This window comes from Acinonyx jubatus, chromosome F2 (assembly GCF_027475565.1).
Source record: "Acinonyx jubatus isolate Ajub_Pintada_27869175 chromosome F2, VMU_Ajub_asm_v1.0, whole genome shotgun sequence".
Classification (NCBI taxonomy): Eukaryota; Metazoa; Chordata; class Mammalia; order Carnivora; family Felidae; genus Acinonyx; species Acinonyx jubatus.
Window position 1 is genome coordinate 68514631 of NC_069394.1, and position 1076182 is coordinate 69590812.

At 38.9% G+C, this 1076182-nt stretch overlaps 3 protein-coding genes, 4 long non-coding RNA genes and 2 pseudogenes across 9 annotated transcripts; 6 read left to right on the forward strand and 3 right to left on the reverse strand.

Moving 5' to 3' along the window:
• The first annotated feature begins 16108 nt into the window (after positions 1-16108).
• On the forward strand, positions 16109-36173 carry GGH (gamma-glutamyl hydrolase). The gene is made up of 9 exons (XM_027042935.2): positions 16109-16318; positions 19699-19810; positions 24205-24255; positions 25529-25613; positions 28522-28660; positions 30962-31068; positions 31150-31240; positions 33467-33604; positions 35786-36173. The coding sequence occupies exons 1-9, from the start codon at positions 16210-16212 to the stop codon at positions 35908-35910; spliced, it is 957 nt and encodes a 318-aa protein (XP_026898736.1). The 5' UTR covers positions 16109-16209; the 3' UTR covers positions 35911-36173.
• Positions 36174-42056: 5883 nt separating this feature from the next.
• Positions 42057-56197, forward strand: LOC113594758 (uncharacterized). Its single transcript, XR_003415198.2, has 4 exons — positions 42057-43115; positions 51376-51489; positions 54231-54458; positions 54936-56197. It is a non-coding gene; the product is annotated as an uncharacterized LOC113594758 (long non-coding RNA).
• Positions 56198-74439: 18242 nt separating this feature from the next.
• On the forward strand, positions 74440-81410 carry LOC113594757 (uncharacterized). Its single transcript, XR_008292469.1, has 4 exons — positions 74440-74576; positions 75100-75296; positions 80241-80346; positions 81295-81410. It is a non-coding gene; the product is annotated as an uncharacterized LOC113594757 (long non-coding RNA).
• Positions 74756-771170, reverse strand: NKAIN3 (sodium/potassium transporting ATPase interacting 3). Its single transcript, XM_053208019.1, has 7 exons — positions 770464-771170; positions 355941-356078; positions 345355-345435; positions 216973-217170; positions 108450-108510; positions 83130-83199; positions 74756-75027 (listed from the first exon to the last, which is right to left on the reverse strand). The coding sequence occupies exons 1-7, from the start codon at positions 770500-770502 to the stop codon at positions 75018-75020; spliced, it is 597 nt and encodes a 198-aa protein (XP_053063994.1). The 5' UTR covers positions 770503-771170; the 3' UTR covers positions 74756-75017.
• On the forward strand, positions 471025-477650 carry LOC113594691 (charged multivesicular body protein 4b-like; annotated as a pseudogene).
• LOC128312905 (60S acidic ribosomal protein P1-like) lies at positions 628733-637101 on the reverse strand. The gene is made up of 3 exons (XM_053208660.1): positions 636930-637101; positions 631842-631924; positions 628733-630805 (listed from the first exon to the last, which is right to left on the reverse strand). The coding sequence occupies exons 1-3, from the start codon at positions 637099-637101 to the stop codon at positions 630455-630457; spliced, it is 606 nt and encodes a 201-aa protein (XP_053064635.1). The 3' UTR covers positions 628733-630454.
• LOC128312774 (uncharacterized) lies at positions 771060-938961 on the forward strand. The gene is made up of 5 exons (XR_008292468.1): positions 771060-771413; positions 842204-842312; positions 879031-879155; positions 930147-930255; positions 937810-938961. It is a non-coding gene; the product is annotated as an uncharacterized LOC128312774 (long non-coding RNA).
• A 7878-nt stretch (positions 938962-946839) lies between these two features.
• On the forward strand, positions 946840-953958 carry LOC128312817 (glycoprotein-N-acetylgalactosamine 3-beta-galactosyltransferase 1-like; annotated as a pseudogene).
• A 68445-nt stretch (positions 953959-1022403) lies between these two features.
• LOC106973808 (uncharacterized) lies at positions 1022404-1069040 on the reverse strand. Of its 3 annotated transcripts, none has more exons than XR_008292466.1 (6): positions 1066549-1069040; positions 1034382-1034552; positions 1028186-1028309; positions 1025953-1026081; positions 1024088-1025427; positions 1022404-1023644 (listed from the first exon to the last, which is right to left on the reverse strand). It is a non-coding gene; the product is annotated as an uncharacterized LOC106973808 (long non-coding RNA). The 3 variants fall into 3 exon arrangements; XR_008292467.1 differs by lacking the exon at positions 1034382-1034552 and adding an exon at positions 1053181-1053248; XR_001430051.3 differs by lacking the exon at positions 1034382-1034552.
• Positions 1069041-1076182: the final 7142 nt, after the last annotated feature.

Sequence of the window (1076182 nt, forward strand, 5' to 3'; positions counted from 1 at the left end):
ATTTAATTTTGAAACCAAATCTGCTGTTAGCCTGGATCATGACTTTATTTGTCAAACTATATATTTTTCTTACGGAAATAACACTGAAGTCATAGAGCGCATATTCTCTTTGCCACTCACCTGAGTGAAGCCTAGAGCTCACGGAACAGGTCAAACATACAAACCAGCCCAAAACTCAGCACACTAGTAGCATGATGTTGTCTGAAACCCTCCTTACTGGCCTTACACGTTCGTTGAATTTTGCCACTCTCAGAGGCTGTGGAGGAAGGAGGAGTTACAAAGGAAGAACTAGAAATGATGGTAATAAAATTAGGATTGGCAGCCGTACGTCTCCGCTAATTTTCTGGTTAGCAAGCACACACCATCTTCCTCCTGCCCCCACACCCACTATTCACTTGACCACTCCCTTCTCTATCCGAGTTGACCACATTCATCCATTAACTATCTACTTTTGGTAACACTGTACACGGACTTAGTATTATAGTGAACAGAAAACTTAACTAGATGCTACCTAGAAGAGAGAAAATACATCTCCAAAATAGGTGAAGTGCAGTATAGTGTAAGCTTTATTAGAAGGGTTCCAAGAGAATGCTTTGGCAGGAAGGATCATTTCTATGTGGGGTAACTGAGGATGTGTTCTTAGATGAGGTACAATTTGAAGCTTTAAGCATTGACTGCCCTAGAGAACAATGAAAACTGAAGACAGGAAAGATATTCCAAGAAAAGAAATAGCATGAGCAAAGACTTAGAGATGAGAAAGAATAGGCCATGTCTGAGAAACAGTAAATAGTCCTGTTTTGGAGGGAGGGGATGGGAACAGGAGAGTGAGCCTGTCTGGGCTGACAGCTCAGAGCCTGGAGCCTGCTTCCGATTCTGTCTCCGTGTGCCTCCCCCGTTTGTGCTCTGTTTCTCTCTCTCTCTCAAAAATAAATAAGCATTTAAAAAATTATATAAAAAATGAAAGATGCTCGTGACACAAAATATGGGAGGCCTTGAACACCCACTGAAAGGCACTCAAATGTATGGATTACTTACTTTGTGCCAGACAAAACAGGAGATTCAATTCAATCTTTGCTGAAAAAAAAAATGGCCCATTTTTACAGAAGAGAACTGAACTCTAAAAGTGTCTGTCCCTGGCTCAGGATCACAGAGCTAGTAAATGCCAGCATCAGACCGAACCTGGCTGGCCTTGCTGTGAAGTCCACACCCTCCACGACACCACCATGCTCCTCACAGACCCAGTTCCACAGGTCACCAGACTCTACCAATCCTACTTGGAAATGTCTGGCCCTGACCCACTTCTAAGGTTAATCACCTCTCATCAGACCTGCTGTAATAGCCCACATTTGACTACCAGTTTCTCATTATTCCTGACCTGACGTTCCCCTTCCGCTGTTGCCAGAGTTACGTTCTGCAAGATTTTATTACCTGAACTTTGAGACAGCAGCGCTGGGTGTATGGGAAACTGCTAATTGGCACCCGAGGCCTCTTACAACCAGTCCCAACCTGTTCTTCCATTCTCGCTCTGAACCCCACCTATACTGTAGGCACACATCCTTTTCACCACTTTGAAACTCTCACCCTCTCCACACAGGACATCTCAGTATCAATAGCAAGGGAGGTGGGGAGGGAGGGAGGGAGGTAAAATGTGCGTGTTCTGTACTTTGAAGCTTCACTCTTATTGTTTCCTCTGCTCCGTGCTCTTTCCCACTTTCTCTGTGTGCTCAATCTGCAAGGTCCTGCTCACCTGTCATATCTGTGAAACCTCTCACCCTCTCGAGAATTCTTTGTTCCTGCTTGTGGATCCTCTGCGTGGATGTCTAAAACAATCCTTATGACCCTGAATTTATAGCTACCTGCCTGTCTCCCTGCTCGACAGTGCTCTTAAATGTAGTCTTCTTCTTTTTTTTTAAGAATTTTTTTTAATGTTTTATTCATTTTTGAGACAGAGAGAGACAGAGCATGAGCAGGGGAGAGGCAGAGAGAGAGGGAGACACAGAATCTGAAACAGGCTCCAGGCTCTGAGCGGTCAGCATAGAGCCTGACGCGGGGCTCGAACTCACAAACCGTGAGATCATGACCTGAGCCGAAGTTGGACGCTTAACCGACTGAGTCACCCAGGTGCCCCTAAATGCAGTCTTCTTTACCTTTGTCTAATAGTATCTAAGCAGCATCTAGCAGACGGTCAATACTCACAGGATGCAGACCTTACTGAGGGATATTTCTCGGTGCCAGGCTGGGCGACAGCCCTCAGGGGAACAATCACAGGTGGATGAAGGTCTGCCTTGTGCTATATGGGATACCGTTTACTGGGAAGCTGGGCTGTCCATAGGAGCCTCCTTACAGATTTTCAGACTTGACCTCCTCTCTCTACTTTTTATCTCTCTCTCATCCTAAATGTTAGCTGTGTTACAATAAGGTCCTACCCTGTTGACCTTTATTTCTGCCTCAAACTTCAATTCGTTTCTATGTTTTAAGTATCTTAAGTGATTGGCTTTAATTTTTTAGCTGATTTTAAACTTCACTTCCTTTACTTCTACACCCACAGACATACAAACTACAGGCTGGCCCCAGTGCAGTTGTTCCAGAGACTCATTAACCGCGTTGAATAAATAGGCTCCACCCCTGTGGCAGTTTGGCTGTCATTGGGAGCTCCCTCTCCAGTCCAACAGAGCTGTTGTGGCAGGTCATCCACAGCGGAGCTTTGCTGTGCACCACGCCCCTCTTCTCAGAACACCCTGCACTTGGGGTGAGGTGAAGGTCTGGGATGGGGAATGGTCAGGCACAGCCCCACACTCTACTCCGTCTTCCTTCCCTGCTGCTCAGTCTCATCCATCCATGACTCAGGCGAACCTCTTTTGAGGAAGTTCAGTCCCTCCTCTGAGGGCGTCCGAGCCTCATTACCTTCTCTGCTTAATGATGGTTGTCAATGCCCAATATTTACTCCAAGCTCTTGCCCACAAGGGACATAACATCTCTAAACATAAATCAATGAGTGGCTCTCAAGTACTAGCACATGATATCCTCCCTGAAGTAAAGGCTTTATTCCTAAAAAAATCAACATCGTTATCAGTTTCCCTCTCCACAAGACCAAAAGACAACTCTGAGGGTTTCTAAGAATAGTTAGCTGTCACCACAACTGACTCCCTGACTTTTCTGCCGTAGCCTCTTCCTTATACATCATGACTAAAGAGATGTCTCTGACCCCCTTAACTGGGTTCCATGCCTGCATCTCAAAACCTCAAATCCTCTCCATGCTCTTCTCTCACTCTTGGAGTCCCCAATTACTCATACCTCTTCCCTTTTGTATACATGAAAGGGGTAGATACACTTCAGGGGTCCTAAGCCAAAACACACTATCCTCCTCAAAACCACAACTGCTCCAAAATTATAAAGAATACAACCTTGGGTTCACATTTCACAACTAAAAAAAAAAAAAAAAAAAGCTGTACTTCAAACAGAAATCCACCTTAACAGGAAACCTTGAAATGAAGGTCTTTTGAGAGGCCCCAGAAGCAGATGATGATGTGGGTGGCAGAATATGCCACTTTTGCACAAGGATTATTTGGACCTGAAGGCAAGTGAGAAGAAGCAGGTAGAAGAAAAGCTCCCTACCTTTTCCCTATTTACCTAAAAGCAGGACATAAATTTGCAGGAAGGACAAAAGTTAATCATTGGAGACAACTATAGACTCTTATCAGTCCCAAGGAATCTACATAATACATTTTATTAGCCCATATCTTCCACTAATTTTCCATCTATTTCATTTGCCTTCCCACAATTTTCCACCCCTAGAAACTTGAAGTCCTTTTGCTTTGCCTTGTCACTTCTCCAAAAAATTATTGTTCCTTTGCTAAGATGCTATAAAGCCCAAGTTCTAAACAACGCTTTGAGTTACTCTTCACTGAGTTTTCTCCCACACGATGTACACTCCATAAATTGTCTTTCTCTTGTAAATCTATCTTTTGTCAGTCTAATTTTATAAGGCCCCAGTCAGGGAACTAGCAGAAGAGAAGGGAAAAAAAGAAATTTTCCTTCCTTATAATGACATGAAGTAGACTGCTTTCTCAAGAACAATTATATTACACCATAAAGTGGTCAGCTTCCAACCAACATGCCAGAACATCATCTACAGGTGTTATATTCAATCCTCTCCGTATTTCCCCTTTGTATCCCTTCTGTTATCCTCCTCCTATTTTTCTGTTACTCATTACTATCAAAACTTCCTTGAACCATGTCTTTTTCTTTTTTGCCCGTCCTACTATTCCTTCTTCCCTATTCCTTATTTAACTTACATTCAGGATCCCCAAAACCTGGGGATGGTTTTTGCTAAACTGATTACTCAACTTTAACATCTTTCTTAAAATTTTTGCCTTTGTTTACCCTTTCCTTCATTTTTCCTTAAATTCTTCTTCCCACCCTAAAACCACCATCAACAGCTTAGCTGTTGTCCCCACACAATGTGAGGACCTTCTTCCCATGTTTTATATTAGTTAAACAAATAACCAAATCCAATCTGGACTACTTTTAGAAAACTCGTATTTATTTCTCTGACAACTGCACAGACAAGAATTTTCTAGGTTCCAGTTTCTGTCTACACAGTTGACCTTTGAACAACATGGGCCCACTTACATGCAGATTTTTTTACAGTACAGAGCTATAAATGTATTTTCTGTAGCTTGCAATTTTCTTTTTTAAGTATTTGTTTTGAGAGAGAGACATTGCATGCATGAGCAGGGGAGGGGCAGAGAGAGGGGAGAGAGAGAAAATCCCAAGCAGGCTCCACTGTGTCAGCACAAATCCTGACATGTGGCTTGTTCTATGAACGGTGAGATCATGACCTGAGCCAAAATCAAGAATCAGACGCTTAACCCACAGAGCCACCCTGGTGCTCCTCTACCTTACAATTTTCTTAACAACATTTCCTTTTCTCTAGCTTACTTTATTATAAATACACTGTCTATAATACATATAACACACAAAATAAGTATTAGTCAATTGTTTATGTTATTGGTAAGACTTCTGGTCAACAGTAGGCTATCAGTAACTAAGTTTTTGGGAGGGTCAAAATTACATGTGGATTGTCAACTGTGCAGGGGGTTGGCACCCCATTCTCCTGTGTTGTTCAAGAGTCAATTGTACATCTTTTACTCTGCCAACTCTAATGACAGTACTTGTAACTATTCATCGTTTCCCAAAGAAAATGCAACCTAAAATCAAACAACTCCACCATGGGTGCTGCCATCGGCGGGGGAGGGGGGGGGGCAAAAACGTTTTACATATGGAAAAGTCCCAGTCGGGATATGATATTCTCCTCAAAGCTATACGTTTTTCTCAGCTTCTATATGGTAGAAAGGATGACATTATGGCAAAAAAAAAAAAATTGCCCCATTTTCCTTGGTTATTCCAAAAGACACCTTATTTCATTTATGGAAGTAGACCCTAGCATACTGGACAGGCTCATAACCTAGCCAGTCTTGTCAGTTCTTACCGGATATGTAGTCTAACGGCTTTCTTAAAGTATTTAAATTCCTCTTTGTCCTCTTCAATGACTATCATTGATCTTAACAGTCTACCAGTAACTGTGTTTCCTGAAAATGTGAAGGCTGACATCAAAATGTTAATATAGTCTTCCTTTCTCTGCTGGACCTGATGACACCCTTGAAAGGGAAGCTGAGAGCTTGGTAGGAGATCTCAAGGACTTGGCTCTTGCATCTGACCACATTTGAGCCACGTTTTTGCCTAGAGCATCTCCACTATGGGCTACTCAAGAAGGGAGTCAAAACTCTCACATCTTCCATGTCCGACTACAGGAGATAGCCATCACTACAAATAATGTGATAAAGAACATTGAACTTCTTGCCCAAGAATTTCAAAAGACTCAACACACAGTGCTCCACAACTGAGTGGCCCTTGGTCTGATCTTCGCATCCATAGGCGAGACATGTGCTGTTTGAAAGTGACTACTGCATATGTGTTCCCCCAAATTTCTCTGACTTCTACATCATAAATATGGTTCAAGTTGCTAATGAAGAAATGCCCCCCATTGCCACTGCAGTGCTGACCCCATTATCAACGGACTCTACCACACTAATATTCTGGAATCTACTAGACTGATCTCAAGTCTTGGTTTTATTCCTTCATATAATTTCTAATAATATTCTTTCTGCTTATTCCTGTATGTATCCCCTGATTAAATACTTGTCTCTAGAACCCTACTCAGTTCTAAACCACTGTCAGAGCACAACAGATGGTTCAGCACTTTCTCCAAGAACAGTGCCAACAAGAAAGGCTGACTTTGTTGACTATTTCAATGAACTTTCACCAAAATTCCACACAAATTACTCTAATCCTGAATAGTGTTTTCAGACAGACTATGTTTGACAAAGCCAACAAACACAGACCTTTCTCTTTTGCCCAAACCTGCTGACAAGGCCAGACACAGACCCTTCAGTTTCCCACCTTTTGTCTCATTGATTAGCTAAGATTAGAACTCTTTGCCTCCTTGAAACTTACTAACTATAGAGAAAAACATTTCCTATTCAGGTATCTTGAGACTTCTGCTTGCAAAACAACCCCTACTGTAAATCTCCAAAATGCCACATGTTCACCCCTTTCCATGAAAGTCTAAGGCAAAACCAGTATTGAGACACTCTGATATTCAGATCTGGTACTGTTTAAATTATAATAGAATAAAATAAACCTCAGGGTGCTTGCATGGCTCAGTCTGATGAGCATCTGACTCTTAATTTCAGCTGAGGTCATGATCCCAGGGTCATGGGATCAAGCCCTGTCTCAGGCTCTGTGCTGAGCATGGAGTCTGCTTGGGATTCTCTCTGTCTCTGTCTCTCTGTCTCTGTCTCTGTCTCTCTCTCTCATGCCCTCTCTTAAAAAAATAAATAAAAATAAACCACCATGCTTGTCCAGTTTTTGTCTTTGATAGAAGCCACCCAAATATTCTCTGCTGTGTAGAATCATAAGAGGATTTCTGGGGAAGGTTATGAGAAACCATTTTTACTTCAGCTTTACTCAGCCCTTTGCTACATGAATGCTTTATGTAGATACACACATAAACATTCATGTGCTTCCTTCAGCTGACTGTGCCCTCAACCAGTTGCTGTGTTGAGGTAAATTTCCCATCAGGCACAGACACACAATACAGACAATAAAACATTAGTGAATAATGTAGACTTCTAATAAAGCTTCCACCTAGAAATGCAAAAAGGCAAAATTGCAGCTCACCCAGCAAAACCACAACCTACCTTAGAACAACAGTCTTTCACTTTTGTTTGTTGTCCTCTCCCTTCCCTCTCCTCTCTTCCCTTCCCGTCTACTCATCTCCCTTCCCTTACTGTCTTTCTCCCTCTTCCCTCATTATGTCTCATTTCAGGGCTCCTTTGGGGTTTCTCTAAATCCATAATCACCCTTCTCCCTTGGCAAAACAAAAGATCTCTTCCAGAATCCACCTTCTCTATAAAGTATGGAAATAGGGTGGGATTCCTATAAAGTATGGAAATAGTGATAGGTGACAAGTCTTTAACTTATTTTTGAAGTTTTAATTCTAGTCTTATATTTTTTCTTAATTAAGATTTTAAGTATTCTCTACACCCAATGTGGGGTTTGAACTCACAACCCTAAGATCAAGAGTCACATGCTCCACTGATTGAGACAACCAGGGGCCCCTAGTCTTATGCTTTTAAAAAAAATTAGGGGTGGGGGGTATCTCATTTTAAACCTTTTTAAAAATTCTGTATTAAACTTTATGTGTTTAGCCAAGGAAACAATTGGCAAAACTAAAAGGCAACTGATGGAATGAGAGAAGATATTCACAAATGACATATCAGATAAAGGATTAGTAACCAAAGTCTATAAAGAACTTATCAAACTCAACACCCAAAAAAACAAATAATCCAGTGAAGAAATGGACAAAAGACATGGATAGACACTTCTCCAAAGAAGACATCCAGGTGGTTAACAGACACATGAAGAAAATGCTCAACATCACTCATCATCAAAGAAATCAAAACCACAATGAAATACTACCTCACACCTGTCAGAATGGCTAAAATTAACAACTCAGGCAACAACAGATGTTGGTAAAGATGTGGAGAAAGAGAAACCCTTTTGCACTGCTGGTGGGAATACAAACTGGTGCAGCCACTCTGGAGAAGAGTATGGAGGTTTTTCAAAAAATTAGAAATAGAACTGCCCTGGGACTCAGCAATTGCACTATTAGGTGTTCATCCAAAGGATACAGGAGTGCTGATTCAAAGGGGCACATGCACCTCAATTTTTATAGTAGCACTATTGATAATAGCCAAGTATGGAAAGAACCCAAATGTCCATTGACTGATGAGTGGATAAAGAAGATGTGGTATATACACACACACACACACACACACACACACACACACACACACACACACCACGGAATATTACTCAGTGATCAAAAAGAATGAAATCTTGCCATTTGCAACAACATTAATGGAACCAGAGTGTGCTATGCTAAGTGAAATAAATTAGAGAAAGATAAATATCATATGATTTCACTCACAGGTGGAATTTAAGATACAAAACAGATGAACATAAGAGAAGGGAAACAAAATAATATAAAAACAGAGAGGGAGACAAACCATAAGAGACTCTTAAACTAGAACAAACTGAGGGTTGCTCGTAGGGTGTTGGGTTGGGGGGGGTGGGCTAAATGGGCAAGGGGCATTAAGGAGGACACTTGTTGGGATGAGCACTGGGTGTTATATGTCAGTGATGAATCACTAAATTCTATTCCTGAAATCATTATTACACTATATGTTAACTAACTTGGATTTAAATTTAAATAAATAAATAAATAAATAAATAAATAAATAAATAAATAAATAAATTTAATTAAATTTTAAAAACTGGGAGGTTAGCTCATTTTAAACCTTTTTTTTAAATTTTGCATGAAACATTATATGTTTCCAAATTACAATTCAGTTTTCCCTTTTTCAACCACTCTTAAACCTTTTGTTCCCATTGGGTTCTGGGCAAGCTAGATGATGTCATGAGTGAAGAACTTGCAAAGAAATGCCTCTTCTTTAATTTAGCGAAGAAATACTTGGTTTCAAACATTCCAGTACACATTAATAGGAAGAGACAGAGACTCTGTAGCCCAATTCCGGCCACTCTACTGCTCTCATATTCCTAAGCTCTAGGATGGTTTATATCTCCTTCTCAGTAGGGTCATAATAGAAAGCTCAAGGTTTGCTCCTATCAGCTTCCCTTTCACCATAAACCAAGAACAAGCGAGAACTGGGTTTAGCTAAAGAAGGCTACAGTTGTTCCTCTGGTTGGTGGTTCTAAGTCTTTGGGTCCTGTTTTTAGTAAGTAGAGCCCTACCTGGGAAGAGCCCTTTCTTTTGTGATTAATAAGCCATTGCCAGCCCCCAGAGATAGAGGTCCTGTTTTACTGAACTTACTGGTTTCACCAAAATTAAATAGATGCCGAAGGAGTGACTTGATTCAACTTCTGGATGTATGTCACACTGATAATACTGCTAGCTCTATTCAGTTATCCCCTCCTCCACTTTCTCCGCCTCTTCCTCTAGAGGCCTGTTGATTTCTTTAGTGGGGCTTCACTAAGTGGATTGCTCTCCCCTTTGAAGAGATGAGCCATCTGAGATCTCAAACACTCTTTTAGACCAAAAAGGGAGAACAGTAAAGTTGTAATGAGACTGCTTTTTGCCACTTCCCAGTCCTACCCAAGGACTAGTGCTGGAGTATCCCTTTCTATAGCACCACTACTATCCTGGAGGTCAAGGTGGATGAAACAGAGCAGAGAAGGGAAGTAAATGGTAAAACAGGGTAGTTCAGAAGAGGCTCAACAAATTCTGAGGTGCAGCCAGATACCCTTCTGCTGCTAGATAAGTCATGAGTGATCTGCAGGCATTTGATGATTGGAGATCTAGATGTTATAGCATTTAGATGAGCAGCACCCAGGACTCTCTGCTTTGGTGACAGTCAGTGGTACTTCTAACAAGTGGCCCACAAGCACATAGAGTCAAATATTTACACTTAAATAAAGAGTGTAAAATTGGCCAGTGGTGAGAACCTGCCCTGACCCTGAAGTAAAAACTGGCGTGAGAAATTCAGACATGCATTATTTTTGGTAAATAATTGATGTAAAATTAGAATGGAATATCCAGTTACCTAATACATCTATATTTAGAAGGGAACAAAAGGGTTGTCCTTTTGAAGGTGGGGAAAAATGTATTATAGGCCCAGTTAGATGTGATATTATTATTATAAATATTTAAGAAAAACAAGTTATTAATGATAAATTTAATCATTTCAAGTGGTCCTCAAACAGATCTGAGGGAAAAGGTCATTTTGGGAGATTTTACTTATCACATCTAAATACCAATACAGTGGGAAGGACAAGGTATCAGTTTTGTTTATGTTTTGTTTTTGTGTTAGCTCTGGTGGTCTTTGTTTTATCCTCTGACACTCCAGTGGTGAGTTTTGTTTTGCTGTCTTCCTGATTTTGAAGAAAAATTCAGTGTGTGCCCCCTTTTGATTTTTGCTTTGCATTATACTGCACTAAACTTACCGAGGCTTTTGTTTAGCTATTTTTGTTAGATAACTTACAGTGCTTACAGTCTTAGAAACACTCATACTAGTAAAATGGGATCCTCTGATGATGTAATGTCTTCTAGTTAAAAGTGTTATACAAAATGAGGAGACATTATTCTTTAGGCAAAATAGAATTCAAAATTCTTTTTTATAGATTCCAATTCTCTGTTGAAAACTTCTCATCCATTTTGCCCATATTTTTCTCTACTTTATTTAAAACTAACCATATTTTGTTTAAAGTATGTTTAAAGCCTTGTGTTCTAATTGCAGTATCAGGATCATCTATGGGTTCTTGATTTTACTTTTCTTTTTAGATTACTATTATTTATTTCTGCTTCTTCATGTTTTCAGAAATATTTTATTATATGCTAGACACTGTAGAGTCTCCAGATAGTATCTTCCACTAGCAAAGATTCTTCTTTTATCAGATAGAGTGACAATCCAATCAGGTCTTATGCTGGGTTGCAGATTTAGTAAGATTCAGTCCATCTCTGGTTCATTCCCATTCTTTAAAATTGGTCTTCTTCAACTTTCGACTGGTGTCTTGCATATTTTTTTCTCAGACTTTGAAGTTCAGCCTTTGGCAGATTTTAAACTTGGTTCCCATCTTTTGCTAATTAAAAATCTGGCAAATGCCTAGAAGCAGAGATTTATTGTGTGTTTGCTGAAGGCTTCTTCACTCTTTGTTTCCCAAACTCTGCAAGATAAAGGGATGTTTCGCTCTGCCTTTCCGACTCAGCAAGGTACCAGTTTCTCGTACCATCCCAGAACTCAGCACATGTCCCATGGGAAAAATCTAACCATGTGTAGTTTCCAATTTTTTTTTTTTTCCCATCCTATATAACTACAGAAAGCTCCCCTGATTTCTCTTTTCCAGCTAGGATCAATCTGCCTTATATCTATGTATGTAGGTATAGTTATTTATCTTACATCATGCCCTTTATTCCTCTTGTCTTAACGTTTTATATCTGGGTAGTCAGTTTTAAATGACACCCTTGACTCCCACCTATTACCTATCCACAATGATTTTATTTTAGTTTTTCCCTTCTCTCTCCCTTTTCCTCTCACTTTTTAACTTGTGTTCTATTGGGCAGAATATATGTTTATATTTTATTCTTTGAGTCATGTCCCTACCCTTATTTTAGTATTAGTACTACAATTAAATATATTAAACGCTCACCATCAGTTATTCTGATGTATTTCCCCAAGTCATCTTTTGTTTAGATAAAATTCATCTTCTAGATGGTTTTCCAGGAAGGGTGTAGGAGAACAGTTAAAATATGCATTTCTATAACCCTCTGACTTGAAGTACAGCTCAGCTGCATACAGAAATCTAAGAATTTATTTGGATTTTTCTTAAAATGATGCTCCATTATTGCCTTGATTTTTATGTTGCTCTTGAAAAGTGTGAGGTCATACTAATATTCTTACCTGCATAAGTAAACTGATTATTTTGCCTGGCAACTTTCCTTCCTTCTTTTTACTTAATGTCCAATAGTTTTACTAGGATAAGTCTCAGAGTTGTTCATTCCAGGTCAATTTTTACCATTTTCCTCTAACTTACAGAAAGTCTCTTGGATTATAATGATAAATATTGCTTTTAACCGATTGCTTTGTCTTCTTCCTGGACTCCAATAATACATAATTTGAATCTTCTTTGCCTGTCTTCCATTTTAAGCACTTTTTCTCAGACCTGTTTCACTTTTGCCTTTGGTTGTTTCTTCCCTTTCTTCACTGCTTATTAAAATTTCACTTGAATCTTTTCTGCCTTAGACAGACAATGGTAATTCATTCTTCACTCATGAGATGGTTTTGTCTTTACCTTCAACTTTTTCCTGATCACTTTCTGTGCATTTTTGTGACACTTCTTCCTGTTTTTGTTCATTCCTGTTCTTAGGTCGTGAACTAGATTTGATATATATACATATACACATAGCTAATGCTTGTCTGAGAATATTTAATTATAGTTTGGAGCTTGGTCTTACAGTTTTGTTTTGTCTGTTTTGAGGAGTAATTTTCGTTAGGTGAAATGTTACAATTTACCTTTCCTGTTTTCATCTCAGAGTAGTTTTATACTGTGTTGGTCTGATTTTTTTTTTTTTTTTAATAAGTCTTTTGTGGACAACTTCCTAGTTGAAAAGCATTTTATTGAGTCAGTGTAGTGCAACTCCTTTAACACATGATGTTTTTAGTGGTGACAGGTTTATGGATGTAGAGGAGAGGTGGGGTGGTTGGCATGACTTATTTCTCTTTCGTTTCTGTAGAATCCTTAACTTCCCCCCTTCTTCTTTCTTTCTTTTCATTTCCATGTCTTTAAGGGACCCAACCCTCATGTCAATGTAGCTGATTCTTCCTCAGAAGTAATGATAACATGGGGCATTGGATGGCTCAGTCCAACTCTTGATTTTGGCTCAGGTTATGATCTTGGCGTCATGAAACTGGGCCCTGCGTCCGGCTCCATGCTGAGCATGGAGCCTGCCTGAGATTCTCTCTCCCTCTACGGCTCTTGCTCCCTCTCTCAAAACAAACAAACAAACAAACAAAAACAAAAGAGAGAAGTAATACTTACCTGAAGCTGTCACCTCTGGTCTCATTCATTTTCAAGCTCCTATTTGACAGCTAAAGCTATAACTTACCAAGACCCAGGCTGTGGTTAGTATGTTGGCACTTAATGTTTGACATTTTCTTTTGGGGTTTGATTTTGGGGGGAGGGGCAGAGAGAGAGGGAGAGACAGAGAATCTCAAGCAGGCTCTGTGCTGTCAGCATGGAGCCCAGTGAAGGGCTTGATCCCATGAACTGAACCATGAGATCATGACCTGAGCCGAGATGAAGGGTCAGAAGCTTAACTGACAGAGCTGCCCAGGTGCCTCTCATTCTTTGAAGCCCTACCTCTTCCACTCTCAGCATCCAGAGGTCTTGCAGCAGTGGAGGAAGATTTTAAAATCTGGTACAAATCAACTTTCTGAAAATTTGATGTTTGTGGTATCCTTTGTCTTCTAATATTGGTAAAGGCATGGATCACATGTAATTATATTTGCACTGCTTGTACATATGTGTTTTTGAAAATGTGTGGAGATTCTGGTTTAGGTGGTTGACATTATCCTCTAAGCCCAAGCATAATTTATCTGTGTTCTCTCTTATTAATAGAGATTTATCTCTGTTCATAAGCAGCCAAGCAGCTCCAATTCATTGATTTTTCATTCTTCCTAATACTCTATTACTTTTTCAATTTACTATCCATTCTTTTCTAGGTCATTTACATTGCATTCAGTATTTCGATATTACCAAAAAAAAAAAAAAATGCTGCAAAGAACATATTTGTATCTATGTTTTTGTTCACACATGCAAGGAATTTTCTAGGGCGTATACCTGTTTGAAAAGTGCTGGTTTACAGAATATATGCCACTTTACCTTTACCAGATATTGCCTAACTGCTCTCAATAATGGTTGTAATAATACAAGTCTAATAGGAGTATTAAAGAATTCTCATTTTCTACATGCTTTAATTATTATTTCAAAGTTTACATTCTTGCCAATCTGATGGATGTGACATATTATCTTAATTTTTATTTCCCCAATGACTACTGAGGGTTTGGTTTATCTTTTCATAGTCTTTCCCTAATTTTCTTTTGGGATGCTGTCCTTATTGATTTCAGTTCTTTGTATATTCTAGAAACAAACTTTTAAAATTCTATATTTTATAACTATATTCCAAGTTTGTGCCTTATCTTTAACTTTCTTTTTTTTTTTATTTTTTTTTTAACGTTTATTTATTTTTGAGACAGAGAGAGACAGAGCATGAACAGGGGAGAGGGAGAGAGAGGGGGAGACACAGAATCTGAAACAGGCTCCAGGCTCTGAGCGGTCAGCACATAGCCCGACGCAGGGCTCGAACTCACGGACCGTGAGATCATGACCTGAGCCGAAGTCGGACGCTTAACCGACCAAGCCACCCAGGCGCCCCTTTAACTTTCTTAAAGTCACATAAAAGTTTCAAAATTATAGCATTGTCAAATCTATTATTTTGCTCCATTAACATTTGCATTCTTTTATGGTTTATAAAATCCTTCTGACCACCAAAGTCATGAACATATGCTCCTATATTTTCTTATCGAAGTGTATTTTGCTTTTCACATTCACATTCTTATCTATATGGAGTTTATTTTTTGTGTATCATGACAGGTAATAATTTTTCCTCTGCGGATGGTTACCTCTCCCACACCTCAAATTCATATTTCCCAAGGTTCCTCCTCTGTTCAAAAATTATGCTCAAAACTAGCTGAGCACTTAAGGCCTTTCATAATGTCTTTAACCACATCCTTTGGGTTTATCTCTTCACCACACCCTTCTACAGGAGCACTATTTTCTTGTCGAAGCAGATTACTTATTGCATTCACTCTTCTTGAAACACGCCAAAACTATATTCTTGCTCTCTCCACAAGTTGTGTTCTGGTCCTGTCTTTTCTCCTTAAGAAACTGCAAACTTCCTGTAAAAAAAAAAAGTCATTGCCCAATTCACCTTTGCATCCTCAATGTTCAGTACTGATTGCGTAGACTTTCAACACCCAAGAATTTTATTCTAAATTTAATTTGGCCCTTGGAGTTGGGCACTTGCACCCAGTACAAACCATATCTTCGTATTTGGGTGTTCGCACAGAAAGCAAAAGGTTTGTGTCTCTTACCTAGTTTCCCACCCTAGTTGATTCTAAATCTCTTCTGAAATTTTAAACAGACACAAAATACTTTTAATGCCCAGGAGCCAAAGTGATCATTTCTGGCCTTGTGTGTAGGGCCGGCAAGTCTGTGGCTGACGCTAACAGCGAAGGGGACGTGCCCCTTTGCAGGGGATGCCAGGGGGTGGCCCCTCCTTGACCCACTTCGGAGCTGAGGCCACACGCCTGGGAACGTGTTCACATCCATCGTCCTTCCCTCTTCCCTTTGTTTCCTCGGGCTGCCTGGACCCTGAAAACACATAGCAGGATGTGGAAATTACCTCTGAAGTCACAGTCTATCCTTCCATGGAATGCTGGAGTGCCCAACCCAGCTGCCAGCACTCCTAAAGTCAAGGTCTGGCCTTTCAGGCGGCAGCGATGGTTGGCGCAAAGTTCTCAGACGAATTCTCAACCTCTCGCCCGGCCCGCTTCCTGCTTGGTTACAAGACTCGGTCTGGCGGAGAATGGCAGGTTCCCCCTCGAGAGCCTGGGCTCCCTTACCCGGGACTGAAGGTCACATCCATAGAACAGTCGAAAGGAGGATTCCGTCCACCCCGGGCCCGCACAGCAGCTTCCGGTGTCTCCGCACGGGCCGCCGGGCAGAGGCGCCGGCCGCGGGATCGCAGGCGGCGGAGCGAGGGGCGAGTAATGGGACGCGCGCGGCAACTGCGCCCCCGGAACCTTCCGCCCAGGCCCCGCGGACGCCGCGCGCGCCGGAACTGCATTTCCCACAGGCCTCCGCGGCGGAGCCCCGCCCCAGCCCACCGCCCCCGCCCCCGCGCGGTCCAGGGACCGCCCACCCCGCCGCCGTCGCCGTCGCCGCGGCTGCCGCCCCCGGTGCCCTGCCAGCTGTGCTTTTGAAAGGCGGCGGGAGGCGGCGGGCGCGATGGCGAGCCTGGGGCGCCTGCTGTGCGTGCTGAGCCTGCTTCTGTGCTGGGCGGCCAGCCCCGGGCTGTGCGCTCCTCGCGCCTCCACCTCCGAGAAGCCCATCATCGGTAAGAAGGCTGGGCGGGAGCCGCGGGCTGCGGCCGGGTGTCCGTCCTTGGCACTTCCCGCAGCTGGGCTCCAGCTGCTGCGTCCCGGTTTGGAAATACCCGAGTCCAGGGTTACGTTGGGTGGCTTCATTTGTAGCACGAGTAAGAGCCGAGCCAAGACGCCGTTTGGATCGTGCCGAAATACTGCTGCTGCCTGCTGATTCAAACTCGTATGGCTCTTGAAGTTGGAGGGGAGGAGGGTGCGCTGGGAAGAATCCTGCGGATTGTTTTCTTTTTGGTACATAGCTAGGAATTTCTACGAACTCAACAAACTGTATATGCGTTATGTTTATTACAGCTTCACGGAGCGAGGGCGTTGTTTCAAGGTACAATGCATTGTACATACAAAAATCGAATTGACCAGATAATCAAGAAATTATGGTATAGTTTGGATTTTTGTCATTCTTCAGCACCGGAGGGCAGCAGTGGCTAGTAGAACCCTAATGTCAGTTCTACTCTGTGTGAAAGTGAAGCTTGTAATTTTTCATTTTCAACTAATTTATGTTTTAAGAAGAGTAAAATCAGTTTGCCTTGCCCAAACAGACATTCAAGGAGAAAGCTATCCAGGAAACATCAATCAGCCTAGAATTAAAATTTACCAAAAGCAATTTGTGTCAGACAATTAAGATTGACTTTATTTTCGAGGTAGTATTATGCCATTCAAACTCTTTTATCTTCCGGGAAGAGGAACAGCATATTCTGTAACTAAAGAGAAAGTAAATGAGTATTTTTTCATAGATACTAGTAGTGCTCAAATTTTGATGTTTTTATTTTTTTTAATGTTTTTATTTATTTTCGAGACAGAGACAGAGCATGAGCAGGGGAGGGGCAGAGAGAGAGGGAGACACAGAATCAGAAAAGCACGTTCCAGGCTCTGAGCTGTCAGCACAGAGCCCGACGCGGGGCTCGAACTCACAAACCGCAAGATCATGCGCTGAGCCGAAGTCAGTCGCTTAACTGACTGAGCCAACCAGGAGCCCCTCAAATGGGTTTCATATCAATATTTGGAACTTAGAATGCCTTATTTCATAAATTGGGTGGTTTCATAAAATGGTGGCTAGAGTCTCCCAGGAGAATTAACTCAAAATAAAATTCTATGTAGTGTGTTGAGAATTGTGAGTACACAGAGGAGGCAAAAGGGAAAAAGAGGGAGACTCTTTTCCCTCTCCTAGAAACAGTGGTAATTCAGGGTTAAATATAGAAAAAAGGGCGAGTCTGCTTTTGGTCACATGAATTAAGACAAAATAACTGAGCACCTTACTGTGTGCAAGGCATTGAATGCGGAAGTGCAAAGGATTCAAAGACGAGGAAATCACAAACGTTGTGAGATGGTCTTAAAGTATGGGTGGAATTTGGGGGGACTTACATGTTGAGGGACTTACGTACGACCTGAGCTTCCCCCCATAGATGGGAAAAGTGAATATGTGGGTAAAGGGCAGGGCAGGGGAGAAGACGGTGGAACTTACCTGTTCTAATATACATTTCCCCTTCTTGGTACTTGTGTTCACCTGTCCCAGACCCTTTTTTATGGCACCTCACCTTGCCTGCCTTGTACCGTTCTATTCTCCCATTTCCGATGACACCCCCGAATTCTTTCCCTACCACAGTTCATTTTCCTCAGTGGAAATAATCCTGCCTGTCCACAACAAGGAGGACAGTCCTAGCGAACACATTCTGGTATCGGGCACATGTTAACTGAGTGCCTGACAACTTTTTGTGAGAAGCTGGGAATACAGGAGTGATTGATACAGGGAGCCCTTCCAGTCAGGTGGCCCACAGAGACCGTGAAGGTATTCCAGGTGGTGAAGCAGCGAGTGATGCTGTGTTGTCCAAACAGACATGTTTTGCTGTGTACTGGATGCCAGTACCTTTCTGGGGCTGAGGTTTCAGTGATAAGAGGCCGCCTGGGGGGGAGGTGGGGCAGAGCGCACAGGGTCTTATAGAGTGGATGAAAGTTTAGGGACCCAGTGACTTAAACAGGGGGAAACTTAAACAGGGCTCTAATCATACGGACTCCTTGCGATGTGATAGGCGCCCACTGGACTCAGGGCCTTTGCACGTGCTATTCCCACACCCTGGATCCCTTTTCTTCCAGATATTTGCCTATGGTTTTCTCCCTCATCTCTCTGAAGCCGCGGCTCAAATGTCATGTTCTGCCTTCTCAGAAAGGGAGGATCCTCAGGGAGGATTTACCTGGCCATCATATGTAAGAGACCGGCTAGATGGGACCTCTGGATAGATGGGACCAACTCCTCCCCCTCTCCAACACACACCTTCTTTTTTTTTTTTTTTATTTAAAAAAAAATTTTTTTTTCAACATTTATTGATTTTTGCGACAGAGAGAGACAGAGCATGAACGGGGGAGGGGCAGAGAGAGAGGGAGACACAGAACCGGAAACAGGCTCCAGGCTCTGAGCCATCAAGCCCAGAGCCTGACGCGGGGCTCGAACTCCCGGACCGCGAGATCGTGACCTGGCTGAAGTCGGACGCTTAACCGACTGCGCCACCCAGGCGCCCCTCCAACACACACCTTCTTACTCTGCTCTACTTTTTCTCCTTAGCATTTACCACCAGCCATCAGACTTTATATTATAACTTTTTATCTTGTTAGTTATTTGTCTTCTCTTCTCTCCCTCCCGCACACTAGGATTAAAGTCCACAAGGGAGGGATTTGTGTTTTGTTCATTCATGTGTCCCCAGCACCTAGTTCAGTGCCTGGTAAATATTATGACCCAGTAACGTACCGAATGAAGAAATGGATGACTGAATGGTGATACGATCAGATCTCTTTCCACGTGGAGAATAGGTTGGAGTTGTTGCGGGTTGTTTAAGAAGGGATACAGACAGGCTTTTTAAGAAGGTATTATAATCAGCCAAGATGTTGGTTGCTTAGATTACCATAGTGTTGCTGATTCTGGAGCTATGTGGAAAGAAGGTATATTTCCACTGCTTTATTGTCAAGGAAACAATGTGTCTTTGAGTGTGTATGGGAGGGGAGGGGCCTCCTTCTAGATTTAAGGATGTGAGATTGATTCTGGGTTGTGTGAAGGAGGCTGGTGCTATTGTAAACCTGCTTTGGGGCTCCTTTGGTCTCCCTAATTGAGGTGAGAAAGAGGCTGCTACTTGAAACTCCTATCAGCCTCCTCTTGCTCTTTTCTCAAAGTTTATGGATGCACTTATAGAGGAAGCTTGGTGTTTCATTCTGGTAATTAAACAAGTAAGGTAGTGGTGTCTTTACTCTGATGTGCTTCCGTTTCTGAGTAAGAAAAAGAGGAAATTGCTTGAAACTAAAACTGTTTTCTCCCCCACCCTTTCTTTCTCTTTTTCTTTTTGTAATTTAGGGGTATTAATGCAAACGTGCAGTAAGGAAATGAAAAGCCTGGGAAAATACTATATTGCTGCATCCTATGTAAAATATCTGGAGTCTGCAGGTGCAAGAGTAGTACCAATAAGGTATGATCCAATATTTTTACACCATACAAATAAAAACCTCCTGCTTTATTGCGAATTATCGTCTATCTCAAAAATTCATGTTTCCTTTGCTATGATTGCATCATTTAAATGTGGCAACGTTGCACCTGATTTTTGCCACAAATCTAATGCTTAGGGTCTCTCATTAAATTGTTTAAAGTGTGAATAAAGCTGTATTTACCAAGCTATTAGAAGTCTGTCATATGCATTCGGTAAAGAACAAAATGACAGTTTCCTATACTCCGGAAAAGGTGGTATTTGGAAAGTAATGGAGTGAAAGGATCTAAAACTTAACCAGCTTTATTCCATCATATTAAGATATGGGAACACTTGGGGAATAAAAGAGGGTTTTAGAAGATGACTTTTAAAATACCTTCACACTCTGTTTTAAGGTTTGTGAATGACTAATACAGCATAAATTACAATATAAATTACAATTATTCAGTATAAATTACAATTATTACAGTTTTTTTTAATTTTTTTTTTTTAACGTTTACTTATTTTTGAGACAGAGAGATACAGAGCATGAACGGGGGAGGGTCAGAGAGAGAGGGAGACACAGAATCTGAAACAGGCTCCAGGCTCCGAGCCGTCAGCACAGAGCCTGACGCGGGGCTCGAACTCACGGACCGCGAGATCATTTCCTGAGCCGAAGTCGGTCGCTTAACCAACTGAGCCACCCAGGTGCCCCATAATTATTACAGTTCTAAAGGAGCTACGTTACCTTCGGTGATATGATGGCCTAGTAAGACTAAAATGACTTATGTCATATTTTGATTTGGAAAGAACTGAATTTTTTAACAAAGCCTTATAAGTATCTATAATATTTTTTCACCCCAAATTAGTGTATTTTACAATCTTTTGGCACTCTTACCTATCCATCATAAGCGACTTCACGCATAAAACACAGCTGTTTGCTTTGGGCAGCCTGTTTTTGTCATTAATTTTATGTTAAAAAGTTGTAACAAAGAAAGCTACTCTTCAAATAAAACACTAATAATCAAAATGCAAGCATTACAGCTGAGAGAGTTGTACCACAACGTGGCTTTATGTTTAGCTTCATGAGGGTCATCTTCTTGCTTGACCTTTTACATTTAAGTGCCTCTTACCCCTTTCGCTTTTGGTACTTGTCTTTCAGTTTTTATTATTTTTATTTTTATTTTTTTTAATTTTTAATGTTTTTATTTATTTTTGAGACAGAGAGAGACAGAACATGAGCAGGGGAGGGGCAGACACAGAATCCAAAGCAGGTTCCAGGCTCTGAGCTTTCAGCACAGAGCCTGACGTGGGGCTCGAACTCACAGACTGTGAGATCATGACCTGAGCTGAAGTCGGACGCTTCACTGACTGAGCCAGCCAGGCGCCCCTGTCTTTCAGTTTTTAGTAGCAGATCTAATTTTTTCAAGTGAGATCTTATTTGGAACCTAGATAATACCAGAGTTTAAGTTTTTTTTTTTTTTTAACGTTTACTCATTTTTTTGAGAGACAGCGAGCAAGCAGGGGGCAGGGTGTGGCAGAGAGAGAGAGGGAGACACAGAATCCGAAGCAGGCTCCAGGCTCTGAGCTGGCAGCACCGAGCCCGATACGGGGCTCGAACTCACGAACTGCGAGATCCTGACCTGAGATGAAGTCGGCTGCTTAACTGACTGAGCCACCCAGGCGCCCCAACACCAGAGTTTTAGAGCCGAGGAGGCTTTAGAGAGTCTTCAGAACAGAGTTTCAACGTTTTCATCACCGAAGCTTTCTCTGCAAGTGTTTTTTTTTAGGACATTAGTGCTGATCACCTGGATGGGAGGCAGGAGAGACAGGAGGCAGGTAGACAAGTTCAGAGACCGTTGAGGTAGTCTGTGTGTGAAGTGATGCAGGCTTGGCTTAGAGCAGTGCTTGCTGTAGGACTGATGGGTAAACGTTCTCTAAAATTATCAACAAGATTTGATGACTAATAGGATGAAAGGGCACAGGGAGGAATAGTCAAGAATGACCAGTTTTGAAACGGGGCAAGTTTTGAAACTTGGGGAAGTTTTGAAACTGAGGAACTTTTGAAACCTGATGACTGGGAACAGAATACTGGCATTTATGACGGAGTCACTGAAAGTGTAACTGTCAGCACATAGGTTAATTTCCAGGTTGGGTTCCCAAAGTTCATTTTAAGGTGTATCACTCGCAATTAGAATCATGGAGTCCTACGAAAGCAATGTGATTCATGGCAGCTAAATTTCCAGAGTGACCTACAGACGATTGCCTAATGTAGAATGGGACTGAAGTGGCCACACTGATATGGTTGAATTTATTTCCACATTTGGGATGCTGGGGGTCAACTTCCGTGGCTTAGAAGGGATAAGGAGGAGGATGGGAGACCCAAGGAAAATTCCAGAATAGGCAAAGGGGTTTGTCTTTGTTGTCCTTCTGCCTTCTCAGGTGCCTGGTGCCCTGAGGTTATGCTAAATCCCCACTGGTGGAACCCACGATCGGCGTCCTCCTGAAGGGTAGCATTGGCCCCTTTTGATTTAAAAATTTGTTTTGTTCACACAGCGTTTTATAACATTTTTAAACACTTACAAGTCAGAAGCCTTCGTGAAAGTCTGAATTTCTGACCTTCTTCTCTCCCCCCGGCAAGATAATGGTATGGAGCTGACTTCAAATAAAACAACGTTGGCAACAAGGCCTGTCACTCCTCTTTGTGCCACTGAAACTGTGTCATCCACCATCATTTTCAGGCTTAAGCCGTTTTCTTTTAGTTAACGAGAGAGCAAACTAGTTCATATCCTATTGAGAAGGTCTTTCGTTTCTAGAACGTATCACAACATGCAAGCAACATCTATATTCAGAGAATATGACCTGGCCTGTTTTTGCTGTCTGGTCTCTGAGGCACTTGAGTTCATGACACTTCTTCCCCTCCTTCCCCCAACAATTAAGCCCCTTAAAAGCGATTACCTGGGTCCAAAAATTCAGCCATGCACAATATGGGAGCCATTTATTTAGAATTAATGAAATGACTGAAACCAGCATGCATGGCTAGTTGGTAGAAGTCCCTGGAATGTAGCTGAGTGATCTAAATCCATTCCTGTGAGGATTGTCTGTCCTGGTTTCAACATCCACGGGGAAGATTCTGGGTCCTGACTGTTTGCTTCCCTTGTCATTGGCACGGTCTGGGGAGGTTAGACTGGCAGGGTGCTGGGAATGCGGACTCACATTCCATCTCCCTGTCGCTTCCCGAGTCAGGGCCACTTGCCCATGTACCCTTCATCTAAGATAATGTTAGTCACCATTAATATCACCCACCGCTTTGTAGCTCTCTGCTGGGAGGACGATTATTATGAACTTCTAAAGAGACCCGGACTGGCAAGGCTCATTTAGACTTTGAGGAAAACCCAGCACAACAAAGCACAGCCAAGTTCTGGGCATCATAAGTGTGTTTAATAGTGGGAGAGGTGTTCTAACTCTTCCTTAAACTTTCCCTGGGGCAGAAATGGACTGTGGTTGACATTTGATCAGAAACCCACTTTTGTGGCTGACGGAGAGGGCGTTACGTCTTGTTATTCTCTTACAGAACCAGAAGACTGCTTAACGTAGGAAAGCTGTTGCAGGAGTTTCGTAATCACGATGCTCTCTTCTCTTATTCTTGCATTTTGTGAACTTTCGGAAGAGCAAAACCCATTTTACTATGACCTAACTAAATTTTCACAGATTAATCCCATCACTTTTTTCTGGAGAAGGGGGTAAAATCGTCAATAACGTGGTGATGTTAGGAGCCCTTAAGCGGGGTCTGATGAAGGGAGCTTCAGAATAATTACCTGGGCAAATTGCACCGGTCTACAGTGGTGTGCATGTAGTCTGTCCCTAGATCGGAACTCTTCTGACTTTTGAAAACACAGTGGTCTCCAGATCTTTGCAGTTAGTGGTGGGGGTGGGATGAAGAAGGGACTTGACATTTATATGTGTTGTTTTTTATCTGCCCAAACTGCCTGTAGTTAAGGTAGGCATATTCATAAATCTTTTTATTTAGTCTTTATATAAAACTACTGAGTATCCTTACGTGTGTTGATAGTTTCCAGCTAACAGAGAAATTACTGGTGCCCAAATCTCTTGGTCTTTAAAGTTTTACATACTAACACACACTTCACAATATTAAGTTATATTGAGACCACATGGAAACACATTTACTTGTTTGATTAGCAACACAGGATATACTTACAGTATGTGATTTTCATGTAGTTTGAAAAAATATCTCTAGGAAGGGAGAGAGATATTGCCTAGCATTTAAGAATTATTTTTCTTTCTTTTTTTTTTGTTCATTAATGTGGGGGCTTTATTTTCAGTCTTTTTTCTTTAAGTTTTGGAAATGGATGTTTTATGATTGTTTTTGTTGTTTTCAGACCTGATCTTACCAAAGAAGAGTATGAAAGGCTTTTCCGGTCTATTAATGGGTAAGTTGAAGCATTGATTTGATAATAGGGAATGAGGTGGATGTCCTCTACTTTTGCAAAAATACACATAAGTATATATGTTTCAATGTAACTATCTTATAGTGGTGTAATGGTAGTTTTCTGAATTCCGTTTCAGGAATCGTTTTGTTGAGAGTTGAAAAAGTACTGCAGACCGAAAGTGGCCTAAGAAATAAATGCTACATAGTAGATACATTTAGGTCTTTTTTTTTTTTTTAAGTGTCACATAATCTTTGTTCCTTTAATGCTTGTCTTTAATGTTTTGAAGTCACTTTGAATGGCATGGCATACTGCCTGCTCAGGGGATTTAGAAGTTCTAAGTCTGGGGAACGGAATTGGTTATCTTTCAGAAGGTAGTTCGAGGGGCTCCTGAATGGCTCAGTTGTTTGAGCGTCCGACTTCAGCTCGGGACATGATCTCACGGTTCATGAGTTTGAACTCTGCCTCGGGCTCTGTGCTGAGGCATGGAGTCTGCTTGGGACTTTCTCTCTGCCTTTCTCTCTGCTCCTCCCCTGCTTGCTCACTCTCTTTCTCTCCCTCTCAAAATAAATAAACTTAAAAAAAATGAAAAAAAAATTAAATTCTCATGGATATTTGCTTCTAGCCCATGTATATTTTTATGACCAGTTTGTTCTTTAGGATTAAAAGTAATTCTCTATGAGCCAAAACCAATTCACAATCATGGGCCTGCATTTGATTTTGCCATCACTGATCCCCTGAATTTAAACCTAGCTGTGCCTGGAATTTTATCTCGACTTGATTTCTAGTTTTGTATACTTTCCTCCCCTCCCCTGCCTATTTATCCTTAATTTGTCTATACTCTATCTCAAAAGTAAACTTGTTTATTGAAGAAATTGCAGGAGAATATGCACAAAAGTATTAACTATGGCAGTTTGTGAATGTGTGGGAGTGTAAATATTTTATCTTTTTGCTGTAGTTTCTTTCATTAATGATACTGTTACTTATGTGGTAAGGCAAAATTTATTTAAAATTTTTTTTAATGTTTATTTTTGAGAGAGAGAGACAGACAGAGAGACAGAGAGAGTGCGAGCGGGGGAGGGGCAGAGAAAGAGAGAGACACAGAATCCGGAACCGACAAAGGGCCTGAACCACGAGATCATGACCTGAGCCAAAGTTGGACACTTAACCAACTGAACCACCCAGGTGCCCTAAGGCAAAATTTGTTTTAAAGTAAAAAGAGTTTATTTTCAGTGGGGCGTGAGGTTGAAATGCACCCACTTTTATGTCGTTTCAGGATCCTTTTCCCTGGAGGAAGTGCGAATCTCAAGAAGTCAGGTTACGCCCTCGCAGCCAAAAAATTTTACGACTTGGCCATACAGGTAGATATCGTTCATCTTTTATTATACCAGATGGGTTTTTGTAATTTTCCGTGAGGATAATGCTTTTTTAATCTTGTGGTGGTACTTCCTTCACAATTTCCCTGGCTCGTCCCGCTTTACCTTTGGAGCTGCCAGCTCCAAAGTTCGTGGCAGCTGTCACCTGTTTTCTGTGTTCTTCTTTTAGTTCTGGCCGGCCCAGGGAACCAGAGTCTCGCAGACCGGCCCTCTATGTCGGTGCTCATTAATATGATCCAGGTCCTTATGTGGGCTTAGTAAGCTGTTTTGTGTCTTGTGAACCAGGCATTGTTCGTATGTTACTAATTGTCATCTCCTCTTGAAAGCTCCTCTCCGTCCTATTTGACCTTGAGCGGTTACCTTAGACTTCACAGTGTCACCAGGCACCAAAGCCTCTTGATTCCTTTCTGATGTCTCACATTGAGCCCACCTTTGCACCATACTTCAGATCTTTACTGTTTCTCTCCTGAACTATAATCTTGCTGGCCCTGGTATCTCCCCCGGCCCTTAAACATTTCCCTAAAAGAACTGCCTTTAGCATCCGAGATACTTGCTTAAAGACTTTAATGGTTAGGCTAGGTAATCTGTAGCCTATCATAGTCTTTGGGTCAAGACATGTAGTGTGTCCACAGCCCCACTTTTCCAGCTTTTCCTTATGTACATAATTGGAGCCAGGTTGGTATTCCTAGAATATGTTCTGTGTCCTCCTACTTAAAAAAAATTTTTTTTAATGTTTTATTCATTTTTAAGAGAGAGAGAGAGGCAGAGAGGGGGACAGAGATTCTAAGCAGACTCCATGCTGACAGCAGAGAGCCCAATGCGGGGCTCGAACTCAGGAACCTTGAGGTCATGACCTGAGCTGAAGTCAGAAACTTAACTGACTGAGCCACCCAGGCGCCCTGTGTCCTCTTACTTTTAAATTGGTTTAGTCTGTTTCTTTCCATTCTATCCCCAGTGCACAGTTTGGCTGTGTTTCCAGACTAAGGTGCTACTCCCCTTCTGTAGAAGTTGCTTTGCCAACTCCAATTGGAGTGGTGTCCCACTCCCTCTTAACTTTTAGAGAGTTTTGTTGTAGAATAGTTCAAACATTTACTTAGCTCCAACTCTGTAATATGACAGGATCTGTGACCTTCAGGAGCTTATATTTCAGAAGACAGACTATGTTGAGGTTAGCTACTTATGTCTCTTCAGATTTCACAGTTCTAACACCTTTTGAGGCGTTCCTCATTTCATATCACATGCTACCCTGTACTTAGTACATACTCAGTGGATATTTTTTTAAAAAAGTGAACAAAGTGGACATTTTGTAATGTGAGTGATTTAAAATGCATTTGGGAAATACATATGGACATTATAAAGTAGTCATTTTTCCTTTTGCGTACGGGGACTCATGTAACTAGCTTGTTCAATTAAAAAAAAAGGAAACACATAATCCGTACGATCCAAAAGTCTACTTTTTTTGTAAAGTTTACTTTTATTTATTTTGCGAGAAAGATAGAGAGCAAGCAGGGGAGGGGCAGAGATGGAGACACAATCCCAAGCAGGCTTTGCACTGTCAGTGCAGAGCCTGATGTGCAGTTTTGAACTCACGAACCATGAGATCATGACCTAAGCCAAAATCAAGAGTCAGATGCTTAACTGACTGAGCCACCCACGTGCCCCCTGAAAGTCTACTTTTTAAAATGTAATTAGCTACCTGAAGATTTCAAAGCAAAGGAAAATAGCTCAGCCACCTTGAACTGATTTAGCTACAGCTCCTGGGATCCACAAAGCCCTCCCTGAAGAAGCCTTGAGAAGCGAAGTCTGTTAGATCTGTTCACTGCTACTCCGTGTCGTTTGTTCTGCTAGGCTTTGTGGAGGATCCACAAAAAATAAAAGACGTGGTCCCAGCAAGCAAGGACTTAACATTTAGCCGAGAAATTAATTTGGTACTTATGGACACAGAGCAGTTAAACCCTCTTTTGTGTTTACTATAGATGCAGTATGACCCTTCAACTTGATGTATGCAACTCTAACTTCTAAAAATAAAATTTGCCAGACCTGCGTATAAAGTGTTAGAAATCCTACCTTGGGATGGAAAGTATAGGAATTAATGTAAATCTGTATTTTTCTTAGCGAGGAACAGGAAAAAAAAAAAAAAAGGGAAACCTTAACAAATTCCTCACTTAAAATGAGTGACTGTTAGGTTGTATTTTACAATGTATGCAGGAAAATCACTGCTTTTAGAAAAGTTGCAAAACTCATGTTGGTAATATCAGTACATATGGGTTTAATCATTGCTTAGCCAAAAAAAATTGAGTTGCTGGAAGACTTTCTCCCCATCCATGCTAGTTGTTGTGACTCCTTTTGAAGAAGCTCAATACATTTGTACTTCGTTAGTTGACAACTTTCACTTTATGCAAATTTATTTCACTTTTGCTTGGCCTTATTCTTAACTGACCATTCATTCCTTTCCTTCCAGATTGTAGCTTTCCCCTGATTTCAATCTGATTTAAATCATGCAGCTATTACTATAAATGCTTAGATAATGGAGGAAGGACTTCACAGCGTGTTCCAACCAGACGATCATCCAAAGCAACAAGATTTGTAGAAGATGTATAAATGGGCGTTTATCTAGCATTACCTTTGGTGGTTGCAGTCTCTGATTGTTACTTGTGTCGGTTAGTAGCCGCCTGGCAGATGTCAGTCTTTTTCCCAGCGCAGCTGAGGTTAGATAGTTTGACTCAACCTGAATTATTATATAGGAGCTTGGTCTGAGGAAAGATGAAGTGGTAGCCTACTTATGGATCCTGGAAAGCATGCATGACGTGCCTGTCTCATCATGACAAACCAAATGTATAATTTTTGTTTCGAAAAGTTGAATAAGCTTAGTTTTCTCTTCCACTCTGTAAAGAGTTTCGATGATGGAGACTATTTTCCTGTGTGGGGCACATGCCTTGGATTTGAAGAGCTTTCGTATCTGATTAGTGGGGAGTGCTTATTAACGCTCACGAAAACGGAAGGAGTTACGATGCCGCTCAACTTCACCAAAGGTGAGCACTGTCTTTTCCAGCCTTTAAAAGATATATATTACCTGGGCAGGATTCGTAAGTAGCACATATCCACGTCGGAAATGCTCATGATGTTTACTGATTCTTAAATGATTTACACAAGCTGACGATGTGGATGATCGCTTTTGTACTGAGCTGTGAAGATGGCTGGAGGAGCCCTCATTGCCTGTAGTGCTCCTGGGACCGTGTGTGATTAAGACCTCTGAGGTCGGACCTGGGTTTGAGTCCTACTTTGTCGCGTTTGCCTTGAGGCATGGCTTAACCTCTCTCGGCTTTCATTTCCTGATTTTAAGGGTTTTCCTCTTATGGTTGTTTGTGAGGATTGAACAAGACGCTGCTTTCCAGGTACTGTGTGAAACGCTTTCAATACAAGTCTCGTAAATGTTAGCTCTAACTATTACAGTACAGCACTGTTCCCTTGGCCGTGTACTCTGTTTGAATCCCAGCTGTGGTGTACTGCAATTCGATTCTGGTACTGACCACCCGGAGTTAGCTCAGCCTCCAGTTAAAGGTTATCTCCCCAGCTAGACTGCCCTTATTTCAAGATACACCAGCCCTAAGTCACATCCGCAAGGCCACCCACACTACTCGCCAACTGGCCACAATTTTGAGGATTTCCATGACCCTTCCTGAGGTTCAGTAATTCACTAGAATGACTCTCAGAACTCAGGAAGGTGCTGTGTCTGCACTAACTTTTATTATAAAGGATACACACAACGTGACATCTGGGGAGGGAGTGCAGAACCTCTGTGTCCTCTCCCTGTTGAGTCACATCACCCTCCTGGCATGTCAGGAATTTTTTCCTGGGGTTTCATTGCGAAGGCAACATTGATTAAATCGTGGGCTGTGTGACTGTACTCAATCTCCAGTCTCCCTTCCCGTCCCTGGAAGTCAGGCTGGTTCAAAGTCCTAACCTACTCTAGTCATGTGATTGACCTTTCTGATGACCAGCCTCCTCTTGAAGCTGCCTAGGGCCCCACCAGGAGTCACCTCATTAGCATTACGAAGACTCTCCTATTTCTCAGGAAATTCTGAGAGTTTTAGAAGCTGTCAGGAACTCAGGGCACAGAACCAGGCAAATTCTTTGTCATACCACTCTGTGTAACTACATAATGATTCTTGTAGGTTATCTGATCTCTGGAGCCTCAGAGTTGAGTGCCGTCCACTATCTTGTTCTCGTAAGGATTTTGGATGGAAAGCAGTAGTTTTATACATAGAACCCATCGAATATTCTATATTTTTCAAAGTTCTTTCTCACATTATCTCACTTAGTCATCGTAAGAGCTCTGTGGGAAGCACATGTATTAGGTCAATCTATTTTGGATCTGTGTGGTGAGAACCCAGTTTATAAAAAAAATGAAGAGTGCCTTACATGAGTGCATTTTTATTATCTGAGGTGCAGGGATTCTTATGGAAGCCATTAGCATGCTGAGTGAGAGGCTTCATTTAGGGAGAGCTGGCGTCAGGGCCTTGCATATCATCAGAACTTTTTTATCCTTTTGCTGGTGTTTGAGTTTATGCATCAGACTCCAGAGCCTGGTGTGAGGTAAACTGCTCTTTTCTGATCTCTTTACTGAGTAGAGATTCCTTGGCCTGGTCAATGTTCTTTTCTACGTTGTTGGTGTTCTTTTTTTTTTTTTTTTTTTTTTTAGTTTATTTATTTTGAGAGAGAGAGAGCAAATGGTGGAGAGGCAGAGAGAGAGAGAGAGAGAGAGAGAGAGTGTCCCAAGCAGGCTCTGCACTATCAGCGTGGAGCCTGATATGGGACTCGAACCCATGAACCTCGAGATCATGACCTGAGCTGAAATCAAGAGTCAGATGCTTAACCGACTAAGCCACCCAGGCACCCCTACATTGTTGGTATTTTTAAACCTTTTAAAGTCCAGATACCTTTAAAAATATGTTGAAAGTTCTGGATCGTTTCCTGAGAAAACAAAAATATGTTAGTGTGGTAAACTGTACCTGATTTCAAGATAACTCAAGTTAAAATTCTCTGCTTACTCTATGGCCAGCCTGATAATGATAATATTGGAAGGATTTTAGTTATTCATGTTACAATTCTGTAAGAAAAATACTTGATTATAGAACATATTTGAATTTGTGTGTTAAACTCATTTTGTGCTTGTCCAGAAAACATATGTGGAAATGATGTGTTTTGCTTATCAACTAGGCATCTTGATTATGTCTTAATAATGGCCTCTTTTTGGCTGTTAGATCAGTGACTTTGGTGGATTTTATTTTGCCTGTGTTTAAATCATTTCTCTTGTGCTTAAATTATTTCAGGTGCATTCCAGAGCAGAATGTTCCAGAATTTTCCTGCTGACTTGTTGATGTCATTATCACTGGAACCTCTAACTGCAAATTTCCACAAGTGGAGCCTCTCCATGACGGTATCACATTAATTAACAATGAAATTAATGCATTTAGATTAACTACAGAAGTAATTATTTTGTTTTATTTTTATACTCTAGAATTTTACGATGAATGAAAAGTTAAAGAAGTTTTTCAATGTGTTAACTACAAATACAGATGGCAAGACTGAGTTTATTTCAACCATGGAAGGTATATATCATGGCACATACAAACCTTATGTTTCTATATATTAATTTTCATTTTATAGTTCTTTTATGTATTATAAAATCATGTTACTTTGGGGTGTGAAGATAGGAGCTAGGGCATTTTTGGAAACTGACTTTTTCCAAATGAGTTGTGATTTACCTGGGTCCTCTTCGAGAATGGGGTCAGGGAAATGGAAAATAAAGAGTAAGGGGAGGGTAGCTAAAGATAGAAATGGAGAAAATGACTTCTGTTTTTAGCAGTGTTGTAGATTAAGCACCATGATAGATTCTCCCGCAGACAACAACAAAAAATATGATTCACATTCAGAAAAACATCTTCCTAAACACAAGTATACCCCACTATCCCAAAGTAGAACCTTCGTATGAAACTCTTAAACCAAAATGGCACAAAGCAAAGAGTATCCCCCCACATTCCAAAAGTTCGCATTAAAGCCACCTTGGTTTTATGAGGGACTTGCATTAGAACCTATTTCCGCTAAGTGAAAGAAATCCGAGGAGGACTTTTACTTTCATGAAGAAACGCCATTGCTGTACTGACGTAAGTCTCTCATAACCGTGAAGTGGCACACGTGGACTTCTGGCAAGTGGGGGATACCAGTATATTGATGAAGTGACCGTAGGGATACTCACGCCGAAACCCCTGGGAGTTAAATGGAGTACTTTCTTGTTTTCATGTTTAATTTATTTACCTTTGAAGGGGTTGGGGGATCGGGTCAGAGAGAGAGAGGGAGACAGAGAATCCCAAGCAGGATCCGTGCTGTCAATGCAGGGCTTGAACCTATGAACTGTGAATGACCTGAGCCAAAATCAAGAGCTGGAGGCTTAACCAACTGAGCCACCCAGGCGTCTTGGAATACTTTTTTTTTTTTTTTTTAATTTTTTACATTTATTTTTGAGAGACAGAGCACAAGTGGGGGGGGGGGGTGGCGGGCAGAGAGAAGGAGACAGAATCCAAAGCAGACTCCAGGTTCTGAGCTGTCAACACAGAACCTGGCACGGGGCTCGAACCCATGAACTGTGAGATCATGACCTGAGCCAAAGTCGGATGCTTAACCAACTGAGCCACCTAAGCGCCCCTAGAGGAAACTGCATTTATATCAGACTTGAAGGGATTTCCATATGATGAGACTTTAAGGAAAACGAGCAGTCAAAGCCAAAATAATGTGCAAGCAAGGACATGTATGAGAACTTACAGAAACAGTAGGCAGTCTTTGAGTCAGTGAGGCTGTGCCACATGAGAGGCCAGGGTCCTGGAGTGGAATGAACTAAAATAAAGTGGATGTAGTTCTTATTATTCAAAGATTGGCTTGACTCTTTGCTGGCTTGCTCTTGGGGGAGGTCAGAGGTCCAAGGGTTTACAAACAGTATCTGGGGAATTGTGGGCAAGGTTGGTCAGCCTAGTATGAAGTCTGAACCTGTTACCTTCTCCTTAACACTATTTCCGTCCTCTGTTTTTTTGCTTTAATGATAACATTGGCATTTCCCAAACCATCCCAGGTTAGAAACTCGGATGTTGTCCTTGACTTCCTGCCCTCATTCTCCACATCTAAAAAATGTGTGCAACATTCTGTTCCCCAAATGCCTCTTGAAAATGTTACCTCCCCTGCATCCAACTTAGCCCTGGCCGACTTCTGTGTTAACCACGTTCTACCTAGACTCCTTGGTAACCTCCTAACTGTCCACAAAGTCACTTTCCAGGTGGCCTCTGATGATCCCTCTGAAACACCAATTATGAAGTTAGGAACCTTTCCACAGAGACATAGTTTAGGCCGAGACAAACTGGCTTATGTAAAAGGACACCAAAAATGCACAGCATGGTTCATTCTCATATGATTACGTTATGGGAGGAGATGAAAACACAGCATGAGGTAGGGGGAAAACAGGCCCATTGTGGAAGAAACTTGTGTCACTAATCACATGCGGGCACCTGACTGTTTAACTGGGTTATACTCAGAGGCTCAACTATTTCACTCTTCTCTGATTACCTAGCAAATCATGCTACAAATTGTAAAAGGTTGAAAAACCAGTGAAATGTACTGTGAATGTTCACATTCTGAGCTGAAATTCTTTTGTCTCTGAGAGAATGAGCGCAATTTTACCCTGACACTGTGAATTATAAAATAATGTTTTACCTAGGGTGTAAAACATAATTGTAAGTAACATCTTAGAGCATTCTCACCTCACTTTCTTGTTTGTGTTCTTCATGCAGGGTACAGGTACCCAGTATACGGCGTCCAGTGGCATCCGGAGAAAGCACCTTACGAGTGGGGGAAGTTAGAAGGTATTTCTCATGCTCCAAATGCTGTGATGGCGGCGTTTTATTTAGCAGAGTTCTTTGTTGCTGAAGGTAATATGCGGGTATATAACTTTATTAGTCTACTGTAGCTTTGGAGGAAACTGCCCTCATCTGAACTTAGTATACTCTCTTGGCTCTGTAGATGTTCTGTAAGTTGAACTTTAAAAAAGATTAAATCATAGGAAAGCCCTGAAATTGAGATATTAGACATTCAAATAAAATCAGGACAGTTATTTCAGTTAATTATACAATCTAAAGTGCACTTAACTTTTTTTTTTTTAATGTTTATTTTTCTTGGGTGGGGGGGAGGTGCAGAGAGAGAGGGAGACAGGATCCGAAGCGGGCTCTGCACTGAGAGCGGAGAGCCCGATGTGGTGCTCGAACTTACAAACCGCAAGATTATGACCTCAGCTGAAGTCAGATGCTTAAGCGACTGAGCCACTCAGGCGCCCCAAAAATGTGCTGAATTCTTGAACAACAGCATGAAGATTGTTGAGTTCTTTGTTTTTCTTTCTTTCTTGAAGATTTTTTAAAAAAATGTTTTCCCCGTGAGTCGTCATTGTGGGAATAATGCTTTAATTTTAACATTCTCTGAGAATTAGATGTCATTTTTCTAAGAAAATTACATAAATTGAGTATATACTCATCAGTCTGTGATTTTAAGGCTGCCTGTCTGCAGGCATTGGCACATTGGAGAAAGTTCATGGGCTTTTTCATGATGAAAACACAGAGGCATTTTCATGCTGTTATATTTACGGATAAAACTGAGAATTTGGTGGTAGATGCTTAGGTTCCAGTTGAGTGACACAGCTATGGGACAGAGCTACAAACACAACTTGCAAGGGACACGGCATACTCTGGTGAGGTGTGAACTCCAGCCCATTGTGTTTGCACCCTGTCTCCAAGCTGCCCTATGTTTTTATCAGCCCTCCTGCCCACACTCATGAGTAAAGTACTTACCTCCTCAGTTCTCTCCGGTTTAGAATTATGTTCAGTTGAATGGGTAGTTTCATGACAAAAACTCCGAATTTAAAAAAAAAAAAAAAATTGTCTCCTGTGCAGTGCTAATCCCAAGTAACATTTTCCTGTCGCATATTCAGAGAAAATGAGAACGGCGTAGGCGGTTTGTTGCAGCATTATCACGTGGCAAAGCTGTTTATTTTATCTTCATTTCCCAATATCCTTCTTTCTAAAAATGCCACAAGGCCTATATTTATTTTGACTTTAGGAGAAAGTCTGAGCCTTCACTGCTTCTCATTCAGACTTCAGCTCACTTTTCTTTTTTTTTTATTTAAATTTTTTTTGTTAACGTTTATTCATTTCTTTGAGTGGGGGAGGAGCAGCGAGAGAGGAAGACACAGAATCCAAAGCAGGCTCCAGGCTCTGAGCTGTCAGCACAGAGTCCAACGCAGGGCTCGAACCCACGAACCAGGAGATCATGACCTGAGCCGAAGTCGGAAGCTTGACCGACTGAGCCACCCAGGCACCCCCAGACTTCAGCTACCTTCTTTGGTTTTTTTTTTAATTAAAAAAATTTTTTTTAAGTTTATTTATTTTGAGAGAGAGAGAGAGAGAGCCAGGGAGGGGCAGAGAGAGAGGGAGAGAGAGAATCCCAAGCAGGCTCCATGCTTTCTGTGCAGAATCCAGTGTGGGGCTCTAACTCATGAACCGTGAGATCATGGCCTGAGCTGAAACCCAGAGTCCAATGCTTAACTGACTGAGCCACCCAGGCGCCCCAAACTTCAGCCAACTTCTGTGTTCCTCCTTGTTATCCCCATTTCTGCCTTGCCTCTCACTTCTCCATATGCCTCAGCTTTGCCAACATCTCCATTCTCTTCACTCTTGAAGCATCTCAAGAAGATAGACCATGAAAACATCACAGTATACAATTCTGTGTGGTTACTAGACTAGGCTTCTTGCGTGCTAGGACCTTGCCCTGTTTATATTTCTGTCCTCAGACCCTGCAGCAAGTCTTGCACACAGTAGGCCCTTTGTAAGTGTTTGAGTCAGTGGGAGAGTGAGCCCCACACTGGATCTGGTGCAGGGCGAATACAGATGCTCTTTTTTGGTAGGTAGTGAATCAATGCTGTGTTATGTAGGGGAGTTCTTGTAAGATATTTCTCCTTTTTTGGTAGTATTTTCCCACTTAATGTTGATTATAGGAAACCGTGTTATAAAGTAGCCTTTTGAAGATTTTATAATTTTTAAAAATGAACACTCTTTTTCTTGCAGCTCGGAAAAACAGTCATCATTTTGAATCTGACGTGGAAGAGAATAAAGCACTGATTTATCAGTTCCGTCCAGTTTATACTGGAAATATTTCTTCATCATTTCAGCAAAGTTATATATTTGATTGAAAGCCTGCCATGTGTTAACACAGGAATTTGGGATAATTCCACTATTAAACTGTTGCAATAACTTGCTACTCATGGCAATAATGGAAAGCCACAGAGATTCCTTTTCTATAATGTTACTGGTTCTGATTCTTCATTTAGTGTGTTTGAACATTTATATCACATTTGAAAATTAATCAGTGAGACAGATAAAAAAATCACAGTGTATTTCATGGAAAAGATTTTATGTGAAACTTAGAACAAAATAAATGTATTGAAAATCCAAATATTTTATTTTTTTCCTGTTGATTGTAGAGATAAGTACCGCCCCCCCCCACCAACCATCCACCCTATCCTTGTGAAGACCCTTCTTAAATCTTAGCTCTAGTTCACTGGGGGTCATTGTTTGAGTTTCGGAAGTATTAGTGTGTGAGAGAGTGTGTATGTGAGAGGGTGTGGTGTGAGTGTGTGTGTATACATATATTTCGTCTTCTGTCTTTTCAGCTCCACAGTTACACTGCACACCTCCTGAAAGTTGAGCCTGTGTCTTGAACTTTTTCTCTCTCACAGTGTCTAACACAGTACGCCATCAGTAAATACTTATGACTATTGGTGAGTAAACTTTGTTTCCATGGAAAATAATTTGAAAGCTGCCCAACATTTTTTGGGGGTACATTGTAATCTATTTCTCAATCTGTACTTCCCTCTTCCATCCCTCAGTCCTGTACACCCTCGCCAACTCTGAAATTTCGGAATTCCTAGAGGACAACAAAAATAGAAGACAGGACATTCTGAACTGTTTTTGACAGACCGCGTCTATGCCTCTGTTCTCCTTAGTCCTTCCGAGCTGCTGCTGGAGTAGAAACATGGGAAACAGAGTGATTGGGCAAGGTGTTGTAGGAGCTTATGAATGACTTTAGGTTCAGAAAGATAAGGACAATAATCTGAAGATACTGAGGTAAACCGTAAGCTTTGAGCAATACATCCAAACAGAATATAGGGGTTGAGAGGGAATAACACATTTAGTCAGCTCACAGGGTTTTAGGAGAAATGTAGCAGATTTAGTTTCTATCCGTGAGCAAAAAGATTCTGGTAAGTCTTGTCAGATGTGCCATTTCTAGCTAATTCCACGTCTCTCACCACTAGAAAAAGGTGGCGACTGTTCTGCCAGGGTTCTTTCCAGCCCATTTGTATTGAAATAGAAATCTCCTTGTCTCTGAAGTTCCCTAATCACGCTAAATCCTGACCGTGTCATTCCTCATGCTGTATCATCCCTCCTTCCGCTGTGAATGCTACTAATTGCTCCCAAAGGTTCTCACTGTGCTTCATTGATGAAGAGCACACATATAAGAAAATGTAAACCATTATTTTTTTACTTAAATTCAGTTTTCCATTTTTCCATGGTTTTTTTTTTTTTTTTTTTTATGCTAGACTCACTGTATTCCAAGGATGGGATCGCTTTCAGAGTTGACAATATCCCTGCCTTTCACATACTACTGCCTGCCAGAGGCTTGGCAAGAGGCCCGAGGGCAAGTGAGAAGAGCGGTCCCATCCAGGCAAGGAACGTCTGTTTCTTGTCTAGCTTGACGTAAGACTGACCCAGGGCAGCCTGACATTGCTACATCAGTGGAGGCAAGACAGGACGGATTAGAAATGCCTGTTGATGTTAGGAAAGCCCTAGGGGGAGAGAGATAGCTGCCCCAGAGGGCTGCCTGATCCATCATGTGGAGCTCCTGGGAAGAGTGGACTGACCATCTTGGGTTCCAGTGGCCGGAGACATGGAGGCTAAGAGATGGGTGTTGCCACCCAATGCCTTTGCATTCTGTAAACTAGAGGTGACACTGTAGTTGGAAGACGGATGTGTAAGGGCCAATACACAGGCCCAAACAAATGGCTCAAGCCCAAGGATCAGTAGATCTCCGATAACCACACACCTGAACTTGTCCTGTGCCCATTATGAGAGTCACTTAACATGTCAACACCATTCTGGCCATCCAATCTCGTGCAATCCTGTGAAAGGAATATTGTGCTTGCCAGGCGGCCCTCCTGGAACTGAAGTCTGGCCACAGGACCTGGACAATCGCATAGGAATGAATCCGAAAGCTGCTCAGGGCACCTCGTTGCCTTGAATGAGTGGGGTTTCGCTCATTTCCTGAAGGGGAGAACTGGGAGTACAGGCCCAGGCGGGTCTGGCTGGGCTCAAAGTGCCCTAACCGTGTAGCTCTGCTATGGCTGGCTTGTCACCACTGTGGGGCACTTATGAAATGTTGAGGTAGTACTTCCGGTGACCCAGACCCACACATGACCGGGTCCAGGTATGGGGTACCTAGCCCAGAGAGCACTTCACCCTGACCAGTTCCAGGCACTAGAAAGGGGCCTGGACAACTTTGAGGAGGTTGTCCAAAGTGTTGTCCAAAGTGGGGGCCCTTATGGGCAAGGTCTGGAGCAGGGGTTCCACTTGCCTGGGCCCAAAGTTGATGCTGCCTGGCTCAGTAGCGGCTCAGTGACAACAGCTTAAAGAAGTAAACACTAAAGAAGCATTAGCAGGTCAGCGGGCCACACTGAGTGTCAAAACTTCTCTGTTGGGGGAAAGAAACAGAGGCTGAAAGACCAAGTGTGAGTGGGGGAACATGCAGGTTAGAAGAAAAAGGAAGAAAGAACAAAAGGAGGAAGGATCGGGTAAGTGTGGCTTGCTTTCTATGTGTAAGAGACCGCTAAAGTGGACCCTTCTCCAGCCTACAGCCGTCAGCGTCTAAGGGCCTTGGGGGAACAACTGACAGGTCATTACCTCCAGCATTTCCCAACCTCTCACCTACGTGAAACACCCCAGATGGAATGGGAATGTTGGACTCAAAGGAACAGGCCAACACTCATTGCCATTCAGCCAGATGTCTTTGAGTGCCCACAAGTTTATGTGACATGTGGCCTGACACGAGATGTTTTATGAAGGCACGTTGGCTGTTGGCTGTCTCCATTTCCACACCACAGAGTACGAAAATCCTCAGTACCCTGTCAGGCTGAGTTTCTGTGGTTAGGACGGTCCTGTGGCTTCTAAAAGCACAGTGATATGGCGCGCCTGGGTGGCTCAGTCGGTTAAGCATCCGACTTTGGCTCAGGTCATGATCTCGCGGTCTGTGAGTTCGAGCCCCGTGTCGGGCTCTGTGCTGACCGCTCAGAGCCTGGAGCCTGCTTCAGATTCTGTGTCTCCCTCTCTCTCTCTGCCCCTCCCCTGTTCATGCTGTCTCTCCCTGTCTCAAAAATAAATAAACGTCAAAAAAAAAAAATTAAAAAAAAAAACAAACACAGTGATAGCTCACAGTGAAGCGTTCAAGCCCAGCACCCGACATGTGACAGGCCCGCGGTAAGGGCCACCTCTCTCATTCCCCCTGCGTCCTCTTCAGTAAGAGAGCCCACGCACGTGCTGGGTCTTTCTGTCCTACCTGTCAGACTAGCAAGAAAATGCAGCACTTTTCTCTTACGGGAAGAGCTAAGAGAAGAGTCTTTTGCCTCTTAGAAATAAACAGAAGCTTTGTGGGGCACCTGTGGCTCAGTCGGTTAAGCAGCTGACTCTTGAGTTCGGCTCAGGTCATGATCTCACGGTCCTTACGTTCAAGCCCTGTGTCAGTCTCTGTGCTGACAGCACATAGTCTGCTTGAGATTCTCTCTCCCCCTTTTTCTCTTCCCCTTCCCTGCTCACGTTTTCTATCTCTGTCTCTCTCAAAAATAAATACATAAACATTAAAAAAAAAAAAACAAACAGAAGCTGTGTTACTATTTATTTTGTAGTTTTACTCCACTTAACAAATTTCTTTCTAAAATGAATAAAGAGGGAGCACTTGGGTGGCTCAGTTGGTTAAGCGTCTGGCTCTTGATTTCGGTTCAGGTCATGATCTCATGGTTCATCAGTTCGAGCCCCGCATCGAGCTCTGTGCTGACAGTGCAGAGCCTGCTTGGGATTCTCACTCTCCCTCTCAGCCCCACCCCTGCTCACTTGCTCTCTCTCTCACAAAATAAATAAACTTGAAAAAATAAAATGAATAAAGTTTTTATTCTATGTAACATTTTTCTTCCAACAGCAGTTTAAAATGAACTGAGGTATTTTGCAGTAATGAGTCAGAAACACTAGATGTCAGAAGAGAACCAGCTAACCTAAGGTTTAACCAACTGTGTTTACATCCAGCCATTTAGAATAGTAGATTTTAGGAGGCTGCCGGAAACCTAAAGAACATTTAATAACACAGTTATTGTATTTATTTAAATACTAATGGTTTATTGAATCAATATGTTGTGCCCTTGAAACTAATATATGAAACTAATATATCGTATGTCAATTATATCTCATTTAAAAAAAAACCTAATGGCTGTGTAAACATAGATTTATACCTAATACTAGATATTTTCTACTCTGACCTAAGAGAATGCCCTGAAAGACTTGGTAAAAAGAAGGGAAACAAACAATTTTAAGTATCTATTAAGGGTCAGGAAGTTTCATGTACATAAATTTGTGATCTATATACAAAATTCCCAATCCCCATCCCCCTTCTACCTAACTGAGCAACTTTTAGGCTAGCGGGGTTTTTCTCTGGATGGGTAAAGAATCTTTCATATAAAGAAAGATGCTTCTGGGGACACCTGCGAGGAGACACAATATCCATTAAGAAGTATTCCTTGAACATCTACTGTAAGCAATGTACATGCAAGAGAAGCACTTTAAACAAACATTGACATTGGATTTTTTCCCCTATAGATTAAAGTGTCTCAACTAAATGTACTCTAAATCATGTCATTATTTCCCTTTTGGACTTAAGGAAAAGTTCCTAATCACTAGTTTTTCTATTGAAGCTGTTCCTTTTTGCATAAATATAGCATGTTTTTAGTCTTCTAATTCTCTAACACTTAGTATAATTTCTCATAAACCTAATTTAGAGTCATTCTGTTTCATCATATAGATTGTCTTTAGAAACTTACAATACTACTTTAACATCTTTTGCATTCAAGTTAATTCATCCTGGAAATTTTTCGGGGAGAAGCTCAAAAGTTTGAGAGAATCAGAGATTCTCAGAACGGGAGAGTAGATAATCATGGTGGGCAATGGGTAGACTCCATATTTCCATTAATGAAACCCAACCGATATTTATTTTAGGTCACCCACATTATCCCTGGACCACACTGAACTGTTGGCAAATTAAAAATCATAATTTCTGGGGAGACTGGGTGACTCAGTTGGTTAAGTGGCAGACTCTTGATTTCAGCTCAGGTCACGGTCTCATGGTTCATGGGATCGAGCCCTGCATCGGGCTCTGCACTGACAGGCCTGCTTGGGATTATCTCTTTCCCTCTCTCTCTGCCCTCTTATGGTCATGCACTCCCTCCATCTCTCTCTCTCACTCTCTCTCTCTCCCTGTCTCTCAAGTAAACATGAAAAAATATTTTTAAAAAGTAAAAATCAAAATTTCTTCTTCTCTGGCTTATATGTCACATCTTCCATCCAGTTTCCTAGCTGGATGAGAGTAGAAAGTCTACTGGTAGTCAGAGACCAGGGGTCTGGTCCCATCTCTTGTCATTCATGTAATCTTGGGCAAATCATATACTCTCTTAGTCATGAAAATTTCTACCCATACTCTGAGCACTTCATATCCCATGTAATTGTCTTTCAAGATTTTAAACCCACAGTGAATACCTTCTTTTTTCTTTTATATTCTTTGATAGTTAAAAAAATATATTTCATCCACTTTTTATAAAGTTAAATAAGAAAATAAAACTTTTCAATTTGTGCAATCAGAATAGTAACTTTACTTTGCCAATAGTAAACACTGTCCTTTCTCTTTAAATTGTATCAAATAACTTGAAGTGAAGATGAGCATTTACATTTTTTTCTTCTCTAGTCAGAAGGATCTAAATGAGTTCCTCTTTACTAGTCTTGATCCTGAGACCAAGGAGCTAGTAAATAATATAGGCAAATCTTTTGGTGTAATTAACAATAATGGTTGGCTCCATTGTTGAGGGGACAAGGCACATAAAGTTTGAACTAATAATAGAGTTTAGAACAACAATAATAATGTAACCATGATAAGAGAAAAAAATTGAATTAAAAATTCTGTTATTTCCCCTTAGTGCCTTGTCATGTATTTGCAGATATAATTTGTGTCCTGTATTTAGTTAACTGGATCAAAAACATGTTTCTGTGTTGCTACGTATGTGGCCATCCTAGCTGGTTGGGTCCTTGTCCTTTGAGAGGACCGGATGGCCCAGCCAGGACCTAGCCTCGGTGGCGAGGATTGGCCAGTGCGGGAGGTGGGTTGAGGGTTCAGACAGGGCAGGAATCCGATTTAATGTGGTCCAAAGTGGGGGCAGTGAGGTGGATGCAGGCCAAGTATACAGGGGGAATCAGAGAGTGCAAGAGCAAAGAGGACAAGGACAAGAGTGATGGAGTCACTGGAACATGGAACCTGGAGTCAGGGACCGAAGTGAAGAGTGCCTGTGGTGCGAACAGGCCGCTACAGCCAGGAGAGTCCTGGATAAGTGTCCCAACTCCGGGGGGGATTGTCCTTTACAACGTTCTGGTTGGGGCATGCCTTGTCTCCAAGACACGATGTCAAGACTTATTTTACGGACTGTGAGGTATCCCATTGGTAAAAGCTGGCGGTGTTAGCCTACGTGGGGCATGCAGGATGGGGACTTTAAAGCCAGCACAGGCTGATACTTTAACCACTTTTTCCCCCGTTGCCCAGCTTGCAGGCTGCCCTCCAGGCCTCCTGTGTAAGAATTCCTCTGGGTCGTCAGCCACTCTGCCCTTTGTACTTCATCTCTTCTGGCTTCGCTCTGGTCTCTCCCCCAAAGAGGGTTTGATATTCAGGGTGTTTTCCTCTCCTTGCCCAGTCCCCTTGTGTGTGTGTCGTAGGCGTGGTCTGCCTGGCTTTGTGATTCACTGAGTGATGTATAAGCTCAGGCTCCCGCCCAAGCGTTGGCCTGTGTGTGTGTCTACTGCGGGTGATCATTGAACTCGAGCAGAATGTGCCCATGCGCGGTGAAGACTGCCCTGCCCGGTACCCACCGGGTATGTTAAATTCAGGGGGAAGTGGCCTCATTTTGATCTTGTGTATAGGCTGTGATGTCCAATGGACTTAAAATAGCAATACAGTGATGCCTGTCTTTTAGTCCTTCCCTATGTGTCTAGAGAAGGAAGGTTGATGGACTAGGCTTCCTCCGAGTCCCTCGTACCTGTAATGGTGAGTCAAAGATCCTTGCTTCCCTTTTCAATGGGCCAGCACTCATAATCATTCTCAGGATGGGGTGCACTGCAGTGGCCTGATGATGCAGTGGCTTCCTAGGGCTGGACACCACTGCTGCCACATCTGTGGTCGCCATCAGGCTCACCCAGTTCTCTGGTGCAGGAAAGGGGTGCAGGTCTGGGTGGAACTCACCACCTGCAGGTCGAGGGAGTGCTACCTCATGGGCGCCGGGCAGTATTTCCGTTAGCTTTTGCTGTATAATGACTGCCCCCCTCCCCACTTCAGTCGCTTAAAATAACCATTTTAGGTAGCTTCTAATTCCACGTGCGGCTGGCAGTCCTGGGGTCTGTGCAGGGAGTGGATTAATACCCCTGTGCTCTGCCCAAGATACAGATCCTCCCAGAGCAAGCCCACGAGGCACCGGATGCATTGGGAGGGGATCAATTCAATTCTGCATTTGTGAGTTTGTCTATGTCCAAGTGTGGGGCCACTTAGACACTGTGGCCTTTTCAAAACATTGAGATATAGCTATTAAAATTTGTTAGCCCCAAGACTGACAGTCTATCCATCAGCCACTGTTTTAAAATGTAGAGTTTATTTTAAAATGAAAAAATTTTTTAAGTTTATTCGTTTTTTTGAGAGAGAGCGTGAGCAGGGGAGGGGCAGAGAGAGAGGGAGACACAGAATCAAAAGCAGGCTCCAGGCTCTGAGCTGTCAGCACAGGACTGTTGACACAGGACTCGAGCTCACAAACCGCGAGATCACAACCTGAGCCGAAGTCGGACGCTTGACTGACTGAGCCATCCAAGCGCCCCTAGAGTTTATTTTTTATGCAGGGTCGGTGAGGTCGGCAGATCAGAAGACAATTGCCATTGAAAAGATAGTTTCTTACTTGTAGTTTCTAAGAGGAAGGGGGATGTCATGCCATGCAGGGCCACCCAGGGACGCACCGTTATTGGTCACAGGCAGAGAGAGTAAGGGAACTGTGGGCAAGTGGCTTTATTGCAGCTTTTGTTGGTAGGAGTGTGCAAGGCAGGGTAAGAAGGCTAAGCAGGTTTAGCACTGGGCTGGTTCACACAATTTCAGCAGGCTCAGTGGGTAGGGGCTACCTCTGTTATGTAATGGCTGGCCCCGGGGTGATTAGGATGGGGGATATTGTCCCAAAGAGTAAGGCACTACTAAAGCATGTGGGTGGTGAGTAGGGGCTATTGCCTCTAGGAATTAGCTAGTGCTGACAGGGGCGGTCTTTCCCCGGTCAGGAAAGCCCGAATGTCAAGCATCAATTTAGAAGCTAGAAAATGTGGTTATTATACCACCTGTGCCTTCTGTGCCGAGGCCCGGTGACTGTGTGGCTCATCCATCTCTGAATGCCCCTAGGAAGTTCTTACTTAGATTTGCCTTCCTACGTCCCTTCCCTTATGGTTCTGAGACTCAGATGGCATCTTGGCAAAAATCGTAGACGTTATACTCTGGAGCGCATGATCCCCCAATCCCTGTCCCTTTGATGATCAGCGAAAGCTGAAGCATCCATGGACCACAAGTCTCCCGACATCTGATCTCAGCGCTCAGTTCGTGCTTGGATTTTGGAGCCACTGTTTGAGAGTCAGATCTGTCTGTTTACTACTCCTTATTCATAGACCCAAGGCCCAACAGAGTTTATCAGATTGGGACCAACGGCAATCTGCATTCGATCAGGTTGCTATATGACTGGCTTGCCGGCCGCCATCATTGCAAAAGTGGAAGGGCATGCCTCTTTCGCAAGGACTCTGCTTTTTGTGCTGACAATCTCCTCACTTCCTCTGATGAAATAGAAACTCTGGCTGCTGGTTAGTGCCCGAGGCAGCCAAGCAATGGTCACCGAAAGGGCCCCCCCGACACATCAGGCAATGGACATCAGCCCTACTTTTTAAATCCACATCTTCCCAAGGTCCAGTGGCATCCAACACACAGTGTTACCAGGGTTAAGCAACACCTCTCCCTGGCTACTGGGATGGCTTCTGGAAGTCGATCAGCCTGGTCTGAGCTCCCGGTCTACTCTCAAGCCTTTCTCTTAGCGGCTCCCAGAAGGTGAGGGTGTGCCAAGACTGTCCGTGTACCAAAGGGGAGGCCTGTAGTTCCCAAGTAGATGCAGGCTGTTTCGTAACGGACGCTCAGACAGCAGCTGGGAATGTATGTAGTTAAGTCCTTCCCAGGGAGGAACTGGGAGGTGGGCATTTTCCCTTGCTTCCTCTGTGTTAAGCCCAAGCGTAGAGTCATGGGACATGCTCCTACGCCTGTTGAAAAACCGCTTCTTTGTTTGGCTAATATCCCTTTGGGACTAGTGAATGAATGCAAGCCCTGTTGGTTAGGAGAAGTAGGCGATTTAGGGGCCCATCCCTCAGCTGACGGCTGTAAATGTTGAGGCACTAGCTGTGTGGACCAACTCCTTCCTGAGAGATAACTGGCACTTTGGTTTCACTGCTGGAGTGAACCAGAGGGGAAGTGGGGGATGTGCCCACCGGCCGTTTCGGGGTCTGGGACGGATCCGCGTTCGGCACGTAGATGGGTGCTAACTGGAGGCAGGGTCCTCAAGCAGCAGCTTGTAAAGTGTGCAGTCAAATTCCTTCCAGGGAGAGACTGGACGGTTTGCATGTCCGCATGCCCCCTCCACACCGAGCCCTGTGGATCAGCTGAGGTGAGTGCACATCTGACTAGTAACTGCTTCTGTTTGCTGTCATCTTGCAGGACTGTGAGTGCAAGCCCCGCTGGTTTTCAGAGCTAGGCGATCTGGGGGCCCATCCCTGGGAGCCGGCCCTAGGAGCTGGGGCACTGGATGTGCTGTGTAAACCTCTGGGTCCTCAGGGAGAGGCTGGGAGAGGTGTTGTTCCCTCCCAGCGCCATAGTCGTGTGCCAGCGGTAGGGTTTATGGCAGGAGCGGTCTCAGCCTTTCCTACTCACTTTGTTTATATATTTTTAATGTTTATTTATGTATTTATTTTGAGCAAGAAAGAGTGTGAGCGGGGGAGGGGCAGAGAGAGAGGGAGAGAGAGAGAGAGAGAGAGAGAGAGAGAGAGAGAGAGGGAATACAAGGAGGCTCCACGCTGTCAGTGCAGAGGCGGACGCAGAACTCGAACTCACGAGCTGTGAGATCATGATCTGAGCCGAAATCAAGAGTCCAGTGCTCAGCTGACTGAGCCACCCAGGCGCCCCTCCTGGTCGCTTTGATGTGGGTACTTTCGCAGTGTCCCGATGTATAGGAGCCACTCTGCTGGTCTCTGGATTTCTCTGAGGGAACTGTTCTATGTGGAGTTGTTATTCGGTGTCTTCATGGGAGAAGGGAAATTCAGGAGACTCTTATGGTCCAGACCTAGATAGTTTTCTTTAAATGTTTGTTAACCTTTTTCTTCAAGTCTAGAAATCCCACACATGGTTTTTCTAGCATCATTATCAAATAATCATCTCTTTCTCCTTGTTTACAATACTGTCTATAAAACATACTACATTTTGTAAACACTGTGATCTGTTTTGTACTATTTTGTTTCCTTAATTTCTACTTATTCTTATACCAGTACCATTAGTTTAATTATAAGGTCTTTGCAATATATTTCAGTGTAAGGCCAATTCTCTCTTACTGGCCTTCTTATAAGGAATTTGTTTTGATATCATTTTTTCCCCAAGTTTTTATTTAAATTTCAGTTAGTTTAACATACAGTATAATATTGGTTTCAGGTGTACATGGTATCTTTTCCTATTTATATGTTAAGATTAATTAGATTATTTTGTTGAGTCCTCAGAACCCTCCCACACCTCAACATGGGTTTTATAGAGAACACAATAAGCCTACAAATTAATTTGAGAACAGCTGGCATCTTTATGTTTAGCTTTTTCCATACAGCAGCATATAATGTATCTTTAAAAAAAATTTTTTTTAACATTTATTCATTTTTGAGAGTGAGAGGCAGAGCATGAGCGGGGGAGGGGTAGAGAGAGAGGGAGACACAGAATCCGAAGCAGGCTCCGGGCTCTGAGCTGTCAGCACAGAGCCCGATGCAGGGCTCGAAGTCACGGACCGCGAGATCATGACGCAGTCAAGTCGGACGCCCAACCAACTGAGCCACCCAGGCGCCCCTAATGTATCTTTTATATCTCTGAATTCAGTTAAGTAGTTTCATATACATTTCTCATTAGGATTTTTCTTAGTTATTTGTTGTCTATTACTACTTTTCAATGGAATTTATTAGTTTACCTTCTTAAATGGAAAGTTTTAAACATGCATCCCTTGAACTCATCAGAAGAGGATGTCTTTTAAATTTTTTAACAGGTTTTTTTTTTACCGGGGGTGTGTTGGGGAATTGGGAGTACAGGCATTCCACTGGTTTTTGTGTGTGAATCTTGTACCTGTTCGTATTAATTCTGACAACTCTTTAACTGATTCCCAGGGGCTTATCATATTTATTTGTTATATATAATATGTTTATACATAAATATATGTAATTGTATTTTATACATAATGTAATATAATAAATACAGTAGGATTATTAATTCACATTTTCCTTTTGTACATATATATACACTTGCCATATCCTATGTAATGATTCTTTCCCAGAAACAAAGAATTGAGTGTACATGTTAAATTAAGGAGGGCTGAATCATTTAGATTTTGAAAACTTGCAATGAAAATAGCTTGGGTAAGGTTTACAGACTTCTACTTTACATGAATAAAAGCATTCTGAAAAGTGGCAGTGCAACCACAGTAGATAATTTTCTGGAAGGCATTCTCCCAAACCAGCGATTGACAGGTAGAATCAAATGTGTGTGGATTGTTGCTGGTCTGGTACTACAATTAAGCTCTTACCTTTTCTTTGCTCTCATACAGAAAGTTCTGACAAAGGATGTGGTGGCTTCAGGGCCTCTCGGAAACCACACAAGCGGTGCCCTTGCGTTGAACTCTATGTTAAGAAAGGACCGTTGCTGTACTAATGAACCTGTGTTGAGATACTACTAGTTCAGTTCCCGTTACTTCTAATTGGGGCCTCCAGAATTCTCTGAACCTTGCCAGGTCTCTGGCTGGGGCCATGTTAATGTTTCCACTCCAGAGCTTGGCTGCCAATTTTGATTTTTTTTCCTGGGTAGGATTTCCTGAATCGTTATGACATAAAAAGTCATTTGCTTTGCCTTTCATAGTAGAAGCTTTCTTTAAAAAAAAAAAAATATTTTGAAGTGATTTCAGTCTTCCAGGAAAATTGCAATTAGTATACAAAGAATTTCCATATATCCTTCACCGAGATTACCCAACCGTTGACGTTTTACACATTCGCATCATCATTCTCTTTCTCTGCTCTGCATGAGTGTATGTGCATGTATGTATGTGTGCACACACATTCTTTTTTAGAACCACATGAGATTAAATTTGCAGATGTGCCATCTTTTACCCTTAAATTCTTCAATATATATTTCCTAATAACAAGGACATTCTCTTACATAATACTGTATAATTATCAACATCAACACAACTGATGAAAATGTTGCCAATTTTCTTGTTATTGTTGTCTATAGCAAATAAAGAAATGTGGGGGGGGGGCGATCCAGAATCCAATCCAAAATCACACCGGGTATTTATGTCTTCTTAGTGTCCTTGAATCTATTCCTCAGTCTTTGTCTTTCATGACCTTGAATTTGTGAAGACTGTAGGTGAGTTATTTTGTGGACGCTTTCTCCTAATCCTAAATCTTCAACTCATTCCAAAGGTATGACCTTTAACTTGCAATTGAGCTCCTGTTATCTTAATTTTCCTATCCAACCTGAAAACACTCACCTCCTATTTGTGCTTGAAGAGCTCAGATGTACAAGGGCAAAAACGTGGGGAGGGGATTGACATTTGCCGAGCACCTGCATAGTCCCCGTACTGGGCAGTTGATAAACATCCGTTTCATGAGCACATCCAACCTGTAGCACAAATTATGATTATTGCTATTATGCACATTGTGCAAATGAGGAAGCAGATGCTCAGAGATTGTAACCTGCCCAAAGCCACGCAGTTGGACCTAGGATGGTTTAGAGCCCAACTCCTCGATTTTGCCACACACTGTCTGTAAGGGCACTTGATCTACCTTGACCCTTAGCCACACTGGGTTCTATATAGACCTTGACTTCTGCAGGGTTTCTGGCCTTCGGTGGAGGTTATTAATTTATTGCCTTTTTCCTGCACTGAAATGTGAGCCAGCTCCTGAGGAACAGAGACCAGAGTTATTGACTTTGTGGCCCTTTGCCTGACTCAAAGCCTGGACTGTAAACGGTTCTTGAATGAAGACATTGGAGCATGTGAAGTCTAAGAGGAATAAGAAACACATCTTGTGGGCTCAACTTAAGTTTTCCATATTCAGGGATGTGACCAGTGCCTGAGCCCTGGAGCTAGATTGTCCCTCTTTCTTTAGGGAAACACTGGCTTTGCTTGGAACACATGCTCTTCTGATTCCCTTCTGACCTCATTAGCAACTGCTTCTTCATCTGAGTGGATTTATCCTCACCTCTCTGACTCTTACTCATTGGATTGCCCCGAATCCAGTCCTCGGACTTCTTCTCTCCTCTCTCTGCATTGACCTACTTGGTATTCTCTCATCTCATGGCTCCAAACAGAGCATGGCTACTTTAAAATTTATATCCTGGCCTGGATCTTTCCTGAACTCCAGGCTCTGGTCTGCCTGCTTATTTTACATCTGTACTTGGATGCCTCATAAGCGTCCTAAACTTAACACGTAGAACTGAAATCCTGGTTTCCCTTCTACCTCAGTAAACGGAAACTCCATCCTTTGTGTTGCTCAGACTCAACACCGTAGATTCATCCTTGATTTTCTTTTTCTCTTGTATCCCACACACAGCACAGCAGAAAATTCTATCATATTTCAGGGGCTGGGATCATGATACCAGGGTCGTTTTTAAGACACCTTTCTCCCTGAAAATCAAATAGACAGCTAGGACTGAATTGTGGCCACTCAAAATTCATCTGTTGAACCCCTCACCCTCCAATGTAGTGGCATTTGGAAAGGAAGCTTTGGGAAATAATTAGATTTAGATGAGGTCATGAGAGTAGGGCCTTCATGATGGAACTGATACCTTTATGGAAGAGATATCAGAGGGGCACCTGGGTGGTTCAGTCGATTGAGCTTCTGACCTCAGCTCAGGCCATGATCTCGCAGTCCATGAGTTCGAGCCCCACATCGGGCTCTGTGCTGACAGCTCGGAGCCTGGAGCTGCTTTCAGATTCTGTGTCTCCCTCTCTCTCTGCCCCTCCCTGACTCATGCTCTGTCTCTCTCTCTCTCTCTCTGTTAAAAATAAATAAACATTAAATTTTTTTTTTTAAAAAAGAAGAGATATTAGAGAGCTTGCTCTCTTTTTCTCTGCTCTGTGAGCACACAGCAAGAAGCAGTGTCTGCAAGCCAGGAAGAGAGCTCTCACCAGAATCTAAGCTTCCTGACACCCTGATCTCAGATTCTGGACTCCAACGCTGTGAGAAAATAGATTTCTGTTCTGCTGTTTAAACAACCCAGTCTATGGTATTTTGTTATGGCAGATCAGGGTGACTAATCATAGATCAATCAGCATAGTGAATGGAAAAATTACCCATGGAAACCACTTTTGAGAAAACTAGAGGACGGAAAATCCCCACAAATCTCCCCTCAGAGGACAAACACATTCAAATAAAACTTAGACACATTCAGACATATTTAGAATTCAGACCTATTGTCTAAACCCCTACCAGCAGTAGACGGTTGTAGAGCAGGAGTGGTGGAAAATGAGAATTGAGATCCTCAGAAATGTCTAGCGAATAATCTCTTCTATAAATTCACAGCATGACACAGAAGGAAAACAACTAGAAATAGAAAATGCATTGAGCAGAATAGGAATCCGGGGCAAGGAATAAAGAAAGTGTGGGGAGGGGAGGGCAGCTCAGGGGAGGTGGATTCCAGAAGGCGCTGTCAACGCGGAGTGCGAACCAGGGCTGGAGGCAGAAAACCTTCCTGAACCAGTCCCCCATCCTTTGAAAAAATTCCATCACCGTTTTTGGACAACCTGGGTCACCTGTCCCACAGACTGCCCCCTTTCTGATTTTGTCTTTTCACCACCTACATTTCCTGCAAACTAGACATTAGCTCTGAACACTTGATTGGAGGAAAATTCAGTTTTTGGACAGAAATTCTATATTTTAATACTTGATGATTACTGGGTCCTGCATCACTCCAGGAAGGACTTAATGTCTGGTTTTCCCCCTTTGCGCAGTGGAAGATTGGTCCACCGGTGACGACTTGATCCTTCGGCCGTGAAGACGTCTACCAACTAACTCATCTGACTGGTGACCGTGAAGTCCAGCCACCTGTTGCCAACACTGCCATGGTCATGACCACCCCCATCTCTCATCTGGAGTGTTGTAACAGACTCCTCACCTGTGACCTGCTTCTTGCTCCCCAGTGGCCTCTTGCCCATGAAGGAGCTGGAGCGATTTGTTTTTTTTTTTTTTTTTTAATGTTTATTTAGTTTTGAGAGAGAGAAAGCGTGAGCAGGGAGGGGCAGAGAGAGGGGGGGACGGATGATCCAAAGCAGGTTCTGTGCTGGTAGCAGAAAGCCCGATGCGGGAATTGAACTCATGAACCATGATGATCTCGACCAGATATTAAACGATGCAGCCACGTGGGAGTAATTCTTTAGAAACTCGGGTCCTCTTCTATTATTACTCTCTGTTCAGGACTCTCCAGCTTCTTCCTAACTCACTCAGAGTAAGAGCCAATCTTCTGCACTGGCGTCCTGGGTCTCAGGGATCTGGCCCCCACCATTTCCACGGGCCCTGCCCTTCCTCACTCCCTGCCTCCTCCCTGTGTCTCGCATCCACGATGTGCGCGTCCCTGGCCGGCCTTTGCACTTACGGCTGCCTTGTCTGAAATACTCTCCCCGACCCCGGAGAGCTGCCGGCTCCCACCCTTCCTTCTCCCAAATCTTTCCTCAAATGTTCCCCCCCTCAGTGAGGCCTTCCCTGATCGCTCTCCATAAAATTATAACTCTTGCCTTGGTGCCGCCTCTACCTTTTCCCTGCTTTGTCTCCACAGCACATAAAACTCTCTGATGTGATTTTATTTGCCTGCTCATGTATGTATTCTCTGCCTCCTCACTTAATCTGCCTGCAGGTGGGGACTGAACTTGGTCCCACGCTGCTGCCTGGGTGTGGTTGGCACCACTTAAATAACTGATGAAGGGCTGTGCACTCAGGCCTCAGACATCCCTGGCTGAGCTGAACCTGAGTGTACAGCCGAGGAATACTGTACCTGAAGGGTGAATTATAGTATTTTTTTTAATTTTACTTATTTATTTTGAGAGAGAGAGAGAGAGAGTGTGAGCGGGGGAGGGAGAGAGAGAGGGAGAGAGAGAATCCCAAGCAGGCTCCGCCTTGTCAGGGTGGCCAGTGTGGGGCTTGAACCCACGAACCGTGAGATCATGGCCTGAGCCAAAATCAAGAGTCGGTGGCCTAACACCTGAGCCACACAGGGGCCCCACCAGTATTTTTATTTTACAGTATCTTTAATGCAAATTTTGACTATACGTAACTTTTGCTTTCTGCATTCACTTTACAACTTAATCCCCTGAGTAGGATTTTTTTTTTTTATTAAAAAAAAATTTTTTTTCTACTGTTCATTTATTCTTGAGGGAGCGACAGAGCGTGAGGGGGGCGGGGCGGACAGAGAGACGAGGAGACACAGAATCTGAAACAGGTTCCAGGTTCTGTCAGTACAGAGCTCGACGTGCGGCTCGAACTCACTAGCGGTGAAATCATGACCTGAGCTGAAGTCGGACGCCCAGCTGACTGAGCCACGCAGGCACCCCCACCCCCGCACCCAGTGGGATTTGAGTCCACTATAGAAGGTGGTGTCCATGTGGCCTCTTTCATAAAACAAAGACCCAGCAGACCGAAGGTCTTTAAAGCCACTGACCACAATGAGCAAGCAAGTGCTCGTGTCACTAGCTTCAGACATCAGATAAACCAAAAAGATGTGCCAATTTTAAGAATTCAATCCCCCAAATGTGAAGTTTTCTTGCTTCCAACTCAAAAATACTCTCAGCACGGTGCCACTCACAGGCAAAAACCTGTAAATCTGACTCTAAAAAGCACTGCAAAGTAATACAGGTCTTTAGCTGAAGTTTTCCTCTTCCTTTCTCATGGGGCTGTGGAGGAGGGGGCGATTGCCTTGTCACAAGTTCACCAAGATTTCCTACCGCACTCGCGACATCGCCCATTCTGAAAGGAAGGAGTCACCTACCGTCTTGCCTTTCGGCCTCTCCAGGCTCTTCTCCCTCCTTCTCTCTGCCTTGTCCCCAGGCTCCTTTCTTCAACGTGTCCCGTGACATTTCTAAGGTAGATGAGCAGCTTTCCTTGTTTGGTTTTGGTTTTGGTTTAGGTTTTTCCCAGCAAGGACCCCCTTCCCGAGCCAGCACCGCCAAGGGCGGGAGGTACAAATGCGTGTCTTTCCCCCCCCCCCCCCCCAAAGGCGTGGGCTGAGCAGCCTCCTCCGTTCTGGCATTGTCTGCGCCCCTCTGTGGGCTCCCGCTCCTGTGCTATCTTGGCTTCTCAGTTGGGTCTCATCCCCTGACTCCCGTCCCTCAGCCCGCACCACTTGAGTGATCTCTGGAAGAGTGTAGAGGATAGACATCCGAAAAGCCTACTTCTCACGATTAAGCATAAACAGGACACGCCTTTGCCAAGCCCACCTAATTGTGGCTGGTTTGTTTAATATCAAAATGCTCTCAGATCTGCATAAGCCACCTGCTTTTTCCTCCAGATCCGCTGAGCCCTGATGCATGAGGCATCGGTAATGCTGTTTCTCTTTACGTCATTAAGGATGGGGATGTGCTAATGTCCATATCAGTTGGAAAGCTTGAATAATTTTTCAAACTTTTCTATCAGGCCGTTTTCTGTATTATTATTCTGGATTAATCTACTTTCGGTAGAGTTTTTACGGTATCATTAAAGTCCGACTCCAACATTTAGATCCCAAATGATAGCTTTAATGGCCTTTGTTATCACCCCAATGATGTAGGCCTAATTTTATGGTTCACCTGTTTTTGCTGTTTACTTTCTTGAGCTGCAGCCGAGCTGAAGAAACTGTGTGAAAACAGAGTCTGATTGCCCATGAAAGACAACGCCACCTTATTTTGTAAAAAGAAAACCTGGATTCTCCTAAGTCGGCCCCTGAAAGGGACTCTGCCCGTGGGGATGGTGGACACGTAAACCCCGCAGCCCCTCATCTTCTCCCAGGTGATGCCTCAGTCACACTGGCTCCAAGGACATGCTCCTGCCCTTGAGTGCTCTAGGTCAGGTGAGGAGCCCTTGTCTCCACAGATTGTGGCACTGTGGACGTAAGATCGAAACCTTTTGTTTATTTACTTTCAACTTGAATTTTCCTGAACACATGATAAAAGGAAAGTCTAAAACGTCTAAAAAGTGTACCCAGCCCCCCAGCCCTCGTTCCCTGAGATAACTAGGGTAACTGATTCATTTTTTAAAAATTTTTAACATTTAAAAAAAAAAATTTACGTTTGAATGTGAGAGAGTGCAAGTGGGGGAGGGGCAGAGAGAGGGGAACAGAGGATCTGAAGCGGGCTCTGTGCCGACAGCCGTGAGTTCCATGTGGGGCTCGAACTCACAAACCAAGAGGTCATGACCCGAGCCGCAGTCAGACGCTCAACCAACCGAGCCACCCAGCTGCCCCAGGGTAACCGATTTCTTTATAACCGTTCAGAGGCATTCTACACTTAGACAAAGACTGATATGATTCTCTGTTTCCCCTTTTCAGACGTGGTGCCACCCTGCACATACTGGCACAAGCGACCCTCTCCTTTGCTCTGTCTCGGAAAGTCTCCAGTGCGCAAGTCCCCGTTCTTTTCCGTTGGCTCCACGATGACCCGTTGTATGGCTGTCCCATAATGTATTTAGCCTCTCTCCTGCCGATAGGCATTTGGGCCATTTCTTATCTTTTTTTTTTGTTCACTCCCAAAGTGTTTCAGTAAAAACAATGAATAACTTCCTTTGCACGTATGTGAAGTATGTAGGACAACTTTCTAGAAGCTGCTGGGTCAAAGAATAGGTGCACCTCGAGTATAAATACATATTGTCAAATTTACATTAATAGTGTTCCAATTTATACCCCCGCACCCCCCACCCCACACATACACACAAGTAGTGTATGCACTTATCAGAGTTTACAAGAGGCCTAGGTTTAATGTAAGGAAATAAACCTGGTGGCCTGAAGTGGGATAATATGGTTTATGAGACATGGCTTACCAGTCTTTAGTTTGTGATCCAGTAGAGGAATGCTTTGCTTCCTAGCTCTCAACTCGCTTGCACAGAGCAGGAACTCTCGGGGAGGGGGGTAGTTGTTTTCTGCCCCCCGCCCCCACCTGCCTCACATCCTCCCACTTCTCTGAGCCAGAAGGGAACACAGATGCCTTAGGTATTGCAACTCAGGGAATAGGACACATAGTCTTTTTCCGATTTCTACTGAGCAAGGTCGCCAAACAGATGTGACTGCCAGCTGACCCATGAGCCGGTCCCAGGCACTTGGAGGCTCCTCACCCCGTTCCCTGACCTTGGAATGTGGGTTCCCCTTGCCTTTCCCATTCCCACAGGCTGCTCCATCCAAGGAGGTGGCCTTGAGATGGTGATGTGGTTTTGAAAACACCTTCGTGGGACACATGACTGAGTCCAGTTAGAGTCTCTTTACAAACTTAGATTTGGCAGGCAGGTGCAAGGATCCGTTCGTGCTGGTGCTTCAGATAAGCCTCGTATAGAAGTTCCCCTCACTTGTTAAAACTGCTACCTACTGACCTGGAGTGGCCTATCACTTCTTCAGACTCTCCCTGCCCTCTGTGATGGGCACTGGCTTCAAATTTCACCTGGGAAGCTCCTGGAAAGGTTGCAAACAAGCAATGGCCATCCTTCGGATACCAACATCTGGCTCAACTAGAACTAAGCCAGAGACTGAACACGAGGAGACAGCAGGTAGCAGAAAGATTGAGGAGACCAAGGCGTCAAGGAAGGTAGAAAAGGGAGAAGGGATAAGGGCCAGAGATTTCTCTGCTGGCAGGAGAGCGAGGCTCTATGGTGCCCCTAGAGAAGGTTACGGGCGGCATCATTTTCTCTCCTTGTCGACTACATGGTTTTTGTAGGATGTGTGAGAAGAGTCACATCAGGACAGTCAATATTATTCTGTGGGAGCTCAAAGTTCGAGGACAATTTCTTTTGCTCTCAATCTTCTAATTTTCCTAAACATTGCTAAAATTCTGATACAAAGTCCCATTGCAAAGAAAAAAATACTAAACCAAACTATTTGTAATAAAAGATTGCTGTGGCAGAGTCTGCTATACGTTCACCATGGTCTCTTCTTTTTTCTTTCTGGGCCAGAGTCAGATTCTATTTTTCTGCTTTCCTTGTGACTTGGTGGGGTCCTGTGACTATATTCCGGCCCAAGGAATGTGGGCAGAAGTGACGTGCACCATTTCCAGGCCTGGCCCCTCATACCCTTCTCCTCTCCCCCTGTGAAATCACTTTTCTCTTTTCTTCTCCTTTTTGTACAGCTAGAAACAAAAGACGTCAAGGCCTTACGCCACTTCTGGCTTCAGTAAAGCCAGAACACGGGAGGAGCTTGGAGCCCTGAGTTCTGCCTGACGAGAGCAAGTAGGAGAACCTAAGTTTTATGCCCCCATTAAGTAGATGTTAGTCCTCTCCTCGGATTGGTCTCTGCTGGCAGGTTGCTGTTGCATCCAGGTGCGTGAAGGTACTCATATGCGTCTGAGCCAGGAGGCATATGGGAGCGGGGATAGACTTGCACTTCATTACGTAGCTTTTCCCCTATTTCGTTTCATTTTATTTTATTTTAATTATTTTTTTAATGTTTATTTTTGAGAGACAGAGACAGAGACAGAGCACAAGCAGGGGAGGGACAGAGAGGGAGGGAGACACAGAATCCGAAGCAGGCTCCAGGCTCTGAGCTGGCAGCACAGAACCTGACGTGGAGCCCGAACCCACAAACCGTGAAATCCTGACCTGAAGTCGGACACTTAACCGACTGAGCCACTCAGGCGCCCCTAACTTTCCCCAATTTTAAATAAAAATCTCGGGGTACCTGGGTGCTCAGTCAGTTACGCCTCCAACTTGTGGTTTGTGACTTCGAGCCCTGCACCAGGCTCTGTGCTGACAGCATGGAGCCTGCTTGGGATTCTCTCTCTCTCTCATTCTGTCCCTTTCCCACTCATGTTCTCTCTTTCTCTCTCTCTCTCAAAATAAATAAATGAATATTTTAAAAAATAAGTAAGAATCTTGCCCTTAATTAGCGGAGGAGGTCAGATAATTCTTTGTGAAACCTCTTGAAATAAAAATAAAACAAAATAGAAATTTACTCTGCATACTAGAATATACTTCTGGGTGTGTTAAACTCTATGCCCGTTGGTCTCCACCCCTTAGACCCCAGGGAGTAGAGCTGAAGTGAGCCCTGGCTATAAGAAAAACTTGTTGGCCTGTGGCATGGACAGGGGAAGAAGAGACAAGGGAGGGTGGCAAGGGGCAGAACGCATGAGGGAAGACTAGCATTTGTAGGGGACTTACTCATATATCAGGGCCTGTGTTATCTGTGTTGAATGTATTTTCTCACTTAACCAAATGGGACAGGTGTCAGCCTCCTGTTATAGATAAGGAAGCGCAGACTCTGAGAAACGTCACTGACTCAATGATGTGGAATCAATGAGTGATGTAAGTGTAGGCCAAAAGAACATGGTTGTATCAGAATGCAGAGGTATCAGAAATGCAGAAAGATTAGAGGTGGGAGGAAGGAAAGTCAGAGAAGGAAAGAGAGAGGAGGGGACAGAGCACCTCCTCCCCAGTGACTCACCCAGTTTCCTCTGAAGGTGTTTGCTCTGTAACAAAGCCTGCAAGTCACAGAAATTGCTTCAGTCATTTTTATTCTCCAGGACACTTTGTCCCTTAAGGAGTCTGTTCAGTCAAAGAGCTCTCAAAAGACTGCATAAACTGAAGATACCCAGTGCCTTTTATGTCTCGTCACCAAAATGACAAGGACAGAATCAGGCACCATTAGTTCTGATGTTTCCATCCACACAGGTCTTCGTTAGAGCCCTTAAACATAACCATTTAAGAAGGCATCAGCTTTTGGGGAAAATACTTTTTGAAAGCTAACTTAATGAAGTCATTTCTACATAATCTGGAAGCAGAAATGTCTTTAATGATTGAATTTTTATTTTCAACATATTGACTAATGTCGGGATTATTATGTATCACAGTGAGCTGAACAAGCACATACTTTGCTCTGAGTTGACATAGGTGTAGTCTCAAAAGATTAAAATGGCAAAGACAGGGAGGGGTGAAATTAAATTAAGTTTCTGCTTGAGAGGAATGGTACAGTATCCCTAAAATTGCCAACAATTTTAGCTTCCAAAGATGTATGCTGTTCCTAGTATTTGCTGGTATTTGTTCCCCAAAGAGGTGCCATTGGAGATGATTTGATTTACCCATGGTCAGTCAGGGCCTAGGGCCCTCTAGTGGTTTCCTGTTGAATAGAATCTCAACTTTGATAGACTCACAAGGCTTTGAATCTGGCTACTAACTTCTTACCTCCCACTTGCCAACCTTGTCTCATACCTCCCTTCCACACTCATTGTACTCCAACCATGGAGATTCCTTAACTGTGTGCACCTCTTTCCTGTCTCATGATCTTTGCACTTGCACTTAAATCAGAGATGGTGCCTGGTCACTCTGTCAAAGGTAGTGCCTCGTTCCACATCTATTTACTTTCCATCACATCATTCTGTTTATGTTTGCATGGCACCGAAGCACAATCTGGATTTACTTATCTTTATTTTTTTTGAATTTACTTGTTCACTGGTTTGCTGCAAGTTCATGTGTCCTGCGATTATTGGATTTGCCTTTGCTCACCAAGACGTGAGCACCATGGGAGCTGCTAGAAAACATGTTCCTGAGAATGTTCTTCAGTCTTTAGGACATTTTATAACTGCAAACGACTAACGGTTAGCATTTCTTTACCTTCCCTGGTACGAAGTATAACTTACCACGCAAAACACTGGTCATTGTTAGTTTAAGTCCTGTGTAATTGAAGAAAAATTCTGACTGGCTCTCCAAACTATAACATTTAAAGACACAGAGGATCAAAATGGAGGGGAATGCCTCCTTTTGAATGGAGGAAATATATCTGTTTAACTCAAGGTGAACTGGTGGCCAGCACAGTGCCTGGCACATTATAGACATTTAATAACTTCTTGTTGAAACACTGAATAGATAAAGCTGCATTTATTAAAATCATCTAAGATCATTTTTCTTGGCGAACTTGGAGGATCTTAGAGGATGAGAGAAGAGCCAGAACACTGAAAATGGGCAATCATTGTGAGAATTTGCAAAAAGTGGAAGAAGGTAGATTTCAAAAATCGTAAGTGATGAATTTAGTGGAAATCCCAAATAAGACATGACTCGTAATAGCTAACAAAAACTGACTGTGGTCTTGAAGAACTCATTAGCAAAGAACACCTCAGGTTAGACATACTATATCTTTTTCATAGAATTAATATATTAGACTACAGTAGAGACATTAAGAAAATGATGACTCTGGAGTTCAGAACGGTTCTGTATCTAACATAGTGCATCATCCCAGGCCCTAAGGAGGCACTTGAAGCCTGACTGATGAGAATAATGTGATAATTTGGCGATAATCACTTTCTAACTTGTCTTATTCAACAATTTATAGTCTCCAAATAAAAAGATGTTTGAATATATGTAGGTCACATGAATCTGAGAAGAATAACCAATAGTTTGGTTAAGAAAATCAGAATTCAGGGGCACGTCGGTAGCTCAGTCGGCTAAGCATTTGACTTCAGCTCAGGTCATGATCTCATCTGTGGGTTCAAACCCCGTGTTGGGCTCTGTGCAGACAGCTCAGAAGAGCCTAGAGACTCCTTCGGATTCTGTGTCTCCCTCTCTCTCTGCCCTTTCCCGCTTGCACGCTCTCTCTCTCTCTGTCTCGAAAATAAATAAACAAAGCAAAAAAAAAAAAAAAAAAGAAAATAAGAATTCGAAATGGTATCATTATATTGAAATGATTGGCTGAATCTACCAAAATTAAGTTTAGAAGAAGTCACTGTAAGTACCTAAAATTGAGCTTAATAAACCCATTTGCACAGATGCTGGGTGAAGAGTTTTTACTTAACAGTACAAGCATAGTGGGGAAACCCCAACCTTATGGCTCTAGTGATGGAAGAATGAATGGAAACGAACAGGGTAATGTGACTGCCAAAAAAGCTAGTGTGATTAATATTTATAGAGCACTTAGAAAACTCACAATGTAGTAGGTGTAGTTAGGGTTCAACATGTAATTATGGATCAAAGTTCTTAGAGTATAGAGAGACCAACGCTGCTTGATGGATTCAGAATCATCCACCTACTAAGGGTTCCAAAATTATATATTGACTGGGTTTTTATTTATTTATTTTATTATTATTATTTTTTTAATGTTTTTTTATTTTTGAGAGACAGAGAGAGACAGAGTGTGAATGGGGGAGGGGCAGAGAGAGAGAGAAAGACACAGAATCTGAAGAGGCTCCAGGCTCTGAGCTGTCAGCACAGAGCCCGACGCGGGGCTCGAACTCACAAGCCGTGAGATCATGACCTGAGCCAAAGTTGGACGCTTGACTGACTGAGCCACCCAGGCACCCCTTGATTGAGTTTTTAATGGGCTAACATTTGACTTAGGTCTTGAAGATTGAGTAAAATATATTTAGAATTCAAGACAATATCTTGAGTATCTTCTACATGCAGAAAAAGGCTCCTAAGTAATAGAAGCATGAAAAAGCAGGAGGAATGTTTAAACAAAAGCATAAAAGAGATGTACAGGGTGTGAAAAAGAGTAGTAAAAAGGTGAGGCTGAAAATATAGATTGGTCAGATAATGAAAGATCTTATAAACCAAACTAAGGATTTTGGACCTGACTCTTTATCTTATTTCAAGATAAAAAAAAATGTTTATTCATTTTTTGAGAGAGAGTGTGAGCAGGGGAGGGGCAGAGATAGAGGGGGACAGGGGATCCAAAGCAGGCTCTGCACTAACAGCAGAGAGCCTCATGTGGGACTTGAACTGACGAGCTGCGAGATCACGACCTGTCAAAGTCAGACACTTAACTGACTGAGCCACCCAGATGCCCATATCCTATGTTAAGTTTTTAGCAGGGTGATAAAACAAAGCTCAGAGTTGACATTTTAGAAATCTATTGAAAGTGGAGTTTTTAGGAAAAGGTGGAGAGTCTAAGCTCCATTGGGAACCTATTTAATTAAGAAATGATGAGGGCCAGGACTAAGGCAGTGGTAGTGGGATTGGAGAGGAGGGGCTAAGAGATGATATTTAGGTTATTTTGACAGAGGTAAAAAATAAAGGAAAAATAGAATTTGATGTACACTTAGAGTAGGGAAAAAATATGATTATGTTAGTCTGTTTTTTACATTCTCAGTCATGATTAGATTATGGAATCTATTAGGAATATCTAATATAATTCTATTTGCCCAACTAGCTATAGGAATTCAAATGCCCACTTGAAGGGAAAGGCAATAAGATTAGAAATTAACCTTTTTCTTTATTTTGCTTGCAAGTACATGGGAGACTGTATTTTAATCTTTTTGACAAATTTATAATTTTCTATGTTGTTGTGCTTGCATCACTAAGGGTAAAATCTGGACCATACCATTGAAACCAGCATCCCCCACCTCCCCCCCATCACCTTTCTAATAAACTCTGTTTTAGAATTCCAAAAAAAAAATGTTTTTAATTGCAAAGTAGAATTTCCATGGATCCCACCATCCCTCGCCCTCTGTTTTCTGGAAATGAGCCCACTGTGAGGTGCTGGCCACTCGGTTCAAATCAAAGTCTTTCACTCATCTTGGAGAAGCCTCATCTGGGGACAGAGCTCCAGTGAACACGTGTTAGGCCAGATGTCAAGTATTCTGTTAACTAACAGAAATAACAGTATTGTCTTAATCTCTGCAGAGATTACTCTGATGTTAAGGAGATTTTGCTCCCTGGCTGGGGTGCAGTGGAGGGTATTTTTGGCAACCCGACCCAGAAGCAGCGCCGAAATCAACAGCGGGCAGGTCTGCCTGGAAGTGAGGAGATGGAAGGCAGGAGATTAAGACAAGAGGGGTGCACAGAGGCTGTCCTGTGAGGGTGAAGGACTCAAGGCTCACGGGTGTCCAAGATGCACTTTTAAGCTTTTCTTTTCTGGGATAACCCTTTTATTTATCATCAAACCTTAGTAAAATGTATTAGTTGCAAAAGTTTGTTTCAGCTTTCCTCGGGAAATAAAAAGAGAGCCCAAGTGCCTGATTTGGGAAGATGGCGGCCAGGAGTGAGCTGCAGGGATAAGAGGCAGTTATGAGAAAGTTTGAGTCATTGGCAGAGAAACCCAGAGTCTGCAGTGAGCCTACACTGGCAACACCTCAGTGGGCTTGCAGAGCATTTGAACCCTCACAGGAATGCTCAGATATTCCTGGGGTAGGGACTGGGTTTCTTGTGGTCACACAGCCTGTGACTTCACTTTCCCTTGAAATCTGAAGAATGAAGGGACATTCATGATGCGTACCTTTTCCAATTTTACTATAATAAATACTGTAATGGAGAAGAAGTTATTAAAAACAGTAGTCATGGGGTGCCTGGGTGGCTCTGTTGGTTGAGCGTCCGACTTCGTCTCAGGTCGTGATCTCATGGTTTGTGGGTTGGAGCCCTGCTTCGGGCTCTGTGCTGACAGCTCAGAGCCCGGAGTCTGCTTTGGATTCTCTGTCTCCTCTCTCTGCCCCTCCCCGACTTGTGCTCTGTCTCTCTCTGTCTTTCAAAAATAAATAAATGCAAAAAAAAAAAAATTAAAAAAAACCAGTAGTCATCTTTTACTTCAATGTACATTTTTATTCATACTTGAAAAGAATAGTCTATTTTACTGCTAACTTATTGTAAATGTACCCAGAATCAAAGCGTCTATAGAGACATAAAAAATGTATGTAGTTTCTATTAAATAACACTTTCTGGTCACTTTAGAATATGAGTATAATATACAGGTATTATATGCACAAAAATGTAAAAAGGAATTGTGAAAACAAGTCTTGTTACCGGTTTATATAAGAAAAAAGACATTCATTTTTCACAGGCTACCAGCATCATCTAAGGTGGTGCCTAACAGGATTCGACTTTTTCAATTAATTCACCTGGTAGCTCAAAAATCTGTAGAAAAGAAGTTAATATACAGTGAAGTCACTACACAGTGTTAGGGGGCAGTAGAAATTCCTATCGGTACAAAATATCGTTCAAGAGTTTTACATGAACTTGCAGTGTCGAGATGGAGACACATCTAGGTTGGCAAACGATTTAAGAATTGCTCAAGACTGAAACTTTCTTTTTAAATGACTTCTGCTGGTAAAAATGTTAAAAGTTAAAAATAGGTAGAAATAGGAGGTGCAATATCCTTGTCTTCCTGTTTTCTTAACCAGCAGATCCTCGCCTTGGAAATAAAAAGGAAATGCTTTAGGTACTTCCAATATTTTCCACGAGATGGCAGTGTTGCCATTACAAATGTGAGAGCAAACTTTCTTACCAGTGGTCACAGCAACAAAGAAAGTCATTCTCCCCAATTAAATACTGCTATCCTGCCCTCAATAATAATAGCAGTAGCAGTTGTTGCAGGAAAATAATAACAACATCCAGTTTGTTAGAAACAATATTAAGGAATTATGTGTTGCGTAGTCTCCCATATTATGCCATGGTGGCCTGGGGACTGCGTTTAGCATTGCTTTTGCTCTTTTTCGGTGAGTTCCCCGTACCTGTCTGCTCTGGTTTTTATGTAAACACTGACCCATCCAGCAAGGCCCTAGGGCAGCACTCTCAGATCACCATAGATAGAATAAGCAGACGTCTGTTGATATCACTTTAGCAAGCAGTGGCTGTGATTGCTTCTGACTGTTAGAAGCTGTAGACTGGCTATGTTTAATGCAAATTCAGAGGTCCTCCAGATTTGCATTGGTTTGTTTGCAATGAGTGACTGCATTCTGGCGTTTGTTATTCAGCAATACTGGGCTCATTTTGTCAATGCGCTTTTTCATAAAGTCAAACAAAAAAACGTGGCATGTACTATGTCTGCCCAAGTGAATGGGCTGTCTATGGCCTAGTGACTTCAAGATCATGGAGTGCACAGGTGTCGTTTCCAGAACTGAACCCAAGGAAGGCAATTTACAGACCACCTGAAAGCTACTGGGACTGTTTTTGTAAACTCCTCAAGGCAAAGATGTGTATTTGATTTGTTTTGGTCACTCCCCAGCTTTTCGCACCAAGTAGATACTCCCTAAATGTTTGTTGAATCACAGGGAAGGGGGCGGAGGGTTGTGCATGGGCTCTCCTCTCTCTTGAGATTGCTGGGACTCTCGATTCAGAAGAAGGAAAGTCCCAGCATCTCCCATTAGGGCCCGGCTGTGCAGAGTGCTGGCAGACATTAGCGCAGGTTAATACTCCTCTTGACAACTGGATTGTAAGCTCCTTGCAGGAAAACTCTGTTACGATTTTGCTGAATATAGCTAGTGCCTACGTACCTCACACATAGAAGGCGTACAGCAGGGGTGATTTGAAAGAAAGAAGCAACAGTTCTAGGTTGCCATCCTAGATGGCATACTAGTGGGTACTGGTGCATGGTGTGGAGGTCATCTGATCCTGTCTCGGCTATGCAGCTGGTGTAGCAAATGCTACTATGGCCCCCCCGCCTTCAGAGAAACTTTGAGACCGATAGTATCTTCTGGGTACGGTCGGTTTTACACCCCAAAGAGCAAATCAGAATCATCCATGAGTGAAGAAGAAACGATACATCCCAGTTTGATACAAGCTGCCACTATCAACAGAGAAGAGATTTCCTATTATGGAGTACTGAATAGGCACCAGGAAGGAGGTTTTGGTGAATGTGGGCAGGGAACTATTTCCCATGGGGAAAGTGTGCACATTCATGCTGTCTTCAAAGGCTTCCTTTCTCTGCGAAATAGCCTAGGACTTTGAGATCTCTGCAAATGAAAAAAATCAAGGCATTCTACCAGAAGAGATAATTTGGCGACTGGAAGGCAGAAGAAAATTTATCAAAGGGGAAAATTCCAGAGAACGAATACCAAGGCCCACACTCCTGAAAATGTATTCATTTTTTCCAGAGATGTCTTCTCACCAGGGTGTGGCTTCCACTCAGGACATTCAGGGAATGTCTTTGGTGTAAGAGACACTTTAACCTTTTAAATGCCTAAGCATCCACTTGGATACTCGGAGTAACCAGTTGGAGTGTGAGTTTTCCATGGTGAAATTTACATACCTATTTTTCAGAAAAGACTGCATTGACCGTAAGGCCAACATAAAACGTGCAGGTTATGAAGGGCACAGCAATGCCACATTTAAAGGGTTCCCATTCAAATAATAGATATTGAAGATCCATATGATTATCTGAGAAATTTTCCAGATGACAGTAAAATGTCTTACATAAATAAAAATGAATAATATAATTTTAGGATGGATGAAAGGTAAGTACCTTGAGTAAGGGGTTCCCATTCCTAATTCCCAATAAATATTTTTATTGATAATCTGGACTCATTATATGAATAAAATGCCGTTCCCTGAAACAGTGCAATGTTGCCCACAGACTCTGCGAAGTATATTCATTCTCACCTAAGATGTCCCCAGACAACTGTGCTATAGATTTTTATATTAGTGTTCTGTCTCTGTCCCTTTAGAGAATGTTACATTACTATCAGTATTTCTGCTTATTTTATCCATAGCTCCCTTTCTAATTTCCTGCTTGTGATCTGTCATGTGATTGAAAACTAGGCCAGGGAGGTAATTAGAATTGTGTATAAGTTAAGAGTAATTAGGATTTAAATAAAGGGTTGAAGAGGTTTCCTATGGAAAAAAACTCAGGAGTTTCAGAGTGTGGATTTCATGAAATTTCCTGGGATAGTCAGAGACTTTGTCATTTGTCTCTTGGTTCTCTGTTCTGCTGTGGATAGTTGCCAGGTAGCTGAGCTCTTGTCACATAAAGACAGTCTCAGAAAAAAATTGAAAGGTAAGAACAAGTGAGAAGACAGGTTTTTTTTTCTGTCTTTTTAGCTACAATGGCAGAAATTCCTTAGTGTTTTCAGATCGGAAGGTCTCAGTGGGAGTTCTCACCTGTACATTTCTGCCACAGGATAAGAAATAACTTTGTTATTCTGAGGCAGGCATTTTGCTTTAGGAACTGAATCAGAAATTAATACTTTTCACTTTGGATTCTCTCCCTAAGGACTTAAAAGTATTTTGAAGTGTTAGCACCCAAATTCCCTTTGAGTCAGACAGGATGAAATTGATATACCTATGTCTTTAAAAGAAAATGAGACATAGTCTTACTACAGTTACCACTGATGCTAATAATACTCTGTGCTGCTAACATCTATACGTGACATCTTAGATTTGCAGGGAAACTTCAATGAAAACTCTCCATTTTTTTAAGAGGTAGCAATTATCATGCGTCCCCATATTTATAGCTATGGAAATGGGAAGCTCAGGCAAAATAAAATTAGGGAGGGTTGATGGCCGTGGGCCCTGAAACAAATGAGGAAAGAATAAAACAGGATCTGGAGTTGGCCTTCCGACCCTCCCCTCAAACTTCCTTCTTGACAGAGATTAATGGGACCCATGTGATTCAAGCTCAAAGACTTTAGAGCAAAGCTTTGCAGGCCTTGGAGCACAAAAAAACTTCACAAAAGGCCAAGCAATTTAGATTTCTGAGTGAACTTTAGATATTTGAGTTCCATAATCAATAGGCTTCCTCTGTGATCTTAAAAAAAAACAACCCCAAAGATCGATCAATTGATTTTTTAAAAAATCCACCACACTAAACAAGTGGTTTAAAAACAATAAATAGAATGGAATTAATGCGCTTTGCTTGGCCTATAAAAACAAGGTATGCCACATAAATTGTCCCAAATTTCATTCTCTAAAGTTATTGAACTTAGTGCTCTGTACATTATATTTAGCCTAAAAATCTCTTGCACAGGAAACTCTTTTTCTTATTTAGAATGATGGCAAAAGTGAAAAGCCGTAGAAGAACCTAAATACTTGAATAAGTGGGTTAAATGTGACAGGTTATGACAATAAAAACCCTAGAGAGTGCAAAGAGAAGGTTGCACAGCACGAGGTAAGTTCTGATGAAGCAATGGGAAAGCTGATTAACATTCACACTTGCAATGCTCCCTTTGTATTGTCATTATCTGAATGTGACAGGAATAATCACAACAATTAGGCTTTTTGGTTTCACAGGACATAGGCGATCCAAGTAAACTATTTTGTACAACTGCATTCAATGACCGATATTTTAGGTTTCAGATAGATTTAAGAAGCCAGAAGGGGAAGAGAACAATTCCCTTTTAAAAAAGAGGCTTACAAGAAGTGAAACTATGTGAGGCAGTTAAAAAGCGACTTCATGCAATTATTTGCAAAACTGCTTCCTCATGAACTAAAGTCTTTAAAAGACACTGACATCCAGTAGTTCTGCTGGTTGACAAAGAATCATGAGAAGGTTTGATAAGGTCAGAGGGAATCATGTTCAAGCCATAATAAGTAAAGAAAGAAGAAGGCAGGCAGGACTGAGCTGTTATGTCTTCAGGGAAGCAATGAGCAGGGACCTGAGGTCTGGGATTTCTTGTTTGCCCTGAGAAGACAAAATGGCAGGCTGAAAGCCCATTGGAAGGGGACTTTCTGATGCTCAGATCCAAGCACAGGGAAGGGGGAGGGGGAGGAGCCAACAGTAGGCGTCTTCCTCAGCTGTCCTGAGCCTTGAAGACAAGGTGAAAAACCATCAGACTGCAGTCAACAGCCAAAGCCTAGTTAGTCAGGAGTTGTGACAGCTGGTGACCGGCCACCAATGATAGAGGAAAGATGGTAGGCTTAGAGCTTGTATAACAGACCCAATGGGACATGGGAGAAGCCACTGCAGCTACCAGCCTGTCTCCTCGTCTGTAAACTGAAGAATCACTGAGGTGCTTTCAGTTCTACAACTTGATCCTGCACAAGGCATCTTGCTTCTTGCTCTAGGCATCTTATTTTTTTTTCAACTTTTATCTCTTAAAATAATCTTCTGCTCTTTGTTAAGGGACATGGGTCATATGGCACATTTTAGCAACACGATTGTTTAGAAAAGGTAGACTTGAGTGTTGAAGTTTGTGGGTAGAAGTGTGTCTATGACATGAATAAGTCAACCAATCTTATCTCCATCATTAGTGACAGCCGCCATATTTGCAGGCACTGAGTATTAGGAGGATATAACCAACACTTTTCAGGGATTGAAATCGCTTCATAGGACATTGTTTAGTAAGTATATTTGTAAGATTTTCCTGCTTCTGTTTTCTTCGTCTCTGTCTCTCTCCCACCCCCAACCCCAGCCTGGGAAGGATGTATGATAAAATGTAATGACAATATTTTGGTGATTTCCTTCAGCTGTATTTTTTTCTTAGAGAAACAGACTATGAAGGAGTTTAAAACACTCATTCCACTCTGGCCAATATGTTTTTGATAAACAGATGAAGGGAAACACAGGCCAAACTTCTACTGAGAGAAAACAACAAAAAACGAAGGATTGTTTGCTTTTCACTATATATCCCGCCCTGCCTTTTTAAGCATCAATGTCCATACATATTTGTCAAATTGAATAAAAAAGAAAATAAAGACACTACTAATCAATTCAGAAGAAAAGATGCTGCTGAAATAAAATAGTTGAAGATTTACGACCATAGAAGAAAAGACTTATTTTCATAGCACAATGGTGAGGACCAAGCAAAACATTACATTGGCTCCTAAGTGTTAAATTCAGTTTCCAGAAAAGGAAAGCTAAAATATACCCTGCAGAATTATGGAAAACTTAGAAGGATCTTGAGTCCTAGATTTATTTTTTCTTTCTAGAAAGAAAGGCAGACAGATGAGGTAGAAATTCTCATTTCACAGAGCTAGTGATTAATTTCTCACAGTATTCAAGAATGTATGCATTTTTTCAAGTATCTATTATAATTAAAGTAAATGAAAACATTATTCCAAAAAGTTATGAGAACTAGTTTGAACTGTGTGGCAGATTGCTAAGCATTCTTCAGTACACGTTTCCTTTTCTTAATAAGAAAGAAGCCCCTATTTTTTAGGTGGGCACAAGGCTATGAAGAATAAAGATAACAATTCCCAACTTTTCCTTGCAGTTAAATTTAGTCAAAATTTTCCTTGAAGCTAAAATTAGTCCAAACTTGACCAATAGGATGTAAGCAGAAGTCGTATGTGCAACTTCTGAGACAGGTCCTTAAATGAAAGAAGCACCATTCTCTGTTCCTTTTTCCTCAGTTTTGGTTGGAATAAAAAAGCAATGGCTGGACCTTTCACAGCCATCTTGAGTCATGTTATGCCTTGAGAATGGCAGGACACATAATGAAGTCATGAGAATGAACCTAGGTCCTTGTCTCCGGGGAATCCGAGTCCAGCTCTTTGCTGATGATTTCCAGAGTTTTGAAATATAAAGAGGCATAGAGCTCTATCCTGTTGAAGCCATTGTCTTTTTCTTTCTTCTTTCTTTTCTTTCTTTCTTTCTTTCTTTCTTTTTCTTTCTTCCTTTCTCTCTTTCCTTCTTTCTTCTTTCTATCTTTCTTTCTTTCTGTCACTTGTAGGTAAACCTAATCCTAACTAATACAGACTGACAAGGTTGTCTGCCAAAGCTAGTTCTATGAGAATAACTAGATAGATCATTGGTTTCCTCAAAGTGTTTTATAAACAAAACAAAACAAAAGAAAAAACCAAAACAAAACCTAACTGGAGAGGAAAGAAAAAGCATTCCCTAAATGGAAAAGGTTCACTGTTTTTAGTCACTCAAGGAAACAAGTACAACAACTTTGAGTGAAAAGACTGACCTGTCCGAACCCAAATTAAGTAGACTTTCAATTTTGGATCTTCCTTCTTTCCTTTCTATGTCCCTTTCTTTCTCTTCCCCTTTCCTCCATCCCTTTTCTCTTTCCTGCCTTATTTCTTTTCCTTCTTTTTTCTTAATTTAGCTCTCAAGTTTAAACCAGAGCATATTTTGGATTCTTTGAGTATCTTATATATTTTTTAAGGTTTAGCATTTAACATGATTCTTGCCTTTTATATGCTTTCAAGTCCAAGGAAGATGATTCATTTTTCATCTGACCCTAAATTTTTCTAGAAATATTGATTCCTAAGAAAGCTTATCCACCTTCTAGAAATGGCTTTTCTCCTCTTAGCTCTCAAAGATACTACGCTTAAGATTCTTTAGGATGATTAAGAGGGATGCTACCCACAAATTTTGAAATTTTTGAGAATTTTGTTTTCTGGAAAAATTTTTATTAATAGATATATTGTTCTAATAATTAAAATATACCTGTTCTCCTTCTTCATTGCACACTATGCAGTTAGTTATATGAGCAGTGATTTCTTTAGACATAACATCCTTAGGTGGTGGGTCCATTTATCATGAATATTTGAACAGGGTTCATGGACACTTTCACAAACCTATTCAGCAAAGGTTGCAGATGACTCTTAAATGGGAAGGAAACAAGAAAAATGGATGTTCAAGGTTTCTAAGTTTAAAAAGATCAATTATTTGTATTTTTTCCTACTTAATTCAGTTATCCCCTGAAAGGAGCTACTACCTTGAGCTAAAATGTCAAGTTAGAACATTTGAATTCCAATCAACTATAAAAGTTCTCCTAGTTACATACTAAAGTAACTCAGAAATGATAAGCCAGAATATTCACTCCATAGTGAATCCACATTTTGGGAGAGTATACATTTTTACATCAGGTCTGAAATGAAGATCTGTTTATTTTTGGCAAGATTCCCTTCTAATTTGCAAAGATTGAAAAGAGCAATTTTGGTTTTTATTTGCTTCTCATTTTAGCAGAGTCAAGATGGTTTTCCTCAGCTTTGCAACACACATTTGAGCTGGTTCCACTAAACACAAATTCCTCTCAATCATGAGCATCCCATTCATTGAGACAAACGGCAGCCTGGCTATATTTTGTTAGATCCAGCCTCCTGAAGCCGGCTACCTTCCTTATTTAGGTCTATGGGAAATAGCAGGGCTTATTTTTCTGAAGGGAAAAAAAGAAAGAAATCAATATTTTGGTAGGGCAAGATGTCAAGTTATCTTCAAACAAGTAAGTCAAAAGCCTCTCAGTTTTTGAGTGGTATTTGTTTCAGGGACACATACCCTCATGTTATATGGCAGGTGAAAGTCTTAATGTTTATTTTTGAGAAAGAGAGAGAGATACAAAATTCAAGCAGGGGAGGGGCAGAGAGAGAGAGAGGGAGACACAGAATCCAAAGCAGGCTCCCGGCTCCAAGCTGTCAGCACAAAGCCTGATGCAAGGCTCGAACTCATGAACCGTGAGACAATGACCTGAGCCAAAGTCAGACACTTAACTGACTGAGCTGCCCAGGTGCCCCAGGCAGGTGAAAGTCTTAAGATACCTGGGCATGTATTAGCTTCGAGCTTTTCCCAAGAAATGTTTGAGGTTTCCTTGATGGTAGACCATTCCACACCCCAAGATGTAGCCTGTCTCCTGGCAACGCTCCAGCAGCCCATCAACCGGGCTGCATATAGCCCAGTTGAGCAGGGGAGCCATAGCTCCCTGCTCAGCTTTTGCAGGCATGAGCTATGACTGGAAGCTGAAGTTAATATAAGGTAAACTGCAAACTATCCCGGCTGTCTGTGGCTCCACACATTGCTAGCAGAAGATACTTCAGAAAGGATAAGTCATCCACACAGGATAGAAGACACAGCCTGGGGCAGTGCTCCCCAAGATTTTACAGGACACAATACCAAGGTGTACATTGTATCCCCTTGTACATTCCAGTCAGCACTAGGGGCTAACGGGCAGTGGATGTCCCATCTTCACTTTTCCCAGGACCACTTCTGAGGAGGGCACTTGAACCTGGAGCTGCACCATCGTTCAGGATGCTGGGGTTCTGGCAGATGAGGGCAGGCTTGGACACACATTCATTTTCTCTCACTCTGACCAGGCACCCGCTGCACATGGAGAAGCCAAGCTTTGGCAAGCCTGTAGACATCATGAACATGTGTGGGGCTTTCAAGCCCCACTACATAATGCACAGTGCTGGATGGCTTCCCCCAAACAGGAGGCAAGACCTGCAAGAACCCAACGCACTCACTCCTCAGAAGCAGCAGCTGTGACACCGCTGTGTGGAAAGACCAAACAGTCAAGGGTGACTGTTGAGGGTCACCGCAAAGCTCAGCACTTCTTTTCATCCCTTTGTCACGGGAAGCAGAATCTCTAAGTAGTAGCCAGGACAGGAGAAGTAGGGAGAAGAAAAGTGAGAAGGAGAGGAGATCGATCTAACTTGTCTCTGATGAGAGGTCAAGTCTCCGGAACTTTAGAATTATCATTATGGATTGCTGGGATACCATATTAAGTAGTTGCCTATATTGGAAATCCATAGAAAAAATCACTAATGTAAGGATTTCTTCCTCAAATCAGTTAGACAAGATCTAGGACTCTCCCGTGCATCTTACCAGTATGTACACATTTACATGAAGATAGAACACAACAAAAGTTAGTATGGTGCCGTTTTGTGAAATGTTGACTATGTTTTGTTTGTGCACGTGTGAGAGGCTAATGCAATGACTGTTTAAAATACTCACATATTAATTTTATTCTTCTGTCTTACTGACTTTCTACATTTTTGATATTTTATTAGCTTTACCCATAGTAATAATATGTATTAGTCTTGAAATAAACAAAAGTTATTTTTTTAATTAGGAAATGCAACTTTCAGTCTTCACTATTTCTAATTGCTTTAACATGGCAATTTTTTCCAGCTGCTTTTTAGAAAACTTAGAAGAGTTTGATGTTTTCATGGGCTTTTCACCGCACTTGGCTGTATGGCGAGAGCTCCAGACAGGGTCCCACTTGTCCTGACGCTACAATCATAACTGCCTTTTTCAGTTGTGGAGCACTTCACAGTGTCTGGGATATTTTTTATATGTCATCTGATTCTCACCTCTTCATTGGGAGGTAGGATTATAGTCTACCTCCCAGATGAGGAAAGTTCCAGGGCAACGATGTCCAACACTATCCAAGGCCACAGTGCTGGGTCCAAACCCTACCATTTGCCCTCCAAAGGTCCCACCTCCTCCCATGACTCTTGCCCCTCTGTGTACATGCAAGACTCAGGACAAGGCCACCAAATCCCCTATGCTTCGGATCCCTGAACTGTGAAGGGGTGGTTTGGATTTGACCATCTCCTAGGTCCCTGTGAGCTCCTCGTCATTTTGCATTCAGGTTTATTTAGTAGAATGAAAAATGATGGGATTAAATGTGTGTCACCTGACTGATGGAGCACAATCCAAAGGCTAGTGACTAAAATGGGCTTCTGGAATGCCCACAGTGGTTGGCATGAGATGGGAGCAACCAGGGCATTTTGTTGTATTAGTTCTGATTCTTAACAGAGTCTCATAAAAATATACGGACTCCAAACAAACAAAAAAACAAAAACAAAAAAAAAAAAAACAAGAAAAAAGGAACCTCTATACCCACATAAAAATTTGCATACGATTTTAAATAGTTTATAGACTGACTTGTTAGAGATGTATGGGCCAAGTTAACAACTTCCGGATTAAATAGTACACATGTACACAATTTTGTGGCCTATAGGGGGCCTCACCTTGGTTGCTATCCAAAGTGAGCAAAACTTATTTTGATATGGGAAATAGTCATTGAAAGATATGAAAGGAAAAAGCTATGATGTGTTTTCAAAACAGTCCTTCTTTCCCTGGAAAGTGATGTTTCCCATATTACTTTCTTGGTTATTGGGATGGGGTAAGAAAAAGAAAAATTGATGTAGAGCAAATATAAATATGTTTTTTAGGAGCATTTATAGAGGATTCCATACCATTTTAATGCTCCTTTTGAATATCTTAAGAGCAATATTCTTGATGGTTGTGATTTCTGTTCCACAACTCCACAAGCTGTATGTTTAGGTCTGACACCAATGTCAGAACCGGGATAAAGAGCAGAAAATATGAACATCAGAGATACCCATATAACCTCCAAAGGGGAAAGGTATTCTACTAATCATACTCTTCTATACTCCCCATGATATGTTCTTTTCAGAATACAGGAAGAACAAGATAATATGCATGAATCTGAGAATTTAGATTGACGTAATGGTGTTCTGCATTTTGGAAAGTTGAGAACAAAGGAGGACTTCATGTTTTGTCTTATGGTGTTGAAAAAATGACCCATGGTCAGTCTGAAGGCCGATCCACTGTTTGCACCCATTTATCAGCTGTCACAGCATCTAACTTCATATTGAGTAGCCCCCGGTAATGTCTGTTAATGCAAACTCCATCAGGCATAGGATAACTCAGGTCATCAGCAACACCGACTTAACACCTCAATACAAAAACCAGTATTTCTCTTAGAATTGACTGTAGAAGGCTTTCACGAAGTGTTTTTGTTTTGCATGCCTCACAGTAAATATTGTTAAAAAATGAAAGACCAATTTTTAAAATAATTTACAAGTATTCATATAAGAAGAAAATGACTTAGAAAAATACCCACCCAGTCACCTACAACTCATCTAGTGAACAATGCTAATAATACATAGGCTGTGACCCAAGAACTCCGGGATTCGTGGGGAAGTAGGGAGGCGCGGTCCGTCCTCTGGGAGGAAGTGAGACGTGCCAATGCAGAGAGGTGCTCTCAGTGGTGCTTTGCTTCCTAACTCAAGTTCAGCAGCCGTGTTTCAGAGTCAGTGTCATTACTTATTTCGACCTAAAACAGAAAATATGAATTGCTTTAAAGAACTTCACAGTTGAAAACTGAATTTCCTTTCTATTCATCCAGGCTTTTCAAAACGCAAAATAGATTCTGGGCGTGCCTCATGCGGTCCATGTATATGACAGTCGCAATAAGAAAACCAAAAACCCATGGGCTTCCTGCTCTTCAGGTCGGGGTGTGCAATCAGGTATAAAAATCAGAATATAGGACTGATTTCCTGGGAGAGAAGTGCCAACCCATAGTAACTGAGGAATGATGTAAAGGTATGGCCTTCGGTTGTCTTGGGGTAAAGATGAGAGGGTAATATTATGTCTCCAAACTGCTAGAAACGTCCCTAGCCTAATCTTCCTACAGTATTCTGTTGGTTGACTGCTCAAGGATCATCCTCACCTGGCTTTCATACCACTGATCCATGTCCTTACATACATCCCGTCCTGTGATGATTAATTTTATGTGTCAGCTTGGGTGGGCCAAGGTAGCCAGATATTTGGTGTGGCTGTGAAGGTATTTTTCAGATGAGATTTACATTTACATTTCACTCAGATATGTAAGTTTCTTCCAACCAACTAAATTATAAGCATCCTGCCAGTAGAAGCTATGACTTTCTCTATGGCTCAGAACAGACTTTTTTGGTCATAATTTTAAATAACTGGAAAAAAGCTCCAACTTTCCAGCTTTGCTTTTTGGTAGTAACTCTTCTCCAGGGAAGTCCTGTTCCCTCTCACACATCGCAAGAGTTGGAGTCCTTTACTTATCTCCTCGCCTTCCTTTCACATTTTCTCTGCCTATTTCTCTACATTCCGAAAACTATATAGCCCACCTATCTACCCCTTTCACCCCATTGTGATTTAATAGGGATTGGAGCTGAAAGATAAAGGGATAAGATTATGATAGTGGAATTTTAATCATTTTATACTGTATCTTAGTTGGGAAGGGGTTTCAAGGTCCTGAAGTTTATTCATCCATCCAATAGGCAAATTTCTTCTAGAATGAGGTAAGGCAATAGGGGAAGGAATTTTTGTTTGTTGGGGGTAGTACTGATGGGAGTTTGGGGGGAACTTCTGGGTATACCCATCACATTTATCTTTAGTGGTGAGACCGATCTAATTCTGTTATTCTTGAATTTTCTACACTTTCGGTCCAAGATCAAGCTTGACCTTGTGGCAAGATACTTCATACGTGGTACTACGTCTTCTGATTGTGTCATATCTGGAGACACATAATGTCGAGTTGTCACTCTCTTAATGATGCTATGATTGATCAATGAGTTTGAGTAGAACAGTTTGAGTTTTGGGAACCTTAAGATCATATCTTTATTTTTTTCTTCAGATGTTAGTAGTTATCTGAGGGTACCTACCTTCCAGGCAGAATGAAATCAAGTAGCAAGGTAGTGATGTTATTTCAAAGTGTGTCTTCTGAGAGGCCTGTCATTGTATCTTTTTCTATTGGTTTTCTGTCTCTCTGTATCACTTCTGAGATGTGTGTGTGTGTGGGTGTGTGTGCGTGATATGCCTGTGCTCTCATCTGTGTATTCTACTTTCTTTCTTGTATCTTGTTTCTTTCCAGAACTTGTCATTACATGGGATTATAAGTGTTTCTTGATATGAATATAAAGGAAAACAAAGTATGTTTTTAACATGAAATTTGGTGTATGTTCATTGCATTGCATTTAATTTTAAATTTTTAAATGTTTATTTGCTTTTGAAGGAGAGAGAGACAGAGCATGAGCAGGGGAGGGGCAGAGAGAGACAGGGAAGCACAGAATCCGAAGCAGGCTCCAGGCTCTAAGCTGTCAGCACAGAGCCCAACACGGGGCTTGAACTCACAAACTGTGAGATCATGACCTGAGGCGAAGTCAGACGCTTATCCGACTGAGTCACCCAGGCACCCCACGTTGCATTTAATTTTAGTATCAGAGGATATTTTCTTTTGGAAACAAGCAAAATGAAGTTATTTTTACTTATGTTGATTAATTTGGGGGTGTGCTCCATGTCTCCATGGGTAAATCTATTTCCTTGCTGTTAATATCCATGGCAAGTACTGAGAAGATTCCTGAGAGTTCTGGCAAAGACAGGAATTGACAGTTTCCCTGGAGGGTACCATTCCGATGCGAGTTTTTTCATTTTGGAAAAGCCTTCATGTGCTTCACAAGGCAGTGGAGAACCAGGTTCCACAAGGTTCTGGGGACAGTGAGTGAGGTCACAGGTCAAATGAGAAGGTCTTGGCGATCCCTGTGAGACACAGGGGAGATGGCTGACCATCGGTCACGGTCATGGCAGACCGTCTTTTGCGTTGCCTGACTGCACTGTTGGTGGCATCGTTCCTTCCTAGCCAGTTGGTGCATGAACTGACAAGCATAGTGATGAGTCTGAACCCTAGAAGCACAGCCATTTCACTGCTCCATGGTCAAGTGGCTACACATTAGGGTGTGTTCTTACATTGCCCCTAAAAATAGTCGTTTCCTATGATGGATCAAAAAGTTATTAATGCGAGTGACAAAGGAAAGGCACCCCAAGGAGAGAAAAAGCAGCAAGCCCCTAAACACTGCCCCTTGGTGCTAAGTGACGCAGGCATGTGGGGAAGCCCGGCTCTCCTCTCGGACAACTAAGAAGGCGCTGAGTGCCTGACATTTGTTGTGCTCTACGCTCTTGACCCTGCCCTGGACAGTTGATGCCCGTGTAAGTGCCCACCACTTCCAGGGACTGAGGGAAGCCCTCAGGCAACAGGACTTCACAATCAGTCATGGGAAAAGTGAGCAGCCCCCAGTCTGAGCAGATTCCAGACATCTGGTTCTGTATGCCACAGGGGACAGCCAGCATAGAGAGAGAAATATGGACATGTGAGGGCCAGTCAAGGACAAAGAACAATGAGATAAAGACAGAGAGTTACCATTTTATTAGTCTTTAGGTACTTGGCCAAGAAATAGAGGCGTGATGGAGTAAATGCAGGTTGTAGACTCTGGGTTCCTCCAGCTTCAGTTTACTAATACATTGCTGGTGGCTACTGGTTTTTAAACCCAGGTTTGAAAGCAAATCATTCTTACCTCCCTGCCTGCCACACACACACACACGCACACACACACACACACACACAGGTGTTTTGTCTTCTTAGATGGTTCTTAATCTAGGGGTTGCAAATGCAGAATGGTCTGGCTCCAACTTACCGCTTACCGGGATGCTGATAGAAGCAGCTCTTCTTAGGGAAGAGCAGTGGAGGGCCACCCCCATCTGTCCGGCAGCCGGTCATCAGAGGTCGTTTTCCTCTGGGCCTGGGCCATTAGAGGCAGAGACCAGGCAGTGAAGGTACAGGTGGGCGCTGACCGCAGAGCCCGCCTGAAATGGGAATTAGCTCATCTGTCTTCTCATACTGAGTTGCAACAGTCGACACTCGATCAGCAGTGGCCACGTAGCATGTGACATTTTTTGTGAAGAAAAATTAGCCTCCAGCCAAGGCAATCAGGCAAGTCAAGATACCAGAGAAAGTCAAGTTCTCATTTGGAAACCTTAGGGAAAGACTGGCTGAATGCGGGGGAAGAAGCTTTTTCATCAAGTCTTTCTTAATGGCAGTCTCGGGGCATCTTCCTCATGGGAATTTCTAACATCATCAGATCTCTATCTTTGTAGTGGAACTCAGTTCTGAAATTCCACTGCTGTCTTTCTTTGACAAACTGCCTTGGTCTAATTATTTCTATCTGAAGAATAACTGCTACGTAGAACTTAATTTTCCCACTACCCAGTCGCTAACCATTTTGATTTCAACACACTTTAATTTAGTTGCTCACTAGGATGTTCCCTGAAATTCCATATCTCTTTCATAGCTGCATGGGTTTTTGCCAAGCGATTTTTCTTCCTGAGAGGTAAATCTGCTTTTATTAGCCCTCTACCCTTGGCGTTAGCTGCAGCCCCGACGTAAGCCGCTCTGTAGGTGTCCCCTTCAAAGCCACCACTGACCACATGGCTCTCTGCTCCAATGACAAGAGCTTTTTTCTCCTTGTTAAAGGTGGTGGCAGTGATGGAGGAGGTCCTGGCAGAGACCTAGGCTGTACTTAGGTTGAGAGCTATAGCCTCTCACTGATGGCCGTGGCAAGATCATGGACCCCAACACGGGCTACCCCTGACCTGTGTGTCACATATTTCCAAGGCAGATCCAGACAACAACCACTGAAAGCATCTCTATAGCTTTCAAATTTTTAAATATTTGATTTTTTAGTGGTATTTCACTGGCGCAAGTTTCGCAGACCCTGTCCTGCTCCCTGGCGGGGACAGGGGGAAGGGGGGAATATGCCAGGGAGCTCCTACTTATTCTACACATCTTGCCAGACTAGAGGCAAGATCAATAGGGTCTTCCCCACTGATTCATCAAGCTCCTTCCTTGGCTGTGGTTTCACTGGATAGTAGGAACAGACAGTGAGAATTTCATTCATCTACATAGCTTTTAAAAAAAATTCCAGTATAATGAACATACAGTGTTATATTAGCTTCTGGTACACAATGTGGTGATTCAACAATTCCACACATTTCTCAGTGCTCATCATAAGTGTGCTCTTATTCCCCTTCACCTATGTCACCCATCCGTCCACCAACCTCCCCTCTGGTAGCCATCAGTTTGTTCTCTGTATTTGAGCAGGGGTTTTTTTTTTTTTTGTCTTTTTTTCTTTGTTCATTTGTTTCTTAAATTACACATATGAGTGACATCATATGGTTTTTGTCTTTCTTTGTCTGACTTATTTCACTTAGCATTATACCCTCTAGGTCCATCCACATTGTTGCAAATGGCAGGATCTCTTTCTTTTTTATGGCTGGCATCTCTGTAGCTTTAGGAGTAAAGAGTGATACTGTTTAGATGGCGGAGCAGTGGCTGTGGAGGATCTGGGGGCATCCCCACCAGGAGTTATCAAGATTCCTGCTCTACTTAAACATCTGCTACCTCATAGGCTTGCTCAGTTTAGGTGACAACTATGGCAGACAGAAGATTGGGCAGTCTTGAATTTCAGCTTCATCTGCTGTAGAATGGCCAAGCAAATTAGCCTCCATACACGGAACAGTCATTCTCTTCTTCTGCTTTTGATTAACTCCTCATTTTCTTTCCTAAGTCAGCTCGGGTATTATCTCTTGGTTGATCTCCCTGCAAGTGAGAAGTAAGCATTCTTGCTCCTGCAAAAAAATTAATTTGGGGACACTGTTTTGCATCTCCTTATTTCTATGTAGGTCTCCTCTCCTAGATCATTGGCTGCCGGAGGTCAATGCTCAAGTGTTGCTAGTCTTTCCATTTCTGGTGTCTATCACAGGGACTGTGGACACATATTATAAGTAAGTAAATAGTTGTAAATAAAACTAACTTACTTAATCAGGCCCTCTTGATAGCTTGGTATCATTCTTTTGAAAGGAGACAAAGCACGGAAGACTGACTCCATATGTAAAATAACTTCCCCTATCACATTATCCCCAACACACACATTCACACACAATTTGACTGTGGGCACAGGAAAGGTACATTTTATGATGATGAGCAATGACACAATCAAACACGAGAATGAAAGCTTCCTGTACAAACAGACAGTGTTACCTGTGAATGGGCTGTCTGCTTGTAACTACCCTTCTAGAGTTGAAAGCCACCCTTCTACATCCCTGTACCTGTGACTATGCTCAGGAATCTTCTGATTCCCTTAATGAAGTCCCCTAATGAAGTGGCTTCCTCATAACACCTGGCTTAGTACTCCATGGAGACTAAAGAGCCTTAACAAAAGTTAAAAACCAGCATTCTCTCCCCTCTCGGACAACTTAAACAGAAGACTGGCTTTTTCTCCAACCTGTTGCTGGGTGGTGATATGGCATCACCGAGCCGGCCACAACAAAGTCCAACATAATGGCCTTGTTAAAAGAAATCAAGCAGGCGGACTAATGCTAACTGGATAAACTGCAATATTTACATACAGTGGGGAGCACACATACTGACCTCTTAAATTGTTCATGCACAGTGATTTTAATTCAGGTGTAGTTTGATCTTTCAGATTCTTGCTCCCTTCATGGTTGAAAGGCTTTCCATATTCATCTAACAGTAATATGCATAATCTGTCAAAGCAGAAACTTCATTGCTTTCTGTAGCCTGTAGTTTATGCTACATTCAGCTAAAAAGGTGTGAGAGTTCATCAGTGAACAGGGTAGTTGAGAAAACCCTTTGAGGAGGCAGCAGAGTTGATCAAAGCTTTTCAGGTCATCTCACAGGTACATTTTATGTGTTCTTGATTCACAGAAACGGGAGAGACTTCAGGGAGTATAGATGGCAGTCACTTGCCTTTGGGCCAGGCCAGAGAACACTGTGAGGTACATGGATGCCCATGCCATTCAAGAAAGGAGATTCCATTACCAACATCAATCAATTGTAATTGTAATAACCTTCCTTAATAGAAAGATCTTTCTTGCGTCTGACCAACATTTTTCATAGTGCAATTTCTCTGCTGAGTTATTTTTTTCATAGTGGAGATGAAATAAATCATTCATCACCTTCTTTATTACATACCAAATGTATATTACACTCTCCTAGCCCCTGCTAGGCATTGTTTCCATTCTCCTCTCACTTGCAATGCAGTGATCATCTCTATTATTGTCACAATCCCTGCCAAGTCCCCCAGATCTACCAATATCAACTTTTGGAGCACATCATTTACCAGCGTTCAGTAGCATGAGTAATGAGGTGGTGACTGCTTCGTCCCAGAGTGTTATATAGGGTGAATGATTTTCCAAATTGGATTTGCTTTAAGAAACCAACATTTATTTAAACATCCATCATGTGACAAGCACAGTGCTGATTTGTGTGGCTTGTGAGCTATGTTTCCTTTAGATCATTCTGCCAGAATAAAATTAATTCAACCTGGAGAGGTGGAGGGGTCGGTGCAGGCTTCGCAGGGCTGGGGGTGGGGGATTGCAGATATGAAACCACTGTGGCAAAGCAGAGGAAGGCGTTCATGTGTGTTTCTTATCATGTCTTTGGCTTTGGTCTCCAGTGGCTGTTGTACATAATTTCCTTTATCACCATGGAACTGAAGAACATTGGGCTGAAAGAATAGAAGGTCATCTGACCAAGTTCACAATATCAGGCATGGTGATTGCTTATCATTCAGAAATGATCTCAGCTCCACCCCTTACTACTAGTGGGATTTGGGGGAATTTGTCTAACCTCTGTGTACCTCTGTTTCCCTTTTTATGAAGTGGGACTATTCATGAGTACCTTACAGTATTTCCATGAGGATAGAGTGAGACAATGCCAAGTGCTTGGTACATGATAGCTATTATTTTATACAGCTGTCTACTTGCTACTTAGAGTTTTCTAGGAATGGAGTCACTGTATCTATTTTCTTGCTTTCCAGTATTTTTTCAGTCAGGTGACCATGATACCTTCTTTATACTCAACTGAAACCTGTCCCATTTAAGGTGCTTTTTGTTGTACTTGTTGACTTCCTTCCATGTCCTTTAGGAAGAGTTAGTCAAATATTTGAGTACTAGGCACAATCATAGGTAACTTTACATATACTATACATACCTTACCCCATTTTGAGTACTAGGCACATTTGAGTACTAGGCACACTTAAGTACTAGGTACAAGCTATACATATACTATACCTACCTTATCCCATTGAATCCATATTCCCTCCTCTGCCTCTGAAATCATATCACAGGTGGGAGAACCAAGTCTCAGAGGTGTCAAGGAAGGCCCCTGAGAGCACACACACAGAGCCTGGATTCTAACCCAATCTTTCTCCCCTTTTCTCTGTTATGTGGCCCCCAAATACATATCTAGTTTCTCTTCTGTAGACTACATTATCCTTTTTATTTCCAATTTAGCTATCAACCCTCTGATAAGAAAAGCTGAATAAAAATCCCATTTTGGAAACATAAACCACGTTACCTATTTCAAATTCTTTTTGGGATGAATAACAACAATGATGATGTTGGGTTACATGTAAAAGGTGTGTTTTAAATATGAGTGGAAAATTAAACCAATGATTAGTAGTAGCAGGTCCAAATTATTTCAGATTTGGTTAGTTTTGACCAAGTTAGAACGATTAATATTTTCCATCTCATCACACCTTTACTTACAGGTTAACAGGCTTTAACTCAACATGATCCTGGTAGTAGGAGCGTGCATCAAGTCCACCTATGAAATCAACTGCAAATACAACACAGCCCGATGTGAATAAATGTGTAAATGAAAACACACAGAACACTAGGTGTTTAAAGTAGAACACATAAAAATAATATTAACAAAAAAAATCTGTCTACCACAAATGGAAAAATATGTGTTCAATATAAAAGACTGCTAAAAACAAGATCAATGGTCAAAAAATAGGGAAATTTTAAGAAACACATAAAGAGCTTGGGATCGTAAGGACTGGAAAATCAAAGTTGTTATTGACTTTCGTGAAAAATGAAGTAACATTAAATAACATTAGATTTTAAATAATGTGTTTGTCCTTAGGCATACAGATATGCCCTTTCCCCCTATATATCAAAAGATATACCTCTCGTCTTGTTGCCAGAATCCAATTTTTTTCTTAAGAATATTTATCGCATCATTAGAAAGACCTTTGAGAAGTCGCATAATCTATGCCCATGCCTTTTGTCCTCAAGCCATCTTTGACAAATGGACATCTGCTTTTTGCAAAGGTTTCATCTCTTCTGTGGTAGCATGGTGCTTGTCTCACCGTCTGTATAGAATCACTGTTCTTGGTGACATTCGTTCTAATTTCTGTTTTGATGACAGTTTCCGTCTTTCTTTTCTAATCCTAATGTCCATCCTAATCTTCTTCTCCCCCCTTTTTTGGTAGTCTATTAAAAATTTTAATTACTTTACCTCCAGCTTTGGTTATATTATGGCACTATAACATTAACAGGTACACAGTCATATAGGAACTCTGAACTCTCGGCAAATGCATGTGTGTGTAGGTACACAGTATGAAAATATTATATCGTATCTTCAGCTCAAGACAGACATTTCAGTAACCTGTGATTTCAAGATGGATGACTTAGCTTAGAAGTTCTAGTGAAGACTTGACCTACTCTAGCTGTAGTCACTCTTGTCAATTTCTGACTTGCTGTATCCTTTTTCCCCCATTGAAGAAGCTGAGGTAAGTCTGGGTCAATCAAAGCTTCACCAGATCACTGTGTAGACATGAACTTTGGGGTCCTGTGGGGGTACACAACAACCAGGTGGCAAGGGCCATTGTAATCACCATTACTCCAAGATAATCCCCACAGAGACTAGAGGAGCCTGAGGCCCATCCTTTTCCTACCAGGTCATATAGGTTGCCATGTTAGGGAAAGAAACAGTGAAGGAGGAGTCCGTCTGAGACACTGGAAAGATTTTCCCAGAAAGTGTAGGCAGTGACTAGGGACCATTTAAATGGTCAGATTGGACTACGGTTTTATCAAGTTAGATATTTGATCAAACATCCACTCCCTCATCTTGCTGACCAATGGGTGGGAAATTAGAAGGAAAACCACCCTGATTAAAAGTTGAATGAAGATATGATTTATAAGGCACTTTTCAAATTTAAAGAGGGTGTTAAAAATAAAATTACAAATATATACATTTGTGAATAAAATGATTCAATTGAAAAATTATATACAAAATAAACTTTTTTTTATAAAAATAAAGAGCATATATCTGTATACTTTAAAGCAAAATAAAAAGAAAACTTTTTTATATTGATCATTTGAACATTAAAGTGTAATATTCACAGAATCATTATTTTTGGTATAAATTCAGGAACTGCTGTGAATCTGCTCCTTAGTCATCTCTGTCTCCAATAGACCAGATCACCAGAATATACATATAATATATATTTTTTCAATCTGGTTTTATTATTTTTATAAATTTATATACAGTCTTATTCACAATTTTTTTATTGTTAGTAAAGTTGAAATTGTTGATACCTTAATCGATTCTGTAAATCATAGTATTTTTAACTACGGAAATAGTCTCCATATAAGGTGCCGATAATCTCCAAGCAAGTTTGCCAAAGAGTGGATATGTGTAATGTTATTTACAGTACTTTCCCAGGTACTGTTATTTTACCTCCATTTAGTGTATCTTTGCCAAACATCTTATAAGACAATAAAATGTGAATTGTATCTATTTGTGATTTTTTAAAATCACATATAAATGCTGCACAATTTTTAGGCCCTCTCACAAATCAGCTTCTTTTCATTCTGGTGCAGAATATAAATTTCCTCAATTAATTAAATCTTGCATAACATTTGAGCTCTCATTATTTAATTTGCCCAGTTCTCTTCCTTTCGTGAGCATAAATTTCAATGTTCTCCTTTTTATAAGCTCTCAATTACTGCCATTTACTAAAAGCTTCAAAGGATGACTTTTGTGGTGCTTCATTTGTTGAATGATTCAATTTAAAATTTCCGACTGATCTTGAATGAAGTGCAACTAAAATGTAGAAGAGCCATTTATAAAAATGCTCACAACTAATATAGGAAAATTAGATTGATTTACAAAGTACTTCTTTAAAGGATGAAATGTTCCTAACTCTGAAGGATAAAGAGAAGCAAAGGCAGAAAATGTATTCTGTCATTCTGAAGGTTTTTTTGTTTGTTTTCAACATCAACCTCATTAGCAAAATGTTTTCAGGTAAATGCAAATCAAAATCACAAGGAGATACTATGTTATACCCACAAAGATGGCTAGAATAAAAACATCAGATAATAAATGTTGGTGATGGTGTAGAGAAATCTGAACCCTCATACACCACTGGTCAGATGCAAAATGGTGCCGTCACTTTGCAAAATAATCAGTTCCTAAAATGTTTAAGCAGAGTTACCATATGACCCACTAACTCTACTCCTAGGTACATACCCAAGATAAATGAAAATATATGTCCACACAAAAGTGTGTACACAAATATTTATAACAGCATGATTCATAACATCCAAATGGTGAAAAAATATTCTAGCTTATCTACCCTAAGGTGTGTATGTATACAAATATAATATATATCTTATATATTCTACGTACATCTCTGTATACATAGAAAATTTGAAAACTAGAGTTTCTGTTTTCATTGGTATATCACTGTAGCGTCATTGGGAGGCAATTACAAATTACCTGTGAGCCTGAATTCCAAATATGTTTCTGCTTCACAAATTTCTTAATTTAATATGAATACTACGCTTTAAAAAACCCACAATATTGTGCTCCACCATTTGTATGATTATCACAAAACGAATAATTTTATCCTTAATATTTACTTAACTGAATTACCGTACCATTGAAAGCAACACCCTACATGTTAGCTTGGACGGAATGAATATTTAAAAACCTTACTTCAATTCTATGAATTGGATTAAAAAAAATAAAACGCTATTCGAAAGCAAATTAATTGGTTTTCCGCTGACAACATCTGAGGAACTGATAACATGTTGGTATTTTGGCTCCTTGGGAATTGTTTCTTCCACTGCTGGAGACAGCCCATCACCTCAACTTCTGGGTGCCCTGTGCCGACCCTCTGTAGCAGCTATGGGCTGGTGCACTGAGCTGCTGGCAGCCTCCAGTCCTTGCTCACCTCCACCGGCACTGAAAGGAATTAGCCGTATCTGCTACTCCTGCCCAAGCACCTATCTTTTTAATCATTGATGGATCTGCACGCTGTCCTTGGAAGAAAGGTCCTAGGTACACGATATCTGTAAAGATTTGGGGAGAAGACGGGGGCGGTGGTGGTGGTGGTTTTCTTACACACTTAACCATATATTAAAAGAATTCGACTCATTGCTCTTGTATCTCACACATCTTGAGGAGACTTAATGGCAGACGCTTGAGGTGCTATCAGTTCACCCATCCCAGATTATCCTAATACAGTTGCTACTGACAATATTTCACTTGAAAAGCAAAAAAAAATTAAGACAAAGCCTAAGCCAGATAGGATGCCAGGACAACCTATGTAAACAGGGGCTGTTTCAACCAGATCAGGACACATGGTCATCCCAGTGGACCCTTTCTCTGCACATCAGAATTCTAGTGTGAGGTAAAATTTTCAAATCTCTAAATTTAAATATTACATATTGGTAAAATTCAAATTATCAAGCTTCTGAACGAGACAAGAGTACAAGAAAATGTAAGGAACAATCACTGAAAAGTAGGTAGGTAAGAAATTAAAACCATCAAGAATCCTTTATGGATAAAATGCAGCAGTATGGGTTTTGGGCAACAGAAGCCTACAAGTCCATGAGATGATGACGTTCCTATATAAAAAATTAGTTTTTGATGGATATAGCAACACTTGCCATTGGCCAGAGTGGGAAGATAGTTCAAGTGAAGGAGTAAATTGGAGCATAAATTGAAGGTGAGTTTATAGATTCTTTTTTTTTTTTTTAATTTTTTCTTGCTTATTTATTTTGGCGGGGGGGGGGGGGGTGGGTTGCAGAGAGAGGAAGACACATAATCCCAACCAGGCTCCAGGCTCTGAGAGGTCAGCACAGAGCCTGATGCCGGGCTCAAAATCATGGATCTTGAGATCACAACCTGAGCCAAAGTCGGATGCTTAACCAACTGAGCCACTCAAGTGCCCCAAGTTTATAGATTCTTAAAGCTTATTTTTTTCCCCTAATGATGTCAAATGCTTTTTAAAAATGAAGAAAATTTTTTTAAAAGATAACCTAACTGAAGACTTAAAAACAATTCAGTAGGAAAGACCTTGGGCTTTTAAGTTGTCAGTAAGGGAGTCATATTATATGATTAATAAAGTAAAGCAACTATGTATTTTAAAATTCATTCTAAGGAGAGAGATGTGAGAAGATGCTTAATGAAGGAATTTCTCCAGGAGAAATAAGATGAATGTCAACAAAACATGGGAAGGAACAAAAAAGGCATAGACTTTCAGAGGTATGAAGAAAAGAGGATTCGAAAGGAAGCATCCATGAAATCTGGAGTTATTCCAGTGAGAACACCACTTGGGGGTCTTTGGCAGAAGAGTGGCCAGGGAAGAGTTGGGAGAGACAGAAGGAAGCACGGGGAGACAAGGGGTGGGTGTTGGGGGAACCGCTTGCTGGGTGACCTCAAGGACAATTAAGTTGAATTCTCTATACTCGGTATAATTAAAGTCTTGAAGTGTAGAACAAAAAATCAGCACAATTAAGAGTTGGCAGCAGCTGTCCAGAAAAGTCAGCTATGCAGAGCGCTGCTTCCTTCACCCGTTCTGGGAAACCGAGGTGTTACTATAAAAGATCCCACAGGGAGAGCCCGCAGCCAGAAAACCCCATTGTTTGCAGCCCTTTGAAATGTATTTCTTGTGCTAACTTCCATCAGCACAGCCAAGTAACTTCTTGGAAGAAATTATGTTACTTGCAACCTGACTGGGACATTGCAAACCTGATTAAGTTGATACACCTGAAGCAGCACATTTGTATAAATATACACCTCAGGCAACGCCATTTCCAGTGAGAGCTCAGGCTATCATTTAATGTCCCAGGTGTAACTATACGCACCAAGTGGGGCGCCTGGGTGGCTCAGTCGGTTAAGCGTCTGACTTCGGCTCAGGTCATGATCCCACCGTTGGTGGGTTCGAGCCCCGCGTCGGGCTCTGTGCTGACAGCTCAGAGCCTGGAGCCTGAGCCTGGAGCCTGCTTTGCGTTCTGTGTCTCTTTCTCTTCCACTCAAGCTCTCTGTCACTCTCTCAAAATAAATAAATAAACATGGAGAAAATTTAACTATATTCGTCAAGCAATTACTAGAATGTAGGTGTTTTGTTTCTGATCCAGCTAAGCGGCATGCTGCCTTGTCACTGACTCGAGAAACACCGAGCTCCTGCCACAAAGCCCTTAGCTCAGAGAAATGAAAAGACTCCGGAAGATGAGGACCAATTAACACACATTTATTCTGAACTTGCTTCCCGGTCTATCACTGTTTCTTCTACTTAGGTATTGGACTGTTCTTTTTATTATTATTATTATTATTATTTTTTTTTTTTTTTTAACGTTTATTCCTTTTTGAGAGACAGACACAGAGCACTAGCGGGGGAGGGGCACAGAGCTGTCAGCTCAGAGCCGGACGCGGGGCTTGAAATCACCAACCAGGAGAGCATGGCCTGAGTTGAAGTGGGAGGCTAAACCGACTGAGCCCTAGACTCAGTCCCTAGACTGTTCTAATAAGCATTGATTTTACAAGTACGATTTTACAGGTCGTAAGGGAGCATTTAAGGCCTTAAAAAATACAAATATTTGGGACTCTTGAATTGTGGTTTACTTGTTCTGCGATATGAATTCATAAGAGAAAAGCCAGGGTAGAGGCTTGACACCAACTGAGTTCACACAGATAAGATTTTGCGGCACCCCACGGCTAACGAGGGCTTTTAGGAAAGACCAGTTGTTTCGGAGGTAGCTGGCAACGAAACTCTGGGCTCCTAGGGCATGAGCTGCTTTGAAGCATCGCTCATCCGCCGTCCCCTGTCTGAAGACCCCGAGCTTGCAGAGGGCACGTTGCTCTGTGCAGAATCTCAGGCTGCGGCCAGCCTGCTCATGGCACACCAAGCGGCTGCGGGGGTGCCTCGATGGGTGCGCTGTTGATGCCGAGAGGGTGGCTGGGGCTGTGCTGCTCCCTGCCCCAAACAGCTTTATGCACCTTAAGAGCCCTTCGAACAGACGGATGACACCCAAATGCAAGCTTGGTAGCTATTCACTGTTGTTCTCTTCAGGGTGCAAGAAGTTCAGAATTTCTTGAAACTTTTCAGAAAGCACACTTAACTCAAAAAGGGAAGCATACGGGACCCCTGAGATGCTCAAGGATAAGTCGGCCCCCGGCCGGGAAGGCAGAGTCCTCGGTGTTAGAGGTGGTGCTGTCCAGATTAGAGCTTTTCACCATTTTTCCCTCTTCCTGTCTGGAAATAGCCATGTAGAATAATAGACTCTTCTCGCCTGTCTTGTCCCCCTCTGTCTCAGGTACGGGCACGGACAACTGATAGAGCTCATTGTCACTGCTGGCAACTTGGTCTGGAAAACACTGGGAGCGGTCAGGGGGAGATGCTGGAGGGTCTGGAAGCATCCCCAAGTATGTCCAGGACTTCCAGCCTCCTTGTCCTAGGGAGGGGGAGGGAAAGCAATAAGAGACCAGTAGACTTCAGCGTGCCTTGGGCAGATGTAGGGACTCTACAAACGCTCTGTAGTTTCCGGTGGTCATTCCAAGAGCTTTAGTTCCAAAATGTATGTGTCCTGAGAAAGTACCTGCGGTCATTCTGGTTTTCTTGGTTCCCTCATCCTCCTCCATAATTGTCTTCTTTCCACTTTGCTATGAAAGGTATTTATCTCAGCCATCAGGAATCTTATCTTGGTGCACTATCCTGGAGGGTGTCATACACTAGGTCACTAAACAAAATGACAGGTATAATTTCACATGATGATGGAGTAATAGCTACTAATGACAATGGCTCTAAGTTTTTGCTTTCAAACAATCTTGTAATAAATTTTAGTACTTTAACAATAATTTTCGGTACTAGATCACTGGGTACTTTTTAACATATGTCTCAGGCACTTTACCTATAATTTCACTCCTCTCCACCTTCCTTCTTCCCTGCTTTATTTTCTCTGTTGTGCTTATCACTGTTTACCATGCTGTATTATATGTTTCAATTAAAAAAAAATCTTATTTGTTGTCTGACTCCCTCACTACAATTTAAACTTTATGGGATAAGAATTTTTGTCTGATCTTGTCTGATTTTGTTCACTGCTATATCCTCAGTTCCTAAAACAGTGCCTGGTAAAAGGTATGCCTTCAAAAATATTTGGGGAAGAAAGGAATCAAAAGAATTGAGAGACACTGCTGTAATTAAATTCCTTCCATTCTCATATTTTTTTTCCTGTAAACAAGGTTTCTATAATTACAACACTAGCATCAAATATTGAAAGTACCTGAGGTAGCCTATCTCATCCTAGCAGTAACTAATACTCATCCATGAATACACGAACTAATTGAAAAAAAAAAACCAAAACACACCCCATTCGTTTCATTAAGAGGTACTCTTCCATTAAATGTTTCATTTTATGTTTAAGTATTTCTTTGGATAGGGTTATAGTTGCAATTATTGGCTATCAACATTACTGAGCAAATGTAAACATATTGTACATATTGATGAATATATTGATGAATACATTTATGTTTGCTCAGTCATGTTGGTGGCCAATAACTGTAGGCAAAACCTCATCCAAAGACAAACTTTGACACTTAAAATCTGGTCACAGGAAAAAATTAAATTTTTATTTATGGGACTAAATCTAAATCTGCAAGTCCTTTACACTGAGCACAACAAAACATATTGAAAGAAATTAAAGGTGTTTTAAACAAATGGAAGAATAGAAAACATTCATGGATTGTAAAACTCAATGCTATAAAGATATCATTTGATCTGTGGATCAACTAATCTACAGATTCAAAGCAAACTCAATAAAACTTTCAGCAGTTTAATGAAGATGCTGACTCTAAAATGTATATGAAAAGGCAAAGACTCAAGATGAGTTAAGACAATCTTAAAGAAGGACAAACCATCAAATGTCCTAATTTTGGGGTTAAGATTGATAACTGGACTATACAAATTGAGACTTTTATTCCTAAAAAGATAGCATCCATTGAAAATAAAATTGCCAGGTATAGATAAGTATTCATTGTAGAGATATATGATAGAATAAGAAAAAAAATTAAGAATAAACATATTACATTAAGACAGAATTCTATGGGTCAAGTGGAATGGAGGTACAAGTTCCAAAAGAAACTGGCACAACTTAAAATTCCAACTGTTAATTATTTAGGTACTTTTTAAATGGATGATTATGGCATTAAATTGCTATGCCATTTAGATTCCATGGGATACATTCAAAAGAGTAATGCCTCAGTTTTATTACGGTCATGATTTCTAACACGTCAATTTTTCTAAGTTGGAATTTCAGGTCTCCTCTCTCCATGGTTCTGAGGGAGGCTTGGCTACAAGAGACTTTTGTGTGGAAGATACGGCAGACATAAGGGAAGCAGAAGTTACTGTGCTCAGGAAGTTGATCTAGAGTCCCAGGCTCCCCTGTGGCGGACAGCCAAGAGCGAGATCTGGTTGGCACAGTGGGATCAGCAAACAGTTCAGTGGATGCCCAGCCCTGCCCCTCACAGCTGGCAGCACCACATCAACCTTGACCTCAGAATCCCTGCTGGGAGGACAGCCCTCCCTGACCTCCTGTCTGATGTGCCAGAGAAATCACTGAAATGGCTGAGTTTTCTTGGACGTGCCTACCATGAGGAAGAAACGCTAAGTCTGGTTTGGTGACAATAAAGAAAGTCACATTTTTGTCACGTCGTTTTGGGGGTGAGGTAGAGAAGAAGTTTGTTTTCGTAATTTTGTAGTATTTGAATTGGATCTTGAAATTCTGTTATTTTAATGATAAATTTTGCATATTGAGTGTCCTGGGTTAAATAAAAGCAGACAATTGATTTGGAGCAAGATCATTGGGTGTGTTACATTATATATGACTCCCTGTATCCACTTAAATTTTAATAGGTTAGCCCATTATTTTTCTCCACAGTGTGCAAGTAATTTATATTCTCACTCAATATTTAAATATGAATGTTCTGGTTTTAATCTAGTGAGTGAGCAATGTCTCTTTCTTTACCAAATTATGAAGAATTTACTTGTTATCCTTGTTGGAAAGAAAAGCACAATTGCATGTTGGAAAGCACATGGACTTTGGCACTCGAAATATCTAGGTCAAACCTAAGTTCTGCTTCTTACAGATTAGTAGTGAGTTGAGGAAATTCTCAGGGCATCTAGAAAACAATGACCACCTCAGTGTGGTTGCCCGAGATGAGCTAATGGCCTTGGAGGGCTGGCATGGGAAAATCATGCAGCAAACGGTAGGTTGCTATAGATATTATTTGCATATTTATCTTGTTCTCATGATACATTCCCATCAACTATTGATTTCTGAAATTCCAGAAGCTTTGTGTAACTTAAGATAACAATGATTTGTGAGAATTCCTACATTCTCTTTCCCCTATTCTCCATGAGAATATCTGTCTTTGAGGAACTTGCATTGGATTTTGAGTTTAGTTTGATTTTCTCATATTTAGAAAGAGTAGCTACTTTGGAGGAGGGAAAATTGGTTGGTCTGCCACACTTTGAAGCCTGAGATTCCACCTTTTATGAGCATTTTTTAAATTATTCTGGAAAAGTTAAGCTTCCTCACATAAAGACATGGCGCAAGAAAGAAAATAACGCTCAGCAGAAGTAGAACTTGTGGAGTTAACTGCCATGGGAGCGTAGCGCTCCCTCTCTGCAGCACTGGTGATAAGTCGTCCAGGAGTGTAGATCCAGGGCCCAGGACCCACCCAGTACACACGTGACAACCTCCATCACCATTTGTTTGGCTTTTGACTGGCATTGCTTTTATTCTCTCCTCCTTTTTCCCCCACAGTAGCCCAAACCTGGGGGGGGGGAGAGCTCTGTTTTTTTCTTGGCATTTCAAATCATTCCATGGGATTCTTTGTAAATATATCTACAAAATGCAAAACGCACAAAGTGACTTCTTCCTAATGTTTTCGGCATTATTCCTTTAGATGCGTATTCTAGTTGTTCTGCAAGGATCCCAAGGACCGTCTTTAGCATTTTGTCTTTGAATCTTCCACAGGGGAACTTGGTTGCAGTGTCCCTACAGGGTGCTTTGATAGTAATCATCTAGGACTGCAGCTTCTCTCCTCACTCTGAGTTGCAAGAGTTGTATCACCTTTGTAAAGATGCCCGTAACGTACCTGCTTCCACTATCCTACCCCCTCAACACACACACACACACACACACACACGCACTTTTTATAGTTTGTTTTTCTCATATTTTGAAAGAAAGTACATAATTTTTCCCCCCTTTCTTACTTTAGGCTTTAATAGCACATCTTTAATAGCACATTTTTCTCATATTTTGAAAGAAAGTACATAATTTTTTCCCCCTTTCTTACTTTAGGCTTTAATAGCACATCTTTAATAGCACATTTTCTATTCTTTTTAAAGTTACTCAGCTCTTTCAAAGCCACACAGGTTGCGCTCTGTTTTGCCATCACAGGTTACTGTTACCCCTTCGGTTAATCTTCATCAGTAGCTCAGTAATTGGACGCAACGGCTGCTCACTGTTTTCAACCACAGTCTGGCTCTACTGAAGGCCCTTTCAATTTTTGTGGTTTTTCAAATACTATCTGTTCAGAATCACTGGTGGCTGATGGCCGCTATGTCACTATACTGCTGGGCTTGTTCAGAGGAACCTTTTACTCTAGGGAAAACAAGATAAAAAAGAATCCTGAAAACACCATCCTTTTTATTTTTCTTTGGCTGCCTTTCCAGCTTCTGTTGTTTTCCTGGGTCCAGATCTCTAGAATCAGATGTTCCTATAATCAGTGCTGACAGTTGCTTCCCACTTGAAAATTTTCTAGGAGTAGGTAATATTTAATGGAATAATGAATTTCTAAAATCTCTTTGGGGCCAATAAAGCAGAATGGAATGGCCGAAAGGAAAACTAATGCTCAAAAATGTAAGGACTAAAAACAGTTCTAAGAATTTGTCTAAACAGTTATAACTTTTCCCCAGGTAATTAATCTTTTCCTTAGTTATCCAGTTTTTCCCCCAGTCTGTATTTGTCATTCTCATCTAAATCTAGCTAATCAAGGGGTGCCTGGACGGCTCAGTTGGTTAAGCATCCGACTTTGGCCCAGGTCATGATCTCAGGGTTCATGGGTTCAAGCCCCGCATCGGGCTCTGTGCTGACAGCTCAGAGCCTGGAGCCTACTTCAGATTCTGTGTCTCTCTCTCTCTCTGCCCCTCCCCCACTCATGCTCTGTCTCTCAAAAGTAAATAAACGTCAAAAAAAAAAAAAAAACGAATGTAGCCAATCAAGTCACAAATACCTGTTCACTTTAATGTCTGTCTAGAATTCTTTTTTATTGTCTGTGTCTACAATTTTGAATAGTATTATTTTTTTTAATGGCTTCTATTATTACTTTTGGTTCTCCTTGTCCTAAGAGTCTCTATCCAAAAAAATGCCATTTCTCCTGAGATTTCTTTTATAAATCCTTTTCTCTTTCTTTGAATTACTGTTCAAAGAAAATTGAATCTGATCATATTCTTCCCAAGATTAAATCCATTTATTGACCCACATCATCCAGCAGAAAATCCCAACTGGTGTGACCTGAGTAGGTACAGATGTGACAAGATATCAATTCCCTCATTTCCTGGTGCGTGTGTGTGCGTGTGTGCGTGCGTGCACGCACAGCTTGGAGTAGGCAGCCTTATGGGCCAGTCATTTCTTGCTGGGAGAAAAGTAATGTATTTGCCACAGAGTGCCTTATAAATGTTAGTTTTCTTTATGAGTGCCAAAATACATAACACAAAATACAAAATACAAAATAAGACAGAATCCAGGGTCCCTCAAAGCCAACCCCACCATTCACTTGGTGAACTGAACACACCCAATCACTTATCACTTCTGGGGTAATCCAGTCTTTTCCCAGGCCTTCTTGAATATTCCATGGTTGTCCCAAGCTTTTTTTGACATATATTTCCCAGTATTTAAAATGCATTTTCTTTGTGCCCTTCCTGGTGATGTAATACTCTTTGTATAAGACCGTGTTCCCATGCTCTGAGCCATGCTTGGTGCCCTGAGACACAATTAGCCTCTGCTTGTTTTTTTCTGTGCATGTGATTCACTTTATACAGATCGTTATCTGCACTTGACTCTTCTGTAATTATTTACATGTCTGGCTCACTTATTGGAATATAAAACCTCTCAGGAAAGGAACCAAGTCTTATTTATCTATGTATCCTTGTGGCCTAACACACAAGTCTTTCAATAACTGTTTCTTGAATGAATCAATCAATAAAGAATTAGCTATTTAACTTTATTTAAGCTTTAAAATTAAACGATAATATGCTGAGTCTGTACTATAAATACTTTTGGATCTTGACAGGTCAGTGACCTTGGAACAAGAAGAGATATGAGAGAATTGCAGAATCCAATAAAAAATATTTAAATGTCTACAAGGATTGGCAGCCTACCAAGAATATAAAATGAACATGGAATTCTATCATGTTATACGGTTGGAAGAAGTACATGGAATGTCAGTACATGGAGAAGTACATGGAGTGTCTCTCGAGTCATATGGAAAGACATTAAAATGTTTAAAGAATTTGTGAGGAAAAGACTCTTAATAAGAGTAAAGTCTTCTGTCTACTGAAATCTAATGTCATGAGTCCTAGTGTTGTGGGCTGCTAAGTTAATCACATTTAAAGGGTATGGGGATAAGACCTCCTCTTGTTCTACCAACATTAAAAAAAAGCCCAATATATCCATTAGTGGAATTTAGGTCCTGCTTGGCAGCTGACAGTCTCTCAGCATGTAGCAAATGCAAATTGTTTGAGATACTCATTCATTGGAGAAATACATTTCCAATACTAGGAACTGACTACAGAGAGAGGAAAAGAAGCCAACTTCAATGTTTTAAAACCCTTTTATGAAGTATAGATTAGGATATTGTAATCATTGGGATAGTTGGTGTTTATTTGGTATGAAAATCTTTGGTTCTTAACATAATCAGACAGATCATGTTAGGTCTGGCAGATTCCCCCTGTAAAACAAATTCAAGTTTTGAATTGGCTAATTAATTTTACACTTGTGATTTTAGGTTGAAAGACATGGGAAAACTTTATTAAATCTGTGTAATATATGTTTTTTAATATGAAATTTATTGTCAAATTGGTTTCCATACAAAACCCAGTGCTCATCCCAACAGGTACCCTCCTCAATGCCCATCACCCACTTTCCCCTCCTCGCTGTCCCCCACCAACCCTCAGTTTATTCTCAATATTTAAGAGTCTCTTATGGTTTGCCTCCTTCCCTCTCTGTAACTCCCCCCCACCCTTTTCCTCCTCCCTGGTCTTCTGTTGAGTTTCTCAGGATCTACATATGAGTGAAAACATATGGTATCTGTCTTTCTCTGCCTGACTTATTTCACTTAGCATAACACTCTCCAGTTCCATCCACGTTGCTGCAAAAATTTGTGTAATATTTAAGAAAATTTGAGATTCAATATATGCATAAGCTTATTTTATTAGACTTATAGATTTGCTGGAATAGTTTAAAAACTAGTGAGTTTTGTTTATCAGGATGAATATTTGAAGGACTTGCAAAGAATGATAATTACAAAAAAGAATGATAATTACAATGGATTCATGAATGCAGGTTCAATATGTAAAGGGCTTCAGTTCAAATTGTATATGGAACAAATCATTTAAAGGAATTTAGACTACTAAATATAAGTAGATCAAGTAGTAATTGAAGTCCAATGGAATAGTATTTAGCCTTACACAAAAATGAAATTCTGATACAAGTTACAATATGGATAGACCTTGAAAACGTGGCAAATGAAATAAGTCAGACACAAAAGAACAAATACTGTAAGATTCTATGTATATGAGGTACCTAGACTAGGTAAATACAAAGAGACAGAAAGTAAATAGGTAAATACATAGAGCCAGAAGAGAGGTTATCAGAGGCTGGGGGGAAAGGGAGATGAGTTATTATTTATGGGGACACAGCTCCTCTTGATACAATGAAAAAGTTCTGGAAATTGATATAGGTGGTGGTTATACAACATTGTGAATGTATTTTATGCCACTTAATTGTACACTTAAAGATGTTCAAATGGTTAATTTTATATTATGTATTTTACCACTATAAAAATAAAAATAATTTCCCCAAAAGGCATTATGAAAATTCAGTAGGTTTATAAATGGGATAGTGAAAGTTCTATGTAGCCTTTAGAACTTAAGAAAACCCAGGTTTTAAAAACGTTGCCACTCTAATAAATAGCACAGTGATTTTAAACCCTGAATCGATATAAATAGAATTTGCTGAAAATCTTCCCTCATGGACATCAGGAAACGTACAGTGACAAACTACTAAGGAAACTTTGGCTTTCACCTGTTTTCTTGCATCTTTGTTGTCTCAAAAAGAAAACAGTCAATATGACACCTTTGTTTTCCTTAAATAATGAAAAAAAACCCACCCAGATTTAATTTACTTTTCCAAATAAACATGTAGGTGAATAAATAGAAAATGAGGCAAATATAGAATAAAAGAAAAGGAAACAAAACTTAAGTCAAGCTGTGTGTTATTTTTGCTCCCAACATGTAAAAAAAAAAAAAATGGTATGGTTTTCATCATTTCCACATAGCCTTCCCTCTCGATGCAGGGTTTAAAACTAAGTCCCTGATACGATCTGCCTTTTAATTCACTAGTCTTTTGACAGTCAGCAGGCCAGGGAAGTCCTGATTGCCTTTTGACCTTCCAGAGCATCCAATATGAAGCTAGGCCTGAAGTCAAGGCCTTTGTTTCGGTCAGAGGCCTCTTCTAGGAAGTGACTCCCTATGCATTTGTTACTCCACCTGCCAGGAATGTTCTTCTCCTGGCCACTCACCTCACAGGTTCCTTCTTATCCATATCCTTTATCTTATCCTTCTCCTTCAGTGCTGTCTCCTCCAGGAGACCTTCCCAGGCACATAGGAGGCACCGGCACTTTGTAGAATACACAAATTGTTCTACACCCCGTTTGGTGGCAGAATTCCTGCCTGTTTCTACTTCAGGGTCTCCACCTCTGGGAACCCTTTCCTGATCATACCCTCTTGGGTGCTTCTCAGTGCCTCATGCCTCAAAGGCACTTATCACCCTGTCCTCAATCTGCTTGGTCAACTCTCCTCCAAGCAATGACTTGGTGACCCAGGTGCCTTCAACACTGTAGCAGCACCATTTTAAACATGTGGCTTCCAAAGCTTCTGTGCTTCTCTGTAGCTAATAGGTAGAAAGGGGGAGAACATGGAGAACCACATGTAGAAGGTGTTTAGGGGTCAGGCCTAGAAGTGGGCATACCTCTTCTATTCACCTTCCATGATCTAGAATTCAATTTCATGGGACATCTAACTGCAGGAAGGCTGGGAAATGCAGTCCAGCTCTGTTTCAGGAGAAAAACCAACAAATGGGTTTAGTGAGCAGCTGGCCAGTTTCTCACACAAGCTATGACAAAACTTGTGAAGGTGCTATTCAATGAGTAAGGGTTGGGGAATGTTACAAGCTTTGCAGTTGATGGAACTATATATGTGGCAAAGAAAGCTGTTCTCTGGATACACCATTAACTCTAATCTAGACTTTGTGTTCTTGCAATCAAAGAGAGAGAGCAAACGCAAGAGCAAATGAGACAGAGGGAAAGAGTGAGTGAGACAGAGAGAGAGAGGGAGAGAGAGAGATCCCGTTTCCTTCTATGAGAACAAGTGTGGAAAAAGTTAAAAGGCTGGTTAGGTATAATTTAGAATTAATTTACTTTGCACCTCATACAACTCAGGAGGAGAAACAAATTCTTTTAACTTCTCCCCTACTTTATTTTCATGCTGGCATCCAAGTTATATGAATATTCCCAAATACCTCACTTAGATTCCAGTTCCAAATGTTGCTCCCAGAAGGAACAGTAAATTACTTTTTTCCTTAGTCAATAAACTACTTAGTAAAAGCACATGAAGATGAGTGTTCCTTATATACCTTTTATTGTTGGTTACTTGTATGAAATTTCTTTAAAGGAATTATAAAATCAGATTTCCATTAAATATTTGGTCCATGAATATAGCTCTTGAGAATATCACATGCCTTTTGTTATCTAAAAGGGATAAACATCTGTTTTATTGTTTGGTCTTACTTTAAAATGCTTCTGTTTTATTGTCTGATCTTACTTAAAATGCTTCAGTGTTAACAGTGGGCTATTTACTAGGGATGGCAAGTTAACATTTTAAGGATTTAATGAGAAGTCATTACTCCAAAACTAGGCAGGGTTAAGTACTAACTCAAAATTTGTTACCTGTATCTGTGTTGGCAGTGTGCTTAATTTGCGTAACGATATTCAAAATAATTTTTAATTGGTAAAGTAAGTGCTGTTCAAATGATGGGATTGCCTGGCAAAACTCAAGAGACAGGAAAGCTAGAAGAGAAAATTTTCACGGAGGGAGCAGTCAACAGTGACCAAAGCCATTAATTATAATGAAGCGTGATGAGATCTAAGTGAATTTGACAATTAAGAGGTCATTGCTGGCCTCTGAGTGAGCGTTTTCAGTAATAATGGAGGACAGAAGGCCTGACAGCAGCAGTCTGACAGTGAATAGCAGGTGAGAGAGCGAACGATAGAAGTCTGGACTACTTTGTAGAAAAGTCTGAACATGGAGGGAAGAAGCATGAGAGATGGGAAAGCTAGCTGTATATACTGGGTGGGGGTCAGGGTAATTTCTGTTTTGTTTTTTATTTTAATTATGTGACTTTATTCATAAGCTGAGGAACAAGATCCAGTGGGAGGAAGAAACTGGACAGAGAGAAGGGAAGAAAAGAGTTAGATGGGGGTGGGAAGGGAGGGTGAGAAAGAGAGAGAGAAAAAAAATAATTAGTGCGGCAAGGTGCCTGAATACGTGGGAGGGAACGAAGCTCTCTTTTTCTGTTGGGAAGAAGATAATCCTGGGCGAATGTAGACAGTCTGGATGGGAGAAAGACTCCAGGAACTCGTAGGGACCCCTGCCTACTGGCTTTCATTTTCTTTGTAACAGAGTCTTAGTGCCGAAGGTGTGGGGCAGAGGAGTGCAAGGTGCTGGGAATTACATCTCTCTGGGCTTCATTTCCTCATCCCTAGAATGATGGTAGGGAGCTCTAAGACTGCAGTTTCAAGGGAACTGGAGAAGGTGCTGACTCGGAATGAGTGACAGGCCTGCTCACAGGCGTCGACATTGTGAAGTCGCACGAGGGCCAGGGGATGGGGGCGCGTTCTTCTCTGTAACGTCACGGCAGTTTAGGAACAGGTGTAGAGAGAGGAGGGATCAATGTACTCTCACTGAAAGGCACTGGGGCATGGATACTGAATTTAGAATTAGAATGGAGACACAGGGGGCCCTCTGGGTGGCTCAGTCCGTTAAGCATCCGACTTGGGCTCAGGTCATGATCTCTCCGTCAGAGATTGAGCCCTGCGTCTGGCCCTGTGCTGAGCATGGAGCTTGCTTGGAATTCTTTTCTCTCTCCCTCTGTCCCTGTCCCACCAGCACGTGCTCTCTCTCTCTCCCTCTCTCAAAATAAATAAGCATTTAAAAATAAAATAAAATGGAGACACCGGAAGCCCTGTCAGAACGCTGTCAGTTGTTCTTCCCCCTGGGCCCCTAATCTTTCCCACTAAGAATCCAGAATAAAACCATCACACAGGATCCATGTAGAATCCTTACGGCCCATTTTTTTCTCACTGGGCCTTCAGGGTTCCATGAGGGTGTGGATTTTTTTTTTTTTTAATTTCTTACTCTGCTCCCTCATAATCACATCTGGTTCCCAAATCCCTAATCTTCCATTCTGTACCATCTGGATGGCAGATCCTGCATTCTTCCTTCTCAACTTAAGGGCATGCCACGCACAGGAGGCTGCTGGGCAACAGCGAGAACCTGAAGGCTCCGACCTGTCTGAAACAGGCATGTAGGGAGATGTGATTGTGCCTTCCCGAGCGAGACAGGCATTTGTGCAGCGGGCTTGCTTTCAGGGGTGAGGCTGATGCTTCACACTCCATCGACTATTAATCTGAGGCAGAGAGATCAGGATGTTTTGAACAGCTGCTGAAACTTTCCATTTGTAAATGAATGTAAAAAATGGGATGCACCCGATTGCACCTTGAGACAACCCCAGAGCCAGGGACATCTTCCATAGAGCTGTCGTGTCAGACCTCAGAGTGCCTTTGGGATCCCCTAAGAGATGATTTGAGTTGTTGATGTGAACAGAGCTAGATGTTGGCAGGGTTAGGACTGCCTTCATTTAATTTCTAACATCCAGTTTCAAGTGGAAACATGGGACGTTAAAACCCCCTCTGGGGCAGTAGGTGTTCTTTGCTTGCTGCTGTGAACTTTCTGACAAGTAGCCAATGAAAATTTTCAGGGAATATAAGTGCATGAGCCATTTATACCTCATTGTGAATTAATCAAATTTTATTTATTGTGCAGGGAATGGGATATTTAAATTCTCATAAGGTGTGAGGAAAGACATATGAAAGATAATGTAAAGACATGGGGGTTGTGTACAACAAATATACGTTTGACAAACATACACCGGTTTCCTGTGGTGTTCCAGATACTGAACCAGGTCTTGGGATCCTAGGGTAAGTAAGCCATGATCCCCATCTACAAGTGGGGAATGCAGCTAAGTAAAAAATAAGTTGAACACAGATTCAGAGATGTGCTTAGGGTCCACTGAGGCATGGGAAAGCCACTGAGGCTTGGGAAGAATGTTAAAAAAGCATGTGAGGGCTGTTAGTTACTTGAAGGGAGGTGACAATGTCTCATTTGATGACTGATGGCATGTGGGAGGTGAGGAAAGAGTGAAGGAGTATGCCCAAATTTCTAGCTTGTGTGAAGAGTGGTCATTCATACCACTCTGGAGTTAGAGAATAGAGAAGGAAACCCTTTCTCCCCCATCTCTGCCAATGGAAATCCCAACCATCCTCTAAATCCACTTGTTCATACAGTTATTCATTCAACACTCCCTTATTATCTGTTGTTTTAGATTGTCCTTTATGCCAGGAAATGGGCTGCCTCTTGGGGATATCATGACTGAAAAATCCCAGTTATGTTAAATGTTTCCACAGGAGAATTATGCTGTCCAATGCAAGCATCTAACAGTGTACCACAGGTGCCCTCATCTAGCCTGGAGAGAGTGAGAAGGAAATGGCCAAATTTGGGAAGAATAGTTAAGCTGAGATTTGCAGGATTTGTGTAGGTTAGTGTGTCAGCAAAGGGAAGAGGCCTCTCTGAAAGAATCTGCTGGATTTAGGAAAATAGATGTGGCTAGAGATGAGGAGACTAGAAAATAATGGCTGTGGGTAGTCCCAGTTAGGCTGAATTACAAAAGTCCTGGTCAAGTGAAATAGGCAACAGTCTAGGTTCTACTTCATGATGAGTTTAGTACTGACTTGGGAGCTGGTTCTAGTAAAAAGGTTTCTTTATCTTGCCCCTGTGGAGAGTCTCTACTTGATTCACCGGTTTGGGTATTTGGGTGTTTATGATATTCTTCTTGAGAGATACTGTGTTTTTTTCTGACTTCATTGAGGTATAGTTGACTAATAAAATTGTGATATATTTAAATCTTCAACATGGTGACTTGATACATGTATACATTGTGAAAGGATTCTCACCACTGAGTCATTACAGAGAGAGACAGTCTTCATAACCTACCCAAGGACTGGAATTCTGTCTCTGAACCACAGCATTGTAGCTAGGATCTCATTCCATGCCACTTGTCCTTCCCAGGTGTAGTGCTGGCTGAGGTCACCACCCTGCTGGGCCCAACTTTTTGATAGTGAGTCTGTTCCCTGGGCCAGATTTTGTAGTTGAATTCACTCTGTGGGTCCATCTCTACCTTCCAAGTTCCTGTTCCCCCCATGATATCTTGTCCAGGAATTGACGAACCCAAGCTCTTACACTGATGTGGTATAATGGAGGTTTAAACCATCTCCTTGGATCTTGACCTTCAAAATTACTAAAAATCCATCCAATTTTGTTAAAGAGATGCAGGACCATCATTTGCCAAACATAAATATTTGTAAATGCATCAGGCATTCTAAATGTAAGGCAGTATCATTTTATCAAATTTGAGAATCTTGGGTTTTGAAATCCATCTTAAAAAATGAGTTGCTTGGCCAAGAGAATTTACCAATATAAATTCGGCTATTTTTTCATTATCGGATGCTATGTGCAAAACATTTTCTAGGCTTTAGGATTAAATCAAAGAATAAAATAAAAATCCTGACCTCATAGATCGTCTATTCTAGTACGAAGATTAGCCAGTTATTTTGTAGCTATTTAACAAAGTCTTCTCATCAAATTAGGGGAATTACTTCAGACTCAAAATCTAAACTTGTGGTGAGGTTAGTTAGATACAACTCACCCGATAGTTACCAAAAGAAATTTATCCTCTCTGAGCACCAATAGATTCTTGATGGCTTATTGGACAAATGCTCTGACTCCTTTGAAATGCTGGTCATGACTACAGGATCATTCCTGAGTCTCTCTCTTGGACTCACCAAATTCTCCTGCCCCTCCACCTCAAATGTGTATATATTGCAAGGCTCACAAGACAATGGACAGTTTTCTATTCTGAGGATCCTCCCGGCCTCTGCTGCTTTCTCTCCTTCCCGGTGCCTGAACTTTGGGTCACTCTCCTTCTCTAAGGCTTCTGCAAACATTACAAAGCCATGAAGGGACACTGAGAGATTAACATTCAAACTATTCAACTGCCCTCCCATTAGCTTCTTCAGTAATTCTTAGGGGTAGAAAGGGGTTGTGAAAATAAAGGAAACCTCATTTAAAATGGAGCTGGGAAGCCCTGAAGGGGGAGCTCTCATGCACAAACCAGGCTGTCTAACCAGCAGAAAGAAGGAAGATAAGAATTATCTTGATAGGGAGGACATTTTCACATAGGAATTTCATCTTCCACTTTTAAGAAAAAGAAGGAAGATCCTCCCTGCCCCAGCAACAACTCACTAACCACCACTCATAGCCAATGAGAAATGCTCTTTCTTTGTTCTTTTCTGATGAACGCTTGTTTAAAACAATCCTCCCTAATTTCCTCCTATGACCTAATAACGGCCGGCTTTCCCTTTGTCTCTTTGGACTTGTCTGTGGTTCCCCATAGTTTGCTTGTCCCAAATTGCAATTCTTCTGCTATTACCAAAGAAACTAATTTTGCTGATAGTTGACTATTTTGAAGGTAGACAGGGTTATTTATTTCCAATTCACATCATTGCTATGCTAATATCACTATCCTCTGAAAAGGAATTTATGGGCAGACAGGCAAATATATGAACACTAGCCTGTAGGAAGCCTCAAGGGCAGTAGAGATATAGAATGTGTTCCAAGAGTCATGTTTCCTTCCAATGAACAGTTCCCCAAAAGTATACTATCAAGGGTCAAATGGTAGTATAAAGAGTTATTTTGAGCTTTTCAGTGTAAATTATTGAACCTGCATCTGGGGGGATTCATTTCCTTTTCAAAAACTAACTCTTAGGGTTTTCAATATACTTTTCTCCCACTATTCAACTACACAACCCAGACTGGCCTTTGTGAGACCAAACAGATGTCCCAGTTGCAATTTGAAACCTAATATCAGAAGCAGTCATGCTAGCAACAGATCCTCTGAAGAAGTCTGGTAATATTTATACAAGTTAATACTATTTTTCAGCATCTTTTGCCTCGCCTCCACACTTTCCCAAATTAGAAACATTCTTTTTCACAAGTGTGACAAGATAGTAACAAGCCTACAAGTTCATTTTCAGCAGTAGGTGATTCACAAACAAGATGTCGACAGGTTTTTATGATTACAGATTCCAAATATCCTGGTCTCACAAAAGTGTTCATGGAGATTGATAGATATTCCAAAAAAGAAATAAAAATGAGATGAGAGATATAAATGGGCTTTTTCATTGGAATGAATGATGGGAAGTTCTGACCCCATCAAGCAACATTCTTCCTTTTTCAAGCTTTTTATTTCATTGTCTTTGACCTGCAATCAGAGTCCTTATAGGAGATATAGTTAGCAGAAGAGGCCGAGAGGTAACTAAGAAGATGGGTGGCTGGAAATAAATGTTTCCGCAAGCATTTATTACCCTTCAGAAATGTCCATCAGCTGAAATGTTAGTCCCATAGAACCACTTAGGCAGTGCAGGGGAGAGAAGTGGGTAGCTGTTATTAATTTTTAAGGCTGGCTGACAGCTTTCAGTCCAAAAACAAAGATTAACTTTGCATTCTGAATAATGCAGAAATTTTCATTAGTTAGAATAGGAATTGAAATGATAAATGATACATTGTCTGCCAAAATACTGTGACATTACATTATATATTTGCAGTCACCTTTCAGAATAAGCTTTCCAGAAGTATACTTAGACAGATTGGAAAGCTACCAGTATTGGTTTTTTTTTTCACTGTGTGTTTAGATTTTGGAAAAACAAATCAAAAGGCACATCTTTTTGACTGTGGGTTGGTAATGTCATATCCAAAGGGCAGTTCATTACTGCACCTAAAAGCTAAGTGTTGGCACAAATTGTGCTAGTCTATGAGATCATTGCGATTGGTTTCCAGACATTTCTTTTTGTTCACATCTGCCTTGAAGACTCCGGGACAATTTAATTACCACTGCACTTTTGATTTCTACTTCTTTCAATAAAAAATGCAAAATTACACTCACTTGAGAACTATCAGCCTAAAAGGTTTGTGATTGCTTTTCCCTGTCATCTTTCTTCCAGCAGATCATCATGTCAAGTCAGTTTAGGGCATATTCATTTTGTGTTGAGCACCCAAGACTTTTTCTGGCTCTAAATTTTGTTTGAATTGATCGTAACACTAGATACTAGATACAACTACTATATCCCGATGTCTCTTGATAACTTAATGTATGGCCCTCCTAATAAACACTAGAATTAAACCATTAATAGAATAGGCTTCTAGCAGCTGCTCGAATGCCAGTTTGATGGGCATTAAAATAGCTGAATCAGAGATTTCTATAGAGAAACTTACGCTAATGAAAGACACCAAAGTCAATGGAACTACAATATCTGCCAGTAGCGATATCTGCCAGGAGAGTAAATATTGTATTTACTCTACAATATTGTTACTCTAAAAGAGGCTGATAGAAGGTCAAAATCGTTTACCCAATTTAGATGAGCCTTTCCTTTTGCATGTCATTTTGTATTTCCAAGTTTTGCTTAAAATCACACGCCTCAAGGAAAAGTCCTTCATGTACTTATCCTAATAGATAAAAGACTACTGATTAATCTACCTTTTCTCACACAATAAGGTAGACTGGAACATTAGCATCATTCGAGGGCCTCCAAACAGCTCAGCAAGGAGGACAAGAAACAGGGGCTTTTGATATCTACTTAAACATACTTTATAAAGGATTCAGCTGCGATTTATCGGTCAGTGTATCATTTTTTGAAGTTTTTTTTGAAGTATTTATTCTAATAATTTCCTTGAGGTCTCAACTGCCGTTAAAACTGTTCATGCTGGGCCAGTTGTTTTTGGAGGTGAAGCCTGTTTCTTGGAGGTGAAGCTGTGAGTTGGAGGCATGCTGCCGATTTTCTGTGCATTAACTTTGTCAGACTGTGGAGCTACCAATGGAACTCCTGAAAATACACTTTCTGTTAGTTTCCCACTAACCTCATAGTGGGAAGTGTTGTCATTACAACAGCACTTTTGAAATGTCAGAAACTTTCTGGTTTATCTCGTGTTTAGAAAAAAATCTCTAAGCCAGCATAAAAGATATGATGCAGTATGTTCACACATTTTCACTACCTGAGAGTTTAATCTCAGGGTCTAATATTTTTTTCCAGTTGGGTAAATAAATCCTCATTGTCAACTGGATTCCAGTTCGTATACTGCGACCGCATCTATTTGGTGGGAAGCATTCATCAGACCCCTTCGGAGTTGTGTTCTAGAAAGAAGTTATCACGGTGAGCTGGACACTTATCCTCATTTTTTTAAAGGGTCAAGTTTATAACCCAGGGAGTTTAACTATGATGATATAACTGGATCATTGAGATGGGTGGGTGTGATTTGGTTATCTAATAATGATTTATTTTAAAGAATGAACTAAAATTTTCTTTAGTATTGCATGAGATCATAACAGTTCTGCCAAGAATTGCCTTACATTAGCAGGCACTCAATAAAGGCCAGTGTTGGCGTATGTGGCTAAATCTTCACCTACATAACTTCAGGTCATATATGTCTTTTATTTTTTTGGTGGTATTCTGTTGAAACATGACTCCTTAGCATTTTAGCATCCCATTAGTTATTTTTCAGCATTGCTTCTTTAAATTTGGGGTGTTTTTTTCACATCTCACCTTGAAGGTTGTCATTTTTAGTTTTTGTGGAGCACTTTATAAAATTTGTGTTCATATACTTCTTGCTGGAATGTATTGTTTTCATGTTATCGGTATTAGTCAGATTTCAAAATTCTGCAGCTAGCATACTTACAATTGACAATGGATAAAACGATCCCTGGTTTTTTATTCAACATTATCTTTAAATCTCTGAAGAAAACTTGCTAAGACATGATCTGACAGCCATCTGTAGGCTTACAGTCTCTGGGCATCCTCATACACAGCTTGATTTGAGGGTTTCAATACCTATGCCACCTTATTTGTGTGCAGTTCAGTTTGCAAACCCTTGATTATAATTTTACCATTCTGCATTCGGTCACTTTAAATTCCAAATACAAAAGCTTTCATAGCCCTGTAATGATTTGCTTTGGAAGCTATATCTCATCCAAAGTAAACCCAAAGGTAGCTATCATAGTACTTACAGGTGTCCTCTTCTTCCATGAAAATACTGATCACATAACAGGCATACACAAAACCAACCAACTGCAAAAGAGAAGAAAAAGAAAAAACCTTTAAGAATCTATGCTAAATGTCCAGAATTGAAGAGCCTATATAATTCAATAAATAAAGAATGCATAATAAGAATGTCAATGAGTCTGTAATAGGAAGAAATCTTGATTTTAAATAATAGCCGTGTTTTAATTTTTTTAATGTTTATTCATTTTTGAACTAGGGAGAGACAGAATCTGAAGCAGGCTCCAGGCTCCAAGCTGTCAGCACAGAGTCCGACACAGGGCTCGAACCCATGAACTGCGAGATCATGACCTGAGCTGAAGTCAGATGCTTAACTGACTGAGCCACCCAGGCACCCCAATAGCTGTGATTTTTAAAGAGTTTTGCCATTTCTACTCAGTTGCAATGGCTTTTTAAAACAGAACACAAAAATGGGAAAATGTTTTTAGACATTTCACTTGGATTTTGATTTGGGATTTATAGTCCTTATATTTTAAAATCACCACAGATTATTCAGAACATATAGTTTTAAGTTTGACTACTTAAAGGGCAATTTGTAGCAATACTCATTATTACTACAACTATTTTAATATTTAATGCCATAAAAGGAATAAAAATATGCTAATTGTAAATTAAATACCAATCATCTACTTAGTTGTTTGAAATGCTCTGAGAATATAATTCTATTTAAATACTAAATTGTTTTGTTAATTATATCATCAGAAAATGCATGAACTTTTAGTTCATTAATCATATAATGACACCGAAGAGATAGTTTACACTTGGATACTAGTGGTTAAATAAATTCAGGTGCTAGAGCGCAGGCTTTCTAGTTTTTCATATTGTTATCTGTACTTACTATACTGAGAAGGCAATTTTTATTTTATGGAGCCAGAGACACCGCAATTCCTGAAGGACAAAATTGTCAATGCAGCTAGTCTAGTCTAAAATTACTCTAAGTACTTTGCTGAAAAATAGATACCTCAATAGTGGTTATATAGTCTGCCTTCTTACTTTTCTCTCTGTTGTTAAAGTCTGTCCTCTCCTCCCTTTATAAAATAACATTTGGAAAGGATAGTCTCTGATAGTCCCAGTATCAAAGGCTGAAATTCCCAATGCAGAGAACAATCCATCTGATGTTTGTGACTACCCTGTAGATTAGGAACCTGAACTAGGAATTCACCTTCAGACTGGGCAGGATCAGGTTTTAGCTTTTCCTCACTTGCTGAGATGGATTTCCTCTCACTCTTTCAGGAAAATGCAGAGGAAGCGGTGAGGTCAGAAGGCTCGAAACACAGAGGTTCGAACCAAGGGAGAGATGACCAAAGAGCATCTGTTGCCGCTTGATGGTTCTTTCATCAACAAGACTATTGGAACATTGCTTCTCCAGTTTGCTCATCACCTCGTAGAAATTGTGGTTGAGTTTGCTCATCTCCCTGTGGAAGACATGCCTCAACTTGGAAATGTTTTGGAAGATGGTCATTTAACAGCCAGTAAGACTATTGTGGAGAATAGGCAACTCCTTTAGTAATTCCTGGTTCAGATCTTTAGACACAATCTGGCCTTTGATGAACTCTTCCTCAGCCTTGGCCACACTAACCTCATCTGTCTTTTCTGTATTCTGCATGCCTCCAAGTGGCGCTGGGCACTGTCACAGTCCATGAGTTTCCAACCCACTTGGCGATTCTTTCCTTCATCTCACTGAACTGGGCTCCATAATATTCCATAGTCCTCAAAGTCTGTTCAGCTCTTTTCTCTTCATAGTCTTACCTATGAAAGAGATCATCACTTCCTACAATGGTCATTGGTTTCTCATGATTATCCCAGTCACTGTTGTAGACCTTCTGTAGGGTTTCTGACACTCCCTTTGAGTTTTCACACATCACCTTGACAGCACTAAAGGTATTCTTTAGGTCCTTTTATAGCTTGAGGCCATCTGCTAGATTTCTAGTTTATTATAAAAGGATTTAACTCTGGGATAGCCAGATGGAAGAGATGCATGGGGCAAGGTAGGGGGTAAAGTGTAGAGCTTCCCTGTTCCTCAAGTGCACCACTCTCCCCAAATCCCCAAGTGTTCACCAACCTGGAAGGTCCCATAGATGTTCTTTTATTAAGACAAAAGAGAGCAAGCTCATCCGAATAATTTTTTTCCAGAAATACTTTTTTTACAGAAGTTTTATTAGCTTATATTTATTCCCTGTAGTTTTAGGGCTATGGATTATGCTAAAAATATTGGGTTAACTATGTTTTCTAAAAAGATTCATTGTCTGTGTACTGAAGAGAACTGGCCAGTGTATTTATTTCTTTTCCAAATGAGACTTTTGACTGATGGAAAGTAAGATCAGGGTCTTAATTCTAGTTACAGCTCACTATCTTTCCTCATTCGGTGAAGTTTTTGTTACTGATGAAATGGGAGAACACCCAGTTTTAAAAGAAAAGATAAATGTATAGCAACAGAAAATTTGTCAAATTCAATTCTTCACTAATGGGCCTTAAAAATATCTTGATAGATGACAAGAAAGGAATTTGGGCTAGGTAATTGAAATATACAGTACCATTAGCTGGAAACAGTAAGATAAAGACGTGCCATACTAGAATATTAGCTCATTCTCCAGGCCCTCAAGCAGAAATTGCCAGCTTTAATCTCAATATTACAACAAATGAATTAATTAGCATATATCCTTTTACTTTTGCTTTATTGATGGGCACACTAATAAAATATTTATTCCAAAAATTACTTTTGCTATCGTGATTAACCAAACTGCTGCTTAATTAATAATATTATTCTCATGAGAACCTGTCTAGACATCATGTTAATCACCAATTTGTTGATGGCTGAGTGTTGTGTAGTTCTTGGTTTCCCAGAATATGATTTGAAATAGTCCCTGTGGCTTTCTGCTTATCTCCAAGAAATAGAATAACATGCATTCTTGCCAACAGCAAAGATACACAAAGTAAATAACACCAGGATTGTCCCGGTTGTCTGCTTTTAATAAAGTTTTGAAGGACTCAGTCATTTTAAAGACACTTTCTTCTTTTCCATTAAGTTATCCATCTCCAAAGTTATAACATTTAAATGATTTTCTCCAATGTATTGTAAATTCTGACTGCATAAAGTCCATTTTTTTGGTATAGTACATAAATGCAAATGGCGGAAGACTAGATTCCAACACCACTTCTTGTATAAGGGATTGATTAGTTTTTGCAAGTAGAATTTGTATATGCGATTGATTTCTTTTGCCCTGCAGGCCTTGTATAAGGATTGGCAGGATTAGATTTCACATATGTAGAAACTAGGATGACAGCCACTGGCTGTGAGTCCTGCTAGTTGTGAATCTTAGGATAAATCAAAGAAATGAGGCATTTCTAAAAGCATGAGTGTCTTAAGGGATCACTTTTAGGTGCAACAAATGGATGAGAAAAGCTCATCTAAGAAACTCAGAAGAATTTGTACAGGCCCTGCCTCACTTAGGGTGAAAGAATCAGTGGGGTTTGAAGGAAGCCAAAAGGATCCTTAAACAAAAAGAACTCCCCAACGACTTTCCTAGATATCCCAGCATTTACACTAACATTTAAGCATTAATGTTTAAGAGATTCCTTAAGGAATGACAGAAGCGTCTCTATTTAGCACTAGGCTCTAAAATGTTCTTTGTTGGTTGATTTTTTCCCTCAAATCCAAAATGACTCTATAAAGGTCTTGGCCAAAGCCACCTGCAGGAAGCAGGCAGAGGCTGACACACCTCACTCTGTGTAGAGCTTTATCCTTATCAAAGTCATTAAACCGAACATTTTCAAGTTCTATGTGTAACTTGAAACCTTCTATAATTTAATTTTTTATTTGGGTTAAGACGTTAAGTTACATATAAAAGAAAGCATAGATACCTAATGTCAAGAACTGCAGGGTTTGGGATTTTACTCTATAAGCTAACGAGTTAGCCTGTTACTGTTTCATGGATGCTGGGTTAGAGATAAAGGACTTCATTACTCGTAGATCAGCAGCCAGCGTGAGCTTCATATCTCTGCCACATTCTCCTTGGGCCATGACGGACCCCTGCACACACAGTGGGTTGTGTTACAGGAGAGGAACATTGAGCTACTTTTACAGCAGTGGGAAGCAAGCCTACTCTTTGTTGGGGTGTGATGGGGGAGAAGTTACCTCATTCCTTAAGGTTGCTTGCTGAAAACACAATCCTGAGAAGTTGCTTAGGGAAAGACTGATTATAAATTTGGAGGTTATCGGTATATCTATAGACGGTATTTGAAGCTACATGGGGGTGCCTGGTTGGCTCAGTCAGTTAATCCTCCGACTTTGGTTCAGGTCATGATCTCACGGTTCGTAGGTTCAAGTCCCGTGTCAGGCTCTGTGCTGACTGCTGAGAGGCTGCAGCCTACTTTGGATTCTGTGTCTTCCTCTCTCTCTCTGCCCCGCCCTCCTCCCCCTGTCCCGCTCACACTCTGTCTCTCTCTGTCTCTCAAAAACAAATAAAGAAATTAAAGCTATATGATTGGATCAGAATGCTAAGGAAATGAGTGAAGTTAGAGAAGGGTGTCAAAGGATGAAGTTCTGGAACATTATGATGTTTAGGGTTTAGAGAGAAGTCAAGAAACCAGGAAGAGACTGAAAAGGCCTGACTAGAGAGGTACAGCGATATAAGAAAGCAAGGGCAATCAACTGTGTCAAAGGTCTCTGGCAGGTCAAAGACAATGAGTACTGAGCCTTGACGACTGGACTGGGCAGTGTGGAGCACATGGGTGACCTTCATGGAGTTGTTCTGGTAGAGGTTGGGGGCAAAAATGTGACCAGAGTGGGTTCAAGAGAAAATAAGATGTCAACTATTCTTTCAAGGAGTTTTGGAAAAGGAGAGTAGAGACAGGAACAAGATCTGGACAGAGATGTGATGTTAATGAGGTTTTTGTTTGTTTTTGTTTTAGTTTCTTTTTTAAAGGTGGAAATTAATACAGCATATTTGGATTCAATGGGCTTTTCCTTAAACTATGGTCCACAATTTGGGGAAATAAAGAACAAAGAATATTTTCCTGGCCAAGCACACATCACTTTTATCTGCTTCCAAGCCCTCTATAATCCTACCTCAACTTGGCTTTCAAGCCTTATCCCCTACTCTTCTCTGCCACGAACTGTGCTCCAACTCCCTGAGCACACCCCATTCTTCACTGGCCCGTGACCCCCTAACCTGTTCTCACATCTCTGCTTGCACAGACCCTCTCATCCTTTAAGCCCTGTTGTAAATGTCACTTTCTTTGATCCCCCCCAGTGGATACACCTCTAGTCTGAACTGTTTCAGGACTTTGTTCTTATATCTCTAATGGCAGTTCCCAGTATTGCTTTGTGTTAAAGCTTTGTGTTCATTTGTTATCTTCCCAGTGGGTCCTTGAAGGCAGGATCCGTCTGAGACAGCTGCTGCAAAGTCCACGTCCTCAAAGTCCTGCCCTGGTTCCTTTAGGAAGAAGATCTCCTTCCACTACATAGGCACAGCCCCGTGTTCTTTGATTCAGGCATATTTATCTATCTATTTACATGTCTGTCTCCACTGCCAGGCTCTCACAAGGTGAGAACTTTTTCTCAATTTCACTTTGCGTTCCTGAAACTTAGCATTTTTCCTGGTACAAAGAAGGTACTTACTAAATGGTTTTAAGCAAGTAAATGATGAGAAGCACTGTATTTCAAAGCAAAGTGTGGGAGGGAAATGAGTATGGCTGGAACAAAGTAGGTGAATTTTAGAATTCCAGCACATTAGCAACCCTGAAATTCCCACATGGGTCACCCTGTCACTCAGTCAAAGTAAAAGCCAACTCTGCTTGTGTGCATCAGCATCTGTTGTCTTGACTTGATAAGTCCCATAGACTTTTCTGTTTTGCTGTGATGTCTATGTCACACAATAGACACGAGAACAAGATTATACCATCTTAGACAGATGGATGGAAGCTACACATTTAGAAAGAAAAAGGAGATTAGGCTATTTTCACTTATGAATTAACTATTGGTTGGGTTTACATGAAACCAAACAGTTAAAGTATATCGAAAGTAGCTAATGTATTCCTGAATGCACGTTGCTTCCTTCACTGGGAAGAGGAGAAATAAATATGAAGGAGTAAGAATTTCTCAGCCATTTGACTGAAGAGACATAGTGGTTTTCATGAAGTATAGCAATGCTCCAATTCTCACAGCAAGCGGGAATTCAGTATGTCCCGGTGTCATGTCAGAGTGATAAACAACAGAATGTCCAGACACACAGCTTATGGTGGGTTATTAATTTGAGAATCTTCTGACTCTCTCCTAGGAGTGATATTGAACTTTGTACCATGGTTCACCCTCAATTTTGGACTGGACAGTAGGTGTATCCTTCCTTTCTAGGGAGTGATCAAAAAACCTTGAGATTGAAGAACAGGCAGCTGGTGGACAGTCTCATCTCACAGTGCTGTGTGGACACATTTCTTTCTCTATGACTCCCAGGAGGGTCTTTTTGTGCAACTATCACCCACGTCCATCTGTTTTCTCTTGCGTGCCCAATAGAACTGAAGTCTAAGATCTTAGGATCCTCAAGGGAAGAAGTTGTAGGAGGAACTGGCTTTTTATTTATATGGACCACTCTGGGAAGGGTGTGAATCCTAGTGAGTCCTAACCTATTTGTTTTTAATCAAGCTGCTCATACTTTTCCTTCAGGAATCCAGAATTAGAGTTATGTCTGTTTATGGAAGTGTCCTATGCCAAGAGAAGCCTGAAATTATTTGAAGACATTTGGTTCAATCTCCTAAGAGTCCCACTGGCATGCTGGGCTCCAAATGAATCAATGAATATGGAAATAAGTTGTTTTCTCCACGATGACCATAAAAATGCACAACGGCAACAGCATCACATTTATTCGGGCTTTGGGGATTTATTGCCCTTACGTGTATAGGAAGCACTTGTGTAGACAGTCAAAATAGAAAACTAATGGATTGCTGGCTTCTACCAAGGAAGATAAGCCTTTTAATGACATGCTTTTGTGATGCAGACACTCTGCACAAGCCAGCTCAGCAATATCATAGAGGGCACAAATGTTACTCTGATTTGCAAAGAGCACTGTTGTCAGATAGTGCATTTCTGGTGGCAAGTTGTTGGGGAATAAGAGCATTCTTTAAACAAACAAACAAACAAAAACAAACAAACAAATGTACCTATTCAGATAGGTCATTTCATCTAGGACTTTTCTAAGTGTCCAGTTCAGTAATTCTTCAATGGTATCATGTGAATAGTTGGGTAGAGTTACAGTATCTGAGTGTTATGAGGTAATTTGAAGAAAACTTTCTATTAAGGAAAATTTCATGTAGTTTTACCTGTTTCACAATCCTAAATGTAAACTAAAGCAGAATTTTTAAACATGTAAGATTAACATGAATGTAGTGTGGTGATAAAGAGTTGTTTTTGTGATAGTGTCGGAATGTGATGGATGAGGTCTTGGGTGAGCATACATGTCTTCCTCGCTATGTGGACTTATATGTAAGCCAGGGTTCATGGAGCTCTGCCTTCTCGCACTTGTCCTTTTAAATGGAATCAGGGTCAGGAAACTGTAAAAAGCTGGTCTTGGGCAGGAACCCTCCTCTCCACCTTTGTCCACTCAGATGGCCTCAGACTTCTTGTATGACGTTGTATACCCTGTTCCCATCTTGAGCTGCTGACTTCAGCCTCTGGCAACTCAAACCTCTTGTTCTCATGACTCATTCAGAATCTTCTGTCTGTCTTGCTAGAACACAGTCTTTTTGAGCCCCTTTCATGTTGGGTTACCCTCAGGGTCTCGGGAGAGACATCTCTACAAACGCACCCTCAGATCCAGCTTGCCACTGGACCACATAACCCAACAGCAGGATGTTTATCTTCAAATAGACATGTGTTGAGAATTGAGACCCCTAGAGCACCCAGTGGAAGGCGGTGGGTGGCGGAGCAGCTGTGCTCTGAGCCCTCTGCTTAGCCAGGCACTGCCCTATAGGCATACTGGTCCATATGTCTATCCACTGCTCATCTGCTTCTCACTGAGGGGCTGGCTCAGCCACCAATGAAGCTATTTACAAATGGCAAAGTCTGGAGCCCTGTCTTTTATGGACACTGCTCCAGCCAGTAGCAGGTATGTAACCTCAACAGACTGCTTAGCCCACTGTTGTTAATGGAGTTGTGTGTGGGTATACACGGTTTGTAGATCTCAGGACAGGCATTTTTTTCTGCTCATATGTGACTGTGAAATTTGAGGAGAGAAATTTTGCAATATGGAAACCTGCTTCTCTGTAATGAGGTAAGGTTTTCACAGGCTTCTTATTTTGTTTGAGGGACTTAGCTGACAACCCCACCTAGTGAAATGTGAAAGATCCACTTGGCTGAATTAGCTGATGGAGGCAATTCCACCTCCTTGAACAGGAGTCAGAAGGAGACTGATGATGCTGTGGCCTAGATCTGAGACGGCCCCAGGAAATTCTGTGTGAGAAACTGGCCACAGTACCGAGGCATACCAGCTTTTGTAACTAATGGGCATTTGCGTAAGCCAGATGCATAGCCTAGGACCTGCCCATACTTCATCACTGCTGCAGCAGCTCAATGACCCTCCACTCAGGGTCAAAGGTGGAGAGTATCCCATGTCATGGACCCTTGATCTCCGCTGATTGTCCCTGTTAAATGAATGCTGAGTACTGTCACTTTGCCCATGTGGTGTTCCTGCACCCTGTTTGGTTCTGAGCCTCTGTATTTCTTCTCTCCTGACTGCTAGAACAACTTCACCTTGGTCCTGGGGCCAATGATGTTACTTCCAGCAAGGGTTCAAGGGGTTTCATTTAACACTTGGGGAATAAATGAGGTTACTCTTGCTAGTAGTCTTGCTCTGATATATCCAGGTCTTAGGATGGATTTTAGCCTTGTTCCTGAGAGCCAATGCTGACCTTACAGTGGATGGTTATGGTGTCAAGAGTTCAGCTTCTGGTTGGAGAGATCTCAGTTCAAGTTTTGGCTTTGCCACTACTACCTGAGTGACCTTGGGCATGGTATGATGATCATATTACTTAATTGATTACTGTGAGGATTACTAAGATAGTGGATATCCACTGCTTAGTACAGGGCTTAGCTCGACCCCATTCTGGGCATGATATGTTCATTAATTCATCAAGTCCTTACATCTCTAGGAGTTAAGTGCTTTACTAACTCCATTCTGTAAATGAGAAAATCGAGGCATAAAAATTAATGAACTTGTTCCCAACTCACTTAGGTAGGAAGTGACACTCTGGCTGTTTAGCCCATGATGTTAACTCCTCTCCTTATTGCTGCTCTATATGTGGTTCTTCTACAGCTCAAAGCCGCATGTACTTAGCCAAATAGTTACAAACTCTTTTATAGCATTATTCCCAAGAAGGCAGTATTACTTTTCATAGTAGCCCTTACATAGAATTAAGTGCTATCCACCTATCTACTTAACACGCTATTCACCACACACTATGTACTTTTAAAATGATGGTTTCAACCTTTAAAAGCATTTTTAAAAGCATAAGAAGTCAAAAATTTGAGTCAAGAGTATTAAGTAGTTCCAGGATCCTTGTGTCTAATAATCTGGAGTTTTTAGACTTCTCCTTTGTTTTGTTAGGTACTTTCCAATCCACTGGCCAAAACCATTATTGTTTCTTATAACATGTTGAAATCAATAGAAAGGAGGAGTTTTTCACTAATGATGTCCATTTTCTTACTTCCTAAACTAAGAGTTCCTTTTTTAATATACCTTTGGAATGATACCAGAATTATATGGTCGTGATATTTTCTTTCAAATATGAGTGCCTGTATGGGTCCAGGAAAATTCATAATTATTGTGTTTTAGTTGATTACTAAACGCTTTGTTGAAATACATGTGCATCATGCATTTGAATCCAAGCACAGCCTAGAAATCATGACCAAAAAGGAAGCAAGGTTAATTCACTCTGACTTATTCTTAGAAAGTCTATGTTGACCTCCAAGGGTTCTCTCATCTTTTATTATTTACAGTCATTCTGTAATGTTTTTAATAATTTATTCCATTTTGAGGTGGTGCAGGAATGGTGTTATTTTTTCTGCTCTATAATTTGTGGCATTCATATTTTGGAAAAATGGGACAGTTGCCTGGGTCAAAGAAGAAAAACATAACCACCATGGTAAAATCTTGGTTCCCTACCATTGACGAAAACCAGTTGTGTGATTTCTGGAAGACACAGATAGTTCTGGGTTATAGAATCCACACCTAAGGTGTTACAACCTAAATACTTCAAATGGAGCCATGAACTACCAGGGTGGGTCAGTGAGAACTGGTTGTAGGTTCTCACAGGAGCAGCTGCATTTTCATAGTGCCAGAGTCTGCTCCCAGCAAGCTTCATTGTTCCAACTTGGTCCTTTCAAGGTACACATCTTAGGGGTAATTGCCAACCTCCACTGAAGTGAAGAATGTTCACACCTAACCAAATTCCAGAAAGGGGCTGACTCCAGAAAAAATTTGCAGGTTGGAATATTACTCAGAAAAGTTATTTGGGCTGGATAAAGAGGGTCAGACTGAAAGAAAGGAGTTTAAAAACTTTTGTGTGTGTATGTGGAGGGAGAGGGTGGAGGGCCTGGGTGGCTCAGTTGGTTAATTGTCTGACTCTTGACTTCGACCCAGGCCATGATCTCATGGTTTGTGAGACCAAGCCTTGCATTGGGCTCTGTGCTGACAGTCCGGAGTCTTCTTGAGATTCTGTCTCCCTCTCTCCCTGTCCCTCCCCCCTTGCTTTCTATCTCTCTTTCAAAATAAATAAAAATAAACTTTAAAAACCATTTTTCCCAACTAATTTTTTTGATTTAAAATTATTTACTTCAGAAGCCAGTGAAATCTCTAGATGCCTTAAAGATCTAATTTACACTGTAATTAAAAAATCTCTGTGGACCTACTATAGTCACTAAAATCCTACATAAAAAATAAGTTATACTATTTATGTAGTTGTGAGTGAAATTCGTTGGCACTTCTGCTTCTATTTCAGGTGTTTAAGGATGAGAATAGTTGACAATATGCCTGAGTACTGATTTCCTGTTTTAGTTCTGCTTTATCAGTTATCAGACTGCAACTGTTCTGCTGTATGGACAACCTAAGAGGAAGACATTAGGGTTGGTTCAGTGGTAATTAGAACTGGGTCTCCCTAAAAGGTAGAAACTGTGTGGGAAGATGCTCTGGTGCCATGTAAACTCAGTGGGAGAGAATGGTGTTCAATGAGCTTTAAAAATATGGCATCTTAAAATGGCATTTAAGGTCCCCCAAGGCTATTTCCTTCAGAATCATTACAAAAAGTATATGTTCCCTACCAAGTTTGATAGTTTTCTACTTTTCTACATGGTGGGAGGTGAACTGAGAGAATGATCTCATTCATTATTGAGATTCTAGGAAATATCTGGATGGACATATATTATACTGCTATTTTTATGGTAAAAATCTGATACTTCAAGACAGATTATACCTCCTTACATATCATGACATAGTTTACATCCCGTGAGAAGAAGAGACTTATGGAACCATTTGTAGCTACATTTTGAGTATTTACTGGGGGCGTAGGACTTGGTGCTAAGTTCTTGGTAATTTAATTGTCACACCATATTTGTGAGATGAATATTATTATCCCTCTTTTGTGAATGAGGAACCCAAGGATTCAAATAACTTCTTTCAGGTTTCATAGCTAGTTATTAGTAGAATCAGGAATCAACCATAAATCTTTAGTCCACAAACACCTACACTTTTGACACAGTTTAAACTGGGCAAGATCTGGGAAGATGAGGAAGCAGTTTATATCAGAGGTTCCCCACTGACTGAGGCAAGTCACTTCATATTGCCCTCCCTACAGCCCTAGGCCCCCCTCCTTCTTGTTCGTTGACAGATTGCACTAGGCCCCAGCTCAGTATCACTTTTGTTTCTCATTTCTTGCCCCTGTTTTTGGGTCACAAAGCAAAGCGTTCAAAATATAATGCTCAGGTCCCACCAATAAACTACACTTCTTCAGCCTCAACTCGGACTTTCATCTCCATTCTGAAGTTTACCATTGACCTCAGTCTTAGCTTCAGCTTCATTTACTTGACAACTTCTGTCTTCATCTCTAGCTCATGATCTTCAGGGATTGTTCTAGATAGCATAAAATCCTGACAGCCACTAGACTCTTTTAAACCTGTCTTGGCAAATAGGTTTCTCCTTTCATTCATGGTTTCCTATCTCTTCAGAAGAAGAGTGTACAATTAGTAGGTTGTTCCATAAGCTTTTCCTACCATAAAACTCTTTGATTCTATGAGTGTTCCACATGTAACTCAAACATTCCTGGATCTTGCCATTACTTTGTTGAGTGTAAGACTATTAAAGTAGACCAATTAATCTATCCACAGACACAACTTATTGTATTTCCATTCTACATGTTTCCATCATACCTTCCTGATGTGTGTGAGGATAAGAAATCTTTCCTCTTTAAGCCAAGACAACCCCCCTCACTAATGTTTGTTTCTTCTTATCTTGATTTTCAAAGATCTTTCTTCTGCTCTTTTGAATTTGTCTGCAATATCTTCTTTTCACAGGCTTTTTTCCTCGTGCCTTCAGAAATGTTTAGTTCTCCCTTATCTTACAAAAATGTCACTTGATTCTGTTATGTCTTTACAGCTTCTTCCTTTTACCCACAAATTTCTGAAATGAATGTTTTTATCAGCTGCCTCCTTTCCTTTGCTTTTCATTCCTTCCTTAATTCACTGCGGTTTGGCTTCTGGCCCTATTTTTCTGCTGAGATTGCTCCTTTAAAGGTTAACGGCGTACATTTTGTCAAATCTAATGGCCTTTTTATCTATCCAAATTCAAATAGTATTGGTACTACACTCCTACTTGACTGTGAGTGTTTGGTTCTGCCAGGCTTCCACATCTCCTTCCCTGATGGGGCCACTTGCTCTACTGCTGTATTTCAGCCTGGCCACAGCATCTACAAGCAATTCTTGCTGTGGCAATAGTGGACCAAAAGACTCTAGGTCGATGGCGGGACTCAGCAACAAGTCACTTTTTGACATTAGCAGCATGGTCCTTGTTGACATCTCCTTGGGTAAAAGAGAACAAGCAGGGACAATCCGGGCGTGGCACAAATTTAGGGTGAGAAAAATCTGCTTGGGATCTGGGGAGGAAGGACTGCCTCCAAAACAAAGTTCAGGAGAGTACCAAAGTCATCTCTGACCCCGACTATCGTCACTAGCCAAGGTTGTCCTGACCCAAGAAAGCAAAGAAGGCCAGGATCCAGGCTTTGGGGTGATGATACCATTTCAGAGCTCTTGGCTTGAGGGATTAAAATGCAGTGAGGCTCAGTGAAGAAGAGTTAAGGAAACTGGAAGCAAGAACAGCTCCATGAGAAAAGGGGATCTAGAAACTAGGGAGAAAAGTAGATGGAGTTGAAAGCCACCTTCCTTCCAGTTTAGGAGAGAAGGAGTAGGGATTGGAGGAAGGAACCAGCACTGGTGACTGATGGCACAATTAGGAACAGACCACTAATTGTACAGCTGACCCTCTCACTGGCCCTCATTTAAACAGGGTGCTTACAGACTCCATCTTAGGACATGAAATTGCTTCCAGCCCCTAACTGCTAGTTGGGAGAGGGCTCCTAATATACTACCAGTCACTAAAGTGGGACTTTAGTAGGGTTGAAAGTACACACTGCCTCTCAAACTCAAATGCACATATGTCTTTCTGGGATCTTGTTGAACTGTAAATTCTGAATCTAGTAGATTTAAGGTGGAGCCTCAGATTCTGCATTTCCAGCAAGTTCCAGGGATACTACTGTTGCTGGTATGCAGACTGCTCTTTGAACAGCAAGGAGTGAAGGAAGCAACCGTAGTTGTGAGCAGCTGGGGTCGTGCAGAACCTGTCTTTCAGAGGAATTAGCTCCATGTCCTTTGGTCCTACTAAAATCTAATAAACATAGTGGATAAAATCAAAAGTAATGTGGGTATTTATAATATGCCACCATTTGTTTAAAAAACAGGGAGGAGAATACATATGCCTATGGCTTATATGTTGTAGTAGATTACTAGTTGCCTTTTCCCTGTCTATTCTTCCTTTATTCTTTACCAACAGAACCCCAATGTTTGGGAGTGGCAAAGTGCCCAGCTTAAAATCTATCCCCTCAGACAGGGCTAGTCAATTAGATAGTGTGGGACTTTTAAATTTCTTGAAAAGAAGTTGGCTGCTGGGAGGCCAACTCTTTTGTTTTTTTTGTTTTTTGCTTTTTTGTTCTTCCTTCTTGGCTGGAATATTGATGTGATAGATTTCACTCTAGCCACCATATTGTGATCATGAAGTGCTTTTCAGGATGAAAATTGGGTCCCAAGAATAATGAGGAAGGCAGATAAAGATCCTGAGTCTCTGATGATAGTGGAACCACCATCACAGGCCTGCTGTGCCTACGTCCAGATTCCTCTTGGATGACAGAAAAACAAATCTCTACCTTCTAAATAATCATTATTTGGGCTTTCTTTTATAGGTAGCTAAATTCAATTACTAAATGGTACTATATGCACATAGTATTTCTCAGAAGGTCATCTGAGAACTGATATCAGCTGTCGCCTCCTGGGAGGGGAACAGATAATCCCCTGGGTGAGAGGCTGGGGAGGGGGACAGAATTTAAATTTTATGGAGTCCCCTTCTGTCCTTTTTGGAGTTTTCATCCCAACGGTACAGCCATAACAAACATTCACAAATAAAAGCACACAAACAATAAATAACAACAACAAAACACAAACCAAAAAGCACACAAGTGAAACATGAGCAAAATGAGAACCTGAGTTCTCGTGAATGCTCAAGAAAAACATATTTTGAATTTTCAATGCCTGTTTTCACATCCTTTGACTGAAATTTTCTTTTCATTAAAGATGAAAGTGGACCCAGCTGCATTATATGAATTTAATCAGATATTGGTACACGAATGGAAATTACCATGCAGAATTGATATTCAACTGAACTCCGGTTTTCTGTTTTGCTTTCTGCAGAATTTTACATCGGGATCACTATGCAAATAGTTAAAGCTACAGCATTTCCGCCGCTGAATTAGATCTCTGAGATTTTGAATTCATATTTAGGACCAATAACAAGTGAATCAATGGCCGAGGAAGAAATGTGTTTTGGAAGTTTGTGTCTTTGTTATATGTCTTCATATAATTTAGTTAATCTATTTAATGAGGTGTTGGATTTTCATTGGTAGTGTCATTTTATGGCAAATATCACAGGAGACTCAAATCTTGATGTATGATTAGAAAGCATTTAACCAAGATCATTCAAGAAGCTTCTGCTCAAACAACTCCATTTGCTTTTCAAGACTTTGTTTTACTATAAAGTCAATCTTCTTTCTCCCTTAGCTAGGAAAAAATTTTCTTTTCACCCAAACATTTCAAACTTTCTCATCATTCCTACCCTTGGACCATGGATCTTTCCAGTGTCTAGGTGCCCCCCTTCTTTTTTGCCTTTCCTGGTAGCATATATCTTTGTGTGTACACACGCGTGCATACACACACATTCAGGGAGCAATTCAGACTATGCCACTAAACCTCACAGGCGTCTCCAATCCACACCGAATCACTGGAGTAAACATCACAAACTGTTGTCTTTTGTCTACACCTAGCTCACAGAAACGCTCCAATTGGTTCATATATCCTTTCCATGAAATGTTAAGATGGTGGCCCAAAATAAAACATGATTTTGGAAGTTCACATTGGAAGATATCACAAAAGTTTTTAAATATCTGGTTTCCCTTAAAAAACTGGAGGAGACTGGATATGAAGTCCTGCATATCAATAGTTAGCTCAGGCTGGCTGGCTTAGTGGAAGAGTGTGTGACTCTCCATCTCGGGGTCTTGGATTCAAGTCCCACATCGGGTATAGAGATTACCTAAACTAATAAAACCTCAAAAAAAAAAAAAAAAAGCTCAAACTGAATAGCTGCTGCTCATTGACACAGAGAAGTCTCATGTTTCCTGGAGTCCTCACATCCTATTGCCTGACCTGTCTGCTATTTGAGTCTTTTCTCTTATTGTATGGTCACGGGGGATATTTAATGTGGGGCACTGGAAGCATGAGTGGAGAAACGAGGTGAAGAAGTTGACCTGAGCACATAATTCTATGCAAATATTTGTCTGGAGAAAGAGTCCATTGCCCCAAGCATGTTTAGAACTAGGAACTGCTCCTACACAGAGCCCTGCACTGATTGTCTACAGTTGCGTGAAATGATCACACAGTTTATTTTCCTCTTATGAAGCCAACTATTTACGCTCATGTACTCTTGTAAGATGCAATGGAGGCTACTAAGTATTAGGGTTCCCCTCACCTTTATTCTGTAGGTCAGGAAACTGACTCACACCGTGAGTTATCACTGCCTGACAACTCATAACCATTTCTTTACTATTTTATGCCTGTAGGTCTGACCTTTCTAAATTAATGACAGACTCCTGGAGGAAGGAGTATCATCTTGTTTACTTCCAGAAGTAAATAGAAGACTATGTAAATATATTTATTTATAGATATGAATGAACAAATAAGGAAACATGTTACCAAATTAACCCACTGCAGTTTTGACACAAGAGCACCTTTTCTTCTTAATCTTTATATTTGAGATTTTCTTTTCTTTACATTTTGTTTCACTTGAATTAGAGTGGAAAACCTGGATTTGTTTATTTACTTTCTGTGGCAGTATATTTGAATCTATATTTTCAAGTATATGATTTGAGCATTTCACCAGGGGGCTAATAACCACAGCCTGGAAAGTGTAAAGATAAATCTTATTCACACTTCATTAGATCAGGAAACATTTTCTCACATCAGTTAATATGCTGATAGTTTTTAAAACGTCTGCCTTCTTCCCCCACGGCGCTAATGTGAAGTGAAGTCAGTGTAAGACTAGTATGCAAGGAGATTTAGAAGGATTTTGTGGATGTCATATGAAATGTTAACCTTTCCACGTTAGCATGGATGATGAAAGGATATGTCATATCGGCAATGTCCTCCTTACTCTGACTAGGAAGTCATGTTATTTTGGGTACCATGCTGCGTCCTTTCCTTTGTTTTTGTTTTGTTTTTAAGTTCTGAAACGTTTTACCTGACATGATACCTAGAGATGCCTCTGCTCAGAAAAGTAATTAAACAATTGTGCAACGAAGAACTATTAAAACACATTTAATCCCTGCTAAAAAGGACAAAAGCAACACATGGAATCCATTGTAACCTCTACCACACACATATTCCTCAGTCCTACTCTTGTTGTTTTTGCTTTTACTAGCAGTTTTAATCCCGTGAATAGAAGGAATTTAAGCCTTATCCCGCTTACAAAAGGATTGTCAGATAATTTGCAGCAGGGGTTTCCGTGACATCCATTCTCTGCTCATTTCATCCAACTAATAATGTTTATTGTGTGAAGGTGGAAGGGGGAATGGAGAGAGAAGGAAGAGGAAGAAGAAGGGGGGGCGGGACGGGACCGGGAGGAGAAGCGGGATGCAGAGAATGGGAAGGAGAGAGGGAGGAAGTCAAGGTCTTCCTTCTTACAAAGAGAGCTTATCTACATTTTAGAAATAGTGAAGTCTCCAGGTAAATCTCTAAATAAGGAGAGGATTTTGCCTCTGGCCAAAAGGCTACATAGGAATGGTTTTTCAATAGTTAACAGCAAAGTGAAACGGGCTCTGCTTGCCTCCCACCTCCACCCTGTTCTCTGGCTTCTAGAGGGGTCCTGTGTCGCCCCTGTTCTTCCACATTGGTCCCTTGCTGATATTCTCAGCTGCCTCAGCGACACGAACGAGGAGAAGGACAGCCATCTTGCAGTCTTCAAAGGACGAAATGTTAAAGGGACAAAGTCATCTAAGAATCGTGTAGGGATGCGGGTTGTGAAATGGCACATGAACCAGTGGGTGGAGAAGGGCTCTCTCTAGGGATGAGAGGGGGCGTGAGTGGCAGACGTGGCACCCAAAGCAGGCGGCGCCCGCTTGCCCTCTGGGCGGGCAGGCCAGGCCTGCGGGGAGGGGCCCTGAAATCCCCTCTCACTTGTTGCTGCGAGGCCGCAGGCGCGTGTGCAAGTTCGCACACGCTGACGGCACTGACACCCAACGGGTGCTCCTGTTAGAGTAGAAGAAGAAAAACTCAGCTGACGGGTTTGGAACGCTGATTCTTCAGGTTTGAATACACGCTATACACTTGGTTGCTTCTTCCACACGACTGCATAAAGGACACCGGGGAAATTAAACACTTTAATTGTGGGCAGACAAATCACCTTCCCGTAAATCAGAAAACAGCTCGTGGAACATAAATCAGTTAAAAGGAAAAACGGGGCTGCACAGCAAGTTTTTACCTGCATTGTGCATGTAGGAGGTGGGCTTGAACGAGGACATTACCTATATGGCATATCCTTTCATCACTGTTCAAATGATCTAACGAAAGGAGAATTAGAAACAAAGACAGACCTTCTGCGCTCATTTGCCGAAGATCTGTTTGGTGGTCAGTATACTCATTTCCTATCAGAGCACGAAAATGTTTCAATAATCCCCTTTGAAGGGAGGTGTTTTTAAAAGTTTAGTAAGTGTTGGTCTGCTATCGTTTCAAGAAGCCTATTAAAACATTTTAATGCTGCTTCAGATCAACTGATTCAAGAAGTGTACTGTGGATTCCAACAGCCAGAACTGTCAGCTGAGCTAAAGACCTATTCAACTGAAGAGCACGTTTAAAATAAATTACGCTTACAGCCACTGCAACACTCCACACTTTAATGGGGAAGGTTTGATTAATTTGCTAGAGTGGTTCACGGAACTCAGAGACGCATTTTACGTACCAGATACGTGGCGTATTATAAAACGTGTAACTCAGGAACAGCCAGATGGAAGAGATAACACGGGCCAGGTTCGTGGGGAGGAGCTGCGGGGCTTCTGTGCCCTCATGAGTGAGCCCCTCTCCCCAGATCTCCACATGTGCAAAAACCTGGAAGTTTTGTGAACTTTATCCTTTTGGGGTTTCTTGGAGGCTCTATTATGCAGGCGTATTAGACTAAATCATTGATTATTGGCATTGATTCAATTTCCAGACCCTCTGCCCACCTCAGAGGCCAGTGAGATGGGACTGAAATTTCCCACCCTCCCATCACGTGCTTGGTTCTGCTGTCAACCAGCCCCTACCATTAGTGTGGTCCAAAAGTCACCTTATTAATACAGCAAAAGACATGTTTGTTTCCCTTCTTGCCTAGGAAATTCCAAGGGTTTTTAGGAGCTCTGTGCCAGAAACAGGATGAAGACCAAATACACTTAATATATTTTTCTTATTGTAAGTCAATATCACAGTCTCTAAATGACATAGTATCGTCCTTATTTTTCTCGCTTTCCAGAACCAGAACAAATTCCCCTTCTCCTTGGGTATTTTTTAATCATTAAAAAAGATAGTTACACAAAGAACAAATTGGTGGCTGCCAGAGGGGAGGTGGATGGGAAGACAGGCAAAATAGATAAGGGGATTAAGAGGTACCGACTTCCAGTTATAAAATAAATAAGTCATGGAGATGAAAAGTACAGCGTAAGGAATATAGTCAATAATACTGTAATAATCTTGTATGGTGACATGGTGACTATACTTATTGTGGCGAGCACTGAGTAATGTATAGAATTGTTGAATCAATATGCTGTACGTCTGAAACTGACATCACATTATATGTCAGTTTTAGTTTAATAAAAAAGATACTTATAGGGGTGCCTGGGTAGCTCAGTCGGTTAAGCATCCGACTACGGCTCAGGTCACGATCTCACAGTTTATGGGTTTGAGCCCCACGTCGGGATCTGTGCTGACAGCTCGGGGCCTGGAACCTGCTTTGGATTCTGTGTCTCCTTCTCTCTCTTCCCCTCCCCCGCTCACACTCTGTCTCTGTCTCTGTCTCTCTCTCTCTCAAAAATAAATAAACATAAAAAATTTAAAAAAAGGTATTTACATACAAATACATATCAGAACTCAATAGTGGTTAGATTTTATCAATAGGAAATGGTAGAGCCACAGGATTTACAATTTGAGGTCTAGTTGTCACTAGTTGTTATTGGTGGCATTTTGAGGGACCTTTTATGGTATTCAACAGAATTTAAAATTTTTATCATGCCATCACTTTATCCTACTTTTCTTTGTAACTCTGGGCCTAGTCCATTGCTGGCACGCAGCATTTGTCTAATAAACTCATGCTAAAATATTAAATACACTTTTTGGAACCTCTTGAATAAGTGCAACAAAGGTAAAAAGGGCTCATTCAAAACTTGTTGTTGGGGAAAGAATAGACAAATATACCAGTGGAGCAGAATAGAGGACCCAGAAATAGACCCACATAAACATGGTTAACTGACTTAAGGGAATACAGTGGAACAAAGATAATGTTTCCACAAATGGTGCAGGAACAGCTGGACAACCGTGTGCGAAGACACTGGAAAACCCTTCACAAAAATGAACTCAAAATAGGTCATAGACCTGAGTGTCAAACATAAAGCTTTAAAACTCCCAGAAGATAACATAGGGGAAAATCTAGGTGACTTTAGATATGGTGATGTCTTTTTAGATACAATATCAAAGGCACAGTCCATTAGAGAAATAATTGATAAGATGGACATCATTAAAATTTAAAACTTCTGCTCCTGCAAAAAGCACCGTAAAGAGAATGAGTAAACAAGTCACTGACTTGTAAAGACAATATTTCTTCAGATTTCTACAGACTTATAGAGAAACTATTTGCAAAAGTCCGATAAAGGACTGTTATCCTAAGTACACGCACATGCATGCACACACACGCACACACACACACACACAACTCTTCAATTTAAAATTTTAGCAATATGAAAATGAACAACTGGGTTGAGAATGGGCCCAAGACCTGAAGAGACATCTCATAAGAGAAGATAATACGAATTGCAAATAAGCACGTGTGAAGATGGTCCACAGCATATGTCATTCGGGAAGTTCAGGTCAAAGTGACAATGAGATACCACCACCCACCTAGAACGGCCAAAATCCAGAACACTGACAATGCCAAGTGCTGACGAGGGTGTAGAGCAAAAGGAACTCTCATTCAGGGATGGGGAGAATGCAAAATGAAACACCTTGGATGTGTGGCAATTATAAAAAACTAAATATACCCTCACTATTTGATTCGGCAGTCACACTCACTGGTATTTACTCAAAGGACTTGAAAACATATATCCACAGAAAAAACCTGGACATGGATGTTTATAGCAGCCTTCTCAATAATTGCCAACACTTGGGTGTAACCAAGATGACCTTTGGTAGGCGAAGGGATAAATAAACTATGGTCCATCTAGACAATGGAATACTATTATGTGCTAAAAAGAAATGAGTCATAACAGCCATGAAAAGATATGAAGGAATCTTAAATGCATATTATCGAGGGAAAGAAACCAATATGAAAGGCTATCTACCATATAATTTCAACAATATGACATTCTGGAAAATGCAAAACATTTTGAAATGTAAAAGGATCAGTAGTAGTAGGGGGGGGGGCCTGGATGGCTCAGTCGGTGAAGTGTCCGACTTCAACTCAGGTCATGATCTCACACTTCTTCGTGAGTTCAAGCCCCGCATCAGGCTCTGTGCTGACAGCTCAGAGCCTGGAGCCTGCTTCAGATTCTGTGTCTCCCTCTCTCTCTGCCCTTCCCCCACTCATGCTCTGCCTCTCTCTCTCTCTCTCTCTCCCTCTCTCTCTCTCTCTCAATAAATAAACATTAAAAAAATTTTTTTAAAAAGGATCAGTAGTTGCTGGGGATTGGTGGGGAAGAAAGGATGAATGGATAGAATACAGAGGGTTTTTAGGGCAGTGAAACTATTCTGCATGATACTATAATGATGGATACGTGTCACTATACATTTGTTAAAATTCACAGAATGTACAACACCAAGAGTGAACTTTAACGTATGCTATGAACTTTGTATGATCATGATGTGTCAATGTAGGCTCACCGATACAAATGTAACACTTTGATGTGACTTTTCTTTTTTTAATTAATAAGATAATTTTTAGAGCATTTTTAGGTACACAAGAAAGTTCTCATATATTGCCAATGTGGGATTTTGGTAGTCAGGGAGGCTCTGCATATGAGGGTCAGGGAGTATACGGAAACATCTGTACCTTCCATTTAATTTTGCTGTGAACCTAAAAATGCTCTAAAAAAATAAAGGTTATTAAAAAAACACTCATAGAAAAAGAGATCCGATTTGTGGTTACCAGAGGCAATGGGGGGGAGGTGGGGAGTGGGAATGTTGGAGGAAGGTGGTCAAAAGGTACAAACTTTCAGTTACAAGATAAGTAAGTACTGGGGATGTAATGTACAGCGGGGTGACTAGAGTTAACACTGCTATATAATATATTTGCCAGTTGTTAAGAAAGTAGATCCTAAAAGTTCTCATCACAAAGAAAGAAACAATTTTTTGGGAATTTATATGAGATGATGGATGTTAACTCTTATTCATTGTGGCAACCATTTTGCAATGTATACGTAAATCGAGTTATTATGCCATACACGTTAAAATACAGTGCTGTGCATCAATTACATCTCAATAAAATGGAAAGAAAAAAATTGACCTTTAAAAAAGGTCAATATGATACATAAATTAAACATACAGATGAAACCAAATACAGCAATGATTTTTGATGTGAAGCCTCTACTGACTTTGAAATTAACAGTCTAGCCCCAGCACGTGTACCCTTAGCCATGCTCCCTTCTTTCCAGTATTCAGTAGCTTTGGGGCTCTGTCAGATGACAGCTAGGAACAGGGGTCTCCAATATGAAGGCCCTATGGGGAGGACCTACATGAGCTACATCCTGTTTTGTCTTCATCATAAAACGGAGGAAACTGGGGAATGAGGTGTGTGTGCATAAAACCATAAACATATCTTTAAAAATTCCTGATTTGGAGGAAAATATATCAACGTATTTAAATCTCAGTGTGCTTACCAAATGATTCTCTTCATCTCTAGCTGTGTTCCTTTACCTCCTCTCATCCCAAACTCTTAGAAAATAACTAGTCCCTTCACTCCACACTAAATTTTGGCCTCAGAACTGGCAGAAGGATGGGATGCTGGATTTTCAATGAATACTCTTTTGGTTGTGGAGTTGACTGTGAGGCTTTTGGGAAATGATCCCCATCTACCGATGTCTCAGACAGTCTGGTTAGGGGCACTGGAAGATCTCAAGGAACCATGTGAATTCAGTTCCTTTGTTTCACTGAGAGGGGATTAGCAGGACAATAAAACGTCCAGACCACTTGGAGTCCTGACCCAGCTTTGGCACTTATTAGACACTCTGGCAAGTGTCTCCCTCTCTCTGTATTTGGATCCTCCTCTACAAAATGAGAGTAATATCTAGCCCACAAATGGAATTTCTATCTGGATTAAATGAATTTTCCTTAGCAAAGTGTTCAGTTAGCATCTGGCACACGGAAAGCATCGCATCTGTGTGCTAAGGTGGAGACTGAGGGTCCGGGCCTGCGAGAAGTCTCCAGAGTTGAAGGGGCTTTTGTGACTTCTTTTTACAGATGAGATTACAGTTCTCTGGGGGATGGATTTGAGCTGAAACCAAAGTGCACTCCTAGAAAAGGCCGCGGACCTCGCTAGGGAACGGTTCTCTCTCTTAGGTGGGACCATGGCCTACAGAGGCAGAGTGGGGCTGTGCACAGGGGCCTGCCAAGCACTGAACTCCCTCATCTGGGTCCTCTGTAGACCGCTCCTTGCGTTGAGAGCCGCTGTCCAAGGACAACAACCACGGCGAAGGTGAAGCTCTCTTACACACAAGTATGAACTGAAGAGCGTCAGAGCAGCAAAGTTACACACGGAGGTTTTGCTGTTTCTTAGAGGATATAGCAACTGATAAGAAAAGGATTATCTGATTAGTCAAGGAGTTATCTCTGTTGGAATTTTGTAGGATGAATTCTTTCGCCGAAGCATTACAGAATGCTTTTACAAAGCAACGTATTCTTCTCTTCAAAAATCTAATCTGCTTATTGCCTTACTAAAAAGTTCTCCCGACATTCTAAAACATGGGAATAATCAGAAAAAAAAACAAACCAGGCAGGCTGATATAGAGCAAATTATTGCACATATCTGATCCTTGGCTAAAATGCAAAGCCTTCTATTAGGTTTCTTTGTGTCTCTCTGTATGTGGATGCTGTCATTTAACAGAAAAAAAGCAGCTTTCTTCAAATTATTGAGAAAATGAAGGGTATTGTGTTGTGAATATAAACGTATTAGATTTTGGTGGGACTAAATAACATTTTAATATTAGAAATTTTAATTAGACAGTGAGGATTCTGGTTCCAGGTCCAAATCCTACATGTGCTACTTCAGGTCTGACCACAGGCAATTGCCAAATCCGTACTAGGCAGGTCTCAGGGGAAAGTTGCCCCCCCACACTAGACTGTGCGCATAGCCAGTGCATGCCTGTCTCTGATGGGAGTTGCAGTCAAGGACTCAGGCTCGAGATCACACGCATGCACCGCATCCCCCCTCCCCCTCCACACACACACACTCGGGCCATGATCTCTTGCATATCGTCACTCCTCCCTTAGGTGCCCTCCCCTTTGGAGTCCTTATTACTGGTCAGCTGCCAGCAGGGACCTTTCTCGGCTGCTTCTTCGGAGACCATGCTATGGGGGAGTAGGAGCTTGAAGACATTTTTCTCTCCCCTGATTCAATATTCAGTACTTTTTACCCTACTCCCTCCCGCTTCCTCCCCTTGGCCCCCAGGTCTATAAAAATGGCAGAAGTCTTTAATTTGGGGTTCCCTTGGCAGTGGGATGATACCTCCTACCCCATCTATATCAAATACAACTGACCTTCATACTGGTCCAATTCCATGGGGAAAATGGAACACTGGGGGAGCTAGCACCGTCTTTACGATCTCTTGTCTAGTCTATCACGATAAGTGAATGAAAACTTGACTGTTACTTTCTAACTGACCACTTAACTGGGTCTCGGCTTAGCTCAGCTCAGCTCTCTTGACTGGGAGCTCATGGCCTCCTGGTATTCACTCCTTCCCCTCTGAGAAATACACCTTCTGTCCACAATGCCATTTGTCAGGGATATCCCTTTCTTACTCATTCAAAAAAAACAAGGGCACACAATGGTACCATGGTGTCCCAACACAGTGGTCAGATCTGCGCCTTAATGCTCAGGCAGGAAGGGGACCTGAACGTGAGTGTCACCGTGGACATCCCTGTGTTTGCATTTGCATCCGTGCTGCCGTAAGGAGACCCATGTGTCATGCATGAACCTCCTGTACTGTGGACGTCACCAGCGTCTCCCTGCCTCTCACAGGTGGAGGATGTCCAGCTCCAAACTGATGACCTAAGCCCTCCTGTGACCTCAGCAAATGCCTTTCTCTCCATCTCACTGCTGAAGTTCTCTGTTATGTGTTTGCAGGCACAGATTTTGGTCTCCTTCAAGCTTCTAAGTGGATTCTATTTCTATTTTTCTGAAGTTGGATATTATTGAATTCCCTTCTATGTTTATTTGCCTCCTGGATAAAGCACAGCTTAGGTACTGTAGATGAGGTAGAGATCCTTGACTTCTTATAATTTTCCACCAGAAAGCTGATGAAAATGGTAATTTTACTGAGGACCCATCCTGCACCTTCCACCATGTCCAGCTGCTCCCAGGCCCCACCCCCTTCAAAACACCCTGCCCCTGTCCTTCCCAGGGTTTGGCCTTGGAGGGAGAGTCCAGGCCCTGCCTCCAGCTGCTGATTCAGAACAGCAGCCGCCCCAGACCCGGCCTTTCCTTTCAGGTGAAGTCTGGGGAATAATATCTTCTTCGTCTCATTGTGCTCATTTGTTGAGCTCTATCTGGCCACTGCTTCAAAGAAAAAAAAAAAAGGAAATATTAAGCAATTAAGCAATTAAGCCATTAAGGTAAAGGAAGTCTTCTGTTGCCCTTAACATCTAGAATCATGCCAAAGCAGAGCTATACCAGAAAAAAATCCCTCTGAGGAGATATGTTAAAAACAAAAGCCAGTCTTTGATTCCAGTTTTCTCAATATGAATTTTGCTGTGCTAAAGAAGACAGACTGAAAAATAAACCTCTCCCCGCAACCACTTTTCTAAAGCTAACAGGTAATAGTAGATGGCTTTATTTGGTGATTTCCATTCTTCTGAATCTCAAATGAATGTCCATTCCTTTTAAAAATCCTATTTAAATTCTGCATTATCTTTTTTTACCTCATTATCTTAAAATAAGTTTCTATTCTTCCTTTTATTCCTTCTAAACTTGATGAATTCTGCTTGATTTCAGTCTCCTAGACATATTCTACTTAGTGTATTCCTCAGGTTACATATCATCCATCTTTCTTCTAAAGTAATTTGCCCACTGGAAAAACACCACCAAAACGCAGCAATGTTTTTTTCTTTTCTTAAAAAAATATTGTTAAGAAATGTTCAAAAAAATCTCCTCTTGAGAACAGACGTCTCGTTTCCACAACATTCTCAGCCAAGGCCACTTCGGAGGACACGCAGACCGCTTCCCCGGCCTATCACTTCCACGACCAGGTTGATATTTCTTATTTCTTATTTCTCTTGTCCTCTGTCCTCATCAAGAGAGCGTGGGGTCAAAAAGTTGCAGAGGCAAGAAGAAAAGATCGAATCTTTTAGACCTTTCTTCCTTTGGCTTCCATCTTTTTGCTGTTCTTGCCCGCCTGCACTGTGAGCCACGGTGGGAGCAGTGTGAGTACTGATTCAGGGGATGTCTTCGTCCAGCCACAGCTCCAGCCCTTGACGTCTACTGACAGGTTATGGAAATGCTACACATGAGGCCATCGTGAGGCAGGGCCCCTGATGACAGCCCTCCTATTCAACACTCACTCAAGTACTTAGAAGCTGAGCCTGTCGGGGTTTATAAACGTTGGATGCATGCAATTTTCCCTTTCTAAGTTATTCGGAAAGAGGGTTGAGTCAGTGGTGTTCAGATGTAAATCTTCACATAAATGATAACACTGCTACTATCACAAAAGGGTCCCGAAGCTCAGGGAGGATGCAGGGTACTGGGGGGATCAAAGTCCCAGCACCATGGTATCATCAGTACATTATTTTCTGTCTGAAACCCACCTGGGTCTGGGGTTAATCCAAGCAAAATTTCTCTTTTGTCTAAAACATCTTGCTGCCTCAGGTATAAATTGTTTCTGCCTGAATTACTGAGATAAATGTCTCTTTGGTCCATTTCCCTCTGCCAGTATAGTCCTAGCTTGTAATGGAAGCAAGTGCCAGGTCATGAGGAGAAAAAATGAAATGAACCAACAATGTATGAAAAGGAAACATGAAAAGAAAAAAATAAATACTCTAACACTGGTGTGATTAAATGACTCGTGCTTTCATTAAAGTTCTTATGCTGCACTGTTGAGGCTTATTTAAAACTGTTGTAAAGCTCAAGTATTTGTAATTTGGCTTTTTATCCTAGTGAGAGCATCTGTTTCCTCTTCTACCAGCCACACTTCCCTACTTTTCCCTTTAAAGATGTTTTTCAAACTCCATTCACCCTGGTCTCTTAATGCATTCTAGTCAGAGCCAGTAGGTTCTTTTCAGAATGAAAGGAGAATAGTGTACAAGGTTTCCTGCCAGTTTGATGATTCAGTTGCTGATTTGCTGATACGTCTTAGAGCCATTTCCTACTTACACAGCTGGATATGCTACCTTTCTCCGTGCATGTGTTAGTGAATGCATGTACATTTTTTCGGTGTAAATATACCCTTATATATACGACCAGGTGATCTATTTCATTCTGGGAAATGGCTCACAGAAAAGCTTTTTATTCTATGTTGTTAGACTGCTAGTGAGGGATAGTCATTAAAAGTAGGAAATGTGTCACTTTAAATATCTAAATTAAGCAACAGGTTATTGGATTTGTCATCATGAACTAATTTTTCTTACTGCGAGGCAGAGTACTTTAGTATGAAATTTGTTGTAGCAACTCACGACTCCTGGTCTGTGACGGCTTCCTTCCTAAGCTGACTGTGTGGTCGCAGGTTACCCAGAAGTGAGCGGCCAGGGATGTGGGGTCTATATTAGCCGAGACTGCAGGTTCCTGTTGGAGCAGGGCTTTGAGCTAGGACAGACACCAGTGAGTCAGTACTCCCTCTCTCCTAGCTCCTACTTTCTTGCCTGACCTTCTGGTGTGTCTTATTTTGGTTTAGGACTTGGTGTGGTTATCAGTAAATATGATTACGATGACTACCAGGGATTGATCATATGCTTTGTTCAGGGCACTATATCGAGGTCTGTGTACATGAGCTCACTCAATTCTGAAACTAATCTTATGAAGACACTACTTCCATAGTCATTTTGTAAATAAGAAAATGAACCCTGAGGAGGCTTATTAAATTGCCTGATGTGACATGGCGTAGAAGTGGCATCTCAGAATTTGATTCAGTCATATGAATGACTAAAAACCATGGTTTAATAACCATTAGACTCTTCTGCTTCCTTTCCGAATTAAAAAAAAAAAGCCTTGTAATTACTCTTTCTTTGCTTTACACCTTCTTTAATTGCAGACATGTGTGAGAGGAAGGACTGAAGTGTCTAGATTCTCCAGTGTCTTTACACACACGCACACACACACATCTACACAGGCAGATACTTGCATGCACACATGTGGATACACGTAGGTACGTGTGCATACACAAAACACACGCACACACATATACACATACGTATGCACACACATAGACACGTAAACCTAGGACTTACCACAACTGCATTGTAGGGTGAAAAAGTAAACCACTTTTAAGCTCTTGTTTGAAAAGAATATTTCCTGCTGCTGCTCTTCCTGATCTGAGACCCTCAAGCTTCACTTGCATTATCCAACTTCCCTGTGAGATATTCTCATTGTTATTGCTTGTGTCTTTTTCCTTTCCATTTCCTTAAGTCATTGACTTGTATCCTATGTCTCCTGAAAGCTCTATATCACTCAATATTATATTTTCCAATTCCAAAATGATTTTTAACGTTTATTTATTTTTGAGACACAGAGAGACAGAGCATGAACGGGGGAGGGGCAGAGAGAGAGGGAGACACAGAATCGGAAGCAGGCTCCAGGCTCTGAGCCATCAGCCCAGAGCCTGACGCGGGGCTCGGACTCATGGGCTGTGAGATCGTGACCTGAGCCGAAGTCGGATGCTTAGCCAACTGAGCCACCCAGGCGCCCCCAATTCCAAAATGATTTTCAGTGACCTTTAAAAACTGTTGAGTGTATTTTATGTAGAACTAAGAATTTTTCATAATTTTTGGCACGTTTTTGCACGAAGGAAGGGTAACTCAGATATAATAAACGCTAAGTATTTCCTTTCTTGTTTTCTCTGAAAGTGTCTTGAATTATTTTTCAATTGCACCCTGTATTACAGGTTTTAAATATTTGATCATTTTTTCAGTAAGTCAGCTTTCTTTAATCTCTTTAATTTTCAGTTTAAAAGTATTTTGATTTTTATTTGTCTTGACTACAAAGAACTGTGATTTCCAGGACACCTGGGTGGCTTAGTCAGTTAAGTGTCTGACTCTTGGTTTCAGCTCAGGTCATGATCTCACAGTTCGGTTTGTGGGTTCAAGCCCTCTGTTGGGCTCCACCTGACAGAACAGAACATGCTTGGGATTCTCTTTCCTTCTCTTTCTCTGCCTTTCCCCTGCTCACATGTGTGCTCTCTCTTTCAAAATAAAGAAATAAACTTAAAAAAAAAAAAGAATTGTGATTTCCTATGTGACTTTGTTATGTTCTCATTCATTGATTCCATAATATATATAAATATATATTAAACATACATATGTACATATATGATATATTCATTGATTCCATAATATATTAAATATACATACATGCATATACATGTATATATATTATGGAATCAATGAAAATATATTAAGTATACATACATGTATATACATGTATATATATTATGGAATCAATGAATGAGAGCATAACAAAGTATATATATATGTATATATATGTATGTGTATATGTGTATATATACATATATATGAATTATTTACCATCTTTTTATTTTTTTATTTTTGAATGTTTATTCATTTATTTTGAGAAAGAAAGAGAGTGCAAACAGAGGGAGGGGCACAGAGAGAGCAGAGTGAGAATCCCACACAGGCTCCAAGCTGTCAGTGCAGAGCCCGACTTGGGGCTTGACCTTGTGAACTGTGAGATCATGACCTGAGCCAAAATCCAGAGTCTGAGGCTTCACCACCTGAGCTTCCTAGGTGCCCCATCTTCTTTTTAGAGCTGAACTGCTTCACATTCTGCTACTTTCATGAAGTTTTTTCTTCCCTTTGACTATGGTTTACATGACGCATTGGATTTGTCATAGACACGGGAAGCCAAATCATTTTTCTTAATTGCCTTAAAATACAGAGGGGCAGCTGTCTAGTTTTATTAATATTGTTTTTATAATTGGATTCCTGATAGTAAATCCACTTTTTGGCTAACAGCATCAATAACCAAACTGAACTGTGGATCAAACAGATTGTAGGAAATACAACATGGTAGCTGCAGAAATTTAGGGAAGACAGGCACCACAACTTTATAATGCGAGGAGACAACTGGAGCCCTAAGTGCCTCATGTGGGCATCAAGACAGCTATTTGTTTCACATGTGACACCAGAGAATAAATGAAGGAAGCTTCCATGTCAGCGCCTTCGTTCACATTGAGATGAATCTACCTTGTTAATTCTTTCATTCCTTTAAAGTTCTCTTAGAGTATGAAGAATAAGGCTGCTGCTTCAAACCTGTCCATGGCTTAATCCTAAAATTATTCACAATATCAAACATTGATTAAATAACAAACTACTGATCAAAACACAAATAGAGTTTATCAGTAACAAACACGTTAATATCCTAGTATAATCACAAATTTCAAAATAGTATTGTAGTTATACTATTTGCAAAGAATGAAGGTGGTGTTTCTTTTGTAAGGCGGTCCCTAAATTGACTCCCTTAAATAATACGATGAGTTCTCAAAATATTTTGAAAATGATGCAAACTGAAAACATGTATGAGGTTGTTGTTCTCATGCTGGTGTAACGGACACCTATGAAACCCTTGTGGGGTCATCACCCAGGAATACGTCCCTTTCTGCGATCCTACTGTTGCCTCATCTAGGCAGATGCCGTTTGAGACAGAGTTAGAAGGGCAAGGGATTTGAGGTCATACGGAGGCGAGGGGAACTGCAATCCCAGCAGATTAATTGTGAAAATGGAGTTCTGACAGTCAACAGGAAATAGTGGGGAGGGGGGCGGGGTGCACATCATGGTTCCTGGCAACGCAAGGGGGCAAGGAACCATCTACACTCTCGGGGGTCAGGGCAGAGTACAAAGGTCCAGCAAATGCTGGTCCAAGGAAATGGGGGGATCAAGACGCATGAGGGCTGAAGCCCAAGTTAAACACCCCAGGTAGCACTGAGGGAGGGAGAGAGAAGTTCAGAACAAGATCTGAAGCAAGTTTCTTCTCTTTGGAGGTAGCCCAAAGATTGACCCACCCAAACCTGCCCTAGCACCTGTCAAAGCTGCTGTAGCTCCCCAATATCAGGGATATGCTCTCATCCACTCTCAAGACTTCTGCATGGCCAGGTTGTGTCTGAGAAAATTTCACCTCCCACAGTGGGGTGGGGTGTCACGCTGGATAGCATAACAATCTCTGCTGTTCCTCAGGGATCCCAAATAACCTGCTTTCTCTGTGTTGTTTATGTGGATTAAAATACTGGGTGGGAAGCTCTGTATGCAATTTGGTGCCATACAAGAAGAAATGGGAAAACTGAGATGAATCATGTTGTTACCTGGGAGCCGAATTTTGTATTCTTGGGACAATTTTTAGAACACCATTTACGCACCAAAAGTTTGGTGAAGTTGGCTTCCTACCAGCTTTATAAGCTAGGTAGTCCAATGTGGGCATGCAATGGACAGCTGAATCTGGTTTCTTATCTCAAGGACTGTCCTGGGGTTACTGTTAGTCGGATTGCCTCATCCAGACATGTTTGCTCCCTTGCCTTAGAATGGCCTCACGACATAGGGCAGTTGGTACTGAAAAGCAATGAAGATAAAATTGGTGACTTATATGTCAAGGGATATTCTGGGGCAGAAGATGGGTGCATGTGAAGAAGCTGGCCTGATTTTCTCTGATGGATGGTAAAAATTGAAGGCGGTGGCCCAAAGCATAGTCCGTTCTGCTACCTATAATGCTTGCTTTGAAAATACGGATTTGTCCCAACATGATTGATATATTAGGGAAAAATTTGAATATAATGCAGATTTTTCTTTTGTGTGATTTTGTCCATGAGCAATAACAGGTGAATGCAGAAAACTGCACTCAGTGGAACTGAGTTGTGCAGGAATACACAAAATGTAAACATGAGCACACCTCAGAATCTACCAGCTACCTCGGTTTCCTACATGTGTTATAAGCCAGGCTCATCCTCTTATAGAGTTACAATTTTCCACCAAATTTCAGACAAGTTTTCTTCTACCTCTTCATAAGAACTCAGAAGCTGCATCCCTTCTGTCCTCTACCCCAGCAAGTAAAGTGCACATTCTTTTCAAAGTAAAATATCATACTTACCATAGGATTTATGTATTTCTTGACCATTTGATACGTGCAAAACTTTGCTACCACTCTTAATAGCTTCCTATTTTTCATGTCACTGATAAAGTTTTGAATTGTTCCCTGACCCCATTTGCCTTGTGCTTTCTACTGCAGCTATTGTAGATTTTTAAGGGACACATATGTCCATGTAGGGCAGAACTGATGGGACATTTGGTTTGTTCACTATTATGATTGAGATGGATTACGAAGGTTTGGAAAAGATATTTGTGATTGCGTCCTGGGATTCTGGTAGAAGATTCCTCCCAGGCCATCATTCTTCTTGATGGTATAAATATAGATTTCTCAGTCACCACAGAAATGAGGATATTTTCCCAGCGCTATCACAAAGAACTTGCTAGAAACCAATGTGCCTGAAGAGCAATACAGATACAGGATGGAGGTGATGGAGGGTGATGGTTTGAGGTGTGAGGCCCCCATTGATAACGAATGCTTTTCTGGGGTTAGCAGGTCCTCCTATCTGCTTTTTGCTGCTCCAAGGTGAACAAGAGCCCTGGCCAGGGCTGCAAGATGGACAAAATCTGCATGTATGCAGGCAATTGGATAGCTGGGGGCCTTTGGAAATTAAAATGCAGAGGGGTTTAGAATTGGCTCTCTGGCTCTGTGCTTTGGGGAGGTATTGAGTTTGGCAGCAAGAGGAAAGAAAAGGGCCAGTAAATAAATCTGTCCTTGGCTGACTTGTGCATGTCATTGAGTTCTGCTGGTTTGTGCTAATGGCTAATGGGAGGTTTGGCTCCCAGAAGAAAGTGCCACCAGCATTTTGTGAATTGATAGTGAGGGTCTGATGGAAAATAGCTCGTTCTCCAAAGTGATGCAGTGAGACTCTGCAGAAATGATATTCAGACAGAGATAGTTTCATTACAATCTTCCCTATGGGCTTCATAGTCTTGCCATGCTCCCTCCCAGGAGTTACCCTCTAAGGCAAAAACAAGTCACAGGTCTGAGTTGTTTAAGACTCGCTTAACATTAAGTTGGTATATACAAAACTTAATTCTTTTATTATTTATCTTTTGGTTTTTTTTCTGCTTTACTGAGATACAATCAACATATAATATTATGGAAGTTTAAGGTGTACAGTGGGATGATTGCAAAGCTTAAGTCTTGCTAGACCTCTGAAAGCTACTGAAATATCTGATTGTTGCATACCAGTATTTGGAGCAGTGATTTCCAAAGTGTGTTTTGTGCAGATCAGTGTGTTTTGGAGGCATGTCAAGAGAGAAGAGGGAGGAATGCCAGGGAGAGGAAGGTGTTGTGCATAAAGGCCCCCATCCCCCCCCCCCAGCCCTTCAAGGTAAGCAGATTCACCTTTATGTTTTGTAATTGAGATTTGTTATTGGTTGAATCGCGTCTCCCCCACCCCCCACCAAAAAAAAAAAAAGAGATGTGACAGTCCTAACCCTTAGTGCCTGTAAATGGGACCTTATTTGGAAATACAGTCTTTGCAGATGATTAAAGTGAATCCTTGGAATGATCCCTAATGCAGTATGACTGGTGCTTTTATAAAAAGGGGAAATTTGGATGTAGAGACAGATGCATACAGGGAGGATGCTATCTGAAGATAGCAGGTAGAGATAGAAGGTAGAGATGGGGACCTCTATGAGCCAAGGTATGCCAAAGAGAGTCAGCTAACACCAGAAGTCAGGAGAGAGGCATGTAACAAATTCTCCCTCACAGCCCTCAGAAGGAAACAACCCTGACAATATCTTGATTTTGAACTTGTAGCCTCCAGGACCGTGAGACAACACATTTTGGTTGTGTAAGACACCCAGCTTATGGTACTTTGTTACAGCAGCCCTAGGAAACTACAACAGGATTCTTGGTGAAATTTCATTTGGAAAAAGAAAAGCACAGAGAGTTCTCAGGTCAAACTTTTTTGAAAATTATTGAGTTAGACACTTAGTTAGACCCTTGGCAATGGGCCAAGAGGAGAACTGTGGGCACTTCCAACACAGAATTGCACCATCAAAGGACATGAGACCTCTGAGTGCCAAGATTCTACCAAAGCAAAGTCAAATGCGTACCTACTCACATGTGTACCTAACTGGTACCCATGGTAACTTGTATTGTATAGTTTGTAAGAGTTGTGAGAAGAAAAATAAAAATGTTTATCCAACAATCAGATTATGCAATAGTGTGATGTTATCATGGTCAGAAGAGGCTGGATGGCCTTAATGTATATTCACAATGGTCAAAACAAGTTCAAAATAGGGTCTTTTGTCTTTTTTTTCATGACTATGAATAACTAGTTACATGTTCTCGGGAATCCCTGTTTGGAATAAACTGTGGTTCACCTGTGCAAATACAGCCAGCCAGGAGTCTATAGGAAGGTGTTGATTTTGGATTATGATTTTATTTAACACCTGGTACTCATTGCACAGATGTGCATCCTTGTTTCTCTTCTCAACAAGGAGGAGAGGCAGTTGATGGGCAGATGAGGCCCTACTGTAGATTTCTTTCATGGAATTCTCCATAGGATGCCATCTTTGACTGATCACGCATACATACACCTGGCAGAAAATCCCTAGCTCAGGCAGAGGGGTAGAAGGCCGGCGGGGCTTTAGCTTAAAAAGTCTGAATACATTTCAGAGTTGGAGGATTCCTGTGTTAGGAGCGGTGTGTGTTTTGTGCTATTTTGTACTCCTGTAGGTGTGCTTGCTGCTGGAAGTGATAGTGAAAGCACCAGAAGCTAGACTTGGCTTTCAATGGTTTCAAGTGATCGTGGACAAGCCTCTGCATCCCTGGAATTATGAGGTTGTGAGAAACCAGGTAGTGTCCAGAAGTGAATATCTTTGGTGACATTCAAAATTATGAGCGGGCCCAGAACCTCTTGTGGCACTGACCGGAGACTGGGATTGTCTTTGGATGTTGGGTTTGTGTGTTGTGACCCAGCCCAAGGAATTTCTCAATGATTACATAGTGCTCCATGCATGTGAATATGGACATCAGTTGAGTAATGGCTTATATCCATACTGAACTAAAGCAGCACTTTGAGGATCCCTGGGAATTGAGGTTTAAAACTCTGTCATGTGTGCCCCAACAACCCTCTCCAGTACCCACGGCAGACATCATCACGGGCCAGGGCACACGTTTATGCTGAGCCCAGACGAGGTCTTAGAATTCTTCTACACGCATTTGCTAACAATAGATGGGCCGCCACGCAAGATGAAACCTATTGGCCTTGCCTATATTAGGCCTTGAGTAGGCATCTGGCATAATGACTACTGCCTGCCCTAAAATGAAGCCAGACTGTTGGCCCAGTTCTGGGAAAGTTCCAATGTCACCATGCAGGAAAAATCAGCCGGGTGAAAGTACCTCGATTCATGCCTTGAGCGTATGGATTGAGGGCTGTCTACCTGTTGGCCGTGAGCCATATGCAAGAACACAAGTCATCTTGGACAGCCCACTGCTCTTAGTCGCCACCTGCAACTCAGAGTCCAGTATTTGGCCTCAGACCACTCCGCATCAGACAGAGAGATTCATCCGACAGTACTGAGATGTGTACCAGCAGACCCTCAACCTCAATTCTACAGGCAAGGAAATGTAGGCAAGCACCAGTGACTGTTCCCAGGGCTTGCTCAAACATCCCTAGGGTCTGACTAGGAACTTAGTAGGAAGAAGGAGGAGTGAACCCACCACAGTGAATTAGGGACTCCCTCTGCTAGATCTCTTAGCCTTGTGGGGCTGGGCCGTGTTCTCACCAAGGCTGTAGGCCAAGTTGTTGATCACCTGTGAGCATAAATTACCTGCAATGTTAAAGTAGAAACAAGGGAAGAAAGGCAAACTGGCACCTTGTGGATACGATTTTATTAATCTCCCCACCGGCCCGGGAGGTAGGTAATTTTATTTCATTTCACAGATAAGGGAGGTGAAGCTGAGGGGGCCGTGTACCCTCCTGAGGTCACAAACAGGAAGCAGCAGAAGTGAGACCACGTTTAGGTCTGACCAGAGCTCCCCTTCACTCTTTCTGGCACCCGCTTCTGCCACATCTCTGGCCTATGCCAGGAAAGAAGCCATGTCTTTCATATCGCATTATTTTACTTCTTGAAAAATTGAAAAAGCTTATTATGGTTTCAGGTCCCTACTCCACAGCCAGCATTTAAACACTGATTGATGACCCACTATGGTCCACCTATCCAAACTCACAGGCTGCTGTTTGTAATACTCCTGACATTTCTGAGGTCATCTCTCTTTTTCCCCTCAACGTACAGACAAGTCCGATTCTGCGATTCAAAATGAAAAAGCAAAATGGCAACAAATGTCAAGTGTAACAGTGATTCTTTCAGACGAAGCACCAAGAGAGCAAAGCTATTAAAAATTTCATCCTCTTTGCCCTTCCATTTACTGGGCTGCATCCTCTATGCTACTACAGTTACTACCACTGGAGGTAATATCGAGCAACACCAATTGGGACATAGCACTGTTTCTGCAAATGTGAATCTACGTGGAGCAAGACCCACAAATAGCTTGTGTAGTATTGGCAATTGGTAGGAAAGATCTAGTAAGTCCTGCATTATTACTTACAAAGAAAGGGGGCAAAATGGGAAAAAAAGAGCTCATTATCTTTAAAGGAATTTAAACTTACATGTGTACTTACTTGATTTCGGTTAAACATAAACAGACTCTTCTCGTTAAGTATTATTTTACTTAAGGGGAAGGTAGAGAAAAAGTTAACTGAAGTAAGAAAGTCTTGCTATTAAAAAGGAACTAAACTTCCTTTTAACTTGGAAAAAAGGCAGCATGAAAATTGTACTTTCTTTATGTAAATTTCACATATCATTGGCATCAACATTTTGTAAACGATGCATCCTGAAACATCATTAAATCATGTCGATTAATGATTTAATTTATGCTACGAAACATAGCATAAGACTGATACTCTTAAAAATTTTGACTCAAATCAAATTTTGACTCAAAAATATGTAACTCAAATCAACTCTTCATTTTTAAAAGTGGAAAAGCTGAACCACTTGTCACATTTCTTATGCTTTGGATAAATCTTACCCTGGTTGTCTGGTCATTGATTTCTAAGGAAATTCATTTGTCAAAGCTCTTTTAGTTCATGCCTCCCCGTTATACATTCATCATTTACTGCGCTGAAAGCTCACAGGCTTTCTCTCCTGGCCCTTTACGCATTGCTTTAGAGTTTTTGATCTTTCTACTTCTTTGATAGCTGTATGATCATGTATGGATTTTTAAAAACTCAAATACTAAGCGAGATTTTTCTGTCTTCTGGGTTACAATCAGGTCTTGGAAATCCGGCATCCTGAATTCGCTCTGTATCTTCTAAGTGGATTGGAAACCCTAGTTGTGTGTTGATAAGAATACTATTTTAATCAAATAAAGTAACAGAGTACAGAAAACAGGGTGAATATTATAGTTAGAAAATTACATCAAATATGGTAGCATTTTGGGGTGTGTAGTGAACAAAATCTGTCTTTTCCCTGGGTGACTCCTTTTTTTGTCTTTTTGTTTTAAACATGCTGTTCGATCTTTGCTTAAATAATGCCCGTTTCCTTTTCCTCCCAGACCTGTCTGCTAGACTACTGTGCGTGATTAGCACATATGTCTGTAGCCTATTATGTGAGTTTAAAACTTTCTTTTCCCTGATTTTATCTCATGTCTTCTGGGGTAACTGTGATAAGCAAAGGTAATAAATACAAATGTTACATCAGTTACTTAGAAAGTGTTCAATCCTGACCCGATGCTCTTTGATCATTCACTCTGTCCCTGTCCAGTACTTCTCCTGCACAGGACTCAGGCCCTGGGGAATGTTGAGTGCAGTCAGTCCTGAATCTCTTTTGTGGAACATCTTCTCTGGGGAAGGTGTGCTGGGTGCTGGGAGAGGGGGAATCAATACAGAGCAAAAAGTCAGCTCGGTTAGGTATAGGATTGTTTTTATCACCGAAGCCTAAGGTCTAAGCAGATCTGTATTATGAGGAAGATTTATAAAACATGTAACCAGGGTGGTAAAGACAGAATTGAAAATATGGAGTCACTAAAGGCATCCCTAACATTGGACATCTGCCTTTATACTAACTAAAATAAATAAATAAACAAACAAACAAACAACAACAAAACAAACCAAAACCCAAACTAAAACCTAGCACATGACAAAATACTCCTTTTTCAATTTCTAATTGCATCCAAATATGTTCTAGGTCTCTGGGTAGCTATTCCTTATTGATTTATGATTGTGTACAATGTACTTGGTGGGTAAAGCAGGCATCATTTCATCTAAATTTCCTTTCAGATGGTGAACATGAAGGGTAAGTGGCACTGGAAGGCATAGAGCACCATAAGAGTGGTGTGGATAGTGTTTTCTTGCTGGGTAATGATAGTATAATTCATGGACTTTTGGGGCCACTGTGATTCCTCAGTTGCCCAAGCCTATTACATCTGCCCCCTGACAGCCAGGCAGTGATCGATATCTAAGAGAATGCCAAATGGGGATAGTCACCAACAAGAAACATGCTCCTTTTACCAGTAACCCTTGGCCATTTTTGTCTTTTGCCTCAATCTTCCTTTCCCCTGGACTTCAAGAAGATCACATTCAATTCTAATGCCTCAGCTTTTAGTACTGATAAGAGTGATACAGAATAAGAAAACAAAGTGTTCCCATTGAGGCCTGGCTATGAACACCTGATAACACTGAAGTCGGAGGGAAATGGAATAGGATTGAGCAAGGACAATGAAGTGAGGATCTTTTTTATGAAACAAAAATATTCCTTACCCTATTCTTGGATTAAAAATAAACATTTTCCAGGGCACCTGGGTGGCTCGGTCAGTTAAGCGTCTGACTTCAGCTCAGGTCATGATCTCACGGTTTGTGTTCAAGGCCCACATCAGGCTCTGTGCTGACAGCTCAGAGCCTGGAGCCTGCTTTGGATTTTGTCTCCCTCTCTCTCTGCCCCTCCTGCACTCACACTCTGTCTCTCTCACTCTCTCTGAAAAATAAATAAACATTTAAAATTTTTTAAAAAAAAATAAACATTTTCCTTTAGGCTGATACCACGTTTTGTTGTAAGTGCTAACCTAAAGCTTAAATAAGTCTCCCAAAGGTGAGCAGTCAATCTGAAGTTTTCTGAAAGGAATCTGGAATCCCTACTATCCCCAGAAGTAAATCATCGTTCGACATGAGAACAGTTTCTACAGAGTTATTTTATTCTGTGGATGCATTCCCTTTCTATTTAGGTTTACAGTCGATAACCCTGGAGAGCTCTCCCATATGACTTCTATAAATAATGGAACCTTTTCTTTTTAAAAGCTCAAGGCAGAGATGCAAATAAGTTGAGCCGCAAAAAAAATCTTTCAGGTCCAAAATGCCCTGTCATATCAGCCAAGCCAAGGATATGTGTGTTTAGGGCACTTATGATCATATTTCAGATCGTGCCCTGGCAGTTACTGTTACCACACTATGAGCTGGGCATACAAATAGCTTTTTGTTGTGAAGTTGCAAAGTGCCTCAAATCGTTTCTTAGAGGTTTTAGGACTTTGACCATAAAGTTTTGGACTCCTGACGACTAATGAGATCGTGCGGGAGCTTTCTCACTTCTTGAATGGTATTCTGTTGGTGTGGACAGGAGAGGTCATGAATTCATGTAAACAACTGCAGAGGAGAGGCAGGAGGCCACGGGCTGAGCGCCCCTCTTACAGGGAAGCTCCTTCAGAAGGAGACACAGGTCAGAAACAAGTCCTGAAAAAACACCGTATTTGTTTCCTACTGCTGCCGTAGAAAATTATCAGGAATGTAGGCACTTAAAGCAACCAAAATTGATTATCTTACACTTCTGGAAGTCAAAATCCCTGTGTTCCTTTCTGGGGCTCTACAGGAGAATCCCTCTCCTTGCCTTTGCCAGCTTCTAGATGCAGTCTCTGTTCCTTGCCTCAGGCTGCCCCTTCCATCTTCAAGGCCAGCAAGGGCAGGTTGAATTCTCATGTCTCCTGTCGCCAATTTACTTTTCTGCTCCCCTCTTCCATTTTTAAATGCCTTTGTGATTGCATTGGGCTCATTTGCAGAATCTAGGACAATTTCCTCACTCATCTCAAGGTTCTTAATCTTATTCACATCTGCGAAGTCCCTTGTGGCATACAAGGTAACATTTTAACAGGTTCTGTGGATCAAGGCATACATATCTTGGGGGGGTGGGTCATAGGCTCCCTACCACGAATGCCTGGTTGTAGTAGATGTGTGAACTCTCTAGTTGCCTCTTCAGTGTGAAAGTTGCCGGGGGAAATGTGAGACAGTAACACAAGAAAGCATATGCACAGCAGTCCCCGAGGTGCTAAATTGATGAGATGCTATTTATACCTGTTCAGGTGATTGCTTTCACTAAGTCATATATTCACTAGTTGTATTTTTTCTTTTATGTGGGTTGAGTTACCAACTTTTTAACATAGAAACTGGGGACTGAAAAGGTATCTGCTATTATATTAAAATGGTTGCAGAAATCACCCCAGTAGTATTTGCCTTGCTTAGAATTTTAAAATTTATTTGTGGAACTTCTTTCGTCCTGGAAGGTCAATCAGCATCGGGACAGCAAAGCTATCATCAATCTGACTCTCCTAGGCAATCTGGCTCCCTCGAGGTCTCCTCATAGAAATGTTTTTTAACACCAAAAACAATGTAGAAAGTAGGGTAAAAGACAGGAGCCAGAAGAAAGAAAGTCTTACTCTCCCTTTCACTATGTCTTCTGACCGTTCAGATTTAAATAAAGCATACCTGAGAGAAAAGGTAAAAAACATATTTTGCAATGAAAAATTAATTTGTTAGAAATTTCGCCTGGTAGATATGTCTATGGTGGAACTGAACAGATTATGTTAAGCAATGGTATATGCATTATAAACTCTAGGTATGTAACCAGGCCACTAAATAAGTCAACATCCCTTTGAGATCTTTCTTTTCTGTGTGAAATTAGCAATTGAAGGATAATGTGGGTGAGGAAGATGTATGCCAGAAACTCCAACCCCCCCCACCCCCCCCCCCCGCCACCAAGGGGTTAACAGCAAGACTTGCCTTATTATTTACAAAAGCCATTCATTCATTCAGAAATATTTACTGAATGCCTACTAAAAGCAATGCTATGGAGGGAGGGATGTATGTGGATGTAAATATACGAGAATAAAATCCAGCCCTATTTTCCATGTAGTTTATAACCTAAAGAGAAAATGCTGCAACCTGTGTGTGATTCCTGGGTGCAGTGAAGACATTTTATAAATGTCTTCGATTTTCTACAATTTGAAACCCACTTCTGATTTCATTTATCTGACCAAGTCATCCCAAGGAACTCTCTTAAAAAGATTCATTTCCTTTTATTATAATTCTCAAGGCCTAAAACATCACCACTTCAGATCTGAGTATCTTTTGTTTTTTCAAGTGACTTTTCAAAAATGTTTATTTATTTATTTTGAGAGGTGTGGGGAGGGGCAGAGAGACAGGAGAGACAGAATATCCCCCAAAGGCTCCACACTGTCAGTGCAGAGCCATACGACGTGGGGCTCCGTCTTACAAACCGTGAGATCATGACCCGAGCTGAAATCAAAAGTCAGACGCTTAACCGACTGAGCCACCCAGGCGCCCCTGCAAGAGACTTTTTAAGAAACTCAAATCCATTCGATAGAGCCACAGGATCATATACATCGCTCTGTGGTGGTGTCGAAGTCTATTTTGCTAAAATAGGCAAAGAACCCTAAAATGTTCAAATAGGGTAGTCTGTCAGGCTGAGCATATTTTAGGTTGGTTTAAAAGAAAGAAAGTTGAGAGTCTGCAAAACTAACAGAAATAAAGTTAATGATAGACAAATAATTCTTGTTATTAAGCCTTTGGAAGAAGGAAACACGTAGAGACAAAAACACTATGACACATGGACTGCTTCTCTGTGGTATTTCTGCTTCAGAAACAGGGAGACCGGAGCAGATATGTTTTAGAAGAGGGGTGGGATTATGCCAGAAAGATCTATATTTTGTGGTGCTCAGGTGTGGAGCCAAATCCCTACAACCCTGTACTAACGAGCAAGGAGAACCCCCTGATACACACTAAAATGTCTCCCTTAGTTATCCAAAGCTAAGAATGTTAATAAAACGCCACTCATTTCCTTCCCATTAGAAGAGCCCAAGTTATCCCGGCGACCCCAGGGATACAAATATCACTGTCTGGTTCAAGCTGCAAGGATTTCAACACATATTTATAATTCACTGAAATGACTAGAAATTAGTGTTTCAAATGCGAAGGAGTTTATTTCTTTGGATATAATCACTGATTACTTTGTGTCAATTAAAATAAATACGTGATGGTTTTTCTAGCTCTTACACCTAGTAATTGTATCCTATAAATGAAGAACCTTCCATATGTATAATCAGTAGCTCCTCCAACAATCAAATCCCTTTCTGCTAGTTCTAAAGAATGGATTGTCTCTGTTTAAAACTTGTGGAGACCATTCTTGAGAGAGAACAACATTTACATATCTAAGACAACGGCAATGATGCAATAATTTGAATTCCCCTAGCTACGTGATTTTACCTGTTTGCAGCTTCCATTTCTTATTAAGTTTCCTCCAGATCCACAGATCTCTTTCCCAATGTCCCTGTTGTCTCCGCTGGTGTTTCGAGAAGCACTGAGAAGAATGCCTTCCCCACACATTTTCATACCATCACACGCTTCTAAATCCTAGGATTTAACTGCTTCTTCCATCTATGTTCTATATTCCTATCAAGTTTTCGAGAGTCAAGAGGGTTTATCCTTAACTTTCATCACCCTCATTAGCTCTTAGATGTACTCTGCACATTGTAGACATTTAGTAAACACTTACAGACTACACATACAAGGAAAATTTAAAGATTAAGTTCAAAGATTCCCTTTGGAGGGGACATATTGGATCATGTTCAAGGTAAATTGCTTTGGAAATTTCAAATTGTTTTTGGCACAGGAGACAAAGTAAATTAGTTCAGTGTCTTTTGTTTCTCATTACCCCCAAAGCATGTTGAATTTGGAAAAATAATGTCAATATTATTTGATAGTACATCACATTTTGTAAAATATAGCTACTCTGAGAGTTATCCTAAATCAGTAGGCAGATGGAAACACAAAGTTCTGAGCTACAGACTTCAAACAGAAATGCCATTCTCTGGTTGCCAAAAATGCCACTATGTTTGAGTACTATAACACAATGCCATACACATCATCTTCATATTTAGAATAAAAAAAATTTCCCCTGAACAGTGCAAAATCACTTCAAGATAACTCTAAAATCCTACTGATTTAGATTTTCAGACATGGGGAGGGGATTCGTTCAATTGCCTGATACTGATTGTGGGAGTCTTTTCCTCTGTATCTATATTATTAAATACACACACCGTTCAGTTCTGCAGTCATGATCATTATTAAATCATTATCCCCAATTTAAAAATATCATGAAGTAACGTTTTAACCTGAAATGGAGATGGTGTTACCTTCCCTACTTCATGAAGACACACAGAATCAGTCAACTTCACACGTCTTAAGTAAATTGCAAATTTGTGAGGACAAAAAGAAGATAGCATTCATTAAAAATAAATGCCAGTTCATTATACACAATGTCATTTGCAAGGTCCTAACACTGGGGAAGCTGGCTACTCCTTGCTAATGTTTTTTTCAGAAAACAAATAGTGGAGCCTTCAAGGAATGTCAAACAGAGGCAAGACTGTGAGTCTAGTCTTTTCTGTGAGTGAATTTAACAGAAATTGCATTTACTCCCTTTAGTGATAAATGTTCCTATCACACTTCAACTTTCCAGGCGAGTTTGTTTTTTGTTTATTAAAGGTTTAGGTTTAAGTTTCACTCTCCTCTGGACTCTTCAAACAGATATTTGTGTCGTTAGCTCCCTGAATTGACTAAATGCTGCTTAAGTTCCCCGGCTGGCCCCTGAGTCCTGTTTCTTACTTATGTTTCACTGCTTCATGCCAGAGTCTTCTCCCCATGGACCTTATAACAAAGACGTGGAAGCCATTGGAGCCAAAGCATGTGAGGTAGACCCAGAGAAAGACCTCTGTCCAAGCTCCCTTGGTGACCTGAATCTGCACGTTTCTCACCCCGCGAAACATGCTGGTGACTTTGTTTCTTTTCTGATCTCATTGCAGTCAGAAAATTCCTTGCAATTCCAGGTAATTGGCGAGAGCAGCTGTTGCTTTGGCTTCTGGTTTTACCAAAGGGGAATGTTTTTATTTTTTAAGATACTCTTTTCCTAGTTACATTAAGAAATAATTGACACATATCACTATATAAGTTTAAGGCAGACAGCACGCTGGCTTGATTTAAATATATTGTGTAATGCTTACCATAATATGTTTAGTTGGCATCCATCATCTTATAGAGATACAATAAGAAGGAAAAAAAATGTTCTCCTTGTGATAACTCTTAGGATTTACTCTCTCAACAACTTTGGTATATATCGTTCAGCAGCATTAGCTATAGTCCTCATGTTGTACATTACATCCCTAGAGCTTATTTATTTTATCACTGGAATTTTATACCATTTGACTACTTTCCTCCAATTCCTCCTCCCACACCCCCATCTAAAAGGGAATCTTGAAGTTAGTCGGAGAAAGCCAGACTGACTTCATACAATTCAACGTCCTAAAACTTGTGGATAAAGATTAGATTATATTTAATAAATTTGCTGCATTTTCTTATAATTTACCATTATAGGGCATTATGTATTATATTAGAAATCTAAAACAAAAAGGTATTTCATATTAAAAATTTATTCCGGATATGGGGATTGAGTGGGAATTTTATACCTTATTTTCTAGCATGATGTTTTTAGTAATGCAACTTACTTTTATAGTTATATGTATGGCTATTTTTATGGTTGTATGAAGCTATGAAAGTGAGCCTACCTTCAAAAATTCAGGAAAAAAATGGTAACAGAGACTCTAAGTAGTAAAGGAATTAATTTAACTTCAGAAGGATTTAAGGCAAATTACATTAATCAAGGCCTTGTTATGCACAGGGATCTATATGTAGTATGTTCACATTTATTATTTGATTATTTAATCCCTTAGTTAATGCTATTTACTGTTTACATCAACCCTTGAGTTTAATATTAAAACTCAGATTTAATTCTAGTACATTCACTTCACTTTCTCAAATACAGAGGGAATATTTATGGATTTGATTATTTCTGAGAGGGAGAAATCAGTAATAATTAAATATAAATCTTAGACACTACTTGATAAGTAATCACCAGAAGGTCATCCAAAGGACATTTGAATATGTTGTGTTAGATGACTTATAGCCATGGCAAAACAGAAACAAAAACCAGCAGCAAGAAAAATATTGGTTTGTTAAGGTATATCTAGAAATCTTCCATGTTCTGTTGTGAATCTTAGATCTTTTCCATTTCTGTCTTTTGGAGCCTACTTTGAGCACCTTGAAGTTTCAATGTATGTCTATGATAGAATCTTAGCTTCTCTTTCTATAGCCTTTGTTTTTAGTGATTGTAACATGATGATAATTTCTTCAATTTACTCATTTTCCACTTCATTTCAAAGTCAACTTGCAAGAGATGTGGTAACTAAAAAAAAATCTCTCTCTTTTATTTTGTCATGGAAGGCAGGAAGAGATCTCAAGGAGTCTACTTTAGGCACAAATAGTTTTAATGAACAAAAAAATTAGTAGCTAAAAAATTAGGAGGTTATAGTTTCTTAAATGGTTTTTCTGTTAAATATATATATGAAAGCACTATTTTAAGATATAGAAGTAAAGAGCAAAAAAAAAATTAGCTTTGTTACCTTGCCTCCATATTAAGTCATTCTTATTTAATTTGTCAAAATCATAAAAATCACAGGACTTACATGCTCTATTAATATAATGTGGCTTGTCAATAAATGTCAGTGTTTCTACCCATTCTTTGTAATACACCGGCTCTTACTATCTCGTGTTTTTATATTCATGGAGAATCTGTGCTCTGATGAGCTCTATTTTGTCTTGTAGAATAAGCTTACTTCAAGGACCTCTCTACCTGGTTTTCTTGTAGTAAATTTCTTTTCTTCATTGAATGTATCTTTTCTGGTAGTGACACATGACATCACCTCCCTGGTCCAACTATTTTCAGTTCATCTTTTAAGAGTGTCTGAAATGCTAGGGGCCAAACATTAGGGTGCACAAGAATCAAATGGGCAGCTTGTTAAAAATGTGGGTTTTTGAATCCCTACTTCAAGAAATTTTTAGTCAATAGGTTTGGTGAGAAATGGAGGTGGGTGCTTTTTTCACCGAACTTCATACAATTTTGATGCAGGTTGTTGAGACTGACACACTAATACTCGGCAAGAAGGCAACAACTCATGACTCTGAGGACTACTTTTTCTGAAGAAATCTTGCAGTTATCTATTACTATATAACAGACCACCCAACACTTAGTAGCTCAAAACAACCATAGTAATTAATTTTGCTCGTGAATTTGCAAGTTGGGCAGGAATTGGTGGTAATGCCTTAATCTGTCCACATGATGTCAGCTGAGGTGGTTTGCTTGGAGCTGGATATCTATTTCCAACATGGCTCGTTCATATGGTTGGCATGCTTTGGTGGCTGTTGGCTGGGAGGTCAGCCAAAAGGATGTTAGTTAAGAGTTTTGGTTTCTTTCTACATGGGATTGTCCATGGAACTGCTTGGGCTTCCTCACAGCATGGTGACTGAGTTCTAAGAGCGAGTATTTCAAGAGGAAGTGTGTAGGAACTTCTGATCTCTTCAGACCTGGCTCCAGAAACTGACACAGAATCATTTCCTCTGTATTCCATTTGTCAAAGCAATGAGAGAACTCTCTCAGATTCAAGGAGAAGGGACATAGACCCCACCCCTCAGTGAGATAAGTGTCAAAGAATTTTTGACTATTTTTAATCTGTCATGGTAACTTGATAATTACAGACCATGATTACTAAAAGGGAATTTAGAGGCAATTTATTCTACTGACTTCGAAGTTAAAGATGGATGATGAGGCATTGGAGTACAAAGATAAAATATTAGAACTTTATTATATTTTTCTCATTACTTATTTTGGCATTTACCATACAATAAAATGGACTCTTTTGCTTTTGGTGTATAGTTTTATGGATTTTAATACCTGTATAGTTTTGTATAGCCATCACTGTAACCAGGATATAGAGCAGTTTTATCACCTCAAAAAACTGTCTTATGCTATCCCTTTAAAATCACACATTTACCCTGCCTATAACTGCTGGCAAACAGTAATTAATTTTCCATGAAAATAGTTTTGTCCTTCCAAGAATGTCAAATAAATGAAATAATAGAGTACATTACCTTTTGAGACGGGCTTCTCACAGTGTTTTTGAGATTCATTTATGTTGTTGCCTTCATCCTTTTTTTTATTACTGAGTAGCATTGCATTGTATGAATATAGAGGTTGGCTTATCTATTCACTAGTCAACGGACATTTGGATTGGTTCCAGCTTTCAGCTCTCATAAATAAAGCTGCTATGAGCATTCATGAATGAAACTTCATTAGGTTTTAACTCATACTTCAAAAATATATACTTGCAAAGTGTGTTTTAAAATGTCAATAATACAATGATACAGTAATGCATGCTTATAATTTACATATAAGTTGTGTATGAGTTCTCCTAAATTCAGTGGTAAGGGTATGTGATCAGTAAGTTTGGAAACTGTTGGTAGTGATTGAAGTTGCGGGATGAGTACATGGGCTTTATTATACTGTACCTTCTACTTTTATTTGTTTCAAAATTTGCATAATATAACTTTTCAAAAGATTTATAGATCTTCATCTGGCCCATTCCACTAACATGATGGGTATGGAGCTGAGACTTGAGGGTGTGACTGGACATAGGTGCAAATGGCAGAGACACCAGCTCTTCTGCTTCTTCCTGATGTGTCATGAAGCTGATGCAGGTGAAATGACAAATTACATAAAGATCTGAAGTTAACTGTTCATATTCTCACATTCTAGCATTTGGTAACCACATATTTAGAAAGATTGGTGGATACTTAAAACAATCACATCATGGGAACAAATCAAAGCCAGAAACGCTGTTCTTGTTTGATCTTTGTTCTGTTTCGCCCCCGGCACACCAGATGCGTGTGCTGCAGAGAAAACGAATTACTAGGCTTGTGAGAACTGAAAGTCCTCACTCTCTATACCTGGTGTGTAAAGAGATCCTATTTCTTCCTGGCCATTTATTACTAATGTTAGCACCCAAGAGAAAAACAATGCAGAAAAACTTTAACATGGTTACAATTCTGCAACAGTGATGCAAAGAAATTTAATTTGTAAGAAACCAGCATATGCCAAACTGCTACCTCTTAATTGTCATTGACCCCTTGGTTTGGGCTGAGAAATTTTTTTATTTACTATTACTGTTATGTATTTATCTATTATTTTCCTCTCTAAAAAGAAAATTAAGGTTCCCAAACTGCCTTAGCTCAGCTAAAACCTGCCAGATGATAGAGCTCTTTTCCATCCCACACTCTTAGACTTTGATGGTCCATCAGAGATAAAGAGGAAAGACTGACATCATGGATATAAAGTTGTATTCAAACCAGCCATGGAACCCAAATTTGCAAGTGACTACAGTTCATTACAATTCAGCAGGTCTCAGCTATTTACATCCTCACTTCCTCTGTTTTCCCAGCTACAGAATAAGGAGAGCATTGCATTTCCAATAAATAATGTATAGTTAATTAGCATTTCCAAAAGCATAGTACCCTTCACATACAATTGTCTTCCCTCTACCAAAACAGCAGGTACTAATGAGATCAGGTTTTTGTCTTGGAGCAAGGAGTTCCTGTTATTTGGCAATTAGACAGTGCTTAGGGAATGGAACTCAATTTCTCTTGGTTCATCCATTTAAAATCAACCTTGTTACAATGATAGAATTCTTCTAGATGAGAAATATTATTTAACAAAGTTAGAGAAAAAGGATGCTTGCTGTAAGGAAATTTTAATGTGTACCACCTTAGAGAACTTAATAATTCTGAATTAGAGAGGCTATTCAAGATGATGGCATAGGAAGATCCTGAATTCACTTCCTCCCACAACACAAAACCTACAGCTACATATGAAATAATTCCTTTTGCCAAAGACCTGAAAAACTGCTGAGCAGCTCCCCCACAATAAATAAGAAAAGAGCCACACCAAGGGTAGAAGAGGCAGAGACGTGGTAGTGCCACACCTTACACCCCCAGTGCAGTGACATACAATTGGGAAGAATCTCACAAATCCAGACTTTCTCCCTGAGAAGTGAGGGCTTTGTGCCCTACATGAGGCACTTCAACCCTTGAGAACTGAATCAGAGAGAGGAGCTCCCCAAATGCCTGGCTTTGAAAACCAATGGGACTTAGGTCAAGGAAAACCGTGGGGCTATAGGGAATGGAAATTCCGCTCTTAAGGTGCTTCTAGGCAGACTCACTTGCGTGGGCCCCAGCATTAAAGCAGCAATTTGAAAAGTGCCCAGACCATGCAACCATGCATGAAGACTCATTTGCTAATCTTAAAGCATCTGCAAGAGGGCAGAAGCCGATTAGGACTCTCTTCGGGGACACTTGTGGGTGTCATTTTTGCATTTTCTCTCTAACCTACAAGCACTGGTGTGTGTACCCTTCACACCTAGTGCAGGCCCCCAGTTCCACCAGAGCCAAGCAGCTCAACACCTTATCCCTGCAGCCCTGCCAGAGCTGGCAGCCACATGCCCTTCACACAGGAGGTGCCCCTTGACTGTTGGCTCTGGTGGCCTGGAAGGATTGCATTCTCAGGGAATGTAGGCCAGGGGATGCCATCTTTGCACTCTTTCTCTGGTTTCACGAAAGCTCCCTAGTATTTCCCGAAAAGGACCTAATACACTCATTTTGAGCTCTGAGTTTTCCAACTATCACCCAACAGACAACACAGGATTGCCTTGTCAAGCACCCTGACAAAGGTGTCAGGCACCTTCTCAGGACTATATATATTTGCACACATCAAAAGCTGCTGCCTGAGAGGTTAGCTTCCAACGAGACTAAAACTGGGGGCCAGTCCTTTCCTCTGGAGCACTCATGGGACTCGGCACTCCTTCAACAATGAGGACCTATCAAGAATAAATTTTTAAAAATTTATAAACCTCTGTGATTACAGAGGTTTGGGAAAAAGCGATAAGCTAGGGCAGGATCAAGGATAAGGCTTATCTGCTACAAGAAGCCTCTCCTTCAAGACCGGGAGAGATAGCTGTTTCACCTAATACACAGAAACGAACACAGAGAGTCAAGCAAAATGAGGAAAAAAAAAAGGAATATGTTGCAGATGAAAGACAAAATACCAGAACAAAAAACACTTTAATGAAATGGAGACAAGTAATTTACCTGATTACTTATCAGTTCAAAGTCATGAAGATACTCACCAAACTTGGGATAAGGGTGTATGCACACAGTGAGAACTTTGACAAAGAGACAGAAAACATAAGAAAGCACCAAACAGAAGGCACAAGGCTGAAGGATACAATAAGTAAACTGTAAAATACACTAAAGGGATTCAACAGCAGACTAGATGAAGCATTAGAAAGAATACACGGTCTAGAAGACAGGGCAGTGGGACTTACCCAAACGTGGTGGCCAAAAGAAAAAGGAATTCTAAAAAGTGAATATAGCTTACAGGACCTATAGAACAATACCAAGTGGAATGATATTGCATTATAGGGTTGCCAGAAGAAGGAGAGGGAGAAAGGGGCAGAAAGATTATTTGAAGAAATAATGACTAAAAACTCTCTTAACCTAAAGAAGAAAAAGATATTCAGATCCAGGAAGCTCACAAAATTCCAAAAAAGATGAACTTAAAGAGACCCACAATGATCACATCATAATTAAAATGTCCAGAGTTAAAGATAAAGAGAGAATCTTAAAAGCAGCAGGAGAAAACAACTTGTTACATACAAAAGAGCACCCATAATAGTGTCAGCAGATTTGTCAGCAGATACTTTGCAATCCAGAAAGGAGTGGCATGATATTTTCAAAGTGCTGAAGGCAAAAAAACTTCCAACCAAGAATACTCTACCTATCAAGATTATCTTTCAGAATTGAAGGAGAGATAAAGAGCTTCCTAGACAAACATTAGCTAAAGGAGGTCATCACCATTAAACCGGATCTGCAAGAAATGTTAAAGGAACTTCTTAAAGCAAAAAAGAAAGGACACCAATTAGTAAGAAGAAAGCGTGTGAGTAAAAATCTCACTAGCAAACGTAAATATAGTAAAGTTAGTGGCTTAACCACAGATAATACGAAGGTTAAAAGGCAAAAGTAGTAAAAATAGCTATAACTACAATAATTAGTTAAGGGATACATAAAAAAGATGTAAAATATGGCATCAAAAACATAAAATTGTGGAGGGGTAGTACAAAATGTATAGTATTAGAATACATTCCAACTAACTTGCTATCAGCTTAAAATAGACTGTTGTGTATATGTATGCCACATGGTAGCCATAAAGCAAAATCCTATAGTGGATACACAAAAGATTATGAGAAAAGAATTGAAGCCTGTTTTAGAAAGTCATCAAATCACAAAGAGAGCAAGAAAAGAAGAAAGAAACAGAGAGCAACAACAAAGCAGCTAGATTTTAAAGAATTAACAAAATGACAATAAGGACAGCCTACCAATAATTATTTTCAATTTAAATGAGCTAAATTCTCCAATCAAAATAGAGTGACTGATTGGATTAAAAAACCCAAACCCTTCTATAGGCTGCCTATAAGAGACTCACTTCAAATGTAAAGACACAGAGACTGAAAGTGAAAGAATGGAAAAAATAAGTTTCATGAAAATGGAAACTAAAATAAAGCCGGGGTAGCAATACTTGTATCAGACAAAATAGACTTTAAAACAAAGAACATAATAAAAGACAAAGAGGGGCATTACTTAACCATAAAGGGATCAATTCAGTAGAAGATACAATATTTGTAAATATTTATGCACCCAACATAGAGGAACCTAAATACATAAAGCAAGTATTAACAGATATAAAGGGAGACATTGACAGAATACAATAATAGTAGGGGACATTAATAGTCCACTTACCTAAATGGATAGATGAACAATAGAAAATACTATGGAAATATTGGATTTAAAAAACACATTAGACCAGATGGCAATTATATATGTGTGTGTGTGTGTGTGTGTGTGTGTGTGTGTGTGTGTATAATATTCCATCCAAAAGCAAGAGGATATATATTCTTTTCAAGTGCACACAGAGCATTCTCCAGGATAGATCATATGTTAGGCCACAAAACAAGTCTCCATAAACTTAAGAAGAATAAAATCATATCAAGCATCTCTCGTGACCACAATGCTATGAAACTAGAAATCAATTGCAAGAAGAAAATTGGGAGGGGTGTCTGGGAGCCTCAGTCCCTTAGGCATCTGACTTTGGCTCAGGTCATGATCTCATGGTTAGTGTGTTTGAGCCCCGCATCAGTCTCTGTGCTGACAGCTCTGAGCCTGGAGCCTGCTTCAGATTCTGTGTCTCCCTCTCTTTCTGTCTGTCTCTCTCTCTCTCAAAAATAAATAAACATTAAAAAAAAGGAAAATTGGGAAATTCACACATATTTGGAGATTAATCAACATGATACTGAAAAAACAATGGGTCAACAAAGAAATTAAAGAAGAAAGAAAAAAATATCTTGAGTGAAATGAAAATGGAAATATAACACACCAAAATGTATGGGGTACAGCAAAAGCAGTTCAAGGAGGGAAGTTTATAGTGTTATACGCCTACCTCAAGAAACAAAAAAATATCTCAAGTAAACAATCTAACCTATCCTTAAGGAATTAGAAAAAGAAAAACAAATGAAGCCCAAAGTTAGTAGGAGGAAGGAAATAATAAAGATCGGAGCAGAAACAAATGGAAAAGAGACAAAAAAGACAATAGAAAATACCAATAAAACTGAAAGAGACAAAAAAGACAATAGAAAATATCAATAAAACTGAGAGATGGTTTTTTGAAAAGATAAACAAAATTGACGAGCTTTAGCTAGACTTGCTAAGAAGAAAAACGAGAGGACTCAAATCAATAAAATCAGAAATGAAAGAGAAGTTACAATTGATACTAAAGAAACACAAAAGATCATAAAAGACCACTATGACCATTATATGCCACCAAATTTGACAACCTAGAAAAAAATGGATAAATTTCTAGAAACATACAATCTTCCAAGATGGAATCATAAAGAAATATAAAATTTAAAAAGACCAATTGCTAGTAAGGAGATTGAATCAGTCATCAAAAACTCTCAACAAACAAGATGCCTCACTGGAGAATTCTACCAAACATTCAAAGAAGGTTAATATCTATCCTTTTTAAGATCTTCCAAAAATTTGAGAAAGCAAAACTCCCAAACTCATTTTATGGGGTCAGCATTATCCTCATACCAACCCAGACAAGGACACCACACGAACACACACACACACACACACGCACACTACAGACCAACATTTCTGATGAACACAGATCCAAAAACCCTCAGCAAATTTTAGCAAACCAAATTCAACTACATTAAAAGGATCATACAACATGATCAAGATTTATTTATTCCAGGGATGTAAGGATGTTTCAATATCTGCAAATCAAACTAACCACATTAACAAAATGAAGAACAAAAGTTCATATGACCATCTCAATAAATGCACAAAACCATTTGACAAAATTCAACACCCATTAATGATAAAAACTCTTGGGGAGTGGGAGAGAGGGAAAAGTGGGTGATAGGCATTGAGGAAGGCACCTGTTGGGATGAACACTGGGTGTTGTATGAAAACCAATTTTACAATAAATTTCATATAAAAAAAAACCTCTCAACAAAGTGGGTATAGACAGAATACACTGGAATACAATAAAAACCACATATCACAAGCCACACTAACATCATACTCAACATTGAAAAGCTGGAAGCTTTTCCACCAAGATCAGGAACAAGACAAGGATGCTTACTCTCACACTGTTTTTTGACAGAGTATTGGAAATCCTAGCTGGAGCAATTGGGCAGGAAAGAGAAATAAAAGTCATCTAAATTGAAAAGGAAAAAGTAACATTGTCACTATTTGAGGATGACATGATTTTATATACAAAAAATCCTAAAGACATCATCAAAAAACTGTTAGAACCAATAAACAAATTGATTAAAGTTGCAGTGTACAAAATAAATATATAAAATCTGTTGCATTTTTAGAAACTAACAATGAACTATCAGAATGAGAAATTAATTGGGGCACGGTTAAGTGTCTGACTTCAGCTCAGGTCATGATCTCACAGTTAGTGAGTTTGAGCCCCACTTGGGATCCTCTGTCCTCCTCTCTCTCTGCCCCTCCCAAGCTTGTGCTTTCTCTCTCTGTCTCAAAAATAAACATTAAAAAAAAGAAAAATAAATTAAGAAAACAATCCCATTTACAATTGCATTAAAAAGAATAAAATACCTAGGAGAAAATTTAACCAAGGAAGTCAAGCTACATTGAACACTATAACACATTGATAAAAGAAACTGAAGAAGACACAAATAAATGGGAAGAAACCTCATGCTCATGGATTGGAAGAGTTAATACTGTTAAAATGTCTACAGTTTCTAAAGCAATCTACAGATTGAATGCAACCTCTATCAAAATTCTAGTAACAATTTTCACAGAAATAGAACAAACAGTCTTAAAACTTGTGTGTAGCCACAAAAGATCCCAGATAGGTAGAGCTATTTTGAGAATAAAGCAAGAGGCATCATGCTCTTATAATAATAATAATATAATAATCAAAACAGTATGGCATTGGCATAAAAACATATACATGAAGCATTGGAACAGAATAGGGAGTCCAGAAATAAAATAACACACATATGGTACATTAATTTACAACAAAAGATCTAAGATTATACACAGGGGAAAGGATGGTCTCTTCAATAAATGGTGTTGGGAAAACTGGATAATTACATGCAAAAGAATAAAAATGGGCCACTATCTTATACTATACACAAAAATTAACTCAAAATGGATTAAAGACTTGAATGTAAGTACAAAAACCATAAACCTTCTACAAGAAAACACAGGCTTTTTAACATTGGTCTTGGTGGTATTTTTTGGATCTGACTCCAAAGGTAATGCCAACAAAAGCAAAAATAAACAGACGGGACTAAGTCAAATTAGAAAGCTTCTGCATAGTGAAGGGAACCATCATAAAATAAAAAGGCAATTTACCAAATGGGAGAAGTTATTTGCAAATCATATATCTGCTAAGTGGTTAATATCCAAAATATATAAAGAACTCATACAACTCAACAACAACAACAACAACAACAACAACAACAACAAACTCCAAAGCAAGCAATAAGATTTAACGAATGGGCAAGGGATCTAAGTACACATTCTTCCAGAGAAGACATACAAACGGCTAATAGACACAGGAAAAGATGCTCAACATCACTAATCACGAGGGAAATGCAAATCAAAACCACAATGTGATATCGTCTCACACCTGTCAGAATGGTTATTATCAAAAGGATAAGAAATAATAAGCATTGGTAAGGATGTGGAGAAAAGGAAACCCTTGTACACTGTTGGTGGAAATGCGAACTGGTATAGCCACTGTGGAAAACATTACAGAGAGTGCTCAAAAAATGAAAAATACAAGTACCATATGATTTGGCAATTCCAATATCTAGCAGGTATTTATCTGAAGAAAATGAAAACACTAATTCAAAAAGATATATGAACTCTTATGTTCATTGTAGCATTATTTACGATTGCCAAGATATGGAAACAACTATCGATGGATAAATGGATAAAGAAGTTTTGGAAAATATATAAACAATGGAATATTACCCATAAAGAGAATGAAATCTTGCCATGTGTGCATGGATGGGCCTTGAGGGTAAATGAAATAAGTCAGACAGAGAAAGACAAAAACTGTATGATTTCACTTATATGTGAAGTCCCAAACCAAAGCAAACAAACAAAACAAAGCAAAATGAAACTCATAGATACAGAGAAAAGACTGGTGGTTGCTAGAAAGGAGGGGGGTTGGGAGGTAGGCAAAATGGGTGAGGGAGGGTCAAGGGGTACAATCTTTGAGTTATAAAATAAGTCAAGGGGATATAATGCATAGCCTGGTGACTATTGTCAATAATATTCTACTACAAATATGAAAGATGCTGAAAGTATATCTTAAAAGTTCCCATCACAAGAAAGGTTTTTGTAACTCTGTATGTAATGGATCATATCTAGACTTATGGCAGTGCTCATTTTGCAGTGTATACAAATGTTAAATCATGTTGTACACCTGAGACTATTATAATGGTGTATATCAGTTATACTTTAAAAAAAAGAATTCAGTCAAATGAGTGGACTAATGGCCTACAGAACTTAAAAATAATGCTTCCTAATTAAAAAGAATAGAGAAGTGAGTAGAGCAAGCTGATCATATTTTTGAGTGTAGTTTTTTCTGCTATTGTAATGAATATTTAGTGTTACTAAGCAAGTTTAAATGAATAAAAGTCTCTTCCCTTTATTTTTTGGACTACATTTTTAAGTTTACACACATAATATATATACACCCACTTGCTAGAGGTAAATAAACTCTCATTGTAAATATGCCCTTAAGGCCTCAAATAGCTCGCAAGTTCTTTTCAATGATCTATTGTTCTCTAAGTTAGGAAATGAGACTCAGGTTAAACAGAGCCTTGAAGTGCAGAATCTATTTAGGCAATTCCAGCATGAGGATTAGAGATGAACACATGGAGGGGTTAGAATTGATGGCACAGGGATAATTGGGGAGGGAGAGGCCTGAACTAGGAGCATGCATTTTGACATAGAGTGTAACATTTGTTATAAATCACCCTCAAGGATGTCATTGATATGGCATGTAAGGTAAGTATCTTTCATTGTTTTTCAAGGTATGACTGTAGGTGTCCCTATCTCTTCCTCTAGACCTCTTTGTGACTGATGGGACTGCCTGAAACTGACCAGCAGTCAGAGGCCCTAAACTGGTAGTATGGCCATTTCACCCTCTGTAGTAGTACCAAGAAGTGACCGACCTCTGTCACCTCACACTTTATCGCAATATAATTTTCAAATCTGGCTACACAGGAGGATTATCTGGGGAGCCCTTCATATGTAGCTTTTTGGACCTCATTTTATACCCAGTCAATGAAGATCTCCAGAGACTGAGACTCAGGAATATTTTTAAAACACCCCTGGGTAAATTTGATTGTTAGTCTTTGGAGGGACCATGTTTCACTCAGTTTGCTTAACTGTTTCAAATGGAGGTATGGAGGTATGGAAGTATGTACCAAGATAACGCATGCATGCATGGGTGCACACACACACACACATTGTCACAAATAATTACACTACCGGTTCATTTAATCTAGTGGATTTTATCTCATAATAGTACCCTGGGCACTTTTGGAGGCAGACTGTAGATATCATAGAGATAACAGAAATATTCCCAGTTTCTCCATCATAGCTCAATTAGATACACACATTGTATTATGGATTTTCTCCAACCTTCTTGTGAGTCTATAATAAGAGACACCTAGGATCTTTACTTAAACATATATCTAGTAACACTGAACAACGTATGGGAATTATAAGTCTCTGACTTGATAAAGTTTACTTATTATGTTGGAGACAATTCTACCTCCTAATGTGTACTTCAATGTTTCCTTAAATTTGCTAACACTGAGACTCATGAATTGTTCCATTCATTGGAGGAGACAGTGTAAGGCAGGGGATGGTCATCTATGGACTTGGTTCTAAGCTTAACTCTTTGCTTTGCCAGCTGGCAGACCTTTGAAAGTCCTGATCTTCTTTCTTGCTTTTTCCCCCCATTTGGGATCATCTCGAAAGTCTCTTTGAGCTCTGTATTCTGTGGTAATAATCTTTTATTAAGTCATTGCTAGTGTTGTTTTGACCACTGTCCTGCTGGTGTTTGCCTTTTAGGAAGAGTGACATGACACTTCCATGAAATGATGGGTGATGTGCAGCATAAGAAGTATCTAGGATTGTGCAGAGCAGCCTTCTTCAAGACCATAGGGTGGGTTGATGAGGGAAGGCTTGTGATAGGTAATTAGAATTGGGTCAGAGCCATAAAGAAGAGGATTTAAATAGGCAAAAAAGAGTGGAGAGGGCATTCCAGGTCAAATGGGAAGTCTGGAAGTTGGAATATACATGCACTGAGCTCAAGCTTTCTATCCCCCATGAAAGAGACAGACTGAATCTCTCCATGAAGTAAAACTCCCTCTTCTGCATTCCCAAAGCTCATTGCAATGACCTTTATTAAAGTGTTTACAACTATTTTTCCTGTGTTTTTTTTCCCCTTAGACTGCAAGATCATTTTCCACTCACCTTTGTATTGCCAAGACCCAGCCAATAGACCGAGTACTTAATATATATTTGTTACATTAATGGATAAGGGAAGCAATAAGAATACTGGGAGGCAGGATTGGTGTAATGAATGTTGTGGTACATCACTCAGGACCCCATGGGGACCAAGTATTCATCCTCCAGCTGTTGGGAGTGTTCATGGTTGATGGTTGTCTACCCAATCACTTTTGGGAATGGCTCTCAGGTGAAGGTCAGGTCCTAGATCTGTCTCACCCTAGGTCAGGTCCCCTCCCCACACAGGGTCCATATCCAATGGCTGGTCAATGCAGGACCATAAAACCTAAGTCACTTTCTATCAAAGCAAACAATTTTGAAGGGCTGTCGCAGCACAGGAGCTCCCTGTGGGATTGCTTGGTGTCTTTGTTGAGTCTGCACTGCAGCTCAACTCTCCCATCTGTTCAGCCCTGCTTCTTTCACCTCCTCCTGGTGTTCATCCTAAGGGCACACGGCATTGAATTTCTGGTATGCAAATTTCTACCTCAGAGTCTGTTTCTCACAGAATTCAATCTGAGACAGCTGGGTGGGAGTCCAATTTTGGATACTATAGAGGATAAGGTTGGAACAACCCTGCTTGAGCCCGAATGACACCTTTATGAGAATCAAAAGGGGTTGCCCTTGCTCATCTGTCAGAAAATTGTTGACCTAAATATACAAACCCACAGTGATTATGAAGGTGAAAGGCACTCCCATAATTAATCAGTGCTTTACAATTAAGTTACATAATGGAAATTGGCAGTCTTGTAATGGAAAGATAGATTTATGCCAGATTATGAAGGGCTTTACTAATCAATCTGTGGATTTTATCTTGTCAATACTATCCTCATTTTTGCTGACATTCCAGGGCCTTAGTAGTTTTTTTTTTTAAATTTTTTAACATTTTTATTTATTTTTGAGAGATAGAGACAGAGTGCGAGTGGGGTTGGGGCAGAAAAAGAGGGAGACACAGAATCCAGCCTTCAGGCTCTAAGCTGTCCACAAAGGACCCGATGCGAGGCTCGGACCCACCATCCATGAGATCATGACCTGAGCCGAAGTCAGACACTTAACTGACTGAGTCACCTAGGGGCCCCTGGCCTCACTAGCTTTTAAACCAAATTTAAGTAATGATTCTTTTCATAGATGCTATATGTAAATTTGTTATCAGTCCATAAGATCCTTGAAGTATATCCTTAGGAGTTTCTCAGTGTTATGTGCAATTTACCTGTATTTAGCATTAGAGTATCAAGGGGGGGAACAACCTAAGGTTTCTTGTGTATCTGTATATTTTCTCACTGGGAAACATCTTCAACATAAGGGAAAGTCTCCTAAATATGGTCCCTGAGACTTCTCAGGCTAAATATTACACAGTAAGTTGAATACTTGGCCCAAGGATGGCAAGTATAATATAACACCAGCACCCTCGCGTCTGTGCAGTAAATGAAAGCTGAGAACTTTTCCCCAAATTTGGTTCCAATGTAAGTCTTCCTTAAATTCCCCTAGATTAATTAATTTAGGCATACGGGTATTCTACAACACTTTCCTTATAATACTAAATCACACAAAACTAGCATGTATGTTATGGATAAGTCAGATTATTAAGGTCAGATGCTTTAAAGATTGATTAGCATAGAATCGACCTCATATTAATGCTTTCATTGAAACACTCTTGTCATACTAAAAAATCTTTCAACTGCTTTCTGGTTTTTTTAATCTGTTTTTATCAATAGACTTTTCCTTTTGATGCTTTTACTCAGAATCCTTCAAATATTCTGCCCCATTCCAGTGAGAGGAAATAAATTATTCCTCACCATCAAGAAGATAAAATCAGTAATAGAACAACAACTATAGATCAGCTGGTACCTTTTTCTCTTGACAATATGCTTCATTTTGATAACAGAAGGATTTGGCCACCTTGCTCAACCCAATTTAAACTTCACACAGGATCATAACCTAGTAACGAGAAACTGGATTTTCGCAGTTGCATTCTGCAGGGAATTTTTTCCAGCCTTAATCTGTAGCTTTGGTCATCAGCCTCTGTATACTGGCTTTTTGACAGCCAGGCTATACATGCATTGCATCAAAAGGTATAGCTTTGGTGGGTTTCCTTTTCTAATGTGCAGTAAATAGGAAATTTATGATTGTCCTAAGATTCCCTTTTGAATGACATGAACTCAAAGACCTGGAATAGTGGATTACTTAGGAATCTCCCACCCAAGTGTCCCCCAAAATACATGAATATGGAACCTCGAGAAGTATATTTTTAGTAGGTTTATATATTACTTATAATCTCAACTAATATTTAAGTTTATGTGCTGAAGATGTGAATTAGAACATGTAGGTATACGTCCTTTACTTTAATATAGGATTTAGAAATTCATGACCACTTCAAAAATAATGACACATTTCAAAATGTGATAGGAAGCAGTATTATCTCCTCCAATTCTGTTTCTTGCTCAAAAATTGATGATTTTCATCATCCTCCTTATTCTTACATTGATGGAAAACACCAGCCAGTAATCAAATGCTCTTTCTTCTGCTAAGATTATAGTCTCTCTGCACAGAAACTTTACTAAAGCTAAACTTGGGTATGGGACAGGACTTCAGTCTAGTGAAAGAGGAAATTTAGAAAAAAAAAAAAAAGAGAAAATGAAACCCATTACTGCCCTGTCTCTATCATGTGAAGTGTAAAACTCTGCTGCAGATTATCACCTTTTGGCAGTTACATATTTGAGAGTTGACTTTGGAAATAAAAAATAAAAGGAAACATTTACTATCAATAAAGAGGAGAAAGGCATTCTATTAGGCAATAATTGGTATAATTCTTAGCTCAACTGTCACTTTATGGAAACCAAAAGCTCAAAACCTGTAGCTCACTATTACAAAAGATAATTTAGGCTTTGAATTTTGCAGGTGTCTCAGGGTAAAATGCAATCAGCATTAATTAAAATACTCCCGCTTATAATTATGCCTATGATAGGTTCAGGAGAACAAAAACTACCATAAAACAAATGCTGCAAAAATAATTAAACAAAAATAAAGGCTCTGTAGAGTCAGATTGCTTCAAATCATTTACCTAAATATGCACATTCATGTTTATGTTTGTTTGTTTACTCAGTGTTTTTTCTTCATGGATTGTTACAGCTCCCTAATATGGTATTCTTCTACAATCAAGCCTTTCCTCAAATCTCACTGATCCCATGAAGCTTTTCTGAAATTAATAACATTTTCCTACTGTTCTCCTCTTCACCTCTGCCCATTGCTGTTTATTTATTTTTTATTTTTTTAAATTTTATTTTAGAGAGAGAGAGTGTGTGCGAGCAGGGGAAAGGTGCAGAGGAAAAGAGAGTATTAAGCAGGTTCCACGCTCAGTGTGGAGCCTGACGCAGGGCTAAATCCCATGACCCTGGGATCATGACATGAGCCAAAATCAACTGTCGGACACTCAACTGACTAAGCCACCCAGGTGTCCCTGCCTATTGCTTTTTAACCTGCAGCTCCCTCACTCACACATTTTTCTTGTGGGTTCACCATAGTTCTGCCTTTGATCTTGTCTTCTTGTTCTATGTGTTTTTCCTGGGCATACCTTTTATTGGAACAAAGGAGAACTAACCTCTAGTCCTAAATTGTCATCCTCATCTCTGCCTGGATGTCCTATAGACCTTCATGTCTAATACTGTACTCATGTCTTCCCTCCCCAAACCTGCTCTAAGTTCCATATTCCAACTTTGGCTAGTGATATCATTACTGAGTCATTCTTCTTCCTGTCTCCTCTTCCACTGAACTTCCAAATCTTAATTAAATCTGTCTCAGACAAAACTTTTCTTCCATTCCTAATGCCATGGTATAGTTCAGGCGTGCATCATCTTTTGTCTGGACCATTTCAGAAGCTTCCTCTTTTTGATGTTCCTATTGCCAGATCATTCCCCCATTATTGCACATTCCACATTAATATCTGAGATACCTGCAAAACAAATACAACTTTGTTATTCCCCTATTTCCAACCTGCATTAGTTCTCTTTAGCTTATGGGATTAAATACAAGTTTGTAAGTTAGGAAAAATTTGGTAGTTAGCAAATGCCCTTAGCCACCATGGTTACTATCTTTCAGCTTCATACTCCCACCCACCTACGTTGCTTTCCAGCCTACCCTTGGCTCCAGTCCAGCCGATATTTCCCTAACATAAGCTTTTTAAATTTTTCTCCTCAATACTGCTTTTTTTTTTTGCCTGGAATAACTTTCCTTTTCTTCTTTCTCCTACAGGTTTTAAAAATAAAATTTGTTTACTGAGACTATTTGAAGTTTACTTTTAAAATTACTTTTCATTTTGTGCAAACCTTTGAGTAGAAAGTTTTAAAACCCTATCAGCTTATTCTCAGAGTCAAAAGTATGACAATTTCAGGGCTGATAAAAAAAATCATTCATAAGTCCAATAACAATGAAGACAAAGAGATTTTCCCCTAGCATTTTTCTCAGAAAAAATAAGTCATCTTCTTCCAATCCATAGAGGAAACACAAATGGCTACAATAAATTCTTATTCTCCCTGATGCCATGGCTGATACCTATTTGGAATACAGAAGTCTATGACCCAGAAAAAAATGTTACTACAGTGACTGAAAAATTAATCAATGCTGTCTATGATTCAGAATAAATTAAAATGAAGATTAGGTGTTAAATGTTCTGAAGCTGTCATGTAAAATGTTGATGATTAAGGAATATATTTTACTTTTTATTATGGAAATTCCCAAACAGAACTAGCATAAGGAGAACAATATAAATGAATTTCCATTCACCAATCAACCAACTTCAACAGTTGGTAACTTTGTCAATCTGGTGTCATCTATCACCCACAATTTTATTTTCTGGAGTATTTTAAGGTAAATTGCAATCATTAAAACATTTTATTTGTGAATGCTTCAGTTTGTAACTCTGACATAAAGGATTATTATAAACTTAATAACAAATCATTATATTACCTAACAAAATTATCAATAATTCCTTAACTACCATTATTAACACATTACATTTTTATCCATATCAATTTATTATTAAATCATTATTAACAACAAGTCCTTACTAATCCATTGAATCTGTTTTCATATTATTGTCTCACAAATGGCTTTTGACAGCTCTTCAAATGAGTTCTATATATTATATTTGGTTAATATGTTTCTTAAGCATCTTTTAATCTATAGCAATTCACCCAATTCCCTTTCTGTTTATATCATCTATTTGTTGAATTGTTAGACCATTTAACCCAGAGAATTTGTCATATTCTGAAAAATCTCTTCTTATTCTTTAAGACTGAACTCATATGTTCCCTCTTTGATGCGGTCACTGACTCCCAAAGACAGATTTTCCAACCTCTGAGTCCCTCCAGCACTAAGTGTGTGCAATCATCAGGGTTGTACAGGTGTTTACATGTCTTTCTTTTCCAATAGATTAGAAGGCCCTTGAACACAGGGACACTATTTTATTCATCTATGTGTTACCAGGGCTTAAGGTCAAACATGACACATAAATACTGTTTCATAGCTTTTTGCTAAGTGAATGAGGAAATGAACAAGTAAGATAAAAGATCATACCTGAAGAAAGGAGTTAGCATAGAAATATCATTAGAAAAGGAGATAAGGTGAAATTTCGTTAATACTTTGCACACTTTATAAGGTATATCAATTGTTTCTACCCCAAACTGCCTAATTCTTGCATGAAAAATGATTTCTAAAAAATCTACCATTTGTATGATTTTATAATCCTAGGGTTTTTTTTACTTTTTATTTTGAAATAATTATAGTCATATAGGAAAATGCAAAAATAGTACACTGAGTTCCCACCCACTGTAACATCATATGTAACATCATATGTAACATCATATGTAAAATAGGAAATGCTGTTATTTATTATAGATTTTTTTCAGTTTTCTCCAGTTTTTACATGAACTTGTCATGTTTGTATATTTGTGTGTATGTGTATGTGTGTAAAATCTATGTGATATGCTAGAACTCTAGTTTTGATGAAAGATTAACCTCCAAGTTTAAAATTATTTGAATCATAAAGTCACACACAAAAACAGTTCTAGTTCAGATTTTGGTGCATTTGCTGCAGTTCAAATTCTGGTATACCTCCTTTGTTTCAAATATACAATAAAATATAAAAAGAGAGAATTAAAAAAAAGATATTTATGGGTTCCAAAGATGAGTTAAGTATACGCAAACATAGCAATAGGAAAGAAACAACAATGGCAAAAGAAGATGAAATCTCAGGTAGTCTCTGGTGTGGGAGCTGGCAGTGGCTGTGAGGATTTTACTCTCTGGAGATAAATGTGGATGAAGACTTTCCACAAACTGCCAAGGACAAGCTCACTGAAGTTTCTCCCTTTTCCATGTGAAACTGGGGTTATGGATAAAGACTTGCTGTCTGAAGGTGTAGCTTCATAGGAACTCCCAGAGGCTCTGGGGTGGTGAGAGAACAAACACTCATCTTCAAAATAAGAACCAATCAAGCTGCTTGTTGCTCTGTGTCTGGATCTGTGATATCCTCAGCATTAGAGAGGGAGAGTGCTGAAGTTCACTCTACGATCTTGTCTTCAACTGAGAGCCTAGGGTCAGTGATGGGGTAGGGTCAGGAGCAGCTGACCAAAGGCTGGATCTGGAGAGGGTGAATTTAGAAGAAAGAGAGAAAAATAAAAACTTCTCACCCCAAATGAGTTCACCAATGAAAATTCTAGAATATATGGATATCTTCATCTAAGATAGATGGACAACAAAACAGCAATTGGAACATGAATTTATTTTAGATTCTTACAAAAACAATGAGCCTAACAAAATCTTTAAATCATGAATGTTTAAGATACTCAAAAAGGAAATTTTTAAAAATCCACTGAAAAAGAAGAAAAATTCATAAAAAATAATCTTGCAGAGATAAAGGAAGAATAGCTAGGTTAGGAAAAAAACTACTATAGATTTAAAAAAAAAGCCCAGCCATTGACATAACTATCAATAAGTGAGATTGTTTCTACATTGCAAGAAGGGAAAATAGGGAAGGACGGAAAGAGGGAGAAAGAGAGAGAGAAAGAGTGTTAAGACACATATAAGAAAGAATAAAAGCTCCAAAACAATCTGGCCATGGTTCTAGATAAAAAGATTAGAGTGAATAAGAAATAAATAATATTTGAAGAGATAATGGGAATATTTACAAAACTGAAGAAAAATGAATTGTCACATCAAAATTCTACTCTAAGTATTGATCAAAGTAAATAAATATAAATCCAGACCTAGATACACTGAAGATAAAGAATCTTAAAAGCTATCGGAGGAAAAATGAAAAATTCCTACAAAGTAATTAGATTTATAGTAGATTTCTTATTACCAAATATTGATGTAAGTTTTAAGGAAAGGTGATGGACACAAAAACTGATATGTCAATAATTTTAATCAACTATGTAAAAAAAGACCAAATAAAACTTGTATGTATGTTTGAAACAGGTAAAACTAAAACTCTAGGGAAAAACAAAAAGATGGAGGATGTTCAATGCATGGTTAAAGTGTGACACGGTCTTATTATTCAAGGAGGAGAATGGATATATTGAATAAACATAGACTGTGAAAAATACATATTTGATATACCTGTTAAACATAAAGGGCAATAAAACGCATGTGGATTGGAAAGGAAAAAAAATGTTACATAATTGTATATACTCAGAATGAACATGTGGAAAGCAAAATTTGAAAAATAATGCATTTACTTCAAAGAAAATTAAATACTTAAGTATAAACCTAACAAAACATGCACAGGGATCCATATGCTGCAAATTACAAAATGCTGAAGAAGGAAATCAAAGCAGCTCTAAATAAAGGAAGAGACAAACTATGTTCATACAGATAAGCCATTGGAAGTCTCAACAAGAATGACATAATTTCTCCCCAAATTGATCTATAGATTTAATGCTGTTCCTACCAGGATCCTACCAGTGATTCTGCAAACATAGACAAACTTATTCTAAAAATATATAGAAATGCACAGGCCCCAGAATAGGTAACATAATCCTGAAAAAGAATAAGGTAGGAAGAATCACTCTACCCTATATTAACTTCTCCTATATAGCTATAATAATCAGTATGGTACGGATGGAGAGATTGATACATAGGTTAGTGGAACAGGATAGAAAATCCAGAAAAAAGAGTCACACAAATATGTCCCACTGTTTTTTCACCAAGGTGCTGAAGCAGTTCAATAGAGGGAGATAGGCTTTTTACTCATGGTGCTATACAGCTGCTGGACACAGGCAAAAAATGAATCTTGACCTAAATCTCATACCTTATTAAAAAGTTAACTCACCATGAATTATGGGCTCTAATGTAAAATGTAAAACTGTGAAACATTTAGAAAAAAGCACAGGAAAAAGTCTTTGGAGTGTATGGCTAGGCAAAAACTTCTTAGACTTGATACCAAAGGTATGATCCATAAAAGGAAAGATTGATACATTGGATCTCATGAATATTAAAAGCTCTGCTCTGTGAAAGACACTGTTAAGAGGATAAGACCATGTTTTGGATGGGGAGAAAATATTTGCAAGCCAGGTATTCAAAAAAGAAGCAGTACCTAGAATATATAAAGAACTGTCAAAATTCAAGAGTAGAAAAGCAAACAGCCAGTTAAAAAATGGCCAAAAGACATGAACAGACATTACATTGAAGAAAATACATAGATGGCAAATATGCACTTGCAAAATTATCCAGCATCGTTAGTTATTATAAAAGACACGCAAAATAAAATCACAGTGAGATCTCATTCCATAGTCATAAAAATCGCTAAAATTAAAATAGTGACAAGTGTAAATGCTGGTGAGGATACAGAGAAACTAGATCATATATACATTAGTGGGAGTGTACAACTACAGTTTGGTAGTCTCATTTAAAACTACATACGCAAAAGAGGTTAGAGAGAGAGGGAGCCAACACATAAGAGACTCTTAAAAACTGAGAACAAACTGAGGGTTGATGGGGGATGGGAGGGAAGGGAGGGTGGGCGATGGGTATCGAGGAGGGCACCTGTTGGGATGAGCACTGGGTGTTGTATGGAACCCAATTTGACAATAAATTTCATATTAAAAAAATAAAAAAAAATAAAACTACATATGTATCTACTATGCAACCTAGCATTTATACTCTTGAGCATTTATCCCAGAGAAATGAAAACTTTTGTTTATAACAAAAACCTGTACACGTATGTTTGTAACAGCCTCATTTATAATTGCCAGAAACTGCAAACAACTCGGATGTCTTTCCACAGGCAAGTGGTTCAGCAAACTGGTACACCCGTATCAAAGAATACTACCGGTAGAGCAAGAAAGAAGAGTAGCTGTTATATGCAATCACTTGGATGAATCTACAGGGAATGACGCCCTGTGAAAGAGCCAATCCCAAACCTCTACATACTGTATGCGTCCGTTTACATAACGTTTTTGGAATAACAATATAGAAATGGAGAATAGATTAGTGATTTCCAGAGATCAGGGATGACATGGAGGAGATAGGTAGGAGCAGAGGAAAAGGGTGTGGGTTCTAACAGAAAGAATCCGTGTGATGAAATTGTTCGTTATCTTGACTGTAACAACGTCAGTACATCAGTATGCTGGTTTCGATATAGTGTACTATAGTTTTGCAAGATACAACTGCCATTGGGGAGAACCAGGTAAAGGTATGACAGGCTCTCTTTTATGATTTCTTACAACCGTGTGTAAACCTATATTCAAAATAAAACATTTAGGGGTGCCTGGGTGGCTCAATCAGTTAAGCCTCTGACTCTTGATTTCAGCTCAGGTCATGATTGTGAGATTGAGCCCCATGTGTTGCCTCCACTGGGCATGGAGTCTGCTTAAGATTCTTTCTCCGTCTCCCTCTCCCCTTTCTTCATGGGCATGCATGCACACGCACATGGTCTCTGTCTCAAAAAATAAAGTAGATAAAATAAAATAAAATAAAATAAAATAAAATAAAATAAAATAAAACAAAACAAAATAAAATAAAACAAAATAAAACATTCAATTTAAAAAAGAAAGAAAAATAACTAAGGGTAATCTTTAATGGAAGAAAATATTTGTACAGTTTCCAAGTGAGCAGTAAATACATACACTCATACATACATTAATATGTGCAAGATACATAAGACCAGGAATATTTAAGACTATGGATTTAACAGAAGTCAGGAAAGGAGAAAAAAGAAAGCAAAAATAAATATCTACCTACCTTCATACATACATGTATACCATATGCATACACATATACTATGGTGAATAAAAACATAAAACGAAAAGGTTGAAGTTTGTCTAATAAATAAGAATGTATTGAGTTCACATATTAAATGGCAGATTTTTTACATTTTATAAATGAAAAAACTGAAGCCCATGGAGCCTAAATGACATGTGGTGTTCTCAAAGAAAACTGGATACAGAGGCTGGAGTGAAACCCAGTCCCCCTAATTCCCATTCACATGCGATAAATAAAAAAAAAATTTACCCCAGAAATGACCTACTCCACCAAATATATCCCATTAGACTTGCTGGCATGCCTTGCGATATCCTCAAATCATAAAAGAAGTGGAATGTGCCTGAAAACTGAATTACATTTTTCTCCAGAGTGAAGACTCTTCTGTATTTCAAAGGTCATTTATTTTTCAATTTTGCCATTTTTCAATTTCTCAACATGTGGCTCAGGGAACCTACCCTGAATCTAAAACTCATGAGCATGATTACTCAAGCAGCTGAGTTCTACCTTCTAGCTCTCAAAAACAGAGTTGCTTCCCCAGCCCTTAGGGCCAGGTTGGGGGTTTTTGATCCTTGAACTTAGGGGGCTGATCTCTACCTTGGGCCTCATGAGGAAGACAAAATCATAAATTATGTTTATCACTAAATGAGAGTGACCAAGGGCTCTGTATCTTAATTCATAGTATTCTATTTTCTTTCACTGTCATCACAATTAATGAAGGGATACAAAGTAATATTATTAATTCTAGAGGCAACTATATTTGGAATTAGAAGATGTACGTTTGCATTCATTAACACCATTTCTTAGCTGTGTGATCAAGAATAAATTATTTGGCCAAGCAGGCCTTGGTTTCTTCATCTATAAAATGTACAGCTATTAAAATTTCCTGATTATGACCCTCAGTGAAATGGGAAAGCCTCTGGCCTTCAACAAGCATTTAAATTCGAATTAAAAAGAATGTGAATTATTTTGAAAAGACTTAAATGTAGCAGGAGTGGAACTATTTAATTACTCTAAAATGGTTTTCCCATGAAAATTTCAAGCCAAATATTTTCTTCGCACACATATTTCTGGGAATGCTTACTCAGCTAGTGTGGTTAATAGCACCACACAGTTCCAGTGGAGGCCAGAAGATGAAGTGTTTGAGGATAACAGCTGTCGACGTGGAGTAAGTGTCCAGCCAAACCACTCAACAGAATGAAGCTCAGATCAAGACATTCAGACCAACAGAGCCAGAGTTTACTACTCATGACAACCCCAGAACAGAGTGGTTGACACCATCAAAGGGAGTGGTAAGTGAGAGGCAACAGTGACCAAAGAAATGGACAAGTATGTGAAAACACCAAAATATAAGATAATAAGTTGTGGCCATTATAAATAAGATGGACCTAAAATACCAGACCAAATGAGAGAGGGATGATTGGAACTAAAATGTAAAGGATTTCACGTCCTTAGTGTGCTCAAAAAGGAAGAAGAATATATAAGTTGTTTAGACTTTTAAATCAAGTAGGTATATGATAAAACTTTAAGGGTAACCATGGAAAGACCAGAAATATATATTAACTAGCAGGTGAGAAATGAAGAGAATAAAAGAAACTGATGAATCTCACTGAAAGCAGGAAAGGAGAAGATAAGAAGCAAGGTAAAATCGTGGTAAATAGAAGACACAAAACAAGAAATTTAAAAAATCTCTAATCTATGTATTAAGTAATTTCATATCCATTGGTTAGATAAGAACATGAGGGGTAGGATAACTCATCAACTTTAGGGTAGTGGCTACCTCTGAGGAAGGATGGGGAAAGCCGACACAAAGGTGCTATGGTGATATTAGGAAAGTGCTATCTAGATTACTGTGGCGACTGCTTCAAAATGTGTACAAATACTTAATCACTACGCTGTGCACCTGATACCAATATAATATTGTATGTCAGTTATTCTCCAATTAAAAATTGTGTGAAACAAAAATGGCAAAATGTTAATATCTGTTCAATTTGGGTATAAGAGTACCTGTTATCTTACTGTCTATTGATATGAAATAGAGGGCAATAAAAAATCCATAAATCATATATGTCCACGAGGGCATGTGTATACAGGTTAACCAAAAGAAACTCTACCCTTCGTTGTAAAAAAGTTTAAAAAACAAAATACTCATCTATAAAATAGTGAAAGCATAATATGTGATTTGGGGAAAGTTCTAGTGATGGTTTTGGATAAGGTAATCAGTGTGCCGTCTGCCTGTCACCTATCCTCCATTCTGCACCATTCCCTGCATCCTTCAGAGGCTGGGTATTAACTCCACAGTGCAACTTCCGCTTGGTCTAATGTAGGTAACTGGAAATAAGCAAAATATTGGTCTGGTGTTTCTTGCAAGATAGGACAGCTTTCCTGAAATTCTTCATAGTGAATTGATGGTGGAGAAAATCCCTTCAAGGCCTACCATGTCTTCTGACCTACGCCATGACTTTCAAGGCCAGTGTACTGGGTATTCTTTTAGAAACAGACCTGAGATTTTACAATAAAATTGGATACCAAATAGTTAAGTGGTGGAGTTTGGTCTTTGCTGAGCGAAAGTTGGTCTTATTCCATAGTCCTAGAGATTTCAACCATAAACAAAGCTTAGCAGAGGGCCCCACACAAACTCCAGCACATATGCAAATGTGTAATTGTCAAAACCAGTTACTGGCAAATAATAATCTAGTTATGTGTACAGAAAAGTCAACTTAACATTAAATGGGAAGTACGCCTCAGACTGACATTCTTTTGGGCCCACGGTTGCCCAGTTTTTGCATTTTTAACTTACCACATCCTCTCCCCTAGATGCCCACATGCAGTTCTGCTCCATTCCTGGTCCACACATCAATTGAAACTTGAGGAAAGGAACACTTAACCAGCCCTAATTCCAACCATGAAGCAATTCTGCTAACCAAGTGTTTCTGTGCTACTGGTTCTCCAGCCTCCTGTGGCAGCTACCTTGGTCTTCTTCCTCAGACCCCATCTGGTCACTGGCCTCATACCCTAGGTCAGGGGTCCTGTCATCTCTTCCAATGCATTAGAATTCAGTTCTTGCATCCTAGAGTGGTTGGGCCACTCCCTCCGGTAGATACATTTTCTCAATGTCTCCTTTCAACAATTTTGGGACTCTTCCTACTTCTAAATTCCCAATTACCAAGTGCATTAGCTTTCTAGGGATATTAAAACAGAAGACCATACAGAACAGCTTCAACAGCAGAAATTTATTGTCTCATAGTTCCCACAGAGGCTATGAGTTTGGGATCAAGGCACCTGCAGGGTCATACTTCCTCTGGTGCCACTAGGGAAGGTTCTGTTCCAGGCCTTTCTCCTACCTTCCTGTGGTTCCTTGGCTTGAGGCAATTTAACTCTCGTTTTCACGTGATATTCTTGCTGTGTACAGCTCTATTATAAAAAGCTACCCCTTTTTACAATAGCACTAGTGACATAAGATTAGGGGCCCACACCATTCCAGTTTGATCTTATCTCAACTAATTATATCTGCACAACCTTATTTCCAAATAAGGTCATATTCCTAGGTACTGTTGGTTAAGACTTCGATGCATGAAGTTTTGGAGGACACAAGTCAACCCATAACACTATGGTTTCTATAACATATTGAGACACTGTTACTCACTTTTTAATTTTTTCACTCATTCCTTTGTTCACTTATTCATTTAACTAATATTTGTTGAAAGCTCACCATATGTCAGACAGACATTCTGCCAGACATTAGAAGAAACAAGAAATGAGAGCAAAGGAGCTTGCTGGCTGTCAGGAGACACAGGTGTGCAATGGAAAACGATCCTTCATTACAAGTTTAAAAACCATGACCCATTTTTCCCAAGGCTGGTCTTTTTTTTTTTTAAACTGGTCATGATCTGCCAGATTTTGATAGGAACAATTGGTTTAAATAACATGTCTACAAATTTCTTAAAAGTGCCTGTTACTAAATTTATCTATGACCAAGATGTCAATTATATTGATTTTCACCATTCGTTATTTGTAAAATGTACGTTCCTGAACTTTGGGTAGACAAGAGGGCTCATGTATTTAAGTTTCAGGGTCTGGAAAATCCAGTTACGATGCTGTTACTTAGCTCTGAAAATGATTCCTGATAAAGAAAAAAAAGCTGATAAAAAGAGCATTAAACCTTCTCAAGAGGGATCCTTCTTTGAAACAAAAGGTTCTGCCTTTTCCAGAGAATAGATTAAAAAACGAGTCAAATGAAAATATGCAAGAAAAGGGGCCCCTGGGTGGCTCAGTCGGTTGAGCATCCGACTTCGGCTCAGGTCATGATCTCATGGTTCGTGAGTTCAAGCCCCACATTGGGCTCTGTGCTGACAACTCAGAGCCTGGATCCTGCTTCAGATTCTGTGTCTCCCTGTCTTTCTGCCCCTCCCCTGTTCGCGTTCTGTCTCTCTCTCTCTCAAAAATAAATAAACATTTAAAAAATTTAAAAATTATAGAAGAAACAACAGGCAGAACATATTTTCATCCAACTCCTGCTACATCACAGTGGCATTTTCAGTCTCTCAACAATTGCACTGGAGAGCACTCAATGCTCTCCTTAAACAACCCCAAGTGACCTTATAAACTCTCCCTTTGCTGGGAGGACCAGCATATGGGCGGAGTGGGGGGGGTTACACTGAAGTGCTAATGGACTGCTTTTAGAATGAGAGCCTCTCCAGCACAACGCCTTTCAATTCTTGTTAGGTTCAGTGTGTGTGTGTGTGTGTGTGTGTGTGTGTACACGCATGAAATAAAAACCAGTTTTCTCTTGCCATAAAAATTATGTTTCCTTTCTATTAAATTCAATTGCACAGTGCTCAGTAACCTGTATATACTTGTTCCTCTGTACAGTACAAGATCAGCTGGGACTTGGGTCCCTGGCTCAACTGATCCTTTGAGATTTAAGAAGTAAGAGAAAATTCTCTGCAAGTCCACATCTCTGGATATATGTGGGCATCATTGGTCTACGTGTGTGGAATTCAGGCTGGCTGTCTGCACTTAGGTAAGTGCTGAGAGCATCCTATGTGTGTTTGCACAGAGTAATCAGCTAGTCAAACTGAGCAGCTCTGTCCACTTTGCGGAGTCTAAGGGCATTCTCTGCGTCCACCATGAACTTTAAAGTCACCAGTCACATCTAACTTGCTGAGCCGCAAACTAAAGGTGAAGAATTAAAGACAGTCATATTATTGCCCAAACCAATACACTTTTTGAAATGGTCTTTGAAAAAGTCAGAGGCTTAGTTGTGATCTGGGCATTTGGTGGATTTATAAGGAATCACAAGTTTCAGGGTGAGGGTCATTTATACACTGAACATACTTTTTTTTGGAACATTCACAATGTTCCAAGCTACTATCTACATTATCTAATTAAATTTTTGAAAATGAAGCATTAGTGAGTTATTAATTTCCTTTCATTGCATTTTAGGATTGAAAGAGGCTAAGAGAAGTTAAAGAATTTTTAGTTGAAGGTTCTCTAGCTAGTAAATTCTGCCACAGAGATCCACCTAATTCTAAAATGGTTAGGTACATTTTCCACTACATAACACTGCTTTAAAATCTTTGCTCATAGGACTTTTCAACTCGAGGTCCACAGATGCCCAAGAGGTTTGTAGATGGAGTTCAGGGGCCCATGACCCGAATGGGAAAACATTACATCTTGTTTTTCACTAAACTCGAACTGAATTTTAGCATTTGTTTCAATTATAAATGGCGGCAACACACTTTAGAAGTCTCATTTTTGTTTGGTTGTATTCTTATGAGGTAGATAAAGAATAAGAATAAGAACTGAATATTGGATAGGAAACAGCAAGAGGGGCCCTCCTTCGTGATAGGAATCCAGGTATACATATTTGTAGACTTCAAATAAGTGGGGCTCATCCAGGTCTGAGAGTCAGAATTATCTTTAGAGTTTGTTAAATATACAAATTCCTGGGCCTTGCGCTCTAGAAATGTTGAGATAGCTGGTCTTGAGGTATGTTCTGGTCATCTACACCGTGATATATTTACACAGAAGGTACACAATTAGTGCCCTGAAAGGGGTGGATGGATGCATAATTAAATAATGAACAAGAAGGAAAAACAGCGAAAGAAGCAGCAGGACCAAAAGACAGTGAGACTACTGGCCCCAGCTAATTGTCTACGAGGTCACACTGGCTTTCTCCATCTCTCCCCATGCAGTTCCTATGTTGGGGACCTGCTTTTAATGCTGGGAGACAAATTATAGACAGTGTCTTAGAGATGTAGGCAACTATTAGGAAGTCTCCCTATAAAAACATGTAGGACAAGAATAGGAAAGAAACTGAAGCTAACATTCAAAAGACCTCCAGTTCCCTGCTTACCACCTTTCAATTTCCCTTTCCAACTCCTACTTCAACACACACCTTAACAGATGTAAGGACAGTATTTTTAGGTAGATTTGGCAGGGGCGGGGGCCTATGGATTTTCCTAAGAGTAGCTTCAGGGTTGAGGACTGTTTTTTAAGTACTGTTACTGAGTTCCATTTTTGCCTGATGGCATTATATTTATTAGGAGCATTTATTAGTGGCAGGTGAATGGATTTCTCTTGTACTTATATACCACATAGGAAGTGAAAAAGGAATTTTCTACGACATTTGTCTCATGCTCTATTTGATATTTATTGGAGCCAGAGTAGAGTCTACACATGTTAAAAATAATCACCTCATTAGGAGGCCATTTATTGCTAGTCAAGCCACCTTACTTCCTGTAGAGAAGTAACAGGCCACGTGTGTGAAGGCTACTAATGGTGGCCAAAAAAAAAAAAAAAAAAAATGAAGAGATGATGAGAAGGGAGCAAAGTGGTTGCCAGCACTGCAGCCCATTTTTTTTCCTAGTAGCTACTGGTGTTTTCAGAAAGGCTTTTTTATTCTAATAACCAGAAAGCAGATATTCAACTATGTCTAATGTAGGGAGGTATAAAAGTAATGGCTGTCAATGATCGCTTATACACTCAAAAGGATTTACTTAATAAAACAGGACATCACGCTGTTGCTTCTTAACTAGTGATTTTCCCCCTCCCTTGGGCCCAAACTCTAACAATGTCAAGAATGATGAGGATTATGGATATTCTGGGCAATCACATTAAGGATGCATTCTTATATATTCTTGAAACTGAAAGCTAAATATTAGGGAGTAGATCCTCTCAGACCTCAGGAACTGAGTCAGAGGGTCTCACCTTAACCTCACGGGGGGACGCGACCAGTACTGCTCAGGCTCCTTAGGCCTGCCTGCCACATCCTCCTCTGGGGAAGTGTCCCCACCCACATGTCCTTCCACTAAGCAGTCATGCACTTCCTGTGGTCACAGATAATTGACTGGAGGGGGTAGTGGACTCTAAAAGAGACATCTGGCTTATAAACAGGCCCAACAGCAAAAGATGAGCTAGGCCAATGAGATTCATCCTCTCAGAATTTCCAAACATGGGCTCATCATCAGGAAACAGCAGAGGCCAAAGGGTTATGATTTGGAGGAGGGCTGGGGTGCCCTGTCTGTAGTAAGTTAAAGTCATGAAGGAGCAGGGACTGAGGACACCAAGGCAATCAATTGATAGAGAAGGAAAAGAGGAATCGATCAACAAAAAGAGCAGCAATGCCATGGTGGAGGCTAAGTGGGAATTATTTCTGTCTATTTTCCATGATGCTCAGCTGAGTCTAGTTCTTGTTCTTGGACTCCTGGGAGAGCTCTTCTTGTTTCCCCTCAGTAAACCATCCTTTACCTGAGAAATATCCAGTGGGACTCCTTTGCTCACAAGCAAATGTGTTAGGTTAGACAAACTGACTTCAAAATGCCGAGCTCAAGGCTTTACAGATGCATTTGAGAAGTCTGAATCTCCAAATCCCAGTATTTGACATTGTTGATCTATAAAATGTCAGTTTCATTTGGTTCAACCTGACACGGTGTCTTATGCAGACTACCCTTGGCCTGCATAGAGAAGGGGGCTCAGCTTTTTAGTTTTCTCACCTTCCACTCATTTTCCTATTGAATTTTAGGCTTAGCTAAGTCATTACACTTTTCTGAGCCATGCTTTTTATGTCTCCATAAACTCATTTATGCTATTCCCTCTGACTGGAATGCTATTTCCTAGCTTTTCTACCTGTAAATTCTTTTCATCTCTTTTTCTTTTAAATTCAAGCACAATTAACATACAGTGCTGTTTAAGTTTCAGGTGTACAATATAGTGATCCAACAATTCCGTACATCACTCAGTGCTCATCATAAAGTGTACTTTTTTTAAAAAACATTTTTTAAAATGCTTATTTATTTATTTTTGAGAAAGGGAGAGAACTGGGGAGGGGCAGAGAGAGAGGGAGAGAGAGAATCCCAAGCAGGCTCTGCATTGTCAGCACAGCTCAATGCGGGCCTTGATCTCACAAATTGTGAGATCATGACCTGAGTTGAAATCAAGAGTCAGACATTTAACTGATGGAGCCACTAGGTGCCTCCATAAGTGTACTCTCAATCCCTTTCACATATTTCATCATACCCCCACCCACCTCCCTCCTGGTGGCAACCACCCACTCTCTATACTTAAGAGTCTCTTGTTTTGTCTGTCTCTGTTTTTCTTTGTTTTTGTTCCTTAGATTCTAGATATGAATGAAATCATATGATATTTATCTTTCTTTAACTTATTTCACTCAGCGTTATAGCCTCTAGCTCCACCCATGTTGTTGCAAATGGTAAGATTTCATTCTTTTGATGGCTTAGTAATATTCCCTTGTATATACACATCACATCTTCTTTATTCATATATTGATAGACACTTGGGCTGCTTCCTTATCTTAGGTATTGTAAATAATGCTGCAAAAAGCATAGGAGTGTATACATATATTCATCTTTTAAGACACTTCAAATGCTAGCTCATCTTTGAAAATTTCCTGATTTCACCAGATTCAGTGGATCCCTTCCTTGTTCCATTCTTCCTTGATGCCTAGTGCTTTAACTTTACATTAGCAAGTTCCATGCTACACTACTCTTACCTGTTGAAAGTCTGTCTAGAAGGCTACCTCAAAGGCCAGGAGGTCCTTTAGAGCAAGGACCACCTTTTCTTCTTTCCGTCTCTGATACAATCCAATATTAAGTAAATGTGTGAGTTCACTTAACCTAGGATACCTGGAATTTTGGAAGATGATTGCAAACAACTCAAAAATTCAAAAATCAAAAGGCACTCATCATTGGGTAACGTTGCATATATCATACCTTACATGTAGAATGAAATAACCTTGGAAAAAGAACAACTATATTCCAATATTTTAAAATTTTAGGCACTGGATACACTTGCATCCAATATTTCCACTCAAATAATTGTTGAATATACTACTCGAATTATAAGCAAGAAAATAAGTAGTGTGGCTTTTGGAATTAACAGCTCAATTTCCTTGTATGTGTATCCTTCCATTAGGAATTTGAAAATAATTTAAATTAATCTGCTAATTTATTCTGAAATACATTGGAAATACTTGTTTGGAGTGAACTCTGTGGGTAAAGTAGAGACATGAACCTTTTCAAGTAAAGAAATTAATAGTCGGGCTTGCATGTTAGAAACATGTGGAGAATAGCCCTAAAAGGAAGAAACTATATGTAGGAAGACCTGTTAAGGAATCATTCAGAGTCAAAGTTAAGACAGTGGCTGTGGAGATGGAGAAGGAAAAAGAGGGAGAAATATTTAAGAGTATTCACAGTAAAGCCACCAAATTTTCATATACACAGGTCGATGTATACTCAATGATATTTACTTTCAAAGCCTTTTAGTAAGATAATGCTGTCAAGTTTTCTGGAATCTGCTTTATGAATACACACAATGGTTTTTCAAGACTATCATTGTATGAGTTAAAGGTAAAACACCTACATAGAATGAACTAATTCTCACAAAAGAGGAATGGCCATTTACACTGTGGGAAGTACCCCATTAAGGGAAGATGTCACAATTTCTACCGCAATTGCTAGTGAACTGGGGATATATGGAGAGTAGCAAGAATTATTTCTTTGGATATAGCCTTGTTTATCCATTTCCTAGAAAGTCGTTCATTCATGTTTTTCTCATAAACAACAACAGTAACAAATTCACTGGAATAAATCAGGATATATGTGGAGTTCATCCTCATGGACCTAGTCCATGTAATATGTCAGCCCACACACTGAAGAATTTTTTTTCTAGCCCTTGAAGTACAGAGTCAAAGGGAATTCAACAATATTTTAAGTAACATGGAGGATTATGATTCTCAAAACAACCTGAGTTGTTGGTTAGTATGTTTGACAACCCTCCATAATAACACAATTTTAAAGTTTAGTTTAAATTGTGCATTGGTTCTCAAGTCAGTACCAAGCGATTTGCAAAATTATCCACCTCGTTGCTCAGGTCAGAAGATTTGCTGTCATGATCAATTCCCTTCTTTTCTTTTCCTTTCCTACATCCACAAACAGTAAGATTGATTCATCCTATACTCGAAGTGGTCTTTTCATCCCACTGCCATGTGGAAGAGTGTAAAAACAGCCACCATACTTTGCTAGCACCTCTCATCAAGAGGTGGAATTTATTTCTCCATCCTTTGGGTCTACGTGGGTTTGGTGACTCACTTTGACCAATAGAATGCTACCCAGGTGAGGTTTGAGGCATTCTAAAGCTGGGGCTCAAGAGACTTTATAGCTTTCACTAGCATGGTCTTGGAACCATGTGACTCCAGGAAAAGATGTCCCATTTAATCCTCACAATCACATAATTATGTAATTGTAATTAAATAATAGTATAGGGGTGCCTGGGTGGCTCAGTCGATTAAGTGTCCAACTCCGGCTCAGGTCATGATCTCACTGTTTGTGGGTTCAAGCCCCGTGTCGGGCTCTGTGCTGACAGCTCAGATCCTGGAGCCTGCTTCACATCTGAGTCTCCTTCTCTCTCTTCTCTCCCCCACTCATGGTCTGTCTCTCTTTCAAAAACAAATAAACATTAAAAAAATTTAAAAATAGTAGATACTATTATTATCCCCACTGTAAAGATGAGGAACCAGGAGCATACAGAGGCTGAGTAGTTTGGCTGAGATTGTAGGGCTAATCATTGGCAATAAAGCAAATCGTTGTCTGGGTTTTAAATCAAGGCACTCTGACTCTAGAACCTGCACTCTTAACCACCACACACGTAGGCAGAGATAACTGTTCTGATTAAGCAGGGACAGGTAGAATCTCCTTGCTTCTGGGAAAGAGGAGTATGCCCCCATCATTTTTGTAACATTTATCAGACTTGCAATTACTTGTTCCAAAGTATGTCTTTTTTAATAGCTTGTAAGCATAATGAGAATAGGACCATGTCTGTCTTGCTTTCTGCGTATCCCCCAGTGCTTGGAAAGACATCAGACATATAGCAGATGTTTAAGAGGGAAAAATATTATCTTCCTTTTAGAATTCCTGCATTAAAAATTTGAATGTTCAGGTGCCTGGGTGGCTCAGTTGGTTAGTGTCTGACTGTGGCTCAGGTCATGATCTCACAGCTCGTGAGTTCGAGTCCCACGTCGGGCTCTGTTCTGACAGTTCAGAGCCTGGAGCCTGCTTCGGATTTTGTGTCTCCTTTTCTCTCTGCTCCTCCCCCACTTGCACTGTCTCTCTCTCTCTCTCTCAAAAAAACACTAAAAATTTTTTTTAAAAATTGAATCTTCAAATTCATAAGTAGCTTCTGAGCTTGCACTTCAACTGTCAATAGAAACACACACACACACACACACACATCGTACCTAGAAACAATGAACTCACTGCTCAATGCCTACTGGTACTCATTATCATACCAACAGAGTAAGAGAAACAAAGGGTGTATTGATGTGCAGTTTTGAGAAGGTATCATAACTTTTTCAAATAGGAGGATGGTAGTATTTATTCATTGAGGTTTTCTTTTTGTTCTAGTTACAAAGAAAGTTCACAATTAAACATTACATTTAGTTATGGCAGATTTTCTCTGCCAGCAGATTTTGATCTCTTTCTCTACTATCCTCTCGCATTTTTGATTATTTTCTTTGTTATATCAATAGCTGTTTTGGTCTTTTTATTTTGGAGTTTTTATTATTTGCCTCCTAAATCTTTTGGGGAGTAAACAGGATATGAAAAGATCTGCAAAACGATAAGTGATATACTTTTATTTTTGCTTATTTGACGCATGCAGCATACAGAGCTGGAAATGGAATAGGTTTATCACTTAAGTAATGCCATACCTTTTGAAGAAAGAATCAGCTTATTTCTTCCAAGCCACAGTAGAAGAATAACATTATGTAACATAAACAGATACAGAATCATCTCAAGGAAAACATGTTTTTTCCCCCTTGTTCTTTCTCCTTTTGTTCTTGCGTTTAGTCTACTCACAAAGAATTGATCCCTATTCCCAACCATTCAGGGTTAAATCTGCTAATCCGAGAGTTCCATATTGTCCTGCTTCAGGTCAGGCTAGAGAGCAGCTGTGGGTTTGATAGCTCACCCACTGAAGCATATGCTCACAATTGCCCCCCCCAGGAGCTTGCCTCCAACAACTACATTCACAGTGTTCAAATGTGCCAAGCTCCCTCCAGCCTCTAACATATTAAGAAGTAACCAAATCATCAGGGTTTCATACTTCACTGGCACTGTGCAGGTTATAGACCTTTTTCAAAGGGTAAAAGCTTATGCTGCTTTCTTTAGTTCGGCAATAAATATTTATAGGATTACCAGCCCATTGTAAATGGGATAACCAAATGCATTCTAATGCAAAACTGCTGGCTGCTTATCTAGCTGTTAGACAGAATGCAATTACACAACCAATTCTCTTTTTTGTGCCCTTCTGTTACTGCTCCCGGGTCACCAAGGATAGAGCCACTGTAGGTGTTTTTTGCAACTTTTCCAAGCATTCTCTGTTAACAAGGTTAGATACGTCAGCTATCCCAGTAAGTACCGGGATAAACATTATTCTGCTAATGTCCTGATATAAAAATGATTTTTTTTTACTACAACAGAAAATCTCACTTGAAATCATCTACAGCTAATTAATTTGTCTTTGTTTCCAGTATGAGGCAGCGCCTTCAAAGATCTATGTATGATAATATTATGTGCAATGCCTGCCACTTATGTGACACTTTTCTCATAGGAGTTCCATACATCTTGTCAATCTTGAGCTAATTTATTATTAATAGGCATGCTGGTGCTTGTGACATCATTAGCAGCTAAAATTTGTTGAATGCATATTCTGTGCCAATCGCTAGGCTTAGCTCCTTGCATCTATAATCTCCAAGCCTTGCGATAACCCAGTAAAAAAGACACCATTACCATCTTCACAGATGTAGGAATAGAACTTCTATGCTTGCACAGGATATGCTAGAGCTAGAATTTCAACCCCACTAGGTGTCTCTACCACTGATGAAAAACTGATGTGATGAAGATTGAATTCATTCTCATAGGATGCGGAGGCCAAGATTATGTATTTTTATTTTTTTCCAAAAGTCAACTGTAATTTATTTATGTATTTATTCATTCATTGATTCATTGATTCATTCATTCATTCATTCATTCATTCATTCATTCATTCATCCATTCATTTATATCCAAGTTAGTTACCATATAGTGCTATAATGATGTCAGGAGTAGATTCCAGTGATTCATCCCCTATGTATAACACCCAGTGCTCATCCCAACAAGTGTCCTCCCTAATGTCCCTTACCCATTTAGCCCATTCCCCCACTCACAACCCCTCCAGCAACCCTCAGTTTGTTATCTGTGTTTAAGAGTCTCTTATGTTTTGTCCCCCTCCTTGTTTTTATCTTATTTTTGCTTCCCTTCCCTTATGCTCATCTGTTTTGTATCTAAATTCCTCAAACGAATGAAAACATATGATATTTGTCTTTCTCTGACTGGCTAATTTCACTTAGCATAACACCTTCTAGTTCCATCCACGCAGTTGCAAATGGCAAGATTTCATTCTTTTTGATTACTGAGTAATACTCCATTTGTACATATATACCACATCTTCTTTATCCATTCATCTGTTGATGGACATTTGGGCTCTTTCCATACTTTGGCTATTGTCAATAGTGCTACTATAAACATTGGGGTGCATGTGCCGCCTTTGAAACAGCACACCTGTGTCCCTTGGATAAATACCCAAGAGTGCAATTGCTGGGTCTATTTTTAATTTTTTGAGGAACCTCCATACTGTTTTCCAGAGTGGCTGCACCCGTTTACATTCCCACCAGCAGTGCAAAAGAGATCCTCTTTCTATGCATCCTCGCCAACATCTGCTGTTGCCTGAGTTGTTCATTTTAGCCACTTTGGTGTGAGATGGTATCTTGCTGTAGTTTTAATCTGTATTTTCCTGATGATGAGCAATGTTGAGCATTTTTCATGTGTCTGTTATTCATCTGGATGTCTTCTTTGGAAAAGTGTCTATTCATGTCTTTTGCCCATTTCTTCACTGGATTATTTGTTTTTTGGGTGTTGACTTTGACAAGTTCTTTATAGATTTTGAATACTAACCCTTAATCTGACATGTCATTTGCAAATAGATTATGTATCTTTAAATAAGTAATTCAACATACATTCTTCTATACAACTATGTGAGTAGTAAAGCAGGACTCAGCCACTCTCTGTGATTGTATTTGACATCAGCCGCCCTGGGAAGCAGGTAGCAATCTCCCAAGAGTATAGGAATGAGCCAGAGTTTTACTGCAAAATTCTAATCCCATCTCAGCTGCCACTCCCTAATATACAAAAATGGAGGGCGTTTAAAAAAAAGTATTCTGAATGGGATAAAAACTATTCAGTGCTATGCTGTTAAATGAGATTGTTCTTAATCATTTATTGATTCCAAAAACATTTATTTATAACAGGATGTTTTAATTATGATTTTCACGTATAGTGTAAGCAGTTCTGTGAAACGACTTGAATTTTTGGCATCTATATCTATTCCCTATGTTTGCATTTGGAGGGACTAAAGTTTCTCTAGTGATTCAGCCATTTTCTCTTTACTGGGGGCTATTGAGTTAGGAATGAGAGAAACAGCCTGCCTGCAGGAAGAATACATTGTCTACTCTGCCACTTATTTCAGCACTGGCCACTGGTTGTCTAGCTGTGAGGGTGCCTAACTTGGGTAGCAGGCATTAGAAAGCCCATTGGATTGCTTACCTAAACAAGCCATGCTCTTCAATTGGATATACGAGGAATAAAACTCATACTCCGATTTCCATGTCTGTTTCTGAATCCTTTTTCCTGCTTTATTTTGCCTTTTTTTGTTGTTTTTGTTTGTTTGGTTTTTGTTTTTTTTTTTTTTGGTTTTATTTTTTCCTGCTTGATTTCAAATTCAAAAAGAAAGAGTGATATATTGTCTCATAAAAGTTCTCTAAAAGATGATAATATCTCTATTCACTGCACTATTAATTTTAGCAGAAAAAAAAACAAGACGATTTTTGGATGTTAACTAACCTTGCATTTCTGGGATAAATCCCCTTTGGTCATAGCGTATAATACTCTTGTAAAAAGTATTTTGTAAAAAAAAAATGCCTTTATTGAGGTAGAATTCACATAGCATCCAACTCATCCATTTATAAAGTGTATAATTCAGTGAATTTTAGTATATTCTCATTGCTGTACAACTATCACCATGATCTAAATTTAGAACATTCACATCATTTCAAAAAGAAACTCATACCCATGAATCCATTAATAATCACTTCCCAGTCCTCCCCTGCTTTGTGTCCCTTCCCCATCCACAGCCTCAGGTGGCCACTAATCTACTTTATGTCTCTATAAATTTGCCTATTATGGACATTTCTTGTAAATGGAATCATATAATGGTGCGGTCTTTTGTGACGGGCTTCTTTAACTTAGCATAATGTTTTTGAGTTTCATCTATGTTGCAGCATGTATCAATACTTCATTCCTTTACATAAGTATGGAAGCCATCACTTGATGGGTATTATGATTACTTCTGTTTTTTTATTATAAATATAACTGCTGTGAACATTTGTGTACCAGTTTTTATGTGAATATTTCCATTTTCTTTGGATAGGTATATACCCAAAGAAGGAGACTGTTGGTTTATATGGAAACTCTATATTTAATCTTATGAGGGGCTATTAGACTATTTTCCAAAGCAGCTGCATATTTTGCATCTCTACCAGCAGCGTAGGAGGGTTCGAATTTCTCTCATCTTCACCGCTATTTGATATTGCCTATCTTTTTTATTATAACCATATTAGTGGTTGCAAAGGGAATACCTCGTGGTTTTCATTTAAAAATAATACACTTTCTATTTTACTGGATTCAGCATCCCAATCTCTGATGAAGGATTTGTGTGTCTACATTCACAAGAGATACTGGTCTGTAATTTTCTTTGATTTTTTTTTGTGTGGTTTTGGTGTCTTAACAGTAGACTAATAGTTGAGAACAATTCCTTCCTGTTCTATTTTCTGCAAAAGTTTGTGAAGGATTGCTATTATATATTTTTAAGATATTTGATAGAGTTTATCAATGAAGCTATCTGGGTTTAGACCTTTCTTTTTGGGCAATTTTTAAATTTTTTTTAACGTTTATTCATTTTTTGATAGAGAAAGACAGAGCGTGAATGGGGGAGGGGCAGAAAGAGAGGGAGACACAGATCTGAAGCAGGCTCCAGGCTCTGAACTGACAGCACAGAGCCCGACGCGGGGCTTGAACTTATGGACCATGAGATCATGACCTGAGCCGAAGTCAGACGCCCAACCAACTGAGCCACCCAGGTGCCCCTGGGCAATTTTTAATTACTGTTTCATTTTCTTTATTTCCTCATGGTTGGCCTATATAAATCGTATAAGCTCTTCTTGAGTTAGTTTTGGTAATTTGTCCATTTTATGTAAGTTATCTAAATTGTTTCCATGAGTTGTTCGTAGTATTCTCTTACAATCCTTTTAATTTCTGTAAGGTCAATAGGGATGTCCCTTCTTTCATTTCTGATTTTGGTCATTGATACTTTCTTTCATTTTTTTTCCTGATTAATCTAGTCAGAAGTTTATCAGTTTTGTAGATCTTTTGAAAGTGCCAAACTTTGGTTATTTTGATTTGCTCATTATTTTTCTATTTTTATTTTATTATTTATGCTTGACCTTTGTTATTGCCTTATTTTTGTTTGCTTGAGGTAGTTTGCTCTTTGTTTTCTCACCTAAGTTGATCACTAAGATTTTTATTTGAAAATGTTCATCATCTGATGTATTCACTTATAGGTATAATTTTTCCCTCTAATAACTATTGGTTGTGGTCCATAAATTTTATTATAATGCTTTTGTTTCCATTCAGTTCAATTTTCTTATGGTCAGAGAACATACTGTGAATAAATTCAATTCCTTTAAATTTATTGAGACTTGTCTTATGGCCTAGCATATGGTCTATCTTGAAGAATGTTCCATGTGCTCTTGAAAAGAATGTGTAGTCTGAGGTGACTGGGTGGCTGAGTCGGTTAAACATCCAACTCTGGCCCTGGTCATGATCTCATGGTTTTTGGAGTTCGAGCCCCGCGTTCGAGCCCCTGATTCGGATTCTATGTCTCCCTCTCTCTCTGTTTCTCCCCTGCTTGCACTCTCTCTGTCTCTCTCTCAAATATAAATAAAGAATAAAAAAGAAAAATCAAAAAAGAAAAGAATGTGTAGTCTGCTGTTAAGCAGTGTTCTATAAATATCAGGTCAATTTGGTTGCTAGTGTTGTACGGATCTTCCAGATCCTTATTTTTGAGTAGGGTATTGTAATATCCAAGTATAATTTAAAAGTTTCTGGGATGCCTGGGTGGCTCAGTCGGTAAGCGTCCGACTTCAGTTCAGGTCATGGTCTCACCGTTCCTGAGTTCGAGCCCCGCATCGGGCTCTGTGCTGACAGCTCAGAGCCTGGAGCCTGCTTCAGATTCTGTGTCTCCCTCTCTCTCTGCTCCTCCCCCACTCACACTCTCTCTCTCCAAAATAAATAAACATTAAAAAAAATTTAAAAACAAGTTTCTATTTATCCTTTACATACGATTTTTGGGTTCTGTTGTTAGGTGTGTATATATTGTCCTGGTGTATGATCTTTTTTATCCTTATAAATCCCCTCATCTGTAATTACATCTCTTTTCTTAAAGTCTATTTTTTCTTATATTAATTTCAGCTCTATTATTATTACTATTTGGATAGAATATCTTTTTTTACCTTATTACTTTCAAATAATTTGTGTCTTTTAATCTAAAGTGTGTCTTTTGTACACAGCATACAGTTGGATCTTGCTCTTTAAAAAAATTTATTCTGACAACCTCTGCCTTTTCATTAGAGTGTTTGTACATCTATACATTTATTGTAATTTTTTATATGCTTAGAGTTACATCTGTAATTTTTCCATTTCCTTTCCATATGTTTCATGTCTTTTTTGCTTCTTTTTTTCCTTCTCAGGACCTTCTTTAGTATTACATATTTTATTTGTTGATTTTTCTTATTGTATCATGTAAACTTCTTTATTGGCTTTATATTATATTTTAAAAGTAATTTTCTTTGTTATTAAAAAGGACTATAATATGCATCTTTATTTGCCATATCTAATTAATCTTCAGGTTAATATTGGCTTAATTCTGGTAAACTATAGAAACTTTGCTTCAATATTGTCCTATTTCCTTTTCCTGTTTTCTGCTATTGTTATATCTCACACGTATATATATTAGAAATAAAAAATACAGTGTGAATATTGTTTTGTAGAATCTTGTATCTTTTATTTTCATCATTTATTAAAAAATTTTTTTTAAGGTTTATTTATTTTTGAGAGAGAGAGACAGAGTTTGAGGGGGAGGGGCACAGAGAGAGGGAGACACAGAATCTGAAGCAGGCTCCAGGCTCTGAGCCCTCAACACTGAGCCTGGTGCAGGGCTCAAATTCACACAAACCATGAGATCATGACCTGAACTGAAACTAAGAGCTGGGTGCTTGACCGGCTGAGCCACCCAGGTGCTCCCATTCTGGCTGTTTGTTTGTTTTTTTAATGTTTCTTTATTTTTGAGAGAGAGAGACAGAATGTGAATGGGGGAGGGGCAGCGAGAGAGGGAGACAGAATTTGAAGCAGGCACAAGGCCCTGAGTTGTCATCACAGAGCCCGACTCATCGCTCGAACTCACAAACTGTGAGATCATGACCTGAGCCAAAGTCCGACACCTAACCGACTGAGCCACCCAGGCGCCCCCATTCTGGATGTTTTTATACTTATCCACATATTTACCATTTCTGGTGCTTGTCATTACTTCCTTTTAATTCAGTTTACTCTGGGGTTTTTTAGTTTCAGCCTGAAAAATTTTCTTTAGTGTTTCATGTAAAAAGCAAGTCTACTAGCACCAAATTTTGCCAGTCTTTGTCTAGGAATGTCTTTATTTTATGTTCACTTTTCACCCTCATTTTGTTGGAAATAGAATTTCTGGTTGACCTTTTTTTACTTTTAGCACTTTTAAATGCATCATTTCGTTGTCTTCTAGCCTCCATCGCTTCTGATGAGAAGTCAGCTGTTGATTTTTTATTGTGATTTCTTTGTATGTGATGAGTTGCTTTTCTTTTACTGCTTTCCAGACTTTCATTTTCAACAATTTGGCTATGATGCATCTAGGTGTGGATCTCCTTATGTTTATTTTTTCTACTTTGGGATTCATTCAGCTTCTTGGATCCGTAGATTTATTTTTTCATTAAAATTGAAAAGTTGTAGGTTATTATTTCTTCAAAAAAATTTTTTTGCCACTATCTCATCTATCCTTTTAGGATTCCAATTACATTTGTGTTGTTATGTTGTCTCAAGATCTGAGGTATGTCCATTCTTTTCTTCAATTTTTCTCCCTCTGTTCATCAGATTGGATAATTTCTATTTCTTTTTCTTCAAGTTTAATGATTCTTTCTTCTACCATTGCAAATTTGTGATTGAACCCACTTAATGAAATTTTCACTTAAGCTATTGTAACTTTCATTTATTGAATATCCATTTGTTTCTTTTCATAATTTCTATTTCCTTATGAAGACTTCCTATTGTTGATTCATTGTCATATTTTCCTTTAATAATTTAAACACGATTTCCTTTAATTTTGAACATTTTTATAATTAGTGCTTTGAAATATCTATCTGCTAAATATAATGTCTGAGGCCACTCACAGACAATTTCTATTAACTCCTCCCCGCCCCCACCCCAACCTTGCAGTATGAGTCACACTTTCCTGTTTCTTTGCATGTCTTATTTTTTTGTTGTTGTTGAAAACTGGACATTTTAGATAACATATCATAGCAATTCCAGATTCTGCTTTTTATTCCTGATAGGTTGTTAGTTTATTTTGTTTTATTTTAAAATAACTTGTCTGGGTTTAATCCTGTTGGTATGTAGTTTGGTATGTAACTGCTAAGACTTTCTCTGCTTAGTTTAAAAAAAAAAGTCCTATTACATTTTCTTTTATCCTGGGATCCTAAAAGTTGCCATTATGTCTGCTTAGCCTAGTAGTTGATTAAAGATTCGTGAGAGGTTTGCTTAAACATCTAATGCTAGTAAATCTACTCTCTGCTGATGCATCTATGTGTGGGTTACAGAGTTTCACTCAAAATTTAGTTAATTTTCAAATAATCCCTGGCTTTTCCTTATTTCCATGCCCTTCAGGTCTTTCTTTCATATGTGTGCAATCACTCAGGCAGCCAGGGATGTTTGGAGAGCTTTGTGCCTGCTTGATTCTATCCTGCACATGTGGAGCCTCCCAGTTTTATATACAATAAAACAATCAAAGGGGTGATATCTCATCACTTTTGCCATATAATGCAATGTATCAGGGGATGGACATCTCATCATCTCACCATATTCTTTCTGTTGGTTAGAAACAAGTCCCAGGTGCTATACATGCTCCAGGAGAGGCAATTATATAAGAGCATAAATACTAAAAGGGGAAAGTTATTGAGGGTCACCTTAGGATCCATCTATCATATAAAGAAAAATCATTTGGAACCTCAGAGATTACCTATTCTGTGGTGAAAGGCCGGAAAGGTACAAATTAGGAGGATTTTCAGAGGATGACTGAATCTCTAAACTGTTTAAAAGAATCACCTTAAATTTTTCAATACACTAAGCTATTGACAATGAGATTTTAGAAATGTTGGATTTGATGGCATAGAGAAGGCTCACTGCACTGGGGGAAAGAGAAACTATAGAATGTTAAGATTGTTTTGTAAGTGGGAGGAAGCAATGCAATGATTTATTGAAGGAAAAATGAGACAAGATGAGAGTTGTGGCTTTTAGATTATCTCTCTATTTCTTAGGCAGAGACTGTTTTGATCAACTCTTTTAGAAAAATTAGCTTGTCAGTTTGTTGGTGAATATGGTTTTTTTTTCATATTTAATTAACTGGATTGAGTGAATTGAATTAACTGAATGTTTTAGAAATCATGTAGACAGAATTTTAATCTGGATGTTGATATGAACTGAAATAGGACAAATATGGATGTTGAAAGGGCACTGAAATGCTTTAGCACCAAGTGGTATTTTGAATTAGATTCATTACCACACAATTTATTACTTCTTAAGTTACTTATCTTGATAATCAGGGCATATTATTGTGTCTGCAAAACCTGGATGCTTTAATTAGTGCCTGGCATGAACTTGTCCTATTTCAATTCTCCTTTAGGAAATTTATTTGCAATAAAAAGCTTTCCCTAGACAAGAAAAAATTCCATCTGATCACTAGATTAAAATGTGGGTTTTGGGGGTTAGTGATGAAATCTATGCTGAAATAAGATGAAGTGAAAAAAGAGTCAGTTTTGGGCAGACAAATGTGTTTTTGCTTTCAAGAGTATCAATATTCTGAAATATAAGGAGTTCCAGCTAAAAAGTCTTAGTATTTCATGGATGTCCAAAACTTTGCAACGAATATGTTAAAGCCACAGACAATCATAGTGGTTTAAACCATGACTCTATCTTGAAAGATGTAAATTCTATCTGATCATCAAAACAAGCATCAAGAACTTGAAACTTGACATCTTCATGACATACTTAAGTAGCAATCTGCAGCATTCTATTTATTTTATTTTTAAATTTAAAAGGGGCACTAAATTTCTCGGTACTTCATTAAGGATACTAATGACAAAGAAGCTATCTGATCTACTGTTATGACTAGTCTGCCTTCACAAAGCCTCAGTTGGAGCAGGTTATATTGGAACAGACTCTGTTGTTTGCCGAAAATTGACTCAGAATTGCCATTCTCTTTTGACAGCTGTCCTCTTCTCAGCCTGAAGTCTATGTCCATTTCTCAAGATTGAGCCCAGGGCAGAAGCAAACATCCCTGCTGGATGAGCTTAACTTCTCTCCAGGTCATACCTCATGGGGTGTAGAGAGCTTCCTAGGTCCCAAATAGAAGTCTGTATCTTGCCTCTGGCTTCACAAGAAGAACATTGAGCCAGGTTGTGCATTAGCTATAAAGAGATCATCGCTAATACATCTGCAACAGTTCGTAATGCAAATAAAGAATCCTGTCTGTGATGTACTATGAGAGAAGATACATTGGATGGTAATCTTCCAGTAACAAACAGAAGATCTGGGTGTGAATGAAAGGTAGATTCTCTGTGATTCTCAGGAGGCAGAACTAGTGCCAATAGATGGAAATTTCAAGGTGATGGATTTTGGATCTGCAGACAATCATGTTTAACACTTAGAACAGTCCAATAATGGATGTGGCAGCCTTAGGGGGGTAATGAGCTGCACGTTCCTGAAGAGGCTGCATCACCGTTTGTCAGGAAAGCCACAGACCAGCACTGTCCAATGCAAATATAACGTGAGCTGCATATGTGATTTTAAATTGTCTAGTGGCCACATAAAAAAATAAATAAATAAATAAGAAGCAGGTTAAATTAATTTTAATAATATATTCCATTTAACCCAAAAATGCAAAGTATTTTTATTTCAACATATAATCAATATAGAAAAATTATCAATGGGATACTTTACATTTTTTATGCACCAAGTCTTCAAAATCCAGGGTATATATTACACTTACAGCACATCTCCGTTTTGACCTGCCACATTGCATAGCACGGCTATAGGCCTTGAGGAAGACTGGCCTAGATTGCTACAAGGATCCCTTTCAATGAAAAATTCTGAGGATGCCTGGGTGATTCAGTCAGTTGAGGGTCCAGCTCTTGATTTTGGCTTGGGTCATGATCCCAGGGTCGTAGGATCGGGCCCCATGTGAGGCTCTGCACTGAGCATGGAGCTTGCTGGGGATTCTCTCGCTCTCCCTCTGCCCCTCTCCCCTGCTTGCATGCCCTCTCTCTCTCTAAAATAAAAAAAATAAAAAAATAAAAAGTAAAAATTCTCAGGTTTTAAGCCAGTAAACACTCAGAAGTTAAGATACTGTTCAGGCACTAAAAAACACTATGAAAAAGTGTTATAGGTAGGAGAAACTCTTCTGAAAATTACTTAAGCAAAAAAGAGAATGTATTGACTCATGTATTGAAAAGTCCATGAGCAGGGCTGGTTTGGGCATGACTCAATCGAAAACTACTACATCTGTCTGTGTTCCTCGGTGTCCGTATATCTTTCTTTTTTTTACAGCTCTGTTTTTCTCTCAGATAGGCCCTATCCACCCAATGGCTGCCTGCTTCTGCAAACCTAAGCCCTCCTAATTCAGCAGGCTTGGAAGGAAAAATTTATAAAAGTTGAGAATTGTACAGCTAAGTCTTAGGAACAAGCTTACAGAACTATCTGTGAACCAATCACCGGGTCCAGAGGAAGGAATATGCTGTTTGAAAATTTGGGGGACTCATGTTTTTACTCTGGAGCTGGAAGGTAGTGGAGTCAGTCCTGCCCTACCCACCTTCACCATGCAGAGGGAAAGAGTGGATGTGCGGCTATTTAACTACAAGGCAACTGAAGTGTCATTATCAAAAGTTATGGATATGGAAGCTGACAGACAAAGACAATAGATGTCTGCTCTTCCTCACTGTAGTGTGTGTTGTTATCCTCTGCTCCCTACTCCCTGACTACCTGTGAGTTACCCTGAAACATCAATGGGCCATTCTTCTGCACACGGACTTCCATGATTCTTGGCTTGAGAGATTTCTCTGGCCCCAAGCCTGCTCAGACTCTGGGCAGGGCATCCTGGAATGCCAGGGATTTAATATTCCTAGGGAAGCATTCAACTTGAGAGGATGGGGACACACACACACACACACACACACACACACACACACACACACAACTGAGGAGGGGGATACCCAGGACCTTAAGCCCTGAGCTCATAGTAATAACTTGTTCAACAACCCACTCTTTTCTCATTCTTTTCTCACTGTGTTTTCTTGGGACCACTTCCTAAATCAACTATCTGCACTTAAGTCCTTGTTTCAGCATCTGGTTCAAGGAAACTAGAATGCCACTCACCTATGAATTTCAAAGAGGAATTGAAATGTCTGTTATATTTAAATGGAAGCCAACTCTAAAGTCAATCTCTATTAGAAGATCAAACTACAGAGGCTTTTAACCATGGATCTCATGGAGCCAGAGTACCTGGTTTCAAATCTCAGTTTTGTTTTTTTTTTAATATTTATTTATTTTGAGAGAGAGAGACAGACAGACAGTGAGCAGGGGAGGGGCAGAGAGAGAAGGAGACACAGAATCTGAAGCGGGGCTCCAGGCTTCAAGCTGTCAGCACAGAGCCCAATGTAGGGCTTCAACTCACAAACCATGAGATCGTGACCTGAGCCAAAGTCGCATGCTTAACCGATAGAGCCACCCAGGTGGCCCTCAAATCTCAGTTCTACCATATGTTAAAACTGAGTGACCTTGCACAGTGTTAGCATTTTCTTCCTTAATTTTTTTCTTATTTGAAATTTTTCCTTATTTGAAAATATTTATATATTTTATATATATATTATGAAATTATATATATAATATATATTATATATATGAAAAATATATTATATATATTTATATATATTATATAAATTTATATATTTTTCCTTATTTGAAAAAAATGGAGATAATAATGGAATTGCTAAGGTTAAATGACTTAATATTTATAAAATATGTAAAACACAGCCTGCACATAATAGTTATTAGATAATTATTCTTTTCTATTTTCCTCTATATTATTCTAATCACTAACAATCATCAGCGTAAGCCTGTGTCAACATGTCTTGTACCTGTTATAGTGAGATAGAGAATCTATCTAGTGTAGTGCTAGGCCAAAGGTAAATCATCAATTAATATTTGTTGCTGACAATTACTCTGGCAATAAGACAAACCATGAAGATACAAATCAATTGCAAAGTAGTACCGAATAGTTTAGTTTAGAAATAAATATTTTGGTCTGACTTGGTCGTCTTAGTCCATTCAGGTTGCTATAATAAAATACCACAGATGGGATAGCTAATAAACAACAAAAATTTGATTTCTTATAGTTCTGGGGGTTGGAAAGTCCAAGATCAAGGTACCAACATGGCTGGGTGAGGGCCCTCTTCCTGGTTTATTGCGAACACCTATGTCCTCACATGGTGGATGGGGCTAAGACTCTTTCTGAAACCTCTTTTATAACATACTAATCCCATTTATGAGGGCTCCACTCACATGGCTTAAGCACCTCCCAAAGACCCCACCTCCTAATGCCATCATCTTTGTGGGTTAGAATTTCAACATAAAAATTTGGGAAGACACAAACATTCAGACCATAGCATTAGTGAAATTTTAATTGTATTTCCAAGTGTATTCTAAAAAATGGTAAGACATATTATTAGTTGAATGTAAGCCTTAATCTTGTAGAAATAAATCCTGTGCTGAAATGAAATATAAAATACTGACTTTAATATGAGAGATCAAAATATGTCACTTAATGGCAATTAAATATATATAGTTATACACTGACAATTTAATTGACTTTTTGTCATAGGAAAGTTGTTGAATTTTTTTTTATTAACTCCTTTCTTACAGTGTATCTCCTATATAAATATAAACTCTGACTCAGTGGTCAGGAAAGAAAATTGAAACTGAATATAACACATCTACTCCAGGCAAGAAAGAGTCAAATGAGAATACACTTCTGGAGTAGATCAGGTGAATTTTGCTTAAGCAGGGTCTCACCATCAGTTTAAAGGTTATAGAAGTCAAAGGAAGTATTAAGAGGTTGAGAAGGGGTTCTAGGTTAAGGGACTGAACTCTTTTTATAAATTGAATCTTCACTGACCTTCCTCTTTGTTTTTCATGCATTCCCAGAATGCAGCACAGTTTCAATGTTCACATGTAGGCATAAAAGGTCTTCAAAGCCCCACCTTGAAAGAATTACCTAGTAGTTTAAGTTTTGTTCTAATGATTTACTCCATTAACAAGCATAATTGGATAATAATAATGGTTGGAATAGAATTTGTTTCTGCTGTCCAGTACATGAACACAAAAATCTCACAATTTGAACATTTGGATGGACTTACACAAAACTGTGAAATAATGAACAAAATTTTCAGGTTGATACTTTAAAACTCTAATATCTTTCCAAAGCATACACTAAAAGATATATTTAGGTCTATATTGCCTTTGGTTTTATGTATTAATGAAGTATCTTCAATAAGCACAGCAGTTTTGGGATACATAAGAACCAAATTTGGTGCCTCCTCCCCAATCACTGACCACAGGATCTTGGACAAGATATCAATTTCATGTCACGGTTTCTTCATATATAATTAGAAATAATAAAGCCTACCTTTCATTATTTTTGAGAATATTACACAAGATAACACTTCAAAGGAAGATGCCAGGCACATAATATAGACCTAGTAATGATACCTGTGATTCTTTTTCTTATTAACAGTGACTTTAAAATCCTTTATACCCAAGCACTGTAGCACAGTTTTCTATTTGTTTGGATTAGTTTAGCTTATTAATTAAAAGCTGTTATGTATCCTAAAGATTTTAATTGTTCGTGTTTCATTGTCCATAGGACTTCCTGATTATCTTTGCCACTAAGTAATAATTATGCACTGCAAATATTTGCTCGAATTTTATATGAGTCACTTTTAAATGAAAGAGCTATTTACATTGATCCATTTAAATACAGAGCACTATTTCCCCATAGCTTTTTTTGCTATCAATTTTACTTTTAGTAAAGTGTGAATGGCTGATACTGCACTAATTGCTTCAAACCATTATGAAATCACAATTTTGAACCATTAGCACGGCAGGATTTTTCAATCTGAGAAGGCGTACCTGCTACTTCTAGATGATGCTTCTTTTAGGCTGACTGTGTTTGTTTCATGACATATCTGGAAATATTCCTCTAATTATTAAAAAAAATTTTTTTAATGTTTATTTTTTTTGAGAGAAGGAGAAAACAAAACTGAGTGAGGAGGGGCAGAGAGAGAAGGAGACAGAATCCCAGGCAGGATCCAGGCTCTGAGCTGTCAGCACAGAGCTTGATGCAGGGCTTGAACTCACAGGCTGTGAGATCATGACCTGAGTTGAAGCTGGTCACTTAACCCACTCAGCCACCCAGGTGCCCCTATTCTTCTAATTATTAAAACTATTTTAAACAATAATCTGTGTTTGATTGCTATTGTTTTACATGTTGAGAAAAGATAAAAGCTACCATTGGAACAAGACTCCCAGACTCATCTCAATAACTAGCAACATTATCTACATATTATTCAAATCTAAACCCTAAGCTCCACCCTTATTTCTTTCTTTTCTTCACAGGCCACTTGCTCTTGTCCCGTAAGAGCTCCTGCATAGGCATTTCTACTCCCATGGACACTATTCAGGTCCAAGTCACCATCTTCTCTCAGGTGGTCTATTGGAATAGCCAACAAATTGGTTTATTTTCTTCCATTTGTATTCTCCAATCCATTCTCCAAACAGCTCTGGAGTTGCTTTCTTAAATGTAGATCCTGTCACTCTCCTGGTTGAAACACAGTAGTATCTTGCCAGTGTCTTATCATCCAACTAGAATCCTGTACCATGCCTTCTCCAACCCCTGCCTATTTCTCTCATTTCATTTTTCACCACTCGCTCCCTTGCTCTCTAGACTCCGGCCATGTGCATCTTTCTGTTTCTTGTGGAATATTTCTAGCCCTACTCTAATTGAGTTCATTTGTAACTCAGCTCAAATGCCGTTTCCTAAGAGACATCTTCTCTGGCTACTCTGTTAAATATTGACTAAACCAATTTGATCATTTATAATCATTAAGTCCTTTTTGGGTAGATACTCAGAGGAAGTCAAAGCCCAAAGTTTTTCCCTCCTACAACCTTGCTACCAGAAAGCAAGCAAGTTTCAGTATAAACTCTTACACACACACACACACACACACACACACACACACACACGGGCGCGCCACAATATTTATTAGCAAATAACACAAAATCAGTCACAAAACCTGTCCTGCAAGTTCCTTGAAGTCCCAGCTGGCTATCCCTTAGGGCATCTGAAAAGTTGACACTTTGCTTGCCTGCCCAATCTTCCCTGGTAGACTGAATATTACCACAGGGAGGACCATGTCAAATTCCACTTTGGTTTATTTCCAGCCTCTCATCAGCAAAGTTCTTAGCACAGTGCTTTGTATCGAAGCAGGGTTTACTGAGTATGTTTTTCTGAATGAATCATATACTGCTTGTTTTCTCTTAGAAAGAATACAAAAAATGACAAATGATGTTCTTTATGGAACTTGTACAAACTTTGGTCTTCTAAAAGCAGGGTGTGAATGTTTTTGAATTCATTCTCATCATTATGTAAGCTACTTTTTCTTTTACATAATAATTAATCCTACCTGGGGCTAAAGATGAAATGTCTGCCAACATCTGAATGACATTAAATTACCCTAAGTAAAGCATCAATAAAATTAGCTTTCTTGCTTTTAATATCGCCATAAGCCCAAGTCACAATGTTTGTTTCCATTAATTATTAAACATATCTCACATTTTGTATGTAATGGTTTTGGTGCGAGATATGATTTCGAATTAAGCTTTCCATTTCTCTGATGAAATTGTATTTAATATACCAAACGTCATAACTCACTTTTGCATTTAATAATCAATGTTTAACAGATTATTTGAAACCAGCAGGGCAGTAATAATTTATGAAAACGTGCAGACATGTCTGAGATAATCATGAGTATCTGGGCCTTGTGAGACTTGATTCTGTTGTTTGGAAATGGTATGGAATTTGTGGTTTGAGACATAAGTGTATGTGATAACTGGTTAACATACAAAATAAAATCCAGTCATACACATACTATTAAGGAGAATGCTATGGTATAAGAAGAATATGAACTTTAAATGCTTACATATTTTAAGTTGTTAAAACCCACAGATGCTATGTACAAGTGACAGATAATAGTATTACATTTATGTACGACCAAATATCTATACAAACTGAGAACTGCTATCTCTAATCTGGATGTTTCCAAAACATGGATATATATATAGAGACAAAATATATGGAAGGTTGCCTAAATTCCACTTAGAGTTCATCAGTGAGCAGGTGAGGGCTTTATACATTTAAATTGTATTTCTGAAATTTTTGCTAGATGCCATACATGTGTTATAACAGATAAAAGGCTTAAAAGTAAATATATGATAGAACATTATTTAACCGTAAAAAGGAATACAGTTCTGCTACATGCTACATGCTACATGAGCAAATCTAGAAAACATGCTAAGTGAAAGAAGCCAGACACACAAAGAAACACATATATGATTTCATTTATATGGAATGACCATAACAGGCAAATCTATAAAGACAGAAAGTAGATTAGCTATTGCTTAGGTTTGGGGAGAAGGAAAGGATAGGTGGTGGTAGCTAGAGAATCAAGGTTTCTTTCCAAGGTGATGAATATGTTCTGAAATTGACTTTGGTGATGATGGTTGCCATATCTGTGAATATATTGAAAACCACTGAACTGTGTACTTCAAATGGATGGATTGTATGAGATGTGAATTATATTTCAGTAAAGCCTTTAAAAAACGTACGCACATTTCAAAGACAGAGAGTACACTGTGAAGACATGAATAACAAGAAAGACATTACTTAAAATTATAGTTCACCAGACAAGCACTTTCATACCCAAGCAATTTTACTGACCAGGTATACTCTGGTTCCCGAACACAAATGTCTCCGCCAAAAGCTTTTTAGTATTGTTGACATGGTGATTCTTCCCCCACAACCACAAACCCTTCTCAATACTTTGATGGTACAATAAAGGATTCCTTTATGGAACTTTGGATGAACTGTTGATTCAGCTTTTTGAGGATGGAATTAAATCCAGAGACCAAAGGTGGTGTATAGGGAAATACTAATACTTCTAGATAGCACTTAGAGATTGCTCAAATTTTGGCACAGACAGAAACCATCTAATTCATATAAAAGTGGATTCCTGGGAAAGAATGATTCTGGGAAGAATTTAGGGCAGGAGAGATTGACTATGATTCCTTTCCTCTTGCTACTACCTAGAAAGCCCCAGCAAGCAAGCAACCAGAAAAAGGAGTCGGATATACTTAGCACTTTTAAGTGTTGAAATCTTCCATTTTTTTAAACAACAAAAAGATGGTTAAGAGATGTTTTCAAGGGTGAAAGAAACATCTTGAACTATTCATCCTATAATCTTTTAACTATTGAATAATTATTAATTGGTCTCTTTTACTTTCAAATACTGGAACTGTCAGTAAACCCCATCAACACAGAAGGAGATTCACAGGCTTAGAGATCTGAGAGTTTACCACTGACCTTCACCCAAAAAGGGCTGTAAGGAATCAGAGGTGTTCTTTCCAATGTCATAGGAAGTGCAACAAAGTAGTTAAGACCATGAACTCTGGATTCCATCTGCCTGGGTTTTAGGTCAGCTTTGCTCATTTTAAGCCGTGTGACCTTGAGAAAACGACTTAATTTCTCTGTATGTCTCAGTTCTCACCTTTGTAAAATTAATAAAATAATACCTTCTTCTTGGGTCCTTTTAAAGATTAAGTGAGCTCCTATTTGCAAAGCTCTCAGAGGAGCTTGTTAACTAAATGCAAATGTTAACACAGGAATAAAACAACAACAACAAAAAAATCCTCTTTTAACTATATTTACATTTTTGGAAGAATATCATTGATAGCAATTGGAACTTATTTCAAGGTTTACCTTTTGACTTGCATTCTTACACTGTGTGAGCATATGTTACTGAATTAGCAATAGTATTATCTGTTCTTGTCACTGGGCCATTTACTTTAAGTAGATGAAGCAGATAATCTATACAGTCTTTCCAGGATAAAGATTCTACAGGATACCTTGTGGTCTAATGTTACTTTTCACCCTACTGAGTTTTAATTTATCTTTAGGCTGAATGTGTCTGATATGAAGGGCATGAAGCAGTGATGAATGCTGATGTGACTGGATGGATGCAATGAGAACACCATGGGGATGAAGGAAAAGCCATTCTCAGAGTGCTCTGGTCCCCAGCTCCCCCCATGGTGACAGCCTCCAAAGACGTTAAAGAATGAGACTCATCACCTATCAGATATGAAAGAGAATATCTTGACAGCAAGGATTCAAAACAATATGTATGTAAAATTACCACCGAAGAGAGATAGATAAGGCAAGTTTTAAAGATGTCTTCCAGGTTTAGAGATTTAGAATTTGTCTATTAGTTATAAAAATAAGCTCCTTAAAAAAAGTGTGTGTGTGTGTGTGTGTGTATGTTGTTTAATAGTTAACATGAGTCTATGGATCTGTTTACCAACAACTAACTAATGCTTAAAATTGAAAACGAGCCTTAAATTGCATATTCATGATTATTGACCTCAGAACTGAGCAGTCTGCTAAAATGGAATAACATGTAATAACTCTAGATTTAAGAGTGCCTTCAGGCGCACCTGGGTGGCTCAGTTAGTTAAGCATCTTGATTTCAGTTCAGGTCATGATCAGGTTCGTGAGTTCAAGCCCCACATCAGTCTCTGTGCTGACAGCTGGAGCCTGCTTGGGATTCTCTCTCCTTCTCTCTCTGCCCCTCTCCTGTTCTCACTTGCTCTCCTATGTTGTCTCTCTAAATAAACATTTTTAAAAAAGAGTGCCTCCAAATGATCAAGTAAATGTTGTGAGATTTAGGAATATGTAATCATCTAAGAAAACAACCATAACATCTCTTCCGCTGTTCTATACAAATCATGTGATGATTAAACACTATTTTAAAAATACTTACAGTATTTAAAAACATTTTTGGAGAGAACACACATAATTCCACATTTGTTTTTTGCATCTTACTTCTTTTCCTTGACTGCTTATTTAAATCACAAATTCCTTTCCATGTTTTATATACAAAATTTTATACAGAATTATCAGTTATTGCTATCTAAAAATCATGCTGATGTACTGTAAATTGTTATACTGTCTTCAACAAGGTTGTTTAGACATACTCAGCTTTGCTATTATAAATAACAGTGAAAAGAACATCATGCAGGTAGCTGTTTGTCGCTGTTCAATTATCTTAGGAGAAACTCCACCGAGTTGGCTTACCAGGCCAAAAAGTACAGACATTTTAATGAGCATTGCAGGAAAGAATGCCTTTACCAACAAGTAAGTAACACTTTACTTTGATGCTATGTGTTCCCGTTTTTAAAAGTTGTTAAATTAGTGCAAATTCAATTTGCACAGATCAAGTTACTACTGAAACAATCCTATTTTACACCTTTGTTTACAATTATGTGATTATATTTGTTTATATTCTTCATTGATTTAATGATTAAATTTCGTTGTTTTTATTATTCATTTAAATAACTTCATCATGTGTTGTCGATAATGACCCTTTGCCTATCATACAAATGAATTTTAATTACTTGTTTCATTTAGTTTTGTAAGATTTCATGTTCAGAGTTTGGTAATTAAATGAGTAAAACATAACACTGTAGAATGAGATTAAATGGTTATAGAGATTCTTTCAACCAGAAATATTTTATCCACATTCTCTAGTGGAAAAAGAAAATGCTGTATTTGGGATTGTAGTATTTAATTTGATATATATGTTTCTTCTTTAAATCTGTGGTGTTAAATTTCCAGATTGGAAGTCTGTTCTGAAAATACATATAGTACCTAGAATTCAACTGGACATAATTTTACATTTTTGCCAGAAACTATTTTGATGTTCTCTTCAATGGGAGCAAAGCAACTAAACCTGGCTGAACTAGTGAAGTCCCTCTCAAAATGAAGAACACGTGGATGTGGAAGAACAAATTCAAAAGGAGAGTCATGGTCTCGGAGGCAAATGGCTTTCTGGGTACACTCACAAATCCAAACAAATAGCATCCAAATCGGAAAGAATTTGGAAGTGTGTTTCTTCAGATATGTTTTCCTTAGCAAGTGGTATGAAACAACATCAAGGCATAGCGTCATTAAATCACTTCCAGTGTTTAAAAATTATGCCCTTTGTGTTTTGTAAAACTAAAATCCAGAAAATGTAGACAGTTTACTCAACAGCTCTGAATGAGTGGCTGTTCTGAGTCAGGCACAGTCCTAGGCATTAGAGATGTGGGGGTAAATACAGAGTCAAGGTTACAGTAATCTATAACTACAGTATAGCAATTCTAAAATTTTTCATGAAAATATGAAATTTGTTCAGTCATCCAAATGCTCTTGGGAGGCATAGGTAGGCAAGAACTTGAGTGAGCCAGAATGAGGAAAATAAACACATATTAAACATTCAGTCCTCTGCGTAAAAATTTATGATTCAGTGTCCTATGAAGATCACAGAAATGACATTGTTCCTGCAGGGAATGGATGTCAGGTGTGGGATTAAAGAACTGAGAGTTCAACAGTTATAGCACACCAGGGTGGAGCCCATGGTCTTTGAAGAAGGACTGGCCCAGATAGGAGAGGGACAGGCTGAAACAATTACAGTAAAAACATCAGTAACAGCAATACAAAGCTAACATTTACTGGGTGCTTCCGTGTCATGCACTGTGCAGAACATTTTGTGGACAACCCCTCACTTCGCAAATGAAGCTCACTCTGGCTCCTGAATTTTGTTAGTGCATTCATTCATTCCTGCACTTTTTGGTCAGTGGATTCTTCCTTTTGTGTTTACTCACTTCAGGCTTTGGAATCTCCTGTTTGTCGGTCATTTATTCATTCACCAAATATTTATGTGCTATCACTCAGCTATCACTGTGATTGCAGAAATGAACAAGTGAAAAAAAGGGCACAACTCCAGCCTTTACGGGGCTTTCCGTAGATAGACCAGAGACTCAATGATGATAAAACTGTGCTGTCATAGCAAGCCATCTAGTACAGCCCAGGGAGGGTGAGTGAGCAGGGCAGGTCTAGGAAATGTTCTCAGTGACACATGTACACAGTTATATAGTATAACACTGTGCATAACAGTTATATCATATATAATCATGATACAAAATTGCTATACTATGGATTATATATTATGTTAGCTGTATTAGCTCTATATTCTTTTTAAAAAAATTTTTTTTAACGTTTATTTATTTTTGAGACAGAGAGAGACAGAGCATGAACGGGGAAGGGTCAGAGAGAGGGAGACACAGAATCCAAAACAGGCTCCAGGCTCTGAGCTGTCAGCACAGAGCCCGACACGGGGCTCGAACTCACGGACCGTGAGATCATGACCTGAGCCGAAGTTGGCCGCTTAACCGACTGAGCCACCCAGGCGCCCCAATTATTAGCTCTATATTCTATACATCCAACATCATTACATTGGATGAGGTAAATAGTTCAAATGTCCATTAATAGGGAAGCATTAAATAAACAATGAACCACTGATGTGCTGATATGGAAATAGTTCCAAAATATATAAGTTGAAAAAAGGAAGACCTCAGAGGAGTGGATGTCATATGCTGTCTTTTGTGGGGGGGACAAATAAAAATAAAAAGTCACAGTTTCTTGAATTTCATATAGACACTTTGGCATAGCACTAAAAATTATAACAAAACTGGCTGCCTATTGGGGAGCAGAGATGGGGAAACCAGGCAGAGGGTACACAAGGGTGGGAGGGCGTATTGCCACTGTACACATTTTTATGAGTTTGGACTAAGTGAATGTATTATCTATTTAAAAAATTAACATATCCTGAACCTTTGGGGGGGGATGGTATCTACTAGTGGACTGTGGACAGGTGGCTGGAGAGCTGAGAACGGGGTAAGAGGGAGCGGGGTGGGGTGGAGAGCCATTCCAAGCACAGTGTTGCACATGGGAGGCATGCTGTGCTTGCGAACCTGTCATGTTTTGTGAAGATGACAGGTGGGCTCCTCAAGGGGAGTGTTGGGAGATGGGGGTCTTGGGAATCAGACAGAGTGCAGGTCATGAGGTCCTCATGTGACAGGATATGAATTCCGATTTCATCTTGGAGGTGGGAATCTTTGGCTGGTGATCAGAAGGGAAATGAGTGACCAGAACAGCACTTTGTAATCATCTTCCTGGGAGCAAGTACACGTGTGATGGTGGGTGAGGCACAACCGGAGCTGGGAAGACTCTCTGGGAGGCTATTGGCCATCCTTCTGGTAGAAATGATGAGCATATGGGCCAAGGACATGGGCAGTGGTCACAGACAAGGGGGACTAACATCACCCACACCTTGCTCCTGGCTACAGCCCTTGACTTTTCATTTCCTCCATGGATTAGACTTTGCTCCTCTCCTCATACTATTCACAGTCATTCTTTAGATTCCACCCTGAAGTATAACTTGGTGTTGCTGGCCATTTGCAGGACCCCTGCTAAATAGGCTTCAGTGAGATTAGGGTGGCAGGCATCTCTCTCTGCCTTCCATTCTCCCTGTCCCCTTCAACCTGGGTGCCAGTGAGGGACCCCAAGACACATTGTTGCTATGCAGACACAGTGGCACTGGCAAGGCCAGGGACCAGAGCTCCCGTGCTGGGGCCCGTGGAGCTAGACACGTCGTCCCAGAGGGGGTAGCAGGCCACTGCCTTCTTTCTGAATCCTGCTATTTTTTGTGTTTCTGTCAAGCTTGTACATAGCTCCTGCAGATATTTGACTGGCATTTCATTTTTTTCCAGTTCCAACCTCTACTCTTATGTGGGACAACTGTACAGGCAGTGTTCATGAGCAGAGCAGAGTTGTATCCATGAGTAAACCGTTCAAATATTTCCCTCTCACTTGCCAGAGAGCTGCTGCTTTCAAACCCCAACACACCCCCTCCATTATTCTGCCCACCTCTATTGGCCTCTCCCTGCATCCTTCTAGATCCTTCTGTGCCTCTAGCAATTACAGGGGTACCCCCTGGCACAGCAGGGCCTCCAGGACATTGTCCCATCTCAAAGCCCTTTGTCTAACTTGCCAAGTTGTCGCCCATGCAGCACAGGCTGTTAAATATTGTGACCATCATTCCCTTTTTTTCAGGAATAAGGTTGACATCTCAGCACATGCTAGGTGACTACTACAGAAAGTATTCCTATATCATCACATTAAAAAATTGTAATTCTAATAGTTATAAACATATTTATATGAAATACGTGGAAAGTATAAAAAACCCATACAACCACACAATAATACATAATTTGACAGCTGGCAAACAATTTCAGGGTGTATTCCATTTTAATATAAAAAGATACAATACTGGAACTCTTGTCTCATGGGTGTATTACACAAGAAAAGTCAGAGATCAGCAACTAATCCTTTTATTGCTGGAATGCTGAATAGAAGAGTCAGGACTATACATGCGGGTGGACGGCTTTGAATGTTCACTAGACAAATATGTCAAAGAATTAGTTTATAACTGACAAGTCCTTTTAGGTGGCAACATACATTTTGTTGAGTATTTCTCCTTAGTGTATGTTTTTATGTGTCAGTTCAGCCCCTTACCAAATAAATACTTTCACCTTGCTATTCATTTGAATTGGAGTAACCATGGAGAAATGACTTTTTGATTCCACAGTATTATGCTGTATTATAAAAATGTGAACATCATGCTATCATTCCACAAAATGGTTTAGCAATTTACTCTGAATAATTTTTAAAAGGAAGTAGATCTGTCCAGAGATGAAAGATTCTAGAAAAATGTTTCAAAATTAAAAAAAAAAAGAATAAGAACCTTTAGAATCTAGCATATAATAATAGAGTACTCTTTTACCTTAACATACACTGAAAAATTTTAAGAGAAAATGTGCCCTCTATTTTTCTTAAAAAAACAACAACAAAGATTTAAACATATATTTTGGCACAGTTTCATATGTAACTGCTAGGAGATTAAAGAAAGATCAGAAAATAGGAAACAACTGATAAACATCTATTGACAAATGGCAATATCTAGAAACCAAGAAGAATCAGAATCTCTGGTACATCTCTGAGAGAAAATTCCTTAGTGTTGAGCCATAACCTCTTTCTTCTTTTTTTAAATTCAGTGCAGAATTTGCTTTCATTGGACTAGAACACTAAACAATCTGATTTTGTATTCTAACCTTTAGTCTTTCTAGAAAATTATATTTCAAGTGTGCTCTAAAACACTATTTTAAAACTTGACATATGTGGGTTAAAGAACAACAATTCATAGATTATACAAGTGAGGCAAGACCACTATGTTGGTGGTCCCAAATCAGCCATGGCTCCTGGTATGCTCACTTTTTTATAGCTACCCTCCTACATTTGGCTTGGGCTTGGTCATATGACTTGTTGTAGTCAATGGAATAATAGTACAAGTTATTCAGGTAGAGCCTGGAAAAATGATTACATGTTGGGCTTCCCCTGGAACCTAGCTACCTTGCTATAGGAAAACCTGTTAAGTTTCTGCAAAAAGACAAGCCATATGGAGGAGAATGTGGTCCAACAGCAGCACCAGACATGTGAATGAGGTCCTCTTCGGTATTCTAGCCCCAGCAGAGGCCCTTGTTGAAAGGTGCATATGAGTGATCCTGGCCAATACCATGCAGAGCAGAAGAACTACACAGCTGAACTCTGCCCAAATTTCTGACCCACAGAACTCTAAGCAATAAATTTATATTGCTCTAAGTAATTCCATGTTGGAGTGGTTTGTTACATAGCAGTAGATAACAGATATACTAAATGATAACAAGGATTTCTCAACCTGTTTCTAGAAATAATTCCAAGGTACATTCTTCACCGACATACATCTCTTATACTTCTGTTGTCTATTCATTTACTGTTGAGCCTGTATCTTTTGTTCCTATTCTAACTCAACCAGTTGGATGGAAGGATCGAGTTGGATAGTTGGCTTATATGTAAAGTGTAACTTAAATTGACTTTATTGTATGCTGACTCAAACAACATGCCATGTCCTTGTTGGATCTCAGAGGAACAGCATGGTTGATAATACCTTAAGTTACTTCCCCTCTACACTGTAATCAAATTGTGTGTGGGACAATCTGATAGAAAAAAATTAACTTTAAGAGATTCCCAAGACATAAACTTCCTGTGGTCCAATCAAGCCATTTCTTCTCTCTGCTCCTCTATATGGAATTACATCTTGACACCACACTTTAAGCACTAAAATGTGGAAGACTCTTTGCAGGGATTTGTTTTCTTAAGGAATAATAATAATAATAATAATTATTATTTTTAATGTTTATTTTTGAGACACAGCACGAGCAGGCAGGGGATGGGGGAGTGACAGGGAGCGGTAGAGAGAGAGAGAAAGGGAGCAACAGAATCCAAAGCAGTCTCCAGGCTCCGAGCTGTCAGCACAGAGCCCAATGCAGGACTTGAACCCACGGACCACGAGATCATGACCTGAGCTGAAGTCAGAAGCCCAACCGACTGAGCCACCTAGGCGCCCCCAGGAATAATTATTTGAAATATGAAGCTTATTAGATTGATCAAGCCATTGGATGTGTTTGCACCCTCCTTTCTCTGGAACGGATGCGCATTAGTTAAAGAATGCTTTAGAAGTAGAAGCAGTAGCAGACGTGTAAGCAGAAGAACCCAAAGTAGAGAATGGGAAAGGCACTGCTTCTGGGGGACGGTGATGCTATTTCACTGAATGGTGTATATTGTATCTCAAGTTAGAAACTATAGCGAAAACTATTTCTAAAACAAAGTGTCCGGATACCAAGAGGGAAGATGTAGCCTCATTAAGCACAGCTACTGTTAGCACAATTGCTACTATTTCCATTATTTAGAGGATGTTCTCCATGTGCTTATTTAAGGCATTATCTACCAGATGGGTGTGGACAGCAGGTTTAGATACAAAAATGCCAATAAAGGAGAGTCTTGATCAGACAGTGATTCATTGGTGCTACTTACAGAGAGTAGTATCTGGACAGCGCTGTGGATGACCTCTAGGTACTGGAAGTCCACAATGCAGCCTGTGACAGAGACGTACGTGTAATCATCCATCATGCCGTGGGCGGACGGAGGCAGCACTCTTCGGACACAGCCAGGCCCGTGTTCCCGCCACCACGACCGGTGCACAGAAATGTTGAATGTCATCAGATCTGTATCCTAGGTGGGCAGGAGACGAGAGCAAAAGGAGACAGTCCTATCATATCATGTCTCTGATTTGCACTTTAGGAAGAATTCAGGATGGAGAAAATTGTTGAGAGGACTTACATTTCAGGTGCAAAATAACACAAGACAGAACCACAAATGGCTATATACACCATATGCCTAAACGACTGGATTATAATCGTTTAACATAGATACAACCTTTGAAAAATAACATTTTAAGGTTAGCACGCCTCAAAAATTGAGAGGCAAGGTCCTCTACATTTGTTCAAAACAAATTATTTTATTCATTGTGACTTTTTGTCTGCATTTTCTTGTTCATCATCATCGACATCACCTTTATGGGCTAACATGAGTGCTTTTTAGCATTCTAGCCATTGTTCTAAGCACTTTTCATATACTATATCCTTAAGGTCCATATAGATACTAGTAGTAACCCAATTTACAGTAAGCTGAATAGTAGTCCCCTCAAAAGACCTTCATGTGCCTCTCTCTGGTACCTGTGAATTTTACCTTCTTTGGATTATCTGAGTGGGCCCTAAATGCAATCTCATGTATTCTCATGAGGGGGAGGCAGAGGGAGATCAGACACAAGGCAGAAGAGGAGAAGGCAATGTGACCATGGAAAATTGGAGATGGGACTTATGTGGCCACAAGCCCAGGAATGCTGGTAGCCACTAGAAGCTGGAAGAGACAAGGGACTATTGTCTTCAAGAGGTCCAGAGGGAGCATGGCCCCGTCAACACCTTGATTTCAGCCCAAGGAAATTGATTGCAGACTTGTGGCCTCCAGAACTGTGAGATTAAGTTTCTGTTGTTTAAGACATCAGGTTTGTAGTAACTTGTTACATAGCAGCCGTAAGAAACTAACACACGTAAGGAAAGGAAATCACAGAGAGGCAAAATACATTGCCCAATTTAATGAACAAATTACATAAATTGCCTATTTAATGACAGACCCACAACTTGATCCTCTGCAGTCTGTACTTTCAGCTCTGATGTGGTACTACCCCGTTGCCTATGGTGTTCTCCCTCCCAAACCTTTACAATTCCTCATACCCTAAATTCCTCCTCAATTCCGGAAAACACCACTGAGAGCCAGAACAAAAGAACCAAGAAGGCAATCCTTGGCATTTACATATCAAAATAAGCTTTCAGAGCTCTTTAGCAGAGACAACAGCCCAGGTGTTTATCCTCAAAAGATGCCCATTAGTATTTTGGTGGAATGTGAGCCTGGAACAACTGAGATCAGACTGTTTTTGCTGTAACAATGGATTGAAAAGAATAGGTAAGGAGCCAGCATCTTGATTCCCAAAAAACTGACCTCAAGTCCTGGCCTCTCCCATTCTGCCCACTGAATCCTATCTTTCCCCATCATACTGTCTTCCTTTTGCTGGAGTGTAATCCCCAATAAAAGCCTTGCCCAGAAGTCCTGCGTGGCCTCTAGTTAATTCCTATTGCTTGGTGAGCCCAAGGGCCGTGGTTGCTAACAAAACTACTATTATAGGCATGCCTCAGATTATATCACTATTAAAACATTTTATATCTCTTTTTTTCTTTTTTGGGTTGTTGGTTTGTTACACATATCATTCAGTTACCTTCACAGTTACAGCACTTTATTGATAATAAAACATTTTACATCTTTTTTTTTTTTTTTGGTTCTTGGTTTGCTACCTGTATCATTTGCAGTGCCCTCTGAAGGGAGAATATTATAGAAAAATAATTGCTTTAGCTAGTGAATTCAGTTTAATGCAAGGCAATTTACCTGCAGGCAAACAGCACACTGACTGCTCCCTTTCCTGACCATCAGATTTAATCTCTTACAGTTAGTCATGATCACAACCAAAAAACTATTATTTCCCGTTTTAATAGAATTCATTAGGTTCAGGATGAACTGGAGTGATCTCAAAAGTCATAGCAATTTCTGCTTTTTAAGTATTCTTCCCCAGTAGCCTTTTCTATTGCTGGACTCTAAATTCCTTTCGATATGATTTTGACTGAAATTTATATTACACAAATAAAACAAAAGTGAATTTATGAACTCATGGTATGTATTTGCTACACTCATAAAATCCCTCTGTGTAGTTCTCACTTAATTTGCTGGTACTATAAATATTTAAAAACTGTGCTGTTTTTTGCCATGACTACATTAAAATGTGAATGAGAACATCAATAGCATCAAATTATACTTAAAGCTTAAACTTCTAACTTAAATTTGCAAGTGTGTGTCTGATTTCAATCCCCTTCAGTAGCTAGATTTCAAACATTGCAAAAACCCTTAACACATAATAACTCAATTTTGTATATGAAGCACATCAGAAGAAATGCAGAACAAAAAAAACTATAACAAAGTTTTTTATGAAAAAAAAATACAGAAGGTCATTTACTTTGTTTAAGCTGTTCGTTAGCACATCAAAGCCTATAGATTTGAAATACATGGGTTAACGCTAAACCTGGATCACCAAAGTGATCCTTACAAATAATTTCAAGGAGCTCAAAAGTCGTTTCTCTTTCACTTCTTGGAGTTAGAATAGTATAGTGATGATTTAAGCACAACATGCTTAAGAAAACTGGTGACTGACATCCTTGTCATTTTCTTTAGAATTTAAAAGATTTCAACAATGATATTTACATTTATGCAAGCGTGGGTGATTACCAAGGGACAGTTTGGAGGACAAAGAAAGCAAGGAAGGAGAAGAAAAGCATGAAACCCAAGCAGAGGGGCTTGGGATGCAAAGGGCAGCCTGGAGAGAGAGAGAACACATCAAGGCTAACAGAAGAGAGAATTTCAGGGAAGATGGTAATGCCATAGACTCAAAACCTGGTTAAAAAGAACCACTGAATTTGATGACTGGTTTGGCAGGGGGAGGGGGGATGCCTTATGAAATGCAATGCCAGGAGAGCATCGAGAGTAAAAAACTGGATTACAAGGAATAGAGGGGACTGAGAGGAGAGAATTTGGTGTGTTTTTTCATGAAGTTTGGGAGTCAACGTAGTGAGAACACAGGATGGTGGCCTCAAGGGTGGGCAAGGAAAGCAAGAGTCCCTCCAAGGAAACATGTGGAGAACCACATGCCAGCTGCATCTGCTCACATGCACAAAGCTGTGACTTAGAAGAAAATTATTGCAGAATACCTGTCTCCCCCTAATATCTATTTAAGCAAATATTGAATGTTTAAAAGTACTTTCATCTCTCTAGTGTGAATTCCAAACTTGTTCCCATTTCCTTCAAATACTTGAATTAAACAAAAAAGGAATTTCCAGAATTCTTTGAAGTGTTGTTCATCAACCGTGTAGGTGAACATGCCTGCCCACATTCCTTTCACAATAAGTGTAGCCGCAGCACTGGAATCAGCTCATGTCCTAAAAAAGCTCAATATTCACTTCTTTTATGGTGTATCACTATATTATCTCTTATTAATCAAGGAGATAGTCTCTGTCTTATTCTTATTCTATCTGCTTTTTTTGGGCATGTGTCTAATTCAACTAACTCTCTCTACTTCTAGAAATGGATGCTCAACTGCTAATGATATTCTTTTCTTTTTTTCTGTTTCCTTAATTGTGACTCAAAGAATCATTGAATCCACTCTTACATAGTTATCTCCTTTCTTTGTCTTTTTACTCAGTCTTATCATAAGCCAGGACATTTGGAGATGAACGTGTATTTAACAAAATAGATTTTACTCAGTTTTAAAGAGTTAGCATTGGGCTTATATTTAGATAGTAGACTTCATGTTAGTTGAAACTTCTTTTGAGATACTCGTTCATCTCAGAATATGAATTAGACAAGTAAGAACAATTTGCTTACATTTCTAATTATTTTTTTTTTCACCAAAGCACTAAATATTTTAGAGGGTACTATGGATCCATAGAGTAAAGGGCAAACACAGTGCTTGGTAGTGAGGTGTAAGTGTTTAGAGCATGTAATACAAAGACTAGGTACCAGTTCAAATATATTAACAATTACATGTTGTTTTCCTTAAAGATAGGTTTAAAAGATATTCAAGTTTCCATTGGGAAGAAAAAGTCTGTCATTTGCTAAGTCATAATCACTCAGTCTGTGCCATTGGTTCTGAATACAAAGAGCAGTTTGCACCTATAAATACAGAGAACAAAGTGATGGTTACGGTGGGGGGCGGGTGGGGGTTGGGCAAATGGGTAAAGGGGAGTGGTAGGTACTGGCTCCCAGTTTTGAAATGAACAAGTCACAGGAATAAAGGACACAGCATAAGGAATATAGTTGATGATTTTGTGGGTACCTTGGTGGCTCAGATGACTAAGCGTCCAACTCTTGATTTTGGCTCAGGTCATGATCTCATGAGCCCCATGTTGGGCTTGGCATTGACAATACAGAGCCTGCTTGGGATTCTCTCTCCCTCTCTCTCTCCTCCTCCCCAATTGGCACACACATGCTGTCTCTCCCTATCTCTCTCAAAATAATGTTTTAAATAAACATCTAAAAAACCACATTGTAATAGTATTGTATGGTGAGAAGTCGTGGCTACACGTTTGAGCACAGCATAATGTATAAACTTGTTGAATCACTATGTTGTACAACCGAAACTAATGTAACATTGTGTGTCAACTATACTCAAATTAAAAAACTAAGAGAAAAAAAGCAGTGTGCAGAGTAAGTGGCCACTGGTTACTCTGACCTCCTGTTTCCCATCTCTACAACTAGGTATTGCTGGGATTTTTCATTTCTGTACCATTGGTCATAAACCAGAGGCAGAGCTAAAAGTAATGAAGCCTTTTGTCTTCATCCTGGGGCTTAATTCCCTGAATTGAACCACAACAGGAAGGAATGAAGTCTCATCTATCCATCCAATGATATTTATGGAGTTTCTAATGTGAGCTATGTGTTGGGACGTAAGATTGAACATAAGAGATCTTATCCCTGTCCTCATGGAACATATACTCTAGTAGAGAAGATAGGCAATAAAGTAAACAACTAAGTAGGCAGAATAAGTACCCATTGCGAAAACTAATATAAAGGAAATAACGTGCTGGAGAGTGGCTGGGATGTGAAATGGAGTTCCTCCCTAATAGGTCGCCAGAGAAGACTTCTCCAATAGCGGATATTTGGGCTAAGACCTGTTAGATGAGAAGGAACTAGATGTGTGAAGATCTGGGGAACGAGTGTTGCACACTGATGGAACTCCAAGTGCAAAGATCACGTGAGGGCAAAGAGGTGTCAGTATTCCTGGTACCGACTGAAGACTGGTATAGCTGGAGGGAAGCCGAGGTGAGGATAAAAGTGGTGTATGATGAGGCTGAAGACAGGCAATGAGCCACGGCAGAGTCCGGTTGAGAAGTCAAATACCAACATCATCTCCTGTGCATTCTTAAAAAGATAATTCTAAGAACTGTAAAGAGGATGGGTTTGACTGGGCAAAACTCGGAGCCAGGTAGGTGGTTATGATAGCAGGTGAGTGTCTTGGAGAAAGGCGGTAGCAGTAGAGGGAGGCAGAACAGAGAGGTGAGACATATTCTGGAGGCAGAATAGCATGTGGGGCTGAGAGGAAGAGATAAATGGAGGACAACCATCTCTCATCGGGTGGCAGCCGCCTGTCAGCTGATGGCAATGCCCTGAGGAAGGCCACTCCAGCAGCAGCATCATTGCGGGGCTGGAATTGGGCACATCGGCCCCGTAAAGGGGAAGGGACGGGGCCCGAAACAGTATGTCCCAGTGCATCTTTGTCAGCTTGGCATTGTAAAACCATTTTCCTTATGTGTAGGTTAAAAAAAAAGGAGTCGTCATGTTAAATGGTGTTGGAAATACAAATTTTCGGTGTAAGAGAAGAGAGTCACTTATCTCGATGAGCACTGAGTAATGTATCGAATTGTTGAATCACTATGTAGTACACCTGAAACGAATATAACACTGTATGTTAACTATACTGGAATTAAAATTAAAAAGAAAAGAAAAAACAGTTATAAGATCAAAGAAATTAAGTGAAATAGTGTGATTTGGAAAACAAAGACTTGACTGCTCTTCCAGAAATTTCTTCCAGAAATTTAACTAATATATTTTACTATCCACATGCTTTTACTTTCGAAATAAGAACTAAAATATTGCCCATGATCAATTAATCTCAATAATGAGGAAACCAGGGGTGCCTGGGTGGCTCAGTTGGTTAAGTGTCCGACTCTTGATTTCAGCTCAGGTCATGATCTCATGGCTTTATGGGTTCAAGCCCCGCATCAGGCTCTGCGCTGACAGTGTGGAACCTGCTTGGGATTCTCTCTCTCTGCCCCTCCCCCACTTGCACTGTGTCACCAAAACAACTTTTACTATCATGCTCTGAGCTTTGGTTCTAGTCTGTTCAGTCATACAGTTCATTGTATAATTTTCATGGAAATGGCTAATATTTGTGTTCCTTTCTTTTGTTCTCATTTTTTAACTTATTCAACTGAATATCTTAGTCCCATAATAAGTAGCACTTTAAAAAATAATTCTAGGGACGCCTGGGTGGCTCAGTCGGTTAAGCATCCGACTTCGGCTCAGGTCATGATCTCACAGTCCCTGAGTTCGAGCCCCGCGTCGGGCTCTGTGCTGACAGCTCAGAGCCTGGAGCCTGCTTCACATTCTGTGTTTCCCTCTCTCTCTGCCCCTTCCCTGCTCATGCTCTGTCTCTGTCTCAAAAATAAATAAACATTAAAAAAAATTTAAAAAAAATAAAAAATAATTCTATTGCTGAGTCTTTTATTTATATTCATATCTGGATTAGCTGACTTTTAGAATTAGTACAGTTTTAGTCTGTAAGTATATATAAATTCGTTGTTTTGTATAAATGATTAATATAAGCTCAATCCCCTCAGTCTTTGTGGGTTTGGGGCTATGTGCACAGCACCTTATACATGGCAATAAAATTGTATCGCTGCAAAAAACCACTATGATGTTAAGACTGAACTGAAAATTTCAAATTGTGCTCATGATTCGAAATGATTATATAGAATGTGTGTGTGTGTGTGTGTGTGTGTGTGTGTGTGTGTGTGTGAGTGATCTCTGTTCACTGAAATGGCCTAGAAGCAATGTCACTCCGGTAGCAGCAAACATCTCTGGTTCACACTCCCCAGTATAAGAACCAAGGTTTTTCCCTGGAGAAATGCTAAATACAGTGTGGTACAAGGAAGGAACAAAGACAGTGTGAAATATACTTTGTCCTAGAAAGCAAGACAGTTTAAAAAAATTGATGAGTCATGTTGAAAACATGTGGGAACCAGTATGTAGGGTCTGTTATTGGCTGAAGTTATAATAATTGGAACATCAGAAAGAATAATGTTTAAGGCTGACAAAATGCATTGAATCAATGAAAATCTGTGACTCCATAATGATCAAAAAAGAAAGGTAAAAAAACTCATTGTTAATATTTAAAGCAGCTACTTAAATAAGACTTCTGTGCCTTCTGCTCAATTTTGCTATGACTGCTCTCTCTAAAAAGTGTTTCTTAATTATAAAAAATAACTGCACTTGAAAAAAATGACTTAAGAGAAAGAAGTAAGCATTTATTTTGTCTTTTTCCAGCAGAAATTCTAAATCAAGTTAACCAAGCTGGTGAAATAAAATTCTACATTACTGATGAGTGTCAGGCAATAAAGATAGAAGGAATAAAAGAATTTAAAAAACCACATTTTTGCCAATTTTAACAAAATTGTTTGATTCTTGTAAGGATTAGCAATTGGTTATTTAAAAAATTAAGTAAATAATTAATCCACACAGTGCCAAAGTACATAACACAGATTTATTTTTAGTGTCAAACAATACTTCTAGAATAATAGTAACAATAAATATATCACATTGAGGGTAAATGTATAGCATTAAATGTTTTAGTAGGAAAGAAGAAAGGCTAAAAATTAGTGAGCCAAGCATCTAGTTTAAAAGTTTTAAAAGACTAACAAGTTAAACTAAAGATGTTAGATATAGATTTCATTAACAAATATTTGCTATGTGCCTATATTATTCGGGGATCTAGATGAATCCATGAACAAAACAGACTAAAATCCCTGTTCCATTGGAGCTAACATTCTCATATGGGAAGATAGACTATAAACATAACAAAAAAGCACATTTCATGATCGAAGATGAGTGCTATTTAAAAAGAGTAAGGACATCAGAAATATATAATAGCAGAAATTAATTAAAAAATCAAAGATCCAATAGATAGCAAAACAAAGACCAAATTTGTATCTTTAAAAATCTACAATAAACTTAACTACATCCTAGTAAGAATGATCAAGCTCAATATGACTTGCCATTGTTCAGTGTGGTACGGGGGCCAGTCATATGCAGGATAATCACTAGTCTACCAGAGAATAGTGTGGCAACATTGAAAAGTTAAAAATGGGAATGCCTCTTGATTCTGCAATTTTATCCCTCTGCCTTTATCCTAGCTCACATATCCACCTGTATACATATATGAGTCTACTTAGCAATGGTGTTTGCAACAGCAAAAAGTTGAGAACAAGCTAAATGTCTATCAGGCATTAATAAATTGGTATTCATGCAATTGAATGCTATGTGAAGTAGAAATGAATTAAATAAGCTTATGTATATTCAAAAGGATGGATCTCTTGAGCATGATGTTGACAAAAAGAATCCAGTTGTGGACAAAATATTGTATGACTTCAGTTATATAAAGTTTTAAAAGTTGCACAATACTATGCATTTTTTTAGGAATGCATATATATATATACATATATATATGTGTATATATATGTATATATATATATATATATATACACATATGGTAAAACTTTAAATAAATATAAAAACATAACAAATAAATGCAGAATACAGAGTGAAAAAAGGGATCATGGAACAGTAAACAAGAAGGGTTTAATTGTGAGGGAAAAGTTTTATCTTTATTTCATTGGTGATAAAATGAGTATTTGTCGACTACTTCATTATTCTTTATTAAGTATTACATACTGCTTGAAGATAAAATTTTTTTTTAAAATATCCCTCTATTTCTCTCCATTCCAGTTGCCACTATCCTAGACTGGCCACCATGGTTTCTCTCTGGGACAATTGCAGTGACCCCTAAATGTAACTCCTGGCATCTCCTGTCTTCAAATTTATTTTCTTTATTACAGCCAGAATAATATTTTCTAAACCCGAATGTGTTGACATCACTAGTTGTTTAAAAACACTTCAAGGGTTTCCCACTGTCCAAAGATAAAAGGTTATCCTTGGGAAAGCCTGAGGGATCTTTAGTCACTTTTGCAGACTCCTTGTTGTCCTTCTCTTCACAATCTGTGCTCTAGCCATACCAATCCCTTTCCCCAAATGAACTGTTCTGTCTAACTTGTTGGTCTTCACACACCCTGTTCCCTTTTTATAGAATATTGTCTTTCACTCTTACCTTCCATCCGCTTTCCTGCCCCTACAAACAACCCTTCCCCATCCTGGTTACCTGGCCAACTCCAATTTCTTTTTAGGGTTCAGCAGAGATATCACTTTCTTTGGAAAGTCATCCCTGGCCCCTGGAAAGTCTGGGCAATATAACTCTTCTGTGTGCTTCCCAAGTGCCCAATTCTTCCACCTAATTTTATAGCTTTATCTGGGTAGAGATGACACATTCTTTTTTATAATCAGTTTTTTGACTAACCTACAAGATTATAAACCAACTATAATCAGCACTGTTTTCCCATGCCAAGCTCACAAAAATAGCTCAATATATTTTTTTAATCAAAAGAATGAACAAACCTAACTGCTAGTTTTTTGAGGCATGATTTCAGTTGAGAATTGAGAAAAACTTATAAAACAAGAAATCAACTGCACATCCCTCAAAGTGCCTCTTTATGTTGCTAGTGGGAGTGTGAATTTGTGCAGCCACTTTGGAAAGAGTTTTGTATTCCCACTGAAGCTAGATAAGTATATGTCTTAGGACCTAGTGTACCTACTCCTGAGTATGTAGCCAGGAGAAATGAATGCATACATCCACCAAAGACCTGAACAAGAATGTTCTTAGCATCTATTTGTAGCCAATGCCTGAAATGTATACCAACAGAATAGATTGAAAACATGTGGTATGTTGTTAAAATGGAAGCCACACAACAACAAAAGAGAATGAACTGTTGATACCACAAGGACATGGTTGACTCTTATGGACACGATGTTGAGTGAAGGAGGTCAGACTCAATAGAGATATACCATATGATTCCATTTCTATGTCCAAAGAAAGGCAGGACTGGGCTGTGGTGATGAAGGTGGAAAGAGTGAGCATGGGTATCACTGCAGGGATGGAGGTTGTCTCTAAAGCTGGAGATCACATGGTGTTGGTAAACCATATGACTTCTAAAGCTTCACAAACTTTTTTTTACATATGAAAAAAGTTGGAGTTGCAAGGTTTCTCTTTCCTTTTTTAAATTTTTTAATGTTTTTATTTATTTTGAGAGAGAGAAAGAGAATGAGTGGGGGAGGAACAGAGAGAGAGGAAGACACAGAATCCGAAGCAGACTCCAGGCTCTGAGCTGTCAGCACAGAGCCTGATGTGGGGCTCGAATCCACCAACTGTAAGATCATGACCTGAGCAGAAGTGGGATGCTTAACTGACTGAGCCACGCAGGCACCCCATAGGGTTTTTACTTCCCTGTTGCATTCATCTTGGAATTGACATGAGTCTTATCAAATGCATTTCTTAAGAAAGGTAAGTATGCAAAGGATCAGCATCTTTCTCATATGGAATGAAAATAATTGAGGCACTGTGCGTGCATAGGTAGGAGGAAAAGAACCACGGCCAAAGACCTAATTTCCTTCCTTAAGTCCGTTTGCGTCATTTGATACAATTGGAAGCAATCATACAAAAACTTGCGGTTTCCTAATAATGACTGAAGAAATCATTAGTTCCTTTGGAAGAAATGTACTACTCGTGTAGTAAAAATGAAGCCACTTTTACTACAGGGCCATTTGGCCCTGTAGTAAATTTTTACTGTAGTAAATTTCTACTACAGTGAGAAATTAACAAAAATCTGCTATTTGCAAAAGAACTTATATTTTTCTTTTAAATGTCAAGCTCCCAGTCTCTTATTTGTGTTTAATTTTTAGTTGTCCCTTTATTAGCCGTATCTTCCTGTACACTGGTTTGTCTACTTTTGATGTGCCTCAGGTCCGTTGGGCAGAACCAGAGATGTCCTTGTGAAAACAGCCCTCCAAAGACTTCAGAGGACTTAAGCACTGAAAACATTTCACATATTAATTATTTGTGAAGGGATAACGTACATTCACAGATATCAACATTTCTGGTATGTAATTGATGCACCTGATTACATTAAGATTTGCCTACAGATGATTTTTAGAAAATAAGTACACCTATCATTGTAATCTATGAATTTTAAACACCTGTAGTTTACTTACTTAATTACCAAGCTCACTCAACACATCTGGCTTCTCTGTCTTTGTGTTGATCAATAATTATTTGATTACAATGTTATGCCTTTTATGCTAATCAGGATTTTGAGCCCATAAAGTTGTGCTACCTTTGGTATGCATGCTGGCGCTAATGTGTTGTATTTATAGCGTGGTGTATTCATAATTCATACATGCATATGCACGTATGCACACATTTTACTTAATTTGCACAACAGAAAATTTTTTTAATCTTTTTTTTTTTCTTGCTAAGTTTACCACCTGAAAAGAACACCCTTACTTATTTTTCAATTTTGTTAGGAAAAATTCTTCATTTGAGAAAAAAAAAATAGATATTTGTTTTGATGTGATAGAATTCTTTTTAAAAAATAAAAAGAAAAGTCATGTAGTCCTTTTAGTTGTTCCCTTTTTGAAAAGTGTCTGGATAAAAAGAACAATATTGGTGTTTCTGACCTATGAATGTGGCTGCTGGTGTGGTTGAAAACCCTCTACAAAAGAAGACTATTTTGTTAATTGCTTCCTTTGCTGAAATAATTGTGAAGGCTGGAAAGAGGTCTGATTAATTGCAAACTTGGATGTGGTAAAAACCTCTCTGGCAGGTTCTTATCTATCACCATCAATCTCAAGTTGCACAGCAACCTTCTTAGATGGCTTGTAAGAGGCAGCCTCTTGGGATATGGAAGTTTCAGAGACAGTGACTTAAATACAACTCTGGGTGGATATTCACTGTAGCAGAGGGATGTGTGTTAACCCATTCTTATTGCTTGACTCCTCATTAGGGTCTTGAAGGTTCCATACAAATCTTGGTGTGTATATGTGATTGGGGGAGTTATTCACTGTGCTGTGGGGAGGAGCTGAACTGGGAATAAAAGCCCAACTCTGCCCATTTGTAGCTATATTTTCATTTTGAAATATTGTTTCCCTGCATATCTCCCTAGATCCTTTGATATAAATAGGTGTCATCATACCAAGTTTGGAGACCCCTCATGTCAACAACACTTCTATGCACTTCATCCAAATAGGATTAAGTTATCACCAGCCAGATATTCCACAAGTGTATAAAGTGCAGTGGCCACAAAGGAGTCACCTAAATAATGGACTTTGTTTTGTTTTCGGGGCACCTGGGTGGCTCAGTCGGTTAAGCGGCCGACTTTGGCTCAGGTCATGATCTCGCGGTCCGTGAGTTCAAGCCCCACGTCGGGCTCTGTGCTGACGCTCAGAGCCTGGAGCCTGTTTCAGATTCTGTGTCTCCCTCCTCTGACCCTCCCCCGTTCATTCTCTGTCTCTCTCTGTCTCAAAAATAAATAAACATTAAAAAAATTGTTTTGTTTTACTACTGTTTGATTCTTTTGGGAATAATGCTATTTCAGGTCATTTCCCTTTTTTTTTTTTTTTTTTAATACCAGGGCGGAGTCATGGCCGTAGCTGTCTTAGGGTTCTAAGGAGCTCAGGGTGCTTCTCAAACATGAATTAGTTCATATTAGAAAGTGAATTCTTATTAGCAGTGATTAATCTTAATAATTTTAATTTCCCCAAATGAAGTAAAGATCACTTCTAGCTCTCTTTAGTTAGAGTTCAATTGGAAGTTTTCCAAAGAATATTTATTTATTTATTTACTTATTTATTTACATTTTTTAACATTTATTCATTTTTGAGAGACAGAGAGACAGAGCATGGGTGGTGGAGGGGCAGAGAGAGAGGGAGACACGGAATCTGAAGAAGGCTCCAGGCTCTGAGCTCTCAGCACAGAGCCGCATGCAAGGTTCAAACTCATGGACCGCGAGATCAGGACCTGAGCTGAAGTCAGATGCTTAACCGACTGAGCCATCCAGGTGCCCCACTGAAGAATATTTAAAGCCTTTTCAATTTGCTGATCATAAGGAGAAATATAAATTTCTGTTTTTCTTTATAGATAGCAGCTATTCTTAAACCAAAGCATCCAACTTGTCCAAAAGCATACTTAGCTACATTTTTTGTAAGTACTTAAATGAATATACATACTATTATCCAACCTCTTCCCCTTCACAGTTCCACCTGCACCCAACAATCCTCCTCCCATGAACTGGGATTATTTCCAGGGATTCTGGGTAGTTACTGTGGCTACATCTTTTGCAATGACTGAAACAGCAACAGTATGAGGCCATAAGTGTCTGTCTATGCTTGTCCTACTTCCCCTCTGTCTAAACACAAAGAGCTGTCAAATAGTGTAGGTTTCCTCCTACGAATACAGTAATTCCACTATACATATGGGTCATTATAAATTTAAAAATCTTATTAGGTCACAAGATTTTCCCCGAGAACGAATGCATACATTTTTCCTTGCTCAGCTCTGTAACAGAAAGACTGTTTATAATCATCGTTCTCCATCCATTATACAGCAAACAATATCATATTTTCTTAATTAGCACTTTATAATCTAAAAATATCTAGTCTATATTAATTATATTATCTTGCACACCAAAGTTATTTAGAACTATTTCAATTCAGAGCCATTTACGCAGCCATTATGTGACTCACACAGCCTGATGCATTTTCCCTATAAGAACGATGCTTTGAGTATCTTGTCCACCAATCATAAGTCCTGATGGCATCTTATTTGTTATTGGAGGATAAGTATTGTGCATCAGGGGCTCTGTGCACACTGAAAGGCCAAGGTTTGGAGAAGTGGAGGCTGGTTCAATCAGCAATCAGAACATGCCCACACCATCGCTGAGGCGGGAAAAAAACATCATCCACTAAGGGTCCAACTCCTTTTCTCAAAGTCTGGGAATGAGATATATGGTTTTTGAGGAAATCTAGGACTTTAAAAGTTAGTTTTTGGAGACTTTCCAGAAACAGATCAAACAGGAGAAGATTCTTTTTTACTGTCACAGCTGTCATTCTTTTAAAAGTCTGTTTCCTTCGTGAAGGGCACTGTTTCTAAGAGGCACGTTTGGTGGGGGAAGGAGAGCCCGTAGCATTCAAAGGCAGCAGTTGCACCAAGGACCAAGCAAGTGAGGCTGAAAAGGCACAGTTTGCCTGGCATTCTAATCATAGTCTCGCCAGTAAGAAAAAGGAAAAGAAAAATCTCCATATGGGCAACAAGCTATTGACAGACTTCAGTTTTAAACTTTTAACCAGAGGAGAACTGAAATAGAAAGGGCACTTGCATTCCCCCTATATTCTTAACAGGTTTCATTCTCATTTATATGTTTAACATTCTCTAATTTCAGGCCATGTGCCGAGTAGCCTGCAATACTTTAGGCAAGTTACATAAAATTTCGATTTCAACTTAAAAGTCCAAGTAGTTCCCTTATACTTTCTTTCTTTTTTTTTTTTAAGTTTACTTATGTATTTTGAGAGAGAGACAGAAAGAGAGAGAGACAGAGAGACAGAGAGAGAGATAGAGACAGAGAGAGACAGAGAGCATGCATAAGAGGGAGAAGGGCAGAGAGAAGGAGAAACAGAATCCCAAGCAGGCTCTGCACCATCACTGCCAGTGCAGAGCCCGATGTGGGGCTCGAACCCATGAACTATGGGATCATGACCTGAACCCAACTCAAGAATAGAGGCTTAATCAATTGAGCCACCCAGGTGCCCTCCCTTATGTTTTAAAATTGAGGCAATCTTCAGTAGAGAATTATGCTATATGGTACATCAGCCTTTATTTGGGGTATGTTACACATTTACATTTCCAGCTTCTAGATGTGACTCTGATCGAGTATATATTACCCCAGAGCCAACCTGCCCATGAAGAAAGTTCTGAGAGGGAAGGAATCTTCCCAAGTATCTATTCTCCATGATCTCACATTATATGAGAGACCAGTAAGTGCTACTATCTGGTCCTCAGGAAAGATCCACGAAGAAGGGAAGGCCAGATGCATAATACATACCAGATGCATTGTACGGAAGGATGGACCAACATCACATAACTCAGAGGAAGTGAAGTTAAATAAAAGGTTGCTGGAAAGATAGCAGCCCTGCTGGGCATGGTAACATGGGGAACACCCACCTCCCTCCTCTTCTCCACTTTGTCCAGAATTTAAATAGCAGCTTCTCTTTGAATCATTCGACAGATGGGGCTGATTTGCAGTAGGAAGCCCGGTAACTTGATGGCTTGGATCATGTTGCCTTTGGGGAGGAGTGTCTAGAAAGAAGGGCTAGAATGAAAAGGGGAGAGGAAAGAAATGCTGCCATTGTCAGAAAAAGATCAACCTAGGAGAAAAAGGGAATTTTATGGGGACCTTCAGTAGACCGGGAATCAACAGGTCAGAGCCATGCGTTATATAAAATGAACAAAAGACAGAATTTGAATTACAAGATAATAAATAATTCCATCGAGAATTTTTGTAGCTATTTGATGATTCATAGTATTCTTTGATTATTTATTTTACTCATGACCATTAATACTACTCTCAAATTCAGGTAGCTTATATTAGAATCCACTACACAATGCACATTTATTTATGAACATTTAGAAATAAACATGTTCCTATCACTTGATGTGAATGTATAAATGTGTTAGGCCATCAGATCATCATTGTTATTGAAAACATTCTGGACCATTTATATAAAGATTCTCACTATTGAATAAAGAAGGTTCTACTTTGGGGATATATAAATTTCCGCTTCTTAGTTTGATAAATACTTAATTTGGTCATAACTACACATAACACGAGGTTTGGTTTAGTGTTCATGTGTGAATTGTAATAAGTTTTTGCTAGGTCAATTCTTGCATCCCATAAACACATATGCAAGGGATTCAAGAGACTGTCAACAACCACAGCATCAGTGCTGGTGCTGGTCAAAATTTACTTGTCAGGCAAAACATAAGACAAATGGATTATTTGTGAACATTTTGCTAAGATTGAGAACAAAGCCAGATGCCCAGAGTAAATAAACAAACAGACAAACAAGATCTCAGCTGACTGTAGGACAATGATTCATAACACTAGCTCATCCCAGAACTCTTCAAAGCTTCTTGCTGTGGACTAGTCTCAAAGGCTCATTCCCAAGAAAATTTAACCAGGCTCCTAATCAACACAGAGTTGCTTGTGAACAGAATTAGAACACTTTCTTTTAGATTAGTTGCTTCTAATAGTTCCTAGATTTTTAATGGAGTGATGGCATGATGGCAGATTTCCCTGCCTTTCTTTCTCGCCCATACCCCCAGCTCTACATCCTCCCACGCACACCTCTTATCTCACAAGTACGAAAGACAGGGAGGAGACTCCAGGGACCTCAAGTTAGATGGGAAAGAAGAAAGAAAAAGATATTCCAAACAAGCCTCTGTAATCTAAGTTTCCATATCACACACAGGTTAACCATAGCATTGCATCCTATGCCTAACATTTACCTGAAAAGCAATCATAATGTTGTGGTCTTTCTGGACTTCTGAGATGGGAATGGCAGCAACAGTGCCTACCCAATGACATTTGTCTATTGTTTTTGTCCAGCCTTGGACATAGCCAGTCCATAGCCAACACTACACTTACTCTTTTCTGCTAATGTAAGTCTGGCTTTGTAATGACGGTACCCCATGAACTCAGCATTCTAGCTATACCAAGAAGCAGAACCCTGGTCAATGGAAAAACTACCACCATTGTCGCCATCTGCTCTTTGGCCCTTTTCACACTGCAGTATAATTTATCTCTTTAGGATTGTCCTGTCCATTGACTTTATGTTTCTCAAGAGCGAGCATGGATTCATTTTTATATACACAGTATCTAAAACAGAGCTCAACATGTAGTAGATATGTAATAAATATTCATTGATGAATTATTGGTTCTTAAATAAGATAAATAACATGCATCCTTTAGAATCAAAGGGTCAATTTCTTACCTACTAAAGAGTTAACATAAAATATAAACTATAAAAGCCTTAGAGAAAACAAACATAGATATTTATCTTAGGGTGAGGAAGGACAAACAAAACTAGCAAGAAAGAAAATGACGAAGAATAGATATGAAAAATTTGCTTTCAAGGATAGCTAATGAGAAGAATTGACACTGGAATTAAGAGTTGGCGTCTTCCCCCTGTGTTATACTATGCCACTTTGAAAAGTGTTTTTTGCCAAAATTGAGTCTTTTCAACCACATGTTAAAAGGAACAATATTCCTGTAAACAACACTACGTTTACACAGACAAATTGGTTTAATGCATTAAGGAAAAATGCTACACGAATTAAACAAGATGCATTAAAATGTCTTCCAAAAACTTACCAACAAATAATTGGTTTGACTGTATTTTTTCAGAGTTTAGTCAATTAACCTGGTGTCCCTTAGGTGTGATCCTAGGATTAGAGTACTAGGGAATTACTAGTTGTAAAATATGTACAGCTTTACAGCTCCACAAGGATGTAACAAGAAATGATCCTTCTTTTTTTTTTTAAATATAATTTACTGTTAAGTTAGCTAACATACAGTATATATAGTGTACTCTTGGCTTTCATAGTAGATTCCCTTGATTCATCACTTACATACAACACTCAGTGCTCATCTCAACACGTGTCCTCCTTAATGCCCATCATCCGTTTTCTCCCTACCCCATCAACCCTCAGTTTGTTCTCTGTATTCAAGAGTCTCTTATGGGGGCGCCTGGGTGGCTCAGTTGGTTAAGCGTCCGACTTTGACTCAGGTCATCTCATGGTTTATGGGTTTGTGAGTTCGAGCCCCATGTTGGGCTCTGTGCTGACAGCTCAGAGCCTGGAGCCTGCTTTGTATTCTGTGTCTCCTCCTCTCTCTGCTCCTCCCATGCTCATGCTCTGTCTCCTTCTGTCTCTCAATAACAAATAAACGTTAAAAATTTTTTTTTAATAAAATAAAAAAAAGTCTCTTATGGTTTGCCTCCCTCTCTGCTTGTAACTATTTTTTTTCCTTCCTTCTATTTACCACAGCCTTTTTGGCTGAGATTCTTTTACAAGTTGTATGCCATACTAACCAAGAAAATTCACAATTACATGTTTAAGGATCCTAAGTGATAATTGAGAAAAAGTCATGTTCTGGAAAAGTTACAAACTTCAGTGTTATACCTTTAATTTTTGCCAACAGATTCACCATCACAAAGATTTTGGAGGGTAAATTATTGTTTGTCTAGTAAAATTAAAAGGTTTGAAATTCTACTTAAAAAGCCTATTTTCTGTATTCATATAGAAACATATATTTATAAGTAACAAAATTATATACTTAATAAGAATCTTAATCATGTATATAGATACTGGACACTTTAAAAATTAACTTGAATTAACTAAATTAATTAATTTAGAATTCCAAATTAGCACTTGATGGAAATAGCGAGATGATTATCATTATTTGGTATCATAAAGACACAACTTTAATTATAATAAAGCATATACAGTAAAACACACAGCTTTGGTTTTTTTTTTTTAAATCTTATTAGACAATCTTACTAGGCAAATATCACTAATTGAGGAAGCAAAGAGTAAATATAGGCATGTAAAAAAAATCACTTTTCAAATTTGAGAGGTTAATGTGTTATATTGGGAAATTCTTTTTTTAAATGTTTATTTATTTATTTTGAGAGAGAGAGAGATAACACGCAAGCAGGCGTGGGGCCAAGAGAGAGGAAGAGAGAATCCCAAGCAGGTTCCACACTGTCAGTGCAGAGTCTGACATGGGGTTTCAACTCATGACTGTGAGATCATGACCTGGACTGAAATCAGGAGTCGGACACTTAAAAGACTGAGTTACCCAGGCCCCCCTATATAGGGAACATTCTTTTTTTTTTCAGTTGGTTGTCTGCTCTTTATTCTGTTTACATTGTTATGGCATGATGGCATCATAAAATCTTTATGTAGTCAATTCTATTAATTATTTATAATTATATATATAGCTAATTATTTATATAATTATATATATATATATATATATAAAGCTAATTTATATATAAGGTAGAAACTATAAAAGCAATCTCATGTAACAATAATTACTCAAGAAAAGATGTATCAGTAGGGCCACTGCTATATGAACTTCAAACACTTTGGGTCCTGGGCTCTTCTTAATTAATGTAGTGCAACAATTCTGCAAAAACATAGGCAGGCATATATTACAGAACCACGAATAATAAACATGGGTCCAGGAGAAAGGAATGCATACTTCCCATTGAGAGATTTGAAAAACATGCTTTTTAAATGCTCTAAAGGTTCTTCAGAGAAGCTCACAGAATTATATTAACTTACTCATGGTTTCCTTTAAAACAATATTCTAATTCTCATACAATTTTCAGAACATTTGGCCAATATACAGATCAGATAACCAGCTGTGAAAGAGAGAGAGAGAGAGAGAGAACTGAAAAGATGCTGAGTCCCTGTGCCCATCCCCTCCACCCTACTCAGAGTCAATCAAGCCACACTGCCTTCCTGGAGCCTGTCCCAATCCCAGCACTCTACACAGTTACTTGTTTGTTTCTTTTTTTTTCTTTTCATATGAAATTTATTGTCAAGTTGGTTTCCATACAACACCCAGTGCTCATCCCAACAGGTGCCCTCCTCAATACCCATCACCCACCCGCCCCTCCCTCCCACCAATATTCTAATGCTTCTGGGAAAATTAGTCAGTAGAGCATGTTAAAAATGTAATAAAATACAGTACCTAGAAAATGAACATTCTTTCTATAGATAAGTGTGACTATTCGGCAATGGTCACAGGATGACTGATTTGTGGTCTCTTCACATTTCATATTCTGGGTGTGGAGCTATTTTTAGCTGATGTCAAACCTCCATTTGTAGTAAACTTCAGTGCTACCTCCTGATCAAATAAATGTTCCTTTGCTGCAGCAATCATTAAAGTAGAATTGAAGCTACGATAATTTAAATGTGGATATAGCCTCCTGACTAATTTTGGGTATCAGATACAGTTTCAGCAGCACGTTAATTTCTAGGTAAGTTTTGGTCTGACTTCTTAAAAGATGATTACTAATAGCTACTATTCTCTAAGTTTTTTTTTTTCCTCAGACAACTCCGGTTTTCAGGCCAAAGACAAGCAGTTCCCTGTGTGTCCGTTAGTGTTCTGATGCCAGCTCTTTAGGATGATATTAATCTCTATGTCACAGACTCAGGTATTTTTTAATCTGCTTCGAGAACAAAAAGGATATAATGGCCCATTAGGAAACATTAAATCCTGATCATTTTGTTAATGTTCTAGCTAATATGTGTTCTATAAAGTTGCTCACTTTTATAACTAAGATTCTAGTGTCATGGGTTAATGAGCCACATAGCTTCTACTGTTGTACATCAGCCATTAATCCATTATCAGAAAAGGACTAAGCTATCGCCCTAGCAGATGGATCGGAAGTCCTGGAGGGGTAAATTAACCCTCATCCTTTACTGCTGGGTCTTCCAACTTTACAGAGCATTTTCACATCCCATCACATTTGCTTCTTAAAACCATTCTCTGAAGTCAGGAGGGTAGTGTGTTATTATTCTCATTTGTTTGAAGGGCCTGCCAGGGAAGCACAGCCTCTTGTGCATCTCCGACCAAAAAAGGACTGTGGGAAAGGTCTTTCACTGGGAAGGTCATTGGCTGACTACAGCTTCCGGAGGATCGTGGTGAGGGAGGAAGAGGACGGACAAAGTCAGTCAAAACAACCCTCTGTGACTTAGTCTTTGGATTAGGAGTTTGTGCTCCAACCAACCGGCAGTTGCACGACAGAGGAGGGAGGCACGCTTGGGTGACGACGTGGTGCACACCTCTTCCATTGTGCCTTATGTCAAGTTGTCTGGTGGAGCAACACTAACACTCCATATCATATTCATAGGAGATGAGGAAGGTTGCTGAGGTCTGTTCCTTCGTGCCCGCCCTTCCTGGCCCTGTGCCTCAGGGGAGGGCACTCTACCCTCTGCTCTGGGGTGCCCTGGCCGTTGGGCTAAGGGTGAACCTGTTTCCTATCTGGTGACTCTTTCAGGAAAAGGCTTGAAACCCAGCTCCCACTGGCAGAGGTGGGAGGAAATCAGTTACAAGGACTAAAAATTTTTTTCATATCTAAGAGAGTACCATTGTTTTTTTGTCTGTTTGTTTTGTTTTTCTGGACACCGTCCTAGCAGCATAACAAGAAAACAGCAACGCATAACAAGAAAATAGCTGACACATACGGAGCACTTATAATGTACCAGCCACAGATCTTTGCACTTTGTGTATTTTAACTACATTAATCGTTGCAACAGCCTCTGGAGTAGTTGATATCATGCCGCTGCCCTTGCAGACGAGGAAACGGGTGCTGGATTGTGAGGTCTGCCTGGACTGCTTCCAGTCCTCAATCAACGTGGCAACGTTGTCATTTGGTTACATTTGAATATACTTGGGTTTATTTTCAGATCATTTATATAACTTGTTTTAATTGATAGCCTTTAAGGAGCGGACCTGATTTTGGAAGGTGGACTGACGTGGCAAAACAGAGACACGGTAATAACCTGAGTCCTTGACATGACTGAGTCAACTAACCTTACAACCTGCTCTACTTCTGGGCTTTGGCATGCAAGATGCTAAATGCCCTGCACATCTATAGCCCTTGAGTTAGAGTCTGTGTTACTTCCAGCCTAAACTTTCCCGAGGGATCCAAGAGTCATATCGAGCACCAATTATGGATGCGGCTACTTGTGTTTGAGTTTGGGCCTCGCGATTTTGGGTGGGTTTTTGTTGTTTTCCTCTGAGGGAAAGCATCCTTTCCCTTTTTCGTTTGTAAAAAGGGAATGAGAGTGGCACCTACTTCATACGCGTGATGAGGATCAGATGGTATCATATACATATAGCACTTAAAACAGTGCCCCAAATGGAGTTTATATTCACTAATATTTAGTGATTTTAAATATTATTTTATTATTATTACTTTTTTTTCTTATTTTAGAGAAAGAGACCATGAGCTGGGGACAGGGAAGAAGGAGAGGGGGAGAGAGAGAATCTTAAACAGACTCCATGATTAGCATGAAGCCTGACTCAGGACTCGATCCCATGACCCTGGGATCATGACCAGAGCTGAAATCAAGAGTGGGTCACTCAACCAACTAACCAGCGTGCTCAAGCAGGCGCCCTACTCTATTACATTTTATTATTAACCTTTGATGTTTTTCTAATGTGTAAAATGTGAATAACAATAAAGTTATAGGGTTGTTATGAGATACAATGAAGCAACCCACATAAAGTGTTTAGCAGAATATCTGACCTATAGAAAATGCTCAACAGATTTTCAGTATTTTTCTTTCCAATTAATTTTTTATTTTAATCAAAATAGTGTACATGTGATGTAAAAGATAAAACAAATGTTATAAAGTCTTATAATTAAAAAAGTAGTCCTTTCTATTTTATGAGTCAAAGCTATCATAACACTATTTTTCTTAAAAAATTATATACATTAAAAAATAACACTGTCACGTTTTGTGTAAAGATTTACTCCTTCAATAAAACAGTCTGAATATACATACTTCATACTTTTTATTTTATAAATGAAAACCAATTACAGTCTGTGCAAGCTGTTACATAAGAAATGCCATGCTATTGTATAAGCAATTGGTCTCTTTCTAAAATGAAAAATGGAGACATGTCTGGAAAATTATATTGCTTGCTGATCCATAAACTCATATAGATCAAACATCCAAGTACAAAAATTAAATATCTAATACTATACCCCTAAGGAAATATTATACTATCTGGATGAACTGAAACCCTGATCTATCAAAATCTAGTGGTTTAGGTATAATTCTGGTTTCAAGACATATTAGTAATAGCTTCTTGATTCTAAAAAGATTCCAAATACATTACAATTAGCTTTCTAGCCCTCTCAGAAACTGATGAAGCTTTATACAAAGGCAATAAACTAAAACTCCATTTGCATTATTAAATTTAGTAACAGAATGAGGGATTCTATATATCAAAGTCATATTTAGTGACACATATAAATCATAGAACTGTTCACTTCAATCTGTTCTTGATTTGGGAGCTAACAAATCTTAACCTACAAAATTCATTTGCGGGACATTCCTAGTAATTGAGTGATGCCCAATTTATAAGAGACGTTCCGTGTAACAAAATGCAATCATTAATCTCCGTGATTATTAGTGACATTGTGCTTTCTCATAAATATTTGTTGAATAGGTAAGAAGACAAGAGCAGATAAAGTGCCCATTCAAAACGTTGTTAACTTTTTCCAATACAGAATTAAAAAAAAAAAACTTACGAGCTATCTATATGTTACATTATTGTAGGAGAAAAGTGACATTTAGTTTTATTAATTTGTCAAATACATGAATCTCTAGTGAGTGAAAGTGCTGTAGTACTACGTTTTGAATATGTTCCGAGTATCCATTTATTCAAATTTACAAATACCAGTTTAGTGCCTACTATGTGCAAGACATTGGCATATGCTATGAGAGAGTCAAAAATAAACATGATATTATTTTGGTCTCTCTTTAAGATAGGGTACTGAGGGGCACCTGGGTGGCTCTGTTGGTTGAGCATCTGACTTCAGCTCAGGTTATGATCTTGGGGTTTGTGAGTTCAAGCCTCACAACAGGCTCGCTGCTGTCAGTGCAGTCTGCTTTGGATCTTCTGTCGCCCTGTCTCTCTCTGCCCCTCTCCCGCTCATGCCCTCTCTCTCAAAAATATTTATTTGTTTATTTATTTATTAAAAAGAAGATAGGGTACTGAAAACACCCAAAAAACAATAGTAAAGACATATATTTTAAAAACATAATCCACAAGGATGGGGAAAAAGAGGAGGCAAGGGCACACAATTCTGAAAGGTGGAAGCTAATGGAGGAGCCGGAACTGATGGCAGTAAGGAAAGACAGGGACAGACTCAGGTTACACTTGCAGAACCATAAAACACATCAGTTACTTCAGGAAAGGAGGTGAAGAGAGTGTTTCTGAAATCAGGCAGCCTAGGTACAATCTGTTTGAGAACTAGTTAGACCTCTGATGTCTTCTGCTCCTTATTGCTATGTGTCCCTCCTTCCCCCCAAGTCTGGAGATGTACTCGTTAGAGAGAGAACACAGAACATCATGAGCAGGCAAATGCCACACACAGTTGAGGGTGTATGTGCTGATGATGACATGGAAATTAAGGATCAGAGGCATACCAAAGGAATGCAAAGACCCCTGGCCTCCGCCCCTAATTGATTCTCAAGATGCTGGCTCCCAAATCCCTCCCCTCTAGGTACAAATTGTAAGATTCTTCCCTGAAGAGTTTATCTATTCCAAAGCAGAGAAGACAAAGACACTGACACCTGTAATTCCCCAATAAGTGGTCCACACAGGTCAGTTTGCAGTGTGGCTCAGAGTTGAGGAGCCCCACAGCGTGCTCAGCCTGGCCAGTTAGGTTTTAAAGCCCTCGTTCAATCATGCACAGAAAGCCAAGGATGAGAAAAATCTGAGGAAAGGCTTTCAAAGGTAAAGACTCAAACTAACAAATGGGGGCAGGAGGGGGGGAGAAAACTAAAACCCCCCAAATAAAAGCAACTTTGAAGAAATAGATTATGCAGGGAGAAAAAAATACTTAAAAAAAACCTATTAGAAACATGAACAAACCCAAAACAGGATGCTGTTAATGAAGAACGTTCAAATTTTAAAGGAGCATTGGATATCAGAAACATAACAGCACTCAGGAAGATTTAGTGGAAGGACTGGAAGATACAATTTTAAGAACTCTTCCTGGAAAGCAGCGTGATAGGACAAAAGGATGGAAAATAGAGAAAATCAAGAAACTTGGCAAGCTAGTGCAAAATACCCAATGTCTGAGGGTTCCAAACTCCCATGAGAAATTCAGGACACAGACGTGGAGGGGAGAAACTTATCAACAAATGACTTGAGAATATTTCCATAAAATATAGGTCATACATTTCCAGAAAGAGAGAGTCTGCTAAATGTTCAGCATGAGATGCCTTGTTTGTGAAGAGCTTCCTGTTTCCCAGAACTCAACCATTACTAGGTCTGGTGATGCCCTAAAGGGCTTTCACAGTCCCTCAAGCCAGACTATGATTTAACTCTCTCCGTGCTTTGAAATATGAAAGACTAAATTCTGGAACCCTGGGTGATAATTTAATTAAATAATAATAAAGCACTGGAAGAAAATTCCTGGACAGTACTATATGTTTCATAAGCATGTTAACAATAAATGGTGGGAGGGATTTGCCCATCATGTCACATTTACGCAACTGTTTAGAACATTCGTTACCCACGCAAAACTGTGAGGTACCTTCTGGGCTATTAACTTCTATAAAAAAGGTATTTCATGGCTCTGAATTGTGCCAGTTGTTGTCAGTGGAAAATGGATGATTCTTAAAGTCATCTTATTTGACCAAATCATTGCTCTCAGCAGCAAATGAGCCATACGATGTTATTTAGAACTTTCAGACCCTTTAACTTTGAATTCAAAATAAAACTTTTCCTAACTGAAGCATTAAAACAAGAGTAGCAAGGATACTCACTGTTTAACTTCTTAGAATTCTTCCATTCAACATCTATTCACTCAACTACTTAATTCATCCCTACTTGTGCAAGTTATGCTCTAGCTGTTAAAACTATACAGAAATAAACGAGAATTCTTGGTCAAGGTGGTAATTTGAATGAATATATATATACACTTTCCTCTTCAAACCTCATTAAAATATCAGTAAGAGTTTTAAGAAAAGTATATATGTGTACAATGATGAAGCCAGGCTCTAGAAGGTAGGCTACAAGAGTCTCCTCGGGACCAGCTGGAGAGCCAAACTAAATCTATTACCTTAATATGAAATCTATTACTTAATATGAAGGAGACAGCCAAGAAGACTCACGACGTGTGGTTAGAGTTTTTGAGCAATCCTCCCCCCAACTTTCATTTTATTTATTTTATTTTATTTTATTCTGTAAATTTTATTTACTGATTTTTTTTCGAGAGAGATAGAGAACACAAGCAGGGGAGGTGCAGAGAGAGAGAGGGACACAGAGGATCCAAAGCAGGCTTCACACTGAAAGTAGAGAGCCCGATGTGGGAGTTGACACTCACGAACCCAACCTTGAGCCCCAAATCAGATGCTTAGCTGACTCAGCCACTCAGGCGCCCTTCCCCCTACTTTAAAAAATGAGCCTACAATTAAGGATTATTAGACAATTGAATAAAGACCTTAAGATGGGGGACAGAGACTACAGCAAATAGAATGAAACAAATGAAGTCGTTGGAGGAAAGAAACACCCTAAAGGCAAAGGTGGCTCTCTTTCATATCCACAGAAAGGAGAAAGCAAACACTGAAAATACAAAGTAAGATGAAGGTTTTGTAGAAAAGGAAAAATTTATGGGTGAAATATTTTTTGGGGCGGTATGTAAAATACGATGCTGGAAACAGAAATGTTACAAAATAAAATCAAAGACATCCTCCAGAAATTCCAAAGTTTAAAAAGTTCAGGAAAGGGGTGCCTGGGTGGCGCAGTTGGTTAAGCGTCCGACTTCAGCCAGGTCACGATCTCACGGTCCGTGAGTTCGAGCCCCGCGTCAGGCTCTGGGCTGATGGCTCAGAGCCTGGAGCCTGTTTCTGATTCTGTGTCTCCCTCTCTCTCTGCCCCTCCCCCATTCATGCTCTGTCTCTCTCTGTCCCAAAAATAAATAAACGTTGAAAAAAAAAAATTAAAAAAAAAAAGTTCAGGAAATACACAGTATCCGTACTTTCCTACATGTCTCATCTCTGAATATCGTTTTTATAGTCATAATAAAATAAACATTGAATAATAAAAGTAATAAAATAAAACAAAATGTAACAAAATTCACTTGGTTCATTTATAAGAGTAGATGGAAAAGCCTGTATTGAGCGATTATCTTGCTGAAACAGTCTGTTGATCTTAAAAGTCCAAATGAGAGAATGGCATTGTTAAAAGGAAAGTGAGAATTTGCTTCAGAGCACATCCTGTGAACAAGATGACCAAAATAGTGGATATTAGGAGATTAAGCAACTGTATGACTTAGTTGACTGTGGTTTTCAGTCATATATTTTTAATAAATTAAAGTAATGAATGTATGTACTGCTTGCAAGGTAGAAGCAATTAAATTTAGTAGCTCTGTCATGGAACAATACCCCTGTCCCCCAAGCTCCTAAAATAATGAGCTCCTTTGGAATATATTATCCTAATGGTGCTCATTCTCACGATGGTACAGAATGAAAGGATGAGATATTGGTGCAAGTGGAGGCAATCAATGCTGATGATTTGATTCAGTGTAGCATAATTCCCTGTCGTTTTATTCTTAATTCTTCTGTTATTATGTGGCTTCACTGAAGTTTACATTGATATGTTGTGGTGTCTTAACAGTTGTTAAATTTGAGTCAGAAATAAAAAGTGAAGCAACCAGCCAAAATTTATCAGAATAAAATTCTGGACACGAAACTTTAAATATTGTTAAGGGGGTTGGTTCTACCACAACATAACAATTTGCAAAACAAATAGAAAATCAAACCATCTAGAATTTTCAAAGTAGATCTGTGGATAACGATAGAACATGGATGACAACTTACAGGAGCCATTAAAATGAAGTGCTGTTCCCAGACCTCTAAACTGCAAAATGTAAGCCATCTAGAAAACTCCAAAAACCATGTGCGGTTCAGTCATCAGTGTTCAACCTTTGTATTAGAAATAAAGTAATTATTGGGGCACCTGGGTGGTTTAGTCAGTTAAGCATCCAACTTCAGCTCAGGTCATGATCTCATGGTTCGTGAGTTCAAGCCCCACATCGGGCTCTGTGCTGTCAGCATGGAACCTGCTTTGGATCCTCTGTCTCTTTTTCTCTGTGCCCCTATCTCTCTCTCTTTCTCTCTCAAAAATAAACAAACATTTTTTAAAAAAGAAATAAAATAATTATTAGTTTGATCAGGAAATGAATTTTCCACAGGGGTCTTGTCTTCCTATACATACTATCTGTATACAAATCTAACCTTCAAGGTCATAATAACTAGACATTTGCTTCAAAAATGTCCACAATTTCCAATTTAAAATATTTTCCAAATGTATTTGACACCCACCCTTTTTTAAACACTGCAATTGTATGCTCTCCTGTCTTAATATTTCTGAGAATGACGCCAATAATATTCATTTAGAAATTGCCTTTTTACATCAAATATAACACATAGCTGATACACTCAAATTCTAAAATGAGCACACACAACCATGGCAGAACTGAAAATTGCATAGTTTTATCCGATATTCTACACTCACCCAACTTCTAACATTCTTTGGTTACAGGCCTTCAAGTGCAAAGATTTGTGTGGATTATCCAGGGGAGCGAGGTATGGCCCTGACCTAAAGAAGTTTATAATCTAGACATGGAGACAAGCATGTCAAGAACTAGATCATCTTGGTGTGCCTGGGTGGCTCAGTGGGTTAAGCGTCTGACTTCGGCTCAGATCATGATCTCACAGTCCGTGAGTTTGAGCCCCACGTCGGGCTCTGTGCTGACACCTCAGGGCCTGGAGCCTCTTTCAGACTTTGTGTTTCCCCCTCTCTCTCTGCTCCTCCTCCACTCACGCTCTGTCTCTCTCTGTCTCTCAAAACTAAATAAATGTTAAAAAATTTTTTTTAAAAAGAACTAGATCATCAAACAAAGAACAGAGAAAGTGCTGTAAGTCACACAAGCATGCATGGCTGCTGTTAGCCCACTGGGACCACTAGTGGGATTTAAAGAAAAAGATTCACCCGTGGATGGATGCAGCTCTGTGCATCCTGTGCACATGGGGGGAAGGGGAGAGCACGGAATTCAGTTCTGCAAGCTAGTGCTTTGGAACCGCAATGGAAACATCAATTCCAAACAGGCATTGATGGGCTTCCAGGAAGAGGCAGCACTTCGATTTGGAAAGATGTGCAGCATCTCAGTTAGCAGCGGAGAAACCGAGGAAGGACAGTCTGTTTCTCATTCTGGCCCATCTCCAAATGATGGAAACAGGGTACCAGAGACTCATTTTGAAGAAAGCTAATTTGAATAGCTGAGATGATTATACCCGTCATGTGAGTTTGCCACATAGGCCCCTGCTGCAAAATGCCTCTGCAAGTCTAGCATCACTCATTTATTCAATGCTGAAATTAGGATTTGACTTTTATTTCAACATAGACTGAGCATAGGCTTGATGGCAAATCATCCATCTGATCTGGGGGGTGGGGAGGGGAGTCTCACTCAATTCCCATTTAACTGGCCGCCAAATCTTTCAGCTGTCCGTCCATCCGAGGGACCCCCTGTGCTTCCACAACCCATAAAACATGTAATGACTAAATCTGAGATTTTTCTAATTGAGAGTTAGAAAGCATGACTGAAGGATATGTGGCCACAGTAAACTGTTGGATACAGGCTGTGCATTTTTGGCAAAAGGTTAGTTATGTGTAGTAAAGAGGGGAACATCAGACACTGCACCAAACTGAGACGCCATTGGTTTGATGCCATGTTTTGAAATGCCCAGATGGCCAAATCCTAACATCTATTGCATTAGAGCAGGATCATGAATCAAAATGAGAGAAAAAGATTGTGGGGCCAAAAAGTGGTTATAGTACAGTGATAAAAAGCTTACAACCTAAGCAACACACAGGGATTAATAAAAGGTAAATCTGGCTGAATTTAATGCTGACCTTCAACAAAATAATTTACTCTTTAGCAACCACAGATGGGTTTGTAGGAGAAAAGACTAGCTATGTATAATTTTACAGCTAAGATAAAGGATCAAAATGCAAACATAATATCTAGAAATAATTTGTTTCTGGCCAGGAGCACCATGGAGCAGTTAGGGTCCATGAAATAAACAGATGGAAGACAAGTGTATAAAATATAATATTTTTCAGTTTGGAAAATTTGGTCTGATGAGGATTTGTTTGATTTTGCCTGTAACAGAGAAAGTCTAGCATCTTCAAACTATGTCTGTTGAAGACTAATCAACACCACAGAAAACAACAAAACAGTTAATTGATTATTGCTTTAAAATGTGCTAAGATAAATTTCTTAAAAAAAAAAACTGGGTAAACACATCATGCACTTCCGATCATGTTTTGGAGTTTTTTAATACAGACCCTGTTATTTTGCGTCTCCATTTTCTTTGCCAAAGGTGATGATTAATAGTGATTCAAGGTTTAAATAATACTTCAAGGTTTAAATAATACATGTCTACCAAATTGACCATTCTGATTGAATTAGGAGATGAATGGGAAAAGAGTTTTTATTTCTGGGAGTCTGCACAGTATTTTATAGTTCATAAAACACTTCCACATTTGAGTGAAATTATCCTGAGGCAATTCTGGAAAATACTGTTCCTCCATATTTTAGCTAAGGAAACTGCAGAGTCATAACAACCTAGCCCAAAGAACCTGCATTTAAGCTGCAGACCTGGGAGGTCTCCGGGATCCTTGTCTATGCTCTTTCTTTTACTCTGTGCATCATCTCAATTATCTTCTCTGAATTTTCAAGCAAACTCAAACCGAAAAAACCTGCTCCCGAGATTTCGTCTCGGCTTTCCCCATACAAGCACTTCCTCCAGTTGACTGTTTCAGCGTAGCAGAGAAGCTGTCGAACCCACTTAGCATTCTGAGTTTCAAAGTCACCACCAAGCAATTAAATGACTGAGTTAGAAAATATATCGCTCTCCAAGTATCAAGATTCTAAGTCACAATTCAGTCTCCCTGTTTTCCCACTCTGCATAGTGGATAGCTTCGAGTAGCATAAAATACTGTGAATTTACCTTTTCGTGGTATTCTACCACAAAGACCACAGATCCTGACTAAGTAAATCATAATTTCAGGGTTGTTAAGAACAGCCAAACCAATGTAAAAATCTTCTCTTATCACCAAATGACGGGACAGGATGAATAAACCATGGAAGAAGGAGGTCACAGTTTTGAAGATCTTAAGTTCAGCTGAAGAGACCCCTCTTTCTCTCCCCCACCCAACAAAGGTAGGAAAGTAGCTGGAAGAGAAGCCAATATTTACAAGCATTTGATATGCAGGGTTTCCCAATTAGTTACAGCAGCAATCATTTAATCAGAGGTTCTATGCTAGCAAAAGCAGTTTATTTCATTAGCATTAATTCCATTTTGAAGGGCATTGCCAATTAAAGATGTTTTTAATTGATCATCATTCATGGTTTAATATAGATTCTTAATATAATTGATTTGGGATGAAAAGTATAATTATAGAGAAATCTAGAAATGTGCTTTATAATAATGCAGCGAATCATACTAATTTTCTTGAACCTGTCTGACCTTTTTTGAACAGCTTTTGTGGGGCTATATCAAATTAATGTTCTAATTTTCAAGAAGGAGGAAGCAAAATTATGCAAATTATTGATGTGCATCTTGAAAAAGATTTTAGGATAAATTATTAAGAAATGATGTGTATGGGGTGCCTGGGTGGCTCAGTAAGATAAGCATCCGACTTGAGCTCAGGTCGTGATCTCACGGCCCATGAGTTCGAGCCCCGCATCGGGCTCTGTGCTGTCAGTTCAGAGCCTGGAGTTTGCTTCAGATTCTGCATCTCCCTCTCTCTCTGCCCCTCCCCCACTCACGCTCTGTCTCTATGAAAAAATGAATAAACGTTAAAAAAATTAAAAAAAAAAAGAAAAGAAAAGAAACGATGTGTAAATATCCCAAGGAAGACCACAAGGAATCTAGCATGTGTCTAATGACAATAACATATCAGGATTTATTTCTATGATAGGGGTAGTAGGTGCAAATGCAAAGAAGCAGTTGTTTAGGACTTGTTCTTAAGCTGGCAAAATCTTAGGCAATATGCTTACTCTTAAGGGAGAGACAAACTGGAACAACAGATAAGTGGCTTAGAAACTACTTACATCAGAGTACCATAATGATGTTTATTAATACATTGATGTCAATCACAAAGCAGGTTTCCAGGGGAGTGTTGCAGTTTCCACCTCTTCCTCTGTTCTCTTCAGTATTTTTCCAATTAGTGATATTTATTACACACACAAAAAAGAGGGCATACGACCCCCAAGTTGGAGTTGAAGTTAACTTTATGGTCAGTAAATATACTGAGTCAAAAATGTCTTGACATGATATAGCCATAAGCTGAAATCTATCAAATTTCTATTTAATTGGAAAAATATACGGTTTCACACTTGGCTGTACACAGTGGGAAATATGCAGCCTAAGAGTCTTAGGGATTAAATTTAATAGGAACTCCACAGGAGTCATGAACATAGCCTTCCAAAAAGCAAACATGATCTGAGGCTGAATTAATAACAGCAAAACATCTAAGATGGAGAGGATGGTTGTGCTCTCCCTGTGTGTGAGGAGCACCTAATTCTGGGTGTTGCTCTTCAAGGGGAGATGGGAGAAGGGACTCAGATGATGGACAAACTTGAATTTAAGTCAGTTGTGAAACAGTTCAAGAATTACCCTGCTTCAGAATAGACTAAGTACTTGAGTGGAGCATCAAAACTCTCCAAATATTTGAGGATCTGTTATTTAGGAGAAAAGTTTAAGAAAAGTACTTAAACTTCTTTCCTTTAATGGATGTAATCACACTAAAACAATACCTATTCTGTTGACTCCCTCTGAAAAACCTCAGTTTTAATTCGTCCTTTCTATTTTCTTTCCATTTCCCAGTTTATACTGATTTAATGTTTCATATTAGAGCTAACTGATGATTATTTTATTACATTACTTTGGGTGTTTGAGATAAATCAGTGAACAACACAGACAAAGATCCCTGTTCTTAAAAACCATGTATTCCAGCATGGGGGAGGTACTAGAGATTGGGACAAATAACAAAAAATAAAATATGTATGCAAATTACTAAGTATATTAGAAAGCGACAAAAAGACAAAAGATGGAATTCACTGGGAGTGGAGGAAGTTTGTAATTTTAAATAAGGAGTGATGAGGGTAGTCTCATTGAAAAAAGTGACACCTGAGAAAGAATTCAAGAAGGGAGGCAGAGAGTCATGAGAACAGCTCATGAAAGAGAATACCAGGCAGAGGAAACCAGCATAGACAAAGTCTCCGAGGCAGGCATCTTTCCAGCAGGACCACAAGGAGGTGAGTGTGGCTGGAGGGGAGTGGGCAAGAAGTAGGACAGAGGATAGGACAGAGAGCCAATGGGGGGATGTTACTATAGATCATGCAGGACCTTGTAGGCTTCTGTAAGGACTTTCCCTCTTGCTCCATGTGGAATAAGAAGCCATGTGGAGTATTGAGCAATGGGCTACCATGGTCTGACCTATGTTCTAAAAGGATCACTCTGGCTACAGTGTTGAAAATAGACTGTAGAGGGGCCAGCATTTAGACATTCAGGGCAAGTCTCTTTCATTTATTCCCTAGTAGAGTAAAAAAGGAAGCAATTTAGAAATGTCATTTTGCATTTATTATATACTTTTTTTTTAGTTTTACTAGGAAAAATGTAATGGAGCATATCACAGAAAAATCATTGAATTATATGACTGGAAGAAACCTTGAGAAATAATCTATTCCACCTTGCCTCATTCAGATACCATTCTTATAAATGATTTCAGACATATATGAATCTGCTTTATGTTAAAACACTTGTAGTAAAAGAAATTTCACAGCTCCTTGTAATCCACACTCCAAAGCTTCAGAGACATCTCTTTCAAAAATTTCTTCCTTATGTCAAATTAGAATTCTTCATTCTGTAAATCGTAATTTCCCTCCGTTCCCTCCTTCCTTCTTTCCTTCCTTCCTTCCTTCCTTCCTTCCTTCCTTCCTTCCTTCCTTCCTTCCTTCCTTCCTCCTTCCTTCATAAATGGAATTTAAAACAAAGAGTACTAAATGTGAAATCAAAAATCCATATTTCTAGGGCTGCATGGATGGAAGTCAGTTAAACGTCAGGCTCTTTAGTTCGGCTCAGGTAATGATCTCACAGTTCATGAGATCAAGCCCAAGACTCATGAGATTGAGCCCTTAGCCTTGAGTTGGGCTCCATGGTGATAGCACTGTGCTGATAGCTTGGAATTCTCTCTCTCTCTCTCTCTCTCTCTCTCTCTCTCTCTGCCTCTCCCCTGCTCTTGCACGTGCATGTGCTCTCTCTCAAAATAAATAACCCCCTCCCCAAATCCCCCAAATAGATTTCTAGAATAGAAATCCCCCAAATAGATTTCTAATCATATAGGGTTCTAATCACACTGGCATACAGTATAAACTTTGTCAGATCACTTTGTTTATATGTATAAATTAACAGATGTACACCTTCCTTTAGCTCCTAGGAAGAAATGAGCTCTATAAATCCAAGATATAATTAGAATTATTGTTGGTATTATTCTCTTCTCATCAGAAATGGAGAATTAATCCAATCCCTTACTAGGATTTTAACCCAGCAAGATGGTGTATGTTGCCTGTAGATAGGAAATCTTCAGGGAGCATTAAGTCATTAATTCTGAGTTGGGGGAGAAAAAAACACACTGAATTCACCAAAAGCTTTTAATCCAGCTTTAGATCCATTCTTACTCTATTACAATGAGTGACCTTTAAGGAAAAAATTCTGATGGTAATTTAAAAGAAGTTTAACAGAGCAGTTCAAAATAGCTAACATAGATTCCCTTGAAAAATATACTTTAGGTGTTAAATCACAGGATGAAATATTTGGCTCAGTGAAAATTCACTAGAAAACTATTAAAAATTAAAAATCATGTATACTGACATGAATGTAACATTGCATATCGACTATACTCAAATAAAAAAAAATTAAAAACAACAGCGACAAAACAAAAAAGAAATAAAAGTTATAAATCAATAAGTTTTCAATTGAAACCCTTTATTGTGTTTGTGTTTGTGTATATTTGTACACACACACACACACACACACACATGTATACACAAACATATATACCAAAATTTTATATATAAAATATATACACCAAAATTTATATATAAAATATTTACTATTCCCTTCATTTGGAACCATTCTCCTAAGATGCTAGGAAACAAAACACTTGATTTTTAAAAATTCAAGGATCATGTTGTCTCCAATGTCAGACACTGCAGCATGAACCATGACTGTGTTCTTAGACGGCCATGCAGTCAGCAGTTCCTGAGTCCCCATGGTCTCCTGGGATCTACTTTCAAATCTAAGGAGAGAACAAAGAAGCCACATGCCAGCAATAGGCAACACTGTGCACAGCACAGAGTCCATGCTGACCATATTTGACATCGAGTTCTTCAGCTTCCCTCCTGTTTCCCCAAGGGTTGTTATTAAAACCATCCATTCTCAGCTCCAGGCTCCATTTTGGATTTATTGTCAATTATTCTTTCTGCCCTTTCAAGCCTTGCTGAGTACTGTGGATTTTCAGCAATGCCCAATATTCTTCATTGCTCTATGCCCATTGACAATTTCCTGTTGCACCTCATTATTGTTAGCATCACCCTGGATTATCTCAATACCCTCCTAGCTGGTCCCTTCCATATGGCTTCCTCTCTAATTCCTTCTCCACGCTATTCCCGTACTTAGGTTCCTAAAGCTTTGCTCTTATTATTTGTTCATGTATCACTGAACCATTGCCAGGTGCCATTTACTGTATTACATGCTGGTGATGTAAAGGTAAATAAGACTTGGTCCTTTCACTTGTAGCAAACTGCAATTAAGTCTGGCAGAGAGACAGGTAATTAAATAATTTTAATACAGTAGGATTAATGAAACATCATGAGCATATACAAAGTGCTATGGAAATAAGAGGAAGAGATCAAGTCTGCCTAAGGGGGGAGGGATTAGGAAAGTCTTCAGATAGGAGAAGGTGATATGAAATCTATGTATTGAAGGATAGGTGGCCTTTCACCACGCAGACACTAGGGAAAAGCTAATGAGGGGTGGAGAGAACAATATTTGCAGGGATAGGATGGTAAGAAATATAGCAAGTTTGAAAATCTCTAAGTCTTCTGGTCTTGAGAGAACATAGTATATGTGTTAAGAAAGGCAGGATAATTGGCAACAGAGTTTGGACAGAAACTTCTCTGGGGCAGGTTTTATGTAGTAGGTGTGCGATTTAGACTTCCTTTTGTATTTTATAGATAATGGAGGTGAGGAGGTGGTATTTGGTTTTAGGCTCTGGAAAGTGTTCTACTCCTTTACCAGATAGATCAGGAACTGGAAGCAAGGAGACCAGTTAGTTTCTTCTAGGAGTCCAGGGAAAAGCATATTAGGGCAGTTCAGGTCAAGGAAGATATGGCAAGGGGTTGGAAAGAAAAGGCTCCATTCTAAAGTCAGTTATAGGTAGGGGTTTTAACTGGACCCATCTGTCTCTTAGTTTGTCTGGTCAAGATTCTGAATCCAACCTCTTCCAGTTAATGCACCGTTCTTTTTGTTTTCTAGAGTTGGTCAGATACAACCCAGGTCATTGTGTTTTTCTATATAAATGACATTTGCTTTCTTCCTAGAGTGTATTGGTTTCCTGTTTCCCCTAGGCATGTGGTTTTTAAATTGGGCTCTTTGGGGCTTTAGGATGACTTAGACTTGCTCCAGGGGCCTGGCAGGAGGTGCTACGAAGGGACGAAGGGACGGGTGGGAGCCTGAGGGCCACAGTGCTCGAGCCTCTACTCCTCACTCCAACAAAGCCAGCTCTGCTTTTATTTTACGTGAGTTCCCCCAGAAGATTTTGTTTGAAGAAAGCTATTTAAACATGTTTAGCTCAAAGTAGTGGGGGGAGCTTAAGTAATCTTAGGATTCACTTAGTATTGACATTAGACTTGGAGGAATAACCCAATCCATTTTGTGCCAAGATATAGAGAAAGGCTGGCCTGAGCTTTTGCTGAAACTATGGAGAAATGCTATCCACAATATGTCTGTAAGTCACATGAAGATTACATTTCTGAGGCCAGCTGTATATGAAGGTCAAAAGTCACATTGGAAAGCTTGCTCTTTCCGATATTTCCAGATAACACACTTGCCTCTTGTAATTGGGGTGCAAATTCTTAACTATAGGGGGACGATTATGGAATGCTTCAGGGAGATAAGATGTTCAACTTAAATATCAGTTGGTCAAGACACATTACGACATCAATGAAATCATATTCCAAGTAAAATGAGGTGAGCTGAATTATCTATGTCCTTCCTGTATAACTCGGCAAACCCAAGGAATGTTAACTGCCAGGACCTAAGACTAAATATGAGAGGGGAGATGGGGCACCTGGGTGACTCAGTCGGTTAAGCAACTGACTTTGGCTCAGGTCATGATCTCGGTTTGGGATTTCGAGCCAGGCATCAGGCTCCATGCTGACAGGTCAGAGCCTGGAGCCTGCTTCGGATTCTCTGTCTCCCCCTCTCTCTGACCCTCCCATGCTCAGGCTCTGTTTCTGTCTCTCAATAATAAATAAATGTTAAAAAAAATTAAAGCAAATAAATATGAGAGGGGAGAGAGATAGAGAGGGAGAGAGAGAGCATGTTCAGGTCTTTCCCAAGCTGCTGGCTCATGCATTCGAATTGATAACAGTGGTCCTTAAATAAAATAATACACAAGAGAATGAGAAGCATAAAGGGGAAGACAGTAAGATTCACTTTGAAACAAGTTGAGCTCGAAATGCATGAGGAGTATCCAGGATGCAGTTAGATAAATGAGTCGAGAGCTGGGAAGGGAGCTTGAGAGGAGTATAGATCTGTGAATCAGCAATATGGCATTAGTGAAAAACAACAAAGGGATGAATTTGCTGAGGGGCAATTTTTTAAGTTTATCATTTTTTTTTAACTTTTTTAACGTTTATTTATTTTTGAGACAGAGAGAGACAGAGCATGAATGGGGGAGGGTCAGAGACACAGAATCTGAAACAGGCTCCAGGCTCTGAGCTGTCAGCACAGAGCCTTACACGGGGCTCGAACTCACAGACTGCGAGATCATGACCTGAGCCGAAGTTGGCCGCTTAACGTTCCAGGCACCCCTATTTTTTATTTATTTTTAGAGAGAGAGCGCGCATGGGAGAGGAGCAGAGAAAGAGGAAGACAGAATCCCAAGCAGGCTCCTCTCTGCCAGCACAGGGCCCAATGCAGGACTCGAATTCACAAACTTTGAGATTGTGACCTGAACCAAAATCACGAGCTAGACACTTAACCAACTGAGCCACCCAGGTGCCCCACTGAGGGGCAATTTTTGAATGAGAAGAAAAGGGTGGGGATGGAATGTTAGGTGGCCCTAAATTAGGGGATAATGGGGAAAGAGCACTAATAAATAAAATGGAGTCATAAACATTAGATGAATATTAAGAAAACCAGGAAAGAGTAGCTCTCATTAAACTCACAGGAGGAGAGAGTTTTAAGAATAAGGCAATGGCGATCACTGTTAAGCTGCAAACAAGTAATCTTCTTCTGTAATTAATTCTTTGTGCCTTCAACTGCTCATAGAACACAGTTTCTTAGTGTGGAATGGAAATCCCTCCCAAACCTCATTTCTAGTCTTCTTTCCCCCAAAACCCCAGGGCTCTTCTATGCTTGCAAACACGAAATCTTTGTTCTATTAACAATTCTTTTTGCCCTTTATGAAATTGCTTTGTGCATTTTTCCTATTGTTCCTAACTTGGGAGCATTCTTACATGTTACCAGTGCCACTTGGGCTCCTACTTATCCTTAAAGCTTGTGATGGCTTGATTGAAAAAAAATGGCCGCTGTCCCTATACCCCTTGTAATATGGTGTATGACTTTGCAGGCCCTGCTATTAAGAGGTGGAGTTGATTTCTCCAGCTCTTGAATCTGGACTGGCTTCTAGACTTGCTCTGGCCAATAGAATGAGCAATGTAGCTTGCCAGGTCTGAACTTAGGTTTCAAGTGGCCTTGAGAGCTTTCATTCTCTCTCTTGGAGCCCTGTTATGACTTGGGAAGAAGCCCAGGATGGTCTTTAGGACAATGTCAGATCATGTGGACAACAGTCAAGTCCATTACAGGCCTGTCTCCTGCAGTGCAGTCCTGGAACATGAAAGGGTACTCAGCTAGGCTGAGTGGAGCTGCCTGCCTGACTCAGAGCTGAACACAGATGCCTGTGTATTTCTAACTATGCCAGAAGACCTACTAAGCGACCTTAGACTCATGAGCAATAACAAATTTTTGTTCCTTGGGGCCACTGTGTTTTAATATGGCTTGTTATGCAGCAATAGCTAACTGATAAAGTAGTCTAGCTCATATCTCATCAATTCCACAAGCCCAGCCTTGATGAATTTTGCTAGTAAAACAACATAAAAAACAAAAGCAGAGCAGTCTCTTTCCATTCACAGAGGCAAGTGGTCTGAGATGAGGCAACAGAGGAAGATAGAACCCAGAAAAGACAGGGCCAGATGGACTCTATTAAGAATTTTAGAATTGAGCACTTTCAAATACACAAAATGTTTTTTTTCTTTCTCCCTTTGATTAGAAACAAAAAAAAAAATTCACCACCAAAAACAGAATCTTAAAAATTACATTTAAAGTTAAAAATTTGGGGGGTGCCTGGGTGGTTCAGTTGATTAAGCATCCAGCTCTTGATTTCTGCTCAGGTTATGACCTCATGATTTGAAAGATCAAGACCCGCATCAGGCTCTGCTCCTACAGCACGGAGCCTGACTGGGATTCTCTCTCTCCCACTCTCTCTGCCCCTCCCTTACTCGTGCTCATATTCTCTCTCTCTCTCTTTTTCTCTCAAAATAAATAAATAAACATTAAAAAAAGTTTTGAAATCTTGAGACAATTGGAAATCTATGTGAAAACCTGCAAGAGCCCTCTGTTTTCTTTAACTTAGGCCAGCTTGCTGTGAGAGCACCCACCCTTGTGCTGTGCCTCAACTGCCCCCACTCTGCCCCCTAAGTCATACATTTGCAACAGTGCTTAGAGCCAGAGACAATGGAACGAGCACACCTCATTCTCTTTCTCAGGTTATATTCCAGATCGGAGGCACTTAAGATCCTCCAAGGTTCATTTGAGTCAGCCTCTTTACAATAACACCTGCTTCAGTGCTGAAAGCTCTTTCACAGAGGAGGAGATAATGGGTAATGCATGACAAAGAAGCACGGGTTGCTACTTAGCTTCAAGCACTTATAAAAACATTGAACTGCACACTTGAAACTGTGGATCTCTAAGATATGTGAATGTTTTTAAAGGCCTCGGAAAGTTGGACAACTTGATCCTATGTTACAGATGACAAGGATTGTGAGTCTGATACCCTCTTGCATTATAGCATGAGGAACAAATTGTTGTCTTCATAATTCAGTCCATGGCTTCCAGTTATGGTCCCAAGTATCAGGGAACACAATGGAGACCGTGGAAGTGGTTAACAGTGTGACCCTCCACCGGTGCTGAAGCAGTAACAACGGCTGTCGTTCTTGTCTTCCTTCATAGACCCTGTACAGTGAAGCTCGTGACTTTGCACTTGCCCGGAGTGTGGTTTATCCAGACAAACTCAAGCTTCGTCAGTGGAACGTTCTGCTTGTGCGAAATGTGTGCAGCTGTCAGGGAAAACCTTATAGGCTTCTCAGTTTGCAACTGGGAAACTGGCTGGGAGTACCTCTGTCACAATGCTTGGGTTCCTACCTAGCCAGCTTCTGGACAACTGTCTACTTGTTAGTGCTACCAGCCAGGCGGACTGAGACAGAGACGGAAACTTCCACGGAGGCGCTGAAGCTGAATACCTTGTGCTGTTCAGTGACGAATTTGGAAAACTTCCCAGATTGTACATCTGCCTTGGCATAATATCTTGTACTGCAGAGAATGAGGCTTTCAAGGGAGACAGTGAGAACAGCCATATCTGTTCACAGGGGGAGGATGACATTTCTTCCTTCTTTCAGGGACAAGTGCCTGCCTTGTTACGCTCTGCCCCCATTGTCATAGCTGCTGGTGAATGTGTGTAATCAGGAAGTGCCCACTTGGCACACAAGCCTCACTGGGGTAAGCCCTGTGATTGGTGCACAGCCCGACCAGCTTATCCAGAGGAAGCTACTTAGGATGGGCAAGGTGGGCCAAGAGGGAGACCAAAGTATGCGTGCAGCAAGGCCAAAGATCCTTTGGCATTCTTCTCCTTCTCATCAACTTACACTATCCGTTTTTTCTTTTTTGTTTTTCTTTATGTGTTTGTTGTTCACTGTGCTAGCCAGGTAGCCAGATGCCAATGAGCCTCTTTTGCTAACACCTGAGGAAGCTGAGATTCAGTGTTTCATAGTCTTCCTTAGAGAGTGTACAGGCCCAAACCGTCACTTCATAAGTCTCTTTACAGGGATAGTTAACTAAATCTCATAGTTATGTTCAAATTTATATAATTTCTGGGTCAGAGAAACAAAGATATAGCAGAGGAAATTCTGATAGGGCCAGAGGAATTCTGGGTACCTGGGTGGGATTAGTAAGAATATATGAACATTATTTAAAATGTTCATGCCTAATGGCATGCCTGGGTTGGTTGGTTGAGCATCTGACTTCCACTCAGGTCATGATCTCATGGTTCGTGGGTTCAAGCCCCACATCGGGCTCTGTGTTGACTGGGTGGAGCCTGCTTTGGATTCTTTCTCTCCCTCTCTCTCTGCCCCTCCCCTGCTTGCTCTTTCCATCTCTCGTTCTCTCTCAAAAATAAACTTTTAAAAAAACCTAAAAAAAGTAAAATGCGTTCCAATGTAGGGATGCCTGGGAGGCTCAGTTAGGTGTGTAACTCTTGATTTTGGCTCAGGTCATGATCCCTGGCTCATGGGATTGAGCCCTCACTCAGGCTCCGTGCTGAGCATGGAGCCTGTTTAAGATTCTCTTTCTCTCCTTCTGCCCCCTCCTCCACTCAAGCTCTCTCTCTCTCAAATAAATAATAAATAAATAAATAAAAATAAATGTGTTCTAACATAAAAGTGTAGTCAGTTCCAATGATGTCCATTTTATAAAGAAAGAGAAAAACATTTTTTTAAGAATAAGCACATTATCTATTGAGGTTTGAAAACGAGGCTTATCAGGAGGACATTGTGGAATGTACATTAATGGGATAAATAGTCTAAATTAAATGTTTGGGGACTTCTGATGGGATCAAATCCATGCCTGCCTGAAAGGCAAAATGTATAGGCAATGCCCAGTATAAATTCTTAAAAACGGAAGGAAATGAAGTATGTGAGAAATCAAACTGATGACTTAAATACTAGAATGTGCAGGAGAATGGAGGGAAGGGACTTGGTCTATGGGTGCCATGTAATATAAAAGCACATATCCAGGTAGACAGAAGATGCACCAGACTAGATGCATTTGGTCCAGGCGTCTACTTAGAAGGGATAATACGCAAGCACTTTTAGTCACTTCACAACCGCAGTGGGTCTAGTGATGAGGAGAAATTTAGAAACTCTGTCTAGATATCTTATAACTTTAAAATAAGTTCCCCAGAGGAAATAGTTCATAGTTGCTGTTAAAACTTATTTTCCCTCCCAACATTATAAAACAAATATGACAGCAAATGAAAGTTGATATATGGAATATGCAAACTATAAAAGGAATGCAAATGTTCGCCATTGCTATTTTACATGTCGAAGGAGACTTAAAAACTTTATTAGCCTCAAGGTTAATTTAAGAAAGGACCTTTCAGTGTTCTGTATTTTAATAGAAAATTTTAGCCATCCCATAACCATTCTATCTGAAGAATGGATGAAAACACTGAAATGTTTATTCTTGAGATAAAAAGACTTTGTAGAGGGAGACAATACACTATGCTTGTGTATGTGTGTGTGTGTGTGTGTGTGTGCGCGCGCGCGTGCACACGTGCATGAGCGCATAGGTGTTTAACAGAAGGTGAAGTTGTTCTTTATGCTTTCTTTGTATGAGCTCTCTTAGTACCCTGGTGTTTTCTTTCATAGCACTTCTAACATTTGCAATTCAGTGTTTACTTTGGATACACTATATCTCCTTTAGACAAAATATAAGTTTGTTTTATTCTCTGATATGTTATCAGGGTCTATTCCAGGGTTTGCAACAAGAAAATGTTAAACCAATATTTTATGAGTGATTGAATGAATGATTCTGGACCATTACTACACAGAAGTAATATTAAGCAAGCATCTACCATGACAAAACAAACACTGTAACAGGAAATATATGTTTGTATCATTTAACCTTCCCTAGGATTCTGAATGATAGATATTATCAACTTTATTCTGTAGATGAAGAAACCAAAGCTTACAGAGACTATTTGAACCATCTCTGTCTGTTTAGGTCCAAGACCAATGTTTCTTGGACCATGATGGACATCCTCTGCAGCCCCTGATGGAAACAGATGCCAATCCAATATAAGGACGGACTTGCTAAGAAGTCTAACAATTCTGGAATGCACTCTCTTATGAGGAACTGAATTATCTATCTGTGGAATTATGGAGTCTGTTTGACCATCTGTCAGGAACATATAATAGAGAAGATGCAAAAGGAGACAGCATTAGAAAACCCGTAGTGTTCTTCTCAATGCTAAAACTTTAATTTACTGTGCAGCCATATGCTGAAGTGGCAGAATAATATGGTTCTCCCTCTCTTGGTATTTCCCCCTTTCTCTTTCCCTTTCAAAGCAGATGGTTGCTATTGTGCCTGTTGCCCCAGGAGAAGCATATACAGAACAACAGTCAGAAGGTCTGCTATCTTTTGGCTTTTCTGTTACTGAAGCCTATGCCTTCAGGGGAAGCTGGAGGGTCAGGGGCACAGACAAAATTTTTAAGAGGAAGCAGGGCTTCTTCACCAGTTCAAAAAAGCTACTGGATGAACAAAGCATAGAAGAGTTAATGGTAAGCAAGGGCAAGGTCCTTGATGCTGCATAGAGAGAGATGCCCTTTAGCATCCTTCTTGAGTAGAGCCACATGGTTGTAGAACTACCCCAGAAAGGGTTTGAGGGGCCTGAGAACACAAGTAGCCATACCTGTTTTCAGGTGAAGCTCTGTGGACCCAGCAAAATGTTGTCTGGAAGGAGTCTCTGGGCAAACAGAGCCAGAGAGAGTACCAGGTGACCCCAGGATTAAAGGGACTTGTCCTGACCCAGAGCTTGGCCCTCAGGAGCCTCCCCAAGCTCAGACACAAATCCAGAGAAGGGAGGGAGCAAGGGCAGTGGAATAGGGGCTTTGAAGATTTGTTCTGAAGACTAATCAAACTACAGATGGAAGATTTTTTTTTTAATCCTTTACTTGTCACTCCTTTGTTTTTTTGCTTCTTTTATAAGGTTGAAATGACAACACACATACTCCTTCAATGAGAATAGTTTGATGTGTGTATTCTGAAGAATCCAAATGTGATCTGGTGATGAAATTCACATTTTAATGGGTTTGACTTGTTTATTTTGAGAGATTGTCTTTATCCATCTTACATTAATTCTCATCTTAAAAAAGAAAGATAGAAAGAAAAAAAAACTTCCTTAAGCTGAAAGCCTTATATATAACATTACACCCTCTGTTTCCCCCAGAGGAAATGGTTTGGTGAAGTGGGAGAAGTGGTGGATATCATCTTTCTATTCCTTTCCCTAATAACATGATTTTCTGTAGACTGTGCAGAGTTTGTCTCACATCAGCATCCTTTGTGCAACAGACACCGAAAGTTTTAAGAGATTTAATGAGGGGAAATGCCATGAACGATAAGGTGCAGAGAGAGCAGACATCAGCAGGAGAACGTTCAGTCCACAGTGCCAGGCTCACACCTTGGAAGGGAGAGAGGAAAGGAAGGTTGGATGGGAAGGTCTTTGGATTGCAGTGCAGCTCTGACAGAGGCTGGCAGGGAGCACCCCGGTGGAGTGAACTATTGACAAAGAGCAGTTTTATGTTTATACCCCAACATATCATTTCTCAATAATTCACTTAGTCGCAGTTGTTATCTACCTTTTATCTGGTTCATAATACTTATTCTCCTGCTGCGTGAGAATTTGACCTTCGGCAAGTCTCTAGCTCTGTTCTACAGATAACTTGCTCAAGATGGTATGTGCCAACGACATTATGGAGCCATATTTCATATGGTAAAAACTGACCCATGATTGACAAATTACATCTGGACTGGAATTATCTATTATAGATGCTGGTGAAAAGCCATAATTTTTGGCTTCCTTGAGTATGTGCCATATGGCACTTATGTGGCTTATGTGGACTCCTAATCTTCATTTGATTTTTTCCCTCTCCATGTTAACTGCCATTTTTAATAAAAAATTGCTAATGTTTTTTGAGAGCTGACTACATTCCAGATACTTTTAATAAACACTTCATCAATATCATTTCATTTCATTTAATCCTTACAACAAACTGTGAGGTGATTTGATAATCCCAATATAAAGACTAAGATACGTTAAAATAACTTCTCAAGATCATGCAATTATTAAACCATATAGCTTAATTTATAATTCAAACATGCCATCTGGGAGGTGATTTAAAGTTGTATTCCAATGATAAGAATTTTTTAACTTGCCCTTCAGTAGCTTATATGAGTAAACTTATTTATAGAACAAATATGTAAAGATACATGTTCTAATATTATTTTTTTGAAAGTCTATCTTCCCCAACTTCAACTCCCCTTATCACTTCTGGTGGAAAAGGAAAAAAAAATGTCCGTATGATGTGTTCTTCTACTGTATTCCAACATAGTTTTAATGATAAGCTAGTATTGAAAAGATAGGAGAAATAAAAATTGAAAGTCCATGCTTGTGACAATGAAAGATAAATTAATTGAGTATCAACCCTATGCCTAGAATACTCTGGAGGAGACTACAGACATTGAAGGAAGATCAGCTACATGACATTGAAACCTTTTCCTTAGGAGGAGAAGGTGAATTGGAAGTTTTATGTTTCTAGAGTCTCTCATTCAAACAATCTCAGAGTTCTTCTTAAAACAAAGCTGATCCATCTGAGGCATCATTTAGTAATCCTACAATTACATGTGCAATTTTGAAACTAGAAGCATTTTATCACTTTTAAAGTGGGCATTCAGAGCAAGCCTGGCTCATCGGGAAAGGGTCTGCATGGAGCATTGTAAATGGTTGTTCTAGCCAAGTACGATGATTCAGGTATGGGATGCCATGTGTCAAGATCAAGGGGCTAAATAGTCACCAAAAAAGCTTTTCTCCTTTGCTGAAATCATTCTAACTTCATATTTGATAAATTTGTATTCAGTTGCTACTGTTTCAAAGAAGTTTCAGAGATCTCTACAATATATATGATGTTATTCAACTCATTAAAAATATTTACTCATGTTTCTAATTTTCCTTCAATGCCCTAATTACTATAATCTGAAACAAGATTGGTTATAGTTGAATCAAATGTAGCAAGGGAAATTTATACAGTTAAATGGATAATTATTTACCTGAGATAATTTAATATAAATACGTAGTGAGGCATTTTTATAGAGACAGTAAGACGTATAAAAAACTAAAACTCAAAACTTTTAGTTCAAATCACACATTATGTGTTACTTTACTGAATTTCAAGGTTCAAAAAAAAAGGGGCAATATCCAAAATCCTTTCTGAGCCATTCATGCCACTTGACAATTATAGGGTGTCTTTTGATACCTGAATCAGTTTCCTATCCCTGCCATAACAAATGAGCACAATTTGAGTGCCTTAAAACAACACCAATTTATCATCTTACAGTTCTGTAGTCCAGAAGACCAGAGGGCTGAGCTGGGAACTGCTGAGAGACTCACAAGGCTGACATCAAGCTATCAGCAGTGTTGTGCTCCTTACCAGAGGCTCTGAAAAAAAATTCACTTCCAAACTCATTCATGTCAGTGGCAGAATTCAGTTTCATGCAGTTGTAGGACTGAGGTCTAGTTTCCTGTGTTGGATGCTGGCTGGGAGTGGTTCTCAGCTTCTATAAGCTACCACATTTTCCTGGCTTGTGATCTCCTTCATCTTCAAAGTTAGCAATAGTAGGGCAAGTCCCTCTCATGCTTTGAAGTTCTCTGACCTCTCCTTCTGCATCATCTCACTGATCTCTCCTCCCAGCTGAAGACAGTTCCCTGCTTCTAAGGGCTCATGTAATTACCTGGAGCCCACCTAGATAATTGGCCCATTTTAAGGTCCCTAACTTTCATTACAACTGTAAGTCCCTTTTGCCATGTCAGGTAGCATACTCACACAGGCTCCAGGGATTAGGCCATGTCCACCTTTGGGACTATTCTGCTTCTGATGTTGTTAAGAGTTGGTCATATCTCTGTCCTATTAGGTCTCACCCCTACCAGATGCATCCTCTAAACTCCACCTGCAGACTCTGGATGTGTCTTCTAGCCCTTGTTCATTTCTGTATGGGAAGCATACAATGACTTCCCAGAAATGGCCTGTTTCCAAGATCCCCATTCTTAGCGAATTCTCAAATCTACTTTTCTGTCAGCTTTATGTTGCCCCTTCAATTTTGACAGAGGATCTTTTCCCAACCACTTGCCTGGATATTCGAATATTGGACTTTCTCTGTCCTTTGCCCTATCCTGGTTGGTCAGCATGGTTTCTAAACTTGTCAGCCCCAACCAGGGATCTCCATATGTGTTTTTGGAGGGTCTCAAGTCTTTCCATAGTTTCTCTGGTTCTGGCTTGAATTACTCATCCTTCAGGACCACGAGGCATTGTTGTTCTCATTTTTTTGTATTTATTAAAAGCTATCACTAGATCTGGAATGTTACTAAAGTGTCCTTTCTGTGTTCTAGCATTTATTCACTAGAAATATGAAAACTTTATTAGCTATGGCTCAAGCTAGCATATATGTGTTATGTGATAAATCACAACACAAACTCAAAGTTATTTTTCAACAACCTATATGACTAGGTTAATAGGAAAAAAAGTTTATACAGCCTGGATCAACTATTCATTAGACATTTTTGATAAATTATTGAATTAAGATATAATTACACTATTATTGTTAATATGCCTGAAATGAGTGAGCTGTGAAATATTCACCTTGGTAATTTGAGTCATTTTAATAAATGGACTGTATTAATATTGTAGTAAACTAATAAGCTACTTGGTAATTGGTTATTAGGCAACCAGAAGCTAACTGTGGGTATTGAATGGAATTGAGTAGTTACTATCAAAACTCTTACTGGGCTATCTCAAACGTTATGTGACTTCATAAGCTCAAATTACAAATATTTATTTTATGTCTGTTGAGTGCACCACACTGAAATACAAACAAGACAGATATGGATTCTTCCCCCAAGACACTCACAGCCTATTAGAGGAGGTAGGAGGTACCTCAATATCTGGAATTCAAGGTAAAAAGTATTGAATGTCCCGCCAAAGGTACAGATGAGGCCTTACAGAAACTATGAAGAGAGGAAAAAATGACTCTGCTATCAAGAAACATATCTGGTACCTAGTCTAGGATAGACATTTAATAAATAGTGAGTGTATTGAGCCTCTCATTTGACTTGAATCTTGACATATTTAGACTCAGAAAGAGTATGAAACCAGCAGTCTACCAAATGAAGAAATGGAAACCAAAGCACAGAGAGAGTGGAAGTTCTCATGCCTTTGTCGTTTAGATCTCAAGTCAATTAGGTTATTCTCATCCACATTTTTCTCATCCTCGTTTCTATTAATGCAGCTTCATCTGCTTTCTCCTCACCCTCCCTGACCGGCACACATGGACACACAAAATCTTACCTATTCCACAGCAGAAAACAAATTGTTGGCCACTGTCTTCTCTTCATTCCCATTATCACCATCTCAGATAAGCGCCCATCCCTTACACTTGGTCTCTTGTAATAATGTGCCAAGTGGTGTCCTTGTTTTTAGTGTTTTATCACTCCGAAACCCTCACCGTTATTTAAACTCCTCATGGTATAACTCTGAGCGTGTCATTCGCTGCATCAAAACTAGTATTTCCTGAATACAGTCTGGCTGTCAAAGGCTCTGTGATCTGATTAAATCCATGGTCCTCTTGTATTTCACCCTGGCTGTCTACACAATCCCTCTCCTCCAGCCTAGCTAGACTGTTTGCTATTCATTGCTTTCCTGTTCTGCTCACATGCCTCCCTATTTTGAGGATGCCATTTCTCATTCACGTTCCCCATCACTTCCTATATGTTAAACCTCACACACCCTTAAAAATTCACCTTTTCAGCTACTATGAAGCTCCTTACCTTGGTCTCCTATCTGGAAGTGAATTTTGTTCACTTGTTTGAACCCATCCTAACTTCTCACATTTCACACTGTCTCACAGTAGAATTAAAACTGGCTTCAAGCTCCTTTGGAGAAGAATACGTAATTTTTTTTTTCATTTTATATCCTCACAATGGTTACTTAACAAACGATCAGTAATGGTTTAATGAATGGATTGCTGTCACTTAGTCCCTTATTTACTATTGGATATTTTCTACTAGGATGGCTGATTAATTTCCAAACACCAGAGAGTAGGCTTTATTTGAGAGACTTTAAATCTTTTTCATCAGTGAAACCTCTTTGCCTAGGATAATGCCCAGCATGTCTTAGGCACTCACCCAGTAAGTGTTGAATAAATAAATGAATAAATAAAATTAAAAATTTAAGAAATAATGTTGCTGTCTTCATACACAAAACAGCTTTATTTAGTGACTCATAATCACTTTTATTCCCAGAAAGACATTTTCAAAGTATTGGTGGGCTTAGTATTCTTATATTTCCAGGAATCTTGTCGTACTTATCATTGACATGTAGGTAAGTATAGAATTTTTTACAATTATTATGGAACACAGCCATTTTAAAGGTTTCTTAGTGATGCTGATGTTTGGGAGATAGGAGAACTTGGTAATTATCTGCTAATGTTTCTTAGTGCCCAAAAACTTCTAACAGGTTAATTGCTCACAAGCTCCTTTATTCTCAACAATAAGACATTCCTCTATGGTAGAGAGATTACTTAGAGACCTCCTACATGCTAGAAAGTATACTTAGAATACTTACTGAAATGATAAGCTCTAAATGGTAAAAGTTACTTTGCATTGGTAGCTGTAAGTGACGGAGATCTTAGGTTGTCATCTGACAGACTCGGGCATGAATGCTGGCTTAGAAGATACTAGCAGTGTGTACTCGAACGATTTATTCTAACTCTTGTCTATACAATGAGGTAACAATGGTACCAGTTTTAGAGGCCTGTGTGGGGATTAAGTGAGATGTGGCGTAAAGGTACTAATGAAAATGTGTGTTTCTTATGTGCCCTGCAGTGTGCTAAGTGCTCAATGTGAATTGCCCCCACTTAATCCTCACATTAGCCCTTTAAAGCCACTATTACTATTATCCTTATTTTTCGGATTGAAAAACTAAGGCACAAAGAGTTGCCTGACATAGTAAATCCTTAATGAATACGTAGCTAACATGTTTATTTGCATTGATTGATACATACTAGCAGCATAACTTTAATCAAACTATGTTAATTAAGTGGTATCATTTTGGTATCTAGAATTTGATTAAAATATATGTGACTTGTAGTAACTAATGCTTAATGAGCATTACATTGTACCTGATGCTCTGTTAATACTTCATGTGGCCATCTAATATAATCCTCACAGTATGGCTATGTGATGCAATATTCCTCCCCATTTTGCAGGTAAAGAAACTAAGGTTTAAAAAGGTTAAACCATGTGTCTGGGGTCACAAAGCTAGAAATTGGTTGAGTCAATATACAAACCCAGGCTGTCTGATTCCAGAGCTGGTGTGAGAACCCTGCCATTACTACATAAGCTCCAGCCTAGCTCCTCGTGTCTCTAGAAGTTGCATATAAACACACAAAAGGAACGGAGCCAATGGAGAGCAGGGTCTTGGGAGTAGTACAATGGGCACATTAATTTCCTATGGCTGGTGTAGCAAATCACCACGGATTAGGTGGCTTGAAACAATTGGAATTTATTCTTTCACAGTTCCAGAAGCCAGATGCCCAAAATCAAGCTGTTGGCAAGATTGCGCTCACTCCCGAGGCCTGGATGATGATCCCATTCCTTGCCAATGGTAGTTTCTGGTGGCTGCTGACATTCCATGACTTGAAGCTGCTTCACTCTAGTCTTTAGGAACAGTATCTTCACATTTCTTTCTGCTCTGCCATCACATGGCCTTCTCTTCTGTATGCATCTAATCTCCCTCTGCCTGTCTCTTTTACGGACACGTGTCATGGCATTTAGGGCTGGAAAATCCAGGATAATGTCCCATCTCCAGACTTTTAACTTAATCACGTTGGCAAAGACTTTACCATATAAAGTAACATTCAAAACTTCCAGGAATTAGGACCTGGCAACTATGGGGACACCCACTAGCGTGGGGAATATTTACCGAATCCAGGAATCCATTGGTTGTGATATACTATTACTCTATGTACCGGTAATGGGAAAAATACCCAACATGGGCAGTCTACTAGGAGATACTCTAACATAAAATGCAGGCAAGGACTATATGCTTGGTGTAGATATCATCCAGAAAAAAAGTCCACCACACAGAAAGAAAGGAGCATCTTGTCTGCCACAAGCATGGCCACATCTGGGCACTCTAATGGGTAAGCCCTGGAGGAGAAGTGTGAGTAATTTTGAATGAAGAGTAATTAGTATCTCTTGTGGCCTCAAGACCAGCACAGCCATGCGGGCTGACGTTTACATGACTAACCGTTCTTTTATAAATTATCTCAGGAAATGAGACCATCCAGAATCCAGGAGGAGTTGGCCTCATACCAGGCAAGCTTATAAGAATCAATGGGCCCCAAAGACACAGGAGGGGGCTGTAGTGCATGTGGCAGTGTGACTGAGTGCCCCCCCTCCCCTTGCTTTCCCAGGAATCAACTTCTCAGGAAGGAAGCAGCATAGACCAGGGTTGTGCCCCCTCCTCATACCCAATGCTACCTGTGAGGGTACCAGGGCCAAGTCTTCTTGCCTGCATGGACTACTGGGAGGCTTGATTCCAGCTTCAGAGTTCACTCTGGAATGGCACAAGGCCTCTACTGGAAGTATATCCCTTCTCAGAGTCCCTCTGCTAATCCTGCTTCCCTCCCTCGGTTACAGGTCTCAAGAGCAGATAATGTCCATCTCAGGGTCTGTTTCCTGTAGAATTATACTTACTGAACGTTTGAAAAATACAAAAATAAGCCAACCACAAAGCAAAAATACAAAAGTCCCGGGATTTGTCTGGGTGGGCACCTATTTAAAGGTTTTTTTTTTTTTTTTTTTTTGTTTTTACTGTGAACTACTCCAAAATTGGGTTACAGATATATAAACTATGTACAACTCAGCAGTAAAGAGATATTTCTAGTTTTGAAAAATTTTTGGTAATTTACCTGGATCCACAAGAGTGTGTTCTTTTCAGTACCTGTTCTTTTCTAATCTAACAAATTCTTTGGACATATGGGTCTAAATTCCCATCCTTCCATTTATTAACTCTACATCCTTGCACAAATGACTTAGTCTCTCTGAGCTTCTGTAAAGTGGGGATCAATGCTACCTGGCTACTTCAAAAGACTGTTGTGAACATTAAGTTAAATGTTGTCCCTGCACAACCCTAGCATTCTGCCTGGCATGGAAGGGGCAATTTATGAATGTTAGTTCCTCTTCCAGTTCCCATGAGGGTATCTGAAAACCTCTTCTCCTGCTTATAGTCTTCTTGAGAGAATAAATGTGATAGAATATCAGGAAATGTATCCTTTGTGGTGGATACTTTAAATAAATGATGTTAATATACAGAGTGCTAGGAAAAACAATGTCAAATAAATCCTCTCTTTCCTAATTTAAAAACAAAGTCAAAATCACAGAGTCCATACGTTATTACTAGAAGGCATGGTTGGCCTGACTGTGGTCTCTATATGATGCCAGGGGGTTCTGATGAGCCTGAGATGACATGCCTTTCTGCTTCCATAGAAACTTCTTACCTTCCTTCTTGTCTAACATGCCTTTGCCCGGTGGTCCTGAGTTACACTTTGCAGCTTTTGATGAGTGAGTCAGGAGACAACAGTTGATGGCCACAGTTGACTTCCTTTCTAGGTAGGCCATGTTGGAATTTTAGAATCCCTGACCCTCAAAGTCCTCAGAGAACTTCCAGGGGTAACTAGCACACCACTGGTGACGGTGATTTAAACCTGGCTATTCTTCCAGAAAGGAAAGTCTACCCACTCTTGATATTTCCTATTGGCTGCATAAACCAGGCCATGATGAATTTTGGATGGATTTCTCGGGGCTTAGAAGAGAAATGAATATATTCTGAATAGAAAGACTGTAGAAAAATATTAAATTTGATTTGTAAAAACTAATTAAATTATTTTTGTAAATGTCTGTCAGTGAGATTTGGAAATATGGGTATATTGATCATGAAAAAGAGAGCAGGGGTGCCTGGGTGGCTCAGTCCATTGAGCGTCCGATCAGGCCTTCGGCTCAGGTCATGATCTCGCAGTTTGTGAGTTCGAGCCCCGTGTCGGTCTCTGTGCTGTCAGCTCAGAGCCTGGAACCTGCTTCGGATTCTGTGTCTCCCTCTCTGCCCCTCCCCTGCTCATGCTCTGTCTCTCTCTGTCTCAAAAATAAATAAAACACATTAAAAAATTTTTTTAAGAAAAAGAGCAAAATTTAGTGATATTTGGCAGTATACAGGGCATCTGAAAAATTTAATAGAATTGACACAAGAAAAAGATCTTGGTATCAGTAGAAAAAGAATCACTTCTCACTTTTTACAGTGCCACACAGGTTACAGAGGTTTTTTGCATATATTAATATTCATGATAATTCCTTAAAATAGGTAGGCTACATATTCTTTTAATTTTTTTTAATGTTTATTTATTTTTGAGAGAGACAGAGACAGAGAGCCAGCAGGGAAGGGCAGAGAGAGAGAGAGAGAGACGCAGAATCTGAAGCAGGCTCCAGGCTCTGAGCTGTCAGCACATGAACTCAGAACTGTGAGGTCATGACCTGAGCCAAAGTTGGAAGCCCAACCAACTGAGACACCCAGGCACCCCAAGGCTATGTATTTTTCACCTCATTGGGCACATGAACAAATTGAAACTCAGAAACATTAACGTGAAAAAAAAAATTAACTTCCTCACTCCCAGGCAGAAGCTGGGCAAAGACCACACGTCTCCTTCCAGGAGCCTAAATAGAAGCTGTGTGTGGAAGCCTGCATGTTCCATAGTAGGATTTGGGGAGAAGAGTACAGAGCATAGAACTGGATGCCAGATCCCTTTCCCCCACACCTCCATTTTAATTGTCCTTATCTGGAGATTTATAATTGGCCATACTCTCATAAAAGGCACAGCAAGAACCTTTGTTTTACTCTCTGAAGTAACCATGTTAAAGGATGCTAACCATCCCAGTGTCTCTTCCCTTCACATATTCTCTCATTGGGATATCTTTCATGACTGAAGGATATTTACAGCTGCCTGCTGGGCACCTCTACTTGGATATCTGGCTGGTGCTTAAAACTGACCGTGAACGAATGGAATCACCCCCATCAAATTCTACCCTTCTTCATGTTAAGCAAATTAATAGCAAGGTATCAGACTAGTGCAATTGCAATGGTTAACTCTTCGCTTTTTTGTCATCTATTACCTTTAGTGTTTCTGGTGGCAGTGAAATCATTGTGTTTCCCCCCAACAAAAGCACAATACTTGTAAACATTCATATAATGAATATAAATTGGGGCAGTGCTAGGCACAAGGAGTTTCATTAATAGAGGCAGATTGACACATGGACAGAATTAAGAACAAGGTAGATGTCTAAAAAAAAAAAAAAAAAAGCAGTGAAACTATAAAGGAGGTAGCAGCTGGGGAGCCTGAGCAGCTCAGTTGGTTAAGCGTCCGACTTCTGTTCAGGTCATGATCCCATGGCTTGTGAGTTCGAGCCCCGCGTCGGACTCTGTGCTGACAGCTCAGAGCCTGGAGCCTGCTTTGGATTCTGTGTCTCCCTCTCTCTCTGCCCCTCCCTCACTTGCACTCTGTCTCTCTCTACCAAAAACAAATAAACATTAAACCTTTTTTAAAAAAAGGTAAAGGAGGTAGCAGTTATGTCTGCTTCTGATGAAATAAGCAATGGCTTCTCAAAGGAGGGACAAGTCAGCTGGCTCTTGACCGGCAGACAGGCAGGGAGGGGATTCCAGGTGAAGAGACAGCATGAGCCACGGCACAGGCCTGAAAGAGCCTTGCACGTTTAGGGAGTTTTGAGTTCTTCCACAAGCCTGAATGAGGCCAGAGAGACAGGTCAGGGTGTGCGTAGGCTTGCTAAGTAGGATGGATGTGATCCTGTAGACCAGCGATCAGCCTTAGGGCACAACCGCACAACAGAATCACATGGAAGCCCTTTCATAAACAAGCGGCCCCTGCCCGAACCCCTTAATAATCCCCAAATAAGAGACTGATTTAATCCCACCATGGAAGGCTTGGAATTAATTATTTCTTATAGTGCCAGAGGTGACTCACAGGTGATTTCTAGGTTTCAAGCAAGAGGATATGACACACTCAGATAACAGGCTCCCTTGTTGCTATGGAGGTTATTTGAGGAGGGCAAGGCCTTAGGTAAACATTCGGAGTAGATTTACTTTGGCTCTTCCAATTTCAAGGTGCCTCCTTTTTTATACTCGGCAAGTCATTAAGATTGGGCCTCTAGGTCTCTTGAACAAATTCTCTATTTATTTTCTGTTTTCATTATTGTGCCCTAGATCGGCACTTCATTATTTTTTACTTGATATATTTCAGTATACTTAGCAGGTGAGTCCCCATGCTTTCTCTTTACTCAAGTTGCATCCATTCTAGACATCCTCATTAATCTTCTCAAACTTGTAAATTTGAACATATCATTTCTCTGCTCAGAAACCTTCAATGGATCCCTATTGCTTATTGAATTTTGTAAACTTCTCAGTGTGACAGTGGAAATCTTCACCTTGGTTCAACGGTACTGTTTTGTATTCCTTAAATATACTCTTTACTCTTTTGCTTTGTTCATATTGGTTTTTTTTTTCCTGTAGTAGAAGATACTTCCTTAATCTCCGTTTACAAAATTTCTCCCATTTTTCTTGGCTCATAGGATACCTCTTCATTGAAGCCTCCCTTGATTGCCTAACCTCCTTGTAGATTTCATAGTATTCTTTCAACAAACATATATAACTTTCTATTTTTTAGAACATATATAACTTTCTAACATCTTCTCTATAACTATCATCTAACATCTAACATGCTCTCAGATCAAACAGTTATTAATGCTGGTGCATAATTTGCTTCATTGCAAATAAAGATGGGTCCTCATCATCATTATATACCACTATATATTCTTCTCTATAGGGATTTGCCCATGTCAGGCATAGAATAAATAAAATAAATTAATAACTTATAAATAATTTATAAATTAATAATTTATAATAGAATTTGAAATAATAAATTAAGAATGTTCATTGTTTCTAGGTATGAAGAATTTTGCTTTTTTAACAGTTCTAATAATAAAGTTAAAAATGAACAGGGGAAGGGTGCCTGGGTGGCTCAGTTGGTTAGGTGACCGACTTCAGCTCAGGTCATGATCTCACGGTCTGAGTTCAAACCTCCCATCAGGCTCTGGGTTGACAGTTCAGAGCCTGTTTCAGATTCTCTCCCCCTCTCTCTCTCCCTTCTCTCTCTCTCTCTCTCTCTCTCTCTCTCTCTCTCATGTAAATAAACATTAAAAAAATGAACTGGGGAAAATACAAGACCCATCTTAATATTCTCCCAGAGCAGTTATATGTGGAAAGTTATATATCTCAGACATTGGAATCAGGTAAATAATGGAGTTGAATTCACTTTATTATTTACTAGTTGTTTGACCTCAGGAACGTTGCTAGACCTCTTTGAAATTTAGTGTCTTTTTCTGTAAAATTAGACTTGTGGCACCTGGATCACATGGGTGTACAATATATAAATAATATAACATGGGCATGTGTGATAGCCAATGTGTAATAGATAGCCAAGCATTCCCTGCATCTATGTCTATTAAATTAATAAATTCTATAAAACACTAGTAAAGAGGTATTTACTTGGTATATAGGAACAAAAATCATATTTTTACTAATAAGATTAGCCTTATACAATTAAACTTTAAAACTGACACATAATTATCCAAGACACATAAATATATTTTAAAGAAACAGAGTGGTTCCTGGATTGAAAAGAGTTAATTGAAGGTACATGTTTATCTGAAGAAATAATGAGTCATTCAGAAAAGCTACTGGTAGCCATTTTGGCATAGAGAAAGGGAAGAGCATGAGGCAAATCTGGTTAGTGTCTGTCTAAGCCCTAGTGCATGGTCAAGGATGCACCTACTCCTACCTGGTCCAGGAGATGTGGGCATCCCAACAGGAGGTGCAGGCATGGCTAGATGCCACTAAATACCTGAATTACAAAACTAACCAGGCCTTTTCTTGTTTGATTTATCCTACACATCCTCCTGATAATAATTTAGATTTTCCTGTGGTTTGCTTTAGACAAGTATCTGGTCATTTTGAAAAAAATGTTTTGTTTTGTTTTCATCTTATTGGATAAACTGGTTCTTTGAGTTTGGAGTATTATGAATTCTATCGCTGTGGATCACTGTTTCTTAGTCCAATATTTCTGAGACACTCACAAGGTCAACATCCTATGCCACTTTGAGGAGTCCACCCCATTATGAAGCTCCTTTGCATTGTTTCACACCTCAGAGCCTTGGGACACAGTGATAAATGGTGTGGATGAGCCTTGTACCACACGTACACGTAGTTCTGGTTTCTAATTTACATTGGCCATGTAAGGGAGGAGGACTGGACACTTGTGGATTCCCTCTACCGTGTCTTTTTCCTCCCTTTCCCCCTTTCCAATAGCTTATTCATGTGGTTTTGGAGAAGCTGAGCCCACCATTGCTCTTGGATGGAATGTATGACCAAACAGGGAAATCGGAACATTTCATGACTCTAGCTATAGTGATTGGTTTGTGGTGGGCATGTGACATAATCTGGTTGAGTCAGACTGAATCTCAGGTCTTCTTGGAATTCTGAGACAAAAGTATGGGACCTTCCTGTCATCTAGAGGGTATGTGGGATATAGCTGTTAGGCCGGGGACTGCGACTGTCATTCTTTTGCTATAAGGATGGAAGCTGTCCTGATGAAAACACCATAGGAGGAGGGAAAAAGTAAGAAAAATTTAAAGAAGCAGAGTCAGAACTTCAGCAATATCACAATCCCAAGAATCAAACTGTGCCTAAAGCCTGACCCATGTGTGACATCTCAGTTACATAAGCCAATGAATTCTTTCTTCTTATTTAGGTCAGCTGAGTTGAGTTTTATGTTACTTGCAAAACAAAGGGCCCTAACCTAGAAAAGTACACTAGTGTATCATTATAAATAATTTTTATTTTCTCGATTTTTAAATTAATAACCCTGAAAATAATACCTAAAACTACAAAGCAAATAGCTTTTTGGTATTGATATTTTACAGAACAATTCATACTTTCATTCCTTCAAAATGATTTTACCACACTTAACCAACTTTCTGATGTCACTAAGAAAAGATGTTTATGGTGCTTACTCATGTCTATTCTCAAGTCAATAAAATCTTGGCACTAAACTTTCAGTTTTAAGCAGCTAAATCTTAAACTGTTGTCAAGAGCACCTGAAGGATACAACGGAGTGTTCTTGGGCATGAATAGATTTTTTTAAAGTATTTTTTGTCAGGCAGACTCTCAAAAAGCTCAGCTCATCAAGAGATGTAGGATGTGTTCACATCTGTTCTCATCCTGGGTGACCCTTCTCCCACATAAACTTAAAAGTTTCAAGCGTATGAGAATGGAGGCAGCATACTAAAACATTCTAAAAGAGATGAGGATATAGAAGAAAACAACAGGAATTTATCGAAAGTCACTAGATATGGCTTCCATTTCATATGGCAACACCTGTCACCCCACTCTTTCTTCACACAAGTAATTGTAAATGCTCAGCGTTTGAGGATTGGGACAAATACATACCCCACTAGGGCTTTGCTTATCTCCTTTTAAAAAATGTAATATTCAGAATCATGGCATCAGTGTAATTAAGATTCTTCGTTATAAGCAAGAGAAAGCAATTCTAGCTTCTTGAGTAAAATAGATTTATTTGGAAGAATATTAGTATGCGTGCATGAGCAGATGTGGGGCTTCACAGAAATGATGGGAGAATAGTGACTAGTCTAGAAACAGGTAGATTTCAGGGCACCTCAGTGGCTCAGTCGGTTAAGCATCCGACTTCGGCTCAGGTCATAATCTTGTAGTTGGCGGGTTCAGGCCCTGAGTCGGGCTCTGTGCTGACAGTGCAGGGCCTGGAGCCTGCTTCAGAATCTGTGTCTCCCTTTCTCTCTGCCCTTCCCCCATTCTCTCTCTCTCCCTCTCTCTGAAAAATAAATAAGCATTTGAAAAAGAAAAAAAGAAACAGGTGGAAATCAAAGAAGCTACAGAGGGACAAAACCCAGGGAACAAGAATCATAGTCCCTCTATTTTAACCCGTCCAAGCCCCCACCACTGGGATTAAAAAATCTGTAATCATTCCCTCTGTCAAGGTTTCACCTGTTTGTTTTAAAGTTTCAGAAGAGAATTCCTTTGGCCACATGCTTGCTCAGGAAAGGGAGCATCTAGCCTCTTTAGTTTGTCTAGTGGGTAGTTAATTGCCTTCCCAACAGGACCATATATAATGGCAGAAGGTCCATTCCCCAAAAAAACAAAAAAAAATTGATGACTAACTTATGGCCAACCAAAGCAGCACACATTCTCATTATAGCATCCACAGATCCAGAGATCCTGAGGCAAATTCCTGCCTCCTCAAGTAGACATAGAATGCCAAAGGAGTTAACAGCATGGTAACTGTTTTGTGCTTTGTGTCAGAAGTCTAAAGCATTAGGTCTAGTAATATATATCGTGAGGATAAAATGCCAACACTCTTTAAGACACAAAAATTGAATAGAAGCAATTCCTTAGAGGAAATGTCTATTGGTTAGATGTTCTTTCTATTGCAGATAGAGGAAAATGCCTGTTGTCCTGCCATTTGAAGAGATTGAGCCCTTAAAATCACCTACACAAAACACAAAATGGCTCCCCTAAAAGGAAAGGGCTGACTTCTTTAATCCTTGAGCAAGAAATGGGGTGGAGTCTTTTGCAAGTCTTCACTCTCTACGTCTCTCCTCAACAAAGTTGGTTTATTTTTTTTAGTTTACAGTGCAGAACTGATCTTAATTGTGTTACTTTTGCTGGTTTGAATTATTTAAGTCTAGTTGAAAAGAGATTTCATTCATAGACTAACTTTTGTGGACCAAAAGCATTGGGAGTTTGCTTCCATTATAGTTGAACAGCACAAAGCCAGTGGTAAGAAGAGGAGAGGAAAATATGTCATTGTTTTTTATCAAGTGACTCTCCAGTAGCTGATTTCCTTAACACGCAGGAGAACATAACAGAAGGAGAGGCAATCACACTTTCCTTGACTGCAGCTATTTGTAAATGTAATGCACTAATGCAATATCTAAATACTCAAGTGAGTTTCTGACAGTCCTATCCATCACAATACAACTCTCACCATGTCACCTAAGTGCAGCCATTCTAATGAGCCAGAGGGAAAGAAAGGTGAATAGATTGTTAAGCCACTTATGTCACTGGTCTATAACTTTGCAATGTATGCCTTTTGCTCTCCTTTTTCTTTTGTTGTATAGTCATGATTGTACACGCCAGCATGATTATACACTATGTGCAACCTCATCTGATGAAAATAGAAGAAAAAGGGAATTTAGAAAATGTATCATTTTGGTCCTCTTGGAAGCAGATTCTGAGATGTAGCTAAGAGTGGAAGAGGTTTGTTAAACGTTGATGTCTGAATATAAAAGAGGGAGGAGGAAGCAGAACTGAGCAAGGAAAGCCTAAGCCTTCAGACTGAAATGCAGATCTCAAAAAATTTGAGCCAATTGAACAAGGGAAATCTAAAGCAAGAATTGCCCACTGGAGTTCTGCATTGGGCAGAAATGAACAAAGCTAGTATCCCAATCATGCTCAGTCATTACAGGGGGCTGTCTGGGTGAATGAGACCTTCACTCTCCAGGATGAAGCAAACCTTGCAGAATACTGTGAACTCATAGTACTCATTGCAGAGAAAGAGCAAGTGCTTTCTTGAAGGGAATTTGGAATGGTAGGCTTTCGTGATTGTCACAGAACAGGAAATAGTTTGTCTAGAATGAGATATTGGTTTAGTCCCAGAGTAAGTGTCACGTACTGACTTTGTCATCATTTTTTAAAATGTTTATTCATTTTTGTGAGGGAGGGGGAGAGAGAGAGAGAGAAAGAGAGAGAGAGAGAGAGAGAGAGAGAGGCTGAATGTGAGCAGGGGAGGGGCAGAAAGAGAGGGAGACACAGAATTTGAAGCAGGCTCCAGGCCCTGCACTGTCAGCACAGAGTCTGACGTGGGGCTTGAACTCATGAACTGTGAGATCATGACCCGAGGCAAAGTCAGACTCCTCACCGACCGAGCCACCCAGGAGCCCCTTGACTTTGTCATTTTTATGACTGCTACCAAGGAGCACAATTCTACATTTGTAGGCAGAGAGAGTGAAAATGTAACAGTTAATTATAACAACTGTTCTATTAAAGGGAAGCATTTATGATGATTTATTGTAAACCAACTAAAAATTACAAAAACATAGCCTTAGTTTGGGCGGCGATAATAGAATATTATAGACTGGGGGCCTCAAACAACAAACATTCATTTCTCAGGATTCTAGAGGCTGGGGAAATACAAGATCAAGATGCCAGGAGGTCCTGTGTCTGGTGGGGACACTCTTCCTGGTTTGTAGTTGGCCATTTTCTTGTTATTTCATCCCATGGGCAAGGGCAGATGGAGATCATGTGTCTCCAGTCTCTTCTTATAAGGGTACTACTCCCATCACAAAGGCTCTACTCATCACAACCTACTCACCTTCCAAATCCCCATCTTAAAATACCATCATCCTGGGGATTTAGGCTTCAACATATGAATTGTGGGGACAACACATTAAGCCCACAGCAAAAATATTTTGAAAATAAAGAAATTATGGATAAATAAAAAGTTTAAATATTTAAATTGGCGATCTCCCTTTCCTTACCCTTCCTTTCACTGGTCTACTTTCTTTTTTTTTTTTTTTTTTAAGCAGGCTTCACATCCGGCACATAGCCCAACATGGGGTTTGAACTTACAACCCTGAGATCAAGACCTGGACTGAAATCAAGAGTTGGATACTCACCCAAATGAGCCACCCAGCCACCCCTCACTGGTCAAATTTTAAGTAAACTGTTTACGTATATCAATAGCACTGTCTAGTATGGACTTAGTAGTTCCAGGTATATTATTAAAAGTTATTAGACTAATGTGTGAAATCTTGGATAAACATATTGTTACCTAACACATCATCTAGAAAGACAGTATAGATAGTGCAATGGAAATAGCCCTGGCAGGAAGTGAGAAGACTTGGTCTTGAATTCTCCTTTGACAGTAAATATCTATGTTCTAAGTTTCAAAAAATAATTTACTTCCTATTGATAATTGCATTGTGGATTTTATCTTGTCTGTATTATAGTAGACAATACCAAAAGTCTCAAACGTCTTTAGAGATATCCTTCCATTCATTCAAAAAGTATTTACTGAGTGCAGAACCCAGACTCGGCATGGTCCCAGGCATTTGAGATACAAAGCAAAGCCCATATTCTCTTTGAGTTTGTGCTCTAGTGGGAGCAACAAACACTGAGAAAAAACAAGTACAATTTGTGATAGATGTAAGTGCTGTGAAGAAAGATGAAGCACTCTAATAGAAAGAAAATACCTGTATGATTGTGTATGAGGGTGGAGGCTTGGATTTTAGGTAGAGTGGTCCAGCTTATCTTCTAACAGAGAAGATATTAGGAGCAAATCTAGTACATGCAACGGAAAGCCAGAAGGAACAGCAAGGGCAAAATTCCAGGGCAGGAACAAGCTGAGCTTCTGGGAGGAATACCGTAAAGGTAAGTGTGGATGGATTATTGTGAAAGAGGCTGGTTGCAGAAGTGAGGTGAGTAAGGAAGGGCAGATCTTGCCAGAAATAAAATTCATGCAAAGAGTTTGAGTTTCTTCTAAGCCTGAAGGAAAGTCCTGGATGTTTTTAGGCAGGATGATCTGATAAATGAGGTATGTTTTAGAAAGATGACTCTAGCTGCTGTGGGAGAAAACACCTGTAGGGTGGCAAGAAAGGAAGCCAAAAGCTAAGGCACTAATTAGCCTGGGTGAAACATGAAGGTAATTTAGACAGTCAAGGTGGTAATTGGACTGCTTCACAATACATTTTGAAGGCAGAATTGTCTGGAATTGCTGATAGATTGGATGCAGGGTGTGAGGGTAAGAGAGGGATCAAGAATAACTTCTAATCTGAGCTACAGCTTAAATGTGGAGCTCAAATGTGTTAGCAGGTATTTGGCAGAAATTGGGGGTGATTGCCATCTGTGAGCTAATCCTAATTTTCTGTTTCATTAATATAAGCAGTGAGTGGGAGTTTCAGGTCACATAAAAGGGCACGCAGCTCTCTATTTTTCGCTTGCTACCTTATTTGCTACTCACTATCAACATAGCAATTGACTCATATAAATAGAATTTTGTATACATCTTGACTGGTCCTTTTTTGGGGAGGTGGAAGGGGGGAATTCAGACCATAATTGGGCATCTGTATCAGAGTCCCCACTTAAGATAGAAATGGTTGGTCGTGATGATGCCAATCAAATTCAATACCCCACTGTGTGGGTTTAATGAGTAAGTCCACTTATGCTTTTTGGTATAATAAGAAAGCAAAAGCTGGCACAATTTTTAGAGAAAGGTTTTCTCGTAGGAATTTGGCAGCATTATAAACTCTGTTTGACATAATGTAAAGGCAGACAGAAGTAGTAGGAAGACATCCTTTAGAACCACAACCTAGACAAGGAGACAATCAGTTTTTTTGTGGCCTGAAGCTTAAAGAACTTAGAAGATCTTCTTCAAGGTAAGAAACAAATAATTACAGATATGAAAATCAGAATGAGAAATTATTCATATGAGGAAAAGTTGCAAAAGATACTATTTAAGGCTGATAAAATCACAGAAATCACAGAATACACACAAATAATATAATCTTTTTATAAATTATTATCTGTAATAATTTTCCCTACTTTTGGTTGCATATACTTCGATCACATTAACACAAAACAAAAATTACATTATTTTTTTAAAAAGAGTAAGATAATTGTTTCATTCTAGCATGGTTAATGCAACTTTAAAAACATTTTATAGTTGGGATGCCATAAAAATATGTCTTCTCACATGGATGTATTCACTAATTGGCTAATTATGCCCTATAAACACAGAATTCTGATTAATCCTGTTTTGTATCATTTTTATTAAAAAAAACTATGTTTTAATGATTGAAATGATTTTTGAAAGACCAGCTTTGGACTCTGTATACTTCAAACATTATTCTTCCTCTTCTATGCATGGAAATTTGGTGTTAGGCACAGACACCTTTGCATCGTGACCTAGCCGTGGTCCTGGCCCTGACCCTTTGTGTTAGGGAGAAGGTACAGTAGGCCATCTGAGTATATTCTTGGAAGTCATTCCCACACTGGGAAGTCTACACTGAGAATCATCTATGAAACTCATAAATATACTCCATTAAGCTACTTTCTCTTTAGCCAAATGACTAAAATGCCTGTGCCCACTGCAATGCCATCCTGTCACCAGGAATGTGACAAAATTGGAAAAAAGACAATTGTCTCAAACAATGTTAATAAATTACTTTGGCAAATGTTGCTAAAACATTGTGTGAACGCAATGCCAGGACCCCTTTCAGCACCTTGGAAAGGGCTCTGCCATGAGGGGCCCTGGAACTTGAGCTTCATTTTGTCTGTGGCAAATCCTCTTTTCCTCAAGAGTCACAATTTGGGGTGTACTTTGTTGTAATTTGATGAGAGAGAAAATAATAACTACATAAGTGGTAACCTTAAAAGGAGTTTCAATTTCAAAGAAGGGAAATTTGTTCAAGACTCTCTTGAGCACACTGAAGAGGAGAAAGGGGAAAATAAATTATCTGGTTTTCTGGCATGTTTGGCTTGAATGTTTTACTCCAGTGCCTCTCAAACTTACATGTGCATGTGAATCTTGAGGATCTTGTTAGAATGCAGACTTTGAACGCACAGTTCTGGGTCAGCAGACTCTGAGATTCTGCATCTCTAACAAGTTCCTTGGTTTCCTAGTGCCAGTCTTAGGATCACATTTGAGTCACAAGATGTTAGCAATAGTTCAAATGGTGATTCCAAGTCTGCAAAATTAAAAAAAAAAGAGTTGGGGTTTAGAAGGAGATTAGCATGAGATCATCTAAGTAAGAAAGGTAGTCAATGACAAGAAAAAAGCCTGGCACTGAACTTTAGGGCACAGTGACATTTAGGGCAGCCTTTCTGAACTGGTGTTCCTCCTCCCTTCAACCACAGAACACAGAAAATGATTTCAGTGGCTGTTTTCTCCATCGGAGGATGGCACCTAAGGAACCCATTCTAGATGTACAAGGGAGTGGTAAGTTCAGTGGATGCCTTTGGCCATCAGGGCTTTATCTCCGGGAACTCTGGCTGAGAAAGGCTGAATTAAAGGAAAAGAAGACATGGTTCATCACAGTGGACTGAGATTGAAGTTTGAGTAATATCAGAAGCGTAGGGCTTCATCAAATTCAGTAAGATGAGGGAGTGATTAAATATATGAAGAGCAATTAAGAGGTCAAATAAAATGAGGATTATTGATTATTATCTTCTCCTTCCACGAGACAGGTTGTGTTGACTTTGGCAAGAACAGTTTCAAAGAGAGAGAGTTTGATCTGAGTGGGTTCAGGAGAGAACAGAATGGAAGGAAGGTTGAATGGTGAATATAAGCATTGTTTAGAGAGTGCAGAAATTGGCTGTAGCTGGACTTCAAACAGGAAGGGATTGGGAAGACTTTTTTTTTTTTTTATTAAGGGATGGGAGCTATGCTAATCAAAATCTTCTAGTAGAGAGGAAAATATGAGGATTCTGAAGTGAGAAGTGACAATCTTAAGAGGTTTTACTAGGATAAGGTGATAGGATCTACTAGGAGGAGGAGGAGGAATTGGCCTCACAGAAGAGCCTGGAACATGTAACAGGAGGGGAGGCAGACTATATGGGCTCAAGGTTAGCGCCCCGATATATGAAGAGAAATAGTGAAAAGGTCAGCAGAGGACAGATATCTTCACCAAGACCTAAATTTTCCACTCTTCAATACTCTTTAGGGCCATATATGCAGCTCCATACAAAGATTGTATTGTTTCAATTCATTCATTCAGCAAATACTCATGGAGGACTGACTATCTGGGTGTCAAATACTGTTGTCTTCTGTGGTTGGCTGGAGTTTTCTACAGAGCTTTTTTTCCTTTTTTTCCCCTCTCCTCTATTAATATCTCACCACACTCAATGAGTCTATTTTGTGAGCTAATCAGAAAAGAGTAGGGGGCACCTGAGTGGCTCAGTCGGTTGGGTGTCTGGCTTTGGCTTGGGTCATTATTTCACAGTTCGTGAGTTTGAGCCTCGGGTTGGGCTCTGTGCTGAGAGCTCAGAGCCTGGAGCCTACTTCAGATTCTGTGTCTCCCTCTCTTTCTGCCCCTCACCCACTTGGGCTCTGTCTCTCTCTCTCCCCAAAATAAATAAACATGAAAAAAAATTAGAGAAAACAATGTTTTAAAAAAGAGTCGGTAGATAATATTATGTGGAAAGCTTAAGATACTTAAGATTAAGATGCAGGAACCCAAGTTCTGGTATCATTGTAGTAAAAGCTTTACCCTGTGTGGGTGTATAACCCTAGAATGGTCAGGAGCATATGACACAATAGAAGCGGGATATTTGGAGGTAGTTGTATATGTCATAATCTCCTCTTGTCCCAGCATCTTCTAACTCCCAGACTCTCTGGTTAGGAAAATGTTGGGCACCCTTGACTCCTTCAGCCGCTTACTAAATTATCCTCATCCCATCCCATACTGTCAACTGAAGTTTACTAATGTCCCTTGTACCTGACCCTTTGTTTTCATTTCTACACTGACCTCTGCATCCAACCCCCACAGAATTTACTGCCCAATCTCTGCTGCTTCAAACAACTTCTTACTCTGTCTCCTAAATTCCAGGCCAGACCCACCATTCCCCTTCTCAGAAACTGCCATTTGAAGAAAGCCTGAATAGGGGCGCCTGGGTGGCTCAGTTGTTGGTTGGTTAAGCGTCCAACTTTGGCTCGGGTCATGATCTTGCAGTCTGTGGGTTCAAGACTCGTAGGGCTCTGTGTATATAGCAGTGTATATAGCAGGCCCATCTGATGGTTAAGGGTAAAGTATGACCCCAGTGAGAAAAGTAATAAAACAATAATAATTTCCAAACAAAATGGGAGAAAAATAGAACTGTGGAGTCAGTCACAGCTGGATTAACAATGACTGGGATGTTCAAGAGAAATACACTTTCAAAAAAAAAAAAAAGCTGAGAAAGATGTTATGGACACCATTCCTGGCCAGGAGGGGGTTACAGGCATGATGAGAATGTTGTTAGCAAGTCTGAGTTGAGATGCTTTTGTTCATAGTTTTGGACTGCCTGGAGAGACTGAGGGCAAGGCTATGATTTTGAGTAACCACAAGAAGCAAATATAGTAGCTCAGGGCACCTGGGCAGGAAGGGGGCTGGGTCAGTGCTCCTCAGCCAGCCTGGGCCCTTGTGTAGAACAGAACAGACCAGAGATTACTGTTTCCTATGGAGTAAGGAATGGCCATGAGAGCTGGCCATCCTCAGAGGGGTTCATTTTGGCATGGGCTAAGTGATGCTGAATGCAAGTATTGATGGATGGGCCTCTCAGGATGTACAAATGACCTGGCTAGAGATAGGCTCGTTCAGCCGCAGGGTGCTGGGCTCCCCAGGAGCATGGCCTGACTGAGAGAACACACTGGGAGATACACCAGCCAAGGCCCGAGCAGAAACACAGGCCGACTCTACAGTTAAGAATGCATCCACCTCATCTCAGCAGAGATCAGCCAGAGGATAGCCAGGACCAGCCGGTGCAGGGGGACCAGGCCTCTCTGGTGAGGCCTCCTGTGAGGCCAAGATCCCTTTCCGCATCCTGACAACAGGGGGATGGGAAGCTCCCACTCCTGGGAAGCCAGCCACCATGTGGGGGAGGTGCAGGGGAGAGTGGGGAGGAGCAGGTCTGTTAGGAGTGAATCACTTTGATGGATTGTTTCCCCAACAGACATGATCTAGACTAAAACTAACTGGGGACTGCTATGTAGACATCTCCCCCACCTTCTTGGCCCAGCCCCAGGAAGTAGAGGCTGGTAAGCAGGAGCAGTCAGCCAGAGAAAATTAAAATAAGTTCTATTTTATTGGTTTTTATGAATCCAGTGTGTTAAATTGTGACCTATCAACTTGGAAGTCCAGGGGCTGTGAAAAGAGCAGCTTCAGACAGAAACCAAGTGGTGGCCTGATGCTCAAACAGTAAAGGGCATCACAGTCCCAGCATTCGTGATGGCCCAAGGACAGTCACGCCTGACTGGGAAGGGGTGGAGAGACAGAAAACAGCCAAAGGTCCAGACCGCAGCATGAGCTTACTGACCATGGGACTACAGCTAATGGGCCTGAAACAGGGTATCTGTGCTCTGAATGTGCTTTCAACTAACTGAATAATGTAAGTGTGTTTATGTCAGGATCCTGAATTTTGGAGTGCCAGCTTTCTTAAATTGCCTGTGCTGAGTATCTGGAGATGTACTCGGAGGGTGCTGGAAATACTTAATGCCCATCAACCCATGCTATTCTGAAGTGTTGAGTGAGGATGTTCCCTTGGTAGAAGGGGGTGGGGAGAGGTTGCATAACCAGGGAGAGGATAGTGTCCTGATGCCCAGAGGGTCCAGTGGACAGCTCCCCACCCAGGCTGACGGGCCAGGCATGTCTCTCACTCTGTACGTCATCCTTCTTCATCCTTTGGCTGAGTGGCATGGACATGGAGGATGTGGAGGAGAACTTCAAGAGATGTTCTGCACAGCTGTGTTTAAATGATTCTTGACTACTGTCCATTGCATGCCCATATCCAAAATGGGCTCAAGACCCTGAACCTTCAATCTCTAAGTATCTGTGATAGATTCCTTTTCTTTGTAAATCAACAACAACTGATCACATCTTGCCTTTTCTCCTGGGCTATATGATCTACCATTAATCATTTCACTAGCAGCTTTGGTATTATATCTGCCTGATGCATTGAAACCTCCATAATATCATTCAGTGGGGTCTTCCAGGCCATCATCTCTACTAATGTCAGATCAAGCATATAGGGTCTTCAGTTTTCTTAGAAAGGAATAAACAAAAAAGCAAGGTCTACTTTTAAATGTATAATTCACATGTGGCTATTTCCTTACTCTCCGTATACTTAATTATAGATTATAAAACTAATTGTGTGTTCTGTGGTGTTTCCTTCCTAATCTGATCCCGATATCCTACATTAGTCTTCACTATATCTTTGTGAGGTATGGCCATAAGATCAATTATCTTCCTTTAATAGAAAGAAGAGAAGGAAAGTGGTTTGCCCAACATCAGTTGCCAAATTAGTGCTGGGACCTGGCAGAAAGCCCAGGTCCCATGAATCCTGTTCCTGTGCCCCATCCAGGAAACCATGTTGCCCCTAAACCATGACACCACGTCAGGACTGGCTCCAGTTCAGCTAAGCAGGCAGACGTCCCCTGAGGCGTCTGGCCAGCCATAGAGGGTGCAGCCCTCCGGGTGGCCAAATCTATTCTGACCTTTACATCAGAAATCAGCACGGACTCAATAGATTACAGAATGACAATGAAGCGGTCTGCTGTCTCCATCCAGCATGACAAACCATGTTGAAGCACCTTAGTCTCATAATTCTTTGTTGTCACAGTGCCAGCAAAAGCAGAGGTGCAATGTACCTGACAGTCACATTTATCTATTAAAAACTTGAGAGTCTAATACATGCAGGGCCCTACGGTATTTCTCATGTCTCATCTATTTAATCCTTCCAAAGCATCACAAGTTACCTATAATTATCCTGATGCACGGCTGGTAAGTGCTGGAGCCAGGATCTGAAGTCTCACGGTGGCCTCTACTGTTACAGAAAATGCAGCATGAAGATGGGTCCTTATGGAGCTGGTCAGTGCTGCTCATGAGGATGGGAGAGACAAACCCAAGTAAGTCTCTCAGAAGCTGGCTCAGTAGCTACCAGGGGATGGAGTGGAATGTGTATCCCTTGTGTTACCTCTTGGCTGTGGTACCAGTTTAACTTTGTGACCTTGGCATAGTCAAGCCCAGTGTGAAAGGGATTCCATGGAGATATGAATGACTTCTAATTGGATGGCCACTTGGAGGGTCGAAAATGAAGAATTCCATGTTGAGGAGGGGCTACAAGGATATGCCTTCCAAGTGGGTTGAGCCCCTCACTTTTTAGTCACTTTTTTCTTCTCATCGCTGCTCCATTTCAAGAGCCTTGAATAACCCCTGCATCCCACATATACACTCCAGTGTAAATATGCAGACCATTCTGACACTTAAAAATATGTCCATAGCAAAGTAGGACAGGTTAGAATTACAGTGTAGCTTGTAGGCATAAGGGAGAGAAATGAGTAGGTAATACTTCACTTCCTGAAGTTGCAAGGAATAGTTTACCAACCAATTGCTGCAGAGGGAGGATAAAATTACTATCCAGATCAACAAATGCATAGACTAGAAAACAAATAAATTATTTCAACACTATTTCAGAAACTCATGTTTTATCGATGATAAATCACTGAGTGGAAGGGAAGTTATGAATACAGTACTTATTTTAAAGACTCAATATCTTCATGGTGTGATATATTCATTTATTCAAGAGTGCACCATCAAATTATCTGAATGGGTAAGGTTCATTTACATATAATATGCCAAGCGGTGATAAATTAGAACTTTGAACATCCATTGCCTCAGTTCCCCAATGATAAACCCAACTAATTTCTTCACACGTAAAGCAAACAAATACACAAAATGACTGTTTCCAAAGTTTACTCAAGAAGCTTGTACGACATTCTCACTACCAAATTCAATTTTCCCACAGGACAATACGTTATGTTTATGACATTCACCTCACAACTGTTACTGGGGATCTGATAAGCATCTGTTAATGCACAGGAGATAGACTGTCACAAGTTGACCCCCAAGCCAATGCCATGGAACAGGATCTTCACAGCGTGATTTCATGATTTTGTCAGAAGACACTTTCGAAATGTACACAGAACACATTCAAATTTAATTCCAAAGGCAAACAGAAGTGCTAGGGATTATTCATGCCTTGGCTGCCCTTCATTAATGCAAATAATTAAAAGAGGACTGTAAACAAAGAGGCACATGGACTGCTAAGATAAAGCAAGAGATCTGCATTGGCTTCTGTCATCCTGATTTCTTTTGTTCTTTTGGTTATTTGGATGTTTACAGAGTTTTCTCCATTTGTTCCACTGAATGCTGAAGGACAGGGTAGGATTGCTTTATCCCCATTTCTCAAAGGAGGAACCTCAAACTCTGAGATACAGACTTGGCCAAGGTCACCCTAGAAGGGGCAGGATATGGAACCGATTTCAGTGCTCCTGCTTCCACTTGCAGGACTCTTCCCTCTGTACCATAGCCACTGAATATTGTATAGAATGCACACACAGTTGGCACCATTCATTCAGTCAGCAAGTACATACTGAGAGCTCATTGTGTGGGGGGACTATTTTAGGCACTGCAGATAGAATGATGAGCCACATAAAGCTCCTGCAACATGGAAACCACGACGGTGTACTTTTTCTTCTTTCAGCTTTCTAAAAGGAGAAATGAACAATGAGGGGATAGACTTTCAACACAAAAGATGAGAGAGGATTACTTGCTTATGTGTGGGAGTCCTGGTTTCCTGTTCTGACAATTGGCCGTGGGCACAGAGCGGGGCATGCTTTGCTTCTTATATAATGCATATGTAAAATGGACCCAAATGAATATAATTAAATGCAGATATTGACCAACTAGTCTGTTAAAGTGAATATAATTCAATACACTTAATACTGTATTATTTCAGTTTCTAAAATGGATTCTGACATCTTAAAAGGTTTCATTATATACCTATGAAATATTTACACAACTGTTCTGATCGGCTGATATATACCAGCAACTTCAGACATGCTTAGGTAGCTATTTCAAAAGACAGCCTTCCATATGTAAGCAGCCCTTTAAAACAGTATGAAAGTTGAGATGTTTTAGATACTGTTTCTAGCCAGAACAAAATAGCCAAAACAAGGAAAGCAAGAACTTCATCTACTGCATATTGACTTTCCTAATGCTTGAGATTAGAAAACACAAAGAATACCCTTGTATTAAAAAAAATTCACTTACACAAATGGATTTTTAACAAAATTTTCAGTTATTTTGGTAACATGTTAATTTACTAGTGACTTCCCTGATCTTTCCTTACTTATAGGTTTCTTTATCTGCCCTGAAGAGTCTTAGCTGGAAGCAACCTCAGAAATACAGAACACTGTTAAGGCTTCCCTTTAAAATAAGAGAAAAATTGGTAGGGGCCGTGGTTACAAAAGAGCTGATAGGAATAATGAATGAGAACTATATTTAGTTTGGGGAGTAGGGAGGCGGTTAGAATTAGACATTTTAGAAAAAACGTCTAATGAAAAATCAAAAACAGTTATTCCAATTCGCAAATTCAAAGCCTAAAATAACTTATGCTTTGGGGAAGTACAATTTTTAAATACAAATGCAAATTACAAAGTGTTTTGTAATCTAATTTATGAGGCTCATTGCCCTAAGCCACAAATAACCCCCAACATAGGATTCTATAATTCTATCCACCTCACTTTTTTTGTTTCTTTAGTTTGCTAAATGTTTCCTGGTGTATAAAATAATAGCTGCTGAAAATCTGTAAGCCACAAAAATATTCTCATGCTTAAAAATCTATGCCAATTCTCAAGGCTGAGATCTAAACAAGTTCCTGAATCAGATTTTCCAAATTGAAAAATAGGGGGTGTAATGGGGAATCAATGGTAGATGTGGCTCAGAATGGTAGCAAAATCAGCCCCAGACAGGTTTCTCCTGACAGCAAGCCTACTGCTCAGGGAACGCAGTTTCGGTCACCTCTTCTCTCAGCTGCCTTGTGCTCTCTGAGGTCCATCTCCTTGGAGCTGTCCCTCTGGTCTCTCTGGTAGATAGGGCCCATGAGAGTTGGCCAGAACAGATGAGTTTTGTTTAATTTTATTTGCAGATTCAAAGTAAGTGGGGCTTGCTTTATTTCCAACACAATTTTTCCAACTTGGCAATTATTTCAGTGTTCCTGACTTCCCATGAGCCATATCTGCTCATGATCCACCACAAGTTTACATCTCTCCGTTCTCACTTTATACATTCTTCACGGGGCTGGGGTGATCTCTTTCATACCCATGTTTACAAACCCCTATTGTTCAGGATGCCAAAATATGCATGCCTATTTCCGTCCTAAACCCATACATATATCCTGCTACCTACTAGACATCTCTGTTCAGATGCTTCACATCCAAAATGGACATCTTCATCTTTCTCTCTGAGCTCTTTCTCCTGTATTTTCTTTGTATTCTGGAAGACAGATCACCATCGACACAATAGTCTAAGCTAGAAATCTGAGTGCCATTGTCATTCTCTCATACCCAGTCTCACCAAGTTCTATCTTGATTCTGCCTACTTTTTAAAAATAAAGATACATTCTGTCATTTCTTCCTTGTCTATCCTTATTGTAACTCTTTAACCACTTTGCTTGTTCCACTGCAACCTCTAAATGGTCTCTTTTGTGTTTCTTCCCTCTCATCTATTCTGTACACTGAAGCCAAAGCTATATTTCTAAAATTCAAATCTGATTATATCACCCACCCGCCTAAAATACTTCAAGGACCACTTATGATTTAGAGTAGTGATTGTCAATATTTTTTGCCAGGAAATGTTCCTTCATCTATATTTAAATATGTCCAAGAGATGGAAGTGGACTTGTTCTGGTTGAAGCAGAGGAGGCAAATCCCTGAATCCTTTATGGCTCAGACTCACCCCATCCCCTCCCTGACCGATGCTGACTTGTCATCATAGCCTTACGTCCATCTGTTTACCTCCTCATACTGATTCTTACCACCCCTCCCTACCACCAGCACCTGCCTCTCCAAGTTTATTTATGCCATAGCTGAACCTTGCAGAAAAGAGTGACTGTGGACATAGTATAGAATTTTAGCTGCCGGTAGCTGTGTGCTTTCATCCCTGTGTCCACCTGCACTAAGCCCGAGAGCACCAATCACCCTGGGATCTTTCTTCATAACTCAGGGAGTTCTCATTACTGCTCTTCAGTTTGAAAGATCCTATTTCTGATTTCTTATGAGTTCCTCCTTTTCATTTTCGTTTTTGTGTGTTGTCTTGTTGGGTGGAACAAATCATCTGGTATTTTACGAGGAAAAGTGAGTGTGTGTATGTGGGGTGTGTGTGTGTGTGTGTGTGTGTGTGTGTGTGTGTGATTAATGTTTGCGGATACTGCTTGTCCAAAAATGTCTTTATTATATACTCTTTCTTGATTGGTAGTTTGGCTTGGTCTATATTTTTTAGATCTTTTTTTAAAGTTTTTACTTATTTTGAGAGAGAGAGAACAAACATGAACTGGGGAGGGGCAGAGAGAGAGAGAGAGAAGAAGAGAGAGAATCCCAAGAAGGCACCGTGCTGTCAGCACAGAGCTTGATGTGGGGCTCAAACTCACAAACTGTGAGCTCAGGACCCAAGCCAAAATCGAGAGTCAGATGCTTAACCAAACTAAGCCACACAGGTGCCCCTGGCTTGGTCTGTATTTTAAGTAGGAAAGAATTTTCCCTCTAATTTTCCATTTCGGAGCTTTTTTCTCCATTGTCCTCCAGCCTTCACTGAGCTGCAAAAATATAAACCGTCCTAATTTTTGATCTTTTGTATTTGGCACATGCTTTTTTTTTTTTTCTGTAGAAGCTTATGGCATCTTCTCATTGTACCCAACTGCTCTGAAATTTCAGAGATGGGCCTTATTGTGGATACATTTTAGGCACTGCTGATGTTCAGGCTGACTCAGGTGCTACTGCCCTAGGATTTATTCTTGAATTGTTTCATTGATTTCTCCCTCCTCTCTTCTCAAACCCCTATTATTTTAATGTTGGGAGTGGATTTAAACTATTCTTCTAACTGTATCTTTTCTTTCCCTTCTGTTCTTCTTTACAGAGAAGAAATTTATACATTGTTATTGGCTTCTTTATTTATGCTATAAAGATTTTAATTTCCAAGAATGTAGTTTTGTTTTCTGCAATATTTTAAGCATTCTGGTCCTATTTTGGTGTGGCAAAATCTTTTTTTTATTTCTCTTAGAATATTAATAATAGGGTTTTTCTCCCTTTTGTTTACTTGTTTTTTTTTGGTGGGGGGCACAGTCTATGTTCTTTATTTTTGTTTTGTTTTGGTCACTCTCCTTCATTTAAAGACTTTCTGGAGTGCCTGGGTGGCTCATTTGGTTATGCGTCTGACTTCCGCTCAGGTCATAATCTTGCGGTCCGTGAGTTTGAGCCCTGCACTGGGCTCTGCGCTGACAGCTCAGATCCTGGAACCTGTTCAGATTCTGTGTCTCCCTCTCTGTTCCTCCCCCACTCATGTTCTTTCTCTCTGTCTCTCAAAAAGTAAATAAACATTAAAAAAAATTAAGTATATGATATCCCTTTAAGTATATGATATCCCTTTGATGTTTGATCATGATTAGAGGGAGAGATCAGAACAATGATATGAACACTCAGGCCATAGTGAGGGCTTGTCAATTTGGAACTTGTAGGAAGAGTGATTTGGTTTGTATGTGTTCTCAACCTGGGACATAATAATTCTCATAAAAGAACACTGAACTGTATACCTTGATCATAGAGGTAACAGATCAAACTCCAGCCTACCTGAGTGGAATAGTAGGGCTGATGGACCCCTCTGTAACATTCACCAACCACACACACTTCCAGATTCAGTTCGATCTCTTCTTTTGTAAAAGTTGCTTTGAAGCCATCCTTCCCCTGAGTCCCAGACAAAATTAATTGCATTTTCCTTGGTGTTTGCAGGATACCTTGCATATTTCTTTATTTTACAATCTATAAGGTTGTCATAACTTGCTTATGTATCCCCTTACATTTTTATTTCCTTGAAGTAAATATCTAGGGTTTTTCCCATTTTTAACCCCCAAACCTGGATTAGTGATAGTATTTTGAGGTGGGGCCTTTGGGGGACTATTATATTTAGATGAGGTCATGAGATGGAGGTCTTATGATGAGATTAGTATTCATATAAGAATAGACACCACAGAGCTTGCTGTCTATCTGTCATGTGAGGACACAGCATGAAAGCTCTCATCAGAACCCAACAATGCTGACACCTTGACCTTAGACTTCCAGCCTCCAGAACTGGGAGAAAATAAATTTCTGTTGTTTACTATACCTAGTATATGGTATTTTGTTATGGCAGCCTGAGCTAACTAATACAGACCCTAACACATAAAATAATCCCATAACAATAGTCCCAAATGGGACTATTACCCTAGATACAAATTCATAATGGCAAGAGGGAACGTGGTTTAATGTGATAAAAAGAATATCACATTCCGGTCTTCCTGGGCTCTGTTTCTTTGCATCTCTTTATAGATGAACATACTTTGAGTATCAGAGCCAAGGTTTGACCTGACTCTGACACTTCCTAGTGGAAGACCACAAGCAACTTCTTTAAGTTATCTATAGTTGTTTCTTTCTTGGTAAAAGAGAACAAAAATAAGTTTGTTTACCTAAAAGAGTTGTTTAGGTAATTAAACATACAGTGCTTAGAAGAGCTCTGGCAGAAATTACTTTAAAAAATGGTAGTTGTAATACTCAACCACCCACACCATTATGCTACAGGGATTCTAACCAACATTAAGTGGATTGGCATATCTCAGATTTACTCCAATGAATCTGCATCTTTAAAACCTCCTCAGAAACAGTTTTTGCTAAGTGTCTCAGTGAAGAGAAGAGTAGATATTTTTCATGCTTTGTCTTTGTTCTAAGGTTTTGAGAATAAGAGGCTTTTCTTCTTCTTCTAAAAAATGGTAGGTTTCTTCTGCAAACAAATGATTGGTCCCACCTGTCTGGCAGTGCTTTGGCTAAGCTGCAGTATGGCTAGTTAATATGAAGAGATCCTTTGTGTACTAAATTGACTGGTCTAAATTCTAACTTCTCTTAAAAGATAGTTGGGATGATTTCTTAAATATTGAAGGCCAAAAGTTCTAGATGGAAATAATTCCATATAAAGTATTGAATGACATTATTGAGCTTCCATAAAAATTTCCAAGTAAGATTTCTCCCACACCTTCCACAAGGGAGAAGTCATTTGCTAATGAGACTTAATGAGGTGAATATTAGAGAGTTATGCAAATCATTCCAATATGAGACTTGAAAATTGTTATTCTTCTTTGATTCCTTGGGTGTCTCTCTTTAGCAATTCAACCATAAAGAGGCACTTTAAAAAAAGATGTGATACCTTTTTTATCATGCAAATATGAATACAAAATGTGCAAAAATTAAATTATAGGTTGAATACAAAAAGATGTATCAGTGTTATTCTTTAAAAAATCCACTTTTCCCAGTAGGGAATAATCTTGCAACGCATTCTCTTTCCCTTTCAAAACAGATGTTTTGGTTTTTGCAGGTACTGTGAGAACCCAGGATTATATTCAAAAGAAGGTTTATTTAAAAATACACAGCTTTTAGGCATTCTTTGAATCTTTAAAACAGTTTGAAAGGTTTAATTAAGAGCCTGTGAAAGATTAAAACAAAGCATTCCTGTTAGGACCAGATGGCTTCCCTAGTAAATTCTAAAATCATTAAAAAAAGAATTAATACCAATCCTTTGGAAACTCCTCCAAAAATTGAAGAGGGGAAATGCTTCCAAACTTATTTTACAAGGCCAGCATTACCCTGGTACCAAAACCAGACAAAGACACCACAAGAAAAGAAAATTACTGGCCAATATCCCTGACGAACATGGATGCAAAAATCCTTTAAAAAATCTTAGTAAACCAGACTCAACAACACATTAAAAGGATCATACACTTTGATCAAGTGGGATTTAGTCCAGGGATGCAAGGATGGTTCAACGTCTGCAAGTCAATCAATGTGATACATCACATTAGCAAAATGAAGGGTCGAAATCATACGGCCATTTCAATAGAGGCAGAAAGCATTTGATAAAATTTAGCATCCGTTTATAATAAAAGCTCTTAATAAAGTAGGCATAGAGGGAATGTAACTCAAAATAATAAAGGCCATATAAGACAAGCTCACAGCTAACATCATACTCAACAGTGAAAAGCTGGAAGCTTTTCCTTAAAAGTTAAGAACAAGACAAGGGCGTCTACTGTCACCACTTTTATTCAACATAGTATTGGAAGGCCTAACCAGAGTATTAAGGCAAGAAAAAGAAATAGAAGTCATCTAAACTGAAAAGGAAGAAATGAAACTGTCACTATTTTGCAGGCAACATGATATGTAGAAAACCCTAATGACTTCACAAAAAACTGTTAGAAATAATAACTGAATTCAGTAAAAACCACAGGATACAAAATCAACACAAAAACCTATTCTACACCCAACAAGCTGTCAGAAAAAGAAATGAAGAAAAAAACCTCATTTACAATTGCATCAAAAATTATAAAATACTAGGAATAAATTTAACCAAGGAGGTGAAAGACCTATAAAACTATCAGACATTGATAATAGAAAATTCAAGATGACAGAAGTAAATGAAGATAGCTCATGAATTGAAATAATTAATATTGTTTAAATGTGTATACCACTCAAAGTAACCTACAGATTCAATGCAATCTCTATCAAAATTCCAATGGCATTTGGGGTGCCTGGGTGTTCCAGCCAGTTAAGCGTTCAACTCTGAATTTCAGATCAGGTCATCTCACTGTTTGTGAGTTCGAGTCCTGCGCTGGGCTTTGTGCTGGCAGTACAAAGACTGCTTGGAATTCTCTCTCTGCATCCCCCTCCAGAATAAATAAACAAACTAAAAAAAAATCCAAGTGGCATTTTTCACAAAAATAGAATAAATAATCCCAGAACTTGTGTGGAATCACAAATGACCCCAAATAGCCAAAGCAATCTTGAGAATGAAGAACAAAGTTGGAAGCATCATGCTCCCTGATTTCAAATTATGACAGAAAGCTATAGTAATCAAAGCAATATGGCATTGGCATAAAAACAGACCGACAGATCAACGGAACAGAACAGAGTGCCCATAAATAAATCCATGCACATATGGGCAATTCATCTATGACAAAAGAGGAAAGCACATAATACAAAGGGGAAAAAACTCTCTTTAAAAAATGGTGTTGGTAAACCTGGACAGCCATATGCAAAAGAATGAATCTAGATTACTATTTTATACCATACACAAAAATTAACTCAAAATGGACTAAAGCTTTGAATATAAGATATGAAACCACAAAATTCCTAGAAACAAACATAGGTTGTCAGCTCCTTGACATCATCAACCATTTTTTTTTGGATCTGACTCCAAAGCAAAGGCAAGAAGAGCGAAAATAAACAAGTGGAATTACATCAAACACATAGCAAAAGAAATCATCAATAAAAATAAAAAGGCAACCTACTCAATAGGAGAAAATATTTGTAAATCATATATCCAATAAGGGTTTACTATCCAAAATATATAAAGAACTCATACAACTCAACAGCGAAACAAAAACAAACAAAAACAAAACAAAGCAAACACACAATAAACATTCTAATTAAAGAATGAGCACAGGATCTGAATAGATATTTTTCCAAAAGAGTCATAGAAATGGCCAACAGACACATGAGAAAATGCTCACCATCCCTAATGGTTATCAAGAAAATGCAAATCAAAACCCTAGTGAGATAGCACCTCACACCTGTTGGAATGGGTATCATCCAAATGACAAGTGTTGGTGAAAATGTGGGGAAAAAAGGAACTTTTGTGTACTGTTGGTGGGAACATGAATTGGTGCAGTCACCATGGGAAGAGTGTGGAGGTCCTCAAAAAATTAAAAACAGAACAACAATATATGATCCAGCAATTCCACTTTAGGGTATTTATCTGAAAAAATTGAAAACACTAATTCAAATGGATATATGAACCCCCATGTTCACTGCAGCATTATTTACAATAGCCAAGATATGGAAACAACTGAAGTGTCCATAGATGCATGAATGGATAAAGCAGATGTAAAATGGAATAATTACCCAGCCATTAAAAAAGATTGGCATCTTGCCATTTGTGACAACATGGATGGATCTTGAGAGCATTATGTGAGGTGAAATAATTTTGAGAGAAAGATAAATACTGTATGATTTCACTTGTATGGGGAATCTAAAAACAAAAACAAAAACAAAAACCCACATACAAAACTGAAATCAAATAAAAACAAAACAAACCAAAAAAATGCTAAGCTCATAGTTCTAGACAATAGATAAGTGGTTGCCAGAGGAAGGTGGTAATGAGGTGGGTGAAACGGATGAAGGGGAACAAAAGGTACAAACTTTCAGTTATAAAATAAGTAAGTCACAGGGATGTAATGTACGGCATGGTGACCATAGTTATATGTCTGTAGTTATATATTGTATACAGTTATATACTGTATTGCATATTTGAAAATTGCTAAGAGAGTAAATCTTAAAAGTTCTATAACAAAAATTATAGAATACCTGAAATTAATAGAATGTTATATGGCAATTAAACCCCAACTAAAATAAAGAGAACCTATATTAAAGATGTTAAAAAGAAATAAAAGCATTTTTGTTAGAAAATCTTGTTGCAATTGGAAGACAATGACGATTTTTCATATAAAGAAAATATTGCTTCAGCCAGTATAAAATCACAAAGTATCATTTTTCCATAACATCCTCAGTGTGCTCATACCAACCTTATATTTTCTATATGTCTAGAAATATGTTAAAAACACATTGCATCGGAACTGACACTGACTTCCATGAAATAATGAGAAGAATAAGTACAGGGATGGCAGACATTTGAACATAGCTTGTGGTCAATGCCCACACACCATACTTTGGTCCTTAATTTGTGATAATTGGAAGCACAGAACTCAATACCAACATGCTGTATGTTGGTGTGAAATCAGTCACGGAAAATATCCCTTCCTTTAATTCATCTCACCCATGAAGTGAGACCGACTGAAACACATCCTAACCTCAAAGAATTCATAATCAAGTCATGAAGAAGAAGAGATAAAAAGACAGAAACACACTCAATGAATAGTAATAAATAAAGGCAGACTATGTGCTCTGAAAAAAAAAAAATAAAAAAGCAAACAAATACATAAGTGAAATTCCCTGATAGATATTTAGGAATGTGGTCTTTCACTGCATGATTTAACTGGTGCCGGGATATTCAATTAACTTTGGGATTATTCACCTGGTAGTAGAATATACGGTGACAGATGGAGCAAACCATGGCTAGAGGCCCAAAGAGCAATTGGGGGGGGGGTGTTATTCTATTCTAAGCCAGAGGTAGTGTGCATCTAAATTTTGTAATATATTTTGAATAGGAAAAAAAGAGTGGATGTGAGAAGCTCTGTGAAGGAAAATTGAGGCTGTGGTGACAGATTGCTAGGAGTCTGTGGAAATACGCGAGCGGTGGTGAGGCGAAGAACTACACAGAACTGGTGCAAATATTTCTACTTCCATAGTCACTAGGATGACCAGATGTCGGAATCAAATGGTAATTTTCCGGGGCCATCAGAAGGACAGAAGGACACTGTTTGTTTGCTTGTTTATTTATTTAGAGACTGCAAGCAAGGGAAGGGCAAAGGGAGAGGGAGGGAGAGAGAGAGAGAAGGAGAGACAGAGAGAGAGAGAGAGAGAGAGAGAGAGAGAGAATCCCAAGCAGTCTCCATGCTCAGCACAGAGCCTGACACAGGGCTCAATCCCACGACCCTGGGCTCATAACCTGAACTGAAATCAAGACTCAGACGTTCAAGCAACTGAGCCACCAGGCACCCCAGGACACTGTTTCTGTCAAACCGCAGATCGAGTGACTCCTGTGAACTTCCCCTTGTTCTGGTATATTGAGTACCTTTAATGGACCTATATTTAATAAAAACCCACTACGTACCTGGGAACAGTGTTAAGTACTTGAGGAAAAGAGAAAATTAAGATCAGATCTATGTGTTGTCATGCTGACTTTACAATTGTTTAAAATGAATGGGGCTCTGTCTGGGCTCTGGCAACACTGAAAAGCCCCCACCCCTACCCTGGGTGATGTAGCATACCTCTTTCTTAGATGGAGTCCAGAACAACATGCTGCCACGATGCCAAGATTGCTTGCAGATGCCCCTTCTGCTTTCTGACATGGGTTCTCTAAACGTTTAGTTTGACTTCCTCCATCCTTTCACAAGTAGGTGAAACTGTGTTTTAAGCATAAAGAAGGTGAATTCTTCACCTGGAGTAAGAATGTCCCTGAATTCTACAAGGGCTGCCATACTGAAACCATACTCTCTGAAGTTATCAATAACTTTTTTCATTACAGCAACGTGCAGAAGATGAAACTAGACCACTTTCTTACAGCATACACAAAAGTAAACTCAAAATGGATTAAAGACCTAAATGTGAGACAGGAAGCCATCAAAACCCAAGAGGCGAAACAGGCAACAACTTCTTTGACCTCAGCCACAGCAATTTCTTGCTCAACACATCTCTGAAGGCAAGGGAAATCAAACTGAACTATTGGGACCTCATCAAGATAAAAAGCTTCTGCACTGCAAAGGAAACAATCACCAAAACTAAAAGGCAACCGACGGAATGGGAAAAGATATTTGCAAATGACATATCGGATAAAGGGTTAGTATCCAAAATCTATAAAGAACTTACCAAACTCAACACCTGAAAAACAAATAATCCAGTGAGGAAATGAATAGACATGAAGAAGACATGAATAGACACTTTTCCAAAGAAGACATCCAGATGACCAACAGACACATGAAAAGATGCTCAACATCACTCATCATCAGGGAAATACAAATCAAAATCACACTGAGACACCACCTCACACCGGTCAGAGTGGCTACAATTAATAACTCAGGAAACAGCAGATGCTCGCGAGGATGTGGGCAAATGAGAACTCTCTTGCACTGTTGGTGGGAATGCAAACTGGTGCAGCTGCTCTGGAAAACAGTGTGGAGGTTCCTCACAAATTAAAAATAGAACTACCCTACAACCCAGCAATAGCACTAGCTATTTATCCAAAGGATATAGGAGTGCTGATTCATAGGGGCACATGTACCCCAATGTTTATAGCAACACTTTCAACAATAGCCAAAGTATGGAATGAGCCTAAATGTCCGCCAACTGATGAATGGATAAAGAAGAGGTGGTTTATATATACAATGGAATACTACTTGGCAATGAGAAAGAATGAGATTATGCCATTTGCAGCAACATGGATGGCACTGGAAGGTATTATGCTGAGTGAAATAAGTCGGTCAGAGAAAGACAGATACCATATGTTTTCACTCATTTGTGGAACGTGAGAAACTTAACAGAAGACCACGGGGGAAGGGAAGGGGAAAAATAGTTTCAGACAGAGTGAGAGGCAAACAATAAAAGACTCTTAAGTACAGAGAACAAACTGAGGGCTGATGGGGGAGGGGTGGGGAGAGGCACTTGTTGGGATGAGCACTGGGTATTGGATGTTAAGTGATGAATCACAGGAATCTACCCTCAAAACCAAGCACTGTATACACTGTATGTCAGTCAACTTGACAATAAATTAGATTAAAAAATAACTTTTGTCATTAAACCTAATAGTTGCTTTTCTGTTTAAAAATTAAAAAAGTAATCAGGTGTCTTTTGTTTACAAATGACAGAAAAGCAACTCCAACGGACTTAAGAAAAAAAAGAGGCTTTTATTCTCATAGCATTTAAAAGTCCAGGCTTCCAGCTCTTTACCAGTAATTGCAGTGAAATTCCTGACATGGACTCTCATTGGCCTGTTTTCCTCACAGGCCATCCCTGGGCTCAGGGAGGTCACACACTCACTGTTTAAACTGGGAACAGTTGAGTGAGGTCTACTCAACCCACACCAAGTAAATCAGGAGTAGAGAAGGCATGGTTCCTACGGGAAAACTGAACTATCAGAAGCACAGGGGATCCATCCATTTACGCTTCAGCATTTATTTTATTTGACTTGACAGAAACTTTTGACACCGATGACTCATTCTTGAAATACGGCATTTTCTTGCTATTTTTGGCATTATTTGTTTTCTCTCACTTCTCCTGTTACTCCTTCTCAGGTTTCTCCACGGGATATACCTGACCCAGTTTGGGTACTACCCCAAATTGTTTCAGGCCATTGGTTGCTTGCTCTGATTCGTAGCTGAAGAAAATCCGTTGAGGCTCACATCATTCTATCATTTAAAACATTCCAGCTACTAATGACATCGTTTCATCTCTTAGCAGGACTTCCTGTCTCAGTGTTTCCCAAAGGTACTGATGGATTCAGCTGTGACCAAACCCACATCACATCCATTACTAAGGGCACTACAAGCTCTAGCACTGAGGCTTGACCGGACTGAACCCATGGAGACTCTAATTTCCCCAGGTGCTGCCTGGAAGGGCTGAGGGAGTTAGCACCCTAAAAGGCACATTTTGATCAGTGAGAAGCAAGAGCTGGAAGGACCCGGAAGGTAAATTGCATACTCTTTCCCAGCCTTACAGACTTGTAGTTCCACAGGGTCTCTCTGGGGATGTCCCCCAAGACTACACATTAGGCTGTTCCATGTGGGTAACGTACCACCAGGGGTTTGCTTTCCTGACATTTCTTCCTCACTACTATTTTTCTTTTATTCTTACTGCCCTGCTATCACACCCTCTCCCCCAATAAAGGGTAGCATGTAGCTTTACTTTCAGCTTTGCTTCTTAGGAAATAAAACCTGGGCTGAGACACTGATCTTCTCTGATCAGTGCACATTTATGGTTTCTGAGGTTCCTTCCTACATCATTTCTTTTCTCATAGCACACATTTTTCTGGGGAGACATCACCCACTCCCATGTTTTCAGTCGCCAACTACAATCTGATAACTCTCAGACCTCTATCCTGGCTCCTCTTCTGAGCTCCAGTTCCACAGACACAGCTCTTTCTGGACATCTCTCCTTGGGAGGCTCTCAGGAATCTCCGTCTCAACATGCCCAAAACTCATCTGTGTGCCGAACTCAAATTGCTCTTCCCTTGACATTTCCTCTCTTGCATGAATGGTACCACCTCTCTTGGGTGAATGGTACCACCATGCACCCAGTTGTCTAAATCAGACACCTAGCAGCCTTGATCCCTCACTCTCCTTTATGCCTCACTGTTCACACCCCGTTGCTCATCAGGCTTTGACAATTCTGTTTTTTAAATATCCTTAGCAACATCTACCTTTTTCCATCTTCCCTCCATGACCTCTCCAAGTCATTTTCCTACTTGGCTGCATTCCTCCAGTCCACTCTCTATAAAGAAGTCCCTTTATTTGTTTTTATTTTTTCCAGCTTTATGGAGATATAATTGGCATGTAACCCTGTGTGAGTTTAATGTGTATGATGTGTTGATTTGATATACGTACGTATTGCAAAGTAGTTACTATGGGCTGGGGGGTGGAGAGGGAGAAGTGGGGAGATGTTGTCAGAGAGCAGAAACTTCCATTTATAAGATGAATAGGATCAGTCTTTGAGATCCTTTCAAACACTGATCTCAAAAAAGGCTTTCTGTTATCTCAGGTAAAACTTCCTTAATGAGGCTTACTCTGACTTTTATGTCCTATGCCCTGCCTTTTCCTCCCGGTCCATTTCTTCCCTCTCAGCAATCTAGGAGACTTAGGCTTTAGCTCTATTGGGTTTTTGTTTTCTCGCAGCTCTGTGTTCTATCTCACCTCGGCGTCTTCACTTAAAGACTGGTTAAAACTGTTGCCCCTCTCGTCTTCATCCAGCTAACCTCTACCCATCCTTCGGATCTCAGCCTCGATAGCAGTTCTTCTAGGAAGCCCTTCTGTATCTTCACCCTCTTCCCCAGTCCAGGTCAGAGCCTGCTGCCAAAGCTCTCATTGAACCTGCCTGTTTGTTCTGCCAGCACTTCAGTGCTGAATCAGACATACCGTTTAATTCTGCTTTCCAGATACGGTCAGGTCCCCTGTCTAGTTTCCTCATAATTGCTTTCCTTAGAACCTGGCACAGTGACTGGTTTAAAAGTACTCCTAATGTATAAACACACTGACAAGTAGTTTTGCCACGTAGCTTTTTGTTTCGTGTCAAGTCCCAGAACATCCAGAGTTTTCTCCCCAGAGTTTTCAACCACTGTTGTGTTCAGTCTTGCCTTTGGAGGCCCTTGGAACAGCTTTCCTTGTAGAATCACGAGTAGGTAGTATTAGAATGACTTTTAACACATACACTCCAAGGTAGAATTTATCACTGACTAGTTCTAAGAAATAACACCACATTGGTGTGAATGCAATTGTTAATTATGTATTTCAAAGTTTGTCTTCTTTCTAGCTTATAGTGTTAAAAAACCCAGTCTTTAAGAACTGATTTCATGGCAAGTGAGTAAATTAAGCACTCATTGGCATTGCTTTCCAGGGACCATGTGCAGGGAGCTGGGGCTACAATAAAAAGTCACCTTTTTATTCATTTATGCCTCTTTGAGTTGAGCCACTTTTGTATTCATTTATGCCTCTTCTTTGCCATTTTTCCCCAATGGCTCTCTACCTGAGAATTTTTCTTTTGTGATTGGCCTAGCGCATTGTATCCTTAAAGTATTTCATGATTATCATAATTTTTGCTTGTGTGTATTTTTATTTCATTCTCTGCAACTTTAGGTGATCATGTGTGCCATTTCCATTATATATATATATATTTTTTTTTGCTCTGTTTACAGTTTATTATCTGTTGAATAGAAGTTGCTGATGGCAATTTTTAGAGTTATAAAATGTAATATTGGCTCATCGCATAAATGGGACTTTTAAAATGGAATAATTTCCAAAGAAATCAACTTTATGGAAAAGCTAAGCTTGTTCAAAATGGATAAATACAATGGCTTATTATAAACATTAGGAACATATAAATTAATACCCACATTTGAGCTTTATGTTCAGAACAAGCTATTATGGGCTCAATAAGGACATTTTATATCTAAGCATACTATCTTTTGCACTAGGTTTTTTTGTTTTTGGTTTTGGTTTTTTTTAGTATCTTAAGTGTCTTGTTTTGAGTTGGGTGAATGAATCACAAGGCTCCACAAACACAGATTCAAAAGCTAACCCTGAGCACTCTTTTGTAGTATTGTATATAAAAGCGTATGGAATAATGTACTTCGTACATTACACTAGGAGTGTATTAGTTTTCTAAAAGATCACCTTCTAGGCCTCATTTTATTTAAACCATGAATTAAGTTCAGCATAGGAGTTGTAAGGATAAAGCTGTCTAGTAGACTCGTGGCTAATAAGGTGTAGTCGGTCAACATATCTGCATTCCCTTTTTTAACAGGTTGAGAAAAATACCCTTCGATTTTTAAGCTATTGTAAGTGATGTATCTCATCTCAGAGGCTTCATCCCAGATAGATTTTGGTATGCATTTCAAAGTAATGTTTCAAGATTTAATTGTGAGACAGAAAACAGCTATTAAGAACACTACTATTTTTGGAAAGTAGAGTATTAATTTCATGTAAATCGTTCCTCAGATTAACTAGGAAATAGTTCTGAAAATTGTGTTGGGGGTTAAACAATTGAGAACTTGAGCCTCAGGTGATTTGCATCACAAAACTTCACTAATGACCACAGCAGTTCTTGAGAATGGAAACCCCAGAATATCATTAATTGTCTAAAGCAAAGCTAGTGCTCAGCAGTAATGATGTCCTTTGCATATAATATCCCAGGAAAATTCTACTTTGGAAATGCTAGCCAGTGAGCTGTCAGAAATCCAACCTTTCATATAAATTTGGTAAATTCTTTTATCTTCGATCCAGTGTAATCTTTCATTTAAAAGGGGGGATGGATTTTGGGGTGCCTGGGTAGCTCAGTCAGTTAAGCATCCAACGTGTGGTTTTCGGGGGTTGGAGCCCAGCATCGGGCTCCGTGCTGACAGTGCGGAGCCTGCTTGGGATTCTTTCTCTCTTCCTCTCTCGCACTGTCCCCGTCTGTCTCAAAATAAATTAAACTTTTAAAAACAAAGTGGGGGTGGATTGTAAAAGTTACCCGTGTCTGTGGCTGTGCAGACAATCCCTTTACTTTTCGATTATTTGAAGGATATTTATCCTTATTCACATTTAAATTAAATCTCGGAAAAACCAAGTATCTCCCTACCGTTACCCCTTTTCCCAAAGCAGCATGACTTCATCACATTTATCACAAGAGGATGAATAAACGCTGTCATTCATATATTGGCTGGTAGGACTTTCCTTAAAAATTAAAAAGATATAGAGCAAAAACTTGAGGTAAGTAGAAAGTTATGGGTTAAATTTGTCAAAAGTAAGAACACGCAATATCTTCAAAAAATCACAGATTCAGCTTCACCCCAGAATTGTCCCTATTTTTGTGCTCTGAACAAACTCTGTGACCTGAAACCACGAGGAGTGGCTCACTGTTAAATAGTCACCCAATCTCTATTCTATACCCCTTGGCTTCTCCTGCCCACCACTCCTAATTAGTAATAAAGTCAGCCATCAAGACACTGCTCTAATTTGGCTTAAAGGGACAATAACCTAATCAACCATAGTTAAGGACCTTTCCTACAAGTTATATTTGTTATAATTCCCTTCTGAGTGTTCCTTTAACCTACCTAAGGAGAAAATTCGACAAAATTCTCATTTTTAAATAAATAATATAGCCATGATGGTCTGCCTACATACGTAACTATTGGGCTGAATGTAGATAACTGCATGGACAATTAGTTATGCAAACACATTAATCAGCAATCAGTTATTACTCGTCTGTTTTGTGCTTGGTGCTGTGGACAATAAAACATGAACACCTTCCAAATGCATATTAATTGATGAGGGAGCATTAGGCAAGCTGACAGGCCACAACCTCCCTCCCCACCACCCTGAGGTGGGATATGTGTGATATTCCTCCAGCACTCTTGGCTGCCCAAGAACAAAGAAAAGGGGACAAGCAAATGGTTAACTGATGGAGATCATAGTCCTGCAGGACCTAAGTCTCCATCACCCCTCCATAGTGATGTGGGAAACAAAGGCAGAAGGAAATGGCAGACAGAACTAAATTTCCTTATACCCTGCAGCCCATTGACAAATACTTGAGGGTGGCAGAGTAAAACATTTCTCCAGGAACTCCCTGCTATCTTAATGCTAATGCTTTGCTAGAGGGAAAAACCACCTTAGCTTGACAATAGCTAGGCTTCCACTATCCTGGGAGTCTTCTTTAGCTTATGAAAACCTCACTGGAAACTTCCCCTGGACTTTACCTCCCCTAACCCCATAGTATTTAACCAGTCTCTCCACAAGGTCCGGGGCAGCTCTTCCTGCCCACAGGCCCCGTCCCCCGTGCTTTAATAAAACCACCTTTTTGCACCAAAGATGTCTTCAAGAATTCTTTTTTGGTCATCAGCTCTGGACCCCACAAACCCCACTAACACCCTCAAAAAACCCTCATCATTAATTGCTGAACAACCATTTAAAAAGCCAAAAATATTCAGAAAAAAAGCCAAAATCAATACTTATAATCGATATACAGCCATTACTTAGCTTTCAGTCATAACCAAAAATAACTGATGTATAGTTGTCCTTTCTGCAGACTTCATTATATGAACATCTGATTCACTTAATTTTAACAAGTTACTTAAAAGTCATAATTCTGAATTTTTAGGAAATTTGGGATAGGTATATAAAGATATAAGAATAAACAGACATATTAAGTAGGAATTTATTCTTCTGGTCTTCTAAAAATGTCATTTTGAAGGATTTTTCTGTTTCCTAGTAAAGGAAAAATGTAATGTAGCTATACTTAAAAAAATGTAGCTATACCCCTGAAGAAGAATATTGTGCCTGATATGCATTAAAATCCCTTATCAGAGTTAAGGATATAAAAGTTTGACATTTGTATCATTGTGGGTCCCAAAAGGAAAAAGGTTGCACACTTACATCAGGATATCTCGAGGTCTCTGTATGCAAAGGGAATAATTGCGAAGACAGTGACAAGGTCTAGGAGAACTACGAAAAGCATTCAGGGACCTGGAACCAGCAGGGCCCCTGGAGGTGTTGCCCCTGAGCCCAGGAGAGACTCGGGGAGTGAGAAGCCAGGCAGAAGGAAAGAGCCATGTGGAGTACCTTCGTGAAGGAAGGGGCAGCCCTAGCCTGAGATGGCCTCACAGGGAGGAGCCCAGGAGATGAAAACCCCTGACTTCACTCTCCTCCTTTCCGTTGCCTGAAGGACCTCTGCTTCTGACAAAACCAGTTGGAACCCAGACAGAGTCCATACAAATGGAGTCCTGGCATTTACAAGAAGGAGGAGAGTAAAAGGTGGAACCAGAGGGGCACCTGAGCGGCTCAGTTGGTTAAGATCCAGACTCTTGGTTTCGGCTCAGGTCACGATCTCATAGTTCACGAGACAGAGCCCCATGTCGGGCTCTGTGCTGACAGTGCAGAGCCTGTTTGGGATTCTCTCTCTCCCTCTCTCTCTGCCCCTCCCCTTCTGGTGCACACTCTCCCTCTCAAAATAAATAAAAAAGAAAAGAAAAAATGGAACTGGAAAGTCAAATGGAAAATATGTGGCATTACATTGGAAGAGAATTTGTATCTCCATATGACTCATCCATTAAAGCAATAAGAGATCTAACAATCTATGTATAAAGACGGGAACAGTTCTTTCCCAACAGGCTGATGGGTATGCTTAGCAATATTTGGAAAGCTGATGAAAAAATCCCAGAGGTGGATATTGAGCAACAAAGGCAAATAACCAATAGCACACACAACGAATGGGCTTTATGTGTGAAGCGGGTTTATTTGTGGAGCAGTTGGGCAGATCCTCCCTTTTGTCCACTGCATACAGAGATGCACAGTGCCATCAGATTTGGGGAGGAGACCCTAGCCTTGGGTTTGGGGGTGGTTATTAAGAGGCGTGATTGGGAACTGTCTTGTGCTGATCTCAGCCTATCCTTCCCCATGTTGTTAGCTAGAAATGCCTGGGGGCACTCACCTGTGCCCCATGACCTTCCCGCAAACCTCTCCCCTTTCCAAACCAGGGTTATGAGTGGGCAGACCCTGTGGTTCTCATTGTGATTGCAAGACGTCCTTCAGCAGCAACCATCGGGACACTTCAAAACACTAAAGGTTTATTACTTACAAGACCTGGAAACTACACAGCATGTCTGCCTGGGGTCTCTGGTAGAAAACAAGCACGGATGCCTGGGTTGGGGGGTTCTGCTTTTATTGGGGCCAAGGGTGGGGGCCTAGGGTTTCACAGGCCACTCTTTATTTGTGAATTTAAAACACAGGAGCAAGAATTTTAAGTGCAGGTGGAGAAAAGACACATTTCCCAAAAGATCTGGAAATCACTGAGATTTCTAAAACAAAGGAACCTCAGTGAGGGAGGTGACCTGGCTCTTTATCTAGTTTGTGGCTGACTTTGAAGCAGGTGTCTCTTTGGAATGGATGCCTCAGCAATCAAAGCTTAAGTCAGGCATTTGCATTCAAAAATAAAAAGAAAACCCAGCTCTAGGGGTTTTACACTAAAGAAGCCAATGTTGCTTTCCTTGCACAGCCAGGCTGGACTCTTGCAGCTCATGTGATATGGGGTTCCTTTGCCCAAATCCCCACGCCACCATCCCACCAGGATTGACTGCCGTGGATATTCTAGCCAGTCTTCTGAGCGCCTTGCAGGATACAACTCCTCTGGGAGTCCAGCCTGCGGGGAACCAGTCTTGGACAAGTTAACACTTAACCTCTGTAGGTAGTGTTTTTGTGTGTTAACTTCCTAGCTGACCATATGTTATTTCTATTCCTACCATATCAGAGTTTCAAAGTGGTACTTTAGCTTTGTAGACTCTTATTGGATACATTAGGATTTTAAAATCTTAATGTGCGTTTAAATAACAGTATTGACTTCAACTGAATGCCTTTTGTTATTTCATTTTTCTGGTGTTTTTACCTTAAACAAAGATGAGGGGCTGAATAAGAAGATCTCAAAGAATTCTTTTAGCACTAACATTCTTTGGTCATTTCCATTTATTTCTGGAACACAGAAGAATACTCTTAAAACTTCTGAAAGTGAGGGGCACCTGGGTGGCTCAGTAGGTTAAGCGTTTGACTCTTGACTTCGGCTCAGGTTATGTTCTCCTGATTCGTGAGTTAGAGCCTGGCATGGTACTCAGCACTGACAGTGTGGAGCCTGCTTGGGATTCTCTCTCTCCCTCTTTCTCTGCCCTTCCCCCACCCTTCTCTCTCTCTCCCTCTCTCTCTCTCTCTCTCTCTCAAAATAAATACATAAATAAACTTAAAACACACACACAAAACTTCTGAAGGTGACCATTCGCTTACTAATGTATACATTTCAGATACTCTCAGTAAACTTTTTATTTTATTCTATCTTGTTATTATAGACCATCAGCCTCTTTTTGTATTCACCAGCATATCTTTGTGTTTATCGTATGTTAGCCTATGAATTAATTGAAGAAAAGGGGTGACGGAGAGCTTCTAAGTCAGCTTCACATAGAGATAGCATAAAAAAGGTGCGAGGGATGTGCTTACAGGAAGCTCATCACTATTTGATTTATGTTAACATGACTTTTGATAAAGTAAACTGCCTACTTTCTCTGCAGGAATGAGGACTAAGGGGAAAGCCACTAAAGAAAAGAGATCAACAAATTCTTTAGATAATTTTTAGGTGTGAATTTAGCAGGATATATTTGCTTCACCAGAAGAAAAAGCAAAGGGGTGTAAATTCACCATTTACTTTGCTTACATGGTGTATGATGTTGTTTAGCATTGTAACAACAGACCAAGAAAGAGGAAATCAAATCATGAAGATGAGACTCTCCTTTGAGAACTTGGAAGTCTGAGTTCAGCACCAACATTTATCGAACTTGAAATAAAATTGGAAGGCTTTCGGATAACACTAACGCGGTTTTCCTGAAAGCCAGTGGTCGTCTACACCACTTTTCAAAAACCTACAAAGAGCAAATGTGCTACAAAACATTAATGTATTACTGAGAGCATCTGTATTATTGTGAGTACGGATTTTGTGTCTAATTTCTTAAGTGCAATTTACATGGAAGAGTCAGCCTGTATTAAGCAGCGTTCAGCTTTGCTGCTGACAGTGATCACAAAACCTTTCCGTTCCCTAGGTCTGTATTTACCCACCCGAAATATTGTAGTGAAGCGTGCTTTTATTTATGGGCAAAACTCAAAGCAGTTATTCAAGTTTTTAGTTTTTGCAAAGATTTTCATCAGCACAACTACATAACCCCATTTGGGAGTGTCTCATATCATGGAGAAGAGTGCGTGGCAAACTTTGGTGGCTTAGGAATCACCTGAGCCCCTTGTTAAAGTGCACTCTGTTTCGGTGGGTCTTCAGTAGGTGGGCCCAAGATCTGCATTTCTAATAGGCTCTCCAGTAATGCTGACTCTGCTGGCACCAGGACCACACGTTGAAAAGCAAAGATCTTTAAAAAAAAAATGAATGAGGTATTTCTTTTTTATTTCTAGGGCACAGTCTGTGACTTGTGCTACCATAATGCTGAGCATCAGAAATTACTGAGATTAAAGAATTTGAGCACCAAAATGTGATTGAAAGGAACTGGCCCTGGTTTCCAGCTGCAAAGAAAGAAACGATAAACACATCTCACACTGGTGCTTGCTCTGGCTCCAGACCAGACTGTGAAGGGTCGCCTGGGTGGCTCAGTCCTTTAAGCCTCAGACTCTTGATTTCAGCTCAGGTCACAATCTCGGCTCAGGTCATGATTTCATGGTTTGTGGGACTGAGCTTGGCCTCTGGCTCTGCGTTATCAGCTTGGGATCTCTCTCTCCCTCTCCCTCTCCTCCCCCACTTGTACACTTTCCCGCTCTCTCGCTCTCTCTCTGTCTCAAAAATAAATAAATACACATTAAAAAAATTGCTGTGAAACTTGGACTCACTCTGGGGTGTGCACAGGAGTGCCATTGGATCCATTTAGTGATAGGTGGGCTAAGCCAGACCCTGGGTTTGCCAGGATGAGTGTATGCAATTATCTAAACAGCTACGTTAATTAGGTACAGAGCAAAGGAAGAAATGTACTAGAAATATTAACTGAAGTGTTTCATTCAAGATTATTCAATCTTAAATTCCACAAATATTTATGAGGTACTTACTTGCTAGGACTCTAAAGTGTACCCTGGAGAAGGTATCAGGTAATACAACTTTGGGATTCTACTTCTGAAAAACTGGCAAACGAGTTGGGAAAATATGACATTCACATACAAAATGGCTTCCTGGTTACTAATAACACGATTTTGTAAACCCTAAATGCCAAATTAGAGATAGGGGCTAATGTTATAACTGCAAATTTCAAATGAATACTAGGTAAAGCCTAGCAATCCTACCAAAGTTCTCTAGTGTATTTGTGTTCCCATTTTCCAAGATGATTATTGACTTAGTTTTCTCTCCATGTCCAAAGCCCCCTTTCTCATTCTCATTTATGACCTCCCTCATTCTTTACTGACAAAAAAAAAAGAAAGCACCAGAAAGAAACCAATTTACTTTCCCATCACCTGATCAGATAAAACTTACTCTCTCTGTACCCATATTCTCCTTTCCTCCTCTTTTTGTATGTTCCTGCTTCTGTGTATGCCCAGCCTCTTTGTTTTTATCACCTTCTAGTCGACTCAAGGATCTTGCTTTTGCAATTTCCCTCCTCTTTCTTTTGCAAGGTCAATGTCTTCCTCTCAGAACCGTTACTATTGACTTGCAAATATGCCTTAATATTCCTAGACTTAAGGAAAAAAAGAAGGTCCATTAATACTATATCTTCTTCCAGTCACTGCCTTATTTTTCAGCTCACTTTCAGTAAAAATTTTCAAAGAGAGTCATTCCTTTTTCACTTCCTCCTCATGTATACCCTGTGAGTGAGATTCTTTCTTTCAAACCCTGTGAATGAGCTTTGTTTCTTCTCTGCTCAACAACATGGGTTTTATTTTGCCAAATCTGGTAGCCTGTTTTCTGTTTTTATCTCATTGGAACTCCTGGTGGCCTCTGGCATGGCCGATCACCTCTCTTCTTCCAGAAGCACCTTCTTGTCTTGGCCTCCATATCAACATTCTCTTGATTTCCTTTGTCTCACTGGAAGTGTCTTCCTGAGGCAACCACCAGATTTTGGAGTTCTCAGGGTTCAAACGTTGGTCCTTTTCTCCTTACCTGCACTCAGTCTACAAGGATGTCACTCAGTTCTATGCCAACAGGTTAATTTAAAGGGCATGGTGTCAGGATTTGAGATGTTTTCTGTAATACTGAGATTGAGGAGAGAGCTGAAATAGTACAGCGTAGAGAACAAAGTTATATACTTCTCCAGGGCCGTCTCCCGGGGAAGCCTAGGGCAAGGCACTCTCAGCTGGTTTAGTAGGCTTTAGCACTAAAAGCTAACTGGTAAGAGCAAAGGATGAGGCAGAAGGACCCAAAGTTTGTGGAACACCCAATCTCCTTCATGCACTTTTTGAACTACATGAACTATCCATCCCTGCACTTACAGAATGCTGGTAGTTGTAGAGGGAAGCTGTATCAAGGTTCAGCGAAGGAAAATATGGTATATGGTTGTGAGATCAGGGTTGAATCAGTAACATTAGGCATGGACGGGCTTTTGGTCTGAGCACTAAATTAGGGCAAGATTATCAAATTAAGTCTTGAGAAAAAGAAACGTGATCAGCAATATTAATAAGTTGTTGCCATTTTTAGCATTTGGGTGTATTTGGGTGGGGAAAACCCAACTATTCTGCTCATTAAAACTAGTTCAACGGCACATAGACTTTCAGATGATAAGGCCATCTTGGCAACTTAGAGGATGGGAACTATGGCCACAGAAGATTTTGAAAAGTGCATAGAAGTTGACGACATATATCCTATTTTATCTTTAGCTTTGTTTAACTCTCTGTGTCTTTCTTTTCCCATTACTGCTTCCTACCACCAAGCCCTGATTTGGATTTAACCTTCATATTTGGAAAATCTGGTCTGCGGCCAAGAATTAGTAGGAAGAATGGAGAAAAGTAGGTTTTGTTTTATTTTATTATTTTTTTAAATGATAATGGTGAGAAAAATCCTGGAGATGGGTTTTTATTCAAAATCAATCTTCCTTCAACCATCACAGTTCTATAAAAATTTTACTAGGAGATTGCAGACCTCATTAGGATAGGTCAATCATTCATGTTTTTGTTTGTTTTTTGGTAAGGTCTTTGACTAGCAGTCAAACACTCTAGGAAACACTCATAGTTTGAGAAAGTCCTATTTCCAACATCTTAACGTATTTCCATAAAGTAGAACATGTTATTAGCATATTGTGAGCTGTCTGAGCTTGAGGATACTAATTGAAGTCCCCCAAATTAGTCAATCTACTTGCTATTCCTTTTGGACTGAATAAAGAACTACCATCATTATATTTCTATGCCTTTCCAGGATGGTGTTTATAACGTGCCATAGACAGAGGGAATCAACATACAATGGATGCATATTTCATGGAAACCTGACTCTTGTATTTTCCTGTGTGTTCTTGATCTTCATTTTCCCTATTGGCCTGCACTCTCTTATGCAACACAGAGGGACACTGCTCCCAGATCGCTGACACTGGAGGTGTCCAGCAAAGAGCTGGGAGGCCTCTTTCTGCGGTGCTATTTGCACCATGATCATGCATCTTGATTCTCTCGAGCGAATTAACGATAAATGCTCAGAATTACAGTACTCCCCCCTTATAGGACAAAGCTGGCTTAGAAGTCTATTTAGGGCCTGCTAAGATTGGCTCCAAAAGACTGAGAATTCCTTGCGATGAAACACCAAATGCAGATAAGAACATTCCCCCAAGAAGCCCGCTAATTGCTCGGTTTCATTATTTTATGTCTGCACAGGAAACTCCAAGCTGAGAGAGCTTCTCATTTCTCAGCAGTAATGTTGATTAGTGTCTTCCTCCTGAAGTTTTCCTGTGGGGCAGGAAAAGAGCAGAAATCACCTGGTCCAGCAGGATTTGCCAAGATGGGAAGCGCATTTGCATGCACACAGGTGTTATGTTTCTTCCACAGATTGCTTGGTCCATATAACAAAGGAATATTGCTGTGAATTTTGAGCAGCCTCAGGGGTGCTCTTCTAAGACTCCAGGCAATGAAAAGGAAGAAAAGGTCTTTTGGTTAAATACTGAACTTCATTAATTAGAGGAAAACATTTGTTTCATGCCTGGTTATGTCTGGTATTAACTTGTGTCATTTAAAACAATTTTTTATACTGCAATCATAGACTTGAAATCATACTTTCCCCAAACATACCAAATTCACATTTTTTAGAGAAAACTGATAGCTGTTGATATGCATACAGAATTTAAAAATCTATATTTTTATGTAAGGTGAGGAACTTTAAAAAGCAAAAATTCAATTTTTAAACAATTGTAAGTAGGGGAGCATAGAGTTCATCATGATGAAATGAGAATTGCGAACTATTGTGTATTTTCAACTATCAATTTATCATCACTAATTACTATCATTACAGAGTATGAACATAAGATTAATGGGGATTTCTGAGTTCTCTAATGAGGTCCTTGTAGCAAAATTTATACCAGTGACATGATTTTCTTTTGTTTAGGATATGAGTATAATTAATTCAGGTCTCTAATTATGAGGAAAGTCCTAAATAGAGATAAAAGTTTCATGAATGAAAGCATGCCCACTGCATTTCACGAACTAATGATTAGTCTCAAAGTAGAGAACTTCAAGTGCAGATTGAGACTTTGTTATTATTGTTGGGACTGCCATGGACATGCATTTTCAAGTTCAACATTATTTGGAGATGGGTGTTTTATTTTTATTTTTTAAACATTTATTTATTTTTGAGAGAGAGAGCGCACACGTGAGCAAGCAGGGGAGGGGCAGAGAGAGAGGGAGATGGAGATCTGAAGTGGGCCCTGTGCTGACAGCAGAGAGTTCAACGTGGGGCTCGAACTCAAGAACCACGAGACCATGACCTGAGCTGAAGTTGGATGCTTAACCGACTGAGCCACCCAGGTGCCCCCAAGGAGATGTGTCTCTTAAAATGTGCTATTTACTATGGTAAATTTCACTTTTTTAGGGTACAAAGAGAGATTTGGTTTAGTGTCCATGGCAAATAATTGCAAATATAGTGTCCTAGGAAAATTCTTACAGGAGCTATTGCTATATATGACATGTAGGTGCGTGGGCATGTGTGTGCATGTGTATGTGTGTCTGTGTGTGTTTTCAAAGGCTAAGCCATCTCTACAATTTTTGGAAGCTCTTTCTTTAAAGGCACTTGTACAGACTTTTTACCACAAGTCTATGCTGACACATCCTTGCTCCCTCACAGCTCTGCCCCTTCCCTCCCAACTGTCACTGCTGTATTCTCAGCAGGGACCACTCCTTCCCATCTCTCCGTCTCTGAGAGGTACAACCACTACTCTCTTTGGACGTTATTTGTAGAGAAGAGAAGTACTTCTCTATGTAGTTACACTTCTAATTCCTTGGTTTCAGTTAGGTTGAGCACAGATTTGTAAATCCACCCTCCTCTTCATTTTTAAAAATGTTTCTTTGTAGAGAGGAGGGAGAGTCCCATCTCTATGAGTAAATACTCAGTACTCCTGACCTTACTGCCTGCATTAGTTGCACTCTTGAAGAAGTGGAAGGGTAACCATGAATGACAGGTGCCCTCTGTAAGGAGACTCACACCCTCTCTGTATCCTCTCACATTCTGACTAGCTAAGCACAGGCCTGTTTTGGTTTCTACCAGGTGGGATTCCTGCCAGTGTCCCTGGTTCCTGCCATTCTGGGTCAGACACATCTGACTTCAGTCACGTGGGGGAAATTGGAGGGTCACGTGGCAAGGAGCCTGGCTGCTGTACTCAAAGACAAGCTGTGCTTTGGGCATTTGTGCTTATAAGGGGCTGTGGCCTGATCACATCAGGTATTTTCTAGACTTCCCTCCAGCACACATCCCTCTTTGTTATCAGCAGCGCCTCTGTCTACTGTGGGCCATTGATACCTTTCCTTGTGGCTATTGTACAGATTAGAAAAAAAAAATACATGCAAAGACTTGACATTCAGTTAGTGACCACTGTTATTCTTGTCTTATTGCCCAGTGGGTCTTTCCCATTGCAAGAAACATGGGATGTCAGACACAAGTCAGGCTGCAGATGTAGACATGAAACCCTCACCCACGATCACAGGACTACGGAGACAGAGTCTGGGAAGTTTGGGCCCCCGCCGAGGTGGGAGATGGGGTAATCAACAGGGAAATAGATGAAACAGTCATGTGGAAAAATCAGGAGAAGAGAAATACTTTAATTTTCACACTTTCAAAATATTCTGAAATTATAATGCCCTTAAGAGCCTGTGAGGTTTGAAGTACGTGTTTCCATTTTATGAGGGCAGAAACTGGGGCTCAGCGAGGTTAGGGAACTCACTCAGCCATGCAGTGAGTCCTTCTAGAAATTGGGCTGTCAAAAGAGAGATACAGAGTGGGATGTAGAGGCAAGTTGCCTTTCTCTTAACATTGGGGAGGTGGTTTGAAGCTTGTTATATGCTAAAAAGAAACACCCAGCAGTGTGTGAGTGGGGAGAATAAAAACACAGGAAGGAAAGAGGCAATCTCTAGAAACAGAAGGCGTTAGGGAGCAGTGCCTCTCTTTCTCCGAATTAGAGAGAAGGCAAGATGAGTCACAATGACTTGCTCCTATTTCCACTCTCAAGTAACACGCGGCGTCATGTGTAGAGGAGGGGCAAGGAGGGTCAGGTCAGGCACTGGGACCGAATAAGGGAGGTGGAGCACTGGCTGGGAGCACACGCAGTGCTCTGGATACACCTCGTCACGGTTTTGGTGACTTGCTAAATATACTTGGAAAATCCAGAAATCTTTCTGTTTTTATTTTGCTTCATTTTTTTCAGGGTCAACACTTCCATCAGGCTTTCAGAACCAAAGCTTCGTTATTACATGATTATGAAGTGCTACTTTTAATGAAGAGTTTCAGCTCTCCCACACTAATTGGGGTAAATCCCATTATAACTGTCTGCTGTATGGTTTACAACTCATTTCACTGCAGAACATCATTTATATGCAATTGGAAGAAAGGCTCCATCCTATAGTATGTTTTTATAGTCAGACGCTACCTCTTGCTTAAACAATTATCTAATGTAATTACATTAGAATTATTAGAATGTACCTTTTAAAAGCTCCAAAATGAATCAAACCCTTGGATACAGATCCCTACATAAATTTCATAAACTCAAACTCATATGTCTAATGAACAGGAGTGAATTTGAAATACTTTGATTTGATTTTTCCAGTCCAAAGGAGCATATGTTGTTCCCAAATTTCTGGATCCATCACAGTCCAACACTTAGAATTTTTTTTGCTGAGTGATGATGAATTTATATTGAACTATTTGTTCTCCTTCAATTCCCTCTTAATCGATGGGAAACATCTATTAATCTACTAAGTCTAAGTATGTTGTTGCATAATAATAATGTCTAACATTTATTGAGTACTGACTATATGCCCAGCATTGTTTTAGGTGACTTTGCTAGTATTATCTCATTTAATACTCCTGGCACTGTTATGAAGTAGGTATTATTATCAATGTAAGATCATCAGGACAAGGGTATTTTACCATTGTGTTTGCCGCCTGCAACAGCATCTGGTAAAGAGTAGGCGTGTAAAACATATTTCTCAATAGGTAAAACTTCATTTGGCAAATGAGGAAACCGAGCAACAGAGATACTAAATAATTGGCCTTACTCCCTAAGGTTTCGTAGTGTAAATTAAATGAGCCACCATAAGAAAGGTACTTAAAATAGGGTAGTGGTGAGGATGAAATACATTCATATTTGTGAGTTGATAGAATAGGGCTTGGGGAGCCTGGGTGGTTCAGTCGGTTAAGCGTTCGACTTTGGCTCAGGTCATGATCTCGCAGTCCTTGAGTTCGAGCCCCGCATTGGGCTCTGTGATGACAGCTCAGAGCCTGGAGCTGCTTCGGATTCTGGGTCTCCTTCTCTCTCTGCCCCTCCCCTGCTCGCACTCTGTCTCTCTCTCTCTCTCTCTCTCTCTCTCAAAAATAAATAAACATTAAAAAAAGAAGAATAGGGCCTGGAACATAGTAAACACTGCCTGCAGATTTTGTCAGCACTACTAGAATTATCTATATACTTTTGTGTCTTTCTCCCCTGATCAGGCAAGGCCTTATTTCTTTCTCTACCCCTGGGCCAGTGTGTTACATACGTTAGGTAGTCCGCAGATAGGTTTGAGGGAGAAGATGTTTTCAAACAGATATTTCTGAGAGCTTAATGAATTATTTGTCTTAATAAAATTAGAATGGATTTAGGTCATTTATTCAATATTCATTCAGCAATATGAATCAGGGGCTACTATATCCCATGTGCTCTGCTGGAATAAAATGAATAAAATGAAATGGGATAACATTTTGGAATAAAATGTTGAGGAAAAACGGAAGAGACAGTCCCTGCCCTCATGGAATTTGCAATCTGGGGTGGGGGGTGGGGATGGAGAGGAAGGCCAATATGTTTTCTTTTTTTTTAATAATCTTGAATAAGAAGTTATCCAAACCATGACTTATGCATATGAAATCTATAAAATCTTCTTGATAAACTGGACCACAAACTAAGCTGGTCACCGTGATCCAAAGCGTGACCCATGCAAAAACATTAAGAACATAGCATATGTATAGACCGGAGATAAATAATACTAAGAGGAAAGGGTAACTCTTTAGAAATGTTTGGAATAGGATTACAGAACTAGCTAGAAGAATTACTTAAAGTGATTGAGCGTTGCATAATAAGAAGCAACATTATACAATCTAAAAAGGAAACATTTAGATTGGAAACGAAAAAAAAAACTGGTAATGATAAAATTGGTTAGATAATGGGATAATTTGTCAAGAAACATCCCATTTTCAAATACAGGTGATGACAAAATGTAAAATTTGCTATGCAAACCAAGTATAAACCCAGCGGGGAAAACATTAGCACATCAATAATGTATTTTGTTGTGCAGCAACATATACAAGCACTTAATTCTGTATTGAGATAATGACACTTTAGCATCTCACTGACATAAGCTTGGATAGAGGCCCAGTCTTCTCTTCAGGCTCCATGACTTGTGAGATGTTTCCCAAAGCTGATGTGCAAGATAGCTTTATAGTCTTGATCATGCCCCTTGACCTTTATGGGTTTCAGCATCCCCATCTGTGAAGCAGGGTAATGATTTAACTCACAATGAAGAAAACTGTAACTAGCATTTATAGAGACCTCACAACGGTTCCAAGTGCAAAGTGCTTTTACAGATGCGTGCGCCATGACAATAACGGACCCCACCTTTGTGGGATTCAGAAGCTCGTCTCTGTGTGCATCATAAGTGAGGGGCAGAGCCAGGAATGACCTTTCTGACTCCGGCAACCACTTTCTGTCCTGTGGGCCCTGTTATTGCCTACAAGATGGGTCTTTCCTTCAAATCTCCATGAAACCAGCAACCTAAAGACAACAAAAGACGCACTCTTTCCAGGGCTCTCTTTTACCTCAGAGCTGTGCCTTTTTCAGGGGATAAGGGTTTTTTTTAAACTTGAAGAGGGTTGTGTAAAGGCAAGTTTCTGGAATTACTGCAATCACCACCATGTCACCCTCTTGATGAACAGTCACATCAAGCCTGGCATCAGAGCATAGGACATGAGCGGATCCGACCATCGTTCTCTCTGGATCCCTTCCCACCTTAGCCCCTGAGTACTCTGTTCCAAGAAATACTTCTTTCCCATCACCCTTTCCACAGCACAGGGCCCACTGCCACCACCCAGCCTCCCCGGTCCCAGCCATTTCTGAGAGGAAAGCAGCCTCATTGCCTCTTGAAGCAATTCACAATAGCCGACAAGCGACGGCTAGACCCACCCTGCCCTCCTAGGACCTACACGGTGCACTAGCATTGGGTAGAGCGCTATGGCTTACAAAGATTTGCAAAGCATATTCAATTCTCTGAGGTGCTCTTAGCCGAAGTCTTCAAATAGGGAAACTAAGCTGGAGAGAGAGTAATTAGCACAGAGTCATTCTGCTACTAAGTGGCAGAGCCGGGGTTTACACGCAGAATTTCTCGCTCATGGTTGCATATTCCGTCCGTCCGTTATCTCTCCCAGCTGTTCAGGAAGCCAACCTTCTTCCTTGCCTGTTTCCTATTTCCGGCCACTAGCATATCCTTCCTTTGAGCCACGGCATGTAAAACTCATGCAGTTAGTGATTTGGCAAACTCATTCAAAAACTTGCTCAGTGTTCTCTTGTATTTCACTGACCTGTTGAACAGAGTTAACTGTTCAATTTGGAGGTACAGAGGCAAGAGTGGATGAGTCACTGTTTGACACGAGTATGTAAGCCCTGTAGAAAGAGGTGTTCAACAAAAGTGCATTACTTTTTCGTTGTTTCAGTTAATGTCTGGTGGGTACTACTTTTGGCATTCTGCATACATTGTCTCATTGAATATGTAGGCCACACTAAGACGAACAGTTCTATCACTATGTGCATTTCACAGATGGGAAGACAGGCACGCACACCCAGGTAACCGACCCGAGAGCTAGCAGATGGAGCTGGGATGCAAACTCGAAGAGTGTTGTCCCCGGAGCCCCTGCCTTTAGACCCAATGCCCCACTGCCTCCCATGGATCTACCTCCCTCACCCTGCAGAATGCCACAGAGGCTGGTGTTGAATGAGAATACTGGCAGCTACGTCCAGAGAGCCTGAAGACAGCCGTGACCTCCTGTTTCTGATAATTCGCCAGCATCGGCGCCCTCCAGGCCACTGATGTGTTTGCTCAGGAAGAACAATCTCTGGAATCTCCATTGATCTGAATTCAACCTCCTTACTCTTGGGAATTATTGAACCCAGCATGAAACACAAGTCTATGTCAGGAACAAATAAATCCATCTCCACATCCCTACCCGAATGGGGCTTTCGTCCATGGAAATCAATGGAAGTTGAGTGGCTCTGAAGAGCCTGCCTGAGATGTGCTAACAGCAGAACACTGTGTGCCCCTCCTACTTACTGTGGAAGGGAAGAGGCTTCGGGTGGTGCCTACATTCCAGCGGGGGGGGGGGGGGGGGGCTTGGGAGCTAATAAACACAGAAATAGCATAAGGGTTTAGTGAGCTGGAAAGAGCCTTTCCCCAAATCAAGCGGCACACAAGGGCTCATGGGCTGTGGTCCTTCTGTACATTTTTTTACTTTCCCAGTTCCTCTGTTTCCTTATCAGGGGGTTGCTGTTTGGGTGTTGTGTTTTAACTCATGTGAAATGTTTGTAATGGTCGTGGACAGTTGTGTGTGAGCGTTCAGTAACCGTAACTGTGATTTCTCTTTGCTGCTGACTCCCCTGATTGGATAATAGGAAGCGTGAGAAAACAGTGATTACGGCTCAAAAGAGAATGAGGGAGGATACGGCAACTTCCAGTTCCTTGTCATTCTTCAGCTCCTTTGTCCCATGCTACCTCTCCTTCAGAGCCCTTCTCAATCCCTCAGGCAAGCTGCTCTTCCTCCTGTAGGTAACATGCTTTATTTATTTCTCGGTCAGAGTAATCTCACCTTTATCATAATCTGATGAGGCGGGAACCACTATTGTCCCATTTTCACATGAGGAAACTGAGGTTCGATGTTAAGCAATCTGCTTCTGTCACACAGATGCTAAGCAGTGGAGATGAGACTCAAGTGGAGCCAGAATATAATCATTGGGTTTACATAACTCAGGGTGGCCCAGTGCTTGCTTGGCTTTTGAGTCAGAAAAATCTGAGTGGGAGCCCAGGTTTCAGCATGTATTAGCTGTACGACTTTGGGCAGACTCTAGTTTCTTGACCTGTTAAATGCAAATAATGTATTTGCCTCTTGGGACAAGTGGGGATTAAGTGAGATGGTGCTTATGGAGAACCAGAAGGGACTTAATTAGCTGAAGCTTTTACTAGAATTATCTACCCTTACCAGACCTCGATCCCAGATTTATATCCCCAGCACAGTGTCCAGCAGGTGATAGGTAAGGATGGATGGATGGATGGACAGACGGATGGATGGGACATGAACAATTAAGTTGGACTGAGAAAATTATGCTGTGAAATGTCACATCAAAGCAATGTTATATATCAGTTATTTTAATACAAATGATGTTATTTTAATGCAAATATATTCCTTACTGGACATTTTGTGCATCAAGTAATGAAGGTAGGAGAAATCATACAAATATCAAAGTTAGACATAGTCATAATCTTTATAAATGACTATATTGATTAATATTTCTAGATACTTAGGGGCGCCTGGGTGGCTCAGTCAGTTAAGCGTCTGACTTCAGCTCAGGTCATGACCTCACACTCTGTGAATTCGAGCCCTGCGTCGGGCTCTGTGCTGACAGCTCAGAGCCTGGAGCCTGCTTTGGATTCTGTGTCTCCCCCTCTCTCTGCTCCTCCCCTGCTCATGCTCTGTCTCCCTCTGTCTCAAAAATAAATAAAAACATTAAAAAAAAGATTATTTCTAGATACTTAAACAATGTACATACAAATGCATGAATTTTTTTCTAATCATAACATCCCATTTGCACTCATATTACATTGCCTAGAAACCTATTCATTATATTACTGAAAAATCTCACCATCAACCATTCCTACTCCATTACATTTTTATTGTGACTATTGTTCCTCAAATAAGTACCCTGTCACTTGGCATTTGCTGATCATTCATATAAATTTAAAGTGGCAAGAAATTTTTTTCTGGCCTCACTGATCTCATAGGAGAACAAGAACATCTGAAATCACCTGCCAGGCCTATGATAAAAGGGGCACTTTATGGCCTGGCTTCTGTCCAGAAGTTTCCCTCATTGCTGGTAGTTTTGAGAAATATTCCATTGCTATTACCCAAACAGAAATATGGGGATTTTCTTTTCCCTAAAGCTAACGGCCTTGGGTAACAGACTTTCTCCATTTTCTATCTCTGTGTCTCCAGAGATATATATATATATATATATTTTTTTTTTTGGTTTTTCCCCCCCTCTCCTCTGGAGCCTTCAGGCTCCTTGAAGAGATTGTAGCCAATGACATGTTTCCTCTAGTTCATCATTCTGTTGTAATATGTTCATTTAAAAAGAGAAATAGTGACTCTGAGACATTTCCATTGGCCCCAAAATGATCATTACAATTATGAGGTCAATAAGGGGAGACAGGGAAAAAAGTGTTTTCATAAATTCCATGAACCCAGATCCTTGATTTTTCCCCATTTCTCTTCTCCAGGATGTTCTCTGTCTGACATCTTTCTGCCCTCTCTTGAGCCTTTTGATTCTGTCTTAAAGCTTGCTCATCTACATGGCATTTTTAGAGATTATTATCTGCCTTCTAATCTAGACATCTACATTAGCTCTACATGGATTATAAATGAATACATGTATAGTGTTTTATTCAAGGCCATTATATATTTAATTAAGAAGGAAAATGCCACAGTGGTTATATACACACATTTCATTTCTAGGGAAGAGTTTACTGATTTTAGGTTGTTTGATAACAGTTGAATGTGCTTGCTGATATCAGACTAGGTTGATACTCTATAACCAGAAAGAGAATAACAAGTGTAAATGAAAAAGAGGATGAGGGTTTAGTAGATCAAAGACCTCAAAGCAGTAGAAATGAGGGGTGAGGAGTGAAGGGATGAATGTTATTCTGGATAAGACCTTTGGAGAATTGGAAATAGCAGACTGTCAGGAGGGGAAGTCAGTTTGAGATCCCTCATCTCAGGCTGGTTCCAATGGACTACAGTTTATCCTCAGTTAATATCTAATTATGTCTCTTTTCTCCTAGCCTCACTTCATCCACGAATTTCTTGGTTTAACAATTAAACAAACAAACAAAAAAGTTCTCCCACTGTGAACATATTAATTCAATCCTTTTATAAGGAATAAAATTACAGCTAAATAATCAACTCAAAATGGACTGCAGACTTAAATACAGAACTTAAAACTGATGAAAAAATAAGAAAAATTTCAGGATCTAGGGGTAGGCAGAGTTCTTAGACTTGACACCAAAAATATTACTTATAAAAAGAAAAGTTGATAAATTGACTCTCATCAAAATTAAAAATGTTTGCTCTGCTACAGAGTCTGCTAATGGGAAGGGAAGACAAGCTACGGACAGGGAGAAAATGTCTGCAAACCACACATCTGACAAAGGACTCATATCTAGAATACATAAAGCAGTATTAAACAGTAAAAAAAACCCATAAATCCAATTAGAAAATGGGCAAAAGTCACGAAGAGATATTTCAGCAATGGCAAATACTCACATGAAAAGATATCCAACATCATTAGCCGTTAAAGAAATACAAATTAAAACCACAATGAGATATCACTATGCATCTATCAGAATGCTTAAAATAAGTAACGGTGACACCCAATGCTGGCGAGGATGCAGAGAAACTAGAGTGTTCGCACATCGGGAGCACTGTAGTCTCTTCTCGGTTTGACAGTTTTCCATGAAACTGAGCACGCAGGGACCAATGACCCAGCAATTACATACTTGGGCATTTACCTCAGAGAAATGAAAACTTGTATTCACATGCAATCTGTATACAAATGTTCATTCATAATAGCCAAGAGTTGGAAAAAACCCCAGGTGTTCTTCAATGGGTGGCTGGTTAAACAAACTCTGGTATATCCATATCATGGAATAAATACTCAGCAATGAAAAAGAACGAACTATTGACACATGTAATAACTCTGATGAATATCTAGAGAACTAGGGATTCCTAAAGGGTGCATACCATATTTATATAACATTCTTGAAATGATAAAACTAGAGAAATAGAAAACAGATTAGTGGTTTCCAGAGGTTAAGGACTGGAGGCAAGTACCTGTCTATAGAAAGGTAACACAAGGGATCCTGTGGGGATGGAAATATTTTATATCTTGAGTATATCAGTGTGAATATTCTGGTTGTGATATAGTTGTGTGTGAGGCTCCACTGTGGCAATTGGGCAAAGGGTATACTGACTCTCTTGGCATTATTTCTTACAACCACATGTGAATCTACAATCATCTCAAAATAAAAAGTTTAATTAAAACATGGTTTTCAAAGGACATTTATTACCTAGGGAAATGGCTCATATAGCAGGTGAAAAAGCAAAATATGAAACAATATAGTTAAGTAATGACAAATTTAGGGAGTGTATGTATCTATCTACATGCTGAGCCACATATATACTATATATATGCATGCATATATATGCATATACATATATATGCATGCATGTATATATATATGTATGCATATACATGCACTATATTTATACATACATACATATATATGTGTGTGTGTGTGTGCACGCGTGTTGAGCTCAACAAATGAGAACACTAAAATACTACGAGTGATGGGGAAAGAAGATAGTTTTTCTGTTTTTCTTCAACATATTTTTCAGATTTTAAAAAATGTTTATATATTACGTTTATAACTGGCAACAACAAAACAAACCAGCTTAGACCATGACCACCCAGCCAACTCCTACTTCAACACTTCAGACCTTTTCTAATAGGGCGTCAGAAGAAATGGTACATTATTGAAAACCTAGATCTGATATTAAATAAATTATCCTTTCCTACTCTCCAAACTGATGACTTTTATAATTAATGGGCTAATTTAACTGCAAATCTTCAAGTCAGTAATATTAATTAAAAAGAAGACATGTAAATGACCTTCTGAAAAGGACTTATCTCTTAATTTGCCCACAAACGAGCACTTGCCATTACTTCTTAATCAATACCAGGAAGCTAGCTGGAATTAATGCGTGGCTTCTTAGTTTCAGCCACTTTTAAGAGCACTCAGGATCACCACATACAGACTGTTCAAGGCCAACCCTATATTTCCCTTTAATTTACCTGACCTTTCAGGCAGTGAGTGAATTTAAGGCCTTTATAGGCTTGGCCTGAATAACTGGCAACTTTCATTACTTTAATCATTGACCAACAGCTTTGGGAAATGTCAGCCTTTCCTATGCCATTGTTTAATATGTTAATAAGATCATTAACATCTTCTTTGCTGAGAAATGGACCTGATACATAAAGAAAATGGTAGAAGGTTGGAGGGAGAGGGAAAGGAATAAAACTTCATCTTTATTTCTAGGAGAAAATTGGGGTTCTTTCCTCGCTATCTTTTTTTCTCGCATTATATGTAGCAAAAATGGTGGCTAGCAGGTTCTAAAACTGATACTTATAACCAAATGCAGTTGCCTTTTTTGGGGAGATCTGGGTCTCTAGTCAGCACATAAGGTGCGAATCAAGTATAATGTATTGCAAATCATTCCTGGCATCTCTTAAATTGTCCAGAAAAGACCTTGCTAATACACGTTTGTGTGTAACACATCCCTGGAACTCTTCTTTTTAAGACCTAACCTTCAATTAATTCACTTTCTTTTTTTCTCAAGAATGTTGTTGATCATATTCTTTTGTACATCTTTTTTTTTTTTTAATTTTTATTTATTTTTGAGAGACAGAGTGAGACAAAGTGAGACTGGGGGAGGGGCAGAGAGAGAAGGAGACACAGGATTGGAAACAGGCTCCAGGCTCTGAGCTGTCAGCACAGAGCCTGACGCGGGGCTCGAACCCACGGACTGTGAGATCATGACCTGAGCCGAAGTCGGACGCTCAACCGACTGAGCCACCCAGACACCCCTTTTGTACATCTTAATAAGCATTTTACTAGCTTGCCAGTAGTACGGAAGACCCTTAAAACCACTGCCATGTTCTTTCAGTAAGTCTTTCTGACAGTCATCGGCTGTTTCAGGCTTGAATGCTTCCATTCCCTTGATAATGTAAGTGACCCAGTATGGGAATTGCCAAGTTGAATTCAGCCAAGGTAAGTAAATACTTGCATCAAAGGACTGCACTGTAACGAAGAGGTAAGAGTGAGATAACTCTCCACCACAGCATCATCTTCACATGAAATCACTGGTTGTGTACATTATTTTTAAGACATTTATTTATTTTTGAGAGAGAGTGCGAGTGAGGGAGGGGCAGAGACAGAAGGAAGGAGGACCCAAAGCGGGCTCTGTACTAACAGCAACGAGCCCGATGCGCCCGATGCGGAGCTGCAACTCTGGAGCCATGAGATTGTGACCGGAGCTGAAGTCAGACGTTCAACTGACTGATCCACTCAAATGCCCCAGAAATCACTGGTTACATTTTACTGCTTACATTAGTAGAGGGTTTCTCCAAGTTGGAACTAATCGTCTAATGAATAACATTAGCACCATATCAGGATTTTTTTTTTTTAATATTTACTTATTTTGAAAGAGAGAGAGAGAGACAGCAGAGAGAGAGAGAGAGAGAGAGAGAGAGAGAGAGAGAGAGAGACCAGGGAAGGGGAAGAGAGAGAGGGAGAGAGAGAGACTCCCAAGCAGGTTCTGTGCTGCCAGCCAAAACCCAACATGGGGCTCCATCCCATGAACCGTGAGATCATGACCTGAGCCAAAATCAAGCATGGGATACTTAACCAACTGTACCCAGATGCACTCATATCAGAATGCTTATTGACTCAAAAGAAACACTGTAGAAAAAGGTGTAAGGATATCTATTTTATTTCTTAGCCATTTTTTAGGAAGGGAAAAACAATGCAAATTAAGTAAATAAGTGGAAGAAAAAAAAAGAAAAGCTACCACAATAAAATTGTCCTTTGCAAGGGAGGTAATAAGAAGATTACACCTGCTTTCAGACACACCTAGCTGGATGGGACAGTAGTTTCGAACTGGCTCAGCAATATATACCTCTCCTTTCCTTGCTTATGGCTGGGCTGGCTGCCAAGGCAGCTCCTGGATCCTGATAAGTCAATTAGATGGCTCCAACCCCAAACCTGAATCACATCCCTGAAAACATCCATGAACTGGTGTCAGATATTCTAAGTTGGACTCTCCCTCTAGCCCTCATTTTGTGTGTGTTCACTAGAGGTTTTAACTTGTCAGAGATAGGATTTCCTCACCTGCCTGGTGGGACAGGGATCACAGCACAGGACTGATGGTGCCACATGGGTTGAGATGCTGTAAATTGCAAAGTTCCGTGTAGATATTACAAGGAGGATAACCAATGAAGACAGCAAGAGGGGCAGCTGATGTTTCAGATCCTAATTACAGGACTCTGAAAATATAATTTCTCAGATAATTCAGAGCCAAAGCCTTTCTGAAATCTGAAAACACTAATGTTGACTTACAGTCTTTGATGACTGAATTCACAAGATTACTAAGCTAAGTCTTCTTATCATTTTATGTTAGGTGGCCCCGGTATCAGCTATTGGAGCAGCATTTTGTTTATTCATATATCTCCCTGGTCTCTGGCTTTCAGGGTGCTGAGAGAAGATAAAACACTCTTTAGTGGTGGGGGAGGAAAAGAATGTATGAGTCCAGCAATAAAAAATCTTTGCTCTTTTTTTTTCTTTCCATGTCGTGTTTCTCTTACATAACGGTGGCAACTGTCAATAATGGATATGATCTTGGTCTCAGAGACAGCAGCAACCAGAATTAAAAAGTACATTTTCCAGCTATCAGTTGTCTGACCAGGAGTAAATTATTTACTGCCTACAATCCTTCCATTTTCTTATCTATGTCAGGGAAGAGGCCACTTTCTTTGAGAGACGGATGTCAGGGTGAAAAGAGCCACCTCTATGAACTTGCTGGGTACGCAGCGGACATCTAACCCTGGCCTTTGTTTCTTCTTGCTTCAAGTCCTTTGCACTCAAAGATGGTGTCTTCCTCACTCTAGTTGAAAGTCAGCACCTAGACTCAGTGTCCTTCCAAAAATTCTTTTCTCAATGGGATAGTAATGAAAAACACCATGATTAATGTGGTCTAAAAAAAGTATATACTTGATGTTTGTCCATTCCTCACACAGAGCTTCTAAAACCCCTGGGATTTCCTGAGTGATAGGAGTGTCTTTTTTATGAGACTTTTTTGACCCCATCTGAGTTTACGTTACTGAGGTGCCTGTTAGAGGGTGGGGGCTCTAGATGGCTTTAGGACGGGAGCTGATCGTCAGAGGAACCAACCGTATGGTTAGAGGTTTGGAACTCTCAGCCCCACTCCCTCTGAAAATTGAGTTCAATCACCACTGGCCAATAATTTAATCAATCGCAGCTACATAATGAAGCTTCCTTAAAAGCTCTTGAACAATCTGGCTCAGGGAGCGTCTGGGTTAGTGAGCACCTCCACACATCTAGGTCAGTAGTGTGGCACACCTGGAATGGGTATGGAAGCCCCGCAGCCCCCTCCTCACTCCTATACCTTACCCTATTCCTCTCTTCCATGGGGCTGTTCCTGAGCTCTATCCCTTATAATGAACCAAAAATTGTAAGTAAAGTGCTTTCCCGAATTCTAGGAGGGACTATGGGAACCTGTAAGTTTGTTGCTGTGTCTGGGGAAGTGTGAATAGCCTGGGGATCCCATTTGTAGCCGGCCTGTGAAGTGAGACAATCTTGGGGCTGAGCCCCAAACTGTGGAGTCTGTGCTAACTATGGGTAGTGCTACAACTGAACTGAATGGTTGGACATCCCGTTGGTGTTGGAGAATGAGAGATTTGACTGGTGTCAGGAAAAAAAATGATACAATTAGAAGTTACTGAAGGACCAAAATATAAATGTGGATTTAAGTATAACTGATTCTTACTGAAAGTAGAATTTCATGGTAAGCATATACAACTTGGTAGAAAAAAATATTTTCTAATTGATTCTCAACTTCAAAAGTCTTTCCTTTTTTTTTTGTTCTTAATGCTAGAGCCTGTCTTTGACAGAGAAAGCAAATACTCCACATCTTGTTTTCGCTGAAGCTTCAGACATGTGCATTAGAAGAATATTTACTATTAAGCCAAAGATTTTGATTAGAGTCTAAAAACATAGAGAGCTAGGTTGAAGACTCCTCATTTGAATGTTCAAAGATAGACCAGATGGCAAAATACCAGCATCATTAAATGACACATTTTGGGGGCAAGCACAATGCAACAAAGAAGGAGCAGGAAACAAAAGGGGAAGAAAAATAAGGAGTGTGAAGTTGAAGAGAAAGGAAAGTAAGAAAGAAAAGGGCTAGCTGAGCATGGGGAGGGAGCAGACATTTTTAAGGCATGGAAAGTGAGCTCTGTATGACAGGAGTCCCCAGCTACATTCTGATTTACTCACTGTTGCTATCTTACCAGTGAGAAAACTATGGCTTCCAGACATCACATGTAGCAGAGACAGAATTTAAAGGTCTCTCATACACCATCTCTGATCCATTAGCAAATTCTGTGAGTTGTGCTTTACAGATGCTTTTCAAACCTGATTACTCTCCCCTTGACCACTGTTATCACCCTAGCCCAGCCCACCTTTATTTCTGACCTGGACCACCACAATCATCTCTCTGTTGGTCTTGCTTCCACTCTTGTGTCCTGCACAGCAGTTGCACTGATTTTTGACTCCACGGTTCTACTATGCTCATCCTTCTGTTCGGCTCCCATTACATTTAGACCAAATCCTTATCATGGCGGACGAGATTCCCACAGGATCTTGCCACTGCCCAGCTCTCCAGACACATGGCTTGACCTCCTCAATGGCATGCTGATGACACAACACAGCATCCTGCTATTTCTTGTGCATGCTGAGCACACTTCCATCGTAGGGACCTGGCATTCCCCCATATGTTTATATGGCTTCTCCCACCACTTGGATCTTTGAACACCATCCATTCCCATTAAGTACTCTCTATCCTCTTATCCTACCCCCGCTTTTTTTCCTTGATAGCACTTAGTACAACATGATATTATATCATGTATTTGTTTGATTCTATATTACATATAAACTATGTGAGAGCAAGTTCCTTTCATCTTCCAGATAAGTTCTCAGCAACTACAATAATATCTGGCACAGAGCACATGTTCAATGAATTTGTTGAACAAAAGCGTCAGATTCTAAAGCCGAGAAAAGAAAATGTTTAAGACAGTTGGACTTTTATTTTAAAGGAAATCTCTGAAAGATTATCTCTATGTAGAAAATGAAAAGTTTCCAGTGAGCACTATGCCTTTGGCACATTTATACCAGCATTATTTCTTGCCTTACATACCTGACAAAGTGTTTTGATGACTGTTGTCATGTTTTGTAAAGCCCCTAGAGCTACTTGAAGGAAAATACAATATAAATGCAAACTAATACTAAATCACCTCTCTGACTCATAATAAAGTACACGAAGCTTTCGTTGATTTAGTGAAAAATAAAGTGGAGAGTTTCTAAAGGTAAAGAAATAGGTCAAGTCAAGATCATTATAGTCTGATCCAAGCAGCAAGGGGTCTTGGCATGTAAACTTACCACAATTTAGACCTCAGAAATTCACTTCTTGATGGTTTGAACAAAGGTGAAAGCCTTCTGCCTTCATGGCATTCTGTTAGGCTACCACCGTTATTATACTCTAACCTCATCTTTTAGTCAAACAGATAAAATTCTGATTTTGTTGTCTACAATACAGCTACCTCTAAATAAGCCAACATTTCCCCCTTTCTGGAGCATATCCTTTTTACTCCATTGAAAACACTACAGACAAAGAACGGACAATAAAACTATAAGATTTAATTGGTTGGACCAATCCAAAGCTAAGATTAAAAGTCACTGGAAACTTTCTGTAATATTTATGAATACATTTTTTACTTTTATGATAAGTTTAAGGAGATTAGATTCCAAGTTTACATGACTTAATTATAGATGCTCGTATTACATAAAGAATATTTTGGAAAAGTTGAATGTGACTGTCTGTTATTGTTCTAAATCTATGCTTCTAAAACTATCAGGAAAAGGAACACCCACCTGCCTAAAGTGCTGTTCTACTGCCTTAGATAGCAAGACAATAAATTTGCTGAGCCACTTTAGAGCTGTCCGTCTTCAATGTAATGTTTTAAATGTAATCCACTCATATGGACTTTCATTTTATTGATTTTTTAATATTAAAAACAAAACCTCTGGGTAAAGCCAGAGTTGTAGTCTAATATGAATCTCTGCCAATTAAACAGTTCAATTTTTTGGCTTTTATGGTAACTTTCTGGTATTTTGTCTTTACTACGTGACAAAGAAAAGAAAAATTAGTTTATCACAAGGACATCTTTTTTACTCTTTTTAGGAAAAAGATAATGTGGGAAAAAATTTATTAAGGCAAAACACAAGAGCTGTCATCAGTTTGTAAAGGAGCCAGATGGGCAGACAGAGAAAGTAGAAAGAAGAAAAAGGTATTTGTCTTAGTTTTCAGATTGACTTTATTGCTAACAACGACACACATAGGAAGTTTTGACTTGTCTCTCATATGGGAAGCTAAACTGTTAAAAAAAAAGTTACTATTAACATACGTGATTCCAGATTAGGAATTCCAATTACAACTCTGACTTGTAAGGTTTGAGCTTGCTAGGAAACCTGGGAGAATTTGATAAGTTAACGTAAACACTGAGAATAAATTTCAAAATATATCAGAAGTCCATTTTTTGGTTTAGCTCCAAAAATGACCAATCATAGGTTATGCTTTCTCATGTTTAAACTATGAGACACTATTTCATGAATATTCTTCCTACAGAAGTCATCCTTCAGAATGCTTTAGAGTTTCAAATTCCTCTGGAAGCTAAGCCTACCTTCATTCCACTTTTTTATAAATTCAAATATGAAGAAATTATTGTTACTGACTTAATCCTCAAAAGAAAAAGAGGGGGAAAGAAATTACACTAATAAAAAGGAGATTTTTCTTTAATCAGCTTCTTATGAAGAACTGTAAGGCAGACTCCTGGTACAGTATGAAAGTGATTATACCTCCCGGATGGCACAAGACTAAGGAAATATATGGACAATGATTTCTCCTCCAAGAAATAAAAGCCCATCACCATGCTTTGTCCTGGAATAGTTAGTGCATTAGAGCACTGAGTCATGCAAAGGTGCTTAATGGTTCCCAGAGAAGGTGCATCACCCTCTCTGACAACGCTCATTTGCATACACCTGGTTAATCCCGGCAGGAGGTGTGCATTCAGAGGTCTCCCAGAGCAGAAATGTAGAGATTCTTGGATAAAGGCAGTTCTTTACTAAACTTTATAACCTCATTCCAAACTCCAGTTGTCAGTTAACAGCTTTCAGGATGACATCTTAAATCAAGAAAATGTCACACGTGTACAGTAACTGGCCTAATCTTTTCTGTAAATTGCTGCCTGTGGTTTTCAAAAACATAGTAAATTGCTGGCAATTGACAATGTGTCTCCCTGCATGGCTAACTTCACTTCTGCACGGTTAACAAATCAGTCTTAAATTATTCATCAGATCACCCAATGTCTAGGCTCTTCTGTCATTGATTAGGGACCAGTAGCCTGCCTGCCTTTCATACAGAAGAGAAATTCCTACTCCTGGCACATAAGATTAATTTCAAAGAGGAAATAATAATACTTTGTCTCAGCATCTCAGTTAATGGTGAGCACAACTCACTACACACAATCAGCATTTCTGCTTCCTATGCCGTCCTGAGGCAGGACAGAGTATTTTCTCAAACTAACACTTAAAATAGCCTCAATGCCCCCCTTATACTTCCAATATACTGAGGAAGTGTTTTCTCTACTAATTCTATTACAAGGAAGGAATAACATGATGAGATATATGTACAACCTAAAACATCAAATGGACCATGTAGGAATGATGCCGTTGTTTATTGCTCTGCAAATGGTGAAATCAACTCTCGAGACAGCTTAACTGAATTGAGTTTTTGTTGCTAAAGTAACAGTAGGGATAGAGTGCTTGTTTGGAAAGGACGTCTTAACACCATGTTTTCTTTCAGCAGCATACATGGGATATTTATCGTTCCTTGAAATACTTTTTGAATCGGTACTGGCTCTAAGCTAAATAGTGCAGTTGTGCTGTGCAACAGTCTTATATTAGAGGATCACGTTTGTCTATTTATGCTCAGGGAAATTAACTCCAGATCATCTCAAAAGGATCCCCAACATGCTGGCTTTTTCTCCTAGCTGTGTCTGCCTGGACAGATATTTCCAGGACACTGGTAGTCATGGTCTGTAACTTGATAGCTCACTTGTTTAGAGCATGTCCCTATAAGATCACTTCCCAAAGGTAGTGACCTTGGCTCTGATACATGTAAATCCATGGAGTTGTCTCGCCAATGTCTGCTGGCCAGAAGAGAGGCTGGGAAAAGAGTGTGGGCTGGAGGTGGGCAGGTCAACGCAAATTCATTTTAGGAGATTTTTTAAAAGGTGGCAACTCAAAGCATGTATCTCACTTATGGTAGGTCAATAACAGCATCTGTGTTTGTGAAGGTCAGCGAGGTACTTGTAATGCTGTCCTTCACTAAATGTGTACAATCTTCATCCCACCTTCCTTAGGAAACCTCCCCTGATCACGGTGAAGGCTATGTTCCCTGCTCTGTGTTTCCTTGTTCTTTTTCCTTCGTTAACATAACACTGATTACATTTTCTTATTATTACTCATTTAATGTCTGTCTTACCTCTGATACAGAACATTTCATGAGGGCAAGAACTGAAAATAGCCCTAGTGCCTGGCACAGTACTTTGACCTAAGTGAATACTAAGTAAAATTGGCTATAGAATTCTATGTGATTAGTTAGACATTATTTTCAGCTGTATATATCAAGCCCTAAAACACATTTTCTAATATAAAAGAATTCTGGTCAGAGGCATCTCAGGGCTAGTATGAAAACTCCACAGAGTTATTAGGTTCCCAAGGCTCCTTTTTTTCTTTTTATTCTATTTTTCTCCTTCTTGGTTAACATCCGCAGGGTGACCTCATGCTCCAAGATGGCTACCATCACTGTAGTAGCAGAATAATGGCCCTCAAAGATGGCCATGTCCTTATGCTCAGAACCTATGAATATGGTACTTTTCCATGGCCAAAAGGCTTTGCAGATGTGATTGATGTGAAGGACCCTGATATGCTGAGATTAGCCTGTATGATTCAGGTGGGCCCCATCGAATCACATGAGTCCTTAAAAGAGGGGAATTGTTCCTGGCAGCCGAAAATCAGAGAGATGCCACAGTAAGGATTTGGGCTGTCATTGCTGGCTTTGAAGATGGAAGATGGGATGTGGGCAGCCTCTAGATGCGGGAAAAGAGATGGAAAAGATTTTCCCTTAGATCTTCTAGAAAGGAACATAGCCCTGCTGACGTCTTGACTGTATTTTATTTTTTCCTAATTTTAGTGAGGTATAATTGACATATAACACTATATACATTTAAAGTGCACAACATGATGACTTGATAGGTGTATACATTGCAAAATGATTGCAATGATAAATTTAATTAGCATCCATCACCTCACATAATTATAACATTTTTTTGAGGTGAGAATGTTTAAGATCTATTCTCTCAGCAACTTCAACTGTGCAATATACTACTGTCCATCATATTGTATATAACATACCAAGAACCTATTTATTTTATAACTGGAAGTTTGTAACTGTTGACCACCTTCACCCATCCCCCCACACACACCCACCCCGGACCTCTGGCAACCACCAATCTGATCTCTGTATCTATGAGTTTGGTCTTCTTAGACCCCACATGTAAGTGAGATCATATAGTATTTGTCTTTCTTTGTCTGACTTATTTCACTTAGCACCATGCCCTCAAGGTCCATCCATGTTGTCACAAATGGCAAGACTTCCTCCTTTTTTTCATGGCTGAATGATATTCCAGTGTGTGTATATGTGTGTGTACACACATCAAATACATACATACATATATCACATTCTCTTTAGCCATTCATCTGTTAGTGGACACATAGGCTGTTTTCATGTCTTGACATGAGATATAATATTTATACTACTTATTTATATACTGCAATGAACATGGGGATGCAGATATGTCTGACATAGTGATTTCATTTCATTCAGATATATTCCAAAATGTGGAATTGCTGGACCACATAGTTCTATTTTTAGTTTTTTGAGGAACCTCATGTTGTTTTGTACAGTAGACATCTGACATCTTGATTTTAGCCCAGTGGGACTCATGTAGGATTTCTGACCTACAGAGGAAGTGTAAGATTTGTATTAAGTGTAAGATTTGTACTCTTTCAAAAAAATTTTTTTTAATGTTTTTATTTATTTTTGAGAGAGAGAGAGAGCACGAGCAGGGGAGGGGCAGAGAGAGAGGGAGACACAGAATCTGAAGCAGGCTCCTGGCTCTGAGCTGTCAGCACAGATCCCCACACGGGGCTGGAACTCACAGACCGCGCGATCATGACCTGAGCCGAAGTTGGATGCCTAACCAACTGAGCCACCCAGGCGCCCCAGGATTTGTATTCTTTAAATCACTAAGTTTGGGTCTGCTTCTAAACTGAATTAGTTTCTTAGCAGCTTTCCCAGAAGTCCTGATAATTCTTCCACTTATATCTCAGTGGCCAGAACTTACAGGACCACACCTACTCTTACAGACACAAAGAAATGCACTTCTGTCTGAAATGAAAGCAAGGTTTTCCCTGGCTCTTCATCAGAAGAGGAGAGAATAGATAATGGAAGGTAACCAGAAACTTTAGCCACCATTTGTTTAACAAGAGCATAATTATATGAACACAGTTGAACAACTAGAAAATTAGAAAAATGAAATGATTTTCATAGAAGTTGATTTCCCATTTGTCAATTAATTTAACAAATGGATATCCTTCATCTTTTCAGTTATCTACATTTCCTTCAATTTTTGTCCATCTAATTTTCATCTTAGAAATGGATGCTTTTAAAGTTTCTATACTTTGAGGAAATTAAGAGCTACTGATATTCAGATTCCATAAATAAGAAAGCTTGAGTCAAACCAGCTTCTACAAGAATAAAGTAGAATTAGTTCTTTAATGTCTTTTCTTTAGCTTTGTTATTTATTTGAATATGAAATATTCTCTCTGGTTCTTGTAGTAAACTGAAAGTCCCCCAAAGAGCCAACTTTTCAGGTTGTCCAGAGTGCTAGATGCTTCCATGCGCCTATTTTAGCACACAAGAGCACTAAGGATTCCTATCAACACAACTGGATATTGTATTTCACTGTACTTGTTCTTCTTTCTTTTTTAAAAAATTTTAAAAAGTTTTTACCTATTCACTTTGAGAGAGAGAGAGAGAGAAAGAGCAAGCTGGGGAGGGGCAGAAAGAGAGGGATAGAAAGAGAATCCCAAGCAGGCTCCGCACTGTCAGCACATAGCCTGATGTGGGGGGTGAACTCATGAACCATGAGATCATGAACTGAGCCGAAATCCAGAGTCGGACGCTTAACTGACTGAGCCACCCAGGCACCCCACTTCTGTTATTTTGAAGTCAGGAAACAGGCAAAGGGTGATTAATGCTGAGAACTTCCAAAGGGTGTAAGAGATACAGCCTCATCCGTGATTACCAGACACTCGGATGCTTGTTTCTCATGCCCTTGTCATTCTGTCTTCCTGTGCCTCTGTTCTGCAATCTGTGCAGACAGCCAGTTCTGCCTCATCTTCTGGGCAGTCTTTGCTCCGGGCACTTTTTCTCTGTTCTCCTCTCTGTCAGTCCCCAGAGAGGACAAGGAGGGCTGAAATCGCTCATGCCTCCTGACTCTTTTCCCTGGGCAGGTGCATGCTGCAGCCAACATCCCAGTCAGCCCTGCTGGTGGGCAGACATGACTTGTAAGGACTTTCACACCAAAGGGCATGCCATTACAAGGATTTCTGAATTGTCATTCTGTTAGCACAACCTGGGTCAAGAGAAAGCAAAACATACCTCCCTCCCTACTTCTCATCTTTGACACTAATCTCTTGGCCAATCATTTTTCACATCTTCCATACATCTGGCTTGATTCCCTTATCATTCTGTTCATCTTGCATTCTCAAGCTTATCCTTTCTGAGCCAGGGATCCAGAACTCTTGTGCTATGGCAGCTGGTGGGACAACATTGGGCTTCCAGTGGCTGCCATGACAAATTAATGAACAGATACTTTTAGGGCCATCTGCGTTCAAGACCCGATCAGTCTGAGGCTGCAGACCCATAATTCCTCATACCATCAAAGCACAAGAGAAACTTTCTCTGTGCAAAGAGAACTTTTTAGATATTATCACTGTTATCTGTGATTCCCTCCTCTCACCCCCCACAGGCTACATAGGAAACCTTGATACAAAGCATGTAAATGACTTGTCATTGCCTTCATCTGAGAGTGGTGTTGAGCAATTGTTATCATAGGCTCTTCTGTGTGTATGGGGCCCTTCAGCTTAATGTTCATTGGTTATAATTGGGCTGTGTGGTGCTATTTTATTTTATAAAACTACACCATGGTATATGCTGCTATTCTGGTTTTAAATAGTAAACAAATGCAACTAATCAGGCTCTCTTTTTAATCTTGTGAACACTGCAAATGTCACCTGAAATTCTTCATCACCAAGACTGTATTCTTAATTGACATTTCCTAACAAAGAGATCGTGTCTTCAAAACAAACTAATTAACATCACAGCAAGAAAATCCAAAATCTTAATGGCATTCACTCATGTTCTATTCATTCTATACGTTGTTCTAAAATGGTCTTATGTTCAACTGACTGCATCAAAAATTCTGCAGCAGCTACTTTAAACAGTTGTTAAAAACCTGGCAAAGCATTTGAGTATAAGCTGTAAAAGTGTGGTTTCTTTGCAGCACCAAAATTTTCTTGAAAATAATGGCTACATGGAAATTCAGCAGGCATGGTCAACTCAGAATGGCTTATGTAAGCATTGGCTTAACAAATTACATCTATTGGAATAATTATAGATTTATTAAAAATAAATATCATTTAATCGAATTTCAGAAGAATTAGGCATATTTGAAGATTGTCACATCAGCAGAGGCCGGTAGTAAAATCTGGAAACATGAAGGTCAGCATGAGGTCAGCAATCTTTGCAACCTCCACCATCAGCTATAGGTTGGCTATACAAGAAGTTGACTACTTCCTGTCTCCTCTCCCAGAGGGGCAGAGTCACAAGAAGGGAGGAGTGGGGGAGGAGGGGCGCGGTATGTGAAGGCCTTAAGCATGGCCAGTTCCGGTGAGGGGAGAACAGATTTGAATCAGACATGAGACTAATTTTTAACAACCGAATCTGCTACAGAATCTGTACAGAATATAATAAGGACTGGAAATAGGGTTTGAGACAAAATAGTTGAGAGGGCATTTATTCTAAAGAAATACAACTATTTCCTAATAAAAATCCAATGAGTTGAGACAATAAACTAGATCTATAGGTACCATGTTTACCCTTCTTCAAAAATTGATCTCAGGCATATTTCCCTATAAGAAGAATAAATTATAAAACATAAACAATAGAGATGGCAAATTTCTGTGTAGTTTTTCAGTTATATTTGCATGGGCCTTGTTCCACACAGCTACTCTAATCATACTGCAATAAACAGAGCTACTGTTGATATAATTATATATTCATCTCCTTTTTAGGAAAAAAAACCTATTTGAACCCTTACGGAAGGGCATGGGATTATCTCATAAATTTCTGATTACAAACTCCTAACACCACCGACCCTGCAACATTTATTTAGTAGTTTGTTATGGTTTGTATGTGTCATTGGACTCTAACAGAGTGGCAAATTATGAATTTAGAGCAACTGTTTTCAAAATATTCGCATTTGATACAATTTGTGAAAAACGGAATACTAAGTTTAAACGTGGTTATCGTTTTCTTTATGTGGAAATGGAGCCAGAGAGGAAAACAATGATCCTCCCATACAAGGAAGGACACTGAAGATGCTGTTTTAAGAAGTTGTGTTCACTCAGATCAACATCAAAGAAAAAAGTGTAGTTTAAGTCTTTTGGAATAAGAAATGCATGCCTATACTTATGCTGCTTTGCTATTTTTTTTAAAGGACAGAATTGTATTATTTTGGAAAAAAAGAGTTTAGACATAAAAGATGAACCAGACATAAGGAACCGACCATGAAAATAAACATCTGCAAGTCTTTGAGTCTTTTATCAATTTAATGCCTGGAAGTAGACTGTGATGATTCTTCCTTTATTAATCCTTAATAGCAGGACAGATATCCCCCACCGCCTCCACATCCCCCTGGCCGATATTACAGACAAAAACATTCTTTCGGGATAGCAGGGTAAGTATGTAACAATATATTAATTCAGATCCTGAAATATTTTGTTATTCTAGCGAGCTGAGAGAGTTTATGCATTTTCCCAAAGTGTTTCATTGATATAGATATGACATTTACTTCCTGATATACCAAACAGGATATACCATTCTGGCAGTTCCAAATGTAGACACAATTTTGCTGGGTTTCTAGGATTCTATTGTATCATTTGCTGCCACATTATTCTCAAATAAAGATATTTCGTGCCCTAGCTTCACCCCTCTGTAAACATCGTATTTCAAGATTCGTTTTGCAAAATGTCCAGGTAGGAAGAGATCATGAAAAGGAAAAGATAAATGTAAGTTTAATATTCATGGCTAGATTCAGTATGTTGTATTTGCTTAAGTACAAAAGAAATGTACTGTACATCACTGATTTAGTTTGAAAACTGTCATCAGTTAGTTTGAAACTGCCAGAAGAAAAAGAATTCTTTGAGACAACAATATTTTGGCTGTTTATAAAAAATAATGGATAGAATGTAAGCAGGCACAGGAAAGTGAAGTTCTGTTTCCTAAGCAATTGCTCCTGTACATAACTCTGAATTGACGCTAAAAGTTTTCTGCTTGAAAGTGCCTGTCCAAAGCCAAAGTGAGTGGAAGAATTCAACCTTGAAGGAAAATGAATCTTGGGCAAGAAAGAGAATTTTTCCAGTAAGCACAGAAGAACAATTCAGGCTAGGTAATAAGAGTGAGCCTTGAAAAGAAGAATTATCTCATTGATCTTGCCTGGCTGCTCAGGTGAAATATTCAGTGGAAGAATCTCACAGAAGAAGAGGACCCTTATGAGCGAATGGTGACAATTTAAGTAAAAAAAAAATAATACAAAGTGTGCTGTTACTGCCATTTGGGGAAATGGTTTAAATTTCCTTAAGAATCAAAACACCTACACATCAGGTCATGATGGAAAACGTGCAGCCATTAGAACGCGATATAGAGAAACAAATGAAGGTAGGTTTTCCTTGTATGTGAAGGCAAAATAAAGCATCTACACAGAGTAAAAATCAGTAAGGTTTAGGCTCTCTCTCTCTTCCATGCCCTGTTTATAAGTTTTTGAAAGGCCCTTGATCAAAGCACATGATTAATAAGATAAATCTTCATATAATTTGTTTATATTCATTTTATGTCTAAATTATGCCAATTATACACATTCTGAATTTTATGAGAATGGGACCCACTCAAAATTCGCTAGGACCACTTACACATTCGAGAAGAGTTGAATAAAAGAAATATTAGCTGAAAGTTTGTACAATTTAGAGTAATCCAAAATCTGGCATAAGACATTAGCGTAAACTCCTTTGGAATTACAAAGAAAGTACAACCTGAGTTCTCAACATAACTTATTTTTTAGTCTCTTTAAATGTAGCAAATGAGTTGGGTTTTAATGTTTATATTCTGAATGTATTCCTAGGGTGGAAAAAATGATTTCAAATCTTGCAACTTCCAAAGAAGCAGCAATAACTTATTAATTGTGCCCTGGGTGATCTTAAAGTATGGCAGAAAAACAGCCGTGGAGACTTCCAAAGATGCATAAAGTTCTCCTAGGGGGAACAGTAGGGACACAGGGAGAATCTAGCTGCAGAAGTATTTCAAAAAAGCCATTTACGTGTTGAAGGAAAGGATTTAATCAATAGTGTTACAGCTGTGAAGCTAATACGCAGGTCAGAAGTCCCACCACAAGGGACTGGTACATATTTTGTAAACAAGTCATTCAGTCCTACATTTTCTCCCCTTCACAGCTCCTCACATAGTAATAATATGTCCCTAAGGTTTCAGGATGAGAATCATGATGTCTGCTAATTTCTTCAATAATCATAAACATGATGTTGATGGCAATTATGAGAACGACTATTTACAGAAACCTCATTCTAGGCCAAGATCCTAAGTCCTTTATATGTATTATCTTATTTAAAGTAAAAACAGTGCTGTGGTTTTCCTCAAAAGGAAACCGAAGCTCCAGGAGATTATGTAAACGCAGACCCACAATCATCCCTGACCTCACCATACATGTATGCGTTCCCTGTAAACAATACATCCATTTCCTTCAAGTTCTGGAAGATCTGAGGAGAATCAGGACCCTCAAGACCAGTGACAAACACATGATCCAGAGCTGGTTGGCAGATGGAGTGAAAAGGTAAAGGAATGTCTGGATGCTGGAATCAAGAATCATAACAGGCCAGATGGATGATGGTTCATGCGCACAATAACGTGCACTAGTAGTTAATGAGAATGGCTAGGTGGTTCCTGTCACTGGAATAACACCGGGTAGAGATATTGTGGAAATTCATCTGAATCCAGTTTTGGGGAAAAGATTCCTTATTTTAGAGTGGATATTTTTGGGGAAAAATCAAGGTGAAAGAAGACTTCTATTTAATCTATCCCAGTGAGTAATGCCATGAAACGCCTTCATGAACTAGCAAGAAATGGAGAGCTCTAGAAAGTATATACCAGCACACAGGGACAAGAAATTTCTTATAAAAACTGGAGTCCAATCTGGAAGGGTAGCAGTGGTGCTTGCGTTTCTCAAGGGTCCTTAACTCGTCTCTATTTTTCAGGATAGATGTCCTACAGATTGCAACAGAGGCTAAACTGTGGCTAACTAGGGAAATATTACCAGCCTTTGAGGCAGTTAATAGGAGGAGAACAACAGAAAATCTTTAGGATGTTCATTTTGGAGTCATCTATCCTTCTAACTACCTAGGATACTTGGTTGACTGCCTAACGCCATTTGAATGGGTAATAAAATGAGTGACCGGGACTAGTACATACATCGCTTTTAACCGTGCACCTGAAGAAATGAGAAAGAAAAAAAACCCTGACAGGCATACTGATATTAGAAACGCAGTCACAAAAAGCAGTTCACAAAAGTAACCTTGAACAGAGGAGCGAAAACACACTTATATGGAACCAACAGGTGCTAATATTATCTTTTTATCAATTCATAGCGTTGTTTTGAAGCTTACCTGAGTTACCATAAATGATGAGCTTAAAACAATGCTCAATTGGCAGAGCTGGTCCTATTTTTATGTGTGACAGAGATTTAGCATGGTTAAATGATTTGCCTAAGGGCCCATAGTTAATAATTGTTAAAGACAAGAGTTGAATAAAAGACTTAGGATTTAAAATTCAGTTTTCTTTTAGCACATCATGATGCCAATTCCATAAGACACATTTCTTCTGGTCTATTTTTTCCCCTCAAAAATCAGTTTATATGGAAGCAAATAGAAGAGAATTACTACCCGCTAATGATTTAAATAGACCAAATTATAAGATACAAAATGCCATGGTTGGAAAAATGCTCTGCTTACCTTATTATTCACAATTATTATATTCATAAAATTTGCATTTTAAAATTACTTTATAATCTGCATGCTATAGAAGATAACTGGGCACTGATTTAAATACTTTTTTCTGTCTTAAAAATTAGAGGTAAAATGTGATTAATGGCACAAATATTAAAGGTAGATGCTTGTGCATTTGTATAAAAGTCAGTATTAGAAATGTCACTTCTGGCTCCCGAATACATTTGCCAATGTGAGAAAATGATGACAAGTTCTAATTATAAGGTTATCACAGTGTATGTAGAATAAAGACTAACCACTTGTGGAGGTTCCGGGGGGAAAACCCTTCAGGGTAACAAAATTCTTTGTTACCATATGGATCTTCAGTGGAGCCTGACAACTTTAAGAGTCTGCTGGTCAGTGCAAATTTTCTAAGATCTAAAACCACAAATGCTGGCAGAAGACCATTATGTTATTCATTAGATTTCAAACTATGATATAATAGAACAAGTTAATAGAGTTGATAATGAGAAATTGAAAAAAAATACAGCTTTCTCATTCTTTTTGTAATTATACGGTTACCTTTCCTCTCTATGATTTCTACAAGTAAAGATTGTTCTGGTTTATGAAACACATGTTTGAGAAACACAGCTAGAAGCTTCACCCAAGATGCTCTTCCATTTGGATGGGAATCAAAAGATGTTTCTGTAGGAGTCATAGTGAAAAATGTGTTCTCGATTGACACTAGTTTTATACAGAAATAACGTTGGTATCATGTTGCATGGAGACAGCTCTCTTCTACTTAACCAGAATTTCAAGACGTGTTTAGTAGTTAGGAAATGTATCCTCCACTTGACATGTAAGGATTTTAGCCTTTGTCAAAGTTTTTTTTCCCCCACAATCAATATTCAAGCAAAGATAGCAGATTGCTATTCATATCTGTTACGTCAACATTTTCATCAATCCCCCCTTTCCACTTTAAATACAAGAATGTTCAAAAACATTGTTCAATTAACATTTGGGGCTTTTGTCACCATGACATTAGGCCTTTTTCAACAGGACATGAGGATACACTAGAAGCTGGGTTCTACCACAGCTTAACAGACCAAACCAGAAAGCTACAGTTGTGGAGTTTCATTAAATTAACGCGCTTCTAAGATCACTCTTTCCTGATCAGTATCCAAACTGATTTTTGATTAGTATTCCATTTGTAATGTTACTTAGATTTCTCTCTCTGTCTTGATATATAGATATACATATACATATGTATGGTCATAATAATTATTTATTAGTGTTCTCTTTTTAAAGCGTACTTTAAAAGCATGATAAACTTACCTTAGAGAGCCCACCTACTTCCAAATAAAAGCAGATAATGAACACATTCCAGGTGACCCAGAGGGCAGTCCATACTGTGTACTAGAGAGAAGGGGGGAAGGGGGAGAAAGAGAAAAAAAATGTAGAGATGAAAGGCATGTATACTAAATAAATCAATAATAAAAATGTCAATAAGTCTAAGTCTTCTGGGAAGAAGCAGGGCATGCTCAGAAAAGAGTACTCCTTATGAGGTCCCCCAAGATCTAGAAATTAAAAATCCAATAGTTTCTACGGCTTTCAGTAGATGCCAATAAGGCTAGATTTATTTTTAAAGTGCTCTGCTGGCCTGCAGATAAAGTTAAATCCAAGAGCTGACTTGATTTCTGTTTTCTGAGTATTAGCTTTTCCAGGGAATACAATTATGCAAATTTTCTGTGGGTTATCTATCTATCTTTTAGTTATAATATTAACCTGTCAAATTTTTAGGAATGTTAGTCAAAACTCAGCACTTACATACCCCTGAATGAAGAGCATGTTTGAAAATGGATGTAGGGAGTAAAATGAACACACTTTCCTGTTGAACTATTTTAGTATGAGTAGTGCGTCTGTGCCTCCAACACAATTATGTTAAATATGACCGTTAAAATATTTTTAAAAAACCCCCAAATTAATAAATATGGTTAAGAATGAGCAAATAAAGAACAGATTTCCATAATAGGAAAATACCTTCCAATCACATCCAACAAACTCTAAACATGCTTGCCTTACTGACTAATTGGTTTTATCAATGTATTATGTATTAAGAAATGCCTTCCCTGAGAGTACTGGTGAGTCTGAATTAAGGTAGCCTCAGATCAAGACTCATCAGTGCAGAGGGTCTTAGGGTACAAACCACCTGGTTCCTGATGAAGAAACTGAAATCTAGAATTGACATAGAATTAGCTTGGATGACTGAGGATGGAATTTACTGTGGGAACACAACACAATGCTTTTCTCGTTCATTTTACTTTACCACAAAAGCCTATACATTGTTAATTCCTTCAGTCGACATACTGATTAAATTATTGCTTTCTACAGTGATTTTAATCATCCCATGCTATTGTCAAATGAAAATAAATATTGAAACCACCTAAGTAACTTATTCTATGCTGTGTCAAGTAACACAATTATGAAGATTAAACACTGTGTAAAATAGCCACGCTCCTATTAGAAACCTTATCAGAAGCCTGTCACTACTTGCAAAATTTATATTTTGTGTCTGTCATTTATGATTTTTAAAAGGCTTTCAAAATAATCTCACGTAGTTGTGTAGCTTTCTAATTGGATACATTTGATGTCACATCCCATACATCTTTTTTTCTTTCTGGAGAGGAGGTTTTTTTTGTTGTTGTTTGTTTGTTTTAAGAATAATACAATTATAATTATGAGTTAAGGGGGTCCAAAATCACTGAAAATTTAGACGAGGTGGCAAATATGTTCAAATATTAACACAAATTAAAATATATAGTGAGGCTTTTAGCATTTGTAGATATTGTTGATGCTGACAATATCTTCTGTTAATAAAGTCTTCCAGTATGAATGACTTTAGGCAGTTTTAAAAATGTGCCAAGTACATTGAAATACAGTTTTAAAAACCGCAAAAATAGTTCCATGACTATTGAAAATAGCTAAACTTCATCCTCAATGTATATTTTTTGCAAACTGATCAAGTCACAATAACCATAACAAATTTCAAAGCTGTTGCTAATTTAAGATGGTCACTGGTATCTACGTTTTTCATTCTAAATTAATCTAATTATGAGTCAATTAGAATGAGAGAGCAGTGCAAACCACTAAGTCATGAGAAAAAAGCCAATGATACAAAGGTTAAGGAAAGGGCATAAAAGAAAGTAAGGCTAACATAAGGAAATAAACAAAATTAACTGCAAAACCATATGATTCTTAATTATTAGGAAGGCAAACTTAAGCCCATAAGTATTCTTTTAGAAAAGACAATCCACCCATAGTTATAACGAATGCATAATAAAACCAATCTACTTTAACATCACGGCACAAACTCAGTGACAGAAGTGTATTCAGGACCTCTCACAAGTTGTACCACTGATGTCATTTGTGAACTCTCAAAGATAAAATTACCAGGCTGAGTAGGCTCCAAGTGTCTGCTGCTAAATTCCCTAACAATAACATGAGTTATTATTCTGCTGCTTTCTATGTTCCTGGTACTGTGTTAAGCACTTTCTATGTTCCTGGTACTACGCTAAGCACTTGATACAGATCACGTTATTCAGTCATCACACTAAACCCAGGAAGAGAGTAATCTTTTGATCACCTACTTAGTGTCATAATTGGGAGAGGAACTCTCACAGTCTGACTCCAGAGCTGAGCTAAGTATTACATGATAGGCTTCATTTCAAAAGGGTTTTAGGAAAAGGACTACGGAATAATTTGCAAGTTAACACTTCACCAAATTTTGCAACTTATAAAATGACCAGTTCACCAAATTATCAGTTTTCTAAAAATTTATGGCATTTATATAATGAGGCCACTGGCAATGTTTTTGAATAACAATTTCTTTTGTATTTTGCAACTGATGTGTTACATGTGATACGAAGTTCATGGTTTTTAAAAACAATATTGTAAGCGTCTTTCTTCTAATATATTGGTTTGTTGACAACAAAGATTGTTTGTATGACTGAACATTGGACTGTTATGAGATGAAAACTACATATCTCAAGTCCAAGATGCAAGTCCGTACATAGAGATAAAGAGAAAGAAGTTTCTAGCAATACAAACATATCCATAGGCATTTACCTAGGCAGGAAGTATTAGGACAACATATGTATTCTTTTTGACATAGGTTATTTTATTTACAATCAATGCAAACAGGAATAAAAAAAAGATAAGACTCCATTTTTAAGAAATACCTTTTGGTTATCATGAAGTATGCCCATCTTCTCACATCCAGACACATATACTTGCAGTATAGAAAACCACTTCCCAATATATAAAAAATTACTCTGTATAATTATCTACCTATTTATTTGTTATATTTTGCTTATGTTCGCTGCATATATTAAAAAAATTTTTTTAACGTTTGGTTTATTTTTGAGAGAGACAGAGTACAAGTAGGGATGGGCAGAGAGAGAGGGAGACACAGAATCTGAAGCAGGATCCAGGCTCTGAGCTGTTAAAACAGAGCCCAATGTGAGGCTTGAACTCGTGAACCACGAGATCATGACCTGAGTCGAAGTCAGATGTTTAACCCACTGAGCCACCCAGGCGCCCCAGGGTACGTATATTTTAAATCCTAATTTACATATTCAAAGACTGTAAGATGAAAAAAATGTCCATCTATTCTAAGTAGTAGCCTGGATATTTCAAGGTTTTACAAAGATATTTCAGTGTTTTTTGCTTGAAATGAATTTTGGAAGTCTTGCAGCCTATTTCTTCCTCATTGAGGAATTAGTTTATGACATAAGTTATTTTTACTTCCTGAGCTTGTTTTCCAAATGACAGAAAGGTCATTTATTCATTCATTCACATGTGTATCTGTGTATAATACTGTATCAGATACAGTATTATGTACAATATGTTAGACTAATAATTAAAAAAAAAAGGTTTCTTGTGAACTCATTGCTCTAACACTTTCTAGAGTTTAGTATTCATCTCCAGAAGAACTTTAAGAGAGTTAAGTGCTATCTCTTCATTTTAATGGCTAAAAAAGCAGAGTGAAAGCCAAAAAAAAAAAATAGAAAGAAAAAAAAGATATATTAACAGCTCAATCACTTACTAAGCACTTACTCTGTTAGGTTATGTTAAGCAAGTCACATACATTACATAATGTAATTCTTAAAGACAACCTGAGTCAGACTTTTACATATGAAGTTAACTATGGTACAAATAATGGAAATAAATGTCCCAAGGCTTCACAGTGGAGGAGATTGGTGGAGGAGATTTAATATAGGACCAACTAAAAGGAAAATTGACACTCTTTTTTTTTTAATATTTATTTAGTTATTTACTTTGAGAGATAGAGAGAGTGCGCACAGGGGAAGTGCAGAGAGAGAGAATTCCAAGCAGGCTCCGCACTGGGAGCGCAGAGCCCGATACAGGGCTTGAACTCATGAACTCTTGAGGTCATGACCTGAGCTGAAATCAAGATGCTTAGGTGACTGAGTCACCCAGGCGCCCCAGAAAATTAACACTCTCAACTGTCATGCTGAGTAGTAGCTCAGGAAGGAGGTTTATGATGACATAGCAGGAAAATTTTAATATAACAATTCAAATTACACAAGTTTCTATTGCACAAAAGTCCCATAACTAAACTGTGGATTTAGCAAATTAACTTGGCTTCCTTTCTAATTTTTAAAAGCAGTTTTGAGTTAATTTCCAAAGTTAGTATTTATTCAAAAACTTAAGTTAACTAATGCTTTTGTACTTCAATTAATTTAGAACTGCTTGATTAAATTACTGCCCATGAAATAATAAAGGTTTAAACAATTGTAGGGAAGATTCTCATTTTGGAATTTCTATGTAAGGTTTTAAAATATTTCATATAGGAGTAAACAGGAGGAAACAGCTGATTCCAGAACAATATGCTTTCTGCTTCATTGTCTAGGGTCAAAGAAACACAAAAGGTACATTGAAACCCTAGAACTGACCTTGGTATCCACTAATTATATATAGATACATAGATATAGATATAGATATATAGAGATAGATGATAGATAGATAGATAGATAGATACCACACCTTGCTGTGGAGCTTCCTCAGATACAGTGGCAGGAGTCCATAACATTATATTTCTTAGAGAAAAATAAGATGAGGAGTAAGTCAGCTAATGGTAGGTGCAGGCAGAGCAGCATATATCATTTTATCATGTAAATCCTCAGCTAAGCTCAGATTGAGATCAACAAGGCAGGAAAGGCCAGTTTCTCTTATTGAACTATTGTTGGTGTGTTCTGAGATAAGAAATCACGTCAAGTCCATCCTATGAAATAATTTCATGTAATAACTTTTGATTCATTTATCAATTGTTCATTACAGTATTAAACATATTTAAAAAAATATTTAGAAAGAGAGAGAGTGAGAGCAGGGAAGGGCAGAGGGAGAAAGAAAGAGAACTTCTGTTTTTGATGTTTATTTTTGAGAGAGAGCATGAGCCCTGGAGGGGCAGACAGAGAGAGACACACAGAATCTGAAGCAGGCTCCAGGCTCCATGCTGTCAGCACAAAGCCTGATGTGGGGCTTGAACTCACGAGCTTTGAGATCATGATCTGAGCTGATATCAAATTCTCAATCGACTGACCCACCCAGGTACCCCATAGAGAGAGAGGAGCCTGACACAGGGCTAGATCCCAGGCCATGGCATCATGACCAGAGCAGAAATCGAGAGTTGGATGCTTAACCAACTGAGCTACTGAGGTGCCCCAACTATTAAGCATCTTTAAAGCCTCATGTATACCAGGATAGACCTAGAGCACAGCAATGGATAGGAACAATGGGCATGCCAGGAGAACACAGTTGAATGGAATAAGATGGGCCTGGAAGCAAGGGTTGTAGCTGTGCAGTGTACAAGGGTGGAAGGTGTCACCAGGATCCATGAGAGCACAGGAGGAGGCATTTATCCTGGAGTGGGATGCTCAGGCAAGGCTCCTAAGAGGTGACCATTCGGTGGAAGCACTATTTAGAGTTTTCCAAGAGGGTAAGGGGACTAGGGCATTCCAGGTAGAAATTACAGAGTGTGCAAACAGAGGAGGCAAGAAACAGCATGTGGTCTTTGGAAAACACAATCATTAAGCATGGCTGGCGCGAGGTGGGGGAGTGGGGCATAAGCAAAGGAGCAGTTTTAATGAGTTTTGAGTTCCATTCGCGGAAGTTAGAAGTTTGCCTATAGACATTGGAGAGTTTGTTTTGTATGGTCCTTGACCATAACCATTTTCATAAGCATGATTAATTCTTTCAATTCTTTAAATTCTTTGATTCTTTGATGTCAGAAATGGTAGTAACTTACCATCTGTGTTTCAGTGTTCCAAAAATTTTAGTTTGAAATGGATTAAACTTAGTTGGCATTACTGGTGTTTGTTTTGGCCAATAAAGGGGGCTAATACTAAGAATACTGCAGGTGAGTTTGAGAGAAAATCTCCCACAATCAAAAACTCTTTCCCTGCTGAGTGAAAAATGTGTGTGAATTTCTGATCCAGGATTCCTCTCACTGCCGCTGAAAAGTTGGGGCCTCTCGAGACACACCTGTGTACCTCTGTGACATATGCCAGATTTATTTTCTGGCTTTTTCAGAATTAATCCCAGACCACCGGTGGTAGATTCGAATCAAAGCATTCATGGGAACAACTTGGGGACGAATCGCCTGTGGCGTAATGAAGATAACATGGCGTAGCCACCCTCCCAGTAACAATATGATCTTCCCATTGAAGGCACTTTTTTTTGAACAGAGTTTCTATGTTTGTGGATTAATGATTCCTTTTTAAAAATTGTTTATATATTTATTTTGAGAGACAGAGAGAGAGCACAAGCAAGGGAGGGGCAAAGGGAGAGAGAGAATCACAAGCAGGCTCCACACTGCCTGTGCAGAGCCCAATGTGGGACATGATCTCACACACTGTGAGATCGTGACCAGAGCCACAACCAAGAGTCAGAACCACCCAGTCACCCTGGATTGACAATTCTTCAGGCACTTCTTCCAAATGGATGATTTATACCCATGTTAGAACAAGAGGTAATCTGGAATCCCACACAGGTAACAATATTCTGCGATCAGCTGCGGTGGTAGGGCAGGATCAGTTTCAATGTTAAAATTTATACTGACAATGGCACCATATCGTCTGGAATATGGTGGTGAAGCAAAGCAAAGCATCATGATGATCATGATAAAGCAACTTCACAAACCTAACTATAACAGAGGTGAGGCAGATACACATTCACTTCTGCCACTTACTATGTGGGTTCCTGGGGTAGGTCACTTAACCTTCCTTAACTCTTTTCTTGTCTGTAAAATTAGGGATGCTAATAAATGCCCATAGGATATGTGTGAAAGTTAAATCCAATGATATCTTTGGCACAGAAGGCTTTCCCACCAATTCATTACTTTCTTTCTCTCCTAAGACGACAACAACAACAACAACAACAACATCAACAACAACAAAAATCATAGAAATTTGATTGGCATATGCATTAAAAGAGAAAATCAACACAAGCAAAAACATGCATTGTTTTTCTTGGAAGATTCTTTTTTTACTTTTTTATATTTTAATTTAATTTTTTATTTTTTAAATTTACATCCAAATTAGTTAGCATATAGTGCAACAATGATTTTAGGAGTAGATTCCTTAGTGCCCCTTACCCATTTAGCCCATCCCCCCTCCCTCAACCCCTCCAGCAACCCTCAGTTTGTTCTCCATACTTATGAGTCTCTTCTGTTTTGTCCTCCTCCCTGTTTTTATATTATTTTTGTTTCCCTTCCCTTATGTTCATCGGTTTTGTCTCTTAAAGTCCTCATATGAGTGAAGTCATATTATATTTGTCTTTCTTTGACTAATTTCACTTAGCATAATACCCTCCAGTTCCATCCACGTAGTTGCAAATGGCAGCATTTCATTTGACTGCCAAGTAATACTCCATTGTATATATATACCACATCTTCTTTATCCATTCATCCACCGATGGACATTTGGGCTCTTTCCATCCTTTGGCTATTGTTGATAGTGCTGCTATAAACATTGGGGTGCACGTGTCCCTTCGAATCCACGTGTCCCGTGGATAAATGCCTAGTAGTGCAATTGCTGGGTCGTAGGGTAGTTCTATTTTTAGTTTTTTGAGGAACCTCCATACTGTTTTACAGAGTGGCTGCACCAGCTTGCATTCCCATCTTGAAGATTCTTAAAGATCTAAATCTGTCTCCTTCTATGCACAAGAGGGAGTTGGGAGAGAGGGAAGCAAAGAAAAGATACCAGAGAAAGAAGTGATGCCAGTTCTAACATGAATGGACTCTGAATGCGTAAGGAACTACATGGGAAAAACAATTAATAAGTATTTATTGAGCATCTATTACATTCCATATTCTCAAAGAACGCTGCCTATTAGAAGACATAAATGTGAACGAATTGTAAACTATGTTCAACGCACACAACAGTAGTGATTAACTATTAAAGTGCCTGGAAGGAGGGAAGTGTGCTCCAGAGACAGAAAACGTTGCTGTAGCTGTAGCTCAAAAACGAGCAGGGCTACCTGGGTGAGAGGCTGGAGAAGCAGGTAGGAGCAGGGTGCATGGTGCTGAAATGCACAAACTCTCTGCTCTTTCACCTGTGATAGGGCTAGTGCTCAGCCCCATCATCCTTCTCATGACTCATTCAAAGACCTTTCATCACCTCCAGAGACCCCTGGACCCGGTGCCTCCCCATTCTTTGCATAACGAGTTCCTGGAGAGCAGGGATGCTGTAGTTTACTTTCTTCTCTATGTATCCAGCCCTAGCAAAGTCTAGTAGGGCCGCAATTAATGTTTAATGAGTGAATGGGAACTATTGCTATTGACATCCTACTACGTGACCTGCAGTGCCTTCTGCCCACAACACTTTGGTCTTCCTCTTCCCTGGTGAATTCACACATTGCAGATCTCAGCTCCCCAGTGACTTCTGCAGAGCCCATTTCCCCATTATACATCTCATGGCACAGTGTGCTCCTTTGTAACACTGGTCAAAGTTGCAATTTACCATTTACCTGGATGATTATTTGATAATATGTAAGGTAAGTACCCAAGATGGCAGAGAATACATGTGTCCGTATTTGATCACCAACGTAGCCCATACTTAATACAATGCCAAACGCATGGCAGAGACCCAATAAATAGAGTTTGAATAAATAAGTTAATTAAATAAAGGAGAAAGGAAGTTAAGAAAGAAGGGAAGTGGGGTACCTCGCTGGCTCAGTCAGAAGAGCAAGTGACTCTTGATCTTGGGGTTGTGAGTTTGAGCCCTCCTGTGGGGTGTGGAGATGACTTAAATAAATAAAACTTAAAAGAAAAAAAAAAGAAGGTAGGGAAGAAGGGAGCAGGAAAGGAGAGGAGAGAGGACACATTGATTGTGGGATCAGTGCTTGGTCATGTGGTCAGCCAAGGATATTCTTAGATTTTATCCTGCTAAGAGTTATCAAAGAGTTTTAAGCCAGTGATTTAGGAAAAGTGCAAAGGACACATTGGAAGGTAGGAAGGCTGAAAGCAAGCAGGAAGTCCCTATTCCAGAAAGAGAAAGCAGAGGCCTCATCCAAGGCAGTAGCTGTGTGACGAATGTGTAGAGCTAGTATTTAGAGGGTACAATCAATAGGACTAGATAATGCCATTAATGTGTACCAACAGCTTCATTCCAGAGAGGACACTGGTTTCACAGCCATTGAGGATTGTGAGCTTCACTATTATCATAAATAAAATATCATAAAATAAAAAGTGTGTATTGAGTACAAGTGCTGTGTTTGTGGCAACAAACTGGAAGATAGAATCCAATATAATAGTTTGATATTATGCACACTGAAGTGTTTTATACTACAAGTCCAACTTTATGAGATACCCTTCTAGCAGATTATACAGAAAGAAAAGTAAAGCAGACATTGTTTGGTCCCTGCAGCTGGTTTAGTGATATCAAATGCTCCTAATGTCCCCAGGGCAGCCATGTTGAGTGCAGAGTGTCGGCTGTGGGCCAGCTACATTCACCTTGATATGGTGAAAGGTGCAAAAAAGCCAAGTTTGAGATTAAAAATAGAGAATTAATGCACTCACAGAAAAATGTGTAGCTTTATTTTTTCCATAGATTAAATAAATATTGAAAGATGGCATATGTTTAAGTCTATGGTTTTCTTCTAGTAAGGCAATGTCACTGCATTGCAAGAAAATACTCACTAGTCCTACTGAACACTGTGTTATTTATTCAGGTTCAACGAGCATTTTAGATACGTTATTCCTAGTTACAATCACTTATATATGCTTATTATTGCTCACAACCTTATACATGTAGCCTAAAATACTGCCTTCTTTTCATACAAAACTAATTACTGTGAATAATTTCCATCCCATTGTGGTACAAAGCATACACTTCCTTAAACTGTCCTACAAAGGAGGGTGTGCTGACCGTATTTGGTATAGTAGGGAGTATGGAATTAACATTTCAAATTTATCATAACAAAATGGAGAAATGTTCAGCGATATAAAGTATTAAATACATCAGGGATGAGTATTGAATACTGAATAACATTTACAATGTCCTAAATCCTAAATCAACTAAAATTAAATGATATTATTGTTATCAGATGGTAAACAGTTATGGCTAGGTAAGTCTGCTTTTTCGGGTTAGTGACATATGTCCCAGAAATGACAGTTAATGCACATTTATATCTCATCATGCCATCCGGATCACAGACAGACCTCCTACTCTATCCAAACCCTGTTTTAAAATATCTTTTTATTTTTAATGTTTATTCATTTTTGATGAATCTAATCTAATCTAATCTAATCTTCTGTTAGTAATTTTGTAGCATTTATTACAAGCATTTATAAATGTGTAGCATTTACTACAAGCATTTATTATGATAAAAAGACGACTTACCACCACGATATATCGAGGTCTGTACTGAATGGTTCCAAACAAACCCAATATGACGACTATTATATGTAGAAAATTTCCAAGAATTGGTGCCCACTGGAAGCCAAGGAAGTCAAAGATTTGCCTCTCTAACGCTGAGAGCTAAAATAAAGCAAAGAGAATCCATTAGCTTCTAACCCAAGCAGAATCACACCATTTTAATATGTATCACACAGCTAGAAAAGTCTGCATATTTGGTTTCAATCACACATACGGACGTCATCATCACTACCGTTGTGACACCCATTTCATGTCCTATTTTATGCAACTTCTCTCAGAAAATGTACTAAGATAACTAAGAGGATTATGACTTCAAGTAAAAATAAACTTTAAACCTATCTGGAGAGCTCAACATATATTCCTTAAATCATTTTCTGTAGTAGAAGATCCAGGCAGATATTTTAGAATATCATATTCTATGATATCAGTTCTTGATTTTTTTAAGTAAAATGATTGGCTTAGTATAACACACTTGGAAAAATAGCTACAAGCCTGAGTGCTAGAACTGGTATGATTTGGGGGAAAAATACAAAACCCAAAGTCTCCTACTCACCCCTGGCTTCCTTTAAGAAACACAAATTACCAAATCTGTTTGGTTTCTTTGCTTTCATTAGTCTGTCATTGATGATAATGACTAACCACTTTTTCAAAATGAAGCTTTCTCATTTATTTAGCTCTGGGCTCAAGGCTCCCATGTAAAACTAAGTTAAATCGTTCCTTTGAATCATATTTATTACCATCATATACCTACATGGAAATTCATCTTAGATTAGGTAAAACCCTTTTTGAATATGGAAATAAAAATTACAGGACCATTACAATCATAGACATGCTACGGTTTATTACATCTGCATTATACACAATTACATTTTAAACAATTACACAATGTAATAAAATATACACTTAAATAATCTGTTTATGATTTATGAAACAGATGAATTTCATATAGTCTAGTGAATGCCAAAAATGTCATTATCATATAAAAATGATATTTATTGTATTTTATATCTAAAACTTTTATAGTTCCACCTGCTGCATTTGGACACTAATTTTATACATTTCAGACATTTTTCTAGATTTACTTTGATAAAGTAGTAATTTTAATAAAATGATCCAACAATTGGTTATGTTGATGGACCTAGAAACCGCAGATTTGAAATCAAAATGGTACCCTAGGTATTTTTCTAGTTATGTGGCAGGTGTATGCCTGAATAGCTTTAATTTCCTTGGACATAAAGAAATGTCCTCCATCCAGTAAGCTGAATTTACCTTGGTTAAAATTCACCTTCAAAAGCTGTGGAGGAGAAGAGAAATGAGCAAATGCCTAAAGACAACCACACCAGAACCACATTCATTTCATGGGTATTTCCTGATCATCAAGTGATCTGTCACTATCCCCTGCTCTCATGAATGGGAAGACGCACAGAAATGGCTAAAACACAAAATAATCACAGCAAGGTAAGAAGTAGAACCGTGTTTTTAATACCCTGTTTGTCTGCTTGTGACTCTAATTAGTTCCCTGGAACCTTCCCCTAAAAATGCAGCATTTTATTTATTGGCCCATCAGTGATGTAAATATGCAGTTTTTTTATGTCCAAAAGGGATGGATGTGCTCAGATAAAAAAGAAACCCTGAAGAGCAGCTGCAGGCAATTTATTCTGAAAAGCAACCCTATTTTAAAGCTGTCGCGCATCACAAAAACCTTTAAAGTGAACTTTTCAAACAGAGAAAAATCCATTTTCTTGTCTGTCAGAAGCTGCATGGATAGCATTCTCTTTTATGATATTAAAGAAAACACATATAATGAAGGAGAAGCTGCATTAACACCACTTATTAGGAAATCTGCGCTTAAATATTAGAAAATCTGCATTCTTTAGTGGAGACACTATATCTATTAATATTTATTTTTGGATAACTTACTTAGAAATGGATTCATGGTGGCTTGAAATAGGAACACAAAAGTTCAGCAAAAAAAAAAAAAAAGAAAAGAAAAACTAAACAAGGAGGGGATCACACCAAGGATTAAAAGAGAGGCAGCTATAACAGCTATACAAACCATGAAACCTAGGTTTCAGTAACTGACTGTTAATGAACAGGGTTTGAAATGCACGGGTTCTTACGTGAGGATTCTTTTTGATAAGTACAGTATGGTACTGTAAATGCATTTTCTTTTATGATTTTCTTAAAAACATTTTTTCTCTAGAATGCATAAAACATACCAAATACGTGCTGATTGATAGTTTATGTTATTGTAAGGCTTTCAGTCAACAGTAGGCTATTGGTAGTTAAATTCAGGTGAGTCGAAAGTTGTATTTGGATATTTTCAACTGTGTAGGGGGTTGGTGTTCCTGACCCCTGTGTTGTTCAAGGGCCAACTGTGTTGTATTTTAAAAAGTCAACCAACAGGGTGCCTGGGCGATGCATTCAGTTAAGTGTCTGACGTCAGCTCAGGTCATGATCTCATGACTCATGGGTTCAAGCCCCGTGTCGGGCTCTGTGCTGACAGCTCAGAGCCAGGAGTGTGCTTCAGATTCTGTGTCTCCCTCTCTCTCTGCCCCTCCCCTGCTTGTGCTCTGTCTCTCACAAATAAATGTTAAAAAAATAATAATAAAAAAATTAAAAAGTCAACTAACAACAAAAAGCCCTTCAAAAATAAACAAAACACCACTGCATTTTTTTACTTAATTATTTTATCTAATTTCCATGTTAAGCCATTTTGTCATTTAGTTTATAGGCAACTATCTTCTCTCTAAATGTCATAATCTCTAGAGACACCTCTTGCTGCCTTAGAGCTTGACATTAATAATAATGACCCAGGGCCACTAAGTGAAATTAAATGAGATCCAGGTTGCTTTGTTAGCTCAGAGAGAATGAGTTTATTTTAGAAATATCTCTGTCAAAATAGTTCTCATCAATGGAGCAGGCCTGGGAGTGCAGATCGGGTGAATCTCTTCCCAAATGCATGGTCAGTGACCTCAAGCTGGGAACCCGACATCAACCATTATGGCAATATATACAACATGGACATTGGGAAATGCTAAAAATCAAGAGTTTTGTTTGTTAGGAGAATCTACTGTTAAATATTACCTACACACCACTGCATATGACACCTAGAAAACAGTGGTTCTGATTCAGAAAGACACTGAAAGGAAGTGATCAAATGTTTCAGTGCAACACGAAAGGAAAGTGCCCAGCCCTGATGAGTGCTGAAGAATGGAAGGCTCAAAGAGGGTATCTGCAGAGACGCCATAGCAAAGAAAGGAATGACTGAGACATCTGAAGAATTTGAGGTTTAAATACATGTATAGAATTCAAGAAGATACAAGAGCAATAAGACACTCCAGAGAAAGCAAAAACCAAACAGTCATCAGTTTAAAACAACTGTGGGGGGGCACCTGGGTGGCTCAGTTGGTTAAGCACCCAACGTCAGCACAGGTCATGATTTCATGGTTCGTGAGTCTGATTCCTGCATCAGATTCCGTGTTGACAGCTCAGAGCCTGGAGCCTGCTTCAGATTCTGTCTCTCTCTCTCTCTCTCTCTCTCTCTCTCTCTCTCTGCCCCTCCCCTGCTCAAACTCTGTCTGTCTCTCTCTCAAAAATAAGTAAATGTTAAAAAAAATTTAAAACAACTGGAAGCAGGAGGAGGGGTCAAGTGGTGGAATGGAATGGAAGTTTTTTTGTGTGTCTTGCATCCATGAAATACAGCCAGATCAACATTAACCATCCTGCACACCGAGAAAACTGATCTGAGGATGAACACAACAATCTGCACAACCTGAACTATAGGACTCGGCAGGTACATGGTGCAGAGGGGTGAACTGGGGGAGAGAGAAGCTGCAGAGGGCAGGAAGCTGTTTTTGCTTGTGGAGAGAGGATGGAGAAGGGGGTGGGGGGTGGGGGAGAGTACAGGAAAGCATCCCCCCACTGCCTGAAAACAGCTGGAGAGAAAAGAAAGTGTATGCAAGGGACTGAACAAAAAAAGGGAAAAAGGAGAAAGGAGAGGGTTTAAATTCCATCAAGACTCTATAAGCAGGGCATTTTCAGAGTCTGAAACTCTGCAGCTCGATACCTGGCGGTGCTCTGATAGGAAGGGCAAATCTCCAGGAGCAGAAAGCAAGGTCTGAGGGATCCAAGGGCCACAGGGGGAGAGGCAGTTCCCCTGCTGGGAGAACATTTGGTAGGGGTTGTGCAGCCACCCCACAGGCAAAGGTCCCAGCGGACCCTGGAGAACAACCACATTCACTGGTGCTGGAATAAGGATGTTAAGTGGGAAGCCTGGTGCCAGATGTGTGTTGTGATTTCTCATAATCCCTGAAACGCTGCTGCTACACAATTGCATGAACTTTTTCTGGGGTGGGCTGATACCCAACCACAGTCTCTGGGCATCAGCAGCAGCACAGTCCTGTGAACATTCCTGAGGGTTGGGAGCAGCACCTGGCCATTGCTCGATGAGACCCTCCCCCAGAAGGTCTGAAGGTGTCAAAGCTGCAGTCCCTCAGAAATGAGGGATGGGAAGCACAGCCCCATCTGAGATAAAACTCAGGAAGGAGGTGCCGCCTGGCAACCTGATGGCTTGGTTGCGGACAATGTAAAAGTGGGGAGTGGATGGAAGCCAGAGACAAAGGAAGGGTGCATGATTGCTGGTAGGGGAGAGCACAGAATTCTGATACTAGAGACTGGGTAGCTGGGTGATGCCATTTTGACCCCTCCCACACATAAACATACACATCTACATGTGCCACAACAATCCACCTCTGTAAGCTAAGCAGTGCCATCTAGTGGAGAACGGAGCTGCTACACTAAGCCCCACCCAACTGGGCCAAACTCGCTCTTCAGGAACACCACAAGTCTCTCCACCTGCTTAGTTTACAGATGACAAAGTGCTTCATAGTTTGACTTCTAGGGAAACTGACGGAATTTCGATCATAGTTCAGTCTGTTCACTGGTCCATCTATTCAACTTTTTTTCTTTTCCTTTTCTTTTCTTATTCTTGAATACCTAAAGAGATAAAATTTATTTTTATTTTCCATTTTTACTAAAAATATTTTTCTTTATTTTTTTCTACTATATTTTATACTTTTGTGTAAATTTTTTCAAATTCTATTTTACTTCCATCATTTCATTGTATTCTATTTCATTGTATTCATATTTTCCTTTTTTTTCTTTTTTTATCTTTCCCTTTTTTCTCTAATCTATCAAGCTTCTTTCAACAACTGGACCAAAACACACCTAGGATCTAGCATCTTTATTTGATTTTGTGTGTGTTGTTTTTAATTTTTTACTTTCAATTTTTCTACCTTAATAATTCCTTTTCTTCCTTCAAAATGATGAAATGAAGGAATTCACCCCAAAAGAAAGAACAGGAAGAAATGACAGCCAGGGACTTAATCAACGCACACACAAGCAAGATATTTGAACCAGAAAATAGAATCACAATAACAAGAATACTAGCTGGGGTTGAAAATAGATTAGAATCCCTTTCTGCAGAGATAAAGAAGGTAAAAGCTAGTCAGGATGAAATAAAAAATGCTATAACTGAGTTGCAATCTCAAATGGCTGCCATGGCAGCAAGAATGGATGAAACAAAGCAGGAAATCAGCGATATAGAGGACAAACTTATGGAGAACAATGAAGCAGAAAAAAAGAGGGAGACTAAGGCAAAAGAGAATGATTTAAGAATTAGAGAAATCAGTGACTCATTAAAAAGGAACAATATAAGAATCATAGGGGTCCCAGAAGATGAAGAGAGAAAAAAAAGGGGTAGAACGGTTACATGAGCAAATTATAGTGGAAAAATTTCCTAACCTGGGGAAAGACATAGACATCAATATCCAGGAATCACAGAGGACTCCTAGTAGATTCAATAAAACCGATCATCAACAAGGCATATCGTAGTCAAATTCACAAAACACTCAGGCAAGGAGAGAATCATGAAAGCAGCAAGGGAAAAAAAGTCCTTAACCTACAAGGGAAGACAGATCAGGTTTGCAACAGACTTATCCACAGAAACTTGGCAGGCCAGGAAGGAGTGGCAGGATATATTCAATGTGCTGAATTGGAAAAATATGCAGCCAAGAGTTCTTTATCCAGCAAGTATGTCATTCAAAATAGAAGGAGAGATAAAAAGTTTTCCAAACAAAAATAAAAGAAGTTTGTGGCCAGCCCTGCAAGAAATTTTAAGGGGGACTCTCTGAGGGGAGAAAAGACAAGGGGAAAAAAAAGACCAAAAGCAACAAAGACTAGAAAGGACCAGAGAATACCACCAGAAACTCCAACTCTACAGGCAACTTAATGACAATAAATTCATATCTTTCAGTACTCACTCTAAATGTCAGTGGACTAAAGGCTCCAATCAAAAGATTGGGTAAGAAAACAAAATCCATCTATATTCTGTTTCCAAGAGACCCACTTTATACCTAAAGACACCTTCAGATTGAAAGTAAGGGGATGGAGAACCATCTATCATGTTAATGGTCACCAAAAGAAAGCTAGAGTAGCCATTCTTATATCAGACAATCTAAACTTTCAAATAAACTGCAACAAGACATGAAGAAGGGCATTATATCATAATTAAGGGGTCTATCCACCAAGAAGATCTAACAATTGTAAACATTTATGCTCCAAATGTGAAGTACTGAAATATATAAATCAATTAATCACAAACACAAACTCATTGATAATAATACCATAATAGTAGGGGGCTTCAACACCCTACTCACAGCAATGGACAGATCATATAAACAGAAAATCAACAAGGAAACAATGGCTTTGAATGACACACTGGACCAGATGGACTTAACAGATATATTCAGATCATTTCATCCTAAAGCAGCAGAATATACATTCTTCTCCAGTGCCTTACTTGGTATCTTACTTGGATGTAAATTAAAAAATAAATAAATTATTAATAAAATGTAAAAAAAACAACAACTGGAAGCAGGGATATAAATAACAATGGCATCATTTCTAAGTGAAAGGTAAAGTAGGTAAGACTCTGGAAGCTATAAGAATATGATGAAGAAGGATATGTTTCTTTTCCTAATGAGATAAACAAAATAAATGAAATTAGAATCTTAAAATGGAAGGAAAGAAGGGAGGGATGGAAAGAAGAAAGGAAGGAAGGGAATAAAGGAAGGAAGGAAGGAAGGAAGGGAATAAAGGAAGGAAGGAAGGAAGGAAAAAAGGAAGGAAGGAAAAACAGGGAGGAAAAGAGGGAGAGAGGATAGAAGACCAAATCAGTGATGCAAAGAACCAATGAAATTAGAATGGGGAGTTATTTTGAATGTAAATATGAAGAAGCCATTGAAACATTCTCCTTGAGTGGCAGAAGGATGGGAACATTGGAACTATAGGAAAGAAATGTAACCCTAGATCGTACTTGGGCCTGCATGAAAAATATTCCATATTCACTATAATGTAAATGTTGCTTACTGGATTGTAACTTTCAGAATCAAATTGTAGAAAGTCTGAAAGTCTTCATTATGGTTATGGAACAAAACGTATGTGGGATTCGACCATATAAAGCATATTTAGGGGTGCCTGGGTGGCTCAGTCAGTTAAGCGTCTGACTTCGGCTCAGGTCATGATCTCGTGGTTTGTGAGTTCAAGCCCTGCGTTGGGCTCTGTGCTGATAGCTCAGAGCCTGGAGCCTGTTTCAGATTCTGTGTCTTCCTCTCTCTCTGATCCTTCCCCATTCATGCTCTGTCTCTCTCTGTCTCAAAAATAAATAAACGTTAAAAAAAACTCATTTGATAAGAAAATGAATATTTAAAAAAAATAAAGCATATTTAACAAAAGTTAGGAAAGGCTGAATGTTCTGTGTGTATGGCAAAGGGAATAGAGTGTGCTTTAAAATTCTTTATGCAGGGTCAGGCATTTCCTTTTACCAGGCTCCAAGGTGGGAATATTCCCTATAAATCTATGAATCATTAACTGCAACCCACATTAACCACACACACCAACAGCTCAAGAAGTATTTCTACTCCCTTATTTTATGTCCACACAATGAAGACAGAGACAAATAGGAGCACTTTTAAAATACAGTAACTTTCTTATTGATCCATATATCATGTTTAATGATACACATGGTATTTGGCTTAATTGTTCATAATTATTACTAATTATAAAAATTAATTTATACTTAATTAAAGAGCTATAAAAACGCCAGGTGACCAAACATTTCCCTGGGCATTTCCCTAGTCTGGGTCTACACAATAAGCCTCTGCCCAAACAAAAGCTGGGTAAGAATGTTCATTCTTGGGGTGCCTGCATGGCTCAGTTGGTTAAGCATCTGTCTTCACCTCAGGTCATGATCTCACAGTTCATGAGTTCGAGCCCTGCATCAGGCTCTGTGCTGACAGCTCAGAGCCTGGAGCCTGCTTCAGATTCTGTGTCTCTTTCTCTCTCTCTGCCCTTCCCCTGTTTGTTCTCTGTCTCTCTCTCAAAAATAAATAAACATTAAAAAAATTTTAAAAAGAATGTTCATTCCTAAGGAGTGAATAACCTTGGAGAGTCAACTTCCCAGTAAGAAAAGTGAGCTGGCTTTTCACTCATTCCCCCTTGGACTTTTCGCCTGCTCACTGGAGTCAGACATGATAAAAAAGATCAAAACAGGGTTTTTCATGTTGGCAGAATCATAAGAAAGCATTTGATCAAATCATAGTTTCACAAAAGACTGTGAAATTAAAGCATATTGTACGACTGATATTCTCTTCTGTATAACTTCTAGCTTAGAGATTCATGCAGTCAGTATTTTATAACCATGAAGGATCAAATATTTCCTTAAAGTGGGAATTTAAAAGCTCCAATTAGCATTCCCATTAGCTAAATTGATATATCTCAGGCCATTTCAAGTAAGTCTTGAGCTATTACAGTTTTTCTTTATGTCTGGGGAGTCGAGGTAGCTCTCCATGCTACCACCATCATCCTTGGTTCCTTTGCTCTGAAATCTCACAGTTACTCAAGTCCCAGAGGACTTTTCATGCTTGGAGGTGATAATGTCCAAGTTGTATGCCCACAGACCTGGCCTAGGCCAAATTATGACCTTTCAAGCTATATATTTCAAGCTATAATTTGTGAATGTTCTTTCATGGCTCTAAAAAATGATCAGTAGCATTTATATCATGATTCTATTTCATAGAGTCAGGTCACAGAGTTCTTGGAGATTTACCACTATGCTAAAGCAGGTGCTATTCCAGAGAAGTTTCTATGTGTCTGTAGACAGGTAACTAAGCCTTAGGATGTACACAAACTTCAGTGGAGTCAAGAATTCTAGAAATGGCCTGCTTATGATTTGGTTCATCCAATAAAGACAGTAATAATGTTAAGGGCTTCATAATTTCTGCATAGTTTTGTATTATCTTTGGTAGGGGTAGATGGCAAGGTTATTCCAGTGAATGCAGAAACCAATCATTTAGTGAAATGAATAACGTCAAATCAAGTTTAATATATCACATCCTTTTTCTGTTACTTGACTTTTAGTATCTTCTCCAGTGGCTCATTGACCGTTAGTATTTATGTAGCTAGATGTGGGTGGAACTGTGGATGCTAGCAGGAGGAAGAGTATTTTCCTTAATGCCAAGTGTGATTGTTTAAGTTGTTCCTTGAACTAGCTTTATTGGGACTTCTCACAAACCTTCTTGCACAAACCTTTCCAGAAAAACTCTTTGAAATAGTATTAAAAATTAAAATTTGTGATGTAGGTCTTAGGATTCTGATGTAAACAGAGTTTTTAAATTACAGAAGTATCTATCAACAAGGCATAATGGAAAAGAAAGGATAAATATATCCAGTATATATACTAGGATATATATCATATATCCCAGTAATACCCTATTTGAAATGAAAATAGGAATAGGTCTTTATTTTTTGTCTAGATAAAATGACTTTCATGTCAATAATGAGGAAAATTACTTGGGCTGTGTGATATTTAATGATCAATAGCAATACTGAGCACTTATGTAGCTGTTTTTATTTTCAAGTCACCCCTTTAACCGAATTCAAAATACTCTGACTTTTTCAAGAAGAATTAATTGAAAAATAATTTGTAGTAGTTGGTCTTTCTAGAGTGCAGAGATGCTTCGAATGGCAGGCATTTCAGAAATCATATGATACCAGATGATATATGAAATGATTAATGAATGCAATGCGGAAAGATTAGAGAGGAAAGCATAAAATAGTTTCAAAAATACAGTTAATCCAATAATTAGAATGTCATCAGTGATTTCTTTTAGATTCAGTTTTTTGAACCGAAAACCAATTATTTTTTCTTTTGTGTTAATTCACTCATTTGTTCAATATGTACCACTTAACAAGTGCGACGAGGTAGGTTCTGGGGGTACAAAGGTGAATGGCAGAATTCTTAGACTGGAGAAACTAGTGCATACTCTAGTAGGGGAAGAAAGACATAGATCAAAAAATTATGATGAAATAAATACACTACGGTATAGCAGTGTTCAAACAGCTATAGGAACACAGAGAAAAATGTTTTCACCTCTGCCTGGCATCACCAGCATGTTTCAGATATCTTTACAAAAGAGGTGGCTATTGAACATGGTTCCCAAAGAATGGTCAAATTTTTTTCATTCAAAGAAGAGCGCAATTAAATTAACAATGAAATTACAATGAAATACAATGAAAGCATAATTAAAGAGCAATTAATTAAATAATTAATTTGTTACATTAATTAAAGAACAATTAAAGCAAAAGGCATGGCATAACACTTCAAAGTGCCATAAAATGTCAATTTTAGTTCCACTAAATTTAAGTGCACTTTCAGAAATGTATCTTAATTGGATAAGTTGAGGCACCATTGCATAGTGTTAGGTATACAGACTCTTGAAACAGACTGGCTGGTTTCAAATCCTGGCTCTGTCACTTATTAACATGGGATCCTGAGCAATATCCTTAAATTCTCTGTGTCATGACTCCTCATCTGTAAAACGATAGAATCTATTTTACCATGTCGTTTTGTAGACTAAATGAGTTAATTATATAAGACACTTAAATCTGTGCCTGGTGTGAGTGCACACACACACACACGTATACACACACTTCACATATGTGCATACATGTTTGCTCATATAAAGATGTTCATGAAAATGGAGCTCATAATTAAGACATAATATTAAGTCTAATATTATGAGACATTAAAAGTATATGTTGATATATTTATAAAATGAAATACTACATATCCATATAAAATAATGTAGATCAATAGGTACTGATAAAGACACTGATCATAATATGTTGGACAAAATCATGTGTACATATAATAAGCTTCTACTTGATAACAAGAAGCTAATTTCTAGTCATTCAATCAACGTAAGTATTTTGAGACCCTACTAAATGTATGAAATGCTTCTGTGGCTATGCATGTAAATGTGTGTGTAGAAACATACAACATTAAGCCCATCTGTCTAAATTATGACTGAATAGTAGAATTTTGGTTGTTTAAACACTATTGCTATTCTAGTTTTTCTAAAAATTTTACTCAACAAACATGGATTATTTAAGAAAAAGATTTGCGCTTTCTCCCTCTGTCTCTCTCTCTCCCTCTCATTCCCTGTGTGTGTGTGTGTGTGTGTGTGTGTGTGTGTGTGCCTTTTACTTTAATCCATGCAATGAAATACACATCACATCCTCTACAGCATACATACTGAAACAAAAGATCAAGAAGCAATGTTTAATCTTATGTGTGCCATCGTCTGGTCTATTCTATTGTATTTCATCGGCAGTGCTAGTCTAGACCAACTAAATTGATTTCCAACCTACCAGTTGGTCAAGAATTGTATGCTAATCTCTGGTATTCCACACATGCTGTGGAAGGGGCTTCATCAGGAGAAGCTGAAGAGCAAAAAGTGCCTGGCTAAAGAGTTTGTGACTTACCCTGTAAGTGTTAGGAAGCCATTAAGGGTTTTATCTCATGTGTAAGTTTCATAAACAGTATTATGCTTTAGAAAACCCCTCTGTCAGAGGTTTGGAAGTGTTTTTATCTTGTTTTGCAATGGGACTAGGGAGGTAATGGGGGTAAGGATAAGACTTGGACTGAAGGTAGGGCACGTGGTGGAATGCAATTTTCACATGAGAGAGGATGGAAACCTGAACTAAGAAGTAAGACCAGGGAAATCAGAACAGAGACAGTGTGGAAATATTCAAGAACCAGAATCTAATGGCCACTTCTATCTGAAAGGTGAAGGATAACCCAGGTCAGTTTGGCTTACATCTTTGCTCTGACCAAAGAAAATTGACTCAGTGTATGCTGTTACAATCACTGAAAGTGAGGAGGAAAATTACAATTTTGAAGCTAAGGTATTTGATTTCCTTACAGATCTTACACAGCATGAGATTACATATTCCAATGTAGGCGTTCCCTATCCTTTTTATCATTTTTTAAAGACTAATTACAACCTACTGTGCATGGTCCACCTGTAGACTGTGCACCTTGATAATGCCTCAAATCAAGGAACTGTGAACTTTGCCACTGAACTCAATATAAGTATGGAGACACCTTCCTCTCTGTCTGTCAAGACGTGAGTAAAAAGTTAGGTTAAGCCGAATATCATCTGAATAATTGAAATAATAGTAAGAACTGGATAAAAAACATCCTGTAAGGAAACTTAAGCCTACTAAAAATAACTTCTGGGTTACTTACTGTTTGAGATTATCTTAATCGCCACTCTTCTTATATCCACCCAGTTAGTTTAACTAAATATACGAAATTTCAAGCTCTGGGGTTTAATGATAAGAAATGAGTTTCTGAGAATTAAGTAAACTTGTAAAATCCTTTTGGCAGCAAACATTTTTCAGAAGATTCTTACATTTACCAATAGGTTCTTATCCAGAAAGGGGTTTTCTTACTTGTTTTCTAGGGCTGCAGACACTGATACCGATGTAAGACAAACTCATGCCATAAAGAATCTAGGGGGAGGATACTCTCATTCCTTCTTTCACTCTAAGCCAGTAACACTCTGGGTAAGAATTCCACAAAGATTAGGCAGAAGCGAATAATCTTTTAGTGTTTGGTCCAGGATGTCCCTTGATCTCTAAACAGTGTGATCTCATCATTTGATTCAGGCTGTTAGTATCTTTTTCCTGCCAGAAATTATCCCAAAGCCCAACTTGCCCAACTTTGCTAAGCAGAAGCTGACCTTAAAAATGCAATTCCAGTCCATGAATAGCTCAAGCCAGGAGTAAGGCAACTATTTTATCAAAAGCCCAAAGTGCCAATTTGTTACAGAACAGTGATTGAAGATTGAATTTCAATCCCCCAGTGGAGCCATAATGGATCCAAGAACACGAAAGTTGAACCCCTAGGCTGGGCGACCTATACAATCCCACAAACAGCTGGCGGGAACATGCCTGCCGTGGCATTTAAGACTCCCATGGAGGTTTCACTTAAATGGCAACCCAGCATGAGAAGACGGAAGAGAGGGTTATGGGCCAAAAGTTTCTTTAAGGGCCTTTTCACATTTTTATTTGTAGTAGAGACCACCTGCAAGAAGGCCTTCTTTAAAGAATTCCTTTAAAGCATACATTTTTTTTCAGCGCGAAGTACATTTTTCATTTGGGAATGAAATGTGTATTGTACACTCTAATTTTCAAATGAGAACAGCTTCTCTACAGCATAAACGCTTTGACATGTTCAGGATTTTTTTTTTCTCTACTATTTTCTAAACTTGAACATGTCAAAGCGTTTATGCTGTAGAGAAGCTGTTCTCATTTGAAAATTAGAGTGTACGATACACATTTAAGTAATAAACAGTTGATGGTGTTAACCTACTTTAATGTTTATTTTTCCTTTTGTGGTTATCTTTGCCTACCTCTTGCTCTCCTAAATGCACTGTGTAGTAGCTGCTTGAGTATCTTGCTGCCGTCCATATTCTGGGACGGGTGTGGGTAACACTGACAATGGAGTATATCCTTGATTGTAGAACGAGTGAAAACCTCAGACAATGTTTGAGGTGTTTCTGGTGTGGCTTGCATTTTACTTTCTTCTTCACAGTTATCACTGACCAATAACTATGACCCAATTTGGTGAAATGGTCTTCATTAACTTGATTACTGGTGTCTTACACCTTCAGAGTTTCATGGACAAACTGATTTAACCACTTTTGAATCATCCTCAGACTTTTTGGACAAATGTTTCTCAAAGGACCAGAGAAACTTGATAAGCCTCTTAGCTTCCAGTGTTTTAAATCGTTAAGTGTACAAACAGACTCAAGAAAACAGAGTCTATCCTATAATCTGTCTTCTGGGCCTTCCGTTAGTGACCAGGGTTGAGTAAGTGTTCATTTTCTGCGCTCCGATGCAGCTATGCGGATCATACGGAGATACACTTTCAACATCTTGAGTTTTTATCTCAGCCACACTCATTCCCTTGCTTCTACTGAGGATCTGTATTTAAAAAGTTCTTTGTAGGGATCATGCTTTACTGCCCAATTTTATGTACAATTAATATAATTACTGTTCTATACTGTGGCTTAACATGATATTAGTATTACAGAACGTATTTGTGATGCTTTGACCTATGTTTCAAAGAGCTTTATATTTTAAAGGAAAAGAAGGACTGTTGTTTTACAAATCTATTCCATTTCTGATAAAGTTAGGGGAAGTGAGCGAGCTAATATTTGCCTATCGCCTACTGTGTGGTAGGTATTACATATACTATCTCATTATAACCTAATAAAAAAACCCTATGAAGAGGGTATTCTCGCTTTCATTTTACATAGATTTAAAGGGTACCTAACACACTCAAGAAATACGGTAGTGGTACGAGAATCAGCATGAGAACCTGGCTCAGTCAGGCTGCAGAGTCTGGACTTTTTACACATAGTATGGCCTTGTGCTAAACGTTTACATTAATCCCTACGTGGCTTGAATATTTTACTAAAAATATATATGTACAGTTTATAAAGTTTACAGACATCTCATTTGTGCCTCCTTCATGAATTTACTTTCTGATCCATGGTAGCACGGTTAAAAGAAAGAATTCAATAATTTATAGAAAGAAATTCAAAAAGACAGATAAGATTTTCTCCTGCAGGAAGATGAAACAGGCGTGCTTTTCTGTATTATTTCTGCTAAGTACATCTACACGTCTCAGACATCACATTTTAAACAAGCATAAGTCTCCGAAAAGTGGAGAGAAGAAGGTAGAGCAGTTAGCAACCTCAGGAATGATGAGACAGATGGTGATTTCTACCCCCTGCGTTTTCCTTTTGCTGCCTATACTCCCAGCCTTGGAACTATAAGGCTGGCAACTCAGAAATGCCAGTGGGTGCAGACAAAAAAGTTCCTCAAAACTTGTTTTCTCTACCCCAACGACCAGGAAGAGGGCAATGGTAGCTTAGTAAGTTAGAAAACTTTTAGGCAATAACTGCTACTCCGGTCAAACACCACAAAACAGAACAAAACAAACAAAACAAAACAAAACAAAACAAAAAACAAAACAGCAGCTATCCATTGAGTGATGCCAAGTAGGCTGAGCGAGGAGCCTAGAATTCTGCCCTGGTGAAAATGTAACAAGGCAAGGGTGGTGTCAGGGAAGTTCAAATAGTGAGCTGAGACTTTCATCCTTCCAGCCGATAGTGAGTCCCTTCCACCTTGGGGTGACAGTGGAGACCACTTGGGGAATTGGAACCTCCACTCTGACCTGACAGTAATGAGGCATCTCTCCTTTTCACCCTTGGGTTAGTGTGAGATGAAAACTAGTGGAGATGAGGGCTTTCACCAATGCCCAGAGGTAATGAAGCTACTCCCACCACAGTGCCAGTGGAGATAAAACTCCCACTGACACCCAGCAGTAAAGAGTTATCAGTGCAATTTGAAAGGGAAGCATGCGTTTCCACCTGTCTTGCTGGAGAAGTGTCACCAAAAAGACAGTTAAAACAGAAGGTTTAAATAAGACACAGAGTCTCATAACATAATACAAAGTTGTCCAGGTTTTAAAGACGCTTGTCATACCAAAACCCAGGAAGATCTCAACCTGGATGAAAACAGATAAGAAATAGATGGTAAAACCAAGAACAGAAATATGTTAAAATTATCTGACAAAGATTTTAAAGCAGTCATGATAAAAATGATTCAACAAACAATTATAACCATACTTGAAACAAATGAAAAATAAGAAAGCCTTAGCAAAAAATAGAAATTCTCAGCAAAGAAATAGGAGATATAAAGAACCAAATGGAAATTTCAGAACTCAAAATACACTAACTACAACAAAAACCTCCGTGTATGGGCTCAACAACAGAAAGGAGGGGAGAGAGGAAAGACTCAATGGAGTGGAAGCTAGAACAATAAAAATTATGCAATTTGAAAAACATAGAGAAAATAGATTAAAAAAAATGAACAGAGACTCAAGGGCCTGTGAAACTATAACAAAATATTTAACTTTTCTGTCATTGGACTACCAGATGGAGAGGAGACAGAGGGTGAAACTGAAAAAAAAAAACACTTGATGAAGTAATGGCTGAAAACTTCCCAAATCTGGCAACAGAAATAAATCTAGAGATTAAACAGGTTGACTGAGCCTCAACCAGAATAAATACAAAGAAATACAAAGAAATCAATTATGCATCATAATTAAATTTCTGAAAACTAAAGACAAGTAAATTATCCTGAAAGCAGCCAGAGAAAAACAACACTTTAATTATAGGGGAAGGGGCCCCGGGTGGCTCCGTCCGTTAGGCATCTGACTTCAGTTCAGGTCATGATCTCACAGTTCGTGAATTTGAGCCCCACGTTGGGCCCTGTGCTGACAGCTCAGAGCCTGGATCCTGCTTCAGATTCTGTGTCTCCCTCTCTCTCTCCCCGACTCACACTCTGTCTCCGTCTCTCTTTCTTTCAAAAATAAACATAAACAATTTTTTAATTATAGGGGAAAATAATTTTAACAACTTATTTATCACCAGAAACTATGGGAACCTGAACAAATTAGCACAATACTTTTCAAATACTGAAAGAAAAAGAACTGTCAATGGAGAAACTCATACCCAGGAATAATATCCTTCAGGAATTTGTGGAAATCAAGACCTCCTCAGATAAGGAATAATTGAGAAAATTTGTCATCAGCAGACAAAAATTCATCCCCTCAAAACATGGCTAAAAAAAGTTCTCTAAACAGAATGGAAATAATCAAAGAAGGAATGTTGAAACACCAGGGGAGAAGAACACAATAAGAAAAAATACCGGTAAATACATAGACTTTCCTTCTCCTCTTGAACTTTCTAACGTATATTTGATGATTGAATCAAAATTTGTAACACTGTTGCGGTTCCAAATATATGTGGAAGAAATATTTAAGATAATTATATTATTAAAGGGGTAGAGTAAAGGGAGAAATGAGGTCAGGTTTCTGTACTTCACCTGAACTGGTAAAATGATGACACCAATAGCCTGTGGTAAATTATGTCACCATAAGAGAATCCACTAAAAAAGCTCTACATAGAGATATACTAAATGACACTATATATAAATCAAAATTGAATTCTTAAAAATTGTCCAAGTAACCCACAGAAAGGCAGCAAAAGAAAAAAGAGAAATGAAAAAAGTGAGAACAAAATTAAAAAAGAGTTAGAATTTCAATCCTTAGTATATCAAGAATCACATTAAATGTTAAATGGTCTGAATATGTCAATTAAAAGATAGAAATTGGCAAAGTGGATTAAAAAATCATGACCCATCTGTATGTTATCTATTAAAAAAAACTCACCTCAAATTAATGACATAAGCATATTACTGGACTAATTTTTCAACTCAACCCGGGAATCTTTGTCCTTAAATCAAGCATCTTGTCCAATTATATTTTTTGTGATTAATGATATGTTGTTGTTTTTACTATTCTAGTTTTTTATTTATTTTTCTTGCCATTTCCAGGCTTCATCTTTCTACTTTATTTTCTTCTTTTGAAATTATCATTTTTTCCATTTTCTATTTTCTTCCCTTTTTAGTTTCAAGTGCATGGACTTTACTTCTTTTTTTAATGTTTACGTATTTATTTTGAGAGACAGTGCAAGCAGGGGAGGGGAAGAGAGAGACATCCCAAGAGAATCTGTGCTGACCGTGCAGAGCCCATCCTGGGACTCAGTCTCATGAGATGTGAGATCATGACCTGAGCCAAAATCAAGAGCCAGCTGCTTAGCCAACTGAGCCATGCTGGCACCACCCCCCACCCCCGCAACACTTTTTTAAATGTATAGTTTTCTACTTTGACATTATTATTGTTTGTTTTATTCAGTCAATGTATATGATTTTCCCACTTATATTCCGCCACCTGCATATCACTTATTTTTGTCTTTAAGACCTTCTCTTGGGCAAAACTTTTTTTCCTGAAAAATACATTTTCAAATTTGTTAAATGAGGGCATCTTGGGGGCAAACTCTTTCCATTCTTCTTCACTTGAAAGTATCTTTATTTCATTCATATACTTCAAAACATTTCCAATTAAGTATATTTCTCTCTCTGCACATTAAAGAATGTGCTGTATTACAGTGGTGCTAGTAAGAAGGGAGCTATTGTTTAATTATTTTTTCTCTGAACACAATGTCTCCTTCCTGCCCCACCAATAGATATCAAAATCTATGTTCTTGAAATTTGGAGATTAATTATAATGTATCTTCATTTGGATGTCTTTTAATTTATCTTTCTTGGTAATTCTTGGTGTTCCGGCATCTGATGAGTGGTGTTCTTCATCAGTTCCAAAAACTTCTCAGCTAAAATTCTTTTCAAACACTTACAGCTGTCCTATTCTGTTTCTCTTTCTTTCCTACCAGAAATCTATATAGGCACATAGAACTCCTCATTATATCTTCCTCTCACTTCATCTTCTACATTTCCTAACTCTTGTTTTTCTCTCCTGCATTCTGTATAATATCCTCAAAAATACTTTCCCATTCATCATTTTCCTCCATTCTTTAGAATTTTCTGAACTCGTCCTTTGGGTTTTTAAAATTAATATTATGTATTTTCTGTTAATTATATACGGTTCTTTTCTCAAGTATGCTCAGTCATTTTGCTCTTTCTGTATCTCAAACCTCTTTTACTTCTTTGAGTATACTAATTTCTATTTACCTCATATTCTATCTCTGATATCTTTGTGGATTTAATTCAGCTTGTTTAATTCACTTTGTTTTTTTCTATGGCTTTACAGGTATGGTATCTTGGTTCTCTGTATATTCTGAATTGTTGATTTTTGTCTTGTTCCTTGGAACATTACCTTTGGGAAATTTTGTGATTTGTTTTGAAGGTAGATAACCTCCAAAAGGATTTTTATTTGCTTTTATGTTTTTGTTTGTATTTCCTAGGTTCTTTGAGACACACATAGGCTACTACCACTTACAATTCAATTCTCTGCTTATAGATTTTTTGGATCACCCAAGAGGTGTGAACTTAGTTTATAAATATAATTTTATGAACATTCAGAAGAAATTCCATCTAGTTACCGGGGTCGGAGGCAGACAATTTTACTCGTCTTTGGTTGTTCTCACCTTGACTTTCCAGCTATAGCCCTTTTTGGGTTCCAGCTCTAGGAAAACATTCTTCTATGAAGAAGACTCATGGAAGTCTTGGGCACCGAAGCTCAGGTTTAGAAAAACTTAGTTTCTTGTTAGCCCATTGATGCAATTAAAACATTTTTAAATCTGACATTGGCAGTTGTTTTTAACAGCAGTGATGTTCTGGAGAACTTTTGTACTGTACTGCCAGAAATATGTCTTCCAAAGGTGTTTCTGATCTCAAGTATTATATTGCCTCATTACATCTTCCTCTCACGGAATTACAAAGAAAAATGTCTTATTTCAAGGAAACAAAATTCCACTGATATGCTCTATTAGGACATTACTGACATAGGTCATCTTTATGCTTTGAGACAAAGTCGAAAACTGCACTCATCTCCAGCAAGTGATGTTATTTTTTAATACCAAACATTGGAACAAATAAAAGTATAACTCTTCTTTTATAATAGTGACTAAAATCTGGGGCGCCTGGGTGGCTCCGTCGGTTGAGCGTCCGACTTCGGCTCAGGTCATGGTCTTGCAGTTCGTGAGTTTGAGACCTGCATCCAGCTCAGAGCCTGGAGCCTGCTTCAGATTCTGTGTGTGTGTGTGTGTCTCTCTCCCCCTCCCCTGCTTATGCTCTGCCTCTCTCTGTCTCTCAAAAATAAAAATAAATGTTAAAAAAATAGTGACTAAAATCTGATTTTTCGTTATAAAGCTATGGGTTTTTAGAAACTCATGGATGAGATTGCGTTAAGTAGAAAAATACTGCATGTTCATTCTCATTACATAAACATTAGAGGGCAAAACTGTAGCATCAGATATAAGGTTTTAGTAATCCATGGACTGGATCGGCTTATGTTTTTATCAGGTAGCAAACACACGGAATATAACAGGGTTTTGCATGTAGTGGTTGTATGATAAATATTTGTCTTATTTGACAAATGCTATTTTATTATTTTATTTATTAATATTTATAAATATTGTTATCTTCTTTTTAGAGAAAGAGAGGGTAGTTTTTTTTTTTTCTTTGAGAGAATTTGCAGTGAAAATATTTGGTGGTAGGCAACCTTGCTTTAAATCATGATAGATTTAGTAAATAAAATGGGTATTTAAATAAGTTGAATGAAATAAGGGGAATGGTTTGACAGGTGAAGGAAAGGAGTTTGTTTTCTGACCTGGGACATAAGGGAAATAAAAAGACAAATAATGCAATGATTTTAGTGGTATATTTTTGTATTAATATGATACAAATGGTAATGTAAGTCTTCTAAATATACACATGACACTCTTCCCTGAATTGTCAAATTCTACATAACTTTTACATGGAAGGGGATTTGGGGCTCTTATTTCTTTGTCTCCACCACAACTGCCACCATCTGCTTTTCCTCTTATAGTCATCTCTCCATGGCAACACATATTGATTTACCAGCATGATTGCAATTGTATGGCCAACTTTATGTAACCCTGTACTGGCAATCATGAATCCCGCAATCTTCTCTTTCTACCTTTGCATTCCAAGTCACCTTCCAGTGGCTGTGTTGCTGCATTTTAGGGCACACATAGAGGGGAGAGGTGGTGTTTTTTAGTGAAAGGTGCCTTTTATCCCAGCAGCTGTCTCTGGGCCAGAACTTCTCCAGCACTGGCAACTACAAGTTTACATACTTGTCAACAGCATTAACTGAGATTTTAACGTATCAAACCAGACAAAAGAGAAAAGCAGCCTGGCTGGCATCAGGTTCAGAAATAGCACGTTTCTTTTTCTTTTGTTCCACCTAGTGCCAGTCAGGATACAGTTTAACGAAAACTGGATGCTTCTTTAGTCACTAAATATTGACATCTGTAATAGCATAAAATGTGAATGAACTGCTTATCTAAACTGGACTCACTCATCTTTATGGTTCAACTAAGAAGAGCATGCAGAAGTGCCTGGGTGGCTCAGTCAGGTGAGCATCCAACTTTGACTCAGGTCATGATCTCCAGGGTCCTGAGTTCGAGACCCGCACGGGCTCGCTGCTGTCATGGCCAAAGCTGTCAGCACTGAAGCTGCCAACGCAGAACATGCTTCAGATCTCTATCCCCCACTCTCTCTCTGCCCCCCCCCACCCGTGCTCTCTCAAAAATGAATAAACATTTTAAAAAAAAGAAGAAGAGCATGCAGGCGTTGCATTACAACAGATTGCCGTGCAAAGAAATCATTAAACTCTCTGGATCCAGCATACTATATTTATTCTAATAGCTACTAAAGTAGTCAAAATAAATCTTTAAATAAATGAGAAAAGAGAGCCATACTTAGAAAGCAAAACAGGACATAGAGCTGAGTATGATACGTGAATGTAGCTCAAACAATGACAAGGTCCTTGCTCTATATTTCCTCAATGATTGTGTACCTGTTGCACTCCAATATTTAGAACAGGTCAAATTCAATAGTTGCAGGTTGAGCAAATGAATTATGTCCTGGCTCAAGGCATACGAAACTCAATGGACAGACCCATATCCTCAACCACTTTGGTATTTTGCACGTGGTAAGACTTGATTAAAAACGTGCAAAGAATTGTGATCAAAAATTAGTTCTTCCACCCAAATAAAGTAGAGGTACATCAAATATTTCCAAGTGAGAGGGTACTCCAGCCAACAATGCAAGATCAAATAAAATGTACATGGCCAGCACTATCTCTGATATAAGGCTTATCTACTATTATTTCAAGAGTAAGCATGTTTTACACATTTCCCATCTGACTTCTGCATACAAAAGTCTTCTTCCTGAAACTACTGGCAGCGTGACTGGTTGGTTTTTACAGTGATATACCCCTGTTGTCTCTGAATGCAACTCAAATTACAAATTCATTTCCAAAGGTCTCAAAACACCTGTTCACACATAATAGCTTTTTGTCCTCGCTGACCTTTGCAGGCTGAGTTAAAAGTCTGTAAGTCAGGAGAAAGCCCTATTCCAGCACCATACACTCAAACAACACGATACTAATTTCTCTTTGTTTTAAAGCATCTTCCTTATTTTTCTCCTTTATAATAATTGCTAAGGCACAAATAAGCATTATTCCCATCACTCTTTTGTTTTCCCTCTTCATCATGATTGAATTGCATTGATATTTCAAACTAAGCTAGTTTGTGGTTAAGCAATAACAACAAATACCAAAAAAAAAAACCCACAAAAACAAAAACTATGATCATAAAACCTTCTGTTCAAATTACAGAAGTCCTAACAAAAAAAGATACTGAACTAAAGTGAAGTTGAGGAGCCTAGAGACTCAACTTTTGCTCTTTCCTTCAATCAATCCATTCCATTACCCTCTATCCACTAGGGAGGAACATCATTTGAAAAATACTAAAGTAGATGATGAAATTTTATTCACACATTACAGAGTAGCCACTGATGAAAGTTTTCTTCAAATCATTATTCACCATGGAACTGTGCATAAATAATTCAATATAAAAATGTTTTGCTCTCTAAGCATGGGGCCATAGTCCATCCAAAGCTCACAGTTAAGTTGAGGAAATGGGCAAATAAGTCAGCCATACAAATACTGTGGAACAGTGGAGGGGAGCAGCAAGATGACATCAGGACTCCAGCAGATAATCAGTAACTCCAAAGTCTGGGACTCCAAAGTCAGGACTTAGAAACAAAATAAGGAATTTACCTTGTTCACCAGGCAAAGGCATATTTGATCTGTTCTTGTATATTTTCTCCCCTTCCCACTTCCTATACTGAGGCAATCCCGATCTAAAAATCTGTAAAATCGTTTAGAATGTATAGCACATCTGATTTTCTAGGAACGCATTAAATGCACCAAAATCTTTTTCTTTGTGTAAAATGCAATGCTCATCTTGCCTCAGGGAAATTGAATAAATATGACTTTTCTTTGAGCACCTTACTCTTTTAAAATCATTTCCACTGTCCATCTCTGGATAAACATTGTTTGAGCATTTTTAACTGTGTCTCATTGCAGAGAACGTTTCAAAGTCTAACTCCAATTCAGTCATTGCCAATGATGTTCTAGGAACCGATCTAGGCAATACCAGAGATTTAAAACAAATAGAGAAATCATTATTTTCCTAAGAAGGGTTTAAAACTTAGTAGGGATGAAAAGTCAAGTTCCCAAATGACAAAGCAGGATGAGATGAATGAGGTGTAAACCAAATGCTGTCCTAGTTCAAAGGAGAAGATGGAATTATAGATTCTTGAGCGTTGTCCATATTTTTCAAAAGGGAAAGGGGAGATGGTGTGAAAATAAAAAGGTGGAAAAGATTTAAAAAAATGTTTTACTTATTTATTTTGAGAGAGAGAGCAAGTGAGCAGGGGAGGGGCAGAGAGAGAGAGAGGGAGAGAAAGAGAGAAAGAGAGAGAGAGAGAATTCCAGGCAGGCTCCCCACTGAGAGCACAGAGCCCGACATGGGACTCAAAGTCATGAACTATGGCATCATGATCTGAGCCAAACTCAAGAGTCAGATGCTTTACCAACTGAGCCACCCAGGCACCCCAAAAGGCGAACAAGTTTTAAGGGCCATGGTTTGGCAGCAAATAGTGAAGCAAAGGAGAAAGAAAGATTTACCAACAAAAGTGTCATGATTGAAGATTCTAGAGAAAGGGCAGTCAACGTTGACATGCAAACTATAAGAGTTTCTAATAATTTGTTGGTTTTCAACACTATTTCTTATCTCACCAGTTTCTTATCTCATTTGTTCACTCTTTAATTCACATATTCATTCTTCAGTGAACATATATGGAGGGATCTGCTAGGCTCTAGAGGTACAAAAGTGAGCAAAAGGAGAGTTGTCATATTATTTTCTCATGAATTTTGCACCTCTAGAAACAAGAGGATGCCAAAATATATGTGTACAGGCATGAGCGCACATATGCATTTGTATGCGTAAACATAAACTCAAATAACTGAAGAAAAGGTAATTTGAATACAACTTATCTAGAAGTGCAGATCATTTAAGGGAAGAAAAAGAGGGACGAAGAAAGAGAAATGGGTCGGGGGAGAAGACTTGGGAGAGAGACAAGGAATGTGTCCATCTGCAGAAGAGAAAGGAATCCATAAGTTAGTCTAAGAAAAAGAATTTGTCTTCTGCTTAACCGAACTATTTCACTAAGGGCTGATGTTGTCAATTTCTAAGCAGAATTTTTACTTCTCAGTGAAAATGCAAAAAGTTAACATGACCTTATCAGCTGCTAGTTGGTTTTACCTGATAACATCACTTTCAAATTTAACAGTTGTAGGCAGAAAGATGACGAACATACCTGTTACTGAGGCTAGATTTTACACAAGATGAAAACAAAGACAGGAATTTAAATTAGAAAAAAAGTAACTTATGTAGTACAGAGGGTAAAGGAAGTGAAATGGGGAAAACGCTATCCAATCGATTTAAGCATGTGAAAGTGTGGCTACACTCCACTTGATAAGGTGAGTTCCTAACAGCCTTTCATTCATTTTGCTGAGTGTCTTGATGAGGGAAGAATAAAATGAATATGGCAAGAGCTCTTCCTTAAAGGCCATGTGAGTTTCATCAAATTTTAGGGACTACTCAGAGTTTACAAGTACAATGAAAGCATTAACATAATCTATAAAAATTTATTCACTCTTACAGTTAAATGTTTTCAAAATCTCTCTAATTCTTCTAAAGGGAGTCTTAGGTAGAGTGGGATTTTACAATTAAGTACATGGAGGGAAGCAAGAATGATATCTAATGGTAGTAAAATATGACTCAACGTGGTTTCTTATTGTATATAATTTTTTGAAAACTGTAATATAAAAAAAGGAATACTTTTAAGAGGAAATTAACTCATTCATAATTAGCCTGCTTCCATTTTCCCATGTTCTTTTTTGTTCATTATTTATATGGAATAAAAAATGGAAACACAAAAAAATGCATGGTTGCATCCAGTTTTTTTTTCACTTAACATAATGTTATAAAAATTTCATGTCGTTAGAGTTGCTGCAATAATTAATTCCTGAGGTACGTTTTATTCTACTGGATTGATACACCATAATTTACTTCTTATTCCAAGAAGGATTTTTTTCACTAGCTTTCACTGAACACTTGCAGGTGCCTGGTCCTGCGTATGGCGGGTGGACACCGGAACGGATGGGTGGAGAGCTGGTCCTTGGAACAATGTGACAACCCCACACAGAGTGGGAGCCCTAGTGCTATGAGGGCAGTAACCCCAGGCCTCCCTGAGTCCGGACAGGGAAATAAAACGGCTTTGAAGCTGTAAAACGCTGTTTCTTCAACATTGCCATTCTTACCAACCATTCCCAACTGCTATCAGCAAATTGTGAAATATGTTTCAAGGAGTAAAATACTGAATATATTCAGTTCATTTAGTAAATCTCAGTGCTAACTCTAGCTAGTTTACTTTGTGACATCATAAGGAATGAAGGGATTATCAGAAAAAAATACATTAATCACCTTTTCGTCATTGTTAAGGTTGAACTTCTGTTCACTTATGTCCAGGTGAGGGCATGGAAGTGAATGTTCCCTCAAGATGAACAACCCAAGGAATCACAAACTGATAGAGTTTGTGTTTGTATCTTTAGTTATAGTTAAAAGATTTAGAACATAAGACTTCACATACTCAAAGTATAGGCTGGAGTATACTATAGCTGTGGACCAGCAGCTGTGATTACTGCAGACTCCTGGGTCTCATCAACCACGGCACAATCTGAACCCTGAACCCCCATTTTTATATGATCCCCAGGGAACTTGCGTGCACATTCAAATTTGAGAAGCAGTGCCTTAGAGGACAACTTTATCTCAACTGTATGCCATGGTGTTTGCCAATCCATGTGACAATGGAAAGAGTCCAACCAGGATTCTCCTTGAAGCCTGAAGCTCTGTAATATCTATTTTTCACACTGTATTTGCTTGCTTATCATTGGAGGAACAATTTTATCATATGTGGACCATAACTGAGCTGGTGGCCAGGGGCTATTTTAAGTAATGGCCCTGAGATTCTACCAGCATTTTAAAGCAGACAAGCAATGGAAATGTAATCACTAACGTCACGGAATATAGATTTCTACTGCTCCTCACCCTCAGTCTCCTGGCCTCTGAGTTTTCCCTTTTGATTGGAAATGAACAAGTAGGGGAAAGTCCCTGACAATCAACTGAAGCTGCCATTAGCCAGGACCTTATTGTCACTAATTATTAGTGATATTCCTCCTTCTTACCCTATGTACTTTTCGACAAACCTGTATAGGTGAAAACTGAATCTGGCAGGTAGGAGAGAAAGAGATACGGTACTGTGGTAACCGGTCAGGAGCTGCAAGAGGGAGATGCACCAATGGAGATCTCTCTCTAGGGACAGGGATGAAATCACCATGTTTCTAATGTAAGGAAATCTAGGCAGCTGGGATCAAGCACAGATCACTAGGGACACTATCAAGTCATTCAAAATTTATGTGGTCGTAGCAGTTGCTGGTGTCTTTTTTGGGGCACAGTTGTAACTCATTAAAGGACTCATCCTTGTCTGATTTCTTCAAGTGAGTTCTTCAATCCATCTTTTAGACCTTAGTCATGAAACGGGTTGTCTCTGATATAGGCTCAGCTGCACCAGACCCTCAAAAACCCACTTCTTCCCTGGCATCACACATCATAGAATAGAATATTCATTGTTCACACAAAACCATATGCCACATTATCACAAATACTATCGTTCAATATTTAAAGCTGCAGTGGGTCCCCTGACACCCTCTCTCAGAATCCTGGGGATGGCATGCTAAGCGTAATGGCAAGACTTAAACATCTACTACTGCATTTTCTTTTACTGCTCTTTGCGATATTTTTAAAGCTTATGTTTAAGCAGAGGTGAAATTGTAGGAAATATTTCACCCGGAGCCAATCCGGAGACTTCTGGTATAAAACAGTGTCTGGTTCATCCTTATGGCATGACCTTTCCAAATTCACACGATGATAAGGATGAAGACACTAAAACAGTGAAAATTCAGAGAAGCACAACACAAGCCAAGGGCTAATTGCAGGATCTGGAAGACATGATCACTGATACAACAAAAGGTACACTAAGTACCCACTTGTGCTTTGCCATTTGGAAACCAAGCAAAGCTGCAATTATCTATATAGGTACCTAGATGCCACCTCTCCCCATCATTTCAGTATCTCATTATGTGCTGCTAAGACCAGGAATGCAAGATTTATAGCAACTCTGAAACTAGCTGCTGCTCTTGTAGGCAGCCAAGGTACCACATCAGCTTTGCTCCCAAAAGTACATTTTCCTACATCCATTCCAATTGTAATGCCCAGAAATTGACCGGAACTGTAGTATGAGTGGTCTGATGCAGGTCTCTTGAATCTTTTCCTCAGGTTCAGAGATGGATATGGGCACATAAGGAATGTCTTAAACTACTATAGATAGATGGACACTGTAGACAGAAGGACAAGCCCTGGAAGCAGTGCATGCTGGAGAATGCAGCTTTTATACATTGCCAGAGAACCAACAGCAAACAGCCTGTCTGCATGCAAAAAATCCAGTCTGCATGAGTACCTAAATTCTAAGAAATAGGGATTTCAAATAAATTCAAATAATTTCAAATAAATTTCAAATAATTTCAAATAAATTCAAATAATTTCAAATAATTTCAAATAAAAATTAGTGTTTTGTACTGCTCAAATTATCAAAACATTTAAAGATTGACAATATTCAGTATTGGTTATGGTGTGAATAACTAGGCATACTTATATATTTTTGGAATAACTTGTATTGCCTTTTTGGAAAGCAATTGGACCTTACATTATCACTAAATATTTATATGCCCTTTGATAGAATAATTCTACTTTTAGGACTCTATCTGACTAAAAAGATTATTTTGTACACATTTGAAAAGTGGTTTGTGTGCAAAGGTACATACAACAGTGTTGTATATAATAGTAAGAAACTATGAACAACTTTAAGTATTTTTCAATGGGGGAAATTTTACATAAATTATTATATATCAAGCCCATGAGGTCATTAAAAAGAATGAGATAAATTTATATTCACTGAGATAGAGATGTGCTTGTTGTAAATGACCAATTTAAAAAGTAAGTTGTGGAACAGTATGTGTGCTATAATTTTAAGTAAGAAATATTAAAGGTTGGTATATATACTTATCTATGTTAGTTACTTTGGATTTTAGGAAATGTGCTTTTTATCAATGTTGTAAATAGCGTAATGCAGGGGTGCATAGGTGGCTCAGTTGGTTAAGTGTCTGACTCTTGATTTCGGCTAAGGTTATGATCTCATGGTCATGAGATCGAGCCCCATGTTGGGCTTCATGCTGGGCGTGAAGCCTGCTGAAGATTCTCCCCAACTCATGCTATCTCTCTCTCTCTCTAAAAAAAATGGTATAATGCATAGAAAGATCTAGGAAAATATATGGCAAACTTTAAAGAAGCTAAATCTTGAAGAATTTTAGGAGAAAATAGTACTCAAAAGGGAATTTTATTTGTTTCATAATTCTGTGTTATCTATATTTTTAATTAAGCATTTATTACTTTTGTGATTACATTTATTTTTTAAATGAGGTCTTGAAGAAATATGTAAGTATAAAGTTTTAATGTGGTTCATCTGAATAGTCATATACTGGATTTAAATTTCTATGCATTTCTGTATTTTCTAAATATTTTGTAGTGAACACAAACTATTGCTGTAATCACAAAAAATATTATCTTTTAAATGTAGTATGTCAATGTTGTTTCTAACATCACAGTAAGGAAGAAAAATGACTTGAAAAGAACAAACAGATATTAACAGTAATTTCCTTTGGTTAATGACACTTCAGATAATTTTTAAAATTTCACTGCACCTTAAAAACTGTCTATATGTAGGGGCACCCGGGTGGCTCAGTCAGTTAAATGTCTCACTCTTGATCTCAGCTCAGGTCTTGATCCCAGGGTCATGATTTCAAGCCCCATGCTGGATTCTGTGCTGGGTGTGAAACCTACTTAAAACAAAAAATGTCCATATATAATACTTCTGTGCTGATAAAACAAAAACAAAAACAAAAACAAAAACAAAAACAAAAACAAAAACAAAGCAAAATGAATGAGAACCTTCTAAATCTTGGGAAATGCAGGCCAAAACAGTTACATATTGCCAAACACCTTAAATACAAGGTATGTTAAAACAGGAAAGGAATTAAATTCAGGAAACCAATTTGAGGTTTCCAGTTTCCTATTTACCAAAGATGTTACAGTTTACCCAAACTATCCAATTTGATTTTGTAAAAGTATCCAATTAATAAGCTTAAATAAAGCAGATAAAGATTAGCATCTTCTCTGGGTGCTAAAAAGTATGATGTCCGGGAACGATCACATTCTAGATCAATGCAATAGACAATTTGGGGCATTTGTGGCCATCCATGCTCAAATCCCTTCTCAAATCCACTAATTCCAATGGGATTCTATAATGTGATTGACAGTGTCTCCTATGAGGTCCTCTCAGGGCTTACTTCGAAGCTACTGAGTCAGTGCCATCACTGAACCACTATTTATATAGAAACTGAAGGCCTGATCCAGTAGAGTGAAGTTTTTATGAACGTGTTTACATGTGCCTTCTGGACTGGGCATAGAAGGAAAATGAATGATCTCTAAATTCTTTACAGACAGAGCTGGATGGCCCAAAGGAAGGCTAATAGCCTGGAGTGCTAGGAAAATCCACCAGGTGACAAACTGGTCCAGAAAAATGAGATGTGTGGAGCTGGCAGGGTCACCAGCAGTCTCAATCAACAGGGCGGTTTGCCTGCAGAAGGAAGGAGGTCGACAGCCACACACAAAAAGCTTGTTCTCTAATGTGTGTCTTTGTTGAAAAGATCACCGCTTCAAGTATGAGTCAACTCCCAGACAGATTATAAAAAAACCAAAAACGTGCATGTTTAACAATATGCAAAACATAAAATGCTTAGGTGTATACCTGTAGTGAAAGTAAACAAAAAAGCCAAAGAGAGAGAGAGAAAAAGTGATCATGGTAAGACACATAAGGAACATTTAACTGTGCATTGAAGGTTTGAAGGTTTTTTCTAAAGTTTGGTAGTGAGTGTATGGGTATACACAACATAACATATAATACACAACATAACACATCTTTAACACAAAAGACATGAAAAATTTTACTTTGTAAAGAAATTTTTTAATGTTTATTTATTTTTGAGAAAGAGAGAGAGAGAGAGAGAGAGAGAGCAAGCCAGGGGGGGCAGAGAGAGAGGGAGACACAGAATCAGAAGTAGGTTCCAGGCTCTAAACTGTTAGCACAGAGCCTGACTCAGGGCTCGAACTCACGAACCGTGAGATCATGACCTGAGCCAAAGTCGGATGCTTAACTGAGCGACCCGCGCACCCCAGATACCAAAAAATTTTAAAAAGCAACCGAGAAGAGACTATGCAGAGAGAAGAAATTTCCACAACAATATGAAATAACCCCAAACCTATCATTTACATTCTTAGAGATATAGACCATCACATATATAAAGCAAGAATAAGATGTTATAAGAAATAAACACTGTTAACACAAAAAAGAACTTTTGGAAATTTAAAAATATAGTACTAATAAAAAAATATATAGTACTAATAGAAAACTCCTTAAGGAAGACAAATTTGAAAACTACCTGAGAAAATAGAATTCAACACAGGAAAATAGAAGAAAAAGAATGAGAGATACAATATCTAAATAATAAGAGTTCCCAAAGAAACAACAGAGAAAACAGAGTAATTTAATAAAATTTCTTAGAGCACGAAAACAACAATTTCCAGATAAAAGATCCTCTTCCTCAGCCAAGCACCCAGCAGAATAGATGGAAATTACCCTAACAAGCTACATCATCATGGTATTTCAGAACCTTGGCTACAAAAAAAAAATATGTTTTACTCTTCATTTTCTTTTCTTTTACTTCTTTTTTTTGAGGGGAGGGCAGATTATAAGCACGTACAAAGATTTAGAATCACAGTGGTGTTGGACTCTAGCTTCATTCGTGTTGTTGCAGATGACAAGAATTTATTCTTGTTAAAGGCTGGATAGTACTACATTATACATATATCACCTTATCTTTACCCGTTCATCCACTGACAGACATTTAAGCAGTTTCCATTACCTTGGATATTGTGAACGATGCTGTTATGTACATGGGTGTGTGGTACCGGCCTTCAGATCCTGATTTTCAGTTTCTTTGGATATTTACACAGAAGTGGGATTGCTGGATTGTAAGGCAGTTCCGTATTTATTTTTATTCTTTTGAAGAAACTCTATACTGTTTTCCTTAATGTACTGTGCACTTGAAATTTGCTACGAGGGCAGATCTTGAGTGTTCTCACTACACACACACACACACACACACACACACACACGCAAGGTAACTATGTGAGGTTATGGATGTGTTAATTAGCTTAATTGTTATTATTTCACAATATATACATATATCAAAACATCAAGTTGCATGCCTTAAATATATACAATTTTATGTCAATTATACTTTAACAAAGATAAAGAAACAAAAGAACAGCATTGGACTTCTTGATTCAACACAAGAAGCTAGAGAACAATGGACTAATGCCTTCATAATTTTGAGGGAAAACAATTTGAACCCAGAATTCTACACCTGTTCTTCCTCAGGCAGGACTTTTTTGGCTTTTTTTTTAAGTAGGCTCCAAGCCCAACATGGGGCTTGAACTTATGACCCAGAGATCGAGTCGTATGCTCTACTGACTGAGTCAGCCAGGTGCCCCCTATTCAAACTCTTAATTGAATGTTAGCATGGGATAAAGTATCTTTATAAAATCTTTAAAAAATTACTTCTTTTACTCTGTTTCTCAGGAGCATACTTGAAAGTACTCTCCCTTAATAAAAAGTAAACAAAAAATAAAACACACATTTAGATGAGAGGAGAGTCTACACAGAAGACAAAACAATCCCAAACACCCAAAATGATGGTTGAGGGGGCTCTTCAGATGACGGCTGAAGAGCAGGCCCAGAGAATACTCAAGCTGGAAAGTTGTGAGGGAGATACCTCCCAGAAGGTACAATTGATAGAATAACCGATGTGTTTGAACATACTGACAGATGTACACTATGGATGAGAGCTGGGGAGTTAATCAGAGACAAACACACAGAAAATCAGTAACCAAAAAGATAAGATTATGAGAATGGAAACCTAACTGTAGTATACTACATGGCTCAGTTATGAATGGTGCTTCTATTCATATTAACACTGAATATGGATCTATCTGAAAATTATGATTTATTAATACTGGCTAAGTGATGGGAGGTAATTATGGGGCTGGGAAGTGGTTGAGAGTGGTGGGGAATAATGAAAAACACTAAATCCCCTTCTTTCAACACAGACATCTAGTCACTAACTGCATAAAGCTAAAAAGTCAGGAAGAGCAGCGTAAGCATGTTGTTGAGTGATTTGGGGGTAAATACCAAAGAAATAGCTGGAAGGGTTTCAAACTGTTTTTCCTTTAGAGAGCAGGAATTGGGAAGGGGCGCAGGTAAGAGACAGATACTTTTCATTATCGTTGAAGTAATTGATTGTTAAATTATAGAAATACAAATTTGATACAAATTTAAAATAATAAAATACCATAATATTCATCAAGGATGTTATTGTTCTTTTTTAATATGTTTTTATTTATTTTTGAGAGAGAAAGAGAGGCAGAGCAAGAGCAGGAGAGGGACAGAGAGAGAAGGAGAACAGAATCTGAAGCAGGCTCTAGGCTCTGAGCTGTCAGCACAGAGCCCGACACAGGGCTGGCACCTACAAACCCTGAGATCATGACCTGAGCTGAAGTCGGACGCTTAACCAACTGAGCCACCCAGGCACCCTAAGAATGTTATTGTTCTTCTTGACTGAAAGCTGACACATTTACCAACACAAAATGAAGCAATGCATAGACCATTTGTTGTGTTTTGTGAATATGATTGGCTGAAATATGTAACATATATTAGAATGTTTGAATGGTTACTTTAGAAAGAAGGGGGAAAAATGCATCCCAGTTGTTTGATATCTTTGTGCAATTGATCGAAAGAAACCGTTTGAATCTTTTTAAGATCTACACACAGTACACTTCCAATTTTGATTTGTGGGAAGAGTCTATGGCAATTGACCAATTTCATATTGCAGTAAAGCTGAAATTAAGTTCCTACGTTTCTGCCAGTTTTATAACTGATTTTTCAGCTGTTCCAGGCAAAGCCTTTCACTTCCCTTCATTGTTTTGGAACTCTATTATTCTGTTGAGTTATCATTTCAGAAATTAATTCTTCATGGTGTCACATTTATAGAGTGATATTGCTTGTGTTGTGTTCAAGTTCAAAAGGAATTGATGATTGATTCGAATAGTTCCAGGGGCAATGTAAAAATGCCCCTGGAACACACACATTTCAGGGCATAGACACAGGAATCAGGGGTAGAGAGGGTCAAGCTTGAAACTAGGAGAAGTCGGGGCCCTACTAATCTCATTTATTCATTTGCCAAACACTCACGGAAAGCCTCTCATGAGCCCTGCACTGTCCTAGGTGCTTAGAGGATAGAGAAGAGTGCGAGTAGGTAAACAAACAAACAAAAAACCCAAACATTTAGTATGTACAACAGTGTAAAAGAAAATCAAAGAGGGTAAGGGGATGAAGAGCTAAGGGAGAGGGTAGCATACATTTCATCACCTGCTTACATGAACTTGCATCCATTTAATTTCCCAAAATTAGTATAAATAGAGAGATCCACTAGGATTCAAGGCAATAGGAAAAACTAGAAAAAGTATTATGTAATGTAGAGGAACATATTGATGGCATAAGAATACAGCAATCAACAGTAAATGCAACTTAGACAAACCACTATGACTGAAATGAGATTTAGTGCTAGAGGATATCTGAAATATGTCACTACTGGAAAAATCCTCTTTATAATTCCAACAACAATTAGTTTTGTGGCTGAAATGAACTATTATGAATTTTATTATGGTAGATACTATGGAACTATTTTCTTTTGGAACTGTGTTTAAGATGTATTTTGTGATGGAAAAAAAAACCCAGAAAAACAGGACAACTGTAAGGCTACTTCATAATAAGAACTATGTTTCCAAATGACATGTTTAGAGAATAAGCCAGACTGAAGATTTTCCACAGCTCCTCAAGGCCCTGTTTTCTTTCCCTTTCTCCCTGTGCTCGGACTGCTTTCTGTCAGGGGAAGCGGCTCCTGGCAGAGACACAGGACTTGGGGAGACTAGGCTGTAATCACAGTAGCCATCAGGATGAGGAACAGCACAAAGATGACACAGCTCTGTCCCTGAACTTGGCTTGTCTGAGGCTGTGTCAAAAAGTGAAAATTATCCTGCACAAGTTTCTGCAAATGCAGTATTGAGCAGGAGTACCTTTCAAAAGTGACCTGATCAAAGTGGCCCAGAAAACAGAAATCAACTTTTAAAGTCACCAGCTCTACTTTAGACATGTATGTTTTCAAACAAGGTTTGTTTTCTGAGATTCCTAAGAAAGTCACAAGTCTCTGTAAGACTACATGTTAATGGTGAATGGAATTACTGATCGAGAGCTGATGGATGAAAACCAGGAGGCCATAAGAGGGAAATCAATGAGGACATTGCTAGATATAACAAGATACATTCAGGGCAAGTGGCCAGGAGTAGTGAAGTCAAACTAAGAAAAGGAGAACCTTCCTGGGAAGTGAGACTAGAGAATTCATTTCTAGTTGAAGCCATTTTATCACTTGCGGCACCTAAAATGATGCTGAGTAACTTATAACAGTGGCAGACCAAGGCTGATACGGTTTAGGATCCCTAGAAACGACTGGATTCCTCTTCCAGCCACCATAAACAGAGAACTACTAAAGTAGAAGAATATATATATATAATAAAATTAAAGGCACCTTCTTAAAAACTTCCCAGTAAACCCTGGGTAAAATTGGTGTATTTACTTGACAGACACAGTTTCCAACAAATTCCTTATCTCTTCCTTCCAACTCGCTCATTACCCCAGGACTCCATCTATGAAGAGTTTCTGGAGAAGCCCCTGCTTGGTGAAATGACAAATTACATAATGAGTTCTTTCCAAGTCTGATTGCCAGGACATGTTGACATCCTGTCCTCATTTGGGATGCGCTCTAACCAGAATTTATTCCAAAGGAAAGGCACGAGGTGACTATTCGTCTTTTCCTTCTCTTTCCTGAAATGTGGCAGTGCTGATTGCAGAAAGCAACATTTGACTGTGTGTTGCCATGTGTGCACGTCTTTGCTCCCTAACGAGATGGGCCTCAGTTCTGATGATTGCTGCTGTCTTCAGACTCTTCCCTCTCTTGACAGCAGGCAGGCAGAGCTCAGCAATACTGAGCTGAGTCAACAAATCACAATTCTCCTTCCCTGGGTGTCAGGAATATTGCTGGAATGTAGGCTGAGGATGGTGTGTGTGCTGTATATAAAACGTATTTAAATTGGGGGAACATGAACTGGGGAAAATGCTGGTGTTCCAATTTAATTGAAGAGAATCTAAGCAAGCAACCTCTCTAAATGCGGCTTCATTTGTTGCGAGAATCTAATTCAGGAGACTAGAAGGAAATAGCAACTGTTTTGAGAGGGTTCTGCGGGTTCTTCTAGAGACAGTTTTATGGCCACAGAAACTGTTCCTGTCATGTATCTTCAGGCCTTCTTAAATGTGTCCATGGATCCACCACTTGGAACACCCAGGAAAGATTCACTGCTGTGTTACTGGTCCCCTCATCTAATTTCTACAGAGAATATACTCAAAGCAAATGCAATTCAGCAAATCCAATCGATTAAGTTCTATCTCCCGTGGAGAGAAAGGACATATATAAATATTATTGTTAAATTAATCCCTGACATGTACATAATAGGTGTTTAATAACTGTTCTATATGCTCATGCCTTAAAAATACTGTTTTTCAGATCTAACAGAGAAAGCAACTGGGTCATGCCACCCTTCTCTTGTTCAGGTAGAGGCCTGGCATCATGGGAGTTTGCAGCCTTGCTTTCTGAAGGCATTGGAATGATAAATTTATTTTTAAATGAATTGTACTCTTAAAAATGGCATAAGCATTCTTTATCCCTGTCCCAAATGGCTCCACTTATAATAATGTTCAAATGTTCAAAAATACTTAGGGTCATTTCCTTGAAATTAAAAAAAAAAAAAAACGCATATCCCAAGGGAACTCAAAGATTTTTTTATATATATGTTACATATATATGTGTGTCTATTTGTATATGTATGCACATATTATATGATATAGATCAGATGACATGTATATGTATACGAGTCTGAGACAGGACATGTGCTGTGGCATATGCTGCTAGTAAGATGAACAGTATACGATGAGCAATATATGACTTTGACTCAGTGCTCATCTGTTAACTCTATCAATTTTGGATGCAAAAAGGAATCACTTAGTGTTGAACCGAATGGTGGTAATGACTCCGTAAAGACAGTCCTATTCCAAGTTTTATAAATAATGCTACTCATAAACAAAGCATGCACACAAATCAGTTTGAATTCCAATATGCATCTGCAGTAGATAGAGTGCTATTTATCTAGCTCTGTTTCACAAGAAGCTGCTTATAAACATTTCCTTTGGGACCATTCTGTGGTGCTTTCAGAAAATCAGAAAACACACCAAGAAAAAAAGAATAAATGGAATGTTATCACATTTTTGCCATGAAGAAAGAGGCTCTTTCTCTGACAGGAAATGGCAGCCAGGTGGAAAGGAAGAGGCATCTGTTAGACTGGTGGTTCTCAAAGTGTAGTTCAGAAGTGGCTGCATCAACAAATAGAGAATCTTCTCAATTGTTAGAAATAGAAATGTCTGGGCCCAGCCCCAGATTTACAGAAGAGAATCCTGGGGTGTGGCCCAGCACTCTGTTTGTGCAGGCCCTCCAGGTAATTCTGACACCTGCTACAGTATGAAAACCACTGAGTTCAGTTATCAACGATAAGAAACAGCCAATGATATTTAAAGTTCACAGATGAGACCTAACCTATGTTGTTTTTTGGGAGTGGAAGCTACATATAATTATGACCAAAGTTACATAATTTCCAACTACTATGAAGTGCGTGTGGGTGTGATTTCATAATTCTGCCATATCCTCACCGCAAAAAGAGACATTACACTACAGAGTCAGCCCAGAGGGGGAGCTGTTCTATTTATTAGCATCCCTGTTGGCTAGTATGTGTTTCCTTCAGACAGGTCTAGATGTTCTATGCCACCTCACCTGGTTCTCATGAACCTTCAAAGGAAGCAACTCAACTCTTCTCACACGTGGCTGCCGTCTAGCTCAGGGCCAGCCTTCCTGTGCACTGATTGGGACACATGTATTGGCACCAGTTTACTCAGGGGAAGAGCTTCATTTCATGACCACAGTGCTTAATAAAGAATGGCAGACCTAAGGCAAGAAAATCATCAGGGAGTACGCAGAGCCTCAGAAAACTCAGTAGCTGGGCAAAGCTCAGCTCACCCTTCCCATTTTCATGAAGTTGCCGTGGTGATGATGATGCACCAGAAGTCTGGGGCAATCACTACCTGGGACCCCCAGGGCCTCTGTGGAACCCACATCCTCCAGTGTGCTCCAGTTCTCAGTATCTTTCTTTCTTTCTTTCTTTCACAATCTTTCCAGTTCTTTCTTTTGTGTCTGACAGTTTCCAAGTTTGGATGATACTGCAGAATAACGATTATCACAATTTCATTTTCCATAAATCTGTGGTGGAGGACTTCTATTTACTCAGAGTCTGAAGAGAAAAGGTTTTTAAGAATCCAGGCATAATTATCACTCCTGTGCATATAATATGAACTACCAATTTATACATATTGACTTTTCCTCTCTATATAACTAATGATCGAGCTCTCAAAAATCAAGAGATTTTTGCTTAGCCAACTGTGTATCCACAGTTCCTAGAGAAGTGAGTGACACAGGTAGACACTGAAAGAGCTATTGAATGAATGAATACATGAATGTTCTAGGAGATAATATCTTCTAGATCCAAAATGTTGATTCACCAGTGCTAGAATGTAAAGCATCAAACCCAACAATAATACAGGATGGGAGTAGAATTTTTCACGTATACCCTAGAATCTCATACCTCAGTCAATTTGTAAACTCTTCATAGAATGAAAAGGAGCCTCCAGAAGTTCTGAGAAGAGCTATCACTAATGTAGTCTCACACCACATTAATAAACTTTCTCACTGAGTGGAATTGAAAGGCAGAGACAAATCACAAAGCGACTGAAATCATACTGACTTCTAATCAGACTTACCTACAAAAATATTTCTAATATGATGGTCTTCCAGATATTGTTGAAATGCTGACACAAACAAACATAGTACAAAGCCATGTATCATCACAAAACAAATGCAAAATGCTGAACCTGTCTTCCAGGGACACTAATTCTTAAAGAGATTAGCTTCCCAGCTCTATGAATATGTGGATAATTATAGCATCATGTTTATTATGCTGTTGCTAGCAATGCACACATTCATTATAATGCAGTTTTCCTCTCCCTGTTGGGGCTGCAGAACAAATATAGATGTTACATTTTGGACTGGATCATGAAGGCACGAAGCCCCAGAATGGGGGATTGAGTAGGGTATACTTGGTGGAATCAGACCACAGTCTTGGCATGGGTAAGTCTTTGTCTCTCTGCCAGGCCTTGATGGCGTCTCCTGGTACCATGAGGCTGCCTTTACTTTCAGTTAACAGCCACAATCGATGTGGTGACATGGCACATGTCAGATAATCATCTTATTTCTCATGGATGTCACTGACAAACAGTATTTTAATAGAGCCCCTGGCCAAACTGGGCTGTGTTCAAGGAAGAAAGCATCAGACTGGGAGCTTTAACCCAAGAACAGATGCCAAAGTTAGTCAAAAGAACGTATCCATTGGGGCTCACAAGGAGATTCTAAATACCAACATGTTTTTCCAGACACATTGAGGTGAGGTGGATTGAGACCCTACTTCATTACTGTCATCAGAGGGATCTGGGCATTCATAATAACACTTGGCAAAGCAGTTGGACACATGGGGATGATTCAGACTTCCTCCTCCCCAGGAGGGAGCGTGCTTTTGTACAGCTGAGAGCTACATTCACACCAGGAAGGCAGGCAGTAGTGCTGCTGCTCTGTGGTACAGAGTCTGGTTATTTCCCTTCAATCTGTCTGCTCATCTCCAATCAAAACAGACACCATCTAAACAAGGGGTTGGGAGAAAAAACCCACCAGCTGGTTTTTTACTTCAGATCATCTCTATGTCAGTGCATCTTAAACTATTTTGTGGGTTGACTTTATTCCTTCATTCGTTTACTCAGAAAAAAAAAAACGTATAAGCCACCTACTCTGCACCAGAAAGTGGGCTGGGGATACAAAAGAAAAGAGATCATGATCCCTGCTCTTCCCAGTCTTGGGAAAACGTATACAGTGAGCATAGTGCCATTGTGATAAAAAAGAAAAAAAAAGCTACTAAGTCAACTAAGTGTAGAAAGAGATAACTTAGGAAACAAAGGCAGAATTCTTATGATGCTTTAAAGATATCAGTACATTAGCAACAACCCCCGAGACACGTTAGGTATAGAAAGGTGGAGCTCCTGGGTCTTTACCTCTTGCCGTGCCCGGGCTGTGTTTGCTGAACACAATAGAAGGAAACAGAAAAGAGGCACCCAATATTCATGATCATTTTATCTTTATGACATACTAAAAAGATGTAAGGTACCCTCTCAGGACTCTGGTCAGCTGCAGACGTGGCCAGGGATTTTGCTGCTGTGACCCAGAGACAGACACACGTAGATAGGCTCTAAAATTTTGGTCTCTGACCCCCTGACTCTGACCTCACAACGACATCATCAGTGAAGAAGGCTGACGTGGCAGAGAGACAGAACTTAGGAACAGGTCACAAACCAGGATTGCCAAAGTGCAGCATCTAATTTAACACGTACATCTGGGAGCCTGCTAGAACATTCTCCAGGGATGAAAAGTGGTGGGTGTCATCTTTGCGCTCTCCCTTTGTTACAGACCACAGCACCAGTATCTCCCAGAAGGAAGCTTTTACACTTCTGGTGCCCTGATTTGGGGTCTGTCCCCCAGGGGATGCCTCTTGACTGTCTGACTCTGGAGGCCAGGAAAGCTTGTATGCAGCAGGTGTGCACTCAGGTAAAGACCCAGGAGTTCCATCTTCCCATGAAGGAAGTTTCTTAGGTAAGTATCATGGCTGCGGCCTGAGGCACAGGCCTCTAATTAAATACATATCCAGGAGCTGGGTATAGTCCTTTCTAGAGAGATTGGAGGGTATGCACTGCCTTCACACTCTTTCTCTGCCACACTCCAGAGCACCAGTGTCTCATGGAGTAGAGTTTTATACACATGGCTGGTGCCTTTGGTTTTATGCCTGACACCCTGGTTTTTGCAGCTCCACCAAGGACACCCCTTGATCACCTAGCTCTGGTGTCAGGTTAACTTGCATTCCCGGGTCCCACAGGACTGTGGCAATTGGAGAGAAGGCCCTTGGAGGACTGCCAACCGGAAGGGCACTATGCAGACAGCAGACTGAGGCACACCCCTCAATCTTTCTGTGAAGGAGGCCTCTTTGCCTATTCCGGAGCTTCAGGTTTGGGTATGAATGTACTAAACTATGAAAGGGCTCTCAAGGAATGCAGACCATGAACACCAACTTGGTGCTCTTCTTCTACCTGCTCTAGCTCACCAGAAAAGAGCTTATACACCGTCTGGAGACCCAGTTTTTTGTGACTGTTACCCAGAGAACACCATCAGATGACCTGGCCAGCAGGACTTATACTTGTGATCTCACAGAACTATATGCACTTGTACACATTTAAAATCTGTTGCCTGAGGGTCTGGCTGCCAAAGAGCCTGAATCTAGGTGCTGACTGAGATCCTTCCTTTAGGGACTTTGCCAGGTCTTGGCACATTCTCAACTACTGGGAGCGATTAAAATACAACAGACTGTGTGGGTAAGCATAAAAGTTTGAGACCCAAGAGAGTGTTGGGGCAGGGTTGAATGACAAGGTTCATCGCCTATGCAAGGTCACTCCTACAAGACTGGGAGAGTTGGCTGTTTCATCTACTGTACAGAACCAGCACAGAGGAAACAGGAGTATGAGCACAATTAGGAAATGGATGAGTATGTTCAAATGAAAGAACAAGATAAAACCTCAGAAGAAAAACTTAATGTCATGGAGATAAGTATTTTACCTGATAAGGATTCAAAGAAATGGTTAAAAGGATGCTTATCAAACTGGAGAAAAGAATAGGCGAACACGGTTAAAACTTCAATAAAGGGATAGAAAATACAGAGAAGTACCAAACAGAAGTCACGGAGCTGACCTACAATAACTAAACTACAAGATTCACGAGTAGCATTCAACAGCAGACTGGATGAAACAGAAGAAAAGATCAAAGACAAAGCAGCGGGACTGATGCAATCAGAGCAGCAAACACAAAAAAACAGAAGAAAAAAAACAGACAGAAAAGAATGAAAAAAACGTGAAGATAACTTAAGGGATTTATTGGACAACACCAAGCAGACTAACGTTCACGTTGTAGGAGTCCCAAAAAGATAAGAAGAAAAGGGTAAAGATCTTGTTTGAGAAATAATGAATGAAAACTTCCCTAACCTGGGGAAAGAGACAAGACATACAGATCCAGGAAGCTGAGAGAATTCCAAAGAAGATGAATCCAAAGAAACCCACAGCAAGACAAACTGTAATGAAAATGTTAAAAATTAAAGGCAGGAGAATATTAAAAGCAGCAAGAGAAAAAAAACAACAACAACTTGTTACATACAAGGGAACCCCATATCATCATCAGCGGATTTTTCAGCAAAACTTTTGCCAAAAGTGCATATCACGACATATTCAAAGTGCTTAAAGACAAAATTTCCAACCCCAAATACTCTACTCAGCAAAGTTATCATTCGGAATTAAAGGAGAGATAAAGAATATTCTGAACATGTAAAAGCAAAAGGAGTTCATCACCACCAAATTGACTATACAAGAAATGTCACAGGGACTTTTTTAAGCTGAAAAAAAAGGTGATTGGTAATAAGAAAACATATGAAAAAGTAAATCTTACTGGGAAGGTAAATACATAGTAAAGACAGTATATTAGTCACTTATAAAGCTAGTTTGAAAATTAAAAAAACAAGTGTAGTGAATATAAATATGGTTATAATAATTAAAAGATACAGAAGTAAAATGAGATTCAAAAAATTTTGACAAAATTCAACATCCATTTATGATAAAAAACCCTCAACAAAGTGAGCCTAGAAGGAATGTACCTCAACATAAAAAAAGCCACATAAGACAAGCCCAGAGCTAACATTACACCCAATGTGAAAAGCTGAAAGGCTTTCCTCTCAGATCAGGAACAAGGCAAGGATGATTCTCTTGCCACTTCTATTCAACATAGTATTGGAAGTCTTGGCCAGACTAATCAGGCGAGAGAAAGAAATAAAAGGCATTCAAACTGGGAAAGAAAAATAAAGCTGTCACTATCAATATTTGCAGATGACATGACATTATAAACAGAAAACTCTGAAGACTCCATCAAAAATCCGTTAGAGCTAATAAATTCAGTATAGTTGCAGGGTACATATCAATACACAAAAATCTGCTGTATTTCTATACACAAATAACAAACTATCAGGAAAAGGGGAAACAATCACATTTATAATTATATCAAAAATAAAATACCTAGGGGCACCTGGGTGGCTCAGTCAGTTAAGCGTCGAACTTTGGCTCAGGTCATGATCTCACCAGTCATGGTGAGATCTCACCGGTCTCACAGGTCATGAACTCACTCAGTTTGTGAGTTCAAGTCCTACATCAGGCTCTGTGCTGGCAGCTCAGAGCCTGGAGCTTGCTTCAGATTCTGTGTCTCCTTCTGTCTCTGCCTCTCCCCCACTCACACTCTGCCCCTCTCTCTCAAAAACAAATAAAAAAACATAAATAAATAAATAAATAAATAAATAAATAAATAAATAAATAACCTAGAAATAAATTTAATCAAGGAGATGAAAGAACTCTATATTGAAAACTACAATTAATGAAAGAAATTGAAGAAGACACAAATAAATGGGAAGACACTCCTTGTTCATGGGTTGGAAGAATTAATAGTTAAAATGTCCATACTTCCCAAAGCAATCTATAGATTCACAGTTCCTATCAAAATTCCAAAGGCATATTTTTCAAAGAAATAGAACAAATAATTCTAAAATTTGTATGGAATGGCAACAGAACACAACAAAATAAAACAATCCTAAATAGCCAAAGCAACCTTGAGAAAAAAAGAAAAAAAGCTTAGTATGTTGAAATCACTCTCTCTAACTTCAAACTATATTACAAAGCTATAGTATCAAACCAGTATGGTAGTGGCATAAAAACAGACACATGGATCGGGGGAACAGAATAGAGAGCCTAAAAATCAATCCATACATATTTTATCAATTAATTACAACACAGGAGCCAAGAATATACACTGGGTAAAGGACAATCTCTTCAATAAATGGTGTTGGGAAAACTGGACAGCTACATGAAAAAGGATGAAACTTGACCACTATCTTACATCATACACAAAAATAAACTCAAAATGGATTAAAAATTTGAAGTGACAGCTGAAACCCTAAAACTCCTAGAAGAAAATCATAAGCAGTAGCTCCTTGAAAATGGGTATTGGTGATGAAGTTTTAAACAGCTGACACTAGAAGCAAAAGGAATAAAAGGAAAAATAAATAAATGGGACTACATCATACTAAAAAGCTCTATACAGGGGGGGGGGTGGGAGGAAGGGGAAAGTGGGTGATGGGCATTCAGGAGGGCACCTGTTGGGATGAGCACTGGGTGTTATATGGAAACCAATTTGACAATAAATTTCATATTAAAAAAAAAAAGCTCTACACAGTGAAGAAAATCATCAAAAAAATGAAAAGACAAGCTAATAAATAGGAGAAAATATTTACAAATCATAAGTCTGATAAAGGCTATATAAAGAACTCAAACAACTTAATAGCAAAAAAAATCTAATTAAAAAATGGGCAGAATCTCTGAATAGACATTTTTCCAAAGAAAGCATACACATGGCAAACAATTCATGGAAAGATGTTCAACATCATTAATCATCAGAAAAATACAAATCAAAATCACAATCAGATATCATCTCACACTTGTTAGAGTAGCTATTATCAAAAAGATTAAAAATAACAAATGTTGGCAAGGATGCTGAGAAAAGAGGACGCTTATGCACTGTTGGTGGGAATGTAAATTGGTGCAGCCACTATGGAAAACAGTATGGAGTTTTCTCAAAAAATTATAAATAGAACTACCATATGATCCAACAATTTCACTTTTGGGTATTTATCCAAATCACTGTCCCAAAGAGATAGCTGTACCCCCATGTTCATTGTGACACTATTTGCAAAAGCCAAGATATTGGAAACAACCTAAGTGTCTATCAATAGGGGAATGGATAAATAAATCACACATATGATGGAATAATATTGAGCCATAGAAAAATAATGAGATCTTGCTATTTGCAATAACATGGATACATCTCAAGGGCATTTTGCTAAGTGAAATAAGTCAGAAAAAGAAAGTCATATGCCATATCATCTCTCTTATTATGTGGAAACCCTCCCCCTAAAATCTCATAAATAAGAACAGATTGCTGGCTTTCAAAAGTGGGGAGTGAGGGAATGGGAGAAATGGGTGAGAAGAGTACAAATTTCTTTAAAAATTAAAAAAAGAAGAATAAAATACAGACTAGTTCAATTCTGTTGAGAATTCAAATAGCAGTGTAAATATACCATTTACAGTCATCCAGTACATTTTTAAAAAATTAGCTAAAAATGTTGGAAGCGGCTGCTTTGTAGAGCAGAGAGGGGTTATATTATTTACTAATGATTTTGGGTTATGTCTTTTTCATATCCTAGGCCTTGTGGAAGATATTACACAGCCAGTTCCTATCTTCAAGGTGACTAGATTTTATGAGTGCTTCACTGTGATAGAAAAATAAAAATTCAGGGGCGCCTGGGTGGCTCAGTCGGTTAAGCAACCGACTTTGGCTCAGGTCATGATCTCGTGGTCCGTGAGTTCGAGCCCCGCGTCGGGCTCTGTGCTGACAGCTGGGAGCCTGGAGCCTGTTTCAGATTCTGTGTCTCCCTCTCTCTCTGCCCTTCCCCTGCTCATGCTCTGTCTCTCTCTCTCAAAAATAAACATTAAAAAAGTAAATAACTAAATAAACAAACATTAAAAACAACATAAAACTAGGTTCATCTAGAAAGGTTCACTGAGGTGGAGATATACCAAACAAAATAAAATAAGATAACTTTCCTTTACCCTTTGTTTTCATTCTTCTTTGGAGTATGTTGTGTCTGATTTTGCAAGGCATTTGAAATTCTAACAATACTCACAAAAGAAGCAGCATCTCTGGGGTCTAGCATTCTGAAGAATATGCTTATCAAGATGTGGCAGATATATTTCCCAAATTAAGAAAAAAGTTATCCAATTATAAAATGACTTAAATTGAATAGAAAATCCTCAATATTTAAGGGATGCGAATATACAGTTCTAATCTCTCAATACATATTTTCTGTTTATATGACATAAGACTTATTCATTTAAAAAAATTTTTTTAATGTTTACTTATTTTTGAGAGAGAGACAGAGAGAGAGAGAGAGACAGAGCATGAGCAGGGGAGGGGCAGAGAGAGAGGGAAACACAGAATCTGAAACAGGCTCCAGGCTCTGAGCTGTCAGCATACAGCCCGACTATGGGCTCGAACCCATGAACTGTGAGATCACGACCTGAGCAGAAGTCGGACGCTTAACCGACTGAGCCATCCAGGGGCCCCAAGACTTATTCATTTTTATTTCTGTGCATCTTGACTTTTTTCAATTTTATTTTTAAAGGTTTTAAGTTCCAATCTTCAGGGATGGAAGATAGACTTGAAATATGAGGTATAACCTATCTGTAGAAACAGGATATGTGATATGGAGATTTTCTCTTTTTATATCATTCTCAATAGCAGTTATCACCCTAACAAAATGTGCTAACTAAAGTTGTAAAAGTTACTTTTTTTAAAATTCTCCAATTGCTATGTAAATATGTTCAAGTTTTATGTTAATCAAGAATGTCTACCATTGTTTCTTACTTTTAAAAATATTAAAAGCTGCTGTGTGTTGATCTCAACTCCAACATCTTATGAAAAACCTCAAGGATCTCAATGCAAGAGCAGAAATATCAACGTTAGAACATAAGATTACTTGTTATATCTGATAAACTTTCAAAACACATCCTACTCTATTCCTACTGGGTAGGTTTGCCATTTGACAAAGTGCAATATTCAAAGCAGAGCACTTTAAATACTTGAAGCATTTTTCTATTTGATACTCTAATAAGCTTTTTCCTGCCCCAGTTTCCTTGGTATCGGTGGCGGCGAAGGAGTTGAAAAGATGAATGCATTTCTTCTGATGATTCAACACATGCAGCCTTGCAGACCAAGATGCACTGCATTTTACATGAAATTTTGTGTTTGCCCTCACAATAATTGAAATGGGAGTGCTATAGATTTATGCAAATAGGCAAACGTCGTATGTTGAAGAGATCATAAGGAGAGAGAAAGACACAGTCACATGTATTACCATGCTGTGTTGCATTTTGTTTTTTCAAGTAAGATAAGACAAAAATGCAAAAACAGAAAACAAATGCGACAGAATTAAACCAAAACTCAAAAACAAAAAAATGAAGAAAGAGTAAACCTCATGGTGATGCTCAGTGAAGTGGATCTCACTGCTCCATTTGCTTAGCTTTAACCAAAGGTCCAGTTGTTTGATGGCTGGGTCATTTGGCTGAAGTGGAGATGGGAGACTCTGGTGTTTACCTCAGCACAGGAGAGTGGGGGCGGGTGTGGGGGGAGGCTTGTCGGATGGGACTGTCATGTATCCAGTCACGGGCCCTGCTATCTCTGATTTGGGGATTCCAGTCTGGGGACCAGAAAGACTGAAGCTTACCTCTTAGAGACACTGGTGGGAGCATACATGAAAATGCCAGAAGCTGCAGTGTGGGTGGAGGAATAAGATTAAGAATTGATACAGAGGCGAGATCCCCAACATTGGTTCATCTGGGGGAGTACATGTCCAGGAGCAGGTGGTGGCGTGGATGTAGGAAGGTGGCTTCAGGGACTTTAATTGCTATTTTTGTTGAACCACAGATTACAATGGGCCAAGCCTTGACCAAGTGGGTGGAAAGAACTGAGGAGCTGTTACCAAGGGACCGTGCTCTGTCCATTACTAATCATAAAGCCTTGGAAAGGGCTGAAGACTCTGGGCTTTTACTTCTCACTTCTAACATGAAGTCCATTTTAGATGTGCTGTTCCATGGTTTTATATTTACACAGGATCATGGCTTTTTGTTTTCCTCATCAAGCAAAGTTTGGAGATTATCATGCTAAATAACGCTAAATACTCCTTTGTGAATATCTTAGAAACTTAACTGGTTTCTGGGAAGCTTGTGTCAAGTATAACAAAGAAATCAAATAATCCATTACTTATATGGTTGCCCTGTATGTAAATAGATAGATGACAATCAAATAATCTATGCCAAGACAGAATTCTACTCTAACATGCTCCTGATTAAGGAATAGCCAGCTTTTTGTTATAACGGAAAATTTGCGGTAGGGGCCCATTTCTCTTCTGGAGCACTCTAAGTTAGAAGGTACTTATGTATTTGAGCCGAACTCTGGTTCTCTGTAGATTTTTTCCCTTCATTCTGTCCTCTGTAGTAATCCTTCTTATATTTGTATTTGTATTCCACATTGGATTGTGCTGTTATTGTTGTTTATGCCCCTCCTCACCCTTCCTGTGCTCATTCACTCAAATTTTCATTCTTTCAGCCCTTCTCTCATTCTATAGGGTCCCAGGGCTTTCTTCCTACAGGTTGCTCCCTCTGATTCACTCTGAAGGATCAATGTCTCTCATAAAATGTAGCAGACACATTCTTCAGATAGAGTATGGCCCATAAACCTGGATATGACCTACGAACTAAGCACGGAAGTGGGGTATGTTTTAAAAGCCACACTGTAACTTGTGCCTGTTAAAATTGTCAGTTATTTAATGTGAATTCCTGTTTCCTTCCCAATCAGAAGCTTAATATGAGACACATACGTATCACTAATTACATATGACTGTCATGCTTTCTGCTTGTCTCAGAGCAGTTACATTCCTTGCATATCTCCGAATTCATAGCTAAGAAAATATAATTGTGGTTTTATCAATAATTAACTCAGATTTTTGAAATTTAGATAAGAAGACCAATAGCAACAATCTTATAAACGTCTAAAAAAGCTTTAACATAGAATTTAATTGCTTTAGAAGCTGTATATAGTTGATTTGACCTTCACGAGAGCAACTGATAAAATTTAAATATGAATATTTGGAGACAGTTACTAAAAACAACATGATCTCATCTCATTCCCTCTATTTTTATTTTCACTATGAATTATTTCAATTATATACAATGTACTCATCATTATATTTGTACCAGAATTCCTTTTTTTTGAGGTATATAGCTTTGCAGCTAATGTCCCATTCACAACTCTTTCTCTGTCCTTTCTAGAAGTAAACACCACATGAAGTTGGTGTCCATCATTCCTATGCATATTTTTATACTTCCACTATATATTCACGTATGTTTTGTTTTAAACACTTATGAGCGGTATGATACTTTATGCACCTTTTTGCAATTTTCCTTTTTTCAGTATTATGTTTCCAGTTTTAGTCATGTTGATATATGTATATCATAGTAAATCTATGACATATGACATATATATGACATATCTATAGTAAATCTCTAAATAGTTAGCCACTTTAATTAGCAAACCTCTTATGGAAAGGTCAGTTGATTGCATAAAATTTCTCTCTATTACAGCCAATATACTCATTGGTATATGTTTGAGAATTTTCATAGGGTCTATCCTTCTAAGTGGAATTGTGAAGTCAGACCATATTCAACTCTCTACGTATTTCCAAATTGCTCTTCAAATGGTTATATTCATGTACAAAAAGACAATGTATTATTCTATATGAATATAAGACAAAAATTTATTATTGTTGGACAGAAAGTAAAATGTCTGTGAAGGGGTTCAGGACAAGTCTCCTGGAAATACGCTACTTTGGCATAAGGATTGTTTTGAGTTAAAAGCAACCAACACCCACCAGATTCAGGACAAGTTCTATACCTCTCCCCTCAATTGCCTAAATCTATATTGGAAAGGGGGTCTTGTACTTGGAAGGGAGCTATTAACAAAGATTCCTTCTTATCATCTAAGAAACTTACCTACATAATAGTGCAGCCTTTGTTTTCCAAACATTTCCTCTCACCTTCCAGCTAAAGGTCTTCCTCCCATTTGTGCCCCCAGACTCTTACCCCTCCCCTTAGCTCAGGATGTCATTAAGCCTCATTTTGCCTGACTGTATTTGGAATCTCTCATGTTTATGTGGATTAACTTTGACTTTCTTCTGTTAATTTGTCTCATGTCAAATTAATTCTTTTTAAATTTGTTTATGTTTATTTTTGACAGAGAGAGAGAGAGACAGAACACTAGCGGGGGGAGGGGCAGAGAGAGAGGGAGACACAGAATCCGAAACAGGCTCCAGGCTCTGAGCTGTCAGCACAGAGCCCGACGCAGGGCTCGAACTCACCGACCGCGAGATCATGACTTGAGCCGAAGTCGGATGCTCAACCGACTGAGCCACCCAGGTGCCCCTCATGTCAAATCAATTCTTAAACAGTCAGAAGAATCTTGAAGAGTAAGAGGAAAATTTTTCCTCCTCAACTTCTGGCATGTCCAATAAACAAACTATGGGCTAGTTTAAGGAGACAACAATAAAAAATCATTTTAAAAGTTAAGTTCAACCCTATGGCATTATTTGGTCAAATGTATGCACTGAGGAACATTATAAGAAAAGGTTTTATGAAATTCTCCGCTACAGTTAGTACAGGTGGAAATGCTCTTCTAACCACTGTCCATTGTATTATATAATGGCTCCTTTGTAGATGCAATGGGAAAGATGCTTTTGTGGGAATCGTAGGAAAGCTGTACTTCTTGACATCTGGTTTTATTTTATCCTCCATACCCTGTAAATTTTATAAGTGTTGATATGATACTTTTCTTTTTGCTTTGACCAGTGAAAGCTTTGCACAACCAAGTTGTGACTGCAATCAGCAAGAGTGCAAAACAGAGAAACAATACACTTGTGTTTGGCACAGTTTTCTTTTTCTCCTCATACCCACACACCAACCAAATTTTCCAATGAATTTATTTCATGTAGGAATAATATTAGTGTTTTTATAAGCTTTCAAAATGAATTCCTTTCAAAATGAAGTGAGGTATATAAGAATAAATGAGTAAACAAAACAATGAAAGAGTGAGTGAGAAAAATAAATCTCTATCATCAGTTTTGACTACAATCTCAATCTGAAGCTCTGGTCTTGCTTTTTTAAACTACCTTCTGGACACTTCCAGTTAAATGACTTACAACTGACTTGAATTCTATAATAAATCCCATCAACTTCCTCACAAATAGCTTCCTCTTTCTGATATCCCATCAAAAATGTTTCACTGATTTTTTTGCATGGCCAAAGTAATTATGCATATTATTATTAATGGTAGAATAGTGGAAAAGGGAGATTCCACCTCCATAATTTGTTAGTTCCTCCACAATCTCACCTATAAAATATTATTACTAAAAGAGAAATTTGGAGTTTTCTTGGTTTCATTTCAAATCTGAATAACAGATTGTTTATCATGCATTCTAAGTGTTAGGTGTCGTGTGTACCCTATGCTCCATGCCAGGAAAGAAAGTGAGGTGGACACTGTCCCTGCCCTCTCAGAAGACAATCTCAGCATCATCTCTGACTCTTCTGCCTCTTCACCTGGCATAGTTAGTCACCAAATGTAACTGATTCTTTTTCACATTATTTTGCGGGATCCCTCTTCTGTTCCTGTACAACCTCTATCACTTACAGTTCTTACATCTCATTCTTAGACCACTGCGTCCTCTTCCTCATTAGTTTCTCCGATCCTAGGCCGACAATCCTGCCATCGTTCTTGCTGCCCACTGCTATCAGATTAGTATGTTCCACAATCTTTCCTGCTTCTGACAGCTCTACTTCCCCATCTTATCCTTAGGCATGTCCGGCAGCCTTCCACAAGCACCAGTTCAGCTTCTACCTCTCCTGCTCCCACAGTAGCTCTCCCCTGCCCCATTGCTCCCATTGCAAGGCAGGACCACCTCTCCTGTTCCAGGGAGAATGGAAAAGTCATGGGTTCCTGTTATCCGTCCACACACTCCACCACGTGCAACATGTCCACTTCTTTCATTTCCCCTTCATGCCTTCCTCTCAACTCAAGAAATTGTGAATTGTGCTCATTTTTGTTGATTCCCAAGTCAGTGTAGATAATATGTGCTTTGGCACAGAAGTCTTATGTTTGTAGTCCTGATAAGTAGAAGAAACGATAGTGCTAGATTCCTATTTGAGAAAGAAATAGAGAAGACTGGTAATCACGGTGTGATTACACCCGTAGCAGGAGCATGTTTGCCAAGGAAAACCATCTTCCATGTGTCATTTATGGAGAAAACATTAAGAACTGACCTAATTTAAATAGAGGGATTTGCTTAATAAGTCTTAAGACCATTCCCTTGGGTCACGTTTAATGGTAAAATAATGTAATTAAATTTTTAATGGAGAAAAAATATGGGCTGGAAAAATAAGTAAAATTAAATATAATGTTCAATTACTTATATGGTGAAAGGCAGGAGGAACTTTTCCAATGAAAGTTTTGATAGAAAGCTCTCTAGTCAGCATCTAATCCCATTCCATTCCTAAGAAGAAGCCGGTACCAAAAAAAAAGAAGAAAAACAGATCAGTTACTCCATGGAATGCTCTGGCAAGTTTACTAGGAACAAGGGGTCCTTCTGCTGTGATCCTTTCCTCTACTAATGCAATTGCTTCCTCTTCCTCCCACTGCTCAGTCTGTGGTTTTTTTCTTTTGAAATGCTAATTTTGTAAAGGTTACAATTGACTCTTAAGTATGCATCTCTTAGCATTTGAAAAAAATGTAATCAGCTCTCCTTAGGGGGTTCTGTGGCAGAATTCTTGGTACATAGCTCCCCATTAAAGTTAATCTGTGTGTAGTTGATGACTCACAACAGGAATTATAAAGCTGTTGGTAAATGAAGAAATTTATATGGAATCATTTACCCTTAGAGGGTCTCTCCACACCTCTCCCCGCCACAGTAGCCTTGTAAAAGATGAGGTGACAGAGCAATAGATCGTTCTATGTGGGCTCCTTCCTATGGACTCTTCAGTAAAATCAATCCTTAAGTGCAATTAATACATATTTAATATACCCACATACATCACCACACTAATGCAGCTATTAAACCAGAGTATCTCAAGAATTCTTTGAGGGCCTGCACTCATTTCATAAAATCTCAAGATATGCTCAATAGTAACAGCAAACAAGTCACCAACATGGGATGGACAGATTGGTCTTAAGAATAAAGAATGAAAATAGTATAACCATTCAGTTTAAAACCTTTGGAAAGAAAGCACAACAAATTTGAAAATTCTGGATAGCTACCTTACAAGGATGGGATGTGCCTGGAGATTTCAAATAATTGAAGAATGCCATGAGGGTTAATTGATGTCAGTAGTGCAAGGCTGAAGAAACCACTCACTGTGGATTGAAGGTGAATAATTTGTTCCATCCAGGGCTATTTTCTGAATGACCTATGCTGATTCCCATCAGCAGACAGAATTAGTTATCACTGCCAATGTGTCCCTTCAGGGCCCTGCTCATTTTTCAATTCACCGCCATTTGGTTGAGTTATTCCCTAGATGAATCAATCACTAATTCATAATTAGATCTAATGACAGCATAAATCTCTGTAGTGGAAAACTTTGGAGATGACAACATGAATCTTTAGACAAATCAGAGATACAACGTGTTTGTTATTCTTAAAACCAATTAAGTCTTAGCCTAAAATCTTAGTCAAGATATATTAGCTAACTTTTTGTTGTTGTTGGGTGTAGTGTGATGAACTTAATACTTCTTTTGTTCATCTTGCCTTGTTTTATATATATATATATATATATATATATATATATATATATATGTATGTATATATAGCCACTGTTGGAGAGTATCAGATTTATCAATGTCACTGACATAAAAGGTCTTGTTGTCAGCTCAGTGTTATAGGGAACATTATATAAAAGCAACTATTGCTAATTTAAGGCCGGATCATCATCCCTGAGGACCAAAAAAGACCCACAGGAGAAATCCCTTGTGGCTACACTACACCTAAATAAAACAGTGGATAAGCCAGATGGATTTCTAACTCATCCTTCTCTCTGTGAGGCTTGGGCAAGTTCTGGCTCTGGTGTAGAGCTGTTGGTATCACAGCCAGAACTCATCTTTTTTCATATCCTTGCTCTAGAACATCCTCCTAAGTACAGCTGGATGTACATTTAAGTGTGAAACATACTTGCTATTGATGTATTATATCCTTACCTTCTTCCAATATTCAGAGCCCTGGTATCCTTGTGGTCATGATGAAACCCATGGGAATTCTGTGCATGCCCACAGTGTGCCCCATTCACTTTTCCTTTCCCTACACGAGGGAAATATTTCCTAGTCCTAAACATTTTCATTTCCGGTATGCAGCAGTGAATGCCAGTGGGCTATTTAATTACTCCCTCTCACAAGTTTGCTTAGCTGGTCTCTTCGTCCTAAATTGCCTCAGCATTTTACATCTGTTTAGGTAAGTCAACTATTGAGGAATGTGATCAATACTGGACAACTTGGCCACTGTGTTGTGGTCCAAGGGCCAGCATTCCCCGGCCCTCTGTCACCAAATGGAGTATTTAAATGAGTACATGTTTCATGTATGAATGTGATGAGATCTAACCACATAGCAAACCCTAGACTGCTGCCTGTTTAGGCTGTTTGCTTTTTATTTACTCTCACCTCCAGTAGAGGACTAGAGTTGCCATGCAACTTGAATGTCATTGCCACTATTGCTATTTTAATAACTGTCTCATCCAGAGAACCCATGTTTAATCTCAGCCAAAACATTGAGAACTTTCAGTCTCATATTCCAAATGTTTTAAAAGCAATCATAACATTTAGGAATTCAGACTTCCCTGGACCAAGAGGTAAAACAATTTAGGGAAAACCTTAGGTAAATTTTATCTTGGAATAAGGATTCTGATGACATCAGCCAGAGAGGTTTTCTAATTTCTAGAATCATTCTTTTGTGAACCGTCAAGCTTTGAGTACTCTGGATTAATGAATCTTCTGAAATGAACTAGAACTTACGTTGTGGAGAAACGGATGCCTCAATGTAGGTCCAGATCCAAGATGCTCTTTTTTTTGTCCATGATTCAGCTACACTGCTGACAATTTCCAAGTGGGGTCAATGGGCTGACTCTGCATTTGATTCAACATGGATGTGTCCTCGGCCTCAGCAGTCTTCTGCAGACCATTTAAATGGGATGTGTGTGTTTGCCCCTCAGAGACGCACATGAGATTTACTGCCATTTGACCATGACCAGAATTTTGGCCACGGCAAGAACTCCTGCACCACTTCAGAACTTTCCTGCTTTCATAGCTAAGCACTTGCTCAATCATTAACATATTCCCAGGCAAGAAAAAAAAGTTAGAAAACTCTATTGAGCCAGTCACACAATCACACAGATTAATTGTTCTCCCAATAGCAACATTTAAAAACAGATGGCATGTGGCCTCTCTATCCACGGGTTATCCCAGAATCAGAGAATCAGAGCAGGAAGAGACCTTGAGAGAACATTGATGCAATCCCTTGGTCCTTCTAGAAGCCTGCAACTAAATCATCCCAGACAGAGGTACATTTGCCCGAATTTTAATGAGCTCTGGGACAGTGCTCTCATGACTTCCTATTCAGAGTAGAATAAAACCTTTTCTCACAGCTCAACAATCTCTCCCTTAGAGCTGAAGTCTATTCATTATGTCTGGCTGTTGTCTGAGATGGAGAAGGGCCTCTCTAACAATCCCTATATCACACACTCTCTACGGGAAAGGCAGCTGGTTCCCACCTTGTGGAACATATTCTCACGAAACTTTTAAAATATTAATTTTTGTGACATTCACTTGTTTCTTGAAGTTATCTCTAGTTCTCCTTAGCTCTTAACCCTAGACTTAAATGTTATTTTTCAGTAAAGTCTAATTAGAGATCAATAATCTGAGTAAAATAAAAGGTCTCTATGCTGTCTACTATGGTAGCCACCAGTCATGTCTGCTTTGAAATATGGCTAGTGTGACTGAGATACTGAATTTAAATTCTTTTAATGTTTTATTTATTTTTGAGAGACAGAGAGACAGAGCGTGAGTAAGGGAGGGGCAGAGAAAGAGGGAGACACAGAATCCGAAGCAGGCTCCAAGCTCTGAGGTGCCAGCACAGAGCCTGACATGGGGCTCGAACTCATGAACCTTGAGATCATTACCTGAGCCAAAGTCAGATGCTTAACCGACTAAGCCACCCAGGCACCCCTAAATTGTATTTAGTTGTACTAAATTTAGTTTAGATCTAAATACTGGTATTTGCTACAGTGTTTAGAGAATTTTAAGTATGTTTGGAACATCTTGGGTTTGTGCATTTCCTTTTTCAAATGTAAATTTCAAATGTAAATATAAATAATGTTCAAATATTGATGATGAAAATTTAGCACCCACTTTGAGTTTCCCTTTAGTGCATAATACACAGAGGGTTTTGAAGACTTAATCGGAAAAGAAAAATTTAAGTATCCCATTAATATTTTCACATTGATTACCTGTGGAAACTTTAATATTTTGGATATACTGGATGTTATAGGCTGAGTGTTTCTGTTGCCTCCCCAGAAAAATTCATATGTTGAAACTGTAATCCCCAATGTGATGGTATTTGGAGGTAGGGCTGGAACCCTCACCAGCACCCAACCATGGCGGCGCCCTGACCTCAGCCTTCTCGGCCTCTAGAAATGTGAGAAATAAACGCCCATTGTTTAAGCCACCCAGTCTATGGTATTTTGTCATGGCAGCATGAGCTAAGACACGGGGTAAGATAACATCCAATATCAAAATTAATTTTAGCTTTTTAAAACAAATCATAAGCTTGAAAAGAATCATTTAATGGGAATTCTATCCCTTATTATATCTCTCCTCATAAGCATCATAAATCTGACACAGGGCTAAAAGGTAAGGAAGTAAGTTGGAACAGCAGGATTTTAAATGTTGTACCACAAGGTCATGATTAGAAGTAGCCCAGGGAAAAAGATTTAACATCTTCTACATGGTCTTTGCACTCCAACTAAATGGCTAATGTATACAAGCATGCCTACTTTAAGGATTTTGTTTTGTCTTGTTTTGTTTTGTTTTTTTTTGTTTAATTTTTGTTTCAGACTTTGCAAGTGATTATGTGATAGATGTTAAATAGGAGGCTGCTAAAAGGGGAAAATGCTGCAGAAGGAATTTTACACATCCTCAGCATATCTGGCTGGTGTGGGAAGGCCTCGGGCCCATCTGCACATGGTTATGCTGGGCTGCATATGATGTGATGTGTGTGCGCAAGTTTGTGGCTTGAGACTTGTATTCCAAGTCCACATTCAAAGAGATAAGAGGTCTTGGCAATTTGAAAATTTAGGAAGCTGTTTTGAATGCAACTGGGTATGGAAAGATTAGCATTATAACTTGGAAATGATTTTTTTAAATGCTATCTCATAGATTAGAGCTGGCCCATTGCCAGACCCAACTCTACCCAGGAGGAGAGATGATCATGCAGAAATGCTCACAGAAAGTTGATTTTAGGGGGTTGGTGTTCACTTCTATCACCTTAAGTTAAAAGCTGGTTTTTATTTCCCCTGGGACCCCCTTCAGGTGTCTTTTAATCATACTAAAAGAATACTCTATAGGTGTGTACCCTCTGCGATTATAAGCATTAATATTTTATACATTCTCATGGATTCTGATTTTCTAAGAAAGTAACATGTAATAAATGACCAGCAGATTTTTTTTGATGTAAGGTATATTCAGGACAGCACTGTTTTAAGGGTCAAGAAAGTGAATCTGGTCTGTTCTGACAGAGGAACACCGAGGAGGATGAACACAGAAGACATGAGATGCCTGCTTCCAGATCTTTTAATGAATCACCACGAGAATTTTAGCAAGTTAACTTTCCCTTCCAACTTTTCCTCGACATTTTGAAATACTAACCTCTTGTTATTTCATTGCTTTATTTTATTTTATTTTATTTTATTTTATTTTATTTTATTTTATTTTATTTCTGTAGACTCCATTCCCAGAACAGAGCCCAATATGGGGCTTAAACTCACAACCCTGAGATCAAGACCTGAGCTGAGATAGAGTTGGAACTTCAATGAGCCACCCAGGTGCCCCTTTCATTTCTTTTTGATATGCAAACACTGACATGCATGTAACCACACTGATATCATAAGCTCCCTGAGTGCATGAACTGTGTCTCCAACTTCTGTTGAGTGTCCTAAGTCCTGCTGTGTATGTGGCCTGGTGCAAAAGTCTACTGAGATATTGTGCAATGTTTTTTTAACCCTTATGAAAAGTAAGTCCACCTCACACATTGTTAAAGCTATTAATATTAGAATTTCAATGCTAAAATGACTGAGAGATTGCCTAGTAAATCCTTTCATGGTAGACTCACAAAGCTGGGACCCAGGTATTAATGTCACTTCTAAATCCTGTAGCTAGTTGGAGGAAAAATGCAGCTAGAATCCAGGTCATGGAAAGATTTGCTTCTTTATGCTGTCTTAGCAATAGCTGAGATTATTCAGGTGGACTTTTATGAGCAACTCAAATTCACAGACAAAATGTTTCAGAGTCCCCTTTCTGGTCTCTCCTTCTAACTTTAAAGAGTCATGGCATAAAAAAGTAATTTTACTGTGTTTTTAGAAAAAAAATTTTTTAATCTTTTGATGCCTAATGTTCTTGATGTCAAAAATTAAAGCCAAATTGTTTATAACATGATGAAATCATACATCCTTAATACCCAGCATCACTTAGAGAGCATCTACTTTATGCCAGGAACTGTGCCATACTCCTCACTGCATTATCTCATTTAATCTTCCAACATCCCAAGGAGGTAGGCACTAGTACTATTAGTAATTTCCAATGAGGGAACTGATACAAAGAGTAGGTACTTAACAGCAAAGTCAAACATTAATCTATTTCAATGATGGAATCATTTGGGCATCTGTAGGTGCTGAATTACACTTGACCTTTCAGTATCTGCTCTCACAATTAATTCATTTGGCTGAAAAGGACCCCAGTCAGGTGAGCTCATGCTACAATTCCCATGCCATGTGAAGTGGGAGATATAGACATAGATGGATATGAATATAGATATTGATATAGGTGATATAGATATACACATATAGATACAGACATAGATATAGACACATAGATATAACTATATTCTTTTGGGTAGTATTCCTTTCTAATGAAATTATGAAAAACAAACATTAAAAATAGACCCACTATTTTAATGTATTGTTGGATTTGGTTTGCTAATATTTTATTAAGGTTTTTGCATCTATATTTATCAGAGATATTAGTCTGGAGTTTTTTTGTAGTGTCTTTGTTGAGTTTTGTTTTCAGGGTAATTCTGGCCTTGTAGAATGAATTTGGGAGCTTTCCTTCATCTTCATTCACCATGATCAAGTGGGATTTATACCAGGGATGCAAGGGTGGTTCAATATTCACAAATCAATCAACATGAGACATCACATTAATAAGAGAAAGGATAAAAACCATGTGATAATCTCAATAGATGCAGGGAAAACATTTGACAAAGTACAACACTAGTTCATGATAAAGACCCTCAACAAAGTGGGCTTAAAGGGGGCATACCACAACATAATAGGACCCATATATGAAAAGCTCACAACCAACATCATACTTAAGGTGAAAAACTGAGAGCTATTCTTCAAAGATCAGGAACAAGAGAAGGATGTCCACTCTGACCAATTTTATTCAATATAGTACCAGAAGTCCTAGCCATAGCAGACAAGAAAAAGAAATAAAACACATCCAAATTGTTAAGGAAAAAGTAAAACTTTTACTACTTGCTGATGACTACTTGCTAAAGACTCTACCAAAAACCTACTAGAAATTCAGTAAAGTCACAGGATACAAAATTAATATACAGAAATATTTCTGTACACAAATAATGAAGTAGCATAAAGAGAAATTGAGAAAACAATCCCACTTCCAATTGTATCAAAAAGAATAAAATACTGAGGAACAAACTTAACCAAAAAGGTGAAAGGCCTATACTCTGAAAACTATAAAACATTGATGAAAGAAATGGAAAACACAAACAAATGGAAAGATATTTCATGTTCATGGATCGGAAGAACCAATGTTGTTAAAAGGTTCATACTACCCAAAGCAATCTACAGATTTAATTCAATCCTTATCAAAATACCAGTAGCATTTTTTTACAGAACTAGAGCAAGTAATTCTAAAACTTGTATATAATCACAAAAGATTCCAAATAGCCAAAGAAATCTTGAAAAAGAAGAAAAAAGCTGGATGTATCACAATTCCAGATTTTAAGAGATATTACAAAGCTATAGTTATCAAAACAGTATAATACTGGCACAAAAATAGACATATAGATCAATGGAACAGAATAGGGAGCCCAGAAATAAACCCACATCTGTATGATCAACTATTCTATGACAAAGGAGGAAAGACTGTACAATGGAGAAAAGATAGTCTCTTCAACAAATGGTGCTGGGAAAACTGGACAGCTACATGCAAAAGAATGAAACTGGACTACTTTCTTATACCATACACAAAAATAAACTCAGAGTGGATTAAAAACTTAAATTTGAGACCTGAAACCATAAAACTCCTAGAAGAAAACATAAGCAGCAATTTGTCTGGCATGACCTATAGAAACATTTTTCTAGATCTGTCTCCTCAGACAAGGAAAACAAAAGCAAAATTAATTATTGCGACTACACCAAAATAAACACCTTTGCGTAGCAAAGGAAACCATCAACAAAATGGCAAGCAAGCTACTAATGAGAGAAGATATTTGCCAATGATTTATCTGATGAGAGGTTAATATCTAAAATATATAAAGAACTTTGACAGCTCACATCAAAACAAACAAACAAACAAACAATCTGATCAAAAATGGGCAGAGAACCTGAATAGATGTTTTTCCAAAGAAGACATACAAATGACCAAAGCATTTGGCCATACAAAAAAAAGATGCTCAATGCTGCTCATCATCAGGGAAATGCAAATCAAAACAAAAATGAGATATCCCCTTGCAGGTGTCAGAATGGCTAGAAAAAAAAAAAAGGATAAGAAATAACAAGTGTAAGGATGTGGAGAAAAAGGAACCCTCATGGACCATTTATGGGAATGTAAACTGGTGCTGCCATTGTGGGAAACAGTACAGAGGTGTCTCAAAAAAAAAATTAAAAATAGAATTACCATATGATTCAGCAATTCTACTGCTGGGTATCTACCCAAAGAAAATGAAAACACTAATTTGAAAAGATATATGCACCCCTATGTTTACTGCAGCATTGTTTACAATAGCCAAGGTATGGAAGCAACCAAAGTGTCTGTCCATAGATGAATGGATAAAGAAGATGTCATATGGATATACAATGGAATATTACTCAGCCATAAAAAGAATGAAAGCTTGCCATTTGCAATAACATGAGTGTATCTACAGAGTATAATGCTAAATGAAATTAGTCAGACACAGAAAGACAAATACCATACGATTTTACTCATATGCTGAAGTTAAGAAGCAAAAACGAATACACAGAGAAAACAATGAAAAGAAAAACACATTTTTAAATACAAAGAAAAAGCTGGTGGTTGCCAAAGAAGTAGGTGGGGGGGGCGTGAAACAGATAAAGGGATTAAGATCACTTAATTGTGTTGAGCACTGAGAAATGTGTAGACTTGTTGAAACTTTGTGTTGTATACCTGAAAGTAATATAGCATTGTACTGTAATTATACTTCAAAAAACAATAGGCCCATTGTAAACAAACTATTGACCACAGTATCTAAGGAGAATTTAAGATTAAGGAGAACTTAAAGTCTTAAAGATAACAAAGTATATGCATCACAAGATGCTAGTGCTGGAAGGAAACATGAAGAACATCTGGTTATGTATGAAATGCTGTGAGTTCCAGATTATATGGCTACAGGATGGTAAAGACTCCATTTGCCTGTATCACTATAAAACTGCATGGAGGGCAAGTGTCTTGGAAAACTGCCTAAACTTGTAGCAGACTTCACTTAATAAGAAATCAGTCTTCAGAATTTAGGGCTATTTATTCCGATTTATTACAAGTTATAAATTACCAATTTATTATAAATTACAAATTTAGACTATTTTTAGTTAATGCCTACTACACTTTTGAGGGTAAGCTTAGTAAGGAAAAACACTGTCCTTGTGATAAAGCATCACTTTATTTTATGCTTAAGCAAGAAAAGTATTACTACCACAATCTAAAAGTCATAATCAACCTGTGTAATCACAGGAAAGAAATGACTACAGGAAATCACTCATCTGTTCAATCAATATTTATGCACCAGTTTTGTTTAAAAAACACTCCTATACAAGTAATTTTGGCATTAAAATAGAACTTAATGATGGATTAACTGGGATGGTTAAAAAGAGGATAGAGCAGGTTGAAAGTCGGAACAGGATTTATGGCTAGAGGTCTGGAAGGAGCTGCAAGTGGTACCAGCTACCAAAATGTAGAAGACTAGAGGGGGAGGCATTTTGAGTGTGAGGTAAAGATTAAATTCTCCATTGGGTACACAAGAAATTTAAAAATAAGTTTCCAAAATGGAAGTGTCAAAGTGGCAGTTGGGTACATATACAGTGTTGATTCTCAAAAGAAAGATTTGGACTACCGATTCAGATTTATAATAAGAATAAAATTACTAAGTATCTAGGAATGAACTGAATCAAAAACTCATAAGATTTGTATACAGTATATTTTTAAAACTCTGTTAGAGGATGTCGATCATATATAAATCACAGGAGAAATATACTTTGTTAATGGATGGATGGTTTTACATTTTAAAGATCTTTATTTTTCTCAAGTTTATCTGTAAATTTGAGCATTGCTAAATTAACTGTACAAAGAAGGCTTTTTGAAGTTACTTGGAAAATTAGCTTCAAAGTAATGTGAATCCTAGGCTACTTTGCCAAAGAAGAGCAAAAACTAGGATCTTCCTTTATCATATATCAAGACACATTTCAAAGTCCTAGTAATACACAGAAGGGGCTGGTAGAAGATAACTCTACCTGCATATATGCAAAAATATTGCACAACAGTGTTAACTTGATATACAGTCATGCTGGCACCATTAATCAGTGAGGAAATGGTAGACTGTTTAGTACAAGGTATTGGGAGATAACTTGCTTACCAAATAAAGAAAAAACCCTCTGAATCCTAATGTTATACCACACGGGTGTGGGGGACAGGTCAAGATGGATAAGAAAGTTAATTATGATTAGCAATGGATTGGGAGAGGTGGGACTCTAAGGTTAATACAAGAATAAATAAAACATTTTGAGACTCCCAAATATACAAACTAAATAGCCCAGAAAATTTGAAGGACCCAAGTACATCTAAATTTTGACTTTTTGTTCAGTAGAAGGTCCCTTAGGCAAAGTTGACAGATCATAGACTGAGAAAAAATTACAATGTCTAAAATAAACAAGGGGTGACATTTTCAAAATGTAAGAAAACCCCTACAAATCAAGAAAATAGGAAGGCCAACAGAAAAGTGAGGAAAGAATACAAATGGACAATTCATAGTGAAATCCAAAATAGCTAACACATGTATAAAGAACTGTTCAGGGGTACTTGGGTGGTTCAGTTGGTTAAGCCTTTAGGTCTTGACTTCAGCTCAGGTTATGATCTTGTGGTTTGTGGGCTTGAGCCCCGCCCTGGGCTCTGCACTGACAGTGAGAAGCCTGCCTGGGATTCTCTTTCTCTCTCTCTCTCTGCCCCTCCCCTGCTTGGGCTCTCTCTCTCTTTCTTGCCCTCTCTCTCTCTCTGTCTCTCACAAAACAAGTAATAAACACATAAACTTTAAAAAAAGTTAATATATATATATATATATATATATATATATATATATATATAAAAATATATATATGTTCAGCCTCACTAGCATTTAATAAATACAAATATTAAATTAAAAATTAAAAAAGTAGGGGCGCCTGGGTGGCTCAGTCAGTTAGGCGGCCGACTTCGGCTCAGGTCATGATCTTGTGGTCCATGAGTTCGAGCCCCGCGTCGGGCTCTGTGCTGACAGCTCAGAGCCTGGAGCCTGTTTCGGATTCTGTGTCTCCCTCCCTCTGACCCTACCCCCATTCACGCTCTGTCTCTCTCTGTCTCAAAAATAAATAAACGTAAAAAAAAATTAAAAAAAAATTAAAAAAGTAAAGACATGCCTTTACTTGCATCAGACTGACAAAAATTAGAAAACCCCAAGTAATATCAAGTGTTGGTGAAGATGTGTGGAAACAAAAACCCATGCAGAGTTACAATGAAACTATAAATTATTTAAAACCTTTCTGGAAAACAATCTGGCAGGACTTGGTGAAATTGATTTTTGTGTAACCTATAACAGAACCACCCCAGATGGATATGAATACACAAACACACACACACACACACACACACCCCTCATGATAAAAGAGAATATGCATAGAAATACTAAAGTGTTGTTTATGACATGGAAGAGATAATAGAGGCAGTTTAAGAGGGGGGAAGTAAAATGTGGAAGGTTCATGCCATGGAACTTAGAAATATATTAGAGGTATATATAACAACATAAATAGATTTTTAAAATAGTGATGAATATAAAACAGATGTTAAAATCAGAATGACTCTTTGGCACAATTTTGTTTTCTTCAAAGTTAGCATAATTTTGTTTTATTAAAAGTAGGCACAACAAAAACAATACTGCAATGATATATCCCTATTTGAGGATACTACTCAAGGATATAGTCTATAAAAAGAAACTGAGGTGTTATTAGTAAATCTATAAACTGGCATATAATTTAAGTTGCATTTAATCCAACAGAGAAGATCTGGCTTTATATTAATTATCTTCACTGCACAAATAAGATTTCTGATGAAATGTAGAGGAACGTATGGGTAGTGTTGACTATATTCCAATAGGGAAGCTTGGTTTAGAAAAGGAATAAATACTTAAAAGTTTAGAATACAGAAATGTGAATAGATACATACTGTTGTATCTTGGCCAGGACTATTCTCATGCCTTACCTCTAGAAAATCTGAGTAGAGTCTGTGGCTAAGTTGAAGCGACAGAATCTGAGGAAAGAGTCTGTGGCTAAGTTGAAGTGACAGAGTGCAGTTTTGGAGATGTATTGCCTGAATCCTGCACTACAGGATTTCATGGCAGTAATGGCCTTAGTAGATTTTTTTCCTAGCAAGGTATGAGACATCTGTTTATTATAATGCATTACCACTATTTACATACATGAGGCTAAACAGGACTTCTGTCTTCTAGGAATGCAAATGCTTTCACAAGAGATTTATTTTTCCCCAATAATTGTGTTACAAAGGAAACGTACATGATGCTAAGCTGTCCAATTCAGTTTCTTTTGACTATATATATATATATATATATATATATATATATATATATAATTGTTTTCCCAGAAATGGATCTTATGATGCCAGTAGGAAAGCAAACAGTGGGATAAACTCATTTACTTACTGAATTTCCCATACACCCCGCTGCCATATTTTTTGTGATTACTTTTATTTGTTTCTAAAGACTTCTTAGGAAGACAGCCATTTGTCACTTGCTGGTAATGCACTATTTGTTCAGGGGATGTGAAAACATGATACATAAAAGTTTTCCTGATCAGAAAGGAAAGACAAGATCAGGCTGAAATTTGAGGATTTCCCTGAGCTTACACATGTGGTTACATACAGAGACTCTCCATGTGACAGGCATGGTTTTATTCGTAGCAGCAGTTCATATGCAAACAGTCCAACGTGAAAGGGTGAGCAAGTATAAAAGTAGAATCTGAGATCAAGGGAAGTGGTTCAGAGGACAAAAAACCAAAATAAGTATCAACCTCAAATGGTACTGACTACGAGGCTGAAGAAGAAGTCAGAGGGACCTAAAACACCAAATCCTTTAAAACCAGGGAAATCGTGGTACATATTGAAGGAGACCTATTTCTTTGGCCTCATCACAGGAGGCAGGAATGAGAATATGTTTCCAGGCCTTCAATAAGTATTGAAAAGAGAAGATTGGGGTAAAAGAAATGGGTTAGGAGGATGAAAGAAGTGCTGGTTGAGAGTATCAGGGATTAGCTGTCTACAGCAATAAACTCCTTATAAATCCACAGTCTCCACTGATAGCCATAAATTCATTAGCTTGATATTTATAATCACTCATTTATTCTTTTTTTTTTCAATTTTTTTTAACATTTATTTATTTTTGAGACAGAGAGAGACAGAGCATGAACAGGGGAGGGGCAGAGAGAGAGGGAGACACAGAATCCGAAACAGGCTCCAGGCTCTGAGCTGTCAGCACAGAGCCCGACGCGGGGCTCGAACTCACGGACCGTGAGATCATGACCTGAGCCGAAGTCGGATGCTCAACCAACCAAGCCACCCAGGCGCCCCAATCACTCATTTATTAAATCAATCATGCATTGATAATTTTAGGAACGTTCATGGAAAATAACTCTCCATGGTCCTGGGAATGTCATGTTAAATAAGGATTATCTCAGTTCTCTAGAATTTCATAGTATAAAATAGAAAGTCAATTCACTTTTCATTTTTTCTAAGTAAAACTATATTTATTAAGGACCTACCACATGCCAGGTACCATGCAAGACAGTGGGACATGAGTAAAATAGACCCAACTGATACTTTCACAGAGATAAGTATTTAGAGCAGAAAGAGATATTATTTAAATATCATAAAATGATTCCATGGTCATGAATAAAGATAAACATAGTGAATGTGTGAGACACGGCTCACTGACGACATGGACCAGGATGCTAAGAAAGGTTTCCTGAGGGGAAATAGCTCTTGAGCTGCAATCAGACAGAAGAGTAGAAGTTAGTTTGGTCAAAGTGGAGAAGATGACATTCCAAGCTAAGGAAAGAAAATTTGTAAAGATTCTTGAAGGAAGGAGATGCCATGACATTTTTGAGTAAATGACAGAAGACCAGTAAGACTTTGGTAGAGAGAGCAAGAGGGAGACAAATTTATGTATTTGTTTGTTTGTTTATTTATTGATTGATTTATTTATTAACGTTTGTTTATTTATTTTTGAGAGATCCAGAGACAGAGTGTGAGCAGGAGAAGGGCAGAGAGAGAGGGAGACACAGAATCCGAAGCAGGCTCCAGGCTCCAAACTGTCAGCACAGAGCCTGACGTGGGGCTCGAACTCATGGACTGCGAGATCATGACCTGAGCCAAGTCGGATGCTCAACAGACTGAGAGACACAGGCGCCCCCTGGGAGACAAATGTATTTAAAGTGGAAGAGAGAGAACCCTTGTAAGATTTTGTGTGAGGTGTAAGGACCTTTGTCTCCTGAAAATAACAAGAAATTTTTGAAAGGTTTTAAGCAGAGAACAGTCATCATGCTATTTTTGTTTGGAAAAGATCTTTTGCTGCAGCCTAAAGCACAGTTTGGAGAACAGCCAGAGGGATGCAATGAGATTAGTAAGATCTCTCCAGTGATGTGGATGGGAGTTGATAGTAGCTTGGAGAGGGCAGGTTACAATGGCCTTGGAGAGACTCAGAGAGTCATTGGTCACTGAGTCAATGACTCAATATAGTGAGATAAACACCTCAAAAAGTGGGTTGAAGGAACAGGGACCCTGAGGGGTATCATAGAAATCAAACTGCGGGAAAGCATTTGCAAATAAGTGCCTCTTAATTGAAGTCTTGAATAAGGAATTATTTGTTGAATGAAACCAAGGAGAGGATGTGGTATTCTACCACCTGTGGAAAGCGAGTGGGGAGATAGAGCCAGACCAGAGCAGAAAGCACAGTCAAGAGTTTGTGCTGGAGGCTTACAGGTGTAAGTATAGACCTGATGAGTGGATGTGGGTTCCTTTAGGAGGGGTGAGACAAGGATAGAAACTGGCCAGAAACCTTGAGGCACTGCAGTTTACGTGGGAAACAGAGAGTGGGAACCAGGAAACTGCACTGAGAAGGAGCAGCCTATTTCGTAGAACACAAAAGAAAGGCTGAAACAGACAAGGGAGGTGCATCAAGAGTCAAAAGCCAAGAAGAAGTCAAGTAAGAAGACAAAAAATGGATTTTTAGCAACATGGGGTTCATCCATAATATGGCCCCTAAATATACCCAAACCAATTACTTACTATGCTACTAAAACTCAACTTTTAAGTCATTTTCTTCTTTCCTCCTCTTGCTCGTTCATCTTTCACTTTTTCTTCTTATTCTCCTCCATGTCTTCCTCCCCCTTTCTTCGTCTTCCTCCTTCTTCTTGCTATCCTTGTTTTTTTGTAAGGGACTCCAACACAGTTGGTCTAAGATAATCATAGCGAATTCACGGCCTTCTCCGTGATTAGCCTGGAGATGGACTTGAGACTCAGTTCTGACATGAGTTGCCAGGGCCAAGTGGCAAAGAGTCAACATGCTCAGGATGATGGGGTGGGGGGTCCCTGATGACACAGGATCCCTCATGACACAACAGATCCCAGGACTGACTAACTGCAGGCTTCTTGTAGAATGAGCCCTGAATGTCCTTTCAGTTAAAGCTAGTTTAGCCCTGTTTGTTGCTGTTCCATCTGAAAACATTTCTAACAGATATCATACTTAACCGTTCACTCTCCCCTATACAGACTCTCTTGTGTGTTCACTTTTCCTTTTATTTATTCTGATTCCTCTGCCAGGAGTATCTTCACCAAATCTTTGTATATCCCAAATCAATTTCGGTATTTCAACTGATACTGAATTTTCAATATCGATTTCAGGTATCAATTTCATTATGTGCTTTTCTCTCTTCTTCCCAGTCCTAGAGAATTATTCCCACTTCTCACCCCTAACCATCTATTTCCATTACTCTAAATCTCTTTGACTATTTAAAGTATATGTATTTATGCACATGTCCTATATTCCTTGCTGGATCTTAATTTGCTCAAGGACAAGACCCATGTCCAAACTATTTTAGTTTCCCAGTGTTTAACACAATGTTTTGTCCATAGCAGGCCCTTAATAAATTGAGCTACTTAATAAAATGTCTAAAAATGTTGATATACATGAAGCTAGTAATCAAGATCTATGGAAAATGTGATATTTAAGAGAGTTATGGTAAGAAAAAAAGCTCCTAGTAGAATAATCAAAGTCAAAGGAAAGAATTAATAGCAATTTCAAACACAATTTCATGGCAAATGGCATATTACTGGAATTGTGGCCCCGTATTTCAGGGCAATTTAGTGATCATAGTATACTTCTGGCACTTGGAAGCTTATGGTGCTTAGAGATAAGAATGCAGCTACTGCTGCATTTCATTAATAGCCCATAGATCAGGTATCCCAAACCCAAGGCTCTTTTTGTTAAGCCAGGGCCATGCAATGTTGGCAATAAAGGACGGGAGCCCGGGGAGCACAGACATAAGTAAGAGTGACAGATAAAGGATGTGAAGAACAAGAGCCACAAATCTCACTGGGTGGGACCCTTCACCTGGACAGATGGCACAGTGTGTGGTCAACATGATTCTGAGACAATAAAGCAGGGTCTGAAGCGCAAAGATGAAGTCAGGTGGGGGAAACAAAGAAACCTGTCTATAAATGCCGCTCTCAGCCCTTGACAAAGCTTTCCTTAACAAAAACCCACTGCACTCCCTTCTTCTGCTTCCTTTGATCAGTTTCTTAGCATCACAGATACAGTTCATGCCGATCTTGCCCACGTTTCCTCTTAGTCCTTTTGTTGTCCTTCCCTCGTTCTAGGGGTTTTGCTCTCTTAACAAGGCTACACCTCCATAGAGAAAGTCACCTCCTCACTAAAGATAGTACCTAACTGTGCATCCAGGAGTGTGGAGAGAAAAAGTTAATGAATTCCAAAAAGATCCTTCCTTAAAAGCCTATTGAATTGTGAAGGGGCAAGAGGGGGCATTAGGGTACTGATAAATGGCAATCTTTTCTTTCTTTTTCTAGGTGTTTTTTATATCAGTGTGTTACTTTGTGGAAATTCTATTCTACACTTACAATTGGTGTATATTTCTGTATGCATGTTACACTTCAACAAAATTTCAACTTAAAAAAAAAAAAACCTCATTAGAAAAGCCATGCTGAGAAGTCTCTATTCAGAAAGAAAACCCATACGAAAACCAACAAGATCACAAGGGTCTGGCTGAGAGGTGAGGACAGTGAGGGACTGAGTCAAAACCATTGTAGAATATTACCTATGTCATCTTGGAAGAGTGCTTTGGAGATGGCCGACCACTTAGAATCACATTATTTTGGGGGGTCCTCCCAACAAACCCATGAAATAGGCACGTCTAACTGGTCCCCACTACACGAGGGGCTTGGCATGGCTCCAAATGTGGTGGTAAGAATCACAGGCTAAAGTGACAGAGGACAGGACATTTGTGAAGTGCAGCAAAGGGAAATTGGTGGTTGTGACTTCAACTGAGTAAGCTAGAAAGTAAAAGAGGATCCAAAAAGTACTGCCTAAAGTGGAGGGAGGAGGGGCAAAAATGGCCTCAAGCAAAGTGTTGGAAACAAGGAATGCCCTACAACTCAGCAAAACCCCTTCTTCAGTTGTGAAGGCTTGATCCAGAACAATTCAGGTTTACTAAGGACTGAAAGGACTGCCTTCCTCTTCCTTGTGCTTCCTCTGCATTTGTGGGGAGATCTCACTGCCCTCTCCAAAATCTCCAGGTTTTCACAGACATGCTTCCTTCCCAGCCCAGCACACAGCTTTCAATGACCATCTAGGGGAGGAGGCATAAAAGGAATTATTTCCCAGAAATAATAATGTATCACCTTCCCTATGGAAGCACAGTCACTAACTAAGTTATGACAGATGTCTGTTTCAGCTGAGCCTGAGAAACAGCACACCAAGATGTTGTTCATCACTTTTTATGCTGTGGAACTACAACACAGCACCATCAGGCACCAATGCATGAGCTCACAGAATCTCCAAAGGTCACCTGATGCCACCTCAGCCCCACCTCTTTATATGTCCTTTCTGCAAGCCTTTATCCTATCATTGACCATTGCAGTGGGCAGCCTGTTACAGGCTTGGTAAAGGTTCCACAGATCTCCCATGGAACAGCTTTTAATCTGCTGAATAATTTGTTCCAATTGTGGGATATATAGAAGCAGTTTTATAACAGAAAGGAAGAGAGGGTCATATTAATGATGTCTCCTTTATCCATCCTGGGACACTACTTTAAAAAAAAGAGACAGATGATAGTTTTGTGGCCTCAACTGGTGGTGCATAATTTTAAAATGTGGGGGAAGGTGATACTTTCAGTAGAAAGCTTTGTAAGGTACTGGGAGTGGGCATCAACCTGAGATATAGCGTGGACAACTGTAGTATGAGACACTAATCTGACAGGTATGTCAATCATTTCTACCTATTTCAAATTAGGTTGACTGGGAAGAAAACCATCAGATAAGCTTTGACTCGAGAGAAAAACTGAAGCATTATTCTCTTATTCAAATAATAAGTATGTATTGAATCTTTACTGTGTGCAGAGATATATGGTTGCTGAGGTACTGATTATACTGGTTTTAGATAAACCCCAGTGAGTAACTCATAATGCACAAGGAGCGTTTTATGCTTTGTTCACATTCCAGACTCAAATCAGAAATCTTCATCCATCTGGTTGTATCTACAATATCCAAGCTGGTTTCAATTTTGTAAAGTGAAACTGACAAACACATAATAGAAATATGTTTTTCTAACCACTCATACACTTTGGAAAACAATGGGAAATTATTCACACAGTGCAAAATTATCTTTATTCAGAAGATCATGTAAGCATCATGTTCACAATCAAAAACATTTTACATTAGCAATAAACACCAGTCATTTATGCAAGAGCTTCCCAGCGTTGGTAGATATTTTTATTGCTTCATTTTACTTCTATCAAAGAAATGGAGTAGATGCTTTTAACCCATTATCCATTCTACATCAGGTGTAGAGCAGGGAAGTGCAAAGCTTTAGAAGGAGATTGGGGAGGAGGGGAAGGATGTCCAATCTTCCCTGTAAGGAAACCGACTCAGACATGGTCACCCCAGACATTCTCTTCTGATTTCTAACCTTGCAAAGCAGAAGAAAATGTATATGACCTCATCACACATGCACACATATCCCTACATAACTAGTGATGGATTCTAAGGAAATGTAACTTTCAGTGTTGTTTTAGGGAAAGGGTCCAGAATTACAACATGCAGTTTGTTCCCTTGAACAAGTAGTTGGGAGGCCACAATCTCCACTGTAAATGAGAACATGCCAGTAAAATGGTATGGCCCCAAGAATAATGGTTTCCAAAATGTCCTCACACGAATCCTCAAATTATTGGCTACATTATCTTGCATGAGAGAAGAGACTTTGCAGATGTGATTGAATTAATGATGTTACCATGAGAAGATTATCCTGGATTACTTAGGTGTGCCCAATCTAGTCACATGGATCCTTAAAAGCAGAGGAACTTTTCTGGCCCAGTCACAGGGGATGTGACTTTGCAGTAATGACCAGAGAGCTACAATGTCACTGACTTGAAAGATGGGAAGCACAAGCCAAGGAACATGGATGGCCTCTTAAGTTGGAAAGGGCAATGGAACAGATTCTGCTCAAGAGTTTCCATAAAGGAACCCAGTCTTGCCAGCAGCTTGATTGTCAGCCCAGTGAGAACTCTATGGGACTTCTAACCTATAGAACTATAAGAAAATCAATGTGATTGTTTTAAACCACTATTTTGTGCTAATTTGTTATAGTAACAATAGGAAACTGATACATGGACTGGCAGATACAGGTTTCTTAGTGCCAATATCTCAAACAAATGCACAAAACAACTGTGACTGTGATGTCAGTGACACTACTGGATATTGGTCTGGCTATATTTGGTAAAAGGACTGACAAAATCGGAAAACAGTGTTTGATTTCAACAACCATTTGTAACAGGTCCCTAGGATACAGTAGGGGATATTAACTGCTTTTCAATAGTTTGCCTTCATTAACAGTCATATAAAGCTAGGCTCCTATTTTTGTGATGAAAGCATTGCTGAGGCCCTTATCCTTTATCTCAACTGATAAGCCCTATGTAATGTCCCAAGTGGGAAATTTCCCTCAAAGTTTAGAACCAGGAGAAATTTTGCTCTTCACGATGAACTGTTGTTTATACTCCTCTAAGATGATTCCTCTAAGATGACTTATTCTTATAAATTCTTTGTGAGTAGGAGCCAGATCTGTCTTGCTCTTCATTGCCCTCCAATACCTACACACAAGTGATTTGTGCTATGCAAAGTAATTCACCCAAAATTATTTGTGAAGTGAATCTTGGCTGATAAGTGGATCAGAGGTAGGGTTTGTGCATTGCCATAGTGATTGCCTTTTTTTTTTTCTGTATTGACTTTATTATTGGCAGAATTGCTTTCCTTGGTTCTTCTTTTTACCATTTTTATTTCTTTATTTCTGGCTTTCTTACATTTGTCTCGTTTGCTCTAAAAGGACTTAGCTTGTGGAGAAAAGAACACTTGCATACTAATTATAATAGAATGAAAAAGCACTAAATAGATATTCAAGTATTACAGGAACCTAAAGGAAGAAGTGGCTAAAAGTAACTGGCATTTTGTTTGAGGAAGAAGAGCATTCCAAAGTGAAGGAATGCCATTAGTCTAGATAACTGTTTGGGAGATACTGAATAATCTACTATTACTAGAGCATAAACTAGTGGGAGAAGAATCTGGAAAAGACAATAGGAATAACACTGTAAAGGACAATGGCAGCTAAGCTAAGGAATGATGGCATATACTATAGGCAACAGGGGCTACTGAAGAATTTTGAGAGGACTAACCTGTTTAATTCTGTGCCTCATGAAAACAGAACAAAACAAAACTCTGATGGCAATATGATGGATGGTTTGGAGAAATGAGAAAGCCAAAGCAGAGAAATCAACTTGAATGCTATTGTAATAATCCAGGTAACAAATAATAAGGACCAAGACACAGGTTGCTAAGGATAGATTCAAGGGAATCTAAAGAAGTGGAAACAACATGACATAACCAGTGATTGAATGTGAGCACTGGGATAGAGGGGAGGAGAAAATGGCCATAAGCTTAGCATAAAGGTCATGTTCTCTATGCTGTTCTGCACAGACCAATTTCGTAATCTGGATATGTTGACTTTGGAAAGCCAGAAGAACATCCATGCCCAGCAAGCTGATGCAAATGTGCGCGTGGTGGCTCGGAGAATGATTGAGGTACACAGATTTCAAATCATCTAAGGGTAGATGATGGCTAGGAAGTTTCTGAGGTAATTTGGGGAGGGTAAGGGGTACAAAGAAGACCAAGAATTTTACACTTAAAGGTAGGTAGAGAAAGAGAAGTTAGAAGGAGAAACTGACAAGAAGTAGAATGAAAAGGGAGAAATGAGAGAGAAGAGTATAGTGTTCTGTTCTTTAAGAGGGGCTGTGTCAGCTGGAATAAACTACAAAAATTACAGGAGGGTGAGAAATGGGAAGTGGCCACTGAATTTTGCAAAAAGAAATTCATTAGAGACTCTGAAAGGGCAGCATGATGTTAATCATTAGGTATTGATAGAGTCCAGAAGCAAGACTGCATGTAGGGCTGGGTGGAAAGGAGTAGTGAAGAAATGGAGCCTGTTCTTTATGACACTTGGCAATGACAGGAAGACTAGATATGGGACAGAGACTGGAGGGACAAGAAGAAAAAAAGATAAGGTATTTTCTTTACACAGATTTAAGTGTCTATAGGAAGGCTTATTGGGTAGAACGATGCAGTGGACAGGGAAGAATATAAATATGTGAGCAAGCGAGATTCTCCTCACTGTCTTGGTAGCTCATCTGGAGGCAGCATGAGTGGTGCATTAGTGCTGGGCCACCCTTTTGATGGCCATCTGCTGTGACCACGTGGGCTGCTACAGGATGGACTGCCGACAGAGCTCTGGGCAGGCCCGGGGCACATCTAGAAAACTGGGACCACTTTAAACCCTCTTTATCTTGAACATAATATCCAACTAGTTTATACTGGTATTTAAAACGCATCCACTGAGGAAGAATGCTGTATTCCAGACATGACTCATCACTTAGCATAGTTATATTGTTAGTAAATACCAAGGGTAGTCATTCAAGTCTATGATTTTTTTTTTTTGCATACATACAGTGGCAGTGATTTGAATACTTACACACAGTAAATGTAAGTCCAGTGTCTTATGTTTGCTACAGAAATCGAGTTCAGCTTTTAAGTGGGCGCCCACAAAACAAGTATTCAAAACATCTGTGAAGGTCTAAGCCCACGCTGTGCAGAGTATACAAGAGCAGTAATGCACATTTTGCATAATGGCTAGACATAAAGTGTGGAGAAAGCAGAATGGAGCTTGACTCCAGACGGGTAGCTGCAAGAACAACAAAAGCTTTGGAACCAACAACAAACATGAGAAATGAAGAGACCCGAAAGGACATGAGCAAATAGAAAGCTTTGTACATTTGAGAATTGAGAAAGCACATGAAAGATAGCAAAAGATGTGAGTCAGCCCTGAGGAGAAAGCCCAAAAGGAACAGAATGGATGTGGCATCCTAGGTTACTCTGGCCCTAGAAGAGCGGTTTTAAAAAGGGAAAGAAGAGACAGATTTAGGAGGATTTGGTAGGTCTATGGGTGCAGGACGCCCAAAGCCACGGAGGGGGTCAGGGTATGATTTCTTCCTCCGCACCCTCTTCTTTCATATAGCCAATATGTTTTCATACTGTATTCATAAAACTACAGCAGGGGATTTAGAGATAATGCAGTTGTTATAAATGATCTTTGCCTTCCCCAAATTCTCAGCTCAACCTCATTGGAAAAAAGTAAAGAAATAACATAAATTGAATAACTAGAAAAAATGGAATGTGTAACAATACGTGCATGTGCCTATATTAGCACAACAAAAGAATAATCAATATTTTCTGAATCAATCAAATTTTCTGAAACACTGAAATGTTTTGCTTTTCTGTAGCAATCGTGTTTGGCATAGGAACCCCCAGTTCCTCCCTCATGACAGCCTGTGAGCCATTCCTCACAGCTCCCAGGATGAACACTGATCTGACCACATCCCCTTCCTGGTGATTTCCAGTCTCCAGTTCTCTCTGATGACCTCCATCTCCCTCCCAGGATTATCCTACTCCCTCCCTGTCAAAACCCATCTCTTTCCACACGGACATTAAATGCAGCCTATTCTTCAGGGTCCAACTACTGTGTCATTTCCTTGATCAAATCCTCCTCAATTCCTGCTCCCCTCTGTTGAGACCTTTATACTGGCATGTGATGTCACAGAGGGAACATCCAACTGCTTTCTGATTGTTTCTTATTTTTTAGAATAAAATCTGACATTTTTCTCCTGGGATTTAAACCCCTGTAGCATCTGTCCCTGGTTGAGAAAGACAGGATAAATGTCATTATCCACAGCTTTCAACTCCTGACGTAAATCTCTAAGGGAGCTGACAAGATTCAAAGAGCAGAGGATCAGAGATAGAATTTTTGGGTTCAAATCCAGATTCTGACACCAACTCGCTGTCTCCTCTAAAACAGGACATTAATTTCACTGGGCCTCAGATTGCTCATATGCAAAATACCAGGGTTGAGGATTATAGAGTTCTCTGTCACTGTGCGATCCCCAGGCCCTGCGACCTTGCTCAGCGACAGGCAGTCCACACACTCAGACCTATCCAAACACACTTACATCAAGTGTTCACCGAAGTCGGTGTCAACTCGGAAATGTTAGGTCTGATCTACCTCTTGAAATAAATCATCAATTCTTCCCTCCTGTTATCGGTCCTTAGAAGATGCTTCAACCATGACAAGACATAATAAAAGGGAAGATTAATTGGTGAACTGAAAAATCCTTGCAGTGACAAGGACACAAAAAGAAAAAAAGAGAGGAAAAAAAACTAGCTGCGGCATTTTCTTTTTTTTGCAATCCTTGTTTATTTTAGGTGTCAAGGTTTTATTTGTAGGATGACCAGCTTATATTCTAAAAGTATATTGCCTAAATTATTACTGCAGGGAAATTGTCCTAATCTTGTTATTAACTAATCTTGATTAAAGTACCTATTTATAGTGACCTTAAACCCCTTGGGAGATATGATGCTGTGTCCTTTGCTGCTTTCCCCTCCACAGTGGTACACGAAACATCTTTTTTGTTTGTTTGTTTTCTAAATGACCATAAACAAATGTATTTTTTTCTGGACACTTTAATTTGATGAAACATCTCTTGAATAAATGGTGTTGCAAGGTTGGAGTTGGGAATCATTCGCTGGCATTCTGTCTTAGACTAGCAGCAAAGAGATCAGAAAATAGTTTCTATCTTCAAAAGGGCAATAGTTGATATCCTTTACCGAGGTCTTGCCAGGGGACACAGAAGATCTTTCATACTTACACTAGTCCTCCGGGCAGGTGCCGTTGTTACCTGCACCACAGGTACGTTTAGGACAATCACGTATACAATCTGACAACTACCGCAGAACTATGTATCAAAAAAAGAATCCTTTTGTGGCTCTAGAGAATCTGAATTGATAAAAGTGGGAGAACAGAGAATAAAAAGGATTATTACAGTTGGAAATCAACTTCCTCCAGAAGGTGACATTTGAGTCAGTCTCGAAACTGTTATTAGACCTAAATAAATGGTATTAAGGGGAAAGAGAACTGCAGAAATAAATAGTGCATGGCAAGGGGAGTCTTATCATAATAATTACCACACCTGCCCTTTGTTCCATGTCAGTCATCGCCACCGCATTGTAAGACCCACCAAGCCTGAGACTGCCTTATGTACAGCAATAATCCCAAGTCCTAGCATATGGCAATAGGAGTTGAACGAAGGAAAACACATGTAGCACTCAGTAGATTTAATTATTGGTCCAATTCTTCGTTCATCATGTATCTAGGTGTGTGTGTGTGTGTGTGTGTGTGTGTGTGTGTGTGTGTGTGTAACTTTACAGTTCCTCCGTAAAACGGTACAGTGAACTTCACCACTCTCTTATGGACTGAATGTTTGTGCCCCACCCCAAACTCATATATTAACATCCTAACCCCCAATGTGATGATATATGAAGGTGGGATACTTGGGAGATAAGTTGATTTAGATTAGGTAATGAGGGTGGGAACCTCATGAGTGAGATTAGTAACCTTAGAAGAAGTGAGATATCTCCCTCTCTCCAGGCACAGGCATAGAGGAAAGGCCATGTGAGCACACAGTAAGAAGAAGGTAGCTACCTAGAAGTCAGAAAGAGGGCTCTGGCCAGGAGCTGAATCTGCTTATTATGTCTTGATCTCATACTTCCCAGCCTCCAGACCTAAGAAGTAAATATCTGTTGTTGAAGCCACCCAGTCTTTGGTATTTTGTTATGGCAGCTCGAGCTGACTATGACATACTCATTGACTTTGGACTTGGCCACGTGATTTGCTTTGGCCAACAAGATTATATGCTGTGCTCCAAGCAGAGACTTGAAAAGCACTTGTCTTGTCCCTTGTGTTTCTGCCAAAACCACAAGGAACATGCAGCAGAGAGTATGAGCGTGAAGGTAGACTGTGAGTGCTGAGGAGGCGGTTGGACTGACTAATATAACAAAGTTCAAGCAGTATGACACTCCATGTGTTAGAGTGGAGTTGTAGGTAGGAATAAGGTGAGGGAAAAGCAGTTGAGGGATAGTCTTCCTAATACAATTTAAAAATTTACATTTCAAGAGGGAATCTGAAGAGAAAAGCAATTCCATCATAGAGTCTTTACAATGGAGTTGGGTAAAATAAAGCAGACACCAGAGACTACAAAATAAAGCATTCTTTAGAGGAATTCTGCCCTGCTCAATGACAGAGGTTCTAATCTCTTATCTTTATGTCACCTTTTCTGACAAAGCAACCATAGATCTTATTTTACAATGTGTTATGTAACAACCTTGGCTAAATATTATCTTCAATCCAACCCAAAGGCTTGATGATTACCAACAGTCCTTACTTGTGACTACACTCATAATCCATGTACACCTGTTAAACACACACAGATACTGGCAATGTTCTAAAAGCCCAATAATAATAATAATAATAATAATAAATAATAATAATAAACAAGCAATAAAAGAGGATTTGAATTCATGAATGCCAAGTCAAGTAATGTAGTCACTTTCTCCTTAAGCGCTCAGCCACTTCAATGGTAGGTGCCAACAGGTTTACTGATGTTAATCCTAAGATTTTTGTATTTTGTAGCTAATATTCCCAAGCTGACAATGCCAGAAACTCAGCCTGCAGAAATTAATAAACTAAATTCCCGAAGACTGGGAACCCACCAAGTCATAAATGCCCAAGGGCATCAGAATCAAAGCCTTAATGGCTCTGCACAGGACTCCTGGATTTCAAGATCAAGTTCAAATTTGACTGTCAGTGTATGTTATGAGGATGTTTTTGGCCTCTCCTAGATACTTTGAATTGGCCTCATGATACTCCTAATTGGAACTGGCATTTTTAAAACAGAATGAAAGTCTTTGGTATGTCTCCATGGGAAAATAAGTCTGGATCCAAGCAGAGACTTGTAGGTAGGAAATGAATTGTAGGATTAGTGGATGATTTTCTAGTCCCGTAGCAAGAGTTTATCCTAAATTAAACTGCCTGCAAGGCAGAAGACACCTTTACAACTACAGCCAGGAGCTTGATAAGAAAATTCACAGCGTATCTAGAAGTCACTGCCCACATAATCTTGCGTTCCAGAGAACATTGCTGCAATTATTGTCATTTGTTTTTATTGCTGAAGCAGAATATATATCCTATCTTCCACTATTAGTTACTTTTTAAGTCAACAACGGAGACAGATATTCTGTTTAGTAGTTCATTTTTTTCCTATAATTTGTCATTCTCTTTCCCTCAAATTCTATGTTTTTATGACTAAAAACTACTGAATTATGTATTTTGGTAGTTTTATTCTTTTTGAAATAGCAGCCAGAAAGCATTTCAAACACTTTGAATTTTGTCAAGGTAAGAAAGAAAGAATTTATTTTAGCCTTAAAGCAGAAGAAACAACTTCTTTTCCAGATTATCAACTCTTTAGTTGGCAGCTGTATCATTAGGGAAATGTCTTTTTTTTTTTTTTTAAGACCTTGAACTCCAATGCCTTCTTAATTGTGAAACTCATTAAATGTTCAGAAACGGCATTATTCTCTAAAGCTCATACCCATTAAGCACAGCACACCCATTGTAGTTATTAAGATACTAGGGAACCACACCGCATTGATGAGGAGGTAGGAAACTAGGAGGCCACAGACCATAATTAAAACATTCCCACTAAGAAAATAATTGCATAGGCAATACAGAGCAAATGAAACTTCTGCTCCCAAAAAGAGGAGCTAAAGTCAGTCCAATCTACTCTGATCACATTACGCAACCCATTTTAGCTCTGCTTCGTTGAAAGAGGGTCTCTAATAGCCTTTCGGAACTCTTCCCATAGTCCCCAATAACCACTGAAACCTCCCTTCATAGTACCTCTATAGTGAGGTCTGTTGAATAAATACAAATGTGAATAAATGAATGGATGAGTATAAACCTTGAATAAGCAATACTAGTGTGACTTCCCACTGAACTTATTTCAGCACTTTTATGAGTCAAGCAGCATCAGTGGGCAAGATGGCGGTATGTGGAATTCTGTTCTCTATAGTGCTGCTCCTTTTACAGGAGTTCTGTCCATCCCTGATGGCCTAGCAAGGACCCCCTGCACAAGTCTTGATACCCAGTGTTTTCAACATCATTCAGATAGGACTGAGGTAAAGAGCAGAAACCCATTCGAGTTAGTGAAACATGTGACTCTTCCTCGTAAGGTAAAGCTCTGGTGAGCATACTGGGTCTATCAGCTGTTTATGCCTAGTGGAAGGCAATATAAGGAGACATCATTAGTAGTCTAGTTTAAAATAGCTTATTTCTTCTTGTGAGTATTTATAGTTTTTTGGCCTTTCCTTTAGTGTTCACACATTATAAGCAGTAAGCACATCATTAAAAGCTATTAAATTAATAAGGCATGGTGGTTTTAATAACAGCATATAGCCACAGATAATACTTACATACAAAAGGTATCCACAAACTCAGTGTCCAGTTACTACACTCAAAACTCCTTGCTTAGACCAATTTAATGGAACAAACTTTGACTCCATCGGGCTGTGGAGTGAATATAGCTGGGGCTCCTTGCCAAAGAGCTTTCTAGTGGGAAGCAGCAGGCTTGGAAGTCAGCCCTTGGATTAAGTTATTAGCTGTGTGACCTTGGGCAAGTTACCTAGCCCTTATGAAAGTTACATAAGCTACACTTCTTAGCTCATTGAACTATTGAGATATTAAATTACGTAATGTGGATAAATGGCTTAGCACTGTTTTAGTCAATAAAGATATCTATATCTTGGGTGCTTCAGTTAACTCTCTGTAGTCAGTTTTCTTTCTGTTTTTTTTTTTTCACTTATTAAAAAATATATAAGATCCTCTTTGTCCCATAAAATATACTTTAATCTATTTTTACATATTCTTTGCTTAATCATTCCCCAAGAACAGTTCTTTTGCACCATTGATCAAAAGAATATATTCACATTTATTTATTTATAGTTCTCAGCTACATTTTGCTTTCCTTTGGCTGGGGTTGTGATTCTTTTTGACTATATAATCATGCTCTTATACCATTCACTTGAATTTCTCATTTAAATCTAGTCTTACTCTTTGATTCAAAAATATTTAATGAGAATTTACATAACCTAACATAATTGGGCATGAAACAGTTACAGCAAAACTGCAGTGCAGCAAGCAAACAGCTTTTACTGCAGCTGCTGTAGCAAATATGATAATGGATATTGAGAGATAAGAGGTAACCATAAAATAAAGTTTCTGATAATGGAGGGACAGATTTCCAAGGAGCCCTTAGACCAGACATTGCTGTTGTCCTCCATGATTGCCAATAATTAAATTACAGATAGCATTTTCTGTTATTCACATGCAGTTGCAAAAAGCATAATTGCAAAATTGGTAGAAATTTGTACTTCAAACATTTTCACAAACTTGTGAGGTAACAAGTCAGAACACTTGACCTAGCTACTACATACAATAGAACAATAGCTAGAAGCTATGTACTCAGACTAAAATTTGAGTAATTGCAAACAGAGTAGGGTAACATCTTGATATTAGTATGTTAGCACAGATACAAAGAAGAAAACAATCCAATATGGTAGATCGGTCATCGGTCATTGGGAATATATGATAAGAAAAACAGGATGAAAGAAGATTCTCTCCATTCCTGAGATACTGGTTCCTAGATTTGAGATGGGGCTTAGGCATCTATAGTTACAAAGTTTCACAAGTAATCCAGATACAACATTAAGACCAAATGGTATCAAATCCCATCATTTTTAGAAAAAAAAATTTTTTAATGTTTACTTATTTTTGAGAGAGAGAGAGAGAGCGTGCCCGTGCCCGCGCGCCCGCACATGAGTGGGGGAGGGGCAGAGAGAAAGGAAGACATGGAATCTGAAGCAAGATCCAGGCTCTAAGCTGCTAGCACAGAGTCCAACGCGGGGCTCGAACCCACGAGCTGTGTGAGATCATGACCTGAGCCAAAGTCAGACGCTTAACCAACTGAGCCACCCAGGCGCCCTTCAAATCCCATCATCATACTCAATGGACAAATACTACACTCTTCGCTTCTGGAGAGAAGCTACTGCATCACATCTTTTGCTGAACATCGTCATGGACCCCTAAGATCTACTAAGATCTACTAAATACTTGGCATGACCCTCTCTTCACTCTTTCCTTCTTAGCTGAACTTCTTGGGAAAGCTTTCTACAATTTTCTACATCTCTCTTCATTTACCCTTCTTGATTCAAATTAATGCAACCCATTGTCTATATTCACAGCTCCAATTAAACTGTTCTTATTAGGGTCATTTGTGACTTCCTTAATGAAAAAATCTAATAAGAGTGCTTTTAGTCCCAATTTTCTTGACTTCTCCCCTCAGAAGTAACTGACATTACTGACTACACCTTTTTTTTTTTTTTTTTACTTTTTAAAAAACTTTATTTATTGAGAGAGAGAGAGAGAATGAGCTGGGGAGGGGCAGAGAGAGAAGGAGAAAGAGGATCTGAAGTGGGCTCTGTGCTGACAGCAGAGAGCCTAATGCAGGGCTAGAACTCACAAACCATGAGAGGAGATCATGACCTGAGCCAAAGTCAGATGCTTCACCCACTGAGACACCCAGGTGCCCACAAAACTTGACTACACCTTTTTTTATGAGTTGCATTCTTTTATCTCTTCTTCTGGCCTCCTTTATGGGCTTCTCCTTCTCTTCCTGCTGCTTAACATTTGGTATTCTCCAGGGTTCTAATCTCATTCCCTCTCTCTTCCCACTGTAGATGCGTTTCCTAACTAATCAAGAATAAGGTAATAATGCTCAGATAATTCTCATTAACCTAATTACTTCCTACAGTCACTCAAATAGGACTAAATGTCCAAGATGGAATTATCTCCACTATCTTTGCCCTCCCATGCATGACATCTGCTCTTTCTCCTCTGCATAATTTTCAATGCTTTTAAAATTTTATAGAGATTGCAGTAAACTGCTAGTATCTGTCTATGTCATTAAATCCCTAGAGGCCATAATTTCATTTGCCTCTATCAAGAAAAAAAAGGAGAAAAGTCTAGAGTTAGTCTTTCAGAAGATAATTCAGATGGAATAGTTTGAGAGAGCAAAGGAAGCACCTGTACTCAGTTACTTCTACAATATTTAATGTATTAATATAATACGTAGGATACAAAAGTGATCTAGGTATAATTACAAAGGAGACCATACAGACAAAGCCTAGGACAACAGGTGACCATTGGCCTGTTGGATCTATCTGTGGTGTGCCTGCAATTTCAATAGTTAGGTATGATGCAGAGCAAATGATACATTGTCAATGGACATGGTAAAGAGTCCATCTCTTAGGAAAAAGTATGGTGAGATTACTAATAAATCTTTGTACACAATTTGAGAATGATGATCTGAAGACTTTTCCTTGGACACTTATTATTTCTTCTTCCTTGTGGCACAACACGTAGGGGATATGTAAGTGCTCCTAAATGGTAAACAATTATCCACTAAAGATGCTTGTTGGTTTACAGTAAGAAGTTCAGAGAGTGAAAAAGAGTATAGTATGTTGAGAGTCCACAGTTTCAAGGGAATACTATTAGCTACTATTTATTGTTTATTTTATGCTGTCCCTACACATGTATTATCTCTTGATTCTTATAACATACCTTGAGAGAAAGGTATTAATATTATTCTACATTTACACTAGAAAATAATATAAGGGACTTTCAGAGAGGTTAAAGATAACTTGTCTGGGGTCAGGCAAATAGATATGATTCACCAAGACATGACTTTAATGCAGGTCTGTTTGACTCCAAAGCCCCTGTTCTTTCCACTATGACTTGATAAGCTGCCTCTCTCATGATAGCAGTGTTATAATTTGATTGATAGGCTGGATCTTCCTTTTGCACCCAGGGATAAACTTTACACTTTACGAAGCACATGTAAACATTCATGGATTTCTGGTTTTTTTTTTTAATTTTTTTTTAACGTTTATTTATTTTTGAGACAGAGAGAGACAGAGCATGAACGGGGGAGGGGCAGAGAGAGAGGGAGACACAGAATCGGAAGCAGGCTCCAGGCTCCAAGCCATCAGCCCAGAGCCCAACGCGGGGCTCGAACTCACAGACTGTGAGATCATGACCGGAGCCGAAGTCGGACGCTTAACCGACTGAGCCACCCAGGCGCCCCTGGATTTCTGTTTTTAAGTGAATTAATACATTCCCACATTCCTACACTTGGCTTATAAAGTCGTGAGGCCCAGTTAAACAAATCTGAAATCCATAACAGGCCATCATGGAGGGCAGGTTAGAACCCACAGGCAAGGACACAACTGGAATTTCTTCTCTCTGGGAAGCCTCGTTCTGCTTTTAAGGCCTTTCAACTGATTGCGTCAGGTCACCCAGATTATCTAGAACCATCTCTCTTACTTAAAGTCAACTGATTATGGACTTTAAACACATCTATAAAACACCATTCATACTAACACCAAGATTAGCATTAGAGTAACTAGGGACTGTACTTAGCCAAACTGACACATCACAAGAACTACCACAGCTATGATCACTACTCTCATCACACAAATTCACATGTTTCCAAATTATTTAACGTCTGATTCTCAAAACAACTCTGAGAAAATGGATTAGGGCTTATGGTGCCCAATTTACAAAACAGAAAACCGAGACTCAGATAACAAATTTATCTAGGATCACACATCAGAAAACAACGGAGTTGGACCTGAAGCCAGACCGTTGGTGCCATGGGCCACTCTTAGCAGCACACCCTGATGTACCTCATGCTGTAACCATTCATGTAAGACACCAGGCACTATTAAGGAAGACATGATGAATTTCACTTTGCAAGGCAGGAAAGAAATTCTGTCTCAGATAACACTTAGAAGTTATTTTAAATTAGTGTGTCTAGTAGTTGGTTTATTGAATATCATTGATATTTGTTATGAGCAAAGAACATAATTAAAATAAAATGCAAACTCACAGCTCTTCTGAATATGCTAAATGTTTTGTCTTCATTTTTCAAACTTGTTCTTTCTTAGAACAAGTAGAGTTTAGTTTGTAAAAATTCTCCATTATTCAGATATTAAAAGCAAGGTATGGGGGAGTCCAAAAGCCCTTCAGAAACCTTCAAGTTTCTGAACAACCTAATCTCAGACACATTCTTATAAAACCTGTTACAGATGATAAGGTTAATATGTTTCTATAATTTAAAGGTTTACATAATTTCAAATATCTAGCATATAGTTTTTAATTTAATGCTATGAATGCATAATTCAATTTAAGATCTAGACAAATGTACATTTACCTTTTAAAATTTCAAATAAATAAATTGGTGATTAAACCATATATTTAATAATAACAATAAAAACTAGCATTTATTGAATTTTTAGTATGTATGCCATTTTGCTAGAATAGTTCAATATGAAACATCATTTAATCTACCCAGCAAACTGAGGTGGCAGATTCAGTTACGGGGGATGTTAAGGATACACAGCTGCTAAGTGGCTCAGCCACAGTACGAATCAAGGTGTAACTAACTCCGGGCGCTCCTTCTTAGCCCCACCAGCTAACTACCTCTCAGATTAGTGCAGCCCTACACACAGATACTCCTCAAAAATCTCCAGTTTTACAAAGATTTTATATTGCTCATAGTAGTTGATTATTCTTTTCCTTCTATGAGCAGCAGCCCCTTCAGGTATTCTTAGCTCTATTGATCCCATTATTCCAGGATACTGATCCCATCTACCTCTACTGATCCCACTGTTCCAGGATAACAGGAAGCCTACATCCTCCTCTTTACCACAAACCTTTCATGAAATAAAAGGAGAACAGGATTCCTAGTAAATAACATATTAGTCACTATATCACTTATTCATTCATGCACAATAAGTATTTACTGAGATGACATGCGACCCATTCAGTAGGCAATAGTACAGATGAAAAAGAGAGACTTCCTGCTCTCAAAGAACTTGTGGTCTATTGGGGTGGGGCAATGGGACAATGACATAAATGATAAGTGTTATGATAAAGAGGCATATGGGAGCTATGGAATCACAGGGAAGTTGACACCTACCTCCTCCATGAAGGATAGGTCAGAATTAGGAAGAGGAAAGAAGGAAAGCCTTTAAAGCACATAGAACCGTATCCATAGAGGCAGCACCAAGATAAAGTAGAGCCCGAAACATTTCCAGAACACTGAGATATTCTCTGTGGATGAACAAATGAAAGCAGGTAAGGAGGTAGTGTCTTTGGGATATGAGGAGGTCGGGCTGAAACTTGGTTGGGTTATTGCTAAATTTATTGCAGCACCAGATTCCATTCAGCCAAAGTGATCTAACTTTATAAATTTCAGTTTAAAGATGCAAAGCTTAGGCCTATAAAAATAAAAATTAGATTTTAAAATAAAACACTGCCAACAATGAAATGGGCCAATAAATCTCCCCAGTGGTCCAGTTGCCTTCTTAGAATTCTAATAAGTTACAAAAGCAAAGTTCTCACATTTGTTGATCACATCAAGACACCTTGAAGATGGACAGATATTTGTCATTTTACTGGTATGTTCCCCCAAACTCGATACTCACATGTAATTTGTAGCAGGCAATGGAACTGGCCTAAATACAGCTATTATAAACAATGACAATAAGCACATTTCAGGAGAATGTGATAGCTTTACAGGATATGTGGTCATAATGGAACTGAATGACACTACTATTAATAGCTTAAGAATAATCCCCTTCTACTGAGTCATTATTTGTTGAATTGTCTCATGTATTTTGTGATCATATATGACAATGCGGGTATTTAAAACTCTTGACAAAAACAGAATTTCAAATGAGAGTATCACTGAAACATTAAGATGGTAAAGTCACCATTCAGCCAACATGAATATCTAATTGTGCCTCCCCTGGATAACATCATGATATGTGTCTTCACCTCTAAAATTATACCATTTCCTTGAGATTCCTATTTGAAAAAAAGAGGAGCGAATTTTCATTTTAGAAAGCAGGCCCCTCAACTTGTCCCTGTCCAAATCCCCTGATCTCTTTGCCCCTCTGTGTGTAGTATTTCCTCAAGGCTTTTCCAAACTCTGTCATCCATGAGCAATGCATTGCTGTCCTTTTCTCACTGAGCAAACCCTATATAATTCTAATTTTTTAATGATTAGAAAGGAGGCAAAGATTCCTGCAGTCCCTTAGTACTACCTGTGTCATTTTGGAAGCCAAACCAGAATACCTGCTCTGCCTTCACAAGCTCACCAATGCACCGTGGCCAATGACTACCTGAGCTGTGTGGCAAGTGTAGGGAGGGCTAATTAATCTCTTTTATGATCTTTTCAATGTTTATGCCTTCATTTTGAATATGTGAACTCTCTGATCTGGCATGGTCTGGGACTTGGGAGTTCTGGTTAACAGTCTAATTGAAAGAAAGAGATGGTAAGAGTGTGAAGGGTGTTAGTGCTTGTGGATTCAGGCTGGGTCTGTGTGAGATGCCTGACTTCATTAGCCTGCTCGCCTCTATTCCGTAGCACCATCAGAGATGCAAATAGTAGCAAAGGAATGCCCCAAACTGTCACCTCCTCCCCATTCCTTTCATTTTTCTCCTATGCAGCCCTTCCTCAGAAAAAGGATGTGGAATGAAGCTGTTGCCAGTCACCATTTACGGAGCCTTAAGAAAATCACAAGCAGTAATACAGGTAACAGGAGAACTGCCCTGGGAAGATTGATAATGTCTTTCTCACTTTTCCACCTCATGGTGTGTGTCAGAACTTTTCTCTATGTGTGTTTGTGAAACTGTAATAAAGGATATTACTTTTTCACATCGCCTTGGGTCAAAGATAGCATGTCAAAAATCAAATGCAAGTGAGCAAGGCATCCTACTCAGCTTGTGGTTAGCTTACCAGAGATGAAATTTGCTTTCAAGCTTAATTTCAGCAATATTTCAAATTACCATGAGGAGGTGTTCCAAATACCTAATAAGTTAGCTACTGCAGCACTAAATATTCAGATGAAAGAATTTACACAAAGAAAAACTGAAGAGAAGAATAAGGACGAGAAAGAGGAAGAGGAGGAGGAGGAGGAGAAGAAAAAGAAAAAAACCTTATGACCCTGAGTGAAGCATGCAGTGAACTCTTTATATGACTTTCCATCTTTGAGATAAATGAATACCAACTTATTGAGACCCCTCTTTCTCTTGACTTCAATGTCTACCTCTCCCTCTTTAAACTCCCTTATCTCACATCATCATTCCATCGATTTCATCCGATTCTCCACTTATCTTACTTTCTCAGTCTCCTTCTTGGCTCATTTAATTTGCCCCTTAACTGTTAGTGCTCCCACCTCCCCACCCCCAGACTCTGTACTCAGGAGTTTCTCTTCCTACTTTGCTTGTCTTATGTGATTTCATCCTCTCTCATCACTTTATTTCCCAATTTTTTTTTTCATCTCCAGGACTGATCTTACTCCTAAGTTGACACTCTCATTTACAACTACTTTGTAATTAACATCATTGTCATCACTCACCCCTGCCCCGTACCCATAGTTCATAAATCAGTTAATGCATTATCAATTGCCTGCTCACTCAGGCTAAAGCACTTCCCTCAGGCTCCCTATCTGATCTGTCATTAAGTCTCACAAGTCAACCTGCAGAATCATTCTCAAACCCACTTTCTCTTGTCTTCTACCAAGGTCATTGCCCTATGTAGATTTTCTTCTCTTCTCCCTGAATGAGTGCTACTCCCTCTTAACATATCTCCTCAGCTCCCCATTCTCATCACTTCACCCTATTCTCAATACTACCACTCTGCAAGACACAGGCCACTGTCCTCTTGGCTCTATCCACTTATAGAATAAAGCCCAGACTTCTTAGGCATAGAATAAAAATATCCTCAAAAACCTGACCCAATACATATACCTTAATATCTCTATTAAACCTTCTAGTTTAGCAGACAATGTAACACAGCACACAATGGACAGCTACTGAATGAATGAATGAATGAATGAATGAATGAATGATTTTTTAAACAGGATTTAGCATATTTGTGCTTTAAAAATGTTATTTTCCTCTCAATGTAGTGGAAACAAATAAAACTCATCTAACACATCTGACTTGAAATCATACATACAGGCTCCAGGTAGCTTTCCAAAGCTTAGGAATGGATTTTAAGAAAATACACCTGAGTTGACTCACAGATTCTCACCTCCACCATTACCAATGCCCTCTCTAGGATTTTTGTCCCCAGTCTTATGTGTCAGGACAGCACAAACAAGTATGAGTTGTCCCAGCTGTGCATGGGAAACGGACACAGCTATGAAAAAGGACATGGCCCTGGGACAATTGTGGTCATATCTCCTTCTGGCTCAGAGGCTCTGCCTGGCCAGGGCTATTCAGTTCCTGTTGGGTCAACAAAAATACATAGATAGTTAATATACAATATTGTAAGTTCAACGATAGTGTTATGCACAGGATTTGTTTGTCCTGGCTGGATGGGGGACTGCTGTCACTACGTCCACAGCCCAGTGACTACTCTACACCTGAATGGAGTCCCTGCCAGCATCATTGCTGATGCTGCCCAAACAAAAGCTGTGCCTGGCTGGCTATGACTATGTGTCACAGTGTGGGCCCTTCGGCACTGTAGCTTGAGTAAGTGAGGGCTGGACACCAAGGTTTCCCCACTCTAGATCTCTTGTCTATATCTGACAGGAGAGAAAATACCTTACAAAGTGAGAAGGAAGGAAATGTACACACACACACACACACACACACACACACACATATTTATATAAACATACTTAGGATATCTATCTGTCTATGTATCTATCTACACACACACACACACACACACACACACACACACACATTTAGGAAATACATATATTAAAAAAAAGCACTTAGCTTTCATTAAGCAAATCATCCTGCATTGCAAAGCCTATGAGTAGAAATTTGAGATTTGAAATCAGATCCAGCTCAGAGTTAATGCTATGCTGCCTCTCCTTTAAAAATCATAACAAAGAGATGATAGAAATGTGCAGAGGGCAAAGACCTCACACAGCAGAACACAAGAACAGTTCAACTAGTGGGGAATGATGAAAGGATCTGGAAATCTTTCATGGAGAAGACCTTCAAGCTGAATGATCATGAAAAATGAGCAGACGTTCTCTAAGTGAACAAGTCGGGGTGGAGCTATAGCAGGAAGAAGGCTGGGTGCGAGGTATCCGGGGAACAGAGAGACTCATGGAGACATGGAAAGCCGCAAGTCTGACAAAAGCATGTTGTAGGAGATGAGGTGTGACAAGAGATCCATCCAGGGAGGAAGACAGGAGTCCATCAGAGAGTGCCATGAAGAAAGCGAGACTTTACCCCAAGTGCATGGGAAGCCAGCAAAGGGCCTTACGTAAGAGGGCAGGACTCACAGATCTGCTGGAGACATGTCAATATGTTTCTGCATCATCCTTTCACTTCTTGTATTAACAGGTTTGCTAGTAACTGTGTCTGCAAAGTGAAGGATAGATTTGGTGGGGATTTAGGGGGGGGATTGAATTGAGACAGAGACCAATTAGTAGAATACCACACGAATGCATGCTCCTGATTCAGGTAGGAGGTATAGGGATGGAGAAGAGGGGACAACTGTAAGTGTTGGGAAGTCAGAATCTGGGTGCTATGGACTGAATTTTTGTGTCCCCTAAAATTCATATGTTGAAGCCCTAAATCCCCAGTGTGATGGTGCGTGCAGGTGGGGCCTTTGGAAGGTAAGGTTAGATTCAATCATGAGAATAGTGTCCTCATGATGGTACCAATACCTTAGAAAATTGATCTCTCTCTCTCTCTCTCTCTCTCTCTCTCTCTCTCTCTCTCTCCAACTCTCCACATTCACATTCCAAGGAAAAACCATAATGAGAAGAAAGCAGTCTTCAAATCAGGAAGAGGGCCCTCATCAGACCCAGAACTTGCCAGCACCCTGATCTTGGACTTCCCAGCCTCTAGAACTGTGAGAAATAAATGCCTGTTGTTTAAGCCACTTGGTCTATGATATTTTTTATAGCAGTCTGGGCTGTTTAAGACACTAAGAAATGTGTGAGAGGGAGTACAAGAGAAAAGGATAGAAAACTATAAGGGAGGAAGAAGAGTTTTGTGTAGGAATGGAGACTATCATTCTGAAAGTGACAATGGGGCGGTAGGAGAACCTTGAATGCCTCCGGGGTCCGTAACACCTTTGAGTGAAGAGAAACAACACAAGAATTCTCAGCTACACTGTAGGTAACCTAGGATTTAATGGGCTAGTGGGCTGGTGTGGGCACCTGACCACCATTCACAGCACGGATCCATTCAGTAATAATTCTGAGGTTGGAATAAATGAGATGTCCAACTGAGTGGAATCTAACCTATCCTCAAGTGAGGAATTCTCTGCTTAATATAGGATTTTGTCACATTCAGTATTTAATTGCGTCTCAAAGCACAGGGTGATTTCTTTGGTTAGAGGATCTATTGTCTTGTATTCTGACAAATCATAAGGAAATAATACAGTAGGTTTTCAGTTTTGGTTACTTCTGTAGATTTCTAGATGACCTTTACTAAAGCTATCCTATAAATTTTCATTTGTTTTTCTTCCATCAGTTATTAAATCAACTGACATTTACCAAATGCTACCAAGGAACTGCTGTGGGCTAGTTGATGGGGGATTTAGAGATGAACAGGACCTCGTCATGGCTTTCAAGCAGCTCACAATTCTGGTTGAGGTGAAAGAAATAAATAGATAGTTAACATATAATGGATTAAGTCCAATGACAGAGTCATGCCTAGGAATTATGTCTGTATGGGTTGGATACATCACCCAACCTAGAGCCTTCTTACAGAAAGTGTCACCTGAGAGGTATCTTAATGGATGAGTAAGAGTTGGCTAGACAGCAGGAGGGAAAAAAGGGGGAGGGCATGAATGTCAGAAGTAGTGTGGTATATGCAAGGGATTACAGGCAATTAAGTGCTGCTGGAGCATCAAGTATGGGAGGAAGAATGGCAGTAAAGGATAATTTGAGCAATTATTAATATCATTGTGAATATCTAAATCAAGGGACAATTTAGCATTACCTGTCAGAAAATCAATCCAAAATATGAAATGACAATGATATCATGATTATAAATATGAAGACATGAAAGATACTGGGTTTTTAAATGTCTCCACCCAGCCATTCAGATTTTACAGTCACTGTCAGTCCAGAAAGGTGGGGCTGTTCAAGTTCTCTTGAGATTAGTGACTTCTCTGTCAGTGTCCTTTCTCCTGCCTCTTTTGAAGATCCCTGGGGAATGATTCTATTCTGATCACTTATCAATTTTGTCTCCATACCTTCTGCAGTTTATAAACACTGAGGAAAAAAAACCAAACAACTCTGCTCTGATTTCTACCCCCCACCTCCTCAGAGCCTACTGCTCACTACTCTTCAGTGGTCTCCATATGTTCATGACTTTGGGGTCTAGCTTCGAACAAAGTTTCTTGAACAGTTATTCAAGAATTTTTTTTTCCCCTAGGTAAAGTTCAGACCTTTAAATAGAAACCCAGGGCTTTTCTCAACAAGTCCTGAGGCATTCCTCCTCTAGAAACAATTTGAAAGCATCTTGAGCTGACTTTTTCTCTCTTTGGGGACTTTGGGAAATCCCAACTCTCTGTCCTCTATTGTTTATGTCTAAACAGGAATGATAACTTAATTATTTCTTCCTTAAATTTATCCTCAAGACACTGTAACATGGCAAACTATGAGTGGTTTTATTCCCATTTAAGTTCCTGTGAAGAGACATGTTATTTAAAAACAAAATGTTGCCTTAAAAACAAAATATTTGATTCAAAATAAAATAAAATAAAATTCTAAAATATTCTGGGAAGCGGCCAGGTTCATTCTCATTGTCCTTCTTCATTCCCACTCCTTTACCTTGCTTCCTTGTTTCCTTTTTATTTAGAAATCCACTGTGGGTAAGGGAGACAAAAATATGCTGACCAAATTTGCACAGAATGAAGTTTGTTAAGCAACATTTCTAAGGTTCATTTATTTCTGGAAGTTAAATCTGGGCCATTGAGATTATCTCTTATTTTATCTCTTCTAAGAGCAATAACCATCAGGATCGGAGAGACAATACACATATCCTGTCTCTTTCCTCACCTTTGAATAAGATTCTTGTTGAGTGTATCCAGCATTTCCTGAACCATCTTAGTCCCTATGGGCACATCCTTCCACTCAAGAATCAATCTCGATTTATTTTTTTCAAGATTAAGGACAATTTGGAGTGAGTCCAGACCTGACAGGATGCTGCTGGCAGTTCTAATGGCGAATCAGGCAGTCTTAGCCAAGATAATACGAACATTGTGGAGATAGTGGGGGCGTTGAAGCTAGGATGTGAGTTCAAATACAACCTCACTACTTAGAAGCTATAGGAGTCTGGGCAACTTGATTTCTGTCTGCATCACTTTCTTCAGCTAACAATAGCACCTATATCACAAGTTTGTTCTGAAGATTATATAAGACAATATATGTAAAACCTGGGATGGAACGGATGCTTAATAAATTATAGTTCTAATAATAGTGATAATCAATAACAGAACTAATCCATAAAGATTTAACTCACTTCCAAGGATTATTAGACTCCTCATATTCAGTGAACAATCAGCTTAAGTAACACACCAAGTCCAATGCTACAACTTATGGTCTTGTGTGACCCCAAAGGCTAGCCCCTGCTGAATGCCCTGGAGGCACAGTAAGGAAACAGACCCAGCAAATTAGAAGCTGAACTGGGGGAGGCCTTGTCTGAGGCCAGATTTGCCTGATCCTGGAGTCTGTGTAGCAAATCTCCACACTGTGTGCTCTACATGGCAGGGTGCTCAGTTCTGTGAGAACCTCCTCAGTGCCTAGCATGGTGCCCAGAATGCCGCTACATCCAACATGCTGCCTTGCAGGCCATATGAATATTAGTTGACCAATGTTATTCTTAATCCTGGCTACACTTTAGAATTATTTGGGGAGCTTTACAAAAATACTAATCAGCAGGCCCCATCCTCATTCTTCCACCCCTAACATTGTGGCTTATTTGGTATGGGATGTGGCTCAGGAAATAAGTATTTTTTTAAAAACTTTCCAGTAGATTTTAAAGAACTGCCAGGTTGAAAAGCACTGTGGAAAAGTGTTACTTCTTATATTCGTAAGAAAGATGATGATGATAACACTAATACTGATATGGATTCAATGTTTACTTCGTGACACTTACTATGCTAATACATGGTTATACAACATGGTGGTAGATTTACGATAGGAAGCTGGGTCTAAACGACTTCAATACTTGTATTTTTAACTGGGACCATACATGAGATTTGTATTAATCTTATATTTTATAGAACATCTATATAGCATGGCTGAATATTAGTATACAGCACAACTTCACTTTCTTCTAAGGCAATGTACAGCATGTATTAGCAATGGCCACTGGAGCCTGTGACCTTGGCTTTATATAAAGGCATCCAAAGATGGTAATTAAAAATATGCATAGACTCTGGACATGCATAGCCTTGGTTCAACTACTGGACCTATCACTAGTCAGCTGAATACCAAGCTCTACTAGTTACCATTGACTTAACCTGTTTCTCAGTTATCTCATCAGTAAAATGGGAATAATAATAACAATAATGATAATGATGATGATGATTAATAATAATAATAATAATAATAATAATGGGACCTTACAGAGTTCATTGTAGAGGATTAAATTATTATACATGTATACTGCATATAATACTGGCATACAGTAAAAGCTATATAAGGTTTTGTTTTTGTTTTTATCATTATATACCTAACTGAGGCAATGACCAATGGTGAGAATTTCAGGAATTTCAGAAAGCCTGTCAGAGGAGACACTTTGGAATGTTTAATTCTTTGCCATATTTCTAGGATCATGCTACATTTGTGGCAATAAAGCTCTGAATCTTCTGCACGCACAGTGAATTACAGGTGTTAGTGATTCTCAGTGGGGTGGTACTACCTTCTAAAGAGGATTTTGGAATATGTGGGAGCATTTTTATTTGTCACAAGGAAAGGTGAAGCCCTATTCATATGTGGTGGGTGAAAACCAAGGTTGTTTCATGTTCCCCTCAAGGGAGAACTTCTCCACCCCAAATGGCAGTAGATCCCTTTGATGAAATTTAGGAGGTAGTATGTAGTCCAGAATGATGTCCATATGAAAGACTTTAATCATAAAGTCAGAGAGACAAGGACAATTGTAAGATTCCTTGAACTGTGAAAAGGAAATGAGACTAGAATATTTGGAGAATGAAAGTGGCAGCCAATGGAAATCCAGCTTTGCTAGGCAGGAAAGGGGTGCTTTAGGGCACGAGTATAAAGACCACAACTCAACAACAGTTAGACTGGAAATTCAGGACCCCCGGCCATAGGTATGACACATTCTTTAAAAACCTATGTCATAATTATTTTGTCAGAATATGTAAGCTTATGAACAAAGAACAGACAGGAAAAAAGTAAAAACACACACAGACACACACAGACACACACAACTGTTAGAGTAATAGGACTATGTATGATTTTTCTTTCTTTTAAGAGTAAAGACATCATGAAAAATCCATAAAATGAAAAAGTATGACAAGCATATAATGAACCTTCTAATAGTACTGTTGAGGAAAAAGCTAGTGTTAAATATAGACACTCTTAGGCGAGTAACTCAAGAATAAAGATAATGACATCCTCCTTTTTTAAAAGAAAATTGTTTTTTGAAGTTTCAGTACAAATTTTCCATTTTTTACTTGTCCTTTTAATTAACCAAATGCACTTTTCCTTTATCTTTGCATATATGGGAAGATTTAGAGATTGTGATTCTCTGGAAATTAGGTGATCCCTCTTGATTTCATAGTTTTCATAGTATTGACGGTTAATTTAGGATCAGTGAATACATCTGTGAGTACTTTACTTTTCAATTTTGAATTCAACTTTTCTTTAGTGAAGACATTATTCAGTTAAGGGAAGGTCTATCCTGAGAATCCTGTGCAATTTAAACATTTTTCAGGTTATATCCTGCTTTCATTTCTAAATTATTATTTATAGGCTATTAGCTGGCTGTTTATCATGAGAAAACAATACTCTCACTCAAGGCCAATATAAAACACTGAGTAGATTTTCTCCTACTCAATTTGGAGTTATACAGTGCTAAAGAAAATACAAAAGTTGGGGTGCCTGGGTGGCTCAGTTGGTTAAGTGTCTGACTTTGGCTCAGGTCATGATCTTACAGTTTGTGAGTTCAAGCCCCAAATCAGGCTCTGTGCTGACAGCTCAGAGCCTGGAGCCTGCTTTGGATTCTGTGTCTCCCTGTCTCTCTGCCTGTCCCCTGCTCATGCTCTGTCTCTCAAAAATAAGCAAATGTTAAAAAAAAGTTTAAGAAAATACAAAAGTACACATAAAACCCCCACATTTCTATAATCTTGATGCCTTTGATTTGCATTGTTTTTCTTTAGTGGTTATATTTCTAGTGTGTGATACTCTATAAATGTTATCAGGTTTTGACATGTTTGTACGTTTAATTGAATTACTTTTGGAATGAAACTTAGAACTCTCTCTTTATCTATTTTTGAGAGAGAGACAGTGTGTGAGCAGGGAAGGAGCAGAGAGAGAGAGAGAGAGAGACAGAAGGCGAAGCAGGCTCCAGGCTCTGGGCTGGCAGCACAGAGCCTGACGCGGAGCTCGAACTCACGAACTGTGAGATCATGACCTGAGCCCAAGTCGGACACTCAATCGACTGAGCCACCCAGGCCCCCCTGGATTGTTCTATCTTTTATTTGAAGTGGCATTCTCTTCCTCTGGAAGTAACTTATTATTTTAATGTTTATTTTCACCCCTGTCCCTCTTGTGCTTGACTTTAAAAAAAAATTTTTTTTAATGTTTGTTTTTGAGAGAGAGAAGGAGAGAGAGAGAGAGAGAGGGAATGCATGAGGGACAGAGAGAGAGGGAGACACAGAATCCAAAGCAGGCTCAGGGCTCTGAGCCATTAGCACAGAGTCTGATGCAGGGCTTGAACCCACAAACTGTGAGATCATGACCTGAGCTAAAGTAGGACACTTAACTTGCTGAGTCACCCAGGCACCCCTTTTGTGCTTGACTTTATGTAGGCTTTTTTTTTTTTTGCTTTCCCCAAAGCACACAGTATATGGATTCATTCTATAAGTGGTTTTTTTTTTTTTTCATTTTTTTGGCCAATCTTTTTCCTATGGAACAATTTTTGTTTCAGGTCTCAGAAACAAAACATGTTTTGTACAACATAGAATGATCACAGAAACCTGGTTATTTCCCATCCTTGTCCTTATTTTATTACCCACAAAGTACACTAAAACATAAAACATTCCTCCATTTACGTCTTCTGCTTATCAATTTTCAGGCTTTGTCAGTCCAATAAAAAGTATGATGTTGAGGAGTTTCTTAGAGCTTTCCATTTTAGATGCCTTTATTATAACAATAATCTTATTTATGTATTTTCATTTGAGCTTATAGAAGTTAGTTTGTTTCCTAGGTACAAAGCACGTTCTGAAAACTAACTATTGTTTCTAATCTTTCCTTAATCTCCTGTATTTTATAAGTGGGCCTGTTTCTCTGCTCAGAATGTCATTCTGATGTTTTTCTACACTTCTGGCCTGCACCCACATGAGTTCTTGCCTTATTGGTTATACTTCAGTGGCAGTCACACTATTGTTTTTGTTTCACTGCTGAATCCCTCTTTTCCATTTTCTTTCTCTGTGGGACTTTCTAGGTCTCAGGACATATATCTCCTTAGAAGCCCCCTTCACACAATAAAGCAAGCACCCTTGTCTCCTAGGACTATTTCTCTCATGCAAGGAAGCTCGATATATGCAAGTATAAAAGAGAAAGCCGTAAGGAACCATCCTGTTGGGGGAATTATTTCCTGGGCTCCGTGGCCAGGATGAGAGAGCAGCGGTCCCCTTTGAGAGTCATGAAATCAATGAAAATCACAGCCTGTGCAGCTCTTTCCCCCAGGAGACTTTGCAGTGGCCGGCACAGAGATAGTCCATGGCTCTCCATTCGTCCCAGCACCAGAGAAACATTTCTCACTGCCCCTGGAAAAAAGAATGCTCTGTTGTCGCTGTCCTTGGCAAAGGACTCCAAAAGATGCCTCCTTGTGTGTGTGTGTGTGTGTGTGTGTGTGTGTGTGTGTGTGTGTGAGAATGAGTATGTAAATCTAAGCCCGTCCTCGTTCTCATTCCAGTCCTGGCGAGGAGCCTGTACTCTCACGCTGCTCAGCTCCATGTAGATTTCGTCACGATTGATACTCCGAACAGTTGTAACCAGCTGTTTGCTCCCCACACGAACATTTCCTGCGCTGACTTTTCCCTCTGCCTGGGAGATCTTGAGTTTCCTCTCATTGCTCTTGTACCTTTCCTGTGTTTGCCCCAATCAAAGCTGCCTCTAGTTTTGCAGTCAAACCACAGTTCTTTCCATCCTAAAGTCACAGCATACTCCTTCTCCTCCTGCTTTGTCTTGTCTTGATGTAGCAATTCATTTTGAAAATTCCTGTGACCACTTTAGAGTGTCAGAGAAAAGCAGGATATTACTTACGAAACAAGACAAACAGGGACAAACAGATAGAAGTAAATAAATAAATAAATAAATAACCCCCAAAAGGTGTATGTGGAGGACAGCGCAAAGGCTTTTTGAATTACTATTGAAACAGATACTAACCGTACAACATGCACAGGCTTCTAACAGTGCTTCAACAGCAAACAAAACATGGTTGCATGCTATGCTTCCAAATAATAGTGTCAAAAATGTGTACATCCCACTTTTCTAAATTCCATCTGAATAAGACGAACAAATTACTACCCTGCCACTTGGCTCTCTGTTTCATATATTTATTTCTCAGTGACAACAATCCTATCAAATAAGTGCCACGGTTATGAAAGTCTAGGCCTCTTACTTGATCAAAGAATAGGGAAGTGAGATGCTTCAAATTGGTCCTAGTATAATTCTAAAGCGAATTATCAGCTATAAACTGTAATGATGATCATAACTAACATCTAGTGACTATCTATCATGTGCCAGGTACTTTTCCAAATAATCAATTTCTTTTGTTTCATTTCATTTTCATCACAACCTCATGAAGAATGTGCTGTTTTGGAGAGGGGACTTGAGGCTCATAACTTTGAGAAACTAGCTCGAGTTCCCAAAGATAGTAAGCCATGTTTGACCTTGTCGCACTTTGCTACTCTTGTTGTTAACCACAACTCTCTACTATGCTTTATGTTAATAAGAGAAGGGGCACCTGCATGGCTCGGTCGTTAAGCATCCGACTTTGGCTCAGGTCATTATCTCACAATTCGTGGGTTCAAGCCCCATGCCGGGCTCACTGCTGTCAGAGAAGAGCCTTCTTTAGATCCTCTGTCCCCTTCTCTCTCCACCCCTCCCATGCTCTCTCTCTCTCTCTCTCTCACAATATAAACATCTTTTAAGCACTATTTAGGGGCACTTGGGTGTCTCAGTCGGTTAAGCCTCTGACTTGGGCTCAGGTCTTGATCTCACAGTTCGTGGGTTTGAGCCCCATGTCGGGCTTTGTGCTGACAGCTCAGAGCCTGGAGCAGACTTAGGGTTCTGTGTCTCCCTCTCTCTCTGCCCATCCCCAACCCATGCGTGTGTGCCCGTGAGCGCTCTCTCTCAAAAATAAACATAAAAAAAAATTTTAAACACTATATTAGTTACAATGTTTGCTCATATCCTTTAGTGAAAATTTAAAAATTTAAATCAATGTGGGTTTTCATGGGTCCTTAGACCTCACCACCCCATGGAGCTCCTCACTAACAATGCAACGTGAGGTGTGCCTCTGGAACTGGCCCACGCCAGAACGCTGGAGGTACCATTTACTTCAATGAGACTATTCTTTGAAGAACCAGATCTTTGTGGACTTCCAAGATTTCGCAAAGAGGCAAAATGAAATGGATTTGGTGAGAAAAGAGCAGCATTACTGAGGTGGTTGTCAAAAATCACCTGTGGGAGTTATGAGACACATAGACATGCAAGGTTTACCAGCAGGCATGGTTTCAGCGAACTCAGAGTGGATCCCAGGATTCCTAATTTAACAAACGGACCAGATAGAAGAAAAGGGCTGATGGGGACAAGGTTTCTCTGGGCATGATGAAATATTTTAAAGTTAGGTTATGGTAATGGTGGCAAAACTGTAAATATTCTAAAAAATGTTGAATTGTATTCTTTAAACGGGTGAACTAAAGGGCATGTAATTGGATCTCAATAAAGCAGTTAAAAAAAAGGTCACGAGCAAAAATGATCACAGGGCTCACAAAGAACAGAGTTGGAATAGACCCTTCCTCTGAGCTGGACGTGTCATGTTTTTTTCACTTACTTTGAATAATTAAAGTACTTTATGACAAAGAGATTTCCAGAGGGACACATGGTCTCTGTTCTCTTTTTGGTCCTTTCTATCCTTTGTTCCTTCTTTCCATTTTGTATCTTTTTTTCCTGGAGAGGAGTGATATAGATGAGTATGTTTTACTATCTTCTCTAATGGCTTTTTACCTATGCCTTTTTTAAAAATTATTTTTATAATTGTTGCCCTAGGAATTTTAATATGCATTCTTAATTCAGCATGATCAACCGTGAATTAATATTATATGCTTTCACATATAATGTAAGACATTTTAATTGACTCTTAAAAAACATAAGAGAGAAAATAATCTTTTACATGTATCCCTTTAAAACAATCCTTATGATGGTTCTTTATTCCTTGCTGTAGATCTGAATTTCCATCTGGCACCATCTCCCTTCAGACTGAAAAACTCTCTTTAGCATTTTTGATAGTGTGAATCTGTCAGCAGCCATTTCTCTCATCTTTTGTTTATCTGACAATATTTTTTTAGCCATAATTTTTCAAATATATTTTTACTGTATGCAGACTTCGAGGTTGACAGTATTTAGTTTTGCATTTCAGCACGTCAAAGGTTTGGTTCTATTTTCTTTTTGTCTTCCTTTTTTTATATATTGTCATATTTACTATTATTCCTCTGTAGGTATTGGTCTTTTTTCTGGCTGTAAGATCATGAGGTCTTTTTCCATTTTCCATCCCAGCTCCCAGCTTCTGCTTACTTAGTAAAATTCCCAAAGAGGGAATTACTAGACAAAGAGGATTACTTTTGTGTTTGGGGTGGCAGGAGATTCAAACACAGATTTGCCCAGCATGTGCTGGTTTGCACAAGTCAGAGCAAAGACTGTCCTTCTCTAGCTGGTGATCTCCTCCAACCTCTAGGAACACAGCCTAGAATCTGGCCTCACCTCCAACTGCTTGTCCCTCGAGGGCTTTCTTTAAAATGTATTTGTACCCACAATTCTTCAAGATATTTAAGAAAAACTATGGTTGCTTTTGTTTGTATGTTGCCTGGTCATTTCTGATTTTTATCACATGAATGGACATCTTGCACATCCTTCTTCCAGTTTGGATACTGGAACTCCTTTCTGTTTCTAAGGGGCTTAAGACCTGACTGAAGATATACAACAGAACTAGGCTGGAGATGTCAGTGATAAGTGAATGATTAAGACAATTAATTTCCTAAGAGTTCAGAGTAGGAACTAGGGTTGCCAGATATAATACAGGACATCCAGTTAGACCTGAATTTCAGATATGCAAGGAATAAATTTTTAGTAAAAGTATACTCCAAATATTGCATAGGATACAGTTGTTTTGGAAAATATCCCTTGTTTACCTGAAACTCAAATTTAACTGGACACCCTATATTTTTCCAAAATTTGTCCCTAGGAGGCAAGGGGCCATTAGTAGGGAAAGAAGACTCTAGAAGCAAGTAAAAATTAAGTCAGGTTCTTAAGGCAGGACTGAGAGGTTCAAAAATTACCACAGAATGTGTATGCAGATAAGTCGTGGGAGAAATGATCAGAGAAATATGTCAAGTTCAAAACCCTGGAGGATTCTGAATGCCAATCAGAAAAGAAGAATGGACTCTATTTTGCTGCCAAAGATGAATAAGAAAGACTCTCAGTAAGTCTCTCATTTTTGACCTCTTTAAAGGTAACGGTGGCAATAAGAATCAATTTTATGGTATAGGTCTTCCATAGCAAAGCCCTTTTCAGATTTTATAGGGCTTTTTGCTTCAATAAGATCCCATTTTCCTTTTTATGTTTTTCCTTAGGTTTTACAGTCTTCCTTTGTTCAGGTATAAGAAATGATGATGGCTGTACCTCCAGGAATGTGAAACAAATAAGACTTTCTATTTCTGCCAAATAAATGAAAATCCAGATTGTGCAGAAATTGACAAATGCCAAACAATAGACTTTTAGCTATGTTTACTTGAAGCAACTTGCTGTACTTCAGTGCACAATTACAAATCATCTTTCGAGCTCTTCAGAATCTCAGACCTGCCAAGAGCTAATTAACTGCTCTGACAGTGGGAAGATGTGGCAACATAAGGAACAGTTTCTGAATGACTGTAAGGTATTTAATTTGAATAAAAGAAGAATTAAAAAGCAGCAGTGAGCAGACAGAGGAGTGGTAGCAGACAGAGAATGCTTGTGTTAAAGATTCTTATTTGATTTCAAAATCATCCACTGGAAATGTATACTGGGATGCACGTTTTAAAGTGTCAGACTGCCTTACAGAGCAGAGAGCAGTGACAGAAGCAGTGATTGGGAGTCTGTGTTGGTGCCACTCTCCCAGCAGAGACGGGCATGCCCTCCTGCACCCCTGACCAGCAGTGGTCAGAAAATGAAGGAGGGTGCAGGGCACCTGGGTGGCTCAGTCGACTGAGTGTCCGACTTCAGCTCAGGTCATGATCTTGTGGTTTGTGAGTTCGAGCCCCACATCAGGCTCGCTGCTGTCAGCCTGTGAGCACAGAGCCCGCTTCAGATCCTCTGTCCCCCTCTGTCTGCCAATCCCCCACCTGCCCTCTCCCAAAAATAAATAAGTATTAAAAAAGAAGAAGAAGAAGAAGAAGAAGAAGAAGAAGAAGAAGAAGACGACGACCATGAATGAGGTTGCTCAGTGCTTAGCATCATGGTCAGACCAGCCAAGCCGCCTCTAACATTTAACTGAATCAAGGGACTGCTGTGTCCTGGTTTGAGGAATACACACATAATCTAATTAATACCCTCATCGCTAATTTGCAGCTATTTTCAGTTCACTGTAACAATCTAACACTTCACCCCAACCCTACTCCCTGGTCTGAGAAAGGGGCAGCAAAGATGGGATTTTTTTTCTTCGATCCCTCTGCAAGGGCCCTTCAGACAGGGCCAGCCTATTGGAAGTCTTCTGGTTGCTTCTCTTTGTCTCCTCCCTATTTACCCCCAGTTAACACTCACCTTATTGGTGGAGAGAAAAATAGCTTTTTAGGAGGTGCCAAGGACTTTCCTGCATTACTTCATTCGACTCTGATAAGAATATCATCCCGGGTAGGGTTAACTCCTATTTTTGAGATAAAGAAACTGGGTCTCAGAAAGCTTTCATATCTCGCCCATCATTCAAATTGAGGTGGGCTGACCCAACTGCATTGCTTCCCACCTTACCGCACAGTCTCACCATATAGACTTGCCTGCCAGGTACATTCTTCAGCTCCAGTTTTCTTTGTAACCAATGCCTGACCCGGTTCTGATTTCATGTGGAATTAAAGACCCCTGTAATTTCCTTCCCACTCAGAGGTTGTAACTGAGTCCACTGAGTCATTCCAGGAAGGAGGCTGAATCCTCCTTATCAGGTCCCGTATGAGTTAGCTCCCTGGACATCCAAGATTTCTAGGTGCTTCCCCTGATTCCAGCCCTCATCCTGAGTAAGTGAAAGTAGAAAGTGCCACAGTCATGTGAATCTTCCGCTATGCGGGGATTTGATCATCTTTCACAGCTAGTTCCCCAACTCATATGTGCCTCCTCTCAGAGGAGGTAGATGAGCGTATGCATAAAAGATTTTTTACCAATAACTCTAATGGTTTTGTGGTACGCACACAATTTTCCCCTTCTAAATAGTAGCCTGCAATGTTTCAAAGAACTTAATTTTAACAGAACTTGTGAAAGATGGCAAGCATATTTAAAAGTATAAGAAAAATACAATATCTGCATAATTATCACCAAGATTGAACAGATGTTAACATATTGCAATTTGTTCCAGATCATTTTTTAAAGAAATATGATGTTATAGATATTGCTAACATGTTATTTCTATCCCTATCCCTTCCCCCCAGAAGCTTCCTCTCCTGAAGTCGGTGTGGGTCATTTCCATGCAGGTTTTTGAACTTCTATAATATGAATAAATTCACCTGTAAGCAATACGCTTGTGAGTTTTAAAGATTTATATAATTGGAATCCAGCTGCACATATCTTTTTACAACTTGTTTTTTCTCCTCCTTTTTATGGGTGTCTACCCTAGAGAAGCTAGATGAGCTGGTTCAAGGAGCTAACTCTAAGAATTTTCACTGAATCATTGTATGCTAGTGAAACAAAAAATGAAGACAACCTAATTGTTCCTCTCTTGTGCCATGTGTACATAAATGTGATTTATGTAATGGAACGCTGAAAATGCTATCCAGCAGTTAAAATGGATCAACAAGATCTACACATATTTACAGAACTTAAGTTCCCTTTTTAAAAAATGCAGTTAGCTAAGGAAAGCAATGAATATCAAGTGAGTTCTTACAATAGTAGGTTTCTGTTTACTTCTTTTTAAGATGGATCCCTTGATAATATAAAACATTGAATGACTGAGTACATAAAGGTTCTTAGTGTTATCACTGGTGCGAATAAACAACAAGTGTTTCAGTATTTTCTTCATCTAAATCTCTGGCCTATCTTCGGCTCGTGTGCTGAATCCTGCAAGGCAGGTAGCAGAAAGATGCAGAATTTTTGACACTAAATTAAGTCATCATGTTTGCAGACTCTCATTTGGTCCCTGCCATTGACTCTACCGGAAGCTCAGGATAAAGGAAGATATGTCTATCTTTCATTCTTAAAAAATTATTCCCATCTGCTATACTTGTGTGTGGCAATCAGACCAGTGATGCTTTTCAGAGACTGGGTCTTTCTTGTTTCTGATTTTATCACATTAGTTCTCGAAGAGATTTTGGATACCACATTTGTATGCAGGCCAGAATCTCCAAATCGGCAGCTCTAACTACCACGGCGTTCGAACCGCCATATATAGATGGCAGTAAATTACTTTCAGTATTACCTCCAGCCTATTAAAGCTACAGTGGTATGAGAATAATGCATGTGTGCATATTGCTACCGTCAGTAGGTACCCAATCAATAAGACAATATTGCTCAGTATTTCAGCAGAGCAGAGGTCTGATAAGGTAATGGTAGCTTGGAATATGATAATACATTTAGTAAAACCTCTATTAGTGGAGAAGAGGCTGCTGTGAACGGGGAGAGCTGCAAAGCATGCTGGGGCAGGCACAGCCCAGAACTGGAATTCTGCTAGAGAAACTCTGTCATGGTTGAACCTGGAAGGGAAGTGATGCGTGGGCCAGACAGTGAGTACTAAGCCAACCAGCTGAGTTGGTGAGGCCAAGCAGCAATTCTCTGACCTGCCGGAACAGGCCAGGTAATCCTGTGGTAGGCTTTTATTGTGCCCTGCCATCTTCTTTCGTGAGTTTACCACAACACTAAAGTATGCAATTCTTTGCAAAATTATGCGATTAAGGGTTCTTTCCTCTGCCAGATGCTTAGCTGAATGCAAGGGACTGTGCCTGATGTGTCTGTTACATATCTACAATACCAAGCACAACTCCATGAAGACACTTATTCAGTAAGAGAGTCGTAAAAATAGTTAAAGGGATACAAGGGGAAGCGTCTCAGTGTAGAGGTCCTATTGGGCACCAGTCCTGCCTGATAAGGCGGGTCTTCTCTGTGTCCCCACCCTACCTGTGACCAACCCTGCAGCAGCCATATGTCAGTAATTCCAGAGCAAAAAACAGGAGCTCAGAGCACAGGCCTGGATTCAGGTCATTTGGTTCATATTCAACTCTATTATTCACCTGCCATGTGACTTTAAGCAAGTTACTTAACTTCCCCAAGCCTCCGCTTTCCCATTTGTAAAATAAATAACGGTTTCATGCATTGTTTTCAAGGATGACATAATTCAGGCATGGCTTAGCATACAGTACTTGCTCAAAACATGATTTCTATTATGACCATTATTAGTCAAGATCAGAATCTATTAAGCAGAACTCAGGACTTTTAAGGACATAAGAAAAGGAGAGTAGTAGCCATATATTTACTATAAATTTACTGAGACTGAATCACAACAAAAGAGAAATCAGTGTGGGTAAATAGTGGATTTAGCTTATTTTTCACTTTTAGCAAACGGTTTTCACCCCATAGAGAGAAACTGTGCAAACCCAGTGACCTTAAAAAGAATCACTGAAAACTGGATCCTGTCCTGGAATTGCCAATATATGGCACGGTTGTATCATTTCTGAACCTTGTCCCTGGCCAACCTCAAGGAGTAATCTGTGTTCTTCCCAGGGAGCCCATATATGGCCTCAAGACACGTCTTAATTTAGTGCAGCAGCCTTTTCTAACCAATGTCTTTCGGCACAAAGAGAGGACCAATTTGCCCTCCAGATCTAGATTAATCCCTTAGTATTTAAATGAGAAAACTGAGGCCTAATGAGGCCAAACCACCTTCCTCTTAAAATCTCAGAGCCAGCTCTCGTACCTCTCCCGGTGAATTATTCCCCTACTCAGGGCATGATCCTCATTTCTATTCAGTTAACATTGCTACACAAAATACATTTAGATAAAATATCCAATACTAAATAATTTTTCAAATTATCTTTCTTGAAGTCACGCTACTAGCTGTCCATAGACGTAAGACTCTGGGCAAAGAATAAGTACTTGTGGCAAACCCACTGGGCATGGCAACAAAGAAAAAAATGGGGAAAATGTAGAGTAAGCTCAAAAATAAAAACTTTTTCAATGGAGGAGACCTAATATTTGAACATCACAGTGACTCTCCTTGATGTAAAGAAAGTCACAGAGAGGTAAGACATAAACACAACCTACTTTAGCAGCTTTTAAGAGAGATCTGGACCATAAAAATCATCTTCCCTCAGCCTTGTAAATTCTCAAAAGTAAAAATGATAGTTAATGAAACGGCTAATGCTTTATTGCTTTATATGTTCCCATATTGATGGCATTTGACTTTTGTGTCAAATACAAGTGTACTTACATACACTGATCAAAAAGAAGCACTAATTGGGGCGCTTGGGTGGCTCAGTCAATTGAGCATCTGACTTTGGCTCAGGTCATGATCTCTCAGTTTGTGAGTTCGAGCCCCTTGTCAGGTACTATGCTAATAGCTCAGAGCCTGGAAACTGCTTCAGATTCTGTGTCTCCCATTTTCTCTCTGCCCCTCCCCCCCCAAATAAATAAACATTAAAAAAATTAAAAAATAGAAGCACTGTTTTTCAAGGTGTTTCAAGATTATTAAAGTAGTTACAGGGTTTAGTATGTGTGTATCTTTGTTCTCATAAGGTTGCTGATCATGGCTGTTATTTCTTTGCTACAAAATCCTTGTTAGGAATCCTCCAATGTTTTCTTTTCTAGGGACATACATGATCTATTTGTTTGGTACCCTTTTTAAGAAATACATGAAGGTAATATGACTAAAGCTTTGACTAAACTTCTGTCTTATGGGGGTAGGAGGTGAGGGAGCAAGAACCAGCTTTCCAGACAGAAGCAACAAGAACAAGTGCCAAGGCCCTGGGGCAGGAATGTGTTAGGCACCTCTGAGGAATGAAAATGCATCTCCTGTAACTGCTGCACAGTAGAGCTGGAGAGCAAGGAAATAACGGAAGGTAGAGGTCAGAGCTAGGTCAAATAGGGTTTTAAAGGCTTTGACTAAAAGTTGGATTTGAATTTAAGCCCCATGGGGAATCACTGAGGGAGCAAAGCAGACAAATACGTACTTTCATTAACCTTTTTAAATGATGATATCATCTTCCTTTGAGTTAGTGTTACTTAAGCAAGTAACTTAAATAGATTCAGGACAGGGACTGTTTCTGTTTCTCTGACACCTCCACACTGTCCAGTTCGTAACAAGCTGAGAATAAACGTTTACTAAATAAATAAGATCAAATGGCTTATTGTATGAAGACATGAATACAGCAAAAACTGTCAATGTGGAGAGAATTCAAAACACATACTGAAACAATTCTGGCCACATCTAAGTCTGAGTGAACAGGAAAAAGACTTTAAAATACTATGCGTTGATGATTTATTTTTGTAGATATAATTAGTTCCTGGAATTTTTTTCCTTCTTCAAAAGTTTGTTTATTCTGTAGTTGTTGTGTTAATATTCTTGTTTTATTTAAGTATTTTCTTGCTAATTAGCATGCATTTATGTAGCCAGGATAATTAGGTTGAATTACATCAATTTGGAGAGGTTAAATTCTAGTAATTATACATTTGCAATTTACAATTAGAGTATAAATCTGATGATAGTACACTACTTTCAATGTGTATGAGAATGGCAATTTAAGAAAGATGTTGTAAGCTTAGAATTCTGGATACCACTCACATAAGCAATCCATTTAGTTTATAAAAATGTTTGAGTTGAATATTCTAAAAAAGGAAAGCTGTGACTTGATACTTTCCCATTTTATAGTCGAAAACACTATATTGTATCAGTCTTCAAAATGTTTTCCAAATAGGCAGAAAGCCATTTCGGAAACTGCATTAGAAAACAGAAATTCCTTCTACACACTAAAGCCAGGATGTTGAAATATCCATTCCGTCTTCACATATGAATTACCATGCCAGGTGTTCTCGCAAACAAATTGTACTCTGCACTATTAAATAGCTTTGTGATAGATAATTCACAGGTATATTTCTGTTTCAGGGTGTAAATAACTAAATTATATACTTGGGCATGTGAAATATCACTGATGCCAAGATTCTACTCTGACACTTTTCAGAGTCAGCAATACATAACTGGAAAGTTTCATTGGTAATAAACAACAAGTTTGCTTTCCAAAAATAGTTATACCTGAAGATTCTCCTGACTCATCATGGGGGACTTTTCTCATATTAGAAGATTTAGCATATCATTAGGACATATCTGTGAACATTTTCAAACAGAATATTCTTTTGTTCTGTTAGCACACAGCCTGAAGCGGGCTCGAACCCATGAACCGTAAAATCGTCATGTGAGCTGAAGTTGGACACTCAACCAAATGAGCCACCCAGGTGCCCCTTCAAACAGAATATTCTAACGAGCATTTAAGATATGATATACTCTTGGGGCGTCTGGGTGGCTCAGTCAGTTAATTGACTGCAGCTCAGGTCACGATCTCATGGTTCATGAGTTTGAGCCCCGTGATGGGCTCTGTGCTGACAGTTCAGAGCCTGGAGCCTGCTTCACATTCTGTGCCTCCCTCTCTCTCTGCCCCCCCCTGCTCAAGCTCAGCCTCTCTCTCTCTCTCTCTCAAAAATGAATAAACATCAAAAAGAAAAAGATATACTCTTTAGCATTACACTTCTAACAAGCATTAAAATGGTGCTGGACCAAAAAAAAAAAAAAAAAAAAGAAAAAAAGAAAAAAAAACAAGAAAAAATGAAGGCCCACATATTGATTGATTTTTTTAAAAAGGTTATTTTATGAATTACATAATAACTACTCTCTTTTTGACTTGCTTCTGTGTGAATCCAAATACACACCTACATTTATATTTACGCCTAGAGAGATTATAAATCAATAATTATTCAGTAAAATATGCTATTATCAAGAGTAATCTACTGACTCCATGACCTAAGAGAAATTGAGGGATACACCAGCTTTCTGAGTTTTAATATGAGAAAACTTTCTAAACTCTGTACCTTTAATTTACTTATTTTTGAATAAACTTAATTTTGGAATAACTGAAGATTTACAGGAAGGTTGCAAAGATACTATAGAGAGTTCCCATATATCCCTCACTCAGTTTTCCCCATTGTTAATATCTTACTTGTCCTGGAATCTGGAGATGTATATCTACAAATACACACATGGCTCAGGAAAGAGTGTATATAAAATGAAAGCACTCAGGGACAAAGATTCAGCTTTAAGGGTAAGGAAAATGAGCAAATTTCCAAGTGTTAATATAGGTTTCCATTTAGATATCACAAAATTCAATCTAAGGGCTCAAGTTTCAATAACAAATCTGCATTCAACAGATCCTTTGTGCATTTTAGGCTATCTCTACTAACTTCTATAACAGAACTTACAAAGCACTGAGTTACAATATTATCACATAGAACATAACAGGGGTTTTGTATTTTTGCTAGGTAGCTATGTGTTGCAAGATGAATTACATTGATTTTCAACATTTTCCAAGGGAGCATCAACACTAATTGCTAATAAGCCTTATACTGTGCCTAAAATAGATTCAAAATTTGCTGGATTCTATTAAACTAAGTTTTAATGCACCAAACTTACTTTCATCGCACATTTTGTTTTTCCTACCTATACAGGAACATTTATTACCTTTGAGTAGAATCACAAAAATGAATAGAAATGTCAGTCCTCCCTTTAAGGAGCTCAAAATGTAAAAGACACAGAAAGGAAGAGCAAACAAGATTTCCTAAAAGACCAAATATGAGCAATGCTGTACGAGCTGAGCCTACAGAATGCAGTGGGAACTTCGAGAACACATGTGGCTTGAGGAAGCAGCCTTTAGACTATAGGGATGACTAGAATGTTTTGAGTACTCAGTAATTTGAGAAAAGGTCATCCTATGAAAAAGAAAATGTTATGAACCAAGGTTTGCAAAGCTGACATATGGAGTACATATGCTCTGGGAAGAAGCTAGTTGTCAAATGGATGGACAATGTTTTAGAAGTATCAGAAAGACCTTCCATCTGACAACTGCATACTGTTCTACAAAGGCAAAGGCTTGGAAAACCGTCTGTCTCAGCTGCTTTTTCAAATCAAGATGACCAGTAGGACATGCTTTCTGCCTGTCCTTCATAGTGACAGCTGATTCAGGATCTGGAGCTAAATTGTCAACAGCCATTATTCACATCTTCAAAGGGTTGGGTCGATAACCTGCAAACCCAACCAACCACACGTCATTCTCCAGCTCCAGTCTCCTTTCCACGGGCAGATATGTTTTGACATGTTTGTATTTTTTAAATGCCTCATTTCTTTTGTATAAACATTACTCCATTTAATGTGTTCATCTACACACCCACCTTTCTCTATGATTTTTCATAGTCTTTAGGTTTGGCAGGTAAGTTTTTGTAGAGATAGCATAGGAATAAACAATCCAGCCAAATGGCTGACTTTGAGACGCTGGCTCTCTCAGAGGCAGCAGCCTCGGCTAAGCAGCTGAATAACATGGAGAGATTAATCTTGACAGAGTCAGACTTGCAGATACTCAGACGGGAAGATGATGATACACTTTGAGTTGTCTGTTGGAGTGCTGTTATTTTTGTGTCATGTAAAACTAGAGCATTTGAAGACCAGATAAAACCAGACTAATACACCAACCATTCCCCTCTGGGACCTACCTGTAGACACAATCCAAACAAAAGAGACAGAAAATCTGTAGGTGATCAATAGTGAGCCTATTACAGTGTAGTGGCTTAGGTAATTTGGCTACACGCCTATTTTAGCCACTTGAAGGAGACTTGAATAAATCCTCCCTGAAAAAAAATTAATTGAGTACAAGCAGGTGCTAATGGCCATGGTAAGAAAAAATAATTTATGATATATGACAGACTCAAATTGTTTCTGATTATATCTACACATGGCTAATTTAATACAGTAAGAGCTATTGGTATAAATTTGAATCAATGGTAAACTTTGCTTAAATCATGACTTACTCAATATTGTTTATCAATCATTATCAACCTAGACAAAAGAACTCACGGCTAGAAAAATGGGAAAATAGATTTCCAAATGAAATTAGGAAGTGTGTTGAAAAGAAGAAAAAGAAGAGTTACAAATCACAAGTGGAAATCATTGTGTTCTCAGTCACAACAATGTCACAATCATACGTCTCAATAAAGCTGAAATTAAACAAAAAAAGAATCACATAAACCACCCCACCCCTGAAAGTCCGCATAATCTTTGTTGGAAAGCCAGAAAGTCCGCATAATCATTGTTGCAAAGCATTTAAAAGTCAGCATGCCCACCCCCCAAAAGATTGATAAGCATCAGCTCTATCACCCATCACTGCAAGTGGATTATCTCATCTCTGAACAATACTAGTCGCAGAACTTGATACTTTGCAAGGTAGCTCTCTCTGCTCATGTGTGAACATTCTACTTTAAGTCCTCCTGAAGCAAAACATTTATCAGTCGCTTGAACTTTGCACCAGACCTCCATGTTGTTCCCCGAGTAACAGAAAATAAAAAATATGTTATGTTTAAGGACCTTCCAACTATTTGAAGATGACTTTCTCATCTCTCTCTAATGTAGCCCAGTCTCCATAAGCAGTCCCAATCCAAACATTCCCATGTGCATGGTTTCCGTTGTCAACTTTCATGATTTTAGTTGCCATCTTTATTCATTTAACATGTATTAACCAAACACCCACTATATGTCAGGTATTGAGGACACGCTGATGGATAGAATAACATAGTACTTGCACTCATGGAGCTTAAAGTCTACTAAGAAAGGCAAATGCTTCAAGCCAGATTATTAAAACTGTGATGTATGCTACAGAGCAGAAGATCATGGATACTATTCAATTCTTCAAAAAGAGTGCCTTGATCTGTATGTAAAACCCCAAGAATTATTTAATGAAGGCAAGGTTCATTAGGATGATTTATCACCTTGATCCAATTTATGATTCTTTGAATTTGGCCAAGATTGAAATAACTCAGAAACCACTTGGCAGAGTGTAAAGGAGTCATACTAAGGCTGAGGTAAATCAAAATTCTGGTAAACAGTTCACAGCAACTGATACCTCCCGTAATTATACCATGCTCCTCCAAGAGAAAATATAAACTACCCTGAGGAAAATTTACAAAGGAAGCCTCCTGGTTCAGTTAGTTAGTGCCCTGTACAGATGACCAATGTGCATATCAGGAACAGGGTCTTCACATAGGTAGAAAGGGGTTTGATCCACTTCTGTTTCCCAAGATTCTCTGTATGTTAAAAACAATGAAAAACAGCAAAAAGGAAATCCCCCAATTAAACTATTTCTGCTAACAAGCTAGCAATTTTAAATCAATATAAAGATTATTGAGTGTGTAATTATATTCCCGATGGACATCCCCCAGCATTTCCTCCAACTTCATCCTGCCCAGACAGAGATCTCCTTTGTTGTGTGTTTTTGCTGTATTTTCCCGAGTATGGTGAATGAATTGCATTATCATAATGAGTGGATCATACTGTGGTCTTCAGACGTTGTTAATTGCTAATCAAGTATCCTAGAAAATAAATAAGTAAGCAAAAAGTAGTTGACTTAACAGGTAGGGTTCTACTAAGCAACTATGTACTCTTCATACCTTTTTAGCTTTTCTGATCTCGGACATTTTGCCTAGCAAATGAGATGTCAATTCTGAAGCTTTGTAGGTGGCTTCTAGCTTTAATGTCCTATGAATCTGAATGCTGTTTAGTTAAGCCTAGGTTAATTTCCTATCACCATCTCTATGATGTATGGAAAAGAAACACTTTGGTAATGAGGAGACTAACCAAAATATAAAAAATAACAAATTTTTAAAAGTCTCAAGAATTCTTGACTATAAATGAAAATAACCTATATCCACTACCTGAAACATTTAGTTCTTGCTATTCCATAAAATGTTTTAATGGAAGATTTTAACACAGATCTTCCAGTCAAACATCTATCAAGTAGCATGGGTCTATGAACAGATCACCCCTATGATGCTTATTACCACTTTACATGTTCTGGATGAGTTGTCCAGCTAGCTAAGTTAACTGTGGCTTGGAGTGTTCTGAGATTAATAATCAATGCAGAAAAATGGCAGATGACATGGATGTTGGGATTGAACCCAATTTTTGTTTTGCAAACTCAATAACTTCTACCTAACTTCTTGCCTATCCTTATGTGTTTTTATCTTTTTTTTTTTTTTTTTGGTAAATTATCAAATATAAGTAGTGATGCAGCTAGCCAAAGGTCAGTTGAAATATCTAATATCTACCACTTTGGAGAAAAAGGGAATTACTAAAGTTATTCTGGGTCTTGAAATGTATCTGAGAGTATGAGTGTGTTGTATGTGTGTGTGCATGTGTGTATATGTGTATGTATAAATAACATGCTCAGGATGAGATTGGTGAGGAAAATGCACAGAACTCAAGGTGTTTTTCAAATGCTGTTTAGAAATATTTACTTCCCTCAGATAGTCACAATGTACATGTTATATAAAAAATGTATTGCAAATTTTGGGTTGCTTGTCTTCTAAAAAATTTCATAAGAAAACATGTACTTCTGAGAATTGCAGACTAATTTCGACATGAATTGTCTATGTAAACTATAAGTCTATAATCATATATTATGCATGATTTGGATAACCATCTAAATAGTTACAGATTGATTTGAGGAATCCTCTGAGGCTCATCACATTGCTCTCTTTGGTATCCATGTTGGAATGGCCATTGGATTTTTTAAGCCAAACACACTTTTCAGCAGCAGGGACTGTTTTCAAGAGAAAAGTGAGGGTGAACATATCCAACGGTGAGCTCTTGATTTTCAGCTAATTGTATTTTATGATAGGAATATGTTGCTTTAAAATGACCATCACCAGGGTCATGGATGACAGCTTCCTCTTCTCCAAAACAAGTTAATTTAAATAAACTTATTAATTAAAGTAATTATTTAAATTAATAAAACTAATTAAATTAATACACTAATTTAAATAAATTAAATTAATATATTAATTAATTGTCTCTGCCTTACTCTTTTTAAAAAAAAATAATTTATTGTCAACTTGGTTTCCATACAATACCCAGTGCTCATCCCAACAGGTGCCGTCCTCAATGCCCATCACCCACTTTTCCTTCTCCCCCACCCCCCCATCAATCCTCAGTTTGTTCTCAGTTTTTAAGAGTCTCTTATGGTTTGCCTCGTTCCCTCTCTGTAACTTTTTTCCCCCTCCCCCTCGCCCCTGGTCTTCTGTTGAGTTTCTCAGGATCCACATATGAGTGAAAACATATGGTATCTATCTTTCTCTTCCTGACTTACTTCACTTAGCATAATACTCTCCAGTTCCAACCATGTTGCTACAAATGGTCAGATTTCATTTTTCTCATTGCCACGTAGTATTCCATTGTGTATATAAACCACAATTTCTTTATCCATTCGTCAGTTGATGGACATTTAGGCTCTTTCCATAATTTGGCTATTGTTGAAAGTGCTGCTATAAACATTGGGGTACAAGTGCCCCTATGCATCAGCACTACTGGATCCCTTGGGTACATTCCTAGCAGTGCTATTGCTGGATCATAGGGTAGATCTATTTTTAATTTTTTGAGGAACCTCCACACTGTTTTCCAGAGCAGCTGCACCAGTTTGCATTCCCACCAATAGTGGAAGAGTGTTCCCGTTTCTCCACATCCTCGCCAGCATCTACAGTCTCCTGATTTGTTCATTTTAGCCATTCCGACTGGCGTGAGGTGGTATCCCAGTGTGGTTTCGATTTGTATTTCCCTGATGAGGAGTGACCTTATACAAGGTTGTTAGTGACATGTTTTCCAAGCATATCACACCGAAACAATGTGACATTCATTCTTCCAAATAGCTTAAATTATTTAAGAATTGGATCAAAATTCCTTCTGCAGGGATTCTAGATCCTAGTTTCTGTTCTTGACCTATGTTGTAGATAAGTGAGAAGAGAACATGGCAGTGGTTAGCAGCCAAGACTCTGGAGCCGCACTGCCTAGGTTCCATCTCCTGGCTCTGCAGTTAACTTGCTATGTGACGTGGACAGGCTAACTCAACTTTTCTGAGTTGAGTTGATAATAACAGCATCCCCTTGTTGGGTTGTTTTAAAAGTGAAATGAGTCATTATTTAAAATGCCTAATGCAATTTTATATATATATACATATATATACACACACACATAATATATATGTATATAATATATATACAAAAATATATACTATATACAATAATACATATATTTGTAAAATATATACAAATAATACAATAATAATATACATGCAATATATAACATATATATTGTATTGATTAAGAAGCATTTGCTTTGAGGAGGCAGACCTAAGGCAACTATCAGTTCTGTTGCAGAATATTTAAAATGTTTGAGATGTCACTGGGGAAGGCTCCCAGCACTTGTGACTGTAATTCCTCTGGGTCTGGAAAAGCCATACTTTTTGTCCTTCTACTTTCCTACTTTACTTGTGCTCTGACATCATGTATCATCCTTGATTCACATTAATGAGCATTTCTAAAACAATGTCGATGTTCACACCATATTAAAAATAAGTAGTCATTTATTTGCTTTGAATGTTGGAGATTAGGATTCAGGTTAATTCAAACATCATTCCCTTCAAACACCATTCATATGATTTTAACATATCTAGATGATTTTCTTTTTTCTTGTGTTCTTACCAGTCCTTTAATAAGGTTCTAGCAAATAGGGAAGGCAAGCTAGAACTTTCCTTAGCTCACTCAACCATGACAGCAGCAATAAGATATTCGTTCAAACTAAAGATTGCAATGTTATTAATAATAACAATATAACTTAGTTCTCTGATTTATGAAGATGGTGACTTTGCAGATTTAGTGGAGTTTTTAAAGTACAAATTAATGCATTAGAGTAAGCTTTTAGCCTCAGTTTTTTATTTGTAAGGTCACAACATTCTGCATGAAGTAACAACGGATGGCAAGGTGGAGAGCAAGAAATGACTAAAAAAAAAAGACTGAGAACAGCAAATCAGTCACCAAAAACACTATATAATTACCACCTCCCTCCAAGGTATAGGGAACAATAAACAGGCATTAAAACTCACTAGTAATCTCAATGTAAAGAATATTGAAATTAAAAATACATTATTTTGCTTTTCCCTGGGGTTCTGGTTTGTGATGATCTTGTCACTAATACTCACTTCAGTCAAAGCCATTTATATCCACTACTGACAGATCACAAACCCAGTAAGGAAGGACCACATGTGGTGGCTTTCCTCGTGGTCTATGTCATGCAATGTTTTAATATGGTTTATTAAATTTCAATAGAGACAAGTTTTTCTGACAATTCAATAAGGCATAAACTCACCAAAAAGTAAAGGGAGCAGGTGGGGGACACTTGGGGATTGTTCTCTTTCTAAACTATAAACATACCTCTCAGTATTTAAAAAAAAATTTTAACGTTTTATTTATTTTTGAGACAGAGAGAGAGCATGAACGGGGGAGGGGCATAGAGAGAGGGAGACACAGAATCGGAAGCAGGCTCCAGGCTCTGAGCCATCAGCCCAGAGCCCGACGCGGGGCTCAAACTCACGGACCGCGAGATCGTGACCTGAGCTGAAGTCGGACGCTTAATCGACTGAGCCACCCAGGCGCCCCCTCTCAGTATTTTAATACTTAAAACTCCCTCACTCTGAGGACATAATTCTACCTCTCTCAATCATGTACGCATGACCCAAAGGCGAGAAAAGAAATAAATAAATAAAAAAAAAAGAACTTAAGTGCATTTCAAAGTTTATTGTTAGCTTTATGATAGAACTCAATGAAATCGAAGAAAATAGGAACTGTAGCTATATCTTACATAAATGGACAAATCTTACCTAAAAGCCCCAGCATACGGCCATGTATGTGAAATAGATCATTTTGACAGTCCTGAGTGCTTCATGGGCTCTAAATATTTTATGCCTTCCCCATTTGTTAATGCTTCCAGTCAAATACAGATATGAAGCGAAATATAGCAGGTTGACATTCTGGAAGTCAGACGCAGACGCATTTAATAGACTATAGATAGAGTAAGCCTGGCTTCTAAACTTAGGTTTGTTTCATTCACTTAGAATCTCAAAAAGCACTTGTAAACACAGCACTGTGCAATCTTGGAAAAGCATGCAGAATAGTGGATCCTGTAATTTTTGAAGCATACCTTCTAAAGGGCAGTTGTTTTTCACTTAAATGAAGCTGTCTAACCCCAGATAAGAAAAGCATTCGAGATTTCTAGTGTGCTTTAAATATTCAGAGTTCCTTCCAAAGATCACAGTATAGACATTTTCTCATGGCAAACATTAAAATTAGCAAATATAAATTCTACAAAAGAAAAAAGACTACATTGTTTGAAAATCCTAAGATAACATTTGCTTTTTCAACAGGCATTGATAAGACAATGTATGCTCAAATGAGGAACTGAGTTCTCCTTGGCAAGAGAACCAAAGAGAGCAAGCAGACAGGAAAGATGCATTAAATGGAGCTTGAGGATTTTCTATGCATTTTAAAAATCCATATCGTATCGTATCCTTTATAACATTAAAAATTGATCTAGACTCTAGTTCAGGAGCGCTTCTTTACAAAAACTCTGAGATTCTTTTAACAATAGCCTTCTACATCTTCTGTCATTGATTTGCAGAGTTCCCTCTTCTAGCTCTGCTGTCCTTTCCCTTCGTTTTTTTCTGTCTGTTTTAAGAAGACCCTTAGGAATATCCATACTATTAAAAGAACTGAGTGAACTATAAGATGATATGTATTGTACAGTCTAAGTTGTATAAAAGGGATAGACACTGGCAGCTAGAAGACATTCTCTCAATTGTGAGTGGCTTTTTCTTTTCTTTATTTTTTCTGCATTTTCCTTTTCTTAAAATTTTTAAATTTATTTTTTATGTAATCTGTACACCCAGGGTGGGGCTTGAAGTCACAGTTCTGAGATCAAGAGCTTCATGCTCTACCGAGCTCCTCTGCCATTTTCTAAAACTTCTAAAATGTGTTGGCATTGTTTTTATAATTCTAAAAGTAAACATCATTATAATCTTTTCACCCATTATCCACATATCTGAAATCTAAAGACGAAATTTTTTGTAATTTCAGCACTTCATCATTTGGCAACATAACCTGACTTAACCTGGCAAGAAACTATATAGCTTTCATCCATCTTTTGAGAATTCTGATCTATTACTCTGCACAAATACTAATGTGTTGGATTATGGAGTTCTGTCTCAGACTCCACTGGATTTTTATGAAATTTATAGTTGACGTATCATATTACATTTCTAAAACCTGAAGAGTTCTGAAAGACATCCTGCCCTGAGCATTTTAGATGAAGAATTGTGGACCTTTAATAAAGTAAAAAAAAAAATTCAACAAGATCTTTCATGAAGCCTAAATACTATATATGAGATGATCATGACCCAACGCCATTAAAAGCTCAGATATGGCCTACTAGATATTTTGTTCCATGATCAAACAGGTCATACCAAAGGAGATACCAACCACCATTCATTTGTAGTGTGTTGCAGTAAGTTTTATTTGCAATACGAACTCCTAGCTCCTTACCTTTGAAAGTCCTCAAGATTTTGAAAATGCTACAATTGGACATTATCTTATCTGACTATTACATACATGAGAATAACTTAGGAAGGCCGGACAAGCACTACTAGATCCTAAGTGCTGACGTTCAGAGAGGTAAATCATCTATCCTGCTAATAATCAGCAAAACTCAAACTGGCCAAGCTCTTCTGATTCCCGTGATAATGTGTTTTGTTTTTTTCCAGTCTACCATGCTGCCTCAAAACTTTGGACAAAGAAGTTTTTTTTTAAGTTTCAGTTTTAAAAAAGAAATTTTCCTATCCTTTTAAGTAGATAATATGAGGTAGAGCAAACACTGAGTTCTAAAGTCAAACCAACAACAGTGGAGTTCTGCCTCCCCCACTTAGGAGATCCTGACCTTGAATAAGTTACTGAACTTCTCGTCTCCAAAATGGAAATTATTACAGGAAACTTCACAAAATTTTAGTACATAGGCCGTTGGTGAATATATGGTTCGCATTAGCTTTGATTTTCCAAAATAATAACTCAGACAAAGCAAGTCTAATAAAATTTTATTTTAGATGACAATTTGGTTTTGTTTGTTGTTTTTAGGCATCAAGTTTTTAGGGCTGGTTAGTCTTTGATAATTTTATATTTATTAAATTGAACTTCAAAGAATATCAGCAGTTTTGAGAAAAATAATCTTATTTTAAATATATGCCTGCATGGCTGGATCACTACACAACTCAGTCATTTAGTTACTAGTTGAGTTTTAAAAACTGCTTATTTTCCTCAACTGTCTTTCTCAGTAGACAAATTGCCATCCTCTCTGTGTTACACAAAATTTTTTTAGCATTAAGTATGATTTAAAAGTTGAGAAACTTTTATATATGTACATATTCCATTATATAAACACATCCTATATATGAGACAAAGAGACAGAGGATGAGAGACAGGGAGACACAGACTGAGTTCACTGCATAATTTCCTAAAATGCTTTGGGTGTATTAACAAGTGAGGAAAGCATTTCACATATGCATTTTTTCCTTTATCAAATAAAGCCTCATGAATACATTGGACAACTTATTTAAAAGGGATAATTCGGGCTAAGTAAGAAGCAGTAATTCCTGGAGACAAAGACTGAGCAGGAGCTGACTGCCACCAAGAAGCATGGCACCAAAACAAGCATGTGGCCTGTTGGGTGCTGAAGCACAAGAAGAGGCATGATCAAGAGCACATCATCAACCACTGAGTTTCAGCGAGAGGCCCTAGAGAATGCCAATACCAATATCGAAGTGCTCAAGAACATGGGCTATGTCACCAAGGTCATGAGGTCTGCCCATGACAACACGGACATTGATAAAATTGAAGAGTTAATGCAGGACATCTGTGACCAGCAAGAACTTGCAAATACAGCTATTTAAAAACCTGTAGGTTTTGGAGAAGAATTTGGTAAGGATGAGCTCATGGTGGAATTAGAAGAACTAGAACAGGAGGAACTAGACAAGAATTTGCTGGACGTCGGTGGACCTTAAATGGTCCCTCTGCCAAATGTTCCCTCTTTAACCTTACCATCAAAACCCACCAGAATAAAGGAAGAGGAAGAGGATGACACGAAGGAATTAAAGAACTGGGGTGGATTCGTTGCACTGGTCCACTGTGGGCTGGGCCCAGCCAGACTCTGGTGGCCTGTGCAGCGGGCGGGCGTGTGCATGTGCAGGGCAGGCAGGACATGGTGCAGACAGGTTCCATCACTTTTCAGTCTCCCTGCAAAGCAGTAGGGCTGCATCGCTGTTCACTCTCTGCTTAGTGTGGTCTGCACCCAGCTGGACTGGATGGGGAGTGAGGAGGAGGGAGTGAGGGGACGGGGTGGGTGGGAGGTGCCTGCTGTTTATAATGTTGAATTTCTGTGAAGTAAACTGTATTTGCAAATCCAACATGGAGCTTCTGGCTTTGCCAACTTCGCTGCTGAGTCTCAATGTAAAAGGTCAACTGTTTGCAGTTGAAATGATCTGAAATGTAGCCTCCATCCTTTTAAATCAGTCGATTTGTCACACATCTCTCTGTGAGACTTGCATGGTGCTGGCAGAAAAGTCATTTTTTAAAATCCGTAGGTTTTGGGGTGCCTGGGTGCTCAGTTGGTAAAGCGTCCGACTCGGTTTCAGTTCAGGTCATGATCTCTCAGTTTCATGGGTTTGAGCCCCACATTGAGCTCTGCACTGCCAGTGTGGAGCTAGGTTTGGGATTCTCTCTCTCTCTCTCTGCCCCTCCACAACTCGTGCTGTCACTGTCTCTCTCAAAATAAATAAATAAACTTTAAAAAAATATTCTAAAATCCATAAGCTTTTCCTTGTCCTTATCTGTAATAATGCATCTGATTTGAGTTTCCTTGAAAGCTGCATTTCTGTCCATCACCTGTGTTTACCACTCTGCCCACCCCTCACTCCCACTCCCCCAGTCTCTTGGAGTTTGTGACATAGATTTGAAATGGATGGTGTTCTCTTGAGAGCAAGTGAGATTGCAGAGTTAAATTCCAGGTATACGTTTTTCTAATATAGCTCTAAGGTCTTCATTGCTATTTGTGATAACTCATAGATAACTCATTGGAAACATATACATACGTTTATATTCAGATTAAATTATGGTTAGCACTGTGTATCTCAATTAATTTTCATAAAAAGGGATAATTTGGAGATGAGGTCAAACAATAATTTAAAATACTCAGAAGATAAAAATTTCTAAGAAACTTAATAATACTGTGTATACCCCAATATAAAATGGCCATGATACACAGTATTTACTTGACTAATACTTGGAAAGTTGCTTAAACTAGTTTGTTAAAAATAATGTTATTTAGAGATCATCTTGTAATATGAGAGACTTAGCAAGACTTAATTATAGGGTGTCCCTTGTCTTTGTGAAAAAGTTTTATTAAAAAAAACTCACCTTAGGTGTAAATGTGGCATATCACAGAACAAAGATAGTTATATGATCTTATATATAATAATTATTATATACAATAAACAATGTATTGATTATAAATTTATCCACTTATTAATACATTCAAAATGACAATTCACAATTTTCTCCTGTCTTAATCCAATAGTGGTTCTTATATGAAGTAAAATTTATAAAACTTCATATCTTAATTAGATTCTGAAATTCAGAATTTTTAGAAATCTGGGTTGGCTCTTCCACTTACTTTAACTTATCAAGATTATTTCCTTTCATTAGGGATAATAACACTTAATACTTTCCATTTCCCCCAACAAACAGTCTTAACCTTAACTTTATTCAGATAAAGACTTTATACTTTAAACAATAGTCCACCTATGTTAAAAAAAAAGTTTCGCATTTATTTACATCATTTATCAAAAAATGTAATTAAAGATGGCTGGATTTGATTATCCTATTTCCATTTGACTTGGAAGACTCATCATACAGATATCATCAGGACACCCTCCCTATACTTTCAACATTTAAAGGGGTGGGAGTGGGGGAACCAAAATGGCTACCAGGATCAATGGATCACGCACTGTCTGAATTTCTGCTTCTGATAAATGGAAGAATCACGAGAGCCTGACAGTATTCATTACTTCTAGAAACAATTATTAGACCATTACCATGTGGTTAGCTGTACTCATGTGAGAGAATGAGAAGAACCTAAAGCACAAATTATTTTTTATTGTGTTCAGTTATTTTTTTCCCCCATGGAGTATTTGGGTTGACTGTTGACAAAAGTGTTAGCAATGGAAAACAAGAGACACCTGAACATATCTGCTTGATGTCAACTCTGTTAATACTCACCACTTCCTCAAATAACAAACATTTATAAGTGGTTAAATCAAAGAAAATACATGAATTTGACTATATTTCACTAAACAGAATCCTAATGTTTTAAGATTACCAACATACTTCCTAATAGACTTCACTTTCTAATGAGATTCAGTTAAATAATTCCACTTCACATTTACCAATCACTATAAACTAAAAATTCTATTTATTCAACTACCTTTCAAAACATGAGAGGACCATATGGCCTGGTTTGCTTGAGACACTTCTGATTTATGCCTATTTTCTCTGGGTAAATATTAATCAGACTATTTTCTATTGCCATCCTGGTTTGAATGGTAAATTATATAGTCTTCTTAAGTATAATTGATACTCAAAAAAATACTTTAAAAATGTCACCAGGAATAGCATCATAGTAACATGAAGCATTAGATTTCTCCTGTCTTGTTAATCTGCATAAATGCCAAAAGATATATATGTTTTAGATACCCAAATCAATGCATAAAAGGAGAACCTTTTACACTAATGTTTATGGTACCATTATTAACAATAGCCAAAATACGGAAACAACCCAAATGTTTATCAACAAGTGAATGATACGCAAAATGCAGCATAAACATACAGTAGAGTATTATTCAGCCTTAAAAAGGAAGAAAATTCTGTAGACATATGCTACAAACGTGATGGACCTTAAAGACTTTAGGCTAAGCAAATAGAATACACCAGACACAAAAGGAAGCATCGTGTGATTCTACTTATACGAGGTACCTAGAGTAGTCAAATTCATAAATATACAAAGTAGAGTAGAGGTTACCAGGGGCTGGAGAGAGAGGGGAAATTGGAAGTTAAAGGGCACAGAGTTTCAATTTGGGATGATAAAAAATTCCAGATTTTGATAGTGGTTGAACAATAATGGGAATGAATTCAATGCTACTGAAGTATACATTTAAAAATGTTTAAAATGGTAAATTTTATGTTAGGTATGTTTTACCACAATGAAAAAGAAGCATTATTAAAAGTAGATGAAGAGGATTAAAATGTGCAAACTTCCAGTTATAAAATAAATAAGTCATGGGGACCTAATGTACAGCATGGGGAATACATTCAGTAGGATTGTAATAACCTTGTATGGTGACCAGATGGTAAATAAATCTATCATAGGGATCATTCTGTAATGTATAAAAATATTGAATCACTATGATATACATCTGAAACCAATAGAGTATTGTGTGTCAATTATACTCCATTTAAGAAAATGAAACAGCACAAAAGCCTTATTACTTAATTTTGTGATATGTTTTAATTAATGTATTATAGCTGTTTGTATTGAAAACCAGTAAAAGCCAACCAGGTGTAAAGATCTTGATGCCACATAAGGGATTCTGACAATACTAGCTCTGTCTCTGGTGCAATAACCATATGCCTAAGGTCTCTTCTTTATGCTATTATTAAGAATCTACAACCAGTTGACATAAACTTTTGTCAGCTGACTCAGCAACTATCAGAAGCATTTTGTTAGTTTCACTTAAACTTCTTTGACCGAACGTTGAATCTTCAAACGAACAATCATAATGAATACACATGAACATTTTAACTTGTTTGTAATCTATGGTTTTTTAGTTTCTTGCTTATTAAGCACAATGATCTACATGCCTAAAATACTCTGGAATCTATAATTTGCTTCTTCTGTAGTCTCTTACCATTAGACTCAGAACTAACTAACTCACCAGATCCCACACTTCAGTATGAATGGTTGTTTCAGCTCTCATCTTGAGGGGAGATTTTGAGTGGGATAAGGAGAAACCATATGGAAAATCAGAAAAAGTATTGCAGATGCCAAAGATTGGGAGTGCCTGTGTAAAATGGGACTACCACTATCCCTAGCCTCTATTCCTATCCTGTCTCCTCTGTTTCATTCCTTAATTTCATTTCATGCATACCTCCCCAACTTGTATTTCATCTTCTCAGCTCTGTATAACTGTATAGTACAAGAAGTAAAGCAAAAACAGGATAACGCACTCAGGAACCAGACTCTCCAGATTCAGATCTCAGCCCTAGCACTTACTATGTAGCTTTGGACAATTTCCTTAACCTCTCTGGGGCTCAATTTTTTTTTTAATATAAAAAAGATGAATATAATAACAGCATCTACTTCCAAGAGTATATGTAAAGTGCTTAAAGTAATGCTTGGCATATTGCTAGAAATCAAATATTATTAACTACATAGAGGAAGCTGATTCCTGTATCATTTGGTAATCCAATACCCAGTCTTCATGAAAAATAACAACTCAAGCTCCAAATATTCCACAAAACTCAACCATTTGGTATAAGCCTTGATTAACCACTCTTTCTTATTCCCTTTATTATATTTATATGGTCATTGAGAGGAATACATCTATTTTATTCTTCTAAATATATTACAGTGGTTGTACTATTGTACAGTATAAAGGTGTTAGTAGAGTCAGAATGCTTACTTCCTTAAATTTTTTTTTTTGATGTTTATTTATTTTTGAGAAATTGTGAACGAGAAAAGAGCAGAGAGAGAGGGAGACACAGAATCGGAAGCAGGCTCTAGGCTCTGAGCTGTCGGCATAGAGCCCTATGCAGGGCTCGAACTCATTAGCTATGAGATCACGACCTGAAGTCGGACGCTTAACCTAACTGACTGAGCCACCCAGGTGCCCCAAGATGCTTGGTTCTAATCCTAGTTCGATTACTCATTTAGTTGCATGAACGTGAACAAGCTACTTAATCTTTTGATGCAGAATTTCCTACTGGGTAGAATAGGAATATTTTTAATATTTATCTTGGAGGCTAATTGTGTGTATTAAAGCAATTATCCCAATGCCTATTAAATAGTGCCTGATCAAAAAAAAAATCTGAATAAGAAAGAAAACTTTCATAGGAGTAAGCAGAAATAATAAAGGAGAGACAAAATAATTTTTAATAAGCCTAAGAAATATCTTCAAAGATATAAGGGAGGGTAATGAAAACATGAGGTAAGAATGAACAACTTAAAGGAAGAACTAAATGGAGATACCAAGTGTAAAAATGTAATAGTCAAAATAAAAGACCTAATTTGATAAGATGGATGGCAAAACACAGGTGAAAATGGTTGGGTGATGGAATTACAAACAAAGCATCAGGAGGTTAAAGAGATGGAAAGAAAAGAAGGACTTTGGAGGAGGAAATACCTATGTCTACACTATAAAAAAATAGCCTGAAAATAAGAAAAAATTAATGGAGAGAAGACAATATATTTAAAAAACATATTACTCAATAATCAGCAATTATCCAGAATTAAAGAAAGATATAAAACATTCTTAAAATGGCTCATAGAATGACAGATTATATGAGAAAATAATCCAAACAAGTCATATTATAATAAATTTAGATAACACTACAGACAAAATTCTAAAAGTTTCCAGGAAGAACATCATCTATAAAAGAAAAAAAATAATTCAAATTGATATTGTACTACAAAATAGCAATAAGAGATGTTAGAAAAATACAAATTATATTTCAAGGCATTGAAGTAAAAAAAAGTTTAAGCCTAAAATTTAAGTGTTAACATTAGTCATTCTCAAGTATACCATATTTGAGAATTTCTTCCACAGCAAAATACTCTTTAAAGCATTCTTGAAGAAGGTAAACCAACAAGAAGAAAAATAAATTCAAAAACGTACTAAAAAATGTGGAAAATAAGGATGAATGTGTAAAGTTTATTGTTGTGGTCTAAATAAAAAGTTGCTCCATTTACCAAGGAAGAGAATCATATCCATAAATATCCAAAAATAACTTATTTTATTTATATTATCCAATATGGTAGCCACTGGCCACATTTGGATATTTAAATTCAAAAATTAAATTAAATTAAATTAAATTAATTAAATTAAGTTAAAAATTCAGTTCCTCATTCAGTCATAGTAGCCATATTTTGAGTGCTCAATAGGTATGTGGCTAGTGGCTCCTGTATCAGGTAGCACAGTTAAAAATGTTCCCACCATCACAGAAAGTTCTGTTCTACAGTGCTATTGTAGATGATATGTAACTTACTGACAAAAGGTGACAGCTGGGAAAAGCATGAATAGAGGAAAGAGAGTGTCTCAGGGTATATATCTTATCCAAGGAGAAGATGCATATATTGATATATGCAAGATACTGATATGGTAAAAGAACTATAAATACATTATATTAGGGCTAATTAATAGAAAGGTAAAAACCAAATATATAATTTCTACTATTACAAAATTCTATTTCAAAGTTAAGAAAAATAATTTTGTATGTAACAGTAAGATAATATAAATAAAATATAATGTAACTAAAAATTACAATAAATATAAATGGATAAAACTTTTTAATAGTCAGTGACTCTGATAAGATTCTTAAAAAATTGATTTTACAATATTATATTACCTATCTGAGACATCAGTGACAAAAGGACACAGAAATAATTAAAAATAAAGTGAGGAGAGAAGAAAATAATATGAGCTAATTGTCAATAGCGGTAATAAAAGTAACTGACAAAATGGAATTTAACACAAAAAGCAAATCAAAAGCAACAATGAAGGACAGTACATACTGCCAGAAAAAAGCACAGGTGAAAAAGTCCTATTGTCTATATTGACATTAAAACTGCGTCAATGATCACATCACAGGCATAACAGATTAATGAACAACTGTGATTGAAATTTTAAGACAACTCTTTCAGAAACTCATAGGTAAAGATATAAATGTTTAAGTATACATGCAACACAGACAAAAGTCCATGGTGAAATAACTCTCAAAGGAAACCTCAGTAAACTTCAACAAACTGATATCATAAATATTATATTCACTGATCATATGAATTAGAAATGAATGAAAATAACTAAATATTATGTATCAGTAAACTAAAAGACTTATGACTAAATAAACGAGCTAAAATGGTAATAGTATGAGTAAATAGAAACAGTTTAAAGCTAAATGACAAAAAAATTATGCACTGACAAATGTGGGACACAGCTTAACAAGAGACACAGCAAAATTGCAGCTTTAAATGGATTTATCAGAAAACAAAAGGAAAACATATTTGATAAGAAACAAGCAGAGGAAAAGACAATAAAGCCAAATAAATAAGAAATAAAATAAAAATAAAAGCACAAGTCACTGACATAAACAAGAAACACTAACAATTCAAAGAAATAAACAAACCAAAACTATTTGAAAACACTAAAGGTTAGACAAACTTCTGTTAATATTTCTTTTTAAATGTAGATATGACATGATGGGGTGCCTGGGTGGCCCAGTTGGTTAAGTATCTGACACTTAATTTCAGCTGAGGTCATTATCTCATGGTTCCTGAGACTGAGCCCAGCATCAGGCTCTGCACTGACAGTGTGGAGCTTGGGATTCTCTCTCTCCCTCTCTCTCTGCCCCTTCCCTGCTCATGCATAGTTTTTCTCTCTCTCTCAAAATAAACACTAAAAAAAAAGAAAAAAATAAATACACATAGGAGGTGAAAAGATCTAAGTAAACAAATTGAGAAAAGAAATACCTCCAGATATTAGTTTAAAATATTATCTTCATCCAAATATCAATAAATATAGGAATATTTTTTAAAAGATACATTTCTAGGAAAATACAAAATGCCAAAACTGGTAACATTGGTCTAATGAATATGACAATGACTACTAAAAAATTAAAATATGAATTACTCATTTTCCTTTCCAACAAAAAAGATCCAAGGCTCAGAGAGTTTTACAAAGAATTCTACCAAACTTTTAAGGGACAAATAATACAAACTGCATAATGAAAACAAAAAGAAATTTGTATGGACATTTCTCAAGTGTGAAAGAAAATCCAAATTAAGTAAATTAGTTCCTCTAAATCAACTAATTAACAAAAATAATACATTATGTTCAAGTAGGATTTAATTTAGAGATACAAGTATGTTTTAATATCAGAACATCTCACTTCAGTTCATCAAATTAATTAATTAATTAATGGAGAAAAATATAGGATTTTCTCAGACAGAAAAAAAGGTGTTTGATAAAATTCAATACCAAAATAAAAATTCTGAGAAGTGTAAAATTAAAGTGAAATTCCTTAATTTGATAAAGGCAGTGTACCCCCAATACAAACATAATGGAATAACTTTGGTACATGTTTATTTCAGTTTTATTGACATACAATTAATACACAAAACTATATAAGTTTAGGGGGTACAGCATAATGACTTGACTTACATATATTTTGAAATAATTACCACAAGTTTAGTTAACATCCATCATCTCATATAGATACAAGAAAAGAAAACAGAGAAAGAAAAAAACTGTTTTCTTATGATGGAAACTCTTAAGATTTACTCTTAAGGGTGTGATTCCTACCACACCCACTGGAAAATGCTGCCTTGCCGGCTGCAAATTTTCTCTGTATCTTCACCACCTTTTCATCCCCAGTGAAGGTTGAACAAGGATCCTTTGAAGGACATTAATTTCTGAACAAGACCAAAGAAGTCACAAAATTCGCACACAAAGGGCACCTTTAGTTTGGGTTGGATTCCGTTCTGGTATTTATTTTCTGGGTCCTTTCAGTGTTCAGTATGGAAGGTAACTCAGAAGACTGACAAATCAATATTCGAGATAATGATGTTTTCCTAATTCAAGAACTGCCCTGACCTTGGAATTGCATAATGGAGTAAATAAAATGCAGGTTTTTAGGAAAGGCAGAGCATCCAATCCTGGTTACAAAGAGGAAGACGGAATTCAGTGAAAAAGTGGGTCCCGAGTGTCTTTCCATTAAAATCAGCATCCAAATGTAAGCAAAAACAGCTTCCGTGCCCCACCCCCATATTAATACTTGCTTCAGAGTAAGCAAAACAACAAACACAACAATAAACCAGTATCGGAACAATAGTTAATTCAAAGCAGTAAAGTAAAATGCTTCCCCAATACAAGCACATACATGCTCATAGTTTAGCAGCAAACAAACAAAAATGCTTCTCTCTTGACTGCACCTCATGTCTGGTGGCAATGCTTGCTCTGTGCAAATGAACAGAGGAAACTGTGAAAGGAGAACATCTTTGATAACATCTGCCTGCAAATGTTCAGAAACACTCAGCATTTGAATCCATGTGGCTAAGTACAAATGTTAATGAGTCTGCATTAGATTGGATGGAGTATGAAGACTGCCAAGTCTGACACCCAGAGTAACTCGAGGGGGGACAATCTGTGTGCTGGATACATTTTTTTCTAACTCAGGATGAACGCTGAAGTGCAGAGACACATGAAGGAAATCTATTCTATTCGGTAGCCAAAATGATGCTGGTGTTTTTAATTTGCTTTCTTGCTTCCAGGCTCAAATGCCGGCTAAGTTTGTTTTTTGTTTTTTTCCTTGGGATTTTTTTCTTTTTTTTGATATTTATTCACCTTTGAGAGACAGAAAGAGACAGAACACAAGTGGGGGAGGGGCAGAGAGAGAAGGAGACACAGAATCTGAAGCAGGCTCCAGGCTCTGAGCTATTAGCACAGAGCTCCATGCGGGGCTCAAACCCACGGACAGCAAGATCATGACCTGAGCTGAAGTCAGAAGCTTAACCGACTCAGCCACCCAGGTGCCCCAAGTTTGATGTTTTTAAGAAGTGAAAGCATGGGCTAGCTGGGATCCAAATTATACGAACAGAGAAGCTGAACCTGCATGGTAATTGTCCTAACAGTTTCCTAAAATGTGACACTTCCTTTTCAATTTGTGAACTGCAAGCTGTACTTAACAGATCCTTCTTTCCAGTTGTGGGGAGGGTGTACATTTCATAACCCAGAGCCATCTGGGCACTCTGGTGTATCGCCCCCCAGCTACGCAAATGTGGACCACAGCCAGAATCATCATTTACGTTTCACATCAGACACATGCTTAAAATCTTTAAGAGCCACCTAGTGACCCTTGAATAAAGCCTAACATCCTTAATCAACTTGGCCTGGAAAGTCCTGCATGACTGGCCTGCCTACCTCTTCACCCTAAACTTGTGCAACACCTCTGATTGCTATCCATGCTTCAGCCACACTGGCCTTTTTCACTCCCCAACACCAGCTCTGCTCTGACATCCAAGGATCAGCAACTTTGGGGATATCAGCTCTGCTAGCGCAGATACTGGCATTTTCATCCAGGCCGCTCCTGACACTGGCCTCAAGGGCACTGTTGAGAAGTGGGAGTTGAGGACAGAGATAATATGGTAGGGTGACCCAAGGGGATTCTGGGTGACGGACTGATCTGTGAGCTAAGAGACCCACTGGTGCACCCAGAAGCTACAGAAATGGAAATATGGGGGGGGCGGCTCACAGCAATTGTAATACGGTGTTAAATGTACTGTCACTCCACAGCTGGCATATGATTTTAGCACACCGATTCTCCACACAAAGTACAGTACAACTAAAGCAGGAAAGAATTTCTTTCCCTCGGATGAGGATGGGACCATGACCTGTGGAAAGGCATACAAGAAAAATGTGAAACTTGCTAAAGGAAGCACAGAAAAGGGGGCTGGAAGGAAGGGCGGGGGAGAGCAAGCAGTGATGCCTGTATTCTCTCTATCATGCCCCTGCTCATGGGATCTGCAGGATATCTTCAAATAGTTCCCCCTTAGATATTAAAGACCTTTCCAGTTTTGCACATTTATAAATATTCACTGTGGCAATTACTTTTGCCATCATAGGTTTCTAAGGTCACAGTTTCTAAGAATTAACTGAGGACTTCCAGGATATTGTCTTCACACGCTCAGTGGCCTCCATAACGGAAGAGTTTTACAGATTCTTCCTTGCACAGGAAGACAGGACGACTTACCTTGCAGCATCTATAAGTCATTTTAAGTCATTGCTAGAACTGACAGAAAAGCACTGCCCAGTCATCAATCAACACTTCAGGATGCCTACATTCACCGGTAAATGGAGACGGGGTATAAATAAAACATCTCAATATTCTGCTGTCTGTGTGTATCTTTCCACAGGGAGAGTTTATTTTGCAAAAGCGCATTTATTTTGCAAAGCACATTTAATTTTTTCTTTCTTTAACTGAGAGTGTTAAAGCTTCGTTTCTACTCTGGAGAAATTTTTTGGTGATTCTTTACAGAAAATTCAGATTAATGAGTCATACTTATTTGGTTTCAGTGGTTATTCTGTGTGACATTATAGGTCATTAATGGTCTCACGGTTTTTCATATGCTTTTAGCCCCTCTTTGCCAAAAGAAAGCTATTCTACTTCTGCCCATACTGATAGTCTTACAAGTTTTACACCCCATAAAAGCAATTTGTAATCACACATCTCTCCTTTGTAACTCATTTACCTCTACTTTAACCTCATAAAATGAAAATTAAAATGACTAGGAGAATAATATATCGAAGAATCTAAAATAATCTTTCATTCACTTTGGCACATTTTATTTAGATTAAAATGTAATTATGAATTCATTTTAATATGCAGCCCCCTTTTATTTCACACATCAAAATTACTTTTTTTTTCTCACTTTGGATCATGATTCCTTAATTCTATTTGTGCAAAGTCTGTTACATTGGAGAAACATGAAAAATTCGGACTGCCAGGTCAAATGGTATCTGTTCCATAGCCTCTGCCATCACCATTCACTCTACAACAAGGTAGATTTCTGATTCTATACTATTTGCATGAAAAGCTATTTGACATTTACATCATGGTTATTTTAGGAAACTGATCAACATGTGATAACTTCTAATTAAGTGAACAAAATTAAGATATCTGAGACAGGAAAGTGCTTCCAATTTCTATATGTTAATACAATTACTTAATGGTGTATTTAACAACTGATAACAAAAAAGATGAGGGCTGGAATCTATCAATAGTTAAGTAGAATTTCTACACTCATTAAGCTGGTGTTCACAGCTGTTTTATAACCACTTAATCTGACAAGAAAGAATGTGATGGCTTTATTCTGCCGCGTTCAAAATATCCATATTAAATACTATTTAAATAAATAAAACATGTCTGCCCAGGGTAGACCCTTCTCAGAAAATACCTTTAATGTACAATTCTTAGCTCTGTATTCAACTCCACTCAGGAGCAAGAAAAACTTCACCGGTTTGCCTTAATGAGAATACACTTAGTAAGATTTGGCGTAAAAGATGAGTGAAAGGAGACTTTAAAAGAACTCTTTTTGATACTTTATAATCTTCATTTATTAGTGAAGATGGAGGTGGGTGGGGGATACTGACTGTTCCACATACCCTCTAGTGGACTGTGAAATACATAATATCTGAAGGGCAATTTGACAATCTGTTACATTATAGTTTTTAAATGTTCATATACACTGACCCAACAATTTGTTTTTGGCAATTTACCTTGAAGGAAAAAAAAATCAAAGGCATGGGAAGAGATTTACATCTAAGAATATTTATTTCAGCGTATCTTTATGAGATTAAAATATTGGGAATAAAATAGAAGATTATTATATATTGTAAAGAATTACCGTGCTCATATAAAGGCACACTGTGTAGAATACTTAATGACTAGGGAAAGGACTGTCAGTACAATTTCAATGAAAAAAAGACTACAAAACAGTTTTTGTAGTATGATATGAAGTTATGAAAACTTACACTTGCTTAGATGTATATCTTAGGAAAAATTCCTAGAAAGTTGAATATAAAAAATCATTATTTATCACCACAGAGGGGATTTTTATATTTGAAATATTTTAAAAATATTTTCTACATTTCTAATGAAGATATATTATTTTGTAGTCTTTGATAACAACCCATATTAATGTCTAATCAGTTTAAGGGGTGAAAAGAGGTGAACTTTATCTTTGGGCCACTTATATATACACTTATATATGTGGACACAACTAATTAAAAATTAGCATAGTTATTGGTAGCAACAACTCCTTTTCAATGCAGTTTGTAAGAAATTAAAATTATTCCTTTTTGCTTTACACACCTACTTAAGTTGGCTATTTTTATTTTATTTTATATACGATCCACTTGCCCAGCAATCCAATCCCCATGCCCCTCACATTGTAACTCTGTCAGCATGTGGATTTGGTAAGTAAGGGTACACATAAAAGAAGCTGTGTCGGGAGAGATTTTATGGTGTCTACAACCTTTAGTTGTCAGAATCTGCTGTTGCTGTGAATCACCAACTGGTTATTAGGCCCCCAGGAGGAATTGCCTTTAACCATCAAAAAAGCCTAGCCGCGAGATCCAATAAAGTCTTCACATTTCCAGTAACCAAAGGCAGGACACAAAAAAAACCCCAGCAAACCCTAGGGTAGAATTTCAGAGCCTGACTTGTCATACCTCAGCAGCTAGAGGTATTAGCTATGCCTGGAAATCCATCAATTTATCAGAAATCCCCACTTTGTTTTCATCCTCTCTTCCTCTCCTCCCCTCTTTCCTCCCTGTCCTCATCCTCCATCCTTCCATCCATTGTTCAGGGTTCAGTGTCTTCAAGCCCTCTCCTGGCTAACATCCGCTATTGGGAAGGGGAGCATATCTTGATGTGAAAGAATGATTGATGTATCACAAAGCTCCGTCAGTGTTAACAGACGTTCCGTGAAAAATTGGGGAAGAGAGAGGTGTTCAGGTCAGCTGGCTTATTTTTTAACCACAGAATTTCTAGGCTCCTTAATGCACATGGGTATAGTTGATTTTCAAGAGAGGCCTACAGATTGAATGCTTTCCAAGTTTAATCATCATGAAACCCTTTTAATCACAAAACATCCAGGACTCATGCTTTTCAAAAGACCTCTTTTTAAAATCTTTGCCTAAATCCAGTGGTATTTCCCTTTAGGTAGAGCTTTGAAGCCTTTGTAGAAAAAAATGACTTGATTATGATGTAATTTTTTTTATTACCTAGATCAGGTGTAGGAACAGAGAGCTGGGGAAAAGAAGTGGCCCTTCCTTAAAATTACACATCACTGGGTCTTTCCAACCTGAGTTAATGAACTGAATATTTAGAAGAAATGGATGCTTTCAATCAGAGATGGCGCACAATCTTGTGATTTGAAATTTAGCAGGAAATGCCCTTTTATTTTTAGTGTATCATTAAATATTATTTGAATAAAGAAATGCCAGAGGTGTCTGGCTGGCTCAGTTGGTTGAGCATGAAACTCTTGATCTCATGGTTGTGAGTTCAAGCCTCATATTGGGTCTACAACTTATTTAAAAAGGAAGGAAGGAAGGAAGGAAGAAGGAAGGAAGGAAGGAAGGAAGGAAGGAAGGAAGGAAGGAAGGAAGGAAAGAAGGAAGGAAAGAAAGGTGGGAAGGAGGGAAGGAAGAAGGAAGGAAGGGAGGAAAAATAAAAGACGTGTTGAAAATAAAAAATAGTTAAATTACTTCGAAAGGGCCACAAAATGTATTAAACATTCACAAATGTAAAATGCTTTGTCAAAGTAATTAACTAAGGACGATTCCATTTGGGACTGAGAGGACAAAAAACTACTCTGCATGGTTAGTAGGCTGTCACATGCTCCGAATAAGACAGATTCATTTCCCTGGTCCAGAATGGACCAAGTTGCTGGACGAGACACCAGACCTCAGATGTAATGGACAGTTCTGAGGGCTGATCAGATATTAAGAACTGCTTTGGGATCAATAGGACTGAGGTAGTGCAAAATTAATGGCCATCTTCTAAACGACAAGTCAGATTCCAAGGGACGAAACAACCTCTAGTTCTTAGACTCATTACTGCATGCTCAGGTTGAGAGATAAGCACATGTTTGGAGCAAATATTAAATCTATATTCAAAATTCAATTCACATGGTACAGGCTAATGGGTTTAAACCGGGATGCGTTCTCCGTTAGATAATGAATTATACTTCAGATAGGCTCTTTCCCCTGACAGGGCCCTCAAGAAAAATCAGAGACAGCACGGAAGAAGATAATGTGCAATATTATGACAGACATCAAATATCATGCTAATTCTGTCACAGATTAATTTGATGCATAAGTGCTTAGGTCACATCAATATCATAGAAAGTTTTTCTGGGTCACAATCTAGACCATTCTACAGTCCTCTCTTCTAACGTACAAGTAATTCATTAAAATGATTGTGTATGGAAATAATTTCCTTATCTCTGAAGTTTCTCCAAGTGATAAAAGAGCTCTTAGGCTAAGTTTTCCTTGACTAGAAAGGCAGCACTCAGCTGGGAAATTAAATAAAACCACTTTTGCAAGGATTTCTCATCTCTGGTGATTTCAGATTTGTGAAGAAATATCATAACCATCCCATTTTCGCTTAGTATTTCTACAACATCAGAAACCTTCTTTGTGCCTTTCTATGGGTTATTTTGAGTGTTTTGGTTATCTTTTAGGGACAAGCAAATTGAGAAGACTATAAAAGTGAAATGATCAAATTAGAAGCTTTTTGAGGTTAAACCCATGTGGCCAACTGTTTGGTTCTCAATTCCTATTAGTTATTTTATTTCTCTTGCTAAAAATGATTTTTTTCATATACTTAAATATCAAAAAGGTTATGGAATGGGATAACTGTATGCCAGTTACAGTTTAATTGGGTGGATATAGTTCTTAGAGCAAGTTAATTAACTTTTTATATGCCTTTCTTTCGGTTGTTCTTAGAGCATCTCAAGCAGATAATTAAGCATTCTCTAAGGCACTTTTATAGTCCTTGTTACCATCGATTGCTAACAAGACTTAGCAGAAAATAAATCACCTTTTTTAAGGTTACCTGAAAACATTAAAAAAATCCTTTGTTATTTTGGAATACAAGAAAATCAATTACTGCAGCAATAACGCTTTTCAGATACAAGACTTGGGTAAGAACGAACACAAAGATGTTATTTGTTTCATTTTGTCATAGTTTAATTTAGTTGTTAAAAGATTCCTGAAATTATTATTGTTTCCCACCATTCACCTCTTTGAATGCACAATTACAAATACAATATTGGTTTATTGTGAGTCATCTATCTTAGTCAATTTAACATAAATCAGCTCAGCCAGACCTATGGGCAAATGAAAGAGCAAGGTTGACAAATAAACTGCTATTAATATGTGTATTTTGAATGTGAGCTATAGTTCACTTAAAAAGTGGACATACAAGTGAAAAACCCATCAGGTGCATCTTAGTTCTTTATGTTCTTCATTAAACACATTTAGAGAATGAGTTTTCACATTTTCAGAACACCCACTTTCAAAGAACATGGCCTGATTAATGGTTAGAATTAAGTAACCCAACCAGGAATCACTCTTTGATTCAGACTGTCTTTGGATGTGACATAAGAAAACTCACCTAGTGAAAGGAAGTATGGTTTCCAAGTAACATTAATAGAAAATACAAGGTCATAAACATATTTGTAAAATGTTAAGATTGCATTATCTCCCTATCTTTCTGATACAAATGTTATCCTAAATCCTATTTCTATGCCATTTCTCAGGAAGCCAGATTCATCCCACCGGTACTTGCTTTGTGCCCTATGCTTGTGGTGCTTGCCTACTTCTTCAGGGTCTAAAACCCTACCAATTACGCAGGAGCCACACGGACTTCCATCCCTCCTGCGATTCTTCTCTGGCTGCCCCATTCCAAATAGAAGCCCCCACCTCCCACCCCACTATTCAGAAGCCTCCATCAACTCATAACTCTATTGTATGTGCTTTCACTATTAGGGATTGTTTTCATAATAATTCATTTATAGCCCTAGTATCTCACTACTAACATTTTTTAGCAGGGAGGGGCGAAGGGAGAGGGAGAGAGAGCATCACAAGGAGAAGTTTCTATTTTGGCTTCTTTTAAGGACATGTTAAGACAGATGTAGTTACCAGTGCAGCTGTAGCATACAGACTAGAGAGTACTGGATGTGATGGCCATGCTCACATGGAACATCAATGTCTTAAGTTCCACAGTGTATTAGTAGACAAAGATGACAGAAGGTACATTTTTTTAAAATTTTTTTTAACATTTATTTATTTTTGAGACAGAGAGAGACAGAGCATGAACGGGGGAGGGTCAGAGAGAGGGAGACACAGAATCTGAAACAGGCTCCAGGCTCTGAGCTGTCAGCACAGAGCCCGACGCGGGGCTCGAACTCACGGACCACGAGATCGTGACCTGAGCCGAAGTCGGCCACTCAACCGACTGAGCCACCCAGGCGCCCCAAGGTACATTTTCAATGTACCTATGAATGGGTCCAATGTTAGCAATAAATGGGTTCTTCTGAGTAGACATGGAAAATATGACTTTAGGAGTCAGAACCAAAGGCAGCAAGCTCTACATACTGAGACATTCTCTGTGCGTAGAAAAAAAATATTGATAAGTCATCTCTGTTACTAATGACATTATTAGCTAATTTTGTACCTGGTAATTACCAGTTTCATGATACACATTACCTCAACTGTTCTTCAAAAAAATTCTTGAAAGTATTATTATCTATACCTCAGATGAGGAAACCGAAGCTGACAGGTGACAAAGGACTTGTCCAGCAAGCAAGAACTGAAGCAAGGATCTGAGACCACACTATCCCTCAGAGGCTTTTTCCCATTAGCTGTGGTGTCTTTCAGCTACTCTTCTTCTTGATGAGAGAAGAAATCTGGAGAGACCTAGGATATTTCCAGTTTTGTGAGAATCTTGGAATATTTTGCTTCAGTGCCCAAACCCCACAAACCCCACTAGACTTCCAAAAATTGTAATATATTTGAACTTGTATTATGTTAATAATTTTGACATAAAATAACCTCATTTGCAGATAGTATCAAAAGCCTATATTTACAACCTCCCTGGATTAATAAATAACTGTACTAAATGGCCATATTGACCTCCCTTTGTTGATTGATGGCAACACTTATCACCTCTACACATATGACTTTATACAAAGGTCTCAAGCTCAGGAGCATCTTTATCATCTCCACGTGCTTTCTGAGGTTCCTGTATGATTTTTATTACCCATGCTTCCACCTTACCTATGTGGTGGTCAAGCTAACTGACATGAGCATAATATAATTTTTTCTTACCAAGGTCACCAGCTTCTGAAATGGCATCTTCACATGGATACATTCAATAAAGAAAAGAGAAAAACAACAAAAACAAACTGGAAAGCAAACCATGGAAAACTAAAGTCAGAAACTTCTTCACATTTCTTCTATGGAATGTCTCCATGATATATCCACTTGAGGCTGTTTTACTAAAGCTCTTAATTAACCAACCATAAACAAAGAATGAAGGAAAAGATAGAGCAAGTTTGGGAAAGTACTACAGTACCCAAACTCTCTTAAGAGCAAACAGCCAATCAGAAGTGCGCAAGTATTGCAAAGGAAATGTGGTTTTTAATGCTTTTATTTTGAGAGAGAGAGAGAGAGAGAGAGAGAGAGAGAGAGAGAGTGAGTGTGTGAGCAGGGGAGGGGCAAGGAGGCGGGGGGGGGGAAGGGGGGAGAGAGAGAATCCCAAGCAAGCTCCCTGCTGTCAGTGCAGAGCCCAATATGGAGCCCAACCCACGAACCATGAGATCATGACCTGAGCCAAAATCAAGAGCTGGGTGTTTAACCAACTGAGACACCCAAGCGTCCCAGGAAATATGTTTTTAAAAGGTAATATTTCCATATGCAAATGGCCACCTTATAGTTAAAGGTGTCTGTTACCATGGCAATGGCAACTAGCCGCTACTGATTTTCCATACAAATCCCTTCAGTTTAAGATTACATTGTCTAATCATCAAAGTGAATTCTCACTCTAAATTCATATTCTGAAATAATCAGCTTTTAAAAAAATTACACCTCAGGAGAGCCTGGGTGGCTTAATCGGTTGAGCCTTGGATTCTTGATTTTGGCTCAGGTCATGATCTTGTGGTTTGTGAGATCGAGTCCCCATGGCAGGCTCTGCACTGATGGTGTGAAACCTACTTGGGATTCTCTCTCTCTCTCTCTCTCTCTCTCTCTCTCTGATCCTACTCAGCTCATGTGCCCTCTCTCTCAAAATAAATAAAAGTTAAAAAAATAAATAAAAATTGTACCTCAGCTCCCTGATTAGTAGAGTTCTTCTTTAGGAAGTTTCACTTCAAGGAGTTAACAAGGACTTCTTAACAAATATACATGATCAAATTTTCCATAAATACCTTTTATCGTCATGAAATTAGAAACTGGAGTAATTAAGTCACTGTGTGTCACCAATGATGGATTCATTGTTCTCATCATTATTCTTTCAAAACGGACAAGACTTTCATTTTAGACCTCAAAGACTTGAACAGACTTTGATCTGACACTCCCAACCTGATTAAATGGTCTTGATGATTTCTCATAAAAATGTAAGTAAATTTGGAGAGAATGTGAAAGACTTTTGATGGTTAAAATCGATCAATTAATCAATTAAAGCAGATGAGATGTTAAATGCTATTTTCTATTCCTAACTTTTCATAAAATTAAGACATCTGAATACCTAAAGTCTATGTAACTGAACAGTATAACAGCAGATTTTCAAATAATATTGTGTAGGTAAAACAGACATGTATTGTTGAGGCTGTGGATACCAGAGCAAACGAGCTACTCAAGGAAGCATGTATTTGACACTAACGGTCACACTGAATGTCTAGACTTGTAGTTTGAAGAAAGCCAGCATACTTTCTAAGGCAACGAGTGCATTAATTCATCATTCTTTTTCAAATGACTTTCCAAGCCAAATTACACTCTCAGAATATTTAAAGTTTTGTTGTCATTATTAAGCTTATCAGGAAAAACAATAAGAAAATAGAAAAAAAATAGAATGTATCTTATCCATTGACTCCAAGCCAAATCAACAGCAGATGTATAGCATAAGTCTTTTCAAACTGCATGTAGCATGACCATTATTTAACCACAAAGTCCATATAATCAAATTCATTCACTTATATTTTCAAAAGAGCCTGTCTAGAGCAGTGTTGTCCAACAGGCATATTGTGTGAGATACATGTGAAATTAAAATTTTTCTATTAGACACACTAAAAACTAAAAAAAAAAATAGATGAAATTAATTTAACCATGTATTTTATTTACTCCAATATATGCAAAATTTTATTTCAACACTAAAAATAAGCAAAAATTTTAAAGGAGATATTTTATATTATTTTTGCACTAAGTCTTTGAAATCTCATCTGAATTTGATACTTAGAGCTTATCTTAATTGAGACCAGCATATTTAAAGTGTTCAATAGCCACATGCGACTCATACTTATCATATTAAACAGGACAGTCTAGAGTAATCCTTCCCTTCGTGGGAGAACAAGTAAAAGAATATGTAGGAAACCTTCTGTCCTAGCCCTCAAAATTCACATGGAGGGAGCAGAGGGTGTGGTTTCTACTCAAAAGAAAAGAAGACAAGAAACAACAGCTAGAGAACCCCCACAAAGCCAGTTTTCACACAGACACAATGATATGGAATGCATCGCGCCATTGCGTGTCCTGACAAGATGAGAAGGTGTCAGTATTTACTGAAAAAGGAAATTTTAGTATAAAAATGGAAATTTCAGTTTAAAAATCATATGTTAGAAAAAGTCATGGGGAGCTAAATTTGCCAGCTGTGATAAGTATGTGATTTGGATGAAAATCGGAATACCTCTTGAGAAAGGCAATACTAATTTCAAGTTGATAGAGAACTAGGGGAATCAAGAGAAAGTATGAAAAAAATCACTGCCAAAAAATAATCTCAACATTATTTCTAAATTGGATAGGCCTGGTTAAATAAGGGAGAGTATAAAATGCTGAAGACAGCTCTGTGATGGTAAAGCTATGAAGAATAAGAATAGCAGTAGTAGAGAGGCATACAAGTTCATGTTAATTTGAGAAAGATGGATAGCTTTAAATTTAGACACTATTATAGAAAAGTGCATGTATGTGAATGTGCATCAACATACACATACATGCATTGTACCTACATATATATAATATGAATATTATGGTATATAAATATATAAATGATCTCAGGTTTTTAAAAGGACAGCTCCCCAAGGAGCCACCCAATCAGTAATACCTGCGACAGGGCTTTGCACAAGTGACAAATTTTTGTTTGATGAAGTCATTGAGATTTAGTGATTGTTTCTTATGACAAGTTTGCCTACTCTAAATAAGAAATGATCTTAATTTTTTAACTGTTCTATTTCCATTGTCCAGCACAATATATAAAACACACAGCAAGTAAGAAATCAATATTTCCTTTTTAGCTTTATACATAGCTGTGGTAGACATGTTATTGTCTATGTCAGAGATGGAAAATAAATTTGACACCTGTACTGACTCCAGTCAGCTGTTAAGAGCTGCCTCAAGCCCTGTGTTGAAAAATGTCTGAGATAACATTCAGTTTCAATGAGGAGTATGTGATTGATTAGTTATGTCTTACTTACATGATCGCAGGATGGGAGTGATGAGGCGAGGGCCACATGGTTGTCATTTGTGATGTTCTTAAAACCAAGTTAAAAGGTAAGCCCTCACCAAAGTGTCAAGCAAACCTGATCAGCTGAAATTTTGTTCTTAAATTCTTGCAGTTACTAGGGACTTCATGTGCTTGACCTTGAGTTCTGAATACTTTTCACATTCCAATTTGGCAACAGTAATCTTAAGGGAATGACTCATAATCTTAGGGAAAGACTCATAATCTTAAAAATCAATATATTGCCTACTAAAACCACTTCACTTTGCTAGGAATGGCAGCACAAACTTGAGAAAGAATTCTTATCATAGCAGATCATTAAAAAAAATCTTGTTTCTTTAGATATTTAATGATATATTTCAGTCAATGATCAAAGTAAAGAAAATAGGTGACTTTACTGTGTGACATTTAATCCCAGAGTAACTCAATATATCTTAGTTTTCTTTAGTTCTTTGTTATCTTTGTTATCTGAGTGTTATCTGTAAGACTGGGATAAAGAACTCCTCATACTCGTGGACTAGCCAAATGGCAATACAGTAAAACCTTGGTTTGCGAGCATAATTACTTCTGGAAACACACTTGTAATCCAAAGCACTTGTATATCAAAACAATTTCCTGATAAAAAATAATGGAAACTCAGATGATTCATTCCAAAACCCAAAAAATATTCATGAGAAAATGATTACAATACTGAAATATAATACAAAATAATAAAGAAAATACAAAATATAAAGAAAAATAAACAAATTAACCTGCATTTACCTTTGAAAACCTTCGTGGCTGGTGTGAGGGACATAAGAGAGAGGAGGGTTATTGTGTGGGACAACTTGCACTATCACTAACCGAATCACTGCTATCTATTGCCCCAATGGAATCTTTTTCCTTTCATACAGTATTAGTAAGGAACCTACTCAGTGAAACTTGCTTTTGCCTCCTTTTGAGGATTTTGTGGAAATGTGACATTGCATTGTCATTAAACAGATTCATTGCTCGCACTGCTTCAGCCTTATTTGGGTGGTGTTTTTCTACAAAATTTGGACTGTTCCCCACATTTTACACATCTCCTTAATGTCATCTGAAGTGAGAGATTCCTCCACCGTTTCCTTCTCCTCCTCTGCAGACAAGATGCAGACGTAGACTTCTTATAAAATCTTGCAATTTCAACCACTTGCATACCTAGTTCTTACTTCCCCCGTGATTTCCTTCTTAACCCACTGTAATCATCTCCTTCTTCTTACCGCCTTTCTTTTCAACCTTTTTCTGCATGGGGCCATTGTATGCTTGCATGGATGTTGACTATAGTACAGCATTAATAAACTCTTGTCATCTGTATTTAATGTAACTGGCAATAAGGCAGCAGAGGAAAGAATCTGTATCTGCAGGCAGCCTGACCTAGAATGAAGCATAGCATTCTTAAGCTTGCTCTTATATGGAAAAGCAAAGGACTGTCCGTAGGTGCTATGAAGTGACAAAAATACACTAGTGCCAGTTATAGGCACCCTCCAATGTTCTGAAAAATTATTGATTTCTGCCAAACACTGCAGCCTGAGACCAAGCATCCAAGCATGGGAGATGATCACCCACAATCCCTCAGCAAGAAAGAGAAGGAGAGAGAGAGAGAGAACCATTGGCTCAGTTGTGATCATGTGATGTTCGGTGTCACTTACTATGTGTATTGCAAGACATTGCTCACTTGTCAAGTTAAAATGTATTAGAAATGTTTGCTCATCTTGCAGAACACTCGCGGAACAAGTTACTTGCAATCCAAGGTCTTACTGTACCTCTAAATCCTTGGCTATAACAACAGACCCAACTGCCGGCCCTCTTCAGCACCACTCTGCGTAGTAGTGAAGAGTTAAGAGTTCTATAGGTTTCAGTTGGTCTCCCAGCTTCCCCACATCCTAACTGTAAGACTTCATAGATACACTTTATCTATCTATAAATAGATACACTAATCTATTTGATTAATCTGTATCTCAGTTTTCCCCATATATAAAAATGAGGGGCGCCTGGGTGGCTCAGTCGGTTGAGCGTCCGACTTCAGCTCAGGTCGCGATCTCGCGGTTCGTGGGTTCGAGCCCCGCGTCAGGCTCTGGGGCTGATGGCTCAGAGCCTGGAGCCTGCTTCCGATTCTGTGTCTCCCTCTCTCTCTGCCCCTCCCCCATTCATGCTCTGTCTCTCTCTGTCTCAAAAATAAATAAACATTAAAAAAAAATTTAAAAAAAAAATGGGACACTAGTACCTATGTCCTGGGGTTTTTATAAGGATTACATTATATAAATATAAGGCATACTATAAGCATTCGACACATGTTTGCTCCTAAATCGTGAGGAACTACAGCCTGATTTGCTGTGGAGAGCAGATTCACATTCCCAGGCAGGTGCAGAGAGAGAGAGAGAGAGACTCCCACTGAGAGCCAAATTCTCCTGCTGCCCTTTCAGCTGCTATAGAAAAATAAACTCCACCCCAAGCAGATGATGTGTGGTGTCTCCAAATAGGTTACTTTCCCAAAGAGCAAACCTAGGGGCATTAGAGCCTCCCCCAGCACCACGCAGGACATGGACAGCTAGACTTAAATTAAGGAATGCTATCGTCGCTGAGGTGATGGGGAAACAGGTGCTCTTGGGAACTGTCAAGTGGAGTAAAACTTGGTACAAACACTCTAAAAGACATTTTGCTCACTAACTACCCCACTGAAGTGGAGATAAGGATCCTGGAGGAGTTGATCTCACGGCCATGTTGCAACACCTGCCTGGTTGGGAAGCCAGAGTTTAGTACCAAAGGGCACAAGAAAATTGACATTCCCTGCTTAGGACCAGGTGGCTGAGGACTGGAGCTGAGGACAGAAGAAAAATCCATCTCCTGGTAGGGACTGTCCCTCTGGGCACCTGGCTGCTCTGGTTTACAATCCCCAATCTTGTGTGGTGTTGCCTGGATGTGTTAAAAGTATCCTTGGCCACATTTAAGACCCACCATAGTCATTTGAGGAAGTGACAGAGTCTGCCTGTGAATGTTTATGTTATTTCTAAGTAGCATAGCAATTAAATCTCTGAACTCGGTTAAACAAAAAGTGGACATTACACAAAATCATACCTTAGTAAAATTTTAAGGATCTCATGTAATAAAATCCACTGAAATATTTTTAAAAACAAATTTATGGTTATATATGTAAAGAGATCTCAAAGATGACTTAATTTTTATAAGTCATTTTAGCCTATTTTTATAAAGTGTACAGATAATATTTTTCTTCTTAATATTTGGTTTATTGTTAATGTAAACATCAGGGTAATCTTCATTAATGTAAATCTTCAAACTTACTAATCCAAAAGATCCAACTGATTGGTGATTTGGGTAGTTTCTGACAATTTTATGAAGCCTAAACTTGTAAAACTCTACACACTTATTTTTTAAAGACTAAATAAACTCCAAAGTTTATACCACTTCAGTCTCTGCTTTATTATTGATATGCTTATGGCCAATAATTTTAAAAGGAAATAAGAAATTGTCACAAATAATTATTTTACAAAGCTAGACTTTATTACCCTAACACTTAAACATTAAAATGTATACGATGGAAACCCCAATTACATTTTTTTAAGTTTAATTTATTTTGAGAGAGACAGAGTCAGAGGGGGAGGGGCAGAGAAAGAGGGGGAGACAGAGAATCACAAGCAGGCTCTGCACTGTCAGCACAGAGCCCTATGTGGGGCTCGAACTCACAAAACTGAGATCATGACTTGAGTAGAAATCAAGTTGGATGCTTAACTGATTGAGCCACCCAGGCGCCCCACCAATTACATTTTTTAAATGAATGTCTGGCTTTGGAATAGAAATCACTTATGCAATTGGAACTACCCTGTCAAGTTGGGTATAATCACATCTGCTGAGGCATGAGTTTAGGTGGGCATAGCCCATCACTTGATGGAAGGCATATATCTGGGACTGGGCCTCAACGGGTCCAAAAAGCATGAGTAAACACAAATAAGGTAACCTAAACATCATGTTTCCTATTTGACCTACCAAGATCTCTCCCTTTACTCACACTTCTGGCCTCATGTGAGATTCTCTACCACCAAATGATGGAGGAGGAAAGAACTTATATTTGATATGCTGATGTTAGCTAAAAGCTGACTGTTGATACATTGTAGCTCCGCTCAAGTTTTGCCCTAAAAATGTAGTAAGGAAGGAAAATGCTTTCAGGTGACATGTTTGTGGGTTACAGAACTAGCCACCTACTTTATATGTAACTAGAAGTGTCTTTAATTATAGATATTCATGTACTCCTTGTAAGGTAGCAAATGTCCTAGCTAGTTGGTCATGAGACTCAAAGGAGCAAGACTAGAAAACAAGGGATGGACATCTGAGAAGGTACTCTGTAGTTGGATCCATGGGAATGGTACAACTCACTTCCAACTTTGCATCACATATTAATGCCCTTTGGAAAGTGTCTACAAATGTGGAAGCTCTAAACAACCGGGACAATTCATCCTATAAATGCCAGCCAGAAATTCTTCTTGCTTGTCTCAGGGTTATACCAGGTATAATGGTAACATGAGCAGAATGGCACTAAAGACAGAGATAAAGGGCATGAATAAACGTAATAGCACAGATAACTACAAGACCGATCTAGACTATCACTGCTGAATGCCCAACCCTAGTATCAGCAAAGACTTAAACTGAGCCCTCTCTATGAAACCATTACTTGGGAATACCATCTGGACAGTTGATAGCTGTCTAGGACAGTTCAGCAGGACAGTTCCATTGGACCTCTTCCACCCTGGAGGAACAACTCTTCCCCAAAATAACAACTCTTCCATATTTCTTCCCTGGCTGTAAAGCCTTTGAAAGAATGACTTTCCAAAGACATACCTGAACTGTCAATGTGGTATTGCACATAGGATTGCCTCACTTAATGGAACCTATTGTTAGAAAACAGTAGTGTACCGATCATGACACATACATTGGATTCATGTACACAGTCGCCCAGAAGCAGTTAGCTTAAGACACTGGAGACGTGGGCTGATAAAGTCTCAAGGTAAAAACTTAAAACCAATACCTTGTGGGGTTGAAGTGCGGACCTCTAGGACACAGGACATTCACTAAATCAAATGTCAATATATGCTCCTGTGTCTCCATGAGCTAGACTACTTGAGTCCTGGAGCCCTTGGATAGAGTAGTATTGCCCCCCTCCTTTTTTTTTAAAATTTTTTAACATGTATTTATTTTTTAAAGAGAGAGAGAGGGAGAGGGAGAAAGAGTGTGAGCAGGGTAGGGACAGAAAGAGGGAGACAGAGGATCCAAAGCAGGCTCCACGCTCTGAGCACAAAGCCTGATGCGGGGCTTGAACTCATGACCCCTGACCTGAGCCAAAATCAAGAGTTGGCCGCTTAACCAACGGAGCCACCCAGGTGCCCCTAGTATTGGCCCTTTATTACTATCACTCCCAGTGATCCATGTGTAGAGTACAGGCTTCTCATTCCTGCAGCAGTAGGCTCTGCAGGGTTAGACATCCTAAATCCCAGTTGGGAAATGCTTCTGCTAAGGAACATATTAAGGTACCACTGAACTTGGAGCTGCAACCTCCCTGATTCACACTGTGCTTCTCATGTTAGTGGATCCACAAACAAATGAAAGAGTTGCTATACGGGTGGAAGTAGAGACACATGATTACATGAAGAGTCAGGGTTTTGGCTACACGTGGGGCCAGAGAGGAGTAAGTCTCATGCACAAGCGATTCCATAGGATGTCTCTTGGTACTTCCACGACTAGTTTTGAGAGTAAATTAGAAAACGTGCTGACCATGACCCCCAAATACCAAAGGAAAAGCAGTAGCAAAACAAAGAAGGGCGATTTAGATATATCTGAAATGAAGAGTTATGTCACCCCACCGGGCAAGTCACCTTGCCAGCCTCCAGAGTGAGGGAAGTCTAGAATGGATGGTGGAAGAAAGGAGACAATAAATACCAATTATGGCTTCAAGACCAGTTACAGAAATAGAGACTCTAGTCGATCTCACTAGGCTACTTGCATTAAGTTTTTCAAAGAGTGCAGCTGGAAATCCTCTGACCTGACTGAACTTACTCTTTTCTCTCTGGGAAGAAGTGAGGGCCATTTACTTTTTCTCATTTTATTATGGGAGCCACATGTAATGGAGGGCACTGAAGTAGCTATATAGTGTGAGGGGAGATTAGATGGACCACTCTTAGTCCCCTTCTCACATCTTCTCTACCTCATCTGCCTCTTGTTTCAACTTGTGTGACCTTTGACCATCTTCATGCAGACATAGCCAGATAGTGTCTATCTTCTGCCCACATCTGCACCTCTCAACTCCTATGCTCACACAAGCATACCCTTGAAGTACAGAGGAGATAATAACCCATGGAACAAACTCTAAGCCAACAGAAATGGAAGATGATTCATACATTCTTCCCACTTACTCCCCACTGTGGGATGGTCCCCAAATTCCATCAGTACATCTTGAGAAACAAAGTTCCTGAATTGGTCAGTTTCACTTGCTGGCAGCTAGACTGCTAACACGTCTCATAAACAGCACTGAATGGGTCAAGGCGGGTGAGGCACTTGCTTTGGATGAAAAATTTAAGAGGACATCAAAATCTCAGTACCGAACATAGAGAATATTTTAAAGTATTAAAAAAACCGTCAAAATTAATTTAAAAAAATCAATAATGAACAAAATATAAGAATTTTCAATAAAGAGGATCAGACCGCCTCCTACTCTCCCTCATTCCCTCCTTCCATCTCCCTCTTCTTCACTCATTCTTTCTGGATCCCTAAAAAAATACCAGCCATCAGCCCTCTTTGTCAAGCATTGCTTTCTGGAAAGAAAAGGCTGACAATTCTTATAAAAGGAATACGTCCAAAGGGAGGGCATTCTGGAGGACCATGTGGGGAAAAATGAGAAAAAAAATACCCTTTGAGGAGAAAAGAACGGGAAAGACAAGGCAATGGAAGTAGATGGTGATACATGAGAAAGCGCTGAAGGATCCCTCACACTCATAAAACTCAAGAGGAGATCCTGTTTTTGGAGAAGAAAGGACACAATAAGCTCAATATTACTAGTGCATCTTTGGTGGGCATGAACTGCAGTTTTCTGAAGTGTGAGGAGCAAGCAGGAGGCCTATGGGCCCCAGAACACTCCTAGAAAAGCTAACACCCCATCCCAAGGTCAAGTCCTGAGATGTGGCGGCAATGGGATGGAGGAGAGGAATCTTGCCTCCTCTTGGCTATGAATTCTTAATGACATCATTGTACTGAGCCCTTTGTAACAGCAAAAGCAAGAAGGGAGTTTCCATCATTTATAGACCTTAATCAAAATGTCCTTGAGGAATATACATAAACACCAACAAATGCCTCACTGCAAAACTGAGGCTTGAAGTCATATGTGATACAGCCTACAATAAAAATTTAAAGGGTTTGGAAGAGTAGACTCTAGATATAGTTAATATTAGAATATTGTATTAGCTTTTTATGTATCATTAATCACTACTTTATGAAATAAGAGCATGTCTGACCAAGGTGTTCAGCAACTTTTTGACTCTGTATAAAGTTGATCATGACAATGTTGATGATGATGATGAAGAAACATCACTTCTTTAGTTATTATGATCCAGACTTTTTAGATAGCTCGCTCTCTCTCTCTGTCTCTCTGTCTCTCTGTCTCTCTGTCTCTCTCTCTCACACACACACATGTGCACGCGCGCGCACACACACACACACACACACACCATCATCCCAAGATTCACAAGCCTAAGAGGCAGAAATAGATAATATTTTGAAATAATTCACACATGAGTAAACTGGGACATAGAGAGGTTAGATATTTGCCTAAGGTTCAAACCCAAATCTATGAGATCCCACACACTTGACCCTAACTACACTACATATAACACTACACACCACATCATTCTGGGTAAACACCCTTCTCAGTTCAAGTTCCCACTCTGACAGTGTTTACAAGTTACCGGTGCTAAAATACTACCTGTATATAAATTGTTTCCTAATGTTCCCTGATATTTCATGTTATCTTTCACGGAAAGCAGGTAACCTTTCATACGGCATAACTAAATATTGACTGCTGGCTAAGGTCCTCAGCCAAAGGGAGCAGTCAGCGATTTCATGAAATACAGTTCTTTTTAGGCATGTTCACATCCTCGGAAGGCTCTGTAAGACCAGTTGAAGAAGCATTTATCGTGCTTAATTGAATCCAGTTTGCTGAAAATAACTAGAAGAGTCGAACCATTGTTCATGTTTCCTTGACCGCTCTTATCAAATCGTCAGCGTTCCTGCCTTGAGCAGTGGAAAGGGTGCTAACAGCCATACCACACATTTTGTGAAGAAGTGATTCTACCCTGCAATAACGCGCCGTAAGAACAGTATCACTGAATAATTTTTGTCCCCATTTCCTCCCACCCTCCCCTTTCCTCAGTTTAAGTGGCAAATGATGGCAATATTTTGGAGCTTATTGAACTCTCAGTATAACCAGGAAAGATGTCATAGGCATTTTAATTTTTTTTATATGAAATCTTTGGATAGTTTTTAAAAGACTAATAAAATGATCATTCAAATCAACTTTATAATAACTTAAATTAACTTAAACACAAAAAACGTTTTTCCATGCCATTTTTCCTAGTTTTAAAGGATGTGTATATATATATGTATTTATATATATACACATCTATACGTGTACACGCTTATATATATGTATATATATAAAAGTAAAACTATATATATATACACACACACACACAAATAAAAGTTCTTTTTTTAACAGTAACAAAGGCACCTAGTAAACTCTAATCCCAAATGTTTAATACATCATTAACCTATAATGCAGCTTATCAAAACTTCTCATGTTTCTTGCCTTTGTATTGTCAAAATGCAATTCTCTTGAACACTTTCAAGGTGTATTAATTTTGTTTGTGATCAATCCAATGCATTTTTTTCATGGCAACGTAATCTAGTTCCTTTTCACTACCTTTGTATATATACCAGATGTATCGAATCAGAGCTTTGAGGATATAGTCCCCTGCATACCCAGAAATCTGTGAAATATTAGAGAGATTCCCATTAAATTAGGAACAAGATTTGGAAGATAGATATTCCCATAATTATCCATCACTTTTTTGGAAGTTCTGCCCAATATTTGAAGGCATGTAACAGAAATAACGGATCAAGTTTCTTTAAAGGAAATGATAGAATGTGTAATCGAGACAATTGATGAATGAGTTATTTCAATTAATATGATGATTCAGTGAAGTGTCATGTAAAAGATGGATGCATAATAGCCGCTAGAGTTTCCTGCTAGAGGTACATCAGAAAAATACTTGATTCCCTATAGTAATAAAAATACAACATATTAAAAATTACTGTAAAAGAAATCTGCTTGATTTACACTTAAAAAACTATGACTTAACAAGACACTAAAGAATATTTGAATAGAATATAGACCCGTGCTTGTAAATAAGAAACGTGGAATATTGCAAATTCAAACAATTTTAATTTAATTCCAACCAAAAGTAATTTAGCTGTTTAAAAATTTGACCAAACAAATCTAAGAGAACAAATAAGAAAAGCCAAGAAAATGTCAATTACCAAATAAATATTTACTATTCCATTAAGGCAGAAAAACTAGAGTATGAGACTCAACCAAAAACTAAAGAACTGACCTAAGAGTGATAGGCAAAATATTTGACAGTGGTCTGTCAAACATTCTAAATGGATATGGCTATAACACTCCATACTCATTTAAACTGGCTGAACATCAGTCTGGGAGAAGGCAACAAAATAGAATTGATAATCCTTAAAGAGATGCTAGACTGCATAAGAACATAACACAACATTTTATAACATTTTCATTATAATGTCAGATAAATTATTTTTTAAATTAGTAAAGAAAAACAACTAATTCATAAAAAAGTAAGCCTCAAGTTGGATATTTCTCTTCTTAGCGTTTTCAAAAAAACAAAACCAAAGACAACCAAAAACTTCTGCAGATAAAAATAGATTTACAAGGGAAAGTTATTTTTTTTAATTCTAGAATAAAATATTGATGAATATAACTCATCCTAGGGAATGGGAAACTTCCTAAGTATCAGAACAATAAAAATGGCATTGTGGGTTTTGACCACACAACCTGTAAGGCTCCAATAAATCAAAGCATTATAAAAAATATTTAAAATGAATGTGATAATAATAAATTAACAAAAATCTTACAAAAAAACTAATCCAATGGAAAAATTAGCAGAGGACACTAATGTGTAATTCACAGAAGAAACTATATAAATCTATGAAAAAATGTTAACCTCCAGAGTAACCAAACACATTGTAACTTTAAGATTCTTTGTTGGCACAATAAGACATCCTTCAGAACTGTTCTCTTTTCGCTCAATTAATCCTTATTTCTAGCTGGTTCTAGAATAGGCCAAAATAAACACTATATTTTCCAATTTCTCAAACAGTTAGATTTGGCCAGGTGACTTAGTTCTGATTAATGGGATCCACATTCAGAAGTTTTATAAGGAAACTGCATTGTATCCTCGAAGGGAAGGAAAGTTTTGGCTCCCCCTTCTTCTTGTCACTTTCCTCCATGGTGCCTTTTGGAACATGGTGGTAATGGTGATGTACTATCTTAGACCAAGTGGATGGGAGCAGAATGCATGGAGAAACAATTACAACAGCAAGAGTCTTTGGAAAACACTGTGTTGAAGAACACCACCAGCAGATATGAACCTCTTTTGCTTACCTCTAGAACTCTGAGTAAGAGTAAAAACCAACTTCTATCTTCCTTACACCACAATTGTTTTTGAAGTCTCTGCTAAATGCAATTGAATCCTAACTAATGCTCAATGAAAAACATGTGTTTTTTCATCTTTTGTAGTGTCAGTGATTCTAAAAGCGATTGTATTTAATATTAGTGACAGTAAGTGACATGTGTATACTCCAACGTTGCAGGTAGGAGTAGTCAAAGTTTAATTGTGTGAGTTGTGCACTGAACAACTTCAGAAGTTGCTATTAACATGTGTGCACAAATATACTTATTGGCCCCAGACAAATGTATACACTTACTTGTACAGTCTTTAAAAATATTTTTCAAAAGTGTTTATCAAGAGTCTTAAGAGACTATGGGGTGCCTGGGTGGCTCAGTCGGTTAAGCATCCGACTTCAACTCAGGTCATGATCTCACACTTCTTCATGGGTTCAAGACCCACGTCGGGCTCTGTGCTGACAGCTCCCAGCCTGGAGCCTGCTTTGGATTCTATGTCTCCCTCTCTCTCTGCCCCTCCCCTGCTTACACTGTCTCTGTCTCTCTCTCAAAAATAAATAAACATTTAAAAAAAAATTAAAAAAAAAAGAGTCTTAAGAGACCATGATACCACTGGGGTATCTATTGTGATGAATAATGTAATGCATATCTAGAGCTATGTTCAAAGTTTCATTATATTAAAAAAATGGGAGACAATCAAGATATCTAAAAAAGATGATAAACTATGACACATATGATACATATAGGCATCATAAACAGTATGATAAATATGGTATGTACATTATGTATCATAAAACATGGTACATAAAATATGATACATAAAAATTTATGGTACATAAATATATGATAGACTATACTATAGCTACTACACATTATATTTTAAAAAAATATCTGTTGTCAGATAACAAATTCTGTTAAGTTTAAAGAAACTATCTCTTTGATCCCATGTTTTTTGAAAGTAAGAAAAAGACACACACACACACATACACACACACACACACACACACACACAAAGAAAAAGGGAATATATAAAAATATCAATTATCTCTAAGTGTTGATATTATCTGTGCTTTTTATTTCTTCTCTATCAATACCTCCTATCATTTCCTTTTTTCCATAATAACCAGGTACTATTTTGAAAATCGGTAAAAAGAAATATTTAAAAACCTTCTTTCCAATTGAATCTGATATAGAAAAACGATTATAAATTTGTCATCTGCCTGCATCCTGTTTATTACAAACATTCTAACTTAGCCAATGGTATGGTCTAAATATTTATGTCTCCCCAAATTCATGTTGAAATCCCAACCTCCCAAGTGATGGTGTTAGGAGGTGGGGCCTATGGGAGGCGCTTACATAGTGAGGGTGGAGTCCTCCTGAATGGGATTAGTGCTCCTATAAAAGAAACCCCACAGAGCTCCCTAACCCTCTCCAGCATCTGAATACACAGAGAAAAGGTGCGGTCTATGAAACAGGAAATGGGCTTTCACCAGACACCAAATCTACCAGCACCTCGAACTTGGACTCCCAGTGTCCAGAACTGTGAGGAATCCATTTATTTTTTTCATAAGCTACCTAGTTTGTGATATTTTTGCTATCACAGCCTGCATGTAATAAGACAGTGATTACAGCCTCAGCAATGTGGTTAACTAAATTACAATGAAGAAAACTGTATCTTATTCACAGCTAAAAATAATTGGCACACCACTTAAAATTTATTCTAATGAATATTTTTCATTGATGTTTTCCCAGAAAAATACACAAGGAATAATAAAGTGGTCTATTTTATTTGCATGATCACATACAAATGTAGGAAAGATACAGTTTCCCCTTTCAGATGTAGAGTTAGAGACAAGGATACATAGTAGGAAGAAGAAAAGTCTTAAATACTTACTGTGCCTAGATACCTTTGCCTAATTCAGTGGGAGTTCATAAAAAAATGTTCTCAAATCTAAATAAAATTGTATAAGTGATATCTTACTGTGTACAAAGATGATATTTTTAAATATAATACTGTAACATTATATTTACAAGTTCTATCACAGGGCCAGTGTTTGAACAAAGTTTAGAGCCCAGAAACTAGGGAAAAACAGCCTCAGGATACAAATTATTTTAAAGTGAGAGTGACTAAAGCATCCTACTTTTCCTTTTGTTGTAAAGGAATCTGTAGCTTTATACCTTATATCATGAACAACTTACAATTTTATTTTCTGGTGTTTGGAAAACAAATCTTAAGCATCATCTAAATTTTATGTATTTCTTAAATTTATGCAGGGTCCCTCTTAAGGGTTCATACACGTGGTTTATACATTACAGCAGACACTAATTCTAGTAAGTACAGCCTTCTACATTTTAAGATGTTGAAATATATTCAATAAAATAATTTACATGCTTTAAATATTTAATAGTTGCACATATTAGGTGAATAAGCTTTTACTGAGTAACCTGTATGTATTCAGCCAACTGTTAGGCATCGAGGATAGAGACTGAGTATATGGCAGGACTTCCCTAAGAAAGACTTTGGAACAATATTTCATTAAACATTTGTGGTGACTAATATAAATCATCCTTGGTTATACTGCAGTGAGCAATATTGATCAAAGAGCTTATTAGAGAAAGGAGACTCATAAATTTCAAACAATTGGATACTGGGTCAAAATAATTTACAGCCAAGTGATAACTTGATATGGTATAAATTATGAATACTTTGTTAGTTAAGAGAAGGGAGAAATTAGCAAGCTTATAAAGAGAGAAAGACTCATCTAGAACACGTGAACTTAGACTTGCAACATGAGCAAGGTTAAGATAGGGAGAAAAGGGAGGAGGTTATAGCTGGGAAGAACACAAGAGAAATGGCATAGAGACAGGTGGCCACGATACATGGAAGGTAAAGTTGGGTGCTTCATAATTTAGAAGAAGAGATGAGAGAGTTGTAATAAGAGTGGAATATACTATTTTGTTGGCATGTCATATATATATATATATATATATATATATATATATATATATATATAGTGTGTGTGTGTGTGTGTGTGTATAAATATCTGATCATATAGCTTCTGTCTTCCCAAAGGCATATATATGGAGCTACTCTGAAGCTGCTTTTTCAACCCACTCCATTCAAGGGCTGTCTCCATGTTGAAGGGGGAAGGGAATGAAGCTATGCAGGGAAGTCCCCAGTGAAGCAGAAGACAGGACCTGATGTAAAAGAGTGGTAATGCAACCAGCTCTTACAGTACCAATATTTTATAAGAAGTACAGATACTAATCTTTAGGTGTAAAAAAAACCCTATTTTTATCACTACAGGCCACCAGAGTTCTGCCCACGGTAGATAATAATAAAATGACACACACTTTTGAGTATTAATTATATGCCAGGTTTCTAAGTGATTTACATATATGATTACATGTGATTCCCAAATTAATGTAGGAAAAAAGTTTCTGCTATCATCTCCATTTTATAGATCAGAAAAGAGGCAAAGAGATGCTATATAATTAGCCGAAGCTTACAAAACTACTAACAGGCAGGTTAAAGGGCAGTTTAATTTCAGAGTCTTTGTCCTTAAACACTTAACTAAATACTGATTGACCAATGCTAATTCTGGAGAGATTCCCACAGGCAGAGCCTTACATTGATAAGTTTTAGGAGAAACATACTGTGCATTTGGAATTTTTAGATATTAACATTTCCCTTATAATTACTACTAACATAATTATTACAAGTGAAACATCTTTGAAGCCTTCTAAAACCAAAGCTTTCCTTTTAGCATGATTCTTCAAATTAAACAAAATTCAGTCAGTGTGTTTGTAAAGTCCCCTCTTCTATCTCCTTTCGTCTTCAATCTGTTAGACAGTCTTACCGACTCTAACTCCCCAGAGTTCCTGAATCCAATTGTTTCTCATTGCTAATCCTGGTCAAAGCCCCACCATCTCTTGCGCGGACTGCTGTAACAGCCTCCTTCCCCACTTCTCTGCTTCCACTTCCACTTCGATCTCTCTATTTTTCATTCTCTAAGTAATAACAAAAGTGATTTTATTAAAGCATAAATCAGATCATGCTCAAAATTCTCCAAGGGTTTCCGAAAGCAATTCACAGGAAATCAAAACACTGTACCATGATCTACAACATTCCACTTGAACTATCTCCTGCCCACTCTCTGCTCTCATGACCTATCATTCCACACATTTGTCACTATGCTCCAGGGACACTGGCTTGCTTTTGTCCTTTGATTATCCTTAGGTCATCTATCTCAGGGCCTTTGCATATGCTATTACCACTTGCTACAATGCTCTATCTTCAGAGCATTTCATGGCTATCTCCTCACATTATTTAAGTATCGGTTCAAATGAAAGCTGGTGAGCATCCGACCCTCATTTCGATTTATTTCTTGACAGCATTTACCACTCCCTTATTTTTCTGGACTATTCCTTACTACCTCCATGAGGAAGAGACATTAATTTACTATTGTACTTCCCATGCCCGCAACAACGAGTAGCTGTTAGGAGACAATATATAATTGTTGAATGGGTAAGCAATGAATAACTAATGAATAAATGAATGACTAATACAGTCCAGTAATAGTATTAGCAGTTGGGGATTCAGAGGTAAATAAAAAGACCCAATATCTGGCCTCGAATCTCAAGATCTACTTATTTTCTAAGAAAGTACAGTGTAAACTAAACCGTGAGGAACAGGGAGGAGTCAGCCAGGTGGAGAGTGTGGGAACAAGTTTTCCAGGAACATGGACTAAGAAACACCAAGGCCCAGAGTTTAGAGGGAGCTGAGCCTGTTGGAGCACTGTGGGAAGAGCAGCAACATGGCCGTTTTGGGGACAGAGAATCCAGATTTGAGGCTAAAGGGTAGATCAGCCAGGGCTACATAAGTCATGCTAAGAGTGTGGCATTTATCATGAGGAAATGTAGAGCTCTAGACAGGTTTTAAATCGGGAACTGATATCATATTAGGGACAAAAGCTTGGAACCTGAATTCAGCCAGTTGCACCTAAACTAATTTTAATAAAACTAAAACATGTAAACTCACAGAATGATGCCATGGGTTCAGGGTAGGGAGGCGTAGTGCTGCATGGGAGTTCCTAGGAACGTGCAGAATTGTATGGTCAAACTCACAGTAAGTCTCTCCTATGAATGGGTGATAATAATGACTCAGCGCTAGTCAGAGAGTTAAGTACAGTCAAATATAAATCTTTCTTCGCATATTTCTTTTCTTTAACTTCTTTTCACAAAGCTCAGAAACACTGTCTTTTCTTTTTTTTTTTTTTTGCTGGTAGGACAATTTCAGTTACAAATTAGTCCCAATTTTCATATTTTGCTTCTATAGAATGAGTTCAATATTATTTTTCCTCTTGTGTTAGGAGGCAAGGTAATTTAGACATGCTAAGCCATACTTCAGAAAAGAACATTGGCATGATTCTACCTGACCATTCACTCCATCAGTTTTCAGGAGTTACGTTTTATTCTTGGGTATTTTTACTTTTAGGCATGTTTTTACTTTGTCTTCTCATGGCATAAAACACATATTTCTCTGAGATGAATATTTTTAGGATATAAATATATAATGTTTGCCCATTTTTCATGTTTTTCCTGATTCTCCTAAAAATGACAGGCACCTGGAAGGCTCAGTCAGTTGGGTGTCCAACTCTTGATTTTGGCTCAGGTCATGATCTCCTGGTTCGTGGGGTCGAGCTCCATGTCGGGTTCTGAGCTGACAGCATGGAGCCTGCTTGGGACCTTTCTCTCCCTCTCTCTTTGCCCCTTCCCTGCTCAATCTCTCTCTCTCAAAATAATTAAATAAATAAACTTAAAATAAAAAAAATACTAATGGAACTCCTACTATGTACAAGGTGCTGTGGGCATAGGCATATCCAGTATACAGATCATGACTATTTCAAAATAAAATCAAAACTAAGATTTGAGAATATGTAAAATTGATCCAGATAACTACCATGTTTTGGAAAGTGCTCATAACCATTTTCCCCATTGTTACAAGTATACAGATTAAATAATTTGCTTCTTTTTTTCACAGTTTTGTAAGCCCAATTTACTGAACGATAATATGAACACATGTTAGGGAGTAGAAGCCACCTGTAAGCTCTGCCGTTTGTAGCTTGCAGCTGGGGTTGGCACTTGTTTGTGCCATCAGCACTTTGCACGGTGCCTGGCACATAGCCGTGCTGAATAGTTACTGAATAGAATAGAGTGGGATAAAATTGATAGTCGGCCATTAGACTTTACTATTTATAATTGATTTATTTAAATGCCTGTGAGATTTACCATTGAAACTGATTCCATGTTAATGATGCCCACATACAAGTTAGCAAGGTACAATACTTGCAGAATGAACCTGTGTGCCCTTTTCGTTTGGCAGCTGCATTCTACTCAGTTTGTTTTCGTTTCACCTATACTGTGATTCACCAATGACCAGCTTTTGAGAAACAAGAATGTTCTTGTTTGTATGTGAATAATTTATTCACATTTTGTTCCACCCACCAATTTTTACTGACATTGAAATGTGGCATAATCTCAGGCATATTGTTATTAATATTAAAGCCATGTAAAACTAGGGCAGAAGTCTGTTTTGCATTAATAAAAGTCCTTATCAATGCAAAATATTTTCACATTATCCAAATTAGCAATGCAAAAATGCAAATGTGTTTCTCCAAGGATTTGAGAATTTGAGTTCACTTGGAATGCAGGTATTTCTAGTATTTGTTGAATATACTAACGTGGCAAATTTGTAAACTTTGAAGTGATCATTCTATTTCTGGTTTAGCAACTGTGAAAATTAATTAAATCATACTTGAAAATATAGAAAATATCTACATTTTTTCTTCATTTACCTCCCTAAATAATTGAAAAATAGAATGTCAACTTAAAGGTATATTTATAAAGATAATATCAGGGTTATTAAAGAGACAGAAACCAAAATAACCTTCACTATTAATATTTGCAATTGCATTTCACAAAAGGCTTTAGATAAATAATGAAATGTGGATTCTGGTACAACATTCAGATTCAGAGTGCATGTGTAAAATAATTTATTTTACTATAAATGGCACATAAACGGGAATGCAGTTGGTGCTTACATTAATCAATCTACAATTCTGAAAATCTTTACTTTAGATTTGTGCAAAAACCTACAGCTTAGATTCCTTTTCTACTCTGAGAGTGAACTACTGCACAATTAGAAATATTCCTGTGGCAATTTTTTCTCACACACTTGCCCCTATACAAAGAGAAATTGGCTAAAAGGATACTTATTTATTTATTTACTTATTTACTTACTTAGAGTGCTGAAGGGCAAAGAGAGAAGGAAGCAGAGAGAATCCGAAGCCAGCTCCGCACCATCAGGATGGAGCCCAATGTGGGGCTCCAACTTACAAACTCTGAGATTATGACCTGGGCCGAAATCAAGACTCGGATGCTTTAACCCATTGAGCCAGAATCATCGAGCTACCCAGGCACCCCAAAAGATAAGTATTTACAATCAAGAAAATATAAAGCCAGGTTTATCACAGTTGTTAACGTTTTTGTAGGCTCATGATCTGATCTTGTCTGAATGTTTAACTTGTCTGAGTCTGCATTCAGTTTAGGCCACATGGCTACGCCACTCTCCTTGTGTTGGTTGTGTGCTTCTCTGTCACTTCCCTCGTTTTCTGAAGACTCTACTACTGGGCCTTAAACTTTGTCTCCACCCATGTCCTGCCACCATCTAGGTGATTTCAGGGACTGTGGAACCACTTGACAAGGTGGTTCCATGAACCACGATTTCCTTTTCCTCAATCTCCTTTTCCACCCCTGGGCCCTCCTGCTGCAATGGCCGCCAAAGCACCCACAGCTTGGTGTCTGTGCCACCAGGAGTGCATGTTCTTCTTACCCGGGCTTCTCTACTTCTCTACAGTTAACACTCCCAGCCATTCTCCACAGAAGAGCTAATTTGTGGAAAAGATAGCATCTACCATAGAGGAACTCTCTCAGCTGCCCAGCCTTAATTATGAGCTCACCTCCCCCCTCACTTCTGAATGAACAGAAGGAATCTCACTCCTGTCATCTGAGACGAACATGCTACTTCTGCTTGGGGTCCCATCCCTTCCTGTGTTCAGGAATCATATCCAATGTGTTATCCGTCTCTCTCCTGTGTGACCAGCCACTGGATCTGCTATATTAGAACCTTTTTGTCACCTTCTGACACTGCTAAAAAAAAGCCCTTCTATCTATGAAACAGCTCTTATTTCCTCTGTACTTGAAGCACCATAAATGAAGCACTCACATCCTGCGAGTCATTGAAATCTGGATTTCCTGTCATTCATTCACACCATGAATAGATATTGACTGACAGCTGTCTATGGACAAAGCACTGTTCTAGGTGCTGGAATACAGCAGTTCATGAGATGCACACCCTCCCAGTCAAACAGAATCTTATAAGAAGCTCCTTTCAGAGATCGAATATGTCATTACTTTTGTCTTACTATACTTTCCATTCCCCCTTTTAATACAATTATCACTTGTCTAAACACATTTCAAAAATGAATATATATTTTATAAGTTCATCTTCTGAAAAGAATAATTTAACTATCTCCAGGCAGTAGGAACAAAAAAATAAAGTTGAGTAGCTTTATCCCATATAAACTATGGCCATAATTTCTAATATTAAACCGCACAACCAACTCTGATCTTCAAGAAGATACATTGGAAATCACTGGGGAATCAAAATAAACATAATAGTAAATAGAAACAACGTGGTACTAGTTCATTCTGCTGATTGTGACCATGCTTCAGTTTATTTCTCAAGTATTTGGTCTTCCATGACCAAATTACTACTTCTGTGAAATTTGAGAATTTGAAATAATCTCCCTTTTGAATTTTGTAACATCTTTGGTTTTTTTTTTTTAATTTTTAACGTTTTATTTATTTTTGAGACAGAGAGAGACAGAGCATGAACAGGGGAGGGGCAGAGAGAGAGGGAGACACAGAATCGGAAGCAGGCTCCAGGCTCTGAGCCATCAGCCCAGAGCCCGACGCGGGGCTCGAACTCACGGACTGCGATATCGTGACCTGAGCTGAAGTCGGACGCTCAACCGACTGAGCCACCCAGGCGCCCGTGTAACATCTTTGTTTTAATGGTCACCATTACTGTCTGGAAATCTTTATATTATTATCATATACCTACAAGTCTGTCATCCCCTTGATATCACAGATTCAACAGCTCACATGAAATCTGCTTGTGCATTGGAAGGGCAGTAACCTTGAGGATACCTGAAAGTTCTGGCCTCAAATTCTCCTTGCTTACTGTGGTTTAGATTTGCCCTTATGTTTACTTAATTTCTACGGATATGCGGGAAATGATATATAAGGATGGAATATCATTTCAATTTGCATCCATCTGCACAGATGGAGGGCGGTTTAATCCTCCCCATCCAACTCTGCAACATTATCCCATTTCCCCAAATTTTTAGGTTATACGTTTCCCTTTTGCTTCCATCACTGTTTTCCTATTTACCTTTCTTCCTGCCTCTGCACTGTAGCAACAAGATAGCAGACCTGAAGGATGCCGGCAGACACCCCATAACCAGCTAGAGATCAATGATACGACTGTAAACCAGGATCTGTAGATAACTGTAGGTAACTGAGAGTGAGCTTTATATAAAATTTATCATCTATTTGCCAAGGACCGAGGGGGCAGGTAGTGTGATCTAGTGTATAGAGAACTAATTGGGAGTCAAGAGACCCCGAGTCCATTCTGAGCTCCATTATAGCTGTGCTCGGTGACTCAGAGCAATTTTCCACATCACTCTATTTCAATTGTCCTCCCTGTAAATTGGATATACTACTTATCACCTACAACCCTCCACAGACTTTGAAGATCTAAATGAGTTATTGCCCGTAGAGTAGTTTGTGCTCCCCAGAAAAAAGGACTACATACTTCATGATAGAAATGCTTTAATTTACACAAAATAACTCGGATACTATCATATCCTCACTCTGCAAAACAACAAAATGTGAATTTTAGAAGCTTTGTTTTTTTTTAAGGCAATAGGTAATTATAGGCACAGATGGGATGATAAAATTTATTCTCTGTTCTAATTACATGTCAAGATGGTAGTAAGGATCAGTATCTTCAGAACAACAAGGCCAACGGCATCCCTGTGAAGTTCTAAAACCTTGAAGACGGTAAAGGATGCCACTCATAGCAGAAATGCCATTCATGAGCTGGGGTTTTAAGATGATTCCTCTAGAACGCTCCAAGAATATCTCAAATAGCTTCAAACAAGAAACAATCCAAATGTCCATCAAGTGGTGAGCAGAGAAACAAAATGGTACATCACACAGAGGAATACCACTCATCAATAAAAGGTATTAATTCATTTATTGACTGAGTACATGAAAGAATTCACTGGGTGAACTGGTAATGTTACACTGGCCCAGAATCATTTTCATTGTTCGCAGCAAGCAGAGGACTAAGTGAAGAACTCTTAAACTAGGGGCGCCTGGGTGGCTCAGTCAGTTAAGTGTCCGACTCTTGATTTTGGCTCAGGTCATGATCTCATGGTTGTGAGGTTGAGCCCCGAGTTGGGCTCTGCGTTGGGTGTGGAGCCTGCTTAAGATTATCTGTCTCTGGGATGCCTGGGTGGCTCAATTGATTAAGCTTCTGAATCTTGATTTCAGCTCAGGTCATGTGCTCATGGTTCCTGAGACCCAGCCCTGCATCGGGCTCTGTGCTGACAGCATGGAGCCGGCTTGGGATTTTCATTCTCTCTCTCTCTCTCTCTCTCTCTCTCTCTCTCTCTCTCTGCCCCTCCCCTGATTGCTCTCTCTGTTTCTCAAAATAAATAAATAAACTTAAAAAAATTTTTTTTGAAAATAGTCTCTCCCTCTCTCTCTGTCCCTCCTCTGCTTATGTGCTAGTGTTCATGTGCATGCACACTCTCTCTTAAACCAGAAAAGAATACTGGCCTGCATTATGACACTAGATGATTCCTACACACCACCACCCACTGCCTCATCTCAACAAGTAGATAAGAAAATACAAAATCCAAAGAGCCTCATCTCACAACCTTATGTGCACCGGATACAGAATTCACTAAAGTAAGTCCAAAATGCATACTACATGTGCCACAAGAGTAAGGAACTCTCTCCATTTTCTTATTCACTGCATTTCTACTCTTAGCACAGTGCTAAACAACAACAACAATAACAACAAAAACAACAACAACAACAATAGGTGAATAACTGATGGTACATCTTTGGTCTCCATGTCTTTAACCCAGATCCAGCCCAGATTCCCATTAGTTTTTTTCATTTTGTTGAGATTTCTTGCCATAGCACCTGACACATTCCTGTATTACTTGTGTGACCTTAATTCTATGTATATATACCATTTAGCCTTTAAAAATACATGTTAAATGCTCAATCCATAAATCCAGGAGTTAAGTTTTTAGAAAGATACCTAGGAAAAAAACAACATAAATTTGTTTATTGATGCTCATTAGCAGATTCTATTCATTTTACTTCCAGAACATATTCCTGAACTGTTCTGTAGTAGTCCTGGAGTCTTCATTTCACTCATGACAATGGCAAAAACACCTCCAAAATGGCCTGATTCCCCAAAGATCCTTTCCATGGATTCTTTAGAAACAAGCCAGAGAAGCCATTTAATATAAGTATCATATTATGTCACTCATCTGGTCAATGACTCTCAAGGATTTGTGTCATTTAGAATTGAACACAACCTTGACCTTATGTAATGGAGTCCCTACCAACCTCATTTCTCTTTGCTCAAAACTCTCCAGCTACTGACATCCTTTCTCTTCCAACTCAATACACTCATCATAGCCTTAGCCCCTTTGCATGACCTGTTCACTCTGAAGTATCTAGTGAATACTACATTAAATGCACAAACTATGGGTTAACAGAAGAACTTTAATGAAGAAAAGCAAATCTGGCAAATTCTGGAGCCAGACAGACCTGAGTTTGAATCTATAGTCTACCTCTGATTGCAATAAAATCTTTCTTGATATCTGTGACCTTCAGTTTCCTCATATGCAAAATTGGAATCAAAATCTACCTTACAGGAACAGCACATTCCAGACACTTCATGAAGGATTTAATATAAAGTAGGTTCTCAATAAATTGTTGTTAACACCATAAATCAAAATATAATTTATACCCTTAAGAGAATAAAGCAGGTGCGCCTGGGTGGCTCAGTCTGGTAAGCGTTGAGCCTGCCTAGGATTCTGTGCCTCCTTCTCTCTCTTGCCCCTCCCTCACTCACACTTTTTCTCTCTCTGTCTCTCAAAAATAAATAAATGTAAAAAAAAAAAAAAATTAAAGGGGCACCTGGGTGACTCAGTTGGTTAAGTGGCCGACTTCAGCTCAGGTCATGATCTCACGGTTTGTGGGTTCAAGTCCCGCATCAGGCTCTGTGCTGACACCTCAGAGCCTGGAGCCTGCTCCGGATTCTGTCTCCCTCTCTCTCTCTGTTCCTCCCTCACTCATGCTCTGTCTCTCTCTGTCTCTCAAAAATAAAATAAAACATTAATTTTTTTTTAATTTTAAAAAAAGAAGCAAAAAAGTGAAATTTCTAAATTTTTTAAATAATTTATTATTTTTTATTAATTTTAAATAATAGTTTTTACATAATAGTTTATATCCAGGACACGTAAATGATATAGAAGTTCTAACTTTAAAAGTCTGCTCCAATGCAATTTAACAGACATATAATATGAGTCACATATGTAATTTTAAATATCCTTGCAGGACATTAAAGAAAGTAAAAAGAAATAGGTAAAATTATTTAGTAATATATTTTATTTAACTCAGTATATTATCATGTCAACACCTAATTGATATAAAAATTGTTGAGATCGTTTCCATTCTTTTTTTATACTAAGCCTTTGAAATCTGATATGTGTTTTATTTCAATTTAGTTAGTAAATTTTCACTGAGAGTGAAATACAGCCTTATCAAACCCCTACCAAAAGTAACATTGTGGTTAATGGAAAAATATCTTCTCTGATTGTTTTTAAATTGAAATTTAAGATGATTAATGTCAAGTAAAATTAAAAATTCAGTCCCTCAGTCTCACTAGTCAAATTTCAAGTATTCAATAGCCACATGAGGCTAGTGGCTACTATTGTGGGCAGTATCGACTCACTCCATAGTCTTACCTTTTTATTGATTTTTTTAATGTTTATTTGTTTGAGAGAGAGAGAGAGAGAGAGAAAGCACAAGCAGGAGAGGGGCAGAGAGAGAGGGAGACACAGAATCCGAAGCAGGCTCCAGGCTCTGAGCTGTCAGCACAGAGCCTGACGCGGGGCTCGAACTCACGAACCAGGAAATCATGACCTGAGCCAAAGTTGGACACTTAACCAAATGAGCCACCCAGGCACCCCAATAATACATCTTTTTAAAAAGTAAGCATTTTACTAAGAACAGAAGGATGAAAGACGTGCCACATCATAAAGAAATTAACCAAAAACATGTATATGGAGGAGTATGTAAAATATCAAGTGATCAGTTATTTAAATTTGTTTATAAAAATTGCATCAAACAGACTTTCCTTTCCGAGAAGATGTGTCTGATTGGTTTCTGTTTGCTTTCTCGGTGAAGACTAAAACAGTAAGCATCCTAGGAAAGACTCCAGAAACAGAGTAGTGAAGCATCTATTCTAATAGAAACAATGTGAGCTGTCTCCAGCAGTGGATGCAATAAAGATAGGGCAGGTTAGCAAAGATTTGCAGCTCCAAGATACCGTTCTGGATGTCAAAAGAGGACAGTGGATGAACACAGACCAGATGTCTTTCTCTCCAAAGGCCATGAGCCACAGTTCCCAAGCCTCCTGACTCCACACTGGAATTTAGATGCCATCAGAGGGAGGAGTTGGGGTGGCCTGAGAACTCAGAATTGGTGGAGTTTAAACTTTGAATTAATCAAGGATCTTTTCATCCATAGTAAACAAGGAATAAACTTTGGCAACTTTAGTAGAATATTACCAATATATTTTATTGGTAATTTTCCAGTCCTCTAGAGTAATATTCCTTAAACTCTTTATACTTTAATGGTTTTACATTATATTATAAAAATATAAGAAATTAAAGATTATTGTGGTCCATTCTGTTGTTACGATGTGTGAGTGAGTGAGTGAGTGTGTGTGTGTGTGTGTGTGTGTGTGTGTGTGTATGTTTGCATGTTTGTGCTTTCTTGGTTCAGTGTTGCCTGTCTAGTTGTGACTGTGGCATATATGCATAATTTAGATAAGTGTTAATGTTTTTATGATCTTCTGTAATTAGTAAGTTTTATAACATCTTTTTTTCTAAGCCTCTATGATACTAGTAAAGTTTGAATCTGTGAATTCCTTATCATTATTAAAAAAAATGGAAAGACAATTACCAAAGTCGTAACATCTAATTTACAAAGATGATTTTCTTATCCAAAAACTATTTATAAGACCAAATGATGCCACAGAGAAAGAATTTCCAACAAAGCAAAGAGTTTCTTCAAATACCAATGATAGCAAGTGATATTACAAATAAAAACACTTTGGTTCCTTCAAGAAAATAGTGAGTATGTATTACCCTGGTGTCACTTCCCAGCTATTAATGCTTAATTTACATTTTTTGTGAACTATGAGCACAGATTCTCCCGAAACAGAGTATAGGTCCTGCACTGTAATTACCTTTCTTAACCTTTTACTTAACCTTTTATGCCAATAAACCAACACTTCCGCACGTTGTCAACATGAAGAATTGTGCTGCTGTTTAGTTCAGGAGACGGACTGACAGTATAGAATATGAAATCAAGTTTTCTTATCTTCAAGTCATACACTTTATTTCTAGTATTTTTGAAGAGAGTATTTAGAATATTTTTATTTAAATCTAATCTGTAGCTGTTAAAGATGACAACACATACAAAATATGATGGCAAAAATGGAAAGACAATTACCAAAAAATAGTTGCTTCTCTGTTCATCATACCAAATAGATGTAATACTTTGACAGCTAATCAACATGTTTTTTTTTCCTGGCTGCTCTATCTGTCCTGTTCCTCGATGACCTAGTAATTTTAATGGCTTGCTGGACCCCCATTTAACGGTTCAATGAATATAATACATCTGTGCTTTTCTTTGCATAATAAAGTGGCCAAGAAAGCAAGATAACTTTTGAAGTTTACGTAGCTAGGGGTTCCCAAAACAATTCAAATGTTTCAACTTCCCATTGCAATTAATAATAAAACTTATCTAAATTCTATTGTTAAACTTGCGAACCAGCCCTAAAAGTGAGGTTCACTCCACTACAAAAATGCCCGTTAAACCACACACATTTTTAAAAAATTATACTTAGCAAAATGCTCTTTAAATTCGCAATTCTAAACTTCTTTCTCTGCATTACTTGTTTATTTAGTTTTGGATCGCTCTGGAGTCATGTTATTGCCAATAAATTTATCTACCGTGTACAGTGAAAATATTCAGTAATAACAATTTTCAAAAGTATGGACCTGTCCTACACATTTTCTCATAGACTTATTTTATTAGAATATTGAAATATTTGGCAGCTCTGATATTTTATAAATCTTAATTTTTTTCTACTAAATACACTTGTAGGGCTTTAAGTAGAACTTTATTAAGTTGCCTAGTGGAGTTTTTGTTGTGGTTGTTGTTACTGAGAAAGGGTCTGAGACTAACGAAAAAGGAAATAATCTCAATTGGGACAGAAAGAGCATTATAACAATTTCACTCTATAAAACACGAGGACACATTTGTGATGTTTTTGATTCTATATATTTTCCCCAAATGAATCTAATATTTTTCACACACACATACACAAACTCATCTTCATCTTGCGTCAAACAATGTGAAGTTTTAAAAACCCAACCTACTATTTCATATTTCCAATTGTAATCTGCAAAGTGTATCCCAAATATTGGCACTAGTTCTAATTTTTACTGTTGCTTTATTTTCACAAAAATCTATTTTGAAGTCCTATTTATGTGCATTTCACTTTCTGTCCACAGGATTCCCCTAACTTTCTTGTTTTATTCCATTTCAAGGTATCTTGTCTCTTCTTCCTTCATTGTGTCCAAATTACTTTTGTGCATATTAAAGTTTGCTTGCCTTTTTCTTCATTCTCCCATGTTTTATTTAGCACCAGGTACAATCTTAACACCTACTCTTTTTATTTAATGTTATCCCATGGCTTTGGCCATGTTTTTGCACCCTGAATTCGATCTTTATTTCCATCAACCAAATTAGTGCCATTTTATCTAAGACCCTTCTAAAAGGCTGGGTTGTTTGTTTGTTTGTTTTTAAAGTTTATTTATTTATTTTGAGAGAGACAGAGAGAGCACGAGCAGGGGAGGGGCAAGGAGAGAGGAGAGCACATTCCAAGGAGGTTCCTCAGGGTCAGAGCAGAGCCCTAAGCAGGGCTCAGACTGACAAAACTGTGAGATCACGACCTGAGCCGAAATCAAGAATTGGACACTTAACCAACTGAGCCCCCCTAGCACCTCTAAAAGACTGTTTGAAATAAAGTCAACCCTTTGACCAGTAAGGCTGTGACCAAGACGTGGACTCCCCAGACAAGCCCAGGAAAGCTCTCAAGGTTCCAGGAGAAAAAGGTACAGGCATCTGCACAGGAGACTGTGGCTTCCAGCCCTGACTATCCTCTCAGGGGCAATCAAGGCAATTCAGGCTCTCTTTAGGCTGAATTGAATTCCATAATTCTCAAACAAGCAAACAACGAGAACAACAACAACAACAGAAAACTAGTCAAAACAACATTATCTAAGACAAATTATTACCATTACTGCACAATAAACGATACTAAAATGGCCCAGAAGCTTAACTGCATTACCCTCAACTCCTAAACTGTATCAGGGGAAGCTACATAATAAAAAGTTACTCTGCTTTGCATCAGCTCTCCTTGCTACCCACCTGTACCTATTTCTACATCCAGATATGCTACACAGAGACACTGTTTCCCTTTCTGCAAATGTTTAATATAACATATTGGGAAGAGGAATGAGATCATTATTCAGTGACATCAAACCTCTTCTGTACCCTAGAAAGAGGGCAGCCCAGAGAATCCCCAACCATGGCATGCCTGAGGTTGACCTGGAATGCCTGGGGAGGGACACAGTTGCAAGGCCTTCTCTTTTCCACCTTGCCCTCAATATAGAAGCGGAGGCCATTTCCACTCCCTGTTTCTCTTCTCCACAGGAAAAGGAATCAGTGTGGGTTGAGAGCCTGGATTCCTTGGGCCATGTTTCTCTATCAGGTGGAATTAAGGTGTCAGAGTGCAGGATATTTTGGATCTCATGCTTCTGTGGATGAAACTGTGTTCCGGTGGGGGGAGGAGGGTGTTTCCAGTCTCCATGTGGCAATGTTCCCTGTCACCTGCCATCCCACTTTCAGGCAAGGTGTCTTCTGTCCTTCTCAGTTCCTCTACCTGCGGCTAAGCAGGTGAGGCCAATATGAGCTGGCACCTGGAGTCCCAGCTCTATTTTCTGTCCAGGCACCAGAGAAGTCTGTATTTGAGGGGTATGAGTCTGGCCCACTAAGAAAGCTGATGACCGTGTTTCTTGCTTGGTCACAGTTTTTGGTCACCTAGAGATTTTTATACAACTGGAAGAACTGCCTTCTGGGAAGGGATGGCATACCTTATGCCCAACAGCACGAAGCAGCTGCCTCTGACAGCCCAGAGACCTAACAGCAGTCAGATCTGGCTTAAATCCCAATCGGGAGACAAGGTAATTGGGAAAGTTGTACAATGTCACTAAGCTCTGATCGCTTTATTTTAAAATTAAGACAATGCGACCTTGATGGTTGTTTTAAAAATCAATTTAGACAATGATTGTAAAGCGCCTAAAGTAGTACTTGGTGTGCAATCTAGTGGCCAAGCTTTGACAAAAGTGACTAATTAGATGTGAACTGCATTCAGTCCACTTACACATGAAAATTTTCCCCAACTACTTGAGTGTGTTTGCAACCACATATTACTTTTGGGGGGCCTGAATAAGCAATGACCAATTATTACAAACACAGTTTTTCTTAGATCTTTTCCCAAAGTTATGAAATATATTCATGCTCCACATATAATGTTCAACTACTAAAGTGAAAGTGACTATATTTATAAATGAACAAAGACAAGGCAATCTAACAGGCTTTATGTGTTAGGGATAATCAATATAAATTATTAATCTAAAAAAGAAAACGCTTTTTGGGTCCTAAAATACATTTATAAAAACCAAGGCGTTTCATTTAGCATATAATATCTTCACAATGTTTTTAATATGAATGTTGACTCACTTATCATATCATCATCTCATATCATAATATCATATATTGTTATAATGACAAATTAGTAAATTAAAGTCTATTAACTAGTGACAAACAAACATTTGGAGAAAGTAGTAAATATTTTTTATTTTTTTGAATATTTATTTATTTTGAGAGAGAGAGAGCATGTGTGAGCAGGAGCAGGGGGAGGGGCACAGAGAGAAGGAGAGAGAGAATCCCAAGCAAGCTCCATGCTGAGCCCCAATGTGGGGCTCGACTTCATGACCGTGGGATCATGACCTAAGATGAAATCAAGAGACGGACACTTAACTGACTGAGCCACTCAGGCGACTAAGAAAGTATGTATTCTGTGATAATACGTAATAATTTACTCTGATATCCTATAATACCATTGAGTTGCGAGGCATATGAGTTAAATTTACCTAAGCTAAAAACACTGTGGCCTAAGGGAGGACTTTTGAAAAATAATTGTTTTATTCATGTAAAAAAGAAATCTTTTTGTAGGCAACAAGATGCCATTAGCAGAGTTACTAGTTCTCCCTTCTCAAGATAAGATAGAAAAGCACATTGAACAGTATGCCTAAAATTATAATCACTACCAATTTCACTATGGACAGAATACTAGAGGTGAGAATTACTGAAGATTTAATCTAGTTCAATAACTTCATTATACAAATAAAGATGGTGATTAAATGACTTGCCTAAAGTGCCATAGCAGCACCAATGCATGTGCCAAACTGGGAGAGTATTATCACGCAGACAGGTTTTTGCATTTTTCTCCTCCTAACTGGAATAACATCATCCTTAAGAGGAACAAAGGTGATGATGAGCAAATGTGATCGACTTACTCATATGTGTCCTCTATAAAATAAAGAGTCTTTTCTGAACTGTTTAACATGGTAGGTTTAATAAAGACTACAGAACATGGGGTGCCTGGGTGGTTCAGTCGGATGAGAGTCCGACTTTGGTTCAGGTCACGATCTCATGTTTGGTGAGTTTGAGTCCCACATCGGGCTCACTGCTGTCAGTGCAGAACCCACTTTGGATCCTCTGCCCACCCCACCCCCCCTCTTTGCCTTCCCACCATTCATCCCCCCTGCCTCTCAAAAATAAATAGAACATTAAAAAAAAAAGACCGCAGAACTAAACTGATAGTGACTACTCAATCAGAGGTCAAAAATGGCAGCCTGCATGGTGAGTCCACCAAAAGCATATTTTTATTTGATCAGTTCCATGTTTGGGACATAAACCTCAGCAAAAAATTAAATAATTCTAGTATACCAGCTTTATTGAAAAATCACATGGACCCTTATCCCATGTGGCCCAGGGTCTCATGTGGCAATATTCATCTAGCAATAAACAGGGGTTGGTGACTGCCTGTTTGATGGGACAAGAACTCCTCCATTTATTATAGAAGCTACCATGTCTGTTGTTTCACATTCAGTTCAATTATACTATCCGCTTGGCCTGGCTTGGGTACTTGGGTACTTGTGACCACCTGTAGAGATGATCATATCAATTAATAGAATACTTTACTATAACCAGTATGACCTTTCAGGTACATCCCAAATCTTAAGAAGTACAATCTGTTATCATGTACATGGGATGCATGGTTAATTGCTTCTGTTCCTCTCTCTCATGTGTTGATTTGGAGTTTCCAAGTGCACTATTTCACCTGACCCCCAACAATAACATGTAAGGTAAATGACCTGGGTTTTAAAAGTCATATATTACAGATGAAGGAACTGAGACTCAGCAAGTTTAAGAAACTTGCTTGAGACAACTCAGTAAACGGCAGACTGCTATTCAAACTGATCTTCTAAGACCAACAGGCTTTCAACTATATCATGTTGCCTTACCATATCAGTCACTGGGATTGTATTGTATATCTTAATGTACAAAATAAGCTTTGTTTTTAACTTGTTGCCCAATAACCACATTAAGTCAGAAAGCAAGTTATCACATTATAAATTCATTCATTTACTATTTTTATTATTCATATTTACCACTTACTTTAAAAATTAGACCTAACTCAAATAACTACCATAGAATAACACACTGAGGTGGAGGAACCATCGGAAACTAGCATTCCTTGTTCGGAGAGATCATGTCCTTTATATCCTCATGTTTTTTGCCTAACAATAACTTTGCCAGATAACCCAGGGATAATCACACCTACTGTTTACCAGTGATGGGGCTTTATTAGGAATTTTCCATTAAAAAAATTAATTTTGGAATAATCCCATGAGGTGGATGTTATAATGATAATTACTTTAAAGATGGATAAACCGAAATTTAAAGTGAGTAATAAGCAAGTTACCTGATTTTATGCAACTTGAAATGTGACATATCCTTTCACAAAGTGGAGTCTTTTTCTCCACAACATAACCCTAGGGCTTGGCTAAGAGACTTTGTTTGGTCCACAGAACAGTAGCAAATTAGATGTCAGCACAGGATGCAAAAGGACGGGCCAGTGCACAGGGCACTATTCTATCCACCTCATTTGCAACGTGGAGGCCTCTATGTGAATGAACCCAAGCTAATATAGGAGAGATCATGTTGATGAGAATCCAGGTTCATTGGCCAATGGCCTGGTGACCACTAGTCTTAGGGTGAGGCCATCCTTAACTGTCGAATGGATAAATAAACTATGGTAGATGTACAAATCCACCATACAGCAAACTGTATGATCTCAAATGGATTATACTAAGTAAAAGAAGCCAGACCAAAAAAGGCTGCATATTGGAGATTCCATTTATGCCATTCTGGAAAAGACAAAGGTATACAGCAAGGTAGTTCCCAGAGGTTAGGGTTAGGAGAGGGACTGACTACAAAGGAATACCACAGGGAACCTGGAGGGATAATGGAACTATTCTGTATGTTGATTGTGGTTGTAGCTTTATGAAACTATGCATTTGTCAAAATTCATAAAACTATAACAAAAACAAGTGAGTTTGAGGCATGAAAAGTAAAACAAAATTTTAAAAATTCTCTTTCTCCATGTTAACTTTGAAGCCATGCAGAATTAATGGTGTTGAATTTACGAAGGACCTGGGGTATCTCGATTCTGGATCTGTTCTTTACCAACTGGGTGATTTAAGTAAATGCCATAATGTCTCTCAGCCTCAGTTTACAAAATGAAAAGTGGAAATGATAATACCCGCTTTACACTTCCATGTCTTCATCTGTGAAATGAGGCAAGTAATACTCTCCAGAGTTATGGTTGAGATTTAAATGAAATAATGTCTGTAGAAGGCTTGGTACAAACTGCTCAATAAAAACTAACGATGGTGGTGTAGATGCGCATCGTGATGAAGAGGAAGAAGGAGAAGGAGAAGACAAAAAAAGAAGAAGGAGTAGAAGCAGAAAAGAATGATAATCTACATTGGGCAGCACTATATAGGGAGAATTTATGTCTCTAGGAAACAGATAACATTCTCAGAGTTCTGATTTTAAATTTATGTTGTGTCGTATGCACCTCCTAAAAGACCCTTGCATCCCATAGGTAATGAGACTTTGAACAAATGGAGGCTTTCAAGATGAACGAATTCAGCAGATATATATTAGGTACCTCTTACACACAAAATACCATCAAACAAGTGTTCTATGTAGTAATTGCATTTATAATATCTAAAAGATGTCTTACAAGAAACTACAATGATATGTTATAGATCTTCGACTTAATCCTCGATTGAGGAGGCTCCACTGTAACCTTATTTGTTACCTCTGATGCAAGTTATCCTTTGGACTCTCCAGGCTCTGCGTCCCGAAGCCTTGTGGTATTCTGGAAACTCTGCATGTATGATTATGACTTTTCAGTGAAAGCTATTTATATTATTTTGGTGTCCTTGTCTATATCAAACCCTTAGAGTCAAGAAAATCATCTAAAGCCACTGAATCTTTGGATGATTAATGCTCAAAATATTAAACAAGGTGCTAGTGCACATCTGAGTGCAGTGAAGTCCTAAGAGATAGATGGCGATCCATCACTGGTGAGGGTAAGGAGGGATCTCGGGCTCCCTCGTCCTAAGAAACAACTCAGGTTAGGATTGCTGGAGTTTAACTATAAAGGAGAAGAGCAAAAAGTCAACCTGTGCATGCAGATGGATAAAAATTTTATGTTCATGTCTAAGAGGGTACTCATGAATATGTATATATTGATATTAATATTAAGCCAGCTGTCATATACTGGAAAGAGCACCAAGCTAGGAGTCAGAAGAACTGGGCTCCAGTTCTGGCTGCAGACCAAAGTCTCCCCCATCCCATCTGTCAGAGTCCTGGACTCGAGTAAAATCACTTAATCCAACTATTTATATAACTGGCCATTTTACCTACTTCGGGGCCAGCACGGGGAAATGATTTACCTTTATATGGCTAAACAAAACCTCATTTCCTTGTTTTATTTAATTTATAAAGTTTTCCCTTAATTTACAGAAAGCACCAACCTAATGAAATAGCACTTTTTAACCTAAAGGATTAGATATTTCACCCCCAGGGGTAGTGAAGGAAACGATAAAAGGGCATCCTTGTACAAAGTGGTTGCATGCATGCTAGATGCTTTAGGCAAAGAGTGAAATTTTAGCTTGAGTTTGATTGGCAATGTAGAAATGTCTTGGTGATAGGCAAGAAAGCTGATTCTCAGTCTTCATATGAAGAAAGAAGTAGGTAAAAATTTTGACTACGGGAAAAATTATCAATGTCAAGGGGAAGAAAAGCAAACTAATTAAAGTTCCAAACATTCAGAAGTAATAAAGGGTCTTGGACAAGTATGGAAATAGTACTTTGTTCACTTTTATGATTCTAGAAAATATAATATGGAATAAAGCACAGTTAATTTATGTTTTTAATTGCAAAACCAAGTAATTGATATTTTTAAAAATAGGGAGACTTGAAAGTGGATCACAACGGGATGTTTTCAATAGGCCCCATAAGAAGTAAATTATAAAGTCCCCATCTGTGCCTCACAGGAAAAAAAAAATCCATTACCATTCGCTCTTTATTGGCATTATAGTTCTTCAAAATGGCTTACAACCGAGCTTATATTTCACACATGAGCGTTTGATTGAGCTCACCTATTGGGATCTGCTCTAAGTGCCCACATTTTTAGTAGCAGCTGTAGATTGCAAAAACCTCACCTTTTACAATGTTTTTACAATAATTGAGGGAGCTTTCCCTTTGTTTTGCTCTCACTTTATCTCACTTGAATGTTAAACAGAAATTACTCAAGTTTGGAAACTTAAGGGTTGAAAATGGAAGCTTGTTTATCTCACAGGTTTTAGACTGCCTTTCTTACCTGTTTCTTGTGACAAGGCTTTCCCGAGACCAGCACAGAGGTCACTCAGCCCCGCGCACTGTCCCCTCTGTCGGAATCCTAACAGAGGCACATATTCAGCAATGGGGGTATTAGGGCCTTGGGTACTGATGACCAGTGCCGGCAACTGGGGCATCCACCCGCGAGATTGTCTGGTAAGCCAGAAGATGTAGATATCCCTGGGATGCTCTAGCCCATACTGCCATTATCATCTCATAGGAGAAAAAGATGGAAAGCTCATTACATGAAAGTGGTAACCAGGAGGAATAGAAACAGCTAGACTTATGGCAAAAGAGAATGTCTACAGGCAGGTGGCGTTCTTGATTATCCTACTGAGGCTTAAGAGTGAGTGCATTTACCTTTTGAAAGTGCAAAGTATGTATTGATTTAAAAACCTTCTCATGACATCCTGGCTCATATTAAAGGCTGTGTTGTCTATTTCTCATTCTTCAGGCAGAAGCCTCCCTAAGCCTTTTCAAACAAAAACATTTTATCACGTTTTTAAATCATGTTAACATACTAGTTTCCAGACTCCTTTACCAATCCATTTTATTACTTAACAGCCTTAGCTGCCAAGAAAATCTTTCCTAAATAGAGTTAACTGCCTCAGACAGTGAAACAGGATGGCAGGGAGATCTATGCAGATTCAAGTCCCAGCTCTACACTGATGAGCCCTCCCTGACTCTCATTATCCTCGTCTATAAAATGAAAACATCAGCTTGAGCAGATAACCAATGGAAAGCTTCCTAGTACACAATCTGTCCAAAGGAAAGACAGGTCATATCTACCCATGTTACAGAGTAACTTTATATTTTCTAGTCTATAAAGGCAGTAATACAGAAGAGCACACGGACACCCTTCACGGACTTCAAAATAACTACCATTGTCAACCTTCTCTTTTGCGATCCCTTAAATTGCATATGTGCATACAGAGGCCATTAAGAATTAAAACTACAGGGGTGTCTGGGTGGCTCAGAAGGTTAAGTATCTGACTCTTGATTTCCACTCAGGTCAAGATCTCACAGTTTTGTGGGTTCAAGCCCCAAGTCAGGCTCTGTGCTGGCAGTGCAGAGCCTACTTGGGATACTCTCTCCCTCTCTGTCTCTGCCACTCTCCCACTCACACTGTCTCTGTCTCTCTCAAAAGAAATAAATAAACCTTAAAAAATTAAGACTACAACGTGCTTAATAATCAAAAAATTTAAAAGAAATTATTGAAAATGGTTGAGAAATGAAGCATTTAAAGGAAAAATAAGTCTACAAATAATTTTTAAATGCCTAAATAAGGGAATCTGAGAGTTTTACTTTGAAGGAAGAATAAAGAGAAAAAAGTTGTGTTTATATGTATGAAATTATGCATTTGTATCTGCGGGGGGCGGGGGTATGAGAGACCAAGAGACAGAAGGGTTTTTTAAAAGGAAGAGTGTATGTGTTCTCAGCAATCAACATCTTTTTAATAGTAGAAATGAAAATTCAGTCCTAATTAAATGCTAATTGGGTAGTAAAATGCGTTTTTATTCTATTGTTAATTTTCCATTACATTAACCTCCTCATCAAAACTTATGCTTATATACTAAAGTTTTCTAATGATAGAACTTCATGAAAAAAGTTTAGAATGCTTTATCTGCAGAAAACGTAGGTCTTTCTACTGGGTCACTTCATGCTCTATAGAGAAAAAATATATATACATAAAAGCAATTAAGCATAAAAGTAGCTATTGTGACTTAAGTGAGTATCTTCCATAGATACCATTCTAGATAAAAGAGTAAGATTAGATATAAATTCATCAACATCTAGAGAAAAAATGTTTTATATGTTTTATTTAAATTATCCCAGAACCGCATCAAACATGTGCTTTTACAGAAAGAATGAAGTCTGAACATATGGGCATTTGAAAGGCCCATAATATGATTCCCCTTCTCCTTTCAGATACAACTCCCAACTTCCCTGTCAGCTTCTGAAGGACAGAGAATCTTGGTCACCTTCCATTCCCAACATTTTGTGAGAGCTTAGCTTGTGGCTGGCACTCAGGAAATATGTCGAAAACTAAACAGGTCACACAAGTTTATTGACTATTTTCCAGTACAATTTGTGCATTTTCCCCTTGACATTTATGCTCCCAAGATTTTTTCAAACAGAAAAGGCCTTTATTCTTTTTCCTTTTTCTCTGCCTATTTCAATTCAATCTGTTTTTAAGGATGAACTCAAGTATCACCTCCCTCATAAAGGTAAACCTCCGAACCTCTTCTGACTATCCACTGGTTGCACTCACTCTTCATTCAGGAAGCAACTGTCACAACCGGGTCTGGATTCGTAGCACCACATGACAGTACAGGGATCAGGAGCCTTCTAGTGAGTCCGCAGGTTGGATATTGGAGTATAGGAGCAAGATGCAGAGGCAGTTACCACAGCTTTACACATGAAAACACGAGTCTGCATCGAGATCCATCCACAGGGAAAATGTCATGGGAGCATAACAGATGGGCCGAGATGCAGGATGTCTCAGACAACGGCAGGCCCCTGCAGAGAGGAAGGTATCACGTGGGAGTCTCTGTTGAGAAAAACTGGTGTTCAAGAAAAGGAGTTGCAGTACTCGGGGACACTAGTGGACTGGAGATGGCATCAAGCTGTGACAAGCCAGGAAGAGAACAGAGGTGCAACTTGGGCCTGGACCCTTTGGGACTCACCAGGTAGAGGATACATTAAGGCAAAAGTAAGAAAAGAGGCTAGAGAGTCTAGAACATCAGGGAAGGCCTTCCTGCAGAGATGAACATTTTCTAAATTTCCTGTTAGAGGTTAGTTGTTAAAATCCCATTGCGTAGTATGTAACGTCTTGCATGTCCATGAACATAGAACACTTAGATCCCAGAGTAAAGTCAGATAGGTTTGGGGCTCCTGGGATGCCTTTCTCTTTCCTGTAGAGAAGTCCTTATGGCCCGCCACGGTGTTCTTCACAGCTTTTAACAGTGCCACTTCTACATTTTGCATTTTATCTGAGTGGTGTTCATTAGTGGGTGAATCTAAGCACCTTCTGGGCAGGGATCACATCGGCTCTCTCCTTTGCTGCATCCACAGCTTCTAACACAGTGCCCAACACCAAGTAAGAACTTTGGGCATGGCCTTACAAACACCATGGCAGGGAAACAATCGGTCAAAGCTGCTACCAGACAAAAATGACACACAACTGCAGCAATCAGATAAGGGGACTGAAGTTTTGTCAAAAACAAATCCTGAGAAATTGTTGTCGTTAAATATCATTTGTTTTTCCAATTAGAGTTTTAGAAGGGCCCATGAGTTATTTTAACATGGTCATTTAGCATTTTAACATGGTCAAAGACTCTTTCTGGAGCTGGTTGGCCTTTACCCCGAATAGTCTCTCCAGGTAGTAGGATATGTTCTGAATATACTTTGCTTATGAAATTCCAGTCTCTAAATCAGGTAGGTAAGATTGACACTTGACAGTCCTAAATATGGCACTATTGTCTACTCTTATGACTCAAAAACCAACTGAAGCTGGATGCCTGAATAAAAGACTCGTGGGCTCATGGCTACTAAGCAGCCTGGGCAACATCTGCATCAGTTCTGACTCCCCGGTCTGAGCTCTCTCCATGGCATGCCACTGGGGATCACATTGTTACGGCATGTGGTTCACACTCGCTCATTTCCAGGGCCTGCCAGCTATGGGTTTCAAATGTGTTTTCAAAGGAAAAACCTGCAGTGCTTATCGATGTTGACCTACAGCCTTTGTGCTGGACGTCACAGTGTTCACAGACCTGACTTAACTGATCTATGGAAGTTACTATGGAAGGAACAAAGGCCTGATCGCACTGCTCCCATTTTACAGGTGACAGAATCAAATCTCTGAGTTGAAATGACTGGCTTACGATCAAGCAGCCGGCGGGTGAAAAAGCCTGTCTGGTTAATTCAAAATGTACCAGATTGACCTTGATTTCAACACTGAGAATTTGTTTCAAATTTGTTTCAAATAATGCATCTCGATGAAAAGAGCATGGCTGATTTAATTTGGGGCGGAGGGAACAGAGCATCTACATGTAAGAAATAGTGAAAATAGAATACTCAAAGGATTAACAAACCCACAAATAAAGGAAGCAAACACTGTGTAAACACCGTGGCAAGATTAGACAGCTCTCTTTCTGGGCACCCAGGTTTTAGTTGTGATTACTTTTCCTGAAGTTTAATGTTTAAATGGTCCGCTTTATCCAAACAAATGGAATAGGCACACGCTGTGGCATTGCTGTACATGTTGTTACACATTGTCTATCACATGGAATGTGCCTTTCATTTTAACACACATTTGCTCGAGGTTCAACTGACTGGGGCTTGGCCAGATGCTCCAATCTGCTCCCCACTCCCACCTCTAGGATTGCTTTGTTTGCTAGGACTTCCTTTGCTAGCGGAACCTGTGAAGCTATAAAGTAAAACCATTGCATCGATGTGCAATTTGCCACTAAGAATCCCTCATTTCATGGTTCAAACTCATAGTTGAAAACTAGCAGCAACCTGCCTGGGGGAAAACACTCATTTTGCTAAAGCCGCGAAACGATCCTTCTTGGCTTGGAGTCCTGAATTCTCAGGCATCCGAGAGATTGCATCACTCCTGGGGAAACCAAGGCATAATTTTAACTTCAAGTGCCAATTTAGGTTTAACAGAGTTAGACTGCAATTGTCGATACTAATGAATTAGACTCAGATTCTGCAGACGGTCTGTGGTCTAGTAATGAGTATTTTCTTTGGGATTTTTAGTGAATAGCACTAGCCAAAAGTGATCTTATTCCAAAGATGGCCACTGATACCATTCTCATTTTGAGGACTGTATTGTAAGCAGGGTGGCTTTCTGAGGTCAAGAAGTATAATTGCTACAGAGGGCACTGGGAGGCAAGTCTACAACTTACTGTAGTGACAATGAACACCTTTGTGATAAGGAAATGCCTTTGTCGACCGACTGCTGCAACTGATGACAACCCCTTTCCTCGGTGCAATAAAAGGTAACTTAAATCTTCATTTAAGTAAGTTTTTGACTTGATTTGCTTGCCTTGCAACTTTACACCAAATGATCCATTATTTCCACCATAAAGGTTCTTCCCAGGAACTAAACTGTGTGTCTGAAATGACTTATCCAAAGCCTTGGTTTAGAAGCGTTCTAAATTTCCAAACTGGCAGAATGCAGTAAGACATGGGAGCAAAAGAGATTAGTATCATCTCCCCTCTCCTAATGAGAATAAAGGGTCCAAAAAATATTGGTAAGTAGGTGAGATTTCTGAGTTATTCTAACAAGTCTAGTAACTCTTATGAAATCATGTTCATTTTAAAAATAAAGACAGGAGAATTTCAATATAAAAATCTTAAAAGTAAATCTAGCCAGAAAAAATTTCCAATCCATTTTTATCGACTTAATGATAGAACATTCAACATAAAACACTTTAATTTTTCAGAATTCATCTAAAATTTGACAGCCTTTTAGAATAACCTCAATCTGGACCTAAAAAGGATAATATTTGACATGAAACACAGCACCTCACAGGATCCTGGCATTTAATTATCATAAATAGCTCCATACCGACTTTCTTTCTAGTGATATTTTAGAAAACCCAATGTTATTTTCTTAAGCTAATTTTCCAGAAGCAGAATTTCGGAGTCAAAGGAAATGTATGAAATCTACAATTTTTATTTTTTATTTAAAAAGTAATTAATGTTTATTATTTTTGAGAGAGAAAGAGAGACAGAGCACAAGTGGGAAAGGACAGAGAGAGAGGGAGACACAGAATCTGAAGCAGGTTCCAGGCTCTGAGCTGTCAGCACAGAGCCCGACTCAGGGCTTGAACTCATGAGCCGTGAGATCATGACCTGAGCCAGAGTTGGACACTTAACTGATTGAGCCACCCAGGAGCCCCGAAAATCTACAGTTTTTAAAGAAATGTTTTACTAAATTGTTCTCCAGAATTTGCTTGTCCTAACAGCAGGTATAAGAGTGTTTATTTTCCAGGGCATTTGGTTGGCTCAGTTGGTTGAGTCTCCAACTCTTGATTTTGGCTCAGGTCATAATCTCAGATCCAACTCCATGTCAGCTCTGTCCTTAGTGTGGAGCCTGCTTAAGATTTTCTCTCTCCCTTCCTCTGTCCCTCTCCCCAACTCACATGTGTGCTCTCTCGCTCTCTCTCTCTCTCTCTGTCTCAAAAAAAAAAAAAGAATGTTTATTTTTCTAAATAAAATCAATAATAGACTATAATTTTTAAAAATCCCTTCAAAAAGTGGGAAAGGGAATTGCTTAAAGGTGCACTTTAGGATCAAAAGGTGAAGGACAATAAAAGGCAGAGAAAAAACACGGTCATAGTTATCATTTTATCCTTCTGCATCAAAATTTTTGCTATTCTGACTTCCTTTTAATTGTGAAGAAAGTGGAGGGAAGTCATCTAAGTAAAGAGAAAATGCAATGAAATGCTCTACACCATTTTAGCTACTCTTCAGAATTACTCAATGGTCTCCTAGCCAACAGGACTTTCAGGTCACTAACAAAAATATTTAAATACCGACTCAGAAACCCAAGTCTGTTGAAATTTACATGAAAGACTTTTTGAGCAATAGATGAATTATGCCTGCTTATTGAAAGATTTGTGAGAAAAAAATATTATATGCACAAATACGGAGGGGAAGGAGAGAATATAACACATATTGCTAAATTCTCCCTTTCCTTATTTTTAGCATGTTTAGAAGTAGCACTTTCAGGTGCTTAGGATTGTAGCAGTTATTTCTTAGGTCGAATACATACCAACAGTCTAGTAGGAGTCAATAAACAGTAACATCATAAGTATAGGACCATGAGTTTTCTATATTTTAACCACATTAGTAAAAATTGATTTGATCATCCAAAAAGCCTTATTTGTACTCAAATCAAACTACAACCAAACCACCATGGAAAGAAAGGCAAGAGGCTTTGGAGACATGTATCACGGGCAACAAAGCACAGCTGGGAATGCAGCATTAACACTTTCTGAGATTTAGAGCGTTTATGTGCATTTATTCCAACTCCCACCAGAATTTCCCAACTGGGTCATGTCAAAACTAAGTCTCTTCAATGTCCAGTCAATTGTCCTTCTCAGAAGCCTCATGCCAGTAAAATCTACTTTAGTTTCTAATACTAGGTCATCTCTTTCTTAAAATCACCAATTACATTCTGTAGGTCTGTCCTTCCAGGGTTTAGATAGGCTAAACGTAAAAGGAAATTTAAGTCTTAGAATATACTCAATGTTGGGGCACCTGGGTGGTTCAGTTGGTTAAGCATCTGACTCTTGGTTATGGCTCAGGTCGTGATCTCACTGTTTCTGAGATTGGACCCTACACTGGGCTCTGTGTGGACAGTGCGGAACCTGCTTGGGATTGTCTCCCTCTCTCTCTGCCCCTCCCTTGCTTTCACATGCTCTCTCTCTCTCTCAAATAAATAAATAAACTAAAGGAAAAAAAGAACATACTCAATGTTATTAGGAATAACTTTTGAAATGATTACGTATACATGCAAACATATGTTCTTAACTCAATATTTATTTTTATACCCGGACTACAAATACAAATTGATAAACTGTTTCTTATTGGCCTTTTTGTTAATTTGAATATTCTTTGAAGCCACATATTTTCCACTTTTACATTTAAGGCATAATTACCGTAATAGTAAAATTCAACCATTTTAGTGGACGGTTCTACAAATACTGTTAAATGCCTAGAATGAAATCACTTCTGCTACCATCCAGATATAGAACATTTCCATTACCCCACAAAATTCCCTTTGGCTTCTTCGTAATAAAATGTCCCTGGCCCCTGGCAATCACTTCTCCTATTGCTTTGCTTTTTCCAGAATATTTTATAAATAGAATGATATAGTATGTAGCCTTTTGAGTTCAGTTTCTTTTACTTAGCATAATGTATTTGAGATTGACCTCTTTGGTGCTTATCAGTAGTTCATTTCTTTATACTGCTGAACAGTATTTCATTTTGTGGACAGACCACCATTTCTTTACCCATTCCAAAATTGAAGGGTACTTTTTAATTTTATAGATCTCATTTTTTTTATTAAGAAAATTAAAGTTACATGGTCAAGTTCTCTATTTTTAGATCTTGGAGTCCCTCTTAAATTACATTCCCTTTTAGAACCTCTGGCCTTGAGATTACACTTATCTCTGAATTTTTTTTAATCGTCTGATATAGCTCAGATTTCATTCTCTTACTATGAACCTCACTTCCACATTGAAAGTCTATTTTTCTTCAAAATAAACTCACACTCCTAACAGACTATGTTTGAATTCCCAATAAGAGCCTTTTGAACCTATTACTACAAAATCAGGCATCCTATCCTTACAAAATCAGGCATTGTTATATGGAAAGATGTTTTGATGTTACCTTTACACGGTAGGCAAACACCTGCGAGTTATTTCTTGCAGAGAGGAGATGGCACGAGAATTCCTTTCAGTCTTCCCTTTCTTTCTATTGAGAATTTTGTCATTGTACCATAATGAAAGTAATGCTAGCTATTGTTTTAAAAATAAATGTCTTCAAACAAATTGGGCTTAATAAAATACTAACTATAGCTCCTACTTGACAGAGTGTTAACCCAAAGTGATCTAGCTCTGTCTTTATGTGTGTTCTGCTCTTTTGTAAATACTTCATACAGTTGTGACTTTATTAGATTGTAATTGGTTGCCATCTTTGTAAAACAACCTGGAAACATTAAAAAAAAAAAAAAAAGAAGTGAAAACAATACTGTTTCAGGATGAAGCCAGCCATATAAACAAGCACATACAACTCAAATTATATCTATCAAAACTATAAGAAAGTATACCCCTAGTAAAAGAACATTTTTTGCTCCAGCTACTTAATTTTCACACAAAACATGTGATGTGAATATCCGCAACCACAAAAAAATGGCTAAAGCTACTCATTCAGCTGACGGCTTTCTCCTTCTAGCAGAAAATCATGTATTTGTTAGAAACATACATGGGAAATATATCAGTACAAAGTTCAGAGAAAATCATGAACCAATCCTCTTCAAAAAGAAAAAAAACACATCACTAAGAGAATCAAGATGCATCTATTTATGGCATTTTGTGTCTTTTTAGAGAACAGATAGTAAAAATTAATATCTTCTGTATATGCAAATACTGTTTAAAGTATATATCTGTGTGTAACCTAAAATACACTTTTTTTTTCCTTTTTTTAAACCAACATTCATGCAGGCAAAAGACCATACATGCAGGCAAAAGACTCACATGTATATCTACAGTATTCACAAATTCCTTGTTGTAATCTCTAGCTAATCAACATTGCTTTTTTCAATCCCAGAAAATCCAATCGGTGAAAGATATTTTATGTTGATTGATTAAACCAGGACTAAGTTATATTCTGACACGTTGCTAACATCAAATATTAGAAAATAGGAAAAAAAAAACAGAAAAGCAATGACATTTTGGTAAGCCTGTGTCAAAGAAGGGAAGGCTAGCCGAGTCTACAAGAAAAGAAAGTGAGGTAAATCACTGAAAACAATTTACCATAATTATCAGGAGTAAATGTTAGAAATGGTTTACATTCTCATAGTACACAGAAAGCAGAATAGGCTGAAATTAAAAACAATAGCACGCAATAAAATATAGGTGAAATAAGGAAAGAATTCAAGTGCATTAAAATAACCACAAAATGCAAAACCAGAATTAAAATCCACATTGGAGAGCAGAAATTTACACCTCAGAAAATACAATAAAAAACTGGAGCATCTGGAAAGTTCTTCCAGAATTCAGAAGAAACGCTAAAGGTGTTAAAACAAGAAAACCATGGTAAGTATGGAGATTAGAAAATAGTTCTCTAACCCATGGACTGGAATGGTCCCTGAGGAAGAAGCCATAATAAAAAAAATGGAACTGAGTTTTTGATTTAAGAAATTTCTTTAAAGTTCCTACTATGCATATAATCATAAATCTCATTCCAGCCAAAAAACCAGAAAGTGATATATACTAGTGACATATATGTGTTTTAAAAGGATAAAGGAATAAGAATAAGAATAAGAATAAGAATAAGAATAAGAATAAGAAAGACAGAGGGAAGTGGAGGCATGGGAGAGAGGGAGAGAGGCAGACAAAGAAAGAGAGATAACTAAGAAAACAGGCTACTCTCAAAATAACAACAACAACAAACTATGTTGCCTGGATTTGGCTTTCCTGGGGCATTAAATTCAAAAGGACAGAAGCATAATGTTGACAGAACATTGTGAATAAGATGGCTTGGTGAGATGTCAACCTCATTGTTATTGGTGTATTAAGGCAGCTAAGGCTCAGGACATGTCACATTTATGTACTCATGTTTATAAATGTTCCTTAAGATTTACTACAGTCAGTCTTCAACAGAAACACAGTATAACTCAGAGCTCAGATAAGACTAGATTGGGGAATCTACCTTTCCCAAGTATAAATCTCACAGGAAAAAATTCCACGGTGTTTTGTTCAGGGGGACTTCGCAAAATTCTCGCAGCTTTTCTTCTGGATCTGCTCCACTCCCAGTCACAGGAAATGAGTTTCTTAAACTGCGTTCATGTCCACAGTTCAAACAGAATCTTTTGCAATTCTATTTATTATTTCCTATAATAGATTATGTTTGTTATTCCATTCTTGGTAGTATGCCTTAACTAACAATTCTGAATATGGTGCTGAATTACTAATCAAAACGTTCGTTTTTCCTTTCATAAAAACCAAGTTGTTACAGTAATCAATACTGTCACAGTACTTAAGGAACAGGTTTTTTTTTTTGTATATCTGAAGCCTATTGAATGGCATATGTCATTTTTTCTTTTAAAATACTTTTTTTAGGGGCGCCTGGGTGGCTCAGTCGGTTAAGTGGCCGACTTCGGCTCAGGTCATGATCTCACAGTCCGTGAGTTCAAGCCCCGCGTCAGGCTCTGTGCTGACGGCTCAGAGCCTGGAGCCTGTTTCGGATTCTGTGTCTCCCTCTCTCTGACCCTCCTCTGTTCCTGCTCTGTCTCTCCCTGTCTCAAAAATAAATAAAAAAAAAATGTTAAAAAAAATTTAAAATACTTTTTTAAAATATAATTCTTTCTCTTTTTTAGGGGCTCCTGGGTGGCACAGTTGGTGAAGCATCTGACTCTTGATATCGGCTCAGGTCCTGATCTTTCAGTAGTGAGATCAAGCCCCATGTAGGGCTCTGCGCTGACAGCATGGAAACTGCTTGGGATTTTCTCTCTCTGTCTCCCTCTCTCTGTCTCTGTCTCTCTCAAAACTAAATAAATAAACATTAAAAGAATCTTTCTCTTTTTTTAAAGTTTATTTCATTTTGAGAGAGTGCGCATATGCAGGGGAGGGGCAGAGAGAGAGAGACAGAGAGAGAGAGAGAGAGAGAGAGAGAGACAGAGACAGAGAGAGAATCACAAGTAGGCTCCATGCTGTCAGTATAGAGCCCAGTGCAGGGCTGTATCTCATGAATCCATGAGATCATGACCTGAGCCAAAACCAAGAGTCGGACACTTAACCAAGCCTCTCAAGCACCAATTTTTTTCTTTTGCAGTGCCCTAATAATTCATCCAGAAACAAATATTTTCTATCTTCCATCTAGAATGTGGATTAATTCAAAATCAATATATGATGTTTCTTCCCTCTTAGGAAGGCTTGGATTACTATATAGTTCCCTCTTATGCAGCTTTTGCTGTATTCCAAAAGTTTTGGATGGTTTCATTTTCATTTTCATTCACTTCCAGGTACTTTTTAATTTCCTCATTAATTTCTTGGTTGACCCATTCATTCTTTAGTAGGATGTTTTTCAACCTCCAACTATTTGTGGTCTTTACAAATCTTTTCTTGTGGTTAATTTGGAGTTTCAAAGCATTGTGGTCTGAAAATATGCATGGTATGATCTTGATCTTTTTGTACTTGGAGAAAGAGGACAATTTCACACTGTTGGGGGGCAGAAATCAAACTGGTGCAGCCACTCTTGAAAATAGTATGGAGGTTCCTCAAAAAATTAAAAATAGAATTACCCTACAACCCAGCAATTGCACTACTAGGTATTTATCCAAAGGATGCAAAAATGTTGATTCGAAGGAGCACAGGTACCACAATGTTTATAGCAGTGCTATCAATAATAGCCATATTTGGAAAGAGCCCAAAGGTCCACTGAAGGATGAATGGACAAAGAAGATGTGGTACACACACACACGCACACACACACACACACACACAATTGAATATTACTTGGCAATAAAAAAAGAATGAAATATTGCCATTTGCAACAATGTGGATGGAACTAGAGTGTATTATGCTAAGCAAAATAAGTCAGTCAGAGCAAGACATATATCATATGATTTCACTCATACATGGAATTTAAGAAACAAAGCAGATGAATATAAAGGTAGGGAAGGGAAAATAAAATAAGGTAAAAACAGAGAAGGAGGCAAACCAAAAGAGATGGTTAAATGCAGAGAACAGACTGAAGGTCACTGGAGGGGAGGTGGGCAGGGAGATGGGTTAAATGGGTGATGGGCATTAACGAGGGCACTTGTTGGGATGAGCATGGGGGGTTATATGTAAGTAATGAATCACTACATTCTACTCCTGAAACCGATACCACACTAAATGTCAACTAATTTGAATTTAAATTTTAAAGAAGTAAAATAAAATAAAATAAATATCTGATGTATGGTCACAACCATGAATAACAGTATTCAAAAAGAAATGAGATAGTGTGGAAACTTATTAAAATAGAAAATGCTAATAGTAATTATCCATAAATAATGAAGCTATAGGCAATCTTTTTCTTCCTGAATTTTCTTTTTCCAATTTTTAAAATGAGTACACTTTCACTGAATATTTTTGAAGAACACATAAAGCAAATTTGCAGATGCTTGAGCTCACACTGCTGAGATAAATGCAAATCAAATCAACGAGATAGCACTTCTTCCTCAAAAGATAAGCAAAAACGTATGGTCAGAAATCACTAAGAGATAGTGGGGCAACATGCTCTCTGGTATCCTGCAGGGAGGAATGCAAATTGCAACGTTAGGTCTTGGTAAAGTTGAAGATTTGTGCTTAGGCTGTGCTTTATCCATTTCACTCCTATAAGCTTTGAGAAACTATACAGGATGTACACACACACACACACACACACACACACACACACACACACACTCACTGTGTTAGAGTTTGTAAGAACAAAAATTGGAAACAACATAAATGCCCATTCTTTATAAAACATACTGTATAGAAATTAAAATAAGTGAACTAGAGCTGCATGTGTCAATAAGGATAAATATCAAAAACGTTACATTCAGCAGAAAAAGCAGTAAGAGTGTGATACGGCACATATTTAAATTTTATGTACTAATATTTAAATAAAGCGTAAATATGCAAAACGATACCATATTGTTTATGGGTCCATACATATATAGCATAAAAAGATTATTGGGGAAAATAAACACCAAATGCTGCAATGTGGAGGATGGGACAGAAGGGGACTGGAAGAGATACTTAGGTTGTTTGGGGTTTTTTTTCCTCCATATTTTTCTGCATGCTTGAAATATATCAAAGTAATAATAATGCACGGAAAAAGATCAAATACTTTTAATTTAAACAACCCTCTCAGTTATAAAAAGCAGCAAAGTGGTTTGAAAAACAAGGTATCTAGATTCTGATGTTTAGACTCCGTCTCTTTTGATTCCTAATCCTATGATATCTTTAGAGAGTTACAAATCAGTCCTTGTTGGAGCTGATCTTTTAACAAATCACCTTTAAGCTCTCCTGATTCATCCTGAAGGGCAGCTTGGACAATGTCTCTGCAAATAACCATGTTCAACACCTGTATATTTTAATTGATTGAAGCAGAAAAGCTTAAGTGATCTATGGAATTGAAATATCCCATAGGTGATAAAATCGATTAGAATGGGAAGAATAAAAGAACCAAATTACCTGTAATGATTTTGAAATTCCATGGAGGAGAGAAACCACTGTATGAAAATGTTGAGGTCTATCATGTAAGCTGCTACCCTTAAAAAATAAATAAAATGTAAATTCTGGATTCCATTCAATGTCTAAAATTACAAGAGGCTACATGTAAGCCAACAATTTTAGTAAAAAAGAGCACTAGCTTTGCTAAATTCTTTGTGATCATATTCCATAATTTTATGAACTTTCCAAGTTAGAGAAGTTGAATGATTTGGGGGGGGAACTTTTACAGAAGTTTCACAATTACCTTTAAGGCATTGCTGCAAGTCTCAATTTGCTAATTGACTTTTTGTATGCTAATAGTCTTGAATCTATTAATATACACGTTAAGTAACGCCCTAATTGGTTTTAGTGCTTTCATTTAATGGAACTACAACAGCGCTAGTATAGAAAACTATTCATTCACTCATTAACGTGCCTAATAAACATTCACTTTTCCTTATACTCCAATGGGTTTTAAAGAAAGGGATACTTGAAAAATTTTAAACTCACATAAACCTCTAGACAGAGGAGGAAAATCAAATGAGAAATAACCTCTGGGTAACCATTTCCCATTATTACGTTACACTGCATCATTCTACATAGGTTTTTTCACTATTTCTAATCTGTATTGAAAAATAGGAAGACATTAAGAACTGATTAAACACCTTTCTCATTTCACTCTAACAATTCATTTCTTCTGCTGGAAAAAGAAACTATCACTTTCAAACAGAACTAGTTATCGAGATAGTAGATTCACCAATAGAATTTATGATAAATGTTGGCTTGCTCAGGGGTTAGCTTGTGGGACAGACACAAAACCATTTTTCTCTAATCCCTGGCATTTATGTTTGATCATTCCAGGTAGAAATGATACCTCCTTCCTCAGACAATTTAAGATACTTGAAACATACAATTTTGTACTGTAATTTTTTCAATAATTTATTTTATCTAGCCCAATAATAATCATTACAATTTAAGTAGAATTTTAGAATATACAGTCACATGGCTGATGACATGTTCATTGAATAGGGGCAGTACTGCGGCTTGCCCCAACTATTCAAGGAGAACAGCTACATGGCCAACATCAAGGTCTAGCACGTTAAGGAGAAAGACTGAATGTGCACGGCTCCAGATGGTTAGGTAGCCACCCACTGTTCCCGGTATCAGGCAAGATGAAATCTGAACTGTGGATGACAAAGCTAGAAGATATTCCAGAAAAGGATCTCCAGTGATAAGACCCCAGCCATCTTCATACTGACTCATTGCCAAGAGAATCAAAAGTCCTGGAAGATGCCCTAAACATGCACAGAGGGAGTCACAAGAGGAGAATGGGAACAGTATCACTAAGCATGAGCTACAGGGCACTGCTGTCTGCAGAACAGAGCTCCGTTCTTACTGTTTCTTTCAGAAATTGACTGCCCTCTCTACATATTTTTACTCCTACTCTTACTTTCCTGTCCTTCGGCACTATTCCTTCATCTCACTCTACTTATGACGTCCTCCACATTTTGTTTTGTACTGTACAAGTTCTGTTCTGCAGTTTCTCCCGAGCACTATCCATGCAGTTTCCAATGTCTCATGAGTTGCTGTACCCAACTCGGAAACTGTCCCTGCATGTGACACACAGGGACAGCAGTTGCTGTTTCCTCACCAAGTGTTGCCTGTGTTCATTTTTCCTGGTGCTATGTTCCATTCTCCTTGCTTCTGGAATTGACACAGAAGACGGGGGATTACCTGGCATGAGGTGACAGATGCATCCCTGGCTCTTTAAAAGCCAGAAACCATTGCGATCATTTGAGTTATGTGGAACAGTCTGAGTCTATCCCTCTGATTCCTGCCTCCTGCATCTATACGGTTTTCCAAATTCATGTCCTATTACTTGCAAGTAAATCTTATAGCATGCCTACTTGCTTAGATGTTGGTGCCATTCACTCATTCACTCATTCAATGTTTCTTGAAATTCTTTGCTGTATCACACGCTGCTCTAGGTGCTACAGAGACTCTCAGCCATCAAGAACTATAGTTGACCCTTAAACAACACAGGTTTGAGCCACATGGGCCTACTTACATGTGGGTTCTTTACAGTACAATACTGTAAATGTATTTCTCTTCCTTATGATTTTCTTAATAACATTTTCTTTTCGCTAGCTTACTTTATTGTAAGAATACAGTGTATAATACATATAACACAAACTATGTGTTAATTGACTGTTATCGGTAAACCTTCTGGTAAACAGTAGTCTATTAGTAGCTAAGTTTTGGAGGAGTCAAAAGTTATATGAGGATTTTAGACTGTGCAGGGGGTCAGTGTCCCTAACCCTTGTGCTGTTCAAGGGTCAACTGTATACAGTCTAGTTGGCAGAAACACACCAAAAGAATAAGTTACAGTACAAGGCGGTGAGAGCAGATAGTACAGAATGTGTATTCAGCCCATCTTGGAGGCCTAGGGATGCCTCTTAGAGGAAGAGACTTGGAAGCTAAGACCTAAAGAAAGAATGGGAGTTAACAAGGTGAAAGGTGTACCCAACTGGGAAACTGTCTGAAACTGGTGAAAGGAGTGAGCCCTATGGGAAGAGGAAATGTCATGTACAAATTCTAGAGGCAGAAACATGCTAAAGATCGCTCATTACTGCAGCTTCTGTGAATGGCAGAGGAAATTTTATTTTTAAACACTTAACTTCGCTGTTCACTTTACATCAATTAAAAATAAATAAGTACATACTTATGTTAAGACTATGAATCATTAAGCACATACTTGTATTAAGCATATGAGTCATTAAGTACAGCATTTAACAAAATCATGGACCTGCAAGGATTTAATAATTCACTTGTCTCAGCTCCCTAAATATTTTGAGTTAGTAACAAAGTTATTCTCTGTTTAAAGCTAGAGTGAGACAGACAATGGGCCACTGTAGGCTACATAAATAACTTTTTAAGTTTATTCATTCATTTAATCATTACACAAATATTTAAGGAATTCCTACTATTGCCAAGCACTTTTCACAATGCTTACGATGCTAGTGGAGGGAAGGAAACAGCAATACTGAAAAAGTAAACAACCAAATCAATCATGTAATACTTCAAATATAAACAGTGAAGGTAAAGAAAAGCAAATGATCCACAAACTTAGGATCAAGTCACAGAAACAAGTTCATTTATTGAAAATCCCACTGAAATCAAATACACCAAAAACCTTTTCTAATAAATGCTATTAGTTATATTTCCTTTACAACTTACTAAATAACTACAGTCACAGATTTCACTTTCTAGAACGGCATTCAGTGTATTAGGGATAACAATTACATTACGCTGCTGAGAAGCGACTTCTTGTAAGAGTTACGTGCTCTGGCTGCAAAGACCAGCTCTAGTCTTTGTTCTGCAGCTTTCTAACGGGATGAATTTCAGCAGGTTATCCAACCTTATAAGAACCTTATTCTTCTTTATGATATGAAAACATAAATTATGCTAAAGTTAGTACAAACTTGTTAGGTTGTTTTAAGGCTTAATCTGAGTTCATTCACATTAAATGTGTTCATTACTGTTAAGCTCTTAGAACAGTGCCTGCCTCATCCTAAACATGTTGGCTAACCACCGCGAGGTTTATGGACTATGTATTTCTGCCTTCCTAGGCCCCCAATAGCTATCATGAAAGAGGCATTCATTGTTCCAAACGATAAAAAGCTGGTTTTCTTTCAGGCAACCCCACCTGATTATATCCTGATCAAAATGTTCTTTGATACTAAGTAATTGGGTGGTTTAAGCACAAGCTGCTTGGGAACCTCCATCAGTAAGCGGTCCATCCACGTGGCGGTCCCACATGCAGACACGCAGATGCTCCCACAGTGAACCGCAGCTACTCAATGTGACAGTTACATATGGCTCCTTTGCCATTTATGTTGCGATAGCTCCGGACACGAGCTCTGTCCTCTCAAGCAGGAATGTTATCAACAAGTTCCATTTACCTTTTACACAGGGAGACAGAACGAAGGCAAACTTGGGTTTCCCATTTCTTCCCTTAAGACAATAGGACAGCGGCATCTTTAGAGAAAAGAGTGAAGGGTGGGTGCTCCCACCATAAATCACATGTGTCGCCCACTCCAGGAGTGTTAGTGAGAGTTCATCTGTGGGAGACATGCTGCCTGCCACCCTTCTGGTTTCTGAGAGAAGCCTTGCTCTGGCTCTTGCCTCATCTTTATTACTCCGCTCAGGGCTGGAGTCGTGGAGCTGCTATTTGGTGGCCGACGGCCAATGGTCCGCTCGGCTGGGTGGAGCGTGCTGGGGTCTCTGTCCTCCTCCCTCGGACCGAAGAGAGGCAGCAATCCTGGGTAACTGTCTCTGCTCTGCAGACTCAAATCTGCCCTCTGATGCAGTGGCCCACGGTCTAGCCTGGACATCAGGAACTGTTAGTATGCCCACTTAGCATGCCAGCAGATGGAAGCTCCAAGCTCCAATAGCTCTTTATCAGTTACAAAGCAAAAAGAAGGGGCGCCTGGGTGGCTCAGTGCATTAAGCGTCCGACTTCGGCTCAGGTCATGATCTCAGGTTCGTGGGTTTGACCCCACGTTGGACTCTGTGCTGACAGCTCCGAGCCTGGAGCCTGCTTCGGATTCTGTGTCTCCCCCTCTCTCTGCCCTTCCCCCACTCACACTCTGTCTCTCTCTCTCATAAATAAATCAACATTACATTTTTTTAATGTAAGAATATTACCTAAAATACATAGAATTAGTGAAAAGACTTAAAAGCATGGCTAAGGAAGTGGAATCTCTCTTTAGTGTAAGATATATTTGCTATTGTTTTGCTTGTCTTCTTATCTATATAGATCAGGGAAATCTGTGAGTTTCTGATTTAAAGAAATGTAAATAAGACAGGAATATATGTTACTGTGTAATATTTATTCATGACGAGAATATAAATGGAATTAACTATTTACTCAAACAATTGACCTTATAACTTAAAGCATGACTCTTCACCAACACAAAAGCTGAAGACATCTTTTCCTTAATTCTGCGTTGAGGACAATTTATATGTGCGGATCCTGAGGTGCACTTGTGTGCAGACGTGCTGTCTTCAGCAGTGCTCACGTCTCACAAATTACATATTCCACTACCCAGATCCAAGGGAAAATGTTTAATTTTTTGAACTAATGCATAAAAAATGCAAATGTGAGCTCATTTATATCTACACTTAACACAGAATGGAATAAAACTTCTTCTTTTGGCTTACGTAGCATTTTGTACCTTATCAACTACCATTAAAATGCATTAAATGGCTCTAATGATGATGTGCAATTGACCTGCCCAGTACTTCAGCATTCCTAATCATGTCTAATTTCTGTCTGAAAATGAAGAACAGCCTAATTATCAAACTACTAACTTCAGGTCTTTTGAGTATTAAAAAAAAAAGTCAAAGAACATTAATTAGGTTCAACTCTCAATCTTATACACTTATGTACATCTTGGTGAAACTATCAAGTTACATAATCCCAGGTTCTCCTCCATATGTGTGCGTGAGATATTAACAACACCTAGGCTTGACAAGTTAGACATACTGTATGCTCATTTTCCATCCATCGTTTCCTAGGTGTGAATCAGTAATGTATTCCACTATGTTTACTCTTAAAATATCAGCCAAAACAAGAAACCTAGTGTTCAATTAGTCCTTTGAAATATATGTGCTAGCTACAAAGAACAAATAGTCTGTTTGTCTCAAAGAAAAAGACTAAGTGATATATGACCATCTAAAAACAACTGAAAATATACTGTAGAACTAACAAATAATACAACCTATTTACATTTTAAGAAAATAGACTGTACTTCAATTTCTGAGGAAATCAAACCCCTCTTTCTCTTGTAAATTCTGCTGACAGTGACTAGAGTTTGGATGTCCAGGGAAACAGGACAGGTGAGTTGAGAAGGGAGAATGGAGAGAGCAGGGCAGGCCCTGGATCATGTGTAGGAGTTCAGGCGTTACTTATAGGCTTGCATTATCCATGCCTTTTTTAGAGCAATAACAGATGTCTTTGCCAAAGGAAAGAATTTGATTATCAAATAATTTGGGAATATAACATTATTTGGGAAAAGAAAGAAATATCTTTATTCCTGGACTTTGAAGAGCTTTTTTTTTAATTACTTTATTTTTCAATTTAAATCCTAGTTAACATATAGTGTGATAATGATTTCAGGAACAGAATTTAGTCATTTACCACTTACATATAACCACCAGTGCTCATCCCAATAAGTGCTCTCCTTATTGTCCATTACCCATTTAGCCCATGCCCCACTCAACAACCCCACCAGCAACCCTCCGTTTGTTCTCTGCATTTAAGAGTTTCTTAATGGTTTTTCTCCTTCTGTTTTTATCTTATTTTTGCTCTGAAGAGCCTTTAATACGTAAATGAGCATTTGTCAACAGGTAGTTTTGTATACTCTGCAGAATTTCTAATTTTCTTTTTACTATCAATTTACTTTTTACTATCCATTTTTTTAATTGATAGTAAATTTATTTTTGAGAGAGAGAGAGAGCACACGTGAGCAGGAGAGGGATAGAAAGAGAGGGAGACAGAAGATCATAAGCTGGCTCTGCTCTGACAGCAGTGAGACTGATGTGGGTCTTGAACTCACAAACTTGAGATCATGACCTCAGTGGAAGCTGGACACCCACTGAGCCACCCAGGTGCCCCTTATCAAATGTTTTTTTATGAAAACTTTTCTTTATAGAGCTCGGGATCAAAAAATGCACTTTGGTGTGTTTAGGCAAATGAGAGACATTTAGAGATTTTAATCTTAGGACTGACACAGTCTGATCTGCATTTAAGACAGGTGACTCTGATGGTTGGAAGAAAGACACTGCAAGGTGATCATGGAGCCTATCAAGACAAAATGAGCAAGGTGAGAATGAAACCAGTAGTATTTACGAATAGAGAATGATAAAGACTAGCGTATATCCAAGAGAAAAATTTCAGCAGGGGTTGGCAATTAGTTTGATAAGGGAATTGGTCAAAGGTGACTCCTAAATTTGAAGTTGAGTGATTGGGTGATCATGGAAATCAACAATCAAGACAGAGAATAACAGAGAAGTGACATCTTAAGCCAATACACAAATACATGCAAAAAATGGTTTGTAAAGTTCTTTCACACTCATTATTTTATCCAACACTCATAACGATGCTAAGACATAGCAGTATATATAGTTTTTCTTATTTTAATGATAAGAAAAATAGGATCAGAATTGTAAATTACTCAACTAAGCTAATAAGGTAAGGATTCCCCTTCATCCCTCCAATCAGGTCTTAGTAAATTGGAATTTTTTCAAGTTCTTAGAAAATCTCTCATGGTTCATGGCTCTTCAAAATGAACTGTCTTTCGCAGGAAACAGCATTAGCCTGAAATGTTCTCAGCCAATTCTATTTGAGATATTTCTGGAGCTCAGCTACATGAATTGATAGAAGGGGGGGGCAAGAAATAAAACCTGGATTTAGGATTCATTCTCAAGGTTATGTCCTCATACCTGCCAATGTTGGAAGATACTACCCTCAAAAGTTTTAAAATATTGCTTTGAAAAAACACAGATTGCTTTCTTACATTTTAGAGATCATGACATATCTCCAAAATAGATGGAAACAAACTTACTTAATATATTTATAGCTTAAGATAAATGTCATAGTGACGTCATAAAAGAAACAAAAAACTGTTGAATTTTAAAGGACTTCTATGAATGCAGAAATGATAGTCCTAAAAAACTATAATAGGTAATCCCAAAGTGGCTCTAAGTGTTGAAGATGCATGCAAAGAATCTGAATGACATTGTTTCAGGAAATGTGAAAAAAGCATTTGACTAATACCCCATATAACTGCATATGTGATTTGAAGTATGTACAAATAATTACAATTTGAATTTAGGAATCATCTATAAGCTGTAGGCTTTTACCTACATCTCTAAGAGTTATACATTTAGACTGGTTGAACATGTTAGTTCTTCTTACTCAGAAAGTGGGAGGATCATCTTCTATGATGAGTTACCTTCTATTCGGCTTATTTGACATTGGGTGCTGTCCCATTCTTTACTACCACCACTGTTTCCATTGACTCAAGAGACACCTGATCAAATCCTATCAAAGCTGAAATTGGGAAGCCAATATTGACCTTAGAAGCACAGGAGGCAGTAAAGCATTGTGAAATCAGGAATGACAGATCCAGTACTGACTCTCTAAATCTTGCCATGAAGATTTCAGTTTGCTTCTGAAATTGGGAAGAACAAGGCTTCCAGAAAATGAAAGCTGTATGTCCTAAAAATGCGGTTGTGACTTGGGTATTTATGGGAAAACAGTACGATGGTGTGAAAAGAGCCCTAGGCTTGAAGACAGCTGTACGGTCTTCCATAAGTGACTCATCTCTGTTGGGAGACGATTCTTCATGGATCTCTCAAATTTGTGTACATCTTGGCAGTGAGATTTTGACTGTCCTTTATTCTGGACTAAGTTTTCAAAGATGTTTGGATAGCAAATAGCCTTGCAAGATAAAGACAGTGACTCCTTCCAGAAAAAAGGGCAGGCATATTTACTTCCCTGTGTAATAAAGATAAATCTCCTAGCTTTCTGCCTCCTTGAAGAGATTCAGAGCCCTTAAGATCAGGGCTCTTCTGTAATGCAACCCACACACGTGCATGGGTCAGATGGCCTTCTCTATGTTCGCCGCTGGTACTGGGGCTGAGGGATTGGGTGCACAGATAATGACAGATTGCCTGCTGTCATTAACTGTCTTTCACCTCTGACCCGGGAGTCTTGGGTCTTCTACCAACATCTATGAATCTGTGACAAGCTAATTTGCTATTTTGCAAGTACTCTGAAATCTTAGATCCTTCAGAGAATTTCATGAAATTCTCTGCTTTTAAAAAACCTCCTTTCCTTGTCTTAAAAAACTCTCAGCCTAAGCTAGACGATTCTTAGTTCTCTTTCCAGCTCAATGAGTACATATAATTTATATTAGGAATATAAATGTCCTTGGCAAAAATGGTTCTTATGTTTTATGTTTTTATTGTTTAGTAATTTTTAAAACTGTTTTTCCAAAAGAATTCCATGTATCTAATGCTTTGAGTTATATGTTTCCTCTTTCCTAAATAAACAAATAAATAAATAACCCCAAACAATGACCTGAATGCCTTCCACTTACTTTTCAAAACAAAATCTGCTCTATTCAGTTAAAACCAAAGCTCTTAAACATCTCTGACTGAGCTGTAATCAATCTCCTCTCAAATCCCTCATGCACACTTACTTCCTTAAGAATCCATTCAATTATGTTTTAGTTTTGAAGTTTCTCCCTGAAATGTCTATCAACATCATACCTTTGAAATCTTAAATCAGTTGGTCTATTTTATATCAAAATTTTGTCTTTGTGGCTGTTTCAATTCTAGTGGTATTAGGCATGAGAAACTGTCACTCTCCACATTTGGTAAGAAAAAGTATTCACTCATGTTTGACAGACTTTCTCTATAATAGGAGGAAATTTATTCAGTCATTAAGAGTTATTTATTGAGTTCCTACTATGTGCCAGGAACTATAAAAGATATTATGATATAAAAATTAATAAAACATAATTACTGTCTTCATAAAGTGTCCAATAAAAGAGGAGTCTGTTATCTAGTGATATATCTTATAGGCTTAACTTCCTTAGAAAACAGACAATATACCATTCATACTTTAAAAATTTTTTTGAGTAATCACTGAATGAATGACTACATGAATATTGAATGAGTAAATACAAGAATGCTAACTGAGGGGAATCAAGACTATGCATCAAATACATATTTTGGCAGCCAGGGGATTTCTGAAACCATTTCAGATCACAGTACTAATGAAAACTCATTTCTCTGCAGAAACTAGAATTTAAATTCTAATTGCATTAAAATCCCTGGGCTAATACTTCTTACTAAGAATGCACAGAGCAACTATTAAACTACACTTAAACTAACCCTGTCTCAGGGTTGACTATTGTTTTTTCCCTTGTGTAAAGCAGACAAAGGTTCATCTAAGGGTCTATACCAAGGCACAACTAACACTTGTCTCAGATCTTCCATACTGATGCCACAGGCCTCCCAGCACTGGGCTATACCAGAGGCTTTTGTAAATTTTGATCTTAAGGTCACAGACTACACTACACTCAAGGATTGGGTTGTTGATCTGATTTAATTGCTGATCGAGTAAGAAGAAAGTAGATGGACTCTTGTTCTTCCCACTGGTAGACTCCTAAGTCATCAGTCTACCTGCCTGGACTGAGAATGGGAAATCTGGGTCCCTGAAGCTAGAATAATTATGATGCAGTAGGTATCTGTAAGGGGTTAAATCCTTGAGGTTCATTCATTCCACAATCATCAATGTGGTGCCTGTACTATGGGAGCCACTGGCTAGAAGAGAAGCAGTGGCAGTGCAGCAAACATGAGTGATGTCTTGGCAGTCCCGAGAAATCTACGGGGCAGGAGGGAGGATGTGTGCTCACCAGCAACAGGAACGAGATATGCCATGTCCTCGTGGTGGCTGGGAGTTCAGATAATGTTCAGACCACGGGAGATAAAGTTATGTCAAGTGAGAAAAGCAACTGCTTTCTATCTGATTCTTCAAGATCTCAATCAAATGTCAGTTCTCTTTAATGCTGGGAGGGGTAAGGCCATTTAAGAAGATGATGTTCAGCTTAATTCTTTTTCCCTCCAAGAATCCTCCAGAGTGTCTGACTGGCCCATCCATTTTTCAGCCTCCTTGTCTGCACATCTTTGCTATTTAATTCATTTATTCTATAACTTCTGGGGAGGCAGAGAAGACATTGTCTCTCCCTGCAGAGCACTTAAAGTTTAATAAATAGGTTGGAATCAGCATCAGTGAATACAATGATATATGTGTTTGAGTGAAATGTGTGTAGGATGCAGAAGGGAACGGCCATTTCTATCAGGGGGTGTTGGAAAGGCCATAGGGTTTGTCATCAGAGCACGGAGAGGAGTGGGTGCTCACTGCATAGGCAAGGAGAAGAGAAACACAGGTCGAAGCTCAGCACCAGGGAGGCTCACAACAGAAGGGTCTTGGCATCCAGCCCCACCCTTCCCGGACTTCTCCAAATATGCCCGCTCTAATAAGATGTCTGACATATTCCACTAGTATAATTTTCTCTTCTAATCTGTCCTCTCTCCGATTATTAGCTGACTCTCCGGTTTCAATCCATCTCCCTGGTCTTTGAGCAACCCACCAGCTTCATCCCTATTTTTCATCCGTAACTTTTATTGACCCAGCCTGGGAGGGACATCTCTACCTCCAGCTTGGAACATGACTCTGACACCCTGTTTCTTCCATGGTTGTCCAGGATACCTACGTAGTATCTCAAAATAAAAATTTCATCACTTTTTGTTAATGCTACCTCCTCTTAGAATCATAAATTCTGAAGAGTTGTAGGGCACTTTTTTCAGTACATTAGTCCAACAGAAATTAACATTTAATGGGCATTTGGTAAACCACAAAAATTGTTCTGGGCAATTTCATATTCATCACATTACTTGGTTGACCTAACATCTCTTCAATTTAGGAACTATATATTTCATAAATCAGATACCTGAGGAGGGAGAAATTGTTACTTGTCTAAGGTCACATAGCTAGCTAATAAGTGACTGAGCCAGGATTGTACCTCCCATCTCTGTAGCTGTAAGACACTACTCCAAAAAAACAAAACAAAGCAAAGCAAAATAAAACAAAACTCTTTATCTCTGTATCTAAATCTGTCTCTGTCTCTATATATCCTGCCTCTGCTTGATCATTGTCAGTGATGAAAAGCTCATTATTCTCTAAGGCAACATATTTTGATATTTTTATGATGATTAAAATACACATGACATATTCCATGTTCATTGCTAAAAAGCAGTGGGCTATCAAGCCATGAAAAGACATGAAGGAATCTTAAGTGCATGTTACTAAGTGAAAGAATGCGATCTGAAAAGGCCACATACTGTATGGTTCCAACTATATCACTGTCTGGAAAAGGCAAAAACTGTGGAGACAAGAAGATCAACGGCTGCTGTGGTAGAGAGGAAGATATGAATAGGCAGAGCACAGAGATTCTTAGGGTATAAATACTCCGTGTGATATTATAGTAATGGATGTATATCCTTATACATTTGTCCAAACCCACAGAATGTACTACAGCAAGAATGAACCCGAAGGTACACTATAGACCTTGGGTGTTTATGAGGCATCAATGTAGATTTATCCTTAGTAAAAAAAAAAATGTACCCCTAAAGATAACATGATAATGTGATAATTTTGTTGTAGATCTAAAACTGCTCCAAACACTAAAAAAGTAAATGAAATATTAAAAAAATAAAATACATAAAATTCACTACTTGAACCATTGTTAAGTATACAGATCAATGGCATTCAGTATTTCACGTTGCTGTGCAAGTACCATCACCATCCATCTCCAGAACTTCTTCATCTTCCCAAACTGGCACTCTGTATCTATTAAATAAAAACTTCACATTCTCTTCTCTCCTCCCAGCCTCTGGTTACCCCCATTCTACTTTTGTCTCTATGAATTTGACCACTGTAGGTACCTCATATAAGTCAAGTCATATGGTATTTATCCTTCTGTGTCTGGCTTATTTCATTCAACATAATGGTTTCAAATTCATCCTTGCGGTAGCATGTGTCAGGACTTCGTTTTTGAAAGGAATATTTCACAGTATTCTATTGTACGTGTATGTCACATTTTGTTCATCCATTCATCTGTTGGTGGGCATTTGGGTTGTTCCCACCTTTTAGTCATTGTGAGTAATGCTGCTGTGAACATATGAACCTCAAGATCTCATTTTTGATTCTTGGTATAGTCCCAGAAGTGGAATCGCTATATGCTAATTCTAAGTTTATGTTTTCTTGAGGAATAGTCATATCGTTTTCCAGAGAAGCTGTGCCATTTTGCATCCCCACAAGACTTCTGAAATCCAAAAAGAGCTCCAACATATTTTGGACCACACTAAATTAAATGTGTATATTACTTTGTCAAGAAAGGTGGAGCCCTTGTCAGAACATAACTTCAAATCTCAAAGGAGTAAGAAGGTTGAGAGTAAGTATGTGTTCAGGTCCTGGGAGAAAGGGGAGGTACACACGGAACAGGGATTCCCCTGGAGACGGTCCTGATATATCTAGGCTCACTCTGATACTGGCACAGGGTGAACACTTAGTTATCTTCCGGATGGAAATGGCCTGAGAGACCACATTCTTTTCAGGCTCAAGTGAATTGCAGGGACTTCAATAGCCTGATAACTAAGCCTGACCTGCTTCCTCTTCCAGATAGACCCTAACTAGTTTTCTCGTGTGTTTGATCCTGGTGGGATCCAGGGTTATGCCAATCACATATTCAGCTTTAGCGTTTGTGCAGACATCAAGTTTTAACCTCTGTTTCTCCAGTCACACCTTTCCTGAAGTATTCTCTTCCTCAAATAAATTTTGTGTTTAGAGCCACCTTTATCCACTAGATTTATCCAGATGTTTACAACTAAACAAACTGCAGTCTGTCTTCTCTAACACCCACATGCAGTTCTTTTTTTTTTTTTTTTTTTTCAGAGAGAGAGAGAGAGAGAGAATGTGTGCACATGCACACAAGCAGGGACGGACAGAGAGAGAGAGAGACAGACAGACAGACAGAGAATCCCAAGTAGGCTCCACACTGACAGCGCGGGGCTTAAACCCACAAACCTTGAGATCATGACCTGAGCTGAAACCCAGAGTCAGATGCTTAACTGAGCCACCCGGGTGCCCCTCCCTTGTGCAGCTCTAATCTTTACATGTCTGGTTAGGTTTCTGGCCAAATGTAGGCGTTACCTTTCCCGAAGCCACTCCCTCCTCCAATTTCAGCTTCCTCATCTCCCTGCCTCTCTAAAGCAGAGAAGTTTGCTGCAACACTGCCTACTGAGATAAAGTACTTTTAAAAATCCCCTTGCTGCACTTCATATGAAGACACATGGCCCTCCAGGTATCTGGGGAGACCACCACCTTGTGCACACAGCTTCAGCTGCACAATTAAGTATGACAGAAGAAATGCAATGATGTCTTTTGAGAAGTAAAAACGAGATATACTGAGGAACAGTTTAAGGCTCAGGGAATACTCAGACCCACTCTTTGCCCATATGGAGTTATTTATCAAAGGATGACCTACTAGAATTAGATACTCTAGGTCAGGTGTGTTTGAATAATAACCCATTCAAGTTCAAGGATTATGTAGACAATTAAGTAGAAGAACACATCATTTCTGCTAAACTAAAACTGAAAATCTGAAAATAGAGGGGACTTATCTGAAACCAGTTATAACAGGGACACTTCTTGTCCCTGTTGAATGGGACATAGGCTTAGGCTCATATGTCTTAGAATGGGTGAGCAATGGATAGATCAAATTATTTTTCTTGTACTGGAATACAGTCATCATGCTTAATCATTTCCAGACAAATATCCTCCAACTGTATCAACAGTTTCTCATATGGCATGGCTTTTAGTCTCCTCAGGTGAGGAAATTTCAATTTATTCGGGTCCATCTTAAAACTTACAGCTAGAAAGCAAGCTGAGTGCTCTAGACAAGGACTGCTTCATGACGAGTTCTTTTAATCTCAGCACTGCCTGCCCATAGAGGAAGCTAAGATTGTGTTGGCTATTTTTTGAAGCCAGAGACACAAGTGGCTCCCACTAAAACTGTGAGCAACCATGAGAAACTGAAGCCACTGGCTATAAGTACATTAGTGTCGTTAATATACATATTACGATGTTAATGTCATATAAATTGCCCCCTCCTATGCCAGGGCCAGAGAGATAGATAGATGATATAAATCATCTGGTCTGTTTCTTTCTATCATGCAAGCCAACAGAACCATTTTCAATTTTGGTAATGTCACTAAATTTATCTACGATGCCTAAAAGACTGTTATCTACAAACCTAATAAGTATGCTTTCTGGGACTGGTAACCCTACACTAGAGAGAACATCATTTAAGTTGGATGACATGTTTTTAGCGAAACCATGAGGTGCCCAGTGATTACTACGTTCTTTTCAATTTATTCTTATGCTCCCTGTTTATAAGCCCTGGCTGGAGATTAATAGTATAATAATCTATAGTTGCTTTAGTTTATCTTCTCCTCAATTTTAGAAGGATCAAGATTTCTTATCTCTGACAGCCTAGTATGTTCATAGACCAAGTGATTTCAGATATACTGACAGTGAATCTAAGATCATATCTTCAAACTCTTTTTTAAGACCTAACAATTCTTCTATTTGACACTTGACTTATTTAAACAACCAAGTACGTTCTCACTGTCTAATCTCCTATGTGAATGATGAGTCTCTTCCTTCTGATTTAAAGTTCATTCTCTTGGGGCGCCTGGGTGGCTGGGTCAGTTAAACATCTGACTCTTGATTTCGGCTCAGATCATGATCTCGTGGTTTGTGAGATCGAGCCCTGTGTCGGGCTTTGCAGTGACAGCTCAGAAGCTACTTGGGAGTCTCCCTCCCTCTCTCTCTATGCCCCTCCTCAGCTCTCGCCCCCACCCCCCCACCCGCCTCTCAAAATAAATAAATAAACATTAAAAATTTTTTTTAAATAAAGTTCATTCTCTCACTTAGACAAAATGGAAGCAATGAAGAATAGGTAATCCTTGCTTTCTCATTGTCATTTTGTAACATATGCTTATCTATTCCAGAAATTAGCCTATCACATTTTATGGAAATGTTAAATTTGTACCATAATGGGAAACATAATCCCATTCTAGGCATTAGACTGTCTGCCATTATTTTTAATGTTTCTTCTCTTTTTCAGAATCATTAGTTATGCAACTTCCTTTGCTCTTTTTATGTGCACCTCCTTTCAAAAGGCTGATTTATTATGTATCTATCTACTTATACTCCCACAGAAATTTTTACCTTTTCACCTGCATTAGGATCATTTGTGATTTATCGTCTGGATTTGCCTTTTGAAAGTGTCTTATCCATTCTTAGATAATCTCTCTTTTCAGAATCTTTGAACATGGAAATGAACCTTTTTTCTAAACTTTTCTAATATCTTCTTTGGAAAAGGCAGGATTCCTATCTGGAGATGCCCAACATTTCCTTTTCTCTCCACTGTGACTTTTAAGTTAATAGCATCATGGGCTCCTGAGGTTCCCACAGATCTCTAGCACCAATATATTTTCCTCTTTGGATAAAATTAATTCAACAAAAGATCCTATTTTCCTTGACAGAAATGTAATTTTAAGCTATATAGGACATAGACAATCCAAGCACTCTGCTTTTAGTGAACTAAACTTAGAGAAGACGTCTTCACATTAAAACCTTCAATTACTACTCTACCCTACAGAACCAACGTGCAGGTTTTAATGGAAAGCATCACTTGTAACTATATCTGTACACAGGGGAGGTTTGCCCTGGCTCTGAGTGACGAGTTCTTTTAATCTCAGCACTGCATGCCCATAGAGGAAGCTAAGGTTGTGTTGGCTATTCTTTGGAGCCAGAGACACAAGTGGCTCCCATAAAAACTGTGGGCAATCATGAGAAACTGCGCCATTGTACTTCTCCAAAAGTCCCCAGTGCCCTAATCATTCATGACTAGAATTTTCAGTCTGATCATAACAAATGACAGACACACTGGGATCTTTAGGCATTCATTTGCTCCAAGAACAAAGCGGCTGAGCAGGTACGGTGCCCATTTCAAATCATGATTTGAACCATTGTGTGATAGTCATGGAACTATTGTACCCTGTGGTTTCTCTGAATCGTGGAGAGCTCGGGCTAAGTCTTGTGGTCCATAGTGGCCTTGGTGACTCCCGAGTGGATGGCTAATGTAGCAGAACATGACTCAGATCCACCTTTCTGGCTGCATGTGGAGCCCAGCTCCCATGTCATTGAAGAAGAGACCTCTGGCAGATCGAGCAAATAGCCAAGTCTTAGCATTCCTTTACCTTCTAAAGCAAAATTGGAGGACTAACCGTCCCCTTCACACAAGATTCACTCACTTATTCTGTATGTAGATAATTTTAAAGCCTTTGAAATGTACACGTATTTATTTCAAATATCATTTTAATGCAAAAAAATCTCACTAATTTAATAAGGTTCACTAAGTTAAATAAGGTTTAGAAATAGTTGAAATTCCATATTTTATTACCTCATATTGTACACCACACAACTCCAAAGTTCTTAGTTCTAATAGCTGCTTACTGCCTATTTAGCATGCTGGAAAACAGACTTCAGTCAACACACATAGGCAACTGAGTTGCAGAATGAAAAATACAGCAATTAAAAACTATAAAGTACCTATTAGATCATGCAGTTCCCTCCTTCCCACTGCCAACTCATAAAGAAAAGCAAAATATAGAGTAGAGAAAACATAATGTACCCATCTCTACTAAAAGCCTATGTATAAATATTAAACTTCTATCTGAAAAAAATTCAAAGCAGAGGGCAATCTAATGTTCTCATTTTACAATGCCTTTTGATGGTCCTTCCTCCTAGTGTATAGAACTTTGAAATACCACAAACCTGAATACTGTTGTGATGGCAGTAATTCATAATACAGATAAGCTAGCAACATAGTGCACACTTATGCATTTATGTATAATACATGTATGTGAACATAAGTACATAATGTGCTTATGTACAATATATTTGCCATTTACATCAATTCTTCTAAACGGGGGTCACAAAGATTGGAATACTTGATATTTACTGTTCCTATAAACTCACCTTCAAAAAGTGATTTATTTGGTTTTCACAGAAGTTCATCAAGATCCAGCTCAAGGACTATGATGCCCCAGAAGCTATTACAACACTCTCTACCCACCAGCCTGGTTGTCAAATGTATTTCTGAATCTCAATAATCTATCCATATTTTCATGTCAAAATGAAAGGACTTTTTAAGTTTTTTTTTTCTTATCTTAAATTTGTTGATAGAATTCCCTAATGTTAGTAGCATTAACTTCAAAATAATAAGCAACTCTTGGGTACTAATTATACATTGACCATAATGACTCACATTTCATCTATGAAAAATCAACACTGTGGTCTCTATACCACAGCAATTTTGCATTAATAAAAAGCACACTAAGTATAGATTTTTAAACTTATGCTAAACCGGGGAATGTTCAATTGGACAACAGAATAGTAATAGAAGTTTTGTGAAAAGATTAAAATAAGAGGAACCCACGGGGTGCCTGGGTGGCCCAGTCAGTTAAGCATTGAATTTCAACTCAGGTCATGATCTCACAGTTTGTGGGTTCAAGCCCCACGCTGGGCTCTGTGCTGACAGCTGAGAGCCTGGAGCCTGCTGCAGATTCTGTGTCTCCCTCTCCCTCAAAATATATAAACATTGAAAAAAGTTTTTAAAAATGAAATGCATGGAAAATCATCAATTCACATAGGTATACAGTAAGAGAGGGAAAAAGTAACAATAAAACTATGCAACAACCAGAAAGCAATTAAGAAAATGGCATTAGTATGTCCTTACATATCAAGAATTACTCTAAATGTAAATGGAATGAATTACCCAATCAAAAGTCACAAAGTGGCTGGAAGGATTTAAAAAGAAGCAAACAACAAAAACAAAAACAAGACACAACTATAAGTTGCCTAAAAGAGACTAACGTCAGCTTTGGGAAACATCTAGGCTCAAAGTGATGGGATGAAAAAAAGATATGCCATGCAACTGGAAACCAAAAGAAAGAAGGGGTAGCTATTCCCATATCAGACAAAATAAACTTTAAGCCAAAATTTGTAACACAAAAAAGAAGGTCATTATATAATGATAAAGGAGTCATCGAGAAGATATGTTGATGACAACAGATGAATAAATTAAGAAGACGTCACACACACACACACACACACACACACACACACACACACACAACACACATAGGAGTATTATTCAACCATGAGAAAAAAGAAAATACCATCATTTGCAACAACACTGATGGACTTTGAGGGCATTATGCTAAGTCAGATAAGTCAGACAAAGAAAGAGAAACACTATATGATATCATTTATATGTGGAAGTAAAAAAAAAAAAACCTGAAATCTCAAAAACAGAGAGTAGAATAGTGGTTACCATGAGCCTGGTGGCAGGGGTGGGGGGACTGAGGAGAAATTGGTCAAAGGGCACAAACTTGCAGGAAGATAAATAATTTCTGGGGATCTAATGCACAGCAGTATGATCACAGTTCACTAGACTGTATTATAGGACTGAAAGTTCCTAAGAGACTAGATCTTAAATGTTATCCCCACAAAAAAGAAATGGAAATTATTTGGTCTGATGGATATGTTAGGTAATGCTATATGGTGGTAATGATACTGCAATATATAAGTATCAAATCAACACATTGTATACCTTAAACTTACACAAAGTTATATGTCAATTATATCATAAGAAAGAAAGAAACTAATAACTAAGTAACTAACCAATGGCAGGTAGGAAGCCAAGGGTATAGCCTAGGGTAGATAAGTGGGGGTAGGTTACCGCCATGATTAGGCTCAAGGACCCTGTGTTGATATAGGTATAGAGCAGTTTGGGTCAAGGATACTGACTTAGAATGCTCTGCTTTCCTTCTGTCTCCAAGACCAGAAGGGAATGAGTATTGGTTCAATCCGGGATTAGAACAGGGATCCTTAACTTGGTGTCCACTAAAGCATGTTGGATCAAATTCTGGGAGTCTGTCAACTTAGATGGGAAAATAATATATTTTTATTTTTACTAATATCTAACTGAGACTTATCATTATCTCCAATTACTAAATGTAGGCAACAAACTATAGTAGTATTAACAATACCTGTGACTTTGTTACCAATAAAAATGACAATATTTTAATTTTATTTCACATTGGACTTATTGCAGATATTTCAAACATTGTTCATGCTCCTCGCCACTTTGGAATTATGGAAGTTGTTAGGCTCTCTGATAAAGCTTGATGTCTAATGTTCAATGTTTAATAAAGAAGCACATATATTCCTGCCACATTTTGAAAACACTTTGATCATTGTATTTCAGTCTCTTTGACTTCCTTTGTCATCCATTGTGTTTTATTTTATACTTTTAAAAATAGTATTCTGAGAAGCAATTCACTGGCTTCAAAAGATTGCCAAAGTAGTCCTTGGACAAATAAGGTAAGAAACTCCGGGTTACATGGTATGGAAGGGAAAAGAGAGACTCTCGCCCTCTGAGCCTCGGGGAAGAGGTTTGGGTCAAGGAGAAAAGCGAAAGCTGCTCTTGGAGGTGCTGGGACCCAAGTGTTGGACTTAAGACCACCCATCACTGTTATTGTCTATTCCTGGGTGGTCCTCAGGCCTGCCTTAGCCGCCAAGGCAGAAAATGGAACTGGAAGGACTTGAGCCCCAGGACAAAAAGTAAAGAGGTCTTATATATATAAGTGAGAGAATCATGTTCTATCAGGAAACTAATTTTTCATCTGAGTAAATCAGATAATTTATATGAAAATAATAACTATTCAAATAATGCTGGCTTTATGTCAGGCAGTGTTTGAGGCAACTTACAAATATTAGTTCCATTAATCCTGACGACAACCCTATACAGTAGGCACTATTATTATCCCCATTTTGCAAATGAAGAGGGGAGGCAAAGTGAAGTGTTGCCCAGGGAGGTCCAGGTGTTAGGTCACAAAACCAGGATTTGAATGCAATGCATTCAAGGTGGACTATGGACTCTCTACCCTTCTGCAGGCTGCAAAGTGACTTTTCTAAAGGATTAATAATAACAACGAAAGTTATTTGTACACTGCAATAATGATAATAAAGGCAGTATGATATATCCTAGCTAGAAATAGCATCCTATGCTCCTATTTTCCACTCTCAGTTCTTCTTATCAGATGTGCTTCCTATAATAATATTCTCAGTTTCTCCTCCAAACAGCTATTATTGGAATATTGGCGGTTATATTAAAGCATGCCTTGCTCCATTTTTCTAACATATACCATGACTCCCATTGGAATTTAAGAAAGCAAATCTTAACCTCTTAAGGGCCGCTCTTTCTGTGACTGATGGCTTAACCCAACTTCTGACATTATTAATATATTCTTTTCAGAGAACATTACAAAGAGCGCAGGCAGCTGGGCCATACTGGCCGTGGCTGTCGTTGCAGTGATAACCCTTCTTCATTCAGCACACCAGTGAAAGAGCAGCCTTGTAATTTGGCATCACCAGATGAGAGACATCAAGAGCTCTGAGTGTGCCTTTGTGCACAAGTCTCAGGCGTCTGCCTGGTGCCCAGCTGTTTGGGGCTGGGTGATATTCAAATGCATTAATGGATTCAGAGAGCAAGAACCCGGACACTTTTGTTACAGAGGAAAAACTTGATTTAAAAGGTTTCTACTGCATTGGTCTTTGTGGATATAGGCTGGATGCAAAAGAAAACACAAATCTGTCCCAAATTTGATTGCAGATATCCAGGCATTTACATAAAACTCAACAGTCTGAGTGCCGACACAGTACTTCCAAATTTCTAAACAAATAAAATAACACAGTTTTTATTTTTGCTTGAGAGTTAAGAGGTGTGATTATTAAGTTTTGAAATTTGGGCCAAAGCTATAGAAGGAGGTAGACAGACATCTCTTTTGCTTCATACTCTCCTTTTACACAAATACTGAAAGTAGCTATTTTTCTCTACTGGGAAAAAATAGAGATATGAATGTTTCCCAATAATGATATAATGGATTAAAATTTGGATTCAGAGTTGTAAGACCTGAACTGTAGTCTTGACTTTGTCCTTAAGCATTTTTATCTGAATAATTTATTGCTCAATAGTTTTCAAAAGGCATTTGTGGAGTGACTTGGAATAGAAACTTGCATACAAAAGAACATAAGAGAGTTGAACAGGAAATCAGAAACAATAGAGTAAAAGGGGAGAAAATTTCCATAACCTGGTTCATCTAACTCTGAGGATCCTGGACACAAAGTGAAAAAGGGAAACACGATGAACTTCAAAAGTCTCATTATAGACAAAAAAAAAAAAAAAAAAAAAGTAATTTCTGCTTTTTGCTTGGTTTCCTGGCTCTACCTACATTTTAGAAAGAATTTTTTCTTTTGGATCATTATATAAAACAGTAACAAGTTAGACTCTTCTTTTGAAAATGTAAAAACTCTGGAGAAAGGTTAAAGGTATTTTATTGAATTATACTTGAGTGAAGGTAATTTCTTCGGAGAGTTAATCCAAGTACTTTAAGTCAATTGCTTTTGAAACTCTACCTTGATTGAAGGAGTCACCAAGTAGCTTTGTGACCTCTCCCCACCTCTTAGTAAAATAGGGATTTTGATTAGATGAACTCTAACCTTCCTTCTAACTTACAAGTTTGGTAATTTCTAGAATTAATTTCACTTAGACTTTCTATTGTTGTTATCATGCCATTCTAGCCCAGATACCTGAAACGTAAGGATTCCCATTCTCTTCTTTTTGTCATAAAAGTAACATTATAAATATACCTGGAACAAAATTATGTGCTTTAAAGTCAAAAACAGGGTATACTATACTGAAAAACGATGCTTGTTGAATTTATAAGTGAATACAAATATTTTGAAGTTCCCATTCTCACTTTTTTTTTACCTTGTCTTTAAAGATCTCAGATTGATTAATGGCTAACAAGTGAGCTGTCTTTATGTCCTGTGAATTCTAAAATGAGCAACACAGAAATCTTGCTGTAGACAACAGAAGTTCACAAAGAGTAATCTAATAGCACCAAAGTACATGTGGCAATTTCTAGATAAATAAAAATGTCACTACTTTAATGGCTAGTGAAAGGGAGCAGAATATGCCACCCCAAAAATATGCCTCTTTGACACATTGATTCTTTTGAGCTGTTTTTTTTTTAAACAGACACTTCAGGAAAAACACTGAAAATGGAGCTCAAGTTATCCTTTCGCAAGGGACATTTATATTTACAAGGGAAATCTCCATTTGTAATGGTGTCTCCTTTTCTACACGAGGAAGAGAAGAATGATTCTAAATTTCTATACACTTTTATCAATGGAGAAGGCAAGGACTTAAATCTGTATAATAACCTTATCCTTGTTCACAGTGCTTTTTCTGGTAACCTCCCATAACTGACTTCCTACCCTTAATGTCTTGTTTTGTCTTTAGCTGGAGAAGTTATTTAAACTGGTGGTTTGGGCCATTTTGAAGAGTTACTCAGTTTTCATAGGTTTGTCCCCAGTACACAGGCTAGTATACTGGTTTTAAGCTTTTGTTTGCTTTTCTCCTGTTAATCCATCTTTTACTACAGAGATGTTTCAGCCAAGAACCAAGAAGGATAGAGGAAAAATTATTTCCGCCCCCCCCTACAGTTCAAGAGGAATAAGGTTAGTGTTCTCACTTCCAATTTTGCTCTTCTCTGGTTTAATCTCCACACAGCTATCAAACTGAGTTTCTTAAAACATAAATTGGAACTTGCCTTGTCCTGCAGAAACTCTCCTGAATAGCTTCCTCTTGGGCTAAAGGAAAAAAAAATATCCATAGTCCTAACTGTGGCCTGTGAGGTCCTGCTTGATGGGTTCCTGGCCACTCGCTTCTCACTCTCGTCTCCTTCAACTGACTAGCCTGACTCACTAGGCTTCACTCACTTGGAGTTTCAGTTTCCATGCACAGCAACCACATCCTGACCCTGGAACCTCTACCTACTCTCTGGAATGCTCTTTCCAGAGGTCGAATCACAGAGAGCTCCTTCTTATGCTTGGGTCCCTTCTTAATTGTCACCTGCTCAGAGCAGCCCTCCCTGACCACTCTTTATCAAGAGCTGATCCCAACCTTTTCAATTTCTGCTCATGTTTGTTCCTTTCATCTAATTCATCCCAAATCACAATTGTTTTGTCTGTTGACTTGTTTCCTTCTCTCTGTCCTGTAGAATGGAAGTTCCATGATGGCAGAGTGGTGAGGTCCTGTTTACTGTTGCATTTCAAGCACTAAGTAAACTCTTATTTAGTGCATAACTAAAGAATGGTTACATTGTATAACTGTCATATTAATACTATAATCAAATTCAATTCATCATTTTTTCCCTGTTTTCCTATTTCAAATCCTCAGCATGAATATATAGTTTCTACACAAACTACAAAATTCCAAACTTTTCTCATCATAAAATGTGATGACTTCTACAAGGACATAATGCTATTTTCACAAACTGCCAAAGTTAACAAGGTTTTATGGCTGCTTCAAACTAATGTCTTATCAGAGAAGCTCAGAATTAGCAAACACATCACTGGCAGAGAATCAAATAACATATATCAAAACATACTGAGCATATGCTTTGTCAGAGAAGCCACTGGGCAAAGAATTGGTGTGAAAAGTTCTTTCATATTGCCCTATTAAATCAATTCCCAGATCTTCCTGTAAAGAATAAATTTTAACAATAAATTCTTGGGCAACTGTGACCCATAAGACTCTTTGTCCACTGCCTCTTCTAGACAGTTGTTTTTCAAACTACAGATTATGATATCAGGTTGCAGTTGTGAGATCAATTCAGGGGACAATGTCCAGAATTTCTAAATGTTAAATAATACAACAGAAAAAAAACAGAAAAGAATGGAAAATATCAAAGTACACTGCACAGAAGTAGTATAACTGTTATTTGAAGAAACTTGTTTTGGGTTTGAGTGTGTATGTGTGTGTGTGTGTGTGTGTGTGTGTGTGTGTGTGTGTGTATGTGTGTGTTATGCAAGTTTTTATTCTAGGTCACAATGTAAATCATAGGTTCTAGTTAAAAACAAGTTGAAAACCACTGTACTAGAAAGTAAGAGAGATCAAATAAGGGCTAGTAACTACTTGTAAAACACATGCATATATCCATATTTATTATATTCCTCTAAGGGTACTAATGGGGTTTGGGGCACTCTACCCCAAAATATGGCATCTTAGCATATTAAGCTAAAGGAGTTTTCAAAACCAGCGGAAGCAGAAGCTCATTGTGACCTTCTTCCCTGAATCAGGTCCTAAAACTCTTATATCAGAGGTGTCCTTCTCTATTTCAGAAAAAAATATAAGTCCTTATGCTAACAAAGAAGCCTTGCTGAATTTCCCCCCGTTTACTACACTAACCTCATTTCTACATGACTGTCCACTCTTCATTAAATATAGACTAAAAACACTCAGGTCTGTTTCTTTAGGTCTTCATTCCTTATGAAGGCTCCTGTGTGTGTCATGAAAACTTACATTAAATAAATCTGTATGCATTTCTCTCGTTACCTTCCTTTGGCAGTTTAATTTTCAGACCCAGCCAGGGACTCTGAGAGTCCCAAGGAAAACGTTTTCCTCTTCACAGTATTCACAGACTTTGGTCCGGTCCTTAATACATTTCATTCTCCCTTGTGTTTTAGATAAAGGTTTTCATATCTGTGTCCAACTATAATGTAAACTTTTTGAGGTAAGAAGATGTCACCTATCAGTGAATTGAATTAAGGCCAGTGAATTGAATTATGTTGGATTAAATATGGCCACAAGTTATCTGACACTCTTTCCATTAAGAGTGTCCATTAAGAGTCCTGTCTTTTCCTTTTCCATCTAGGAGGGGTAGTCTATGATTGCACTGACCAACAAAAATGGCAGAAACGATGATGTGGTACACATTTCTGGGCTTAAACTTTACAAGGCTGGCAGTTTCCTCTCTCTTGGAGTGCTCACTTTTGGAGCCTGAGCTTCCATGAGAGAATTTGGACTGCCATCCTAGAAAAACCATGAGAGAGGTCCTGTGTCTACCTAGAGAGGGAAGGAAGGCCTACTGAGCCCATCCTTCTGTCTTCATGAAGTAAAAGGTACACGTGTGGAGTCTTCTTGGGTCTTATAAATTAAGCACTGGCAAGCTGTCGCCCAGAGGGAAGCCACTTAAATTTGCAAATAAAACTTTATTAGAACCACAGTTATTGACTTACAGATTGGCTGTAGCTACTTGCACATTACAACCTTAGGGCTGACTAGCTGTCATAGACAGTATGCCCCACAAAGCCTGAACTGTTTACTATCTGGCCCTTCACAAAGAGTTCGATGACCTCAGTTCTAGCCCCCTCCAAATGACTGCAAATGATGCCAGCTAGAGCAGAATAATCTCTTAGCCAAGCTCTGCTCATACTTCTAATCTACAAAAATCATAAAGTCTAATAAAACGGTTATTATCTTAAGCTGCTTGTTTTAAGGGAGATTTTTTATGTAACAGTAGAAAACTGGAACATAATTCGTTACCTGGAAGTGTGGTGTTACATTAACCTTGTGGTATGTGTCAATGGCTTTGGAATCAGGCAGTGAACAGAAGCTGAAAGGGCCTTGCAGAGCCTGTTAATGGAAAGAAGAACTTTCAAGAAACCGTTAGTAAAAGCTGCAAGAGCCTTGAAAATTCTATTGTTGAGGCCTTGAGGGATACTGAAAATACGCCGCTGGAAGCAGTAGAATATGGGATACTTTTGCTGTATTGGCCGAAAATTTGGCATGAGTGTTGCATGTGATAATGGGGAAAATGGAAAAGGAACCTAATGAATTTGTGGACTTGGCAGACAAGATTAACAGGCAGAACGGAGGACGTGCCAACTGGCTTCTAACTGCCAAAGGTGAAATACGAGAAGAGAGATGAACTAAAGGAGGGACAATGGAGTTTGTGAGCAGATTTAGAGGAAATATAAAAGAGCCCGGGCAGGCTGGGTGTGCAAAAGGAAACTGTTTCTCATCCCAGTCTACCCCAGCAATAGACTTGCAAAGTCTGAAAGGGCCGCAAGATAAAGGCTAAATCCAGGCTACTACCTAAAAAACTGGCTACAGGGTAAATAATCTCAAGGGCTTCGGAGAATTTTAAGGGTTGTACATCTTAGACCCTCTCTGCCAGAGAGAGGGCCACTGGGAATCTTAAGATATGCTTGTAAACCCTTTCAACTAGACAAAACAGCTTCTTTGTATAATTTTCCCAGAATACCCTACATTTCAAGGATTACATTAGAAACAATGCATGTGTAGTTTTTGTTTGGTGAACCAGATTATCTGATAGACAGAAGCTCCATAAATTTTTTATGGAAAAAAGAGCGTTGACTCAAAGACGGAAACAAGAGCCACTGCAATCACTTCTAGGGAACACTAGACCCTAATCAAGGAACCAGTGACCTTGACCTGGTTGGATTTCCAAACTAGTGTAGAACAGTATCTGCTATGTGCCTCCCATTTTCTCTGTTTTGAACAGGAGAACGCAGGGTTATCCTATCCCTACCTGGCCATTATATATTGGAAGGAAGACAGATAAATTCTCCCAATAGTTCACATGTCTTCAGAGGAACCATACTCAAAGAGCTCTGTCCACACATGGCTTTGATTTAATCATCAGCTTTTTAAATTCAAGGCAATGTTGAAATGAGCTGGATTTTTTTTTAATGTGGGAGGCATATAAGTAATCTGTGGCCAGAAGGTAGACAACAGTCCTTCTGTAGAGGGTCATCCCTCTCCCCCTTAAACTTGGGGGTGCTCTGAGATTATACTGACCAAAAGAATATGGCAGAAGCTTTTCTGACCCAAGTTTTGGACCTGGTCCTTAAAAGACCAAAAGGTTGTAGTTCCTGTCTCTTGGGTTATTTACTCTTGGAGCCTTGAACTGCCATATAAACCTTTTCAGAGAACATGTGGAAAGGTCCCGACAGCCTCCTTGCTGCGAATAAAAGCCTTTGACCCTCTGTCAGAGTCACTAGCTGGATATCAATACTGATGTCACATGGAGAAGAATTGCCCAGCCTAATCTTGTCCAAGTTTTGACCCACAAAATCTTGAGATATAATAAAATGGTTGTAGTTTTAAGGTTTTGGGGTAATTTGTTATACAGCAATAGATAATAAACACACATTTCGTGCTGGTACTAAAAAAAAAACCACACATTTTCAATATATCTAATCTCCTAAATCATTGAGTTGGGAAAACTATGGTCTCTGTTATGGGCTGAATTAAGTCTCCCAGAATGATATGTAGAAGTCCAAACTCCCAGAACTTGTGAATCTGACCTTATCTGGAAACAAAGTCTTTGCAGATGCAATCCAATTCTGGATAAACCACACTAGATTAGGGTGTGCCCCCTTTAAGAAGAAGACAGAAATTGGGAGCCAAAGATATAGGGGAGAAGGCCACATTAAGCTGGCGGCAGAAATTGGAATGATGGATCTATAAGTCAAGGAGCACGAAGGGGCTGCTGGGAGCCACCGGAAGCAAAGAACGAATCCTCCCCTAGAGCCTTCAGAGTGAGTAAGCCCCGCCCACATCTTGATTTGGGACGTCTAGCTTCCAGAACTATGAGAGAATACATTTCTGTTATTTTAAGACAACTGGTTTGTGATACTTTGCTACTGCATTGCAGGGTGGCCAACACCAGCTCCTACAGGGGGTGGCACAGAGTAGAACTTATATGTCTATTGCAAACACTACACAACACATCTTCTGGGAGATTACCGATACTGGCTAATAAACTTCACAGGTCCCTGCACTTATAAACTCCAAATATTTAGGATGGTTCTCCATATTGTACGCCGGTGTTCTTTTTTGATGCTGATTCTTGGAGTCACAAGACTGGAGTATTCCAGGTCTCTAGTTCTCCTGGCCCCTGAAATCCACTTAATGGCTTATAGACTTTACTCCTGAAGAAAGGCCAGAGCCATAAAAAAGGATTAAAAAAATCCAATGAGGCAACGCCATTACTTGCCAGCAGTTTGGAGATGGATAACCGTAATTATTCTCTAAAATGGGATTTAGAAGTTTTCTATGGCTTTTAGTTACTCTTTCATAATACTTTCAGATAATGATACTTCGGCCCAAAGCCATAGGTAAAGCACTTAATGGTATACGTTTGTGTCTCTATCAATATTTCAGAGTACCTATGTGAATAGAGTACCTAACTGATAGAGTACCTATCACTCTAAAAACAGGAGGTAAGTTTCACTGCTTATTTTTACTGTATGATAACATGTACACATGTTAAGAAAAATGATACATCAAGTTGATGCTCAGTAAATCCTCCTCCAAAGTGGTTGTTTACATCTGACTTCAGGAAAAGACCAGATAAATGTGACTGTCACAAGATTTCAGTAAGGGCATCGCAGTATTTCTTATTTGACATTAAACCTTACTTAAGTAGCTCCTGGTACACCTCTGCAGAATGCAGAATTATTGCCTTTTTATTATTAAAAATGCATGTCATATTTCCAGATTGCATTCATTTGGCCAATGGGACATGCACTATAATAAGCTAGTATCAGATTCACCTGAGCTATAAAAATAAATAATAACTACATGATAATCTTTTGATGTACGGCCAAGAATCATTTAATTTCTGGAGTCATAAAAAGGTGAAATGAACCACAAGTTCAAAAATGCCAATGAGTACTTGAAGGAAATATCCTTTGGAGACAAGTAACTCTAGCTTTTCTATGCAATAAAAAAAAATTATTTCTTACGGGAAAGGTTGATGGTAAAATGATGTATTTCTAGGCCAGTGTAATGGGAAACCTGAAAATATTTTTCAGTATTAGTTTAACGTATTTTGAAAAGCCATCCTGTAAACTGTGCAAGGAAAAACCTGTATAAAGATACTAATAAGCAAAACCAAACACAGAACCACGATGCCATCCCAAGTACAAGGAATAACAGTGGACTTAGTTAGACATGGCAGTCCATTCATAGGTTAGCAGGATCGCTTGCCAAGTAACCTTCTCAGGCTTCAGGCTCCTTATATGCAGAATGAAATGATATTATTACCTAGATCACTGAGTCATTATGATGAAAAATTTTTAAAGGGCATGGAAATTTTCCTTGAAACTTCAAAGCATTATGCAGATGTTCCGTTATTCATTAGTCTAATTGGGAAAGTGACTCCAAATTACATATGTTCATGTACATTCTCTCTAGCTTGAAGCTATAGAATGGAGGGTTCAGTCTGGTTTATGCTTAATTCCTTGTGATGCTGAGTTTTTGTTTGTACTCACAATATAAACTCCGAATGCACCAAACTGGTTACTTATTGACAATGGATATTTAGAATAAGAACACTATGCCTTCCTGGAAGTCTAAAGCATAAGCTGTTAAAAAACATTCTTATTGACCTTTAACAAAGCCTGTTAAGCAGAAACAAGGGGTTAAGAATGTAATGGACCAAAAAACATTTTCTTATTTCTGAAGCATTTATGATTTCACATGTTCCTTTTTCAAAGTCTTTTTAACAGCCCTAACAGAAGGCTCCATTGAAGTTTCAGCTAGGATGCAGACAGGTTGAAGGGCATACAAGTAAAAAGGTTTGCTATTAGAACCAGCATGGAAATAACTCTTTAATTGTTCCCTTCAAATGCATATCATGATCAGTTAGAGTCCGGGTCATCCAGCTGGGGAGTTCCCCCTGACTTCAAAGAATGCTCAGGAAAGACAATGGTTAGTCATACCTGAAATAGAGTTACACATGAAAAAAAAAAAGGATTTTTTATTTTATTATTATTATTATTTTTTGGTCATTCTAGAAGTACTTGCATAAAGCACTGCTTACTTGGTCTTTCACAAAGACAAAGATACACAATAACCTATCAGCGCTGGAACTATAAATTAGTTGTTGAAAGTTGAGTTGGGAGATATTTGTCCCTAAGGTTCATGAATTCACTTTCCAGTTCATTCAGGATAAAAATCAAACTCGTTCCTACAGCTGCCAAGAAAGAATTAGTCAAGCTTTCCCAACTCTTAAAGAAGAACAGAGACTTCAATTTTTTTAACGTTTATTTATTTTTGAGAGACAGAGACAGAGCATTAGCAGGGGAGAGGCACAGAAAGAGGGAGACACAGAATCTGAAGCAGGCTTCAGGCTCTGAGCTGATAGCACAGAGCCTGATGGGGGGGGCCCAAGCCCACGAACTGTGAGATCATGACCGGAGCCGAAGTTGGATGCCCAAACAACTGAGCCACTCAGGAGCCCCAAGACTTCATTCACATGCTTAGTACTTTCTTCTTTGGATTGTATCCTTCAGTAAAAGAAAGTGGAATGTTTGAATGTGATGTTCCTTCTAGCCACTCAGCCATTTCATAGACACCTACTGTCTGTTGTATGCCAGATGCTGTGCTGATGGTAGCTGGCACATGAGGGGTGGTTCCTACCTTTAAGGAGTTCCACCAACCAATAGGGGACACTGCCACGTGAACCACAAGTTATTATATAGTGGGATGAGAGCCAGCCTAGATGGGAATCAGAGATGCCAGCTTAGGAATCCAAGAAGAGGTGACACATAAGTTGAGTCTTCATAGACATGTAGGAGTTAGTTGGGGAAGGGAGACAGGGGGATCCAGTTGGAGGTGAGAGCAGGTTGGAAGGGGCGTACAGGACCCCAGGATCCCTGTAGTTTACAGGGCTGGGCACAGGGCTTTGGAAGGAGGAGAAAGAGTGGAATAAGAGGAGGCTAGAGGAGTGAACAAGGGGATTTGTGTCCAACCAGAGTCTGGACTGTGACCTCGGTGATATAGGGAACCAGTGAAACACGTCTGAGCAACTAGGAGAGTGCTCACATTGGCAGGTACCCATGCATGTGTACACACGCATGTGTGTGTGTGATTGTGCACGCAGGCACGTGTGTGTTTTAATGGTTTTAGCAAGAGCACAGAGAATGAAACAAGGTATAGCTGGGGGCAGAACTGTTAGGAAGTCATCATAATAACTGAGGGAGGGGTATTAGGGTTTATTTAACACTACTTAGTGGGGAAGAAGGGAAGGGACAAAGTAAAAAGGAATATTTCAGGCATTAGAAACAAATAAGATCTGGTTAATAAGTGGATACAGTTGCAAGGAAAAGGAAGCTGTTTCCAGTGATTTCCAGGTTCCATCGTGGGCAACTGGGTGTCTATCACTGACACAGCTGTTCTAGAGAAGGAGCCCGTACAGGTCAGGTTTCCTGGGCTCTCAGTACGGAAAGTGAAAGACAAATATGCCCAGTTGTATATGTTTGTTTCAAATTCTGCCAATTGTAACCTCTTGACAGGCCTCGCATCCAACCTTCTTTGTCCCTCTGCACTACCCTCCTTTAAGCTCCCGCCATGGTTTCCTGTTGCCGTGCCAGTACCTCTGGGCCTCTGGACTTACTCTGCCTAGTACTCTCAGCCGTAGCCAAGTTCCTGCCTAAAAATCTTCAGAGGCTATTCTAGAACTTTGGGACACAAATCAAACTCCCTCCTGAGGCTTCCACACTCGCCCTCAACAGTTACCTCCTCACCTCTCCATCCTCATTTGTCGTCACTCCCCATTGCCCAAGCGAACCCTTTCCCCGGGAACTACTATACTTACTTCTCTCTGCTGGCCCTTCCCTCATCCTGTTCCTTCTGTGTGGAACACTGTGCCTCTCCTTCCCTCTGGCTTCCTCGTCATCCTCATCCTTACAGCCTCAGATTAGGCATTAGCTCTTCAGCTCCTGGCCTCCAAGACCACGAGGTGCTGCTTCTATGTGCTGTCGCTGCACCTACCTTTAATTTGTCAGTAAATCAGCACATCACTAGTTTTGCTGAAGTAGAAGCTTCTTGAAGGCAGAGATGGTATCTTGCTCATCTTTGTGCCTCTGTGTTGCTTTATTTATTGCTGTGTGAAACACTATCCCACATGTAACAAGGTAAAAGAACAAACATTTATTTACCTCACAGTTTGTACAAGTCACAGTTTGTACAAGTCACGCATTCTAGATAGAGCAGCTTTACTACGTGCTTCTGGTATATGGCCCCTCATGAGGCTATGACCCAGGTGTCGGTGGGGGCTGCAGTCCTTTGCAACTTGACTGCGTTTGAGGAGCCACTTGGCAGGTCACTCCCAGGACCGTTGGTGGACACTAAGGTCTCTCACCACATGGGCCACTCCACAGAGCTGCGAACGACATGCTTTCCCAGACAGGGCGATCCAAGAGATTATAAAGCCCAAGACAGAAGCTAGAGTTTTTACTATCTAATCTCAGAAGTGACATGCCACGATTTCTGTGGTGTTCTGTTAGTCACACAGGGCAATTTGGTGCAATGTGGGAAGGGATTACACCAGGGCATGAGCAACAGGAGGCAGGCATCACTGGGGAGCTCACAGTCTCCAGTGCACAGCAGTGCAATTAGCCCGAGAAATCCTAATGGATATGTGAGAATTAATTAATAAATCCATGAATAATAAAAGGTAAACATGTTTATGCAAAGTTTAGGGTTAATTTCTCTGGAGAATCTAAAGAAGTAAAAGATGGATTCATTATCTTTTAGATACATTATTTTCTGCTAAAATAAAGTGCACCATAATCTCTGGATGGTTAAGGTCTTCTTTTGCAAAAGATCTCTGGAGCAATGAAGGCTGGTTTAACAGCATATAGAGATTTATTCCCCGAAGGCGGAACAGACAGGAAAGAAAACTCTGAGATAATATCTACAACACCTCTTTACATCTTGAAAAGAAAATAATATATACTGCTACCCATAGATCCTCATGCTTTACTTGTATCAAGACTTGTCTCATTATGGGTTTTTTGATACATTTAAACTGATTTAAAAGCAAAGGAAAACAATGTCTGAAATAGCAGGTCCATTAAGCAAGGAAATGAGAACCATAAACAACGTAAAGTTTTTTACTTTTTGTTGGACTTGTGAATTCTGTAGAAGGTAATGCTGAGTTTAGCGAGATGTAATTCAAAAGCTGAATTATAATAATAGGTTTGTCTACTGACACTATTTTCTAGCTATTCTGCATTATTAAATGACATTTAACTGTTCTAATAAGCTTTTGGTCCAGAGGACCAATTGATGAGCATTTCTCTATCTGCTTATAAATAAAATAAGCGTATGGATAATAATAGATGGGTCGATATACAAAGCCAACAGTGTAATATGATGGCAATGCACTAAGAACTGAGTCAATAAGAAAAAAATCATTATTAAGGTAATTGCTTTAAAATAACAAGCATTCAAAAAAGAAAGTTATCCAAGAGAAACCATTGCTGAAAGAAATGAGGCAAGACATAAATAAATGCAAAGATGTCCCATGTCCATGAACTGGAAGACTTAATGTTATTAAACTGTCAATATTACCCAAAGTGACCTACAGATTCAATGTAATCTTTATCAAAATCTCAATGACTTTTTTTTTTTTGCAGAAATAGAAAAATCCATACCAAAATTCATTTGGAATCTGAAAAGACCTTGAATAGCCAAAACAATCTTAAAAAAGAACAAAGTTGGCCCCTAGATGGCTCAGCCAGTTGAGTGTTGGATTCTTGATTTCAGCTCAGGTCTTGATCTCACAGTTGTGAGATCGAGCCTTACATGCCTTGCATAAGGCTTCAAGCTGGCCGTGGAGCCTGCTTAAGATTCTCTCCCTCCCTCTCCCTCTGCTTCTCCACTGCTTGCTCTTTCTCTCTCTCTCCTTTCAAAATTAAAAAAAAAAAAAGAACAAAGTTGAAGTACTCATGCTTCCTGATTTCAAACTTACTTCAAACCTACAGTAATCAAAATAGTGTGATAATAGCATAAAAAGACAGATATATAGACGAACAGAATAAAATAGAGTCCAAAAACAAACCTTCACATATATGGTCAAATAATTTTTAATAAAGGTGCCAAGCCCATATAAAAAGACAGTTTTTTCAACAATGGTGCTGGGTAAACTATATATCCATATACAAAAGAATGAAGTTGAACCCTCACATAACACCATATAAAAAAAATTAACTCAAATAGATCAAAGACATGGGTGCCTGGCTGGCTCAGTCAGTACAGCATGAGACTCCTGATTTGGGGTTGTAAGTTTGATCCCCACATCGAATATACAGATTACTTAAAAAAAATAAGATGTTGGGGCGCCTGGGTGGCTCAGTTGGTTAAGCGTCTGACTTCAGCTCAGGTCATGATCTCACGGTCTGTGAGTTCGAGCCCCGCATCGGGCTCTGTGCTGACAGCTCAGAGCCTGGAGCCTGCTTCAGATTCTGTGTCTCCCTCTCTCTCTGACCCTCCCACATTCATGCTCTGTCTCTCTCTGTCTCAAAAATAAATAAACATTAAAAAATATTTTTTTAATAAAAAAATAAGATGTTAAAAAAATTGACTGAAGACCTAAATTTAAGAGCCAAAAATACAAAATCTTAGAAGAAAACATGGGACAAAGGCTTTGTGAATTTGGATTTAGCAATGATTTCTTAGCTATAATACCAAAGACACAGGCAACTGAAAAAAAATTGATAAATTTGGTCTCGTGAAAATTCAAAACTTTTGTGCATCAAAGGACATGATCAACAGAGTGAAACAGAAACCCAGAGAATGGGAGATAATATTTGCAAACCAAATATCTGATAAGGGGTTGATATCCAGAATATATAGAGAACTCCTAAAGCTCAACAACAAAAAAGGAAACAACCCAATACAAAAATGAGCAAAGAATTTAAATAGACATTTCTCCAAAAAAGGTATACAAAGGCCACTGAGCACATGGAAAGATGCTCCACATTACTCATCATCAAGGAAATGCAAATCAAACCCACAATAAGATCTCACTTCACATTTATTAGGATGGCTGCTATAGGAAGGAAGGAAGGAAGGAAGGAAGGAAGGAAGGAAGGAAGGGAGGAAGGGAGGACAGAAGGAAAGAAGGGAGGGAGGGAAGGAAGGAAGGAAGGAAAGAAGGGAGGGAGGGAGGGAGGGGGGAGAAAAGAAAGAAAACAAAACAGAAAACAAGTGTTGGTCAAAATGTGGAGAAACTGGAACACTTGTGGACTGTTGGTAGGAAAATAAAATGGCATATCTACTTGAAAAACAAGCTGACAGTTCCTCAAAATATTAAAAATAGATCTACCATATGACCCAGCAATTCCACTTTTAGTTAAATACCCAAAACAACTGAAAACCAGGTCTCAGAGAGTTATTTGTATACCTGTTCATTGCAGCCTTATGCACCATAGCTTAAACATAGACGCAACCCAAGTGTCAAATGACAGATGAATGTTATATAAACAGAATGTTGTATATACATATAATGGAATATCATTCAGCCTTAAAAAGGAAGAAAGTCATAACATATGCTTCTACATGGATAAAATTTGAGGACATTATTCTAAATGAAATAAGCCTGTCACAAAAAGACAGATACTGGATTGTTCCACTGATAAGAGATACCTAGAGTAGTCAAAATCATAGAGACAAAATGGTGGTTGCCAAGGTAATGGGGGGGGGGGCGTAGAGAATTATTGCTTCAAAGATAGAAAGAGTTCTGGAGGTACACAGTTACACAAAAATATAAATGTACTTAATACCACACAACTACACACTGAAAAATGATTAAGATAGTAAATTTCATGTTATGTGTATTAGCCACATTTTAAAAAATTGAAAAAAATACCTAGAAAGAATGAAAAAAAGGCAACAGGTGGGAATCTGCATAGTGATGGAAATGTCTGTATCTTGACTTTAATAATGTCAACAACCTGATTGTGATACTGCACTATACTATACTATACTATACTATATAGTTTTGTAGGATGTTACCACTGGAGTAAACTGGGTAAACTCTATGTGTTATTTCTTACAATTGCACGTGCATCTACAGTGATCTCAAAATAAAAATTTTAGTTAACACACACAAAAGAATCCTTAAAGTTAGTAGTTGTTATTGGTTGTTAATATACACAAATCTGATCTAGTTTTCACTCATACATTCTACAAGTATTTATTCAGCACCTACAATGTGCTGGTTCTTATGGATCTTACATTATTATCTCAACAAATTATAGTTATCATAAGGTGGAGACTAAAATTCCCACAACTGCCCTACAAGGTAAGGGCACAGATAATACAGTGATGTTATATTTAATAAACTATATTTTGTGCTCAGGAAATAAAATGTGTAATAGAGGATAAATTATTAGGAGGCTACAATATATAGAATGAGTGATGCATCAGCAATCTTTTCCAAGATATTAAAAGTACATACACATTGATGGTTATTTTGAACCAATCCCTTCTGAATTCATTTTCATAGGAAAGTTAAAATACTCATTATATTCTCTATACTTTAATAACTAGGGGGTTAGGGAAGGGAGAAACAGTGTAAGATGATATTTCATTTTATATTGTATCTCTTTTTCTAGACCAGCAAAGGATATAAAGGTCCAAAACACCCAAGCTTGCAGCCAAGAGAGAGAATAACCAATCTGCTACTTTAGACTATCAGCAAAATGGAAAGCTACATTTCATTTTCACGGGTGGGATGCTGTGACTTATCAAACTGTTAATCTTCAGAGATCCCATTCTTTTACTAGGGAGCAATCAAAATGGTTTAAATGTGCCTTGTTGTTCTGTTGACTGGTTGGAAATTTAGTGCTTTCTTTCCGCCTTTCCTGGCATTTTTTTTTCTTTTTTGGCTTCACATAAGGCCCTTTAAAGGAGACTGGCACTTAAAGTTTTTAGTTCTCTTGTTTAATGAATGTTTCCTGAAAAAAACTGCATCATAATGCAACATTGTGTATCACTCATATTCAAATTAAAAAAAATTAATGCATTATATAACAGTTGATAAAATAGCCCCATCTCCAATATACATGTTATTAATTCAACACATTGTTTGTTATCAAATCAATCTCAGTTTTTAATTACTTGGAATTTGTAAGAGGAGAGAATGTAATTAGATTTTTAATGTAATTTTCTTATTCACAAGTATATTTTTTAGGTTATAAAAGTTTAGAATCTGAAGGTTTCCATTTAGGGACCCAGCTGAACCTGTTTAATAAAGGTTTATAGCCTCTATTTTTGGAGCAATTTCAGGTTTATAGAAAAATGGGCAGAAATTAGAGTTCTCACATATACGTTCACTTCCCCCCACTCAGTTTTCCCTACTACTAAAACCTTTCATTAGTGTGCTGTGCTTGTCACAATGGATGAATACGTATTGACGCTTTATTGTTAACTAAAGTCTGTGGTTTATATTAGGGATCATCCTGATGTACAATCTATGAGTTTTGACACATGTATGATGACATTATAATATTACATAGACTAGTTTCATTGCCCTAAAAGTCCCGTGCTCCAACTGTCCTTCCCTTTCTCCCAACCCCCAAACTCTCGCAACCACTAATGTTTTTTTCCTATGTCCATAGTTCTGCCTTACCCAAAATGTCACATAGTTGGAATCACATAGTTTTAGCCTTTACAGATTGGCTTCTTTCCCTCAGCAATATGTATTTAAGATTCCTCCGTGTCTTTAGTGCTTTAATAGCTCATTTTCTTTATTGCTAAATAATACTCCATTGTACAGATGAGACATGGTTTGTTCACGAGTTTGCCTACAGAAGAATACCTTGGTTACTTCCAAGTTTTGGAAATTAAGAATAAGCATTAAGAATAATGCTATAAGCATTTGTGTGTAGGTTTTGTGTACACGAACGTTTTTAACTCATTTTGCTAAGTACCAAGGACCATAATTGCTGAGTCTTATGATAAGAATATGTTCAGTTTTGTAAGACACCACCAAACTGTCTTCCAAAGAGACTGTACCATTTTGCATTCCCACGAAAGTTCATGTTCCACATCCTCCTCAGCATTTCATGTTGTCACTGCTTTAGATTCAGCCATTCTAATAGACATGTAGTGTTCCTTTAGGTTTTTTTAACTGAAGTATAATTGACATACAATGTTTTATTAGTGTGACGCATACACCATATTGATTCGACACCTTTATACATCACTCAATGATCATCATCATAAGTACAGTCACCACATGTTACCATACAGTATTAGTATATTATTGACTATATTCTCTATGCTGTACTTTTTGTCCCTGTGACTTACTCATTTTAAAATTGGAAGTCTGTGGGGCGCCTGCATGGCTCAGTCAGTTAAGTGTCCAACTTCACCTCAGGTCATGGTCTCACTTTGTGAGTTCGAGCCCCGTGTCGGACTCTGTGCTGACAGCTTAGAGCCTGGAGCCTGCTTCAAATTCTGTGTCTCCCTCTCTCTCTGCTCCTCCCCCCTCATGCTCTGTCTCTCTCTATCCTTCAAAAATAAATGAAAACGTTTAAAAACATTAAAAAAATAAATAAAATTGGAAGTTTGTACCTCTTAATCCCCTTTATCTGTTTTGCCCATCCCTTCATCCTTCTCCTCCTCTCCAACAACCACCAGTTTGTTCTCTGTATTCAGGAGTCTGTTTGTTCATTTTGTTTTTTAGATTCCATATGTAAGTGAAGTCATATGGTATTTACCTTTCTCTGTCTAACTTATTTAACCTAGTAGAAGACCCTCTCAGTCCATATATATTGTCACAAATGGCAAGATCTCATTTGTTTTTATGGCTAATATTCCATTATAGGCATATACAACTTTCCCTCTTTTTTTGAGAGAGAAAGAGAGAGACAGTGCAATATAAGCAGGGGAGGGGCAGAGGGAGAGGGAGAGAGAGAATCCCAAGCAGGCTGCATGCCCAGTGAGGAGCCCAAGGCAGGCTCAATCCCACAACCATGAAACAAGGACCTGAGCCAAAATCAAGAGTCAGACGCTCAACCAAATGAGCCAGCCAGGCACTCCTATATATACAACCTTCCCTTTATCCATGCATCTATTGATGGACATGTGGGTTGCTTCCATATCTTGGCTTTTAAAAATAATGCCGCAGTAAACATAGGGGTGCATATACCTTTTTGAATTAGTGTTTTCATTTTCTTTCAGTAAGTACCTAGTCGTGGAATTATGAAACATAAGGTATTTATTTCTGTTTTTATTTTTTGAGGAACCTCCATACTGTTTTCCCTCCAGTGGCCACACCAATTACATTCTCACCAATGTGGGCAGGGTTCCCTTTTCTCCACATTCCTGCCAACATTTGGAATTTCTTGTCTTTTTTGTACTAGGTATTCTGCCTGGTGTGAGGTGAGATCTCACTGTGGTTTTGATTTGCATTTCCCTCATGATTAGTGATGTTGAGCATCTTTTCATGTGTCTGTTGGCCACTTATATGTCTTCTTTGGAAAAATGTCTTCCCAAGTCCTTTTCCCATTTTTCATCGGATTGTTGTTGTTGTTGTTTTTGGTGTTGCGTTGTATAAGTTCTTTATATTTTTTTTGGATATTAACCAGTTATCAAATTCATCATTTGCCAATATTTTCTCCCATTCACTGGGTTGCTTTTTTGTTTTGTTGGTGGTTTCCTTTTCTGTGTGAAAGATTTTTATTTTGATATAGTCCCAATAGTTTAACTTTTCTTTTATTTTCCTTGCCTGAGGAGACATATCCATAAATATGTTGCTAAGAGCAATGCCCAAGAGATTATTCCCTATGTTTTCTTTTGAGTTTTATGGTTTTTAAGGTTTCAGGGCTTATATTTAGGTCTTTAATCCATTTTGAGTTTATTTTTGTGTATAGTGTAAGAAAGTGGCCCAGTTTCTTTTTTTTTTTGCATGTAGCTGTCCAGTTTTCCCAGCACCATTTATTAAAGAGACTGTCTTTTCTCCATTGTCTATTCTTGCCTCTTTTGTCATAGATTAATTGACCACAGAGTTATGGGTTTATTTCTGGGCTCTCTATCCTATTCCATTGATTTATGCATTTATTTTGTGCCAGTGTCTTAATGTTTTGATTACTATAGCTTTGTAGTATCTCTTGAAATCTGGGATTGTGATATCTCCAGCTTTGTTCTTCTTTCTAAAGATTGCTTTGCCTATTCAGAGTGTTTTGTGGTTGCATACAAATTTTAGGATTATTTATTCAAATTATGTGAAAAATACTATTGGTATTTTGATGTTGCATTAAATATCTGACATTGCATTAAATCTACAATAGGTATATATGGGTAGCATGTACATTTTAAAAATATTAATTCTTCCAATCCATGAGCATAGAAGATCTTCCCATTTGTTTGTCTCATCTTCAATTTCCTCCATCAATGTCTTGTAGTTTCTAGAGTATAGGTCTTTCACCTCTTTGGCTAAATTTATATAGGCATGTGGTTTTAATGTGAAATTTCTTGATGACTTATGACACTGAGCATCTTTTTATATACTTATGGCTATCTTTATAACATCTTTGGTGAGGTGTCTATTCAGATTTTTTTCCCTTTCTGAAATTAGATGATTTGCTTTCTTATTGTTGAGTTTTAAGAGTTCTTTATATATTTTAGACAACAATCTTTTATTATATACATATTTTGTGAATATTTTCTCCCTATCTGTGACATGATCCATTTTTAAATAGCTTACCTAATTTTCTCATTTACCTTTAGATGGCCTTCAAAACTTGTAACAGGTCCATCATATAGAATTTATTCAGCAAGTATTTGCAGATGCCCATTTAGAGTGCTTTCTCCCTATAATATGGGTTTGCAGAGAAAAAACGGTTTTGAAATATTTGTATATTCCACAGTAATCACTGAGAATAAACACTAATATATTTCCATCCACCCTCCAAACAAATTTGAATTTGCTTGTAACAGAAGGAAGCTTGATGAAAATACATCAATCTGCTTTTAAGGTTAGCCACTTATTTCACAGAGTAACTTGCATTTCAGTTAAGCAAACTCATCATTTTCTAACTGGTTACCACCTGCCAGTGCAAAAAGATTTACACTGTTGCTGTACTAGACCAAGATGGCCACATCTTTGACCTTTGCCCTTCCTCAAGTTAATATGCTTGCTTCTTTCAGATATATTTACATTTTACTTTCAGATACATTTCACATTTTAGACATTGGAAGCAGGGTTAGCCTGTCATTATAATTTCCCAGGATAAAAAACCTTTAAACAATAGTTCCCTTGCTAAATCAACCCCAATGAAGTATTAGGGACAATTGGGTGATTTCCACAGTATTGAAGATCATCCATCCTCAGCATTTGCAACAAATCCTAAAGGATCTCTTAAGGCTATCCTAGAAATTGAGGTCACAACATTTAATAGATGGGTCTGGGCTATAAGTGCTCTGAACATGTATAATAGAAATTTATAAAATAATAATATGCATGACATTATGTTCACATTACAATTTGTATTTGTAGCAGAACTCTGGAAATGGCCTATGCAAGAGCTTTCTATGAATTTCATTTTCAACAATATTTTCCTTCCTAGTTTCTTTTTTAAACAAGTATAATATGCACTTAAGCAGTGGTTGTTTAACCACATGTCCCAAATTAGATTTGCTATCCTTGTCAGAAAAAGGAAATGTGTCCTTATATGATGACCGTGTCTTAAAAAATCTATTACGTCTTGTTTTGTGATCTATTTACCCCAAACACCAAGCCGTTCTATCCCCAGAAAATCCTCCAAGTTCAGCACAGCTAGTGAAGACAAGCAAGTTGGGGAAATCATCTCACCTGCAAATTTCATGAGTTAGGGCTCTCAAGATTTAATCTCCTGTAACAAAGAATTTTTCTTCACAAGAGAGTTTTGGGGTTCGTGTTCACGATTATAGACCCTTGTCACATAAGCATTCACTAGCATGAAATACAGTGTAAATTTCATGTTAAAAACATCCACTGCAAAGGATGCACTGTTTTGATTATTGCCAAATGTATTACTTGGCAAGACACTGTCATTATAGGACTACCTCAAATGGACAGGAGTCTCTTCAACTAAAGACTGTCTATCAAAGAAAGTTCCAAATTCTAATGTAACACAAATGGGGAGTGGGGGCTAATCAGCAGATTCTATTTCTGCTGAAGAGGAAGAAGTATGTCATACAGGCTAGCCTTTCAATTGAAGCTAGATAATGATTACAGAAAGGAGAATCCCTTTCACAAGGAAAGATCGGCTTCCTATCAATAGAGCTAATGCTACCTAACAGTGATCTCAAGTCAAGGGCAGGAGTCTGGTTTCTTCACATATCTTGGAGGCTGTCATTATAGCAAGAACGAGGCCTTTTCACTTACTGTGATGTAAGACCCTATTGAAGGCTTGGATAATGGCACACCCAAGTTATACTGACCGGCCACTACAGCCAGATTGTGACTCTAGAACATGTCAGCAGAATGACAGTTTAATACAGCAGGAGAATTTTCTGGAGTGCTATTAAATATTGAAAGAGCTAAAATGTGCCTAGTAATTCAGGAAATTTAAATTTTTCATGCAGTTATGCTTTCTACACTTAATTCAATATTATATTAAATGCAGAATAGTTTAAACATTCCCTTAATTTATTAACTTATTCTGAGTGCCTACATAGGAACTTGAGAGAGATCATTTCTCAGATGGATTCACCCACTAAAGGATGCTTATACTCAGTCTAACATAAAGAGACAAGTAACATAAGCAATTCGGATAACAACATAGGCACACATTTTATTGCCGTTCTCTTTAACTTAAAACATGGTTGTGTCCTTCCCCTGTGCCACAGATACGGTTTATCTTACTGACAGCAATATCTCCAGTGCTTTATAAACAGTACCCCCAATAAGTATTTTGTGAAGGAATAAATAAATAAATAAATGACAGCACAGAAATTCAGAACCACAAACAGCTTGATATTTGGTCTGAATGTGGGCTTTGGTGCCCTGTGGACACTTGTGCTAATGTCTATATCCTTTTACAAAAGGTTCTGGAATTCTTTAACAACACAGTATCTGAAAGGACAGACTTTTATGCTTTTCGGAACCTGTGAGTGAAATATACATAAATTCCCCAAAATAGAAAAACCTTTTTATGCATTCAGCCCTTCGTGTCTATTATTCCCATCAGTAATATCTACTATTTCCCCTTGAGCTCCTTATAATTAATACTAGCTTTTTAAAAACTGCTGACATTTATGCCTTTGAGTGCTTGCTCTTCCAAAGAAATATTCTGACTTACATCACAGGGAAGTTTATATGCTAGTTGTGTATCAATATCTGTACTATCATTTTTCCAGCTTTCAGAATAAAGGGAAGGAAAACCGAAACGCTAAATAAAATTCTGCAAAAAAAAATTTTTTTTTCAAAGTTAAAACTTTCATTGTGTAACTAACTTACAGCAATGAGTTCACTTCATTCAATCTGCAGAACTGGTTTCCTGAAGGAAAATTCTCAATTATCTATTTACGCGATAATACAGAAGACTTGAGAGAGTTTACATAAGTTAGTGTTTTGCAACAATTTCATGGATTAAAGCCACATATCCATAATTAGCTAGTAATAGATAATTTAGAAAAAGTGTTTTGTATTTCTTTGCTGGAAATAGTTCCTAACAGGATGGGGGGTGTGGTAGTAGCTAATTTAAACTTAGTAAGTTCCCATGTCAGGGTTGCCCGGGTGACTCAGTTGGTTAACAATCCTACTTCGGCTAAGGTCATGATCTCGTGGTTCATGAGTTTGAGCCCTGTGTCGGGCTCTGTGTTGACAGCTCGGAGCCTGGAGCCTGCTTCAGATTCTGTGTCTCCCTCTCTCTCTGCCCTTCCCCTGCTCGCACTCTGTCTCTGTATCTCTCAAAAATAAATAAACGTTAAAAAAATTAAAAATAGGGGCGCCTGGGTGGCTCAGTCGGTTGAGCGTCCAACTTCAGCTCAGGTCACGATCTCACGGTTTGTGGGTTCGAGCCCCGCGTCGGGCTCTGGACTGATGGCTCAGAGCCTGGAGCCTGCTTCCGATTCTGTGTCTCCCTCTCTCTCTGCCTCTCCCCCATTCATGCTCTGTCTCTCTCTGTCTCAAAAATAAACATTAAAAAAAAATTAAAAATAAAAAAAATATGTTCCCATGTCAGCTCATTGCTCACCTGACATTTATTTTCATATGTTCCTCCCTACTCTATCAACTCAATCAATTTTCTCCTGAAAATTAGAGAAACACATATGACAATTCATTAGGAAGGAGATTTGAATATTCATCTTCAGATCTTCAGATTTCTGCTAGTAGTTTCTTAGGGATCACAGTCTTTGTGGTTTAAATCCAGAACATCACCCACGTCCCAGCAGGCCTTTTGAAGTGCTCATGCGAAGGTAATGTTGGGGAAGTGGGTGAGGACGGTGGGGTCCTCATATATTTACCTCCTCTTTCTTTCCCAGAGCTGATCCTATCTAGGTTGGTGAAAAAGAACATTTCAATGGAGAGAGGTCATTCAATCCATGGACACTCAGAATCTGTAGCAATCATCAACATTTTTTTGTTTATAAAACCCCAGTGTTTTTTCCTCTAAACTCTCACCTATTTCCATGTATCTGACATCTAAAAAGATTAAGAAATTGCAAAAGATATAATTGTTATTGCACTATAATTAATTACACTTTAAAATAAAACTGCTACATTGCTCTGCTAAATATATTCATTATATTTAAACATTATAATGAGCCCAACATCATCTACTTCAAAAGACATGAATAATCTTAACTTTAAGGATTAGAAATTTTACATAGCTTCTTTCTCTACTTGAACTCATGGTGACACTTCACATACCCCTAAAATTTTCATTCTCATGTATACTTTTTTAAACAAAAAGGTTTGTTCAATCTATGCCACTTCTTTGCAAAGATCTATCTATAATTTAAGATTTTCATTTTCTGTCACTATATATCCTCTTTTGTCTCAATACTAACATCACTATTTTGAATGCTCCTTTCTTTGGTCCTCCAGTGGTTTTTAGCCCTTGGAACCACAAATTTCAGTAAAATAAAGTCAAGGCTTTATTTTGTAGAATGGGAGAACGAAATTTGAGGATGAGAATGTGGGCAAGGGAACCCATTTCAGCCCTAGGCATGTTTCAGGTAGAACAGCTTTATGGAAGACTGTATGAAAGGTGAGAGTCTGGAAACTGGTCCTCCTAAAAGTCTTCATGCACAAGTACACCTCGAGCAGTCTTCATGTGCCCTGGGTGGCACACACATCCCTACCTGAAAACCACTAGGCTAAATGCTCATTGGCACCCAGGATCTCACATGACTTGAGCCAGTCTGGAAAAAGCCTTCAATAAAGGGTGACCCAGACAAGTATAACTTCTTAGGCTCAGCTTCCACATTTATGCCTCCTTGCCCCATCAGCTTGTAAGGCATCAAGATCGCCTCACAGAGTTGTGGGCTCCACTCCTACTTCGTGGTTTCCCACGTGAACGCAATCTCAGGCACTGAAATGATCGGGAGTTGGGAGTCCAACAGACATGAGTTGGAAACATAGATCTGAAACTTATTGTCAGAATGAACTTCAGTCAAACTACTCAGATCTCCGGGCTCCAATTTCCTCACCCCCCCAAAAAACCAAAAACAAACAAACAAACAAAAACTAATAATACTGACTTCCCTGAGGATTAAACGAGGTAATACATTTTTGAAGGACCTGGCAGAGAACACACAGCCCATGTGTTCCCCTTTCTACCTTCCTCCATGGATTATCCAGCATCCCTCTCTGCTAACCTTCTCACCAAAACATACAGATTTTAGTCAGTTCTGCTGTAAAGTTAAGACATAAAATGGCAGGAAACAACTTAAACGTTGCATTTTCCACATGTTTACATTTTCTGTTTGGTTGGTTTTTTCTGTTGGTTGGTTGGTTGGTTTGGTGAAGTTTCGAAGATCAGTTATCAAAGCCTGTATCTAAGCAATGATTCTTCAGGGGCTGAGGTTTCAGGTATGACTCAGTTGTGAGATGAATCTGAGAGACAAAGGAACCTTCCTTTGGCTCGGAAATTGTGCTGCTTTCCTTTTTTCGGACTGTGGGTATCAGGTGGGTTTGATTATGACTCTAGATTGGCTGCTGACATCCTCTGGACCTGTGCAGAAACAGCCCCAACTTCAGAGTGATCCTGGGGTCGCCACCATTGCCCCACCCATTCCCAGTATCATGGCGAGCTCAGGAGCAGGGGTCATTCCCTGGTTGATGCTGGGTCTCATGCATACAGCGGAGTTCCATTTCAGACAAGAGCGGACTCTGAATCTGTGTAGATCTGATTACATAACCCATAAGGATGGACAAAGAGAACCACTTCCTCTGCTTATTCAGTGCTTCAGGTAAAGGCAATACCCATTTTACTTTATTTGACCCTGACAATCTTATAGACTACTCAGATTACAAGTCAATAAATATTTTTTAATCTTTTTTAAAGGAAGTCCCATGTACTCAAGCACCTACCATAGTGTAATAATATTTATGTAATGGGAATATTTTCTAAATGCTTTCTTTGGTGGGGGGGATCTTTTCAAAATACTTTCTTTGGTTTTTCTAGACATGTTAAACCTCATATAAAATTGTTCTCTTCCACAATTTTGGAACTCATATCTACAATTTGCTTTGTAATGCTTTAAACATAGGGGTCTTCCCTGCCCTTTAGCTCTTTTCCTGATCAAATGATTTGGAAAGATCATGCCAAGTTTCAGTTTGCTTTCATACTTATATGGTAATGAATCCTATCCCATCTACTCTTCTTTAAGCACATTTTTTGTTTGTTTGTTTAATTCTCACTTAAGTTTCCCTTCCCTTTTAGCCTATATTTATCTCTCACACTAAGGATATTTTATAAGACTTGGGATAAGGAAGGCAATCTGGAAAAAAGTATGGCCTGTTTTATTTTATGAACACAACAAACAAGTTATACTACTAGGTCACCAGCCTAACCTTGTACCAATAACAATTTTCTGTTTCATAAAAACTACCTTTAGAATTTTTTCTTCATGCAGCAGGGTTTATGAAATTAATTTATAATTGGGGTATACTTCAAGGCATATAGTTCCAAGCAGAATTGTTAGCAACAGGAAAATTTCAGGGATATCCCATTCTGTCTACTTTAAGGTTACATAGCTTAAGCTTTGCTTGGTATTTTTGGAGATCTACTGATATATCAAAAGTTCCATTACAAACAACCAAGGCGGCTTCAAAAAACTAACAGTCCTTTTTGCTTTCCTGCTAAATTATGAAACAGAATATATTTCTACTTCCAACAATACAAAAAATCTAAATGATCAATACTTATCTACATTCAACCAAAAATCACACAAATACACAACTAGAAAGGTCTCAAGTCCCATGGTTAGTTCTCTGAAGCTAACAGATTAAACGATGAGGGAGGTTACAGATCCAGGATTAGTATTCATATTGCTAACAAGCCTAGTATTTTTCTTATGAAATATAACTTAGAACCTGTTAACTACCAACTTCATAAAGCATGACCTGTCCAAGGTGAGTGATGGCTTTATCTTCTACCGTGGATTAGAATTTAGTAGATGTGCACATCATTGCTTTTCAAATCCTCCTAAATGTGACTTGTGTGCACATTTTCAAAATAGGACATACTCAGATAGTGCAGCCCTCTATCACAATAAACATAAGATGCTTCCTACAGGCATATATGATTTAGCAATTTACGTCTTCTTGAACCACGATTAAACACATTTGTTTCAATTTGGATGTACAACGTATGTGCAAATACTATTTTTTTAAATTTGAAATACAAAGTAAAATAAGCACCATTTCTATAAAACAAAGCAATTTTTGGTATCCAGCTTGAGCACAGCTTTATAATGGATGGATATTTTGAGTTATAAAATTATGCAATTTTTTTCTTTGGATGAAACAGGATGTTTTCTATCCAGTCTGAATCTCACTAATTTTCAAGATAACTAGAGGCTAATTACAATGCCCTTTCAAATTTCAATATATGCTTGCATAGATGCTTCATTTTTCCAAGATTGAGGCAAAAAAACATACACATTTTATTATGACAGTAAACAAAGTACCTCCTCCCATTTGTCAATGGACTATACAGGTAGATTTTCAGCTGTGAAATCCAAGATTTCTCAGCAAATCTGAAAGTTCTGTCTCCAAATCTCTCTTGCTTATTCCCCTACTCGTAGTAATGGTACCTTCCTTTTTACAAAAGTTGGTTTATCACCCGGACTCAAGTTCTTTGAATTACATGACTCTTGCTTCTCATTTGTTTCCCATAGTCAATTGATTGCCAAGTTCTATTGATTTCATTTCCACCACGTCCCATGAGGATAACCTTTCATATAGAGTATAATTATTCTAGTTGACCATTCCCATACCTCTTCCAAAGATGTGGCAATGCATCCATAAATGTCCACCTATATCCAGACTTGCTTTTGGCAGAATAATCTTCCTAAAGTACAGCTCTTCATCAACGTCTTCCCCTAACAAACCTTCAAACTCTTCACATCACCATACAAATTGACTTTTAATTCCTTACCTTGAATTAAGGCTCTCACGAGTCCCTGACTCAGCTGGTTCAACATTTACACTTGCACTAGCTTGAATGAAGTACATATCTTTCTCCACAAACACCAAGTCCTCAAGTTACCATATCACCCTCAGACGTGAAGAATGAGGAAAGCTGGCTGCCTGAGGACTTGGTCAGGTAAACAAGCCTTTGAGGTATAGCTGACTAGACCACTCCAGGCTATACCCAGAAAAAAAAATTAAAAATTAAAAAATGTATAATTTTCTTTAAATTATTCTGAGAATAACTGTCTTCTCCCACAGCTATGTGAGGAAACTGTTTTTGGCTCTGGCTTCAAAGTAGCTATCGGGCCAAGCCTGCCCTATCTGTTCATCCTAGACCGCAGCCCCTAATTCAGTGCTATGCGCCCCTGACCCGCTACATGCCTACCGTCCTATGCCTGAGGGAATGTCATCGCTAAGCCTTAGCATCTCAGCCAGTTCTCGCCAGCTCTATCTGCCTTACCCTGTCTCGCCCACACCCCTACCTTTACCACAGTCCCCCGATTTAACTCTCCATTCCATTCAAATCCAGTTAATAGAGTCCTGCTACACAACCTAACACCGCTCGCCTTATCCCAGAACTCCTCAGCTAGAAATGCTGTCTCTTCTCGCCCACAAAACATTCTGTACAATTCACATAAGATTTCTCACATTCTGCCTCGAGTTGTTTTTTCTTATATTTCCTAGATGTTTAATATCACCACAACCTAAAGCCAAGCCTTCTGCTTTTTGCATCTTCCACAAACCCAAAATAGTGCTTGAACACAAGAGAAGCGTAATCCATACTTGTGGAATTAAATTGAATTTATGCCACAGATGAAAAATACGTTTAACCTCTTATTGTATATTTGATTATGTGTCTCTCTCTTCCTACAAGATTATATGTTTTTTGTATTCCTAGAATGTAAAACGTCGTGTTAGGCACATATTGGTGCTCAAAACATGCACAAGAAAGGAAGTAAAGAAGACAAATAAATAAGAAAGGAAAGAAAAAGAGAGAGAAAGAAAAAAGAAAGGGAAGAGAGAGAGAGAGGAAAAACAGGGAGGAAGGAAGAAGAAAGAAAAAAGTGGCAAGAGGAGAGAGAGAACATATTCATACAGAAATGTTTGACTTGTTAGTCTCCACCGACTTCATAATAATAAAGATATTTGTGAAGCATTTTTAATAGAAAAAAGGGAATTAAACAATAAGGAAAAAAGAGCCGCTTGTTTCTTTTGAAACAATTAGGGAAGATAGCATTTAAAATGGAATCACCTGTGGGGTGGTCAGCATGTCACCAGGAGAAGCCAGCTGCTTAGCTACCCCAGGTCTCTGGAGTGGCAGCAATTTGACAAGGACAGGCCCCTCAGCCCCACAGGCTCAGAAATGTGAGCAGGCCACAGCAGTGAATCCTCTCTCAGGAGAGCATTCAAATCACCAAGCTCGCCAAAACCAAAGTGGTAGAATAAGAATGCAACTTGACCCTTCTAACGTACTGGAGCAGAACTAATGAGGTCACGACCCGCATATGTTCTCCCTGCTCCTATTTCTTGGTGAATACTGGCATCAGAACAGGCGCATTCTATGATTCGAAAGAATAAGAATAGCATTAGGGCAAGGGCAGTTCGAGGTGTCTATCTGCTCAGTGATCGGTCATTCATCCTGAACATGGCGTTCTATTAGCTGGCTCTTTGGCCAAAGCTATCATTTCATTAAACTATCAGTTATTGAATGATCGGTGTCAAAATCTGACACTCTGACTCTTCCTTTTCCATATTCTGTTGTCAATCCGTACGTGCCTCTGCCCCTCCCCCCAGTCCGCACTGCCTTCTGATGATTGACACATCCTTTTTTAGCTAATGAATATATTCAGTCAGATGTTTGTCTGGCTGGGAAAAACCATCTCATTAAGGTCTTCATAGCTCAGCTCTTACTTCTTGTATTCTGCTTTAACAGTTTAACTTTCCGAGATGTTTTATCATTCTTAATTCTAAGTTCATGGGAGTTACCTAATTATTACCCACCTGCCATGTATGGTAAAAGGCAAACTCTCCTTTCAAGTACTCCTCCAAGAATTTTCAAGGTAGTCAAAAAGTACGAACTTTCAGTTATGACATAAATAAGGCTGGGGGATGTAACTTACAGCATGGTGACTATGGCTAATATTACTGTGTTGTATATTTGAAAGTCGCTAAGAGAGTGGATCTTACAAGTTCTCATCACAAGGGAAAAATGTATAACTGTGTGGCAATGGATGGTAACCGGACTTACTGTGGTGATCATTTCATGGTACTGTACTACAAATACCAAATCACTATGTCGGACACCTGAAAATAACGTCATATGTCACTTATATCTCAATTTAAAAAAATTCTTGGCAAACGATTATAAAATTTAGTTCTCTCCCCAAATACTAATATTCAATATCTTACTAATAGTAAAAAAAGTTATCAAGCACTTAAAATAGTAAGAAATATAACAAATACAAGAAGTACAAGCAGAACAAAATTAAGGGTAGGTATACACTAAATCTTTCAACACTGAAATAGTTTACAAGTTATAAATGGAAAGGAAGCTTAATCATGTTTGACTATAGATCAAAACTCCAAGAGTGATGTGAATAGTTCAAGAAAGCTGAACATGGGGAACCTGGGTGGCTCAGTCGGTTAAGCATCCAACTCTTGGTTTCGGCTCGTCACCATCTTACCGATTTGTGAGATAAGGCCCCACGTCAGACTCTGTGCTGACTGCATGAAGCCTGGTTAGGATTCTCTCTCTCTCCCCCTCTCTCTCTGACCCTCCCCTGCTTACACATGTGTGCACATTATCCCTCTTTCTCTGTCTCTGAAAATAAATAAATAAACTAAAAAAAAGCTAAATAGATTGAAGTGTTAGGTTAGGAAGAGTTATTGTCCTCTAGTTCTTACGATATTCTCAGTTGTGTCCACACTGATTCACCAGAACTCAGGGCAATGTCTGGGCCATTAGACAGAAGTACAGAAGCCTCAGAGTTCAGAGGCCAAACTCCCCATTTGTCAACGTGACACAGGACAATGAATCAAGGTCCTAAACCTAATAATATATCCAAGGACCACAAATTCTTAGAATCCAGAAGGAGAAGGCAAGTAGAGATCAACCTTTCATTCTTTTTCATCCATTACTACATGTTAGTGCCCAAGGACCGAGAAGGAGGGCCTGGCAGCATCATCCTACTCAGACCTTGGGGAAATTTACAGGACACTGGACAGACATCTCAAAGGAACATGCAAAGAGGAACAGTTTCCATTTTGTCTAGAAAGGAAATTAAAAGTTAGTTGCCTTTTAAAAATTAGTGGCTTCTAGGAGCGCATTTGTCAATGAGAAACAACAAAGTCAGTGGGCACTTTGTGAACTTTACTGGTACGTGTCTATCCGAATTAATAACCATACTCCCCATTAAGATCAGCTTTTAAGGTTGTTGAAGTTTTTGCAATATCCTCTTGTTAACATTACCATCTGCACGCATTATGTAATTCCCTAACTCAACTTCTATTTTCTCCTAAAATCCAATTCCTGCTGAATGATCTATAACCATTAAAGCTCTAAAGTCAATTATTTAATAGAAATATCTGTTCTCAGGGCACCTGAGTTATTTAAGCATCCGACTTTGGCTCCGGTCATGATCTCATGGTTTGTGGGTTCGAGCCCCATGTCAGGCTCTGTGCTGATACCTCCAGAGCCTGGAACCTGCTTCTGATTCTCTGTCTCCCTCTCTGCCCCTTCCCACTTGTGCTCTGTCTCTTTGTCTCTTAGAAATGAATAAACATTAAAAAGTTTTTTAAAAACCTCATGCACTGTTAGAGTAAATTAAATGTGTACTTTAAAAAAAGAAATATCTGTTCTCAAAACAGTTATCAACAATTAAAACAACAGTAAAATGAATGTGCAGCTCTGGAGGTTGAAATATAAGCAAGTACTTCTTTAAGTTTTGTATAATCAAGAGTAAGACATGTTACAGTAAATTTAACACTATGAACAGTCACTGTTCATGGAGAAGCTACTTGGTGCCAGGCAATGTGTTATTTCCCTACCTTTTGCACTTTCCAAAGTAAGGTTTGGTCCACCCAAAAATCAATTTTCTCTTGACTTTGGAGTGGCTTCTACTGACCTATGAACTTTACCCTGAACATCCATATGTCAAGGGCACAATGCAGAAGGATGCTGTCACTCTAGTTAGGTTGAACAGAAGCAGATACTTTTCTATGACATCCAACGGTGTTTAAACTCCTGATATGTGAAATAATTAAATCCTAGAATATCAGTCCTTAAGTATTAATCAACCCAGGTCACAGGCTGGCTAGTGACAGAGTGAGACTAGTCTTTTATACCTGCTGGCTCTCAATTCTTTGTTCTTTCTTCATTCTATTTGCATCCTTACATTTCATTAAATATGTGTTAAGTGTCTACAGGTGCTAGGTAAATCAGCATTGAACACTCAATTATTTCTCAATAATTATTAATTATTCAATTATTCATCAGAAAGCAGCTTCTTAGGCATGGTATTAGAACAGAGGAACAGGACCTCCATCAACCTATTCTATCTTCCTCTATCCCCAGATTGGGAATGGCAGGGCACTAATAACTTCTTGCATGGGTTTCCTTCCTGCTGGACAACACCCTTAAGCAGATGGATTTGAACAGATACACATCTCCTCAGTAACGCATTTTCACACCATCTCAACAGTGACTTGCTCAGGCTCCCATGGTTGGTCAGGGATGAGTCTGTTGCATTTTCTACTTCTCTGGGCTCCCGGAAATTTCTTAACAAGATAGCTCTAATCACATTTTAAATGAAATTAGAAACAGAAGGTTATTAAATACTCCTTTGGAAATTAAACCTATGTAATTGTAACAATTTTTGCAATCTACACTGGGTATTTTTATTCTATGCATCTCTAATCCTATAACAATAAAATTAAAACATTAGCTTTTGAGTTTTAGGTGCTGTATTTCTTTTATCAATCACACAATATTTGCAATATGGATTTTGAAAGATTCTGCAATCCTAGCAACTCAGAATTTGAAGCTATCTTATTTTTCACATTGAAATTTTGAAAAATAAGTTGATTCCTACCTAAAATGTATTATATCTAATTTGAGAAAAAGCAACAGAGTGCCTGTCAATGCTATTCTTTGGTAAATCAACTACATCTTTCCATAGCTTCCAAATTATGTATGCAAATCCCTTCACCACATTAAGGTACAATTTCCAAAAGGGTCCTCATTTTAAGGCAATCTATTCTGCAAAATTAGCATTATCTGGTCTGGATAAAAGTTCACTTGGGCACCTTGAAGAAGAGTTAGCTGTTAGGAAACACCTTTTGGGGGGAAATTTAATTTAAAAAATGCATAAGGTAGGAAATGAGTGGGTCCTCAGTCATTGGTTGAATTTCAAGAGTCCTGTGATGACTTCAGCGAATTAGAACAAGGAGCTTAGCTCACACACTGGAACACTCCCAGAATTATCAGACTCATCCAGGGATCATTCAACAGTTTGTTTCATACAATTCATTTTCATTGTTATAGAATTAGTGACCAAAGAGCACAGCTCTTTCCAAAAGAAACAGTAAATCAAACACTGAAGAACACATTTTCCCAATTGTCCCTTTTCTAGTTGAGTTCTATGCCTTGTTTTTCAAAGTCTCAAGGAGGGGCGCCTGGGTAGCTCAGTCGGTTGAGTGCAGACTTCAGCTCTGGTCATGATCTCTCAGTCTGTGAGTTCGAGCCCTGCATCAGGCTCTGTGCTGACAGCTCAGAGCCTGGAACCTGCTTCGGATTCTGTGTCTCCCTCTCTCTCTGCCCCTCTCCCGCTCATGCTCTGTCTCTCTCTCTGTCAAAAATAAATAAACATTAAAAAATTTTAATAAAAAAAATAAATAAAAGTCTCAAGGAGCCCAGGGGCACGTGGGTGGCTCAGTTGGTTAAGCATCCAACTCTTGGTTTCAGCTCAGGACATGATCTCATGGTTTTGTGGGTTCGAGCCCCACTTCAGGCTCTGTGCTGGCAGCATCAATCCTGCTTAGGATTCTCTCTCTCTCTCTCTCTCTCTCTCTGCCCCTCCCCCACTCATGCTATTTCTGTTTCCCTCATAAATAAATAAACTTAACAAAAAAGGTCTCAAGGAGTCCAGCATCATGACCTGGGAACAAAACTTTTCATTGTACACTCACTCCACCCGTTAGAGTTCAGGTATGCAGCTCAAGTGATATGCTACCTGAGCTTGTCAAGATGTCACTGTGTTCTTAAAAGGTACAAGTGGGAGGAATTAACAGCCCAAACTTTTATATAACATCACTATTGTAAGAGAAACCCCACGGATGATGAGCAACACAAAACACGAATCTTTTGACAAAGATGCCCTAAAATGATAATTTATTATTATCAAGTTAAACCCTGCCATCATTGTTTTTCCTTTATGCTTTTATTTACTAAGAAGAATATGCTGTTATTCACTCAGAAGGAAATAAACTCTGCAACATGTTCTTTGGTGATCTACTGTTGCGTTTTCTCACCTTGGAAATAATGTAGAGGATAAGAACTACATCATTATGCAGCGAATAGTCAAGGAGTACCTCCTATGTGCCTGGCAAAAACACAGACAAAAGCCAGAAATCACAACCAACCCTCCAAAGGAAATAGTTACATGCCTTATGGTCACTAACCTGGGCTAGTCTATAACTATAACAAAGCATAACGTTAATTAAAATGATATTTTCAAATCAATGTTTACACTTTCCTTGTTATTGACACAACTTCTAAAAAAAAAAGCTAAAGAGAAACAGCTTTTGTGTAATACACTTTAATGATTTTTCTGTATAGCACCAAGAAATAATGCCTCCTCTTTGAAATACTGACCTGTAAATTTCCCTTTGATAAAAAGGACTGCAAAAGAAGTTGGGAACCCAGCTGAGGTAAGAAGAAAGGGTGCCTTTTATTCATGTGGTTTAGGGAAGTAGGAGAGTCTAATGAGCAAGAATAGAGAAGTGCTTTCTTCCTAATGAATAGGTAACCCACATGAATGCCCTTGGTTTACCCATTTGGCGAAACCTGAAATAGAAAACACTGCCAAGTCATGCCTCAATGAATAGCTTCGTTTGAGAATTCTGAACATGTCAAGGGGGCAGTGCTAAATGAACATGTTTTTATTCATCTTGGAAGCCTTGTAGGGTAATTAGGGAAGTGGGGACACTCAGATTGAGTAAGGAGTGGCATTCAGGCTATTTTAGGGACAGCCTGTGGTGGCAGCTGCTGAAAACCAAGAATTTTCCAAAGGTTACAGGGGATAGGATAACATTCAGTAGGGCTTTTGAAGATGAAATCCACAGTTTAAGGCCCTCCTGACATCCCTGGTTTGATTTCAACTTCGATTATGCATGAGGTAACACTCATATTTATTTCCATTGTTCTTTAATATGCTGTTGTCCTTTTAAAAGACTGACCCAAATGGAGGGACTGATTTTGGAGTTTTGCAAATAGCAACCACAGTGTGTGTGTGTGTGTGTGTGTGTGTGTGTGTGTGTGTACTGATGAGACAGAGAGAAAGAGGGAGATGGATAGACAGAAAGGCAGAGTCATCTGAAACAGAAAAATTTGACTGTGTTTCCATTTCCCTCCCCAAGTTGAATAGCTTTAGTTCATCTCACATGTAGCTTGAGTCCAATAAAGTGACTAAATCCTGATTCTGCTCTTTCCTCAGAACTTACTGAGAGATTGTAAGTTGCAAGAAGCCCTTGATCTCCTGGGGAAGGTAATCACACAGCTGTCAGGTGCTGGGGGGGGTGGGGGGTGTACTCTTCATGAAGGCAGCATCCATGTCACCCACAGCTTGGCTCTGATGGGTGGGAGGTGCATAAACCAAGGAACAGAACAGTGACGGAGAGGACCTGTGACAACGTGCACTTCACAACATGCCAGAAGAGTCCTTTTTAGCCAAAGGTTGGCCTCTCTGCTGATCCCACCGGTGTGGGGACCTGGAATTGTAGACCTGTACAGAGAAGCTCTAAGAGTTACAACCCCTGCAGGCCAAGCTATGTCACCTTGGCACTTAAGCCAGTTGTCTTTTTGTATGACGAGTCTAGCTCTATACTTCAGCCTGTTGGGCCATAATTAGAGGTCCCTGGACCAGTGAGAGTAACTATAAGGAACCTACCAAAGTCAACCATCCCAAGAAAAATTTCTGCTCACTGCTTGTGCTATACTCCACACCCTGTATGTTTCCATGGTAGTCTTTATCTTCTTGAATGCAACAGCTTGTTTATTGGCTTTCCTTCCCTGTAAGCTGTGAGCTCGTTGAAGACAGGGACTGTGCAATATTCCTCTTTGTATAACCTCAACATATGGCATGACATGTAACACACACAGCCAGGCATGATGCACAAAACATTTTGTGGGATGAATGAATGAATGAAGATTAAATCAGATTTACTTCCTCTTGAACACTTCAGTCTCCAAAGAGCAAATGAAACCTTAGAGAACCAGGTTGAACTCACTGCAGAGAAAATATCAGTGCAGAGTCTGAAAAGAGATGTGTAGTGATGAGGCTGTGCAAAGACACATCAGCTCAAATTTCCCACCACTACTAGCGATGTGATCTGGTACTATTTACATAACTTCTCTGTGTCTCATTTTACTGATCTATAAAAATACCTATCTTACAGAATTACTTGAGGTCCTAGATAATATTAACAAACCACCTTGTACAGTATCTGGCACAGAGAAGGCATATAATGTGTAAAGGCTATTATTTACAAGATACTTGAGGACAGTGGAGGAGAAATATATCAGAGGAAACATGTTTTGTGTCTGAGTCTTCATGGTCCAGTGGCACAACGTTATTCCCTTGGGACCATTACTGACCTAGACCAAATGGCCAGGCTCTAGAGCCAAGGGATAGGAACCCACTAAATCACTTTTTTATGGGGAAGATTAAAGCCAAGTGCTGTGTAGAAAAAACAGCAATGGGCCTCACTACAAGAATAGACAAGTGCAGCGTCTATGAATATTTGCAGCCTTCTCAGCCTGTGCTCCTTCAAATGTATTTTGCAAATACTAAGGTCACCCCAAATTTCATATGACTCAGGATTAAAGAGGCAAGAATTATATATATCTGGTATGACTCCAAATCAGCATCACATATGCATTAATTTGGTTACTCATTGAGTCATTGCCCCTACACTATTGATGAGCCTTAGCATCAGGTATTAGCAATGCAAGAAAAAGTAAGCCATACCTGTCTTCAATGAGCCCCCAATACTGGAAAAAAACAGATTTACAATTTATAACTCTTCAGTCTTACAAAGTGCTGTGGGTTGATACAGGCCACACTGTTTTTTCCTTCAGGTCTTGGCAGAAACATCACTTCCTCGGGGAAGCCTTACAACCTGCTAAACCAGTCTGGGACCTTCTTATTCCCACAAAGCCTAGATATTTTCTCCTTTGCATCCTGAACCACATCCTGCTTTTCCAGGGTCAGTTTTTGCCACTTGACTGAAGAGTACATGAGGTTAAGTTCCATGAGCCTGGAACACAACAGGTGTTCAATCAGTGTTGAAGAAGTATGAGATGACAGTCAGGACAGGCGACAGGCGAAGTCAGTGGATGCAGAGGACTGTCAAGCAGGACTGAGACGTCAGCATTGTAAAATGCTCCTGGGAGGTGAAATCAGACCAGCAGGAAAAAGAAAACTAAAATTATCTACGGGCTTTGTTGGTAAGGAAGCATTTGTTATGCCCAGCTTTAGAAGAATAGCAAGTAAAAGAAGACTGCATTCATCTGAGAAATCAAAGTGGAGGAACTCAAGAAGGCAACTGGACACAGATTTTTAAGAATACACAGATTAACAGCTAGAAAGAATCAGGTGAAGGAGGCAGCAGAAAAAGGAAGAGGTTGAAATATACAAGAGAGAAACCATTAAGAAGTAAAAATGCAAGCCACATATGGGAAAAAAAATATTTGTAGCCTATATAAATACTAATAGATTTATATCCAGAATCCACAAAAAAACCCTAATATCAATTAATTTAAAAAATCAAATTGAAAAATTGGTAAAGGACTTGAACAAGCATCATACAAGGAGGAATTCAAATGGCCAACAGGTATGAGAAAGGTGCTTAATCATGCTGACATTAGGGAAAGACTTCAAAACAACAAGGCACCACTGCCATCCTACTGAAAAGGAGGGGAGAAGGACTATGAATGTAGATGTATCTGGAGGTCTGAGAGTGAGCAGTTAAGGTAGCTCAGGCTTGTCTTTTTTTCAGCATGAGAGAAGCTGTCAGTGACATACGTACTTAAGGTGATCCATTAAGATTTGGAATAATCATTCTGAGGAATGTGAGTGCATGATCTTTGGAACAAGAATATAATCCCTGTAAAAGTTTTATGTGTCTAGTTAAATTGTAGACTCTAAATGTGTATCAGCAACAATCAATAACAGTGTTTTTTTCTGCGGCACCTGGATGGCTCAGTCAGTTAAGCATCTGACTTTTGATTTCGGCTCAGGTCAAGATCTTGCAGTTCATGGGATCAAGCCCTGCACAGGACTCCACACTGACAGTGCAGAGCCTGCTTGGGGTCCTTTCTCTCCCTCTCTCTCTCTGCCCCTGCCCTTCTCAAGCTCACTCGCGCTCTCTCTCAGAAATAAATAAATAAACTTAAAAAAGACAGTGTTATATTCCTCACATTGTCCAAACCCTGAGTGCACGTGGACAGCTGGACTGATACAGGATTAATAATCTGCAGGGTAGCTGTAGCAGACTGATAAAGGGCATTGAAATGGCAGATGAATGAACAGCTGAACTGGGGAACCACAGTGAAGGCAGAAGGGGAAAACATCCCAAGATGAGTAAGGAAATTGGAAGGGAATAACTGAGAAGGGATTTGACATGGATATCTCAGCGAGGTTGAGAAGCAGGGGTGGTGGGAGTTGGGGCTGAGAGAATAGAGTATAAGACTGTAGAGGCCGGGCAGCTCCCCACAATTGCGAGTGCCAGGATGAACAAAGGGAGCGGGGTTACTCCCTGGAGAAGGGTATCTTTGACTTACTTTGTAAAATAAGACCTCGAACCTCCCAGAGATTCCAAGGAGAAGTGTGGTGAGGACTGGGGCAGCCAGCCCTGATGGACCCGACACTTGCTCCCCTGTAGAGATCTCTCAGTGAGTCCTGCTACCACAAGCCTTGACCTCTTCTCCCCTTCATAACTCTGGGCCAAGTGAGGGTGCTTAATTTAATTATATCTTAATTTAAATATATCTTAATTTAATTATATGTCAGTTCTGAAATATTAAGACTTTATTAAAGACTCAGTGAGACAAAGAGCAATTGATAGAGTCACATGAAAACCAGATACTCGTTTTTTTTAATGTTTATTTATTTTTGAGAGAGAGAGAGTAAATGGGGAGGGACAGAGAGAAAGGAAGGCAGAGAATCCCAAGCAAGCTCCATGCTGTCAGTGCAGAGCCTGATGTGGGGCTCAAACTCCCAAACTGTGAGATCATGTCCTGAATCAAAATCAAGAGTGGGGCGCTTAACCAAATGAGCCACCCAGGCACCAATGTTTTTGTTTTTAAATACAATTTATGCATGCAGCTCGGGGTCCCCTACATGAAGATCTTCCTGCAGGAAGATCCAAGTAGGTCAGTTAGGCTCCTCCAAGTTAGCTGACCTGCTCCAAGTAGGTCAGTTAAGCTCTCTATACCTTGGTTCCCTCACCTTAAAACATGATGATTGAATTGAGCATTTCATATCTACTTCACAGGACTTGCAAGAATCAACTTCATGAGTTCACAAGCATAGAAGCTTTTATTGATGTATAGGTGCTATGTTACTACTCATTTATATGACATATCATTAAAATATCTCCATAAAGTATAATCTTTACTTGAAATTGGGATCTTGACTTTTACTTCCTGGAAGACATGGTAGGTAAGCTCTAATTTTACCAAACATATATCAAGTGATAAAAACTCATTTTTCCCACAATTTATACAGTGTGCCCAAACTGCAAGCCTCTGCCCATCCATCCTCCCCAACTCCCAGTGGGGAAGTGACAAGGAGGCTCAAGCTGAAATGCTCCTACTGGAGAAATAAGTCCTCCAGAAATGTGGCAGTAACTATGGTCACCATCATCATTGTCATCATTGTTAGTCAGAGCCTAGAGTTATAGCTAATGCATTTAAAAGACAAACCATAAATCTTGACCGTAGTCAGATAGAGCAAGTGCTCAGCCTAACTCACTCGGACCCGCAGCGGGACAAGGGGAGCAGGACCGCAGTGGACAGCACTTTAAGAAGCTGTAATTCTTAATGATTCCCCAAGTGCGCCAATGAGTATTTTAAATGGCTGAGTTAACAAAAATGAAGAGTAGTAGCCTAATTTCACATTCCTTAGGACTCAAAAGCCTAACTAATATGGAACATCAAAGCTTTTTGATTGACATATTTCATTGCAAAATATGCTAAAGGAGTGTACTTTTGACATATACCACTTCGTTGCTAAGAAATGTCTATTAAAAAAGAAGGAAATACAAATTCCTTGAAACTTAGCAACTGAAAAGGTCTATTTGCAGTAAAACACACACACTCACACACACACACACACACACACACACACACACACACACACTCCAGTACATTGCACATTATCAGAAAATAACGGTAACAATATCATTAACATATATAGATTCCCAACATGTATCACTTGAAGCATTACAAGATCCAGATAACTATTTATGTAAAGAAAATTCCCCTCATTCCTGAACCCATGATATGTATTTTTAGTGCTGTCTTAACTTTCCTTGAAAGAAAAGGCCAATCACTGCATGTAAGACCATTTCAGGCCGACCCAACACATGTACATGTCATATCTAAAATAAATAATTTCACTATTTGTCCATTCTCTACATAAACCCTTTTCAGGCTCTCACACTCCATCACTCTACATCACCACAATGTCACAGTCCTGTCCAGGGTGTGCCCAGAGCAGGCAATCAGTAAATACTTGGGGCACGAATAAAAACATGAGGAAAGTTTCTTCATTCTTTATTTTGCTTCTGGAGCCTTCTAACCCTGTCCTCTTCCCATTTAATTAGAACCTGTGTTTGTATAATCTAATCTCCTGGCTCCCTATTCTGAATTCAGTCTTCTTCTCTACCTCCCAAACCCCCTCCTGGATTTAGCCTCTTCCTGACTCACCACTCTGGAATTCAGACCTAGGCTCCCTTACTTAGTTCCCAGATTAACGTGTATTCCAAAACAGTTCAACCCAAGTCCTTCACCCTGCAGACACTGCCTAGCACCTACCACCCAGCACCTAGGAGGATCCCATAACATGAAGGAGAGACATGGAGAAGAAAGAGGTACAGAATAGGTGAAGCCAGATTTCATTTCTATAATTTTATTCTGTTCAAATGAACCAAATGATACTGAGAAAAAAGGACAGTGGATAAGAAAGCAAAAAGCAGGTTGTGGGGTTGGTTCTCACACAGGAGACTAAATGGGTCTACACTGGAAGCTGGCTCTGAGACAAGCAAGATGTGTAAAAAAGGACAAATAAGGACACCCAGAGTTACCAGAGTTTTCACCAATGGCTCTCTACAAGAAAATCCTAAATAAAATAATCCATTCATATAATACTATAGGATATCCATTGAAATGAAAAACAAAATAATTATTCTCTTAGTGCTAAAAATATATTTAACAACTTATATCATCCACTCCTAAAGATACCGCTTGTGTTTTCTTGTGTAGTAAAAATATCTATTTCAAATTGATATTTAGCATGGTATTCAAATGGGATATATTATATTTATGTGTGCAGTAAAACCTTTGAAAATAAAAATGATTATAAAAAATTTATGGGGTGCCTGGGTGGCTCAGTCAGTTAAGCGTCTGATTCTGGACTTCAGCTTAGGTCATGATTTCACAGTTCATGAGTTTGAGCCCCGCATCAGGTTCTGCGCTGACACTCAGGAGCCTGCTTGGGATTCTCTCTCTCTGTGTCTCTGCCCCTCCCCCATCTCAAAATAAATAACAAAAAATTTATGATTTTTTTCTTTGCTTATTACTACTATTCAAGTACATGAACTTGTTCAAATTCCTACTTGTAAACTTTCTAAGTTTTAAAAAGTTATTTCTAAATTAGTCCTAATTTGGAAACTATAAAATGGTGACAAATAAATCTTTTCTAAAAGAATAAAAGCAAAATATCCTACAGTCTTTATGCAACTTTCCTAACGTGTGTATATTCCCTTCTTGTGTTTTTGGACATTATTTTACATCACAGTAATAAGACTGCACCCAGTTGGTGTTCCCCATTCTCATTTACTGCCGTGCATCAAGCACTTTTCTTTGTGGCTACCTGATTGTTTTCAACCATTATTTAAAAATCCTGCCTATTCTTCTATGAAGAATGTATTCCATAACTTATTTGAGTATCCCCTTTATTGTTGGATAGTTGTCTTATTTTCATTTGTTAAGAAATGTCAAAGTGAACTACTTTTGGTATTCATTTAGTGAATTTTCACAATTCTCTTTATTTTTTGAACTCATTATAAAAATATCTTCATTATACTGTTGCAAATATGAATCTTCTTGACTTTTTCATTTTCACCACACAGTTTTTACTCTTCATCTAATCACAGATGCTTTCTTTTATAATTTACCAGTCTTAAAAAAAAATAGAGGATGGTCTTCCTGCAGAAACTGACAACTTCAGGTAAGGTTTTATGTGCATTGTCCCCAAAATTTCCAATCAGTGCTGCATACCACTTATTAAGTAATCCTCCTTCATTTTCATCTTTTTAATGCTTCTTCCAGCACTTACAAAATTCCAAAATGTGAAGAAATACTTCTAGGAAAACTGTCCTGTTTTAGAGCCCTGTATTTATGCCCAAATCAGAAAAGTCTGTGTTTAAATGAATTTTTTTAATATGTCTATACTAGCTTAAACAGTGTTTGGTATTTTTTAAGTTTTCATTTCAATACTGTTCACTTCGAGTGAACTTACAAATAATTTCTTTGAATTTCTTTGAATTTACAGAATGTCCTCTTTAAGATTGTGATTTAAGTTCATTAAACATATGAATTAGAGTGCAGAGAATTCATATTTTTATATATTTAATATTTGCAAAATAGAGTAATGACAAGCTTCTCTGTGCGTTAAAATCTTTATTCTTTGTAAGGTTTGGTAGGCTTCTGTTTGTAGACCTTCACCATTTCTGTGAAGTTTACTATGATTATACACTTTATTTTTTTTTCTTTTTTTTTTCAACGTTTTTATTTATTTTTGGGACAGAGAGAGACAGAGCATGAACGGGGGAGGGGCAGAGAGAGAGGGAGACACAGAATCGGAAACAGGCTCCAGGCTCCGAGCCATCAGCCCAGAGCCCGACGCGGGGCTCGAACTCACGGACCGCGAGATCGTGACCTGGCTGAAGTCGGACGCTTAACCGACTGCGCCACCCAGGCGCCCCTACACTTTATTTTCTTATGGTACACTCTTTTCCATTATAATTTATATTTCATAATGGCTCCTATATTAAAGGAACTTCAAAATCTGCCTAAGGAGAAAAGAAAGTACACATTTAAGGATCATACAAATGATTCAAAGGACCAAAAGTTCTCAGAGCACTCTCTGACCCCATCGCACTGTCCACCCCGCCAGAAATGTTCCTTGCTAGCTGACTGTGACTCCTCTAAGTCTTTTAAGCTACTTATGTGAAAAGGTATTTTGTCATTTTCCCCATTGGACATCAAGTACTAAAAGGAGGATAGATCCTAAAAATTATAATAGAGAGACTTATTTTACTAAATAGGATAATCTTTTAAACTTTTATTTATCCCAACTATAATAGTTTTATTTCATGACTTATTTTTAATTGTAGAATTATATATTTTGAAGCTTAGAAGGTTCAAATTGACCATGATTTTTATTTTGTGTAATTATACATTAAACTTTTTGCTGAAGTCTGTCTTTGCTTTTCCATTTGAGTGGATAATCTTATTACAATCCATACCTAACTTTATTTAATTATGTTCCCCAGATAGAGATAAGTGATATGTCAGTAAGATTATAATTTCATTTGTTGCTTCTCCTTTAATTTAATTTTGTTTATACATCTGTTCCAAAAGGGTTCTTCTTGTCTATTTTGAATTAAAATAATATAATTATGTTTCACGTTATTATAACTGTTTTTTTTTCATTTTTATTGCATAGCCACTTCTTTTTAAAAATATTTTTTAATGTCTATTTTTGAGAGAGAGAGAGACAGAGTGTGAGCAGGGGAGGGGCAGAGAGAGAGGGAGACACAGAATCCGAAGCAGGCTCCAGGCTCCGAGCTGTCAGCACAGAGCCCGATAGGGGCTCGAACTCATGAACCGCAATATCATAACCTGACCTGAAGTCGGACCCTTAACCGACCAAGCCACCTGGGTGCCCCTGCATAGCCACTTCTCAGGAGGGCTTCCCCCAATCCCTGCCAATTCACATACACAGGGATAATACAGCCACCACTACCCATACAAACTAGGGTCCAAATGGATGATATAAATGTTGCTTCCCGTCAATAGCATCAAGCTGTTACAGCTACGACAGAATGTGAACATCACTTAGCCAATGACATCCTACCAACAAAAGGGAAGTGATTCTTCTGATTACGGTTTTAAACCCAGATAGCACCATCATTCCTCAAAACTCTAATTTACAATTTCCTGATCAACATTCATGTTCAGAGTAGCTCATTTTTTAGCTAAAAATATACCCCCAAGTTGATAACAAAGTACAGTGTTTCTTTTTAAATGAAGAGAAATGTGGCAAAAAGAATAAAACAGAGCCTTTCTGTATCCACGTATTGTTCAATTAGTGTCACGTTTTTGAATGTAACTTAAAAAAAAACCCTTTTGTGATATGCCATATATGAACATTTTCATAAAAGTCTGTTACATAAAGGATGCAACAAGACTCAGACTATTTCATAGAACGGAAGTACTACGGGGGAGAAGGAGGTTCTTTCCTCTGCAGGGTGTTCAGCACTAATTTCATAAGCCAAGCCAAGCCAAAACACTAATGCATAAAGCTGAAAAATGACAGAACCACATACTTTTCACAAACTCAAAACCACTTTATTCACAAATGAGAAATGACCAAACTGAACAAATGCCTACCCGGCTTTGTTAGCAACTTAATGTTAGTACACAAACACTGATTGCTTCGCTGTAAGAGACAAGCATGGGTTCCTCAAGTCAGAGAAGCAAGGTCTTAGAAACACAGGGAAAACATTCTCTCTTCATCCCCAAACTTCTCCTCATGAGTAAACTTCGTTCACTCATCCATTCGACAAGTATGTACTGACCGAGACCTACTCTATCGCAAGGACTCTGTGAGTGGTAGCGATATAGCAGTGAGAAAACAGATGGTCCCCTGGGCACGTGGGTTTCTCGTGGTCTTGGAGGTACATGCAACACACTAAATAAATACGTAGCTCAAGTTATGAAAATGCCATGAAGGACAAAAATAAGGGTTGTAACTGTTGGAGGAGATTTAAGTTAGGAAATGAGAGGCTTTGCTAGAAAAAGTGACATGACACCGACTCCTAAAAACAAAGAGTAGGGGAACCTACCCAGTTTGCTAGGAGGAGTAGCAGGTGGGAAGGCTCTGGGTAGAAAGAGCATGGGAAGTGTCAGGACAGCAAAAAGGCCAGTGTGGCTGCAGCAAAGCAGGCAGAGGGAGGTCAGGACAGTAGGGCATCAGGCTAGAGGGGAAGGCAGGGGTCAGACAGTCTCAGCTATAGACTGGGCTTCTCATCTTAATTGGAGTAGGAAGGTGTTGGCAGAATTAATACCAGGGCCTGTCAGAATCCGGTCTGAGCCATCCTTTGAAAGAACACCATAGCTGCCAAATGGAGAATAAGAGGCCTTGGAGCAGTCTATTTAGCAGATGACAGCAGTGGCCTAGCAAGGGGTGGTGGCTCATCACAGGCTAGTGGTCATGGCAACAGAGAAAAGCAAATACATTCAAGAGCTGTCTGGAAATAGAACCTATAAGGTTTGATGATGGAGCAGGTATGAGAGATGAGGGAGAGCGTGAGGTGCTCGGGTTTCTGTCCCAAGCAACTGGATGGGAACAGGTGCCAGAGATGGAAAAATGGCCAAAGACACTGACATGGGAGGCAAGGTGGGGGAGGGAGGGCTCAAGGGCTACACTTCGGAGTTCTTACATTAGGGAGGCCAGTGAGGAAGTGGGCAAGTGGCAGCAAGGATCAAGAGCACTGAAGAAAGACTGGCCCAGGGAAATGAACTTAGGTTGTAGAGGGCATGGTAAGAGAGGGTAGCAGGTGACAAGAGACAGAGTAAGAGAGAAGGCTGCCACTGGGACTCATCCTTGCCATGTGATAATGCACAGACATTGCATGTAGACATGGTGTAAGGAGAGAAAATGAAAAAGAGGAGTATGGAAGTTAATAAAATGAGGGGTTCAAGGAAAATGGTTGAGTGCAGCAAATGAAGAATGAAAGGTGAATGTTAGACTTAGCAATAAGAAAGCCATATGCAAGAGCCATTTCAATGGAATTCCAGGTGTGGAAACCATACCATGTGGGTTGAACAGTAAACTGGAAGAAAGTGAAGATAAGTGTCAAAATACATAGAGAAAGGTTTTTATAAGAATATCTTAAACATATTCTTATAAGGTAGAACACAGGATATTGTGTTTTTTAAATGGCAGATAAAAAAAAGCATATTTATCATTAAGAGGAATGATACAATAGAAAGGGAGAGAATTTGAGAGGAACAAAAATCCCATCTAAGAAACCAGAAGCTATGGGATCAAGAGTAGACAAGCTGCCCTTGAAAAGGTGGGCTCAGAGTAGAAAGGGGAAAATACAGTGATAGATGGTGGGGATGTGGGGGATTTGGTGGCTTCTGTTTTCTCACTTGGTAAAAGTATGCAGTGTGTGAGAGTGGAGGGTAGAGGGTGGAAGGATGAGACAGAAAAGCCTAGAAGGTTTGAAGAAGGTAGACAATGTGTGGAAGTCACTGCAGTTTGGGAATTCACAGAAACATTGAACACTGTGGTGAAGCAGGTGATAGTAAATTTATACAAGCACGAATATATTCAATTTCCTGCAACCCCCTCTCTTCCTCTCTAGGTTAACAGCATTTATACCTACCCTGCCAGTAGGACAGGAATGCTTGGGGTCATCCTGACCCTCCCTTCTGCACATTCTTCCAACTTCTCATCAACCCTACACATTCAAACTCCAAACTTCCCAGCCCCATGGCTGTTGAACTTGCTCACCCCTCACTGTTGCCAGATAGACACAACTGTAGTAACTTTCAGCTTTCTGTCCTCCAGGCTCTCTTCTCTCTTGACACATTTTCCCAACTCCACTACTTTACCTACCGCACTCACTACAACTGGTCACTGCAACACTGGCTTATTTCTATAGCCCTTTGTCTCCTTTGATTTCTCCTGGAATTCCCTTTCTCCTTCTGGGCAAAGTTAATTTACTCCCTCATCTCCAGTCCTAGTGCTTCTATGTGTCCAGCTCCTCATTAGACCGTGAGCTCCTCTAAATAAATAAATAAATAAATATATGAATATAAATAAATAAATAAATAAATAAACAAATAAATAAACTGAATGTTTATTTCTGTGTCACCAATGTCTAGCAGGCAGGACCAGCTACAAAATTTGCCACAACCAGTGCAAAATGAAAATGCAGGCCCCTTGTTAAAAGATTATTAAGAGGGGCGTCTGGGTGGCTCAGTTGGTCCAGCTTCCGACTTCAGCTCAGGTCATGATCTTGTGGTTCGTGATTTCCAGCCCCACATTGGGCTTACTGTTGTCAGCCTGTCAGCACTGAGTCTGCTCCAGATCCTCTGTCCTCCTCTCTCTGCCCCTCCCCACCTTGCACTCTTCCCCCTCCCCCCCAAAAATTATTAAGAATCTCAAAATGGCAACTGCAGAGCATTAAGTAAGTGCAGGGCCCTGGGCAGCCACACAAGTCACACAGCCATGAAGCCAGCCCTGCAAGCAAAGTACCTGAAACGTATCATGTTCAAGGAATCACTGATGCATAAATGCAGAATTTAATGAGAGCTTAATGCATTTAGATATAATCCCTCATCAAGTAAGGTTGTATTAAGATAAATAGAGCCCTAGATTTGATCTGTGATACAAACTGGCTGTCTGATCTTGGATAATTCTTTTGATCTTTACTTTCTTAACCTCTAAAATGAGAAGATTGCATTAGACAGATTCTCACCCGTACTTTTAAAATTCTAGAATCCGTAAATGTGCTCAGACCTCACCTCATTTGACAGGCTCTCTTCCTAGCAAAGAAAAAGAATAAAGAAGTGGAGGAGGAAGAGGAAGAGGAGGAGAAGACAAGAAGAAGAGGAAGAAGATACTAACAAATTTCAGAACACACAGATGATCCTCTTTATTTATAAACTCAGTAACTATTAGGAAATTTAAGGGTCCCATTTGAACAACATGAGAATTTTCAATGAATATTATAGAAAATTAGTAAAATTACGAACTAGTAACTAAATAAGAAGGTTCAAAAAATGAAGCTCAACCAGAAGTAAACTCACTCTTCTATGGTCAATTAATGTATGACAAGGGAGGCAAGCTTATACAATGGGGAAAAGACAGTCTCCTGGACAGCTACATGTAAAAGAATGAAACTGAGCCACTTTCTTATACCCTACACAAAGTCAAAACAGATTAGACTTACATGAGAGACCTGAAACCATAAAACTCTTATAAGAAAATCTACACAGTAATCTCTTTGGCATCAGCCTTTTCTAGATATGTCTCTTCAGGCAGAGGAAACAAAAGCAAAAATAAACTATTGGGATTACATCAAAATAAGAAACTTTTGCATAGTGAAAGAAACCATCAAGAAAACAAGAAAGCAACCCTTCTCAATGGGAGAAGGGTTTTTTTTTAATGTTTTTATTTATTTTTGAGATAGAGAAAGCAGGAGCTGGGGAGGGGCACAGAGAAAGGGAGACAGGAACCAAAGGGGGTTCTGTGCTGACAGCAGAGAGCTCAATGCAGGGCTCAAATTCAGGACTTGTGAGATCATGACCTGAGCTGAAGTCAGATGCTCAGCCAACTGAGCCACCTAGGTGTCCCAGGAGAAGATACTTTAAATGATACATCCAATAAGGAGTTAATTCCAAAATATATAAAGAACTTTTACAACTCACTCAACACCTAAAAGACAAATAATCTGATTAAAAAATGGGCAGAGGACCTGAACACACATACACACACACACACACACACACACACACACACACACACACACATATAAAATTTATTGTCAAATTGGTTTCCATACAACACCCAGTGCTCATCCCAACAGGTGCCCCCTCAATGCCCATCACCCACTTTCCCCTCTCCCCCCACCTCCATCAACCCTCAGTTTGTTCTCAGTAATTAAGAGTCTCTTATGGTTTGTCTCCTTTCCTCTCTGTAACTTTTTCCCCCCTCCCCCTCCCCCATGGTCTTCTGTTAAGTTTCTCAGGATCCACATATGAGTGAAAACATTTGGTATCTAGAAGACATAGAGATGGCCAACAGACATAAAAAGATGCCCAACACTGATAATCATCAAGGAAATGCAAATCCAAACAGCAAGGACATATCACGTTACACCTGTCAGAATAGCTAGAATCAAAGACGAGAAATAACAAGTGTTGGTGAGAATGTGGAGTAAAAGGAACCCTCACACACTGTTGGTGGGAATGCAAATCGGTGCGGCCACTGTGGAAAACACTATGAAGGTTTCTCAAAATATTAAAAATAGAAGGATATGATCCAGTAATTCCACGGGATTTATAATACTGAGCGTTTACTCAAAGAAAACAAAAACACTAATTCTTAAAGACATATGCACCCCTTTGCTTACTGCAGCGTTACTTATAATAGCCAAGCTACGGAAGCAACCTAAGTATCCACTGATAGGTGAATGGATAAAGAAGATACGCTATATATATATACAAAGGAATATTACCCGCCATAAAAAAGAATGAGGTCTTGCCATTTGCAACAACATGGGTGGACCTAGAGGGTATTATGCTAGGGGGAAAAAGTCAGACAGAGAAAGACAAATACCATATGATTTCACTTGTATGTGTAATATAAAAAATAAAATAAAATAAACAAAAGGCAGAAACAAACCCATAAATACTGACAGTTGCCAGAGGGGAAGGGCGTGAGGGGATGGGCAAAATGCATGAAGGGGAGACAGGGATACAGGCTTCTGGTTATGGAATGAGTAAATCGTGAGGATGAAACACATAGCACAGGGAATACAGTCAATGGTATCATAATGGCATTGTATGGTGACAGATTCTGGCCACACTTGAGGTGAGCACAGCATAACACATAGAGTTGTCAAATCAGCATGTTACACACCAGAAACAATGTAACGTAATGTGGCAACTATACTTCAATTAAAAACAAACAAAAAGGAAGCTCAGGTAGAGAAAAGAGAAGGTAGAGACATGATTTAATTTGGACAATATTCCAGTGTTCTGAGCACATGTGATGAGCTTCACAGGGTGCCAGGCCTTGCCAACTCAATGACAATTCCATCATGAACTCAAGAACTCTCTAATCTGTATTTCTGCACATCTGAACAGACATGATTTCCCTTCCCAGGCCCTGTATTGGCAGGGGTGAAAATGAGTGTTATGTGTATATTGACAGAACACTAAGAGAAAGGGCAGTGCAAATCTGGGGTTGAAAGCGTGGGAGGCAGTATAAGCGCTTGGGTTAAGGAATGAGACTCTGGAAATCAAATGGCCACTCCTTGTCTTGGACAATCTGCATATCAACCAGAAGCCTCAATTGTTGAGGTGGTAAACGTCTGTACCTTCCTCTTAGAACTGGTTCAAAAACTGAGAAAAAAGACTACAAATGTACATTGCACCAAACAGGGTCAATTGATGTTTTTCCTGTATCCACTAGGCACAGGTAAATTAATAACCATAGAGAAATTATTTGAAAAATTCACTCAACATACTCCTGAGATCTACTTTGTACATGATGTATGGTCTAGGTTGGCCAGCTAGATTAGCCTGTGCTCAATAATTAAACCAATTTCTGTCTTCTTGGCCTAAACATACTAGCTCTCTGGGTTAATTTCATAATGTTCTATTCTATTTTACATAGAGCTAGATGTAATTTTTAAAAATTAGGAAAAAAGTTTTCTTGAACTATTCTCAATATATTCTGAGGACAATATGACCCTTAAAAGAATCTTCAATTTTCCTAATAAATCTTTCTCAATAATATCAGTTTATTCTCACATAAAATCAAAAGTAGCCATTCATGAAACTTTGACTAAAGTGGTAATAACAATATAAACAAATCTTAAAAACTTAAAACTACTTCTTATCTTCCAATTTTGGTTTACTCCCACCCCCCTCAAAAAACAAAAACAAAAAACACTTTTATACGCAAAAAGAAAAAAACTCACTGGCTCTAATAAAATAATACCCCCTTCCTCCTCAGTATTTGATTCAGGAAAAAATGTATCTGTAATTGTACTGAGGTTGACAGCCAACATTAGACATCTTGTAGCAGAAAGTTCTCTTAGGACATATATGGTTTTAGAAATACTGAAGAAAATCCATAGAGATTAATATTTCTAAATATTTAGGGAACCAAAAAATGAAAAAATCATTAGCCATGTTAATATTCTAAACAGTTTCAAATTGTCAATAAAAGAGGTAAGAAATTAAACATTTTTCACCCTCTGTAAGTGACATTCATACTGCTGAAAAATATATTTTTTCCTAACATTCATATTTAAACTCATAATACACTCTGGCTGGGGTTATTCTCATGAAAGCAAGAGATGGACAGGTTGAAAATGTGAGTTGATGATTATTAGCTTTTTAAATTCAAAAATATCTTTACAAAGCTATTTTAATAAACTCCAAAGGATTTAGTAATGATTTTGTTCCACTATTTTACACTGATAAATAGTATTTAATTTTCTTACATCAAATTACAAACAGTAATTTTCTTACTGTTTGAGGTAAGAAACAGATTAGTGGGTGGGGAGATTAACCATTTTATTGTAATGTAACCTGGCGGGGAGAAGTCTTGTGACTGAATGGGAGAAAATCCATTATAGTTACTTGACTTGTCAAAAAGGAATCTTGATGTGATTGAAGTACAAATTCAATTTGTAGCTTTATTTATTTTTTTTTCAACGTTTATTTATTTTTGGGACAGAGAGAGACAGAGCATGAACGGGGGAGGGGCAGAGAGAGAGGGAGACACAGAATTGGAAACAGGCTCCAGGCTCTGAGCCATCAGCCCAGCGCCCTACGCGATGCGGGGCTCGCACTCACGGACCGCGAGATCGTGACCTGGCTGAAGTCGGACGCTTAACCGACTGAGCCACCCAGGCGCCCCTCAATTTGTAGCTTTAAAAAGGTAGAGGAAAGGCATTTTATTCTTAAATATATGATGCTATTGTGGCAACTTACAAATACTTAGATACATTCTAGTTCCCCCACCTGATGAACATCTGTGGGCAGATGGCCTTTCTATAGCAACTGGACACCAAAGGAACGTGTTTATTTTCTCTCCTCTGGATGCAGATTTGCAAATTTACAAGTCTAACTTTCTCTAACACTGTGAAAATCCAAGTTTTCAATCACTTGAAAAAATTCTTATCCTTTCTTGATTTTTTGAAGATATTAATTGCAATAATTGTAGAATATCTCTGATTTCTTACTCCAGTAAATATGCTACAGCCCACCCTGAATATGAGATAATGAACTCCAAGATTTCTGAATACAGCCACATGGAATTTCCTTTAAATGCTTATCCGGGATAGCACTTTCAAAGTTCCCATCATATTCAATTCCCTTATAAATTAGTGATGGTTCATGATGAAACAGGCTGTAGATAGTTCCCACTGATACATTTAATTTAGTTAAATGCTTTTCCGGCAGTTGTGTTCACACGACTGCCTCTTACAAGTTATTCAGACTCTTCCTATTTCTCATTTTTTCCACCTTTAATCGTATCCCAGCAGGAAATAACAGCAAGTTTCGCAGCATCCATTTCTTCAATTTCTCCATTAAGGAGTCCTCCTATATCTTTGTATTTTCATAAATAGTGTTCTTTTCTCCACACGTAGAAATATTTTTAACCCAAATGGAACTTTGAAAATCACAGCAAACATTAAGACAAGGCAATTTTGCTCTAGACAAAACTGGGGTGCTTTCTAAAATGATCTGATGTAGTCTCACAGATCAACCAAAAAATGTACTAGTCCCCTAATGTGCAAGTTGGCCTTGGCTAAAGCAGAACATTTGCACTGGGTGTGAAGTTACTAGGAGTATAACTCCATGGGAGCACAGATTTGCCTGTCTTGTTCACTGCTGTAGCCTCAATACACAGAGGTCTGGTGGCCAAAGTATTCAATAAACATTGTTGAATACATAAGTAAATAAATAAAATTAATTGAAAAAAATCTTAACAAAAAGCATAAAAAAACTGTGAGAAGTTTTACTTTATGTCTTGTAGACTTGACAACCAAATAGAGTAGCTAGAAAGATAGGATTGTGCTCTGAAGGATATTACAGAGAGAATTATGGGAACATGGAAATTAAAGTGCAGCTCCCTTACCCTCTACTCCAATATGGCAGCTTCTCCAGAGCCTATAGTTTCTGGGTCTGTAGGCAGTGAGGAAGGCCTTGGGCTGTTCTAAGGTCTATGGACATGGCTGGTACAGTACCACATCCCCACTCTCAAGCAGGGACCAACAGTAAGAAGCATAAATGTGGCCCACAGAGACCTGTAGAGCTCTAGGGGAAGAGTGAAATCAGCTCCCCACATGAGGGTCACATCACCCTGGCCTTCCTAAAAGTAAGAAGTAGCTGAACCAGTGAGCTGAGTGCCCCCAACCGCTGAAGCAGTGAGATTTCAAGGAGACTGAGGATGTGGGGAACAAGAAAGTTCCTTCTAGGAAGGAGGAATGGCCAACCTGCTTCAACATTTTCCTTTTCTTTATTTATGTAAAACCAGTACTTGGGATATCTGGACAATGAGCAGGCAAAAAAGAGCACAACCACACACACACACACACACACACACACACACACACACTCACACACACACATTTAAGGGAGTTCAGTGGCCAAAACAGGAATAGATACCCAGTGAAACAGAGTTCCTAGAAAAGACAGAAAACTTTAATAAAAAAAATACAAAACGCACTAAAAGGATTCAACAACACCACAAAGATGTTCTGCAGCTAATAAAGATGATTTTCTAATTAGACATCTAGTACATGAATGTAAGGAGAATATGGTTGTTTGAGACCCATATTAGGACCCAAAGATCAACTGAAAACAATCACAAAGGTTTAAAAAATTACTAATACACACACACACACACACACACTATTTATATACATACACATATATCACACACACATGCACAAAAAGATAAGAGACTTAGAGAACAGATACAGAAGATTTAACATAAAAAAATAAGAGTTCTGGAAGGAGAAAAAGAAACAGTTGTAAGAATCACAGTAATTAAACAAATAATGGAATACAATTTTTTAGTTTAAGTATGAAAAGAAAACAAGAGAAAAAAGATCAGACAAATTCTGGTGAAAATTTCTTAAACTTCAAAAATACGGTATATCTTACAATGTTCCAAGCAGAAAGAATAAACTGTCTACAAAGGAGATAATATAAAAGTGTCATGTGACTATTTTCAACTATAGACCCTAGAAGTCAGTGGGATACTATTTACTATCTACTAAAAGGAAAGAATGAAATTCAAAATCTTATACCATTTATTTGTCAAAGTAAAAGGAAGACAATTGGAGAACAGCAAAATTCAGGTACTACACCATCTATGTTCTTTACAGGAGAAAAATACTTAAATCAATTTAAGTGAATAACAAATGAAAGAGTACAGAGATATAAAGATGCGGTAACAGAAAGAGGAAAGCAGCCCCTGGTATCTGGTAGCTCAGAGCCACATCTTGGCATTCTCCATTTGAACATCAACAATCTCACACCACCTGAGCATCAGACAAGGCCCCTCTTCCTGAAGGTCATGTCAAAAACAAGGCCACTTTGTAATCATATACGAACTCAGAACAAAATATGAGCACTGTCCAAACCAGAAATTAGCAGACATATTCCTTTCCTAGCTAATACCAATGATGGGGGCTACTTTACCAATTACAGCTACAGTCTCACTCACATCCACCCTCCTTGAGGATAAGTTATTAAGATGCCCAATCATAGAACTATACCTGCTCCTTGCAGTATCCAATCTACTTCCTTAAACCATCCTCCAAATCCCTAAACCTAAACGCAAATTCTGTAGATTCTTTCTAACATCCTCTAAAGCTCCCCATGGTTTCTAACGGTATTAGCTGTCTCATCATCACAAATAAATTCAACTTGCTCAGCTACAGGTGTATTCCTTGTGGTCTTGAGCTGAAGGACATTGATATTGAGTATAAACAGAAGAGGAAACAGTGGTGAGCAATGGACTTTGCCCTTTACAAAAAAAAAGGGTAAAGATAAGCTGGCTGAGAATTTGTTTAAAAAAAAAGAAAAGAAAGGAAAGGAAAAAAAAGCTTAATAAAGAACCTTGAAATTGAAAAGATGAAGAGATACACTGCAAGAGAAAGTCTAATATAGGGTACAATGAAGATTACCAAACTAGCTCAGTAAACCCTAGAACTGTTAAGGGGAGGAACACTGGTGTACCTTGAGATAGAGAAAACTAGAAAAGTAAAAGCAATTCAAGTGATCTCACGAAGAGGGCAGGTAGAGGAAAAGGATAACTTCATAATAAACATATTTTCATTTATTCAACAACTATGTATTGATTGCCTTACTGTATACAAGTTATTTTTCCAAGTACTTCAGATACAACAATAAATCAAGCCATACAGTGTTTGCCTTCATGAAACTTTGATTATATCGGGGAAAGACAGTAAATAAAATACATACATAATGTGTTTTTATATGGAAAAGATTCCTGAAGAAAAATAAAACTGGCTAAGGAACCAGAACATGATGGGAAACGTCTTGTAAATACTCTGTTGAAGCAACAAGCAAGCAGAGACCTGAATAGAGTCAGGGAGCACCACAAATACCTTGGGCAGCTTAGCAAGGCAGAAGGAAAAGTGAGAGCAAATGTTCTGAATTGAAATGTTATAAAACACAGCAAGATTTGCTGTGTTTTATAACAGCAAGAAGCGCAGTGAGGCTGGAGCACAATGTGACAAGGAAAAGCTGTAGGACGAGAGGAAGCCAGGGACCAGGTCATACAGGATTTGGGATTTTGAACAAATAGAGCATTTTCATACAGAACAAGAAGTCACACAATCAGCAGCTACATTGGTTCAGTTGCCCAGAATCTCTGCCAAGCTGTTTTCTAACCTTCTCTTCTGCCATCCTTAGAACACGGACTCTTCATTGTCTTTATTCTCCACTTCCTCACAGTGGTAATAGGGCTGCTGCAGCTCCCAGAATCCTCTCTTCACACAACAGGCCAAGCAGGAATGAAGGCAGGAGTATAAAAGCTTTTACTCCAGAAGATCTGTTTTTCGTTTTTTTTTTTTTTAATCATAAAAGGATTCTTCTTCAGTCTCATTGATTAGACTATGCCATTGGCCTGGATTTAGAGTAAGCTCTGGCAAAAGGAAATGGTATGTCAATTATGCCAATTACCTCAGGGGTAACACTAACCATCTCTAGGAATGGGAGAGGCCACCCTTTTCCTCAAGGTATAAGTTAAGGTATAGTTTAGGTTAAGGTATAAGTCGGAGTTCTATTAACAAGATAAAAAGGGAGAAGGAGGAATGGCTCTTGAGTAAGCAACCAAAAGTCTGCCACCAAAATCCACAATATCTACAAATTCAAGGAAGGAAATTCATGGGTCACATCTTTCAAATGTTAAGGATGCATTTGAAAAAAAAAATTAGCATTTAATCCTAATGAAACTACTGTGTAAAATAGGAAGAGAAGAAAATTAGCAAAAACAAGAGAATATATTATCCTCAATTTTAACTCAATATTATCTTTATCTCATTTGAAATCAGAGATCTGAAAGCAATGGCCACTATTCCCTTTTTATTTCACATTGTCTTAGAGGTTCTAGTAGTGAATGTAATAAATCATGAAAATTAAATAATCTATACAAATGTTTAGAAAAAAAGAAAATATAAAATTGCTACTTTTCCTGATAGGATCAGAAAATATAAGATATTCCAGTATAAAGTAACTGGTAGAATTAATATGAAATGTTGGTAAGATGCTGGGATACAAGATAAATGTACCCAAATCAATAGCTTTTCTCTAATCAGAATATGCACTTGAAAATATAAATCAGAATATATTTTATTGTCAACTGGAAAAAAATGGAAAAACACAAGAAAATGTTAAGGAACACATTTAGCAAGAAAGACAGGAGTTCTATTAAAAAAATGAAAATCTTCTTGATGGGAACCAATGGAAAGATATCATTTTTTTCTTGGATGGACAGATTTAATATCATGTACACACACACACACACACACACACACACACACACACACACACCGAGTTTTCTTATACATAAATTGAATCCAGTTTTTATTAGAAACCAGCAGGTAGGATTTTTTTTAGTGGATAAAGTGATTTTAAATTTTATATGAAAGCATTTAAGAATGTCTTTCTAAAAGCTGTGAAATAGAAGCATATGAATAATCTCCAAAGATATGTGTCAATATTCTTATTTTATAGATCAGAATACTGAAGCTCAGAAGCTGTTATGTTGCCCAAGGTCACATGGCTAGTCAGTGAACCAGGACTCAGAGTCAAGTCAGCCTATGTCCAAAACACATATTACTGTTTTGGAGTCAGAGTGAATTTACAGTTATTAGGAAGACTGCCTAACCCACCTATCAGCTTCACTAATGCATTTTTGTTGGGTATTAAACCTTATAAAAATAAGAGTCAGTGTTACTTTTTTTAATTTACTCATTCAATTTACTAATTATTTACTACCAAATCAATTTTATTATTTGTTACGTAAAATAAATTATAATAAATACAATCATTTAGTTATTAAAATTATTAACTGATTGTTATTAATTATTTTAATTATTTAATTTACTTATATGAGCCAAGAATCAACTATACTCCCCATGTCTTAGACAAGAATATATTCCTCTATACACATGTCCTGATTTGGTGTGTAAGGCCTACCAGTGTGATATTGAGTTGAAACATACAAAAAACATATTCAAAGAATGAAATCATTCTATTGAAGCCTTTGCATCCTTTTCCTTCAAACCAACCCTGGTCCTGCTAGACCTCCTGAAGTCTGAGGAGGAAGAGAGGCCACGTGGATTTCCAGGAAAGAAAAGTAATCCAAGGATCCATGTAAAAGTTCACTCACAACAAGCTGATACAAATACTAGAATATGACCCAAAAGGGAAAAAGGTATGTGTTTGTGTATTTTGGGAAGGGTAAAATCTTTAAGTCCTCTCAAGAATCCTAACTACGCAATTCATAGATTTCTTTGACTCAATTTCTACAGGAAAATTTCAGAATAGAAAGACATATCTGTTAATGAACTCCTGAGCGGGGTGCTTAGTGTTCATAATTTTTCATTATGATATATTTGGTGCAATTCAAAATTAGAAATGCTGAATGAGGAAAGATAGTTTTTGTCAAAGCTCTTCAAATAAACTCACCTCAATAAATATTTTCAGAGAATCTACTATGAGCAAGGAATTGGACTATGTAGAATAAAAGCTGATTAAAATACTGTGTTCTCTGGGAATTTACAATCTTGTGTGTAGAACAGGAATATACACCTCAAGAAATAATGTGGTGGTAAAGACACTATAGAAGGATAAATCAAATGCAAAGATTTACTCTACTAAGAGGATTCAAGGAGGAACTATATAAATTATGACTGGAAGTCTTTTTTTAAGTATCTTTTTTAAAATTTTATTTTAATTCCAGTATATTTAACATACAGGGTTGTATTAGTTTCAGGTGCACAGTATACTGATTCAACAATTCCATACATCACCCAGTGCTCATCATGACAAGTGCACTCCTTAATCCCCATCAACTATTTCATCCATCCCCTACCTACCTACCTCCCCTCTGGTAACCATCAGTTTGTTCTCTATAGTTAAGAGCCTGTTTCTGGCTTGTCTGTCTGTCTCTCTCTCTCTCTCTCTCTGCCTCTCACTTTCTCTCTCTCTTTTTTTGCCTTTGTTCACTTGTTTCTTAAATTCCACATAAGAGAGAAATCATATGGTGTTTTTCTCTAGTTCTCTCCATGTCATTGTAAATGGCAAGACTGCACAATTTTTTATGGCTGAATAACATTCCTATACACACACACACACACACACACACACACACACACACACATTTATATATATATCACATCTTCTTTATCCATTCCTCTATCGATGAACACTTGGGCTACTTCCGTAATTTGGCTACTGTAAATAATGCTACTATAAACATAGGGGTGTTGAACTGGAAGTCTTTGGCAGGCCATTGACAGGTGAGAATGGGAAGGAGAGAAAGAAGTCATTAGGTGAGAAAACACGTGGAGACTAGAAAGCACAGGTATGCCAAAGGCTGAGCAGGCCACCATGGAGCACAGACTGCTGGGATGAGATGTGTGTGCTTCACAGGGAATGTGAGCAGCTAGATAGAATGGGGAGGATGGGTAAAGGGAGACAGAGACAGCAAGAATAGAATTGGAGTGAAAGGAGCATACAAAGAATTTGTACTTCCTCTTTACGCTATGGAGATCCACCAACAAAATTTTAGTAGGTCGTGAAGGAATAATCCAGGAATGTTTTTGTCTGACTTGAAATACAATGAAACTTCCCTTTCATTCTTTCCTATTTGATGTTTTCTGAAAAGAAATCTGTAAGGAATTTAGAAATACTCCATAATAAATTTTCTAAAAAACAAACAGTAGAAAACATATGTCCAAGTATTTACATTCTAATTTATATTCTAAGTGCAGAGAAGGGCCACTGACTTGTTTTCCATTAGCTTCCCCATGAAAGCTCCCTTGTGTCTCCATCTTTTTTTTTAGAGAGAGAGAGAGAAAGAGTGTGCATACACAAGCAGGCGAGAGGGGCGCAGGGAGAGAGAGAGAGAGAGAGAGAGAGAGAGAGAATCTTAAGGATGTTCATGCTCAGCCTGACACAGGGCTTGATCCCACAACGACCCTGGGATCATAACCTGAGTCAAAATGTAGAGTGGCTTCTTCAACAGACTGAGCCACCCAGGCACCCACCTTGGGTCTCAATCTTGTGCTGAAATGAACTGGCTTCTCTCCAAGTAAGGACACAAGTCAGGCTCCTAATCCACCCATCACTGATTGTCAGTGGTGCCTCCTCATGTTGAGATTGTTTCTGTCAATCAGAAACCAAGACTAGCTGAGCTACAGGTACTTGCTGGAGAATTGCGAACTGACTGGCACTGGGAACTTGCCAGGAATACTAATATTTGAAAGTGATAGTTTAATAGGAAACCATTCATTTAAATTATACAAGTCCTATTATATTAAATTGGAATACAAATAGAGGATTCCTAGACAGCATTATCTCCGGTCTACAGAGAATTCCATCATTGAAATGAGGTGTAGTATTGTGCCTTCTACCATTGAGAGTGTGGAAATAAGAATTATTCACTTTAAAAATATTTCTGCATCTTCTTTTATGTAAGTAGAAAAGAAAAACACAGTCAAAGATACTGGACACTATGTTTTACCACTTCTTTATATTTGGCCTGCTAAGATAAATTTTATATTCTTTTACTTTCAAAGTAAGGTTTATATGCTCTTCTGTCAGAAACTAAATCCTGGACCATTTATTACAAAGGGAATACTGTGCTGAATTTAGGAAGCTCAGAGTCAAATTAATGGCCCAATGATAAGATTCTATTGCATTCAGACATCTGGTATGATCACTTCCTTCCTATAAACCATCTCTGCACTATTTTAAAATTCAATTTGATTTAACAAACATTTACTGAGTATCTACCATATACCAAGCACTAGGCTAGACATTTGGGATGCAGATATAAATATCTTATCTGGCACTTTAAAAAGATATGAAAGCTACCACAAGTCCAGTAAATGGAAGAACGTACATCATAAATAAATATGTCCACATGCATAATACACATTCAATTTTCTAGGAGAAAAGTATCTAATTTGGCCTTTCTTTTTCTTTTTTTCCCCTCAATATACAAGTATAGAAAATTGAGTTGATAAATCATGTAAAGCTCTATATAAAGAAAAACTGTGATTGCTTTCAGCCTTCCTGGTCCAGATATTTCTGCAGGGATGTGTGTTAGCTTGGTCTATTGACTCCAGAGAAGGGACTGGACAGGGATGGAATCTAAAGGTCCTTGGGTGTCAAGGTTCATCCAAAATTCAGGAAATGACATCAAGAATGGGCAGTGGGATTAATAACAGTTGCGCTGGTACTGAGAGCTCTGAGACACGCACGGAGGGCAATTCATCCTAAGGCAGAGCCTAGCCGGGGACAGGAGAGGACAGACTGGAGCACAGGACAGAGCCCAGGACAGGGCTTGGGTAACCTCTGAAGACTGGGCTCCACATAATTAGCTCCAGTCTCGACTGGTTTTAGGTTCAGCCCCTTGAACTGTAATTCTTATTCCAGGAATACCTTAAAAGAAATCAGAGCTCCTAATAATGACATATACAAAAGCCATAATTTCCAAAAAGAAGCTAATAGTATCTTTATTTATTTGTTTGTTTAGATTTCAGGTTTTCAATGTTTATTTATTTATTTATTTAATTTATTTTTAAGAGTCCAGCTTTTTATTGAACAGGTTACGGAAGAGGTTTAGTCAAAAAGCCCAAAGCCCATGTCATCATCAGACTGCTCAGATTCCTCTTTCTTTGCCTGCACTTTCTTCTCAGCGGGGACAGCAGTGGTGAAGGAGGCAGGACCACTCCCTGGTGCAGCACAGGCTGCCACCCGGGCGGGTCCACCAGCCCCTACATTGCAGGCGAGGCTCCCGATGTGGATGTGGACGTTGGCCAGGGCCTTCGCAAACAAACCCGGCCAGAAATGTCGAACATTTACACCAGCTGCTTTAATGAAGGCGTTGATCTTATCCTCTGGGACCTCAGGGTAGTGCAGGATGAGGGCCAAGTAGATGCAGGTAAGCTCCGAGAAGAGACGGAGGCCATGGTGTGGTCAAGTGCGGAGCTGGCGCTGCAGGGTGCGGGAGCCGTGCTAGTGATCGGATGAAGTGAGGGCCTCACCCCAAGGCAGCCTTAGCTTCCTCGGAAGGACCAGCACCTTAGCGGCAGCTGAGGAAAGCCACGGTGTCTTTTTAGGTGAGCCGAATAGACATTTGTGTATTCTCTTGATTTTTCTCCATTATAAAATATACAACTTAGCAGAAGCAATATTTTGCCAAGATTTTATAGCTGGCAACTTCAGATCAATGGCTTAGAAAGCATACATTCTCAATTTTACAGTGCCTTTTTCTTCTCCAGCAATTACCTGTATTTTGGGGACTTTCACATTGGTGAAGCCTGGGACATATCAGGGAAAAGATAAAAGGAGAGGTTTTATAATGAGTATTGAAGGGTCCTAGAAGAGCGCTTTTGTTCTTCTTCCAGAAATAGTCATATACTTGAAATTATAGAGTCATTCTAGTGCATTCGTGGACCAATGCTGTAAAATACTGCTTTGCCAGTTTTCACTACACAGAATCTGGAAACTAAAGGTCAGTTTTCCCCACCAGCTTGCTCACAGATGTATGTCTATACCACCAAACTGGGATGTCACTGAGGCCATCAATACCCTACCTATCTAGGGATTCTGATTGGCTTACATGTAGGTAACTACATGTGAGATTTTCCAGTTTCAGAGTTTACTTTTGCATCTCATTCATGCCGTGTTTTACCCCTTCTTCCTACTGAAATTCTATCCACTGTGCTTCATTACGACTGGATCATGAACAAGCCATGCTCTCTGAAACTAAGTTCCACAGGGTCTACCATGTCAAGCTGAACAGCAAGGACAGCAAGCACTACAGGAAGCAGAAGAGGAGAAATGGCCACCACCGTCACCACTGTGTTCCCCTAAGTCCTAGTCACAGGGGTTACAATGACCAAAAAATAGCATCCCGGAGTTCCACATTTCTCTGAGCCAGCCAGTACCATTGCCACATGGGCCCACCTGCCCCCCAGCAGAGAGACCCCCCCCCTTCCCATACCCTTTCAGGGCTGCCTTTCTGATGAGGAGCACATTCAGACGTACAAGAGGCAGGTGGGGTTCTGGGCTGTGTGGTCTCAAGGTCTGAGAAAGGAGAAGTTGAAGGAGTTCATAGTTCATTGAAGGGCAGGCAGGGAGGCCTTTCACCTTTTAATTTTAACACACCACTGTCAAAATCACTGCCACTAGGGTGCTGCCTATTGTGTGATTTCCCTTTAAATCAATCCGTTATGAAAAATACGGAAATGTATCCCTAAAGGAGTCAAAGAGCTTCATGGGGCTGTTATATTTATTTTTAAAGTATGCCAAATACAAAACGTTTAAAATAACGTGTTCGTGCATGGATCACCAAGAATGTAAACTATTATAAGTCATGGCTTGAAATTAAGTACTTTCCAATTTATAACCACACTTGCAGGTTTTAAGCATAAATATTGCCAGTTGATTTGGAAACTCAGTAAAGAAGAGCATTCCAGATGATTGCTTTTAGGAAGGTGTAGAATGAGTGCAGCTTCTGTCTGGTGTAGTTTCCACAGCTCTGCTTTGTCTCCATCATGGGCCCTCCTCCCATTCTTGCAACCTGCAGAGCCACGAAGGCAGCCCAAGCATCTTCCACTCACAGGTCTGTGCCCCGTGACTATTCTGTCAAATTATCTGCCTGGTAAACAAAGTATTTGAACCTCTAGCAGGGGATTACGTGTGTGTGTGTTCCCCATAGCCAGAAATCCTCAGAACAGGATGCTCAGATCAAAAGATAAGGGAAGTCAGACCTTGAAAGGAAAATAGTCTAATTACCTGTTTTTCAGGAGTCCATGAGAAATTTATTAACAATCAATTGGCCATTACAGAGAATGGACATAATGGTTAACAAGATGGAAGAAATGGTCTCTGCACTAACACAGCTTTTAATGAAAGGACAAAATGCAGAGCTGACTTAAGACTTCTGACAGTATAATATAATGTTGGTAGCCATCAAAATGCACTAGGAAAGCTAATTAGCAGGTAACTCTGCAACCATAAAAACATTCTTTTCTTAAATGGGAAACACCAGAACCATTCAGACCTTTAGTGTATTGAAAAGGAATCTACAACTGAATACCTAAACATCTTTTTAATTAAAGAAACATTTACACACAGTGAAATGCAAAGATCTTACGTATACAATTCAATGACTTTTAATAAATGTATACACTGCATTAGCCAACAACCCAGGGGAGATCCAGAAACTTCCACCATTCCAGAAAGTTCTCACTTGCCACATTCTACTCAACTTCGTTTCCACCTCCCCTAGCCATAAGGAACTGCCATTTTGATTTCTATCACAATAAGAGTCCTTGAACTTCAAATAAACATATTATAAAATTAAGAACTTCCATGTTTCCTTCTAGAAGTTTACATCTGGCTTCTTTCCCTCCATATAATATTTCTGAAGTTCACTCACATTATTCAATGTATCCATAGTTTATGCTCTCTCTATTCTTCTCTCCTTCTTCCCTCGAAGGACATTTGGGTTGTGTCCAGTTTGGGAATATTATGAAAAAAGTCACTAGAAAAACTGTGAGTAAGTTTTTGTTTGACATATATTTTCATTTTTATTGTGTAAATACCAAGAAGTGGAATTCTGGAGCGGAGTACATATATGTTTACATTTCCTAGAAACTGACAGTTTTTTCTAAGCGTTTGTACTGTCTTACATTCTGCCAACAACGTGTGAGTGCACCAGCTGCTCCACATCTCACCACCATTTGCGATGTCTGTCTTCTAGCATTAGCTATTCTGAAGAGCAGAAAATAGGATTTCATTGTGATCTTAGCTTCCATTTTCCTGATGAACAATAACTGAGAATATTTTTCATATGTTTACTGTTACTTGCATATGTTCTTGTGTGAGTATCTCTTCAAGTCCTTTGCCCATTTTATTTTTATCTTTTAGAGAGAAACAAAGCACAGAAGGGGGGTGAGAGGGGCAGAGAGAGAAAGAGAGAGAGAGGGTGAGAGGGGCAGAGAGAGAGAGAGAGAGAGAGAGAGAGAGAGAGAGAGAATCTTAAGTAGGCTCCACACTCAGTGCAGAGACTGTCATGGGGCTCGATCCCACAATCCTAGGATCATGACCCAATCTGAAATCAAGTCAGACACTCAACCAACTAAGCCAACCAGGTACCACTTTTAAATTGCACTATTTGTCTTTCAATTATCGGCTTATATTAGTTCTTAAAATATTCTAAGTACAAGTCCCTTGTCAGGAAGATATAAGGGAAGTATTTTCTGCAGTGTGTGTCTTGCCTTTTCAGTTGCAAAATTTGTCTTTTGATAAACAGAATTTTTTTCATATGATGAACTACCATTTATCAGTTTTTTTCTTTCAGGTTAATGCCTCTGTATATTGTCTTTACTTCTTTCAAGGTCACAATGCTATTCTCCCATGTTTTCTTCTAGAAAGCTACAAGTTCAGCTTTTATGTTTATGTCTATGATCAACTTCAAATTAATTTTTGTGAATGGAGTGAAATAGGGGTCAAAAGTCTTATTTTCCCCTATGTCGATCCAGTGTTCCAATACCATCTGTGGAAAAGATTTTCTTTAGTCCTCATGCCTTGGTCAAAAATTAATGGACCAGCAACATGTGAATCTATCATGTACTTTTTATTCCTTTAATCTGTGTGTCTATTTTTATGCCAAGCCACACTGCCCTGATTACTATAGGTTTATAGCAAATTTTAAAGTCAGGTAGGTTGAGTCTTCCAACTTTGTTCTTCTTGACCATCACTGCTTTCTATATATGGGTCCTTTACATTCTATTTACATTTTGGCTTATCAATTTGTTTTTAAAAAATTAAGATTTTTTTAATCGAGATTGTGTTGAATCTGTATTTTTCAGGTTTTTAGTATATTGTTTTATAAGTAACAGTCATGTTGATTTGGCTTAAAGTGTTAACTATTTTACACCCTTACTAATCATCTTTTTGTCTGATTTTCCTACTGATTACGAAGAGTTGTTAAAATTGCTGATTGTGAGGGATGCCTGGATGGCTTAGTTGGTTATGTGTCCGACTTCAGCTCAGGTCACGTCAGCTGTGCTGACAGCTTAGAGCCTGGAGCTTGCTTTGGATTCTGTGTCTCCCTCTCTCTCTACCCACCCCCCACTCATGCTCTGTCTCTTTCTTCCAAAAATAAATAAACATTAAATTTTTTTTTTAATTGCTGATTGTGAATTTACCCATTTTTCCCTCTAGGGCTATTGGTTTGCTTCATATATTTTCAAACTGTTAATAACGGAATGCACATTCAGATTTTTTTGAATGGACTCTTTTATCATTTTAAAAACATTTCCCTTTGTAAATGGCGATACTCTTTCTCTGATTTCTATTTTGTCTAATATTCATAGCATGTTTGATGTTTGTTGTTGGCCCAGTACATGTCTCTATCTTTGATATTTTTAAAATTGTTTTCACTGTATTGCAATATAATTGGTATACAGCATTGTATAGGTTTAAGGTGCAAAGCATAATACCTTGACCTGATATGTTGTAAAATGATTATCACAATAAGTTTAGTTAACATCCATCATCTCATATAGATGCCCACACATACACGATGTTTCTTTTTCTTATGATGAGAACTTTTAGGATTTACTCTCTTAGTAGCTTTTAAATACACCATAGAGCAGTATGGTGAATTTATACATACATTTAAATTTTTTTTCTTTGAGTGTGGTTGGCACACAGCGTTACATTAGTTTCAGGTGTCCAACATAATGATTCAACATCTCTACATGTTATGCTGTTATGCCAGGCTCACCACAAATGTAGCTACCATCTGTCACCGTAGAACACTATTACACTATCACTGACTGTATTCCTTAGGCTGTGCTTTTTATTCCTATGAGTTATTAATTCCGTAACTGGACACTTGTACCTCTCATTCCCCTTCACCCATTTTGCCCAACCCCCTCCCCCAACCCTCTGGCAACCACCAGTTTGTTCTCTGTTCCTTTGGCATTTCTTGTAGTGCAGTTCTGCTGGCAACAGATGCTTTAGATCTGGTTTATCTGAAAATTGTCTTTATGTTATCATGACTTTTGAAGGACATTTTTAACTTAGTGCAGCATACTAACTTACCACATGACTTTTTTCTCTTCCAAAAATTTAAAGATGACATCCATTGTCTTTCTGGCCTCCGCTGTTACTGATGAAATATTAGCCATAATTCATATAGTATACATATATTCCCTATATGTAACGTATCTTTTTGTTTTTTCTGACAACTTTGAAAACTTTATCTAAGGTAATCAATAGTTTATAACATGTGGCTCTCTTTATATTTGTTTTTCTTGGGGTTTACAGATTTCTTGAATCTGTTAAGTTGACTTTTCTTCATGACATTGGGAAATCTTCTATCATTACTTCTTCAAATACTCCTTTTTCCATTCTCTTCTCTTCTATCAATTTTATATTGCTCCACATGTCACAAAGGTTCTGTTCATTTTCTTATAACACTTTATCCCTTTCCTTAAGGTTTTACGGTTTTTATTGGCTTCTCTTTAAGTTCACTGGTTCTTTTCTATAATGAGCAATCTGCTGGTAAACCCATTACAGGAATTTTTCATTTCCAATATATTACTTTTAAGTTTCAACATTTCTGTTTGGTTCTTCTTTCACTTTCAGTGTCTCTGCTGAGTCCCCCTCTCTATTCAAGCATCATTTATATGGTTTCCTTTAAATTCCTGAACATATTTATAATAGAGTTCTTAAGTCCTTGTCTGTTCATTCCAACACCTTGATCAGCCAGAAGTGTGTTTCTGTTGTCTACATTTCCTCTAAACTCTGCATCACTTTTTTACTTATTGCACTGGTTCTTTGAATATCAAATATATTTATTTATTTTTTTATTCTGGGCATCATGGAATCAAGTCATGGGGAATCTGAATTGCACTTTCCTCCTTTAAAGAGCATTGGTATTTGTTACACTAATGGCAGAATCTCTGTCGTGCATGGTTTTATGCTGTATATAGTAGATCTGCTTTGTTTCATTCTCCAGCTCTAGCACGTGACCCTTAATTTAGAGTGTAATGACTCTTCCTCCATGGCTTACACCACGGCTTTTGGTGTAGCAACTGCCTGAAGGGTGGTTGGGGAGGCTTCTTTACTCTGTTCCGCCGGAAATCCCATGCCGCCCAGGACTGCAGAACTTCACCTCTATGTTCATCTGTTGGTCCTGCAACAGACTTTCTGAGGTGGGCTTCACAGAGCCTGCCTCTGAGCATGCGTGGCCCAGCCCACAGCCAGTGTCTTGAGACATAACCACACCAACTCCTTGGTCTCTCTGTCTCTCCCTCTATTCTACTCCACAAATTTGTCCTGACCCCCATTACCTGCCTCCTCATATCAGCAAGACCACTGCCATCTGGGTAGGCTTCAAACCCTGTTTCACCTTCAGAAAGTACTCTACAGTGTCTCTCTTCTCTCGAGGTCACAGTCCTGCACTGAGTGGTTAGACACCATCTGAAAGCATTGCCTCATCTGTTTTGTCCAGAGTTCTGTTGTTTATGTCAAAAAAGTAATTCAATACCAGTCATTTCATCTGCCAGAAGCAGAAGTCTACAAGTAATTAAAGCAGGATTTTAAAAATAATAAAGTGAACTTTATTCAAGGACATATCCTAAGCCCATGTTAACTTACCTTAATCCTTTCCATAAAACAAACAAAAAAAAAAAGATTTAAATTCCCTTGTTTTGGATTTCTAAATGGGAAAATAGCTTTATATAAATACATTTCACCTCAACGTTAAAGATGACCATATGTTATATGATTTCAGAAAAGATGATGAATGTTAATACCACACAAGCTATGTCACATAAAGGATATAATGACTCATCTTCCTTTCTAGGGAGAGAGGCCAGTCATCACCCACAAGCCACAGCCCACAGAGGGAGAGCTGGCAACACTCGACTGCCCAGAGGGTCAGCACGGTGAGTGACTGACGTGGTCACCATCAATAATACTCGTCCACTTACACTTCTATGCATCGCCACAAACCTGCCCCGGGCTAAAATTAATTTTGTAGAAAACCAGATGCTCAAAACTACAAACCTCTTTCTGTTCAATTACAAACTAGTAATTACATATATTCAGAAAATACACTAAAAATATGTCTTCGGTATATAATTCTCTATCCAATACTGTTCTGACAGGTTCATCAGCTGAAATACACTTATTCTTTAATAACAAACTTCTATTCAATAGTCTTTATCCTTGATTTTCAAAAGTAGTTAGTTTGGGGGCAGTTTCTGAAAAGGGCATCCTATACATCATTATTAAAATTGAAACTCAGTGATCAATAAAATTTAACTACTACTAACAATTAAATTATACAAATCAAAAGAAAAAATATACAAGTCAAAGATCAAAGGAATACAATCTTATGTGGTAAAAGGATGGAGTACTAGGAAGAATAAAATTCAGAAAAACAGTGAGAAAATATGCATTTATTTACCACTGAAAATAAAGCATAGAAATATTAGTTGAATTCTAAAAAGAGTGAAAATAATTGTTTTACTGTGATGTTTGACCTAAATCAAAACTGAAGAAAGCATTGAAAATTGCCATTCTCATTAATTTAAGCATGACTGCTTAGAATTAGAAATTCCTAGCCTTTTAATTTTACCTTTCCTTAGCACTCTGCCTGAAATAAATAGATGAACTAATAAATTGGGAAATATGCCAACCTAATACACACAGCAAAAAAGCATGATTTTAATAGACAAAACTGAATATGTAGGTATGCAAAATTAATATGAAGCATATGCATACTTCATAGTACATCATCTCTCACTTTTATAAATGGTCATTAGGACAGAGCTTGAGGTCATCAGAAGTACAACTACTGCTTTATTTCCAGTTTTCTCTTGGTAAGTCTAGTGATGTTGCCTAGCAATGTAGAGCTTTGTTACCACTCTAAAATACTTCTCAATTACTATCTTAAAAAATAAAAATCACAACTGACATAATAGACCTATACCAGTAACCTTCCATGCTCTTCAATCTGAATTTTTTTTCCTACATTTCCAACCTATCGGGTCCTATTTAAACCCAGGAAAAAGATACCCTGAGTTTCTACACCACTAAGTTATAGCCTTGAAGAGTTTTTTTTTTTTTTTTCAAATGGGATGCAATTTGGTCTCGGAGTAACAGATGAGTGCTCACTGGGTGTACGTGTACAAGTTGTCTCGGGAAAAACAGTTTAGGGCTTCTTAGTTTTGCTTTGTTTTGTTTTGTTTTTCATTCCTCACACAGATAAAGAGGTCATGTGACTACCATTCTCCAGCCACCTGTATCACATAAATCCCAGGTTTATTTATAATAGGTAGTCAAGATATACAAAGAATACCCTGTTAAAAAAATTCTTAGATATGAACTTCTTAGATAATCTGTTACTAAATCTACTTGAAATATTTACAGGATGTCTAGTGGAGGTCAGTACTTGGCCCTGCTGTCCTTGAGAAGGGCAGGAGAAAGCTAGGACCACTGTTAACTCCTTCCTTCCCAACTAGGGCACTACTGGACCCCTAACCATGAACTCAGGACCATAGTCAGACATTTGTAGTCATGCTACAATGTATGGAAACCCCAGTGGGGCAAGTATCTTAAAAGGGGCAGGTGCAGGGGCCAGACTGATAAGATTCACATCTCTTCTTGGCAAATTGCAAGAATATATGAGTAAACAGGATGATTTACTAAAAGTCGGTTTTACATGGCCAATATTAATTTAGTTGGCATTAACAGAGTGGTATGCATGAGCTTGTCCTAGGCATAATATCTTGATTTCAGGGAGAAAATACAGTACAATGCCCTTATGATTCTTGTAAAGAAAAGCACCAAGTGTAGTGCATAATGTAACTTTGGTGCAGTTTCATGAATTAATTGATGGTTAAACCATGGTAATCAAACATATTTGTTACTGAGACCATTCACCATCTTAAACTAAAAAATGAGTTATGTGGTACAGAGCCATTTTTAGGCTTTAGTCTGTTTAAGGTGCCTTTGCTTTGGTTTGAAGAATAAATAGCTAAAAGTATAGAAGGATGTATTAGGTGACACAAAGTGAAAAGGAATTTAATTTTTTAATTGGATAACCAGAACTGGAATAACTAAAATTTAAGAGGTTCTCAGCTGGTTGGAATGAATGGCTGAAACCAATACAATTATATGAAGAGACATAATAAGAAAGTACTACGTTGGGATTTTCATCAAATTATTCTTTAAGTACAGAACAGGGGTTGACAAACTGTGGCCCGTGAGCCAAATCTAACCCCCTCCTGTTTTTGTAAATAAAGTGTAACTGAAACAAAACCACACCTGGTGAGTTACATATCATCTCTCTGGCTGCTTTCTTGCTACAATGGCTAGTTGAGTGGTTGCAACACACACCGAAAGGCCTGCCCGAACCAAAGTATTTTTTCTGAATGTTATCTGTCCAACAGGTATTTGGATACTTATAAGGTGGTGGCTGTCATGTCTCTAACCTTCCTACCCAAGAACTCTGATGGAGACTCCGTGTTCCTCACTGGGATGCTTTTTACTCATTTGGGCAAGAATTCCTCATTGTGCAGGACTCCCTGTCCATTGAAAGGCATTCACATCTCTGCCCTTTGATAAGCTGTAAGTGCCAGTAGCACCTCACACACGTCACCACCCCCAACGCTGTGACAGCCAATATGTCCTCACACAACTCCAAATGCCCTACGTAAGCGGAAGGGGGCCACAGTACCCTGGGTTAAGAACCAAGCTGAGATGATATGTTGTTGAAATCCCAATGGAAAATTATTGAGGGGTCTCCTTCCACCCCACAAGACTCTCCATTTGCTGCCCCCTTCATTCATTTGTGCAACAAATATTTACGGAGCACCTCTTACAGGGAAGACGCTATGATCCCACTACTTCATCTGAGGCTGGCTGGAGGGCAGACTTTTTCCCATAGCTTAACCAACAGTTCCTGCCTCTATCATTAGTCACATCTTTTTATGAATTGCTCAGCTGAACTACGCAAGCAGAGCAACACTTACACCCAGCAATCCTGCCTCGAACCACAGCGGAGAGGCAAATTGCCTCTGGCTCACCACAGATCCTTGCGGACTTTCACTAAGTGTTGTGGAGAATAAAGCTGAAGAACCACAGGATCTCAGCACCCTAGCAGGTCTGCTGAGGAAACATGACAGCTGAAATCAGTTCTGAATCTCAGAAGAAAGGGATTATGGTAGATGACCTCTAAAGCATAATTAAAGAAACAAAAAGGAAAAAGATTCTAAGTCCTTTCCAGGGCTAGCATACCAAATGGAACCCTTAGTATCTTAGAAGAATTAAAATATAACTCTAGATAGTCTTTACTACGTGGAAAATATAGCATTAAGAAAGCATTATGTTAGTGGCTTGAGAAAGTATAATTGAAATTCTTAGCTCACATTACCCTGCAAACCTCCTAATACTACCAGTCCAGACTTGAGGTTAATTTATTATATTTCAGCTCTTAGGCACACCGTGATATCTCATCACAGACAACAGAACCAAGCTATTCTCAATTCTCTCCCTGAGTCAGTCCCATGTAGAGCTTTCTTTCTAAAATTCCCAATTTCGGGGCCTGCCACAAATCTCAGGCATAAAGAAAATAGTAAGAACAGACAAGCCATAGAGTTTATTGCAATAAAAAAAAATCTCATTCGTGGTCCTATCTTGTTGTCATGAACTATTCCGTTGAAAGTTCAGGTCACAGTAAATCTTACTGATGCTGCATTCCAATCCAGGTAGAAAGGGATCCACTTTGATTTATAATTTCAATCTTTGACTTTCTGTATGGTTTTTAGGTAAAATTAATGCAGCCTCATAAGTACTTTGAAATTTTGTTTCTAGAGAGAGAATACTCTAAATGTGTTTCATGTGCAACACTCACTAGGAAACTATGAGGAATATCTATTTTCTTATGACATCTAAAAATATTATGTTTTTAATATTAATTTTTCATTATTTCACAAGACACCCTAAATTTCAACATAACCACCCTTCACTATTGCAATACCAACATTGTAACATGTTTTCAAAGTAAACATTTAATATTTGAGTTATCAAACAATGGAAAAAACATGTAGACATCCAGAGCTAAAATAAAATGAATTCATTAACATTTTTTTCATTATTTGTACTTCAACATAAATTATTAACTTTATTTTACTTAACCTAAACTACATGGAAATTTTTAGAAGATAGGTGGACTTATTTTACCCCAAGTGCTGTTTTTATAACTTCCCACGAAATGGTGAATCTGATAAGAATATTTAATTACGCATTATGTACATGCTGGAGTTTTCCATCCAAAGGCAATATCAACAACACTAATGAGCATCATCAGATGCCACGCATGTCAAAGTTGTTGGCCTGAAGTAACTTACAATTGAGTATAATTGACAATATATGGCCGTGATAGGAAGACAGACCTCAAGGTGGACACACATAGCTTGATAAATGCTAAAATGTTCACTGATAATAAAATCCACATATTGGGGCAGTAAACTTGAATGTTCCAAAGCTTATTTTCACAGCCCTATAAGCTTTGCTATGCTGCATGTATTAACTAGAACAGAGTATCACCTGAAGAAAGGAACATGGTCGAAGATAATTAGTATTGTATGCCCAGATCAGCAGTAGAATGAAAAAAAAAAATGGACTGCTCCAGAGATATATCACCTAACTTACCTCGGAAGCAATTTTCTAGGGAATTGGAATATGAGAAACTATAGGATTGAGAGAAAACTCCACAAACTGAGCAATTTTCAGCTTACCAAAGAGCTCTGTTGTAAAGAAGTGTTGAAAGTTGGTTGTTTGGCACACTGTAGGGTTCAAAATGGTTTTTGAAAGCCCATGAAAGCCTAGGTAAGCCAGAGTGCTGCTGAGATATTAGCAAATACTGACATATTAGTAAAGTTTCAAGCTATTCTCATCCACCACGCACAAGGGTTTTATTGGGCAACAGTCTTCTAGATTTCAGAATTACAGAGAATACATCTATCTACAAATTAGGTCCAACCCTGTGACAAGAGAGGGGGCCTTTTACACTGGTGGCAGCAAATGACAGTGACAGATGTAGTTATAGGGGGTGCTTTTCAGATAGCAGCAGAGCGGGTTCACATTTTAGTGACCAGAGAAGAAAAAAGTATAGACCCGTGTGCCAGAAAGCCAATAATTGTACTTGGAAACGTTAAGATGGTTCACATTACCTATTTAAAAGAGGACATGGCTCAAGTCAGAGTCTCCTGGGTCAGACCTCCCTAGGTTTCTGATATCATGTACACTGTCTGCTCACCCTATGGCACCAAATACTTAATCAAATACGGCAAAGATACTTTACCTTTCTCTATTTCATTTCCCCCAGTGTAACACTGGCTATGTGTAGGGTAGTTGTACAAAATATGAAGAATAACATAAAATAGCTAGCATAATAGGCAGTCTATAAACTTGAGCCATATTATATGTTCCGACTTACTGAAATATTCTCAGTGGCTATGTCAATTTCTGATAATGTTAGATCTTTAAAAAAATTTGTTTTCAACGTTTATTTATTTTTGGGGGGACAGAGAGAGACAGAGCATGAACGGGGGAGGGGCAGAGAGAGAGGGAGGCACAGAATCGGAAACAGGCTCCAGGCTCTGAGCCATCAGCCCAGAGTCTGACGCGGGGCTCGAACTCACGGACCGCGAGATCGTGACCTGGCTGAAGTCAGACGCTTAACCGACTGCGCCACCCAGGCGCCCCTGATAATGTTAGATCTTTAGAGAAATATGCAGGACAGCCATTCTCCGGTCCTTCTTGCTGAGAGAACCCTAGCTCCATTCATGCAGCGAGGTGTCCTGCCTAGAGGTTGGGTCATGCTGGACTTGACCTTGAGAGTTCTGCAGGGATTGACTGAAGGAGGGCAAATGACTCAATTCTCATCAAGTAAATATGGGGAGAAATCTGGAAAAGATTCTCTATTTTTTTTTTTTTTTTTTTTTTAGTATTCTTTAAGTTTATTTTGAGAGGGAGAGAGAAAGGGAGAGTGTGAGCAGGGGGGTGGCAGAAAGGGAGAGAGAGAATCCCAAGTAGGTTCCATGCACAGCACGGAGCCTGAGGCAGGGCTCAATGTCACAATCATGAGATCATGACCTGAGCTGAAATTAAGAGTCAGACACTTAACCGACTGAGCCACCCAGGCACCCAAAGATTCTCCTTCTAAATGCAAAGAAAGGTACAAGAGAGAAAGGCTTTTTTCCATCTACCCCTTTCTCGTCTGAGAGGAGTATTTTCATGGGAAAACAGAAGACTTGGAACCCCTGATGGCATATTGTAACCAGGGTAGAAGAAAGGGAATTCAAGGAACCCCAACATAGAGCCCCAACACTACTGAACTGGTAATCCAACCCCGGCAACTATTTCCCTCTTGATTTCTTGTTATGTGAGATTCACTAATATACACACTCAGGGTCTAAATTTGTGCTTTCTCAAACACTCTGTAATAAAGAAACTTTTTTTTTCCAATTTTCAATCAGTTGAAGACAAAAACTGTTGTAAAATAAAATAAAAGTAAGTTCTTAGGATAATAGTCAGACACTTGAATGTCATGAAAAATTCAAATTGCTATAAATGTTTCTAAATGCTTAGTTAAGGGGTGCCCAGGTGGCTCAGTTGGTTAAGCGTCCGACTTCGGCCCAGGTCATGATCTCACAGTTCGTGGGTTCGAGCCCCACATCTGGCTCTGTGCAGACACGCTCGGTGTCTGGAGCCTGCTTCTGATTCTGTGTCTTTCTCTCTCTCTGCCCTCCCCTGCTCATGCTCTGTCTCAAAAATAAAATAAAATAAAATAAAATAAAATAAAATAAAATATTAAAAAATATGTTAAAAAAAAAATGCTTAGTTAAGTACTTAGCTCCTTACAGATCAGAAATGAAGTCTGTGTGCTGATACCAATCTAGGGATCACACTTTGAGGAGCACTAACCGAAGCAACTTTTTACCCACGTGTTTTATTTTATGGAACCAAAAGCATCCTGATGTTATAGGAAAAAATAACTCACTTATTCCGAATTCAACAGGTATCTATTGAGGAGCTCCTATGTGTAAATCAGGGTGCAGGCACTGTGGGGAATATAAAAACAAGTAGAACAGGAACCTTCCATCCTTACGACAGGAGAGAAATATATACAAATAATAGAAAATAAAAAAGTGATAATCTGGAACACTGGCACAGAGTCATAATTCAGAGAAGATAACCATTCATGTTAATGTAGCATATTATCTGCCAATAGAGGTGTGGCAAATAATTAGGGGGAAATACAAAAAACTGCCAATACTTGACCTAAAAACACTGAAATCCCATTGAAATTTCACCAGGGTTCACTGAATTAGTAATCTATTAAAAATTAAACAAATGGGTTCCATGTAAGGAGAAATGCTGTGCAAGAAAATTGAGTCATTTGCTGTATTGCTACGATTTTGAATAATCTACACAAGCCAAAATTTCAATGGTGGAACACAAACAGAGAGTTCTATTTATTATTTGTTCTAACTCAGAAAATAGTGTTATATACTTTTGGAAAAAAACCACAACATAGTAAAAATGTTTGCTGTAAATACAATTATTATACAATGGGCAGTGATGGCTACTTCATCTCTTCAATGGAATATTTATACAATTCTCAAGAGTCCCCTTAGAAAATCACACTATGAGATTAGCTCTTTCATGCAATGTTCCCCTTTGAACATGTCTGAAGTTTTGATAGTATGTATTTGAAATAACACATTTTATTTCATATGTGTGTATATTTCTAAATGAATTTGTCATCATTTAGTGTGAAGGTATGCACGTGAAGAGAAAAATCTTAATTTTTTAAATCTGGAAACTTCCTAGCAAGAATTTTAATAAGGAGCTTTTAAAATTTTAATAAATAAAAATAAATAATCTACATCTTAATAAATCAACCACTTATACTTTCTAAACTAGTGGCTTTAAGATTCTTTTCAGTGGTAAAACCACTTTCCCAAATAAAGTCTTAGTTAGACTTTAGTGTTTTCTAAAACATAGAGTCTTAACTGCTCTGCTGAAAGTGTTCTTAGCCTTTATGTTCTACAGAAAGAGATCAGGAGTAGAGTCCGGGCCTGTTGACTGGGATCCCCTTATTCCTCCCCTCTGAGGAGCCAAGAGGCACTTTCTGGGACTCTAGGACTCCTTAAGACATTTTAGCATATGTGTGAAAGAACACATCGGTGCACTAGCATTTTTTTTAATCTTCACACCTGTTATTCTCTCTATTGGAGAAGGTATGGTAGATTGTTTTTGTATCAAAAAACTACATTTCTTATTGACATTTCGCATTCTTTTAGATATTACCCCTGTCCCATATGGTTTGACCTTCTGCTTTGTTCACAATAATACTGTGCATAAATTATTTACTCATGACCGTATCTATCAGTTAATCTTATCCAAATTGGTTGCCACTGAGCCACCGGCCTGCACACTTTGTTCCAGCATAATTTCCTCTTGGAAGCCTCCCTTGAGTGCCGTGTTCTTAGCCTGGGTTAGATGCCTACTCAGAACGCCAAGCTTAGTTCTGTGTCCTAGCACATTACATTGACATTATCTATTTACTTAACTGTCTCCAGTCACAAGACTATAAACTCCTCAGGACAAGGATGATTTTTTTTGTGAAGTTTTATTTAGTTAAGTAGTCTCTATACCCAACATGGGACTCGAACTCATGACCCCAAGATCATGGTCTTCCAACTGAACCAGGAGGCACCCCTAAGTCCTCTCACAGACAGTCATGTAGCAGTAGTAATAGTGAAGTAGTAAATAAAAATGATTAAGTAGTAAATAAAAAGTATTTCAAACACTTTGTTAGGTAATGTTAATATTGACCACAATCTTACTATAAACATTAGCCAAAAACACTCAGACATACAGCAATTACTCAAGTTATAATCCTCTGTGCTTCAGACATGTACTGTAACTAAACTCTGTTTATCATTAAACACCACACTCCATGAGGGGAAAGCTATGTGTGCCCTATTCAGCCATTGTCTGACACTGTGCAGAGCACATGGGTAGCCCTCGGTAATTATACCTGAATAAACTCATGAATAAATCCATAGATGCTTGGAAGAATGAATGAATGTAATGGCGTCTGAGATTCAGTTCATATCTACCTAATCATATTTGCTGTTGTGATCCCATACATGAGGCTCTAAAAACTCTCAGAAATAATCTTGTTGGTAGAAATGAGTTAATTTTAAGTACCACAAGTATATCGAATGGGAATAATAGTGTTCAAAAGTAAACTGGCACTCAGGAAAAATATGCACCATTATAAAATATATTATCAGCCTTTCAAACTCCTTGTCTTCTACATAAAGTTAACAGAAGGTAGAAAAGAAATACAGGATAGGAAAGGCAGAAGGAAGGCCAAAGAGAAAAAAGAATAGAAGAAGAAAGAAGGAGGAGGGGGTAAAGAAAGAATAAGCTCCTGTTGAAGTAAAGAACTCAATTTAAATCAGTTTTGTGGGACTGATTTATCCTGAGAAATATGTCCCCAGGGTGCTGTTAATTTTCACCACCGTCATACATGATAATGCAGGAATTACCCTGCGTATTTGAATCCACCGACTTTCAGATACTTAAAATCTCACACCAAACTGATTGGGAAAGAAGTATGCAATATTAAAAGCTTGGAATTGTTTCGAATTTCCTTGTGCCTCCGAATCTGAAACCACCTAATTACAGTTTTGATGCCACATACTGAAAATGTAAACTGAAAAAATGCAACCAAAGAAGTTTCACCAATGTAGAGCTTCTCAGAAACTCTAATTTAGAGTGCAAAATTTAAGCGTTAATGAAAAAAGAGGGGAACTGATTCAATGACATCATTAAGATATAAAACATGCTTTATTTCATATTTAAGTGAAGTCACATAATTAAAATTCATAATTTAAAAAATAAAATGTCAAATGTTTGCTTTGCAGGTGGAATGTACCAATTGTATGTCTATAAACATTTACTGAAAACTTCTTATTTTATTTTTCTGCCTCAGTAATGGCTGTATGATGATAATTTTTATGTGTCAACTTGACTAGGCTAAGGGATGCCCAAAGTGTTGATAAAACATGATTTCTACTACAGGCTAATATCCCTGATGACTACAGATGCAAAATACTAGCAAACCAATTCAGCAGCACATTAAAAGGATTATTCACCATGATCAAATAGGATTTATCCCTGAGATGCAAGGATATTTCAAAACATGTAAATTAATCAGTATGATAAACCACAGTAATGTAATGAAGGAAAAGAATCCAATGATCATTTCAATAAATGCAGAAAGAGCATTTGACAAAATTCAACATTCATTTATGTTAAAAAACTCTTAACAAATTAGTCAAAGAAGTAATATATCTTAACATAATAAAGCCCATATATGACAAGTCCACTACTAACATACTCAACTGTAAAAAACCAAAAGTCTTCCTCTCAAATCAGGAACAAAAAAGGCTGCCCATTCTCACCACTCCTATTCAACACAGTACTGGAAGCCCTAGCTAGAGCAATCAGGCAAGAAAAAGAAATGAAAGGTATCCAAATTCAAATGGGAGTAGTAAAATGATCTCTATTTGCAGTTGATATGATGTTGTATATAGAAAATCATAAAGGTCCAACCAAAAAACTGTTGGATCTAATCAATGAATCCAGTAAAGTTGCAGGATACAAAATTAACATAAAAATCAGTAACATTTTAATATACTAACAATAAATTGAAAAAGAAACAAATCAATCCCATTTACAATAGCACCAAAAACAATAAAATAATAAAATACTTAAGAATAAATTCAGTGAAGGAGGTAAAATATCTGTATTCAGAAAGAAAACAACAACCATTGATGAAAGACACAATTAAATGGAAAGGTATCTAGTGTTCACAGATTGGAAGAATAGATATCGTTACAATGTTAATATTGCCAAAAGTCGTCTATAGTTTCAATGCAATCCTTAGTAAAATTCCAACAGTATTTTTTACAGAAGCAGGAAAAAACACTCCTAAAATTTTCATGGAACCACAGAAGACCCTAAGTACCCAAAGAAATTCTAAAAGAAAAAACAAGGAGGCATCACACTTCCTGATTTCATGCTATACTATAAAGCTATAGTCATCAAAATAGTATGGTACTGGCATGAAAGCAATCAGATAAATGGAGCAGAATCAAGGGCACAGAAATAAACCCAAGCACATATGGTCAACTAAATTTGACAAGGAAGCCAAGAATTGTCAATGGAGAAAAGAGAGTCTCTTCAATAATTGGATATTCACATGTAAAACATGAAACTAGACCCTATCTTATACCACTCACAAAAATTAACTGGAAATAGATTAAAGACCTACATGTAAGACCTGAAGCCATGTAAATCCTAGAAGAAAGCATAGATATAAAGTTCTTTGATATGAGTCTTGGTAATGATTTTGGGGATATGACACCTAAAGCACACGCAACAAAAGAAAAACTAAACAAATGGGACTCATCAAACTAAAAAGCTTCTATACATCAAAAAAAAAAAAAGAAAAAGAAAAAGAAAAAATCATTAGCAAAGTGAAAAGACAACCAATAGAATGTGAAAAAATAGATTTGCAAACCATGTATCTGATAAGGGATTAATATCCAAAATATATAAAGAACTCAAACAACTCAATAGCAAACACACACACACACACACACACACACACACACACACACACACACACACAAAAACTAATAATCAAATTAGAAACGGACAAAGGAATTGAATACACATTTCTCCAAAGAAGATATAGGAAAGGCTAACAGTACACGAAAAGATGCTCAACATGACTGGTCATTAGGATAGTACAAGTTAAAATCACAATGAGATATCATCTCATGCCTGTTAGAATAGTCATCATCAAAAATAAAAGAGATAACTGGGGCGCCTGGGTGGCTCAATCAGTTAAGCAACCCACTTCAGCTCAGGTCATGATCTCGCAGTTCATGAGTTCCAGCCCTACGTTGGGCTCTGTGCTGACAGCTCAGAACCTACAGACTGCTTTGGATTCTGTGTCTCCTCTCTCTTTGTCCCTCCCCCACTCACACTCTGTGTGTGTGTGTGTGTGTGTGTGTGTGTGTGTGTGTGTGTGTGTGTGTGTCTCTCTGTGTCAAGAATAAATAAACATTAAAAAATTGATAAATAAATAAATAAATAAATAAAGTGATAACAAATGCTGGCAAGATGTGGAGAAAAGGGAACCCTTGTGCACTGTTGGAGGATTGTAAGTTGGTACAGCCACTATAGAAAACAGCATGGAAGATCCTTAAAAAGTTAATAATAAAACTATCATGTGATCCAGCTATTCCGTTTTAGGGAATATATGCAAAGGAAATGAACAATAAAATCCCTAAATGGGAAAGATACCTGTACCCCCATGTTCACGGAAGCATGTACACAATAACCAAGACATGGAAACAACCTGAATGTTCATTGATGGATGAACGGATAACGAAGTTGTGAGATATATATATATGCTATAGTATATACTGTATTATAGTATATACAGTATCATATATATAGTATTATATATAATAATATGGAATGTTATTTCATAAAAAATGAGGAAATTCTACCATTTGCAATAATATGGATGGACCTTGAAGGCATTAGGCTAAGTAAGAAAAGTCAGACATATAACACTGTATGATCTCACGTACATGTGGAACCCGTGAAAAAGAAAGAAGTCACAGAAAAAGAAATCAGACATGTGGTTACTGGAGGTGGGGGGTGGCAGGAGGGGGGATTGGAGGAAGTGGGCCAAAAGGCACACATTTCCAGTTATAAGTACGAGAGATGCAAGTTACAACATGATGACTTCAGCTTAACCCTGTTATGTGACATAGAAAAAGTTAAGAGAGTAGATCATACATATATATTTTAATTTTATTTAAATCCAAGTTAATTAACATATAGCATCATAATGCTTTCAGGAGTAGAATTTAGTGGTTCATCACTTATATACCACACCCAGTGCTCATCCCAACAAGCGTTCTCCTTAATGCCCTTCACCCATTTAGCCCATCCCCCACACAACACCCAACCAACAACCCTCAGTTGGTTCTCTGTATTTAAGAGTCTCTTATGGTTTGCCCCCTCTCTGTTTTTATCTTATTTTTCCTCCCCTTCCCCTATGTTCATCAGTTTTGTTTCTTAAAATCCACATATGAGTGAAATCATATGATATTTGTCTTTCTCCAACTGACTTATTTCACTTAGCATAATACATTCAAGTTCCATCCATGTTGTTGCAAGAGTATATCCTAAGAGTTCTAATCATAAGGAGAATTTTTTTCTTCTGTTTTTTTTCTTTTTATTGTATCTATATGATAAGATGGATGTTAGCTGAACCTATAGTGATAATCATTTCATAATACATGTAAATCAAACCATCATGGTGTATACCTTAAATTTATATAATGATGTATATCAATTATTTCTCAACAAAACTGGGGGGAAAACCCACATTATTTCTAAATGTGCCTGTGAGGATAGTCTTTTTGGGAAAAGATTAGCATTTCAATCAGTAAGCATTTCAGTCAATAAAGTAAATCACCTCCCAAATGCCTATGGGCATTATCAACTCTACTGAGGGCCAAATAAAACAAATGGGCGGAAGAGAGAATGTGGTCTCTTTGCATTTGATATCCATCTTCTCCTGCCTTTGGACACAGATGTAGATTGAGATAGATAGATAGATAGATAGATAGATAGATAGATAGATAGATAGATATGGAAAAGCAAATGGAGTAGTAGAAAGAAACATGCATCTACTCTCAAAGTCCCGATTGTAATTTTAAACAATGATTCAAGAAGTAGACAGTTAAGAATTGATTACATACCTAAATTAACATCAAACTCATTTTCTGTAATAGTACCTTTTATGCACCTGTTTTATCCACCATGTGCTGCCATAATGTACAAGTTTCTAATAACACTTTTTCTCTTTTGTCACGGAAGTGGCCATGTTGGAAAATGTCACATGGTTCCTTTCTCAGCCATATGGGTGGAAAAGCCTGATCATAAAACACTGTTCCAGGTGGCCTCTGAGTGTCTCCATAAGAGTGTCACATTTACAAAAATACAACTGAGGAGAGAACTCATGGTGTGACACAAGCAGACGGTGGTCAGGGAAGCAGTGGCACAGGCGCAGTTACATTGTAATTTTATCATCACAATGGACAGCTGAACAGATCAAGCTGCAGCTGGGATTTGCAGAGCGAGGGTGGTTTGTAATGACAATTGGTATATAAACCTCAGAGTCTGCATCTTTCACAGTGGTAAGAGACTGATGCAGGAAGCACAAGAAAAAGATGTAACTAAATATGGTGCTAAGTTAACATCGATTGCATCTTATTACATAGACAGGCCCAAGCCAACAATACAGGGTAGAATCGGTTGCCAGACTTAGGAACCACCAAGAAAGCTGAGGAACCAAGTGGGTAAGGAGCAAAGTGGGACACCTTGGGAAAGGTTTGACTGATAAATCATCTCGCTATAGTGTTGTCTTATTCTTTCTGCTTCTAAGAAAAAAAGATGTTCAGGTATATGATTTAAAGTCTTATTGGCAACAAACTGAACAGCTAAAGATGACATAATGTACTATTCTAACGCTGTCAACATTGGCTCAGTAACTAGGATGGGTCAGAATACACACAGTGGGACAATGATTCCAGGGATGAAGAAAACGGGGGGCTGGGGGTTCATATTTTCCTTTCAAAGTTCCGTGACAGCTCCCTGTTATACTAATAATCCACCGTCAGGCTAAATAATCGGAATCCCTTCATTTTTCCTCCTGAACTGTTTCCAAATTAGCATTCCCTTTACATTTGACTACACATTTCTCAAAGTACTTCACTATGAGGAACATAAAACTATCACATTATTTTGTTTAAATATGTCTGATAAATGCCAACAAGAGTGGATTGCTACATATCATGTTTATATTTGTGCATTCCAACATGCGATGCTCACTCATCTTTTGCCTGTGCTTTATTACTGTTAAGATCTTTGTCTTCAGAACTTTCTTGCACATTGTTATCATTGCATATAATGGAGTTTATATACCAATATGTTCCTTAATCCCACCAAAAGCACCATTTCCCCTATACATGAACGTAATAGAAGTCTGATGATCAGAAACTCCCAGAAATGTGCAATGATTTTATTCCTTACACTTACATAGATAAAGTTTATAAAATTTGCCATGATTTCCTGCACTACCTTTTTTACTCGCATTTAGTTCAATCTGAACAACCTATTTCTAGTGGCATCTGACTCTGCTGCTATCTTGGGTTAAGTTATAGCGCATTAAATGGTGCTCTTCCAGCGCTAATCCTGCGACCTAGTTGTGATCCGCCTCCTAGGAGGTCAACCTCCAGTGTCTCAGAGCACCCTGGAGAGAGTCCTAGCTACAGAGCAGCTAACCATCCATTACACAATTCTGATGCCTGTGGGATAAGGGTTCTCCGCTGCTTTTCCTTTTGCTTTGAGTCATGGAAAGCATATAGGCACTGCAGTTGTTGCTTGACCCAAATCTAAATTCAGATTACCTCTTAGTTACATATAATGCACAATACATGTTGACCAAAGAAGCGTATTTCTTTTTATAAAAAGGGCTTTAACTACCATTCTGCTAAGGGCATTTTAAACCTTTCCTTAAGGAGTAGGATGGCAATCAATCAACACTTCAAAATCAAATCAAATTTTATAATGAGCAAAATTATAAGACATATAAAGTTCAAATGTCTGAAAATATGTTCACAATTCTCTCTTCGGTTTGGGTATGAAATAATATTATTTCTTCGATATCATAAGACAAAAATATGATCTTGAATTAGACTCCATGCATGTTTTTTCAACTACCAAACAGGTTTGTCATCAATAAGGAAAAATATGTATGAAGAAAATTAGTATCCTGCATTTCAAGTTATCTTAAAAGAAAATCAAGCCACTACTTACATCTTAAATCAAACTCCCCCAAACCTCTGCCCTCTAACAAAAAATATAATCAGTGGTGAAGAAGTTAAAAAGTATGTGTAAAGACACTTCAGGACTGGTCAAACAAACATATTAATAATAGATGACCAATGCTCCTCTGCATGATGCAGTCTGTGAAATGTTACAGAATGTTAAGTCTCCTACTTGTGAAACGCTTCAACAGAACCATGTGTGTGGAGGACAGATCCCTGAGGACGACTCCATCTGTATTACCAACCACAGCTCTCTGTTCAGATGAAAAGGCTGTTAGGGGATCTTTGCAGGCTTCCTAATTGTTCAGTGGCTTCATCTAATGATTCCTCTAATTGGCCCTGCATTTAAGATGCTCAGTCAATGAATGGTGTGGCTGTAACGTTCAGATCTTTAGCAGTCATACACTCCAAGGCCAAAAAAAGATTTCCCATCAGAGAAAGAAAAAAAATGCCTTAAAGTCTCACGGAGAGAAAGGATATTTGTGAGTAGATGTCACGATGGTATTAGTAAGTTACAACTGAACAGTAAAAGCATCTTGGAAGTGGTTTATCTGTTGAAGAAAATAGAGCACGCAAAAATTGCAGACTATCTGGTCTGCAGAACACTTGCATTTTATTCTCTTGTTTTAGGATAAATCGGAGTGTCTCCTGAGGGACTCCAAATATAGGTATCAGTCTTGAGGAAGCTGCCTTGTATTAACAGAAGCAGAAGAGAAATAAAAGCTATTTCAAATAGTTACGGTGTCTCTACTTATTACTTAAGTCACCTGGGTAACGTTTGAAAAACGACATTGTATAGAAAGAAAATACTTGCTTAAATAAATACTCTTTCCAACAGGTTTTAGCCTGAGCCCAGAGAAACCACTCTTTTAATCCAGTCATAAGGTAGTACACAACATTTTGTTATCCATGTTTCTGCATTTCTCATGGTTTAAGCCATATCGTACCGTACCGCTTCATATACTCCTTCATTTCTCCATGTTTCGGTTTTCTCATCTGGAAATGGGAATATATTAACTAGCTGCCTTATGGAGATGTTATAAGAATGAAACAAGGAAACTGAGGCACAAAAGGACTTTGTTCCATATTGTAACAATGATTTCTTTTTAAAAAATAACATTTAGTAAGAAAAATAACAAAAATTTAAAAATACATGTTTTTAGTATGTGCTCAAATAAATCACCTTCCAACAGCCTCCTTCAAGTATGACTACTTAGGATTTCAATGTGCGGAAAACAGAAAACTGAAGCCCATCCCAAGCCTGGAAGAACCTGGTGTGGTTCAAGAAGATATTTTGAACTTTTTGCCATTGATTAGTTGACATCCCTGTGGATAGAGCAAATTAGAACCGATAACATGGCCAGATGGCCAGGCTGGGGCATTGGAGTGCCATCACTCAGGGGAATCAATTCACGCACATTAGGCAGAAATGACTTTCCCTCATAGTGAAAGATCCTAGAGTACAGTCGGTTACCTGAAATGAAATTTAGGAACCATTACCAATTTTGGATCATTTAGTTACAAATCAGTTATCAACTATAGTGCTTAGGGAGATCTGAAAGCTGTTATATAAAAGGAGTTAATATTGTAACTTTTGAAAATAAAAATTCCATCACGTGTAAACAATCTTACAGATGCACTCAAAGCAATAAATAAAACATTTAGGTTAGGAAACATACTTTCTATTCATGCATTAATTAGTTACATCAAGGGCTTATAAGTCAGTCCCTCCTTGTACAAGAAAACTGGCTTTCTTCTGAGGAAAGCCCCTGCCCAGTTGCATGCTGGTAAATGTTTAATAACTGGCTCTGAGGGGTGGCAGGAGGGCCTGATTTGTGGGTCTTGTGTATCTTCATGATGTAAATACTTCCACCATGATAGATTTTTAGCTACCAGTATGATCTCACTGGATGCAGAGCTTGAAAGAGATGCTCAATAGCATCCTGTTATATGGAATCTCTACCTTACAGTAACAATGGACAGCACAGCTTAACAGTACAATGCAGAATCAGAAAGCGTTGCATTTTTAATTTAATTTAAAGTTTATGCAATTAATTTTTAATAAAGGCTGGGTTTAACAACCGGCTTGCAGAATTTCTAGAAACATACCAGTGAACTCTCCCCAGCTAGAACAAGCCAGCTCCAGAATGTCACTGCCTGTATCTGCTATTCCTCATCCAGATAAAGCAATGTGTAGAGAAGCTAGAATGAAGCAAGATAAAAGGCAAATGTGTAGAAGAGAAGCTAGAAATTGAAGCAAGAGAAATTCTATCTATTTTGGGGGGCGCGGGGGTGCACATGTGCACACACGGTGGAGGGGCAGAGGCGGAGAGAGAATCTTAAGCAGCCTCCACATCCAGCCTGGAGCCTGACTTGGGGCTCAATCTCAGGACCATGAGATCATGACAGTCTAGAGGTCACATGACCTGAGCAAAATCAAGAGCCAGACACTTAACCAACTGACCCACCCAGGTGCCCCAAGAAATTCAATTTAAACATAAGGATGACTTTGCTAACAGTAAAAGTTTCCATTCTCAGAGATATTTGAGAATCACCAGGACAGTCGTCAGTATTGAAGAGTCATGCATAGTCCTGCCATGGTGCTAAAGACAGTTCTAGATAATTTCTTGAGGACCCCTCAACTCTAAGATAGGTTACCTTTTATAAACTGTCATTTGAAAGACCTCCCTCATCGAGAATTTATATTTGAAATACAAATTGATAAAGAACTGCCATTAACGAGAATTTTAGGTTTCCCATTTTCTTAATTATGATCAGTTACAGCTAGTTATCAGTACAGGAAACATAACCCGCGTATAGAACATTCTTCTTTGTACCAATTTAATTAACCAATTTAACCAATCAACCTCTATCGCCTGGGGCTTGCCACATGCAAGCACTTATTATACTACATATTAATCAATAGCAAAGTACAGCCACGTCTCTAATTACTGGAATAGAGAGAAACCGTCAGAAATATATTTACGACTTATCATCACATCCATTGAGCTCATATCTCTTACGAGAATCTGATAGCTAAAATCCTATGCAATACTTCTTGTTAATAAAGGAACTGGGTGTCTGTAGGAAAGCAATCATAATGCAAGTATCCGTGAAGGGAGTGGAGAGAAGAAACTGAAACGTTTAATTCTACTTTTAATTCGGGAGTACAATTAATCAGGAAAACTATTCTAAAGAGCGGCCCTCTATGCAGAAAAGAAAAAAAAGACTGGAAAAAAAAGAACAAAATCATTAATACTGCCATGATCTTGCCCTGCTTCCCTTAACAACAGGGCATCTACTTCTGATCCTGAGAACCTCTGTCAGTACCCCCTGGTGCCACTGGCCTTCCCCCTTATCTCCTGTTCCCAATAGACAAGATGCTCTTCCTCCAAATCAAGGAACTGGGGATTCTCTAACCAGCACCAAACACAACAGCAATGCAGCAGTTCAAAGGCTTCACCTTTCTCACCTTATGGCATCGAGTAAGATGGAATGCTTTCACAAGAACTGTTTATGCCCATCTTAAACTATCTGTTCTCCTATTCTCTACCAACACCAGAAGATCAAAAAGTTCGATTAAAGGGATTTAGGGCCTGTGTCCCATTTTATGTTGGTATCTTTGCAAAATGTACCAAATTAAAAATGTAAATTAGTTTGTGCCATGTGGCATTTGCTTGTACTACCATTTAACCGGTGTTTTGAATACTAATCATCGATAAAGTGCTATCTTTTAGTCTAACGTTATACTCTGTGGTAAATGCATGAAGATTCACACACATTAATACCAATTAGTGTTAATGGGGATTAAAAGCATGAATATTTGAGTACCTATGAAAGAAGGTCCACTCACCTTATCAAGTATTTGCCACACAGTTTCCCTAAAATTGACATAGAGAACACCTTCAAAATTAGGTTTGAAAATCTCACCTTATAGTGTCAAAATTACTTTCGAGTGTAACATAAAAAGTATTACAAGAAAATCAAAATAAGCAATTAAAAATAGTCATTTGGGGGGCACCTGGTTGGCTCAGTCGGTTTAGCATCCAACTCTTGGTTTCAGCTCAGGTCATGATCTCATGGTTTGTGAGTTTGAGCCCCACACTGGGCTCTGCTCTGACAGCATGGAGCCTGCTTGGGATTCTCTTTCTGTCCCTCCCTCTCTGCCCCTCCCGTGTGTGCGCTCGCTCTCTCTCTCTCTCTCTCTCAAAATAAATAAACTTTAAAAACATAATCATTTGCGGTTTTCTTTTTAATCTCCTCATTGTTGTCTAAACTACTATAAATCCTAACTTACACATCGGTCAACTTTCCTTTCAAAACAATTAGTGTATTTATTCTCCTATTCCATATCTTCTCCACAATGGCATGAGGCAGCTAACTCTGAAGACGCAAACCTCAAAGGTGCCCAATGCTCCAGCCCCACTCCAGGGTGCCCCTTGTGATAAGCAGAATAATGTCACATTTCAGCTCTTACAAGAACACCTCTATGCAGTGCACAAAACACACGGCCTTAGATTAAGGCTCTGTTCTCTCAAATACACTCTGCTTCATATCTTACTGGACTCTGCAATTTTGCTGGTCATCTGTTTGCCCCATTTTTTTCTTCCTAGCACAATTATCATTTCATTTGAACACTGGGGCCTTGGGAGAAAGGGGAGATACACTCGTCTACTGTTTGTCATCTTATTTTAAAAGCCCTCAGATTTTGTGTTTTCTGTTCTGATTTTTGCTTTTATCTTTAATAAGTAATTGCTATTAAGTACTTGAAATCCTGCTCTTTTAAGCAAGATATACCTCCCCTGAAAAAAAAATGCTTAAGGAAAACAGTCAAAATACACATATATAGATCTATTGCTTCTTCTGCCCACTCATGCAAACTCTTGCAAGGAAACCATGCAAAGTTTATATTGATGTGCACTTTTGTCTCTAATACCAAAATCTTAAGCAATATGAAGTCAAAATTTCTTATGAACAAGAGCCAAATTATGGAAAGAGCCTGTATGTCCATCAACTGATAAATGGATAAAGATGTGGTGTGTGTGTGTGTGTGTGTACACAGAAAGAGTGAAATCTTGCCATTTGCAACAGCATGGATGCAGCTAGAGTGCATTATGTTAAGCGAAGTAAGTCAGTCAGAGAAAGACAGATACCGTATGATTTCACTCATATGTGGAATTTAACAAACCAAAGAGATGAACATAGGGAAGGGGAAAAAAAGAAGGGAGGCAAACCATAAGAGACTCTTAACTATAGAAAAAAAACCTGAGGGTTGCTAGAGGAGAGGAGAGGTGGGCAGAGAGTGAGCTAAATGGGTGATGGGCATTAAGGAGGGTACTTGTGATGAGCACTGGGTGTTGTATATAAGTGATGAATCACCAGATTCCACTCCTGAAACCAATATTACGCTATACGTTAACTAAGTAGAGTTTGAATAAAAACTTGAAAAATATTTCTTATGTTGAAAGTATTTGAGGGTGCCTTGGTGGCTCAGTTGGTTCAGCGTCTGACTCTTGATTTCAGCTCAGGTCATGATCTCATGGGTTTGTGAGTTTGAGCCCTGCATCAGGCTCTGTGTTGGCAGCACGGAGCCTGCCTGGGATTCTCTCTCTGCCTCTCTCTCTCTCTGCTGCTTCCCTACTCGCATTCTCACTCTCTCTCTCTCAAAATAAATAAACTTAAAGAAAAGAAAGTATTTGAAATTCTTCCTTATATACACATATATATGTATATAGATAGATATATAATTATTCAAATCTTTCCTAGACGCCCAAAATGTACATTGTAAAATTCGTGACAGGATGGTGAAAAATATGAACAAAGCAGTTCATTTTTTTTAAATAGAAAGCACTAATGAAGTTCTAGGGATAGAAAGCAATTTATTTCTCAAAATATTATGATAAGGACTATTCTCTTAGGGGAAAACAAAACAGAACAAACAAAACAAAATACTAGCCAAAACAAAAATCCACACGAAAGTGACCAGAATTAAAGTGATTTGATCATAACTGGAGAAAATGTCTAAAAAAATCAAGAGCACTTCACATTTTATGAAGAATAAAATAACAGGTTTATACAAATATTTCCATTTTGGCACACTTGGCTCATTTCCATTTTCTCAGTTTTACAACGTTGAGTCCTGTTTCTGATACTACCCCCATCTATCCTTACACTCTCTCCTCCAGGGTTTTAAATACCAATCTTGCTTGCGAGTCTCAAATCTGAGTATTCAGTCTAGTCTTACCGTCTGAGTTCCAGGCTCATAGACCTGACGGTTACTTGGCCTTAGGTATCAGAATCTCCAAGTGTCCAACCCAGAACCCTTATGTCCCCAGACAAACACGCCTCCTCCACCTCCATCCCCCACAACACCCAGTTCTCACATTTTTGGTAAAATATATTCTGTTATATTGTTGCGCAAGATGGGGAGGTAATCCCCACAGCGAGTCCTAGGCTTTCTACCTCCTCCATCGTGTCTCAAGTCCATACTCTCCCCCATCTGTTCTCATCTGACACGTGTCTGACTTGCATTATCTCTTGCTCAGAATAACAGAAGAGCATCCCGCCTCCCATTTCTTCTCGTTTCCCTCTGATCTGTTCTTCACTCAGCGGTGAGGGTATTTCCAAACATAACTCACAAGATAGCCTGGCTCAGTGGATCCACATTGCTCCCTAAAGGAAACCAGGTGTCACGGCGTGTGTCCAATGTCATCTCGCTGCATGCACGCTCTCATACCGCACCCTAGCCACACCAGACACCTGTCACAACTGGGGACATACCCTGCTCTTCTCAAACTAGACACTATGCTCATTTAGTTTCCTCCGCTGAGAATGGTTCCCTTGTCTTTGCATGACTAACTCCTGGTCATTCTTTCAGACTCCACTTCCAAATTCTGGGAAGCCATCCAGACCACCCCATCTACAAAGGACATTGTTCATCTTAATGACACTTGACAACATTTGTGATTAGATAATCTTTGTTTACATATTTGTTGACAGCCCTTCAGCCCTTGGACATAATTCACACTGGTACACTCAGTGCTTAGGGACTCTGAACATTGGTTGAATTTTGTTGACCATTTCAAGTGCAAGAAGCACTAAAGAGAGTGCAGACTCCAAATCTGAATCCTGGTTCCATCATTTACCAGCTATATGGTTCTGGGCATGTTACTCAAACTCTTTTTGCCTTAATTTCTGTGAAATTAAGATTTCTGTGAAATCTATATGATTTCATAGACATAGGTAGAGTACCTAGAACAATGTCTGGCACATTAAAAAATTCAATGAAGTTTAGCTATCCATTTATGTATCATTTTATTCTCCAAATATTTACTGAGTGTTTACCCTTCGTAGGGCATAGTGGAAGATTCTGTGAGTAGATCAAAGTCTTTGCCCTTTGTGGACTTCAAATCCAGTAAAAGAATTAGCACATACACAAAGAGATAAACTCAAAGAAACATGTGATTCATGTCCTAAGAAAATAAAAAATAAACACTAGTGTTCATTTGTGAGGGCTGCCATGACACAATACCACAGAACTTATACGGTGTCATGGTTCCGGAGGCCAGATGTCTAGTGGTTAGACTAATACCAAGGTTTTGGCAGACTTCTCTCCTTCTGAGGCCTATAAGAGAGAATCTGTTCCATGCCTCTGTCCGAGCTTCTGGTGGTTCACTGGCAAACTTTGGCTTGTAGAACCATCACCCTGATCTCTACCTTCTTCGTCATATGGCACGCTTCCTGTGTGCATACCTGTCTCCAAGTATCCCCTTTATATAAGGATACCCATCATATGGATTAGGGGTCCACCCTATACTAATATGGCCTCGCGTAACTAAGTACATCTGCAATGACCCTGTTTCCAAATAAGACCAGATTCTAAATTACCAGAGATGAAGACGTCAACATAAGAATTTGGGGGGTGGGGGGCACAATTCGACCTGTGACAAAACCATAAGAATACAATATTTCCCCAGCAAATTCAATACTCTGAATGTATACTTAAATAACAAGAAAGCTATAAATGGATCTGGATGTGTTTTAAAAAAATCACTAATGCAGAATGTTGTAAGGATTTCAACAATCATGTTATAACTAAAGTCTCATTATTAGCCATAATTTTAATTTCCCTAAATTTTCCTAGGTTTCGCAAGATAAACCAGTGTTTGTCAATATAGAAAAAGAATGGAAACTGAATGATTAACAATGATACTTCACAGGAGAAAAGGGCTATTAAAACGAAAAACATGTTAAAGCAAAAGTGTCATTGTATCTACACAGTAAAATAAATGTATCTCTGTATCCACTGCCAAATATGTTAGACCAGCTGAGCGCTACGGTTCATAAAACTTAGTTTAGAACATGTTACCACAACCACACCATCATCATTCAGACACCTCTCAACACATTTTAGTTCAGCCTTACAGAGTCACCGGTGGTGACAAGATAGTTTGAATGTGGGATGGAGAGAAAGTTAACATGTTTTTTTCTGTGAGAAATTAAAAAAAACAAAAACAAAAACAAACCCCAAAATGAGTTTTCTTTAACTTGAGAGGATGTCCTCTAAAATGAAAACATACAGACTATCTGTGTGTTGAAAGCTGTGTGGTTTCTATAACTCTTCTAAAGATTTCTGTTACTACAGATATGTAAAGGGAAAGTTGAATTTTGTTCCACTGATTATTAGGCCTAATAGGCATTATGGCTGTCACCTTTCCATAAAGTGATGCAAGTAGCAATAAATCTCTGGTAATCCAACAACCAGGGACAGAAATCCTGTTGAATGTGTCTTTGAGTCACCTCTTTGAGATATATATAAAAAAAAAAGTCTAAAGCTCCCTGCCAACCACGAAGTTCAACACTTCACTGGGGCCACTATAAGAAGATGGCTCTGCAGTGATATATGGAGCCAATTTTTGGCTTTCAAAAATGCAATTAAGACTTCTTTAAATGTAGCAACTGTAAGTAATTTACTAAAAGCATATAATTAAGTGTTTCTTTTTTATTTCTAGATTACACATACGTGATAATAGAATACACATTATTCTAAGCCAAGCAAAATGAAAAGTATTCTTAACAACAACAACAACAACAACAACAACAACAAAATGAATTTAAATGTTCTTGGGTGACTCGATGAATCTGTTACACAGTGGTGAACTGCTTTTTCAGAAAAGATTTACTTTGCATAGTTTTCTATGGACATGCATTCATGCTTCTCAATTTCCCTTTAAATTCGTTCAGCAGAATTTAGAACATGAATGTAAAATCTGGGGCATAGTGCACAAATTTGCTTAGGGGTAGAACTGTGGAGACAAAGTAATGACGGGAGATGGGCAGAGCAGCAGAATGAAGAAAGCAGAAAGAAGGACTGAGATTTTGCAAACCAAAGCTCACCCAAATACACTAGCCTGCAAGTGAGTTCTCTCCAATTCTTCTTATTCCCAGTCTGATGTTTCACTCTGGAGCTGGGCTTGGAGGAAATGTGAGTGAGATAATAAAAACCTTCCCTTGTTTCTTTAACTTTTAGAAAGAGCTAATGGGCCATCTTTTAATGACCTGCACAGTTACTCCTAGTCATTAGCATGTAGATTCTTTTCAGCAAATGTGTTCTACAAATGCCATTCCCCTCTCAACACCCACTCTTATTTACTGCTTCATAACCTCCAACTTCCAACAGTTGGTGGGAGCAGGAAAAAAAAAAACATGAAAGAGAAAAAATGACAGCTGGTTTCAGTGGAAAGAACACTAGATCTTTTTCCCTGGTTTTTGCCGGTTCTACCCGCTGGTATGCTGGACAAGGCTTACAATGGCTCAGAGTCAGTTATATTTTTAGGATTTTGTGACCCTGTTGTTAAATGGAGCCATTATTAACAATTAAATAATATAAACTTAATTTTAAATAAATAATATTAAAATAGAGGTAATAAATATTAAAAACACATCCTTTCTTATTTTACTGTATTTTACTTTCACCTGCTTTTGAGGTTATTTATGCCTATTCTAGCTGTATGCTAGCAATACTATGTAATGGCATTTCAAACTGGCCAAGGTGGGAATATTTACACCAAAGAAATTGGCAAATGCTAAACAAATCAGGGTGTAACTCTGTTCTGTTGATTGTCTATGTTTAGGAAAGCCATGGAGCAGGTTTTCTAATAATACATATTAAACCTAAAATGTGCTATGCCATTATCCTGTCAATAGCACACACAAAAAAAAACTGAAGTTTCCCAGCATGTGAAAATGATTAACCCAATTCAGCAAAGCATCTGCTGAAGGAGGAGGTCACTGAGAGGACATGATTGCCAGCTGCCCCTTACGCTGGGCCAGGGCTATCCAAGGCTCCTTACTTCTCCTGTCCTTGGAATATACATCTTGCCCACGGTGGGAGTCACTTCAAGGACACAATCTTGAGAAAGTAATGTGTTGTTGAGACCTTCGCGATGGTACACATGGATGAACCCAGTTAAGGCCCCATTTAAACTTTTAAGATTCTGGTAGGCAGGGGTGGAGATCTACTCATCTTGTAGCCACTTTGTACATAAGTCGCCTTGCTTAGGAATCTGCCACCTACCAATCCGGAGTGGCCTGCCTCTTTCTTTGGTCTCTCCTTGCCTCCCCTGTATGAGAGCCATTTTGTTTGTTTGTTGTTGGTTTTTTAATTAATTTTAGTGTTATGTTTGAATTATTTTCTCTATATAGATTGTGTATCTAATCTAGGTTTTTGGTTGCCGTGAGGTTCATATATAACAACCTGTGTATATAAAAGTCTATTTAAATTTTTTGTAAATATATGAAATTTATTGTCAAATTGGTTTCCATACAACACCCAGTGCTCATCCCAACAGGTGTCCTCCTCAGTACCCACCACCCACCCTCCCCTCCCTCCCACCCCCCATCAGCCCTCAGTTTGCTATGAGAGCCATTTTGAATTTCACCCAGGGAGGTTCCCTGAGGCTGTGAACCAACATCAGGTCCCAGAAGGAGTAAAATTCCAATACTGGCTCCTTGTGTCACTTTCCTATTACTCCTCAAAGTAAATAAAAACATTAACCAGCATTCATATCAGATCTACATAACCAAGAGTATACCAAATTCAACAAAAAGATTCTGCCAGAATTAATGGGCTATATAAATTTTACAATACAGAACATTACATCATCATCATTATTTGTCCAGCGAGCACTACACATCCTTTAAATATATATAATGTATTATACACAATATCATGATGTAATAATACATGTAATATAATACATACATGCTTTGTTTTGTCTGAGATCCAATTATTAAAAGTTTACTCTCCCCGTCTCTACCATGTAGAAACTATTGATTTGGAAAAGTTGTTTAACTCTGTGAGTATCACCTTCCTTATCTGCAAACTAGTGAAATGGGTGCCTTTCTCAAAAGATAATTTTAAGAGTCAAACATTCAGCAAATAACTTTTCAGCTCCTGATATGAGCTCTCTTAAGCACTTGCAAGGTTTGCAAAGATGAATAATGTTTCATCTTTATCTTCAGGTAGCTTACAGTCTAGAGATGAGAGATATATGTAAATAAAATAATTTAAGACGATGAAATGTGATCCAACAGAGGAAAAGGCAAAGTGCTATGCAATTCAAACAAAAGAAGTGATTGATTTTACCTGGAGCACCAGGAAAGCCTCCACAGAGAAGACAGAATTTTGAGATAAGTTTGAAGAGTACGTTGCATTTTGTATCAATTGAGGAGGTATATGTGGAAAGTGGAGGCATTCCAGGCTGATAGATGAAACACCAAACATATTTTCATCACAAATACTATAATATCAACTAAGGAAATCACAATTGTATTGATAAATCCACTGCATCAAAAACTCCTACACGTAATTTCCATGTACAACAGAAAGAATTATGCCATTATACGATCCAGAGTGCCTGACTACAATCTTGCATATTCAAGAGTTGACTAAATAGTTATTCGGTTTTTCCTATTTATAAGCCATGTTCATTTCTAATAACCAAACTGTAAATTATCCTACGACGTTTCTTTAGTGAAAGGAAACATTCATGTCCAAATGAATTTTAAAATTATTTTTTCAAGAAACTATGTACTATGTCCTGTGCTACGTAACAGGACAGAAGGGACTATCCCATGGACTTAAAGAAAAGTCGTCACTGACCGCAACTCTATAAATACATAAACTATGCATGTATTATGTAAACAAGGAAGAGCACATCTAGAGGGAGGTTTTAATGGGAGAGTGGAACACTGAGGCAAGAGTGAGACCTTTCAATACATTTACAGGAACAAGGACTATTAAAGAAAGAGCATTATTTCATCTCTCAGTTAATGAGTCTTGGAAGGGCTGACATTGGTCAGTAAAGTTCACTGGAAGGCTTTTCCCCTTGCTAGGAAAAACATGCTAGTTAATGTATGTAACTTTCAAAAACAAACACTTTGAAGAAGGCTTGGCAGAGCATCTACAGAATTTAAGTGTAAGAGAAGATGTCTATTAATCTCTCACATACAAAAGTCTGACACAATGGGTCTGTAGCCTTGACCTCAAGTGACTGTGGAAGAGAGACCGCAGGGCCCGTCTGTGTCCCTAATAGACATATGTTAAGAAAAGCAGCCTCCCAACACACACACACACACACACACACACGCTGAAATGAAAGCCTTTTTCCTCTTCACTCTGGATCTCTCACCCCCCCAGTACATGCACTCCCCTGGCAAGCCACTGTGCCAAAGGAGCCTTTTACTCCTTCTCTCCCTGATGATAACTGTCAGTCTGTCGCTGTCTGAACGTGCAACACTTCAACAAAATCTAAAGGGAAATTGGAAGCGCGGGGGCTGGAATACTCTGTTTAAAACCACACAGCCAGACCTCCTTCCTGGAGATCCGAGACTCCTCGACCACCACCTTTCAAACTGCGGAAGGTAAGAATCACCCCAGTCTGAGCTAGGAGTTCAGGCCGTTTCTGTGTCCTCAGAACCTGAGCACTCTTACGCGCCTTCTAATTAAACAATGTGAACAAAAATCATCCCGATAAGAAAGAGCCCACAAGCCCCGGGGAAACTTCAGCAGGAAAGCAGACTGTGCTGAAGCCAGTGGTCCGACAGAGGGGCTGGGAAATCGTTCGCTCTCCAGCGCCCCGGCAGCGGCCCCGGGACCTCGGCGCGACGTCCGCTGGGTGCGCGGTGACCCTGAGAGCTCGGGGCCCAGAGGGAGACCGCGCCCTCCCGCTGAGCGCCCGGGGCCGGAGGGCAGTGCGGGTCGGGGCTGCGGGGAGGCGGGGGCCGGCGGAAGCCCCCGGCTGGCACTCACGCGCCGCGCCGGGAGGTGCAGGTCCGCGGCGGGGGCCGTGGAGGCCAGTCCCAGGACAGGCGCGGATCCCGGGACTGGGGCGCGCGGGGCACTCACCAGCTGCAGCGCGCAGAGGCAGATGAGCGAGCAGCGCCCGGTGCAGCAGCCCATGGTGCCGGCGGCGTCCGAGCGGCGCGCGCGGGGAGCGATCCGCGTCCTCCGGCGCCGCTGCTCCCCGCTCCGGAGCGGCCCCCGCCCGGCTCTCGCACGGCCCGGCCCAGGCTCGCCCCGCCGCGCGGCCGCCGCTCGCGGCTCTCGGGGTCCGGGCGAGCGCACCGCCTTTGTTAGTTTCCCGGGCGGGCAGGGGTCAGTCCGGCGCGCTCGACCCGAGCGTCTGGCGGGGTCCCTGCCTCCCACTGTGCAGGTCTGCTTCTTGGGGAGGGGGAGCCGGGCGGGCGGGGCGGGGGGCGGAAGGGAGGCTACAGATGGTGAGTGGGTGGAAGTCTGTTTAGGGGAGGGGAGTATGGAGGAGGTGGGCGTCTGAAAAGTGGAGTGGGCTGTCTGGGTAGGGGCGTGTGTGTGTGTGTGTGTGTGTGTGTGTGTGTGTGTGTGCGCGCCTGTGTGTGCGTGTGCGTGTGGTGGGAGGCGATGAATGAAAGGGAGTGCCACCGAGGAGGCCCGGCCTGTCTTGTTAGGAGTCTTTGGAGAGAGAGGCTGAGGAAGAGAGAGAATGAGAACGAGGATGAATATGAATGAGCGTGAATTAGGGCGGCTGGGGGTGGTGGAGACCCTCGGCGGCCGGTGTAATGGGGAGACCCGGGCAGCGCTTTCTCTCCGGGGCTCGTGCTAGGGGGTGGGAGGGCGGTCGGAGGCGTGCGCAAAGGAGGGGACTGGGTTTTACTGAGCTGCCCCAGGGGTGGAGAGGGTGGGAGTTGAGAGGGCTTGGTGTCCGGAGACGCGGGTCCCAGAGGCTAGCAGCCAAGGGCGGGCGCGGCGCAGCGCCGGGCGGAGCTTGGAGACCGCGGTGCTGCGAGCTCGGGAGGCCGGGGATAGCTGGCGCGTCTGCTCGGCCCGAAGCTGGGCGCGCAGCTCTGGGGTCCCGGGGCCAGGGTCGCTCCTGCTCGCCGCAGTCGGTGGCCCAGAGGGCGCCCCTGCTGGAGCCCGGGAGCGGAAAGTTGGAGCGAGTTGGTTTGGTTAGAGGCGAAGCGGCGGCGGAGGGCAGCGCGGGCTCGGAGCGCCGGGGTGAACCCGGACTCCGCGAGGAGACGCGGCGTAGCTTTTCCCACTAAAGGCTCTTTGCAATTGTCGCCAGGGAGGAGAGAGGACCAGGAGAGAAAGAAGACAATGAGTGGTTTTTTCTAGAAATGGAGACTATTTCCGGGATGAGGAGACGATTTCTTTCCAGAGAAAATTAAATTGTTTGAGAAGGACTTGGGAAGAAGACCTCGTCCCGGAGAGTTAAAATCCCGGACTAACTCTTCACGAATCCCAAGGAGCACCGCTCGCTCTGGCTCACCTAATAGACTAGCGCGGAGGAGGTCTGCGAGGACCAGGTTTCATCGGGGCCCAATGTCAAATTTCACGGGCACATTAGTTGTACCTGGTGTTACTACGCAAGTAGCTGGAGCACGCTGGAGAAGCAGACAGCAAGCCTCGGGGCCATTTGTCACAGAAGAGGCTCTCTTCAGAACTTGGCACAGAAACCCCGTTTCTAACCTACCGCTGCCCTCCTGGGCCCTCGGTGGTAGGTTAGCAGGAAAGGGAGAGCTCTTTGCATTTTTAAAACATTCCCCCCTACACGTGGAAACTGTGCGCAGGTCATTCTTTCAGGCATTAAAGGGAGTTGTGGGGTTTGGTTTGTTTGCTTGTTGGGCGGGGGGGGGGTGGGGGGGGGTGGGTTGTTTTCTTTTGCAATTAACTGCCTTTTTTCTGAACCGTTCCTCCAGAACCTATGTTTTTAACTGAGTACAGTTACAGCTCCCAGGAAAAATCCTTGCGTGGTAACTTTGAAATTCTAGTAGGGACACGCGAATAACCTCGGGATCTGGGTTAATTAAATGGTCAAAAACATTCATTGTTTAGGTTCCACCTCTGTCCGTTATTTTGGAAAAGGGAAAAATGGGAGTCAGAAGCCTTTGCTGTTGTTGTTGACCCAGTGTTTAAGACATCAAGCGATACGGGATTATGAGGGCACACTTCTATGCACAATAAACATAACCATCATGATTTATGATGAATGAAAATAGGGGAAAAATGGAGCCTGACAAATTAATAATTTAGCATATAGTAGAGGACAATGCAAAAAGTTTCAGGCATCAATGTGTCTGAAATCTGTAGGAAGCAAATGAAGGGGGAGGGGACATGAACAAGTCTACCTACAACTTCCAGAAATAATCATAGCCTCTTCACTACCAGTGACTGTGATGGATGATGATAATAAACATAATGACGCTCCTCCTCTCCACATTACCTGTGTTTGCCCCAATATACATTTTCTCACCATCATTTTTTATTTACTAATTTAGGAAGTATGAAATTTGCAGCTAACATGCATTGTGTCCTTGTTAGGCACCGGTCTCAGTGTTTTGTGTATATTCACTTATTTACTCCTCACAATGGCCTAAGAGATCGGTGCACCACCTTGAACCTCCCCAGTCAAAAGAGGTGGAGATGGGAACAGGGAATCTCATCTCTCAACCGATGAAGAGAAATGCAAAGCCAGGTAATTAGACACAAGATCTCCTTGATTTACACATTCACTGCTGCCTTTGAAACTTAGGACCCAAGTAACACCTGCTCTGGGGCCAACTGCTCTCTGGGAAGTACGTATAGTAATTTGCATTAATCCTACCTCCATAGTCAGTGCCACCCTTGTGGTGTCATTTCAGGGGACCAGGACAGTCTTCCTGTACGTTTCCCTTTCCCACTGCCCCCTCTACTGATGGACTTAGATTGGAGTTTCTTCCTTGAATCACTTAAGATGTTGAAAATGCATTTGGCTTTCAAAGAGAGAAAGAGGAAAGAAGCAAAGATAAGACAATGCTAGTAACAAGTCTAGAAATTGTGTGAAGCCACCTTTATGTTTCTGCAGTCTCTTATCCTCATTGTCTAAGCTGAACTGCATCATGAACTAAAAATCTTTCTCCTTACCTTCCTGGGTTTCCTTCTTTCCTCAATCCCACCCTCAAATATGTCTTACTTGCTTCATTTCTACATTGCTTTTTATGCCAAGGTCCATACTAGTTGTCAGGTTTGCAAAGGTAAATGCTATACTCCCTCCCCTTAAGGGCTCAGTAGGGGGAGGGAGAGCAGCTGAGTCAATGAAGTAGCAGCCCACTCTGAGAAAGGTCAGCACTGAGTGCTTTCACTGAGTTTTCTTTCTGCCTGGTGAGGGAGGTTTAAAAGAATTCCCTGTAGGGATGCCTGGGTGGCTCAGTCGGCCGAGTGTCCGACTTCCGCTCAGGTCATGATCTCACAGTTCATGGGTTCGAGCCCCACACCAGGCTCTGTGCTGACCTCTTGCTCAGAGCCTGGAGCCTGCTTCAGATTCTGTGTCTCCTTCTCTCTCTGCCCCTCCCCTGCTCACGCTTTGTCTCACTCTGTTTCTCAAAAATAAATAAATGTAAAAAAATTTTTTTAAATAAAAAAAAAAGAAAAATTTAAAAGAATCACCTGTCTCTTGGGGGGGGAGGGGAGAAGAGAGTAGAAAATAACAACAATGCAAACGGTGGGGCTTAGAGAGGATTTTGGATTTTTCCAAAATCAGCTGACGAGGAAATAATCTAAGTAGAGCATCGGATGCAACGTGCGGTTGGTTATGCCACTTCCTGGCTGCAGAATCTCAGGGAAGTCACTTTGCTCCCCTCTGTCTAGCTCGCCTATGTAATGTGGGTATGATGGTATGACTTGCCCCACAGGACTAAGCCTTAGGTTGTTCTTTATCTTCTATCCACCTGTGTTTTGCACCCTGGCCTCACGCAGGTCTCAGCGTCGTGTCCGGTCCCAGAGAGGCCTCACTGACTACACTGTCTGAAATAACACTCCTGTCACTCCTTCACTGTCTTTTCATTCAAAACAGCGACTCGGGGGTGCTTGAGGGGCTCTGTCAGCTGAGCCACCTACACTTGATTAGGACTCAGGCCCTGAGAACAAGCCCTGTGTTGGTCTCACACTAGGCATGGAGCATGCTCAGGATTCTCTCCCTCTCCCTCTCCCCTTCTCCCACGCACACTAGCTCTCTCTCTCTCTCTCTCTCTCTCTCTCTGAAACAAAACCAACAAACAAAACCCCAGTGATTGGTTTACTTTATAATTTCCTGTCTCCTCCAGCCAAAAATAATGTTAACTTTTAATAATCACATTTTTAGCATCCTACTTCCCACATAGTGTATACACACACACACACACACACACACACACACACATATATACATATATATATATATATATATATATATATATATATACATATATATATATATATACACACAAATGTGGTATATAGTAAGTACTAAACATATGTGTATATACATGCATACAGGACATTCTAGTCTATGTTTTTTCTTCCTTTTTTTATTTCTCAGTTTCTTAGTAAAATTCCTTTTTTTAATTTTTTTTTATTTATTTAAGTAATCTCTACACCCAATGTGGGGCTCAAACAGATGACCCCCAGATCAAGAGTTGCATGCTCTTCTGACTGAGCCAGCCAGGTGCCCCTAGTAAAATTTCTTTTGAAAGACTCTAGTCCCATCTCCCTTAAAGTCCAGAGAAAATCAAACTGTCTATACCAAGAGTAAGAGGACTGGGTGGGAGAGAGCACATCTAGAGACCAGACCCAGAAATGCAGATTTGTAGATTTCACAGGACTGTCAAATACAATGGACCCTCAAACAACACGAGGGTTGGGGCCCTGACCCCTCATGCAGTCAAAAATCCAAGTATAACTTTTTTTAAGCTTATTTATTCATATTTGAGGGAGACAGAGAGAGAGCATGAATGGGACAGAAGCAGAGAGAGAGGGTAAGAGAATCTCAAGCAGGACTCATGCTGTCAGCACAGAGCCCAATGCAGGGCTCAATCTCATGGAACCATGAGACCATGAACTGAGCTGAAATCAAGAGTCAGATGCTTAACCGACTGAGCCACCCAGGTGCCCCAAGTATAACTTTTGACTCTTAATAGCCCACTGTTCATCAGAAGCCTTAATGATAACAGAAACAGTCGGTAAACACATATTTTGCATGTTATATGTATTTTATACTATATTCTTATAATAAAGTAATCTACAGAAAAGAAAATGTCATTAAGGAAATCATAAGGAGGAGAAAATACATTGACAGTACTGTACTATAAAGAATCCACATACAAGTGGATCTGCACAGTTGAAACCCATGTTGAGAGTCAACTGTACTAGGAATGGAGACAAGAGCTTGAAGGAATTAAAGTTCCTCCTTAACTACTGCACTTTGTTTTTTGAAGGCTTCTAATTTGGCATCTTTGTTTGAGCGAAATAAAGTACAGTATGTTCAAGCATTTCTCTATATTCACTGAGAAAAGTTCCTAAATGTGCCCCTAGATGTGTGCTTTTCCTCTAGCACCTGCTTGATGCTGGGCCCCTCCTTTGGCACCTTCTTGGAGCGAGCAAATTACAATCTTCTATACCCCCTCCTACAACTGGCTGACCTTCATGGTTACCTGATAGACACTGTACTAACAGTATGGCTGCTCAGTTAGAGCAAAGATCAGGTTTACACTGGAGCAAAAGTGGGAAACACACATGTGGAGGGTTTGAAGCATGGCTTGGAGCCTTCAGTACACCTGTGTGCTGCCTGATGCCTGTTGTGTTAGAAGTGGTGATTCCTGTTGTGCATAGCAATGAATACCCCAGAGTGTTGGGGGCAAGGGGAGAGGCGGCAGTCATAATTTCACTATTCCTTTTCTCCCTAAGGAGACAGACACTTCTTGCTATTGTGAGCACTTTACATCATAGCATTTAAAAGTGATCCCCCAAGGGAGGTGAGGTGAGAAAAAAGTGGGAGATGGTTATGTGGTGTGGGAGTTTTAAAGGACACGGGAGAGCCTGGAGGATGCCAGAATTACAAAAGAGAAAGAGTAAGGAAATTCCTTGGTATATTTTGCCTCAAGAAATGTTGGTAGTAACTAGTTTTATAGCCAAGCGCCATCTTTTTTATTTCTGTTTGGGTTAAAAATAAGCCTCAATTAATATTTATCTATCGTACTCCTCAGTGTCTAACAACACTGATCCTGTTGTTGCTATTATCATAATTAGTATTGCAGCGATATGCATTTAGAGTTTTTCTAATGTCAAGCACTGAGCAGCCCCGGCTGACACCGACAAGTTCAAGATTTTTGACCACTTAATTTACTGCCGAGCGTTGGCAACTATTGTTGATTTCTATGCAACAGACATTACTGCACGCCTAATATGTCAGAGTCCTCATATTGGAGACACAAACACTTTCTTACTACCATTAACATTTGCTCCCCTGCCCTCTGTTTTCCTCAGGGTTCCAGAAGATCAGATCAGATTTCTCTGCATAATGGCCTAGCTAGACCCCTAACAATTGGCAGTAACAGAGGAAGAGAAAAGGTAGCATGACTCAAAGTAAAAAGAAAACATTAATCCAAAGTCCTGGTGAATCCTAATGCCACCAACATATTTTTGTATGGATGGATACAAACATCTATCTATCTACCTATCTGTCTATTGGATTGCATTAAGTGTTCCAACGTAAAGACTTGTTTCTTTTTTTTCCTCCATTTTTAAACCAAGGACGTTAACAATAACCACAACACAAACACGTTTTTATCCACTGCAGTACCATATATGGAGAGAATATCTCTATGAGATAATGAATCCTTACAGCTTCCTCACATGTATCTGTTTTAAGGATCAGTCCTGTATTATTGTATAATGCTTGTGTAAGACGATAACATTAAGGAAAACATCTGAGATCTCTCTGATTTTTTGACACCTTTTTTGTAAGTCTAAGATTATTTAGTTAAATAGTTAAAAATAAGAAACCATCACATAAAATGTGTTAGACATGTGGAGCAGGCACGTGCAGTGCTGAACAGGTCGTCCATCAGAAACGTAAATCCTAATATAAAGTACATTAGCTCATGCTAATGTGGAACAAATTCTTTTTTAGTAATGTGTGAGCGATGTATTTTTTATTTGTCCATGATAATATGCATATAAAATCCCTCAAAGTAACACCAGTGCACATAAATACACATTTGTATTATTTTAAAAATCAGTGAAACAAACTTACAATTCACACTGAACAAGCTTTTGCTTTTTTTCCAGGCGTTTTTATTTATGAAATCTAGAAAATTTTAAACAATCAATCATTAAAGATAGTACAATCATATAGTTTCACTTTATATTTTTGAATGGCAAAATAAGAAAATGTATTTGTTAGTGAGTGAAAATGAGTAGTCATTTGTAAGACCACTGTCACATTCTGAAGGAGTCTTGAATAAAGGGTGGCAAAGCCAGTTAGCATAGATTCCCTTTGCATTCACTAGATCCCAAATCTGCCTTCGGGAAGGCCATGGTCTCACCTGAAAGAGATGCAAATCACCACAGGACAGCACATTTTATTATACGTTTTGCTGTTATTTCTCTTAGGTTTGCCTAGTATGTTCTCCAGTGTGTATATACTGAGCAGTGATAAGGAACCGACAGATTTTGAGTACAGTTGTAAATATAGTATAGTTCAGATTTTAATATAAGTCACATATAAAAATAAATTGATTAAAATAAAAAGTAAAGGACACCGGAGTCCAATTTGTGGTTATAAACAATCCTGAGTACCTGCAAACAGGTCCTTTTGGGGTGTAACCATATCACTGGTGCTGGGATAGAGTGGGAAATGCCCCAAAGTAATTTTTCCAAGCAGTACATATACAGTCTAGAGAAAGTTTTGTTAAGATGGCACCCAACGGCGTTTGTAATAGATGCTCTGGCTGTCTCACTCACATCCCCTTGCCCTCACCATTTCAGGGCACATGGCTCCAACTTCCTCCTGACAGCACCAAGATTTCACATACAAGGTAAGCTGCAATTCTGGAGAGACACCACCTCCCAGGAAGAACTCTGGGACTCCAACTGATAGGAGTTGGTATATAAAAACCTTATTACCTTCCTAGACCATTGGAGAAGAATCAGAGGTGCATATATTCTGTACCATTTCCAGAGTTCCTCAGCTTCAGTGGCCCATGGGAATAATTTGTTTCATAGTCCACCTTTTATTGGCCCTTCCCCTTGGTTTCACTTCCACTTGCTCTACTGTGGTTTCCAGGAATTATCTCCCAAACAACCTGCATGCACTTGCATCTGAATTCTGGTCAAAGGGTCTGCTTCCATAAAAGCCCAAACTAAGACCGTGAACTCTGCTAGTCTTCCATTCTTGGCACCAGCATCTGGAGCAAATAATCAGCAGGATTCAATCTCATTTTTTATACATGAGAACAACTTGAGGGATTCTTCAGATTTGATAAAGATAAAAGATTGGCAGATAATGACTTCACCCACAACATAGGATCAGAGGTGCATATAATTCATGATCATTAAACCAAGCATGACAATAAATTACATATAGAGATTTTACACAGTGGGAGTGCTGTCATGAATTTCTTATTTCTTCTTAAGGATTAGGAACACTCTTAGCAAAAGGTGGCTATAAAAATTTCTCTGTTTTGGTTGCATCTGTTTTTCTCTTCCAGCATTGATGGGTCATGCCAAGGCTACTTCTAGATATTCTGTATCATGATGATCTCCAATGAGTAATCTTGCCCTTGTGCCAAACATTCTCAGTCTCTGCTTTATGTGTAGTTCAAATTCCATTTTCAGTACAAAGTTATTACTGCTTGTATTCAGAAAAAGTGACTTCTGAGAAGAGTTTTCTCATACTCGCCTCTCATCAGTCCCTCGTATCTCCAGTGAGGGCTTCCTTTCTCTCGTTGGCACAGCTCAGTTGTCTGTCTATGAGTTCTAATTTGGAAAAGGATGGGGAGCCTTTATGTCTCTACCCATTTTGGCAGGAAGGATAACTTCCAGATGGTGTCTTACTTTGAAATGCAAGCAGAAACACACACCTGTGATACGTGTTATCATAACAGCTCAGAAGTTTTACTACTTTACTATTTAATTCAGTCATGTGATGACATACTGATTAATGAGCTGGGTTTTCTTCCTTAAGTCCCATGGATAACAGACACTTCCAAGGTTGAAAGATGGAAAGAGGCCCATCTCAGCTGCAGTTAAACTTGAACCTCTGGGGACACACGTCAATGCACGTTAGAAATAAAAAATGCTGCCAGAAGAAGAATGTTGCCATGGTTCTTCTGCCATAAATACATACTATAAATGATTGTGCTTGGCTGACCGTCTCTGCAGTATAAACTTCCCCTTAAACGGGGCAGGATCACATGTTAACATCAATGTTTGGCCCAGATTGATAGTTCTAAGGTGTTATTGTATCTTTTAAATCACTTGGTTCTCAAAATAACCAGAGGTACCTAGACTAAGTGACAAACACAGCTAGCTAGTGGTGGCCTCCTCTTTTACTGCCATTGCCTGCCATCAGCAAAGCACATGTAAACTCTACGAGGTAAGGCAAGGCGTACTAGCTGCTACAATAAACAAAGCCTAAATCTTAGTAGCTTTACACAATGCAACTTTCTCTCTCCCTCACACAAATGTTCCTCGTTGATGGGGAAGGCTGTCCACGTGTCATCCAGTGACTCAGGTCCTTCCACCTTGGGGCACCACCCTCCTCCCATTCAGCTGACTGAGGGCGAAAAGCTGAGCAGATGGGGATTTGTATGGGGAAGTTTGTAAGGGCCAGACCTGAAAAGGAATACGGGGCTCATTGCTGAGCTCATCCTTTGGTTAATACTCAGCCACAGCCAGGTGCAAGGGAGAACTGGAAAGGTAATCTAACTCTGGGACCAAGAGGAAAAGAAGCAGGATTTGGAGAACACATAGTATTCTTTGTGAAATGTAATATGCTGCTTCTAAACTCCCCATTGTGTCCTGTAATCTCCCCTACCTAGAATATTCCCTTCCCTTCTTGCACTCTCCTTCTCTAGACAGCATTCACCCATCATGATAGCTGAGCTCAGATGTTGCCTCCTCTAAGAAGGCTTCCCTGATGCACTCATTCCCATCCTCAGTGTATATAAGGTGCCTATTTTTTTGTTCCCTTTCTACTCCTAATTATCCTCTATTATTGACTTATATCAGCTCTATTAACATTTTCTACTTTTGAATAGTGCATGTTAGTGATGAGACATATTTGCTGAGCTACTGAAGAAATGAAGCCCATCATTCCTCTTACTATGACATATTCTCTGGTGGCACCAAATGGCAATCCTCTTATAGTAGGGCTGACTTCTTGAGAGTCACCTGTAGAGTTGTTACACCCAGTCCCTCAGTCCTAACCCCCACAGGTGATCATTCCTCCTCTCTTTCCCCTTGAGGAGAGTATATTTTCCAACCTCACTGCCTTGGGCTTGGTCACATGGAACGTGGGCAGCAGTGCGGATGGGTTGGTTCATAATTGAGCTTTAAGGACCATCACATGTTTTTATTCACCTTGCTTCTGACTTCTGCCATGAAAACAGCAGCCCCAGATGGCTGCTGTTCCTTTAGCCTGTGTTCTAGAATGAGAGACATGTGGCGCAGAGCTGAACCGAAGTTCAGCCCAGCCCAGCTGAGCCACAACTAACTTGCACACTGTAACGAAAGATAACTAATAAAGTCTCCCAACTGAATTCTTTTATAATGAGTCAAGCTGGAGCCTAGAATATGCATTTTTAAAATGCCTCCAAGGTTATTTGGATGCTCAGTCAGCCACATGTGGAAAGCGTTGCACACACTAGTCTCCCACTCAATAGGAGAAAAAAACAATATTTAAACCCATGGGATAGGGCATCCATAAAGACTTCACTGCCAGCCATCTTCCCAATCCCATACCAGGAAACATAACTTCACATAGAATCCCAGAAGTTCTCAAGTGGCAGCTGAACATGAACCCTGCTGCAGTGGAGGACTTGGGAGGCAGAAGGATCCAGGAGTGTGTGCAGCTGTACCCTTCCAACCCTGGTGTGGGCAACAGTGCTATATAAGCCTGTATAGGATGTAGGTTAGTGGGGGTTTTGCTTCAACCTGAATTCACTGCTCCATCACAGTATTTAAATGGGCCAGATTACTAAATCTTATACGATCCCTTTATTCTTTGTAGTCATTAGGTAATATAATTTAAAGGTAAAATAATTATACTCTGCATATAGTCTAGCAATAAGAGATATGGCTTACTGTGACTAACATAATTCCTATTTCATGTCTACAAGGTTTTTTTTTCCCCATCAGTCTGGCATGTGGGGTGCTATTATTGGCAATTTTTTAAAAGATGTGTAAATGATTTTTTATGCCTCTTTTCTGGCTTATAAATTCACCATGTTCTATTTATCCAGTTATATGTTCTCTGTCCACGAATCGAGGATTTGCATTGGGCACAAAAGAACCCGATTCCACGATAGCAGTTCTTATGTGCTGTGATCTAATAAGCAGTAGGCATTTGACTTCTGCTATTCCTTGGCAGAGTAGGGAAGGTGTAGGGAGAAGAAACACATTGAATTCTGTAAATACTAGGTCTTATTTCCTTTATCATGGTAGAAAAGGAAGAGGATGGCAGTCATAAGAACACTGGGAAATTTGTCACATCCATGAATCACATTAGGTAGGGAGATTAAAATACTTTTTAAAGATAGTCGACAGTAACTATCATGTCAAATACAGAGCTACAATCCCAAAGGACAGGCCTATTAGGCCAGGACTCCTTTGGAGTGTCACAGGGAGCAATCCTGGCTCATTCTTTGTGTTTCTAATTTCATAAATGTTTGCTGAATGAGTGGGTGGGCAAGGGGATGGGAGGTTTCTGCTGAGCAAAAATGGGAATCATTGAGGATGCTAATCCAAAAAGCTTATGTGTACGGTTAAACAAACCTTTGCTGCCAGGAACTTTGTGCAAGTGGAAGGTATCGGGCTCACACCCATTGCCTACCTGAACTGCCCAAGCAGGTGAGTCTTCCCGACAGGCCTGTCACTTCCTCAAACAGTGGCTCACCTTATTCCTGACACAAGTGCTTTAGAATATTTTTGTCTGCTGTTATCTTTCGCATGGACAGCGCTGAATGTTTTATAGCATCACTGGTGTTTTTAGCAAATCCTATCTTCAATATATCCTCTAAAAGACAGACATAAAGATGATCTAATTTTATTTATTTTATTTATTAATATTATTTTTTAAATCTTTATGTATTTTTGAGAGAGAAGGAGAGAAAGAGAGAGAGAGTGCGAGCAGGGGAGGAACACAGAGAGAGGCAGACACAGAATCCGAAGCAGGCTCTAGGCTCTGAGCTGTCAGCACACAGCCGACGCAGGGCTCGAACTCACAAACCGTGAGATCATGACCTCAGCCGAAGTCGGATGCTTAACCGACTGAGCCACCCAGGTGCCCCTAATTTTAAATTCATGCTTATATCTCATGTTGGGAAATAACATTCTTCATTGAAATTAAAGCAGTTTATATAAAATGATGAAGTTACTAAGTATTTGTAAGCAAACTGAGAGGAAGAGTTATCAAAATGCTGTGCAAAGAGATAGTGAAGAAAAAAAGCACAGTCTTCTTATTATAACCAACATAGGATCCTGCTATGAGTCTATGTAGATTTAACATATTCTGCACAAGACAGGAGTGAATCCTCTGAACTTAACCTAAAGAAGACAGGCAGGTTTTTTCTCACATTGTTACTTGTTCAGAGGCATAGGAATTCAGGCAAAATTTCCTCTCATCACCCCTGAGTCTAAGTCATAGGATGAGGGGAAAGGTAAATGCAACAAATATTCTAGAGTGCATCACGATCATTTTAAGCATAGGCATCATTAGACAACCGGGGGGGAAAAAAAAAGGAATGGTAGAGGGTAGATGGCTTAGTCCTCATATTAAAATTCACATGACAATACAAATTTTGATATTGAATAAGAAAGGAAAACTCTGGGGACTCCCAGCCAGGTTCTAACTACAAGTTTGGCCTCAATCTCATTCCTTATCTTTTAATGCCTGGAGCAAAAGTCTAGCTAAGGATGCTTAGCAATTCTGCCCACAACACAGTCTATTTCTAAGACATTTGGCTAAAGAGGGTCTGGATTTTTCTCCCTAGTAGAAAGTTGTCACCAAGTTTGCAGCTCAGCAATGCAAGTTTCACCAAGACAGACCATGCTGAATTTTGCTTTCCCAATAGGAAATTAGAAACTACATTGCCTTGGGGCGCCTGGGTGGCTCAATCAGTTGAGCTTCCAACTTTGCCTCAGGTCATGATCTCACAGCTCGTGAGTCTGAGCTCCACATCGGCCTCTGTGCTGACAGCTCAGAGCTTGGAGTCCACTTCAGAATCTGTGTCTCCCTCTTCTCTCTACCCCTCCATCGCTCACGATCTGTGTCTCTCTCTCTCCCTCTCTCTCTCAAAAATAAATAAATATTTTTAAAAAATAAAAAAAGAAACCACATTGTCTTTGGGACTTCCTTTTGGATCCAAGGACTTTTATAGGCTGAATCTGGGCCACTTATCCAAACATAACTACCACTCCTTCCTAATATAAGACACCAAAAGCTACTGCAAATTGCAAATCTGGTTTCCTGTCCTTTCAGGCTTCTGAGATGGAAACAATATAACCTGAGGGAAGGAACATGAGCTTTGCAAACAGACATGTCTGAGTTCACCTCCTTTCTTCTACTGCCTGGCTGTGAGGGGGCCCCTTGAATGATAGCTATGATCGTCTCCAAATCCTATTACTTGTCCTTAGTCTGTGTTTCTTCAGAATCTCTCTGTGCCATTGACACTTCTAACCATGCCCTCCTTCACTGGTTTCTTCCACATGTGAGAGCATTCTTTTCTAGAATGATCCAATGCAGTGTTCCTAAAAATAATGTCATGACAACAGTGCTGGGTCAGATAGTTATTGAGACTGTGCAATGAACCATGCGTGGTAGAAAGTGTTGAGGAATAAAAACTTGCCCCTGCCCTTAAAGAATTTACTGTCTGGAAGGAGAAATCAAATTACAAGGAAATGACTGCAAACCTCATAACTTGTAAGTGGTGGTGGTAAAAGACTAGTAGTAAGAGACAAGTAGTGCCTAGATTATTAAAGTTCTGGAATGCATGAATGAGTAGCTTAAGCTTTATTCTACAGGTCCGTTCTTTTTAAAGTTATTTATCTATTTATTTTGAGAGAGAGAGAGAGAGAGAGAATGAGAACGAGCAGGGAACAAACAGGGGGAGTGGAGAGGGGTTACCCAAGCCAGCTCTGCATCATCAGCACGGAGCCTGACACAGGGCTCGAAATCACTAACCCTGAGATCATGACCTGAGCTGAAACCACGAGTCAGATGCTTAACCAACTGAGCCACCCCGGGGGCCCCTACAGGTCAGTTCTTCTTAGACATGCTTTATTATGTACAGTTATCAGTAAAAAGAAACTGAGGATACACTAATGAACACGCACACACACACGCACCACACTATAGAAACTTCATTATTCACACAACTTATATTTGCAAATTCACCTGCTAGCTAAAATTTAATTGTAGCCCCCAAGTCAACACTCAGCACTCGTGTAGTCATTTGTGGACACGGGGAGAGCAGAGGAAAAATCTGAATGCCTGAAGGGCAGGTTTCCAGCTGAAAGCAAGTAACATGATGCTTTGCCTTATTTCATTTCTCCTACTGTAAACAACTGTCCTTTTCATAATCTGTTTAGTGCCCGAGTTTTTGTTCTTCTCTGCTTCTGCTGGGGCTTTTGCTGTTTTAAATGGCCCCCAAACACAGTGCTGAAGTGCTGTCTCGTATTCCTAAGCACAAGAGGGCTGTGTTAGACCTTATGGAGAAAATGCAGGTGCTAGATAAGCTTTGTTCAGGTGGCAGTTACAGCACGGTTGACTTGAATTGAAGTCAAGTTTCAACTGGTTGAACTGAAGGTTAACGATTCAACAATTTATATTATGTCAAGTGTCTTTTTTTTTTAATTTTTTTTTCAACGTTTATTTATTTTTGAGACAGAGAGAGACAGAGCATGAACGGGGGAGGGGCAGAGAGATAGGGAGACACAGAATCGGAAACAGGCTCCAGGCTCTGAGCCATCAGCCCAGAGCCTGATGCGGGGCTCGAACTCACGGACCGCGAGATCGTGACCTGGCTGAAGTCTGAAGTCGGACGCTTATCCGACTGCGCCACCCAGGCGCCCCTATGTCAAGTGTCTTTAAAGAGAAACACACATAAAAACTTGTTTTATCAGTGAAATTGTTTTCAGCTGGGCACATAAGGACAGATTATAATGACTTGATGTAGATAATTCAAGTATTTTTTTTTCATGTTCAGTTCACTACTAAGCCAAAATAAACATATCTTTGAATAAAAATTTTTGGTGGAGTCTAACCACAGCGGAAGCCTGGAATTTCACCGGTTGTCACTTTCGAAACACATGCTTTACAAAGTCACCATCTTAAGCCAGTTTCCTATTGGCAATTTTATTACGTGTTTATCCTCTGTTGTGCAATTTCTATTAGTAATTGTATTATGAAACCCCACGACTGTCTGCTGGAGTTTATATAGGAAATAAGACTCTACTATCTTCAGCAAATGGAAGTCAGAGAGACCAAGGAGGAGACTTTCAGAACGGAGGGATGTGGTGGCAGCATGAAGTGAAACAGAAAGGCCAATATTTCAGTGTGAAGAAGACTAGATAGAGAGCATCCTTAACAAGATCAATTTTTACTGAGTGCTAGAAACAGAAGGTGGTTTAGGCCATTGCAAAGATGAGGGAACGCTGGCTGATATAAAGGTCCAGATCACAATCATGGGAGGGAGGGAGAAAAACTTTGATTGGAATTGGGAACAGTTAGACATCAAGTGGTCAAAGAATTCTGCCTCCCTGAAAATGACAGGAATTGGGATAAACAAACAAACAAACAAACAAACAAAACAAAACAATGAACCAAGCACTAAATTTCATCCTTTATGTAAGAGAATAACCCAGAGACTGAAGATCATACAGAAGTGGACAGAAAGGTGGTACGAAAGCCTGGTGCCATGGACTTCAGTATGATTTTTATTTAAGAATGGAACAAGGGTGGGGCGCCTGGGTGGCTCAGTCGCCCTGAGCGACTGAGCATCCAACTTCAGCTCAGGTCATGATCTCACGGCTCGTGGGTGCAAGTCCCACCTCGGGCTCTGTGCTGACAGCTCAGAGCCGAGAGCCTGCTTCGGATTCTGTGTCTCCCTCTTTCTCTGTCCCTCTCCTGCTCTTGCTCTGTCTCTCTCTTTCTCAAAAATAAATAAATAAATGGGACACCTGGGTGGCTCAGTCGGTTAAGTGTCTGACTTTGGCTCAGGTCATGATCTTGCAGTTCGTGAGTTTGAGCCCTGCTTCGGGCTCTGTGCTGACAGCTCAGAGCCTGGAACCTGCTTTGGATTCTGTGTCTCCTCTCTCTCTGCCCCTCCTGTGCTCGAGGTCTATCTCTCTCTCTCTCAAAAATGAATAAACATTTAAACAAACAAACAAACTTTAAAAAAAAAAAAAGAATGGAACAATGGTGCCTGAATGGCTCACTCCGCCAAGGTCCTACTCTTGATTTCAGCTCAGGTCATTATCTTGCAGCCGTGGGATCGAGCCCTCCACATCAGGCTCTGCGCTGAGCATAGAACCTGCTTGGTCTTTCTCCCTCTTTCTCTGTCCCTTCTCCTCTCATATCCTCTCTCTCTAAATAAAAATAAATAAACATCATCATCATCATCATCATCATCATCATCATAATAATAAAATAGAACAGTAATTGTTTGAAAAAACTGGGTAGATTGCTCTAGGTTGAGAAATTAGCAGTAATACAAGGGGAGGAAGCAGCTCCCACCTTCCAGGAAATCTTTTTTTTTCCCCAACCTACTGATTTCTTTTATTGAGTTTTTAATTTGGGGGTGCCTGGGTGGCTCAGTCAGTTAAGCGTCTGACTTCAGCTCAGGTCACGATCTTGCGGTCCGTGAGTTCAAGCCCCGCGTTGGGCTCTGGGCTGATGGCTCAGAGCCTGGAGCCTGCTTCCAATTCTGTGTCTCCCTCTCTATCTGCCCCTCCCCCGTTCATGCTCTGTCTCTGTCTCAAAAATAAATAAACATTAAAAAAAATTTAAAAAAGTTTTTAATTTGAATTTCAATATAGTTAACATACAGTGAGTGTTCTATTAGTTTCAGGTGTATAATATAGTTATTTAACAATTCCATACATCACCCAGTGCTCATCATGACAGGTGCACTCCTTAATCCCCATCCCCCTACCCACCTCCCCTCTGGTAACCAACAGTTTGTTCTCAATAGTTAACAGTCTGTTTCTTGGTTTGTCTCTCTCTTTTCTTTGTCCGTTTATTTTGTTTCTTAAATTCCACATATAAGTGAAACCATATGGTATTTGTCTTTCTCTGACTTATTTCAGTTAGCATTATACTATCTAGATTCACCCATGTTGTTGCAAATAGCAAGATTTCATTCCTTTTTATGGCTGAATAATATCCCATTGTATATACATACCACATCTTCTTTATCCATTCATCTTTCAGTGGACACTTGGGCTGCTGTCATAATTTGGTTATTGCAAATAATGCTGCAACAGATATCAAGGTGCATGTATCCATTTGAATTAATGTTTTTGTATTTCTTGGGTAAAATACCCAGTAGCGTGATTCCTGGATCCTAGGGTATTTCTTTTCTGAACTTTTTGAGGAAACTCCATACTGTTTTCTACAGTGACTGTACCAGTCTGCATTCCCACCAAGAGTGCAAAAAGGTTCCTTTTTCTCCACCTCCTTGCCAACACTTGTTGTTTCTTGTGTTTTTTATTTTAGCCATTCTGATAGGTGTGAAGTAATATCTCATTGTAGTTTTCATTTGTATTTCCCTGATGATGAGTGATGTTGAGCATCTTTTCATGTGTCTATTGGCCATCTGGATGTCTTCTGTAGAAAAATGTCTGTTCATGTCTTCTGCCCATTTTTAACTGGACTATTTGTTTTTGGGGTGTTGAGTTATATCAGTTTTTTTAAATATATTTTGGATACTAACCCTTTATTGGATATGTCATTTCAAAACATTTTCTCCCATTCAGTAGGTTGCCTTTTAAACTAGTTGGTTGTTTTCTTCTCTGTGCAAAAGCTTTTTATTTTGATGTAGTCCCAAAGGTTTATTTTTGCTTTTATTCCCTTTGCTGGGAGAGACATATCTAGAAAAGTGTTGCTATGGCCAATGTCAGAGACATTACTCCCTGTGCTCTCTTCTAGGTGTTTTATGGTTTCAGGTCTCACATTTAGGTCTTTAGTTCATTGTGTGTTTATTTTGTATGTATGGTATAAGAAAGTGGTCCAGTTTCATTTTTTTTGCACATAGCTGACCAGTTTTCCCAACACCATTTGTTAAAGGGACTGACTTTTTCCCACTGTAAATCCTTTCCTCTTTTGGTGGAAGTCAATTGACCACATAATTGTGGGTTTATTTCTGAGTTTTCTATTCTGTTCCAGGGATGTATGTGTCTATTTTTGTGCCAGGTCCATACTGTTTTGATTATTACAGCTTTGTAATATAACTTGAAGTCTGAATTGTGATACCCCCAGTTTTTTCTTTTTCAAGATTGCTTTGGCTATTTGGGATATTTTGTGGTCCATACAAATTTTAGGATTATGTGTTCTAGTTCTGTGAAAAATGCTGTTGGCATTTTGACGGGGATTGAATTAAATCTATTGATTGCTTTGGGTAATACAGACATTTTAACAATATTTGTTCTTCGAACCCATAAGCATGGATGTCTTTCCATTTCTTTGTGTTGCCTTCAATTTCTTTCATCAAAGTTTTATACTTTTCAGAGTACTGGTTTTTCACCTCTTTGGTTATTATTTTTGGTGCAATTGTAAATGGGATTGTGCTCTTAATTTCTCTTTGTGCTGTGTCACTATTAATGTATAGCAATGCAGCAAATTTCTGTACATTGATTATATGTCCTGCAACTCTCCTACGTGTCCACTGCAGTGCTCTGTGAGGTCTTATCTAACTCCTCTTCACCTCCTCATGGGTCACCAAACCCTCCTCTGGCCTCAAATTTCCCAGAGTACTTCAGGCAACCTGAAGGTAACCTGAGGACGAGGGCACAGAATTGGACAGAACTAGACAGAATAATGTGCCCTGAGACTCCTAAAGATGTGTTTAATATCCATATCTAATGGAGAAAGCATTAGCAAAGTCTGTAAATAAACATGTAAACATATAAATCTGGCAAATGAAAGCCAGCACTGTGTTGTGGTAAAACCTCCAGACTCTGACTTACTGGGCTAAAATCCTGCTCTACCAGCAACTAACTCCAAGGACTTGAAAAACAAAGATTACTTCCATTTCCTTTTCTGTAAAGTGAGAATCATAATAAAGGTATTTAACACAGAAGTGTTATGAGGATTAAATGAGTAAATTAACATAAAGACATTAGAACTGCCCATGGTGAATGTGCAGTAAAAGGTAGGTATTATTTTGATTAGCACAGTTTTTTTTTTAAATTCTCTTGATTTTAAATGAAAATTGATGTTGACTTTAGTTACATACTTGGTTTTCCTTCTTTTGGTGTACATTGTTTTATACTTATGGTTTTCTTCTTTGGGCAGAATTTAAGCAATGAAAAGTAAATTAAAGAAAATTGTTAGGAAACACTTTAATTATTCCCTAAGTCTAATACAGCTTATGCTTTCATATTTTTACACTTAACAACGCACAAATACACACATGATAATAACTGAAATATAATTTCAATACGTCATCTAAGGACTTCTCTCATTGAATTCTACCAATAATCCTTGAAAAAGAGATTCTATGAAGTATTCTTAAATAGGTAAGGGAAAATAGGAAAATGTTTAGACGGTATATTTAAATTAACATGAAACTCTCCTTCTCTCTCTTTCCAGTTCTTGCTCTTACTAACCTGTAAGTTATTTTAGGCAGGGATTCCTTACTTTCCCTTCTTATTACAATCATGTGGGAATGTAAATACTGGTAGCTTTTCAGATGAAACTGCAGAGTGAAATGTATTCTGCACTTTAGTGGGCCTTTACTCCGCTCCTAAAATGAAATAGCAAGTGGAAGATTTTAAGACTTGAGGTCTATTTATTAACAGACCTTAGGATAGCATTTGTACTGTCCTTTCCTGGAAATCTTCCGAACTCAACACTAGCCAATCTATCATAGCTACACAAAGGAGACGATGAAAAACATGCCTGTCTCCTGCACTTAAAATTGAAATTAGCCTGATTGGATTGCACAAAGAGTCCTCTTGCAGTCAGCCCTGGTTGACTTCAAAGGATTCACATACATGGAAGAAACAAAACAAAACAAAACAAAGCTGCAAAGAGTCGAGAATCTGGCACAAATAGTGTCATTTTTTCACTCAAAGCTTAAAACAAAGAGCAAGCAAAACAAAACAAAAAACACCAACAACTACAGCAAAAAAATCTGCTCTTACCAAACAATTTTAAAACTATGTTGATGTGATTAGTCTAATTACTTGTCATTTAATAGCTACATGTGGCTCTTTACAACTCAAGTTTAAGTCAATTATCTTTATGTAACTTATAAAAGACATCTTGCTTTGTAAGTGAAGAAAATAAAGAATATTCCTGAAATTCGGCTATGCTTGTTGACCATTTACAATGGTGTGGCCAACATAAATGCGCGCAGGGCCAGTGAGAGGTGTGATAAAGGAAGCAATCCGCATGGGGAACTCGGTGAACGGGGAGGGACAGTCTTGTTTAAAGGACAGCCATTCCTCAGCATCATCCCGTTGGTGCCTGGCAGGGAGCCGGATCAGCACTGCCAGCTCTGAAAGACTGTCAAGGGAAGGCTGAAAACTGGAGTTTTGTATGATCTCTCCCAGTTTACCCACAATTGCAATTAATTAAAAATGTAAACACTGTGCAGGGTAACCCAGGAGTCATATCTATCATATTTTGTAGAAAAATCAAGACACAGAGGTGTTTGCAGCAGACGATGAAAAGGTTGGGTTGTTCAAAAATTAATAACTACACGAAATCTCTGCTTCTTCTAAGTTGGAAGAGTGAAAATGTCATCCAGAGGTCAGTGGCAGGTGCCTCAAGGCTTCAGATGTCCAGGTCCAGCTCCTTAAGCTGAAGCCCAGGAAAGCCGCTCTTCCGGGGCTGGGCCATTACTGCTGTCCCTGAAGCTGCAACCGCGAGGACTCACACATCAGCTGCTACACCTGCAGCTAATATTGTTATTGCTTCCTGAATTATTCCCATTGCTGCCCCCATAGCCTCCTTCATGGAGGGTCCCTCAGTGCTGCTGCTGCTGCTGAGCGCAATGTTGTTAGTGCTTCCAGAATGGTTGCCACTGCAGCATTATTATGCCTGCAGCTACCACTGGGGATCGCTTCAGACACTGGGAACAGAAAGAGAGTCGCTTCTCCCCTCCAGCTGTATGGTGTTCAGTTGGTTCCCCCATAGACAGATGACATAAAAATGCTATGCCAACTTCCTTAAGAGTACAGATGCCAAATTGTCCTGCAAATGTTAGAAAACTAAGTTGACCAGTGTGTATGCATGTACATATATACATCAGTCATACAGAGTAATGGCACTGGTTTCATCCAGTAATGCAGGAATGCTCTACCAATAGAAATCCTTTCAATGTCATTTACCGCATTAACAGACTGAAGAAGGGAAACCATAGCATCATCACAGAAGACGCAAGAAAAAAATATATGAGAATCCAATATCTACGCATATTAAAAGCTTTATAACCAAAGTGGGAATAGAAGACAACTTTTTAAACCTGATATGTTTATCTATAACAAAACCGTCAATGCCAACATGTTTAATATTGAAATATAATATTTTCTATAAAAGCGAGGAAAAGGAAAGAGCTGTCTGATGACACTGCCTCTATTTACCACTGTCCTGGAGATCCTGGCCAGTGCAGTAAGACAGAACAAAGAAATGTTATAAAAGTAAAAACAAACAAACAAACAAAAAGACACAAATTATTGTTTGGAAATGTTAAAATTACTCTTAAGAAATCTGAGAACATCTGCAGTTAATACTATGTAAATCAATAAAGCTTTTATATATAAAGTCAAAGCAAAAAAACCCAATAAAATTGTCATAAAACAGTGGGAACCAATTAGAAAAAAAAACTATTTTAAAAATATAACATTTACAATCATTTCTGCTATGACTCTGCACTGTGTAACATACTTGAGTCCTGACCCAAACTCACAGTGCGGCTCCTTATCACAGGACCTTTTTTTTTTAAACCAAAGTGGTTAAGTAGATGGTTGGAAAACCACAGTCGTGTGGATTCTGGGAAATGCTGTTGCATCAGTACATAACTACCTGCCATGGATGACCATAGTCCACCATAGAGACGCTACAAACTCTGAAGCTGAGTGCTCCCTTCCCTCAAATTGATCACCATAAATGCTTGTTAATTAAGTAAATGAATACTGTTTCAGTTATCAAGTCACATACTTTAAAAGGGGGGAGAGAAGACCATTCTTAAAAACAATCTCAAATTTTCCTCCAGATTCATCTTGCATTTTGTGAGTTCAACCACTGGATAACACCAGCTCATTTTAGTCCCTGCCGGTAACATAACCCATTTAGAAATACTGAATGTCTTTATGAGCACATGAGTAATTAACCAAATAATGGGCAATACATCAGCCAATTATTCCAGAGCATAAGCTGATCCTTGGAAGGAAATCTGATCATTAGAGGGCTTTGGATCACTCCCCCCACCCCGCCCCGTTATTTTAGGAGTATCAAACTAATTCCCCAATGAAATCTAATGCACTGAGATAATCTGATTCAATAAAAGGAATAGCACCCCTATGCCATTTCTAATGAAGAAAATTAATTTCCTGGTATACTTGAAATGTCAGAATTCATACCCACAACCTCTATGAACTAAAATAAATCAACTAATAACAAATATTAAGGGAGAAAACTGAAATACTAGTGTTATCAAAGGGGTTATATGATAATGATTTCCATTGAATATATAAAAATTTCTGTATGTTTTCCTAAGAAAAAATGCTTTAAGGAAAATAGAATGTATTAACACAGGAGAAACACTCAAAGGGAATACATGAATTTCTTTTCCTCTTTTGAATAAATGTCAGCTATTGGCCCATAATACACTCGGTTAGATACACAGAAAAAAAAGAATGTGATTAAATAGCTTCTCATTTGGGTGCACTGTTTATGTATTCAGTCTTGATGATAATGCACTCAAACACAATCGATCACTGATTTTAATTTCCTTTATTGTGTTACAGACAGATGAAAAGGAAAGAATTAAATGAAGGAGTTGTTTAGCCAGGCTGTCCACCATTTCCCTGTCCAGACGGCACCACACGTCCTGTGTTCTTTGCAGCATGAGTTTGGCAGCAATGCACACCCCACCCCAGTGCATGCGGTTCACACGGTACTTTCCTGGGTGATGCTGTGCGAACAGACTCACTTCCTCACTCTGTGTACGCGAGGGGACCACGAAGCAATGAGCGACACTTTCATGAATCATAAAATAATAATAAAAAAAACAGTCTCATATTCTGTATGTGTTACATGTTCTAGAAATTACAAGATCAATAATAGATGCCTTTGACACTACTAGGGATTCCATGATCAAGGCTGTCTTTGCTAATACTTTTCACTACAGTAGGGTTGGAAATTCCTGTTGTTTTCTCCCTCTCTCTCTCTAACTATACAAACATTAACCAGAATTTATAATATAAAGTAAAAAACAATATTGTGTAGACATGAGAATAACAATTGTTTCTTTATTGAGTATTTTCTACAGGAGTAAAGTAAAACCTAAAGAAAGGATCTGTAATTAAAAACCTGAAATTTCTTAAGCTTTATGACCAGTGAGAATATAGCATTTTTTAAGCCTTTTATTCAGCACTCAGGCTTACTACCCAGCACCATCGGTTCTGAAACCTGTATCTTGAGAAATCGTTTCTTCAAGGAACTTCCTCAAAATGCCTCCCTTTTCCTGGAAATTCATACATACAGTCTCTTAACTTGGACATCTGTCAATACAACTGGTTAAAAAAGTAAAACATATGGTGACTAAAACAAGAGTCTAAACAAGGACCCCCATTCCCAGACGACATTATCTGACGCTCAAAGGGAGCCCTCGCTGCCAGGGCCCCCCACGCTCTCTACCTCTAATATCCAAATATCCAAATAATCATTCCTATGTATCTTTCCCAGCTAACTGTGCCCTCTTTGAGGGACAGAGTCGTGCCCTCTCCATCCCTGTATTCCCCAGGGCCAGGGCCAAGGACTGGGCTCGTTTTCTGAGTTCAGTAATGCGAAAAGGATAGTTGAGGAATCCTTATATGAAAATAAAAGCTACTTTTGTATTCCTTGCCATAGAATCCATTGTGGACATTTTTCGATAGTTCAGAATACACTTGAAACATTTCATCCTGTGTTCTTTTATGCGCTGGTCAGTCGAGTGTGGCCCAACACAGGAGGCACAGGAGAAATCTGGGAGAACTAAGTATTTTAGACTCACAGGTATGGGCAAAACATACAGAAGCACATGGGGAAGACTCGGGGTGGTGAGGAGGTAGAAAGCAAGAGCAGGGGAAGCTAGGGTTAGGCCCTTTCTTGGGAGTTCCGGGGGGAAAGGCAAGGCAGAGCAACGGAAACAGTTCAGGACTGACTATCTGAATGGTTTTGGTAGGGTCCTAGCTTTAGGGGTGGTCCCCAATTGCTTAGGACCTGGCCCTGATATGACCAAGACAGAGCCTATTACCTCCTGGGTACGCTGACCAGGGAGAGGAGGTGGGGCTCTGGACTGGGGAGTCTGCATATTAAAGGCATGCTTTGGCCTGACCCTTTCACTCCCTTTCCCCAGCCAGAAAGGTTTTTAAGATACCAGAACATCAATAATATACAGAGATACAAAGGAGATCTATCCAGAAGCACCTAAAAATATGAACAACACACGCATGCTCACGGAAAGGCTCATGCAAGTCTGCAAGCAGGAAAAAGGCGTGGTCCCAGCCACTTAGAGAAATGGGCAGTACTGCCCACCTCTCCTTTCCTTTCCCAGTACAAGACCTCCTGGTGTCCTCTCACCTATTCTGTCTCCATTTAAGGCGGCGTGTAGATGACTGAGAACAGCGGGGGCACAGTGGCGCACATCTGTGCAAGTGGAAGAAGGTGATTTATCAGCGGTGCTGAGATTCAGCACCGGTGCATTCCGTGGAGAGACGGGGCACTGGAGGGGGAAGACTCTCTCTTCCTCTTGTTGAATTCAGAGCTCCTCTTTCCCAGGACCAGCGGCAAAAGTGTCAACATATGGAGCCCTGTGAACTGGGCTGACGTCATCCTGAAATCACGGTGGGGTCTCGGGTCCCAAACTGCCGTCAGCAAAGACAATGGAGCTAGTAGACGTGCCTTCTCTATCCTGGCTTCTTTGTAAGCCTCGTCAGTCCAGCCATGATGCGCTGTTCCACCTGCTAGGACTCTCCCCTCTAACACAGGCCACCCAGTGCAGGAACCTACTCCTCCACACATCTAACAGCTTTGTCAACTGCCTCTGAAGCAGTCACAGACCTGTGACTGTTCCACGGGCAGGCACTTCCAGCCCACCCCATGCTCGTTTTCTGTGGTGCTGCTGTTATCGGTGTTCTACCTTGCACTCCCTGAAACCCCTGTTCTCAGACCACACGGGCCTCTGGTGCACAGATACTCTCTTTATGTGATGTGTCAGGTAGGAGAAACCAGTCACGCTGATTTTCCTCTTTTGGGATATTGTGGGACATCAGTTATTATTTCTGGATTGTTACAATTCAGTGTGTTAGTCTACTGTAAAGGATTACATCATAGAATGATTGTTTCTCCAAAAGTATTACTATCTTTGTTTTGGACCTGAAAAAGTTACTCTATATCAAACTGAAAGGGAGAGTAAAAAATAAGGACCCATAAATAAATGCTGATTATTTCCTCTTTTCTTCTGGAATGTTTGTATAAAAGCCTCCAGCCTGAAAATGCTTTCCCTGGAGCTCTTTGTCTGAGCCGGTACCGATGATGTCAGAATATGGTATATGCCACTCAAATTTGTTTCCAATTTAAATTCTAGGGCACTGAGAATATAATCTAAAGAAAATTAATCCGAAAAATTATAACTTTTAGGAAGTAAATCCACCATGAAAAATTAAAATCCACTTCAGTGTTTATAAAAGAGGTAGAACAGACTACCCACCACTTATACTTCAAGGACAAATGGTAGGAAAACAAACAGCCACATCCAAGGTCACAGGTACCTTCTCCATCTTCACCATGGACCCTAGATACCAGGTTTAGAATGGGACTGAAACCTATTCAATCAATATTAATAAGCATAAAAAGTGTGTCCCTATAACTCCATGGAACTACTTTCCATAAATTTTCACTTAATGGAATTGAACTGCAAGTGGTTCCAAGGCATTCATAGTGTTCTCATTGTCATGTGGGGACACAGCACAAGAAGCCCCCTTAAATATCAGACCTCAAGGTCAAGGAGAAAAGAAACACTGCCTTTGTGTTTCCTCCCATCCTGAAACAGTGTGCTAAGGGGTCGCATTGATGGAAGGCAAGAAACAAAGATATAAAATGGCAGGCATTGTCCCAGGAAGAACAAGGCAGAACATGCAATACAACACATATAAAATGTGTCCAAAGGAAAAAGACAAAAAAGCTCTTTTCTCTTGCCATAAATAAATAGAATAAAAAAGCCAGCAGAAGAAGAGTGGACACACAGTGGAAGACAGTCTATAATGTGTGACTTATTAGCCCTGTGTTTTTGCCGATGGTACGCTACTCTTTGATTCCATATGCCAGACAGTTGGAACATAATTAAAAATAAGGCAGTGTATAAAAAGAAAGGTGACAACAAACACTAAGTAGGATGATCAAACTACTTTCATGGAAATAGAAGGGCATCGGTGATTGCTTTAAATCACCATCTCAGACCTGATAAAGATTACGCCTTTAAGCTTCCATTTCCTTTTCGACCTCACAAATTGATTTGAAAAATAATGAACTGCTGTTTGTGGAGCACTTATTCCTTAAATAATGATTGTAGTAAGAAGGAAGATGATGGTCAAAGGAGGAAGTATTCTTTTCAGAGCTGAACAGGTTTTCACCAGTGACATCATCTCTGAGACTCTGACTGGCTAGGTCCGGATGATATTCTAGTACCTGGACCTCATCTCTCGGGAAGCAGCAAAGAGTTACCTGCAGCGATTCTCAGACCCTGAGTGCTTGATCCTCACATCAGATCAAAGTTGCCGCCCTCAGCTCTATTTCGGGAGATAAAATCAAGAGTGATTTGTGCATCCTCACACCCAAAATGGAAAATTAGTTAACTGTGTCACTCCACCTGGAAGAAGAAAATACATGGCATTCAATTTGCCATGGCACAGAATGTTGAAAAGATAAAACCTGTCTGGGCCAAAAAGAAAAAAAAAAAAAAACAACCAGATAAATTGCAACCAATACTGGAGTGTCAGAAGTCTCAAAAGTGCCAGGTTGTTTATATCTTCTGCAATGCTCTTAACACTAAATTAGGAAAGATACTAAATAGCATTGGAACTGACAGACTGTAGAAAGTGATATCAACAAAACTGCTCAGAGATAGAAGGAAGTCTTAGCTTTAAACGTCAAGTCCAAATTGATCTGTAGATAGAGAAAGATTCCCTCCTGGAAAAAAAAAAAATTGCAGCCAAATGCTCATCAATAGAGACAAAGATGAGCTCGGCAAACTCATTATAGTGCCAGTGAAGCTGTTTGATAAACCACAGGACAGAGACAAAGCTCTCTGTTAAAGGAGCAGTCTGAGGCTCTCCACTCAACCTGCCAACTGCAGCTAACATGAACATCTCTTAACAAGAAATGTGCAGGGGGTGGAAAAATGAAGGAGCGATTCACTGAATGAGACAGAAAGCTCCAGATCAGTCAAAGGCAGTGCCTGAAATGCCCGGACTTGGTTAGATGCCAAAGCCCAATGATGCAGCGAAAACATCTGCAATCAACTGCTCAGAGGAGATCAACATTCAGCACACCCCAAACTTAGCTAACTATTCATTTACAATTCTACACATCTGGGGCAGGGCAAAACTGAACAACGGGCTGGGCCAAATGTCATCCATGGGAGAAATAATGAGGGCTAAATATCAGAACAGCCATCTCTTCCTGCCTGACGCAAAATGTCCTTGCAGATCAAGCTTTGTTCAGATCATCTGTGACTTTGTATGGGGTCTAGATGTGTAGGCTTACACACGTAGCCCGGAATGAGTCCCGGTCTGCTGGTCTCGACAAATGTTACTCTAAGCTAGTGAGAGAATCTGAGCCAGAAATAATATATGCTCAAAGATTCAAAATGGGATAGTGCTGCTTTGAAAAGAGATAGGGTTGTGACAACCGTGGAGATGCTCAGGCAGTACCTCCCTGGTAGAGAACCTCCCAAGAACCTCCTACGGATGACTGACAGCATCCAGCTGCCGTACTTCTAAGTGCACGGTACATAAGCTGGGGTCCCGCTTCCCCCTGCTGCTCCCGTCAGTGGCTGAGCAGGGCAGGGCCACTAGACCAGGCCACCTCTGCCTGATGTGGGAGTCCTCTGACAGGCGGTCTTTGCTTGGGGACCTCCTGTCAGCATGGGGAGAGATCTCAGAACCGCACAGTGGTCCGAGACCTGTCCCACCCAGCCCTTCCATGCTCTTCTCTTTTCACAGGTGCCACCCCTAAAGGCTCTTTTCTCCTGCCCCCCCCTTCTCCTTCCTGCCATCTCCTCAGTAAATCACCTGTGTGTCTAAGCCTGCCTGGGCGACTGCTTTTTTTGAGGACCTGAGCTAGCACAAGTTTGCATCTACAAACCATAGGTGGCCATCAGTCTTTGATTCCACAAGCTACAGATTCTACCTATGGAAGAGTCCAGATTGACCTATCAGAATGCTTGTTTAGAGTTAGACAAGTATGGCATGGGTCTTCTAACTAAGGCATGTAACATGCCTTACAAGATTTAAATGGTTTTCTTTTTACAGTAGGGTTACTAGCATGATACATGGTGGGGGTGGGGGAGCAGAAGACATGTGTATTTCACAAGGCATCTGGCAATGTCCCATGTATGACACCTAGTCCATGAATGTTGTAAGGGCTGTGGGGTGACTAACCCTGACTAAGCCCATCAAAGGACACTTCGGGGGGAAGGCTGTGCAGGATGCGTGGGAGAGGTGCACGCAGGGAAGATGGAGAAGACTGGGCAGAGACCCAGCAGGCAAAAGCTGCCATCCACGGGGATGCTTCCAGGCCATTTACTACACACCAGGCAGTGTGTGAGACACATTGCATACTTTATGTACATAAACACATAAAACCAAAACGAAATCCTTCAGATAAGCCTCTGAAAGAGAGAATTTCCTCTGGGTAGGGCTGAGGAAGCCAAAGCATGGGCAATTTGTTCAACCTGACAAAGAATGTACTGGTGGTTAAGGACCAGGATCTGAAACCAGGTCTGTCAAGCCCTGTGCTAACCACACCCCCCCTGCCTCCTGTCTTTGGGGGAAGGATTTCAAGTTCAGTGTGGCCAGACTTTGACATGCAGTGTGAGGAGTGGGGGCAGATGGGGGTCTCCTCCGTAGGACGCTTCTTGCACAATTTGAAAGCAGACCTGCAAGCCCTTTTTACAAGCAGCCAGTGTCCTCTGCAGGGCGGCACATGGGGGTGCGGGAGAGTATGCGGTGAGCCTTGGGCCGCTCTGCAGACACTAACAGCACGGCCACCCCACCGACGGGGTGGCCTCTGGGCAAAACGCCAGCAGGATGAGGTTCAACCTGGGGAGGGTGCGAGCTCGGTCAGGTGACGAGATCGCCCCTCCCTGTAATGCCACAGGTAGCGGATGTGACCCATGCTCCCTTCGCAACGGCTTATTTCAGTTTTAACTGTGGCGGGCGGGTCCAGTCGAGCTCAGCCGGCTTTCGTGCCGCCAGCTCAGCAAATCGAGAACCTTGCATCTTCTGCACTTCTCTCGTAAGACCTTACACAACTCAGTGGGATCTCGCTTCGTACCATGCTCATATGCAGCCTAGAAGTACAGAAAGCTTAGCAGCTCCTTCAGGGGAAGGGAGTCACGGGGTAATGCTGGGGGCAGTCTCTCTGCTTCCTAAAGGTCATGGAAAAAAATTGAGCTACTGTTTTTACAGTTGCATTCTAGATAATGTGCCCTTATATTGGCTTTTCATTTTTTTTTGTCTCAGTTTCCCTGCTTCCTCATTCCCCTGTGATCACCTCTGAAAAGAAAAAAAAAAAAATATATATATATATATATACGTATGTATACGTATATATACGTATATATATATATACATACATACATATATATATGTATGTATATATATATATATATATACATACATACACACACACACACACACACACACACACATACAGAGAGAGAGAGAGAGAGAGAAAGGGGGGACAGGGGGCTGGGCTGTAGTCCTTGTGATAGGCTCTCCTATCCGGGTAACTTAAACTAAACCAGGTATAGGAAATGATTCTAGAACATACTCAGGATGGGATCTGGTACTAAGTCAATCACAGATCATTGCCCCATTTGTGATTAGATGGGGGCAGTCAGTAGTCCCTGGAGCGCCTGAATTACAATGACTCAGTCACACGTGAGGTGACTGGGCTGAGGGACAGGGTTGTGCAGTAGCTCTAGCACCCGAGCAGCATGAGGCCACGGTAAATAGGAAGGCGATGGCTGGCAAAAGGCTGACTTTTGCTTAACTGCCTTGGAAGGCTTGAACAGAAGAGACGATGTAGGTTCAGGTTAGTCAACTATCAACCCGGGGCATGCCGTGCCGGCCAGGACCCGTGCCAACTAACACTGAAATACCTCCTGCAGCCATAGGACAAAAAGTGCCAAAAACACATCCCAGAATTCATTGTTAAGGCTGAGAGCTCAGTGAAGACTGAACGTCTCAGCTCAAGAGGTAGCCTCTGCTGACATCAGGGCCCCTCAGAGGAACAGAGGCGACATGCCACAAGAACGTGTTTCTCATCGGAACATGCCAACGGAACCAATGGCACCTTGAAGCCTCGGATGAGGACTCTCGGACGTCTGCATCGAACAAAGGTACAGGCAGAACAGCCCCACTTCCCATAGCGGCCAGCAACACACCTGCAGGACGCGGGCTCTATGAATCTCGGGCCCCACCGGAGCAGAGGTCCAGGGGGAGAAACCAATGGCAAACATTCCACTGAGGGACAGAAAGGGCAGTTTCCCCTGAAACTGGAGCTCCAATTGGTAGTTTTAGACTCCTTAGTTCAGCGTAAAAGAGGAATTGTGTTCTTTTAGTGTCACTGATTCTGGTTACTTTCGGGAGCTAAACGGGGAGGGGGCATGGCGGCAACTTGGGGATTCCCTGGGGTCCTCTAGTCCTTCCACACCTGGTGATCACTGAACAGACCATTGTAACAACCACTGCCTACAAAAAGGGCAAAGCAATCAAGAATGCAGATCCCACTGGGCTGAAGGTCTCTGTCTCTCTACAGGGTGAGCAACGTAGATCTGCAGCAGTGTTGGATGAGGGTGAGGGAGATCGAGAAGGCGTGGCTGCAGAGAGAGCTGATAAATGCCCACCGTAGACTTGATGCCAGCTGCAGCAGGGAGTTTGTCCTCCCAAACCTGCCTGCATGAAGCTCGCTGCTAGAAACTGTAGCCAGTCTCCACCTTGAAAACACAGTGGCAGAGCAGACCCAGTGAGGGACGTGCCCCGCTCTGAACAGTGCCACAGGCCGGAATGTGGCAGATACCACTGGCTCCTTGCATTCTGAGCCTCACCTGCAGTGACACCCGCATGTGAGCTCAGACGCACCTTGTTGTACTTCAAAGGAGCATGGCCTGAGTCGATGCTCCAGGGCTTTCTGAGATGCCAATAGAACTCACTTGCTCTCCTTGTAGGCCCAGCCTGAAGGTAATACCCTTGGGAGTGACCTTCAGCCAATGGGAGATCAGTGTCAGTGAATAACGGCTTCAGTCTCCCGACTTTCATGAGGACGTTTCTGAAAAGTATTCTGTTCATTTCACAGAGACTCTGAACGAATTGCCCAGTTGCCTTTGGCAGTGGAAGCAATAATGCACGCTTACATCCTTTTCCTCCTCCTGTGTCTGCCTCCTTCACTTGTGCTTCCTGAGATCATCTCTCAGACAAACTACCTGCCCTGAAACCCCTTTTCAAGCTCTACTTTCAGAGGAAACCAGACCAAAACACACAAAATGTCTTGAAAATCTTCATATTTTCTACTGATAACAAATGTGCTCACGCCTGCTAGAACGGTAGCTGGATTGAATATTGGATAAGGGGTATTTATTATTTAGAGCCAAGAACAGTATGAGTCTGGGGTATGTGCCAGATTTCAGATTTCTACTGCTCTGCAGAATCTTCACCATAAAATGTGGTGGAGATGCTGAAAACCCACAGTCACAGCCAGATGAGTTATTGCAACTGGAATTTTTAAGTCACTCACATAACATATTTTTGGAAAAAGTCTACCCCAGAGCAAAATTGGAAGCACTGGAAGGAAATATACCTTATGGGCCTATAATTTTTTAGCTTTCAGATTCCCTTACATATCCAGTTCAAGCCATCATTAGTATTGCTTTGGGGCACTCCAAGTTGTCCCCAGTGAGCAGTCTGCTACTGGCTCTAACCACTTTCTAAGAAACATGAAGTTCAAGCAGCGTCTAAAATCTTAGATCAATGAGTCATGAAGAAGCTAAATGAGATGACTAGCCTTCACAGAGCTCCCAGCCCCAAGTGCAACATGGAGGAGTGCTGACTGATGCTCTCTCGGGCACGGCGGTTAAGACAACACTTAGCACTTTGCAGCTTCCAGGCCCAAATTTACTGAAATCCTGTATACTCCATAGCCATGCCTTTGAAACATGTCATATGACTTTCGTTTTTCTAAACAGAGGAGAAGAGATTACAAGTGACTTATTTAATATTAGAGTGGTCAAAACTTTAAAAATTGGAATTTAGTGGGCCCTGAGTTCAGGAACATTCCTCCTGTGGCTGTTTAGAATTTAAATCGGACTGACGTATCATCCCAGAAGTTTTGTTTTGTTTTGTTTTGTTTTTTTCCTGTATGCGATTTCCTGCAGTGTCCTAGATCCAAGTGCCATCAAGGAGCTCTTTGAAGAGAAGGCACTGGCTTCAAGCTTTTGAGAGTGAGGAATGTTTTTGTTGCACTCAACAGGCCACAGAGGTCTTGGAGACTCAAAAATCATTGTTGAAGACAGTAAAAGAGTATTTCCTCTTCCTCACTTATTGTGAATACACAAAACAGGAGGTGCAAACTATAAGGAATGGACTGACAGGTGTAGGGTAGAATGGACATCTTATTGTGTGACCACAAGTAGTCCAAAATTAAGGCACCGTTCCTTTCTTATGCTACCTGAGTTGAATAACTTTTCATTTAGAGTGCTTCTTGCAGAAAGTGTGTACATGGACTTCATTTTTTATATTTTAAAATTTCCTTTTAAATGTGGCTAACATGACTCCATTAATTAAATGATTTTACATGACCTTTTCACATAGATATAATTTCTGAAGTTCTGGTCATAGTTATACCCCAAAAGCCTAACAATCTTCTCAACATATATAAATCTAATGAAAACTAAAAAGTATAGAAGAGAATTAAACTAATCCAAATTACACTGATATAAAGTAAATATACAGTAGAAGCCTGATACCTAAGTGCCATCTTCTTAAAAGCCTCTGGGATGCTTACTCAAAATACAGGTTTCTTGGCCTCACCGAGGACCACTGGATCAGAATGTCCTAGGGTAAATTCCCATTTCTCTTAAGCACACTCCACTCCTACCCCTCCCCCTACCAGCACGGGACTGAACAACTGAATCCTGGGAGGTGTGGACAACCAAAACCCTGAACATTGTATCCTTACTCCCCATGTGTGGACAGCAAGTTGCATAAGAGTTCTGGTTTATAAAAGCGTGTAAGTTGGGATTTATTTTTCTCACACACACTAAGTCGGCCTGTGAGTGTCTATTAGCTTTGCTCCACCAGTGCTGTGGTGCCAGGGGCAATGTCCATAGGTCCCCTGCATCTCGTTCTCAGGACTCTCACCTTCCACTAGGAAACACTACTCAGCTCACATTCAAAACACCTGCTGTCACCCTCAGAGGGTGCAGCCTAAGGACATGCACAGTCATCAAGAGATGCCAGGTGTATTAGCAGGGTTCTGTTGGCTTCTTTCTGATGTCTCTGTTAAGCTGTCCCCCTCTGACTGTATCACCTGTAGCTGTTAGGCTACACTAATAGCTGATTAATTGCTCTATTCTTTTCTTTAAAAATTTTTTTAACATTTGTTTTTGAGAGAGAGAGAGGAAGATAGAGCACAAGCGGGGAAGGAGCAGAGAGAGAGAGAGAGAGAGAGGGAGAGAGAGGGAGAGACAGCATCTGAAGCAGGCTATAGGCTCCAAGCTGTCAGTACAGAACCCAACATGGGGTTCGAACCCACAACCCGTGAAATCATGACCCGAGCTAAAGTCAGACACATTATGAACAGAGCCACCCGGGCACCCCAAATTGCTCTATTCTTTTCAATGATGCCGTGGGCATAAATTTCTTTAAGGTCTGTGATCCTCTGCAGGGATATTTTTTGAGGCTAGTATTTGAATTTTTCTTATTTTATTGGGGGGGGGTGGGTAGAAGAGGAGAGAGAGAATCCCAAGCAGGCTCCACGCTCAGCACAGAGCCCAATGTGGTGCTGGATCCCACGACTGTGAGATGATGACCTGAGCTGCTATCAAGAGGCTGATGCTTAACCGAATGAGCCACCAGGCATTCAGAGGCCAATATTTGAATTTTGTTCTCGCTCTGGGAGAACATTCTTTTTCCTCTTTTTCTTTTGGTTATCTCTGATAAAGTAGATGGCCTTCAATTTAGCTTGTTGTTCTAGTGCAACTACCAGTGTCCTCTTAATAACTTTCCATAAAAATCTCCATTGTTTTAGAAGTGCCCTGGTGGCTCAGTGGGGTAAGTGTCAGACTCTTGGTTTAGGCTCAGGTCGTGGTTTGTGAGTTTGAGGTGATTCAGGCCTCATGGTTTGTGAGTTTGAGGTGACTCAGGTCTCATGGTTCATGAATTTGAGCCCTACATCGGGCTCTTAACTGTCAGCACGGAGCCTGCTTAGGATTCTCTCTCTCCCTCTCTCTCTGCCCCTCCCCAGCTTGTGCATGCTCTCTATCTCTCTGAAAATAAACTTAAAAAATATATCTCCATTGTTTTTTAAAGCAACTTTAGGTTTGAATACCACTCGCTCAACTCCAAACAACGTCTGTTTCTTTGGGTAAAGCTTCAGAGCTCTGACCTGCCTCTCTCTCTTAGCAAAATCTCTGAGCCACTGCTCTTGAGATGGGACACTCCTGATTTATGAGCAGGATGCTGGGTGGAGGCAGTAAACTTAGGTTACCTTAGCTTGCCTCTCTCAGCTTTGAACCTCCCGGTATGAATGATCTAGGGGAAACGTGATTAGGACCTGCCAGGCCTAGAGCAGAAACTTTGCCCTATAAGTGGGGCACAGGTCAAAGAAAGCCCCAACCTCCTAGGCTTGCTTGGAATTTAGTCTCTGAAACATGGATCTGGGAATACAATATGAAATCCTGGCATCCTGTTCCTCCCAAAAGATGTCATCGCCCTTGACTAGGAACTGTGAGGAGTTGTTAACTACATTCTTAACCACATTCACCTGAGGAGTGGAATGTCCCTCTTGCAGAGCTGGATGGGGAGGAAAGAGGCAGGTCAGGTCAAGTGACACAGACTCTGTTCTAACCAAGATTTAGTAGATTTTTGTTTTAAAAAGATGTTTCTTCGTTTTCTATAAAGCCTTAACACAATTTCCAGAGACTGTGTGTGTGTGTGTGTGTGTGTGTGTGTGTGTGTGTGTGTGTGTGTGTAACTAATATTCATGAGTTACGGTTGTATTGCTGGGGACACGTCTGTGTAGCTACTCACACTGCCATTTTGGAAGTCATCTCTTTTCTTGATTCTTTAGACCTGTTAATGCATTACAGAATTTGCATCTCCATCTGTGGTTATTAGTTGCCAGTTTTTCTCATTTGTCCTCTTATAACAGTTGCAGTGTGTTATTGTGGCATGAAGGTTTAAAATGAAATTGTTCAATTATTTCCTCTTTATTAGATTTTGAATCTTAGTTGGAAAGATAGTCTCCACTCCCATGTTATAAAATAATTCACTCATTTTCCCCTAGTACTTGTATGATTTAATTTGTACATTTAGATTTCCAAACATTTTTAGTTTCTTGAAGTGGGTCGTGTGAGGTATAATTTCTAAATTACCTTGTTCTAAGTGGCCACTTAGGTGTTCCGAACTAATGACTAAAAATTCCATCTTCTTCTCAGTACTTGAGATTGCACATGTTCCACATAGATTTTAGTTGGTTTTAGATTCCATTTTGTTTTCTTGGTGTATCAGTCTATTTATGAGCTATACTCTTTTTCTTTTTCTTAAATATTTGTTTCTGAGAGAGAGAGAAAAAAAAATGAGTGGGGGAGGGGCAGAGAGTGGGGGACAGAGCATCTAAAGTGGGCTCTGGGCTGAGAGCAGATGCTGGGCTCGAACTTATATAAACCATAAGATCAGGACTTGAGCCAAAGTCCAGTGCTCAACTGACTGAGCCACCCAGGCACCCCTATGAGCTATACTCTTAACTCTAAAGGTTTTATGTTTTTAAATGGTTAGCCCTTTCAACTCAATTATTCTAACTTTCCAGGGTTTTCTGGAAGGCTCTTATTTATTTATTTTAAAATTTTATTAATTCTAGAATTAGCTTATATAGCTCCGGGCCAAGAAAATAAAGTTAAACTGTTTGGAATGTGTGACCACATTTACACATTAACTTTAGAACTACATCTTTTGATTGAGTTATTACAGAAACAGCAGCACTAAATATCCAAAAATATTTTAACAATACACATGAAAAGTCTAAATGAGGAAAAATCTAAGATACCACTGAAAAGCAGGAAAAAATGAGTTCAATCAAATGGGCAGACCTTCTATAATTTTGAATACAGTAAGTGGCGATTTTCTCTTCTAACATACTTTATGCATTGTTGTTTTTGGTCTATAAAAGGGCAATTGACTTTTGTGTTTTAACTTCATAACCTGCTAAATGACTGATTCTTTTGCTGTTTGTATTCATTTTTTCACTGTGTGTCTTTGGTTTTCAAGGTATACTATTATAAAATCTTTAGATGAAAATATTTTTTTCCTTTCTTGTAACTGTTATGCCTCAAATTATTGATCTTGTCTGAAGGACTGGCTAATTCTCCCCAAATAATAATTAGTAGTAATGGATAGTTCAGTGTCTCTTGCCTTATTCATGATGTTAGTGAGAATGTGAATGATGTTTCCATCTTAATTAAGACGCTGGTGCTGATTTGTCTTCATTTTCCTGGAATAAGTCCCACTTAGCCATGATGCATCTTTTTTATGGTACTGTTGGATTCTACTCACTAATGATTTTTTAGAACCTTCATCAGTATCTGTGTGATTAATCGGTGATTTGGTCGTGCAACTGTTGTTGCAACCATCGTCAGATTCGGGGACCCCCTTCATAAAATTAATTTGAACGCTTTCCTTATTTCATAAACCCTGGAACAGTGTAAGCAGCAATAGCAGTATTTGTTCTTTGAAGGTTTGATGGAAGTCTCTGTGACAGCATGGGTGAGGTCCTTTCTGGGGTATGACACTTGGATATAGTTCTCTACTTCTTCTAAGGACACTGAAATTCAAACTTTCCCGTCTTCCTGGGGTTGGTTTTGGCAATTTGGCAATTTTGTTTTCCCAGAAATTCAGCTTTGTTCATCTAAGTTTTCAAACTGATTTACAAAGAATTGTGTAAAGTCTTCTCTTACGAATTTATTATATTTTCCTGGCCATTTTTTATTTTGTGTATTTATGTTTCTTTCCTTTCTTGATTGTGTTAGATACTTATTTGTCTTTTAGGTTGCCTATTAGTTCAAGACACCAGCTTGTGTACTTACGTATGTTACATTTTTCTTGTTTTCTGATTTGTTAATTTCTGCTTGTCTCCTTCTTACTTTATTCTTTCTTTGTATTTATTTTGTTCTTTTTCTTCTCTATGAAGTGGATCTCTCCACTTATATTTGTATTAAAAGCCATGAATTTGTCTTTAAACATTGTTTTAATTGATTCTACAAACTCTCTTTTGTATCGTTTTAATAATTTCTAAAAGAAACCCTTCAATTTTAATTTGTATTTCCCTTTGATTCAAGAGATGTTTATAAGGAAGTTTGAAAATTATGCATCTAGGGGCGCCTGGATGGCTCAGTCTGTTAAACATCTGACTTCGGCTCAGGTCATGATCTGATGGTTGGTGAGTTCCAGCCCTGAATTGGGCTCTCTGCTGTCAGCACGGAGCCTGCTTCAGATCCTCCGCCTCCCCTCTCTCTGCACCTAGCCCACTCTCTTTCTCTCTCAAAAATAAATAAACATTAAAAAAATAATAAAATAAAACTCTGGTTATAAAGACTTTCTACCCTCTTTAAAAATTAATTTCTAGTTTCATGTATCATGATCAGTGAATATTGCTTGCATTGTTTTTAATGAAACATATTCAGATTTGGTTTATTATTTTTTTTAAGTTTACTTGTTTTTGAGAGAGAATGTACATGCATGTGTGTGCAGCAGGGAAGGGGAGAGAGAGAGGGCGAGAGAGAATCTCAAGCAGTCTCTGCACCGTCAGCACAGAGCATGATGCGGGGCTCAATCCCATGAACCGTGAGACCATGACCTGAGCTGAAGTCAAGAGCCAGACACTCAACCAACTGACCCACCCAGGCACCTCTTGCCTATTTTTATATGTTAAAATTTGCATATCCTTCTTTATTAAGTTTTGTTCCAATTACTTACTTGTCTTAGCTTGCCAATATTTTGCTCAAGTCTCTTCTTATTGGTGGGATTCTGATTTTTTGCTATGTCATTTGTTACTAGTATCTATTGCTGTTATTTTTTTTATTAACATTCAGAAATGTTTCATATATTCATTGCAAAATTATGAATTTACTAAACACCATAATTCTGCAACATGCCAGACAATTCAAATCTACAGAGAGGAGCACCATTGCCCCTCATGTACCCATCACCTTAGCTTTAATAGTTCTTCACTCAAGGTAAGTACCGTTCCATTTATACACTTCTACCAGCCCTCCACCTGCTTTCCCTGCATTATTTTGAAGGAAATAATAAAATAAAATTGCCAAATTTTCTTCTTTTTCCATGCTTTCAAACAGGTTAACACTAAGATTATCTAATCTTTAAAAGTTTGTCAGAATTCCCCTCAAAACCATCTGGGTCTAGTGCTTTTTGGTTGTTGTTGTTAGCCATGTCTCCTATTTCTTCTTTGGTAATTGTTCTGAGGTCAAATTTGGTGGGCTGCACTTTTTCTAAAAGACCATGTGTTTCATCTAGTTTTTCAAACATATACAAACAGTATTATAAAGCATGTTTCTTTTGATTTTAAAAAGTCCTCTATTTTATGGTTAATTCCCTTTATATATTTTAATATTATAAACTTGTTCTTCTGCTTCTTAAAAGCCATTATTGTGAATGAAAAGATAATAAGCTTTAGACCAGGAGAAACATTTGTAAGCAATATATACGATGCATTCAAATATGCACATAACTATGAAAATAATAATAAAACAAGCAGTCTAGTAAGAAAAAATGAACAAAAATTTTGGACAGGTCCACAAAAAATATATGTGAATATCAAATAAGCACACTAAAAGAGTCTCCATATCATTAGTCATCAAGAATCAGAGTGGTGCATGGATGGCTGGGTCAGTTGAGTGTCCGACTCTTGATTTTGGCTTAGGTCATGGTGCCATGACCCTCACACTCATGTCCTTCAGTTGGTGGATGGATTTTTTTTTTAAATGCGGCAAATATAATGAAATAATATAATGAAATTAATGAAATACTTCTTAGGGATTCAAAACAAATGAACAATTGATACATACCAGAAGGATGAATCTCAGATATGCTTTGATAGGTAAAAGAAGCCAGACTTAAAAAGCTATGTGCTGATAATTCTGTTTGTATGATGATCTGGAATAGATACACTTACAAGGAAGGAGACGACGTCATTGGTCACCAGGTTAGGGGACTGGAAGAAGAGGTGACTATGTGAGGAGCTCAAGGGGGGGATGATGGAATGTTCTGTATCCTGATTGTCATAGTACTTGCACAACTCGATGCACTTGTCAAGAGTCATAAAACCATGCATCAGTAAGAGATTATATTCACTGTATGCAAATATAAAAATAAAAATAAAGTGGATAGGTATCAGGATGGTATAAAGGTAAAAACAAATTCAAGGAAAACAAAATAAATACATCAGATATCCAGTTTTTTGCTATGAAATTGTTCTTACTCCTTCACACCCCTCTGTGTGCCAGCAGGCTGACCTTTTTAGGCAACATCAACATACTCCCTTTCCAACAGTCTTTTGGTGGGCACAGCCAGATGGGACCCCCCATCATGAGAACAGAGGAGGGAGGAAGGCAATGTTAGGGTATTGATTCTCTTGGCTCCTTCCCTGTGGGACTGCCTCGGGCTGGCTGTGATCTTCCACAAATCACAAAAATTCTTCTGGTCATCCTAGCAACATGAATCTCCCCTTTCACTTTCCGGCATTCACTTCTTCCTCTGATCCTTTTTGATCTAGCCAAGGTAACAATTCCCACTGATACTAGCCCTAGGGGATTACCTCACAGAGGTAAGAGGTTTCCTTACCTCTGTCCATACTTCTGTAAACATTCTTCTATTAAAACCTTTCAAATCATCCAATTTAAATTTGCCATCCGTTCCATGCACAGATCCTAACTAATAATATAGTGAATGAAGACTCACGAGAATAAATGTTCTGGGGACAGCAAGGAGGCCAGCTTCACTGGATTAAGAAGCTAAAATTTGAATAACTGAGAAATAAGGTAAAATGCACAGAGTGAGGCCATAATCAGCAAGGTCACAAGATCTAAAACTAGGTTACTCTTAATTATGTGGGGAAAAATGAAACCATTGGAAACTTCTGAACAGCAAATTCATATTATGAAAGTAATACTTAATAAAGATCACCTGTATGCAAGATGGATTGGAGTGGAAAACATGGAGTTTGGACGAACAATTAAAAGAATGATGTATGACACGTAAGTCGAAGGAAGCTACACAATCATTACGCAGTGGAAATGACAAGCATAGAAAATTAGACCTTGGAAAGTAAGTGGGTACAGGACAAGAAAGAATAAGAGGAGCCAAAGATGACTTTGCAGTCCAAGTCTGGGTGACTGGAAGAATAATGATGTTATTAAAGGGTGACATTTGTTGGGAGTACAGACTGATTTGCAAAGGAAGATGATGCTTTAGAGGTAAGGAACTCACCCCCTCATACCACCATTTCAGGAATTTGCTCTGGGTGGTGGATTTGATTTCAGCTTTGAATTTTTTTTTTCTCCCTACAGTAAAGGAAAATCTCAAGTTGTTAATCCCCATTGAGAACCAGCAAATGGCTCAATGTGAAGAATTTATGGCGTCTGATTCCACAGACCACTGGGAAGAGAGGCTCCAATCCCAGGAACAAGGTAACATACTAATTTCTGTGACTCAACTCAACAGGTCAGACAGATTGATGGTTGGACTCAGGCAAAAGTTACTTTGAGTTGAATTGGGAAAATGGAAAAACTGTCCAAACCGAAGAAAACACTGAGAATGGAGCTTATCTAGGAGAAGCTGTACCACACACAGGGGTAAAGGTGAGGGGAATCATTATGCCAGACAATTTACTTACTTAGCAGTTTACCAGGCTAAGGCTAATCACCGCAGTGAAATTACTTAGCCTGGGAGGGGGTGGTATTTGGATTCGAAGGCCACAGACGTGCATGGTGTCATTCCTGTTCCAGTTCTTGCTCTGGCTGGTAGTGAGCTATGTGTGGTGCAGTGTGGGGGAACCCAGCCATGCTGACCACACTACCGAATGTGACACCTGAGGAACACAGTTTAATAGTAAGCTTAGGTTCCTTGTGTAGTTACTGATACTCTTGCTGCAGACGTGAAGTCTGGCTTGAGAACTGGGGCCCGGGAGGAGATGCAGACAGAACTCAAGTAAGAGAAAGGAAGCTGCAGACAGAATACACCCCAGACGCAGAGTTGTGCAGAGGTCAGCGCTTTTTCTTCTCTTCGGTCTCATACAGAATCTAACGCAATATTGGATTCACAGAAGATGCTCATTAAATAAATGTTGAATAGGAGTGGTACGAACCCAGACTAAAGGCAGTCTCGCTTTTGGCTTGAAAAAGGCCAAAAACTTGTAAGACCCAACAAAGATACTTAGGTTTTGAAAAATCTGATTTGCTTCCAGAATCATGAAGTGGAATTCTCAAATACATAAGGGTAAATAAATGTCTTCTAGATAAGGGGTAAGAGCTGATATGACAAGACAGTATGTATACAGCTCAACAAAAACTGAAGGAATAAGGAGGGATAGGCAGACTGAAGTTACTACTCTCTATTTTTCAAAGAAATCCCTGTGGGGATGAAGCTTTGAGTTAAGAGGGCATATCAGAGACGTTTCAGCAAATCAGTGGTTTCTCTAACGTGAAATTGAAACAAGTATAATGCAGATCTGTTCACACATACCTAACTGATAAATTTCTTTCATCTCAAGAGATTAAGAATAGATATTAAAGAGGCATTTCAATAACTGATTTAAATTCCATCACTTCCAAATGAGTAAGGGCACTGTAACAAAAGTACATGTAAAGATCATCTTACAAAGTACGTTGCAGAATCATCTCCTCCTTGGATACGCTTCTCCAACGGTGTTTGCCAGTGGCCAGAACTTCATGATTCAATGTTGACAGTAAAATCTTGAGTTTACATTTTTATCATTGAATCAGAAGGCTCAGAAGAATCACTAATAGACGCTGTAAAAGAAACCTATCCAAAAACCCTACCTGCATTTCCAGAATCCCTTGGTAGTTTATTAGGAAGCATCCGTATCTGTGATGCTGGATTTTTCAACTGTAAAAGAGATCTTTGTCTTTAGGTTTTTTTCATTGTCTCTGTCTAGGAGGATTGAAGTAATAGTACTTAGTCAGTTTACTGGGGCTAAGCCCCAGAAAAATTAATGAAAGAATACTCATTAAAACATATTTATTATCTCTAATATGCCATAAATGGATTTACAAGTATTCCTCACAATAGGTGCTATTCCTGCCATTTCAGTTATGATGGAAAACATTAATGTGCCTAGAATATACACTGCTTACCCTAAGAGCAAAATCACTCTCACTCGTTCTTAATTTTACTGATACAAACACTGAGGCCTGGCTGTGAAGTGCTCAAAGTCACAGAACAACACTACTGCAAACAATAAACTCACACAAAACTCAAATGTGCAACCTCATTTTCATGAAATATACATCAAGAAATCATTTTTATTTTCACATCACCAATGATAGCAAACAACGTAGCTACATTAAGGTATTTATAAGAATCACTATAAAATGCAATGGAGTAACCCCTCCCAATATCAATATGTTTTAGCAAATGGTGAGGGACATTTTAAGTGACGGGTAGACAGGTATTTATTAAGTTCTTGATATTTTATTAAATTATTAAAATCACAAAAGCTCTAACAAGTGCTTCCCAGCAGAGAAGGAATACATAAAGAAACCTAACTGAAGGGGCATTTCATTTAAAAAACAATATGCATTCTCTTATTTAAAAGTTTATTAATTAAAATCTGAATGGGTTCTTTTCTTCAGGCTTAGAGAAGAGTAGAAGTTCCCTTGGGAAATTTTCTCAGCTTTCCTCAAGGCTAAAGAACTTGGTTTTATATAGATTAATAACCTTAGAATTTTATCCTCAAAGAAATGTTTAATAGCCTGATGGATTATGGTATAGTGCAGGTGATTTCTATGAAATGTTATCTTTTACTTGTTTTCAGCACAGCAAAAAGGGACCTCATAAAATCGTAGTCTCCCTTCTTCAATGTAGTTTCCATTACTCTCTGAGTTTATCAAGAAGAGTAATGATGCTCTGATTAAAAAAGGAACACCAGTGCTGCTGGAGTCGGGCCTCACCAAGGGCAGGCCTGCACATCATTCTTTTGCTCGTTTTCCCAGCAACTGTGACGGAGAACAATGGTGAGACACCTCAGGTTATGACAACTGTGTAAGGGCGGCTGTGTGTCTTCAGTTCCTCAGGAAACATTCACAAAATGTTTCTAACCGCTGCCTTGCATATACTTACCAGTCTTCTGTTTTTCCTCTCTATAAATATGTAGAAATATGCTAAAAGAGGCAAAGTCTATCAGCCTCCAGCCCATCAGCCCAGAGTCACTATCCCATTAGTGTGATTCTAAGATCTAAACAGAAAGGGCAGCACCAGAAATGTGATATATTCTGTATTTCTTCAACTTCCCCATCCTCACTATCACTCCTCTGGTTCAGTTTCTTACCACAGCTAAGCTGCTTTCTTGCAAAGGTCTTCCAGGCGATTTGCTTGCTTCCTAATTCATTCTTCACTTCAGGTCAGCACTCTACTCTCTCACTGCCAGAATTTCTAAACCTTTTAGGTTGTTGACCCTCTCAACCTCATTCCCATACATCCCTCCCAACCGTGGAGAATATCCTCAGCCCCCTTTCAAATCTCTTTAGACTTTATTTTCCCCGTCATCCTATTTTTCTGAACTTTGTGTTATTTCCTGGCCAAGTTATGTGAGGTGATTTGATGAGAGTGCTTCATTGATAAAACCTGGTAAGTTTCCAGTGGGTTCAAGATAATTCATCCTGCAGAAATATTCATGTGAATCAGTTTTAAAACACTGGAATTTCTTATCTGTCTCTTTTTAATCTTTAATGATATTTCTTTCACATTATTCCAATGAGACAATTTCTGGTAGTTTTAAAGGCTAACATCTTATATATTTTTAATCACTTTAAGCATATAAAAGGCAATTTGACTATTCACAATGTATTGTCAGAGTATTTTTGGACACTGGAAACATTTCTTGACAAAGGGAGTGCACTGTTTCCTGAATTGACATTGATCTTCCTTTTAACACACCATGACTAATGTAAAAGTTTGTGAATATTTTCTACATGTTGGTTCTACATATGACCACAAGAAATTATATAAGTGCAGAATTAGTCACATGGTTCTGTTGTTCAGGATCTACATGTGGAAATGGTCCATATGTGAATGATTGGTCCTGAATGATTTATGGAGAATACGAGGTGATATAAATCCTATTGATATTATTGGTTCTGACTTAAGACACACAAGGTGTACAAAACTGAACCTGAGCAGAAACTGGTTTTTCTACTCTCTTTACCATTTTTTTTTCTCACCAAAGCAAAACTTGGAAAGCCATACATATTCAACAATATACAATTTGGTGTTCAAAGCCACTTTGTCCCAGAGCATGTACTATGCTAAATGGTATCTGTATATAGTCCTTTATTCAAACTCTTAGGACCAGGTGTGCTTCTGAATGCAGAACTATGCATATTTTAGGAAAGCAAAACAGTGCATGCATCTTCCATTAAAAAAGACTCCCAGAGGAACCCTGAGCAATATCCTATAATCAAACGCATTAGTGTGTCAGCAGTGAAAATCATGACTATTCACTTAGGAATAATGAACTTTATAAATGGCCTCTTCTCAAGATAGACAAGGTTTTGCAGCCAAATGAGTAATAAAGACAATTTTAATTTTTTCAGCTTTTGTGGATTTCAGAATTGTAGATCGAGGCTTTTGGACCTGTGATGTTTAATGAAAAGTAGAACATAGATTCTGCTCTCAAGGAACCCAACAAGTGTTAATATTTAGCTAGTTCACACTGGTAGACCCATACTGGTGGTAAAATATTAAAATACTTTTTTTCCATTGATTAAGTGGCCATTGTCCCAAGCCACTCAAGGACTCTCCCTTCCAACCCATGCATCTCCTGAATGCCTAGTGCTTCTCCTGCACCTACCATGACCCAACTATGGAAAGAATAACTTTGGCTGCATGGCCAACCTCTGTGTGGCTAGTGGATGTCTGAACCATACCAACTGTTCAAAATTTTGAATATCACTCCTGAAATCACAGGATATTACTGAATTTTGACAGAGCCAGAGAATTCTGACAGAATGTGAAGAGGTTGAGAGTCCTACTTCCTTTTACTTTTAACTTTAATAGATCAGAGGTTTGGGTAACCAAAAAGCCAGTGAAATCATCCGCAATCCTGTTTCTACTGTCCAACAAGGACAGCCAGTCCCCAAGAGAGCAAGCAGGGAAGGGGTGACCCCGGGAAAAGATTGTCTTCCATGATCTCTCATCAGTGGCTTTCATAATTATATTCATTATATTTACCTCGGATGTTAGGAAATTCCATATATGCTCATTGATATTTTTTTTCAACAGATGTGAATTTTCAGCATGGCACCATTGAAAGAAAACACGATTTGACGAAAGACCTATTGTTAAGAACCTCTCCTTTACTTTTTAGAAATAATATCCCTGAGCAAATTCCAACCTCGCTGAGCGTTATTTGTATTTTTCATCTATAAAATGAGTATAATAGTTCCTTTCTGATGCCAGGATGTTTGTAAATATTTATGAGATGGTATATATTGCTACACTAATACAAGACATTACCATTTGTTTCTTTATCAGATTGAAAGTGACTCTTTTAGATTCCTGTTGGTTTTTTTCACTGAATTTGATCAGCCCTGATGGTCATGCTTCAAAATGAGATGTATTGATCTGTCCCTACCCTGCCCAATTGGCCAGAGGTCACAGTGTTGAGTGGATACTAATTAAGACTTTCATTAAAAAATGCTGCCACCTCTGATTTAGTGTGACAGGCAGTACAACAGAGTTGCTAAGAGCATGGGAATATGATTGCCTCGGTTTAAATCCCAGCACTGGCACTTACTAGCTTAAGCAAGTTACTTAATCTCTTTGTTCTTCAATTTCCTCATTGCTTAAATGAGGATAATAATTGTTTCTATCTCATAATCTTGATATAACACTGAAGTGATTTAGTGAATGCAAACCACCTACTACTGTGCCGAGCAGAGAGAAAGCTTTAAGTGCTGACCATGGCTGGAAGGACACCTGACTCCAGGAGGAGCCCTTGCCACAGTTACTGCAGACTTGTTAACTGCAGGCCAGCCTGTAGAGGCTGCTCTCGACTCAGTTTCTCCGGAGCCATGCAATCAAAGCAACTCAACTCCTTATCAGACCTTTCTCATTGTCACTGCCATTGCTGCTGCCATCCTTCTCCTTCCTTTTCTCCTCCTCCGCATCGTCCTACCCCCCTTCTCCTCCTCTTCCTTTTCCTAAAATTCACCTGTAATGCATATCTCTTAGTACTGTAAAAGCCAAGGGCAGGCAGCCCCACGATGGGCCACTCTGACATGAAGATTATTCTGAGCTGAAGGCAATCGAGACCCTACCTATTCAAGAGAAACTCTTGCCACTCCCTTAACTACACAGAAGGATGCAAATTGAGGACTTTCCCAGAATAATTAGCAGAGAGACATTTTGTCTGAGTGACCTATCTACATGGCAGGGCAAACATCTAATTACCAAACATCTTCTCTTTTTCCTATTGCTCTGTGAAGTACATTCCTTTCCCCTGAAGTCCCTTTTCCTGATTTCAGGATGACGTATAGACCTCATTTTGCCTGTCTTGGCAATTTCCATGTCTGCTTGGATTCCCCATACACACTCTATTAAATTTGATTTCCTCCTGTTAATCTAATGTCAATTTGACTCTTAGTCCAGCTAAAAGGATCGTTAGAGGGGACAGGAAGTCTTCCTCCCTGACAGTACAAAAACATGTTATTAGTTTTTGCTCTTCCACCGCTAAACTTCCCATGCCTAAATTATTCTACTGCATCTTGATAATACTGAAATAGTTCATCACACACACACACACACACACACACACACACACACACACACGGTCTCCATTTTGTTATCATTATGTCACATTGTGGCTTATCCTCATTGGGCATTTCTGTTCTTATTCCTTTACACATCCAACACTCTATTTTTTTTTTATTTTTTTTAATGTTTATTTTTGAGAGAGAGAGAGAGAGAGTGAGAGTGGGGGGGAGGGTTCAGAGAGAGAAGGAGGCACAGAATCCAAAGCAGGCTCCAGGCTCTGAGCTGTCAGCACAGAGCCCAACATGGGGCTTGAACCCACAAACCGTGAGATCATGACCTGAGCCAAAGTCGGACACTTAACCGATTGAGCTACCCAGGTGTCCCTAACACTGTGACCCATTTTAATCCTTATCAGAACTCTGAAGTACACTCCACCAAATCAATGTGTCATCCTTTCCACTGGTTTCTCCACCAGCCAGAAGTTTAGCTATGTTTATTAGCCTGTGTCACAGCTTGCTGACAGTCTTTAATTTTCTATCCTATTTTCTAATGCTTATTCCTAAGTATGCCACTTCAAATAAATATTGTTCAGGTCACAGTATTTAAATGGCAAGCAAGAACCATCTAAGTTCACGGAGTAAAGATTCTTTATATTAAAAATTATATTTTTATGTTAAAAAAGATTAAGTTTGCAGAACATCCCCTACAGAGGTTTTTCCCATATCTACAATTTAAGCCAAAACCTTAGATAACTAACTGCATTTTAGGATAATATACAAACTCAGTAGTAAAATTTATTACGCTTGCTAACTTGACCTTGTATTAGGAACTTGTTTAACTATCTGAACTTTGAGAAAAGAATAACCATGAGGCATGCAGGAAAGAGTAATTCAATTCTTGTTTCTTCTTTTTTTGATTTCTCCAGTAGCATCTTAAGTAACAATGGTTCCTTTTGATCAGGTTCCCTAGCAAAGAGAGATTAAAATAAAAGTATATGTGCTAACATTTGGCTGATTTAGCAATCATAAGGCAATGTGATGATGGAAGCAGAAAGTAGAGTAAGTCAGCTGAGAGCCAAGGAATGCCATAGCCTCTAGAAACTGGAAGAAGAAGCCAGGAACTGATTCTCCCCTAAAGCCTCCAGGGGAACTAGATCTGAGGAGTCCTTGCTTTTAGCCCAGTAAACCTAAGGTTATTCCTCTGACCTCCACAAACATAAGAGGATAAATAGGTGTTGTTTTAAGCCATTAAGTGTGTAGTAATTCGTTACAGCAGCAATAAGAAACTGATATATATTTTGGTACCAGAAGTGGGATGCTGCCATAACAAATACCTAAACCATCATAAAACAGAATTTTGGTAGGAATGTGAAAATTAAAGGTGCTGCTGGTGAGAATTCAGAGGACATGAGGAGCATGTTACTGGCAACTGGAGGAAAGGAGATCCTTGCTACATAGCAGCAGGAATCTTAGCTGAATTGTGTCACGTAGTTATGCACAAAACAGAACATGATGGATATTATCTGAGCAAAGTTTTGAAGATATGGCCTGATTTCTTCATGTGGACTATAGTTCAAATTTGGGAGAAAGAGGTAATTGAGGGTAGAACTAACAAGCAAAAAAGAATCTGGATTTGATAATTTGCAAAATTCTCAGCCTAACTGGATTGCAAATGATGCTAAAATTAGGAGACTCACTGTCAGAAAAGAATGGTCTGGGGGCACCTGGGTGGCTCAGTCGGTTAAGCGTCTAACTCTTGGTTCGATTCGGGTCATGATCTCATGTTAGTGAGTTCCAGCCCCACATCGGGCTCTGCACTGATGGTGTGGAGCCTGCCTGGGATTCTCTCTCTCTCCCTCTCTCTGCCCCTCCCATACTCTTTCTTTCACAATAAATAAATTAACTTTAAAAAATTACAAAAGAAAAGAATGCTCTGGAGAGAAAGTCGGGGATGTGCCTAGACTACCTTTTGCCAGTTCCTGGGAAGAATCAAAAGGTCAAAGTATTCAGTCACACAAAAAATTATTTTAAAAGATAAGGCATATGAATCATGGATCCTCTCAGCCATATCAGCAGAAGCCAGGAATAGACATGAAATTATCCGGTAAAGACCTTTGAATGAACTTTTGTCTAGTGGAGTGAATACCTGTGATATATGTCGGAAATCCACAAGGTTTTTGCAAATGTTGTATCAGCAGAAACATCTCCAGCTTGGATTGACAGGGAAGAGAGGGTGAAATCAAAGAAAGCTGTTGGATTCTATAGATAGGAGCCAGGCTGGTATAACTACTCAGCTACAAATATGCTCCTCTTCATTAAAAAGGAAGAAGGACTCAGAGGGTTCCTGTGGAGGCCCAGAGGACAGAACCTCAGTCCTAGAGGGTGGAGCCAGGGGCCAAGTGGACAGAGCCAGGAGCCACAGAGGATTATTCTCAGACCTGTAAACTGATGGAGGTTTTCATCTCCCAGCTGGATCCCAAAACTGCTTGAGAATAGTGACTTCTTTATTCCTTCCATTTTCTCCCTTTTGGGGAAAGGAACTGGATAATTTTTTCTTAAATGTTTGGTATAATTCATCAGTGAATCCATCTGGACCTGGCGCTTTCTGTTTTGCAAGGTTACTAATTACGGATTTAATTTCTCTACTGGATATAGGCCTTTCAGACTGTTCCTTCTTGTGTGAGTTTTGGCAGACTGCGCCTTTCAAAAAACTGGTCCATTTCACCTAGTACTTGCCCTGTGACTTCATTTCTCTTCTGGGTCCATGAAGGTCTAAGAAGGATCTTCACCTTTTCCTTGTTTTTAGAATGGAGCAGTAACTTCTGCACTCCATGCACACTGGGCTGGAAACAGAAATCTCACAGGCTACTTTTTTAAGCAGCATGGTTGAGGTGTGAAAGAATGTAATGAAGATCAAAAATTAAAGAATTTTATTCAGGCAGTTCTGGAGATCTGAGCCACACAAAATAAGCCAACAGAGGGAAGAGGCTGCAAACAGAAGAGGGGGAGCCACGGGGAGAACCAGACAGGAGGGAACACAGTCCTGAGCATGGATGAAGTAGCATTCTTGAACTGAGGGGTGGAACAGTCCTCCCTGGAGATCGAGGGTCTGCTACTCATCTGGAGAGGAGTTTAAACATAGAAAAGCTTGGTGTCCATCTCCTCTTAGGTGGACAGCTAAAGCAGCAAAATAAGATACGGAAAAGTGCCAATAATATGTGACGGTCAGTAGACAAATGGGACGAATGACACCTGTTAGTCCAAAAACCACATACATTTTCAATATTCCTCGTCATCATACTTTTTCTGATCTACATATCTGCAAATTTTCTACTCTTCTCTTCCCCCCTCCAAACTACATGACGTTTCATCTCTACTTTTCTCAGTACCAGTCTCCCTCTATATTGCATTATGAGACTTTTCAAAAAAAATTTTAAGATAAGTATTAATTGACAGATATGCATTGAGTGTCTACATTGTGCTAGGTAGGCCTCACATCTCTTCTTAAAATGATTGAGATTGGGAACTTCCTCTAATTCATTCTTAATTCCACCAAAAGGTCTGAACCAGGGTTTTATACTTACATAGATAATAGGCAAATATTTAACTTTTAATGGATTAAAAATAAATGAAATTACGTTAGTGTTGACATGTTCATTGTTCCATGCATTAAATGGCAGGGATAACAGCTAAAAGGACTCAGCTTTTCTCATGAATCATGTTGTTTAATCCTCATGCAAACTTGTGATGTATATATGGTTATCTCTATTTTACTGTTGAAGAAACGTAACTTTCAAAAAGTTAAACAATTTACTCAAAGCTACATAACTAATAAGGACTCTGCTCCTTGAATAGCCAACTCCAATAGCTTATTTTTTAACCAGCATCTTCTTCAGTCCACAGAGTATACTGCCTGTTCACATAAAACCTTCACTTTTCACCATCAGAACTTGTCAAAAATGCCAAGATCAAGCATTAAGAAAAAAAGAACTTAGAGGATAAACAAAAAGGAAGACCTTCACCTGAGAATACTTAAGTTGTATAATCGCAATAATGCAGTATTATGAGAAAATAAAAATCCTGAAAAGAGAGTCTTGGTTGGTGAAGTCCCCTTTTGCTCACAAGATACCAACAGACACAGAACCTTGGCTCAGCCTGTCCTTGTCTGCTCAGACATAGTGTGTTTGCTGAGATCAGCATGGAATGCCTGCCTGTGTGCGTAACTCATCGCCCATATAGCTTTACCACAATTTGTCATGGCTTATATTTTGCTTTCAGTTTTGGCCCTGGTGCTTAGGCTTCTCACTGGTGCCCTGAAGGGCTTTTCCAGGACCATCTGACAACAATCACCTAGGTTGCTGCGGCACAAGCACTTTGTGGAGTTGGAGGCACTTGATTGAAAATCACTTACTCCATCCCTGAGAAGTAATATTTTCAGTTTATTTCACACAGACAATACTTTCTCAAATTCAGAGTGGTTGTCTGTTTCCATAGCACAGGTAATTCATTCCAGTTACTTAAGACTGAACTCTAAATCCATGTGCCGTTGGTAATTTAGGATGGATATAAGGAGGAATTTCCTGAGAGCCTTATGGGTTATTAAACACTAAAATGTGCTACAGAAGAAAATTGAAGGACCCTCTTCCTACAAAGGTGTTTAAAAATGGAATCAATGAACATTATCCAGAGTGGGCTAGGGTGAACCCATATGAAGGCAAGGATGTGGGCTAGATGACTTCTCAAGGTCCTTTAACAGGGCTGGCATTCTATGATTCATTTCCTTTAAAATCAATGATCTGTGTTGAGAAAAATTATATCTTATCAGTATGTGAAGAAATCAAACATAAAATATTCTAGAGGCGAGGATAAGCATTTATGGTGTACTAAACCAATCCTGCTGCCTTAGAAGATACTTACCAAGTTTCACTGATTGCAAATGTGGCAGAGATACTATAATCTTAGGGGGGAAAGCTACCAGTTTTTAATGTAGCATTTAAAATTCATGCAGTGACTTATGAAGGTAATTGAAGAAGATTTAAAGAAATGGAAAGACATTCCCTGCTCATGGATTGGAAAAATAAATATTGTCAAAATGTCAATACTACCCAAAGCTATCTACACATTCAATGCAATCCCAATCAAAATTGCACCAGCATTCTTCTCGAAACTAGAACAAGCAATCCTAAAATTCATATGGAACCACAAAAGGCCCCGAATAGCCAAAGTAATTTTGAAGAAGAAGACCAAAGCAGGAGGCATCACAATCCCAGACTTTAGCCTCTACTACAAAGCTGTCATCATCAAGACAGCATGGTATTGGCACAAAAACAGACACATAGACCAATGGAATAGAATAGAAACCCCAGAACTAGACCCACAAACGTATGGCCAACTCATCTTTGACAAAGCAGGAAAGAACATCCAATGGAAAAAAGACAGTCTCTTTAACAAATGGTGCTGGGAGAACTGGACAGCAACATGAAGAAGAACGAAACTAGACCACTTTCTGACACCATTCACAAAAATAAACTCAAAATGGATAAAGGACCTGAATGTGAGACAGGAAACCATCAAAACCTTAGAGGAGAAAGCAGGAAAAGACCTCTCTGACCTCAGCCGTAGCAATCTCTTACTCGACACATCCCCAAAGGCAAGGGAATTAAAAGCAAAAGTGAATTACTGGGACCTTATGAAGATAAAAAGCTTCTGCACAGCAAAGGAAACAACCAACAAAACTAAAAGGCAACCAACAGAATGGGAAAAGATATTTGCAAATGACATATCGGACAAAGGGCTAGTATCCAAAATCTATAAAGAGCTCACCAAACTCCACACCCGAAAAACAAATAACCCAGTGAAGAAATGGGCAGAAAACATGAATAGACACTTCTCTAAAGAAGACATCCGGATGGCCAACAGGCACGTGAAAAGATGTGCAGCGTCGCTCCTTATCAGGGAAATACAAATCAAAACCACACTCAGGTATCACCTCACGCCAGTCAGTGGCCAAAATGAACAAATCAGGAGACTATAGATGCTGGAGAGGATGTGGAGAAACGGGAACCCTCTTGCACTGTTGGTGGGAATGCAAATTGGTGCAGCCGCTCTGGAAAGCAGTGTGGAGGTTCCTCAGAAAATTAAAAATAGACCTACCCTATGACCCAGCAATAGCACTGCTAGGAATTTATCCAAGGGATACAGGAGTACTGATGCATAGGGGCACTTGTACCCCACTGTTCATAGCAGCACTCTCAACAATAGCCAAATTATGGACAGAGCCTAAATGTCCATCAACTGATGAATGGATAAAGAAATTGTGGTTTATATACACAATGGAATACTACGTGGCAATGAGAAAAAATGAAATATGGCCTTTTGTAGCAACGTGGATGGAACTGGAGAGTGTGATGCTAAGTGAAATAAGCCATACAGAGAAAGACAGATACCATATGGTTTCACTCTTATGTGGATCCTGAGAAACTTAACAGGAACCCATGGGGGAGGGGAAGGAAAAAAAAGAAAAAAAGAGTTTAGAGTGGGAGAGAGCCAAAGCATAAGAGACTGTTAAAAACTGAGAACAAACTGAGGGTTGATGGGGGGGTGGGAGGGAGGAGAGGGTAGGTGATGGGTATTGAGGAGGGCACCTTTTGGGATGAGCACTGGGTGTTGTATGGAAACCAACTTGACAATAAATTTCATATATTAAAAAAATAAAATAAAATAAAATAAAATAAAATAAAATAAAATTCATGCAGTGAGAATAGAGAAAGTTTTCCAAAATGCTCACCTTCATTTACTGTCTATAGTCAGTAAACAAGAGAGGAGTTAGGAACCTTCTAAAATGTCCCTGCATTCACATTATACATGAACCTGACGATGTAAATGAGGTTTACCATGCTATTTTTAAATGGCATATAACCTCTTTATTCTTCCATTCTCATAGACTGTTCAGGCAGTTTTCCATTTAGCATGGCTGTCCTCCAAAATCTGGGGCTCGGGGAAATGAGAATGCATTTTTGTTGTTGAACAATGTTGATTTACTTACTTGCTGAGCCTCCAAACAAGTCATTTAGCCTAAAGAATAAACATAATGCTGCTTTAACCTTAACCATAAACAAATGAATGAACTGGCAGTAGGTTTTTTGTATTGCACTTCTTCATCTTAAATACTGGAATTGGAAGAGGTGGAAGGACATTTAGGTAGAAACAGTGCAAACAATGTATGTGCATTTACATAGGCTTTGGTACTTGGTGTGACAGAGTACCTTTGTAATTTCATTTCAACTCTTTTTACTTTTGATCATGTGGATGGGTTTAACATTACTGATAATTTCACTGAACTTTGACAGTATTCGTATTTCCATTTATTTATTAAACAAGTAATTTTTGAGCACTAAATGTGTTCCAGGCACTGTTCTAGCTGCTGACTTTAGTAGTGATGAAAAAGATGAGGCCCTTGTCTTTGTAGATCTTACAATGCACTAGAAGTTACATACGGACAAGATAATCACAACAAAAAAACGTTTCAAATGTGCATATGTGTTTAAACAGGAAAGGCCTGCAGAGTGAAAATTCAGAGGGAATTTAAGGGAGCAAAGGGAAGGGTGCATGGGATGGGATGGGGCTGGAGTTCAGGCACTGAAAGCAATGAGGACACACTGAAGAGAATTTCTGTTCAGGAGACATAACTGAAGGCTATGTATGAGACTGATGATGGAGGACGACAGAGGAGCATGAGACAGTACGAAACTGTTACTATATATAAAAATGCTTGTATACCGGATGTGCTCAACTCAAGTTGAGAATGCCCGGACCTTGGGGTATAAGCCTTTTGGAAATTCATGTCTGACTCATAGTGTGACTTTAGATTATTCAAATAAACATCAAGAGGAGAATAAGATCGAGGCTTTAAATCCCTTAATACTCCTTCTATCAAGGGGTGGGCTCTGTTTCCTGTTTTTTTGTTTTTTTGTTTTTATTCTGGGCTGATCTGTGACTGACCAATAGAGTGCAGTGGGAACAATGCGATGCCAGTTTGGGGTCAGTCCTTTAAGAAAACTGGCCATTTAGGCCTTTTACCTTACATTCCTTAAGCCACCATAGTAAGGAAACTCACAACAAAACAAAACACGTGGAGAGGCTTTGAGGCTACATGAAGAGGAAGAGGGGTTCAAGTGAGCTCAATGTTCCCAACATCCCCACTGAGGTGCCAGTGCATGTGAGTAAGGATGACGTGGACCCTTCAGATAAGCACCCCCACCAGCTAAAAATAATACTGATTGATGGCAACTGATGGCCCATAGAGCAAAAGAATCACATAGCTGAACCTTGTCCAAATCAATGACTCAGAATATTGGGGTATCAGTAAATGGTTGTGGTTTCAGGCCACTAAGTTTTTAGGGTACTTTGGTCCAGAGAAATAGGTAATTGGGATAATTTTTGTTTCCCAGGAGTGAGGTGCTGCCATACTGATATCTAAAACCAGTGGCTTTGGGACCCAACAGAAAGAAGCTAGAATGCCCTCAAGGAGACTGGCAGTGAAAGCTGGAAGAGCTTTGGGGAGGTTGTTCATGAATACTTGAAAGACAATGAGGAGAACATACTGGAACTGAAGAAAAGGGAACTCTAGTTATGTAGTACCAGAAAGTTCGGCAACACCTATGGCCTGCAGAAATACAGAAGATAAGAAATGTTATCTGTAGAACTCATTGATTTAGCTAAGTGGATTTTCAGACAGAATGCTCAAAGGTTGATGATTCTTGCTATGATAAAATAGTCTATTATAAAACATAAAAAAAGAAGTGGCCATTATTTGCTTTTTGAGAATAATTTAGAGAAGATATAGAGTTCCCAGGAAAGTTTTTTCTAGCCAGCGGAAGATTCTCAAAGTAGGAAATGATCCTCAGGCAAAATTCAAATCCAAGTCAGTAAAACTGGGTCTCTGGGAAAGGCTGAGGTCAGGATGAGGCTCAGACCCCTTGTTTCATGCTTTGCAAAGATATAAAGGCATGCCTCACAGATTCTTTCTGTTGCACAATAGCATTTTTAAGAATTTTAAATGCTGTCATTTTTTCCAAGACCCTCACCAGTTGCCCAAGATAGGCCAGTTGCTATCTTGGGAAGTCATGTAAGTATCGCTTTTGTCTAATAAAGTGAAATACAATCTGACATATTAGACGCCTACAGAATGTTAAGAGATTTGTACTAAATTAAAACAGACATAGAAAGTACAAAATCAAAGAAAGAAATGATATCTGTTCTCTTAGCTGTCTATGGAAAGAAAGCAGCCTGAGAAGACTACACAGCTGTGCACCCGGTGCATTTCTTATGGGAAAGGAAGCATGACTCACATTCCTGAAGGGTGGATCCAAACAACACTGAGAATATTTCCCAGGGGTCAGAGACTGATGACATGTACCTGGTCAGATTCAGAGTCACTATGAATCAGTTACGTGTCTCTTATTTTCCCCCATTTTGAAGGCGAGTGTCTGTGGTGGTTGCCCTAATGGTCTCATATTGTATACTGAGCAGATGGAGGGCAGATTACTTATCTCTTTAGTTCACAGGTCTTCAGAGCAAGAGGAACCATACTCAAGGAGCTGTTCTTGAGGAACTTCATCTAAACCTGGTCCTAATCGTAGATAACCAAATTGTGGACTTTGAGATGATGCCATAATGGGATGAAACTGTGGGCATCTAGCAAGAGGTAAATGAATTCTGCTTGCAGAAGAAATGTAAAGAATTTGTGGCTATAGGAAAGATGGTAGCAGGGGAACCATGCCTTGAATTATTTGAAATTTCCCTTTGGAGAGGTTTGATTCATCTCCCTTCGCACTGAATCTACACTGAACTAGATTCCTTGGAGCATTATGGCATGATGGGATGGAATGATAGTATGCTAACTGCAGGCCTAAACTGTAAAGGGACTATAAGTTTCTGTCTTCATAGCTTAAATCTCTGAGCCGTCTTTATAAATCTGATTTCCCAGTTGAAGACACCACATGGAGAAGATCTAAGACTACATGGAGAAGACGAAGAGCCCCGCTGAAGTCAGCTTTCCAGACATCCCCCTCCAATTCGCAGGCATGTGAGTAAAGTCAGTGGCCTTTCTAGAACAGTCCAGCTGAATTCCACTGAGAGATGACAAAGTTATACAGGGAAGAACCACCCAGTTAAGCATGCCCAAATTCTAATCTATAAAGCCACAAGATATAATGGAATGCTTTTTGTTTCAAGCTACTATATTCTGAGGTAATTCTGAGGTAATAGCTGGTGCAGCCCCTTAAGGAACTGACTTGGGAGGAACTGAGGATTATGAATGGAATGTGTGTATTTATATCAGTAGAAGCAGTAACTGAAATAAAGACAGAAGCTTTGATGACTGAAAATAAGGATAAAGGGGTGCCTGGGTGGCTCAGGTCATGATCTCGCAGTTTGTGAGTTCAAGCTCCGCGTTGGGCTCTCTGCTGTCATCATAGAGCACACTTCGGATCCTCTGTCTCCCTCTCTCTCGGCACCTCCGTCGCTCGTGCTCTCTCTTCCTCTCTCTCTCAAAAATAAATAAATATTTAAACATAAAATAAAATTAAGTACTTGAAAACATAACATTAAAAAAGAAAAGAAAAGATGGGTAGACGTTTAGTGATAGGGCACAATGACCTCAAGGCAACGGAATATTGGCTTACAATCCACATAAGCTAATAGCTGATTACTGATAGATCTCTGGCACGCCATATGAGTAATAAATATTGGTTCATATAATGTATGATTGTGTCCATCATTGTAAGAACTTGGAAGTGGCTATGGTCCCAGATGAATCTGAGGAATGAATTAGGTGGCTCTTTGAGTGTTCAGATCCTAAAGACTCACTGCCCTTTTTCCTCAGATTTAGACTTCTCTCAGAGGTTTTCTGACAGATGAAAGTTCTTACTCAATTCAATATATCCATTCATTCAGCAGTATTTATTGTATCATCTGTATATGTACACTCAGTGCGAGGTTCGGTTAGGGATGCGAAGGAAGAGATGTTGTCCCTACACTTTGAAGGGACTTACTGCAGAGTGAAACGGATCAGACAAGGAACTCAAGGAACTCTAATGCAGGAAAAAAAAATACTGATTTCTAGCTTTTGGAGAGGGTTGACTGACAATAGGATTTTGGAGTCCAGTCAAGGAGCTTCCTAAGTTTAAGAGGTAAACAATCCACCCCTGAATAGACTAGGGTACCAGACAGGGACAAAACAAAGCAAGAAGCCAGTTACTGGAAAAGGTTTTACCGAGGTCTCCGTACAATTTGAAGAAAGACTGTATGCTGAACCCCAGCTTCTTCATTGAGCTTTTAGAACTAGGAACATATTAGAGTCTACATCTCAGAAGAATTGCAAGTAAGTGCCAAATCACTCCAACTAAGAAAATTAGAGGTCTACCTGAGATTAGAACCAGTAATAGTAGATGAGATATCAGTAATTCCATGAAAATGTTGCTGCCTGAAATTCCAATATAATTCCTGTTGGAAGAGTGGGATAGTGGCTGAGTTGGACGTAATTTGTCCATGACTTTATAATGGATGCTGCTATTTAAATCCCAGAGCCACTGCTTTCCTTATTTTCACTCCTGCTCTCTTGTTTTCACTAAATCCTCCTCTTCCCGCAAATTGTGTCCTATATCACTCAATCCAAAGGACTCATCCCCTGTCTTCCCACCTTCCCCAGCTCCTATGGTTTTTTGGGTTGTTCAGTAATATACACACTTTTTTTTTAAGTTTTACTTTTTTTAAATGACAGCCCCTCCTCTGTACTCACGTTCCTAGATTCTCTTACAGCTGTGGTTGATTAGATAAACTGGTTTATCAGTTTTCTCCAAGGAGACATAAGAAAATCTCCACTAGTTAATTAGGATAATCTGTTTCCTTCAAAAAGACATTTCTTAAGCTGCTTCTTCCCTTCTTTCTACCATGAAAATAGATGTGATGCTTGTAGATGCAGCAGACATCTTGCAACAATGAAGCAACCAGCATGAAAATAAGAAGCCAACACACCAAGGATGACAAAAAAAAAAAAAAAAAAAAAAAGGAAAGAAAGATCTGGGTCATTGGGTCATTGATGACGTTGTTGAGCTTTCAAATTGGCTGTCAGACCTCTTGTCAAGGACATAATAAACATTCTTACTTAAGCCGCTGTTGGACAGGCTTTCGGATACTTACAGAGGAATGAAATGCTAACTGATGTAGTTATTTTTCATTTCATTAAATACATAATGTAATTGATTATAAGTTATATCATTATTTAATTATATCATTATTTAATATACTGCTGAGCAAGAAAATAAGCAGCAAGTTGCACAAAATGAAATGCCTCCTATCACTTATCATTTTTATTTTATACTTCTGGAAAAAACTCTTTTCTATTTAAAAAGACATGGATTTTTATCATTTATTCCATTTGTGAATACATTAAAGAAAATAAGTGGAGTAAATTTCTTAAAGCATGCTAAAACTTCCTCACATTCAACATAAAACTCTACTGAATAATTTTGTTACTCATAGGCTTCTATTTCCATGGTTCTTTTTCTACATAATATCATTTTTTGTCATCAAGAGTGTGGATGATGCAGTATTTTTTAAGCGAATTCATAAAACAATGAATTCCAATATTTGGGCTCTTGAGCCTGCTTTGCATGTGTCTAGAGCAAATCAATTTTCGGATTTCCACTTCAAGAATATGCCTAAACACTTAAAATTAACAATTTCCAACACCCTCTCCCCATGTTATTGAATTCCTAGGAGATGAGTGTATGGAGTCAAAGAGGAAAGATGAAAGATCTGAATTATTATTATAATTGTAATGTTAGCCACTGGGGAGTATAGTCTGGGAGTTTTTCTAGTATAAAAATAGGCTTTCACTTGCTTTATAGAAATTCAGGAAGTAGAGGTATGCAACTATGGGTTGGTTGATAGACGTATTTGCTCACTGAATATGGCAGGCCTAACAGTGGTTAACACAGCTCATGCTTCACCAATTCTATCTGGTGGAAAAGTCCTCCAGCGTCTAGACTAGGTTTTATGTGGAGGTCATGACAAACCGAGAAGGCAGCTGAGGAGAATTACCATATGCAGTTTTCACATTTGGGTAAATGATAATGAACAATGAAGATAACTGAGGATCTATAATCCTGCAGGACAGAAGAGATTTGGAGGGTCAAATATATTGTGAGGCAGATGGAAAATATCCTGGAGTGAGGAAGGAAGCTGGGCAGAACAGACTGAGGGAAAGCTATTTCCCTTAGAGTAGGATTCGGAATGAGATGATAATGTGTTCTGTTATCAGTGAGATAGGTCACTAAGACCTATTTCCCTCATGCTTTCCAGCTAACTGTTCAAAGGCAGATGTCTTGTTAAAAATTTATTCTTTCTAATATTTTTAAAGTTTTATTTATTTATTTATTTAGACAGAGGGACAGCGTGAGTGGGGGAGGGGTAGAGAGAGAGGGAGAGAGAGAGAATCCCAAGCAGGCTCTGTGCTGTCAGCGCAGGGCCCGAGACAGGACTCAAACTCACAAAACAATGAGATCATGACCTGGGCCGAAACTGGGAGTTGGATGCCTAACCAACTGAGCCACCCAGGCGCGCCCCCCCCCCCCCAAATTATTCTTTCTAAAACCATAAGCAGAACTATTAGAGTAGTCTACCCTCCTTTTAGGACAGCTAAGAGCTAAAGTAAAAGATGAGCCAGGATTGATTTTGCTCTGAAATATTAGACAAGGTCATGCTGCTTTTTTTGGAGATTGTGTTTTGTTTGCTAGGTGATCACACAAAAAAGAAACTGTCTTTATTTCAAAATTACATAAGAACCTTGGCCCTAGCCAATTTCTGCTTAGCATACAGAAGTATAGAAGAAATTCCCCAAATCTCATGAATGCTTATTATTTGAGTAAACTAATCTAGGAGGGAGGTGCCTTCCCTGAATAGAATTGTCAGCCAAGGTCTTTCTTCTGTTCAATGGCCACCTAGTATATGATTTGTCTTATAACTCGCGATTACACAAGTAAAGACTATGGATTTTAGATTACACATTTTGCTACCAAAAAGATTGGAAAGGGCTAAACACCCATTGAAAACCAAATGAAGGAACCACAACGTTCAACCTAGGGCATGAATTTTTAAATACCTGCTCCCAGTTCGTTTCTATATATAGAAATTCTATACATAGTTACATTTTAAAACTTAGCATAAATAATATGAAGAAATTAAAGAGAATAATGAAAATAAATGAGGCAAAAGACAAACTTGCTAAGATAAACACAAAAAATAGAATGTATAAAGAAACAAGAAAATTTCACGTAACTGAAAATACACTTTAGAACATTCAATAAAAGCGCTAAAATTTTAAAAGGGACAACAACGTAGTCAGATACAAATAATGTAAATGAATATTATTTGAAAGACTAAAGAACAGCAAATAGACCAAAAAGAAAAAGTTAAATGATTCAACGATAATGGTCTAAGATTTAAATCCATGCATGGAACAGTGGCATGTGTTCTCATAAGAGAAAGCCAGCGAGCACCTCATAAAATGACCCTTTATATATATGCAAAAAGCTTTTATTTTCGTATTTTTTAAATGAAGATTCTCCTTATTCAGAAAGTAAGAGTAATCTAACATATGGGTAATTTTTTTTAAAATTTTGTTTATCATTTATTCAATTTTTGAGAGACAGAGCATGAGCAAGGGTGGGGCAGAGAAAGAGAGGGAGACACAGAAGCCAAAGCAGGCTCCAAGCTCCGAACTTTCAGTACAGAGCCAGATGCGGGGCTCCAACTCATGAACTGTGAGATCATGACCTGAGCTGAAGTCGGACGCTTAACCGGCTGAGCCACCCAGATGTGCCAGTATATGGATAAAATTTTAATGAATTAAAACATTGATCACATTTACAATAGTAAATTATCAGAAACATTTGACTCTAAACAAAGTATTTAAAAAAAATTTTTTTTTAGAGACAGACAGAATGTGAGTGGGGGAGGGGCAGAGAGCGAGGGAGACACAGAATCCGAAGCAGGTTCCAGGCTCTGACTCAAACCCATGAACCATGAGATCATGACCTGAGCTAAAGTCCGGCACTTAACCTACTAAACCACCCAGGCGTCCCATCAAAGGGACGCCTTTGATTTTTGGTTTTTTGGTTTAAAAAAATTTTTTTAATGTTTATTTATTTTTGAGAGAGAGACACAGAGTGCAAGCAAGAGAAGGACAGAGAGAGAGGGAGACAAAATCTAAAGCTGGCTCCGAGGGGTGCCTGGGTGGCTCAGTCGGTTGAGCGTCCAACTTCAGCTCAGGTCATGATCTCACAACTTGTGGGTTTGAGCCCCGCATAGGGCTCTGTGCTGACAGCTTGGAGCCTGAAGCCTGCTTGGGATTCCGTGTCTCCATCTCTCTCTGCCCCTAACTCACTCACATTCTGCCTCTGTCTTTCTCAAAAATAAATAAACATTAAAAAATGTTTTTTTAATGAAATAAAATAAAGCAGGCTCCAGGCCCTGAGCTGTCAGCACAGAGCCCTATGTGGGGTTTAAACTCAAGAGCTCTGAGAGAGATCATGGCCTGAGCTGAAGTCCAGCGGTTAAATGACTGAGCAACCCAGGTGCCCCTCAGGTGCCCCTCAAAGTGGTAAGTTAAATACAATATAGGCACAATAGCCAGCTCCTGCTGCGAGCTGGGTTCTATCCCCTACGGCTTACTCAAGGTTTTCTCTACTGCAATTTTACTTGAGTATTTTGAGTCACTAAATTATTCTTGTCAATATACAAATATACTTTAATATTTCCCTTATCTTAAAATAGATATGTATTTATTGGTAAATCATTAGTACCCAGAATATAAAAACTGTATTTATAAATCAATGAGGAAAAGAGAGCTAACCAAAGAGAAAAATGGACAAAAGCCTTGAAATGACACTTGAAGGCAATGTGCAATGGGCCAATAAACATTTGACTTCACTGGTGTTCAGTGAAATGCATATTAAAATCACATCATAATTGATAAAATGAAAAGTTAAAAAGGCAACTACGTCTTGGCAAAATTATTCAACAACTGGAACTTTACAGTGCTTTAAGAAAAAACAATTTGTAGAATTGTTTGGCTTTAATGATATGTATGTTTTGTGTGACTCAGCAATTCCATTTCTAGATCAATCCATCATGTGTTCACTGAAGGTCATGTACTGGAAAATACATGAGCGTAATCTAGGAGATTATGACTAATGGCAGCATTATTCATAATAGTCCAAAACGTGTAAATAGCAGATTCCCTTCAACATCTTAATAAATGAATAAACTGCGGTGCATTCAAATAAAAGAAAATTAAACAGCAATGAATGAGAATGAAAAAATGAGTCATTCTCACAAATATAGTTCCCAGGAAAGAAAGTCAGACACAAAAGAATTGCCAACACTAGTGTGAGACATTAGAAGAGATCGATCTTTTGAGGGTAATTAAGGATTACATGGAACACCTTCTAGGAAGGTGGTAACATTCCGTTCTTTGATCTAAAGGCTGCTGAGTTTCTGAAAATTCATCAAGTATATTTAAGATATATGTAGTTTTTTTCTAAGTATATGCTTAAATTAAAAGTAGAAACAAAAAAAAAACCCCAAAAAACCTTGATCTCAGTGCCCTCAATTACTACACATTACATGACCTATTATAATTCATCTTCTCAACTAAGTGTTCTGAACTTGCTGCATTTAGGGTATCCACTTTCTCATGCTGCTCTGTCTTTTATACCCACTGCTCAACAGTAAGACACTTTTTAAGGTCACTGATGACCCTAAACCAATGGCTAGTTTTTAGTTTTTATCTTAACCTCCCAGGAGCACTTACTTGACACATTGATTACTCCATTGTTCTTGAGAAATGTGTGTCCCTTAGCTTTGTGACACTACATTCTCTCCACTGGCTACTCCTTTGTAGTATCTCTTGCTCAATAGTATGAATAAAACCAGAAAAATGGCATAGATAGAATTCAGAGAACACCACAAACTTCAAATTACCTGTAAGTACGAAAGTACGTGCTGATTTTCAGCAGAGCCATCTCTCAAGCTTTGCAGACAGCTAGGGAAAGGGAACTGGGAAGAAGGCTTGGAAAAACTGCTGAGGAAGAGAAAATTGGACAAGAAAGGTCCATGATTGATCTAAGATCCCCTTAGAAAGAGAAAGTCCACTGTAAGTGTGAAATAACTGAAAAATATTTCTGATAAATCAGAGCACAGACAGAAAAGAACAGGCATAATAGCGTGTGGGGCTCAAAGTGACAAGATTGAGAAGCACAGTTTCTGAAGGATGAGGGTAACAAGAAAAGGAGTGTCCTCCTTTGTGGACTGAAAGGCAAAAAGACACAAAAAAGGAGCAAAGGGGGAATATTGGGATCCTGCTAGAGAAAAGAGAATAAAAAACAAAATCAAGGGCATTCAAGCTCTTCTCCCATTGACTGACTGACTAACTAACTAACTAACTAACTAAACAAACGAGAATTTCCTATTCTTGAAACAGAAAACTTGTAACCCATTCCCCCGGCATCTTGTCTGCAAAGTGTGTAGATGTAAGCTGTGATGTCTACACATTGGCTGCTGCAGGAGGAAAACAGAAGGAATCAAACGCTTCATCCAATGAAAATTCTCTCTCGGGAAACCAACCACAAAGCAGAAGAAAGCTGCAGCACAATATCCCAAACTGAATTAATCCTCAGGTAAGCTTTTGTGGGCCTATAGCCAGAATAAGAAGTGTACATATTAGGGAAGAAATAAAAGCTGACTGAACTCAGAAAAGAAGAGGAAGAGGAGGAAGAGGAGGGAGGAGTAAAAGGAAGAAGGGAGGAGGGGGAGAAGGAGGAAAAGAAAATATAATAGCGCTAACTACTGAATTATATGAGGTACCCAGGGAGAATAGACTTAAACAAATACTTAATAAGGGACTTTGGAGAAAAGTAGGAAAATAATCAAAGGAATGACAATGAGTTAAAATAAGAAGTGGAAAGAGTGAGAAGGAAAGTGGTGAAAATGCAAAACAAGCAAATATTTAAAAAATCATAAAATATGGAGTCTCTGACAATGAAAAACAAAATAACAAAACAGCTTATATTTAATTGTTTAATATAAAAATTCCTGGAAATAAAATAACTCTTTTTTTAATATGGAAAACACCCAGTAGGCGCCTGAAAGCCTTTCTTTCTTTCTCTTTCTTTCCTTCCTTCCTTCCTTCCTTCCTAATATAATTTATTGTCAAGTTGGCTAACATACAGGGTACACAGTATGCTCTTGGTTTCGGGGTAAATTCCTGTGATTCATTGCTTACATACAACACCCAGTGCTCATCCCAACAGGTGCCCTCCTCAATGCCCATCACCCACTTTCCCCTCTACCCCCCAACCCCCCTCCTCCCATCAACCCTCAGTTTGTTCTCTGTATTTAAGAGCCTCTTATGGCTTGCCTCCCTCCCTCTCTGTTTGTAACTATTTTCCCCCTCCCTGCCCCACGGTCTTTGAAACCCTTTCTTGAACTGACTATGGAGAAATAAAGTTGGAAGCAGTAAGTCACTCCTGGTAAAGTGACACATAGTTGAACTGTTAACACTTACTGGGATGGCTGCTGTCTGACACCTCAACCCGAATCACAACAGCTCTGTCCTCCTCATCCATCTTCTCCTACACTAGGACTACTGCTAAAAGTCAGTCCACCCTTGGCATTATTCAAATTCCCTGGTCGGTTCCAGTCATATCTCTCTCTCTCTCTCCCTCTCTCTCTCTCTCTCTCTCTCTCTCTCTCTCTCTCTATATATATATATATATATATATGTATATATGTATATATGTATATATGTATATATATATATATATATATATATATATATATATATATATATATATTGAGCCGAGACCTCTTGTCTCTCTCTAGGCCTAGATATCAAAGGGTCCTAGCCCAGGGACTCCCCTCACTTTGCATTTGCCTGAGTAATCAGCCTTTGAATTATCTGCACTCACTGGCTGTGGTAAGGTATGTTTTGACATACGATACTTTTAAAGGTGAGAGAGCTGGCCAGATTGGGCCTTAACAAGGGTCAACTCCAAGAGCTATGTTAATAAATCCATAAGACTTTAATGATTCAAAAAAAATCTTTAGGACTTACAGGCAAATCCTTTTGACTTACAGGCAAACTGATCAATAATTTAAAAGGACAAGAGAATTAGACTGACATCAGATTTCTTAAAAGCAACATAAAAAGCAAATTAAAACTAAAACAATAGAGCAGCATTTTTTAATGAAAAGAAAGTGAACCAAAGATACTCAAAAACACTGTCGTTTTTTGAGTGCCAGAAAAATGGCTTTAAATGTACAAGAACACAGGTTATACTGTACTCTCAAGCTCTCCTTGAAGAACCTTCTTGAGAAGAAGCCAAAAAAGAGGTAATGCAGAATCTTCAGCAACAGTTACTGTGATAAGCATTTACTACTGAAGTGCAGAACTAAAACTGAGGGTAAGGTATGGAAGAAGGTGAAAGAATGGCAAGTAAGCGGTATGTGTTCTCACAAAATAAAAATAATGCAACTAAAATAATGGAAGAAAGGGGCACCTGGGAGGCTAGTTGGTTAAGTGTCTGATGACTCTTGGTTCTGGCTCAGGTCATGGTCTCACAGTTTGTGAGATCGAGCTCTACTGTGGGCTCTGTGCCATCTGTGCAGAGCCTGCTTGGGCTTCTTTCTCTCCCCTTACTCTCTCTGCCCCTACCCCAATAGCACTCTCTCTCTCTCTCTCTCTCTCTCTCAAAATAAACTTTAAAAGAAAAATAAAATAATGGAAGAAAGAAAAACAAGAGGAACATGGACTAAGTTCATTGATTGGCATAGGCAAGAGGCAAAGTCAAAAGATAATACTGAAATTCAACAAACCAACTAATAAATGCTTGTATAAGAAATAAGGGTACTAAGAGCACTAAAAAGGTACAAGATAATTACCAGAAAAAATATCAACTAAGTAGCAAATGAAACATAAAAATGAAAAGAGCAAAGTAAACACAACAAATGCAGAAAGAAATACAACATGATACACAGAACAATTATATAATTATATATGTAATTGTGTAAATGCATGAAAATTATTAAAAATGAGTTATATCACTCATATCAGTAAATACAGGTGGACTTAAATATTAAAAGAAAACTTTTAACTTTACTAACAAAGAAATGCCAAGCTATACAATTCTGTACATAAGTGATATACCTAAAATAAAAGGATTCAAAAGGTTAACATAAAGATCAAGGACACAATGGTCAAGTGTCCAATGATAAGAAAGTAGATTTATGATCTTAATAGACAAAGTAAAGTCAAGCCAAAGTTAAAAAAAAAATTAAGTGTGACAGAGGAAGACACTTTCAATATGAAAGCCACAATTCCCAATAAACATGTAAAAGTTATGAATGTGAATGACCAAATAAATAATACACCACTGTCTTAAAGAACAGAAACTATAGAAAACAAAATGAGATGAAAAGAGGTTTTAAGGAAGAAATAGAAACTCACTACTAAGAGAAGATTTGAATATCTTTTGGAGTATAAGGTAGATCAAGTGATTAAATAAGTAGGGCCCCTGGGTAGTTCAGTTGGTTAAGCGTCCAACTTTGGCTCAAGTCATGATCTCGCAGTTTCTGGGTTCAAGCCCTGTGTCAGGCTCAGTGCTAATAGCTCAGAGCCTGGAGCCTGCTTCAGATTCTGTGTCTTCATCTCTCTCTCCCCCTCCCCTGCTTGTGTGCTCTCTCTCTCTCTCTCTCCCAAAAATAAATAAACATTAAAAATATTTTTTAATATTTAATAAGGAGATAGAAGACCTAAGTAGTATAATCAATAGGATACAGTACACTGCATGAATATAAAACAAACTTTATACCTACTTAACAGAAAATACACCTTCTTATTAAGTGCATATGGATCATTTACAAAAATTGATCACAAAATCCATTAATAATTTATTGATCCTTAAGAAAGGATCTACACTACTATAATGTAGAAATGCTGTAATACTCTCTTATTGCAGTGCAATAAAGATAGAAAATACTGACACCCCTCATAAGCAACTTTCACTTAAAAATTTTACTTACAAAAGAAATTTTTCTATTGAAAAACTCTTGAAATACTCTTGAATAATACTACAAACTAAAAATATAAAATATATAAAATAATGATGATAAACTATATTATATATATGTGTATATATATATGTATATATACACACACACACACACACACACACACACACATTCAAAGTAGTGATCAGAAGAAAACTAACAGCTTAAACCATTATAGCAATAAAAAGCAAAGAATTAAAACAAATAACTTTTTCCAGTTCCTCTTCCTTTTCTTCTTCCTCTTCCTCCTTATCTCCTTCTTCTTTCCTTCTAAATTAATGCATCAAAAGCTCTTTGGTGGGGCAGAACAAGGAGGGTAATGGCTCCAGAAGGGGTAGGCAGCTATGGCAGAGTTGATCAAAATGATGAGAACATCCATAGCCTCCCCCATTACCAACATCCCCCACCAGAGTGGTACATGTTTTACAACTGATGAACCTACATTGATACATGATAATCACATGAAGTCCACAGTTTACATTACAGTCAACTCTTGCTATTGTACATTCTATATGTTTATAAAGATACGTATAATGACACACAATACATCCATGGCATCATAAAGAGTATGTTTACTGCCATAAGATTCTTCTGGGCTCTTACTATTTATCCCTCTCCTCAAACTCTTGAAAAATCACTGATTTTTTTTACTGTCTCCATAGGTTTGCCTCTTATAGAATATCATATAATTAGAATCATACAGCATACAGCCTTTTCAGATTGGCTTCTTTCACTTAGTAATAGACATTTAAGATTCCCCTATGTCTTTTCATGGCTTGATAGCTTATTTCTCTTTAGCACTGAATATATTCCATTGTCTTGATGTACCACAGTTTTATTCATTCACCTACTGAAGGACATTTTGGTGTCTCCAAGTTTTGGCAATTATGAATAATGGTGTTATAAACATCTGTGTACAGGTTTTTGTGTAAACATGAATTTTCAATTCATCTGAGTAAACACCAAGCAGACCAAATGCTGGATCATATAGTAAGAGCATGCTTAGTTTTGTAAGAAGCAACCAAACTGTCTTCCAAAGTGGCTGTACCATTTTGCATTCCTACCAGAAATGAATGAGAGTTCCTGTTGCTCTATATCCTTGTAAACATTTGGTGGTGTCAGTGTTCCAAATTTTGGACATTCTAGTAGAGGTGTAGTAGTATTATCGCTGTTTGAATTTTAATTTCCCTGATAACACATCATGTTTACTATACCTTTTCATATGCTAATTGCCATCCATATTTTCTTTGATGAAACAGCCATTAAGGTCTTCGATCTATTTTTAAGTTAGGTTTTTTGTTTTCTCATTATTGAGTTTTAAGTGTTTGTATATCTTAGGTAGCAGTTTTTTATCTATGATTTGCAAATATTTTCCCAGTCTGTGGCTTGTCTTCCTATTCTCTTGACATTGGCTTTTGCAAGGCAGAAGTTTTTAATTTTAAAGAAATTCAGCTTATCAACACTTTCTATCACGGATCATGCCTTTGGTGCATCCAAAAAGTTATTGCTATGTTCAAGGTTATTGACGTTTTCTCCTCTGCCTATCTTTTAGAATTTTATACTTCTGCATTTTATCATTAGGTCTGTGATCCATTTTGAGTTAATTTCTTTTTTCTTTCTTTTGTTTTTTTTTTAGTTAATTTCTGTGAAGGATGTAAGGTCTGTGTCTAGAATCTTTTTCTTTTCTTTTTTTTTTTTCTTTTTTGCACGTGGGTGTCCAGTTGTACCAGTATCATTTGTTGAAAAGACTACACTCCATTGTACTGCCTTTACTCTTTTGTCAAAAAACAGTTGACTATATTTATGTGAGTCTATTTCTGGGCTCTCTGTTCTGTTTCCTTGATGCACTTGTCCACCCCTTCACCAACATTACTTTGTCTTGATTCCTGTATCTGTACAGTAAGTCTTAAAGTTGATCAATGTCAGTCCTCCAACTTCATTCTTCTCCCTAAATATTGAAGTGGCTATTCCTGGTCTTGTGCTTTTACATATAAACTTTAGAATCAGTTTGTTGACATCTACAAAATAATTCGCTGAGATTTCTAGTGGAATTGTATTGAATCTATAGATTAATTTGGGAAGAACTAACATCTTGACAACATTGAGTCTTCTTACCCGTGAACACGGAAAAATGCAATTTTAAAAACTGTGGTTAGGGTCACCTAGGTGGCTCAGTTGGTTAAGTATCTGACTCCTGACTTCAGCTCAGGTCAAGATCCCAGGATCATGGGATCAAGCCCTGCCTTTGGCTCTGCGCTGAGCATTGAGCCTGCTTGGGATCCTTTCTCTCTCCCTCTGCCCCTCTCCCTGTATGCTCTCTCTCTCTCTAAAACAATAAAAGTAAAATAAATTAAATAATCCTAAAAACCTTTTTTAATTAAAAAAATAAAAGCCTGTGGTTATACCTATATTGGAAAGAAGTTAACTTTTAAATAAAGACTGAAAAATAAAGCCTGAAAATACTTTTGATGAATTTTTACCTTCTTCACTAAAATTATTGTAAATGAGTATGTTCTACCTTTCCAATGGGAAAAAAAATTTCAAAAATAACCTTGGTGTCCTTTATGTTGCCCATAGTTAGTGTACCACACCGTCCCCTCCTTTTTAAATCATCTTTGGCTTAAACATGTGTACCTAGGACGTAAGAAGGGTGAGAGGCTGAGAGTTCTTTTTCTATATGGCAAGAACTGCCATCAGCATTTTGAAAAGGTCTCTCTTCAAACAAGAGAGGAACAGTCACTTCAAGCATGGACTTGTGGGTTCAGATGGAAGCAGTTTCCATGTCCCAGCTCTGCCTAGTGCTCATATGTCACTGTGAGTGACTTAACTTCTCCAAGCTTCAGTTCCACTGCTTAAGAAGTGAGAAGCATACAAGAACCTTCTTTTTCTTTGTTGTGAAAAGCTAGTGAGATGATATGCTTTGCACGGTGCCTGGTATGTGACAGCAATCAATAAATTGTGTGCCTTTAGTTTTTTACACATCTCTTATGAGCAAAAAGTACTCCATGTATTTAAGTAACTCATGTCATATAAGAATATCAAACCCCAAATACTGAAACAAATACATGGGATAAATAATGAGTAAAGACTATTTACTTCACCAAACAGATCCATGCAAGATCTTCTTAAATTCTGTCACTATAGTCCATTTACTTTTTATAAATAATTTCTAAGAGACATTTAATGAACATATAAACATATATAAAAAGAAACACAAGGAATTAAGATATACATAAAGAATATGCACATCACATTTATATAATGCCAGGCATCCTTAGTCATGCTAAAGCACTTGAACATTTTCTTATCTGTACCAGCTATTCTAGATCATAATCAGCTACAGGCAGGCCAAGGTGGTATTTAACCTTCTTTGCCTTGTACTCGTATAAACTAAAAAATATTAATGTCAACAAGCTGACTTGATAGAAAGTTTCACAAATCTAATGCTAGTATTCAAGTGTGAAATGCAGAAAAAAATATACATTGTTTTGTCTGGTATCTGCTTTTCCTCTGGATGACTGTGTCGGGGAGCAATGAAGTTCTCCATCCTAAGGGCTCAATGGCCCGGGCTGCTCAGATTTAGAAAGAGCACGAACATCCCGGGTATAGAAAGCCAAGTTGGAGGAGCGTCTCAAGGTCAGGGGGACCAGAACAACAGAAAAGTGCATCACCCGGCTACTGTGTGGTCGGTGAATTTAGGTGAAAGTAGTTCTAAGAAATGCACTCTCAACTTTGTAAGAGATTCCTGTCATATTCTAACCTCACCACGGGGAGAGAAGGTAGAGGGCTTCTACCAAACGCTTGAGGTGAATACAGAGGTGCTGTTCCACCGGCAGCATGAGGAAGAGGGAGAGGATGTCTGCTCTGTTCTTAGCCCTTCACCTGCAAGGTCCATCTGGGAGGACCCATCATCTTCTGCCCACAAAGAGATAGTCTATCTCTCTGAAAAGATGCTCTGGAGGAAACAGAACACTGAAGGGGAATTTAAAGGGCAGCGGAAACAATAAAAGACATAAAAGGTCAATTGATCCAAACACTCTGGCAGCCAGAGCTCTCCGACCCCTCAGCATTTGGAGAGCAGGAAGGCAGTTACAAAGCGCGCTGGGTCAGGGCATGCATGAAGTGACTGACAGGGAAACTGGTTCTTCCTTGAGCTCAGTGTATTTGCCTCAACCACAAGAACACTTAGGAAAAGCTTGCCTGTCCTCTGCACAGTGTCTTCACTTTTAGATCAAATCGTTCTTCAGGTAAAAACTGTCACATGGAGATGGTCGATTACATTGGCTCTTTGAAAGAAGAATAATTTCTTGGAAAGCCTCCTCTTTCAGGGGGTATAAATGTCTTAAATATCCATGGGCATGATCTTATACTGGCTAAAATAGACAGTTGCTACTATCTAGGCATATGTTAGTTAAATGAATGCCACACACACACACACACACACACACACACACACACGCAGAAGATGTTTGTTTTTCCTGGAGGTTCTATTCATGGATTGTACTTTATGTTTTCTTAGAGAACAGTTCTGCTTTTGTAGACCATGAAGCCGTCATGTATAACTTTCTGACCTGCTCTTTTGAGCTTTAACCACACCTTCATACTTTTCCCTGCTCTACTCTGGTTACTGATGGAAGGTAAAATAACTTACTAATTCTATGCCAAATCATATTGTGCCTATTTCTCTGTGCCTCTGTGTGTGAGGCTGCTTGTATACGCAGTGCTGCTATGCTCTAAGTCAACACGCATAAATACCTACAGCCTTAATGATGGTAAAATGCTGGTAAAATTCATTGGAAAATAACTTTAAAGTGGATGCGATTCATTCCACATCGTTTTAAAAATTTTTTTAACATTTATTTATTTTTGAGAGACAGAGACAGAGGACGAGTGGGGGGAGGGAAAGAGAGGGGGGTACACAGAATCCAAAGCAGCCTCCAGGCTCTGAGCTGTCAGCACAGAGCCCAATGCGGGGCTCGAACTCACAGACAGCAAGATCATGACCTGAACCGAAGTCAGATGCTTAACCGACTGAGCCACCCAGGTGCCCCCATTCCGCATCTTTATGGTTGCACTTATTTGATTTTCAAGATTATTTTGAGTGTGTGGCAAACTGTTGCTCTCGTCATAGTATGTGTAATTCCACAGGGGAGAGAAAAGAAGAAATAGGGAAGGTTAGGAAAATGTACACAACAATGATGCATTTAGGTAGAGACAATAGAAATTGCTAACCAGCATGCATTTGGTTGTAAGATTTACTTTCACAACATCTGCTAGACTTTCATTTGTAATATTGGCGTTAGAAACTCTAGCAGTGTATTTTTACATTTTTTTTTTAGTTTTTAGGGGAAGTCTTTTATTATCCTTATTGTTGAAAACATATGGATGAGTAATCTAGCAATATATATTAGAAATGTGGAAGTCATAACTAAAAATATCTAAATATCCAAGATACCTATAATGTCTGACCTAGATCAGAACAGCATAAAAAACAACTATTCTTAGCCTGACCCCTAGTGTTAACAGCAAATAAGCATGGAATCTGACAGTGTTAGACCAAGACAAAATTATTTAAAAAGAAATACATAATAATTTTTTTCATTATAAAATAATTCATCCTTAGTATGTAAATACTGAGCACAGGAACATCAATCCAGAAGGAGCTGAGAGATAAACACCTTCATTTGATAGAAGGGAACATCCAGATCATTTGATAGAAGGGAAACCTTCCTTTGGTAGTCTGACTGGTTCTGGGATGACAGAATTAGTCTGAATTAGTTTACAGAGCCTCGTTTCAGGCTTTGCACCCCCTCCACTGGCCATAAATCTATTTTACAACTGCAGGAAGACAATATTCTGACTTTTGATCCCTGTCCTCACCACTTCCTGAGCACTGCTATGGCTAAGACATGGGTACACTCAGCACCTGCTCGGAGCTGGCAATTAAGTTCAAGTTACTCAGAAGGCACAGTAGAAAGGGCCAGAGAAAGAATTTATTCTTTATTAATCAAGTCAGAGTTTAGAATTGTCTGACTTTTCTCCAATCAACCGAGGCAATCTTAGTAATTATCCACCCATTTACAAGACATTTCCAAATATAGCTCTAAATTCAACCAACTCAAATGTTTCCCTCTGTTCTCTGGAAGGAAGAAATCTCTTCTTGTGGAGGAAGCCCTCTGAAGCTTTGAACAGGATGTCCCCGAAAATGAAATTATCATCCAGGGACTGACTTTTATTCATGACTTCAGGTGATATTCTTGGAAGATAAAGAAAAGGAGAATTGTGAACTGCTTGCTTATTTTTCTGAAGATCTGGAACATCCAGATCTTCTGATCTCCTTTGCTCTCATATGCTATACTTGTTTTAATACCCCCACATCTTTATTACTTTTTCTTATTTATGAATTTTTCTACTTTTTTGATCCTAAATTCAGTTCATAAAAGCTTTCCCTATGGAAATTCTTTAGTTTTAGATCTTAGATAATTTCAACTTTGCCTCTTATTACCAAACTAATACGCACATTTACTTCATAAGCCTGGAAATTGTCCCCAACATGTTCTAAGATACTTCTGATAAAACTAACCAAGTTGATTTTTCACCAGAAATCTGAATAACTGATGTCCCAATTACCACTCAATTTCTTACCTTGGGAATATGTGAGGGGGTATATTTATAAGCTGATTAAAGAAGGTCATGCTTACAGGTAGCCTAATTGTTACTGGTTTTAAAATGATACAATTCTCGGGGCACGTAGGTGGCCCAGTCAATTAAGAGTCCGACTTTCAGCTCAGGTCATGATCTCACGGTCTGTGAGTTCAAACCCTAGGTCGGGCTCTGTGCTGATAGCTCAGAGCCTGGAGCCTGCTTCAGATTCTGTGTCTCCCTCTCTCTCTCTGCCCCTCCTCCGCTCATGCCTCTGTCTCTCTCAAAAGTAAATAAACATTAAAAAGAATTAAAAACAAAATAAAATGACACAATTCTCATTGTCTTCCCTGTTTGTTCTCTTGTCTTTTAGTGTTTTGATGGAAACCTCTGAACAAAAACATGATTTCAGAGATGTTGTCAAAATAAACTTGCAATAACACTTTGCAAAACTTTTGATAAAGCAATTGCAACGATGCAGTTATATATACATTTGAATTTTTGCTGTGTTTAGAAGTTTGCCCATATTAAAGAAACAACAAACACGATAAAGATAATAATTTGGGGGGGCATACTAATTCTTAGATCATGAATTATGGTGACTCAGCCATCCTTGAATCAGCTTCACTGCTATCCCTTTTACCCACCCCTTCAGAGATCCTTGATTCCCGTCTGTTTTCCAAACATGGAGCCCAGTAACCTAACCTTTCCGTGAGCTTCTCCAATAGTATTCTGATCAATTTCCTTCATTTTATAATGTTGGTTTCTGTTGCTTGCATCCAAAAACCCTAATTAACCCAGGGTAGCAACATTACGAGTAACAAGCAAAAGCTGGAATTGGTTCCAGGCAAAATAAGGCAGGTGGCAGTGACAATTCCTAGCCATAAACCCAGAGAGAAACGTAACACTCCATGGAATGAAATGGCTGGATTAGTTAATTAAATCACCACCTGTGCTTATCCAAAATCAAATTCCTACTTATGGCAAGACGTTGCACTGCTCTGCTATGGAGAGTAAGAGACGTTCCAGACCCCAGGGTGACAAAATGCCAAGCCGCAGCCCTGTATGAGGCAAGTACAGTTATAAGAAGCAGTAGGGCAGACGCAGTGAACACATTTTGATTCACAATAACGCCATGGTCAATCGAACGTAGTTTTCTGGGAGAAAATAAAAAATAAAAATTCAGGCCTGGGGAACAAAAGTCCGTCGTGAGCCATCATAATAAATGGGTTCAATCGTCCCTCATTTCCCAGTCCTGAAATAGTTCACAGACAAGAGCTTCTTGAATAAAGGAAGGCAAGGTGGACTTCAAAATAAACCCTGAAATATATCCACTATGTATGGCCTATGAGATTTTTTCCCACCATAACCAAAGGGTCCTAAAGCTACTTACCAGGGTAATTCTTTTTTCCGAAAATTTTTTTAATGTTTATTTATTTTCGAGACAGAGAGAGAGACAGAGTGCAAGTGGAGGAGGGGCAGAGAGAGAGGGAGACACAGAATCTGAAACAGGCTCCGGGCTCCGAGCTGTCAGCACAGAGCCCAACGCAGGGCTCGAACCCACGGACCGCGAGATCATGTCCTGAGCCGAAGTTGGACGCCCAACCGACTGAGCCACCCAGGCGCCCCATACCAGGGTAATTCTTTAGTGGAATGAACACACCAAATATTTCAAAGACTATCAGGCACTGTCTCTGAGCTAATTGTTGGAACCCCAAAACATTGCTTCATACCCCTAGTCTTATTCGAGGCTTATGAGCCACAGGAGAACAGTGAAGTTTTCACATTAGCTTCCTGGAAAAACTAAAAAACTTCAAACTCATTTCATGGTTATGTTTAACGTTCCTGAGTGTGTAGTTTGAATAGACATCTTTAGAAGCAGGCATCATCCCTACATTGGTGCCACTGACTAAAACCAATGATTATATAGGGTCAAGGGTAAGTCCCTGGAGTCCCCTCTTCCTACCAAGCAGCACACCATAAATCTCAGCACTCCCCCTTGGTAGGGAAAATAGCAGGGACTAGGAGAACCATCAAAAACTTTAAAAAAACTAGGTAATTTCACATCCTCATTTAGTTATACAGTTTGATGCAAAAATGAACGGGCTTAAAATAGCAAGCGTTTGGGGGGGTTGTTGATCTGAAAAAAAGTGTTCATTTTGACTTGGTTATAGAAAGATAATATTTCTGGACATTGATTCAAGGTCACTAGTCATTTTCTTTTAGGACACCGGAGACATTCTTCTAGGTCTTTATTTTTGCTTTAGAGAAGTCACTTCTCTGCTTCTGTGATTTTTTTTCTTTGATTTTCTATAGTTTCACTATAATTCACTATGTGTTTCTTTTTATTTAATCTGTTTGGGTTCATTGGGATTCTGAATGGGAATACTGAGATCTTTCATCAGTCCTGGAACACTGTAAGCTATCATCTTGTGAAGCATTGCTTCTGTACCATCCGTTCTTTTCTCTCTTTCAGGAACTCATGTGTAGACCTTGCTCTCTTCTGTTAGCTTCTTAAACTCTTCTCTATTTTATATCTTTTTGTCTCCGTATCCTCTGTTCTAGATGATATCTTCTGATCTCTCCTGATTTTCTCTTCAGTTATATCTAATTCATTATTAACATGTTCATTGCATTTTTAATTTAAATTTAGTTAATTCATTAATACAATTTGTTTTCACAAGTTTTTAGATTTATAGAAAAATTGAGAAGCTAGAACAGTTTCCATATACTCGACACTCCGTTTCTGCTATTATTAACATTTTACATTATTATGATACATGTATTACAATCAATGAAGCAATGTTGATACATTATTATTAACTAAAGACCATAGTGTATTTAGATTTCCTTATTATTTCCCTAATGTCCTTTTTCTGTTCCAGGACTCCATCCAGGATACCACATTAAATTTAGTTGTCCTCTCTCTCTCCAGGTTCCTGTTGGCTGTGACTTTCCATGTCTTGACTTTCCATTTCTTGACTTTCCATGTCTTCAATGACCTTGGCATTAAATGAGTACTGGCCAGGTGTTTTTTAGAATGCCCTTCTGTTGGAATTTGTCTGATGTTTTTCTCATGATTAAGCTGGGATTGTAGGTATTGGGAGGGAGATCACAGAAGAGCTATTATCATCACATCATAATAAGCATACATACTATCAATATGACTTATGAGTTGTTGACACTGGCTTTAATCACCTGGCTCATGTAGTGTTTGCCAGGTTTTTCCACTGTAAAGTTGTAACCCCATTACTGTACATTTTGGGAGAAAGTCACTACGTGCAACACACGCCTACAGAGTGAGAGTTATGCTCCCCCTCCTTGAGTATGGAGCATTTATTAAAATTATTTGGAATTCTTCTCCATGACAAATTTATCTCCTCAGCATTTATTAGTTTATTCAATCTTTTATTTATATATGTATAAACATGTGATATGTATTTTATTCTACTTTGAACAATAATCCAAGAATATTCATTTTGTTGCTCAAACTATGCCAATCATAGTTATTTCAATGTAAATAGAAATAATACTTACTTTAGTAACTATTATCTGAATCTCTTGATGATTAGTTTGATTTTTTATTTTTCTTAGTTTTTGATCATGTTTTCCAATATACCATGCCATTTATATTTTTATTTATTTTTACTTAACTGCTAGATATTGAACATGAAGAATTGGAAAGATCACAGGAACCTGTAATGGCACTATCCTTCTCCAGAGAAAATTTGCAGGGACTTCTGACAGGAGCCTAAAGACAAAATAAATCTCATATAATCTCAATCCAATCAGGAAGGGAGAAGATATGTACCTCGTGTAAATCCTTAAGGAGGTTGATCTGTTTTCAGTTTAGCTTTTAGAGTGGAGACTTTGAGAGCCCTGGGCACTTACCAGGGACCTTTACAGCCCTTGAACTCCAGTTTTTGCCCCACAAGCCTGTGAAATGAGTGAAGATTTCTTAGACTTTCAGTATCTAGGAGAAAGTTGGTCCCTCCTAATAGCTAGAATCACCTCTTAGGTACTTTTGTTTTCCTAGATATTTGTCCCTTAATTTTCCATAGGGACAGGTCTTTGATATCATCCAAAAGATTAAAAAAATATCTTGCACATCTTCTCTATTTCTTCTTATGTGCACTGCTGTCTGAATGTCTGATGCATTCTGCCTTAACTTATAACAAAACTTCTGTGTTGAGAGTGAAAAATATAAAGGGTTTTGAGAAAGGAGAGACATGGGTGGCTTATTTTTCTCAATTTTGTTTATAAAATATGACAGATATGAGACAATGAAAATATAAAGAGAAATATTCATGGAAATTAGAGTCATATGGAGAGTCCTTTCTTAACTTCAATTTAACATTTCTCATCCTTCATTTCCTGTGACATCTTTAAGCAAATATATTAAGTTTAAGCTTTCACTTAAAATTCTGTTTTTGTCCCAATGCTATGATGATTTCTATTTCTACACACAAACTGGCCGCAAATCAGAAAGAATACACAGCCTATGGTATAATTAAATAATCTTTATGCAGGTCATGTGAAGACAACCCCACATAAGCTGACTGCCCAATCTCTTGGAGAGACCTATCCAATTCATCTGCAGTAGAATGAAATAGCAAATATTGCTGTAAGGAATATGTAAGGAAAATTTAAATAGTGACACTGAAATCTCATTTCCCCGAAATTTGAAATGGTTTAGGTACTAATATTTTTCCCTCATCTAGGATTGATCTGATGCCTCCAGGAAGTTCTGAGTCAGTTATGTAGTTTCAATTTTCAGTGTGATGACCCTGTGTTACTTGTGTCTTTTAAGCATAGATTAGGAGTCAGAACCTTTCTGCTGCCTTATTTTCTTTAATTACTGTGATACCGCTGAAAATATATTTAGCTCTTGGGCCAAGAAACTCAGTATGTAAGTGACAGTGATTTCTACGGGGCAAGCAGTGCTTTTCTGAGCTGTCAGATAAACAGTGTTTGATATGTCACATTACACCTTCTTTTGAAACAAGGGTAAAATAATTTGGATGGCTATTGTTCCATTAATTTCACCAGTATTTGAAATACTAACAAGGGTATCTCTATAGGTTAAAAAACTGCTGTGGCAGAATGCAAATACTGGCAGTTGATACATAAGTTGTCTATATTTAATTTTCCTTTTTACCCCATTCAATTTATAGAGAATATGAAGTATAAAGGCAGAAGAGGCAGAACACAGAAAGGAGATATTCTGTCATTCCGCACTGATCAGCCATTTATTAAAATGAAGTTATCAAGCAACTTATTTAGAATAGCAAAACAGTTTCTGAAAGCTGCTTCTCTAGATACTGAAATATTTTACAGAAAATTAACAATACAGAAAAATTATATTTTAATGCTGAAGGTTTACAGTATAATAACTTGGTGAATCAGGTATCTTTTATTTTTGTATTGATATCTTGGCTTTTAACTGCTTAAAATCACATAGGAAGTCCAGGGGATGTGGTAATGTGGAAACTGGTATATCCAGGCTTTTAATAATCTAAAACGTTAAGTGGGATTGAATTTGTATACTACTCTATCTTGAAAGTTGTGTATGTCAGGATAAAATTCAACTTAAATAGTCTCTTTTGTCTTTCATTATAGAAAAACCAAAAACCACAGATCAATACATGTTACTCCACCTAATTCTTCATGTTTCTTTTATTCTTTTCCAAATTATACTCAGTTTGCCCTCTATGTTTGAATGCTGCCAGCTAAAAAAAAAATCCAGAAAGACCAGTATAAAATAATATTTTAAGCAGTATAGCCTATCAAAAAAAAAAAAAAAAGAATTTCTGCAACAAGGAAACCACAACAAATGGTGAACTTTAACAACGCAATGACCTTGATGTCTCAGGTGCGTAATAACATACCAGTCAAGGGGTTTATGTGTGTCATTTAAAAAGTATATAGTAGTGTCCAATGTCACCCTGAGAAAAATGCTTCATAAAGGAAGTTCAAAACCTACTGACTAAAAAGGTGTAGACTCCAATGCAGGGGTGCTGAGGCTCTCATTGTTCCTTACTGTCAGGGAGATTGAAGGAGAGAGTACAGAAGACTATTTCCATACACAGTTCCTATGGTGACCCTGATCTGACACTCCATATGTTAGGTCCCCCAAAACATCACCTGGACCACATGTTACTATCATTCACGTGACAGTATCAAATATTTTGGGGGAAATGCTTGAAATAGGGATAAATTCTATGTTCTTATTATCAAAACACCACCACATTAAAAGTTATAGTTCATGAATTAAATAATCTGTGTATTTTCTGACTTAAAACTGTTTTTTTAACAGTGATTAAAGCCATTATAACTTAAGAAGCCAACAGAGGGCACTTCAAAACTAAAAGTGAAAGTTTAGGAATTAAGATATCAGAGTTATAATTCTGACTTGTCCATTGACTTTCAGTAAGATTACTTATCCAAGGTACTTTATCCTTTTCAGTCTCAATTTTCTCGTTTGCAAAATGAAGAAAATTGAACATGAATATTTCTTAGGCTTCTTATACTCCCAATAATGTATCTGAGATGGAGACCACAGCAGAATTTGAGGAAGTCCCATATGCTGGAGAACGAAGGCAGCAGCTGCATAGCGTCAGGATATCTGGAATAGACCAGGGCAGTGGAACTAAGGTCACATCTAGTTATGCCTTCATCAGAAGGAAAAATTGGGCCTACTCATTTGGTATAACATCAGTCCTCTCCAAAATCTGTTTCATCACTGAGCGTGTGACCAAAAACATGTGTGCTCCAAGAGCATTTCCTTGTCCCCCAGCAGGCATCAGCAGCATGCTAGGTCTAAACAATGTGGTGCCTCTAAAGCTTCTACACCCTTATCAAAGGTGAGACAGAGCCCCAGGAGGCCACACTTTCACTTCTCCCTCACTCTCGGCCTTTCCACCACTGCTGCGTTGAATTGACAAGAACTAACTTTGTTCAGCCTGATTCTCCTTATCTCCAGTCACTAAAGGAAGCCACAGACCATCAGTCAACTTCCAGTATCTTAACTGTCAAAGGCTCTGCCCGTCCCTTTTACTGAACCTTTTTCCACCTCTAGCTTCTGAGTCCTTTCCACCATGCCCTCTAGACCTCACCTTCCATCATCAGCAAATCTCCCTGCATGCTTAGCATCTTCTCTAAACATTCCTTGCCTGTTCTTGATGTTGTAAAACCTGGCTCTCCCCCAAGGACCTTACTTCCTCTTACCCTCTCTTACCTTGTAGGGTGTGCTGGAAGGTGGGGCAGGTGATTGACTTGCTCTTGATTGCTATTCTCAAACTACTTTCCCTTCCTCCTAAAGACCCCTCAAACTTTCACTCTCCTATGTCAGATAATTCTCTTTATAACTTTTTAAAAATTTCCATTCATTTCTATTGATTTTAGTTCCTAGCTCCTTTTATGAGAGAGACTCTCTACTGCTTTAATTCTTGGCCATTTCAGTATGCATGTAGCTATTTTTCTCCATACTCTACCCTCTTAGTCACTGGATCACCTCTCCACAATGGTCTCATTGACCCACTTTCCTCACTCACTCCCATCGCCATACCTAAGATCTTGTCATTACCAATAACTGTAGAACAAAATGACATCCTCTCTTCACATCCAAATCGGCACCACTAAGTATAAAGGGCAATCCGCTGCCCTGGTCCTAAACAGACACTTGTTCAACAACAGCCAGGGACAAGTGCTCTGAGACACTGAGAATTCAGACTGGCCCAAACTACTCCACTTTTGGAACATAAAAAATGGGGCCACTGGGCATATTTTTCTCTTGATAGAACCAAAGATGTGTATTAAGACTATTTGTACCATTTATATCTGTGCTATTTTAATGTAAAGTATAAAATCCATAAGCTTTCCTTTTTTTTAAGTTTATTTCTTTATTTTGGGGAGGGGGGGCGGAGAGAGAGAGGGAGAGAGAATCCCAAGCAGGCTCTATGCTGTCAGTGCAAGGAGCCCGATGTGGGGCTCGGACTCATTAACCATGAGATCATGACCTGAGCTGAATTCAAGAGTCAGATACTTAACCGACTGAGCCACCCAGGCACCTGCATAAGCTTTCTAATACACAGATATGTACCCTGCAGCACTGAAAACAAAAACCAGAAAAATAAGAGTTATGGAAGGATTAGGAGATTTTTATGGAACTAAAATGTTTTCAAAGCAAACAAAATAATAGGTCCTAGTAAAATCCACTCAAGAAAATAGGGATTTGGATTTACTTTTTAAAAGCAAATAAAATGAGATTGACCAGGTTAGTTTGTTCATATTAGGGCTATGATCATCTAGGTTATTTAAATTTAAATTTTGAAAGCAAGTTATTGTAAAATTCAAAGGATGTAGTTTACCCTAGCAAAAGAGCTCTATTTGCTAATTACAGGCTTAATGTTAAATTAGGTCCTTTTTCTCTGCAGCAGCAAAGTAATCAAATAAGAATTCCATGCCTCTATTAAACATTTACTTTAGAACCCACTAATTATACCAGATTTGTTTGGGTAGCACTGGCAGATGTCCTGAAAGGCGATGGAAAATGCAGTTACTGTTTCATAGACAGGCACCCCGTAAGACAATCCTGGTGTCAGAGCAAGGTGTGTGAGTGCATGTGTAGATCAAAAACTGTACTGGGTGAACGACCTGCCAATATAAAATGATAATTATATAATTTATTACAATGGATTGTCTAAACACCTGTGATGAAGCTATTTGTTCTCCATGTGCCTCAGGAAAATACTGCAAGGATTCACAAAAGAAGCCCAAACATCTTTAAGCTTTTCAAAATTCAGTACTGTGGAAACAATAGCTATTGTAAACAGAATCCTAATGTTGAAAAAAAAATCCACATAGGTTTCTTTTCTGGATGACCACACATTTTCTACAGCTGTTTTTATCTCTACAAAGACACAAGATGTATAATGCTATGACATTCTACTGTTAAAAGCTCTCGTGGTTCATAGCTGAGTGGATGATACCTGGTCAATCACTGCCACTCGAAAATGAGTGCAGCTGGCCCTGTTTCCTCTACTTCATTTTATGAAGCCATGCTTAAAGGGCTAATTGTGGGTCAGACAGCCCAAAGAAGGGAGAATTGGGACCATCTAGGTAACACAGCAAATGACAAAGAAATAAGCTCCTTGTCCAGATTTACTCTTCTCCTGCTCCTCTGCCTGAGGCCCAAGATTCTTCTATAAAAGCTCCTTTCTCTGGTTTGGGACGTTCCCCTGGTTTGGGACACTCCCCGGCTCTCTGAATGTCCTGTGCCCAGAATATAGTTGCTCTCACCCATTTTCCTGATGCTGCACCTTTGGCCTCTTTCCTGGATCCTCCCTCTCTACCTAGCTGCCTCTGATAAATAAATTGGTTGGGTGGTCTGCCTGATTTTCATGTGAAATTCTTCCCCATGAATCTACTGGTTGGGTGGCACCGGTTGGAGGGTGTCATCAAAAAAATGTGACTACCAATTGACTCGTGTGGTTCTGCTTGTCTTTCCCGCTCCCAGGGGTGCTTCAAAGACATGGCCTTGAGAAGGTGATGTGTCGTGTTGGAAACACCTACATGACGTAAGTAACTGAGCTCAGTTACAGCCTCTTTATAAACTTTTAAGATTCGGATGGTGGGTGTGGGGATCCTTTTGTCTGGCTGCCACCCAAGGCGAGCCTCATATGTAAGTTCCCTCTGCTTTTTAGCACTGCCACCTACTAAGCTGGAGTGGCCTGCCTCTTTCCTCAGTCTCTCCCTGCCCTCTGAGCACAGGGGCCAATTTCAGATTACACCACGGAGAGTCTCAAGAGGGTTGTGAACCAACAACACCCTGGGTTTTACATCGTGTGGCCCATGCAAGATCGACCCCCTTCACATGTGCCCACTTCTCATTGAACCTGACTAAATTCCTGTAATACACAGTGCCCAGGACCCCCCACATTTTTAGGAAGGGGGTTCAGATAATACCTATATGTAGAAATGTTTTAATGTGGGATTTTGGAGACAATAAGTTAGTTGTTGATAGTAATTGGACTAACATTGTGCAGTATTACTTTGAACATCAAGTCCATCCTCTCATCCCCATTAGCGCTTTCCCTAAAATGTGCACAATTTATCCTTGGCCTTTCCATCTGCAAGTACTCAGAAATGGCATCAAGGGAAATCCTGACCACTGATTTCCGTTATCTTAATTCATCATCCTACGAATGACCTCCTCTGTTGGCTTGATTCTGTTCGCCATCTTTACAATCAGAGCTCTTTGACCATTAAAAAAAAAAATTCCAGATAGTGTCCTTCTGCTCCTATTAATTTTCAAGATGGTGTGGAATTAACAATCATTTCAAGCTCTTTTTAGCGGGAGTGACTGTTTTCTGTTCGGAGTCCAAGTCCCAGAGTCATCCCAGTCAACTGCTCTCAAGGCAGCTGTGGTCCAGGTAAATTCCTGCTCGATGCATTTCATGACTGCGGTGTCTATGGCTGCATACTGAGCTGCTCTGTCTGTGGCAGCACGGCTTTGCGGGTGGCCACTGTGGCCACTTGTTCATTCCATCTGCTCTTCTCTGCTCATCTGCATTCCCTCTAGGCTATGGGCTCTCTCCTCAACGTTTGATCATGAAGTGAGATTTTGAGGCAGGTTCTAACCCAACCCCTAACAGGTTCATGCAGTGTCAAAGACTGGCTCTACTGAAGAATCACAAAGGCTGAGAACTTTCCCAGAAAAAATGAATAGTTAGCAGTGATCTACCTATAAGAAACCACACCTTCATGCCAATGACAAGGGAAAGAAACAGAAGGGGTGTGGCTTAATTTCCACTATACCTAAGTATATCAAGCACACTTAATTTTTATCTATTTCCCATTTTATTACTAATATATGCAATGATTCTTAGAAAGAAGCCAACAGGGATATACCCTAAGAATGGCTTAATATAATATCAACAGCATATTTTCCTGACTCTTGGAATTCTATTTTTAAACTTTTTTTTGATGTTTATTTATTTTTGAGAGAGAGTGTGTGTGTGAGTGGAGGAGGGGAAGAGAGAGGGAGACAGAGAATCTGAAGCAGGCTCCAGGCTCTGAGCTGTCAGCACACAGCCCAACATGGGGCTTGAACCCATGAACCGTGAGATCATGACCTGAGCCAAAGTTGGACACTTAACCAACTGAGCCACCCAGGCGCCCCCTGACTCCTGGAATTCTATTTTATTCTATCATGACAGGATTTTTGATCAAGTTCTAAACTTGGTCATGACTTCAGATTAAACCATGTTTTAGGAAGTATGGAAAAGAAAAATGAAAGATGCAAGTCTCTCTCTGTTGTGAGTTGAATTGTGCCCCCTAAAAAAAGAATGCTGATATCCCTAACCCACTGTACTGACTCCAGAATGTACTGACTTATTTAGACATGGGATCATTGCAGATATAATTAGGTAAGCTAACATGAGATCATACTGGAACAGGATATGACAGATGCTCTTATCAAAAGATGGCCATGTGAAGACAGACACACAGGGAGAACACTTGGTGACAATGAAGGCAGGGACTGGAGAGCTATAGCTGCAAGCCAAGGAAAGCCAAAGTTGCCAACAAACCACTAGGAGCTAGAAGAGGAAGGAAGAGTTGCCCCACAGGTTTCAGAGGGAGTACAGTCCCACTGACAAATGATGTCAGCCTTCTAGCCTCCAGAACCGTGAGACAAATTGCTGTTGTTTTAAACCAAGAGGTTTGGGGTGCTTGTCCTTTCACCCCACTCCCACAGCCACGCCGCAGCAAGTCCTGTTGCAATCTGTGGTCAGTGTTGCCACCCTCAGGAACTGATCTCAGTTAAGCAGCAATGAACAGCAGTACACTCCCCAAAATGCAGTAAATAGCCACGAGAGTGCCTGCCAAACACTGAGGCTGCCTCCCACCCAAGGATTTGCTAGGAATCCAAGGCCAGGGGAGAACAAAACCAGCAGCATGATGGAGTTAGATCTGGGCTCTGCTGATCTGGCTTCTGACCTTCAGTATGTTCCCTAATCATTTTAGTCTTCTGTGTCTTAATGTTTGAAATATGGTCAATAATATATGCCTTACAATATTGTTATAGAATTCGGGGGGAAAAGTGTATACTCAATAATTATTATCACAGTAACCATCAGGAGTTCAAAGTGTTTATAATCCACAATACCAAATGCATCAGTTAACATCGATCGATAGCTTTGCTGAAATTTATTTTCTCAGCCTGCGTGGAACTTTTTCTAAAATATCTCCCAGCCCCCGTAATTACCGATAATTCATTTTACAACAATATCTACATGTTGCCTAGGCCTCTACAGGTGGGATCTGGTTTTGTGGCCAGGAATCTATCCCAGATTAGACTCTGCTCTGAGCTAACACTACATACAAGGGTCACGATTAACCCAGGGACACTGAGAGCCATCCCAGCCTTATTCTACAAAGGAACAATGCCAGTAGCAACTGCCATTGGGTGCAGACTGCGGGTCAGGCATTACGGTGAGTTTTAAATCTATCATTCTATTCTGTTCTCACAACAATCCTGTGGAATAGCACTGTCCTTATTTTGGGATGACTAACTAGAAGCCTAACAGATTGCTCAAGTAACCTCCCATAGCAAGAGGTAGAGCCAGGATCCTAATCCAGTTCACTCTAATGCCAAGTCAGGCTTTTAACCACCATATTAGTCTTTCTAAGATGTCTTTTAGCTAGCATATCCCTTTTCATCAAAGTTATCATCTAGGCTTTTTTTTTCTTTTTTTTTTTTTTTTATCAAAACGATTCACAATCCCATCTTTCATCATATTATCCAGATCCCTAACAAATATAACAAAGAAATCCAGCTGGTGCAGAGTAAGCTGAGAACTCCAGGGCCTGCAGGACAAAGTGAAAAGCCTTTACTTCAGTGGAAGCTGCTTCCCAGAACCCACTTGAGAAGTATCAACAGTCTCCACACCGTCGTGTGATATTTAACGTTAATGGAAACAGCAGCGCTGTCCTGTCAGGCTGCGCGGTCACTCAGGGGCTTTTGCCACCCCTGTGTTTAGTCAGCGGACACAGCTCATGGTGCCATTCTAGTGGCAGCAGAAGCCCTGGCCACATCCGGCTTCCACAGAGAAAGTGAATGTGGACCACTTGTTCTCCAAATGGGTGAGCCTACAGCAAAGAGATTGCAAAAATATTGCAAAAAGCAGAATGCAGAGAGAGTTTTCAAAGCAAAAAAAAAAAAAAAAAAAAAGAAATGATGGGCACCCAGGTGGCTCAGTTCTTGATTTCAGTTCAGGTTGTGACCTCACGGTTCCTGAGTTTGAGCCCCACATTGGGCTCTGCACTGACAGCACGGAGCCTGCTTGGGATTCCCTCTCTCTCCTTCTCTTTGCCCTTCCCCTACTCATGCCCTTGCTCTCTCTCAAAAATAAACTTAAAGTTAAAAAAAAAAAAAAAGACTGTTCTCTCAATCATATCACTACACATACAGGTACTGAGAATTCAAATAATTCGGGTAATATTGCCACTGCCCGGAGGGAGTTCCCCGTCCAGGGTCCCAACTCAACACATGCATTCTTGCAGATTGCCAGTTGTCTGTGCTAATGTATGCAGTGTAGCAAAGACCACAGTTCAATGCTACTCAGAATGACCAGTTTGGACATTTCCAACGTTTTCTACAGTTTTTCCTCACTGTATTGTTTCTAAGGCATCTACTTCAGCCTTTGTTTTCATTCTCACTGCTTTTATTCAACTGCAGCATTGCCAACATTTGCTGATGAAGTGACCTTTTTTTTTTTTCTTTTTTTGAACCTGGAATTTACTGAATATCCTTCGAGAACCAGTAGTTTACAGACAGCAGCTACACCCAGTGCACTCAGTCCTCTGATTCTCCAAGAGGCCCAAGAGGACGGAGCATGAAGGGGTCCTTTTCACTACCTGATGGTTACAGCTGTTTTGGTGATTACTTCCAGAGCTGTCTCGGCACTCGTAGTCCTTAGCTTAGCAAAACCGCTGAAACTCCTCTATCCTGAACATCGGTATTTGGCAAAGAGCAGGTCAAATGAGCAAATTCACTTTGTCTTTTACTCTGTAATTTGTTTAACTTAAAGTGGTGTAATTTTTTTAAAGTGATGTAAATAGACCAGAGTTTAAAAGAAAACAACTGTGCAAACCTGACTCAGAAAGTAACTAAGAAGTCAGTTAAAATTATAATCCAAAGGAGACACAGTTTGGAACTTCCTGCCTGAGATCCAACTGCACAAACATTGTTGATGCTGTCAACAGTCAAATGAAGCCTGGATAAGATGTAGTAAAGCTGGAAGAAGCAGAGGGAAACGTCTGTGCACAACATTTGCAAAGTAAAAACCTCCATGTGGGAGGGAGGGGAGGGTGGGTGATGGGTATTGAGGAGGGCACCTTTTGGGATGAGCACTGGGTGTTGTTTGGAAACCAACTTGACAATAAACTTCATATATGGAAAAAATAAAAAAATAAAATAAAATAAAATAAATCAGGAAAATAAATAAATAAATAAATAAGCATTAAAAAAACCCCAAGAAACAAAAAACAAAAAACCTCTATGTTTTCAACAGCTTTAGAGCTGCATTTAATTATTTTTACACTTTTAAGCAAAATCTCCTGAGAAATATCGGGAGTTGCCTTAATATCATTCTCATGTACCCTGAGTGGGAATCACTCCAAAATATTTTGCTCTACTTACCTATAATCCATATCTGCTCTGTAAACAATCACAGTTGCTTACTTGAAAAATACGCACCAACTTGATATCTAAAGTAACTAAGTGATTTTCTATGAGAAAACGTTATAACATGAAGGGCCAACCTGGTTAAAGTGATCTAAGGCCTTTCTAAATATTCTTTTACTCATAGGGAAGAAAAATATTTTTGCCTCTAGAAGATTGATTTTAATGGAAATTAAACATACTTGCTTTTTCTGAAAAAAAATTACTAAACTCAAATTCCCAAAGATTAATTCAGAAGGAATTATTAACACCAGAAAAATATAATGGATTTACTTGAGGTTTATGGTATATTTTTTACACAACCTTTTGTGATAGATAAAACATTTTTAGTTTATAAAAATGAAAGAGACACTTTTGAGGACTATACTTACTTTTTAGGCCAACAACATTCAATGTAAAATATGATATATGGCACTTATCACATTCCATTTATATTTATTAATATATTTGTGTTACTGGATATCAGCATTCTCATATGATCCACCCTCTTGGAACAGTTGTCAGAGTGACAAGAAGGATCAGGAAAATTGCAGCATGAGGATGACCAAGCTCCTCAGGATGGAGGTCTTCTGTGGTGCATACCAGCGGCCATTTTTCATTAACATATGTGGAAAACAATCTACTTACTTTGGTAGATGGCCCACTGACATCATTCTCCACTGCCTTAACAGCCGGAACTTTTAATTTAACTTAAAAAAATACATATCTTTTACTGTCAAAAACAACTTTGGTTCTAAAACAATTGCCAATTAAGGTGCTGCTTTTTAATAACCTCAAGTGTTTGATACCTGGTGACTTAAAAATTGCCACTTGAAAACATTTATGCATGCTTATGTTCTCTGATTGTTAGGAACCTGAAATTACTTAGACCCTTTATCAATCTTTTCTCCGCAAATAGGCAAAGTCCACAGAACAAAGTATAAGGGGGATATTCAATTGTAAGTGGGTGATCTCCTGCTTTAGGATCTTGACATATACGTGACTTCAAAATTTGATTCCTATATCTCATATTATATGCTTGGGTATGCCATTAAGTGTTTCAATAGCTTTCTGAGTAGGTTTCTCTAATTACTAGGAATATAAAAATCCGTAAGATTACTTTACAAAGATTTCCAAAGACTAGGTATTTTGAGTGCATTTTTATGTATTCTTCCTTTTTATTGGATACACATAATTATTCTCACTGGCCTTCACAGAAATCTACGGTTATGATCATGATTTTTTTAAATACACAAATGAAAAGCAGAACTTTGAAAATCTGGTCTTTTATTTGAATATTTTTAATTTTATATAATTTTGAAGAGTAGCAAATAATTGGTAACATGTAAGATATTCAGGAGACAATATATTTTTATTTTGTATATAATATTCCTATGTGCTATGTAAACCTGATTGGCTCAACAGGCCTCCAGACAAGCCAATAGATGGCGGGGATGACTTTCATTTTTCCCTTCCTGGGAAGCAGGGCCCAGAAAATATACTGAGCTAGGAAAGGTGCAACCCCTCAATCCAAACCCCAGTGCTCTGCCTTCTTAAATCAGGCACTGCTTCTCCAATTCTGTTCTATGAATGGTACCTTGGTCAGTTCTGGGGAGAGAACATTCTATAATCAAATATGTTTTGCTAACAATGAATACTCTAGTCCCCCTTTGAAGTTTCACAAGGCCCATTAGTTTAGTATAAGAACTGAAAAGTTCTGCGTAAAGAAACCTGTGACACCTTGTTTACCTCAGCCTTTCTATTATCACAGAATTGTTTTCAGAATGAATTCCTGTTAATATTCCATGTAAATTTCTTCAAAAATTGTTCTTCTAGAGAAACTAGGCTTATGTACAAGGTTATGCTCACATTAGTATGTATTTTCTTTCCTTCTCCTTCTTCTTCTGGTATATCATATCCCAAGAACTTATTCATCTTATAAATAGAAGTTTGTACCCTTTGACCAACTTTTCCTCATTCCCCCACCCTCTGAGTCCAGCTCTTCTAGATTCCATATATAAATGTATAACCATATATAGTGTTTTATATGTATTCCACACATAAATACAACATTTGTCTTTCTCTGTCTGAATTATTTCACCAAGCATTATGTATATCTATGTCTACATCTGTCTCTACATCTACACCCATATATATATCTATATATATATCTATATATATATCTATATCTGTACCTCTCACATCTCCCTTTTCCACTCATCCATAAACAGGCATTTAGCTTGTTTCCAAGTCTTGGCTACTATAAATAATGCTGCAATGAACATGAAGACGTGGGTATCTTCTGGAGATAGTGTTTTCATTTTCCTTGGATCCATACCCAGCAGTGGAATTGCTGGATAATATTCTAGTCCTATCTTTAATTTTTTGAGGAGCCTCTATCCTGTTTTCCATAGTGACTGCACCAGTTTACAATCCCACCAACCGTGCACAAGGGTTTACTTTTCTCCACACCCATGTCAATACTTGTAATCTGTCTTTCGGCTGGCAGCCATTCTAAAAGGTTGATGTATTCTTGTGGTTTCGATATGCATTTTCCTGATTATTAGTGATGTTGAACATATTTTCATGTACTTACTGGCCATTTGTATGTCTTCTTTAGAAAAATGTCTACTAAGTCCTCTGCCCAGTTTTTAATCAGATTCTTTGCTTTATAAAGCTTTTGAGTTGTACAAGTTCCTTACATATTTTGGATATTGACCTCTTATCAGATAGAAGGTTTGTAAATATTTTCTTCCATTCCACATATTGCCTTTCCAGTTTGTAATTGCAGATCTTTATGTGTTTGGATTCAGTTACTGGTAAATTATTGAATTCCTTTAGACGGTTCATGTTTCTTTGATTTTGTGTGTTCCTTATGATATTATGTTGTTATTTTTACATTTGAAGTAGCAGTTGCCTCTCTAGTCTTTGCTGTCTAACTTCTGGAAAGAAATATCTTCCACCAGCCCTGCTAGAGGTCCTGAGGCTTTCTCAGATCTTCTGTAGATATGTTTGCTCCATACTTCTCACTTTCTCTAGTGGCAGAATTCTTAAGCAAGTATGCATTTTCTCTATGCTGCAAAGCCAGGCCACGTGTTGACAGTCTCCTTTTTGCTTTCTGTAGGATAGTGTTGTGTGCTCAAGTTCCATTCTGTTTTGTTTTGTTTCCCTAGACTTGCAGATTTAGGCCAGCTTTTTGCACACATTCACTAACCATCTCCATAAGTTCACTCTTGCTGTCATTGGGAGCATGCGCAGGGAGTCTGTCACATGGTAGGAGTTTGTGTGGATGTGGTACACAGAGGGCTGGGGGGTATCCAGGGGCCAGCTGTGAGAATTCACAGGTGAAGTATCCTCAGAAATTCATGGGCGGGCCTCCCAGTGGAGGCCAGTGATGTAATTAGTGGCAAACAAGTCCCTTTGATACATACCATTCTGTGCCCTGATAAGAATGGGCCTGTTCAGCAGCATCTTGAATAGCCAGGGAAAGTGGGCACTCACTCACATGCTCTCACTTTCCCTTGCAAAATAAATGATGAACCAAGAAGGGCCCTCTTTGTACTGAGCTTTGCTGCCTTTCTGAGACCGGTAATGCACATAGTCAAACTGTTCCTTTTATCCTCTTTGAAATAGCCAATCTCAGATATTTTTCCTCCAATGGTGTGCTGGAACTTCTCTGCCACTCTCCTGGACTTCTACAAAGTCTCCCTGTCTTTGGGTGACTGTCTAAATCTGTGTTCTTCAGGGGCTCCTGAACCATAGCTGAGAGGGGTTGGAGCTGTCCATGAGCCAATCAGGGTCCACAGCTGGAATAAGGTCTTTATGCCTATTACCCCATACACAGATGGGTGAGACTCTTCTGGAGTCCCATGGCTATGGTTTTGATGATAGAACTAAAGCCAAATGGGTCTGTGGCCAAGTCCTCAAGGGTACAGTGCTGTTTATAGGTCAATAGCTGGGACACAGTTAGGTATTAGCTACCTGGGTGTGGCCTGCCTTCTCCAAATGGCTCTCCTCAATCTTAGACTACACCAAGGTTTCATAATCACCTACTTGGATCCCAAAGCTCTTACAAAGCATTTTTGTCCATGGATGGATACAAAATTATTGCTGCTGACGGGGAAATATGAGTGATGCACATCTTATTTGGCCATCTTGCTGACATCACACTCGCTTAATATGTGCTGAACATTTTCTCTAATGCTGAACGCCAAGACATATGTGTGTGTTTTATTTTTACTCTTGATAACTAAGTAGAAAGTATTACAGAATGGAGGTGTCTAGGACCCAGAAATTTATTTTAGGTCATCTTCCAAATGATGAGCTAACAAGTATGATTTGCAACCAGGAAGTACATAAACATTGATTCTAAGAATTTTAGTACCCTCATTAAATTTTAGTCCTAATTATATTCCTACTAAAAAGAGCAAAAGAAGGAGAAAATGCTCTTTCCTATAGGATCTTCCTGATCAATACAATAGGAGTAATAAAGAGCCACTGCCTGACAGCACATGTAGTCATACTGATGGACTGACACAGCTGTTAGAGCAGGTGGCTGAGGGGAACTCCTATTCAGAGTTGCCTTAGATGGCCTAAAAGCCACCGAATGACCCAGGGCAGCAAGGGACAGAGGCAGCATCCTTTCCATTAAATATGCAACTAAAGTTCAAGTTTTCCCATTTCAGCATGACCATCAACTCTGACAGAAGCTGGAAATGAGAAGAGGATCGTGAGGACTACGTGTATGTGTGAGACACTAAATCCAACAATAATACTAGTTGACTTTGACTCTTTATTCCTTTGACCTCCACTTAACACCTCCCTTGTAAAACTGACCTCAGTGAAATATGAATAAAAGGATGATCAGAGCTTTAAAAAAAGAACATTTACTCATGAACAATTAGTTGAATAAAGTATCCAACATGTCAATGTGCCCTTGAAGCGAGCATCCTTCATGGAATTGATATGGTTTGCAAACTGAATTATCTGTTCTTCTCCAAACGGATCCTAAGTTTTCCAAAATCTCTGCACTGACTCATGCTACTTCTGCCACAGCTGAAATTCATTCCTTCACTGAGTGTAACCAAAGCTTTCCTAAAGTTAAGACTTCAGATGAACTGTCATTCTTTTCTCTGATGCCTTCCTTACTTTCCTTGTCCAGAAGGAATTTTGTCATCCTTTGCATTATGATAATATTTTTACTGTATTTTGTTCATGGCATTTGATACTTTCTACCATGAATTGTATTTACTCGTCTACATGGCTTACTTCGTTTATAAGCAGTAAATTTGGATCACCTTTGTTGTTTGCCCTTGAAACCAGCCCTTGAATTTTCTAAGTATATATGCTCAATCAATATATGATGACTTATGAAATAACATCTTTAAACTGGGCGCTCTATTTATCTTCTCTTTGCATTCTCTTTCACCTGAATAAGGCCCAGCTTTCCCCACAGTTGCATAACTCACTAGTAAGATGGCTATATCCTGCATTTACATTCACTCCTTCAGATTCCCCAATCCTCTTTTGATTTTTAACCTTACTTAGTCACCTTTTTCTTCACAAATATCCTTTAGATGCAAATTATATAAATAAGTCTTAGTATGGAATCAAAGAGTGTCTGTAAAATATCTTTGGTCTAATGATTTATCTTCAATAGCCGGAGCCTGCACCTTCTGCTATAAATACAAGGACTCCTTAACACCCCTCTTGAGGACCTTAACCTTCACTACCTCTTGCATTTTCTCCCACCTTTGTCTGTCAGTCATCTCAACCCCTATTTTTCTGAGGAACTCTTTCTGGCTGCTTCAAACATGATGGAGCTTTTTTACCTTGAGTTCTGACAGCATTTTATACTGTTTTTCACCCCTGAAATAGTTGAATAATGCAAAAGAATAAAGACTACAATTCAACGTTTAATAGAATAAAATGTTGGCATTATTTATACAAAACTGTTCAACTTATGCAAAGCAGGACCTATCGAAAGAGTAGGTGAGAAAATAAGATTTTTCTAGACATTGTGAAGCACTAATTGCCACCTGGTCTTTTCTAAACAATCTCAACTTTTATACAGGCAGCAGGGTTTCTCAGCATGGTGGTTAATATGTGAAAAAAGTTTAGTAAATGAAGAGAAAAGGGCATCACCAAATTAACTACTAAAAGGTTAGAGTAAGTAAAGGAGGCACTGTGTTTCCAAATGTCAGAGAAGTGTCTGTCTTAGAAAAAAAAGTCAAATGATGGCAGTTTCATGCAAAAGAAATAAGGATCAGAGACGCCATTCTAGAAGGGAGAGAGAAGAAGGGAAGTGGCTTTTTTTTAAGGTTTGAAAAATAAATAAATAAAATACTATGTGTGTGACTTCAGGAGCAATTTTAATGAATGGTGGGTAAGGTATGTAGGCAGGTGCACCTATAGTTGTAAAGCTAAGGAAGGGACTGGGTGCAAAAGGCCAGTTCCATTCAGGATGTGGTCTGGTCAGGACCTGGGAGGGCAGGGAGGGGCTAGCCATGTTGTCACTGTGGTCAGTGTTTCTTCAAATGTGGTGAATAGACCACTGTGTGCGTGTGTATGTGTGTGTGTGGGGGGGGAGGGATCAGCTAATTTTAAATCATATCAGAGACTTTTAAAAGTTATCTATTTCATGTTTCATATATGATAACTAGTATCTAATACCCTATTTCATTGATACTATTGCTTAGAAGGTGGCTAAAGGGAGCTGTACTATGTTTACCTATCTAACAGAGACAGCATAAATCACAAATGTACCCCTGGTGTGGCTGGGCCTATGGATAAAATCAGGAAGAGAGCATGTGAAGGAATGAAATTTGGGAAACAATATCTCAAACTGACAATTCCCCAAAGAAGTACTCTAGGTTTGCTAAAACTAAACATTTGTTTTTTTGTTTTTTTGTTTTTTTTTTTTTTTACTATTTTCTGGTCAAATGATGCTTAATATTTGAGGGAAAGGTACATATCTTGGTGTATACCAGATTGCACTGGAAAAGTGTGAGTTGAAATAGTCATCTACTCAGGCAAATATGGAGCCAATTTCCCTGCCCATATATGAAAGGAAAAAACATTCTAAATTATATAGATATTTTAAATATATTTTGTGGCACTAACTTGGAACCAAAAGAATTTCCTTAATAAAAAATACTGTATAATTTTATATTTCTTTTCCCTTTACTATACAAAAGAGAGTTGTTTGCATTTATTAGTACATTTTTACTGTTCCATAGGAACAGTGTGATGGAACATTATTAAAAATTCAATTTGGGAGACTTTTAGTATTCATTTTAGCATCTAAGCAATGTCTTCAGAACAAACATAAAAATAGTATTATTTTGTAATATTTATAATTTTCTCCTAGTGATTTTCAGCAATTTACTACATCTTTCCTCTTTCTGCCTCTATAATTTACTTATTACTTTCTTAGAAATAAAATTTAAAAAGGATCAAGGGATATTTCCTGGTAAATGATTTGTAATTATTTCAGGGTTTTGGCAGGGGGGGCAATAGAGGAAAGGGGTAATAGAAAACATCCCTGACATCATAATTGGTTATAATGAAAATGCAATAGTAGGATCAAAAGGGATGGCACTTATTATATACGGAATTCACTGAAATGCTTTACTGAAGCAAAGAATCAAAATGGAACTGAGTCTTATGAAATATGGAACATTAAAAACAAGCCTGTATTTGTGTGCGCATGCATATGTGTGTGTATAAAAAGAGACAAGGAAAGAGATATAACTAGTGAATATAAGAAATGTGAATTGTCTTTTATAAGTACAAAGCATTATAATTTCAAATATTGTATTTTGCCAATAAGTCATTGTCCTCATGTAGGATGATGAAATACTACAACATTTGTTTGTATAATGAATTATTGAATTAATAAACAACAAAGGAACCCAGGCCTCTAAAAATGCAAGTATGATGAAGTAAACACAAACAACCATCAAAATATCCCAATCCCAAATCCAAATGTGCCTGAAAGTAAAAGTAGTCATTTCTTTCAACTCTTACACACTAACTTCAGAATTTGCTCAACAAGTGGGCTGGAATATAGATGAAAGTGAACAGGATACCAAAGTTCAGGTCACCAAATCTCATCTGTGTGGAGGGACGAGGGCTCCTCCCACACCACCAAGAGATGCTCTGGACATCAGCTAGGTGTCCTATAATTCAACTCAGTCCTGACACAATCCACCTGCAGAGTATCAGACCCCACAGACTGAGGGCTCTGTCCCAAACAGCGCCCCCCTTATACAGCCTCTCTTTGGACACCAGTCACAAGCCCGGGTTGTCATCTGTCTTCCTGACCAACGAGCTCTAGATACTGGAGGTTTCAACAACCACCTCCTTGGATTTGAATAATTTGCTAAAGGGGCTTACAGAACTCAGAGAAACATTTTACTTGCTAGATTATCAGTTTATTATAAAAGGACGCACAGGGCAGGAAGGTATGGAGGAAGCATACAGAGCTTCTGTGCCCTAAGCACCCCACTCTCCCCAAATTCCAATGAGTTTATCAACGTGGAAAATCTCTGGACCTTCTCTTTTTGGATTTTTGTGTAGGCTTCATTAATAGGCATGAGTAATGAAATCACTGGCCACTGGTGACTGAACTCAATCTGCAGACTATCTCCCTACCCCGGAGGTATGGGATGGGACTGAAAGTTCCAACCCTTTATTTATTTATTTTTTAATGTTTTATTTATTTTCGAGAGAGAGAAAGTACACCATGCATGCACATATACGAGTAGGAGAAGGCCAGAGAGGGAGACCGAGGATCTGAAGTGGGTTCCACACTGATAGCAGAGAGCTTGATGTGTGGCTCAAACTCACAAACTGTAAGATCATGACTTGAGCCAAAGTTGGATGCTCAACCAACTGTGCCACCCAGACGCCCTAGTACCAACCATTTAATTCAGAATTGGCTCCATGGGCAATCAGCCTTCCTTAGGTTCCCCAAGGCTTTCCAAAAGTACACCTCACAAATATAACAAAAGACATAGGGGCACCTGGGTGGTTCAGTCAGTTGAGCATCTGACTCTTGATTTCTGCTCAGGTCATGATCTCCCAGTTGGGAAGAGTGAGCCCCTCAGGATTCTCTCTCTCCTCGTCTCTCTGCTCCTCTCCAAATCGTGCTTTCTCTTTTGAAACAAACTCTAAAATACACACCAAAAGACATATCACTTAGACTCTCTCATCACTTAGGGTATCCCAAGGTGATAGTTATAGTTTATAACATATATTGTATTATTATAACATTATATTTATTAATTATAGCATTATATAACATATTTGTTATAACATTATAACATTATTGTGACATTTATAGCATTTCTGTGCCAGAAATGTGGGTAAAGACCAAATACGTATTTCTTATTATAAGTCACAACATCACAGATACTAACCTTTCTAGTGTGGGTAACTGAGGCATATACGGGTATAATTCAAATACAAGGTTGAAAGTGATTTGGCCACAGTGTAGGTAATAGATAAGTCTACAGAGGTTGAGAAGTGAGAAATTGGTGTGACTGAAGGCTATCAGAGAAGTCTGCATGGAGAAAGTGTCTTTGATTAGGACCTACCTCTAATAAGCAGGATTCACACATGTAGAAAAAGATGAAAATGGGGACATGAAATTAGACATTAAGCACAAATGCAAGCAAATCAACAAAGACAGGAAACGTGGGGTGAATGCTCTGTAGATAATAATAAAACAGGTTTGTGAAGGAAAAGCAAATGTTTATAAAGGGAAGCAATATATGGGGTGCCTGGGAGGTTCAGTTGATTGAGCGTCTGACTTCGGCTCAGGTCATGATCTCACTGCTGGTGAGTTCAAGCCCCGCATCAGGTTCTGTGCTGACAGTTCACAGCTCAGAGCCTGGAGCCTGCTTCGGATTCTGTCTCTCTCTGCCCTTCTCTCTCATGCTCTGTCTCTGTCTCTCTCTCTCTCTGTCTCTCTCAAATATAAATAAACATTAAACAAATTTTTAAATAATAAAATAAAGGGGAACAATATAGCTAAAATTAAGCATTTACCGTATGAACATGTTTTTGTCATTTAAAAATGAGAAAGCAATAGAATTTTGAAAATAGCTATATTTGCAATACATAATAGGATATTTAAACTTTTGTATAACTAATTATGAGAGGAAAAAAACATTATGTGTCAATCTGTATTTCACCAAATAAGTAGTCATTAAAGGATTTAGAATTCTAAAGAGAGTGAATACAGTGTTACCTTCTCAGTAAATCAAAAAAGATATCTTTTTAGTATTCTTGACAGTTATTATTGACATTTTTAATTCTTTAAAATGTAGGAATGTAGGGACTTACATATGATTGCTACAATCAAATCAAATCAATAATGGCTTCCAGCATTCTCATGAATATAAACTGAAATCATGATCAAACCATATTCACAAAGAAAACCCCAGACTCAGAGGCTATTGCCAATGATTTCTATCAAATATTTTAAAAAGAAATGACAAACCGTAGACAAACTCCTTCAGAATTAGAAAAAGAGTGAACCCTTGTCTAATCATTTTATGAAGTTAGCTTATCCCTAATAACCAAACTTGAGAAAAAAAATTCAAAGTAAGAAAATTACAGACAAATATCCCTCATGAACATGGGCACATATACCTTTAACAGAATATTAGAAATAAGTTATGTATATAAGTACATACACACATATATGAAGGATAATGCCACAAAATCAAATATGATTATGCCAAGGATGAAGACTGGTTTAACAGATAAACAATATAAACCCTACTAACAAAGTGAAAGGGAAGAAATCTTACCATTTTTTCTTACTTTAGGGTTTATCATTTCAATAGATTCAGCAAAATCATTTATCAAACTTCAACACCCATTCATGATAAGATATCTCAGAAGACTAGGAATAAATAGTTTTAAAATCTGATAAAGGACATCCAAGAAAAACTATAGCTCACATCATCTTTTTTGTTGAAATACTAAACTTTTTCCTCCTAAATTTAGTACAGGGAAAGGATGTCCAGTGTCATTTCTATTTTCGGCAAAAGAGCCTAGTCAGTGAAATAAGGAGAGAAAAATAAATTAAATACATAAAGATAAGAAATGAAAAATAAAATTCCATCTATTTGCAAAATTCAGATTCTTTTAAATATTGAAAGCCTTCAGGAATGTATAGTACAATGATGAGAACTAATAAGTGAGTATAGCAAGGTCCCAGATTATTAGGAAAATATAAATCAATTACATTTTCTATATACCAGCAGTATTAAGGAAAAAATACTCATTCTAACTGGTAAAGAAGAAGCTATCCAGTGACACTTGTTAAAGCACTGTAAGAAAGACTTTATTCAAGGGACGCCCTGCTACAGGTACAGGGACCATTGCAATAGGGCCCTGCAGGGGGACAGAATGGACTCAACTCTGTATACAGCACAGGCAAATGGGAATTTATAGCCAAGGAGAGGGGTGGGGGTCAGTGGATGGGAAATTACTAAGAGGAACATCAGAGGTAAGGGGGGGTGGGGAGGTGGGTGAAACTGACCTCACAGGATGCTTGCAGGAGGCAAGCCAGGAGATCAGACATCACCCGGGGGATGGTGGAGGATGAGGAACTTGAGCAGATACCAAGGGAGACCAGAAAGGAAGGGTGGGGGATTGGAGCTGAACTAACTTAGGATTCCTGCTAAATTTGGGCAATGCAGACAAGAACACAGAAGTCTAAAAGTGAAGGCCTACTTGAAAAGTTCAGGGGAGGCTGAATAGCGTTTGGTCAAGGACAGAATCTTTGTCAGTAGCCAAGTTTTAGAAAATGAAGTTTAAGAACAATGACTCACAACCACATCAGCGGCGTAAAAACACTTACTTAAAAAATTAACACAAATCATATAAGCCTATATATAGAAAAGTACCAAATATTGCTGTAAGAAATTAAGGAAGACCTAAATACAGAGAAAGAAACATATATGTGGATTAAAAGGCTCAGCATTACTGTTTTCTTCAAACGGCTTTGTAAATTCAATAAAATCCCAGGGAATTTTTGCTTCTTTACTTTCCCCTCATCCTCTTCCTCCTTCTGCTAAGAATCGATAAACTGCATTTAAAATTTATAAGGAAATGCAAACAACCTAGAATATTCCAAATAATTTTTACTTTAGAAACAAAAATGGTTGAGGGCTACAGTATCAGATTTCAAGCCTACTATAAATATAAACAAGAATATTTGGTACCAGCATAAAGATAAAGCATGGATCAATAACACCCAACAGAGTTTCCAGAAATAGAGCCACACATATACAGCTCCCCCATTTTCTACAAGATAATCTAATGAAGGAAAGGACTTTCAAAACAGACTTTTTGAGCAATTGGATGTGCATTCAGAACATTATTAAATATTTTAAATTGGAAATGAAAATACACTTCAGAATTTGTGGGATGGAATAAGCACTTACAGGGGAAAATATCACAGTAAAAGTTAATATTAGAAAAAATAAACTTACCAGATCAGTGATCCAAACTTCCACTCTAAATATGGTCATACAAACTGCTGTTCAACCTCTTGTCAAGAAGTTGAGGGCAGTCATTCTGTTAGAGCAGAAGGCAGTGTTCAAGTGACCCAAGGTTCTCAGTGATGGAGACAGCACGTGTCCAGGTGGCCAAGACTGCGTGGATGCTCAGGGGACAGATGATCTGCATCTGTATCCCAGCCCTGTTAGATCAATCCCTCACCTTGGGCAGGTGAGTTAACCTCTTTAAGCTCCAAGCCTCTCAGTTTGGAATGGGACAACAATGTAACAAATATCCAAATGTGTATATGATATCAAATACCATAAAATGTGTTGATCTGCGACCTTGGGAGCTTCCCTAGGTGATACTCAAAACCAGCACACGGAGGGCAAGGAGAGCCAGAAGAAAGAGGCAGGCCAAATTGGTGGGCGGCAGGCTTCACAAGCAAAGGCACTTACAAGGCTTGTCTTGCACGAGTCCAGTGATCTCCATCTAGAGATCTCCATCCCTTTCCACCTGAATCTGAAGTTTATACACAGGCTGCAGGCTGTCACGGGCTTAACATGGAAGAAGCGCATAAAGTTCAGATGGCCTCAACAACACTTTCCTCTCTCAAGGCTGCCTCCCTGAGCGGATCCTGGCGAGAAGACTTTCCAAGGCCAGGGAAGAGTGGGAGGAGCCTGTGACCGCCTGGGTCAGTGGCGCTCCCGGCTGCAGGAGGTCACGTGGCAGTTACGCGCGCTGGACGACCTCCTCCAACCTCGCGAGAAGAGCTTAGCCGCTTAGCCGAGGCCCTTAACCCAGCTGGAGAGCTCACGTGGGCACGTGTTGGATGCTGTCATCATTCTCGAAGGACCGGAAGAGGCTGGCTGGTTCTCCCGAGGTCCGGGGTGTTCAGGAAATGCCCATGCTGGCGGCATCCCGAAGTCGCCTGGAATTCCAGGTGAGCCTGAGCCCGTTGGGGACGCTTTCTGAACCCGCCTGAAAGTATTTTGCTTGAGGAAAAAGTAAATCACTCCACTTAAGCTTTCTGTTGTCTAGAGAAATCGCTGGTGAAAATTATGCTTTCCTTTTTTTATAGAAACGAAAATCACTTTTCAAAAACCCTTTCAAAGGTCATACTGTTCATCGGTATATTTAACGCATGTACCCTATTATTAATGGAAGAAATTATAACCTGTTAAAGCAGAATGTGAAAACTAATTTTTCGTGCACGGTTTGTACTAGCTATATAGACATTTTGTACTGGTTTGGTACAGGAAAAAAATGTAATGCCTGTTTGCTGGAATATTTTTTACGAACGGAATGCTGGTGTTTTGCCTGTGAGTTAGTTTGGAACATTGCAAGTACCTTTTCACAGTAATAATTTTATCTTTTTATCTTTGATGTGTAAAATGTGTAATTTTGATTTTTAGAGGTAGACTATTCCCATCTTTAATAGTCGGAGATTTCACTTGGAACCAGGATTTATTTCATGGTTTGGAAATTTTATTTTCTTTTTCCAAGTAAATTTTTGTTTGTAACTCCTCTTCCCTGACTATTCAGGCCCTAATGAATATGGTAAATTCATTTGATGAACGTCGTAAATTAGCACAAGCCAACAAGAAGACTAATTTTTATTCACACCTAATCAGCTCTCTTACCAAATTATCAATCTATATATTTTTATAAGTTGTTACGCTGGTCACTTTACACTTATTGTCTGTAATTTTCAAATACTTGTTACAGTTCAGTTATCGTAACTTAAAATTAAGAAACCAGGGGTCAGTGAACTTAAATAAACAACCCAGTTTTTCACAGTTAAGTAGTCTCTGATTGGGATTCAACCCAGTTCTGTCTGTACCTAAAGTACATGTAAGGAATGCTCTCTGATAAAGCCAGGAAAAAGCTAAAAAGCTATAGTAGGCCTCCCAAGACAAGCCTGAATTGAATTTGCCCACTTGAGTGTAGGTGGAGAAGCTGCAGGAATAGTTGACCTGTTCTGAGAGGGTCCCAGCGAGGGAAAGAGACGTTTCTCTGGAAAAGTTATGAAAGTTTCCTCTATCTGGAACCAACTTTGTGAACTTAAGTAGAATATGAGAAAAGCATGGCCATGGTTTCCCATAACCTTTCCAAGGTACTCTAAAAAACATCTTATTTTGGACAGTCTCTGTCAAACAAAATGGAGAAATCATGCTTTAAGGCATTATTCATTTTAGGATTCAGGAAGGGCTCAGTATTCCTGAATAGTCAACCCCTTTCTTTGCTTAAAATTTCTTGAGTAGACAGTTTCATAAACAGGGCAATTACAAGTCCTGTTCTATGTTGGCATTCCTTAAATGGATGCATGGATGCATGTGAGTAACAAAGGAAAATTATTCAATGTCTTTGCTCTTCCAAAGAGCAAAATATCTTGTTTATTAAGTTGCTTCCTGACATAATTTCATAACTGCAGGGAATCCAGTTAAATTTTCAGACCCCTTGGGGATCGTTTAAAGCAATGTCATAATGCACTATCTTAGAGAATATATATATTTTACGTATAGTTTTCAAATTTTTTTTTCTATAAGTAAAATGTATATTCAGTTTAATCTAAGAAGACTATTTTCTTTTTTAGCTCCTGTAAGGGTAAACAATGTGGGAGCAAGAGTTATCTTCCTGGTTCCATAACTTTTTCACTTTTGGGGGTAGACAAGGATAATAGTTGCTGCCTGTAGGAATGCCACGGAGAATCCTGGCGTCTTGATTACTTTCCTGGGGTATTGGGGGAGGCCGGTCAGATGTTCTGTACATTGAGTGTTGAGAGTATTAGTAGACAAAGGGATGGTTCATTTACATATCCTTCAAAAAAGGAGTTAAATGAGATCACTAACTTGGTAATGGAAATAAGGATATAATCCAGACTGAAATAAGGTGGAAGTCCCAGAAACAAGGTAAAATTAATTCCAATTCCAATTCCATTGGAAATAGGTGAAAATGAGAACAAAGAAATAGGCACAGAAAGAAGGAATTGAAATGTGAAAAAAAATGTTATTCTACTATCATGAAGAAAAGATTGAGCATGGAATAAAAGGAAAAGTTATAAAATCCTATGGATGAGAAAGAAAAATACATGTGAAAACAGTATTTCTCAATAGACATGGAAAAATAATGTCTTAGAAATGCCAACTTTGAGATACAGTTCCCTGCTTTAGAGGGTATAAAATATGACATAGTCTCTAATTCCAGAGTTAAGTGCCACAACAAATATGAGCCTGTGTGTCATTAGGATATGTGTGTGCTACTCAAGCTGGTTTTCTTCCATTTCTCTATTTTCCACTCCACTGCTATTTTCTTTTCCCCCCAAACAGACCACACACATACACACACATTCACACACAAACTGACTAGCATTTACTATGATTCTTAAAGGTAAACCACTTCTTGGAGTTTCTTCATTATTGAGAATGATCAGTATTTGAGAAAGACAGGAAAGCATTTTCCTAATTTGGGGGGTGGAAATAGGAAAAGCCAAAACAGAGTGGATAAGTTGGCTATCTGCACAAATAATTTAAAAGCTTCACCTTGACAACACAAGCCATTGTGAGGTCTTCCAATATATGTTCATGTTTCAGATTCTTTACTGTGTTTTGCTACACTTGGGTATCAAGAAGATAGAAATGCTGGGAATCCTTTGTTCTTTTTAATTCTAATTATAAATGTAAGTAATTAGGCATCCTGATTCTGACGTCAGCATCTTATTCTTTACTGTGAGTTCTCCTACTGCCTTGGAAATCTTAGGAGTGCCAAGAAGATCCAGTTTCTGAACCAAAAGCTACAAACTTCTGCAGCCTTGCTTTGCTTGTGCTGCCAGCTGGTCCCGCGGATGTCTTCTTTGGCTTGTCACTCTGGTGGGAACAACAATCTCTCTACTCATGTCTTTAAGGCATCTATGCCAGTGTGGCTACACAAACCTTGTAGTTTCAAACACTTTCACTTCCATTGTCATTACCTTTGACCTTCACATCATTCTTAGGATGGAGGCACAGTAGTACCAGTCCTTAATTTGATCGTTCTCCTCTTTGGAAATGAATGTAAAAAGAAAGTGCATGGGGAAAACAATTGGGTACTAAAATAAAGGCGGCAGATGTTTATTGAACACTCTGGAACACATATTTCATGTAGTGTTTCTAATTAACATAATAGCCTTGCAAAGTGATTGTTCTCTCTACTTAAAAACTTGCAACTAGAATGAAAGAAAATGTTAGATTCAATTGGGAAATGTGTCTAGTGATAAAAAGATTTCTTTCAAATATGTTTTCAATAAATTTTCTATTATGGTATCATTGTACCTGGCTTATTCTGGCCAACTTCTGTATCTCCAGATCATGAATTTATGACCTTTTCTTTGTATTTAAAGAAAGCAATTACTAGCCATTTCAAGAAAGTCTTAATAACTGAAAATCTACAAAATTATTTTGAAGAAACAAAATATATTAACTTTGATAATCATGACCTGACCTATTTCAAGTTTTTACATAAGGCTTTGAGAAGCTCTGTGGAACACCAATAATTTTAATAATTATTTTTTGCTGAATATTTCAAATCTGAGTTGAATTTTTGCCAGCTATATAATCTTTTAAAAACTTTTTAAGCAGTTTTATTGAGATATAATTGGCAAATAAAATTGTAAGATATTCAGTGTGATGATTTGTTATATGGATACATCACGAAAGGATTCCCCTGTGAGTTAATTAACACATTCATCACTTTTCATAGTTACTTTTCTTGTGTGAGAACATTTAAGTTCTACTCTCTTAGCAATCAGTTATATGATATATTGTTATTCATTATAATCACCATGTTATACTTTCAATCCTCAGACCTTATTCATATTATATCTGAAAGTTTGTACTCTTTTAAAAAGTTCATGTGTTACCAGGAGATTCATTCAGTTGGTTAAAGTTCATTTGAGGACTAGACTACAAGTTTACAGGGAGAGTTTACAGTGTAATTTTTTATTAAGAGTATTAGTGGAAATATGAGATATTTGAGTTGTTTTGGGAGCCCGTGAGTATATTAACTTCAAAAAAGTTATTTTACTTACTGGATCACTTCATTATGCAACAAAAACACAAGTGTATTATATTTATTGAACCATTAAATAGGAGTCCAGTATGCTATAAAAATTAATGGGTCAACGAGGAACAGGGTAGATAAAGGAGTGGGAAACAAACAAACAAAAAACCCTAATGAGATTACCCATCAACTGCTACATGTTTGTCAAAGTGAGTGGAGATGCAGTATTTTTTTTCCACAATTGCCTTTCCTTTTTCATCCATTATAATTTATGTGTGGTTGTATTCTTTAAAGGATGCTGATTAGAATTAAATGAAAATTTCATAACCACCTTCTTCAACAATACCGCTAATAAATTCTAGGACTTGAAGTATGAAAATTGATTTCCTATTCAGCACCATGGTCTCCTGAACTACAACACCAGAGGATACAATGAGTTACGAATATCTTCACCCTGACAGCGAGTGCACAGGCCCTGGTGTACCAGCATGACAGGCTAAGTGAGCAGACAGGATGGAAACAGACCTCTTAAGTAGAGAATCATATATGCGGCTTCATAGAGGTTGTGCTTACGGACAATGTAGGGTAAAGAGTATTAGCAAATAAGGGACATCTCAGTAATGCACACTCTGTTTTTTGAGGGACCAAAGTGTCTGAAATACAATTCAGTTCCACAGATAGAATATAAAGAAAATTGTTTGCTTCACTGTGAGCTATTTGAATTTGAGATCCCTTTCCTTCCTTCCTTCTTTCCTCCCTCCCTCCCTCCCTTCTCAGTGCCTCTCCCTCCCTCCCTTCTCATTGCCTGTCTCCCTCTCCCCTCCCTCTTCCCTCCCAATCCTTCCCTCCCTCCCTCTCCTTCTCTCCTCCCTCTCCCTCCCCTCTCCCCTCCTCCCTCTCCCTCCCCTCTCCCCTTCTCCCTCTCCCTCCCCTCTCCCCTTCTCCCTCTCCCCTCCCTCTCCCCTCCCAGTCCCCTCCTTCCCTCCCTTCCCTAGGGGGTGTGTGTGTGTGTGTGTGTGTGTGTGTTTTATTTTTGGCTAGGAAAAAATTTCCTTCCTAATGACATTTTATTATTTAAATAATAGTTATAGAATAATAGTTAAATAATAGTTATATAATTCTCATATGCATCATGGAAGTTTGTAAAGAAAGTGTTGGGGAGAAAAAACTAACTTTCACTCTATTCTTTTAGGTTCTTGGCTAAGACACGCCCCCCCCCCCCCATCTGTAATCCCAGAGAAATTAGCAGGAGGCAAAAAACAACTTTAATTATGCATGTTTGTTTATACAGGAGCCCCACAAAGATATGATATTCAAAAGGTATCTAGAGAATTGAGACTGCTGAGGATATATACCATCCTGAGCTAAGAAAAGGGATGGGGGTTTGGGGTTTCTGAGGTCAGTGTGGGGGCTTGCTCTGTTATGCAGATAACTTCCTTAGGTAAAAAGTTTTCTCTGGTAGTCACTCTCTTTCTGGTTCGGCCCACTTTGTTATGTCACAAAAGAGCTTTTCCTGTGTTTGAACTCTCTCAAAATAAACAGCTTGAAATACTTCTCATGCCCAAAAGGCATATTTTGGGATGACATACTCTGCTACTCTTCTACGCCTCAAAAGTATGTACAAAAATTAATGATTACAGAAGGTTATAAATGACCAGTGGCTGTGCTCTCCCTAACTAAAGTATGCCACAGTAATTAGACAAAGTGCTAAATAGAAAAGTCTTTGTGTATCCAAGAAAGCACACACATGAACATATTCACGTACCCACAGACAGAACTGGACATACACACACACATGAATTGGTAATTATTATTTACACAACAGGCTTATATAACTTTTAAAAGTGTTTAGAGACTTGGGCAAGGAAAGGAAGAAATAAAGGGAGGGAAAGAGGGAGAGATTGAAAGAAGGGAGGAAGGAAATGTAAATAGACATTACCTAGATAGATATTACATATATATAACCGAGAGAGAGAGAGAGAGAGAGAGAGAGAGAGAGAGAGAGAGAGATTACCTATACCTATATATAGGTGTTACATAGACAGCGGTATAAAGTTCAAATGCATGTGTGTGTGTAGAACCCTATATATCAAGTATATATTGTAGTTTTTATTACATGATATCTATGTATTACATATATACATTTTGTATAGACAGTAAAAAAGAATTCAAAATCTTGAGATAAACATAGGGATTTCCAGTGTTACTCATAAGGTATACAAGAAATACAGAATTTTAAATCTTTTTATTTAGAGATCTAAGTCCCTGTTTTTCTTTTTTCTTTGTGTTTTTAAATTTAGTTATTTTGAGGGAGAGAATGAGAGAGAACAAGTAGGGGAAGGACAGAGGGAGAGAGAGAATCCCAAGCAGGCCCAGCACTGCCAGCACAGAGCCCAATACGGGGCTCAAACTCAGGAGCCATGAGATCATGACCTGAGCCGAAATCAAGAGTTGGACGCTAAACCGACTGAGCCACCCAAGTGCCCCTAAGTCTCTGTTTTTCTGATGCAGAAAAAAATCAATCAACCACAGATTGATTTTTCTCAAATTCAGTAATTCCACAGATAATTCAGTTTTAAACTCAACCAAGTTAAAATTCTGCCAACCCATCCTGCCTCAGTTCCAATTGCACCGCTCCTGGAAATCCTCTGTTGTCTGCAGGCATCCGTTAGCAGTGGTCCTCAAACTTGTACCCAAATCTGGAGGGCTTGTTAGAATACAGACTTCCACTCTTGCTCCCAGAGTTCCTGATTCTAAGTAGGTCTGGAGTGGTACCAGCCTGTGATGATTCTGCTGCTCTAGGGACCACACTTTGAGAACTACTGCACTAAGACGTCCTTTCCATGTGCTGATCTTTTCTCTGTCTAATTTGTTTCTGAAAACAGTTCCCTAGGTCAGTGCCGTACCTAAATCCCTGCACAGTCATGGGAGATACTCGTAGGCTCTTTCTTGATGTCCCGTGGACCCACTGGATTGAGGACACTGGCATCTGCTCTTTCTGGCTGGCCATGTCTGGCTGCCATTGCTGTTTGTCTGCTACTCTGCCGTTCCACTGAGACTTCAGACTTCTATCATTAGACAGCCCTCTACCTCGAAAATATATCAAAGGACTCTTTTTTCTCACATCCACCCATCAGGGCTTTGCCCAGAGAAGGGGAAAGAAGCACTAAGTCTTGCTCTATCCTTCACTGAAGCTTCATCTTCTCCGTGAAAACATTCATTCTTGTATCACTATGCGGTCTTCTCAAATGTGTGTTCTCATTCCTTCATGCCCTTACCATTTTGGGGTTTCAGAAATGTTTCTCCCAATAAAAGCCTGATTTTAAGCTATTCAAGTGCATGTTTTAAATATGAGCTAATAACGGTTTTTAAGTCCTATTTTTTAGGTTGAAAACCAAATCTTTGTGTTTTATACTTTCAGCTCCTCTTTGATAATGAGGCTCAATTTAAGATTTAATTTTGATTATGTTAAGTCCATAAGAGGAGAGGAACCACTAAAAACAATAGTAAAAAAAAATCGGTTAAATTTCAAAATGTTACCCAGCTTAAATATATTTGGTTCGTTTTCTTGAATAATGGCATACTTGCTGTCTTTGTGCTTTTGGTGAAAATGTTACTTTTGGTGAAACTGGTGTTTCTTATTATTTTAAGGAAAAAAATACCTCCGTGGGCCATTGTTAGAATTTACTTTATCATTTTAAGGGTAATACTCAGATTTGATCACAGGAATATCGAAGGTGTAATGATCAGTGATCTGGGTGAGATCATTGAAATGCTCATGCCTGTCCTACCTGAACAAAAGGCTCATGTGCAGATTCTCTGAGTTTTGCCTCCAGAAACCTCTCTCTGTGGACCCTAAATGAAGAGCCTGAGGAAGCCAGATGCTGTAGAGAGTTGTGTCTGAATGAAATTACCCTGAATCTAATTTGGCTTCACTCTGTGTGTTTAGAGTAGAAGCATTGCTAGTTGAACATGGAATGTCATGTTAATTAGCATACATGCATAAATAATGTGCAGTAAACAGGCTCACAGACTGATTACAAATGACAAGTACAGACAGTAGAAATATAAGCTAAACTTTCTGTGGCCTACAATTTGCCTAGTATAGAAAGATGGCAGACTGAAATTGTAAGTGGGCAGAGAATTAAGTGAATAGGGAGCTAAGGAGTGCTCATATCGAAAGAGAGCCCCATAACTTACATTTTAGTTATAGACTCCTAGTTTAAAACCTTTTAGGGGAGTAATCTCCCCTAGTTAGTAACTAAAACTCAAATGGCATAGGGGCACCTGGGTGGCTCTGTCAGTTAAGTGTCCAACTCTGACTTCAGCTCAGGTCATGATCTCATGCTTTGTGAGTTTAAGCTCTGCTTCAGGCTCTGCAATGGCAGTACGGAGCCTGCTTGGGATTCTCTCTCCCCTTGTCTCTCTGCCCCTTCCCCTCTCATGATATCTATCCCTCTCTCAAAATAACTAAATAAACTTCAAAACAAAACAAAAAATTCAAATGGCATATATTTGAATGAAAATAATCATTTCATATATGTGTGTGTATTTGTATGTGTGTGTATATGTATATATAATCACACTTGTTCTTTTGTTCCTCTTTATTACATTACTAGCTACCACTAATTAAGTGCCTACTATGTGTTAAAACTTCAATAATGTGTCTTTAAGATAATATGCCTGTGAAGCCAAGATTATCATCCAGATTTTACAATGAGGAAGCTGAAACTAAGAAGGTTTAAGGACAGACAGTTTTAGTCCAAAAACTGCCTGCATGGACTTAAACCTAGATTTAAGTCCAGATATTCTATACTTTTTTCTTAATTCAGATTATTTGATTGTTTTTGGTTTTTAAATTAAAATATAGTATTTATTCAACTGTTCTGATTGTTGGGGTGATTAGTGGGATACCATGGGCTGATCTGAAAGAGTTACTTACTCACCAAACAAGAGAAGCCTATGGTTAAATGAGCCTCATGTGTTAGAAGAACAGAAAGAGGTAAGTATTCTCACCAAAAAAAACCAAAGAAAATAAGAAAGAAAGAAAATGGTAGCCGTATGGTGATGTATATGTTCATTCCTTTGATTATGGTGATCATTTAACAGTGTATACGTATACCAAAATATCAAGTTGTATGTCTTAAGTAGATACACTTAATCATGAGATGTATGTCTACATTATGTCTTTTTATATAATTGAATCATGTTGCCCATATTCTTTGGTTGCTGAGAAAAATCAGACTTGACAATTCATTATTTTTGTAAATCTCTTTATGAAATGCAACATTAGTTCTAAATAGTAATATACTGCATTATATAATTTTATCTTCTACATATTATAATAAATCAATCTTAAGTAGGTATCATGGCCGTTATCTTGTTAAAATCCCCATGATGTTATTCTTTAAATACAGTTCCAAATAAGTAATTTCTTATTCATTTATTTGGAGAGGTAAATGAAAAAAATACATACACATTTTGCTGAGTTTGAAATTTTGGAAGTTTTCATTTTATTTTGTTCTCTTTCAGTTTATTTCTTACATCTGCTTAATTTAAAATCTAAACTTTTTTCAGGGTTTAAAACTTTGTTAAATATATAGTTTTAGCAGAAGTTTTTTTTTTAATCATCTGTTAAAATCCTAATGTCACCATGTATTCAAGTTTGTGAATTTTTGGAGAAGGATATTTACATTTCCACATTACCAATTTGACAGTGGAAAAATAGTTTTTATAAGGGCTTCATTAATATAAAACAAACTCCTATCTTAGTTTCACATTATTTTAATATTAATAATGATATACCTTAAATTGTTCATAATCCAATGACAGTAAAATTGATAGGTGGAACAATATGTGAATATAAATTATTTATGTACAAAGCACTCATGTTTTTACAAAAGCTAATCATTGGGGAATCACAAGTGTCCATGTAATAAAAACGACTGAATAGCATACATATGAAAGGGGGAAAATGACAGTAAGCTTGATTCTGTAAGTACGAAATGTTGCTAACTAGAGTGAGAACGTAATCAAAGTGGAGTCAATTTTCAATATGAAATTTCATAGACATTTAAATAAATTGCCCAATGGTCAAATTTAACAACCAAATTATTTGTGGTGGGTTATAGTTATTTGTAACTGTTAGCTTATAGCTGAACTGTTACAGCTACAGGAACTCCTGGATTCAGTATAAGCCATTTTTTTAAAATGTATTCACACATAAATAATTTTTCACTAATTTTGGTTTATAAAATACAAATTGAAAATAAAATTATTTATTAATATTTGTGTGAGGGTGGTTCAGTCTGATTATACATTCCCCCCTCCGCAAAATCACACTGGGTCCTGAATTATCTGGATTATTTTTTTCATAGACCTCCAAATTACTGTTTAGATTTGTGCTTTGCAAACAATAATGATCTTTCTGTTTAATGTGACTATAGCAAGATCACCCTGCCCATAGTAAAATATATATAAATATTGTTAAATGAAACAAACACAATATTGATATTTTAAAATATTCCTCCTGAACTCTTGGTAGAGTGATACAAAATGATTTCATTATGTAAATGGAAGGCAAATTAAAATTATCTCAGATAAATGTAATTACTGAGAGCCCTGGCTGGTATGAATGAATGGTCTGATTGAATCTGACCACTTTACTTTTTTGTAAACCATAATTTAGCAGATCTGCACATGAATAGAACAGAAAAATTAAATCAATTTATTAAAAATGGAAAATTCTGAAAGGGTTCACAACTGAAGTGATTTCACTAGTCAAAAAGCATGTCTTCTGCCATTTGTGAAATGTTTAATATGTTGCAGAAGAGTGTCATTTGATTCAGGGTTTGACTGGCACTGAGATGTTGGATTGACAGTCCTGAATGTTGGATTATAAACATTAGCAGGAACCCTCCGTTCATCACCCACTCTCTATTTACCCAAATTATGATCTCACTGCTTATGCAAATGTGGTTTAGCTGCAGCCTTGATTAATTCAGGTTGCATGCTTTGATCACTGTGTAATATGATAGCATTACCTACTGATGTAAAGAAAGCCTTTCTGCAGCCCTCCATTCACGCCTGATAAAGTCCACATTCTTAATATCTATAAGGTCTTTGTGATGTGCCTTTCTACCCTCCAGCCTCAAGCCTCATTCTTCTGTGCCTGTTTCCAGAACAGCCATGCTATTCCTACAACAGGCTTAGCTCCCTCTTAACCCTGAGCCTCAGTGTTTCATAGTTTATTTACCCTGGAAGCTCTTTTCCTCACTCTCCACCTAGATAGCTCATTCCTGTTCTTTGAGTTTCATTTTATCCTTTACTTCCTTGAAGAGAAAGTGACTATACTCTAAGACTGGAGGATAGATACAGTGTTTACCTTGTTGAATCCATAGCATTAAGCAAATCCCTAGCCTTTAGATTTTATTTCTTCTTTCAATAATTCACTCGTTATTCAATAAATATTTATTAATCATCTATTACATGTCAGGCATTGTTCTAGGCATGAGGAATGCAAGAGACTTTGTAGGACAGAGCCCCTTCTTCATGAGGCTTATACTTTTGTAACTAATATAGAACACTGAGACATAAAGACAGAAGATCATTTCAGAAAATGATAAATACTAATAGGAAAATCAGTCATGGGTCAGGGATAAGGCCTCTTAGAGAAACTTTCATTTGAGCTGGATCCTAAAAAACAAGAAAAATTATGTCAAACTCAAGAGAAAGAACATTCTAGTCAGAGGAAATGCAAGTACAGAGCTATGAGACGGGGGTGAGCTTGGCATATGGAAAGCCAAGTGCCTGGAAAAAAGTGAAAAATAAAGCACTTTGGGTAATAAGAACTGAGCTTAGGCAGCAGCCGAATCCTGTGGCATATTGCAGGTCTTAGTTTGCAGTTTAGGTCTGATTTTATATCATAAGGGAAACCACTGGAGGATGCATACCAGAGGGTCATGGTTTTCTATAGGCTTTAGAGAAGTTATACTGTACTAAAGAAATGTAGGAGGAACAAGAATGGAGGCAGAAATGATGGCTTGACCTAAAGTTTAGTGATAAATGTCAGGATTCAGGATATAATTTGATAAATGGAGTCCTGAAGGCATGTGATAATCTAAATGTAGAAGGTGAAAGACATCAGTAAGTACTTACTGAAATTAATTCTCTTATTTTAACAGTAATGTAAAGAGAACAGTTATAGATTACATCATGAATTCTCAACCTCAGCACTATTGACATTTCAATCGGGATAATTCTTTTTTGAGGGGATTGTCCGGTCCTTTGTAGAATGGTTAGTAGCATCCTTGGCCTTAACTCATTACATGCTAGCAGCAACCCTTGATTTTGACAACCAACAATGTCTCCACATGTCGCTAAATGTCCCCAGGGGATAAAATCTTTCCTGGTGGAGGGCCACTGGATTTGATATATGAGACTTCATTTGTAACAGTGTTGCAAATATTAGGGTGCACTTATAAAGGGAAGTAAAAATATTTTCTATTCTTAAAACTTTTGGGCGCCTGGGTGGTTAAGCATCCAACTTCAGCTTGAATCATGATCTCGTGGTTCATGGGTTCAAGCCCTGCTTCGGGCTCTGTGCTGATGGCTCAGAGCCTGGAGTCTGCTTCAAATTCTGTGTCTCCCTCTCTGCCCATCCCACACTCACAGTTTGTATCTCTCCCTCAAATAAGTAAGTAAGTAAGTAAATAAGTGCTTTTGAGTAGAAAACAATGACCATCTCTTCTGGATGACTTATTTGCAGTTATTTTGTGAGGAATCTTTTCAGATATATCATTCATCAATTAAAATTTATTTTAATATTTAGAACAAGGAATCTGCAGTAGATGACCTGATGGTCAATCTGCGTATACCATTCACTAGCTGGAATTAGTGATGATAATATTAGAACCCTTCCCCTGAGGATCATTTTACATGTAAAACGTGCAAAGCACTTAGAATAGCTCCTGGCACGTAGTATAAGCATTAGTTCTTGTTGTTATTATTATAGTTATTTACTCGGAAAACTACTGGTGACTTGTGGATGATTCCATAAAGAAAATTATTTTTCTCCTCTCGAAGAACCACAAATGTACTTTCTACAAAAATAATAGTAATGTCAGTGGTGATTAAAGTTACTGTGATTTATTTCAGGGTCCCTGTCTGGATGACATGACTCATTATAGCGGGCTTATCTGGAGGCTGTTCTAGATTTGTCTCAAATGGATCAGGGACACTTATGCCCATCATCATTCCCTCTCCCTTCTCAGTATAGAGACAGTTCTAGGGCAGAGCGGTTGGGAAAGCAGTGGGTGGCTCTTTGGAAGTCATGGAGACTGTGGTCCTCTTCAGACATTAGAGGTATGAACAAGCTGAAGAGCAACGTTGCTTAGTGTTTTAACTCATGATGTACTTTTTTTTAAAGTTTATTCATTTTGAGAGAGGATGCACACATGCATGAATGCAGGGGGCAGAGAGAGAGAGAGAGAGAGAGAGAGAGAGAGAATAAGAATCCAAAGAGCAGGTTTGGCATTGCCAGCATGAAGTCTGACATGGGGCTCCAACTCACAGACTGCGAGATCATGACCTGAGCCTAAACCAACAGTCATATTTTCAACTGACTGAGCCACCCAGGCGCCCCTAACTCATGATGTACTTACGAGATGCATTTCTTTTGTAGCAAATACTATAGTGTAAGCTTGATGCTCACTGTAACTAAGTTGATATCATGGGTCATATGGTCCAATCTCAGAGCAAAGAATACCCAAGCCAGTAAGTGTAAGCAGCTATGAAATAACTCAACTATTCTTTATAGTTTTCCCATACAGTGAGTGGTATACATAGGCCATGGCAATACTTAGCTTTCTCTTTTCTTTTTCATTTAAATCCCTTATACCTCATGGCTTATATCCACCATTCCTGAAATTTCTTCCCCAGTGCAATTCTTCCCATGTCTTGTCTTTTATAACCCCCTTCTCCTTTCAGTCTGCAACATGAAATTCAAAAGGACCAATATGGTAGGTAAGGGGAGCCCACTCTTTGATGGACAAATGACAAAGGGTATGGGATGATAATGCATTGATTGATTTTGTCTGGTCCCAGCAGTATATGATTTTGCCACACTGTTTTCTTCTCTCCTAAAGCTATTCTCATGTTTTAGATATACCTCTTGTTGGTCAAATCCAGAATCAAATGGTATGTTTCTTCACTATGCCCCCCATACTTTCTCTTCTTGTTCCACTTTCCTGACTAGACTTAACTGCCCTTCACTAGCCTCAGGTAAAATAGCATATGTCCATTCATTTCAGGTCACATTTTCAAATCTTCTAGAGGTATGGGCTATACAGTGTTAAAAGAGGTTAAATTGCTAATATAAATATGCCTCAATTATATTAATATTTAATATAAAAACACGTGTAATTAAACTATTTCTTCAACTACTCTAGATACCTATCTTGTTGCCTTGCCCATATGCTCATTTCCACCTTTTTGCCATTATACTTATATGCTCTTCCATAACTAAACCCTCAAGACTATCCTTTCTAACAAAATTTTGCTCATGGGTGAGCCTCATTTCACATGTTTCCAATGAAGGCTTCCTATTCTTTTAACTCACAATAATTCCTCTATTCTAACAAATGAAGCATTCATGATTTATACTATACAAGATGTCACTTGACTAGAAATTATTTTGTACTAATTACTAATTGTTTCTACTTTATAAGCCTCATTTCCTTAATAAGATTGTGAGATCTTTAATCAATGGAGCTTGCTAGAGTAAAACTAAAGAAGATTTATCTTAATCACCACAAATGATAAATGGAATGTCATTTTGATGTCTTTCTCAGGGAAGATACATTCTTATTCTGTCCCATAGTGCCTAGGACTTGAGTGAGTACATACAATATATCTCATAAATACTTACTCCCTTGATATGGCAAATATATAAATATATAAATTCTATTACATATATATTTTTTAATGTTTTTAACGTTTATTTATTTTTGAGACAGAGACAGAGCATGAACAGGGGGAGGGCCAGAGAGAGAGGGAGACACAGAATCTGAAATAGACTCCAGGCTCTGAGCTGTCAGCACAGAGCCCGATGCGGGCTCGAACTCACGGACCGCGAGATCATGACCTCAGCTGGTCAGATGCTTAACCGACTGAGCCACCCAGGCGCCCTCATTACATGTATTTTTATAAAATAAAAGGGAGAATGATACCCCTCACTAAATATTGCATTTGCCTATAGTATATGAAATGTATATGTGAGGTTTTAGAAGAACAAAACATAAGTTTTTTAAAACACAATTTTACCGATGCTTAAGTTTCCCCCCTAACCTAGGAAATAAAGTTGTGAGCTGCTCCGTGTAGAATTTAAGCAGTGGTTTTGAAACTTGAGCATGAATCAAAATTTCCTGGGTGGCTTTTTAAACAAACTGCTGAGCCTGTCCCCAGAGTTTCTGATTCAATAGGCCTAGAGTAGGACCCAATAATTTGCATTTCTAACAAGTTTTCTGGTGATACAGATGCAACTGTTCCTAGAAACATGCTTTAAGAACCAGTATGTAAAAGTGTTCTTTCTCCTAAGGAAAAAAAATCAGCTATTGGAGTCACAGCACCACCATGTTCCAAGAAGCATGATGGAGGAAGGCAAAAGGTCCAAGGTGATAATATTCATGACTATTTTATTTAAGATAAGATATTCAAACAAGAGGGGACTAATTTTCTCAGAAACAGGAGGACAGGTTGTTCTCACTTGCAAGGGAGTATTAGTGTGACCTAATTTCTACCAGTCTACACAGATATTCCTGTTCCAAGCCTCAGGGTCCCACATTTTCCCAATGATAATCCTCATTTTCATATTAAAAACAAATTTGACACAACTGTGCAGAACTGTACCTTCATGACTAAAGTCTATGTTAGTTTTTCAGAAGAATTTTCCCTGTAGCTTCATAAACAAGAGATTCTTAAAAGTCTGCTATAGAATTCTGATCATAACTTGGCCTAAGAGTTTACAAACTTGAGTTTACAAACAATTGATTGTTTTTTGTAAGAATTCCAGTGCAGTGAGAAAAATCCACACCATGGATACCAGCTAGCAGAAGATGATGTGTGCATCTCTTCCCAACTTCGTCTTCAGTGACACCACATTCATAGCTTGATATTGACCATGGTGGGAATATTTTCACCAAGGAAATTGGCCATGACTACAGACAAGATTTTTTGGGGGAATCAGTTGTTAAACATTTACCAGCCCGACATTAATCCCATGTCACCTTTTTTTTAGTCAACATTATTGAGAAGCTTCAGTGCAGAAACCTCATGGTCCCCAAGATACTTGCCTGAGAAGGCACTTCATTAAAATTAGCCACAAACAATTATTCCTGTTTCTGAGGCATCCTATAACTAAGTAGAATCCCATTTCCCATTAGCAAGCAACATAGGATGTGTTCAAGCTTCCAGGCATGAGCAGGCCAATTCTCAAATCCCATTGTTGAGGGACCGTTTCCTGGGGCTACTCCTAATAAAAATTTCTGTATCAGCCAGTGTCTACTCAGAAAACAGGACTTGCAGCAGTTATTTTAACAGAGAATTTAACATAAAGAATTGCTGGCTTGGTATACAGAAGCATAGACCAGATAACAATATTTAAAAAAATAATTAAGATATGGCAACATTAACAGAGAATTTAACGTAAAGAATTGTAAGCTCGGTATACAGAACTGTAAACTAGATAATATGAAAAAAATAAGATATGACAATACATCTATTAGATGGAAGTATGTATTATCACAGGGAAAGGGAAACCAAACTGAAACTCAGACCTCAGAGAAGGGAGTTAATTCTGTTTGGCTAGCTCTAGCTCCTGAGAAAGGGACCTATATCCTGGACCTAACGACTAAGGGGAGGGTCTTACTGGACTGGCACTGATGTCTATTTCAGCATGCCTAGGAGAATAGGAAGTCAGGAAAAAACAGATAGCACAACGAAAGCATTGCAAAGACATAGAGAAATATGCCTGGGGCTTGATTCCAGGGTATTAGACAAAAGAGAATACAATTTAATAGTGAGTCAGACCAAAATGATTGACGTTGAGTGTACTTACTAGGAATTAGTAAGTTAGTGAGTATTAGTTAATGCATTTCAAAGTTTACATGATTATGTGACTTAAAACTGGGACTCAGACGTGGTCTACCTTTAAAAATGTTGAGATGCAAAAACTTTGCTAGTACAATGCAGAGGAAGGAATGCAAAGGAATAGGCAATAGCAATATTAGAAACAATAATGCTGTTCCTCCACGTGCTTGAAAAACTGAACACTGTAATCAAAGAACAGGCTTTGTATCTGAGTAGAATTTAATCTTTTTCTTTGCAGATCCAGTTCTCAGGGAATGATTCTAAAAGCATCAGTAACTCCCAGTGTGGATATCAATGCAGAATTGGGCCCAAAGTTAGGATTTCTGTTACCTAAATGAGTATCTTTCTGTAAAAGTATAATGTTAGCAGCCAAGTTCCAGGACTTTATTTTTGTCAGAATTTTTATTTTCTAGTATTAGACTCTACCAACAGAAAGCAGCCAGAAGTATAGGGTGACACCCTGGGAATGTAATACTGTACTAACAGAAGAGTCACGTACCAGGGGGTGCAGATGAACTCTCATGAAAATTTCACACATTCTCTGCTAATTTTCCAAAAAGTACATCTGCCTCTTTTGTATTCTGGAGAAATTTTTGGATGATGACTGAGAATGCCGTTTTATTGGTATTAGCTAGTTTTAGTAATACTGACGAAGATGACATTACCACAGTGAAAGTATGACCAGAAACATAACCTGATCCTACACTTATTGACAAGCATTGGTTATGTTTTTTGGAGTCTTTCTTTGATGCAAAATATATTGAAATGAATTTTTTAGTCACATTTTAATGTTTTGTCAGTAACCAGTATGATGAAACTTTGGACTGGGGCGCCTGGGTGGCTCACTCGGTTAAGTGTCCGACTTTGGCTCAGGTCATGATCTCACAGTTTGTGAGTTCGAGCCCCGTGTCAAGCTCTGCTGACAGCTCAGAGCCTGGAGCCTACTTCAGATGCTGTATCTCTCTCTCTCTCTCTCTGCCTCTCCCCCACTTGTGCTCTGTCTCTCTCTCTCTCTCTCTCTCAAAAATAAATAAAATGTAAAAAAAAATGATATCTGAATAAAACTTTTGTATTTTCCACTTAAGACTATTTGCCTTACATATCTCAATAAAATAGGAGATATATCTGCCTGGTTATTGAAAATGGGCTATAGAATTTAGGGCCTGTTTAAATCTTTTGAAATACTTCTTGTTTCTGATGATGTAATTACCCTAAACTGACATCCAAAGATGTATCTTTTGGATTAATTAATTTAAATGTTAGTAAAGCATTAGAATTATCCTGATTTTCACATAAGAAGTAAATCAGAAGTCAATAAAAGCAAACCCTCATACGTTAAAAAAAAAACAGTACTGGAGCAGCAACTGAGTGAACAAACAAAATAAGATCAAATCAACCAGTTATAAAATAATTTCAAAAGGTGGATTCTGATGCCAGGTAGATCTAGCTCCAAATTTGGGCTCTTACATTTGCCCATTATGGGACCTAGACATTCACTTAAATCTCCAAGTTTCCAGGTATCTGTTTTGCTCTGTAAAATGGAAATAATACCTGACTTTCAGGGTACCACATGCCATACTCTTTACGTGGAATGTCTCTCTGTCCCTCATCACCACTTCACCTGGCATCCTGTAGCTCACAGTTTTAATATCACTTCTTCAGCAAAGTATTCCCTTATCATCTGATTTATCCTTTATGGTTTTGACCACAATGGAAATTGATTAATGGTGATTATTGTTTAATGCCTCTCCCCTTCATTAGTCTGCTTATGAGAGCAGAAGTCATTTCTATGTTGTTAATGGCATCTCCTCAGTAGATATTCAATATACACTGTAGGATGGATGAATGGATATCATATAAAGCATCTGACACAAGTAGATAAGCAATAAATGATAGTTAATATATATTCATCATTTATATTTTATATAATTGCTATAATTTACTGTGTAGTCTTTAATAAAAATCTGCCATGGCATTCTTTTGTGCAGTGACCTTTTTTTGTCCTATAGAGATTAGACACCATAGCATAAAAATCAAAGGGCAAATTTTATCACTTCATCAGATGACTATGTTGGCTCTTATTTACCTGCAGCGTTTTATAGATGTAAGACTTTTTAGAGTAGAAAGTTATCTTTTTGTTCCTACTAGAAAAAATGCTGATACTCTCTTTAATTTTTACTCAGAGGTAAATACTTTTTTAAATGATTCACTTTTGATTATAGGTACAAGCATTGAAATAAGCTAAAACATTTATTTATAGGCTACATTATTTATAGGCCATCAAATTTACCACAGAGTTAGAGGGCACAACCCAAAGGAGCCATTGGCCAACATTATCTTTCTTCCAAACTGGACCTTTTCTCCCAGATCCCTGGTCCCAGGCAGGCCATTTTTAATTTATTTGTGCCTATGGAAAGTCACCTGGCATCCACCTAGCCAGATTAATATTTGCAAAAGGAGACAGAACTATTCTTAAAAGATTCACTTCCTCATGATCCTTTACTCCTGTTCCACAAAGGACTCCTACAAAGAAAGTTCCACTGAAAGATTCACACCCCTAATAAGGACTGAGGAATAAATTATGTGAGCCTTTTAAGAAGTTTTAGGATCCTGACTTAAGCAGCATTACCAAAGAGAAAGGAAGCACAGGTCAAATTCCAGATGTTAATTGTTTTCTTCACAAAGGTCATAGAAATTGTACAAAACTTAGAAAATAGAGATAAGCATGACACTCCCTACTGATAATCATTGTCAGTAGTGGTTTTGGCACAGATCTGTCCAGACCCCTTTGAGATAGGTGTGTGTGTGTGTGTGTGTGTGTGTGTGTGTGTGTGTATTTAATTTATGAACTAGACATATAGATAAATCTTTAATTCTTTTCTACTTCGTATGTATACAATACATGACTGTAGCATAATACTTTATGAACATCCTTTATGTTATATATTATTCTACAGTGTAATTTTATTGATTATGTAATATGGAAACAAAGTAACCCTATTGTTGGAAAATTTTAATATTAACCTTATTTGACATTGTATACTTTTATTTCTTTATACATATGAAACTCTAGTATTATTTCATATGTATTTGCATATATGACTGATGATTTTATCAGGATATATTTCTAAAAGTGCAACTTCTTGGTAACGCGTATGCAAATCTTCAAGGATGTTGACAAACCATCATCCAGAATTTTGTACCAATTTAAACTCATGTATCTGTGTGTCTATGAAGGGATCTGATTCCTGGTGTCCTCCCAAATACCAATTACTTAATTAAACATAAATGTGTGGTGCTGCATTGCTGCCAGAAAATAATCTGATGCCTCATGGCTTTGTTCTTTCGAAAAGTAGCCTATTTAGGTAACATTGCCCCAACTGCTCTTAGGATGAGTTAATTTTCTGGAGCAACCAGAAGAGTTCTCAAAGGACTCTCCATGAGTCTCTTTTCCTCTCTCTGAATTTGCCTGTGGATGTGGATATGCAGACTTTCTTTACTCGATAGCTGATGCATATTGAATGCTTACAATGTGCTTTATACATATTTAATTTAATGTTTCAGTTACCTCATAGCATAGCTACTGTTATCCCCAATCTCTAAATGGGAAAACAGAGGCACAGTCAAGTTAAATAAATTATAAGTTGTGTGTTCTACAACAGTAAATGATTAAGCTGAAATTTGAACAAAATTGGTCCAACTCAGAACATCTACTCTTCAGCACTACATAACATGACTACAGAAAAGAGTGCTGATGAGTGGAAGTTTACATTTCTGATGTGTGTATTTGTGTAAATAAAAAATACATGAATTTATTTGACAAGGCAAAGACATATGCCATGCCCTTACTGTGCAGACAAAGAAAAAAAGAACAACAACAAACAATAGAATTGCCAATTGGACTGAGATTAGGAAATGTTCAGCGAGGACTTAATAAATGAGGTGAGCTTGGACTCAATGGTAAACAATGACTGTGCTTACCAGGCAGATGTGATGTGATGCAGATTGACAAAGGCCTGCCAAGTGAAGGGAGCAGTTGGGCAAAAGCACCAAGGTGTGAAGCCGCGTGATGTATCCACCATAACAGCATGTGCTGGGACATTGACTTTGTGAGGAGTGGTTCTCAAGCTGTTCACATCACCTTTCTTCAGGTTGGAAAACATACCTTCTGCTTCCTATGTCTAGATTTTAAAGTGTGGGGCAGGGGCACCTGGGTGGCTCAGTCGGTTAAGCGGCCAACTTCGGCTCAAGTCATGATCTCGCGGTCGGTGAGTTCAAGCCCCACGTCGGGCTCTGGGCTGACGGCTCGGAGCCTGGAGCCTGTTTCGGATTCTGTGTCTCCCTCTCTCTGACCCTCCCCCGTTCATGCTCTGTCTCTCTCTGTCTCAAAAATAAATAAACGTTAAAGCGTGGGGCAGATGTTTCCTCAAACATGTGTTACTTTCTGTATCAAAATTTCCCAGGGAGAGGCAGACTACTCTAGTGTCTGTTAAATGAATGAATGAAAGAATCTTTGCATTCAAAGAGAGGGACTGCCAGATTAAATAAGAAAAAAAAAATGGGGAATTAAGAAGTCTGTTCTTGATTTGGCTTGGAAATAGCTAAAGGGGCACTTCGACTTTCTTTAAATGTTCTTGTGGTTCCTAATTACAAAAATTTCTTCTAAGTGAGCTGACATTTTTATTCAGTCATTTAGAATGTTCATTAGAGACAGGATCATGAATAATATAAATGTATTACAAATTCCACTCCACAGTTAAATGCTGCCTGTATGTAATTCAAAATAAAAATATTAACACTTTTTTTTTTCCTGTGGCCACTATTTTCTCTCCTATGCCTGGAGCTCAAGCTGAACCGACTTGTGTTGAAAATTTATAGTAACCAGTATTGAATTTGAAGTTCTGAATTCTGAAATGTGAATGGTAGGGAAACACTCTGAATTTCATGTATTTAAGCCTATTGATAGATAGACCAAATATAACAAAGTGAAACAAATGACGTCCTGTGTTTGCTGTAACTCCAGCTTGTGTCTAAAAAGCATGGTTGCTATAGTAATTGATTTTATCATACTCAAAACTAACAAAGACTTTTTAAAAATATTCTAATTACCTGGGGGAGCCTGGGTGGCTCAGTCAGTTAAGCATCTGTCTCTTGATTTCGGCTGAGGTCATGATCTCACAGTTGGTGGGTTCAAGCCCATGTCAGGCTCTGTGCTCACAGCTCAGAGCCTGGAGCCTGCTTTGGATTCTGTGTCTCCCTCTCTCTCTGTCCCTCCCCTGCTCATGCTCTGTCTCTCTCTGTCTCAAAAATAAATAAACATTCAAAAAAAATTTTTTTAATTCTAATTACTTGGAAAAAATGAATTTCTGCTAAGTAGCAATCAGTGGTAATAAAGACTGTGAAAGTGCCTTAGAGAATGCTTAATTATCTTTTTGACATCCTCTGAGAACAATTGACAGAGGTTTATAAAAAAAAGGAAAGTTAATTAACTTGCACTAAAGACTACACCCATATAATGAAATACAAATAAAATGTTGTTAACATAGGTTGTTTGATATATGATAGGTAATTTATGCTAAATGAAATAAGCAATAGAAACATTTTTTTTATTCTTTATAAATTTTAATTCCAGTATACTTAACATACAGTGTTATATTAGTTTCAGGTATATAATATATTGATTCAACAATCCCATACATCACCCAGTGCTCCTCAGGACAAGCATACTCCTTAATCCCCATCACCTATTTCACCTATCCCTCCACCTGCCTCCCTTCTGGTAACCACCAGCTTGTTCTCCATAGTTAAGAGTCTGTTTCTTGGTTTCTCTCTTTTTTTTCCTATACTCTTTTGTTTTATTTCTTGAATTCCATTTATGAATGGAATCATGTTATCTGTCTTTCTGACTGACTTATTTTGCTTAGCATTATACTCTCTAGCTCCATCCATGTTGTTACAAATGGCAAGATTTGATTTTTTATGACTGAGTAATATTCCATTTGTGTGTGTGTGTGTGTGTGTGTGTGTGTGTGTGTGTGTGTATGTATTCCACATCTTTATCCATTCATCTATCAGTGGACCCTTGGATTGCTTCCATAGTTTGGCTATTGTAAATAATGATGCTGTAAACATAGAGGTGCATATATCCCTCTGAATTAGTGTTTTGGTATTTTTTTTAGTGTTTGGTAATTTTTAGGTTAATACCCAGTTATGTGACTCCTGAATTATAGGGTAATTCTATTTTTAATTTTTAAAGAAACCTCCATACTCTTTTCCAGAGTGGCTGTACCAGTTTGCATTCCCACCAACAGTGCAGGAGGGTTCCTTTTTCTCCATATCCTCACCAACACTTGTTATTCTTATGATTTTGATTTCAGCCTGTCTGACAGGTGTGAGGTGGTATTTCATTGTAGTTTTGATTTGCATTTCACTCATGATGAGTGATGTTGATCATCTTTTTATCAGTCTGTTGGCTATCTGGATGTCTTCTTTAGAGAAATGTGTGTTCATGTCTTCTGCCCATTTTTAATTGGATTAGTTTTGGGGAGTTGAATTGTATAAGTTCTTCATATATTTTGAATACCAACACTTTATTGGATATGTCATTTTAAAAAATTTTTTAGTGTTTATTTTTGAGAGAGAGAGACAGAGTGTGAGCAGGAGAGGGACAGAGAGTGAGGGAGACACAGAATCTGAAGCAGGCTCCAGACTTTTAGCTGTCAGCACAGAGTCCAATGCAGGGCTCGAACCCACAAACCATGAGATCATGACCTGAGCCAAAGTCAGACACTTAACCAACTAAGCCACCCAGGCACCCCTTGGATATGTCGTTTAATGTTTATGTATTCATTTTTGAGAAAGAGAGAGAGGGAGAGAGAATGGGGAAGGAGTAGAGAGAGAGGGAGAGAGAGAGAATCTCAAGAAGCTTCCTCACTGTCAGTGCAGACCCTGACAGGGAGCTCAAACTCACAAACCATGACATCATGACCTTAGCTGAAATCAAGAGTTGGACGCCTAACCACCTTAGCCTCCCAGGTGCCCCATTTGGATGTGTCATTTGCAAATATCTTCTCCCATTCAGTAGATTGCCTTTTAGTTTTGTTGATTGTTTCCTTCTCTGTACAGAAGCTTTTTATTTTAATGTAGTCTCAATAGTTTATTTTTACTTTTATTCCCTTGTCTCAGAAGACCTATCTAGAAAAATGTTGCTATGGCTGATATAGGAAACATTACTGCCTATTCTCTCTTCTAGGATTTTTATGGTTTCAGGTCTCACATTTAAGTCTTTAATCCATTTTGAATTTATTTTTGTGTGAAATAAGAAAGTGGTCCAGTTTCATTCTTTTGCATGTAGCCAACTAAGTTTTCCGAACACCATTTGTTGAAGGGATTATCTTTTTCCCATTGGATATTCTTTCCTGCTTTGTCAAAGATTAATTAACCATATAATTATGAGTTTATTTCTGGGTTTTCTATTTTGTTCCATTGATCTATATGCCTGTTTTTATGCCAGTATCGTACTGTTTTTATTACCACAGCTTTGTAATATAACTTGAAGTTGGGAGTTGTGATACCTCCACTTGGCTTTGCTTTTCCAAAATTGCTTTGCTATTTGAGGTCTTCTGTGGTTCTGTGTAAGTTTTAGGATTGGTCTAGTTCTGTGAAAAATGCTGTTGGCATTTTGATAGGGATTGCATTAAATCTGTAGATTGCTTTGGGTAGTATGGCCATTTTAGCAGTGTTTGTTTTTCTAATCCATGAGCATAGAATGTCTTTCTATTCTTTGTGTCATCTTAAATTTCTTTCATCAGTGTTTTGTAGTTTTCAGAGTACATGTCTTTCACCTGTTTAGTTAGTTTTATTCCTAGATATATTATTATTTTTGGTGCAAGTATAATTTCTCTTTCTGCTGCTTTATTATTAATGTATAGAAACACAACAGTTTTCTGCATATTGATTTTTGTATCCTGCACCTTTACTGAATTCATTTATCAGTTCTGATAGTTTTTTGGTGGAGTCTTTTGGGTTTTCTCTATAAGTATGTCATCCACAAATAGTGAAAGAATTTTACTTCTTCCTTATTTATTTCTTTTTGTTGTCTTATTGCTGAAGCTAGGACCTCCAGTACTATGTTGAATAAAAGTTGTGAGAGTGGATGTCCCTGTCTTGTTCCTGACCTTAGAGGTAAAGCTCTCAGTTTTTCTCCATTGAGGATGATATTAGCTGTGGGTCTTTCATATATGGCCTGTATTATGTTGAGGGATGTTCCCTCTAAACCTACTTTGTTGAGGGCTTTTTTAATGAATGGTTGCTGTATTTTGTCAAATGCTTTTTCTGTGTCAGTTGAGAGGATCATTTAGTTCTTATCCTTTCTTTTATTAATGGGTTATATCATGTTGATTGATTTGCAAATATTGAACCACCCTTGCATCCCAGGAATAAATCCCACTTGATCATGGTGAATGATTTTTTTTAATGTCTTATTGGATTCGGTTAGCTAGTATTTTGTTGTAGATTTTTACATCTATATTCATCAGAGATACTGGCCTGTAGTTCTCTTTTTTTGTGGTGTGTTTATCTGGTTTGGGTACCAGGGTGATACTGGCCTTATACAATGAATTTGGAAATTTTCTTTCTTCTATTTTTTGGAATAGTTTGAGGAGAATAGGTGTTAACTTATCTTTAAATGTTTGGTAGAATTCACCTGTGAAGCTTTCTGGTCCTGGACTTCTGTTTGTTTGGAGTTTTGTGATTACTGATTCAATCTCCTTGCTGGTTATTGTCCTGTTCAAACTTTGTGTTTCTTTTGGTTCAGTTTTGGTATGTTATATGTTTCTAGGAATTTATCCATTTGTCCTAGGTTGTCCAATTTGTTGGTGTATAGTTTTTCATAATATTCTTTTATAATTGTTTGTATTTCTGTGGTGTTTGTTATTTCTCTTCTTTCATGTGTGATTTTGTTTGATTTCTTCCTTCCTTCTTTCCTTCCTTTCCTTCCTTTCTCCCTTCCTCCCTCCCTTCCTCCCTCCCTTCCTTCCTTCCTTCCTTCCTTCCTTCCTTCCTTCCTTCCTTCCTTCCGTCTTGAGTCTGGCTAGAGGTTTATCAATTTTGTTGATCTTTTGAAATAACCAGCTCCTGGTTTCATTAACCTGTTCTATTGTTTTTTTAGTTTTTATATCATTTATTTCTGCTCTAATCTTCATTATTTCCTTCTTTCTGCTGGTTTTGGGGTTTTGTTTGTTGTTCTTTTTCCAGCTCCTTTAGGTGTAAGATTAGGTTGTTTATTTGTGATTTTTCTTACTTCTTGAGTTAGGCCTATATTGCTATTAACTTCCCTTTTAACACCACTTTTACTGTGTCCCAAAGGTTTTGGAACATTGTGTTTTCATTTTTGTTTGTTTCCATGCACCAAAACATTTTATAACCAGAGTCTTACTTTACCTAACATGGTTCCCTTAAAAAGTATGTCCCTAGTTTTATCATTTCTCTTTATTTTCCCCTTAAATTATTTCTTCTTAGAAGTTGGCCAGACCTGCAGAGTAATCCATTGGAATGCACACCATAGGTCTCTGACCTTTCAGACATGCTCAGGGAAAACAGAATAATTATGAATGGTATTTGCAAGTCTGAAATCACCACAGGCTACTGTAGAACTGTGCCTGTAGACATTGTATTGAATTTCCCAACTCAATCTTCCCTTCCTTAGTAGAGGAAAAACTCATCCTACTCTTCTTTAATCATTTTGAGGTCCTTAAACAAGAAATATTGGAGTATTTTTTAAATTACCCATTGTTACAGAATTACTTAATGAACTACTATGTAAGAAGAAAAGGTCTCTGTGATACTAATGTGAATCAAGGACATATGTTTCAATTACCTGAGAAAGACATGGTATATTAGCATGCTTTTCTATGCCTTATAATATTATACATTATATTTTGTCATGTTATCTCTGATTTTTTCATGGGGAATAACCTAAGTGAAGGGTATTGCACCTTAAAAATTACCACTTATTCTAGACCATGCGATTTGAATATGGATTTTATGCCACCAAAGAGTAGATTATGTCTCAACATGAGCATGCAGCAGTGAATCCAAAAATTAATGAGTATCCATGCCCCTTAATATTACTATGTAGAATACTACAATGCATTTTAGACTTACTCAGCACTGGTCTTCAGAGTGTTTTTGTGCTTGATCAAGGGTCAGTACTAACCACTACTCTATGCCCTAAGTCTCATCTGATGACTTGGTACACATTGAACTTAGGAATTAAACCTCCCTCACTCAGAGACATGCAAGAAACCACCCACAGCTCTTATAGAAGAATGGTACAACTACCAGTGGAATAATACTTACAATTTCATGGAACCTTTTATATTTGCAAGGGTTTAACATCTAGCTAGAAGGCAAAAAGACTCTAGAGACAGCTCTTCTGATTATAATGAGGAGAATGAGCCAGAAAAGCTGCAATATCACAAGTATTCATGTTGGAGTAGCCAGTATCAGATTTTGCCTCCTGGCATAAACAACTAAACAATAATTGGACAGGTGATTTTATACATTGAACAACAGCTACTGCAGGATTGTGATCCCTGAGAAAATTAAAATAAACCAAGAAGCTTATAAGTCATCCTGAGATTTTTCATGGAGGCACCTTCAGAATCAGAGTATAAGAGCAAATCATGTAGATTTTGCTGAATTGGAGGGATAGAAGTTGCATTTTGATGAGGCCTTAGTAGCTGAAATTTTAAAGACATAGTGTTGAAGAGAAGAGAGGTATGCAGAAGAGCGCCAGAAATCTTCAGAGAGTGCCCACTTGAGTTTGTTGCTGAACATTAATTTGTTCATGTATAGGATGAATACCTTGAAGCCAGGCCAAGGTATATTGTGAGTTATAAGATAAGCAATTCCCAGATATCACCCAGCCTTGTAAGATGTTTGAGTTACAACCTGCCATAATGGAGGTGCCTCACTGAACAATCAAGGTATTCAGTAGAGAAATCTGGAGAATCACGTCTCAGCAATAAGGCCGATTTATGCGTATAGTAAATCTAGTGTGGACTCACCTTAAACAGCTTTAAAAATAAGCCTTAAAATGACCGAGCTGTTCAATAAATAATTTAACTGTGAAGATAATTTTTTTAAAGGAAGACAAAACACTCCAGACAAAAATGCAACAAACAAAATGAACAGCACTCAATTAAAATTTACTAGACTATGAAAAACAAGAAAAATCTTAGCCACAACCAGAAGAAAAATTAGACTATTGAAAGAACCAAATTTGACAGACATGATGGAGTCGGTAGAGAAGGACTCTAAAGCAGCAATTACAAACATAATTAAGGTTTTAAAGGAAATGTAAACCTGAAGTCAAAAGAGAGAATTCATAAAAATGAACCAAAGATCATATCTGGACAAGAAAAATACAATATGGGAGTTGAAAAGTCCTTTATAAGTATAACATGTTATAAGATACTTATAAAAATGCTCAATAAACTTGAAGACATAGTGAAAATTAGATGACAGGTTAGCACAGAGAGAAAAAAATTAAAACTTTAAAAATTAAATAATGCCTCAACAACATATAGGAAAATATAAAGTAGTTTAACATATTTTTTTAAGTTTATTTATTTTGAGAGAGAGAAAGAGAGAGAGAGAGCGAGCAGGGGAAGGGCAGAGAGAAAGGGAGAGAGAATCCCAAGCAGGCCAACATGGAGCTCAATCTTATGACCACAAGATCATGACCTGAGCCGACATTAGGAGTTGGTTGCTTAACTGACTGAGCCACCCAAGTGTCCCTAACATATGTTTGAGTTCCCAAAACGGAGAAAAGCCACAAAACATTTGAAGAAATAATATTGCTATATGTGCTATTAGAGCTAGGAATTTTATTTTGTTGATTCTTTGGGTTTTATACATAAAGAATCATGTCATCAGTGGGCAAAGATAGTTTTATTCCTTCTGTCCCAATCTGAATTCTTTTCCTGTCTCATCTTATTATAGTTATTTGGAATTCTAGTAAAATGTTAAATAGAAGTGGTGAGAGAGAACATCCTTATTTTGTCTATGAGCACAAGGGGGAAATGTTCAATTCCTCATCATTAAGTGTGATGTTAGCTATAGCTTTTTGAGATACCGCTCATCAAACTGAAGGAGTTCCCCTGAAATACTAGGTTTCTGAGACCTTTTATCGTGAAAGCGTGTTCAACTTTGTCATATCTTTTTTTCTGTATCGAATAATGCAGTCATATGATTGTCTTCAGCCTGTTGATAGGGAGATTCCATTTATTAATTTTCAAATGTCGAATCAATCTCATAACTGTAATAAATCCCAACTGGTTATAATATGTAGTTCTTTTCATATATTGGTGGATACAGTTTGCTAATATTTTGTTGAAGATTTTTGCATCTGTATTCATGACAGATACTGGTTTGCAGTTTTTCTTTCTTTTAGTGTCACTATTAACATTAGAATATTAGTATGTGTTTACTTTGCTTCTGTTTTCTGGTTGAGATTGTGGAGAATTGGTATCAGTTCTTTCTTAAATATTTGGTAGAATTTACTACTAAAACCATCTGGGTTTAGTGCTTTTTTGCTTTTTGAAGATTTTAAATTAATTCTTTGATTTCTTTACCAGATATAAATCTTTTCAGATGATCCATTTCTCCTTGTGTGAGCTTTGGTAGTTTGTGTTTTCCAAGCAATTGGCAATTGCAATTCCAAGCGATTCATCTGAGTTATCAAATTTGTGGACATAAATTTCTTTACACTAGATCTTTATTATTCTTCTAATGTCCATGGGATTCATAGTGATAAACTCTTTTATATTTTTGTTTTGGTTATTTGTATGTTCTTTTTTATTTTTCTTGGCAATCTAGATAGAGACTTAATAATTGTGTGTGTGTGTTTTCAAAGAGCCAGCTTTGAGGTTCAATGATATATCTCTGTTGTTTTCCTATTTTCATTTTCATTGATTTCTGCTCTGATTTTTAACATGTCTTTTCTTCTGCTTGCTTTAGGCATAAATTAATCTTCCTTCTCCAGTTTCCTAAGGCACAAATATAAATTATTGATTTTAGCACTTTCTTACTAATAAATTCATTCAGTACTATAAATTTCCCTGAAAGCACTGCTTTCAGTGCATCACACAAATTTTGACAAGTTGTATTCTCATTTAGTTCAAAATATTTTTAAATTTCTCTTGAGAATTCTTTGACTCTTGTCTTAAGTATGTTGCTTAATTTCTAAATAATTGGGGCTATTCTAGCTATCTTTCAGTTATTGATTTTTGGTTTAATTCTATTGTGGTCTGAAGCACATTTTGTATGACTTCTGTTTTTTAATATGTGTAAGGTGGTTTTTATGGCCTAGAATGAAGTCTGTCTTGATAAATGTTCCATGCAAGCTTGAGAAAAATGTTTATTCTGCTGTTGTTCCAGGTAGTAGTGTATAAATGTCAGATACAGTTGATTGATAGTATTGTTCAAGTCAATTATATCCTTAAGTATTTCCTGTCTGTCTTATCTATCAGTACTGAAAATGTGGCACTGATATCTGCAGCTGGAATGGTGGAATTGTCTATCCACCTGCAGTCCTTTTAATTTTCAATTCATGTATTTTAACAATCTGATGTTGGGTACATATACATTTAAGATTATTGCCTTCCTGGAGAATTGACATCTTAACACTATATAATACTCTTTATTTATGAAAATCATTTTATTTTTGAAATAAAATTGTCTGAAATTAACTACTCACTCTTTCTTTATATTCGTGTTATCCCACTATACTTTTTTCCATCCCTTTGCTTTGAAACTAATTGAGTATTTATATTTAGTAAGGTCCTTGTAGTCAACATATAGTTAGGTCTTATTTTTTATTATCCACCTTGAAAATCTATCTTTTAGTTGGTATCGTGGAGTATTCACATTTAAAGGATTTCTTATGGGGAGCCTGGGTGGCTCAGTCAGTAGAGTGATTGAGCGTCTGATTTTGGCTCAGGTCATGATCTCATGGTTTGTGAGTTCAAGCCCCACATCGGGTTCTGTGCTGACAGCTCGAAGCTTGGGGCCTGCCTCTGATTCTGTGTCTCCCTGTCTCTCTCTCTGCCCCTCCCCTGCTCATACTCTGTCTCTCTCTCTCAAAGATAAATAATGAACATTAAAAAATAAATCAATTAACTTAAATAAACAAAGGGTTTTTTTAAGTAATTTAATACTTATGTTTGTAACCTTCTGTTTAGTGTGTATGTCCTTTGCTTCCCCTATGTTCTTTTTTACCTTCTCTGACTTTAACTGAGCATTTTACATGATTGATTTTATCTCTTCTCTTAGCAGCTCAGTTTTATTTCTGTTAAAATTTTTAGTAGTTTCCCTAGAATTTGCAGTCTATATTTATGCTAATCTTAATGCACCACAAACAATACGAGGCCACTTTACATCTAGTTCAGGTAATTTATGACAGTGTACCCTATTCCTTCATCCTGCATCCTGTCCTTTATTACAGAGCTGTCTTTTGTGTCATTTAGCTAGTTGCGATAATCAGCCAATATCTGTTGCTGGTATCACTCTAAACAAACATCTTTTAGATGAGTCGAGGATTGGAAAAATAAAAGATGTTATTTTGCCTCATTTATTCCTTCTCCAATGCTCTTCCTTTGTTATAAAATTGAGTTTCTAACCTACATCATTTTTCTTCTTGGATGCCGCCTTTTATTCACTTCTTTCAAAACAGGTCTATTGGTAATAAATATCCTCGGTTTTTGTCTGAGAAGGTCTTTCTCTCTCCTTCAGTGTTAAAGGACAATTTCATTGAATGTAGAATTCTAGACGGTAGGTTGTTTCTCTTTTTACACTTTAAATATTTCTGAAATATTCATTACTTGTCTTGCGTGAATTCTGATGAGAAATCTGTATTTCTTATTTATTTACTGAGATAAATAGGCCTTCAGCATGATGTTTTATGTAAATCTGACTAGGAGCCAGGCTGTGTTTAATGTTTACCTTGCTCTGTGGTGCTAGAGCCTTCATTTCCTCTGGTTTTTGTCTTTCTTGTTGACTTTGGGCCTTGCTATGAACTCCTTTTAGGTAGAATTTGTATTTTGCAGCTCTTTCAGGTGTAATCCCCGGTTAATGTACTGAAGCCCTGTTGGTGTGGTGGTAAACTAGGGGAAGGGAGGCATTCTGTAATCTTAAGATTAAAGGTCAGTCTTTTAGTTGGATGGTGTTTCCGTGATGTGACCTTCACAAATGTTTCTTAGATTTTTCTCCCCTTGTAGGTGAGCCTGGAGAGCTAGAGGGAACTGGAGTCAGAGAAATGCCTTTCTCTCGGGTAAGGTAATGATGTGGTAAGGGCTTCCCCTGGAGAGTTGGTGTTAGTTTTTGAGAATGTTCTGATCATGTTTTGTAATGGTTACTCTTCTCTCACCACCGCCAGGGCCAGGAGGAAATCTGCCTTGGCAGTTCACCTTGAAAACTTGGGTTTCCTGAAACTAAAATCCACGAAAATACCGGGATGCCCCTCAGAATAGGGGTACCAGAACTTTCTCACTTAAGCTATTCTCATTGAGCTGCCATCAATTCACCAAAGTTACCATTTAATTGCACCTACCAGTTTATGGCTCCAGCAGTGTCTACTGCATGTGGGCACATGTTGGTTGTGACTGTGTAGTCACCTTTCTTTCTTCGATTTGGGGGTGCTGAATTGCCCAGCAACCTAAGTCTTTCAGTGGCTCCCACTAGAGTCATTGACTTTCAGTTCTGTGTTTTCTTGTGTAAAGACGGGAGTGATGACATCCAAGATCTTGACACATAAGAGCAGAAACCAATGGTCTGTTTCACCTTAACTTTTAATAATCCTTTCATACTTGGAACCTAAGTGTTCATTAACTCTTTCCTGTGATCTCAAACAAGGTAACGTTAATATTTATCTCAAATGACAATTCTGTGAGCTTATCCTTCCATCCCTTCCATGTGCATAAGCACTTAAGTGATTTGAAATTCTCGGAGCTCTTAGATGGCTGTGTCAGAACCACCTGAAGACATCTATTATATTCTCCCTCTCCTCCATGTCTCAAACTAATTAAGTTTACTATAAAGCCAGTGTCAGGAATCTCCCTTCTGCCAAAGGTGACTGTAGCCATCGGAGGCCAGTGTTTGTGCAACAACGAGTGTTTGTTCTCCACATGTTGCTGCCTGACATTTCCACGGTATCCTATCCTCAGAATGCTAGGGGAGTGCTGAGGTTCGGAGAACTGAAATAAGACTAGTATGGCGTGGCTATAAGAGTTAAACTTCTAGTGTAGTGTGTAGTCCAAGCCAGCAAGCTAGACTGGAGAGGTTGGTGCGGTCTGGTAGAACATGTTATCTCATCAGGAAGCTTCAGAAAGGTTTTGAGTTTAAAAAGGGTGATAATCTTTCAATGTGCATCTGGTCAGAAGTCACCCAGCTGGCAATGAATATACTTGGATATATCCAGGTCCCACTGTTTTCCAAAATGTATTCTCTTTCCATGAGGAAGGCTTATTTATGTGCACTATACTATTTATAAACCTAGTAATAACAGAGATGGTACATTTTGGAAGGACAGTTACCATGAGGCTCCAACTTCTCTGTTCATATTATTTTGACTGCATTCAGCCCTCTTCTTCAATTCAGAGAAAGAGCAAACTTTGCAGGGTTTGAGCATAAAATAAAAAGTCTAAATTAAAGCACTAACACCGGTGCATGGCTAACACATTTCCCTCAAAGGTCTTTTTATGCAGCATTCATCCTTAGGGAAAGAATATTCCAGAGTGTATCTCCCTCACATTCTGCCTGCCATGTCAGACTTGGCAGTCTCCATACGCTTTCAGTATAATTCAGAAACATTTACACTTTCTCTGTTCCACATAGATTCAAGTGTTGAATGCTCTGAACGTTTTCAGACAGATGTTATCAGACATTTTCTTGACACAGTTTCCTTAGTATATTTGCATAGAACAACCATTGCCGCTGAAAATGAGGTGCAATCAACAAAAAAAGAATTTGTGTTTGTTGTTGAGATCTGGCAATATACCTGTATTGAAGAAGGGTTTTTCCTTTACTATACTGAAAATACTTCTGTCCCAGCCACATTACTGCATTTAATCTGGTGTGTGTGTGTGTGCATGCCTACAGTTGCACATGTACAGTTGACACTTGAGCAACATGGGTTTGAGCTGTGCAGGCCCACTTACAAGTGGATTTTTTCAATAAATACTATATAGTACTATAAATGTATTGTATTTTTCTTATTTTCTTAAGAACACTTTCTTTTCTCTAGCTTATTTTCTTGTAAGAATACAGTATGTAATACATATAACACACAAAATGCGTCAACCATTTATGTTATTGGTATGGCTTCCTATCAACAGCAGGCTATTAGTAGTTAAGTTTAGGCCAATCAAAAGTTATACATGGATTTTTGAGTGCATTGTTTAAGGGTCAGTATATATGTATTTCATGTTATGAGATTAAATATATATATACACATACGTTTCCCCCTCTGTTGCCATCCCCAATTTTTCTCTAAATGGCATATTAACTCTTTCTTTATTCCTAACAAGGGAACTGGGGTTAAACTTCTACTTTTGTTTAGTATTTAACGAGTCACAAGAGGCTATAACTCTCACTGTAACAATAAAAAAAATTTAGATGAGTTTTAAAAAGTTGTTTTTTAAAGTCATTAAAATCTGAAGATGCAAAGAATTTTAAAAGAACTAAACTTGAAAAAAATGAATACTTCTTGTAAAAAGAGAAACTACTGGTCACTTTTATGCCTGGGTAGAGTGGACAGAGAATAAAACATTCTACAGACAAGGGACAATCCATACGTAAGAAGAAACCACCCAAATATCCAAGGAAGCACGCAGGATGGCAAGATGGATTTGATTTCAAAAATCCCCAGAAGGGATAATCCATAGGTCAGAAGAAACCACCCGGATTTGTAAAGGAGCATGTGGTATGGCAAGATAGATTCTATTTCAGAAATCCCCAGAAGCAAAACGCATCTTCAGCTATCAACCATTCTCTCCCATAATGGCTCCAAATATATGGAAACATACTCGATGCTGAGGCCAAAACAAGAAGTCAGGTAAAAGTTTCCTCAAGTGCCTAATGCTAGACAGGGTATATAGTTGGGGAACTTACCAGCAGCCCAAAGAGCTGCCTGTAAAGCATAAAAAGCATAAAAAGGAGTTCACAATCCTTAGACCACAAGTCCTTCTGAAAAGTAGAGTTTTGATCTTACCCTCAAAACATTTGAAGCCAGGAGTGGATTAAATGAACAAAAGCCCCAACCTTTATCAGATCCAGGTCAACATGAACTTAGATCAGGTCTTGCAGAGGAAGAGGTATTCTCTGTTCTGAAATTAAATATCATTGGTTTCTTGCCTGCTATATTTTTTTAATGCAGAATATTCAACATGCAATAAGACATTATATGACATGCAAAACAAAATAAAACACAAATTCAGAAAACTATGACAAAAAATGAAAGAAAAATTTGTTACAAAGAATAGAACCACAGCAGAACTGAGGATTTGTCTTAACAGAAAAGGACACTAAAATGACTAAAGTATGTTAAAGAACTTAAGAAAAATATTGTGCTAACAGTATAAAATTAATGGGATTTTCAGCAGAGAACTTACAGAATAGAAAAAGACAGTATTTGAAATAGAAAGTTTATTCAGTGGCTTAACAGAATGAACACACACACACACACACACACACACACACACACAATCAGTAAACTTGAAGACAAATTATCCAAACAAGTTATAAAAACAAAAGCAAAAAAAAAAAACACACACAAAAAAGGAAAATGTAATGACTGCAAAAAATACAAAAAAATATAGCGGAACAATAGAGATTTGTGATACTATATAATATGATCTATCACACTTGAAATTTAAGTCCCAAAGGAAGGGAATTTAGAAAAGAGGGCAGAAGAATTATCCAAAAATATAGTGGCCAAGAATTTTACAAAGTTGATGAAAGATGTTAACATGCATATCAAAAAGCTCAGCAAAACCTAAGCAAAATGAATGAAAATTGTGCCTTAGCACACTAGAGTCAAACTGTTGAAAGCCAAGGCTAATGGGAAGCTTTTAAAGAACTCACAGAAGCAGGGTTTCTGGAATATCAGAATGAGGATCTTGAAAATTCTGTCCCCACAATGCAATAATTAAATTGAGAAATAATTAAAACAAAAAGTACAGTAAAGTAGCTCAACAGCAGATATGAACCAGCAAAAGGAAAAATAAACACTAAACTTGAAGACAGATGAATAGACTATCCACTCTGAAGAACAGAAAGGGGAAAAAAATCACAAAAATAAAGAGAGCTGTGGAGACCAGTTGGAAACCATTGAGCATGTCAGTGGGATACAATGTGTGTCTCAGTAAGAGAAGAGAGAGAAATGGGCAGAAAAACTGTCTAAGGAAATAATAGCTGAAAAGTTCCTCAATTTGAAGAAAAAACAAGAAGTACACAGTATGTTACACCATACTCAGAAATTAACTCAAAATGGATTAAAAACTTGAACATAAGTCCTTTAACCATAAAACTCCTAGAAGAAAACCTAAGTGGTAAGTTCCTTGACATAAGTCTTGGTGATGATTTTTTGAATCAGATATCAAAAGTGAGGGCAGCAAAAGCAAACATAAACAACTGGGACTACATCAAACTAAACAGCTTCTTTACAGAAAAGGAAACCATCAGCAAAATGAAATGCCAACCTACTGAATGAGAGAATATTTTTACAAATCATATATCAGATAAGGGGCTCAAATCCAAAATAAAGAACTCCTACAACTTAATAGCATAAAAACTTCAAACACTTTGACTAAAAAATGGCCAGAATATGTGAACAGACACTTTTCTAAGATGTATAGGTGCCAACAGATACATGAAAATATGCTCAACAGTATTAGTCATCAGGGAAATGCAAATCAAAACCATAATGAGGTATCACGTCACATCTGTTAGAATGACCATCATCAAAAAGACTAGAAATAACAAGTGTTGGTGGAGATGTGGAGAAAAGGGAACCCTTGTGTGCTGTTGGTAGGAATGTAAATTGGTACAACCACTATGCAAAGTAGTATAGAGGTTTCTCAAAAAACTGAAAGTAGAAATACCATATGATCCAGCAGTTCTTCTTCTGGATACAACTTCTGGGTATTTATCAGACAAAAACAAAAACACTAATTTGAAAAGCTCTATTCACCCCCTGTCTTCTATGTGGAGTAAAAAAAAAATGTATACAAATATAAATATATAAATGTAAATGTATATAGAGATTGGTGGTTGCCAGAGTGAAGGAATGGGGGTGGGAGAAATGGGTGAACTGTTTTTTGTTTTGTTTAAATAAATTGAACTAAAATAAATCCATAAAGGGGAGCAGAAGGAAACTTGGAATTGATAAGTGAGCTTATGATTTTGATTATGATAGTATAATGGGTGTATACTTATCTCCAGATGTATCAAGTTGCATGCAGTAAATATGTTCAGTGTTTTGTGTGTCAAGAAAACAAATGAACAAACAGAAGTCAATTTTATTCCTACACACCAACTTAAAAAAATGGAATTTTACTTAAAATTTTGTACTTAAAAATAAATCTTACTTAAAAATGAAATTTACTTAAAAATACTTTTTAAACTAGTACCAAAATATAACAAAGTACTTATTTATGTATGACAAAATATATGCAGGATCTCTACACTCAAAACTGTGAAATATTGATGAAAACATGTAAAAATCTAAACAAATGGAAAGACAGTCCATGTTCATGGACTGGAAGACTCAATAGTGTTAAGATGTCAGATTATTCACTCATTGCTGGTGGGAATATAAAATAGTACAGCCACTTTGAAAGATGCTTTAGTGATTTTTGAAAAACTTCAACATATAACTTACCATATAATCCAGCAAACCTACTTCTAGTTATTTACCCAAATGAATTGAAAATTTCAGTTCACACAAAAGCCTGTACCCCAATATTCATATAGCACCTTTATTTGTAGTCAGTAAAAACTGGAAAAAACCCAGTGTCTTTCAACAGATGAATGGATAAATAAAATGTAGTATACTTACTCAGTGGAACACTTCAGCAATAAAAAAAAGGTAAACTGTTGATTTATGTAACAATATTGATTAATCTCACATGCCTTTTGTTTAGTGAAAGAAGTCAGATCCAAAAAGCTACATGTTATATGATTCCATTTATATGACACTCTGGAAAAGATAGACTATGGGTATAGAAAACAAGGTTGTGGAGAGGAAGTAGTTGACTAAAAGAAGCTTTGTTACCCTTCATGTAAGAGAAAGGGATATATAAGAAAATATTCATCTATCTGTTCATCTGTCCAAGGAAATACTGGAGTATAAAGCAGAAACTAAGGAGAAATTGGTTACCTAAGGGGTTGGGTAGGAAAGAGAGGAGAATGAAAATTGATTAGTAGAAATGAAAAGGGAGAAACGCTTCTCAGAACTCACTTTTTTTGTAGTTTTACCATTAGAAACATAATAATGTTTCACATACCTCCAAACATAGGTACGTTCATAAATAACTGGATTAACTGATTAAATCAAATAGTATATGAAGGAATCCAAAATGAAGTACAAAGAGTAATAATTTAATTCACATGCATTACAAACAAATATCATAATCACATTGAAGAGCACAGGAAAGAAAATAACCTACTTAACTTTGGAAAACAGTATTTTGACGGGGTTCTGTGAGACTAAAGTCAAAAAGAAAACTTGTACAGAAATACTGTATTTTAGTCAGTATATCTGTTTCTTGCAAGGATATGTTCTATAAGCTTTATGTGTTTACCAGCAAGAAATAAATAAGTGAATATATATAGCAGATAATAAAAGCCAGATTTCCTACTAACAAATTAGTCAGAAATAAGGAAAAGAAAAGAATCTAGAAGGTTTAGATTTAAAAAGATTTAAATCACAGGTATCAATATTAACTCATGGCTATACACACACATAGAGTCATGACTTAATATTGATACCTCTGATTCAAATACATACACACACATGCACATATATATGTATGCATATGTGTATAAGTGTCTGTATATGTACATATACGTATATATGTATATGCACATGAAAATGCATATTCCTTTGTTCCTTGGGAGGATCTATGAGCAATCCCTTTTGAATGAGTATATTATTGTCTACATCTTGGTTTCTAAATGCAATTTTCCATTAAAAGGAACCTGGACTCCTTGGAGATCTGTTTGATTCCAGGACTGGGGCAAGGAAAATACAAGATAGGCCTGGAACATCTTATGATGCCAAAAAATAATTACTTGAAGCCCAGGAACAGGTCAAAAGTACATAGAAGCCAACTAGAAGGGCCCAGCATTGGCCAAAGCTGGAGCAACTGATCAGCAAAATAAGTAATGACAGTCATGGGTTATAACCCATAGAATCAAATAAATACCCATGAGTCCATAGATGTACATAGATGCATGGATGGATGGATGGATGGATGGATGGATGGATGGATGGATGGAAGGAAGAATAAGTTGCAGAGAAGGGATAAGTTGCAAAGTTCTTCTTTACTAAAGAATTCCAGTGTGTCAGTGTAGGTTCATTAGTTGCAACAAGTATTATCACTCTGGTGGGTGATACTGATAATGGGAGAGGCATAAATGTGAAGTCTCTACTTTCTGCTCAGTTTTGTGAACTAAGACTTCCCTAAAAAAATAATGTCTGTTATTTGAAAAAATATCAGTATGCATTTCTTTACATAGTATACATATATATTTCTGTTTATATTTATATTAGTATATGCATCTAAAAACAAATTAACAGTTTTTCTGGTTGAGAGAAAGGGGTAAAGGGATTGTACACTTTCTACTTTATGTATTTCCTATTTTTCTGTCATGTTTCAATTTCCATAATGAGGATATATTCCTTTTGAACAAAACAATAAAAGCATTCAAATTTTTTAAGAAAGATTATCTGAAAAATAGGCACATGAAAACCAAGTTTAGAAATTAAATTTATTTTATCCATCATCCATTAAATACATACCTGATTTCCTGAACCAGTGCCCCAGTCAACTTGCTGTATTCCAATTTATAACTGTGTTTGACTGGAAACATTAACAAATAAGGAAGGTATAAAATATTTAAAGCCCATGGAGCACTTAAGACCATCAAAATGATCTATTTTGCACATACAGCCTTATGCTATGGCTTTTAGGTCAGAATGGCCCATTTATGTTAGCTGTAGCTTACAGTGCTGCTTTCTTATATACATGTAGTTATATCGTAAGAGTAACAATAAACTTTGATATGTATTAAAGTTCCTTTTATTTTCCATCCTTCAGGTCATGTGCAAATGATTTGCAGTAGCAGATTATGTTCTCTGCAGGAGTAATTTTTAAGTATTAAGCACACCTAGAAAATACATTTATAGTTTAAGAGAAAAAATTACTTCACATTACCCCCCACATCTAAGCCCATTTAATTCTTGCTGATGTTGTGTCTTGCTGTGTTGTCAGAATAAACTAAACTTGTGTTTATCCAAATGTCTAATGAGCCGTATTAAAATTATTCGTTTTCTGCATGGACCAGGGGTAAAGTTGTCATCATTGACAATGCAGTCCTTCCATGCTGGGACTGCCACATGTCAGTAATGCATTCACATGACTTTGAATGAGTACATCTGAAAAAGGAAATTAATGGGTACCAGAGTCGCTTAAAACAGGACCTCTAGGGTATAAAAATAACACAATTTTAATTTCAGTGTTTATTGCATTTGTATTTCTGATGCTGTTATTTGGCTATGTGTTATTTGCATATATAGTAATTATAATCTGCTTTGGGTATCTATATTTTTCAGGCCTTTACTTAAAGTTATCTTTCACCCTTCTTCCCCCTCCAGTACAATTTGGTAGCTCTTAAAGAACATCATGATCTTTCAAATAAAAAACTAAAGCTTTGAAATATTAGGATAACATAGTAATGTGTACTCTAAGTATAGCCACTTTCTCAGTGAATCAGATTAATCCAAGTAAAATATAATATCAAGGTTCTCAATTTGAACAAAGTTCTTTTGTTTGTTTTTGTTTTTGTTTTTGTTTTTGTTACTGTTATTGGTGGTCATTGGAAGCCCTAGATCATTTTCACTACTTATGAAAAAGTAATATATGGATTAGCAGGGGCATAAAGAAAATGATGTGATAAAGATAAGTTGCCTGGGTAATGTCATTAAGTCACCAGTAAGTGTGATTGTAGTTAGGGACAAACTTAATCTGTATCCCATGACACCATACTCCTTCCCATTACTATGACATACTTTACAAATATCTACTGACTTAAATTTAAAGTGCTTTTTATTTTGGGAACTGCTTAAGGCTTTGGGTATCCTCTTGTAGTACCTACATTCCAAACCAGAGGTATTTCAAATTAAGGATGAGAATTTATGCGTATTTTTACTTTCATTTTTGGGTTTCACTTCCTTTGTCCTAAAGACTAGCAAATGGTTTTGGAAAAGGGCCACAAAGAGTAAATAGTTTAGGTTTTGTAGTGCTATAGTTTTTGTTTCCACCACTCATCTCTGCCATTTGTTGCACAGTAACAGCCCTGGACAATACATAAACAAATGGTGGTAGTTGCATTCCAATAAAGCTTTATTGACAAAAACAGGAAGTGGGCTGGATTTAGCCCATAGATCACCAGTTTGTATATTAATACATTCCTGATAAAGTACAGCTAAATCAAAATTTGTGTCAATCAGAGCAAAAGTTATATTTTTATGGACACTCATGGAAAAAAGTGAAAACTGAAGTCTATTTGCAAACTACACACACACACACACACACACACACACATGTTTTGAAGTCTTTGAAGTCACATAAAATTCAAACTGACTGATGATATTACTAAAACAATTAAGGTATTCGGAAGTTTGACATTAGGAATGCACACATTAGAAATGATCTGGTCTGACATATGTATATTGCATGTAAGTAATTAGGGGCTCAGAGAGATGGTGTGACCTGCCCAGAGCTACTAGGTGCCAAGCTAAAATACAAGAATTCTGTCCTCTGCTCTTGTTCTCTTTATATATCATCATATTACCATTTAAATATTAAACTAATAGCTTCAGCATCTCACAGGATCTATACTTTCTGGCCTATATCTAGGAAAATGTAAATTGTATTGGGAAGTGCACACGAATTAACAAAGCCCCTTTGTAACTTAAGTAATTCTGGCACTTTCCCTTTCACATGTCTTTTCTCCAAGGACATGAGAAATACAGCTCTTTGAACATCAAATATAATTATTAAAGGGAACTGTCATTGAAGGTTAAGTATAATGATTAAAGAGAACAAATGCCAATCCCAGTGCAAGCAAGGAATCTTGCCTTTTAGATAGTGATTGTGTCCAAAGGCAAAGATATACAGAAGAAAATTTAATCCTATTGAATAAAGTAAAGCCAACTTCATGACAAAAAATAATATGTGTGTGTGTGTGTGTGTGTGTATCTCATAATTATGACTGATTATAAAATAAGGAAAGGCCTACTAAGGTGGTACAGAAGTAAGCAACAACATTGGCTACATTCAGTTTCATCTTGAAACATAGGAGTCTAAGCAGCTGCTGGAATGTGAGGAGAGCAAAGGCTACACTTGGGAATTTGGATGAAAACCCATAGCCTCTCCAACGTGTGGAGTGTGCACCGTTGGACCTACTCATATAGGGCACCCTGGACTGGAGAAGAGAAGTTTTGTTCTTTCTCTTATTTTCTTCCTGTGTCCACAAACTCCATGAATTCTAAAGGGGAAATCGGTGTTCCAAATATAGCAAATGCTTACTAAGTGTTCCTTGACTTTTATATAAAAGTTCCTGGGGAACTAGACCTAAGACAAAATGCTTAGTCCATTTCTATGTAATTACTAATATCATGGCCACAACAAACTTCCGCATCTTCAAGTCCTTCCTACGATGCATCATTAACATTTCTCCCACTAAGAGAGGGGTCCTAGGTTCCCTTCCCTAGGATATGAGTGGGCCTCTGACTATGGCAGAAATGACACCAGTGACTCCTGGGCTAGGTCATTAAAAAAATACAACTCCTTCCTCCTCCTACCCAATATCTATATTATAAAACTCGAATCTCTGTCCCACCAGGTTGGTGGGACCATTTTTCTCCGTTTTCTGTCTTCCTATACTGGGATCTGCATAAGCACTCCCAGGCGGAGAGTCAATGCAGTGCTTACCTCCTGTTTCTTTCTTCACAAATCATAGTCCTGTGCTGCCTGCTGTCTAATGCTGAAAATAGTTGCTTCATATATTAAGCAGAGTTTGATAGTTGTTTAGGGTAGGAAGGTAGGTCTGATCCCATCTACTCTGTCATCCAAAACAGAAGCTTGCTTTTCTAGTGTATATATACAAATACTTTTATGTTGATTCTTATTAAAAAGTAGAACTCGTTATATTGTTGGTGGACTTATTACTAAGTTAGTGTACTTCAGTTTGCATTTTTGTAGAAACTGACCAATTTCTTCCTCTAATTAATATACCATTGCTTATCTCTGCCTGGATTTCATGCATATCAGGCTGAACTGAAAAAACAACAACAACAACAAAAAAACCACCTCTCCTTCTGGGGCTCACCTCCTTCTCACTATCGAATGTAAAAGAGAAGAAAATTGGGTTCTAACTGACTCCCATTCTTGGAAAGATGGTCTTTTTGAGTCTTAATCTCCTCTGTCATCATTGGTCTCTACTGTGGGAAACCAGGGGTTCAGTATGGGCCTGAAGGTTGCACTGATTCTGATCCTTGAGACTAGGCATGATTTCAAGCCAGGTTGGTTTTTCCCTTCCAGGCATTATGTCATTGGTTCAATAAATATTTATTACTTGCCATGCACCAGGGATTTGGCAGTGAAAATCAGCTTACATTCTTTTGGAGGCCCCCAAACATTAAATAAATATATATTTGATTAAGTATGTAAGCTGTAAGGCAACCATAAGTACTATGGAGGAAATAACTCTAACAGAATAGATTCTAAGGTTGAGCATTCCAAAAACCAGGAAGCAGAAGTTGCCCAGTAAGGAAAGGTCAGTACTCTTTCTTTGATGCACAGCATGACTTACTCCATTTTCTTTTGGTCCAAGCAGTCACAGGCCTGGCCAGATTCAAGAGGAAAGAGGAATAGATTCTACCTCTTGATAGGGAGGTAGACAGGCCACAGACAGAAGAGCACATGGCATGAAGCCACGATTGGAAAATGCATTTGACTACAGTTTACATGCCTAAATATACAAATTAATTCTTGCCACAAGGTAACAGATAGATTTGTGAATTATCTATCATAAGACTTTCGAACAGTGAAAACAAAATTTGAAAAAATATCTGAGGCTGTCATTCACATTTGGAATGCACGAGAATATTTTAACACTGATTTCATCATTTAAAGAGTTTTTGGCTTTTAAAGCATCTCTTAAATTATGTTGTACCAATTTGGAAAACATTTAAGCAGATAAAATACAGTAGATTCAGAGTTAAATGAGAAGTTATTACTCTGAAGCTTTTATTTATTTTTTTAAATAAGTTTCTATTTATTTATTTATTTTGAGACAGAGACAGCACAGGTGGGGAGGGGCAGAGAGAGGGAGAGACAATCCCAAGCAGGCCCCACACTGTCAGCACAGATTCCAGTGTGGGGCTTGAACTCACAAACGATGAGATTGTGACCTAAGCCAAAGTCAAGAGTCAGATGCTTAGCTGACTGAGCCACCCAGGCACCCCCCCCTTTTATATTTGATCATATTTGAGTTCACGTCAATAGCATCAATATTTCAAGTTTATAATATTTTACTAAATTGCCACTATCCTTTTGTTGAATGATTATATTTATTTCATAATTCTCTGTCACAATATATAATTACAATAATTTAAACTCTCTATATGTAATTTAACAAATTATCCTGGATATTTAAATGCATGCTAATCAGCAAGCAATTAGTTAAGTAAAACAAGAAAATTAAACCAGGGATTAGAAAATAAACTTCTGGAAAAAGATAATTTCAGGGACTAATTACGTCTCCAACAATAAATCTTAAGTGCATACTAGTGTAAAGACCTATTCATTTGCATTCAGATTTTACAGGTGGCCAGAATTGGTCCAATATGCATTTTAATCCTATTCGTATTAATATTTGTTTTTATGTTCAATTGTTTATTCAGTAATCCATTCATTTTTTCATACATTCAATAATTTTTTATGCTCGGTCATAATCCTGTTATGAGTAGTGTATTAGGATTCTCCAGAGAAACGGAACAAATAGATTTATAGTATATATTATATATATTATTATATAATATATTTTATATATTATAATATTTAGTTGTATAATATATAATGTATAATTCCATATATTATTATATAATTATGTTATTAATGTGATGTGTAGTATATTTTATAATATATAACATTATAACTTAATGCATAAATATAAATATAAATTAATATATATTTAATAATATACAACATATGTTTTATGTGATATATGTATGTGATATATAATATATGTAATTATGTGGTACATAATTATATATTATGTATAAAATGTATAAATTAATTATAATGAATTGGCTCATGCAGTTATGGAAAATAAGAAATCCATACTCAGGAGATCCAATGGTGAGTGCTCCAGTCCTAGTTCAAGTCCAAAGGCAAGAGCAAATCAATGTCCCAGCTCAAAGAGAGAAAGAAATCTTCCTTACTCATTCTTTTAGCCTATCCAGGTCACCTATGGATTGGATGAGGTCCACCCACAGGGAGCAATCCATTTTACTCAGTCCACAGAATCAAATGTTAATCTCAACCAGAAACACCCTCACAGGCACACCCAGAAATACTGTTCAGCCAAATTTCGGTCTCCCTGTGGCCCAGTCAAACTGACACCTAAAATTGACCACTACAAGAAGTTATGAGTAGAGTCAGAGATTCGCTGAAACTCTTTTCTGACCTTGAGATGCTTATTAGCTAGTTTCCAAAGAAGTTATTTACCAAAATAACAATGATTCAGAGTTAAAGGGAATATGATCATTTTTAAAAGATAAGTCGGGGCACCTGGGTGGCTCAGTTGGTTAAGCATCAGAATTTTGGTTTCAGCTCAGGACACGATCTCATGGTTTCATGAGTTTGAGCCCTGCATTGGGCTCTGTGCTTACAGTGTGGAGCCTGCTTGGGATTCTCTGTCTCCCTCTCTCTCTCTCTCTCTCTCTGCCCCTCTCCTGCTCACGCTATCTTTGTCCTTCTCAAAAATAAATAAATAAAAACTTAAAAAAAAAAAAAAGATAAGTCAGTTCATGTCACTTCACTACTTAAAACTTACCTGTGGCTTTCCAATAGATTTACATTAAAATCTAAATTCCTAACCTCAGTCTAGACAACCTTCCACAGCTTTCTGACTGTACCACCTTTCTTGTATCCACTATAGCCAAGGAAAAATTATTTATTCCCAAAGATACTAGACTCCTCCTTCTTGGGACCTTTGTGCTTTCTTCCCTCTGCCTGGAGGGCTTGTTCTTGCTTCCCTATCCCCAAACCCCACATGGGTCAGAGATTGAGGCAGTATACACACACACACACACACACACACACACACACACACACACCTGAATATCACAAGTATACATCAAAAATCATATTTTTTCATAGTATAATTGAGGCAGTTATGGCCAAGAATTTCACAACAAATAAATCATTGTCATGACAAAAAAATGTTATGAAAACGAGGATCTATCCACTATAAATGCCTATAAACATTTTAATATATGCTGAAATACTACAAAGTTGCCAACTCCTTGTTGTAACAATGTATAAATTAAGTACATCATGTAAAAATACAATTTTTTCTGTAATAAATTTGATCCAGATTCAAATAGGAAGCTAAAATCAGCCTTTAGACATTAATAACCTGTTTTCATTGCTTTGTAAGAGTTTGGAAAAAATGATTTGGGATGTCCAGATCTCTGTAAAAAGCTGCTGATGGTGGCTTATACTTAGGTGTTCATTTTCAGTATCTTTCTTGGCATCAATAAAAGACAGTGAAGATTTTCAAATGTTGTGTTTGTCCCATTGAAATGTGGTTTTAAGAACAGAACTAATCCTACATTTTCCTTTTCATACTGTTTACATAATCAGTTTATTCAGAATCACAAGTACAACTACTTAGTATTTGACTAGAGTATTTATTTACTAACACTAGTTATGTGACTTCAGAAAAATTCTTATATTTGTACATTATTATACACTGACATTTTTCTTACCATTTGAGATAGCTTTTAACAATGAAACTAATTGAATAAACAGAGTAGAAATGAAGATCATTTTAAAAAAGGTCATATCCTAACTGAAGAGGTGAGGGAGCTGGCTCAGATTTAGGAAGAAAGGGGTTTTGCTTAAGGCCTTGCTTTTCTTGTTTAAATAGAGTGGTTGATTTAGATGGCAAGTAGGTCCTCCCTCATGTGCCAAACCTCACTGGGTGAAGAGGTCACTGCACTGGGATGAGATGTTCTTGAGGCCATCTGTGGGCTCACCCAGGCAGAATGCCCAGATCCCTGGGTGAGGTCTGCCAAAGTTGAGGTACCAGGAAGTCACAGGAGGCATGCCATGCATGGGCCATTTCTGGAAAAGATTATGGTTGTCAGTAACTCTTTTAAGTGTCCTCACTGTTTTTGCATAATTTCTCACTGTGCAGCAACAAACTCTTTGCAAATAATGAAAAATGATCTGTTATGCCTATTCATTGCCATCATTGCTTTGAATTTGTTTGGTAAATGGATTCACCTCAATTCCTTTTTATGACATCTTGGGAATTCCGAGCATGGTTCCTGACCTCTTTAAGCTGAGTGTCTGGTAGGCGAGAAGAGCCTTAATCATGTCATTATACAAATAACCTTGTAATTGCTATTGTGAGGAGTTCTACCAAGGAAAAGCATTGTGCTCAGCGAGGCATACCTGGACTGTGCTGGCAAGTCTGTGAATGGCTGCTGAGCAGCATCCCCCGAATTGGAGGGCACATGACTTGCTTTCTTATGTGTGTTTTTACAGAATATTTATTCATTAACAGATTAAACACCCCCCCCATTATCTTACCAGACCTCTACTATACTGAAATACTGTGTAATAATCCTGTTTTATTGATTGCATACCTACCGGCAGAAGCAATGTGCACACATGCATTATTCTCATAACACTACAGCTTTAATACTCTGAAGCTAGTAGTGAAAATAATGTACTGTTGCCTACCTCTGGCAGTTTAGACCTTTAACAGTTGGAGCCGCCAATTTGGAAATGTACCCTGAGTTACATAACACTTGAGAACTAAGTTGATAGATCAGTCAAGGTGCTGAGAGAGACTAAGTTTCCAAAAAACATCACTGATCTTCCTATTGTTCACAAGGATAGCATATGGGAACGGTTCTTAGAAATTGAAAAGTTCTTCTGTCTTTGCTGGATGAGGTTTTGCTAACAGGCTGCTTTATCACAGTATCGAAATCCTGCATCCTTCAGCTGACTTAAATACAGGATTCCACACATGAACTGAAAGATTTGTGTATATAGAGAAGTATTGTGTGATAGAGAAAATAGTGATAGCTCCAATGTTTTTTTAATGAAGTTATTCAGTATTTTATATTATCAAGGAAGTAATCTTTTTACAAATAGAAATTCTTTTTTAAGTTCATTTATTTATTTTGAGAAAGAGAGAGAAAGCACGAGCAGGGGAGGGGTAGAGAGAGGGAAAGAGAGAGAATCCCAAGCAGGCTCTGCACCGTGAACACAGAGCCTGATGTAGGGCTTGATCTCACAAACCATGAGATCATGACCTGAGCCGAAATTAAGAGTTGTGCTGAGCCACCCAGGTGCCCCTACAAAATAGAGACTTTTAAGAAATCATTTTACATACCTTGTTCTGTTGTGTTAAATTTTTCTTAAAAAAAAAACAAACTTTAAATTCTGTACATCTTATACAATTACTTTAGCTGCCAGATAGTATTCCATTTAATTGTTAAAACATTTTTTGTTTATATTAACCTTACTGTGTGATGATTAGCTTGTTTACAAGTTATCTACTCTTACATACAATGCTGTGGTAAAAATTCTTATGCAGATACTGTATACAACTAGTTTCTCTAAGCAGACACCAAGAAAGAACCAGAAAAAAAAAGTTGCAAAAGAATGGGCCTGATAGGATAAAATTGGCATAAATTTTTGTAACACAAAACTTTTATGGATACAATTTTCATTGAAGAGAGGCTTAAAAACTGCAAACAAATTATTCTAGCTTCAGGATGGTAGTCACCTTTGGGTGACTTTTGGAGGGACAGAGGTAAGGCCTAACAGTATCTTTACCATTTCTTCTTTAAAAATAATCAAAAACAAAAAAAAATTATAACACCTAGTGAGTATATAGGTGTCTTTTTTATTGTTTCCCATCCTTTTCTTGAAATGTTTCATAATTTAGAAAATAATCTTAAATTCTATGAACAGTTTTAGGATACTGTTTAAACCAGAAAGTCCAAATGTATTCAAAATGCATTAGAATCACAGATGAAAGGATGTATTACATGCACATATCTAATTGCCTCACTTGAAAGAAGCTAGCTATAAATAATTTTTTAAAAATAGCCATGAAAAAAATGACTTATAACATTAGGGTTCACATGATTAAGAAACTAAACAGTGTTGTGTTTAAGAGTGTCCCTCCCCCCCCAAATTTTTTTTTGCCCATCTAGAACCTCAGAATATGACCTCATTTGGAAATAGGATCTCTGCAGATGTAAATGGGTTAAAATGTGGTCGTACTGGATTAAGATCCTAAATCAATTACCAGTGTCCCTATAAGAGGAGAGGACATGAATACACACACACACACACACACACACACACACACACACACACACAGAGGAAAAATGACCATGAGAAGATAGAGGCAGAAACTAGAGGAAGTCAAAGAATGTCAGAGGTTGCTAGGAACCAACAGAAAGTAAGAAGAGGGAAAGAAGGATTCTTCTAGTGCCTCTGGAGGGATTATGGCCTTGCCTCCACCTTTATTTTGGATTGTTAGCCTCCAGAACTGTGGAGAGCAAGTTTTCCTTGTTTGGAGCCACCTGTTTTGTGGTACTCTGTTACAGCAGACACAGGCAACCAATGAAAATACTTTTTATTTCAATTCTCTGGTGGTTGGAGCTAGGACTGGAGCAGCACACAGGAATCCCCATGATCAAGAAACAGCCCCACAGGTCATGTCAATGATAATCTATGTCATTTCCAGGACTAGCCGGACTCAACTCAGCTGAGGAGGAAGCTGTAGGTGTCTTTAATGCCATAGAAAATCCGAAATGAGCCAGAGATAAGATACAAAGAAAATCAGAGCAGATCTGGCAAGAAACATGTGGCCATTCTAGAAGATGTGTCATTGAGTGGAACACTGATGCAGTTAGGTTGGAGTTGGCTGACATGGGTTTGAAATTTCGGGGGCTCAGTTTCTTCACCTAGAATATATCCTCATGAACATTAAATGAAATAACAAAGATTTAAAGATCTTGGCACCATTGCAAAAGTTAGATTCCTCCTCAACTGTAGGGTGAATAAAATTGGAGAGGAGATGGACCAATACAGAGACCATTTGAATCTCTGTCTCAGAAGGTAGGATGGCTAATTTAGCCAAGTGTCAACTTGGTTAGGCCACAATATCCAGGTCAAACGTTAATGGAGATGTTTCTGTAAAGGTATTTTTTTAGATGAGCTTAGCATTTAGATTAGTAGACTTTGAGTATAGCAAATTACTCTTCATACTGTGGTGGGCCTCATCCAATCAGTTCACTGATTGAATGACTCTTCCAGAAGAGAGAATTCTACCTCCAGATGTCCTTCAGATTCAAGCCACATCAGCTCTTGCCTGGGTCTCCACCCTGCTGGTCTACACTGCAGATTTTAGACTTGCTAGGCATTACAATTGCATGATCCAATTCCTTAAAAATAAATCTCTCGTCTCCGTCTCTGTGTTTCTGTGTCCTGTTTCTGTTCTGTGTGTGTCTGTGTCTATGGATATGGATGTAGACATAAATCTCGTTGTTGGTTTTGTTTCTCTGGAGTACTCTGACTAATACAGAAGGGATTCAAGAAAAACTTAAAGTGAAATGCTTCTTCTAAGACCAGGGTGGTGTGCAAAACCACTAAGTGGTATGAGTACCTGATAGATAATGGATCGGGAAGGTAGCCCTCGTGTATTCGAAGTTAATTGTTTGCAGGTGTGCTGGTATCATTTGCTTCGGTTGTACAGGTTTAGTGAATAGCCCCTGATGTCCTAACTATTAATCTTCATCCACATGTTGCTGCTGACTAGAAACACTACGTTAGTTTTTCCAGTGCATCACTAGCGAGTGATGGCTTCCCTTGTTGGCATTTACAATGTAAGTCTCTCTTAAGGTTAAAAAAAAAATAATCCCAGAATAAGTCTTCAGGCAATTCATTTTTGAAATTGAATAAGAGCCATTTGGGCAACACACTCCATCTGGTGATACACTTGCTAACTGCTGCCCTCTAATTCTTCTGTTGTTCATATTAAGTACCTTGCAGCCATTCAGAAAAATAGAATTGTATTGCCACATCTTCCTGTGGCCACAGCAACTAATTAGTTCCTGGAAGGTCTGAGTATCTGAGGAGATTACAGGGAGGACCTCTAATTACATACTCAAGCACAGCAAGTTGCTTTGGTGTTTTTTGCTCAGCATTTACAATTTCTACGCCATTTAGATTCGGAGTTTATTGACAGAAAATGGAAAACTTTTATGTTCCACATTCCTGATGGTGGCATCATCATCATTCTTTCAGCTGAATAAAAGGGAAACAAAACTTGGATTTTACTGAAGCAAACAGCTTTACAAAATCTGAAAAGGACCTTCTTTAAGGAAGGTCTGTAGCACAAAATGTATTTGTATTGTTGCTGATATCTTCAAAAGGGTCAAATCTGAAGAATTTACTGAAAAAGCTTTTTATTGCCCTTTGACAGTAAAAGAAAGTTTATTATTTTTATACTTATACTGGAATTCAAGAATCCAATACTGTTTGAACTTCGCAGGTAGATTTCTTGGATCATTTCCCCCTCCCCATCCAGCTTTCCTATATATACATTAGAAGACATTTAAATAGGACATTTGGGATTTTTTTTCCAAATTATTTTCATCCTTTACAGCTGGACTCCATTCTTCTTCCTTTTCTGAACCCTTTCTGGACTTGCCACTATTTTTGTTTTCCCAGCTTTTTTGAAACCCTGTGATATATAGCGTCTGTACTAATCACTTGTCACCTCTTATTTTCAAACAAGTTTAGTGTTATATCCTCAGTCAGCCTTATCAGCTTACTAAGAATAGAAATCATGTCTTCTTGTCTTCTCTTTGGAATATGCTGTTTAATTTTTCATAGATAAGTAAAACAATCCTATTGTTCTAAAATCCATCTTTCTCCCTGGCGTCAGAAAACCTTTTCTAGAAGGCAGTGTCTTTAAAACCTGTTTTCCCCCCAAGTCCTTTAATAATATTTCCCTGGATTCTACATCTACTCATAGATAGTTCAACTCCGTTGTCCCTAGAAAAACAGATGACCAATGAGGGTTTAGATAAAATCCTATTTCATGTCTCTGTGTTACTTAAATCTTTTCTAGGCTCATTGGATGCTTGAGATACTAGCTCCAGGGGACAGCCACTTTCTAGAGAAATGAGATCAGGACATAGTGACCAGAGGGAGAGTTCGTGTCCAGAAGGGATGGTGAGCCTGCTATAGTGGGCAAAGCATAAAAGCCAGAGAATCAATAGGAACCATCTTGGTCGAGGAGGGTCTCCTACAATAGGCAGGAAGGAGGGTAACAGGGAACGAGAGCCTCGGCCATGTAAGCCACTAGTCAGGGTACCACACACACTGGAATTCAAGTCATGTCCCCAAAGTAGTAGTTAGTGAACAGTCTAAAAGAATGCTGCCTCTTACGAGGGGACTAACACCATGACCCAGTTTTGTGATGTGGACCAACCCAAAAGCATCAAGGCAACAGTAAACCATGGAGCCCACGCAAGCACACGAATAGGAAGGCTGGTTGACAGCCAGGCAGATAGGGATAAGTGAATATGGGAGAGCAAGGTTGGAAATGGAGCACATCCTTAAGCTTCGTAATGCTGGAGTAGACAAAGATGGAGGAAGTCGTGCCGGAGGTGACAATGCAGCTGCTGCTCACTGCCCCCCGCCACTGCCCCCTCCCTGGCAAACCCCAGCATTCCCTGTACCTTCAGGGCACTGCGTGTCAGTACTGCTGTAAATCCTCATTAGCCTTCCTCCGGACACTGGACGCTGGAGGGTGGGCCCAAATATCTGCACGTCTGACTGGAGTTGGAGAAGCATGACACCAATACTTCTGATCATTTTTCTTTCTTTTTACCTGTTTACTAGACTTTAGAAGTTCAGAAGTATTATGAGGATGAGAACATCCCACGAAATTTCATGGTGCTGAAGGCCCTATTGTCACCCTTCTCTCCAAGGCACACAATTCACTTTGTACTTATGTGTGTGATGCCCCCTGGAGTTCTATGTGTTTGCCTGGGTGAACTCAGGTTGATTTAAATAGAAAATGTCATGCTAGCAACCTGGGTGGCTCAGTCGGTTGAGTGTCAGACTTCAGCTCAGGTCATGATCTCACAGTTGGTGAGTTTGAGCCCCACGTTGGGCTCACTGCTATCAGTGTGGAATCTTCTTTGGATCCTCGGTCCCCCACATCTCTCTCTGCACCTCCCCTGCTCATGCTGTCTCTCTCAAAAATAAATAAATAATACGTTAACAAAGAAAGAAAGAAAAAATGTCATGCTACAGAGCAGTGTATCCTATTACAGAGTTGCATAGAGGTGTGGTGGAGACCAATAGCTTTATGGTTTGACTGCAGTCAAATCATGGTTCTGCCTTGTGTCTTACTGCAGAGCTTGGGCAAATTACTGTGCCCTAATTTACTGAACTCTGACAACACGTACTCACGAGGCTTAAAGGAGATTTAAGTAAAACAAAATAAGTAAAGTGCTCAGAAGTGTTCCTGGCAGGTGATCAGCACTCCATAAACATTTGTTACCATCAACAGTGTGGTTTATAGTTATAACGTTGCCAATTAGACTTGTGCTAGCACCAACCTAAACCATTTTGCTGCTCTGTTCCAGGATCAAATGAAAAGGCCTAAATTTTTAGAACCAGTACAATGATACTTATTTCATGTGACTCTTGGGCCACTGAGAAATAGATTTATGAAAATATAGGCAAGTATCAAGAGAGTAACTTCTTCTTTCAGGTGGGTTTTAAAACAGAGCAGTCGGCACATTTGAAGACTTATGCGGTAGAGGAAGTGAATGACTCCTGTGTTTTCATTGTTTAGACATTGTTATAAGCAGCACACATTTGTGTAGTAGGTGTGTGTGTCTCTAGTAGCTCTAAAAAATACATGAAATGGATCCTTCACCTGTCTTTTTTTTTTCTTTTTGGTAATTTATATCTTATTTTCCTCTCTTTGTCCCTGTCTCCTTTCACCTCTTTCATAAATAATATATAGCTTTTCTCTGCCATTCTAAAGGGGTCATGGGGACTTTAAACTAAATTGATACAGCTATAAAGGAGGAAAGGAGAGACAAGGGAATACAATGTAACTTTAGGATGGAAAGCTATGTGGTCTGACTGCAAATGTAGAAGCGGCTTTGATTGGGGGTAACACAGTAAAGATCCAAGAACAATCAGAGCCAACTATTACAGATCTCCTGGGCAAAGGGAAAGCTCGGTGGGAGAAATTTTCCTGCATAAGGGTGGGGTAGGGAAATAGCTAGTTAAAATGTTAACAGTATCGGTCATGTGGGGACATGCACAGAGGCTGAGGCAGGTAAGAGCACAGACTCCTTGCCAGGGCTGGAATGAGGACAAGAGTGGGTGGAGAGCTTTGTGCTCACCCACACCTATGCACACGTGTGTTCACACATGGGCACAAGCACACGTATCTTTCAAAAAAATTTTTAAATGTTTGTTTATTTTTAAGAAAGAGAGAGGAGAGACAGAGCATGAGGGAGGAGCAGAGAGAGAGGGAGACACAGAATCCGAAGCAGGCTCCAGGCTCCAAGCTGTCAGCACAGAGCCCGACGTGGGGCTCAAACTCATGAACCGTGAGATCATGACCTAAGCTGAAATCAGATGCTCAACCAACTGAGCCACCCAGGCACACCAAGCACACACATATCTTAAGGGTCCTCTGGAGAGGTGTGGGCTTTCTTTTTGCGGGCCACCACAGAGGCAACACAGCACGTGCAGCACAGACCGATTTTCACAGTTCCCGTAAATTAGGCCTATAAGCAAATCCAAAAAATTAGGATTTGCTCTGAGCTCTCCATTTTGCCCCACCCCCTCATGTACTGCTTTCCTGTTCATGGCTTCTGAAGGTGACGAACTGTAAGCCAGCTCCTCCCATCAGTACTTGAACTGATTTCTTTGCCCTGCAAGGCCCTGTCGCTCATGTACTGGCCATGAGCCAAGGAAACAATTCCATGTGGATGGTGGATGGTATTGTTGAACAATGAAAGGCAAAACTGCAAGCTGCAAGACCAAATGTGTGTGTTTACTTGGGATCTTTGGGATTGCAATCTGGGGGACCCAGACTTGACCAAAATAAAAAATGGGCTCTGGAGAGACAAAAGAAGTCAGGGTTCTTAAAGAGGAAAGAAGGTATTTACAGAAGTTGTTTTGAAGAACAGGTGACTGGTGTGGTTTATCCACATTTACGTTAATCTATGTGTGATTGGTTGCTAGGGCTAGTGTTAGGCAGAAAGTTCATCTCTGTCCGTTATAACATAAGTAAATGTCTTGGATTTTAGCTGAGCTCAGCAGAAATCTCTGAGAATTTGAGACAGACGTGCACAAGCTCTACCTCAGCGTCCTCTTAGTTCCATGTTAAATTATCTCTTAGCAGTGGTTATTCCATTTTACTCTCTCCCTTGTCAGTATTTTAAGCCTATCATTTTTATATCAACACTCTAGTATTTTGGGTTTTAGAAGCAGCATAATGTGTAGATAAGGATTTAGGCTTCATATGCAACCCTGCAGAAGGGCATCTTGAGGGTTTTTTTTTTTTTTGAAGGTTCCAGGAATCACTACAGAGAAGCAGAAGAGAATAGGGGAATTAAAGATGAATGAATGGAATGCAGAAACTTGGTGGAGAAACATGGAGAACAGTTGTGACACCTGATACAAACTATATAGAGGAGGGAAATTATAAAACAAATTGAAGGTAGTCCAAATATTGGGGAATACGAGACATGGCACATGAGAATAAGGGAAGGAGGATATCTTTCTAGTAAATCAGAAATACAGCAACTACCAAAGAAAAGTCGTTAGCTTTGTTTGCCTAACATGAATCCAATCTGGGGGAATGAACTAGCATTCATGAGCAAAAAGAAAAACATGATTTTTTAAAAATTTTAATTGAAAGGTCTAAGGAGGAAAACTATAAAATATACCAGCACTACACCACACTGAAGGAATATGAACACTGACAGGAAGAAATGATAAAAAGAGAGAGTCTATGTTTCATTCTAGTTTATTTGTAATGCAGTAGGACAAAAGATGGAAAATAATCTGGATTTTGTGGACATTAGACACTATTTTATCTGAGATTTTCCTCTGACCTGCAAGAGACATTGCCACACAGGCAACAAGATTGGGGAAGGAATATCTCACAAAATATGTGTACATTCTGTGGGCCTTTTGGGGGGAGAAAACTATGCAAAAACGAAATTATATTAGAGGTAGTAAGTGAAAAGTAGTTTAAGACCAGGGTAATGACACTAATGGGAAAAAAAGACCACAGAATAGACTATTATCCAAGGAAGACATAAAAATGGCCAATAAGCATATGAAAAGAGTGTCAACATCATGAGTTTTTGGGAACTTTAAATAAAAGCCACAATGAGACACTGCTTCATACCCTCCTGAATAGCAGAATCAAATATTCACATAATAACAAGTGCTGGCAAGACTGTGGAGAAATTTGAACCCTGGTCCATTGCTGATGGAAAAAGAAAGTGGTGCAGCCATTTAAGAAAACAGTTTGGCCTTTTCTCAAAAGACTAAACACACAGTTACAATTTAATCAAACAGTCCTACTAAGTCTATATACCCGAGAGCAATTTAAACATGCTCACACAAGACCTTGTATAGAACTATTTCCAGCAGCATTACTTGTTTGCATCAAAATATGGAAACAACCCAAATGTCCATCAACAGACACTAGATAAAAAAATTGTGGTATATCCATACAATGGAATCCTATTTGGCCATAAAAAAGCATGAAGAACCAATACACACTCCACTACAGATGAACCTTGAAAACATGATAAGTGAAAAAAGCCAATTACAAAAGCCACATACTGTATGTTTCCATGCAAATCAAAGTCCAGAATAGGAAAATGTATAGAGATGAAAAGCAGATGATGGGTGGTTAAAGCTGAAAGAGGAAGTGGGGAGCTAGGAGGGTGATAGCTAGAGAGTATGGGGCTGTTTTTGAGGAGATGCAAATGTTCTAAAATTGACTGTCATAATCTGAATATACTAAAAACCATTGATTTGAACACTTTAAATGCGTAAGTTGTATGATATATGAATAATACCTCAATCAAACTGTAAATAGAGAAGTAAGTAAGTAAACTAATGAATACAAAAATTAGAGAAGAGATTAAGATGCTTGTAAAAATAAGCTAATCAAATTGTCACATTTCTTTTCAACAGATAATACAATTAAAGGTGTAGATATCTCAGTGACAGTATTTATTTATAAATTATCAGAATAGATGCGCTGAAAGGAAAGCATAACACCTAAAAATCTCCAGGCCAGGATGGTTGCCCTGGATCATTTTTCCAAACATTTAAAAAAGAATTAACACCAATTTTTCACAATCTTAATTTTTTTTTAAAAAAGGGAAAGAACATTTTACAGTTTGTTTATAAGGCCAGGATTAACCTGATCTCAAACAAGACAAAGATATTAAATAAATAAATAAATAAATAAATAAATGGACACCAATATCTTTTATTTAAAAAATTTGTTTTTACATTTATTTTTGAGAAACAGAGTGAGACAAAGCGTGAACGGGGGAGGGGCAGAGAGAGTAGGAGACACAGAATCTGAAGCAGGCTCCAGGCTCTGAGCAAGCGGTCAGCACAGAGCCTGATGCGGGGCTTGAACCCACGGACCATGAGATCATGACCTGAGCCGAAGTCGGACGCTCAACCGACTGAGCCACCCAGGCGCCCCAACACCAGTATCTTCACAAGACACAGAAATTGTCACCAAAATATCAGTAAGCTGAATCCAACAATATATACAAAGAACTGTACACCATGACCAAGTGGGACTTATTCCAGGTCTGCCAGGCTAGTCCAACACTTGAGGATCAATCATATGAAAAGGACAAAGAAAAAAAAAAAACATTCAATGATATCACTTGTTACAGAAGAAGCATTTCACAAAATCTAATCCATTCATGATAAAAAACAAACCTCTCAGCAAACTAGAAATAGATAGGAATTTCCCTATTTTGATAAAGCACATTTACCAAAAATCTACAGCTAAATTCATATGAATATTTCCTCCTGAGATAGAGAACATGTCCCAGTCAGCTCATGTTGCCATGACAAAATACCATAGACTGGGTGGCTCAAACAACAGAAATTTGTTTTCTCATGGTTCTGGAGACTGGAAGTCTGAGGTCAGAATCCCAGCATAATTGGATTCTAGTGAGAGCTTCCTTCATGATTTGCAGATGGCCACCTTCTCATGTGTTCTTACAAGTTCTTATTTTAGTGCAATGGCTTGAACTTCCAGTACTATATGGGGTAAGAATGGTGAGAATGGGGATCCTTGCCTTGTTCCACTATGGACTGAATTGTGTACTTTCCCCAGTTCATATGTTGAAAACCCTACCCTCAATGGGATTGTATCTGGAGATGGGGTCTTTAGGAGGAATTAAGGTTAAAGGCCACAGTCCTGTCAGATCGGGTCCCCTTACTTCTATACTCTTTAGCCTTAATTCTTCCCAAAGACCCCATCTCCAGATACAATCCCATTGATGGATAAGTATTTGAAAGCCACAGGTATCCAGAATACATAAGAACCTTCCAAACTTGACAGCAGAAAATCTCATGCAATCCAGTTTTGAAATAGGCAAATGACGTGAATAGATATTTCGCTGAAGAAGACATACACCTGTATTGAGACTAAGCACATGAAAAGTTGCTCAACATAATTAGCCATCAGGAAAAAGCAAACTGAAACCACAATGAAGTAGCTGTGTACATCTGTCTAAATGGCTAAAATAAAAAGTAATGGCAACACCAAATGCTTACAAGGATGCAGATAAACTGGATCAGTTACACCTTGCTGGTAGGAATGTAAAAACTGTAGAGCCACCTTCAAAAATGCTTGGCCCTTTCTTATGAAATTAATATGGAATTGCCATACGACCTAGAATATGCAATCTTGGGCATTTGTTTCACAGGAATGAAGCATAGAAATGTCCACACAAAAACCTCTACCCCAATGTTCACAGCAGCTTACTGTTAATAGAATGAAACAGGAAAAAGCCCTGATGTCCTTCAAAGGGTGAATAGTTAAACAATAGTTAATACATTGAAACCAAGGAATTTTACCCTGCAATAAAAAAGCAGCTGTCCTCACTGTACGTAAGACATGGGAGAATTCTCTGGCTAGGAGGGCCTCTTTCTCTTGCACTGTGCTGAGCGTTCACCCTTGAAAAGGAGTTGAAACTCCTCTCTTCCCCTTTCTGTGTTCCACCAGGGTGATGTAATCTCTCACCTGGATTCCAGAGCTCTGATAAAGCTGTTTTCACCCATGAAGGACTTGTTAAATTGGCAGTGCTGTGGTGGTGGTGGTGGGAAGGGTGGTGAAGGATGCTCGGGACCTCCTGTTCTGCCATCTTGCTGATATTATTTCCCAGTAATGTTTTAAATAAATTATACAAAACAGGAAAACTAGGACATTAAAAACAGACCTTTTACACTTAGCAAACTATTTTCCCCCTTCGCTGTACCTCATTCCTTCCTTTAGATATGGGGTTCCATATAACATCATTTCTCTTCAGCCTACAGATGCCCTTTAAGCATCCCTTACATGGCAGATCTATGGGCTGTCACTTATCTCAGCTTTTGCCCATCCGAAAGTGTCTTTACTTCACCAGCATCTCTGAAGGATACTTTCATTGGATATAAAATTCCAGGAGGAGGTGAGTAAAGTCATGACTAGTTGTGGACTGGATCCTTTGTCGGTGGGGTGTGTGCAGCCTAGGTACCTCCTCATTGCTCTTTTGTCATCACAAAGTTTGGTGACAAAGACCCCAAAGAGAGGTCTTGGCAATGGTGGTAGTGAGAACTCAAGAATTCACTCCATGGGTTACGTTCTTGTAGTGTGTTTTTACTGTGGGAGAAAGAAAGATTAGGTGTGTAGAGAAGACTCAAATTTTTGGACTTTTCATATTGGTCATTATTCGGTGAAAGTGGGGAAGCAGTATCTCTGAGGACAGGCAAAATAATACTTTATATCATAAAAGTTATCCTGCGTGGATTATTAGGATGGATAGGAAAGAGAACAGATAGGAGCCTGGGAGATTAGTTTGCACTTTAGCTTTTAGCTTTTAGCTTTTAGCATAAACTCAGGGTGCAGAAACCAAAACATGAGCTAGTGCAATAATGTTCATTGGAAAGCAAGAGAGGAAAGGGGTTCAAAATCATTTTGGAGGATGTTCTGACAAGACACAAGTAACAAATCAGTTTTGAAGTACATGGGGATGTTTCTAAGTTAAACAACCAGGTACTTGGCAATGTATTAATTGATTTATTACATATTAAGTGGAGGGGCAGGGTTGAGGGGTGGCATTAACTCCATGTTCTAGGCTATTTAGCGAAAGCATGTGACTGCATTTGGGACACTTGCTGAGAAGAGATTTCAGAAATGGAGATCAGATTAGATAAAAGGAAATTTTTGGTGTATATTGAAGGAGCATGTCACGTAAGTAGAGAACAGAATAGAAACTAGAAACAAGAAAGAGCTGAGGACCAAGTCCTAGGGACAACAATATTTAAAAGTCAAGGTGAAGAAAATGAGGGGGCAAGGGAGGTCGCAAACGCTAGGCAGGTGGACAGTAGGTGAGGGTGAAGGGTACAGTGGAGATTATGGGAGAAGTCTCAGGAAATGGAGATAGTCAACAGGTTCCAGAGGAAAGCAGGCTCCTCTCAGTTGGCACTGTGCTCAGTGAGGTAGTAACGTAAGGATGGCAACTCATTGTACTCTTGTCTCAGGGTGGCAGTATTTCTTCAACTACATTTAAAAGAAACTTTTGTAGATACTTCAAAAACAGTGGCGCTCAAACAGTACATATTTGGAACAGGATAGAGAGGGAAGTTGAAATGTTGTTTACCTCTTGCATTATTAACCAGAATGTGGCATTCTGATCAGTTCCATTTGATTTTTGTCGTGGAATCCTTGACCTGGACCAATGAGAAAAAGCAACATCCTTTAGTATCGCTTGACAGATACACATACAGAAACCTTCCTATGCCACGTGAATGGAAAAGTGAGGAGGACATTGTTACTCTCCCCATGGTGGTTCTGCTGCTGTTCCTATCACTGCTTCCCATTGTCCTAAGCCTCAGCGAATGGTGACTGTCAACGAGTTCATTCCCACATCCTTTGTCTGAGAAAAGCGTATACACTGGAAGAGGGAAAGATCGAGGGAGATCATTTAAACCAGTTTTAGAATAACAATTCTAAAACTTGCTGCCATTTAGATATCTGATGGTGAAATGTCACGGTCTTCTAGATGAGGCAAAATCCAATCATCTCACACAGGCCCAGACTGATTCTCTGGAACACTAAGATCTTTTGTTTTCTCTTTTCTTTCAGTTGAACCAAAACCAGGATACCCCCGTTCCCTAGCCCTGCCAGATAGGAAAATTCTACGTAATTAATTATAATAAGAGCTTAACCATTTAAAATATCTTAAAAGGTAATAATTATCTTCATAACGCTGAGGAGTCATCTACACTGCAGACAAGCACTTGGCAGTGGGTGCTGTAATTAGGGCAGGGGCTGTAGCATTTGATGAGCTTGAGCTTGGAGAGTGGGACTTCTGATACACACATTTAGTTTCCAAGATGACACAGAATGTGCTAAGGAATTGAAAGAGCCTGTTCTTTTTTTTTTTTTTTAAACAAATTCAGAACTGGGTATGGGGAGTGGTCAGTCCAGGGAGTGAAGGACAGCAGTGGGTCATTTAGGGAAGGCAAGGTAGGAAAATGCTTCCTAAAGTGTCCCACACCAAGGCACCATATCTGATGTCCAGTGGTTCTCTTAATTTCTTTAAGAAACATTATCATAAGGTAAATTCGTCTTTTAAAAAAAAAGATGATATGTACTTATAGATGCTACAACAACATTTTTTGTTGTAATTAAAAATAATGTTGCAAATATGAAGAATCATAGTAAAATTTCCACGTGGCTTTACATCATTACTTTAATGTTTTGCTGCTGGTGTCATTGAAGTTGACTTTTTCCCAAGAAGATGGAATATCTGCATTTTCAAATGTGACGACAAACAGATACATATATAACCCACTAATTTACAGCAAGCTAGGGAGGTATGGCATATTCTAAAGCTATTAATGTGTTGTCATTCTCAAACTTACTATTACCATATGTCTCATAAGCCAATCACATTCTCTTGATAAAAGTTGCACTTAATGCATGTATAGCTCACTTACTGAATACATAGTTCTTTGTCACCTAGTTCACTTAATGCATACACAGTTCTTCATCATTAGCTACAGACTATCCCTGGGAATAGAGGTGGGGAGTAAACCTGGAAAATGACAGTAAAAAAAAAACAAAAACAAAAACAGAATAGCACCAGTAACAGTAAATCTCTTGAGGAGGGCTTAGTAATATTAATAAATGTGAGAATTTTACTTTTGTAACTTATAAGATTTCTAGGAAGACAGCTGGATCACCGCGAGATTTATTGGTCCATTTCATTGTATGCAATGTTTTTTATTATTTTTATGACTAAGCATTGCATCTTTAAATTGGAACTTCATAAAATGTGAAGCATTTTACCTGGAAGTGATACAGTGATGTCATTAATTGGCGATAACCTATCCATGTGTAAGTCTAACCTCTCCAGAGTCCAAAGACATCATCTCTAAGTAATCCAAGACCTCATCATGTACTGTTCCCTTCCTTGTATTAAAACACAGAGAGCATCTATGGTTCAGAACACACACTTTTTAAGATGCTGTAACAAAATACCGTACAATGAATGGCTTCTATACAACAGACATTAATTTCTCATGGTTCCGGAGGCTGGAAGTCTGCCATCAGGGTGCCAGCATTGTCGGGTGAGGGCCATCTTCCAAACGCAGACTTCTCATTCTGTCCTCCTGTGTCAGAAAGGGTTATTAGGGAGCTCCATGGAATCTCTTTTATAAGAGCATTTACCCCATACATGAGGACTCCACCCTCCGACCAATCACTTCCCAAAGGCCCCACCTTCCAACACCATCACATGGGGTGTTGCAATTCCAACACAATTTGGGGAGTGGGAGACACAAACATACGGACCATAGCAGGGGATGATTAACAAGATTAATATCCTATAAAGTGCCTGGCACATGCTAAGTGCTAGATTGTAGCTATTATACGGATCCCTTTTATGTATGATTTTACCTTTATCCCTCTTTTGGGTTTTCAAACGTGCATATCTGAGGCTAAAATTAATATGGCTATCTATGTGTAGAGATTTATTTAAAAATATGTTCTAAAATATTTTGAGTATTGAAAGCCTTCAGATTCTAGCGATATGTCAACACCATCTCTTCTCTGTGACATTGGGCTCTCCCAGTGTCCTCCCTATGAGCAGGAGAGGTGAGCGACACCAAAACTCTCATGGTCTGTCATGGTTTTGTAACTGTAGGCACACTTTACCTTGTTTTCGTTGTCTGAAAAATAGAGACAAAAAAATTGAAACCTGACTGCAGATGGATTGTAAGGAATAGCAAGTAGGAAAAATAATAATGAAGCAGTTAGCTTTCTTTAAAGTGTTGCAAGGTGGTATCATATTTTAATTATGTTCTCTTCACAAAACAAATAGCAAAAAGCAATCAATCAACTTAAGGGCATAATTCACCTAGTTTAAAATTGGCCCAAAAGTATGGTCTGAGACAAATTGCAAATTGTAGCTTTAGCTTCAATGCCCCTTTGTGAATATTGCCCAGTGCCTTTGTGGTAGAGTCCCCACCCTAAGAAATGTGGTAAGGGGCGCGGGGTGGGAAACAACAAGAAAAGGGAAGGCATCCTGGCTATGTGCACTCATGTGACATTCCTCATGACCCTGTAACGTGAGACCACCCAATCAGACCATACATATGTCTGTGTATTACCATGTAAGGGAGACAAAGAAGTAAAAAATTTATAAAAGGCTACACCTCACTGTGCTGGGGGCTCAGTTTTTCCAGTCCCAACCTACTGAGCCTGTGCCTGCATAAATAAAGCTGCTTCCTGGTTAGAAAGGCCTCAGTGTATCCTCCCTCTATTTGAGAATCGTGCTGCACCTTGAGTGAATAATTGGTAGAGTTATTACTGAGGATGACGAGATTATACCCAACGCTTGGCTAGCCAAAATGTAACACAGAGATTTCTGCTGGGTTGCAGTTAAGCTTGGAAGGGGCATGGGTCTCTTGGAATGCAGGAGGCCTGCAGCCTGCAGAGCCGCCCTGACTGCTGAATGCCCCGGGGGCTTGCCCTCCTGGTTGTTTCTGCAGTTCTTGGGGGAACTCCTACTATACGTTGTTTAGCAGAACGTTTCGCAGAACGAGAGGACACATAGACCCTTGCTGCAAATCTCTGATTTGATTGGGCTCTTGTGATTGTTCCCCCTTAAGTCCTGCGCTCCTTGTTTCTGCATGCCTGGAATGTTGTACGCCCTCTGCACACAGCAAGCCAACTGAGATTTGTGATTGGCCTGACACTGCAATAGATGAGAGTAAGTAAGAGTGAGGCGAATCCAGTCTTCGTCTGCAAATGCTGACCACCCCCTGCTGTCTCCTGTCTTTCTTAGCAAAGTGTGGAGTGATCTTTGACCCCTTGGCACAGGGTTTGCCGGCCATGCCCTGCAAATAATTAGTGCAGTGACCTCCATCAGGAGGTGGCGGCAAAAGCAGGTACGGGGTCAAGTAGGAACTGCATTGTTTTCTAACTCAGCGGTGCTGGATCTCTACACCGTCATTGTCATGTCTTCAGTATATTGGGGATAATCAACCTTCCAGTCACCTCAGAATTATTTTAAAGATTAATAATAAAAATAATTGTTCACTTCTTTTTCTTCTTTGAACGGAAAGCAGTGATGGAAGCAGAGTAAGAAAAAAGGTTAGGATTAGCCAAGAGAAACCTGCCTGAGAAGCTGCAGTGAGAGGGACCGTGATGGACGATGATACAAACAACCAGTTTAGTTACAGGACGCGGGGATCCATCACTAGGAAGCAGACATTCCTAAGTGTTTATGAGGGAGTCCTAGAAACCCAAGAAAGGATCAATCTTCCCCTCAAGCCACAGTGCTAGTGTCATGGTAGGGGTGGCATGTTGTTGGGGAAAGAAGAAGGGCTTGAAGGCAAGTGGGCCTGGGTAGGAATCCTCATCTGGTGAATTACTGGGAGCGGTTCCTTGCTGAGTCTCAACATCTTTCTAAGTAAACTGGGGATAATAATATTTATCTTCAGGGAGGCTGTGAGAATCAAAAGCGTTAATGCATATATATAACCTACAGTAAGCATTTAACCTACAGTAAGCAAGCTGTAAATACAGAGTGTTGTTAATCCCCTGGGACTCAGTGTTCTCCCTGCACTGCCCTTCTCTTCATTGACTGTACTTCTTACTAGGAAACCACAGATCACCAAGTTTCTAGCGGAGCTTATGGTTTCCCGTTATCAGTCACATGCTCCTGAGCAAAGGAGATATGTTAAATGTCCAAGGAATATTATTTCAGATTAAATTCTTCAAGTTGGTAGAAAAACTAATTATAAATCTATTGACCTAATCCCTGACCATGTTGACTTCATCATTATTTATTGCTTGTATCTTCCGTTACTTTCCAGTTACTGTCTCCTATTAGTGAAGTATATTGTAAATAATGGAAGGAAGAGGACCTCACCTCCCCATTTCTCTCAAACAAGCCACTTTAAATCAGAAAGCTTTGCTGTTGTGTTTTTAGCAGGGTACCTTGTGGGCTTACTTTAATTGGAGTGTATTTATGATAGTATTACCAGTGCCACTCAGGAACACGTGCTAGGGGCACTGGGTGGCTCAGTCAGTTAAGCGCCCATCTCTTGGTTTGGGCTCAGGTTGTTACTTCAGAGTCCCGAGATCGAGCCCCATGTGGGGCTTCACTCTAAGCATGGAGCCTTCTTAAGAAAGATGCTCTCTTGGGGCGCCTGACTGGTTCAGTTCGTGAAGTGTCTGACTTCAGCTCAGGTCGTGATCTCACGGTTTGTGGGTTTGAGCCCCGTGTCAGGCTCTGTGCTGACAGCTCAGAGCCTGGAGCCTGCCGCAGATTCTGTGTCTCCCTCTCTCTCTGCCCCTTCCCCACTAGCACTGTGTCTCTCTCAAAAATGAATGAACATTAAAAAATTTTTTTAATTAAAAAAAAAAGATTCTCTGTCCCTCCCCTGCTCATGTGCACGTGTGCACATGTTCTCTCTCTCTCTCTCTCTCTCTCACTCACTCGCTCGCTCAAAACAAACAAAAATATACCCTCTAACTTGGATGGTAGAATTTTTTTCAGTTCTTATAACTTGTGAAAAATGCACTCATTTTCAAATTGCGATGTGTATGAAGATAATCATGTATGTTAAATCTATGTAGAACCTAAGTAATTTTCAGGGCATACTATTTTCCATACCTAAAATCCTTCATAAAAATGTAATTTTGATTTAATTAAAATGCAGTTTGTAAAGACATGCATATGCTTGGGGGGATAAACAAACCTTTCTCTTCACATAGTAAACACTGGGTTTTGTGACTCTTAAGCATCTATACTCCTGTCTTGTGGTAATGCATCCCCGTTGCCATATTCTTTTTGAGAAATTGCTTTTTGTAAAGACAGAAAGAAAACAATGTGATGTGGTGGTAACATCAATCGAAATGGCCTGACTTCCCTGAGCCAAGGCGGGAACATGTGGCCCAAGGCAAACCAATTGGATTCAGTCTCCTGTGATTTTGAAACATGAATAAAATAATGCCAATGTGGGGGGAAAAACAATTGGAGCCAGTTTATCTAGCTGTCAGTACGCTGGTTAGGTAATTCCACTGACTCCATCATGTTGCTAAGGACCAGAATCTCTCTCCTTGATTTCCACATTCACAAGGTATAGACTCATCTTGTTCAGCCAGCCGCCTCCTGTGTGGTCTCAAGATGGCTGCTCATGTCCCAGTTTCACAAGGCAAGATGATTCTGTGGACTGGCGGTCTGATCAGGGCTCAGCGGGACAGCTAAGCTCGGTAATGTGGCTAAACAAATAAATACACACCAACTGTAATTATATGGCTCTAGAGTTGCAAATATTTTGATTTATTATTTCATAAATCTGTGAAAATATCCTGAGTATAATAGTCTACGAATGTTGAAGTTGTACTTTAGTACCAGAGCCTACTTTCAGTGACTTTTTCGGTAGTAATTTTGGAGGGAAGAGAAAAACATCTTATTTCTGTTACTCAGGAATCCCTTACTGTTTCTTATTTTACATTTCTCTCTGTACAGAATCCCCTCCAGCCATAACAGCTAGAGCTAAAATTGTTCGTTTGATGATGCACTGGGATTTTGCTTTTTCACTCTCCTGTGCCCACTTACGTCTATGATCAGGGAGTCTTCATTAAATGTTTGTTGAATTCATAATTAAAAATAGATTAAGTGAGGAAAGGCAATTGCTATGATACAAGCACTAGAAAATGGTTATTAGAAACAACAACAATGACATAGACATGATTCTTGCAAAAGAAAAGGAAATGTATAGTTGAGGTTTAGAAAAATGAGAGCAGAATATGAGCTGCACGTTAAAAGCCCACCGTCTTGGAAAAAAAATACCACTGTCTTGAGATTCATAAGACTTGGCTCTGAGAGTTATGTGGATCACTCAGGCACATAATGTTGACAGTGAACAATCAACCTTTTTTTGTTGTATTTTTTTATATGTTATAAAATTCATTCAGGTAACACTATCCTTGGTAACACAAAAGTAGAAACTGTTCTTTAGATTTATAAACCTGTAGCATTAGAAGGACCTAAACTTTATCTTTCCATCTAACTTGTTCATTTTAAATGAAAAGATTAAAGTGTGGACAGGTTCAAGTAACCCATACCATTTTAATAGCATCTACTAATCACTTATTCTGTGTTGTCTTAAATCATTTACTTACACATGTTCTCTCATTTAATGCTCTCAGCAATTCAACGAAAGAAATCCTAACTTATGTATCAGCTAACTAAAATTCAGCAAGGTTAAGTAACTGGTCCAAGGTCACACTGCTGTGCTGCTCATCAGCAACAGGCCCAGCTCTGTTGACTCCCAGCCTAGCATTCACCAGTAGTCAGACCTCTGAAACAGCCTACATGGGAATCTGGATCCCAGGAATTGGGCAGAAAGGTTTAGGTGGTCTCTCTGTGCAGTTATAACATATGAGCATATGCTTTTATGAAGATTATCTTGAGGCGCCTGGGTGGCTCAGTCGGTTAAGCGTCTGACTTCAGCTCGGGTCATGATCTCACAGTTCATGGGTTCGAGCCCCACATTGGGCTCTGTGCTGACCGCTCAGAGCCTGGAGCCTGTTTCAGATTCTCTGCCCCTCCCTGCTCGTGCTCTCCCTCTATCTCAAAATAAATAAACATTAAAAAAATAATAATAATAAAGATTGTCTTGTCCTAGGGGGTGCCTGGGTGGCTCAGTCGGTTAAGCATCTGACTTTAGCTCAGGTCATGATTTTGTGGTTCATCAGTTTGAGCCTGATGTCGGGCTGTGCTGACAGCTAAAGCCTGGAGCCTGCTTCACATTCTGTGTGTGTGTCTCTCTCTGTGCCCCTACCCCCTCACACTCTGTCTCTCTCAAACATAAATAAACATTAACAAAATTAAAAAAAAAAAGGAGTGGGGGGCACCTGGGTGGCTCAGTCAGTTGAGCATGCGACTTTGGCTCAGGTCATGATCTCGCAGTTCGTGAGCTCGAACCCCGCTTCGGGCTCTGTGCTGACAGCTCAGAGCCTGGAGCCTGCTTTGGATTCTGTGTCTCCCTCTCTCTCTGCCCCTTCCCCACTCATGTTCTGTCTCTCTCCGTCTCTCAAAAATAAATAAATGTTAAAAAAAGGTTTTAAAAAAAGATTATCATGCCCTATTAACAGCTTTTAATAATATGCTTAATGTTTACAAATGTCAAAATAAATGGAAAGAGAGAATATCATGAAACTGTACCTGCTGAAATAGCTATTTAAGCTAGATCACTGATTGCATTCTAATCAGGATGAAAAAATAGCTGACATTCCTAATGTAGAATAACCAGGTTGGTGGGGTGCAGGGAATATCAGGATTAAATACTCCAATGATACCCTTTTCTGTTTCTATTTAAATAATATTGAGAGCACAGGGTATGAAAGTATGGGCAGGGTGTCCCTATGAGGTGATAAGAGACTGGCAAGGTTCCTACAAGAAGAGCCAGAAACGCATGGCGAAGAGTGCCACTCATTGTCATCTTACCCGCTGATTCTGGTTAATACATAATGTCTGCAATGAGTTCAGCAGGAAGCCTCTCTGTAGTTCTGTGTTCAAAGCTAGGGTTATTCATTAATTCATTTGTGCAGGCATTCATTCAATTTGTTATCCTCATTGAGCTCATGTGATTGGTAAGTTGCAGTTATGGGAAAGAAGTATGGGAAATGTTCTGAAAGACTATCAGAGATGTGCTTTCAAAGAACAGAGTTGATATATGTTGGGTAATATAATTAGAGTAGATTAGTCTAACTTTAGTGCCTCCTCTTTATAGAGATAGAAGCTTCCCTTCTCTACATTGTTTTATGTAATTAGTTTCCTAGCCAGAAATGTTTTATTTTTGTTCAGTGGTCCCTAATTTACCAGCCTCTTTTCCAGGACAGCATTTCCTACTACCCTAATAACGACAGTGGAATGGCTATGCTCTGCTTAATGGGCATGAGTTTTAAACAATAATGTCATTTCTGAACACTTAACGAGATTCACAATTAAGAAGGCATTGAAGTTCAAGGTCTTATGAAAAAAAAGACAGTTTTGTAATCATAATGTAGCCATCTAAGTTAGTAACCCAAGTAGTCTTTTTCTTCTAATTTAAGGCTTGAAGACATGAATGTATTCCTGTTTATTACTGACCTTGAAATAATCCCAAATGTGAAAAGCTGTTTGACTCCCATCACAGAACTACATATGTGTGTGTATTCATAGGTATGTAGATATCCATGTAAAATACTGTAGTATAACAAGCACGATACAGATGAAGTATATCTGTGTGTAGGTACAGTAAACTATAATCTGTATCTAGACTAAACTGTGTCTGTATCTATAGTGTATCAAACCAGTATATATATTATATATACCATATACTAATAAATATTTATATATACTATATATTGTTATATATATTAAATATGTGCCATATAATGATAAATGTATTAATAATTATATAATAAATATACTATATATATTTATATATAGCAGTTTGTGTGATAGTTGTCTTAACAGCCATTTCACATATTGAATTATATATAGTATTTATATCTATATCCATTATGATATATAGTAGATACATATTAATGTGTATAATTACTTTTGATTCTTAAGATACAATTTGAGAAGAAAAAGTCACAATTTTTAAGGAATGAACCAACACACATAGGACTTCTGTTTTCAGTGTAGACTAGATTAGTAACAGTGAAAGGCATATTATATTTATTTTCTGTTTGGGAAATAAAACTTAAACAATCCTTTCATAATTATGCTCAGTGGAATGTGTGGTACTTGGGCAGTTACCATAAACATACTGTGAATTTTCTTCTCAAGCAGCTCACAGAGGGTCTCCTGTCCTTCAAGAAGCCTGATTAGAATAGACTCTCGTTGTGGGGAAAAGATCCTTTTTACTCATCCTAAAATTAGTTCCTACCTCCAACACCCTGTAAAAATCCCAACTTATTTTCAGTGGAGAGCCAGGCCAAGTACCATTCCTATCAAAATATCTAAGAGATAAATTTGAATTTGAGCTAAAGTCTAGCTTTCTTCAACAGTGGACTCAGGACTTTACTCTCGTGTTTTGGGGCTTCTGTTTTCTTTGGGTTCTCATCCAGCTTGGGCTTATTATCTATGAAAGACTTAGTATTAACCCTGGTAGCACTTTTGGCATGGACTGCTTAGAGCATTTGATTGTATGATTAACATTATAAATAGTTAATACCTTTTACTTGGTACAGTCAATTCAAATTCTGCATTGTTGCTTGGTTACTTTTATTTGGGTTTCAGAATCATGCCAGAAACTTACTGTGCTATTAACAAATATGTATTAATGATTATTGTAACTACCATCCCTATAAAGGAATAGGCAGCCATTAGGCTTTAGGATTCAATTGAATGAGAGTAACATTTAGACAGGGTCATTTCTAGACTAATACATGAAATACATGCCATAACGTAGGATCTCTGGGTTTTGTCAAAGAAATATAGTGAGTATAATCCTTTTTCCTGAATATTGTAATGTTCCTTAAAAAAATATTTCTGCATCCTGAGTTTCTGCCCTCATCTAATTCAACTTCATTTTAAACCCAATGTTTCTATTATTTCATTCTTTTCCCCCACAGATTCCTCCAATGAAATATAAACATTTCCGATTATCCCCAATAGCTTTACCCTTGCTCCCCATTCCAAGCTTGCTCTCTCTCTCTCTCTCTCTCTCTCTCTCTCTCTCTCTCTCACACACACACACACACACACACACACACACACGTCACCAGAACTCTTTTACTTCTCTATATTCCTTCTCCTAAACCTCTTATTTAGTTTTCATAATCAATCTGTTCTTCATTAATCATGTTCAGTTCCTTCTGCATAAATAATAATCTCAAAACTTCGGTGGCTTACAACAATCAGCATTGGTTTTCTCTCCTAAGGTAGTGGGTTAGCAGGAACTTCAGGCTGCAGTCACTGAAGTAGATCATTCCCACATATCTGTCCCCACGGTCCTGAGATTATCAGGCTAGCTAGCATCTTTTTCTCATAAAATGACAAAAGTACAAGAAAAACCAAGCCCCACTGTGTAAGGTCATTTCAAGCCTCTGTTTGTGTCACAACTGCAATCAACACATTGCCTGGTTAGGTTCCCTTGTCAAAGTTTAGTGATACCAAAACACATCAAAACAAACAAAAAGAGCAACAGGATAAGAAACAAGGAACAATAGATTACAAAACAACCAGAAAACAGTTAACAAAATGACAATGGTAAGTCCTACCTACCAATAAGTATTTTAATGTAAACAGATTAAATTCCCCAAATAAGAGACATTAGAATGGCTGAATGGATTTACAAAACAAAACAAAAAATAAGTTCCAACAATATGCTGCCTATAAGAGACTCACTTTAGCCTTAGGGACACATGTAGACTGAGAGGGAAGGGATGGAAAAATAGACATTTCAAGCAAATGGTAATTGATAACAAAAAAAAAAAAGGCAAGGAATGCTATACTTATATGAGAAAAAATAGTCTTTAAACTAAAAATGGTAAAAATAGACAAAGAAGTTCTTTATACACTGGTAAAGGAGTTAATACTCAAGAAGATATAACAATTACAAATACACTCAACATTAGAGCACCTAAATGAATAAACAAAAACTAATACAGCTAAAAAGAGAAATAAACTATATAATACAATAATAGCTGGGGACTTTAATACCACAACTTCCAGCAATAAATAGATCATCCAGACAGAGAATCAATAAAGAAACAGTGGATTTGAACAATACTGAGACAAAATGGACCTAACAGGCATATACAGAACGTTTTACCCATCAACAGCAGAATGCACATTCTTCTCAAGCACACTTCTAACATTTTATAGATTAGAGCAAATGTTAGCCTCTGAAACAAGTCTTAGCAAATTGAAGAAGGTTGAAATCATACCAAGAATCTTCTCTGACCACAGTGGCAAGAAACTAGAAATCGATAATGTGAGGAAAAATGGAAAATTCACAAACACCTAAAAATTAAACAACACTCTTCCAAATAACCAATGGATCAAAGAAGAAATTAAAGGAGAAAGAAGAACAGTTCCTTGAGACAAAGGAAAATGAAAATACAACTTTCCAGAACTAATGCAGTGCAGCAAAAGCAGTTCCTAAGAGGGAGGTCCATAACAATAAACACCTATGTTAAGAATCAAGAAAGACCCCGAATAAACAACCTAACACTACACGTTTAGGAACTAGAAAAAAAGATCAAACTAAGCCTAAAGTTAACAGAAGAAAGGAAATAATAAAGATTAGAGCAGAAATAATGACATAGAGACCAGGAAAATAATAGAAAAGATTAGCCAAACCAAGACTTTTCTTTGAAAAGACAAAATTGACAAACTCTTAGCTAGACTAACCAAAGGGAAGAGAGAAAGGACCATATCAACAAATTATAAATGTAAAAAGAGACATTACAAATAACATAGAAATTCAAAGGATCATAAGAGGCTACTATAAATATCTGTATTATTTAACCTAGAAAAGTGGGATAATTCTTAGAAATATACAGTGTACCAAGACTCATCAAGAAGCAATAGGAAATCTTGGGACACCAGGATGGCTCAGTTGGTTAAGTGTCCAACTTCAGCTCAGGTCATGATCCCACAGTTCATGGTTTCAAGCACCACTCCGGGCTCTGTGCTGACAGCTGAGAGCCTGAAACCTGCTTCAGATTCTTTGTCTCCTTCCTCTCTCTGCCCCTCCCCCACTCATTCCCTCTCTTTCTCTCTCTCAAAAATAAATAAATACTTAATTTTTTTTAAAGAAGATAGGAAATATGGACAGACCAATTATTAGTAAGGAGGTTGAATCAGTATCAAAAATCCTCCAGTGAAGAAAAAGCCCAGGATCAGATGACTTCACTGGTGAGTTTTAACAAAACATTAAAGAATTAACACCAATCATTTGCAAACACTTCCAAAAAATCAAAGAGGAGGGCACTTATTTTATGACACCAGCCTTATCTTGATACCAAAATCAGAAAAGAAAACTACAGGCCAATATCCCTGATGAATCTAGATGCAAAAGTTCAGTGAAATACTAGCAAACCAAATTCAGCAATGCATTTAAAGTATCCTTCACCACGATCCCACCAAGTGGGATTTATACTTGGGATACAAGGATGGTTCAACATATGCAAATCAATCAATGTGATTTACATTAAGAGAATGAAAGCAAGAATCATATGATCATCTCAATAGATGCAGAAAGAGCACTTGACAAAATTTAACATACATTCATAATAAAAACTCTTAACAAATTAGACAAAGAAGGAACATATCCCAACATAATAAAGACCATATAAAACAAGCCCGCAGCTAGCATCATACTCCATGGTGAAAGGTTGGAAGCTTTTGCTCTCAGATGAGGAACAAGAAGAGGCTTCCACTGTTACCACTCCTATTCAACATGGTACTGAAAGTCCTAGCTAGTGAAATCAGGCAAGAAAAAGAAATAAAAGGTATCAAAGTTAGAAAGCAAGAAGTAAAATTAGCTCTATTTGCAGACATGATTGTATATATAGAAAATCCTAAAGACTCAACCAGAAAACTGTTACATCTTGTCAATGGATTCAGTAAAGCTTAGGCTACAAAATTAGCATTCAAAAGTTAGTAGCATTTCTATGCACTGATGGCAAAATTGTGAAAAAAAAAAGAAAGAAAAAGATCCCATTTAGAATAGTATCAAAACAATAAAATACTTAGTAATACATTTAAGGAATTAAAGATCTCTGTGCTGAAAACTGGAAAACCCTGATTAAAGAAATCATAGAAGATACAAATAAATGGGAATGTATTCTGTATTCTTGGATTAGAATAATGACTATTGTTAATATGTCAGTACTACCAAAGGCTATCTATAGATTTAATGCAATCTCTATCAAAATTCCAATGGAAGTTTTTACAGAAGTTAAAAAAACAAACAAAAAAACTCCTAATATTTATATGAAACTATGAAAGACCATGAATACCCAAAGAAATCCTGAGAAATCAGGACAGAAAGGACAGGAAAGAAGAACAAAGCAGAAGGCACCCCCTACTTTCTGATTTCAAGCTATACCATAAAGCTATAATCCTCAAAATAGTATGGTACTGGAATAAAAACAGAACAATGGAACAGAATCAAGAGCCCCCCCAAAAAAACAAAAAAAACCCAAGTATTTACAGTCAAATAAATTTGACAGGGGAGCCAAGAATACCCAGCAGAGAAAAGACAATCTCTTCAATAAATGGTGCTGAGATAATCGGATATTCACATGTAAAAGAATGAAGGTGGACCCATATCTTATACCACTCACACAAACTCAGAATGGATTAAAGACTTAAATGTAAGATCTGAAACCATTAAACTCCCAGAAGAAAACAGAGGAACAAATCTCCTTGACATGGGTCTTGATAATGATTTTTTGGATATCACAAATAAAGTATAAGCAACAAAATAAAAATAAACAAGTGGGACTACATCAAACTAAAGATCTGCTAAACAGCAAAAGAGACCACAAACAAAGTGAAAAGACAACCTACAGAATGGGTATTTGCAAACTATGTATCTGATATCTAAGACATTGCAACTCTGTCTTTTTACTGTAGAACACCAAATAACCCAGCTAAAAAATGGTCAAAGGACACAACTAGACATTTCCCCAAAGAAGATATTAAAAATGCCAACAGACCAAATGAAAGGGGCTGAATTTCATATTAGGGAAATGCAATTGAAACTACAATGAGATATCACCTCATGCCTCTTGTATGTCCATCATCAAAAAGACAAGAGATAACAAGGATGTTATCCTCTATAGGATATCCTCTATAGGACATCCTCTATCCTCTATGGCGAGGATGTGGAGAAAAGGGAATCCTTTTGCACTTTTGGTGGCATGTAAATTGGCACAGCCATTATGAAAAACAGGAGGATTCTCAAAAGATTAAAACTCGAACTACCAAATGATCCATCAATTCCACTTCTGGAAATATATCCAAAGGTAACAAAAACATCAAATGGAAGATACATCTGCACCCCCATGTTCATAGCAGCATTATTTACAAGTCAGGACATGGAAACAACCTAAGTGTCCATTGATGGCTGAATGGATAAAGCAGTTGTGAGGTAGGTATATATACGTGTAGTGCACACACGTGCATACAGATGCATACGTATATGTGTATATCCATATAATGAAATACCATTCAGCCATAAAATAAACAAGGAAATCCTACTATTTGTGACAACATGGATGGGACTTGAAGGCATTATGCTAAGTGAAATAAGTCAGACGGAAAGACAAATACCAAATACTACATGATCTCATTTTGATGTAGAATCTAGAAGCAACAACTCATAGAAAAAGATATTAGCCATGTGGTTGCCAGAGGTGGAGGGTGGGGACAGGGGAAACTGGAGAAAGGCCATAAGTACTAGAGATGTAATGTACAACATGATGAATATAGCCAACAGTGCCGTTTGATATATAGGAAGTTTGTTATGAGAGTAAATCCTAAGAGTTCTCATCACAAGGGGAATTTTTTTCCTTCTTTTTTTTTATTGTATCTATCTGAGAAATGGATGTTAACTGAATATTTTATGTTAATAAATTCACAATATATGTAAATCAAACCATAATACTATATGCCTAGAACTTATACAGTGTGTATGTCAATTCTCAAACTGGAAAAAAATGTTGAATACACTTAATACGTCCTAGAATGGCTAAAAAATCCTAAATATACCAAGTCTGGTGAGGGTTCAGAGTGAATGGAGCTCTTTTATATTGCTGGTGGGATCACACAGTTCAGTCACTTTGGGGAACAGTTTGCATTTTCTTGTGAAGTGAAATACATACCATAAGAAATAGCATTCCCGTTCCTAAGAATCCTTTGCTTTTATCTAGGATGCAAAAGCAGTTTTTTTCCTTTGGGGCTTCTCTTTGGGGTGGACGTGTTTGTTTTGCTATCTTTTATTTGTTTTTCAATCCCTCCCCCTATTCCTAACTTTCTGTTCACTCATGTCTTTTTCTGTTCTCATTTCTCATGATTTCAAAGCTGCTTTTTGCAAAGCTTTACATTGGAGCTCTCTTTCAGAGTCAAACTATATTCTGCTCTCTCTGTTATGTCTGCTCATTATGCCGACACGCATGTTAATGCTACGGTGTGCACTGTTTGCCATCAACTAGACCAAAAGCCTGTGATCCTACGGATAGTCTTCTTATGTCATAGTCCTTAATTCTTTTTGACCACTAGAGATGTATTTTATGATTGCTTATTTGAAAGATGAAATGTCAAGATTTCTCTGGCAGATATAATCTGCTGGTTTCCACCTTTGGATGTCTAAATAAGCTCTGCTAAATATGTGCGTAGAATAGTCATCTGTTTGAGGAAACATCTTTAATATTTTCTCATGGTATAGATATGCTAAATGGTGAGCCATGTCTGAGATACATCACTTTTCACAGAAGATGCATTTTATATGCTAGAAAAACTTAATTAGATATGACATTTAAGTTAAAGGGGGTTAATGTCGTTTCAGTTTGTGGAATTCATTGTTTAGTTGCCACATAGCTCAGCCTGCAGCCTGCCACGTAAGGGGTTATGTAGTTAGCGCATAGGGTAATGTATCCTCCCTCACTTCCTCTTTCTTTCTCTCTTTTTATTTTATATCTTTTTCACCACTGCCTTCTTACACTTCAGTAAGTCTTCATCATAGTGACTAAAAAAGGAAAACAAGGGCACCTGGGTGGCTCGGTCGGTTAAGCGTCTGACTTCAGCTCAGGTCATGATGTCACGGTTTGTGGGTTCAAGCCCCACGTCAGGCTCTATGCTGACAGCTTAGAGCCTGGAGCCTGCTTGGGATTCTGTGTCTCCCTCTCTCTCTCTGCCCCTCCCCTGCTCATGCTCTGTCTCTCTCTCAAAAATAAATAAACATCAAAAAAATTAAAAAATAATAAAATTAAATTAAAAAGGAAAACAAAAACCAAAACAATCCACAATGAAAAAGTCCATGATGCACTTCTTTTCCATCTCTGTTCTTTGCTCCTTTACGGAAATCACAAATGAAAAGTCTTCAGTTCTTTACTACATCTTCATCACCCAACACTCTGAAGAGCTATTATGGGCTTTAACAATCTCTGATACCTGAATAATGCTGTTCTTTTGGAGTCTCCAATAAATTCCAACTTGCAGAATCCAAGTGCCTCTTCCCAGATCTCATGCTCAAGTAACTTTCTGTAGTACTTGGCATTGGTGACCACTCCTTTCTTCTTCACATGCTACTTCTTGGCCTCTGTTTAAATCTCCTCCCTCTTGTTCTACTAGTTATCAGCTTCTCCATCACATCTCTTTCTTCACGTACCCTTTAGGTGTAATTTTCTCAAAGTTACATCCTGGTCTTCTCTCACATGCTCTCCCTAGTGAAACACTGGCTACCACTGTTTCAACATTCACTTCCCTTCAGATAACTCCACTTCCATATTTCTGGCCTGCCTCTTGTCTTAGACAACACACCTACATTTGGAACCCCTTGTCGTACAGGGATATTGCAATTATCCCTAAATTCAACGTGTTCAGAATGAAAGTGGGCAATGAGTAAGAGTGTACGGAACACAACCTTCTTACTCAGACAAATCTGGTTTAAAGTTTTGCCTTGACCACTTATCCTCTTGTGTGCCTATGGAGAAGACACTTAAATGGTAAATACAGCTGTAATTTGGGGAAAGCACATTACAGAGTTACTATGAGAATTAAAGATTTAATTCACTGCCTGAGATATGGTGGCACTCAATATCTCAGAGATATTCTGTGTTATTATCCTCTCTTTAGTGTCTCTTTGTCTTACTGAAACTCTATATCCATTAGTAACATTATTACAACCCTATAGCAATTTCTTCTGGTTCTATCTTCACATCCCATCAGTGGTCAAGTCATGTTAACTGTATTTTTTTTCTTTTTCTTTTTTACATCTGTCCTTGTCTTTCCCTGCATTGGTTCTTATTATCCACAACTCACATTATTGCAAATTTTTCCAGTGGTTTCTTCTTTCAGTCTTTTATTGCTCCAAATCATCCTTTATACTGTCATTTACATTATTTTCCTAAGAAACAGCAATAATGCCTTTACATTTCCCTCAGATTGCTTCAGTGGATCCCAATTGCCTGAAGTATAATGACCAAATATCTTAAATTAGCATTCACAGTCCTTCTCAGTCTGATTTTTAGTTATCTTTTTTGTTTCATTTCCCACTACTACTCTTTATAAACTCTCTGCTCTAGCCAGATTGGATAAGTAACTGACCTCCAAAAAAAAAAAAAAAAAAAAAAACTCAATAAAGCATGCTCAATGCATTTCCTCCCCTTGCAAGGTCTCTCTTCCCTTAATAAATTCCAGTTAGATGCAACTGCTTCTTCCTCAGGGTTCATGTAACGTGTTGTTTGTATCTCTGTTAAGTGTTTTATTTTTACCTTTCTCTCTTATATTGTTGTTACGCATATGAGTATCTTTTTTCAGTATAAGCTGAGTCCATTGGAAGCCAGAATGACAATACACTAAAGCGAGTAAAATAGAAATGGATGTAGAAAATCATGACTGAGAAAAAGAACTACATGAACATTATGGCCCAATATGATAGCTGTGATTATTGCCAAGCATTTCTCTGAACTACCTTTTTTTTAATTGAAGTAATTTTTTTAATAAACATACAATATTATATTAATTTCAGGTATACAACATATCAATTCAGCAATTCTGTTACCCTGTGCTCACCACAATAAGCATGATCACCATATATTATTATAGTACCATTGACAATATTCCCTATGCTGTACTTTTCATTTCTGTGACTTATTTATTTTACAACTAGAATTTTGTACCTCTAATCCCGTCTATCTGTTTCACCCATCCCCCCACCATTCCCCTTTTAGAAATTGCCAGTGTGTTTTCTGTTCTTTTGTTTTTGTCTTCATTTTATTTATTTTAGAGAGAGAGAAAGTGTGCACAGGAGGTGGAGAGGGGCAGAGAGGAAAAGAGAGAGAGAATCTTAAGCAGGCTCCACACCCAGCATGAGCCTGAAGTGGAGCTCAATCCCACGATCCTGGGATCACAACCTGAGCTGGAATCAAGAGTCTGACATTCAACAGACTGAGCCACCCAGGCGCCCCTGTGTTCTCTGTTTTTAAGAATCTATTTGTTTTATTTTGTAGATTCTTCATGTAAGTGAAATTATATGTCTTCTGCCTTTCTCTGTCTGCAGCAAAAGCAGTTCTAAGAGGGAAGTTTATAGCAATACAGGACTACATCAAGAAATAAGAATTCTAAAATTAATATGGAATCACAAAACATTCCAAAGTGCCAAAGCAATCTCGAGAAAGAAGAACAAAGCTGGAGGTATCACAATTCTAGATTTCAAGATCTACTACAAAGCTGTAGTAATCAAAACAGTATGGTACTGGCACAAAAATAGAGATATAGATCAATGGAAAATAATAGCCCAGAACTAAATGCACATTTATATGGTCAATTTATCTATGACAAAGGACTCAAGAAAATACAATGGGGAAAAGACAGTCTCTTCAAGAAATGGTGCTGGGAAAACTGGACAGCTATATGCAAATGAATGAAATTGGACCACTTTCTTACACCATACACAAAAATAAACTCAAAATTGATTAAAGACCTAAATGGGAGACATGAAACCATAAAAATCCTAGAAGAAAACATAGGCAGTAATCTCTTTGACATGGGTCTTAGTAACATTTTTCTAGATGTCTTCTCAAGCAAAGGAAACAAAATTTTTAAAAAAATAAATTTTTGGGACTACACCCAAATAAAAAGCTCTGAACTTCTAGCTGAACAAAATCCAATCATTCATTTCACAAATGTATTTTGAATGTCTTCCCTAAGTTTTGCATTGTGCTAGATCCTTGGGATACAAATGCACGCAGTTCATAGGAAATTTAAAATGGCAAGTTATATACCTCAAATTTTCTAAGAGAAAGAAACACCATTCTTCATAAGAAGCAAAATGTCTCATAGTACTAATATTTGAGAGAGACTTCTTATTTGGGACCTTATGAAGGGTTCATGGGAAAAAAATGAACAGGAGCCTCAACGATTCTCTTTACAAAAATATGGAAGAAATAACCCATATAAAAAAGCAATTTGTAATCACCGTATTATATGTAATATTCAGAAGTATTAGTGTCTTAGTTCCTCACTATTTTTATTAAATGTGGCCAAACCGTTGGCAACAGCAGCCTTGACACATTAGTCACATTGGTTCTATGAATTAGTTTACATTTAGTACTAAGTAATCCTTCACTGAGAACCCTATTAAAAGGCATTTCCCAGTATTGTGTGGATTAGTGACTATAACTACTAACTAGCTGTTCAAACACCCAAACTCTATGAAAAGTCTGCACCCACACCTCTTGAAACAAATATGTCTTACTTTTCCTTAATCCATAGTAATTGTTTGTCTATCTTTAATTTAGAACATGTGCATTTTTCTCTGACTTTCATTGTTGGTCTTTGGGAACAGAGTAAGCTGGTATTTTCTGACATGTTTCTCCCCTGAATGTCTGCCAAGATTCTATTTCCTTCTCAGGGATTATCTTCATTACCTTGTCCCCTTTCGCTTCCTAGTTTTCTGCATTTCCTCACCTAATGTATAATAGATAATGGTTGAAACAATATATTCTATTTCTACTACTAACAATGGTTAGCTCTTAACTGATTTTCATTCTTATGCTAAGATGTGTTTAGTTTTGAATAAGCTGCTTATGTGATCTGCCAATAATTTTGCACTATGTGAATGATTTTCCATTGTTTGCCAAAGCATATGAGTGATTAGGAGACATACTGCTATAGAGTCTATCGGCTTCATTTGACAAAATTTGAACAATCTTGGATACTGTAGATAAAAATCCAGATGCATGAAGATTTTTGATTGGAGTCTTGAATGTGAACAAAGCGTAATTTGCTTCTTCTAGACTATGAGTTACTCACTGGGACTTATTTAAAATCCACACAAGCACTGCCTCAGCAACTGTTTAGTTCTGTGCACACAGCAAGAATTCAATAAATGCTGAATACGTAAATAATAGGAGTATTTTCCACTCTTCCCTAGTCACCTTTATATTCTTACCAAGTAACATGGAATCTGAAATCAGGTAGAAATAATTGACACTGATGATTAGATAACACTTATCACTGTAGTCATACATGCCATCTTTGGAGCTAATGCACATACTAAGGTATTCATTATTGTTCTAAAGAATACAACAAGCTAGATCTTTTTCTGAATGCCATATCAGGGTTAGCACCCTTTTTGGTAATACTAAAATTATACTCCACCAGGTGAGAACAATAAGCCTAACGATGGATTTCTTTTTTGTTTGCTTTTTGATAGAAGAGGGATTGCCCACTAATTAGATGAAGGACACAATATTAATGAAATTTTTCTTCCTTTAACTACCTCTTGTTTACAGTTATATCTACAGTTTTAAAACAGTCTGCAGATTAAAAGCCTGATGGAATTTTCAAAAGTCGTGATGCCTATATTAGGCTGCCTGTTGCAAGTGTCAGAAAGGGTGTAACTTGCAAGAAGACCCATGAAAGAGAAGGGAGGTGGGGTGGTGGTAAGAGTAAAGAGATTCTTCTGTCTCATGTATTGTTGCCAGAAAATGCCAAGGTCCAGTTCCCTGGCACAAAAAGTACTAAAAAGACATCTTGACATATACAAGGCCTGCTAAGTTGAGAAAAAATAGCTCAGTTACTGTTTTGTTAATCAGGCTTACTAAAGGAAACTGGTAAGTCATTACTTCCAGGGAATAATTCCTCAAATGCCCTATTCCCTAAGAAGCTTCTCTTCAAAGAAGTCATATGATATTAAAGAACACACTTGAGTCAGGAGCCATAAATTCCAATTCTGACTCTACCAGTTATGGTGTGATTTTAGGCAAGTCACTTTATTTCATTTTTTGACAAAATGGGAATCCTCTCAGCCCTTCCAACTGAACTCTGTTTTTGTTCTTTTTGTTGTTTTTGTTGTTTTATTTTTTTATCTTCTCTTTTAGAGAGTAAGAGAGCAAGCTGGGGAGAAGGGCAGAGGGAGAGAGGGAGAGGGAGAGGGAGGGGGAGAGAGAGAGAGAGAGGGAGGGAGAGAGAATGAATCCCAAGTGGGCTCCACGCTGGTCTTGGAGCCCAACTTGGGGACAGAAAAACAAGACCCATCCATATCTTGCTACAGGAGACTCATTTCAGACCTGCAGTTTGAAAGTGAGGAAAAGGAGAAATATTTATCATTCAAATTAATGTAAAAGGAAACCTTGGAGTAGTACCACTTATATTGGAACAAATAGACGTTAAAACAGAGATTGTAGAAAGAGACAAAGTCACTATATAACAGTAATAAAGGGGAAAATCCAACAACAAGATCAAACATTTGTAAATATTTATGGACCCAACATGAAACACCCAAATACACAAAACAGTTAATAACAAACATGAACCAATTGATAATAATACAATAATAGTAGAAGACTTTAACACCTCACTTACATCAGTGGACAGATCATCCAAAGAGAAAATCAACAAAGAAAGAGTGACTTAAATGACACAGTGGACCAAATGGACTTAACAGTTATGTTCAGAACATTGCATCCTAAAGCAGTAGAATACACCTTCTTTTCAAGTGCACATGGAACATTCTGCAGAATAAATCACATATTGGCCCACAAAGCAAGCCTCGATAAATTCAAGATCAAAGTCATACCATGCATACTTCCTGACCACAGTGCTTTGGAACTAGAAATCAATCACAAGAAAAAATCTGAAAACACCACAAATACAAGGAGGTTAAATAACATGCTACTATACAATGAATGAGTCAACCAAGAAATCACAGAAGCAATCAAAAAGTACATGGAAACAAACAAAAATGTAAACACAATGGTCCAAAACTTTTGAGATGCAGCAAAAGCTGGTCTAGAGGGAAACTTTGTAGCAATATGAGCCTACCTTAAGAAGCAAGAAAAATCTCAACCTAACCTTACACCTAAAAGAGCTAAGAAAAGAACAACAAACAAAACCTAAAACCAGCAGAAAGAAAGAAATAATAAATATTAGAGCCGAAATAATATAGAAACTACAAGAAACAATAGAACAGATCAATGAAACCGGGAGCTGGTTCTTTCAAAAGATCAACAAAATTGATATACGACTCAAAAAAAGAGGAAAGACTCAAATAAAATCACAATTGAGAGAGGGAAAATAACAACCAATACCACAGAAATACAAACAATTGTAAGAGAATATTATGAAAATCTATGTCAGCAGATTAGACAACCTAGAATAAATGGATAAATTCCCAGAAACATACAGCATACCAGAACCGACGGAAGAATAGAAAGTTGGAATAGATGGATTACCAGCAAGGAGATTGAATCAGTAATCGAAAAGCTCCAAACAAACAAAAGTCCAGGACCAGATGACTCCATAGGTGAATTCTACCAAACCCATAAAGAAGACTTAACACCCATTCTTCTCAAACTACTCTAAAAAATAGCAGAAAACTTCCAAATTCGCTGTATGAGATTAGTATCATCCTGATACCAAAACCAGATATAAAGACACTAGAGAGAGAGAGAGAGAGAGAGAACTACAGACCAATATCTCTGATAAACATAGATGCAAAAATCCTCAACAGAATACTAGCAAATAAAATCTAACAATACATTACAAAATCATTCACCACAGCCAAGTGGGATTTAGTTCCAAGATGCAAGGGTGGTTTAGTATTCACAAATCAATCATTGTGATATATCACATCAATAAAAGAAAGGATAAAAACCATATGATCATTTCAGTAGATACAGGAAAAGCATTTGACAAAGTACAACATCCATTCATGAAAAAAGCCCTCAGAAGAATAGGTTTAGAGGGAACATACCTCAACATAATAAAAGCCATATATGAAAAAACCACAGTGAACATCATTCTCAATGAGGAAAAACTGAGAGCTTTCCCCGCTAAGGTCAGGAATAAGACAAAGATGTCCACTGTTACCGCTTAAATTCAACATAGTTCTGGAAGTCCTAGGCACAGCAAGCAGACAACAAAAAGAAATAAAAGTCATCCAAATTGGTAAGGAAGAAGTAAAACCTTCACCATTTGAAGACGATATTATACTATATAGAGAAACCAAACCAAAACAAAACAAAAACAAACAAACAAAAAAACAACCCACCAAAAAACTGGTAGAACTGATAAATAAATTCAGTAAAGTTGTAGGATACAAAGTCAATGTGCAGAAATCTGTCGTGTTTCTATACACTAATAATGAAGCAGGAGAAATGGAAATTAAGAAAATAATCCCATTTGCAGTTGCACCAAAAATGATAAGATACCAAGGAATAAACCCAACAAAAAGGTGAAAGACCAGTACACTGAAAACCATAAAACATTAATAAAAGAAATTGAAGATGACACAAAGAAAGACCTTCCAAGCTCATGGATTGGAAGAACAAATACTGTTAAAATGGCCACACTACCCAAAGCAATCTAAAGATTTAGTGCAATACCTATCAAAATACCAACAGCATTTTTCACAGAACTAGAGCAAACAATCCTAAAATGTATATGGAACCACAAAAGATGTTGGATAGCCAAAGCAGTTTTGAAAAAGAAAAGCAAAACTGGAGGTATCACAATTCCAGATTTCAAGTTACCTTACAAAGCTATAGTAATTCAAAACAGTATGATAATGGCACAAAAATAGACACATAGATCAGTGGAAGAGAACAGAAAACCCAGAAATAAACCCACAAGTGTATGATCATTTTAATGTTCGACAAAGCAGGAGAGAAGTCTAATAGGAAGAAGACAGTCTCTTCAGTAAATGGTATTAGGAAAACTACGAGACCATTTTTTTACACCATACACAAAAAGAAAGTCAAAATGGATTAAACACCTAAATGTGAGACCTGAAACCATAAAAATCCTAAAAGAGAACACAGGTAATGTTTTTGACATCAGCCATAGCAAAATTTTTCTAGATATGTCTCCTGAGGCAAGGGAAATAAAAGCAAAAAATAAACTATATAATTATACAATTCAAACCCCACCAAAATAAATAGTCCAATTAAAAATGGGCAAAATACATGAACAGACATTGTCCAAAGAAGATATCCAGATGTGCAGAAGACATTTAACATCACTCATCATCAGGCAAATGCAAATCAAACTACAATGAGATACCACCTCACACCTGTCAGAATGGCTAAAATTAAAAACACAAGAAACTACAAGTGTTAGTGAGGATGTGGAAAAAAAGGAACCCTCTTGCACTGTAGGTGGGAATGCAAACTGGTGCAGCCAGTCTGGGAAACAGTATGGAGTTTCCTCAAAAAGTTAAAAATAGAACAACCTTACAATCAAGTGATCTCACCAGTGGGTATTTATCCAAAAAACACAAAAACACGAAGTCAGAAGGATACATGCACCACGATGTTTATAGCGACATCATTTACAATAGCCAAACTATTGAAGCAGCCCAAGTTTCCATTGATAGATGAATGGATAAAGATGTGGTGGTATACACACACACACACACGTATACGAATATCATTCAGCCATAAAGAAGAATAGAATCTTGCCATTTGCAACAATGTGGATAGAGTTATACAGTATAATGCTAAGTGAAATAAGTCAGAGAAAGACAAATACCATATGATTTCACCCGTAGAACTTAACAAACAAATGAGCAAAGGAAATAGAGAGGGACAAACCAAGATTTAGACTCTTAACTATAGAGAACAAGCTGGTGGTTATCCGGAGGCAGGTGGGTGGAGGGATGGGTGAAATAGGTGATGGGGATTAAGGAGTACTCTTGTCCTGAGGAGCACTGGGTGATGTATGGGATTGTTGAATCAATATATTATACACCTGGAACTAATAGAACTCTGTATGTTAACTATACTGGAATCAAAATTTTAAGGAAAAGAATGTAAAAAATAGATAGTTGAAAGAGGTTATTTATTGTTTAATTGTACCTTTTAGTCATCTCAGCATCATCCATTATTCTGAATTTCCACTATTACACATGGTAAGATGTCTGAAAACCACAGGAAAAAAGGCACTTTTTAGTAATACCATGGACTTAGATACTAAATTGCAAGAGTATGCCAGAGTTGTTTCCATTGGAAAATCTGCTTTACTTTGCAGTGAACACCCAGTCTTACTTATTGTTACAATTATATTATTGTATTAGTTGAGTCACAATTTTTATATTTGAGCTGCTGCTGCAATTTTAAATGTGGCTCTCACCTGTGGAGTCTATTTGTGTAACGACATGTTGAAGTTTAGGTGAATTGTTGGTTGTATACTTATCCTAACTTTATTTTTCTCATCAGAAAAACTTTTATCTACCATCATTTTCATTTTCACTTTCTCTGAACACAGAGTACATTACCAACAATTTTTCAGACATAAGTAAATGTTTAAAAAGTTGTGGCAGCAAGGTATCTAAAACATCATTATGAAAAGACTATCACAGCATTGGTTCCAATTGACATCATGAAAGCCATTATGGAAAAATAGAAAATGTTAAATGAAACTGATTTGGATAGCATATCTTCCTTCCAAGGCAATTAATGGGAGAAATAACTTTTCTTGTCAAAGCATCAGTGCCCATGGACAAAAGCACTGCTGTTTATAATGCATTATGATAAATAGATGCATAATACCTCCCTAAAAGAAAAAAGTCTAATTTATTGCAACCAATTGTAATGCAGAATCCTTTAACACTTATGCAAAATTACATTCTGTCGCATCAGCTAACAGCATCAAACCCACCAGAGGGAGGAAACAAGAATATTTACATGTAAAGTGAATGATCTTTAGTGCACTTGTGGCTAGGAGACATGGTATACTTTCATTTGAATTTCTCTATTTTGTGTTTTAAGACACTGTCTTTTCTCTATTAAAATGTAGTGTAGCTATGGGCACCTGTGTGGCTCAGCAGGTTAAGTCTTGGAATTCAGCTCAGGTCATGATCCCGCAATTTGTGAGTTTGAGCCCCACATCCAGCTCTGTGCTAACAGCTCAGAGCCTGTAGCCTGCTTCGGACTCTGTTTCCCCCACTCTCTCTGCCCCTCCCCTGGCACGCTCTCTCTCTCTCTCTCTCAAAAATAAACATTTAAATAAATAAACAAACAAACAAACCATCAAAACCCTAGAGGAGAAAACAGGCAACAACCTGTTTCACCTCAGCTGCAGCAATTTCTTGCTAGACATGTCTCCAAAGGCAAGAGAAATAAAAGCAAAAATGAACTATCGAGACCTCATCAAGGTAAAAAGGCTTCTGCACTGCAAAGGAAACAATCAACAAAACTAAAAGGCAATCTATGGAATGGGAGAAGATATTTGCCAATGACATACTGGATAAAGGATTAGTATCCAAAATCTATAAAGAACTCACCAAACTCAACACTCAAAAAACAAATAATCCATCAAAGAAATGGGCAGAAGACATGAATAGACCCTTTTCCAAAGAAGACATTCAGATGGCCAACAGACACATGAAAAGATGTTCAAAGTCACTCATCATCAGGGAAATACACATCAAAACCACACTGAGATACCACCTCACACCTATCAGAGTGGCTAAAATTAACAACTCAGGAAACAACAGATGTTGGTGAGGATGTGGAGAAACGGGAACCCTCTTGCACTGTTGGGGGGAATGCAAACTGATGCAGCCACTCTGGAAAACAGTGTGGAGGTTCCTCAAAAAATTAAAAATAGAACTACCCTACGACCCAGCAATAACACTACTAGAAATTTATCTAAAGGATACAGGAGTGCTGTTTCATAGGGGCACATGTACCCCAATGTTTATAGCAGCACTTTCAACAATAGCCAAATTATGGAAACAGCCTAAATGCCCATCAACTGATGAATAGACAAAGAAAATGTGGTTTATATATCGAATGGAATACTACTTGGCAATGAGAAAGAATGAAATCCTGCCATTTGCAACAACGTGAATGGAACTGGAGGGTATTATGCTAAGTGAAATTAGAGAAAGACAAATACCATGTTTTCACTCATATGTGGAATTTCAGAAACTTAAGAGAAGACCATGGGGGATGGGAAGGGGAAAAATAAATTCAAGCAGAGAAGGAGGCAAACCATAGGAGACTTCTTAAATACAGAGAACAAACTGAGGATTGATGGGGGGATGGGGGAGAGGGGAAAATGGGTGATGGACATTGAGGAGGGCACCTTTGGGATGAGCACTGGGTGTTGTATGGAAACCAATTTGACAAATTATATTTAAAAAAAGAATTGATATTATATTTTAAAAGGTGTTATATTAAGGATATATTTGTTTAAAAAAGACAAACATGGTATTTTCTTGATTTATAAATATCCTCCACTGACATCTCCAAGGTTTTTCATTATGATTTATGCTGCCACTTGGTCTAATTATGAATTAATGATTAGATTCATTTAAAGATGAATTTGACAAAGTGAATATTCATTCGTGAAGAGAAATTGTCAGTGATAACTGTACTGATGATCAGAATACAGGAATGTAAGAAAAAATATTGCTTGCCTTCAGTTGACCATTAACTTTATCCCACTGATATTAACAACTTTTAATGGCATTCTTTAATTAATCATGGTCCCACACTTACATAGTTATCCAGAACTTTTCTTTCAAGTTTGTTTTCTTTGCAAAGGTTTTAATCAGAACTGTGATATTTAAACCCCTTTACATTCAAACGCTTTATTTTTAAGAGCACTCTGTCCAATTCATTTGAAGTGTAGTTACTCTTCTCACAATTGAGTGCATCTTGACATTTGAGAATTAATATAGGCCTCAAGAGAAAGTGCAATTTACTCAGGTTTCATAGCTGTTCTGATGTATATGGTCATATTAAAGATGTATTAATTACACTTCAAGATTAATTCCAACTGAAGGGTCAGTGAAAAAGAGCCCACACACAATTATGTATTTCTCTGTCTCCTTATCCTTTGTAAATGCTCCTCTTGGAAGGTTGGAAGGGAAATCAGCCAATAAAAGGTAAATAAACCCAAATGCATTTTTTAAGTATGTATGTATATATGTTTGTTTGTTTGTTTATTATGAGAGAGAGAATGCACACATGCACCAGCAGGGGGAGGGCAGAGAGAGAGAGGGAGAGAGAGAATCCCAAGCAGCCTCCGTGCTGTGAGCTCAGAGCCCAACCCAGGGCTCCACCTCACAAACCATGAGATCATGACCTGAGCGGAAATCAAGAGTGGACGCTTAACCAACTGAGACACCTTGGCGCCCCCAAATGCATTTTTTAAAGTTACCAACATTGGGCTCCTGGGTGGCTCAGTCGGTTAAACGTTCAGTTTTGACTCATGATCTCACAGTTCGTGGGTTCGAGCCCCACGTGTTGGGCTCTGTACTGACAGCTCAGAGCCTGGAGCCTGCTTCCGTGTTTCTCTCTCTCTCTGCCCCTACCTAGCTCGCACCCTGCCCCTCTCTCTCTCTCTCTCTCTCTCTCTCTCTCTCTCTTTCAAAACTAAATAAACATTAAAAAAAATAAATAAAGTCACCAGCTACTTTATCATTCCTGCCAGGAGCCATCAGCTGTACTCAGATTAGCTTTAATGGCGAGTTGTGTACTAAGAATCTTGCAACAGAACTTCCTAACTAGAGCATATTCCTTTTTTTTTCAAATGCTTACTCAGAGAATTAATAGTGAATTGTAACCTTTCAAAAATTGAAATTACAAAGCAACTGAATAGGAGGAGGTAGAAAAAGATGCAGAGTAGAGGCAGTTTCCTAACTAGAGGAAAGGGTACCATCAGAAGGAGCCCCTGTTTCTGGTAATCCTGTGAAGGCATTCCGCGGGCGAACATCTCTCTCTCATGTTTTGTACCCCATTTTCTTGGTCTACTTGTGAGTGCAAAAGGCTCTGGAATTAGTCTGAGTTATTTACATCAGAAGTTTTTAAGAGTTCTCCCATAGCTATTTGGCTTATAAATCATTGCAAAAGTGTATTGTCTCATTTATTTGCTCAGCCCATATCTTCTCTATTAATAATTTAGCCTTGTTTATCATTCAGCTTAACCTGAATGAATAGCCAGGTTCAAAATCCTTCAGGTAAATTTATCTTCTGTAAGGTCAGTTCCCTATATTATCTCTATAGCAATACACATGGAAGATGACTTTTATATGCAGTACAGTTCTAGTACCAGATATACACAGAGCAGTTAACCCCTAGCATGTCAACTGTGATTCCGCCCATTTCCTTTGCAACTTGAAAGAACAGTACGTAGAAACACAAGTGATAATGATGTTATCATAGATACAGTCTTGAATTTGGTCTGTTAGAGTTTCCAGCTTTCACAATTACAGCTTTAATAATAGAAGTAAAATACGTCTTAGAACTGATGAGTATGTCACAATTAATAGAATAGGATATGAGATTAAAAATTATAGAGCCATCAGGAGCGCCTGAGTGGCTCAGTCACTTGGGTGTCCGACTTCAGCTCAGGCCATGATCTCACAGCTCATGGGTTCGAGCACCGTGTCGGGCTCTAAGCTGCAGCCCAGAGCCTGAAACCTGCTTTGGATTCTGTGTCTCCCTCTCTCTCTGCCCCTCCCTCACTTATGCACTTTCTCTCTCTCTCTCTCTCTCTCTCTCTCAAAAATGAATAAAAGTTTAAAAAACACTTTAAAAAAATAAATAATAAAAATCACAGAACCATCAAATGAGTAGCATTTGTATTACATGGGAATGGAAAACCTTAACTTCAAAGGGCATTGTTGACAACCCAGAGAAGTTGCTACATAATGACTTCTGATTGAAGGAGTTCTCTACCTTTGTGAGAGTCAAATGATAACTACCAATCATCTGCGTCTCCTTTCTACATGGAAATCTGGACTGTTGTCCTGAAAGAATGTGATTCTTTACAATCTGCTTACCTGATTGCAGTGTTTCTTACATTTGTCAGGACTGCAGACACAGACTTGCCAAGTCACACTGGGGACTCCGACAGACGTTCCTTAACTTTCATGACATTGACACTTAAAAAGATAAAGGGTATTTATTTTGTAGACTCTCCCTCAGTTGGAGTTTTGCTGATTCATTTTTGCTGGTTACTTACTTTTAGTTTATTCTTTTAACAGGAATATCCCAAAATGCTATGAAGTATTTTGTATTCTATCAGGTGTCACACATTTTCTATGTGCACCATTGCTGGTGATGTTCACCTTGATTACTTTGTTGCGGTGCTGTCTGCTAAACTTACCGTAAAGTTACTCCCTTTATTTGTATTTAGTAAGCCTTTTGTAGTGAGAGAGTTTTATGTGTCAGTTTGGCTAGGCTATAATACCCAGGTATTTAATCAAATGCTAATCTGGTTATTGCTGTGAAGGTATTTTGTAGATGTATATATATGATATATATGATCTATATCTAATCCTTTTGGTTCTGTTTCTCTGAAAAATCCTGACTGATCTGACTGATAGGGATTTGGGGACTGGAAATGGTTTAGGAGGAACAGGATCTTAAGGATGAGATTTCTGAATTGATTCTGCAGAGGTGCTTTGAGATTATGAAATGTCCTATTCCTTATCAAAATGTCCATTTATCCATTTCTTTAGTATGGACTCTTGATTTCCTAATTTATTCAGTGGTTTGAAGTCTACGCTTTCTAGTAATTTTATTGAAACTTAATTCACAGAGTATACAATCTAGGCATTTAAAGTATGGAATTCAGTGATCTTTAGTATATTCAGAATATTGAGAAATCATCACCACAATTAATTTTTTAATACTTCCCCACCTAAAAATGAAGACTTACACATTTCAGCTTTTATCCCCCAAACCTCTCTTCTCATCCAGGCTTGGCAACCATTGATCTACCTTCTATCTCTATAGGCTGTTCTAGACATTTCATATAAATGCAAAACTGTAACATGTACTCTTGTGACTGGCTTATTTCACTTAGCATAATATTTTCAAGATTCCTCATGTTGTAGTATGTGTCAGTACATCATTCCTCTTTATGGTCAAATGATATTGCATTGTGTAGAACACCGCATTTTGCTTATCCATTCATCATTGATGGAAATTTAGATTGTTTTCATCTTTTGGCTGCTACCGTTTAAGTCCACTAAAATCATCTGTGTACAAGTTTCTTCATGGATATTCTTTTGATTCTCTTGGGTATATACCTATGAGTAGAATTGGTAGGTGAAATAGTAAATGTATGTTTAGCTTTTTAAGGAACTTCCAGACTGTTTTCCAAAGTGGCTCTGTCATTTTACATTCCACCAGCAATGTTTGGGGGTTTCAGTTTCTCCACATGCCTGCCAACATTTGCTATTTTGTGTTTGATTATAGTCATTTTAGGGGGTGTGACATGGTGTCTCATTGGGGTTCTGATTTGCATTCCCCTAATGACTAATAATTTGCGCATCTTTTATGTGCTTGTTGGTCACTTATGTATTTTCTTTGGAGAACTATATTCAGATTCTTGTTTCTTTTTTGTGTTATTTGTTTTTTATGACTGAGGTGTAAGAGTTCTTTGTGAATTTTACATACAAATCCCTCATCAGACTTATGACTTGCAAATAACTTCTCCTGTTATGTGGGTTGTCTTTCCCTTGTGTAATAGTATCTGTATAAACACAAATGTGTCATTTTATGAAGCCACATTTATCTACTTTTTCTTTTGTCGCTTGTACTTTTCATATCATATCTAAGAATCCATTGCCTAATCCAAGGTCACAAAGATTTACTCCTGTTTCTCTTCTTCTAAGATTTTACTGTTTCTAGCTATTATATTAGGTCTTTGTTTAATTTTTAGCTATACGTGGTATGAGATAAGGATCCAACTTCATGCTTTTTCATATAGACAACCAGTTTCACAACACCATTTATTGGAAAGTCTATTCTCCGTCCATTGAATTGAACTGTGATGTCATGGAAAAATGAAAAAGTTGGAAGCTACAATAATCAGTACCTCAAATAAACCAATCATTGAGCTAGCAAAACAGATATTATCAACTTTTTTGGAATCCTGCAACCTAAACAAAAGCTCACAGCAATGAAGCAGGTGCTGAATGAAGGAAAAAAATACTGTAAATTTCATTATGAAAGCATTATAGTTATTTTGCTTGCCTTCCTGCCATCCTTCATTCTCCAGCTCAGGAGTGGCTGTCTGGACAGTGGCCCGCGTAACTGGGAAGACGTGCTGGTCCAAAGGGACAATATAAACCTTGTTCTCAAAAAACTGGTTGTGAGTTTTGGCATGTCTGATAGTTCCCTGACGGACTGGCACAGGGGCTCCCCTTTCTTTTGACCCCTCTGGGGTGGGAGCAGCTCTCTGGCAGTGATAACTTCTGTCAAAAACATGTGAAGACGTGTGCTATCGGCATCTAGCTGGAGCAAGCAATGGTAAATAGAGGCCAGTAGCAGATAGATTCAAAAGCCTGAGAAGGAGGCGTAGGAGGAAAATTCTTGGGGGAATAAGGGCTATGAAGAGTTACTAGATATACCAATGAAGCCAGAGCGCAGTTCTCGGGGCCAGAGGCGTGCTTAGGACATGCCCGAGAGGTTGATGGGCGTGCACCTCTACCAATCTGTGGGCTCTGTGGTTGGCGGTCTGCATTAGTCTGAAAGGGAGTGCCACCTATTCTCTGACTGGATCGTTGAAGGTGTGGCTCTGTGGAGAAACATGAGAATGCCACCAGGCCAGCGTGCCTGGACGTGCTGGCCTCTGGCCTGTGTGTGGGCTGGTCCACCATGAGGTGAGGAAATGGAGAGTGACTATTTAGAAACTCTCCCAGCAATTTCAAAGAGTGATTCTATGTCTGTGGAATGTAATAAAATGTTAGGTAGTATTTCAAATGTTGTTCGTTTCATTTTTCTGGCAAATATTTTTGATTGTATTTTACAGAAACACTGATCCACAACAAATTGGAGACAAATTTTTAAAAACTACAGATGGTTTGAGATCATTGTTCCAGGCAACTTCATCACTTCTCCTAGGTCAGGTTTATTTATTTGGGAGTATGATGATTTGCTAAAATACCAAAGACCTCTATATTTTCAATGTGAAAGTAAAATTGACAAACCATTAGCAAAGCTGGCAAATAAAAAAGAGAGAATACCCGAATTTTAAAGTCAGGAATAAGAAAGGGAAATCCCTAGCATTCTGGCGGCCCCTTATTTTTCAAAGAACACTTTTGGTTTTGTTCCACTTTCTATTCCTATTAGGTTTATTTATGCTCGAATCTTTTTTATTTCCTTCAATCTGCGTCTTTTGGGTTTAGTATGCTCTTTTTCTAGTTTCTTAAGGTGGAAGGTTATTATTTGAAATCTTTGTTCTAATATAGGCTTTAATAGCTATTAATTTTTAATAACATCCCAATTGTTTCTCTGTCGTCATGCATTATCTAATTGTCTAAAAGTGACATGGACAGTTCCAAAGGAAGTGTTTGTAAACAGTTCCTTGTGAAGTAGAAGTAGGTGGAACAGGCTGTATACCTACTGCATGCTCATTGGATTTAAATTTCTTTATTTTGCACACTTTGCTTGTAAGTAGCATATGCATAAAATAGTGGAGGTGACGCCCTTCATGAAGTCATTCTTGATGCTCAGATAATCACTCAGTAATTTGTCTGTTGCGTCAAGAATTGATAAAATGGACAGGCAAGCACTGGGGGAAATCCGCAAAAACTTTTAACTACATGTGGTGTCTCCACCTTTTGTTTTTCTTAACATTTAAGTTTTCTAGTGTAAAGATTAAAGTGGATGGGGACTATGTTTTTGATAATAAAAAAAGAAACTGGGCACCTAGGTGGCTCAGTCGGTTAAACGTCCAACTCTTGGTTTCAGCTCAAGTCATGATCTCATGTTCATGGGGTCGAGTTCCCATACCATACTATGTGCTGACGGCATGGAGCCTACTTGGGATTCTCTCTGTGCCCTTCCCCCTGCTTGCATACTCTCTCTCTCTCAAAAAATAAATACACTTTAAAAAATGATCTAAATGAAAACGTTAATTTGAAAAGATATATGTACCCCTATGATCATTGCAGTAGTATTTGTAATAGCCAAGATACAGAAGCAACCTAAGTGTCCATGGATGGATGAATGGATAAAGATGTGGTTTATACATACAATAGAGTAGTATTCAGCCATAAAAAAGAATGAAATCTGGCCACTTGTGACCACATGGATGGACCTGAGGGTATTATGCTAAGTGAAATAAGTTTGATTGAGAAACAAAAATACCATATGGTTTTACTTCTATGTGGAATCTAAAAAACAAAACAAAACAGATATAGATACAAAGAACAACCTGGTGTTTGCCCATGAATGAGAGGTAGAAGTAGAGGTGTAACAGGGGAAGAGATTTAAAAGGTACAGACTTTCAGGTATAAAATAAATAAGACACAGAGATGCAATGTACAGCATAGGGAATACAGTTAATAATATGTAACAACTGTATATGGTGACAGATGGTAGCTAGATTTATCGTGGTAATCACTTCATGATGTATATAAATGTTGAACCACTATGTTGTATACCTAATATAATACTAATATAATATTGTTCTGTCAACTACACTTCAATATAAAAAGAAAAAACACTGATCTTAAGTAAATCTGCAGTAATTTCTGAAGGTAAGACTCATTTAAATTAAAATTTGGTTTTGTTACCTTCGACTATCAGGCCTGGCAAGCTCTTACAATGGTAGACCGTTAGCCCAAGTAGAGAAGTAAAAAACCCTCACTGCTTTCTCTGTTGGTTTGGGAAAAATGTATCACTGGTATGACATCCAGTAACATTTATTAAATACTGTGTGCAAGGTACCTGGTAGGCACTGACTTAAAATTGATGGTTATATATAATCCCTTCTCTCATACAGCTATCTCCATATTGCAGGTGATCTAGACCTAGTAAAAGAACACTTATAATATTCACTTTGGCTGTGTTTTTTGGATATAGGAATAGTAAAATAGTAAGAGACATTTCCCTGGATTTTTTCCCTAGTGTTCTGGCTTCTAAGGAGCTCTAGACCCAGTCCCAAGAAAGACTGGAAAAACCTGTATCCAGGAAAGGCTTTTGTAGCTCTAAAGATCTCTCCAGAGATCAATCTCTCTTGATGCATTTCTCACTTCTTTTTGTCACCTGAATTGTATTCACTTGGCAAAGTAGATGGTTAAATTTCAGCTGGGCCATCTTGCTCAGCTTCTCTTTATTTTTTGAAGATTTTTTAAAAACATTTATCTATTTTTGAGAGACAGAGAGAGACAGAGTATGAGCAGGGAGGGGGCAGAGAGGGAGGCACAGAATCCGAAGCAGGCTCCAGACTGTCAGCACAGAGCCCAACGCGGGGCTCAAACTCACAAACTGTGAGATCGTGACCTGAGCCGAAGTTGGACACTCAACTAACTGAGCCACCCAGGTGCCCCCTACTCAGCTTCTCTTTAAATTGATGTTAGGCACAGTGGCACTAGACTTCAATTCAGTAGTCTTTATTACCTAAAGTGAAACCCGAAATCCCCTCAGCCTAACTTCTAATACCTCCCATGCTGTCATCCCAAAATGAATGTGATCCCTTCATTCGACGGGGCATCACCAAGAACCTGTTTTCCTTCTGGTACATTCAGAAGGAAAGAACCAAAAGACAGGCATATAATTACTGACAGATGTGGCACTGTTATTTAGTGTTGGGTTTTTATGGTAAGTACAACGGTAATTCAGAAGGGAGAAAGGCTTCTACCCTTCACTTTTCTTTAGAATGAATTCTGGGTCAGTGCACATTTCCAATGATGTAAAAATACTAGTACATCCTAGTAGTCAGGAAGAAGTACCTTTGTAATTTAGCTGTCATTTAAGCAGGGACCCCTTTAGAATTTCTATATGGGTGAGGCTTGGAAAGAAGAACATGTTTGGAAGGAGGTGCTGCGTGACTTCTTAAATAAATGTACTGTTTTTACTTAGGGTATATTAGCAAAGTTTCTAAAGATAATTTACTTATACCTTATATAATTTTATTTGTATTTAAATATGGATATTTATATGCAATATAGATATCTAGGTATATGAAATAGTATAAATATATATAATATAAATAATATAAAATATGAATATATTTTTTTACATATCTACATATCTATCATATCTTTTCTCTATGTGAGGCAGCTGGGATTATTGATGGAGAGTACTGGGCATACAAAGGATTCCTCCAAGCCACTCTTCATTATCACTGTTATGAATAAGAGGATACAAATTGAGCCTGACGATTTTGTCCAGAACTGTGACATGCCACAAATGAAAGAGTGAATCCAATCAGAAACAAATTCTTCTTCAGTCTTCTCAGAAAGATTCCTAGTTTAACTTCTTTATTCTCCACAACTTCTACCTTAATTGAATCTCATTATGTTTAGTAATGCCCTAATTGCTTTGTACCTTTTTATATTTATATCTTTGCTTTAACAGCCCTCAGTTAGGAATTCCTTTGAACTTTATGTGCAGTTCCACAGAGGCTGTTATGAATTCTTCAGGAACCTCAGAAAATAAGTTCTAATGGAAAAGATGTAAGAGCTTCCTCAAGTACAAATGGAGCAAGTGACTTTTAAAATTGACTTACATTTTCTGAGCCACTTTGATCAGATTGCTTTATTAAAAATGCTCTCCTCAACAATGGACTTTTCAGAACCTTAGGCAGGATAGTGTTATGTTCTTCCCTTCTTGACACAACCTCAGAGAGGGTGAGTTCAAGGGCAGATCTGTGCCATCTCTGTGCCGCACCTCATACTGATGGCAGCTGTGATTACAGCCTAGCCTCCCCCGAGCTGCCAGGAGCTGCTTCTCCTGACACAAAGCAGGTGTCTGAGCACTGGGGAGAAGGGAATGAAATCGGCCTCAAGGAGCTTCACAATACAATAGTTCTAACTGACCTGTAAACACATACTTTGCAATAATTGTCCTTGTTATGGGATAGGTTGTATATTTTTCTCTTTCCCTTATTCTTTTCTGCAAAACGGTCTGAGAATAGATGTTCAACAAAGAAGCAGTTTCAGAATGAACGTTATTACCATAAAATTCACATTAATTTCAGCTATAGAAGTGATTCTTGTTGATTTCTGCCTTATGGTGTGATAAGTAGGTTTCTCTACTACAAATTAGTTTCAAATACTTCATAGCACTGAATGCGATGTCAACACTGGGCATTCATTTAAAGTTAGTGATGATTTCTCTATCCTGTGTCATTAATATTCTGCTGTACAAACTCTGTTATCTAGTGAAATTCTAAGTTTTCCATTTTTTAGAATTTATTCCAAAAATAAAAAGGGAAAGAAGCAGCAGGAGAGGAAGAAGGGGAAGAAAAAGAACTTATTCAAATGCATTTAAGGGGTCAGTGAAATATAAGATAGAATCCCTTCCTGCAGTATTACACTTTTTTCCATCTGAAATATTACACACTCACTATAGCCTCCATTAAAATGGGGATTTTTATCCCCCTTCCCTAGCATCTAGAGCAGTGCCCAGGATGGAGGAGGCATTTAATAGGTGTTCTAGTTCTCCTGGTTTTAAAATTGGAAATACTCTACACACTAATTCCATGGTCTTTGACATTGACTCTGTGTATCCTTCTCACAGTGGTTTTGAGCTATCCTCATTTTGAACTCATTGTTGATTCCTTTTACGTAGAAAGGAAAATTAGCAATACCACACAGCAAAGTGACATTATGGGGATTAATTACTTACTGGAATAATTGAACCATCATGGAGATTTACAGGAACTATAAAATATGTTATATATATTATATATATATTATGTTGTTATATATATATATATATATATATTACATTCTTTGAGTCAAAGAATGGAAGTTAAAATTTCACTACACACTGGCAGAAACAAAGGTAGTAATCACTACCTTTCAGGTCCTCTGCAATATGAATTTGGTCATCTGTCCTAGACTTTTGCTAAAAATCACCAAGATCTGAAATGTATGCTGCATAGAGGAAGAACACCTGGAAGAGTGACTTATGGCTGAATCACGTGAAGGTGTCTGGTCAAACCGTCTCACTTCCCATTTCTCTAGAGGATACATTCCAGTCTGCGCTGTTTAGTTAGGCAACCACGTGCAAAATGAAAACAATCAAAGATCTATGAGCTGCTTTGTTTCTCTTATGAATATGAAAGGAACAAGAGTATTGCTCCTTGTGAGAAGCAATAATATACTCCAGGAGTTTGTTGTATTTATTGATTCCTAAAAATTTTATCCAAAAAGTACGTTTAGGTGTTTTAGAAATTAACCACTTTAACAATGTAAATAACAAATCGCAGTTCCTTGCTCACATCTACTTCTAGCTCTTACTCTCCAGAAGAAGCAATTATGAAATTCCTGATAATTATCTGTTTTTACCTACAAATTGGCAACTTCATGTTTCCACATCATACTTTTACTGTGTGTGTAGGCCCAAGCCACACAAAATATCTGTTTGTTGTTTAAACATGGAACTCTTTAATCAACATTATTTTCATAATAATCTGTATAATTCTAATTCATATTATTCTTCTGAATAATGCCCCATGTATTAATCCATTTTACTCTTGATAGGCATTCCATTTGCATTCATTTTTCTCTATACAAATAACATCTATTCATGTCTTTAGGTGTGTCTATTTTACAATTCTTCGGGGTTATACTCTTAGGAATGGAATTTCTGGATCATAAAGTATATGCATCTTCACCTTACTAGGTGTTGACTAATTATTTTGCAAAGTATTGATGTACCCTCCCATCAGCAATGTACAAATGTTCCTTTGCCTGTTTGTTTCAAATCCTTTGACAATTCTTGGTATTGTCAGAAGTTTTCCAATATTCTTTACATCCATCCTGGTGCTCCACCAGACCCCATGTCCCTGCAAAGATTCCTGAGAGCACCACCTCCTGCAATGCAAATTAGGTTACATGTGTTTCCACACTCACCGCTTTGATCAGTTTTCTTAGGTATGTGGTGTAAGTTTCTGCTTCTCCTTCAGCTTTCCAGCTTACAGAATTTGGTGGCTATCATCTTCATTTATATTCTGTTTTGGTAGCTTTATGCCTTTATTAATCCCCAAATATTTTTATTTTAATGAGGTTGCAAGCAGGAATTCAGATTCATCAGTGTGTTCAGTCACTGCCTTTAACGTTGAAAACTTTCATGGAGTTTTACTTGCAAATACATCAATATGTTGCAAGCACTCAACTCTGCATTGCAGCTCAGAGCAGCTGTAATGCCATATAAATGAATGGGTGTGGCTGTGCTCAAAGAAAACGATATTTGTAAAAATAGCCAGTGAATTGGATTTGTCCCAGGAGCCATATTTTATTGATCTCCTAATATAAACCCACTGCCTAGTTGTCCAACATTGTGAACAGCATGTGAAAGAATACATTCCCCCATAAGCATTGCTTGCCTCCAGGACATGTCTTGACCAATCCCCTGTCATTAATATATTCATTTGTGAGACTTGATAACTCAGAAATAAAAATTCAAGAGTGTTTGTTTGTTTGTTTGTTTGTTTTGTTTTTCAGTCTACTCCAATCCCAGGTTCTTTTTGGCCATCACTATCTGAACAGGTGTGCTGGACAAAGCTGACACAGAACACTGGCTGCCTCCAAAAACCAAAGTCAGTTTTACAGTCGAACTCAGTCTGAACTAGGGAGCAGCAACCAAAGTGTGGTTGGGCTGGGCTCTCTATCAATTACTTTTGTGGTTGATTTGTTTCTGAGCAGCAAGCCCATGTGGCCATCAATTGTGTTTTTCATCTGCTTACATTATTCCCAGTCAGTCACCACTGAAGACCAGAATTCACAACCAGAGTTGTGTGGTTCATCTGCTTACATTATTCCCAGTCAGTCACCACTGAAGACCAGTATTCACAACCAGAGTTGTGAGTTGAAGTATTTGTCATTTTTCTTTCATTTAAGTGTAAATTGTAAGCATGTTGGGAAGGAGTAAGACGAAAATACCATTTCGGATGTTTAGAGTTGGCTGTATGCTTGCATTCTGTTCCTAGGTTTCCCACAAAGGAGAATCACAGGGGCTGGCACAGGTGTAAATATTGAATGATGGGATTCATGCCAGCGCAGCATATGGTTTTATGTGAACAATGAATATTGCATTATCTGGTGTGTGATGCCAGGGAGAAAGTGCGTTTGTAGAGGCCTGGGGCAGCTGAGCCTATGTCAATAGGCTACCCTTTTGTCATCCCTGGTATATGAAGTCTAATGATGGATGGAAGGACTCCCTGGAGGAAGGCAGACAAGGGGGAGGTTGTTTGTGAGTTACAGCTGTGCCCAAAATGGCACTGGCAGTTGCTACAAGCAAATACATTTTGAATGACTTTAGTGTCCCTTGTGATCTGTGCTTTATCTGAGCCGCCTGGATGCCTGGATTTTCAGACATTAGTAGCATGGTATTTTTATTCCTGTCCCTAGAGAGGTCTCTGTTTTAAGAGCTTCATTTCTACCTTCTGATTAGTTATGAGAGGATTAAGCTATCCCCATATTTCTAGCATATAATGTATGTTAAATGTATGTGTTTTATATGTGTATATATGTATTTACACACACACGTTTCTTCTCCATGAGTTTCCTAAAAGCAAATTCCAACTAAATTAAAAGATTATTTGTTCAAATAAGAATATCATTCACATTTAGTAAAAATGAAGTAGTTTCTTTTTTGTGATGGCTTCAGTGCTCTGTTAGGCCCTTCTTGCCTGTTTCCTTATTCCTGGTCAAGCATGTAGATTCTGTGTGGTCAAAAGAACTCTGAGGCTGGTGTCTGATCATAAGAAAGAATACAAATCTATATTCCTGGACCTTACTGACTAGAAGTGTTCTAATGTTTGATTTTGTTTTAAAACATTTGAAGAATTCCCATGAGTGATATTTAAAATGGTCCCTGAGCACGAGCTCCATGATGATTTAAAATGGAATAAAATTGCCACTCCAATTCCCGGATGACAAAATTCTGATGTGGCCTCAGCTCTACTGGGCCTCAGGCTGCAGAGTAAGTCATGAGTCTCTTCATTAATTGGCATGCAGTGTGTCATGAAATGGAAATGAAGGGGTGCTCTGCAAATTTTAATATCCATACACATATCACCTGGCATGCTGTTAAAGTGCAGATTCTCATTCAGGAGGTCTGAGGTAGAGTCCAAACTTGTGCAATTCTAACAAGCTCCCAAGTGGCGCTTATGTTGCCGGGCTACAGCCCACAATTAGAGGAGCAAAGTTATTTGGAACCAGTGGGTCAGAGGAATAATGCTGTCCCCTTCCACGTCAATTACTGAGATCTCCCCTGGATTCTGTTAAGCTGAGAATCACTTCTGGGTTTTGAAGATAAACCTTTTAGCAGAAAAGCAGGATAGATTAGTCAACCTCGCATCTGGTGTGGCTGCCATCTAGCTTTTGTGTATATATATATATCTGTGTGTTTGGTATGTGTGTCTTTCTGAAGCAGGTCTCACAGACATCCAGGTAATTGCACCACTGTCCCAGGAACATCATTATAGTTTGTAGATGCTGTGGAGCCTGGATTGAGGGTGGGAGTGGCAGGCATGGAAATGTGATAGTCTCGGTTAAACTGTCTTAGGTCTTAGGTATTCTGTAACTTTGCGTTTCAATCTCATAATTTTGTAATGCATCTTTTCTGTTTTTCTTTATTTACACCTCATATAATTTAAGTTTGTTTATTTACTTATTTTGAGGGAAGGGGGAGGCAGAGAGAGAGGGAGAGAGGGAGAGAGAGAGAATCCCAAGCAGGCTCCACACTGTCAGTGCACAGCCTGACCTGGAACTCGATCCCACGGACTGTGAGATCATGACCTGATCCAAAACCAAGAGTCAGACGCTTAACCGACTGAGCCACCCAGGCACCCCAACGCCCCATATCATTCTTTAAAAATGTTGAAACAATTATCTTTTGCCTTCACGTATATTTTTTGAAGTTAAATTTATTATAACTGTAAGCCAACCTTTCTGGAATATATATTTGAATCTGTACTAAATTAACAAAATACAATGTGAAAGATGTATTATGTTTATCACTTTCGTAATCAATCATTTGTTCTCACAAATATTTATAAATCACTTACTGTATGGGCCAAGCTCCAAAGTAGGAACTATAAGGATGTAAGTGGGAATACAAGGATTAATAAAATCACCAGCCATAGACAGACAATTTAACCATTTAGTAAAAGTAGCACATTATAAGAAGTATCATGTCAGGGAAGTACAGAGCTATGGCAACACATAATTGAGGAATTGACATAGCTGTTTCTAGTATTAACATCTCTGTAAAATTCCTAATCTGCTCATAAACTAGGTCTGCTGGATCTTTCAACATATAACTATATTTATTCTAACATCCCTGCCGGATAATTACAACATCTCGTGTATTTCTGAGTCTCATTCTTTTAATTTCTCTACCTCCTAGAAACAGATTATTTGCTTTTTTATGTTTTGTAATTTGTATTGAAATAGGCATTATGAATTTAAAAAAAAAACAGAATTAGGTAAATAATGCTTACACCTGAAACTGGGCATTCCTCTTCTATGCCATTAGTGTGAGGAGTTGAGTCCACCTAGTCAGAAGTTGACCGTGTTTCAGTTCTGTTGATGCTGTTGTTATTTTCAGTATACCACAAGCTTTAAGTTCTTCCAGCGATGGATGATTATCATCTCAGGCTTAGTGGAGGGCCTGGAGTGCTTGAAGATATTTCTTACTGTTCATACTCTTACATCAGTTTTCAGGAGTCCTTGAGTGACTATGCTACATTGGGGGCTCCCCCGTGCTCTTTGTCCTTCTCTGGAAGCACTCTCCTGCTGCTCATTATTTGGTGTTAAGATCATAGTAGGGGTAAGGTGGGCATGTCTTTGGTCTTGTGGCTCAGTCTCAGACTCAGGCAGGCCCTGTGAACATGGGTTTTGGGGTGTGGCTTTCTAAGCATCCCTGTACTTCCTTCACCAAAGTAGCTGAGTTTATGATGGACCTTAAGCATTTCCTGCCCCTCTTTCAGCAGCATCAGACCTCTGCTTTGCAGCTGTGCAGGAATCTGGATACAAGAAAATTCCTTGCCTGTCTCCCCAGAGAGGAAAACTTTTGCTTCTATTCCTCTCAGCCTGGTCCTTAGTTCTCTCCTTGCCTGTGGAAGACTTGCCTTAAGGCAAGTCTTTTGCTTATTAGGCAAGTGTACAGGAAGTAGGTAATTCCAGAGCTAAACAATCACAGCTTGCATGCCTTACCATCTGCCAGCCCTCAATATTTCCCATGAGCACTCAATGGAGACCTATGGAAAAGAGATTTTAAGTCAATACAAATTTTTCTTGTGTCTCTAACTTCAGTTATTAAAAGTTGTTATGCTACGCCATTCTTGGTCTTTAAGAATTCATTAAAATTTTCATACAGAGAAAGACAGATACCATATGTTTTCACTCTTATGTGGATCCTGAGAAACTTAACAAAAGACCATGGGGGAGGGTAAGGGGGAAAAAAAGTTAGAGACAGGAGGCAAACCATAAGACTCTTAAAAACTGAGAATAAACTGAGGATTGATGGGGGTAGGAGGGAGGGGAAAGGGGTTGATGGACATTGAGAAGGGCACCTGTTGGGATGAGCACTGGGTGTTGTATGGAAACCAATTTGACAATAGATTTCACATTTAAAAAAAATTAAATGAAATTAAAAATAAATAAATAAATACCAGACTTTAAGTTCTTGTAAAAAAATAAAATAAATAAAATAAAATTTTACCTGATCTCTTACTATTCTTTTTTTTTTTTTTTTTTTTTTTGGAGCTATGTCCTTTTCCTGTGCTCAGCCAAAGGTGAAACAGTTTGTTTTCTGTCTCTTTTTGGATTGATTGTCTCTCTTTGGAATTTGTTTCACTTGACAACATTGCTACCTCAGCTCTCTGATGGACTCAAGAAAATTTACGATTTTGTAAATTACAGTTTTTTCCTAGTTATTAGAGCAGAAGTGATATACTATTGTGGCTTTGCACACATTAAGCAGAAGATGCAAAAAATAATTTAGTTTTAAAGAAAGAATTAGTAAGGTTTGCCATAAATGTTATATTTTATTTGAGACCAGGGAATAATGTAACAATGGGACAGAAGAAAGAAAAGCATTCAAAGAGGAGGGACAGTATGTGTGAACACCCAGGAATAAGGGAGATAGTACTAGAGAGTTCAGTGTGGTCTGGAAGTCTTATTAAAGATTTTAAACTTTACGCTAAAACAAGTAAGTGGTCATTAAAGAATCTTAAGTAGAGAAGTGATGTAGTGAGATAATATATTACAGATATTTCTTATCTTCCTTTGTGGAGAATGTAAGCAAAGGGGGGGGGGTGCTGTCAGGAAACCAGTTTGAAGGTTTTTCAGCATTCCAGATATGAAATGTTAATGATTCTTTAAAGATGGTAGCTGTAGAGTGAAAAGAAGTGGGTGGATTCAAGAGAAACTTGGGGGATAGAATCAATAGGACTTGGTGAATAATCTAGAACATACTTTAAACATGAAGAAGCCCAATAAATAGGAATTTATATAGAATTTTTGGTAGGAATTGAGTAATTCATCATTCAGTAAGAAGAATTGGTGACTAGAAAATAAGAATGAAAAATTAAATGTGGGATTATTTCTTATAAATTCACATTTTTTCTTATAAAGAAAGTAAATTCATTAGACATTCATTTTTACAGAATTGCTATTACTATATAGAAAATATTGGCAGAACTCAACATAAGTAGTATATTTGAAATGTATTTTCAAAGACTTGTTTAAATATGTAAGAAAAACCTATTTTTTTTGGTCAAGACTTGCAGTGTTCACTAGAGGAGAAATAGTCCACGTCCTACAAACTCCTGGCTTCCTACTGGAGAAGTAAGATTCTAGAATCTGGATCAAGTGGAATGAAATTCAGTTTCTACACAAACCAAAAGGTAAATAACGTGTTTTCATGACTTATCATTTTACTGCTCAAGATTTCACAGAGAAAGCAGGTAGTTTAAATTGAGCTTTCATGTGCAATCCGGAAGTTATACTCAGTATTTTAATATTTATACGATATTTATATTTTTCTGGGATTTACGTTATTATAATATTTATGTTTTGCTGGGATTTAAATATTTGGTAACAATTATTAAGAACAATATTGTTTTAAGACATTAGCAATGATTTATGTTTTATAATTTCATTAAGCAAGTTCTGCCTGGGTACTTGGCATAATGGATATTTACTGAAACAGTTTGACTATAAGCACTTCACTGGCAGAGGATCAACTCTCCCTTAGACTTTAGATTCCATTCTTAGATTCTAGAAACTTTATCTCCTAATGTCTGTCTGTCTGTCTGTCTCTCTGTCACCTATCTTGTATAGTCTGTACTTATAAGCAAATATGCTAGAATTTATTTTTATTCAAGTATTTGAGAAATTATACATAGAAAATGCATATATTTGCACATCTGTGTTGCACATCTTTCTGTTAATTTTAGAGATGCGTAATTTCTGAGAACAAAGGGCAAGTCTCTTTTGCTCATCTCTGTACCTTTAATACATTCAATAACAATGGACACTAACAGGTACTCAGAAATATTTACCGAATAAATAAGTGAAACAGTAAATGAATGCAGTAAATATTTTAAAATGTTACAGTAATATGTGATGTCCTTGTTTATTGCCCCTTGGCTAATGTCTTCATCCTCTAGTTCTTTGCTGGTACATATTTCTCTTTCTCCTTTGTTTCACTGTTTCTTATCAGAACTTGGTCTTTTAAAGGCGATCTTTTATTTTCCTCTCAGCTTCCCTCTTTTCATTTGAAAAATGTAGACAAAAATGAATAAATTTGAATTTCAACTTCTTTGGTCCATGAAAACACTTGATTTACAGTATTCTAATGTCTTTTGTCTCTTTAATTTGTATTAATTATTGAAAGACTTAACTCTTCACCACTAGGAGATTTCTAAGCCCCATTAGGACAATAATGATGTTTCTCCATTTTTACATCTCTGTCAGTGACGAGATTAGTCCCTAGAACATTATTGAAAATGGAGTTTTCTCTAGTTACAGTGAGATAATGAGTCTCTAAAATATTTAAATTGACTTTAAGATATTGCAACACACAGGAAGTAAAAATTATTTTCATTACATTAAATCTCTCAGGGAAAGGATCATGTTTATCAAAACTTTGGAGACAATAAAAGAATATTGTATATTTATACAGATAAAAAGACATGGTGTATTGGATCAACTTTTATACATTTAGATGTGTATACACTCTAAGATATTTTAGAAAATCTTAGAGCAAGATCTGCTTTGTGGAGAAGCTAAAGAAAAGAGAAAATATGCATGAAAAACAGGTTAAAAATTTTTCAATAGACACAAAGAAAATAATGTACATTTCTTTTATATTGGGAAATCTAGTCAATAGAACTGTATTTCAGGACCATTTTAAACAGAAAAATCACCCACAAAAATGTGAAAAGTGTCTCATTAAATAGCCTGCTAAAAGGACACTTGTTTACTCTATGTGCATGCTGGATAACACATTATTCGCCATTCTGCACATGTCCATATATGACTACAAAATCACCATATTTTGGAATTGTAAATAAAAGTTAGCAAGTAGACAAAGTCACAGATACAGAATCTTAAAATAATGAAGATCAACTACACTGTCTCTGTTGATCCAGATCTTTAGAGCTATTATTACCCACCTCCCACGGTGGTCCTGAGGTCCTACCTGTCACCCTCCCTCCTTCTCTGCAGCACAGAGTTGTTAAGTGTGAGTGATTTGCCTGTATCCTTACCTCTACTGTGAATTTTAGATGAACTCTGGCCCCAGTAGGTAGAGGTAATGAGTAATGAATTGTTAGTATATAAGTGAACAAAGTTATGAAAACAGGTATATTTAATCTACCTCAACTGTTACTAACTGGTGTTCTTCACAGCTCTCCAGGAAACATGAGTGCAAGGGGTTGGGGTGAGGAAGGAACAACAAATTGGAAGACTCCAGGCTTGCTTTCTAACCTTACTTTAGTTTAGTTCATACGTGTTTAACTTACACCACATCTCCATAAGGTTTATTTGGTACCAAAGTTTTACAGTTGCAGTTTTTAAGCTACTAACTGTACTGAATCTAAGATACATTTCAGTTAGTAGGTCATAAGGAGTATATTTATATATAACTCACATGTCTGAGGATGCTAAGCAACAGGGGACTAAGAAACTGAATTTGATCTCTGGCAATATATTTGAAGTAAGGTAAGAGGGTTTATGAAAAGGTAAAATGATAGGTAACAGCCCTGCGGGTTTGAAAATGTTTAGTTTGAAGTAACCAATGCAATTGAATTGTACATCTAATGATCTATGCCTTAGTAATTATTACCAAAAAAAAAAAAAAGGATGTCTTAAACATTTTTGAAAATCAATAAAAGAATTTGATTGACAATTAGTTACTGGAATATGGTAGACTGTTACTTACAAAATTTTGATCCAGTCCATATATTTCAGATAGGACTAAAAGAGTTGCTTTGAAAGAGTTGTTTTTAACCTTTGTGAAATGTGTTTATAACATGATTCACAAGAAACAGGCTTATATCATCACACACACACAAAAAAAACAATGAACACAACCAGCCATTACTTTGCTAGTAGTTTTAGGAAAATATTTTAGGTTCTAAGGTCAGACAGAAAAAAAGATTGTCTCCTAAAGTTTGGCAAATTTTCTTGCTAACAGATATAGATCTCAGCAAACGCATTTTTATTATTTTGCTTATTGAGTTTGATGAAACTCTCCCTGGAAATACTTAATTATCACCTTGATTTAATTAGGTAGAAAAAATAATTTTTAGGTCAAATTTCCCTAGAGCTGCATATTCTGAAAATGCTTAATATATGCCAATAAGTAATGTTGGTAATAATATAACCATTGTTGAGGACTTTTTCTTTCTTTACACTGTATTTGTTATGCTTTGGTTAGAATACAATATATTTATTTAATATGCAATTTTAGCATATACACATTATAAATATCATACTGTGATATACATATAGTTATTTGGGAAACACAGAGCAAGAGCCTGGTTAGTGTAAGATGATATTAACTTGGGCAACATTTACAAATCAAACTCAGTTGTGATGCTTCATGTTTTCTTCTTCCTATTTCTAATTTATTTACATGAATGTTTATTTTAATTATCTTAGTCACAGTTAAAAATAATAACACAAGAATGCATCAGCAAAAATGGCTGAGTAAGGAACTCCTAAACCCTTCCCTTGACAAAAACCACGAAAAAGGGTGCCTGGGTGGCTCAGTTGGCTAAGCATCTGACTCTTGTTTTCAGCTCAGGTCGTGATTTCACAGTTTGTGAGTTTGAGCCCCACCTCGGGCTCTGCGCTAACAGCATGGAGCCTGCTTGGGATTTCTCTCTTCCTCTCTCTCTGCCCCTCCCCAATTTTCACTTTCTCTCTCAAAAAATAAAATAAAGTAAAATAAAATAAAATAAATAAAATAAAATAAACATAAAAAAAATTTTTTTTTCAAAATACCATGTAAAGGGGCACTTGGGTGGTTCAAACAGTTAAGTGCCCAGCTCTTATTTCAGCTCAGGTCATAATTTCACAGTCATGAGATTCAGCCCCATGTTGGGCTTGGTGCTTACCATTGAGCCTCTTAAGATTCTCTCTCCTTCTCCCTCTGCTCCTTCCATAGTTATGGGCATGCACGTGCACACTCTCTCTCTGACTCTAAAAAATAAATAAATCAAATTTTTAAAAATGAAAAAACTGTAAAGAACTACCAGAATCAACTTATTCAGAATACTGAAGAATAATGACAAGTTGACAGCCACCCAGTTAAGCACTGAGCAAAGCCTGGTAGGAATAGTGAGTGCTTTAAGATACTGTAAACTCCTCTCCCACTCCCCAGCTCAACTGAAGCCTTGAAATTAATAACCTGAACTCATTGTACTAGTACCATAAGAAACAGAACAAATCTGACTTGCAAATTATTGTTATTTCATCTGTCTAGTGGCTCCCTGTAAGACCCAGTAAAAAGGCTTGTCTTTATCTCACCCAACTGGAACTGTCCTTGACTATGCTGCCACCCAGGGGCATTTCTTGAAAACATGTACAGGAAAGTGATTTGTTGCTGCTGTCTGAGGCAATGGGTAACTGTTGGGCAAATAATAGACCAACCAAAATCCTGAGTGGGAAAGCTAAGAAATGACATACTGTGGGAATAAGTGCTTTGAACAGCCCTGATCTAATTCTGGGGACCTAAAATCCATGTATTTTTTATTTCCTCTGATTTTGGGGGGGTAACTCATTCATTTTTCAGTAGTGTGTTATTTAGCCTCCATATATTTGTGTTCTTTGAGATTTTTTTTCCTTTTGAATGATTTCTAGTGTCATACTATTGTGGTTGGAAAACATGTGTGATACAATTTCAGTGTTTTTGAATTTGTTGAGGCTTGTTTTGTAGCCTAGCATGTAAGCTATACTAGAGAATGTTCCATGTACACTAGAGAATAATGTGTATTCCACTGTTTGGGGATGGAGTGTTCTCACTATAGGTTGATTTCTTCCAATGTTTCAAAGCCACTGTTTTCTTGTTGATTTTGTCTGGATGTTATATTCATTGATGTAAGCAAGGTGTTAAATTCCCCTACTGTTATGTAATACCATCATTTTCCTCCTGTTAATACTTGCTTTATGTATTTGGGCATTCCCCTTATTGAATGCATAAATATTTACAATTGCTATATTTTACTGTTGGATTGTCCCTTTTATCATTATGAGTGTCCTTCTTTTTTTTCTTGTTACAAGACGTCTTTGTTTTCAAGTCTACTTTGTCCAATGTAAGTATGGCTACCCTAGCCTCTTTTTGCTTCCATTTTTTATATGGTAAATGTCTTTTTCCATCCTTTAGCTTTCAGTCTGCGTGTGTCTTTAGGTCTGAAGTGAGTTTTTTGTAGGAAGCATATAGTGGGTCTTGCTTTCTATGCATTCAGTCACCCTGGGTCCCTTGATTGGAGCATCTAGTCCATTTACTTTCAAAGTAATTATTGATAGGTATGTACTTATTGCCATTTTGTTAATTGTTTTACAGTTGTTTTTGTGGTTCTTCTCTGGTTTTGTTTTCTTTCTCTTTCCTCATGGTTCCATGACTTCTTTAGTGATAGACTTGGATTCCTTTCTCTTTATTTTTTGTATATCTATTACAGGTGTTTGATTTATGGTTACCATTAGGTTCATATATAACATATGTGTATAGCGGTCTGTATTAAGTTGATGGTCTCAAGTTTGAACCCATTCTAAAAGTACTAAATTTTTACTCCTCCCATTCATGTTTTATATGTATGATGTCATACTTTATATCTTTTTATTTTGTGAATCCCTTGATAAGTATAGATATAATTGACTTTACTGCTTTTGGGCTTTAACCTCCATACTCATTTTATAAGTGATTAATCTACTCCTTTTATTATGTTTATATTTACGTGTGAAATTTTTCCTTTCACAACTTTCGTAGCCTTTATTGTGGCCTTTCTTTTTCCACTCAAAGAATCGCCTTTAACATTTCTTGTAAGGTTGGTTTAGTGGTGATAAATTCCTTTAACTTTTGTTTGTCTGGGAAACTCTATCTCTCCTTGTATTCTGGGTGATGATAGCCTTGCTAGATAGAGTGTTTCTGATGGCAGATTTTTTTTTCCTTTCAGCACTCTGAAGTTATATCCCATTCGTTTTCAAAGCTACATGTTATAGGGACTCATCTTCCTAATGTAGGTCCCCTATGTCTGGTGTGTCTGGTGTGGGGTCTGCTCCTTTCCTTTCTCCATGTTTATGTTATCTTTTCCATTTATTGTTAGTCTCAGTGAGAATCTGCTTCCTGATCCACATTTCTAACCTTCCTATCCTTTTCAATGTGGCCTCCTCTTTAGAATTAACTGCGGAAAGTCTGTTTTTCTAGGCTTCTGGTTGTTTTCTGGGTGAACTGCATCGATGTGACTGTTATCTAGCTGTGTCCATGGGATTAGGTGAGCTTAGGATCCTCCTACTCTGCCATCATTCCAGAGTCTCTTACCAAACATGAATTAACATTAAGCTTTTTCAAACATTTCCAAAAAAATAGAAAAGAACACTTTTTAATTCTACGAGGCCAGCTTTACCCTGATTGCAAATCAAATCCAATAAAAGGAAATTATGCAAGTATCCCTTATAAACATGGATGTAAAATTCCTCAATATATACTTACAAACTGAGTCTATCAGTATATTGAAAAATTTTTACACAATTATCAAGAGAAATGATTCCAGGAATACAAAGTTTTTCCAACATCAATCAATGTGAATAGAATAAGGAGAAGAAAACCTTGATTGTCTCAACATGTGCAGAGAAAACATTTGACAAAATTCAACATCCTTTTATGATTAAAAGTAAACAAGTCAGGAATAGAAGGGAACTTATTCAACACAATAAATGACATCTATGGAAAACCAATAATGAAAGGCTGAAAGCTTTCCCCCTAAAGTCAGGAATAAACCAAGAATGTCAGCCTTCACCATATCTATCCAACACTGAACTAGAAACTCTAACCAAGATAATTAGATAAGAAAAATAATTAAAAGGCATCCAAATTAGGAAGGAATAAGTAAAATTATTTATTGATGGCTTTATTTTATATACAGAAACACTAAAGTACTCAGAAAAACACTATTAAAGCTAATGAGCATGTTCAGCAAAATTGCAGGATATAAATTAACATATGAAAATTAGTTCCATTGTTATATGCTAGCAACAGACAATCTGGAAAAAAATGAAGAAACTAATTCCATCTACAATAGCATCCGAAAGAAGAAAATACTTAGGAATAAATTTAACTAAGGAAGAGTAAGATTTGTACCCTGAAAACTATACATTATTGAGAGACATTTAAAAAGTCAAAATAGGGGCGCCTGGGTGGCGCAGTCGGTTAAGCGTCCGACTTCAGCCAGGACACGATCTCGCGGTCCGTGAGTTCGAGCCCCGCGTCAGGCTCTGGGCTGATGGCTCAGAGCCTGGAGCCTGTTTCCGATTCTGTGTCTCCCTCTCTCTCTGCCCCTCCCCTGTTCATGCTCTGTCTCTCTCTGTCCCAAAAATAAAAAAATAAAAAAATAAATTTAAAAAAAAAGTTGAAAAAAAAAGTCAAAATAAATAGATATCATATTCATGAATCAGAAGATTTAATGTTGTTAAATGGCAGTACTCCTCAAATTAATCTACAATTGAATGCAATCCCTATAAAAATCCAACAGCCGGGGCGCCTGGGTGGCTCAGTCGGTTAGGCGTCCGACTTTGGCTCAGGTCATGATCTCGCAGTTTGTGAGTTCAAGCGCCGCATCGGGCTTTGTGCTGTCAGCTCAGAGCCTGGAGACTTCTTCAGATTCTGTGTCTCCCTCTCTTTCTGCCCCTCCCCTGCTCATGCTCTGTCTCTCTCTGCCTCAAAAGTAGATAAAAACATTGAAAAAATTAAAAAAAAAAAAATCCAACAGCCATGAGGCGCTTGGGTGGCTTAGTTGGTTAGGCATCTGACTCTTGATTTCAGCTCAGGTCATGGTCTCAGGGTCATGGGATTGAGCCCCACACCCAGGCTCCCCTCCCAACCCTCTCCCTCTTTCCCTGCCTCACTCATGCTTTTCTCTCTCTCTCAAAAAAAAAAAAAAAATCCAACGGCCACTGTTCTGGAAGAAATTGAAAAGCCAATGCTCAAATTCATATGGAATTGCATGGGAACCCAGATAGCCAAAACGATCTTTGGAAAGAACAAAGTTTTAGGACTTGTACTTTCTTGAAAAACACCACAGTGATCAAACAGCATGGTACTGGCATAAGAATACACAAATAAATTAATCGATAGAATAGAATTGATAATAGAGAAATAAGCAAATACATCTATAGCCAATTGATTTTTGACAAGGGTGCCAAGATCATTAATGTAGAAAGTATAGTCCTTTCAACAAATGATACCCATTAATGAATAGACACATGCAAAATAAATAAATAATAAATTTTGACCCCCTACCTCACACTATACAGAAAAGTTAATGCAAAGTTGATCAGTGACCAATTGTAAGTACTAAAAATGTAAATTTCTTACAAGGAAATATAAGTATAAATCTTCATAATCTTAGACAAAGAAATGGGTTTGTATATATGTTACCAAAAGCACAAGCAACTGCAGCATCAACCACCACCACATCAACAAAATAGATGCATTAGCCCTCATGAAAATTGAAATATTTTGCACATCACAGCACACTATCAAGGAAGTGAAGATACAACCCACAGAATTGTAGAAAATATATGAAAATAATATGTTTAACAAGATTCTAGTATTCAGAATACATAAATAACTCTTAAAACTTAACAAAAAGATGCAGTCACTGTGGAAAATAGTTTCTCATCAATTTAAAGATATGATTACCATATGACTTACCAACTCCACTTCTAAGTGTATACCTAAAAGAATTGAAACCAGGTATTCTAACAAATAATTGTACGCAATTGCTCATGGTAGCACTGTTCACAACAGCCAAAGGTGGAAATAACCAAAATGTCTATCAAGGGATGAATGGATAACCAAACATGGTATATCCATAAATGAAGTATTATACAGCCATAATAAAGAAAGAAGTAGTGATACATGCTATGACATGGGTGAACCTTGAAAACATTATGCTAAGTAAAAGAAGCCAGACCTTAAACACCACATATTTTATGATTCCATTTATATGCTAATGTCCAAAATAGGCAAATCCATAAATACAGGAAGCAGATTTGTGATTTCAGAGGTAAGGTAAGGGGAATGAGGAGTAACTACTCAGTGGATATGGATTTCAGTTTGGGATGATAAAATACGTTCTAGAACTAGATGGTGATGATGGCGCAACATTCTGAATGTACCTCATGCCATTGAATTGAAGTTTAACCCTGTAAAATGGTTTCAAAGGTAAATTATATGTTTTATCTATTTTATCACAATTTTAAAAAAAATCTCAAGAAGAAACAAACAACCCCATTAAAAATGGGCAAAGGATTTGAATACACATTTCTCCAAAGAAGATACACAAATGGCTGAAAAACACATGAATGATGCCCAACATCATTAGTGATTACAGAACTGCAGATCAAAGCCACAATGAGTAACCACTTTATATCCACTAGAATGGCTCCAATAAAAATGGGGGAAAAGATAAATAACAAATGTTGGCAACGATTGGGCAAATTAGACCCTTGTGTGGTGCTAATCGGCTTGCAAAATAGTAGTGGTCTCTGAAAAAACATTTGGCTGTTCCTCAAGCAGTTTGAATTAGCACATGGCCCAGGAATTCTACCACTATATATGTAACCAAGAGAAGTGATGTCATATATCCACACAAAAACTTATACAAGAATGTTCCTAGCAGTATTATTTGTAATAGCCAAAAAGTGGAAACAAACCAAACTGTTCATCAACTGATTAATGAGAAAATAAAATATGGTGTATCCACACAATGGAATATCATTTGGCTCTAAAAAGAAATGAAGTACTGGGGCACCTGCATGGCTCAGTCGGTTAAGCATCTAACCTTTGGCTTCAGCTCAGGTCATGATCTCACAGTTTCTTGAGTTTGAGCCCCACGTTGGGCTCTGCACTGACAGCACAGATCCTGCTTGAAATTCTCTCTCTCTCTCTCTCTCTCTCTCTCTCTCTCTCTCTCTCTCTCTTTCTCTCTTTCTCTCCTTCTGCCCCTCTCCAACTCACACTCTGTCTCTCTCTCTCGAAAAAAAAAAAAAAAAAGTACTGTTACTTGCTATATAACATGGATGAACCTGGAAAACATGCTAAGTGAAAGAAGCCAAAAGCAAGAGGCTGCATATTCTGTCATTTTGTTTATATGAATTATCCAGAAGAGTCAAACCATAGAGACAGACAGCAAACTGATGGTTGCCAGGGTCTGGGGGTTGCCAGTAATGGATGTGAGGTGTCCTTTTGAGGTGATGAAAAAGTTTCAGAACTAGATGGTGATGACAGTTGCATGACAATGAGAATATACTAAAAACCACTGAATTGTGCACCTTAAAAAGGTTAAAATGATGAGTTTTTATGTTACGTGAAGTTTATCTAAATTTAAAATTATTATTATTATTATAATGCTCAACATCACTCATCATCAGGGAAATACAAATCAAAACCACAATGAGATATCACTTCACACCTGTCAGAATGGCTAAAATTAACAACTCAGGCAACAACAGATGTTGGTGAGGATGTGGAGAAAGAGGTTCTCTTTTGCATTGTTGGTAGGAATGCAAGCTGGTGCAGCCCCTCTGGAAAACAGTATGGAGATTCCTCAAAAAATTAAAAACAGAACTACCCTACAACCCAGCAATTGCACTAGTAGGTATTTATCCAAGGAATATAGGTATGTTGTTTCAAAGAGACACATACAGCCCAATGTTTATAGCAGCACTATCAACAATAGCCAAAGGATGGAAAGAGCCCAAATGTCCATCGATGGATGAATGGATAAAGAAGATATGGTATATATATACAATGGAGTATTACTCGGAAATCAAAAAGAATGAAATCTTGCCATTTGCAACTACGTGGATGGAACTGGAGGGTATTACGCTAAGTGAAATTAGTCAGAGAAATACAAAAATCATATGACTTCACTCATATGAGGACTTTAAGAGACAAAACAGATGAACATAAGGGAAGGGAAACAAAAATAATATAAAAACAGGGAGGGGGACAAAACAGAAGAGACTCATAAATATGGAGAACAAACTGAGGGTTACTGGAGGGGTTGTGGGAGGGGGGATGGGCTAAATGGGTAAGGGGCACTAAGGAATCTACTCCTGAAATCATTGTTGCACTATATGCTAACTAATTTGGATATAAATTTAAAAAAAAATAAAAACAAGTTAATAAGTAAGAAATAAAAACTATTATTATAGTACATGTGTATCTAGATCATCATTGTAAAAGAATTAGTCATAATCTTTTTAGCCGCTGACAATACAGATATATCTTTCTGAACAGCTTAAAACTTTCTGTTTCCTGGATATCTGCCATAATGTGAATCTTCTAAGTTCATCTTACTTTTTGGAATTGCTCTTATCTGAGCTCTACAGTCGAAAGTAAGTCTAGGTTCAATATGAAATCCATATTCATTGTTGCTGTGGTGGTTACCATTCCATGACTAAATGGTGAATCCATTCTCATTACATTATACCCATGCCAACCCTCATGCCAGCTCCCCATCTTCTCTTAAATATTGCTACTATGTTGGATCTCAGTTATTTGCTGTTTACACTATGTGCACTTTTAGTTGCTAGCTGGCTCTTGACTCTTAACCAAAACAACAACAAAACAGCAAAACTGATGCAATAGTTCTGGCCCTGAGATTGCTTTCAGGATGATGGTATTTGCCCCTTACAATCCCACCTCTGCCCTCTGTGTGGTGTGCTGGAAAGTGCAGCAACAAGACTGCTGAAAGGTGACTCTGAAAGCAGAGAAAGAAAAATGCATTCCTGGCTAACAGATGTAGGTTAGATAAAATTTGACCCACAATTGCAAGTGTGCTTCTAAGTCAATGAGCATCACTATGGAAAGGTATCTTGTAAGTAAAATACCAATGGTGGTATGAAGGAGTAAAGATGAAGGATGAATGGTGTCTTTCAGTGTAAATGTTGTACAGAATTCAAGAATATATGGAAAAGAAGCATGCATACTTATGAAGCTTAGATTATTAATCATATAACTGCAGAAACAAACTAAAAGAAGTGTCTTATCATTGTGTTGAAGGACATCTTCAAGCAAGTAACAAATTTTCCTTTGGAACATTTCTTGTGAGATTCTTGCCTGGCATATAGGTATGTTGGAAGAAATGCCAATATTCATCCCTTAGTCAAATATGTTTCATATGTGTATTAATAATTTTAATTCTATAAATTCTTTAGAAAACTAACTTTAAAACTTTCCTTTTACAAAGTAGCTATTAGTGAAATGCATTACTTTTTTAAATGTGACTTAAAGAGTAGTGCTCAAATGAATGATTGTAAGAGTTTACTTACTTAGGAAAACTGATTTCCTAACTTAAATCACTAGAGTTTAAACCTCTGTGTATTGAGTTCAGGGAGCTATAACATTAGAGGAGAACTGGTTAAAAAATCTTGAACTATGAATAATCCAAAATCCTAAATCCTAACTCTGCTTAAATTTCCTGATATGATATTTCATGTACATTTGTGAATATTTAAATCTTTATATTTGACTTAGTAAAAGACCGAAATGCATTTAACTCCTCAATGTGCGTATTGAAAGCAGGAGGGGAGCAGGACTAGTACTGAGCAGGATAAAGAAGCTCAAAACTACTAGCTTGGAGGCCTTATCGAAGTCGATGATTCACGTGTGGACCATCTACACGAGGCCTCAAGTGTCCTTTAAAAAAGGATGGAGAATGTCCTTCAGTGGCTTCTGTAGTCGATACCATGTACAGCTAGCTATTCTCTCCTCTTCTCTCATGGATGATTACACTATTGCCACCATCTTCCTATTTCCAGGGCAAAACCGCTTCCATCAAAACAAAACAAAACAAAACTCTTCAGAACTGCTGTTAGAGTGATTTTTTTTTCCTAAAGCACAGTTCTGATCATGACACTGCCTTATTTAAAGGCCTTTCTTCCCTGTATCTTGAACTTCTACACTTTCTACTTAGTCCACAGCACTCGTGAATGTTGGCCACCAAACCACTTTTTTAGAATCATGTGGCAGTAACAATTGTTTTTCAGACTGCAAGTCATGATCCAGCAGTTCCTAAAACTTAACCTAAATACGGGCGTGGAGGGCTGTGAGGGGAGCAGGAGAGATGACATCTTAAAGTTATATTTATATTCCTACTCATCAGTAAGTAAGGCAGAAAAATGTGTGCAAAGGTATAAATTACCATTATGCATAGTGGCAGAAAAGAAAGGAAAACTACTTAGATATCTAAGAGAAGATGGCAAAGTAAATTTCGGTGCATTCATACAACCTTAATGTGTATGAGAATGAAAAATCATTTTTGAATTTTTAAAAAAATATTCATGCCTGTTAGTGAAAAACGAGGGCAACCAACTAGGTATTCATTCTGATCTCATTTACAAAGACTATGCACATGATGAAAATAAATCTACGTGCCATAAACCAGTGATACATAGACATTTAGAAATGTGAAGAAACTATTAACATTAATGTCTATTCATGTATAATGATATTGGGAGTCATTTATGCAGTTTGATTTTCTTCTTGACACGTCTTTGTATTCTCACACATTTGGCAGTAAAAAATCATCTGTTAACTTTACAAATAGTAAAGTTTACAACTGATATAATTTTAACTAACTTCCAAAAATGATCCGCCGTTATGCGATTTGTGTGAAGTCCATGCCTCTACCATTCGTATTCTGTAACCTGGAATGACAACATTCATTCCATGGATTTTCTTGTGAGTAAAATGACAGCCTCTTGAATTTGTTTAATGCCAGTAAAGTGGTTTGAAGATGAAAACCGCTACATAAGTGCTAAGTATTGTTATTGATCATTAAAAATCACTCGACATAACACAAGTGATTCTCTTCATAACTGGCATGAAAGCAATTTTTTCTAGGCAAAGGGTAAGGACTTACGATACTGACATTTTAAAAAGTGTAATACTAGGAAACATGACATGCTGGAAACACAACTTTCCCTTTCATTTAAGTCCAGTTGTTAGCATTTTATTTTTTTGTGGAGTCATTCATTTATATATGTCACTTGCTAACATTAATGCACTATAAATTTTGCAGAAAAGTGCTGAATCAATGACATTTTCAGGAAATAATGTTTCCTATTAGTAAGAATGACTTAGGTGCAGATAGGTTTGCTGAAGAGGTATTGGCCTGCTCAGTACTGGATTGATGGCAGTTGCAGCTAGAAAAGATAATGATGTTATTTCAGACATAGATTTTTGGGGTTGAGAGAGGAATGAGGACGTACACATTTTGCAAGGGCTGGTGTGGGCCTACTGAGGGAAAGACGTTTTCTGAGTTTTGCCCTCCAGATTATGGTCATATGACGATTGTGATCATAGGATGGTTCAGCAATACCATCCAAGAGGAATCTCTAGATTGAGCAGGCAGCAAATAACATCTTCCTTTTTCTTTTTCTTTTTTTAAAAATAGCATCTTTCATTTATTGACTAGCATCTAAGTGTCTAAGTGTTTTACAGGCATTCATGTGCTGATAACTACCCACAAAGCAAGGATTGAGGTTACAAATACTTGACAAAGAAACTGACACTCAAAAGTTGTTACTTGGCAACGTTTACGCAGATAATAAGTATTTTTAAGTGCCATATTACTCTTCTGAAGGATAGAAAGATTTGCATTGCCTCAACTAGACACTGAAGGGCTATAGGTTAAGACTGGGAAGAGGAGACAATAGAATGAATAAAGCTCCATCTTGCACGCTATGCTTTTTCCCCCTTTTGGTGATAAAGCTTATCTTGGAATTCACTCTAATTAAGCAAAGAGCTTTTTGCTGCCTGATTTCAACACGGTATGATAGAAATGAAATAGGATTAGAAAATGAAATTTATATTCTTAGCTCTGTTGCTAATTGGCTGATAGATTTTGTTCTCATATACCCAGTAGAAATAACCGTACTTTTATTAGCATCATTTGAGATTAACAGATGTGGAAATATTCACGTTACATGATTTCTTACCCACAGTATTGCTATTATTTCAGGCATTAGAGCATTTGTTGAATACTTTAGCTTACTCTGTGACACATTGAGAGGTTGGTGAGGTAGCTGTTACCCGTTTCCTATGGTTTCATTGTCACTCTGCCAGCTGAATGCTGAGTCAGTGCATAGCATACTGTGATGAACTTTTCTGAGGGTGTTTGTAGTACACAGATGCCATTCAAAGGCTCTCTTTCAGCTCTTCAGCCTCCGTAAATTTGTCCATTCACAATGAAGCTTGTAATATCATGGGAAAACTACTTTAATATATTATTCCTAATCCCTATTTCCACAGAGAGAAAATTCACAACACTTTATGTAACTTTTCTCCAGGTTCCAAAATTGTTGCCATTATCATGTAATTCAAACATCTGCTATGAGTCATTAAATTTCCAAGAACAGGTTATGCTCATTAAACTCCCTTAATGTATATGGATTTAAATTGTAGAAAGAATTTACAGGAACCTCTCTCAAATATTCTAAGATAATTACCCAGTAATGCCGTTTTAAAGAAAAATTTGTACAATTCTTTTTGGTGTTTAAAAAAATTACCTTATCCATATATTCATAGTCCTTCCTCAGTCCCAAGCACTACATAGGTACTAATTGAAGGTCATTTAGGCCACTGGAGCTGTCCTGAAAGAATAGGAAAACTCCATAATGTTTTAAATTATTTTGCCCTTTATCTATTTATTTGGCTTCACCAAATATTGGTCCCATTTCAGTGACCTGACTTTTTGCAATTAAAGCAAAGCATAAAATCATAGAAATGTGAAAAACGTAATACTATCACTACCTTTATCGTATGAAAAAAAAGTCTAAACATCCCAGAATATCTCTATACCTAAAGAAATCTATGTAGATATAGAAGGTTCTCCAGAGCTGGACCCATTTCAGCATCTCCCAAGTAAATAATCTCCAAGTCACTAGTACCATTAGTAGCAAATCTTTATGAAGTACGTCTGTGATATGAAAGCCATTGTATCTATTAATTCTCAGGCCACAATCAATATTCAGAGAGGCATAACTTGAAATACAAGATCATAAGCTTTTTCAGACCATAACTATGCGTAGAAGTTAGAAATCATCAACTCCAAACATGGAAAATCTTTGGGGGAAAAGTTGGGCATTAGGAAATTTTAGAGCACAAAAGGAAAGAATGAGCAGTGGTCGTGGTAGTAGGAGTGGATCTGTGGGCTACAAAGACTTACCAGGTCTATAGATGTGCTGTATTAATAACCCAGATGTGCTCTGTTTGAAATGCTCTGGAAAATTATCAGTTTAATTAATGTGAATTTCAATTAGAGCTTTTAAACTCCATTTTAAAGAAAGGATATATGCTTCATACTATAGTGATTATAAAATAATTTTGTCCATAATTTCCTACACTATTTGAGTACAAATGATTCAGCTCAGAGCCTGGAGCCTGCTGCAGATTCTGTGTCTCCCTCTTTCTTTGTTCGTCCCCCACTCAGGCTCTGTCTGTCTCTCAAAAATAAATTAACAGTAAAACAAAATTTTTTTTAATTAGAAAAAAAAAAGAGCACAGCAAACAGCCCCACTGACATACAATACAGAAGCAGCAGTTTTAAAAAATGCCTGGGTAAACAGGAGGGAGATTTGTTTACTAATCTCAGAGTTTATGGTGGAGAGCCAGGTATCTTTGGGAGACTTTTTCAAGAATTAAAAAGCTGGTGGTGGCATTTCTTTCCTACCCCCCAGCCTAGATACATGGATACCTGTGAGAACCAGTAGAGCGCAAACACTCCCCACCTAGCTTACTAATAGTGCACTCTGCCACCACACTCTTCTGTGGACACATTCCCTGTATCCCAGCCTTGGCAGGAGTCCATCCAGAGTGGCACCACAAGCATGGCAGTGTGAAAGCAGCCACAAAAAGGGTCAGTACCACTTTAAAGTGACTCCCGCCCCAGGGAGAGTGGAAGAAAACCACTGTTCAACTGCAGCCCCAGCAGTGGGGGTAGATATCTGATTTGACTGCAAACCCAGCCCTCCAACAAAAGCTTCTCAAGGGACAATACAGGGAGAGTGCCCTCCAGTTCAGTGATACCACAGCTCTGGCAAACATCTAATCTGACCCAACTCAAGACCAAGGCAGGGCTAGAATGAGCCACTAACTCAGGGGCCGAACTCTGCCCACAACAGGCAAAGAGAGTCATTGCGGATGACTGGACTGACGGCAAACACAGTTCAGCCACAATAGTAGGGCACATGCAACACATAGGAGACACTGCTAAGCACCAGGATCTAGTGAATAAGAGACATTGTACTGCAGGGCACTACACGATCTTTTCCTCATAAGGCCACTACTTTCAAGAGCAGGAGACATAGCTCTTGACACATAGAATCAGACAGAGAGTTAGAAAATGATCAGACAGAGGAATATGTCCAATGAAAAAACAGGACAAAATCACAGCAAGAAAGCTAAACAAAACAGATAGAAGTAATATGCCCCATAGAGAATTTAAAGTAATGGTCATAAAAATATTCACAGGAGTTGAGAAAAGAGTGGAGGACCTCAGTGAGACCCTCCACAATGAAATAGAAAAGATAAAAAAGAACCAATCAGAGGTGAAGAAGTCAGTAACTGCAACTAAAAATACACTAGAGGAAATAAATAGTAGACTACAGGAAGTAGAAGAATGGAACAGTGGCCTGGAAGGCAGTAATGGAAAGTAACCAAGCTGAACAGCAAAAACGAAAAAGAATAAAAAAAAAAAAAAAAGAAGAAGAATAGATTAAGGAATTTAGTGATACCAACAAGTGTAATATCATTTGCATTAGAGGGATCCCAGAAGAAGAAGAGAGAAATGGGGCAGAATATATATTTTAAAAAATAGTAGCTAAAAAATTCCTGAATCTGGGAAAGGAAACAGATCTCCAGATCCAGGGGACACAAAGAGCACCCAACAAAATCAACCCAAGGAGGCCCACAGCAAGATACACTGTACTTAAAATGGCAAAATGTAGTGATAAAGAAGGATTTTTAAAGCAGCAAGAGAAAGCAGTCCCATAAAGGGGAAACCTCATAAGGCTATCAGCTGATTTTTCAGGAAAAACTTTGCAGACCGGAAGGGAGAGAAGAGAAGAAGAAATAAAGAGTTTCCCAGACCAAAAAGAAAAAAAAAAAGTTAAAGGAATTCATCACCACTCAAACTTTCTGACAAAAAAGATGTTAAAGGGGACTTTTTGAGTGGAAAAGAAAGACCATAGCAAGGGCAGGAAAAGTAGGAAGCACAGAAGAATAAAATGAAGTGTTATAAAAAATCAGTCAAAAGATTCACAAAAGAAAAGGCTGGGAAGTATGACACCATCTACCTAAAACGGGATGAGAGGAGTAAAAATTTAGTTCTTTGAGGGTTCATTCAAACTTAAATGACCGTCAAGTTAATATATACTGCTATATACACAAGATGTTATATATAAACTTAACAGTAGCCACAAATCAAAAACTGATAATATATATGCAAAAAAATAAAAATAAAGGAATCCAAGTATGTCATTATGAAGACCAGAAAACCATGAGGGAAGAGAGTAAGAAAAGAAAGGAACTACACACACAACTATAAAACAGATAATAAAATGGCAATAACTACATCCTTATCAATAATTACTTTGCATGTAAATGGACTAAATATTCCAATCAAAGGATATAGAGTGATGGAATGGATTTTAAAAAGCTAGATCTATCTATACCCTGCCTACAAGAGACTCATTTCATATGACATATGCAGATTGAAAGTGAAGAAATAGAAAAACATTTATTAGGGAAATGTAAATGAAAAGAAAGCCAGGATAGCAATACTTATATCGGACAAAATAGACTTTAAAACCAAGACTAAAACAAAGAACGACACTGCATACTTGTAAAGGTAACAATCCAACAAGAAGATAAAGCAATTGTAAATATTTATGCACCCAACCTGGAAATACCCAAATACATGAAGCACCAAAATAATTGAAGAAAGTAATTATAGGGGATACAATAATAATTGGGGATTTTAACACCCCACTTACATCAATGGATATAGATCATTAAACAGAAAATCAACAGAAGTGGCTTTTAAAGACACATTGGACTAAATGGATATAACAGATATATTCAGAACATTCCATCCTAAAGCAACAGAATACATTTTCTTTTCAAGTGAACATGGATATTCTCAAGAACAGATCACATGTTAGGCCACAAAACAAATCTTAACAAATGCAAAAAGATTGAAGTCATACCATGCATCTTTTCCAGTCACAACACTATGAAACTAGAAATCAAAAAAAAAAAAGTGTGGAAAGAACACAAATACCTAGAAGTTAAATAACATGCTACTAAACAATGAATGGGTCAACCAAAAAATCAAAGAGGAAATTTTTAAAAATATATGGAAACAAAGGAAAATGAAAGCAGTCCAAAATATTTGGGATATAGCAAAAGCTGTTCTAAGAGGGAAGACAGTAACACAGTTCTACCTCAAGAAGAAAGAAAAATCTCAAACAACCTAAATATACATTTAAAGGACCTGGGAACAGAAGAACAAACAAAACCCAAAACCAGTAGAAGGAAGGAAATAATGAAGATTAGTACAGAAATAAGCAAGATCAAAACAATAGAAAAGATCAATGAAACCAGGAGCTATTTCTTTGAAAAGGTCAACAAAATTGATAATCCTGTAGCCAAGGCTCATCAAAAAAAAAAAAAAAAAAAAAAAGAAAGAGAGAGAACTCAAATTATTAAAATCAGAAATAGAAGTAGCAACTGACACCACAGAAATACAAAGGAATATAAGAGAATAATATGAAAAATTATGCAAACAACTAGACAACCTAGAAGTAATAGTTAAATTCATAGAAACCTGTAGCTTCCCAAAAATGAATCAGGAAGAAATAGAAAATTTGAACAGACCAATTACCAGTATAAAACTGAATAAAAAAAAAACCCCAAAACTATCAACAAACAAAAGTCCAGGACCAGATAGCTTCACAGGTGAATCCTACCAAATATTTTTAAAAGTGTTGATACCTATTCTTCTCAAGCAATTCCAAAAAATAGAAGAGGACAGAAAGCTTCCAAATTCATTCTTTTAGACCAGCATTACCCTGATACCAAAACCGAATAAACACACTACAAAGATAGAGAACTATAGGCCAGGGTGAAACAAAAAACCTTTTGTACAGTGTCTGAAACATAATAAGTTCTTAGTAAATTAAATCTCTTGTTATTAAAAACAAAAAGAAAAAATAGAAAATGGATAGAGATCAATTTCAATGACTGATGTGATGGCAAATATATTGGTGTCCAATTAGGGTAGAGATTTTCACTTTCATGCCAAGTGGGAAAAAAGAATGCCTGCCATTGTCAAAAGAGATTTAAAAAACACTTTTCTTTTGCTATAATATTCATGATACATGACAAAACCTCCAGCACTTCATGTCTTTTGGTAATATGCTTAGTAATATACTTAGATCTTACTGAATATGCTTACACTTACATTCTAATCCACAACTCTAATGAAGTTTTTGATGCTTTTTCTATAGCTTGACTGTAAATGTTATGAACCAATAAATGACATTTATTTCATAATGACATGTAAATGTACTTAATGTGAAAGGTAGTAATAAGCCAAGATCACATCCCTTCTGTACAGTCTTAACATTACAACCCATGTGTTCATGTACTTCATACTCTTACACTCAAAGTTATGATAATTTTAGTATTCTTTTCATATGAACCATGTCTTTCAAGTTAACAATTGGCTTGTTTTCCTTTATTCTTTCCTTCCTTTTTTTAAATATTTATTTATTTTTGAGAGAGAGAGAATGAGAGAATATGAGTGGAGGAGGGGCAGAGAGAGAGGGGAACAGAGATCCAAAGTGGCTCTGTGCTGTTAGCACAGACGTGGGGCTCAAACTCACAAACTGTGACATCACGACCTGAGCCAAAGTCAGACATTTAACCGACTGAGCCACTGAAGTGCCCCAAGACATAGGTCTTCTTTATCATATTCCTAATAACTTCTGGTTATAATACATTTTCTCTGTTACACAGAAATTATTCTACTGTTCTTCAAGGTCCTGCTTTCTTTCAGACTGGTTGACTTGTTGCTTCATATTTAGCTTTTTGATTTCCTGGAGTGTCTAACTGATGTTTTTGGGTGTTTTTGTTTTTTATTGAACTCTGTAACTTCATTGTATCCTCACATTATGCAATTGTATACATCAGATGATAGTAAACATTTTCTGTTAAAGAGGGCAGATAGTAAATAAATAGTTTTAGTCTTTGCAAACCATTTAGTCCCTGTTGCAGCTACTCACCTCTGCCACTGTAGCATAAAAGCAGCCATAGACAATATATAAATAAATGGATGTGACTGTGTTTCAATAAAACTTTATTTACAAAAACGGATGATGGATCAGGTATGGCCAATGGACATCACTCTCTTATTTGTTTTAGCTAGTGACTGACTTTTACCGCTTTCCTGGGTCATAGCCATTATTTTTAGAGTTCATATCTTCATCTTTCTTGATTTACTCCATTTTGCTCTATCATCAGGTAATTAACCAACAAAAGGATATTCGTGATTTTTCTGATTCCTTACTTGTCTAAAATATCTGTAGTCTGTGCTTATCATTTGATTAGTAATTTAGCTAAGTATCAAATTCTTGATTCAAGACAATTTTTCCTCAGAACATTGGCAACATTGCTCCATTTTATTCTGACATTCATGTTGCTGAAGAGACATCTAATGTTGGTCTAAATTCAGGTCTTTGTGAGTAATCTCTTTTTCCTCTCCAAAAATTTTATGATACTTTTACTGAACAAGTTTCAGAATAACACAATGATGTGGCCACATATGGGCCACATTTTTATTCAGATTATTTTCCGCTCAATAAGACATTTAAATTCAAAGACTAGTGTCCCTTTGTTTTCTAGAAAATCTCTTGTTTTAATAGTTTGATAATTTGCTATTTTTCTCTTTCATCTTTTTTGGAAATTATTAGCAGAAAACAGAATTCTTTGTTATATGGTTTTTATCATTTCTCTTAAAATTTTAATTCTTGTCCATTTGTTTGTGTTCAGGAACATTCCCACAGTATTAACTCTCAAATATTTTAATTGTTTACTTAATTATATTTCTAGTGCCCAAGAATCCTTTATATTCTCCCATTCTCCATTTTTCTCACCACTGTATGATTCTTATGAGCCTCAGATAGCTTTCTAGCAGTCTCTGAAGATAGACCCCCTGTAAAAAGTGACTTTCTATGACTTCTCTGCTTTCTCCAGATCTATTTTTCTCTCTGTATACTTGATCTTACTCCAGGCTTTTCTCTGTTGACAAGTGAACCTTGATTATTTGCTCGTCACTACATAATGTGGCAGCTAAGAAACAGACTGGGAACTCAATTCACGTGGGCAGACTGTGTCACTTGGCACACTTAGCTTGGAGCTGAGTGTGCAAGAATCTGGTCACTAGTGTGAGTGGACTCAAATATTTGAACATGGAGAGTTTTCTGGGATGGCATCAGTCACACTATTTCTCATGCAGTTCATTCAGTTTCTTCAGAGAACAGTGCACATGTATGCACACATGTGTTAGTGTGTGTGTTTGAAAGAGGCAGAGACAGAGAGATCAACAGCGAAAGTAAGTAAAGGTGGTCTGGCTGCTGGATTCTGCATGCAGGGAGAGGTGTGGGGAGATGTTTGTTTGTTTGTAATAAATAGTTTTATTTGCACTGTGGCCCATTTTCAAATAAAATCTTACATGAAACTCATAAGACCAATAAATATTCCTGATATCCAGGAAAAGAAATACAAACAGGAAGCAGGAAGAAGCTGCTTCTTTGTCAGCAGCGCCTACAGCACTGTATGGCTGGTGGTCTGCCATGGGCATCTTGGAGGTGGGCACACTTATAACATTCAAAATATGATCAAAGATGGTAGAGACATGGCAAAGTTAGCCATATTTAAAACAAAATCCTTTTCTCTTCAGAGTGGTTCTCAATCCTGAATGTACATCACCATAGACTGTAGAAAGCTTTTGTTTTTGTTTATTTAAATTAGATGATAGGACTCTTGTTTTTGGAAGTGAGTAAACATTGTTAAAATGTTGTAAACATGCAACACTTTACCCGGGGAGAAAATGTACACATGTTTCTAAGCACAATAGTTTGCATATCTTTAAGGTGTATCTTTTAGTCCCCCAGGTATACCATTAGAATATCCATGGACTTCACCTTAAATTCTCATAATCTGGAGTAGAAGAAAGCATTTTTCAATATAGTTTTCTATTTTATTTTATTTTATTTTATTTATTATTTATTTTTTTTATTTATTTATTTTTTATTTACAGACTTATAATTTCTCTTGTTGTCATCCAGCCACACTTTTCACTACCAGCCTCTTATAGTGTTTATGTTTTGAGTCTGGGACTCTTCAGGGTTCCTCTGATCAGTTGCCATCTGTTAGCCCAGTTCTCTGTTTTCCAGTTATGTGGTGAAATTTCTCATCTGCAAATGAACACCCATCATTCTTTTCACTGCTATCAAGTATATCTTCTCAATTCCTTCACTAAGTTTTAGAAAGTGCCATGGAAGGGTAGGGTACAAATACTCTCAATTTGACCTGGAAACCCTGATTAGCATTTTCAAGATTGAGGAAGTTCTTCACAGTTCATTCTCTTATAATCAGCATAGAAATGTATAAATGCCTGTTTCCCACATCTTCTAATTTGTGAGACATCTTTGGAGTCACCAGCCAATAAAATCGTTCAAATAATGGTATCCTATTAACCTATAAATCATGAAATCTGTTTTGTCCTTCAAATGTATCCAGATGTTTTTAAGATCACTTCAAAAGTATCAAGCTCTGTCAAACTTATTCTGAACTGGTTCTGTAATCTAATCAATCATGAATATACTGCAGAGATCAAGATACAGAATCAGCATGTTTTAAACACTAAACTCTAATTTTTACTTCTCTCCTGTGGATCCAAATAGAATTACATGTCAAGGATTCAAGAGATGAAACACCTAGTTACTAATTAGTAGTCTTTACGCAGTATAATCTGGGTATTATTTTTTTCTTAAGCAAGTGGCAATACATTTATAATGGCCCTGGTGTTTCCATGTCAGCTTCCAAGTTGCACTAAGTTGGATTTCAGGAAAAGTAATTTTTCTGTCTACACATGATATAAATATACTCATGATTCTGAGAAGTTGGTTTATCTGTAAATAGCATAAATGTTTTATTTTTCTTCTAGCATTTATTAGCACAAAATTTATATATAAGCTTCAACTTTTTTTGAAAACTTTGTTTTTTTCTGAGTTTCAACTATATTCCTTAGTTTCTAGCTCAAAATAATTCAAGACCCAGGAAGTATGTCTATTTCAAGGTTAGAAGAGCATTTGTATCTCAGACCCTTTTATTTGAGGCTTTAGAAATTCTTTTTCTTTTCAGTGGTGATTGTAAGATTTACACATACTGTATATAGGTGGATATAGATATATATCCATATCCATACATATATACATATGTAATATATACATATATCCATATGCATGCATATATACGTATATGCATATATACATGTGCATATAATACATGCATGAATATGTGCATATATGTATGCATATAATGTTTGCATACATATATATATGTATATATGCTTACCTAGTTATGATGTGGGCTTAAATTGTTTTAAATTTTCAAAATTTTGTTTAAATCTATGATCTTATTATATCCTGTGTTTTTCTGGTGATACTATGTCAGAGTTTGAAAATCTATGTTTATTGAAAATATTTATTGGGGTGCCTGGGTGGTTCAGTTGATTAAGCGTCCAACTTCAGCTCAGGTCATAATCTCACAGTTCATGAATTCAAACCCTGTGTTGGACTCTATGCTGACAGCCCAGAGTCTGGAGCCTGCTTTTGGATTCTGTGTCTCCCTCTCTCTCTGCCCTTCCCCTGCTCATGCATGCATGCACTGCCTATCTCTCTCTCTCTCAAAAATAAATAAACATTTTAAAAACTTAAAAATATATATTTATTTGTTGCTATGAAATTTATAGAATGGGAAATCCATATTTATTTGTTAATACTGTGTAATTGATACACTTTTGAGTTTTAACAGTAAGTTAAGCTTACTCATTAGCCCCACTTTTTATTATAACCAGTTGACAAAAATATTTCATATAATTCAAGCTTTTTGTGAGCTAACAGATCAATAGATATATATGTATATATGTATATATATAATGTAATGTATGTAATGCATTGATATATGTAATAAAATGATGTCTTTAGACAAGTTTTGAAATGTAGACATACCTTTGCTGGAAAATTACTTGAGTAAATGGCCCAAAGGATTTAAAAAGTTGTTTGCTTACTTGCTTTTTGTTAGTGATAGTTTACTTCTTAAGGTATGGTACCCAAATCTACTTTTAATAAGTTCAATAGCGTGTATTATTATAGGTTTTCTTTCTTTCTTCAGCAAGGCTGCTTCTTGTTATGATTTGCTTCTTTCATTTCCTATTGTTTTAGCTCTTATTTTGCATAACTTATTTTAGGTGATCTTTTATTTGTGTCTTTATTTCAAGCCACCTCAAATGTATTTTTGAGATATTCATGGAATAGATTGATAGATGATAGAATGATAGAAAGATAGATGATAGATAATACTCTCCTTCAGTAAAGAATACAGGTCCCCAAATAGGTGTCATTATTTAGTCTTTTTCATTATGTACTTTTTGTCTAATATCATAAAATGGAATGTTACCCATGCATTTTCTGACGGAATAGGAAATTGTGTTTTTATCCATTTGAAAATTTTACCTTGAACGTTTTGTCCTACATCACAGCTTTAAAATAATGCTGCTTTTCAGACTGTATTGCCTGCAGCTGCTCTCCGGGGATCTTTTTTTTTTTTTTTTTTCCTCTGAGCACAGCGCTCATTTTTGTACCTTCATTGCACATGTGGATCAAGAAACAACTGGCTGCTTTTTCAGTACACTGTTCTTGGGAACTACTTTTAGAGTCACAATCAGAGACAAACAGAAAATCAAAAGGCGGCCCTTTTATTTACATTCCTCTGATCATCTGCTCTTTGGTCATTTTATACATCTTTCGATGTGTGGATACCAGAGACGGTGACAAGTCACTTAATAATTAGGAGGTACCCGTAAAATGAATGTGGTTCTGGTGTGGTTGTCTTCAGGCATTTGCTCTTTTCTCTTCTCGTCCACAACTTGCTGAAGGTGAATCTTAAGCAAGATAAATTCAGCTTACTGGATGAAGGACATTTCTTTTTGTCGAAGGAGATTAAAGCCGTTCAGTCCAAACACCTGTCATGCATACCTAGCAATATACTCCAAGTGCCATTTTCACTCCCGTTGCTTCTAGTGCTATCAGCATAGCTAATCACGGGTTCATTTTTTTGTGTTATTATTATATTATCAGTGTAAATCTAGGAGGGAAATGCCTGAAATATGTCAGATAGTATCCTAATATAGCAGGTGGAATTGTAAAAATTACAGATCTAGAATGTAAAATTCATTCATACAGAATTACGGTCTTGTTGATAGTTATTGAACTTGAAGTTCAGTCATATCATCATAAGTTATATGAATGCATATTTTAGTATATTTCATAATTGCTTAACAACATTACAGAAATAATGAAAATGGACTAATACTGACGTAACTGAAAACTCTCATGGTTCTATAATTTTAATTTGATAATTCCCGAAGAGTTTTATTTGAGAGGAATTTTCATATAAGTTCTCAACAAAAAGTGCTTCAAAGGGATTGCTTTCTTCTGATTTGCTCTAGGACTTGAGGACATAGTAAGTAATAAGCAAGCTTTGTTTTTAGTAAGTAGTTAGTTCTCATCAAAATTGCCATTCTTTAGAGAAAAAAAGAAAAAGAAAGTATGTATTTGCACACAGGGAAACAGTAATGTAAAATAATTTCCTCCACATAGCATTATCTCTGTTATTGTAAGCCTGAAGTTATTCAGATATAAGCCAATTGTTTTATCAAGCATAATAGTAAATTTAAGTGATAAGTCTTTCCAGATTTTGCTAATATGGACGATAACTTAAGCATATATTTCTTTATATAGCTTCAACATCTATTTTATACTTAAAATCATAATTTTCACGAGATCGTTGGCAAATTCTGAGAAAAGTTGCATAAAATATTATATGATATTCATCTATTATTATGTTGCCATACCATGAAACTTAACATGCAGATCTCACTAGCTTTTCCATTTGCTATGATTGTGGAATTTCGTCTCTTAAGCAACCATTTATTACGCTCACAGGTTTGGTTGTCAGACATTCAGTCGGGGCCGTGGGGATGGCTTGCCTCTGCTCCATGAAGTCTGAAGTCCCAGATCGAAGTCTTAAAGGCTGGAAAACAGGGCAGCTATTGGCTGTCGCACACACATCTGGCAGGTAGTACAGGCTGCTGGCTGAGACCTTAGCTGATGCTGTCAATTAGAATTCCTGTAAGAAGCCTCACTGAGTGGCCCAGACTTGTTCACGGCACGTGGGTTGGCCCAACGGAGCACATCTAAAGACTGGGGGAGCCAGGTGAAGGTCATGAAACTTACTATGACCTCGCCTCGGAGTTTCCAATTCTGTCCCATTCTCCTTATCAAGGCAACCATAGCCTGCCTGATTTCAAAGGTGGGGGCTGCAGAGGGAGATTGACTGATAGGTAAGAACTTAGGGGATAGCTTCGATTTCCCTGGTTGGTTTTGTTTTGTTTTGTTTTGTTTTGTTTGTTTGTTTGTTTTGCCACTGGGTTTCCATTACTGGCAACTTTCTACATATAGTAGTTGCTAGATGGATTTGTTTAGAACCTGTCAGTATAGTTCTTAACACATAGTGGTTGGAAGTGTCTTATTTTTATCATGTCTTTTTATTGAATGCTACCAAACTGTTACAAGAGGGTGAGTGAAATAATTCATCATTTGCTTTAACGGGTTACTGTAGAATTATTACTCTAGAATTCAAATATTAAATTATGTTAAGAAAGGATTGTCTGCAAGGAGGATAGCAAGGGCTTTCCCATACTGAGTATTGTGCAGTGAGAACAAAACAATAGGACACTAAGCATAAATTGGCACATTTTGTCTTGCAACACATCTGAAGTCAAAGTTTGCCCAGGGAATTTAAAATGGAGTCTGACCAGAACCGGAGGATGGATTTTGGTCTTGCAGCAAGGAAATGAACACAGTGTTGATCAGAATGTAAATAATAAATGCAAAAACCCATTTAAAATCAATCCTATTTGAAGGTAGAAAACAACAATGTAATTCAAATTATAATTGATTTAGTAAATTGTAAATACATATACTGAATTTATTTCTTACACATCCATAATAAATGTCATCCTACATAGTATAGAACATTTCTCCAAATCATTAAGTTAATTTGGGGGGATAAAAAACACAAAAACTCCATATTCTTTCAAACATGAAGATACATACTCTACTCTAGGCCAATATAAAGAGTATATACTATGAACCACAATCTAATCAAGTATTCATTATACTTAATGTCATTTCTCTAAAGACTATATTTAATATTACTTGCACAAGAAAAAAATATTGTGCAAAATAGCAAGTGCTATAGGTAAATATGAATGAAATTCTCAATGTAACTTTTTAAAGCTAGAATATTCAGAATTACTGCATGTTCTACTCTGCAGGTCATGATTTTATAAAATATTTTTTCTTCCCCAAACATGCCAGTGTTCAATCCTGATTTAAATTTATCCTTATCTTTCTAAAGAAGTAAAGCTATAAGCAATTCTCCAAAAGCAACAATTTTCATCTTTAAAATTAGATTCCATCAGATCACATCAGTGAAGATAACTAAGACCACGGAATCGTCTCTGTACATAAAATGCCTGCCATGGGACACACTGGGGACCTTGATATCAGCTGGGTTTTTTTCCTGTGTTGAGCAAGTTCTGCATTATTTTTAATGCTGCAAAAGCTCTCCTCTGCAGTCTTCTGCACAATCTCTTGAGAACGTGTGCCTTGGTGTTGGGGTTGCCTGCATGATGATGCCTTTCAGAATATCAAACTGTTACTGAATTCTGACTCGTAGTGTTACTAGGAACAGAGAGTACTTCACTTATCAGTGACTTTTTATTTTGTGATGCTGCTGTTCTGCTCAGTCTGTAAACGTCAGATGGCCAATTGATTCTACTAGATACAGAATGCACATGATAGTATTGTTTTCAAGTCCTGTTGCTTTTACCCTCTAAACACCAGCTCTTCACAGCTTTTATACAACTACTGCTTTGATTTTTGCTTCTATCATTTCTTTCATTGGCTGTTATTTGCTGTTTATCCTCAGCTCTTACCTCACCTCCCCCACAATCATCCTTTGTATTATTTCCTAAATTATATTGCTTCTTACCTAAAATTTCTTATTGGCTCCATATAGTGGTCACAGAAGATAGTTGGTATGATTTTTCAGCAGGATGAAGTAAAAAAAGAAAGCCCACAGTCTTTTTTCCTGGCCCACCTACATGACCAAACTCTTCTTACACTGTCCTCCATTCTTCCCCCTCTCCTTCCACCTCCTTACCCCCCTCCCTTTTTCCCTACCTCTATCTCTTCCTTTCTTCTTTTATTTACTCATTGCAAAAATATGTGTTGAGATCTCACTATGTGCTAGGCACTGTCCTAGGCTCTGGAATACACTCATGAGTAAAAAAGACCAGTCTTCTCTTAGGCATATAGAATACTGAGGGGAGATACCCTTCCACCAGATCACAATTCCCATGTGTGTTAAGTTGCGGCCATGACAGGTACTACAAAGGAGCACAGTGTGAAAAAAGGATACACAGTGGGAGAACTTTACCTCGGCAAAAGGGATCTACGCAGGAAGATTCTACAGGCTGTATTTATTTACACGTGGCATGAAGTAAGAAATCTGTAACTGGTGGTTTTCATTTATTCAATTAGGGACCTACCATACTATGCTAGTGCTGGGGAAATAAAAAAAGAATACAAAATATAGAGACTCTACTCTCTCTACGGTAGTTAATTATCCAAGTTAGGGAGGCAGGAGCTAGGTCGAGGGCTCTCTTGGAGGAGGTAGTAATGACAGATGAGATGGAGTTTGAAAGCCTAACAAGGATGACAAGATAACAGCAGATAATTTGTGTCCTCTCTCTTTTTTCTTTTTAAACCTGACAAGAGATCGATCAATTGTATAGATCTTTCCAAAGCACCAGCTTTGGGTTTCATTGATTTTTCTGTATTGTTTCCTTGTTTTCAATTTCATTGATTCATGCTGCACTTTTAAAATTCTTATTTCCTTTCTTCTGCTTTCTTGCTTGAACTTTTGTTTGCTGTTCTTTCTCTAGCCTCCTAAGGTAGAGAAGATTAGATTAATGTTTTTAGATCTTTCCTCTTCTCATACATACATTCAGTGCTATAAATTTCCTTCAAATCACTACTGCCTTTATTGTATCCCACAAATTTCTATGTTTTATTTTTAATCTGTTCAAAATATCTTTTAATTTTTCTTGAGACTTCTTGACTTGTGTGTTGCTTATGTTGCTTAGAAGTGTGTTGGGTTAAAATAATGCAACACAGAGGCCAATAGACTGAGGTAGCTCTAATGCCTTGGTAACCTACCCGAGGACACTGAAACCTAAGCCAGACTCAGTGCACTGGTATCTGAGAAAATGAAACTTAAGAACAACCAATCACATACAGCCAACTGGGCTTTCCCAAGTAAGGCAGCTTCTTGAGCTATAGCCAATGAAATAACTTCTTTGCTCTGCTCCCTTGTCTTCTCTACAAAAATCTCTTCCCTAGTTCCTGTCCGTGAATCACTCCCAACCACTTGCATTGTCACTGCCTGATTTGCATCAATGAATGCTCAACTAAACTGTTGAAAGTTTTAATGTGCCTCAGTTCAGCTTTTAACAGTTCTGGATAAAATGCTTTCCCAGCCATGTTGAGAGGAACCATGTAAATTATGTGATAGGAATGACTTAAAAAGGAAGAATTCTATCATTGACCTTGACAGGATTTATAGGCAAAATATACTGGTGAAGCATTTCACAGTAAAGAAAGCTGTCATGAGTAATGTTGTCAGGTCAAAAAGGAAGTTAAGTTTCTATTATTACAACTTTGAAACACTAAGTTTCTTAAAGAATCAAAATATTAACAAATCAGGCCACTATATAAAAAGAACTTAAACATTTTACATAACAAGAAGAAAACAAGTACCCAATCGGAAACCTCTATTTGCTAAAACATACCATTTTTGGACTAAATCTGTGTGGATGGCCCTCTAGTATATAAGGTACAAATCTGATTGTCGAGATCTGCAGATAAAACCCATCTTCCCCGTTTATTCTTTGTGTCTTCTTGCCATCTTACTTAGATTCCTTGAGTTGAAGTTCCTCATACAATAAAGAATACAATGTTTACCTCAAAGTTGCTGTAGGAATAAAATTAAAAACATGAATGTAAAATAATGTGTACAGAGTAGGTGATCAGTAAACATGAGCTATTTCTCCTATTGTTGCTTTTAGAAGGCTTCTGATTCAAGTTCATGATTACTATAAGATAAATCTATAGAATTTCTTCACACTCATCCATTTCTGTGTATAACTTTTTAATTTATAATTGTACACCTTAAGAATGCTTTAAGAATCTGACACATTGAAAACTCTCTAGAATCACTAAAGTTCCACAGCTCTGAAGGAAAACAAATGATAGGAAAATTAGCCTATAATTTTAGTAATTGTCAAGGTGGCACTACCATGTCAGACTAATTCCTTTGGAAAATCTAAATTTTCAGTATATTTCTTTGTATTTTAAATGTGCCAGATGACATGTGATTGTATATTTACATGTTATAGCTATTACTTAGAAGGAAAATGATCTATGTCATGTAATTTCCAAGGAAGCAACAATAACTTAATTGTGCTCTTGTTGATTTTAAAGTGTAGCATGAAAAACATCCTTGGAGACTTCCAAAGATACACAAAGTACTCCTAAAGAGAGCAATAGAGACACCAGGAGAATCTAGCTGTGAATGTATTCCAAAAAAGCTGTTTATGTGTTAAGGGACCCAGTTTAATTCATAGTGTTACAGCTGTGAAGTTAATGTACAGATCTGAGATTCTATCACAAAGGACCATTATATGTACTTAACATGCCACTTAGTCCTATAATTTCCCCTTTTATAGTAATGCATAGTAATGCACATACATCTTAAAGTACTAGATGAGTGTTGTGATGATTGTTAATAATAACAGTAATGATGAACATGCCAATAACCACTATTTATTAACCACTATTTATTAAATGATCAAAATATGCTGGGTCCTTTCTTTAGTGAGCACTTTGTACACATCATCTCCTTGATTCTCTCAACAACCCAATTAAATCGATGCTATTATTATCTCTATCTTGAAGAAAAGGAACCTAAGGCTTTAGTAGATAATTTGCTGGGGAGGGTGTTTTTGGTTAAATACCCAGTCATCACTCCTCGTGTCCATGAACTTATTCCTTGCCAAAGAACATCAGGTTTTTTTCCAAGCATGAAAACACCTGGAGATGTTGGGTCCTTCTCCAGCTCCAGGACTAAAAACTGAGTGGTCTCATTCCAGCATATTCCTTCCATCTCCCTTGGGATTGACTGAGAAATGAACTTGAACACATATCTCCAAAAGAACTATAAGGTCTACTTTTGCTGCATGACTGGTAGGAAGAGTTTCTCACTTTTTAAAAAAAGCAAACAAACAAAAGCCAATGTTCTATCTTCTGGGCTTTGAGTGTTGTGAGGATGTAAGACCTAGATCTGCTATCAGCATCTTGATACTACAAGATGAATGAATGTGAAGACAAAGCCCTCAAGCCATCTCCCATCCAACACCCCAATACCAATTCCTCTTACCCTGCTCTATTTTTCCCATAGAATGCATCATTTTTAGCATACTATATAATTCCCTGTTATTATATTCAAGGTTTATATGCGTTATGCATTATTATATTCCTTGTTAATATATGTTATCATATATCACTATTGTGTTCATTCTTATATTATAGCTTCACTCCCTGGCAACAGTGTAAGTTCCACAAGAGCAGAGGTTTTATGTCTATTTCACTAATATGAACAGTGCCTGCCACAGGGAAGGCTCTGCTGAAGACAGGAGAGTGGAAACAATAGAGAAAAACCTGGATCACTGAGGTACAGAGCTAGCCATTCATCTTACTGCTACACTTCCTGTTTTGTGAATAATATGTTCCCTTGAAATCAGAATTATAGGCTTTATTCAGAGTCAAATATATCAAGAAGTAATACACCTACCAAGTTTTTCTGCTAGGAAAGATCATATATGAGATTCAAATGTATAGACATACACTTGTATGAATTTTGATCTGGACACTCAAAACCATATTTTTTTTTCACCAGCATGCTATACTGCACCATGGACATATTAATGAGAGATGCTGTGAGATCACCTTGAAGTGGGAGAAGGAGGTAGAGTGAAGTAATCATTCCATAAACCATAGACCTCCTGTGCATTAGGCATTGGAATGGACACTAGGAATGCAAGGGTTCACTGAACTTGCTCTTCATCCTAAGACTATACAGGGGGGTATACAGTGGACTTGGGGGAAGCATGAAGAAGTAACCTACCTCTCTCAATTAGGATGCTTTTAATAGTGAACAACAGAAAATCCCAATTGAATTCATCTACTCAAACATATGTGGGATTTATCATTTCATATAATAAGGAATCTGGAAGTTGGTGGTTTCAGGGTTGTTCAATTCAGAGGTATAATAAATGCTATTAAGGACACAGATTCTTTTTGTCTTCCTGCTCTGTCACCCTTAACTGGCTGTTCTCCTCATTATCTCAAAGTGGCTCAGTAATTCCAGCCATCACAACCTCCCCCACATCAATGTCAAGTAGCAGGAAAAAATAATTAACTTTCCTTTCTATTTTGCCAGCTTTATTGAAGTAGTATTGACAAATAAAACTGTAAGACATTTAAACAGACAACATGATGATTTGATGGAAGTGTACATATACATCGTGAAAGGATTCCATCACCTCACGTGTTTGCTTTTTTGGGGGGTGGTAACAACATTTATCTTAGAAAATTTCAGTTATACAGTATGTATTATCAACTATAGTCACCATGCTATACATATGATCCTCAGACCTTATTCATCTTATAACTGAAAGTTTGCTCTTTTTTAGACTGATCTCTCCCTACTTCCCCCACTCCTAGCCACTAGCAACTACTCTTCCACTGTTTTCTATGACTTCAACTTTTTTCTTCCTCCCTCCCTTCCTTCCTTCCTTTCTCCTTCCCTTCCTCCTTCTCTTTTTTCTCTTCCTCCTTTTCTTTCTTTCTTTCTTTCTTTCTTTCTTTCTTTCTTTCTCTCTTTTTTCCCTGCCCCCCCTTTTTTTAAGATTCCACATATAAGTGATACCCTGCACTATTTGTCTTTGTCTGGTTTATTTCACTTAGAACAATGGTTTCCAGTTTCATCTGTGTTGTCAGAAATGACAGAATTTCTTATTTTTTAAGGATGAATAATATTCCATAGTGCATATATACGCTACATTTTATTTATCCGTTTATCTATCAACTGACAGGTTGCTTCCAAGGGAACTGTTCCACGGGTAGCTGTACAGTGTCTCTGAGAAGAGGGAGCTGAGGCATTTCCTATGTTGCCATTTTGGTCAATTGCCCTTCACTCTTTAAGCGCTAAGGCAACTTCCCTAAAATATTCTCTAGGCAAATGTATTGTGTGTCATTGGATAGATTTGAATCATATGCACATTCCCAAGCCAGGCAAGGGAAATAAATGTAATAACCATGATTAATTTGGGAAAAGACAGACTTGTGCCCTGAATCTGCAAAGGTTTACTGGAAGTAGGCATTTTATTTAGCACAAGGTCACAGCACAGGGCTGATATCTGAAAAAGTAAGAGTATTCTTCATAAGAAGGGTAAGGGGGGATGGCTGTTGAGTGGACCTCAAGTGTTTGTGACTTTGGTTTAGTTCTCGTGTTACATGATCCTTCATAGGCATTTGGCAGAGTCACTCAAATCCTTTTCTGGATTTCTATGAAACAACTTTCTGTCAGCCATTTCCTAATTATTGTAAAAGTTAAATATAATGAATATAAAACAAAATATGCATATATGGTTTTGGGTATTGTGGCTACATTAAAAAAAAACCCAAAGCTTAGTTTAGTTGCTTAAAATAATAATCCTTATTTCCCATTCTTTTTTTTTTAAGTTTATTTATTTTGAGAGACAGAGAGAATGTGTGTGTGTACGTGCATGTAGGCAGAGGAAGGGCAGAGGCAGAGAAAGAATCCCAAGCAGGCTTTGCACTGTCAGCGTAGAGCCCAATGTGGGGCTCAATCTCACGAGTTGTGAGATCATGACCTGAGCTAATATCAAGAGTCAGATGCCGATCTGACTGAGCCACCCAGGTGCCTCCTCATTTCCCTTTCAATCTGCATCCTAGGCAAGGCTCAATAGGAATACTTTGTGTTAGTTCCACTGGGTGCCAGGGTGGCTGGAACGGTGGGGCTACGATCACTTGTGACTCATGCATGTGACACGTGAGCTAAGAAGCAGCAGCTGGGGCTCCTTGGCCATCTTTCCCATTCTCTGTATCGTCTCTCCATGTGATCTTTCAAACTGTGCCCTCAGGGATTCCAAGGTGTGTCAGCTGAGAGAGAGAAAAAGGGAACCAGGAAGAAGATTTATGTGGCCTCAGGTGTTATATAGTGTCGCTTTCACCATAGTCCTAGCATTCACACACGGGAGGAGGGAACAGGGAATTCGGCTTTTGTGAGGAGTGTCAACATCACATCCGAAAAAGAACATGTGGAATGAGACGTATTAGAGCACAGATATTAATATGTATTTTTAGAATATCATTAGTGATACTGTAAAGATTATTTGGGTGGGAAAATAGAAAACTTTATGGAAAGTTTAGCAAAAGAGACACATAGATAAAACCTATGATATATTAAAGTACTTCCAAAACTAAATTAAAACAGTACTGATGGCATATACAAAAATCAATGAAACCAAATAGACATCTTTAGAGAAAGGCCCTAAAAAACGTACTATATTATGTTAAAAGTATGACAAATCAAGGGGAAGACTTCTAAGTAAATATTGTCCATACAATTGTTTGCAAAATTAAACTCCAGAGGAGTTAAGTACAACCAAACAAAACGTTCTATTACCTAAAGGTAAAAATGTTAAAAATGCACAATTATCAGATATTTAAAAATGAGCTGCTTATTTAGTGTATAAGAAGATATTCAACAATATACGTAATCAAGGAAACCCCTAGCTCCACATGCAAACAGTATGCATTAGAAAGAAAATCAATTATGTCGGTATCAGTTATGTCAAAATCAGGTAAAATAGACTGAGGGCAAAAGAAGCATCAGATATAACATGGACATTGAGTACTGATAGAAGAATCAGAAACACGAAACAGTGAGGAATCTATATTCACTTGAGAGCAGAGCTTTAAAATCATGCAACAAAGATTGACAGAAGAGACAACTCCACAAACACTGTTAAAGATTTTAGCACGTCTCTTTCAGCGATTGATAGAATTGTGGCTACAAACAAACAAACACCTAAAGCTTGGTTGCTTAGATTAACAATACTTATTTCCCTTTCTTTCTTTTTTTTCTTTATTTTAAGAGAGAGAGTGCACATGTGCATGCGGGCAGAGCTGGGGCCTTGCCCCTCACAAATCACACACGCACAAATCAATGAAGCAACGATGATCTGAGCAATATTATCCCACTACCATGACCCAATTGATATTTATAGAACAATACATGCAACAATTGAAGATTACCTATTTTTGCAAGTGTGCATAGCACATTTGCCAAGGTAAACTGTATGCTGGCCTGTAAAAACATTTTCTTTTTTTAAAAATTTCACTATAATTCTATTAGTTCCAGACATGCAGTGATTCATATAGTGGTTCAGTAATTCTATTTCAAGATAAGAGTGCTAAAAATATTTTCAATACATTTCAAAGAATTGAAATTTTTAGAAAAGACTTTTTTTTACTACCAAAGTAGCAAAGGTAAGAAATCATTATGATAATAAATTTAGAAGCAACACAATTGGTGGAAAATAGGAAAACAGTTAAGAAAATTATCTACTTGATTTATGAAATGATTAAAAACAATTGAGTTTTAAAAAAACATTTTGAGTTTATAATAATATGAGAGATTTTTATATTATGTAAAACAAAAACAAAGTCAGTGTGTAAGTTCTACCTACCACATGATCACCATAATTGAAAACCTTAAGAGTATAGACGCACACTTCTGGCTACGACATGTTAACTGATACTGGAATTGTCCTTGTGGTGAAGATAACAGCAAAACTGAAAAAACATATATAAAGTAACTGTTTTCAGGTATTGAACATCAGGCAGCTGAGGAATGTGATTCTTGAAAGAAGAAAAATACCTAATGTGATATCCAAGATAGGTCACCCTGACTTTATGACTGGAGACACTTTCCCATTGTGGACCAGTGTTCCTACTGAATGGAGGAAGACTGGATATTTGGGGTTTTGAAATGTTGGAAATTTATGTGGCGGAACCTGAGCAAAGGGAGGGGAGGTGTAGGCTGGCAGGAAGGGTACAACCACATGGTAGGGGGCAGTTAAAATGGCGACGCGTGGGATCTTTTGAGGAAAAAATGACCCGTGATAAATTTCCTGTAAAGAAGGTGGTCACGGCTCTCTGAATCTAATGCTCGAGTTAAGTTCTTACTCATAAAGTGCTCTTCTGCCATTTCTCTTGTATTACAAGTCTTCAATAATTGTCGCCTAGGCACAGCAGTCCTGTGTTTGTGGTGTTTGACAGAACAGAAGTGGGTGGAAGAGGGAGAGCGTCTCAGGAAACTGGAAGTTATACTGAAGAATTTAGTCACAGAAGAGAAAGGTCCTATGTCACCAGGTCCACAGGACATACCTTTTCTAGTGTAATTTGAAGTCTATCTCAAATCATGTTTCATAGAGGTAAATAAATTCAAATGACGAGATGCAAAATGTGCTGAAATAACACAAAAATTAATGGATGTAATCATTTTATTCATAAAATCTGAAATTCCTTCCTAATCTGCATGTGATGGAAGACAGTTGGGCAATTATTAAATAACAACACATTATTAAAGGGAAATACTAGCTTACAGATATTAAACTTAGGGTGTGGGGTTCACTAACACATTCCCTGACATGAGAAATGCTGACAGGTTGTAACTGCACGGTACTTATAATAGAACTAACAGAAACCACCTCTGGGAGAGGGGGGTTGTTCTAGAGGAAATCCTCTGGGGATTTCTTGCTGATTCACCAAATCAAATGCCCCTTACTACAAAAAGGCCTCACTGGAGTCTTTGTTAGATTCTATAAGAATCTGTACTGACGGGTTCGGGATACCTGGGTGGCTCAGTTAGTGAAACATCCAACTCTTGGTCATGGTCTCATGTCGTGGTCATGGGTCAGGTCATGATCTCACAGTTAGTGAGTTCGAGCCCTGTGTGGGGCATCTGTGTTGACAGCGTGGAGCTTGCTTGGGATTCTCTGTCTCCCTCTCTCTGCACCTCCCCTACATACTCTCTTTCTCAAAAATAAATAAACATTAAAAAAAAAAAAGAATCAGGGCTGGTCAAGGCAGATTTGCTAAGATGTAAACCATAAGGGCAAAGAGAGGCACTTCATGGTACTTAGAAAGCTTCAAGAGTGACTTAGAACAACAGCATACGTCTGACTACTATAGTTGGAAATGAGAAGCTTAAAAATAGATATGGCTTTTTATTTAATTATACCATTTAGGCTCTTCTTTACAATGACAAATTGTGCTGTATACAGGAAAATATTTAAATCGCTTAAATAAAAATTCAGCACAAGCTGCTCTTGTATTTGCATGGCAATCATTTACTGCTTCTGTAGAAAGCATGAAAATCCTCTATGCTCTACTGACATTATGCTAGATAGACTGACATGTAAGGGTGCATCTGGGCTACTCTCTACTATCTGATCAAGAATTAGAGATATGAGGGGCGCCTGTGTGGCTCAGTCGGTTAGCGTCTGACCTCAACTCAGGCCGTGATCTTATGGTTCATGAGTTCGAGCCCTGCATCGCGCTCTGTGCTGACAGCTCAGAACCTGGAGCCTGCTTCAGATTCTGTGTCTCCCTTTGTCTGCCACTCCTTTGCTCATGCTCTCTAAATAAATAAATAAACAAACAAACATTAAGAAAATTTAAAAAAATAGGAATCACCACCATAAAATATTCGGTTATTGGTAGGTAAATATTCCACTTAAAAACATGCAAAGACGCCATCCTATGTAATACATGTATTTTGCACAATTTATTCAAACTGAGACACCAATTTGATATGCATATTGTGCTAACATTCTTACTCAATTCCTTTTCCTGCTTTAATAACAAGAATGTTTAAAACAATGTATCACTTACCCATTTGGAGACATAGTCATACTGATAGGAATTCACTTAAAAGTGTACATGAAGATACCTTGGAAGGCAAGTCCCACTTCAGCATGAAAAACTAAACATGGGGCTACTGTTTTGAGGTTTTATTATATTTACATATTTCCAAAGTCATTATTTGTTCATCAAATCAGCGTTTTGTTTATATTATCTTCAATTACTACATTAACAATAACATGTGTTATAATAACTTGTTGTAAGTGTGCTTTTTCCACATGAATAGATGATAAACTGTGATAAACAGGATGATAAACTTAATTTTAGAGAGACTACCTACTTCCAGAGCAAAATAGGTTAATTAAAACATTCCAGGTGCCTCAAAGGGAAATTCACATGGTACATAAGACAAAAAGAAAAAAAAAAGAGAAAGAAGAAAAATGTGGGGATGAAAGGCATATATACAAAACAGGTCACTAATCAAAAGGTCAATTAAGTTTGAATCTTCTAAGAAGAAAGAGACAGGGTGCACTCAGAAAAGTGTTCTCTTTATAAGGTCCACTAAGATCTTTCAATTTCCAAGTTCAATAGTTTCTACTTTCAGTACTTGCCAGTAAAATTACATTAATTTTTAAAGCGCTTTGCTGGCCTGAAAATATTACTTTGTCCTGAATGCTCACTTGATTACTGTTTTCTGAGGATTCTCCTGTTATAACAGATAACATTATGCAAATTTTTATAAGGCCACCCATGATACCAAAATACATTATACTAATAAACTGTCAGGGCTGGAGATAGTGAATGACGGCACTTCCATAGTCCAGATAGAAAGCCAGTTCTAAAAACAGATGTTTGGACTTAAGTTAGTAAAGTTTGTTTTTTGTTTTGGGGTGTTTTTTTTTTTTGGTCCATTTTACAGAAGTGGAAAACGTGTTGTCTGTGGATCATGTGGTGAAAAATATTAACTAACACAGGCCATGGAATCTTAATGAATAAGTTTAGGATGAATAAATTAATACAAATTTCCATGATGAAGGAAAGGCTTCCAATCAAATGCAGCAACCTGTAAATCTGTTGACATCACAGGTGATTTTTTATTAATGACTCTTCTTACGGTAGAAAATACCTCATATACTAGAGAGCATTGGTATCCTTCACTCAAGTTAGCCTTAGGTAGAAATCTTAGAGCTCACCAAGATAAAGGAACTGTGCTCCAGAGAACTTAATTATAGCTCGGATGACTGAGAATGATAATTTCCTTGGAAAAAAGTCACCATATTAGATACAAGTTCTTTCATTTATTTGACTTACCCAGAAAAGTCCATAAATTCTTGCTTTCCTTAATTTTCACTATATAGACACATGGATTATATTATTGTTTCCTAACCGTTATGATAATAAATGACTTTTAACTGATAATAAAATTATAAAGAATATTGTATTTGTTTTATTGCATTTATTTTTTTATTTTATGCTCTACCCATTATTAGAACTGTGTGTTGTGGGCCGTACCTATTCATAATTATAGCCATTATTCTCAGAGGCTCATCATAGTCAGAAAATTTATATTCCCTGTGCTTTTTGTCACTTATGTTTTTTTTTTAAATGTGTAGTTCACAATTTGGTTGAGTGAGGTGTCACATCTCTCGTGTTGCCTTCAAAATGGAGGTTTTCCTGCTACAACTTACTTTTAGAAGAGTATAAACTGTAGAAATGACCCAGGCTCCTGACTCTGGAGGTTTGAAAAAATTGGATAATGTAAATAGAAAGTTAATAGATTGAGAAGATTTTGAAGTTCACTTCCAAATGTACAGCAAGAAAAGCTGGACAAACCGTAAATTAAGATTTTTATTGGACCCATCAGAAAACTGAGGTTTCAGGCACATTTGGAGAGACAGGCACATCCAGAGACAGAACAGAGATCTACCTACCTGGAGCAGAAGCTATTAGGAACACTTAAATGATAGAGCACAGTTTTAGGGGGCTCCCACCCTTCCATGGACTTTTCCTCCAGGAAACCCACCAGGTTCTCACGTGACGACCTGAGAATGACCCCTTTAAGGGCTTCCTCCAGAAGGTGGGGAGTGGGGGAGAGTCACCACTGTAAAATATGCCCAGATTGTGACAGAGGATTCCTCCCCACTCTATGCCCCTCCAGACTTCCAATCTCAGCAAAGAAGGAAAGAAACTTAGCAGAGGCCAGGACTTTGAGGAAATAGATTGGGAACCAGGGAGGGGAGGAGGCAATGGAAGAAGTGGGGGGTGGGAGCTACAAAGCAGCAGAAATACTGTGAGGTCACAGTCCTGAGACAGTCTTCACCCAAAGACTTAGGTTTAATTAGAATGTTACAAACACTTCCGCTCCCCAACACCTTACCACCATACCAGTAGCTTTCTAGTACAATAACACTGGATTGCAGCTAAATGAACTGCCAAGATACAGACTCTCAGAAGTGGATTACGGGGGGGGGGCAAGTCAAGAGAGGAGACGAAGACACCAAAGGAATTCAAAGCCTTGGTGACTATAACTACAGCAGATGTTAAACACAGCTTAATCCTAGCCACATTGATACAAATTCTCCAGTGAAAGATCTACTTACCTCAGTTCCTATTATCTGATAACAATGTGTCTAGTTTTAAAAAAAATCACAAGGCATGCAACAAACAAAAAACTACTCTCTGAAAAGACACAGCAGTCATCAGAAGCAGACTCAGATATAACAGATGTGGGAATGATCAGAGAATTGAAAATAACCATGGTTAATAATTTAGGACTGTAAGAATAAAAGTAGCATACAAAAGTAGATGAGTAAAGTATGGGGCACCTGGGTGGCTCAGTCACTTGAGTGTCTGACTCTGAATTTCGGCTCAGGTCATTATCCCAGGGATGTGGGAGTGAGCTCCGCATGGAGCTTACTTAAGATTCTCTCTCCCTGTACCCCTCTCCCACCCCACCCCACTCTGTCTCTCAAATAAAAAAAAAAAAATAGATGGGCAAAGTAGACAGAAAGATGGAAACTCCAAGAGTGAAAAGTGAATGCTAGAGAAAGAAATTCGGTAACAGAAATGAAGAATGCTCCTCAGGAAACTTTAAGTAGCTGGGAAAAGAATCAAGAGGTGTGAAGATAGGTCAATAGAGACTTCCTACACTGAAATGCAAAGAGAAAAGGAAACATTAAAAAAAAATAGAACATCCAAGAACTGTGAGACACTATCCCAAAGTATACATACGTATTCATAATTGAGAAATCAGAAGTGGAAGAGGAAAGGGAGCAGAAGAAAAATTTAAAGTAGTAATGGCCAAGAACTTTCCAAAATTAAAGACAGACACCAAACCACAGACCCATGAAACTCAGATGATACCAACAGAATAAATTTTAAAAGCAAAAACAAAAAGCCACACAAATATTTAGTCATATTACCATTCAAACTGCAAAAAGTTGAAGATGAAATCTTGAAAGAAGATGGGGAAATGAAAAAATATGTGTAGTGTTACCTCCAGAAAACAAAGACTTGTCATCAGAACACATGTAAGCAAAAGAGTGGAGTGAACTATTTAGAAGGAGAAAGCGTCAACCTTGAATTCTTTTTTTTTTTTTTTCTTTCCTCTTTTTCAACCTTGAATTCAATATGCAGCAAAATTACTTTGGAGAAAAAGAGACAAATTTTTTCTCAGATAAACAAATACTGAGGGAAATCATTGATAACAGACTCACCCTTCTTCAAGAAATGTTAAGAATTCTTGGGGCACCTGGGTGCACTTGGTTGAGTGTCTGACTTTGGCTCAGGTCATGATCTCCGGTTCGGTTCATGAGTTCAAGCCCCGCATCCGGCTCTGTGCTGACAGCTTGGAGCCTGGAGCCTGCTTCGGATTCTGTGTCTCCCTCCTTCTCTGCCCGCTCTCACTCTCTCTCTCTCTCTCTCTCTCTCTCTCTCTCTCTCTCTCTCTCTCAAGAATAAGTATTTAAAAAGAAGAAGTAGAAGAAAAGAAATATTAAGAGTTCTTTAGGCAAGAGGAAAATGATATGGATCAGAAACTTGGATTTATATAAAGAAAGTATCACATAAAGAGAAAGAACAAATGTTTTAAAAATCCTTATTTTTCTTATTCTTCGTTGATCTATAAGACAACCGTTTAAAGCAGTAATCGTAACAATGTCATTGGTATATGGAGAAATATGAATATCAGCAATTTCACAAGGGATAGGAGGGAGAAATTGGGAATATTCTGTTACAAACTGACTATACTGCATGCTAAGTTATAGTGGTATTTGAAGGTGGACTTTGATTAAAAATGTGTATTTTACAGTAGGGAAACCAATAACATCTTTAAAATAAGTGTAATTGATATGCTTAGGAAAGATAAAAATGGAATCATAAAAAATGCTCACTTAAAACCAGGAAAGGCAGAAATGAGAAAAAAGAAAAATCAAATGCAATGAATAAAAAGCAGTTACAAACAAGAGAGCATTAGTCCATCTGTATCAATAATTACTTTAAATGCGACTGGTTTAGATATACCAATTTAAGATTCAATTTCTAAATTTCAGAGTTTGGTTCTTTTTTCTGCTGCACGTGGTATTTTGAATTGGAAATACTTTAGAGAGCCAAGTAAGAGTTCTAAAGCTAGGAAACCCAAATCCCAGTTTCCTCCCAACTGGCTACAATCTAGCCATTATACTTAATAAACTTTCTAAACATTTTTATGCATCATCAGTTCCTTTTTATTTTCAGTAGACTGAACTTTGGCAGCTGTGCTTTGTATATTTTGTTTGTATTCAAATAGATGCAGTTTATTTAATACATTTATTACTTACAATTAATTTAATTTTAAATTAATGAAATAGATATAATTTCTTTAATTTATTACTAGTTACTACTTACGTTTAGCTTTTCCTAGGAGTGACTTATTTCTACCTGGGCAACTCTCAAAAGAAATCTTGAAATAAGACACTAGTCGAAGTCTAGAAACTGGTAACACCTGTATTTAAGAATAATTACTCTAGGAAATGATCCAGAAGCATTTATAGAAACAGTTTTAGAAATTGAGCAAAGTCTGTGCCTTCCTTTGAACTATAAAAATCGTGTCTTTAATATTCTAATGTTGGTGTCAAGTAGGCATTTTTTTTTTATACATAGACACTTTTGGTCACCAGAATTTTTTTTTTATGTAGGTCTGATATTTACTATCATATATATCCTGTTCTTTATTTTGATTCTCAGACATAGATGGGAGAGGGAAGTGACAGAAGGGAGGTGATGGGGGTAGATGTCTCTAGGCTTTGAGGATCTTTATAGTTAAACCTGCCTTTGATTTAATTCTAAAGAAATTCATACGCCTGTGGATCTTGATTTTTATTTTTACTGCTAAATGGTACTTTTTCAAGGGATGCCATTAAAGTAAAGAAAATAGGAGAAGTCAGCTTAAAATAGTTATGTTTCTTATTCCAGAGACCTTAGAGTTGTAAGTGAACATAATTTCTAAAAAATAAAGTTCTAATATTTCCTCACTGAAATGGTGACCTAATTTTTTTCCTCTGGAGCTTATAGAGAAGAGCCGTATGCAAGCTGAAATCTGTATTGTGTCTTATCATGATGTTTAATGCAAATACAAAGATTTGGGGGAATGTTTTCTCCAGAGACAACCAGGAAATTTAATTTAATTTACTGCTAGGTAACCCAGTCTAATGATAAACACAATCAGTCTAAACTTTCAAGTAATCACTGTAGCCTCGGTTGCATGAATTGCTGTTAATGAGTGGTATGTCTGTCTTTAGTGGTTGCCAGTGGGTTTTGTTTATTTTTTTAAGCAGATGGGTTAACTTTTTTATACATAGTAGCAGCATTTATTACTCTGTGTTAGAGTCACTGTATTGACCAGGTCTGTGCACATATAATTGAATAACTACACCAAAATATATTGTCTCTGCCATTTTTATTTTATACTACAGTCTCCCTCCAATTAACATATGAAAAGGAACAGTATTTTAAATAAAAGTAAGTGTTTCATCTGTGTAATTATGTTATAGTGTCAGTTCCAGAGTATAAGCATGAAATGATTCCATTTTCTCCAGTAACTCCCTCTCTGATGCTTCTGTGCCAAATCCCCCTTTCTGGTTCCTTAATGCACCAGGCAGAGATTCTGCACCAACTTTAGCTGTTAAAATTTGGTTGCTAATACATGCTCTCACGTCTCCTCCGCTGGCCAAGCAAACCACACGTGTGGCTTTGGCTCCAGGTTTCCTCCCCTCCCCGCACTTCCTCTCCCAGACTCTGCCCCCCACCCCTCCCAGGGCAGGGGACAGAATAGAGCAGTGGTTCTCATCTTCCTCAGCCAGACTAAAGCAGGAGAGAGGTTGGGAAGGGATCGCTGTCACCCAGCTTCCCTGGTGTTCCTGGGGTTCTGCTCATGTGACAGTCTCCAAATGTATCCACTTCACTCATGAGTAAAAGCAACATTTTTGTCTTAATCAATCTTTAATTGTCTCAACATATGAGAGTTAGGCTACACTGTGCCAAAAATACGCCATTGAGCCGTAGACTGAGGCAGCTCTAACAGCATCTAGTACAATGTGTGTCTCCACCTTTTTAATAAAGGAAATTCAAGCAGTATGGGTGGAATTCTTGATGGAACAAATTGAACGTAAGGTCGTTCTACAATAACAATGTGTAAAACAAATAGAACACCAGTAAATGCTGTTAAGATTGTGGATTCTGCTACTGTGATGTTAATTCATGTATTTAATGGATACCATCTCATGGTTGAGAAACTTCAATTAAGAGGAAAATCCAAATGAATTTTACGTGACATTCGCCAATGCTCCTAAGAGTATAGAAGAAAGCCTGATAAGCATGCTTATTTGCATGTCTCTTACTGTTTTCCAACTTATGCCTTCCAGTAGTTTTGTACAATGACAAAGAACACTACCCCACAGTTAAATAAATGATGAACATTTAGCTGGAGAGCCTTGCAGGAACAGAGCTTATGACATGAACATGGAACACTACCTTCTGGGATATTATAAAGGAAAAAAAAAAAAGTCATTGAATTAGCTATACAAATTTGCCTCTGTATCTCACTTGACAAAAATCACATTTATCTAAAAATTTTCTCTTTACACAGAGAAAGTTTCTTATTGATGCATGAGAAATTATGAGTTAAGGCTTTGGAGTGGCCTTGAACATGAGAAGCACTGGAGTAGCTGTGCATTTGATGTGTGATTTACTGGGGTGACTGTCACAGGATGCCCACAAGAGTTCTAGATCCTTCACTCTAAAAAAGCAAGGCTGAGAATGCTGGTTAGGCAGAATGATGAGGCAATAAAACCAATCATATAGGGAAAGATGGGGAAACAGATTGGCTGGAGCCTGAGCAGCTTGGACCATAAGATAACCTTGAGGAGACAAGTTATCGACTGAGACAATAGAATGGAAAGACAGAACGACATCTTGGGACCTTGTGTCTTTGTGAAGCTGTTATATCATCTCTAGACTGTGTAATATTAGATTTCTTTTCTATGCGGAAATATCTCTTAAGCCATTGTTTTTGGAGCTTTTCTGTAGTATACAACCCAATCTATACATGCAAATTTTAATTTAGAGCTGACAAGCATGGCAATAGGAACATAAAAATATACCAGAAGGTCAGCTTCTATTCCCATGAAATTTTCTATATAATGAGAAACAATCTACGTTTCTCTAAATTTATCTAATTTATCTAAAATTAATCACAATAGTAATAGTAGTAATAATAATGAAATGTGAAAGTGTTAGTTTGTGCTTGTCTGGGAAGCTCTTTATCTTCTTCATTTCTGAATGATAATCTTACTGGGAAGAGTATTCGTAAGTAGATTTTTTTCCTTTCGGCTCTTTGAATATGCCCTGCTGCTCCCATCTGGCTTGCAAAGTTTCTGCTGACAAATCTGCTCGTGGACTTATGTGGTTTCCTTATATGTAACTACTTGCTTTTCTGTTGCTGCTTTTAAGATTCTCTCTTTATCTTTGACTTGACATTTTACGTGTCTTGGTGTGGTTCTCTTTGGGTACATCTTATTTGAAACACCCTGGGCCTCTTGGACCTGGGTGTCTGTTTCCTTAACTAAATTAGGGAAGTTTTCTGCCATTATGTCTCCAAATAATTGTTCTGCCCCTTTTTCCTTCTCTTCTCCTTCTGGGACCCCTATAATGCCATGCGGTTATGCTTGATGTTGTTCTAGATGTCCCTTAAGTTATCTACATCTTTTTTTAATTCTCTCTTTTCAGTACTCTGTCTGGATGAGTCCCAATGCCCTCTCTTCCAGATGGCTGATCCATTCTGCTGCTTCATTTCGTCTTTTGTTGAACCCTCTGGTGTATTTTTTCAGGTCAGTTATTATATTCTTCAGCTCTGTGGCTTCTGTTTGGTACCGACTTATGTTTTCTGTCTCTTTGTTGAGGAATATCACTGTGTTCATCCATTCTTGTACCACATTTGGTGAGCATCTTTATGACCATTACTTCTTTCTCATGTAGGTTATTTTTCTTCATATCATTAAGGTATTTTTCTGAGGTCTTGTCTTGTTCTTGCTTTTCAAACATATTGTTCTCTTTCTTCATTTTGCTTGACTCCGTGTTGTTTCCATATACGAGGCAAAACAGCTACCTCTCTCAGTCTTGAAGGGGTGGCCTCGTGTAGGTGATTCATTCAACCTTGCCCTGGCTCTTGGTTGCCTCATGGACCTTGATGACTGTCTAAGCTACCTGACTTATTTTTTGTATGTCCAGTTGTTTTGTTGAGGGTGTGCCAAGACCTGTCAGTGATCAAAGGGGAGGAATCTCATTTAGCACCTAATTTCAGGCTGATTGGAAGCCAGACCCTCAAGCAGCAGCATTTAAAGTGCAAATATATGGGACATCTGGGTGGCTCAGTCGATTAAGCATCCAACTTCAGCTCAGGTCATGATCTCACAGTTCATGGGTTTGAGCTCCACGTCAGGCTCTGTGCTAACCGCATGGAGCCTGGAGCCCGCTTCGGATTCTGTGTCTCCCTCTCTCTCTGCCCCTCCCCCACTCACGCTCTGTCTCTCTCTCAAAAGTAAATAAATATTAAAAATAAAATTTAAAAAATAAAGTATGTAAATATATACAGTGTCATGGGCCCCCAATTGTAAACCCTGCTGACCTCCAGACCAGGAGATCTGGAGGTGTCCCCTAGGTGACACTTGGCAAAAATCAGGCTCCAGACAAGTGCATAAGGCCCTTTATGGGAAGTCTCACTGAGCTATAGTGAGCCATGGATAGTGTCTCCCTGCTTATGTTTCCTGGGAGTGCCTCTTTAGCCTCTACATGTGTGGGAAACCTGAAGTGCGTCCCTGAGGCTGAAGCTCCAGGCTGAGTAAATTTCTGTCTGTGCAGTGTCCTGCTGGTGCTGGCCTACCAAGTACTGTCTTTCCAGCTTTGAAGGCCCCATGCAGAGACACCAGTCTCTTGTCCACCAGGGTCAGGCGATCAAGGGGTGCCCCTTGTGTATACTTCTTTTACCTGCTGGCTTTAGCAAGGCTGCTGGAGGGTGTAGTGGGTGGGCCACTCACTGGCTTCAGAAAGGCAGTAGGAAAATGTCTTGACTACAAGTGCCTGTGGCTTCAACAATGCAGTAAGCGAGTACCTTGTCTGTTCACATGCACTGGCTTCAGGCTGGGAGTGGAAGAATGCCACAGCTATTTGGCTCACCAGCCCCAGCCAAGGAGCACAGGAGCGCCACAACCACCCACATTCTCCTGCCTTAGACAGTGCCCCAACCGCTTTCCCTACCCATCCCAGCAAGAGGGTGGAAGCGTGCCATGCCCAAGCTCACCCCCCTGTGCTAGCAGACTACATGGAGTGTGCAACAATGGCATCTGCCAGAACCTCTGCCTCCGGGGATCATTTTTTTTTTAAATGTTTATTATTTACTTTTTGAGAGAGAGAGAGAGAGAGAGAAAACCAGCATGGGCAGGGGAGGGGCAGAGAGAGAGGGAGACGCAGAATCAGAAGCAGGCTCCAGGCTCTGAGCTGTCAGCACAGAGCCCGACACGGGGTTTGAACTCACGAACTGTGAGATCATGACCTGAGCTGAAGTCGGACACTTAACCAACTGAGCTGTCCAGATGCTCCAAGGGGGAGCATCTTAATTGTCCCCTGTACCTCCAGCTGAAACCTCCAGATCAGCAGCTGACTCACCCTCACGTATAATCTAGACATTTTTCAAACGCTGATGATGTTTTTCCACTGGGTCTAGGGGTGAGTGTGAGGGTACATGAGCCCTCCAAAAGGGGACTTTCGGTTTCCGATAGCACTTTGGGACCCCTTGTGTCAGCCCCACTGATTTTCCAAGCCAGGTGTCCCGAGGGCTCACCTCTCCAGTGCAGATTCCAGGAGCCAGGGCGCCCAGTGTGGGTCACCGTTTCTTCACTCTTCCGGCGAAAACACCTGTCTGGTGAGATTGCACCCTATTGTGTGTTGCTACACCAGACTGTGTCTCTGCCTCTCACCCAATTTGATGTGGCACTTTTATTCTTTGTTGTTGAGAGCAGCCATTGGAGCATTCAGATCCTTTTCAGAAAGAAATAACCCATATGTAGGTGTAGATTTGGTGTGTCCCTGGGAGAAGGTGAGTTCAGGATCTTCCTACACTGCCATCTTTCTGCTTACGGTTTTAATTTTACATTGGAAGAGAATGGAAACAATCAGCTGGCAAATTTCGCCTCAGTATAAAAGTTAGAATTACAGGTCCCCAAAATCAATGGTTGTCAATCAAAGCCTAGACACCGGGTGATCTGATGAATAATTTAAAACTGATTTATTAACTGTGCAGAAGTGAAGTTAATCGCGCAGGGAGACACAATGTCAGTTGCCAGCAATTTACTATGTTTTTGAAAATCATAGGCAGCAATTTACCAAAAAGATTAGGCCAGTTACTGTACACGTGTGGCATTTTCCTGATTTAAGATGTCACCCTGAAAGCTGTAAACTGACAACTGGAGTTTGGAATGAGGTTATAAAGTTTATGAAGAACTGCTTTTACCTGAGAATGCCTGTATTTCTGCTCTGGTGATACCTGCATTCACACCTCCTGCTGGGATTAAACATGTGTATGCAAATGAGCACTGTCAGAGAGGGCAGTGCACCTTCTCTCGGAATCATTAAAAGCACCTTGCATGACTCAGTGCTCTAATGCACTAACTGGTCTGTGGTGATGGGCTTTTATTTCTTGGAGCTCACGTTAGTTCAGAGAAAACACTATGAATACATTTTATTGATTCCTCAACCATCCCAACAGATATAATTAATATAATTACTTTAATGCTGTGCCAGAATTATTATTTTTTAGTTGCTTTTCAAAAGGATATGGTAGGACCAAAGTAGAAAATTATCTTTGGATAGCACAGCAATAATTGTTATGGGCGAGATTCACAGAGGGCAGATAAAATTAGTGGACAGAACGTTAAGGAGAGGTAAGTTATCTGCATAGATTCAGAGTATCTACCCCGAAACATTCACTGATGACTGTGTTGGTTTGGGCCTGTGTCTAAAAATTCTTTGATATTCTCCTTCCCTTCAAGAGGTAAAACTTCATTTTTCCTTCCTTTCAGTGTGGACTGGATTTAGGATTTGCTCCCAAACAATAAGAGCACAGAACGGGGAAAATGGCAACTTTACAGGAAGAAATCTGTCAGACCGCACCTTACCCAAGTCACGCAGGTTAGTATCACTAAGAGGAAGCCATGTTGGTGTCATGTACCCCATGATGGGATGTGATGAGCAGGGTACTTCGCCAGTGTGATATCCTTCCTCCAAATTCATAATCCTAATGAAGTTATGAGGAAACATCAGAAAAATCCAGATGAATTCTACAAAACACCCAGTATTCTTCAGAAGTCTCTATGCCAAGTTCATAAAAATCAAGTAAAGACTTAGAACACAGTCACAGATTGGTGCCGCAACTCAATGTAATAAATGAAATTTGATTTCGTAGATTGGATCCTAGAACAACAAAAAATTTTTAAAGCAGGTATCAGTGGAAAAATTAATGAAATACAAATAAAGGTCCATAGCTTAGTTAATAGAATTTTCCCAATGTTATTTTTTTAGTTTTGAAAACTGTATCATGATTACGAATGTTATTTACATCAGTAGAAACTAGGTGAGGGTATGTGAGAACCCTCTGTACTATCATTGAAAGTTTGTGTACATCTAAACTGTTTCAACGCAAAAATTTTAGAAAAAAATTTAAAGAAGAAAATTTAAAGAAGAAAATGGTGGTCAGTGGGTATTATGGGTTGCATTATGTTCCTCAAAAGAGATATTGAAAGTTACATCTCAGAATGTGACTTTATATGGAAATAGGATCCTTAGAGATGTAATTACTTAAGACGAAGTTATACGGAAGTAGGGTGGGCCCTTCATCCAATGTGACTGGCGTCGTTCTGATGAGACACGCACAGCCGGTGAGGACAGAGGGACAGACTGGGTGTGCTGCAGGTGCAGGCCGAGGGTCACCACGGATTGCTGGCCTCCACCGGAAACCAGGAAGCAATGAAGGTTTCAAGGGAGCATAATCCTACAGACGCCTTGTGTGTAGACTTTCTAGCCTCCAGAATTATGAGACTGTTCTAAGCCACCCAGTTTGTGTTGCTTGGTTACATTGGGAAACTAATGCAATTGAGAAATCAAGTAAACTTCTCTCCATGTTTTTTAGTAGTATGAGCTTTTTCTTAAACATTTTTTGACATTTATTTATTTTTGCGAGAGAGAGAGAGAGAGAGAGAGAGAGAATCCAAAGCAGGCTCTAGGCTCTGAGCTGTCAGCACAGAGCCTGATGCGGGGCTCAAACTCACGAACCGCGAGATCGTGACCTGAGCCGAAGTCATATGCTTAACTGATTGAGTCACCCAGGCGCCCCAGTATGAGCTCTTTCAATCTCTTTTTTATTGGTGTTAGAGCTAGAAGTAAAAATTCTTTTTTCTCGAATTTTAAAAAAGTTACCTAAAGCTACATTTCCAGTAAAAATTGCAAACCCCAGATGTCCTGAAGGATGGTGGTTACTCTGAGAGCATTTATGGGACAGAGATACCATAATTCAAATGCAATGGGGTACAAGTCTGTGTTTGATCATTTCTCTGTGCTTTAGAAGAAAGTAATCTTGCTGTATATTTAGATTTTTTTTTAGAGTTTACCTTAATTTATTAAATTTTTCAATATTTTGCAGGCAGTTTAAACCTTGTAAGCCAAGGTTCTTCTTGTAATTCCCACATTGAAATTGCATATGCCAGTAGATAATCATTTGAAATAAAAGTTAAAGTTTTGTTTTCCATATGAAAATAAGGCAACATAACCTTTTTATTTGGCAATAAAATTTACCTGAAGAGTGATACTTACAGCTTCTTCTGTCTTATACAGTGTAATATCAACGCTGACGATTTGTTTCAATAATTCTTTTCCTCTGTTTTCTTCGAAAAGGAAAAGAATGAGGACTGTTTAATACATTTTTTTTTATCTTTGATCTCAGTTTTCAAGGGTAAAATGTAACACGGTAGATTTGATGATAGAAGTCGAACATTGAAGTGCTTTGTGAATAAAAATTGACATTAGACCATTATCCTGATTCTAGTCAGGATTTTTTTTTGCTATTGCAAAAAGACACAACTATTTCTTTAAAACAAATCATCAGAATTGACATTTCACTATACAAGATGGATTATACCCGCAGATAAGTGGACAGATGAAACAAAAGTACAACATGAAAGTGAATGGGCTGGGGGCTTTTGGTCTACTTTTAAAACACTGTTTTGAAGACTGACAAATTCAGCTGTAAAATGTCTCAGCTGTCACTTTAATTTTGCCATGTAGGGCTCTTTAAGGCAGATTTCAGGTTGCACATTACTGGCATACCCTGTTACATAAAAGCCCAGCATGGTTTTGGAATGGCAACTGGTTTTTTCAATTTTTTCAAATAAATTTAATAATATACTACCAAGCCTCTATAATCATAGTTAATAAGTTTTTTTTAATGTTTGTTTATTTTTAAGAGAGAGAGAGAGAGAGAGGCTGCCTATATTTCATGCCCAGGAAACTGAGTCTTCTTTATCAGAACATCTTTCAGGTGGTGCTCCTTTCACAAACACAATACCTTTTTCTTCTAAACAAACCAGCGTATTAATTTTTAAAAATATAAATTTTTAGGGGCATCTAGGTGGCTCGAGTGGTTAAGCGTCTGACTTCAGCTCAGATCATGATCTCATGGTCTGTGGGTTCAAGCCCCGTGTAGGGCTCCGTACTGACAGCTCAGAGCCTGGAGCCTGCTTCGGATTCTGTGTCTCCCTTTCTGTCTCTGTCCTTCCCCCGCTCATGCTTTCTCTCTCTCTCTCTCTCTCTCTCTCAAAAATAAATAAACATTAAAAATTTTTTCTTAAATATATAAATTTTTGTACATGTGTTTGTACACATGTATGTGTGTATAGTATATTGTTACCATATTTTTTATCCTAATTAGAAATTTCAATTAGGAATCAACTCTTAGTTCTGATGAGACACGCACAGCCGGTGAGGACAGAGGGACAGACTGGGTGTGCTGCAGGTGTTTCTTAGGAAACACTAGTGTTCCCACCAAAATTCATTGTGAAATGCTGAGCCAAGATTTTTGTTGTTTGTTTGTTTTAATATTTATTTATTTTTGAAGTAGAGAGAGAGTGTGAGCGGGGGAGGAGCAGAGAGGGAGACACAGAATCCGAGGCAGGCTCCATGCTCTGAGCTGTCAGCATGGAGCCCGATGCGGCGCTCGAACCCACAAACCATGAGATCATGACCAACTGAGCCACACGGGCGCTCTGCTGAGCCAAGGTTTTAAGTGAAAATACCGAGCTTCCTTTTGAGTACATCAACACAATTTTTAAAGTGCCTTATTCTTTTCAGTTCTGTAGGTTTGAAAATATACTGTTAGATGGAAATGGAGTTTGAAAAACAGAGTATCCACTAATACAATTTTGGTACAAAATCTTTAATTAGAAGGTAGGATTTAAATGGCCCTGAAGGATTATGAAATCGAGAACAAATTCACACCCTTGTTGGAATGGAAATTTTACTCAAATTGAATTAAAACACATCCCTATTGGTTTTCTCGACCTGAGGGGAGGTGTTCCATCTCTAGCTCATTCTGCAGGAGGAGGCCAAGGACCTGAGGCAGAATGGCTGTCAGCTACAGGAACAGAGCAGGGCAGGCCCTGAAGGATTCTTCAGTGTGGGGTAGGGCCTGCCACTCGTGACTGCAGACCCTCACTCCATGGCCCAACATGGCTGACTGAGCAAGCCATCCAACCTCACTGAGCTTCAGTCTCTGCTTCTGTACAAATTGGTTTAAACTTCACAGTGTTGCTGCGGGCATTACTTGAAGGGTGAGATTTAGTCAATCTTTATTATTCTTATTGTATAATATTTTAGAAATTAAAAATGAAATTATCTCAAAGATATGCATTCCTACTCTTCTGATTCTCTATGTAATTACTCCTTAGTTTTTTTTTGTTGTTGTTCTGTGTTTCTCTTACCAATTCCAGATTCAAATAATTTGTCATCTTTAGCAACACAGGAATTCGTATGCACATGCACTGACACACACAAACACACATGTGCAACCACATCCTCATCCTGTGATTCTCTCCTTCCCTGCCAAGTAGTACTCGAGTAAATATCTTTCTGCCCTCAAAAGATGAAATATGCAGTGGTAAGCACCAACTTTTAAAGTATAAATCTTTCAGAAATTTTGAAAAGTCATGTCTTTAGCAGTTCAAAGAAAAATTCTCTTCCTGGATATAAAATCCTCTCTGTAAGACTAAATTTAAGTATATATAAATTGAATATATGTAAATACTCACTATAAATTGAGCATATGTGAATATTTAAGACTAATTTGAGTATATGTAAATTACAGCTACCCATGTGATACCATTTTGATCGGTATCCTTCAGCAACTTCATTGACACTTGACTGAATGCTTTATCTCCCCCAGGACCTTTCCCATACACTAGATTGCACTTATAAAACTATGGCTGACAAGAGCTAGAGAAATAAATTATTCGTACATCTTTCAGTGCATTGGTTTTCTAAATAAGAGGAAACTATGCCATGGCATAAATTCTTCTACAAAGGACTGCAAGAGAGAACTAAGTATGTAAGTCGTAAATGCATAGAGTATGTTGATGATAGCTCTTGCTGGTGAATTGCACAACTGTTAGCAAATCTCATTGCTGCATTAGAGTAATTGAAACATAAAACTATACTCTCGCTTCTTTTAAGAAAATTTGATTTTTTGTAAGGAAGTGTATTCTTCATGTTTTATTCAAAAGTGCAGAATTTTCTATTTCATGCTCACACTGACAGAAATCAAGTTTTTTTAACAAAATATATTTCAGTACTTTATTGGGAAAGTATTATTTAAGGTTTCTTATTCTAGGGGTTTTTGTATGGCTCAGTCTAAGCGTCTGACTTCAGCTCGGCTCATGATCTCTCGGTTTGTGGGTTCAAGCTCTGCGTCAGGCTCTGTGATGATAGCTCAGAGCTTAGAGCCTCTTCAGATTCTGTATCTCCCTCTCTCTGTGTTCCTCTGCCTCTTGCACTCTGTCTCTCTCTCTCTCAAAAATAAAGATTAAAAAAAATTTTTTTAATTTCTTATTCTACTGACGAATCTTTTAATGACAAAAATTAATAGCAGATAAAACCAGACATAAAACAAGTATATTTCCTCTTTCATGAGCAAGAGGTTTTGAAGAGCACCTCTGGGACTGCTCAAAGTTTCCCAGTAATTGTCACCTTTTTGCTACATGTGACAAGCAAGCTGGAGAGATGCCTGGCATTTCCTGCAATAGTATATGCATACAAATGAGCTTCGTATCTCAGCCAACCGTGCTGGGCCAGGTGGTTTCCACCCATATCCCACTCCACAGGAAAGCTGAAGTAGGAAGACACGTGTTAAGATCACAATGGAACGAACAATGGACTATGTGGGACCGGAGCTTCCCACATAGATGGGAAATAAAGACATCAACAAGCAGCAGGCCTCACAGGAAGTGTCCTGCATAACTGCATTTAGCGTAATTCCACTCTTCTTGTTCTTTGGATTCTTGTTATCTGAGTGCAGGTGGACTTCTAGGTCTTTCTGTTCCTACAAAGGGTGGGAATCCTATAATTCCTGAGAGTCCATGGTGAATGCATTCTAGAGAATCAAGATGCATGACAGTGCAGATAGAGCGGCAGAAACAGACCTTCCAAAGGTTGAGACTCAAGGGTTGGAGGAATCGCTCTGGGGCCAGGGATCAAGGTCTTAATGTGTCAAACATGATGGTTAAGAAACAAAAAAAGGAGGTGAGGAACAAGAATGCATAGTGAAAGGGTCAGGTTTCCACAAGGTGAACTATGCCAACCATATTATGTAGAATCCTTAGCCTTTCTTGCATTATAAATGCCATCCTGGAACAGCACAGAAAGGTACTTAGTGGTAGGTTTTATTCAGACTACAGGGAATTGCCAAATACATTTCACTAACTACTGATGATGCCATAATGTTTTTAAGTGGTAAGACACCACATAGAATAGTAATAATAAATTCTGTGTTTCAAAATTATGTAAAATCTCAGAAACATGTTTTTCTCCAGATAAGTGCACCATTATAGTGCTTAGCTACAATGTTTTTCTTTAAAACACTTTTTTAATGTTCATTTGTTTTTTGAGACAGATCATTAGTGGGGGAAGGGCAGAGAGAGAGGAGACACAGAATCCAAAGCAGGTTTCAGGCTCTGAGCTGTCAGCAAGGACTATGAAATGACCTGAGCCGAAGTTGGACGCTCAACCGACTGAGCCATCCAGGCGCCCCACTGACTGAGCCATCCAGGCGCCCCAATGCTTTTCGAGAAGCCTAGAAAATTTTTGAATCATTGTCCCATCCTAAAAGGAGCTAAAACCTTAGAAAAAGGTCACCTTGTTTCACAAAGTAATGATGGATGAGAAAGGATATTGGCTTAAAAAAAAACAAAACAAAACAAATGACAGCAACAACAAAAACAAAATCTCATCTGAAATATTTTCTCACAATTATAATTTTAAAAAGAGCTTTTGTCCTCCATTCTACCTGTGGATCCATATTATATATTTAGGTCTTCCACACCTGAGTTACAGGGGCCAGAGTTAAGGGGAGACTAACTGGAAAGGAGAGACACAGAGTCAGACAGAGGTGAGATAGGCTATGAAATGTATTATTCATGTGTCAATTATATCCTCAGTGCAAAAGGGTTATCCTCTAAGTTGCCTGAAAGGATCTTCTGATCTTCAGGTAAGTGCATCTGGCTAATCCCCACTGTCACAGATTTATTAGATAGAGCAGAGCTAGAAAGTAGTGTAGCGCCAAGCTCTGATTGCCAAAAATAACAATGCTTATTAATATTTCTAATATTGTTTTTTTTTTCTCAAGCCAGGACCCAAGTAGATACTTATTATGAAAGGTGGCCCAATTCTGATTTTTCCACAGCAGGCTGCTTGTCAAATGCTGCTGATTCTGCCCTCACTCCACAATCAAATGCTATCTGGCCAGTTTACCTAAACTAAAACCACTTTTCTGACAGAGACAATCACTGATGATTCAGATTCCCATAAATTTATATGAAGGATCGTGGGTGTCCCATTATCCCCACATTCCGCTCAAAGACAGCATCTTTCTTCTTCATTCTTCCTTCTCCTTGGAAATCTCTTGACACTTCAGCGGTTCCAACACTCTTGCCCCTATAGCATGGAACAGTCTTATACTACCACTCGACTTGCTTAGAACTTGCCCTGGAGACATCAGCTACTTTGTTTGCATCAGTATGCTGTCCCCTGAAATCTCTGCCCTGCTATGTCACCTCCAGAGGCAAGAAAAACTTGCAGTCAGACTTCCACATTTCCTATTTAAGATGGCGCTTAAAGCCAAGGGATTTGATGAGATCACCTGTGACCTGAGGCTAGAGAGAAGAGAAAGAGACCGTGGCTGGCCCTGGGAATTCTAGCACGCACAGGCTGGTTAGAGAGAGGGAAGCCACCGAAGGATGTGAAAAAGAGTTTGAGACAATGAAGCATGAGAAAAGCCAGGTGAGTGAGGTTATGGAAGAGGAAGAATGTTTAAAGAATGAGAGGTGTGGTGAACCAGGCCAAATTCTACTGGAGATTCTAATTAGGTAAGGAGGGAGAATTGCCCATTGGTTTTGACAGGACACAAAAGTCTGCTGTCTTCAACAGGAGCCCTGTCACAGTCCATGAGGAGTGGCACTCCCTAGCACTGAATGGAAGGAGGAACGGAAGAGGATTTGGAGACCGTGTTGCCAGTTCTGTTACCAAGGTAAATGGAAAAACGAAGCAGTACCTGAGGAGATAATAACCACTCAAGGGAGTGTTGGATCTTTGTTTTCTTTATTGAAATACAGGAAGTTGTCAATGGGAATGCTCCAATTGGGAGGAAAAAAATAGGTTTTTGCAAGAGAGAGGGGATAATTGCAGAGATGGTCTTGAATGAATTGGAGGTGATGACGTCCAAAGAACAAGTTGAAGGATTTGACTCAGGCACAGGGATGTTCAAAAAGAGAGAAGGAACTATGGATGCAGAGGTAGTAATGAATTCGATTTGGTTATGGCAAGATGCTATGATTTTCTTCTGGTTGCTTTTATCTTTTTTGTATGCTGACTTGTGTCAACAAAGGAATCCGGTGGGTCCTTTCTGAAGATCCCTGAGGCAAGTCCAAGTTAGATATGTTTCTGTCCATCAAACTTGGTCTAGAGCATACAGAAGCATCCCTGTGACTGCTTCTAGTTTACTTCCTATGAATGTTATATCACAGTCTCTCAAATTTTTCTAACCCCCAACAACATGGTAGAAAAAGCCATAGACTTTGCCATAGGAATTGAAGAGAACATCTTTATTTTCTAGATGAAAGAAAACTCTAAATTAGATTATGGAATTATGCTAATGATTTTAGAGAATACTTGAAATACTTAATGAATTTGTTTGACTAATGTTCATAAAGACACGCGGTACTGCTGCATTTCTTTCTTCCTTTTTTTTTTTTTTTTTAATTTCAGGAATAGAATTTAGTGATTGATCACTTACATATAACACCCAGTGCTCATCCCAACAAGTGCCCTCCTAATGCTCATTGCCCATTTAGCCCATCCCCACCCACCTCCTCTCTAGCAACCCTCAGTTTGTTCTCTGTATTTAAGAGTCTCTTATGGGGGCACCTGGAGGTTCAGTCGGTTAAGTGTCCAACTTCAGCTCAGGTCATGATCTTACGGCTTGTGAGTTCAAGTCCCACGTTGGGCTCTATGCTGGCAGCTCAGAGCCTGGAGCCTGCTTCAGATTCTGTGTCTCTTTCTCTCTCTGCCTCTCTCTCTCTCTCTCAAAAATAAATAAACAAAAACAAGTCTCTTATGGTTTGTCGCCCTCTTGGTTTTTATACTATTTTTGCTTCCCTTCCCCTATGTTCATCCATTTTGTTTCTTAAATTCCACATATGAGTGAAATAGTATATTTGTCTTTCTCTGAGTGACTCATTTCATTTAGCATAATGCACTCTATTTCTATCCATGTTGTTGCAAATGGCAAGATTTCATTCTTTTTGATCACCAGGTAATATTCATTATATCTATATATATATAGATATACACATATACATATATGTGTATACACGTATATACGTATAGATATAGGTATAGATACACATAATGAATAGATATAGATATATATATTATCCACTCATTAGTCAATGGACATTTGGGCTCTTCCATACTTTGGCTATTGTCGGTAGCACTGCCATAAACATTGGGGTACATGTGCTTCTTTGAAACAGGACTCCTATATCCTTTGGATAAATACCTATTAGTGCAATTGCTGGGTCATAGGGTAGTTCTATCTTTAATTTTTTGAGGAACCTCCATACTGTTTTCCAGAGTGGCTGCACCAGTTTGCATTCCCACCAGCAGAGCAGAAGGATTCCTCTTTCTCCGCATCCTTGCCAATATCTGCTGTTGCCTGAGTTTTTTTTATTTTAGCCATTCTGACAGGTGTGAGGTGGTATCTCATTGTGGTTTTGATTTGTATTTCCCTGATGATGAGTGATGTTGAGCATTTTTTCATGTGTCTGTTACATCAGGATGTCTTCTTTAGAAAAGTGTCAATTCATGTCTCCTGCCCATTTCTTCACTGGATTATTTGTTTTTTGGGTGTTGAGTTTGATAAGTTCCTTATACATTTTGGATACTAACCCTTTATGTGATATGTCATTTGGAAATATCTTCTCCCATTCTGTCAGTTGCCTTTTAGTTTTGCTGATTGTTTCCTTCCCTGTGCAGGAGCTTTTTATCTTGATGAGGTCCCAATAGTTCATTTGTACTTTTGTTCCCTTGTCTCTGGAGATGTGTCAAGTAAGAAGTTGCTGCAGCTGAGGTCAAAGAGATTATTGCCTGTTTTCTCCTCGAAGATTTTGATGGCTTCCTGTCTTACATTTAGGTCTTTTATCCATTTTGAGTTTATTTTTGTGTATGGTGTATGTAAGAAAGTGGTCCAGGTTAATTCTTCTGCATGTCGCTGTCCAGTTTTCCCAGCACCACTTGCTGAAGAGACTGTCTTTATTCCATTGGAGATTCTTTCCTGCTTTGTCAAAGATTAGTTGGCCATGCATTTGTGGGTTCATTTCTGGGTTCTCTATTCTATCCATTGATCTGAGTGTCTGTTTTTGTGCCAAGTACTGCTGTGTTTCTGCTGGGTAAACACTGACCTGTGACACAGGAAGATTATTAAAGTAATTGTTGGGCCAGCAGAAGTATGCTTAAAAGACGCTGCCTTAACCATGTGGATGGAACTTTGTAGCTAAGAGATTAGCCACAAAATGCCTTGTCGCTCTCAGAAGCCTGTGAATACTTTGTACCACATTTGCTCTTTGCAGGCTTGCCATAGCTAAGCCAGTCCGAAGACAACTAGCATTCAGGAAGACTACAGCAGTGTCAGTTGAAGGCTCATCTTGGCACTAAGTTCCCAAGCACAGGAAATGGTTCTAGGGGAGAATATGGTGCAAATCCGAGGCGAGATCACTTCTAAATGTGAAGAGCACAGAATTATCTTTGTGAATGTACATAGGAGGACTAATAATTAGGAAACCCTTAGGTATAACATTCCCCTATGTCACAGATCTCACAAATTTTTTCAGAGCCTTCTTTTTTTTTAATGTTTATTTTTGAGAGAGAGAGAGGCGGGGGGGAAGGGCAGAGAGAGAAGAAGACAGAATCTTAAGCAGGCTCCAGGCTCTGAGCTGTCGGTACAGAGCCCTACACGGGGCTCAAACCCAGGAACCGTGAGGTCAAGACCTGAGCTGAAGTCAGACGCTTAACCGACTGAGCCACCCAGGTGCCCCTGGAGCCCTCTTTTTTTTTTTTAAAGAACTATTTTCCACTTAATTTTTTTGACACATTATTCTAAGTTTGATGTAGAAGTGATCCCCTCTATGCTTGTAAACCCATATGTGGAAATGGCTGGCAGCCACAGAGCAAGTCCCTAAGGTTAGTGGCCAGAAGAGGTCCAGTGTTCAGTGTGGTGTGTAAAGAGCACTCAGCCAAAATAAGCATGCAACCATACTCCACTGTGAGGAAATGAGGACTGTTAAAAACAGAAATAGTTCAAGCTCACTATTAATTAACATCTCATAAATTCAGAAAATTATAAAGAGCGATCATGCAAAATATCCCTCAGAGACAAGGATATTTAATCTATTGATATGGAAACTGGTTATTATTATTTAGATGAATCAAAATATAGTCACTATATGATTTATAAGTTTAAGAATATCTAAAAGAATTTTGTAATTCCATTTTGTCTTGTAGTTTCTTTCTGTCTTATTCTCTTTAAACACAGAGGTAGTAGGCAAATTATTTCATCAAATGTTAAGTTCTGATCAACTAGAATTGGTCCTTTTCTAAACCCATAGATCCCTCCTACGTACGCTATTTGCTATTTGGTGCTGATTTACAAAATCCTGTTGTTTTTATCATGGCTCATAGGGAAACCAGTTCTAAACACAAATCTTTGTTAATAAACACAAAAGGAAGCATAAATTCCCTATAAATTTATATAATGCATTCAGGATTCTCCCATACTCACTATCTAGCATTTACAAAGTATTAAGCACAGGCAAATCATCTTCAAAAGTTTTTTTTCAAATCCTAATTTTAAGAACATTCTTCTGTGTTCTAGAGATGAGGAGTAGACACTGATGACAATTACAGAGAGTACAATCACAGGATATTAGATTGGAAAGAATCACTCTAGATAACCTGATCCAGCATCCACCTGATCATCCCCCAGCTTCCAAATCTGAGAAAAGTTAAAGCCAGGAAGAGGAAAGAACTTGACCAAGCTCATCTCATTAGGGTCAGTCCTGAGCTCAGAGCCTGTGACTCAGCCTGTCTGAGCCCTAGTACTTACAACCTCCACAGAGCTCCAATGCTGCTCAAAACATTCTTGACCTGGTAGAAATAGAAGAACGTACTGATGAGCTGGGAAGTTGCCACACAAAACCTTACCCACAGAGGTAAGGCCAGTTCTCTGTGGCTGGACTCCCAGGAAGCTGTGTCATATCCAGACCCTCACTGCAATTAAGCCTCGTGGAAAATACTGAGGTGGCATGTGACACCACAGGACCACGTCATATTCACCGCAGCAGCAAGGCTTCAACCCAGCTCCCAGTTGTGCCAGGGACAGGTTGGTGCTTCTCCAGTCATAGAGCTTAAGAGGCCCATTGCTCAAGGGCTGAGCAATGTCAGGCCTTGTTAGCTTCCCGTGGGCTGTCCAGGTAACATGGACGAAAGGGGCCCCGTAAACCTGCCCCAGCGGTAAGGCCGAGTGTCTGCCATGTTAGGTCACTTGTCTTTGTGGTTTAACAGCCACCTATGGGAATTTTCCCATTCAGTGCTTCAAACATTCATAAGATAGCCTCCCGTCTATTAAGAGAGAACTATTCCTGCCATAAAAGCCGTATGGTCACTAGATTGCTTTTTGTTATAATGGAATAATCACAATGGCATGGAAGAGCAATTTGTTTTGTCATTGTGCTGAATATCCTCCATTTGCCCTTCCAGGCTCCTTATCTGTGCTTATCCACCCGTTCATGTCCGCCCCAAATTTCAAGGACTCAAAAGCACTCAGTTGTTCTCAGGCTTCAAGTTAGAAGCTTCTCAGGCTTCAAGTTGGCCAGTGGGGAGCCAGCAGTTAATAGAGAGTAGAAAGAGTAAGAACAAAGAGTGAGCTCCTGTGAGCTCATGTCAGGCTAGCCACGTGTTCCCCAAAGGTCACTCCAGCTCTCAGTCTGACCTTTATGAAAGGACGCTCTCCTTCCACATGTCAGTAATCTCTCTCTCTCTCAAACATAGCAAAGGCAACATTTCACCACAGTTCTGTGTTCTGCATTCACCTATGTGGTTCTTGACCCTCTTCCCCATCTTGTAATTATTTCCTTTGTCGGTGAAACTTTTTCAACATACCCTGATTTCCATGTGCCATCCATGTCCTCTTGTGACCTTGACTGATACAAATGTCAAAGTTTTACACCACTACCTTTCTTAGGGAATACTGGTAAGTATCAGTCTTCTGGTAGGACTTAGAAATGATTGGTGTTTCTTTGGAAAATGGTCCGTTCAGCAGCTAAATCCTTGTAAATGACAGTCCCAGACAGGCATCTGTCTATCTCTCTGACACTATCCCAGTTACTAGACATTCAGGTTTATGGCTCTTAGAGCCTTTGAAAGATTAAGTGAATCAGACATTCATCTAATTGTCAGGGCATTGGAAAGAACTACTATGAAGTAGCCATGTCAGTCATTACTAAAAGCAAAATAATGGCTATGTATCGATTTTAAATATTGATCCTGCTTTTTTTCTGAATGATCTTATAACATTTATTTAAAATAGTTTCTTGGAAATCAATACAAATTTTAAAGGTCTTTGTTCTGCACTGTCTAGAATACCTGGCACAGTGTTAGACAGCAGGCAGGTAACTTGTTTCCATAATTACACACGAAGTTGTCTGCAAGCAGCTGTGTAATTATACATGCAGCCTGCCATTCATAGCTGTACTGTCTTTCAGAATCTGATTTTTAAAGAATCTCTCACTAAAGAGATTAAAATAACATCCAGGTAGAAGTTGCATGGCAACTACTACTCATACAAAGGATCCACGTTTTTGTTTGATAATGATGTGCCCTCCGAAGTCAAATCATAGCAGAACGTTGATGGTTCTCAATGCTGATTGGACAAGGGAAGCTTATCAGTATAACAATAGAGTTTGGGTAACTATTAAAAATATTGTCTCACCACCCAATCCTCTTCATCACAGAGTTAGGGATCACAAGATCAAGGATAACTCGGGAGTAAAGCAGCAGTTTTTTGAGGATGTTTTTTTGCTTCATCCTTAGCAAGAACTTGACCTGAATTCCTGCAATACTCAGAATTATTACTTTATTTCTTGCACATGTTTAGGGAGAGGGGAAACTGAACTAGATTTAGTTATACATTAAATAATATATTATACATTAAATATTATACATTAAATAATATGTAAATGATGCTGTTTATTCACCTATGTTTAATAAATATAATGAAGTCATGCTAATTTTTGAGTAGAATATGGTAGTAGTAAAATTAAAACTTGTTTTTCTGGAATGGGATCTCATTTACATATGAAAGAGCATGGTTGTTCTTTTTTAAAAAATTTTTTTAACGTTTTATTTATTTTTGAGAGAGACAGAGTGTGAGTGGGGGAGGGGCAGAGAGAGAGGGAGACACAGAATCTGAAGCAGGCTCCAGGCTCTGAGCTGTCAGCACAGAGCCAGACGTAGGGCTCAAACCCACGAACCATGAGATCATGACCTAAGCCGAAGTCGGGCACTTAACCGATGGAGCCACCCAGGAGCCCCAGAGCATGGCTATTCTTAAAGTAATGAAGAGATGATAGTATTGTCTACACACATACATGAATGCACACACATGTGCACACACACAGATACTTTTAGATCCCAGTTTTTCAAATACCTTCCCAAGATATTGAAGATATCTTGAAGATAAGAGAATTGAAGATAAAAGAATATACTGATTCTGAGTATTTACTAAATATAGAAGTTATATTAAGAACTTGAATCTCTGTAAACTCAAAGATCTCCTGTGCAGATCTATTCTGGGGCTTAATGTGAAACACATTACTGCTGTTACATCTGCTTTAGTTTGGACAACTAGAGATCTGCTGGGATGTCCTCTCTATACTTCCATTTTGGAGCCTTTAGACTAATTTTGTGAAGCAAATCATATTTAACTAATATTTCACATGTGAAGGTTTTGAACCAAAACATTTCAAAAATCCCATTTCCCTTATAATCCAAAATCCATTTATATATACACAAAAAAATAACATTATTTCCCCAAGAATATAGTTTCCCAAGATGTTATTTTTCTCTAAAGTTCTTCCTTGTTTTATGATTAACTCTTGCAAATTATTACTTTGAAATGAATTGCAAGATCTTTTGGGGTTTATCATCTTATCTGGTCGACATATTTCAAATAACCAAAACTACCCACAATATAAATAAAATAATGGAGCCATGGCTGAATGGTAGGTTATATTTTAAAATATATGCTACTATAACATCCTAACAATTGCAGGCTCTGGTCTCCTAGTAAGTAGTCTCTAGGAGAGCCCTTTTTAGTTGCCATCTACCACTCAGCATATATTTATTGATTATCTATAAAGTGACTGGCACTATCCTTGACCCAGGACTACAAAGAGAAAAAAAACATATCATTCTCTTCACTTGAAGTACTCCAAGTCCAAATTGGAGAGAGGGCTGTCCCAGGCATTTCCAAGAGCCATAGGAACAGCTCTGTGGAGCTTGACTTGCCTGGGGAGATGAGCTGGAACAGGTTCATGGAAGGTAAAGCAATTGAGTAGTCCTAGAAGACAGAGTTAATCTTGACATTGAAGAACATACCAATTTGAATGATTCTTCGTAGAGAGCTCCATCAGCAGAGCTGTTTATAGATACAATGGCCTAAAACTCAAAAAGTTATTTTCTCATCCTGTAGGGAAAGTAAATGTAGAAATTGTTGGCTGACAGGACTTTTTTGATCATATGTCTCCTAGACAGTTTAATTTCTGCAGCCCGGCTTAATTTAGGGGTACAAATAAAATAGAGCTTAGAAAATGATTTTCAGAGGCCTGAACCAATTCTCTTTATAATATATGACACACCCGTTTACATTTAAAACTGCAGAACAGTGCACAGGACAAGGTGTTGCATCTGTCTTATGGTGCTTTGGCCTCTGTTTTTCCCATTTGCTTCCAAAATTGCCAACTGAGGCATTTAAATACTAAAGAGAAAGCAATTCTAGAGGATAATATGCTTAGATATTAAGAAGTACTTGCTGAGTATATAAAACTTGCCTAGACCTAGAATTGAAAAGTGGAAGTCCCTGAAGTCCCTGTCTGTGTAGACCACTCCCTCTGCCATCCCCAGCTGCCCATCATACACCATGCTGAAGGTGAATGTATATACTTCTAATGTTTATAGTTTACATGTATAGTATAATGTGTATACAGCATTGTATCATTTACAACATATGCATATTCTGCTAATTTTGATATCTTTGGAAACATCACATTTTGTAAATTCTCAACTTTTATGAACCTACAGTTCATTTAATTACCCTACAAATCACAATCATTAATTTCTATTCAAGGGATGGTAAACTATAAACACAGCAACATACAAAATGGAAACAATGCCTGTGCCCACATAAAGTAGCAAAGAAGCACAAAAACAAGATCAACAAAAATATTGACACTCAAAAACTTAAAAAAAAAATTTTTTTTAATATTTTATTCAGTTTCTGAGAGAGAGAGGGGGAGAGAGAGAGAGAAAGAGAGAGGGAGAGAGAGAGAGAGGACACGAGCAGGAGAGGGGCAGAGAGGGAGACACAGAATCCGAAGCAGGATCCAGGATCCAAGCTGTCAGCACAGAGCCCAATGTGGGCTCGAACTCATGAACCATGAGATCGTGACCTGAGCTGAAGTTGGACACTCAACCGACTGAACCACCTAGATGCCCCAAAAACTTTTTTAAAAGGACAATAACGGATAAAGCCTACTCAATTTCAATCATGACATTAAAACCCAAAGGACGACCATGATCAAACAAGGGCAATGAGTATTAACACTAAGAGACATAAGTGTGTTAAGAATGCAGTGTGTTTCCTGCCGACATCTGCGTGACCGACAGTCCATGTCCTGGCAGGCAATTCCACCACAGGTGCTTCATCACTCGCTTGCTGTGAAACACATTCTTAAAAACTTTTTTATTTTCTTAAGGTGGTGAGCATTAAACTCTGCATTTTGTCAAATCCAGCATTCAAAACAGAAACCTGAGGGGCGACTGGGTGGCTCAGCTGGTCAAGCGTCCAACCTCAGCTCTGGTCATGATCTTGCGGCTTATGGGTTTGAGCCCCTGTTGGGCTGTGTGCTGTGAGCACAGAGCCTGCTTTGGGTCCTCTGTCGTCTTCTCTTCTGCCCCTCCCCAACTAGTGCACGCTTGCGCTCTCTCTTTCTGTCTCTCTCAAAAATAAACAAACATGCAAAAAAGCAGAAACCAGAGAAACTTTGAAATATGTAATAGGAATTGCATCCACCTCTCAGTGACGTTATTTCTTAGACTAGGTGATAACGCATTCTACCTTAGAGCTCAGTTTCTTCAAAATCATTAAGATGAAATCTCCTATAATTCTATAAGGAGAGCTTCTAAAATGATCTAAAAGGACAAGACTATCCACATTAGTTTTCTGAAATTCTAGGAACCTGCTCTCAGAAAAATGACTTTAAATGAAGTTTTTGTGTTGGCCTTTTTTTTTGTTTTTTCAGTGTATATTTAAGCAATTACTGGGTCAGTCACCATGCCAGGTTTGGGGGGAAACTGTTATGGACAAGGGAGTCTGCATCCCTAGACACAGAGGAGAAGGAAAGTTGATCCCTCAGATTAAATTCAACATACAGGGGACCATGGGGACTATAGAAAGAACCATTCTCATGAACTGAGGGAAAGGGAGAGCCCGGAGGGCTTCCTGAAGGAAGTGGTATGTCAGCTGAGACCTGAAGGATGAGGAAAAGTTAACAAAGTGAAGAGGAGAAGGAAGACCATTTTAAGCACAGGAAATAGCTTATGTGGGGACGCCTGGGTGGCTCAGTCGTTAAAGCATCCAACTCATGATTTCAGCTCAGGTCATGGTCTCCGGAGATTGAGCCCCATGTCAGACTCCATGCTGAGCATGGAGCCTGCTTTAGATTCTCTCTCTCCCCACCCGCGTCCCTCTCCCCTATCGTGCACGCTCTTGAAAGAGAGAGAGAGAGAAAGAAGAAAGGAAAAGAAAAAGAAAATAGCTTATGTGAAGACTTATAAGTGAGAAGATCATGGGGCTATGAGGGAAAAAAAAAGATCAATAGAGCTGGAGCCTAGATTTCATAAAGACAGTTGATATAGCTGGGAAGGCAGGCAGGAGTAAAACAATAGATCCAGACTACACAGCATCAAGGAAAATTTAAGAACAAAAGAAAGCCTTTGAGATGTGTGTTTTACAAGGGCCACTCTCTAAAGAATGGGCTGCAGAACTGCAGGAGAAATGGGGGAATGGCTTGGAGACACTGACAGTGGAGATGAAATGAAGTTGGATGAGACCAGGGTGCCCTGAGGAGATGGCAAGGCCTGGGGATATACAGAACGGGCAGCAAGGGAGTAAGGAGGCAGGAATGATTCTGATTTCTAACTTAGGCAACTGACTGCATGATGATGTCATTCACAAGACATGAAATGTCAAAGCATGAGCAATTTGGAGTGGCAACTGTGAGATTCGGTTACTTAAGTTTTGGACACGTTGCGTTTGGTTACCTGCGCAGCAAGTAGTGACGTCTCAGATCTGGTTCTGGAACTCAGGAGAGGAACCTAGGATGGAGACCTTGGAGTCTCCAGTGGTTCCAATCATGAGAGTGGAAGAGGCCCTCCAGGCAGAATGTGGGTTGTGAGAAATAAAAAGGACCTGAGAAATACCCCAACGAATACCAAATTTGGTGAGAGGCAAAGAAAGGCAGTCTTGTATCTTATGCCAAGTTCCCTAAGAAGTAAATCTTGAGACAAAGGTGTGTGCTCAGACTTTCTTTGGGGTGCCGTGCCTGGACAAGTTCAAGAAGGATAAAAACACAGGTGAGGCCAGGAAAGAGGGAAAGCACATAGAAGGTGATACATTGCCAAACTAGCCACAGCCTCACAGGATAACATTAGCCACATGTTTATTCATGCAGGATATCTCCAGAAAGGTCGTATGAAACCCACGAAGGAGGTTTTGTTTCAGGGTAAGAAAGGGCAAACAATTTATCTGCCAGGTTTTTCCCATTTCCCGTGTCTTATTGATCAACTGCTTCCACATTTCCAGGTCTCATTACTTCCTACTCGTAAGCAGCTGCTGGGAAAGCCTGAGCCCTCGGGGGTTCTACCAGGTTGAACTTGGGTGCTGGAGCTGCTGCAGCGCCCCTGTGGTAGGCACTGTCCAGGCTCTGCAGAAGTCAGGCCCTTGTGCCCGCTGGAGGCAGAGACCAGACAGTGGTAGAGGTGACAAAGCACTGGCAGTGGAAGCCAGGACTTTATAAATGCTTGAATAATGCAAGCCACCGTTGGGCTTATCTAGCCTGAGATCAGAGTAAGCTGCATGACTAAGGAGGGAGGTGCGTCTGAACAAATATGGACACTAGTGTATGAACTATGAAGAGCACATCCTGTAGGAAGCCTGATAGAAATGGCCCTAGGCGGCCGAAAAGTTAAATAATGTCAAAGAAGGCAAGGAAAAACTATTCCATAAAGGGACCCATCTATATGCCAAGTATTTCAGACAAACAGGACAAACAGGCTAACAACTGTAGTGGATTTTAATGGATTGTCCCTTCTTCCGACAAAGACACTTTAGCTTTCCTGTCGGGAGCCATGCTTCCTCTACTTTTGGCTCGAGTGCCCTGGTTGGAGTAAATCCCCCCAGGAGCCCCACAGTTAGAACATGACCCAGACACACACCGTCAGATATTCATCTCTGTGCTCACAGGGATGGCGTGCCAACCAGCCAGGTCATTTTACAACTTTTGCAGGAACACTTGGGAAAAAGCTATAAACTCTGACTTTTCAATCATATGATCCAAAGTATCCTTTTTCCTAAGCCAACTTTAGCTGCATTTTTATCACTTATAACCGAGAGGTAACTTACAACTACGAGGGCAGAAAAGTGTCTGTTGGACTTAGTGTCAGATCAGTAGGGGCCTTGGAAAGAACAGTGGCAGTAGTGAAATTCTGGAAGAAGTGATTGTCCCTTTATCCTCTTTTCAACTCCTCAAATGCTAGTTTATCTACTGGGAAGGAACGAGGAAGAGAACTTTAAAATGTTTAAAGTACCTGCAGGAGGAAGGAGAAATGACAGCCACAGATGCATTCTGCTTGGCATCTTGGCTCACGTAGCTTCCTTTCTGTCAGCATCTGCAATTCCACCTTCAGGACCGGGACTGGTAATACTTCAGCTGCTGCTGGGTCCCTGCTCTGTCCCCTGTAGTTACATACACCCTGGTCCTGCCCTGATAATTATCTTCTTTGTAAATAAAAGCCTCCTCGAAATATCCTGATTTGAGCATGCCATCTCTTTCCTCTTGGAATCCTGAAACTGATCCAAATGTCAAACTAATGTCATCCTAATGTTTAAAAAAGAACCTAACATACAACATTCTCATTAAGAAGTATAGCTAGTTTATTTTGAGCATTACTGTATTGTTTGTTTTGTTTTTAAGGAAGCATTTGAGACAGCCAAATCCTTCAAAATGGTATTCTTGGACACCCAGAAGAACATACTTCTATTTGTCTGTCTTTCTATCTGAATATCAGCCACCCATCCCAAAGTCACTAGACAGTCATGCTTATTATTTTTAGGGTGAGTCACCTCCTCAAGTGAGTGGAAAGAACAACCACAGAGCAGTGATTTTTGGTGATGGCTGAAAACCAAATAATGACTGCACATTGGTTTTAAATATCAGTTGCCTTTAACCTGAATGGCTTTTGTCATTAAATTTCCCAGAATAGCTTCTGAGACATTAATATGTATCTAGAAGGCCAATATCTGCACCATGTACCATCTAGCACACTGCTAGGTGCAGAACAGGTGATTAATCACTGTGGGCAGATTGGTTTGTTTGCATAATTAATTGTTTATACAGTTGTCTGCAGTGAGTTCTGTGGTTGTATATGCAGGCAGACCATGCTTAGTTTTATTACCTCTGCAAAATGTGACCTTTTTTGCATTGTCTCATTAGATGGATTAAAATAACATCCATAGAGGGACTCTATGTTTAATACTCCTTACAGGAAAGGTCTTTAAATTTATCACCCCTCTCCCACCCCCATTATCAGTTCAACTCACACATTTAAATAACTGAAGGTCTAGAAATGATTTTCAGAGACATAATCCAAAACAAATCAATTTAGAAGATAAAATGCTTTGAAATAAAATGTCCTTAATAAACCTATAACAGCTTTTTCTGAACATAAAACTAAAAAAAAAAATTTAATTTGCATAGTTCTAATGTGTATTAAAAGTCATTGTAATGTCCATTCTTAACAGACTTATCTTTGTTTTCAAGTTGATTGTTTTGGATATCTTTTCCATTTTTTTAATTCTCATTTATGGTCTGAGCCCATATTATATTTAATAACCCTAAAAATTGCCATCAGCAACTTTGATTCAACATGATAAACTTGACAGTTTTCACAGTTGTTAGCAATAAATGTAATGGAAATGATGTATATGCTCACATGAAGTAACACAGAATTCCACATACATGTGCACATACAAACAGATCGTTAAAAATAATGCTGGAGGGGCTCCTGGGTGACTCAGTAGGTTAGTCTTCCAACCCTTGATTTCGGCTCAGGTCATGATCTGGTCATGAGATCAAGCCCCACTTGGGGCTCTGCGTTGGACATAGAGCCTGCGTAAGATTCTCTCTCTCCCTCCTCCTCTGCCCCTCCCCCCACTCACATATGCATGCTCTCTTTCTGTCTCTCAAAAGAAAAATAATAATAGGAGAATAGACCACACGGCTGGGAACATACTGGGCTGTCTTTGCCATTGCTGCTGGGCTCCTTCCCCTGTCAAGTCAGATATATGCTTATGGAAGTAGCCTCAAATTCTTGGCTGCATTGTTAAACCTTGATTATTGTCCGGATCAGCAATCATATTTTTCTTATGTTCTCAGCTATTTAGTGTTTTTTTTGGAAGAACAGGGTGACATCAGCCTAACATTCTGAATAATTACCCTGATGCAAGACATTTAGATGCTACTTGACAGAAGCATCTAGAAGGGCTGATGCTTGACAGAAGCATCTGATGAAATTGAATGAAGATGCTAATTATCAAAAATATGGAAACACAGGTGTCGCTGGATCCTTCTATCGGGTGAAAATTCTTTTTTTATGTATTTTTTAAGTTTACTTATTTTTGAGAGAGAGAGAACAAATGAGGGAGGGGCAGAGAGGGAGAGAGAGAATCTGAAGCAGACCCCCTGCTCAGTACATAGCCTGATGCAGGGCAGTATCTCACAACCATGATATCATGACCTGAGCCGAAATCAAGAGTCAGATGCCTAACTGACTGAGCCACTCAGGTGTCCCTATCAGGTGAAAATTCTTTGCTGAGTTATAACAGGACCTCAAAATCTACAAAAAATGACCAAATATGTCAGAGCTACAAGGACCCATCATTGTAATAAAGCATAGTTTATGACCTCAGAGGAAAATAAAGACTTCTCTACTGTGGGATTAAACTCCAAAGTAGGCAGAGACCAGTTGTCCCTTAATAGAAACAGTTAAAGCCTTTAAGTATGTTCATGACCATTGTCTGGAATATTCTGATTAGTTTATCAAAGCATATGATGATATACATGCCATATTAGAGGTCTTGAGATGGCTGCTTATAACCTATGATCATTAAGAACCATTTACATGGGAGAAAATTTAAGCATTGTGTGAAGCAGGGTTACTATGAATGGAGGTAGGGTGTGCACTGAGCAAAGAAGCCTTGAGACTTGTCCGTGTGGTTAAAATGAACCTCTGTACACCTGTGTACACCTCTGAAGTCTTAGCGCTGGGAAGATGCATGGAAATCCTAACCAGAGAAAAGGGAATTCCAGAAATTCCACTGGAAAAGAAGCTTTCTATCCCTTTTTGCCAAAAAAACAAAAACAAAAACAAAAAACCCACTAGTTAATCTAAGGTTCTCCCCCTTTGATACTGGAAATGTAACTACTACCCTCCTGCAGAGGGTTCTAGTCACTGTTCTGATTTTACAGTTCCTTCTCACTGTATTAAAGTACAGCTATGTATGTGTTAAATAACTTATCATTTTCATCCATATGGTTATTTATGCAACTATCAACCTGCCTTAGCTGAGAATCTATTGAAGGAAATATGCAAAACAAACAAAAACAAAGGTGCAGAAGCAAACTTAGGAAACCCCGGAAGGAAACCCATGAAAGAACAAAGGTATAGTGTCTAACATTGTACTGAAAACAGATCTTTACATCTTATACAGCTAGCATGGGGCCCAGGAGTATGTGTGCTTGCCTTATACACTGGGTCCGTGGTTCTCAAAGTGTGGTTCCAACCAGCAGCAGTACCTGGGAACTTGTAAATGCAAATCTTTGGGATCCCTGCTGGACCTACCAGATGGAAACCATAAGGAAGGGTTCAGCAACCAGGATTTTAGCAATCCGTTCAGGTGGGGTTTCTTCACGTTAACCTGAGAACCACTGTTCTAGGCAATTCTGGTACCAGTGGTCCTTAGACCACACTGAGGATTACTGACCGATAAATCAGATATTTTTCATAGATTCAGGTAAGTCATGTTTTAAATCAGTATAGTCCAAGATAACACTACAATGAACCTAAACAACTTTTTTTTAATGTTTATTCATTTTTGAGAGAGAGTGAATGGGGGAGGGGCAGAGAGATAGGGAGACAGAGAATCCCAAGCAAGCTCCGCACTGTCAGCACAGAGCCCGATGTGGGCCTCAAACTCACGAACAGTGAGATCATGATCTGAGCCGAAATCAAGAGTCAGATGCTTAACCAACTGAGCCACCCAAGCACTGCTGAATGTAACCAACTTTAAAGATAATTTCACTTAAAGTGTCAAGAGAACATTCATTTTTGAAAAATTCTTTAGCTTCTCAATTTTTCCTCAAACTGTCAGTCAGTATGCTGATAGTAACAGCAGAGTGACTTATAACACTAGATCCGTCAGCAAATCTCATATTTAGCAATTCCATATTTGGGGCAAGAAGGGCTTTTTTTAAGTACTAAGTACATATTAATTCATTCAAAATATATTAATGAGTTTCATCTAAAAATGTCCACAATTATTAGTAAAAAAAAATAAATTGCGGCAGCTATAAAGACAAATAAAAATTGGAAAGCTTAGTTCTCCCTGTTGAAAATAAAGGAAGAAATTTCTCCCCCCTCCCTCTTATTGTAGCATTTCTTAGAAATCTTTTAATTAAAATTTGATTCTCTGTGTTTTTGAAATGTGTATAAATCTTTTTAGAAGCTAAATAAGCCTCTTGCCAGCACTGTGACCCAAGAGTGTCTTTCTCAAGGACCTGAGAGCCATCTCTTTCAAATGTAATCATCAAGAGAGATTGTACCCTGTCTCCCAATTTCGTGAGACAATAGGGTGACAGGCTCCTGGCTCCCAGTTGCAAAACCACTTCCTATAGTAAAGATAGTAGAAGTGTATTTTCTTTTGTCCGAAACCAATCAGCAGACACATACGATCGCTGGAATTATCGGGTGAATTTAGGATGAGCTATATCTAACAAATGGTGCTGTCAGCTCCTCTAACTTGAGGACTAATTATGGTTTATCTTGAGAACATGTATGCTGTGGATTGTATCTGCTTGACTTTACAAAAGGGTGAGATTTCTTTCTTTGTAGTCCCTTAGTAGATTGCCTTGGATCATCACATTCTGGTTTGATGTTTATTCAATAACTGTTTTCTGTGTCTACTACTTTTATGGAGAGCCTTTTTTTTTTTTTTTGATTGGGAGAATATTTTGCTCTTAATTATATTTCCCTAAGATATCAAAATCCTGTTTTAGGATGTGTAGAATTTTTTTCTGCTAATTTATATTACCAATTAAAACTTTCATCACTTTCCAGAATCAGTTAAGTATCATATATGACCTGATTAAAGCAAACACATATCTGAGGCCAATGGAGCATATAAAACCAGATTTCCTGGTGACGATGTCTTATTCATCATCTTTTAGAAACAGAAAATCTTTCTCATTAGGATAAACTATTTTAGTGTGGTCTCAAGACAAAAAAGGCTTTTGCTGTTTTATGTCCTTAATAATAATAGACTTGTATATTCTACTGGGAAGTACCTAGATTAAAAAGTAAGTTTTCATCGGAAAGTTTGATTATTTACTATCAAAACCCTAAATTCCAGAGAAGGCTTTATAGCTGTAATAATATTAAAAAAATAAGTGACCAATATTTAATATTTTTAAATATGCTAATTAGGTCAGCATTAACTTTCCTAAGTGGTTATTTCATAATCGTTTGAGTATTGTTCTTTCGTTTCCTTGAGCCTACCAAGCTTTATTTACACCAAATGTGGGCACTATTATAAATGGAAGAATCCCTAACTTGATTTACTAGGTTTCTTTGTGGCTAGCTTCACTTCATTTAAGTTTATTGTTCATTAGATTATTTCTTTCTTTGACAATTTAAATGTCTTTGTTCACAGACCTGTATTTCCTTCATAATTAACTTCCATTTTCTAGCTTTTCTTAATGCTGCTGTGATACGCAAGGTTCATCTGGGTCCTGTTGTTAATGAGATTAGAATTTGTATCACCTCTGGACAACTTTTTAAGGTCGAACTTCAGGTTTCCCTATTGAGTTAGAAAGTAGTGAAGGGAGATGTCTTAAGAGTAATGCCTGTTACCCCCTAGGTTTCCAGCCCTACTTTGAAAATTAACATTTTAAACTAATTTGGTATATACAATCATTAAAAAATAAAGTTAAAAATTAAAGTTATAGGTTCTTTCTTCCTGCCTCATTTCTGTACCTGTTTAGGCCTTTAAGAAATTGACTTAAGGAATCCTGGGGCAAGCTACAATTTAGTTTTTGCCTAATGTAGCCTCGACTGACTTAAAAAATTGAGTTATGTTTACATATCAAAATTGAAATAGAAATTTCAGCACAGATTTGTAAAAGAGCTTTTACTTCTCTTTAGGGAATACCAGCCTAAAACCAGTTTTAGAGTTGAATTACACTCACTCTATTTCGATTCCCTTACCTCTACCTCTACTTCAGTTTATATTAGTTAAGTTTCAATAACATTTTAGGACCCTGAAAACTAATAATTCATATTAACTGAATATATTATTAGAGAGAAATTAATCTTAGTGCTAAGCAGTGTGCTATGTGGCTCAGAGAATATGTATGTGTTGGCATTTAAAAAAATATGTATGTTAATAGTGTCATAAATATTTTCTAAAAGAGGCTGGTGATGTGCTTATTTTAAGTGAAAAAATATGTTTTGGAAATGTTTTTAAATGCCTTTTGGCCACTTTTAAACATTATGGTAAAATAAATAATAAGTAAGTATCATGTAAAATAAATATCATGGTAATTATCATGGTAAAGTAAACAAACACCACAAGAAAAAAACTTTCAAAGGCATATTGGGTTAGGCCAATGGCAAAAAGTCCGAGAAAAACATGAGTAAAATGTCTGCACTAAAAAATAAGTGTATAAAAATGTGACTTGTGTCCCGGGCTCTCTGGGCACAAGTGACAACCTCTGGTAGAGAGTAAAGGCATGTGTTCCATTTACTCACCTGCAGTGAAATCAATGTTTAAAGACTACAGATTTTAAGTTCTATCTTTCAACAAAACCAGAATGTAAAACAGAAAGCAAAGAAAGTTTGAAACATGTAATAATGCTTTCTTTCACATCTGTGGTAATATTTCTTAATAACTGATGCTACAATCTAGCTGAAAGCTTAGTGTCTTAAGTCACAATTCTACCTCATATAATTCTGTAATGAAAGCTCTTCAAAGAACTGCAAAGGCAAGATAGTACATACTTGTTTTCTGAATTTCTTGGGAAAGGAAACTGGGTGTTCTAGACTTGACAGGATGAGAAGACAAAAATTTTTACAAATGTGTTTATATGTTAGACATAGTTTGAAGCCTATCCCCATGCCTGGTTTGGAGGAAAGCAGTTATGAGCAAGGTAGACAGAGGCCCCACCCCTATACAGAAAGGAGGACAACTAAACCTCTCTGATGAGGGCAGTGAGAGCAGATGTCCAAGTGCAATGGCAGCCACAGCAGGAACCCCTAACCTGAACTGGGGGAAGGAGTGAATATCCAGGAGGACTTCCTGGGGGAAGTGATAGCTAGGCTGGAACCTAAAGTATGAGCACAAGTGAGCAAGATGAAGACAGATGAGACTGTTTCAAGCAGAGGAAATAGCTTATGTGAAGGCTCAGAGGTGAAAAACCTCATGAGCCCCCAAGGAAATAAAAGTTCAGTAGGGTTGGAACTTAGGTCACCTAGACTGTTGAGAGGCAAGAAATAAACCCGAAAATATGGACAGAATGTGGGGCGTAAAATGCAAACTTCATAACATCCAAAAACATTTACAAAAGGACACAAAGAGCTTTTGAGATTTGTGTTTTACAGGGGTCGTGCTCTAGAGAATGGGCTGGGAAACTGCAGGAGAGGGGGACAATGGCTTGCAGGAGAGGGAGGTTACAGCAGTAGAAGAGGAATAATACTGATGAGAAGATAGAACGGTCAAGGCCTGATGAGAGATGATGTGACCACTAAGCAGTAAGAGACAGTGAGAGGTCAAGGTGGTTTCAGGCGTCTGATTTAGGAAAACATGATGGTGCCATTGACTAAGAAAGGAAATTCCCAACCCCCTCCCTGACCCCCAAAAAAGAGGAAATGTCTAGGAAAGAGCAGTTTGGGTTTGGCCCATAGCTAAGTTTGTTAGTTGGAGATTCCTGTGAGCCTTCCTGGGAAGGACCTCCAGTGAGAGCTGGGTCCATGGAGCTGGGAGCTCAGGAGAGAAGCCCGGGATAGAGATGGAGGTCTGGGAGTGATCAGATTACAGATTATATATATATATTATATATAAGACAAACTTTATTATTATAAAACTAATTATGTATATAATTATATATATAATATAATATAATTAGTTGTAGATAGATAGAGATATAGATATAGATATTGCAGAAACCATGGGAGTGGGTGGTGTCTCCCCAGAAGAATGTGTGTTGTGTTGTGAGATGACAAGTGTCTAGGAGGAAACCTAAGTAGAAAGTCCTGTGTCTTAGCTCAGGTTCCCTAAGAAGCAAAGCCAAAGCAAGTGATGTGCTAACCCTTTACTGGAGGGGTGTGGGGGCACTATGACGGGACAGTAAGAATAAGACAAAAATAGGAATGGGGTAGGAAAGGCCAGAAAGCAATCACACGGGGGTGCATTATGTAGGTGGTCACAGCCTCAGGAGAAAACACAGCCTGGTGGTCGGTCATGCAATCTTAAGAGAGAAACCCTGTGTAAATGTTGCCTAGTCTGTCAGGCAGACTTCTAGCTCCTCATTTTCTGCCTCTCATGAATCACTCACCCTGTGTGTGCATTAACTTCCCGGCCTCTCTTAGTTGTACTAACCAACCCTTCTGGGCAGCCATCGAGGAAGCAAGAGCCTTTGTGGGTCTGTTTTTCTCAAGTCTCAGTACTGGGACTTCTAGTACTTCCCCCAAAAGGGCAGAGTGGGGCTTTGCCAAAGCCCAGCTCTCAGGGGATCTAAGATAGATGGCAGTCAGGAATTGTGGCCCAGTTGGCAGGAGCTGGAGTTTTGCAAATAATGAAATGATGTGAGTATCATGGGGCCTCTGTAGCTAGGAATCCAGGCAAGCCACTGAAAGCCTGAAAAACTTTCCAAAGTACAGAATGAAGTTTTAAAAGGTTAAAGTGAAAGTCGGTCTGGTACATCTTGTGAGGAAGACTGAGAAGTTGGAATGGAAAAAAGAATATCGGAGGGCAAGGGAAGAGTGTGTCTAATGTTTCAGTCTAATCATACACAATAAACACTACTGTGGATATGCATTTATTGCTTCTGGTAATGTGCGTCAGTTTTCTTGTGGAACCATGCCTAACCTACTCTTGGTTCATTTGGTGCCCGGATGCAAACAATCAATGTGTGACCTCCCTGAGCACAGGGATGGCCTGTGAGCCCAAGGCCAATGGGACTCCATGCCAGGAATTTCACTGGAAAAATAGGTAAAGAGCTGGGAGCCTTTATAAGTTTTATAAACCCATGAATTCCCTTTGTTTGCTTAGGTCAGTTGGAATTGTCTTTCTGTCATTCCACCGTATCTGTCCTTCCTGACTGCTGCAGAGACAGAGAAGTGTCATTGGATTTAATTATAGAAACCATTGGTCTTGGTGAGGATGATTTCAGTGGGGCAGCACTGGAGAAGTCGGGATGATTCTCACCGCTTCTCCATCCTCTTTCCTCGAGCCTTCAAATGCTGCTTCACTTCTTGCAAGAGGACTGAGAAGGACAATGCTTAGAGCATCTGTAGGAGGAAGCGAAACTGACAAATGCAGCCCGTTTGGCATCTGTGCTCCGATTTCTCTGGACCTCCCCTGGGGGTGGGGTGCTGCCTCTCACGGGGCTCCAAAGTGCTGCCAGAACATAGCAGACCCATCAGTTTTAAAAGATTGCAGGCTGTCCATGATATGAATAGGCCTGATCTTAGTTTGTATTTAATCCCATGCCAGATACATAGTGGACTTCTATTATTTATGGGTTCCTTTGAGATGCCTGCCCTACAAGGAGCCAGGAGCAGCCTACAGGATCGCTCCATCTGGAGTTTTCACAGAAGATGATGTCCTTCTTAGGGCTGAAAAGGTTATATTTTGGCCACATCTCCAAAGTCTGATCACTCCAAAGACCAGATGTAGAAATTTTCAGATCCATTTTACAGTTCTTTCCTTCATCTCCATTGTTTTTCTTAGAATGATAACAAATCAGTTACTCAAACCTCAGTTTTCTCTCATAACAACTCTCATATCCACTCCTTTCTTATTTAGGTTGTATTCCCAGATTCAGGTGCTCATTACCTCTGGCCTAGAATGGAGGATGGCATCCTAATTGGTCTTTGTGCCTCCAGGCACCGTCTGCTCCTCTGCATCATTATTCAGCTTATTACCAGGCTAACAATGTCATAATTGCATCAAATGTCTGAGCCTTAGTTAAAGCAGAGGCACTGAATGGCCCTATACCTGCAGTGTATCTATACTTCAGATATAGCACTTGTAGTAGCCAACCTTTTATTAAAATTAGTTGCAGACATTTTGTGTCTTTCTATTTATCTATCAGTCTTCCATAAAGCAGAGTAAATTTTTTGAAGTTGGAGAATGATTCAGTGGGCTTCAATTCAGTAGAAAGGCCACAAGGCAATTAAATGGAAAGAAATTTCCTTAAATACTGGCATGTGGCAGGTAGATCTTGAGTTTCAATTTAGTTATTAGAAGTGTGGGGTGCCTGGGTGGCTCAGTCGGTTGAGCCTCCGACTTCAGCTCAGGTCATGACCTCACAGTTCATGAGTTTGAGCCGCGTCAGGCTCTGTGCTGACAGCTCAGAGCCTGGAGCCTGCTTCAAGTTTTGCTTCTCCCTCTGTCTCTGCCTCTCCCCTGCTCACACTCTGTTTTTCTCTGTCTCTCAAAAATAAATAAACCTTTAGAAGTGTAGTCTGAGACCTCATAGTGCTCTGCTTGTCATTTTATGACATGTACCTGGTCACCGGGGAACCCAGTGTCAGTCCTGATCCTATATTTTTAATAAATCAAATAACTATGTGTTTAGATCATAAAAATTGGTGTGAACACAAGTAACGATGATCATTGGCTAAAACTTTAAATGAAAAATTATTGGCGACGTCTCCTTCATGCCTTGTATTTTTGCAGGATCTTAACTGAGAGTTTAGATTCTTCTTCAAACTCACAGAATACCTCTGGTAAACGATAAGATGTATATGCTTAAAATATATTTTCTGGTTTCCCATCTGCATGTGCCAAAAATAAATGCTTTTCTTAAAAGAAAAAGGAACACATTTGCAAGGTTAATTTCCTCAGGGAAAAGTGGAGTTTTCAGAACAATTTTAAGGTTTTTTTATTTTTCTTTAATTTATAACTCACGGCTTAATTTTTATTCACATTTGATACTCATATTTGCATGATAAAGAGATGCTATGTCATTTTTAAACACCTCTTGATCATCTGAGTAGCTGTGGGAAGAGAAGTAAGGTATGAAAAAGAATAAGGATTTTCAAATCCCATATTGGATCAACTTCCCTAATCCTACAAACTTCAGCGCTAATTAGCAATGGCAGACCACCTTCTTCCTTGTGGAAGGCTTGGAATGATTAATTCATCACCATTTTCAGATTTTCGTGGCGGCTCAGTAATGTCACCTCATCCGCTCCCCACTCCCTTTACTGGGATCACCTCTGTAATGGACGTTTGGGCCTGCAATGATGACAGTAACCACCTCGGTTTTCTCTTCACAGAAATCAGCACCAGTTAGTTGGCAGATGATCCAAAACATCTCCTCTCACTTTTGACCCAGTAGCTTTATTCTGAGGCATTGCCAGACAGATGCCAAACCCATGCTATGGCTTACGAATGGTAAAGCCTTCTTAGATGGGTAAGGAAAATGCCCCTTCCAAAGATGATAGACCAAGTATAAAGCTCCAAAACCGTATTTCTTCCTTCTCAGTCAGTTGATTTGCAAAATATTTCTTTTTTTTTTTTTTAATTTTTCTTCAGTGTTTATTTTTGAGAGACAGAGTGAGAGCAGGGCAGGGGCAGAGAGAGAGGGAGACACAGAATCTGAAGCAGGCTCCAGGCTCTGAGCTGTCAGCACAGAACCCAACATGAGGCTCGAATCCACGAACCACGAGATCATGACCTGAGCTGAAGTCGGATGCTTAACTGACGGAGTCACCCAGGCGCCCCAGCAAAATATTCCTGAGGATGTTTTGAGGAGGTTGGTTATTTGGGATAATGAGAAGTGGCCTGGGACATTTCCTCATTTTTAATTATGCTGGTGGAAGAGGGAGAATGTAGAGTATTTCCCTGCCATTCTGGGGCCATTTTTATATACCCGACCTCTGCCAACCTCTTTATGTACAATACATTTTTATGTGTTTCCACGTAGCACATTGAGAAAGGTTAGATCATTGTACCTTTTTTTTTTTTTTTTAATAGAAGGAAACCTAGGCCTACTTTCACAACTTAAGAGAGTCAGGTCAAGTGCAAAGGATCTTTAGAGTGTCATCAGGTATCTCAACAGTCATAGTGAAAGAGGACAGTGGAGGGACACCTTCAAACTTCGGCAGGAAAAATAGTTCTTATTTAGATTATACACCAAGCCAAACTATGAATCAAGCCAGAGAAAAATAAGGACATATTCAAACAAGAAAGCTTTCACACAAAACAAAACAAACATTTACAAGACTGTGGCAAAAGAATAAAGTAGAAAGAAAGAAGAAAAAGAGCAACTCATGGGTGACAGGAAACATGTAAATGATCGAGAAGAGGTTTCTCCATGCCCCTTAAATCTCGACTGGCCTGTGACTTTCTTAGGACAATGGAACAATACGAAAAGTGACACAAGAAGAAGCTTAATAGTGGTTTTGTATTAGAGCTTCCTCAGTGTTGGGGACCTTTACCGTTTCCACTCTGTGGGCTTGCCCGCCAGGTGATGAAAACCACATGGCCCCATTGTGCCCCCAGTTCACATGCCCGGCCAGTTACCATTGAGGTCCTTGGCTGAATTTCATTCACACTCAGCAGTGAATGCAGCAGAGATGAGAAAAAAAAAAAAATCTCTTGGCTGTGTCCCATCCACAATGCTGATCCATAAAACTCTAAGTCGCATAAATGGTGATTATGTTAAGCAACTGAGTTTGCGGGCAGTTTTCACACTGCACAAAATAACCAATGGTGAGATTGGAAGCTAGATGTGGGGTGCTGACAAAAGAAAAAGAAGATGCAGCACTGGCTTTGGGATGAGGCCGCAGGCAGAAACTGTTTGCAAGTCTGGAAAGACGGCGACCTGCGTTATATACAGGAGGACAACAGTTGCAAAACTAACACCTGTCACAACTTGGGAAGGAGGAAGCACCTAGTGATCTTTAGATTGGCTAAGGTGGTCACCAGACAGAGTCTTAAAAGTGTCATTTCTTTTGTGATAAAGTGTGGGAACAGGGAGATGAGTTAAAGAAAGAATTATTGGGGTGCCTGGGTGGCTCAGTCGGTTGGGCATCCGACTTCGGCTCAGGTCATGATCTCGCGGCTTGTGGGTTCGAGCCCCATGTTGGGCTCCGTGCTGACAGCTCGGAGCCTGAAGCCTGCTTCGGATTCTGTGTCTCCCTCTCTCTCTGCCCCTCCCCCACTTGTGCTCTGTCTCTCTCTGTCTCTCAAAAATGAATGAATGTAAAAAAAAAAAATTTGTTTTAAAGAAAGATTTATTTAGTTTTAAAGCAGAATGTAGAGGGAACTTACAAGGCTTAGGACCTATTGAGTTAGAAAAGGACTCACATTCTGCCTCACCATACAGTAAAAAAGTCTTAAATGGTAAAGATTAAATCAAGAGTGTGGCTATAAGAAAAAATTGTTAAGGTCTATCAAAGATTTAGGGTAGTGCCTAGAAACACCTTTCAACTGGATAAAAAAGCTTCTGAGAAAACTTAAAGATATGTTTTAAGGGTTTTATTCAAGTGGAAGGGCACTAGCTTTAACTTACAGGGACTGAGATTGTTCAAATTGCAGAAATGCCTCCACCAGTAGAAAGCAGGTTGAAATAGCTGCTCATCTACAAAATGGACTACTTTTTTCATGAAAAGAAAAAGTCATTTCAGAGCAGGAACCAAAAGCCCAAAAGAAGAGCCATGGATCAGGAAGCCCATTCCTAGGTTACAATCAAGGAAATGCCCTGGGAAACACTCCCAGGGAGCACCCCAAGCTCCAGTCAAGGAGCATCTTCTGCTCTGGCACGTTTGTCCTATGACATTTAAAAATCCTTATGAACCAGTGACTGGTTTTATTGGGAGTGCCTATCATGGTATTTGTATTTATTTGGCACGACATGGCATGACATGGTGTGGTCTCTGTATACGACATGGATGTAGGGAGTGTGTGTGATGGGGGCATATACTTGTCTTTGGTCTCTGGCTATATAGAGGACTCATACTGGAGGAGATTCTGAGTCCCTGGACATCAAATCTGATGCCCTAATCATGTAAGACTTTTAAGAGATCTGAGATGAAGAAAGTATGTTGCATGTGAGAACAATGTAAGTTACTCCAGCCAGAAGGCACAGATAAATTGCAGAAATACCCGTGATGCCTTGTAGCTCCTCCCACCAAAGGTAAAATCCACCTTCACCTCCATGAGTCTAGACTGGCCTTGTATCTTGCTTTGACTAATTAATTAGAATATGATACAAACAGAGAATTGAAAAGTGCAAGGGCATTAGGAATTCCTTTCTTGCTGCTTTTGGGACTGAGTGAAGAAGTCTGAGCTGGCTGGCTGGAGAATCAGAAATAAGGCGGTCCAGTTACCACTTTTGCCCCAGCTAAACAGTCCCATAAACACCTAGAATCGGACAGACAGCTACTGAAAAGGCATATCTGAGAGAGCCCAGATAAGACCCACAGAAGAACTACTCAGCTGATTCCAGACCAATGTGCTGCCTCACAGACTATAAGCTAAATAAATAGTTGTTGGAGGTAGCTTGTAGCACAGAAATGGCTCATACGCTCACTATGCAGCAATTGGCAGGTGAACCATTCCTTCTAGACTTCAGAAAGTGACATATTACCAACTCATTTCTCTTCCTTATCCCTACTGGCCACACTTTAATTCCAACGAGTCCCAGTTTGGATGGGCATATTTTTAAATGTGAGAATATACTGCATCTTTGTGCTGCAACATGTCTGCAAAGCAGATTGTTTAATTTCTTGAAAAAAGGGCAGTGATGCCCTGAAAGATAAGAGATAACCCATTGTAGAGACATTTGTCCACCTGTCCCACCCCTATAAGGATATTTATCATTATTCCATTCCTCCAGCATCTGTTTTGTTTAAATGTCACTTATATCTCTGTGCAATTGCTTTGACACTGATGCCAAAGTATTCTAGGGTCACAAAATTGAATTAGCACCACAGCCAAGAGGTAAAATGAGGGACATATGTTCCACTCCATCTCCTGGTCCCTACTGAGCCGGCTTCTGAGAAACCGTCTCTGGTTTGTCTCTCCCATCCCCATAAGCAGCACTAAGAACCCATAAGGACCCACCTTCATGCCGCATTTGCTCTAACACCATGAGACTTAAGTTCAGACGTGAGTCAGATCCTAACTCCAGCACTTACCAGTCATGCATCAGGATAATGATATGTACCTCACAAAGCTTTGTAAGGATTAAACGGGAGGAGACATGAGAAATACCTTAGGGCCCCACATGTATTAAAATCTTGATTTTTTTTTTGAGAGAGAGAGAGAGAAAGAGCCCACGGGTGTGCACACACACGAGGGAGGCGGGGGGCAAAGGGAGAGAGAGAAAGAGAAAATCCCAAGCAGAGAATTCAGACTGACAGTGGAGTCTGACGCAAGGCTTGATCCCACAATCCTGGGATCATGACCCGAGCTGAAGTCAGGAATTGGATGCTCAAAGGACTGAGCCACCCAGGGGCCCCTAAACTCCCTGAGTTTTTAATAGATTCATGTGACTGTCAGGTACGCTGCACCTCTGCTTTCGCTGTCGCTGTGACGACAACAAGTTTATGGGACTGAGGTGCTGCGGCATGGTTTGTCACGCTGGATGGAGACAGCCAACTGCTTCTTTGTCATTCTGTAATCTGTTTGGTCTGTGCTGCTTTCTGGTCTAAGGGTCAGAATAGATTGGGCCACGAGGTGGGCTGCACCCTCTCTGGCTGGCCAGACGCCTCGGGGGACGTCTGCCTGCTTAGCTGAACTGGGGCCAGTCCTGACATGGTGTCATGGTTTAGGGGCAACATGGTTTCCTGGATGGGGCACAGGAGCAGGATTCATGGGACCTGGGCTTTCTGCCAGGTCCCAGCACTAATTTGGCAAAGTGACCTTGGGCAAACCACTTTCCTTCTCTTCTTTCTATTAAAGGAATTTTAATAGATTTTATGACCACACCTCATAAAGATACAGTGAAGATTAATGTAGGATATCTGAAGCAATTTCAGAGGGAAACACCACAGAGATTATAATTAGTTTTACAATCCATAATTAAGTCTATAAATAGGAGGTATACACATCTGAATTATACATTTAAAAATAAGAGTTTCCATTTAGAAAAAAAATCTTTCTAAAGAAAATGAAGACCAATGACTTGGTCATATTCAGAGAGATGAGGAACTGGAAAAATACAAAGATTGTGGCCTTAATGGCACCTTCAATTTGGACCCTCCAGTGGGATAACAAAGCTGATCATAGAGGATAACATCTCTATCAGATCTCCTGGACTAAAGGTTTAACTCATTAACTCACAAAGGAGAAGTATCCAGGGCATTTACAGATAAAAGGGTTGTGATCTTAACCCAATTCTGGATATGGGGATTTTATGAGGGAATAATTAATTGTAGAGCCTTTGAAAAGCACTGGAGAACCCCTTTCCTTAAATATCTCTCACATCCTTCAGGTCCACGTTCCTCAATCCAGGCAAGAATGGGATGCTACAGGACCAAGGAGGGCTTGCCAACAGCAGCCAGGAGCCCATTCAGTCATTGCCATCTTGGGAAACGTTTATGTTGTAACCCTCTGGGCATCAAGAGATTTTCCTTTTGTTGCCCCTCCCCCATTCCATTCCACCAACTGAATAGCCCCTGCGAACAGTACAGTAGAGCATGGGGTCAAATACACAGTTGAATCTCACCACCTTTTAGGGATTTCAAAATACTCCAAATTCAGGATCCTGACACAAAGACACTTACATTATTCAGTTAGTTGAAAGTACATGCAGAGCACAGATACCCTGTTTCAGGCCCATTAGCTGTAGTCCCAGGGTCAGCAAGCTCATGCTGTGGTCTGGACCTTTGGCTGTTTTCTGTCTCTCCACCCCTTCCCAGTCAGGCGTGACTGTCCTTGGGCCATCACGAATGCTGGGGACTGTGATGCCCTTTTCTGTTTGAGCATCAGGCCACCACTTCGTTTCTGGCTGAAGCTGCTCTTTTCACAGCCCCCGGACTTCCAAGTTGGCAGGTCACAATTTAACACACTGGATTCATAAAAACCAATAAAATAGAACTTTTTTTAATTTTCTCTGGCTGACCTACTCCTGCTCACCAGCCTCTACTTCCTGGGGCTGGGCCAAGAAGGTGGGGGAGATGTCTACATAGCAGTCCCCAGTTAGTTTTAGTCTAGATCATGTCTGTTGGGGAAACAATCCATCAAAGTGATTCACTCCTAATAGACCTGCTCCTCCCCACTCTCCCCTGCACCTCCCCCACATGGTGGCTGGCTTCCCAGGAGTGGGAGCTTCCCATCCCCCTGTTGTCTGGATGGGGGAAGGGATCTTGGCCTCACGGGAGGCCTCACCAGGGAGGGCTGGTCCCCCTGCACCGGCTGGTCCTGGCTATCCTCTGGCTGATCTCTGCTGAGATGAGGTGGATGCATTCTTAACTGTAGAGTCAGCCTGTGTTTCTGCTCAGGCCTTGGCTGGCGTCTCTCCCAGTGTGTTCGCTCAGTCAAGCCATGCTCCAGCGGAGCCCAGCACCCCGCAGTTGAGCAGTCCTCTCTCCAGCTCTGATGAGTACAATTCACCCGCCAAGGTCATTGGTGAATCCTGAGGGGCCCTGAATCCATCCACCTTGGATTCAGGGTCACTTAGCTCATGCCAAAATGAGACCCACTGAGGCTCCCCAGTTCTGTCTCTCTGCCTTCATACTTCCCTTCTGTCACATTTTTCTTGTGTCAGTTAACATAAGAGAATATGCTAGTCTACGAGGAAGTTGAATTAGGGATGCACGTAGTTTGAATTCAATGGCGTTTGTTTATGTAGTTCACAGACACACCTGAGTCCTATTAAATTATTGTGTTGATCCAGGATAGAAATGACTTCTAGTATTGCCCTGCTTGTGCTTGAAATGTTCTTTCCCCATGTCTTATGGCTTTCTCCTTCAAACTCTTTCTTCTCTGAGAGCCGCCCCTGACCACAGGCCCATAATGGTATTCTCTGTCCCCTTACCTTGCTTTCCTTTTCTTTTTTCCTAAAGTTTATTTATTTATTTTGAGAGAGACAGCCAGAGAGAGGAGAGAGAGAGAGAATCCCAAGCAGGCTCCACACTGTCAGCACAGAGTCTGATGTGGAGCTCGAACCCATAATCCATGAGATCATGACCTGATCTGAAACCAAGAGTCAGACGTTTAACCAACTGAGCCACGCAGGTGCCCTGCTTTATTTTTCCTTATTACACTTATCCATCACAAATAATACTCGTTTTTTTCTTGTTGACTTTCATCTTCCCCATTAGAACTTAAGCTCCAGAGGGCATGGTCTTTGTCTTGTTCACTGGAATATTCCCAGTGTGTAAGATGAAATAATATCCTTAATAATTTTTGATATTATTAAAATAAAAATCCATATTGAAGTGTGCAACAGAATAAAGTAATTTAGAGGGGAACCTGGGTGGCTCAGTCAGTTAAGCATCCGACTTTGGCTCAGGTCATGATCTCATGGTTGTGAATTCGAGCCCCGCATCTGGCTTTATGCTGACAGCTCAGAGCCTGGAGCCTGCTTGGGATTCTGTGTCTCCCTCTCTCTCTGCCCCTTCCCTGCTCATGCTCTGTCTCTTTCTCTCTCAAAAATAAATGAACATTAAAAAGATTTTTTTTAAGAATAAAGAAACTTAGATATTAACTAGTTTCATTAGCTGTAAGAGAAGAATTTGAGACCAGATCTGTCTTCCTACTTTATGCCTGGTATGATGTCTATTGTATCGCTCAAGCTATCTTCCTCAAAGGTATGTTAAGTAAAAATGTACTTGTTTGAGATTCCATGTATTTGTGTAATAATCTGCAATAAGATATCTGGATCAAAAATTAGCTTTATTACTAAGTCAACACCTGATCATCTTAAATATTGATATACGTAGTGCAATTTATTTTTAAAAGTCACAGGAAAAGAAAAGGAGACAAAGCAGACTTTCAGTGTCTTTATTTTATTTTTTAATTATAGACATATAGTTCTATATATCCATATTATTTATGCCTATTTTGAAATGAATCCATAAACACTTTTTTTAAGTTTATTTATTTTGAGAGAGACAGAGACAATGTGAGCAAGAGAGGGGAAGAGAGAGAGAGGGAGAGAGAGAATCCCAAGCAGACTCCACACTGCCAACACAGAGCCTGACGTGGGGCTCAAACTCACAAAACCATTAAGATCATGACCTTAGCCAAAACCAATAGTTGGACCCTTAACCAGCTGAGCCACCCAGGCACCCCTATAAACACTTTTCTTTAATGCACATATAAATGGAGTCAATATTTTTGTGGTATTATTGCATAAAAGAAAGAAATTAGAGTAAATGCTACAATTTTTACTTTTATACTCATTTGAGGAAATGAGTTTTGTTTATAAATTTGTGCACAGTGTATAGTCATGCTGGCTTTTACACACAGACAACAAAGGAATAGGGGAAAAGACACATATTGCAAAGCTATATCAAAGGGCCCTAAGTGACTTCACATTATAGTTTTTCTCTGGCGCGTTCTATTTGGCTGGTTGAATGACTGTCATTTTGCATCCATTCCTCTGAGACAATGACATGGTGAGGACGGTATTTTGATGGATGGAACTGTCAGAACCTGCTGAGTATTTAGATATTGCACTGGTGTATTACATTTACAAAGGACTGCATTATAGGAAAGTGTGATTGCTCTTCTCTGACTATTCTTCTGAGCGTTAAGGACATGGGCTGGTAGTTAAAGAACAATGATGCATTTTCCTTTTCCTCATCCTACCACCTCTGTTGTGTTGCTTAGCTGCAGTTGAAACAAACCCCAAGGCTTTTGTTCACAGCCTTTAGTCTAAGGATGAACTCTCCTTCAGCTAGCTTCATGTAATGCAATATGGCAAAGGCAAGGCATTTGAAAATCAGGTTCATCATGGCAGATTCTACAGACGAGAACAATAAACCACATTACTTACTAGAAACTTAGAAGACAAAGACTTGAACTAAATACGCTACCTTATTTTCTTACTCAGTGTGTTATTTCCAAAACAGCCCCCCTTTTCCACCACCCCCCCAACACCAGCCATCCGAAAGTAGGACATTCCTATGAAAACTTGCATAAACCAAAATGGCATAAGGCAACCAGTATCCCCCACTCTCTGAAAGTTTGGAAGTTCATGTTAGGTCTCTTTGCTTTTATGAAAGTCCTTCATTAGTACCTGTTTTCTCTGAGTGAAAGAAATAAGAGGATTTCTGCTTTTACAAACAGTAATTACCACCCTAATGCAGGTGTTTCAAAAGAGAGGGATACCTGTAAAGACATTTTCATAGATTAACGGACTTCATCTGCTATTCTCTCCTCAAAGGAGAATTTGAGAAACCAACCCTTTCTCTTAGGAAGGCTGCTTTTTATTATTTGCATGGGACTTAAGGGGTCAATCTCCTTAAGTGACACAACATAGCGTATAGGCTACAATCTCCAGCTCTTCCTCCTACTACATTTCAGAGCCACACAGCATGATCACAGATATTATCTCTACCTAATTCCTTCCTCAAAATTGTCCTACCAGAGTAGTGGCATTTTACCTTTGAGACTTGTATTTCTAGAAACATTTAATTTTCTTTTTTTAATTTTTTTTAAATGTTTATTATTTTTGAGAGACAGAGAGAGAGAACCTGAGCAGAGGCGGGGCAGAGAGAGAGAGGGAGACACAGAATCCGAAGCCGGCTCCAGGCTCTGAGCTGTCAGCACAGAGCCCAACGTGGGGCTGGAACTCATGAACCATGAAGACGTGACCTGAGCTGAAGTCAGGTGGTTAAATGACTGAGTCACCCAGGCGCCCCTAGAAACATTTAATGTTCTGACCAAGTTAAAATGACAAAGCAAAATGACAGTAACCACGCTGTTTCCACTCCAGTATCCTGGTGTCTGAGAGGCTAAGAATCACTTTGGATCCCCATTCTAGAGATACCGCTGTCGCCAATTGTGCCATTTTGTCTGGATGGAGTCTAGGTCTCTTCCTAATAGAACCCTAATTTGGGGAGGGGGTGAGTAACTCCAGGATTTTACTTCTCATTACAAAAGCACAAGCCAAAGAGACCTGGGCCTCTCTTTCCTTTCGTGTTGCCTCCATTTGACCACAGGGTCCATATCTCCTAGGAAGCTGCATCTTGACCAACTGAGGTGGTGAGAAGGAATATTGGAGGTCATCTCATCCCTCTTTTAGGAGGTAGGGATTCCTGCCCAGGCTGTGCGTGTGCAGATACTATTACTGTGCTTCCTCTTTCCTGTCGTATGCATGCGTGTGTTCCTTTGTTTCTCTCTTTGTGGCTTCCTGCTTCCAAGCCTGCTACGTTAGCCTTGTATCAATTCTGTGAGATTTTGCATTTGGAATTACACACACACACACGCCATTATATCCTGTCTCACAAATAAATACCTTTTGCTCAGGTTAGAACAAATTTCTGTTGTTTGTGACAAAGAACCCTACCTGATACGGACGCCATGGTTCTAAATCTTATAGGAAAGGAAAGAACCAAAACCCTAGGGTTGTGTATTTGACCCAGTCCTCAAAAGCTAACCATTCACAATTAAGTTAGTGAATAGTGGAAGCATGGTATGACCTGTGTTATAGAGTAAGAAAGTTCATGTAGCACCTTAGGGTACAATCATGTTTTCGTTAACACTTTCATCTTTATATGAAATGTTTTAGTGTGCTGCCTTTTTTCCTGATGGTTTGAAATGTTATATCTATTTGGGAAATGTAGAGAGGGCACTAGCAAAGCTTCATAAGAGCACATGCAGTTAGGCTTTCTCTCATCCTAGTTTCCCTGTTGAGTTGAGTTTTTGAGTTTTGGGTTTGGGGTTCTGGGCTTTGGGTTTTCTTTTCTTTTCTTTTCTTTTCTTTTCTTTTCTCGTCTCTTCTCTTCTCTTCTCTTCTCTTCTCTTCTTTCCTTTTCTTTTCTCTTCTCTTCTCTCCTCTTTTCTCTTCTCTTTCCTTTCCTTTCTTTTCTTTTCTTTTCTTTTCTTTTCTTTTCTTTTCTTTCTTTCTTTTTTTTAGAGAGCTTATCTCTCAACTTTGTACATTTAAGAAGAGTCTATTTATGCCCAAGAACATTCTGTTGTTTCCTTCAGGTGTTCTTCACAGTGGTTTAACTGTAAAACTGAAATTTTAGTGCCAAGATTATATTGATTTGATGGTACAGATAAGTAAGCACTTGCGATATTATAAGATTGTTCACACTGTGTTAGAGTCTTTTCTAAAAACATTATAACACTAAAAACTGATATGTACTTGGAAACTTACAGAAACTTATTTAGAAACTTATATAGAAACCTCTGAGAGGTTTTTGTTAAAAACTTTGAGAAAATAAATGTCTATTCGTACTAAAGTACTATTAAGCACAGCATACAGTATGTCTCTGTATTTGCATGGGTACTTTATGTTGCAAGCAAGCAAACAAAAAATCAATTCATCTGACCTAAACAACAAATAAGAATGTATTGGTGTATATAACTGAGATGTATAGATAAAAATCCATCATTAGATACAGATTGAGTTCTAGGACTATGATGGCATAGGGGCTTTGTCACTGTGTCTTTCTAATTCCCTTGGTTCTTCCTTTCTCTTTGTTGGTTTGTTAAAATTGGCTGCTCTAGGGACACCTGGGTGGCTCAGTTGGTTAAGCATCTGACTTCGGCTCAGGTCATGATCTCATAGTTCGTGGGTTCGAGCCCCACGTCAGGCTCTGTGCTGACAGCTCAGAGCCTGGAGCCTGCTTGGGATTCTGTGGCTCCCTCTCTCTCTGCACCTCCCCTGCTCATGCTCTGTCTCTAAAAAATAAATAAAACGTTAAAAAAAATTTTTAATTGGCTGTTCTAGTCCTAGGCCTCCTATGTTTATCCAACATCATTTGGATGGCAATGATGTGCCCATGTCCCACAGCTCTAAGCAGAAGTTTGGATATTCACTCCAATTTAATTGCATTACATCCTATATCCACTCCTGAATCAGTCACTGAAGGCAGAGTAAGGAGATAAATGTACTGCTTGGCTAATTCTACATCATTAGCTAGTTCCACCTCTGTAGCAATGGTGGGCAGACACAGCTTCTCCAGAGCACAAGAATCCCCCAAAAGAAAATTGGGAGCTGTCAGAAAGGGTGAAGAAGAAAAGGAGACTTCACAGGTAACCAAGAGGTGTCCAGTCATCCTCCATCATGTTGTTATTGTAAGGGAATATGAGTGTTATCTAGATGTTCCTGTAGAGTGTGTCTTCACCATTTTGCACCAGGGCTTGTAATGTGAACCCATAAAAGTGTGCTTTATATGGAACGGATTGGCAGAGGTTAAGTGTGACAATTACCTAACTGTTTTTAATATAGCCAAGCCATTATAGTAAATTGTAGTCAGTATCAAGACCAACAGATTCAGAGCCATGAATCACTCAGCTGAAACCTTTCTCTTATCCTTTGGCATCCCTGCTAAGCAACTTTTTAGGTGCCTCTTTCATGGAATGTGACTGTTCTACTTTGCATAGTGCAAAATGCAAAACAAATGGACGTAGTGTTTTATCAGCGGATAAAGGTAGCTGACTGATGAAGTTACCTCAGGGAAGGGATTGAATTTTAGTATCTGTTGTCTCAAATTCTCTCCTCTCTCTGCTTCTCACTTCCTCTCAGGAGTGTTATAACACTTGCAAACTATCTTCTGAACTCTATTGCACTTTATAGAACTTGATGTGTAAGTAAATACCTATTTCTCTATTCATAGACATAAAATATTAAGTAGAATAAGTTATATTCTTAAAATTGGGTACCATCTGGAGATTGAATTCACAGGCTCGGAATTTTGCCCTTGTGTGTGCCACAGAGCAATTGAGACAACAGGTGCTAATCCACTGATCCATGCTGACTGAGCTCATACAATATGGACGTATTCCTGAGAAACACGATTTATTTAAGCAAATAATAGAAAGACGATTGACCACAGGGCCAAACACTTGCATTCTCTGACAATACGCTCTCCCCCTATAAGTAGACTACACGGGAGAGCCAAATTATTATTTGAACATTGCCTCATATGCATGGAAGTAGAACAAGGCGATTGGTTTTATACTTTTTTTTTTCAACGTTTATTTATTTTTGGGACAGAGAGAGACAGAGCATGAACGGGGGAGGGGCAGAGAGAGAGGGAGACACAGAATCAGAAACAGGCTCCAGGATCTGAGCCATCAGCCCAGAGCCTGACGTGGGGCTCGAACTCACGGACCGCGAGATCGTGACCTGGCTGAAGTCGGACGCTTAACTGACTGCGCCACCCAGGCGCCCCTATACTTTAGATATTTAGTAGCATCAGATTGTAGTCAGATGCCTGCATCTCCTCAATATGGACTTGGGGCCCTGCCACCCTCATTCTAGAACAAGGCTCTGGTGAGCACTGCACACATGTGCCAGTGCATGACTCTTTTAGCTCTGTTTTGTAGCTGATAAATATCTTTTTTCTGAATGCCTCATTCTTTCTTTACACAACTATCTTCAATTAAACCTTTCTACCGAGGAAACTTCTCTATATGAAATAAATCTATACATCTTGGCCTTTCACATATCTAAGCCAATCAAACTAGGCAGGATCTTATTTTTTCTTTTACGTACCATGTACACAGGCTTTACTAAATTTTCTTTTTAATTCATTAAAGGAGCTGTAACTATTGAGTGCCCACGGCTAGCTCAGTGCTAGGTATTTGACCTATATGATCATATTTAAACATAAATGAAGCAAATAGCATGATTCTCGTTTTAGAGCAAGGGACACTTAAGCTCAAAGAAGTCAGTGCAACTTGCTCAAAGTCAAACATTGAATCAGTTGATAGAGATAGAATTCAACCAGCCTATTGTGACTATGTGTTATGATTCTAACATCAATGCCCTTTCAACATGTATTAGCCAGGAGGACATATTAAGATGGGCTTTTATTCTCCCATCATTTCTAAAACTATTAATGTGTCAAAGTCTTGCAAGCTGGAGAAAATTAAAATTCTTGGTTTCTTGTATCATTTTTATGGAAAAGTGTTAATTAATTTATTATAGTATGTATTTCTTTTCTGCCTATAGTTGGCAAGTTTCTGTGTTTCATGGTTTAGAACAAAAAAAAATACACGTTAGGATCTTAAAATAGGACAATGAAAAAAGGGTTCAAATAGCATGAGGCTTGACTGCATATTCAATAATGGTTATGGTGTAACAGTGCAGGACTGTGATCCTTGAGATAAGTGAAAAAAAATGAGGTAAGCACTAAATATTTCCCCAAAACTTATTTCCTAGAGGCAGTTCCCAGGCTACAGAGCAGAGCAGTAGAACCAGGCAGGGGCCAGCATTCTCAGTGAATTAAGAGACAGAGATTACAAATCAGAAAGCCCAAGGCAAATAGAACTTTCAGGGCTTAATATGAGAAAGGAGGGGGTAACAGAGAGAAAGAGAGACAGATAGAGACAGAGAGAAAGAAAGAGATCCAGAGGTCTGTGGAGAGAGGTCCTATAAAGGTTTTGGTTCATCTATGAGCCTCAGCAAAGAACCAACACAAAGCAACAGTGTTACAAGCAATAGTATTACAAGGCTGGTAATAGTTATTTTCCTATCAGCTAGAATGCAAAGATTTTAAAGTACTGAGGTATTTGTAAGTGTCCTCAGAAGAGAATTACATTAACAATGGGGCCAAATTAGCCCTAGACTGAAGACAACTCTGGATCTGCCTCAACAAAGCCTAAAAGCATGCCTTCAAAGGACTGGGCCAATCACAAATAACTACCTGCAAGAGTAAAGCCCAACACTCTTTAAGGGAACACAGCAAAATCTAGCATGCAACAATGGCAAGTTCACAATTTACAGAATTCAATTAAAAATTTCCTGACACGGGTGCCTGGATGGCTCAGTTGGCTAAGCATCTGACTCTTTATTTTGGCTCGAGTCATGATCTCATGATTTGTAAGTTCTAACCCCTCATCAGGCTCCCCTCTGACAATGCAGAGCCTGCTGGGGATTCTCTCTCTCCCTCTCTCTCTCTGCCCCTCCCCCCTCAAAATAAATAAATAAGCTTTAAAAAAAATTCCTGAAATACAAAGAAGTAGAGAAACATGATCCATAAGAGGTAAAGCAATCAATACAAATAGACCCAGAAGTGACCAAGGTGATGGAATTAACAAACAAGGTCATTAAAATAGCTATTAAAAATATGCTGCACGTGCTTTAGAAAACAGGGAAACATGAACAATATGAGAAAATAAATTTTTTAAAAACTTTTATGAAACGACCAAAACTGACCCTCTACAGATGAAAAATATAATATTTGAAATGTGGAGTGTAGCAGCATATTAGACACAGCTGAAGAAATGGTCAATGAACATAAAAATTTAGTAGTCAAAAACTATCCACAGTGAAGCAAATAGAGAAAAAGATGCTGAAAACCAAATGGCCTATGGTACAATATCAAATAATCTAATACATGTTTAATTGGGCTGTCCAATAAAGAGAGAAGAAAGTTGAGGATAGGGATGTGTTCAGAAAGACATTTGAATTAATAATAGATGAAAATTTAACAACTTGATGAAGACTATAAACCTACTGACGCAAGAAATGCAAATAACTAAAACAAAACAAACAAGTAGAATAAAAATGAAGAAAACCAAACCAACTCATATTATAATCAAATTGCTGAAAATCAGTGATAAAGAGAAAACAATTTTAGACCAACCATAGGTAAAACATGATATGTATGAAGACACCTAAAGTTGACTACAGGTTTCTTGTCAGAAACTATGCAAGCCAGAAGATCACATAGCACATCTTTATAAAATAGTAAATTATATACATACATATATATACATATGTACATATATATACATACATATGTATGTATATATATGTATATAACCTACAAAGACACAAAGTATAAAAACATCTTTCAAAATAATGAAAGTAAGACTTTTAAGATATACAGAAGCTTAGAAAATTTGTCACATTGAACTTTTACCACCAGCAACGTTAAGGAATGTGTGGCAGAAAGAAGGAAAATAACACTATGGGTCTATAGAAAGTCATGAGACAGATCAGAAATATTAATAATTAATAATCATTTAATGACAATAATAACTGGTAATTATAAAAATTATTTGGATAAATATGAAAGACATTTTATCTTTCTTCCTTTTAGAATTTCTTTATAAGATAAATAACTGTTTAAATCAAAAATAATAACCATGTTTTGTAGGATCTGTGAGTGAAATGAAGAAGTAATTGACCATAGCAGTACAAAGGTTGAGAAGAGCAAACGGAGGTAGACTGTGAAGTAATATAATCAAGCAGTACAATATTGTTTCAAGGTAGACTGTGATGATTAAAAATGTATTTCTTAAATCTTAGAAAAATCACTAAAAACAAAACAAAGAGGCATTGCTAATAGACCAACTATGGTTAAAAAAGACCATAAAAATATTCAAATAAATCATAAGACAGCAGGAACAGAAGAAAAAAAACAATAAAAAAAGAAAAAGAAAAAAATAGCAAGGTGGTAAATTTAAAACCAACCAGATCATTAATTACACTAACAGAAATGGTTTAATAGCTGGAGCGTCATTAATGAATATAACACAAAGCTGATTTCAGAACAAGGAATATTATTAGGTAAAAAAAAAATCATGTATTTACTAATAACAAAGATATAAATTCATCAAGAGCACATAACAATCCTAAATATGTATGACACCAATAATAGTGCTTCAAAATACATGAAATAAAAACTCAGAAATTTAGAAAGTAGACGAATCCTTTGTTATACTTGGAAGTTTCAATACCACTCTCTCTGTAATTAATAGAGCAAGTCAAAAGGAAATCGGTAAGGATAAAAAAAAAAAAGACCTGAACAATATGATCAACAAACTCAACACAGGCTAATTGACATTATAGAACACTCCATCCACAGACGTTCTCTTCAAGTTCATATGGAATATTCACTCAGAGACTCTGTTCTGGACACTCAAAATGGTCTCTATAAGTTTCAGATGATAGAAATCATACAAACTAGGTTTTCTGAACAAAACAAATATACTAGGAATTAGTAAGAGAAGGATATCAGAAAAATCCCAAGTATTTGAAAATTTAAACAATGTCCTTTTACATTTGTCCCACTTACAGGGTCAAAGAAGAAATCAGAAGGCAAATTAGGAAACATTTTTAAATGAATGAAAATGAAAACACAGCATATCAACATTTGTGAAAAGTGGTTAAGGCAGTGCTTAAAGGAAATTGGCAGCGTTAAAGAAAGAAATGAGGAAATCTCTTTCTCTGGATCTCTTTGAGCAAATATCACAGCCACTGGCCCTCTCTCGGGGGCTGGGATAATTCCAGCCTTGAGATGAATTTACAACACGGATGAAGTTACTTGGGTTTTCATCATAGTCCATTTCGTGTCTGGTGATTCTGTTCATAATACGTCAGAAGGCTGTAAGCCTCAAGTGCGGACTAATGTGAAAAGGCCTCATGACATCTTAAGAAAAGTGCTCAAATGGGAACATTATGTGCCTAATGCATTTCCTATGTCTCACAGGTCCCCAGTGCAGACTCAGTGACACTAATGGTAGCTTTTATCCCATCTCTCTTCCACGGTTCGCCATACGTTGCCTTGACAGGTGGTAACGCCGAGCACACTTTGTTTTCCCTTTAGGGCCTTGTTATTTTCGTTTTGTTTTTAAATTAGAAAGGAGACAATTTGACATTTTTTCCTTTTGCCTTCTATAATGGCTTTATTTGCTTTAAAGTACCCACAAACAAAAAATACTTTTTCCTGTTGCTCTGTGGAAAATATACTCCAAAGAAGATTCCCAAGCAATAGAGGAATTTCTCAGAAATCCACATGGGGACCTAGGAAGCTAACATTTATTAATTGCCTGTGTTCCAGCTTCAGTAGGAAATTTACTGACCAGGCCCTGTGGCTCTTAATCTTCTGTTTACCAGTCTTCTGGACTGGGTTCTTAAAATCTGCTCTAGAGATTTTCCCACCTGTGACCCTAAGCCTATGCAGCTTGCCTGACATCACTGAACAAGGTTTTTGATTCACCAGACTCACAGAATTTGTCAGTTTTCTCCTGTCCAGTCACCTTCTTGACCATGGTTTCTCCTAGGCTAACCTAGTCTATCCAAACTGCAAATTTGAAAAATAAAATAGCCCTAATTTTGTGCTTTTGAGTTGAGATAATAGTCTTAGCAACACCAACAGTGATTAGGTGAATATAAATCTATACTTCAGTTAGAAAAAGTAGGAAAGAGAGGCACATGGGTGGCTCAGTCAATTAAGTGTCCAACTCTTGATTTCGGCTCAGGTCATGATCTCAGAGTTCATGAGATCAAGCCCCACATCGGGCTGTGCATCAACAGCACAAAGCCCGCTTGGGATTCTCTCTCTCCTCTCTCTCTGCCCCTCTTCCACTCACACATGTGCAATATGCACATGCTCTCTCTCTCTCTCTCTCTAAAAAAAATATAAACTTTAAAAAAAAAAAAGAAAAAAATAGGAAAGAACTATATTTCTTAGTATCATAGGTCCCATAGGAGCAAGACTTGGAGAAAGGATTTGCTACAAGAAGTTGATTGGAAAATGCTTTCAACCAACACCCCTGAGAGGGAAGGGAGCAAAATTGATCACTGGGAAAATACATTAGTTTTTTATCACTGCCATAACAAATTACCACAAACTTTGTGGCTTCACACAACACAAATTTATTATCTTACAGTTCCACAAAAGTCTGACATGTGTCTCGTTGGGCTAAAATAAAAATGTCTTCCAGGATGAGTTCTCTGGAACCTCTAGAGGAGAATCCATTTTCTTGCCTTTTCTAACATCTAGACACCACCCTCATTCCTCGTTTCCTGTCTCCTTCCTCCATCTTCAAATCCAGCAATAACAGGTAGACTCTTTCTCACATTGCGTCACTCTGGTCTCCTCTCCTGTTTCCTTCTGCCGCTTCTAAGGACCTCGTGATTACTTTAGTTTCGCTCAAATAATTCAAGATAATCTCCTTATCTTGAAGTCAGTTGATTAGCAACCTCAGTTGCGCGTGCAACCTTAATTCCTTTTTTCTATTGAACCTAACATATTCACAGGTTCAGGGAATTAGGATGTGGATATCTTTGGGGAAGGAGAGGAAGCATTATTCAGCCTACCATGGAGAAGTTGAAGTAAATTCAGTTATCCTACAAAGAAGATGACCCTTCAGAGTCGTGTGGAACTGGAACAATGGTGATAGATCTCCTGGGAAGGGGGCATGATCTTGGGTGAGGCAGCTCTTTTTGTAGGACAACCCTGGGGGGAGTTAAGAGCAGCTGAGAGTTGTCAGTTCCTGTGCCACTGGCAGCAGGGAAGGGAGTATTCCTGACCCGAATGTGTCAGCCTGAAAATAAAGAGCCACAGTGAGAGGCAAATGAACATTTATTTGAGATTAAAGAATTGCAAGTTGGGGGCTCCTGGGTGGATCCGTTGGTTGATTTCAGCTCAGGTCATGATTCCAGGGTCGTGGGATCAAGCCCCACATTAAGCTCTGTGCTGAGAGGGGAGCCTGCTTAGGACTCTGTCTCTCTCTCTGCCCCTCTCCCCCACTCATTCGCTCTCTCTCTCTCTCTCTCTCTCTCTCTCTCTCTCAAATGAATGTTAAAAAAGAAGAATTGCAAGTTGGAGAGCACAGATTCAGATAGATACCCAAATGGTGTTCCCACTTACAGGGTGCAAGCAAAGAGTTTTTATGAGGAAGAGGTAGGGGCAATTGCATGAGTTAAAGAAAAAAAAAAAAGGTTTTCTGTGAATGCTAACAAGTTTTCTATGGGTGTCAACAAGTTATGCTCCTCTGGGTTATACATTAATAACTGCTGATTTTAACTTCAGAAACTCCATAACTATCATCTTGTGATCAGAGTGTCTGTTCTGCTGACTTCTCAAACAATTGCTTAAACTAATTGCATTTGGCCCAGTTCAAGCAAAGGTGAGTAAGGCAGTTTCTATACAATGGCCGCTCCAACTCCCTTTTAAAACAGCTCAAGTCATGTCAATCTTGCACACAGGGTAGAAGGAAGGATTTGGGATCCATACAGCAGCTTCCATGAAACGAGTTAAACATGTTTTTCCATCTATCATTGTGTGGCTGTAATTTAATAAAACTTATGAGACATGTTAATGATTTACTAGAGAGACTAGGTTAAGTCCTTGGTTTGCCACACCCTAGCTAAATTTCCAAAACAACTTTGGCCAGCTTCCCTCCAGACTTTATGTACAGTTGAGGTATATTAGTGAACTTAGAATATCATCACTCAGTGAATTTTCTTAATACCAAGATATACATTATTTGATTATTTTAAAGAAATTGCAAAATTGTTCTTCATTATTTTATGATTATTATTCATTATTTTATGAGTTTTCATTATTTTATGATTGTAGCTATATATAATTTGTGAAATTGAGAGTATGTCATAAGTAATAGAATCCATTTTTAATTAGGTGTGAAGAAGAGGTATAAAGAAATCTCCATCTCTCTGAGCCTCTAAAATAAGTATATTTTTGCTTTTATTTTTTTATTAAAAAATTTTTTTAATCTTTATTTTTGAGAGACAGAGCGCAAGCAGGGGAGGAGCAGAGACAGAGAGGGAGACACAGAATCTGAAGCAGGCTCCAGGCTCTGAGCTGTCAGCACAGAGTCTGACACTGGGCTCGAACCCACGAACTGTGAAATCATGACCTGAGCCAAAGTCAGACGCTCAACTGACTGAGCCACCCAGGCGCCCCTATTTTTTTCTTTTAATATAGAATATATAACATATACATTACCTATCTAGTACTTGGGGAAATAATAGCTGCTCAATAAATTGCAGCTAGTATGATAGGACATACTGTGGTATAATCGCAGTTGTTTACTTGGCTGTTCTACTAAACAGTCGTAACTTACAAGATGAGATCTTGTATCACTTATCATTTTATACTTAGTCCCCAGCACAGTCCCTGGCATGTAGCAGCCGCTTAACACTTGTTGGTTGGTTGGGCAACTGATTAAGATTGGGTGGCTAACTGAATAAGTGAATTGTCATTTCCATTCCTAATTCCTTACCTTGCCCTTCTCTTAGAAGTCTTCTGAAACATCTTCTATAATATCTTTCTAAACTTACCTGCCCAATACGGGCTCTGCATTCCACCTGGACTCCACTCCTACAATCTAAAAATAGTCTAATCTAACTCCACACCCGTTTCCTATGTCCTCCCTCCTTCCATTCCCAATTAAACCTAACCCAGGTATTAAGGTCCAGATGGAGTCCCACCTTCCCCCGAAGACTTCGCACTTCACTGTTCTTCCCGGAACTTTGTCAAGTTTGAATTTCCCTACACATCTGCAACACTCATTTTGCACTTTCATACAATAACTTGTGTTGTTGTTTGTGTTTTATCTCAATCGTAATGAGATCAGATGTCTCTAAGCGCTTTTAAAGGAGGAAGTGCCGTTCACATCCTCTTTCATCTGTTCTAAGATGCATTTTTGCACATGTTAACATCTCTGAAATCAGAATGCATTTTACAATCAATGGCAATTTCGAATCATCGTAGGTTTGAATTGCACTGTGTTCTTGTAGAGAGTATTTGAATTTGCTTCTGTCAGAAACCACCTATCCAAAACCACTTTAGATTAAATTTGTGTTGCATATTTAGACCACAAAGATGAGTGAGTACTGCCTTTGCATCTTTCAGGTGAGATTTTTTTCCCTCCGTCACACAATGGCGAGATTGAAACATGCAACTTCCCTTGTGCCTTTCTGCTTGTCAGGTTTCTTTCTGGTTTACTCTTATACCAAGTGTATGGCCCTTGTCCCAACCTCATGTAGGTCTGCTATTACTTGACCCTCACCCTGGCACTCCTTCCATAATGGAAAATAAAGTTATGATTCTTATTACAAACTGTGGCATCTTAGAGTGAGTTAAATATCATAACACCTTGTATTCCAAGTACACTGCGTAGTATAATTAGATTAATATGTACATGCTGAATTGAATTAAAGTCACTCTGAATGTTCTCTTCCTTCTTATTCCACAGCCTACCTCTTTGTCAAAGCCATTTTCTTTTACTTATTTAATGACCCAGATACTAGGTAAAGGGCTGGAGCTAGTGGAGAGTAACACAGATGACTTTTGCAGGCTTTGAAATCAGTATCTGGGTTTGTATCTTGGCCTTTATTGCCTTGTGGCTCTAGTACCTTGGACACAGAACTTACCCTCTTTTAAATTTTTTTTTAATGTTTATTTATTTTTGAGACAGAGAGAGACAGAGCATGAACGAGGGAGGGTCAGAGAGAGAGGGAGACACAGAATCTGAAGCAGGCTCCAGGCTCTGAGCTGTCAGCACAGAACCCGACGCAGGGCTTGAACTCACGGACTGTGAGATCATGACCTGAGCCGAAGTCGGCCGCTTAACCGACTGAGCCACCCAGGTGCCCCAGAACTTACCCTCTTTAAACCTTAATGTGTTCATTTGTAGAATGTGAGGAACAGTAGAGCTGCAGAGATGATGTGAGGATTAATTTAGAAAATCGTGTAAATTGTTCAGCCTAGCTCCACAGTTAATGCAATTTTGGTTGACTCAGTGTTGGTATGTTTTCAGCCAACTAATACATAAAAGTCCTTCATATATACCAAGGAAAATAATAATATTTCTTGAGATCTTACTGTGTCTCAGTCGATCTTCTGTGCCTCTGTTTCCTCATCTGAGAGTGGGGAGAGTAGTAATATTGACCATCTAAGGCTGTTGTGAGAATTGAGACAGCACATTGAAAAATGCTTATTAGCGCACTGCAAGGTGCATGGTTTGTTGTTGGCTCCCCGATGCGTCATCTTATTCCATCCCCCACGGCCCTTTAAAATTGGTGACGAACATTGGGATAAATTGTTCAAGCAACAACGGTTGTTGTTGTGTGAGCCAGGACTCAAGCCCAGGTCTGTCTGAGATTAGACTCTGAGAACTCGCATCGTTCCACTTGCCAGTGGGAGGTATGAAACGTGTCTTGCCATTTTAAGCGTTTTCTGCCTCACACACATTCTAAGTGTGTGTACTCTCTACCAAACACGAACATAAAAGGAGGCACTGAAAGTGATGTGGAGTCATTTTCCGAGCTGGGAAATGGGTGAGATTAGAAATATGGTTGTAGTTTAAGAGGAGAACATATGGATATGATTTCAATGTGAATTTAGCAAGTCAAAGAAAATGAGCAAGCAATAAAGAGAAAATTTTAAGTAGAAACTTCTGTTTTTCCTGAGCTTTTATAACTAACAACTTACAAGAAATCTCCTCACTTTGTCACCTCCACAGCCATATCAATAGTGTGCAATAGTTGCATTTCTCCACTTAAAGTGCCTTTTTGTATTTTCAGGGTCATGATAAAAGCTATCAGAGTTTTTCAGTAAATGGGTGATTTTCTTACATCATTAAATGGTCCCTTTATCTGCCTTCTAACAAGACCAGAGAAGAATAATTGCCTAGAAATTTCTTGTCCATCATGCATCCTTAAGAATAATAATGGGACATATTAGTAATTACCCTGTTAGAATTTATAAGACAGTAGGAAGCATTACTAGGTAATTATCGAGTTTTCCAATCTCCTGAACTTCAGCATCAGTACAAAACCTTTAAAAATGCCCATATTTTATAATAATTAATCTTGAACAATGCTATACCTTTCTACAGATAAGTTGACATTCTTATTTGAAGAAGTAATGGCTTTAAATTGGCATATTATTATATTTCCCATATAATTATTTAAGAACCGATAAATATAAGAATGTTAGCACAGATAATTCGGGACTCTTATTTATTAAAATTATCATTAAACATCAAACAAAGTTATTGCAGTGTATGAAGGCACTACCAGCACTTTCTGAAACGGCAGGTTTAGGATTTAATTCACTCACTCAGCCACTAATTCACTTAACACATTTTAATTGAGCAGGTAGGATGCACTAGGCAGTGGGACATGGCAATGAAAAAGACAGACTAGGTCCATACTCAAATCATGTCCATATTCTGATGATGGGACACAGCCCTTAAGCAAAACAATCAATAAGAGGGGGGCTAGTGGCTAAGTCGGTTAAGCATCCAACTCTTGATCTCAGCTCAGGTGTTGATCTCAGAGTTATGAGTTTAAGCCCCACATTGGGCTCTGCACTGGACATGAAACCTACGAAAGAAGGAAGGAAAGGAAGGAAGGAAGGAAGGGAAGGGAAGGGAAGGGAAAGGAAGGGAAGGGAAGGGAGGGGAGGGGAGGGGAGGGAGGGAGGGAGGAAGGAAGGAAGGAAGGAAGGAAGGAAGGGAGGGAGGGAGGGAGGGAGGGAGGGAGGGAGGGAGGGAGGGAAAGAAAGACCAGATAACAATAAATGTTCTGAAGAGGTTAAAAAAAAAGAGGGGGCTAGGTAGCAGTTATCATTCATTACATTCTCACTGATCAGTTGTTACTATCGAGAGGAACTAAAATAAGTAAACCATAAATTTTGCCCCCTAGAAACTTACAGTCAAGCAGTCTACTGTACATACAAGACTAATGTATGGGGGTGGATGTCACAAGAAGTGTGGATAAAGTTTAGAGAAGAAAAGTGTCAGAGAAAGTGCTTCCAAAAGTGAGGACAAGGAGAGAAGGCTTTATTGGAATAGAAGAATATTTTATGTGAATTTTGAAGAAGTGGTAGGATTCCATAGGTAGACGACGATAAGAGAATGAGAAGATACATTCGTTAAAATCAACGTGTGTGAGCCAGGCAACAGAGTAGGACCATTGAGGAGAAGGGCAAGAAGTCTTGTTGGATGGAATATAGGGAGTGACTGCAGGCAAGTAGGAAGTAGAGGGACACAGAAGAAGACATTCTGAAATTTCGTTCGCATGTTCCACTTGGCTGGGTTGCCAGTATAAACCCATCTCACAAATTCAAGTATTTCAAGGTTCAAATCAAATGACAACTTCAGTATATTCAACAACATTTGTTAAGTGTCTAATTTGAATAGGCCTCTTTCTTAATGCTCGAATGCCTCTTATTTTCTTCTCAATTCCTCTAATGACATACCTGTGAAATTGCTATTATACCTGTGACCTTATAGTAAACCAGAAGTCAGAAAACTTTTTCTAAAGATGAGATATCTCTGTAAATATTTTAGACTTTGCAGGTCATGTAGTTTGTGTCACAACTGTTCAACTCTGTCATCCTAGCATAAAAGCAGCCAAAAACAATATGTAAATCAATAGGTGTAGTTGTGTTCCAATACAACTTTATTCATAAAAACTGGCCTGTCAGTTGGCCTGTCAACCTCTAAATGGACTGTAAACCAGTGAAGGTAGAATTCATGTCTGCTCACTTATGGTGCAGTGGATTTTATACAATGGGTACATGATGAATATTTGTAAACTGATTAAGTCACATAATATTTTGACATCATCTTTTAAGAAGTTTTTAGCAGTATCTTCTGAACTCTAACCACTGACCCTTAATAACCAACCACCAAATCCATGGTTAGATTAGTATGCTGTTGAACCAGTCTGTTTATTAAAATCACCTACATAACTAGACTAAATATTTTACAGCCCAGTCATGTCTGACATGTTAACAAGAATTATTAGTGTAACTGCAAAGCAAATCAACTGTTCATTCAAAAAGTATCTTATAATTAGTTGACCCAAATGTTACCTGCTTTGGTTTGTTGTTTTGGTTCATTCAGACATGAGAAATTTAGAAAGTAATTTAGGAATTTAGAAAGTAAATTTAGAAAGTAATATCATCACAATTTATGAATACTTGCTTAAACTATACTTAATAAAGGTGTCAAAATTTTGACTGATAATACTGGCAAGGGGTGGTATACTGGGGCTAGAACCAGAGAAACAAAAGTGTGGCTTGAGGAAGTAGGGAGAAAAAGACCTGTTGGGAGGTCCCAACATGGGGACCGTAGGTTCAGAAGCTACACTGACCACTCAGGACTGGGTAAGGACAAATATCCTTCTCCAGTGTCCAGCCAGTCAGTTGAAAATAGATTATCTACCAGGGCTGGAGGGACCTTTTGAAACAGCCAGAAGAGTGGACCTGAGGGGCCAGAATGAAGGGATCTTGGATATGAGGCCATTTCTGACAAGCATTTTTCAGTCGGCAGTGAATATGAGAGAGTGAATTTGGCAGTGACAAAGGATTAGAGGATAGAGAGAGAGATCAACTCCTCGTAGGAAATCCTTGCCACAAACAGAAACTGATTATAGAGTTGACAAGAGGTCTAGGTAGCTGTTGAGGGAGTTGGCTGTTGCCCATTTTTTCTTTCCTCTTTTTAGGGGAAAAAAAAAAAGGAATCTTTTAAGATCCTAAAAAATTTCTCCTACCCAAAACCAGCAGAGGGGTAAAAGTGACTTTCCATTGTGAAGACATTCTCATAGCGTAAACTGTTATGGTAGGAGTTTTCATTTCCTCAATATTGAAAATCAGTGAGGTTAAACATAATGATGGTTTGGAATAAAATATAATGATTTTTTTGAGTTCTTATTTAAATTCCAACCAGTTAACATACAGTGTAACATTAGTTTCAAGTGCACAATGTAGTGATTCAACACTTCCACACCATATATATACAATGATTACATTACACATGTCTTAATGCTTCTCTGCCTAAAACTTAATAATATTTTCATATTATAAGCTTACAGGAAAGTAATTATCAGTTTGATGAAATAACCTTTAGTAAGAAAAAATGCTTATTAATTCTAAATAACTTTTCTTTGTTTAAACTATGTTTTTTAAGTACATAAAATATGATAGTAACTATACTTATCAAAATTTGAGGTCCAGTAAAACAACTAGAAATGACTGTCTCAAACAAACTGTGAAGGCTTGGAAAAGTTAGAGAAGTTTTATAACTTCTTAGTGTTTTCATTATAATCATGCAGATGTGTCTAGAGGAGTTAAAAAAAAATAGGATGCCTGTAAGAAGACTCAGGGTACATTAGATTTATACAATACATTTTCAGGTATTCTGTTGAAAGTTCTTTGAATTAAAAGAAGAAATATGTGCTCTTAAATTGTAATTCTGATGGTTACTGTTAAGTTAAAAACTTAATGCAGGTAAAAGTCTCAGTCTACAAACTCATGTATTCTACAAAAGCATTTTTTTCTGACGTCTCTCCGGCAACATAATTTGCATTTTAGAGAACTCGTTCTGTTGGGTGATTGAAACTTAATCTTAACTTAAGGTCCTGCCCCACCAATTTCGCCAGAATGGTGACTATGTTACGTGGATTTCTGTGATGCCAAGACCGCAGTTTGGAAGTGGAAGTCATAGGATGGGATTTGTTGGTGTCATTTGTCATCCATGGACTGGCAGCCACCAACACACCCTTCTCCCTTCTGGACATTGGCTACTTCCTCATGCTGAGACTTTAAGATCCTGATGATAACTCTTTCCCATCATTGGCTCACTATGCTAAGTTTGTGTCATTCTAGGGCAAATTAGATATCCCCTGCTCCCATATGGATTCCAGGCCAATCTCTCTAAACATTTCATGCAGCTTTTTTTCTCTTCTTACAACTTCTTGACCATTTTATCTTTAGGAAGCCCGTTGTAATTATTGGATGCAGAATACTTCAGGTTATAATTTTCCCTCTGTCCTCTTTCTAACTTAGAGGAAAAAAATAGGCTTAACTTCAGCATATTCTTCCTTATTATTTTTATCTTTTTTGGCCTGTGTCCTACATTAAAGTTCATATTCAGCTATGTGTCTTATAATCTTATAAAAATATCTCAAACTTCCCTCCTGTCTCCACCATCTCCTAAACCCCTAGCAACCACTAATCTCTTCTCCATCTCAATAATTCTGTCATTTCACAAATGATATATCATTTTTGACAAGCGTGCCAAGATAATTAACGAAGAATAGCCTTTTCAACAAAAGAGGCTGGAAAACTAGATATCTGCATAAGTAAATGATAAAGTTGGACCCTTTTCTTGCACCAAGCTCACCTTGATTGGTTAACTATGAGATCAAAAGCACAATAAACAAAGGGAAAAATAGATAAGTCGGATTTCATCAAAATGAAAAAACTTTGTGCTCCAAATCATACCATAAAGTGAAAATACAATGCACAAAATAGGAAAAATACATTTGCAGATCATGTATCTGGTATGAGTCTAGTATCCATAATATATAAACTCAATAACAAAAAGACAACCCAATTAAAATGGCAAAGATTATGATGGATATTTCTCCCAGTAAGATTTACAAATGGCCAGCAAGTACATGAAACAGTGCCATTCATTAAATCCATATTAAAGTTACAGTGAGATGCCATTTCACATCCACAATGGTGGCTATAATGAAAAGATAACAGTTATTAGTGAGGGTATAAAGAAATTGGAACCCTAACATTTTGTTGGGGGTATTACAAAACAGTGCAGCCACTTTGGAAAACAGTTTGGCGGTCCCTCGAAAAGTGAAATGTATAGTCACCATATGAACAAGAAATTTCAGTCTTTGTCTATGCCCAAGGAAAATAAAAGCATGCATCCACACAAAAATTGGCATGCAGACATTCATGGCACTTATTCATAGTAGCCAAAAAGTGGAAACAACCCAAATGTCCATCAACTGATGCATGGATAAAACAAAATGGAGTATATTCATATGACGTAGTATTATTTGACAGTAAAAACAGATGAAGTGTTGATGCATGTTACAATATGGATGAACCCTTGAAAGCATTATGATAGGTGAAAAAAAACATTCACAAAAGACCACCTATTATATGATTCAGTTTATATGACATGTCCAGGATCGGCAAATCCATGAAGATAGAAAGCAAATTCATTCAGGACCTTGGAGGAGAGAATAAGCGTGACTGCCAATGGGTGTGGGGTTTCTTTTTGGAGTGATAAAAATATTATGAACTCAGATTTGGGTGATATTTGCACAACTCTGCAAATATCCTATAACCGTTGAATAGCACACTTTAAATAGGTAAATTTTATGGTTATTAATAAAAATATTAATAAAAGGAATGTTATATAAATGGAATCTACATTATACAACCATTCAGGTTATATGACTTTGTCATACATATGGCCTTGTCACTTGTCACTTGGTCATTTGAATGATTCTGATAGGTGCATAGCGATATCTCCTTATGGTTTTAATTTACATTTCCTGAATTATTAATAACATTGGACATCTTTTCATGCCCATCTGCCATTTTTATATCCTGTTTTGGGAAACATATCTTGAGTTGTTCTGCTCCTTTTATAATTGGATTGTTGGTTTTGTTTTTACTTTCAAATTTTTAGAGTTCTGTATATATGCTAGATATTCATCCTTTGTGAGATGTGCGGTTTGCAAATGTTTTCACCCCGCATGTAGCCTGTCTTTTCACCTTCTTCAAAGCTTTTTTCCTTTTAATGAATTCCACCTTACCAATTTTTTTATTTTACGGGTGATGTTTCTCGTGTCAAGCCTAAGAACTCTTTACCTAGCCTTAGCTCCTAAAAATTTTTCTCTTAAGCTTTTGTCTAAAAGTTTCATAGCTTTAAACAATGTATTTATATATCAATATCCATGATTTATATTAAGTTAATCTTCCCGTCGATCTGAAATATAATTTGAAGTTTATTGTTTTTGTCCGGGGTTTTGGGCTGTTTTTGTTTTTGTTTTTGTTTTGCCTATGGATATCCAGTTGCTCCAGAACAGTTTGTTGAAAGATTGCCCTGCCTCCACGTAATTGCTTTTGCACCTTAGTCAAAAATCATCTGTATGTGTCTACTTCTGGATTCTTTGCTTTGTTCTGTTGATCTGTGTGCCTGTGTCATCTACTGGTTCTACTGATCGATGGGTCTGTCCCTCTGCCAACATCACACTTATGGTTATTGTAGCTATGTAACTGATGAAATTGGATGATTCCTCCTACCATATTCTTTCTCAGATTGTTTTAGTTGTTTTAGGACCCATATGTTTCCATATACATTTTAGAATAATTTTGTCTATATCTAAAAAAGAATTCCTGCTCAGATTTGGTAGGCATTGCAATGCATATCTATGTCAATGTGAGGAGAATTGACATCTTTACCACGCTGAGTCTTTCAACGCATGAACACACGCGTCCTGTACAGGAGTTGTTAGATTTAACCTGAGTCTTTTGTTTTGGGGAGCTGTTATAAATGAAATCTGTATTAAATTTCATTATCTATGTGTTCATCGCCAGCATATAGAAATACAATTGATCTTTGTATGTTTATTTTGTATCCTTGATCTTACTAAAGTTGCCTATAATTTCTAGGAGTTTTTATGTAGAGGTCTTGAGAGTTTTTTTACATAGACTTTCAAATGATCTGCAAATATGGGCAGTTTTATGTCTTCATGTCTAATCTTTCCCTCTCTTGTGCTGGCTGGATCTTCCAAGACCGTGTTACATAAGAGTGGTTAAGAGTAGCCATCATGTGTTAATCCTCGATCTTACTCTCTGTCATTTGACAAAACATTAGTCTGTCATATATGACAAAACTACCTTTAATGTTCAGTTGTCATACTGAACGTTCTCCCATCCAACCAGTATTTAAGATCCTGTTTTTGAGGAAGCGGCATTTTGAGAATTAATGAATGAGTCCAGAAACCACTCCCTCAGTTCTGTAGAAATGAATGTCAATATAGCCAAAGTATAGTTAGGAGCAATTGATGCTTCAGTTTTAATTTGATGAGATTAATACTAAGAAATCATTTTGTCACATAGAATATAAGTGAGAACTAGGAAGGGTGCTTCATCTTGACATAGAGTTTGCTTTGGACTCTTGAGAGGCAGATTCTGGGGGTGCCGGGTGGCTCAGTCAGTTAAGTGACATCTCAGGTCATGATCTCATGGTCATGGGGTCCATGCAAAGCATGGAGCCAGCTTGGGATTCTCTCTCCTATCTCTCTCTGCCCTCCCCTCACCCACTCTCACTCTCTTTCAAAATAAATAAATAATCTTAAAAAAAAAAAAAGAGGTAGATTATGCAGAATGTACTTACACCTGCATTCAGCAGAGAGCCTGTGGGGGAAGCCATATAGTGGCTTCTGGGGCAACGCAGTGCTTGAACTGAGTCTTGACCGGCTCATCTGAACACCAGATAAATAAAACATGTGAGTTGAAAGGAATAGTAAATGCTAAGTATTCCAATCTCCATAGCTGATATTTAGAACAGTTGATGTAAGAGTGCCTGAGTGGCTCAGTCGGTTAAGCATCAGACTTCTGCTCAGGTCATAATTGCATGGCTTGTGAGTGAGTTCATGATCTCACAGTCTGTGAGTTCGAGCCCCACTTCAGGCTCTGAGCTGACAGCTCAGAGCCTGGAGCCTGCTTCGGATTCTGTCTCCATCTCTGTGCCCCTCCCCTGCTCATGCTCGCTCTCTCTCTCTCTCTCTCTCTCTCTCTCCAATATAAATAAGCATTAAAAAGAATTAGAAAAAAGAATAGTTGATACAAAAGGCAAATAATCAGTACAATATATTATGCACTGCATTTCTAGCTGTCCCAATTTGATATTATTATCACAGCAGTGCTCAAGTTTTATAGCATTTCAAAGTTCTGTGTATATATAAGTGAGAAGAACCATGAAAAGACATTTTAAAATTAGAACTTTAAAAATTAGAACTTTACCTAGCTACATTTTATTTTTTTAATTTTTATTTATTTTTGAGAGAGAGGGGGAGAGGGAGAGAGACAGAATGTGAGTGGGGAAGGGCAGAGAGAGGGGGAGACAGAATCTGAAGTAGGCTTCAGGCTCTGAGCTGTCAGCTCAGAGCCCGATGCGGGGCTCGAACTCACAGACTGTGAGATCATGACTTAAGCCGAAGTCGGACGCTTAACCAACTGAGCCACCCAGGTGCCCCTTACCTAGTTACATTTTAAAATAGAATTTTAACGTTTTTACCTAGGATTTGTGCATAATACTGGTACTTTTTTGAACTACTGCTTTTCTTTATGAGTTGGCAAGAGGAAGGAGTGAACTGTATGATGTCATCAGTGCTTTACAAGTATAACTGCTATAGTTTTCATCCTGCAACCCCAGGTGTACCTGTTGTAGTGTTTTTGATGTGCCAGATAGGTGGTTAGCCTCTGTTAAAAGCAAGAATATTAGCCATAAACCTACGAGATTTCCAAACTATTTAATTCTTACTTGAACTATTTAAGCACCAAGTCATATTATTTTTCATTAAAGTGATCTTAAAAATAACAAAGTGCATATATACTCTATGGACTTTAAAATTATGTATGAAAAAATAAAATAATAAAACAAAACAAAATAAAATAAAATAAAATAAAATAAATTAAAATGTATGAGCAGAAGAGATTAGTGAGTCATGTGTGAAGGAGGTAGATAACGTCCCTACTTTTGAATGTCTAAAATCAACCTCTGTAGCTTTAAGAACAAGGAGAATGGCAGTTTGGTCACAGGTCAGGCTGCCAAAACATTCTACTTTCAGATTCCATAGTAGCTGCATTCCCCCCAGCCCTGGAGAGGTCTATATAAAGCCAACTATAAACATTAGTGATGCACCTGAGAGCCATCAGGGCCAAGGCAATCAGTAAGACTGGGGCTGTGTTCTCTGTTCCAAGAGCAAATAAATGACCCAGCAGCTTCTGCCTTCCCTTCCCTTCATTGTGTTCAGCCTGAAACTCTTAAGGACAAAAGATAATTTACAGTAGCAAGACTGAGGGCCTTTAGGAAATGAAGCAGAAGGAGGCTGATACTGGGATCCATTCCCAAGGAACCAGAGCAAATATCTATCTGCAGACAGATAAGAAACAGGATCATGAGAATTCCTCACATACCTTATTAAATTCAGCTCTCTGAGCCCTCTTGCCCAGATATTCTGCTTTTAGCTGGTTTGAGATGGAGCTCAGGAATGCGTATGCCCGAAGAGCACCCCAGGGGATGCTGGTGCAAGTTTGGAAGCCATGTAGTTGAATGGGTAGTAGATGATCTCTGTAAGTAAGATAACAGAAAAAGCAATGTCTCAGGGTGTAGGGGTGGCTCAGTCAGTTGAGTGTCCAACTTTGGCTCAGGTCATGATCTTGTAGTTTGCAAGTTTGAGCCCCGCATCGTGCTCTCTGCTGTCAGCACCAAGCCCACTTTGGATTCTGTCCCCCTCTCTTTCCGCCTCTCCCCACTTGTGCACACTCTCTCACAAAAATAAATAAACATTAAAAAAAAAAAACAGAAAAAGCACATAGGGGATGAATCACTGGAATCTACTGCTGAAATCATTATTGCACTATATGCTAACTAACTTGAATGTAAATTTAAAAATTAATTAAATTAAAAATAAACAAAAACAAAAACCGAAAAGCAATGCCTTCTACTACCCATTATACTGCCATCTGTGAAGACTTACCAACTTTGCAAAATAAATGGGAAAGTGAGAGAGAGAACAAAAATCCCAGACCAGTGGTGATACTCCGATGGAACTATGGAACAACAAAAGTATTAAAGAATAAACCATAGAAAAGGAGGCTCTCTGTTAGTCTCAGCGGGGAAGATGTCCACAGTAATAACTAAAAACTTACTCTGACCGAAGTGCTCCTCTTAGCACTCCACTTGTATTAGCATATCTAATCCTCATAATCCTGGAAGTTAGGTACTGCTGATATCTGTAGTTACAGCTAAGGAAATGACAGAAAACATGGTTACTTGAATCTCCTAAGGTTGTACAGCTGGCAAATGATGGAGCCAGGATTTTGACCACCTAGGAAGTCTGGCTTCATAGTTCGAACTCTCAACCCAAACACATTCTCCCTTTAATTTATTGTCATAGGTATCTTCATATATACACGTATATGTACACACATATATACACATATATGCATACATGTCTATACATATCTATACATACATATGTATACATATCTGTGTGTGTATATATATGTATATATGTGTGTATATATATATGCACACACACACACACACACCTAATGTGTTCCTGGCACTGTGCATGAAATGTTATCACAGAGAAGTAAATATTACCTTACAAATGACCCAGACACTTTGTGGAACCCAGCGGTGGATGCCTCTAATTCCCTTGAAAGGTATAGTTGAAAGCTGGGTTTGAGCTAGCAATTTCTGTTACCAGGCTTCATTCTGAGGACATTCATGAACCTGAGGAGAGAGGCACAGTGGAAAGCAAATAGTGAAGTTGGAGGACAGAAGATAGTGCTATGAACTGAACGTTTGTGTCCCTCCAAATTCCGTATGTTGGAGACCTAACCCTGAGTGTGATGGCTTTAGGAGGCAGAGCCTTTGGGAGGTAACTAGGCCATGAGGGTGGAGCCCTCAGGGTGGGATTAGTGCTCTTATAAGAAGAGACACCAGAGCCCTTTCTCTCTGGTGCATGAGCACGCAGTGGGAAAACAGTCATCTGCAGGCCAGGAAGAGAGTCCTCCCTATGAATAGAACCTGCTGGCCCCTTGACCTTGGACTTCCCAGCTTCCAGACCTATGAGATCTAAATGCTTATTTTTGAAACCACCCAGTCTATGGTGATTCGTTATAGCAGCCTGAGCAGATAATACAGATAGAGAACGGAAATGACACCTACTGGGTGTGCATTATGTGTCATCTAGCCAAATGGAGTGATGCTTTCCAAAGCAGACTGTACAGTTGCTGCACCAGACAACAGAGCATATTTTGAGTAGCGTCTCAGGATTTTAGAATTATTTTACCAAAGAAGAGATGGAGCAGCTCCCAAGAGTTACCGGCTACAGAGACAGAACAGGGATTTGATTCCCTGATACTTCCAGGCTGCTGTGTAAATTCAGGCAGCCCAGCCCTCAGGGGCTCCTGAAAAAGTTCTCAGAAAGAGCACAGCCAAATGACAGGATAATAGGCTTTAAGGAATGTGGGCATCTGTTACACAGCTTGCTGCTGGGTGTGGGAGCTCTGTGTGCCCACGTGCAAGATAAGAGAGTTAATGACTCCGGAAGCAGATCCAGTCAATGACAGATGGACAGTTGGGGGATAAATACTCAGCTCCTCAAAGCATCAATATGAGGCATGTTCTACACCGCCTCCCTTGGGTAGGTGTGTTGCACATCCCCCTCCTAAAATGTCATGACAAGGACTGGGTTAAAGCCACGTGGTTTCATTGGTTGGTGAGCAAGAACAATCCAAGGGCATGACGTAAACTTTCTGCTTGCCGCTTTAATTGTCCACATGACTTTAAAGGCATAAGTTTGCTGGACAAGCACTATGAAGATTTTTCTTTCCTACAGTTTTACATCTCAACCGTAAACCCTAGCTATACTACCTGTTCAGAAAACAAAAAAGCCGTTAGCAAAATGTATTAAATTTGTGCTTTTTATGTTTACCGTATTTTCTCTAATAGTTAAACATAAATATACTAATATACTACTTCCATTTTCTATTTATAATTATATATCTTGTTAGATCCAGAGTTAAAAGAAAGAAAACAAGTTCTTGATATAGAGTAGTTAATTTAGCACTTAGACATTATCTGACATATTTGTTTCCCTTCCTTCCTTTCTCTCTCTTGCTCTTCCTTTCCCTTCCTTTCATTTTCCCTTCCCTTTCTATCTCCTTCCTTCCTTCCTTCCTTCCTTCCTTTTTTCTTTCTTTCCCTTCCTTCCTTCCTTTTTTCTTTCTTTCCTTTCCCTTCCTTCCTTCCCTTTTTCTTTCTTTCCTTTTACTTCCTTCCTTCCTTCCATCTCCCAGAAGATTATCTTCCTCTCCTTGTTGTTTCTGCTCAAAGTATCCTGCTTATATGCACAAAGTATATCCCTAGTGTTTATGGAATGTTAAAAAGCCCCCATTAGCCTAGCTATACAAACCCCAAAGCTTTTTGGTGATATGCATAGGTTAACACGAATTTGAACTAGGAATTTTGGTCTCCTTTGCAACGTGTTTAGCCATGTTAACATAGCGAGAATAGTATCAAAGTGCTAACACAAAGAGTAATTTTTCCTCTCATTTTCCTGGTGTTTTCTCAAGTAATGGCAATCTTCATGGCCTAGGTTCCCTAGAAAACAAAATTGGAGACAAAACTTCACGTCTGAACGTGTTTTGAGTGTCGCTCAGCCAGGGAAGCAAGAATGAAGGGAAAATGCAGGAAGGCCAGAGGAGGGAAGGGCAAACAAGAGGGTGCATTACTGGACAACGTGGCCTGGCAACAGGTTGAGTTTATTCCTGCCCAGCATCCTCAGAGAGGCAAGACAGGAAGCTACTGTGTTTCAGACTCTATCTGAGATGAAGACAGTAGAGGAATGTGTCCACGCTTCCACCTCTCATTGGCTGCACTGTCCTCGGTGGTAGCCTCTCTCACCACCTGCCCAATCAGATCCTTCAGGGTCTCCAGCCTCCGCAGCCTCCGGGACACTTCTGCTGGAGACGGGAGCCCTGCTGAGTGCTCTGTCCCGGCACTTGAGAGCTTGAGTACCAGCGGGGTTACGAGCCACCAGCCATGGAACTTGCCTGGTTCTCCAGCTGGTGAGGACTGCTGCGGTGACAGCGAGGCCATACCCTAGACAGCAGCACTAGCTAGGGCCTCTCTGGCCAGAAAGCAAGGCTAGTGACTTAGTCCGAGGTAGACTGGAGCACAGTGCTGTGTAGACCTATCTCTTCTGTTATCTTCAACGATACACTTACAACCACTGTCAAGATTATCTGTTATGCAGTGTATTGGCCTCAGCGTGGTCCGTTATAAAATGCTCAAACCTTTTGCATGGTTTGAGACTAAGAAGATGTACGTACATTAATTTATAATTTGATAAAGAAATCAGTAGCTGACTCTTGGAAAATAATCTGAAGAAATTCTATTAATCCATCTTCAACATTGTTTATATTAAAAGGGGGGGTTTCTAAATAATTGATCATAAAGGATTAGTTAAGTAAATGAAGATACATCTCCTTGGGGGCTTTTTTCCCCCAATTTTTTAAATGTTTATTTATTTTTGAGAGACACAAAGAGAGCATGAGCGGGCGGGGGCAGAGAGAGAGGGAAACACGGAATCGAAGCAGGTTCCAGACTCCGAGCTGTCAGCACAGAGCCCCACAGGGGGCTCAAACTCACAAACCGAGAGATCATGACCTGAGCCAAAGTAGGACGCTCAACCAGCTGAGCCACCCAGGCACCCTTCCTTAAGGGCTTGTTACCCCAGTTTTGAATGGGTAATTATTTTAAAATCTTGCACAATGTGGGAAATGCTAGTGTTAAATTAGAAAAGCAGAATGCAACACTTTCAAATTGTGATTCAAAATTGTGTTGGCCAGGAAAGGCTAGGTATACAGTGGTTTAAAAAAAAAACTTAAAAATCTTAGTGGTTTGGGGTGCCTGGGTGGCTCAGTCGGTTAAGCGTCCGACTTCGGGTCAGGTCATGATCTCATGGTCCGTGAGTTCAAGCCCCGCGTCGGACTCTGTGCTGACAGCTCAGAGCCTGGAGCCTGTTTCAGATTCTGTGTCTCCCTCTCTCTCTGCCCCTCCCCTGTTCATGCTCTCTCTCTGTCTCAAAAATAAGTAAACGTTAAAAAAAATTTTTTTTTAAATCTTAGTGGTTTAAGACAATAAAATTTGTTTACTGCTCACAAGTAGTCTGCCACATGCTCAGGAGGACCTCCCGGCAGCTGTCCCATGTGTTGTCTGTCATTCCTGCCTCTTCGTCAGAGCGGATGAATGGCATTCGTCCCTGAACCATCATGCTATCCAGTCGCGAGAGTTTCTGCCCGTTCCTGTAAACATGAGACTATCCACAATCAGAAATCCTCAAACGTGTCAAAGTCAAACACCAGGCAAACCAGAAAAAGCAAAAAAACAGCCAAAAAGAAAAGGAGGTCTTGCCCCGGAAATGACCCCCAGTAGTGCTGGGGGAAGCACCACACCTGGTAGGGGAGTCTCGGCTCAGGTGGCACAGACACTAACCGGGAGCTTGGCTCAGCCCGTCCTCATCTGCTCGGACACGGTGTGTCTGCTGAGATGGGCTGGAGTGCGTCTGTGTGCGTAACCCACCAGCTGCCAGCGCGGCTGCAACCTGTCTGACTCCGCATCGTAGTTCATTTTGTGCGGCCAGTTTCCGTCCTGGGGTGAGTGTTACTCATGAGAGTCCAAGAGGGTTATGTCTAAGACCATCTGATGACAATTGTCCAGCTTACTGCAGCGCAAACACTTTGGGGAGCCGGGCGGTTGATTGAACATCTCTTGCTCCAGGCCAAAAGGGTAATATTTTCAGTTTATTTCACACAGACAGCACTTCTTCAAGATCCTATGTGGATGTCTGTTTCCCTAGGAAAGGGAATTCATTCCAGTGATTTAGGATTGAAACTCAAACCCTCTTCACCACTGGTAATTTAATAGGGATATAAGAAAAAATTTCTGAGAACCTTATGGGCTATTAAACACTAAAATGTGCTTCTGAAGAAAATTGCAGGGTATCTTCGTGTGAAGTTTGTTGGTTCTCTGTGGAGCCAGGGGTACTGAATAGTCGCTTCCCAGGCTTGGGACTTTTATGATAGGGTCCATAAAATCAATACGCTGAGTTGAGGAAAATTACATCTTACCAGTCTGTGAAGAAAATAAATCTAAAAACTTCTAGATTACCATTTATTGTGCACTAAACAAGTGTTGCTGCCTTAGCAAAGTGATTTACCCAGTTTCTTTGATTGCAAAAATTAAAGAGACACCAACAGACTCAGAAAAAAGTTTAAGTGCACAGAGCATTCAGTGTATCATTGGAAACGGCAAAGATGGAGAAAGTCATTCCTTAAAGGAAAATGTATCAAACTCCAAGTGTAATTCTGATCATGTACTTGTTTAATAGCAAAACTATAGTTAAAAATCATTCAAAGGGATAGCGCTAAATTCATACTATAAAAGAATATGAATACATAAATGAACTGGGAAATATGCCATATATTTTAAATTTTTTTCCAACGTTTTTATTTATTTTTGGGACAGAGAGAGACAGAGCATGAACGGGGTAAGGGCAGAGAGAGAGGGAGACACAGAATCGGAAACAGGCTCCAGGCTCCGAGCCATCAGCCCGGAGCCTGACGCGGGGCTCAAACTCACGGACCGCGAGATCGTGACCTGGCTGAAGTCGGACGCTTAACCAACTGTGCCACCCAGGCGCCCCATCCATATATTTTAAATGACAAAAAAATGTTCTGAGTTTTTGTATTCACAGCTAAACTACTCCTGCAGTTGTTCATCTATATGGTAGTGTTCTAAAAGTTTCTTTGGAACTTGGCTGTTGGGAAAATGCATTTTTCCTAAAGCGCAATTGTGTTTTTGCCATGAGACTATCCTCCAAAAGCTTATTTAACTCATAATATTATATAACTATAGTAACTTGCAATGAAAGAAATTCTTTGGCCTTATTTTAAAAATAAAATTCATATAGACTCAGTAAAGTAATTCAGTGGTAAAGCAGAATGGGAAATTAACATAGAGGAATCAGTAGCCTTCAATGCACCAACAAAAACCAGTTAGGAGATAGAACATTGGAGGGAGCCCTATTTCCAAAGCAAAATAGACTATAAAATCCTTCAGAAAAAACTGAACAAGAAATTTGTAAAACTTATGTAAGGAAAACTTCGAAACATTTCCAAAGAAGACAAAAGAAGGCTTGAACAAGGAGAAAGATATCCTTTGCTCTTGAGAGAGAACAACTGAATACATCATTAAGATGTCATTTCTCGGGGTGCCCGGGTGACTCAGTTGGTTAAGCGTCCGACTCTTGATTTCAGCTCAGGTCATGATCCCAGGGTCATGGGATCAGGCCCTGCATCGGGCTCTAGGCTCAGCATACAGCCTGCTTAAGATTCAGATTCTCTCTCTCTCTCCTTCTGCCCCTTTCCCCTGCTCTCATGCTCTCTCCCTCTAAAATAAAAATAAAAAATATTAATGTCTTTTTTCCCTCAGTTGAATTATAAATTTAAGTTGATCAAGAAAAAAAAAAAGAGAGAGATGGGGCACCTGGGTGGCTCAGTCGGTTGGGCGGCCGACTTCGGCTCAGGTCATGATCTCACGGTCCGTGAGTTCGAGCCCTGCATCGGGCTCTGTGCTGACAGCTCGGAGCCTGGAGCCTGTTTCAGATTCTGTGTCTCCCTCTCTCTGACCCTCCCCCATTCATGCTCTGTCTCTCTCTGTCTCAAAAATAAATAAACGTTAAAAAAAAAATTTAAAAAAAAAAGAAAAAAAGAGAGACATTTTTCTAGAGCTATGCAAGTAAATACCAAAGTTCATAATGAAAAATAAAAGGCAAGAGTAGCAATTATATAAACTTAGGAAAAAATCTTTTTACTAAAAGATGAGAAGTCCTGTGAGACACTTCCGCAGGCTCTTCTACAACTGTGATTGGGCATATCAAACGCTTTTCTCCGAAGAGATATAAGCAAATCTGAACCTTAGTTAGGAATATAGTTATGATGCCTGAAACTACAGCAGCCATCTTGCAAGCGTGAAAATAAAAAGCAACACACCAGGGATGACAGAGAAAAGGCAAAAAGAGCTGGGTCATTGATGGAATGTTCGAGCTTCCAAACCAGCCATACAATCCTTCTACTGCTGGACTTCTTATTAAAAACATGATAAATACTCTGATTGCTTAAGCCACCGTGAGACACATGTTCTGTTACTTAGGGAGAAATCCTAAATGATGGAGTTATTATTTACTTCAGAACAAATCTAAGGTGTTATCAATTTAAAAAGTAACATAGCTTTCTGTACCACTTACAAGGAAAAAAAGCTGTGAACTAAACTATAACACTACATTTCCTTTTTATTTTTGAGTTTTTAATTATATTTATTGAAATACACCTTTTAGATTTAGTTAGACGTAAATTTTTTTATCATATAGTACTTCTATGCATACATTAAAAGAAAAACCGTAAGTGAAATAAGTTCGTTAAAGCATTTTGAAGACTTTTTCATATTTCCTAAACAACTATTCTGAATCACATTTCAACACAGAGTTACCAATGTCTGTGTTTTTCTACATACTGTGGCATCAGTGATGGAGCACTTAAAACAGTTTGTACAAATAGACTAATAACTGTTGATTACTAAAGGCTAATGATTGTTTCAATATTATTTATGGGGTTTTCTTCCATTCTGCCAATTTTGGTTGATGTGTGCAAAGACAATGACAACTCCGTAGAGTTACCACCTGTCAAACAGTGACTTCAGGACTCCCTTTCAGAGATGTTAAGTGCCTTAGAGGGATGATTGGGTGGCTCAGTCGACTGAGCATCCGACTTCAGCTCAGGTCATGATCTCACAGTTCACGGGTTCAGGCCCCGCGCCGGGCTCTGTGCTGACAGCTCGGAGCCTGGAGCCTGCTTTGGATTCTGTGTCCCCCTCTCTCTACTCCTCCCTACTCACACTCTGTCTCTCTCTCAAAAATAAATAAAGATTAAAAAAATCTTTAAAAAGATATGCCTTAGAGTCCATGGACTCTGTTACGTAGCTGGCATCCAAAGACAACTTGCAAAGCAACCTGTATTATCTGAGTCAACCCAAATACGAATCCTAAAATAGATGTTGTTATCCCCATTTTATAGATAAGCAAACTACAACTCAGCAAAGTTTAGGGACCTCTCTAATGTTGCACAGATGAAACATGGCAAAACTGATATCTGAGTCTCAGATTGTTGGACTCCCGAGGCTGTGCTCTTAACAATGAGCTCTGTAGGCTGCCCACAGGTGTTTAGGGTCTACTTGGTGATATGATTTGATGATAACATTCAGGAAAAACTAGAGGTATCTGGAGTGATTCCAAGTGCTGATCTGAGGCCTATTGGAGGAAGAGAGATTTCCTAGGGGAAGAACCAAATGTGGGGCTTCCTGGTAGAGGGAACAGAGAATACAAAGGAATGGAGACATGAAGCCACATGACTGTATGAATTATTATCAAGTCCACAAACAACAGCAAGTAACCAGAGATCTAGAAAAATTGAGGCAACTGAACTAATTCTGTGTTCCTCTAGCAATCTCAGGTCTCTTGCTCACCATTCGCATTTTTCTTAATCCAGAGGTTTGCTTGGGTATTTATGGACTAGTGAGCTAGAAAGAGTATCTAGGGGGGCAACTGGATGGCTCAGTCAGTTAAGCATCCGACTTCGGCTCAGATCATGATGTCACAGTTCATGAGTTTGAGCCCCACATGGGGCTGTCTGCTCTCAGTGCACAGCCTGCTTCTGACCCTCTGTCCCTCTTTTTGCCCCTCTCTGCTTATTCTGTGTGTGTGTGTGTGTGTGTGTGTGTGTGTGTGTGTGTGTGTGTGAAAAAAGAAAGAATGAGAGAGAACTTAGGAATGTGGCAAGTGTAGAGAAAAGAGATGTATTCTTCATTAGCACAAAAATATTCTAATTTTGGATAGATAATTAGATAGATAGATAGATAGATAGATAGATAGATAGATAATGGATAAATATAGAAACATGTGCACACACAGAGACACTCACAATCAACCACAAATATCCTTGCAGTATCCTCCAATCTTTTTTTTAGGGTTTCTGGCTTTTCACTTTTAGACTTTCCTCGAAATACATCTAATACAATTTCACTTGTGTAAAACTTTACAGAATGGGAGGGTTATACCATGCAATATGACCCAAGCCCTGCATTTTTTGAACTCTTGGCTCACCTTCACATTTCAGTGACTTTAGTGGTCCCTTTGAGAGACTTAAAATACAGATACCAATTTTTGAAAGCATGTTTCACATTCATCAATGGAATGATATGTCTGGGAATTATTTCAAAATAATCCAGAGGGCGAGGAAAGTAGGTGGTGTTATAAATGAAACAAGGTTGGCCATGAATTTATAATTGTTGGAGTGCCATGCATATGGGGCTTCGTTTGACTATTCTCTCTGCTTTTGTGTTTGTTTGATGTTTTTAGCAGTAAAAAAAAAACAAAAACAAAAACAAAAACAAAAAAAACCTTTTCAATAAGAAGCATGCTTCGTAAAATTGAAAAAAAAAAGTGGTTGTCACCTTTTCCACTTAGAGATTTTCAAGGGCTTTGTTTTGTTCATGGCTTTATGTAGTTCTAGGACATAATCAAGGGGTAAAGTTCTCTCTTATTACAGAAAAGACTCAGTTTTCCTTTGATGACAGTGCGGCCTTAAGTTACCCACTTGGACCTCTGAATTGTAAGAAGGAGCACCCTGATCCACAGAGTTTTGTCTGACCCCCACACCTCAGTGTTTTATATAAAAAATGACAATAACAGATTATGTCCTCTATGGAAACAAAGTGAATTTTACACATCGCTTGCGATACGGAAGCATACCTGTGAAGTGCTAAAGGTATACCCGTGGGATGCTCACTGGAACAGCCTTTCCCGTGCCAAACCTCCTGACATGTTCAGAGTCTCTGCAGAGACTTCTTAGAAAGTGCTCTCACTGTTCTCATCCTCTGGCCCCCAGATGATCCCCTGTTTGGCATTTAGGATCAAGCTGATGGATTCTGACATATTTGAGCTCGCCGAGTTTTTTGGTGCGGTCCACTCTCTATAAACACGATGATAAATTCCTCCTGAATTTATAGGTACATTTACAGTTTACCTTCCTTTCCTATTCGTGTCCATATTGGCAGGAGAAAAGGACTTTTCCTTATATTTACCCATTTTCTTTTAAATCTTTTAGAGAATTTCTGTTGATGATGTGACTCGGCCCACTGTGAAAACATTATGATGAAGCAGCATCCTGTTTTAATAAAATGTTCACTGAGTTTTATCCCTCGTCAAGAAGAATATGGAATTTGCCTGTTAGGAGAGTTTAACGTTGCTTTGCCACTGGCATCAAGGTCATTTTTTTTTTTTAATTCTCACAGTCTGAGTTTGTGTCCGTGGCCTACGTGGAGGCTCACATAGGTTTTCCCGGCCTCCGAGTGTGGCAGTCTACATGCCCTGCTCCCAGGAGGCTGTGTGTTAGAACACGTTTTACACCACTGCTGAAACCACCATAGTGTGTGTGTGCGAGAAGGCCAAAAAAAAAAAAAAAAAAAGGACCCTGCAGGACCTCGTATCCACCTGTCCGGGGTTCACGGCTGCGCAATCCAGTATGCCTGTCATTGCATTCCCCATCTAATGCCAGCGATTTACAAGTCGGCAAGAATAACTTTTGCTCTGGTCTTCTTGAGATTTCTTATAATGAACAGATCACTTTCTTTTTCAAAGTTGTGTAATACTCTCTGTGATTTAAGTTCAATGAAAAGAATTCCTGTGCTCATGATGCCCATTGCAGTCTCTAAGATGTTTCTCACAAAAAGGCAAGATTTACAATTAAAAGCCACATGAAGTACCCTCTGTCATCTCCCTGAAAGCTTTGAATATCTGCATTTTTTTATTGATCAACATTAAAGTGAACACCTCATCATTCTCTCCCTGATTAGCTCTAACTTAGCTCCCTCTGGTCCATAGACACTATCCTCTTCTAATTTTCCAAAGGTCTCTATGCTGTGAAGGCAAGATCATTTATCTTGATCTTTCTCTGCCTTCTCTGCTTTCCAGGCATCCTTAACATGGTTAACACCAGTGGCTTCTGCAGAACTACTACTTAAACTAGCCTTTGGGTTCTCTACAAACCCCTCAGGTGGTTTAATCAAATTTTCAATGGAGGGATGTTTGCAATCCAGCCCTGTTACAAGCACTGTGTCCTGGGCCACCTGCATGTGACCCAGAGCGCCTCCGTCTAAGGCAGGGTTCTACACTCTTTGGTACAGTATAGCTTTATAGGGAAAGAACAAGTCTTGGGGACCAGACAGGACAGAACTCAAACACCACTGCTGGTTTTCTCTTGCTGTTAGTTTCAATTACCACAGCTTCATGGCTTCAAACAGCACACATTTATTATCTCCCAGTTCCTACAGATCAGAAGTCCAGATATGGCTTGAGCTGGGTCCTCTGCAAGCTATAACAGTGCAGAAAACAAATAGATCTTGGAGAACGATTGTGGATTATCCTAAGATAAACAGACAGTAACTCAAATCTCACTTGCTGTTTTGGCATGTGGTTTCATTGTTGAGCAATTTAACACATCCCTTGGTACTTGCAGAATATTAATCTGGCAAGTGCTTTTTTCTTGGTATCTGATAGTAATGATCCCCGGAAGCAATTTTCTTTTAGCTGCCAGGCCACTAATATGCCTTCACTATCCTACCTCAGGAGTGTATAAACTCTCCAGCCTTATATTTAGTTCACATAAATTGGCCCAGGAATACTTTAGTCCGCAGGGAACTTGATTGCCTTTCCCTTCCATAAGACTTCACACGGATCCATCACATCTATGACATTATGGTGGTCGGACCTGGTGCGCAGGAAGCAGCAACTACTCTAGATATGTTCACAAGACATTTGCACGTCAGAAAGAGGACAATAAGTCTTACAAAATTCCAAAGACCTTCTACCTCAGTCCAAGTTGTAGGGCTCTGGTTGGGGTGGACTCAAGATACTCTTCCAAGGTGAAGGATAAGTTGCTGTACCTGGTCTGTCCTGCATTCAAGAAAGGGGCATGATACTCCATGGGCCTCTTTAGATTTTGGATGGAATATATTCCTTGTTCAGGTGTGATCATTCCTTATTTGGGTGCGATGCTCCAGCCCATTTACTGAGAGAACCAGCTGGAAAATTGCCTGTATTGAGTCAGGTCTGGAAAAAGAAATCTTCTGCAACAGTCCAGACTGACATGCGTGAAGCCATTGGTGATTCAGAGAGATACGATGCCCCTGAGACTCAGAGGCCTGGGTGGAGGGACTTCTCAGGAACAAGAGCAATAACAGTGTGTCACCTCATTATCATTTTGGGGGAAAGAAGGATAACAAGTGTGAATAAGGTGCTAAAAAAAAAACCTGTGTTCTTGGCTGCCATTTTTTTTTTCATTTTAAAATTATGACCTTGCTATTAGGGTAAAAAAAAGAGAGAGATCATCCCAAAAGCAAAAGCTGATAGTGGTTTTTTTCCTTCTGACTCAACAGCCTCAGAAAGGAGGGAATGTCAGCCCTGTTCTTAGTCCCCACCGCAGACCTTTCAATGAGCTCTGGGAAGAGTCATCATTTTCCATAGAGGAGGAGGAATGCTACCTGTCTAGGTCTGGAAAGATCCCCTAGACTTGAATTAAAAAAAAAAAAAGATGACAGATAATTTAAACAATAAACCCATTAAAGGTCAAATAACCCAAACTGCCTACAGACAGCAGCCAGAGCCTGTGACCCTCAGTGATAGGGGAAGGAGGCAGGAGTTACAAGTGCTGGGTCAGTGCAAGCTCAGAGGACTGGTGGGGAAGATCCTTCCTCCCTGGGCTCAGACTGTCTCAACACCAAGAACTTTATTAGGAAAAGCTTCCCTCCGTACGACTTGACACTTCCTTGTCAAATGATTCTTCAGGTAAAGATCCTCTAATGTAGAGATGGTTGATCATACTGGTCAACTGATGTTTTTGGAAATCGAAGAATATTTTCTGAATTGTTCTTCTTCTGTTTCAGAGAACTGTAGTCTTCTTCAAGATGCACATGTGTGTGGTGCTATGTTGGCAAAATACAAAATGACTTATGACTGCTCTCCAAAAATTCGTAATCTAATTGACTGAAGAAAATAGATATGTATTTTTTAAAGAAAAAAGTGTGGTTTTGTGGGTTTTTTGTTTTTTTTATTTTAGAGAGAGAGTGCATGTGCAAGCAGGGGAGAAGGGCTGAGAGAGAGAGAGAGACTCAAGCAGTCTCCACACTCAGCACTGGAGCCCAACAGGGGGCTCGATCCCACAACCCTGCGATCACAACCTGAACCAAAATCAAGAGTCAGCCACTGAACCAACTGAACTGCTCAGGCATCCAAGAAAAAAATGTTTAAAAACGTTTTTGTTTAATCTAAAGTTTCTTTTTATTTAAAGTGAGACGTACATTTTATCTGCAGAGAAACTTCTTCCACCTAAATTTGACCCGATTTGGCCTCATTGTTCGTGGAGGGCATAGGGATGGGGAACCTCCTCATTTGCTCTTTGGAATAAACCCAACCATAGTTTCATTTTTTAAAAAATTGTTTTCCTGTGCACTTTCATTCTCTTCTATTTTTCTTCTCTTCCTACTACTTTGGATTAGCCAGTGTAACTAGCAATGAATTAATTCATCTTGGCCACCAAGGGAACGAGGGAATTAAGGGAATTCCCACCAAGGGGATTAAGGACTTACTGTGATGTTTCCTTATTGCAGTGTATACAGTTTGTGTGAGTGCGGTTTTGTGTATGGTACTCTAAAATAAGTAAGCAAGCATCACTTATTTGTAAAATTAAATAAATAAAAAACACCCACATAAGTTCAGCACAACCTACATCTTAAAGTCAGTTAACAAGAGGGGCGCCTGGGTGGCTCAGTCGGTTGGGCAGCCGACTTCGGCTCAGGTCATGATCTCGCGGTCCGTGAGTTCGAGCCCTGCGTCGGGCTCTGTGCTGACAGCTCAGAGCCTGGAGCCTGTTTCAGATTCTGTGTCTCCCTCTCTCTGACCCTCCCCCATTCATGCTCTGTCTGTCTCTGTCTCAGGGATAAATAAACGTTAAAAAAAAATTAAAAAAAAAAAGTCAGTTAACAAGGAAGTTTAAAAAGAATTTTCTACCTCATTGTGATTTACACTTCCTTGGTTTTCAAGGGTTTCTGAAAATGTAGGAAAATATAGGTGCCATTCTTACTGTACTTGTGATTTCATCATTAAGTAATATGATAAGGAAAAGGAATTGAGGCCATTAGCATAGGAAAAGGTGCAATGCACATTTAGGTAAAGAGAATGTGAATTGCTAATTATTATTCATATGATTCTAAGACTTATATTTAAACATTACTTGACTTACGTTGTGTGATATTATCAGGAAAATCTTCGCAATAAGTATTGAACGTATATTTTTTATTACTTTGATTTTTAACCTTTGGGAAAGACTTTTCAGTATGAAGAAATTGTGAATGCATGCCAAAGCAATAAAAAATGAGGATTCAAAAGACTGCCTTAAAAAACTCGTATCTAAATACCCACAGTACATATAATACGGCTTCTTTGTTTTTAAATGACTTAGTTTTAAATCCTTACCCAAGGTAAAGCAACGGCAATGGAGGTTTGAGCTCAACCAGAAAAATACAGCTATTCTTTGTCTGACCCCTGCTGTTGGCAGGAAGTCGGTGTGGAGTCTGAAATAGCACAAGAAAAACTTGGCAGTTTGTTTTACTACGTGATGTTTTGTTTCATTCAAAACAAGAAAAAAATGTGTTCCTGCATAAAATAATTCATCCTCACTAAACCATACACTTAGTAAAGAAACAGAAACCTGGAAAGAACCCTAGATATTTTCAAAGGCAGCCTCTGCATCTAATAGAACAAAAATTCGAGAAAGACTATTTTCAGGACTATGGAACACCATTTGGGTTGGTTTCTGTGGTCCCAGTTACTTTTCCCTCACTCCACTGGTCTTGAATCTGGTCTAGCAGTGCAGGAAAATAATCTTGGGGTTTTCAAACCTTCCCCCACGACCCTACCACCCCAAACAGCATCACCACCATCACCAAGATAAACAATAACATCTACCACAACCACCCCCCCACCTTCCCAAGAAACGGGTGCTCTCTCTCTTCCCGGAGGCTATGAAGACAAATAGATGTGACTCAAGCAAGTGAAAGGCAGATGGACGCAGAATTCTAGCTTTCATTGCCCAAGCCTAGTTCATACTTTTCTGCTTTCCTTACAGCAAATTGAAGTAATTGCTTAATAATTGCTCCCCACCAACCACGATTTACACGGCTTTCCTTTTTGACATAGAGTTCCTTATGATTCAACCAGTTAATTTTCTTCAGCATTTTCTCTGCCTGTGGATAATCCCTTCATGTAGCTGGAAGTCCTCTGAAGGCTTGCAAGGAATGTCAAACCACGTGACCTTATCAACCAGTCCGTTATATTTTTCCTTCTAGCTTCAACAACAGAAAAGGAAAACAGATTGTGTTGCTTTTGTTGGCTTGTTTGTTTGGTTGTGACTTTGTTATTTTCTTCTGTATGACCTATAGCATATGCCCCTTCGTACTTCGTACCACCCTCCATTCAATCCCCAAATCTGCACTCTGAACACACCCTTTATTCAAATAGTCATCCCCTCTTTACTGAGTACAGAACTCGGCCAGTTCATAGATGTTTTCCCAAAGGTATTTATCTAGTTTTACATCTTCAAATAACTCAACTTTGTTTCCAAATTAATAAGAGCATTTGTCCTAATTAATTTCTCTAATTCTAAACCAGGAAATTATCCCTCAGGTGTTTTAAGATGCTTTAGACAAGACATGACCTTTCGGGTTGGTTGTGTAGCAGATGTCAATGTATCTAGTGTCCCAATTACACTCATTTCTTTCCTTGGGAATACTGCTAAATGGCTCAAAGAAGGTCATGCTTGAAGATTGGGTAATTATTCATGTCTACTCTCAGGTGCCTCTGTCTCCTAGACTGAATATTTGGAATATAAAAACTCTTTTTAGAGATAATGAAAACTACTTTTAATAAAACTCTTCAAATATTTTGCAGGACATATGTACATTTAAGTTATTTTCTATGTTTCAAGGTCTGCTGGAATCAAAAGCAGTGAATACATGCTAAGAGTAATCAGCTGTGAGTGGACCTACTTATGTATGTAATCATGAAGCACGGTGGATCCTGACATCACTGTCCCTGTCTCCACAAACTGTCATCCCTCCTGTCCAGCCAACTGGGTTTCCTAATCCCAGCTTGCTTTCCAAGCCCTTGGTCCACCCCTCCCCCCCATCAATGTTGTGAGCTCCTCCAATAGTATACTGATAAATCTCTTTTTTTGCTAAAAGATTTCTGTTGATTGCATCCAAAAACCCTACCTGATATAGACATTATTTCTAAAGGGTGAGTTGTAGACAATGGGCTCTGAAGGAAATAGATCCTTCTTTGTTTGCATGGAAAAAAAGCCCAGATCTAGGAAACAAGCCTCTCTTCAGCAACCACAGCAAAGAATTATAATCATTGTTCAATCTCTAGATGTTAATTATTTCATAAACAAAGCGTTCCTTGATAAAGAGAAGACTGGATACTCTTCAAGAAGAACTCTGCATTAAATCCATTAAGTGTTATATATTTTGAATAGATGTCCTTGAAAATTGTCAGAATTCCCACATTGACTCCTTGATCCGTATTATCATGGTAGAAAGGGCCAAATGGAAGTCTCCAGAACTCCTTGTTCCTAACAGTTATATACTCCCATGATAATCATAAGGATAAGAACAACATTAACAACATAAAAATTTACAGGTGGTGATTTTTCTCATATCTTCTGTTTAATTCTCTAGTATAATAACACCAAAGATGGATGACATCGAATTATCGTAAATTTAATCAGGTGATGACAGAAATGAAAGCTGATATTTCAGATTTTATCTCACTGAAGCAAATCTACACAGACCCTGGCACTTGGTGTACAGCATTTTATCTGGCAAACGTTCTCTTTTCTTTTTCACTGAATATAGAAGTTTCGAAAGTTTTCTTTCACCCGACAAGGGCAACAGTAAACCATTATAGACAGCTTCTAAGATACAATTAATTCCACAGGATCTTTGGATCTTTGCACTGTTACATAGAACATAACACTAGCCTCCTACGTTGGTAACATTAAGCTGATGGGACTTGGGATATGTATAGTAGCAGGAATCCTAGATGCCTTACGGATGCTGGGAGTATAGAATAAATCCACATGATACAAGAAGTAGCCATCTCATTTATATTTTAATCTAGGGCAGTAGTTGTCAACTGGGGGTGATTCTCCCCCACTTCTGGGGGACATTTGTCACACGGAGAGAAACAGTGCTACTATCATCTCATGTATAGAGGCCAGAAATGCTGCTAAGCATCTTATAATGCACCAGACAGCCCCCCCCAACAAGAATTACCTGACCCCAAATGCCAGTGGTGCCAGGATTAAAAAACCCTGATGTAGCATGCAGACCACCCTCTCCCCTCAAAGTAAAAGAAAGTGCACATGAGGTTTCTTCTTAGGATAAAAAAATATTTTAAAATTTTTTCACATTTATTTATTTTTGAGAGAAAGAGCCGGAGCGTGAGCAGGGGAGGGGCAAAGACAGAGGGAGACACAGAATCTGACACAGACTTCAGGCTCTGAGCTGTTAGCACAGAGCCTGATGCAGGGTTCCAACTCAGGAGCGGTGAGATCATGACCTGAGCTGAAGTCAGACATTTAACTGACTGAGCTACCCATACACCCCTAGGATAAAAAATATTTTAAAATGAGAGCATGGTATCGGACACACTGGGTGGCTCAGTGGATGAAATGCCTGACTTCAGCTCAGGTCATGATCTCATGGTTCATGGGTTCAAAACCTGCTTTGGGCTCTATGCTGACAGCTCAGAGTCTGGAGCCTGCTTCGGATTCTGTGTCTCCCTCTCTCTCTGACCTTCTCCTGCTGGTGCTCTGTCTCTCTCTCAAAAATAAGTAAACATTTAAAAAAAATTTTTTTTAATTAAAAAAATGAGATCATGGTGATGATTGTAAAATTCCAAGTTTACTAAAATCCATTGAATTGATAACTCAAAATGAGTGAATATTATGGCATATAAATTATACTTCAAAAAGTTATTTACTTAGGAGCACCTGGGTGGCTCAGTAGGTTAGGCGTCTGACTTCGGCTCAGGTCATGATGTCACTCTTCGTGGGTTCGAGCCCCGCATTGGGCTCTGTGCTAACAGCTCAGAGCCTGGAGCCTGCTTCAGATTCTGTGTCTCTCTCTCTGTCTGCTCCTCCCTCGCTCGTGCTCTGTCTCTCTCTGTCATTCAGAAATAAGTAAACGTTAAAAAAAAAAAAATTAAGTTATTTACTTAAAAGAAAACAGGAAATGAAATGTTATACTTCAGGCTCCTTCACATTAAGGAAACTATGATCTTTTGGGATTTTAAAGATAGCAAAACTGTGGGGAATAAGCTTAGGAAATCCCTGAGCCCGCACCAAGGGGCATAAAGAATTAGAAAACCACAGAATGAACACACCCAAATTTGGGTAAACAAGATTAAGGCTAAAGGCCCCCAGGATAGGACAAAGGTATTGGAATAGGAAATCTCAGGATGAAAACATCCAAGATTAGGTAAATAAGAGTAGGTATTCAGGGCAGAAATGCCCCCCAATTTAGTAGAATAGCAGAATGCTGCTTTCACATGAAGGAAGGACCAAATTAGATAAACAGATAAACAGGGCTAGAGACCACAGGAGGGTGAAGTTACCCAGAGCAGAGCTAATTAGCAAAACAAAGGTGCCTTGTTGACCCTGAGGTAGCATGCCCTGTCTTTCTCATCCCCTAAGTCAGTTTAGGTAAACAGAGGTGGTGCCTCATGTCTGCTGTAAACAACCTTCCACCCCACAGCCCAGTGCCAAGACTGTTTTGTATTGACCCAAACCCCTAACACCGTGTATCTCCCAAAGCCCTTTCCCTTACGCCCATGAGTTAATGTTCATGGTTTCGTTGTCTCTTTGCGCACACCCATCATGCTTGTGAGCCTTCTGATCCTAATAAAAACAGAGCAAGGACCCTTACTTGGGGCTCTTGTCTCCTCCCAGACATTAGCCTCTTCCTCATTTTAATCCTGCGTCCTGTGTCCTGCTCTCTTGCTGGACAGGAGAGAACTCCAGACCCAGAGTCTATGACCCAAAACATATGCTGGCCTCAAAAATTTGAGTGGGCCCAGAGCAAAAGAAGAAATGTATCTGGTCCAAATTGCAGTGAAAGTTGACACTCCATTTTCATTCTAATTCTCCATCCTAACTCAGCAGATACAAAATCACCTAAATTCTCCATAGAAATCACAAAGTTATACAGAGCCTATGACAGGCACCAATAATATTTGTCCTCTAAGACTGTGTTTCAAGCACCGCCAGGTTTCAGCAAATAATTAGTCTTTTGAGAGTAGTTCATGGCTTGACGATTTGCTTCGGTGGATATCAAATGACCATCCACTGGATCGTAAATAATTTATAGCCAAGATGTTCACCATGAACTGCACATTAATGGATCCATCTTGCCCTAAAGTTGAACACGCTCAGCAACACTCCATCAGGTAATAGGGTGGCACGTGGAACCGTGTCTAGGCAGACACAGAAGCCAGCAATCAATTGTAACAGAGACAGCTGACCTGTACGACAGTGCTTTGCCCCTTTTCATGACCTGAATTTGTCAATTGGAAGTAGCAGTCCACCCCCCCAACAAGGGCAAGGCATAACTAATGGCACCAAGGTATAACTCACAAGTGGAATATGAATGAAAATGATGCGTGTGACTCTTCTGAGCCAAAGAATTTTAAAAAGCAGATGTGCCTTCTTTCAATTTCCCTAAGACTGGCTGGAAACAGAGGGTTATGTAGCATTGTGGGGTAGTGGACTGTATGATTGGAAGGAGGCTGGAACTCTGAATTGCCAAATGTAGGAAAGCCACTCACCAGCCAAGAACAGACACACTAGATTGTTATGTGACTGATAAATACACTTTGTGGTGTTAAACCCCTGAAATCTGAGTTTGGATTTTCAGCAGAAACAGATCAGTTGTCTGTATACATTTAGCATGTTCTTAAATACCCATTCTAACCAGACTTCCTTCTCTGCCACCCACTTCTGATATCCTCCTCAGGAATTCTCCACTGTGGTATTTAATGGCATAGAGATAGTATTTTAGCATGGCATAATACTGGCATAGAGATTGTGTTTTAGCAGCCTGAGCAAAGACAATTCCTCTCCTCTTTCCCCAACCTTTCGATATATGATGTATTGCAAGTAGTTAATGTCACAGTTTTTTGTTTTTTTTAATCTTGTCCGTAATCACTGGTAATCATCATGGCATCTCTCAGACCTGCCTGCAGGATCGGACTAGACTTTGGGTCATCTCCCTTTAGTTGTATGAGAAGCAGTCTCACTCTGTTTCGTGGAAGTAGTTTTATTTTAAAGCATAAATACATAAAGGTGGTGTGTATGGATGCTGGGGGGCGGGGGGGCAAAGGTGAAGTCTAAAGTTGGCATTGGTCAGTTTTGGGCTCTCTCGCACCCAAGCACCCAGTTCTGCCAGCATCCCTAACTTCTCTGGGGAACTTTTCACTATAGAGGCTGGGAAAGAAGTAGCCACTTACCATTGTAGAAACCCGAGCTGCTGGTTCCCCACCTGTCTGGCCTTGTGGCAAATTGTATTCTGTGGGTGAAACTGAAGTGACTGAAGCAAGGGGGGAGTAGCTGGGAGTCTGATTCATTAAGTTGGCACATGCTGTATGAATGAGACTATACAGCATACTGTTAGGTCTTCCTATTCTTTGTCCAACATTTCTCATTCAAACTGAGTTTCTGGTATCTACTAATACATTCCTTTTTTTTTTTTTTTTTTAATTTTTTGGCTTAAGATATCTAGAACTTGTGTTTACCGTTTTCAACAAAGAATCCTAACACAATGATTGTTTCTTCACTGACAATGTAAAGATTGATCACATTTAAAATAAAGTGGTCTAAAATGTTTGTTTTTTGTTTTGTTTTTGTTTTTTTAGATTTACACACAGTTTTAGCACTTTCTTAGTCTTCATTCTTTCTTGCATCTCAGAGTTTCATCTAGGACCATTTTCATGTAGTACAGGTCTGCTGGCACAATCTATTTTCTGGATACTTTTAAGATTGTTTCACCTTAGGGGTGCCTGGGTGGCTCAGTCGGTTGAGTGTCTGACTTTGGCTCAGGTCATTATCTCCCAGTTTGTGAGTTTGAGCCTCACATAGGGCTTGCTGCTGTCAGTGTGGAACCCACTTCGGATCCTCTGTCCCTCTCTCTCTGCCCCTCCCCAGCTCGTGCTCTCTCTCAAAGCTGAAACATTAAAAAAAAAAAAAAAGACTGTTTCACCTTATTTTCTTATCATTTTATTATGGTGTGGCTTCACGTTTGTTTGTTTGTTTTATTCTACTTAGGGTTTGGGGGTTTGTTGTTTGTTAATTCATGGATTGATTTTAAAAATTGCTGCCTATTATCTTTTCTCTCCTCTCTTTCTGGGACCCATGTTTAAACTTTCTCTCTCTATTCTATACATCTCTTACCTTCTTTTCTGTATTTCAATGTTTTTAAAATTTCTGTATACTTCATTCTGGATAATTTCTTGTAATCTACCTTCCAGTTCATTCATTCTGTTTTCTGCTCTGCCTACTCTGCTGTTAACCTGTCCACTGAGTTCTTGATTCCATTTTCAAATGTACTGTCACTGTTTATACCTTTCTATCATTTGTACATATTTTCAAGCATTACTTTTATATATCTAAGCATAGAAGGCATTATTGTTTTATAATATGCATCTAATAATTCCTATATTTGAAATTTGGAGGGATTATTACTTCATTTATGCAGATTATTACTCATAGCGTCTGATTCTTTGTACAGCTGGATACCTCTAACTATGTCATAGCATAGCATTTTTAAATTTTATTTTTAGAAATAATTTGAGTCCTAGGATAAGATATCTTCCTCCCAGACGTTTTGTTGGGTTTTTTGTCTGTTTTGTTTTTTGTTTTGTTTTTTTGTTTCTTTGTTTATTTTCCTTGCCAGCAACCAAGAGGCTTACACTTTAGAAGTAGCATAAGTTGAAAGACCGAGATTCTCATAATGAAGACTAGAACCATAAGTCAGGGTGAGGGATGTTTTATTTCTGGCTCACTGTTACCCTGTTACCCAGCCCTTCAAAAACCTGGTTTAATGTGTATGTGCCTAGAGTGGGGAGGAAGGAAAGTAGGTTATCTGATTCCCCACCAGAAGTGCCCTGTAATTGACTTCTATTCCACCATCATGAGAAAATTTCATCTCTGTTCGCAAAAAAAAGTAACTTTGAGTAGTGAGCTTATCTCTGGGTTCTTCTTTTCTCTAGTAATTTCTCCCAATCTGATTAGTTCTTACAATGGTGTAAATAGATGTTTTTCATATTTCTTCTACTTTTGGGGGGATTATTGTAGGTGCGTTAGTCCCAAGTACCAACAAACCTTTCTCTCACTTTTTGACTCTATTGTTGCATACTGTATACAGCTGATCATTCCATAATCTCATCTTTATTTTCTTTTTGCGTTTCATTTCAAAGTTCTTTGTGGAGAAAATAAAACTTTATGTTTGTTTAATTGTGTTTTAAAAATCAGGTCAAATAAAGTAGATAATGGACTAGATTAAACATTTCACTATCAATATATAATAGTATGAATTTGGGTAAATATTCAAGCCAATTGCATCTATGCCTAAAAACATTCTAGCATCAAGTGTCTGCTTTACATATGTATATGTGGTCAATGGGGGAAAATGAAAATATATACACTATGACATTAATGCTAGTTATCTCTGTACTGTGGATTGAGTGAAATTAATTTTTTCTCACACTTTTCTATGCAATAAACCTAATCAGGGAAAAAGCAAATACTGTTTTTGGTATGAAATGTCATTGTTGCAACTAGTGAAACATGCCCAAGGATATGAAGAAAATTATCATCTCCTGCCTATATAGCCGACAGGGAAATGGAAAGATAGATGGACAGACGGACAGAGACAGAAAGGTAGGAAATGGCAACCTCAAATGTGTACTCCCATAAGGAATTTGGAGGAAAGATGACTTTCCCATCTAATCTGAGGCTCTAGGCAATCCATGATACATTGCTTTTGGTTGAAAGACTTTTCCTTCAATGCATAGTGTGGAATTACCTGCTTTGTAATTATGGCAGAAAAAAAAATGTATCCTTAGCCTTCCTTGAGTAATCACTCATTATTCTCAACTTGGATTTAAAAGAGTTTTATTGCTAGTAATGAAATCATGAGTGTGTCTGTAATATAAACACTATGGAGGGATTTCATATATTCATTCTGTGATTTTCTTGTGTAGATTGATTTCAAGTTTACATATTTTTTTACTGAAGTAGAGTTGACACACAATGTTAACAATAATTTCAGGTGTAGCAGAAACAGACCCATAATTACAGAGAACAAACTGGTGGTTACCAGAGGAGAGGATGGGCAAAATGGAAGAAGGGGACTGGGAGATACAGGCTTCCAGTTATGGAATGAATATCTCACAGGAATAGAAGGTACATCATAGGGAATAGAGTCAGTGGTGTTGTAATAGTGTTGTATGGTGACAGGTAGTAGCTACACTTGTGGTGAGCATAAGTTCAAAAAGAATTCCAAAGTCTCTTGCAAAATATCTTAGGGTGTGTGTGTGTGTGTGTGTGTGTGTGTGTGTGTGTGTGTGTTAATTTAAATTCAAGCTGGTTAACATATAGGGTAATCTTGTCTTCAGGAGTAGAACCCAATGGTTTATCCCTTATATATAACACCCAGTGCTTATCCCAGAAAGTGCCCTCCTTAATGCTCATCACCCATTTAACCCATCCCCCACTCACCTCCCCTCCAGCAACCGAATCTTTTTGTTTAAAGACATGACTTCTGGGAAAATGGAAAGGACTTTGCTAGCCAACCAGGAAAGATGAGGCAATGAATACAAAGTTGGAGGAGCTTTGAACTACATAATGTTCTTTGCACCGGGAGTGCCACTTGGTGCACAGTGGGTAATGGGATTCTGGTGTGGAGCAGAGTGAAAGGGATGTGTGTCTGCAGTAACTTATCTTAAAGAGGTCAGGAGAGAACTAGGGATATTCCTCAATTTCTTCACTCTTCCCAAAGTAAAAAACGTACTTTGTAAAATCTGTATTTCTAATCAACTTTATGGAGATATAACTTACATTCAATAAAATACACTCATTATAAGCATACAAAGAGTTTAGAAAATGAATTTATGTTTACACGCACAAACAAGACTTGAACATTTCTAGCACCCCAAAGTTCCTTGTGGCCCTTGCAATCCATACCCTCCTACCCCACTGATCTGTTTTCTGTTATTATGGATTCGATTGCAAATTAAATTTAAATACTGAATGATAAATAAGTAAGTTGTACAAAGTCAGTTCTGCTGAAGGCTGGTGGAAATGTCTTGCCACTCATTTAGGAAACCAATTCTGATGTTCTGAAATCACCCTAGGGGCACCTGGGTGGCTCAGTCAGTTAAGCGTCTGACTCTTGGTTTCAGCTCAGGTCAAGATCTTACAATTTGTGAGTTCGAGCCTCATGTTGGGCTCTATGCAAAAGCAAAATCAGCGCAAAGCCTGATTGGAATTCTCTCTCTCCCTCTCTCCTTCTGCCCCTTCCACACTCGCTATCTCTCTCCAAATACAATAAAATCGCCCTCATAAACATGCCTTTTTGAATACACTCTGTATCAGTGCTACTATTCTAGGGTTACTACTCCATTTCAAGGTGCATATAGGATTTATAATCAGAGGCTTCAAAACTTTTATAGCAGTTTGAGATCACCATGTCATCTAACGGCATAATCATTTTTCCTAGATGTTTAATTTTACTGGATTTTATATGAGTATTGGTCGACAATAGGGTGGGAACTTGGAAATAAAAGCTGGTACTTCCCCAGACAAGCAGAGAAGGGCTGCACACGTGCACCCTGAATCCGCCCCACCTTCAAGAGTTTAGTTGTCCTCCTTCTGTTCTTTGCCTCATGGCTTTTAGGCTTTAAAAAGATACGCACTGAATCTAGTGCAGGAAATGTAGGAGTATTTGTCAAGATGTTTTTAAATACATATATAGAGAAAGACATCCTAAGGAACTCATCTAGACTTAAACCAAAACAAGTGTCCAAGTAGGAAAAAACGTCCCTCATAAAAAAAGATTAAAAAGCCGAGGAAATTGCTGCTGCCCATTAGTTGATTTAAGCTAATGGTGTAAAGTAGCCATTAGTTCAACTAATGGTAATGGACCTTCTGATGAGTGATTTAGTGAAAGTGTCCCAGATGCTTCCATTCTGCAAAAGGCTCAGAAGAGGTTCAAAAAAAAGTGTTTATTTTCTGAATTGATGGTGAACAGATCTTTGAAGCAAAAGCAAAAATAAAGATACTCTTTAACGACGATAAATAATAAATTATTCTTAAAATCTCTAATATGCTGTGTCTTATAAAATTATTTACTAACAATAATATTGGCAAGTGCGTATAGCGTGTATTATATGCCAGGCACAGCGTAAAATATTGGACATACAGTATTTCATCTAACCTTCGTATCAATTCTATGAGGTAACCACCATTATCACCTTTGTACATGAGAAGAAACTGAAAATAAAGAGATGCAGTGACTTGGCCAGCATCACACAAGTAATTAGTGGCCAAGCTGAGTGTTAAGCCAGGTGAAGTGGCATTTCTGTGTTTGCTGTCTTTGCTGTTAAGAAGCTTAACCTTCACCACAGAAGCCATTAAATGAGGGAGCTGGGGTGGGGGGGGAAGGTAAATCAATGCTCTATCTGAGGCATTTTCATACAAGCTTGTTATATAATTTAATAAGTTAAGGCATTAAGCATTAACATCTTTTCCTTTCCTAGGATATTTTCCCAGTGGCTTTTGCCAGTCATGCTGGGATTATATAATGCCTTAACAATAACTGAAAATTTGAAGAAAAAAACAGACCCCCAACCAATTGGCTTTTTAATTGGGTTAAACAACTATTAAATACTTAAATAATCATCTGCTTTGAGTGCTATTATGGTCTACTTTGAGAATGGCACAAAGTCCAATCCCAAAAAAAAAAAAAGTTTCATACGAGACTTCTGGTAGAGCATGGTGCCAGTTCAATGATTGAAGTGTTTCTCTTATTTTACATCTGTCTGAATCCAAGCAACACGTGCCCTCTATGCATGCGTTAGAAGGACATCTGGTTTATGTCTCACCACATTAATATAAAATGACTCTGAGTTTTGGTCATATTACAGAAATTCTGTGACTTGAATTTTGAGTCTCGAAGATTTTGAGGGAGTGGAGAACATTGGAAGGATTCCGTTTTTTCATGATATTTCCACTAAAATGGGACCGATTGCTTCTGCAAATGACTTAAGTGAGACGTTTAGCTTCTTGACATCGTATATATATGCGTATTCATTTTCTATCCATCAAAGACTAGACTCAAAAGTATCATTCAGATATACCACCCACCAAGAAAGTAAATCTCCACAGAGTTTTCCATAAAGACAAATGCCTCCCATGCAAATTCCCATCTGGATTTCCCTTAAAGTTAAAGCAATCAGTTGATAAAAGAAAAATATGAAACTATGTCACCCTTCTGAGGTTAATGCACAGGCTAATGTGTAAGTCCTTTTATATCTATCACAAATATAGTAGAGATGCAGATTTTAAATTAGAAAGTAAACGTGCAGGCTAAAAAAAGATAAACTGAAAAGTGCATTTAGTTCATTTAAAGAGCATCATTAGACATGTACCATATACTGTAATAAAAGTATATCATTGTTTTCCACAAAAAGATTTTCTGTTTGAAAAATGGCAGAGCATAAAATGCAAATTTCAAAACATTTATGCCTGAAAGCATGATACATGTCCCTGGCGAAGGCGACAGAAGAATTTCTGTACGTCAAATTAGTGACAGATTAGTTCCATAAACATTTTAATCCTCTGACAAGATTGCTCCTAGTTACATACACCAAAAGAAGTGAAAGCAGGCATTCAAACAGAAATTTGTGCAGTGTTCATAACAGCAGTACTTACAATAGCCAAAAGGTAGAAGCAATCCAAATGCCCAATAGATGATGAATGGATAAACAAAAGTGGTAGATCCCCGTAATGGAATATTATTCGGTTATAAGAAGGAATGAAATACTGATGCATGTTGCAACCTGAATGCACCTTGAAAAAGATCATGTGGAATGGAAGCAACCAGTCATAAAAGGTCACCTATTGAATAACTGCATTTCTCTGAAGTGTCCAGAATAGGAAAATCTATAGGGATAAAAGTTCCATGGTTACCAGAGCCTGGGAGAAAGAGTATATGGAGAGTGATGATTAATGGATATGAGGTTTCTATTGGGGCTGATGAAAATGTTCTGATATTAGGTAGTGGTGATCACTGCACAAATCTTTAATATATCATATATTACATATACTAAATATGAATAAAGTAATACACAAATTTTATACTTTAAGTAGGTGAATTTGATGGTGTGTGAAATATATGTAAATAAAGCTATTATTTAAAATGTGGCACACAGGGGCGCCTGGGTGGCTCAGTCAGTTAAGCACCTGACTTCGGCTCAGGTCATGATTTCACTGTTCGTGAGTTCGAGCTGTCAGCGCAGACCTTGCTTTGGATCCTCTGTCTCCCCCTCTTTCTGCCCCTCCCCTGCTCATGTGCGCACGTGCACACACTCTCTCTCTCTCTCTCTCTCTCTCTCTCTCTCTCTCTCTCAGATAAACATTTTTTAAAAAAACAACAAAAAATAAAGTGTAGCATACATAAATATTTCCACCTGATTCTTTATAATCCTTATATTCTTGAATAACCTATATCCCTCTTTACCGCCATATGTTTGCATCCCTCCCGCAAAGGAGCAGATAAGTTTAAACTACAGTATCTTCAAAGAAAGCATTGTAACATCCTAACATGAAAGCATTAACCATATAACCATCCCGATGCATCAGGTGTATAATAGTATGCCAGTTAAGGGCTATCCATTGTTCTGAATAGATGGTCTACAGCTCCAAGTCACCCAAGAAAGAGGTCCTCAAAGGAGAGTTCAAAAACCATCGACTGAAGAGACAGATGTAAAATGCAGGAGTCCTGACTGCCTAATGTGTTTTATACCTCCAGGGATATTGAAAGAGAGGTTTTACTTTTACCCTCAGCAATTTAAAAGACCTTGTTAAGGTACAGTCTCCATAGAAACCTCAACTTCACACTCTGCTCTCAGCCTCTGTGCCTTGGAAGAATATCCTCTTAGACACATGCTAATGTTGTCCATGGGATGAATGGCTTTTCCTATGTTGTGAAAAAATTCTTGAATCACAGCAAACTCTTTATTCCTGTTCTCAAGACACAAGTTTTAAAAGAAAACTTTTAATTTGAGCAGTAAAGAATCTGTATATTTTCTGAGCGGGAAAGATTTGTTTTGTTTTGTTTTCTAATTAAAACTCTGAACATCTAAGCGTCAGCACAGTGTGGTTGGTACTTAGATGTCAGAGTATCGGAGTTATAATCCTCATTATCGTTAGAAAAAAACTCAGCAGAGGCTCTCAAACCTCCTCAGCCTCAGTTTTCTGTCTTGTGAAACTGAGGAGTTGAACTTGAAGTTTTCTTAGATTCTTCATCCATTAAATATTTTATGTCCCTGCAAATTAAAAAAAAAAAAAAACAATGAAAAACAAAAAACTCAAATTCTGGACCATTCTGGCACTAGAGTGTAATATCCCAGTGTTAAATGGACCAGAGCACTGGAACAAGGCCTTGCCTACATAAGACTTCTATCCGTGTCATCAGGACTGCAAAGGTCTGGTTGTATGGAATATGTCAGGCTTCCCCCGAAGTTTCTCTTCCATCCATAAGGGTCGAGACAAACGACACACACCTCCTCTTCCAGCAGAGATTACAAGTGGAAAAGGGCTCTTCTCCTGTAGACCTCATAGCCCTTATCAGGGATAAAGAGAGAGAGCTCCTGAAATGCACTGTTCTATCACTAACGCACACTCTGCCTTGATTCTGGATAACCAAACTCCTCATGCCTTCTTTTCCCTCCTTGCTAGTCAACACTAAAAGCCCTAGGCTTCCTGTCATTCCTCATCCATCTTCCAGTCCCCAGCCCTGTGAGACCACATGGTCCCTTTTCTTCTTCCTTTTCCCGACCTCTCTCCCCCTCTAACTCCAGAAGCCCTTCCACTGTGCCCTTCAAAGCTCATCATCCATTATTAGCAAAGTCCTGCATGTTGTCAGCCTCGTTCCTAAATGTTCCTTTCACCTTCTTTGTAGAACAAAAGCCCAAATCTCATGAAGATACTGCTTCCCCGTAACACTTTCAAGAAACACTTTCTCCTACTGTCCTTGTACTGTTCAACTTGGAGATGGGGTAGATACCTTTCTTCTTCCTCCTTTCCACTTTTAGACCATTCTCCTTCTCTTTTCTCCGAAACCTGCCAGCTTTGAAGATCATGTCATAAGAGGATAACACTTGTAACTCTTCATTGTTGCTGTCACTGCTGGACCCTTCTTTACCCTACACATCTCAGTGTCTCTAGTTCCTACATCACTATCATCCTCCCTTAGGATTGAGATTCTCTCCTGACTTAATTCTCGGAAATTTCCATTTATAACCCCCTGGTCTCTCAGCCTTTTGATCTTCCGTCCACGGCGACCACACCCACCCACTGGGTCGCATCCAGTCCCTCCCATGGTGATACCCTAGGTCTGTCTTTACCAGTAACTACAGAACGGGACAGCGGGTTCTGCTCAGCCCTCAGTCTGCAGCCCCCATTAAATGAGGATTGAGCAACTCTGGTCATCAGTAAAAACCTTACAGCAACACCAGGGAATAAATGCCCAGGAACTTGCAGACACTAATCTGGCCAAACGACTTCTACTTGAAAAGTAAAAGATGGAGGGCCTTTTTGTTCCACATGAAGGAGCCCACGTGAATATGAATATCAATGCCTATTTGTATTATTTACAGCACTGTTCTCTTAAGATAATAAAATACATGACTGTAGTATCTACCCACATTTTCCACAGGGTCACTTAAAGAAATCAGCAACCAAAAATAAGTAAGTAAATAAACAAATAAGGCAGAAGGAATACGAGATCCCAATGTAAACAAATAAAAATAGATAAAGGTTGCAGCTTCCCTAGTAAAGTCAACTCCAGAACATTGTGCTTTAGATTTACTTTTGTAAACAGTCTATATGGCATTGACTTAGTGTGCTACCCTAAGGTAAAGTTATGATTTTTTTTAGCTTAGTTTAATTTCAATTCTGAATGCAAGTCATTATCAAAATGCAAGGGATTTCGTTTACCCAGGCAAAAGAGCACTATTCACTAATTACAGACTTAATGTTAAATTAGATCCTCTTTCTCTGCAGCAGCAAAGTAATCAGATGAGAATCCCTTGCCTCTATTAAACATTTACATTAGAACTGCCTCGTTACTCCAGGATTTGTTTGGGTAGCACTATCAGAGGTTCTGAAAGGCTGTGGAAAACGCACTTGGTATTTCGTAGGAGATAGGTACCCACTTAGGGCAATCCTGACGTTACAGCAGGGTACGTGAGTGCACGGGTAGATCAAGAAACGTACCAGGTGCTTCTCAATGTAATTCAGCACAGTGGATCATCTGAGCACCCGTAATGAAGGTGTTTATTCTCCATCTGCCTCAGGAAAATATTGCAAAGGGCGTTCAGTAATCTTTGATACATCCACAATTAACTGTTATGGAAACAGAAGGTTATTTAAATTATTATAATCTGAGTTTTAATCTCATTTTAAAAAGCAAGAAATCCATTTAGGTTTCCATCGTGCCCGCTGACAGTACATTTTCTAAGACTTCTTTATACAACACAAGGCATGAGATTTGAGAGACTATGAGGTTTTTTGCTTGCTTTAAACCCTGGTGGTTCACAGTTGAGTGGGTGGCACCCTGCCAGCCATTTCTGCTTAACAAAGGAGTGAACATAGCCCGCTCTGTTTTCTGTATTCCATCCCATGCGGGCATACTTGAAGGGGTAATTGTGGGCCAGACAAGCGACAGATGGCATGTTTGCACCAATGAGATGTGCTCGTGCAGGAGGTTCCTTCCTCACAGTCAGACCCAGGAAATGGGTCACGGCTCCATCTACATATGAGATTGCTCCAGGAGTACAGACAGACGTAGGGCACAGTTGCTCAGATGGACTGGCTTGGCATTAACTCTTGAGTTTGGCAAAGGTCAGGGATGACCCACATTTGACTTACCATAGTTCTGAGTAATCACTGGACATTTCCTTTCTCTAGGAGATGTCCCAGAACCTTATTAAAACTATTTCCCACTGGAACCAAGAACGCCCAGCACTGACTTTTCCGTTGTTTGAAGTCAGATTACTCCTGAAAAAAGAAAAATTAAGTTGATTTCTGGAAGGATGAAATCCTCCCTTACAAGTAGTTTTGGGGGAAATCTGAGAATGGAATCCTGCTTTGCTTCCAACTCCCCCGACTGTTTTGTTGGCTTTCTACTACAATCCCTCCCATCCTCTGACCTGCTGTATCTCTTCCCTTCCTACCCGACCTGCATACTGTTCTCCTGATTTTATAGGTAAGAAAGAAAAAATTCCTTAAAGACAGCAACTGGTATTAGTTACCATCATATCCCCAGTATCTAGCACAATGCCAATAATATAATAGATGCCTAATAAATGCCTATTGAATAAATTTTGAAAGGCTTATAGGATGATGAGAAAATAAGAATTAGGACTGTCTGTGTGGCATAATGTATATCCCCAAAAGAGAGAAGGCATGTTTAGACAAAAACTCCATGTGTTAGATTGTTCTAATGATGGTCCCCAATGAATCATACTTCTTCCATGACCACACTCCTTTGCGACATCGTTGTAGCTGCTCTTCCTGTCAAAAGGTAGAGTGTATTTCTCTATCACCCCCTCCTTGAATCTGGCTTTGTAAGTTTTTGACCAACAGAGCATAAGGTAAGATACATTCTGTCAATTACTAAGTGGAGTCCTTAAAACATTTGGCAAATTCTGATCCTGCTTTCTTGGAAGACTGAAGCCAATATATTGGGAAGAATCTGGGTGTAGCCTATTAGGGCACGAGCGGCCATATGGAAGAGAACCAAGCCGCCCTAGTCAACAGCCATCGCCACTGCCAGACATGTGAGTGAGGCCCCAGTCAAGCCACTCACAATCAGAAAAGGAACCACCTATGTTGCACAGCAGCAAAATCATGAGAAATAATCAGTGGTACTCTCCTGGGAGTCAGTTGTCCAGCAACAGATCGCTGAAAGGCTCCATGCTGGCCAGGCTGTAAGTACCTCTCCTCCCACCACCAATGCTTGAACCCTGTGCTGCTCTCTCACAAGACTACAGCTACTCTCTAGGGGCGCCTGGGTGGCTCAGTCGGTAAAGCGTCCGACCTCGGCTCAGGTCATGATCTCACGGTTCGTGAGTTGGAGCCCTGCATTTTTCTCTGTGCGGACGGCTTGGAGCCTGGAGCCTGCTTCAGGCTGTGTCTCCCTCTGTCTCTGTTCCTCCCCCGCTTGCTCTCTCTCTCTCTCTCTCTCTCTCTCTCTGTCTCTCAAAAATAAATAAAGATTAAAGACTATAGCTACTCTCTCAGGCTCAGGGTATTTCTCAGGCTTCCCCAGCCAGCCACTGCTCAGAAGCCACTTGCTTTAACCCATTTTCCTAAGCGTCTATATCTTTGCCTCATACCTGGATCTCCCCTTTTTTCTAGCTCCCTCTGACAAATAGGTTGGTTGGGTGGTCTATTTGATTTTCATTTGAAATTCTTCCCCATGAACCCACTAGTTTGTTCACCCACCTTGGGTTGATGCAGTACAGCCCACAGAGGACCAACCTTCTTCACATCCACCCATTTCTCATTGAATCTGACCAGATTCCTGGGACACACAATGCCCAGGACTACTGCTTCTTTGGACCAGTAGTTCAACTGGGGATATTTTAAAGAAAAAACAAATGTGGAAAATGATAATTCACATAATGGAAAAATATTATGGAACATTATCTTGAACACAAAGCTATTCCCTCTCTCTGTATTCCATTAGGGCTTTTACTATTTGTAGTAAGTTCTTAGACTTAATATCCGCAAAGTCTCTACAGTGTCTTCCAGGAAGTTCTTAACCAATTCATTTCATTGTTATTTATTATCCCAGGAGTATCCGTGTCTGTTTACTTGGTTCTGTGTGCTCTTTGCAAGGTGAATGTCCTTTCACCTGGGTCTAGAGTCTTCTTCTGTGGGCACAATCTTTTCTCATTAATTTTCTATATACTTTGGAAATATTAGTCATTTCACGTTCTTTTTTAGTGGGAACTTTCATTATCTGGTTGGGGTCCCAGATAAAAATGACAATGAAACCCTTCCAGAATTCCAAAGTTCCAGAGTTAGTGTGACCACTAAGCTGCCCCAGGGGGCTGCTGTCACGTGGGTTTCTGTTTCTCAGTCATGATCACTGCACCTGCAGAGTTAGCCACTGTGCCCATGGCAGTCTGCCATGGCAAATGGCAGCAGATTTCACTCTTCTGCTCTTCCCTGGTCACCAGCGTCCTCTCCAGGCCATGGGCTCCCTCCTGAATATTCACCTGCAAACAAGATCAAGATTTAGGCTCTGAACTGAACATTAGCCTTTCCATTTAGTCTTACCTATTGACTGCCACTCTCCAGAAGTGACAGAGGCTGAAAGCTTTCTTAGAAAAAAAAAAAAAAAGTGAGTCACTCAGTGGCAATGATCTTCCTTTAGAGACATCATACCTCTGTGTCAACAACAAAGGACAGGGCATGGCTCAATGTCCACCAAATTTAAGTGCATCTGGTAGAGGGCATATTGCTTTTTAATTTAAATTTTAACATTTTATATCATAACGTTAATGTAAAATAATTCTTAGGAAGGCACTAGCAGGGATATGCCACAGGGATGGTTCAAGTATAACCTTATATTTACTTGGCTCTAGAATTTTAATGTTCTGTGAAAAGAGTATTTCTGATCATTTTAAAATGAGGGCCACATAGGGGCACCTGGGTGGCTCGGCCGGTTGAGTGTCCAACTTCAGCTCAGGTCTGATCTTGCAGCTCATGAGTTCGAGCCCTACATTGGGCTCTCTGCTCTCAGTGCAGAGCCCGCTTCGGGTCCTCTGTCTCCCTCTCTCTCTGCCCCTTCCCTTCTCCCTCTCCTCCTCTCCCCCACCTCCGCCACCTCCCTTCCCCTTTCCCCTGCACGCTCTACCAAAAATAAATAAATATTACCCAAAAAATATTTGTTTCATAAATAAATAAAATGAGAGCCACACAGAAGAGGAATAGGTGGGAGAAAATGAAAAGAGCAGTTTCTGCCCTTCTCACCATCCCAAGACCAAACCAGAGGAAGATGCCATGATCTGTAGCCTGTCTGATGCCCACATTTGATCAGACCTCCTATAAGGAGGGGACACTGAGAAAATGTACTAGAGAAAGTGCAGCAAAAAGTCCCACCTAAACAGACAGACACGGAGCATCTGTCCCCAGAGCAAGGGCTCCCATCCTCAGGGATTTTGACATTTGCTGGGGAACCAAGGGTGTGGTAGAGTGAAAACTGCATGCATTTTAGATCTGACAGATTTGGAGGCCTAATCCAGACTTTGCTGCTATCTCAGTTCCCATTCGGGGCCGTGTCCTCATATTTACAATGTTGCCTTGCAGTGTGTTGTGAGAATGAGGATAAAAATGTAAGTAAAGTATGACATACGGGAGATGTTATTGCATCTATAAATAATACTATGAACTAATCAGGTTGCAGTGAATGTAATTCACAAAACTAAGATACATCCTTTAATGATTTCTCTATAGCTTTTTTCTTTTTTTTAGTTCTTTCAGGCTGCTGGGATATTTTTCTATCATACCTGCTTACCCAGCTTAGTTTATCAAAAAAGAAGTAGCCCAAACAAACTACACCATTATGTCACTCCAAAGCCCACTTCCATGAAAAAGCACCTGAATTCCTTGTTCTCCAAGATTCCACTTTGTTCACAATAGTGCCCCAAGGACCCCAAGCCTCCATACCCAGGGTCCACAACTGGTCCTAAAGATGCATTAAGGACCAGACTATTCTGTGCTAAAACTACACCCAGGGATCACTATGACCCCAGATTCTGAAGACTATTCCAGAGCCTTCCCGAATGTCTGCAGCTGAAATCGTAACGATGGCATTAACAACCACCACTGCATACTGAGTGCTATGTGTCAGGCATTGTAGTAAACGTTCTATGTTCACCATCAACTCTTATCCTCATAATAACTTATGAAGTATTGTTACCCTCATTTTACAGACAGATCATTTAAGGCTTAGACGGGTTAAACCACCCAAGATCACACGACTGGATAGCGTTAGAGCCAGGATTCAAATCCAGGCCTCTCATGCACATTATATGTGTGTTTCAAACTTTTTCCTCAGCAGCAAATGCTTTTTATCTGAATATTACTCAGATCTCTAATAAATAAACCTTGCAGACCCAGTTGGTGTTGGTTTAACTAGTGCATGGATGCTAAGAGATCCCCACAGAGCCCTGAGGTCTGTGGAACAAAGTGAAAATCATTCACGCACTAAGCTGCCTGCAAATGGTGTGCAGGAAAGTACTTTGATGAGGATCGAGTACCACAAAGTTCGTCAGGACCAATCTGAAGGAATGGAAACGGAAGTGCTGCCATGTTGGGAAGCCGGGTAGCCTGGATGGTCTCCCTGCTGTTTGCCTGCTCCCCTCCCCTTCCATTGCTCCATTTCTACTGATAGCAGAAGACCCCTTCACCTAGCTTCCGAAGAGAGAAAAAAAAAGTGTGGGTCATCCACCTTCCCCTAGTTTGGCTACTGGAGAAGAGACTGTCAAAGAGAGGATCAGGACTAAGAAATTCTCCCAAAGAGTCGTTTTGGCCTTGGCTGGGCACCTACACATGCCCCTCCCCCAGGGTCCCTGTGACGGTCTGTCCCAGCAGAATCACCGCCCAGGAATGGGCCGGCGTGTCCCGCCCCTCACCTGCGTTTTTTCAACTTTGCAGGTGCAGCACCAACCTCATACCGACTCTGTTCACGCCAACCTGGGTGGACACTGCTGATCTTTTACTTGACACCTGTCACCCATGTGTCTGGGCAGAGTCTATTTCAACTTCTGCTCCCACTTCCGTTGCTTTTCTCAACGTCGGCCTCGTGGACTTTAATGTGGGAAATGGTCATTTTCTCAAAAGCTGGAATTTTCAGATTACCTTTGAGAACTGTCGGTTACTGAAAGAGGCTTTGATTCTCAGCGCTGGCCCAGAGGAGTTAGCTCTGTTTATTTGATGAACGCATAAAAAGGCCCTTCTCCATGGTCTGTTAATTAGATATGTTTCGGTGGTTACTTTATCGAACTGGGTTGGCACTCACCGTTCTCAGTCTAGGGAAGCTGCTGCCCCTTCATCCTGTGAGTGACAGTCTTTGGAAAACAGTGATTAAATGGTGCAAGCTCTAATAGTTCATGTGCACACTTGTAATTTTTTTATAATTGCTTTCTTAAGGTGATCTAAACAAATTACAGGTAAGAGAGGTACAGCTCTGCAGAGAAAGGAATCTAGAATGAGTTCACAGTCATGCCTCATGCGATACATACATTATAACCCCCTTCTCTAGTATTCCCCCCGCTAAAGCCAGCAAGTGCCAATGTTTCAGATTTACTCAAACTGGAAGATGTAGAGAGGAAATATGTGCAAACACAAGATACACAAATTTTAAAATTCTACTCTTTATCAGTGTCATACAGTTTAAGATAGACTATCTCTGGCTCATTACTAGGGTCTTTTTCTTAACTTTTAAGCAATTATCTCCTGGGAAATATCAGGATTCATTTAAAAATCTTTTTCATGTACCCTAGCTGAGAATCCTTCCAAGACGTTCTGCTCTGCCTACCTGTAATCCACCTCTGCTCTGCAAACAACCGTGACTGCTGGCTTGAAAAATAAGCACCAACTTGGATTCTAAAGTAGCCAAGTGATTTCTTCATCAAGAAACATAAACTGAAAAGGGAAATATCAAACCCATTAAAATTGAACAGAACTTTAAAAATATTATTTTACTTATAGAAAGGAAAAATTCTGCGTTGGAGTAAGAGAACTATTTTAGCAAGATGAATATATGTATATATTTGTAAAGAATTTAGTAGAACCCTAAAATAAGAATCCAGAGGCAAGTATTCCTATCGAGAATTTACTATACGTTTCACTTAGGATCTTTGCCATACTTTAACATATGGGTCTCCTATCACATTTAAAAAATTATTTGAGACATAAAATTGAAGATAAAATACATTTGCATCTACATGAATTCTAGAAAGAACAAATCTAATCCACAGTGCTGGCAAGCAGGTCAGTGATTGCCTGGGTAGGGGAATGGGGGTAGGGAATAGTTGAGGAGGAGCCCAAGTGCATTTGGAGGGTGATAAATGTTCTATGTCTTGACTGCAGGGGAGTAGTTTCATGGGTACATACATTGGTCAAAACCTACTGAATCATTCACTTAAAATGTGATTTTTTTTATTGAATATACATTACCTTCCATAAACATGAAAAAAAACCCCAAAGGTATGCACATTTCAAACATATACACTTAATATATAATAAATACAACAAAATATATATTGTATATATTCAATGTATAGTTTTATCTTGTTGTATTTATTATATATTTCTTTAAAAACATATATATATATAGATATATATAGATATAGATATAGATATACATATTTAAACCAAGGATATGTCTAACTTAATTTTGAAAACCATATATAAAAATCTTCCTATGTCCCCAAATTCTTCATATTTATTGTTTTCATGTCTTTATCTTTTTCTGCCATGCTCCATTACTGACCTCTACTGAGCATTAAGTGGATTTTACAAGAAAATGTATTATAAATCCTTAATAGGTATCCTTTCTACCAGTTATACTGGTTACTGTTTCTCAGCAATACTTATATTTAACAAAACTATTGCATCTAAATGATATATTTCCATGAGAATGGCTGGTGGAGCTATCTGCAGGGTCAGAATCATCATATGCTCACTGGAGGGGCTCAGTGGACTTAAAACTTACTTGCCATGGGCTGCGGTCTACTGAAATCATTCTCTCATCTTTTTCCAATGAGCTTTAAATTGTTTTATTATACTTTTAAAATATATCTCCTGTCTTCAAAAATACCGGATCTGTATTAGTTTCCTATTGCTGTTGTAACAAATTACCACAACGTTGATGGCTCAAAACATTTACAGTTCTGGAGGTCAGAGGTCAGAAATGATTTCACAGGGCTAAAATCCACACGTTGGCAGGGCCATCTTCCTTTGTGGAAGCTCTAGGGGAGAATCTGTCTTTGCCTTCTCCAACTTCTAGAGGCCACCTGGCTTATGGCCCCTGTTCAAAGTGCCCCACTCCAACCTCTCTTCCACGACCGCACCTCCCACTCTGACATTCCCACCTGGCTCTTATAAGGACCCGTGTGATTGCACTGGGCCCATCTAGATAATCCAGAATGATCACCCTGTCTCAAGATCCTTAACTTAATCACATCTGCAAAGTCCCTTTCTCCATGGAAGGTAACATACTCACAGGTTTGGGGGATTGGGAAATAAACATCTTTGGGAGATCATTCCACCTAGCACAGTATCCAAAATCTGCTGCATGAGATCTCTCCTTTTTAAAAACAAGATGGACTTACAACAAAAAGCAAACAACCCAATTTAAAAATGAGTAAAGGATTCGAATAGACATTTCTCCCAAGAAGATATGCAGAGGACCAAACAAGCACATGAAAAGATGCTCAGAGTCAGTAATCATTAGTGAAATGCAAATCAAAGCCACAATGAGACATCGTTTCATACCCACCAGGGTGACTATTTTTTTAAAAAATGGAAACTAATAAATGTGGACAAAGATGTGGTGAAATTGGAACCCTCTTATTTTGCTGGTGGGAAGATATGGGGTGCGTGCAGCCTCTGTGCAAAACAGTTTGATGATTTCTCAACAAGTTAAATACAAAATTACCCTATGACCCAGCAATTATACTCCTGGACATATGCCTAAGAGAATCGAAAACAGGTGTTCAAACAAAAACCTGTATGATGTTCATAACAGCACGACTCACAACAGCCAAAAGAGGGAAGCAATCCAAACATCCATCAGTGCATGAATGGATAATCAAATGTTGTACATGCACACAATAGGATATTATTCAGTTATTCAGTCATAAAAAGGAGTGGAGTACTTACAAATGTTGCAATATGGACGAACCTTGAAAACATTACACTAAGTGAAAGAAGCCACTCCCTAAAGGCCACGTAGTGCATATGATTCCATGTATTTGAAATATCCAGAATAAGCAAAATCCAAGGAGACAGAAAGAAGCTTAGCGGTTTGCCAAGGGAGGGGGAGTTACTACTTAATCGGTAAGGGATTTCCAATTGGGGTGGTAAAAATTCTGGAACTCGAGAGTAGCAATGGTTGCACGACGTTATGAATGAGTTTTATGCCACTGAAGTATACATTTAAAACTCATTAAAATGGTAAATTATACATTTTGTGTATTTTACTACAGTTTCTAAAAACTATGTAGAATTGTTTCTTAATTCGTGTCTTTCAAAATTTCTTTTCATAAGCACTTTCATACCTGTATCTCATGGTTCTCGCACACTTCAAACCGTTCAAGCTCTGAGTCAGTTTTTTCTCCACATGTAAGCAGCAGAGTTGCCTCAGCAACCTATGGGTGGGGTACTCAGGTGTAAAATGGGCTGTTTGCAGCTTCCAGATTTTCACACGAGAAGGGTTTCAAGTCTGACTCCTGTAGTGACACCAAGGTTATTTTCCACAGTGAGTCATTGCATTAGAGACATTCTAATGCAACCTCCCAAATCATCAGCAATGTCGCTATTGGATGAATCAGTGATTTTTTTAAGGATTGAGAAAGACCAAGATCATTTTTAAAGAGTCTTTCTTTCTCAGACACAAGCCACCATTCTGAGCTGACCTTGGAGGGGAATTACCAGTCCGGCGAGTTGCACGCAAAATGTTTACACAGTGCTTCCTTCAGGATGCAGAGAAAAGTTGCTCCTTGAAAACCTAGCCTTTTATCTATAAGCAAAGTTCATAGATTATAAAACTACAATTACACTTTAATAAGGAGTGGATAAAATTGGGTTCTGTGGAAGATGTGCAGCTGAAAATAATGTTATATTTTGTATTAATTTGCCTTTTTGTGCTTGTGTAAATCCAGCTGGCACAATGGGCCTCCTGAGCATTTAACTAATAGTGTGATTATCTCCATTTCACTAAGGAAGAAGTTACCCCGGGGGAAGCAACGAAAGGTCCAAATATCTGGCTTCTAACAGCAGGGCCCGACTTTGAGAGAACATCGCTTCCAACATATATTCTGTGAACATCAGCCAGGTTTGCTTTTTTGTAAGTAAGAGTTTCTAGAATAAGTTAGAAAATATTGAACAGTATTTCAATGACCTTCTTTTGAGGGTTGACCATTTATATGAATCTATTAAAGGTTCTGAGTATTCCTATAGTAGAGAAACTTGCTAGATTTTGTTTAGCCTAGCATATGTTTGATTCTAGAATTTATTATGACAAGTAACACTGTTTGCAACCTATAGGAAATTATATTCCAAAGGACTCATTAGAATTTCTTGTACACCATTGGTATTCATTTTTGTCTTGCCCTCAATGATTAGCCCATAGGAAGTAACACGATCTAATGCAGTGGAGAACCTGGGAGCTCATTTTCACTCAGCCCCAAATAGTGTGCTATCGTCTGCCAATTATGACTGCAAGAAGGTGACTCACATTAATATTGAGTATAAGAATTATATTACCATCATTAAATTCTACCACTAATTATACATTTAATGGAGAGAGCAGGTGTCCATAAAAGCAAGAAAATGAACAAATACCCATTCTTCACAGGACTCTCGTGAGCTATGAGCTACTGCCAGAAAGCATGTGCTAGGAGTCATGTCCATAGACCAGGACTTCTGTGCAAAACCGTTTGGGGCAGGTGGCCAAGGGGGACTCCTACTCCAAGACTGACATGCAGGGACTCATGGGAAGTGGATGGCTGAGAGTATTAAGGAAGAAAAGGTGTCCCCTTGACCCTCTCCTGCAGCAGTGGTTCAAATTTTCCCATCTCTGTGAGGTCAAGACCCTACCCTGGATAGAGTAGTGTTTCCATCATGGTGCAGAGGCTGACAGCAAAGGGAGAGGATTGGAGGGCTGTGTGTGTGTGTGTGTGTGTGTGTGTGTGTCTGTGTGTGTGTGTGTTTGTGTGTGACACCAAGCACACTGAAGCACTACTAGATGTTCACTCCTACTCCTGGTCATTTGCCTAATTGAATTCTAAAAATAGGTGGTCACTGTAAAACAAATAACCTGTTAGACTGTCTTCAACTAGGTATCTCCAACAACAAAAAAAACCCTTCTTGTTTCACAGTTGTGTGCATAAAATTCAGTGTGCAGCTTTCTAACCCAACACTCAACAGTAGCAGTTGGTTTTCTCCAAGGATCATGCATGTAGAGATAATTGTAAGTAAATATAAGCATTTAGAGTAAACAAGGTTAAAATCATACACTTAAGCTGCGTGACAAATTCGTATGGGCTACTAAATAGCAAGACCAACAAAAATAAAGCATTTTTTTAAGACTTGTGAGATCATAGAATGACGATAATTTGATTTTATTTAAAATACCCACATCTCCCAAAATGCGCTTGAAGACATTCCCAGCTACCACAGTGTACTCATGGGGATATTGCAGGACATTTTAAGTGTTCAGAGGAAACACAGTGCTGCTGGACATCTGCCAGTCACCCTGCAAACTACTAGCTCCTGTCCATTCACATTTTCAACATCAGACTGCGTTACATTTCTTTAGACACTGCCATATCTTTGCAAAGCCATGTGGTTGGCAGTTACTGTGACAAAAACCAAGTGTCTCAACAACAAGCAGTGTGGAACAGAAAATGAAGGTGGAGGTGTCTAGTCTGATTCCCAGCTAGTTGCAGATCCTTCTAGCTCCTCCGGCCAAGGTTGAGAACAGGAATCATTTCTTATTCACCTTTGCATGACGTCCAGTAGGAATACAATGCCTCGCATACAGCACGTCCTCCATAACTATTTGGGACATATTATTGCTAGACAATACAACAGAACATAGCACATCACCACAGTGCAAAGTACTTAATATTTTGTATATAACAATGGTGAATGTGTTTTTGCAAATCAAAGCCTGTGCTAAGGAGTCTGTGGGGAAATCATTTTGTCCATATGGGATGAAGCAAGAGAATCCACGGAGTCTTCTCTTCTGACCCACCTGAGATACCATAAAGGCCACAGAGTTCCTCAAACTGTTAGAATAATGTGTGCGAAATAGTTTCATAAGTGAAAGAGGAAAGGCATCAGCAAATAAACCCCTCGAAGTTACGAACAGGATAAAGGAGGCACCAAGTTTGTTCCAAATGTTCCAAATGTCCTAGGCAAAAGAGAGACAACATGAAGCCCCCTGGGGAAATGCATAAAGAATGAGAGTCACAGAGACCCCACTATGGAAGGGGAAGGATGGGGAGGATTTAAGAAACATTGTTAAAAATAAAAAGTAAAGCTGTACATGGGTAGCTAGCTTTGCAGCCACATCAGGGATGATCAAGAGGGAAGACCAGCAGGGGGAAGGAGCTGACCAAGAAGGAAGTAGCATCTAGACTGAGGCTGCCCTGGTTAAGAAGAAGAAGGAACTCAGCACAGCACCACTCAGGATGGGAGGGTAGGAAGAACGGGGCCACACTACGCCATCTGTCGCCATGATCAGTGTTTCCCCAGATGTAGTAAGCAGGACACTGTAAGCACGGGAGTGGGGTTAGCTACTACAGAATGGGGATGTCTTTTTCATTGTCATGGATGTACGAACATCCCACGCACTTTAATATACATCTAGCATCAGACCCACAATTTCACAGTATTATTGCCAACAAGAAGGCAGAAGTAGTAAGCATTTTTGTTACCCACCTGACACGTAGGGCATGGACCTCAGGTGAGCCCCAGAGCTGCTAGGTGGGTCTGTCTGAACTCATGAAGACAGTAGGCAAATGTTGGAAATTGGAAAAACACTGTTTATGATGATTCCCCAAGAAATTGGCCCTGGCTTTTCTCAAACTTTGTAAGGCCTTGTTATACAAAAAAAAAAAAAAAAATTGCAAAACCTAACTTTGGCAGAAAGAAACTTGTTTGCTGGTGCATCTAGGCAGGAGAGCACCTAGTTGTTTGGAAAATTGCAAAGGGAACAAGTAAAATACTTCATGCCCAGTCATCCAAAGGTACAACTCTCCAGATACGAAAGGGTGTGTATGGTAGTAATATCAGGCTTCCCTATATTTTGAATACCTAATGTGGCACAGGTGTAATTAGGAAAAAACTTTCTTTAACCGTAAACTGTCTTGTTTTATGCCTAATCTTTCTTTTTGCCACAAGGAAGAGTTCTCATTTATTAGAGTAAGTTTATCATTTCGAAGGAATAATATAATGATGCAATTCAAGATGAAAAATATGTTTATTAGTTCCTTCCCTGAAGTGTGATCTCAAGGAAAAAAAGTTTGAGAGAATAATATTTCATGTTATTATTTTCCCACACTGATTTTCAGCAATTTCCAAAGTATTTCCTGTTTTTAGTTCTCTAATCCACTTATACCCTCCTCAGGGAAAAAGATGATCAAGGAGTATTTCTTGGTAAAGGCTCTGGATTTATTCCAGCTTGTTTTGTAATAATAATAATAATAATAAAAACATTCTGGAGCATATTTGTTGGTGGAAATGAGGCCGGGATGCTAGGAACAAGCTTCTTTAACAAGAGCATATTCCGTGTGTAGAACTTGTTGAAATGCTACCGAACTGAGTGTTGAGAATTACTGAGAATGCTGTGTGTGTGTGTGTGTGTGTGTGTGTGTGTGTGTGTGTAGAGAGAGAGAGAGAGAGAAAGAGAAATACTCTCACTCAATTAAAAGAATGTGCATTTACTTTTAGGACTTGAAACCAATATTGATTTCTAGTCTTCTCATTTATAGCTAAATCATTTTCCCCAAGGAGAAGAAAATAACGCAAGAGAATTTGTTGATATAATGAATTACTACTGAGTTAATAAACAGCTAGGAAATAAACCCATGTCTTTATGGGTACAAGTGTGATTTATTAAACACAAGGAAATCATAAGAGTACCCTCAACTCCAAATCCAAATGGATGTGAAAAGTAAAAGCAGCAGCTACCTACAGTATTTAAAACTAACTTCAGAATTCACTTTAAGAAATGGCTTAGTGTATAAATGAGAATTCTAAAACATGAAAGGACCCATCATCACCAGTGGGTATATAGAGAAGAAATTAAACACAAGATTGAAATGGTTTGTTTTAAAATGGGATTATAGGGGCACCTGAGTGGCTCAGTCAGTTGAGCATCTGACTGCTGGTTTCGGCTCAGGTCATGATCTCATGGTTTTTGAGATGCAGTCCCACATTGGGCTCTGCAATGACAGTGTGGAGCCCGCTTGGGATTCTCTCTCTCCCTCTCTCTCTCTCTGTCTTTCCCCTGCTCATGCATGCGTGCACACGCTCTCTCTCAAAATAAATAAATGTTAAAAAAATGAGATTATTAATGAAGGGTGGTAGGAGCTGAGAAGAGAGAGATCACTGTCCAGAGAGCAATCGAGAAGGCTTCACAGAGGAAGTGGCATTTGATTTGGATCCTGAGAAATAGGACTTTGACATGCAGAGATAAGTAGGAACTAGAGAAAGAAATTCGAGACAGAGGAACCACAATAAGCAAAGAAACAGAGAGATAAAAGCATGGAACGGATAGCCTTCAGGAAAATTATACTTAATTGTATAAACTATATGTGAGACAGTAAAATGCAAATTAGGTCAAGCCCTTTCTTCTGCTGATTAATAGTCGCACATTTAAACTCAGGTGTTGTTTCTTCAGGGAAATCACACTGCTCAGTTGGTTGGGGTTCCCTGTACATGCTCTCCTCACTCCCATACGTTTCTATCAAAGCACTTACCACACTTGGAAGAAGTTCCTCATCTGTCTATCTCTTTTATCTGCACACTCTAGAACGGTAGGGGTGGAGTTGGTCTTGCTCATCAGCAAATCCCCAGCACTTGTATAGAGGCCTTTACAATGTGTAATCATCATTTGTGAAGGGGAAGGAAGGAGGGAGAAAGGAAGGAAAAGGAAAAAATGATAGCCGAGGCCATATCCTGGAAAGTCTGAATGTCAAATCAAAAAGTTGAAAATTCAGTAGCATGGCATTGAACGTTTCTGAGCTGGAGCCTGGGAGGTGGGGTGGCTGGAATGATCAAACCACAGGTGGAGGGTGATTCATCAGGCTGTAATGCAGAGGATGTATGGGGTGGTCCGGCTGGACCAACCATCACACGCCCATAGCTTAGTCAAGTACGTATGAGTGGTTGATCGACTCTTAGGTGATGGAGAAGTTTTGTGTCTTGTGTATCCACAGACAGTGTGAGTTTCAGGATCCTCTATCTTCTTTAGCCAGTGGACTCTATCTTATGTCTCTAGAGATGTGAAAACGCCACCAGAGACTGCTTGGTACTATATTGAGAGAAACCGCCTCTTCTGGAACAGCTGATTTTTCATCAAGGGTAAGCATTTTTGTTGAACTACAACCCATTTAAAAAGAGATGGCATGTAATGTCATATGGAGTTAAATGGGGTTTTTGAATTGATTCAGCTCATAGCTCCTGAGGCCATGCACAAAGGGCCAGATTTGAGGTAAAGCCTAGATATAAGCCCAGCTCTACCATTTATTCACTGATAACTGTAGGTGAGTCCCGGAGTGTCTCTGATCTGGTTCCCTCATCAATAAAGTGAGGGATTTAGTACAGGAAATCATTAACATGCCTTTAGAGCTACTGCGTGGTAAATGTATTATTTTACAGCATTACAAAATGAGATATTTACAAAAGCATCACAAATTGCTAAAAGGTATACATTTTTTATGGCCATCTTAAAAATAAACCAATGTGATGTGCTCAAAAAGGAATACATTTACACAATTTGGTTGAATTCTCCATGTTGATGGTAAAACCGAGTAGTAATGGAATTGTCCAATGATATTTGCTTTCAGAATTTAAAATGGGGTGAAAAAAAAAAGAGCCAGCTAAAATTTAATAAGCAGTCACCACCATTGTTTATTGAGTTGGGTTTATAAAAGTTGAAGACATGAAGGTAGAATGTTAATAAACGTCAATGTATATAATATAGATACTAGCTGATTACTACTGACATTTCCAGTTCTCTAAGAAATCTAATTAATTGCCAAATGACTTAATCACAGTCAGTACAATTAGCCTGATTTAAACCCTTTTTCCTCGAAAAGAATCATTAAATTTTTACTAAGACTCAGTTTCATTGTTCTAATCATATGAGTAAATATTTCTTCCCTCCAAAGTCAGAAGAACACTGTAGAAAGAGCATGTTTCTTGAACAATAATTGCCCTTTTTATTCTTACTTAGAAATGGTCAAGGTAAACATACGTTATTCACTAACGAGCTTAATTTAATATTAGTTTAAGGTCTTAAAGTTAACTACAGGTCTAGAAATTACAAAATTCACCAACATATTAAGCCCTTACAATTTCATGAGGTTCACCGGATTAAAGGATATTCATAATTGAAATTTAATTGGACCAAGCACAATTTTATATTTTTTTTAACATTAAATCATTTGCCATTACAGTAATAACTTACTGGGCCCATAGAGCTAATATGGATTTTTTTTCAAATTTTAATCACAGAAATTATACCCAAGTCTTGCCTTACCTAAAATATTAAGCTAATAATTTTTATGAGATAATAAGCTCAGAGAAAAATATGTAGAGGTTTTATAAGCTATGATTAAATTACTCTTATGTGATGAAAGAGTCTTCTTTTTAAAAAATGAACCTCAAAAATGTGTGATCCATTAATTCCCCAAGTTTTCTGAGAGAAGTTAAAAATGGAAGAGAAAGGAAAAGAAGACATGAGACAGAGCTGACTTCAAATATGAAATCATCACTGTTAAAAGCTAATTACCTTCTTCCTTCACAGAGAGGAAAGGTGTGCAGGGAAGACCAGTCTCTCGTTTACACACACACTCATACACATGTAGTCACTCACACACACGTGCATACACTCAGACAAAACACTTAGGCGCATACACAATAAAGTAAAAGGGAATCTCCTGTTTTAAATAAAGTAATCTCTCTTTTAGATCAATAAGGCAGATGACCCCTCTGACGGTTTCTTCCCATTTATATTCTAATGTAGATCTCAAATAGACAATCATGATTTTGTCAAAAGTTTCTCAAAGTGGCCATTGCAACTCCCATTCAAACACGGTGTACTTATGCCAGTTGGAGAGATGTGCACTGAAGTTAAAGCTTTGAGGGAGCAAGTGTTGGTCCCAGAGGGCCAAACACACAGAAAATCCCATGAGAACTGCACAGACAGTATGAACGGTTCTTGAACAACTTCTACAACTTGTTGTCTCTGGAGTATGCCTACTGACCAGTCATCACTAATTAGAAGCCCAAGGAAATTCCCAAAAAATAGGCAGAAGAAACTAAAGAAAACATTTCTCAAGGATACAAAGATAAGACTGAGGAAAGTTCTTACACAATTTTGAGAAGGTGGCCCAAGCCAAAGTTTGTCCAAAGAACGTCAGTCTGATGAGAACTGAACTCATCAATCCTTCGAGTTGGCTGGAGGATGGACTTCTGCAGCCTGTGCCCATCCCTCCCTTAGGATTTCCTCCCTAGACTCACAGGAGAAAGTGAGGAGGGCATATGGTCATACATGGAGTGGAGGTGTTCGTTTATCAAGGCATTTTACCATCGATAATAATGTTCATATTTAATCAGATAATGAAAGGATTCAAACTGATTTGAAAATAAACTCAGCAACAGCAAAATAAGAAATCAGGAGTTCAGACAGAACCTGGGTCCCAGCAATTCTCACAGTTGAAGAGATTCCTGAGTGGAAGACTGTGGGGTCCCCAAGGGAGCACCCACTCACGAGTCAAGGGCCCTGGGCCTCAACAGCCAGGGGTTTCTCCAGGACTGTTGGCTATTGACCCCCCAGATACCACAAACCACCTTGACAGTCTTAGAAGGGAGTCAGAAGGGAGAAGTCAGGGGATATTGACAGCATTTGAGGGACTCGGCCGAGTGATTTTCTGCAAAGCAAGGAGCTAGTTGGCATTGGACAGAAGTAATGCCTATCTATCTATCTATCTATCTATCTATCCATATAGCCATATATATATAATGTTTTATCTGTTTTTAAGAGAGAGAGAGAGCGAAAGAGGGGCAGAGAGAGAGGGAGACAAAGAATCTGAAGCAGGCTCCAGGCTCTGAGCTGTCAACACAGAGCCTGACACGGGGCTCGAAATCATGAACCATGAGATCATGACCTGAGCCAAAGTCGGATGCTTAACCGACTGAGTCACCCAGGCACCCCTTTAATATATATATATATTTTTTAATTTGAGAGACAGAGAGAGAGAGAGAGCATGCATGAGAAGGAAAGGGGCAGAGGCAGAGAGAGAGAGAGAGAGAGAAAGAGGGAGAATCCCAAGTAGGCTTCATGGTCAGAGCCAGCCAGTTTTGGGGGGCTCAATCCCATGACCCTGGGATCATGACCTGAGCAGTAATCAAGAGTCAGGTGCTCAGCTGAGTGAGTCACCCAAGCACCTCTCAAAACATTTTTGAATGGGTTGGCATAGTGAGGAGAGAGTCTTACAGTAGCTATTGATGAATAATATGTTAGTCTCGATAAATTAGCAATTTGAGTTGGTTCAGTCTTATCTCCCAGGAGCAATTATTTCCTGGAGTAAGCGGCTAAGTTATTTTTGCTTGGCCTCAACACTGTCTAGTATGCTTTCTCCCAGAATTATTTAGCACAGGAACAAAAACAGTCAGTTTGGGTTTTCATGATATATGACACCATAGAGGTTATGAGATTTGTACTGCCCGTTTGCTAAGCCCAGCTCCTTAGCTAATGAGCTGTGTGACCGAAGCCACTGAATTCTCTTTCCGTGCTCTCCTTTGTCTCACCTGCATAATTACAGCTTATATTTACTGACCTGTTCCTACTGTATTCCACATGATGTTTTAAGTGTTTTATTTAATTCTTTACAACAGCCCAATGGGGAAGACAGTTGAGCGCTTTCGCCAGGTGAGGAAACAAAACCAGAGAAGTTTAATACCTCTGCCATCACGTCACGAGAAAGTGGGAGAGCCGTGATGTGGCCTATGGTGGCCTTCAGAGAGCTCCCAATTCATTGCTTTGTGGACTGCCCCACTACAGGCTTGCGGGGAGGACTGGATGAGATAATCAGTGCGAGACGCCTGGTTCCTGACATGTGATATGTAATCGCTAAATGCGAGCCGCTACCATTAAACTATTAAAATGAAAACTCAGTGAAAAGTGCAGAGTTCGGATGAAAATAGGATGCAGACATTGCTCTGTCTCGATTTTGAGATTTCAGAAGGTGCAAAGTATAAAAGTCATAACCATTTTTATAAAAAGAGGAGAAAAACATCCCCTGTAAAATAAAAACAGGTTGCATACGTTATAGTCATTCTTGCTGCACCAGACGGTCAGAGATTACAAGGTTCCAGGAAAGTCATTATTATGCACCACTCTGCTACCCGCCCCCTCCCGACCTGATAGATAAGAAAGCCTCTGTCTTGGGGCGCCTGGGTGTCTCAGTCGATAAGCAGCTGACTTCGGCTCAGGTCATGATCTCGCAGTTGTGAGTTCAAGCCCCGCGTCGGGCTCTGTGCTGACAGCTCAGAGCCTGGAGCCTGCTTCAGATTCTGTGTCTCCCTCTCTCTGCCCCTCCCCCCACTCACACTCTGTCTCTCTCTCACAAATAAATAAACACTAAAAAAAAAAAAAGGAAAGGAAAAAGAAAAGAAAAGCGTCCGTCTTCCAAGTTGGAATAGAGGATAGCACACCTCCGTGGGATGTATCCATATCTGCTCTCTGTCCTTAACATTTAGTTCTAAACTACCTCCCCTGCGCAGTCTGAAAACCCCACTGGTTAGAGCAGTGAGTAAATGCCTTATCCTGTCAAGGCAGCTCTGCCCCCAGGATACACAAGTCTGAGGCACAAGGAGCCGCAAAATCCCGTAGGAGGTGTCTGTGTCTCCCTGACAGAGCCACATGATGGTGATGATAACAAAATGTTCAGCGCCCTCTAAGGGTTCTGTATCTGTTATCGCTCCCTTGGCCCTATGAGATTGGTACTATTATTGCACCCCCTGTCAAGATGAGTAAACCGAGGCATAGAGCGAAGGTAAGTGCTTGCCCTGAGTCAAACAGCTAAGGAAATCGCAGGGCCAGGATTTGGACCCGGGCAGCTCGGCTCCAGAATTGCGTGCTCATCGTAATGTGGCAGTGCTGCTGTGGGAACCTGGTACACCTCAGCTACCTTCAATATGTATTGAATTAAATACATATATTCAGTTAAACACAGTGGAAGTTTGCTGCAGGCCGAGAAGAAAAAGCAGAAGCAGGGATCGAGGTAGATCTTAAGAGACGTGGGGAAAGGTAAAAGGCAAAGCGTTGCTCCTGTGGATGTAAGAGGAAAGATAGAGCAGAGGGCAGTGGTCAGGGCGCCGGCCCAGGGCAGGTACATGGAAAACAGGAGTTGACGGGCTGATGCTGAGTGTCATGAAGCCATTGCTCCTAGTGGGAACTTCCTCATCAAGTGACCTAATTGTCTCTCTGAAGAAAACAAGAGCTCTTGTTCCCAACTGGGTGACAGGGGCGGTGCAGTGGAGCACAGAGTAGACAGGGCTGTGATGGGCAAGAGTGACGACAGCCCAAGTGAGCGAAGAAGCCAACCAAGATCTGGGCAGGACAGGCTTGTGGAAATCGAGTGTGAAAATGAGAATCAATGTCATTTGTTGCTGCCTTTTTTTTTTTTTAATGTTTATTTATTTTTGAGAGAGAGAGAGAACACGCACACGAGCTGGGGAGGGGCAGAGAGAGAGGGAGACACAGAGCTCGAGGCAGGCTCCAGGCTCCAAGCTGTCAGCACAGAACCCAGCACAAGGCTCGAACCCATGAACCGAGAGATCATGACCTGAGCTGAAGTCAGACACCTAACCGACTGAGCCACCCAGGCGCCCTGAGTTGCTGCCTTTTTTGAAGAGATGTGTGCATATACCTACTTTGGGGTAGAAGCTGAGCCCCAGGACCTGAGTGGCAGGTACCCCATGCTTCAGAGAAAGGGGAAGCCAGTTCTGGGTGGGGGAGGAAGAGGACTTTGACAGTGGGGAGAAGGCAGTGGGCAGAAGTCAGGAGCCCCAGGGAGAGCTGGGGGAGGAGGCACAAGGGAGCCCTGGAGGCCAAAGCCAGCAGCTGACCGACTTTACAGGAGAGCGTCAGCGCCCAGGGGAGTTGCTAAGTTGTCCCTGCCGAGCGAGACCGCCCTCCTCCGTCTCCAGTGTGAAGTCCTCAGAAAGGATGCAGTGTGCGCTCGCTGGCCCTTTTCTGCTTGGCCACATGCCTGGGCCCGCGGGTCACAGCCAGTGCTGTGCAAGACTCAGCCAGTGTGGGACCTGGAGGCGCAGAGGGTTCATGTCAGCAGCAGCCAGGTGATGACTGGCCTGCAGTGAACAGCTCTCAGAGGCTCGCTGCAGGGTTCACAGAAGCCCTGCTGGAAAGGAGCCTCGCTGGCTGCAGCAGCGACCCAGAGCACCCCCCACCGACTTGGCCAAAGAGCAGCGACCCAGAGCACCCCCCACCGACTGGCCCGCCTTTGGCCGCTCACAGTCCTACCCTCTGGGCCGCTTCCTGAGATCACCTCCCACATGAGCTCCGGGCACGCAAGTCTTGTCCTGGTTCGCATGGGGGAAAACCCAAAACTACGACAGTCTCCATGGCTTTTGTGTGAGTGGACTGTGAAGGCTTCCACAGCAGGAAACTGCCCTGAGTGCAGCCTGACAAAAAGCAAGCTAGATGGGTGCCGAGCCTCACGGACGAGAGGAGTGGCGTCCGGGTGGCTCTGGGACTCGCGGGCGAAGATGCATGTCCTGCTGCCTTAGCCTCCCTTCCCTTATTCTTTTTGTCTCTCCATCAGGGTATCTGGCTGCCTCTGTCCTCTGTCCTGCCAGCAGTGACACTGGCTGCACAAACAGCCCGGTTAAAAAATGGGCAGAAGAATTTGAACGGGCCCGTCACAAAGGAAGACATGCGTGTGGCCAAGAAGCACATAGCAGTTCTCAACATCGTCAGTCATGGGGGAAACGGGCATTAACACCGCAAAGAGAAACCACCGCACGCTCACTGGAGTCGCTAACAGTCGAAAGAGTACCAGGAGTTGGTGAGACTGTTAATGGTACAGCTCCTTTGAAAACCGTTGGCAGTTCTACGAAAAACTGAACAAATGCTTACGGTTCAGCAACTCCACTCAAGAATTCCACCCAAAGACAGGGGCAACTGGGTGTCTCCATCGGTTAAGCGACGACTCTTGATTCCAGCTCAGGTCGTGATCTCATGGTCATGAGACCGAGCCCGACGTCAGGCTCTGCATTAACAGTGTGGAACCTGCTTGGGATTCTCTCTCCCTTTCTCCCTGCTCCTCTGCTGCTCACGTGTTCTCTCTGTCTCTTTCTCAATCTCTCTCTAAATAAACAAACTTTTTTTTTTAAACACTTCCTCCTGAAGGTAAATGAAACATGACCACCGGAAGATTTATACAAGAATGTTCATAGCAGCTTTATTCAGAAGAGGCAAAATGCAGAAGCCATCCAGGTGCCCATAAGTAAGAGAAAAGGTAAACAAAGGCTAGCATAATTATATAAAGTGATAAACACGGATGAACGTGAAAATATTGGGCTGAGCAAGAAGGGCCTTATCAAAAGACAATATAGTAAATGCTATGTGAATGTCTAGGACACACAGAATTAATCCGTATAGTTGAAAAATGAAAAAGAATGATTGACTTGTGGTAAGAATGAGATTGGAAAGGGGTAAGAGAACTTTCTGGTGTCAAGGAAAAGTTCTGTATGTTGGTGAGTCTTGAGTTCCACAACTTTATGCATCTGTCAAAACCCACAGAATGATACATTTAATATACATATATCTATGTAAATTTTACCTCAGAGGCAAAAAAATGAGCCATAAACAAATGTTGAGTTCTAATTAATGATACATATAATGAACTGTTTAGCGGGAAATGTACTAATGTCTAAAACTTACAGTGAAATGCATTCAAAAATGGTTTGATGTGTGCTCAGACACATTACTTCAGTAAGGGTCAGAAAATGTGACTTACAAGCTCTAGGAGTTGTTTTATGGTGCTCACTGCCCTCTTTTCGGTAGCTTTGGAATTTTCCATAAAGTAATGTTCAGAAAATCAGGAATGACAACCAAAAAAGAATACCTGCTTTTATTGAGAAATTACTTTGTGCCACGCTCTCTGTTATCCTTATAGCTTATTTTTAAATTCTCTCAAAATCCTGAGGGTGGATATTATTACCTCCATTTATCCTCAGGAGAGAAAACTGACACCCAGAGAGGCTCAGTGAACTTTTCCAAGAGCAAATGGCATAAGATAAAATGATGCAACTACTTTGGAAACATTCTGACCGTTTTCCGTAAAACTAAACAAGTACTCATACCCCAGAAATTCCTCTCAAGAAATCCTTTCCAAGAGAGATGGAAACATAACGTCCATGAAAAAGACGCGTACAAGAATGCTGATAGCAGCTTTGTTTATAGTGTAGAATCCAAATACAGGTCTTTCCCAGTTTAAGCTCTTAACGTTCATGATATCCTGGTTTAAAAAAAAATGGAAGCCTATCCTCCATCCTCAAGCAGCCGTTGCTTAGGTGGGCACCCGGGTGTGTATTTACAAAAGAATGTGTGTCTGTCTGCTTTTCTTGGTTCTAACATCTCTCTTGATCATGACTCTCAGACGGGGCTAGCACACGAGGCTAAGGGTGAGGAGTCAGAGCCAAGAAGATGAGATGCCGTCTGGGAGCCAGGAGAGTGTGAGCCGGGCAGGCTGGCAGCACAGCTCTCCGATGTCTGAGGAAGCCGGGGAAAGGCTGGCTGCAGGGCCCTGTGGCGCCGGGGTCAGAAGGGCTGAGCATCCACATGCAGTGGCCAGCACAGACTCACGGTGCCCTGAGACCAGCAGGAAACCACACCAAGAGGACGGAAGGGCTCAAACCAATCTAAAGTCTACGGCAAGAGTTTGGGCCGCAAAAAGAACTGGGTGTACAACCATAGGACCTAGCGGTTGCTGTTGTTTAATAGATTTTATTTTTTCTTTTAAAGCAGTTTGAGGCCCACCACAAAATGAAGCAGAAAGTACAGAGACTTCCCATATATCCCTTACCGCAACACAGGCACAGCCTCTCCCACTGTCAACATCCCCCATGGGTTTTGACAAACGTATAATGGCATGTGTCCACCACTGTAGTATCATACAGAGTAGCTCCACTGCCCCCCAAATGCCTGTGTTCTACGTGTTCCTCCCTCCCTCACCCCAGTCTCCTGGCAACCGCCGATCTTTTTACTGTCTCCATAGTTTTGCCTTTTGCAGGATATCATCTGGCTGAAACTGTACAGTAAGTAACCCTTTCAGATTGGCTTCTTTTAAATTTTTTTTTAACGTTTATTTATTTTTGAGACAGAGACAGAGCATAAATGGGGGAGGGGCAGAGAGAGAGGGAGACACAGAATCCGAAACAGGCTCTGGACTCTGAGGTGTCAGCACAGAGCCTGACGCGGGGCTCGAACTCACAGACTGTGAGATTCATGACCCGAGCTGAAGTCAGACGCTCAACCGACTGAGCCACCCAGGTGCCCCCAGATTGGCTTCTTTTAATTACTGATATGAATTTGAGATTCTTTTCATGGCTTGATAGCTCATTTCTTTCTAGTGCTGATTGATAATTCTGTTGTCTGAGCATGCCACGGTTTATTTAGCCATTCACCTGCTGAAGGCTTGATTACTTCCAAGTTTTGGCAGTTATGAAGAAAGCTTCTGTAAACATCCACATGCAAGTTTTCCTGTGGACGTGATTTTTCAATTCATGTCAGTAGATGGGAGCAAGATGACTGGATCGTACGGTAAGAATATATTTAGTTTTTCCAGAAACCGCCAAACTGTTGTCCAAAGTAGATGTCCCGTTTTGCATTCCCACCAGCAATTAATGGAATTTTTTGTTGTTCCACATCCTTGCCAGAATTTGGTATTGTCAATGTTCCAGAATTTGGCCATTCTAGTAAGTGTGCAGTATTATCTCATTGTTTTAAGTGGCATTTCCGTAAAGACATATGATCTTGAACATCTTTTCATGTGCTTGTTTGTCATCTGTATAGTGTTGGGCAGCAAGAATTTCCTCTACCCTTCAAGAACCTTACAGCGGGACTAAGAATCAAATTGACATGAGACAGATTAACAGGAGAAAATCAAATTTAATAATGTACATACAGGGAATCCACACAGACATGGAAATTCCAAAGACAGGCAGGCAACACGATGCTTATATGAGCTACGGAGAGGGCTAGGGTCTGAGAATATAAAAAAGAGAAAGACCGTTAGCAGGAAGGTGAAAGGAGATGTTTGGAAAACAAAAGTTGCCCGATTATGTAGGTAGTTTTCTTAGGTAAGGGGGAGGCTCTGTTAATAGCTCTCTTTCTGGTACAAGCAGGCAGTTGAGGGAGAGGCAAAGATTTTTTCTAGAATCTGGTGGGTTTTGGATTTATTTTAACTCAAAATAATGTTCATACCAAAGTGCCCCATCTTGAGGAGGCCCTTAGTCCCTACAATATCTTCTGTGGGAGGTATCTGTTTGGGGTTTTGGTCCATTTTTTTATCGTGTTGTTTATTTTCTTATTGTTGAGTTTTAAGAGTTCTACATACAGATAACAATCCTTAACCAGATACGTATTTGCAAATATTTTCTCCCTCACAGTCTGTGGCTTGTCTTTTCATTCTTTTGACATTGCCTTTTGCAGAGCAGAAGTTTTTAATTTTAATGAAGTTTAGCTTATCAATTATTTCTTTCAGAGATCACGCCTTTGATGTTGTATTTTAAAAGTCGTCACCACATCCAAGATTTTCTCCGTGGGGCCGAGGGTACCAGAATATGCCACCCCAAAATATGCTTCTTTGGCATATGGATTATTTTGAGCAAAAAAAAAAAAAAAAAGCCATTGAGCCACCAGCAGATACAGGAAAAGCTCTAAAAACAGGTCACGGTTTCCTTTTCTGAAGGAAATTTGCATTTAAAAGGAAGTTTCCATTTGTAGAGATGTTTCTCCTTTACCAGCAAGAGGAGGACCATTAACAACACTTTTTATTGGAGAGGCAGTGACTTCAGTCTGCATAGCAAATATTACTGAGTAAATGCTGTTCAACATATTTTCCCCAGTCACCTTCCCACGAGTTGCCCCCCCAGCCAGAAGACCAAAATCCCTGCTCCTTGGTTTTAGCCTAAAATGACATGTAAACCCAAGTTCTAACCCCTTCGAGTCATTGGTCTCTGGGTATTGCTAGGTGGAAGCATGATGCACATGCTAATAAACTTCTGTTTGTTTTTCTTTTGTTCATCTGCCTCTGGCCAGTCTCATTTCAAGGGCTCCTGCTAGAGAACCAAGATGGGTAGAAGAAAAACAATTTTTCATCCCCTACAGGTCCTAGTTTTGAGGACCAGTTTTCCAGTGTACCCAGTGATCAAAAATGAGTTACTTAACTTCACCGAAACTCTCCATTTTAAAATGAGTGAAATAATAGTTTATACACACACAGTTTTTAGTGAGACTAGGTGAGGAGTTCATTAAAAAGTTAAGAAAATTACTATTTAAGGGTTTTAAAGCACCAAGAATACTGTTATGGTGCTATGTAAAGACACAGTAACCAATGCTAAGGAGACCTAACACCCTAACCCCTTCCACTCATAGAGGAGTAAAATATACCTGGCCAAAATATGCCTCTTTGACATATTGATTATTTTGAGCTGGTTGTTTTTATGAAACTGCAGACACAGGAAGAGCTCTGAAAACCTAGTAAAAGTTGCCCTTTTGTAAGACAGGTTTTCATTTATAAGGGAAATCCCCATTTGTAAGGCTGTCTCCCTCTCTGTACCAGGAAGAATGACTAAATCTCTAGAAACTCTTGTCAGTGGAGAAGGCAAGGGCTTCAGTCTCATAACCACCTTACCCTTGTTTATGCTTTTCCTGGTAACCTCCTATAACTAGCCTTCCCTCCATATTTTGTTTAGTTTTTAGCTAGTGGTTTGTTACGGTGTTGACATGGGCCATTTCTGATAGTTACTCAGTTTTTTTAGTATCTCCCATGTACATGGGAGGTATACATGTCAGTAAACTTTTGTTTGTTATCTTCCTGTTAATCTGTCTTTTTATTACAATGCTATTGTTAGCAAGCCCTCTTGCTCAACTGTAGATTCCTACAGTTCAAACCAGAAATAGACAAAACCACTTAACTCATGCTCTAAAGAATATATATATGCATATATATGGATATATGAATATTTGTATATATATGTATATTTATATATATGTAAAGAATAAATATGTATATTAATATAAAATTCATACAATATAAATATATTTATATTTATGTTAATATTTATTTATTTATTTTTAAATGTTTGTTTATTCTTGAGAGAGAGAGAGAGAGAGAGAGGCAGAGCACGAGCAGGGGAGGGGCAGAATGAGAGGGAGACACAGAATCCGAAGCAAGCTCCAGGCTCCTAGCTGCCAGCACGGAGCCTGACACGGGGCTCAAACGCACGAGCCACGAAATCATTACCCAAGCCGAAGTCAGATGCTCAACCGACTGAGCCACCCAGGCGCTGCCCCAGCCCCCCACATTGTGCTTATTTCCAATTGCAATTTCTTGAGTCAATGATGCAGGTGTTTTGCAATGACCTAGAACATCCCAACCACCAGAGCAGAAAAGTCCTGATAACAGTGGAATACCTAGAAGACCACACCCCTTAAGTACCCCTTCCCTGCCCATGATCATGGGTTGAACACACCCCCACCCATGATCATGAGCTCTCTGCCTGCTCTCTTTCACATACCCTCCCAAACCTCTCCTTACAAAGCTCTACAAGCCCATCTTGCCAGCATGGAGGCTTGAGGTTGCCACCTCCCCTGGCTGCTAGCATCCTAAATAAATTTCTCCCTTTCTCTTTTGCAAACTCCGATCTCTTGAGTTATTGGAGTTATTGGTTTATCTTTCAAGGAGTTCACCTGAATTTTTTTGGCAACAGTGTTGGCAAACCAAGCCAGGAACTATGCTTTTGATCTGTCCAGCACCCTTGGGATCCCCAGGATGGAGCAGGGGGCTGTGGCAGTGTGCCAGGACTTACCAATTTGTTTCATTTCCTGAGTTAGCAATTGGGATACATCGGTCAATAACAGTATCTCAGCCAATAACCTAGAAGAGTAGAGGGAAAATTGTTTTTCCTCCCTGACACACTTCACCTGTTTTCTGGATGGCATGAGAAAATTCTAGCGGAAGCTAATTTGGGACTTGCAAACAGATGCACATGTCCTTATTGCTGTGAATGCTTAGGCAAATAAAGTAATCGTTCCTGCATTCATTTCCTTGTCAGTGATAGGAATAATGTTGGTTTTATAAGCAGAAAGAGTTAGGGGTCCCTGGAAAAAGAAAGACTGACATAGCTTTCTTGACATAAGAAAAATCATTTTAGCCCCCTGAGGCATCTTGTGAAAAATGTAAGAACAAATGGCCAGTATCAGGCCAGGAGACAGCCTAATCATATGAGGGACAATAAATCACTGGTAAAACTCCCAGTGCTGATTCAAAAGAGAAGACTGACCTGAGGCACCTTCTTGAGTTATCTCCGCAGGATCTAAACCCCTCTGAGCACTCAGATGTGGACCAATGGGAGCCAGAGAACTGATGATGCTGACCCTTGCTGCCCTCATGACCTTGACCTGGACTCAGTCACCTTAGGATGACTTTTGCCCCAGCTCCATGCTGTATTCCCCATTGTGCAAGCCCCTTGATGAATATGCATGCACCCTTAGCTTCAAACTTCCCCAGTTTTGTTGTTCAGGGCACACTGCTTTGGGAAAGATACTCAGTATTGTCCTTTGCTTGTTGCAAGCAAAGGCCTTCCTTTTCCTCTTCTTTCAAACCAAAGACCACAACCAAACCGTTGTGTCTTTTGGCTCAACATCCACCACAAGGCAAAACCGGTTTCCTGTAACAGTTCTGGTACTTGGAATTGTTGCAAGTATTGCCAAATGACAAAACTGAAACAATTTAGTAACAAGGTTGGTGTTCTTTACACAAGGAAAAACGACCGTTGCACTGGGGGAATCCAGTGCCTGACAAGCAGTACAGGACTGATCTGGAGGATTGGGGGCCAAGACCCCTATTGCCAATAGGCAAGACCCCTATTGCTAAAAGTGGCAATAGGGAGGCACGCACGATTGACGGGGAGGTTGGGGGCTTCCTTTCAAGGCTAGCAGGGCCTATTTTCCAGGGTAAGAGGAGCTAGCTAAAGCTGAGTTGCAGAATTATGTATGATTGGTGTATTTTAGGTGTCCATGACAGGCGTTTCTTATAAGTGCAGGCTGACTTAAGTTTAGATTTGTGATGTGGGCTGGGCCCCTGGGGCGGCCTCCATTTTGTGGATCCCAATAGATGCATTAACTTCATCCTCATTAAATGAGTTAACACAGAGTCGAGGTCCTGACACGTAAGAAGGGGTCACTGAAGGCTGGTAGTTATTATTGGTAGTGGTGCTGTAGCAGGATTCTCACACAGAGTCCTGACACCCAGGCTTTTCTTTCCAGGAAGCAACTTGATTTGCACCGGCACTGCTCAGTTAGGTTCGTACCCGAAGAACTGAGCACCCAACACCATGTGGAATCGTTTTTTAGACATTTTCTATTTCTTTGTCTCCCATATATGGTAACACACACAAACATGCGTCTGATTAAGTGGTCTCATGTTACAAGGTCATGAGGGATGTTGTCACCTAAGGGCATAGCCAGGTTACCTTGAGGGTTTTTTTTTTCCTCTTTTTTCCTTTTCTCTCTCTTTTTTTTTTTCCTCTTCTCTTTTTTTTCCTCTCCTTGGGGAGGGGACCCTACTGCAGTGTTCCTGTTATCAGCCAATTGCAGATGGTGTAGGAGGAGCAAGGTCTTAGGAGCTTATACCACTCCTGACACTCTGTCATCCTCTCTGGCTCCGTGTGTCTTTTCCTCAACTACTTGTAATATGACCCTCAAATATGACTGAGTGTGTGTGTGTGTGTGTGTGTGTTTTAATTTGTGCTTTATTGCGTAGATAATTTATTGCACAAATAACATTTCTTGTTCCTTGCCTCTTCTGTCTGAACTTTGGGCAGTACCAAAGCTTTTCTAAAAATCTCTAACTAATCAGACATACGTAATTTTGTTCTAAACCATTTCATGTGACTCATGGCCACGGTCTCACTTGTTTGTGTGTATGACTCATTTGATCTGGGAGCTGGTGTGTCCCTGAACCAGGACAAGGATTTTGAGCCCTATTATCATGCATGACCAGGAAGAGATCAAAGTAGCCTTTATTTTTCTTTCTGAAACTTAATACAAACTGACAGACCATAAGCAGCAATTCCTGCATCCTGTGTCAGGTCCAAGGAACATGCTACACCTCCTGACCTCTCCCTGACCTCTACCATTCTCCGGGTACTTAAGGAAATCTACTTCCCCCCTCACCCCTTCTCTCCTCCTTGCTTTACTCTCCAAGTTCTGCTAAATAAAAAGTGTCACACCTCCAGGTTCCCTTCAAAACATTGTACAGTACTTGTTTGTTTGAGAAAAAGAGGGGAAGAATGAAAGTTACTGGCGGTTCCTGCCTCTGAAGAACCGCCCCGTCACACACACCCCCACTTCAACATGGGGTATGCAACTCCTGGAAAGGGAGATTAGCTGAAAATGACTTTGAACTTGGTTGGGACAGACTGACCCCTAAAATGTATGTAATTTTTCCAATCTCAAGTGGCTACTGAACTGATGGGGTGGAGGAGAGACTTTCGATTCAGTCTTGGATAAACCTTTTGGCAATTGTGTGAGGTTGGACAAAGTTATATGAAAGCCAGTAGTGGGGATAGAACCTGCTTTCATCTAATAATGTTTGTAAAAATCCTATGGGGGCTTAACAAAAAAGATTTATTTTTTTTTAATTCAGAATGCAAAAGACAATAGATAAATTGAATCTGGAATGTCTTCTACTTTAAAATTCACATCTTTGGTGTTAAATTCAATGTTAATTCTTGCATTTCCACTTTAATAGTACTGGATTCAGTATGGAGTTAAGCATGATTGATGTTTTTGAGTGCAGTAGCTGTGCACCCTGCCTGAAAATTTCTAAAAGCCAGTTATTTTTTTCATTACTATAAGAATAACTATAGTAGAGCTGTCAAACTTAGCAAATGAAAATACAGAACTCCTATATTCTGAAACTCATATTTAACCAGGCATCCTATATTTATCTGGTAACACTAAATTAGAGAAAAATCCGAAAAAATAAAGAAAGAAATTAAAAATTAAAATGTTGACAATGCCATAAAACTAGGCTGGGCAGGGGCTGGTATCAGATTCACTGATATCAGAAAATCATTTATGTGAGTCAGGCACAGATACTGGACCCTGACTCTGCAAGATCAAAGATATTCAGATAAAACCAGAGAAATTAGTTTTAATGTAGACAACAAATAAAAGTTTAATGTCTGTAAGTAACATAAAGTGGTTAAAAATTTAGAAGGAAATACCCAGTGACCTATTACAAAAATTACAAAAGGCTATGAAATAAAAATTCACAGCAAATGAATGTGAATTAGTCCAAATGGCTAAGAAACATGAAATAAATGGGAAAATATAAAAAAGTAATTGAGATAATTTTATACACTCTCAAATTTTTATTTTTATACACTCTCAATTGCCCAACTTGAAAAGTGACATTTTGTTCCACTTAAAATGCCTTTACTGGACCACTATCTTACACCCTACCCAAAAATTAACTAAAAAATGGATTAAAGACTTGACTCTAAGAACCAAAACATAAAACTAGAAGAAAACATCAGTGGTAAGCTCCATGTCACCAGTCTTGGCAATGTTTTCTTCCTTTTTTTTTTTTTTTTTTTGGTCCATTTACTTATTTTGAGAAAGAGGGAGGAGTGTGTGCACATGGGTGGGGGAGGGGCAGAAAGGGAGAAAGAGAGAGAGAATCCCAAGCAAGCTCCAAACTGTCAGTGCAGAGCTGGATGTGGGGTTCAAACTCATAAACCTCACAAACCTCACAAACCATGAGATCATGATCTGAGCTGAAATCAAGAGTTGGACACTTAACCGACTGAGCCACCCAGGCACCCCTTATTTGGTTTGTTAATTGAGGCAATTGTACCATGCTAATATAAGAAGGTAATAATAAGGGAACATGGGTTTGGGATATATGGGAAGTCTCTATATTATCTTCCCATTATATTATTGGAAGGGGGCACCAGTGTCATGTCCTAGAGTCCAAAGGCCCAAACACCTTTGGACTCTAGGACCAAGGGCAGGAGAAGATGAATGTCTTAGCTCAAGAAAAGGAAGAAAATTTGCCCTTTCTGCACTTTTGTTCTATTCAGGCCCTCACAGGATTGTATGATGCCCACTCACATTGATGGGCATCACATTGATGGGAGTGGATCTCTTTACACAGTCTGCCGGTTCACATGCTAATCTCTTCTGAAACATCTGCTCAGACATCACAAAAGCTGTATTTTATCAGCTATGTGGATACCCTTTAGCCCAGCTAAGTTGAGATATATATATATTGGGATTAAATTCATTGGATATCCAACAAGATAAGAGACTAAAGCGCTTATTACTAGATGTAAGTCTGTGCTTTTGACTTCTTGCAGAAAAACCAAAGATAATTTGGATCTGTTGATTGATTCATAGTTTGCCATCTAAGAAATTCTAATGTAACAGTTCATAATTGGTTACTACTTAGTTTTCACTGATGACTAAGGTTTCTGAGAGTTAAAATCTGCTAAATGTAGTAAAGACTAATAAAAATTTAAAAAACTCTACATGTAAAAGAGTAGATATATAAAAAATATGTATATAAGCAATGGAAATACCTTTTTTCTTAAAGAAAAAAAAAGACTTAGGTCAAAATCTAAAAGCAAAAGAAAGTTGTAATAAGTTTGTAAAAAAAAATCTTAAAAAAAAATTATATCTGGTCAGGAGGTCTAAGGTTAAACCTTTAAATTACCCTAAATTATCCACTATTTTACAGACACAAAATAAAAGCCCGGTGGCCTTCCTGGAAAGGAAGGGAGGAAAGGTTAAGGGAGGCTCTCATTAAATGTACAGCTATCTCCCCTAATACCCCTGAGGCTGAGACGATTCTAAAAGACAAATTTGTCACTGGACTGGCCCCAAATATTCAGAAAAAAACTGCAAAAACTGGCTGTTGGTCCAGAAGGGACCCTTGAGGAGCTCTTAAGAGCTGCCAACTGGATATATTACAACAAGATCAAGAGGAGAATAAAAAAATGAAAAATAATAAAATCTGAGGTCTTAGTTGTGGCCTTATGTACTATGTCAGACCGGACTTCCCGAGGTCCTGGCACCAAGTGCCATTTATATGGCCATTCAGAGCACTAAAATGAGAACGTCCTCAGAGGGGACAACAGAAATGAAAACCCCATAAGCCAGGCCCCTTGCGTGGAGACAACCACCGGAGATCTGAATCCGCTCGGGGACCTGTATCTGTGAGGCTCAGATAACCATATCCCTGCAAGGGACTGACGGGGCCTGGGGCTCTTCACCGAGGCTCCCCTGAACCAACTGTCTATCAGAAACCCAGAGCCTCGGGTAATTCTAAATATAGAACGAAAACTGGTTGATTTCCTTCTTGACCCCTGAGCTACCTTTTCTGTCCTCCTTTCCACTCCAGGCCAAGTATCCAAACGCAGCATGACGATTAGAGGCATCTCCAGAAAACCTCTAACTAAAGTTTTCTCTCAGCCCCTGGGAGACATGTGGGAAAAACATGTCCTAAGGGCTGTGGAGAAAGTTGGAGAAGAGATTAAGGATGACAGAGAAGGGTTGAAATGGTTGCCTTAATAGAGCCGGAAACAGAATTTCTGACACAGTTGAGGACCTGTTTGAGGCTGGAGTGGAACCAGTCTACGTTCTTAGGTGACTTTCTCTGGCAGTGTTAAAACTGGCAGAGCGGACATTTCTAGTTATATTGGCTCATGATTGGGAGACCAAGGGACACAATGAAGAAACTGCGGTGAGGGGTCTTTCAGAGGTGGATTGCAGAATCTAGGCTTCGTGAAGCAGAAATTGAGGAGATGAGTTGGTGGGAAGAAATCGGAAAAGTTACAGAGCCTGGAAGGATCGATGACGTTGAAGAGTGATACAGCAAGAGAAACAGAGTAACAAAGGGGGCGATCACAAGATTGGAACCAGAGAGTAGATGTAGAAATTTGAGTCTTCAGACATGGGCAGAGCTGGCTGACAGCCAGGTCTGGTGACAGCCAAGGGTGTGCATGGCCAAGTCAAAATCAGAGAAAAAGCATCAGAACCTTCCATTTTGTCGAAAACCTACTTTTCCAAATATTTTAAGTAAGTCTTACTTATAATTTATAATTATACTACATAGTTACAGTATAAGTAGCATATGTAAATATACACTATATATAATGTATAATTATAGATTGCTTGGCATACCCAGCATGTTTTTAAAAACATAAAAGAAAAAAAAGAAAACTCCACGCATGTATATATAGATAAAAATGACTAAATGAACATAAACCAAAATGTTAACAGTGAGATTATGGCTGATAATTTTTCTTTTGCGTTTCAAATGTTGTACAACAGCCAGTAGTATTTCTAAAATCTTAAAAGGCAATGCATTTTATATTTTGAAAGAAAATGGTGTACCCCAAGTGAACTTCGCTCTTTCAGGATATCTCAGGCTTGAAAGGAAGTAATATTCTGAACCATGGAACATATTGTCATGTATTAGTAGAGTACCTAATGCAAATAGTAATTCCAATGAGTCACTTCTTTCCGGCTCGTTTTAAACTATGAGATAGCAATCAGGCCTAATTATTTCAATTTATAAATATTTACTCTCAAGACAAGTTCCTTATGTTCATAATGTTGACTTAATAAATGCAGACTGACATTGATACATTACAAGATTTCCTTTCCTAAGGGTTACGTATTATGTTGAAAGAGCTTCATGAAAGAGAAAACAATAGAGCAGGCAAAGAATGCCTTCTCTGAAGACCCAGTTTTAACTGACAACCTCTCCAATAAGCACACACATACATTTCCTATTCCCCTTTCAACTTTACTTCCCTCTAGGCCACTTATTAGCATACTATCTATACCACTGGTATATGTGAAATCTGGTAAACAGATATACACATGTATATTCCTGTGTCTTTGGTATATGTTAACCCAGAATTCCAGTTTACCTGGTTTATGATAGGACATGAGCATTATTTTTTTTTGTTTCTGTTTGTTTGTTTGTTTTTAAATTTGAATGAGAGAGAGAGCAAGCACGTGAGCCCAGGACAGGGGCAGAGGGAGAAGAAGAAGAGAGAGAAATTCCAACCAGTCTCAGGGCAGAGCCCAACAAGACACGGGGCTTGATCCCACAATCCTGATGTATGATCTGAACCAAAATTAAGAGTCAGATGCTCAACTGATGGAAGCCACCCAGCCTGAGTATTTTTTTTTTACTTTTTTAAAGCTTCCAGGGTGATTTTTACGAGTAGCCAATATTCTGTATAATCAACTCAGTTAAATCCAAATGGAATTTTGGGAGCCTTTCTCCTCTGTTCCATGAATATCAAAACATAGTCTTGACTGTTAACATTCCTGTCACCTTTGATGCCCCAGCCGTTCTGAATACCTGGTCATTCCGTTCCTGGCTCACCACCAACCAGTAGAAACAACGCTGATGCACCTGTCCTCAGTGTCTGCCTTTTTTGTCTCTCCTTTGGGAAATTTAACTAAACAAATCAACTGAAAACGAGAACAGCGGGTGCCTAAGCTCCTTTGAAAAAATAAGTAAAGGGCAAATCACATCTCTTAGGTACTTCAAAAAGGCAAAAGAGAAGAAACACCTTTGATGGAAAAGTCACTCTGGCAGTAACTTGTCGAGGGCAGCTTGGAAATGTTTAACGGCGAGCACAGAGCCACAGCTGGCCAGAATGCAGTAATGAGGCGTTCCAGACGCACCGGAGCACCGGCTGGCCAAGCTCATAGAGGCCGCTTCAAGAAGATTGATGGGGGATCATGAAGCAGCAGCTGGAAGGACACCCCTGGCAAAACCCACTTGGGTGACGTAAACTATACCTTAAAAAATCACTTTCATGGGCCACCTGGGTGGCTCAGTCCGTTGAGCGTCCGACTTCAGCTCGGGTCACTACAGCTCAGCTCATGATCTCAGGGTTCGTGAGTTCCAGCCCCGCGTCAGGCTTTGTGCTAAGAGCGCGGAACCTGCTTTGGATCCTCTGTCTCCCTCTCTCTCTGCCCCTCCCCTGCTTGTGCTCTCTCTCTCAAACATATATAAACATGAAAAAAATTAAAAATCACTTTCTTAACCCACATCATCCTTTTTGTTTTCAAGTTTTGCCTTTGAAATAACCACTGACTTCTAAGAAATTGGAAAGATAATACAGAGAGGTCCCATGTACCCTCTCAGTTTCTCCACATGGCTGCACTTTGTGTCACTGTAGGAAACTGGCACTGGTACATGTGTCATGTATGCCATTTCGGTCACGGTGTGTAGATTCATGTAACCATCACTGCCGTTGAGACACAGAACTAGTCTATCATTTTTCATTCCTCTGGGGTAAATGCCCAGAAGTACGACTGCTAGGTCTTCCTGGCAGGCTGATCTTTTTACCAGTGTGTTCCTCTCTGTTTCTGGAAATTTTCTTTGCTCTAAAGATGTTTTTCTGACTGTTTGCATGATTCTTATTCTCTTACTTGCAGCCTATCTATATAGTTATAGCTGAATTGGATTTATTATAGACAGTTTATCACTGTGTCATTTTTTTTAACTTTAAAACTCATCAATAGACTTTATTTTTTTAGAGATTTTAGGTTTGCAGAAAAATTGAACAGTGAGTAGAGAGTTCCCATATACCCTCCCTCTCCTTCCCTACCCCACCCCCATTTCCCTGTTATTAGCACCTTGCGCTAGTGTGGAACATTTGTTACAGTTGATGAACCTATAATGATACAGTATTATTAACAAAGTCCATCGTTTACATTAGGGTTCACTCTATGTATTGTATATTCTACGCGTTTGGACAAATGCATAATGCCACATATCTGCCATTGCAGTGTTACATAGAACATAGTTTCTCTGCCTTAAAAACCCCCTAGGCTCTGCCTATTCAATCTCCCCCTCTCTCCCAGGCAAATCCTTGGCAACTAACAATTTTTGTACTGTCTCTGTACTATCTGTGCAATCTTGCCTGTTACCGATTGTCATACAGTTAGACTCATACAATATGTAGCCTTTTCAGATTGGCTTCCTCTACTTAGCAACATGCATTAAAGTTTCCCAGACTTCTTTTTGTTTCTTTTTTGGTTCGTTTCTTTTTAAGACTGAATACTATTGCATTGTACGGATGTGTCATAGTCTATCCATTCACATGTTGAAGGACATTTCCATTGCTTCCAAATTTTGGCAGTTATGAATAAAGCTGCTATAAACATTCCTGTGCAGTGTGTGTGTGTGTGTGTGTGTGTGTGTGTAAATTTCCAACTCATTTAGTAGACTCCTAGGAAAATTGCATCCATTTTATTTCTCCAGCAATGGAAGTCTCCTAGCCAGCACTATTTAAAAAGAAAAATCAATTGTATTTTTAATCTGTAGCCGATTGACATTTTTCTTTTACTCTGACCATAATTTCTTTTAATCATAATACTAACCCATCAAGTCTGCTCTCTTTAGCCCAAAGGATGAAAAAAGGTGTAGCCCAGAAAGACTGTATCTTTTCAGTATTAGCAATCACCTGACCTTTATTGAACTACTGTTGTACCCAGAGTGCTAAACTAAGTATCAAAGATACTCTCTGTGCAAAGCCTTCTCACATTCAGAACAAAGAAGTAGAAACTCACTCAATACAGATTCTATAGGACTTATTGTGCTATACCTACATATATATTTTGGTGATAGAAATGAAGAGATTTTTAAAAAGTATTATCTGACTGGCATAGGGAATCATATACACCGCATAATTATGAAAGGAAACTGAGAAAATTAAATGAAGTTAACTGAAAAATAGTTCACGTGGGATTAGATTTCAAAAAGCAAAATTAGTTTATCAAATGATTAGTTCATATTGAATGAAAAATCGTCACCTTATTTTAAGTTCATTCTGAATTTGATGTGTTTTTGCTTAATGTTTACCCTTTAAACCATGAATTTTTTTCTTCAGCCGTCCCTGGTTTCTGTCTGCCAAACTACAGATAAACACTAGACATTCTTAATACAAAGACAGAGTACGCTTCTAATGTGTTAATGTTTATCTCAGGAAAAGGTGACTTTGCTACCACTTACATAATTTAAGTCTGTGCTGTTTTCAGCTACTAATATTTTATACAACTGAGGGTGAAATGCATCTTTCATTTTCTAAAAAAGATTTTTTTAATGTTTATTTTTGAGAGAGAGAAAGAGACAGAGCACGAGTGGGGAGGGGCACAAAGAGGTACACATAGAACCTGAAGCAGGCTCCAGGCTCCGAGCTGTCAGCACAGACCCCAACGCAGGGCTCGAACCCATGAACCGTGAGATCATGACTTGAACTGAAGTCAGACACTTAACCGACAGAGCCACCCAGGTGCCCTGCATCTTTCATTTTTTTATTTTTTTATTTATTTTTTATTTTTTATTATTTTTTGCATCTTTCATTTTTTTAAATAAACAATGGCAATATAAATATTCTACATTCATCCTGAAAGTAATAGAAGTCTAATAGAAAGGGAGGAATAAAATCTGCCTGCTTGCATAACACAATGCAAAAGTCATTCAGAGAAATATGCAGATTTCACCCTTCAGTCTCAACAACCTTAATTCTTCAGTTTATTAATAGGATGTGAATCTACTCCGCCCCCGCTTCGTAACACAGCTCAGTTCTGCCCACACCTTCTTCTTTCCAGTTGCCTGCATGAACCACCCCATCGGGATGGATACCAGTGTGCTCAGGCTGCCTGACGCACAGCGTGCCGCATCTGGTGCCTCTGAGGGCCGGGGAACCTTGGGTTGACCTGGGGGCAGAAAAGGACTGGTACCTCTAACCAAGCCCACCATGGTCTTCCACAGACACTCTGTCCCCTTTCTAGTGTCTGCTTAATCCTAAATGACCAATTTAAAGCAGGGCACACACTGTCCAGATAGTCACGTATATATTCCTTAAGTATCTACTGAGTATCCACTATGTGCCACACCTTGTTTTGGTGTTGGTATGACAGCAGTGAACAAAAGAAATTCTCTCTCATGGAGCTTATATTCCTGTTTGGGATATAGATAGTGAATAAATATATAAGGAGAAAGACATACACATATATAATGCAATGGCCACAGTAATAAATGCCACTGAGAAAAGTAAAGCTGAATAAGAAAGTAGAGATTGGCAGGGGGACAGGTCATAGATGTGTCAGAGGTCAGGTGGTGACCACTGAGTGAAGACCTAAGAGAAAGGTCACATGGATGTGTAGAAAAATAGAGTCCCAGGCAAGTGCAAAGGCCCTGAGGTAGGATCATGTTTGTCACATCCAAAAAGATAAGAAGCCCACATGACTGAGAAAGAGTGAGTGAACAGGGGGTAGGTAGATGAAGTCTGAGGGGAAGCCAGGGACCTGATCATGGGTAGCTTTAGAGGCAATGAATGGGATATTGGATTCATTCTAAGTCAAGTAGAAAGTTACTGAAAGGTTTTTGCTGTTTGCTTAGATCTGGCTTCTCTTTTCCAGCAACCACCTTGGATTCTGAAGGAAGGACATTCCTTCATGAGGCTCTTCTGTGGGAGGGTGGTTACTTGAGAATGAATAATCGTGGTAGAAGTGACAGAAAGAACTGTGCTTTAGAACATACTTTCAGTTTAGAGTCAAAAGATTTTGCTGGGCAATTAAATAAATGGTGTGAGCAAAACAGAAGGGCCAAGGGAGAGGCTGAGTTTGTGCGGCTGAGGGACTAGGTGAATGGCATACCATACTCTGAAATGGGCAACACTGGGGGCGGAACAGATACCTAGAGAGATTTCAGGAAACTCCACTATAGTAGACGCTGGAACTTGCCATTTTATTTTTGTGAGACAGGTGTATGGCCTTCAAGAATACCCCAAATTCATAAATACCACCATAAGCCTTAATATTTCCCGTAATATATAGTAACGTGGCCTCTTTTTAGCCTCTTCAAAATCTCTCCGTTGCTTGAGAACAATTATGCCAGAGGCCAGAGCACCCTCTTGAAATGGTGTCACAGGTGTCTCCTATTCCTCTGTGGGACCACCTGATGCCCCCATCTAGAGTGTGATTGTTCCACAGACAAATTTGACATTTCACTCTAGCGTATCCCACACTTTTCATTGTTAGCTAAAAATTGTTTCAGGCATTTCACTTCGGTCATCAGCATTAGCAGTTAGTTTCCTTTTTGGACACTTTTCAAAAAGAAATCAAATTCGTTTCACCTTATGCGTGTTTCTGAATATGGGACAATGACTCAGCGTAAGAAAGCCAAGCGAAGGCAGAATTGCTAAATCAGCTATGAGCATCTCTCACCAGCTGAGTAGATCATCAGGAATATCGACATGCCCATCCCCAAAATATTCAGCTGTATGAATCAGTAAAATTTGAGATTCTTTCAAGTTATGAGCCAGGGAGTCTCACAAATGATTAAAACCATGAATTTTAAATCCAAGAATGCCAATGATCTACTGTCTGAATTTATTACATTCAGTTTCTGCTAATTTGTTCTATATCCTGTATCCTGTTGGTAGAGTTGTGCAGTCCGAGACTCCTCCCCTTCTGCCCTATGATAATGCAGAGCTTCCCCTGCCTACTTTTAAGAATTTGCTAAGAACGTCAATAAAGTTTTAGAAATCCTAAAGAGAACATGTTTGAAACAGAAAAGCCTTGGTGCAAGTCCCATCTCTGCCATTTACCGACTGTGTGACTTCCAGAAAGTTGCTTAGCCTCTCTGAGCATGTTTCTCTCTCTTTAGGTGGGGATAATGACACCTAACTTGTGAGGTGGTGGAAAATGAACCAGAATTAGGTCCCTGTGGTAGTCGTGAAGAGGCACTACACAGCTCGTCCTTGAAGAGATCCTGCTGCGAGGAACTCAGTTGGCCAACATCTCTGGCTGCCACCTCTGTGGATTCCCTGCACCCTTAGAATATCTAAAATTTTTGTCTCCCAAGAACCAATTTTCACCCCAATGGGGGCAACACTGCCCTTGCTGAGGAGACACCCCAGACGGCAACCTGAGTTCTAGTTCTGCACTGACCGATTACGCAACCATTTATAAGTCACTCTCGCTCTTTGGGACTCCGTTTTCTCATCTGTAAAATGAAAAGGTTGAACAACGTGCTGTTGAAACCTCACTCGCAGCCCTGGAGTCCTATGAGTTCTGCATGGCACTGGTAACTGACTTCTCCCGCCCTCCCTGCTCCACTCCCCACCTACCTTTACAGATGGGACATGTGGTCGCTGTATCTTATCGTGATTGTTAGCTTGCGTGTCAGGCTCCCTCCAAAACAACATGAACTGCTTGAAGACAAAGTCCACATGCATGTGATACAGTAGCTGGCAGGAAGCAGGCACCTGGTCAATGTTTGTAGAATGGGCTGCACGGTGTACCTACAGGGTGAACTAGATGCAACTGCCCAGGTTAGACCTTTTGACAGCAAATCTATAGGTTAACTCAGGCTAACTATGGAATTAAAGGACACCTGCTCTGTACCTAGCTCTCAGGTCGGTGTCTGACATGTTGGGCGGTCAAGAGATGTTTAAGGAAGGTAAGTTGAAGGTAAGGAAGGTAAGTAAAGAAGGTAAGTAAGACAGGGAAAAGGTAGACAGATCATATTGTGCCAATATTTGATTTCTTCAAAAATTCCTGGTAACTTGTAAAAGGACTTCAATCTAAAGTGGAACCTGATTATATGAAACGGAGAATGTCGCACGCGCACCTCCTGGAAGAACAGAACTTAAGAACCTAGAGACTGATTTCTCAGAAATGTCTGATGTACAGAAGACCAAGACTTATCCCCTGACCAATGAGCAACTGCCAAGAATCTTTTCCCATTCGCAAGCCATGGAACTCACTGCTTGGACTCTGGCTGGACATCCCCCTCTTTGCACAACTTGCCTATAAATACAGCCTGCTCCAAACCCTCAGCAGACTCGCCTGTAGCCTGCAACGTCACGCATTTATGGAATTGCAGTTCCTCTGCTGTTCCCAAATAAACTCAATTTCTGGTAATTTGAGCTTGCCTCAGTTTACCTCTTTATTTAGGTTGATAAACTTTTAGCTATACCAGATTGTTCTTCTATAGACCCAGCAGGTTAGTTAATGAGTTTGGTCAAAACTGGGGATGTAAGCATATTGCCATTGATTTTTTTTTTTTGCTCTTTATAGTATATAAATCTATGTTATAAAAATTAAGAAGGAGTAGTATAGATAGCACTTTCTAGCTTCCAAAGGACTTTCTTCTCAATTATTTCATTGTAGGCTCCAGAAAAATTTCATATTGTGCAAAAGGTAGTCAAACTAATTAAATTCACTGAACCAGTAATAACCACATTTTCATCTCTTGTAGATATCTTAAGTATTCTTTTCACAGACTGGTTGAGAGTATTCAAAGTTGCCATGGATACAAGATAGCTATACAAGCCATTTGCCATTCCTCATCCTCAGCCACTAGCCCTGTGAATAGACTAAGAAGATGAACGAAGTCTTCCTCATTATCAGCTACTAAGTCTTAACATCATAGAATGCAAGAGGAAGAAGGAATTTTATCTTCTGGTGCAGACAGTCTTAGACACATGAATCCCTAAAACTGACTAGCAAACTTTATGGCTATGAGCATGTTTCTCATGATATTCCATAGTTTTCCTTAGGTTATGAAGACAGATGGGCGCCATGATAACAGCCCCCCATTGACCTATGAGATCATAGATCCTGGAGAGGCCAAATGAATTTCTTGGGGTTCTAGAACACAGCTAGTTAGAAGCTGAATTTGATTTGTGGTACTACTAGTTGAATGCTGTTTGCTCATCACCCAAGTGCATGTAGGAGCCATACATTTTTGACCCCGATCAGGGAAGAGCTATATCCCTCTGTTTCTGAAGTTAGAACATGAAAGGGTCTTACACACACCTGCCTGGATTGTGCTAAGTTTCCAACATTTAATTAGGATGATTTATTATTGTCTTAATTATACAACCTCAGCAGGAAAGTATAGAGAAAATGAGTCATCTCAAACGGTGAAAATTTGGTGGGTGTGCATTAAAATTTGAATAGAACTGGTAATGTTCCATGATTACAGATTAACACATATATTCAGTTTCCTTGGAAATGGTTGGGCAGAGGAGAATTAAGTAATTGGGAGCAAATCTCATTTGTATCCTGCAACAGCTTTAACTCATATTGTGATATTACGACTTCTAAGAAAAAATATGTATTTGGTCATTCAGATGAGGAGAATATATTTCACGTCTATATTTGTTCTTCACCCGAACTTCCTGGCTCACAGATCACAAAGCCCTTGGAATCTCCTAAGGATTAGAGTGATAAAGATGTCTTTTGTTATGTTAGTGGGATGACTTAAGGACAAGGGCTGGTTGCCAGTGGAGTCAGTCAAGTGTTTAGAGGGTTAGAACTTTCAGTCCCACCCCAGACCTCTGGGGAGGGGAGAGGGATTGGAGGTTGAACCAACTGCCAATGGCCAGTGCTTTGATCAATCATGCCTATGTAAAGAAACCTCTTGAAAAATCCAAAAGAACGGGGTTGACAGCTTCCATGGTGAACATATGGCGATATGGGGAGGGCGATGACTCAGAGAGGCTGGAGGCTCTGCACCCCTTCACACGTAACTTGACCTGCGCATTTCTTCCATGTGGTGTGTTCCTGAGTTACTATCTAGTAAGTACGAGAAAATGTTTCCTTGAGTTCTGTGAGCTGCTGTAGTAAATTAATCGAACCCAAGGTGGGGTCTGTCAATGCAGAACCTTCACGTATATAAAAGACAGTAGAAAAGATACTGAAAAAGCTCATAATCATGTAAATATCAAGAACGAATTTTTATTTTTATTTTTTTAAGTATTTATTTATTTAAAGAGAGCACATGAACTGGGAAGGGGCAGGGAGAGAAGGAGGGAGAGAATCCCAGGCAGGCTGCCCACTGTCAGTGCAGAGCCTGAGGCGGGGGTCAGTCTCATGACCTGAGCCAAGACCAAGAGTCAGACGCTTAACCAACTGAGCCACCCAGGCTCCCTGAGAACAAATTTTTAAAAAGCAACAACGCTGAAGTTATAAGTGGGAAGATAGAAAATGTTAGTTTAATTATGTGAAATAAGATTTCCTTAGTTTTTGTCTGTGGGAATTTGCCCACATTATCTTGAGTAGCACTTTAAAAAATATATGGTTATATTATCAGCAGGAATACAATGGAAGGATAAACATTAACGGATGCCTAACCTATGTAAGAATAGGAAACAGGTGTAGCTGTTTTTTAAAAAATAGCATTTTACACTTCTGTTCTCACCTTCCTCCATTCTGATCTTTAAATGCCATATATTGTTTCTCGCCACTGTTGGCTCTCAAGAAAAAGATCACGATGCTGCAAAATGAAGCCTTGACAATATTGCTATGTCTATATGAGAAACACTGCCAAAATCTCAAAAACTGCAAAGGGGGAAACTGGAAAAGAAAAAGCATGTGTTACTCTATTAACAAATGTCCAAATATTTTCTGGGGAAAGCTGGGGAAAGGAAGCCCCAGCTTCAAAATGAGGAGGACACAGTGACTGCATTCTCCCGAACCAGGGAGCCAACAAATTTCCTCCAAGTGTTGCAGGGAGCACTGCTTCCCATCCTTCCTGAGCCTTCCAGATGCCCCCGAGGGGGGAGTATAGAGAGAGGGAGGTGGAGAAGAGAGAGGCCTTGGGCACCATGCTTCCTAACCAAGGGATAGACGGGGATGTGGCGGTGAGCTGGCTCTCTGTGCTCCTGTGCTCTGCTCCCTGTCTCTCTGGTAGAAAGGAATTGATGTTGGCAAGCCCAGAATTCGCAGCCTCAGGCTTGGACCGCCGGAAACTTTTGCAGTCCCTTGTATCAGGGCTCTCTGAGGGAAAGGGTTAGAGATAAGGAAGTAAGCAGGGGAGGGTCAGACGTGGTGCGGGGAAGCCAGCCACAGTGTCAGTCATCCGTCTGATGCCCTGGAAGGTGAAGGCAAGTACACTACTTCCCTGTCTTGGTTATTTTGCTCCAGCTTTTGGCCATTCAGAAAACAGCCAGAGAGTGTTGAGAGCAGCCACAGAACCAGGGTCTTGAGGACTGGTAATCGTTCAGAAACAGAGACTCTAAAGAAGGTATCACAAAGGGTGATTCCATCAGGCATCGATGCCCAGCCTACTCTGTGCAGGGCCCAGTGGTGAGAGCTCAGAGGGGAAACACAAAGGGTAACACTGACTTCTTTCCCTATCCTAACATCTGACTATGACTTGCTGATTCTGGAACTGCGAGTAACCCCAAGCATTCCTGCTAGACTAACTGAGAAGAGGGGTGCCCGTCTAGAGGGAGGGCTTCTAGGATGGCCATTGTGCTAGTCGTGGGGGAAATGGTGGGCTGAGGAGACGTGGTTTGTGCCTGCCATGCTTCCCCTGCAGCCTTGCACTATTGATCAGGTCTCGCCACCTGCCCTCCCAATAGGACTTTGTTTTGGCCGGTCTCTCTGGCATCGTGCCTTATTTATTTGCAGAGTTGTTCCTCTGGCCGATGAGAGCCAAGAAGCAGGCCAGGGTTTTGCCAGTCATGCTGAATCGGCCATCCTTCCTCCTCACAACTTGGCATTTTTACTGGGAGTCCCAAGTGTGGGGATGGGAAGAAGGGGGGCTTTCTGCTGATGGGTGAAGATTTTTCCCCCAAACCAGGGCTTCTCACCTGCTTTGTAAGCCTCAGCCATGGAAAGCATTTTCGCTCTGAGTCCACAGCATAGCCCAGGCTGAAAATAATCTAGACCTGCATTGTTGACAGGCCAGGGAGAAGAGGCCAGGGGGAAGGGACCCCGGAGAACCACACTCTGTGTGCTCCCCTTTTCCTTTGTGCCAATATGTGTACCAGAGTGAAATAAGGATACCATCGCAGGCAGTTTGGGAGGGGAAAAGCTATCAGGGAATGCAGAAGGGGAAGGGACCGAGGGAATCTCACACATCTTTCCATAATGCTGATGCTTGGACGCAATAGGTAGATGATAAAGGAGTGAGGGGCACACTGCGGTGCTTGGTCACAGTCACCCCTCCTCTCTCGTCTCCTGAGGTATGGGCCACAGTGCACGTACAAGCAGGAATTAGACTTGAACGAGCATAATTCAGTGCATGTTGATGCTTATAAGATCTGCTTCTTCTGAGAACCTGAATTTGAGTCTAACAGAGTCCAGTTTACATATGTTTAATACTTGAAGTGATCTTTTCAACTTTAGACTTGACTTTCTTTTTTAAGAATTAGATGACAATCTGAACTGATAGTACACAATAACCTATGTGAAATTTACCAAATCCTTAACATACAGGCACACATGCCCAACCAACTATAAATAATATTGAGCACACTTCTGGTGTTAGAGTCAACCTCTTCTAATTTGGAAATTGGAAAAAAAAAAAAAAAGACCCAGGCATACCTAGCTAATGGGATAAACCTTTTCTCCCATCCTAGTTTTTGTTTGTTTGTTTTACTGAGAGAGAGAGAGAGAAAGAGAGAGAGAGAGAAGAGAATCCCAAGCAGACTCCATACTTCGGACAGAGCTCAATGCGAGGCTCAATCCTGTGACCCTGGGAACCTGAGCTGAGCCGAAATCAAGAGTTGGACGCTCAACCATCTGAGCCACCCAGGTGCCCCTACACAAATGCTTTTCTAAGGATACCAATTTGGTAGCTGCATTCCTCAATTCTTTTTTTTGTGTGTGTTATAGCTAGAAAAACTATGTGCAATATGGATATAATAAAGAAGCAGGGAAAACAGAATCATAGAATTGGTGAGACAGATGCTTGGAAATGATTTCCGTGAAGTTTTACTAGATTCATATGCTTCAGGCACTGGGAAGAGTAGCTTTAGTAAACATGTAGGGTATTGATGTCTGTCTCTAACTCAGAGGGAGAAATGAGTTCATCAAGGGATGAAGTCAATACTGTACCAGTTCCATGAAGAGTTACAAAATATTCAGGACAATTCGTTTGTAGCCACAACATAATGCTAACAATTTTTAAGTGTAATGGGTATTGTACTCCTTAAATACATACTGTAGACTTTCAAATATATTAGCAGTGGTCTTTAGGTTAATAAGATCTTGTTGCAATGATACAAGGAGACTCTATTTTCCATCTAAGGAAGTTCCATGACAGAGTCTCTTAGGATTTTTTTTTTTTTTGGTACAAGCTCAGCAGTGCTTGTCATGTGCTTATGAAAATGTAGAATAGTTTTGAGTCAGAATGATGCCAGTGTAAAAAGGGTCAAGTCAATACTAATTTGATGTATGCATGATTGCCCACCACTTAACCAACGATTTGAGTTGACTAACGGATTCAATTTTGCATATTGTAATAACACTATTCCTTAGTGTTATAGGCAAGTACATTAAGATGTATTAAGGCAAATACATCTGCATTGTGTATTTAGATTTGGTAAAATTGGAGGATCTAGAAACTGGTTTCAGGATACTTTTCTTTTGATTTAGGGAACTGTTTACACCTGAAGAGAATGGTAGCTTTCATGAAGGACAAAGAAATAACTACATTACTCACCGCCCCCCCCCCCCACACCCCTGAGATCCTTGAAACAAATATAGTTTAAGAAAAATTATCTTGCAAACAATTGAATCCTTGAGATGCTTCCACATCTTTTGTTTCTTTATTTGATTTCTCTGATACTTTCTAAGGACTACCAAATCATGTTAATATTTCCTTTTATATACTGCAAAATTGCCATGCCTATAATCAGTTGTTACTCTCTCCTTATTTGTCTTTCTCTCCAGGTTTAAGATCCTTTCCGGCATTAAGTCTGAGACTTCAGAAGAATCAATTAATTTTATGAGTTCCCTGTCCTTAAGAACTAGCAATAAGCATTGCATAAATGCTGTTTATTAGGAAGGGAATTTGGCATTAAGAAGGACTCATCCTGACAGAAAATGTAAAGCACTGAAATGAAAGAAAATGATAGATTGCTTAGATAATATGTTTACAGATTGTTTTTCCATATCACCACACGGTATTTCTAATTCAAATCTATTTTTGACAAGGTTTCAAATTACTTGTCCTGTAAGTTCATTTCGTATTTTTATAAAGTAGATACTAGCCAGGCTTATTTTTTCTGCAGTAATATAAAGTCAGGCTGTTTGATGAAAACCACAGTTCGTTTACTTGCTGAGATCTAACCAATATGAGGAAAATTGCTATGAGAACATTTTTGAGTACAGAATGCCTTAAGAGTGCCTAAAAGTACTTGCATAGCCTTCACCGCAACAAATTCTACTAACATAAAATGAAAGCATACGACTGAGTCATGACCAGTTGAAATTCATTTTTTTCCATTATGGCAGAATTTACTACGGTAAATAAAGATGAGGAAATACTCATTTTTAGTGGGCAATAATAAAATTTATTTCACATTAGGAGAAATGCATATCAGTGAGAGGCGCTTTCTAGGAAGCAAGTTGAAATGCAACTTTAAAACAGTGTTCTCGTAGGTATAAGTAAGTCCAGAAATGCTTAATTTGGAAAGCATTTGACTGGAGGTTGTGAAAGGTCAACAAAAGAAAAAAAAAAATCTAGGACAAATCTTGTCCTCAGGTTTGTACTTGCAAATCCCAGTGAAGCCAATGGAAAGTTTATGGAGATATCTGAAAGGCACATTTGCCCTAGTTCAGAAGCTCTATTAAATTAGTATTTTAATACATTGTCCTAGTTAAGTCTTGTCTTTATGGTCCTTTTAACACTGCTTTAGCCAGGGTTCATCCATAGCTTACTCAGAAATCACAGAAATGAGGATAGGCTAACAGGATATTTGACCTTTTACTCAACTTTAAAGATACTTTGACTCCCTAGCCCCTCACATCCCAAAGACAAGAAAAGAACCTATATGAAGAAATTCATAGGTCCAAGGCAAGCTTTGTGGTTTTGTAATGCTCATACAGTGGGAAGTATAAACAGATGTAAAATGTTTAATAATGATGGTTAGCTTGGAAGAATTTAGTCCCTGAAACGAAACTGTATATATATAGCTGACAACATCTGATGTTACAACTCTTGTTATAAATTTAACTTTATAATATTGAGTATTTAAATGTCATTGTAACTATTCCCTTGTGATACAAGGAGGAAGTCAGGTAACAGGTAACCTCTAACTTCTTGTGATCTGCATTTACAGAGCCTCTGTTTTAGAAATTTTTTCAATGGTTATTTTTATTTTTATTTTTATTTTTTGAGAGAGAGAAACAGAGCGTGAACAGGGGAGGGGCAGAGACAGAGGGAGACACAGAATCTGAAGAAGGCTCCAGGTCGTGAGCTGTCAACACAGAGCCCGACTCAGGGCTCGAACTCACAAACTGCGAGATCATGACGTGAGTCGAAGTTGGATGCTTAACCGACTGAGCCACCAAGGCACCCTAAGCCTCTATTTTGTCCTGGTGTTGCCTTAGTACACGGCAATGGACCTTGTCAATAGTACCAGATTTGGTTTCGGAAATGCAGGAGCAAAGCATCAGTTCATGACATTCTGGAGTCAGTTATCAAAGATTTGATTCCCTCAAAGAGGTGCATATCGATAAGCATTCACCGTCAGCCTTCAGACTTGTCTTTGCAGATAGGACCAAGGAGGTTTCAGGGACATATCTGCTAAGAGAAGAGGGAGCCAGGTTGAGACAATCTCTGCTCAAAACCAAGCCTTGTCTTGAAAAGAAAATTTGGACCAGAGACTCTGGAGCCAGATGGACTGAGTTCATATCCCTGTTCTATCACTAGATCTGTGACCTCAGTTACTTTGCTTAACCTCTCTGGGCCTTAGTGACCTCATCCCTAAAAATATGGACACAGTAGCAGGACTTGGTGAGAATTTAGGAGTTCAAATATCTACAGTATTGTTTTTCTCACTTCAGCTCTCATTATTATTTTATATTAAGTACTCTCACTTGGATTTGTGTCTTAGTCCAGCTCCTCACCTCCCCATTGGAATAATGTAAGGGGACCTGGATGGGAGAAAGGATGTGTAGAGGCAGAAAGAGATGGGATAAGAAAAACAAAGACCTGTTTCAGTAAAAACTGTGAGCTCCCCTGCGCCTGTTACCTCTTGATAACTATCTAACATTATTTCACAAAAAGGAGAGAAAGGACTTCTTTCCACTATGTGGGCAGTGCCCAAACAGTATCCAGCCATTCACGTAAGAGTCCGCACTGCAAAGCTCTCTGGTTCAGAGCCCTCTTGAGACACATCCAGGGTCAGGGTCTCCGCAACGTGGCCAATAATAGGGGGGAAGATTTTAAGAAGTTGTCAGAAATGTATCAAATCACGAAACGTTTCTCGCACATCTGTTACGCACCAGGCATTGTGCTGGAATTGGCGACACAAAGATGATGGTGACGTCAAGTTACTCAAGTTCCTGCCTGGATCATCCATGGACCCAGATTTTTAAGAGCTCAGAGGCAGCTCAGGCCCAGGCACTCTGCGACTGTACACGAGGGGACCCACGGTTGGGGACACCAAGGAAAGATGACTGTAGGCGTGAGCCCAGCAGACGGAGATTTCAGAAACAGGGCGCTCTCCAAGGGCAAGAAAATGAACTTTTTGTTTTACATCTACACTTGCGCCTTTAACTAAGAGTCTCTGAAAATACCGATGGCACAAATTGAAGTCCTGCTTTAAAAGCCAACCGATCAGTCACCTGTGACGTAGGCATCGAACTACTCCTAACATCACCGTTTCAAAAATGGCTTAATACTACCACTGACAGGAAACAACTCTTTCGCAAGAAGCGGGACTGCATTCCTGGGTGTCCGTGCGTACAGTCAAGTGGGACGTGAACAAAATTCGCAGGGAAGGGCCTAGAGGCCGC

What these genes read in the sequence shown, in the direction of transcription:
- GGH (XM_027042935.2), top strand. Translation starts at nt 16,210, where the DNA reads ATGGCGAGCCTGGGGCGCCTGCTGTGCGTGCTGAGCCTGCTTCTGTGC. An exon ending in GCAAGAGTAGTACCAATAAG is followed by an intron (nt 19,811 to 24,204) that starts GTATGATCCAAT and finishes TGTTGTTTTCAG; the next exon opens with ACCTGATCTTACCAAAGAAG. An exon ending in AGAGTTCTTTGTTGCTGAAG is followed by an intron (nt 33,605 to 35,785) that starts GTAATATGCGGG and finishes TTTTTCTTGCAG; the next exon opens with CTCGGAAAAACAGTCATCAT.
- LOC128312905 (XM_053208660.1), bottom strand. Translation starts at nt 637,101, where the DNA reads ATGCTCAGAGGCAGGCTCTGTGAAGCCCACCTCAGAAAGTCTGTTGCA. An exon ending in GCTACACCAAAAGCCGTGGT is followed by an intron (nt 631,925 to 636,929) that starts GTAAGCCATGGA and finishes CTCCTTTCTCAG; the next exon opens with ACCTTGAGACCACACAGCCC. An exon ending in AGAAAGGCAGCCCTGAAAGG is followed by an intron (nt 630,806 to 631,841) that starts GTATGGGAAGGG and finishes ACTTGACCACAC; the next exon opens with CATGGCCTCCGTCTCTTCTC.
- NKAIN3 (XM_053208019.1), bottom strand. Translation starts at nt 770,502, where the DNA reads ATGACCATATTTAGAGTGGAAGTTTGGATCACTGATCTG. An exon ending in GACCTCGATATATCGTGGTG is followed by an intron (nt 345,436 to 355,940) that starts GTAAGTCGTCTT and finishes CCTTCTCTCTAG; the next exon opens with TACACAGTATGGACTGCCCT. An exon ending in CATGGAAGAAGAGGACACCT is followed by an intron (nt 83,200 to 108,449) that starts GTAAGTACTATG and finishes TTGTATTTGCAG; the next exon opens with TTGATTTCATAGGTGGACTT.